Here is a 920,378-nt window from a genome sequence, read left to right on the forward strand (position 1 = left end):
CATAGTCATTCTGACCAGTGTGAGGTGATACCTCATTGTGGTTTTGATTTGCATTTCTCTAATAATTAGCTTTCTTGAGCATCTTTTCATGTGCCTGTAAGCCATCCGTATGTCTTCTTTGGAAAAATGTCTGTTCAAGTCTTCTACCCTTTTTTTTTTTTTTGCGGTATGCGGGCCTCTCACTGCTGTGGCCTCTCCCGTTGCGGAGCAACGCAGGCTCCGGACGCGCAGGCTCAGCGGCCATGGCTCATGGGCCCAAGCCGCTCCGTGGCATGTGGGATCTTCCTGGACCGGGGCATGAACCCGTGTCCCCTGCATTGGCAGGCGGACTCTCAACCACTGCGCCACCAGGGAAGCCCCCTACCCATTTTTTGATTGGATTGTTTGTTGTTTTTATATTGAGTTGTATGAGCTGTTTGTATATTTTGGATATTGACCCCTTGTCGGTCACATCATTTACAAATATTTTCTCCCATTCCGTAGGTTGTCTACAAATTTTTAAAAATAAATAAATAAAACACTTTCATGACTGTAGTTTCAGAAGGACTGGGGGGTGGCTCTCAGTCTGAGAAAACAGCCTCTAAGCTGCATATGAAGACCTGTCACTAATCATTTGTACAGACATTAAATACTGATTCTGAACCAGAGATGAAGGTTGTTATACAAGGGAGCTGAAATGACCTTTAAATAACAGCCTATCTTTGCCACCGAGATATTTTTCACTTACCAGGAGATGCTAGGAAATAAGATTAACTCTTCTTTGAAGGTGAGAGTGACGGGAAGATCAAATACCCTCTTGACCTCAAAAATCACATAAATAACAGCTCAGCAATGCAGTGCTTCAATGATGGCAAGGAAAATCCTGACCATGAGCAGTTAAGCATTCTTAGAGAAAGAGGAAAAAGACAGTGTCTGGCAACTGTTTTAATAAATCACCACAGCTTGGAAATGCATCTGAAAGGCACATGGCATAATTGATTTTCAGATTTCTGATCTTTAGGGTTTGAACATGTTTGATATCTGCAAAAACAGATCTACTTCAACGCACATCATTTTTCAAATCAACGTGAATTGAGCCAAAGGTGGACCAAAGTCAAAGAGCATCTCTGACTAATGTGGAACAAGGCACATTTCCCAGGTCAGAGGACAACTACACACTGGATTTTTAACTATGAACTTTCAGTTCTACCCCAACTTAAATTTCCAGCTTTTGCCTTGTATCAACAGAACAGGACTGCCACAGGGAAGGTTTCGGGGGAAAAAATGTTGACGAAAGCCAAGCTGGGGTTGGAGGGGCAGCTGAAACCAGGACTGCTCTTTTCCCTGGAACTTCTTAGACTTGCAAAGAACACAGATGACTGAGTCTGCAGGAGGGAGGCCCTCGGCCACCAACTGGCAAGCAGAGGGTCACTAGTTTAATGATGTACATGATGTCATGGTGACCCCTCGCTGGGGTATCAGGCTCACATTTTATAGTTTGGTTGTTATTTGACCTGAGGGAGTTTACTGACAACCATTAGTTCTCATTAGAAGACTTTTTTTTTTTTAAGCTCCAAGTTTTTTACAGTTCATCTCTAGAATTCTTACAAAGGGCACTACATTCATAAAACATCTCAACACCCAAGAACATGGCTGAACCAAGGCAACCCTGAGACGCAGGTAACATGTTTCTGTATGTCAAACCTCTCAGCCTTCTGTCCAGTGCTGCTCTATTATTAAACCCTTCTCTCCCTGACTAGATAGCCAGTCACACACCCTGCATCGTTGGTCCCCCAGTTCTCAACTTCTGCTCCCCTCCCCTGACTTGGATTTTTGCTAGAAGATTGCTGACGATAGGATGAATTCACAACGTGAAAGAGTCACAAAGAGCTGCCAGTGTCCTAAGACTCCGATTCTCAAAGTTAGGGGCACATCAACGAGCACACCTGGTGTTAAGGAGTGCCTGTGCTGACAGCGCAGGACCTGGGGCACATCGCTAAATACTTAAATATCGCCCTGCACGTGGAGCCTGTTCCCGCTATATATGCCGCTCCTTCTCTTCCCTCCAGTTTCTCTGCTCCCTTACCCCAACCCAAGATTCTATCTCATGAATCAATGCCAAAGGGAGTCACTGTGATCAATGAAGGTATGTAGTCACCTGTAGGTGTTCTGAATCAGGAAAAAAAAAAAAATCCAAGGACCAGAGCTTAAATTGTTACTGCGATGGGGTTTTTTTATTTTAATTTAATTTAATTTATTTATTTATTTTTGGCTGTGTTGGGTCTTTGTTGCTGCACACGGGCTTTCTCTCCAGTTGTGGCAAGTGGGGGCCACTCTTCATTGCGGTGCATGGGCTTCTCATTGCGGTGGCTTCTCTTGTTGTGTAGCACAGGCTCTAGGCGCATGGGCTTCAGTAGTTGCAGCACGTGGGCCCTAGAGCATGGGGCCTTCAGTGGTTGCAGCACGTAGGCTCAGTAGTTGTGGCGTGCGGGCTCTAGGGTGCACGGGCTTCAGTAGTTGTGGCTTGCAGGCTCTAGAGCACAGGCTCAGTAGTTGTGGCACACGGGCTTAGTTGCTCCGTGGCATGTGGGATCTTCCTGGACCAGGGATCAAACCCATGTCCCCTGCATTGGCAGGTGGATTCTCAAACACTGCACCACCAGGGAAGTCCCTGCAATGGTTTTCAAGACTGGTTGTAGGTTAAAACATTCTGTGAGAGAGTTTTTTAAAAATACCGTTGCCTAGTTCTACCCTATGCCAATTAAGTTATCTTTTCTTATAGATATCGAATAGCATCAATAATTCTTAAAGACTCTCCAACTGACTCTAATATGCGACCAAGCTTGATAACTACTGGGTTGCCATTTCCAGATTGAATACCTTATCTGTGCTTTAGGGTCTATAAAGCTTTAACTCAAAGGAGGAATTTCAGGCACTGTAGCTGAGTAGAGGAAATATTTTGGATCTGTTTGGATATCACATGATATAAACGGTTTCTTCTTCCATCTCAGCACAGGATGCCAGCATTGTGTCTGAAATTCTCATCTTATTTAACCAATGCGGAAATCAGACTGGCTGACGACTCTAGTGAGAGGGGCTCTAGTACCCGCTGGGGTGTGTCTGATGAAAGCCTTCTCTTGACAGTTATATTCATGCATGGAAAGGCAAACTCCATGGTCCTGTGCAGTTGAGCATTGAAATTAAAAAAAAGCAAAACCTATACCCTTAAGACACTCTACTTCTTCATGCTTGATTTACTTAAGTTTAGTCCATGCTGGCATTTCTACATTAAATTGTTTTTCCTGCTGCCTTATATTTTAAAGCCCTTTGAGAAGTCTGACATTAAATTGGCCACACAATAGAAAAACTGGAAGAGGCAGACTCCCTCCCACCCTCTTTTGTTAGCATGATTGTTTTTGATTAAGTCAAGTCCAAAATGAAAACCACAGGGGCCTTCCATCACACACATCCATCGTAAGCCATGTTGGAGGCATTCTCAGAATCCTAGTAGAATCCCGACTCATGTGAACGTACAGAAACTTGCTTGGAAATTCTGGTTAACTCAGAAACGTTTCTGGGGAGTCAGGGTTAGGGAGGCAGGTGCAGGCAAGAATCATTAAGCTAAATGGCTCAAGATTAGAGAAACATTCCCTGAAAAGAGCATTTTTTTTCCAATTAAGAGTTTTTCCAGAATGATATCACCACAAAATCCAAGTCATTGTTTAATTTTTTGAGTTCAATGTTTCTCCTCTCCTCAGTTACCTTTGCTTGTAGCTGTGAATATTTTCTATTTTGATTTTGATGCCTCCATACCAAAGATTATACACCATACATAAAGCAGCATTTTTCCAAAAAGGGAATGGTGCTCAGGGAATCTTTGTTTGACACAGAAACTGCCATATAGTTTCCTAACCACAGACAATAAAATCAATTAAAAGCAGCAATCACACATTCAGCCTAGCACAGATGCTTAGGCAGCGCTGTTACAAGTTCAGCTCATGGAGTCTTGCTCTGTCTTCTACATAGAACTACCACGTACTAAGCCTCACTATGGATCAGGCATGGTGCTCTTTGCTTTATATTAATTTTTCCTGTTTAACCCTCACCATGGATATTATTCCCCTCATTTTAAAAATGAAGAAACTGAGTTCCAAGAAGTGAAGTTTACTTGCTCAAGGCCTCACAGAAAGCATGTAGCAGACCTAAAGAAGGGACCCTAGTTTGTCTCACTGCAAAGCCTACTAGCTCTTAATAGCAACTCTCTACTCCCTTGTGGAATATAGACGATTAAATATAACAGAGACTATTAAACAAAACTGTTAAACAAAATCTGAAAGCAAAATCAAATGCAGGCCTGGGCTTCCCTGGTGGCGCAGTGGTTGAGAGTCCACCTGCCGATGCAGGGGACACGGGTTCATGCCCTGGTCCAGGAAGATCCCACATGCCACGGAGCGGCTGGGCCCGTGAGCCATGGGCGCTGAACCTGCGTGTCCAGAGCCTGTGCTCCTCAACGGGAGAGGCCACAGCAGTGAGAGGCCCGTGTACCGCAAAAAAAAAAAAAAAAAGAAAAAAACAAATGCAGGCCTGTCTTCTGCCCCGAGTCCTCCTAAGGGCCACGCTGAAGGACATGGGATGGGGAGGAGGGGTGAGGAGGGCGGGGATCAGATCATTCATTCAGAGCAGGGCTTCTCACAGACTCACACAGAGGACAGACTGGTGGTTGCCAACGGGGAGGGGTGGCCTGGGAGTTTGGGGGTAGCAGAGGCAAACTATTATATATAGAATGGATAAACAAGGTCCCACTGTAGAGCACAGGGAACTGGATTCAATATCCTATGATAAACCATATGGAAAAGAATATTAAAAAAAAGAATGTGTGTATGTGTGTAACTGAGTCACTTTGCTGCACAGCAGAGATGGGCACAACATTGCAAATCAGCTATACTTCAATAAAATTTTTTAAAAAGAATGAAAATAACACCAAAGGGTTTCTCCACCTCTCACTATAGACATTTTGGGTACGATAATTCCTTGTTGAGGGGGTCTGTCCTGTGCATTGTAGGATGTTCAGCATCCCTGTCCTCTACATGATAGATGCCAGAAGCACCCCCCTCCCAATAGAGACAGCCTAAAATGACTCCAGACATTGGAAAATGTCTTCCAGGGACAAAGTCATCCCCAGCTGAGAACCAGTGACACAGACGAAAATGAGAATGGGGAGCCCTTGAATGGTGCCAGGGTAGCAGCCCTGCTCCATCCATCCATTACTAAAAGCCTCCAAATGAAAACTGGTATCCAAACAGAGTGATTCAAATCCAAGGTGGATGGCTGTCACTAGGAGAACAGAGGGGTTTGAGATTCCCCTAAAGCATTTATGCACCCATCAGACTGACTGCACTGGAGTCTCCTCCATGTCCCAAGTCAGTGAATCATTACAGAGAGCCCCTTCTCAGTTTTTTCTAGGAGGTGGCCAGTTGATGCCACCTTGCAGTGTCTGGTTTATATCATACCCTGCCAGATCTACTGTCTGCTCTGGGCTGGGGTCTCCGTTTCCCATCTCTCAAAAGGAGAGCAGAAAACAGAGGCAGTCACAGAGCCAACAAAGGTAAACTCATGAGATCAATGTGTAAAGTGTCGTTGCTAGTCTGGTGTCCTTCACAGCATAAAGATTATTCCTGTTCTACAAAATGTCCCTCTATCATATATACCAAGGACTTTCAACCTAATTTAACAAAAAATCACTGACGACCCCCTCCACCAAGGAAACTAAGCAAAGTAAGCCACAAAAGACAGTTCTTCCAACCTTGGGATGTTGAGGCTTACGTTAGAATGAAGACCCTGAGAGGCTCCATGTAAGGAATTTTAACCTGAGCATCAGGTCGTGTTAGCAAAACAGAGTGACCGTGACACTGCTTTAATTTATGTGCTGGTCTTGGGGTGCTGATCTTTTTATCTCCCCAAGTGATGGTCCTGGTAGAATTGCGAACTTTCAACTCCAGTTCAAGGTGATACCTAGGATGAATGCGACCCACCTCATTAACAGGTCAAAACAAGTAAAAGGAGAGGGGGGACAGAAATGTTCTAAGATTTACAGGAATGTTCTAAGATTCGAGAACTACTCTCTCACAAGTTCACCTGCAACTCATTTTCTGTTTCAAACAGGCTCAAGACAGTGGGCTCTGCAGCATTACACACAACATTGAAAAGCTTTATAACTTGGTCTCTTCAGGGTCCTTTTGTCTCCTGCCACCCATGGATGTCATTGGAAGCGTGATACTTCCGTTGTCATGGCAGCAGGATGCTACTAGTTTGACTGCCAGCCACTGTGGCCTGGTAATGATATTCACACCACATGGACACTTCTCTCTTGGCACTTTAGGGTCTCAAATTGAACCAATAGCATTGTCTCCTTGCTAGAAATAATTTTGGGGGTTTCCCTCAAGTGAACTGGAGCCTGGACCCAAGCTTGGCCTTGAAAGCTCCTGCCACTGAACTGAACTGACAGAATAAGTTATTTAAGGCAGAAGGGCCTCCTCTGAGCTCAGAACCTCCCTGCCCCTGCCAGATGACTCAAAAGATGAATCTGATTTTTCCTCCTTCTTGCTAATCTTCCTTCTGAAGTTCAGGCCATGTGCGTGTCTCACAAACATTTTTACAAGTCAGAGAGCAAGGAAAGAAAAAACAAAGCAGCTCATTCTCCCACCCCACCCCTTGAAACATTCTTCTGTTAAAATAGCCCAAAAAACCACTGGCTGAAAGAGCCACATCATCTGAAATTTTTTGCCTACTTAGGATCATGCCATCCTTTGGTTTTATCAATTAACTATGGGTTGGCAAGTTTGTACCCTGGTGCTTGGCATTGAGGCTGGTACACTTCATGTACACGGAAACGAGATAATTCCCATGGGCCAGTACAGCCAATCTTTTTTTTTTTTAAATAATTTTACTTATTTATTGTTTTTGGCTGCATTGGATCTTCGTTGCTGCGCATGGGCTTTTCTCTGTGGGGAGCGGGGGCTTCTCTTCGTTGCGGTGCACGGGCTTCTCATTGCGGTGGCTTCTCTTGTTGCGGAGCACGGGCTCTAGGCACGTGGGCTTCAGCAGCTGTGGCACGTGCGCTCAGTAGTTGTGGTTCGCGGGCTCTAGAGCACAGACTCAGCAGCTGTGGCACACGGGCTCAGTTGCTCTGCGGCATGTGGGATCTTCCTGGTCCAGAGCTTGAACCCGTGTCCCCTGAATTGGCAGGCGGATTCTTAACCACTGCACCACCAGGGAAGTCCCCAGTACAGCCAATCTTATGAGAGTTTAGAGAATGGCTGTCAATGGAACACAGTCCAGAAATCAAAAGGGAATTCAAATACATAGACTCTTTACTCAGTCACCCAAAGAAATGCCAAACCAGGAGCCCCTTAACTGATCTCTGTGTCCTCCCTCAATGTACAACAGTCTATTTTCCATAAAGTAACCGGAATAACCAAATGGAAGTTTGGCTATGTTACCCCTCTGCTTAGAACCATAAAGTACAAAGTTTTATCCTGGCCTCCGTGATCTGCTAGTGCATGGATCTCACCTCCTACCTTTGCCTTTCAGGGACCCCAATCCAGACCTCTGGCTTTCTTTTCTTTGAATGCACAGAGCAAGTTCCTGTCATTACCTGGCTCAAATGTCCGCTCATCAGCAAGGCCTTTGCTGACTAACCAATAAAGTCCCCTTCCTCCTACGCAGATTATTCTCTAGGGCCCTTACCCTTTCTTCGTTTCATGTGATATTAAACATTAAACATTAATTGGTTTATCTGTCATCCCTGGAAAGGTCAGCTCTATGAGAGAAGAGACTTTGTCAGTAGGGTGATCAAGGAAGACTCCTCTGAGGAGGTGACATATGAGCAGAGACCACAGGCATCCCCAAATGACATGAGGGATCAAGCTGAGGAAAGAGAGCTCCTGTTAGGACACAAACGCAAAGACTCTGAGACAGGACTGGGCTTGGCCATTCTGAGAAACAAGGAAAAAATTTTTTCAATTATTTTATAATAATTTCTTAATACTGGCATCTTTTCTTTGTGGGAAAAAAAACCAAACTTTCTTTCCTATGCCGTTCATTATATTTGATAGAATTAGATGAAGACTTTGTGTTGTTACAGATGGACAAATTCTCTCCTCTGAGCATGAGTGTTCTCTGTAGTAAAATATGAGGGGCCAATGGGTGTTTTGTGCAAGACGGTGTGTCTGGAGAAAAGAAAGCCGGACTGCTAATCCATCCCTCTTTTAGCCCCCAGGGAGATTCTTATCTGGACTTTTTAAATGCTTTCTCCCAGTCCATCTCTGACCCTTTTAGAAAATAGGGATTAAGCAAAAGAAGTGCCTTCTTGACCAATACCAAAAAAGATTGGTTTACAGAGCAAACAGGCTAAGGCCTAATTCTCTAGAAGAATTTAAAAAGACAGCCCAGTGGCCTTTCCTCCCAGAGGCTAAGGGCTAATTCATGGTTACTCCAGGTCTCTGCATTACTAGATGTATTTTCTTTTATTAGGGAGAGATAGTATTTGAGATGTTGTGAATCCTTAAAATGTATACAAGATACACATACCAAAGCTTCGTTTACAGCAAGGAATTACCTGCCAGGTAATACCTTTGGGGTAGATGGGAGACTTGAGGCCGGGCATTTGTAATGCCACTGTGCCAAAAGATCTGGGTTGGTCACGTTTTTAAGACACTTTGACCTCTTTATGTGCCTCTGAATGAGAAGCCACCAAGATGCCAGGCCCATCCATGACCCAGCGAACAGGAAAAGGCCTTACAAGCTCCTTCACCCCAAGGTGATGGCAACTTAATCTACCTCCCCCACAGATGTCTGCATTACAATTTCATTTTGCTGAAAACCTTATTAAGCATCTGCTATGAGCCAGGCTTTCTGTTCCCTGATTAAACTTGTCTTATTTCAGTGGCTCTTAATGGAATGAGGCTATTAGAATTAGGTTAGGGAGAGGGGGAGGGAAGGGCACATAAGTAGTCTGACAAAAAACATGTGTAATCCCTCTATTGTTCTCATGATATAAACTATATACATTAAAGCTCAACCAAAATCTACTTGACTAGTGGCCTTAACGCCAGCTGAGTCTAGACCCTGAGCTTCAGTAATCCTGCCTCTCCTCTTTGTCCCTCACCCCTTGGGGTGATACAAGTTTCCCATAGTTGCTGCCTGGTTGTCAACCCCCACTGGCTACTCAGCCCATCTTCCATGACCCATGTAACCAATTCTCCGCATTATATTCCCTCAAGTTTAAATACAGAGAGTGTTCTGTTTTTCAGGTTGGATCCTAACTGAAACAGAGACCATACCTAACACGTCCAAGGTCACAGTTAAAAGAAGTTGAGCTGGGGATGAAACTCAAGTCTGTGTGCATCCAACAGCCACAGTTTTTCCACTGCTTCTTGCTGCCTAGATAAATTAATTCATTCAATGACTATTTATTGAGTTCCCACTGTCTGTTAGGCACTGCACTAGGAGGGAGATGAAGAAGATTCTGAAAGCAAAGACTTACGGCTAACAAAGACCTCAGATGTGGCTCGAGCTTGGACCCCATGTTTATGGATGAAAGTGTTAAGAGGATTTCCTTCCCAAGAATCAGCGCGGCTCATGATTCTCCCTACACTATGGCCACAAACTACAAAGGTCAACTCAGGCACTGAGGGGATGCTTCACAGACTGCACTACCCAAGAAATGAATCACAAGAATCTACTAATTTAAGAAGAGTACAATGTTTATTTACTAGAACTCAGGAGAGGCAACTGTGCTCAGAGATGGTGAGAGGGGTCTCTGAACTCACAACTCCCACCACCGCAATTCACCAATACATCCGGCCTGAGCTCACTGGTGTGTTCTCATTTTTGGTTGAGTCCCCCAAACCATCCCCAGCTCTCCACCTCCCCCTGGAGATACACGGACAGGGAGTCCAGACTGAGCATCACAATGTTGTTACAAAATTCATATTTGTTTCCTGCTCGCATAGCAAGTAACCCCCAAATGATCTCATGAAATCTATCTCGTTTTTTTCTGCTCTTCCTGAATCTTACCAGTAGAGGAATAGGGAAATCATAAAACGCACCTTGCATATCCCATCTCTTCCTGTATCTAATCAGCAAGAGAAGAGTAGAAGCATGCGGCAGTGACACAGAGACAGCAGAGAATTACTGAGAGGACGAGCTTGCCCCTTTTAAGGTTTATGGGGTTCAAGAACATCTAGAAGGAATTTGTTAAGATACGTATATAGGAGGGCTTTTTTTAATGTGTGTGAGGCTGAGAACCTCAGGCTTAAAGGTTTATGGGTTTTAGATATGAGCTCCTGGGGCTTCCCTGGTGGCGCAGTGGTTGAGAGTCCGCCTGCCGATGCAGGGGACACGGGTTCGTGCCCCGGTCCGGGAAGATTCCACATGCCGCGGAGCGGCTGGGCCCGTGAGCCATGGCCGCTGAGCCTGCGCGTCCAGAGCCTGTGCTCTGCAACGGGAGAGGCCACAACAGTGAGAGGCCCGCGTACCACAAAAAAAAAAAAAAAAAAAAAAGATACGAGCTCCTGAATACATTACACTCGATGCCCAAGGTAGCCCAGCACAGAAACTGAGACACAGAAAGATGACACAATTTGCCCAAAGACACAATCCAAGTTTATGGCAAAGAGAGTTGGTAAGGCCAGCCATTCACATTTTTCTCAGACTGAAAAGGATGACTGCTAATAAAACATTTTAAACCATTTATTTACACACACAGAAACACAAACACAACTGTAAACTTAGAAATCCTTGGGAATATACTACAAACAATGGCATGAAAGGAGATTAGCCAACCTTAGAGAGCAAAAAGCAATTCTACCAGTTGGAATATCTTTCCTCAATAAAAAATGATGCTGTACACAAGAAAGCAAGCCTCTGAAGATATCCAGGACCCTCTGTATGCTCAGGAAATACAATGGTTTACAACTGAGCAAGTACACTACCCTCCCTTCACTGGGAGGATTGCTCAAGTCAATAAATAAAAAAGCAAACACATATCGATGTGTGTATAAATTCTCAGTATTACATCACACATTTCTTGGGGATTTGGAGCCTGATTAAGAAAATAAATGTAATATTTTTTCCAGTCCTTGGATTCAGTGACTTGATTGCCTTCCTCGGTCTAATACATAGGTCTCAGTCAAATCTTGGTCTCACCTGGGAATAATTCACAATTAAGCGCTGGCTCGGAAAGACAAAAAAGAATTTTCTTAATCCACCAGTAATGGTTTAAAAATGTATTCTCTGATGCTCTTCTCATCAAGAGTGGACTCCCATTCTACTCTCGTTGAATACGGCTCCCTTCTAAGTCACGCACAATTTCTGCGTGACTTTTGAGGCTAGGTCCATAAAGGGCAACTTGCTCTCTCGCCGTGTGGGATATACACCTCTGGAACCCTGAGCCACCCTGTAAGTCTTGTTATCTTATAACCGCCATACTGGCAAGACATCAAAGAGAGAGAGATGAGCCAGGAATTCCAGCTGTTCGCGTCTTCCCAGCTCAGATGCCAAATATCTGAGTGATGACACCTTTAAAGACGACTCCAGGTTTGACATCATCTGACTGCTACTGCTCTAACGACCCCAAAATGGGAACCATATAGCTGAGCCTGTCAGTCCACAGGACTGTGGGAAATAATAATGAATGATTATTACTGTTTTATGCCATGAAGTTGGAATGATTTCTCATGTAGCAATAAAGAATCATAATACCCTAACAAATAAATTATCATCTTTCTACTTAGTGGACCTCTAGTACTTTTTACCTGTCCGGAATATTTTTTCCTTTTAAGAACTTTTCTCCTCTCCGATTCTACATGATTCTTCTGGACTTGTCCACCAAGTCCAGAGGTCTTCTACCTCTGGACAGATACATGGCCCAACCTGGCCAATCAAATGAGTATCTCACCCTGCAGACAGTGACTGGTCCAAAGCAGGGGACACATGATACAGAGGAGCCAATCAGAGAGCCTTGGGGGAATCAATGCAGACTCTAGAAAAAGGTGTTGCCCTTGTCTCTGGATTCTCTAACATTGGGATGGCATCTTTGCTGACAGAAGGAAAAGAGTTGGCCTGGAAATGAAGGTAGGACAGGAGAAGACAGAGTACAGAGAAAGAGGTGTAGAAAGCAGACAGTGTGGGGAGTGGAGAAACAGAAGTGGTTGAGTCACAGTGACTGTGTTGAACCCATATATCTAGTCATGTAAAAGCCAGGATACATCTCCTTGGACTTTTTTTAACATCTCTATTGGAGTATAATTGTTTACAAAGCTGTACTAGTTTCTGCTGTATAACAAAGTGAATCAGCTATATGTATACATATAACCCTATATCCACTCCCTCTGGCATCCCCTCCCACCCTCCCTATCCCACGCTTCTAGGTGATGACAAAGCACCGAGCTGATCTCCCTGTGTGATGCAGCTGCTTCCCACTAGCTATATATTTTACATCTGGTAGCGTATATATATCAATGCTACACTCTCACTTCGTCCCAGCTTACCCTTCCCCCTCCCCGTGTCCTCAAGTCCATTCTCTGTGTCTGCATCTTTATTCCTGTCCTGCCCCTAGGTTCATCAGAACCTTTTTTTTTTAATTCCATATCTATGTGTTAGCATATGATATTTGTTTTTCTCTTTCTGACTTACTTCACTCTGTATGATAGGCTCTAGGTCCATCCACCTCATTACACATAACTCACTTTCATTTCTTTTTATGGCTGAGTAATATTCCATTGGATATATGTGCCACATCTTATTTATCCATTCATCTGTCAATGGACAATTAGGTTGCTTCCATGTCCTGCCTATTGAAAATAGAGCTGCAATGAACAGTGTGGTACATAACTCTTTTTGAATTATGGTTTTCTCAGGGTATATGACCAGTAGTGGGATTGCTGGGTCATATGGCAGTTCTATTTTTAGTTTTTTAAGGAACCTCCATACTGTTCTCCATAGTGGCTGTATCAATTTACATCCCACCAACAGTGCAAGAGGGTTCCCTTTTCTTCACACCCTCTCCAGCATTTATTATTTGTAGATTTTTTTTGATGATGGCCATTGTGAATGGTGTGAGGTGATAGCTCACTGTACTTTTGATTTGCATTTCTCTAATGATTCATGATGTTGAGCATCCTTTCATGTGTTTATTGGCAATCTGTATATCTTCTTTGGAGAAATGTCAATTTAGGTCTTCTGCCCATTTTTGGATTGGGTTGTTTGTTTTTTTGATATTGAGCTACATAAGCTGATTATGTATTTTGGAGATTTATCCTTTGTCAGTTGCTTCGTTTGCAAATATTTTTTCCCATTCTGAGGGTTGCCTTTTCGTATTGTTTATGGTTTCCTTTGCTGTGCAAAAGCTTTCAAGTTTCATTAGGTGCCATCTGCTTATTTTTGTTTTTATTTCCATTTCTCTAGGAGGTGGGTGAAAAAGGATTTTGCTTTGGTTTATGTCTTAGAGTGTTCTGCTTATGTTTTTCTCTAAGAGTTTTATAGTGTCTGGCCTTACATTTAGGTCTTTAATCCATTTTGAGTTTATTTTTGTGTATGGTGTTAGGGAGTGTTCTAATTTCATTCTTTTACATGTAGCAGTCCAGTTTTCTCAGCACCATTTATTGAAGAGGCTGTCTTTTCTACATTGTATATTCTTGCCTCCTTTATCAAAGATAAGGTGACCATAGGTGCATGGGATTGTCTCTGTGCTTTCTATACTGTTCCATTGATCTATATTTCTGTTTTTGTGCCAGTACCATACTTTCTTGATTACTGTAGCTTTGTAGTATAGTGTGAAGTCAGGGAGCCTGATTCTTCCAGCTCCGTTTTTCTTTCTCAAGATTGCTTTGGCTATTCGGGGTCTTTTGTGTTTCCATACAAAAGTGTGAAATATTTTGTTCTAGTTCTGTGAAAAATGCCATTGGTACTTTGATAAGGATTACAGTGAATCTGTAGATTCCTTTGTCATTTCACAATGTTGATTTTCACAATGTTGATTCTTCCAGTCCAAGAACATGGTATATCTCTCCATCTGTTTGTATCATCTTCAATTTCTTTCATCAGTATCTTATAGTTTTCTGCATACAGGAAACTTCTGTCTCCTTAGGTAGGTTTATTCCTAGGTATTTTATTCTTTTTGTTGCAATGGTAAATGGGAGTGTTTCCTTAATTTCTCTTTGAGATTTTTCATCGTTAGTGTATAGGAATGCAAGAGATTTCTGTGCATTAATTTTGTATCCTGCTACTTTACCAAATTTATTGATTAGCTCTAGTAATTTTCTGGTAGCATCTTTAGGATTCTTTATGTATAGTATCATGTCATCTGCAAACAGTGACAGTTTAACCTCTTTTCTGATTTGGATTCCTTTTATTTCTTTTTCTTCTCTGACTGTTGTGGCTAAAACTTCCAAAACTATGTTGAATAATAGTGGTGAGAGTGGGCAACCTTGTCTTGTTCCTGATCTTAGTGGAAATGGCTTCAGTTTTTCACCATTGAGAACAATGTTGGTTGTGGGTTTGTCATATATGGCCTTTGATGTTGAGGTAAGTTCCCTCTATGCCTACTTTCTGGAGGCTTTTTATCATAAATCGGTGTTGAATTTTGTGAGAACCTTTTTCTGCATCTATTGAGATGATCATATGGTTTTTATCCTTCAATTTGTTAATATGGTGTATCACATTGATTGACTTGCATATATTGAAGAATCCTTGCATTCCTGGGATAAACCCCACTTGATCATGAAGTATGATTCTTTTAATATGCTGTTGGATTCTGTTTGCTAGTATTTTGTTGAGGATTTTTGCATCTGTGATCATCAATGATATTGGCCTGTTGTTTTCTTCTTTTGTGACATCTTTGTCTGGTTTTGGTATCAGGGTGATGGTGGCCTCGTAGAATGAATTTGGGAGTGTTCCTCCCTCTGCTATATTTTGGAAGAGTTTCAGAAGGATAGGTGTTAGCTCTTCTCTAAATGTTTGATAGAATTTGCCTGTGAAGCCATCTGGTCCTGGGCTTTTGCTTGTTGGAAGATTTTTAATCACAGTTTCAATTTCAGTGCCTGTGATTGGTCTGCTTATATTTTCTCTTTCTTCCTGGTTCAGTCTCAGAAGGTTGTGCTTTTCCAAAAATTTGTCCATTTCTTCCAGCTGTCCATTTTATTGGTATATAGTTGCTTGTAGTAATCTCTCATGATCTTTTGTATTTCTGCAGGGTCAGTTGTTACTTCTCCTTTTTCATTTCTAATTCTATTGATTTGAGTCTTCTCCCTTTTTTTCTTGATGAGTCTGGCTAATGGTTTATCGATTTTGTTTATCTTCTCAAAGAACCAGCTTTTAGTTTTATTTTCTTTGCTATTGTTTCCTTCATTTCTTTTTTTAAATTTATTTTTGATCTGATCTTTATGATTTCCTTCCTTCTGCTAACTTTGGGGATTTTTTGTTCTTCTTTCTCTAATTGCTTTAGGTGTTACGTTAAGTTGTTTGAGATTTTTCATGTTTCCTGAGGTAGGCTTGTATTGGTATAAACTTCCCTCTTAGAACTGCTTTTGCTGCATCCCACAGGTTTTGGGCAGTCGTGTTTTCATTGTCATTTGTTTCTAGGTATTTTGTGATTTCCTCTGATTTCTTCAGTGATCTCTTGGTTATTTGGTAGCATATTGTTTAGCCTCAATGTGTCTGTATTTTTTACAGTTTTTTTCCTGTAATTGATATCTAGTCACATAGTGCTGTGGTTGGAAAAGACACTTGATATGATTTCAACTTTCTTAAATTTACCAAGGCTTGATTTATGACCCAAGATATGATCTATCCTGGAGAATGTTCCATGAGCACTTGAGAAGAAAGTGTATTCTGTTGTTTTTGGATGGAATGTCCTATAAATATCAATTAAGTACATCTTGTTTAATGTATCATTTAAAGCTTGTGTTTCCTTATTCATTTTCATTTTGGATGATCTGTCCACTGGTCAAAGTGGGGTGTTAAAGTCCCCTACTATTATTGTGTTACTGTCAATTTCCCTTTTTATGGCTGTTAGCACTTGCCTTATGTATTGAGGTGCTCCTATGTTGGGTGCATAAATATTTACCATTGTTATGTCTTCTTCTTGGATTGATCCCTTGATCATTATGTAGTGTCCTTTTTGTCTCTTGTTATAGTCTTTAAAGTCTACTTTGTCTTACATGAGAATTGCTACTCCAGCTTTCTTTTGATTTCCATTTGCATGGAATATCTTTTTCCATCCCCCTCACTTTCAGTCTGTATGTGTCCGTAGTTCTGAAGTGGGTCTCTTGCAGACACCATATATATGGGTCTTGTTTTAGTATCCATTCAGCCAGTCTATGCTTTTGGTTGGAGCATTTAATCCATTTACATTTAAGGTAATAATCGATATGTATGTTCCTATTACCATTTTCTTAATTGTTTTGGGTTTGTTATTGTAGGTCTTTTCCTTCTCTTGTGTCTCCTGCCTAGTGAAGTTCCTTTAGCATTTGTTGTAAACCTGGTTTGGTGGAGCTGAATTCTCTTAGCTTTTGCTTGTCTGTAACGGTTTTAATTTCTTCCTCAAATCTGAATGATATCCTTGCTGGGTAGAGTATTCTTTTTTTTTTTTTTTTTTTTTTTTTGCGGTATGCGGGCCTCTCACTGTTGTGGCCTCTCCCGTTGCGGAGCACAGGCTCCGGACGCGCAGGCCCAGCGGCCATGGCTCACGGGCCCAGCCGCTCCGCGGCATATGGGATCCTCCCAGACCGGGGCACGAACCCGTATCCCCTGCATCGGCAGGCGGACTCTCAACCACTTGCGCCACCAGGGAGGCCCGGGTAGAGTATTCTTGGTTGTAGGTTTTTCCCTTCCATCACTTTAAATATGTCCTGCCACTCCCTTCTGACTTGCAGAGTTTCTGCTGGAAGATCAGCTGTTAACCTTATGGGGATTCCCTTGTATGTTATTTGTTGCTTTTCCCTTGCTGCTTTTAATATTTTTTCTTTGTATTTAATTTTTTAAATTTATTATTTATGATTTATTTTTGGCTGTATTGGGTCTTCGTTTCTGTGAGAGGGCTTTCTCTAGTTGCGGCAAGTGGGGGCCACTCTTCATTGCGATGTGCGGGCCTCTCACTATCGTGGCCTCTCTTGTTGCAGAGCATAGGCTCCAGACACGTAGGCTCAGTAGTTGTGGCTCACAGGCCTAGTTGCTCCGCAGCACGTGGGATCTTCCCAGACCAGGGCTCGAACCCGTGTCCCCTGCATTGGCAGGCAGACTCTCAACCACTGTGCCACCAGGGAAGCCCAATAAATTATTTTACTTTAAGATGCAAATATTACTTTACAACCCAAACTAAGTGATTTAAAACATTTAGTATCTTACAGTTTCTATGGGTCAGGTATCCAGGAGAAACTTAGCTGGGTCCTATGTCTTGGGATCTCTCATGGATCCAATCAAAGTATCAGCCAGAGCTAGGGTCTCATCTGAAGGTTCAATTGGGGGAGAATCCACTTCCAAGCTCATTATGTAATTATTGGCAGGTTTCATATCCCCATGGGCTACAGACTGAGAGTCTCAGTTCCTCACTGTGTGTTGGCAAGAGGAAGCCCTCAGTTCCCAGCAACACAGACTTCTTTGAGGGCAGCTCACAACATGGTAGCAGGCTACCATCAGGACAAGCAAATAAGAAAGACTGAGCAAGTTAGAGCAAAACAGAAGTCACAATCTCTTATAACTCTATCCCAGTAATGACATCCCCCACTTTTCCCTATTCTAAGCAAGTCACAAGGTCCAACCCACTCTTATACAAGGACATGAATACTGCAAGGCCAGGGTCAGTGGGCACCATTGTAGATGCTAAGTGTTTCTCCAGGGATATTCTTACTTCACCAAAGGCTTCTTCTACATCCTCTGAAGCCAAACTTAAAGCCACAAGTGTCTTATGATAGAGTTCTTGGTACAGAAACTAGCAATGGCAGAAAACTCCTTTTAGGAAATTGAAGGATGGGGTTCCCCAAAACTCAGGCTGCTTCAGAATTATTATTACTGTATACTAGGGGACTATGGTCAACAGTCTTATGGGAAGGTGAAAACTAGATTTGTCTCATTTCCTTTTAGCTTGTCAGTGAGTGGTTGAGGAGTGAGACTAATGGATGGAGATTATAGTACTAGACCTTCTCCAAGCCTCAGGTGTGCCAGCATCAGAAATTTTTTAATCATAACACAAAAGCCACAATTTTCTTGGTCTAAAGGAAGACTGGCCTTGGACCAAGCCCTTTCCACCCAAGCTACTGAGGTCACTCTCACCTGGCACCACTGCTTAGAGACACAGGTGCATCTGGGTCTGTAAGAATGTAGCTAGAGTTCAGAGTAAATGACTCTGGTGGAATAGAAAGAATATCGCAAGCTATCTGCTTATCAGTAGCACTTGGGCCCCCTCCATTTCAAAAAAAAGTTCACTCCTCCTTCTTTCTAACCACTGATTACTTCATAAAATCCTATTTGCAATTGTAAACATGTTCCTCCAGCAAAATGAATCCCTAAAACCAAACTGACACCACTAAACAGCTCTCTATTAAGCTTTTAAAAAGAGCTATCATTATTTGGATTTGGCACAAGAAAAAGGATGAAATCATTTGCATAAAAATTACTGAATATAGAATTTTAGAAGAAGTTTTAGACTCTAGGGTGCTTTAGTCTAAAAACAGTTTCACTTCTTTTTTTTTTTTTTTTTTTTTTTTTTTTTTGCGGTACGCGGGCCTCTCACTGTTGTGGCCTCTCCCATTGCGGAGCACAGGCTCCGGACACGCAGGCTCAACGGCCATGGCTCACGGGCCCAGCCACTCCGCGGCATGTGGGATCCTCCCGGACTGGCGCACGAACCCGTGTCCCCTGCAACAGCAGGTGGACTCTCAACCACTGCGCCACCAGGGAAGCCCCCAGTTTCACTTCTTTTTAAAGAAGCATCTATAGAAGTTACTTACAGTTTTTAATTTTTTCTCCACATAGAGTAGTACATTCTAGGTTATGCATGTTTGCTACTTATTCTAGAATAAGTGCCTCCTTTTTCCCATCTATGTAAAAGGCAGTGTTAGATTGCCTCTGGAGAACAACAGGCACTAGCCAGGAGCCTGAAGATCTCTCTTGTAAGTGTATTTCCCATGTAGGAATGCCATGGTTGAGGTAGAAAGAAAAGCAGCAACAGAGAATTTGTTCACCTTGATTCAAGTTGTGCCTGGGTCAAGTTCATTCATGAAAACAAAAAGTAACCTGCCACCTAGCTTTTAAACCAAGATACATGATCTACAGAGAAATATTGTACATCAGCAGAGAGCTATGCTACAAAACTGCTTCCCGTCACCAAAATACCATTATAATAATTGATACTCTATAGTTGGCTCTGACCCTCAAAATTGTCATCAACCCTCCTTAACGTTCCTTCCCAAACTAGTTACCAACAGTCAGGGCACAAAGTCTAAGACTCAGAGTTTTCTGTGAGAAGTGGCTTGGATGTTCCTCTCTTGGATGTCCCTTCAACCCAAAGATGAGAAACGAAGCTGGCAAGGACAAGCATCTACACTTTGTGGTCTCACTGAGTGTTGTCCATGAAAGGCATCTCATCTGGGTGGGTTAGAATAGCTCTTAGGACTTGTGGCTAGAGGAGAGACACCATAGGTATACCCATCCAGGAACCCCAAGGTGGAAATGGTCCTTGAAGCTATTTTGAAGTGGTTTGCTTGCATACATCATTCCACTGGATGCAAATGTAACAGTGGACATGATAGCCAAAAACTTGGCTTATTGGTCTTCATTCTCAGATCCTCCATCTCGGATGGGAGAGTCCTGTCCTCCCCACCTGTCCATGGGGACATCACATCGGTCTTTTCTGTAATCTTAATCCCCCTCTTAGATAGACAATACTTAGTTATGAACTACTGGTAACTTCCTATCTGGACATAAGTGATTTTTAGCAATTTTACCTAAAGCCCCAGATTAGACAGTGTAGTTACTTCCAAATATTCATTCTATTCATCCCCCACTGGAAAAAAGACACACAGTTTGGGAAGATGAACCTCACACCCAGGACCCCCACTCCAGATGCGTTGTGCTGAGGTTTCCCAGTCTTTCACTTTTCCTCGTGGCTAAGAGCACAGGTTCAAGTGTTGGAGAGCCTGAGTTCTAATCCTAGTTCTGCTTCTTGCTCCCTCTGGGCTTTACTTTCTTCATCCTATCACACTGGGGATAATAATAGTATCCACTTTACAGGCATGTTGTAAGGGTTAGATGAGATAATCTAAGTAAAGTGTTTTTAACGGTGCCTATAGTGGATGCTCGAAACACGGCAGAACGTTGGAATATAACATGGCTCAACAGAAGGCAGCAAGTGCCATCATTATGTTGGTGGTACGAAGGTTACGGGAAGAGTGAGTCCTTGCATTCAGAAACCAAAAATACTCAGAGAGTAACAAGACACAAGGTTTCAAGTCAGGTGGGAAAGAGAGACTTTGGATGGGCCAGGAGCTGGGCAATTGGCTTATGTGTCCTGTGGATAGAGTGACGGTGGGACATGGAAAACACAGCTGTGGGCCTTTCCGATTATTCTCCCAACCTCTAATGGTCTGATGAGGCCATAAAAAAGTCCTAAGCCTAAGATCATAGAAACTTAGAAGTATCAAGTACAATCCTCTAATTCCACAGATGGAAAAATGGAGGACCAGCAAGGCAAAATGACTTGCCCCAAATCATGCAACTTATCTGTGGTAGAGGTAATGATGTATTAAGATCTCATGACAGCCAGGCCAGTATTTTTTACCCACCAACCAGGAATCTAATTAGCTTTGCTGTTTTTCTTTTGTTGCCTTTCCTTTTTTAAATTAATTTTATTGTAATTAGCTTTGATTACAATGCTATCATGAATGTGTTCAAGGTGTCACGACCTGCCGGTCAACCTTACACACAAACTCGAGGTAAGGTTTTACTATTGAGAAGGCCAATATGGCCCCACAGATTCCTTCCCAACAGGGGGAATAACAGAAAGCAAATATTATTATGCTAAACTTACCAAACCATTGAATCATCAAATAGAATGTACTTATGTTAGAGCATCAATCTATGCACAAAACAGAGCAAATCACTGAACACAAACCGGGTACAGACAGACTGGGGAAGTGGGGGATGATGATAAACAAAAATGGTCCGAGCTAAACCAGAAAAACTAAAGGTGCTCTCACCGCTCTGAATTGACCAGGTGACCCTTACAGCTGTCACAAGACCTGGGACACAAAGATGTACATTTCAACTCTCTTCCACTTATGAACTATGTGACTGGAGCCAGTTACTTAAACTCTCAGGGCTCCAGATTCTGCTTCTATAAACAGGAGATAAAAACATCTGACTCACACGGTTGTTTTCATGAGGCATTAGAGAGAAATTGTTGACGATGTCCAGGACAGTGCCTGGCCCATGGCATTCGGCACAGTTGTTCCCAATCCAGGTATATCCAAAGATACTTATTTTCTGAAAAAGCAGTAATTATCTGTTATGCAGCAGGTCTTTCCTAACAGGGCTCTTGTTTTGTTTTGTTTTAATGATTTTCCAAATTAAATAGAGAGCAAGGAGCTGGTTTAGATTACAGAGTCACCACAAAATAGCTCAGGCTGTAGATGTGACCTATTTTTAAGCTGCCACAGCATAGTTGGGAATATTTTCTTTGTCTTGGGAAGGAGCCAGAGCTGGAAGCTTCCTTTCCTCTGCTTTGTGTGTCAGACCAACCAATGCAGGCTCTTTGACAGTTCTGAGGCTTGCAGGCTCTTTGACAGTTCTGAGGCTCTGGCCCAAGGCTGGGAGCTTCCTCTGACCTTCCTGGACCCCTCCCCAGAGGGCTTACTTAGCACACTGGCAGCATCACTGAAATGTCCTCTACTTACAATTAAAGCTCCAATCAAGGTGATCATCAGTGCATTTATAATGCCACTGCTACAACCTCTAATGCCATCTGTTTGTAGTGGGTAGAGTTGATATGCTCCTGGTCCAGTGCATGGCTTTGTTGAATTCTACAATGTATGGTAGATTATCTCCTAAAATGGTCACTAATCCACCTTACAATAAGTACTAAAGGAATTTCATTAGGCTGAAAAAAAATTATTCCCAGGTGGTAATTCAAATTCACACCAAAAAATAAAGTACATACCAGTAAAGGTAATTATGTAATTATAAAAGATGGTATGAATTCTTATTTCTTTTACTTTCTTTTCTTAACTAATTTAAAAAAGCAACTGTACCAAAAATACATATATAATTGTATTCTTAGGCCTGTAACGTATAGAAGTATAGAGGGTTTGAAAGGAAAAGTAAAGAAAATCAATAAAACCAAAGGCAAGTCACTAGTAAATCCTCCTTCTCTGTACACACACGCCATTCCTCCCATCAGGAGGTGGGGGTCCATTTCTCTTCCCTCTGAATCTGGACTGTCATTGTAACTTGCACTAATCAAATATGGCAGAAATGGCCGTTAAAGAGGCCGTCGTGCTACAGAGGTCCAGACTAGCCTGTTGTGAGACAGACCTCAAGGAAAGGCCCTGGAGGAAGAGAGGACACGAGGTGAAGAACCAGGGCTTCCAAACCATCAGCCAGCACTGAGACCTCCGACATGTGAGACAGAAAGCTGGAGGCTTAGAGCCCAGCCCAGCCACCAGCTGAATGGAACTTCATGAGGTCTCCCAGACAACGCCATGTTGAGCAAAATAACCACTCAGCCCACTGACAGAATTGGAAGAAAGAACACAGGGTTGTGTTAAGCCACTAAGTGATATATAACTGAAAACAGTTTCGAGGTTTAAAGCTCTTAAGTTGAGAAACTTCTAGTATAGTAAATGTTGGCTGAAGCTCAATCACATTCCTCTATAGTGTTGAAGACAGAAGGCACATGATCTTCTGGCCCAGAGGTCTTCAACCTCCCAGAGCTGAAACTAGATGAAAGTTGAGTTTCTCCGTTTGAAGTAGAGGTGGTGGTGGGGAGACACCCAGAAACTCACCTGTTCAGCCTCTCTAATTACCTCTTAGAGGTTTCTCACTGCCAGACCTTTGAAAAACCAAACATGATTAACACCATTTGAAGACCCGTGATGTTAAGTCAGTACTGTGACTTTACAGACAACGCACATAAGAAAGGGGGTTACTCAAGTCATATAAAAGTTACTGGCTGACTTGTAATCAGAGTCAGGTCTCCTGAGGCTTACTTAAGTATGTCATCCTCAACACCAGGGTCTTCCTGAAAATTACTTCATTTTGTGCTCACTTTGGGGACCATTTCTCACTGTGATGAGACAGACAGAGTTGTACCAGTTACGACACAGACTCTGGAGCCACATTCCATTTCTAGCTGTGTGACCTTGACCTCTCCCAGCAGCAGAGACTAACACTGAGTCCCTGATATGGCACCATTCCCCGGGGTGCATGTTGATTACACTGGACCACTTCCATCATGGAAGGAGCAGTATTTTGTTCCTACTGGAAAAAACACTTAATCTGGATATGAATTTGCCTTCCCTGAACTCAAAGCTTCTGCCAAAACTACCATCGGTGGACTCAGAGGATGCCTCATCCACATTCATGCTATTCCACACAGCGTTGCTTCTGACCAAGGAACTCACTTCACAGCAAATGAAATGTGGCTATGGGCCCAGGCTTGTGGAATTTACTTGTCCTGCCATGTTCCCCACCATCCTGAAGTGGCTGGCTTGATAGACTGGTGGAATGATCTTTTGAAGACTCAGTCACAGTGGCAGGTAGGTGGCAATTCCTTGTAGGGCTGGGGCAAGGTTTTCCAAGAGGCTATATACGCTTTGATTCAGCATCCCATAGCCAAGATTCCTCCCACAGCCAAGACTGATGGGTCCAGGAATCAAAAGGGGATCCACTGGCAAATACCCCTAGTGATCTACTAGCAAATTTTGCTTCCTGTTCCTGGAAGCTTATCTTCTACAGATCTACAGGTCTTAGTTCCAAAAGAATGCTTCTACCAGAAGCCACAACAATGATTCCACTGGACCAAAAGTTAAGACTGTTGCCCAACTGCTTTGGGCTCCCCACGACTCTGAATTAACAGGCAAAGAAGAGAATTACTGTGCTGGCTGGGGTGACTGATCCTGATTACCAAGGGGAAACTGGACTGCTACTCCACACCGGAGGTAAGGAAGAGTACATCTGGAATACAGGAGAGCCCTTAGGGCATCTCTTAGTATGTACTCTTCTGCTTTGTAATTTAAGTCAATAGAAAACTACAACAACTCAATTCAGGCAGGACTACTTAGGGCCAAGACTCTTCAGGAATGAAGGTTTGGGTCACCCCACCAGGTAAAGAACCACTACCAGATAAGGTGTTTACTGAGGACAGTGAGCATAAAAACAGGTAGTAGTTATAAATACCAGCAATGGCCATGAGACCAGTTATAGAAACAGGGACTGTAACTGTCATGAATATTTTCTCATTTTGTTACAAAGGTGTGTTTATATTAAGCAAATATCTTTTTCCCCTCTCTTATTGACTTACCATATAACATAAGATGTATTAACTTTATATAGTAGTATTTATGTATTTTTAATTTTACATCATAGTATTTAAGTTACAGGATACTCAGGAGACATCACACAACGACTTTGTATCCTCTTCTGGGGAAATTATTTGTGCATTTTTTGTTGTAAGCAAGATATCTGCATCAAGGTAGGCAGAAGTATGACCTTTTTATTCCCTTTATTTTGAAATTAAATGTAGTTTAAGGGGACGTGTATAGGTGCCAAGTTGAAAAGGGTGGACTATGATAACTAATTTTATGTGTCAACTTGGCCAGGCCACGGACCCAGTTTTCGGTCAAACACCAGCCTAGATGTTGTTGTAAAGTTATTTTTTAGACATGATTAATACCTACATCAGTAGACTCTGACTAAAGCAGATCACCCTCCATAATGTGGGTGGGTCCCATCCAATGAGTTGAAGGACTTAAGAGAAAAAGATTGAAGTCCTCTGAGGAAGAAGGAATTCTGCCTCCACGCCACCCTCAGACTTGAGCTGCAACATCACCTCTTCCCTGGGTCTCCAGCCTGCCAGCCTGCCCTGCAGATTTTGGACTTGCCAGCCTCTAAGTTTTCTGAGCCAATTCCTTAAAAGAAATCCCTCTCTCTCCCACTCTTTCTCCCTCTCCCTCTTCCCATTAGGAAAAAATATTTATTGATTTGTTTGTTTGTTTCCAACTGGCTCCATTTCTCCAGAGAACTCTGACTGACAGAAACACTACATAAGTATGTACTATTATATTATTACAATGTACTTCATTATTTTAGATATCTTTTTATGCCATCTCAATTTTCCTTTGGACTATGACATCAACTTCTATCCATGGAACACTGCAAATCACATTATAGGTATCACTCTCCCTTTACTAAAATGTAAGAGCTTAAGGACAAAAACTGTTTCTGTTCATCTTTATATTCCCATAGCAAATTGCAGATGATCAATACATATTTTTGAACAAATAAATGAATGGATGGATGAAAAAATTCTGCCCCACAGCAGGCAAAAATGTCCACTTGTTCTTAGCTCATGTCACATCAGTCTGATCAATTCTGTCAGTATAACTGACGGCTAACTTGTGGTTATGCTAAAAGAGAGACTGTAGGCAACCATTTCAGGGATGAGTCACTTATCATAGAATTCGTAACGGCCCTGTCATTCTTTAGCTAACATCGATTAGCTCAAATTTCCCCAAAGTTCTTAATCATAATACAGAAAGAATCTATTCCAGTTTCCAAAGTCAGTTACTATAGTCTCAGCTGTCTTCAGGCTGAAGTTGCTTAAGAGCTAGGAGAGCATGCTTGGAAGAAGTGTGAACAGCTCTCAAGACGTCATGATTTATCAAAACCAAAGAGCCAGAAAGAAGCCAGAGCCCCAAAACTCAGTCCATCATCCTTCTTTAACTTGACGGTGTGGAATCTACATGGTGAGCACTTAACTTACTGTAACTGCGTTTCCTATTCTTAGTAGCATGTTCTGCCTTCCAATTTTAGCATATTTGCTAAATCAGTACAAACAATAAGACAAGCAGTATAGTATATCCAGAATAATCAATGTATACTTCCATGGGCTAATGAGAACAATTGCTGGAATTTCAACAGAAATTGTCCTTTATTTGTCATTATAATTAATAATAATAATGACAAGTAACTTTCTAACCAGCAAGGATGAAATCACTCAACACTGAAACTGACACATAGTCTCAGCCAGAATTACAGGCTCAACTTTTTAGTTGTTTGGGAATCTAACAGTTTTCCTATTATCACTTTGAGGAAATGAGCTTGAGGATTTGGGAAATCTGGTTCATAATGAGTCATAGAATTCCAGTCTCAGAAGGTCAAAGCTAAGAAAATCATCTATATTCAATCTCTTCACAAGAGGTTAATATGCATAAGCATGGAAATATGTTCAAAATATACTGTCAAGATGAAAACAATAAATATATATATAATACCGATTTTTATAAACATAACACAAAAATAAAAACAAGTTAAAAACACACTTGCTGGGAAAAATGTTCTAAAAAAATAAAAATAAATAGAAGTATTCTGGACAAATCCAGGAAAATATTAAAATATAAACAGTGATTGTTTTTGAGGGAATAAAATTCTATAGTGATTATAATAAAAGCCCACATTATTTTTCCTTTCTGCATATATGCTGCTTAAAAATGTGACTTTGCAACTCCTGCCACCAAAATATGGAGTCAAGTTTTCCTCTCCTTGAATCTTGGCTGGCCATGAGACTGCTTTGGTCAATAGAAGCGGGAAGAACAAAGGAGTGCCAGTTACAAACCCAGGCCTCAAAAGGCTTCCACTTGCTCTCTAAGGGCTCTGCTCAGCCACCATGAGAGCAAGCCCCAGACCAGCCTGCTCTGTGACAAAACAGACACAGCCCAGACACCTTCACTGCCCCATCTAACAGCCAGCTCCACCAGATGTGCAAATGAGGCCACCGTAAACCAGTTAGCCCCAGCCAATATACCAGCTGACCACAGACACATAAGCAAGTTCAAGTGTGATCTTCTAAGCTTGGACCAGATCAGCAGAACCACCCAACAAATAGTTAGAGTCATGAGCAATAATAAACATTTATTATTCAAGCCACTGGATTCGGGTGTGGTTTGTTACGTAGCAATAGTTAATGATACCACCTAAAAATGGTTATGTGGACACAACCTAATAATCCTTTCCTACAATGTTATAGTTTTACAATGAGCATATATTGCTTTTCAAAGCAAAATAAAGATTTTTAAACTATCTCACCTTTTAAAAAGAAGAAAACTAAAGCCCTGAAGGGGAACTGCCCAATTGGCGAGAACTCTGGCTGCAAGCGACAAAAATCTGATTCAAAATTTAAGCAAAGCAGCTAACACCGATTCACAGGACTGTGAGGCCTTGGGTGGACTATTTCCAGTTCAGTAATAGTTGAACTTAGATGATCAAATCACATTTGTCCAGAGTATGTTTTTCTCTTTTTTATAGTTCATTTCTTCTAGTTTGGCTTCATTCTCAGGCAGGTAATTCTAACAGTGAGAAGATGGGAGATTTAGCAGACTCCCAGGTAAAAGAGAATTCTCCTTTCCTAGAAATTCTGGCAAAGTTTCAGGATTCACTTTAATTGGCCCAGTTTGGATCACATGCCCATCGTTTCTGCAGTCACTGCTGTCCTTATCAGCCAGGCCTGTTCACATCCCATCCCTCACTCAGGGTTTTGCGCTGAATGGAGAAAGGGCACTTACTCAAAGGAAAGCTGGGGCACTGTGACCCTAAGAAGGGGAAAGTGGGAGTTTGGCAGGGAATCAAACAGAGGCTTATATCACCTGAGGACATGTAAGTGAGTGAGTGAGTGACCAAGCTGGGACTAGCTCCCAGGTCTTCTGGGTTCCAGCACAGCACCAGAAAATACCATTCCACATCCTGTCATAATACAGACTCTGCCTCTCTACCCTTGGACTCTTCCTCTATCTGCTCAGCAGCATAAAAACAAATATGAAATGCTCTGCTGCTGTGAAAATTCATGACAAAGTACTGTTTTCACAAATTAAAGTGAAGTAGCCATCATCCGTTCTGGGGAAGCAACAAAACGTGCATTCCTTCCTTCCATAACTATCTCGTGGTCGCCGACCACTACATGCCTTAATTTGTTCTATGACTCAATCAGTATTTGAATGAAAAGCAATACAGACATCCTAAAAGGAGGGTAAGTTTAATTGTCATCGCACAACCCATCAGTTTTGCAAACCCTCCCAAGTAGAGTGGAAAAGATGCCTTATCACAGCAGAAACATAGGGAGGCCATCACTTGATACATGGGATAAGCTGGGTCTGTGAAAAGAAAAGCGTGAAAGGGGCTTTTACTATACTTAAGTGCTTCAGGCTTTTCTGTTACCGTTTCAAAATACTGACATATCGTCACATTTGCTGCAACCTCTGATGGCAAAGCCTCCCAACTCACCATAAAGAAAGAGAAAATTAAGACCCACAGGGAGAAACCAGCATGTTCCCGTTCACTGGTTGACTAGATATGTCTCAGCTCTGTTCACCCAGAAGTGGAAAGGACTCTGACCTGCTAAGTGGGAGGCAGAGACCTTTTTCTTCCACACATCTTGACATGGCAAAGACAAGCTGGTACATATTGGAAACTATGTGATATTCTCAGCAGCCCCAAATAAAATGCCTCCTCCTCTGATTCACTGGGTAATTAATCACAGACTGCCTTGTGACACGTCTTTCCCTGGTTATTTTGAACAAGGAATTTAATCTTTATACTTGACTTCTCTTATGTGTGCTTTGTCTCCCGATCAGATAGTGACTTGGGGACAGGGACTCTATGATAAGCCAGTGAAGACCAGCTCCCTCTGTGCCATTTCCAGTCAACTGCTGGTCACTCATGGGATGCTGGGAAGTTTGAAGCCAGGGCTCTGTGGGAAAGAAGGTTGAAGTCGTTGGTCATGCCTGACATAGGTCTCATAGGGCAGGGAGTGGGTGACCCCAAATTGGCCAGGCACTTGCCACTGTGTCAACCCTGTTCCCAGCTCCCTTCTCATCTGACACCAACAGCCTCATGCTGTTCATGAAACAGCAATCTGTTTTCTTTTTTTCTTTTTTTAATTAATTAATTTATTTATTTTTGGCTGTGTTGGGTCTTCGTTGCTGCGCATGGGCTTTCTCTAGTTGCAGCGAGCGGGGGCTACTCTTCGTTGCAGTGCACGGGCTTCTCATTGTGGTGGCTTCTCTTGTTGCAGAGCACAGGCTCTAGGCACACGGGCTTCAGTAGTTGCAGCACGCAGCCTCAGCATTTGTGGCTCGTGGGCTCTAGAGCGCAGGCTCAGCAGTTGTGGCACATGGGCTTCATTGCTCCGCGGTATGTGGGATCTTCCCAGACCAGGCCTCGAACCCATGTCCCCTGCTCTGGCAGACGGATTCTTAACCACTGTGCCACCAGCGAAGTCCCTAATCTGTTTTCTTTATTCAGGATTCCAATCTTTGTAGAGGTGTAGATCAATAAAAGCTAGATCAGTACCCAATGTATATGCAGGTAATCTTAAAAAAATCAATTTATTGGGCTTCCCTGGTGGCGCAGCGGTTGAGAGTCCGCCTGCCGATGCAAGGGACACGGGCTCGTGCCCTGGTTTGGGAAGATCCCACATGCCGCGGAGCGGCTGGGCCCGTGAGCCATGGCCGCTGAGCCTGCGCATCCGGAGCCTGAGCTCCGCAACGGGAGAGGCCACAATAGTGAGAGGCCCGCGTACTGCAAAAAATCAATCAATCAATCAATCAATCAATAAAATCAATTTATTTTGTTTTCTGATCAGAAAGTTATCATGTGCTTTGTGTAGTAAATCTAGAAAATAAAGGGAAATTTACAATAATTATAATAAGATAAAGAAAAATGACTGTAATTATGTTATCCAAAGATAACCACTGATAATATTTTTGGAGTGTTCCTTGCCAGCCAATTTATTTTTCTATTTGGCTCCCCCGAGATTTGGTTTATGCCGGTATCTATTTTTTAATTGTTTTTCTCACTTAGCATTGTATCTTAAACATTTTAAAAGTCATCCTTGTTTCCCCAAAATGTGTTTACTCTAAATAATATTCCTTTACATGGATTTCCGTGTGTTGATTTTCAATTTAACTGAGGCTTTATTTGTATTAAATTATATTGGTTTTCATAATTTACATAGAATTTTCTTAACAGCAGTGGGGCTTCTTACTGCATCATTACAGTAAATACAACATTCTCAGGGGTTCTGCTTCCAAAGTGGACAAATGTTTGGATTCAAACCCAGCCAAGCTAAGAGTCTACCTTGTTTATTCAGTGTTCGAAACATGAATGATCTTATAAGGAGAGGAGAATCATAGTTATGTGTATCTACTGAAATATAATCTGGAAGGAAATTCTATTTTTTTGTTTCCTTTCTGAATTTAGAATTTACACTAACACCATCTGGTTATCTTCCCCCGCCCCTTAATTGTTTCTAGAGTCTTCACATCCTTCAAGCCAGAGGAGAAAGAATCATATTATCAGCAGAGAATCTGATTAATCTCATGGCAAGTAACATCATCTTCACATTTCATTCAGGGAACATTCTACAAAAGCTGTACTCGGGGATAAGATCAGGGAGAAAGAAGAGTCAGCAAGAGCTAGAACATTCTATCAATCATCCAAGGTAGGTCACTCATCGGCATCCTTATTGTTTCATTGACTTAAAAAGAAACTTTAAACGTATTAAGTTTTTCAAGTTACTTAATGTTGATCTATATTAGATGTTCTTAAATTTAAATGTGCATAATAACTGCCTGGAGGCTTGTTAAAAATTCAGATTCCCGGTCTTTAGCCCAAACCTAGTTACTAAATCAGAATCTTGGAATACAGGAAAAAGGGAAACCTGAGATTCTGTAGTGTCGAAAGTTCCCCAGGTGATTCTGATGCAAGTTGTGGGAAACCATGGCCTCAAAACAAGCAAGCGGAACTGAAAATCTCAGTCAATAACCTGTTATTTGGCCTGCTTGATTCAGTGTCAAATAAATCGAATAACTTATCTTGATGAAATAAAGGTTCCCCCGCCCAAGCCAACTAATATATATTAAACATTAACATTGTGTTCATATATGTCCTCAGCCAATGGACTGAAATTCTTTCACAATCAACCCATAGGACTCTGATAACTAGTTCTCCACACCCATCCCAGTAATTTCTCTAACGTCCTCAGCAGCCAACTGGCACACCGAGCAAACAAAAAGTAACTAGGATTATCACCCTATCCTCTTTGTCAGCAAAGAGGAAAGACAATCGACATTTTAGCTGGCCTAAATGGCTTTAGGATGGGAAAATATACCATGTCTGGTTGACACTCTGAAATACTAAAAAAGCCAAGGATTCTCATCCACTACTCCCTACTCATGAATCCCTAGCTGGGCTTCAGTTTGCTAGGAGAGTATAAGGCATCTATTAGGAAATTCTGTGATGAGATGAACAGAATTTATTCCAAATAACAAGGGAAGAATAAAAGACACTGCCTAATCAGGGGCTAGATTGTGAAGAAAAGATCCTGAGTACCAGAGGAATTTGGTGAAGAGAAAAACTATATGAGATTTGGTCTCTATAATTACATTAGCCTTGCAGATGGCAACTTACCTGCAATTGAGTAGTTTCTCATGATCTTTATTTATTTATTTATTTATTTTTTGCGGTATGCGGGCCTCTCACTGTTGTGGCCTCCCCCGTTGCGGAGCACAGGCTCCAGACGCGCAGGCTCCGGACACGCAGGCTCAGCGGCCATGGCTCACGGGCCCAGCCGCTCCGCGGCATATGGGATCCTCCCAGACCGGGGCACGAACCCGTATCCCCTGCATCGGCAGGCGGACTCTCAACCACTTGCGCCACCAGGGAGGCCCATGATCTTTATTTTAAACATCTCATTATACTACCATCTCTGGAGTCTGGATGGGTTAACCATTTTTGTCAGCTGAGGTATTTGGGAACTTTTTTGAAAGCGTGATTTTTACCATAAATCAATCAGATAAAACTCTCAACATAAAATCCATTTAAAGAATCAATTATAATCCACCTGCTCCTTCTGCCCGTACTAAGATAATTTTTCACCCCAGCTATCCAATTGTGAATCGCCCAAAAGATGTCACTTTCAGGGACGTCCCTGGTGGCGCAGTGGTTAAGAATCTGCCTGTCAATGCAGGGGACACGGGCTCGAGCCCTGGTCCAGGAAGATCCCACATGCCACGGAGCAACTAAGTCTGTGCTCCACAACTACTGAGTCTGTGCTCTAGAGCCCCCGGGCCACAACTACTGAGCCCACGTGCCACAACTACTGGAGCCCATGCGCCTAGAGCCCATGTTCCACAACAAGAGAGGCCACGGTAATGAGAAGCCCACGCACTGCAATAAAGAGTAGCCCCAGGCTTCCCTGGTGGCGCAGTGGTTGAGAGTCCGCCTGCCGATGCAGGGTACACGGGTTCGTGCCCCGGTCTGGGAAGATCCCACATGCGGTGGAGCGGCTGGGCCCATGAACCATGGCCGCTGAGCCTGCGCGTCCGGAGCCTGCGTGTCCGGAGCCTGTGCTCCGCAACGGGAGAGGCCACAACAGTGAGAGGCCCGCGTACTGGAAAAAAAAAAAAAAGAGTAGCCCCTGCTCACTGCAACTAGAGAAAGCCCGTGCAGCAACGAAGACCCAACACAGCCAAAAATAAATAAATAAAGTTAAAAAAAAAAAAAAGACGTCAGTTTCGGAAAGTTTGTCACATATAATAAAAAAGGAAACTTTGATCACTTGTAGCTAGCTTCATTTTACTATGTTACTGTAGAAGAGAATTTTTGTCTTAATGTAATGGAGACATTAGCATTTAGAAAACAAACCCTATTGAATACAGCTTTGGATAAAAACATATATAAAATTAAATATAACTTCAGAATATCTGTTACCAAAAAAAGAATTTTTAAGCATATAATTCCACCAACCAGAGAGAAGCACTGTTAACACCTTGGTATATAACCTCCAAATCTTTTCCTAAGTGTATCTCTCTTTCTCTCTCTCTCTCTCTCACACACACACACACACACAGATATTTGTATTACACATATAAGAATTCTAAAGAAATATTATAAAATTACACATAATATATTTTTATAAATAAGGCATCATGCTACCCATACATTTTGTAATCTGCTCTTCTTACTCTACACGTGAAACTTTTTTCCTGTGTCAAAAATGTTCATCTACAATGTTATTTTTAATCAATAACTTGAATTCTATTATACAGACCTACCAAAATGTCTTCAACCTATTCCACATTGGTAGACATTTCGATTTTTTCATAAATTGTTTGCTGTTACATAAAATACAATCATGAACAACAATAAAATATTTTCAGCAGTAATGATTATATTTTCAGGATGAATTTCTTGATGTGGGATTTGGTGGCCAAGTGTGTACTAGTGATACACATAATACCAGTGTTCCTGGCCCCAGCCTATCACAGAAACAGTTGCTCAAGTTCTTGGCATGAGAGAGGAGTAACTATAAGACAAACCAAAATAATAATTTTCTTCTTGTATTACACATATGATAAGAATTCTAAAGAAATATTATAAAATTACACATAATATATAAAATTACACATATTATTTTATTATTTTTATAAATAAAATATTTTATTATTATAAAATATTAGAGAATAATAATAAGAAGAAGATTATTTCTTCTCGAAATAATACGGATCTCCTGTCCTAGCCTATATTATAGTGCTGAACACATCACTGAGCTGAAAAGCCCCCTCCCCATCACAGGTCTGGTAGGGGAAGATAAAAAAGGCGAAGGGGGAGCAGAACCTCCACCAGGCACATTCCACTCACTCATTCCAGAAGCATGTATTAAACACATACTTCATGCCAGGTACTGTGATTGGTGCTGGCAATTCAAAGTTTACCAATGAGCATTTTGAACAGAGATAATCACAGATTCATAGATGATCCTCGAAGGATGTGATATATGCTATGAGGGTGCCCTGAAAACACAAAGGACAAGGCAACAGGGTCTACCTGAGAGGTCAGAATCACAGATCATAGAGAAGGTCAACAATCCGGAGCTTAAAAAAAACCCCACAAGTTTTTCAGGTAAACAGCAGACAGGAGAAGGACATCATAGTCGTGGGAACAGATACGCAAAGGCTCAAAGGCCTATGAGAGAATGGCATGTTCTGGGAAAGAAAACTATGGCTACAGTAACAAAGCACAGACCCCAGCAATACTAGGACATGAGGATAGGAATGTGGCCTGGGTCAGCCCTCAAAGGCCTCTAAATGCCATCTTAAGGATTCAGAAAGATATTTAAGAAAAGTTATTCAAGAAATCTTCTGAGAAAAAAAATTTTTTTCTTCTTTAAAGACACGATCTCATTTGAGCAGACAGTGAGTGGTTAAACCTAAGGTTTTGGACTCACCTGGTGCTGAAGATACTATCTATCTCACATTTACTAGGTGCTAGGTACCACACTTTGACGCATTATACCATGTAACAAACCCCCAAGTTAAGTACTATTCTACAGACAAACTGAGGATTAGCGAGGTTCAACAACTTGCCCAAAGCTACAAAACAATAAGTAGTACACACATGAGCCACATCATTCATCATTCCTAAGCCAGTATTTGTATCCTTTGTAAACATTTTGTCCAAACAATCCAGACAGCCCATCTCTTCAACAACAGAAAAGAAAATTCTACATCTTGACAGAAGCCATCATCAGCTCTGACACAGGCTTTTTGCAGAGCTGATGCTTCTGTATTGGTCCCAGGGATCACCGGCTTCTTAGGCCACAGAGTGGCCCTGGCATGCTGCCATTCTGTGTCTTGCAGAAGGACAATCTCACATTTGAAAGGCTGCATCGGCAAAAGGCTCTTCGCTTCTGTAACGGGCTGATAGGAACATCCACTGCTGAGTATCACCGCCTGGCAGTGTGTCTCAGGCTGGTGATGGATGGAAGGGGAGAGTGACATTTACGAAATCGGGTTGTATCCTCCATGAGGAGGAACGAGGAGCGCCAGTAAGCGGCAGTGATTTACTGAACTTGCTTCCGCAATCTGCAAAGACTTTATTCCAGGCTCACAGCAGGGGAAAACAGACTTCAATCTTGTCCACAGATCTCTCAGGGAATGAAATCTATCATATCACTGGAGGGGGGGAGAGAGAAATCAACTCTGCAATTGTGGCCTGCGTCCAGCAACTAGTCACTGCTGTCAACATTCAAATTTCCCCTGGACGCTTAATGAGATGCAACCAGCATCGTCTGCGCATGTGCATACTATGGGCCAATGGGGAGGGGAGGCTCCGCTGGGCAGAGAGTCACTTTGATGTAGTAGGAAACAGGCTCAGTGCACAGAGGATGAGAAGTGGACTTGGTTCAAAGGCTATAAACTGGCAGGAGGAATAACAGCAGGATTCTAAGAGAACACACTGCATCCGCCTTCCCTCGTGGTCAGCCACTGTCTTCTTAAACTGAGTGTGAGCCTGCTGGGAGTCCCAGCCCCCTGTGCAGGGGATGTGGGTCAAGTGAATAGAGGTACCATAGGTAGAGGAAGGCAGGAAAGCTTCAGCAACTCGTTACCATTCCATCTTCCTCGCTACCCTTAGTGCCTGCCTTAAACTATGAGTCCTAATCGTTACTGAGCCTTCACTATGTGTCAGGCACTGTGCCAAGTTCTTTACGGCTATTAATTAATTCATTTTGTAAAACAACCCTCCAAAGTGGGAACTATTATTATCCTTAATATACAGAAGAGGCTTTTGGTAACTTCCTTGGGGTCACCCATGTCCTAAGTAGCTTTGCCAGGATTTATGTAGCACCTTATACCCTGACCGCTAGGCTCCACCACCTCAAGGGTTTACACTTGGCTCCGCTCTCCAAGGTCAGGCTAAATTACTATTTCTCCAGAAGGGGTGACACCAAACCATTACTGACTTCCCAATTCACTTCCTTCATAGTATTTATCACAATGTGGTCATATTTATTTCCTCTTTGCCTGATTATTATTATCCCGTTCTCCCTGATAGACGATAAGCTCCGAGAGAGCAAGGATCTTATGTGTCATGTTCACCAATGACTCATCATACTAAAACCATGCCCAGCATGTGCAAAGCTCTCACTACGTATCAGTATTTGTTGAATGAACAGTTTGCAATTAATACTCTTGGTTTAACTAGGTATATAGGTCACGAGCTTCTCAGAGGCAGGGCCCGTGTTTCATTCATTTCTGTGCCCCATTGTCTAATTCAGGGCCTTGGCCCAAAGTGAGTATTCAATTAATGCTCAATGCCATGTGGTATAGTTTTTGTTTGGTTCTTTGTTTAATATTTATTTAGTTTATTTTCCTTATTTTTATTTTGGCTGTGTCAGGTCTTAGTTGCGGCACACGGGATCTTTTTCATTACGGTGCGCGGTCTGCTCGGAGTTTCTCTCTCATTGAGGCACGCAAACTCAATAGTTGTGGCGAGCGGGCTTAGTTGCCCTGTGGTGTTTGGGATCTTAGTTCCCCGACCAGGGATCGAACCCGCGTCCCCTGCATTGGAAGGCGGATTCTTTACTACTGGACCACCAGGGAAGTCCCGGTGCAGAGGAGTAAATGATAAAAATCTTGGCACCTAGTCGTATCCTAACATTACTTGTTAATTTCTTTATCCTTTGTGTCTGGGGTAACATCAAGCATGTAGTAGAAGCTCAAAAATGTTTGTTGAATGACTGAAGGGAAAAATCAGTTCTAGGAGATGGGGCTCCTGGGAGCTTCTAGTCCATGTAGCCAAGAGCATGCACTGCAGGGCTGTGGGTAGGATGAGCGCATGAGAGTTGGCTGAATAGTGGTTTCACTTTTCCCAAATTCATGTCCACCCAGAACCTCAGAATGTGACCTATCTGGAAATAGGGTCTTTGCAGATGTCATTAGTTAAGAAGCGAAGATAAAGATACAAATCACATGGAATTTAGGGTGGCCTTTCTTCCTTTTAAGAAGAGGAGAGAATCCAGAGGGCAAGGCCATGTGCAGACGCAGAAGTAGAGTCTGGAGTTATGATGCCACAAGCCAAGGAATGCCAGGAGCCACCAGAACTTGGAAGAAATAGGGATTCTCCTCCAAAGCCTTGTAAGGCATGAAGCCCTGCTGACACCTCGATTTCAGACTTCTGGCCTCCAGAACTATGAGATAACACATTTCTGTTGTTTTAAGCTATCTAGTTTGTAGTAATTTGTACTGGCAGCCCTAAGAATCAAATACAGTAGCAGACTTCACTGGTGGCGCAGTGGTTAAGAATCCGCAGGTTCTATCCCTGCTCCAGGAAGATCCCACATACTGCAGAGCAACTAAGCCCGTGCGTCACAACTACTGTGCCTGCCCTCTAGAGCCCGCGAGCCACAACTACTGAGCCTGCGTGCCACAACTACTGAAGCCCGTGTGCCTAGAGCCTGTGCTCTGCAACAAAGAGAAGCCACCTCAATAAGAAGCCCATGCACCGCAACGAAGAGTAGCCCCCTGGCTCACGGCAACTAGAGAAAGCCCACGCGCGCAGCAACGAAGACCCAACACGGCCAAAAATAAATAAATTTATTTTTTAAAAAAGAGACTCAAATATAGTAGTGAATGTAGATCCTATTTCACAATACAGCTTAATTTAAATAAAAACAGAATAACTGGGCCTCCCTGGTGGCGCAAGTGGTTGAGAGTCCGCCTGCCGATGCAGAGGGGATGCGGGTTCATGCCCCGGTCTGGGAGGGTCCCATATGCCGCGGAGCGGCTGGGCCCGTGAGCCATGGCCGCTGAGCCTGCGTGTCCGGAGCCTGCGCGTCCGGAGCCTGTGCTCCGCAACGGGGGAGGCCACAGCAGTGAGAGGCCCGCATACCGCAAAAAAAAAAAAAAAAAAAAAAAAAAAAAAACAGAATAACTGCAAATGACCCATATTTGAAGCACTACAGGTGCACCTCCCTGGGGGCAAATTTAATGAATTAAGGTCTTAATTCATAGACAAGATGAATTAGAGAGCAAGGACCTTCTCAAAATGATTCACCACAAGATCTCCTTAAAGAACAAGATTCAATTTAGCAAAGTGTGTTTACCCACAATATTTCATCCCACACTTAGCAGAATAAGATACAATTATAAAAACCACTATCCTTGAAGCAATCATAGTCCTTTTCTTCACCGCATAAAAAGAGCTGGCCTGCTTATTTATTAGACATTTCCCTTTGTAATCTTGTTTTAAAGTAAATTAGTTCATTGAAGTATAACCTACACACAGAAAAGTTTCCTACATACATAACTGTGTGGCTCTGTGAATTTTTACAAATTGTTCATACCCATGGAATTAAGAAGAAATAGAATGTGATCAGCATTCTAGAAGTCTCTCTCCTGCCTCCCTACCAATCACTACCCCTCCCCCATGAGAGGTAGCCACCATCTTGACCTACATCTTTGATCACTTTGGCCCGTTTTGAATGTTACATAATGGAATCACAAAGTATTTACTCTGTGTTGGCTTGTTTGCCCAACATCTCTGAGATTTATCCATGTTGTTGCATGTACGGTAGTTTGTAGTTTTGTATTTCTGTGTAAACATAACACTATCCATTCTACTGCTGATAAAGTCTGGGTTGATTCCAGTTTTGTGCCATTAAAATAATGCTTCTATGAACATTCTTATATGTGCCTCTCAGTGTACATATGAACACATTTCCTTCCAGATATTCAACACACCAGTGTTGAATTATGAATGCATTAGATATTCATACATACTATAGGCTTTCTGACATAGTCAATTTTAGCCGTTTTTGATGGATTTGTAGTGGTATTTCACAGTGGTTTTAATTTGCATTTCTATGGTAATTAATGATGTTGGGTGCCTTTCAAATACTAATTGTCCATTCAGCAATCCTCTGGCGATGTGCCTGTACACGTCTTCCCATTTAACAAAAAAAAAAATGGGTTGCCAACTCTAACACATTTTTAGCTTCAGGTTTTCCATGTAAGCATTTTACAAAGATCATGTGATAAACATTTCAGCTAGCCAAGTACTATAACAAGAGGCTGAGAAGAACAGGAATTTCTGTCTTGCTATGTGGTTAGATTACCTTCCTTTTTTGCTGGACAGACGACAGCCTTGAAAAAAGACATGGGAGCTGGGACTTGAGGATAGAGGTCCATTTGGGGCCACAAAACTGGAGATATGGCTGCAAACATGCTGTGGAATTCCCCTGGAAGCCAGCTGGAGAATATTTTAAATCCTTATAGTCCATGTCAGCAGCCACATCTCTTTCCCTCTATCTCCTTTCTCATAAGTAATCTGAATGCAGCACAAATGATTCAGGGTCCTTTTTCTCAGCTTGTGGGGAACTCTTCCATCACTGATCACATAGTCTTGATACATGGAGGTAAGGTTTTTTCCACATGAATCCCTGCAATGTTCTTCTATGTCCTTTCTTTTCCTAGTGAAAAGAATTGATTTTCTTTTTAATTTTTACTTTGCTTTTAGAGAAAATATTTTGTTCTAATAAACATGATTTGTTGGCTTAGATCTTGGACAGAAGGTTTCTGTCCATAATGATGCTCTGTTCATCACTGGAATGACCAATTTGAACTAGTTTGTCTTTGTTGATGGTAAAATGATGCAATTTTCCAGAATTCAGGCTGTGCAAAAAGTACCTAAAATAGTAGTTTGAGTTCTCCTGAAGAGTGAAGAAACTTTTATTCTTAATAGAGAGATCACCGCTCCTATAGGCATTTCAGAACTTGGGTTTAAAGGTAGCTGTGCAGGAAAACCCTGGGGAAAAGATCTGCAGACTTGAAAATGCAGTCCTCAGGCATTTTTATTAGGTAAGTTTCCCAAATATTATTTTGAAATGTTACCTCTGAGACACCCCAGAGCAGGCTCAGTCTCAGGGGAAGCTACATGTAAATCAAGAAGGGCAAATTTTCACCACTGAGTAAGCCTCTCCCCCAAGGACAGACCTACGTTTCTACCCGGGGCTTATACCCTGAATCTAGGGCCAGAAATCACAACCAAAGCTGGTGACAAATAGCTTTGTTGGTTCTGCTTGCAAAATATATCCTAATTAAATAATAAAGGATATGCATAAAGATCTGCAAACAAGGATGGTCATATAAGCATTTATAATGGTAAGATATTGCCAATTACCTAAATATTAAACAACAAAAGATCACAGTTATGTTTTTCTTGTTTTTGCTTATATGTATTTTCTTTCTGTTTTTCTTCAATTTCTTATTTAAGATTTTTTTTAATTAAGTGATATTAAAAATCAAGCTAGGTTACTAAAGAAAAGAATACAGGAGAGAAATTGCCAAGAAGTATTTTGTAATCTTTGAAATAGACCTTTAGGATGGAGCTGTGTGGGGCTGGGATTTCCAGTTTGAAATAACTTCCTTCAGAAAAGGAGGACAATGAAATAATAGATGAGGCAGCTGGTTGCTGCAGAGCCTTTGGTTTGACAGAAAACAGTAACAATAGATTTGTTCTTGGGCCTAGTGATAGTTACCATTTAAGCGCTAATAGATGTCAGGCCATGTGCCAGATATAATCCTTACGTGTATCACCTAATTTGGGCAAAGTTGTGATACAGGCACATTTCATGATCAACACCTCCATCCCCCAGCAACTCCATCCTTCCTATCTACCCTATGTTGCCGATCCCCGACTCCCAACCCTCTAAGTTAGGGGTTGAGTGCCATCATGCTGCCCTCCTGTTCATCAGAATTATTACCTCATCTCTGGTAGTCATCTGGAGTGTTCTGTATCCTCTCCCCTGCCCCACAGTCACCTTATACAGTAAACTCACTCGTTCATTCATTCTTCCATTCAACAGTGAGTCAAGACCCAGCAGGCCATCTCCAGAATCAAGCACTTCCTCTCTCCGCCCTACTAGCCTTGGCACACACACAAGCTCTGATCTACACAGACACGGCTTCAAATCCCTGTGCTGCCAACTTCTAGCTGGATAGGACCTTGCGCAAATCACCAACTACCATAAGCCACATTGCCCTTCTTTGTAAGAATGGGTTTACTAATGGTAACTGTTTTATAGGCTTAGTGCGAGGGTTAAATTAAATAAGACACTTCACCAAAAGCTCTTACACAAAACCCGGCATACAATTTAGTTCAATTGATTATAACTGAACTGAAATAGTGGCCCATCAAATCAGGTTCCTGAAAGAAAAATTTATTGTGTTAGTTGCAATATTTGGAAAGTGTCTGAAAATGAACCACATAAATGGAGCCTTTTGCTAAGTATATAAATACTGAGTTTCTGTTGAGGTCACTTTGTCCCCAATCATCCCAAATTATCATTTTATAAAGGGCTAATGGAGAGCCTTCTGTTCTGGGAAGTAACCTCCTCTAGCAAATGTTTCTCTGACCTGTCTTTCTCTCTGAGGTATAATCTTCTGGTTTCCTTGTTGGATTCCTCCCAAAAAGATTTAAAATGAGATATTATGTTATATCATACTCAAAAACTTTGGCAGAGTATTTGAAAAGCGGAAAGACCCTCTGAGATGATCCCTCCTATTGCTCTTCCATCTTTAATATACACACAAATCACCTGGGGTTCATATTAAATCAAACACAGCTGCTGATTCAGCAGATCTGGGTTTGGGCCTGAGTTGCATTTTTAAGAAACTCCCACGTGATGTGATGTTGCTGGTCTAGGGATCATACCTTGAGGACCACAGCCTCAGAGCTGTGAACCACAAATAACAACAAACGAGACTCGTTTCCTGAATAAATGCTCCCTCTTTGTCCTCCACTTGCCTCCCTATATCCAGCTCTCCCACTTCCCCCCTTATTTTTTATAAATTTATTTATTTATTTATTTTTGGCTGCTTTGGGTCTTCGTTGCTGCGCACGGTCTTTCTCTAGTTGTGTCAAGCGGGGGCTGCTCTTTGTTGCGCAGCACAGGCTCTAGGCGCACGGGCTTCAGTAGTTGTGGCACGCAGGCTCAGTAGTTGTGTCTTGTGGGCTCTAGAGCGCAGACTCAGTACTTGTGGCACACGGGTTTCGTTGCTCCACGGCATGTGAGATCTTCCCAGAGCAGGGATCAAACCTATGTCCCCTGCACTGGCAGGTGGATTCCTAACCACTGCACCACCAGGGAAGTCCCTCATGAACTTATTTTAAATGCAAGCTTTTATATTCAACATCACTGTTTCCCAAACAAATACAATCTAATTCTTTTTAAATGGAAAAAATAAAATCATACCAATCCATAAACTTTACTTAAATAACTTTTATGGTGTATTTATTTTTATTATGATATTAATAAAATGCCAATATAAAATCAGGCAAACATTTCTTTTATTTATAAATTTTATGTAACTATAAAAATTAAAAACGAAATCCAAACAAAACTAAAAATTCACACTAATATAAATAATAATCCGAGAGGTATTGCTGTTTGCTGACCCTGAATCACCACTTGCAAATTCACTTGAGTTGTTCATATAGTGCGCCATGCTATTATGTGGCCTTCACTTGGCAGGAAATCAGAATTTATGTGTAAGGTCTGCCTTTACTCTTTAGCCTGTAACAATCAAAATAGTTCTTCTTGGCTCCAACAGAGTCATAAGCACCAATGCAAAGAAAGGCCTTGGCATTGCATGGCAATACTTTCTTATAAGGAGAAACAGATGATTCAGAACATGTTTATATTGTTTTTGTTAGATTTTCATCGAAACAAAAAACACAATACTGAACTATCCTCACAGAAAACAAGTCATTCCCTACTACTCAGCCGTAAAAAAGAATGAGGTAGTACCATTCGCAGCAATATGGATGGACCTAGAGATTATCACACTAAGTGAATTAATTAAGAAAGACAAATACCATACGATATCACTTATAATGCGGAATCTAAAATATGACACAAATGAACCTATCTATGATACAGATACAGAATCATGGACACAGAGAACAGACTTGTGGGTGCTAAGAGGGAAGGGGCTGGGGAGGGATGGAGTGGGAGTTTGGGGTCAGCAGATGTAAGCTATTATATATAGAATGGATAAACAACAAGGTCCTACTGTATAGCATGGGGAACTATATACAATATCCTATGATAAGCCATAATGGAAAGAATTTAAAGAAAAAAGAATGTAGATATTTGAATCACTTTTCTGTACAGCAGTAATTAACACAACATTGTAAATCAACTGTACTTCAATGTTAACATTATTTTTAATGAATTAAAAAAGAAAACAAGTCATTCCCTAAAGACAGGGCTATGGATTCCAGGCTTTGGCAGACACCACAGGTAGAAAAGCTCCACTCTGTGACAGGGAATCCTGAGCTGTCTTGACTTCACCAGACACGCCCCTCGAACCCTAGTCCAACACTCCTCTCACTGTCCCGCGGTGCTAATGACTCATAGTTTGCTGTGTTACTTGATTCTCCCCCTCACGACCCTGCAAGGAAGACAGAGCATCACCCTGAATTGCAGTGAGGAAATGGAGGCTGACAACTCTAGGTGAGCCCTGCCGTATTCCCATAACAGAACCTGACGGTGTCAAGACTAAAACCACCAGTTCTTCCAAGTCCAACTTACATCTTCCTTCCGACATCACAAGGCTCCCCTGGCATTATCACTAGAGGAAGCGTTCTGGAGAACATATAAACCTGGGACTTTTTAAATAGCTCTTCTTATGATCAGACAACCAAATGTTTTCCACCCATTTCACTGCCACTAATCCAAAACAGACTCAGTGCCCTTTCCCGTATAATTCATGTCTATTTTTCCTCTTCTCTTTATCCTCTTAAACAGGAAACACAAAGTCCCGGGCACACAACTGGGTATAACACAACCTAGCTGCCACTCACCACAAGGCTTCTGCCCATCATGTAGAAACAGACATCCCCTTCCTCCTTCACTTCCACAGAACAAGCACTGTGCTTTTATAATCACACCAGCTTTCCATATCCTTAGCACATTCACAAGTGTCATTAAGGAGGACACATTTCTTTTCCAGGTGGAACTTTTCAAACAAAGCTCTAAAAACATTTACAATAAAATGATGACATCTGCCACTCACTGAGCGTCTGTTTCCTGCTAAGCGTTATGCTAAAAACGCGCATGTGTCTCTTCTCGAGGCCATGTTCCTAGGAAGCAGATACTATCTTACTCCCATTTTGCAGACAGTGAAGTGAGTTTAGAGAGTGTCAGTGTTACACAGCTGGTAACTAGTGGAGCCAAGAATCAAACTCTAGTCTTTTAAGTGCCAGTAACGCATGCATTTCATCATTAAGCTAATATTACTTGTGAAAAATTGCCAATTTCTCCTGGCTATAGGGCATAGCTCCTTTCCCTGAAAATGTGCAGCCCTTCAACTATATCCCTCTCACCCTATTTAGCACTTCTGACCTTGCACTATCCTGATTTGTGAGTTGTGCTCAACAGTCCTTGAGGGTCTCATACAGGGATTAGAGCACTGCTGTACCTATAACATACTTTTAGTAAACGTCTATCCTTCTTTTTTTTTTTTTTGGCTAGCCGGCTGGCTGAGTAGGTGGGTGGATGCAGAGGACCCAGTTGCTTTCCTCTGCCCAGCATTCTTATTTCTGGAACTGCATCCACAACAACCACCACCTGTTCTATGAGTGGTCAACCATGGTGTCCATCCCTTCCTTGGTCACATGAACAAAAATATTTCCAAATTTCCCTGCAATAGCAATTGACCCAGAGAGGGCAGCTGATCCCAAGCAAACTCCTTCCCTGTAGACATTTTCATGATAAAAGGTTGGTAGAAAAAGAAGGTATGGAGGTCATTAGTGTTAGTCACCAAGTATTTTTAGCTCTCTGCCTTCAAGGCATACGGGGAGTTTATACTTCCCAGCTTCTCTGAACTTAGATGTGGACAAGTAACTTGCTTCGGCCTACAGATGTAAGCTAGTGTCCCTTCTGGAAGAACCTGTGTAGGACTATTTGTGATTCTCCAAGCTCCCATCCCACTGCTGCAATGATCAAGGAAGCATATGTTAAGATGAAACCTCCTTCAACCTGGGTCTCTGAAAGACTGTATGAGAACAAGCCCCAAACAAAGCACAGTGGACATGCAGCTAAGCATGAAATAAGACTGGGGAGTTGTTTGTTATAGCAGCAACACCTAGCTCATCCTGAGGGACAGAGAATAGATGCTACACAGGAAAAACAATACTTCATCCTCTAAATAATAAGAAGCTTTAACCATAAAATCTCAACTCCTAGATCCTTCCTAAATAGGAGCTTTCAAGCACACACTCAGAGCAGGCTAAAGATACTGATTTTGTTATTGTTTCAAAGGATCGATTCAATTGTGGCCCAATATCAAACACGATGTGCTCATTCTCTTAAGATACCTCTGTTGTTAAATAATATTGAGGAAATGATTCCAATTGCTGCATTTCCTTCTTTGCTATCTGCCAAGAATATACCCCAGAATGGTGTTGGAGCAGCTGGCAAGAACCTTTGCAAAAAGCCAGAATCTCCACTATTAACTGGTTGCTTGTGACTCAGAGTTGGGGGGAGGGGGGAGGCGAGCAGCCAGCACAATGGAAGGCAGATCACTGCCCATTAAATCTAACAGCGAGACACAGAAAAGGGGCAAATGAGGTGGTAACAGGTAACTGGAATTAGACTGAATTCACCAGTAATACCAACCAGAGAAATAAATGGCTTCTCTCCACCACTTAGAGGAAGAAGAGGTAAAGGGTGTGATGGATGGGTCTGTATTAGAAAAAAAAGGATCACAGAGTTTTTGGTTAATGATGGCCCCCTGTCAGGCACAACATGGGAATGGCTCTCACCCACCTTTGAGAGCCCACACCTTGTGTTATCCCTCAGTAATTCCTTCAGCAGCTGTGTCTGAAACCTTTGTCTTTGTCTAAATTGACTTAGGGGTCATATGATCTCAGGCTGATGACCTAAAATCTCTGCGCCTCAATTGCTCCATCTATAAATCAGGACTAAGACTATTGTAAAGATTAAATGCAATCAAAATGTAAAGAGCTCAGCAAGGCCTGGCACATAGTAAGAGCTCAATAAATGTTTAGTTAACTATCATTATAGTTTTTACGTCTTCTTTGGAAGGATCTTGTGCATCTACCTGTGTTGGCTAGCCCTTTCCCTTCTAACTTTTCAAGGGCTCAGGTCTTTATTTTCTCTCCCTCTTTTATTCAAGGACACTGCATTATGTGCCAGGCACTGTCCTCATAGACTGTTGACAGTGATGAATGAGACAGACTTCCTTGTCCCCAGTAGACAATACGTAGAAGGTAATGCAATCAGAATGTAATGCAAAAAAGGGCCATGGCACCAGGGAAGAGGGTCTCAGTGGTCTCACCCTGAGTAGGTGATTTGTGAACAGCACCCTCTTCCCGGGCTCAGCTCCATCCCCAACAAGGAACTGCAAACATCACTCTACAGATATTAGGAAACTAAAGCAAAACTCCCCACCCAGCTTTCAGTGCTATGAAAACTGGCCTGAAGGAAAGAGCTCCAGGAGGCATGGGTAAACTCTAAGGCACTGGAATTGATGGCTTGAGATAGGCATGGTTTTCTTGCTTGTGTACTGCAGATATTCATACCAAAATCCATAAAAATAGAGCTTCTGTCCTAATAAAATTGGGAAAATGGTTCCAACTGCTGTATTTCTCTCTTTCTACAATTTCTGCGATAGTTTCTCACTGCATGCTCGTGTCATAAAGTTTCATTTGACAGTCTCCCTACATTTAGAATTTGTACTTATTGCTCCAGCAAAACTTGTACATTTTATTAGCATGACCATACATCCTGATTTGGCTAGGATAGAGCAGCTTTATTCCTGTTGTCCTAGGGTAATTATTAATAGCATTACCTTTCACTTGCAGAAGTATTCCAGCTTGAATGGTAAATGCAATTATACACTCAACCTAATTTTAGTAAATCTAACATTTAAAAGAAAAAGTTTAAGGATATTTTGATGCTGAAGATAGCTTAAGGGCTCGCAGTGGTTGAGAATCCACCTGCCCATGCAGGGGACACAGGTTCGATCCCTGGTCCGGGAAGATCCCACATGCCACGGAGCAGCTAAGCCCGTGCGCCACAACTATTGAGCCTGCACACCTAGAGCCCGTGCTCCACAACAAGAGAAACCACCGCAATGAGAAGCCCACCGCAATGAGAAGCCCGTGCACCACAACAAAGAGTAGCCCCCACTCGCCACAACTAGAGAAAGCCCGCGCACAGCAACAAAGAACCACTGCAGCCAAAAATAAATTAATTAAAATTAAAAAAAAAAGATACCTTAAAATTATAAGAGAAGTTGGACTCATTTTCAGTATCATTCATATCATAGATTGACAGAATCATAGTGATAATAAAATTATTTACCATTTATTAAAAAGGAAGTATGCTAGTCATTATGGTAAGGACTTTGCTCATTTTATTTCATATATAATCTTTATGGTTTCATTTTTAACAGGTTTCTACAGATGTGGAAATAAGGTACAAGACAGACCAATGGCTCATTGAGGAATCATCCAGGGGTAGGTGAAACGATGTTGTGGAAGGAAGACACAATCATGGTACCCAGAGGGGATGGAGAATTTACTAGAAGCAAAAGAGGCCAGCAATTAGGCACAAGGCAGAGACAACAAAGTCTGCTTCATTCAAGGCCAAGCGTACTCCTTGGCTAGCACCTTGCAAGTGAAACACTAACACTTCTTGGCTTTGGAGCTTGAGTCAAATATTCAGCTGCCCAGATGGTTACGTGAAGCCCTGAAGTCCACTGACCCTAGAGCCATGGGATACAAGCCTTTGCAATAATAAAGCTTCTTCTCATTTCAACTATCCTCCTCCCCTGTCCCCACTCCCAGCTTTTCCTTGGTCATACACCACCTTTTTAGAGCTCTCTAGAGCAATATCAAAGTATAAAGATAAGCATGACATTTAAAAATCCAAGGGTCAGGGGCTTCCCTGGTGGCGCAGTGGATGAGAGTCCGCCTGCCGATGCAGGGGACACGGGTTCGTGCCCCGGTCCGGGAAGATCCCACATGCCGCGGAGCGGCTGGGCCCGTGAGCCATGGCCGCTGAGCCTGAGCGTCCGGAGCCTGTGCTCCGCAACGGGAGAGGCCACAGCAGTGAGAGGCCCGCGTACCGCAAAAAGAAAAAAAAAATCCAAGGGTCATTAAAAGTGGATTCAAAAGTTATCATGGCCTGCAAACTCCGTGATATGGCTCAGTTGCAGAAGACTAATTTCCCACCTCTGCTCAGACTAGTCTACTGGCTAATACCATGGAGTGTGGTCAGTGGATCTGAGCAGTGGGAGGTGGGTTCCCATCTCTCCTCTTGCACTTTTCACATTCTCACTGCCACTAGCACCGGAGCCTCATTTCCAACATCATGACTCACCTAATCCCTCCAGGTTTCCAGAACTAATCACATCTTCGTAAAGTTTAATTTAATGTAATTTAACGTAATACTGCCCTCTGGTGCCTCACCACATGAGGGGCTTTTTTGGGCAAAAGATTACTTTGAATTAAAAATAAAATTTATAATTTCAGCACCTTATCGAAAATTATGCTGAAGAGTAGAGGGTATATTCCTTGTTTATCTCCCTTCATCATTTATCCCAGTCTTTTTTTTTTTTTGCTGTACGCGGGCCTCTCACTGCTGTGGCCTCTCCCGTTGCGGAGCACAGGCTCCGGACACACAGGCTCCGCGGCCATGGCTCGCGGGCCCAGCCGCTCCGCGGCATGTGGGATCTTCCGGGATCGGGGCACGAACCCGTGTCCCCTGCATCGGCAGGCGGACTCTCAACCACTGCGCCACCATGGAAGCCCCCAGTCTTTTTTTTTAATACTGGTTTCCATCATTGATAACTTCAGACCAAGAAAATCAACTCTAAAGGCAGATTTTAACATAAATCCACATGTGATTATTTTGAAGTAGCATATGGACAGAAATAGCAAACAATGAATCCAGGCTGCCCAGGAATGAAGAGTACAGGAGAAACTGAGTAAGAAATCAGGAAATGAAAAGAAAGTTGTTAAATAGACTCACCACAGCTGGCTTAGTGATTTCAATATACTTGGTTAATGGGAAAAACAATCAAAGAGAGTCCTTTAATTGCTTTTCTGCTGAGTTCCTTTCCACATTTCCATGTTTGCAGAGATTAATTAGGAGCTCCACTCACCACCTAAAACTAAACTCAATAAGACAGATCAGAGAATGTTGTTTTTTTTTTTTAATGGTGGTGTGCTCTGGAGACTTCGGAGCAGTGTCTCATAAAACTGATGGTCAGTGCTTCCAGTTTGCAAAAGATTATTTGTAAAAAATAAGTACTGTAAGGGCAGAACCTAACATCAAATAACACATAAATTGTCACTATCTGAGTCATATTCCTAGCTCAAAAATTGGGTCTTATTATTTTTCTCTTGATTAGTCATCACTCAGCACTCTGGGCAAGAAATGATGGGCAAGAAAATGATCCAAGAAACGTTGAATGCTCTATAAATCACAGAAGCAAAAAGGATGTAACCAAGCTGACTTCTAAGATAAGGTGAAACAGAAAGGTACTGCAACTGCATAAATGCCTCTGGTGGTGAGCTCTTCTCTTCCAGGGATAGAACTTCTGAGAATTGATCTACTATTTCCATTTGATTTTTTAACTTCAGCATCCATCTCTGTGGTTATCTTAGAAGATGGACACTCTGGCTAGGATAAGATGTCTGAGGATTGCATACACAGCAGGGATGCCTAAAAAATCCACTCTATGTGCTTCTCTTCCACTCCCTGACTTATCCCCTACCAGGCCATACTTTGCTTTCTGACGAACTCTTTCTACCAAGTCCAGAAGTTTCAGCTTTGCCCAGGGCTCGGTACATTCCCCATGTCTTGAATGACCAAGAAGCCCCCTTTCCCTTTATCTTCTATGTCCACTTTTTTGTTTTTGTCTTAAATATTGTGCCCCCTGCTGGTCTCTTTCACACAGAGCCCCCTCAGTGTTGCAGGAGAGACAAGCAGAAGTATTTTGAGAGGTGATAATAGGGTCATCTTACCTGGTTTAGCAGTTGGGGACAGGTTTCCCTGAGGGGCTTTCACTCTCCCTGAGAAAGGGGACCTGATAGTGGGTAGGGAAAAGGAGAGGAAGATCATTTCCAAAGAGAGGCACAGCAAAGGTGAAAATCATAATAAGAGAAGGAGCTCAATGTGTTGAGAGAATTTATAAATAGAGTTAAAATCAAATAAGCAGGGAAGGGAAACAATATCACAAAATGAAACTGGGAAGGTCAATTCTGTGCCATTTTTCAGGGGAGAATAAGAATTCTTATCATCATTATACTATCAGGCTCCTCTGTCTTGATTCTTAGTACCTCCGTTTTCAGGGCACACAGAGTCCTGTACCCAGCAATTCCCCCCACCTATCAAAACTACATCTCAGTCACACAGCTGATAAAACTCAGTCACATGGAGAAGCAACTGCAAAAGTATGGCGAGTCACAGTAGTTTCTGAAGTCTCAGGAAACTACAGAACCCATGGAATCTGTAGATGGTCTGACTTCAAACCCAATGCTTCACTCTGGCCTTCAGTTTCCTCATCTGTAAAGTGCAAGTATTAATAGCACCTTTCTCACAAGGCTTTTGTGAGGATTACCAAGATGTTAAAGTAAACTGCTTAGTACAGTGCCTAGAGTGTCACAGAAAAATAGTCTTAGCTAATATTGCATTTCAATTATGGACAGAGCTTTAGGCAGGAAGAACAAATCCTGGTGGCATTTTAGGTAAGAGTGAACTGGAAAAGGGATATGCCTTTTGTTCACCTTGGAGTCATGTGCAGATCTCCAACTTGGCACATTGAAAGACCAGGTTTACCACCTCATGAAGCAAAGCAAGATATACTTCATAAACCCACAGCAGTCGAGGCTGAGCTTGGAGCCAGCTGGTCTGGCAGACAAGCCCACCCACCAGTGTCCCTATAGCAATCGCGACCAAACCACAATTGAGAGGCAAACACAGGGGATACCCCTGGAGTGCCTGGCTCTGGTGACCAAGGGGTATTGTGCCACTGGGCCACACAGGACACCTTATATATAAGGCCACTCTTTCAAGACTGGGAGATTGTAGATATTATACCTAATACATAGAAACAAACACAGGGAGTTAGGCAAAATGCCACCAAATTGGACAACCTATAAGAAATGGATAAATTCTTAGAAACATAAAATCTTCCAAGACTGAATGAGGAAGAAATAGAAACTCTGAACAAATCAATTACTAGTAATGAAACTGAATCAGCAATCAAAAAGCTCCCAACAAACAAAAGTCCAGGACTAGCTGCCTTCACAGGTGAATTCCACCAAACATTTAAAGAAGAGTTAATACCTATCCTTCTCAAAATATTCCAAAAAACTGCATAAAGGAAGACTTCCAAATTCATCCTACATGGCCAGACTTACCCTGATACCAAAACCAGATAAAGACACTACAAAAAAAGAAAATTACAGGCCAATATCACTAATGAACACAGATGCAAAAATCCTCAACAAAATATTAACCAACTGAATTCAACAATACATTAAAAGGATCATACACCAGGATCAGGGGTTTATTCCAGGGATTCAAGGATGCTTCAATATGTGCAAATCAATCAATGTGATACACCACATTAACAAACAAAGGATAAAAATCATATGATCTCTCAATAGATAGAGAAAAAGCTTCTGACAAAATTTAACATCCATTTCTGATTAAAAACTCTCAACAACATGGGTACAGAAGGAATATACCTCACCATAATAAAGGCGATATATGACAAACCCACAACTAACATCATACTCAACAATAAAAAGCTAAAAGCTTTTTCTCTAAGGTCAGAAACAAGACAAAGATGCTCGTTATCGCCACTTTTATTTAACATAGTATTGGAAGACCTAGCCAAAGCAATCATAAAAGAAAAAGAGATAAAATGCATCCAAATTGGAAAGGAAGAAGTAAAACCATCACTACCTGCAGACGACATACTATATATAGAAAACCCTAAAGACTCCACCAAAAAAAAAAACCTATTAGAACGAATAAAGGAATTAAGTTGCAGGATACAAAATCAATATACAGAAATCTCTTGCATATCTAAACACTAATAAAAAACTATCACAAGGAGAAATGAAGAAAACAATTCTAATTACAGTTGCATCATAAAGAATAAAATACCTAAAAATAAGCTTAACCAAGGTTAACCAAGAGCTGTACAGTGAAAACTGTAAGATGGTGATGAAAGAAATTGAAGGCAACACAAATAAATGGAAAGATATACTATGCTTATGGATTGGAAGAATTAATATCGTTAAAAATGTCCATACTATCCAAAGCTATCTACAGATTCAAGGCAATCCCTATCAAAATACCAATAGTATTTTTAATAGAACTGGAACAAATAATTCTAAACTCTGTATGGAACCACAAAAGACCCTAAAGAGTCAAAGCAATGAGCATGAAGAACAAAGCTAGAAGTATCATGCTCCCCGATTTCAAACTATACTACAAGGACATAGTAATCAAAACTGTATGGTACTGGCACCAAAACAGACACAGATCATTGGAATAGAAAACCCAGAAATAAACCCACATTTATATGTTCAATTAATTTATGACAAAGGTGCCAAAAAAATACAGTGGGGAAAAGACAGTTTCTTTAATAAATGGTGTTGGGAAAACTGGACAGATGCAGAAGACTGAAATTGGACCACTTTCCTGCATCATATACAAAAATAAACTCAAAATGGATTAAAGACATAAATATAAGATGAAACTGTAAAACTCCTAGAAGAAAACACAGGCAGCATGCTCTTTGACATTGGTCTTAGCAATATTTTTGAAATGTCTCCTGAGGCAAGGGCAACAAAAGCAAATTTAACAAATGGGATCAAATCAAACTAAAAAGTTCTGCACAGGGCTTCCCTGGTGGCGCAGTGGTTGAGAGTCCGCCTGCCGATGCAGGGGACGCGGGTTCGTGCTCCGGTCCGGGAAGATCCCACATGCCCTGGAGCAGCTGGGCCCATGAGCCACGGCTGCTGAGCCTGCGCGTCCGGAGCCTGTGCTCCGCAACGGGAGAAGCCACAACAGTGAGAGGCCCGCATACCACACACACACACACACACACACACACACAAAAAAAGATAAAAAGTTCTGCACAGTGAAAGAAGCCATCAACAAAACAAAAAGGCAACCTACTGAATGGAAGTTATCTGCAAATGATATATTCAATAAGGGGTTAATATCCAAAATATATAAAGAACTCATATAACTCAACATCAAAAAACAAAAATTCTATTAAAAAGGGGGCAGAGGACCTGAACAGACATTTTTCCAAGCAAGACATACAGATGTCCAACAGACACCTGACAAAGATGGTCAGCATCACTAACCATCAGGAAACTGCAATTCAAAACCACAATGAGATACTAATCAATACCTTACATCTATCAGAATGGCTATTATCAAAAAGACAACATATAAGTGTTAGCAAGTAAGTGGAGAAAAGGAAACCTTTGTGCACTGTTGGTGGGAATGTAAATATATGCAGAATATAAATATATGCAGCCACTATGGAAAACAGTGTGAAGGTTTCTCAAAAAATTAAAAACAGAACTACCATACTATAAAGCAATTCTACTTCTGGGCATTTATCTGAAGACAAGAAAAACACTTATTTGAAAAGAAAGAGGCACCCCTATGTTCACTGCAGCATTATTTACAACTGCCAAGATATGGAAGCAACCTATATGTCCACAGATAAATGAACGGATAAAGAAGACGTGGTATATACGATGGAATATTCTTCAACCATAAAAAAGAATGAAATATACACAGAACACAATGGTGGTCACTAGAGGGAGGGGCATGAGAGGTTGGCAAAATAGGTGAGGGAGATTAAGAGGTACAAACTTCATGTTATAAAATAAATAGGTCACAAGGATGTAATATGCAGCATAGGAAATATAGTCAATAATATGGTAATAACTTTGTATGGTGGCAGATGGTTACTAGACTCATTGTGGTGATCAATTTGTAACGTATATAAATGTCGAATCACTATGTTGTACACCTGAAACTAATGTATGTCAGCTATACCTCAATTAAAAAAGAAAAAGAAAAAAGAAATATATTAAATGCTAACATATAAAATAAAAAATGATAATAAAACAAAGAACAAATCTGACCATACCAACTCCCTAAACAACAGCTTTTCAGTGGCATGCCATCCCTAGCAGATAAAGGATCTAACCATTACTGACAGACCATTTACAATGTTACCCCTGACCAGTAACTCCACAGAAATCCCTTACAAACTTTAATAGGCATCACATTGCTTGAGGGTCTTGTCAAAATGCAGGTTCTGATTCAGAAGGTCAAGAGTGGGGTCTAAGATTTTGCATTTCTAACAAGCTCCCAGGTGATGCTGAGGCTCCGACTTCAAGGACCACACTTTGAAGAGCAAGGGACTATAGCTTTCTCTTACAAGCACTCCAAGCCTTCTTGGCTGACTGCCAATCTGGAAGGAGTACCCTTCTGTGCTGCTTTCAAGCATCCCATGAATACTTTAATCCTAATGTTCAGTACACTTGCATTTCTCCCTCACAGCTTGTAAGCTACTTTAGTACAGGAAATTCTTTAACATTTATAAACCATGGACATTACCCAGTGCCAGGAATGGATAAATGGACAGATGGATGGACAGATAAGACAGATGGACAGAGATAGACAGGTAGGTAGGCAAGTAGGTAGGTAGGTAGGTAGACAGATAGATAATAGATAATGAATGCATCAGGGGCAGATCAGTCTTTTCATCTACACATGTACAGAAGTTTTACTTGAATGAAATTCTTAGTTGTTTAAAATACATCTAGCTAAATGCATGGTGACACAATCACCGTGTGTGCTCATTAAAATCTCACAAAAAAATGTCAAGCATCTTTAAAAGCAAAGCTCCTCTTCCCAAGAAGGGCACTATGCCCTTGGTTTCCAACCATGCTAGAGAGGTCACAATATAGCCTGTTCTTAAGAAGTGGTTTGAGAGTCTTCTTCCACAGTGCTGTGTGTGGACTTTTTATTCACCCGTATGTAATCCACAAAGCGCATCTCAATTTCTACCACCACAGCTGCTGTGTTATAAGCTAAATCACAGTAACAAGATCAGCCTTTATTAAGCACTTTTCACCATCCAGGAAACTCTGTCAAGCACTTTTACTTTAACTACCTCTTAGAAACTGCATAATGACCCTGATGTATGACACAGTAAAAGAAACTGAGACTAAAGAGGTTAAATTAGCCACGCAAGGTCAAACAGCTGGAAGTAGACTGGAATTTGGAACCCAGGACTCTCTGACTCAGAATCCATACTTTTATTCTCTACATCACAGTACCTCCCAAGGAACATGCTTTGGTCACCCATGGGCACATCAAAGCCTTTGGGACATCTGTTTGAATAGAACTTTGGATTTGTTACCACTTCAATGGATGTCCATTGGGCATGTTCATCATTGAAAATTCCCTGACAGAAGAAAATCTTTGCATTAGTTCCTAGGGGTTAAATCACACTCAACTTTCCCCAGCTCCCATCCAGATCTCTGGAACCTCACCCTCCTGGATAGCCCTGCATTTCTTCACTTCCATGTCTTATTTTATTAAAGCAGTGAGGGAGAATCAACATGTACCTGGTAGTAAATGGCACATTAAACTACTCAAAGAATTCCACAAATCCTAAGTCTCCCACAGACTAAAGGTGTTTTTCTTAGTGTTACAGTTTCTGGAATGATGATGCTTTCAGGTAAAAATCCCCAAATCTGCAGGTGTCCTCTTGTTATCTGTATGGCTGCTGCTGAGACCTCTCTTCATCTGACATTTAGACTAAGTCGGTTTTAACCCACAATCACATTGCCCTCCCAGTGTCTTCTACCACTTCTCCATCTCTCCTATATCCCCAGCTTCTGCATGTGTTGTTTCCTCTGTCAACCCAGATGAGAAATTCGGTCCCTTGCCAGTTTCTGCAAAAGCAATGCTGAGAGCAATGAAGAATTCATTAGAGGACAGGGGACCAGGAGAACAGTCACATCAGAGCTCCTGCCATTTCACCAACCTTTCTCCTTACTGCCCTTCTCACTCACCTCCCAGAGAAGCCAGCCTAGTCCCTCTGGAGTATGCAAAATAAACACACCAGACACTGATGTTTATATAATCAGCAACATTTCCCTCTTCTGCATTCTAATAGAACCCTGAAATTTTTAGGAATCCACGTATACAAGCAACTCTGTGCTTCAGAGGACGTTTCCTCCCTCCCCAGCTCCAACAGCAGGCATGTCAGAGAGGACTCCCATTCCCCTTCCAGTGATATGTTCAGGTAGGGGCAGCAATTGATGGTCAATAAGAAGTGAGGGATGGTTTGCTGTGGGGCTTCTGGAAAAAGTGTCCTCATTCAAAGGAGACAACCAAAAAAAGAGACTTGTTTCTTTTCTTCCCTCAGCCATGGTGATTAGACGTGACACCTGGAAGCGATGGAGCCATCTTGCTACCAGAGGAGAAGGAAGGTGAACTCATGAGATAGAGATAATACAGTTAGCTCACCAAACTCATTTTATTTTCCTCCTGGGCACCCAGCAAACCTCAGTTAATAGCCTCCCCTGAAATCAGGCAGCGCCACAAAATTGAGCCCTGACCAGTGGATTATGGATGGAGATTATGTTTACAGCTTCCAGGCCTGGACTCTGAAACATCCTGCTTGATCCTCTACATTCTTGCTTTCTCCATCTGCAGGCTGGGTTGTCCCTGCAGATGATTCTGCAGCCATGTTCAAGGTGGCAGGGCTACAGCATAAAAGAAGGCAAGGTCCTTGGAGGTAGTAGAAGTCTCCATTGCCATAGAATGATTACACAGATGAGCAGTACTGTTGTATTGTGTGAAGCCACTGAGATCTCAGGACTAGTTTGCTGTAGCACATTATAGACTGAATGTTTGTGTCCTCCCCAAATTCATATGTTGAAATCTAATCTCCACTGTCATGGTATTCAAGGTAAGACCTTGGCAAGGTAATTAGGTCATGAGGGTGAAGCCCTCATGAATGGTATTAGCGTCCTTATAAGAAGAGGCCAGAGAGCTATTTCTCTCTCTTTCAGCCTCGTAAAGGTATAACAAGAAGTTGGCAGTCTGCAACCCAAAAGAGAGCCCTCAAAAGAACCTGGCCATACTAGCACCCTCATCTTGGACTTCTAAGCTCCAGATTTCTGCTGATTTTAAGCCACTCAGTTCATGGTATTTTGTTATGGCAGAGCAAGTAACCAAGACATAGCACATGACATTTCTTACACTGATTAATACAGCCAAATTCCTTGAGTGCTGAATCAACCAACCCTGAAGTCCTTTTACTGTTAGACTTCCTCTTATGAGCCAAACTTTCTTTAATCTTTAAGCCCATTTGGGGCAAGATCTCATTTTTCCTTTGATGCAAAGCATCTTAACAGAGAAATTCATATCTCTACAGTTCCCACTTTCATACTTATATAAAGAAACCCATCTAGGTGTTCACAGAACCAAGGTATCAGTGTATATAAGAACTTTTCTAACATTCTCCAGGGGTGGTCTGCTTTCTAATTCTCACCATGTGATTTACTGCCCCCTATTGACAAGATCTATTTCTGTGCTTATTTCTGCTTGACAAGTCCAGTAGATTTTAACCAGCATCCTCTTCCAGCCAGCCAGGGCACCTACAGCAATGTGGGTTGTAGCAGTAGGCATTCTGGAATATCTCTCTAGATAAATCTATTGATCAGAACTCCTTGAGCAGTTCCCTCAGATCTCACAATAAGTTAGATTTTCTCTTGAGTCTTATCTTCTCAGTTCTTGGTTCAGTGACCTCCCCTTAGGAGAAGGACCTTGAAGTGATGTTACCCTCTTTCCTCTGTGCATACTTTTATCTGCACCTAGTCAAAAGGTGCAAGCTTGGCCTTTCTCCCATTGCAGATGTTCCATCCTTCTCATCCTGGGGTCTCCATTGTCCCACCTGGGACTGATGCATCAGTGGATCCACCCACACTCTACTGGCTACCAGGCTAACTCGACTGGTCTTCCTGCAGCTCCCATGGGCTATGAAGACATAGTAGACATAGAGAGGAAATAAAAAATTCCCAACAAACAGCACTATGGATATGTATGGCAAGTATCTACATATCTTCCCTCCTTATGGTATTCTCCCTTATAAAATGAAATGATTTGTCTGAGTCCAAAGTCTTTTCTGAAACTCCTCCTCCTTTCTCCTCACATTAGAGTTCACCATTTCCTCCTTCATGAACCTTATTATGGTACATACAGTCCTTTGGCATATTCATTGGTGTAGCAGGGTATAGAGGTTAAGAGCTTGGACTCTGGAGCCAGACATCCTTGGCTACATAACCTTGGACAAAGTAACCTCTCTAGGCCTCAGTCTCCTCATCTGTACAATGGGGTAATAATACTACTGATTTCATCAGGTAGTGGTGAACATTAATTGAGGAAATTGACTTAACGTGATTAGAAGAATACCTGGAACAGAGTACGTGCTCAATAAATACGCCATGTCACTATGTGTGTATCTGTCTCAGCTCTTCTTACATTATAAACTCCTTGAGTTGAAGAACAAAATCTTATCCATCTTTGTATCTCTAGTAGTAGACCCTAAGTAGTGTTCTGTATGTGTTGACTGAAAGAATGAATGAATGAATGAGAAATAACTAACTAAAAGAACTTCCAGTTGTGTCTATGGCTAACTAGCAATTATTCAGAGACTGTCCCACTAAAAATCATAGCTTTATAGTGAGAGAATTCCAGTCTTTGTTTCATCTGTCATAACCCAAACCAAGCTTGCTTCAGTTTTCTTGGCACCATTGAGCTTTCTGATGCATTTTCTGCTTCCATCCCCACCCTCAACCCCCATCCCTGCTCTGTCCCCTGGCCTGCCTATCCAACCACAAGAGAATGGTTAAGTAGGTTAAATCATACAATAAGGTCATTGAACAGATGGGTTAGATAACTCATCCTTCTATGGAAAGATGTTTGTAATAAACTGTTAAATGATAAAATCAGGTTATAAAACTGTATTATAGAATGCTCATTTTGGTAAAATATACATTTTGTATACTAAATGCTCAGACCTGTGGTTTTTGCCTGCACATTAGACCTTAACTAACGACCCCTGCCCAGGCCCACTCTCGATCACTGGAATCAGAATCTCTGGGAGAGAGATACAGGCATTGGTATGCCTTAAAAGCTCCCCAGGTGATTCTAAAGATATAAACTGATATGTTATCAGAGACTGTCTCTGCCTGGTAGGATTGTTGGCGTTGTTATTTTCTTCTCTTCGCATACTTTTTTTTCCCTCCTATATACATGTATCGCTTTTGTGATAAGAAAAGAAAAATGCATGTGATCAAAGTAGTGGTGAGAAGGAAGGTAGAGTGGAGGCAGTTCTTTAACATCAGCTAGTTCCCTACTGGAGGGGGAAGAACTTCCTTTCTAGAAACACTTGCACCCTGCACTGTTCAAATTGAGATTCCACAGGAACTCCGGAGGAGCTAGTGACACAAACACACCATTGTGTTACAGATCAACACCAACCTGTGAGGAGATAACTAAACAATAAGCTGGGCAACTCTAAAAGACCAGATTCATTTTTGAAGTGTATTAACCTTGTTAGTCAGAGCCTGGCTTTAACTGTCAACTACCATCAGACCTTAACCAAAAGAAGATACTGCACACAGGAGTCCCCTGATAGTATACAAGGTTGTGTGATGATGAAGCAGATGCCAATGGCTACTATAGGGACAAACATATCCAATCCTCTCCAATGCACAGAATTTGAAAATAATCTCTGAGTTGTCTCTAGAGTTCAAGATAATGATAAATTTAGGGAGTCACACAAGTAGTGGGGTAGATAGGGAGATCTGAGAAAGCCCCACCAGTAACATTTGCAGGGCCGGGGCAAGAGTACAAATGGAGGTCTACATACTACAGGGACCTGTTTTATAAGTCAAGCTAACAAACTTATTCAGTTAAATAAAAGGAGACTAAAGAGACATCACAACCAAAGGTAACGTGCGATCCAAGATTAGATCCATTTACTATAAAGGACATTAATGCAACAATTGAAAAAACGTGAATGGGGCCTGTGGATTAAATGACAGTCATTTATTAATGTTTCCTGATGTTGGTAGCTGTATTCTAGTTATACAGGAGAATGTCCTCTTTTACGTCAAGTATACTCTAAAGGGTTGGAGGATGAATGAGCACTATGTTTGCAACTTACTCTCAAGTAGTTCTAGGGGGGATAAAGTTCTTTGTGTGGTTTCTTCAACTTTTGTTTAAGACTGAAATTTAAACTTTGTTTTTAAATACCCCTCACCCTGAAATTTCACTATTATTGGCATTACTAGTTTGTCTACAACAGAAGGAAATATTATCTTCTCTTGGCTCCTCTTTTTAAACTACTAATATACCTGAAGGAGAATAACATTCATTCATTCGTTCATTCATTCAACAAAATTTTACCCATCTATTCAATGATTTTTTTTTAGCACTGATTATGTATCAGGGACTCTGTAAGGGAGGAGGGATACACTGATAAGCAAAATTAGTCTTGATCCTGGCCCTTTTAGGCTTCTGATCTAGTAAAGAAGAAACAAATTACTCCAAAAGTCACACAAACAACTATAAAATTGCAATCGTGACAAATATTGTAAAGAAATATGTGATGTCACAACAGAATATAAAAGAGAAATTGACCTAGTTTGTTTGGAGCACTGAAGATTAAAGGGTAAAAGAGATAAATACTCATAGCATAATTAAGGAAAAAAACACAAATTAACTTTATTATGATGTGATAAATCTAATAAGAGGAATGTCAAAAAATACATTCGGAGCTTAAAGGAGGGTTTGATCATAATGTGAACATCAGGTCACGGAATAAGTGCTACCTGATCCATATCTTGAAAAACGAGTAGGCAAAGAAGTGCATCCGTATCCAAGGGATTTGTGTGAGCAAAGGTAACGGTGGTCATAGGGAGTGGGGGGAATGAAGGCTTGCTAAGAGGTCAATATCACAGTATGCCTGTCACACAAACTCTCTGAGAAAGTACGGTGGGAGCTATGGCTTCGAAGGCACGTCAGGATTGGATTGAGAAGGACCAAAAATTTGACTGTTTTTTTTTCTAGGCAATGTGGAGCCATTACAGTTTGTAAACAGTGGAGTTATACAGTCACTCCTTTGTAAGTTAACTACTTTCATCCCCAGAGTCGAGATTCCAAAATACTGAATGAATAAATGAGTCTCACACCTAAAAAGGTGCTTGTTAAAAAGACTCCTGAGGGGCTTCCCTGGTGGCGCAGTGGTTGGGAGTCTGCCTGCCGATGCAGGGGACACGGGTTTGTGCCCCGGTCCGGGAAGATCCCACATGCTGCGGAGCGGCTGGGCCCGTGAGCCATGGCCGCTGGGCCTGCGCATCCAGAGCTTGTGCTCCGCAATGGGAGAGGCCGCGACAGTGAGAGGCCCGTGTATCCCCCCCCCCAAAAAAAAAAGACTCCTGAGAAAAGTACAAGATATAATCTAACATTCTTGCTGATATGGTCACCCCAGTTTTAAATGACCCAGTGTCCACTCTACCACCACAAAAGGGCTGAACTGTCCACACTCCCACCCACAAGAAGCTCCAATGTGTGCCTGAAGCGAGGCTCTCAGAATACCTCCCACAGTGAAATGTGGATTTCTGTGGCAAACAAGATGCTACAATCTCCATGATCATTTTTACAAAAAGACATGGTTTCTAGCTATAAATTTAGGAGGGGGAACATCAAATCACGTTAAGTTACATAATTTGAGTCAGAACTCTATATTACAAGTGACAGAAACCCAACTAAAACCAGTATAAGCAAAAGGAAATCTACAGGACCATAAAACTGAGAAATCAAAAAGTTAACAGACTTAACCATAGTTTGACCCAGAGGTCCAAGCAAAGTCAAAGGAATTCTGTATCTCCCTCCATTTCTTATATCTTCCTGAATCTATCTGGCTTCACCTTCAGATAGGTCCAGTCTTCATGGTGGCAAACCATCATGAGCAGCACCCGCATTCATACCCTACATGTTTAGGATTCCTCGTAGTAAAAACAAGCCTTTTTTCATAGCTTTGGCAGAGGAACCTTGGTGGATGGAGGAGGAAGACTCTTACGGAACTAAAATGGATCAACGGCACATCTCTAAACCCATCACGCTGTCTAGGTGGACAGGCTTGTCTAGTAGGCAGATCTGAGTCAGCCCAACTCAGATTATAGAGAGACTCAAGCAAAAATTAGAAACCTGTATAGAATGTTCCAACTCTTTTACCCTAAGTGGTTAAAAAAAAAAAATCAGCCTGGGTACACTGAAAGGATGAACCAACCATTTTGAGGAAGCTAAGGGCCAAGAACTTTTGTCTCCCCTCCAAAAAATCAAACAGTGACTGCGAACTCTTTTGTCAAGGAGCACTCTTTTTGTGCTAAGACAGGCAGGTCTCACACAGGAGGCAGCTGCTAGAATGACTTCATTACCGACAACTGCTCTGCTTTCTTCTCACTGCTAACAAGCTGAGAGGTTCTGGAATAGTTCTCCCATGAAGCTTTCTTTGGTCATATTTCTTTTTTAGTTGGCAGTTCAGAAAAGATACGTGGTGGGTAAAAACCATCTCCTCTCAGTGAGTAAAAATAAAAGCAAGGAGGGGGCTTGACTCAAACATGTTTTACAAAGAACTTAAATTTGAAAGATATGAGACTTTATCATCTTTTGTATGTCTTGCTTTGGCATTTATAACAAACTCTCCTCTAAAGCATATGCCTACTTTAATACTCATCAAAAATCTGAACTGGTCTACGCCTGGATCTCTTAAACGGTCACTTGAGAAATTATTTGCATCTGCCATGATGCAGAGGGATAACCATCACAGAGCTTAAAGCCATTGCAGCAGTGAAAACTCATGAAATAGCACTGAGGGAAGCCCCAGATTTTCTGGTTTTATTTTATGGGCAAAATTTTTCATCCCATTCTACAAGAAATAGCATTCCTCCAGGTTGTTCCTCTGGTAGACAGATTCATTATTGCTGAGAAATCAAAGAGCGGTTCTCACGAAACACGCAGAGCTGCAGTGTTGATTGTATTTATTAAGCAACCGAGGATAAAATATTGGTTGCGATGTTTCAGAAATCACACAAAATGATCCATGGAAGGCAATAACTTTTAACAGGTGGGGGAGAGGGCTAGAGAGCCTGGTCATCAGAGTTGCCCAGAAAAAAAAGAGAGTTATTATTTGTTTTTAATGAGAGACCTTGTAAATTATTGACTTATAGGTGATATACAGAGCAATGAGACATCATCGAAGGACTAAGAAATTAAAAGTCATATAAAATGAATGTCAGAAAGCATAAAATCTAGCCCTTTGAAGGTTAGTTTTTCCATATGTGCGTTCATAATAGAAAGAAATTTTTCCTACAAAAGTGTAATAAAAGTGAGCTCAATGACCCAGCTTGGTCACTTACTAATTGTATGAGTTTGGGCACATTTCACAGTCTTTCTACACCTCAGTTTGCTCATCTCTAAAGTGGGGTTAATAATGGTTGCCATCCTCACAGCCCAGCTGCATACAAAGAGCTTAGAACAGTCTTCGGTATGCAGTAAGTGATCAGTATTGTTAGTACTGATGCTACCACATTATTGTTAAGTTAGTTTGCCATGAAATCAAAAGTACAAATGTCAAAACGAAGTGGTCCCCATTTAAACTGATACTAGCCAAGGAGGAAGAGAATACAGTGTTTGAAGGCATTATGATAAAACATCTTTAAATCAAAATCCACTTCTTCAGATCCAGCAGAGTTAAGGAAAATGCCTTACTGGCATTTCCCTTTGAACTGTTGATTTTTAAGAAGTGTTTTTAAAACAAACAAAATAATTATACCGATTGGAAGCAAATTATATGGATTGCATATGACCAACTTCAACAGAAAAAGGAGGCTATGTGCCTGGTCAGTATGCAAAGGTGACCCTGCCCCAAGACTTACTTGAGAATAAACCATATTTGCCTTGGCAGACAGAGCTCTTTGTACAAGCACCTGTGTGGGTTCTCCTCCCATTTCTCTGACATTTGCATTTTTACATCTTTCACAAAGTTCTCTAGGTCCACTTGTCTCTTAATTTGTATTGTTCCCAAGAGTCCCAGAGGCTTACTCTGCTGAATAAGATGTACCTCTTCACTTACACATGGCAGGACCTCACCTTGATTGAGTTAAACTGAAAGGAGTATTATTACCAACATAACTAAAATGGTCAGCAGGTCTGTGGGCATCAGCATGGCAGAATCCAGATGCTTGGATGGTATCCATTAGGAATGTGCTTTTTTTTTCATAGCTCAACTTTGTTTTCCAAGATGGTGGCTGGCTCTCCTCACAATAGTAAACTGACCACCAGATGCTGATCTACTTAGAAACACCAGCACAGAGACAGAAACCTCCTTTTTCTAACATGTCCATCATATATCTTAGGGCTGACATTTACTGCACTGAAACAATCACTGTGCCAAGAGGAAAGAACACACATTTAGCCAGACCCCAATTACATGGCCAATCCACACAAATGATATTCGAAATAGTTAACAATCTGTAAATTCCGGAACCAATCAGAAAGGATGCTGGCTGTAGGACTGGGGCAGGGGCCTGGAGGCACCCTCCAAGGGCCAAGTTTTGTCACTTCACCTGCTGGATCATGGGGAGACTGTGGGTTATACAGTGGCAAGCGGAGCACGTGAAGGCAGCAGCTATTTACCAAGTGCTATGAAAATATGTCAGCATTTCATCAGCTAGTATAATTGTACTGGTGCATACTTGGTGATTACCAGCTGTATATGTTTGTGTGTATTTATATGTATAATATAGTTTATATACAGGTGTATGTATGAAAAATAAGATTTCCATCAGTTTGCATTTTACACACTCTCTTTTCCAAAAACTTCCAAAAGTATCCACACAGGTATCCAGATTTCTGAGAAATGTATCTTTGCCCAGAAAGATACAATAACTCTCTTTCCCATTATTCCTTCCATCAAAGAACCATCTGCTTTGACTTCAGCTCCCAAAGAAACAGTCCCTGAAAGATCCCTTGAAGATGGCTCCAAGGTGACACTAGTCTCAGGGTCTCCTGGTCCTCTCACAAGCAATCTAGTCATACTCACAGCCCTCCCCTGAACTCTCATTCATTTCCCAAGAGGGTTCGAAACTCTCCTTTTAAAAGATGGAACAAACACTATGAATCTTAAGTGATCTAAAGGCAGCCAGGGAAGCTAACTTTGCATCACAAAGGAGGCAGCAATGGTCAGGTCCTGCCAGGGGGTGAATTTACAACATATAATTCTTTCAGAATGAGATATGCAAATGAAATCAATTAAATCCTGGCTATTGCTTGGCCATTCAAATGCGCACACTCATTGCCACATTAATTGAAACATCGCTGAAAGAGTCTTAAATTCAGGGTACTAAGCTGTGTCTGAGATAATCAGCAGGTAATGCATTCATATTAGGGCTGAGCAGGAAGAGCCGTTTCTGAATCACTCAGTAACCCAGCCCTGCGCGCAAGAGAGGCGAGTCACGCGGTGCTGATAACCCAAAAGGAGCTCCATTTTTCAATTCTGTTGGCAAGAGATACCACTCGCTCAGGAGAGAAGCTGTTTTTTTTTAAGTCTCTGGACACTGAGCAGGCATAAGAGTGAGGAAGAACGACGACTGAGACCTAGACTTAGCAAGAGCCTAAAGGAATAAAATGTCAGAATAAAACTGGGCCAATAGCTAGAAGTCAAGCCAGAAAACGGCTCTACCACATACCATCAGTAGCTCAAGACAGAAAGCTGGGTATTTTCCTATCTTCCTCCCATTCTAATGATCTCTCTCCGCCAGCCAATCCATCACTAGATCCTCATTTTTTGCAACCGAATTATACCCTTAATCCTTCAGCCTCTCTCAACCTCTATTGGTACCACCACCCTAGACCAAGCCATCACCGTGTCTCCTCCTGACTTTTGTAATTGCTTCCATACTGGTTTGCCTGCTTCCACTTGTTTCCCCCCAAACCATTCTCCTTGTAGAAGCCATAGTGGCTTTTACAAATAGAAATCTGATCATGTTACACGTTAAAAACCCCTCAATAGTTTCCTATTGCACTTTGAGTAAAGTCCAAATTTTTTTATTGAGGTATAGTTGATCTACAATATTAAATAAGTTTTAGGTATACAACATAGTGATTCACAGTTTTAAAGGTTATAGTCCATTTTTAGTTGTTATAAAATATTGGCTATATTCCCTGTTTTGTACAATATATCCTTATAGCTTATTTATACATAGTAGTTTGCACCTCTTAATCCCCTACCCTTATCTTGCCCCTCCCCCTTCCGTCTCCCCCACTGGTAACCTCTAGTTTGTTCTCAGCACCTGTGAGTCTTGTTTCTTTTTTGTTATATTCACTAGTTTATTTTTTTAGATGCCACAAAAATCCAAACTTTGTATCATGGTCCAGGTGGCAAATCATAACGCTTCCCTTCCTGTCTCTCTAACCATGTCTGGTGCCCAATCTCCCCCTCCCCCTTCATCGTCCTCCCCCACACACTGATTTCAGCCACACTGACCACCTTTCAGTTGCTCAAATATACCAAGCTCTTTCCTCCCAGCACTGTTCCCTCTGCCTAGAACATTCTTCCCTACCACCCCCAGCCTCATCCCCAACCTCTTTGCATGGCTGCTCCTCCTGACTTTACTGGTCTCACCCTAAATATGACCTCCTGAATGAGCCCTTCTCTGAGCAGCCTACCAAAGAACATTCTTTATTCCTCCAAGCCCAACACCATGCAACACCATCTCCCCAAAAAGAAGGTCTGACACCTTCTTCTAGGGTTTTCACATCATCTCCTTTCTTTCGCTTGTCTCAAGAGACTGAGAAACAGAAACCCCAGCTTTTATCCTGGCTCTTTGAAGCCCATCAACGCTGCTGCAGCAGCAGTAAGAGATTAAACACTTCGAGATCTGCTCCTGCTGGGATCCATTTCCTCTATCGGCTGGCACTCTCCAAAAGGGATAGCATTCGGATGGTGGGGGACCCACCTGAGATGATTTGCTTCCAATGCAGTCAACAAGGCGAGGCAATTCAGCCTCCCATTTAGTACCACTTGCTTTGCTAAGGACATTCTAACAGAGTTTTAACAACCTAACTTGGGAACATTCTACCTACATATCAGTTGATTGGTTGAGAACTTTGATTTCCCCACCAGAGACCTCACTATTAATCCATGATTTATTAAGCTATTAGTCAAAGATTTCAACACCCCAAACATGCTGTCATTAATACTTATGCTACCCAATCTCTCACGTTTCTTTTCCACTTCTTGGAATGACTTCTGGGGGCTTCTGCCTCTGTGTACCTGCCCCAAGAACCAGTGGCATCCCCATCTTACTTCATGTTCTACGTACACCCTTCAGCCTTCAAAACTCTGATTTAGCCAAAGAGGCCTTAACAGAATTGCCACCAAAGTCTTAACCAACTTCTATGCTTCTTAATCTGACTTCACCTATCTTGGCCCTGTAGAGGGTTTTTTCTTTTTATAAATTTATTTATTTATTTATTTTTGGCTGTGTTGGGTCTTTGTTGCTGCAAGCGGGCTTTCTCTAGTTGCAGCGAGCGGAGGCTACTTTCGTTGCGGTGTGCGGGCTTCTCACTGCGGTGGCTTCTCTTGTTGTGAAGCACGGGCTCTAGGCACGTGGGCTTCAGTAGGTGTGGCACACGGGCTCAGTAGTTGTGGCACACGGGCTCTAGAGCGCAGGCTCAGTAGTTGTGGCACTAACCACTGAGCCACCAGGGAAGCCCCCCTGCAGAGGTTTTTAATATGCCCAGTGGCAGATTCCTATTTTTCTCAACTCATTAGCCTAACCAACTTAATCAGGTCCATCTTCTGAAAACTCACTCATTTTCGCAAATATGCTTGAGAATATGATGCAAAAGGGGCATACAAAATGTATGCCACCTCTGACATAGTCCATCAAATTGCTCATTTTGTATAGTTGTTTTTAAATGCATTTTTAAAAACAGAATCTTATCTCTTTTTTTTTATCCCTTTTTGGGGTTAAAGAAAGAAGTCTGGCAGAGGGGGGTACTAATTATCAACTTATTATTACCATTGTCATATCGTGTTAAAAAGATACTTTCTTCCTACTAATACTAGCATAGATAATAAGCATTACTCTAGAACTTAGCTTTCCTCCTTTCCTCTTTCTCTTTTGGCATTTGTTGCCTTTATCAATTAGAATTCCTGATTCCAAGAAACCAAAATGCACTCTCAATGTCTGGAGATAAAATGGAATTTACTGGCAGGAAATTAGAAACACAATATCAACCAGAGATTCAAGAGTCAGGACTGAGAAATGTTAAGGAACCATGAGACACTGGAAAGCTGGTATCAGGCATATTTTGGCTAGTTACTGCTCCCACAAACCTCAAAAGACAACCATGCCTATGGCTGCTGCCAACGCCCTGAGTGAATGCTAATGGACCCTTCTTTGTGTTCTTTCCTCAAGATTTAAAGTTCTTGGTGAGAGAATATGATGGGCTGAGCTCACGCACGTGCACATGCCATAGCAGCCAGGCAAGAGGGAGACAGGGAAACTGGCTGCAGGAATGGATGCTGTGGTACATCACCAGTGCCTCCCTTCAGGGCCCAGTCCCTCATCCCCCAGCTGCTGGAGATGTTGCCTGCTGATGCCTCACAGATGACTCCTTCCCAAGGAATCATCGTCCACTGGGAAGAAATGCCTCACCCAAGGGTACACCCTCTACTAGAGGCAGCCTGTATCCAATGCCAGTGGATACAAGGACACAAAAGTCTGGCCCCTGTGCCTCAATCTGGGACATCTCTGAAGGACCATCCCCGACTCAGAGCTCCTTGTGGCGCTGGCTGACATGTCTACGCCAACACAGTTCAACATCATCCTGTTTTCCTCTCTCCCTTACAGGCATTGTTCCTAAGAGTGCACCCCAGTGAACCACACACAGGCAAATAAATGTCTGTCTCAGGATCTGTCTTCAATCTATGATGGCCGCCCTCACTTTCCCAGAAAGAACTGCCCTTAATAGGAGAGTCTGTTGTAAATATGACAGGCCTTGGATACTGGGTAACCAAAGAAAATGGCATACATCCACTATGTCCCATACTTTTCCATGTTAGACAATGCCATTAGCAAATAGTTCTCAATTTATAGTTCTATTCTTCAAACGCTAGTAAATTCCTATGAAGTCAGGTGATTTTCCTTACCCCCACTCATCCCCTCCCTCAATTCCCTATTCTCCCTCTTATATCTCACTCTTTCCTATACCTGTATCTATCTATTTCTATGTCTCTATGTACAGCTATCTCTATCTCTAGAAATGATAGCAATGGAGATGGACAGGGAGAGACAGATAGCAATAGAGTACAGAGATAAGAGACAGACAGAGAGAGAGGGTAAGAGCAAGGGAGCGCAGATACAATTTTACTTCCATCTGTCCTCATGATCTTTTCCCTTCCTAGAATTCCTTCTCTTTTTCTCTCGCTGCCAGTATAAATCCTACCTATTCTTATCTGGAAAACCAATCCCTTAGTTAGGGAGTTTGGGATTGACATGTACACACTGCTACATTTAAAATGGATAAACAACAAGGACTTACTGTATAGCACAGGGAACTCTGTTCAGTATTATGTAACAACCTAAATGGGAAAAGAATTTGAAAAAGAATAGATACATAACACCTCACACCAGTCAGAATGGCCATCATCAAAAAATCTAGAAACAATAAATGCTGGAGAGGCTGTGGAGAAAAGGGAACCCTCTTGCACTGTTGGTGGGAATGTAAATTGATACAGCCACTATGGAGAACAGTATGGAGGTTCCTTAAAAAACTAAAAATAGAACTGCCATACGACCCATCAATCCCACTAATGGGCATGTACCCTGAGAAAACCGTAATTCAAAAACAGTCCTGTACCACAATGTTCATTGCAGCTCTGTTTACAATAGCCAGGACACCGAAGCAACCTAAGTGTCCATCGACAGATGAATGGATAAAGATGTAGCACATGTATACAATGGAATATTACTCAGCCATAAAAAGAAATGAAATTGAGTTATTTGTAGTGAGGTGGATGGACCTAGAGTGTCATACAGAGAGAAGTCAGAAAGAGAAAAATAAATACCGTATGTTAACGTATATATATGGAATCTAAAAAAAAAAAAAAAAAAAGCTCTGAAGAACCTAGGGGCAGGACAGGAATAAAGACGCACACATAGAGAATGGACTTGAGGACACGGGGAGGGGGAAGGGTAAGCTGGGACAAAGTGAGAGAGTGGCATGGACATACATACACTACCAAATGTAAAATCGATAGCTGCCTTTCCACCAACCATGCATCTAAAATATGGCAGCCATTTGTACTTGTTATAGACCACCACAGTCCATTAACATATATTGCATTACACATATTACCAAAACAAGTATTTTATAAACCAGGAGCAACTCTCATTTTGAAGATGTAGTAACTTCAGCCCAGAGAATAAGTGATTGTCCAAAGTCATGTAGTCAAAAAGTAGCAGAAAGGGGACTAAAATTGAGTCCAGAACCAATATCCCTTCCTCCAGTCCACAAATGAACAGGGTTATTTCTCATCAGGTTGGCTTACTCTAAAGCCCCATGGTGAAAACTCTGGGTTGTGCATCACAAGAGTTTAATGTTAGTTTCATTTTAAGAAAGGTTCAGAGTTATTTGGTTGCCAGAAATGGAAACCCACCCAGACTGCCTTAACTAAGAGGAGATTTTTTTTTTAAGGTTGAGGAGTACCTCTTGGAATTTTAAGGCTGTTAAGAAACTGACACTAGAAAAGCTAGCTCAAACCAAGGAAGCTATTTTCTGTCTTGCCCTTCTCCATTCTTCACTGCAATGTCATCTCCTGGTCTCTCGCTCTTTCTTCTCCCCTACGTGTGCACATTCTTCTCAAGCCCAGCTTTCTCTGTTTCTTCTTAACCATGAATGAAACACAGCTGCCTGAATGCCTTTACTGCTTCCCAGTTCCAATGCCACCAACTAGCTCCCTATCATCCCTGTGTCCCAATTACAAATTCCCAGGTGAGAATGTCTGATTAGCTGAGCTCAACCAATGAAAAGATTCACTTTACTCAGGTGTCTATCCTCATCCAAGCTGCTGGAGTCATGGAAGAGTATAGTTACATAATGTAATCATGATTGCAGGACATCACTTCCTTGTGTGCTGAGAGGGACAATTTCTCAGAGAAGGAGCTGCCCAGAAGAAACTATTAGAGGGGCTTCCCTGGTGGCTCAGTGGTTGGGAATCCGTCTGCCAAGGCAGGGGATACGGGCTCAAGCCCTGGTCCAGGAAGATCCCACAGGCCAGGGAGCACGTAAGCCCGTGCGCCACAACTACTGAGCCTGCGCTCTAGAGCCCACGAGCCACAACTACTGAAGCCCATGCGCCTAGAGCCCGTGCTCCGCAGCAAGAGAAGCCACCACAATGAGAAGCCCTCACACCACAACGAAGAGTAGCCCTCGCTCACAACAATCAGAGAAAAGCCCGTGCGCAGCAACAAAGACCCAACGCAGCCAAAAACAATAAATAAATAAAATAAATAAATTTTAAAAAAGCTATTAGAATAACCTTGGATATTAAAATGACAGCCTTTTATCAATCATCTGGCTTCTTCCAAGCATCTCAATGATGGGCATCTCCATTTATGCATTTTGACAATCCGTCCAAAGAGATGTGAACTCTAACAGTGCAAAGTCAGAGGATGTACCACTCAGATCTTCCTTCAAGAGAGACACTGGCATCTCAAAGAGATGTTTTCACACCTACGTTCACTGTGACAATATTCACAATAGCCAACAGGTGTAATCAACCTAAGTGTCCATCAACAGATGAATGAATAAAAAAGTGTGATATACACCTACAAGGGAATACTATTCGGCCTGAGAAAAGAATGAAATTCTGACACATGCTACAACATGGATGAAACCTGAGGACAGTACGCTTAGTGAAATAAGTCAGTCACAGAAAGGCAGACACAGCATGATGTCACTTATATGTGGTATCGAATAGAGTCAAACTCTTAACAACAGAAAATAGACTGCTGGTTGCCAGGGGCTGTGGGAGGGGGAAAAGGGAAGCTGTTTGAGAGATATCAAGTTTCTGCTGTGCAAGCTGAAAAAGCTCCGGAGATTGTTGTACAACAATGTGCACCTACTTAACATTACTGTACACTTAAAAAATGGTTAAAATGGTAAATTTTATGTTATGTCTTTTTGACCACAATAGGGGGTGGGGGGAGGGAAGGAGAAAGAAAAAGAGAGAGAGAGAGTGCAGTTAGCTGTCAGTCTCCACTGTGTCTTCAGAATCTACTTCAATTTTTAGCGAAGGCCACCCAGTTCCCAGGCACACCCCAGCCAGTGACAAAGCACAATAACAGCACAGGACTCACTAGCACGGGGTGCTTCTACAGGTCACCCTCACACCAGTGCTCCCTCTGGGCTGGCCAAGACGCTCTCAGACCTGCCCTACACTGTGAGGCTCCTCCGCCTTCCTTTCCTCCTACCTTTCATAGGTATCAGCCCTACCTCATGGTCTTAAGGTTTCTGTGCCTACCTTTCCTGCCCTCCTCGTATCTATCATAGGTATTATCCCCAACAAACCTCTTCCACACCTACCTCTACCTTGGCATCTGCTCCCCAAGGAAACGAAAACCACCCACAAAAACGTTCTCCCGTACACCCATGGGAGAAAGGGCAGGCATGGGCATGCACACCCGACGGCTAAGGATGCTGCATGAGGAAGCCCCTCTGAGCACCAACCTGACACTCCAGACAGCGCTAGCTCTTCTCTATTCCCATCGCATCTTTCATACCTCCATCATCACACTTAGCACCTTATCACAGTTGTTTACAAATTCATGATCCCACTATGAATATGCTCCTTGAGGGCTAAGGGCGTACCTTTATTTATTTCTGTATCCCCAGCACCTGCCAGCACCTGGCAGATAGGACATGCTCAGGAAATGTCTGGGGAAAGAAAGAAGGTCAAGCAGGGGGGAAAGAATGAAGGAAGAAGGGTTAAAGGACAGGAACCGTTTTTTTATGTATCTCTGCAGGTGTCCAAAACTGCTCATCCACAGGCTGCACTGTATACAGTCGTCTGCCCTTCCTGTCATCCACCCAACTGTTACCAAATATATATTGAGTGCTTACAGTGTACCGGATGGAGAGAGAACATCTCCACCCGACTCATGCATGTGGTCTCTATCCCGAGCATCACAACACGAGGGCAGTTGATTCTATTGTGGTCACTGTTTCCCAGCATTATTTGGTCAACAAAGTATCCTCGGCGCACTATGAATTTTGTGAGGAAGAGTGAGGGTCATCGCTTGGGAAAATGGACATTGATGTCACTGACAGTTCTCCCAAGATGGTACAGGGTGACATTCCACTCAATGACTCACTAGTCATTTTCTGGTACAGCCTGAGCTTTCTCTTCACTAATTACATTGACCTTTCTCGAGGCAAAGATTGACACTGTGAATATATTACCTGTTTCAAAAATCATCTGTTTGTAAATGAAATGGTGGCGTGGTGCCTGCGGAGGTTTGCAGACATGGCCACATGAGTGTGCCTCCCATTTGGAAGATTTTACCACATTTAAGTCATCTGAGGCTTTTAAACCAATTGCCCTGGGACTTCCCTGGTGGCGCAGTGGTTAAGACTCCACTCTCCCAATGCAGGGGGGCCTGGGTTCAATCCCTGGTCAGGGAACTAATCTCACATGCATGCCACAACTAAGAGTTCGCATGCCACAACTAAGGAGCCGGCGAGCCGCAACTAAGGAGCCTGTGAGCTGCAACTGAGGCACACATGTGCCGCAACTAAGGAGCCAGCGAGCTGCAACTAAGGAGCACACATGCCACAACTAAGGAGTCGGTGAGCCGCAACTAAGGAGCCTGTCTGCTGCAACCAAGACCCGGCACAACCAAATAAATTAATTAATTATTTAAAATAAAAATAAAACAATTGCCCCAACCATTACCAAATCTTGGGACTTTCTTCAAGAAGAAATACTACTAAATATAGCCAGATTTTAGAGCCATCTTTAAAAATTTGTTTTGCTGACTCATCCTAGCTTTGGGTAGATTTCTGAATTCCAGAGTAGAATGACCAGTAATGATGGAGACTGCTTCAGTTCAGTGTCCCTTAGCAACCATCATTTCACTTTCCTGTTGCCATAACAACTATAGCATGAACATCAAGGTCATCAAGCCCCCGAGCCTCTCTCAGGAAGCTGAATCTTTCACACTCTCCAGTACTCTCTTCTCTGTCTGCTCTCACAGAAGACATTTTCTGGAAAATGACATTTGCTTCTCCCTTCCTCCACTCCATACTACCTTAGAAAGCAATCTATTTAAAAGGAACAAGATAATCCCTAAGAAAGGGGATGCAAAGACCCAACTTCACAGATTGATAAAGCCACCATAACCTGGTATTTAAACTGTGCTATATCTTCAAATGGTTCTGTATTTCAAAAATGGAGAGACAACATGGCTACGGGAAGGATTTCGAAATTCTCGAAGTCTTCGATTCCAGTATGACATCTGTCACCATCTTAGGACTCACTTAGGTCCTCCAGCTTGTAGTTTCTGGGGAAAAAGCGTGTGGGGCAGGGTGGGTGGGCGCTATATGTGATGATCTCCAAGGTCCCTCTCAGTTCCCACATTTTGTGAATCCACATTCTGACACGTCACCTCTTGCAAAGGCTTGCTTTTAAGTGGTAAACGGAAGCCAGTCCCAGCAGAGGGAGGCTTGTCCACCTCTCATTAAAACAATCAGCCTCGTGGAACAAAGGTAAAAGGCCGCTCTCAACACAGGCTTTTGGGCCCACTCTCGTGTGCCACTGGTAGAGCTGGCACTCCAGAAATACTGAATCACTGTGAATAATCAGGCAGCAGCGAAACTTTCCTTTGTGTTCGTTTAAGAATTACAAATAATCGACATAAACAATGGCTTTTCACCTCAGCTCTCACCCCCGAAATCAGAAGAATGAGCTAGATATTAGCACTTAGAGACAGCATAATTTTGTAGTTGTATTAAGGCCAACAAATAAATCTCCCAGCAAAATTGATTCTGTTTTAGGAGAAGAAAGGGTCTACTTAGACCCTTTCTTCCCCTAAAATACAATAAGTGATCCTTAGCCTGTTCCAGATAAACCCCACTTGCCAAGCTTTTCCAAGTCATCACTGTTAACTGCAACCACCTTCTGAAATTCTGCCCTGCTGATCAAACAATGTAGCTTTCAATGCATATCAAATAAATTTCATTTCAAGACTTGTGCATTGCTCTCATTTATTGAACTGAAGACCTCACCTTTTTTCTTCACTTTTTGATGATTTTTTGTCAGAAAAAAAATATTTCATTAGTTCAGAACAGTTCTTACGGCACTGTGCCTTTTTCTATTTGCCAAAGTGTTTATGATATTGTTATTTATGTTTCCTTTCTTTTTTTTTCCCCAAAAGCAGTGCCAGCTGAGGTTGATGCTCTAAATTATCATCTGCCCCCTTGTTTGTTCTGCCAGTCCTTGCTGACATGAAAGTCTTAATGCTACAGCTAATCAGGGTCCTCTCCCCCTGCCAGCATGGGCACCTTGAGAAACGGCTGGGGGGCAGGGGGTGGAATTCAGCACCGAGACGTACCTAGCTGAAACTTTTTTCATTGGGTAAAGCGAAGACATTGCAGGAAAGAAAGGATGCTTCCTGATGGCCCTTGTTTCATCAGTGCTTTCTCAGGAGGAAAAAGGTGACTTGGCAAAGGAGGAAGAACACCTGGAAACTAGTCAATGATTTCATCCTGCAGGCATGGAGATCTGAATAGTGTATTCTGTAGAAGTGGAAAAAGATGCCAGCCACGCAGCAAATGATAAATTCCCTATAAAAATGCTCATTAGAAACTGGTGCCTGGGCCTCCCTGGTGGCGCAAGTGGTTGAGAGTCCGCCTGCCGATGCAGGGGATACGGGTTCGTGCCCCGGTCTGGGAGGATCCCATATGCCGCGGAGCGGCTGGGCCCGTGAGCCATGGCCGCTGAGCCTGCGCGTCCGGAGCCTGCGCGTCCGGAGCCTGTGCTCCGCAACGGGGGAGGCCACAACAGTGAGAGGCCCGCATACCGCAAAAAAAAAAAAAAAAAAAAAAAAGAAACTGGTGCCTGGCACATAGTGGGCACTTAATAAAAGTCTCTGGAATGAATACATGAATCCCAATGTCAGTAATTAGCATGTGCTGAGGAGAGGTAGAATAAAGTTGCAACTCTGAAGAATTCAATCAAATTCATCCACCCATGGACGATCCACATACTTCTCTCTCATCTTTATGGTTTATATGGTGTTCTTCCTTCTCAGTGCTCTGCGACACACTCTCGCTGGCACTCACAACATCCCTAGGAGCAGAAAATTTTCGTGAAAGCGGGGGTGGTGGTGGTGGTGGTGGAATGAACTGGGAGATTGAGATTGACATGTATACACTAATATGCATAAAATAGATAACCAATAAGAAACCTGCTGTATAAAAAAATAAAATTTAAAGAAATGATTTCAAAATAAATCCCTTCCAAGCCTCTGTCTACTAACTGAGTCAGATATATCTGCAGGGAGATAATGATGTAACATTTATCTGCTCATTTGTACTATAAGTTGACTATTTAAAATAATTATGCTAACGGAATTGTGGTCTTCATAGAATCTGGGGGAAAAAAAGAATCAAAAGGTAGGATTGGTAAATATGTTTCTTGGAGTTACCCTGGGTACTCAGAACAGTATAACAGGTACAGGTGTCACAGTACATGAATATATTGGCATCAGACTTTATAAATCATCTCTTACGAATTTGGTTACGTGAGTTAGGTCACCAGAGCAAAGTTAACTTCGAACCCACCATACAGAGAGCCAGAACCTGTATCATGATGAATCTACAAAGGCATTAAACAATATGAAGCTCTGCCTGAGGTCCCAGCTGGCCTCTTTGACATTGCTCTCTCACTTTGGTAGTAATCCCAATTCTCCAACTGCACTGACTTCTACAGTAAGCATATTGTGTAAGTAATTTGTTTTATAGATCAGTTTCTCTCTTTGAGTAACTATAACATACCTACCATGTATTAGTTATGGCAATGCTAACTACTGTAAGACACAAATCCCCACATTTTAGTCATGTAATAGGACGAACTAAAAAAAAAAAAAAAAAAGGAAAGAAAGAAAGAAAATTATCCTACTCCCATTTTATAGGTGAAGAAACTGAGATGGACATTAAATGACTCACTGAAATCCTATAGCTAAATGGCTAGATCACTGGGGGTTAAATTTAGTGCTCCTGACTCCCAGCCCAGTGGCTTTACCCTAAGGTCTAATCTTTTCTAGAAAGTGGATGAATTAGGAATTAGAATTCCTTACCTATAAAATACAGTCAAAGCAATTTTTTTTTAAAAAAGGCATCAGTTAGGATCCCTGGCTGCAAGGAAAATAAACCAACTGCGATGACCTTTAGCGAGAAGGATTCGTTGGAAGCATGTAAATGGCTCAGTTCCAGGGGGCAGCTGGAAAGTGGGGTTTGGTGATGGCAAGGGCTCCAGGGGCTGATTTGCTAGAAACAGGAAGCACAGCAACTCTATCTCTTCAGAAATAGTCTAGTCAGAATACTGCAGGTGATACCACTCTTATCACTGCCATTGCCAACAGTGGCCATGAAAATTCCTCCAAACACTTTGCTTATGCTAATATCACTACTTCAAGATTTAACCCCAGGAGAGAGCATCTGATTGGCTGAACTCAAGTCACACATGGGGTTTCTGGCTCTTTCAGATAACAGGTAGAGGTGGTATCTGCTCTCCTCTCCTCACCCTTGGTTTCTGCAGCAGGAGAGAGGTACATGGAAGCCCACATCCAATGGAGGAGGAATAATTCTCCAGAAAAAAAGCCGATGGCATTAAGAAGAGGAATGATTACTGAGTCAAAAATGAAAGTGAACTGCTTGCCATTCCAGGTTATAGATAAATACATTATTCAAGATAATTTCACTAGGAAGTTAAAGCCTAAATGTAGAGAGCTGGGCCACCTCCCATCACTTGGACCCTTCTTGGGGTCCCTGGAGTGACATAATGAAAACAAGCTAATAGGACACACAGAATCCTAGAAAACCTGGTTGACTTGGTGAGATGTGGGTGGAAGGGGGCTTTTCAATTCCCACTTAAGGAAGCACACGTCTACAAATCCTTGTGTTGGTTAAGCCCTGTTCCATCCTGCACTGTCCTGCATGAACAGTGTACTCCTCCCAGTTCAGTGTACGGCTCTTCCCGTAATAAGCCACAGCTCACAACCAGAGTGAGGTTCTGAATAGGAAAGAAGTGAAGAGTAAGCTGGTACAGGTAATTTCTTCCTTTACTTTGGACTTTGCCATTGAGGGCCTCACCTGGTGATCTAGTGAGTTCTTTTAGTCAATGAGCTCTTCTTTCTAAGACCTTTTCTACTTCTTAACTTCAGGGACACTCATCAGACTTAGAGGTAGGTTGGCACCACAGTGAATAACCGTTGAGTTTTGTCTATCCAGCACCCTGTCTTCCTCCTTCCAGAGATAACACCTGGGTCCCAGCAAGGAGGAAAACAACCTCCCAGACTCTCAGAACACACAGTGCTGGTGGGGCTGAGCACACCCTCCCTTGATCCTGGCATGGGCATGACCAAAGCCTGGACAACTCACATGACCCTCCCTCCAGGCAACAGTGATTGGTTCAGGACACGAGCATGTTACCCAAGTTGGGCCAATAACATTCAAGTCTGGGACTTCTGACGGCAGAATGGAGAAAAAGGAGGCTTTTTACATTGAGATGACAAAATTGTGAGGATAGTCTCCTGCAGCTGGCTGCAGTTTATTCACTGTTAAGATAACGGGCTGTCTAAGCATGAGGATAACAGCTGAGAGATGGAGATTTTGATCCTCATTGTTTGAGCATTTGCCTCCTGCCTCCATTCAGGAATCTACCCCCTGAATTTTCAATTATACAAGCCAATAATTCCCTTTTTGTGATTGAGTCCATTTGAGTTGTATTTCTCTCCACGCTTGTTTTTCACAAATATATGAATAATAAATCTATCTATTCACTCAGCAAATATTTTCTGAGTGCCAGGCACTCTGATAGGTACTGGGGATACCATCCTGTGCAAAACAGACACAGGTGCTGCAGTGTGGGGGTAGAGACATGAGTCAAGACACAGATAAATATGCTTTGAAAAATGGTGAGGAGTGCTAAAAAGGAAAATATAGAGCAGTACGAGACTATACAGAAGGCCTATCTGACTACTCCCTGACACAAAAGAGATTGTAAAGTGTCTACAGGTAAAGAGGACGTTGACATGAGACGGCAATAAAGGGTCACCTTCAGGAAAGACCAAGGCAAATGAGAGGCAGACCAAACCAGACAGGTAAGGCAGTTTCACTCCCACTTTATGTGAGTAGCCCTCTTTTTTTTAATTGTGGTAAGAACACTCAATATGAGACCAGCTCTCTTAAATTTTTAACTGTACACCACAGTATTGGTAGCTATAGGCACAGCAGATCTCTAGAACTTATTCATCTTGTATAACTGTAATTTTATACCTGTTGAACTATAACTCCCCATTTTGCTTTCGCCCAGCCCCTGGCAACCACCATTCTACTCTCTGCTTCTATGTGTTTGACTAGTTCATAACCCTCATAAAAGTAGAATCACACAGTATTTGCCCTTCTGTGACTGACTTATTGCACTTAGCACGGTGTCTTCCAGGTTCATCTGTCACATATGTCAGGACTGCCTTCTTTTTAAGGCTGAGTCATAGTCCATTGTTTGTATATACCACATTTTCATCATCTGTTCATCTGTGATAGGCATTTAGGTTGTGTCTACTTTTGGCTATTGTGAATAATGCTCCCATGAATATGAGAGTACGGATATCTCTTCAAGGTCTTGATTTCCATTCTTTTGGACCTTTTTAAGGCTCCCTAACACAGACCGTGGATACAGAGCTGAGAATAAGAAAACTTAAGTGTTCCAGAGCAGGGAATACAGTCTCAACTTCCAATGGAGACATTTCAGAGAGAAAAATCCTAAATGAACCCAAACTTGCTCAGCTTGTTTTCACTGAAGGACTCTTTGAGCATCTGCCCATGACGTCTTATTTTACCAGCACTGGGCTGGGCCATGAGGGAGGCAAAAGAGGGACCACAAACACCCTCATTGTCCTTAAGATGCTCACAGTGTTTGTACAGGAGAAACAGTAAGTCAGTTTATCCAAGGGCATGGTTGTGTGAAGCAGATAAACCATGTTCAAGGACAGTGATTCTCAGCAGAGAGGAAGAAGTTGTTTGACATTTGAAAAAGCATTCAATACCCTAAAAACATAAGACTTTATTAAACAAGTTTGTGGCTGGTACAAAACACAGAAGACAGCAAAAAGTATTGAGGGAACATGAATTTTTTACAGTTCTAGAACCTTTTCATCTAAAGGAGAGGTTCATGGCAGGTACAGCAGCAGCAGAAGGTAGCACTTATTAGGTACAAGGGCTTTGGGGTCAGATGGTCCAGGGTTCAAATCCCAGCACTGTCACTCACTAGCTGTAAAGAAAGGGACTCTGGGCATAGGATCTCACTTTTCTGCATATCAGATACCTCTTTTAAACAACAGAGATACTAATACTGCCTACTTTAGGGAGTAGATGTGATAACGAGATGGGATAATTATTGGAAAGAACCTTGTGCTTTCTGGCACACAGTAAATCCTCAATAACTCTTAGCTATTATCATGCATATCATTGTTCTGGTCTTTGACGGAGGGGGAAGGTGTGAATAGATTTGGCCCTTAAAGACTAACATTGCGGGCTTCCCTGGTGGCGCAGTGGTAGAGAGTCTGCCTGCCGATGCAGGGGACACGGGTTCGTGCCCCGGTCCGGGAAGATCCCACATGCCACGGAGCGGCTAGGCTCGTGAGCCATGGCCGCTGAGCCTGCGCGTCCGGAGCCTGTGCTCCGCAACGGGAGAGGCCACAACAGTGAGAGGCCCGCGTACCGCAAAAAAAAAAAAAAAGACTAACATTGCCCTAAAAGCTAATAATAATAGTTAACTTATACAGAGTACGGATTGCATGCCAGACATTATGCTGAGTTCTTCCCACACTAATCCTCACTCATGCTCAGTGCGGAAGTACCATCATTAACCCCTGTATAACAGGTGACAGCACTGAAGTACAGAGAAGTTACTAGTCTAGGCTCATAGCTGAGAAGTTGCAATGCAGGGATTAACCCTATACAGTCTGACTCAAAGTCTCCACACTCTACCACGATGCAACACTCCTCAAGGCAGTTCTTAATTCTGTCCAATCCTCAAAACCTTCTGCAGAGATTTTTTTCAAAGATTTTATCTCAGGCCCACACCCATTCAGTAAGTCAAGGTGGACCTAGGAATCAGTATGCTTAAAGCTCTCCAGGGGATTCTGAAGATCAAAAGAATTTAGAAACTCCAGCTTTAGAGGACCATGACCCTGATGACCCTGATGGGGAGTTAACTGTAGCTGCCCCCCAGCCCCATCACCATGGTCTCTAGAATAGACAGTGCTGCATCTTCCACCAACATTTAAGAATTGTTTTCCTGCAGAGCTTAACTCAATTGGGACCAAGGATAACTCAGCAGGCAGGGACTCATTCCAGGTGTCAGTTTTCTGCATCGAAGTCAAGAGCTTTCTTTGCCCAGACTTAAGAGCCACTCAAATATTAAGTTCAGTTCCATTATAAATCACAAGTTGTAGCCCATGCCCACAGTCCTTGAAAATATTTTGAGCTCTCTAGACTCATGAAGTCTGTGTTCCACTCCCCCTCAATTTATCCCTCTCCCTCCCAGAATGTTACGCTGTCCATTAATGACCATCCCGGTCCCCCAGATCACGGTCAGGCACCAGTCCCTCAATCGCCGCAAAGAGATATAGAACATTCTCCATCTGATTCCAAGCCAAAAGGTCACATCACAAGTCTCTGTGCAGGCTCCGAGCAGAGGAGTTAACCACTTAAGTGGTCTTTGTTATACAGTTGGCACTGACTCACCCCAACGAGGAAAAGCTCTCTCTGATTTTCTGGGAACATTTAGAATGAACATTGCCCTCAGCAGGCCACCTAACCAAGACAAGAAGTTGTTCCCTGAAATCTGTAAAAACCACCGGAGCTGAAGGCTGTATACCTGTGGCTGTCAGCTCAGCCCAAATGAAGCTATCACTTTCACCATATGGTCCCAGCAAGTCATTAAAGACGAGTGGTACCCATACTTGTAGATCAATAACCCAGGCAAATACATCCAACAGCAGCCAGAGTCAATGGGCACCAAGTCCATGTTTAATTCAGGCCAGGCATCTGCATACGGTGGAACCATACAATTGCTAAACTACTCCCCCCACCGCCCCACCTTTTCTAGTATGATATCCCGGCAGTCATTGCTGCTGCCTGCAGCAGCAAAAAACCTTGTTTAGACAAGTTTTTGAAGCACACTGTTCACACAACAGTGGAAAGAGAGACACTGAGCAAAAGTTCCGTGCTGTGACTGATGTGTGATACAGCCTAAGGTGACATATTATAAAAAAATTTAGTTGAAACAATGCACACAGCTGGAGCTCTTTTGCAAATGTAAACACAAGTACCCTCACAGCAATTTCCTCACTATCTACTGGTGGTTTTTCTGCACTCTTGCTTTTGCTCCATCCTCCTTGACAGAGTACTTTGGGGGACTTCTGCCGCTGACTTTAATGTATTTGTATACAGATTTTCAGCTCTATTAAAGATAAATCGATTTTTAACTCTATTCAAAAAGTCTAGGGGCAAAGTCTTGTGAAATCCAAAAAAACCTTATTTTTTGCACAGGGGAAATTATAAGGGTAAACAATGATACCTGATGGCAACTGACTTCAATCTGTGAAATGGATCTCTTCAGGATGCATGTGGACAAGCAGAAAAGTGAACTGCCTTCCAGCTCACCCCACCCCTACCCCCATTCCCTGGAATACACATTGAAAACACATTCTCAGCATGTTAAATACTGAATCCCCATCCATGAATTTCCAGATGAACAAGCAAACCATGAAATTAAATGTAAGCAGGTAAACTTGGGGAATGTCTACTCTAAGATTTTTCTCTCCCTATTTCTGATTCCTCTCTATAAATGTGTTAAATATAACTATGTGCTATTATTCATGTATCTTAAAACTTATTCTTTGTGCCACTGGGGAAGTTTATTCTCCTTTAGTAAGAGTTATTTCCATATTTTTACAATCTATTTCTTACCCCTATTTTTCTTTGTTAATGACACATTCGGGATCCACTTTGGAAAGGCTCTTTAGTTCTCAGTACTGCAGTGATTAAACACATTCAAGTGACAAACAAGTACTGAGCATACTCTTCGTGATGAAGGCACAGCATCTACTCACACAAAAAAACTAAAAACTAAAAAAAAAAACCCTAAAATCAAAGGAAAGCATGCATCTCAATCTTCCCTCATCCTTCCGAAGGAGCAGCATGCCCTTCACAACGGTCACCAAACCATCATTTGAGTACCACCATTTTCTAAGATGTAGCAACCTCCTGGTTTTGCTGTTTATTTATCTGTTTGGACCGCTTAAAGCCAACAACAATCCCTGAGTTGCAAGCAAATTAGTCATGAGAGCTACAACCAGAATAAACAGAGATAGAGAAAGGAAACTAAAGCTTACTGGACAATTGGTGGTAGTTTCCCACGCTTCCTTCCTCTCCTTTCTGAACAGCCTTCGATTTGCATTTGCAGATCCACATGGTTCCGGGAAGCGGACTCCACCCAAAACTCCAGCAGGGGAGCGTGTGACCTCAACTGCATTCCACCCTTCAGATCAGCGATTGCTTCAGGATTACGTAGACGTTTTTAAAAGGATGTGACTGTCAATGGGACAGAGACTCAAAATTAACAGTCACTTAAACAAGATCAAGGTTTATTTCTCTATCAGATAAAACTCAAGCTGGGATGATGACTGCTCTGTGGAGGCCGCAGGGGCCTGAGCTCCTTCTACCTTGTTGCTCTTCTAGTCCTAAAGTCCTGCTATTATCTGCATATTTCCAAGATTGCTTACAACTAGAAAGCTCCCACGTTTCCTCTTCTTTACTTTAGGGGAAAAACACGAAAACTGTACACAGTAATTTTGCTTACATCTCATTGGCTAGAACTCAGTCACATAGTTACACTAGCAGCAAACGAAGGTGGAAAATATAGGGGTTTTTTTTCAGGCATAAAGGTGCCTAGATAAAATTATGTTACAAGGAAAAAAGAGGACAATAGATATTAGAGGTCAACCAGTAGCCTCTTCCTGGCATGTGAACTGAACTATTTCAGATCCTCGTGTTGTAACTTGGAACCCAAGAAAACAGGTGAATATTCTTTTTCTGGATGCATGGTTTGCTGATGTGGGAACCTGAGTGACAGGAGCAATTTTTACAACCATAAGGAAACCAATAATAGGATGAAGCTGACACCTGGAAGAGCACAGAATCAAGGAACTCCCAGAGAAAAGTATCTAGATATCTAATAACATCATAAAATTCTGAATCAAACCACATCTGAAGCTCAATCTTCAGACGTTTTCACTTACGTCACCCCATAAACTCTCCATATTTTCTGAAAGCTTGAATTGAGATGTTCTTATGTTCAATCAAAACTTCCTAAGATACAGAATGAGAAAGGGACAGAAAAAGAGATGCGGAGAAAGACCCAGATAAATACTGAAAGATGCGAGATAGCCATTAACACAAAATTTGACCAAAGTTACTTTGAGAAACATGAAGGGTATAAACTAAAACAGAAGTGCTGAATATTAACAAGAGCAGCGAATGACCCAAATATTATCAAAACTTCTTAGAACAAAGAAGAGATGACAAAGAATAGCTGGTATTGAGCAGCCGAGAAGTATGTTCTGAATAATTCTTTCCCAAACTGCTAGGGGGGATTAAACTCTACTGCCACATCACACTTTACTCCACCCTCTTCCATAGAAAAGACTTTGTGGGCGAGATAGTGCCTTCAACCTAAAAGCCTCGTTAAATTAGCAATGATTCCAGATCAAAGCCTTGGGTAGATGCCACTGGCCTTAACTCTTCAACAAAATTCCACTGTGATGGTCAGTGTGAGCCCTTGAACAGAGCTTTGTAAATTTCCAAGTATGTCGTCTAGGCTCCTTGAACTCTGGGCCCCATGCGAAGATCAAGCAATTATGACCCTTTTGGCCTTTATTTTCCCCTAAGATCATCATCGGAAGTCATTAGTCAAAACTTACAATATGGGGGCTTCCCTGGTGGCGCAGTGGTTGAGGGTCCACCTGCCGATGCAGGGGACACGGGTTTGTGCCTCCGTCTGGGAGGATCCTGCATGCCGCGGAGCGGCTGGGTCCGTGGGCTGTGGCCACTGAGCCTGTGCGTCCGGAGCCTGTGCTCCGCAGCGGGAGAGGCCGCAGCAGTGAGAGGCCCGCGTACTGCAAAAAAAACCAAAACAAAACAAAACAAAAAACAATATAAGTGAAGACAAAATAGGCACAATTTTTAGAAACTATAAAAGGAGTATGCTTTTTCTCTAAGATAAAGTTGAATAAGACGTGTTTGAATAAAAAGGAAACTGAAGAGGTGAGAAAAAGTAAGTTGGAAGAAATTGTGTTCTTCACAGTAACAAATAAATGAGACATGGAGATGGAATTAGAATTGGGATCTACTTGTTCTAATAGACATCGTACCTAAAATTCCTTCCATTTTATTGATTTCCAGATTGAGAAGAATTTTAGTAGGGATAAGTACTGACAGAAATATGGCTTAAAGTTGGTAGTATCCTAGTGCAAAAGGTCATTCAAATTTGTAAACAAAAACAGACATTCCAGTAGGTATTTTTATATATTATTTTGCATATGAGACAGGAAGCAGATAAAAGAAGACTGTTAAGAGTAGAGATTGTGGAGCAGGACATTTGTTCATTTCACAAATACTGATTGCCCTTAGTATGGGCCATGAACCACTCTGGGTGCTGAGGACACAGCATTAAATAAAACAGACAAGAGGGCCTCCCTGGTGGCGCAGTGGTTGAGAGTCCGCCTGCCGATGCAGGGGATACGGGTTCGTGCCCCGGTCTGGGAGGATCCCACATGCCGCGGAGCGGCTGGGCCCGTGAGCCATGGCCGCTGGGCCTGCGCATCCGGAGCCTGTGCTCCGCAACGGGGGAGGCCACAGCAGTGAGAGGCCCGCGTACCGCAAAAAAAAAAAAAAAAAAAAAAAAACAGACAAGAAACCCCTGTCTTCAGAGGCTTTAGGTGGTAAGGGCTAAGAAAAAAGAAGTATAAGGAGGCTGGGGAGTTCTGTGATAGCAGGGGAAGGAGTCAATTTTAAGTAGGAGAGTCAGGGAAACACTCCCATGAGGTGACTGTATTGGTTGTCTATTGCTCCATAGAAAATTAGCCCTTAACTTCGCATCTTAAAACAACAAACATTTATTATCTCATAGTTTCTGTGGGTCAGGAATTTGAGAGCAGCTTAGTTGTGTGGCTCTGGACTCAGGGTCTCTCATAAAGTTGCTGTCAGCTGGGGCTGAAGAATCTACGGTTTGGCAAGCCTCAGTACCTTTCTACGTGGCTGGCTCTATGTGCTTCTGAGGGCCCTTACAACCCAGCAGTTAGCTCGCCCCAAAGCAAGTGATGAAGGAGAGAACCTCATCTCAGAAGTGACAGACCACTCCTTCTGCTGTACACTCTTGGTCACATAGAAGTAACCTGGGCCACTGTGGGAGATTACCACAGCATGACTATCAGGGGGCCAGTATCACTGGGGGCCTCCTTGGAGGCTGGCTACATTGATATTGAAGAAATAGCTGAAAGAGATGAGTTCAATACCACAAAACTTAAGACGAACAACTTAACTTTTATAAAATTTCGTTTCCTCATCAATACACTAGAAAGCTTTTAACTATCTACATCATCATCATGTTGAGAAGCCGCAGATGATGTCAAAAATTTCTTTGGCTCAGTGTCTGGCATTTCATAAATGAGCAACACATGTCAGGCTATTATCATCAGTGTGGATGTGACTGTCATCATCATCCTCATTTTACAGATGAGAAAACTAAGCCTTCAAGATTTAAATCCTCACTGATGGTCATGCCCCTGAAACAGATGATAATCATATTCAAGCCTTCTGGATCCAATAGCTTCTTTTTTTTTTTTACTTTTTTTTTTTTTTTTTTTTGGCAGTAGGCGGGCCTCTCACTGTTGTGGCCTCTCCCGTTGCGGAGCACAGGCTCCGGATGCGCAGGCTCAGCAGACATGGCTCACGGGACCAACCGCTCCGTGGCATGTGGGATCTTCCCGGACCGGGGCACGAACCCGTGTCCCCTGCATCGGCAGGCGGACTCTCAACCACTGCGCCACCAGGGAAGCCCCAATAGCTTCTTTTTTTATTTTACTGTGCGGCCTCATAGATACCATGGGAAGGATGGATAAAAGAGTTGAAGGTTATTCCAAAGCAGGAATAAGAAAATTAAAATTATAGGAGGAAAGAAAGGCAAAAAGACTCAAAACCTACTCCACTGGCAATTACCAAACAGGGCTATCAGGGGTGCTTTTTGGCTTAATGTAATAGAAAACCCAACTCTCCATGGCTTACCCAAGAAGTATGAATGTCGGTAATTGCTAGCTTTCATTCTCACAGTTAGCTTTTGTCCTTTTGTCTTCAGGCTTGTTGCTTCATAGCTACAAGATGACTGCTGTAGCTTCTGGCATCACGTTGACAATTCAGGAAGAGAGGAGGGTGGTACACACAAGTTCTGCTTTCCAAGATGCCTCAGCTGACTTTCATTTACACCTAATCAGCAAGAACTCTATCGATGACTCCCCTAGTACATGGGTAGGTGGCAAAGGCATGGCTTCAACCAATCACGATTCACCCCTAAGCCCAGTCATGTTACTGCCCAAGTAAAATCTGGGTTCTGTTTTTGGAAAAAAGGCAAGTCTTTGTCTATTGTAGGCAACTGACAGGTTCATCCACAGTCAGGTGGATTCCCCAAGAGAAAAGCACCCACCAACATGGTTGTTTGTTCCCACTTTTCAGGTGAAATCTATGTAAATTCTCTCTGTAACTTCTTTGGTTTTTAATGAATTTATTTATTTATTTTTGGCCACGTTGGGTCTTTGTTGCTGCCCGTGGTCTTTCCTTTCTCTAGCTGTGGTGAGCAGAGGCTACTCTTCATTGCGGTGCGCAGACTCCTCATTGCGGTGGCTTCTCTTGTTGCGGAGCACAGGCTCTAGGCGTGCGGGCTTCAGTAGTTGTGGTGCACGGGCTCAGTAGCTCCGCAGCATGTGAGATCTTCCCAGACCAGGGATCAAACCTGCGTCCCCTGCATTGGCAGGTGGATTCTTAACCGCTGTGCCACCAGGGAAATCCAACTCTGTAGCTTCTATGTCAGAGATACAAAAACTGCAGAAGAGCCGCTGGGCAAATGGCTCCTTGGAAGCACCTAACCTTGTTTATAGCATCTCTCAGAGGCAGGTGAAACAAATCTGGCTTCAACTTACTGAAGGCTCTTAAAGGGCACCAACCAATAACACCCCTTGGCAATTCAGACTACACTGTCACTGCCGAACACACTTCTACCCTTCCTGCTCTCACCACAGGTCTGCACTACCCAGTGTCTCCTTCTGTGGTAATTCAGGATACTGCTTCTTGCGTCTGGTAGGTAGCAACAAATATTCTCACAATTCCAAATCACAGACGTTATGCACATCAACCTTTAGCATAGAACAAATCTCTTTTTTCATCTAGCGTTGTCTACTTTCCAAAACATCTCACCGTCCTTCAGATCTGCCCAAGGTAATATTTTAGAATCTTTAAACAAAGCTCAACAACTTACTCTAGTACCCTGTCTTCCCCCAACATATGTGTTATTTTTGAAACACACACGTGTGCACATATACACACACACACATATATATAAAACACAAGCCATTTTATTTTTTTTACAAGTGATTTTTTATTATTCTTTTCTCTTTTTATTTGTTTATTTATTTATGGCTGCTTGGGTCTTCGTTGCTGCGCGCAGGCTTTCTCTAGTTGCAGCGAGCAGGGGCTACTCTTCATTGCGGTGCGCGAGTTTCTCATTGCAGTGGCTTCTCTTGTTGCAGAGCAAGGGCTCTAGGCGCGTGGGCTTCAGTAGTTGTAGCACGTGGGCTCACTAGTTGTGGCGTGCAGGCTCTAGGGTGCATGGGCTTCAGTAGTTGTGGCGCACGGGCTCAGGAGTTGTAGCTTGCAGGCTCTAGAACGCAGGCTCAGTAGTTGTGGCACATGGGCTTAGTTGCTCGTGGCATGTGGGATCTTCCTGGACCAGGGCTTGAACCCGTGTCTCCCTCACTGGCAGGCGGATTCTTTTTTTTTTTTTTTGAAGATGTTGGGGGTAGGAGTTTATTAATTTATCTTTATTTTTCCTGTGTTGGGTCTTCATTTCTGTGCGAGGGCTTTCTCTAGTTGTGGCAAGCGGGGCCACTCTTCATCGCGGTACGTGGGCCTCTCACTGTCGTGGCCTCTCTTGTTGCAGAGCACAGGCTGCAGACGCGCAGGCTCAGTAGTTGTGACTCACGGGCCTAGTTGCTCCGTGGCATGTGGGATCCTCCCAGACCAGGGCTCGAACCCGTGTCCCCTGCATTAGCAGGCAGATTCTCAACCACTGCGCCACCAGGGAAGCCCTGGCAGGCGGATTCTTAACCACTGTGCCACCAGGGAAGCCCACACAAGCCATTTTAGATCTTACAGTTTGGGGGAATTATCAGAAGATGAATAAAATGACTGATACTGATTAAATTGAAAAATATGAAAGAATAAAATTGCTGAAGCTACAAAACTTTTAGAAGCCAATAATCTTCTAACAGAGAGGCTTATTGACATTTTGGCTAGATACAGAAAATCAAAGAGATTGGAATTCTGAGGAGAAAATTATTCTGCCTTTTATAAAGGAGAGGAGGTGGGGGGAAAGAGCAGCATAAGCTAGGGAAGTAATTATAGCAGGATACATTTCATTTCAGAAAAAGTTCTTTGATAACCAGAAAACACCACATTTTAAAGTTAAGGATTTAATACTCCTAAGTCCATTACAGATGGACTCTTTACCATGCTGGAAATAATTGAAAAGCAGAGGCATGCAATTGACCACTTTATGGCTTCTTTGATTTCTCCAGGCTGTTTGAAGAGTTGAATTCTGGAAAGGATTTGAAAACTGGGCATACCAACCCTGACCAGCTAATTGCCAATGAAGAAGAATGAATTACTCTGTAATTATATTAAAGGTGAAAGAGGTCCCAAGGAAAAATTCTAACCAAAAAAACGGACTGACTTGGGATAAAAGCTTGATTGGTAACAGCCATGACTATTAAGATGTTAAGTCTGAGTTCAAAGGAAGGACAAGATCAACTTTAAGTCTGACAGTCTTAAGACAAGGTCACCACCTTCTACCAAGTATATGCCAACTTATTCAGATATGTCATTCCATGTCACACATCAGATTTGTTTACCATGACTTGTTCCTGGATTTGCCCTTAAGGTTTTGCATCCAGGTCATTAGTTTGACCATTGTCAAGTTACAGACAAATTTATGACAGAGGAGCACAGATAGACTCATTTTTCTGGACTTACAGGTGGTTAGTCACCTTATGGAACTCATTAATCCCAAAAGCTGATAGAGCTTGAAAATAGAGACAGATTGCAAGCAGGTTTTGATAATTCTTGGATGACAGATCATAATGGGCCCTAAAGAAAAAAGAGGCCCAACAATTATCTTTTGAGCATCTAATAGGGTTGCCACATAAAATACAGGACACCCAATTACATTTGAGTTTCAGAAAAACAATGAACAGTATTTTAGTGTAAGTATATCCCATGCAGTATTTGAGATATACTTTAAAATGTACTGTTTATCTGAAATTCAAATGTAACTGATCATCCTAGTTTGTTTTGGTTTTTCTTTTGCTTGTTTGCTTGCTTGCTTACTTGCTTGTTTTTGCTAAGTCTGGCAACCTTAGTCTCTATTAGTGTAGGGTCCAATCTTACATAGTAAGTAAGGAAAAATTGCCTGTCTTAAAAACTATCATGAAACACCATTTAAATCAGTCAAAGTCTACTCTACTTGATATTATATCATTGTATTATCTCTCAGTGATTCCAAAACAGACCATTTTCCCTCAGTATTGAAAAGTTCTCAGTTGAACACCAAATGAAGTCTGGGTTGTGTTTATGGGCCATGCTGTATAAAAAAATATACTGGGGCCTCCTGGTGGCGCAAGTGGTTGAGAGTCCGCCTGCCGATGCAGGGGATACGGGTTCGTGCCCCGGTCTGGGAGGATCCCATATGCCGCGGAGCGGCTGGGCCCGTGAGCCATGGCCGCTGAGCCTGCGCGTCCGGAGCCTGTGCTCCGCAACGGGGGAGGCCACAACAGTGAGAGGCCCGCATACCGCAAAAAAAAAAAAAAAAAAAAAAAAAAATATATATATATATATATATATATATACTGACTTTTTAAATTAATGTTTATCAAAACAGTATCAGTGCATGGTTTTAAATGCAAAACAGTTCACTTAATTTAATGACATAATGAAAAATTACATTCCTCTGCCTAACCTCTCTGCATACTTCAGACCAACTCCCCACAGCCAACACTCAACTCTTCTAAATGTTTTCCTTAATATTTACTTCCATATTTATAAATAATAGACCTATACTATTCTTTCTTAACTTACCCATTTTAGACATTATCTACACATTTTATGATGCTTCTGAGCCAACCTGTATTTTATGAATATGCCTTCTTTTTTGGACAAGCCTTCATAGTCCTTGGAGTCAATCATTGCCTTGGGTTGGTTTGTTTACCTGTTTTTGCCTAGTTTTCTAAGTGAGCTTTGTTCATATTTTTCAAATGGTTCAACATCTCTGCCACACACCTGTAAATAATATTTTCCATTTACCCAAACACATCAGTTCCATTTTCTTTCTTCCCTAAAGATCTCCCTCCCAGAGCTTTCCACCCACTTTGCTCCATTCCGGACCTTCATTTCTCAGCCTGCTACTCAACTGTTATTCTAGGTCTTTTCCTTTACAAGTCTCCTGTGTTGGAGTGCCCATTCCTAAATTCCATGTTTGCTTTTTTTGTTGTTTTCTACCCAATTGTTTATAGGAGTACACCCTCCAGAATTTTCCCCGGGAAGGCTATCTGAGAATAAATATTTTGAGTCTCTGCAAGCATGACAGTGTCCTTTCTCCAGAAAATAAATATCCTGTCTCTTGTCAGGGGTGCATAGGGAAGGGTACTGTCTGGGCAGAGTGGAACAGGGAATCTGGGCTCTAATAGCTCCATATTATTTTCTTTTTTTAACCAAACTCTGTTTCTTCAGCCCTATTCATTGCCCTGCTCTTGGTAATAGCTTTTTTGAATACAGAGTAAAAGAAAAAAAAAGAAGTTACTAATTTTAGGGCTCAGTGTGTACCAGACCCTTTAGCTAATTTTTAAAAGTTCTAACATTTGTGCCTGCCATCAACCAAATCATGTCCTCAAATATTGTTTTAATGATGATAAGAATGACTCAAAAAGGTCCTACCCTATATGATATGAAAAGGGAGCAATAGCATTTGCTAATGGTCTATCAAAGCTGTATTGGAGAATTTGAGAACAGGTATGAGGTGAGGATACAATAATCAATGGAGTTAAGAAACCCCTAAATGACTAGGGATGCAATACTAGTTGGGAAATAATATTGGTACTGGACTATAGCTAAGGGCAATAAAGGCTAGTATGTGGGAAGGATGGAGGCTACCATGCTCAGGATTCCAGTGGTTAAGAACAGGGATCCACATTCAAGTCCCAGCTTACATATCTTCTCACAAAGTCTGGCTCCAGTTTCTAGCTCATGCTGAATTCTCCATCACTACTCTGAATCTCTCCCTTCTTGCGCTTTTCTGGACAGTATGAAGCCACGTTGAACACCATCCCAGTGCCTTCACTCCACAAAGTACCTCAGACAAAAGATAATATAGTATATGACCCCCGCTATAGATGGTTTAGAAAAGAGTGATGGGGCAGAGGCAGGGAGGGGGCATTCACGACATTTTTGTATGACAGTCACTAAGGATGGGATTTCGGCCATTATTTTTTTAAAATCCCTCTGTAACTGCCACTGGCTTTTAGTTTGTCTCTAGCTAATTTGCTAGCTAGCTCTCTTTCCTCCAGAGACCCTCTGGCTCCTCAGAGCTCTCACATTCTTTTTTTTGTTTTTTTAATGAGTGGAATTTAATTCTCTTTGTGTCAATTTTCTACCTTCAGGACTTGTACAGAAACGACCATTTTGTTGACCAATAGCCTATGAATGTATTTTGCTAAGCAAAAGGTTATCTGATCCAGAAAGAAATGTTGCCACCTCTTAAAGAGATAGACGTGGCTGTGTATTATTAGTAAAGAACAGTTCTGTTTTTCTCACACCATCTTATATAGTATGATTGCATTTTTATAAATGCATACGTGTATGCACATACACATACATACTTCATATACATAAATACATGTGCTTTTTTTTTTTTTTTTTTTTTGCGGTACGCGGGCCTCTCACTATTGTGGCCTCTCCCGTTGCGGAGCACAGGCTCCGGACGCGCAGGCTCAGCGGCCATGGCTCACGGGACCAGCCGCTCCGCGGCACGTGGGATCCTCGTGGACCGGGGCACGAACCCGTGTCCCCTGCATTGGCAGGCGGACTCTCAACCACTGCGCCACCAGGGAAGCCCAATATGTGCATATTATACACACAACTTTAGATACGTGTATAGAGAGAGGGAAAAAGAAATTTGTAATTATATTTACCAAAAACCCTTAATAAAGGGCCAGCGAAATTCTCTCTGGAAAGTGCTGTTTAAGAAGGGCTTTGGACAGTGTGCTCCGAGGCCCCGCGGATCTTTTGCTTCAACAGCGTTTGGACAGAACAGACCCAGGGACACCCCTTGCTCCAGCCTCCCACCACCCTCCAACCCTTTTTCCAGTCACAACCCTTTGGAATCTGCCGCTCCGCTATCCTCTGTCACAGGGACCAGCCAACACCATTTTTTTGAGCTTAACTCCTCGTTACCGATCAACCACGAGCTCCCGGATTCCTCAGACTTACTCCACCGAGGTGGAGGCCAACACCTGGCCAACATGCATCTGCGAGCCTCCTACACCTACCTCGCTCTGGGCTTCTATTTCGACGATGTCGCTCTGGAGAGCGTGGGCCTCTTTTCCGGGAATTGGCCGAGGAGAAGCACGAGGGCGCCGAGCGTCTTGAAAATGCAAAACCAGTGCGGCGGCCGCCCTCTCTTCCAGGAAGAGTAGAAGCCTCCCCAAGATGAGTGGGGTAAAACCCAAGACGCTGTGGGAGCCGCTGTGCTCGTGGAGAAGAACCTGAAACAGGCCCTCGCGGACCTGCTCGCCCCGGGCTCTGCCCCCGCAAACCCCCGCCTCTGTGACTTCCGGGAGAGCCGCTTCCGGGAGGAGCAGGTGAAACCCATCAAGAAGATGGGCGACCACGTGACTAACCTCCGCAGGCCGGCTGGTCCCCAGGCGGGGCGGGGCTGGGCGAATCTCTCTTTGAGAGGCTCACCCTCCAAAACCACCAGGAGCCTCCAGAGCCCAGCAGGCTTTGAGGAGCCCCGCTCTGCAGCCACTAGGCAGCTTTTTTTTTTTTTTTTTTTTTTTGCGGTACGCGGGCCTCTCACTGTTGTGGCCTCTCCCGTTGCGGAGCACAGGCTCCCGACGCGCAGGCTCAGCGGCCATGGCTCACGGGCCCAGCTTCTCCGCGGCATGTGGGATCTTACCGGACCAGGGCACGAACCCGTGTCCCCTGCATTGTCAGGCGGACTCTCAACCACTGCGCCACCAGGGAAGCCCCACTACGCAGCTTTTTAACCACCCTGGAGCCCTCTCCCAAGATGTGGACCAAATAGAAACAATAAAGCTTTTTGCAGGAAAAAAAAAAAATAGAGCGTTGGTTTTCTGCATTTTTACAGGGCTGTATTACTCAAATAATGAGAAAATGAAAGTGAAATTATCTCCATTTAGAAAAGTAAATTGAGTTTGTGTCAGATGAGAAATAAACATAAGTCTAAATAGAACCACAGAGAATGTTTTTAAAAAAGAAAGAAAAAAGACATTTATAATAGAGAGGGAGGGAAGTCATGATCTGAAAAAATTCATTAAACAGAGGATGACACATCTTACATCACATTCCCATAATAACAATACAGAGGTCCTAAGTGCGTTTCATGAAGCATGAAAAAAACAAAAAACAAAAAACAGCTACAGGTTAATGAAAACCCAAAGTGAAGGAAGTTCGTTGTAAGAGCTGCAAAATCCATGCAATCTGGAATTGCATTCATATTAAGTAAGTGGGTGGTTCATACTCTCCCCGCCAACCCCCCACAATTTACCTCTTCATGGATAACTCTGGTTTTTCTACCAGATTAATTCAGCTCAGATCACTTTCTTTATGGAATCATATTAAATAAATTAAGGAAATTAGCCAAGTTGGTCGATTTTATAAAGAAATGGTGATTATGTATGCAATCCCACATCTGGTAGAGACATGAGTAAAGGACCAAATTTCATGGCAGTAGTTACCATATGCTCACTCCATTTCCCTTAGCACTCTGAAATTGATGGTACCATTGGAAAAAAAAAAAAAAAAGAATCCCAGAGAGTTAGAAATAATCTCAAAATTAAAAACAAAACAGAATAGAACATAAGTCAGACAAAAGGAAAGAAAAATTCTTGAATTTCTTAGGGTTTTTTTCCTGATTATAAAAGGAAAAAAGTTATTAAAGATGTTTAAAGAAGATTCTTTAAAAGCCTGATGAGGTGACAATGACAGATCAGGTTATTTGGACTAGCTCTCCCACTGAAACAGCTAAAACTGCTGAATTAAACATTTGTAACCCTGTAACAGCATCAAAGAGCTGACAAAATAGAAAGGAAATACCAAGTAAGTATTAAAATTAGAAAGCTAAATGGAAAATTTATGGTTTGCTTTACCTCTGAAGGCATTTGCCAATCTGGAAGAAACGGGGCTGTGTTGTTGAAGGCCTGTGGCACAAGGGAAACAGAAGTTAAAGCATGGGGCCCATTCAGTGTTGTGCGTCTGGTAAACCATCTTGCATTTATGCATTAAGCTGAGATCTCAAAGGGCTACAGCATCACGGAAAGGATCAACCATCAGTATTTCCACCCCATTCCTTCCACCCCAGTAGTTTTTTGGGAGAAGTACCTTGGTGCTAAGCAGAGCAGGAGAAAAGAAAGGAAGGAGAAAACAAAGAGAATTGTCCTTGAGAGGGTGTAAACCATGGATAAGCTCTCTTGAGGGTCTACAGTCCCAATTTTGCAACACCTAAGTGATCAAAAAACTATATGCCATGGTTTTAACTTAAAATAGTTCTCTGGTCATCAGGAAGTCCCCCCCCCCACACACACACACAAATAATTGTTTAAGGGCAGTGAGCCACACAAAGACACCAACTATATAAGGAAATAATATACCATGAATGAGAACCAGCAGAAATAACAGACACCTAAGTACTTCAGATACTGCAATTATCAGACATGGAGTATTAAAAAGAAACTATGCTCCTTTGTTTAAGGAAATGAGATAAATTTGAAAATGAATGAAGGGTACAGGAAATTCTAAAAAGTGTTACAGCAGATTTGAAAAAGAACCAAATTGAACTTGAATAAATTAAAAATACAATAACTGAAATTTAAAACAATATATAGATTGGGCAGGAGCTCACATATAAATAAATGGACTGGAAGAGAGAAGGCACTTATCCAGAATGCAGCGCACAGAACAAATAATTGGAAAAATAAGAGAGGCTTAGGAGGGACCTGGCTCAGAACAGGTATTCAGCAAACAGTTGCTGAATGCTCTGACTATAATTTTTACTGATGAGATTATTTTCTGGCTTCAGATGTGAGCTGGCTCTTCTAGACTGGGACTTAGAGAAGATCCTGTAAAAGGAATATCAATTTCAGTGGCTGCAACTGAAAAAATTGATATGATCAACAGATGTTTACTGAGGGCTTACTAACTGCAAAACACTGTGCTAAGCATCAGAGTTAAAAACACGTAGGTTATTACACATAATTTATATGTTCTTCCTTATAAGAACAAGAATGTCATAAGGGTTTTATAAAGGCACAATGTTCTAACCAGATTCTTCTACTAGCTTGCTGTGCAATTTTAAACAACTTATGTAAAGTACTCTCTGAGGCCCATTTTCTCTATTTTTAAGATAAGGACAATAGAAACAGAAAAGATAACACAGAAAGCAAAGGCTTTGCTCATGGCATATTGTAGCTGCTCAGTAAATATAAGTATATTCCCTCATTAACTAAAAATGTTTTTTGACGCACTGGACTTGGAGAAACCTATATATGATATTTAATTCAAATGGATTGTGAATCCACATAATCTCCAAAGCCAATGAAGTACTGGAATCTCCTTTTGATTATGTCATAGTTACCTAACAATATGTGGAGAATATTGCTAGTGACCTGTCCAGTATCCATCCCCCACTTCTTCCTAACAGAACCCAAAATCTATTTGTAGCAGTAACATGATGACCTAATGCTTTATCTCCCAGACCCTCAGAAGGCAAGTGTGTCCATGTGACAGCTGTAAGCAAGTTAGTAAGTCCGGCAATGAGCTATTTATTAGCCATGCTGCCACATGAGGCTTCCCATGAGCCCCTTTAGCCTTTGTCCCTCCAACAGCCACCTTGTGAGCATAAGAACAAAGCCACACGGAGCGGCAAAGAAGGAACAGAGAGAGAGCCTGGGTCCTTGATCACCGGGCTGCCATTTTGACCCAATACTGATGACTCCCAGACACTTCTTCTGTGAGGCAAATGCCTTACTCATTTAAGTTTTACAGGCTTTTTCATTACAAGCTGTATTAGTCAGGGTTCTCCAAAGAAACAGAACCAACAGGATAGATATAGATATATAGATACAGATAAAGATACAGATATAGATAGAGATTTTTTTTTATAAGGAATTGATTCACGTAATTATGGAGGCTGAAAAGTCATAAGATCGGCAGTTAGCAAGCTGGAGACTCAGCAGAACCAATGGTAAAGGTCCAGGCCAAATCCAAAGGCCTGAGAAACAGAAGAGCCAAGGGTATAAACTCCAGTCCAAAAGCCAGCAGGCTTGAGACCTAAGAAGAGCCAATGTCTCGATTCAAGTTCAAAGCCAGGAGAAAAGCAATGTCCCAGCTCAGCAGTCAGGCAGGAGGATTTTGTCCCTTCATCACGGGAAAGTCAGCTTTTTTGTTCTATTCAATTGACTGGAAGAGGGCCACACATTAGGTAGTGCAATATGCTTTTCTCAGTCTCCCAATTCAAATATTAATCTCATCTAAAAACATACAGACACACCCAGAAGAATGTTTGATCAAATATCTGAGCCCCCTGTAACACAGTCAGGTGGACACAGAAATTGAACCATCACACAAGCAGTCAGATACAATCCTGATATACCAGTCTGGACCACCTCACGGGCACCTGTAAAAGAAAACCCAAGATTTCAGTTAAGAATAAGTTTTTTTGTGAGGTATCCCCACTCCCTACAATTTGACATTTAAAAAGTCCACAGGAAGGGTAGTAGAACATGAACACAAATATTAAGGGAGTTCAGGAGAGTGAAGAAAATCAGCTATTGTGGCTTAAAATGTTAACTAGCCCTCAAAGAATAGCTGTAGTAAAAGTCTTGGGAATAGGCAGAGAAAACATGCTAGCCCCTTCCCCATGGAGTTCTTCACAATTGCTCCCTTAGGAACTTTGAAATCGCCAGTGCTCAACCTGGAAAATGAGACATGAGTTGCCGGTCCTACCTCTGGCCCCACAAGAGAGAACAGAAGCATGTACCTCATCAGCATTACAATGTGAATGTAATTTTCCTGATGTGAAATTCAGCATCCTTTTTGATCATTTTCCCTGATACTTTGGAATTTGTGTATAATGAGCATGTAAAGCACAAACTTATTTATACATTAAAAGTGATTTCATGAGCCCAAAGGAAAGGTCCTAATTTACATGTGACACTTGCTCACTCATTCATTGACTTGTTGGATAAATTACTGAGTGCACTCTAAGTGGCCAGCTCTGGGGACACAAAGCCAGGTACTTTGTGAAAAGGTTTAGGAGCCAGCTCTGTCCTCTAAGAGTTAATAATCTAATATTAACACTGATAGACAGGCACAGACCTCATGGCACAGAATAAAAGAACTAATCTGGGACATTCTCAGACAGTGAAGTATTTACATCACAGACAAAAGAGCTTAGCACTGAAGTTAATGTTTGCAAATAAGAGTAATTGGACATGTAATGAAAGTGTTTCTGTGTAAACTTCCATTCCCAATCTAGCTGAGCAAACTTGGACAAATTGCAGAGCCTCTGTGAGCCTCATTCTCCTTGTGAGGAAACAAAGATAATGATATCTAACATTGCAGATTCTTTGATGTTTAAATAACAGCATATAAAACATATAACACAATGTCCAACACATGGAAAGTACTTTTTTTTTTTTTGAAGATGTTGGGGATAGGAGTTTATTAATTAATTTATTTATTTTTGCTGTGTTGGGTCTTCGTTTCTGTGCGAGGGCTTTCTCTAGTTGTGGCAAGCAGGGGCCACTCTTCATCGTGGCGCGCGGGCCTCTCACCATCGCGGCCTCTCCTATTGCGGAGCACAGGCTCCAGACGCGCAGGCTCAGTAGTTGTGGCTCACGGTCCCAGCTGCTCTGCGGCATGTGGGATCCTCCCAGACCAGGGCTCAAACCCATGTCTCCTGCATTAGCAGGCGGACTCTCAACCACTGCGCCACCAGGGAAGCCCGGAAAGTACTTTTAATAGATGCTCCTGCAATATGACAATTGCCTGAACAATAGTACTCTCACTAGAAAGTAATATACTATGTGTATGTGTATATGTGAATTTCACAGACTTACCTTTTTTCAACCAAAGAGCCAGGGTCCCTGATACATCCCTAATGACTCAGTTCTCATCAAGGCAAACTATTTTATTGAAGCAAAGACTACAGGGGCTGAAAGTATAGGAAGAAACCAAATTAAGTGATTGTTTAAATGCTTTTGCCAGTCATAGAATTAGCTATGTCTGTTTTGCATTATCAACCAGTGGTCTTTTGAAATTCCTGTCACTCCATCTTCTCTTTAAAATGAACAATTCTGTATTGTTAAACAATATTTTCTATGTCCTTCTTTTAACATATTCATATTTCTGATTAACGTAACACTACTTTTATTCATTTGTTCACTTAATTCATTCAAAATATGATTTGAGCACCTACTAAGAGCCAGGCACTGTTCTGAATGTAACATGTTAAATAATATCATCAAGACAGACACAGTTCCTAATCCCAGCTATTTTAATCACGGCTGCTGCTCCAAAACGTCTTCCTTTCACATCACTCACTTTCTTGGCCACTTATTGTAAAATGTCAGCCTTTAAAGATGGTTCATAACATAAGTATCCACTAAATTCCCATCTTTATTTATAGACTACAATTCATCAGGACGATTGTGATTTTCACTTCTATTCTCTCATCCACAGTTCCTCGAGTTAGTGGGTCTCAGGATGGACAGAAGTCTTGATGCTTAATTTTGGTGGTTGGAAAAGTGCTCGTGTCAAGGTTGACTGAACAATAAGTCATTCCCCTGACACAAATGAGGTCCTAATGCAATGTGATGATGACACATGAAAAGGAGCCTTTCTGGTAAATTCTCTAGAGTTTTCATCAACTCAGCAGGTAGGAGAGATTGAATACCTGCTCAAAGCATATATTTATCAGGGGCACATGCACTGAGACAGGAGCTATCATTTTTCCAAGAAAGATTTTAAATTCCTAGTGCTTTCATGTTACAAGACATTAAAGGCACTGAACAGTCACGGCATGAATTACAGCTGTTTACTGTGTGGGGAACCAGTGGGTAATTCTCTGAACATCAAAAGATGTTGCCACCAAATTTTCCATCTCTCTCGATGTTAATGCTGACCCTGACCCTGAAAGACTAGTACAGTGCCTTTTTGAATAACTTTTTTTGCTTTATGTAACATTCACAGACCAGGTATTCAGAGAAAAAAATTAGCAAATTTCTAGGAAGAGTTGAAAGCATGTTTTGTTTTAGATGTTCATCCTCGTATTCGTGGAGAGAAGAGATGAACACATTTCCATAAGTTCAGCAAAACTTTTTCAGAAATTCAACAAAAACTCCTGGAAGGCTAAGAGGTATCCATCAATTCCTTCCATCCCAGCAGCACAGTCCCAGACAAGGGCTTAACAAATGGCAGCACAGGGTCTGTACTGATGTCCTTCCTCAATTGCCTAATTTATACCTCGGAAGTAACTCACCCAGCGAGGCCTGGCCTCTTTGTTTAATCAGCCACCAGCCCCTTCACAGCCCAGTCGTGGTGATAAAGCACAGCACTGCTACCCCGCTGCTGGTCAGCAGGTAGGAGCACCCCTGGGTGCTCACAGGATGGGAAATTCTCTGCCTCTCATTCTGCCCGTGTCATACTTGTCTGTCGGTCTCCACAGCAATGTGACTGACTGACTCCGTCCCTGGCTCTATCTCTACTTCTAAATCTTCCTCCCTCCCTGCCTCCATTTCTGTCTCCATGTGAATCTCTCTATCTCTGCCTGTTCATCTCTCTGCTTGTTCATCTCTCTCTTTATGTTCCTCTCTACATGTATCTCTCTCTGTCTGTCTTTCTCTGTCTCTCTTTCTCTCTCCCTCATCTCTCTCTTTCTGGCTCTCTCTGTATCTCTGTGTGTCTTCCTCTGTTTCTCTGTCTCTGTGTCTCTCTGTCTCTGTATGTGTGTGCCCCTTTTTCCATCTCTTTCTCTTTCTCTCTCTGTCTCTTTCTCTATCTCTCTCTCATACCTGTGCATGCAGACACAAACAGCCAATGGCATTATTATTTTATCTTCACTTTTAACCCCAGTAAACTATTATATGTCTCCCACACTATCATGATGAAAAACAAAGTTTCCCTGCAGAGAAATACACACATTATTAGAAAACAAAATTCCAATATAAACACAAGGCAGGGTCTTCATTATCCTCTGCATCCAGGATTTACACAAAGACCAAAACATGTACTGAAGGTTCTTTCTTGTCACTTAGATCAGTAGCCCAAAACATCCCTAGAGCGATTCTCAAATCCATAACTATGTCTATCATTGGGTATAGGCTAAGTTATATATTTTATATTTCAATTTAATATTTTTTCCAAATATATGTAACTCAAGTTTTCCTTTTTTTTTTTTTTTTTCTTTTCACCACGCCATGTGGCATGTGGGATCTTAGTTCCCTGACCAGGTATCAAACCCATGTCCCCTGCAGTGGAAGTGCAGAGCCTTAACCACTGGACTGCCAGGGACATCCCAAGGTTTCTTAATGTAGGATCCATGGCTGTCCACGATAGGTGGTTTCGGGGGGTCTGTAAACACTCTGAAACAGTATGTCATTTTCTATTAGCATTTTTCAGGAAAAAAGTCCATAGCTTTCAACAAGATTCCAAAAAAAGTCCTTATCAAACAGACAAAAAAAAATTAATCACCAATGGGGTTGTCATTTTCAAAAAATTATAAATTTGTTATAAAAATTTTACTTTTGGTCAATGTACATCTTATCAACCAAGGGAAGCTAATAGGTACACACCCACCATCATATGGAAGTTCACAAAACATTCTGACAATTAAAGCAGTGCAAATCACTATTTGAGAGGCTTATAAATTCCACCTACTGGGAACTTTTTCATTTGGCACTGCTGCTATTTTTCAATCCTTTTTATAATCCTTGAGAACTATTTATGACATAGTCCAAATGAGCTCCGTCTACATAAATGTTTACCTTCCTGAACACTTCCAAAGAATCTTTCCTTTTCTAACAGAGCTCCTTAAACAGACACAGGAGAGGACAGAGACACAAAGCACTGAGCACGTAGCACATTCTATTCTCCACAATTAGTTCCACAGAGGAGTCAAGGTCCAGAAAAGGTTGAAAAGGTTACCCATTGTCTTCCTTCTCAATACAGGATGAGTTTGTGTATTTGACTTCAACAACTGCCCAAATTATGAAACCACAGAAAATGGTCAAGGTTAATTCAATGTAGATACTTCACTTTAAATGCAATTGTCATTTCATTTCTAAAACACTTCTAAAAAGAAATGACTGATTGGGAAATTAGTATCTAAGCAGAGAATTGAAATAAAAAATGGGTTGTTTAGCAAGGATGCTAGCTTGAGGAAGCACCATGAGGCCAAGGATGGAAAGGTCCTTTAAGAATTCCATGATGACAAAAGGGAAAATCTCTCAAGCTGGCCTTCAAGGCTCCTTAAAACGTAGTGTGAAACTTCAGATCCATCCTTATCTCCAATAGTCGTCAACAGCCATTTTACCTCTTCCCTTCTTTCTTGAAGCCAATATTCTAATAACCTTCCACGTCTTTGCTACTGTGGCAGACAGACTACAAGGGGGCCACCATTGTCCCCAGTGTTCCTGGCGTGTTCACATCTTTGTATCATCTGATCCCCTTGAGTGTGTGCTTCCAACCCACAGAATACGGCGAAGGGGATGGAATGTTACCCCCACGATTGTGTTATATAAGATTCTTTATTGCTAGCAGATTCATTCTGGAATCTCTCTCTCCATTGCTCACTTTAAAGAAGCAATCTGCTCTGAACTCTACAGCATCAAGGAAATCAATTCTGCCACCAATTTAATGAAACTTCGAAATGGACCCTACCCAAGTTGAGCCTCTGATGAGAACGAGCCCTCATTAACAACTTGATTACAGCCTCGTGAGATTCTGTGCAGAGAACTCAGCCAAGCTTTGCCCAAATGCCTGACCCACAGAAACTGTGAGGTAATAAATGTGTTATTTTAAGCTGCTAAGTTTGTTACCCAGCAGAAAAGACTAATACAGTAAGTACTGTGCTGTCTTTCTAGAATGCTCTTCGTCTTTGAAATCCTGTCCCTTTGTAAAGAATCAGATCCAAAATTTCTTCTACCTTTTTCTCACGTAAAAGCTAACAATTTGTCCCAGGGCATCCCTGGCAATTTGATCTTCCGCCTATTCCCAATAGCCCTTTCCCACAAAGGTGACTCTGGGCCTATTTTCTTACAGGGATTTCTCTACCTGTGTCCACACAGATCACCATGACTTCAAATATATCTACACAATCTGCTCCCTCTGCCTGGTAAGATCCTCGTAGTTTTGTGGTCCTGCTTCCCTGGGCCCATCACTCCTCCTTTTCTTACCACTCAACTCTCTTCCTCTCTCCACAACAAAGGCGACCCTTAGCATCTTCCTGAACTTTAGCGAGACCCCAACCTTTAGACTTATGGCCTGGTTTCTTCTTGGCTCTGAGCCCAGTCTGATTTCCCCAGCCAATCAAACTCTTTCACAAGCTTGAGAAGGGCTTGGTTATGAATCATCCCAACAATGGACACAGCTCCCTAATCAACTCAATGAGGCCCTCACCACTGGTACACTAAAGCAAAGAGCTGTGGGACCAGCCTCTCATCAGTTACCTGGCCAGCTTTTTAAATGCTTAGCACTGAGATTCAGGAAAAGATAACCCCGTGTTTGAGCCCACACACAGGTCACAATAGATCTACCTCACTTTACTTCACCTGCATCTACTAAACATCAGGTGAGTGTAGAGTTAGCCTTCAATGCCCATAAAATATTATCCAGTGCATATTAGGATGTGTAGGAGTGTAAACTGAGAAAGCCCTTTTTGCAGAACAATTTGGAGTATCTATCAAAATATAAGAGTTTATTCCCTTTTATACATAGTAAATTGTAATGCCATACACCTGAAACTTACATAATAACAACAAAAAAAGGGTTTATAACCTTTAATCGAGCAATTCAACTGTGGTTAATATCATAGAAAAGCATCTTCATGGGAGCACAAAAAGACGAGTACCGGGCCATTCTATGGAGCATGTTTTTTTGAGTAAAAATGTGGGAAAATGTTGAAGATGGATGCCATACGCTATAATATATCCATACATTCATACTATAGGGTGATACTCACCAGTTAAAAAGAATGCTGGGACTTCTGCTTCCAGGAAAAGGGAATAGACATAGTTTTCCCTAGTCTTCCTGCTAAGTGTAAATAAAAACCCTGGACATTATATATAAAACAAACATAAGGAAACTCTAAAAGGAATGAAGAAGGCAATTCAGCTAGGGATCAGAGATCCAAGAAATGACACAGTGGTAAATGCCCTGGCTTTTCTTTTTGCCTTATATATCCCCCAATTGGAGCTGAAGAAGCCAAAGTCCAACCTGTATACAAATGTTTATAACATTCTTAATGGCCCAAGACTGGAAGGGAGCAAGATGACCTTCAATGGGTGAAAAAAATTAAAATGTGGTACATCCATACCACGGAACATGACTCAGCAAAAAAAGGAACTGCAAATACATGTGATAACCCGAACAAACCTCCAGAGAATTATACTGAGTGAAAAGAGTAGATCCCAAAAGGTTACACTCTACAATATGCCATTTACATAACATTCCTGAAATCATAAAATAATAGAAACAGAGGAGAGATTAGCAGTTGCAGGTTTAAGGAGGGGGTGGGGCAGGAGGGATGTAGATGGAGCAACATGAGGGGCCTTTGTGATCAAAATGTTCTGTATCTTGATGTATCAATGTCAACATTTTGGTTGTGATATTTTACTGTAGTTCTGCGAGATATTACCACTGGGCGACACTTGTGAAAGGGTACCCAGGATCTCTGTATTTTTTCTTCATGTGAATCTACAATTATCTCAAAATAAAAAGTTTAATTAAAAAAAAAACAAAATACTGTCTCTAAGCTCTCCGAGATGTATTGTTTTTAAAAAAGTAAGTTGTACAACATGACCTAAGGTATGACCCCATTTGTGCTAAAAATAAAAACTAAATTTTATAATGACTTACTGAGTGGCAGGCACTGCTTCAAGCCCTTTGTAAATATTCACGCATTCAAGCCTCACTATAAGTCTATGAGGTAAGCACTATTTTTTTAAAAAATAAATTTATTTATTTATTTATTTTTGGCTGCGTTGGGTCTTTGCTGCTGCGCACGGGCTTTCTCTAGTTGCAGAGAGCGGGGGCTACTCTTCATTGTGGTGCGCGGGCTTCTCATTGAGGTGGCTTCTCTTGTTGCGGAGCACGGGCTCTAGGCACACAGGCTCAGTAGTTGTGGCTCACGGGCTCTAGAGCGCAGGCTCAGTAGTTGTGGCGCACGAGCTTAGTTTCTCCGTGGCATGTGGGATCTTCCCAGACTAGGTATCAAACCCGTGTCCCCTGTGTGCGCATGTGGATTCTTAACCACCGCACCACCAGGGAAATCCCATAAGTACTATTATTATCTGCATTCTAGAGAGGAGGAAACTGAGGCTCAGAGAGGTTGGACAGCCCAGCCAAGGTCACCCAGCCTAGACTCAGAACAGACTAGGTCACCTAGGATAGTCTCAGGATTTGAACTCAAGTTGCCTGACTCCAGGGTTTATGCTCTAAACCACTTACTGCATGTTTCCAACTATCATCCTGAAAGGAAGTTTTCATGTAAATAAGTGGAAAAGGGTCTTAATAGATACACACGACCAGTGGTGCCCTTGTAAACAAGCCTTACAAGGGGGAGCTCTGATCTGTAGTCTTTGTCAATTTCCATGGCACCCACATGCCCAATTTCAAGCTCCTAATGTGATGTCCCTAAACACAAGGGTTGTTAGAAGCCAGCTCCGGCACATCATCACAGGTGCCCCTGTGTGTGATGAAACAAATCAAAACTATGATGCCCTTGGGGAGGGGAAAATGGAGGGTACAAAATGAAAAGGGTGGATTTTACTTTGTATTAACAAACTGTTTACAATGAGAATAAACATATTACTCATACATTATAAAAATGCAAAATAAAAACAAGTTAAGAATAGATCCTGTTAGGAAGAACTTAAAATCTTACAAGGCCAAAGCCCCTTCCAACATATTCCAGAGCTCAGATTACTTCACTCCACCCATTGCCCACAGGACACTCTCCCAGGCCCCTTCTCAGGACAGACAAGTCCTCCCAAGACTTTGGCCTTGGCCTGGTTCCAGCCTCACCTCCTGCTCCTGCTTCCACAAGCCCCTGTGCTGCAGACTGCATGCTGTGCCATGGGCTGTCAAGTCACCACACCTCTGTTCCTGCCCTTTCCTACCCTGGGAATGTTTTTCCCCTCTCATTTCTATACTCATGCCCCACAGCTGACATAAAACCTCCCACCACATTGTACTCTCCTTGACAGGAAGGATCATTTTTTACTCCATGTTTTCTCATTTAATCCTCACAGCAACCCTATGCAAAGGGGTCATTTACGATCCACATTTTAAAGGGAAGGAAAACACTGATGAAGAACTCATTCAGGGACTTCCCTGGTGGCGCAGTGGTTAAGAATCCGCCTGCCAATGCAGGGGACACGGGTTCGAGCCCTGGTCCAGGAAGATCCCACATGCCATGGAGCAACTAAGCCCATGCGCCACAACTACTGAGCCTGCACTCTAGAGCCCGTGAGCCACAACTACTGAAGTCCGCGCGCCTAGAGCCTGTGCTCCACAACGAGAGAAGCCACCGCAATGAGGAGCCTGAGCACTGCAACAAAGAGTAGCCCCCACTCGCCACAACTAGAGAAAGCCCACGTGCAGCAACGAAGACCCAACGCAGCCAAAAATAAATAAATAAATATTTAAAAGAACTCATTAAAAATGTATTCGTTATCTATTGCTGCATAACAAATTACCTCAAAGGTTAGCAACTTAAAACAATAATATTTATCTTCCATGGCTTCTATGGGTCAGAAGTCTGGTTACTAATGAATCTCTGGCCCACATGGTTTCACAGGCTCTAACAAGGGGTTGATGGGGCAGCAGTCTTATCTCAAAGCTTGACTGGGGAAGGGTCCGCTTCCAAGCCACTCGTGGTTGTTGGCAGGACTAGGTTCCTTGTGGGCTGTTGGACTGAGGGCCTCAGTTGTTCCCTGACTGTTGGCTGGCAGGTGTGCTTCTCTCCTTGCCACATGGGCTTCTGTATTGGGCAGCTCACAGCATGGCAGCTTGCTTCATCGGGAGAGAAAGCAAGGGGAGTCAGAGAAAGAACATGCAAGCAAGAGAGAAGCCACAGTCTTTTAAAACCTAATCTCGGAATGCTATTCCATCACTTTTGCCAAATTTGATTTGTTAATGTGAGTCACTAGGGCCCAGCCTCACTCAAGGAGGGGGGATCAATTACACAAAGGGATGAACACCAGGGGACAGGGATCACGTGAGCCATTTTTGAAGCTACCTATACAAAGAGTTACACAGTGGCTGAGGGGCAGAACACAGATGTGCAGGACACTTTCAGCATCTCCAAACTGATACAGCATCTTTTCTCTGTCTGTGTTCGTGGCTAGTGTTCTCTATCTTGCCATATGCATCCTTTTAACAAATATGTATTGGACACCTATGACATGCCAGGCACTGTCCTGGGTGCTGAGGGATGGCAGGGAACAAACAAACAAACTGAAAAATTATACCAGATGATAAATTGTATCGGATGATAAATGCAGGAGAGGAGAAAAAAAGAACCCTCTGCCACTGTTGGTGAGAAGGTAAATTGGTGCAGCCACTATGGAGAACAGTATCAAGGTTCCTTAAAAAAACTAAAAATAGAGTTACCATATGATCCAGCAATCCCTCTCCTGGGCATATATCCAGACAAAACTCTAATGCAGGGCCTCCCTGGTGGCGCAAGTGGTTGAGAGTCCGCCTGCCGATGCAGGGGATACGGGTTCGTGCCCCGGTCTGGGAGGATCCCATGTGCCGCGGAGCGGCTGGGCCCGTGGGCCATGGCCGCTGGGCCTGCGCGTCCGGAGCCTGTGCTCCGCAACGGGAGAGGCCACAACAGTGGGAGGCCCACATACCGCAAAAAGAAAAAGAAAAAAAAACTCTAATGCAAAGAGATACATGCACCCCAATGTTTATAGCAGCACTATCTACAATAGCCAAGACACGTAAACAACCTAAATGTCCATCAACAGATGAATGGATAAAGAAGGTGTGGTATATATATACAATGGAATATTACTCAGCCATAAAAAGAGTGAAATAATGCCATTTGTGGCAACACAGATGGACCTAAAGATTATCATACTAAGTGAAGTAAGCCAGACTGAGAAAGACAAATATCATATGATATTGCTTATATGTGGACTCTAAAAAAAATGATACAAATGAAATTATTTACAAAACAGAAATAGACCCACAGACATGGAAAACAAACTTATGGTTACCAAAGGGGAAAGGGAGGGAGGGAGAAGTTAAGAGTTTGGGATTAACAGATACATACCACTCTATATAAAATAGATAAACAACAAGAAACTTCTGTATAGCACAGGGAACTCCACTCAGTATTTTGTAATAACCTGTGTGTGTGTGTGTGTGTGTGTGTGTATAACTGAATCACTTTGTTGTATACCTGAAACTAACACAACATTGTAAATACTTCGATTTAAAAAAATTACATAGATGATAAACAAGGTAAGATAATAAAAAGAGATGTCAAGGGAGGTAAAGGTCGAAGACAGCCACTCTGCGGAGAGACATGAAGGAAGTCAGGGAGATGCAGGGGAAGAGTTCCAAGAAAAGGGAATAGCAAATGCAAAGGCCCCGAGGTAGGACCATGGCTGGTGTACTTAAGGCACAGAAAGGAAGCCAGGGATGTACCAGAGAAGTCAACAAGAAAGAGAGAAGGTCAGAGAGGTTGGCAAGGCCTTGCAGACCATGGTAAAAACTTTGGTGCTTTACTTGAAAGGTGTCAGGAAGCCAGTGGAGGGTTAAAATTTTCCTTTCAAGACCAGGTCATGGAGTAGGAGAACAAAGTGTTTTGGGGGCTACTTTCTGACCCTTACCATTGTCCTGACTTTGACAGTTTTTCTTTCACCTGTTTGAAAGGACAGTTTTGTACCCAGCACAAGGTAGGAACTTAATAAATGCTTAACAGTGTTACATAATGTGGTGAGGTCACTTTAAAATCAGACCCTGTGCTAATTCAAAAATGTTCAAGGTAACCAAATTTATTAATCATTTGTAATGACCCAAGTTCTAGACAGATGGAAATGAATGGAACATGGCTCCCGCCCTTCAAAGAATCATCCTGTAGTGTCCACTCTATAATGAAAGATGTTACTGTCAGGATGGCAGAGGATTCCAAGGATAATTCTGCATACTTTGGCCAAACTTTTCCTTGTATGGATTCCCAGGGTAAGGAATTGCAGAGAACTGAAGCATATTAATGAACTATATTTTATAGAAATTAGGTCATTTCTTGGCTAGAATTCTTCATGAAGTGGGTCACATATTTTCCCACCTTTCTACCTGAGTCATAGACACAAATGAATCCAGTGATGGTTTCATCTTGAGTGCCAACTTTGACACATATTGGCTTCCAGGAAAACTATGTTAAGAATGATTCTGAGGCCACATTCAAGCCCATGCTCATTGTCTACCATGGATCCAGCACGAAGAAATGGTGGCTGACCATCTCATCAAGATTACATTGTAAATATGGTCCACCATGTCAATAAATGGCAACTCCATCATTTGATTTGCTTGGGCCAACATCCTTGGAATCATCCTGGACTCCCCTTTCACTCTTATAGGCCACATCCAAATTGTCAGTAAACGCTAATGGCTCTACCAGCAACGTATATCACCTCCACTGCTTCCATCCTGTTTCCATCTCCTACTACTCTCCTATGCACCATACTCATCCCACTGTTGTTCCTTGAACCTACCAGGAACCCTCCCAACTCAGGACTTTTGAGTTTCTAGTTCTCTCTAGCTGGCGGGCTCTGTCACCAGGTAACCACAGCTTGACCCTCCTCCTTCACCTTCTCAGTGAGACCTTCTCCACCTTCCTATTTACAATTGCAGCTCCCACATCCCCGCCTCCCAACACTCTTCCCTCACTTGTACATATCCCTCATCATCAATTTACATCCTATATATTTTTGTTACTTATTTATTTAGTGGATACATCCCTCCACTAAAATGTATGCTGCATGAGGACAAAGATTTCTCTCCTGTCTGTTCACTGTTTTATCCCCAGCACCTAGAACAGTGCAAGCACGGTAGCTGCTTAATAAATACTTATCAAGTGAAGAGTAGATAAACAAATGGATGACCAGGGCTATAATTCAATGGGGTTCAGCAATTATTGGTATTTTAGGAGCCTCTTTGTCTCTACACTAAATACAGGCCTTATCCTGTAATGCTCTGGTTACTTCACTATAGCCAATGAGTCTGTTTAGAGCTGCACTGTCTAATATAGTAGCTACCAGCCACAGGTGGCTTTTTAGATTTAAATTTATACTAATGAAAATTAAGGAAAATGGAAACTTCAGCTGCTCAGTCACATTAGACATATTTCAAGTACTCAACCACCACATGGGGCTGGCAGCTACCATACTGGACAGCACAGGTACAAAACATTTCCATCAGTGCAGAAAGTTCTGTTGGTCAGCACTGGTCTGGAATATCCACTCTGACTACCCCAGAGTAATTACTATAATTAATCTTCTGATTTGAGAGACCAACTATATCAACTTGTTAAAATTATATCCAATAAGAACAAACTGAATATTGATCCAGGCCTGAAGAATTCTCCTATGAGATTGTGTGCCTGGGCTTTCTGACTTCATCCCACAGGGTCTCTTCTTCCTTCAACTTGGCTTTTCTCTGCTGTTCCAAAGTGATGAGCTTTCTGGGTAGAGGGCTTTTCTGGGTAGAGGTAGATACGTGAGTTGATACAGTAGCACCTCTACTGCATGAAAATTGCCTCCTTAACTCAGATTGTATTTTGCCAATCTTCGAAGATAAAGGACACACGGCAATTGTCAGAAATAAAGATAGGAATGGGATGAGATTCTCTTTGTGGCTTGGGATCAGAATAGGAGTAAGTGGGTAACAAAACAGGAAGTGGACCAATTATGAAGATAAGTGGACAGAACATTATAAGGTCAACAGTAGTTGACATTCATAGTCTGAGATAAACACACACTATGTGTTTTCAGTAGAGGAGCATGGTTTACATTGTTATTTACAGCCTGGGGATTTTGGTAACCCAGGCAGAAGTGCCCATCACCAGTTTTTGTTTCAGTAGGTCACAGGACCCACATACTGCTTCATCACTGATACCTCCCATAGGCATTACCCCCAGTGCTCTTTAAATAATCCAGCAAACCACCTGCAGAGGTTGGGATGGGCAAACATCCTTCAGAATGAAGTATTTTCCCCTGCCTGCTTTCAGTTCTCTCCTCTCGGGGGGGACAAAGGGAAGTCCACACTTCAGCACTTTTAACTGTCACCTTCAGGAACAACCGCAGTCTCTCTCCATCTTCCTGCTTAATTACAAACTGCTTTCACATCCATCTAAGGAAATGTACCTATCCCTAGTAGACAACAAGCCTTGAGAGCCCTCCAGGCTAAGATCAGAGGTTAAGTTCAAACGAGATACCAGCACAATCTGACCTAATTGTAACCCTGCTAACTAATTAAAAGAAAAAAAAATGAAGCAAGTTTCTAAAAAAAATTCTCTCCATCTTTTAATTTGCAATTAAAATTAATTTATTTTGAAAACATGCCATGTTTTATCCCCTTCTTTTTTTCTAGTCTGAGGAATGCTTCTGTCATTTCACAGCCAACATGTTCCTTTCATTTTCTGAAGGCCACATATTTAATGTGGTTTATTTTTCACTATTTAACGTTTGTTTCATGATAGTATCCTAATTTCATTCCATGATTAATTGGTTCTTCCCTTATCTATGCCTCAGTTCCCTATTTTAGAAAGCTGGCCAGTGGATCTTTGGGGATTCTGAATGTCTTGTTCATCTTTTGTGTTCCCCATCGTGCCTCAAAGAGAACCTGACCGTGAATTGGTGTGGAATTCTTGAATGCATGTACAAATGAATGAATGAATGAACGAGTGGATACAGAGTCACTAGGCAAAGAAGTCATCACATGCTCAACATTGCTAACATTAGGGAAATATAAATCAAAACCACAATGAGATATCACCTCACACCTGTCAGAATGGCCATCATCAAACAGACCACAAGTAACAAACACTGGTGATGATGTGGAGAAAAGGGAACCCTCATACACTGTTGGTGGGAATGTAAACTGGTGCAGCCATTGTGGAAAATAGTATGGAAAAACTAAAAACTAAAAATAAAATGACCATATAACCCAGCAATTCCACTCCTGGGTATATATCCCAATAAAGCAAAAACACTAATTCAAAAAGATACATGCACCCCAATGTTCATAACAGCACTATTTACAATTGCCAAGATATGGAAACAACCTAAGTGTCCATCAACAGATGAATGGATAAAGAAGATGTGGTATATATATATATATATATATATATATATATATACACACACACACACACTAGAATACTACTCAGTCAAAAAAAAAGAATGAAAATTTGCAGCAACATGGATAGACTTGGAGAGCATTATGCTAAGTGAAATAAGTCAGACAGAGAAAGACAAACACTGTATGATATCACTTATATTTGGAATCTAAAAAATACAACAAACTAGTGAATAAAACGAAAATGAAGCAGACTCACAGATACAGAGAACAAATGAGTGGTTACCAGTGGGGAAAGGGAAGGAGGGAGGGGAAATATAGCAATTGGGAAGGGAAAGGTTATTATGGGATTATATGAAATCATGTTTAGATTTAAAGAATCTTTCATTCAATTAAAAAAAAAAAAGCCATGCAAGACTGCATGGCCAGTCTTGGCCAGTCTCCACTTAGAGAATGTTTTCAGATCCTATATCCAGAAGCACTGTTACCAATGGGACTTGGTTGTGCAGAATAATCCTGCTTACCCCAGCTCAAGAGTAACTGGGTGAAGGAGAGATACTGTGAGAACACTGGGATACAACACAACTTTCAAACAATAACAAGGACCCAGACAGATGCCACGTACCTGAGTGGGTTTAAAAAGAAAAAGTCTCAGGACTTCCCTGGTGGCACAGTGGTTAAGAATCCACCTGCCAATGCAGGGGCCACGGGTTCGAGCCCTGGTCTGGGAAGATCCCACATGCCGCAGAGCAACAAAGCCTATGTGCCACAACTACCGAGCCTGCACTCTAGAGCCCATGAGCCACAACTACTGAGCCCATGTGCCACAACTACTGAAGCCCGCGTTCCTAGAGCCCGTGCTCCGCAACAAGAGAAGCCACTGCAATAAGAAGCCCACGCACCGCAATGAAGAGTAGCTCCCACTACCAGCAACTAGAGAAAGCCCGCATGCAGCAATGAAGACACAATGCAGCCAAAAATAAAATAAATAAGTTCATTTAAAAAAAAGTCCCTTTGCACTTTACCCATTTCTTTTAGGCAAAAAGCATTTGCAATAAGTAGAATGTACCAGGGAACAAAGACAACACAGAAGTGTTCACTTTCCAGCCACACGCTGGCACCTGGATCATCTTGGCTGAAATGGCTCTCAGTCACTCCTCTGTTGGTTTCTAGGTGGCACAGGGAAATGCAGACTGAGCTCTAACTTAGCAGGACACCGTGCAAATGCAAATGCCAAAGCGGTAAGTACCAGAGACTGAAAAGGCAAACTGGTGGTAAAGGAATGAGTATGGGCTCTAAGTCAAACTCCTTGCTCTGCCCATTACTCGGTTGTATGCGGCTGTGAGACCCAGCCAAGTTACTCCACATCTCTGGGCTTCAGTTTTCCTATATCTAAAACAGGAATAGTAACGGTACCTACTTCATAGGGTTGTTGCACAGAGTTAGCAAGTTGACATATGTAAAGCACAGAGAGTAGCAGAAAAGTAGTCACTCATCAAAAAATGATTGATCCAATGATGACAATGACAATGACAATGATGTTGGGGAAATTGTACTTTAGTTAGACATTCCCATCCTAGGACACAGCTTATATTGTGGACAGATCTAGGTTACATCCATAATCCATAGTTCCTATGATACTACAGAGGAAGTGGTTCCGCCATATTTCCACATATACACCCACATGTGAGAGGATTCTATAGCACAGATGTTCTGGGCCATCACCACAAAAGTGGACAGTAGCAGAATATAGCATTTATTAGTCAGACTGGCACAAACTCAAACCTCAGCTCTATCACTTATTATCTATGCAGCATGGACAAATTAGACAATTTTGCTCTATTTCCTCTTCTACAAAACAGGGATAAAAGCAGTACCTGTTTCCTTGTACTGCCACAAAGATGAAATAAAATATTGCATGTAAAAGTTCTAGTCCATCTCTGCAGAGGAAGTGTTCAATAGACAGTAGCTCTCATGATTTATCTCTGGTTAAGATGCTGGTGGGGCACATCAATCTGTTCCTTTGAGCCCATCATGGGACTTTGATCCAATGAACCACTGACTCTCCAAGTTGCAAGGGGCCTCCAGGATCATTTACCCCATGCTCCTTTCTTCACAGATGAGAAATTCTGAGGCTCAGAGAGGGGAAGTCACTTGCCCAAGCTTACCCATCTGCCTAGAGGCAGAGGATTCGAAACTGGTTCTCCTTATTTCCTGTTCTGGGGCTCTTTTAGCAACATCTGAATTGATCCCCCCTGGGAGCACAGCCCTCCTGATTCTCAGATGCTGTTTTCTTCACCTTATCCCCCTGTCTCAGATGCTATTAATGCCCTAGCCATCATCTCTCAGCATCTGTTGCTCAGTTTATGTCCTGGCTTTTGGTGGAACATCTCTGAGGGTGCTACACACTGCCTCCCAGGGATTCGCCCCTGGGACTAAGCCCCAGCTGCCCCCAGAGGCGGCCTGCTCACTAACCTACCTTGTGTGGGCTTCTTTCTTTTCCACGTCTCACTTCCCCATCACCTTCCCAGCGCTTCCCAGGATCACCTCCCAAATCAACTATTTGCATTCAGTGGTTTACCCTGTGGTCAGCTTCTGGGGAGTGCAACCTAAGACACATACGAGATAATTGTTTGCAGGGGGAAAAAAAGAGGAATAACACAACAGGAAAAAATCAGTACAAAACAAAACACATTGCTTGCCGAGTGCACAGATACAATCTGGGCATCACAAAGAGCTGAATCGGAAAGTACAAACTGGTAATTGGGAGTCACGCAGGCTAGAGAACCTCAAGGGCCCTGGCATGCCTCTGGGTCAGACCGTCAGCCGATGGTAAAGTCACCGGACTCCTTCTATGGACGGTCCCACAGCACAACACAGCATCTCATACCCATAACTCTGCCAACACATAAAATATCCTGTTTTCTTTCTCCCCTAAAAAGCTCCCTCTCTCTGCATGTTCTTCAAATGTAAATTCCCAGCCTCAGAAACCTCAGTCCTTCATTTGCCTTCCCCAACACATCAGTGGTGAGGGTCATCATTCAGAGTGTCTCTAGATGGAAACAAATATACTGGGCATTTCACAGAAAACAAATCTTCCATAGTTAAGATTTTCAGTAAAAATACAAATATCAGTCACTTTATTAGGCACTATACATAATCTATTCTTATTCTTGCCCCAAACTGTAAAATGGTAGGTATAGGAAATCCCATTCTGTGGGGCAGTTAAAGCCCAGAGAGGTTCGGTGATTGAGTCTGGGTCACACAGCTCGTACACAATGGAATAAAATGTGAACCAGTGCTTTCCCCCAAAGCTTGAGTTCTTTCCACCCTGTGACATCCAGCCTCATGTTCAAGATATACTACCTCCTTGAAACATGAATTGCCTTAGTCACTTTCTCCTGAGCTTGGCTAATTTAAATTTTGCAGCCAACACAACAGCTGCTCGAATGTGATTCAAAGAGCTTCAGGGCCCCTCTCAAGTTGAAGACCTCAGAGGGATTATGGAGGGGGAAACAAATGCAGCTTGTCTCCTAAAAAAGAGGTAATTCAGACTAAGTGAGGCTGGAATCAGGCTAGTCTGCAGGCTACTTTCCCAGCCAGAGCCAGGGGAGGTCAAGGTCGACAAGAAATCCCAAATGAGAAGATGAAGTGCTCAGCTGTATACCAGGAGGGTTGCCAAGAAATTAATTCATTAAAGAACACGCTCCAGTGCCATGAAAAGCACACAGCTTTTGATAAGGCAGAAAGGCAAGCCCACAGCCAAACGTCTGGGAACATCCTTGCAAGGAGGAAGCGGCTTCTTCCATTTTGCAGCCCTGGTGGTGTCCAGTTGGGGGCTCCCTTTGACAACTGGCTCTCTCGGTCAAGATTATTTCCATGGTTACAATGGCTATTTATTCATCATTAGAAATGACGCGTTGCGGGGTAGGGGAGGCTGGGGGAGCAGAAGTGGGATTGAAGAAAATCTAGAAAAATGGGCCAAGCCCAAAGTGAAAATGTCCAACGTTAAAATATAGAAATGCCAACTCTTTGAGAAATAAAATGTGAAGCCATTTTAAGGTACAGAAAAGTCAAGAAGGGACAATAAATGACTTTTTTTTAAGCTCCTCAGTTTTGCAAGAACAAAGGACACTCACTATTTATGTTCATAAAAAAAGGATCCAGGAATTCCTGCTGTCTTTAAAGGAGGATAATCATTTCAAATCTTCCTGTTAGCGCCAAGCTGGTGCTGAAGGAGGCTGGGAATTTTTGTCTGGGAGTGAAAAGCTACAGAGAACTCAAGGTTAAGCAAGCAATTAATGCAATATTGACAGTGGGGTTTGCTGATAGACTGATCTGGCTCCCGGCAGCCTGGCATTTCCACCTCACTTGCATTAGCCATTTTTGCATTAGGAAGAGAAGGTACAAGAAGTAACCACTTGGGGCTTCCCTGGTGGCGCAGTGGTTGAGAATCCGCCTGCCGATGCAGGGGACACGGGTTCGGGCCCCGGTCCGGGAGATTCCCACGTGCCGCAGAGCGGCTGGGCCCGTGAGCCGTGGCCGCTGAGCCTGCGCGCGTCCGGAGCCTGTGCTCCGCAACGGGAGAGGCCACAGCAGTGAGGGGCCCACGTACCGCAAAAAAAAAAAAAAAAAAAAAAGAAGAAGTAACCATTTGCCAAGGGGTCAGAGGATCTGAATTTTAATGGATCAAGAATTTCTACATAGGAGGGATTTGCGATAGGGCAATGGATAGAATGTGGAAAACTGGAAGGGGAAGGTTGTGAAAACTGTCTCGAAGCTGCATTTGCATAACCAGCATAAAGCTATTCCTTGGATTATATATGTCTGTGCAGGGCCTTAAAGGGGCTGATAGACACATGGGTGGCTTTGTTTCTTACTAGCCATGTGTGATCTCAGGAAAGTTACTAACCTCTCCAAACCTGAGAGGTCTATCAACATGTACTGAAGGCTTACTGTGTGCCAGGCATTGCCCCAGACACTGAAGAACCAGTGGTAAAGCAGACAAAGCTCCTGCCCTCAGGGAGCTGACATTTAAGGGATGAGAGACAAAACCTAAATGGGTACTCTGATTCCAGGTGGTGTTAAACTGAATAAGAGAATAAGAAGTGAGTGGGGTCAGAAAAGGGGAAAAGCTGTTTTGGAAAGAAGGCATGAAAGAAGTTCTTTTTCTGAGGAGAAAACACCTGGGCAGAGAACGGAGCAGGGCGGTGTTCCACATCCTTTGGGGCACCACTGACATTTGGGGCCAGGTAACTGCTGGTCATGGGGACCGACCTGTGTATGTAGGAAGCTTAGCAGCTCCCCTGGCTTCTACCCAGTGGATGCCAGGAGCACCCTCCATAGTGTGACAATCAAATATGTCTCCAGACAGCTGCCAGATGTCCTCTGTGGGGCAAAGCTGCCCCAGTTGAGAACCACTGGTGAAGAGTAAGGGAGAGAGTGATGTGGTTGTTCAAGGGCAGAGTATTCCAGGCAGGAGGAAGGGCAAGTGCAAAGGCACTGATAGGGTGGGAATAAGCAGGTGGTTTGGAAGAACAGGAAGGGGTCTAGATGCTTAAGATGCCGATGTCAGGGAAGAAGAAAGAGGTTGACAGTGAAATCGGAGCAGCAGTGAGGGGTGATATCACGCAGGGCACTAGAGATGGTGGTAAGAAGTTTGGAATGTGAGTGGCAAGAGAAACTACTGGAAGGTTTGGACACGGAAAATCTCTGACTTCATTTTCATCTCACTGGCTGCTGTGGGGAGAACTGAGCCTCGAGGGTAGAACAGAAGCAATGGGACCACTTATGGAGGCTCGCTCCAGCATCTAAGGAGAGATGCTGGTGCAGAGACTGTGATGATGGCAACGGGCATACGGAGAAGTTGTCAGAAAAAAATTATATTTTGATGGAAGAACTGCCAGAATTGGGTGATGTACTGGATAGGAGAAATGAAGGGAACAGAAGCCAAGGAAGTGCTTAGTTTGGGGTATGAACATCTGGGTGGGACTGCTGTCATTACACTGAGCTGGGCAAGACTGGGCAGGAAAAAGTTTGGGTGGAGGAACCAATAGTGCCAGCTTGGATGTGCTGCCTTTGACATGCTTCTCCAGCATTCCAGGGGGCATCTGAACATAGCAAGAGTTCAATTAATGGGACAAGAAAAAGAGGGGGAAAGCAGACAAGGCTGAATAATCACAGCATAGGGTTCTTTACTTTACGAAGGTTTATGAACTGCTATCTAAATTATGCATTTCCCTCAGACGTTTCAGTTAAGACAAACTTGGAAAGAAAATTGTATCCATGTCACTTACCCATACCTTTCACTCGCAATATTTTCTTGCTAAAATAGGATAGTTGATAGGAGGAATTATTTGAGTATCTAGGATCCATCATCCATGAGAAGCTGGGTTAATCTTCACGACTCTCCCTCCATTTATTTATTAGACGGTAAATCAGTGGCAGAGTTCTTTGGAACCAATCTCTTTACAATATTTTTCTCTATGGTTTCTTACATTAAAAAAAAAAAAAAAGTTGCACTCCAGAGAGAAGGATTATAGACTCAGATGTTGACTACTGAAAAAAGTGATTTTCAAGGAGTTTAAGGGTGACTTTTATATTTAGAACAAGCTGGGCTTTCTGTCGTTGAGTAGAGAAACTGCTACTGGTCATTAATTAAACAAACCCCTGCTGTTTCTCTCCATGGAGCATGCTGCATGCATGTTTTCCTGTGAAAAACACCAGTGGGTGGTTGCCATTTGGAGCATCAAACTCTGCGACTTCTAGTTTTTGCTTCTTATCTGTCATCGTTGCTTCTCTGCCCTTGTAGTGTTAACCCATATGGCACATCTCTTCCAATTATTGGGACATGGAACCTCAGTTTTAGATTCTCTGAAGGATTGGCAAATTTTTCCTATAGAAGCAAGAAAATATATATTTTAGACTTTGCAGGTCATATAGTGTCTTTCAAAATTATACAACTCTATCATTGTGGCCCAAAAGCAAACACAGATAATATGTAAACAAGTGAGTATGACTGTATCCCAATAAAACTTGACAGAAACTGGCCACGGGTGGGATTTGGTCCATGGGCTGCAGTTTGTCTAGCTCTGCTCTGTAGGATTAATCTCTTTCAGATGACATCTGAGTTATCTGTAGAGTGACTTTGATGTATACAATAGAGCCCATATTAAGACAATCATTTAGAATATAGCCTCCCAATCTGTTGAAAAGTTATAGTAACACGTGTGAACAGAATTATAATATCTTTTTCTTTCAAGTTTCATGAGAGAGACTTAAGCATTTGTAATTCCAATGGAAGAAAGTTTTGGTAGCATATCAGCTAGATCTATCCATTATTACCATGAGGCTATAAAACAAATCATCCGAAAACTCAGTAACTTAAAACAATACCCATCTATCATTTCCCCAACATCTAGTGATCCCCTGGATGGTTCTGCTAATAATCTGGACCTAGTTTGCTGATCTTGGCTGGACTTGCATATGTATTTGCATTCAGCTGGTGTGTTGGCTGGGGCTGGTTGGTTTTGCTTGGTCTCGACTAGGAGGACTTGGTTCTCCTCCATGGGGCCTTCATTCTCCAGAACACTAGCCAGGGCTGGTTCTCATGGCATGGCTGGAGTCCAAGTGGAAGCAAGAGAATAAGTCGAATATGTAAGCCCTCTTGAGACCTAGGTTCCAAATTGTTGCACCATCATTTCCACTATATTCTTTTGTCTAAAGCAAGTCACAAAGCTGGCCCAGAATCATACTGAAATGGAACTATAAAGTTTCTGGGCGAAAGGAATAAATCCAGAGAGACCATGAATTGGGGTTATCAATGCAGCTGGTCCACCCCTCTGGCAACTCAAATACCAGCTCCTTACAGGCATGTGCTCTCTGGATTGAACACCTCACGCTATCACTTAAGCAGGGGAAAGGTGGGAGAAATCAACTGATTCTGATTCTTTGAAAGTCAACGTTCCAAATATATCAAATTTGTCTTTCTTTCTGTCTTTCTCTCATCTCTGCCCACTTTATTTTCCTCTCTCTGTGGACGAGCTTCTTCTGTTGCTTAGCCTACATGGTAGAAAATACGGAGTGGAAAATGGCTGTCCCACTGTGCCTATGGTGTATTTTTCTCAGCTCAGACTGAACCAGAAAGTCTTAAGTCCTAACTTCATATTCCTGAGCAGGTGGGTTTTATTGGTCCAGCTTGGATCAAAGGGCCACGTTTGTCCAGTCATGTATGACCAGGGTTAGAGACTATAAACATGGTTCCCAGCACCCCTTGTTTTGTGGGTGAAGGAGGCACTTAAGAGGTTGTTGAGAATTGCACAGGCATACCCCCAAAGTTCTTATGATAACAATTCTCCCCAGCTTTAGGAATGAGTTTCAGTAAGAAGGAGGAAAAGAAGTCAATCTTGTGATATCATAAAAAGGCATTCATTTATCTGATTCTCTGAAAACCTTTGTTCCAACATATCAAATTTTTAGAATAGCTGAAAGATGGCATTGCTTATTTTCCTCTATTTAACCATGCTTAAGAGAAGTCTTTTAGGGCTTCCCTGGTGGTGCAGTGGTTGAGAGTCCACCTGCCGATGCAGGGGACACAGGTTCGTGCCCCGGTCCGGGAAGATCCCACGTGCCACGGAGCGGCTGGGCCCATGAGCCATGGCCACTGAGCCTGCGCGTCTGGAGCCTGTGCTCCGCAACGGGAGAGACCACAACAGTGAAAGGCCTGCGTACAGCAAAAAAAAAAAAAAAAAAGAGAAGTCTTTTAGTCTTAGTTTGGGGGTCCCCAGCAGCAGACCCTGAGTCAAGGATTCAAGGGCAACTAGTGTATTTGGGAGGTGATCCCAGGAAAAGCCAAAACAGGAGTGAGAAAACCAGACAGAGACCAGAAGCAACGAATGAATGGTGAATTAACAAGCAAATTACCATTGTGAGCAAGTGACACTTGATTCTGCTGGGGAACTCTAAGAAACAGTGTCAGTCATACACGTAAGGCTTGTCAAGCATTGGTTGAGGGAATGCTAGGATTGGCTTGTTTAATCCCTGGCCCTGCCAGCCTGCTGCTTACATGGTAAGAATGGTTCCACTGACCAGAGATCGCTCATGGGCTTCAAAATTCAGGTTCTGGCCATTGAAGTCCAGCTGGTGTACACTGACCATAACCAGCCAGGGGAGAGGGTATGATGAAGCAGGGAGGGGCCACCCAGATAGATACAGACAAGATCTGACCTACTTCTACAAAGGCCCACACTAGAAGGGGGCAAGTGAGACCTTGTAAGTTATTACATTAGTCCAGGCTCAAGATGTTAGTATCTTGAAACAGCATGAATGGTGAGGCTGGGAAGAAGCGGTTGACAGCTGCTAAGAGTTAGAAGGAAGAGTCTACAGGAATGACTAATGGGTTAGAAAGTGACACAGGTGACTTCAAGGTGAGTTTTTTGTTTGTCTGTCTTTGTGAGGAAGGGGATGGCATTCGAGGCCAAGCAGCAACCAAAGTGTAGGCAAGTGCCAGGCTATGATGTTTTCTAAGACTGGATGCCTGGGGGGCTCGAACGGGGGTGAGGTGGGGTAGTTTCCTAACTGCTGGAAAGTTAGGTCGGGATCTGATTCTGTGGGGCACACACTGCCTTGTCTTCAGCCATGAGTGACCCCGGGAAGCTTTTACAGCGAACAGTGACATGATCAGATCTGCGCTTTATAAAGTTATTTTGGCAAATCGAGGAAATCACGTCATCTGAGGAAAGAGTAAATGTGCAAGGGGGTCCAGCTACAAGAGTGACATAATCCTGAAAGAACAAGGGGAAGAGGGCAGGCTTGAGGTAGAAGCACCGGCAAAGAAGTGAGAAGGAGAGACGTGGGAAGCATTTCAGGACTGCAGAGGAAGTGTCAAAAGAGCTGGAGATTCGATGTGGGGTTGGAAGAACTGGGTCAAAGAATGCTCTGAGGTTTATTCCTCGTTGATAGGGAGGATGGGGAAGCTCTTCCCCAAGCTAAGGGGATTCAAAGAGAGAGATCATTTTCTCTTAGGTGGGTTGCCAGATAAAATGCAGGAGGTCTAGCTACATGTGAATTTCAGATAAACAACAAATAATTTTTTAAGGATAAGTAGGTCCCATTCAATACTTGGAACATGTTTACACTAAAATGTTATTCATTGTTTATCTGAAATACACATGTAATGAAGCCTTCCATATTTTTGTGCTAAATTTAGCAACTCTACTCTTTGGATGTGCTGAGTTTGAGGGGGGCTGTGGGACACAGGGAGCAGGTGGAGACATATGTCTCATACTGAGGGGACAGGTTGTGGCCAGAAGGGCATACCTGAGAGTCACTTATGGAGGAGGATTTCATGCTTCTGCTTCTCACACTTCGCTGTGCTTGGGAACCACCTAGAGAGATTTTTTAAAAACACTGATGATCAGAGATTCTGTTTTAATTGTCTACGGTGCAATCTGGGCACTGGGATTTTTTTTTAAATATTTTATTGGAGTATAATTGCTTTACAGTGGTGTGTTAGTTTCTGCTGTATAACAAAGTGAATCAGCTACATGTACACATATATCCCCTCCCTCTTGCGTCCCACTCCCACCCTCCCTATCCCACCCCTCTAGGTGGTCACAAAACACTGAGCTGATCTCCCTATGCTATGCGAATGCTTCCCACTAGCTATCTATTTTACATTTGGTAGTGTATATATGTCCATGCCACTTTCTCACTTCGCCCCAGCTTCCCCTTGCCCCTCCCCGTGTCCTCAAGTCCATTCTCTATGCCTGCGTCTTTATTCCTGTCCTGCCCCTAGTTTCTTCAGAACCTTTTTTTTTTTTTTTTTTTAGATTCCACGTATATGCGTTAGCATATGGTATTTGTTTTTCTCTGACTTAACTTCACTCTGTATGACAGACTCTAGGTCCATCCACCTCACTACAAATAACTCAATTTTGTTTCTTTATATGGCTGAGTAATATTCCATTGTATATATGTGCCACATCTTCTTTATCCATTCATCTGTCGATGGACACTGAGGTTGCTTCCATGTCCTGGCTATTGTAAATAGAGCTGCAGTGAACATTGTGGTACAAGACTCTTTTTGAATTATGGTTTTCTCAGGGTATGTGCCCAATAGTGGGATTGCTAGGTCACTGGGATGTTTAAAAGCATCCTCAGGTGATTCTAAAATGTAGCAAAATTTAGGAAGCACTGATTATGGACATAGGTGGAATTACCAAAGTAGAAAAGAATGCCTAAGATGGTCCCCTGGGGAGCCATCTGCATCTAAAATGTACATAGGAGCAAGGAGATAACAAAGAGGAGTGGACAGTACAGGTCAGAGGGGAGAAAGGAAATAGCAAAGTGGAGAATTAAGGAGGGAGTGGTCAGCTGTGTTCAGTGCTGCAGAAAGGGAAGAGAGGCTAAGTAGGAAAGCGTCATTGAACTTGTCTCCTAGGACTTGTGTATTGGACTTGTCTATTAGCCTTTAAGGGCTCTGGGTCATAAGGGGTCAATGTGGAATGCCAAATTGCAGGGGCTGAGGAATATGTGAGGTGAGCAGATAAGCTCACCAGCATTTGGTGACATTTGTAGGCAAACCTTTATCTCCTGTCTCTTTACCTGGAGAACAGAGAAAATACCAGCTTTCCTGCTAGACTCTCAGGGGAACAAAAGCCAGATTGGAAAAGAAAAAGTGCAATGAAAATTCTTTTGCATGAAGTTCTGGAAAGAACACTGACTTTGAAACAGTTAGTCTCAGCATCATTGCTTCCCAGCTGTGACCATGGTCATGAGAGCAGCCTCTGTGAGCCTCAGTTATGGCATCTGTAAATTGGGGACAGTGGTACCCATCTTAATAGGTGTTGTGAGGATTAGATGAGGTATGCAGCCCCCAGGACAGGGCCTGGCACATTCTGAATTCAACTTTTTTCCAAACTGCAAAAGATTATTCAAACATAAGGTGATGATGACAATGACAATGGTGATGGTTATAAGGGAAGAAAGAAGCAAACGCCAAACAGATTAAAAAACAAGGAGTCTGCACAGAATATAAAGATTCCCTAATATAGGTTGTGGTTTACTTGAGAGATTTTTAGCAGATTCTCATAATCATACTTTCCTCTTTATGGGGGGTAGGGAGGAGGCGACACAGAGTGAATGGATAAATATGAACAAGAGAACACACACGATTTCTCTAATTTACTTATTGGTGTTTAAGAAGCACTACCTTGAAGTCTCCCATCACTACTAAGGGATTTTAATTTCCCTTGGGGATGCTTTTTCTCCTCATCTCACCACTAAAAGAGAATCTGAAAATAGCCATCACAAACAAGGTTTGCATTTTTCCACTACAGGTCACTACTGCTTATTCCAATATACTTCCTCACAGCAAACTAACTACTCAGGCAAGGAAGAAGGCAGACAGGATCAAAGCTACTTGTAATGGCTAAAAAGTGCCTGATTTGCCTAATTATAAAAGTTAGAACTCAAAGTGGTTTTTTTTTTTATCTTTAAAGCACCTTACAAAAGTTAACTAATTAATCCCCGTAACACCTTCTGATGTGTGCATTATTATTTAACTCAGGGTGAAGCTTCAGCTGGTGGTTGAAATTTAAATAAAGGCCACTTGATAGTGAGAAATAAGCCAACTGAATATGTAACCAAACTTAGGAGAGCTGTAAATGTCACAAACTGTCCTCCAAGAAACCTGTGTGTTACAACTAAAAAATTTAACAGACTGCCTCAGTAGCTATCTGAATAAAAATAAAATAAAACGAAATTGCTCACTGAGATGTCTACCATTTCAAAGAAACATTCAAATCAGCAATTTTGGAGGCTTGTCTAAAAATTACATCTTCTGCAAAATTAAGATGTCAATATTCTTTAAAATTATTTCCCCAGGGCTTCCCTGGTGGCGCAGTGGTTGAGAGTCCCCCTGCCGATGCAGGGGACGCGGGTTCGTGCCCCGGTCTGGGAGGATCCCACATGCCGCTGAGTGGCTGGGCCCGTGAGCCATGGCCGCTGAGCCTGCGCGTCCGGAGCCTGTGCTCCGCAACGGGAGAGGCCACAACAGTGAGAGGCCCGCGTACCGCAAAAAAAAAAAAAAAATTATTTCCCCAAATTCTATCAAACATACAAAGAGGAACTTATACCTATCCTTCTTGAACTCTTCCAAAATATCAAAGAGGAGGGAATACTCTCACAGACGTTCTATGAAGCCACCATCACCTTGCCCTGATACCAAAACTAGACAAAGACAACACCAAAAAAGAAAATTATAGGCCAATGTCTTTACGCATATAGATGCAAAAATCTTCAACAAAATATTAGCAAACTGAATCCAAGAACACCTAAAAAGGATCATACACCATGATCAAGTTGGATTCATTCCAGCATCACAAAGATGGTTCAACATATGCAAATCAATCAGTGCAATACATCAAGAAAAGACAAAAACCACATGAATATCTCAATAGAAACAGTAAAAGCATTGGATAAAATTCAAAATCCATAAAAACTCTCACCAAAGTGGGTATAGAGGGAACATATCCCAACATAATAAAGGCCAGCTATGACAAACCCACAGCGAACATCATCCTAAATGGTGAAAAGCTGAAAGTCTTCCCACTAAATTCTGGAACAAGACAAGTATGCCCACTCTGACCATTTCTATTCAACGTAGTATTGGAAGTCCAATCAGAAAGGAAAAAGAAATAAAAGGTATCGAAATTGGAAGGGAAGAGGTTAAATTGTCATTATATGCAGATGACATGATACTCTATAGAAAACCCTAAAGACTCCACACAAAAACTATTAGAACTGATAAATGAATTCAGCATGGTAGCAGGATACAAGATTAATATGCAGAAATCCGTTGTGTTTTTTTACACTAACAAGAAAATATCAGAAAGAGAAAGTTTTAAAAAATCCCATTTAAAATTGCACCCAGGGACTTCCCTGGTGACACAGTGGTTAAGAATCCGCCTGCCAATGAGGGGGACATGAGTTCGAGCCCTGGTCTAGGAAGTTCCCACATGCTGCGGAGCAACTAAGCCTGTGTACCACAACTACTGAGCCCGCGTGCCACAACCACTGGAGCCCGCAGGCCTAGAGCCTATGCTCCGCAACAAGAGAAGCCACCGCAATGAGAAACCTGCACACCACAACAAAGAGTAGCCCCTGCCTGCTGCAACTAGAGAAAGCCCACACGCAGCAACAAAGACCAACACAGCCATAAATAAATAAATTAATTAATAATAAAAATTGCATCCAAAAAACAAACAAAAACCAAAAGAAACCAAACACCTAGGAATAAACCTGACCAAGCAGTTGAAAGACTTATATGCAAAGTATAAAACATTGATAAAGGAAATTGAAGATGATTCAAGGAAATGGAAAGATATCCCATGCTCTTGGATTGGAAGAACTAATATAGTTAAAATGGCCATATGACCCAAAGCAATCTACAGATTTAATGAAGTCTCTATCAAACAATTTTTCTTTATCTTCCCTGGGTAATTACTCTTTGGTCTAAATGAACAAAGAATGCCATATTTTCCCTTGGCATCAAGGGACTTGGGTGTGCAAGCACACAGAGGGTTCCTAAAAGATGCACAGAATAGTGAACATGGCATTTTGTAACTGGATGCACATCTCTCTGGACAACTGCGTCTGGATAGTGGCTGGAAACTGAGTTGGGGGTGTCTGCCTATGGCCTGGAGCTTTTTTGGTCCTCCTAGGTTTCCCACTGGCAATGCTAACTTTTTAAGGAAGGCCTGCAGCCCATACAGGATATTTCTGGCCTTGCCTACCTCCTCCAACTTTGCATCCTGAAATGCCAGATTCGCCCACTTTCTTAGCAGGGAGAGAAGAAGCTGAAAACTCCATGGGCTAATGAGAATGAGTAACTGGGTATCAGTATTTTACAAATCAATCTCTTGCTTCCCTATCCCTCCCCATCTCCATTCCCTCTCCCTTGACTTCCCACCATCCCAGAGGTGAAGGAAACGGTCTCTTTTAGACCAAGGGGACAAAATTATGCTGGAGTTAAACTTAAAAAAAAAATTTTTAAGGGAATTTCTCCCATGGCAGATAAAAGAGATGAAAGAAAGTGTAGTACATCCATACTAAATGCTGTGGGCTGAATTGTGTCATCCCAAAATTCTTATGTTGAAGCCCTAATCCCCAGTGTGACTGCATTTGGAGATAAGGTCTTTAAGGATGTAATTAAGCTTAAATGAGGTCATAAGGGTGAACCCTAATCAGAAAAGATTACTGTCCTTACAAGAAGAGGAAGAGATAGCAGAGAAAAGGCCACGTGAAGACACAGTGAGAAGACAGCTGTCTGCAAGCCAGGAAGAGTCCTCACTAGGAACCAACACTGGGACCTTAATCTTGGACTTCTAGCCTCCAAAAAGATGAGAAAATAACTTGCTGTTGTTTAAGTTACTGAGTCTACGGTGTTCTGCTACAGCAGCATGAGCAGGCTAATACACTACAGAATACTATTCAGCAGTTTAAAAAACAAGAAAAAAAAAGCATGAGAACACTCACTGAAGTGGTTAAGATCTACAAGATACATTTAGTGAGAAAAAACAAATAACACTGACAAGCAATATGTACATTATTGTGCACTTGTCATTTTAGAATCCCACAGATAAAAACTATCTACATATATGTATTTTTATGCCTTTGCACATGTACAGTGATGTGTCTGAATGGAGAGAGCTGATTTGAGAACAGTGGCTAGCTCTGGGCTAAGACTGAAATTTGGGGGGAGGGCGTCATCAAGAGGGTCTTTTATACTATTTGGATTTTTTAAAACAAAGCTAATGTAGTATCTATTACTTGTATCATAAAACAAATAAAAAGTTAAGGTTTTTGTCTCACTTGTCCTTCCCGTATTTTCAAAGTTTGGGTCATGTTCTAAGTGATGCCCACATCTGGCTTCTTCTAAAAGTATTATAAAATAGTAGAAAATAGGGAATCCTTTTTGGTCTAAATTCTATGAATGGAGCAGACCCAATCTTTGAAAGTCACTGTCCATGACATCATGGGGGAGGGCACAAAGGAACAAACCCTTCCTCAAAATCCAAATTAAAGTTCATTAACAGGGAGGACAATTAAGTCATTTTTATTCTCTAGACATGCACCTTTGGGATTTCTCATTCAATTCATTTCAGTGGAAGTCAGGAAGAGAGAGAAACAAATTTTTAGTAAGAATAAAGACTGAAACAAAAGCCTTCCAAACAGAATACACCCAAGTGATAAAAATAACCCCCCATGAAATTTCTAAAATAAAACTGAACCAGGTTGAGAGGAAAAGACATCATAAACCAGACTGGGTGATTTCATGGAGTTTGTAATCTTGCTCAAAAATTTTGCCCATCTATCTGCAGGAAATGTTTCCATGTGTTACAAGTTTCCAGTAAGACCTGCCCGGTAAAAAAAAAAAAAAAAAAAAAAAAAGTGACTGACAGCAAAGGTACTCCCAGCCCAAGTGCACTTTCTATAACCCAAAGTTTGGCTCTTGCAGGAAGAATAAATAAAAGATTTGCTTCTTTGTAAAAAGGAGACTAACACATGACTTTTCTTTCAAATATTTGTGGTTATTCTAGCAGGTTTCAGGATTATAGAGATGTCAGATGTGGTCCATTCTCACTGCTTTGTGGGAGCTATTTTAGTGATGAGGGGATCACTTGGTCCTCTGTCAATTGCTCCTTTGGGCTGTCTTTTCTCACCCAGTGGGAATAAGCAGTGGGTCTCTCTCCTTAAGGCTCACAGACACATTCCAAGTCTTGCTTCTCCCTCTTCCTCCCCTGCTGCGCTAGATCTTTAGTCTCATGGGTCTTTGATTCTCTGCTGGAACAAGCTGCACTCCCTTTGCCACGAGGCCTCTGCAGAGGTCTCCCTTCTCCTTGGCAAGCCCTTCCTTCTCTTTGCCTCCTTTCTTTGAACTGTCCAGAGTAAGCTGTCCTCTTATAGACGGCCATGGGCACCACATACACATCTGCAGCTCTTACCACAATTGAACTCAATCATTCAATGTCCATCCACCGTGCCAGACTAAACTTCAGGAACGCTGGGATTTTTATTGCCTTTGTTTGACAGTGAGCACCGTGCCAGGAAAACAGTCATCACTACATATTTGCTAACAAACTGCTTTGAACTAAGCTCTGTTTTCAGGAGATAATGGAAGGAGTTAAGGTCAACTAAGTTACCATTTCCAAGGATACATGGAGAATCTGCCGCAAAAAATTTCTCCAAAAAAAAAACAACAAACAAAACAAAATGCAGCAGCCAACCCACAGCTGCAGTCAGAAAAAAAAAAATTCCTTCCACAAGGGGTGACTTTAGGGAGGGCTGTCTAGTTGATAGGTTGGACACATGAAACTTTCACTGGATACTGCCTTGTTCTAGATTTCATGACTATTTCAAGTATACTTCCCTTTGGTCCAGAGTTAGGGCTGGTCATATCAATGGTGGATCCCACACACTTGCCTGGATCAATGTTAGAGTCTTCTTATGATAATCGAGGAGATGCTAGGTAAATAGCATTTATTCCCAGCACTATTTTCCCAAGAATTTTATACCCCTTAAAACTTAAGGCATGTATGTTGTTTTGGTCTTAAGAATGTCACATTCCCCTTATTCAGCCATGGCATAATTACTTTTCAGCCCCAAAGTTGTCTGCTAAAAGGAGCTGTGTGGGAGGTGGTGGGTAGAAGAATCATAAATACTTTGGAAGAACTTGTTAGAAAATAATTGTTCATCCTCATGACTGCTAATTGCTAATTATTTGGTATTCTCTCTCTCTCATTGTTTTTTTTCTCATTTTTTTTCTCATTGGGTTTTAACATACCACATGTCCCATTTCATAAGACCATTAAAATATTTCTCAAATTAATTTAAGTGAAAGTACTCTGGCTAAATCTTGGTTTAAATGATGTTGCTCGGATCTCTTGTTGACAATTCAGAAGTCTCTCCATTATCCTTATTAATGAATAAGTTTAATGGTGACAGGAATATTAAACAGAATTCACAATTGAAACATACTTATTATCTCTATATTTGGCTAACAACTTCCTGGAATCGAAAGGCTTTTGAGTTTACCCTAGGAAAATAATCTCTAACCATCTTTCCTTTGAGCTGCTGCTATATTGCAAACTAAAAAAGACAGCCCTAGATATTATAAGGCAGAAAGAAAGAAGCACAACAGACCCACTCAATCCCACACAGTCTGAGGTTAAAGCAGATGAATAATGCAACAGCGGCCAATTAGAATCACCTGGGACCTTTAAACAAGCTAGGCCACACTGCAGACTAATTTTATCAGGATCCCTGCGGGGTGGGGACAGGCATCAGCATTTTTTAAAGCACCTGGGTGCTTTCCATGTGTAGCCAAGGCTATGAAGTGTTGGTTTAGTGGCTATACTGTGCTTGGTAACTCTCTCTGATGAGATATGGGTCTGCAGTCTGCAAGCACTTTGCTAAACACGGCTGTTCCCAATGAAAGGAGGCAAGGTCTCAACAATTCTGGTGTCACCAAAAATAAAAAAGAACTAGCAGTCACAATGTACCCCTTCAAAAGTATTTAAACCAAACCACTCAAGGGTACCAAGTTTTTGTATAAGGTTATTTGCTGCAGCATGTTTTTGTAATTCATAAGGGACTAGTTAAGTAAATGTTCAACTTCAGAATATGAAACTACAGAGAGAATACTTCTATTTACTGAGCGCATATGACGTGCCTCTACTGTAAATAAGATCATCTTCTGGGAACTTGAAATTCATCAGAGTTCAGGACCAAGATCCTTGCTCTTGTGAAGCTCGCATTCTAGAAAAAGCAAACTACATCATTTGCACCGCCCAGTGCAAACTGCAAAGGTGCTGCTCCTTATTTAAGAATTACTAAAATTTCAAGATGATGATGGCAGAGCATTAAATCAAGCATGGGGCCCTTCGAAGTGCAGGGTTGCGTGTCCATAAAACTAACCCAGTTTCTAGAGGAGGGAGACAGGTGATAAACAATAAAGATAATAAGTAAGTACATAAAGAGCACAGCATGTTAGAAGCTGGTAAGTGCCAAGGAGGGGGAAAGAGGAGAACCAAGAAAGGAAATCACGTGAAGTAGTGGGCCCCATTGGAAGGGTGAGATTTGAGCAGATTTGAATGAAGCGAGGGAGTCAGCTGTGAATATCTGGGGAAAGAGCTTTCCAGACCAGGGACTAGATAGAGCAAAGGCCCTAAGTGAGGCTGGGTGCCTGGAGTATGGATGAAGAACTGGTGAGGGAGGGTCAGAAGGAAAGGAAAGGCTGGATCACACAGGGCCTTGGAGTCTGCTGTAAGGACTCTGACCTTTCACTTGACATTTTAAAAGATTTGCTGTGGTTGCTATGTGGAGAAGAGTATGTAGGTGGGCAGGTAGAACAGGAAGAAAGTTATTGCAGTGATCCACGAGGAAGTACAGATAGAGAATTAGAATATATATATGTGCATATGTATATGTTATATATATGTATATATGTACATGTATAATATGTACATATATACATATATGTACATGACATGTGTATATATTATATATATGTAAAAATATGAAAAATTGTCCTCCAGGAACAGTATATAAAATAGTATGTACTTAATGGCCCATTTTTTTTTGCATAAAAACAAACCCCCAAACTATATATATACATTTGTATATAAGTAGAAAAAGATCATAACTGTCATGAACCATGCTGTTAATGGTTACTTCTCTGGTTTGGGTTTGACAGGTAGTAACGAACAATGTCACCTTTTATTCTATACTTTCCTGACACACTTGCATATTTTATTTTAAAAATTAATTACTTTCATAAATTAAAAAAAAAAAAACACTGCTGGGAATTCCCTGGCAGTCCAGTGGTTAGGACTCTGCACTTCCACGGCAGGGGGCACGGGTTCGATCCCTGGTGGGGAACTAAGATCCCGCATGCCGAGTGGCATGGCCAAAAACCAAACAAAACCACACTGCTTTTCAAAGTAGGATATTCTAGGAGTGGTTCCTCTCTCAATACAAATATGGGGATGTTTAACAAAGATGGGATAATATCTAACCGGGCTTCTACAGCTTGAGAAAGATGTAGTTAATCTCAAAAAATAAAAATAAAAAAGAAGTGAAAACAAGATTACAAGGTTTGAAGCCAGAATCTGGAAAAAAAAAAAAAAAAAAGGTAGTGAGATGGAAATTTGTAAACTTGGAGAAAACCAGGTAGAATAGTAAATGACTGTAACACAAGAAACTGGGCACAGAGTGTTCTGCACTTATTAACAAAGGTCTAGCGAAGGGGAGGTAGGAGGATTAGGTTGAAAAGAAAATGAAGTCTCCTAACAAGAGGATGTTAAACATGGGCCTGGGGACTTCTCAGTTATGAGAAATCCTGCCTTATCCAAGATGCTGTTTCATGATAAGCATTGCTCTCTGGACTCGCACTAGTGCTTTACTGGATTCTCCCCCAACGCACGTACAGCTCACCAGGGGCCCTGTTACCCTCCCCAGTTGTCTCCTATTACACTTCAGTCCAAAATTCAGAATAACAACTCCCCACCCCCCATCCCAATGGCCCTTCAGAGCACCACCCCTTCCATTTTGGACCACATTCCCTCCCTCTTTCAACAGTTAACTCTTCTTCCTTCTGGAATTATAACCTTCCTCAGTCTGGCTAAATCTATGATTATTTTCTCTCATAACACCCTGTGCTTCTCCTTGAAAAGAGGTTTATATGTATTTGACTGTTCACCTTCCCCAACCAAAGTGTAAGCTTTCAAGATCAGGAAGCAGGTGTTTCTAGTCCCAGCGTGTACCTGAACCACAGTGGTCCCCAATGTGTTGAAAGAATAAATGTTCATTGCAGCTCTATTTACAATAGGCAGGACATGGAAGCAACCTAAGTGTCCATCGACAGAGGAATGGATAAAGAAGATGTGGCACATATATATAATGGAATATTACTCAGCCACAAAAAGAAACGAAATTGAGTTAGTTAATTGTAGAAAAACAAATACCATACACTGCATTATATATGGAATCTAAAAAAAAAAAAGATTCTGAAGAAACTAGGGGCAGGACAGGAATAAAGACGCAGACATAGAGAAGGGACCTGAGGACACAGGGAGGGGGAAGGGTAAGATGAGATGAAGTGAGAGAGTGGCATGGACTTATATATACTACCAAATGTAAAATAGCTAGTGGGAAGCAGCTGCATAGCACAGGGAGATCAGCTTGGTGCTTTGTGACCACCTAGAGGGGTGGGATAGGGAGGGTGGGAGGGAGGGAGACGCAAGAGGGAGGGAATATGGGGATATATGTATACATAATAGCTGATTCCTTTTGTTATACAGCAGCAACTAACACAACATTGTAAAGCAATTATACTCCAATAAAGATGTTAAAAAAGAAAAGAATAAATGAGTCACACTCTCGCCTCTTACACATATAGAAATTAATTCAGCAGCCTTTCTGAGCTCTTTTCCCTTCACCTCTAGGCTCCTAGGAGATCAAAGAGAATTTCTTACCTGAGAGATAAATATAAAAAGGGCAGTGTTTACCGGTGTGGTGTGGCATTTAGAGGGCCAGGCTGTGCTGAGCAAGTTGTTATTTCCTGATGTGTCGATGAAGATTTATCAGTTAGTCGGAAAGGTGAGAGTACAAGGTAGCAGTCACATGCAAAACTCCAGCGTTTTACGGTTAATACCACTGAAACTGGAGGGAAGGGGGCAGGGCACGACATAGAGGAAACAACATAAACTGGTTAGAACCAGCCAGGTCCAAGATGGCGGAAGGTTCTACTTCCTGTGGACCTTGAGCCTCATTAGACATTCATTATAATACATTAGCTAGGGCTTCCCTGGTGGTGCAGTGGTTGAGAGTCCGTCTGCCGATGCAGGCAACACTGGTTCGTGCCCCGGTCCGCGAGGATCCCACATGCCGCGGAGCGGCTGGGCCCGTGAGCCACGGCCGCTGAGCCTACGCCCCGCAACGGGAGAGGCCGCAGCAGTGAGAGGCCCGCGTACCGCAAAAAAAACCCCAAAAACATTAGCTAAACGACACGCCCACCAGTGCCATGACAGTTCCGAGGCTAACCATAAAAGGCCAATCCCTGGAAATCCCCGCCCCTCCCCCCCCCAAATAGTTGGAATAATCCTCCCACTCATTAGCCTATGACATTACCCACCCCAGGGAACCCCCTGGCGGGCGGTCCAGTGGTTAGGACTCGGAGCTTTCACTGCCATGGCTTGGGTTTGATCCCTGGTGGGGGTAACTAAGATCCCTCAAGCCGTGGGGCATGCCCCCCCCCAAATTACCTAGCCCATAAAAACTAACCACCCCCATATTTCGGGGCCTGTTGCCTTCTGAACGGTCCACACTCTGCCGATGTTTTTCTCCCTTGGCCACTCTCATTTCTGAGGTGACCCCCACGCCCTGGGGCCGCTCTTGCCTTTTGAGATGATCGCATTCTGCCTACGAATGTGGATCTCTCTACATAAATCCACTTCTTACCTATCACTTTGTCTCTCACTGAATTCCTTCTGTGACGAGACATAAAGAACCTGAGTTTCATTAAGTTCTGAGACCAATCCTGAGATCTCAATTAAAAGACAGTGGGTTCAAGTCCCAATCTGAGTTGTGCGGTTTCACCACCTTAAATCTTAAATCTATGTACTTTCAAAAAGACCTTGCACTTTGGCTTTAGTGCCTGCACTAGAGAAGTAAAATCATACCACTCCTGCCCCCAACAATGAGCACAATCATTAGAGACATCACCGGGTGGAACTAGTCAAAACATTCTCACAGAAGGCCCACTCCTGCAAAGAGAAAAAGAAAAACAAATAACTGTGTTGGAAAGGGCCAGCTTTGTCATTCTTCTTAGACGTTTGTAATGACACATATTCCAAAAGCACTAGCATCTTGTGCTGAACACCCACATGCTGATGATGTGGAGGGATGATAAGAGAAATCACCTGGAGGAACCTGGAAGGGCTCTTCCTTCCATGATTGATACGGACACCTAAGGTGGTCTCAGACTGCCCACAAGCAGGAAAAACCCTGAGAGCTCTCACCGAGTCTCAGTACCTTCTTTTTGGTGTGACCATTTACGGCAGGCAAAGAACTTGTGCGATGTAAGGGTTTTACAAATAGTTTCAATTGTCAGTTAAGTCAGGGACCATTTTAGATACCAAAAGAGATATTTGGGAAGTGAGCAGTGTCCATAATCACCATGCCGGTGACAAAATAAAGCAACATACTATCACACACAATACCGTTTTGAGTGCCCAGGAACTCAGGTTCTGTAGGAAAATCCTAATTACTAAGCCACACAAAGGAACAATCCAAAAACTGCAAGGAGATTGGAAAGGGTTACTAACATGATCAACCAGAATACATGTTGAATCACTCACTGATTAGCCTTTTCATCTAGTTAAAAGTATGTCTAAATCCACATACATCTCTATCTCCAAAAGATACGTTTTGAGATTATTTTCATCTTAACTTTCAAAGCAAGGCATTATGGATTCCTATCTCAAAACACTGGTAAGTGTAATTTTTATACTTGTGAAGTAGTTTGAACCACATTGTTCATTAACTTTATAATTAAAACAGAAGCCCTTCTTCCCCATTTTAATAGAGTGAGAAACTATTTCTTCGTTTTGATTGGAAAATAAACCAGGACAATGAAAAGGAGTAGAATACCGACTGCCATGAAGAAAATCCTCCTCAAAAAAAGTTTAGCGCATTTACTGGGGATTTTTCTGATTGTCAGAGGCGTGCTAAGCACTTCCATTTCCTTTTACAACTCCATGACGTCTGCCCCTCCAAAGATGAGGAAACTGATTCTTCAAAAGAGGTTAAGGAACTGGCCCAATATCACACAGTTAGGAGGTGATGAAACTCTTGGCTTGGCAGGTTTTGCTTTATCACCAGGGTTCTATGCAATACCATGCAGCTCAAACTTTCACATGCATTCATATTAGCTGGGGATCTTGTTTAAAGCACATTCTGACTCAGTAGGTCTAGGGCGGGGCCTGAGACTCTGAATGTCTAACATGCTCTCCACTGATGAGGAGGGAGCTGGCCCATGGGCCAAACTTTGAGTAGCAAGGCACAATACTATCGCAAGACCATCATTCCCTTCCCTTTCAACAGAATGGTATGACATTTCATCGCATTGGGAGCCAGACACTCTGTCTTGGTTACGTGACCCTGATATATTTGAGATAACACGGAGACAAGAAAGATATCAATCCAGAAGCAATCGTGGTTATGGAATGCATACATTTCCATGTATTTTTTTTTACAGTAAAAATGCATTAAAAAATCTTTCACAAAAGAAACTTAAAAAATACAAGTAGGGTGTTCAGTTCTCCCCACAAAATTCTTTCAGGCATTGACTGTGTCATGGGTGGGAGGGAAGTTCCTATAGGGTTTGATTTAATCATACAAAATACTCATCCATATCATCTCTCATCAAGACATGTACATGAAGTGGGGAACTAGGGAAAGTAGGCTCAAAAGAATCAGTCTCCAATTTAAGGTTACAGTAGTTCAGAGAAAACACTACCTTTCTGCTTAATGCATAGTCCCTGTACAGTACGATATTTCCAAAGCAAATCTGGTACATGGAACTCAGATGGCACTGCCACATCAAAAGTCTTCACAGACGGAGCCAAGCCCAGGTGGGTAGCACATAGATTTTAAGATGTCAAGTATCATCTCTGACAACAAGAAAGACATCAAAATGTTAACTTCATGATGTACTCCAAAAATCCACCTCTTGATTTCATTTATTTAAAACTCTGGACCACAACTGAAAGCATCGATCATTTAACATCATGGATTTGGCTAGAAAGAGTGAGAGAATTTCTAGCAGTGGAGCCTTAGGAATAAAATCCCCAAGTTGGCTCTTAGGAAACTGATGAAAAAAGAACATCATTATGCAGCTCCGCCTTACTACTGTAGTTCAATGTATGCTCTGTATGGAAAACTCTGAAGATAAAAATAGCAGTCACAGACTTTTTCCTCTTTTTTAGCTATAGAAATGTACAATTGTGTCTGTTCCAGGAAAGGAACTTGGTTTGTGCATGTCCACACAATGACAGCTATTCATTCTAATGTTATGTATAAACCCATAAGTCAAATAAAGCTATGAACAATGTAATATTTATATATGCATAGTGTTTTATAAAAAGATTGGCCCACATACTGCTTTTCATCAATACAGAAAGAGCATTAAGTCCATAGCACACCACAAGAAATGAATGAAAAACAGAAATGCAAACAAGTGCTTAATAAATCACAAGCAGGCTCACCATGGAGGAAATGATGATATTCAAACCAACTAAAGCTTTAGAGAATTACTTATATAGTCTCCCATTTTTAAAACAGCTTTACATACCTGATTTAGTTTACAGTAAAATATATCCCAATGAATCAATTTGTTCCATATTCAGAAATATAAACACATATCACATTCCTCACAGCTAAATTTTGTGTCATAAATTCTCTTTTATACAAGAAAAAAAGGCAACAGTTGTTTGTTTTTAAAACAGGCTCTATTAATTACAATTTTTAACTCTGTACACATGGTAATTGGCTGGTTTTCTCCATTTTTTTTTCTTTTTCCTTTTTTTTTTTTTTTTTTAAACAGTACCATGAGAACAACAGTGATTGACTTGCAAAGATTTGTGTCTGTATGGAAAATGCAAAACAGTACTATGGAAATACACAATGCATCGTAAGCAGCGGTTTGCTGCAGTGGTCCAACAGGTACAAGCAAAGGTTTTGGCTCAGCTAGGCAGTAATCCATTTCAACCGCATCCTGGGGCTACAGCCGACCCAACCAAACCTCCTGTGAGATAGCAAAAGAATGGGTCTTTTATCAAAGAAAAATCACTATGTTTTGCTCTGTCGAAAGACTCAAAGAACAGGGTCATAAGGGCAGAGGTTTGCCAGCTAGATGAAGAACCACTGAAATCACATCTTTCTCTCCCTTTCAATCATCCTGGAGACTTTCATTATGGTTCCAAAGGAAAACTGGCATTTCTAAGAATGAGCATGCCCAACCCTCATTTCTTTTAAACATTAACAGAAAGGTTCCTTCCAACACGGCTTACTCCCTTCTCCCAAGTTTGGCAAAGGGCAACCGCGGGCTTATGCTAAAAGGGGGGAACATACTTTCTGTACTGGCAATTCTTAGGGCTCCTCATGCCGGGCACACTGTCCCCCATTCCATCTCCTGTTTGGCCTCAAATCAGGCAAGACAACACAGAAGGTGTTTGTTATCCATTCCTTCTAGTAGTTGAGCAAAGCTGTGATGGCACTGCCTTAATGAAATCTTATTAGATGTTGGTGATGCTAATGAACCTGAGCATCTGTGCTTGGGCTGCATTTGGGTAATGGCGGCCAACCTTCTCCTCTTGGCACCTTTCTACGGCCAGGGAGAGTACGAACTGTTTTCTGAACCAACTATAACTTGAGAACATAACATTTCTTTGTGCTGTGTCGTTTAACTATAAATATCCTTCATTTGCGATAGTAGTCTCTTCATACAGTTTGCATAATTTTAGGATCATCGGCAATCCTAATCCATTCCAAAGAGTCCTCAGCTTTTACAAATATAATTTTTGCCTTTTTGCTCTTTTCTTTTTTTTTCAAGAAAAACTCCTAACTACAGTATAGCACTACATCACTACATAAGTCTCTATCGAATTAATTAAACTTGATCAATGATTTTCCTTACTTAGAGAAAATGATCAACAGCCCCATTTTACCAGGAGAGAAAAAGGTCGCTCCCCCCAAAAGGGAACAATTCTTGACAATTCTACAGTTTATGTAGAAACAAAATTTATATCCCTTGGGGGCAGCATTTGGCAAATAATTTCCAAAAAAGTATGCATTTAAAAATACTTTCTTTAATATGATACATCAGGCACAACACTTTTCATATATATATATCTTTTTTCTTATAAGATTTCAAATGCATCGAATGTTTCTCGCAAGTCAGAGAATCATCAGGCTGATGTCAGACGCTTCACTAGGTAAGAAACTAAATGATTTCAGGTCTGTGAGCTTCCTCTTTAGAACCTTTGACACGGTAAAGGCTGGAATGTGATTCAGGGTCTCAGATACTGAGGTCGGTGCTACATTCTTTGTAAGGTCGCCTCCTCTGCTCCGGGGGGTGTCTGGAACTTCGGCCGGCATCCTGTTTCAGACTCGTCTCGTCCCTCTCTCGGTGGCCGCCTTTGTCCTCTTTGCTCCTTTTCTCCAGGGACCGCTCTCTCCTCCGCTCGGGGGACCTGGTCCGCCGCCGGTCTGTGGATTTGGCTCTCCTTTCGGGCGAGCTTCCTCTCTTGCGCTCCGGAGATCTTCTCTGATCCAAGAGTCTCTCGAGAGACCTCCGTCGCCGGCCAGGGGAGCCGTCCCTCCGGCGGGTTGGGGACCGCTCTCGCCTCCTCTCCGGGGAAACCTCCCTCTTCTCCTGCTTCTCCCTCCTCTCCAAAGTGTTGTCAGCGCTCCTCGTGCCCTCCCTCCGCTTTTCCGGGGGCCTCCTTTTGGGGCCATTGGTCACCATCCGCTCGGGTTGGGCATCTCTTCGTCCCTCGGGTGCCCGGTCCTTGGGTCGGCAAGCCCCACTGTCGGGTTTTCTAGAAGTTCTGTTCCATGTGTGATGCTCATTGGGCTGTCTGTTATACTCTCTGCTGCCTTTGGGATCTCTCACGTGTGCCCGCTTTTCCCCATGTGGTGATGATTTGTGAAGATCGGGTGGATAACTGGACTCCAATGATGGATGCTGTCGGCGGTCGGGGGGCGCGGCCCTCATTTCCGGAACACCTTGTGGACCGGTGGGAGGGCCGTTCCCGTCGCTGCTGGGGTCTGCGAGGAAGAGAAACCACAGCAACAGTTTGGTACCAAGGACCTCGGCTCTTGTCTCCACCCGCACACGTGAGAGCCCATTAGTCACAACAAACAAACGACTGTTATAGCAGTTAGAATCAAAGCCAACTGACTCTTGGTTAATTTAAGTCTAACTGCAACTAGTCAGGGTTAAAAAACTGGTAGGTGTGGCTTTCCACAGCTAGCCTACTGTTCTTTATACTCATAGATCATTAAAGAACTCGTAACATCAGTCATGAGTTTAGTCTTTAAAGGCACAACCCAAATAGTCTGTCTAAAAGTATCAAAATGTCTCCACCCTAACTCCTGCTCTTTTTTCCCCACTCTACCCGCCTTCCTCCCTGATCCACCCCCCAGCCCCCAGCCCCCATGACAGAAAATATTCCTTTCTTTAAAGAATACTTGTTTTAATTTGCTTAAAAACAACCTGGGCTATTGACCTGCAGGGGCATGAGGGAACTTTCTGGGGGAATGTAAAGAGTTTATCTTTTGATCTGGGTGGGGATTAAACGAGTGCATAGAGAGGTAAAAATTCACTGCACTGGACCCTCAGGCTTTATGCATTTTACTGTAAGCAAAGTATACTTCTATTTAAAAAAAAAAAAATTATCCAGCCTGGTGATTACAGAGGCAACACAGCCAGATGTTGATGATGGGCAACTGTGACATTATGGGAGGGTCCATTAAACATTCTCTCTACCTTTGTGAATGTTGTTCAACTATTTTCTTTACTTTTGCATAAGTTTAAGGAACTGTTTTTAAACTGTAGAGTCTTCTGACAGATAAAAGGGCGTGGAAGAGAGGCTGTCAGGATCACATTTGACATTAGATGGGGTTCGGATAGAGGCACTTTTCTTGATGCTATAGAAGCAGCCATAATTACATCTTTGAGCCGTGAAGTCACTGGACAGCTTCTTACAACCTCACGCTGTCTATAGATTAAAAAGCAGGGCAACCCACAGGGCTCCTATTTACTGTTAAACTATTTGAAATGACGCTGCAAATGTTTTAGGTAGCATCCCGGATTTATGACAGCTCTTTTCAAAACAGGGATGCTTTGTCACACCTAAACCCAGTAAGTCATACACACTATTGCATTCCAGGCAAAGCACCTGAAATGATGTGCTGCAGCGTGCAGGGCAAACCAGGGCCACAGTCACAGGGGAGAAGGAATCATGGGTGCCCCCTTAAGGATCCTTCATGAGCCAACAAGGTCAGCATTAAGCAATTAGTCTCTTTCACGGAACATCTCCCAAAACCTAGGGTGGGTTTTAACAAAAGCAGGAATATAGCCTAGAGCAGGAATCAGTAAACTTTTTAAAGGGAAAAGTTGTAAAGGCCCAAAGAGTAAAATATTTACGGTTTGGCAGGCTGCATAGTTTGTCACAACTGTTCACCTGCCACTATAGTGCAAAAGCAGCCATGGACAACACATAAAAGAAACGGGCATGGCGATGTGTCACTAAAACTTTACTTACAAAAACAGGCTGCGGACAAGATTTGGCCTGTGGGCTGTCATTTGCCAAGAGATAACTGGGTAGGAAATCTCATCTTCCTGTCTATCAAAGCCCTATCCCTGTAAGTGAGAGCTTTGTGATCTGAGGTTTGTTTTTTTCTGAATGCAGGGTAGGCTTCCAGAATGAACACACGCAGAAGATTATGAAGTCATTTTAGGATCTAGGTGAGGAAAGGGGCTTCAATGACTATCATAAATCTAATCTTGGGATTTCTTACACCTACTTTTAAGAGAAGGGAGAGTAAGGCTTCCATAGGGTCAGCGGTGTACTTACAATTCAAAGAACGCAGGGTGCTCAGAATGAATTGCCAAACATATCAAAATAGAGCTAAAGCAGAAGCAATGAGGAAATTAGGCCACAGCACAGAAACACCTAGTATTGATTGAGCTACAAACCGTAGTTTGATTATGGCCCATAAGGTAGAAGCAAGCCTCCCCGAGCTTTTCATTTCTCATACATGCAGCGATATTAGGAGGTATCATCGCTGTAGAAGGGAGGGCCCAGCACCAAGAACAGTCAGAGAGAAAGAGAAAGAGAGAAAGAGAAAAAGTTGAACATTTAGATTCCCTATAACAAAGAGGAAAGAAAAAAAAAATCTGCATTTGTTAACACAGGGCAAAGAGAGTTTATTTGTCCAGTCAGACAGTCTAAGGCAACACTCAAATAAGGCTGCAGAGACCAAAACCAGAACAGTGACGTTTTCAGACAGCCAGATAAGGTGACTCGAGAACCCAGACAATGGATGCATCCTTTTTTCTTTTTCTTTTTTTTTTTTTTTCCAAACAACTGGAACAATGACAGGCTGGCATAGGAGAGCATTAACAATAAACAACAAAAGAACAAAGTTCCCTCCCTCCATCCCCCCTCCCCCAAGACCACGGCAGTTAAATTAAGTACAAAAAACTCATTACAAAAATAGCCTCACAGAGAAGCAGGTTCCAATCAAGTCAGAAAAATATTGGAACTTAACATATTATAACCCATTTGTGACTCTAATCAATAGAATTAGAGAGATTTAGTCCCAATGACACATGGAGACATTACAGGAGCACAACCCTGGCACGGTTCAACCCTTCTTGGAAAAAAACTGTGTATCTCAATGATCTTTATTTTTAGCCCAAAGAACATTTGTTAGTGTTGGATTTTCATCCTCAGTGCAACAGACATAGGTTTTGAGAAGGTACACAGGTTACTGACGATGACTCGCAAATGAAAGATCACATCCAACAGAAGCATAGGGAAGACAGAAAAGGGAGATAATGTTACACAGTTTCAGTGGCATCGATACACCTATGGTCAAGGTTTAGTACAGTGCAAAGCTGTGGCATCTTAATGTTGTCAAAATACCTCCCCCGTGGTTGGCCATGTCTCAAGGGGCCTCATCTGATACCCATCCCCCCCCACACACCCCTGCCTTGGGCCCCTTGTATTTTGCGCCTGCATGAATGCCCAACACCTGGGAAGGCTGTCCTTCAAAGGGGTTATTCCTTCTCCTTGAGCTGCATCTGAATTAAGTATCTCATCAAGTCCAAAATGCAACTGGGAATTGTGCCAAATGACTTTCAGAGAAGAGGGTGACAACAGATAAATCCCTAATAAAGGGGACCAACGTATATGGGGACCATTCAATCACAGTTTCTATAGAAACTTTTGTAGACCTTTGGTTGGGAAGAAAAGCCCTACATCTAGGGCATAGCTTTTTTTTTTTTTTTAATTTTAAAACAAGAATCTCAAATAAATAGGACGTAATTATTATAATATACAATATTTCACCATCAGAACACTAGGCTAGGTGAAGAGCATTACTGTTTAGTCAAATCATGTCTACAGATATGACAAAGGAACTCTAGATAAAAGCTGGCTTTCCTCACAGGAAAGGTATAGTAACGTGTTTCCCTCACGATGGGCACTGGGAATCGATTTCATCCTTTATCACCTAAAAACATATGGTTAATATACCAACAGTTTTGTTTGTTTTGTAGCAGTGGGCTCAGGTGGTCTGATGTGGGGTAGGGACCAGTGGGGGGATGCAGAAGTATTGCATACAGAGCATCAAGGAGGTGAGCAAGGCCCCCAAATCATCTCCAAATTTCACGCCTCTTAAATAAAGATATCAAGTAACCAAAAAAAAGAGAGAGAGAGAGAAAAAAAAAAAAGAATTGTGCCTCAACATATCACTCAGGAAACCTGCTTTCCTGCTTCTTAAAAGGAGTCGAGTCATTTTGTGCTAAGAATTGGATCTGAGAAACAGTTTGGCACAGTTCAAACAAACATTCCTTCGCTCTTGGTCGGACTAGACAAAATGTTCTCTCTGATTATCAGAAAGGGGGCTATAAAGAGCTCGTCTTAGGCCATGCCCCAGTCCACGTAAGCAAGCAAAAGGATGAAATGTGTAGAGATTTCAGAACAAGCGAGGCAAATAATCACATGGTGCGAGAGGCTGGTAAGACACTGGTGAATAGGGGAAACAAAAAGACTTTCCTGCTGCAGTTCTGGAGACAAATTCATGGAGTCATGCCAGGGAAGGAAGGAATGTTTTCATAGTTTGACCCACCATATTCTGGTACGGAGCCATCTCCCCGCTTCAGAAACAGACGCACTCTGCGGCCACCATTCTTAATCAGTTCAATAGCCCGAGAATGCTTCATGTTTTTGGTGGTCTCGCCATTGATCTCTAAAATTTCATCACCAACCTGCCAAAGTAAGAGAGAGCCAAGTGAGATCACAAAAGGGTTTCACCAGCTATTGAGGTGCTTTGTAATTTTAAATTCTTTCATTTATTGACCCACTAACTATTTATTGAACATGTTCCAGAAAAATCTTCTATTGTTTAGGATACAGTAGTGGAAAAACCCCCAAATCCCTGTCCTCATGGAGATGATATTCTAGTGGGGGAAAGACAATAAGAAAATGATAAAAATGCATGTACACTAGACAGTGTCAAGTGCTAAAAAAATAAAGTAGCAAAGGGAATATTAATAGTTGAGGGGAGGCGGATGTGGCAGACAGTTTCTAGGATGGCTCCCAATGATCCCTGCCTCCTTAAATTCATATGCTGTGTAATCTCCTTTCCTTTGGACGTGGGCTGGAATTAGTCACTTACTTCTAACAAACAATATGGCAAATGTGATGGGAGGTCAATTCAAAGATAAGGTTACAAAATGGTTTCGGCTTCTGTCTTTTTAAAAAAATATTTCATTTATTAAAAAAAATTTTTTTTTCAGCCACAACTCACGGCATGCAGGATCTCAGTTCCCTGAGCAGGGATTGAACCCACACCCCCTGCAGTGGAAGCACAGAATCTTAACCACTGGACCACCAGGGAAGTCCCTTGGCTTCTGTCTTACTTGTCCTCTTTTGTTCTCTCAATTGTTCATTCTGATGCATGCTGTGAGATGCCCTACAGAGTCTACGATAAGGAAATGAGGGATGGCTTGGGCCAACAGCCCAAGATGCACTAATCCTACCAACAACCCTGTGAGTGAGCTTTAGAGGCAGATCCTTCCCCAGCTGAGCCTTCAGATGAGACCACACTCCTGGCTGATACATTGATTGCAGCATTTACTATGAGTCAGTGACTATTCCAGGCACTGGAGGCAAAGGAGTAAACAAGACAGGCCAGATCCTTGCTCTCATGGAGCACATATTCTAGAAGGTAGAAGAGGAAAGGACTGGCTTTGGAGTTTACAGGACTAAATTTGAGTCCCATCACTTGTTAGCTAAGTGATCTTGGCTAAGTCCTTTACTTTTTGGAGTTCACTTCCTCATCTGTATAAGGGGAGGATAACAACCCATGCCTACCATGCTGAGGGGGTCCAATCGAATATTACAATATGTCTTGTGAACTATACAACATTATTCAAAATATCGTAATAGTGGTATTTCTTTCAACTGAAAACTTTTTTAAGTGAGTAAAGACATGGAAAAGCATATGCCATGTGTTTGAAATATAAACAAAAGGAATATAAACCACCATATATGCATGCACAAATTATGCATGTGTATGCATAGAGGAAGGATATACAAGAAACTGGTATATAGTTTGACCCTGGAAACTATATTTTTACTATGCACCAGTTTCCTTTAATTTTTAAAAATCACATTCATGGTCTACTTTCTCAATTAAAAAAAAAAAAGCTCATTAAAAAATTCAGTCTGGGGCTTCCCTGGTGGCGCAGTGGTTGAGAGTCCGCCTGCCGATGCAGGGGACACGGGTTTGTGCCCTGGTCCAGGAAGATCCCACATGCCGTGGAGCGGCTGGGCCCGTGAGCCATGGCTGCTGAGCCTGCGCGTCCCAAGCCTGTGCTCCACAACGGGAGAGGCCACAGCAGTGAGAGGCCCATGTACCGCAAAAAAAAAAAAAAAAAATTCAGTCTGAAGAAACATAAAATTCAAGATTCTGTCTTAAGTTACAAGCATTAAATTCCCCACCTTTGGTCACTCTTTTCCCTCTTTCTGCTCAGGGCTAATTTTAATCACTTTTTTGATTTCCTGGCCTGACTCTCAATTTCTTTAATTCCTTGCAAATTGTTCCCTATATATGTCTCCATCTATGCCCCCTATCTCTAATGAGCAGATGATTTTTTCTTTTCTAATCATCTGATCTGCCCAGGAGAGCAACATATTCATAGGTGGTAAGAGGTATTAGATATCTAAACAGAGCAGATTGGACTTTTGGCACATGTGCATTTAAAATTTGCAGCTTTGACGACTACCTAGTGACCCTGAATAGTCACGCCATGGACTCCTTGGCCCTCTGCTAACGCAGAGTGTTAAATCATTCCCGAGGCCTAGGGGGAGGCGGCAGTGACTAGCTAGAGACTGAATGGAGCTCATCACCCAGAACCTAAAGAACCACACGGCTTCCTGCTCTTGAAGCATGCTGGGATACCCAGGAATCCCTGGGAAGTGATGTGCCTGTCCCATGAGATTAAGTAAAAGAACTATGGAGATGGGATTCAGACAATATCCATGTTAATAAGTTCATAAGTGACTTTAATCCTTCACTCAACCTCAGAGTTGGAAGAGCTCACCTAACTTTAGCAGCTACAGCTAACTATGCTTGAGGGAGAGATTTATGCTAGGGTGGGAGTCCTGCACTTGGAGTGTCCTGAAAGCTTTAGAAACATGTAATTCTCATGAACGTGCAGGTTCTAACCACAGGATGTCAAGAAGTCACTGCAGGTGACTTCTTTATGTCCACTCCAGACGCCTCTCTCTACTTACCCTCATCTTTCCACACCTTTCTGCAGGACCATCCTCTGCTAAGCGCAGAACATAGAGGTCCATGTTATACTCTCGGCCCCCTCGAAGACTAAAGCCAAATCCCTTGGCACCTCTTTCCAGTTCCACCGTGTAAAAATCTTGCTCCTATTCAAAGAAATTAAGTGCAGTCATTCTGGGAGGACTTAAATCCACACACATTTCTCTCTCCCTCTTCCCCAACATTCTCCATTATGCTCATTTGACACAAAGGCACAGTTTCTATCCCCTGCTTGGTGGTTCTTGATTGTTTATTAATATCAATTAACCTTAGGAGTTTGGAGATCCGGAATGTGAAATCATTCATGAGTGTGCATACAGATTGCATGCCAACACGCATATATTAAAGTTTAATTGGTGAGGCTGCGACTTGCGTTTGGGGCAGGAAAATCCTTCATTAAATAATACCATCCAGCACATTGCTGGGTATTCAGCCTCCCTGCCCAACATCTGAAAACATCTCATCATTAGGATACCAACAGCTACCTCCATACATCTGGACAGTGGTACCCATGCTGATTAAGGAGAATCAGGAATGGATTAGGGAAGGCTCTGAGAAGGCCAGTCAGGGGGAGAAAAAAACCTATTTAGCTCTGTATCACCCCATGTTTCCCAAATTTGCTTCACCTGCTATTACTTGTGTACCCTCCATTACCACCTTGTGTGACAGCTGGGTAGATTTAAGGGGTCTCACCTGAAATTCACAAGTCTGAGAAACACCTTAACAAAAAGACATTTTCTTGACATAAATGCCTTTATGAGTACCATGAGCAGACATGAGCTGTTTTGCTCTTTCTCTGATCACCAATCCTTGAGATAATTATAGCTTTTTATTTTGTTTGGGTTTCCCCGCAAGCCCTGCCTAGAAAAGGATGTCTAGGAATATTTTTCAAAGGTAGTAAAATAAAATGTCATTTCCTTGACAAACCAATATGAGTACATGTTTAGTACATACCCCTCACAAAAGGTTATTTATTTTAATTGAGGGTAACTTATAGAAGATACCTGGTAAAAATAGCTTTAGAAAGTTGGAAGGAAACACACCAAGCCAACAAGGAAAAAAGAGAAATGGCCCTCACCTGTGTTACCTGGGGTGCTTTGAACTCAAACTGAGATTCCGGCTTTGGTTTGGTGGTATTCCTGCCAAAGCGAGAGAAAAAAAGTATAAGAACATCCCACGGGGAGACAGAGAAAGAATCAAGGAGGAGCATCGTCACAACAGGAGTTACTTTTTTCCCCTTGAAAGTAACAAAAGAAACCAAAGCCACGTCTGACCTGGTCTCCTGGGCCCCTTGCTGCGAAGGGGTGTGTGTGGTGGTGATGGTGGCAATCTTCTCCGCATTGGTCAGCAAAGTGGCATTCGAAGACTCTGCAGGGTAAGACAGAGCATCAGGAAATGAAGGCCCCAGAGAAGACACTGTCACACCAGGTGTGCAGAAGCCTCACCTGTGAATTCTATCTGGCTTCTCCGTCACCACTTCAAACAGTTTTGAACTGAATTTCTCAACAAGAGTTTAAAGGACCATTCTAAGATCTTCTATGATGTGAGCCACGTACACCCCCATTACCCTCCTCCCAATCAGACATCTCCACAAATGAAAGAAAGAGTTTACCCAAGAAAATGGTACTTTAAAACTGTAGCCAAGGTAGGTGCCTCTCACTCTTCCCCCATCACTTATAAAAGGCAGGCCCATCAAATCACGGCACCACACCAGAATTACTTCCCATAATTCTACAGGCTGATAATGTCTCTGCTAATGTTTCCTGCAATTTTTCAGCGATCTTTAGTGAGTCTGTTTGATTTTCTCATGTAACTATTAAAATCAAAAGTGCGCCAACATCTTGTTAAACACACACGCACGTAACATCTACTTTCTTCCCCAAAGCTTTTAATGAAGCACAACTAAAAATGTGGAATTCTTGTGAGACCTCGCCTGGATTCACCCATGGAGAGTTAATTTTAAAACTTGCATTAGTTAGAGCTGGAGTTTATAAATCTAAGTTGTACAGATCAGGAAGCCACCCTAATGTAATGAATATGATTATATTCTTATGAAAATTGCCTTTCTTCTCCACTAAACACATTCATAAGCAACTTCATTGATCTCTGGGAGTTTGGAGACCCAGAATTTGAAAACACTCATGAGCATGCCTATAGATTGCAAACCAACATGCATATATGAAAACATAATCATTCACATTGTAATAGTTATATGTTCTATTACTAATTATTTCTCCATTAAGGTCAAGGAAGATAGTAAGCAACTATGAGCAAGTTACACTATTAATATTTATTTTTAGGTTGACTGTTTGGAACTTGGCACACGTTTTCTAATCAAGAAAATGCTAAATGTGGTGGTGAAGTTCTTAGATTAGCCTATAAATGCCCATTTAATTCATAGTGTGCTGTGAAATCTTGAAGTGTCTAGGAGTCCTGTGGTTCACAGTAGGCACTCCAGTGTTTGTGGAATACATGTATCTACCCATCATGTATAACCAAGTTTCTATGGACATCTCACTAATCCTAATTTTTTAGGATTTTACTTTCCTAAAGTAAAATCCCAAAAAATCTTTCATTTTACTTTCCTAAAAATACTACTCAGATTAGGTCTGACTTCCTGTTATTTTATTTTCATTACACATAGGCGTTAAAAGCAAGGGCTGGAGACCAGACCCAGGTTCAAATCCCTTTGTCCCCTACTCATTAGCTGTGTGCCTTGTTTTCCTCATCTGATAGAAGGGGATGATGACAATAATTCCCTTTTCTTGGGTGAAAATATATGAAATGTTTAGCACAGTACCTGACATGTAGTAAGCACTCAATACACACTGACTGTAGCTGTGGCCCTTGCTACTACTTCTACTTTATATTTATTACTGTGGTAACGTGTATAAGTTATTTAAACTCTCTGCAAAATTACAAAGTTGAAATACGATTTTAACAGTTTCTATTCCAGCTCTATAAAGATTATGATCTGGATAGCGAAGGCGCAAGATTAGTAAGAAAATGTACTAGATCAGGTGAACTAAAATGTGAATCCAGTTCATGCTTTAGAATGATGTCTCCCACAGAATCTGTTTTACCAAATGTTGCTCCAGATTCTGAGGGAACAGTAATCTGTGGTCAAATAGGGTGAAAAATAGTGGGTGAAACAAAGAGAAATGTTTTTGTGTGTCTGTGTTTTGTTTCTCCTGTGGACCCTTAGCTGTGCCAATAAGCTTTGTGACCCTCCAAGGTGGGGAAGTGGTACTTCTTAAGCTTGTCAGGCGTAATAGTTACAAGGTCAGATTCTAGAGTCAGACTACCTGGCTTTGCAACCCAAACTCTGCAACTTACTGGCTGGGACTTGAAGCAAAGTTACTTAAACTTTCTATGCCTCAGTTTCCTCATCTACACATACAGCATAACAGAAATATCTAAGAACACTGGTGCAAAGATTACCTGGGAGGAAAGTGTTTGGGCTCGTGCCTGGCACATAAAAACTGCCCAAAAAATGATGAGCATCTTTCTTATGGGTGGCATGTATTTATTACTGTTATCACAACATTGAGTATATTATTAGTCCATTTTTATGACTGCAGTTAAGCGGCACAACCAAGGCGATAAGTCTAAGTGGTATTTCATAAAGTCTGACTGCTGTGCCCATACAAAGGACTAGGAGACCGCACAGCCTGTCAATGTGATTTGCCAGAAGTTTCATAAACGTGTATTTTAAAAAACTTCATATTGCTCACTGTAATTAATTTTATGGAGACTCTCTGGGAAATCACAAGATTGCTAGGGCCATGGGGAAATCATCATCAGGATACCAAAAAGAATGTTTCCTTGTAATTAAAGTGATTATAATTACTGAATTGTGCAGAGGTTCCCCTTTAGAGTTCTTGGGTGTTGTTTTTTTTTAAAAAAGCTTAAAATCAGTAAGATTTATTTATTTGTTTGTTTGTTTGTTTGGCTGTGCCAGGTCTCAGTTCCGGCATGTGGGATCTAGTTCCCTGACCAGGGATTGAACCCGGGCCCCCTGCATTGGGAGCCCGGAGCCTTAGCCATTGGACCACCAGGGAAGTCCCTCTTGGGTGTTTTTGGTAGCCAGAGTTTTCTAGGCAGGGCAGATCCCATTCTCAAACCATTTGAATACATATGCCATTTTCAAGGTTTGATGAGATATAATAGATAATCACTCAACATACATATAAATAGAATTCTTTTATTAATTTTCCTTCCATCATTCCTTTGCTACTCTTCACATATTTCTATGCAAATCTGTTTTGGATTGAAGCTTAATTTTAAGCATTTCAAAAATTAACATTTAATATGCAAATGCCTAGCGGAGCCCACTGAATTTTTCTCCTTTTGCTTGTTTTCCTTAATCTATGAACAACCACCATATCTCGATTGTTTCCAACACGCCAAGCACTGTGTTAGGTGCATTATCACATGTACTATTTCATTTCATCCTCACAACTCAATGAAATAGGTGCAATTAGTTACCCCCACTTTATAGATAGAGACACTGAGGCTTAGAATAAGTAGGCAACATGTTCAAGGTCTTCCAGGGAGCAAGTGGAGGCAATGGGAATTAAACCAAGGGCCTGCCTGATAGTTAACTTTTAGTTTCATTCTGTTTACAAGGGAATTATGCACTGGTGTCAAGGAAATCGTATCGCATTGGTACATTCCCTTCAAATAAGCAAGTACTTTTACCTTCCTGTATAAGTACCACCAACTTCACTAAGCAGTATCAGAGATTAATTAAGATACAAAATACCCTGGTTTTGACTTCTAGACTTCCTGGGCCATCTCCGAGCACTAAAGTAACTTTTAGTATACCCTAGATTTCCAGGATGCTTTTTTAAAATCTATTAATATGAACTTATATGTTTTTAAATGAGCTTTTACGTCTTCATTGAGAATTAAACCAAGATAGTATGTGCTGAAATTCTCTCCAGCTTTTTAAAATACAGAGATGAAGCCCATTCTCACAAATTTATCTCTCTATCCCAAAGCAAAATTTGCCCTGGATAATAGAAAAAATGTAAAAGAAGAGCTTGATATAAGAGTACACCCTAGAAGCAGTTTTATAAAGGGGTGTCAAGGTATTTGACTTTTAAAACTCCAAGGCAGATAGATGGACAGATTGGCTGTTTTCATGATAGATTCCAAAAAGTGCCCTACATCCTTTCTTAAACAGTGTTTACACCTGGCTTTAGCTTTCCCAGAGGAATGAAAATGGATATTACTACACTTTCTACAGCAATCGTGTATCAAGACGAGCATATCCTAGCTCTCAAGGCACTGTCACGGTGCCATGCTAAATCAGGGCACTAACTTCTGACAGGAGTGCCGCCTATCTTGGGTTTCAAGTTATCTCCGTGACAAGTGATTACAATTCCAACCTTGCTCCCATGTTAATATCCTTAGCCATCCTTATGGAATCCACATTACAAGGCCAAGCAAATCAACAATGGATACAATCATTCCTTTCATAAATATTTCAATGCATAAACACATGTAATAAATACCTGAAGGGAGCATTTGAAAATTTAAATGCCATAAATATATGAACAGTTTTGGGAGACTTTTAAAATGTATATGATGGAAAGCCTGCTCTTCTTGCCCGAGTATATGCTAGCTATCATATCCACAGAGCTTTCTATTAAATAAGTAAACTCTTTTAGGCCTTTGCCAAGGAAATAGCACTATCTATGTTGCCAAGCCCTATTACCTATACAAGCAAATACTTTAAATCAGAGAGATGTGAAGTACAAAAATAGATACACGTATATGCATAACTGAATCACTTTTGCTGTACAACTGAAACTAACACAACACTGTTAATCAGCTATACTCCAATAAAAAATAAAAATTAAAAAAAAATTAAAAAAGACTTCAGGAGAAAAAAGACTATATTTAAATAATATATTTTTATTTTATTTTTATTCTTTCTTTCTTTCTTTATTTCGGCTGCGCCAGGCGGCACGTGGGATCTCAGTTCCCCAACCAGGGACCTAACCCGAGCCCCCTGCAGTGAAGCGTGGAGTCTTAACCACTGGACCACCAGGGAAGTCCCTAAATAATATATTTTTAAGCTCATAAATATTTTCATTACCTTGAACTTGATTCAATCTGATGATATTCCATGTTAGCCTGGCTCAGTCAGGGTCTGCTCTGTCTGATTAGAGTCTCATTCCACCCAGATTTCACAGGGTGTTTCTACAGAATACAAGTGGTAGGAAGTATGTGTGGTGTAACTAGTCAAAATTCAAGTTCAAATTCAGTATGTTCAGCCATTCTGTGGGCCTTTCTGTGTTGCCATGATCAATTTCCTAACCCTTGTCCATCTCTCATAGGAGAAGAGGCTCTGCCCCCACTTCATCTCCTATCCTGGTCCCAAAGGTAGTAAAAGCAGAGATGGTGAGAACTCTGAGCCAGGCCTGTCCTAGAACTGTGAAGGCAGGACTTCGAACAACACAATAGTGCCAAATCAAGGTGGTCATGTTTCAAAGCTTTTGTTGGAGCCAGAAAGGTGAGGAAACAAGAGAGGGACAGTGAGGGAAACTACTTAGAGAGAAGTGAAGCTGGAGAATCAGGTGACTGATAACAAGAAAAAAGAACATGAGCATGGGACTCCCCTGATGGTCCAGCGGTTAAGACTGTACTTCCATTGCAGGGGGCATGGGTTCAATCCCTGGCCAGAGAACTAAGATCCCACATGCCGTGCAGTGTGGCAAAAAAAAAAAAGAACAAGCAGCATGAGCTAGATAAGGCAGTGGATAGAGAGTGGGTTCTAAGTACTGCCCAACCAATGGTGCATCTTCCTTTTTTTTTTTTTTTTAATTTGATCATTTTTTTATTTAGAAAACTAAAACAATTTGTTGTAAGAAATCAAAATGATGGTTACAATGCCTTATGTAAAACAGAGGGAAAGTATATAATAAAGTCATTTGGGGACTAATGCCAGGTATAGTTTAATCCTTTAAACCGTATATTAATATTTTGGTTGTGAATTTCATTTGCAGACATTCTCGGTCATTAACTATATGCAAATCTCTCCTTAATTCATGACTCCATTAATGGTAGATGGGTGATCTCTTAGAGGCATCTTTGGATACACATTTTGCAAATATTTATCCTGAGTTGAAAGAAGATTCACATGACAGGATAAAGTCAGAGAACACAAACATTAAATGACAGTTTGAAAATGATGAGTTCAGTTCAATCCTTGTCACACCTTTGACTTGAATGTTTGATAAAAATAAACCTCAAGAACTTAAAATTGTTAAAATTGCTCAACCACATTGTGACATTTCAAGACTACCTTGCTTTGTAAGTTTCTCTTTGAGGAACTGTGCAAAGGATGAGTTAGTCTTCTTCAACTCAGTAATGGACAAGTAACTGTAGCCCAGAAGCTCATATAAAGTGTTTAGCCTGATCTCCTCCAATTTTGGTCTGCTGATCTCCTGTCTGACTCATAAGACAGCCTCTTTGTGAAGTGCCTCCTTGGGTTTCTGAGAACAGCACCCTGGACAAGATGGATTTCTAAGAGCTCCAAAGCCACTCTAATGAAGAACTTCAGTCTCCCTGTGAGGATCATGGAACAAAATGCCTCTGGGCTACTGGATCCATTAAATACTAGAGTGAGAGACTGAAGGAGATCAGAGGTCCCTAACATGGAGAGAACACCTTCCTTTTACCTTACAATCTACCATGTCCAATACACTTTCACAGAGAGGAGGTGGATCCAGCATGATTTTCTCTTCATCAGATTGTAATGGTCACTCTCTGTCTTCTAGGTTTTGCAAAATCCTTTTAGGTTTTTGCTCCAGCAACTCTCCATCTCTCCAGAAACCTAACTCCCCTGCCTTCACTCTAATTTCCAAGACGGCAACTTTTGGCCCCATTTAAAAGATGAGCATTACAAACCCACCCTCTGGCTGCCAGGCTTGATTCCCTTTACCTGGACTTTGAAAATTACAAAGTAATTGGTGAAGAGTTTTATTACCATGGTGATGAATTCCTGAAATACCATGGAATGAAATCACGTCCTCAGCAACACATCGTTCCTTAACTACACTGTCTCAACTGTAATGTTTACTTTCTTCTAACCAAGATGGCCTGTGATATGCCTGTCTGAATTCTACACTGTTGAAGGACTGAAGTTTTAAAAAATGTCTTTTTATTGACAACTGTTATTGGATGATCTATCTTGCTTTCTATTTTTTGGTGTTCAGGTTCTCCAAAAATATTTTCCCTTGCAGAACATTAAATTAAGCCAACAAGTATGTGCACAGGAGTATAAGTTGCTTCTGCATATCTACATCTTTGCCAAATGTGAACTCTTTTTCTAAGCCCTTCCCTTAAGGAGCACTTTCTTTCCTTCCTTCCTTTTTGGAAATTCTCATTCCCACATTAAGACTGACCAACAGAGACCCAGCCAGTCAATTCCCGTGTCTCTTTCTTTTGGATTAATTTTTCTGAAATCTCTCCACAGCATGGAGATAAATGTATCTGAATTTATATACTACATTAAGCTCTCTCAACCATTTGTCACCAAATTTTTCTGGCCTCCTTCATCCTTTCCATTAGGAACCTATGTTCTATCATCTTGTGATCACTTTCCTAAATTGTAATAGCTTTCCAGAGTGGTGAACTGGTAGAATGGACTCTAGACCAGATGGTAAATTACTAAGCATGCATTTGAGGCAGGCTGAAATAGACCAGCATTCAAGAAGCTATTTTTTCCTCTACATTTGGTATGGGGTATTTTTGGTATAGAGGAACGTCTCTGTTCTTAGGACCAACAATATTCAAATATTTATTGTTTGGTTTTAGATTTTCTTCTTCTGAAAGGCACAGTCTACAGCACTCGAATTTTAAACTAATATGGCTCACTTTCTAGCAATTAGTATATAAAAATGTTGATCTGCTGAATTACTTTCAGATAAAATCTCTGATTTTCTTATTTTATAGATCAGTGGCAGAGAGTTTTATCACAGTTCCCCCATAAACCACGGTTTCCTCTTGAGAAATACTCATTGACTTTTAGAATATATTTTATTTTATAACATATGTAGCAAGAATGAAAAAAAAAGACACTGAAACATTCTAGGACAACTATAACTTCTTTCCCAAGGGCAAAGTCTGCTTAGAAGGAAGTCAATATACAGGACTTAATTCTCTGAAGGATCTATACTTAGTGACATTAGCGTATCAACTTCATTTTTATTAAATATGAATAATGAGTATTGACACTTTTTGCTGGATAATCTTTGACAGTGGGGGCTGTCCCATGTACTGTAGGAGGTTTAGAAGCATCCCTGCTCTCTACCCACTAGAGGCCATTAGCACCCACTCCAGACAATGCCAAATGTCCCCCCAAGGGACAGAATCACCACTGCTACAAAAGAACCAAAGATTTGAATTGAACCAATCAAGCAAATAAACAAGAATAGGCCTAGTTTAATAGAGGCTGGTTAAAATATCAAAAACACAGAGATTTTATTCTTTTTTCATCCACATGCAAAAATTAGGGACAAACCACATAGGCACAAATCCTAATAACCTCCCATTAAATAAAAAACTTTGATACATTCGCTTATTCAGATTGAAAAAAAAAAAAGAGCACTGGCTCTGCATTGTCCTTACATAAGTTTTGTGATGTCACCATACTACGCATTCAGATTTTAGTCATCGTTTTTAAAAAAATCTTTAATAATTGCCAGGTAGAATATCAGACGAGCTTCACCATCTGTACTCAAACTTTTCTGCTGTTTTAAAGACAAGGGCACCAAAGCCAAAATAAATCGGAGAAAGTTAAAGATTTTCTGAAATGTTTCTCTCTGTAGCAAGACAGGGTCCCAGGGCTAGAGGATGAAGTCAAGAGGGTGATGTAAGATTTAGTAACAGTGGCTCAGGTTTGCTTGATGGGTATGTTCAGTTAGACATGGATACGGCTGCCTCTAAGTCAAAACTATTCAATTACATGAACACTAATGATAGAGACAGAGCTGGAGAGAAAGACACACACAACAGGTATACTTTACCATCCCCGGGAATGATGCGGAGGGTCACTGTGTTTCCCGCTTCCTTGATGAGGTTGACAATGTCGGAATGGGACTTGTTGGTGATGGAACATCCATTTACCGCCAAGATCCGGTCTCCTACTTTCAGCTTGCCACATCGGTCAGCAGGGCTCCCTTCAATAATCCGACCTATTTTGTGAGGCATGGCCACACATGCATTGCCTGCTTTGATAGTCAGTTTTAATTTTTTTTTAAGTTACATGGGGATAGAGTGAAGGGAGAAGAAAAAGGGTTGAGAAGGGAAAGAGAAGGTTAAGTGTTAATTAATTAAAGCATTAAGCAAATGTTATTAAAGAAGAACTCTGTGCCGCGGGTCAAAACATTGGCAAAGTTCCGGGCGTTTGTTTAAGAAGTTACAGCCCTGAAAAATGATAGTTCATTGCTGCAGTCCTTTCCTGATTCAAAACAAGGGGGGACCCCAAGCTTCCCTCCTTCGATCAGTGGCAAAATTTGGGATCTTTAGCAACTTCCAAAGATTCTCAAGAGCCCCCAAAATAACTTGCCGTAGCCTTATTTGGGGGTTGCAAACATGAAACCCAGAACTGGGAGGGAGGCTTTTGTGCATTCTGTGTTCATGTCACATCACTTTCGCCAGGTGTTGCTTATGCTTCTGCCAATGTTTTGTTCTTTCTCCATTTAGAAAAAATGATCACTGGGCATCTGGTGAGGCCTAAGAGTCTGCTAGTGCCAAAAATCCAATCTGAAAATGCCTAATAGACAAACACTTAGACTTTCTGCCTTCTATCTGGAATGATGAAAGGTTTAGCAAAAGGGCATATATGAGATGAGCCAAGAAAGCACCCAACCTTGACACATATTTTTCCTTTTATGACCTCTGCTCAATCAGCCCCTCTCATGTGCTTTCAGAGAAGGGCCCAAATGGCTCATTAGCTCTGAAATCCTCTTGTTCCTCATAAAAATCCCCTCAGAGGAATAAGAAAATCTAGTACATACTCAGGCTGAGGACAGTGAACCAAAGCTAGGTTCAAATCATTCCTCAACCCTTTTCCTTTAATCATTTCCTTTGTCCTGATCAGTTACTACACAGCTACGATAGGAAAAACCAGGAAAAGTGCATTTGAAGAAGGTTTACTGTGTGCTCTGAGGCATTTCATGTCACAACCGACAGCGTTGGTAACTTTTAAAGAGAGGTGGAAAATTGGCTTTGACGCCAGACACAGGGTTTCCAGATAATCGTATACTGAGTTTCAAACTTTCTTAGGCATATTCACTGATTCTGAGAGTTTGTCTTTCTGGGGACTGTAAAGACAGTTGTATACTTGAGCCACTGTGGGAAAAGGTGACAAAACTAACATGGAAGATGTTGAAACTAACTGAGAGGACTCTTCCATCCTAATTTAGAGCTTAAGGATAAAATGTGTGGGAAAATGAGCTACAATTCCTTTGCATTTCAGCATATTTGCCTGAGTCTGTATCACGGGATGTAGGGTCAAGGTCAAAGAATTTTTCAAAAGGTAGTTAAACAGTCTTCTGGAACAAGCAACAAGCAGGTGTGGTGGAAAGCCTCCATACTCAAATTCAAGGTCTTGATTAAATTTAGCCCATCTCCAAGGACAAGTCCCATGGGAAAGGTATCATACAGCAGGTGGGAGGAAAGCTCTGCATAGCTCAGAAGTCTCATGCAAGGTATTAGGGAAAGTTTAATTTGTTCATTGTAAGAGCCAGAGGAAAGCAATCAAAGACCAAACTGTGGGTGAAGTCATTCAATATTCGTTAAATAACACAGACATATCTGCTATTTCATTCTAGAAAGGGAAACTGAGAACTCTGAAATCCTGAGAACATCACAGGGTACATGGGGACAAAGTGTAGATCTAAAGAAAATAACTTGAGATTTCTTTTTCCCCCGCCTTTCTTTTTATTTTTAAATTAAGCAGAGAAGTCTCCAAAACTAATTGAAAAACAAACCAAAAAACAACCTTGCCTTGAGGTCAAGTCACCCACCACCCGTGACATGCTGTGATAATGTTATTAATGGAGCTCACAGAAGCACTGTTAGTAACGGGTGTTTGTTTCGGCAGCCACACATGCATGGAACTGGCTTAAACTGTCTCCTAATGAACGCACCTTAGCGGGAAATGGCTTTAGCAGGAAACAATGTACCAAGACTAAATGGAGGCAAATGGAGTCGTACCAGAGCAGAAAGCTAACGGGAGGGAGCCCCTAGCTGATGTTAGCCAACAAACGACCTGGGCCACGGGTCCTCAGACTCCTTGTGAGTAAGTCATTTGGAAACAGAGGTGAAGTACATTTCAAAGCCTGCACAGCCCTTCCCTGTCTCCCATCATATTTCAGATTAATTAACAAACGTGCTTGGGGAAAATAACAAATGATGTTTTATTTAATGAAGAAGGTGATCAGTTTTGGAGTACATACTTATAATCCATCCTAATAGGAAACAGATTCATAGATTCCTAGTTCCTGGAATCACCTGGCTTCCTATTTGTCTCAGCTATTGCACCCAGCAGAGAGTTAACCTTCTGAGAGGGTGACAACCGTGTTTCTCCATACTCTGCTGAAACCCCCAACATCTGGATGAGACAGGACGATCATCCCTGCTAGAATTCAAGGGCAGTGAAGACAAACGGCTCTGAACTCAGATTTTAATTAGATTCTTAACCAGGCAACAGTAAACATATTATTTTAAATTAAAATTTTAAAATTTCAGACGGGGATAGAGTAGAGAAAGGACAAGATGAAGGGGCATTTCATATATATTTTTACTCCTTACACCTGTTTTTTTCCCCAGGCGTTTATTTCTACAACCATATGCTTCTTTTAAATTAAAACTCCGACACCGGGACTTCCCTGGGGGCACAGTGGTTAAGAATCCGCCTGCCAATGCGGGGGACACCGGTTCGAGCCCTGGTCCGGGAAGATCCCACATGCCGCAGAGCAACTAAGCCCGTGCGCCGCAACTACTAAAGCCAGCTCTCCACAACTACTGAAACGGGCACGCCTAGAGCCCGTGCTCCGCAATAAGAGAAGCCACGGCAATGAGAAGCCCGCGCACCGCAACGAAGAGTGGCCCCCGCTCGCCGCAACTAGAGAAAGTCGCGCGTAGCAACGAAGACCCAACGTAGCCAAAAATAAATAAATAAATTCATTTAAAAAACAAAAACAAAACAAAAAAACCCACTCAGACCTTCTGAGGCAACTGCTATGATTGATATCCTGCTCAGAACCTTGCAAACGGCTTTCTTTAGCAAGAATTTCTCACACTCTATCCTGTCAAGGGTCTGCTTTGCAAATTTCACCTATGCGTGAAATGGCCTGCCTGTGAACACGCAATCAGAATGGAAGCTGAAGGGTTAACAACAAAAAATCCCGGCCTTCAGGAGGGGAAAAGCCACCCAATAACTCCATCCTCAATTAAAACTTTCATTATCTGAAGCGGAAAGCAGGAAAAGCATTTCTGTTAATGAGATTTTGGCTGTCTTTTACTTGCCATAGAACAGTCCCGGGCATCCCAGGAAACACTGCGGAGAAGTGACCGCACTCACCGAATGTCGTCCCTGCCTCAGGCCTGCTCACCGACGACACAATGACGAAGCCGAAGCCCTCGTTCTCCCCGCGCCGGATCTCCACGTCGTAGGGCTGGACCACGGTGCTCACCACGCCGCTGCCGCCGCCGCCGCCACTGCCGATGCCGCTGGTGCTGCCGCTGCCGGAGCTCACCGTGTTCAGGGAGTTCTGGCTGCCCTGCGGAGTGCGCTTCTCCTCGGTCAGTGAGGCCGGCTGGTTGCTACTGTGATGGGAGGAGGCTGGCGAGGGCACCTCGTTCTCTGTTTTGGAGGCTGTGCAGGAGATGCACCTCTCAGTTACCCGCCTTTGCGAGAAACGTGCCCTGCCTGCCACCCCTTCCTCCTTCCCCCGAGACTCGGCAATGAAATCAAGAGAGTGACCGCTATGACAGCAGCTGGCCTCACAGAACTGAGATACAGGAACTGAAAACGGCTCATGGAAAAACACCAAAGGGGACACCCCAATTCTGTATCAGTTACAGCACACTGTATCTCAACATCTGCATACAGACTCAAATTTGCAGCAAGATGGGCCCACTCTGAAATATTTCCCGGTTCACAAATCAAAAAACAACCCCTGGACATTATGAGGAGTGAAATGAGTCAGACAAAGAAAGACAAACGCTGTATGAGATCACTTCTATGTGGAATCTAAAACATACAACCAACTAGTGTATAGAACAAAAAAGAAGCAGGCTCACAGATATAGAGAACAAACTAGAGATTACCGATGGGGAGAAGATGGGGGGTGGGGCAATATAGGGGTAGGGGATTAAGAGGTACAAATTATTAGGTATAAAATAAGCTACAAGGATAGATTGTATGACACTAGAATATAGCCAATATTTTATAATAACTATAAATGGAGTACAACCTTTAAAAACTGTGAATCACGGCATTGTACACCTGTAACTTACATAATATTGTACAGCAACTGGACTTCAATGAAACAAACGAACAAAAACGACCCATTGAAGGAAGTATAGGTGTGGCCCACAGCAAGGGTGACCACCACTTCTGCCTCAGAGACACGCCCTTCACTGCACTCATACTGTCATTACTCTCAAGTCACATTCTGCTCAGATTTGCAAACAGTTTTGTTTTGCTTTTTCCATCACCGGAGACATGGTAAGCTGACAATACCATTAAGATTTCCCTGCTGTGGGATTCCTGACAACACCTGTCAGAGGTATACTTAGCTTCTCTTCCTCGCTTCCAGATGTCAATGATCTCCTCTGATCACACAACTGGATACATTAGCCTCTCTCAGAATTCGTTTTATCAAATTTCAGTTTTATTGCTTTCTCAAGTGACAGGGTAAAGCACTCCTAAATAGCCACCGTAGTAGGCGGGACCGACTTAGTTTTCATGCCAAAAGCAAAATATGTGTTCAGGTTTTGGATAGGACTACTAAATTTATTCCCCAAAGCATCTCCTTTCAGATTTCATTTTTATTGTAGTAGAATATACAGAACATGAAACTTATTATTTTAACCATTTTAGGTGTACAGTTCAGTGGCATTAAGCACAGAAACGCTGTTGTGCAGCCATCCCCACCATCCATCTCCAGAACTCTTTCATTTTCCAGAACTGAAATTCTGTACCCATTAAACACTAACTAATCACTCTCCCCTCCCCAGCCCCTGGTACAGCCAGCATTCGACATTCTGTCTCTATGACCTGACTACTCTAGGTACCTCACGGAAGTGGAAGCATATAATATTTGTCCTTTTGTGACTGGCTTATTTCACTTAGCCTTATGTCTTTTCAAAGATTTAACATGCCTTTAACCCAGAGCTTAAAACCCCCAATATTTAAGATCTAAAAAATAAATCTGAAACAAACAAAAATCACATTGCTCTACTATTTTTATTTGGACCAGTGAAGTCAGAAAGTTTTCATCTCATCTCAAAAGCCATTTCTGATTGCTGCTACTGGTTGCATGGAATACGACGTTAAGATCCTGAGGCCATAAATGAGCTCTTAGGGACATAAGTGATTAACACTCTTTTCATGGCTGCAACAGGTAGGGCTCTCACACTGGAATCTGATATCTTAATTCTTTTGTAATTAATTATATACCATTTAAATGAGCTCTATGAGGTGTTTTTTTTTTTTTTTTTTTTTTTTTGGCCGTGCCAGGAGGCATGTGGGATCTTAGTTCCCCGACCAGGGATCGAACCCATGTCGCCTGCAATGGAAGAGAGGAGTCTCAACCAGTGGACTGCCAGGGAAGTCCCTATGAGTTTTTTTGCTTGTTTGTTTTTAAAACAAGATGCCAGGGCTTCCCTGGTGGCACAGTGGTTGAGAGTCCGCCTGCTGATGCAGGGGACACGGGTTCGTGCCCCGGTCCGGGAAGATCCCACATGCCGCGGAGCGGCTGGGCCCGTGAGCCATGGCCGCTGAGCCTGCGCGTCCGGAGCCTGTGCTCCGCAACGGGGAGAGGCCACAACAGTGAGAGGCCCGCGTACCGCAAAAAAAAAAAAACCAAGATGCCAGTTGATTTTATCTGATAAACAGGTGTTTCACTAGTATTACAGCTATGGAGAATTCCTAATACTTCACGTCATCCTGCTTCAGTAATTCAACTGATATCACATGGCACCTGCCTCTTCTGCATTCTGGGTTCTGTCTTGAATCCCTGGAGGCAGGGGCTGCAGGCAAAGATGGTGAATGAATGGGAAGGGCAGACACTTACCCAATACTGCCTCAAAATGGCAGATTCTGATACCGAAGTGAACCACGGTGCCCAAGGATAGCAAGAAGGGAAGGCTAAACTCAGCAGACAGCTGGAGGAAGGAGGGAATTTCTGAGGGTTTTACAGATAAGCTTATCTTTGAGTTGGGCCTGGAAGGATGTATACGAATTTGAGTTGCAGGAGGAAGGACTCAAACATGACCTAGAACTGGCCAGCTCTACAACTTGCTTATAGAGAAAAATGTAAAAATTAAAATAGTTTAATACATATGACTGTCAACAACAGAGCAGCTTTTTTATGAGCTTATTTGGCAGTGCAGACCTAATTTTTTGCTCTCTTAATTTGAAGCTACAATTCTCCTAACCTCTTTTGTTGAGAATTCTCATCAAGTGAAGAGAATGACTAAGTTCTGTTTAGCAAGGGGATGGAGGGAGGTAACATATATATTCAACTAGGCTCCTTCTAAAAGCCTTTGCTGAACATGTACGGAGGGCACATGAAAGTGCTTCTGAGTGACAGTAGTTTTGCAGGGTTCCATCTGGAAATTCTGAGCTCAATCACATTTATAAACATTTGCTAAAATACATGCTTGAGGAGACGGACACAGGAAAGGGGCCTCTTCTGTGCATAAAGTGACAAGGCGCTGTCTAAAGGGATGAATGAAAAACATACCCGCAAACACCACTTTACGCCGCACTGTGAGATTGACGTGGCCTTGCTTGGCGGCTTGTTGCATAAGCTGGACCACAAGCTGGTGTGATTTGCCAATGACCGGTGTCCCATCCACACAGATTAATTCATCCCCAGACCTCAGGCGGCCGTCTGTATCAGCAGCACCCAGTGGTACGATGTGACCGATATAAATCTGTTGAGTAATTGGATGATGGAGGAAACACTGACCTTTTGGTTTGCTATTACAGGCACACCTCGGGGATATTGCAGGTTTGGTTCCAGACCACCGCAATAAAGCTAATGTCACCACAAAACAAGTGCCATGAATTTTTTGGTTTCCCAGTGCACATAAAAGTTATGTTTACACTATACTGTACTCTTAAGTATACAATAGCATTATGTCTAAAAAAAAGTACATACCTTAATTTAAAAAATACTTTATTGTTAAAAAATGCTAACCATCATCTGACAATGTAGGGCTGCCAGCAAACTTCAATTTGTAAAAAAATGTAATATCTGTAAAGCACAATAAAATGAGGTTTGCCTGTAAAACAACGGCCTTCACAATCTCTGAGAACAATTCAATTCGTTCATTCCTGTCTGCATCCATGCCACAAACCCTTACTGAGTGCCCACTGGGTACCAGGTGCTGTGCTAGGTGGTACAATAATTCTTAAATGGAAAAAATAACTTTTTCTCGTTTAGTACCTTGACATTTACCTGTGGTTTGCTGACTCATTGTTTTTTCCCCTTTGCAAAAATAAATCATTTTACTCCACTGGCAAAACTTTTTCCCCTTTTCTATCCACCTAAGAGGCCTCTGTTCAGAAAACTCTACTAATTATAACAGTAATACAACTTTGCTTTAAAGGTCAGCATGTGCCTAGCAAAAAGGGTATGCATGATAAATGCTGTTAAATGAAGGGATGAATCAAGCAAAGTCTGGTTGGGCATCCTTATTTTCATAGTCTATAGCACCTGCCTGCAGAGCAGGTCTTTATATTTAGTGTCTTGCTGTTGTTATACTAACCATTCACTGAACTTTAGCTAAAATATTTGTGCCTTTCTTGCCTTCTCTCTAGATAATGATGCTACAGCGAGCTTTACATGGCATCTATCAATTACAAAGAACGTGGACAGAAGAGTGCTTAAGAACAGGGACTCTGGAATCACACCCTTTCCAGTCCCTCCATTTACTAACTCTGCGATGCCAGGCAGGTTCATTAACCCTTCTGTGTCTTTATTTCATGATTTGAAAAATGGGGATAGATTCATAGATTTGATGGATACATGAGAAGAATGGGTGTTAGAAGCCTTTAGCATAGCACCTGGCACATAGTAAGCACTCAAGAAATAACAGCTGTTTTTACTGTGATGAGGAAATGAACAATACTTATCTTTAGTTCTCTTTTCCCCCTTCAAAAGAATCCTGTGATGTTCTCCTCAAGTTATTCGAAAGATGAGGCCTGGAGAGGTTAAACGTCTCCTGATCCTTGTTCAGGGTTCTTTCTCTAATTTTGTAAAGAGCGTGGTCCTACTTTCTCTAACCTTTCATAGTGCCTTGTTCAAGTGCTCTCTGTCCTAGCTACTCAATATACAAAGCCAACTACCTGCTGGCAGATTTAACAGAATTGGCCAGAAGGATCAGGCCACTGTATTCCCAGTTGATGTCTATCCCTATTTTGCTTTTCGGTTCCCTTTTCTCTGATGGGGAGCTCCAGACGCTGCAGCTGCCGCTGTCCACAAACACGAACACACCCTTTTTAGAAAGGATCTAGTCCCTTCTTCCTCAAGACAGAAAGAGCTCACAAAATCCAAAGAATAACCCCCAGTGCTTAAGATGAAACAGTCAGGGAATATATATATATATATAAAATTATATTTATATATAACTGAATTACTTTGCTGTACAGCAGAAATTAATACAACATTGTAAATCAACTATACTCCAATCAATTTTTTTTTAAAATATGAAACAGGGGTGCACCTGGCAGGACTCAAATCTTGGTGATCTGTCACTGCTGCCAATTTGCATTGAAGTCTTAGAAAACTGCATGGGGCGGTGCGGGGTAGGGTGAGATGGGGGGCAAGGGGCGGGGAGACAAAAGACTCACAGGTTCCCCTGGTTCATTGCCACCCAGAATCCTAAATCCAAATCCAGTCTCTTTTCTCCAGAGGAAGATGTCCTGTTCTTGATAATCTGGAACTGCAGAGAGGGATGAAGAAGAGAGAGATTATTTCTCTGATAAAAGGAATCAGAGCCCTAAGTCGAACACAGTTAACAGGACCGATACTGATGGTGTTTGAGCAGACGACAGCGTTCCAATACACACAAGCAAACAAAATAATCTGGACAGGTGTAATAACAGAGGACACCAGGCGAAAGTAAACGGTAGGAATAGTCATGGAGCCTTAAGATTTTTTTCAAAGGACTAATCACTGTTTGATAATTCCTAATCAAGCCATTATCCCTGATGAAGGCTGCAGTCAGCACTCACCACTCTCCTGGGTATTGCTGCAAGGGGAATTAAATAAATTAAAATCATCAGGCTCTGCATCACAAAGTGGGTGTCCATGTCTGAGGAAGGAGCTCATGCTGTCAGAGTGACCTCTGAAGTAGAGGTTGGCTCCGAGGATTTAGAAGACCTGTTAAGTGCCTGATGTTATCAACTAGAAGATGAAAGAAAACAGCTTGAGGTAAAAAGTGTTCTCAATTAAAAAAAAGAAAATCACTTATTTTTTCCCTTAAAATAATCAAGACTAGCAATGCCAATAATATGATCTGTTAGATCATTTTTGCCAAAAGAGTTACTCTCAAACATCCTAATATTTCCAAATTTACAAAATTTACTATGATTTCACTGCTATTATGAAAAAGTAGTCAGCCTTCTATATCCTTAAGATCACTGGTGAGAACAAAATTGTCCTATATCTATGAACCATAATTCATCACTAAAATAAGTGCTTTATTCCAGTATTTGCCTATAATATTTCACCACTATAAGTATTCATTTATTATCTAACAGCTTGATATTTTACTTTTAAAATTCAGTAACAGTCCAGGGCTTTCAAATGAAAGTCTCATTTTTTTTTAAAGAAAAGTATTTTCCTTAAGAACATGCTTACTGTACATGAGATTGTCCTATATTACCACTCCGTTACTTAACTAAAGTAATAAAAAAAAGGGTTACTTCTATTTCTTACTTAATATTTCAGTGTTTAAGTAGTATGTGTAAAACTGTAAAAGTGTGTAAAATGACAAATCTTTTATTTAAAGAAAAAAATATATAATTTAGTGGCCATGAATCCTAAAGGAGATTTTCAAGTACTGTTCTGCAGAATTTCTGTTTTTTTTAATTCCTTGGCTTTGGGGCTGAAGGAGTGTGTATATACCGAAAATTTAATTCCCATCTTCTCTGATTTTGTACAGTGGAATAGGGAAGAAGAAGGTGGTTGTTTAGACTTCAAGCTGGTGAGAGATGTCCCTTTTTCGGGACTCACCCATGAGCTTAAAATGTATGCCGAGAGAGAAGAAACTAAATAAACAGGTAAGCACCAGTCGGAGAAGTCTGAATCGAATATTCGTGCTTGAGCTATCTTAATGCCCTGCTTTCAAGGGAGCTTCTTATCCAGTGCTTTTTTATTATAATTGCTGAGGCTAAGCTGTAAGATGCCATGGTATATGGAGTTAGGCTACAGCACGGGACACAGCACAGGACACAATTCGAGAATGGTATTTTCTTCAGCATGCTAAGGTAACAATATTTTCTTTCTGTTTGAGTAGCTGGCTAAAGGTAACAGTATTTTCTTTCTGTCTGAGTAGCTAGCTATTGTTTCAAGAGCCTCATTAAAACAACAAATTAAATCAGGTTGAGTCTCCATCTTTGGTTCACTCAAGCAGGAGGATTATTACCAAAACAGACCATGGGTGCTTTCCAGCCAGCACTAGGTTCTTGGCAGAGTCTGCTTGAAATCTGCTGAGCCCTTCTGTGAACAAGGAAAAGACCTCTGCAGAGACCTCCAGCTCAGACCAATTTTTTCTGCAGCATCATTTAACACACGAACACCTGCCCATCCTACAGTGTCACCAAATGTAGCAAGTTTCTGCCTTTTATTGCTCATTTAGGAGTAAGCCACCATGGGATGGGCAATTATGGCCAACAGACTTAGGCTTATCATACAGTTCAGTCCAATGGAAAAAAATTTATTCCTCTGAGAATTAATAAACAGACGGCAAATTTATTTAAAAAAGCTTCCTATTGAAAACGAAGATGCCCAATGACAGACACCAAGGATGTAGAAGATGCCAATGATGAGCCTTTCAGGAAAACACACACAAACACAGATGTGTTACAAAGAAAGTCTTTTGGTCCTTGAACTTGGGCATCTTGACAATTATATTCTTCCACGAACCAAATGCCATGTTCCAAATATCTAACTTTGGTGATCAATCAGTACTGAAACATATTAGAGAATTATAGAATGATTTTTCTCTTCTTTGTCCTCTGCTGTCCCTTCTTAGCAAGGGCACTAAAATTTCTAAACTATTCCTCCAAAACATTTTTTGTTCTCTTCTTTATTTCAGGCAGATTTTATTAGAATTAAGTTTTCAGGAGGCGGCAGGGTAGAGCCATCTTTCTGATATTACTATCACCCCCCTCCCTTTTGTTTGAGACTAAATCAAGAAGAGCTAAGAAAATCTCATCCAGTTCTCTTCACTTCTAAGCCCTGGTACAGGGGACAATCAGAGCAGCTCATTTCCTTTGGTAATTCCACCAATGACCCAATAAAGCAGTCAAAAGACTTCCTTTGATAATTAGAAAAACTGGAATCACCATGTTTGCAGAGAACCCTCCTGGCGTCTCTATTACTACAGACACAACACATTTGCAGACTTGGTTAAAACATGCCCATCACTTTTAATTTCATCTTGTCTTTGCTCTAGCCTTGGTCAATAAAAACACCCCAAACACTTCTGTTCATGGCATCCCTCTTTCTTCCCTCCTTTTTCTGAGTTTCTTTCTAGCCCCCTAGACCAATGGGAACATCAAACAGAATGAGTAATAATGGAGAAATGAAAGTTTTCAGCAGATCCTTACTCTGACATTCTCCAAAATTCGTGGAATTGATTTCTTTGTCTCTTTCACCCTTGCTCAATCCCGATGCAGGCGAAGGTGACATAGCTGGAATAGTAATGTCACAATTTTGCAAAGCTGAATGTATGTGCTTTCTCTTAGTTCATTTTAATTTAGTTTTGACTGATAAGGAACGTGCAGTTAAGCTTTCACAGTAAAGGTCAAGGCTGCTGTGGATTTTAAAAGACTATGGTTTGATTCTTTTTTTTCCCACGGTACTTTTCTTGTCAAAAAGCTAGAATTTACAACTGTACCGTTGAGAATTTCACAGAACTACCTTTACCATCTTAGACTCTTCCTACTTCATTATACCCTGAAGTACCCATTCTCTTATGACCTTGTTTGAATCATGTCATGAACTTGAGATTTGTCTAACCCCTTATTTCCTTCTGAAAAAATTTAAGCATACTTTTGTCACTGCCACATTACTGTGTTTATTTAAAATAGTATCAAGTTCCTGGTGGGATTAATTCTTGGGCTAAAACCTGTTCAGATGAATTCTAGGGCAGTTCAACCGAAACAGTCTTTTGTTTAGTGACACAAATCATCAGATCTGGCCAAGAGCTGAACAAATACACAAATAAGAACTGTCATAATAGCTCTTAAAATCTAGACATACACCCAAGCTCCTTAAACTATGATAAAGGAGCTGTACACCAATTCCAGATCATTAAGCATGTCTCTCTCGAGGGACAGGTGTACGCTGGTTAAAATGACAGCTTTGTCATTTTTCTTTCCCAACTCTTTTGTGAACAGGCAAAGTTTGAACTGCAAGCTTTAGATTTTGTTTCACAGTAAACACTAGTGGGTACTAGCTGATCTTCCTGATCACTTATAAATAAGATTGCATCGATGCCATTTTTAAAAGATGTACACAACTGGCATGTTATTTAGAGAAAATACAAACAGGCAACATGGCTTTTAAAGGACTTCCAGGCATGCTCTTTCTCTCTCGCTCTTTTTTTTTTTTTTAATAAATCTCGGTTTTTTTAAATTTAAATTTTATTATTTTTTTAATACAGCAGGTTCTTATTAGTTATCTATTTTATACATATTAGTGTATATGTCAATCCCAATCTCCCAGTTCATCCCACCACCACCAGCCATGCATGTTCTTAATTGAACACTTAAGCTCTTCAGAGGGATTTATTAACACATCTGTAATTCAGATTGATTCAACTGGACACTGCTGTTTTGACAGATGGCCGTATCAAGAATGCTATATTTTGCACGGTATTCAGACCATGTGAAGGAACTGGATCAGAGACTTTGTTAAGAATCTTCACATTGTCCTTTACAATAAAACGAAATATGAGGAAAATATATTTTCCCAAAAAAAGGGGGATAAATTAAGGGCACAATTAAGATGCTACTGCTGACTTTAATTTTCTTGGTTTTTTTTCCTGGAGTACTTTGCTCATTTTAATATGTCTTGGGAAGAGGGGCAGGGAATCACATCTAATGAGGCTACATGCTTTACTTTTTCATTTTTTCCCAAAAGACAAGATAAAAAAACAGCCTAAGGGAATGGCAGAAACTGATCTGGGATAAAGCCAAATACTGATTAAAAAACAAGATTGACGTAGGTTCATTCATAGGTACTGTGAAAAAAAGAAAATCTGTGACAGATACTGAATAATTATCATGGAGGGAAAAGTCTCATCATTATCCTGGTTTAGTGGTGAGGAAGAAATCTATGTGAATTTTAACATCGGTCAGGTTGCTACAATCACTCAATTATGGAACCTCTAATCAGCAAAAAACCTGATTCTCATTTGTGCTGCTAGATCCTATTCCTTAGATGTTCAAGAAAGTTAAGGCCTAAACTGGCACCATTACAAATATTTCAGTCTGCCTCTCATTCAATGCTTAAAGCAGCTGGCTGTCGCAGAATTACATCTTTTTCTTATTTTTTTTCTGGTGAAAACTTTTTTAAAAAATGGATTAAATACCAAATTCTGAAGAAATACTGCTTCCATCAAGGTAAAAATGGCATCTGAGCTAGAGCCTCCTATTCTTTGGGTGCATTAGAATTGTCTGTCAATCCATGAGGCCCGCACCAGCACTTCAGAACCCGATTCACTTTATCGCAAAAAGATTCATACATGGGAAACTCAGTCATAAATGTGTACTCTACTGAGAAAAGCAGGGGCATAGTCAACAAAGCAGTTATCTCCACATCAACTGAAGTTGGGCCATTGATTGAAGGACCTGCATGATTAAAGAGAAATGTGAAAATATTCCTCTTTGGGAAACATTTCTTCCATGAAATCATTCCAATTAGTGAGAAGACACAGTGAGAACAGACGCCAGGTTCATGCTTAGCAACTACTGCTTACAAGGGATGTTCCAAATGGAACTTCATTTCCTCTGGCCCGGAGTGAGGTGTACTCAGGGGTCTTTCTAGTCCAGGGACTAAATAAATCCCTTCTCAAGTTATCAGGCTTTTGCCAGCATAGTGAAGCCTTAGTCAAAACAGCCTACTTAATTCCACGCACTATGGTAGTAAGAAGGCAATGATTTCTCCTCCTTGAAGAGGAAACGCACAGAGGGAGCCCTCAGTGACTTCTAAAACTTGATCATCACCAAGACTCCAGTCATGCCTCGTGCCTCCTAAGTGCTGACTTGCACCCAGCACCGTGGGCCACTTTCCTTCTCAGGCACGGATGCTGCTCTCACTCCCCTGTTTGGTTTGGGTCACAGAGGAGTGGCTCCAGCCAGCAAGTAAAATGCTTCACAGCCAAGTCCAAGGGGGTGGGTGGGTGGCTGCAGTGTCCCTCCCCTCCCCCACTCCCCCCCATACCTCAGCCCTCCATGGGGCTTTGCTAAGAGAACTACAGCTGTGGCTTCAAATGAAACCTGTGCTGAGGGGGCTGGGGACCAAGAGGAAAGGCAGAATGCTTCTCTTCTCTCTTCCAGTTTTAATCTGACCCTTCAGCAAACCCAGCCTCCTCCCTCATTAATCATTCTCTCCTATCCTATGCCAAAAAAGGGAAAATGAAGTGCATGTTCTTCATAGATGCTTCATCCCAACCGATCATACTCAGAAGAAAAGGTCAGTAAGAGCAACAGCCAAAACAAACAAAAATGGCCTATTTGTATCCCCTAAGATGAAAGCATTTTAGGAACTTTGGTAACAGTAAGATACGTGAATACTGTTTATAGTGAATAGTTTTTGGAAATCATTTCATAATAAAAAGTAAAACATTAAATGTGAAGGGATTACTCGGTTTGTAACAGCCCAAAAGGTATTATGTATGACATCACTAGTTCGTATTTTTCAAAAAGGTGAAGCTAAAGGAACATACTTAACCACAGTATAAATGATTAAAGCACAAACCACTCACTACTCTTTTTTTTCTTTTTAAGGGGAATGTTTAGAAAGACTGATAACGTTTAAAAAAAAATGGCCAGTATCCTTAAAACCCGAGACCACTAAGAAAGCATTTAATTTCTTCTCATTACTCCTGCAATCCAAACCAATTGTATTTATGTTCTACTGTATATCAGAGCTGTTTCACAGGACAGGAGCTCAGAGGACGCTGCCGTCTCCATGTAGGGAAGAATTAATGAAGCAGCAGCGCTTACCGGCCACTTGTCTTTTCTGTTTTTTTTTCCGGCCACTTCTTTTAACGGAGAGGAAAAATAAATCCATTTTACCCAGGCCCTTCATCTGATGACCATCCGTGACTACCCCACCTGCCCAAACAGAAGACGTAACGGGGCCTCGGTGACTATCCAGCAGATTCTACCACTGCTCTGAGATACTGTCACCTCTCACCTGGATTCACCTCTCTCCTGTTCACACACTGACAATCTATTCTCAACAAGCCTCAAGAAGAGAGTTGGAGCCCTGCGGCGGAGTCCAGGGAAGACAGGAGCCAGGGTGCTACTCACGTCGGTTTTCATACATGCTCCTGGACTGGGCCCAGATTTTAAAAGGATCTGGTTTTTTCTGCCCAGAGCCGTCAGTCTGATCTGGAGCTGGGGCCTCGGCGGGTGGGAACTCGGGTAGCACCTGTGTGCCGTGGCTGGGAGAGGCTGTGTGCAGGCTTCGGTGGCTGGCAGCGCTGTGCTGGGAGCTATTCTGGCTGTCTTTTCTTTCCAGTGGTTGCTGAAAGGAAGCGAGTGAGAGGGGCAAGAAGAGATTATTATTGGTTCCCGGAGTGGGTGTTTTCCATCAGCTTGTTTTTGTGCAGCACTTCTGCACACACATACATAAATTTATCAACAACATTTTGGCTTCCACCTTCGGCTCAAGCTGAATGCAGGTAAATCCCCCGGGGACTGGCAGACAGATAGAGGGGTGGACCAGACAGAAGGACATCATGGTAAACCATACTGCTTTCAGGGCTGGAGCAGAAAACAAATCCAATTTTCATCACAGGTTCTCAGCTAAGTCACTGGGCTCACTTATTATGAAATGTACTCGTTTTAACATCTTCATTTTTAAACCAAACATGTGACACAGAATACCATGCGTGGTTTAAACGGAAAGCTAGAATATCCAGAAGGAATACGATCAGGGCTAAAAATGCTCCTTGGGACTCCACATTTTCCCTTTTTCAGTAGTAAAATACCCAACTTCTTGCTAAGGATTTACCACCAGTCCTGCTAGCCTGTAAGAAACATGGATCAGATCTTTAAAAAATCATGCCTAGCATTATGTGTGCACTTGTACTTACAAGTATATAAAAAACTATTATCTGAAGAGCTTTCATAATTCTTAGTGAATCAATTCTGCAGACATCGCATTACACCTCTTGATCTCTTGATACTACTGCTGGTTGAAAACCAAGATCCAACTTTATATATGGGTTGACCTCCAGGGGTCAGCCTTCTTAGATTTGCAACTTGTCCAAACTCCGAGTAGTAGTCAAAGGCAAAGAATTTCATTTCAATTTCAGTAGAATAAGTAGGTTCCTGCTCCTTAAATTCTGCTCAGCTAAAGACCCTTCCCATTTTAGGAGATGCTCTTTGTTGGAAGGGCCACTGAATCAACAGCAAAATCTAGTGGGAGGAAAAATACTGCATGGGAAATAAAATAATTTCAGCTCTTATTTTCTCCAATGAAAGATGTGGTAAGCCCAGATGTTTAGTTCCCCCTATTCAAAAGAAAAATCCTGGAGTCCTCTCACACAACAGACGCCATGTCACTACACTTAACTGCTTCAGAGCACTGTAAAGGGGCATCTCCGGCCTGTCTTATAGATCCTGTATAGCTTATGATTTTTGAGTAGTATATAAGATCTCTGACCTAGACATTCCAGTTCCCTCAAGTTCTTTATCGTGTCAAAATCTTGCCCTCAGTCTTGCAATCAGTCCTATCACACCGTTCTGCCTTATTCTCTCCCCCGGGTAGCCTCCATCTTCCATTCACATCTCCGTGGAAATTTCCAAGGTCCCGTTCATTTACTTCTCAGGTCCCTCTACTCTTTCCCTTCCAGTTCTTGCTTTGAAATAAGCATTGAAGTCAGGCCAAGGAGGACAAAAACCTCATATTCCCTTGACTGTTCAGATCACAGATCTGAAGATAGGTTTTAGCAAGGATTCAAAGTCAAAAATTGGGCATGTATTTCATGAAGGTAAGATAGACCCTTTAAAATTATACTTGATGTGCCTGTGGGAGAAACGTATAAAATTATACTTGATGTGCCTGTGGGAGGACCATATTCTAAACTAGCAAAGAGGTCTTGGGAACCACCTATATGAGGGGCTTAATTCACTCAGACTCAAGGGGACAACATACTCTGGGTGAAGAGGTCAGGAAAACACACCGATGTTTGGACAGGGACAACCATCACCATTACCCCCCATCACCATCGTTCCCTTTTGAGGATCAAGGGCTCCGCTCAGACTTGGATGGATCCGCATTCCGAAGACTTGGGACAGAACCTGGTTCTGCCAGCTTCCAGCAGGGACCTCCTCAAAGTGAATTCGGTTCTCAGGGCCAGCTATCTCCTTTCTATTCCCTAAGAAGATCAAAACCTGCCATCTTGATTCCCCTGGGGACATGCTGAAGATTTGCAGAGTCAGAAAAACATTAACGAAGGATACAATCCCCATTCCCTTTTGCATGAGCGTGGGAATTTGTTTTCCTCTTCACTGTGGTCTTTGTAAGGGTCTCCATTATAAACAAGCATGTGTAGTGTACACACCTCAGCATAAATAGAAAAAAAGATGGGTTCTGGGTGGGTTTTCCCCCTCTAATACTTTCCTGTACTGCCTACTTCTTATTTTTATAACGTACAGAGAATGTTTTTTATAATCAAGATCAAATGTAAAGCTGTTTTCATTTAGAAACGAACCTCGGTAAGGAGAATTAATGGGACTGTTACTTTCTATTTTTTACATTTTGGTAGTGCTGTGTGTCCGCTCTCCTCTTGGAAGGGCAGGAAGAAGGTATTTTAAAAGTGAAAGCAAATAATTCAACAGATGAAGGACCTCTGGATTAACCATGAGAGTTCCATCCCTCTCTTCAAATGACTACCCTCGCCTGGTTTTTCAGATGAGTAGCAAATGCTAGATGTGGGGTTGGTCCATTGACACTAAGTTCATTTCATGGTTAGAGTCAGTCTCTGACCGTGGAAGCTCCAGTCTCCTTCGTGTAGAGGTTCCTCTTCACAAAGCCTCACCAGGACCCTGTGAGCCGCACTGCGGGATTACCTGAGGGAAACCTCACAATCTTCTTCTTCCTTTCCTGGGGATACTCGGTAACCTCTTGAAATGTAACCTCTTCCAATCACTGCCTCTTCCTGAACAGGAGAAAAATACCTTTCCGGCAACCCTGTCCCACTGAGAGAGTCTGGACCTTTCTCTAGCAGCGAATGCACACATGCTTTTACAGACACGCCCACAAATGCATGCACACAGATTCTGTATGTAACCTCAGGGGTTTCCAAGACCCTTCGATGGCTGTCCCAGTGTAACAAATCTGACACAGAGGACCTGGAAATCTCAAGTTTAAATGAAGAGACAGCTTTACCATAACCAGAGGGTGCAAATTAAGTTTACCAGAAATGGCTTGGGCTGTTTAAAAACTTTTATCACCTTTTCTCACCTTCCCCATAAAGGACACATTTAGGTTCAATTTATCACAAAATGACAGATACAGTCTGGACAGAGTCTACAAAACTGCCTCACCATCAAACTGCGCCTCTGCATCCCCTTTGAATGCCATCTAAACTTTGCTCCTAAATTTGGAAAATGAAAGTACAGCAGCATCCTGAGAATATGCTCTAAAAACTAGGCCATCGCTAACCTATCACTAAATGGCATATTCTAACCCACCCTCACGGACTAAACACATGAGCATCTGGAAGCTTTTTGGATTTTTCCCTGATAAGATTTAACCTTGCTTTATGTTTCCTCTCAAGTTCAATTATGAAAATGACTTAATTTGAAAATGCATTCTGTATTTAGTATCTTGGCACCTAAGCTTTTTGAAGCTATGTTCTGTGTGTGTAGAAAGTTCAAAATATGCCTTTTTATTTTCTGAGAACATGTTAATTAGATATGACATTATCTTTTATTTGGTTAGGGTCCAGAACTGTCCAGGAGAAAAGCCATGTTTATATAGCTCTCAAATTAAAGTCACCTTGTATGCCTTTTCAGCAGTCTGGATTCCCTCCCAGAAGACTTGGGCCATGAGGACAAATTCACTTCTGAACACAGGATCTGACTTGCACCAAATGTGATTGTCTCTCACCTCATTTTTCTAGGTGAGAAACTGGCCTTCAAATAAGCATTAATAAAGATACACTTTCAAGTCTATTAAAGTAATTCTATGCATGCTAAGAACATGGATGGCGCAATCCATCAATGATAGAACATCCAGAATAGCCCCTCTTAAGTAACCTGCAATACATTTATTCCCTCATCCAATAAATACATACTGATCGGGGCTTCCCTGGTGGCGCAGTGGTTGAGAGTCTGCCTGCCGATGCAGGGGACGCGGGTTCGTGCCCCGGTCTGGGAGGATCCCACGTGCCGCGGAGCAACTGGGCCAGTGAGCCAAAATTACTGAGCCTGCGCGTCTGGAGCCTGTGCTCCGCAACGGGAGAGGCCGCGATAGTGAGAGGCCCGCGCACCGCGATGAAGAGTGGCCCCCGCTCTCCACAACTAGAGAAAGCCCTCGCACAGAAACGAAGACCCAACACAGCCAAAAATAAATAAATAAATAAAGCAAACTGTCAACAAATAAAAATAAACACTATAAAAAAAAAAAATACATACTGATCACCTGCTATGAGCCAGATTCTGAAAAATACAATGTGTAAGTAAGAAAGAGATAGTACCTGAGAATTTATACCTATGTATCTAGGTACGTGTGTGTGTGTGTGTGTGTGTATGTGTGGAGATGGAATATTAATCAAATAATCATGACAGACTGATGACAACACACTGCAGTGTCCTGCAAGGTAAGTAGTAAGGAGAAGCCTCTGGAAGAACATTCCATTAATGGAAGCAGCATGTGCTAAGTCTGCAAAGCAAAAGTGAGCTTGCCTGTTTGGAGAGTAGAGAGGTAGCTAGTGTGGCACAGCAGTGGGTGGCGTGGCTTGAGAGGAACTTGGAGACCAAATAATGCAAGGGCCTTGTGGGCTACTTTAAGGAGTTTGGGTTTCACTCTTAGTTTTGGGGAGGAGGAATCCATTAGTGAATTTAAAGCAGGGACGTGCCAGGAGCCAACTTATTTCCAGAAAGTTTGGTCTGGCTACCGTCTGGAGAACAGGTTGATGTGGGTGGGAGTAAAAGCAGAGAGCCAGTCAGGAGGCTACTGTGCAGAACAGGTGAGGGACCCGGGGTGGCTTATACAAGGGGAAAAGCTGTGACAAGGGGGAGGGACAAGTAAAGTCAAAAGATATTTTGGTGCCAGATTTGATAGGCATTGCTGAAAGGCTGCATGGGGGAGAGGAGGAGGAAGAGAAGGGAGAAGGGGGAAGGGGGAAGAGGGAAAGGGGAAGGGGGAAGGGGAAGGGGAAGGGGGAAGGGGGAAAGGGAAGGGGGAAGGGGGAAAGGGGAAGGGGGAAGGGGGAAGGGGAAAGGGGGAAGGGGGAAAGGGAAGGGGGAAGGGGGAAGGGGGAAAGGGAAGGGGGAAGGGGGAAAGGGGAAGGGGGAAAGGGGAAAGGGGAAGGGGGAACGGGGAGGGAGGAGGAGTTCTCAGAAACACAAATATCCACCTCCAGATCTCCAGCTTGAATAAACGCTTGGAAAGGAGGACCAGATATTGAGTTGAATATCTCCAACACTAGCTGTTGTCACTATGTGGATATTTTTGAAGCAAGATTTTTACTTCTGAGTATCAAATCAGGGCCAATTAGGAAAACAAAACGATTTCAATTTTGAAAACTCCACAGAAATCCTTGGCCACATCTGGCTGTGAACTTGTGTCATCAGACCATTTAAAACAAAACTGCGCCAACCTTCCTAAAACAAATGATTTCCTTATTACTGACAGGCCAGAGAAATTGGGAAGATGCAATGGATTTTATAAATGGAAATGGGGAAAAAAGTCAGCTCATTAGTATTTCACAGAATGATTTCAAAATGGAGGTACTTATAAAGTGAGCTGAAAATACATGCTCCGAAGAGCAAATGAATACAGACAGCACTTAGCTTAAACAATGAAAAGAATTCATGTGGCTTAAAAATGACAAATCAATCCTTTTTTTTTTTTTTTTTTCAGGTATGCGGGCCTCTCACTGTTGTGGCCTCTCCCGTTGCGGAGCACAGGCTCCGGACGCACAGGCTCAGCGGCCATGGCTCACGGGCCTAGCTGCTCCGCGGCATGTGGGATCTTCCCAGACCGGGGCACGAACCCATATCCCCTGCATCGGCAGGCGGACTCTCAACCACTGTGCCACCAGGGAAACTCAACAAATCAATCCATTTTTAAGGCAAAATTATTTACAGTTCATGTATCTGCCAAGACTGAAGGCCACTGCAGCGATTTACATGGACAACAGGAAAAACTACAAGTGCTGATGAGGTATCAGGCCAATGTCATTAAAGGTTGCGCGAAAATCAGTCTCAAATACAAGCCAAAGCAGAGGATGGTCCTTCTTTTTGTCTCTTTCTTTTATCATTTATGGGTCTAAGTCAAATGATTTCTTCCAAAAGGCAAGAAAGAGGAGTTAATGGAGAAGTAAAGGCAAGTACTGACTGGATAGGAAAATGAATTTCAGTTCACACTGAATGTTTTAATGGAGTCTAACACAACAGCAAATTCTATTTTTTAAGGCTCCAAAGGGCCGAGGGTATGAGATGCTGTGAGCAACAAGAGGCAAGAAGACTTACTTAATTAACCCTAGGCCTTCACCCATCTACTACTCTCAGTGCTTCTCCTTGGAGCTTGGAGCTTTGGTGGGTTGTGCTATGCCCTGGATCTGGGACAAGTGGCATTGGGGTGCTAAGGCCACCAGGAGAGTTTGAGAAAGAGGCAGCATTCAGGAGGATTCAGGCCGGGGTCACTTACTGTGCACATTGTCTAAGATTTCTACCTCGTATTTCTTCATGACTAGCTGTCAGCTATGTCCTTAGCATCCCTTCCACGGGAAAGAGACAGAGGACCATGGAACAGAAACCTGTCACTGTTGCTACTTTCAGCTTGCTGCATTTGCTGAGGACACTTCCTTGCCCATCACTTGGTGTCCCCTATATGAAAACTTTATGTGAGAACTTTTTTTTTTTTTAAGTGTTTATTTATTTGGCTGCATCGGGTCTTAGTTGTGGCATGCAGGCTCTTCACTGCGGCACGCGGGCTTCTCTCTAGTTGTAGCGTGTGGGTTCTTTCTTCTCTAGTTGTGGCGCACAGGCTCCAGAGTGCATAGGCTCTGTAGTTTGGAGCACGCGGGCTCTCTAGTTGAGGCGCGCGAGCTCAGTAGTTGTGGCTCGCGGGCCCAGCCGCCCTGCAGCATGTGGGATCTGAGTTCCCCAACCAGGGATCAAACCTGGGTCCCCTGCACTGGAAGGCGGGTTCTTTACCACTGGACCACCAGGGAAGTCCCTGTGAGAACTTTTTTAGGAACTAGGAAAACACTGTCTCCTTAGTGAACATGTTATGCTTTTTTTTTTTTGATCTGAAAATAAAAGCTAAGTAAATAACGTGGTTACCTATGCTGCGTAGGCTGCTGGGGAACTTGGAAGAATTCCATAGCTCTATCACAGTATCTAATTCAATTTTTTTATAGCTTTTTATGGCTTTGGATGAATACTTCACTTAGGTTATTATCATTAAGAGCTGAATGAGTTTTATTATGTGAGTACTTGTTTTATATTATATTTTTGCTTTGTTACCTTTTGAAAGTATATGCTCATCATACTTTAGGCCTCATGAGGAGGGTCTTTACAGATCTGCCTATTTATCTTTCCCCAGTTGTATGAGGACATGAATGTTTTCTGTTTTAGTTCCTGTTGTATATTAGCGCTGGGTCTGGCATGCAGGAGATACCCAATAAATATCTGTTGATGGAACAAATGCATAAAAAATTTTAGTGATTTGTGACAATGAATCCTTTTTTTGAAAGGAGCAATCAATAAATCATTTATAAGCTCCAAGAAGAAGGGCACCATCTTATTTATTATATCATTTCCAATGGCTCACACCAAACCTGACACTTAGTAGTTTTTCAACACCAACTTGCTGAATGGAAGGATGAATGGATGAGTGGATAAAAGAGAAATGCATGGATAGATGGATATATGGTGGATGGACAGATGGATAAATGGACAAATGGACAGATGAAAGAAGGGAGCAAAGGAAGCAATAGTTGGGAAAGGAACTAGTGAAAAAACCTGGGTGAATACTGACCTAAAATTCAGGGTTTGGTGTGATAGAGTTTTCAATGCTCACATGCAAAATCCTTGTGTGTGATTTCGACCAAGAGTCTCCGTTAAACAAGTTTCAGTCAGGATGATTAAAGTGGACCACCGAACCATTTTCCCAGTGAGGCCTAAAACCTGACAGCAAATATGTCTTATTTTTGTCTCTGCCATTTGGCAGAAAAATCCCTGATGCTATGGATGTCCAGGTATCAAATTAGTTAAATTTTATGAAGACACTGCCGTTGTCCCCCTTGAGTATTTAAACCATAAATTTAACATTTACACTAAATCTAGCAGGTGAAATGGCTGCTTGAGAGTAAGTTATAGAGGCTATTCAGGAGGGGAAACGAGATCAAAGAGAGAAGTCTTTCTGTTCTAATAAAAACCCAACTACTTAATTATTGAAAACCTTTACAGGAAAAAAAAAAGGTATGAGGGCAAAGGAAGCTGTCAGTCACATGAGCAAGCCAACAATTGCAGAAGCCTCTAAGAATAAAGACCAGATGTGGTCCTGGGTTCAAACGGTATATCTCAGAGCTAATGTTAACTCTCAGCGTATCACAACCCAGGCACAATCGGTGTGCGTTTCATTCCGTAGCCCACCTGGCCCTGCCTGTCATTACAGGAATGACTTTCCGGAACCATGTCATCCAGCTTCCCCATGGATTCCCTCCGACCCTACCAGAACAATCCCATCATCATCTGTCCCTCTAGCAGGACCTCACCAAAATTCAAACTGGGAAAGGGAAACAGCTTTCAACCCACCTGTACAGAACTCCCACTGATCACAGATGTTCGCAAGGGTCCACTGGCAACAGGAGACCTTGGCTGATATCCCCCTACTTTGTACAGCAGCTGCTGGAGTGTGCCAGCAGTGCTGTGAAAGCCATCATCCCTGTCCTGGCAGAGAAACCAGCGAAGGACAAGCCCCAAGCTGGGGGATGGTTCTTTTCTAACCCAGCAACACACCAGTCTCTTAGCTTGTGGTAATTAAGAGCCAGCAGACTGTGGGCAACGCAATTAAGAGGGCTTTTTTCCCTAGGAATGCAGCCTGAGTAATTGGTTTGCTGCTTGTTCATGACATGACTTCCTCCAAAATAAACAGTCATGGGGAATTCTCTTAACTGACTTGAAGGCAAGCTCTGTACCTGTTTGATACCCTTAGAGTTCAATGGGGGAATTCCAAAACACTTTGGGGGAGATGAGATGCAAATGACTCTACAAAAATCCTTTGGCACAGCAAGTTGAAATGGGATGCAAAACGAAACAGAACACCTTGCTACCCGATGTCATGCTGCGTGTGCCAAACTGTCCCTCAGTATATGCTTCTGGTCAAGACTCCATGCCTATGTGGAGGGTGTAACATAAGTCCATGCCTCAGGTAGCATGCTTGGGGCTGCGGGAGAGAAAAGGACGACTGTTGCTAACTCAAGCTCATGTGACACATCTCTCAGATGTGCTTCTATTTTTCTGAAGGCTGAATAGGTTTCTGACTGTGATCCCGGGAGGGGGACACACACACACACACACACACAGACACACACACGCTTTGGCATCTCTGTGGTTCCAATGTAGACACCTACCAGCACTTCTCAGCCTGGACATTAACACAAAATGACAAGGGAAGCAGCCCCGAAGTCACGTGTTCCCATCACCATGGCACCATGCCACGGGAATCAATTACTGCAGGTTTTTCTCTTTGGAGAACTTAGGAGTAGGGTTTACGAATGCAGGAAGCTCCCTCTCTCATCTCCTGAATAAACTTCTGCCTCTTGCTGCCAGGTTTGGAGACAGGTGGAAAGAATTCAGCTGCAGCACCGTAAGCTGCGAAGTTTTAAAGTTCTCCGTTCCTGGATGGCAGAGGTTGTCAATTCCTCCTCCCCCCAATACTCTAAGCCACAAGGAAGTACACCCCTCTTTATCTTACTGTTAATGATTTTGGACGCTTCTTTCACCACATCAATTTCACAGGCATCAGAGTTCCAGATTTTGAGGTTTTAAGTAGCATTTTAATTTGTTGTCAGTGCCCAGGGAGCAAAAGCTCACCACCACCAAGCGAAACGCTAGAGCCTCAAAGCTATTAGCGAACATGTCGACTAGGTAATGCATCTTCAGGGAAACCAGATTAGAAAGGACAGCATAACATTGATTTTTTTTTTTTTAAAGACTCCTATACCTGCAGCACAATGCCACTAAAGCTGGCAAAACAACAAAGGATATTTGCACAATAAGGAAATGTCTTATTCTCAGGGCTGGGGCATTTTCCATGTGAGCATGTGCATATATACAGGGTTGAGCAATTCTACCATAAACCTACAGGCTTTAAAATCCTTAAATAATTCATCATCCAGTGCAAAAGAAAGCTGAGGGAGGGAATCTACCCATGTGAATGGCTTGAAACACCAGCTGAGAGCAATGCTACTCAGGAAGCAGGTAGAGTTTTTTGGTTTTTCCTTCTCTCAAAAGAAACAGTAGCATTTGTATCAAATTAAAACATCTAAGAAACTCATCCACTGGGATGAGAGTTGTGATGCATTTATACAGAGAAGATTCCAAACATGCATTCTTTATCCAGGCTCCCGCAGCCTGCCTACAAATCACTAGACAGTTAAAGACAAACCCCAATACCTTCTATATCAAACGGATCCCCAGAACTTAATAAAACGAGCCCTGGTTTTTGTCTCCTCCACCCACTCTAAAACACATTTAAGTCCAGCCAGATAGCGTCCCCTCCCACCACCAGCGCCCCCCCCCCCCCAAAAAAAAAACGAGCACCAAGTAACTGACAAGTCCTTACCGACTTTGGGCTCTTCTTGGGAACTGGCAGCCCTGGAAAAAAATGCAACAAGGAGGGAAGCGGGAAAGAAATCATTAGCATATAAATGTTACCTTTTCCTTAAAGAACAATCCCCAGGTGTTTCATGGCAACCTAGCCATCTGCAGAGTTATGTCAGATTTCTCCCCAGCATCGGAGTTACCAGGCTGTTCATATCGAATCAAAGCAGAGGGAGGAGGAGAGGGAGAGGCAGGAGATCTATCTGCATTAGCTATGCTGACTTGTACTGCAGCAGCCTGGAGGCTGGGAAAAGAAATTCACAGACCTCAGCGGCCTGGGAAATTGAACACTTGGACAGAATCTCAAATGCTCTTCTGGATTAAGAGCGACTTAATTTACAATTAAGTCCAGGATATTTCCTTTCCTTTCTACTTGTCAACTGAAGTGGACCAATCAGGACAGAGGAAGGGGTTGTATATTTAGTTTCAGAGGAGTAAATGGTTAAAATAAAAAAATTTTTTTTGTCTTTCTTTTTTTTCTTCCTTTTTTTTCCCCCCTCTGCCTTTTAGGAGCGGAAATGCCTTCTTTACTTGAATGAGCTGAACACCAAAACAAAAACGGATACTCTTTTGCCAGAACAGCACACAAATCCAATCTGGTTTAGGACACCCTCTGGATCGTCAGCACACCCCTTCACACATCACTCATCCGAGCAAACTCCTATTCAGTTTGCTGGGACTAGCCCCTCGAAAGCAGGCTGCTGGGGAATGAAAAGAGAAATTTCATGGAGCTGAGAGAAAAAGATAATAATGCAGAAAGAGAGAGGCAGAGGAGAAAGAGGGGCTCACTGAACCTTGCTGGCTCTTCCAAAACCCTGTCTTTAGTGGCAGGGTGAGAGCTGAAAGGGGCCGCTGATCTCACTTCTGGGAAAGTCAGAAGCCATTAGGGGCAGACTTATAGAAAATCTGTCACCAAGGGAGTGTGGCAAAGGAGGGCTGGAAAGGAAAATAAAAACATTTACCAGTGTTTTGAAAGTAATCATTTCTGTAAGCAGTCCTCTCATTTCGTTTTTTAATTTTTGGTTTGAGCCAAGGTTAGAATACAAAATGCAGATTCCACCCATGTTAGGCACAGTGCAGGCCCTGATGTATTGGGATCTGATGATTTTGTACCGGAAAGGTCAACTTTTTTTAGAACATGATCCCTAGGTGGTGTAACGATTTCAACTCTCTTGGAAGTGACTTGTCAAACGAGGAGCCGTGCTAAGTTCAGCGCAAGTAACAGGAGGCCGCGGGAGTGGGTGAGTGGGAGGAAGCCACCCAGAGGAGCGCTGCTAATGGGCCCCCTGCAAGAGAGGCGTGACAGGGACTGCTCACCGCCACAGGCAGCGGGGGCATTCTTCTGGCACGGCTCGTCACATCACCAAAAGGAGGTCACCACGGTCTGGCACAGTGGCTCTGGGACTTCAGAGTGCACATGGAGGATGTGGCCGCTTCTTATCAATGCGGAATCCCAGGACCCACCCTCAGGGGCCAAGGAATCTGCAGTATGAACAAACATCCCAGAAGATTCTGACAAAGAAGGTTGGAGGACCCCATTTAAGGAAACCATAATACAGTAGAACGAGGATTATTACTCTTTCAAGTCCGGCAAAGTCGGATAGGCTACCTTTAGTGAGTTGCTTTAAAGTTCTCTGCGCCTCAGTTTTTCAACTTATGAAGTGGAGAGAATAAGACTCATTGTACTCGTTGTGATAATTAAATAGACAAAATGTTTAAAAGCCTCATACCTGGCACAGAGCAGGCTCTCAACCCCTTTTACCTTCCTTTGCTAATTTACACCATTCAGGAAAAAAAAAAAGTGGTTATGGTTATCTTACTCTAATTAGGGAAAATCATTTTCCTAGCATGCTAAAATGCAAAAAATACGTAGGGGAAATATTTTGCCTATGGATGAGAATAACCGTCTTGAGCAATTTAGATGTCATTTTTCTTAAAAATAATTATTAGGTGCCTTAATTTGTTCATTAATGTGATTCCCTTAAGGAATTCTATCAAGTTATATTAGTTTGGGTCACTGGGTACACTTCGAAATGGTCAAATATCACATCCTTAAATACAGATTTTTCCCTAATTCAGACTGATGTTCTTAGTTCATTGGAATAAGCAACACTTCACTGGAGTGAGCTTTTACTACACTTGATGTCACCCAAGATCCCAATGACCCTCTACAGAACTTTGGAAAGAATCTCCAACTAGTTAGGAGAAGTCAGGGAAAATGACTTCGATCCACACTCTGCTCATCATTTCTAAAACTCTGACCATCTTAAATTCTCAACCTGTTAAGATTTTCATGTATAAAATAAACAGCACCGTGGATTCTCTATCAGAGAGAAACATTCACACACACACCCAAAGGTTATGCAGGTACAAGGATGCTCAGTGCAGCACGGTTGGTATAAAGGGAACCTGGAAATGACTGGAAGTTCTAGATATACTCAGGGACACCCAAACTATGAAGCCGTCCGCAGAGGTTAAAAGGTACGAGCTAACTCTATGGGTAAACAGCACGGATGGTCTCCAAACTATAACGTTGAGTGAGAACAGCATGAGGTAGAAGGACAGCCATAGGAGACGTGTTAAACATATTCAGACTCTGCAAATAGAGACATATCAAGACTCTGCAAATAGAGACATATCAAGACTCTCCTTGACTGTCACACATGAAAACTGGTAACTGAAGTACTGTATTTCCGGTGGGGAAAGAAAGGGCAGGGATCGGATGCACTAGTTTGAGCAGACTTCAGCCTTCATCTAGAATGTGTTTCAACACCACCAAATTCACATCTTGCTGAGGCAATAAAATATTAATTTAAAAATAAACATTAATTAATTCAGAGCTATTCAGATAGACTGAAAATAGCTGGGAAGACCTGATGGGAAGCACTGAAAGAGATCCCTGGAAGAATTCTCCAAGACCGAGAGATCCTGGTATGTGGCCCTTGTCTAGCTGGAGGTGACTGCGGCCATCCCACACTGGATGGGTGACAGAAAGCAGCACGATCCCACACCTGATGGCACGTCAGTGGTTTTCCTTAGGGCAAAGGCATACACTTTGTGCTCCCAGTGGAAGCGGGAAGCTTACTTGTAGGAATCGTGTCACGTATTACATAGGAGGCATATGGAAAGGAACAGCACCTGTCCTAAGAGGTTCGTCTGTTCCCTTCTGGGAGAGGAAGGGGAGTTTTGAGAAGAGGCAGCAGAAAGAATCCATGGACGGCACCATCTGCTCTTACAGCCTGGGAGGTGGCAAATGCTACTTCAAAGGGATCCCAGAAAATTTCACAGGAAAGTGTACCTTCAAAGTGGGAGTCTAAGTGTGATCTACAGAAGTGAGAAAAGTTTGGGACCTGAATTTCTCAAGTTCCCAATGAAAAAGGTGTCCCTTTGGAGAAAACAAATGGCAAATTCTTTGCTAGTGACTGAGATCTGACCAATCAACATGAGGAGGAGGAGGAATCTCTTTCCCTTAAATATCAAGGCCATAAACTACACTACTGAACATGTTCTCATATAACTAAATGGCAAATGTTATTCTTGGTGGAATTTTAAAAAGGTTGTACACAAAAGTTTATATGAAAAAAGTAAAAAATGTAACAGAATACATAAGCATTTGGAAACAAAGAATAGAAGGTTATACACTTAAACTGTGTGTTCTTGGGCTCATGAGATCACGAATGGCTTTATTACCTATTTTAGAATCTTCTACAACAAGAAAAGCTTTATTTACTTATGAACATATACATACCCACAGATACCACAATAAACAAGTCTATACTGCCTCTGTAAGACAAATGCAGCAAATTTCAGAACATTTTATTGCATTTTTCAATCTCTAGAGCCATCACTGACCTCTACATCCTCCAAGACTTGCTTACTTTTTCCCAAAATGAATATACATGTAATGAGTTTCTTTAAGCATCCTATTGAAATTCAGACTTGTGTTTGTCCTAGTGACTAAATGGAAACAGGGAAGACATCGGAGAGCTCAGCTGGGCTATCAGGAAGCCAGAAGGAAGCCAATCACTGCCATTTTGGCACCGAGATGAACAAAACCTGAGATGCTGGGAAAGAGACTGGACTTCCCTGGACCTCATTTCCTCTAGGTTTAAAGGAAGTGAGAATGTCAACCAACCTCACTATCCGAAAGAAGCAAGAAAAATCATGCAAAGGGCTTGGAAAGGGTGAATCCTAAAGTCATTGTCAAATGCAAAGTGGATCTTCAAATAACAAAACTGTACTGTGTCATCAGTTTACTTTGGTTTCATTGTGATATTCATCCCCTTTGTACTTGGTTTCTAGATTTGAGCATTTTAATGGAAACATTTGGTTTCCTCCTCAGCATTCCGACAAACACTATGTCACTAATCCACATGTCATCAAACACATGGGATTCTTTAGAGGGTTGGGTAGCAAAAGGCTGCATTATCAACTGTCCTGGTGCTGAATAAGGTAATGCCATGTGTAAGAAGCAAGGAACTTATATATATTTAGAAAGAGAGAGAGTTAGTTCATGGAGCCCACGGAAAGCCACAGAAAGAAGACTGAGAACTTGGCCAGGGGCTAGTCTTAGATTCCAAAGAGGCTAAGACTACTTCTGAGCACATTTTCATTTCAGACCCCACTAGCCTTCTCTCTTATTCCAAAACCTATCAACACGTACTCCTACACGTAGGACTCAAAGATTACAGCTGACTTTAACTCATTAAACTTATCATTAGGAGTTTGTATTAAGAGAACAAGCAGAGAGTCTCACAGTGATTTACATAAAAAAGATGTTCAACACAGTGTTATTTAAAGAAGATAGAAAATTGAAACAACCTGAATTTCCAAGAACAAAGGAATGAGCAAACATATTGTTATACCAACAAGATGAAAATTTATGAATTCATTAAAAATGAATGGATTGTAAAAGTGAAGACTGTTTAGTGATGTGGGAAAATGGTAATGACATAAGATATGAAAAGCAGATTTAAAACTGCCAGAGGATATAAATTCATTGTTAAAAAATAGATATATGTATATATCACACATACATCATACACTGAAAGACTAGAAGAAGATGTATTAAAATGTTGCTTCAGAATGCTAGCATGAATAGATGATTCATATTCTTATTACTGGTATTTTCCAAGACTTTACATACAATAGAGCTGTAATCATAAACAGCTAATTGTTACTGAATGTTGCAGCCATACTGTGTGTGCTTGGACAATGGGATATACCTATCAGCTTTAGTGCAGTGCTAGATTAAAAAATAACTGGAGGGCTTCCCTGGTGGCGCAGTGGTTGAGAGTCCGCCTGCCAATGCAGAGGACACAGGTTTGTACCCTGGTCCGGTAGGATCCCACGTGCCACGGAGCGGCTGGGCCCGTGAGCCGTGGCTGCTGAGCCTGCGCATCTGGAGCCTGTGCTCCGCAACGGGAGAGGCCACAGCAGTGAGAGGCCTGCGTACTGAAAAAAAAAAAACAAAACAAAAAACTGGAATTTTTTCTAGCTCTCTCTTGGCTCAGTGACTGCCATTTCTACTCAAGTGTCTGTGCTACTTACTAAATTACTGGGCCATGGCCTTGATTGAAAATGGGATAAAAAGCTGTCAGAGCCTCTCTGAAGCAAAGCTTCACAGAAGCACACAATTTTGCATACAAATTCAAGGAGCCTCTGAAACCTTGACCAGGGACCCTGAGAAACCCATTCTACTGGGGTCTATGATCCTCAGGTTAAGTCATCTCCTCCAAGCACATGGCTATGGTGTTAGAATTCCTAGGGTGAGGTTCACTTTAGCTGAGTTTGTGCCTCTAGGAAGAACAGTGTATGTAAAATACTTCATCTGCAAATAGAAGGGACAATGAGAAGGATTAAGCAGAAAGGGAAAAGTTCCATTGCTTGCTTCTCCTTCTTTCTTGGGAAGATCTAAAGGGCACAGCTAAAAAAAATTTGAGGAGAGATACTGCATTAAAGAACACAACAGAACGCTAATATTTATCAGCAAAAATGCTGCTGCATGAAAAAATTATGAACCTAGTAGGTAATGATGATGGATCAAAATACTAAGAGATCAGCGAGATACAGATGGGAAGGGGTGCAGGAAAAACGGAGTGAGAAAACCTGTGATTTTCCTGGCAATGCAGAATTGATGATTATTTGACTGCAAACCAGTGGCTCTAAACAATTAACATTAATGGTTAGTAACCTTTCTAAAAAAAGCCATCTGCACCATTCTCTGCCAATTAGTATTTTGTTTGTTTTGTTTAATACATAATATATAAACCACGAAATAAACTTAAATTGCCCTTGCCTTACTGGTGAAATGCTAATAAGGACAGCTCAGAAAATTGAAAAAGGTAGGTACAGTCAGCCCTAATTTTTTCCACTGAGGGCAGGAAGGAAATTAGGGAAAATGCACTCACGCATTTAGGCAAACTGGGCTAAGGGCCTACTATGTGCCAAGAGCTGGCATGAGATAAAGCACTGAACTAAACCTCTAAGGTCCTGTTTTCACAGTGCTCACATTCTGTGGGGAAACAGAGAAGAAACAACTTCACAAATAATTTCAGAGTGATAACTTCGGTGAGGAAAATGAAGCAGGATAATGGAACAGTAACCTGGGATGCATGGCTAGTTTATACTCGCTGGCCAAGCATGTCTTTCTTGAAGACAGAGTATTTATTTGAGCCAAGACCTGAATCATGAGAAGGGACCATCCATGTACCTATTCATCCATGTAAGATTTATTGAGCTCTGCCATATGCCTAGTGAAGCATGACTCAAGAGATAAAGGTAAATCAGACATGGCCCTGACCTGGACGACTTCATAGTCTGTCTTAAAAGAGAAAGAAGCAAAGCAACACTTATAATGCAGTGTGGTCAGTGTTAAGTGCTGTTATAAGAGGGAGCACCATTGCTCTTGGGAACATGAGAAACGAAAGCTAATCCATTGTGAAGCAGGGGGCAGAGAGGACAATGAACACTGAGGGAGAGCCAGCATTTAAACATGGGGTCAAGGGGTTGGGAGCAACATGCAATAATTGATGCTAGACTGAATAATGATGATGACCTTTTTTTTTTAAAGGGTTTTTTTCTCCCCCTAAACTAAATTAGTGTACCAGCATAAACTCAAGGCCAAGTTTAAAACCAGAGTACATTTCCACTGAAGGACCTTACAAACACGATATATCACAAAACTGAATCCATAAAACCAAATAAAAAATGGTTCTAATTTAGACGTTTCATTTTTTTTCTCCTTCCTCTAACCAAATACCATCATCAACCCTGCAGCATAATTTTTCAATGCAAATATGACACCAATTGCCAAGAACGAGAGCATCAGACTCAATGTCTCCAAAAAGATGAAGACACTCTTTCCTTTGGGGACCTCATAATGGTCATTATGAAATATTACGGCCATCATAATTTAAAAAGACAGTTGGACTTCCGATGTATGGACTAAGTAGCTCCCAATGCTGTGTCAGGTGGCATTTTGTTAAGAAGATTAAGAATATAGTTGTACAGCTTTACAGCTATGGAGAAGTCTACTTCAATTACACAGTACATATAGCCTAATAAATATGTCCTGAAGAGAAATAAATGGCTTGCAAGGCTGCTGATTGCTAATGGTTTACAGAGCCTTTCACCTCAAACTCATAAGCCTTGAATTGGCACAGGTGAAGAGAGACAGGAGTCATTAATACTTTGGGCTGCTCCAAAACCTAGGTAAGATGGATGAATTGCCCTCATGCGATTCCTAAAAGATAAATGTCACTTCAAAAAGGGTATCATTGAAATAACATGGATAGTCCTACTGTTGGCTTTTGAAAACCTGAAAAACACCTTGAAGGGTCACCAACTCAGCTTCTCCTCTCATTTGTTAAAAAAAAAATAAATAAAAACGGGGTCTTCACAGACGTAGAGAATGGACTTGAGGACATGGGGAGGGGGAAGGGTAAACTGGGACAAAATGAGAGAGTGGCACTGACATATGTACACTACCAAACGTAAAACAGATAGCTAGTGGGAAGCAGCCACATAGCACAGGGAGATCAGCTCGGTGCTCTGTGACCACCTAGAGGGGTGGGATAGGGAGGGTGGGAGGGAGACGCAAGAGGGAGGAGATATGGGGATATATGTATATGTATAGCTGATTCACTTTGTTATACAGCAGAAACTAACACAACATTGTAAAGCAATTATACTCCAGTAAAGATGTTAAATAAAAAAAATAATTAAAAAAAATTTTAAGGGGGTCTTCAAAAGCAAGGGCTGAGTGCAAAAATAACAAGAACTGAGAGCTTGCCTTTGACATACATTTATTCTTCATAACTGCTGTCTAAGTACTAATAGCATCCCTACTATTACATATGAGAAAATTGAGACACTGGTGGTTAAATAACACGGTTAAGGTCACACAGTTAGGTGAGCAGCTGCCTGAAGACTTGGTCTAATGCCAAGTTTGTGCTTTTAAACACTGAACTGTACAGTCTCATTCAAAGGTGTTTCACCAATTTTGGATCACAGCCCATTACGAAGGGATTAAAATGACAGTGTTGGTGCATACAAAGTGTATTCATAGCAAATTCTGCATATAGCTTCATGGAATATATGGCTATCAACCTATATAGGTCAATGGGTCGAGGTATCTTGGACCCATAACTGTGATGTGAATCTAGGAAGAGGGTTTCCTTTCTACAAATAGCACAGGAGTCTATGCATAGTCAATCAAGTTCTTAAGATGTCTGTGATATTACTCCAAGTCACAGTATGGAAACCATTGGCCATCTAAAGCTACACATGCTAAAATATAACAAGATGGGTCTCTAATTTGAAGGCAATGAAGCCAGTCTTTTAAGCTATTGTACATAACTAACAGGTTGGCTGGACACCAAGCCCTATGGAATACTTTCGAAAGCTTCTACTTTTTTCGAGCTTGAAAATGTTCTGACACTACCTGATAATAGGATTTTTAAAAAAATTGGTGATAGGGAAAAGATGGAGAGAGTCAGAAGGAGAGTGAGTTACGGCATCTTCTCTCCAGGAGGGAAAAGAAAAAGAACTAAAAAAGTCAACTTAAAAAGTCCACTAAGGGCTTCCCTGGTGGCACAATAGTGAAGAATCCGCCTGCCAATGCAGGAGACGTGGGTTCGAGCCCTGGTCCAGGAAGATCCCACATGCCGCAGAGCAACTAAGCCCATGCACCACAGCTCCTGAGCCTGTGCTCTGGAACTGCGAGCCACGACTACTGAGCCCGCGTGCCACAACCACTGAAGCCCAGGCGCCCTACAGCCCGTGTTCCACAACAAGAGAAGCCACTGCAATGAGAGGCCCGTGCACCCCAATGAAGAGTAGCCCCCGCTCACTGCAACTAGAGAAAGCTCGTGTGCAGCAACAAAGACCCAACACAGCCAAAAATAAATTGAAAAAAAAAAAGTGCACTTATTTGTCATGATGTACTATGAAGCCAGTCTTTGTTCTCTAGGGAATATTCCTACCAAGATCTACTTAAAAGGGTGGAATTAAGCCAGTTTTTCAAATGGTTCCAGGAAAGCCCTCTAACTCTATGTGGGTTGGAAATGTTTGTAACTTGGGTATTTGGGATAAGATCTTACCTTAGTCTATAAATGCTTCTACCTCTTAAGAAGACTCCCCAGCTGGCTCTCCTACCACCTGTATTTCAAATTTGAATTGCTTTTTGCACAAATGCTTAAGGGTTGGCCCTGTTATACCCATTCTTTCTTATCAACAGTTCATCGAGGTCTCCCTGGGACAGGAGAGACAACTTGTCTCCAGGGCACTGTCTCCAAAGTTAAAAGTTTGACTTTTAGCTGCATAGGATGTATGGTGAGGATTATGAAACAATAGCTCAAAATAGCTCATTGAAAGAAAAAACCGATAAGGATTCCTTTCCTGGGGTGAAAAAACAGGATGCTGTGTGGGCCCTTATTTTAAGGTCACTGGCCCCAAAGGGAAACCTATCACTGTAATTGGTGCCAAGACATTTCTAGGTTAAAAAAAAAAAAAAAAAAAAAAAAGCCAGGATCTTTTTCTTCAGGATTACTGACTTTTAGGATGATTCTTTTCGTGGCTGCTTATTTTTTAGCAATGTAAGTTAGGCAGAGGACCAAGTAAGAGATCCAGGAGGGTATCCTGAGTTTTCTCTTTACAGGACACCAAATCCCTAAAATCTGAAGCCCTTCTTGAGGCTTCTTTATTTTTCTTACCATGTTCATCTCCAAAATGTACCCTGAAATGTCTGTTCATCTCCACTGCCACCGCCTTTTCTTGCCTAGGTGATGGCAAGAGCCAAAATCCTGGTTTCTCTGTTTTATTCTTCATCCCCTTTAATGCATTATCCACACAGAGGCCAGAGACATCCTTCTACAGCATACATCAGATAATATGGACTCCGGACTACATATCCCTGTGGCTTCCCAACACAGTTTCAACAAAACACAAACTCTTTCTGTGTCCCACAAAGCCCTCCTCGCTCTGAGCCCGCCCACCTCTTTAAATCCCAGCACGCTTCCCCTTGATCATGCACCCCAGCCAGACTGGCACTCTCTCCACTTCCGGGCTCATTCCTTTCATTCCTCTGGGCATTTTCACTGGCTGTTCCCTCTGTCTGGAACACTGTGCCTGCAATCTACGTCGGAGCAGCTTATTCTCATCACTCAGGGCTCTCCTCAAATGTCACTTCTTCAGAGAAGCCATCCAGGGATCCAGGCCATCAGCAGATTGGAAACGACCTTTTTTGTCCCACTGTATTCACACAGCCCAATTTGTTTTCATAGACCCTGTGGCTCTCTAAAATTAATACATTTGTTGACTTGTTTATTGTTTCTATTGCTTATTGTTATCATTTACTTATTTATTGTCTCCATTTCAGGGACCTTGTATCTTATGCTAGGGGTAGCCTCCCCGCCCTTGAATGGTATGTGGTCCCCAGTTTGATAAATATCTTTGGAAGGAATGCATAACTGTTGCGAGCTTATGAAGTGAGCCTGTGTCTTGAGGGATGCAGGAAGAGTGGATGAGGTAAAGGGGAGGGCGGCTTGGCCTTTCTTCTGATCACCATCATCACTGCTGTGACTACTTAACAGCTCTTGATCCTTGGGCTGCTCCTTGATTTATTGGTGAGCTGCCAGGCTCACCTCCACCTCCCTCTGTGTGGAGAGCAAGGTTCCGCTGTGCCACCTTGTGTTCTAAATTCCTTATCACAACGGATGGGAAGCGCTCAACTCTCAGACTTAACTGGAGGCTCACAACGCAACCCCAAGCCCAACAGTTACTGGTCCCAGCAAATGAGTGTGTTCTCAGGGGCTCTTGGAGAATCTAAGCACATTTTCACTTAAGGACACCTTCAGGTCTTTCCTTAGAAAAGTAACTTTTATGACAACACTGAGTTAAAAAGCTCCAAATGTCTCACCCTTCCCCACAAAAGGCAAACACACACTGATGAAAACTATTTCAGGTTCCTTTCTTCAGCCAAATCCATGAATCTCTGGAGCAGTTTTAACAGCCTTATTGGGTGTGACAATCACTTTTCTGTCACAATGTACTTCTGCCAAACAAGACGGCAATTTTCCTGTCTGCTCGGTAAGGGCGTCTGTTATTCAGCCATCTCAATTAACTTCATTACCGAACTGCTTAATTGCGACGGAAGCCACCGCCGGCACCGAATCAAACTTGACTCCCATCTCTTAAATTTAGAAGATCATATTAGGTTTGGAAGGCAGGGGTCATGGTTAACAACCGCAAGGGGATCCGACTTGTGAATCCAGAAGCACTGCATTATTCAAAGCGTCTGGCAGTCAGACCTAAAGGGCCATTTACTAAAGAGTCATGTTTTTCTAAAGAGCAAAGGACATAAGATGAGCAGCCCCATTCATTTCCCATGGAGATAGTAAATGTCTTCAAAATCCTCTTGCTGAAGCAGTATCTGCCCTGGTCTAAGTGATTATGGGAATTACGGAGGAAAAAAAGCTGTTGCCTTGACTTTGTCAGTTTCTAATGATTGCTGCCCCATACAGCTATGGGAAGCAGTAGAAGCTTATGCTTTGTTCAACTATTAGATTTCAGGATTCAGTGAGTCAATACTCATTTCTCCACTTGGATTTGCTTAAAGGCAGAATATGGGAATCAGTTTCACTCCCATACACCCCATCACACACACTGTCCCACTCAGGATGAATATCAATTAGAAAGATCTTTTATCGGTCAAGTACATTTAAGAGGCAGGGGAAATTCAAGGACTGCAAGGACATTTAAAGAAATATTTTAGCTGGGAACGAGATGTACAACAGGGCACTGCTGTGAAGAAGTACACTGCATTTATGGCAGGGAAGAGTACGTAACAGAAATTCACACTGGAAACAACATAGATGATCCCCCAGTAAGCATTTACAGTGCAGAAGATACTCAACACGTTTCTCATGGTAGAGATCAAATGCCAGAATCCTTTTGCTCCCTCTGTTTGATTTTGGCAGTTTTTTTTTTTTTTAAGGAAATGAGGCTCTAATCAGGTTTAGAACTTAATGCAAATACATTGGAAATGGATTTTTTAAAGCTGTCATAAAGTTTTTGAGACTGCTTTCTATATGGAAGAAATTAGCCATATATATTTTGGGGTGCCCCATGCACAGTGAATGTGTACAGTTCACCCAGTTTTTCTCTTGCTTTTGGATTGAACATTCTCTGGGTTACCCTAATAACTTATACACGACAATGAATTTCTAAAAGAGTCTAACCAAAAAAATGTAGTATTTTGTAGGAGCAACACAGAAAAGTGATGAATCCATCCCTGGCCTTGAGCTCACGCTCAGCTTCTCCCTAAATTAAGAGACCGTAGAAGTACTTGGTAAGGCAAAGGCAGAGGTTCCCACTTCCCTTCCCATGGTTTGGATCCTAGACCCCCACTCACACATTACTTCCAAGCATCCTCGTTCCTTTCCTCTTCTCTCCCTAACTTCCTGACAGCCTCCTTCCCTACAGCAGTGATTCCTGCATTTTAGATTTCAGGGACCAGCAAATTTTCACTAAACAGATTTGAGCGACTGGTCACAAGGTGCCAATTCCTTATTCTGCAAACTAGGAACATTAAAAAGGGGGAGGTAAATAACAACCGACTACCATTCCATAAGTAAAAGGATAGTTCAGGGCTTCCCTGGTGGCGCAGTGGTTGGGAATCTGCCTGCTAGTGCAGGGGATACGGGTTCGAGCCCTGGTCTGGGAGGATCCCACATGCCGCGGAGCGACTGGGCCCGTGAGCCACAACTGCTGAGCCTGCGTGTCTGGAGCCTGTGCTCCGCAACGGGAGAGGCTGCAATAGTGAGAGGCCCGTGCACCGCAATGAAGCGTGGCCCCCGCTTGCCACAACTGGAGAAGGCCCTTGCACAGAAATGAAGACCCAACACAGCCAAAAATAAATAAATAAACAAACAAACAAATAAATAAAAAGCCAAGCATTTGGAGCCCTTTAAAAAAAAAAAAAAGGATAGTTCAGCAGAGGAAAAAAAAAATAGGAAGGATATAATCTCTAAAAGAGTCTTACACCTTCGAAAAACTTCACTTCATGAATAAACTGCTACTCTATCCTGCTTTTTCTCATTTCACTGTTTACTGAAAATCACTGTCACCACAGACCAGAAGAAGGAACACCTCCAGCCACGTTTTTTCTTCAGGCGCCTCTTTTTTGCCTTCTCTTTTCTCTACCCCAGAAAACTACTCCTAAAGTATTGAAAATGGTAGGACCACCTGAGTATATCACCCACCTCCTTTCTCCTAAGCCCCAACCAATCCTACAGAGCAGTCAACCCTCCATCAGGACAGGGCAGCAGTGTGGCTAAGATGAGCCCTCATCTCATTCCATCCTCACTGCAGTACTGAGGAAGGTACAGGTCCATTTATATTTCAGATGATAATGCGGAGGCTCGGGGACATTGCCCATAGCTGGCTCAGGCTGTGTTGCTAGCGAGTGGCAGAGAGGAGGCCAGAAGGGAGATGTGACGTGGCCAAGGGGTTACTTCCATCACTGAGCTGATGCAGAAGCAACGACTGAGAAGAAATGGAGACTTCTCCCGTGAAATCTCTTCCATCCAAGTTCAACACACAAAAATCCATAAACTGGGCTTCCCTGGTGGCGCAGTGGTTGAGAGTCCACCTCCCGATGCAGGGCACACGGGTTCGTGCCCCGGTCCGGGAGGATCCCACATGCCGCGGAGCGGCTGGGCCCGTGAGCCATGGCCGCTGAGCCTGCGTGTCCAGAGCCTGTGCTCCGCAACGGGAGAGGCCACAACAGTGAGAGGCCCGCGTACCGCAAAAAATAATAATAATAATAAAAAAAATAAAAATCCATAAACTGATTTCATTTGCATCTTAAAAAAATGAGACGCAGCATTTCCAAGAAGTAAAAACAAAGGGTGTTGAAGGGGTTAAGGTCATGGTTCCCAGTCCAGGTGGCTGTTGCCCTTCAGGGGACACTGGCCATGTCTGAAGACACTGCTGGGTATCATCGCTGGGGAGGAGGAGAGTGCTGCTGGCCTCCAGTGGGTACAGGCTGGGGGTGCTGTGACATGTCCCATGATGCACAGGACAGCCCCTCACAACAAAGAATCATCCAGGCCATGACACCAAGAGTGCCCAGTCTGAGAAACTCTGGGATAAAAAACAACTGTCTCTTCTTCCTTCACCCACCAAAGTCAAAGTGAAAGTGGCTTTGCAGGGGCAGACTACATAAACAAAGAGCCCCATGAATTCATAGGCACTGCTTTTATTTTTCCAGTGCAAGCATTTCCCCCTTTGGTCAATGGTATCTATGGCAAAAGTAATGACAGAGAACATTTTTCAATTTAGAAACAACATAGACATCTCAGGAAGCACAGACCTAACTCCAACTATCTCCAAATGATTAAAATAAATTGATTAGTGTTTATGCAACTACAAGAAAGCTTTCTTTTTTTTTTTTTTTTTTTTTGCGGTACGCGGGCCTCTCACTGCTGCCGCCTCTGCCGTTGCGGAGCACAGGCTACAGACGCGCAGGCTCAGCGGCCGTGACCCACAGGCACAGACGCTCGGCGGCATGTGGGATCCTCCCGGATCGGGGCACGAACCCGTGTCCCCTGAATCGGCAGGCGGACTCTCAACCACTGCGCCACCAGGGAAGCCCGAAAGCTTTCTTAAATACAGAGTTTTCGATGGGTTCCTCATGCCATGGCCTCTGAACATACCAACTTGTGTCAAAATAAATGTCTAATAAAAACTTAGGTTGCTGAATGAGTGAGCTGATAGCCGACACCAGGGATGGAAAGGAATTCCCTCTATTACAGAATCTTAAAATTGTTCCATGTTGCAGTTTCCTAGCTATTATGACTGCTACTCTAAGATACAGTACAAAAGGATCCTCTGAATAACTGCCTCAAATGTTAAAATCACAAAAACAGTATATGAGAATTTTTCAAGGCAAAGGTAATATGGCAAATGGAATTTCTAGAAAAAGTATTAAGCACAAGGAAATGGAGAGGATGTGATTAACCATGCTGTATTTTAGATGTTTACTTGCACATCATTCATCTATTATGAGAGATTAGCACAGTGCTGAAGTTCCACTGAATGAAAGAAAGAATGAATAGTGTTTGCTGTATGTGGCAAGAAACAAAAATCATTGAGAACATTAGAAACACAAAAAGGAACAGGAATATAAAATAAAACCAGGTACCAACTTGGCATCAAAAAGGCAAGTTCCATTTTGCCAGTGTACCAACAAGATTTCAGAACCAAAAAAGGATTATGTTCATAAATAAGGGACATGACTAATCTCTGAGCAGGAATACAAAAAAGGGGAAATAACAGGCAAGGTACAAGTCGGGGAATGTTTTTAAGTCTGCAGGTGGCAATGCAAAGACAGACTCAATAAAAACCATAGCACTTAACTCCAGATGGTGGTTAAGAATGTGTGATTTAATTTGAGGCAAATGAAGGAAGGTGGAAAAATATTACCCCGAGTAAACTCTCTGCCTCAGAGAACAGTTTTAAAAATGTTCAGAACTGCAAAATGCTTAGAGGGGAGGCTAGGAAGATACCTCTTCCAATAAAGAGAATCTCAATGAAGTGAGGTTGCAAAACTAGTATCAGAGAAGGCAAAATAATAATAAGAAGAAATGTAATAACGTTCCTCATAGCAGATGCTTTTCACGTCAGAGTCCCCATCCCAACGAGGTGATCACTAGTTAATTTTCATATGGAACCAAAGTAAAGGTAGAAAATAAACTCCAGCGTCAAGGGGAAAAAAAGTCTGAGGATATCTTCTTTCTTTTGTTTAAAAAAAAAAAAAAGTATAAATTAAACCAAAAAGAAAGGAAAAGCAGCCAGTTCCTGAAATTTTGAGATGATGATGGTAAAAAGAAATATCTAGGAAGCGGGCCCACAGCCGGTCCATGCCCTCCATGCCCCCCTGTCAGTACCTGCACATGTGCTGTCTTTGGGTCTCAAACTCCGCTGTCTGCGGGCAGCGGGCACGTAATGCAGAAGAGTGTGTGAGGCCAGATGGAAGATAAAAGGGAATGGCAGGCCCGTGGCAAACTGGAATTGTTGGTGCCAGATAAAGGCACGCAAATTTTAAAAGACTTTTTAAAGAGACTACTAAAAAATGCATGAGTGGGTCATGCCAAATCGGGGGAGGGGGTGTAGAGGCAGGTACGCTACTGGGCAGTGATCAGGGATTCTGTTAAACATCCTACAATTCACAGGATGGACCCCTGTAACAAAGAATTATCTGGCCCTAAGCAGGGTGGATAAAATGGGAGATTGGGATTGACATATACACACTACTATACATAAAATAGATAACTAATAAGGACCTACTGTATAGCACAGGGAACTCTTCTTAATACTCTGTAATGACCTATATGGGAAAAGAATCTAAAAAAGACTGGATATATGTATATGTATAACAGATTCACTTCGTGGTTCACCTGAAACTAACATAACATTGTAAATCAACTATGCTCCAATAAACTTTTTTTGAAAAATGTTTTCTTGGAATGTTACCAATCCATTTGCTTCCATATCATCTGCTACAAGGGCAGAGAGCAGAGGTGACAGAAACCGTATGACCCACAAACCAAAAATACTGACCAATCTGGCCCTTCCCAGAAGAGTTTGCCAACCCTGATTCTGAGTCAACATACCAAGTCCTATTGACTCTCCAAACACATCCCCAATGCCCCACTTCCTCCGTCCCCACTGCCATCACTTGATTCTACGCTGCCAACTCCCTTCTCCAACCACAATGGCCCTACTGGGTCTCCCCCTTCCATGCCAACTCCTCTAAAATCTATTCTTCCCACATATGCCAGAGGGATTTGTCTAACAATGTTAATGAGATCTCGTCCCTTCATTGCTTAAAACTGAACATCACACAGAAAATAAAATCCACATTCCTAACCCTGGTTGTTGGTCTCTGAAACTCATCACCATTCCTCTTGCTCACCTTTCTTCAGCCACACTGTCCCACATTCTAGTTCTTTTCTGGGGCCTTTGCACTAACTGTCCCTTGTTCGTGGAATGCTGTTTCCTTCCTCATGGTCATTCAAATCTCACCACCTAATCGAAAGCAGCCCTCTCGGCCCTACCCTTAAGACTTCATCCAGTTTTATTTTCTTCACAGTGCTTCTCTCTGGATGATATTTTCTTGTTCATCTGATTATTTCTGCCCTTTCTCTCCTTCCTCTAGAATAAAAGGTTCATGAAATCAGGAGCAAACTTGTTTGTTTTGTTTTTGGATGATCTGTTTGATTCACAGCACCTAGACAACGCCTGGCCCACCATGTTCATGAATTTGTCCCTGAAAAGGGGAAAACAAAAGAACCTCTTTACATTCAAATGTAGTCCTGTAGGTAGAAACACAGAATGATTATTCTACAGCCTGCCTACCAATGTAATAATCCTAACTTGAAATTCCTACACTCTTCCAGAAAGGGGAAACGATGTCACCACTCCTTAATGAGAATATAAATCACACACATTTATAGTAAATAATACACAAAAACAAATAACTCGGTGCATTAAGTTTACCTTCAAGGAGGATGAGACATTCCCTTACTGGAAAAAAAACAAAAACAAAAACAATAATGTGGTTTTAGGTGTGCTGATCACTTTGCATTACGAATATAACAGGATTACAACTCAAACCATCCAACCAAGTCAAAACCTGCATATAAATGTTAGAACAAATAAATGCAGTCTGCTTAGGTTTAAAAATTAGGACCAAAATCAATTTAAAAATTATGAGACCAAAAATCAGAGTTCCTTACTTAAGATGCTGAAAGTGAGGGGTAATTTGTATCCATTGTATAATGAAAGAACAAAAATAGAGACATTTAAAAATTGATCTCATCTTTTGCTATAAGTCATCTCAAATGTAAATGTGACCTACCCTCCTATAAAGAATTCTCAAGTAAAATCCTTGATAACTTTCAACCATGGTAATAAACCAAAACAGCAACTTAAAAACTGCATTAGAAATAAAGGCAGCTCCTTAATAGTAAATACAAATGGCAGCCTGTTTAGCACCATGGAAGTGACAGGAAGTTTGCTAAATTAACGTGAAAAACATTTAATAGTTAGGAAAATATCAGGTAGCACATTAGATTTGACAAGAGGACTCAACTTCCAAAATTACTAGAAAAACCAAGTATCACAGGTAAGCGGGGAGGTCAATTCGTTTGAGATACTCAATCAGATAAATATACCAAGAAAACTTCCACATCTTCCTTTTTAAATAGAGGTCTGACAAACTGTAAATTGCTGATGCTCATGCAGCAGATTATATATTATTTTACATATAAGAATTTAAGGTGAATTTTTCTTGCGTTAAAGTTTCCTCCTCTTTTGGAGATTGGTTCAAGATGGAGGAGTAGAAGGACGTGCACTCACTCCCTCTTGCAATAGCACCAGAATCACAACTAACTGCTGAACAATCATCAACAGGAAGACACTGGAACTCAGAAAAAAAAGATACCCCACATCCAAAGACAAAGGAGAAGCTGCAGTGAGAAGTAGGAGGGGTATGATCACAATAAAGTCAAATCCCATAACCACTGGGTGGGTGAGTCACAAACTGGAGAACAATTATACCACAGAAATCCACCCACCGGAGTGAAGATTCTGAGCCCCAGATCAGGCTTCCCAGCTTGGGGGTCCGGCAATGGGACAAGGAATTCCCAGAGAATCAGACTTTGAAAGCTAGCGGGAATTGACTGCAAGACTTCAACAGGACTGGGGGAAACAGAGACTCCACTCTTGGAGGGCATGCACACACAAAGTAGTCTGTGCATCAGGACCCAGGGCAAAGGAGCAGTGACCCTATAAGAGACTGAACCAGACCTACCTGCTAGTGTTGCAGGGTCTCCTGCAGAGGCAGGGGGCAGCTGTGGCTCACCACAGGGACAAGGTCACTGGCAGCGGAAGTTCTGGGAAGGACTCCTCAGTGTGAGCCCTCCTCCTCCTGGAGTCCACCATTAGCCCCACCAAAGAGCCTGTAGCCTCCAGGGCTGGGTCACCTCAGGCCAAACAACCAACAGGGAGGGAACTCAGCCCCACCCAACAGCAGACAAGCTGATTAAAGTTTTACTGAGCTCTGCCCACCAGAGCACCAACCAGCTCAGCTCTACCCACCAACAGTCCCTCCCATCAGGAAGCTTGCACAAGCCTCTTAGATAGCCTCACCCACCAGAGGGCAGACAACAGAAGCAAGAATACAATCCTGCAGCCTGTGGAACAAAAACCACACTCACAGAAAGATGGACAAAATGAAAAGTCAGAGGACTGTGTACCAGATGAAGGAACAAGATAAAACCGCAGAAAAACAACTAAATGAAGTGGAGATAGGCAACCTTCCAGAAAAAGAATTCAGAATAATGATAGTGAAGATGACCTAGGACCTCAGAAAAAGAATGGAGGCAAACATGGAAAGGATGCAAGAAATGTTTAACAAAGACCTGGAAGAATTAAAGAACAAACACCTAGAAGAATTAAAGAACAAACAAACAGAGATGAACAATACAATAACTGAAATGAAAAATACACTAGAAGGAATCAATAGCAGAATAACTGAGGGAGAAGAATGGATAAGTGACCTGGAAAACAGAATGGTGGAATTCACTGCCATGGAACAGAATAAAGAAAAAAGAATGAAAAGAAATAAAGACAGCCTAAGAGACCTCTAGGACAACATTAGACGTACCAACATTTGCGTTATAGGGGTCCCAGAAGGAGAAGAGAGATAGAAAGGACCCGAAAAAATATTTGAAGAGATTTATAGTCGAAAACTTCCCTAACATGGGATAGGAAATAGCCACCCAAGTCCAGGAAGTGCAGAGAGTCCCAGGCAGGATAAACCCAAGGAGAAACATGCCGAGACACGCAGTAATCAAACTGACAAAAATCAAAGACAAAGAAAAATTATCAAAAGCAACAAGGGAAAAAGGACAAATAACATACAAGGGAACTCCCATAAGGTTAACAACTGATTTCTCAGCAGAAACTCTACAAGCCAGAAGGGAGTGGCATGATATATTTAAAGTGACAAAAGAGAAGAACCTACAACCAAGATTTCTCTATCCGGCAAGGATCTCATTCAGATTCGACGGAGAAATCAAAAGCTCTACAGACAAGCAAAAGCTAAGAGAATTCAGCACCACCAAACCAGCTCTACAACAAATGCTAAAGGAACTTCTCTAAGTGGGAAACACAAGAGAAGAAAAGGACCTACAAAAACAAACCCAAAACAATTAAGAAAATGGTAATAGGAACATACATATTGATAATTACCTTAAACGTGAATGGATCAAATGCTCCAACCAAAAGACACAGGCTCACTGAATGGATACAAAAACAAGACCCATATATATACTGCCTACAAGAGACACACTTCAGACCTAGGGACACATACAGCCTGAAAGTGAGGAGAAGGAAAAAGATATTCCATGCAAATGGAAATCAAAAGAAAGCTGGAGTAGTAATATTCATAACAGATAAAATAGGCTTTAAAATAAAGAATGTTACAAGAGACAAGGAAGGACACTACATAATGATCATGGGATCAATCCAAGAAGAAGATATAACAATTATAAATACATATGCACTTAACATAGGAGCACCTCAATACATAAGGCAAATGCTAACAGCTATAAAAGAGGAAATCGACAGTAACACACTAACATTGGGGGACTTTATAACACCTCACTTACACCAATGGACAGATCATCCAGAAAGAAAATTAATAAGGAAACACAAGCTTTAAATGACAGAATAGACCCAATAGATTTAATTGATATTTATAGGACATTCCACACACTTTCTTCTCAAGTGCACATGGAACATTCTCCAGGATAGATCACATCTTGGGTCACAAATCAAGCCTCAGTAAATTTAGGAAAATTGAAATCATATCAAGTATCTTTTCTGACCACAATGCTATGAGATTAGAAATAAATCACAGGGGAAAAACCATAAAAAACACAAACACATGGAGGCTAAACTACACATCACTAAATAACCAAGAGATCACTGAAGAAATCAAAGAGGAAATCAAAAAATACCTAGACACAAATGACAATGAAAACACAACGATCCAAAACCTATGGGATGCAGCAAAAGCAGTTCTAAGAGGGAAGTTTATAGCAGTACAAGCCTACCTCAAGAAACAAGAAAAATCTCAAATAAACACTCTAACCTTATACCTAAAGGAACTAGAGGAAGAAGAACAAACAAAACCCAAAGTTAGTAGAAGGAAAGAAATCATAACGATCAGAGCAGAAATAAATGAAATAGAAACAAAGAAAACAACAGCAAAGATCAATAAAACTAAAAGCTGGCTATCTGAGAAGATAAACAAAATTGATAAACCTTTAGCCAGACTCATCCAAACAAAAGGGGGAGAGGACTCAAATCAATAAAATTAGGAATGAAAAGGGAGAGGTTACAACTGACACCGCAGAAATACAAAGCATCCTAAGAGACTACTATAAGCAGCTCTATGCCAATAAAGTGCACAACCTGGAAGAAGTGGCCAAATTCTTAGAAAGGTATAACCTTCCAAGACTGAACCAGGAGGAAATAGAAAATATGGACAGACCAATCACAAGTAGGGAAATTGAAACTGGTTAAAAATCTTCCAGCAAACAAAAGTTCAGGACCAGATGGCTTCACAGGTGAATTCTATCAAACATTTAGAGAAGAGCTAACACCCATCTTTCTCAAACTCTTCCAAAAAATTGCAGAGAAAGGAACACTCCCAAACTCATTCTATGAGGCCACCATCACTCTGTTATCAAAACCAGACAGAGACACTACAAAAAAAAGAAAATTACAGACCAGTATCACTGATGAATATGGATGCAAAAATCCTCAACAAAATACTAGCAAACAGAATCCAACAACACATTAAAAGGATCATACACCATGATCAAGTGGGATTTATCCCAGGGAGGCAAGGATTCTTCAATAAATGTAAATCAATAAATGTGATACACCATATTATCAAACTGAAGAATAAAAACCATATGATCATCTCAATAGATGAAGAAAAAGCTTTTGACAAAATTCAACAACGATTTATGATAAAAACTCTCCAGAAAGTGGGCATAGATAGAACCTACCTCAACATAATAAAGACCATATACGACAAACCCACAGCAAACATCATTCTCAATGGTGAAAAACTGAAAGCATTTCTTCTAAGATCAGGAACAAGACAAGACTGGCCACTCTCACCGCTATTATTCAACATAGTTTTGGAAGTCCTAGCCATGGCAATCAGAGAAGAAAAGGAAATAAAAGGAATCCAAATAGGAAAAGAAGAAGTAAAACTGTCACTGTTTGCAGATGACATGGTACTATACATAGAGAACCCTAAATATGCTACCAGAAAACTACTAGAGCTCATCAATGAATCTGGTAAAGTTGCAGGATACAAAATTAATACACAGAAATCTCTTGCATTCGTATACACTAACAATGAAAGATCAGAAAGAGAAATTAAGGAAACAATCCCATTCACCATTGCAATGAAAAGAATAAAATACCTAGGAATAAACCTACCTGAGGAGGCGAAAGACTTGTACTCAGAAAACTGTAAGATGCTGATGAAAGAAATCAAAGATGACACAAACAGATGGAGAGATATATCATGTTCTTGCATTGGAAGAATCAATATTTTGAAAATGACTATACTACCCAAAGCAATCTACAGATTCATGCAATCCCTATCAAATTACTAGAATAAAAAATCTTACAATTTGTATGGAGACACAAGAGACCCCAAATAGCCAAAGCAATCTTGAGGGAAAAAACGGAGCTGTAGGAATCAGACTCCCTGACTTCAGACCATACTACAAAGCTACAGTAATCAAGACAATATGGTACTGGCACAAAAACAGAAATATAGATCAATGGAACAGGATAGAAAGCCCAGAGATAAACCCACACACATATGGTCAACTAATCTATGACCAAGGAGGCAAGGATATACAATGGAGAAAAGACAGACTCTTCAATAAGTGGTGCTGGGAAAACTGGACAGCTACATGTAGAAGAATGAAATTAGAACACTCCCTAACACCATACACAAAAATAAACTCAAAATGGATTACAGACCTAAATGTAAGGCCGGACACTATAAATCTCTTAGTGGAAAACATAGGAAGAACACTCTTTGACATAAATCACAGCAAGATCTTTTTTGACCAACCTCCTAGAGTAATGGAAATAAAAACAAAAATAAACAAATGGGACCTAGTGAAGCTTTAAAACTTTTGCACAGCAAAGATAAACAAGATGAAAAGACAACCCTCAGAATGGGAGAAAATATTTGCAAGTGAATCGACAGACAAAGGATTAATCTCCAAAATACATAAACAGCTCATGCAGCTCAATATTAAAAAAACAATCAACCCAATCAAAAAATGGGCAGAAGACCTAAACAGACATTTCTCCAAAGAAGACATACAGATGGCCAAGAGGCACATGAAAAGCTGTTTAACATCACTAATTATTAGAAAAATGCAAATCAAAACTACAATGAGGTATCACCTCACACTGGTCAGAATGGCCATCATCAGAAAATCTACAAACAACAAATGCTGGAGAGGGTAGGGCGAAAAGGGAACCCTCTTGCACTGTTGACGGGAATGTTAATTGATACAGCCACTATGGAGAACAGTATGGAGGTTCCTTAAAAAACTAAAAATAGAATTACCATATGACCCAGCAATCCCACTACTGGGCATATACCCAGAGGAAACCGTAATTCAAAAAGACACATGCACCCCAATGTTCACTGCAGCACTATTTACAATAGCCAGGTCATGGAAGCAACCTAAATGCCCATCGACAGACAAATGTATAAAGAAGATGTGGTACATAGGTACAATGCAGTATTACTCAGCCATAAAAAGGAACAAAATTGAGTCATTTGTAGAGACATGGATGGACCCAGAGACTGTTATACAGAGTGAAGTAAGTCAGAAAGAGAAAAACAAATATCGTATATTAACGCATATATGTGGAATCTAGAAATATGGTATGGATGAACCAGTTTTCAAGGCAGAAATAGAGACACAGATGTAGAGAACAAACATGGACACCAAGAGGGGAAAGCAGGGTGGTGGAGGGGGGTGGTGGGATGAATTGGGAGACTGGATTGACATATATACACTAATATGTATCAAATGGATAACTAATAAGAACCTGCTGTATTAAAAAAAAATCAAATTAAAAAAAAGTTTCTTCCTCTTTTTAAAGATACTTTACATAATAAAATAATTTAAGTTAAGCTCCTTAACCTCAGTCCAGGATTAAAGATGAGATGCTTCCTGGCCAGGTGGAAGACCTATAATCCCCTTAAAAGTTGATGAGCTGTCTCAGGATTAGGACAGAGCAGATCACCCAAGTGCTAACACTTTACAAGTCTTTCATGTTCTCTGAGTCTCAATTCCTTGTGACCCCCTAACATCCAGTTAACACATGTAAAGAGCTTAGAGCAGTACCTACACATGGGAAGAATTTAATAAATAGGACCTATTATTATCATTATCTGTATAAAAAGAAATGTATTAACTATAAAGTTGCCTTCAATTCCATATGTTTCTTCTATCAAAGGCATATAAGAGAAAGGGTAAAATAAAGGACATGCAACATATCACTTTTGAGAGCAAAATAATCAAAAGCTCTCGAGCAGCACTGTCCAACAGCATTTTCTACGAGGGTGGAAAGGTTCTATAACTGCACTGTCCAATATGGCAGCCATTGGCCACATGTGGCTATTCGGTTCTTGAAACGTGGCTAGTTGGACTAAATTTTACATCGTATTTAGCTTTAATTAAATAGCCACATGTGGATAGTGACTACTGCACTGGACCTGGAGAACAGGCTTAATTGGACCAACGTGATCCACTGCCATGAAATGCATTTCCTTGTCATTTATTTATTTTTATTGAAGTAGAGTTGATTTACAATATTGTGTTTGGTAACCTTGAGTTTGTTTTCTATGTCTGTGGGTCTATTTCTGTTTTGTATATAAGTTTATTCGTATCATTTTTTCCTTGTCATTTAGAACAGCCTGTGACCGAGGGCATGGGCTTTACAGGCCAACAAAACTGGGTTGGAAGTCAGGCTGTCTCACCTTCATGCTGTGTGATTTTCGAGGTGGTCCATCTCCCGCTGCCTGTTTCCCCAGCTCTCATGATAAGCTCTCATCCCAGAAAGTTCTCTAACGGATGATGAACATTTATGAACACAAAGGGCCTTGCATTAATTCATAGTTTTCCTTCAATATAGATGATTTTCTGAAGACCTACAATGTGCCAGGCATAATTTTAGGTGGTGGGGATCAAATAATGATTGAGACCCAGTCCCTACTCTCACAGAGACCACAAGGAAGCCTCCATGGCCTGAGAAAGAAGGACAGAGCAGAGCATGATGGCGGTGGACGCTGTTTTCTTTTCTACAGAGCGGTCAGAGCAGCCTTCTTGAAGGAAAGGACCTTTGAGCAGAAGCCTCAAGGACAGGAGTTAGAAAGCTCTGTGGCTCTCTGTGACAGGAAATACACAGACAGAAGAAAGAGCAAGTGCTTGTCTGTGACACAGGACTTTGGACTTTACTCTGAATGATGGGACGTCATCCTGACATGAGCAGCGACTGGATCCAATTGACTTTAAATCACTCTAGCCGGAGAATGGACTAGAGGAAGCCTTGAGACCTGTTGCAAGGCCACAGCAAGGCCAGGTGCCACATGATGGATGGCAGAGGCCGGGGAAGAGGTGGGAGGATGACACGACAGAGGAGGGGGAGTAGATGGGATGTGCTGATGTGAATACACAGACCCCACCACCATTAGGATACCACTCTGCCAGCAACCTGAACTCTCCTTTCTGAGGCCCTGCAGCTCAACTGAAGAGATTCTGGCAGTCAAACACTTAAGCAGTGCAATTTGCAATTCATTCTCCAGTCCATGACCAGAGGGCAAAGAGAAAAAAGGCACCTGATAACCCATGTTTAACTCTCCGGCAGCGCGGTTCTAATTATGATGGTTTTGCATCATTTCAGACGTGGAAAAATACACGCAAAGAAGAGCTAATGCTAATCCTGTGCTTGGATGATGATATTAGATATTGCTTTCCCTGTGTGGATCGATGACGATTTAATGAACTATCATCAGTAAATTTGGATGAAAATTAAGTGGCATTAATTTGCCACAGACTTCAGACCTTCATTCTTTCATGTATAAGATGTACTCCTTAACGGTATTGGAGCTTTTCATCTACAAGCCAGGAGGCTGCTTAGCATAGTGGGTAAGAGATCGGTCTCTGGAACTAGAATTTCTGGGTTCAAATCCTAGCTTGCATTAATCAGCTGTGTGATTCTGGGTAAATCACTAAGCTTCTCTGGGGCTCAGCACCCTCTCCTCTAAAGTGGAGGTAAGGTTTTAGTCACCTCAGAGGGCTCCTGAATTATGATATATAAAATGTTTAGAACCAACTACACCTGGCACATTGCAGAAGCGTTTAATGTTTTTATGTATTACAAATGCTTTAAGCAAGGAGGAGTCTTATACATGCTTCCCAACTAAACCAGAAATTTCTCTTTTGCTTTATACTAAGCAAATTCAGCTGTGGAATCTCAACACCTACAACAAAAGCAATTCCTTCAATTCTTTTTTTCTTCCTACCAATCACTGCCTTCATTTCCCACAGGGTCCTATTCAGAATCACACTGCAAATGGATGGTTCCAACATGGTCACAAGAGTGGGATGCTGTGAGGTTTTATTTCCGCCTGTGTGTACATGCATGTATTGCTTGTACCATGGTTACAATCCTGGTACATAGTAAGTAATCAATGATTATAGTAACATTATTACTATCACTACCATGATTTTCATATTTCATTTTGCCTTTTAACATCTCTTTTTTATCTTTCTGAAGTTATGAAGAGTGACTACAAAACTATGTAATTAATTTTCTAATGCGACTTGCAGAGAAAGTTTAATTTATCCAGCTAGTATTTACTAAGACCTTATCACATGCCAGGTTCCCCATGACGTGCCAGGGATACAAAAGTGCAAGGTGGATATAGTCCTCCCCTCCAGGAATCCTAACATTTCATTACTTTATATTTCAGATCCTAAAATTACTTAGTACCCTGACAAGAGCACTCAGTATACAAAGCATCACTTCTAATTCTGTTGTGATCAGTAAAAGCCACTGGAGAGTTGTGCTCAGAAGAAGCATCTCTGAGCCCAAGTCTTCCTTTCTATCCTCCTCTGAAGTAGAAAAATATCAAATTTGGGAGCTGCAATGGATCTTAGGGAAGATGGAGAAATCTGTTGCTTAGAAATCGGACTTTAAAAGAAGAAATTACTTAGAAATGAAAATAACTGTTAAGTTATAAACTTCTTTCACTCTCAAGTTATATGTCACAGAATCAAAACGAGAAGGGACCACGAGGGCAGAAGCCTAAAACTGACTGCAGTTCTGATTTTACAACAGCATTGCCAGTGCAGCTTCCAAAAAAAATACAGGGGCCTGCTCAGCATGCCCTGAAATTAAAATTCTGCAGGTACACGCTAGAGTTTGTTTTTTCTTTTTTAAAAAAGAAACCCACCATACCCAGTGGCTTCTGATACTACGGGATATCAGTAAAACACCACTGATTTATCATGTGACTGCTTCTAGGTCAGGAATTGGCACAAATGCTACCTTTTTTCAGATGACTTGCCTAAGGTCACAAAGGGAATAAAAGCAGGAGTTGTAATTTAAACTCGCACTGTCTGACTCTCAATCTTGTGGTCTTTCCCCTACACATCAATGAGGCCATTTTTGGGCATAAAATTAGAGTTAGCAGGGGTCACCCTAAAGATGAGCTAGTGCAAAATATCCATTTATTTGGTTAAAGAAATGAGTCTCAGGGCAAGAGTTGTAACCCAGTCAGAGGTACAGAGGACCTATGGGCACAGTTTGAACTAGAGGCGGGCTCCTGGAACCTCTAGTTCAGCTTTTTCTTCAGTACACTTTTTCTCTCTAAAGTAAAACACACATTCTCCACTTTCATAAAGTATTCCAAATTGTCTTTTAAAACAGAGTATTCTGGGCTTCCCTGGTGGCGCAGTGGTTGAGAGTCCGCCTGCCAATGCAGGGGATACGGGTTCGTGCCCCGGTCTGGGAAGATCCCACATGCCGCAGAGCGGCTGGGCCCGTGAGCCATGGCCGCTGAGCCTGTGCGTCCGGAGCCTGTGCTCCCCAACGGGAGAGGCCACAACAGTGAGAGGCCCGCGTAACGCAAAAAAAAAAAACAAAAACAGAGTATTCTGACTCCACCCCAAACGAGATCTTCAAGAGTGTCATACCTCCTACTAGGTATAAATTAGCCAAATATACAAAATACACAGGGGGCACAGGTAGTTATGCTACATATAATATAATCCCCTTTAAAAAATTATTTATTTATTTGGTCGTGTGGGGTCTTAGTTGCGGCAGGTGGGCTCCTTAGTTGTGGCTCACAGACTTAGTTGCGGCATGCATGTGGGATCTAGTTTCCCAACCAGGGATCGAACCTGGGCCCCCTGCATTGGGAGCTGGGAGTCTTATCCACTGAGCCACCAGGGAAGTCCCAATATAATCCCTTTTCTTTTTCTTTCTTTTTTTTTAAAACCATGTTTAAAGTCTTTATTGAATTTGTTACAATATTTTTTTAAATTAATTATTTTTGGCTGTGTTGGGTCTTCATTGCTGCACATGGGCTTCCTCTAGTTGCAGTGAGTGGGGAATATTCTTCATTGCAATGCACAGGCTTCTCATTGTGGTGGCTTCTCTTGTTGCAGAGCACAGGCTCTAGGCGCGGAGGCTTCAGTAGTTGTGGCACGCGGGCTCAGTAGTTGTGGCTTGCGGGCTCCAGAGCACAGGCTCAGTAGTTGTGGTGCACAGGCTTAGTTGCTCTGTGGCATGTGGGATTCTCCCAGACCATGAATCGAACCCATGTCTCCTGCATTGGCAGGTGGACTCCCAACCACTGCACCACTAGGGAAGTCTGAATTTGTTACAATATTGCTTCTGTTTTATGTTTTGTTTTGGCTGCGAGGCATCTGGGATCTTAGCTCCCTGACCAGGGATCCAACTTGAAACCCCTGCATTGGAAGGCAAAGTCTTAACCACTCACCACCAGGGAAGTCCCACTCCCTCTTTTAAAGTAAAAAAAAGCTTTATGGAACAAATTCTACATCTTTTGTAAATTAAAAAATATATATTCAAAACAACAGTAATCACCTTCTAGCATGATTTTCCAAACGCTTAAAAAAGCCTCTAGACTCACACTGGTGTCAGGTGATGGGCTGTCTGAATGCAAATGCCATGTGAAAAATTAAGAAAAATAAAAGGCATTCTCCTTACTGGCCAGCAGAGGGAGAAGGAGGAAAGGACTTACCATGGGAAGATGGGCAGCCAGGCACAGGAAGGAGGCGCTGCCCTTTAAGAACTTGAGTGACATCCAAAGGCACGGACATGTTTATAAAGAAGACACTTGTAAACAAATAAGTAATGGTCCCGGCTGCCAGGGTTATGGATAGACATGCCCAGCAAGCCCAAGCCTGACCTAGGAAACTGTCTCCAGAAATTTACAAATGATATTTCAACCTCTGCTTACTTCCATTGGTGGGAGGGGGATTAAAGAAAAAAAATTGCTAAAAACCAAAATGCACCTGATTTCGACCAGAACAAAAATAAAAAATGAGCTTGGGAGTTAAGAGTGAAAACCAAAATACAAACGCAGCTAAGTTCTGCCCCAAAGTAGAAAAGACTAGTTCTTTAAAGCATAGAAAGCCCACCTTTGAGATATTTATTCCTGAGAATCAAGAGAGGTGTAGACTTAATGAGTTTATCAATCTGCTTACCAGGAGTTATGATGGAAACAAGATTCATTAGAAAGAATCAGTGAAGTGGTCATTTACTTTCTCATTTAACCTAGCCGCTATCTTAAATGATCATCAAACCTTCTCATTTACACCCCCATCACACAAGAGGAATGATTAAAATGCCAGCCCCAATTCAAGTAACTGACGTATGGCAGAAACAAGTACATTTATATGCTTTCTAGAAAGATTAATAGTAGCTGGTGTTAGCTTGCCAAGTGCAGATGTACAAACCTTCTATCTGACACATAAATCAAACATAAGACATATGGCATATTTTAAAGACTACTGATGTTACAGTGATTTTAAATTACTCAGGTTCTGGAATAAACTATGTAGATGTTGACTAATGTGGCAATATATTCTGGATCTTCCCTTATTAATTTAATGTTATAAAATATAATGGCATTAACCAAAAGAAGGTCTTAGGAATTAAGAAGAGAAAATGTAAACATATTTGAAATCCAGTGGTATATTTTTATAATGAGTTGTTTGCTAATTTGGGCAAATTCATTACAATATGGCTCCAGTAACCACTGTAAGTTAGTAAATTACAATGAGACTTTACCTTTTGGTCTCCTTAAAAGTGAACTGAATGGAAAAGAAAAAGTGAACAAAATGACAAAAGAAACGAAGGAGCAAATAAACGAAGAAGGAGAGCAGGGTGATTTGTGATGTTAAATGAGCAGCGGCTGAATCAGAGATGCCCTGATGTACCAAGAACTATTTAAAAGTTTCCAAGTTGCCGGCCACTGAAACCAGCAATTGTGCAAAAATCAGTGGTGTTCAGGGTTAAGTAGGGCAGAACACTAGACTGGAAACCAAAGAATCCAGGTGAACTTCTCAATCCTGCTGTTGGCTGGTACCTTCCTTTTCAGGGATGTGGTAAAAATGACATGAGAGGTGTGTGTAGGTTTGAAAAGCACTCTGTAAACTGCTCGCTGGTCTGTACGTGCAGGTGCCATCCCCCCACCCCCTCCCTCTCCTCCTCATCCTTAACCTCAAGTCACTTCCTACCACATCTTGGTCACTGTTTAAAACAAAATGGTCTGTGCAGTCAAGTGGTCTAGGTACAAGAAGAAGCTTCAACATTTTATTGGTAGAAATAACTTTAAAAAAAATCTGCAAAAAAAAAAAAATCTGCAAATGGGTTTTACACCTGCTCACGAAGGGTGGACTGAGCACTGTGATTCACTCAGACAGCTCTGAATTTTGGATTTCCTTCCCACAACTCCAATCATTTTGATCACAGAACACACAGCTTCACGAGAGCCCGAGGACACGACTGCTGCGACATAAACAAGTTTTTCTGTTTCAGTGAAACCGAGAGGAAATAAAAGTCTGGGTCCTGATCTCTTTTCAGAGGGTCAGAATACTCTGTGCATGAAACATATCCTATTGGCAAGGGTCAAGGAAATGATCAAACTCAGGCCCATTGTGGGAGGTGATCAATCAAGATTAGTCACAAACATAGACCCAGGAGCAAGACATTTCAACAGACGGAAAATGTTTCTCAGTGTGAGGTCCTGGGAGTTCCGGTGGCGCACAGGTGGGGGGTTGCTGGAAGGGGGAAGAAAGCCAATTGTCTCAGGATTTAGAATACCCCATTTCTCTGAGATCCTTAACCCCTTCATTAAAATGGGGGTATGCTGAGATGTTTTTTAATACGATTGGTGGAGCCGTTGTTGCTGCCAAGTATAAATAATCACATATCCATTCATTTATTCATTACCTATTCATTCATAAACACCTAGCGGGAGTCAGGTACTGTGTTAAGTACTGGGGATACAGCTGTCAACATGCAGAGGTGGGCTCTGGCTTTATGGAGCTTATATTCGAATGAAAAAGAGAGAGTAAAGGGAACCCTCCTACACTGTTGGTGGGAATGTAAACTGGTAGAGCCACTATGGAGAACAGTATGCAGGTTCCTTAAAAAACTAAAAATAGAGCTACCATCTGATCCAGCAATCCCACTCTTGGGCATATATCTGGAGAAAACCATAATTCAAAAAGATACACATGGGCTTCCCTGGTGGCGCAGCGGTTGAGAGTCTGCCTGCCGATGCAGGGGACACGGGTTTGTGTCCCGGTCTGGGAGGATCCCACATGCTGCGGAGCGGCTGGGCCCGTGAGCCATGGCCACTGGGCCTGCACGTCCGGAGCCTGTGCTCCGCAACGGGAGAGGCCCGCATACTGCAAAAAAAAAAAAAAAAAAAAAAAAGATACACGCACCCCAATGTTCATTGCAGTGCTATTTACGATAGCCAGGACATGGAAGCAACCTAAATGCCCATCAACAGAGGATGGATAAAGAAGATGTGGTACATATATACAATGGAATATTAGTCATAAAAAAGAACGAAATAATGCCATTTGCAGCAACTTGGATGGACCTAGAGATTGTCACACTGAGTGAAGTCAGAGAAAGACAAATATCATATGATATCGCTCATATGTGGAATCTAAAAAAAGGGTACAAATGAACTTATCTACAAAACAGAAATAGATTTACAGATGTAGAAAATAAACTTATGATTCCTGGGGGTAAGGTTGGGGGAGGGATAAATTGGAAGATTGGGATTGACATATACACTCTACTATATATAAAGTAGACAAACAATAAGGACCTACTGTACAGCACAGGGAACTCTACTCAATACTCTGTCATGACCTATATGGGAAAAGAATCTAAAAAAGAGTGGACATATGTATATGTATAACAGATTCACTTTGCGGTACACCTGAAACTGACATAACACTGTAAATCAACTATACTCCAATAAAAATCTAAAAAACTACACTCCAATTAAAAAAAAGAAAAAGAGAGAGGAAGAAAAAGAAGTAAATATACAAAACAATGGCTTGTGATAATAATGATCATGATAAAAGCTATTAAGAAATGGGGTGATGCAGCAGAGATTACATAGGAGTGCTGGGGGCTACTTTAGATAAGGAATCAGAGAAGCCCTCTCTCAGGAGGAGCCCTGAATGAGACCGAGCCAGCCAAGTGAAGAGCTGGGGAAAAGAGTCTTCCAAGCAGTGTAAACAGAAAGTGCAAAGGCCCTGAGACAGAAGGGCTTAGAGTAGTGAAGGCACTACAGAAAAGAAGCCAGGTGGCCAAGCACAGTGAGGAAGGGAGAGGAGTGTGAGATGAGGCTGGAAGAGTGGCTGAGAGCCACGTTTTGCATGCACACTGTGTCGACCAGGTCCAGGAGACTTAAAAGATAAAGGTTTTCAAAGCTTAATGGGTTTTAAAAGGCACAGTCTGATTTACATTTAAAGGTATTGAAACAGAGCAGGACCCTATGGTCCTTTCCACGCCATGTCCTCCACCTGCCTTTTGTCTGTAGAAAAACTTTACTCAAAGAATAACTTTAATCAGAGAAGTGAGAAAATGCAGAAGCTAAGGAAAACAGTCAAACAGAACCAAATAATAACAGTTTAGTCATTAAGCAAAGTCAGGGACCTTTAGTTCCTTCTCAAGGGCTAAACATTCACAGCCATATCCTTTGAGCTGGTTTGTAGATACAGAAACCCACACCAGGTGGAAGAAGCTAACTACATGATGACCAGACTGCAGCCATGACAGAAGCTGCCACAATTCTGAGAACTGGTCTCAAAGAAATGGGAACAAACTGACCCTGGAACTGAAGACTAACTGTACGTGAAACAATCAAGATGACACTGATCAGACCACTGCTTGGCCAATTTCAAGATGACTGTCAGAGCTGACTGTGCTGTTTCTGCACGTAACCCTCTCCCTCTGGCTATAAAAACTCTTGCCCACTGACTGTCTGCTGTGGGGGGAATTGGACTTTGGACATGAGTCCACCCTCCCCCCAGGTTGCCCACCTCTGAAATAAAACAAACTTTCCTTTCCACCAACCTTGCCTTTTTATTAGCTTTTGAGTGGCAAGCAGCCAGATCCCACTTTCGGTAACAGTATCACTCTAGCTGCATGTCCCTTTCTATAAATACATAAAGTATAAACATAACCTTTATTCTAAAGAGGCTAGCATTTAGAGAAATCAGAAGGCATTTTGAATGCATTTCCCAATATTTAAATAAAAATGATCTTAAAGGAACAGACATTCAGAAAGCCCCAAATAGCTACCTGATAACCACTAAGTACCACAATGGATTTGGGTTTAAAAACAATGAAAGATAATAAATCTACATACCTCCTCGTTGCACTAACAACGTGACCTCACTTCCCTTTGGACATTCGATCAGCATGTCCACAACTTGGTTGTGAGTCAGAGCCTGCACGTTCTTCTTATTAACTTCCACTATAAGATCCCCTTCCTTCAGGCCTCGGCACCTTGGACTGTCGACAATCTGTTTCACTCTTTGGCCGCCACCCCCAGGGCTGTCCGCAATAGTAAAACCAAAGCCCATTGGCCCTTTGACTATATGAACAGTTATAAGTTCTGGCTGAGTGGCTATGGAGGAAGCCAAAGAGACAGTGTCATTGGGGTAACCATGGGAACCGTTTGAAGCCACGTCTGCAGGGCTGCTTGGCCTGGCGTCCTTCATGCCATTGACTTTGCCTGTTTTACTACTGTGACTAGCCGGCGAGTCATAGGTCTCTTGCCCGTTCACAATAATTGGTTCTTTATCCAAAATGGCCACAGAGGTCACTAAACTCGTGTTGGGGTCATCTGGGTCAAAAGGCAATGGATAACCTCGGCAGAGTTCAAGGTCCACGCTGGCACCGATGGGAATGGACTGGAAGATTTTCACAACTTGTGCGTGCGTGTGTCCCAAAACACAGGTGTCGTTCACACTCACAATCACATCTCCTGCAAAAGAGTTGACGGTTAAAAAAACTGCCCAGAAAAGTTATATCAATTTTATACTATCAAATCCTACCAATACGAAGCTGAACTGAAACTGTTTGGGGGTAGTACCGTAAAGCACAAAGAGACTGCTACTATTAGTTATTTTATGCTAATCAGGCATTTTTGTAGCATCTAGTATCTTCCCTGCTAATGAGAATATAATGATCATTGAAAGAACATTGGAGCTTTCTTCTAAAAAAATTCTCACTATAAAAAACCAAGATGAGAATTCATTTATTCAAATGGATCTACATCTAGTAAATTACTGCCTTACTGTACTCAACAGCACCCTAACAGTTCCCCAAAATGGGGAAATGTTAAAATGCTTCAAAGCTTTTCATTTATACCAGGGAATGCATTTACTTAGTGCAGGAACCTTGTTCATTCGCCAAGTTTCTAAAGGACACTTAGAAACTTATGAAATCATGGTGTCATCTGGTCCTGACCACACAGGACCATGTAGTGTCTCATACCTGTTTCCATCTTGCCGTCCAACGCGGCGGGACCATCTAGGACCAAGCTCTTGATCTGCAGAAACTCGTCAGGCTCATCCCCTCCAACGACCGTGAAGCCAAAGCCACGACTGCTTTTCCGCAGCTTCGTGTGAATGAATTTGCCTTTCAACTCTGAAGGGTTTCGTGTAAAAAAGGGTTTGCCTGGATTAAAACAAGAAGTGTATAAGGAACATCACCAGGAGTGAAAAGATGAATTAACTAAGAAATGATAAGAACTTAGAGATAACTCTCCTAGCTCCTATGCTGGGGCATGTGGGCACAAAGGTGCCCTAAGAAAGTCCTCTCTTGGTTTCAGTACTAAGGGAGTTCCTAGGCCCCTTTGTGTAAGGAGGGGGCTAGGGTACATAGTGTGTCAGCACAAAGATCCAAAAGAAAATGTAAGAGAAGGATGACATTGGTGTCCATTGTCTGACATGGATCTGTAGTTTTACTGCATGCAGTTTGACAGCAAACTACATGAAGTTCTTCAGAGAAAGAGGAGTGGGTCTTTGCTTGGTGTCTTCTGTTTTGTCATAGTTTATATTTTCCAGTATGGTTTCCAATATATTGCTTTGTGCTTGGCTTCCACTTATAAAACCAATTAAGCAAAAACTTTAGCTTTCAGACAAACAGAAAATTCATTCTGAAATTAAATAGATAATACTAGGAGACACAGTATAGTCACAAAGAATAACTTGATAAAAATGGAGAATCACTATTTAAAAAATTAAAGAGTCATAACTCTACTGTGAATTGAATTCTAAAATTCACCTGATTTTTTCCTGTTTATTTGCATCTTTTAACAATTTGTGGAATTGCCTAGATATGTCTGCTGCTAAAACTTAATATTTAAAAAATGTTTAGGATATGTGGCTTAGAATATTTAAGGAAAAAGAAAAAAGCCTAAACTAAACAAAACAGTAACAAGAGCCAGATGGCTCCAAATTCAGTCGTCTTATTTAAAATAAATTAATAGATATACAGCTTCCAAACATGCTACCTAAGGTTTTATTGAGTTTTCTTGATAACATTCACAAATAACATTTTGTACACAAACCCAAAATTTTATTTTGGGTTTGGGCAATTCTCTGTAATTAAGAAGCTCATTGGAATTTCCCTGATTATCCCCGGTAGTGACAGTCATTCTATGCTCAGACCCTGTCAACTCTCCTAATTATATTTCCCATCTCCCGCCCTTGCCACTGCTTCTCCACCTGCCCTATTTCTTTTTTTCTTTCTTTCTTTTTTTTTTTTTTTTTTGCGGTACGTGGGCCTCTCACTGTTGTGGCCTCTCCCGTCGCGGAGCACAGGCTCCGGACGCGCAGGCTCAGCAGCCATGGCTCATAGGCCCAGCCGCTCCGCGGCATGTGGGATCTTCCCAGACTGGGGCACGAACCTGCGTCCCCTGCATCGGCAGGCGGACTCTCAACCACTGCGCCACCAGGGAAGCCCTGCCCATTTCTTTTCTATCAAAAATGTTATACAAATAAATAAATAAATAAAAATTAAAAAAAAAACAAACAGGAGAAAAAGTCTCCATGTCTCCATATACCCCTGCACTATGAGGTTGGCACCCAGGAAGGAAAGTTATTTTTGGTTAGCTGTCTCTTTTTTAAAAGGTCTCTGGGCACACATACAATATTTAATTGCACATTTCAAAAGTTTCTGGCTCTTAAGAAGGCTGTTTTAAATTGCCTGGAGTCACAAGTCTGCTCACTCACCTCCTCCTCTCTAGAGCAGTCCCAAGGCTGGTGGGAAGCCTGACAAACTACAGCCCTCTCACCGTGGCTAACGAAAGGTGAGACCTAGCAGGATTCACCATGCAAAGTCGTCTGCCAGAGCACCAGGGAGGTGATGTCAAGTGCAGCCAGGGCTTGTACTGAGACAGCTGCTATGGTAATTACTAGATGGAAAATCGAGGACCGTTGAGATAACCCCCAAATTTTCCTTTTCGGGATACGTGAATAGCAGACATTCTTGAGGCAGAGGCTACTGGGGCGAGCTCGAAGGGAAATGTATTTCACTTATGCAAAGACATCAATAGCCATCATCTTCTCAGTGAGGCTTTCTCTGTCCACCGTATTAAAAACTGCAATACCTCCTTCAACATTCACAATCCACCTTACCTGCTTTATTTTTGTTGTTAGCATTTACCACCATCCCACACAGTATACATCTTACTTATTGGTTGGGGGTTTTGTCTCCCTCTCCCCAACCCCTTGCAGGAGGGGCACTGCACATGCCCACACATACAACACTAAAGTGCAAACCCCATGAGGATTTCTGCTTGTATATCCAGCGTGTAGAACGCGGCCTGTTTCATTGTATGTGCTCCAAAAATGTGTGTTGAATGAATGAACAACAGCACAAAGAAATGAGATTTAACGTGTTGTTGAGAAGGCGGAAAGAGGTGGTTGAGTGTGTAAGTTTCCCACCCTGATTATAGGCAAAGTTAGAAAATGTAAAAATGTATCTGGCAGATTATTTGAATGAAATGTTTTAAAGCCATTAGCATATTTTGAGCTCAGAATGTTTTCAGCTTAAAAGAGACAAGAAGAAGACTTTGAAATTACACCACTGACTTCCTGTTTCCACACTTAACTAGGGAGGGAAGATCAGAGGGTTTCACATTTATGCACGTTTTATTAAGTTTTATGTATGGGTAGATCATCAGTTACTGTAGTTTTGGAAAAGAAGTGCTTTTCTACCCACAAGCAGTGGAATGTGGAGCTCTCTGCTGCAGCCCTGTGGCATGTGTCATTTTCTAAGAGATGCTGATCTCTTCACTAGTCACCGCTTGTAGATGTGGTTATGTGTGAGGATCACCTGGGCAACTTTTTTTTTTTGCGGTACGCCGGCCTCTCACTGTTGTGGCCTCTCCTGTTGCGGAGCACAGGCTCCGGACGCGCAGGCTCAGCGGCCATGGCTCATGGGCCCAGCTGTTCCGTGGCATGTGGGATCCTCCCGGACCGGGGCATGAACCCGTGTCCCCAGCATCGGCAGGCGGACCCTCAACCACTGTGCCACCAGGGAAGCCCCACCTGGGCAACTTTTTAAAGATGTACTCATTTCTAGGGGCGGCCCTGGACTCAGTGAATCAGGATCTTCTGGGTCTCGACCCAAACATCTACTCTTGAATAACCCATAGGTGCTTGCTTCTCTGCCAAGCTGCACTCTTCTTGGTAATACTGTTTGAATACCCTACACCGGTGCTGTCCAAGAGCATGTGTTGTGACGCAGGAAATGCTCTGTATCTGCACTGTCCAATATGGCGGCTGCTGGTCACATGCAGCTCTTGAGCCCTTGAAACATGGCTAGTGGAACCGAGGAACTGAATTTTTGAGTTTTTAATTGTAATGAACTTGAATTTAACTGGTAACATGTAGCCAGTAGCAGCCAAACTGGATGGCACACATTGAGACTATGCACTGAAGTATCTCACAAAAAACTATAACAAAAAGGTGTTAGCCAAAAGTTAAATTGTTCCTAATGACAGCTAGGGTTCAAATCTGGGCTCTACTACTTCCTGGCTGTGTGGCTTTGGGCAAGTTACTAAACCTCTCTCTCTGCCTGAGGGTCGGATGCATAAGTGGAGGTAAAGAGGGTACCAACCTCACCATTCACATGATGGTTGTACGGCAGAACTGTGGACAGATAACATAGGTAAAGTGCTTAGGGAGGTGGCTGCTGCATAAAAGAGCTCAATAAATGTAGGCTATTATTTTGATGATGGTGGTGGTGAAGTGGGTGGGGTAAACGGGCAGCTACAAAAATCTCTCTCTGAGCATAAGGTGAAAGATGGAGAGATTTCCTAAGAGCAGATCTCTTTAAAATTATTTGCTGGGATGAGAAGTACACTCTTGATCAGAAGCAAGTTTAGTTGAGCAGTGAACTCAGCAAAATTAATACCAAACAATCTAACCCTATTAGCTATATAGCTTCTTCCTGAGAGTACTGTCAGGAACGTAGACCAGGATGCTTAACCAGCAGGCAGGGAACTCAGAGTTGTAACCTATTATGATAATATCCAATTTAATGTTTCTCACAATTGCAGCTTGGAGTCAAAGGGTATGGATTTAAACTGGTTTCTGTATCCATTATTTCCAAAGATATGACTATATTTGAAAGACAAGAATCAGTGTAGAGACTATGCAGTAGAAGGGTTTTCAGAATAATGACTAGTTCCCACAGGGAGTTCAGTGAGCCTCTCCCAAACCCTAACCACTATGGGAGCCTAGAGGACTAAAGTAAAAAAGAAAAGGAAAAAAAGGCCTAAAACAAGAGAAGAATCTGAGATAAAGTTCCTAATAGAGATCAATTCCATCCGGACTCTTAACTCAGCTGGTGCACTAAGCATTTGGCACTCAGAACCTGTAACTTTAAAGCTTTAATTGATTTAATCTCTAAGACAATTCTTTAAGGAAGCTAGGTTGGTTATCATGGATGTACATACGTTGTTTCACACAATAATAAATGTAGCAGAGGTGATTAGGTCTAGTTCGGGGTATCCCCCAGTGGGAAATAAAACCAGTCTCCTGCCTCCACAGGATTTAAAGTCTGAAAGGAAACTGCTGTTAGATAATTGAACACAAATAAACACTAATTATCAACAGTTAAATTCTATAAATAAGAAGTTTAAGATGGGAAGTGTGAATAAGACAGGGGAATCCAGCAAAACCTTAGATGAGTAGAAGTTAGCAAAGCAAACAGTGGGAGGAAAAGACAGCTGCAAACAGGGAACAGCATATGCAAACGCCCTGATGTGGTCCATAGTTCTGCTGATTTAAGGAATTGAAAAGAGGTTCAAGGAACTGAAAAGTTAGTGTAGCTAACTTACCATGAGCAGGAAAATAAGACAACATGAGGCCGCAGAGGAATTTCATATTTAAAAAAATACAAAGCAGGCCACAATCATGTTGATATGAATTAATATGTTATTATCTTCTATGTTCTATCTGTATTAAAACCATTAACACCATAGAAAAGAATGAAATTATTTTATATAAGTTGATATTAATACCAAACTCATGACAATATCAGCTAAAAGGGAAACAATTTTTCTTATGAAAATTATAATGGAGGAATGAAAATTAGGGAAAAGAGTTATTCTACTTATCTTTTAATGTCTAACACATTTATTTCTTTTAAAATGTAGAGAGAAGGAACACAAATTTTACAGGTTTTTTTCATGGTTCTGTAACACAAACTCCCCAACACTATCAAATATGATGCTTGTTCTATTTTTTTTATTTAAAAGAAAAAAACTAAACAAAAAACCCCAAAACCTTGTCTATCCCTTAAGAGTAATGAGGCCTGAAAGTAACAAGATTCTGGAGCTTCCAATTTTCAAAAATGAATCTCTGTAGGGGATGCATACTACTTGTGAATGTAAATAAGTGAGACCCAATGAAGTGATGTAAAACATGCATAAATGCCAAAACTGCAGCAAGAATAGAGGTTAGAGTTTACAACACAATAATATCAAACCATTTTACATTTACAAGAAAATCTTAGTCAAAAGCAAATACGTTGACTAGAATCTTGAAATATCTAGTGTTGAATTTTCAGTGTATCTTATTTAACACAATATTAAATATCTGTGGTCTCTAAATCAAGGATTCACAACTCTAAGATGACTTTGCCCCCCACCCAGGGGCATTTGGCAATATCTGGGGACTTGTCTGTCACAAAGTGGGAGGGATTCTCCCGGCACCTAGTGGGTAGAGGCCAGGAACACTGTTCAGTGTCCTACAATACATACAGGACAGCCCACAACAAAGAACTGTCTAGGAACAATTCTTTGGAATGACTTGGGAGTTACAAGATTCCACTCTTTAAAGTTTCTTTAAAAAAATTAAAAATTTGAGCCAAATTAGGATGCAATTATAAAAACACTTTACCCTGAAGTGGAGCTTCTCTGGCCTGCTCCGGATTGCTTGGGGGGTGGTTTGGAATAAGAGGAGGCACGAGCGATGAATGATCTTCTGTCCATTCTACAAGAAGACAAGAAACAGTTTGCTGTTTTTCCTTCCACTTGCTTACTTAAGATTACTTACGTAGGTCGCTTTACTTAGGATTCACCTTCTTCTTCATTATAAAACTTAATTATAAAACTACCCAAACCTATAAAACCAGAAGCAGAGAGCTTCGAATGAAAAGAAACTGGTATCTGACCCCATTAAGGATAATAAGGTCCCTCCCACTGTGTGTGTGTGTGTGTGTGTGTGTGTGTGTGTGTGTGTGTGTGTGTGTGTGTGTGTGTGTGTGTGTGTGTGTGTGTGTGTGTGTGTGTGTGTGTGTGTGTGTGTGTGTGTGTGTGTGTGTGTGTGTGTGTGTGTTTCTGTCTCTTTCTCCTAAGATCTTTGAGGATAGAAATACAACCAATAAAAATACAACTAATAAAATCTCCAGGTCTGTCTGGCTGGACAGTACAAAGTGAGACCAAGTAAAAAATATCAGGAAAGATACAGAGTTAACTAAAGCTGGCCCAATATGGGAGAAACTTCTCTAATGCAATTTAGACCTAGGCTGGGCTGCTGAAGCCTGCTTGTCTGGGGTAGTGAAGGTGGGTTGTAGCAGTTTGCTAAGGTGCTATCCCCTATCATCTCTCAAACCCAAATGGGACCCATTACTAAAACTCCTGAGTCCTAAGTCGTACTCACTTTGGAGGCCCAGAAATAACCCACTATGAGTGACCCTTGAGATCTACCCCAAAGTCACTTTTCCAGCTAATCTAACGTAGTCAGTTGTATATGTACACTCAATTTTAACACTCATATTTCAATTGTACACTCCCATTCCCCAAACTGATAAAAAAAATTAAAAATAATTTTAAATAGAAAGAGATTAAGGTAGAAAGGAGACCTTTTCAATGGGTGAGTATACTCACACACACATAGACACATACAAACACACTCTCTCTAAAATATAGTCTATGGCAGTGGTTGTCAAACTATGACTTACAGGCCAAGTTGGTCCCAATGTCTATTTTTATAAAGCTTGTAAGCCAAGAATGGTTTCTACATATTTAAATGATTGAAAAAAGTCTAAAAAGAATATTTTGTAACACATGAAAATTACATGAGGTTCAAATTTTAGTGTTCACACATAATGTTTTACTGAAACACAGCCATGTCCACTTGTTTACATATAGTCTGTAGCTGTTTTCATACCATATGGACAGAGATGAGTGGTTTTAATAGAGACTGTATGAATAGCAAAGCCTAAAGTATTTATTATATGGCCATTTACAGAAAAAGTTTGCCAACTTCCATGCTATGGTCTATATTTATTATATTCAATATTATAATAAGAGAAGTATTATGCTTGATATTCATATACCTGATATTCACATATTACATTGAAGGGGTACTAAGCCTATTATTTTTAAAGATTGCAATGAAAAATGAGGAAACACCTAAGCACCTATTAATAAATAGATGGCTACATGAAGTGCAGAGATTCATAAAAGGGAATAATATGCAGTCATTAAAAATTACAAGGTAGGAAACCTTCAAGATGGCAGAGCAGTAAGACATGGAGATCACCTTCCTCCCCACAAATACATCAGAAATACAACTACAGGTGGAACAACTCCTACAGAACACCTACTGAACCCTGGCAGAAGACCTCAGACCTCCCAAAAGGCAAGACACTCCCCACATACCTGGGTAGGGCAAAAGAAAAAAGAATAAACAGAGACAAAAGAATAGGGACGAGACCTGCACCTCTGGGAGGGAGCTGTGGAGGAGGAAAGGTTTCCACACACTAGGAAGGCCCTTCAATGGCACAGACTGGGGGTGGGCGGCGGGGAAGCTTTGGAGCCACGGAAGAGAGCGCAGCAACGGGGTGCGGAGGGCAAAGCGGAGAGATTCCCGCACAGAGGATCGGTGCTGACCGGTGGGCACTCACCAGCCTGAGAGGCTGGTCTGCTCACCTGCTGGGGTGGGCGGGGGCTGGGAGCTGAGGCTTGGGCTTTGGTCGGATCCCAGGGAGAGGACTGGGGTTGGCTGTGTGAACACAGCCTGAAGGGGCTAATGCACCACAGCTAGCCGGGAGGGAGTCCGGGAAAAAGCCTGGACTTGCCTAAGAGGCAAGAGACCACTGTTTCAAGGTGCGCGAGGAGAGGGGATTCAGAACGTCACCTAAACGAGCTCCAGAGACAGGCGCGAGCCGCGGCTACCAGCGCGGACACCAGAAACGGGCATGAGACGCTAAGGCTGCTGCTGCAGCCACCAAGAAGTCTGTGTGCAAGCACAGATCACTATCCACACCTCCCCTCCTGGAAGCCTGTGCAGCCCGCCACTGCCAGGGTCCTGTGATCCAGGGACAACTTCCGTGGGAGAACACACGGCACGCCTCAGGCTGGTGCAATGTCATGCCGGCCTCTGCCGCCGCAGGCTCACCCTGCATCCGTACCCCTCCCTCCCCACGGCCTGAGAGAGCCAGAGGCCCCAGTCAGCTGCTCCTTTAACCTTGTCCTGTCTGTAGGAACGCCCTCAGGTGACCTATACACAGAGGCAGGGCCAAATCCAAAGCTGAGCCCAGTGCGGACAAAGAGAAAGGGAAATCTCTCCCAGCAGCCTCAGGACCAGCGGATTAAATCTCCACAATCAACTTGATGTACCCTGCATCTTTGGAATACCTGAATAGACAACAAATCATCCCAAAACTGAGGTGGTGGACTTTGGGAGCAACTGTAGACATGGGGTTTGCTTTCTGCATCTAATTTGTTTCTGGTTTTATGTTTATCGTAGTTTAGTATTTAGAGTTTATTATCATTGGTAGATTTGTTTATTGATTTGGTCGCTCTCTTTATTTTTTTTTTATATATAGATATCTTTTTTTTCCTTTTTTTCTTTTTGTAAGTGTGTATGTGTATGCTTCTTTGTGTGATTTTGTCTGTATAGCTTTGCTTTTACCATTTGTCCTAGGGTTCTATCTGCCCTTTTTTTTCTTTTTTCAGTATAGTTTTTAGCGCTTGTTATCACTGGTGGATTTGTTTTTTTGGTTTGGTTGCTCTATTCTTCCTTTCTTCCTTTATTTAAATTATTTTTTGTATTTTTTAATTAAAATTTTTTTTTATTTTAATAACTTTTCATTTCCTCCCTCCCTTTCTTCCTTCCTTCTTTCTTTCTTTTTTTTCCTCCCTTTTCTTCTGAACCGTGTGGCTGACAGGGTCTTGGTGCTCCAGCCGGGTGTCAGGGCTGTGCCTCTGAGGTGGGAGAGCCGAGCTCAGGACGTTGGTCCACAAGAGACCTCTTGGCTCCGCGTAATATCAAATGGCAAAAGCTCTCCCAGAGATCTCCATCTCAACGCTAAGAACCAGCTCTACTCAATGACCAGCAAGCTACAGTGCTGGACACCCTATGCCAAACAACTAGCAAGACAGGAACACACCCCCACCATTAGCAGAGAGGCTGCCTAAAATCATAAGGTCACAGACACCCTAAAACACACCACCGACGTGGTTCTGCCCACCAGAAAGATCCAGCCTCATCCACCAGAACACAGGCACCAGTCCCCTCCAACAGGAAGCATACACAACCCAATGAACGAACCTTAGCCACTGGGGGCAGAAACCAAAAACAACAGGAACTATGAACCTGCAGTCTGCAAAAAGAAGACCCCAAACACAGTAAGTTTAGCAAAATGAGAAGACAGAGAAACACACAGCAGATGAAGGAGCAAGCTAAAAACCCACCAGACCAAACAAATGAAGAGGAAATAGGCAGTCTACCTGAAAAAGAATTCAGAGTAATGATAGTAAAGATGATCCAAAATCTTGGAAATAGAATGGAGAAAGTACAAGAAACATCTAACAAGGACCTAGAAGAACTAAAGAGCAAACAAACAATGATGAACAACACAATAAATGAAATTAAAAATTCTCTGGAAAGAATCAATAGCAGAATAACTGCAGAAGAATGGATAAGTGACCTGGAAGATAAAATGATACAAACACAAAGATGATACAAACACATGGAGAGATATACTATGTTCTTGGATTGAAAGAATCAACATTGTGAAAATGACTATACTACCCAAAGCAATCTACAGATTCAAAGCAATCCCTATCAAACTACCAATGGCATTTTTCACAGAACTAGAACAAAAATTTCACACTTTGTATGGAAACATGAAAGACCCCGAATAGCCAAAGCAATTTTGAGAATAAAAAACAGAGCTGGGGCTTCCCTGGTGGCGCAGTGGTTGAAAGTCCGCCTGCCGATGCAGGGGACACGGGTTCGTGCCCCGATCCCGGAAGATCCCACATGCCGCGGAGCGGCTGGGCCCGCGAGCCATGGCCGCGGAGCCTGTGTGTCCGGAGCCTGTGCTCCGCAACGGGAGAGGCCACAGCAGTGAGAGGCCCGCGTACAGCAAAAAAAAAAAAAAAAAAAAAAAAACAGAGCTGGAGGAATCAGGCTCCTGGTCTTCAGCCTATACTACAAAGCTACAGTAATCAAGATAGTATGGTACTGGCACAAAAACACAAATATAGATCAGTGGAACAGGATATAAAGCCCAGAGATAAACCCATGCACATATGGTCACCTTATCTTTGATAAAGGAGACAAGAGTATACAATGGAGAAAAGACAGCCTCTTCAGTAAGAGGTGCTGGGAAAACTGGACAGCTACATGTAAAAGAATGAAATTAGAACATTCCCTAACACCATACACAAAATTAAACTCAAAATGGATTAAAGACCTAAATGTAAGGCCAGACACTATAAAACTCTTAGAGGAAAACAGGCAGAACACTCTATGACATAAATCACAGCAAGATCCTTTTTGACCCACCTCCTAGAGAAATGGAAATAAAAACAAAAATAAGCAAATGGGACCTAATGGAACTTAAAATCTTTTGCACAGCAAAGGAAACTATAAACAAGATGAAAAGACAACCCTCAGAATGGGAGAAAATATTTGCAAATGAAGCAACTGACAAAGGATTAATCTCCAAAATATACAAGGAGCTCATGCAGCTCAATACCAAAAAAACAAGCAACCCAATCCAAAAATGGGCAGAAGACCTAAATAGACATTTCTCCAAAGAGGATATATAGATTGCCAACAAACACATGAAAGGATGCTCAACATCACTAATCATTAGAGAAATGCAAATCAAAACTACAATGAGGTATCACCTCACACTGGTCAGAATGGCCATCATCAAAAAATCTACAAACAATAAATGCTGGAGAGGGTGTGGAGAAAAGGGAACTCGCTTGCACTGTTTGTGGGAATGTAAATTGATACAGCCACTATGGAGAACAGTATGGAAGTTCCTTAAAAAACTAAAAATAGAACTACCATACAACCCAGCAATCCCACTACTGGGCATATACCCTGAGAAAACCATAATTCAAAAAGAGACATGCAGCACAATGTTCACTGCAGCACTATTTACAATAGCCAGGACATGGAAGCAACCTAAGTGTCCATCGACAGATGAATGGATAAAGAAGATGTGGCACATATATACAATGGAATATTACTCAACCATAGAATGAAACGAAACTTGAGTTATTTATAGTGAGGTGGATGGACCTAGAGTCTGTCATACAGAGTGAAGTAAGTCAGAAAGAGAAAAACAAATACCGTATACTAACACATATATATGGAATCCAGAAAAAAAAAGAATGGTTCTGAAGAACCTAGGGGCAGGACAGGAATAAAGACACAGATATAGAGAATGTACTTGAGGACACGGGGAGGGGGAAGGGTAAGCTGGGACGAAGTGAGAGAGTGGCATGGACATATATACACTACCGAATGTAAAATAGATAGCTAGTGGGAAGCAGCCGCATAGCACAGAGAGATCAGTTCAGTGTTTTGTGACCACCTTGAGGGGTGGGATAGAGAGGGTGGGAGGGTGATGCAAGAGGGAGGAGATATGGGGATATATGTATATGTATAGCTGATTCACTTTGTTATATAGCAGAAACTAACACACCACTGTAAGGCAATTATACTCCAATAAAGATGTTTAAAAAAATTTTTAAAGGTTAAAAAAAGGTAAATCTATATTAAGTAGCATTGAAATTTGTGCAAGAAATATATTTAAGTGACAAAAACAGGTCACAAAACTAATACAAATACATAATATATTAATATATATAAATTATAATCTACTTTTTGTAAAAAGATGCATATTTGTACATCCCCAGAAAATTTCTGCACAGTGTTTATTGCTGAGAATGGGATGGGAGCCAGTAGGGCCTCCACTGGCTTAAATGGAGAACTTAAATGTTCTCCACTCCTGAATTGTTCATATTTTTGTGAAGAGCGTGAACTAACTTGTAATTTTTTAAAAGCACTGAAAATTAACAGCGTTTTCTATTCTTATATGTAATGTTCCTAAACTTAAAAGTTAGTTTCATACCCAGCACCTCCTCTTAACGTGCTAAAAGTGGTTTGGATTTAGATACCAGGTGCTGTGCAAAAGCTACTGAGCACAAGGTAGTTCTTTCACCTTCAGAACTGTTCTCCAATGTAACGGCAGCCCCTTTCTAAATTAGAGTGGAGATTGGGTGCTTTTAAACTGGGCCCCCCACTTTAGCTGTCCAGGTTCAGGGTATGGAATCTAGCAGAGGCTCTGCATTACTCCCCACCCTTCCAGGACATCAAGTCCCCAGCACCGCAAAGGACGTGATGCTCGTGGCCAGTTCTGACCACACGGGGGTGTCAGCGCCCAGGCTTTGCCCGGAGCTCCTTGGCCCACAGATCCCGGGAAAGCGAACCTTCTGGCTGCTGCTGCTGCTGCTGCTGTTGCTCCAGCTGCTTCTTCCGTTTGGCTTCTAGAACCGGGTTCTCATATTGTGTCTTCCTGTTGATGTGGCTGGAGCAGAAGGCAGATTGCATTCAGTTAGGAAACATTGCATCCCACAAGCAAAAAGCCAATCAGTCCAAGTCCCCTGATTAGACCTGAGCAAAGCAGGTGGTCTGAGATGTTGAGCATCTTATGTCAAAAAGCACAGTTAGGAAGATACAATAAAATAAAAAGAAAAATGAATGGTTTCCATATACTGACTGCTTATTTGTACCAAGCACTGTGCTACCAGCTTTACATGCATTTTATTTTAAAAATCTTCAATAAATGCTAGGATAGAGGTCCTATTTTTATTCTTACTTTATGGATAAGGAAAGGAAGTTTCTGAGCAGTTAAGAAACAGCTCACCTAACAAAACAGAACTAGTCAACAGTAAAGAGGATTCAAGCTCAGACTGGCCTGCTTTCAAGTCCCAGGATTATAACTACTGACTCTGCCAAATGCCCAAGGAATCACGTGACAGGAGGGTGTTTCTTTAATTCAACAAGAAGTCGATTATAGAATTATTTTAAAAGGAGATTAAAGTGAAGATGTGGTGTTGTCTGTAATAAGTAATGCCAGAAATTCTGCGTAACTTTCTACAATAGAGTTCACGGAAGCATAAGCATTTCCCAAACGATCAAGTTAAAAGAAGGACTCTACCAACATCTGTCAACTATTCTGATCAATAGGCATGGAGTCAGGATTCAAAGGATAAGCCTTAGGCAAAAAGACTCCAAATGCAGCTAACCTAAGCAAATGTGATGTGTTCAAAGTGACAAAGACCCAGATACTTCAGATGGCTCCAAAACTAATAAGGCCAAGGCAAGATAAAAATACACACATACACACACACAAACATATATATAAATCCAAATGCATATTTTTTTGCCATCACCTTATTTAGTGTATGTATATGTACATACACACATAGTACACAAACACACAGACACACAAGCATAAACATATTCCTATCTTTTTTCCTTCATCAAAATCATACTTCATAAGAATTTTGAAAATATTCCTATTATGTGATTATTTAGAACTCAAAATATTTTTTCAAGCCAGGCTTTATTTTTTAAAGACAGGCTTGTCAAGTAGGGTGGATAGACCGACTACCCTTAATTCCTATTACAGGACTACTTGTTTATTTCCTAATTCTGGTAGGCAATTTCATGCTAAGATATAGTCTAACATTCACAGGCACATGGATCTGAGAAGACAGGGAGGAGAAATGTATGGTAAGGTAACAACTCGCCCCTCACTCCAAGTCTCTTTATCCATCAAAGCTGTAGTCATCTATTCTTTTTCTCTTTTGATGCACAAATTATTTGAGGGAGAACTCAAAACAAGCCCCAATTAGACGGGAGCCCCACTGTATATCTTGAGAAAAATGATCTGTAGGGCACACAGAGGAATTTTATGAGGGTCAGAGAAACGACTAAGATCACCTTTCTTTTTCTTTTAAATTTTTTAAAATTAAAAAAATTTTTATTGAAGTATAGTTGATTTACAATGTTGTGTTAATTACTGCTGTACAGCAAAGTGATTTGGTTTTATATATATATATATATATACACACACACACACACATACACACACACACATTCTTTTTTAAAAAAATGTTCTTTTCCATCATGGTTTATCACAGGATACTGAACATAGTTCTCTGTGCCACACAGTAGGACTTTGCTGCTATCCATTCCATATGTAAAAGGCTACATCTGCTCACCCCAACCTCCCACTACATCCCTCCCCCAATCCCCTCCCCCTTGGTAACCACCACTCTTCTATGACTGTGATTCTGTTTCTGTTTCATAGGTAGGTTCATTTGTGTCATATTTTAGATTCCACGTATAAGTAATATCATATGGTATTTGTCTTTCTCTTTCTGACTTACTTCACTTAGCATGATAATCTCTAGATGCATCATGTTGCTGCAAATGGCATTCAAGTTTACCTTTCTAATGCCCCCAATCCCCAATCTTTCTGTTAGGTAAAGAGGTGGCAATGTGAGTACTGACCAAAGACACTTGCTATATTGAACTCGTAATTTTTTACAATAAGATGCTGAGCATTTTATGGCCTGGCATTGTTGCATCATATGTTTCTATCACCAGGGTATTATATGAATAACTTTTCATTGCCCGCAGCATGAGTGATAGAAAGCGCTCCAAGTTATCTTCATTGTGGCAGGTAGGATTTTGATGACAGAACATTTATATGGCATGTGTTTCTTTTGTAAGATCTTTTATTATTTATTACTCATCTTTCTCAGAGGAAATGATATAAAACATTTTTCAATGTTTACCGAGTTAAGTTTCTTTTATTTTCTTTGAGTATCATCCTACCAATATATAGTCGTGATGAAAGGACCAAGTGTATGCCTCTTGCTAGAATAAGGTACATGGTAAAGAGGTAGTGATGAGGGTTTGAGACTCTTAGAAATGGAACACAGGAGCCACAGGTATGGTGAAGGCAAAGAGGCTTACACAGTCTTGCCACTTAGGCTAGTTCTCAATTTCCTTCTTAATTGCGGCAGCATTTCATATATTATTTAGATCTGTCTGACCCTTCTGGAAAGTCTGAATGAATAAATAAATGATTACTGAGAACTTCAGACTTAAGCAGGGCAAGAAATAGGCAAAACTGATTCTTTTCCTGAAGATAAACAACCCATACTCAGTGTACTGACTCCTTGCTTTTCTCATTCATTCAACTAATACTTATTATTCAGTACCTGCCATAGGCCAGGACTGTGTTGGGCTTTGGTAATACAGTGATAAACAGAAGACATGAATACTGCCCTCATGAATTTTATAATATAATTTATCATCATTAGATTTGCTGAATACTTTTTCATTATAAAATTAATATTATGTTACTATTATTACTCTGTTTGTACCTTATCACAATGGCAAACTCTGTTCAGCATAAATGTAAATAATTACAGAAGGGTGCAAACTCAAATGTGTTTTAACGGGCACTTACTCTACATAGTAGATACCATAGACAGGGTCATCAATCTTTTCCCAACCAGCAGGCAGTTCTGAAAAAGAAAAGAACATTTAGAGCAAGAAGAGCATATGCTTGAAGAGCCTAAGGATTTTCAACAACTGGGTTAGGCAAAAAAAGAAAGACTCATAAAATAATGCCTTAAATCCAATTAAAACTGTGTATCCTAACTAAAAAAAAAAAAAAAAAAAAAAAAGAGTGAGAATTATTTTATTGGTGTATTTTTCTACATGAAGAGCAATTCTTTACTGATATTTTGCACAAGCAAATGAAACTTAATAAAATGCCGTCTCAGGTGCCTTCATTCTAAATCAACTATTAAATGAGATTTTAATGGAAATATAGTTAAGTTTTGCCTCGAACGCCTATTTCCTATTTTAAATGTTTGCTGTTTTCTCATTTTATTGCTAGACTACCTTATCACACAAGCAAAAATGGATGAATGTTTCCTTTCATTTTCAATACAACAGTGCCGTTTCTGCTCTCCCTGGAATAAATTAAAATTTGCATCTTATTTTCTCCTTGTTCCTAATTAAAATGCTACCAAGTAAATAAAAATGGCCACCTGGAGTTGGATTTTTGAATTGCACACATCTATCAATTGCTATATCTGGACAGGCCCATCTTCACGGGGGCTGTGCCTATGAAAGCAGAAACACAGGTCCTGCTCTCCAAGACTCACTACCTAAGGGGGTAGACTTTATTCCTTTAAATGTGGTGGTAAAATGCCATTGGGGGATATGTGTGCCTTTCTGAAAACTCAACTGTGTTCTACCGAACTTCATAAGGTTTCATATCAAAGGTTGCAACTTCATTAACTAGGTAATAGTGGGTTCTGTCATAATAAGAACCTACTGTGAAAAAGCCCACTGCACCAGATAATTTGGCGAGAGAAGCAACTACATTGTATTTTGCGTCATTAAACAATTCTTCAGGCAGAGCAGCAATTCTCCTTAAATTTCTTTCTTTTTTTTGGTTCAAGGTAAGAAATGGAGTCATGTGCACGTGCACATACACACATACATACACACACACAGAGGCTAATTACTTAAAGTTCATGTTTTGCTCAGATTTGGCTGCACATCAAGAGACATTAATTTCATGGTTTTTGCTCCACATGTTATTTGTTTTCAAACAAAGAGACAGGTTCCCCCTTTGCTTCCTTTTTTAAAACAAAACAAAACAAAACAAAACAAAACACTTAGCAGGTTTTAAGGAAGTCTTTAAATTCTGGGAGACATAAGCTACTAAAATGCAAGGCAGGGCCAACGTGCAGATGTTGATATAACTTGGCATTTTTATACACAGCGTCTTGAGGACTGATGCAAATCAAATGCCTGGGAAATGGTTTCCCCTTACAAGGCTGGAAATTACCATTTAAATGCAAGCGAACCAGGAGAACATTTCCAAAGAGTTGGGAAATCAGAAGATTAGAAAAATGCAAATTGGTGCCCACGCATACGCTTGTGCTGCCAAGGGGCAGAGAGTGAGTGGGTGTGAGGGGACATCATGTTTAACCAAATTTGTTGTCAAAATCTGCAACCTTAATATAGGGCCTGATTATCTTTAGATAAAATAGGGGAAAAAATTAAGAACTCAATTCATTCCATTATTTGTCAAACATTTATTTCGTGCCTACTGTCTGCCTGAAGGTATGCTAGGTGCCAGGTACACAAAGATAATTACAAGTGCACCGGCTGGGCAGACAATTCACACATCACACGGTAAGTGCTTTGATGGAGGTCCAAGGAGGTTACAAGATAAGAAGCCACCTCTGACTTGGTCCTGTCACCTACTCAACAATTTACATACTAGAGTTGAGACATGAGGTTGGTCAACTGGTATTTCTGGACGTTTGTAAATTTAAACACATCTTCTGGGACAGATTAGCAAACTCCAGAAATGTTCCAGTTTTTCAAGCTAAAACTCATTTAAAATTGAAAAGATAGATTTCTCACTTCCCATATGGTGATTAACTTAATAATAGGAATTAGTCTCTGAAAGCTTAAAATAGAAATGGGTCATCGATTTAAAAACAGAAGATGTTTGTCTTCCAATGTGCCATTTGGTTCTAAAAAGTTGAAAATGGCAGAAAATCCTGAAGCCCAAAAAATGATGGCGTTACAAATTTTTTTTCCTAAACTACTCTAAAGATACATAGAGAGCCACGCCCCCATGTCTAACAACTGTCAGACCTCACAACAGTCTGTACAAGATGTCACCGAGATTTCAGGTGGCTCAGACCCTTTTGGGATTGTCTAGATCTTGGATTGAACCTTAGCCCTGATGTTTTTGTTTTTGTTTTGTTTTTAACATTTTTATTAGAGTATAATCGCTTTACAATGGTGTGTTAGTTTCTGCTTTATAACAAAGTGAATCACCTATACGTATACATATATCCCCATATCTCTTCCCTCTTAGCCCTAATGTTTTATCAGTCTAGTGTTTGGCTAGTTACTTAACATCTCGAAACCACAACATGGTCCTGGATTTACCTCAAAGGTCAACTGTAGACTAAATAAGGATGTTTGTAAAACCTTTTACACAGCACCTGGCACCTAAGCTCAGCTAATGGCAACTGTTCTAGGAAAGCCCAAAAGGAACTAGACAAATCTATATGGCCTGCTTGCTTGTCGTTCCTACCACTAAAAATCTCATGTTGTACTAATCATCGCCATGTAAGTGAATATGGAGCAGATAAATGTTCCAAGAGTTGTGTCAGCACACAGACTGAAAGTCATGTTCACAGTCAGAGATATGGTTCTACACTGTAATTCAGTGTTGACTGGGAGGGGACCTCATCTCCCTGTCTCTTCCCCTCCTAGCTGGTTGTAGCACATGAATACTCTGTAATTCGAAAAGAAGGTTCTTCAAGTGCTTTTTCATTCTGGGGAGATTACTGCAGAAGATGTGGTAAATTCTGCAAAACCAAAGTGCATAATGGAGCTAGTGACCCAGCCCAGACAACAGAGTTCAGAAATGACAATTCTGCAATCAAATGATCTGTGTCCAACACCCAAACCTACTGCCCCTGCCTCTCAGAGGCAGATTATAGAGAGGGTTTCCTTGTCACATCTGGAATCGTACTGTTCATTGAAAACCTGACAGTTGCTATTGTTTGCAATTAGGATCCTCTTATTAAGAAAATGGGCAGTGAGCTTGTCAAAGGAATCTGAAGTGAATGCAAAGAAAAACTGTGTGTGTGTGTGTGTGTGCGTGTCTGTGAACAAGGACACATTTGGGCCATTTCTATTGTATACATGTTGCTCTCCTGCCCCATATTAAACACAAAAAGGATCATAAGGAAACACTGAAAAGTCCAACAAGAAAGAATTAGTTACTAAATCAGAAAACTGGCAAAAACAACATGTGCTGATCACAGGGACAAATATTAAGACACATTATTATTAAGTCTCCTCTTAAGCCCAGTGAGAGCTCCTCTTTCAGCCCCTCTTTACAGGTAAGGAACAGGAAGCTAAGGGAAGGTGAATGACTTGCCCAAGGTCACAGAGCCAATAAGTGGCGGAACCCAGATATGAGCCTAGGCAACCTGCCCTGAACCCAGAGACAGCTCCCACTTCACCAAACCATCTCCCAGAACTGTGGCTCTGACCATGAGAAGGTAAGAAGGTAAGTAAGCCAGTAAAACTTACTTTGTAGAGTGTTTAACAGCACAGGAAAGTTTCCACAATGTTACAGATACATGAGAAAAGAAGACAGTTGATTCTTTACTGAAAACTTCCAACATTCAAGCTTCCACAGAAGCAAATAAGGCTGTGCCCCTATGCACAGTGGAATTATCTCACCAACTGCCCACACACAGTGGTGGGCACTCACACACATTAGTCAGGTGGCCAGAGTAGTTTAAATTGGTTCCACAAAGGATCGAGGCACTCATTTTTCATCTGCAAAAGCTAGTTCTGTCTTTTTCAATGATTTTATCTAATATCACTGGATTGATACTTTTTTTTTTTAATTTATAAAATGAGTTTCAACTTGTTCTGTTACACAGGTTGAATCTCAAGTCATTCCTACCACAATGACCACAGGACAATTTATTATACGTCTTTAAAAATAGATCTTTTGGGCCTCCCTGGTGGCGCAAGTGGTTGAGAGTCCGCCTGCCGATGCAGGGGATACGGGTTCGTGCCCCGGTCTGGGAGGATCCCATATGCCGCGGAGCGGCTGGGCCCGTGAGCCATGGCCGCTGAGCCTGCGCGTCCGGAGCCTGCGCGTCCGGAGCCTGTGCTCCGCAACGGGGGAGGCCACAACAGTGAGAGGCCCGCATACAGAAAAAAAAAAAAAAAAAAAAAAAAAAAAAAAAAAAAAAAAAATAGATCTTTTGAGACTTCCTTGGTGGCACAGTGGTTGAGCATCCACCTGCCAATGCAGGGGACACGGGTTCGAGCCCTGGCCTGGGAAGATCCCACACGCCGTGGAGCAACTAAGTCCGTGCACCACAACTACTGAGCCTGCGCTCTAGAGCCCGCGAACCACAGCTACTGACCCACGTGCCACAACTACTGAAGCCCGCTTGCCTAGAGCCTGCGCTCTGCAAGAAGAGAAGCCACTGCAATGAGAAGCCCACGCACCGCAACGAAGGGTAACCCCCGCTTGCCGCAACTAGAGAAAGCCCGTGCACAGCAACAAAGACCCAACACAGACAAAAATATAAATAAATAAATAATTAAATTTATTAAAAAAAAAAAAAAGCTGAACGTAAAACATTTAACTTAGCAGGGAATATAATTCAATATATTCCAAGAGCAAAGATAAAAGAGTTTGGCATTATCTGCTAATGTAAATTATTTCTGAACTGCAAGAGCTTGAACTAATCAAGACTTGATTTCCATTGACATACACACTCTGAGAAAAATGACACACATAAGCCCAGCATCCGGTTTTCAAGCCATTCACTATGGTTACAAAGTCAACATGTAGCCTGTGACTGAATAACAATATAATACTAGGACTTAGTACCCATTCAGTTAATCAGTGGAATTGTTGTACTGCTGTTACTCCCACTAAGATCTTTCAGCTAGTCTGGAAGATTTTTGTTTTGCTTTTCTGTATTCCCCATGGAGAAAGCCACCCACACCAAATAAATAAAGAAATGAGCCCGAGATAGATTAAAGGAGAGTTCAAGGGACATGGCAGGCATCTATCCCTGTTTTTTCTTACTCCTCAATTTACGAGAGTATCTGGCACTGATCTGCTAACTCTCATTCTAGTCCCAATTCCCTCAGACTTCTTTGTAGACACAATTTATTACAACTCTGTGTGATGTCTGCAGTCAGACACATGGGTTGTATACGATTGACCTTTCGTGGCTAAGTCGGAATGAAAATCATAATTGGAGAAGTGCAAACTAAAGAAACAGAGGGATTAAGCAAGTCACTGGGGACCAAAGCATCCAGGGCAAGTCATGCAGGCTGGGAGGGTTTACCTAGTTCACTGTCCAGCTCCTCCGTATGGATCCCTTCTTCTCCAAAGGAATAGCAGGAATGAGACAGAAAAGAGAGAAAGAAAAATTCAGACACCAGCACCAAGAAAAGAAACTCCCCTCAAGAAAAACAGCAGCAAACACATCACTTTGTTTTGTCCTTACCTGCATTGTGGCTTATTTCATTGGCTTGACTACTCAACTCCAGACCTCAGTGTAAATCACAAAACGGGAGGAGCTGATATTGGCAACATAATTATAGGCCTCATTTCCTTGCATGGCAAAATAGGGTTTGATTGGTTGTAAAAGATGACAAACACCTTTGCGGTTTCAACGTTCTTACGTGGGAAGTCACTTATTACAGGTCTTATTTCAAGCAAACAAAGCTGTTAGACCTTTCAATATTAGTCCTTTTAATCCTTCAATAATCTTCTAATCAGCGAGGCAAAATTACTTAACATATAAGTAATACCACTGCCTGAAAAACGGAAGGCGAGGTCAAATTGAGAATATAGGTTCTAAGGTGAGCTACACTCCATCGTCTTTCAAAAGGAGTTAGAAAAATGAACTATGTCAGGATGATATACATGGGGGAAGCGAGGCTTGAAGGCTGCCCCAAAAGGAGCAGTGGGAGACGGAGCTTACTTTGTATAAGATTTCTAAGTCAAACAGCTCAGAAATAATAGAATGAAAATGTTCTCTGTAATGTCAGTGAGCAAAACAAGTCAAGATGCTCTCCATTCTTGACCGTCTCTGGCTGTCAGTAAAGCATTTTATTTTGACTGCGAAGAGAACACAGGACAGCACACAACACATCATGTCATAGACAGTCACTCCAGCTACACAGCGGGTGGCTATCCCCTCCACTCTAAGCTCCACAAACACAGGGATCAAGCCTGTTTTCACTACTGCAATATGTTCAGTGCCCACTGAAGTTTTTGATACATAATAGGTACCAAATATTTCTCAAATGGATCAATGAATGTATGAACAAATGAATCGATTATTGACTTGAGTCACCAACGTGGCCCTACACACCTTGTAAACTCTTGATTTAAAAACTCTCCAACTGCCAACAATAAGGTTGACACTGGTATTGTTTCCTAAGAAGGGAATCTTATTTACATATAATCGTTCAAGAAAATGGCCTTTTGGATATTATTTAAAATATCTTTGGGGGCACTCATTCATTTCCTCAAAAAAATCTTTAATGAGAACTACTATGTGCCAGTCACTATGCCAGGTGACAGCGACATCGAAATGAGCACAATCAGGCACATCTCTATCCTTCTGGGAAAGGAAACATGGCCAAAGCTCACATAGATAAAAATTAAATTAAAACTGTGATAAGTTCTCTGAAGTTAAGATACATAATAGACTGACCTAATCATATCTGGGGGCAAAGTCAGGGGCAGAGTCCCTGAGCTGTAATGTGAAGGTTATGCAAACTTTAATGAAAAGACTTAAGAGTGAAAAATGACTAGAATTTAAGCTCTGCAAGAGCAGGGCTTCTTGTTTATTGTGTTCAGTGATACATCTGAAATTCCCAGAATGCACTGGACATAGAGAAGGCATTCAATAATTATTTGTGGGATGTAAGAGTATTCTGAGAAGGGAGAACTGCACATCTAACGATCACGGAGCAGCAGCTCGATGAGGACTTGTGGGGATGAAGGACAGAGAACGGGTTGGAATGAGAGTCAGACAAGCTTAGAGAATGAACCACAGAGAGCTTTGGGACACAAGCTATGGACTTGGCATTTACTGAACAGACCAGAGCCATTAAACAGGGCTTGAGGCAGTGGTGATAACACAAAGACATTTTAAAAAACTGCTCTGAGTTCGGTGCAAGAAGGAGAGTGGGCAAGAGTCTGGGTGGAAGATGAGCATGACCTTTACCAGCATGGCAGAGATAGTGAAGAAAATGGAGAATGGATTCCAGAGACATGTGGGAGCCAAGGTGAACTCAACTGGTAGTACATGGGTTAGAAGTGGGTGTTAAGAAAACTAAAACGTCATGAGGGACTCTTAAGTATGTATGAATTTACCCTCCACTGAGATAGGGAATACTTACAGAAGACCAGATTTGGGGTGGAGGTGGAATCATTAGCTGGGTTTTAATCAGAATGAGTTTTAAGTCTCTTTGAGACAAACAGTGTTGTTAAAGATTAAAATACTGGCCTGGAGCTCAAAGGCAAGGCAGAAGGCCTCTAAGTGAACTACTAAAACACAGAAATAACAACAGGAGTTATACACTGAAGATCAAAATCCAAACTAGTTTCTGACTTTTTCGAGATAGGAAACAGAAAATAGAACATTTTTACAATAAGTATGATGCCATACTGTTACATTTGATATGCATGTGACCTACAGAGAATAGAAAGAAACACAGGAACAATATGGTGACCAACAATGTGATTCTTCTTTGTGTCATGATATAAAAAACAATACAAGGCAGCTTTGTGGTAACTGGCAAGAGAAAAGGCAAATATGGGAACTGATACTTGCCATTGTGGTATAACCTGGTTATATACTTATAACATTTGTGTATAAAGGCACACAGACATACATATAGTTTCTAGCAGAAAAAGAATCTATGAATTCTAATGGTGAATGGACAATTACTAAGCATTTGGTATGAATACATACTTGTTCCAAAGGGAATAACATTAACACCAATGACAATGAATTCTAAGAACTAAAAATGACCAGCGCTGTTAATAAAAACACTCAGTAATTCTACTCAATACTTTTACTCCATTTTTCTCAGTAAAAGCCACTGGAGCCTTCTGTTATCTATAAAATTATATTAACAGGCATTTTCATACATTCCCAGTATAATTATAATGGATACTGACATTGAAGATCTGATGGTAATAAGAGGGCCTAAAAATGGCTTCAAAATCATCACGCATCAAATAAAGATTAAATTTTGTTCTGAGAAGTTTTATGGTTGGATGTATTTTATGTTCTGAACTTTGAAAACTGGTCACCTCTGTATTATATATTAAATAGAATATGTGAATAATCAGGACAGTCCATTATCCTTAAGCATGCAAAATAATGCAGCTCCCACGCCTGTTCCGTTTCTTCTTCAGGACTCAGCAACCAAAATAAAATGAGCCTCTCAGCTATGCCTCCTCAGTCAGAAGGATTTGTATTTCCAGTTGAAGTCACCCAGCTAAACATGAATATGCAATTCTATGTTCATTTCATGTAAACTGCAATCCACATATATTCTGGAGTGTAAGGTTTTGACAGGATCATATTTTACGGGCTTACATTTTCAAACAAACCTCAAATTTATACGGACAACAATTCTGCCCCATAGGATAAATTAATAAAGTTTCACTATCTTAAGTAAAATGTGTATTCAAAATTATACTACTAATTCAAATGCCAGAAATCAATAATGAGTAGCAAAGCAAGCCATTTCCCTTCTAATTTGTCCATGTCAAAAAGCAATTTTGGTAGAACTTAGGATAGACTGAAAGGGAACACATTTGTTCCATCTTAATTTTTTTTTCCTTTTGCAAAAATAATCAGAAATTCCAAAGCCTTGAAATAAACTTTTCTTTTTCATGATAGTAACTCTTATAGACAATTGATTCTTTTTTCTTTTAATTAACAGGGAGAGTGGGGCTCAGTCTCTTTTGTGGAAGAATAGACTTTCTTATATTTAGGATATACTCTAAGTCACACACAGATTCCCAATCACAACAAAATCTGCTTTCTTTATGCTGAACCTGGAGAAATAATCAAATAATGAAGTATGAAGAGTTCAAGAAAAGTTCCTGCTTTTTTTTTTCCTCTAAGACTGTCACAATATATGATTAGCGTCCAATAAGTAAGTGATCAGATCTTTGGTTTCTAAATTCCTAGAGACTTTCTAGAATTTTCTCCAAGTTCCTGAAGGCACAGGTTGCATCTACATTTGAATAGTTTGTGACTGTGCTGAAGTTCTGTTTCTAACAGAGAACTGAGGAGGCCTTTATGTTTAAACAAATCGTTCTTTGAAAGCAATTTTGCTGATTTCTCTCCTGCTTTGGGAAACCATAGTGTACTTACTAGAAACTGGATTACCTTTCAAAAACCCATTGTTAGAAACCCGGTTGACCTTGCCACAACGCTTTAAAATTTGCATGTGTGAACAAGTCCCTTAAACCCAGACCTTCCTAGCTCCTTACCATCATCTTCACACTCTTCCAGAGGCTTCTGCTGCTTGTTCAGGCACCGAGGGTCTAACCAAGATGTTGTTTTTGTGTTATGGCTGAAATCCAGAAACAAAAACAAGAAATATGTTTGAAAAGAAAAAAAAAAAAAAGGAAAAAGCTCAATGACAGAAGATTTAAACAGTCTTGAACATTTACTCTCTTCTACCAAAGAAAAGATACTGTCTAACAGCAAACCGAGGCCAGAAGAGAGCCCCGGTTTGGAATTATGAAATGGCTTGAAGAGGGTCTTAGGGAGGCTGCTTCCTTACCCTAAGACATCACCATTCCATCATGGAAAGCTTAAAATGTAATACCAGCTTTATTTTTGAAAACTGAGCTCGAAATCATACCCCTTGTCTATACGGCCTACTCTTGTCTGGGCTTATTTTAGTCTTCACATTTGTCAAAGAGTGCATTCCAATTTATTTTCAATTTGTCTATGACTTAAACGTTGGATGCTGGAATTCACAAAGAAGGCTGCTATTTCACTCGTTATATTACATAAGAATCCCCATGACTGTGTGAAACTACCTCAATTTATGCAAGTGGCATGAAGCTGCTATGACATATCATTCATTACAGTATCCTAAATTATGCTTCAGACATAGTGAAGGCAACCCCGAATTACCTATCACAAATCAAACCGAGACCAAGGAGAAGCTTGGAAAAGCTGCACATGTCACCCCACTTCCTTCTGGAGGGTCTAGCCCAACCAGAGAGGAAGTGTTTCAATAGACACTGTTGCCCTTCAGTCATGTGAGAAATGTCAGGAGAATGACTGGGAGGATTGACCAGAAGCATATCTGGGACAAAATTCTGCTTGAGCAACTAGTCCACTCTATGCAAACTAAATAAGAGGAGCAAAGAACTACAAGTCCAGTAGTTCAAGCTGCAAACCAGAAACGAAACATAGAAAATTAAAAAAAAAAAAAATTTTTTTTTTAGGTAGTAATCTAAAGTCTGAAGTTTTGGTTGTAAATACATTGAAAAAATTATCACAGTTTTTAATTTTAGATTCAAATCTTATTAATTGTTGGGGAAAAACTGAGGCTTAAGTGAAAAACAATGTGCAAATGTCTACAGACATTATCTCAACTGCGTTAGAAGAGAAAACAAAGGAAAGTTAATACAGTTACAACTAGGATCACCAACAGCACTTATTTGTCCTCTTAGAACTATCATAATCTGTTATGTCATTTACATATAAATTACAATTTACTTAATCCTTACAAGAACTCTATGAGAGGAGCATTGTTAGTATTAAAGTGATTACTCCCCATTCTCCACATGGGAAAACTGAGGACAAAGATGTGAAGAAACCTGCCCAAGGACACCCTATTGATGCATGAAATCAAACCCAGGGAGTCCCGCATTAGAACCCATGGTCTGCACTATTCCTACATAGTAGAGTGCAAAAATGGTCACTGATGGGAGGGAAGATTATGTGTGATATTTTAAAAAACACTTTTTTATCTCAAGATAATTGTAGATTCACATGCAGTTATGAGAACAAACAAAGAGAGATTCCACATCCCCCCTTACCCAGATGCCACCAAGGGTAACATCTTGCAAAACTATAGTACAAAGTCACAACCAGGATACTGACAGCCAGTCAATATATGGAACATTTCCATCATCACAGGATCTCTCATGTTGCCCTTTGATAGCCACACCCGGTTGCCTTACAATCCCTCCCTTCGAAACCCATTTTTAATCCCTGGCAACCACTAATCTGTTCTCCACGTCCATACTTCTGTCATATCAAAAATGTTATATAAATGAAATCATACAGTATGTAATCTTTTGGGATTTGCATTTTTCATTCAGCATAATTCTCCTCGAGATTGTTGCATACATCAATAATTAATTCTTTTTACTGCTGAGTAGTATTCCATGGCATGAATGTACTACACTTTAACCACTGAAGGACATCTGGGTGGCTTCCAGTTTTTGGTTATTTGGAATAAATGTACTATAAACATTTATGCACAAGCTTTTGTGTGAATATAAGTGTTCACTCTTCTGGACAAATGTGCAATGGCTGGGTCGTATGGTAATTGCAATGTTTAGTTTAAGAAACTGCCAAACTGTTTTCTGGAATACCATACAATTTTACTTACCCACAAGCCACGTGTGAGTGATATAGTTTCTCTGCATCTTCACCATCATTTAGTGTTGTTACTATTTTTTATTTTAGCCATCCTAATAGCTATATATATACCTATGATATCTTTGTGGTTTTAATTTGCATTTCTCTAATGGCTAATGATGTTGAACATCTTTTCATGTACTTATTTGCCACCCATATATCTTCTTCAGTAAAATGTCTGTTCATGTCTTTAGTTTATTTTCTAACTGGATTTTTTTTTTTTAACTGTTGAGTTTTGAGAGTTCTTTATATATTCTAGATACCAGTCCATTTTGAGATGTGGGGTTTATAAATATTTTCTCCCTGTCTGTAGTTTGTCTTTTCGTTTTCTTAACAGTCTTCTGCAAAGCAAAAGTTTTCATTTTGATGAAGCTGAATTGATCAATTATTCCTTTTAGGATTATGTTTTTGATGTCAAGTCAAAGAAGCCCTTGCCTATTACTAGGTCTCAAAGATTTTCTATGTTTTTTTTCCCCCAAAAGTTCTATTACTTTACATTTTGTACTTTATGATTATTTATTCTGAGTTATTATCATTTTTTTTTCCTAAGCCATGAGGTTTAGGTTGAGGTTAATTTATTTGCTTCTGGCTATACACTTGCTCCAGCACCATTTTATTGAAAAGGCTATCTTCCTTACATTGAATTGCTTTTGCATTCTCTGTTGAAAATCGGTTGGACACATTTGTGGGTCTGTTTCTGGGTTCCATCGATCTATGTGTCTATTTCTTCATCAATACCACACAGCTTTTATTACTGTGGCTATATAATAAGGCTTGATATAGGGCAGACTGATTACTGTGACTTCATTCTTCTTTTCCAAAACTGTTTTACCTATTCTAGTTCCTTTGCCTTTCTGTGTAAATTTTAGAATAAACTTGTCTATACTAACAAAAAGCCTCACTGAGATTTCCACAGGATTTATATTAAACCTGTATGCATATTTGGGGAGAACTGACATCTTTACTATACCAATTCTGAGTCTTTCAATCCATGAATAGAGGAGGTCTCTCCATTTATTTAGACTTTCTTTGATTTCTTTCATCAGTATTTTGTAGTTTACAACATACAAAATCCTATACATGTTTCATTAGATTTATACCTAAGTGGCATTTTTTAAAGTAAATGTGAATTATATTTTCTTTTGAATTTTGTTGTCTGCTTGTTCATTGTTAGTATATAGATATACAACTGATGTTTGTATGCTTATCTTTTATCTTGCTGAACTCATTTATTCTAGAACTGTCTTGTACATTTCTGGTGATATTCTAGATAGATAACCAATCTGTGTGTCTTTTCTTTCCTTTTATTTAGGGCTAGAATTACAGTAAAATGTTGAATAAGAGTGGTAAGAGATAATATCCTTGGCTTATTCCCCATCTTGCAGGGAAAGTTTTTTGTCTTTCACCATTAAGTATAATGTTAGCTGTAGGTTTTTTATAGATGTTCTTTACGAAGTCAAGAAATTCCCCTATGTTCTTACTTTCCTGAGAAATTTTTATCATGAATGAGTGAATTCTGTCAAATACTTTGTGTCAATGAAAAAGAGCATGTGATTTTTTTTTCTTTACTGGGGTCTTAATATGGTGGATTACATTGATTAATTTTTCAAATACTGAACCAGTCTTGTATCCCTGGAATAATTCCCAATTGGGCATGGTGTATAATCCTTTTTCTGTATTATTGATTACTATTTGCTAATATTTTGTTATAGGTTTTTGCATCTATATTCAAGAGGATATTGCTCTGCAGTTGTCTTTTTTTTTTTTTTTCGTGGACTATCCTTGTTTGATTTTGGTAACAATGTAATACTAGCTTCTTAAACATAATTGGGAAGTGTTCCTCCTCTTCTATTTTCAGGAAGAAATTATGTAGAAATTTAATTCTTCTTTGAATGGTTCTCCAGTGAAACCATCTGGTTTCTAGAATTTTCTTTTTCAAGAGTTTTTAAATTATAAATTCATTAGGGCTATTTAAATTACTTATTCCATATTGGATGAGTTGTGGTAGATAGTGCTTCTCAAAGAATTTGGTCTATTTCATCTAAGTTGTCAAATTTACATGTCTACACTTTCTGACAGCATTTTCGCACCTTTCTGATGTCTACAGGGTCTGCAGTGATTCTTTGTTTAAATTTTAATATTGGTAATTCACACCTTCTCTAATTTTTTCTTTGTCAATCTTGCTAGAGGTTCTTCAATTTTATTAATCTTTTTGAAGAATCAGCTGGTTGTTTCATTGATTATCTCTGCTGTTTTTGCTTTTGATTTCATTAATTTCTGCCCTTTATTATTTCCTTCCACTTATTTCATTTAATTTGCTTTTCTTTTCTAAGCTCTTAAATTGGGTGCTCAGATTGTTGATTAGAGACTTTTCCTCTTTTCTAATATATATGTGTAGTGCTATAAATTTACCTCTCATCACTGCTTTGGCTGTACCCCACCCAAGAGGGTGAGGAGTTCCTTGTTACTACTGGGTAGAGATGGGAGTTTCAGCTCCACACTAGGCCTCTTCTGACACCAGCTTGGCTGGGAGGGGTAGGAGTGCCTTATTACTGTTCCCACTAACTCTCTGAGGAGGCTGGGGGCTACTTTACCACTGGTGGCAAAAATGCTGACTCTTCACCAAACCTCCTCTGCCACTACCCCAGTGGGGAGAGAGGCTGCCTTGTTACTGCCATGTCAGGATGGGCATCCAGGCTCCCCCAACATGGTCTCCATTGAACTTAGATGAAGAAAGGGGGACTGCTCATTACTGCCTGGCTACAAAGTCCCAGTTATCTTCTGAGCCTTTTTGGACACCACACTTGCAGGGAGGTTTGAGATCCTAGTTACATCCTGTGAAGGGTAGAGGACTAGGCTTCTCACTGATCTTTGCTGGTAGAGGTGGGAGCACAGGCTTTTGTGTCTTGTTGGCTGAAGCCCAGCAGTTATTCAATAAAAGCTTCCTGCCTTGCAGGACACCCCTTCCTGGTCCTCTGGCTAGAGAGAGTAGGCTTTTATGAGGGCTTTGTTTTTTGGTCTCCACTTGTTGGTGTTTCTGAGTTACTGGCTTCTTCAGCTCCAAGTCTGGGTTATATGAGGTAAATGAAAACTCAGGGAACTCACCACCTGTCATTTCTGTGATCCCAAGTTCCCCAGCCAGTCTGCCTTATTTTTATCTCCTTTCGAAGTCTTCTTATGTCTGTTTTCTTTATAATATCCAGAGTTTGTAAGTCCATGCTTACTTTTTTAATGTTCTTAAATTCCGGTATTTCTTAGATTTCCCATAAACTGTAAAGCTAACATAGACACATATATGTAAAACAAGGTAGATCTGATTCTATAGAAATTTAACTTGCTATTCAATGTAAGATACTCTAAGATGAAGCTCTTCAGAATGAAGGACACCCGAAAACTCATTAATCAGGATATATAATTTAAGCTAAAATAAAAATGGTGTGTATCTAATAATTTAATATCTACAGAATTTGATAGCTGCAGACCAAATCACAGAGTTGTCATAATAAGCCATACTTTTGCATAAATTTTCTATTAAACATTAGGCCAATGAAGATTGGCCTGGCATTGGTTAAAAGCTAAATTAGGTTATGAAAAGTAAGCAAATCACTGTACTCTCCTATAAATCAGCCACAGTCTTGGGTCTTTACTAACCATTTTTACTAAGCACAGTCCTCACTAACCATCAAAATAACCAACTTTCTTTTTTCAAATTCATCAAGTCAGTCTTGAGCAAAACTATTGATATTCTTTTTTGTTAATAAATTTATTTTATTTATTTTTCATTTTTGGCTGCGTTGGGTCTTCGCTGCTGCGTGCAGGTTTTCTCTAGTTGTGGTGAGCAGGGGCTACCCTTCATTGCAGTGTGCGGTGCATGGGTGTCTCATTGCGGTGGCTTCTCCTGTTGCAGAGCATGGGCTCTAGGTGCACAGGCTTCAGTAGTTGCAGTGTGCAGGCTTCAGTAGTTGTGGCACGAGGGCTCGGTAGTTGTGGCTCATAGGCTCTAGAGCGCAGGCTCAGTAGTTGTGGCACACAGGCTTAGTTGCTCCGTGGCATGTGGGATCTTCCCAGACCAGGGCCCGAACCTGTGTCCAATGCATTGGCAGGCAGATTCTTAACCACTGGGCCACCAGGGAAGCCCCTATCGATACATTCTTCTCTAAATATTTGAGTTTCACATATCACTCTGTATTAGGAATTCCTCTGTTATATCTTCCTTTGCTCAACATAATTTTTCCTTACTAATGGACATAACTTTAAAGGCAATTTATTGCAAAAGCTAAGTAAAAAATTCTCAGCTTATAGGTGACATCCATTTTTATAACATTTAAACTCCTCTGTGGTAACCAAATGATGATGATAAAAATGGTAACAGTAACAATAATGTTCAGTAATTAATACTAGCCCACGCTTTACATCCATTACCTCATCTAACTCTCACGAAAATCTGACAGGGTAGGCATGATCCACAACATTCATGTCCTTCTACACACAGGGAAAACTGAGATGCAGAGAGGCAAACTCAAGTTCCCAAGATCATACAAATAGTAAGGGGTAGAAACAACATAAGTTTTTAGGGGAGCTCTTAACCACTATATTTACCTAACTCCCAGGAAAAGACTTCATCATCCACCCCTGTCTGCAATAAGCATTTGTCATGAACATGAAGACAGAAATATGGACTGTCCCCTCCTTCTGGGTGGAAAATAACCCAGGAGGTATAGTTCACTCATCTCCGATTTCCTAGGTTAGTTCTGAAAGAGGGTGTTACGAGACCCAAGCCTTTTCCCTCACTCCCATGTCCTTAGGAAAATTATACTTTCTTACCCTTGCTGATTTTTCTAATTACAAAATACATGCTAGAATATTATTTGAGTGGAAATATATATTCAAACCCCACAGACATGTATAATGTAGTTAAGAAAATAAATTCTTTAAATTCCTTACTTAATTCAAACTCAAGTGTTAATAGATACTTCCAGAATTTTTCTACACACTACACTATTTTTCTATAGTTTCTAGAACTATATCTACATATTCATGGAAAACAAATATACACATATATTAACACAGCAGATATGTGTATATACCCATATATTTTACAAAGGTGCGATACTTCATATGTTGTTCAAAAATGTCCTTTGTTATTGTTCCCTGAACAGCAGATCTTCAACATTAATCTATTGGGTTGGCCAAAAAAGTTCTTTCCGGTTTTTCTGTAACATCTTATGGAAAAACCCAAATGAACTTTTTGGCCAACACGCAGTATTTGAGAAGAACAGACTTACCTATATTTTTAATTATTTTATAGTTTAACTGATCATTTTGTTTTTCTTTTTTAGTGGTACATAAAACTATGGTGAATCTTAATAGGGAATCTCAACAATAGAGCCAAAGTACAACATTTAAAAAATTGAGTATTGGTTAAGAAATTATATTATCTTAGATTTTCTAGAATGGTTTCAGTTTTATGTAATTTTTTCCTTTCCAGTACAGTTATTTGTTAAATATTTAACTACATAATATTAAGTTTTTAATTTTGAAAGACTTTTCACATCTTTATATTCTCAAACTTCAATCCTTATACCTTGCACCATGTAAAAAAATTAACTTAAAATGGATCATAGACCTAAATGTAAACTATACAACTTCTAAAGAAATATAGCAGAAAAAGACTGCATTTTGACTTTGAGTTAGGCAAAGATTTCTTAGCTTCTACACTAAAAACACAGTCCACAAGGGAAAAAAAAAGTGATAAATTAGACTTCATAAAAATTAAGAACTCTGGCTCTTCAAAAGACACAGTTAAGACAATGAAAAGAAAAGCCAGACTTGGACAAAATGTTTGCAAATCACAAATATAATAAAGGAATTGTATCCAGAATATATGAAGAACTCTTAAAACTCAAAAAAAAAAGGAAACTACAACCCAATTAAGAAAAAATAAGCAAAGGATTTATATATTCTAAGTGGCTAGATATATTCTTCATATATAATACCATAATTTATATATACACCATAGTTTAGTTGTCTAACTCTTTAGGGAAATTATTAATCTTATGCTTCCTCCAGCTCTTCAGTTTCAATGATTAGGATGTTATGCTAATTGCTTTTTTGTACAAGGCTTGTTAAATTGTATGAGAGAAGACCATCAGCACATGATCAATCCTTTTACAATAAAATTACATCAGTAGCTGCTAGAGAAAGAGAAAGAAGGGAAATGGAAAAAAAGAGAGAGATTCAGGTAGAAATAATGGTACTTTACTCTATAAAATAGACTTCTCCGTTTTCGGTATAGGCCATCTCCCAGTTTTCAGGTAGAGGACCTAAATTATCCTCTGCAGAAAGAGGTAGGTATTGAGGGAACTTCTGAGAAGGGTCCGTGATGGGAGCGGCGATGATGCTACTATTGACAGGCGGGAGAGTTGCTTCTTGAAGACTGTGCTCTTCTTGGTCACCAGAATCGGCTGTTTAATCATGGGGAGAGAGAAAACACATTGTCAATCATACCCCAAACTGAGGTGTTCACTGCTGTGGGTATCTATATTCTTAAAAGCCTTCATCCTTTCCTAATTACTGAACATCGACTATACTCTGTTTTATTTAGATGAAAGTTCTTTTAATAGAAAACATCAAAATGATGAATCAACTTTATTTTACTGAAAAAGAAAGAAGGGAAAAACATACTCACATAATGAATTGCTCACAATCTTGGAAATATTAAAGAAGAAACCCATTCATGACTCAAACCCTCAAGTTCCTTAAACTAAGAAGGCCATGAGATCACAGACTGAGCTGCACTCTCATCCCGTAGGTATCATTTGGTTTCATGACTGAAGAGGACTTTTGGAGGCAAGAAAAAAATCAATTCCAAAAAGTTTAGAATATAGAGACAGCTCTACCACTGAGTCAGATTCTAGCCTTCTTGGGAAAAGTGAGGAGAATGTTACTGTGAAATCCAAGACAGTTACCTCCAGAACAGTATTGTGTTGGTGGACTGCTTTGACTTGAGTCCTGAAGGCTCTAAGGACCTGAGTCTCCTTGCCTTCTTTTTAACTAGAAACATCAAGAGGTGATGTCATCGAAGTCTCCACAAACGGCATTGTTGACATTCTCAATCTCCATGGGGCTTTAAAACATATTAATCTGGGGATGTAGTCATTTTCTATCTCCCACAGTAATTCTCCTGCAGACATTTCTAATTTACTCAAAGCAGACTGAGGAATAATAAAAGGCTGTTTTCAAATCTTCCCCCGATCAATAGCTCCCAACAACACACATGAGAATAAAGGTAATCCAAAAGTTGGATGGAGGACATGTCAAGCTTATTAAACAACCACCTCCACCAAAAATCCACCGCCGTTGACGAGGCCGACTGGCCTTTCCCTGCCTTGCATCTATCCTCTCCTCTTCTGGTACCACCGCTCAGATCTCCATTTGGAAATCATCTCTTCCATTCAAGGTCCATGTGGTCCAGGTGGGGACTGACTTATACCCACTCCAAGTTCATGCAGTGGGCCCAAGTCACACCCATATCACTCTTGCCTTTATGACGGAATCAAGCACATGATCCAAGGCAAACTAATGTAGGCATGGAAGTGCTTGCGGGAACTATCAAGCAAGAGGTAGCCTCTTGATGCTGAAGTTATTAAGCTGATACATTCTCATGTCATAAAGCTTGGCAAGACTTGTCTGAAAATTAAACTCATGTAGAGGAAAGCAGAGATGAAATACAGAGAAAGTCACCTAATACCCCAGATGAAGCCTCTCTGATTTCATGTACTCCTGGCCTCTTCAATTGCTTGATCTCCTAAATTCCCTTTCCTGCTGAAACCGATTTGAGTTGATTTTACAATGTGCACCCATGAGTGCAGGTTAATCAAACAACTATAAGTTTGAAGGAAAAAGAGGAAATTAGGCCACTATGGAAGAAAAATTTTGAAATTACTTATCAATAGCAAAAATTCAAAACATGGCAAGAATTAAGAGATTCACCCTTAATTCTCTAGGAGCCAAAATGTATTCATTTCTGGTACATCATTGGAAGGTATCCTTCTTAAGCTTAAGTGTATGTAAGAATCACCTAGAGAGATTTTTGTTTGTTTGTTTTGTTTTAATATTTACTTATTTATTTGGTTGCACCAGGTCTTAGATGTGGCATGTGGGCTCCTTAGTTGCGGCTCACCGGCTCCTTAGCTGCAGCACGTGGGCTCCTTAGTTGTCACATGTGAACTCCTAGTTGCAGCATGCGTGTGGGATCTAATTCCCTGACCAGGGACGAACCCAGGGCCCCTGCATTGGGAGTGTGGAGTCAGTCACTGTGCTACCAGTGAAGTCACTGGAGAGGTTGCTAAAATGCAGACATGGCTCCCTACTTCAGACAACAGAATTGGAATTAGGTTCAAAAATGTGTATTTTGAGAGCACCCAGGTGATGGAGATTCAAGTACAAGCATTACACTTTGAAGACAGAGATACAAAAAGTGCTCAACAATAAAAAATCACTAGAACCTTTAGCTTCTAGGAGGGGTTTTGCTCAGCTGGCAATGTGACAGGGTACGATGCAGCCTCAGGGTACAAATTCCTATGACCACTGATGCCAGGTCGGAGACACAAATGATGTATGTCTAGAACACTGGAGAGGGTGTATCCTTTCTGAAAGGAGCACAGAACTCAGTGCCAGGCAATTAGCATCCTAGGGAAAAGTGTACTCAGGGTTTCCGGATTTCTGATTTTTTCAAGAGAAGGTGGAAATCTATATTCTTATGCAAAAACTTCTAATTTTCCAATCCTAATTCCTTTTAAAAATAAAGTGGTGTAGCACAAGCAAGAAAATGAAAGGTAGTGATTATAAGCACTGACTCTGAAGCCAGAATGCTTGAGTTTGAATCCTGGCTTTACTCTTGACTAACTTGGGAAACACACTCAACTTCTATGTGCCTTAGTTTCCTTATCTGTAAAGTGGGGATAACAGTACTTACCTCATAAGGTTGTGGGGAGGATTAGATTATGTAAAGCACTCAGTACAGTAAACATCATCTTATTCATTAAAGTTGTTATTAATTTTTGTTTACAGGTCAGAGCTGGCCCTCAGGCTGCCAATTCGTTACAAATAGGCAGAAAAAGGATGGATTTGACAGCAAACCGCAGAACAAATCATAGTGTGCCTATTTCTAACTGTGTGACTTTAGAAGAGACTTTACCTTTCTGAGCATTTGTTTCCTCATCTGTAAAATGGGCATAACACACAGACCACAAAAATGGAACTACATGCAAAACGTCTGCAAAAGTGCCTGGAGCTCAGTGAGTGCTCAACAGAGCTCAGGACTGGGATCTGCTACCGGAAATATCAAGGGCCAAGGTCAGTGATCATCTATTAATATGATATTTAAGAGTCAGAGAAATACTGGGACAATAGTAGACATTCCAATAATTTTACTGAAACATTTGAATTAACCGATTTTAATAGAAACTGGATGTAACAGGAAAAGGGTTGTGGCCACAGGTGGGCCACTACATATGAAAAGAGAAACAACTTGGTTTAATACTGAATGTACACAATTCATGGAAAGGGGAGGGGAAGAAGAGGGGAGGAAAAAGTCCTGCTAGTACTTCAAAACCTCAACTACATGAAGGGAATACTAGCTCACTGAAAAAATACATATGTAATTTTAATTTACTAGAGAAATAAGAAATCCCTCCAGCAACTAGATCTTACTTTAAATTATCCAAATATTTTTTATTTTATATGTTTTCAGTGTCTTCTTTAAAAAAAAAAGCTTTATTTACATATGATTGACATACAAAAAGCTATAGGTATTAATTTTTCAGCTTTACTGAGGTATAACTGACAAATAAAACTGTAAGATATTTAAAATTCACATTGTGATGATTTGATACACATGTACATTGTCAAAGAATTCCTTCCATCTGGTTAATTTTTTTAAAAAGGTGATGGATATTTAATGTATACGACTTGATATGTTTGGTTTTCTGTTTCTTCCTTCTAGTTCGGGAGAACCTTAAAACAATCTCATTCTCTGAAAGAAAATCAGGAGTCCAAAAATGAGAGATTGGGGCAGACACAGGGCAGATTCCAAAACTGCACAGTCCTAATCATGGCTTTCACTTTACACACGCTCTGACTTCAAAAACTCTTTCATTTAATCTACCAAACATTTAAGAGCACTGCTATCACTCTCTTACTAAAGATTGCCAATGCATCCAAAGAGGACAGGTAGAATGAATAACTGGAACACAGACTGGGTAAGCAAACAGGAGGCTGGATTCTTGCATTGTCTAGTGAGCTTATTAATACACACTATTCCTCAGTGTTCTCATCTGCAAAATGGGGAAGATAATACTTAGGCTGCCTATCAAGATTTCCAGGAGGTTTATAGGATACATGTGAAAATGATTCATAACCATAAATAAACATGTAAAACATTTTCATTCATGGTAAATCAGAAGTTTCCCAGCATTTACATACACAGACACACTTGGGAGCATTTGAAGGTGACTTTGACAACATAAACTCATGTCAAACATACATTCTGGAGCTTATTTTAAATTACACATGCATTCAGATTTATGTGCCTCCCTCACTGTGTACATAACCAGTCAAAACCTTTGAGGCTACAAAGGGCTAATAAACTTGACTTAAAACACAAATAACACAGTGGATGAGCCACGCAGATTCTGGAGTCAGACTTTTTGACAGCTTTCACCCTCACTGGCTTTGTGATACTGGACAAGCAATTAGACCTCCCTAGTATATGCATGAGAGCTTAGCAAAGTGCCTGCCACAGAGCACTGGGGAACCATTAGCTCTTTTGGTAATACCATTATCTCTTGACATTCCAAAGCAATGTTTTACCATTAACTGCTAATGAAAAAGAAGCATCAGCAGTCTAATGTTCAACAATAGGGAGGCTGTTGGGAAAACAAGCTTAGGAACACAATGAAATAACATTTTTGGTGTCTCTTAGAGGTGGTTAATGGATGGATCAGCAACTTTTTAGTTGCGGTGGTTTGTTATATATTTTTCAAGCTGTCTATAATGAACAAAATACTTTCACAAATGTTTTAATTTATTTGTATAAATAACTGTGTGCTTTGCCCAAAAGTATAAGTCTATCTTCATGAAGCCACATAAACAGTGTTCTCTCTCCAGGGCCTCCTTTAGGTCTGTAATTTGGGCATAATTTGTAGGAGACTGTCCTACAGTCAGGTTCTACGGTGAGAATCTGGGATGACTGCTCATTACTCAGCTCCTGCCTCCATCTTTGGTTGCAGAAAGGAAGGAAGGAAGGAAGGAAGGAAGGAAGGAAGGAAGGAAGGAAGGAAGGAAGGAAGAAGCGACCTCCCCAGGATGCTCCTGGCCTTAAACTCCCTGCTCTTTTACCAGCAGATAGTGCTAATGTTATTTAGGCATGTTACTTAGACATTTTGTGCCCCCTTCAAAAGACCCAAGCAGAAGTCAGCTGAGATCGTACCAAGAGCCTGTTATTAAAAATATCCTGGTAAATATCATTTAAAATAGCTCCATAGTGTTTGTACATTTGAATCTGACACTCATGCCACTATCACAAATGGCTCAACCAGGAGTCAAGACTTCATTATGGTACTGCCACTCTGTGCTCGAAGTAGCTGGTGGATTGCTACTTAAAGACGTTTGGAGCGCAAGATGCTCTGACACAGCTAGTTTGATACACATATCACAGACTGGGTAGTCTCAATTATTTGAAAGAATTCATATGAGTCAGGGAATGACATGTTGTCAGCTGTCACACTTGTAGTTTGGTAAGTGAGGAGGCATTTATTCAAAATATCCCTTCTGTATTGAAGATGCCCCATCACTTGTATATCTCAGAATCAAGTCTCTCTCCATGCATCCCATCAGGCGCCACTTGGGTTTCTTTTTTTGTGCAGAAACTAATGATCAGACTGCCTTTAGCAATGATGACCCAGGCCCAGGTGTTTTGTGTTTGTTTGTTTTTTACTGACATCAGGAGTTCAAGTAGGGATGTTATGAGGTCAGGTTTTCTGAGGCCTGGCTTCTAGAGACAGAGATTTACAGTGGTTAGAAATTGGAAAAGCATCAAGACCTACACTCAACTATCCCTACTCTGTTCTTGCTTTGTACCGAGAAATCTACTTAGTTAATGGAGGACAAATAAAGGCACCCAAGCTTCTTGGGGACCATCCAGTCAGCTTGGCGGAACTGTTTCGATGCTTGTTACCCCCAAGGTCTTTCTATTTCTGTGACAACATCTACATTTTTGGGTTATATCATAACTTGCTATTCTTATTTGTTGGAAGATCAAGACATTAAAATAGTGGCTATTTTTTTTCAAGGAAGTATTGACTTTTTTTTCATAATCTGCTTTCATTTTGGTGAAGACTACTATAAACGGATAAAATATTTTGAAGTGGATAAAATTAACTGATTTCAATAAACAAATATGTAGCAATGGGTAAATTTATTCCAGATATTGAAACTGTAGGTCAGCCACTGGCCTAATCCATTCTAACTGAGAAAATGGAAATTTTCCTGGACTCGGAATTCTTAGAGCCGGAAGGGGGAACCTAGATGTGATCTGATCCTAACCAGTCATTTTACAGATGAGAGCAGTTAGAGACTATGTTCATAAGAAGACAACTACCATGAACAAAGCTAGGACAGCAAGCCAGGACTCCTCCTTTCCCTAGTGCTTCTTATGGAAGGGTTGGGTTACCGTTACAATGATAAGCCATCAAAAATTATTTTCAATTGTTACCTTGAAAAATTTTAGGCTTCAGAAAGGCCCATACAGGCAGGAGAAAGCATTCAATTAACACAAACTTTTTTCTAAATATTCTAGTAGACTTGGTAGCACAAGGAGGAAAATACAGAGCTGTAACTCTAAAATACGAAAGAAAATAAGTATGGGAAAAACAGAAAAAACAAGCGGTCTTCAAAGTCACAACATTATCGACTGGAGTAACTCATGTCTTATTCAGCTGTGACATTTTGAGTTATTATATAAGGTCAAACCCCCAAAGAGTCAAAAATATTACTGAACAGTTCTGGGTTACTGCACTAACCCAAGGAACATATATCACAGCCTCTGTGAACGGTGCCTCCAGGGAACGTGCAATTCATAACCTGTACATCCTTATTCAGAGGACTTGTCCTTGAAGATCCACTCATAAAATACCGCCTACCTAAGCTTGGGCGTAGATAGCCCTGAATGTATATGTAAAAATATAATGCAATGAGTAATATATGCTCTATAATATAAAATACATATGCAGTATATAATCTTATAGTATTTATTACTTTTTCATCTTTTCCCTCTTAGGGAATATAGTACAATTTGCATAAGTTAACACATGATTTATTTCCACTGTATCTCTACTTGCAAAGGTATGAGAAAAAAGGATGCTGCTAGCCTTCCATACAGCATCAAGTGATATTAAACAACTTCTCCTATTTGTCTTTACAAGCAATCAGCCATAATTATGGAGCAGTGTCAAGACTAAGTAATGAATGAAGAAAACAGATTCTTATGGATATCATTTTGAACAGAAAGAAAGGATGCTGATTATTCTTGATTTCCTTCTACAAACACTGCCCTCCTGCCCCTTTAAGACAGCTGGGTGAAGTTAAAATACTCTTGCCAAGAAGCATGAAAAACAGACCAGGGAAAAGACCATCTCTTCCCCAAGCACCATGTGGTCAGAGTTTGAATTCTGGCGATCCTTCCAAATTCCTCCTGAGAATAGAAACCTTCTTGTAACTCTTCACAAAAGCCTCCCCCAGCCCTCCTTCCCTAAGTCCATTTAGGGAGAACATCATCTGGTCTTTTACCTGTAAAGCTACTGTTCATTTCAGGAACATCATCCTCTTCCTCATTCTCCGCGTGGACTATGCCAGCATTTTGCATATCATTGTAGGACTTGGTTCGCTTTGGGGTTGACTGCTTGGAGCCAGAATGAAGGCTTTGCAAGGCATCCGTCGTGATCACTTTCCCACTGAGTGGCTGGCTAGGAGGTTTGGGTGTCCCATAATAGTTTCCTAGGTGATGGAGAGACACATTTGCATGTTTCAGAAAGAATACTTTGTTTTTCTCAAGACTGCAAATCCAAATCTCTTAGCCCATTAAAAAAAATTCTTTTAAACTAGAAAACCAGAACAAACTGTATTTCATTTCTGGAATGGGTTAGAAAACACGTCGGTCCTACCCAGTTAGACATGGTGATTTCAGAAGCCAGGAGGAAAGCTGCATTGTGATGGGGCAAAGAACCTACTAGGGCTAAAAACAAAGGCATCTGCGCTGAATGGCAGAGCTTCATCCTCATTACATTTGAATTTCAATCAGTCACCTTCTTACATATATGCACCAGCATAATGCAGAATCCAATTTAGAGAGAGTGGCACACAAAATAACAAATTCATTACTGCCGGCACCCTTACAGGCCAACAAAGTTGAGGTCACCCTCCATTAATAAGGGGACTCCTCAAGAGGGAACCAGGGCAATATTTTTTTAAAAAGGAAAGTGAACACCACGTGGCGCCTCTTTAACTGAATGGCAGGCCTGACTCTCAAGGTCATGTGTGGTTGGAACAAATCCTCACCCAGTTTTAACAGGAAACTCTTGTGTCGACAGTGGCACAGTGACACCCCTCATGGGTCACTCGTTTAGTAAGTGTCCATTTTCACTTTTAGCCACTTCCCCCAGAGTTTGCCTCAGGTCTGACTGTCGTGTGTGCTAAGTGACTCTAAGTGGAGCCTGGATGGGTTTTTACATTTTAATTTTTATTTTAATATGTGTATATTTTTAATGTGCAGTAGAAAAATCTAACTAGTAAGCGATGGTAGTAAAATATAACATTTACTTCTAAAACTTAAGTGATAAAGCAATACTTTGTAAAATTGACTTTTTTAAACTTGCAGCTAAACCTGAAGTTTAAAAAAGCAGCTATATTTAATAAGAAATTAATTGAGTAAATAATAGCACTGGTAACGATGAGTTTCCTTTTGAACACCTAAGGTAAAAATTGAGTTCTTTTAAAGAAAACTTCAAGTAAATAAAAGATACTATGTTAAGATATAGACAAAATCATGCAGGTGAGTCATGAATGGCCAAAGTTTGAAAAATACAGCTTATAATCAATAATATTCAGTGACTACATGATAAAAAAATCAACATCAGAAAGCCATTGATCCATTCACCCTCTCACATCAAAGGAGTAAGGCCAGGAAGATAGATCATATTGAGCCCTTCAAAAAATCGTAAGTAGGGGGCTTCTCTGGTGGCGCAGTGGTTGAGGGTCTGCCTGACGATGCAGGGGACACGGGTTCGTGCCCCGGTCTGGGAAGATCCCACATGCCATGGAGCGGCTGGGCCCGTGAGCCATGGCCGCTGAGCCTGCGCGTCCGGAGCCTGTGCTCCGCAACGGGAGAGGCCGCAGCGGTGAGCGGCCCGCGTACCACACAAAAAAAAAAAATTGTAAGTAGGGACTTCCCTGGTGGTCCAGTGGTTAAGAATCCGCGTTCCAAAGCAGGGAATGTGGGTTCTATCCCTGGTCAGGGAACTAAGATCCCACATGACTCGGGGCAACTAAGCCTGCGTGCCGCAACTAGAGAGAAGCCCGCGTACCACCGATGAAGAGCCCACGCGCCGCAACGAAGACCCAGCACAGCCAAAAAAAAAAAAAAAGCCTGAGTAACGTTTGTAATTCTATGCTTAGTAAGGTATAATTTGTAAATAATAACAACTCCTGTACACAGTTTCTTCCCAAGAATCTTACTACATTGTCTAACCTCAGCACATAATTATATAAAATACACATTTTATTATACAAGCACAAAAAGAAAAGGAGACAGTAATATGCTGCTCAGCATGAGACACATAGGTGATAAATAATTTATATCCATTAAATTTATCTTTATAATTAAAATTTCTTTCTTAACACTATTTCTCTGAAATATTTTTTGAATCATCACATTTATGAGTATATATACCCACTTTCTTTGAGAGTGGTGTAAACAGCATGTTTCAGCAGGGGAACCCTGAAAATGCATATTAAAAAGCAGTAGACAACCGGGCACCATGTTTGAATTTGAAGGAAACCAAATAGAAACCTGGTAAGTGCATTCTGGTGGCCTGTATTCAGTTCAATCATTACAGTTCTTTCACAGAAGGTAATATTTCAACCTCCTCAAAAAACTTCTTTCAGGTTTCCAACTTAAAGGTATAGGGATCGAACAGAACTAGCTTGAAGAAAAGGCATCCATGTGTGTTTTTAGGGACTAACACAAGCACAGGGAAGAATGAACACATGTATGAACCGACTCAACCCGCATTTCTAAAGAGGTTACAACCAAAGGATGAATCGTGCCTTTGATGAAGTTGGAACACAGCCGCAGTGTTGACTATTTTCATGAACTGAAGACTGTTAGTGAGGTTTAGGTAACTATTTACACAGTAATCTTCACCGTGGACAAAAGATGAGACAAACCTCTAATGAATCTAATTCTAATTCCTTACGATCGCTATTATGCCAAAACATCATGTACATTTTTGAGTTAGAGGTTAAAGTAAGACCAATGTCTGCAAATAAGAATCTTACACTGAAAGATGTGACTAAAAGATAGGATCCTTTATTCATAATTTTATAATTATAATTTTGCAATCATTATCACTCATTTTCAGTGCCATTAAGCCAAGGCAATGTTCATGAAACTACCATCATTTAAAAATCAATTAAGGGGCTTCCCTGGTGGCGCAGTGGCTGAGAGTCCACCTGCCGATGCAGGGGATGCGGGTTCGTGCCCTGGTCCGGGAAGATCCCACATGCCGCGGAGCGGCTAGGCCCGTGAGCCATGGCCGCTGAGCCTGCGCATCCGGAGCCTGTGTTCCGCAATGGGAGAGGCCACAACAGTGAGAGGCCCGCGTACCGCAAAAAAAAAAAAAAAAAAATCAATTAAGGGCTTCCCTGGTGGCGCAGTGGTTGAGAGTCTGCCTGCCAATGCAGGGGACACGGGTTCATGCCCAGGTCCTGGAAGATCCCACATGCCGCAGAGCAGCTGGGCCCGTGAGCTATGGCCACTGAGCCTGCATGTCCGGAGCCTGTGCTCCGTAACGGGAGAGGCCACAACAGTGAGAGGCCCCCGTACCGCAAAAAAAAAAAAAAAAAATCAATTAAAACTTAGGCATCCTCAGTTTAGGACAGAAATAAATGTTTGAAAAAGAAAAGTTCTAGTTAAATTTGACAAATATGTGTGGATTTTCCTCAGTTGTCAAGTTCAGGGTCTTTCTGAAGTTAATAAATGATTAGCAGATTTCTCAATGCAATTACAAACTCCCCCAAACAACCCACTTATTCATCATTGTTTCCTCTTTCTGGAAATTAGTTTTAAGATCAATTGGAGACAGATAAAGTACATATTATTAGGTTGAATCGTACATAATTGCTGTTGTAAAAGACAAACTGCTGAATATCAGCAATTTCATTTGGGTTAATCTAACGTATAGGCATTGGCAGCGCTCGGCACATGGCAGTGACAAAGAACTTGGAAGAGGACAGCCTGGGATTCAAATGCCAACTTCACTGCTAATTGGTTATATAACCCTGGCCAAGTCATTTAACCATTTTTTAAAAAATCTTCATCCTCTTCTGTAAAATTGGGAATTTTAAGAATACCGAGTTTCTACCTAGAGTGCCTATTATGAGAATAAAATGAGACAGTCCATTTCATACCTTTAGCACACATAAAAGGCTTCACTGCAGGGAGGCTTGATAAATGCTACTTAATGTTAATACTGTATGTTTCTAATCTTTAAAATGAGGTTCCTTACACCTTGTTGGAAGGATTAATGAGACAATGTGTCTGAAGTGCCTGCCACATGGTAACTGAGTACGATTCCTTTACTCATGTAAAGGAACAAGCAATGCCAATGACCAAATAACCTTGGGCAAGTTATTTACTCTCAGTCTCATTTTCTCTGTGAAATGGGAATGGTAGCAGGAGCTCTAACAACATCACAGGATTATCATGAAAATCAAATGATGTAACTTTCTTGAAGGTATCCTGTAAACTATAAGGTATTTTAAGTATGAAACCATGTAATTATTCAAACTTCTCCAGCATTTCTAATTTCCCGTATTACCTACAACCTTAACAGAAAAGCTTCTATCTTGTGGTTTTCTAAGGGCAGAGGGTTCAACTTTCCTTTGCAGATATTTTTTTTAAAATCATCTGAATCAGTGACCAACATTTAAAAACTGAATATTTCTGATTAAAATCTGGATATACTGGGATGTGCTGCTTGACAAACTGTAAGGTCTGGTTCTTTGGATTTGTCTTTTATAGGCAATGTTGGTGACAAGTGTGTGACCAAATTCACCAGGAACACACTCACTGAATTAAGGATTTCTGCACAAAGGTTTTGGCTCCTACCTTTGGTCTGCCCAGCCCTTGCCAGACAAACACCTGGGCCCCAATCTAGAAGAGTGCCCTAAGGCTGTTGCAATGCAAAGGTCTGGGCAGATAAAGGGGCATGCACACCGGGGTGATAGAAAAAAGCCTTAAACTTCAAAAATCCTCTATAATGCACAGACTGGTCTTTGAGTGAATTGATTTTGGGTGAATCTGGTTTTAGACCCTGCACTTTTGGCTGATGGGATCATGCCATGATCCCACGTTGTCTTTCCATGCAACCAAGGGCAAGATGGCTCATGCACTCCCCCATCTGCCACAATTCCCACCAGCACTGCCTCTACCAGCCCTGTATACTCTCTCACTCCACCTACCCAGATGCCCAGCCACTTAAATTCAAAACCCCACCCTTCCGGGAAACTCTCCACTTTATCAAGCATTTCTACTCTGGTCACCATCAGACCAAGCATAGCCATGGGAGAAACACAAACCTTACAGAGATTATGCACAGGAGACTTCCTGTGAAGAATATATGAATTGCTTAATGGTACTAAATAAAAATCATTTGAAGAATTATAAATGAATAAAAGATGAATTTAGGTTATCACTTGGCAGTCTGCATCGTTTCTAAGAGACCTGACCATCTCACAGTCCCCATGTTAGCCAACACACATCTCCTGAGGTAGCCGGGCTCCCTCCCAAGTGACAATGTGTGTGTCCTGGGTACTACTTTCAGAACTGGTTCTACAATACAACTCAGCAGGGATGGTGGCTGGGGAGGGAGGGGAGGGCAGGGAAGATGCAAGAAAAAGCCATCACTGGCCTTAATTAACACGCACACTCTTTGGTCACGAGGAAGCCAAAGAAAATATTTTCTGACACACATTTAAAAATTAATGGGAACTGCAAATCAATTTTTAGAGCTTGATAAAATATTGAAGGAGGACCGTAACCCTGAATTTTAGGCCAGAATGAATCAAATCCGTACAGCCTCTCGCTTTGTACAAATTTAGTATTTATTCATTCATTTCCTTACCAAGAACCTCTTGTTATGCCAGGCACTATGCTGGAGAGGTGAAAATGGGACTAAAACATGATCTTCACAAATGCTCTGCACGGTGTACATCGGTTTTTTAAACTTTGTACAAATGATAGTTACATTAAATGGAGATTCTCTTTCAGCAGGTCAAGGTGGGGCCTGAAATTTTGAATTCTGCTGAATTTATCAGACTGTTTAATGAATCAGTATCTGTCTTTATGTCTAGACTGTAAGCTCCATGAAGGCAGGAGCCACATGTGTTTTGTGCACCACCGCATTCCCAAACCAAACACGGTGCCAGGTGCACAGTGTCACTCAGTGATTCTTTGCAGGATGAGTAACCAAACAAGTGGAAACAGTACACATGAATCCCAGCTGGGGATGCTCCTCAATACCTATAATGTGGAACTGGTTTTTTTTTTTTTTTTTTTTTTTTTTTTTTTTTTTGCGGTATGCGGGCCTCTCACCGTTGTGGCCTCTCCCGTTGCGGAGCACAGGCCCCGGACGCGCAGGCCCAGCGGCCATGGCCCACGGGCCCAGCCGCTCCGCGGCACATGGGATCCTCCCAGACCGGGGCACGAACCCGCATCCCCTGCATCGGCAGGCGGACTCTCAACCACTGCGCCACCAGGGAGGCCCTGGAACTGGTTTTTAATCGCATGACTCACAGCAGTTTCTCTCCAGTCCATCAATTCTATCTGAATGATCTCAGATCCACATCACTTCACTCTGCCAGTTGCTTGCTCAACACATAATGGACTCCCCCATTTGACACAGTTCCCACCAGCACTGCCTCTACCCGCCCTATACACTCTCTCACTCCACCTACCTGGACGCCCAGGCACTTAAATTCAAAACCCCACCCTTCCAGGAAACTCTCCACCTTATCATTCATTTCCACTCTGGTCACCATCAGACCAAGCCTAGCCATGGGAGAAACACAAACCTTACAGAGAGTATGCACAGGAGACTCCCTGCATCATTTCTAAGAGACACGAACCTGACCATCCCATAGTCCCCATGTTAGCCAACACACACTTCCTGAGGTGGCCGGGCTCCCATCACTTTCTTTTTACTCTTCCTTTTCCGACCCGCTCCACCCTACAGATCTATGACGTGCGTGCACAGGGGGACAGTGAGCCCATGTCCTATAATTAGAGGTTTGTTCTTGCCAGTGCCATTTACCTTTGAATTTAAGACCAAAAAAGGGCAAAATAAGTTAACAGCTTTGTCACCCTAAGGTAAAGGACCTCTCTCTTTCCAGCCTCAGTTCTCACGGTATAAGGACTAGTATCCACCTAACAGAGACAGATGTCAACAGACCATGTGTATAAAGCACTCAGCATTGTGCTGCCACAATATTAGCATGTAATAAACCCCAGCATCTCAAACTGCGCCTGATGCTGTGAGTAGATAACAGCTCTACTATGTAAAAGATGGCATTGTTACCAAAGTATGTATTTAAAGAACAACATTAGGGCTTGCCTGGTGGTGCAGCGTTAAGAATCTGCCTGCCAATACAGGCGACACAGGTTTGAGCCCTGGTCCGGGAAGATCCCACATGCTGTGGAGCAACTAAGCCCGTGCGGCACAACTACTGAGCCTGCACTCTAGAGCCCGCGAGCCACAACTACTGAGCCCACACTCCACAACTACTGAAGCCCACGTGCCTAAAGCCCGTGCTCTGCAACAAGAGAAGCCACTGCAATGAGAAGCCCGCGAACCGCAATGAAGAGTAGCCCCCACTTGCCGCAACTAGAGAAAGCCTGTGCGCAGCAAACAAAAAGCCAACTCAGCCATAAATAAATAAATTTATAAAGAACAACATTAACAAAAAGTTACCTTTATTGTGCACCTACCAGGTCACTACCCACACATTCACTAATTCTAACCTTTAACAATCCTACAGAAAAAAAAAACCATCAATATTCCCATTTTCAGATGAAGAAACAGATTCACACAATGCATAAGTGATGACTGGCATTTAAACATGGATCTGTCTCGATCATCTATGCTCTCGACTCCAGGAATTGCTGGGGATCTCTGAGCAGAAAATTAAGTGAAACGTTCCTGGCCTCAGCCTCCTCGTCTTCACAGGCAGAGGAACAGAGAATTGTCACACAGATTTTCTTTGGTTCTTTCGTTACCAACAGAGAACACTGCATGGTGGAGTTTGCCAACAGAGCTTATCCCAACAGACGGATGCTGAGGCCTGCCAAAGAACAGGACTCCAGATGGTCTCGACTTCCTCAATGACAAACAAGAACTCTCTTCACCCCTGCTTTATCTCTGTGTCCCCTCAAAGTAGACCCTTGGCAGCTGCCTTTTTGTAGACCTTCTAGGAAGCAGTACAGTAACATTATTGAAGGCGGACACCCCCCCCTTCGTAATTAACATGCAGAGATATGCAACCCATAACTCCAATTGGAAATGTCACACTGGCACCGCACTTCCATGCTGAGGGGCAATCTTTGCAGGGCTCAAAGTGTATAATCAGCCTCTTCTACCCAGAGGCATTTGTAAAACAGGCATGTTTGGAACCACCCCACTGAATAGTTCATCCCTTGTAAACTCTCTCCTGGAGGAGCCCCAAGGGCTGGCTGAGGCAGCAACCGGTCTTACTGAGCACAAATGGCAACAGGAAAAAAAAAAGAGAAAGCAAGGCAAAAAGGAGATGGTGCCGCTGATTTATTTCAAGAGCCTTATCAAATACGTTAGCTCATTGTCACAATTAGGAAGTTGGGCCAAGGAGGAAAGACACATTTAGTCTTGTCTTCTTTGCCTTGCCTTGATATTGATTCCGTCCAGGGACAGAATGAGAAGTTGGTTCAAATTGTAGAGCCAAGACCAATTATGAGCTCCACTCACAACCTTTATACCTTGTGAGGGGCAATAGTGAGGTTCCTTTCACAGTGAGGAAGGGCCTCTACTCTGTTGGAGGGTACGAGTCATATACCAGGCATTAGAGCTGATGGGGGTGGAAGATTTCACCATGGAGCCCCTGACCCCACTCCCCCCACCACACACACCAGATCTGGCCTCTTCCAACACTTCTTATCTTAGCAAATGGTGCCAGCATCTTGTCAGTTTCCTAAGACAGAAACTAGGAGTCATTCTAGGAAGAATATCATCACCTGAATCTTCTACTTCCTTCTTATGATAACCAATCCCCAAGTCCACATAAACATCTCATACTGTTGATAATACAATGTGTAACTCCTCTAAAAATTACAGTATTTTTCTAAGATACTTATACTAATAAAAGAGCATACCCCCCACACACACAATCACACATATATCTCAAGATTCAGTCAACTTATCACCACCACTACCAACGTAGTCTAAAGCTAACTCCATGTAGGGCTGCCAGGTAAAATGCAAGACTGGTATTCTGTATTTTTATTTGCTAAATCTAGCAACCTAACTCCAGCTCAACCACCAGAGCTCATCTCAATACTATAATGCTTCTCCATGGGAAGCATTTCCCAACCCCAAAGACATCAAATCTCCCCATCATATGGTCTCCTTTAAATATCCTGATACCTGTAACATACATACAAATGTATATTTATTTCTGAGATTGTTTGATTAATGTGTCTCATGAACTAGACTGTAAGACCCATAAGGGCAATACTCATGTCTGGTTTTGCTCAGCATTTTATCTTTAATGAATAAATGAATGAATGTACAAACTAGTAAGAGACTCTACAACAAGAGTATCCATTTCCAGGCAGCAGACTTAGGAAAGACTGGCATCCCAGTCCTGTCTAGGACATGACCTGAATGAGGGGCATATGGCCCTCAAAACTAAAATTGGGTTTTGTCCCCAATTCTCCTTGGTGTCTTAGACCAGCGGTTCCCAACCTTTTTGGCAGCAGGGACTGGTTTCGTGGAAGATAATTTTTCCACGGATGGGGGTGGGGGGAATGGTTCATGCGGTAATGCGAGCGATGGGGAGCGGCAGATGAAGCTTCACTTGCTCGTCCACCACTCACCTCCTGCTGTGCAGCCCAGTTCCTAACAGGCCATGGACCCATACCGGTCTGCAGCCAGGGGGTTGGGGACCCCGTCTTAGACCATTCTCTCTCTGGATCTCAGTTCTGTCTTCTGAAGAGATGAGCTCTACTGCCTTTCCAGCTTTAAAATTTTACAATCCGGCAATTCTAAACCCTAAACAAATATTGGACCTGAAAGAATATTTGGAAGGTTATCAGACCTTGAGGTTTTATTGGTTGACTCTACTTGTCTGCCCTATCATATGTCACGGAATGTACATAAAGAAGATTACCTCTCCTCTGTAGTAACATCCTCTTTGGCAGGATTCAAAATTACACTTTCCTAAAGGAGCTCAACTCTTAAAAGATGTGCTTAGCTCTCTGAAGTCAGATGAGTGAGAAAGGATGGATCTTCTTGAGTAGGTCCTCACCTGTCCTTGCAGGAGCTTTCATTCTTCAATATACACAAATCAATCAATGTGATACACCATATTAACAAATTGAAGGATAAAAATCATATGATCATCTCAATTGATGCAGAAAAAGCTTTTGACAAAATTCAACAGCCATTTATGATAAAAAACTCTCCAGAAAGTGGGCAGAGAGGGAACTTACTTCAACATAATAAAGGCCATATATGACAAACCCACAGCCAACATCGTTCTCAATGGTGAAAAACTGAAAGGATTTCTACTAAGATCAGGAACAAGACAAGACTGGCCACTCTCACCGCTATTATTCAACACAGTTTTGGAAGCTTTAGTTACAGCAATCAGAGATGAAAAAGAAATAAAAGGAATCCAAACCGGAAGAGAAGAAGTAAAGCTGTCACTGTTTGCAGATGACATGATACTATACATAATGAATCCTAAAGATGCTACCAGAAAACTACTAGAGCTAATCAATGACTTTGGGAAAGTAGCAGGATACAAAATTAATGCACAGAAATCTCTTGTATTCCTATACACTAACGATGAAAAATCTGAAAGAGAAATTAAGGAAACACTCCCATTTACCATTGCAACAAAAAGAATAAAATACCTAGGAATAAACCTATCTAAGGAGACAAAAGTTTCCTGTATGCAGAAAACAACAGGTACTGATGAAAGAAATTGAAGATGATACAAACAGATGGAGAGATATACCATGTTCTTGGATTCGAAGAATCGACATTGTGAAAATGACTATACTACCCAAAGCAATCTACAGATTCAATGTAATCCTTATCAAACTACCAATGGCATTTTTCACAGAACTAGAACAAAAAATTTCACACTTTGTATGGAAACATGAAAGACCCCGAATACCAAAGCAATCTTGAGAAAGAAAAACTGAGCTGGAGGAATCAGGCTCCCTATCTTCAGACTATACTACAAAGCTACAGTAATCAAGAAAGTATGGTACTGGCACAAAAACAGAAATATAGATCAATGGAACAGGATAGAAAGCCCAGAGATAAACCCACCCACATATGGTCACCTTATCTTTGATAAAGGAGGCAAGAATATACAATGGAGAAAAGACAGCCTCTTCAATAAGTGGTGCTGGGAAAACTAGGCACCTACATATAAAGGAAAGAAATTAGAATACTTCCTAACACCATACACAAAAATAAACTCAAAATGGATTAAAGACCTAAATGTAAGGCCAGACACTATAAAACTCCTAGAGGAAAACATACGCAGAACACTCTATGACATAAATCACAGCAAGATCCTTTCTGACCCACCTCCTAGAGAAATGGAAATAAAAACAAAAATAAACAAATGGGACCTAATGAAACTTAAAAGCTTTTGCATAGCACAGGAAACCATAAACAAGATGAAAAGACAGCCCTCAGAATGGGAGAAAATATTTGCAAACAAAGCAACCAACAAAGGATTAATCTCCAAAATATACAAGCAGCTCATGCAGCTCAATAACAAAAAAACAAACAACCCAATCCAAAAATGGGCAGAAGAACTAAACAGACATTTCTCCAAAGAAGATATACAGATTGCCAACAAACACATGAAAGGATGCTCAACATCACTAATCATTAGAGAAATGCAAATCAAAACTACAATGAGGTATCACCTCACACCAGTCAGAATGGCCATCATCAAAAAAATCTACAAACAATAAATGCTGGGGAGGGTGTGGAGAAAAGGGAACCCTCTTGCACTGTAGGTGGGAATGTAAATTGATACAGCCACTATGGAGAACAGTATGGAGGTTCCTTGAAAAACTAAAAATAGAACTACCATATGACACAGCAATCCCACTACTGGGCATATATCCTGAGAAAACCTAAAAGAGTCATATACCACAATTTTCATTGCAGCACTATTTACAATAGCCAGGACATGGAAGCAATCTACGTGTCCATCGACAGATGCATGGATAAAGAAGATGCGGCACATATATACAATGGAATATTACTCAGCCATAAAGAGAAATGACATTGAGTTATTTGTAGTGAGGTGGATGGACCTAGAGACTGTCATACAGTGTGAAGTAAGTCAGAAAGAGAAAAACAAATACTGTATGCTAACACATATATGGAATCTAAAAAAAAAAAGGTTCTGAGGAACCTAGGGGCAGGACAGGAATAAAGACGCAGACGCAGAGAATGTACTTGAGGACACTGGGAGGGGGAAGGGTAAGCTGGGACGAAGTGAGAGAGTGGCACTGATATATATATACTACCAAATGTAAAATAGATAGATAGTGGGAAGCAGCCTCATCGCACAGGGAGATCAGCTCAGTGCTTTGTGACCACCTAGAGGGGTGGGATAGGGAGGGTGGGAGGGAGACGCAAGAGGGAGGAAACATGGGGATATATGTATACGTAGAGTTGATTCACTTTGTTATACAGCAGCAACCAGCACAACAATGTAAAGCAATTATAGTCCAATAAAGATGTTAAAAAAAAAAAAAAAAAAGAACTGCCCTGGAAAATATTGCAGCCATCAGACACATAAGACTATTTAAGGCTAAATTCGTTTAAACTATTAAATTTAAAATCCAGTTTCTCAGTCACAAAAATCATATGTGGCCAGTGGCTGCCATGTTGGACAGCTCAGAATACTGAACATTTCCATCACTGAAGAAAGTCCTACTGGATAGCATTGGTTCTACAGGATTCAAGAAATGGTTCCTTGCTCCTCCATCCCTAGGACCAACGTTGGGACCTTCTCTTGGTTCACTGCATTTGCTCTCTCTGAATTCAGGCTTTGTGGCTGGTACTGAAACACTGAACTCATGAGATCCTCTGACGAGCTTCAGGTCAAAGGTCACTTCCTCCAGGGGACCGACTCTGATGAGAGATTCTCTGATGCGAGATTCAATGTAGCACCCTTGCTAGATGCTTCTGGGGCACCCTTGTAGTTTCCTTCTCAGAACATTCATCACGTCTCTTGAAATTGTTTAAATTTAATTTGTCTCCCAAGACTGAGGGTCTATAGAGACTCTAGAGCCACATAAGCCTGGGTTTGATTCCCAGCTCTATCTCGGGCTCACTCCATGAACAAAGCAAAGACAACGAGCATTTCTGGGCCTCATATTCTTCTTCTGTAACATGGGGATAAACTGTACCCAGCTCATAGGATTACTGGGTAATTAAGTGAGTTGGTACACATAATGTGCTTTGAAAAGCACCCAGCACATAGTGTACACTGGACAAACATTGGCAGAAATAAATAACTAAAGAGCATAAGCACCTTCAAAGGCAGAGCTGCTTTGGTCTTCTGCCCTATACATCACACCCTGTGCCTGGGGGCAATGTTGAAATGAACTGTGTGGGCACAGAAGGGCTGGCTTTAAAACTGCACTGTCAGGAACTTGCTCTATAGATCTACTCAAGACAGTACAGTGAGATATTTGTACAGGGATATTCATGTCAGCACTGTTTACAAAACACCAAAAAAAGTAGGGAGAGGGGCATCCAAATGTCCATCTGCAGAGGACTAGTTAAATAAACTACATATATTCATACAATGGGATATGCTGCAGCATTAATAAAGAATGAGGTGGAACTGTGTACTTAACACACCTCCAAGACGTGTTAAGTACAATGGACAAGAATGCAGTGAAATAAACAAGTATACATATGTTTATGCCGTATATGTCTAAGTTTTCTGAATCTCTGCACTAGACCCTCTAACAGTGGTTTCCTATGAGGAGGAGGAGAATCAATTTAGACTTAAATATACTTAAGTTCTTTACTCTAGAAAGAATTCCATCATATACATTCATGACTTTTCCTTAAAACTGTTTAAAAGTCTTGCTGTGAAGGGTGATTTGTGTTTTGGTGTCTTCCTCTTTGGAACCAGGACAGGCCAAGAGGAAAAAAAATGTGAACAGGGGAAACAGACAGTGGGTACCTGGGAAGTAAAGAAAGATATTTTACTGGTAAATCCACTGGTTTACTGACTAGGAGAAGGGGGAGGGAATCCATCCACCAGGGTGGCAATTTCAGACCGGTCGTGTGTGTAAATATAAGAGCTAACACGCTGATGGAGGGCTTACATGTGTCAGACGCTGTGCTCAGCCCTTTCCAATTATTGTCTCATTTAATCCTACCTATGAGAAAGCACTATTATTATCCTCATTTTACCAAAGGGAAAATGAAGACATGGAGCATTAAGCAACTTGCTGGAGGACACACAGCTCAACAACAGAGGGGCTGAGACTCAAACTCTGGCAGGGTCACAACCCAGCATGCATGTTTGTTACTGTCCAATAGACAGAGCCACCATCGAGGGGCTAGTCCAGGGGGAGCAAAGACAGAGAAATCTCTTGAAGATCTATCCTGCCCTATTCCTGTGACAGCATCCAGCATTACATAAAAATTCCATTTTGCTTTCAGCCTATGAGAGTCAACACAATATATTCCAGTGGCTTCCAAAAAATTATGAGCTGTCTCATATGACAGGGAAATCATAGAGCTAAAAGGTCAAAAGGCTGAAAAACACAGTCAAATGGCTGAAAAATGGAGTGGATTCATATGTGGCAAAAGAGAATTTGGACTCCAAAATAACTGAGCGACATCCACAGAAAGACGGTTTTGTGGAAGGATGATTAGACATTTTCTGAAAACCTTTTTCCTTTGCTACCCACCAGGAAGTTGGGTGAAAGTACTAATGAGCTATTTTTACAACTTTTTAGTTACATCCAGGATCTTCTGAGGTTTTCAAGAAAGTGCATGGGATCTGAAAGTCCAACAACTGTGTTTGCTTCCTGGCAGCTGCATAACCTTGAGAAAGTTCCTAAATGCTACCTGGCCTCAGCATCCCCATCTAAAAAGTCAGGCATAATAGCTACCTCCGTCAAAGTGATCAAATTAGTGGGAAAACAAAGTGACTCCACCTATGTATCACTTGTAACATAATCACCTCAAAAAAATGAGTTGATTTTCTTTTTTGTCCCAGACAAGCTGTTGTCTAACCACATACTTTTCTTTTTCAACCTAATACTCTTTGGCTTTTCACAACCACTCCCATGCTTAATCTCTCCAAAAAGGCAAACGGATGTTTTTTATATTAGGGGCACAAGCTCCCCTGATGGGCATAATAACTGATTTCAGATAGGACAATTCACTTTCTTAAACCAAAGAGGATCCACACTTGCTCTATTCTTAGCCACTTGAATTTGTAACTGGATTCACATTTACAAAACAACACATTGAAGAAGCTCTTGGTACATCCACTCAGGCCCCCATCCCTTCCCTCCCCTCACTCCTAGACCTTAACAAATCATTCTTGCCTCGGGCATTCTCAGATGCCCTCCCAGCCCACCAACCACCAGTCACATCCCAACACTTCAAGGAAACTACAACAATTGATAATCAGCAATACTCAAAGCAAATCTTCCTGAATTCACAATATAGGAATTTGATTAATACCTAACCAATGTTAACCGTATATTCACAAATTGAAAATAAACAGTAGGTACAAAGATAACGCTCTCCCCTGTATCCCTGCAAAAAATATCAAACCAGAATCAGCATCCCTAAGATTTATGATCATTACTTAACTATTAACCACTGACCGGAACAGGGGTGATTATCATATCAAAGTTATAATACCCCTAATAAAACAATAGCCTACTTCGTATTCATCCTTTGTTTTTAAGTCTCATCTTTTTTTTTTCTATTTTTTTTATTAGTTTCTGCTTTATAACAAAGTGAATCAGTCATACATATACATCTGTTCCCACATCCTCTCCCTCATGCATCTCCCTCCCTCCCACCCTCCCCATCCCTCCCCTCCAGGCGGTCACAAAGCACCGAGCTGATCTCCCTGTGCTCTGCGGCTGCTTCCCACTATCTGTCTACCCTACGTTTGGTAGTGTATATATGTCCATGCCTCTCTTTCGCTTTGTCACAGCTTACCCTTCCCCCTCCCCATATCCTCAAGTCCATTCTCAAGTAGGTCTGTGTCTTTATTCCCGTTTTACCCCTAGGTTCTTCATGACATTTTTTTTCTTATATTCCATATATATGTGTTAGCATACGGTATTTGTCTTTCTCTTTCTGACTTACTTCACTCTGTATGACAGACTCTAGGTCTATCCACCTCATTACAAATAGCTCAGTTTCGTTTCTTTTTATGGCTGAGTAATATTCCATTGTATATATGTGCCACATCTTCTTTATCCATTCATCCGATGATGGACGCTTAGGTTGTTTCCAGCTCCGGGCTATTGTGAATAGAGCTGCAATGAACATTTTGGTACATGTCTCTCTTTGAATTATGGTTTTCTCAGGGTATATGCCTAGTAGTGGGATTGCTGGATCATATGGTAGTTCTATTTTTAGTTTTTTAAGGAACCTCCATACTGTTCTCCATAGTGGCTGTACCAATTCTCATTCCCACCAGCAGTGCAAGAGTGTTCCCTTTTCTCCACACCCTCTCCAGCATTTATTGTTTCTAGATTTCTTGATGATGGCCATTCTGACTGGTGTGAGATGATATCTCATTGTAGTTTTGATTTGCATTTCTCTAATGATTAATGATGTTGAGCATTCTTTCATGTGTTTGTTGGCAGTCTGTATATCTTCTTTGGAGAAATGCCTATTTAAGTCTTCTGCCCATTTTTGGATTGGGTTGTTTGTTTTTTTGCTATTGAGCTGCATGAGCTGTTTATAAATTTTGGAGATTAATCCTTTGTCAGTTGCTTCATTTGCAAATATTTTCTCCCATTCTGAGGGTTGTCTTTTGGTCTTGTTTATGGTTTCCTTTGCTGTGCAAAAGCTTTGAAGTTTCATTAGGTCCCATGTGTTTATCTTTGTTTTTATTTCCATTTCTCTAGGAGGTGGGTCAAAAAGGATCTTGCTGTGATTTATGTCATAGAGTGTTCTACCTATGTTTTCCTCTAAGAGTTTGATAGTTTCTGGCCTTACATTTAAGTCTTTAATCCATTTTGAGCTTATTTTTGTGTATGGTGTTAGGGAATGATCTAATCTCATACTTTTACATGTCCCTGTCCAGTTTTCCCAGCACCACTTATTGAAGAGGCTGTCCTTTCTCCACTGTACATTCCTGCCTCCTTTATCGAAGATAAGTTGGCCATATGTGCGTGGGTTTATCTCTGGGCTTTCTATCCTGATCCACTGATCTATCTTTCTGTTTTTATGCCAGTACCACACTGTCTTAATTACTGTAGCTTTGTAGTATAGTCTGAAGTCAGGGAGCCTGATTCCTCCGGCTCCTTTTTTCGTTCTCAAGATTGCTTTGGCTATTCGGGGTCTTTTGTTTTTCCAAACAAATTTTGAAATTTTTTGTTCTAGTTCTGTGAAAAATGCCAGTGGTAGTTTGATAGGGATTGCATTGAATCTGTAGATTGCTTTGGGTAGTAGAGTCATTTTCACAATATTGATTCTTCCAATCCAGGAGCATGGTATATCTCTCCATCTATTTGTATCATCTTTAATTTCTTTCATCAGTGTCTTATAATTTTCTGCATACAGGTCTTTTGTCTCCTTAGGTAGGTTTATTCCTAGATATTTTATTCCTTTTTTTTTTTTTTTTTTTTTTTTGCGTTATGTGGGCCTCTCACTGTTGTGGCCTCTCCCGCTGCGGAGCACAGGCTCCGGATGCGCAGGCCCAGCGGCCATGGCTCACGGGCCCAGCCGCTCCGCGGCATATGGGATCCTCCCAGACCGGGGCACGAACCCGTATCCCCTGCATCGGCAGGCGGACTCTCAGCCACTGCGCCACCAGGGAGGCCCGATATTTTATTCTTTTTTTTGCAATGGTAAATGGGAGTGTTTTCTTGATTTCATTTTCAGATTTTTCATCATTAGTGTACAGGAATGCCAGAGATTTCTGTACATTAATTTTGTAACCTGCTACTTTACCAAATTCATTGATTAGCTCTAGTAGTTTTTCGGTAGCATCTTTAGGATTCTCTATGTATAGTATCATGTCATCTGCAAACAGTGACAGCTTTACTTCTTCTCTTCCGATTTGGATTCCTTTTATTTCCTTTTCTTCTCTGATTGCTGTGGCTAAAACTTCCAAAACTAGGTTGAATAAGAGTGGTGAGAGTGGGCAGCCTTGTCTTGTTCCTGATCTTAGTGGAAATGGTTTCAGTTTTTCACCATTGAGGACAATGTTGGCTGTGGGTTTGTCATATATGGCCTTTATTATGTTGAGGAAAGATCCCTCTATGCCTACTTTCTGCAGGGTTTTTATCATAAATGGGTGTTGAATTTTGTCGAAAGCTTTCTCTGCATCTATTGAGATGATCATATGGTTTTTCTCCTTCAACTTGTTAATATGGTGTATCACATTGATTGATTTGCGTATATTGAAGAATCCTTGCATTCCTGGAATAAACCCCACTTGATCATGGTGTATGATCCTTTTAATGTGCTGTTGGATTCTGTTTGCTAGTATTTTGTTGAGGATTTTTGCATCTATGTTCATCAGTGATATTGGCCTGTAGTTTTCTTTCTTTGTGACATCCTTGCCTGGTTTTGGTATCAAGGTGATGGTGGCCTCGTAGAATGAGTTTGGGAGTGTTCCTTCCTCTGAAATTGTTTGGAAGAGTTTGAGAAGGATGGGTGTTAGCTCTTCTCTAAATGTTTGATAGAATTCGCCTGTGAAGCCATCTGGTCCTGGGCTTTTGTTTGATGGAAGATTTTTAATCACAGTTTCAATTTCAGTGCTTGTGATTGGTCTATTCATATTTTCTATTTCTTCCTGAGTCAGTCTTGGCAGGTTGTGCATTTCTAAGAATTTGTCCATTTCTTCCAGGTTGTCCATTTTATTGGCATAGAGTTGCTTGTAGTAATCTCTCATGATCTTTTGTATTTCTGCAGTGTCAGTTGTTACTTCTCCTTTTTCATTTCTAATTCTATTGATTTGAGTCTTCTCCCTTCTTTTCTTGATGAGTCTGGCTAATGGTTTGTCAATTTTGTATATCTTCTCAAAGAACCAGCTTTTAGTTTGGTTGATCTTTGCTATCGTTTCCTTCATTTCTTTTTCATTTATTTCTGATCTGATCTTTATGATTTCTTTCCTTCTGCTAGCTTTGGGGGTTTTTTGTTCTTCTTTCTCTAATTGCTTTAGGTGCAGGGTCAGGTTGTTTACTCGAAATGTTTCCTGTTTCTTAAGGTGGGATTGTATTGCTATAAACTTCCCCCTTAGAACTGCTTTTGCTGCATCCCATAGGTTTTGGGTTGTCGTGTCTCCATTGTCATTTGTTTCTAGGTATTTTTTAATTTCCTCTTTGATTTCTTCAGTGATCACTTCGTTATTGAGTAGTGTATTGTTTAGCCTCCATGTGTTTGTATTTTTTACAGATCTTTTCCTGTAATTGATGTCTAGTCTCATAGCATTGTGGTCGGAAAAGATACTTGATACAATTTCAATTTTCTTAAATTTACCAAGGCTTGATTTGTGACCCAAGATATGATCTATCCTGGAGAATGTTCCATGAGCACTTGAGAAAAATGTGTATTCTGTTGTTTTTGGATGAAATGTCCTATAAATATCAACTAAGTCCATCTTGTTTAATGTATCATTTAAAGCTTGTGTTTCCTTATTTATTTTCATTTTGGACGATCTGTCCATTGGTGAAAGTGGGGTGTTAAAGTCCCCTACTATGATTGTGTTACTGTCGATTTCCCCTTTTATGGCTGTTAGTATTTGCCTTATGTATTGAGGTGCTCCTATGTTGGGTGCATAAATATTTACAATTGTTATATCTTCTTCTTGGATCGATCCCTTGATCATTATGTAGTGTCCTTCTTTGTCTCTTCTAATAGTCTTTATTTTAAAGTCTATTTTGTCTGATATAAGAATTGCTACTCCAGCTTTCTTTTGATTTCCATTTGCATGGAATATCTTTTTCCATCCCCTTACTTTCAATCTGTATGTGTCTTTAGGTCTGAAGTGGGTCTCTTGTAGACAGCATATATATGGGTCTTGTTTTTGTATCCATTCAGCCACTCTGTGTCTTTTGGTGGGAGCATTTAGTCTATTTACATTTAAGGTAATTATTGATATGTATGTTCCTATTCCCATTTCCTTAATTGCTTTGGGTTCGTTATTGTAGGTATATTCCTTCTGTTGTGTTTCTTGCCTAGAGAAGTTCCTTTAGCATTTGTTGTAAAGCTGGTTTGGTGGTGCTGAACTCTCTCAGCTTTTGCTTGTCTGTAAAGGTTTTAATTTCTCCATCAAATCTGAATGAGATCCTTGCTGGGTAGAGTAATCTTGGCTGCAGGTTTCTCTCCTTCATCACTTTAATTATGTCCTGCCACTCCCTTCTGGCTTGTAGAGTTTCTGCTGAGAGATCAGCTGTTAACCTGATGGGGATTCCCTTGTGTGTTATTTGTTGTTTTTCCCTTGCTGCTTTTAATATGATTTCTTTGTGTTTAATTTTTGACAGTTTGATTAATATGTGTCTTGGTGTATTTCTCCTTGGATTTATTCTGTATGGGACTCTCTGTGCCTCCTGGACTTGATTAACTATTTCCTTTCCCATATTGGGGAAGTTTTCAACTATAATCTCTTCAAATATTTTCTCAGTCCCTTTCTTTTTCTCTTCTTCTTCTGGAACCCCTATAATTCGAATGTTGGTGCATTTAATGTTGTCCCAGAGGTCTCTGAGACTGTCCTCTGTTCTTTTCATTCTTTTTTCTTTATTTTGCTGTGCAGCAGTTATTTCCACTATTTTATCTTCCACCTCACTTGTCCGTTCTTCTGCCTCAGTTATTCTGCTATTGATCCCATCTAGAGTATTTTTCATTTCATTTATTGTGTTTTTAATCGATGCTTGATTCATCTTTAGTTCTTCTAGGTCCTTGTTAACTGTTTCTTGCATTTTGTCTATTCTATTTCCAAGATTTTGGATCATCTTTACCATCATTATTCTGAATTCTTTTTCAGGTAGACTGCCTATTACCTCTTCATTTGTTAGGTCTGGTAGGTTTTTATCTTGCTCCTTCACCTGCTGTGTGTTTTTCTGTCTTCTCATTTTGCTTATGTTACTGTGTTTGGGGTCTCCTTTTTGCAGGCTGCAGATTCGTAGTTCCCGTTGTTTTTCGTGTCTGACCCCAGTGGCTAAGGTTGTTTCAGTAGGTTGTGTAGGCTTCCTGGTGGGGGGGACTAATGCCTGTGTTCTGGTGGTTGAGGCTCGATCTTGTCTTTCTGGTGGACGGGTCCACGTCTGGTGGTGTGTTTTGGGGTGCCTATGGCCTTATTATGTTTTTAGGTAGCTTCTCTGCTAATGGGTGGGGTTGTGTTCCTGCCTTGCTAGTTGCTTGGCATAGGGTGACCAGCACTGTAGCTTGCTGGTCGTTGACTGAAGCTGGGTGCTGGTGTTGGGATGGAGATCTCTGGGAGATTTTCGCTGCTTGATATTATGTGGAGCTGGGAGGTCTCTTGTGGCCCCGTGTCCTGAAGTTGGCTCTCCCACTTCAGAGGCACAGCACTGGCTCCTGGCTGCAGCACCAAGAGCCTTTCATCCACCCAGCTCAGAATAACAGGGAGAAAAAGCAGAAAGAAAGAATTAGTAGAAGAAAGAAAGAGAGAGGGAAAGAAAGGAAGAAGGGAAGAAAGGAAGGAAGGAAGAAAGAAAGAAAGGAGGGAGGGAGTGAGGAAGGATGGAAAGAAAGAAGGAAAGAAAGGAGGGAGGGAGGGAGCAATGAAAGCAAAAGGAAGAGTGAATGGAAGAAGGGAGGGAGAGAGGGAGGAAGGAAAGAAAGAAAGAAAGACAGGAGGGAGGGAGGGAGGAAGGAAAGAAAAAGAAAGTGGAAAGAAGAAGGGTGGGAGGGAGGGAGGAAAGAAAAAGAAAGAAGGAAAGGAAGAGCGGAGGGAGGGAGGGAGGAAGGGAAGGTAGGAAAAAAAGAAAGAGCAGGTAAAGTAAAATAGAATAAAGTATGAAATATAGTAGCGTTATTAAAATTAGAAAGTAATTATTAAAAAAAAAAAAAAAAAAAAACGGACCGATAGAACCCTGGGACATATGGTGGAAGCAAAGCTATACAGAGAGAATCTTACACAGAAGATTACACATACACATTCACAAAAAGAGAGCAGGGGGAAAAATCAAAAATCTTGCTCTCCAAGCCCACCTCCTCAATTTGGGATAATTCGTTGTAAAAAGAGGAAAAGGGCAAGAAGTCTGAAATCTTGCTCTCTAAGTCCACCTCCTTACTTTGGAATAATTCGTTGTAAAAAGAGGAAAAGGGGGGAAAGTCTTAAATCTTGTCCTCAAAGTCCACTTCCTCAATTTGGGATGATTCGCTGTCCATTCATGCACTCCACAGACGCAGGGCACATCAAATGGACCGTGGAGCTTTAATCCGCTGCCTCCGAGGCTGCACAGAGAGATTTCCCTGACTCTGCTCTCACAGCTCCCGGGTCTCAGCCTTGGACCTGGCCCCGTCTCTGTGCGTAGGTCGCCGGAGGGCGTCCGTTCTTCGCTCAGACAGGACGGGTTTAAAGGAGCCGCTGATTCGGGGGCTCTGGCTCACTCAGGCAGAGGGGAGGGAGGGGCGCGCAGTGTGGGGCGGGCCTGCGGCGGCAGAGGCTGGCGTGACGTTGCAGCAGCCCGTGGCGCTCCGTGCGCTTTCCCGGGAAAGCCGTCCCCGGGTCTCGGGACCCCGGCAGTGGCGGGGTGCACAGGTCCCCCGGAAGGCGGGGCGGACAGTGACCCGCGCTCGCACACAGGCCCCGCGGCTGCGGCGGCGGCGGGCGGCGGCAGGCGGCGGCGGTGGCGGGCCGCGGGGGCGGCGGCGGCGGCGGGCGGCGGCGGGCGGCGGGCGGCGGGCGGCGGGCGGCGGCGGGCGGCGGGCGGCGGCGGCCCACGCCCGTCTCCGAGGTCCACGCCTTACCCGCGGCTCGCGCCTGTCTCCGGCGCTTCCCTAAGCAGCCCTCTTAATGCCCTCTCCTCGCACACCAGGAAACAAAAGTGAAAAAAGTCTCTTGCCTCTTCAGCAGCTCCAGACCCTTTCCCCGGACTCCCTCCGGGCTAGCCGTGGTGCACTAACCCCTTCAGGCTCTCTTCCTGCCGCCAGCCCCAGACCTCTCCCTGCGCTCCGACTGAAAGCCGATACCCGAGCCTCTGCTCCCAGCCCCGCCCGCCACGGCGGCCGAGCAGACAAGCCTCTCGGGCTGGTGTGTGCCTGAGGGCACCGATCCTCTGTGCCGGAATCTCTCCGCTTTGCCCTCCACACCCCTGTTGCTGTGCTCTCCTCCGCTACTCCGAAGCTTTCCCCCTCCGCCACCTGCAGTCTCCGCCCGCGAAGGGGCTTGTAGTGTGTAGAAACCTTCCCTCCTTCACGGCTCCCTCCCACTGGTGCAGGTCCCGTCCCTATCCTATTGTCTCTGTTTATTCTTCTTTTCTTTTGCCCTACCCAGGTATGTGGGGAGTTTCTTGCCTTTTGGGGGGTCTGAGGTCTTCTGTCAGCGTTCAGTAGGTGTTCTGTAGGAGTTGTTCCACGTGTAGATGAATTTCTGATGTATCTGTGGGGAGGAAGGTGATCTCCGCGTCTTACTCTTCCGCCATCTTCCTCCGGGTCCCCAGAAACTTACTTCTTCAAGTCTCAGCTCTGCCTTTTACCAGTTGTACAAATTGAGGCAAGAACTTCATCTTTTCCATGTCTTTTCCAATGGGTAACACAGGTATGATGTTATTTCATTTACCCTACCCCCAAATGTTCAACTCCTCCCCTGAGTTAGTTGAAGTCCTCCGAGAAGCAGGCACCAAGAGATATTAGACATGTAAGAGATGTACTGGGAGACGTGCCCGTGAGGGAGCTGGGGGAGCCATCACACTGTGATGTAAGTTTGACCCCTTCTCAGCTTCACACAGCGCGCCCGTTCTCCAGAAAGCCGGCGTCAGCTCCCACCAAGCGCTTTAAGTCTCATCTTGAAAATGCCACTGGGATCGTCCAGTAAGTCCAAACTTTGAGTTTAGAAAAAGAACACATAATATAATAACTTGACCTACTTATTATTAATAGTATCATAGTATGCCCTTCTGTCTCAAATAATGACGCTCAACAGAGCAATCAAGCTATAATATTGTTTTCAGAAAATATAAGTTTAATTTCCCCCCTACATTTGGCTTTGAGCTTGCAATCTGATTTGTAGGATCTCATCCTACAGATTTATTTTCACCTGTGTGGAATGATTTATATCCATGTTATTCAACACAGTTGTATTCTCAAATATTAAAAATGTTTATCCAAAGGGACCAAGTTAAATAAATTATGGTCCACCTATTTGAAGAGATTACACAGCCACTTAAAAAAGAAAACAAGAAGTGCTCTATTACTGAACTGTGAAGACCTGTAAGACATACGGTTATATAAAAGAGCAAAGTGCCAAACAGCATGTAGTGTATACTACCTTCTGTATAAAACAGGGAAGAAATGAGAACACACATATGAAACACATATGAGTATGTGTACACTCGCACATGTGTTTGTATTTACATTAAACAGTTTCAGAAGGGAAATCAGAAACGAGTAACAGCGGTTGTAATATCTGGGGAAAGGAGAAATGGAAATGAGGCAGGTGGAAGACAGATCTAGGAAAGAGCTTGCTTATCGAATACTTCTGAAATATTCTGCTTTATGAACCATGTAAATGTATCATCTACTCAAAAAATACATTAAATAGCAATTGATGTTAAAAAATGGCATTCCAGTCCCTTGAGATTAAGACAACACCAATAAGGTCATATTTTATGACTGACTATGATTCTTCTTCCTCTTCTTTCTTATACCATACATGCCCATATTAAACACACACACACATGCGCGCACATGTTTAAATCAATAAATTAAAGGAGAAAATGCCTCGAGTGAATGAAAAAAAAAACCAAATTATTTTTAAAGTGCTCCACAAAGCCTTATTCCATATTCCATATATTTTATTATTATTACTCCCCTTAAGGTGAACTTCAGCCTCCTATAGATGTTCAGACTTCACGAGTCCACAGAATCTTTGCCTGGATGGCCCTGGATCCTCTGCAGGACCCAGCAGAGAGGTATCCTCACCACTGCCATACAGATCAGCTCACCTTCATAGGTGCCGACTTCTAGAAGAGTCCCGCTCTGCTCGAGGTCCAAGAACTCCTTCACAGTCAGAAAGTTATAGTCCACGCCAGGCACCTCTCCTTCTCTGGGAGACCGGGTTGTGCCTGCAGCAGACAAGACAAAGGCACAAGAAATCATCAGTCCACTGAAACAGGAAGCACCCCATCCAGGTGTAATTAAAATAACCTGTTCAGTAAGCTGGAGTACCTAAACTAACAGACCCACCTACTGAGACAGGGACCTGGCAAAGACAACTTCTTTCTAGCAGAAAAGTATCCTCACTTCCATCCTCTGATGCCTGGGCCCCTCAAATGCAAGAAAGAGAAAACCAAGCACAGCAAGGCAACCCAGAGAGATTTTTATCACTTAAAACATGCACTGAATGAAAAGGGTGAACTGGATTTTATACAGATGACATTCACAACCAGCAGCTTTTAGGGATCCACTAAGTTCTAAAAAAGGTATCCACCTTAAGCTCAGAGCCTAAGGGGTTTATATTTTTATCATAGGCCTCAAAATTCTTGTGTTCCTCAACACATCTGGCAACTTCCAATGTAATAAGCCCTTTGAAGAAAATGACACCCACTGCATAAACACATCACTAGAGAAATTCAATTGCCCAATATCTGTGGCTGGATACCTCCCAGGGATTAAAATGTTGCTGCTCTCCATGTAATTAATATGTTTGGCAAAAAGAGGCCACCCATAACTTCTGATGGGAGAAAAAGGACACTGCATTTGCTACAAAATTCTCCTCCTGAATTAATCTCGTCATTCTCTCAAAGACTAATAAATATAATGATTCTTCTTATGAAATAACACAGAGCCTCTAGAATATTTAAGTCACCCAGCTCAGGTGCTGGGCGGGAGACCTATCAATTTAGCCCAACCTCACACCAAAGTGTGGAAGGAATATGGTTTACACACAAAACAAAAAAAGAAAATAAACCAAGAAGCAATTACATAGTGTATACCAGGAACCTATGTTCAACGTTAGGAGAGACCAAAAAAGAGCAAAACTCATGACTTCTGCTCCTACATTCAAGTTAGGGGATATGATCAACATGGGTTCATTTTGCAAGGCACCATTACCTATGGCGCTTTCAGGTCAATGTTTTTTTAATATAATAAGCAGGGATTTTTCCCTAGTCCTAATTCTCCCTAAAACAATGAAATAAGCAACTGTATGTTAGCTCCAGTGCTCATGGCAGAGCACAGTCTCTGATCATGTGAATTTCCATGCACTTACAGTGGATATCCAGAATTCTCTTAAATCAAAAAACTCAACACTTGTTGCATATTTCATTCAGGTTAAACACATTTTTAAACCAGCCCCGTTTTTCTATTATCTGAAGTTTGAGTGTTATAAAGAGCTGCAAACTGTCCACAGAACAATTATATTACAAATGTTAGCTTATGCCCAGCACGCTGGGACTTTCTGGTAAAGAAGCCTGCTTGTATAGTGTCCAGCAGTCTACTCTTGTAGTGTATCCTAATTTGTTCCCAATTCTGGCTCCCCTGACAGATGATGACGAGGTCACTGAAGTGCTTCACAATATTTATATCTATGGTGTCAAGCACACGGTGGGTATTCCAGAAGCATAAACAGTACCATATACTGTTGTAGAGCAGGTATATAGAATGGGAATGATGAATTCATAGTCTGTCTGGCTCACCAGGTTGTGGTCTTGGGCATGTTCCTGAGCTTCTGCTATTTCTCAGTTTCCTCACCTGTGAAATAAGGATAATAATACTACCTACACTATAGGTTTGTTGTGTGTATTGAGTGGGATAAGACTTTTAGAAGGCTAAGCTCAATAATTGCTACCAGATATATACTTAATGTTACTATTAGAATGAAATGAGTTGGTAGACTATTATAGTTCAAATTGTATATATACACATAATTATATATATTAATACATTACATATATTATTACATGTTTCATTTTTTCAAGAATTATTCACTAAGGCCCCAATACCTGCTGGGCAGCAACTTAGGCACTGGAGAAGAAGCCAAAGCCCCTACTCTAATGGAATTTATATTTTATTATAAAAGACAGACTATAAATATGTATATGGATATACCATATAATTTCAAGTGTTTGAAAATCTCTTAGAGGGAGGAAGCAAGGTGAGGAGTAGCAAAGCTACTTTAGACAGGTAATCAGGAAAAGCCTGGCTAAGGAGGTGCCATCTAAACCGAGAGCAGCACAAAGGTGATGGGAAAAGCATCCCAGCCTGGGCTAAGGCCAAAGGCTTAGAAGTAGGAATAGATTTAGCATGTTGGGGGAAGGGCAAAAAGTCCAGAGTTAACTGTAGCAGAGCAATGGAAAAGAGGTTAGAAATGAAAGCAAGTGGCCAGATGATGCAGGCCACAGCAAACATTTCATATTTTATTCTAAGGATGATGGGAAGCCACTAGAGCGTTTTGAGCAGGATAGTACCATGATTTATTTTTAAAAGATCACTGAGCTAAGGGCAGAAAACAGGCAGAGTAGGAGGGTGAGGTGGGCAAAAATAGAAGCAAGAAGACAAGTTAGTTGGTTACTACAGTGTCCAGGTGAGAAAAAAAAATCAGGGCACAGACAAGAACAGTAGACAAAGGTGACAAGAAGCAGTGAGATTTCTATTATGAATTGTAAACATTTTAAACAGCTATAAGACACTCCGCAAGACAGATGTATTAAAAGTACATCAACTCATCAGGCCATGCTAGGTCTGTATTTTAAAGACAGAACTTGCTGATGAAGTAGATGGAGTGTATAAGAGAAACAAAAGAATAAGGACTGCCATCTTATTCTTTGACCTGGGCAAATGGGTTCTGCCATTTACAGAGATCAAGAAGATGGGGGAAATGGTTTTTAGGGGAAAAAATTTAAGAGTTCACTTCTGAACATGTAAAAAGTATGAAATGCCTATCAGACACCTAGATGTAGAGAGCTGTGAACAGGTGACTATGTAAATCTGAAGATCAGAGTGGTGGTTGGGCCCTAAACTTGGGAGTCATCAGTAAACCACTGGCATTTGAAGGCAAGAGACAGAAAGAGATAATCGAGGGGGAGAGAGAGTATAGAAAAAGCAGCCAAGAAGTTTGACTTAAACACAAAAACCTTATAATTTTTAGAAACTGAGAAGAGGAGGAAGATCCTCAGAGGAGACTAAGAGACAATAGTCAGCAAGGCGGGACCAGAGGAGGAGGGTGTGATGTCTCAGAGCCAAGTGCAAAAGCTGTTCAGCCAGCTACTTGGAAAGCACAAACAGCCTACATCATATTGGGAAATTCCAGCGCAGGGCAAGAACAGAATCTCTTTGAAACTTGCTGTGAAAGAATCTGTCCTAAATATGTTTTATATGGCAACTCTGATATTTAGACTCCATACCAAAATTCTATTAACTTCAAGATTTGTTGGGTTTTTAAAGTCTTCTACACCACACAGTATTGGTTTTTTTCCCCCTCCTATAACCATCTTTAATCTTTGTCATTTCTTTCCACATTTTCTGAACCAATTTCTCAGTGTAACTGTAAAGACAACAATAACCTCTGGGTCTTAATTTCCTGAAAGGATTGAAAACAATCAAGAACTTGAAAAATGGAACATTTTAAAGGAAAAATGAAAACGAGCAGATATCATTTTCCCCTGGAAATAAATATGCTTAGAAGGACCTTTGAGCAGCAGGGGAAGTGGGTGGGGGCAGGTATACCTCCACCCACAAAACCCTCAGGGTTTATTACCCAGACAAAACCTTTCCACTCTGCAGGCCATGAGGAGGTTTACACCCAGTTATCCTCTGAGCAGCCTGCCCTGGGTCTGGGACCACATGACCAGGATGCATTCAGTGACGCTAGGGAGAAAGGGCCTGGGAGGGGACCCCGCCCCCTCTTTTCTTCCAGCAGAATGACAGGCTGCCTGCTGGACACACGCCTGGCAGATGGCATTTCAAAGGTTTTTCAGGAGCCATCTGGGGTGGGTACAATTATTACAAACCACGCTTCTAACAAAGCCAGAAGGGTTACTTCCTGGCAGAAGAGAAGTAAAACAAATTCTATCATGTTTTTCGGGGACAGCATATTAAAAAAAAAAAAAAAAATCACCAGGCCGACAAACAGAGGTTGCTATAGCCTACCAACATTGCTTTTTGCTGGTCTAGCTAGAAATCAGGCCAACAATATCTTGCACTTATTATGTTTGAACAAACAAACACAGTGCCCAGTTCCTCGCCTTCCAAAAGGGGGAAAAAAAAGAAAAAAAGAGAGAGAGAGATTATCAAACACCAAGAAAAAAATAATAGCTTCCGTTTACTGGATGCTTACTTATGTCTTAGGCAAGGTGTTAAGCACTTAATCAATACTGCTGTATCTAATCTTCCTAGGAAACACAGAAGGATTGTTATTATACTCATTTTTTGATGAGGAAGCTGATACCCAGAGAAGTAAAGTAACTTTCCCAAGGTCACATAACAAGTAAGCTGGGCAGAGCTATGACTTGAAAGTAGGCAATCTGACTTTACTATCCCTCATTGGAAACCACTGTTGGCCAATAGAACTTGCTGCCATAATGGAAATGATCCATAGATGTGAGTCTAACATGGTAGCCACTAGCCACATCTGGTTATTATTATTTTGATTATATACATTTCAGGTGTACAACGTTATAGTTCAACATCTGTACACATGTGGTTATTGATATGTGGCTAGCATGATAGAGGAAATGAATTGAAATTTTATCTAATTTTAATTACTTTAGATTTAAATAGCCACATGTGGCTAGTGGCAACTGGACTGGCCAGTGCAGTTCTAAACTAGGAGGGCATTTCCAGTACAATGTTCACGAGCATGCCCCCAAAGCACTTCCAGCTCTCAAAATAAAAACAAGAAACATATCAAACTGCAGAATCTTGTACTCATACAGGAAATCCATCCTTTTAAAAACTCTTATATGCTTTGAAAAATGATCTAGTCAAACTGTATGTTTTGTACTAAAAATTCCGTTTGGTTCCTGTTGGCTATGGACTCTTAGAAAAAAAAATTCTCCTTAGATAAACTGTGGCATCATTGTTTATAGCCAAAACAAAAACCAAAACCCAGACCAAAACAAATGCAGTCCCCCAAAATAAACCATCAAATAAAACTGAGTGCCTATGAATATGGGAATGACTGAATGAAATATGGTAGAGTCACCCTTAGGAAATATATATACATATATATTTTTGCTATATAAAGAATACTTGTTAGATGTACATGCAGTTACCAGAAAGAATATCTACAATGTACAGTTGAGTGATATAAAGTGCAAAAAAAAAAAAAAATCACTGCATTTTATTGAAAAAGAGGAAAGAAAGCCCTATGGGTGTTGCATGTTTTATGAGTTAATAAATAGTTAACGGAGGGAACAAACCCTTAACAGTGGCAACCTCAGGAGGGTGGGTTCAGAAATGGGAAGAGAAAAAAGGACTGTTTCTTTAAATCTCTCTGAATTGTACCACTGCTCACGTAGTTGTTCTGGCACTTTATAAATCAAATAAAATAATTATTTAAGAAATCTTTACCTGATCCTTGGGCTTCCTACTCAAACAACTTCAATATTAGCTTAGTCCTTGCAAAAACGCGCCAAAGAATAGAACCTCCAAGTGAATCAAACACACAATTATTTCCCAAGATTTTCCACCTCACAGAAAGCCAGCATCAATGTCCCCAACACTTGCCTTTAGCTATGAATAGGAATACAGGGCAAATAAAGTTGAGAAGGTGGCACTATTTTTCTGCCTGATTTTGGTTTTTAAACCTCAAACTGTTCATCACTTAAACAGAGTCCTTTTGAAGTGTTAAAATTTAACAAGATTTGCACCAGAGCAGTGAATACTATCAGGCTTTTCTGCCACCAGATCACAACTTAACAAGTTAATTTGAGCTACGCCCTGCTGACTGTCTCAGTATGAGTTAGCAATGCCCCCAAACGTTTGCCCAGAAAGCTTGAGTGGCTGCTTGCTTCTTGGGCACATTCTATGGTTCATAAACTTTCAGTGTACCTGGCATGAGTGACCCTCGCTGAAGAAATCAGAAAACGATCTTCCTTGTCATCAAACTCCACAAACTATGGCTACAGAAATGAAACCAGATTCGGAGCTCATTTGCTCTCTCTTCTTATTCTAGAAATTCTCTTGAAATATCCAGTTAAGGCAGCAAAAAAATCCTAGAAATGAGACACTAACATGCTATTTCCTACTGCTATGTGTTCCCAATACCATTAGGTTTCTAGACAAGCCGTCACTCAGCACCTATCCAACTTGCCTGAAGGCCAGGTTGCTAATACGGTGATCATTACTCTACTAAGATTAAACTGTTAATACTCAAGGATATCACCTGATGTTAAATTCATCTGGGTCTTGCTTATCCAAATCTAACAATAAGGCTTCCAAAAATTATAGTCGCCCCAACCGCTTCCATGTAAAAGAAAGTGCATGATTTTCTATAATAAAACAAGTATTTACATTGCTTGAAATTGGTTAAATATCCAGGATACCCTCATACTATTCATTCTTTAGTTGATGGAGATGAAGCAGAGTAGAACATGTTGTTTCCCCAAATTCACTCAGTTACCTACCACTCACACAATTTTTGCCCTATCTCAGTACCAGCAGTACTACTGACTCAGTATTTTCACTTCAAGTCAAAGCTGTTTAAAAAACTTAAATATATTCATGTAAAAAGGAAATGCTTAACTGCTACATACCTATTACAATGCAGTAAAAAAAAAAAAATCTTACGATACCAGATGCTGCCAAAACATGGAGCAACTGGAACTCTCAAACGTTGTTGCCAAGGATGCAAAATGGTACAGCTACTGGGAAAAGAGTTTGGCAGTTTGCTAAAAAGTTAAACATAAATCTACCATATGACCCCAAAATCACACTTCTAAATATTTATCTTAGAGAAATGAAAACCTACATTCACACAAAAACTTATATACAAATGTTTATAGCAGCTCTATGCATAATCAACCCAAAAGAGAAAAAACAACCTGAACGTCCTTCAACTGGTGAATGGATACACTGTGGTAAATCCCTACAATGAACTTGGCTAAAGTACAGATGTACACAACAACATGGATTAATCTCAAATAGACTGCGTAAGTTTAAGAAAAGACAGACTCACAAGGCTACGTACTGTATAATTCCATTTCAGTGATATTCTATAAAAGGCAGTACTACAATAGGGATGGAGAATAAACCAGTTGTTGCCAGGTGTGTGGTTAGGGCTGACTACAAAGGGGACAGTAGAAGGGAATGGGGGGAGGGGGGAGGGGTTGAGGAGGCCGAACTCTTCTGTATCCTGATTGTGGTGGAGGGTGAAGGATGATGCATTTCTCAAAACCTACAGAAGTGTACGCCACAAAGAGTGAATTTTACTGCTTATAAAACTTTAGAAAAGGAAACATTTAACATTACCTCCAGTGAACAGTCAGTTTCAGCCTGCCATAAACAATAACTAAAAATAAACACAACCAAAGTAAAATCATTTCATCTTATCTAGAGACTGAGGCTCTGAGCCTAAGGCCCGCATGCATTCTCTTATTACAAAGGGAGATGAACAAACATTAGAAAGTTGTTAGAGACCTATTAGCACCAAATTGAGACTTTCTCCTTAACACAATTACAAGGATATTTTAAAAATTATAAAGAAAAGCATCTGCTTAGTATTGGATTAGATCTTCCTGAATAAAAAGCACTCGCTTTCACTGAAGCTTTTGTATCACCTGCTGATCCTGCCAGTGAACACGAGGTATGCACAGAGAACGGAGGACAAAAGACCAACTGACCTCTTCTCCTAAGAGAAAGTGTTTATGTTTAAAACAAGTCCACATGCAGATGAATGGATAAAGAAGATGTGGTACATATATATGAAATACTACTCAGCCATAAAAAAGAATGAAATAATGCCATTTGCAGCAACATGGATGGACCTAGAGATTATATTAAGTGAAGTAAGTCAGACAGAGAAAGACAAATATCATATTATATCGCTTATATGTGGAATCTAAGAAAATTATACAAATGAACTTATTTCAAAACAGAAATAGAGTCACAGACATAGAAACTTACGGTTACCAATGGGGATGGTGGGGAGTCGGTGGGGGGCGGAGATAAATTAGGAGTTTGGGATTAACATATACACACTACTGTATACAAAACAGATAAACAAGGACCTACTGTATAGCACAGCGAACTATATTCAGTATTCTGTAATAACCTACAATGAAAAAGAATATAAATACAACACTGAATCACTTTGCTGTACACCTGAAACTAACACAACATTGTAAGTCAACTACACTGTACCTCAATTTTTAAAAATGGTTATTAGAAAAAGAAAAAAGAAAACAAGTCCCCCACTTGTGTCCTTTCAAATCCACCAAACAGACAAAAACAACCCTATAGTTATTATTATTATCCCCACTTCACAGATGAGAAAAAGTGCACAGAGAGATTAGGTGACTTGCCAAAAATTACACAGCTAGTAAATGGCAGAGCCAGGGTTTGAACCCAAGATTCTACTGCCACAGAGCAGCCCAAACCCCTGTATACAAAGAAGACATTGGGTATAGAAACAAACTAGCAGGGGGAGAGGGATAGCTGAGTCTTCACAGCTCTTCATCGCCTGTCCTCATCAAAGAAAGTTTGTGCTGATGGAGTTAAGGCTGGGGGAGAATGCCTGACCTCTCCCCGCCATGACTTCCTTAATCCAAAACCTGAGCTCCCAGGAACTATTTCTTACTACCTCTTAATCAGAATAATGAGGTAATTCAGGCCAGAATCCACTGAATAGGAAAGTCAAGTAATGACTTGAACATGCATATTAACCATTCTTCCTCTTTGATGCGGGGGAGGGAACCTTGGCACATACATATTCACGGAAATCCTGCATTCATTAAAAACAGGAAAGGGAAAATTCTCAAGCTGTCACTGAGTCATTGCAAACATTCAGCATTCAGGCAATAAAGAATAAGATCTCCAACACTCGATACATCCTTATCAAAAATCAACTTTGGAGGATTATCTTGAGGCATTTTTGTTCAGAAAGGAATTCTGAAAATCAGTAATGCCATAGTCTAGTCCTAAAGACTGTCTATCATAAAAAGGGATTAGATCAGATAGACTTTATTATGACAGGTTATACTTTTTACCTTCTCTGAATTAACGACAGCAATCGTTTGTATAAAATGGAATGAACTAATGTCAACGATTTCAACCAGGTAATTTCAAAAGCATGTGAAAGAAAATGATTATTTTGGTGAAAAGCTATAATTAATGAAGAATATCAAGTTTCCACAAATTAGGTGATTTTGCAAGCCCAATGCTAAATGCTTCTAATCTTCAGCAGCTTTCTTTCTTCAGTTTCAAAAAAAATAATCAAGAGTGACTGCCAATGAGGAGATGGTTTCTTTTGGGGGTAAAAAGAATGTCCCAAAATTAGATAGCTGGAATGGTTGCCCAGTTCTAGCACTATAATAAAAATGCTGAATTTTATGGAGTGTACAATGTCTATCAATAAAGCTGTTATAAACAATATTGCACTACAACAGAAAGTAGTCTCTGTCTTCAAGAATATTACAATTCAGTAGAGGAGCTGTTACATTTCTGTGAGTAATATGCACGTAGCATAATTTGTTCTTCAAGAGCAGCCTGCTTTCATTAGTCCTTCCAATATACGAACCAAGTGCAAGCATGAGATCAGAAATTACAGACCATGTTACATTATTTTACTAAAAACGGCAGGGGTCTGGAGTTTTCCCCGAAAGGCCAAATAGAGAAACTGTTATGAAATCTAAAATCACACTTGGTGAGTGCAAATTCCAGCTCTGATATTGACTAACTGTGTAACCACAGCCAAGTTAAACATTTTGGGCTGTGGTTTCCTCATCTCTAAAATGCGGAAATAATAATACCTGCCTCATAAGGTTGTGTAAGGATTATGTAAGACAATACACATAACCTGCTAGGCCTGGTTATAATCTGCATTCTGTAAACATTGGCCATAACCACAAAACCATCATCACCATCACCATCACCACTCCCTCCTTTTTCTTTCCAACCATTTTGCTTTAAAAGTAAAGAACCGAACTACTGACCCTTCATTATACTGCTACCTCGGAACACAGGTTTTCTGTACATAATGCCTAATTTAATTCTCCCAGGAGGGGCTTTTTTTTCCCACAAATTTTTCACAGTTCACATAATTTTCTACCCTTCATTATCATTTTTCAAAGCCTCTCACACGAACGCACACAACTTCCAACCACAACTCTTTGGATTATCTTTTGCTAAGAAATCATAAAGTCAACTCGTTCTGTGAATACCATAATTTTAGTTAATCATTTGACATTAAGCACTGGCATCTGTAAGGATAGAGAGATGCCTATTTACTGGAATACAGTGTCTGAATTTGAGGCCCTCAAGTCCCCTAATTTCACGTAATCGTGATTCATATGATTAACTCCTCCTTGAAAGGATGTAATATTTACTTATTGAAGAAATACTATACACCTGGATATAAAGAGAGAAATCAATTTATATCTAGTACCAAGAGCGAGCAGTTATAAGAGCAAGTCAAGATGGATATAAGAAAAAAGGAGATTGTATTGATTTTAATAAATACACTGGTTCTCACCTGACCTAGTCATGACAGTTCTTAAAGCCTTCTCAAATATACAGACTAATAGTCATCACCATGTAAATTTTACTTTGGCGCTCATCAAGTATATACTATATACTATGCCAAAGCAAACAAAAGGAAACTGTGTGACGGAGGATATAAGACGCTAAAAGAATAGAGAGGAGCTGGGTACAACATTAAGCGTAGACCAAGTATGGCCTTTACAGTATAAAGGAAAACGTAGTGTGAACAGTAAAATTTCTAGGATTATGGTTCAGAACAGTGTTGAAACTGAGCAAAGAGCATAAAAACTAAGTATTTCTGTTTTTTTAACATGTACTTCCCCTCTGCCTTTTTAATTTTCCTAAATACCACCATTCACTTTGAAAAGGCACTATTGGCACCCAAAACTCTGATTGGGATTGACATATATACACTAATATGTATAAAATGGATAACTAATAAGAACCTGCTGTATAAAAAAATAAATAAAATTAAATTAAAAAAAAAAAAACCCAAAACTCTAACATTCGAAAAGTGTCTTATGAGCCAGGTCTGAGGAACACAGCATGTCGACATCACTTAAGGATGGATTCCCAGGGAGCTGAATTCACTCCTGGGACTCTGCTATTCTTCATAAGCCACTTATGTTCTTCCCCCATAAATGATGACACAGGAAGATTCCCAGAAAACTGAATTACCGCCTTAACTTCCCTACCCTGGGACCATCCATTACCTTATCTAATGCTTGCCAATTATCTCTCTAACTGTAAGTCACATTCCAAAAACATACAGACTGGGAGCAACTACAAAATGAGGCAGACTCAGCTGATGAACTGTTATTGCCCTTCTTTTGCTTAGTTCATTTCTCAGTGAGCAATTACAGTCTCACATTATGTAGTACTTCCCTTGTCACAACTCTGGGTTGTTTTATGTTATAGACTACACTTCCGAGATGGATGAGTCATATAAATGATTATTTTTCACTCTGCCTGGTAAGCCAAATGAAGTAGATTTTAGAGGTGAAATTAAACACAAATTATTAATGCTTCTAAACATTCGCCTGGAAAAATGTAGAAAGTAATGAACAGAAGTCTGTGCTCATGTGATATCACCCACACTGACTTTTTTTTTTTTTTTTTTTTTTTTTTTTTGTGGTACGCGGGCCTCTCACTGCTGTGGTCTCTCACGTTGCGGAGCACAGGCTCCGGAAGCGTAGGCTCAGAGGCCATGGCTCACGGGCCCAGCCGCTCCGCGGCATGTGGGATCCTCCCGGACCAGGGCACGAACCCGTGTCCCCTGCATCGGCAGGCGGACTCTCAACCACTGCGCCACCAGGGAAGCCCACCACACTGACTTTAAAGGAATTATTTCATTAGAAAACTATATGAGGTATCGAAAGGTATTACTAGAAAGTGAGTGGCCAGTTTTGAAAAAGTAAAATCAAGTAGAAATGTTTATTATTATAAGGTATTTAGAATAATTACTACTTAAAAACGATAAATTTTTCTATGCTTTCTAATAGAAATTGTCCCTTTTCAAACAAGCCTTATTTCATAGATGCCAGGTGAGTGAAAGCGCTGCCTTCCAAACTGGCCACATCATTTTTAGCCCACAGACTTTTCCTTAACCTAAGAATGCAAATTACACCATTGTCATCTACACAAACTGGACCTAATATGAGTCCAGATAAAATCGGGCCAAGGATCAAATAAATGACTCTTTATTAAAGACAGAAATTCTAAAAGTCATTCATTAAAAGGTAATGATATCTTAGTTCTGACATATGAACAATCTATCCTTAGAAAAAAACGAGTGCTTTCTATCCTTAGAAAAAAACGAGTGCTTTCATTTGTTTTTGTTTTATTTCACACCTATTAATTAAACATCATATCACACAATGCTTACTGATCCTCACTCTCGAGTTTCATCTAATTCATCATCCCTGTCGACAGCGCCTGCTGATCAAGGGCAGGGAGAAGGGAGAGGCAGTCTTTATTTCCTTGATCTGGCAGCACAGGTACCATTGCCATTAGCTTCCTGTCAGCAGGTGAAGACCTGGGGATGTGATAGATGATCCCAGAGCTCTTACAAGGAGTTTTCATCAGACACCTGCCTCTTAACCTATTTACCCAGCAGTTACACTTCTAGGAAACCCACATTTTTGCCCAGAGGGAGCAGAGAGTCAAAGTGTTAAATAAATCCAAAAGCTACCGCATGGGCTTCCACAGGCTTGGCTTCTCAACACAAAACCCAAAATTAAAAAAGGTATAAAGTATTTGACTGAGCCAGCTGGGAAATCCAGAAAGCCTCTTCTGCTCTCAACATGTAACACACATTGCATCAGAAAAGAGTAATAAAAGATGAAAGCTATTCATTTTTAAAGTTAGTGAGTTTACAAAAGTCTGTACAAAAAAATTTTTGTTTTACCTATGTAAAACAGGAAATGAGACATTCAAGAGGAAAGAGTGCTTTTTTAAACCTTTAAATGAACAGCAACTAATGTCAGTGAATGACATTTACACCAAATTAATGGAAAATATGACATTCACAAAATAGGACCCAATCCAATTTGAGGTAGAAGTGACTAAGTTAAAAATTAATAAACTTTACTCTCTTCTCTCTTCAGATATACAGAGTACATGCTCTAGAAAATTTAGAACCCATAAAACAGCACAAAGAAAACAAGCATCCCCACCATGCAAAAAGGAGCACTATCAATATGTCAAAAGTTTGAAGTCTCCAGTCACCACTCCAGGACCAGGGATGAAGTCCGGGCATCTTCAGGTAAATTCTCAGCCAACAGAATTGTCCCTAGCCACTGCAGGCTCCATTACAATCAACACTCAACAACCGTGGGCCAACCCCTGACAAAGGGAAAGCACTGCTCTTTTCCAGAGCTGCATTAGCATGCCTGCCACTATGATGCCTCAATTACACAAACACTAAAAATGAAAGTGAGGACATGTCACAAAGTTTATTGGAGGAAGTAGTACTGACTGATGCACAATTCAGAAATCTTTCCATGGAGTCCAGGGACTGGAATTATAAACATTCCAAAATTTATCAAAAGCAATTTCTTGGGCTTCCCTGGTGGCACAGTGGTTGAGAGTCCACCTGCCGATGCAGGGGACATGGGTTCGTGCCCCAGTCCGGGAGGATCCCACATGCTTCGAAGCAGCTGGGCCGGTGAGCCATGGCCGCTGAGCCTGCAGTCTGGAGCCTGTGCTCCGCAACGGGAGAGGCCACAGCAATGAGAGGCCCGCTACTGCCAAAAAAAAAAAAAGAAAAAAGCAATTTCTTGCCTCAGGCTTCAAGCTCTGGGTCATGAAACAGGTTTAACAATGGTAGTGGTAACAATAAAGAGGAGGAAGAGGAGGAGGAGGAGGGGGCGGGGGAAGGGGAGGCAAGGGGGAGGGGGAGGGAGAAGGGGGAGGGGAGGGAGAAAGGGGAGGGGGGAAGGGGAAAGGGGAAGGGGGAAGGGGAGAGGGAGTAGCAGCAGCAGCAGCCATAGGTGTTAAATTTATAATACAGGTCTACTATTATCACCACCACAACCAAGTACTTACTAAGCACACGTCAGCCACTGTGCAAAGTACATTTTTTTCCCCTGAAACTTTATCATAACCACAGGGTATAGTATTAATATTCTTGCTTCTGAAATGGGAAAACTGAGCATTGAAAAGGACATATTACTTGCCTATGATGGTCACATAGTTAAAGAGGGGGCTGAACTGGGATTAAAACTCAGGATTTTCTGATGTTGGAGATTAAGTTCTGAAGTCTGATACCAAATGGCTTCATGTCTCCCTTTGTGCCAGCCCTGTTGGTCTCCTTGTTCCTAGAATACTCCAGGCCTCAGGGCCTTTGCACTTGCTATATATAACTCACCCCTAAAACACTCTTGCTCCAGGTGGTCACTCTTCCTCCAGATAACCTCAGGGCTGCTCCCAAACCTCCTTCAAGTATTTGCTCAAATGTCACTGCTACTGACTGATTCATGTCCCCCCCAAATTCATATGTTGAAACCCCAAGCCCCAACGTGATGGTATTTAAAGGTGGGGTCTCTGGGAGAGTTTATATGAGGTCATAAGGGTGGGGCCCTCATGGTGGTGTTAGTGCCCATGTAAGAAAAGACACAAGAGACAGCTTTCACCCAAGCTCACACTCATGCTCGCTATCTGCTAATTGAGGACACAGCAAGAAAGCAGCTATCTGTAAGCCAGGAAGAGGGCTCTCACCAGAACCCAACCACACTGGTACCTTGACTTGGATTTCCACCCTCTAGATTGTGAGAAAATAATAAATTTCTGTTGTTTAAGCCACTGGTTTGCTATGGCAGCTGGAACAGACTAGTCATCTTCTCCGTATGGAATTCCTTAATTTAAATTGCCTTATAACTGCAACCTCCTTCTCCACCCCTGCCCCCAACCCTGTACTACCCATGCTGCTTTATCTTTCTCCATAGCATACATCACCACCTGCGCTGGTTATTAAAGCGGTCTCTCAGCTCCAAACCCACCCTTCCATACTCTGCTCTGTGATGTTGGGGTAGGAGTCTGCAAACTGTCTTTCCCAGGATTCTTGTGCAACAGAGACCAATTGAGGGAGACTGAGAGGCCCTTCAGCGGGCCTCTTTTTCAATGGGCCCTTCAGTGCTCTCATGGATCCTCTAGGACTCCTCAACATAAGGATTCATCGCAGATCAGTCACTACCCAGCTTTGAATCCCTTCAGAAAGCCCACAGCTGCTCCATTTGCTGCATGACCACAGTTAAGGGTCCTTAGGGGGAGATGAGCACTGGTTTCACTTCCCTTTTCTCCATGACAATATCCATCCGAAACCAGACAATGCGATCCAGGTTTGGTCTTTGAGAAACACCTACAACTATCCCACGGGGAGAGCTGAGCATGACAAAAGAATGGTCTTATACAAGAAAAACAGCAGTGTCCTGTTTGTCCACATGGGAGTACAAACGGCCTTCCCTCTGTCTCGAATCAGAACAGAGGGAAAAAGTCTTCAAAATAAGATAATTTCGTTTTCAAAAGGCCTTTATTTAAGTAATTTGGTGACATTAGGAGAGATTCCATAAAGAAGGAAGCAATGGGTGGAGACACACAATAACTAAGCTAATAAATATGTCATATAACACTCAGTGTAAGGGAGAAAAAGTAGAATAAGAGTGACAGGAAATTCTGGATGGTGGAAGTGGAATTACAATGTTCTCTTCGTCAGGGGATGTCTCACTGAGAAGGTAAACTATGCACAGAGATATAAAGGAAGGAAAGATGGGAGTTATACAGAAAACCTGGAAAAGTATTCTAGGCACACAGCATGTTAACACCAAATGCAAATGCCCTGAGGCAGGAACATGCCTGGTGTTTGGATGAGAACATGGAACAGAGACAGTCAAACATGAGAGCAGAGAGAGAATGAAGATTTGATAATGCAGGGAGATGGAGGTCACCAAAAGGATTTTGGTTCTTACTCTAAAGAAGGGAAGCAATTAGAGGGTTCTCACCAGACCAGAGTCAAGAAGTTTCACAGACTATGATTTTAAATAGGTCACTCTGTCTATTGGGTTGAGAATAAACTCTGTGATGGACAAGAATAGGAAGAGGAACGATAGTTAAGAGGATACTATAGTTACCGAAGTAATAGACTGTGATAAGGGAAAAGAGCTAGTAATCCCGCCCATTAAAACATGGAGTCCAATTCTCCTCCCCTTGAGTTTGGATTTGCTTAGCAACTTGCTTGACCAACAGAATATGGAGGAAGTGATGCTGTGTTATTCCCGAGGCTGATGCGAAGAATTCTCACAGCTTTTGAAGTGGTCTCTTAGACTTGCTGATTGGCTCGTTGAACACAGCAGCCATGCTAGGAGGGAGCTGGAGAGACCCACACGGAAGAACTGAAGTTCCCACGCAACAGTCCCAGCTGGGCTCCCAGTCAATAGCCCACACAACCCTGCAGCTACAAGAAGGAAGCCCTCGAAATTCACTTGAACCACCCAGCCTTCTCTCAGTGGAACAGACACAAGACACCCCACTGAGCCTAAGTCTAACTGCAGATTCACAAACAAAATAAATGCTTCTTACTGTTTTTAAGCCACCAAGTTTTTTTTTTTTTTTTTTTTGCAGTACGCGGGCTTCTCACCGTTGTGGCCTCTCCCATTGCGGAGCACAGGCTCCGGACGCGCAGGCTCAGCGGCCATGGCTCACGGGCCCAGCCGCTCCACGGCATGTGGGATCTTCCCAGACCGGGGCACGAACCCGTGTCCCCTGCATCGGCAGGCGGACTCTCAACCACTGCGCCACCAGGGAAGCCCAAGCCACCAAGTTTTGAAGTGATTTGTGACATAGCAATGGATAACCAAAAGAGAATTCACTGGAGACTGGATCAACCATAAGGGAAAAAATAAGTTCCTAAGCACTTACTTGGGAGACGTTACATTAACACAGTTAAGAACTTGAGCTCGGGAAAGATTCGTATTTAAACCCAGGTAAGCCACTTAACAGGTGACCCTGGGCAAATTCACTGATTTTTCTGAACTTCAGCTTCCCCATCTGTAAATGAGATTAATAATAGGGCCTAGTTCCTAGAGATATTGTTAGGTTACACTGAGATAATGTACATAAAATACTTTGCCAGTGTCTGACACATAATGAGTGCTCTTTTAAAAAAAAAGGTAAGCTAGCAAAGGAATTGATTTTTCACCTTTTAAAAAATGGCATTACACCACAGAACATTTTCAAAATGGAAACTTCTGTGGCTTGACTCCCTGATTTCCAATACATTAAGAGCTGAAATGCAAAAGAATTAGTCCCAGGGGAATCGGCCACCACAGCTGACTACCCATCTTCTAAGCATGAACAGTGTTTATTAAGATGTCTTATTATTATCTGCCAAACTTCCTTTCAGAAGCCTCTCGTGGCGGGTGAAGCATGGTGGTAATAGAAGGAGCTAATTAACTACCTCAGTTTAATACCTTTCCCAAAATTTAAGACCACCAAGTCTGTTTTGGCAAAGATTGTAGTCAACTCAGTGGAGAGCAAACCATTACGAAACCAACTTATGAGACTCCATAAATTCATAAAAGAAAGAGAATGATTTTATGATTCCATCCAGAATCTTGCTGCTGATAATTAGTGCAAACTCCATTATAAAACCCAAGACGTGCGATGTAACATCTACCACAGACAGGGGAAGACACTTCAAACAGAAGGATCACTTTACCACTTTATTAACCTAGGCTTGATAACAGATCACTGCTTGAGATACTCACATCCCATTTCCACTTTATTACAGAGATTACACTGAAGACAGAGCTGATTTTAACAGTTAAAGTCTTTCTGTGGCATTTAGCCAGAAGCAATAAAATTCTGACCTAACAGTTATAGCAAAACAGAAAAACCTACTGCCATATATCTCTATATTAAACAACCAGCCTTCAAGATATATTGCTGGAAGGACATTAGAAGGGAATGTTGCTTTAAAAATATCAATAGCCCACGATTTAGGAGCAAGTACAGCAGATGTTTAGAACTAGTTTAATAAATATTTAAATATGTATGCTGACACACCATTAGTTTGTGAAATATAGATTTCAGAAAATATTGACTTGAGGCCTGTACTACTTACTGAGTAAATACAAAGTACAATGAATATTCATGAATGATGAAAATTCACTGTTTTAATGTAAATATGCATACCTCAGCTCCTGAGTGATTTAGCTTCCTATTTGGTGGTTGTTAGATTATGATAAATATTATATACCTCTTACCATATGTTAAAGAATAATTTAAGGCACAAGAGCTTTATGAAGAGTCAAGGTATCATTTTAAACTGAAAAACGGTGAAATGCATTAGAAAGTCATCACAAACTAACAGTTCTAAAACTTCTCGTTTTTACAGAGAAGCCACCGTTTATCTGCTAAAGCATAAGCCAATGTTTTGTTATTTAAAAAAACTTGTAATGGCTATTAAGCTTATTGCTTAGTTCAACAGGATTTAATGTGTTTCTCTACCATTCCCATTGTTGTTCTTTATAGCTACATTAGTGTAAGGTAGCAGTGGGTTCCTGAACCCTTTTATTTCTACAGAGACATAGCAATCAAGAGAACATACTATCACAGAGAAAGCAAAAGCCAGAGTTTCATTCGTCCTTCAATGTTCATCATTAAGAACAATGATTTCCATTAGAGAAGTGCAAATCAAAACTACAATGAGGTATCACCTCACACCAGTCAGAATGACCATCATCAAAAAATCTACAAACAATAAATGCTGGAGAGTGTGTGGAGAAAAACGAACCCTTTTGCACTGTTGGTGGGAATGTAAATGGATACAGCCACTATGGAGAACAGTATGGAGGTTCCTTAAAAAACTACAAATAGAACTACCATATGACCCAGCAATCCCACTACTGGGCCTATACCCTGAGAAAACCATAATTCAAAGAGTCTTGTACCACGGTGTTCACTGCAGCTCTATTTACAATAGCCAGGACATGGAAGCAACCTAAGTGTCCATCGACAGATAATGGATAAAGAAGATGTGGCATATATATACAATGGAATAATACTAGGCTCTAAAAGGAAACGAAATTTGTAGTGAGGTGGATGGACCTAGAGTCTGTCATACAGAGTGAAGTCAGAAACAGAAAAAAATACCATATGCTAACACATATATATGGGATCTAAAAAAAACAAAAAGTTTCTGATGAACCTAGGGGCAGGACAGGAATAAAGACACAGACGTAGAGAATGGACTTGAGGACACGAGGAGGGGAAAGGGTAAGCTGGGACGAAGGGATAGAGTAGTGTTGACATATATACACTACCAAATGTAAAATAGATAGCTAGTGGGAAGCAGCTGCATAGCACATGGAGATCAGCTTGGTGCTTTGTGACCACCTAGAGGGGTGGGATAGGGAGGGTAGGAGGGAGAAGCAAGAGGGAGGAGACATGGGGATATATGTGTACATATAGCTGATTCACTTTGTTACAAAGCAGAAACTAACACACCATTGTAAAGCAATTATACTCCAATAAAGATGTTAAAAAAAAAAAAAGAATAATGATTTCTCCCACAGCATGGCCTGCAAATGTTAACAGATTTTCAGCAATAAAGAGATCTAAGTCCAACGATTTTGGAAAGCACCAGGTTTAATCCAATGTAACAGAATTCTCTACTGTAAGACTTCTTCAAAGCCCTTAAGATGCTCATTGAGAGTTTCCAAAAAGGGCACGCTATGCTGTGTTTACCCAACTCTTTCTTCAGTGGGCATTTCACAGGACTAGTGTTCCTTGGCACACACTTTGAGAAACACCAACACAGGCTGGCAAAGTTTGAGTACCACTGTCCCTAACCCCCTGGGCAGCTTACTCATGGTTTCAGAGGAACTCAGTATGAAGAAATGATCCTTATTCTACCCACCCTCCCACGACATAAAGCTAAGTTTAGGAAGAAATCTCACAATGATTTATGAGATAGATTATACCTTCTAGACTCAGAAGACAGCAACAGTCAATTTGAATCTAATTACATTATTCACCTGTTTGAAGTCCTCCAATGGCTTCCCAAAGTCTACAAAATAAAACTCAGTTTTTGTAGAGCTCTTGGAAGTTTTTCCATGACCTGCTCGTGCTTTCTTCTCTGGTCATATCTGTCAGCGCTCAGGATCTCAGTTTTGGCACTCCTCACACCTCACAACCAGGCAAATGCTCCAAAGGCAGAGCAGTCTTGTTAATTTCTGAACGTGGCACCTACCGTGACTGTCTACACTTGGAGACCTTAGGCCTGCCATTCCTCTCTCATACAACACTTAAACGCCATCAATTCCTACTGGACCCTCACATATTCTCTTGGTATAAGGCTCAGTGCAGGCATCACTTCCTCCAGGAAACCTTGCCCATTACAGAAAGACTGGGCGGGGTATCATTACTGCGGATTCTCAGAGCATCCAGTCCTTCTCCACACCACAGGACTTATCACTCTCCAGAGAAAGGATCTGTTTACCTGTTTCTTCAACTAGCATGTCCATGCCCTGGTGCTAACTATAGGGTCTGGACACACATATCATGTCTACGAAGAAGTCTTTGACACTGCAGTCAGTCAGTGAAGCATAGGTAGTGGCTCAGAATGTTTGATAGTCCATAAGAGTCACTAAACAAACTGTTGTTGAACCACTGTATGCCCACCATTTCATCTTTTTTTCCTTTTGTATCTATTTTTTTAATTTAACTTATTTATTTTTTTATACAGCAGGTTCTTATTAGTTATCTGCTTTATACATATTAGTGTATATATGTCAATCCCAATCTCTCAATTCATCCCACCACCAGCCCCCCACCCCCTGCTTCCCCCGCTTGGTGTCCATATGTTTGTTCTCTACATCCGTGTCTCTATTTCTGCCTTGCAAACCGGTTCATCTGTACCATTTTTCTAGATTCCACATATGTGTGTTAATGCACAATATTTGTTTTTCTCTTTCTGACTTATTTCACTCTGTATGACAGTCTCCAGGTCCATCCACGTCTCTACAAATGACCCAATTTCATTCCTTTTTATGGCTAATATTCCATTGTATATATGCACCACATCTTCTTTATCCATTTGTCTGTCGATGGGCATTTAGGCTGCTTCCATGACCTGGCTATTGTAAATAGTGCTGCAATGTACACTGGAGTGCATGTGTCTTTTTGAATTATGGTTTTCTCTGGGTATATGTCCAGTAGTGGGACTGCTGGGTCATATGGGTGCCATTTCATCTTAAGAGTAGAAAAGTCTACTTCAGATGCTAGGAATGTTGAATGAGACAATGCTCTAGTCTACACACTGTGAAGGTCTAAGAGAGCGTTAGAGGGCAATCACTATAAATGTCATTTGATGTGGGCAAACTTAATGAGTGACATCAGATAAAAAGGGAGGGAGGAAGGGAGGGAGGGAGGGAAAAGAAAAGAAAAACACAAGAGAGAAAAGCAAGGTAGAGTGCTCTTGTTACTCCATTTACATGAACTTCTGTCTTCAAGTGACCAGGAGATGAAAGGCTGCTCTCCCATTGGGCATTGCTCCATGTGCATCTCAAAGCAAGCATCTTGCCCCATGGTGTGTTAGACATGTCACCAAGTAAGAACATTTCAAGGCAAATCTTGACCTTAACTATTTTGTTTGCCTTTTGTGCTTGAAAATGAACTCATAAAACTCAACTGCCTAAGCACTCTAAGGAAGAATTCTCCTTTCAATGCCAGCAAGAACTGGAAGTAGTGGCGAGAACTAATACGCAAACACAAATTAGCCACCAGGGTGAAAATATCCCTTTCATAACTTTCTGTCATTTGGACAACCATATATATTTCCAGAGTGCACATCCCGGGAGATCTCAGTACAGAAGAGTCAATGATCCTCTTATTCCTGACGCCAACAGAAATTCAAATTTCGAGATCACATAAAACACAGCCCTCAAGTTACTCCAGAGGCTGTTACAAAGCAAAAGCTCAATGAAACTTTGAGAGAGGTAGGGAGGGAGGGAGGGAGGGAGGGAAGGAAAAGAGGAGAGAAGGAAGGAAAAGGGGAAGAATAGAAAGAATGAGGAAGAAAAGGAAAGAGGGAGGGAAAGAAGAAAGGAAAGTTGGTTTTGGTCTTTAGGACAGTTCTGTAATTCCACAGCAATCTTTTACAACTAAAACTGTAACCTATACTCTCAAACCATGAGCCTTGGTATACAATGAAAATAGATACTACCCAATGGAAAAATTCTGACATGTTCTATCTGGAAAAAATGGAGTCTCTTATAGACTCCATAATTATGAACACAAACGAAGGGCCACAGTAAGGCAGAAGTGCTCATTTCTCATCATGGGCTCAGAGAATTGTTCTGAAAATTCTGATATAACAGAAAGAACATTCCACATGCACAGGACTTGGCACTTCACAGAATTTAATGAATGTGAGCCCCTAGTTCTATCATTCTGTTCTTGCTTAGAGAAAAGGGACAGGCATGTAGTTGTTTTTTTGACCAATTTCCAGAGCAAATGCTGAGGTGTTTCAGGGCATCGTTTAGTTCCAGACGGACCATGCTAGAACCGAGTGGGATCAGGTAAAACAGGGACAGAGAAAAACTGAGCAAATGCAGCACGCTCCACAAGGTGTCAACACATCCTGCTCCCCTGGCCTGATGTGTGAGTGTGAAGACAAGTGAGCAATACGCAAGTGTGTAGTCCTCACTACAGAACCAAGACGATGAGCCAAACAACAGATCATGCCAGGTGGATATCTGATCAGTCAAGCCAGGCAGAGTTCCTTGTGGTCACTCACATTCTAACTCTCTCAGCTCCATGGGGCTCTCTGGAGGTCAGAGCTCATCCACAAGGTTTTGGCTGTGATCCAGAAAAATGTAATAGGAAAACTGGCAAAGCTCCCAGCCCAGCCCATTAATAATCTGCAAACCGTGCCCTTCAGATCAAGCACTCAAGACCACAGGGCTTGGAGGTGCAGCCTCACATATGTCTTCTAGAAACAATTACTTTAAAATAGAGGTTCATTTGTGCTGTTCACTAGAAATTATTCTCCACTCCCCTCTGTTCCACCTCCCTCAGCCAGAATTTTAAACACGTATTTAGAGCTGCATTTCTAGACTCGAATTTTAAACATGCTCCTCTCCCTAGAATGAGTCGGTGGTCCCTTTCCAGCTCACAACTATCAATCAACATGTTCCCCAGATGCAGCCATCCCTCTGCCCTGAAGTCAAAGCTGCCTCATGTGTAGACAAGCTTCCCAGGGAAATTCCAATGTGTGAAGAACAGAATGCCTTCCTCAAACAGGCGGCTCCAACTGACAGTCTCACAGACTCCAAATGAGAGTCAGTAGTTTTGTTTCCCTTCTTCTCCTTAGAGTTTTTATGACCAAGCGTATTATCTGCTATACTGAGGCAATCTGCAGAGAAATAAATGGCTGATGTTTGGAATGCTTTTAAAATTTAGAGAACTAAGATAAATTCATGATACCAAAAGATTTCATTTTCACTAAAGGATCAGCAGTAATCTGAGAAATGTAAATACTAAGTTTAAGAATACTGAGTTTTCATTTGGTTAAAAAAAAAGAATTGGATTCTCATCCAATGTATATATATGTCCATGGAAGCAGCCACATAGCACAGGGAGATCAGCTCGGTGCTTTGTGACCACCTAGAGGGATGGGATAGGGAGGGTGGGAGGGAGACGCAAGAGGGAGGGGATATGGGGATATATGTATACGTATAGCTGATTCACCTTGTTATGCAGTAGAAACTAACACACCATTGTAAAGCAATTACACTCCAATAAAGATGTTTAAAAAAAAAAAAAGAATACTGAGTTTTTAAGTCCACTAGAGTAACTTGGAGAAAGGTAAAATAAAATGGTGTCTTTGTTTTTTATTGAACTATAGTTGATTTACAATATTGTGTTAGTTTCAGGTGTACAGCAAAGTGATTCAGTTTAATATATATATATATATATATATATATATATATATACACATATTATATATATACACACATATATATTCTTTTTCAGATTTTTTCCATTTTAGATTATTACAAGATACTGAATATAGTTCCTTGTGCTATACAGTAAATGCTTTGTTGTTTATTTTATATATTAAAATGATAAAACATGTACTATTGTCTGGAATAACTGTATGTGCTCCATGGTATTATCTTTTGAGATTAATATCATGGAGGTTTCCAATCACAGATACAAAGATCCTATGATTTGTGAAAATTTACTAAAAAGCAAAATGAGAACCAAAACATTATCTTACCGGTAATATAGTAAGAATGTGCCTAATTCTTAACATCCTTAGGTTCAATGATGAGAATCCAATTCTTTTTTTTTTAACTGAAGTATAGTTGATTGACAATATTAGGCTAGTTTCAGGTATACAGAATAGTTATTCAGTATTTTTGCAGATTATACTCCATTATAGGTTATTACAAGATAATAGGTATAATTCCCTATGGTTTACAGTATACCCTTGTTGCTTATCTATTTACCTACTATTACATACAGTAGTTTGTACCTGTTAATTCCATATACCTAATTTGTCCCTCCCCACTTCCCTTCTCCCTTTGGTAACCACAAGTTTGTTTTCTATACCTGTGAGCCTGTTTCTGTTTTGCATATACATTTCTGTTTTGCATATACATTTCTGTTTTGCATATACATTTGTTACTTTTTAGATTCCACATATAAGTGATATCATTCAGTGTCTTATCTTTGTCTGACTTATTTCACTAAGCATTATTTCTCTAGGTCTGTCCAAATTGCTGCAAACGGTATATTTTATTCTTTTTTATGGCTGAGTAATATTCCATTTTGTGTGTGTGTGTGTGTGTGTGTGTGTGTGTGTGTGTATATATATATATATATATATATATATATATATATACACCATAGGTCTTAAGCCAATTACCTGTTGATGAACACTGGGGTACATGAATCTTTTTGAATTGGTGTTTTCTTTAACTGGATATATACCTAGGAATGGAATTGCTGTATCTTATGCTGCCTCTATTTTCAGTTTTTTGAGGAATCTCCATTCTGTTTTCCATAGCGGCTGCACCAATTTACATTCCCACTAACAGTGTACGAGGGTACCTTTTTCTTCACATCCCCTCCAACAATTGTTATGTGTAGACTTTTTGATCATAGCCAGAGAATACAGTTCTTCATTCTATAAATATTTACTGAGCACCTACTATGTTTAATCACCATGCCTAGTGTAAGGGATGCAAACAGTTTCCTATCCTCACGATGCTCATTCCCTTGGGGACCTCAGTGACTTCACTGAATCACACAGCCAGAGAGAGAGGGCAGTTTTTAGACCATGTGCATAGAAAAAAGGCTTCCTGATCTTTGCAAAAGCAACAAAGAATCTTCTGTTACATATGGTTAGATTTTCAAACAATTAGTCTTATAGTCCCCATTTTCATCATAATTTTACATTGCCCTAATTCATTAGACCTTCAAGTCAGTTAATATCTATTGTGCTTTCACTCCAATGACAGGATGGGATATTTGATTGTTTCTTTTTTATTCAGTTCGCTGTGAAGGTGTTGTTGACACCGCTACCATATTATGCCAAAAAGGCTGCTCAAATTAGGGTAACTTGGGAGGCTACTGCCTGTAAAACAAATGGGGAGCCACTGAAATGGCTACTTCTTGATTGTCTATCATTTGAAACTTAACAAAGTTGGGGAGATGGGTCCCCGGAGCATACCTCTGGGACCCATCCAGTTCTTACTAGCAACGTACGTTATGCAGTAATTATGCTACGGAACTGTCCAGAATTCCTTATCTGCATGCAAATTAGGTCCTATGTGCTACAGCTGCTATTATGACAGTATTCAAACAAGAATCTGATAATGAAACTCTCCTCTTTATGGAAATACAGTTCAATTACTCTAATAACTCACTGCATATACCCGCAACAGCTCACCAACTGAAGAGCCTAACCCCCTCTTGCATGTGGGACCCCGCATTTAACCCACCTCAATATCACTTTAAATAAGTAAAACAGCCAAGAGGGGAATCTCCAGGCTACCTTTTACAGACCTGAATTTTTCAGTGCTGTGAGGGAAGTGCTCTCTCAACTGCCGATATGAGCAATCAGGTGATTAAATGGTCCCACATCCTCTAAAGGTTAAAAAATCAAATGGCCCATCAAACCCACAGGTGTTCAGCCCAAGCATTTCCTGGGAATTGTAAAGGCCACCAGCAGGCAGAAGTGAGAAAGGAAAAAAATGAATATCCGGTCCTTAATTCCAGGCCTGAAACACATGCATAAAGGCAAGAATGCAGGCTTAAACCACTGACAGCGGCCATTGTATTTCAGGAAGCCTAACAGTCACACATTTTCTCTTCCTCTGGTATTTTCTTGATTTTTCAAACAGCAGCCCTAAATCATTGCTTTTAGGCTGAACCTGCAGAGAAAAAGTAACCACTCCTTGGTCACCCCAGCAGCCCTCTTCCTGGAAGAGGGAAGTCAAGAGGAAGTCAAGTCCCAGCCAGCAGTCCCAGTATTTCCACAGCCGCCTGAGCTGGGGATGTTAGCATGAAGACACTCAGCAACGCCTCACATCTACATATCTGCAATATTGTTTTCAGAGTCAATTATGTATCAGAGAGATTATAAGTACCAACAGGCAAGTTCACAAAAAGTACAGAATACTGACCTTTACCTAAAGTTAATTTCATAGACTGCCTTTTTCGGCTGACTGAAAAGAATATCAACAATTGAAGAGGACAACAAATTAATTCTAAACTACTTATTAATTCCTTCTTTTTCCACTTCTATCATTTACATCAGGAAGAATTGAAACACCTTGAAAAGTGTGACTTGAAACTTACACTTTTTAAACTACCAGAAATACCACGTTTGCACTTCACTTTTATTCCACATCAGTCAAGAGAGATTCATCTAATGGTGCAAAATTCATCTGTTTCCTCAGGACTGATTTTTTTTCAAAGTGGTGCAATCATCATCAAACACGGAGCTGCTTTATGTAGCTGAAGTCCTGTGGTCCATTCACTGACCAGACTCGATATATATGTCCCTGTGGGGTCAGGGGCCGGGGCCTGAGGTCACTGTGGATGAACAAGGAGAGGGGAGTGCCTGTCCCCATGGAGTGGAACACCTAAGGACCCTGGCACTCACAGAGACTGCACCTCTCTGTGTGAGATAGTGGACAGGTTACAGAACACCTGCAACACAATTTCTGAACCTGTAACACAGAGAAAATGCCCCCCACCACAAAGAGCTATTTAAATTTGATAACCTAGTTAAACATTTCACACCGGGCCAAAAAAAGAGAAAATACATATAGCAAATGTCAACTCACATTTCTTTTCCCTCTTCCCAAGGTAAAAATTCATCACTGTGCTGATACGTTACTTTCAGCTATTCAAAACATTGCCATTAATTAATGTCTAATTAGAATGTTTTCTGTTCTAAAAATAAAAAAGAAATCCTGGGATTTCTGTTCCCATTTTAAAAGTGAAAGGTTTTGAATACTTATTTTTACAGAGGTAAAAGAGAAAAAACATCGATTCACCATTCAAACCGTTTTACACTGTATAAATTTAGTGGCATTTAGTATATTCACAATACTGTGCAACCATCATCATTATCTGGTTCCAAAACATTTTCATTACCTCAAATGGAAACTCCATACCCATTAAGCATTCACTCCTATTCCCCTCCACCCCAGCTCCTGGTAACTACTATGGATTTGCCTGTCCTGGACATTGCATAAAAATGGAACCTTACAATATGAGGCCTTTTGTGCCTGGCTTCTTGCACTGAGCGTAAAGTTTTCAAGGTTCATTTATATTGTAGCTTGTGTCAGTACTTCATTCCTTTTCATGCCTGAATAATATTCTGTTATATGGATATACGGCATTTTTATCTACTCATCAGTTGATGGACATCTGGGTTGTTTCCACCTTTTGGCTATTATGAAGAGCGTGCTGCCATGAACATTCATGTACAAGTTTTTGTTTGAACATCTGTTTTCAATATTTTGAGTATACACCTAGGAGTAGGTTTTAAATATTTTAAACATATATACATACATATGAAACACATACATAAAACACAAAACATACATACATACATATAACACATACATAGATACAATTAATAGGTAGTTACACTAAACACACACATACACATAGCCATGTAACTTCTGTAGTAATGCTTTCCTATACTTGTTCAGTTAAGGCCTTTCTGTTCCCTTTTCCATCATTAACTGAGTTTGACCAACTCCCACCTTCACATTTGTAATCTCTTGAATGACTTTATGTGTCTTCTCCATACCCACCTGCTTAAGTATTACCCTTAGATCTAGGAAGAGTTCCTAGCTCGTAATAGTTGTTCCATAAATGTTTGCTGAATGAATGAATAAAGCAGTACCTTGCACAGAGCAAAGACAAAGGGAGCACCTGAAGGAAAATTACCCCATAATCAATATTCAAGGTTAAAATAAAGAAGGGTATACTTCAGTGCTCAGAGTGCTACCTTGAATTTCACTTTCTGAATACCTGTTACCAATTCACCCATGTTGTTGAATTAGGCAAGTGCTAGGACTGATCTTGATTTCTCCCTTCATCATAAAACTCCTCCAAATGGTATGGCACAGAGGTTAAAAATACAGGTTTGGAGACAGCCCACTGCTGGAACCTCTACTGGCCATGTTACTCTTTACAGTTCCCATAAGCTTCTATTTGCCCATCTAAGAAACAAGGACAATAATCCCCATGCCTTCCAGTTGCCAAGAGAAGTGAATGACGTAATCCATGTGAAGTACTTAACTAAGTGCCTGACACACACAGTGCAATCAAGGGTACCTCTTACCATTAGCAAGTAGGTTCCAAGTCTAAGCTAAATCTCTCCTCTTACACTAAACCCTCTTAGGGCACAGTAAAATCTCTGGGAAAATCAACTCTAACTGTTCCAATCCAGACCCATGGTTCTCCATCTACATACTGATGAATCTCAAATTTATAGCTAGAGCTGCATGCAGTCTGAACTCTGCAGACTTGCCTATTATCCAACTTGCCTATTACGTGAAATCTCCACTTGGATCTCTAAGACATCATCTCAGAATTAATACAGCGCACGCCTAAGAAATTATTATTGGAGGAAGCTGGGGGAAGGGTACACAAAACTCTCTGCTATGTTTGCAGCTTCATGTGAGTCAAACTATTTCCAAAGTAAAAGTTATTAATAATCTTACTAAAATTAACATGGCCCAAACTAAACTACTATAGATTTGCTCTCCAGCCCCAAATCCCCCATCCGTCTCAATAAAGGAACCACAGTGTACCCCATGGATGGGGGGAAGCACTCAGGCATCACCCTCAGGTGGTAGACAGCAGCGTTAAGAGCAGATGTCCTGGGGCCAGATTGCCAGGCTTGAATCCTGGCTCCAGCTTCCAGCCAAATGACCTTGGGCAAGTTTCTTGACCTACCCATACTTCAGGGTTCTTATCTGTAAAATGAGAATACCGCCTATAGCACAGAGTTACTGTGAGGATTAAATGAGTGAGTCGATATACTAAAGGGTTTCAGTTGGTGCACAGTGTATGACAAGTTTTCAGTAAATAATTAGCTATTACTACTTTCCTTCTTTTACACCCACCTCCAACATGTACTCTAAACCTGACCTCTTCTGGCTCTTTCAACTGCCAACAGCTCTAGTATAACCCACCACCACCATTAATTCCCATAAATCTGCAAATCCTCCTATCACATGTCTCTGTTCCTACAGAGGATTTGCAGATTTATGGGAACTTGCCCTCCTACAGTTCATTTTCCATAGTAGTCCAACTACACTTTCTAGAACCTAAATCCAATCATCTCACCTTGTACTCCAATGGTTTCCATTCAGTGCTCCAATGGTTTCCCACTGAGAACAAAAAATTTTTTTAAGATCTTAACAATAGCCTAATAGTCCTGTATGATCTCACTCCTGCTTCCCTGTCTAACCCCATCTGCCTCCACTCTCTTTCCACTAATTCCCAGCCACAGTGGCTTTGAACATGGCAAAGCTTTCGCGCTTGCTGTTTGTGGCAGGGATCACTACTTGATCTCCAACATCCATCTCCCACTCTTCCTAGGTAACAAAACCCCCAATTTCTCATGGCCACATGGTGTCTTAGAATACAGACTACACTTCTAGACTGTATTGTGGCTAGATTTAGATAGAGAACTACATTCTAGCCAATAAAATCTAAGCAGAAACATTAATACTACGTGCTATTTTCTTTTCAGGAGAAGACCTGAAATCAAGAAGGCACATCTCCCTTTAGTGCTTCCTTGGTCAGACCAGCTGCAGTACAAATACGGCAGCTCAGGTTGGATAGCCATTTTGGAGCACGAGGTTGAAAAAATGCAAAGCAACAAGGCAGAAGAAACCAAAAGCTGAGGGGGGCAAATCAAGAACGTAGAAGGAATGTGAATCCAGGCAATCATCAAGCTGCATTATCAGCTCTAGGTTACTCACCTCTGCATTGCTAATGTGAGGGAGAAACACAATGCACTCCTATCCTGTTTAAGCTACCTTGAGCGCTCTCCCCATTTCTTTGCATAATGATTTTCCCCACATATCCCTGCATGGCTGCCTCTTTCTCATTGGTCAAGTCTTCCCTCAAATGGCACCACCTTAGGGAGCCTTCCGTGACCACCCAGGCTCAGCAGGACACTTCTTTCTCTCCCAGTGTCTCCACCACATGCTCCATGCTTTCTTCTTTGTAGCACTTGATAGCATAAGGAATTGTTAACTTTTAAAATTTCTGTCTCCTTTCACCAAAAGTAAGCTTTTTGGGGGTGGGGGGTGTCTTCTGTAATACCCACTCCCAACCCTGGCATTTAGAACGGCTCCTGGATCACAAAAGGAATGCAGTACTTATCTTTTAACTGACTGATCTATGGTGTGTAGGAATGGCCTTGTTTTGTGCCTCCTCCAAATACTGGGTGACTTTTTCATCTCTAATTAGTGGATTTAATTCAGTTGAACATTTATTAAGCACCTACGGGGTAGAGACACTGGAGAAACAAAGATAGATGAGGCATGATCACTGTCTCCAGGGACTTCAAGGTATGACAATAATGTTTTCCCCATTTCTTACCACACCATTAAATATTCAAGGAGTAAATGGTAAGTTGATGGTAACTTTTGCTCTGTGTATACTTAGAAAGAAGCTTAGACTTTAGCCATTATTTTCATTTTTGGACCTAGTTTTAAAAAACACTGCAATCACTACTTTAGTGTTTTGACTATCACAAAATATGGACACCTTCCAAAACATAGCTTCAAAATGTCACAGAACACCCAAATTATTGAAAAATTCTGTCATTGCTCCATCCTCCCTTCAAAATCAGTTTCCAGAATTCAAAGACTTTGATTACCCCGAGAATAGGAGCAAGTAGGATTTTACCAAGTGCTTTTAATGAGACCAAATATTCCCACAAGCGACAACTCCAAATAGATCACCCCCATCAAAACATGTTCCGCACATTTGAATAAGGAACTATCCTCGTGGTTAAGATGGTTTCTTGATCTAATTCAATGCAAGGTGGAAGGCTTGAAAATTAAGTCTACAAAGTCTTGTGAAATCATCCCACCTATAATATCCAACCAATCTGAGATTGGCCACTACTATCTAAGATTGCTTGTGAAAGCTGGTATCACTTGTGTAAATGCTGACTTGGGATATTTTTTTAAATAATGATCACTAATGGTCCTATTTCCAGATAATGTTATGACATAGAATACAGGATAAAAGCACAATTTAATATTAGATAATATTTTAGCATTAAAACGGACTGTTGGTTAAGAGTGTGGGATTTGGAAAGAGAAAGACCAGAGTCTGAAACTGGCCCAAACCATGTGATGCGGGCAAGTGTCTCAATAACCATTCCAAGCCTCAGTTCCAAGAAAGCTAAGGTGACAAGTAAATGAGACCAGGAAATAAGACCACAGTGCCTGCCATAAATGTTCACTGTGATGTCAGTGAGAATGATGACAATGTCAGCAAGAGTGAGCCAGAACTGGAACCCAAATCTGATGGCCTCCAAAACTCAACCTCATTTCACTATTTCTTGTATAGTTTTTTCATTGCTGGTCACCAATCTAGACCATCGAAAGGAGCATTCAGCTCTGATTTTTAAGGTGCAGAAGCTGCAAAGCCTCTGGAGGATGAGTTTGTTCAACCCCATCACCATGGCAGGTAATTTGTGCAGCAGGAAGGACAGAGATTGAAGGGGAAATGCCAACTCTCCACATGGGGGACAAGGCACCATATGGTCCTGCAATTAGGGAGAAATTAGACAGCCAAGGGCAAAAATAACCCTGGCAAAATCCAGTACGGCTGGTAGGAGATGTCAGCCCAGGTCAGCTCCTTTTTAGGGCTGTTCTTGTTCCCCAAGAGATGTTACTGTCATTCCTGACCATGAATTTGAAAAGGAGTTGAAAGATGAAAAGGAAGACAGATGATAGTGGATATTTCTAAGGCCAGGTCATTAAAACAATTTTCCCCTTTCCTAAAAGCCTGGTGCATGAATAACTCTTCAAAGGGAAGATCTGCATCAAGAGAAGATCATTGTTAACTTGGAGGAAGCTTAACAACCTCACTTTCCTGTCTTGTAAAAAAAAAAAAAAAAGGCAGGTGAACTAGATGAGATGGCTCCTCTCTTGCAGCTCTGACATATGCTTCTGGGTACAGGCAATGCGCCAGAGATGGCAAAGGGAAGAGGATGAAAGAAGCTGTAGAGATTGATCCCACGAATCCCTAGGAGTGAAGTTTATGCTCAAAGGAAAAGGGCAGGGAATGTTGAAATAGGATCTGTAAGAATATACCTAATGTGTATTTCTATGAGTATACAGGTATGTTTCACACCAGGAAAATGAACATGGTAATCTTTTAAATCCAGAAAGTAACCCAAATATTCCGTTTCTTTCTCTTTCAATGGAATGAAACTATCAATGACATGCAAATACCATCATTCACTCAGCTGAAAGTTATTTTATGCATTTGACTACGAGGGGATGATTCAGAGAAAAACAGAGAAGGGCTGTATTTGGCAAAGTGAAAATTAATATTTCTTAAAATAGAGATCAGTTAGGTAATCCCTTTCTTAATTGTGACACCTCAATATTTTTTTCTTGGCAGCTTACACAAAATCACCCTTCACTGCTACTTCTTTGGTTAAACAGCAGCTGAGGAAGCTGGCCTGGATTCAAGGACCATGTTTTAATTTAAAAAAAAAAACAACCATAAAAGAACTAGATTCACACCCACTTGGTGAGATGCTCACACCATAAGGGGCACATGGAAACTGAAAACAAATGAAAAAGACTGATTCACGCCTCAAGTTCTGCTCACTCTGGGGCTTTTACCCACAGTGTTGAAAGGCAACTGGCATGGACTGTATTATTTATATGCTTTTCCTAATAGATTTGGATTTTGTTTTTTATATAGACTTACACTTCACTATTTATTATTATTATTTTTGTCTTAATCTTATCTCCCCTAACAAGCTGTAAGTTCTGTGAAGGTAAAATTCATCTTTGTGTAATAACTCCGAGCACATTGTAAGTTCCTAACTTCTAGTACTTCCCACATAGGAGGTTCTCAGGAACCCTATACTGGATAATATGAATGGGGAAAAAATGATCTGCTAATGCAATACGATTTTTTTTTAAAGACAACTGTGAAAATGTTATTACATCTTATCCTCCCTAGGGATTTTTGCAAAAAGGATGATGAGACTTCTGACTGGCCCCCTTATAACAGTTATGAAGGTAAAATGCATAAGAAAGGATTCCAGGGTCTTTTCAAAGGAGACAATCCTTTTAATCGGTAGAGTAGAATTTGTATTGGAAATGTACTGTTTCGGTCTATCTAGTCTCCATTCCCCATTTTACTGCAGTCAGGTGTGTGACCCTGACCTAGCTATCAGTGTGGTCTATTCTCTAGTCAAAGTGTTCAGCAGTGGTCATATGACCCAAGTTAATCCAACTGGACTCAATCTCAGTACTCTGATTGTAACCATTTAGAAAAAGAAACTCGCTTTTCAGGGAGGTTGCTAAGCTGCAAGGATGAGAGTCTACAGATGCAAGGATGAGAGACTACAGATGCGAGGAACAATGTCACTCCCACCAGAGATGAGCCTGTGAATTCAAACAACACAGCACAGAGCAGAGCTGAGACAGGGCAGATTCATGACAACAACCTCTGGGTACCTGGATCCAGCCATGCCTGAAGGCAGATATATCTCTGGATTTTTCATTAGATAAGCCAATAAATTCTCTTTTCTGTTTAACTCAGTATTAACTTCAGATTTTGACTATGGTAATGGAAAAGAGTTCTAAGTGGAACATGGGTGTTACTGAGGATTAGCACAGGTTTGCAACACTTAGATCCTTCACAATATAACCCAACCAACTTTCTTTACCCTCATCTGCCATCATCCACCATTCATTCCATGCATTTAAATGTTAGATGCCCTCCTCTATTGATTGCTCATGAAAAGACCATGCACATTTATGCCAACATGCCTTTGCTCATGATATTATCTCTGCTTACAAGATCCTTTCTCCTTTCTTTGTCTGGAAAACTACTGATACTACAAAACCCATTTTTCTGTGGTAACCATCTTCAACACTCACAAGCCGAAACAACCACTCCCTTCTCTGTGCTCCCTTTGCATTTTGCCTGTGATATGGCATCTTGTGTCATGTCACACCGGACTAGTGTTACATGTTCCTTTGTCTCTCCTGCTCAACAGTCCATGTTCAAGAAAGTAAACTTATTCACTTTTATCTCCTCACAGTTTAATGTTCAATAAATGATTGTGAGAAGGAGAAAGGAAGGAAAGGAGGGCAGGGAAAAGGATGTTTTCTGAACAAGAGTCTTGAGGACCTGCAGACATCTTGCAATAAAAGCAAAAATCAGGAGCTCAGTATTAGATTCACGTATTTCCAGAATAACCTTCCCATCTTTCTCCTTACACTGAAGAATCACTAGAAACAATCACTGTTAAACTAGTAGTTAAATTAGGACTCCATGTTCTCCCCAAAGCTCTTGAAAAGCATATGTTTAAAGAGCCAGAGAATGGGGACTTCTCTGGTGGCGCAGTGGTTAAGAATCCGCTTGCCAATGCAGGGGCCACGGGTTCGAGCCCTGGTCCGGGAAGATCCCACATGCCGTGGAGCAACTAAGCTCGTGTACCACAACTACTGAGCCTGCGCTCTAGAGCCGGCAAGTCACAACTACTGAGCCCACATGCAGCAAAGACTGAAGCCCACACGCCTAGAGCCCGTGCTCCACAACAAGAGAAGCCACTGCAGTGAGAAGCCCACGCACCACAACGAGGAGGAGCCCCTGCTCGCTGCAACTAGACAAAGCCCGTGTGCAACGATGAAGACCCAATGCAGCCAAAAATAAATAAGTTTTTTAAAAAAAGAGGCAGAGAATGACGTTAAACGTAATCACAATTATGAATCTACCTCTGCCATTTCCCATTGCATGCAGGTTGAAGCATAAGAATAAAACCAGAGGGCAGAATTACGGGTTTCAGGAAAGCAATGGCCTCAAGGCCACCAAACTCTCAATATAGTCAACAAACTGCCTTAACTAAGAAGAATCCTTTAAAAAGGACAGACTCAACCGGAAATTGCTAGGCCAGACTGAAAAGTACACGTCACACTTTTAGTGCAGTGCGACACTGGTCTCTCTCCCTCTCTCATCCAAAAATATTTGTCTTGTGTCTAGCATTTTCCGAAAGAAATACACACATCCAGAAATCTCCTACAGGTAGATTCATCCCAAGTTAGGCTGGGTTTAACTGTAAAATTACCAAAGCTCTTTGAAATCTGGAAAAGAAAATATTAGGGCTATCAAGAGAAGTATGTAATTGAGCTGAAAAATTAATTACAGCCTCAATGTAATTCTCTTCAACTGGTAAGATCCACTAGACACTGCCCTATCATCTAAGTCTCATTGAGCAAGATTCATGTCAGAACCAGATGGATATGAAGAGCAGCAGCCAGACCCAGAGCAGCCACTTTCTCTCCATTTGGTCCTCAATATTTTTCTTTTGTGAAACAAGACACACACACCAACTACCGTCCAACAGAAAAGTCTCTCCCACCCACAACTGCCAAGGGGCCATCTGAAATGGATATCCCCATTCTCTGGGGAACAAGAACATCTCCAGAGAACAAAAACAACCACCAAAAAAGACTTCTGTGTCCTTTTAACCTGTACCCGCATTTGTGATCGTGGGCCAAAGCATATGTGCTCAATAACAGGGGTGTAAGGAAACATATGTTAAATAACTCACTACAGCACAACTCGGATCAAAAGCAGAGCAAACCTTGCCATGCTATTCCTAGACACAAAGGGAGCTGGCTTCCTTAGTACTTTATCAGCTTGTGTACAACTAGTTAGCATATGAAGAGAGACCCGTGCCTGTACCCACTTTCTGGAAACAAAAGCAGTCTGTCATCAATATAAATAGTTTACATACCAATGGTTTCTAATTAACCTTTCACCAGTGGTTTTGACCACAAGGGCTTTTTCTTTCTGAGCCTCAGGAACCAGAGAAGGACTAACTCTAGACTCTTAGCCTTGGGTTTTAAAGGGCTTTCAAGTCTGGATCTGAGTACAGCTCTGCTACTTAGGAGCCATGTGAACTTAGGCCAGTAACTTAACCTCTCTTGCTCCGCCATATACTTAAAAAAGGCATAATAGGGCTTCCCTGGTGGCGCGGTGGTTGAGAGTCCGCCTGCCGATGCAGGGGACACGGGTTCGTGCCCCAGTCCGGGAAGATCCCACGTGCTGTGGAGCGGCTGGGCCCGTGAGCCACGGCTGCTGGGCCTGCGCGTCTGGAGCCTGTGCTCCGCAACGGGAGAGGCCACGGCGGTGAGAGGTCCGCGTACCGCAAAAAAAAAAAAAAAGGCATAATAGCTCTCTCATAAGAGCAGTGGGAAATAGATTAAATAACGTATGGAAAGTGCTTGTCACCAAGACGTGCTCAAAGGGAGAGTCATAAAGCACACACAGTGACAACTAGTAGACGTTCAGTAACATCTAAGGTATGATGAATATTCTAGATCACCCATCACAACCAAAAAATAGGAGAGTCTTAATTTATATTTTCCTTCCTAGACCACTCTACCCCAAAAGAACTACAAGTCCCTTTACAGTAGTCCCTCCTTATCCAAGGAGGATACCTTTCAACACTCTCAGTGGATGCCTAAAACTTCAGAAAGTACAGGCCCCTATCTATATATACTATGTTTTTCTTAAATCATACATACCTATGATAAAGTTTAACTTACAAATTAGACAAAGAGATTAACAACAACTAGTTAAAAAGTAGAACAATTATAATATATACTGTAATAAGCGTTACGTGAATGTGGTCTCTCTCTCTCTCTCTCTCTCAAAATATCTTACTGTACAAATTTAACACCTTTTCCATCTTAACTAAGCACTTATGAGCTGTGGCCATAACTTTTACAGTATGAGGTGTGACATGCATTTCTTTTTCATTCTTCACAATTTCACGGATAGAAGATTTGCTCTTCCTGTAGATCTTAGCAACCTCAGCATATTGTTTTTTTTTTTCTTTCCTTATGAAGTCGAGAACTTTTACCTTTTCCCTTAAAGAAAGAACTTTATGGCTTCTCGGCAAATCCGAACTGCCAGCATCACTACTCTTGTGCCTTGGGGCCATTACTGAGTAAAATATGGGTCACTTGAACACAAGCACTGTGATACCAGGACAGCCAATCTGATAATCGAGATGGCTACTAAGTGACCAATGGGCAGGACACACTGGACAAAGAGATGATTCACGTCCAGGTGGGAGAGAGCAGGATGGCCTGAGATTTCATCATGCAACTCAGAACGGTGCACAATTTAAAACTTTTGAATTGTTTACTTCTGGAATTTTCCATTTGACATTTCTGAACCACAGCTGACCTCGGGTAACTGAAACCAAGGAAAGTTCAGTTTAGTAAGGGAAGGACTTACTGTGTTTAATCTCCTCACCCTGCTTTATTATTTTGCATCAAAACATGTATCACTCCCTGGCATTTTGCGTTTATTGGGGGTTTATTTTCTGTATCTACACTCCATAATGTAAGGTTGGTTGAGCTCACCGCTATACCCCCAGTACTCATAATATTACCTCAAAAAATGAGGTAAAGGGGCTTCCCTGGTGGCGCAGTGGTTGAGAGTCCGCCTGCCAATGCAGGGGACACGGGTTCGTGCCCCGGTCCAGGAAGATCCCACATGCCGCAGAGTGGCTGGGCCCATGAGCCACGGCCGCTGAGCCTGTGCGTCCGGAGCCTGTGCTCCGCAACGGGAGAGGCCACAGCAATGAGAGGACCGCGTACCGCAGGAAAAAAAAAAAATGAGGTAAAAACATCTCAAAAAATGTAAGAGTTATAAATTTTATCTATTTGTTCCACGGAGAAGGATATATTTGATTAAAAGGATTTTTAATATTGCAGGTTGCTTTAAGTCTGAAACAGGATTATCATCTACTTAGGCAACAAATATTCACTGGACAGCACATTTTATAGTGCTGCCTGCTAGGCACTGAGGAAGAGCTAACGATTATCCAGATCCTGCCCTTAAAGAGATTTTAGAAGAATACAGTTCCTGTACACTGGGGCACATCAATTCCTCCTTCACTGGGAAGTGCCCCTCTCCCTCCTCCCACATGGCAAAAGCAAATGCAGCCACAGTTGGTAAAATGTTAACAACCAGTCTGTGGGGAGAGGGATGGAGGAAGCAGATGCTCAGAGCAGCAGCAGGGATGAAAGAGGACTTCAGGGCTCCCTGTGGTGTCACCAGCCCTGATGCCCAACTGTTACCAAATCTCTGGGCAGGACAAAAACCAACAATTCTGGGGGAAAAATAATTAGGCAACAGATATGCAGAATTTCTTTAAAGTACACACCTTCCTAAGGAAAACTATCCTAAAGAAATAAACAGAAATCTGAACATACATTAAAACATGAAGATGTCTCTCATAGCTAGTTAAAAAAAAAGAAAAACTGGGCCTCCCTGGTGGCGCAGTGGTTAAGAGTCCGCCTGCCGATGCAGGGGATACGGGTTCGTGCCCCGGTCTGGGAGGATCCCATATGCCGCGGAGCGGCTGGGCCCATGAGCCATGGCCGCTGGGCCTGCGCATCCGGAGCCTGTGCTCCGCAACGGGGGAGGCCACAACAGTGAGAGGCCCACATACCGCAAAAAGAAAAAAAAAAAAAAAAAAAAAAAGAAAAACTAATGAGTTTACTTAGGACAATGAACGAGCAACTGCCTAGTGTCATATTTCAAGATACTATTTAACAATAAAAAATATGTAATTGGGGAAAATCAGACTCACATAAGGAAATTTTCATGATATGTTAAATGAAAAACAGCAGGATACAAAACTACATATATAGAACAATCCCAATTATCCAAGTTGTGTGTGTATATACATATAAACGTATATGCACATATGTATGTGTATATATATGTATATATACATAGAGAGAGAGAGGGAGGGAGAGATTATGTATTTATATGGAGAGAAAGCTGTAGAAGTAGACGTAGAAATATACAGAGGAAATATAGCTGAGTGTTCACAATGGTTATTCCTGGCTTATGGAATTAATGAGACTCTTTCTTTTATTCTTGATACCTTTGTGTACTTTTCAGATTCTCTAAAATGAGTAACTACTGTTTTACGGACAAAATGCTGTACTTTACTTCCAAACATTACTCAAACACCTGTGAAATGTTCTTCTGTTTGTAAACAGCTCAATAGCAAATGCTTCCAAGATCACCAGAAACACACTTATAGTTGAACCAGTGGTTTATTACTCATTGCAACAGGAAGAATGCACACTATGGAGACTGGAGCAGGGTGGGGGAGAAGGTGAAGGTGTGGCCAAGGGCTTTTAGTCATGAGGCACCTGGGCATGAGTCAGGTGACTTCGGGCGATCTGAGGGAAGGTTCAGGGAAGCAAGGCTTCCTTCCAAACTGGATGCTGTTAAAAAGGGGAGACAATTCTCTGTTTGCATATTCAAATAAATCCTATCCAGAAAGCTACATCTGTAACTGCACAAATCAAGAAGCAGCGACGAGTCATATTAATGAGGAGGAGAGGACGTATGGTCATTTTTGCGGTCTGGACAATTTTTACGTTTCTCTCCACGCGAAGACATGATTATGAGTGGTCTCGTCCTGATCCATCAGGAAGGCCTCGCTGATGGCAGCAGGCCAGCTCCGGAATGTCAAGGAATAGATATGCTGTTAAAAATACCGAGGAAAAGGCAGTGTGATGAGCGTTATCCTGGATAACAAGCACAGTGCAAACTTGATGGGGTTATTTCGTAAATTAAGTAATACATGTGAGTGTGCCATATACATGTTAATATACTGCTAACATCTTCACCTTCATTGTCACCTGTATCAATCTCTTGTAAGACATAAGCATCAGTATTCTTTCAGAAGGCAGCAACAGAAACTTGTGTGTTAGTTTTAGTCTACCAAGGTGGTTAAGGATGGTAGAAATTAAGACCCAAATCTTTGAAATGGATACACACTAAAAATTCAGAAACAACTTTTAAATATCTGTTTCTTCCCAACTCTAACGTCTCTCTTTAAAAATCCGTAAGAAAGAAAAAAGTGTAACACCTATCCCCAAATACAGTAAAAAAACAACTTAAGGACTGAAGAAAAAAGTGGGCAAAGGTGAAACAGCATAAAGCATAATGTGGGCAACAAACTTTCAATGGTTCAGCCAAAACAAAACAATGAGAGAAAGCAAGTACCACATACTATTAACATTTGGGGCTATGAACAATATTAAAAAGATAAAGAACTCTTGATGGTTTCTTCCTGTATTTTCATGGGTCACCTTGCACTTTGGACACCACCTCCCTAAAGATCTACTTAAGTGGTCAGAATTCTGGAAGTACATGTAAGGTGCTTCTCAAAGACTAGGAATTACCTGTCTTGAAGCAAAAATTGCTTAATTTGAGACTTGCCCTTATTGCTATGAAATAATAAATTCTTACGTGACTCATACTTTAGATACCTATTCATTAGAAAATAATCTATGGAGTTCCTGAGAGGGACCATGATCTGTGTAAGGCATGGAGGTCCACAAAGGCTTCTCTAATGGAGAAAATAAGGGTCTTCGCACGAGCAACCTCCTAGGCAGGACAATGCACCGTTTACTATATAGGGATTCCATTCAGAAGGCACCCCTCAAAAACAGTCCATGCTTATCATCTTATCAAAGGGTTGCAGGTATTTCAATAAGGCAAAGAAATTAAATAGCCTATAGTAAAGGGGTAACAGAAGGGTGAGTCATACAGAATAAAAATTAAGACCAAACTCTGGGAAATCAGGTCCTCTCAATTTTTTGTTTTTAACTGGTACATAGACATAATGGGGTAGGGTTAAAAAAACAAAAAAAACAAAAAACAACCAACCAGCAAACACAGGAACTCCCTCCTACCCCCAGCCCTTCAGTTCCTCCCCAGAGACAACCATTGTTTTCTATACACATGCACACAAACTATATTCACTCATTTAAAAACACACGTGGCAATGAACTATAAACACTGCCCAGTACCTTGCTTTGTCTCACTGAACAATATTCACTCATTCATTCGATGATTTACTAAGTAACTATTATTCAGCAAGCGCTGTTCTAGGAGGTGCTAGAGATTAGATCAAAATAGATGAAATTTTTGAACTCATGGAATTGATACTGCAATGGTCCATTCTATATCAGCATATAAACAACACCTCATTCTTTCAATGGGGTACATTCACCCACTGTAAGTACATGCTACAATTTCTTTAACCAGCTCCTTATTGATGGGCTTTTAGGTCACTGTCCAGGTAACACATTCTTCTTTATAAATGTTGATCTTACAGCATCCTCTTCATTTATAAACAAATATTTGGGCTAAGCTCTAAACAGCTGTTTAGAACATGTTCATCTATGTCAACACTGTATTTTGAAGTTTCATTCACTGAGTTCTTTTCATTTAACCAACATCTATAAAACCACATGGTAGAAGATATTCTTTTAGAATTGTTTAACTAAGTTAAGATTCCAGTTGATTATCTGTAACAGTTTAGCAGAATATGTTACAGTTTTTCAGAGCCTACTAAGAAAGCAAATGTCGTCATCAATCCATTTTTCCCCCATGCAACTGTTAGGCGTGGGGCTGATTATTCCAGCTGGTTTTCAGACAGCTTTAAAATTAACTTTGAAGCTTCCCTAACCCTTAAAAGTCAGTGACTGCTTTGCCAAGAGAAACAGAGTTCTTACTGAACAAGGCAGAATTCACTCGGTCCTTGTAATTTCAAATGTGGATGTTCTAGGCTGTGTGGTGTGTGCGTGCGTGTGCGCACACACTTGTAGAGGGTCTATGATGCACTGCAGTCCAAGGAGTAATTGCTGAACCACACTAATCCAGGAATGACAAAACAAAACAAACCCAATACAGGAACCTGCACTGATTTACAAACAACAACAACAAAACCAACCAGACCAAACCAAACCAAACAACAAACCCCGACCGCAACGTTTCTTGAGCACTACGTACGCTGGCCCTGTGCTAACGGTTTTAAGTATGTCTCTCATTTGGTTGCAGAACAACCCACTTTACACATGTGAAAACAGAGGCTTAGAGAGGTTCAAGTATTTTGCTTAGTTTATTCAGCCCCTAAGTGACAGGGCTGAACATAAAAACAGACAACCTCGGCTTTAAAATCTGTAACTGGTTATGACACTGTGCTCTTGCAACTACAAAATACATGTAGTAACTGTTTATAAATTATGTGCTAGGCATTTTAAATTACTGTACAACATACCATGTAGGATTGATGAAGGTTAACTCACAAATTCTATAAATGTTGAATCCAAGATTCAACCCTAACCTACCTGACTTTACAGTCAGTCTTCCTTTATCCACCCCGTGGTACCTCAGAATGATGATGCCACTCAGAGGTTTATACTGCCCACCTTCGCAAAGAGGCAGAGTTAAGGGCAGGAGCTCTGGACTAATACTGCCTAGATTCAACCCCCAGCACGGTCATCTAGTTGCTGTGGACACAGGACAAATTAATCTCACGATGTGTCTGTTTATTAACTAGAGATTCTTGGTAGCTGTAGTATCAAAGAGGATAATATAGGTGAAGGGCTGAGAACAGTGCCTGGTCAATGCTTAGATTCTCTCTCTAGACAGCTCACTGCTGTGGTTTCACTGCCTATATTCATTCTATAATAGACCTACAATCACATATGTTCTATCCCACATATAAACCAGCACAAGACTACCTCAGGGTGCAGCCTCGGGTTGAAACACACCACATGTTGCAGAAAAGGCCAACTCTGAAGCTTCATTATTAGGAGAAAATTAAGGACAACATTCAGCTGAGATGTCACTGGAGTCACTGAGGAATTCCCCAACTCCCATCCAAGAGCTCCTCAAGCAAAGGTCTCCGATAACCACCCAACTCTGCCGAGAATTCACAGCCCACTGATGTGGATCTGCTTTGGGCTGGAGGAAGAAACTTGGCAGACAGGCAGGACTGCCAAGAGTTGCATTTCCTGTGAGTGGGCAGCGAAGCCATGGAAACTAGAGCCACGAGGTGTCTGGGGGCATCCCAGGTGATATGGAGCTTCAGAGCGACCTTTTACCCACAGATGAAGAATCCCAATAGGGGAGGAGAGGGGCACTTGACAGACAAAAAGCCAAGGAGGTCTGGGATGCCTCAGTATCCCTCCTTCTGTGTTGGGGACCTCCAACGGCTCAGGGTTTGGGGAGAAAGACGGCTCTACAATGGGGCTCCGCACAAAAGGACCTCCTCCTTTTCAGCCCCTCTCCATTTTCTCCAGCTGAGCCCAGTTTTATGCAAACAACACTCTAAAAGAAGCTCAAAATACAGGCTCCTGGAGAGGCTGGGAAAGGAGAACAGGGCGGGGGACCCGACAGTTCTTTAAGTGGCAGCAGGCCAGTGAAGTGGGGACGGCGGGAACGGCTGGTGGCGGGGGTGGGGCGCACCCCGGGTTTTACCCCACCGGAGGCAAAGTAAAGCATCCTCCCGGGGCCCTGCCCTAAGTGGCGCGAGCCTGGAGCAGACCGGCCGCTCTCGTCCCCTTCCACCTGTCCCCACGCCGCAGCCAAGGCTGTCCCCGCGGGCGGGCCTTGTCGCTCAGCTGTGCCGGCGGATACGCTCGCCCAGAAAACATGGCTGAGCGTCCGCGATGAGCGCGCGACGAGGGAGCCTTTTAGGGAGGGATGCGCCCGGCGCCCGGCGCCCGGCCTGGCGGCTGGGAGAGGTCGGAGATGGGGAACTTGAACGCCTGAGCTGGAGGCAAGTGCAGCGCGTTCCAGCCGCTCCCTGGCGCGGCTCCTTCCTGCCTACCTTCCTCCCTCCCTCCCTCCCTCCCCTTTTCCTTCCTTCCCTTTCCTCCTCCTTTCCGTCCTTCCCTTTCCTCCTCCTTTCCGTCTTCCAGGCTTCCCTTCTCCCTCATCCCTGCCCAGCCTCCTTCCTGCCACCCTGACTCCAGCCCCTCCCCTCCTCCTACTGTCACTTCCAAGCCCAAGGACAAAACCCGCCCGCCCGCCCGCGGTTACCTGCGGGCCCCCAGAGCGGCCCCAAGGTCCGCCTCAGTCACGGCCGGAGCCCAGGCGCGCACTCAGCCGCCTCCTGCCTCATCCCCGCGCATCTGAGCGGCCCCGGCGGCAGCTGCTCCTTTTATGGGGCCCGCAGGCAGAAGCACTGCCAGGGCGTCCCCAGCCCGCTCGCTTGGGCGGCAGCGGCGTCAATGCCAGCTATTCACACTCAGGGGCCGCTGCTGGGTCCCGGGGGGGTGGCGGCCTCCCGCCCGCCCCCATCCACAGGGCCTGGGTGGCGGTAGGGGATAAACAGGGCTTTCTCGGTACCCAGCGTGCGAGGGGAGGTCACGTGGTCTTGGCCCAGGGTAGCCAAGGAAACGTGGGCCCACTAAGTGTTGCAAACTTGGAAATGGGTGTAGAGAAGCGGGTCCAACAGGAGAGCCGGATTTGCTTTAAAATATAGCAGGACTAAAGCAAAGGGGAACCTCCCATCATTATCACCTTCATCATCATTTTATTTATAATAACTGTTATTAAATAGCATCTTCCCTTGTACTAATGACTATTATGAGCCAAAAATATTCTTTACTGGTGCAGACCATTTCGAAAGTACTGTGCTGTTGTTCCAGCCCACCACTGTGACACTTTGGTTAATACAAATCATCTCTTCACTCTTCTGGAAACCTAGACAGCCCCAATCCTTAGGAAAAAAAAAAAAAAAAAAAGCTAAACACCTTAGCTTAGCATTCAAGGTCCCTTAAAAAAAACCCCTATCCTTAAAAGAGCCCTACTCTCCAGTCCCAAAGCTGATCAATCGCACCATCACGCAACCTTTTGTCTTCACTCTGAAAGATGAAAAGGATGAGGCTCAGAAAGGTTAAGTTCCAGCCAAAGGTCACTCAGCTAAGTGCTTGGAGCAATGTCTCAGGTCAGTGCAAATTCAAAGTCCCAGATCTTGGTCTCCCCATGCTACTGCCTTTTGTAAATTTTTAAGGTCAAGAGGCATGCCTTTTGAACTTCGGGAGATACTTCACCTCTTCTATGGCAAGGATAAAACCTGAAAAGGGTGAACTCCCTGGGCCAAGAAAAAAAAAATCCCGGAGAGCCCCCTTTGAACCTGTCACTTCAGCTCAGCTCTTCATTTTGATTTATATAGAATTTTAGTTCCAATTTCAGGTGGAGCATAGCAGTAGTAAGTGGGGCATTCATGGGAAATAATCAATTTGACGACATTGGGGTTAGCCCCCAGCATGTGCACATCACTACCTGGGACAGCAAATCATCTCCCAAGGAGGAAGCCCAAAAGCAATTATTTGAAACACTTTACATAATGTTAAAATGATGTTTCCCCATGAATTATAGAAGCAGAGGACAATAAAATCCACACCCAGGGTCTGAAGCAGGCCTCCCCTCGAAGGTGTGGAAATACATTAGCCAAAGAGTAACACATCACACTTACTGTTGTGTCTTTTTTTTTTTTTTTTTTTTTTTTTTGCGGTACGCGGGCCTCTCACTGCTGTGTCCTCTTCCGTTGCGGAGCACAGGCTCCGGATGCGCAGGCTCAGCGGCCATGGCTCACGGGCCCAGCCGCTCCGCGGCATGTGGGATCTTCCCGGACCGGGGCATGAACCCGTGTCCCCTGCATCGGCAGGCAGATTCTCAACCACTGCGCCACCAGGGAAGCCTTTTTTTTTTTTTTTTTAGCAGCCACAGGAGAAGGATTTGACATGAGGGGTTTCCCAGAGCAAAGCTAGTGGAGCTCATCAGAAGACTAGATAAGCCTGATTGTGACAGGATGCAGTAAAGGAATGTCTAAATTAGTAACTCCAAAAAGGTTGAGATCCTCCTGTTGAAGTGAAAGGGATTTTCAGTTTCAAATAATTATATTAGGTCATTCAGTGTGTGGAATGGAATGCCTGGAGTACACAGCGTTCCTGCTGAGGGTTCTCAAAGGCTGAGTGTTAGGAGGCAGAAAGCCTGTAATTAGAAGCCCTGAAGCATCCACCTCTTCATGAAGAAGGCTGGAGGACAGCCTGCCCAGGTAATAGGTGTGTGTGTGTGTGTGTGTGTGTGTGTGTCCTCTGTCCCTATTTCCCAGCATCACCATCTAATTACCATATAACGCCAAGGCTTATAAGCTTGCAGGGGGTGGGAAAAGAAGAATTAAAAGCAAAGGGAAACAAAAAAGCCACTTGACAGGACTCAAAAAAATGTGATTTAGAGAAAGATATTTGAACCCACATCCAAAAGAAGCTCATCTCAAATGGGGGCGGAAGAGTGGCTTAGCCTTTGAAGAAGCCAGCAAAATTCCTATCCACTCTCAGATTCTGAGCTGCATGACTTCTCATTTCATTTGTACTCGTGGTGAACCTTCTTAGAAGCCCTCTCAGTGCTGCCGGTAAATGCCACTGGGAACAAGAAAATGAGGACTTGGTGGTGATGTCACCGTCCTTTTGTCTATCTCCACTCACATATATGAAAATGGGCTTCTTCCGAGCCAATCTAGCCTGTCTTGGGCCCTGATCCTCTGAATTACTTACTTTAGGAAGGGTCTGTGAAAACTGAAATTTGCATTTGTCTCTAGCGGGGGTAGTTTGGCAAATCCAACTTAATTCTGTAGCCACTGCCGAACCTTCTGCGTATCTCAAGGAGATGCACGTGCTACGCCTTGGTAAGGCTTAGGAGATGAATTTTAGGTTTTGTGTGATATACCAATTTCTGTTTCCTGTTCATAGACGTTAAGTGTAAAATTTCTCAGGGGGAGCAAACTACATCCCATACAACTTGGGGTTTTCGTTCATCTGTCCAGGGCTTTAATACATCTCAGGTAGCTTTAGTCCCCACCTCAAACAGAAAGAGCTGTTCTTGATACTCAATTGAAAAAGAAAAGATGACACTGTATATTTCACTCTATTGTATTATAAACATTCTGTCTCAAACAATAATACTGGTTGGGTTTTTTGTTTTTTGAATCCCTCAAAATGGATGGAAAAATTAAGTCTGATCTAATCTCTCTCAGCTCTGCATGGTATAACAATATTAAGTCATACATTTGGAGTCTAAGTAACTGGAGGCAATTTCTGCAATCAAATTCAAATGGCCACCCAGAACTTATTTTCTCTGTGGTAGGTATGCGTCTCGTCCAACATTTCAGTGGTTGCTGTTTATTTGTTTAAGTGCAAACGTCATGGCCCTAACCTCAAACAGAAGTAATTCAGTTTCCCTTTGAACTCCTTTTGTCTTAAAATAAAATAAATAATAAATATCTTTTCATTTTTATTTATTCAACACATATTTTTTGAGCACTTACTATGTGTTGCATTGTTCTGGGCATTGGAGATGCAACGGTGAACAGACAAAAAGCCCTGCCTTCGTGTGACTGTATTCCTGTACCAGACTAGACTCCTAACATCAATACTGCAAATGTTTGCAGAGCTGACCCACAATTAATAACCCTAATCATGGCGTAATAATATAACAGGAGATTCTACTTCCTGAGTAAGCCTAGAAAGCTTTTCCTCGGTTTTAGGATATGCTATGTATTTTTTCTATTGACTTTCTAACTGGTTTTTAATATGAATAAGGCTACAAAGTGACAGGGATGATCACTGTTTAGACTTTAACCCTTGGAGCCTACCTGTCATGGGTGGATATCCCCAGTCTACACTTGGCTTTGTGACCTTGAGCAAGGTACCCAGTTCTGCTAATTCTCAGTTTCCCCGTTTGTATTTTTTAATGGGGACAATAAGAATACGTCCCTCGAGGTAATGCTGTGAACTTAAATGAGATAATATAGGCAAGTCATTTGGCCTGAATCAGTGTTTCTCAACCTCTATTTTAACCCCATTATTGATCCCACCAGTAAGCTTTTTTAGATTTCTTTTCCCCTAATCAAACCCCCTTTCCGATGAAATTTTAATACCACATATATCCTGCATGACTGTTTAGGTACTGTAAGCATATCTGCACTTACACATAAAAATAATAAGTTTTTTTCACTCCCCAAAGAACCAGTGTTTTTCCCCCTTAGGGGTGATATTGCTCCCCACCGAGAAGATCTGGCCTAGAGTCTGGCACAGTGCTTGCTAAATCTTAGCCAATATAATAGTCATAATAAAAAAATTAATTAAATAAATATAAAACCCTATGTCCCCAGATTAGAGAAGGGCATAAACTCTGATAAAAAAAGATAACAAGAAGACCATCGGCTCTGATACCCAGGAAGCCAAAGCCCAAATCCGATAGCACTGCAGGCAGAACCTGGAGGCTGGAGTTGAGCCCGAATCAAGATCTTATTGCTGATGAGAAGAAGGCAAGATGCAGAGCAGCAGGGCAGCTGGACAAGGAGTGATGACAACTCTTAACTAGTCAGCTCAGGCTACCCTACCCATCACCTACACATGCAGACAAGAACCAAGACAACACCAAAGTGCTCCAGGATACACATGTTTGCACAGAGGTTTTGCCTTCCTGAAAATTCCTTTTTCTACATTTGTGTCCATCCAAGTCTCATTCCTCCAAGCCCACCCAAAGCCCCACTTCCTTCATGATGTCTTTTCCGGTACAAAGTCTTTTCCAGCTCTCAGTCATCACACAAATCTAAGTTGAAGGACATTCTAGAGAATAAATGATCACAACTTTTTTTCAAAAGTGTCAAAGTCATGAAAGACCAGGCATAGCTGAGGAACTGCCCCAGATTGGAGGACATGACAACTAAATACAATGTGGGATCCTAGATTGGATCCTGAAACAGAAAACAAGACTTTAGAGGGAAAAAAATAGTGAAATCCAGATAGTCCTTAGTTAGTAGTACTGTGCCAATGTTAATTTTCTGGTTTTGATCATTGTACACAGTTACGTATGATGTTAACATTAGGTGAAGCTGGTTAGAGGATATATGGGAACACTTCATACTATTTCTGCAACTTTTCTCCAAGTCTAAATGATTTCGAAATAATGAGTTTTAAAAAGAGGGGGATTTCTTCATTCATTCTTGCAACAAATGTGTCCAGAATCTTGGGACTCAGCAATGAACCAAACAAGACAAAAATTCCTAATATCGTGGATATTATTATATGTTAGGGATTTCACTCTTCCTGAGAATAGCTATGGGGCAATACCTATGGGCCTAATCTTGTCTACTATTGCCATTCGTGTGCTCTTGTCGTGTCCCCATGGCAGAAGTGTAAGTTGCACGTGGGCAGGTATGGCTCTTATCCTCTGCCTTTCCCCAGGGGAGTGGACGGGAGAGGAGAGCTCTTAAGCCCATTGCATGGCATGTAACACATGCCTAGAACTGTGCTTGATACAGACTAGATCTTTGATAGGTGAGAGGAGGTGCCATTTTTTAAAATATGAAAGCTTTTGACACAGAGCCTGGCACAAAGTAGGTGATCAATTAACATATTTCTTGCCTAGAATTTAAGAATGATCATCTGTTGGGTCTCCTCAGACTTAAATGGTATGACTTTATGACATGTCATACTTAATTCTTTGACAAGTGAGAGTGTATGTGTGTTACAGAAATTGTGTGAGACAGCGTTCACACTGTCAGTGAATTCGTTTTGGAGATAGTGGAAAAGAGGAACAGAGACCTGAACTAATACATCCTAATGGACCCTAACACTTCAAAAAATAAATTAACCTGGGATTTAAAAGATTTCAACAACATGCTTTAAAAGACAGGGATAACAATCAAAAGAGAAACGCAAAGAATTCCCTGACATACTTACCAGACTTCAGCTACTTACACATAAATTAAAACAAAAACAAAAAACGAAACCTGTGAGATGGTTCTAAAAATGCAGTGTGCTTTTGTGAATCAGAATGGAATTACATGGAATTAAAGACCTCCCTGCTCGTCCTGTACCTGAACCACCTGACACATTTACTCACTGCATGTAATGATGTCTGTAAGTTCAGGTTCAGGTCTGTCATGTAGTCCATACACCTAGTCCTTTTCCAGGGTTCACTCTATTAGTGAATGTCACCTCCATCCACCCCATTCTAGAATCTAGAACCTCAGCAACCATCCTGGATAACCCCTGCAGGAGCCTCTCTAAGTTCTGACAAACTTTCCTCCTAAATATATTTCATGTCCATCCACTACTATCTCTGCTGCTAATGTTCTCATCCACCATGATCTTTAGCCTGAACAATTATAATATCTTCCAAACTGGCTTCCCTACATATAATCTATCCTGCTTATAGTGGTAGAGAGATCTTAAAATATATATATATATATATTTTTTTTTGAGTAAATCTGATTATGTCATTCACCAGCTTAAGTCTCCAAAGAACAAAATCCTTAATTTGACCTAAAAGGACAGGTTTGGTCTTGTCTCTGCCAACCTCTTCAACATCATCTCTCAGCACATGATTCCTGGCTCTTTCCTCACTAGCCTTCATTTCAAAACATACCAAGCTGTGACCACTTGGGAAAGTCTCTCCACCAAATCACCCCCATTCCACCTACTCAACCTTTGTGTCTTACTTGAACAGCACCTTCTCATAAAAGACCTTCAACAATACCCCAGACTAGTGAGTTGGTGACCTCAAAGATAGTCTTTAATGATGCCTATTTCTTGGTATTCAGACTCTTCTGTATTCTCCACTCACAGGGCACCACAGTTGTCAGTGGTACCAATAGTATGTAGGAAAAGTGATGGTCTGTCACCTCCAAGTTTAGGTTATAAGACACTACCACATACATCTTGGTCATATGTGCACACTCTCTGTCTCCTCTTGGACTGTTTGCTCTAGGGGAAGGCAGCTGTCATGTAGTAAGCATCTGAGAACTGAAGCCTCCTGCCAAGGGCCACATAAATGACCTTCAAAGTACGTTCTTCAGCCCCAGTCAAGCTTTCAGATGACTGTAGACCCAGCCAACAGCTTGACTGCATCCTTGTCCTTGTGAGAATCCTTAAAGTAGGGACACCCTGCTACACCGCTCCTGGATTTCTGACCCTCAAACATATGTTGTTTTAAATTGCTAGGTGGGCCTCCCTGGTGGCGCAAGTGGTTGAGAGTCCGCCTGCCGATGCAGGGGATACGGGTTCGTGCCCCGGTCTGGGAGGATCCCATATGCCGTGGAGCGGCTGGGCCCGTGAGCCATGGCCGCTGGGCCTGCGCGTCCGGAGCCTGTGCTCCGCAGCGGGAGAGGCCACAACAGTGAGAGGCCCGCATACCGCAAAAACAAAAAAAAAAAAGAAAAAAAAAATTGCTAGGTTTTAGGGTAATTTGGAGGAGGGGTAATTTCTTACATAGCAACAGGTAATGAATACAGTTGGTTAGACACCACTGTCATTCCCTCTCACAGAACCTCATTCCTCTCCTTCCTCGTGCATATCCCATTGAGTAATTATGTATTTATAGAAGTAAATTGATCAGTGTTGGTCTCCTCACTAGTTTTGTCTTTCCAGCTCACCATGGTATTTCCAGAACTTTGCACCAGGCACAAAGTGGACCCTCAAAAACATTAGGTGATTCAGTTTTCAGAGTCTGATACCTGGAAGGGTTTTTTCTCAAGAATATAATCACCTTGTTAAATTTGCTTTTGGTAGGGAGTCACCACACATAATATGAGCCCTCAATGTAGTCAGTAATTAATATGAGAGATTCATGTAAACAAGTGCCCCAAACACAGCCTCATCCACCATTAATGTCACTCTGCAGCATGCCTTCAAAAGGAACACGTGCTGTCAAACCCAACAGTCTAATAATAACAATAAAATAGCATCTGATCCAGGTCTGGCCAGATTGCACTCTCTCTCCTGTCACTGTCTTGCAGATCTATGGAAGTCCAGGGCACTAATAGGCTTTCTCACCCTTGAAGGTTAATTGTTACCATTCTCCATATTAAGTACAATGTATTCCTAAGAACTAGAGGTAAATGCTATCAACACCCAACCAAGGGACTAAGTGCCCTGATTTGTTTCTATTTTTAATTGGTTGATTTTCATTAGACCACAGATAACAACCACTTTGTTGGTCTCCCCTCGGTAACATTAAGACTGTTGGTCATAAGTGGAATCATCTTCAAAGTAAAATACAGCCAGTAGTGCCCCAAAGAGATTTGACAGCCTATCAACACACAATGTTAACTGAAAGCTGGTGGTAGATTTTATTTTCTCCTAGAGTTGTCCAGCCTTGCTTGAATACACATTTTCAACAGGGGTGCTTGCTTAAAAAAAGAACAGATTTTGGACCCCAGCCTGATACAGTCAGAATTCCCAGGAAAGAGCCTAGGAATCTGCATTTTTAACAAGTAACGGACTCTACTGCCAGGCATAAAACCTTATAAGTAACCTAAAATCACTTCCAGTATAACAGGCTGTGATTTCACAAATGCACATATTTGCTCTAATACAAATGGCAGAAAACTAAGGAGAACAATAGACCTTCTAACTTTAGGAACTTCATTCTCAAGGATGACTACTTTGCTAGATTAGGCTTCTCACAAAGGAACCGAAAGGATCAAATTATACACACACTGCACAACAGACAGCTCAATTCCTTTTCATAGTAGGTGGGGATTTAAAAAAAAAAGGCATAGAACAATGAAAATAACAATACTCTTCTTGGAGTTCACTTTCCTTAGCAAACACACAAATAAGAAACCAACTTTAATGTTGCCTAAGACTATCTCCTTCAGCAGGTGAGCATTTGGGGGAAAATATCAGAAGGTATTTTTATGTCACTTATCATTATAAAAAGCAAAGCCACCAAGAAAACCCATCTTGTACAATGTCACAGTGAAGAGGTATGCCCACGTGGCAAGGTTTGCTGCTATGGTGCCCACTAAAGACCAGAAGAGCCAAGTAGAAATCTCCAAACACTTGGGAAATCTGGGCTGAAGATTGCTTGGTGAAAACTCCACATGGGGAATGCTCAAGTCATAGATTTGAGCATCAAAGAAGGTGATCCGTGGAGATAAATTTTTGTATCAGTACAGAGGAAGCCCAATTTTTGAAAATGTTCCAGCCAAAACATCCTTTCTTCAGTAAGTCTTACTGAGACAACACAACCAGTATGACAGATATATAGAGAAAGATAAAAACAAGCTGTTTGATCTATGGGATGCAGCAAAAGCAGTTCTTAGAGGGAAGTTCATAGCAATACAAGGCCTTCCTCAAAAAACAAGAAAAATCCCAAATAAACAACCTAACCCACCATCTAAAAGAATGAGAGAAAGAAGAACAAATAAAACCTAAAGTCAGCGGAAGGAAGGAAAAAATAAAGATCTGAGAGGAAATAAATAAACACAAGCTGTTTAAGGCACTTCTGTGTCAAACCTGGTGCTTTCCCTATTTCCGTAATAGGCTTTATACCTGAAGGTTGTATTGAGATTTTGTACTTTCAGGTAGAAAAAGCTTTCATAGATATTCAAACACCACTAAGAAAACTCAGAACGTATAACAATGATTTTTTTTTCTATCAATAACTCTTTCCTATTTGTTAGAGCTTTGAGTTATAAAGAAGAGATCATTTTATTAAAGTATATTGAGAGCTTGTTTTCCCCCTCCATACTTGTATTCACTCCCTTATCCTTAGAACCAGGGCCCAAGTTAGAATATCTATGGCTGGGGCAAAGAAAAAGTAAGGACTCTAGCCAGATTAAAGTGGAGGATACTAGCAAAGGGTAAACTAAGAAGAATTCGAAAGAGTTCTACTTCACATATTTGTACAAAGCAAAAAAATCACCACACAGAAAAATCCAAACTCAAGTAGCAAAATTCAAGGACCTGCTTAGCTTGTGGTCAAAGAACCCTGAGCTATTCAGGAAAGAGCTCTGAGGTCGGGGTCCACGAGACCTGAAATCACAGACAAACTTTGAGATTATGCCCTCATGAGCACTGTTTTTTGGAAAGGGTTGATGGATTTCATCCTATTATAAAAAACATGCGACTCCTCCTCACCCACCCAGATTAAGAATTAAGTTCTGGTTTCTTCTAGAAGAGACCCAGAATCTTAGGATATTCAAGCTGACAGAGGCTTTAGACACAATTTATGGCCACTCTTATTTTACACATGAGAAAACTGAGACACACAGATGTGATGTTTACTACCTTCACTTAAAGAAGAAAAAATATGAGTTTCTCACTTTTTAAAACAAGCCACTGCTTTATAAAACTTTATTAATACATTTAAACAGACTCAGCTGAAACACAGCTGGGCAGATATGCCCACCTCAACTATAATGAGCAGTTCACATGTATTCAACATATTTTCTAGAAAATAAAATCATAAAACATACCACATTTCACCAAGTCTAAGATAACAGCTGTAATTTATGAAGCAATAAGGAAGAAAAAATACTGCCAATTAAATAACATGGTAGAATGCATTTCCATTTCTAAAACGCTAAAATACTATGCATCTTAGATTTGATGAAATACGATAATGCAAAAAAGTAATGCCTTGATTTATATGGCTCTTGGAAGAACAGAATGTGGTGAACTTCCTTTTGTAATAATTAAAATGTAAGAGAAAGCCTGTGGAACATTACATACATTAAAAGTCCTCTTTCCAACATGGCTGAGACCAGTTCATACTGAATTAATCACAAGAGAAGAAATCATAGAAAATTATTCATATATACTTCAAGTATCTTATTTTAACACACAGGGCGTTCATTCTTTCATCCATCTTTTAAAGTAGACTGAGAACTTTTTTTGGACCTATGTTACCAGTTTAGGATTCTACTGGCTCTTTCTTGATATAAACACTTATAATTTAGAGTCTACGATTTCCAATTTGGGTTCAATTGAAACAGAGTGATAATGTAAAGACACTTGCAAAGCAACGTGAATATTTTAGATTTTTTTATGAATTCTCTTTATATTTTGCAGTCCTTCCTACACCTAATTTAACAACCTGCCCACAACCAGCACAAACTAACCAGGCGTGCAAGTGAGACACCTAGGAAATGGTTGTGTCAGCAACCTAGGCTGCCATCCACTGAGATACCTGGGCCAGAGCCACCCAGCTAAGCCACTCCCAGTTTCCCCTTCTACAGAAAACTGTATAAAGTCATGCATTGTTTTAAGCCACTAAGTTTGGGGATAGTTTGTCACACAGAACTGATAATGAATGCAGCAGCCTTCTAGGCTGAGGGCACCTTTCAGAATGAAGAGCAAGTTGGTTAATGGGACTTCCCTGGTGGTCCAGTGGATAAAACTCCACGCTCCCAATGCAGGGGGCCCGGGTTCGATCCCTGGTCAGGAAACTAGATCTCGCATGCCACAACTAAGATCCCGCACGCAGCAACGAAGATCCCACGTGCTGCAACCAGGACCCAACACAGCCAAATAAGTAAATAAATAAATGTAAATAAATAAATGTAAAAAAAAAGAGCAAGCTGGTTAAGTGAAGCTTCCTTAAGAGAGGTTCTCTGAATTTCTGTACTACTAGAGGCTACCAACTATCCCTTTATATGCAAGGCTCTTGTCTCCTTTCCTAATTCCCCAGTTAAGGCACTGAACCAAAGATGAGTAATAATTAAGAGAAGGCGACAGTGGCAGCAATAAGCAACAGGGCTGGGTTAAAGATGACTGAGCCCTGCACACAAATGGAAGGTGGGAAGAAAAGAGGATCCAGGAAAACCCAACCCACCAGTGCCTGCTGTCTTCGTGATGGCAAACCAGTGCCCACAGCAAGGTATCCCACCTTAACACCTACAAGTGGCTCCCAGCCAAGGACCTCATTCCCATCTGCTTTCCTCGCTTGCACTGTATTGTACTTCCAAAGGTCTACATGGGGAAGTAATCAGCCCTTGGAATAGTCAGGCTTGAAAAGCTGGGTTTCTAAAGCCCACCTACACATCTGTTTCATAACAAAACAGAATCAGGTGCAGAGAAACAAGGAAAAAGGGATCTGGAAAATACCATTTCAGAAAAGCCAATCCAGTCCATCTTTGTATGCAAAGAAGATCAATCAGCAGAAACTACTGACGTTTTATTCAAATCCTGATGGTCAAGGCTTAGCTAGATAAATCTGTTTCATGAAATACAGAAGAGGCTAACATATGAGCATGTGTTAGGTGAAGCAGGCTCTTAAGACCTCAAAATTCAGAGAAGAGCAAGGGTGGGTTTTGACTGGCAAAAATAGAAATAGATACCATGGTTCTCATGTGTCCTGAATATACTTTATTTTTTATCATTACCCTATAAAGAAGATATTGTCATCACAATTTTACAGATAAGGAAACAGGTCATGGAGATTAAGAATTTACCCCAAATCACACAGTCAGCCTGACTTTGATACACCCATTTTCCCTGCTCTGCACTAAGAAGGGGAGGTTGATGCACAGATGCTTCTCTCCTGGTCTTTTTCCCATTGGCACTGGTCAGAGCAGGGGCATTCTAGCTGCTCACTCTCTGGGATGGTGGTGGATGCCCTCAAACTAGCGCCAACTTCATCAGGTATGAGGAGGGTAGAGAGGTTGCAGGAAGAACTGAAGAACATCAGAGCTGAACTCCGGCTCAAAGGTAGGAGCCTAATTTTAGTAAAATCACCGATAATTCACCCTGTAGTTCCTCAGCCTCCAGGACTGAAATCACTATGACACCACAGAAGGCAGAATCAAGATTGAATTCACAACTCCACCCCACCTCTTGTAAGCTGTGTGATCTTGGGTGAGTCAGGTCAGACCAACATCACCGGGTTACATAAAGATTACATGAGAATGTCTACAAACTAGTTGCCAACAGCAAGCACCCATTACACAACTGGTACTGATCTCTAATATTATCGGTGCTTATGAGCATACATTTTAGTAACCATTCCAACCTGGGTTCGAACCCAGACGGAGCCACTGATTAGCTAGTAAGTAAGGCACTCCACTTTTCTAAGACTCAATATTCTCATCACTAAAATGGGTTTGACAATCATGTGAACTCACTGGGTTGTTATGAGGAGTTGCTATAAATTCAGTACAAATATTGCTAACAACTAATGGTTACTGAATGCATACTTATATCAGACCAAGCCTTTATATTTGTAGTCATTCTCATGATGATAAGGCTTCTTCGCCCCTGTCTTCTCACCGACTAAGGTAGGTACTACTCTGTGGCACTGGGAAAGTACTTCATAGATGCAGCTTCCAGCAAAAGCTCATATGATAAAGAAGCACTCCAGCAATGAGAGGCTGGACCCCAGGGAAACAAGACACAGGTCCCCACTGGCCACATGGACCACCCGGGCGCCTGCATTTACCGTTTTCCATTCCTTCCCTCCTATTAAAGCAGCCCTCGTCACTAGCTCATTAAAAACTAATCGGAATGGAGTGTAGGGCTGGCAGGTGACCTCACGAATCCTGGACCAGTGCCCCTGCCTTAGACAAGGCTACAAAAATAGATAACAAATCTCTTAAGGAAAAACAAAGGCAGAACAAACCTATTTTAAAGATTCTTTCCTCCCTTTTACCATCACAATGTGCTTCACGAGTGCCCTGATTTTGATATTTCCACTGCCATCTTCTGCCCCTGCTTTTGGCCTCCTTCCACATCTAATTCTGATTTTTCTTGTTCACTGAATAGATCCAGCCAAGGAAAAGAGATAATTAGATGCCATAAGAATGAATGAAATTTATTTTAAAAAATCCCTTATAAATAACCTCCTGCAGAAATCTTGAAATAACTATGGACAAGAGTTGTCATCCAATTTACAATACTAACAACAAGAAGACCAAAAAAAAAAAAAAAAATAGTGGGCCATGTAATAGCTATTCCCAAATCCCCCAGGAAATTAATAATACGCACAGCCTCATCTCATGTTCAATAGCAAACTCATCATTTATTTGCTTAACATTTTGATGGCTTAACAGTATTCTAACCTGCAGCCAGGGTCTTTAGCAGAGAGACTATTTGTCAAAACTGATCTTAAATGGCATCACCAATGTTTTAATGTCATTAAATTCCTATGAGAGAATAAGTGTACCAGCCTCTCACTGCCAACCAACTCATCCACAGCAGAAACACAATATGCTTCCAAAGGTTTCAGACCAAGTGGGATAACAACTTAAAATAGAGATGGGCCAGCAGGCTACATATTCAGACTACAGGTTCCCCAGAGAAGAAAAAGCAGCAGACCTTCATTCAAGGCCAGCTGAACTGCCAAGATACTACGGACACTCAGTTCTGCCCAAACCTAGATACTCACCAACAGGCACCAATACAAGCCCATAGGCACATGTGCATACATACATGCATACACATGGCCCCGTGTACGCACAAGCAATTCATGAACGGGTTAAACACAGCTCTAGTGACCAATGAGCAAGAGAAAGAAAAACATGCATGATTTAAGATACCTTTTCCCTTTATTTCTCATTATCAAATGCTGTGGTCTGTATCAGATACAGGCTAACTCTAATAGAAAATATTCTTATCAATGGCCTATCATATTCCTCGCTGTGAATCCACAATATGTTGCCAAATCTAGCATGTCAGTACTAATTAGAATACATGTAGGCAGATTCACGGACAACAAATATTTCACAAGATTTTAGGAGTAGTTTAAAAAAAAACAAAAAACATGCAGTGGCCATCTGCATTCATGATTGTTAAGTCAACGTGTTTTGGTTGATTTAGTATCTCAGATCCTTACCTTCTTTGGCTAGACAATGTGGTTCAGTTTGGGTAAAACTACTCTCATTAAGAAATATTTATGTAGCAACCTACATGTCCATAAGTGGGCCACGTAGCAGCTAAGGGAAAATTCATCACGCAATGGATACAGAAGGAGCCCTTACCAGTTATGTGGCAGGCATAGGAACTGAAAGAGAAAAATGGCACAACATTCCAAGTAGGAAAAAAGGATAAAAAACAATTCTGGTTAACATAGGTACACATGTTACATATCCACATACTTCACCTATATACTCAGAGGAAAAAAAAAATAGGAAGGAAATCAACATGAGAACATTAACAGTGACCAAGTAGTGGGACTTGGGTGATTTGTATTCCCCCCTTTTGCTTATCTGTGTTTTCTTTACACAATTAACACAAATGATCTGTGATAGTTACATGAACTGCAAATGGTAGCAAAGGCAGAAGTACACACTTCATACTCATAACCTGGGGACACTGGTTTTCAGAGTTTCTTAAGGCTTTGGCTAACATGACATGTTAACACAAAGGTCAGTTTTCCCGAGTCAGTGTTATTGTGGTTTTGTTTGTTTGCTTTGGAATGTGTAGCATATGCTTGTGCTCAAGAGTTTAGGTATTTAGCAAAAAGCAATCCAAGGTACAATATAGTTTTAATTAGCAGTACTTCTCTAAAAGCACGCAAAACTGACAGGGCCTCTGCGGTGTCAGGAGAGGCCCAGGTAACTTTCGATTTTTGAGGTCTTTGCTACAAAACATCCAGAAATGCTTATAAAAATTGTGATTTATTTTTAGATATATTAGTTAAAATCCTGTGAATATATCTATGTGGCTCTATGTCAACCTTCATTTGGAGATAACGTCAAAAGTCTAAATTTGGGGCCATTCTTCCTCCTCCTGTAACTATTCTGACCATGTGAAGGATGAAAAGGAATGCTCTACATCCACCCCCAGATCAAACACATTGAAATGTTTATAAATGAAGTTATTCGATGTCCAGGATTTGCTCCAAAATAATCCAGTGTCTGGGACTTCCCTGGTAGTCCAGTGGTTAAGACGTCGCCTTACAGTGCAGGGGCTGTGGGTTTGATCCCTGGTTGGGGAGCCAAGATCCCACATGCCTCGCAGCCAAAACACCAAAAAACATAAAACAGAAGCAATATTGTAACAAATTCAATACAGACTTTAAAAATGGTCCACATCAAAGAATCTTAAAAAAAAAATAATAATAACCCAGTGTCAGGGGGATATGGATATACAGATGAAGCAAGATTGGCCAAGAGCTGATAATTGTTAAGCAAGGTGATGGGTATATCTAGATTCATTACAACATTCTTTCTACTTTTACAGGGGGAAAAAAATCAAGTTAAAAATAGAAAACAGGGCCTCCCTGGTGGCGCAGTGGTTGAGAGTCCGCCTGCCGATGCAGGGGATACGGGTTCGTGCCCCGGTCTGGGAGGATCCCATGTGCCGCGGAGCGGCTGGGCCCGTGAGCCATGGCCGCTGAGCCTGCGCGTCCGGAGCCTGCGCGTCCGGAGCCTGTGCTCCGCAACGGGAGAGGCCACGGCAGTGAGAGGCCCGCATACCGAAAAAAAAAAAAAAAAAAAATAGAAAACAGAATAAGCAATGGATAGAGACAAAACAACTTTTTTTTTTTTTTTTTTGCGGTACGTGGGCCTCTCACTGTTGTGGCCTCTCCCGTTGCGGAGCACAGGTTCCGGACGCGCAGGCTCAGCGGCCATGGCTCACGGGCCCAGCCACTCCGCAGCACGTGGGATCTTCCCGGACTGGGGCACGAACCCGTGTCCCCTGCATCGGCAGGCAGACTCTCAACCACTGCGCCACCAGGGAAGCCCAAAACAACTATTTTTTTCCCCACTACACCACTCGACTTCCAGCTGTCAAGCTGTTTTGGGTCTTTTTTAAACTTAATGGTTCAAAAGAACTACTAAAAAAAAGGAAGCAAACCTAAGTGTCAACTGCTAAATAAAAAATTCAGTTTTGCCACTGTATCTGTAGAAAAATGGGTTTAAATGTTTTTTAAAATAAGATGCATTTACTAATTTTGTTACCTTAAAGACGGCAGACAGAAAGGTCATCTCTTTTTCCAGAAACCTAAAAAACAGTTTGCTTTTTATTGTTTTTCATTAAAATTTTAAGCATGAAATATGTTCTGGCAAATGAAAAACCCAAATGCACCTGCCCACATTTGGGGATTAATCGCTTGTAAAATTCCATTTTAAAAATCGCAGTGGTTGAAACTAAGGGGCATTTTTTCCCCCATCACTCAACTGTATGCGAATTATTTCATATAACTTCCTATCAAGGCAATACAAATATATAATAGGAATTGTTCCTCATACTTTGGAAAGCATAGAAGAAAATAAGTGTTCTTTAAATGGTTTTAAACATCATAAATACATATAATGAAGGCCTATCACTCAAAGAAAATTGTATAGTGTTATTCGTAAAAGTATCCAGATGATCTTCAAATGAATCCTTAGATGAAATTTTCAGAACACTTTATTAAACAGACCTTTCTACTTCAGAAATTTATTAAATGTATCCTTCAAAAGTACGTAATGGGACTTCCTGGTGGTCCAGTGGTCAAGACTCCTTGCTTCCAATACAGGGGGCACGGGTTCGATCCCTGGTCAGGGAAGTTCCGCTTGTCGTGCAGTGCGGCCAAAAATAAATTGAAAAAAAAAAGTATGTAATGACTAACAGGATATACCATGAGATTAGCAAGAAATTTTTTTTTTGCGGTATGCGGGCCTCTCACTGTTCTGGCCTCTCCCGTTGTGGAGCACAGGCTCCGGACGCGCAGGCTCAGCGGCCATGGCTCACGGGCCTAGCCGCTCCGTGGCATGTGGGATCTTCCCAGACCGGGGCACGAACCCATGTCCCCTGCATCGGCAGGCGGATTCTCAACCACTGCACCACCAGGGAGGCCCTCTTACAGTTCTGTATTACAGATCATAGGTCAAAGAATACAGCAAAGGGTATCTGGATTTCAGAAGCCATTTGGTAGGGTTTTCCTGTGACATCCTTGATAATGGTGGAGCCAAGAGTAACTGGACAGAGAGTATTCATTGATGGCTCAAATTGTTTTTTTGTTTGCTTTTTAAAACTTTATTTCAACATAACCATGCTTACAGAAATATACTCATATGGGTTAACAGAATGCAATTTAACTTATCCTACACAATTTGGACCAAAAACCTGGTACATGGTTTGCTTCAAAAAAAAAAAAAAAAAAAAAAGATTTGCAATCTGGTTTATTCTTCATCTATTACAAATGTATATATTAAAGATCCTCCAGATTGATGCATCAATTTTGAGAGATGTCAACAATCTCCACATTTAACTCCAACCCATTCAGAGATGCATGCTTATCTTCAGTGAAAACACAAATGGCATGCTGAATCAAAAATAGCTCTAACAGGGGCTTCCCTGGTGGCACAGTGGTTGAGCATCCGCCTGCCAATGCAGGGGACAGGGGTTCGTGCCCCGGTCTGGGAAGATCCCATGTGCCGCGGAGCGGCTAGGCCCGTGAGCAATGGCCGCTGAGCCTGTGCATCCGGAGCCTGTGCTCCGTAGAGGGATAGGCCACAACAGTGAGAGACCTGCGTACCGCAAAAAAAAAAAAAAAAAAAAAAGCTCTAAGACAGTGCTGATAATTTGCTGCATAAAAGATTTAAAATCATTTTGTCAGTTAGACAAATATACCCAACCTCTCCTAAATGCCCTGCCTCCATTGGTGTATATGTGCTCATATACACATATATATGAGCACATACATGCCAACGGGGGGAGGGCATTTAGGAGAAAAGGACAGGAAGGATTTATCCTTTAACAGAGAAGTCATGTGAAAAACAGAGGAGGAACTAATCCTACTAAATTGTGACTAACAAGAATGAGGCCGACCAGGTTAGTTGATAATACTGAACACTTAGTATGTGTCAAGCACCATTAGTGCTCAACATTTTACAAGTAATATCTCATCAATACCACTCAACTAGGAGGGCAGCACTATTATCCCATTTTCATGGATAATTAAGACTCAAAGAAGTTAAAGGATGATCCAAGGTCACATTGGCAAAAGATCACCTGTCAAACATAAAGACAACTTAGGCACTGAGTGCAAAGTTAAACTTGAGGCCTTGAGTTTCTTTGATCGTATAAATAGACCAGCAGCAATAGTGGTAGTAGAGATTACCATTTATTAAAAATGTTCTATGTGCTAGTTTCCTTATAGTACCCTTTATCCTTACAACAATATTGTCTGGTAGATCTTATGCCCATTTTAAACACAGAAAAATTAAAAGCCCACAGGCAAGTCAGTTAACAGGACCAAGATTCAAGGCCAGATCTGTTACAAAAATCCATGCCCACTACACTACTTTCCTTCCCAAAGGAGCAACCAGACAATAGAAACACCTGATTTGTTCAACAGTTTTAGGAAGGATCTAATTCTCACCTAAACCCAGATAATTTCTCTCCAACTTACACAGTCCCCAAAGAATTTCCCAGAAGTTATCATGAATTTCACTTTGGGTTTACACATTTTATTCACAAATAAAAAGAAAAAGGAAACATGTTACATGAAGGCAAAGTTAAACTATCCTATCCCTATTCCCCAATCATATGTTTAAAGTAAGCAATGTAAATATCCTGGCATTAATATTCACTCCTTTCATATATATATGTATATACATAAGGGGTTTGTTTCTTTTCATCAAAATAATAGCAAACTATATATATTGCAGAGCAATATCTCATATGAACATTGCTATAAAAATTCTAAATAAAATATCAATAAATCAAATCCAGCAACAAATAAACAGGGTAATAAAGTATGATAAAGTGGGGTTTATCCTAGTTATGCAAGATCAGTTTAACATCAGAAAAATCTATCAGTATAATTTGCCATACTTAATAAACTTAAGAAAAATCATGATCATCTCAACAGACAGAGAAAGAGCATTTAACAAACTCCAACACTGACTCCTGGTAAAAACCCTTGACACATTACAAGTAACAGGAAACTTCTTCAATCTGAGAAAGGGAATCTATGAGAAACCTACAGCTAACACCATATTTAATGATGAAAGAGCAGTCAAGACAAGAACATCCATTCTTTCCATTTCTATTCAACATTTTACTAGAAATACTAGTTAGTGCAATAAAGCAAGGAAAGGAAATAAAAGGCATCCAGATTGGAAAAGGATGATATAAAACTATATTGTTTTCTCAGGTGGCAAAATATTTATGTCAGGAGATGGCAAACCACAAAAGTTTTTCTAGATAAGTTTTACTGGAACACAGTCACGCACGTGCACTTAGGTATTGTCTATGCTGCTTTCTCCATACAGTGGGGAAAAGTTGAGAAGTTGCCGCGAAGGTTATATGACCCACAAACCTAAAATATTTACTCTCTGGCTTTTTAAGAAAAAGTTTGCTAACTCCTCATCTACACAGAAAATTTGATAAAATATACAATAAAACTATCTACGAATAAGCCAGTTTAGCAACACTGAAGAATACAAGATTACTATACAAAAATCAATTATACTTCTATATACAGGCATACTTCATTTCATTGTGCTTTGCTTTATTGCACTTGACATTTTTACAAATTGAAACTATGTGGCAACCCTGCATCGAGTAAGTCTATCAGCACCATTTTCCCAACATTTGATCAGTTCATGTCTCTGGGTCACATTTTGGTATTTCTCACAGTATTTAAAACTTTTCATTATTATTTTATTTGTTATGGTGATCTATGATCAGATATCGTTGATGATTGCAATTATGCTTTTGTTTTGTATTTTTTAATTAAGGTATGTACATTGTTTTTTAGACATAATACTATTACACACTTAATAGACTACAGTATAGTATAAATATAACTTTTACATGTATTGGGAAACCAAAAAATTCATGTGACTCACTTTATTGCAATATTCGCTTTATTGCAGTAGTCTGGAACTGAACCTACAATATCTCAAAAGTATACCTGTACTTGTAATTTGTAATCAGAAATTGAATATTTAAAATAATATTTATAACAGCATTAAAAACAAAAAATAGTCAGGAATAAATCTGACTAGAAATGTGAGTGACCTATATAAACACTATAAAACTTTACTGTGAAATATTTTAAAAGATGTACTCTGTTCATGTTCAATATTTTTAAAATGTCAGTTCTCCCCAAATTGATCTATATCTCTATATTCAATGGAATCGAAATCAAAATTCCACCATACTTTTTTGTAGAAATGGACGAACTCGCCCATCAAGTAACAATTATTAATAACCCATTCAACAATAATTTCTACACATCCTAATACTGACAATCTGGAAATTCAGCTTAGGGCACTAGGACAATCAACATAGTGATACCAATATCATAATGTATGTAACATACTATCATAAAACTAGTGGTGATCCATGGCAATCCCATGCAGACATTACTAATCAATCACTGTACTCTTCTTCTCTGAACCTGGATAAAGGCTTCCAATTCTAACAGCTTGGAGCTGGTATAAAAGGTGAACTCTCACTGCTACTCCAGACATCTAGTGGTTGCTGCTGATTGAGATAGGTAAATACTTTTCTATCTTCATCTTTTTGCCTGGCTTTCTCTGTGCCACTTTATTGCTTTGCCAAAATCAAGGAAAAGGGATTTTGTATTGTTGCCTACATTCAGTATTGCATTTAAATGTTTCCATAATGTTCTCCTTTAAGAACCAATATAGGACTCCTATTCCAGGAAGCTTCCGATTGACTAAGCCCACGTCACAGTAAGTGTGGCTTTCTCTGAATCCTTTCAACACTAGATTCTATGCTGGACGATGCCGTACTTAGTTATCTGCAGCTAGAGTTATTCTTTGAGCCTCACTTTTCTCACCTGTAAAATGGTGAGATTGATACCTATATTGCAGAGTTGTTGTGAAAACTAGAGATGATGTATGGTTACCAATGGGGTGTGAGCTCTATGAACACCAGGATTTTGTCTAATTGGTGCATCACTGTAGCCCCAGTACCTAAAATAGTGTCAAGTACACAGTAAATGTTGAATAAATAACCATTAAATAAATGAATATGTAAGTAGTCTTTCCCATATCATGGCATATAAAAAGGAGTTCAGTTCATGAACATAGATAATATTCTATAAGAACTGAGCTTCTTGAAGTCAGTCACCACCCTGGGTGCTCTATTTGTCCCTTAGAATCATTTTTTACTCAAGGCTTCTAAAGTTAAAAATTAAGGCAAACATCACGAACAGAGCCAGACTAGAGTGAAACAAATAAGGCACAACCCTGGGGTACAAATTTTACAGAAGTGTCCCCAAAACTCAGTAACTGAGAGAAACCGTTATTTTCATGCAATTTTTTAAAAATAAAAATTAATGTAAAAAATCCCTGATGAACCAAATATCAGCTTGAAATAAAGACAAAATCAGTTAACAGTGCCATGCTGAGCTGTATTAAAGCCTGAAGCAAAAGGAAAGAAGTAACACTGATCTACCTTTATTTAAAATAATTTTTACTTTTAAAAAATAATGCATTACAATATTATTTCTCTTGATTATGAAGTTTTTGAGCACCTCTTTAAATTTTGTGCTGAAGGTGAGTGCCTCATTGGCTTCACCTAACCCCAGCACTGCACAACAGCCAAAACTGTTGAAAAATCCCTTAGACCATCTATGAAATGTAATATTCTACTCTCAATACATTAAACTCAGTCAGGTTGTCTCCAGTGTTGGAACAGCTCACTGTTTCTCCAGATGAGCCCAGCATGAAGAAGCTGGTTTACATTCAAGGAGCCTTGCCATATACAAACTGTGTCTTTAATCAGCATTGTCATACTCAGCTCAAGAGGTGCTAATGCTGCGTGTGGCTCCTGGGAACTGAGACCAGCAGAATCATGTCTTCCATGTCACCCCAACTCTAGGGACAGCCTTCAAGGCAATACTATTTTATTGATAGTTGTCTATGTTTGTTCTTGTTTGTGTTCCTTCTCTCCCTCTGTCTCTGTCTCTGCCTCTGTCTCTCTCATACACACACACACACACACAAACACATACACTTGTGCAATATGAATGCATAAATAATGTGGTTCTACTGGAAATATAATACTGCCCTTCCTTGGCTTCACCCGGCTTGCCTGCTTGTTGACTGAATCTACCCTCCGGAGCCTCAGCTCCTACAAATCACGAGTGATTTCCTCCAGCCACCAAGACAAAGGCGACTGACTGGCAGCCAGGCTCTGTATTCCTTTTGCTTTCCCTAAGTACCCGTACCATATTGCTTCCCACAAATTCACAGTTTTATCCAGAGATGAAATCGCACCATTTCTGCCAGGAATCACACACGGAAACATGGTTCTGTTTTGTTTCTGGACATACTGTATTTGATAAAATTAGAAGGAAGTCACCATATCAACATTTTCACACAAGAAGAGAGAAAAAAAAGGAGGAAAGCAAAACTCAACCAGCTACAAGATCCAGCACAGAGAAGGTATGAGAAAACGTTTCTTGCAGGATTCAAATCTTCAGGTACAAAATAACCCCTCCTGTTCCTCTTGGTTCCCACTTGTGGCATCTAGCCAGTCACCAACTAATGTAAGAGCTGGATGCCAGTTCCATTAAACACATTTCAACCTAAATGGTGAGACAGTCATGGGGGAAAATTAAATCTCCCTGGTCCAAGTCTCTCAGCGAGAACGGATATTCTCTGCAAACTCTCTGAAATCAGCTCCATTTTTTGGGTCACTGAAACAAAGTATGGGTTTGGCACAGGACATCTCTTAACGGAAGGGAGGTTGGATAAATATGTTCATGTAAATAATACCCATGAGGTGAACATTCTTGAAGTCCCAAGTAGGCACTGTCCAGCACCACCGCTGTGCAAATTCTGGAGTCATAGAGAATCAGATTCGCCTAGTTCCAGGTATTTCCCAGATGAGGTAGCAGAGCCTTGCTTAGCAAGACTGGGTAACTCATCTTAGGTCAGATTGACAGCAGGTATGGCCCTCCCCCAAAGCTTCTGCCAAGGAACCATGATCTTTTCGGCTGCCCTGTGGTAGGATCACTTAAGCCCAAGGCTGGCACATGTCTGGGCTTTATGCGGTCCCTCTCCATCGTAAGGGGGAAGAGACCCCTCACCCCACTACTACAAGATATTCCATATTACATGAGTGGCTTCAGAAATGCAGCCAGGAGTCACACAGTCACAAAGGCTCACTCCTCTGAGACCATCACAGGGAGAAACGTGGATGGAGAGTGATTCATAATAAACGAGCTCAGTTCGTGTGCCTAATAAAGCCAATGAAACTAGACAAGTTCACTTGCATTCTTTCTTCGTTAATTAGTGTGTCTTTCTTCTAATTATAAAACTGTAAGGATTTCACAAGGCTATTAGCTCCCTGAAGTTGCAAAGCCTTTTCCTGTCTTATTCACTGATCTATCCCCAACCAGGTCTGAATCTCATGTTGAATAAACATTTCCTGAAAAAATTTTTTAAAAAGAAAGAAAAATATATCTATTTATTGAAATTCCCCAAAACGTGGAAAAATATTTTAAATGAAGCAAACGTGTCCCATCATTTCACAACACAGAGACAGTGGTGGTTGTATTTTAGGATATTCTGTTCAGAATGTATTCTGTACATGTACATACTAGTTTTCAAGCTAATTTGAGATTCGACCATATATAGAATTTTGCATTCTACTTTTCTTTGCCAACTAACATCATATCTTGCTTTTAATTTTAGCCTTCCCTTCAGTTCTCTCTGCTTCAACTCAAGTACACTGGCAGCTAAAGGCACCAGAAGCGAGTCAATCGATACACAGTGACCCAAAGTCAAACACCAGAAGTTCTTCCTGGAGTTAAACATCTTTGGTGGAATAAAAAGTCCTTCTGAACTAGTTCCTCCTTACTCTTAACACAGGTCATTTTTTCAATTAACAAGTCAAACAAACACCAGGACCACTATAGTCGTATTGTACTTTGTGGTATTCTCTGTATAGAAAGGATATATATCTATCTACCAAAGAATGAATAAAGAAATGAACTGAAGGACCATAAAAAAGATGTGCAGACAAAAATCCTGGGTATCAGATGACTCAAGCACCTCTGAATCCTAAAGACTCACAAGTGGTTCCTATAAGAATAGCACATTTTTCTCCCAACTGTTTCACGATGTGAAAATTGGCTTCTAAACATCATCTGTGCATTTCAATTCATCTGATTTCCCCATCGACGTCTCTGCTTGGATATCTTATAGCTTATGAGACCAAAAATGTCCAAAGTTGAACAATATTCTTCCCCTTCAAACCTGCAACCTGCCTCATCTCAGTAAATGATGGCACCAGCTTTCCTTTTGGCTCAGGGCAAAAATCATCACGTCATCATTTTCTCCTCTCTTTTTCTCACACTTCCCATCAAACGTCTACCTTCCTAACTCACCCTAGGCAAGCCTCCATCACTGCTTACCCACAGCTGCATAAGCCTCCCAACTGGCCTTCCTGCGTGCCAGGTGCCTCCCCATAGTCTGAGATCCACAGAGCACCCAGAATTGGCCTTTAAAGTGTTAAGTCTACCACGAGGCAGCACGGGGAAGGTTTCTGGAGTGATGGAAGGAAGGACTGATTCTGTACCTTGATTATCATAGTGGTTACATGACTGTGTGCATCTATTAAAGCTCAGAGTACTGTACACCAATAAGAAAGGAATTTAACTGTATGTTAAAAAAAAACAAATGAAAGATGTCAGACCACAGAAGTTCTCTGCTCAAAATCCTGTATTGTAAAAGTGAAGTTCACCCATGATCCGATTCCCTATCACCTCTTTGACTTCATCTTCCAATACTCTTTCTCCTCTGTGCAGATTGTGGTCCAGCCACACTGGCCCCCCTGACTGCTCCTCAAACAGATTAGGTAGGCTCCTGCCTTGGTGACTTTGTACTGGTTTGCTCCCTTCACCTGGAAGGTACCCCCCAGTGCCCTTACCACCAACCGCAACCCCAGATATTTGCATGGTAAATATCCTCCACCCCAACTCTTGCACAAAAGTCACCTCCCAAATTAGGCTCTACTGAAAGTTGCCACCCATCTCCCATCAGCATTCCCAATACCCCCTACCTTGTTCCTTTCATAGATTGTTATCAATTTCAGACATACCACATAACTTACTTATATTTCACGGCCACCGTCTGACACCCCATTACCCACACCCAGATGGAATCGAAGCTCCTTGAGAACAATAATCTTTCTTCTGTTTGCCAATATATTCCTAATGCTTAGAAAAGTGCCTAAAATGTAGTAGGTATTTAATAAATACCTGTTGAATAAATGAATGTACACAATTGGAGTCTGCCATATGTGAGGCACTGCACTAGTCCCTATGATAGATTCAACATGTAAAATGACAGTTATTCTGTTCAATAAATGGGTTGGGCTACGTAATCCCCAAGACCCCCTCCAGCTCACAAATCTATTCGAAATGAGAGTTTTTAACTACACTATAGGCTCCACCAGAATGTAAGCTCCCTAAAGATGGGATTTTAGTCTGCTTTCTTGCTGCTGCATCCTCGGTCCTAGAATAATGTGTGGCATATCGTGAGCTCCCTGTGCACAAGAAATACAGCTCTTGTTGGTTCTGAGTGTCTGGTCCTATCTAGCACACAGGCTCAGCTCTGGGCGAACTTAGTCTAGTCTCCTAATAGCCAGATCCGAAAAAATCCCAGGTGGCAGCACCACACACAGGCCTCCCTCAATATTCTCAGGAACATTAGCAAAAGGGGTGATTTTAGACATGGCACGGAAGCGCGTCACTTCAGGTGGCAGCCCTCCAGAATTCCTATTTAGCTCATCACATCAGAGAGAGCCTCACCAATGTGCGAGGATACCAAGCACGAAAACGAGGTCAAGTAAAACTCCTGTGGAAAGCAAGCTTCTCCAGAGAAATTGCTGGGGTTTCCCTTCACACTCTAACCTTGTGACCTCACTTCTCTATCTTGAATGTCACACTAAGGCTGCCATGAGCCCAACTATCCAGGGAAGAAACCTTAGCCATCACCTGCCTCCCTCCAGTGCTTCTGATCTACCACAGCTCTCACAGGCTTTGCTCCACAAACGTGAACGTTCCACAGATGCAGAGGCCTCTTCAGCAAATTAACACTGCCACGAGACAGGACTACGACATCTACAGCCTTCGGAATGAAGGGTACCACTGTCGTACTCAGTCTTTCAGCACTGTCTAATAAAGACGTAATGTGAACCACATACGAAATTTTAAATTACACATGTAGGGCTTCCCTGGTGGTGCAGTGGTTGAGAATTAGCCTGCCAATGCAGGGGACACGGGTTCGAGCCCTGGTCTGGGAAGATCCCACATGCCGCGGAGCAACTGGGCCCGTGAGCCACAGCTACTGAGCCTGCGCGTCTGGAGCCTGTGCTCCGCAACAAGAGAGGCCACGACAGTGAGAGGCCTGCGCGCTGCAATGAAGAGTGGCCCCCGCTCACCACAACTAGAGAAAGCCCTCGCACAGAAACGAAGACCCAACACAGCCAAAAATAAATAAATTTATTAAAAAATAATAATAATAAATAAATAAATTACACACGTAACATTAAAAAGAAGTTTGGGATTAACAGATACACACTACTATCTATAAAACAGATAATCAACAAGAACCTACTGTATAGTACAGGGAACTAGATTCAATATCTTGTAATAACCTATAATGGAAAACAATCTAAAAAATATATATACACTGCATACATATATATAAATATATAACTGAATCACTTTGCTGTGCACTTGAAACTAACACAACATTGTAAATTAACTATAGTTAAAACTGATTTGAAGAAAGTAAAAAGAAACAAGTGAAATAAATTTAACATTGTTTAAATTTTTACCCTAACCCAATATATCCGAAATACTGTAATTTCAACATAAAATCAACAAATAATTATTAATAAGATATTTTACCTTCTTTCTTCATACTAAGTCTTCAAATTCTGGTATATATTCTACATGGACAGCTTATCTCAACGTAGCCTGGTCACATATGAAATGCTCCAACAGTCACACGTGGCTACTGGCTACCATACCACGGTGGACAGCCCAAGTCTGGAAGTTAAGTTCTTTCTCTTTCAGGATGCTACTGCTGCTCTCAGAGGTGTACCATTTAAAGATATTATAATTAATTTTAAAACATCTTCTAACTCATAATGACATCACTTGCATTATCCTCAGGTTCAAAAACATGCTCCTTGCAAGGCAGTTAAATGAAGCAATGTCACAGCGTGAAAGGACAGCTGAGTAAGACAGAGCTAACCTGTCTCTGCTATTTGAAAATAATATGTGTTTCTCTGACCTCTAACTGGAGCCCATTTCACTGAATTCCATCAACTTCCTTAAGTTCCTTATAGTGGGGTTTCTTACCAATGGCAAGGGCAAGTGTGCACTGAGTGCAAGGTTTTTTGAAACAGCTATGCCAACATCACCAAAACAAATGAACAGCAACAGAAAAGGGCTAGAGCGGGATAAAGTTCAAATGTATTTACCTCCTCATTATAATTGCACCCCTATAGGCCAGCTCTTAGGGGTCTAATAGATACAACCAAGATGAGGCTTAAGAAGAACAGGACTCTGTAAAAACTCGGAGGAATGTTCTAACCAACTTTTTTTTTTTTTTTTGTGGTACGCGGGCCTCTCACTGTTGTGGTCTCTCCTGTTGTGGAGCACAGGCTCCGGACGCGCAGGCTCAGCGGCCATGGCTCACGGGCCCAGCCGCTCCGCGGCATGTGGGATCTTCCCGGACCGGGGCACGAACCCGTGTCCCCTGCATCGGCAGGTGGACTCTCAACCACTGCGCCACCAGGGAAGCCCCTAACCAACTTTTTAATGAAGAAGAACTGAAAACACATTTAGGTTAGGTGGGAATTTACCAAGTGTGAGAGTTACTTTGAAAATCTATACCAAGAAGAGCTTTGTCATTTTCTCCTCAAAGATGAGATTATTGCTTCTACTAGACTCTCAAAGGTGAAATGGATTACCGGAATATGAAAGGCAGTTCAATTTGGAGAACTTTCCACAGCGACAGTGGTGTGAAGTTCGAAGCCAGATGGAACATAAAATAATTAACACATCACAGAGCATCCAGACTCAGACATTCTCCACCCTTATTTCCATTTCCCACAACCTAGAAAAGCTACTTCTGCAGAAGAGAGCAAACTGGCTTAATGTTAGCTTCCTCCCTTTAGGGTGGAAGGTTGGTTTCCAATATGAGATCTTCTGGCCCAGTTCTAACAGCTGACTAAGCAGCAACCAGCTGGTTTTTCAGACCAGTTCTGGAATGGATGAGGCTCTGAAAGCCCTTGCCAAAGTCAGCAATTTCTTCAAAATGGGGTCAGGTTATAGGAACTCAGATGCTCTATCTACAGGCCCTCTGTCTTGGAGAAGGCAAAGACCAGTCTACACACACCCACTACCCAAAAAACAGCCAAGACACAATTGGCAGCAACCTCCAGCAGAACTGAGTGATAAGCAGAGTTTAACAAAGCTGGGAAGCCATAGATTTATCTGCAATTACTTGCAAGTATCCCTTTCAAGTGGGACAGAAACCTAAGAATGAGTCATGGGTCATGGTTCTTTGACCTTTGAAAAAGCATATAAAAACAGAGGGAAGAAGAAGAAAATCATGTGACATCACAAATCCTTATACCCTCAGCCTCCCTAAAAATAAATGTGAAGTGCATGGCTAAAAAGATATCAAGAGCTACAGCACTAAAATAAATGGAAAATGTAAGAGAGCTACAATTCAGCAAATACCCCTAGATTCAAGACAGTGCCTCACAAAACTGTATGTGTGATATCCTTGGTGAGTTGAGTATAAAGAGTAGGCATGCTTTCCTTGACTCATTTATTCATTCAACTACTTCATTCACTCTTTTCATGCACTTGGTATTATACTAGACACTGGTGCTGCAATGGATAATGTGGACCTGACTACGTAAGTTCACCTGAGTCAGTGATACTGATATTTGTAAGAAGAATTATTATTTGGTGAATGCTTACTACATGTTGTGTTTATGCAATTAGCTAATTTAATCCTAACACCCATCAGCAATTAGGCATTGAGACCATTCTACAGATGAAGTAACTGAATCTTACAGAGGTCAAATGATATGCTAATGTCAGCCAGATAGTCAATGACAGAGCCAAGATGTAAGTCCAGACTTGACTAATTCCTGTCATAAGCTTAATGTTTGAAAACAAGATGTTTATACTGTATAGCACAGGGAACTATATTCAGTATCTTGTAATAACCTAAAATGGAAAAGAATATGAAAACTACATATATATAGTCCTTATAGATATATTTTTCAGATTCTTTTATATATATATATATATATATATACACATACACACATAAGTACATATATACATATATAAATCACCTTGCTGTACACCTGAAACTAACACAATATTGTAAATCAACAATACTTCAATTTAAAAAACGAAAATAAGATGTTTATAAACGTTTAAAAGTATCAAACTTTTGGTATTTTGTAAAAAATCAGGCAAGCCAAATGTTAGCAGGCTTAAGTGACAGTTGGTGCATTCCATTAAAATTTGTGATTAAAAAAAATCTAAAAAATGGATAAAAGACACTTCACCAAAGACATATGGATGGCAAATACACACATGAAAACATGTTCAATGTCTTAGTCATTTGGAAAATTCAAGTTAAAATCACAATGAAATACCCCTACACTATGTATTAGAAAGTCTAGGGGGGAGAAATCTGTTTTTAAATTTGACGATACCAAGTGCTAAGATGCAGAGCAGCTGGAACGCTCAAACATTGCTAAGGGAGAATGCAAAATGGTACAGTGTTTTGGAAAAGACTCTGGCAGTTTCTTATAAAGCTGCACGTACTTACCACATGACCCAGTGATCTCACTCCTAGGTATTAACCCAAGCAAAATGAAAACCTATGTTTACACAAAACCTCTCCAGTACACCTTTGATTTTTCCCCCTGGGGCTCTGAGCCTGTTCTCTTGCTTTCTTTGGAAGCTCCTTTATTGCCTTTACTTATAATCCCCCCAAACTGGAAAGAACTCAACTGTCCTTCAGCTAGTGAATGGATGAACACACCGTGGTACATCCATACAATGGAATACTATGCAGCCAGAAAAAGGGATCAAATGTGATACCAGCAACAATATGGATAAACCTGAAATCCCTTTTGTTAAGTGAAAGAAGCTACATCTAAAAGCTTCATACTATATGATTCCATTTATACGACATTAGGGAAAAGGCAAAACTATTAAGAACAGAAAATTGATGGTTGCCTACAGGTGGGGGAAGAGACTGACAACGAAAGGGTAAGAGGAGGGACTTCCCTGACAGTCCAGTGGTTAAGACTCTGTGCCTCCACTGCAGGGGGCACGGGTTCGATCCCTGGCTGCGGAACTAACATCCCACATGCCACGCAGTGCGGCCAAAAAAAAGGGGGGGGGGCTTCCCTGGTGGCACAGTGGTTGGGAGTCTGCCTGCTAATGCAGGGGACACGGGTTCGAGCCCTGGTCTGGGAAGATCCCACATGCCGCGGAGCAACTGGGCCTGTGAGCCACAATTGCTGAGCCTGCGCGTCTGGAGCCTGTGCTCCGCAACGGGAGAGGCCGCGATAGTGAGAGGCCCGCGCACCGCAATGAAGAGCGGCCCCCGCTTGCCACAACTAGAGAAAGCCCTCGCACAGAAATGAAGACCCAACACAGCCAAAAATAAAAACTAATTTAAAAAAATTGCAGATATAATAACTTAATAAAAAAGGGGGGGGGTGGGGTGGGTAAGAGGAAAGAATTTTGCCTCGGGGTGGGGACACATAGAACTATTCTGTATCTTGAATGGAAGGGTGGTTACAAGACTGTATGCATTTGCCAAAACTCAGAGAACTATATAGCAAAAAGAGCAAACCTTATTGTAAGTAAATTCTAAATGGTAAATAAAATTCACTTCAAAAAACTGTGATTTTAACATGAGAAATTAAACATAGATGCATTAAAATACTTAACACTCACCTAGATTACGGCCATCTCAAACTACAAGTAGTCTTCTTAAAGACAAAATGTTGGAACATACATATTTTCCAACTGGCAAGTAACAGACTTTTTTTCTTTAACACCTTCTTTCTAGTTGGCAAGTAGAACAGTTCCCTCCAGCACCTTCACTCTGGATACTGGAAAATACAAAAACACGGTGCAGGAGAGCTTCTGGGATGGGGGGAGGCAGGTTTCTCTTCAGTCTGTAATGTCACAAAATCTGCTGTAGCTAATGTATGTTTTTACAGGGGAGAAACTGTCATGAAGCTGGAATTTTCCAAAGGCTTGCTGGTTTCCCATTAGGGAAGATGCACCATAAGAATACCCTGGTCAATTGCCCTGGGAGTTTCCATCCTTATCTACTGCTGGGTCAGTGCTTTGCTATCAAAGTCATGGTTAGTTCCTTTTGACATCTTTTGCCATTCCCCAGTAAGATATCTTTGGGCCCCAAAATCTCTCTTCACCTTGATGCATTTTTACTGTCATTGGAATATTAGCCGCACCTTCTACTCCTCTTCTTTGCATGACATATCATAACACAAAGAAACCAAGCAAAAGCACTCAATCAACAAGCACTTTTACGAAGTGCCTGGCAAGCCAGAGCAGCTCCCCTTGGCACTGTTGGGATGGCAACGCTCTCGGATCTCAATTCCCCAGCACACATATGGTCCCCTCCTTGGGGCTTGAGAGCCTATTCTCTTGCTTTCCTTAGAGGCTCCTTGGTGAACAGGCCCAGAGCTCAGGCTCATCTGCCTACCAAAGCCTCTCTAAAAACCTATATTACAAGTAATTCAAAGCATGAAATGAAAATTGATGCCTTCAACTCCTGTAAAGATGAAAACAGGAAGCTGCCAGAGACTCCGTGTTCCTTCATTTTCCATGTCAGTTTCCAAGAATACGGATATCAGTATGTTATATGAGAATAAAATGGGAACCAGGGTGAAGCATTCCTCCCTAAATCTGACCCCATTAAGGCAGAGCTTTTGCAGTAAAACACAAGTCTGGTAGGGTTGTATTAATAGCAGGGAAAAAAACCCCCACTTTAGAATGGACACTCACCAGAATAAAGATGACAAGCAACTCGCTATATACAAAAGTGCATTAAAACAATAAATTACTATGCTCTTGAATGGAAACCAAATCACATTGTTCAATCTGAACAACGCAGATGAAAGCCTCACCATTCTATTGGTGAGATGGGCAGTTCAAGTACTACCTCTATACAGTTTAAACATACGTAAAATAAGAGGGCTGAGCAAGAATACAATCTCAGAGTTCTCTTGCAATATTATGCTCTATAGTTTTATGAATTAGAAGAGCATAGAGGGTAACATCTTTTCTATGCTCCATTAAAATAAAGTTCCATGAGGGTACTCATTATACACCTGATACCTAGCAGAGTGCCTGGCATATACAATGTAACTCAATAAATTCCTGATGAATGATATTTGAGGTAGAATAAGTTTGCTTTGTCCCATCATTTGACTATTCTGTAAATAAGAAATAAACATTTATACACCTCATTTGGGACTTCATGGTAGACCTGGTAGGCACACAAAAATGCATGAGACATGGAAACTATCTTTGAATTTATGATCTAGATAGGGAAATGAGAAATGATTACTTGAGAGAAGAACCATGTAGGCAGTAAAGGATTTCCACTATATTATATAAGGGTTCAAAGCAGGGACAGGTCAGTGTGGACAGCTTGTAGTCTGCAGAGAAGGCTTCCTGAAGGGCACAGACATGAAGCCAAGCCTTGACTGGTCAAGAAAGATCAAAAATGGCAGAGACGGGACGCACCTCCAGAATAGGATATTAGATGGGGCAGCAGGTAAGATGTTTCTGGACTTTTATGGATTAACAAGATACTTTGAAAACAGGTCCAAACTTGACATTCTGAACACCCACTTATACCATACCCAGGCTCATTTATCCTGCACCAGCTGGACATTTCCACTGAGACCTCCCTTATGACCTTCCGGTCCGCCTGGTCACTCTTCCCAGGACCCTGCATGCCACCTTGGACTCCTCCCTTTTTCTGTACCTCCCGTTCCATCACTCACTAAGTTCTCTCTCCTGAATACCTCTTGGGCCTCCCCGCCTCCTTTGCCTTAACTTTTCACTTTGGCCATAGCTTCCTTGTTGGCCCCCGCTGCACTAATTTCATCCCCTAAATCAAGGGTTGACAAACTTTTTCTGGGAAGGGCTGGACAGTAAATAGTTCAGGCTTTGGAGGCCACACAGTCTCTGATTCAACTACTATCAGTACCACTGTAGCACAAAAGTAGCCATAAACAATACATAAACATAGGACTGTGTTCCAGTAAAACGTCTTTAGCAAAAACAGGCAGTGGCCTGAGGATCATAGTTTGACGAGCCCTGTCTTAGATGTCTGCCAGAGTGGTTTTCACAAGATACAAATAAGACCATGTTGTGCCCCACCCTAAACTCTTCTAAGACTGCCACTGCCCTCAGGATAAGTTCCAGGCTCCCTGGCAGGACATACAAGGACCTCTGTGTCTCTCCCTTCGCTGGTCCCTCACAATTCTTATGACTGCACATTCAACAATCAATGACTTGATGCTTCCCAGAAATACTAGCCTCTCACGCCATGATTTGTCTCCCCATTAGTGTTTAATTAGCTGCTTGAACAATGCTGAATATGTTACATCTTCTTGCAGAGAGCTAAGTCCTCAAGCAATTAGTTTGTCCTACCAAGTATGACCTGCATCACCATTGTACAAACCGTCACAGAGCAGGGAAAATTTCTGCATCTTCCAGAAGCTGGATAGAGCTTCTGAGACCGGAAGACACATGACCTTGTAGTAAAAGGCTATAAAAAGTCTTTGACCTATCAAAGTGGCAAAACTCTAAAAGACGATATTAAGTTTTGGCATAGATGAAGGGAAATAAATAATCTTATACACATTGATGGGAACGTAAATCATACAATTCTTTTGGTAGAGTAATTTGGAAGTATTTTCGAATCCTAAAATGCACACTCTTAAACTCAGTGATGCCACCTTCAGTTTAACCTAAGTTAAGATTCACAGTTGGGCACCCAGGTGTATGTGCAAGGATGCTCCTTTTCAGCACTGATTCTAGCATTCCACACCTGGGAATGATGACAGAAATCATGGTATAGTGATGTTCTCCATGAATTCCACACACCAAGCTCACTGTGTTCCTGACAGCCCACTTCCATGTCTAATAAATCTCTCAAATTCAGTTAAGTCCAAAATGAAACTCCAGATCTTAAACCAAGAGATGACACAGCCCCAGCTCCCCCCATCCAGCAAACAGCAGCTCCATCCTTTAAGGTGTTCAGTTGGAAAAAAAACCAAAAAACAAAAAACCTGTTGTTCTTTCTCACACCCCTCATCTTAACCCATCAGGTTAAGATGGGTTAAACATCATTGTTTTGGGTACACTTTCAAAATATATCCAGCCACTTCTTACACCACCTCTATTACTACTACTACTCTGTTCTAACCACCACCATCTTGCACCAGGATTTCCATAACAGCTTCCTACCTGTGCTCTCTGCTTCCACCCATCCATATATACTTAACACATGACCTAAAGTGAGGCTTTTCCAATGTTAATTGAGGCATGTCATTATCCCAATCAAGACCTTGCAATGACTATCATTTCACTCTAAGTAATTAAAATGGTCTAAAATGCTTGTTATGACCTGTCTGCTCTCCCTTACACTCTGACCTCTCCTTCCACACTTCTAGCCACTATACTCTCTATTCCAGCCCCTCTTCCCACAATGCGGGTATCACTTCTGCCACAGGGCCTTTGCTCAGGGCTTTGTACTTCTGCCACAGGGCATCTGTACCTCACCCAGATACACACAAGGCTCCTTCCTTCATTCATTCAAATTTCTACTTAAATGCTACTTTCCCAGTGAGGTCTACCCTGACAACCCTGTTTAAAATTGCAACATGCCCCATCTCCATGGTCTTGACCACCTTACTCTACTCTGCCGCCCCCCATACCACCTTCTAATATACAAAATAATTTACTCACTTGAGTACATCTACTGTTTATTGTCTGTCTCCCTGACCAGAACATAAACCCCACGAGGGATCTTTATCTCTTTTGGTCAATAATATCTCAAGTACCTGGAACAGTTCCTAGCACATAAAGGTTGCTAAAATAAATATTTGCTGAATGAGTACCTTAGAGGTTTTGTGAGAACAAAATGAACCAGCCCTAGCAAAGAGTCATCTAATAAATGTAGGTTCCAATTATTAGAAAGAATGAACTAAGCATACATGTACTGATGTGGAAAGTTGGCCATCTGTAATGGCAATAAGAAAAACCAAGCTACTAGTGTGCAAAGATAGTTATTACAGCATTGTTAGTAATACTGAAAAAATAGAAACAATGTTAAATCTCTCCATCTAAGTAATAGTTAAATAGATGACATCAACCCTCAAGCCCAGGCTTTGGCTACCAGGTCGTTGTTACCAAGAATTAGGTAGGAATATTTGTTTTATCATATTAAGGTGTCAATTTCAGGTAGGGGAAAAAAGTTGTTATTGATTGAACAGGATGTAGAGTGTGATACCATTTACTTTGAAAGAAAAAAGAGAAAAAAAGTTGTGTGTGTATATAGTAATGTAAAAAGGGAGAGAAACCAAATTTATGTATATATATATAAATTTTTATATTTAAAAATATGTTATTTTTTGGGCTTCCCTGGTGGCGCAGTGGTTGAGGGTCCGCCTGCCGATGCAGGGGACACGGGTTCATGCCCCGGTCCGGGAAGATCCCACATGCCGCGGAGCGGCTGGGCCCGTGAGCCATGGCTGCTGAGCCTGCACGTCCGGAGCCTGTGCTCCGCGACAGGAGAGGCCACAACAGTGAGAGGCCCGCGTACCACAAAAAAAAAAAAAAAAGTTATTTTTGAGGAGTAAGGAGAGAATAAGGAGGGAATGAGGCTCATGTGTAATTTTATACTGCACTGTTTCATTGTGCAAGCAATCAAGCAAACCTCAGTTTTACCAACCACAGTAATTTTTAGGCACAAACTTCTCAAAGCTGAAAGATTTCATTTTAACTAATCATTTCAACCTTATTCCCTACTCCCTGATCTTATTAGGACTAAATTAACACAGATTCTAATACAAGCTCTAGGAGGGCAGGGGGATTTTGTCTGTTTTGGTCACTGAGCTATCCCTAATACCTAAAAAGTGCCTGGCACATAGTAGGCACTCAAATATTTATAAAGTAAGTTAGTTCTAATATGAGACCACCTCCAGGTAGAAATATAAGTAATGAATGAAAGGGTTTAAAAAAGAAATAGCAAAGGCCTCCATAAACTAGAGTATTAAGCCTCAAAATAAGGAGTTAAACGTTTTAGACGTTTTTGCTTCCCTTTCAGGTCTCTATTACAATCGTTATGTGTTTTTAAAGCAACTCTCCTTGGCATTGCTCCACAATTAATTAGAAAATTATGGCACTTACTGTCACATAGGCAAGTTACTTAATATGGTTGCTGTCAAATTTGTAGATTCCCACTGATCTAATCTTTATTGCGGCAAAGAAGTATACCCAGTGTGATAATTCAGAACCCAGGTCAACTATAGTGGGACAGGTCGTGGGAAAAGGAGATTCTCTAATCAGGAGAACAGCCCAGCATTTAAGATCAATTAAACAGTGAGTAGAAATCTAAATGCTTTTTAAATTTCCAGAACTACAGGAAAAACTAACTGGTTTGTGGGAAAGAATGTATGTTATTAAAAATGAGGGAAAATGGTGTTTCCTTTTATTATTTTTAAAATGATTTTTCATGGAGTTGTGCTTTTTGCTCTGTTTTGCTAAGAGTAGCTCCACTCCAGGAAATAACTCAAACTTCTTAACAATGACTGGTCTAAGTTCTCAGTGCATCCACTCATTCATCCACTATTTGTTGAACACATGTTACGAGCTAAGTGTTGGGCTTAGAACTGGGATATAGAAAGAGAAATAGTGAAAACTCCCAGGGACAAAACTGCTAAGCCTCACAAAACAGAGTTACATGCACTATGCTTTTTTGCTGCCCTTGCAGGTTAGATAACCACAAATGTCAACATGTTCAAAATTTTTTCATTCAAGAACTTTCAGCCTAGTAATTCATTTTTAAGACCTCCTCTTTACTCTCATTCTTACAATCTTCTCAAACATCTTAGTAAAAATTAGGTAATATTTTCCCCATTCTGTTTTTAAATCTGACAGCCTATCGAAACTTTAAGGGATACCAACCTCATTAGAAGAAGAATAAAAATCAGCAACAGTAGCTCTGGAACTGTTATCAGGTAAAAACAAAAACAGGTATCTAGATAGCCTTCAGTCATCAACTCAATAGACTACTGGGGGGTGAATGGGTTTAGTGCCATCTTTATCAAATCAGTGAAAACGGCATATCACAGTCTTTCAGAGTCACTGTTTGGGCATAATTTTCCTGGCTGTGGGCAACCTAAATTGATCATGTAGTTGTGCTAGAGATTCCCAAGGGCAGAAACTTGCACAAGACCCGGTAAGCCAGCAAGATCTTTGCACTTAGTGTTTATAATACTCCAAAAGCCGAAAAATCACCCAGAGCCGACCGGCTGTCAGATACAGCCATCAGCAGAATTACTGAATTAATGGTTGGCATTGCTGGCTTTTCTTCCCACCAGACTTCTCAAAAATGCTCTGACAGTTTTTCTGGTGCCAGAGGGTGTCAGTATGACTGCAAGGGATGTGCTTACATTCAAATATTTGGGGTCTGACTATCAACATAAAAACATTTTCAGAAAGAAGAAGAAGCAAACATGCTGAGAAAATGGTGATCACCATTTTCTAACTGGATTTTGCCATGAAAATATAGTTACAAGGAAAAAAATACTTGGGGTGTATTGATGGGGGGGATGGATCTTGTGATTTTCTAGTACTATCACCTCTATGTCTACTTTTCCCTTTAGAAATCCTTTTACCTTTAGTTATAGGTGTCTCCCAAATTCTCTTCCCTACAGCAACCCTAATAAGCCAGCATCATGGATCTATATACTTATTGGGATTATTAAATCAGCAATCTCTACTGATATCACATCACCTGCTTTATGTGACACAGCATAGGGGCAATCAGAAATTACAATTTAATTTTTCAGTCACTGGTATCACTTAATCAAGGTGATTGGCTCCTTTGTGAATCTGGGAGTCTCATTCTCTCTCTCCTCTTCTTCCTCTCCTCTACCCACATCCATATGCTAAGAGAAGGGAAAATAAGGGGGAGAGAGGGAGTGCCTCATCAGAAGCCTCTGCTACATGTGCCTTAGTAATATCAGCCACTGTCATGGCTTCTGTGGTGCCTTTAATGCACGGGCATAGTTTGTCTTCTTATACTTAAGAATGTCAAGGAGCTACAGCTGTTGATCACAAAGACAGTCCTAGGTATCGGAAAAATACACTGGGTTGAGGTGGTCCTTTCTGTTAATGAAACTATTATCTGAAAGTTTTCAGAGAACCTGGGTTCAATGGTTGGTAGCTCCAGGAAACACACCATGGTCCGTATCACAAACTGCTTCATCTGACCTCAGTTAACTTAAAAGACAGTGGGGCTCTGGTCTCCCCCGAGGGAGGTCTCATGATAAACACAACTGCCCGTGCTTTTGCTCACAGACCAGCAAGCAGGTAAGACTCAAGTCTAAAGGTAATAATAGACCCATTCAGGAGCTATAATTAAGTGAAAAGAACAACAAACTGATCCCACATCACTTTATTACAAGCACAACAAATCCAAAAACCAAAACCCAAACATTTTTTTTTTTACTGTTGCCACAGAAATACAGCCTAAGAAAGAAACTACATAGGGATGCAAATGTGTAACCTTCTGTACTTAATTTGGTGGGGTCCGGGTAGGGGGTTCAGGATTAGAGACCAGTATCATCAGCAGGGAAGCTTTCCCTCTGGCCCATCCCCTTTCCCCAAAATAGAAGAGGAAAGATATTGGCAGGGTAGAGCAGACGGCTTCTGTTTGCTCAGTGGAGAAATGGAGGAATCAAGTCTCTGTTGATACCATTCATCTGCTAAGGCTTTCAACATCACTAAAATTCATTGGCAAGTGATGAGCTGCATCTTGTTGACAAGTTCCAGTGCAAGTTAAATCACAAAAAAACCTAAGAGCATATGCAATCAATACTTGAGGGCTTCCAAAGTTATCAAAAAACACCAATTTTTAGAAGGTAATAGCCTTACAGGTGATAAAAGACAAGTTTTTCTCAACTAAGAAATGCATTTATTTTCCCAGAACCAGAAAGACAATATGTTATCCTTGGGTTGCTAAGTGCATATACATGGGTTCATGTGCACTGTATACATACCCCCAGTCAAATATTTTTAATATTAAAAAGTCATAATGATCTCATGCAAAAGCTTCCAGTTTTATTGGAGTCCCCAACAAACATGCCTGAACCTTTTGAAAGCACTGAATTCAAGAGGAGTGTAAAACAAACAAACAAACAGGCAACAACAAAAACCAGCAAGGCTTTTTGGGTCAGCACACGCTCATAAGTACTCTCCTAAATGATTCTCAATTGACAAAGTGAGAGCATGGTAAACTCTAGGAAAGAGAAGAGGACACTACATACCTCCTAATCCTTCTAAGTATGCTCACATATCCTCAAATAATTTGGCTCAGACACAAATCCATTCTCTTTGTGTTTGAGGCAAAGTCTGTGTTCCAACACCATGGACATGACAGCTTCCTTGCATACTCCACTGCTGCCTGGTCCTCAGGTCAGACAGACTGAGGACTTGGGAAGGGGAAGGGCCAGCCTTCATGCCTCTTTAAACACCCGCCTCCCCCTCGCCCAGCCTTCCTGGCTTGGCCCATTCACTTCCAAGAACCAGAAATGAGAGAAGAGCCTTTCGGCTCCCAAGCACTCAGCAAGCCAGAGACTCTAGATCCTGCTTTCTATTTTCTGGTTGCCCACAGACATGCATACCTTATCTAGATGAGACAGTGCTCTGATACACACATGTTAATTTCCAGGAAACTTAAAAAGCCTTCTGCACGTACTCTCTTTCTTTTAAAAATGGGGAAAACGGGAGGAGGGTATGGCAGCTCATTCCCCCTTTCATTTCCCCGGGAGCTTGTAAAGCCCTTCAAAGTGCAAAGGCATTTGCCCACCGCGCCCGTGAGAAGTAGCTCGGCCTCTCCCCCGCCTTCCCCAGCCTGGGCGCCGGAACAATGCAGTAACATACATTTCCCAACACCTGCTGGAGCCTATTAATATGCACGGGGACGTATTGATTTTTACCCCCATCCCTTCCCCTGCCCTCCACACTGAGCAGGCTTTCATCTCCTCCTTTACCATCCATCGGGAACTCATTTCGGCGGCCCCCTCCCCCTCCCACCGCCGGTCCCCATTCAGCCGAGCCCCTCGCTCGAAAGCCCAGGCTGACGAGCACACTTTGGAATGCACTTCATTAAAATTTAGCTGCCCGATTCCAACCTGCAATGCGGAGGAGGCAATACAAAGCGCGCGCCACACTTCCTCCAGCATCTCCTTCAAAAGCCCCATTGTTCGCCAGGCATCTGCTCCAGAGCCCGGCCTCTCCCTACCCACTGACCCCTGGTTTTTTTTCTCCCCCCGCCCTCCCGCGCCCGCCCTGCCCGGCCAAACGGGCCTGCCCGGTGAATTAGAACGCAGCCGCGGCCATCTGGCCCTCCCAAGCTGGCCCGGTTTCTCCCCGCCCCTCCTCTCTGGTCCACACACCACACATGGCATCTTCACCTCCATGGATGTTCCCACAACCCAAGCGCAAACGTCGGGCGGCGGGGCGCCTCTGCCGCCGCCTGCCTGTGCCCAGGCTTCCTCCAGGGGCGGATCGTTCGAATCCAGAGGTGGGCAGGCGCCTGCGGGGGCGGCGAGGGGGCGATCTTGGACCACTTGTACTTGCCTGCAAATCCCAGCCCAATCGCCAAGATTAATCCTTCCCTTTGTGAGCCTGAAAGAGCCTCCCACCACTCCTGTCCTCGGCTCTGCAGCGGCTGTAAGAGAGGCGGGGGGGTGGGGGGATCCGAACCCCTTTCTAGGCGAGCTGGGGGCACCTCGGCCTCCTGACCACGGAGAGGTTTTGCGAGGGAAGAAGGCGCTGGCGGCAGGAGCAGGTGACTGTGCGAGAAGGGAGAGGAGATGCCCAAGCTTGCGCCTTTTATATTACTGGCGACATTTCTAACACATGACAACAATTTCCATCTGTATTTAAGCCGGGAGTGTGAAAAAAGAGCATTACATCACAGAGCCCGGGTTCCTAGAGGCTGCCGGATATCTAGGCCAGGGGGATTAGGGCCCCACCTGCGGAGCGGCGGGAGTCCAGCGAGGCGGGCACTGCCTCTCCCGCCAGGCATGCCAGGTCCCCATCGCCCGCGAGGTCCTGGGGGAGCCCCTGGCCAAGGAAAGGCGGGAAAGGAGGCTGCTCCATTTGCAAGACGCAGGAGGCTGGGTGGACGGGTCGGGGAAGCGGGGGGAGGGGGCGGTGACTCTCTTGGCTAGGGATGCAACCCTGACTTCCCAAGAGGGAGGGGCGGCAGGCTTCCGAGCGCCTTCAGGTAGGACCCACTGCTGCCCGTCTGCCTCTCCGTCAACTCTGGAGGGAATTTCAAAGATCATAACGCTGATGTCTGAAATAATAGTTTTCCTTGGAGTTAAAGGTGGATGGAGAATACCATATTCATTTGTGAAATCTACTTTCAAGGAATAGCCACGTCAAGAATTCACGGTGGAAACTGGTTCAGAATCAAGCTGTTTCTTTAAGGCTTATCTCTGTGCCATTCAAATCCACTCTTTAAAACAATGTGTAAGAGCCTAGTGGTATCATCTCCACTCTGTTTCTGATGACGCATCCCTCCTCTATAGCCCCCACCCTCCCTAGCAAGAAAACTTTATTGAAAGCCCTCTGGCTCGAAAGACACACATTTCTTCTCTATTGTCAAATGGCCAGTCCTTAGAAACGGCAGCCACTTGTTGTAAGGCAGAGAACCCCCGCAGACCGTCAAAGGAAGGAGGTGTCTGCTGCCTGCCTTTCCCCAACCCAGGTGTGACAGAGCCACGTGCAACCATCCTTGGAGAATTCCTGACTCACTTCGGACAGGAGGAGATAACGGGGCAGGAGGAATGTCCTGAGGGGAGGAATGACAAGAAAATAAGAAAAGTGAGGGAGGAAGCAAGGGACATGTCTCTTCCTGGCGGGAAGAGAGGACAAGGACAATGAGGAACCTAGATTCAACATGGGTAGAGGACCAGATTTCATGTGATGGTAAAGTGGAATGAGGGAGGAAAGGTGAGAGGGCAGCACAGCCATCCAGATCACAAGGTAACATAAATCTTTCCCTTGAATGCAGTATCAGCTGGGTTTTGCAGCAGATGAAAAAACAAAATGTGTTCCTTCGATATTTGCTACTCAGTAAGCAGTCATTGTGTGCACGTCTGTCTTGCTGTCTGTTTCCTGCACAGACCGGGATGTGGAGGGACGGCATTTCTAAAGCTCCTCACCCTCTGGTCACTTATGATGGTCAAAAGACTCAACTCTGGAGTCAGACTCACTGGGTTCTAGCCCCGTCTCTCCACTTTGCTGCTGTGGGCATGGAGGTAACTTACTTGCTAGGTCTGCACCTGTTGCTCCATGTGTAAAAGGTACCAAAACTACCTACTTGTGAGGATAATATATACAAGTGCCTGACACAGTTCACCACACATAAAAGGCGCTTCTAAATGTCACCTATCGTTGTTATTATGACGTTATCTCTATATAAAGAGTACTCACAAAATGAAAGCCCCCATCTTCTACTTCGGAGGACACCTGCAAACTGGAACAGCTCCCAGGGCTTAGCAAAATGTACACACCAGCACCCTGGATGTCACTCGGCCGTCAGAAACAGTGAATGAGACACCTTGGAAGAAAAACATTTTCGTTTGCTTCATTCTTGTCTCACATCAACTTTTAGGAAGATGGAAAGGCCTTGAGAGCTGAATGCAAAGTATTAGCTAACATTCTGGTTTGCGAGAAACAATAAAAACTTAAGGGGATGGTTTCTTTATCAACCATGTACATAATACATGAGAACATTTACATCATTTCCCCTCTCGATCATCATCAAAAAAGAAGAAAGAAAAAGGAAAGGTGGGGCCTCCCTGGTGGCGCAGTGGTTGAGAGTCCGCCTGCCGATGCAGGGGATACGGGTTCGTGCCCCGGTCTGGGAGGATCCCATATGCCGCGGAGCGGCTGGGCCCGTGAGCCATGGCCGCTGGGCCTGCGCGTCCGGAGCCTGTGCTCCGCAACGGGAGAGGCCACAACATTGAGAGGCCCGCATACCGCAAAAAGAAAAAAAAAAAAAAAAAAAAAGGAAAGGTGATTCCACATAAAACTCTCAAAAGCCTTTAGCTACAACCTAATGCTGAAAAATGGAATTTGTGTGTTATTAGTTTTCCACAAGAAAATGATTGTGCAGAACAAATTAAATTGCTCTTTTGCTAGGAATCTGCTTAGAGACTGCACCGATGGGAACAAAAATATAAAAGCCATTCTCTTTATGAAAGAAAGAAGGGAACTTTTATTCAATAAGTATTCAAGGATGTAGCTTTCCAGTCTTCAATAAGGGGAGAAAAATAGCCCTAATTTGGTTTGGAAATACGCCTAACAATAACAAATTATTTTCAACTACAGCTCCAGAGACCAGGTTTCTCTATGTATAAGTGAGGCACAATGAAAAGATTCCATGAAAATCTACTTGGTTTTTAATCAGTGTAGACACTTGATCTCAAAAACTGAGACTCTCTGAGCTTGTGTGGTCTCCAGCCTAAGCCAGGAGAGATGCTTAACTGCATTTCTTCTGAATTTTCTTTTGTCACACACAAAAAATGAAAATCAGTAAGGTCCTGGGCTAGCCTTCCTTCCTGGGTGTCTGACTTCTAAACCTTAAGGTCGAGCTATGCAGTGTCTTGAGGGCACAGTTTAGAGTGGCAGCAAAATGTAGACACTTCTTTACAACACTATTTAACAAACAACTGAAAGAAAAGGGCCAAGAATTTCCTTCACAGACTGTGTTCAAAGCAATTACAGAAATGACTAGGAATCGGACCAATTAAAATGTTGTGGAAGGGCTTCCCTGGTGGCGCAGTGGTTGAGAGTCTGCCTGCTAATGCAGGGGACGCGGGTTCGAGCCCTGGTCTGGGAAGATCCCACATGCCACGGAGCAACTGGACCCGTGAGCCACAACTACTGAGCCTGCGCGTCTGGAGCCTGTGCTCCGCAACAGGAGAGGCCACAACAGTGAGAGGCCTGTGCACTGCGATGAAGAGTGGACCCCACTTGCCACAACTAGAGAAAGCCCTCACACAGAAACGAAGACCCAACACAGCCAAAAGATCATAAATAAATAAATAAAAATGTGACACCTTTAAAAAAAACAATGTGGCAAAGTGACCACTTGGAAGGCAACAGAACGTAGTAGTTATCAGAGTGGCATTTGGCGCCACCCTAGCTGCGTTCAAAACCCACCCCTCTGGCTCTCTCTTGATGTGAATCATTGGCTAAGAGACTCCACCTTGCTACACCTCCACGTTCTCACCCGTAAAATGGGAATAAAGAGTTCCTGCCTCATAGGATTGTTATGAAGACTAAGCGAGTAAATACTGGGCAACGTACTTACATGAGTGCCTGGCACAGAGAAAAGTACTCAGTAAGTGTTAGTTATTACCGTCACATCAATCATTTCTAACATGTAGGTGTGGATTTCCTCTAAAAGCTTGCTCTGCATATGTCTTCCCTTAAATATGTATTAGCACATACCAAGTACAGAGTACTGCTGGGTGTAAAAGGAAGTATAATACACCTATAGGGTTGGAAAAAAAGACTTTATAGGTATCTTTAAATAGAAATGTTCTTTGGATAAAATTATTTTCAATTTTATTATGTGACATAATACAGGCCACCTTCATGGAGTAAAATGCAATAAAAACAGAAATGAACAGAAAAAGGAAAAATTATCAAGAATAATAATAATAAAATCTGTGGGATAGACCTAGATTCCTACACAGAAGGGAATTATAGCCTTGAATGCATTTATTAGAGAACAGGAGAGACAGAAAATTAATGACTTATGCTTTCTATTCATGAAGCTATAAAAATAAAAATGAAATGAATTTTTTAAAACACGAAAGAAAAGTCAACCAATAGTTCTGAGACAATTGGATATGCACATACAAATGAATCAAGTTAGAAACCTACCTCATACCATACATAAAAAGTAACTCAAAATGGATCACTGGCCCAAAAGTAACACCTAAAACTATAGAACTCTTAGAAGAAAACACAGGAGTATAAATTTGGGTTAGACACCAAAGCACAAGCAACAGAAGGAAAAATAGGTACGTTATACTACATTAAAATCAAAAAGTTTTGTGCTGAAAACAGTATTACCAATAATGTGAAATGACAATCCACAGAATGGGAGAGAATATTTGTAAATATTTGTAAATATTTGTAAATCACATACCTGATGAGGGACTTGCATCTAGACTATATAAAGAACCCCTACAACTCAGTAACAAAAAGACAAATAACCCAATTAAAAAATGGACAAAGTACTTGGACAGACATTTCTCCAAAGACAATACACAGGTGGCCAATAAGCAAAACAAGTGTAACATCATTAGTCATTAGGGAAATGCCAATCAAAACCAAAATGAGGGGCTTCCCTGGTGGCGCAGTTGTTGAGAGTCCGCCTGCCGATGCAGGGGACACGGGTTCGTGCCCCAGTCCGGGAAGATCTCACGTGCCGCGGAGCGGCTGGGCCCGTGAGCCATGGCCGCTGAGCCTGCGCGTCCGGAGCCTATGCTCCGCAACGGGAGAGGCCACAACAGTGAGAGGCCCGCGTACCAAAAAAAAAAAAAAAAAACCAAAATGAGATACCACTTCAAACTCATTAGGATGGCCATCATTAAAAAGTATTGGTGAGGACCCAGAAACTCTACTCCTAGATCTATAGCCAAGAGAAATGGAGACATACCTTTACACAAAAACTTGTACATGAATGTTGCTAGCAACATTATTCATAATAGCCCAAAGTGGAAACAAACCAAATGTCCATCAACTAACAGATGAATTAATAAATGCGGTATATCCATATAATAGAATATTACTCAGCAATAAAAACGAATGAAGTACTGATACATGCTGCAACTTGGATGAACCTTGAAAACATTACGCTAAGTTAAAGAAACCAGACACAAAATGCTACATACTGTATGATTTCATTGATATGAAATGTCCAGAACAGGCAAATTTATAGACAGAGAATAGATTAGTAGTCTCCTGAAGCTATGGGATTTGGGAGGAAATAGGGCATAACTGTTAATGAGTCTAGGATTCTTTTGGAGGGAGATAAAAAACATCTAAGATTAGATTGTGGTGACAGCTGCACAATCTTGTGAATATACTAAAGAACACTGAATTTTTGAGAACGGTGTGAATTGTATAGTATGTGAATTACATTTCCATAAAGTTGTTTTTAAAATGTAGTAAAAGGGAATAATGAAATTAAGGTAGAATTATAGACAGGTAACTGTAGGCAATAAAGAAAAAATCAAGAGAAAAAGCTATTTTTAGGACAGGACTAATCAAATTGAAAAGCCTTTGGCAAATATGACCCTGGGTTCGGGAGGGTGGGGAGAAATCACAAAATACATCAACTTTAGAGCAAAAAAGGTGGCATTAAAAATATATGAGATTGGGCCTCCCTGGTGGCGCAGTGGTTAAGAGTCCGCCTGCCAATGCAGGGGATACGGGTTCGTGCCCCGGTCTGGGAGGATCCCATATGCCGCGGAGCGGCTGGGCCCGTGAGCCATGGCCGCTGGGCCTGCGCGTCCGGAGCCTGTGCTCCGCAACGGGAGAGGCCACAACATTGAGAGGCCCGCATACCGCAAAAAGAAAAAAAAAAAAAAAAAAAAAGGAAAGGTGATTCCACATAAAACTCTCAAAAGCCTTTAGCTACAACCTAATGCTGAAAAATGGAATTTGTGTGTTATTAGTTTTCCACAAGAAAATGATTGTGCAGAACAAATTAAATTGCTCTTTTGCTAGGAATCTGCTTAGAGACTGCACCGATGGGAACAAAAATATAAAAGCCATTCTCTTTATGAAAGAAAGAAGGGAACTTTTATTCAATAAGTATTCAAGGATGTAGCTTTCCAGTCTTCAATAAGGGGAGAAAAATAGCCCTAATTTGGTTTGGAAATACGCCTAACAATAACAAATTATTTTCAACTACAGCTCCAGAGACCAGGTTTCTCTATGTATAAGTGAGGCACAATGAAAAGATTCCATGAAAATCTACTTGGTTTTTAATCAGTGTAGACACTTGATCTCAAAAACTGAGACTCTCTGAGCTTGTGTGGTCTCCAGCCTAAGCCAGGAGAGATGCTTAACTGCATTTCTTCTGAATTTTCTTTTGTCACACACAAAAAATGAAAATCAGTAAGGTCCTGGGCTAGCCTTCCTTCCTGGGTGTCTGACTTCTAAACCTTAAGGTCGAGCTATGCAGTGTCTTGAGGGCACAGTTTAGAGTGGCAGCAAAATGTAGACACTTCTTTACAACACTATTTAACAAACAACTGAAAGAAAAGGGCCAAGAATTTCCTTCACAGACTGTGTTCAAAGCAATTACAGAAATGACTAGGAATCGGACCAATTAAAATGTTGTGGAAGGGCTTCCCTGGTGGCGCAGTGGTTGAGAGTCTGCCTGCTAATGCAGGGGACGCGGGTTCGAGCCCTGGTCTGGGAAGATCCCACATGCCACGGAGCAACTGGACCCGTGAGCCACAACTACTGAGCCTGCGCGTCTGGAGCCTGTGCTCCGCAACAGGAGAGGCCACAACAGTGAGAGGCCTGTGCACTGCGATGAAGAGTGGACCCCACTTGCCACAACTAGAGAAAGCCCTCACACAGAAACGAAGACCCAACACAGCCAAAAGATCATAAATAAATAAATAAAAATGTGACACCTTTAAAAAAAACAATGTGGCAAAGTGACCACTTGGAAGGCAACAGAACGTAGTAGTTATCAGAGTGGCATTTGGCGCCACCCTAGCTGCGTTCAAAACCCACCCCTCTGGCTCTCTCTTGATGTGAATCATTGGCTAAGAGACTCCACCTTGCTACACCTCCACGTTCTCACCCGTAAAATGGGAATAAAGAGTTCCTGCCTCATAGGATTGTTATGAAGACTAAGCGAGTAAATACTGGGCAACGTACTTACATGAGTGCCTGGCACAGAGAAAAGTACTCAGTAAGTGTTAGTTATTACCGTCACATCAATCATTTCTAACATGTAGGTGTGGATTTCCTCTAAAAGCTTGCTCTGCATATGTCTTCCCTTAAATATGTATTAGCACATACCAAGTACAGAGTACTGCTGGGTGTAAAAGGAAGTATAATACACCTATAGGGTTGGAAAAAAAGACTTTATAGGTATCTTTAAATAGAAATGTCCTTTGGATAAAATTATTTTCAATTTTATTATGTGACATAATACAGGCCACCTTCATGGAGTAAAATGCAATAAAAACAGAAATGAACAGAAAAAGGAAAAATTATCAAGAATAATAATAATAAAATCTGTGGGATAGACCTAGATTCCTACACAGAAGGGAATTATAGCCTTGAATGCATTTATTAGAGAACAGGAGAGACAGAAAATTAATGACTTATGCTTTCTATTCATGAAGCTATAAAAATAAAAATGAAATGAATTTTTTAAAACACGAAAGAAAAGTCAACCAATAGTTCTGAGACAATTGGATATGCACATACAAATGAATCAAGTTAGAAACCTACCTCATACCATACATAAAAAGTAACTCAAAATGGATCACTGGCCCAAAAGTAACACCTAAAACTATAGAACTCTTAGAAGAAAACACAGGAGTATAAATTTGGGTTAGACACCAAAGCACAAGCAACAGAAGGAAAAATAGGTACGTTATACTACATTAAAATCAAAAAGTTTTGTGCTGAAAACAGTATTACCAATAATGTGAAATGACAATCCACAGAATGGGAGAGAATATTTGTAAATATTTGTAAATATTTGTAAATCACATACCTGATGAGGGACTTGCATCTAGACTATATAAAGAACCCCTACAACTCAGTAACAAAAAGACAAATAACCCAATTAAAAAATGGACAAAGTACTTGGACAGACATTTCTCCAAAGACAATACACAGGTGGCCAATAAGCAAAACAAGTGTAACATCATTAGTCATTAGGGAAATGCCAATCAAAACCAAAATGAGGGGCTTCCCTGGTGGCGCAGTTGTTGAGAGTCCGCCTGCCGATGCAGGGGACACGGGTTCGTGCCCCAGTCCGGGAAGATCTCACGTGCCGCGGAGCGGCTGGGCCCGTGAGCCATGGCCGCTGAGCCTGCGCGTCCGGAGCCTATGCTCCGCAACGGGAGAGGCCACAACAGTGAGAGGCCCGCGTACCAAAAAAAAAAAAAAAAAACCAAAATGAGATACCACTTCAAACTCATTAGGATGGCCATCATTAAAAAGTATTGGTGAGGACCCAGAAACTCTACTCCTAGATCTATAGCCAAGAGAAATGGAGACATACCTTTACACAAAAACTTGTACATGAATGTTGCTAGCAACATTATTCATAATAGCCCAAAGTGGAAACAAACCAAATGTCCATCAACTAACAGATGAATTAATAAATGCGGTATATCCATATAATAGAATATTACTCAGCAATAAAAACGAATGAAGTACTGATACATGCTGCAACTTGGATGAACCTTGAAAACATTACGCTAAGTTAAAGAAACCAGACACAAAATGCTACATACTGTATGATTTCATTGATATGAAATGTCCAGAACAGGCAAATTTATAGACAGAGAATAGATTAGTAGTCTCCTGAAGCTATGGGATTTGGGAGGAAATAGGGCATAACTGTTAATGAGTCTAGGATTCTTTTGGAGGGAGATAAAAAACATCTAAGATTAGATTGTGGTGACAGCTGCACAATCTTGTGAATATACTAAAGAACACTGAATTTTTGAGAACGGTGTGAATTGTATAGTATGTGAATTACATTTCCATAAAGTTGTTTTTAAAATGTAGTAAAAGGGAATAATGAAATTAAGGTAGAATTATAGACAGGTAACTGTAGGCAATAAAGAAAAAATCAAGAGAAAAAGCTATTTTTAGGACAGGACTAATCAAATTGAAAAGCCTTTGGCAAATATGACCCTGGGTTCGGGAGGGTGGGGAGAAATCACAAAATACATCAACTTTAGAGCAAAAAAGGTGGCATTAAAAATATATGAGATTGGGCCTCCCTGGTGGCGCAGTGGTTAAGAGTCCGCCTGCCAATGCAGGGGATACGGGTTCGTGCCCCGGTCTGGGAGGATCCCATATGCCGCGGAGCGGCTGGGCCCGTGAGCCATGGCCGCTGGGCCTGCGCATCCGGAGCCTGTGCTCCGCAACGGGAGAGGCCACAACAGTGAGAGGCCCGCATACCGCAAAAAGAAAAAAAAAATATATATATATATGAGATTTATTTTCATGTATAAGAGAATACCTTGTACAGCTTTATACCAGTTAATTTCAAAGTCTAGTTAGAATAGATCATTTTTGAGGGCAATAAATTAATGGAACTAGCTCAAGAAGCAGTAGGAATCCTGAGTAGAGCAATGACTATAACCAAAATGAAATGAAGTTAAAGAATTATCTCCTCACCCCCTTTTCCTAGCATTTATAAAGAAAAAAATCATGTCCCAGGCCAGGATGCTTTACAGACAGATTTTACCAAGACTTTCAAAGAAGAGTGTGGTACCCTTTATGTTCATCCAAACACACACACACTCTCTCTCTACTATATATAATCCATTTTCTGTGGATTCATATATATACTTATGATTAGAAAAATATCCCAGAGGAATAATTTTAAATGGCAATCTATGGTCACCTTTGGGGAAGACAAATGAAAAGAGTATGAGGGTGGGATGGTTAAAGAGGATATTAAAATTTATTGTGATGCTTTTGTTTTTAATGAAAAAATGGGTATATATTGCTTATATAAGAGAAAAATTAATTTGGAATGAAAAAAATTAAGGTGTTCACTGGAGACTTGTACTAAATTTTCTGTTCCATTGAGTGAACCATGGAGGGTAGATAAGAGGGAAGTACTATTGCCACCGAATGGCAATTTATTCTAATTATAGGCAAAATCCCTAAGGAACTAAAGCAGTAGCCTGGTAAATTTTTTTTTTTTTTTTTTTTTTTTTTTTTTTTTTTTTTTTTTTTTTTTGCGGTACACGGGCCTCTCACTGTTGTGGCCTCTCCCGTTGCGGAGCACAGCCTCCGGACGCGCAGGCCCAGTGGCCATGGCTCACGGGCCCAGCCACTCCGTGGCACGTGGGAGCTTCCCGGACCGGGGTACGAACCCGTGTCCCCTGCATCGGCAGGCGGACTCTCAACCACTGCGCCACCAGGGAAGCCCCGCCTGGTAATTTTTATAACACCAAAATTTTCTTAGTTCTAAGATGTCATTAATTTTAAGATACATCTATGAATTAACAGCTTTCCAGGAAAAAGGAAAACTACCACATTAAACATCTACATCTATGTTCAACAACAGCCAAATGCAGAAAAAAATATTGATTTCTTACTGAGAATCAAGAAATAATGGTGCTAACAGACTAAGGGAGATACTGATAAAAATGAAAAACACTCTTCAAATGATAAGAATTTAATCTGTGTTGTTTAGATTTGCAGCCAGGTTCTGTCTGGAAAATGATGTCTAGTTAGATATGGACATAAGTTTATAATGATTATAAGAAATAACAAATATTTTGGTTATTAAGGAAAATAGTGTTAGGAAGGAAAACAGAAGTGTCTCCTTATATCTGATGCTTTTTAAAGTGACCAAAGGGCCTGAATATAATAAGATCAACATGTAAGAGAAGAGTGATATTGGAGTTTCTATTGTTCATGTTTTTTCATGACTTATGGAAGATAATGTCTTTCATATGTCGAAGATAAATGACATATCACTTAGCTTTGGGTATTTATATACCCAAAGAGATGGGTATTTTCCTTATAATAACCTTTGATTTCCACCATTAAAAATATATATATCAGCTTGAGATAGTATTTTCCAGCTGGATTTTAACTTGAGTTGCCATGAAAGTGTGAGGAAGAAACCCCTTTATGAAGAAACAACTCCACTGACAATTCTCTGGCTTTTGTAAGTCAACAGGGGGACCAAACAGCAAATGGGAAATCAACAGAATTCTTATGGCTTTCTTCAACAAGAAATGGAAATAGGGCAGACATGGAACACTTACCTTCAAGTGCCACAAGTCTAGCATTACTTCTCTTCAAGGTGAGAAAGATGACCATCTTCTTGGATGGAACACAAATGAGCTTTTTCTACAGGTTTTCCAAGAAAATGCAGAAAAAGCAAGCTTCCAGCTATTACAACCGAAAGTGGCTCATGCAATGCAAATATGCAATTTAAGATAGCTAAAGGAGAAGAATGATCCTGCAATGCACGAAGATCAAAGTTCCAGGAACCTTAGACTTTGATTGCACAAGGGACGCTGTCAAAATTGACTCTTTACATTTGTATGACCATATCTCTCTACAAATGACCTGTTTTACAAGACCACACCCCTCCCTCCTTGAAGCTGTGCAACTTAACATTGAACCTACGGTATCATCTTTGTGTCTTTTGACTCCTGCTGCCTTCAGGACACAAATTAGGACTCCCAACACTATATTCACCATGTGCATGTTAGAACTTATCACTATACTCATATACCAGCCAAATGAGCTTCTGAATACATCTGTCACAATAAGTAAGTAAAGGGGGCATGAAACACAGATTTGATACTTGCCAGGGAGCGTGATGTGAAAGGCAAGTGTGCTTCTTGGGGGCGGGGCACCACTGCAGGGAGTGCTTATCTTCTTGCAGATATGCAAAGACTCAGGGAGAGAGGACAAGGGCTGGCAGTAAAAGAAAAACTAGCCTATGGGGGCCAACTAGTCCTTTCCAATTGGCCTCTCCTATCCTACCTTTAGGGTGTGCCGAAGGGCTTTCAGCAGATCTGAGTTCATGAGGAAGACAGAATGAGTTAAGCCTACAGTGTGCACCATTTGAATGTGCCTATCAGTGGGCCTTATGTTAGTAAATTATAAATTGTCCAACTTGGCCTTGATGGTGCGTGAGTCACACAGCAGACTTATCTCAACTGTAACTGCTCTAACACTAAACGTTGTAGTGGAAGAATTACAGAGACCTAATTCTGCAAAAAAGCCCCCCCCCCTTTTTTTTTGCGGTACGCGGGCCTCTCACTGTTGTGGCCTCTCCCGTCGCGGAGCACAGGCTCCAGACGTGCAGGCTCAGCGGCCATGGCTCACGGGCCCAGCCGCTCCGCGGCATGTGGGATCTTCCCAGACCGGGACACGAACCCATGTCCCCTTAATCGGCAGGCGGACTCCCAACCACTGCGCCACCAGGGAAGCCCAAGAAAGCCCATTTTTATCCACAACCCAGAGATAAGGTCTAGCAAGTGCTCCTGGTTACATGGAAAGACCCTCTCCTCCTCTGCATCACTCCACTCTGCTCACTAAACAGTTGTCATGGAAATAGAGTGTGCACATCGACTCATCAGATACGTGGATATGTTTCTGCAGTTTGAGCACCTGTTACCTGCCAGGCCCTCTCTTGGTGCTTCTTATGTATTATGTCACTTAATTCTCACCACAATTCTACTGGGATGATACTATTGTCCCCATTTTATAAATTAGGAAACCTCCGGGAAGTAATTTATCCGAGATCACAGAGCCAGAGAATGGAGGGGCTGTTTGTCAAACCTAGTTCTGTCCACATCCAAAGCCTGTGTTTACTCAGCAGTCACAACCCTGTGCCTCTCAGCAGTCTGAAAGTCTGAAGGAGGCTGCTTTTCCAGGAAGTTCCCTTGAAACCAGGTTCTGGTCACTGCTGATATGGGTGTTCAAGGCGTTTCAATAACTGCCTGTGTCACTAGGATATGTTTCCTATTCTGATTTCTATATATTTTAGGAATATATAATCCATCACAGTAATATGCTTTGGGATGCCCATATCAACTCCAACATACACGAATCTGGGGTACAAATGGGCATCCTGTGCTGATTGCTCCCACAGTAGAGGACTCTTTCCCCCTTTCTGGCCTTCTCACCTCATGCTGCAGCTCACACTACTCCCTGAAACTGCCATTGTCTCCACCCCTGAAACAGCTATACACTTGGGCTGGCAACAAGCCTCCTAACAGAAGTGGTCCATTCAGCATCTTCAACACCATCACCACCATCCAATCACGGCTAGCACTATCACCACGACCGTGACCCATCCCAGAATCCTCCAGATGTGAAGTGGTTACAGGAGGCCAAGATTGTGCCAGGCCTCCTGACAACCTTTTAAGGAAGGTATTGTTACTCCTATTTTGAAAATGAGGAAATGAAGTCTCAAGAAGCTGGCTGACAAAGAAGAAAGAGGAAATAAAAGACATGCTTCCCACCACTACCCAGGGCAGGCAGATTTCTTTAATTGGGTCCTACATCTGCATTTTATCTTATTCTTTTCAGAAACTCTCTTTTGGTTCTCATTTGTCCCAGTTGCAAGCACAAAATTCTTAGGAGAATAGATACGACTTCTAGTGATCCTCTGTAAGAGATCAGTCACTTTGGCCTATTATGTATTATGCATATGACCACTGTCTTTCCTTTTGTACTACTAATATAAAAAAGGAAAGAGGACACTGGGAAAGAGAAAGAAATATATTAAAATATCTTAATGGGCTGCTCATCTGATATTAGAATAGATTTTTTTCTCAATTTAGATACTAGTCACCCACGCCTTCTCTGTGCTTGGAACCACAGCTAGTCATTAACATCCACTTCTTCAAGTTATCCTCACCACAACCTATAAAACAGGTATTATTGGACCCATCCTATAGATGCAGCTCAAAAAGGTGAGGCAACCTGTCCAAGCACCACTAATAAGAAGCAGAGTCAGGATTAAAACCCAGCTGTTTCTACAAATCAACGAGAAAAAGACAAACCACCCAATGAAAAAGAAAAATGGGAAAAGATTTCAACAGGTATTTCACAAAAAAGTCTCCAAATAGACAATAAACATTTGAAAAGGTGCTCAATATTCTACATCAGAAAAAGTGCAAATTCAAATCATAATGAGATACCACTGCATATCCACCAGGATGACAAAACATCGGAAAGGCTGGCAATAGCAAATGTTGGTGAGGACAAGGAACAACTGGAACTCTCACGCATGTAGGTACTAGTGCAAATTGGTACAATCACTTTGGAATCTGTTTGGCAACATCTGTTGTAGCTGAGCTGCTTATGCCTACATATGCCTACACAGGGAACCAACAATCCTAGGTAGGAAATGAGTGCATACATCCACGTATATAAGAAAGCTCCCAGGGCTTCCTTGGTGGCGCAGTGGTTAAGAATCCGCCTGCCAATGCAGGGGACATGGGTTCGAGCCCTGGTCCGGGAGGATCCCACATGCCGCGGAGCAACTGGACCCATGCACCACAACTACTGAGCCTGCGCTCCGGAGCCCGCGAGCCACAACTGCTGAGGCCCGCGCGCCTAGAGCCGGTGCTCCACAACAAGAGAAGCCACCGCAGTGAGAAGCCCGCGCATCGCAGCGAGGAGTGGCCCCCACTCGCCGCAACTAGAGAAATCCAGCGCGCAGCAACAAAGACCCAACGCGGTCATAAATAAATAAATAAATTAATTAATTTTTTAAAAAAAGAAAGTTCCCAGTAGTAGCTAAAAACTGGAGATAGTTTAAATCAACAGGAGAATGGATAAAGATGGTGGCATATTCATACAATGTAAGACTAGACAGCACAACAACAACAAAAAATCAAACTACTGCTACATGCAAGCAATGTGGATGAAAAAGAAGTTAGAACAAAATAATACATACTGTATTTACATGAAATTCAAGAACAGGCAAAATAATCTAGGCGGGGTAAGTCAGAGTCATGATTACCTCTGGGAGAGAGAAGTGCTCAATGCGAGGAGACACGAGGGAGCCTGCTGGAATGCTCAGTGTTCTGTATACTGATCTCGGTAATGGGTACATAGGTGTGTGTGTGTGTGTGACGTGTGGGTGTGCACATGGATGTAAAAATTCATCAAGCTAGGCACTTAAGACTTACGTAACTTATTACATGTGTTTTATTTACTTTCTACCTTAACTTTTTTTTTAAAGGTCTCTGTTAGAACCCAAATACACCTAGCTCCTTTAATGGTCACTGAGTGTTGTGCTCTACTGCCAGAGTCTGGAACAAGGGGAAGAAATGGACCAGTTTGTGGTGTAAGGAAAGGAAAAAAAGAGAGAGGGGGTAAGAAGTTGAAGGAGGGAAGGACAGTGGGAGGGAGGAAAGAACAGAGGAAAGGAGAAAGGCTGATGTGCATGCCAGGCCAGGCCCCTAACACATACAACATGAATTCAGAAAAAAACAGCAAGAATTATATCAACAAGTTATCTTTTTCAACTACTCCATGTTCCCTAAAGATACCATATTTTTTAGTTGTATCTGACAGTTTGCTTCTCAGTTTGTAAATCATCCATATCTACAGTGAGAAGGTACAAAATTCCCCCAGAGGATCCCAGACGGTGGTGGATTTGCATGGGGTGTCTGATTCTAGCCTAATGAAGGATGCTGAATGCCCACCTTTTAGCAGGTAGCCTATGTGAGGACTAGATTAAGCAGCAAACCTGAAATTCAATAAAATCTATATTAGCCACAAATTTTCCACTGGGGCAAAAACATGTAGATTCTCAGACTTATTTATAGTCACACACCAAACCATCAGAACTCACGCCAAATTTCAGTTCATCTGATGGTTTTATAGGATGTCTCATTTTCAAGTCATATATCTAGAGAATATTTTAACTACAACTTAGGCAACATTTTTTTCAAAATTCCACTGAAATAGATGTGCTTCCCCCCCAAATCACTAATTAAATGATGTTGACACTGTGCAAAACCATTTAGAGATGGAAATAAGGAATGTGCATCTCTCAAATCAGTTGATGATGAAAACTAAGAATACAGAAGTTGTAACTTCTGACAATCCTGTAAGGTCTGTTTTTAATGACCTTATCTTATGAGACAGAAAAGGAGAAAAATGTCAAGTTCATTTACGTACAGCAACTACAGTTAGAAAGCCAAAGTAATAAATCTTTCAAGCTGGCTGACCTTGAAAATGACTTCACTTCTAGTATAACCAAATTGTCTCACTTTTCAAAGCAAAGCACTTAAGAGGATAGTATGGCCTCACTTCTAATAGGGAGGTCAGTGGAGGAGAGAAGTCCCAACTAGAAATGTGGCAACCTCCAAAGAAATGGTCCAAGGAATTAAATGTTTTCCTTCAGGAGTGTGAGAAATACAATGAGAAGGCTGAGCCCTGGTACAACTCGGGTTCTGGCAGGGCCCATCTTGCTGCTTAGATAGTCCTTGGATGACTGTTACTTACCCTACTTTGGCTTCTTCCATTAACAAGCAACTGAACCTGGATCTGAAAGAGCCAAACCTTGGCCCAAAGAGTCATCTTGTAGCATCCCATACTGAGGTTGCCGAGGAGGGGAAGGGGCAAGAAGATCTTTGACCCAGGTCTCCTATTCATGAAGAGCCTTACATTTAGACTTTTGTTATGGTCAAATAAAGTTATGTCTACAGTTACAAAGATACCATAAAAGGAATGATAAGTATTTGAACTTGGGGTCTAGACTATACTGCCTTTAGAGTACCTTGAGTTAATGTTTTATACATCTTGCAATTGATGAACAGCACAATTATACTGCATTGCTATGTGTATGTAAAAAGTATTAATTAACTGCAAACATTAAAACTATGTCCTATCTTTTGCTGTAGCACTGGTTTTTGTTGTTGTTGTTGTTTTTAAATATGTCAGAAGACTCAAAAACATGAGTGGTCTATTCTTGAGGGGTCATAAGGAGAGAGCACTGTGCAAAGGATTACATTATCTTCGGACTGGGCCTGGGATATTAAGATGATTAATGAGTCTATTATACCCCTAATAAAGACTCCTTTTTAAAGAGGAATTAAGCCTAGAGATGTTAAATAGAGTCATTTGCCCACGGTTACATGAGTAGATGTTTCCTGATTCTCCCTAGGAAAGAGGTTCCGCTTCTTTTCCTTTTGTCTCTCTTTTTTATTTCACTTCCTAGTCACATTGATTCACTGGTCTCAAGCCTGAGCTTGGTGCCTGTCCTTGTATGTCATGTAGTCCTGGGCTTACCCTACTGTGGGATTTACCTTACTCTCTTATAGCTGCCTCTTGTTTGTTACAGCGGTTGCCCACTATACTATCAACTCCCCGAGAGCAGGAAAGGTAACCAGTTTACCCCTAAATGTTGAGCCTCTATTACTGTGACCTGCTCATAGTAGTATTCAATATGTGTTTGTTAAATGGACAGATAAATGGAATAAATGGAGAATGGCTGGGTGAGTAGATGGATCAACTGAATGAAGGGTAAACGAAAGAAATAACACTTAGTACCCCAAAAGATCCAATTCTAGTATGTCTCAAACCTTTAATTAGCTGAATTAAGAATGAGAGATCTTGGGGCTTCCCTGGTGGCGCAGTGGTTGAGAGTCCGCCTGCCGATGCAGGGGACACAGGTTTGTGCCCCGGTCTGGGAGGATCCCACATGGCGCGGAGCGGCTGGGCCCGTGAGCCATGGCCGCTGAGCCTGCGCGTCCGGTGTCCACCACCAAGGGCGCCATTCACATACATTACGAACTGAATAGTTCCCCCTGGATTTGTATAATGTGGTGGCTCTGATGGGATCTAAGACTAAGATGAAATTATCTTCAAAAGCATAACAAAAGGTATCTCCTCCCCTCCCCAGAAAAGGAGTATGTTTAATTACTGATTCTTTTTCCTTTTTTTTTTTAAATGTTCTCTAGAGCTATAAATAATAGGCAATATGAGCCACTGGCTAAGAGGGAAATTTCTAGAAGAAGACAACACAGCTCTACCACATATTCGCTGTGACATCTTGAGCAAGCTATTTAATCTTTTTGTTCCTCGGTTTCCCTGAATGTGGAAAGTAATAGCACATACCTACAGGACCATCGTGAGGATGAAATGAGTTATTACACTAATATAGAATAAAACCAAGCACATGGTAAGTGCTCAATGTATGTTAACAATTCTAATGATGATTATTATACTCATATTCCTCTAGAATTCCATTAGCAGATATTTAGGATCCATTTAAAATAATTGTTCCTGGGACTTCCCTGGCAGTAAGGTGGTTAAGACTCCACACTCCCAATGTAGGGGACATGGGTTTGATCTAAAATCCTACATGCCAGGCAGCGTGGCCAGAAAAAAAAAAAAAAAAAAAAGTGTTCTTAATTTATTTTCTGAGATGTATTCAGTAGGTGTATATGTGTCTATACACACAGATGTACACATAGTCTGAGCAAAGAAAATGTGGTGGTTACTAGTGGTAGCTTTATCTATGTTGAGTGCCTGAGCTCCAGTCCCATTCCACAATTTTAAGACAAGTCATTAATCTTACTAAGCCTCAGTTTCCTCATCTGTAAATGAAAATAATAACAGTTACAGTATTAAATGAGTAACCATAATTAAAACACTTAGCATGTACTTGGTATTCCATATATGCACGATGTCTTTCAGGCTAGTCCTGCTATAGTTTAACAGACAAGATATATCAAAGTACTAACAAAATCTCAATTCTAGGCTAAAAACACATTAATATTAATAAGGGGGAAAAACAAAAACATAACATTCACATAAAATCCCCCTTTCCCAAAACTATACTGGTTGCTTTTTAAAAAAAATTTGGGTATGGGTTTACTTTTAAAACACTTTATTTGGAAATAATTTCAAATTTACAGAAAGTTGCAAGAATAAGAATAGTACAAATTTTTAACCATTTTTAATGTTTTATAGCCATTTGAGAGTAAGTTGCATTCACCATGGCCCTTTATCTCTAAATACATTAGAGTGTATTTCCTCAAAATAAGAGATGTATAATTAGTTCATTTCAATGCAAGATGAAAAAATGTCATTGAGTGGTTAATAAGTCTACTTTATTCATATTATGGTTGAACTAACACAAGTGACATTTTCTTGTTGTTTAAATTTAAGGTAATCATTTTGGGTAACTCATTTCATACGGAGTTTAGGTAAGCCCATCAGAGCATAACTGGTGAAGTGTTCTTACTTGGATCTCAGCATAAATGCACATTATCCATTAGAGAAGCCAGAAATTTTATTTGTATGTAGTTTTATTAAACACATTTGATACAAGATTTCTTTAAAAATGTATTGCATTTCATTCTCTTGACTTAAATAATTCTTACTAAATCTAAAACTACTAAAATTTGGTAAAAACTTTTCTTAAAATAAATAATAGATGGTAAGGATACTACGAAACTTCTCTGTCCCTACATAAATTGCTGTGGAAATTGCTTTATAATTGCAACAAATCTTGACGAAAAATGTCAGCTAAAATTATAAAGCAATTTAATAAATTAACATGGCTGCCAAATAGATATATTAGTATCCTACACCCAAGCCAAGGACTAATCCATATGTTATTAATAGAAGACTCTTTTTCAAATTCAATACGTTAATTTAAAAAATGGTCTTTAAGCTCACTGAACCCAGAGGTATAAACCAAGAGCATGGACTCTCGGGGGAGGTGAGAACTGGGTTTGAATCTGGATTCCATCATTATTAAACTGCTCATCTTGAACAACCCACTTATAAGCTCCTCCCCCCTCAGTTGCCATGCTCCTAATACAGGGCTGATAACATTATGCCTCTCAGAGTCTGGCGAAGGTTAAAAGAGACAAAACTTGTAAATCACTGAGCACAGTACCTGGTACATATAGTAAGCACTCAGTTAACGAGAGATATTATTAAGCAATAAGGCTGGTCTAACATATTTTCATAAGAAGATTATAAATTACATCAACTCTAATTAAACTTAAATCTAAACTCCTATGGCTTTGCCTCGTTCTACACCCGAGAACCTTAGAATAAAGAACACCAGCCAAACCGTGTTTATGTGAGTGTATTAGCAGACACATACAAATCAAGTCCACATAGTTTTTTTTTTTTTTTTTTTTTTTTTTTTTTTTTTTTTTTTTTGCGATATGCGGACCTCTCACTGTTGTGGCCTCTCCCGTTGCGGAGCACAGGCTCTGGACACGCAGGCCCAGCAGCCATGGCTCACGGGCCCAGCCGCTCCGCGGCATGTGGGATCTTCCTGGACCGGGGCACGAACGTGTGTCCCCTGCATCGGCAGGCAGACTCTCAACCACTGCACCACCAGGGAAGCCCCACATAGTTTTTCTTTCCTTTTTTTTTTTTCCCAATATGACTCCATCCACTCAGCAAATATACAATGGCAATTAGGGTTAACGACATATAATAAGAAATACAAAGAAAAAAGAACATTGGGGGATCAGCTGATGCTAGGAATATGCGGAGAATGTGCTATTTCAAGCATGCCTATTATTGGCTAAATGAGCCAATTATTAATCTTCACTATGTTCTCACCTAGCATCTAGTGTTGGGTTGTTACTCAAGAAATGTTGGAAAATCATTTTTTTAACTTAGTTTCCCCCCCCAAAAGAATTATATAAATCATAAAAATCATAAAAAGGAGAATCATGTACATAAGGCCCGAAGTCTAAAGAGAACTTGAAAGAAAAAAGGGAGAATGCTGGACTTGAGGAGTCATGTTAGAAAGGGGAGGGAAAGGGGGTACAGAAGAAAGAAAACTGGTCTACATAGAGGATGACGTTTGGGAATTCCCTGGCGGTCCAATGGTTAGGGCTCGGCGCTTTCACTGCAGAGGGCATGGGTTCAATCCCCGGTCAGGGAATTGAGATCCCGCAAGCTGTGCGGAGTGGCTGAAAACAAAACAAAAAACATACACATACAGGATCTTTAAATAGAGGACCTATGAAGTGCCATGATCACTGCTGGGGCCTTAGGTACCTCAGAAACATCAATACAGGTAATGAGACAACAGAGTCCCAGAAAACCCAAGTCAACAACGCTGGTAAGGGGTGGAGCCTGCCAGCCGCTCCAGCCTGCCATACCAGAAAGCCCAGCACATCTGATGATCCAGCCCCAAGGAGAAGAGAAAATGTTCAAATCAGGAATGTCCAAGTCCTTCTCAGGAACTCACTGATGGGATAACTGTCTCCTCCCTTGGTGAGAAGTAAGAATACATTCCACACTAATGGTTTCAATGTTCCCTAAGGGGCACTACAGAAATGAGAAGTGGTGTGCTCCTGGCATTTATCAGATGGTTATTATCAGAATAACAAAGGATCGTCCTGCTTCCCTCGTGATCTTTCCATGCCCCAGCAGACATTCAAGTGGATGAAAATTTGTTAATAGTTATCTGAGCCCAAACTCTAACTGCAGATCACATCTAAACAAAAAGGTTTTTTGTCTAATCCCATTATTTTTTTTTAAGAATTTAAATATATTTTATTATATTTAGCCTCATTTGGTGTTGGTTTTTTTTTTTGGCTGCACTGGGTCTTTGTTTCTGTGCACAGGCTTTCTCTAGTTGTGGCGAGCGGGGGCTACTCTTCCTTGCGGTGCATGGGCTTCTCACTGCGGTGGCTTCTCTTGCTGCGGAGCATGGGCTCTGGCCGCGTGGGCTTCAGTAGCTGTGGCACGTGGGCTCAGTAGTTATAGCACACGGGCTTAGCTGCTCCGTGGCATGTGGGATCTTGCAGACCAGGGATCGAACCTATGTCCCCTGCATTGCAGGCGGATTCTTAACCACTGTGCCACCACGGAAGTGCTCCCATTATTTTTTAATTTGGCACAAAACTCCTTGCCTAGACTATTGAGTTACTTTCTCAGCTTAAACTTGGTGGAACAGGAAACTAGGTCTGAGAAGTGAAACAGCAAGCAGAGGGGGAAAGCCCTTTGACATAGACAATCTTGTGTTTAAAATGTTTTCTATGTATACTATACTGTGTTAAGCACTAGAAAAAGTACAAAACCAAGTCAAAACCATAAGAATTCATCCCTACCTATGAATCTGCCTTGAATCTGCCTTGTTGCCAGAACATCCCATCTCACAGGGTCGTTCTAGCAGTGCCACATTTAAAGTTATCTGTTAAAATATATGTATTATGTAGGATAGAGAACCTTATACCATAATATGAATGATTCACTTCTTTATTCTAGTTCTTGGCATCTTAGAGAACAGCCAATGGGACACCAACGTACAAGTAAGATTTGATGGAGAAGGAAGGAAAGGTCAGGTGTAGGCAATAAGGGTGGGTAAGAGGAGTCTCCAGACCACAGACTGGCTGGGGGCACATGGGGAAAATACAGTACTGACGGGTAAAAGGGAAGGCGAGAGAAAGAGCTGAGAACTGATGGAGAAGGGATGAGGACGTACACTCTTATTATGGGCAACAAACATTTGCGATTGAATAGAAAACGGGGAGGGCTTAAGAGTCCAGTGAGTTTGAGTTTAGATCTTTAATAGTCTGTGTGGCCTCCATGAGGCCAGAGTGAGAGATGACCTATGTACAAGCATCATGGCAGGGTACCTGGTACACAGTAGGAGTCCAAAACCTGGAGAGCAGTTATTATTGTTACTAGTCAGAGTTCTGCAACAAGGCTAGGCTTGGTAAAGACTAAAGTGATCCTTTAATATTAGACAGCACTTAACTCTCCTAAGAGGACAAGGGCAATAGCCACAGTGAGAAAGTTTCCAGTGACTTTCATCTGATCAGTCCTGGGGATGCTTACAGAACTGTCTACTTCATGTATGACAACCTGAAGCCTTCCACTCAGGTCAAATACAACCTGAACACAGAGATGCACATTCTACGAAAGAAGCAATGTTCCAACACCCAGTTCTTTATCCTGGCCTCTTGCTGATATACTGGTTTAGTTCATATCATGAGCTCTAATTGTAGAATGAGTTGGTTCTAGGCAAGCAGTACTGGAAACAGCTATGGTTAAGAGAAACCTACACATTCAAATAATACCAAAGGTAATTTATGGTCCTGACATCACAGTCACATTCAAAAATAATAAACAATGCCAACTGTTGGTTAGCAAACGCTAACATGCCCATTAGAATATCGCACTTCTACAAATAAGGACCAGGATCACCCATGTTTACTGCATCAGATTTAAATGGTCTTGGAGATCAAACATGTTTAATCCCTTTGTAAACTCCTTTAAGTCAATGATCAGTGCCTCTTCCACAGATTATAATGATCTCGGTATTAAGGAGAGCCTTGATCAACAACATGTTAATCTACAGAACAAAACTGACTTATCCTTTCCTCTTTCAGATGACCTCTGCTTGAAAAGAAAGATGCGTTCCATCGCTGTTGAGCCCAGAGAAGGGAGAAGGAACAGGAGGGGTTTGGTTCAGTATTCCGGAGCCCCAGGACTCCTGGATGAGCTGTATCTCATTTTGACAGCAGCAGTAGAGTAAATGAAAAGCCCTGTCAGGTAATGCATTTATCTTCGTGGGCAAAGCAGCCGTTCCAAAGCAAGAACCTCAGATGTTGTCACATCAGCTAGGACAAGAAGTCATAAAGCAGGACCGCTATCACTGCAGGAGGTACAGCGATATCTAGACTGTAATTAGGAGGAGCTGTGAATGGGCACTCTAGTTCCAAGCTCACTGGGAGCCTTGATTTTTTTCCTCTAGGTTGGGAGTCCCAGCCAAGTAATCAGTGTGGTCCTCATCAGCCATTTCGGAGCTCAAGCCTCTGAGCTGCCCTTTATTCTGAGAGCTTTATGGTAAGAGCAGCTCTGCTGTTTCTCCCAAATGTTATGTAATCAAGAAAAAACAATAAAACAAGAAAAACAAAAAGTGTCTTTATCCATTTCTTCATCTGATCATTCATTCAACAGATATTTATCCCATGGTCTAGACACTAAGATAGGGGCGGGTGGGCTAGTCACTGAGGTAGATCCAGTCTCTGACCTCAGAAAAATTAGATTCTAAGAGGACAGACAGACACGCAGCAGGCGTGTATGCGGTGGAAGGGGGTCAGAGGGGGCGCTGTGGGAGCAGTGAGGAAGGCAATAGGCCAATCTATGGAGGCCTTCCTGGAGGAACTGGCCTCTAGGCTAAAGCTTACAAGAAGGCTATGAATTGGCTAGATGGAAAGATGGAGAGATAAGAGGTAATAATTTATACCCAGTTACAAGAAGATACCAGGTGTATTCGAGCAATGGACGAAGTTTGTATGACTAAAGAATTGAGGAGGAACAGGTTGGGAATATAATCAGAATTTGAGGGGGCAGGAGACAGGAATGGTATCCAGATGATTCTGAGAAATGAGAGAAGTGAGCAACACCAATGACGTTTACATGCATTTCAAATCCATTTATCTTAAGGTGGTTTTTCATGTGTATACCAAAAAAGATCTAATGAAAAATAAGATAAACTGAGAGATCCCAAGAGAATCCTGTAGTGACTTTTTAAAAGCTGAATAATCATTAGGCAGTTATTAAAATTCTACTGTACACACCAGTGAAATATGTGAAAATCACAGAGAAGATACTTATTTGTAAGATATGGTGCCTTAACTAGCCCCCACCCCCAAGACATAAAACCCCATGATTTTGAACAGCTAAAACTAAAAATTCAGCAATGAGAATGTTTTTTTCTTTTTTCTTTCACTCTCAGTAGCCCATGGTATACTGCTCTTATCACATTACTGTTGATTATACCCAGTAAGGAGTTAGAGAGAGAACTGATTAAACCCTAACCATGCTGTTTGCTGTGTGATCCTAAGCAAGCTATATACTTCTCTGAGCCTCTGTTTCCTCCAATGGACCCATCTCTAAGGGCTGCTGTCAGTACTTGGTGAGACAATGATGGAGGTGGTATTTCTGGTTCCATTTTACTGAAGAGCAAAGAAAGACTCAGAGAGGTTACATGACCCACACCAGGCCAGCCAGCTACAGAACAGCCCTCAGATTTCACACCAGGGCTGACTCATTCTGCATCTAGCTCTTTTTACTTTTTTTTTTGCCATAAATTTTTGGGGGTAGTCATTTTCAATGATAATATAATTAAATTTTAACTACGATGACATTTTTCATACCATGGGAATAATAAATGTTTTTGAATCAAAGCAAAATAAAAGAGAAGTGGAGAATAATAATAACTATAGCAAAATTAGCATTGGATGAACACTCTGAGTGGTGAATTGTATGATATATGAATTATATCTCAATAAAGCCAATTTTAAAAAAGAGCACTGTATTGAGAAGTGAGTAATGTGGCATTTAGAACTGGTAAGGTTTTGAGGAAGTTACATCTGTTACTTCACTTTCTTACCTGTAAAAGAGGGATGGTATTACCTGCATTGCCTTTGCCAAAGAATTAGGATAAAATGGAATCCTGAATGGCAAAATCCATCATGATGCCCAGAAGGCTCTACTACACTATGAGGACACTAAAACAAACTTGAGAACAAACAGGTTTTATTTGTTAATTTCTAATGACATGTGAGCCTCCTAAAATGTACAGGAAGTCTACCCCAGCTCGCAAGCACCTGTTCATGAGATCATCCCTTCTCAAAAGACTGAAGTCACTGTACTATTGGCAGCAGGAAGTTCTGGAAAATACAGATTACAGGAGCTCATTTCCCTGTGGCACAGTTACAGTATCACTGGGAGGATCCATGCTCCAATCAAGGGCTTCCTAGTCCATGAGCACAACAGCCTGGTACAGAGTTCTGCTCTACCAGTCACATGGGCCAAAGAATCAAAATAAACACAAATGTGGCCCCAGTTACCCAAGCCCATAACTGAATCCCAAGTCACCCCTGGTCTACTCATGTTCAAAGACACACATACTGTGCCAGACTCAGAAACAGACCTCTTCCTGAATTTCCTTCCTGTTTTACGCAGGAAATATAAAATGAAATGTTTCTTGTTTTCTCTTTAGTAGGAAGACCCTTTCCTCATTCTCAGTTCCTGATTTACTGGTTGCATAGAAATGAAACATCAATACCAACGGCATTATACAAGCAAAGACAAAACATGATTTTCCACTGTTTTAAAAGGCTGAGGTCATTTTTGCCCCAATTCCTACACAGTGGTAAGCTTAAACTCAAGCCATTTAGCTCACAGTCAGGTCCAATAAATCAGTGGCAAAAATAAATGGAAAAGCTTGCCAAAATGTAACCATAGTAACACCACAGATGCGTCAAGAAATGGTGTGCTCATTTGCTTCATTCCTCATTTCTTAAATTGGAATCTGAGTAGGGGAAAAATTACACAGAGAACAATCATGATTCTGCAATTACTGAATTCTGCAAAACTGCATCCAATCTGCTGTACTAGAACTTCAGAGGCAGCAATGGTCGAGCTACAAAAATAGTCCTGGATGGCTTACGAGTTCCAAAGCCCTGGATCTGCGATTTAACGGTTACTTGGTCGTCCTGTGTCTCTGTTTCCTCACCTGTAAAATGGGTATTAAAAACCCCAACCTCAAAGGAATATTCTAAGAGTAAAACTGGACAGTATATCAGAGATGAGGCAATGACGTAAGGCCCTGATCACCTTTAGCCTTGTTTTTATTGGCTTATCTTTGTGTCTTGGTTTCTTTCTTTATTTCTATAAAAAATAGATAGATAATCCCTGCCTCATTCATGAGATTGACATTAGGAATTAGTATTACTAATCCAAGTGTAAGGAATTATTATTAGGGTATTATTAGAATTATAGTTTTCAATTCTAATGATGCAAAATTAAAAGAACTGAGGGCCAGAGATCCACATTAATACATTATCATGTTTTCTCTGTCAAATGCAGGTCTGCCACTCAGCAGAAAGAAGCAACCTTGGGGCACTGACCCAAGTTACCTGTAGCCAACCTCTTTTCCTCTTGAAGCCTCGGTTTTATTAATAAGTGAAGTGGAAGGCAGGGCTGTTCTAAAATCTGATCCCTAAAGTTTCCCATCTAGACTTCCAGTCTAAGTCTTTGCAGATCCATGGTATATGCCTGAACTCAGTTCTGTTCATTATTTTGCAGTAGTACGAGGAAACAATAGCACTCTAGGACATCACTAGCAAAATATTATTTTTTTAAAGAAAATCATTCATAGCAAACAAATCACAGCCATAAGCAGGGTACCTTGAACTTCAAATTATTCCTCCTTGTTTTTGCTGATTTAAAAAAATATTTCTAAAAACCTGTCAAACTTTGAAGGACTGGGTAATAGAGAGGAGAAAAGAAAACCCCCAAGCAATAAAATCAGAATCATTCTTTCTTCTTCTTTTGAATGAAAGCAAATAACTGTATGTCTTCTCAGAATTCCCACCTCAAAATGAGCTGTACAGCAATGTAGTTTGGTAGAGCATGGCAATACCTCATGACCACTGAGCTGCCAATTCATCTACCCCATAGGCTGATTCCCTCCACCCTTCCTTCTTTCCTTTCTTCCTTCCGTGCCACAAAATCCCTGATTTCATAGTCCCTACATTTTATGTCTTGCTTTCTCAGATTTGGTCTGATCTAATGAGTCTGGGGCTTTGGGTTTTTTAATCTGTGGAAACCATTTCTTCAAAGAAAATCATATGTGAAATCATGATTTATGAATCTGATAAAGGTGGGGAGGAAGAGAGAGTCCACTGAGGCATTCCCTTTGCTGAGAGGCTATTAGAGCCCCATGGATCTCCTCAGAGGTCAGTATGAAGTCCTCTGGCCTGGTCCACCCCATTAATGACAATCATGGTTAACATTTATGAGGCTTACACCATGCCCATACTGTACACAAATGCAGAGCATTTGACTTTGACTTCCTAGCAGTTCTGTGAAGTTAGTAGGAGTGAGATGTCCTTTTCACTGCTGTGAAAACTGGACCTTACAAAGGATGAATGATTTGCCCAGCATTCTCAAGCCAGAACTTGAAAACCGAGTAATTTACCTGGCACAGTACTGTATGTCCCGTTGTCAATCATGACTCCCTGGACTTACGGAGTCACTACGTGAGCAAACTGCCAAGTGTCCCAGAACCAGCTGTTGAGCTCTTATTTCTCCCCTCAACTTTTCACCCACCCACCCAGCAGCAAGACGCTCCAAACTGGCTACTTACAAGGCACAGCATGGCGGTAAAGGTTATCTCTTATGGTCTGCTGGAGCTCATGATCAGGCGACCCTTTCTGGAACCGCTGATTGAGAAAATGTCGCAGGTCCTTGTTCAGCTTTCCTCCTACAGGAAATACATGAAACAGAATGCATCAACCATCGGGCTTCCTAGAGACTGAGCAGCCTGAGAGCTGTGTGAGGGAAAGCCATGCAAAGCCATTCTAGTCCGCCACCCTCAGTCATCAAGAAGACTTACTTCAGGTTTTCCTCTGCAGGGGAAAAAGCAAGCAAGAATGTAATAAAGATAAAATAGCATTGAAACAGCATTAATCTGGAGGTCCCAGTTCACATAACACTAGGAGGCTCAAATAACAAAGAATTGAAATGAGGCTATTACATTTAAAATATGTGTCGTAGACACTTGCAGACACTATTAGATGGAATGGATGGCTGAAACCTTAAAGAGGACAATCTAGCAATAGCTGACAAATTACAAAATGTTCTTTGACCAGGGATCCAGTTGGAATAAATTTACCCTATGGGTATATTTGCAAAAGTCTGCCCAAATCTCCAGTATTGTTTATTGCATGTTTTTTTTTGTTTTGTTTTTTTGTTCGCAGTACGCGGGCCTCTCACTGTTGTGGCCTCTCCTGTTGCGGAGCACAGGCTCTGGACCCGCAGGCTCAGCGGCCATGGCCCACGGGCCCAGCCGCTCCGCGGCATGTGGGATCTTCCCGGACCGGGGCACAAACCTGTGTCCCCTGCCATCAGCAGGCATACTCTCAACCACTGCGCCACCTGAGAAGCCCTATTGCAGCATTTTTATAACAGAAAATAAATAAAAATAAACACCAAAAACCTGGAAACAACCACCAGGGACCAACTAAGTAAAGCACAGTTCATCCACATAACTACTCTGCGAAAGCTAGATCTTCATGTGCTGGTACTGCAGGAAAATATGTGGAATTGTACCTACTATCTGACCACTTTTGTGTGAGAAGAATAAAGAAAAGGAGAGACCATGTATTATTAATGGAAGGAATCATCAGAAAGTTTTAACAATCATTTCCTTTAGGGAGAAGGACTTGAGTTTGGGAAATAAAGGAGGAGACATCATTCTTCATTACATAGACAGCTATATAGATGTTACTTTTCTGTGTTGATTTATAAACACTAAACACATAATTTTTTCAAATTTTGTTGCTGTTTAAGCAGTAGTTACCTGCGCTGGTCTATGTGTTTATTTCTTTTTAATTCTCTACAGTTAACAGAACAAAACAAAAGCTAAAAAAAAGTATATTGTTACAAAAGTGTATCATAGAAAGGAGAAGGTAACCAAACTTTTTTTTAAATTATAAACACAAATTACAGTCCACAGGATCAGCAGAAGGCTTATAGATCAACCTCGCTAACATTCATTCTTAATGGAGAAAACTGCTTCAGTGACAGCTAAAAATAACAAGGCTAAGATTGTCCTTCCATTTTTTGACAAGATAAAAATTAGGTAAGAGCATTTCTAGCATTAGAGAAACAATGCAGCAAGGCAGTATCCATGTGAACCACAAAATTCACATCTTCAGATGATAATTTTCTTTTTTTTCTTTTTAATTATTTATTTATTATTTATTTTTGGCTGTGTTTGGTCTTTGTTTCTGTGCGAGGGCTTTCTCTAGTTGCGGCGAGCGGGGGCCACTCTTCATCACGATGCGCGGGCCTCTCACTATCGCGCCCTCTCGTTGTGGAGCACAGGCTCCAGACGCGCAGGCTCAGTAGTTGTGGCTCACGGGCCCAGTTGCTCCGCGGCATGTTGGATCTTCCCAGACCAGGGCTTGAACCGGTGTCCCCTGCATTGGCAGGCAGACTCTCAACCACTGCGCCACCAGGGAAGCCCCAGATGATAATTTTCCCATGGTCAAAAAGAGAAAGTCATGAGGATGACAGTGATAGTTCAGAAGATGCTATGATCTATGTAGGGGAGGAAACTACTGATCTTTATTTTAGTATCATGTTCAAAACCACATTCCCTGCTTTAGTTGATCATTTTAGAATAGACTAATGAAACCCAATTTGACTCTTTTATTTGAGTTGTAGTACATGTAAGGCTTCAAGTGGCCAAAACGAAAATTCATAGGTCAATCTCAGGTCGTTCAATAAACATTTAATTAGTCATCAAATATTTATTAAATGAAGAAGACACACACAAACCCCACTTCCCAGCCCTCCTTAAAATGGGCACAAGGTTTGAATAGACAGTTCATAAAAATATATATATATATGATTGTCCATTAAGCACATGAAAAGATATTCAATTTCACTAGTTATCAGAAAAGGGCAAATTAACACCACAATGAGATCCCAGCACCTACCTGCCAGAATGGCAAAATCAAAATCAAGTGTGAGCAAGACTGTGAAACAACAGGAACTCTTTTTATACTGCTAGTGGGTGTATAAAACGTTTCATTCCCTTGGGAAAACAATTTGACAGTATCTTATAAAGTTAAACCTTCACTAACCAAATGACCCAACAATTCCACTATTGCTTATGCAAGAGAAATGAAAACAAGTACTCAGACACACTCAGACGTGCATATGCACGCACACCATATAGATGAATCATCACAGCAACTTTATTCATTATATAACAGCCCCAAATTGGAAACAACCCAAACGTCCATGAACAGGTGAATGGATAAGCAAACTATACTATATTCAAATAGGATGCAGCACAAAAACTGAAAAGAACAAACCACTAACACATACAGTAATACTGATGAATCTCAAACACATAATGCTGAGCAAAAGAAGCTAGACACAAAAGAGAACATACTGTATGATTCCATTTATATATAAAGCTTCAGAACAGGCTAAACTATAGTGATAGAAAGCAGTCCAGCAGTTACCTGGGGCTGAGGGTAGGCAGAGACTAACACAGAAGGGAATAAGATCTATGGAGTGTATCTATGTCAGTTTCCTGGCTTTGCAACTGTACTGTAGTTATGTACGAATGTTACCACTGGAAGAAACAGGGTGAAGGGTACACAGGAAGTCTGAACTATTTTTTTACAACTTCCTGAGAGTCAACAGTGATTTCAAGAAAAAAAATTCTTTGAAAGGAGGAATCACAAGGAAACTTGGGAGGCTGGGTGATTCCAATACAGTAAATATCAATTGTGGTAGTAATAACACAGGGTTAAACATTTATCAAAACTTATGGAACTGGAACTGTAATGCACAGACATTAAAGTGGCACATATGTTCCTCATGGCCAGGAGTTTAATGACTGTGTTATCCCCTCTCATTGATTGTGGGGAGCACCTACGACTTGCTTTTAATCAACAGAATTATGTAAAGATGATGGGATATATGAGATTATATATATGTGATTACGTACACTTGTTTTCCAGTTGCTGGGTTTAAAGAAACCTGCTGTGAATCTTATAGCTACAAGAAAACTTATTTAAGATACTCAAAGTCTTCTGAAGTAAAGAAATGTAAAATAGTGACAGCCTCAAATGACTCCATATTCAAAATGTCATTCTTCTTTCTCCAGAACATTCAAAAACGTTCAATGAGCATCTACATTTGGGGTTCAGTGCATTATTGAACATGTGCATTTAGTGATACATAAATGGCTATAAAATTCACTATGCCTGTGAAATGTGACTGCAAGCAAACTCCAACTTTGTTTCATCTGGAAAATGAACTTTAGCCAATTTCTAAATTGACATTAATAATGGATTTTGAAGTATGTATTCTAAGAGTCTAGCAAGGACTATTTCTTTTGCCAAGTGTTAACTCCTTTCTCAGCTTGTGGAAGCCAGTAGTAGCATGTGTATCAGTTATATTTGATTTATTCTATTTTGTTGTTTTTTTAGTAACAGCATATATCCTGGTACATAGTTTTTCTATGATGTTCAAAAACTTTCAAGAGAGTTGGAAAAAAAAAACTTACGGAACTGTATATATAAATGTGTGCATTTTATAGTATATAAATTACACTTCATAAAATCAATTTCAAAAGTTTAAACTATACATTATTATTGAATGACTCTGTGGTAGGCACTGTTGTAAATGCTTAGTTTTTAACTTCCCATTAGAGAAACAAACTGAAAGAAGAGTGGAGTAAATCTTGGTGGTTAAAACAGACAGGCCCGGGTGTAAATCCTGGTTCTACTATTTATTAGCTGGTGAACCCAAGTGCCTTGCTTAATCTCTGAACGTCACTTTTCTCATCTGTAAAAACAGAGCTCTGATGTAACAGTAGTTCTGCTACAAGCCTGTTGTGAGGATTAAATGAGATTCAGACACTGCTTAGCAAAGAGAAAGTACTTATTGAAAGATGGAGATTACCCCTAGAGTGGACAACAGTTGAAGCGGTGGAGAAAGAGCTGAGATCAGTCCAAAGATGGACTGTTACTCTTTTTAAAAATGCAGATAGGGGCTTCCCTGGTGGCGCAGTGGTTGAGAGTCCACCAATGCAGGGGACACGGGTTTGTGCCCCAGTCCAGGAAGATCCCACATGCCGTGGAGCGGCTGGGTCCGTGAGCCATGGCCGCTGGGCCTGCGCGTCCGGGGCCTGTGCTCCGCAGTGGGAGAGGCCACAACAGTGAGAGGCCCGCAAATCACACACACACACACACACACACACACACACACACACACACAAAACCTATTGACTTACATGGCCAGAAACAAAATACAGGCACAGGGAAATTTGGATTAAAGGATACTTCTAGAGTTTCTGGAAGGGAATAAAACTCTACTTGCGCTAAAATTGTCTAGACACATGTAAACGGGTTAACATTTAGTGCATGTTTAATATATTCCTGGCACTGTGCTGGAATTGTAGTTCAGAAAATAAAACCAACTGGTCAATCACTGATATGTGACAGTCACACCTGCCAACTCTACTCCTAAGTCTAAGGCACTCTTGAATTTGACCACCAGGACAAAAGTATTTACCAGCAAAATCTCCATTGCCTAGAACCTAGGATATATATTCCCCTTAGGAGACCAGAGTTCTAGACGATAAAAACACACTAACAGTTATCATTTGAACTGTGAGTAGTGAAGATGTTATGGGATCCAAATGTACTGCCGCCTAAGACAAAAGCATTCCTAAATCTCAGGATTCAGTATATTTTTTATCCCATATAGGTCCTTATGAGTGAGACACAAAATTCCAAAGAAGACTCAGGATACAGTATCTCTTTATCCCACATAGATCCTTACTGATCATATTCAGTACCTATCAAGGTGAACCAGGGGCACACAGATTGGAAGCATTCTTAAGACATAGGCCCTCTTTGTTTACACTTGAGCTTTACATTCAAACTAGCCACACTAGCTAAAGTTTATGATCATCAAACTAAAACTCCTCTTTACTGTGGAAGTGCAAAAGGGCAGGGTTAACTATGCTGCCAGTTAACATTTACTCTGTGTTCCGTGACATTTGGAAGAGAAAAGCCTCAACCTTCTCATTACATTAAAAATACTGTACTTTTTGGCATCTAATCTCCAATTAATTGCCAATTATTAAGGGGACATGTCTATAAATCTTCTCCTAATTGTCAAGGGCAGTGAGCCAATGAAGTAATAAATTGCTAGAGAAAGAGTTTGTCATAGCATCTTCACTCACTATGAAATTCAAGATTTGTTTTGCAAATGGAAAAGAGAACACAGATCAGTAATGTGTGGAATTTTTTCTAAGAAAAGGGTTTGAAGCTTACTTTAAGACAATTTTATCATTTAAATAGGAAAAGGGGGGCTTAGACCCTGTCCTGGCTTAGCCATTATTTCATATTTTCATATGTATATACCTGGAATTCTGTGGCTTTTAAATTTACAACAATATAGCTGTTTTTTTGATTCACATTAGTCTACAGAAATCTAACCACGTCAATCGATGTAATTTTGAATTATTTTAAATGTTGTATAATATTCCATTTTAAAAACATAGCAATTTTATTTCTCCTTCAGAGAGAATTAGGTTATTTCCAATGTTGTTGACAGCACAACAAGGCTGCAGTAAGTGTCATTATAATGCTTTTTTTTTTAAACAAATGTGTGAATCTTCTTTTCCTCTAAACTATCTAAACCTGGAAATAGACATAGCCATCTTCAACTTACCTAGGTATCACTAAATTCTCCAAAATGGTAGTGCCAGCTTACTTTTCTACCAAAAGTCTTGGAGACCCCATTTCCTCACATTTAGGCCAATATATTGCTATTATTAGTGTATCAGGGGTCCTGAGACCACTCCCAGATTTGAAGATTCGCTAGGAGGATTCACAGGACTCAGTATATAATTGTACTCAAAGCTACAGTTTATTACAGCAAAAGGGTACAAAGCAATATCAGCAAAGGGAAAAGGCTCAAGGGGGAACAAAGTCCAAAGGAAATCAGGTGCAAGCTTCCAAGGGTCTCCTCCCCAGGGGAGTCACTCTAATTCCCAGGGCAATGTGTGAAATGTGCCCGTTAGACTCAAGGCAGCTCATTACACATAAAGGCCCACAGTTTTTATTAGGAACTGGCCATGTAGACAGCCTCTGCCTGGCATGAAACTAAGCTCCACACCTCAGAAGGAAAGAATAAAGCATATCCTTTGCATGAACAGTTAGAGCACAGTGAGCTGCTATTAGTTCTGGGAATGGAAGGAACCCTCCTGAAATCCAAGTTCCCAGATCCCAACCAAGAGCCAACTTGGTAAGCCAGCCTTAAAACTAGCAATCATTAACTCTTTTCTGCACTGTCCACCTTATAAAAATCTTCCTAATCTCATAAAGATAAAATGATATATTGATGTTATACTAATTTACAACTACTGATTACTAGTGAAATTGAACATCCTATCATTTTTTTAATGTTTTCTCTCCTGTAACTTGCCTGTTCATATTCTTTGCACATTTTCCTAATGGGCTGTCTTGTTATTCTTGATAAGATGCTCTTTACATATTCTGGATATGATTCCTTCATCAATTATTTATGTTACGAACTTTGCTTGTCATTATTTAAACATGAAACAATCCCCTAAAAATAACTGAGTTATGCTGTTTCTCCAACTTTTCCTCTCCCAGGCTATAGTTTTCTGCCAACTCAACCTGAAGCATCATTTTTAAGGTGATGGATTATGAGGGGACTCTGTTTGCTCTGATTTCTATCTCCTAGAATAAAGATCCTAAAGGAGAATGCTAGTCAGTAGAAATAGTCTTCATGGTCAAGAAACAAGGTTTCCACATAAATAAAACTACCTATGGAATGGGAGAAAATATCTGCAAATGATGCAACCAATTAGGGATTCATTTCCAAAATATATAAACAGCTCATACAGCCCAATAACAACAACAACAAAAAAAAAACCCAATAAAAAAACAGACAGAAGACCTAAATAGATATTTTTCCAAAGAAGACACACAGATGGCCAACAGGCACGTGAAAAGATGCTCAACATCACTAATTATTAGAGAAATACAAATCAAAACTACAATGAGGTATCACCTTACAACAATCAGACTAGCCATCATCAGAAAGTCTACAAATAATAAATGCTGGAGAGGGTGTGGAGAAAAGCGAACCCTCCTACATTGTTGGTGGGAATGTAAATTGGTGCAGGCACTATGGAGAACAGTATGGAGGATACTTAAAAAAACTAAAAATGAAGCTACCATATGATCCAGCAATCCCACTCCTGGGCATATATCTGGAGAAGACAAAAACTCTAATTTGAAAAGATACATGCACCCTGATACTCACAGCAGCACTATTTACAATAGCCAAGACATAGAAGCAACCTAAATGTCCACTGACAGATCAATGGATAAAGAAGATATATGTGTGTGTGTGTGTGTGTGTGTGTGTATATATATATATACATATATATGTATATATATGTGTGTGTATATATATATAGAGAGAGAGAGAGAAAGAGAGAGCGAGAACGAAATAATGCCATTTGCAGCGAAATGGATGGACCTAGAGATTATGATACTAAGTGAAGTCAGACAGGGAAAGACAAATATTAAATGATATCACTTATATGTGGAATCTTAAAAATGATACAAATGAACTTATTTACAAAACAGAAATAGGCTCACAGACATAGAAAACAAACTTATGGTTACCAAAGGGAAAGGGGGGATAATAAATTAGGAGTTCGGGATTAACAGATACACACTACTATAAATAAAATAGATAAACAACAAGGACCTACTGTATAGCACAAAGAACTATATTCAGTATTGTGTAATAAACTATAATGGAAAAGAATCTGAAAAGAATATATATATACATCTATATGTATATGTGTATATATGTGCGTGTGTGTGTATATATATATATGAATTACTTTGCTGTACACCTGAAACACAACATTGTAAATCAACTATATTTCAATTAAAAAAAAAGAAGAAATTAGGTTTCCAGAGAGAACATTTTTGAGTTCTCTTCATTCATTCATTTCTGACTGAGAAGACAAAATACAACTCTCCTTGTGTCATATGAGCTCCAGAACATCTAGAAAGTCAAAGAATAGTGTTTCATTACAACTAGAATTGACTTTAATACATTTCAAATATTCAAGGCTAAAGAAAAAACATGCATCAGGAAATAAAGCTAATCACACCGCCAGATGACTCTCTGCTTTTAGCACCCTGCTTTTTCAAGGAATGACTGTAGTTGCAGGAAAGGTATATTTATTAAGGCAACACAAATGGTTTATACTGTAGTGGAGCTCTTACAGCAAACACAAAAACAAAAACTGTCAGTTCAGCAGTTTGGATTTATAAAGGATAGGGTTTTTTTAAATACAAAATTATGAAGTGAAGTACAAATTTACCAGTTTTATAGTCATTCAAACTTACAATCTGACATATATTTAAATGAGCTTTGTCTGAAAAATATGTTTGCTATTTGTTTCTAACACACTTTTCCTAACATTTTTCTTATTGTAAAAATAAGATAAATTACTGTGGAGTTAGTGTTTATGGGTACAGAATTTCAGCTGGGAAAGATGAAAAGTAAAATTCTGGAAATGGATGGTGGTGATGGTTGCACAACAATGAGAACGTACTTAATGCCACAGACTTGTACACTTAAAAATGGTTAAAATGGGTCTTCCCTGGTGGCGCAGTGGTTGAGAGTCCGCCTGCCAATGCAGGGGGCGCGGGTTCGTGCCCCGGTCTGGGAGGATCCCACATGCCGCGGAGCAGCTGGGCCCGTGAGCCATGGCTGCTGAGCCTGCGCGTCCAGAGCCTGTGCTCCGCAACGGGAGAGGCCACAGCAGTGAGAGGCCGGCGTACCGCAACAACAACAACAACAACAAAAATGATACATTTTATGTTATGTAGATTTTACCACAATAAAGAAATAAGACAGATTAATTACAAGATTTGAAAAACACAAAAGTACAACAAAGGAAGTTAAAAATCACCTGTTAATTTGCATCACCATTAACAGTACTATATGTCCTAGGTATGTATACACATGTATACATAATATACACTTATAATATGCTTAGACACTGGAGGACATTCAATCACTCACTCAACAAATCTTTCTTAAGTGCCTTCAGCCCGATACTCTGTGGGCCCTGAAGACACAGTGTGACAACACTGCGTTTCTGAGTAGGGACTGACACGCCTGTGCTGGGAAGGATGAACGGTGCTGGCCTCTGGGCAGAGGTAATTGTAAAGATGAGAAGGAAAACAAGAAGCTGGTTTGCTTTGCCAAGTGTGGGGGGAAAGCATTCTAAGCAGAAGGACAGCATGTGCAAAAGTTTCAGAAACAGAAAAGAGGTTAACATGTTAGAGAAACAGCACGATGCTTGGACAAGGGGTAGGCTCAGACTGAGGTTACAAAGAGAAGCAGGGACCAGATAATTTTGTACCCCGCAGGCTATGAGAAAGAATCTGTATTTTATTCTACGCTCAGTAGGAATCCCACTCAAGGGATTTTAGTCAGGGAGGTGGGAAGGTCTGGTCTAAATTTTGAGAGGACTCTTGCAGCTGTGCAGTGGGTCAAGCGTACAGGCAGGTTATGGGATGAAATCAGTGAAGCTGACCCAACAAGACCTGAAGGGACCTGGATTAAAGAAATGGCCGGGAAGAGAGGCAGGAGGTGACAGAGGCGATGTAATTTAAAGCTGAAACTGACAGTGTTCATCACTGTGATAGAAGAAGATACCAAATGCAAGGGAGGAGGTCAAAAGTGACTTCTAGGAACTTCCCTGGCGGTCCAGTGGTTAGGACTCCCCGCTTCCACGGCAGGGGGCCCAGGTTCAATCCCTGGTCGGGGAGACAGGGTCCCTCATGCCGCGCAGCACAACCAAAAAAACAAAATGACTTAAATGTCTGAGCTTAACTGGTCATGAACAGCTCTGAGTGGAATTCAGAGTTCCACGAGGTCCCTATTTAATTTGAGATGTGTAGGATCATGCGATGTATGTGATTTATATCCAAATGTTCTAACAAGTAATTCATAAGCATTTCCAATATACTATTAGTACTCAAAATATATTTTTAATAGTTACATAGTATTTTAGCTTAGCAGTGTATCACAACCTATATAATCCTTACCAATTATTAAGCATATGAATTGTTTCCACTGTGTTTATCCTCCTTGTACAAAATCTACCGTTATTTCTGATTACTTTCTCATGATTCTTAGAGTGAAAATATTGGGACAAAAGGCATAAAAATGTTTAACGCTCTTGACAGAAAATCCCCTCCAAAAAGACTGTATCAGCTTCCCTTCATCCAGCTTGATTTTAAATGGCTCCAAAACAGCAGTGTGGATTCACTGTAATATTATTAGCTTTATATTAATAGATATTTAGATGTCTTTCCTTTAAAAAAAACAATTATAAACAATGCTGTAATGGAAAACCTTGAAAATGAATATTTGCTGAAATTTCCTGAAAGCAGAATAAATAAAGCAATGAGTATGAACATTATTTTTAAAGATTCTTGATACATACTAACAAATTGCATTCCATACAGCAATTTCTGAAGGAAATATAATATCACTTATTTGACAATTACAGTGTTCAAATGAGAATGATTTTCTCCTTTTAATTATGTGATTTAAAAAAAGTTTCCACCAATAATTCAAAGAGATGCCAGCCCTGTATTAGAGAGGAAGCATGGATGGTAAAACTAAGTTTCTTTTCATTCTGAGAAACTGCTGCTTCTGATGAGAAAATTAATTTGGAGAATGTCTTGTTGAGAAATAATGAATGAATTCCATCATCATATGTATTTAAGTAAAAAAAATGAAAACAAACAAAAGAACCCTTTTGTCTAAAACACACACAAGTTGGGAACACTCAATGTGCGAGTTACTTACAGAATTACTTCCAAGTCCCTTCCCCCAAATGATATGCAAGCATTGGTCTAGGTCAGGAGTCAGCAAAAATTTTCTGTAAAGGGCCAACAGCCAGATAGCACATATTTTCCGGCTTTGGGAGCATATATGGACTCTGTCCAACTAGTCAACTCTGCCTTTGTATTATAAAAGTAGCCATAGATTATATGTAAACAAGGTTGTTTTCTATTAAAACTTTATTTACAAACACGGGCAGCAGATTTGGCCCAAGGGCCATAGTTGACTAACTCCTGGTCCAGATGTTGGTCCTGCATCTCTAGATGAGCATCTCCTTGTGTAATTCTTAGAGTAGAGGGTATTCATTGTCTCCAAGATAACCCTAAGGAGCATTATCCAGAAGCTTGTTGAAACGCAAATTACTGGACTCCAAGACTTACTGAATTAGAACCTCTGAAGGTCAGGTTTAGCAATCTATGGTTTAACAAGCCTTCCAGGTGATTCTAATACATGCTAAAGTTTTCAAACCAACGGTCTAAGCCCAGCAAAGTCCCTTAACAAAACGTAGGGAGCTAGGCTCTGAGGATGAGCATATTTTCCTACTTCTTTCATCTCTTGCAAACGTCAAGAGAGGCTGCCACTCCACTAGTGGACTAGTAATAACATCTTATAATAAGAGGCACAGCACACATGACTCCTGGCAGGTGGTACCTCATCAGACCTGCAGAGATTAAATCCTTTCCCCTAGTGATACAAAGACTATTGTTCTTTCAGTCTTGTTTCTGTATAACTTAAAAGAAAAAGAAAAGAAAAATGTGCAGCAAGTCTGTCATGTGAAATAGAGTCTGTGGGACAGATTTACGTATGCTGATGAAGCTCCAGAAACTACTCTTACATTTAACTCCCCACAGGGACGAGCATGAAACATTTTGGAAGCACTTCAGGATATATGCTGTATTATTATTTCCCGCCTGTCTTCTCTGTTCCTTTTTTCCTGGTCAATCTTTTGATAACAAATTTTATCCCACAGTGAGAAGAAACTTGAATTAAGCATGGAAAGAAAAACAAGGTTTAAATTCCATCATCTCTATTTTTCTCACTATTTCCAGCCTTTTGTGATTCTTATATTTATTCCAGTTGAACCAGTGCAGTAGAATAACACCTGTTCGGAAAAAAATAAAATACTTACGAAAAGAAAGAAGAAAGACAATGTTCCCCTGCTGGCAACACTACATAGCTGATGTGAGCTTATGCCTACCCTAACCAACAAACAGCTGCATGACCTCACCAAAAGCTGAAGTCAGATATCTCTACACTCAGAATCTTGAATGGAATCTGAAGATGTGTGTGTGTCCTTCAACAAGACACTAAATACTTTAAAAGACATTAGGATCTAACAGAACTGTGCTCAGGCAACCTGCTGGACTCAAGTGTTGACAGTGAACATTGATGGAACACTTCTGACACGCCAGCCACAGTGCTAAGTAACAACTTCAAAATCCTCACTCCAACCCAATGAGGTTGGTTCTACTTCCAATCCTATTTTACAGAAGAATAAACTAGTCTCACAAATTGCCTCATCACCCAAGAAATATGGCAAAGTGGAAATATGTGTAAATAGAGAGAGATGAAATGGGCGTGGCAAGATGTTAATAGCTGGTCACTGACATTATGCTGTTTTTTTCACTAGCCATATAGGTTTGAAATTTTTCTAAATACAAGAGAGTAGGGGAGGACCTTCAAGATGGTGGAGGAGTGAGACATGGAGATCACCTTCCTCCCCACAAATACATCAGAAATACATCTACATGTGGAACAACTCCTACAGAACATCTACTGAACACTAGCAGAAGACCTCAGACTTCCCAAAAGGCAAGAAACTCCCCACGTACCTGGCCGAGTGGCTGACAGGGTCTTGGTGCTCTGGCCAGGTGTGAGGTCTGTGTCTCTGGGGTGGGAGAGCCGAGTTCAAAACACTGGTCCACCAGAGACCTCCCCGCTCCACGTAATATTAAACAGAGAAAGCTCTCCCACAGATCTCCATCTCAACGCTAAGACCCAGCTCCACTCAGCGACCAGCAAGCTACAGTGCTGGACACCCTATGCCAAACAACTAGCAAGACAGGAACACAACCCCACCATTAGCAGAGAGGCTGACTAAAATCATAATAAGGTCACAGACACCCCAAAACACACCACTGGACATGGTCCTGCAGACCAGAAAGACAAGATCCAGCCTCATCCTCCAGAACACAGGCACCAGTCCCCTCCCTCAGGAAGCCTACACAACCCACTGAACCAACCTTAGCCACTGGGGGCAGACACCAAAAACAATGGAACTACGAACCTGCAGCCTGTGAAAAAGAGACCACAAACAAACACAGTAAGTTAAGCAAAATGAGAAGACAGAGAAACACACAGCACATGAAGGAGCAAGGTAAAAACCCACCAGACCAAACAAATGAAGAGGAAATAGGCAGTCTACCTGAAAAAGAATTCAGAGTAATAATAGTAAAGATGATCCAAAATCTTGGAAACAGAATGGAGAAAATACAAGAAACGTTTAACAAGGACCCAGAAGAACTAAAGAGCAAACAAACAATGATGAACAGCACAATAAATGAAAATTAAAAATTCTCTAGAAGGCATCTATAGCAGAATAGCTGAGGCAGAAGAATGGATAAGTGACCTGGAAGATAAAATAGTGAAAATAACTACTGCAGAGCAGAATAAAGAAAAAAGAATGAAAAGAACTGAGGACGGTCAGAGACCTCTGGGACATGAAGCGCACCAACATTCAAATTATAAGGGTCCCAGAAGAAGAAGAGAAAAAGAAAGGGACTGGGAAAATATTTGAAGAGATTATAGTTGAAAACTTCCCTAATATGGGAAAGGAAAGAGTTAATCAAGTCCAGGAAGTGCAGAGAGTCCCATACATGATAAATCCAAGGAGAAACACGCCAAGACACATATTAATCAAACTATCAAAAATAAAATACAAAGAAAAAATATTAAAAGCAGGAATGGAAAAACAACAAATAACATACAAGGGAATCCCCATAAGGTTAAGAGCTGATCTTTCAGCAGAAACTCTGCAAGCCAGAAGGGAATGGCAGGACATATTTAAAGTGATGAAAGGGATAAACCTACAACCAAGATTACTCTACCCAGCAAGGATCTCATTAGGATTCGATGGAGAAATCAAAAGCTTTACAGACAAGCAAAAGCTAAGAGAATTCAGCACCACAAAACCAGCTTTACAACAAATGCTAAAGAACTTCTCTAGGCAGGAGACACAAGAGAAGGAAAAGACCTACAATAACAAACCCAAAATAATTAAGAAAAGGGTAATAGGAACATACATATCAATAACTACCTTAAATGTAAATGGATTAAACGCTCCCACCAAAAGACACAGACTGACTGAATGGATACAAAAAAAAAGACCCCTATATATGCTGTCTACAAGAGACCCACTTCAGACCTAGGGACACATACAGACCGAAAGTGAGGAGATAGAAAAAGATATTCCACGCAAATGGAAATCAAAAGAAAGCTGGAGTAGCAATTCTCATATCAGACAAAACAGACTTTAAAATAAAGACTATTATGAGAGACAAAGAAGGACACTACATAATAATCAAGGGAGCAATCCACGAAAAAGATATAACAATTGTAAATATTTATGCACCCAACATAGGAGCACCTCAATATGTAAAGCAAATACTAACAGCCATAAAAGGGAAAATCGACAGTAACACAATCATAGTAGGGGACTTTAACACCCCAATTTCACCAACAGAGAGATCAGTCAAAATTAAAATAAATAAGGAAACACAAACTTTAAATGACACATTAAACAAGATGGACTTAATTGATATTTATAGGACATTCCATCAAAAAACAACAGAATGCATTATCTTCTCAAGTGCTCATGGAACATTCTCCAGGATAGATCATATCCTGGGTCACAAATCAAGCCTTGGTAAATTTAAGAAAATTGAAATCATATCAAGTATCTTTTCGAACCACAATGTTATGAGACTAGATATCAATTACAGGAAAAATCTGTAAAAAAATACAAACACATGGAAGCTAAACAATACACTACTTAGTAACCAAGAGATCACTGAAGAAATCAAAGAGAATATCAAAAAATACCTAGAAACAAATGACAATGAAAACATGACTACCCAAAACCTATAGGATGCAGCAAAAGCAGTTCTACAGGGAAGTTTATAGCAATACAATCCTACCTCAAGAAACAAGACATATCTCAAATAAACAACCTAACCTAACACCTAAAGCAATTAGAGAAAGAACAAGAAAACCTCAAAGTTAGCAGAAGGAAAGAAATCATAAAGATCAGATCAGAAATAAATGAAAAAGAAATGAAGGAAATGATAGCAAAGATCAATAAAACTAAAAGCTGGTTCTTTGAGAAGATAAACAAAATTGATAAACCATTAGCCAGACTCATTAAGAAAAAAAAGGAGAAGACTCAAATCAACAGATTTAGAAATGAAAAAGGAGAAGTAACAACTGATGCTGCAGAAATACAAAGGATCATGAGAGATTACTACAAGCAACTCTATGCCAATAAAATGCACAACCTGGAAGAAATGGACAAATTCTTAGAAAAGCACAACCTTCCGAGACTAAACCAGGAAGAAATAGAAAATATAAACAGACCAATCACAAGCACTGAAATTGAGACTGTGATTAAAAATCTTCCAACAAACAAAAGCCTAGGACTAGATGGCTTCACAGGTGAATTCTATCAAACATTTAGAGAAGAGCTAACACCTATCCTTCTCAAAGTCTTCCAAAATATAGCAGAGGGAGGAACACTCCCAAACTCATTCTACTAGGCCAACATTACCTGATACCAAAACCAGACAAAGATATCACAAAGAAAGAAAACTACAGGCTAATATCACTGTTGAACATACATGCAAAAACCCTCAACAAAATCCTAGCAAACAGAATCCAACAGCACATTAAAAGGATCATACACCATGATCAAGTGGGGTTTGTCCCAGGAATGCAAGGATTCTTCAGTATACGAAAATCAATCAATGTGACACACCATCTTAACAAACTGAAAGATAAAAGCCATATAATCATCTCAATAGATGAAGAAAAAGCTTTTGACAAAATTCAACACCCATTTATGATAAAAACCCTCCAAAAAGTAGGCATACAGGGAACTTACCTCAAAATCATAAAGGCCATGTATGACAAACCCACAGGCAACATCATTCTCAATGGTGAAAAACTGAAACCATTTCCTCTAAGATCAGGAACAAGACAAGGTTGTCCACTCTCACCACTATTATTCAACATAGTTTTGGAAGGTTTAGCCACAGCAATCAGAGAAGAAAAAGAAAGAAAAGGAATCCAAAGCAGAAAAGAAGAAGTAACGCTGTCAATGTTTGCAGATGATATGATATTATACATAGAGAATCCTCAAGACGTTACCAGAAAACTACTAGAGCTAATCAATGAATGTGGTAAAGTAGCAGGATACAAAATTAATGCACAGAAATCTCTGGCATTCCTGTACACTAATGATGAAAAATCTGAAAGTGAAATCAAGAAAACACTCCCATTTACCATTGCAACAAAAAGAATAAAATATCTAGGAATAAACCTACCTAAGGAGACAAAAGACCTGTATGCAGAAAACTACAAGACACTGATGAAAGAAATTAAAGATGATACAAACAGATGGAGAGATATATCATGTTCTTGGATTGGAAGAATCAACACTGTGAAAATGACTATACTACCCAAAGCAATCTACAGATTCAATGCAACCCCTATCAAACTACCAATGGCATTTTTCACAGAGCTAGAACAAAAAATTTCACAATTTGTACAGAAACACAAAAGACCCCGAATAGCCAAAGCAATCTTGAGAAAGAAAAACCGAGCTGGAGGAATCAGGCTCCCTGACTTCAGACTATACTACAAAGCTACAGTAACAAGACAGTATGGTACTGGCACAAAAACAGAAATATAGATTAATGGAACAGGATAGAAAGCCTAGAGGTACACCCACATACATATGGTCAGCATATCTTTGATAAAGGAGGCAAGAATATACAATGGAGAAAAGAGAGCCTCTTCAATAAGTGGTGCTGGGAGAACGAGACAGCTACATGTAAAAGAATGAAATTAGAACACTCCCTAAACCATACACAAAAATAAACTCAAAATGGACTAAGACCTAAATGTAAGGCCAGACACTATAAAACTCTTAGAGGAAAACATAGGCAGAACACTCTATGACATAAATCACAGCAAGATCCTTTTTGACTCACCTCCTAGAGAAATGGAAATGAAAATAAAAATAAACAAATGGGACCTAATGAAACTTAAAAGCTTTTGCACAGCAAAGGAAACAAGTCAAAAAGACAACCCTCAGAATGGGAGAAAATATTTGCAAATGAAGCAACTGACAAAGGATTAATCTCCAAAATATACAAGCAGCTCATGCAGCTCAATATCAAAAAAAACAGACAACCCAATCCAAAATTGGGCAGAAGACCTAAATAGACATTTCTCCAAAGAAGATATACGGATAGGCAACAAACACATGTAAGAATGCTCAACATCACTAATCATTAGAGAAATGTAAATCAAAACTACCATGAGGTATCACCTCACACCAGTCAGAATGGCCATCATCAAAAAATCTACAAACAGTAAATGCTGGAGAGGGTGTGGAGAAAAGGGAACCGTCTTGCACTGTTGGTGGGAATGTAAATTGATACAGCCACTATGGAGAAAAGTATGGAGGTTCCTTAAAAAACTAAAAATAGAACTACCATACGACCCAGCAATCCCACTACTGGGCATATATCCTGAGAAAACCATAATTCAAAAAGAGTCTTGTACCACAGTGTTCACTGCAGCCCTATTTACAATAGCCAGGACATGGAAGCAACCTAAGTGTCCATCGACAGATGAATGGATAAAGATGTGGCACATGTATACAATGGAATATTACTCAGCCATAAAAAGAAACGAAATTGAGTTATTTGTAGTGAGGTGGATGGACCTAGAGTCTGTCATACAGAGTGAAGTAAGTCAGAAAGAGAAAAACAAACACCGTATGCTAACCCATATATATGGAATCTTAAAAAAAAAAAAAAAAAAGGTTCTAAAGAACCTGGGGCAGGACACGAATAAAGACACAGATGTAGAGAATGGACCTGAGGACATGGGGTGGGGGGAAGGGTAAGCTGGGATGAAGTGAGTGAGTAGCATGGACTAATATATAGTACTAAATGTAAAACAGACAGCTAGTGGGAAGCAGCCACATAGCACAAGGAGATCAGCTGGGTGCTTTGTAACCACCTAGAGGGGTGGGATAGGGAGGGTGGGAGGGAGACGCAAGAGGGAAGAGATATGGGAACATATGTATATGTACAGCTGATTCACTTTGTTATAAAGCAGAAACTAACACACCATTGTGAAGCAATTATACTCCAATAAAGATGTTTAAAAAGAGTAAAATAAAATGATTATTTTTCTTAAGCAGTTACACTCACCATGCCACTAGAAAACATCTATGTGAATCTCAATATAAAAACCAAAGACTGACTTCCCATGAAACTGGTACATTGTACAGTTGTCCCAATATCCTCTTGATGCTCAACATATGTAGAAACCAAGAAAGTGACATCTGAACAGCATTAGCTTCCAGAGAACACTCAGCCAGGGAGTGTATGCAAGGTTCCTTCCTAGGAACCAGCACCCCAGATTGAAGCCCTGTACTCTTGGGTCTTAAGACGCTGCTGACAAGTAAGAAGTTTTAAATGTGCTTATGCAAATACAAACTGAGATCCCATTGGCATTCTATAGCCTTGAAAATCCATAGTAAATAACACAGCTGTTCCCCTACCCTCCTAACCTCACTCCAATTTATTCTCAGACAGCAATGGATAATCTGGGTGGTAAACTATATTCTAATATGGTCTGATATCATTCAAGCAACAGTAGGCTGGGGCCAGAGTTCCAGGTCCTCTGACCTACACTGGGAAATCTCATACAAGCAGGGTAACATCAGCACACACCACTCTAATTTCTGCTGAGAACAGAGACCACCAGTGATATCTGCACATCATTTGATGGGTCTGAAAAAGATGAGACCACTTCCCCTGAGCAAAGCATCTTTATGAGTCTATGTTTTACACAGCGCCCCTCTTTAAAAATCTTTCAAAGCTGGAAACAAGTGAGAGAATCACAAGTATATGGTTCCAGACAGGCGAGAATGGAAAGAAAAACATCTTGCATCAGTAAGAGTCTACAGCAGAAGCAGGCAAAATTTTTCTGAAAGGTCAGATAGTAAATATTTTAGGCTTTGCAGGCTGTAAAGTCTATGTTCCAACTATTTAGCTCTGCTTTTTTAGCAGGAAAATCAACTCTAGGCAAGATGTAAACAACCGGGCCTGGCTGTGTTCTAATAAAACTTTATTACAAAAGCAGGCAGCCGTCTGGACTTGGCCCAAAAGCTGGAGTTCATCATCACCCACATTCCAGAGGATTGTGTCTCTCTCAAAAACATGCTATGTTCTCCTAAGGTTGCCAGGGTTTGCATGATTGTGCATCTGTGTGTACGCAGGTAGCGCTGGTGTATAAACTATTCGCTTAGAACAAGAGTAGGAGGGCGAGCCATGGGCCTGCACCGATGGGGCTTTCATAAAAGACTCCACGGCTTAAAAATACCCCATCCCCATGACCTCTAGAAAGTAGAACAATTTCACACATTTCAAGACTTAGAGAGCTTTCTGAGAAATTTATTAAATGATTCCTGGAATAAAGTCTGTTACTGGTATCAATCTCCAGCTTATACAAAACTGCAGGATAGAAAAACTCATACATTTTAAATAATTTCCCTTTGATGATCATACGTTTGATGCTTTATCATAAATCTCTTTCATGAACATTATCTCATTTAAACCTTATAAAACGCAGTGAGAAAGGTGGCACTATTCCCACTTTAAAACAGATGAAGAAAGTAAGACTCCCAGTGCTGAAGGGATCAGACGCAGGATTAGAACTCACATGTACTAACTCCAAAGCTCTACACTTTCCCCCTTCCATCTCTGTGACTCCAAACCAGGTGTTTATCCAGCAGTGAAGAGTGAAACTTTTTGTTAAAACCATGTACTGATATTCTTCAAAACTATCAAGGTCATGGAAAAGCAAGGAAAGATTAAGAACACGATACAGACTGGAGGAGTTTAAGAAGACATGACAACTAAATACAACATGGGGTCCTGCACTGGATCTAGGGGTAGAAAAAGGATGCTAGTGAAAGCAACTTATGACAAATGTATCGTGGTTACGCAAGATGTTAGCATTAGGGAAAACTAGGCGAAGGAGATTCCAGAACTCTCTGTATGATCTCTGCAACTTTTTTGCATCTAAAATATTCCAAAATAGAATTTATTTATAAAAAAATGTATATAATGCACTTATGTGAATGTGCCTATGTGCAGGGTTCTCGGGCTGTTTGTTGCAAATCCAGTAGGTACGAATTCTTATACAGATTCATCTCTCTGGATTGACCACAGTTGCAGATGAAAACATGGCTCTTAATAGCCATCTTTCTCTCAACTAGAGCACAGATCTGCAAGCCAAAGTGCTACAGCTTTTAAAATTTTATATACAAGGAAAGAAAACCAAACTCAATAAACCATTTTCTGTCTTGCCATTTCATGTATCCAGATAACAGGAGGGAAAGCAGAGAACATCATCAACTGGATCTGGTCAGAATCCTGGCCTTTGTCACAGAATGGGAAAGGCCTAAGTGAAATCCAAGGACAAAAGAACTCAGACCTCGCTGGCCAAATCTCACCCTCTCAATGCACAAGACTTCAATACACATAAGCTTAAGCCCATTGTACGATTCACCAAGTGTTTCTTGCCCGAGTACCAGGGTTATACGGGCAGGAAAATTCTTTGCTGATGGTGGGTTTACCCTCTGGACCTCAGCAGTCCTGTTTTTGGCAGCTCCCAAATAAACGCCTAAAGTGCTCCCCAGTCATTGTGACAACCCTAGTGAGGCAGTCCCACCCTGGGAGATGGGTAAATGAATAGCAATCGGGAACAGTTATTCCTTAATTGTTGAATTTTCTTTCATTTTTTTCCATTTAGATCCAAGAGCATATTAGAAAAGAATATTGCAAGAAAAAAAAAAAAAAAAACGTATTGGGGATGATTCCAAACTGCTAAGATCTGCTCTGCACACACTTACATAAACATACCTGTCTTCTAGTATAGGGGTACTGACTGAGAGGAAGCAGAGCTTCGTGCTGAGACGAGAGGTTTGCGCTAATCTTCACACTGGTCCAGCAGAGACCCTCTCTGGCAAGTCTCTCAATAGGAAACCCCTCAACCACTGTCTAGCCCATTGCTCTGGTTTACTGTGTTCACAGCCTTCATCATTCTTTGAAATGATTTATTTTCCTTTTTCTTGTTTATTACCTGTCCTCCCCCATCATGAGAGTTTCGCATGAGAGCTGAGACCCTCTCAGCTTAGAGGAGAAACTGGCATAGACCTAGGGATGACTAAATGAATGGATGAAGGATGAAAACACTAAAATAATACACACAGTGGCTAATCCAGGACCGGGTAGACCTGCATTCCCATCCTGACTTTGCCATTTGCTACCTCCGTGTTCTTGGACAAGTTCCTTAATCACTCTGGGTCTCTGTTTCCTTACCAGCAAAATGGGGAAAATGACAGTACATATAACAGGGCTGTCAAGAGTAATAAATTAAAACATACAATGCAATGGTTAATAAATGTTAGCTACCCTCCCCCTGACTTGAAAGTAACATCTTTCGAAAAACACCTTTCGTGGAATTCTGCTTGTCCTCAAGGAGACAAATTTTTAGAAGATTCATGATTGTGACTAAAAGTGTAAAACAAGTTAAACAAGCTGACCTTTCCATATCACTAGGCTGAAAACTAATGAAAACTTATGTGCAATCACCAGATTGCTTTCACACACTGAACACTTACGAACAGAAGCGTTCGAAGTACACTGTATGGCCAAAGGTTAAGCAAGCAAAAAGACAGGATTTCCAGGTTTGTGTGGACTGTGATGACAGTGCAGAGCATCAAACAACTGCCCTCCACCCTTCAGTCCAGCACCAGTTATTAGGAAATCTGGCATTCATGTTTTATTTCAGCATTTATTTTAATGTTCTTCATATAGGTGCTATGTTGTTTCTTCATTATTTTAATTTGCATTACCCTGATGACTAATGATGTTAAGCATCTTGTCAGCTGCTAATGGACTGTCTATTGATCTGTGAAGTTCCTGTTCAAATTGCTTGCTGATTTTTTTATTAGTTTGTCTTCTTAATATTGACTTAAGAGTTCCTTATACATCCTGGATACCAGTCCTTTGTCAGAAATATATTTTTGCAAATACCTTCTACTAGTCTGTGGCTTGTCTATTCACTTTCTTGGGGATGTCTTTTGATGAGGGGAAGTTTTGATAACTGATGAAGTCTCATTTATCGATTTTTATGGTTAGTTTTGTCTTTATTATTCATTTGTTAAAGATGAGTCAGACAACAGGAACATGAAGTAGATGGAAGAACTCTGGGCAGTGGTCAGGAGACCTGAATTTAAGGTCTACATCTGTGTCATCTGTGTTTGGAAAAGTCATTGGTGAGGGCTAATTTTATGTGTCAACCTGACTGGGCCAGAAGGTGTCCAGATATTTTGTCAAGTATTATTCTGCATGTTCCTGTGAGAATGCTTCTGGATGACTTTCACATTTAAACCAATATACTGAGTAAAGCAGATTGCCCACTCCAATTTGGGTGGGCCTCACCCAATCAGTTGAAAGCAAACTGGACCAAAAGGGTTGAGTCTCCAACAAATATGAGGAAATTCCTCCTGCCTCAGGCTTTGAGCTAGGACATTGGCTTTTTCCTTTATTTCAGACTCAAACCAAAACATGAGCTCTTCTTGTCTGAAGCCTGCCAGCCTTCAGACTGGAACTTACACCATCAGCTCTCCCTATTGTCAGGCCTCCAGACTCTAACTAAAACCACACCATCAGCTCTTCTGTGCCTCCACTGTACCAACTGTAGATCCTAGGGCTTGTCAGCCTACATAATTGCATAAGCCAATTTCTTATAATAAATTATACATAAATAGATAAAATCTCCAACCCTAATACATCATCTACCTCTTCTAGCTCCAACGCAGCATGTAGCATTCTAATAGGTACTTAATGAATGTTGCTGAAATCCCTAATAAATTAGCCGGGTTCACATATCTGTAAATGAATAGGCTGGATTTGTCAAACTCAGAGATCTCTCCCATTCTAAAAATCTGATACTTATCTTGGTCTCACCTTTCTGTTCCTGCAAGGGCTTCTCCCTTGGGTGTCCTCTTGCAAAATTAATTCAGCTGGGCCTCTCAGAAAAAGTGACAAAGCATCCTCCTGGCTCATCAACTCGGCAGTCACTCTAACAGGCCCCTACTACATATAAACCTGTTCTGGCTTGCTTCCCCCCACTTTGAGGAAGCAGAGTGCTAAGGCGTTCAGACAGTTCAAAGCTGTTTGACTGTTTACACACCACAGGGGTTGTAGCAGCTGAATTCTTAATAGCACAGGGAATTATACTCAATATCTTATAATAACTGATAATGGAAAAGAATCTAAAAAAGAAAAAAACATATATATATATATAACTGAACCATATATATATATCTAAATCATATATATATATATATATAACTGAATCACATGTATATGTATAACTGAATCACTTTGCTGTACACCTGAAACTAACACAACATTGTAAAGCAACTATATTTCAATAAAAATTTAAAAAACCAGGATGCTAAAAACAAACCAAAAAACATAAATAAAAGTAAAAAATAATAAATAAATAGCTTATATGCAGACATACTCACCCCACTTCTAAAATGACATTTTAAAAAATTGCAACAAAGACACCACATGAGGCAGTAAACCCAATTACTGACTGCTGTTATCAGGCAAGCAAGTCACAGCTGACACCGCAGAGTTACCAAAACACAGAAGGGGATCCAACATTTGTCAGAGGAACAAAGAGAAGCATGTCAACACCTCAGCCTTTGGGAACCTCTGACACCCTCTTTTCCACTGCTTGATTTCAGACCAGTCCTTAGGAGACACAAAATTATCTTTAGAAATTAAAGTGACTTTAAATAAATTTTGCAATGCCTTTTGAGACCAGCCTACACCCTAGGGAGATGACAAGCCACATTTGAGAATTCCTGCTTTAGAATAAGCCTATATTAAAAAAGAAAATTAGGTGATGTTGATTTAGAGTCACCATGAGAACCTGAAGGAATTGAATTCACCCGGCTTCCCTCACATGCCTCTAACAGCAAAAGCAGAGAGCTGCTCTCTCCTTGGGACCTCGAATGTTCTAATAACAGGGAACCAGCCAGGCTTACTCAGAATTTAAGAGGTAACTGGACATTACCTGGAAGGGGTGGCTATGAACATTGCTGAACATTAGAATCACCTGGGGCACAGCTAAAATAATACCAGTGCTTAATCCCCCAACTCAGAGCAAGAATCTAGGGGAGGGACTGGGCATTGGTGGAGTTTATTTGTATTTTGTTTTTTCCATCTCCCCTAGTGATTCCAGTGTGCAGCTAGGGTTCTAAGCCTAGCCTACTTCTCTGATCTTGAATTCTCGGTGGACTCGCTAATTGTGAGAACATCTATGCAGAACCATCTGTCTATAGAGAATCCTGTAGGATCTCCTAAGATGAAGTTCCCTGAGCTTCAAAGTAGAAATAAGACTCTGAGCCAAGAGCAGGGAGGGATGGGTGGCAGTGAAGAACATCAAGGGGAAAGGGAGCTAAAAAAAATAATAATAATTCCAACCCCCTCTTAGAGTCACAGCCCTGGGAATTTAAACTGGGTTTCTGCCTGCCCTGCCTAGGGAAGAAAACTCAAATAAGCTGGGTAGAAAACTCATCTCAAAGGATCAGGGGATGGTGGGTGACCTGGACTTTGATGTCTCTCACTGCAGCTCAGCCATCCTCTTGGCTTTCACACCAATTCCTGAGAAAAGTAATAAGTTACACATATTTAGTTTGAAGAACACATATCAAATGTAAAAGGTGGGAAAGGGGCTGTAATGGATGACAAAGAACAAGGTGAGAAAGGGCGGGCTGAGAGCACAAATGCAGGGCTTTCCCACACTGAAATAATAATGCTGATTTCTCACAAGTGGTACAGGCTGATTTTGGGAGCTGAATAAAGCACCGGCACATTTAGAAAGAACTAGAGAAGATGAAAGAACAAATAGAAGCCTCCCCCAAATTAAACACAACTCAAATGTGACTGCTGTGAATCAGGTAATTATTCTGTCGATGGATTCTACACTCAAGCTAACACTGAACCATGGGCTGTCTCATTTCTTCAAGTACCAACACCAAGTGAGGCTTTCAGCCACCCCCAGATCCTGATCAAGCTGTTCAGCGCTCACAGGAACGATCAATTTCCTTTAATGAGATATTATTCTGCCACTAGTCAGAGATATAGAAGCTACTACAATTATCCTTCTCTCCAAGACTCCTGGGGAATAAGTGAAAAGGCTTTAAAATTTTTTTCATCAGCAACTACAAATATTTAACCCCAGCAGAAAACCCTTTCCTCATCCTGATAGCAAAATTTTCCTTGAAGTGTCTATGTACGGTCTTACCTTGACATCTACCCTCCCTATAACCTTGATATGTAGACTTTATTTATTTATACAAAAATCACACTGGTATCTTAAAAGTTCAAGCAAAATCAAATTATGAAAGTAAAGCAGTTATGCTTTCAATGCTTCTTCTTGTTAAAAGAAAGCTAGCTTAACATTTGCTCTTCTCCCCGTAATTAGAAAGAGAAAGTGTAGTCAAACAGGCTTGAGCAGAAAAGGACTAAAACAGAAGTCCCATATATAAAAGAATAGCAGCTAAAGAATAAAAGCTCCATCGCTCATTCGATAGGTATTACCTGCCTGGAAATTAAAACACACTTTGTGCTATCTCTAGCGAAGAATTCTGTTCCAAAACGAGGGTCTAATGTTTGAATTGTGCAAAGCCAAATCAGCCTGAAGAAACAGAAGGCTCTGCTAAGCTTTAGCAGAACAAGCCCTAACATAATACGCCAAGGAACACGTTTGACAAAACAGAAGTAGAAAAATATTTTCAAAATCAGTTCTTGGCTTAAGTCTAGCATTTGGCACCTCAGATAAACACAGAGAAGAAGAACTAACTTGGCTGTGCCATGTGACTTTCTGAACTGCAGCAGGCCAGATGGTGGGGTAGACTATTCATTTCTCAGCTTCTCACCCTTTCTGCTCTTCCATTAGTGCCTCTACAGTTCAGGGTCCCTTAGAAGGGCTGGAAAGAAAATAACTGGATAAATGCATATAACCAGTGTTCTGAGTAATTATTATCTCCTTTAAAACCATGCTGATAGCAAACATCTCATGCCAACTCAACAGTTCTCATTAATAAATGTTCTGGATTATAGACCCAAGTCAATGTTCCACCTGCAAGTCTATAAAAAGTAAAGGAGTAACACCTCCCCTTCTGGGAAGATGGGGCAGGGGTGCATTTCCCTATTCCTCCCACTAAGGACAATACACCTTGGATGTCATCTATAAAACAAACAGGAAGTCTCTGAAATGTAAACAGAAGAAGGCAGACCAGCTAGCAACCTCAGGAAAGATCTCAGCACGCAGGTGAGTTCCATGGGTTTTCTTTACACCCTGTATAGCATTGGAGCTGAAGAAACCAACAAACTGGTAAATGTCAATGGGTGCAGATGACAAGAGTCCAACAAAAGCCTGCTCTCTCTACCTAAAGAACCAGGTAATAGGTAGACTAGCAAGACAGAAGTTTTCTTTTCTTTTTTTTTTTCTGGGTAAGACCTTTAGAAGATGAAAAGACTGGGAGAAAATATTTGCAAACCACATATCTGACAAAGGACTAGTATCTAGAACAGAGAAAAAACTACTACTCAACAGCAATAACACATAATTCAAGTAGAAAACAGGCAAAAGATATGAACAGACATCAAAAAGACATCAAATATGAACTTTACCAAAAAAGATATACAGATGGCAAATAAGCATGTGAAAAGGTATTCAACATTATTAGCGAATAGAGAAATGCAAATTAAGATCATTAGATATCACTATACACCTATCAGAGTGGCTAAAATAATGATAACACCTAATGCTAGCTGGGACACAGAGAAAGTGGATGACTCATACACTGCTGGTGGGAATGCAAACTGATAAAGCTACTCTGGAAAAGTCTGGTAGTTTCTTAAATACCTAAACATGCAACTATCATAGGACTCAGCCATGTACTCCTGGACATCTACTCCAGAAAAATGAAAAATCATGCTGACACAAAAACCTATATATGAATGTTTACAGCTGCTTAACTTGTAATATACAAAAAAAAATGGCAACAACCCAGATGTCCTTCAGTGGCTGAATGGTTAAACAGAGGTGGTAAATCCATACCATGGAATACTATTCAGCAATAAAAAGAAGGAACTATTGATACATGCAACACTCCAACTGAATCTCCAGAGAATTATGATGAGTGAAAAATGTCGATCCCAAATGGTTACTTTCTGTATGATTCCATTTATATAACATTCTTGAAATGACAAAAGGCAGCAAGAAGCCAATCCCAAATGGTTACTTTCTGTATAATTGCATTTTCACAACATTCTTGAAATGACAAAAGGCAGCAAAAAGCAAGGAAGAGGTTCTCTCTTATAATCCTCCAGAGGGAACAAATCCCTGCCGACATCTTGATTTCCAACTTCCGGCCTCCAGAACTATGAGGGAATATATTTCTGTGATTTTAAGCCACAGGAAACTAATACACCAACCGTATCAGCAGCCCATGGAAACCTGTTGGGAATCCAGATCCTCAGGTCCTGACCAGAGCAAAGTGAGTCACAATCAGCATTTAAACAACATTGCCAGGTGACGAGAATGCAAATAAATTTTGAGGGGCACTCATATGAACTACTACGAGATTCTCTTTTTTGGCTGCACCGCGCAGCTTGTGGGATCTTAGTTCCCCGACCAGGAATCGAACCCAGGCCCTCAGCAGTGAAAGCACACAGTCCTAACCACTGGACCACCAGGGAATTCCCTACTACAGGATTCTTGACTCCCCATAGTGATGACTTTGCACCAACATGGAAAGCATTTATGATATCCCTGTATGTAAAATAAGCAGGGTACACATTTGAAATTCCATATTGCTAATGTGATTTGTGTGTGTGTATACAAGTCAAGGCCTTGCAGGAAATAAGCAAAACGTAAAACGAGCTGTTTGGGGACAGAGGGGTTGTGGCTCCTTCCCCCTCAAGACCCCCACTTCTTGTTCTTATAATTCTGCTAATATGTTACATGATAATTTTTCAAGAACATTTGGCTTTTTTGCTTACTGCTTTCCTAGGATCATGATGACTTGGTGGAATGAAATCCCACACACTGGGCTTCCCCAGGCTCATGAACAACCAGGTCTACAAGGGCCCTGGCTTGGTTTTAGCCAGTTCAACTACCTGCAAAAGGAACAACACAAAATAGTGGTCCAGAGGCTTCTCATTTGAAGGAACACCCAAAGCAGTTCAAACACACTCTGGAGGTAAGGTCTAAGTTGCCACTAAAGTCATACTCCCTGCATGTCCAAAGTCTTTGGGTCTACACTTGCTCCAGGATACAGATCTGGTAGCAAGAGCCCAGTACTCACCAGAAACTCTCAATGCCCTGACTGGGATGGTGGTTAGCAGGACATTACAGCCAACGTGCTTATACATTAAGCCCACTCTTCAGCCACATGGCATCAGCAACACCAAACAAAGAAATCAGCTGACTGTTAAGAGTCAATCAACTTTTAAATTCTTTGCTTCCTTCTTTTTCTCACTGCAGGCAGACATCCCAAGCATGCCATCCTTGTAAATGGCACCAAGAAAACACCACCAGATTTTCAGAGGATCCAAGAGATAATCCTTGTCCCCTAGTTGAAAGCAACTGTATGCTTCACTTAACCCCAAAGTTAATTCTTCAAATGATTTTTTACTGCAAGCCAACTTCCTCCCACCCCCCATCTTAAAATGACTACATTTCAGATAAACTCTTCAGCTCATCTTTAGAGTATGTAGTGCCCCAGTTCAAACATTCCGGGAATACTTATATGTAAACATCTAAAAACCTATCTTCTTTAACTACTACACTGAAGGGAAAAGAAAAAAACACTTTAATTAAAGGGATAATGCTAAGTTGGCTGAACAAAACAATATCTACTTCCAAACTTCAGCAATTATTTATATACATGCCATCCAAAATGAAAACTAAATGAGCTTTCTTATTGTTTCTATACTAGTCACACTCATGCTATGAAGTCATTATTTAAATATTTTTAAACTGATCATCAAAGGGTAGATAAATAAACACTCTTCTAAGAAAATTTGGTTTCACTTTCTATAAATGAAGTCACTTGCCATTATTTAAGTATTTCAAGAAGAAAGTGAGATTCATAGTCATTCGAAGTGAATAACAGAGGGGAGAAATAACACCATAACACCTGGAAAAAATAAAATTTTACTTTAATTCAGGGCTTTCAACCTTATATGGGGCCAGATAATTCTCTGTTGTAGGGGGCTGTGCTGTGCATTGTGGGATGTTTCAGCAGCATCCCTGGTGTCTACCCACTAGATGCCAGATGCTACTACTTGTTTGCTGCCAGTTCTGAAAACCAAAAACATCTCCAGACATTGTCAACCATCTCCTGGGGAAAAAACTGTCCTCAGTTGAGAACCACTGCTTTAACTTAAGCAAAGGGCAGCCTAGTCGAATCCTGAGATGAAACTGAAGTCTCCCTAGGCCTCTGTGGTTTAATGGTTTGGCAACGCAACAGAATGACTGTCACCATTGAACTTCCTATGACTGCATTTGAGGAATTATCCAAGTATTAGGAGATTTCATGCAATGCAAGTCCATGCATGAAGAGGTCTCAGCTTTACAGGGATTGAAATAACGGTGATGTTAACTGTTCACTGGTTTTCTAGAGACTGAACGTATGTGTAATTCTGAGGGCTGAAGCCAGTGACCAGAGTTACTGTGAGGCATACCTGAAAAGGTCACTATGCCCAAAACTGTGGGCAAGCAGAATGCAATCCTCGCCAAAGTTATCATCAAAATATGACCCCCTATTAGCCTAAATTGCTGAAGTCTAGGAACTCTGAGTAGTTAGAAGTTCACCAGGTGAGCTAATTCATCCACAGAGGTCACCTGTGGTTATAAAATAAATTCAAGGGGGTAAGCAACCCTGCATGTTATTTTTCTATTTCTTTCCCAATGAAAATCTGCACTGAACTCACAACTTGATGAGGGGGAAAGAGCACCTTCTTGTACCTGGAAGTCACCTTTATATATTGGCCTAGATACAGAACAGACGGCAAAGGTAGCATCAAATTGTTCTAGAATGGAAAGATTGATCACTTGCCGTTATTCTGCTAAGGTGTAGATCTTTATGCCCAGATAACGGGGGGCACAGAATAGAAACTGTTGTTGTGTGGTGTGTTCACAAGTTAATCAATCATCCCTAAAGTTTTCAACACACACACAGCAAGATACACAAAACCGAGGACAGAGAAATTTCCAGTAAAAATTTTAAATGGTAGTAGTAGAATACTAGCATACGTGTTAAAGGTATAGAGAGAGCTGTGGAATGCTGACTCATCTGGAATATAAACAAAAGGAGAAGCACAGTTTTGAAGTAGAAGTGCTTGATAATGATCAGTAAAAAGGTTTCCTTGCCACTTTCAAATCAAAGGTTTCATCAATAGTAAAAAGCTTCAAATTCACACTTCATTCAACTCACACTACTGAGTCTTGTTCTGGGTGCTAGTGACAAGAGTATTGTCTGTCCACTTTTTGCCCTGAAGAATGTCTTTTTCATTCTGGGCATGGTGATATGCCAATATGCCAAATTTTACCTGCTCTGACTCTTCTTACCCAAAGTCACAGTATGAACCTTGGTCAGGGCATGAAATGCACATTTGTGTAGGAACCACCAACCCCTCTGCGTCCTCCTGCTCACTGCATTCCTTTTCCTAAATTTCTGAGTGTTGGGTCCCAACTATAAGAATACAAGCTCTACTGACTTCATTGTCCAGTGGTTTGAGAAATGTAAAATCTTAAGCATAAAGCACACGTGGAGTGATATATGTATTTTGCAACTGTCAAATAACTTAAACTTCAACTTGAAAATGCTCTTGCTATTACCCCATTTCTTTCATATCAATTTCAAAAAGTGAAAATTGTCTCCTGCCTCAGAACAGTAAGCCCAGTTGCAATCGTTACAGGAGCCTTTATAAGCTCCCTTTATTACACACAATGCATTTTCCTACCAGTGTGAAGGCCAGCGGGGGGCTCTCATTCAACTCCCTGGCATTGGAACAGTATGATGACTGGGAATACAGACAGAGAGAGGAGAGAGGCGGAAAAAAACATCATCTCACCACCTGTAGTCCCAGATGGCACTGGAAGACACTTCGCTGAAAACCCATAAAGACTTTAGAAAATATAAAGTAATGCACTGATTAAAAGGAAAAAAATCTACATCCAGCCACACAGAGTTATGGTACAGATTATTACATACACAGTCAACTGTGACTTTGGAAAGAGAACCCAAACTCAGCAAAACACAGATGAGAAAATGAGCTTTTCTGTTCTTCTTTCCACTAATGGTACAATGCCTACGGATTTTGTTAACTCACAAAGTTTTTCCATTTTGCTCACTTTGACATGTAGAGGAGAATTCTGAGTCATCCTCATCCATCACCACGATGACTGCGATTTATTGCAGGACTGTGCTAAGTGCTTACATACATTATTTAATTCAATCCTGACCACTCTTTGAAATGGGAATTATCATTACCTCTGTTTTAGGAAAGAGAAACTGAAGGACAGACAAGTTGAGAAAGTTGCCCAAGTTCACAAAGCTTAGTAAGAGGTAGAAATTGGATTTTAACTTAAGCAATTCAATGCCAGTGTCCAGGCTCTTTCACACTCTTGTGAAAAGTCATGTTATTTAGCAAAGAAACAATCTTCCTAAGTTTTTTGGTTTTGCTCTTTTTTTAGTCTCTTCTCAAAGGTTGGCTGCTGTACCTTGAGTTCACTGACAACCTGGAAAGCTCTTGTGTCCAAGACATTTGACACATCTGAGCATAAAGGCATGGGTCTTCTTGCTAACCATTCCAGATTTCAGTTTTGTAATAAAAACATAATCCTCTAATGTCGTTAAGTCTGCATCAGGGAAAGAGAAATGAAGCTTCAGAAGTGCTAAATTAAAAAAAAAAAAGTTTCCCTCAATATCACCACAGAAATTCTAGGCCATATGTTGAGAAAATTCATTCTTCTCAACCAAAAGTTAGAAAACTTGCATCGATTTCAAAGCCCCTTTGCCTCTGATGCATTTTACTGTCTCTCAAACTACATATGACACTGATAGGATGTCAGTCAGCTCTGTTTGTGTTTTCCAGTTGGCCTCCCAGAAGGCTTAATATTGGAAATGAGGTGAAGTCTGGTGTCAGTTTTCAAACTAGATCTCAGATTCAAAGGGAGTCAAATTCTATGTGCCAAACGATCATTAAACACAGACGAATATACATCTTTTAAGCAATTTTCAATTCTAAATCTTATGCATATAAAATATTATGGAATATAAAAGAGGCTAATGGAATTAAGATAACTATCATAGGTAAAAGGACAAAAGAATCTTTTAGTACAAACTTCTTATTCCGGGGGGGAAATGAAGAAGGGCTATCTAACAAAGAAATGGGAATAAATTAAAGAATATCTATTGTGTTCCACAGCAAACATAGGCTATATCTGGAGGCATCAAAAAAGAGATACAATAGCAAACATGATGATAAGGAGGCTAAGGGTAATGATATAAACAGCTAAGATTTATGGAATGCCTACTACCTGCCAAGTATTGGACTAAGAACCTTATATGCCGCCCTACCTTCAACCCCACCACATGCCTAGGAGGTAAATACGACTGTTAGCCCCAGTGTAAAGAAAGGGAACAGAAACAGAGGCAGGCTCAGTATCTTGCCCAACGTACACAGTCAATGTGGAGCTGGGATTCACCTCCAGAGCCTGTGCTAACAATGCCTCCCAGGTAAAACAAACAGAACATATGCCTTTGAGTTAATTAAGAGGGATGGGGGAAAATGCTCTCTATTTTGTATGTACAAGAGGCATATGTAGCCAGTCACTGAGGGAGAAAGCTGCACTTACTTCCTAAATAAACCCCTCTGTTAAAGGGAACACAAAGCAGGATCCCCAAGCAATTGGGAGCCAGTGCAGTGAACCTCCCCACCCCGTCCGCTTCAACAGCCTGGTTAAACTTTGGTTTCTATAAAAATCTCTACTTGGCTGCATCCTAATTAGCCTGAGCTTTGCACAGCCAAAATCCAGTAGCAATGACTCCTGCTCCCAAGTCTGGAGCAAAGCCCAATAAAAATCAAACCAACTTGCATAAAAACCTGCAACAGAAGCAACAGCGCTAAGACCTTGGTTTAAATCTTGACTCTGTCATTGAATGGCTACCTGCTACTGGGAAGGTCACCAATAGTCTGAGTGAAATTTCCTCATCTATCAAACTAGCATAGCAATACCTTCCATAGAGGGTCATTGTTAATTGAGATAATGCATGTAAAACGCTTACACCACATCTGATATATTTATCAGAGAATCATTGTGTGCACACAGAAAATCATTTGGAGTTTAACATGAATTCAGTATGTTAGGACTTTAAAATGATGTGGAAGCCACACCAAGGAAAATTAGTGACTTAATCCTATGTACCCTGGGGAAAGAGATTTAAGGCTGAAAAGAACCATCTGTATTGCAAAGGTGGAATGAGGTCAGGGTTTCTTAACATTAACTGATTCTGGTTTTTTGGCTCAAAATCACTTACAAAATCTTTCTTTTGGGCTCCAGAGAATTATATAGTTCTCTTTATAAATATCACTGTTGACTTTTCATAAGGATGTGATGAACCAAATATCAGTATGTCAGTGGAGGAATGAAAGCTCCAGTTTGCTCTTCAGTCAAAATCCAGTGGTCAAGTAAAATGCTGCTATTTTCACAATCAAGTTTAATTTAAAAATGATTTTTTACCTTTTCTGTCCTGCTTTACCATCTATAAGCACCAAGATTCCCACTTGCTAGTTACCAAATTAAGGTAATGAGCAAATGAATTCTATAGGATATCTCTTCTGAGATACTAATGTGCCTTTCTTTCAATAATCCAGGAATTTGGTTTAAATGCTGATTCTGGTTCCTTAGGACTGAGACGAGCCCTGAAATTGTGAGCTTCTAACAAGCTCCCAGGTGATGCCAATGTTGCTGGTCCATGGACCACACTTTGAGTAGCAAGGATGTGGGATACCAGTCGTCTATCACGTGTGCTCACTCTCTCTTAAATCCAGCTTTGAATTTTTTTTATCAGCGCATAAGCCACTTTTTGTCCTCCTACCTAAGTTTCTATCCAATGCCAAAACCGAATGAAATACCTTTGAAGTACAGAACTGTGTGGAGTCCAAATTTGAAGGTTTTCTGTCCCAGTACCTTGATATAACTACATCAGGATGAAGACAGACACAATAACTACTAGAAATCAACCAGAACTGATATCCACAACTCCTTCTTTTAAGGACCAATGACAGTGGCTCCCTCTTTACGTGTCTCATGCCAGTCCTGTATACTCATCTAATCCCAACAACCACCAGGTAGGTCCTATTTATCTCTATTTTGTAGAAGAGGAAAGTGAGGCTCAGCCAGATTCAATAACTTACCCAATGTCACCCAGACAGGAAGTACCGAGTGTGTCTGACTACCAAGTCCATGCTCATACCCACTATGTTGTGATGTGTAATTATCCCAGAACTGCCAATTCTGCTTCTGGAGAAAATCCGCACCAAACCACTCCCTGTGTTACAGTGATGTCAGCCCCAGGTTCTACCTTTCTCATCCCTCAAATTTCCAAATGAGTAGATGGTGAAGAAAGCAAGTTCCCAGAGTTTGGTTGGGTCTCTCCAGGTGATGGATTGAACCCATGGTTTATAGCCTGCCCAGAACAATACGAAAAAAAAAACCAAAACAGATTATAAATTGGCCACATAGAAATCACTCAGCTATCCAATTTAACTGCTATTTAGAAAAAGACTCCTCTGTGCTCTGTTGTTGGGTACATACAAGAAAGAGAAGGCATAGTTTCAGCCTCCAAGGGAACCCAATATTTCTGGGGTGGTAAAAGATCATTGGTTTGATTCATTCATTCCACAAATATTCACTAAGTGACTATCCCATGTCATCCACTCTGCAGGGTCCTAGGGCCATGAAGGTAAAGACATCAGACAAGGGTTTCACCCTCTCTGAGTTCACAGGCAAGCAATAGAAATACACATTAAATGCACAATTATACAAATAATCACAATTGTGGTGAGTGCAACAAGGGTCAAATACAAAATGCCAGGGGAGACATGGCCTTGTCTAGGGCCACAGACAAAAAACATCCTAGAAAACTCAGACAAGGTTAAGATAAACACGCAAACACCCATACTTATTCACCTTTGGTGGGGGCGGTGTCTAGCTATACAAAGTGACTGTCCCTTGACTACTCTGAAATCTCTACATTCACTGGGAATAAAGAACATTATTGTCTTTTGAAAAAGTTTCCAGATCTCATTAGGGGAAAGTGGGCCAGATTTCTGCTCTTATCATATGATTATTTCAAGCTATACTTAAAATCACAGAAAGCGGGAGTGTCAAAAAGTTTTCTGACATCTTCTAATTATTCTTTTCACTTTCATATTAGACAAATTTTGCTGTAATGAAACAAGATTAACAAGGAACATCATCTCCATGGGAGGCCACAATGTCTAGTCTTCCATAACAAGCTATTACAACATGATAGAATCATCTATATGATGCCAAAGAACCAATTATTACTAGAATTTAATTCTGGGAATAAGAATGGTAGGGGGGAAAGCATCAAGTTCAAACAAACACACACTTATCAAACTGGCACCTCAAAGGCACATCAAACAAAACGCTATACTACACTCCAGGATTCCAGCATGAATACTCATTTTCTGAAGCAAATTAGGCACCCTTCAGGACACAGAACCATCTTTCCTGACATCAGTTTAGAGCTCTAGAAAATAAAAAACAAATTGCAAAGCTCAAATGTCTGTCTTCTACACGTTTGTGCACCGGGTGGTTTGCAAAGAGATTAATTGTGGGTATATATCCCCATGGGGGTAGAACTGGGCCTTTTCTGATCCCCAGTCTCAATCTAGAATGAGTGGGGAGAAAAGCAGATGTCAAAGCATACCTCCATTATCCTACGTAAATTACAGAATAGATGATTTCCTGTCAACAAAATGAATTCTGTATGTTGTTTTGGAAGGGGCATCTTATTAAACACACAAGTCATCTTCATAATTAAACAAGGACAGATTCAGCAGAAAACAGCCATTTAAAATGACATCTTGGTTTTTCAGAAAAAGAGCTGGAAAATTAACACTCTAAAATATATGGGGAAACAGAAACCACAGCAACACATCAACAAGCAAAAGGCTCTGCTGCATAAGGGTTACGACTGGACTCAGGTCAAGACTTTTGAGTTGGAATCCCTGTCCTGCTCCTTCCAAGATGGGAGACCTTGGGCATCTTATCTGTGGGCGTCAGTTTCCCCATTTGAAAATAGGGGATGACAGACGTGCTATGATGTGAAGCATGTGAAGTACATAACCTGGCACTTGGTATTAGTAACCATTACCTGTTACTTCTAGTCTCATAATCATCTTTGTATTTCTTTATTATTGCCACCAAGAGAGCAGGCCATGGACATACTGAAAAAACAGGAATTACCAAGAACTCCACTAACAAATTCAGGATAGAAGCTCAATCAGAACAAACCAAAGGGTGAATTAAAGGAAAAAAAAATTAAAATAGTCATTAGATTGGATCCATTCCCCTCAGCCCCACCATAACAAGTAGGACCTATTCAGTCAAAGGAGAAATCCATTTGCTTAGACCTGATATGCAAATGAGCACCCTAGCCTGGTTTTACATGAAAAAGTACTTGTCTAAATTAGGGATCAACAAACGTTTTCTATAAAAGCCCACACTGATTATTTTAGACTTTTCAGACCATACAGTTTCTGTAGCGACCACTCGATTCAGCCATTTAGTGTGAAAGCAGCCACAGACAATGCAAGGACGCGTAGGCATGGGTGTGTTCCAATAAAACTTTACTGAAATGGGGGTAGTTTACCAACCTCTGATCTTAATGGAAGTTTGAGAGGTCAGAATGATAGGTATGTGTTTGTTGTTTTTCTACCTGCTGGTTCTGTGGACTCGCTGTGATTTCGGGGGGGCCAGGGGTGGGGCAGGGAATGGGTAGAGCAGAGATGTGGGGTGCTGGGCAGAGTACTGCAACACCTGTTCCAGAGAAGGACGAATCCTGTACCAAGCACAGACTGGGGGTTCAATAAGTATGTCTGCAGTGTGCTACGTCTTTAACAAAGAGGGAAAAGGTGACAGAGTGAGACAAAGGGAGGGACAAATATGAACTTAAGATAGCAAAATGTCAACATCTGTGACATCTGGAAAGTCAGAATCTGAACATTGGTTATCTGTGCTTCTCAAACTACCAGAAGAGAAGGGTAGTTTTAAATGTCCAACCTGCTGCAGCCTGATGCTTCTGCATATGCAACAGAAGCACCACAGGATGGGCCAATTGCTCTCACAATGACTAAACTCTTTCTCCCACCTTCTCTACTGGCCTCCTTCTGGGCTGATAACAGTTTGTAGACTGGCACCAGTCCACAGACCACACTGCGAGCACTGATTATACTATTTTCTGTTTTTTTCCTTATGTTTCAAATATGGCACAATTGAAACTTTTAAGATAATAAAATCAGAAGGGAGGAGATATGTCAAGGATTGAGTCTTAAGACTTGGAGGTCATGAAGCCAATCTGCGGACACACCAAACCAAAGGGCTAAGTGCCTTTGTAGAATCTTCCACTCCTATACCAGGGTTCAGGAGGGTGAGGTTAAGTCCTAGTACCTGACCTCAGGGAACTGTCAGTTTCGTTTAGGGTTTTTTGCCCTGGGCACTAGTGACATTTTGAACCAGATAGTTCTTTGCTGTGGGCAGCTGTCCTGTGTATGTAAGAAGCTTAGCAGAATGCCTGGCCTCTACCCACTAGAAGCTAGGAGCACCTCCTCCAGTTATGACAACCAACAAAGGTCTCCAGACCTTGCCAAATGCCCCCTGAGGATCAAAATCACTTCCATTGTGAACCACTAGCCTAAAGCAAAGGAATGATCATTACAGTTAACAAGAACTATAATATGCCAAGTGGTGAGGAAAGCATTTTAACCCCAAAATGTTAAAACCTCATGGAAACATACTGTAAATGCTGACTAAGTGATATTTATAATTATTAGGAAAATGGTAGACTGCATTCATACTTCTCCGTAACATTCCAACTGTTCCCAACTGTGTTGGGCTTCCGAACTAACCAAATTCTGTCACCTATGGTATGTCATGGAATGCTCACCGCAGCCCTGTTAAGTACAGCTGAACCTCGATCAACCCAAGTTTGAACTGGGTGGATCAACTTACATGCAGATTTTTTTTTCATTCATAAATAACTAAGCTACTACATGATCTGGTTGAATCTGTGGATGTGGAACCAAAACTACTATAAAGTTATACATGGATTTTCAACTGCACAGAAGGTTGGTCCCTCCTAACCTCAGCACTGTACAATAACTGTGATTATTACAGTACGTACTGCACAGAAGAGAAAACAGATCCAGAGAAATTAACCCATTTGCATGAAGTAGTTCTATACCCCAGTTTACTCCAAGTCTAAAATCACTACCAGTAACACAAAAGGTAACATTTATTGACTATGCATATATGTAAACTATTGTTCTGAGACTGTTATCTCATTTAATGCTCCTGACAACCCAATGAGGGAGCATCTGATATTGCCACAATTTAGAGAAGAACAACTGAGGCTAAGAGAAACTAAATAATGTGTCTGAGGTCACACTACTCTCAGACAAACTGATGGAAGAGGGATTTGAATTCTGCCACACCAGTGGTTCCCCAATCCAGCTTCACATGGAGAAATACTGTTGCTCCTGATAACTCATGGAGTAGATATTTGTGAATTCACCTATCTGTAACCCCAAAAATCAACACTTGCGGCACTCTCCTGGTGATTCACAGACACACAAGGACCAGTGAAAAATTTTAGTTGACCAACATGCATGCTACAGGAGATCAAATAAGGTGATGCTCTACCTTCTTGTTTCAGCTCTCAAAGTAGAAACAAGTGTCCTTTTCATTGGCATCTATGCCTTTTCCATGGCATCTATTAAGTGCCATGTTTTCACATTTTTGTGCTTTTTGATATGACTTCTCTATTTAAAGGAACCCTCAAGTGTAGTGCTAAAAGGCTGTCTCGTGTCCCAAAGTGCAGGAAGGCTGTGATGTGCCTTACAGAGAAATTATGCATTAGATAAGCTTCATTTAGGCATGAATTGCAGGTGGCTCTGATCATCCGCAGATTCAACCAACCTCAGATCAAAAATATTCAAAAGAAAAAAATTCAGAAAGTTCCAAGAAGCAAAACTTGAATTCGCTATGCACCAGCAACTATTTACATAGCATTTACAGTGTATCAGGTATTATAAGTAATCTAGAGATGATTTAAAATACATAGGAGGATGTGCCTAGGTTATGTGCAAATACTATTCCGTTTTATCTAAGTATCCTTAGATTTTGGTATCCCCAGGGCAGGGGTCCTGGAACAAATCCCCCTCAGATATCGAAGGACTGTATAGTGCTGTTAGCCATGAGTTCAACAGAAAGGCACATCCAGAAAAAGAAAGAGAAAATTTGCCCATCTGTACATGAGGCTACTCCAAAGAGTGTTAAAAGTAACATTTATAGTGCATGATAAAGCTACAGAAAAATAGAAAAGCGGCTGTATTTGTGAGTTCTTGAGATGACAACTGATTAAAAAAAAAAAGCATAGTAGACAGCACTGTGAGACTGAAAGTCAAAGAAATTTAGTCACATTATCCAGGGTTAGGAAATTATTAAATCTTTCTTGTTTCCTGTTTTATTATAAAGAAATACTGCATACATGATTTTTAGAGCTATATGTTACATAAAGTGTCTTTAAACAGAAACACAAATAAAATAAGGACATCTACTGAGTGACTGATGAAAATGTGACCAGAAGCTTACAGGAACCTAACCCTGTATTTCCCCTAGAAGCAATGGTCAATGTTTGCAAATTCAGCATTCTGGCAACTGTACAGAACATAACTACTGCAAATAACAAGCATCAACTGTTTTTAGACTACTTTTAGAAATCACACATTTCTAAGCTTCACCTCAGTGCTCTGAATTAAAATTTTCAGCACTGGGGTCCATAAATCTAAATGTTTGAAAAGCTCTTCATCCAGACCTGTGTTTATGAAAAACTGGGATAAAAGATGCTGTCTAACAAAATTTAACTATTCACCCTAGCTTTTGGCATCACCCTGAATTCAATGTGAATGGCACAGACAGTTGCCTACAGTCATACAAGCTGATGTTGTGAAACTATTCGGTTATCATTATCTTTGCTACCAGGCAACAATTTACCTAAACCAGTAGGAAAAAAAAATTCCAACACCTTCCATATGGTCATTCTAAAAGTAGTCCCACCCCAAATTCCAGACAGAAGTCTACTTGCTAAGGCAGAAGGCTTCCTGTACTAACCAGTTACACTGACTCGTGTTTATCAATACATAACAGGGGTTCATCATCAACTCTTGGTCACTCTCAAGAAGTTTAAATTTCCCACCTCTTGAAAACGTTCCATTTGCGCACATGTTTACCATGTACTAATACATTAGTAATCAGAGCAGTACACAAATGACAGGACTATGAATAATGACTTGGAAATGTATTTTCTTTCTTTCTTTTCTTTTCTTTTTTTTTGGGGGGGGGCCATGTTGCAGTGGGAGCACGGAGCCCTAACCACTGGACCACCAGGGAATTCCTGGAAATGTATTTTCTTAAGAGACTCCTGCTCAGTGTGGATCTCAGGGTCATCCCCAAATGTCCAATAATTTTTATCTTCAATACAGAATTCCCCAGAGGCTGTTCTACTGAACACAAGTCCCATAAAATTCTTTGAGAAGAAAGACTTCTATGGCAGGTGAGTCTAGGAAAATTGCTAAGTAAAACCTTGCAGACATTCCATCACATATTAGTGTAATAAAAGCTCAGAAAGTCCCTAAAGGGAATATAGGAGGGAAACATGTCTAAAATACGGTTCAGTAAGCAGTTCCCAGGCTTAGCTGACGATGGATTTCTTTTAAAACTCCAGGGAACAATGTTGTTTGAATATCTTGGTGCCAGAGGCCACAGAGAAAGATACAATCATCCACCACCAGTGGGCCCTTCAGTGCTCTCATGGATCCTCTAGGACTCCTCAACATAAGGATTCATCGCAGATCAGTCACTACCCAGCTTTGAATCCCTTCCGAAAGCCCACAGCTGCCCCATTTGCTGCATGACCACAGTTAAGGGTCCTTAGGGGGAGATGAGCACTGGTCTTCACTTCCCTTTTCTCCATCACAATATCCATCCGAAACCAGACAATGCGATCCAGGTTTAGTCTTTGAGAAACACCTACAACTATCCCACGGGGAGAGCTGAGCATGACAAAAGAATGGTCTTATACAAGAAAAACGGCAGTGTCCTGTTTGTCCACATGGAGTACAGACGAGATCGGGCGCGTTCAAGGTGGTATGGCCGTAGACCACATGGAGTACAAATGGCCTTCCCTCTGCCTCGAATCAGAACAGCGGGAAAAAGTCTTCAAAATAGGATAATTTCGTTTTCAAAAGGCCTTTATTTAAGTAACTTGGTGACATTAGGAGAGATTCCATAAAGTAGGAAGCAATGGGCTAGGCCTTGAGGGACAATTCGAAATGGACAAGTGGGACTAGTCTTTGGAGATATGGGAGGGGGTGGTTTCACTGAGGTTTGAACAGGATGAACAAATGTAATGCAGAGAAGAGTTCGGTTCTTCAAAATTCCACAGTGGCCAGCTCCTGTGAGACAAGCAGCCAGAAGGTAAAACTTAATTTTACCTTCCGAAGCCATGAGAGACACGCCTGCATGAGGAGCGTGATGTGTTCTTGGCATTGGCAAGGGAAGGAAGAGCTGCATGTGTGGGAGAGAAGAGAGAGCCAGGAGGAATGCGTGCCTTTCAGAAGTAATTCTGGACTCCTTAGAGCTTTCTGAGAGATGACAGTATAATGCTGAGGGGCAGGGCATGCACTCTGCCCCCAGGCTGCCTGTGTCTCCAACCCAGCTTGGCCATTTACCAGCTGTGTGACCTTAGGCTAGTTGCTTAAACTCTCTGTGCTCAGTTTTTTCACCTGCAAAATGGGGATGATAGTAGTACATCTACCTCAAAAGGGCTGACATGAGGTTTAAATGAGCTAATACACTTATAGCTTAGTACCTGGCACACACCAGTGCCGTTAAACAGCTGTGTACTAGGGACTTCCCTGGTGGTGCAGTGGTTAAGAATCTGCCTGTCAATGCAGGGGACATGGGTTCGAGCCCTGGTCTGGGAAGATACCCCATGCTACATAGCAACTAAGCCCGTGTGCCACAACTACTGAGCCTGCGCTCTAGAGCCTGCGAGCCACAACTACTGAAGCCCACGCGCCTAGAGCCCGTGCTCCGTAACAAGAGATGCCATTGCAAGGAGAAGCTCGCACACCACAACGAAGAGTAGCCTCCACTAGCTGCAACTAGAGAAAGCCCACGCGCTGCAACGAAGACCCAATACAGCCAAAAATAAATAAATAAATAATCAATTAATTAAAACAAAAAAAAAACAGCTGTGTACTGGAGCTGATGTGTACTGGCTCATGAGAGCCAAATCTTTTCCCAACTCCCTATTCAGTGACATCAGTCATCCTCTGCCAAAGCTAGAGTCAATGTTAAACATTTACCAGCACATCATGTTTATATACATGCATACACACATGTGTATGTATATACATGTAACTGCATACATGTACATGCACATATACATACATAAGTGTTTGCCTTTTTTTTTTTTTTTTTGCGGTATGAGGGCCTCTCACTGTTGTGGCCTCTCCCGTTGCGGAGCACAGGCTCCAGATGCGCAGGCTCAGCACCCATGGCTCACGGGCCCAGCCGCTCTGCGGCATGTGGGATCTTCCCGGACCGGGGCACGAACCCGTGTTCCCTGCATCGGCAGGCGGACTCTCAACCACTGCACCACCAGGGAAGCCCTGCCATCATTATTATTATCAGTACTAAGATTTTCTTTTTTAACATGACTCAAGCAGAGACTAGGTCATTTGTATTCCTGTCTTTTACACAGGTTACATGGAAATTCTGAGGCTGCCCCCAATTCTTCAACCCCAAAACAAATGCTTATGGACCACCCACATGTCTGGCACAGGCCTAGTCATTATGGGCTACAGAAGAGGTATAACAAAGGTCTTTGCCCATAAGGAGTTTACAACCTAGCTAAAATTGTTTGCAAAGAAAATGCCACAAGTAAAACCCAAACTCACCTTACCTCCCCTAGCCCGTCACTCCTTACTCTCCTCTTACAGGATTAAAGGAAGTGTAAGCAGGAATCTGGCCCCAAGTAGTCAGTGAGCACTGTCTTCCCTGGGATCATTTTGAGCACCACTGGAGCTTGTCTGTTCTCACTCCTTCCCCAAGGTATCTCAGCTCCCTCCACAGTTGATATGGATCAATACAGCCTGAGGCTGTGCATATTTGCGACTCATCATTCCTACTAGATATGTACAGAAAAACAGCCATGGTATACACACACACACACACACACACACACATGCACTCACTCATATTTTTCAAGTTAATAAAAATCAACAAGCACGTATTAAGCCTCCAGAATGTGCCAAAGTGCTTTTTGTAACTTTCCACCTTTGGAGGCTATTCCCTCACAGTTTTTAGCTATGTCTTATGACGCTGTATCAAAACTAAAAGTCATGCACTGTAATGGTAACTGTTAATCATAACACCGAATGTTTACTGAGAATTTACTATCAGGCATGAATTCTTCTTAGCGTTTTACATTATCCTGTGAAGTATCCTGTTAATATCCCCATTTTACAGGTGAGAAAAATGAGCTTCAAGGGATTAAGTAACTTGCCTAGGGCCACAGAGCTGGTAAGAACTAAAATTCAATCTGGAGATTGGCAGACTCTAGACCCTGTGCTCTTAAATCCCAGTAAGTTAGGTGCCTCTGAGTTTTGGCACTCATGGCACTTGGGGCTGAGTAATTCCTTGTTGTGCATTGCTGTGAGTTATAGGTGTTTAGCAGCATCTCTGGTCTCTACCAACTAGACACCAGGAGCCATTCCCATTTGTGACCATTAAAAGTGTCCTGAGGGCTTCCCTGGTGGCGCAGTGGTTGAGAGTCCGCCTGCCGATGCAGAGGATACGGGTTTGTGCCCTGGTCCGGGAAGATCCCACATGCTGTGGAGCGGCTGGGCCCGTGAGCCATGGCCGCTGAGCCTGCGCGTCTGGAGCCTGTGCTCCGTAACGGGAGAGGCCACAACAGTGAGAGGCCTGCGTACCGAAAAAAAAAGTGTGCTGGTAAGAACCAAATTCACCCAAATGAGTTTGCTGTATGACCCCTGTGAGTCAAAATCGTCCCTGGTTGAGAAGCACGGCTGTAAATCAGGAGAAACAGAGTAGAATTCCTTAACCTGGCTATAAATTAGAAATACCTGTGAGATACTTTTAAAAATAAGAATAAAATTGCAGACACCAAGCCTTACCATAATCTCTAATTTCTAGGGGTCTGGCATAATGGTTCACGAGAAACTATAACAGGAGACATCTGCCCCCAATCAGTTGTGTTATGTTGGGAAATTACTTGCCTTCTCAGAGCCTCAAATCCCTTTTCTATTAATTGAGTGGACACAGCTAGACTGTATGGAAGACCTCTCCATAGCTAACAATCCATTCTGTGAAACCACATGATACCCATCGCTTTACTCCTTCCCAGATTTCCATCCCACACTGTACACAGTGGGTCAAATTCCCAAAGGGGAGAAGTTTGTACAACTCCAATCTTCATAGAACTATGAGACAATCTGGCCAAAGATAGATTCCTTGATAGAAATACAATCTATTCGGGGCTTCCCTGGTGGCGAAGTGGTTGAGAATCCGCCTGCCAATGCAGGGGACATGGGTTTGGGCCCTGGTCCGGAAGAATCCCACATGCCGCAGAGCAACTCAGCCCATGTGCCACATCTACTGAAGGCTGTGCTCTAGAGCCCGTGAGCCAGAACTACTGAGCCCATGTGCCCCAACTACCGAAGCCCATGTGCCTAGAGCCCGTGCTCCGCAATGAGAAGCCACCGCAATGAGAAGCCCGTGCACCGCAACGAAGAGTAGCCCCTGCTCGTCGCAACTAGAGAAAGCCCGCGTGCAGCAGTGAAGACTCAACACAGCCAAAAATAAATAAATAAAATAAATTAAAAAAAAAAAGAATTACAATCTTTCACTGCAGACACAAAGCTGGGGTGAAATCACTGCTGGAAAAAGGCTAGTTTCCACTTCACATCTGACGGAGGTGAAAGTTTAATCCCAAATTAGAAATTCAGCCATCCATTAAGCAAAGTATCTGCTGCATCCCTGAGAAAAACAATCCCCAAACTAGTATTACAATAAACTGTATTCACCAGACATCTTTGACTTGAAGAGACACCAGGAAATGTGCTCACGCTTTTGCATTCACGAAATATGTTCATGTCATTTACGTAATAGAATGCAAAAGAAAAAAGTGGACATTATCTACACTATAGACTTGCAGGCATTAGTTTGAAAATCCCAGATCCTATCCCCAACCTGACAAAATTCATTCCATGACAAAAAAGTACTTTAGAGAATCAAGCTGTCATTGCTCTATCTGTATATACTAGTTAGGTGCACAAGTAGAAAACTGCTGAGGAATTTTACAAAGAGCTTTAAAAGAAGCCATGTTTCTTTGCATATACCAATGTGTGTATAATCTGCATGTTACATCAGTTTACTGTCACTTTTACTTTACATGCCCACGTGCAGAAATGGAATGAAAATGGTTACATTTGAAAGTGTCTGGAGTTGTTGAAGTAAAAAAGAGAATAACCATTCTGCCATTCTTCAAGTAAGAGGGGAAAAAAGAAACCCTGCAAGAATGTTGAATAGAAGGGAATCTGCAGGAGGTCCAGAGGAAAGGGGAGAGTTCCTGGATTATAATAACACCATGATACGGTCTTCTGCCCAGAAATTAATTGCATGTTATCAGTTAATTAAGAGATGATCAGATACCGCTAAATCAATTTAAGAGAAACTGATCTCACAGGAAACAGACTTGTAGCTGTAATTTCAAATCCATTCCTTTAAATATGTACTACCAAGGACACTCTATTAAGACAGGTCTTATTCAATATTAAAGTGTGAAAGAAACTATTCCAACTTTCTTGGCAAGCGTGGAATTACAGAAGAAAGGAATCAATTGATCTTCAGTGGCATGCAACCAGGCCATAAACAAGTATGAAAAATTGCTTTCTTCTAGCCCAGCTTCTTTACTGATGTGTTAACTAGGTTTGAAAAAGGTGAGTGCTAAAAAATACTTGTGCCCAAGCCCAAAGGGGCATCAACTAAACGACCACTACCACCATCTGTTGGTGGTTGGTAGAGTTGCACTTTTACTCCGCCTCACAGTTTCTTTGTTCACATTGGGCCAATGTTCCTTAACTGAAGTTTTACGTGTGGAGGAGCATCTTTGTAATATCCTTAATGGTGTAGTACAGAAGTCCTTAACCATTTCTCCTAACCATTTCTCCTCTTCTTACGTATTTGGACACTGAATGAATTCCCTGTAGTGACCTGGAGGTAAAGCTGCCTCAAATTTCCTGATGTCTCATATTTTATCTTAAAATTTCATATGAATTTTAGGCTCAACACCAGAGTAGTCAACTCTCAGTTCTATATAAAAACACTCAAGATTATTTACAGTTCAACTTCTTACGTTTTATCACCACATATTCAGGTTAAATTGATGATTCCTGTGGGTGAACCGTATTTAGCCCCTGGTTTCATGTAACCCTGGATACTTACAACCCCCGGAAACACTTCTGCCCCATTTTGAGAAAAAGCAGCATGAATTCAAGCTCAGCTCTGCCACAGCCTGCTGTGTGCCTTCAGTGAGCCTCAGTTTCCTTACCTGAAACCTAAGGGTCTTGGATGGGATCTCTAAGGGTACTTCCACCTCGGCAGCAATGACCATCAGATCCCCAGACATAAGCCTCACTCCTCTCCCTCTATTGGTGAGACATAGGTACACACTTTTATAAAATGTGGGCACAGAAAAATGTAATAATATTGTTATTTTATAGAGTATATAACTAAGTCAATAAATACTATAAAGAGACATTTCCCATTTCATCTGTATTAATAAAAGCGTTTGTATTCAAGTTGGCAAAATAAAAGCCCCCTGCATTCTTCTCATTAGCAAAATGGGGAAATGCCTTATATGTGGGGTCACCTCATATTTATATACACACGAAGTCAGTAAGGCTAGACTTGGAGTTCAAGGCTGAGACAAAAGACGCTAAAGACGTAAGGGAAGATCCAAAATGTACAAAGAACTCTTAAAGCTCAACAATAAGAAAATAACCCAATTAAAAATGAGCCAAAGGTCTTAAGAGACACCTCACCAAAAAATATATACAGATGGCAAATAAGCACATGGGAAGATGCTCCACATCTTATGTCATCAGGGAAGTGCACATTAAAACAACGCAAGACCGCTATATACCTATTAGTATAGTCAGAATCTGGAACACTGACAACACCCAGTGCTGGAAAGGATGTGAAGCAACAGGAACTCTCATTCCTTGCTGATAGAAATTTTAAAAATGGTACTATCACTGTGGAAGACAGTTTGGCGGTTTCTTACTCAGCCAAACATACCCTTAGCATATGATCCAGCAACTGTGCTCCTTCGTATTTATCCGAAGGAATTAAAACATTAGGCTCCCACAAAATCCTGCACACAGATGTTTATGGCAGCTTTATTCATAATTGCCAAATCATGGATGCAACTGAGCTGTCGTCTAGTAAGAAAATGGATAAACTGTGACACAATCAGACAATGGAATATTATTCATCACTAAAAAGAAATAAGCTATCCAGCCATGAAAAGACAGGGAGGAAGCTTAAATGTGTATTACTAGGAAAGAAGCCAATCTGAAAAGCTATATACTGTATGATTCCAACTCTATGACATTCTGGAAAAGGCAAAACTAGGGACACAGTAAAAGATCAGTGGTTGCCAGGGGTTAAGGAAGTGGGACAGATGAACAGGCAGAGCACAGAGGAGTTTTAGGGCAGTGAAAATACTATATGATACTGTAGTGACGGGTGGATACATGTCAGTATACATTAGTTCAGATCCATAGAATGTACAACAACAAGGGTGAACCCTAATGTAAATTATGGACTGTGGGTAATTACAACTTGTCAATGTAAGTTCATCAATTATAAGTTCATCTCCCACTCTGGTGGGGGATGGTGGTAATGGGGGAGGCGAGGCTATACATGTGAAAGAGCAGAGGGTATATTATAGGATTTTGTATCTTCCTCTCAATTTTGCTGTGAACCTAACACTGTTCTTAAAAAAAAAAAAAAGTGTTCAAAAATATATATATATACATACACCTAAAGAAAAAAGATGTTAAGTAGCTTAGATTTCCCCACTTGGTGGCCTGTGGATTTTTCACATTCTGACAAGCCCAGCAATATAATGCACCAGCAAAGAGAAGCCAATCACAGCCCGATCAGCGTGAGGTCTTCAGCTCAGATTCTTGCAAACACTGAAGAATGCAAGCCCTCAAATGTATTTTCAAGAACAAAAACCAGGCGTTTTATTTCGTCCCTATGATCACAGACAGTCCCAATCCCATGAGGTGCCTGTGAAACTCCACATATGGGAAGTATATTTTCAAGGAAAAGGTCAAAGTGTCAGAGGCAGTGATCATAAGAATAACCCCTTTTTTCTCTCTTTTTTACTGACACAATTTAGCTTTCCCTCATTTCTACAGCAGCTATTTCCCAGATTTCATGTTCTCAGACAATTTTCAACACTACCTTTTCCCTAGAGTCACCACCAAAAAAAAAAAAAAAAAAAAAACAATTCCAGTGCCCTTCACCTTGGCACTATTCCCACTACAGCCCAGCTCCAGGTGTTCTGTGGTTTGAGGGCTGCCCACCACACAACCTGCTGTCTAATTCAAAATCTGGTACACTTCCCAGTCACATCAGTAGTCTACATTTGTATGACAGCGAAGGCTTCAAGCAATTAATCAGTTGCAAATCAAATATTAAAAATGAGGATTAATCTCATCACCGCAGCGCGGCAGATGCATCTAGTGTTAATAAACAAACTGCAAACTTCCTGTAGACACTGTAAAGTGCATTCCCAATTTGCTTTTGCGCTGGCTTTCTAATAGAGAGGAGGGAGAGTGCCACTGATATTCTAAGGCTGCACTACCCTCGGATGCAAGCAGCCAGCTGTGCTGTGTCTCGCAAGATAAAGGATTCAGAAATTAGAGGGGGAGAAGCATTCTGACCTGATGCTCTCTGATCTTCCTAACTAACCTTCAACCATAATATCAGTCTCAATCACATCATGTGGGCACTGAGATTCATGAGGCCAAATAAAAATCAGATTACGACATTCATTAACATGTGTGATGGAAGGGTAGATGAAAAGCTCCATATGTTCAGAGTTTTCGGTATAATTTAAAACAGCAACGTATCGGCCTTAAAAATGGAACCCCCATGGTCTCCAAACTTCAAGGATACTGGAAGATGCTTGCTTTGAATAAATCAGTTTGGAAAGCTACAGTCATCAGTCTCAAAGTAATTTCTGCCAAAGCATAAATGGCTACTTAAACACAGGATGTTTTTTAAAAGGTGCCAGAAAAATACTACTTGAAAAAGTTTATTAACAGTACATTATAGCACATGTACAAAGCTTACCTGTTAGGGAACTTGTGAAAAACAGAAAGAGATAAACTCATAGAAGCTCATATAAAAGTGGAGCACAGTGAATTCAACAGTATATTAAAAACAAAAGCAAACCCACCGTGAGCCAAGTAGGGCTAGAGCCAAAAATTCAAGGGAAGTACAATAGAAAGATCTTTGCAGTAATTCATTACAATGGTAGAGCCTCATGCCCACATCTGACTTAGAAATTTCAACTGTGTAACTGAGCTCAAAACAATAATAACAAAACCAAGAACAACTGTTTTTGATAAAAGATGGTTCTTTAACACAAGCCAACCAGTTCATGAGATTCATTCAAAGAAACAATGATCTAAAGTTAAAAAAAAAAGAAACAATGATCTATTCCAATACTGGAGGGAAATTCAGCTGAGCTGTTCTCACTAAGAAATACTAGAGCAGAAGGAGGGATGATTTGATGGATTTTCAAAAGCAAATATGGCAGTATAAAACTTCCTTGACTTGCAGTGGGATTATGTCCTGACTAATCCATTTTAAGTGTAAAATATCATTAAGTGTAAATGAACTCAATACACCTAACCTACCAAACATCATAGCTTAGCCTTGCATACTTTAAATGTGCTCAGAACACTTACATTAGCTTATGGTTGGGCAAAATCATCTAGCACAAAGCCTGTTTTATAATGTAGTGTTGATATCCCATGTAACTTGTTGTCTACTATACTGAAAGTGAAAACAGAATGGTTGTCAGGGTGCAGAATGGTTATAACCGTACTGGTTGTTTACCTTCCTGATCGCATGGCTGACAGGTAGCTGCAGTTGCTGCCACTGCCCAGCATCACAAGAGAGGATCACACTGTATGTCACTAGCCCAGGAAAAGATCAAAATTCAAAGTATAGTTTCTACTGAATACATTTCACTTTTGCCAAAAAATCATAAGCTGAACCATGATAAGTCAGGGACCTTCTGTACAATCTTCGCCTTTTTTGATGACTTTCAACATAATACCCTCTATATATCAATAATTTAGAGGAGAAAAACCCTATGGTTACCTGAGCATATAATGTAACAAGAGCACTTGATAAAATTGAGCACATATTCTGGACACACCTTTAGTAAAGCACAAGGATATCTGCAGCATTACATTCAATAGTAAATTTTGGAAACAACCCCAGTATACATCTATTTGAGAGCAGTTACAAAATTATGGTATATCTATGCAAAGAAATTGTGCATAATCGTTAAAAAGAAAACATACACACACAATAATGAGAGGAAAGATGCAAACTAAAGGGGAATGGAAACTATAATCACATTTTTATAAAAGTCATGACATGTACATATGTAAGTTTTTATATTTAAAGTAAAAAGCAGGAATAGACATTAAACCATTAATAGCGGTTAGCTCTTGGGAAAGAAAGTGGAGCAAGGCTTTCATTTTTTTACTTTATAAGTTTCTGAAATCTCAGATTTTCTTAAACGAACATATTTCTCTTATAATTAAAAAAATATATAAATCTGGAGAATAAGGGGGAAAAAACTTGAATTAAAAACCACAGAACTGGAACCAGCCCAGAGAGGTCATCTGGAAAAACTATGTCCATCATCTCCATCAAAGAAGACACTCCTTTTTATGAAGACTCTAGGGAAGAAGATGGCAGAGTTCCTGGATAATCCAGTCAATGGTTATATAACCTGAACAGTGAGAAAAAACCCTTCCTTTTATCTACCCCCTTCTCCTCATTCTCAGCTCAGAGCCCAATCCTTTTGTTCTTTCCTCAGGAGCTATAGAAAACAGATGGTCACACCATCCTTTGAATTTGTCAATGAATCACACGAAACCAACAGTGTTTTTCTGGAGGGACAACATTGTGTTTGACAACACAGAATGACATATCCCAGTTTGCTGCTCACACAGAAACTTACCAGACTTCATTACTAATGAGCTATTCAAAGGGATTTCACCAGATGTATTTAATTTAATTCAACAAATATCAACTCTGTTTCTCCCATGCATTTGGTATTTTATTATGAGCTGTGGAGGGCCCTTTACAAATTTAAAACTTCATGGTGGAGAAAGAGATAATTCAGGATAGTTTAAGATTAACTTGGAGAATGCATTCCATCATCATCATTAATATGATGATAATGATGATTATAGCATAAATAAGCTCTTTAGAGTTGAGACTAGGCTAAATAGGGTAAGGGGGGAACTTTTTATGACTTGTTGAAATTTTACTATTTTATTTTGTCTTCCTCCTTAAGTTTTTTATTTTGTTTTGTTTTGATATTTACTATTTGCCAGCAAGGTCAGATAAGCTTTGGAAAGGAGAGCCAGACTGAAGGTCTGGCCAGGTCATACATCGAGGTGGAGGCAGAAGTATAAGAAAGAGGCTTCCACGGTCATATGCCATCCAGTAGTGACAGGTGGGTGAAGGGTAGTGACCCAGACACATCAAAGAAGACTTGACCTGGCTTGATGACAGACTAGCAAGGCTTGGTAGTCTCATCAACAGCAACAGGGTATGTTCCAGTAACTGACACAAACAGGGAAGAAAAATGTTGGATTCAAGAAGAGTGCTTAAGGTAGTGGAGAAGAAAACATGTCAGTACGTGGAAACAGGAAGGCAGTTTAAAAAGCCAAACTTGGGGCTTCCCTGGTGGCGCAGTGGTAGAGTCTGCCTGCCGATGCAGGGGACATGGGTTCGTGCCCCGGTCCGGGAGGATCCCACATGCCGCGGAGCAGCTGGGCCCGTGAGCCATGGCCGCTGAGCCTGCGCGTCCGGAGCCTGTGCTCCGCAACGGGAGAGGCCACAACAGTGAGAGGCCCGCATATCCCCAAAAAAAAAAAAAAAAAAGCCAAACTTGGACCCAGACTTATCCTTTAGGAAAGAGAATCACCACTTTGTGTTGCCTCCGTACTTTCTACACCTTACAGCTTTCTGCAGTTGGCATGAAACTCTGTGGCAACTTCCCCCACTTAATCTTACTCTTTTGTGTCCATGTCAAAAGGTAAAACTCTTCAAATACCAAGCGACCCATCTCTGCCTAATCCAAGTCCACAAAGAAATGAGCTCAAGAACAGACATCAGAGCGTGGGCCACACGTAAGGACAAAAATTCAACACTACTGGACTTCCCTGGTGGCGCAGTGGTTGAGGGTCCACCTGTCGATGCAGGGGACGCGGGTTTGTGCCCCGGTCTGGGAGGATTCCACATGCCGCGAAGTGGCTGGGGCCGTGAGCCATGGCCACTGAGCCTGCGCGTCCGGAGCCTGTGCTCCGCAACGGGAGAGGCCACAACAGTGAGAGGCCCGCGTACCGCAAAAAAAAAAAAAAAAAAAATTCAACACTACTAATCATTGGTAGGCTGTGTTTCCTTCCCCCTTCCCCCAAAAAAGCTACTAAGTGGTAGTATTTTTGCGTTTTCTTTAAGTATCCAACTTGCAGACCAAAAATTAAATCAAACTTCCTTGCTAACAAAATAAAAGTGAGCGGGGCCTCCCTGGTGGCGCAGTGGTTGAGAGTCCGCCTGCCGATGCAGGGGATACGGGTTCGTGCCCCGGTCTGGGAGGATCCCATATGCCGCGGAGCGGCTGGGCCCGTGAGCCATGGCCGCTGAGCCTGCGCATTCGGAGCCTGTGCTCCGCAACGTGAGAGGCCACAACAGTGAGAGGCCCGCGTACCGCAAAAAAAAAAAAAAAAAAAAAAAAAAAAAGTGAGCGTTACTTGAGATCAAGTAACAACATAATGCGATTAAGGTAGATGTACAGATGTTAGGATGTTCTGGTCCTAAGTGGAGGGAATGGATAATCGGCACTTCTTCTTGTCTACTTGTGTTTTTGGACTTTACGAAGATTCAGCAAAGTGTAGTCGGATTTGATTGCAGGGACATTAACGCACAGCTTGCCTTCCTCAACACAGAAACCTCAGAGCCATCTTTTTTTCCCCTTGCTCATCAGCACTGTGCTTTTCACATTTTGTCAGCCTGTGTGCTAATGCTCTTCAAACAAGAAAACTGTCCACTGGTAGAGCATCTTTCTCCTACTCCGAAACTCAGCAGGGTTCTGAACATCTGCAAAATTCCACATACACTCATTCTCTGAATCTTGAGAATCTCTTACTCATTTCAATGTATCCTTTTTTCTTTGAAGATAGTTGTTCTCTATCCTCATGGATACCTAAATGAATAATTAAGAGCCATCCAACCTTCCAACATAAATAATGGCCTCAGTGGCGACAGAACTCTTTTTTATATCCATGTTCTACCTGCTCAGCTTCTCCTCCTCAATTATGTTGTTTAATTTCTCATCAGCTAAGCATATCTTTGGAAAACAAAGCAGTTTTCCCCTAGGGTGTGTCATTTCTGCAGGGAAGGTTTTCCATTTACCTGCCTACATCCTTTAGTTCAAAAACATGAATGTGCTAAACAGTCAACTGTCTCAAATATTCTGCGCTTGCATTGTGCTTGATACATGAATTACACAGAGTGAGCCAGTGATTACTTCATCTTAGGACCATGCTTGTACAGGTATCCATGGTGATAAGAACTGTGACGGATGTTTCCCTGGGGATTCTTGGGTAAGTCTTACCATTTCCTTAACAGCATTCCCACAGCCATAAGTATCCCCTGGACTAATCAGAACACCCATCAAAAGGAAGGGAAAACAAATCCAAACCACAGGACCATACAGAAGGCACTCCCTTCAGAGGGTCCTGCATGTTACCTGTATAGATGACTCAAGGCCCACAGCTGGGTAATGTTCCCACTCTTGGTCAGCAATCCCCAAACCGAATTATCTTCCCACAAGGGTAGAAAGAATGTCACAAGAAACTTAACAATCAAGTGTTCAGGTTTACAAATTGTTTTCTACTTTTTGCATAAACTGGAATGATGTGGGGGCATGTTCACAAAAAAGGTAGTCCTCTCAGCTCTGCATTCACCTAAGCCTTCTTGAGTTCAATGAGAAATATGTGAATTTTATAACTCAAATGTCAGATATTGCACACAGTCCTTATTTATGCTGGAACCAACAGTAACAAACACTTCCTAATGAAATTTTTAAGATCTCAATTTTATTTCCATGCTAAAATGAAACTTTTTGAGATATATCAATTGCTAGTATCAGTACTCAGGTGTTTAAAACATACCACTAAAAATGCTATACCTAAAAAGAGTAGAGGCATTGATGTTACCCCTAATCTCGTGGAAAAGTATCATCATGTCACCCATTCCTTAGAGGCAGAAGAATGACCAGACCCCAGGGCTATTCATCAAGAGTGGGAGATAGGTATGGCTTTAAGAAAACCCCTCATATCTCCCACCTTCACTCTACCCTCCAGAAAGAAGAGGACTGCAATAGTTGGAGAGGGTAAAGGACATTTTAGTGGTCTCCAAGACTGGGTGGAGTTGCATTCTGCCCATCAGAAGTTTGAGTGCATGGGGTTGCAGAATCTTTCCCACCTCCCTAGTTTCCACAAGGCTCTTGGGCAGCAGCAGGGTTAAAGTGGCTGTAGGACAGGGCATGCCCAGACGACGCTGATTTTCATTCTTTCTTCTCTTGATGAAGCGAGATGAAGGTAGACAAAGCCTAGTTCTCCCTTGATCTCAAGATTTCTCCCTTCAACATATGGGTAAGAAAGGTGGAAAGGCATCCTATAGGAAAAGCTCATATTTCATACTTTTTCCTCTGTACGCTTTCTATTATTTTATGGAAAAAGGTAGAACAGGTCTGCAAGTATCTCCCTTGAGCTCCCATGCCCTGTCCCAAACTCACCTCGGCCAAGGCACATCAGCGGACAGCAGCCTCGAGTAGCCTCCACCATGCATTAAGGCACGGTCTTGTGCTGTCATTAATACCTTCCTTTTCATTTGTCTCTGCTTTAAGCAAGCTAAGACTACAGGGACCATGTAATTTACCATCCAAACAGGGACAACTTGAGAGTGAAAGGGAGTACTTTTTTAATAATTATACTGGGACGACCAGGGATATACAGTACTAGAATTGTCACAGGCAAACCAGGAAAGTATGGTATGAGTTTTTCTCATAAAGGAGTAGAAAGACTAGATGTTCAAGTTTGAGCTTTGGAAAGGATAAAGGATGAAGGATTGATTTTGGCCTATGTTCATTTTTAAGCCACTCTGGCTCACTGACAAGCCTCAGGAAAGGCGTTCCCCACAAGTCCATATGTCCAGACGTGCTTAATCAAGATCTACAGGGGGGCCTGGGGACAAAGCACCTAGGTGCTTGCACTCGGATTCATCTTCTGTGCACAAGGGTCTTAGGAACTTTGAGAAGAGAGCTTACGTACTCCTTGGCTTAGTGGCTAAAGCATGATCATAGACACTTGAGAGCATCCATTCCATTATTTATGAACTAAGAATAATTCTAAAGCATCTCTCCCTGCATGTATTCCTTCTCTCTTCCAAATATCTGGGTCTTACTCACAGACCATAATCTAAAAACATCTGCCCCAAACAAGCTATTCCCCCAGACTCCCTGCAAAGTAACAAAGGACCTATATGACTCTCAAAGATAAAAATCATTATTGCATCCTGCCATTATTTTTGAATGTGAGTTACATCATTTTCACTCTGAATGAACAACCCAAACATTTTTCAGAAAAAGATTCTTCCTATGTTTATAAATCTAACTGGGACAGACATTACAATTTACACTATCATTTTGCTGTCACATTGTTTGGAAACATTTTCCAAAAAAGATAACTCCAAAAAACTTTCTGTTTAAATAAACACTGGCAGACACTGTGCACTTATATTTATGCTCAAGTTCACACTGATATTCCAGTGCAAAGTCCTCTTGCATTTGAACAGAGCACTGTTAGATGGTCAGCAGGTAATTTCCACTCTTCATCCCCATTCCCAATCATGTACATAAACCTGAACAAAATCAAAAGAAGTTAAAAATTAGATACCAAAGTGAGCAGATGATGTTTAAAAAAAAAGGCAGAATAAGTCCATGGCAAGGTGTTGAAGAGTTTGGTGGGTTTAGGTGGACATAAATAAAATCATTCACATTCACAATTTTAACTGTGAAAAGTGAGGAGAAAGAAAAGACGGGATTCCCAGGGAAAGGGAAATGCTCCCTTTATAAAACAAAATAATAGCTGGAGAGAAAACTGAAAAATGAGACCGGGGTTGCAAATGAACATCATGGACAGGCATGCAAAACCAGAAAAGAGGACCCATTCGCAACAAGCAGTCCAGCCCTGGGAAAGCTACAACAATCCTGACAAAGAATAAAGTGGAAGGAATCACTCTACCCAATATTAAGGTTGGTTATAGAACTACAATAATCAAGACAGAGGGAGAGACACATAAATCAATGGAACATAATCTAGAACCCAGAAACAGACCTACACAAAAACGCCTAACTGATTGACAAAGGTGCAAGAAAACATTCAGTAGAGGAAGGATTAATCTTTTCAACAAATGGTGCTAGAACTAGTGGATATCCATGGGCAAAAATAATGAATATTGACCTAACCTTCACACCTCACACAAAAATTTACTCAGCATGGATCATGGACTTAAATGTAAAATGTAAAACTTTTACGCTTCTAGGGGAAAAAAATGAAAAATCCTTAGGATCTAGAGCTAGTATTATTACCAAAGGCATGATCCATAAAAGGAAAAACTGATCATTTGAACCTTATCAAAATTAAAGACTTTTGCTCTATGAAAGCCCATGTGAAGAAAAAGAAAAAGACAACCTACTGACCGGGAGAAAATATTTCATATCACATATGTGACCAAGGACTAGTATCTAGAACATATAAAGAACTCTCAAACCTCAACATTACGAGAAAAAAAAGTCCAATTAAACAATGAGCAAAAGACCTGAACAGACGTCTGGCTGAAGATCTGCAGATGGCAAGTGCATGAAAAGATGCTCAACATTATTAGGCATTCGGGAAATGCAAATTTAAACTACAATGAGACCATTTCACACCTATCAGAATGGATAAAATGAAAACAGTGGCAACACCATATGCTGGTGAGGATGGGAAAAAACCTGAATTACACTTATATACTGCTGGTAAGAATGGAAAATGGTACAATCACTCTGGAAAATGGTTTGTCAGTTTCTTATAAAACTAAACATTCAACCAGCAATTGCACTCTTCTGCATTTATCCTAGGAAAAAAACTGAAAATTTTTATTCAAAACAAGCAACCAAACAAAAAACCTGTACATGAGTGTTCACAGCAGCTATACTTATCAGAGCTGAAAACTGGATCTAGCCAAAGTGTCTTTCAACAGGTGAGTGGTTAAGCAAACTGTGATATACACAGAATATATGTGTGTGTATGTATATACATCTAAACATATATATGTAATGATATACTGATATACAGTGATGTACACATATATATGTGGGAGGGGGGCGGTGTGTGTGTGTATCATGATATACTACTCAGCAATTAAAAAGCGACAGACTACTGATATTCGCAACAATGTGGATAAAACTCCACAGAATTAGGCCGGGTGAAGAAAGTCCACCCCAAAAAGGTTAATTATGTATTACTGCATTAACATAAAATTTTGAAATGACAACATTTTAGAAATTGAAGTCAGAGGAGTGGTTATTAGGGGTTAGAAGTGGAAGCAGGAGGGAGACGGGTATGGCTGTAAAAGGCAACAGGAGCACCAGTTGTGATGTCAAGACTGTTCCTATATGACTGTGGAGGTGGACACACAAACCTACGCAGGTGATCGAACTTTATAAAACTAAGTACATACAGCCACAGAAATGAGTACAAGCACAATAGGAGAAACCTGAACAAGACTGGTAGATTATATCAACGTCAATATCTGGGATGCAATATTACACTAGAGGTTTTTTGTTTGTTGTTTACTTACTGCTACTGGCTTAATATAAAGGGATACAACTCAGGAACAGCCAAACGGAAGAGATGAGATGGGTGTGTGTGTGTGTGTGTGTGTGTGTGTGTGTGTGTGTGTGTGTGTGTGTGTGTGTGTGTGTGTGTGTGTGTCTGTCTCTTACATGCCCTCTCCAAGTGTGTCACCCTGTCAGCACCGGGATGTGTTCACTAACCCAGAAGCTCCCCAGATCTTGTGGTTCGAGAGTTTTCACAGAGCTAATCTCTGGCCACTCCTTTCTCCCTGAAGGTCAGTGGCAGGGGCTGAAATTTCCAACCCTCTAATCACTTGATCTTTCTTTCTTTTTTCTTAATTGAAGTATAGTTTGATTTACAATATTGTGTTAATTTGTGCTGTACAGCAAAGTGATTCAGTTATACATATCTATGTGTATGTGTATATGTATCTACATTCTTTTTTACATTCTTTTCCATTGTGGTTTATCACAGGATATTGAATATAGTTCCCTGTGCTATACAACAGGACCTTGTTGTTTATCCATTCCGTATATAATAGTTTGCATCTGCTAAGCCAAACCTCCCACTCCATCCCTCCCCCACCTCCCCTCTCCGTGGCAACCGCAGCTCTGTTCTCTATGCCTGTGAGTCTGTTTCTATACTAGCGTTTTGCAACATGTTACCATTGGAGGAAAGGGGGCCAAGTGTCCAAGGGCTCTCATGAAACTGCATGTTAATTTATGATTATCTCAAAATTTTCTATGAATAAAAAATAAGTGCTAAAAAATGAAGCATTATTAACATGTTTACTTCAGAAGACTAAATAAAAATAGCTTACAGAATTAGTGGAACTATACTAATTTTGTTAAGATGTAAGCACGTCCCTGTGTATTCATGCATTAAAAAAAAAAAAAGATTAGCAGGAAACACTTGTCAGTGGTTGTCATTTCTGGGTGGTGAGATTATGCATACTGTTATTTGCTTTATAAGTTTTTCTCAAATTTTAATTTAATTTTTCAAATAGTCTAAAATGAATACATTGTTCTTATACTCCAATGGCATTAAAAATGCTTGATAGCAAATGGAGAAAAAAAATCATCCTAATTTTATGTACTTCTTATCCAGCACAATGTCAGAGAAGGCACCTTGCCTGAGGGTTAAGATTTTTTAAGCTAAGGGCCTATCTGAGGCAGTCACGTTGAATTCAATCAGAAGCGGTGGTCCCTTGAATATAAACATCTCTTGTGATACAACTAATAAAACCTATTCTACATATTCCTATTTTCACTCAGTCAATCCCATCTTTGCTATTTTAGAAATAAGGCTTTCAGCAGAACTGTATGGTGCCAAGGTAGAACTTCAGAGGATTATGTCACCCTGAATAACTGTACTTTCCTTTCTAGTGTCGGGAGAAAGTCAATGTTCTCTGACACTGGAAATACAGGGCCACTGCGAGAGGTGAAACGAAGCTAGAAAAACAATTCAGTCTGTGGTTACCAGGAAGTTACACTCCCTTATTCCCCCACCTCAAATTATCTCCATTTGCTTCAGATGCTTCACAGGCCTGCATTTAACACCCTCTCACAACACACTGCAAAACAAATCTGTCAGCGGCAAATACGGCCATAGCAACTTCCCCCCAATTACCAGGGTAACAAAGTGAACAGCAGAGAAAACACCTCCAAAAAGAATGTGCCCCTAGCTGTCATGTGCTGTGCAAGGACTGCATTTTCTGTATTTTCCATGGGCCCTGGCTTATGGGACAATTTGCCTAAATAAACTATATGTAAGTAGTGACATCACACCTGTGAATGTCCCTGGGGCCTATTCCCATTTATTGGTCTTTGGGTTCAGAATTCCTCAACAGATGGTACCTCCTCCTAGGGGACATCTTGGAAATCTGTGTGGTGTTTTCTGAATACAGAGGGAACGGGAGCTGCCACAGCAACTGAGAAACAACACTGGGATTTGGTGGGCAGGGCGCCTCACAGAATTGTGCAGGACTCAGGACTACCCTAGTGGGCAGGAAACAAAATGCCAAGCACCCGAGCCTAGAACCTTCCTTCGGTTCGCATAAACGCAGTTGTTGTTTTTTTTTTTGTTCGTTTGTTTACAGTTTTAATATACACTGCATGTAAAATTGTGTAAAATGAGAGGAAAATGCTATTCTACTCTGTCGGGAACTTTACCAAGGATTGTTTATCATTTCAAAAATGGCATCACCAAAGACAATGGTAGCCCAGTCAATGCATCTGTAGCAGTGGGTTTTAGAGCTGAAGCATTCATAGGGATTACAGGTATAAGCACAAGCCTCTGATACCTCATTATGTCCTCCAAAGCCCTGCCATCCAAAGTGGGGCTCAAGACCAGTGGTACCAGCATCACTTGGCAGTTTGTTCGAAATGCCTGCTGAATCAGAATCTGCATTTTAACAAGCTTCTCAAGAGAAGCATGCTCTAGTAAACTTGTGCCGAAGCATCAATTACCTACTGCAATACGCATCATTTGTTATCCATTACTTTCCTTTTATTTTCTATGGTTAGTTAGATCACTACATGATTTTTAAGAGTTAGGTATATTAGAGCTGAATTAGGAGTCTGGGATTAACAGATACACACTACTATATATAAAATAGATAAACAACAAGGACCTACTGTATAGCACAGGGAACTATATTCAATATCTTGTAATAACCTGTAATGGAAGAAAATCTGAAAAGGAATAGATACATATGTATAACTGAATAATTTTGCTATATACCTGAAACTAACACAACATTGTAAATTCACTATACTTCAATAAAAAAATAATCAAAGAAAAAACGAATTAGGTATATTAAAGAATATATTATCTACTAATTTCATTTTTACATAATAAAGAAATACTAAAAATATTTATTATAAAACAGGAAGTTTCAGAGTTGAGAACTACTGAGTAAGAAACTATTGCCATTGCCAGCTCTGTTTGTAGTTTTACTTTTCTACATTATCCCCAGAGCTGGGAAAACAGTTGAACTTCAGCTGACTACAACAGAAACAAATGCGAATTTTCCTCAACTATGATTTTTGGGCCCCAAATTGTCCTCGTTGACGCAATGTGATATTATGTCACTAAAATGTGGCATGAACACAACTGCCACTCACAAATGGAAACATTTAGAAACACATAATCTCTCTGAGACCCAGACACCAGTGAATTTAAGAGAAAACAAATACTCCATAAACACTTCTCTCTTTTTTTTTTTTTTTTTTTTGCGGTACGCGGGCCTCTCACTGTTGTGGCCTCTCCCGTTGCGGAGCACAGGCTCCGGACGCGCAGGCTCAGCGGCCATGGCTCACGGGCCCAACCACTCCGCGGCATGTGGGATCTTCCCGGACCGGGGCACAAACCCGTGTCCCCTAGCATCGGCAGGCGGACTCTCAACCACTGCGCCACCAGGGAAGCCCCATAAACACTTCTCTTGAATAGTCTTATTCCTTGATAAAGCATCCCACCTCCTGCTTCTCATGAGGAAATATGCCTACAGTTTTACCAGAGAAAGTTTTATTATGAACTAAAGTTACAGCTAAGATTGGATTTTCCCAGGATACAATCAAATGGACCTGAGTTCCATGTTCCCAACTGCCAAACTGTCCCACTGGCAAGTCAAATGCATTTAACTTTCAAATTCACACTCAGCATCTTCTCTCCTAAATCTATGCTCCCTTATTTCAGTTAATGACCCCTCAGAGGGAAAAAAAAAAATCATCCCAATCTCCTAATTCTACAACAGTGAAAAAAGTCACTGACAATTAACTATGTGGCAGGCCACAGTGACACCAAAATGGAAAAGACATAGTCCCCAAGGTGGAGAAGCTCACAGTCTACTCACATCATCTGGGATATTTAAAGCCATCCTTGAATCCTCCCTCTCACTTGCTTCCCACACAGAACCAACTGTCGGGACATGTTGATTTTATTACTGTGACATCTCTTCTATTTATGTATTCCATCACACCTAGTTATCTAACAAACTTAATTAGCTGCAGCTTAACTAACTAGAAGCTCGATTAACTGAAATCTTTTTCATTGGATTTACAGCAAAAGAGATATTCACAAGCCTTAAGGCAGGGGAATGGGATACCTGTTATTTTCACCGGCCAGACATACATTTCTGCTTCTTTGGGCCAAAGTACCTCCATTTTCTCCTAGGGGTCCATATCCCATGTCCCTTCCCTGGCTCAGTGCACGGACTTACCATGGGGTGGCCCCCACCCCTTGGCATAAAAGAGGGCACACAATCCAGCTTTGCCTGCACAGGTCTAGGAGGGAGTGGAAGGCAGGGAGTCACAGGACCCAAACCAGGCCAATGAGATTTTTTTTCCATTCTTTTTTTTTTTAATTGGAGTATAATTGCTTTACAATGTTGTGTTAGTTTCTGCTGTACAATGAAGTGAATCAGCTATATGTATACCTAGATCCCCTCCCTCTGGGACTTCCCTCTCTCCCGACCCCACCCCACCCCACCCATCTAGGTTGTCACAGAGCACCAAGCTGAGCTTCCTGCACTTTACAGCATCTTCCCACTACCTATTTTACGCATGGTAGTGTATATATGTCAATCTAATCTCCCAATTCGTCCCACCCTCCCCTTCCCCGCCTGTGTCCACATGTCAGTTCTCTACATCTACATCTCTATTTCTGCCCTCCAAATAGGTTCACCTGTACCATTTTTCTAGATTCCACATATATGTGTTAATATACGACATTTGTTTTTCTCTTTCTGGCTTACTTCACCCTGTGTTGAAAGAAAGGCAAAGAAAAATTCAATTTCCACTACAAATGCTAAGTGAGCAGAACTACTGGAGTCTATTTCCTTAGACAGGCAAAGATCTTCCTTGAGATCAAGTAACTATGGAAGGAGAGAAAATCCAGCAGACAGAGCAGGGCTGAATCCCGATGACACATTCTTTTCTCAGTTAATAAATCCCTCTCCAGCCACTTTCACATGATTTTTTGCTAAAGCCAGTTGGAGTTGGTTTTCTGACACTTGTAACAAAAAAAACACAGAAACTTTGAGGGTTTTTTTTAAATTGCTGAATTTAGTTTAAAAACTTACACTCAGATCTATAAAATTTTAACCACTGTAATGGTCTGCATTAAAAATTGATATCTGGAATGATGCCAGTGAAATACCAACATATAATAATACTATGATACCTGAACGGTAAAAGACGAAATTCTGATAAATATCTCCAAACCAACAAAATGTGTGAACTAATTTTAGACTGTTGAGAGGCACCACCCTCAAAGCGAGTTTCTCAGGACACCAGCCCCTTAAGAAAAAAAGAGTGTGGAGACAAATGTGTGAGAGTCTACACACTGCCTTCCCCACTTGGAAAGTCGCAATGGACACTAGCAACGTCAAGTGCTCTGTGAGCTTCTGCACGTCAGAAACCTACTTCCCAGTGCTCTTTGACCACATAACTTTCTTTTATTACCATGACTTTTATTTACTTATTTTTAGCAACACTCGGTAACATTTCATTAGGGAAAACACTGCACTCAAGAACCCACCAGCTCCATCTCAAGTACACCCCTTGTCTCTTTCTTCCCAGTTTGCTGCTATACTGATAAAAATGGTAAGAACCTTGATTTTTCAACAGAATTCGAATACCACCATCACAGCCTATCACATGATAATATACTTCCAGAAGTTATACGGTCAGCACTGTGCTGCATTTTTCAATTTTGTATTTGAGACTGCTGTGGGTACTTGTGCTTACATATGAACAAAAAGAAAAAGGTATTCATAAATGGGCTTCAATCATCCCAGAAAATAGCTGCTTCAACCAATTCCAACCTAATTAGTTTCTCATAGAAGCTAAAACCCTGCTTTCTACAACCAAATGGCGATTTGATTTAACAATCAAAGTCAACGTGCTGAGGCTTCCCTGGTGGTGCAGTGGTTAAGAATCCGCCTGCCAATGCAGGGGACACAGGTTCAAGCCCTGGTCTGCGGAGCAAATAAGCCCATGCGCCACAACTACTGAGGCCGCGTGCCACAACTACTGAAGCCCAAGTGCCTAGATCCTGTGTTCCGCAACAAGAGAAGCCACCACAATGAGAAGCCCATGCACCAAAACAAAGAGTAGCCCCCGCTCACCGCAACTAGAGAAAGCCCGCACACAGCAACAAAGATCCAATGCAGCCAAAAATAAAATTAATTGATTAATTGATTAATTTTAAAAAGTCAACGTGCTGCATGTCAGAACAGAGTAAACTTCAGGTTGTAACTAATCACTCCAGAATTGAAATTTAAATATTCTGCATCTGTGATTTAATTACAGGACTAACGCTACTTTGAGCTGAGTCAAGCAGACAAGTATAGGCACATGAGACTTTTCATTTAATGTGATTTGGACATTCCTAGATCAGATGTACTCACTTTGGAACAGTGAAAATTAGAATTCGAAGAATAAGCTCAATGTTAGAACATGCGATACAAAGGCATGTTTTTAATGTTTCAATGGTCAATAAAGTATGTTTCATTCATTCAAACCTGCGTGCATATACATTCATTTAATAGATATTTATTGATGGTCAACTCTGGGTTAAGTGCTAGACACTAGATGATGGAGAAAGCCTGGTGAGCGAAATAGACTTCCTCCCTTCCTTCATGTTATTGGCTGAATTGTGGCCCCACCTCCATGCCGGCGAAATTCACTTAAGTCCTAACCCCCAGTATCTCAGAATGTGACTGTATTTGGAGACAGAGTCTTTAAAGAGGTGATTAAGTTAACGTGAAGTCATCACAGTGGCTCTAATCCAATACGACGGGTATCCTTATAAGAGGAAATTAGAACACAGACATGCACAGAGGCAAGACCACGTGAAAACACAGAAGGAAGATGGCCATCTATAAGGCAAGGAAGGAAGCCTCAGAAGAAACCAACCTCTAGCCTCTAGAATTGTGAGAAAATAACCTTCCATTGCTTAAGCCACCTAGTCTGATACTTGGTGATGATAGTCCTAGCAAACCAATACACTCATAAAGCTTAAACTGTATTTGAAGAGACAGACCTTCATCAAATAATCAGGCGAATAAACCCAGACCTGTAGCTCTGACTGGGAGCATGGAGATCCAACAAGAGGTGCTGTCACAGAGGAGAGTGACCTGGAGAGGAAACTGAGGTGGTCTTCCCCGGGGAAGTGACACCTGAGCTGAGATGGGTAGGAGAGAAGTTAACAGGGTGAGAAGGGAGGGGATGTACATTCCAGGAAGGGGATCCAGTATGTGCAAAGGTCCTGTGGAAAGGAACATGAAGGACCAAAGGTAAGCAGTGTGGCCAGGGAACAGAAAGCAAGGAGATGTGGGAGGGGATACATGGCTGGCAAGGTAACCAGAGGCCAAGACGTAGGGTACAAGACAAGGAAGGACTTATTATTAAGATTATATTCCAAGTGTCTGAGAACTTGGATGGGTAAAAATTACATTCCTATCTTTACTAACCTTTAATTAAAATTCAGCCTTTCCCTCTATTATGAATGTAGGCAACAAATTGTGATGGTATCATAGCAATATCTGCCACTTTTTCACCAACAGAAATTAGAAGTATTTTCCTATCTTGTTAGGGTTTTTGCAGACACCATGAACTTCATACGTGTTCATCACTACTGAAAAATTATGGCATTATTGTGCCTGGCTCTGGATCTTGTACGTTAATGCATTTAAAGAAGCTCATATATTACTTCTATGATCCATATACTCCAAGTTTATTTAAAATATTTTGCTAACTATATTTAAAGGTAATTATTTCCTTTGTAATATTATGTTATTTTATGCAGTTAAAAGTAGTATGCTGAGATAGCTTCCATAATTTTTACCGGAGCGCCAGAAGGGTCCAGGCACAAAAAGTTTAGGAACCCTTAAGATCCTTGTTTTGTCTCTCTTCTGAGGTTAACTGCTAGCTGCATCACTTGGGCAAGTTTGTCACTTGGGCAAGTTTGTTAACATCTCTGAGACTAGGTTCCCTCATCTGTAAAATGGGGATTTAGAAGACTCTCTTTCCAGTACAAAGGATCCAATGAGTTAATACACAGAAAATGCTCAGAATGGACTTAGTAATAAGGCTTAATAAGCAGTAGATATTGTTTTTATTAGTAATGAGAATCCACTGTGGTGTTCTGAGGGAGTGACACAGTGGTCAGGCTTAGACTTTGAAAGATCATTCTGGCTCTGATGTGGAGAATGCCTGAAGGACAGAGAGTGGCCAAAACAGGAGACTGCCAGAGCAATGCTGCATTTGAAGAATTTTCTAATCTAAGGTGAAACTTGTCAGTAGGGGAAACCATTCTTCAAATCAGACCTTAAGTAGAAGCCAGATACATAAACCAGAGGAAGGCAGAACCACCCTGACTGAAGTTGGGTGTGGGAACCCAGAGTCACATCAGCTCAGCATTTCTCTCTTCTCCCAGAAAATCAATTCCAACACACTTAAAAGAAACTCCTGAATCTACAAAGGCCATCATTTGCAAACTGTTCATAGTTATCTTCTTCTACAACAATTCTGAAACTGCCAAAACTGTTAAAAAAAAAAAAAAATCAGGTCCTTATAAAATGCAGGCTCATCTATTTCTCAACTTGCCTGCCTGTTAAGTTTCACTTAGGATCCATTCATTTATTCAAAAGCATTTGTTGAGCATTCGCCTTGTGCCAGGTACTTTTTTAGACACTGGGGATACAGCTGCACTTATAGTATTAGTGAAAAATCTAGGGTGTGGGGTGAGGGGGGGACAGAAAATAAAAACAATAAAATAAGAAAACATATATCTAGATGATCATGGTATAGATTAACATCTATGTGGCCACCACACTGTAACTGGCGACAAGCTGTTCACTGCTGTAGGCCCAGGGTGCAAAAGGGCATTTGGTAAAATCGGTACTCGAAGTTGAAGAGAGGGGTGGATGGATGGATGGATGGATGGATGGATGGATGGATGGATGGATGGACGGATGGACAGACAGGTGTATGGAAGGAAGAATGGGTGGATGGGTGGGCAGATGGGCTGTTGGACAGATGGAAGGATGGAAAGAATGGAAAAAGGAAGAATGGGGAAGGCAGGAAGGAACATTGTAAGGGAAACTAGATATTGAAGGAAAAGTAGAACCCATAGAAAATGAAGTATATTATTTGAGAGGAGGAATAAAAGCCTTTAGTAGCCTTAACCTACGAAGTTGTATTTAATTCATATAACCCTACGAGATGTTAGTTTCATTAACATAATCATCATATCATCATCCCCACCAGCCCCATTTTGTAGTTATGGGGGCTGAGACGCTAAAACATTGAGAGACTTTCCTAAGAGGGTCCCAACACACCTGGAACATAAAAAATAGCACACATATTGGCCATGTTTCCAAGAAAGCCAAGTGAGACTCTGAAGATGCTAAAAATTAGAAGAAATGGAAGGAATGCCCACAATCATAATTTCCTGGAGGATCTTTATTGACTTATTTGAACTGTCTACTCCCCTATCCCCAAACGGGGGTCAAGGTGAGTCTTCCTGGATGGCCCAAAGAAGGCCTGATTGAAGAGGTCCAGCAGATATTGTGCTTTGACAGGATGCCCACACTCAGAGCATTTATAGGAGGGAAAAAACGTGGTAAAAAAATTTTAAACTGAATTTTTTTTTATCAGCAGAAAAACAATAAAGATGAAAATGAGTGCTGTGAAATGGAGCCAGATAACTAAACAAACAGAAAACAACACACATTGAGAATCACACTTCCTATACTCTGTAATATATTCAAGCTATGTTTGTTTTTTTTTAAGCTAAATCTAAACAATAGCAACAGCAGTTATTTCCTTTCCAGAAACACTTCATGTGTGTCAGGCATGGCACTAAGCTGTGTGTCCTTGAGCAGCTCACCTAACTTTCCGTGCCATCGTTTCCTCAATAGGAACATGGGGGCAGTAGTATTGACCTCATCAGCTATTGTGGGGATTAACTGAAATGGTGAATGTAAAGTGCTTTGGGACATGCCTGGTGGGTACTAAGTGCTCAAAATGTGAACTGTTCTCATCACCACCACCCTGGATTCTTCCTCACAGAAACCCAATAAGGTGGATCCAATCAAGTCCATTTTACACATGAGTAAACCAAAGCATGGTGAGCCATCCTCAAGGTTGGAGGGCACAAAGGACTCACTGTAAAGTCCCTTAATCAAGACAGATGCTAGGGACTTCCCTGGTGGTTCAGTGGCTAACACTCCACGCTCCCAACACAGGGAGCCTGGGTTCAATCCCTGGTCAGGGAACTAGATCACACATGCCGCAACTGAGCATTCGCACGTCACAACTAAAGATTCCGAATACAGCAATGAAGATCCCGCATGCCGCAACTAAGAGTTCGCATGCTGCAACTAAAGATCCCGCATGCTGCAACTAAGACCAGACAGAGCCAAATGAATGAATAAATATTTTTTTAAAAAAAGAAAGAAAGAAAAAGAAGACGGATGCTGACAACACTGATAGCTGATTCTGGCTGAGCCTCTGCTCTTGACCAACCACACCTGGAAACTCTCACACAGCAAACAGCAGCTGCCCCGATACTTCTCGCTGACTCACACTCCTGTGACTAAGCCCTCAGCTGCACTTCTCAAAGCAAGAAGATCCAATGGGCAATAACACAAATGTATGCCAAAAAAGCAGAAATCTATTATACAACCAAAGACTTCCATGACAAAATACTGCAATTACTACTCACTACTCTGGCTGGATGCCTCTCTGAACAGATGAAACAACTGGTTTCCTTTCTGTTTTATTTTGCCTGTTGAATGATTTTTTTCTGTGTGTATATTTTAGCAAACACTATATCAGGGTACAAGATGAGAAATTTCTTTTGTATATAAGGTTGCTTGTGCCCAAGGGAAAACTTAGTAAATGAAGTGGGCATTTATTACAAAAAATAATTCTGGAGAGAAAGAAGGAAGAAAGAAAGTCCCCAAAGTAATAAGCTTATTAGTACCTGAATGCCATGTGAAATCCATCCTGATATATTCCCCCCCACAATCCTCCTCAACAAAGGTAATGGCAAAGTGAAAAAAGGAGGATAAGAAATAAGTGAACTAGAGAAAGGAAGACAAAATGGAAGTGAGTGCAGGAGAAGAGAGAGATTTTGGGTGGGAGAGAATTAAAGGGAAAGCCCCAAAATGACTCAGGCATCACCCCCATCAAAGGATGCAGAGACTTGCCAATCATGTCACAGGGAGAGCACTGCAGAGCTCACAGTCTGCTTGGACCAGAGGGATGTGTGTGAACTAAGAGAAAACAGGATCTGTGCCCTAGACACACTCCCTTTCAGTCTGTCTTGCCATGGGACCCTGTACCTGCTGCTCCTCCACTTCCCCTATTATGTAGATTGCCTCATTTTTCAGGTCTCAGTCATGTCATTTTTCTTCACAGCTCTTATGATCCGAAATTATCAAGTCCATTTGCTTATGGACTTCTTCTTATTGTCTGCCTCACAATGTTCAGTATACAGCGTTGATGCATGAATACCGCTGGGGGCAGATGCCCAGACCTCTTCTAAGGATAGAAGCCACTGGATATATGAACTGTTGGGACAGAGAGAAAGAGATTTCATTTCACGTGCAGATGCGAAGAGCTCAGTTCTGGCTGCTTGCTGTGTTGGGAAGTCATGCCAATCCACATCCACCCCACTGGGATAGGGCTCTGTGATGGATTTGTGATGTCTGTCATGAGTGTTGCAACAAGTACGCCGGTGTTCTACTCACCTTTTACTCATCCTACATCACCTACGATGCTTTCCTTGTTTCCATTCTCCACAAGCAGCCAGACTGCTCCTCCTTCTCAAGGTGAGGCAGATTCTGTTACTGCACTTCTCAAAACCCTGCAGGGACACCCCTTCTCACTCAGAATAAAATCCAATGGCCATTCAACATCACCTCCCTCTCATCCAATGGGTTCCAACTGCTGTTCCGCAAATACAACAAGGACACTCCTGACTCCCCGTCCTGGAAGCATCTTCCTCCATCAGAAACACCCTCCTCCCCCAAACACCCCCAGGCACAGATCTCCTACTTCCTTCCTGCAGGTTCAGCCCTCACTTTACCTGAGGGGCCCACCTGGCTCACTCCATGTAAAATCGCTCTCCCTCACCATCCGCTTTCTGTAATCCCATCCAGCTTTATTCTTCTTCAGGACATTTCCTACTTGACATGATTTATGTATTGTCTGTTTCCTCCCATCCACCCCTACCCATGCCCCACCTAATACCTAAACCCCATTAGAAAAGGAATTTTATCCTCTTTATTCCGGGAGTATCCAGAACACTTAGAACAATATGTGGTATATAAGGAGTCCCCAATAAATACGTGTTGAAAGAATGAATAAATAAGGTCCCACTGAGAATTAAAAATGGGGACGTCCCTGGTGGTCCAGTGGGTAAGACTGCGCTCCCAGTGCAGGGGGCCGGGGTTTGATCCCCGGTCGGGGAACTAGATCCTGCATGCATGCCACAACTAAGAAGTCAGCATGCCACAACGAAAAGATCCGGCATGCCGCCACGAAGATCCCGTGTGCCGCAACTAAGACCTGCCTCAGGCTAAATAAATAAATAAATATTTTTTAAAAAAATGATTAAAGCCTATTTTCACCTAAAGAACAGTTTATCCACCCATGGAAACATATCTATATATTAGGGAACCACTGACTGAAACTGCCCGCTTTGGCCAGGCACAATAGTAACTGCTTGCATGAGCTGTCTCACAACAGGAGGTCCCAACAAGGAATACGGTGCTGCCGCCAACAGCTAACTGGGAGAATTGGGAGGGGCCCAAAGGAGAGAGGAGACGCCAGCCCATACATAGTATATCCTACCGACCTCCCAGAATCCTTCGCACTGCAATCCATCTTGGCTGAGAGATGTGCGCGTCACCAGCAAGGACCTGAATCAGGCCAAATATGGGCCAAGCCAGGTGACTGGCCAGAGACACCCCAGAAAACAACCCCATTCCTGTGACTGCGAGCCAGCTGGCAGAGCAGTTCTCCAGGGTCCACTTGCCCTGCTGCTCTCCACCCAGTAGCTCCTTCCCAATAAAGTCTTTTGCTTTGTCAGTATGTGTGTCTCTTCGGACAATTCATTTCCGAGTGTCAGACAAGAGCTCGGGCCCTGGAAGGGGTCCCCCTTCCTGCAACATATATGAGCTTCATATCTTGCTACCCTCGTACCAAACACCATAAACCCAATTTCCCAGTTTGAAACAATTATAGTGAAAAGCCAAATAGAAATACACATTTGGATTCTCAGCAAAAAGCAATGTACCCCACCCTGAAACACATGTAACAAAGAAACAAGATGGGGAAAAGTTCTCCTGCATAACCCCTTATAGATTTTCCCTAAAGCAGTGGTTCTCAAAATATGGTCCCTGGCTGGACTCAGCATCAGATGCCCTCCCCCAAGCTAGAAACTCAAAGTCTTGGGCCCTACCCTAGATCTCTTGAATCAAAAACTCTGAAGGTGGGGCTTCCCTGGTGGCACAGTGGTTGGGAGTCCGCCTGCCGATGCAGGGGACATGCGTTCGTGCCCCGGTCCGGGAAGATCCCACATGCCGCGGAGCGGCTGGGCCCGTGAGCCATGGCCGCTGAGCCTGCGCGTCCGGAGCCTGTGCTCCTCATCGGGAGAGGCCACAACAGTGAGAGGCCCGCGTACCGCAAAAAAAAAAAAAAAAAAAAAAAAACTCTGAAGGTGGAAGCCCAGAAATCTGGACCCTTTTATAAGCCCTCCAAAAGATTCTGATGTACACTCCAGGTTGAGAACTACTGCCCTGAAGGAAGATGTGAGATTTTCAAAATTTATTTTAACTCGGCACAATTCTACTCTTTTGGCTTGTAAATTAAAAACATGATTCCTTATAAGGTGAGTGAGGTAGCTCTTAAATAATAAATAGCAAATTTTATCCTATCACTTTAATGGGGTTCTCGTTTTGACTAACAGTTGTACAAAATGGATCTAATGTGTTAAATATTTTTTAAAAGCAAGCTTCGTATTCCACAGCTTCCCCGGATCTACTTACAAATAAAACGGAACAAGCACATCTAATTTCATCGCTATGTTGTGACTGTTTCAGGTAACAGTTCTGATAATTAGCAGAAATCAGAAAAATAAAAAATGACTGTAAAACATCCTATAAGAAATCCTCGAAGGATTGAAAACGTTGAGTGTCTAACAGTCCCACGTCCAGAAATTTCACAAAATGTCTTTACCTGAAGCTGTTTCTCTAATTGCTTCTAACAAAGTCAATGCATATGTTAATTAAATATTAAGCGCAAATGTGAGTACGGATAAGATGTGCACAGCTCTTCAGAAAACCAAAGCACTCCAGTCACTCCCCAGCTCTAGAGAACACAGAGGGTTGGGGTCCCCATATCACTTAGTCTATGCATGGTAGCCACCACCATGGTGCTCATTATCAAATTTCGGAGACAAAAAACATGCCCACAATATGGCTGGAGGCCAGTTTATATAAACAAGTTAGCAATATGAATTGCTGGCCTTGTGCTAAGTGCTACATTCATAATACATATTGTTTCATTTTCACAATAGCCCCCGGAAGTTTGTATTTATCCTCAGTTACAAACGAAGGAACTGAGGTGCCAACAGGCAAAGTAACTTATCTAAAACTGCACAATACCAAGACCAAAGCCTGGACTTGAATCCAAGTAGGTGTCCACACAAGACACACTTTTTTTTTTTCTATCACACATATGGCTTCCTTGAGCTTCCAAGACAGACCCCCAAATAAAGGCACTCTTACTATAGGACTGAGAAAGATGTGACTAGGCTTGAAGGCTTGAATACAAACTTCATTTGCCAAGAAATGGTCTCTGGCAGACCCAGATTTTCCCCTTTTCCTTCTCTGATGCTCTGAATCACAGCTGTACATTTCTAATAAAAAGATATATGCATCACAGACAGTCAATTGGAGCAAAAGAATAAAACAGAGAAGGAAATATTAAGAAATGGCTGCAGTGGTAGCCGTGATAAATTTTTAATTTGAACATTTTCTGAGGCCAGATTTCAGCTTATCAAGCGCTATGCAAATCACATGCAAAAATAAAGCCTACATATATTCCCATGCCTGTCATTTCCCCCCACACCCCCGCTCCCCACACTCCCTAGGATATGGCCCTTGGGAAATTCAAGTAGAAACAACGGAACTCTGCCCTCTTGGATCAGTGCTCTGGATGGAACATTTGCTGTAGTGGAGATGACAAATCTGAGGGAAGTTTCTGATTGGTATTCCGTACATATGTTCGTGGGTCTCCTACAATGGCAGCATTAAATCCAAACGTCAAGAAGAATTTGTATATACATATTTTTTAACTGTCAATTTCAAAGGCCTCGGCCCAGTTACCGGCAGACTTTTGCCACGCTGTTTCTTTAAAAATCAATGCACACATGCAACAAACCACCTCTTGGATTGACTCATTGGGCAGAAAAAGTTTTCATAGTTGAACCGAATGCCTTTGAAAAGAGGATTATAATGGAAACCAAGGAATGCTCAATGCCACCATAGCCCCAGGGGTGACTACCGTCATTTGTCACAGGGTAATTTGTAGGCTTCCCGGGAGACATCTCACACTTGGCATACACCTCCCGCTTCCTAGCATTTCCAAAGCCTCTCCAGCTTGGCCCGTGTAATTGTTTAACTGGTCTTGATTCTCCTAAATCTATCCCCTTTGTATCTTCAGGACTCAGCTTAAATGTCCCCTCTTTGGAGAGGCCATCCTTAGCTACAGAAGATTATCCAATTATTTTCTGTCACATTACTTCAACCACCTGTAATTGTTTTATTTATTTTATCTATAGCATATCTCTTCCAGAATCTCAACTCCTTGAAAGCAGAGACCTTGTTTGTATTGGCAACAGAGTATCTCTAAAGCCTTGGCCTTTAATGCATGCTTGTCAAGGAAATGAATAAATAAGCAGCTCCCTTTTAAAATGTCCACTCCTAAAAGCTTGAGTTCTACATACGGTGGTGAGAAACTTTCTTCCTTAGATCTCTGAGATGCAGGGCTGCCCCCCTGCTAAGGAAGATGGAAGGTACGTGCCTTCACAGAACACTTTCAAGCAAAATCTGGAGCAGAAAGATCCCCGCTGCACTTGCCAATCTGCCTCATTTGGGCTTCAAGGCATGATGTGCTTTTCCCTACTGTTTGGGCAGAGGGCGGCTGGATTTTCCGTCTTTGCTGCTGTATGTGCTGTATGGCCACTGAACCAGAAGATGAGCAAATCTAACAGCTGCTCCAATGCTGAGTCAGCTAAACTAGAGTAATGAACACCAGGCGCGCATACACTGAACCCAGGAGTGGGATATAAGTGAGGACCCAAGACTGGCGAGTCAATTATCTATTCAGATGCTAGCAAGACTGCCCTGGACAACTTTTCTCACTGATTAGTATAAAGACCCAATAAAAACTTGTCCATGAAAATTTAAATACACTCCCGGTGGTGCGCTTTCTCATTCCATTAGATGTACTTCCCTTAGGTGATTCTATCAGAGCCCAAGGCTTCAATTACTATCTCTATGCTATTGAGTCTTCCAGGCTGGACCTTTCTCCTGAGCTTCTCCCATATCGCCAACTGCCCCACGGACACTACTGGGATATCTTGCAGGCATCTCAAACTCAGAATGTGCAAAACTTTTCTAAGGTTATGCCGATAGAGAATGGCAGGTTCTTTTCAGGTTTAGATGACACCAAAGACTACACAGCCGTTCCCCCTCATGGATGGGGGTGCCTGTAGGTAGGTGGGAGGGAGGGCGTGGCTGGACATATTTGCTTGGGTAAATGAACCTCAATGAAATGAATTCTACATCACAAATGGCAGTGAAGACTGTCAATAAAATGCTACCCCACCCTCCCATTAACCTGAGAATTGTTAACTTCAGTATTAGCTGGGGATGTCTTAGACACTGATAGCCTTAAACTTATCAAGAAATTCACCTTTGGGCTTCCCGGGTGGCGCGGTGCTTAAGAATCTGCCTGCCAATGCAGGGGACACAGGTTTGAGCCGAGGTCCGGGAAGATCCCACATGCCGTGGAGCAACCAAGTCCGTGCGCCACAACTAATGAGCCTGCGCTCTAGAGCCCACGAGCCACAACTACTGAAGCCCGCGCACCTAGAGCCCGTGCTCCACAACAAGAGAAGCCACCGCAATGAGAAGCCTGAGCACCACGTCGAAGAGAAGCCCCCTGCTCACCGCAACTAGAGAAAGCTCCCGCACCGCAACGAAGATCTAATGCAGCCAAAAATAAAAATAAATTAATTTAAAAAAAGAAATTCACTTGCCTAGAATTCAATGGATTTGGGGGGAAGCTGGTACAACCTAATGGCCCTTTATTCCCTTCTTAGCTTTTGAAGCGACTCAGTCAGTGAAGGACCTCCCAAGGCAGGGTGTGAGGAGGAGTGGAAGAAGGAAGGGGGTCACCAGTCCACTGTTGTCTCTTAACAATCCTCATAGGAAAATACCATTTCTTGAGCAACACCGTACATGTCCAGCCGGCCATGTGTTCTGCCTCATTCTTTTTATGTCTTCGTTCACCAATGCGAACAGTTAGCCCCATCCTTGAATAGAGCTCTGTCATTCTTAGAAAATACAGTGCATTTGCAGTTTGTTTCCAAGCTTCAACTCTTTCCAATTTTCTTAGACACAGGTGTTACCAAACGTTACCAGCCCCAGGTATCAACTCAGCCACTTTGCCCAGGGATGACCATCCATCCTTCCCAGTGGGAGGCTCAAGTCAGACTGGTTGTGGTACACCCCCTCATTTCCACACGCTTCCTCAGGATTTCTTGGATATTACCACTTGCCAGGTTCCTCCTGCCCTTGGTCTCTGTTTCCAGTTATCTTTGTCCAGACAGATTGTTTTGAATTGGATGTAGTGTTGTTGTTTTTCATCTGACTTGGCACCAAGAACTTGCACTTTGACAAGAGTCAATGGGGCTTCAGTGGTTTTTAAATTTGGGGATGCTATTGGAGGTCAGTTTCTTTTTTTAACACTTATTTTCATCAATTTCTGAGAATTGAACGCCTTACCTTGTGAAGACTCATTTCTTCAGATTTTGGGGGGCGGGGGGCACAGGTAGCATCAGCGTGTAGAAATGCACCTGTCTAATGAGCTAAATATTTCTCCTCTGTTGTAGTCACACACTAGACCCCATCTCATTCCATTCTGAAGTAGATGTGCCCTGTGAGGTATGTCTCATATTTACCTACTCTTCCCATTAATCCCTACTTTCCTTCTAGTCTCAAAATAGGCTTTCTACTGCTACACAAACTCCTAAGTGGCAAACTCCAAATCCCCAGTCAATTAAAAATGGCTCTGCCTGGCTGAAATTTTGGAGAACTTTGTTGATGTGAAGGATCAGTCACAATTCATCTCAGATTACGTTCATACAAATACTAGGTAGGACACTGACGCAGAGAATTCCGGGAGATTTTATAAAAACTCTCATTTTGGGCTTCCCTGGTGGCGCAGTGGTTGAGAGTCCGCCTGCCAGCGCAGGGGACACGGGTTCGTGCCCCGGTCTGGGAAGATCCCACATGCCGCGGAGCAGCTGGGCCCGTGAGCCATGGCCGCTGAGCCTGCGCGTCCGGAGCCTGTGCTCCGCAACGGGAGAGGCCACAACAGTGAGAGGCCCGCGTACCGCAAAAAAAAAGAAAAAACAAACAAACAAACAAACAAAAAAAACCCTCTCATTTCCATGGTGTTATGTCAAGCTAATCAAGGTCCATTTGAGAGAAAATAATTTCTAAGCTTACATTTGGATAATGAAGTGTTATTCTAAGTAATTTAAATTTACTTCTAAGTAATTTAAATTCTAAGTGATTAAAAAAAATTTTGAGTGTGTTAGCTTAACTGAATATTTTTTCTGAAATATGAAGTTTTACAAAGCAGTTAGCATTCAGTGGCAGACCAAGGCCAGCTATGAGGTGCTCTTGGAATTTACTGAAAACTGGGTTCATCTCTTGGTGGGTATCAAGCCAAAACACGTAACCAAGCCAAAGATCGGGAGAAGGATTTATTACTTGCAGCAAGTAAGGAGAACACCGGGGATCTTTCCCAAAGCAGCGTCTTCCCAAACATCAAAACTGGGAAAGCTTTAAGCTAAGGGCACAGACACATTCATGAAGGGGCTTGGGCAGGAGAGAATTCAGCATAGAATTGGGGCAAAGGTTGACAGAGTCCAGCTTTAATTGACTGAAGTCACGAGGGTCAAAAAAGGTCACCATCATCATGCCTTACATTCCAACCAGTCTGGGGTCTCAGCATAAAGTTACCATCCTGGACCACTGTTTCTTGAGTACTCTTCCTTTGTTCCTTAATTCCCTCACTTCCCTTAAGGTCTCTAATTACTGAGATTTGTTTAAGGGCAAGCACCATGGTCACGCTCAGATCACAAAATGGTTTAGGCAAAAAATGGCTTCTCTTATGCCAAGAAAGCTATGTCTGGTTCTCTTTCTCGAGGGACCCCCTCTATCCTATCTGTTTATAGCTCCATTCACTGATTCAAAAAGTGTGGATTAAGCACCTCCTAGGTGCCAAGCACAGTGCTACACATGGGAAAACTGGCAAAAATGAGCCAAGGTCCCCTGTCTCAATGAGCTGGGAAACAGACACACTACAATAGAATCCGCCAAGTGAAAAGGGCAGAGGGAAGCTTGGGACGTTGGGAGGGAACCTGGGATAGCCCTGACTGGAGTAAAAGATGAGGAGGACCCAGGCATGGGAGAAGAAGGGAGAGAGCCAGGAAGGAAGATACGGAAATGCAAAGATTCTAAGACAAAATAAGTTTGACAGCACCATGGCCTTTCTGTTGATTCCAGTCAAATGGAAAGGGGGGTGGATAGCATGGGATGGGAGTGAAAAAGCAGGGAGGGGCCAGACACCACAGGGCCTTGTTGGCGACGGTAATAAGCTTCTGCATCTTATTTTCATTTCAACAGGAATGTACTGAAGGCATGTACTAAGGATGCTCATTTTGCTTTAAACCCAGTCCCGTAATTCCATCTTTGGGAGGCATGATTTCCATAGCAAAACCACCTGTGGGTTTCATTCATCATTTCCAGTGAACCACTGTCTCAGCATGGCAGCAGGATAAACTATAGACTTGGCAAAGAATTCAGGGAGATGACAGCTCATTGATTAAACATGAATGTATATGCATGCCATAGTTACTGTAGATAGTGTAGGAACTTCTATCCCCAAAGTCTGACCAAACCTTAGATGTAGAAAACTTTTCTTCGGTGCTGATTATCAGGGCTCCTAAGGTATAACTTTCAAACTAAACCTGACATTTCACACTTGCAAATATTTCATGTCTCATATGCTTCAAGACTGATGCCATGCCACATGGAAGCACTTTGTAAATAATCAAAATATGCAATCAAGATGGCGAAAGCATCCCTGGAGAAGAGGGAGTTATGAAGCCACAAAGATAAAAGATGTTTTGCCAGTCGTGGGGGGTTTCAAAACTTCCCTCTCAAATTTCTTTCTCAGTAAAGCCTTTAAACTACATCGACAGCTGAATCAGAGGAAAGCAAGTCAATAAAATATTGACAACTAGAAAGCCTGTAAAAATCCAAAGTTATGACCATGCCAGTCCAACCTGGGACTGTGACTGCGTGAAGAATATACAACTGAATAGGTACAAAGAGTTAAGCCTCATTTGATAGAGCATCAATGTATATATATATTTAAAAGCATTTCATCATCAAAAAGTATGGAATTGGACATAGTTCTGCATATGACCTATTTACCAAAGTAATCAACCCAACAAATGCAACCCACTTTCTATAAGTTAAAAAATAATCTTCAGAACAAGCCTAACAAAATTGATGCCTCTCCCACAACTAAACCTTCTCCAACTTGAGTTTCAAGATTGCTCTTTTTTCCTTGGCCATGCCACACGGCATGTGGGATCTTAGTTCCCTGACCAGGGATCACACCCACACCCCCTGCAGTGGAAGCTCGGAGTCTTAAGCACTAGACAACCAGGGAAGTCCCACATTAAAAAAAAAAAAAGTAATCCCATTTATATATGGAGACTTTCGTTTTTAAGCCAATTAAGAGGAGACGGTGAGGGCCAGGAGAGGAGGAAGGCCAGCTTTCACTGGGATAAGTATCCTCAGGCCACTTGAAATGAAGACTGAGGAGTCTGGGCAGAGCTCTCTGTCCCCGTGGAAAGAGAGGGAATCCGGTCAGAAGAGCAACCACTGTGTTCAGTGATGGGGGAAAGAGCCGTATCATAGACGGAGGAGAAAAAGGATGGCCGAGAGACGCCATTTTCTCATTAATCCAGAAAAGCTTCATCTTCTTAAAAATGAATTTGAGAAGGATTCAATCACTGATTTCTTCTAAGTAGGGCTTAAGTAAACAGTAACATGGGCAAGTGTGTTACTGGCCGTGGGGGGAAGAGGAAGAAAAAGGGAGGTACATTGAGAAGAGAGGAAAGAGGGAGAGAAAAGTGGAAGGATGGGCATAGAGAGAAGAAGGCAAAAGAAGAAAGAAAGAAAAGAGAGGAAAGAGAAAGAACAGACAGAAGGTAGCATCCCATGTTTTCTGACAGCTTCCAAAGAGACCCTGCATTCATCTCAATTAGCACTGCCCTCATTTTCTCTTTTTCCCCACCAACTACCAAGGTATCTGAAGGAAAGGGAAATCCAGCCAAGCAGCAAAGAGTAATTTCCCACTCTCTCACCCTCTCTCTCAATTTTCTATTGGTTCTGTGGCCTTAGAGGGGGAAATCCGAGGTTTCTTAACGGTTAGCAAATTGTTCTAATGTAACTAGACCCCAGAAGATGGAACAGAACTCCCACACCCCAGCTTCGGCAGGGAAGAAATTCAGTTTAAAACTAGTCGGTCGGGCTTCCCTGGTGGCGCAGTGGTTGAGAGTCCGCCTGCCGATGCAGGGGACGCGGGTTCGTGTCCCGGTCTGGGAGGATCCCATATGCCGCGGAGCGGCTGGGCCCGTGAGCCATGGCCGCTGGGCCTGCGCGTCCGGAGCCTGTGCTCCGCAACGGGAGAGGCCACAACAGTGAGAGGCCCACATAACGCAAAAAAACAAAAAAACAAAAACAAACAAACAAAAAAAACCCAAAAAACTAGTCGGTCATTTTCCAATAAAGATGGATGGACACATATATGTTACATATATAATAGATCTCTGTTCCCTTTGATGTGACAGAAATGTGCTCTGCATTCATATCACTACCTCTCAGTTTTTATCCGCATATAAAAAGGGATGAGGGGGGAAAAATGTGCAGCCTGACACATTTCTTAAACCAACCTTCAAGGTAAGGTGGCTAGTGACACGCCAAAAATGAAAACCCTTATCTCTTTTTCTCCAGTCCAACACTTAGCACATTGGATTAGAGAGTCCTCTAAAGTTTTAAGAAAACTTATCTTTGAAGCTGTGTCTTTTGACCAGTCTCTGCCTTTAAAAGTGAGTGGATTCATCCACCTCTATTAACACTTCTGAGGTTTCCCTCCATTTTTAAGAGCTCCTGAATGAACCAGATTGGAGGAGAAAATATGTAAACCTTTTTTAGAAACATCATAGTTGAGTTTTGGAAAAACGAAGACGAGAAATTACAGACAAAGCAAAAACATCAGCATTTCTTTGCCAACATGAGCTTCTAGCAAGACCAGATGCATTTAATACCTTCCTATCGGTTCCTTATCCATTAGAGGTGTGTTTAAGGATGCTGATGTCCAATTTTATCACCTCAATCAACATATAAGAGTGCTCACTTTATGTGTCATGTGTAACAGGTTAAAAATTCAAGACATGCTTTTGTCAAGCAATTTGAAAAGGATTTGAGTAGCTCTAATTTACTTGCAACACCAGCCTCTGTATTAATTGAAACACAAACTATAACTGGTGTAAATCAGACCATGCCTGATACACTTTTGCCTAGAAGTATCTGGTGTGCTTTAAATTATGAGGAAAAACTGTCTCCAAAATCAGCAACATTATGGCCAAAGCTCCTCCAAAAAGCCTATGTGATGAGAAAAGAACGAACTGTGGCACATACAAGTCTAAGGTGGGATAGGGAGGGTGGGAGGGAGATGCAAGAGGGAGAAGATATGGGGATATATGTATATCTTCAGCTGACTGACTTTGTTATACAGCAGAAACGAACACACCATTGTAAAGCAATTATACTCCAACAAAGATGTTAAACAAAATAATAGTAAGTTTTTGACTTTTGAAAGCTCTCTTTTGGAGATCACCTCCCCATTAAAGAGAGTTTAAGAAGTTATTCCCCAAGATTTCACAAGCCTTTTGAGTCTTGATTTAGAAAAGCAAAATACTACAGGAGGGAGACAATTTAGGCATAACTGAAAAGACACAGGCTTAAACTGGGTAAGTTCAGAAGACCCTTGACTTTGAGCATCATTTTCCCCCTTACATTTCAAGAGCACACAGTAGTTTCTAGATTTGTCTATAAACTCCAGGAAGACAGCAAGAGGATAGAGTTAGCACTTGTGGTAGTTTGAAAAGACAACCTAGAAGTTTTTTCACCCTCCTTCCAGTGACAGGTAGGGTCTATGTCCTCTCCCCTTCAATGTGGGCTTCGGGACAACATGACCATTCAGAATATGGTAAGAGCAATGCTGTGCCAGTTTTTGGGCTGAGGGCTTAAGAGACTTCCAGTTCCTCTCTCCTGGACACCCATTCTTGGACCCCAGTCACCACTGTGTGAGAAAACCAGGACAGGTATAGAAGCCACGAGCCTGTGTGCTGGCTGACAGTCCAAGGTGAGGTCCCAACTACGAGCCAGCATCCCATGAGTGAGGAGCCCCCATGATGAATCCAGCTGCAGTTCCCATCTGAACTGCAACCACACAGGAGACCAGAGCAAGGACAACCCCTCAAACCAGGAGAGATAATAATAAAGTTGTTATGTTAAAAGTTTGTTTTGGAACTGTTATGTAGCAAGAGATTACCTGAACAGCATTCTATAAATATGTTCTCAGTGAAATTCTTTCTGACATATTTCTACGAACTTTGCCCATAAGTGCTTTGGGACGTCTCTGGGAACCTTGCCAGGTGAGCACCGTTCTACCTTTATTCTCTCACAGGTAAAATCTCCAACTCAATACGCATTTAGGCAAGTCATAGTTAGAGAAGTAATCCTACTCTTAAGTCTTGAGCCCGAATACAGGCAAATCTCTCTTTCACAGACAAAAACAGCTTTTCAGGACCCATTCCTCGCACATTATGAGCCAGTTTCTGTCCACTGTCATGGGCCGCAGACCCTACTCTTTGTGGCCATAAGGATTTTGGTTACATCACGATGCAACATCACCCTGTCTGAGCTTCCTCTCCCTCTCGCCCCAGCCCTATTGCCATGGAGACCAGCTCAACATTCTCGGTCAAACCCTCTATGCTAACAGCCACAGGAAGCTCTGGAAAGAGAGGCTTGTATTTAAGTAAAAATGGTTATTTCTGATACTCCCTATCAAGCTGTAAGAGATATTTCAAAAATAAAAACAAATGAAACTCCTTTCTAACCAACTTCCAAAATAATATTTACTGCCTACCTTGTGGGAACTACTAAAACAACTGAAACAGAACCCTAAGTCCCAAGGATTTTTGTGCACTGGGCTGCATCCACCACTAATTGAGAAGGATAGAGATTAACAATAAAGTACAAGGCTTTAAAGCCAGAAAGAACTCACTTCCGGTCCTAACTCCATTACTAAAGTACAATAGCTGGAGAAGTCCATTCACTCGTTTATATATTCATTCAACAAATATTTTGGGGCACCTAATAGGTCACAAGGTGCTTTGCTAAACATTGAGAAAACCCTTGGGATACAAAACATAGTCCTTAAAGATTTACCCATGCCTAACACACCACCAGGCACATAATCTAGCTGCAGGGAAAACACAGGTGAACAAGATGAAGTCCTTGACTTTAAAAAACCTTTCATTCCAGCAGTGGAGACAGAGAAAAAAATTTAAACAAAATGACGTATTGTGACAAGAGCCAGGAAAGAGACATATAAGGAGCTAAAACAAAATAATAGTCTCACCTTAGGGCAGGTAACACTGTTTCAACTCTTTGAGTGTAAACAGTCATACTACTGCACCATCTTGCTAAAGGATGCAAATTAAACCATACTGAGCATGTGCACTATGCTTGGAGCCCAGTGCTGCTCAATAAATGGCAGCTAGTTTTATGATTCATATATGCCAAAGTACCTTGGGTGACTCTTGGAAGTGGCAATCCACCATGGGCCCTGAGCGCTGAGCCCTGAGTGTCCCAGCAAAGAATGCTAAGCCCTGACCACTCTCTGCCCGGACCACCACTCAGGGCTGTGTCTGCGGGGAGCAATCTTGAGGGGAAAAGTCTTGTCTCCCTCCAGGGAAAAAAGCAAGTTTGCATAAAAGAGGTGGATTCCCCAAACTCAGGGTTCCTTGGCTTAGAAGCAAACCCAGTGTGCACAGTATTCACCCAGGCCTCTTCACATCACCCGCTTGGGATCTGGGGAGCTGACACATAAATGATGCTTTTGTTGCTTGTTGTGCTGTAACTGTTTAAGTCCTTTATCTGACCCGAGAGTTTCATGTTTTCTGGAAGCATGCATGAGACCATAATAGATGATACTAGCTCATATGCAGGGTAGAATGTCAGATCCTGACAGCATCCTTTCAGAATCACCAGTGGCACTTAACTTAGTTTTCTACAGGTAAGTCAAGTCCTCAGTCACTTCCTCCCTGACATAGCAGGCTCTCTTAATGATGGTTTTTAGCTACCATCATCATGAAATACACACACACCACACAACACCAGTCTAAACCATCCGCATTTTCTGTTTCCCACCACCGCCAAGCCGGGCAGCTTCTTTTATTCCTCACCACTGCAGAACTATTATAGATATGAATGATAGTGTTTTGTTCTCCCAGCAAGTCAGAAAGACCAGGGACCCTATACAGACACAGCTTTAGAATCAGCATACAGTATGGTGACAAAGTTATAAGATGACAAAAGAGAGTGAGAAAGGGAGCGTCAAAGAATCATAAAAACAAAGAAGGTGGCAAATTTGCAAGTATCGTAAAGCATATAGATTTGCTCTCATAATGGAGACCTATCTAGGAAGAAAAATGAACTCAGACAAGTAAGTTTTAATCAGCAGCGCTTTGAAAAAAAGCGTTTTTTTCAAAGGCATATCTCTTTTATCAGATGGTAAAAATGGTGTGTAACAATCTTCTGTATCTCAAGTAAAAGTAAAAACTGGACAGGCAGCAGTTATAATTTTTGCAGGGTTGGAAAGCTTTTCTTGGTGCCCTTATTGTATTTTCTTTCTTCTCTCCAGGCCAATTTTTTTTTTCTAAGTGCAAAGGTGTAAGTTGAATTCACTAACTCTTATGTGGCAAAAGCTCAGAATTTGAAACGTATTTTTTTTTTTTTTTTCTTTTTGCGGTATGCGGGCCTCTCACTGTTGTGGCCTCTCCCGTTGCGGAGCACAGGCTACGGACGCGCAGGCCCAGCGGCCATGGCTCACGGGCCCAGCCGCTCCGCGGCATATGGGATCCTCCCAGACCGGGGCACGAACCCGTATCCCCTGCATCGGCAGGCGGACTCTCAACCACTGCGCCACCAGGGAGGCCCTGAAACGTATTTTTAATGCTGGGAGTTTGGAAATTCCAACTGGACCAGCACTTGTCTATTTATTCTTGACTGCCAAAACAAAAACAAAAACAAAAACAAAAAACAAAAGAACAAAAGAACACCGCTTTCCTTTCTCATTATGACTTACTCCTAGAAGTCACGTGCACATTCCAGGGAGGAAGTTGCATGTACAAAGAGACACGGACACACATGAACCACAGTTTGAGACACACATTTTGTTTATTTAAAAAATAAATCACTTGGGGGAAGGAAGTAGATTGATCACTTCTCCCAGGCGCTAGCCAGGCTGTAGAATTATTTCACGTCAAAGATAATTGCATCAATGAAATATTTATGTGCACTCATTACAGGAAAACACTCCATTTTATAACCAAGATTTTGTGCTGCTGAAGTAAAAAAGCGGGAAGAATTTACCTTGTCAAATTCATTCTGTTTGGGACCGGTAAACTGAGTAAAGTAAAGCCAGGGCAGCTCCCGTATCAGCTGTCCTTTGGGCAACCAGAGGTGCTGGAAGCAGTTTGTGAGAATCGAGCTTTCAAAAAGTGCCCTGTTACAAGTCAAGGTATGTGATATTCAGGTCTCTCAGTTCCCTAAGGCCTTTGAAAACAAAAAATTGGCCTCCAAGAGAGTATTTGCTCAACTAAAGCAGTCAGGGTCTCCTGGATTGCTTTAAATTAAAGGCATCCCCTGGTCTTCATCTTGGGGGCTGAGAATTCAGACACCACCATCTCTTATGGAGTGAGGCACTACATCAGAGGCAGGACCAACCTGAGAACCTAAGAGTCTCTGAGGACACAAAAGGCATTGAAGGGACTATTGGATGTGCTCCAGGCCAGTGAACTGTAATTCCAAAGGGATTTGTGTAATCGCCCTGTTAGAAAACTCACAGACTCCAGAACACACAGGCCGAGCACATAAATATATTTCATCTTAAGAAATGGCTCTGAGAAGGAAAATAAAAGTAATAAATTCTTCTACACCCAGGGTTGATTTATTAGTCACTTACCTCGATGTGAAGGCACAAAAAATAAAGGGAAGGAAGGCCAGCAATTACACCAACACGAAGACTGACTAAAACAAGTCTCGCTCGCAAAGTCCTTGGCTTGATTCTGATTGGCCCATCTTGATTGATCCCCTGACTCCTAAACTAATCACAGTGGCTATAAGGATGGAGCACTATCCCGATTGGCCAGGCTTAGTCACATGCCCTCCTCTACGGCCAAAAGCGCTGAGTCAGCTCCAGCTCCACATAAACCATTATGCAACAGCAGAAGATGGCCACCAAAAGGAAACAATGTAAGAAAGATTTTTTTTTTTTTTTTTTTTTTTTTGCAGTATGCGGGCCTCTCACTGTTGTGGCCTCTCCCGTTGCGGAGCACAGGCTCCAGACGCGCAGGCTCAGCGGCCACGGCTCACGGGCCCAGCCGCTCCGCGGCATGTGGGATCCTCCTGGACCAGGGCACGAACCCATGTTCCCTGCATCGACAGGTGGACTCTCAACCACTGCGCCACCAGGGAAGCCCTGTAAGAAAGATTTTTAAGTGTCTGCTGCGGTAGTAGATTCTGTCTAATCAAGTGGACAAAGAGTGATTCTGGAGGGTTTTATAAACACTGCCTAACAACATCTTCCATGAACTGGTATCTTTTACCTCCACACCTCTCCCTGGGCCTCTGCACTAACTGGTCTATGACTCTAGCTCCCCATCAAAGTGTTTCTCAGAGGGTCACAACGACATACAGTTGACAGGCTGTGTTGTCTGAGGTTAACGTGACACGACTTTGGTCAAGAAGACTTTCTTTTTAAGAATGCCATGGCTGAACACTCACAGTAGAAGCAAGCTCTATAGCATTGCCAGAAGCACTGTGGCTGGATCTAAAAGATAACTTCCTAAGATGATGAAAAAAGGATTAGTCTGAGAACTTGATGCAATTCTCTTCACAATATGTGTTTCTAGATCAAGACAAAGACGAACCAATCTTTGATCAGTCGTAGAAATAGACAGGAGACACAGAAATGACCTTAGTGGCCCAGCCAAACCCTGTAAATGGTGAGTCTTTGCTTTATCTTTTCAAACTGACTTCTCCTCTCACACTTTCTTTTCTCTGCAAGGCATAGGCGGTTCACTTTAGTTAAGCATTAGTCGTGTGCCCTGCCTTTAAATTTCTTCACCTTTTCATAACTCTCATATAAACAGTCAAAAGTAGCCTGTGGTCAAGAATGATGTAGATTTCTGAGCATGTGCTGAAGTCAAATTATTACAGGATTCACATACAAACATGAGAATTGAACCTAGAAGTTTATATAACACTAAGGAGGGCAACATAAAAAGTAAGATGAATAAAATCCTCTTTTTTTCATATGAATCTCCCAGAAACAATATATTTGTCACGTTTGGATTCATGCTTCCCAAGCCAGGCATCACTAGGCATCCTTTACAGATGTGCATCTGTCCTTTCAAACTAGAACACAGTATTTTTCCTTCCCTTGTTTCCCCTCCCTCCCTCCCTCCCTTCCTTCTTCCTTCCTTCCTTCCTTCCAAAACCCACTAAGAGACACTGTCAGCTACACTCTGCCCTCTCTCTGCCCCTCACCCCATCTTATAAGCTGCCTTTCAGAATTTCCAACTAGCACGACACAGCCCTACAAACAAAAGGACACAGAGCAAGTGCCCTAAATTGCTAGATACTAAAAATGATTTTTTTAAAATCATTCGGAAAATAACATTTAATCCAAAATATTATATATTCATAACAAAATGCCAGAAGACACAAACACAAAGAAATCTACAAGCAGCAGTCCATCCACACTAAGATAATCAATATAAACGCACTGCTCTAGATTTGTTCAAACTGTGTTTGCATATATACAAACACACATAAAATACATAGAACATATACATACATATACAGTACATACATATTACTATACACATTTCATTTTTGTAAAACATACCTATTACATTACATTTACTGTATAGACACTGTATAGATTACTATGTAGATACTATACAGATTACTTTTAATAAACAATGGAATATTACGTGCTATCTTGTAACTTTCTACCACCTGCACTACACATTGCAAACACTGTTCTATACACAAGAGCAGGGGGCCTTATCTTGGCACCTCTGGCTATGGAAACTCCTGGAGCAGCAGTGCACAAAGCTTCAGGACCCCTTTATACTTTCCAAAATCATTCTACCAAGTCCTTTCCCCTGTGCACAGGGTTCCCCAGGAAGGGGACTAGATTATGTAGATGTTACACTTGTAACATGCCAGTAACTTCCACCACCATCCAGAACAAGCTGGCACCTAGGTCTCTTCAACACACATCTCCTGTTTAAGTAGTGCTCCCTCATTAATGTTAGGAAGTTAGCAGCAATGACAACAAAAGATGACAAAGTTAGTAATTCCGACATGTAACATGTACATCATAATCACAGTTTTGGTGGAGAACTTATGCTAAAGTGAGAGTAATGAAATCTTAATCACACTGGAGGGCCTCCTTAGAGCCTCAAGTATTTCATCTTCACTGAAATGCAGCATGAGCCTCCGAGAGCTTGGTGTGAAAATTAGCGTGTTTTCTGGATTAGAAAAAGTGAAAATTTGCTAGGTGTACCTGTGAACATATATGTTTTAAAAAGCCCATCACTTGCCGACACACCATCACCACAAACAAGGCAATCTGATACTCCAAGCACGGCACTGACAATGAGAAACCTGCACAGACAGGTTTAATTAGCCTGAACGCTGTGGATTTTTATAAAAGACAATGCAGGTATTAGAGCTTTCTTCCACCCCAACTAGGTTTTGTAAAAAGCACATGTGTGTGGACATAAACTCAGTCACATTGTCCTGTCAAAATTATGATGTAGCGGTGGAGAGGGATACTAAGAGAAGTGGTTTCCATAGCAACAAAAAACTGCCACCACACTGGAGATCTCTGAGTAATTCTGTCTCATCTCTCAGGTTCTTACCAGAATGACTTGCTCAAGTTATCTTTCAGCCGTCCAGAGGAAAATCCTTTAGGCACAGGACTCCAATTGTTCTGAATCACCTGAGTGTGGCCATAAGTACAAGGCCTTTGGAAAGGAAATTTTACTGCATACCTGGCTCAAGATTACCAGCACTGCCCACGAGAATGTATGCTACCTGAGAGTAGGGTTTTTCCCCTGTTTTGTTCTTCACTGAATCCCCATTACCTCGGATAATGCCTGGCACATACTAGGTTCTCAATAAATATCTGTTAAATGAATGATCACAATGAAAAACACAGCACTAATGAGAACCACAGCATAAAACTCCATACTTTGTTGTAAAATCGCAAGGCCCAGGATTAGGGTCAAAAGAACTCAATTTTTCAATCTGCTCAGAACTCCAAGTAAAATTCCTAAGTTTTATTCTTTATCCCTTCCATTTATCATGAAGTCATTCAACTGAGACAGGAGTACAATGGTGAAGTGGGTGGACTCCAATACCAAAATGCCTGGGTTTGAATCCTGACTCTATCACTACATGACCTTAAAGGGATCAGTTAACCTATGTGTGCCCCAGTGTCTCCATCTGAGAAAGAGAGTGAGTTAATAGGACCTACCTCACATGTCGGCTATTATCATTGAGCACGTGCTATACATAAAAAGATGACTAAAACATCCCCGTGATATTATATATCTCGTTACATGTCTAACTCTCCCCACCAGGAAGCAGAAATGACAATCATCAGGTAGCCTTTCATCGTCTCAACTATGCAAAAGCTGGTGGACATTTTCCTACAATTGGGAAGTGGACTTAGAAACTCTGTACCAAATCTCTGAAGAGCACACCACAATGAATAGATGTACATTTCCATCAGCTGCTCAGAAACTTAAGACTGGAAAGCAAACATGTGGGCTTTCTGATCCACAGCACAAAAAAGAAGGAATGCAAGGGACTCCAGTGAGACCAAGCCAAGGGGGCTGAAAGACAGGAATTGTGAATCTCCTCCATCACTCTCCACCCAGACCCGAGAATGAGTGGCAACACATTTCATTCCAGCCAACTAAAAAAATAATGGAAGTAGCCAGCCTTAGCCGATCACAGACAAAAAAACCCTGAAGGTTAGGATTCTGAGACGCTCCAAGCTGGATGCTCCAGTATTAGAAAAATCTGTGCATAACGAGAAAAATGTGGAAACTAAATCTCTCAAAAAACTTGATTCCAGATCATTTAATTAGCAATAAATAAATAAATAAACAAAGGAAAGAAAAGGGGGAAAGAAACTATTATTTAAAGGGTTAATAGTCCAGTTGCTTTTCAAATATTTTCTGAAGCCAGTTCAGCAGGGGAAGAGTGATTTATACAAACAAATTCTTGGCAGTGAAAGTATAGTAGAGAAATATAAAATTATGCAAAGACTGGTTCAGATTAAATGAATTACTGCTGCATATGAATCAGTCTTTTTTCAAGAAGCTATACAGTATAAAATAGACACGGTCTTGTAGTTGATTAGATTTACACTTCCATCTTATTTAAACTATGCCACCTAGAGAATAAAATAATTCAATGCTCTTTATATAAAACACCTTGGCTTAATATTTCACAAAGAGGAACCCTGCTTTTGAATTAAATTATGCCAAAATGGGAGTCTAGGAGAAAAGCAAATTCAGTGTGTGGGATACTAGCCATTCAACCTGGTAAAAACACTGAGTCTCTGACATTGGATAACTGTTGCAATGTACATTTTCCTACAATTGGGAAGTGGATTTAGAAACTCTACCAAATCTTTGATGATCATACCACAAGGCAGGCATATACTGCCATGTTTTCTTGCCGGGGCACCAAGTTTCTGCAGCACTTAGAAAGCCCAGAATCTTTGAATGATGCCACTGTTAGTTCACAGATGATACCTAGGAAATAGCCAGAGAGGATGATGGTCTTGCACACACATTGATTTGAAAGAAGGCCATACTCTACATTCTCTAGGCCACCATCCATAAATGTGCTAGAAAGCACAGCTTCTCAACCAGGGTTCCTAGGAAGACTGATGCCCTCAGCCCTGGAGGCCTGGGTGGGGATTTGCAGAGCTGAGAGACCCAGCGTGGTCTCACCCTATGTGCATTTTATTAGAGCTGTAAATTCCCTCTGAAATGTCATGCAAATATCACCATTGTCTGTTTCAGCCATGATATGCCAAAAGTCGGAGGTGGAAGGACAGGATATATTATAGCTGCATACAATGTTAACAGGAGTTTGGAAGAAAACAAAATACATGGGGATGAGGATTCTGTGGCCAAATGAGAAGAGTAAACAGTGAGACAAAGTAATAAGAGATTTCTTCACTACAGGACCTTGAAAAATTCCTTAATATGCTAATAGAATATGCTAAAGGAATATGATACTTCAGTATCTCACCAACTTATCTGACAGCACTCGAATTTTAATGGTGTTTCATCAGGATTAAGAATGCATAGGGGGCCTCCCTGGTGGCGCAGTGGTTGAGAGTCCACCTGCCGATGCAGGGGATACGGGTTCGTGCCCCGGTCTGGGAGGATCCCATATGCCGCGGAGCGGCTGGGCCCGTGGGCCATGGCCGCTGGGCCTGCGCGTCCGGAGCCTGTGCTCCGCAGCGGGGGAGGCCACAGCAGTGAGAGGCCCGCATACCGCAAAAAAAACAAAAAAAAACAAAAAAAAAGAATGCATAGGACACAGTTTGAGAAATGCTGCTCTAAGGAGTTAACTTGTGACCTGATGAAGGGGCTTCAATAAGCATTTCAATTACATCTGAATTATTTTTTAAAAAATAAAAAAGAAAGGGGGAATTATTCCAGATGGAGTTCCCAGTGACGTTGGACATTTTATGATACAAAGGACAGAATGTGATCTGGGAGAAGAGAGTAAGAATGTATTTGGATGGCCTCAATTAATTCTGCCATTTTACTTCTAAAATGTTACAGGTGTATTTGCACATTGTTTGTTTCCTTTTGCTTCATTCAAGGAGTATTTATGAGTGCCTACTATGTGCCCTAGGCACTGGGGAATCCCATCATCCTTAGAGATATACAGAGTGGGCCACATGGAACCTCCATCCTCAGAAAGAGACAAACAATAGAAATGTTGATATATAAAATAAATTCAGATGTGAAATTACGTTGTGCTTTTAAGTGTTACCCATCAACCTGGGTGATGTGACAGAGAAAGAAAGACTGGGGTGACATAGGAGTGGAGTCTGTAACCATGAGACTAAGTCAGCCAAGCAAAGATTTGGAAAAAGAGATTTCCCTTACCAGGCAAATGACATGTGCAAATGCTTCGAGATAGAAATGAGCTTGTGGGGAAGAGTAACAGAACAACCACAGTTGGAGCACCTCCTAAGAGGGAGAAAGTGGCAAAAGATGAGCCTGGAGACCCAGGGAGGGAATGGATCACGTGGGACCATAGTAAGGAATGTGGATGTTCATCTAAGGAAGATGACTCAGCACTTTTTAGCAGGAAAAGGCACTGACGTGATTTCTGTTGTTAAAAACAGGTGCTGCTATGTGGGAAACAGCAGTAGGAAAAGCTAAAGAAATGCAGCAGTAATTCACACCTAAATATGGTAGGTTACCTCCTCAACCCTCAGGGCCTAAAAGTCCAAATCCTGGAGGGATGAGTCAAACCTGATATTCACCCAGCTAAGAAGAACCAGATGTTCTGCCACACAGGGACACTGCATTATTGTCAGAGGAGATACAGTCATCCCAAAGAAGCGATGCAAAACAAAACAAAACACATTTGCTTTCATATTATTTTGTCTAGGGCATCATTTATTCTTAACAACCTTCTGTTGAATCTTAACTGAAAGGAAAAAAAAAAGAACTTGAGGATAAAACTTTTTTAACTACATAAGCATTATTCCTCTAGTAGAACCCAACTGTGTATCGAAGCCAATTATTTTTTAAAATAGTAAGGCTTTACCTTGATTCTTAATCAATACCCATATAACATTGCCTCACAAAATGATAACTTACCATGTTTAATAACCCCTGAGATTTAAAAAAGAAAAACACAGCATACAATAAAACCTGATTAATTCTGACCCTATTAAATGGGATTTTGTAAAAATTTGGACCTGGGTAATCTGCATCTGTATTCTGCTTTATCCAATTTTTTCAAATTCTGTTCGACAAATTAGTGATTAACAAACAATGGCAGGGAGGACAGTATTCAATCTGAAGAGAACAAACTATACAGAAATATATTTATACAGAACCAACACACTCATTACAAACTGCTCATCTATTCATTCTTGCAGGCCACCTAAAGATTTCTATCACACTGTTGGCCTACTCTGAGGTTGCTTACATCTGTGTATCCGAAAACAAATGTATTCATTGAAAAATATTTCCTAGTTGAAATTTTCAGTAATGCTAGCTAGCCTTTGAGGTTGGTTCAAATCACAGCAATGTGTGTTTTAACATTCTAACATTAGGCACAATAGATAATAAAAACCCAGCATATTCTATTTGGTCACTTGCAGACCTCCGGCTATTCAGGTTTAGAAATGATGCTGAATCTAACTCAGAGGAGATTCCTTGAGCAGACCTGTGCCTGTCCTCTCTGGGAACCCATCTTTGAGGCTCCCATCACTAACGAAAGTAAACTCCACCTCCTGACCTTTTCAGCTGTTCCAGGAACGCAGCCGTAACCAGAGTCTCCTGAGACAACCTCTGAGTCAGTCTACTGTAAATACAGTACTGCATTCTAAGCAGCAGACTGGACTAGATTTTAAAACAAGTGGTTTGCAATAAAAGACAGCAACACAAAAATCACCATGTAATGCAATCCTGCTAGCGTTGATCTTCAGTTATACAGTAGTACAGGATGACTTAATTAAATAAGAAATGCTGGATTATTTTCTTTCTGTTGCCAAACACTTTGGGACCTCATGTTCATTAAAAATTAAAACTTGGCCACATATACCAAGAATCTAATTACATTTCTCAACATCTGTCTTCCATTCCAGGCCAAAAGAAAATAATATTTACAGAAGAGCAGATTGAGACAAAATATACTGTCTTTTCATCTAGTTGAATGGTGAACATCTCCACTGCATAAGTTGCCTTTTAGGTGGTGTATCAGTTAGGAATGCTTTCGGCTGCAAATAAGAGAATCCTTAAATAACAGTGGCTTCAATAATTAGTAGTTTAGGGCCTCCCTGGTGGCGCAGTGGTTGAGAGTCCGCCTGCTGATGCAGGGGATATGGGTTCGTGCCCCGGTCTGGGAGGATCCCATATGCCGCGGAGCGGCTGGGCCCGTGAGCCATGGCCGCTGGGCCTGCGCATCCGGAGCCTGTGCTCCGCAACGGGAGAGGCCACAACAGTGAGAGGCCCGCATACTGCAAAAAGAAAAAAAAAAATAATAATAATTAGTAGTTTATTTTTCGTCTAGAAATCTGGAGGGAGGTGGCCCCTGGGGGTGATTCAGCTATTCAGTAATGCTGACAAGGACACAGCTCTCTCCTATTTTACCATCCTCAGCATGTGAATTTTCTTCTTCAAGCCTGTCACCTCACTGTTACAAGATGGCTGCTACATTTCCAAGCAACATATCCCCATTGAAAGCAGGAAGCAAGAGAGACAGAGGCAAAAGGATTTATCTTCATGGGTGTCTGTCATTTTTATTCAGGGAGGAAATCTCTCCCATTTCCCCTTAAGCCTTGTTGGCCAGAGTTAAGTCACATGCACAATTCTACACCAATCACTGTTGAAGCAGAATGGGATGACCAGACTGGCTTAGACCAATCATGATTCATCAAGGATGACTGGGTCACACTCTCTTTGCCTGAGACCAAGTAATTGTGCTGACTAAACACAAAACTGGGGTTCTCTTAGCAGGAACAAGGGGGAGATAGGTGCTGGGTAGGCAATGACAGTTGTTTATGCCACAAGTGTTTCACAGACTTGGAAGGATGATGTATGAAAAACCCCATAAACACATGGCCATTAAAGAAGAAAAATAATAGTATGTCTTCTGTTTCCTGTAAAACCTGAATATTGTAGGAAGCTGAAATGGGTCAGAGCTATAAAAGAGGATGAGTTATTATCTAACTCTCCTCCCTGGATTTTCTGGGGTTTGTTCTTAATAAAAGAGATGGTCATCTCCATACCAAGTTTTACCATATCCTCTGCAAAGAAGCAGGATGAAAGCAAATCACCTCTGGAAATAACTTCCCGCCCCCAAATGCAGTGATTGGATAACTCAAAGGGTAACCAAAGTACAACAGGTATTTCATCCACTTTCCCCGGAAGGTGATTTAAATGTCCATTTTAAATGTACAACACATACCCCAGTGATATAACAAGTAGTATATAAAGAAAAGGTGAAACTTCTAAATACGCTTGGAGGAAATCTGTCCTCAGAATGTTAGAGCTCCAAAGGAAATATAAGGATGTTTGTTTGCCAAGTCAGACACACATACAAGTAATTTCCATGTTATAGCTAAAACCACCACCACACAGCCAATCTTAAAATTTGGCTGCAGTCTAACTAAAACTGAATTCTAGCAGCATATAAAGAAATTTACATTATCATGCATAAATTAGCAATTTTTAGTGCTTTAAATAGTAAATGGTACTTCTTAAAACTCAGCCAATAAGCAAACTGTGCATATTTATCCCCAGGAATCAAGGACTAAGATGAACACTGAATGTTGATAGTTGCCAAAATTGGAACGTAAGGTGTAATCTCTATTCTTGCTAAGTTTTATAAGCACAGGGCAGAATGAGTCTTCAAATTTTAGAAACGGCCAAATATAATAGTGTTATCAGTGATTATCTGGGGTTCAGATATCATATTCAGATGACAATAAAATGTCACAATTAAACAATTCTATTATAAGTTGTGGAAATTTTTCCTATTTAAATTACTTTGCTTCCTAGTAGAAAATAACCATGTAAATCAATTAAGCAAAATATCTCTTGCCAACCTGTTCAGGAATGAAAGGAATTCAATCTTGGCGTAAAGATAAAGCCCAGAAATCTGAGACAACAGAATAGAGAGATGAAAAGCTCCTGCCTTTCTTTTCATTGTCTGTATGGTAGAATTACAGTCCAGTTCTCTGGCACTTAGCAGTCAAACAAAACACACACGCAGGCGGTATTTGGCCACTCTCATTTAAAAGACACAGAAACTTGCAAATACTTTGTACATACACACTTCTTACTTGGTTGATTCATAGGGAGGCTACTAAACAACACCTAGCAGAGAATCTAATTTTCATCCCTCTTCTCACATCTCCAAGAACTCTCTGCACTCCCAGAATTTGCCATGCAAGAAAGACAGAGAAGAAAAGGTTTCTGAATTATTCCAAACCAGTATCCCTGCCCCAGACTCTAACATTAAGTTGCTCTCTACTGCCTTCTAAAGGAGCTCAATATTACAGCAGGAAAAGAAGACCAGACTGCTAAAGCTTTCACATCATCCATCACACACCTATTATTCACTTTATTTCTGATGACTTAAAAACAAGAATGTGAAATTGATTTATAATGAGGATTTCTTCAGTATAACACTCAAAACTCTTCTGAGACTTAGGTTTTTCCATTTTGACTACCATGAGGAAATCATGCAAAAATCTTACCACAGACTGTGTATCACGTTTAAGCATAATTAATCCATTACCCCATCCCCCCAGGTCTGATCCACTTCCTGGAATTTACACATCCACTAAATGAAGGTGCTAGACTGTACATGCTCTATAAGAAGTGTCTCTAAGTTCTAAAAAACTATGACTCAGTGATTCTTTTTTTAAATTTAATTTCATTTTTTTGAAGTACAGTTGATTTACAGTATCATGTTAGTTTCAGGTATACAGCACAGTGATTCAGTTATACATATATATACATACGTGTGTGTGTGTGTGTGTGTATATATTTTTTCTTTTTCAGATTCTTTTCCCTTTAGGTTAGTATAAAATATTGAGTATAGTCCCCTGTGCTATACAGTAAGTCCTTGTTGGTTACCTATTTCATATACAGTAGTTTGTATGTGTTAATCCCCACCTCCTAATTTATCCTCCCCCCTTTTTCCCCTCTGGTAACCATAAGTTTGTTTTCTATGTCTGTGGGTCTATTTCTGTTTTGTAAGTAAGTTCATTTCTATAATTTTTTTAGATTCCACATATAAGCGATATCATATGATATTTGTCATTCTCTGTCTGGCTTCCTTAGTATGATCATCTCTAGGTCCATCCATGCTGCTGCAAATGGCATTATTTCATTCTTTTTTATGGTGACTCAGTGATTCCTGAATGCACTGATTAGAAACTCAAATGAGAGAAATAAGCTGAGTATAAAACATTAGGGAATGGTGAGGGCTGTGACAAACTGGAGCACTCATGCCCCTTAAAGGGGTAACGATCTACTCAGATCTTGCTGATTATGTGGGCTCAGGGTTGCAAAAGCACCTAATTTTTTTTTAAAGAAAAGCCCCCCAAAATGTATATAAAATCTCCATAATTTTGACGTTTAAATTACCACAAAACACTATACTGAGGGAAGGAAATCACAACAGATTGGATTTCGCCCACCAGAGCAGGCATCTCTGCTGTAAGATCATCTGTCGATGGCAACTGCACGCTAAGAGACAAACCAGATGAGGAAAACTCATCCATCTCTCCTACAATGAGATTCATTCTATCAAAAAACCATCTGGTTAATAGAGACAGATGTAGCAGATGTGGTAATTTGAAGACTGCTTACATCTTCCTTGGGTGTTTCATCTTAATTTTGAAACAAAGTAGCTTTATATGGCAGATTAAAGCATAAATAAATCACTCCCATAGTCTGGACTATTTCTTCCCCTGCTGGCTCAGTCCAAAAGCTCAGAGGACAGAGAGTCAGATGGATACACCCAAGAAGGAAGTGGAAGAACAGCCTTAACATTTGCAGGAGGCCATGTCACCACTGCTGTTAGGAATCCTCTCCCAGGGAAGGGCAATGCAGGTCTGCTAAAACATAAAAGTTCCAGTCTTAACCCCTACTGTTACTTTTCCACATCTTGGGTCTGATTTAAACTTCAATCTACTCTACCTATTGGCATAATGGCCCTTCCTCACTCCCATTTATCCTTTTCAAAAATGAGTGCAGACTCTCAGTCCATTTTTTCCAGAGCTGACAGACCAAGGCATGGAGAAGAGATTCAGCAAATGAGAATGAGTTGGCGAGATGCCAACTCGTTTTCATTTGCAGGTTAAATACACTGTCTTATCTATATAACCTTTACTATCATTAGTCAAATCTCTATTTCAGCAAGCAGCACCGAAATCTCCTTGGTGACTGTTCCCAACTCAAATATATGACCTTTGAAGATTTCTGAAGGAAGCAGAGTTGCTAAAATTTAATAAAAAGACCCATCTCTCCAAATACATTTATGCATTTACCAGAAATTCCCAGGGGGCCTAAAACCAGTATCATATCTGGGTTAACAGCTCTGGAAAAAAGAGACAGACTGAGCAAGTGAAAGAGAGACAGACAGAGAGTGAGCAAGAGAACAAACCCTAAAATTATCCTACTAATCACTGTATAATAATTCACATGAGAGTTTCTCTCTATATATTAACGAATGTATGATCCTGTACATACGGTTAAGTTACTTATTTTTATCAATCATTTAAAAATAAATTATTCCTGAAGGAGATACAAAGTTAAATTTAAAGAAATGGATGGATGACATCCATTTAAAGAAAATGGATGTCATTTAATCTCCAAAGATTTCTTCAGATTCCTATTAGAATTGTGTTACATTCCTAGCATTTAATTTTTCCCTTGAAAATGAATGTATGAGACCGATGCAGACGGCTTCGTTTACAATTTCACTGTATTGATTGTTGTCTGCAAGTGTTCTAATAATAGGCAAACGAAAGCAGTATTTACATATTGTTTTGGTCTCTCGTTTTAAAAGTGGGTAAGGCCCATTTTTTTTTTTCTTTTTTTTTTTTTTTTGCGGTATGCGGGCCTCTCACTGTTGTGGCCTCCCCCGTCGCGGAGCACAGGCTCCGGACGCGCAGGCTCCGGACGCGCAGGCTCAGCGGCCACGGCTCACGGGCCCAGCCACTCCGCGGCATATGGGATCCTCCCAGACCGGGGCACGAACCCGTATCCCCTGCATCGGCAGGCGGACTCTCAACCACTTGCGCCACCAGGGAGGCCCAGGCCCATTTTTTTAAGTATATTTTTTTAAAGACAGGAGGTCAATAGAAAATATAAACGTTGCAAGTGACACTTAAGGTTGTGTAAGACAGGAACCCAGGGGCCACTAAGTGGAATCGGTGGGATTCTGTAGACTTGCTGCATCATGTGGAGATTATAAATTAGAATAATCAGTCATGTTGTCAAAGGGTCAAGCGCAACCTGAAGACTCTACTCATGCTCAGACAGCACTGAATTCATTATCCATAGCTCTTGCTATGGATCATTCCGAATCAGCGACAACTCTCTAAGCTGGTGTAAAAATACAACCCCCAGGCCCCAGAGCAGCAAATCAATAGTGATTATTATCAACAGCCTACTAAAGACCAAAAGAAAGGCAACATGTGGTGACCAAGGAGCTCCACAATTAAAGACCTCTCCTCCGCTAATTCTCATTTAAAACTAAAGAAATCAGACATTTCAATACAAACAGTTTAAGAATAACTGCCACCATCCATTAAATTTATACAGACCATGCCAGGCACCATGCCAATCACGTTACAGGCACCGTGTCAATAAATCCTGAGGAAGTCTTTGTGAGGCTGCTGTTTTTATCCCCATAGTCAGAGCTCATGGACACCCATGGAGATAGACAGTCTGGTCAGGGTCACCCCACCTGTGAGTCAACCTGAGCTGTAGCCCAAACCCAAGACTCTACCTCCAAAGCCACATATCTTACCTAAGATGCTCCAACAACTAGAACTCCTAGACGCAGACTTTCCAGGAATAACACATATTTGTTAAAGTGAATTCAGAGAGGAAATGGTTGGTTATCCACCCCTCATTCGACTCTCCGGTGGTTTTCTATGGGTCTCGCTACAAAAGGACTTTCACTCTGTCACTGGATCTCAAACCCATAAGAAAAGTTTCAAAAAACAGCAGCAGACACACCTATTTGGGATTTGCTGGTGGTTATTTCTAGATGAATAAAGCTCCACGGGCCAAGAAGAGAGCTTCCATTGAACAGAATACTATTAATTTCAAAGACAACATTATTCACCACATATTACAGATACCTATATTCCTACCTGCCAGAACTGACTGTTAATATTGTCTACTTCAAGCCTTTTAAAATGGATGGATGGGTGGATGAGTGGATGGCTGGCTGGCTGCCTGGGCAAAGAGCTAGACAGAAAGACAGGTCGGCTTCAGAATTAATGATAAAAGCAACTTCTTCAGGTAAGGGACAAGTCAATCTTTGGAACTCATTTTTCTTTCACCACATATGCCTTGAATTAGAACTCAACGATATGGTAGTCACTAAGGATCCTATGGGGCTCAAGACAATAGTATAATATTGCTCCAAGTGTTCCAACAGCGATAAGCAGAGAGTATTACGGGGACCTAGCAAGAGGGAGCTAAATCCCTGTCCTACAGACACCAGGGGGGCCTTCTTTCACAGGTGGCAAATGTCTACGGCACCAGGTGAGTGACAGCAATGAGCTGTGGGGCCTGAAAGCCTGGTATTAAGGGATTCAGCCACTCCCCACTCACAACCAACTGCCCCCACCTACGGCCAGCCCTTCCAACCCTGCTGAAAGCAGGAAATAAAGGCTTTCAGTGAGTAGGTAGCCAGGGCCAGGTCACAAAGGCCCAGGTTAAGTCATGTCACATTAGAACCAATGGACAGGTTTCAGACAAGGAAGTGAAGTCATCAGATTCCACTTCATCAGCATCACTCCAGCTACCTGTGGTAAAGGGGTCAGAAGGGGGTGATGATAGGGAAAGTCTAAAGGTTCACTTCCGGGATTACTGAAAACACATACCCACCCACGCATACCATTAGCCTATGAAACCAGCCTCATTAGGCCTCCTAAAATTAGATTCTGTATGCCTTTACAATTTTCTAACTTAAAAAGAAAGACTCAGGGTAAACAAGAGTGCTTTCAAAAGTTCTCCAGTTTTCTTTTCCACTTTGTGCCAAGGGCTTCAGGCCACATCTTCTCACTACGGTCCCAAAGTGTTTAAATCGCGGGTTTACAATGAAACGAGCAATGATCAATGATCCTCTCCACGGCCTCCAAGAAGACTTATAATGGTTTTCTTGCACTAGTTTAACCCAAGCCTCTGATAGGAAAGTATACTCAGTACACACACGTACCTCTGTGTATACACACACACACCAAACCAGCAACCCATATTCACATTTCTGCCAGGAAACACCATGGATCACCTTCCACTGGGGGTGCCTTTTAGGCTTTTATGATCATGAACTGACAACGACACTAATGACTGATAATAACACTAATAATATTTTCTGAGTGCCAGACATCGCACAAGGTACATTTCGTACATGACCCTAATATTTAATCCTCGCCTGAATCCTAGGAGGTTAGTGCAATTACCATCCCCACTGTACAGGGACAGAGAGCAATGCCTAGAGAGGTTAATGACCTGGCCGACAGGTTACCCACCCAGTAAATTAAGACGCTGAGATCTGAACCTGGAGAGCCTGACTCCAACCCCTGTATTTCTCAAAGCCACACCCACTGTATCAAGTACAAGAACAACAGAGGCTGATCTACAAAGGCTTCTGTTGTTACGTGTCAATAACAAAAACAATAGCAACAACAGGCATGACTTATGCAGCATCAGGGACCATGTCAAACATTTTACATAATCTCATTTAATTTTTTTTTTCTTTTTTTTTTTTTGCGGTACGCAGGCCTCTCACTGCTGTGGCCTCTCCCGTTGCGGAGCACAGGCTCCGGACACACAGGCTCAGCAGCCATGGCTCATGGGCCCAGCCGCTCCGTGGCATGTGGGATCTTCCCGGACCGGGGCACGAACCTGTGTCCCCTGCATCGGCAGGCGGACTCTCAACCACTGCGCCACCAGGGAAGCCCAATCTCATTTAATTTTAAGAAATGATTCTCAGAATCCCTATGCTCATGTTTTGAGACAATGCATGCATTTTTTTTCCTTTTACAAAAATCCAACACCCCCCAGAACATGTTTCTCATTCAATAATTCCTTTTCTACAGAGAGCAAATAAGGGCTTTGACCCCTGATGCATCAGAATGTGATGTGGGGCTGCACCAGGAATTTGTCCAAACTTTGGCAAATTCTATGGTCTCTGAGCCACTCTGTCCTCATCCATGAAATGAAGGTTCCAGTCTTTTTTTCTAGAACTCTTCAGAGGATGACATAAAACACCACATGTGAGTGAATGTGTGTGTGCAATGCCTGGGACCTGGCAGGATAAGTGCACAGCAGGGGGCCATGTTCTTATTCAAGCAAAGACCTGCAACCAAACTGCCTCCTGTGTTCTCACTCTTTTAATGAATTCCATTCTATACAAAGTGTCCTTAGATTCATTATCAGACTTCCCCTGGATTCTGCTGAGTCGGTAAACTTCTCTGTCCCTGCATCTACAAAACCCTATAGCATTTGTCATACAATCAATACACACAACAGACTTAAGAAGCTGCTGTTAATTGAGGAAACCTGCTGATCGACAATATGTCTTGGAAATGCTTGTAAACAAACTCTGAAACATCTGCCCACAAACAAGCCTGAAAACAGACACAAAATTTAGCTTTTGAAGGGGGTAAATAGAAGGTAGGGTAAAATAAGCCCTATCTTGTCGATCTCTGGGAAGAAGAATCCTATCTGCTCTCTATCTACAAAGCTATCTGCACAGAGTCCGAATGCTAGATACTCATAAGAATACAAACAGGAGTCATGATCAGCGCTCTAATTTTCCTGAGATCACATGTTAAAATAAATATCTTTGTTCCCATGGTGATAATATTGATAGCCTAGTGTAAAAAAGTTCCACCCTCTCAAAATCCATTCATTCATTCAACTGTATATCAAGTTCCTACTGTGTGCCTGGTACCATTATACACAATGAGGAGACAGTCAAAAAGATCCTGAAGAGTTTGTCCATCCAGTTATTCATACTCCCCCATCCCACTTCTAAATCAACCAAGAAAACTGTTTCTGATGCAAACTTAGTTTCTGCCAGTATTTTAAAACGCTAAAAAACATTTCCACTACTTTCATTAAGGCTTTTGTGAAAAATGAGTATTTTTCCCCTGTCCCTAGGGGAAGAAAAATTTCATTTTCTTCTGTTGGTTCTCTGATCTTGAGTGGGATATATTTTAGTAGAAGAAAAGAAACTCTGGGGAGAATTCATTTACACATAGGAAAGATACATATTCACTAAGACTCCATTATTGCATGCAAGCTTTGTCTTTCTACTTCTTTTCTTTTTTTAATTTATTTATTTTTGGCTCTGTTGGGTTTTCGTTGCTGCATGCGGGTTTTCTCTAGTTGTGGTGCGCAGGCTTCTCATCGCGGTGGCTTCTCTTGTTGCGGAGCATGGGCTCTAGGGGTGCGGGCTTCAGTAGTTGTGGCACGCAGGCTCAGTAGTTGTGGCTCACAGGGTCTAGAGCAGGCTCAGTAGTGTGGCACAGGGGCTTAGCTGCTCCGTGGCATGTGGGATCTTCCCGGACCAGGGCTCGAACCCATGTCCCCTGCATCGGCAGGAGGATTCTTAACCACTGCGCCACCAGGGAAGTCCCTTCTACCTCTTAAAAAAATGAGACTTCAGGGCTTCCCTGGTGGCACAGTGGTTGAGAGTCCACCTGCCGATGCAGGGGACGTGGGTTCGTGCCCTGGTCCGGGAAGATCCCACATGCCGCGGAGTGGCTGGGCCCGTGAGCCATGGCCGCTGGGCCTGCGCGTCCGGACCCTGCGCTCCGCAATGGGAGAGGCCACAACAGTGAGAGGCCCGTGTACCACAAAAAAAAAAAAAAAAAAAAAAAGAGAGACTTCACCCTCCTTCATTAGAATTCTAGTAAGGGGATGCACTTGAGTTTTGTGGGGTTTTTTTGTTAACAACTCTGAAATTGTTCATTATATTACAAATCAGTTTTGAGATGCCAAAAGCATCTTGAGTATCCACTGACAGAGAAAAGAAGGGGAGCTAACTTTGTTTTGTCTGTCTGTTTGTTTGTTGGCCACAATGCGCAGCTTGTGAGATTTTAGTTCCCTGACCAGGGATTGAACCCTAGCCCTTGGCAGAGAGAGCTCAGAGTCCTAACCATGGGACTGCCAGGGAAGTCCCAGGAGAGCTAACTTTGGAAAACACTTACAATAGTTTGTTCATGGGCAGGTTACCTGCACTTAGTTGTCAAGTGTCAGAATTAAACAACCTGCATCAGAGAATTTCAGACCAGAGGAAGGGGACAGAATCATAGACCGTCCAGCCCAGTGTCTCCCAAAATACACCCCACAGAACTAGTTTGCATGGGTCAGATGATGGGACTCTGCTGGTCAAACTTGACTGGTCAAACCCTCTGGGCTCAGAGGGCTCCGAAGAATGACTGGCATACAGTGAGTGCTCAAGAACTACATACTGAATGAATGAAATGGACGAGTCAGCATAACCGGGAATGGGATGAATGGCACTTGGTCTTGAATGAATGTGACTGATTAGGACAAAATCTTACATAGTTGATAGTATGGATGCAAAGCCTCCAAAGGTACGGAAAAAATACGTATGAAAGAACATTAAATCAAAGAAAGTAGATGTAGAATTTACTGTATTACAGGAGTTTAACTTCAGTAATAAGAAAGACTATCAGGAAACATGTTAACAATATAAAAAGTAAGAAAAATGTGCCCAAGTATTAACAGTGAAATCTCTGAGGGGTAGGACTATGGCTGATTTATTTTTTAATGTCTTAAAAATTGTGATAAAAATGTGTGTCTTTGTGTGTGTGTGTGTGTGTGTGTGTGTGTGTGTGTAAAAAACCATTAAATTAGCCATTTTAAAGTATATAATTGAGTGGCATTAACTATACTCAAAATGTTGTGCAACCATCACTACTATCTATTTTCAAAACTTTTTCAATCATATCTCAGTAAGATTGGGGGAAAAAAACTTAGTCACCACCTCAAACAAAAATTCTGTAATTATTAAGCAATAATTCGAATTCCCTCCTCCCACCCCTGGTAACCTCTAGTCCACTTTCTGTCTCTATGAATTCTAAAGAATTCATTTAAGTGGATCATCTAATACTGGTCCCTTTGTGTCTGGCTTATTTCAATTAGCATAATGGTTTCAAGCTTCCTCTTCAACTGATATTTTTTTAAATTTTATATTTGTATATTTGAATTTTTTTTTACAGTGGAAATGTTATATGCAGGAAATCATCGGGCTTTGTGGTTTAATAATGAGTGATACACAGGGAAGCAGAAGAGAAAAGGGAAGTCACCCCAAGCAGGAAGAATATAGCAGGCACGGGGCAGACGACAGACAGTCTCCACAACGATGTGGGGAGTGGTGCTCCTGGAGCAGTGGTCAGTAATCAGCCTAACAGAGAGCAGATGCAAGCCAGAGTGCCCCACAGAGCCCTTACCTCCAGATCCACTCCACTGACAAAAGCACAGAGCATATTACTTACAACTGAAGCCCTAATTTTGTAGGCGACTGTATTTCGCATGATTTGGCAGGTTACAAATGAACACAAGAAGACAGCATCTGTCAGGGTCCTTAGGAAACCAGGCAGAACGAAATATAATTCCTTACCTGAAAAACATAAACACATAACACATATTAAAATTCAATTGGTATAACTGTATGTCTTTCTTAGAAGTCGTTGAAGCCACATGTTTAATCAATTATTTTTCTTCTCATGGAAGGCTGGCAATGACAAGGGGATACTGAAATCTTAATTCAAAGCACATTGTTCCCACAAATTCAAGATTGTTTTGATGGAAACATTCCCATCTACGAGGTATATTTGGTAAGTGTTCCTAACACAAATATATGAAACCACTACATCAAACATAACTCAGAGGTGGCAGCAAGTATTAACAGGGCAATCAGTCATTTCCAGGACACGATAATCACATCATCAAATGAACCCTCCACTCGCACTCAAAATCCCATCTAACCCCTGAATTCACCCATTCACTAGTTGAATATCCATCCATTCACTCAGCACAGCATTTACTGAACACAAACTATGTCCACTGATGATCCACAGAGAAAAAGCATGATACCAGCCATCAAGGACTTTAGACGCTAATGGAGAAATAAATGATGTTCAAGCCTCTTCCCTCTTTACCAGTAAATTCCTAAAAAATAACTATATTCGTTCTTACTTCTTCTGCCTAGTCAATCATTGGTGCAGTAAATATAATCAGAACATGTGTGCTAGGGATACACAACAGTGAACAAAAGCCCCAGTCCCTGCCCTCAGGGACCTTATAGTCTAGTAGCAAATACAGATGTTCTAATATAAGTGTGTGTGATGGAATGGTAGAACACGGAGATGTAGTATGAGGTGAGAGAAGGCCTCTTTGATGACACACATCTAAACTGAGACCTAAAGGATTAACAGGACTTAAAGGAAGCATCATTTAGGTGGATAGAAGTGGTTCTCAAAGTGTGATCAGGGAACCCATGAGAATTCCGAAGATCCCTTCAGAGGATCTATAAGCTCAAACGCATTTCCTAATAATACTAACATGTTTATGCCCTTTACACTTTCATTTTTCTCAGAAGTATACAGCGGTGTTTTCCAGAGGCTATGTGACTAGTGGCATCACAACAGAATGAAGGCAGAAGCAATTATGAGACACCAACTGTCTTCTATTAAATCAGACTAGAAAGAGATTGGCAAAAATATAAAGGAATGTTATATTTTTTTAATTTCTCAGTTTCAACTTCTATAAAGGTGACTACATAAGAAACAAGGCCTTTTTGCATTCGCAAATATATTTATGAGTTGAAAGGAGTAAACTATGGACTTCAATTAAATAATATATTGATATTGGTTCATCAATGGGAACAAAAATATACAACACATGAGGTTATTAATAAGAGAAACTATGGGCAAAGGGGAAAAGGATATTGGGAACTCTATATATTTTCTGTGCAATTTTTCTGTAAATCCAAAGCTGCTCTTAAAAACTAAAGTCTACTGAAAAGAGAGAGACTTATACCATATACAAAAATAAACTCAAAATGAATAAAAGACCTAAATGTACTACTGGAAGTCATAAAACTCCTAGAAGAGAAACATAGGCAGAACAAACACTCTTTGACATAAATTGTAGCAATTTTTTTTTATCTGTCTCCTAAGGCAAAGGAAAGAAAAACAAAAATAAACAAATGGGACCTAATTAAATTTAAAAGCTTTGGCACAGCAAAGGATGTCACAGGCAAAACAAAAAGACAACCTACGGAATGGGAGAAAACATTTGCAAATGATATGACCGATAAGGAGTTAATATTCAAAATATATAAACAGCTCATAAAACTCAATATCAAAAAGACAAACAACCTGATTAAAAAATGGACAGAAAACCTAAACAGACATTTTTCCAAAGAAGACATACAGATGGCCAACAGGCATATGAAGATGCTCAACACCATTAATCATCAGAGAAATGCAAATCAAAACTACAATGAGATATCAGCTCACACCTGTCAGAATGACTCTCATCAAAAGACCACAAATAACAAATGCTGGAGAGGGTGTGGAGAAAAGGGAACCCCTGTGCACTGTTGGCGGGAATGTAAATTGGTGCAGCCACTATGGAGAACAGTATGGAGGTTCTTCAGAAAAGTAAAAATAGAACTACCATATGATCCAGTAATTCCACTGCTGGGTATGTATCTAAAGAAAACAAAAACAATAATTTGGAAATATACATGAACCCTAATGTTCACAGCAGCATTATTTACAATAGCCAAGATACGGAAACAACATTAAGTTTTCATCTGTCAACAGATGAACAGATAAAGATGATGTTACACACACACATGTATATACATTCTATAGAATATTATTCATCCATTAAAAAAATGAAATTTTGGGGCTTCCCTGGTGGCGCAGTGGTTGAGAGTCTGCCGGCCGATGCAGGGTACACGGGTTCGTGTCCCAGTCCGGGAAGATCCCACATGCTGCGGAGCGGCTGGTCCCGTGAGCCATGGCCGCTGAGCCTGCGCATCCGGAGCCTGTGCTCCGCATCGGGAGAGGCCACAGCAGTGAGAGGCCCGCGTACCGCAAAAAAAAAAAAAAAAAAAAAGAAATTTCGCCATTTGCAACAACGTGGATGGACCTAGAGGATATTATACTCCATGAAGTCAGAGAAAGACAATTACTGTATGTTATCAAAATAAAACAAACTAGTGAATATAACAAAAAAGAAAGACTCACAGATACAGAAAACAAACTACAGGTTACCAGTGGGGAGAGGAAAGGGGGAAGGGGCAAGACAGGGGTAGAGGACTTATCGGTAGAAACTATTATGCATAAAATAGATAAGCAACAAGGACTGGGACTTCCCTGGTGGTGCAGTGGTTAAGAATCTAACTGCCAATGCAGGGGACATGAGTTCAATCCCTGGTGCGGGAAGATCCCACATGCCACAGAGCAACTACTGAGCTTACTAAGCCCGTGTGCCAAAACTACTAAGCCTGCACTCTCGAGCCCGTGAGCCACAACTACTGAGCCCTCGTGCCACAACTACTGAAGCCCACGCTCCTAGAGCCCATGCTCCACAACAAGAGAAGCCACCGCAATGAGAAGGCTGCGCACCGCAACGAAGAGTAGCCCCCGCTCGCCGCAACTAAAGAAAAGCCCGCTCACAGCAACGAAGACCCAACGCAGCCAAAAAAAAAGAGATAAGCAACAAGGACATATTGTACAGCACAGAGAATGGAGCCAGTATTTTATCATAACAATAAATGGAGTATAATCTATAAACATCTGAATCACTATGTTGTACCCCTGAGACTAATACTGTAAATCAATTATACTTTAAACAAGAAAGCTGGGGGGGAGATAAAGAGTGCTGAGATCAAAAGGTTTGAGAACGACCCACCTATAAAAAAGCAGAATTGAAGCTACTGAAGGAGATGGACAGAGAAACCTGTGAGCAGAGTGTTAGGCAACCAGGATGAGAGAAGATGGTAACTAGAACTAAGGTGTGGCTCTAAAGAAAGCTGTCAGACAAGATAAATGCTTCCTGGAGGAGATGTTGTCAAAACTGATGCCTGGTCAACAAGTAGTATTTGGCCAGGCTAGGAATAAGGGGTGAAAGGCACAACAGTGTTGACAGTGGGGGGAACACGTGCAAAAAGGCAGAAGCAACTCAGGATCTCAAAGCAGCCCCGGGAAAGGGGGCTAAACCAGAGGCTGGAAAAGACAAAGGAGTGATGACGGTGTTCGTGATGGCAGCCTCGACTAGGCCAGGCAGCAGCTGCTTGAGAGAAGAAGATCGCTTCAGAGATATTTTGGAATAGCATTGATGGGACTCCGGGAGTGACAAGATGCACAGAATTAAAGAGAGGAACACAGCACAAATAGCCAATTCTCTATAGTGGAAGAGCTAATGGGTGTCTAAGACTTGGTCACACAAGAGTGGAAGGCAGTCAGTGGCAGCCAGCAAACCCTAGTGAAGGTGGTGATGAAGATGAAAGAAAACCCAATGCCTGGAAGTGCCTGATAAATGTCATTAGTAATAGCGGTTGTTACGACTACTATTGGAGCTCTCCTTATAACTGAACATCAGGACAAATAAAGATGAATTTGATTCTGTTCTATGTAAAACGTGACCAAAATCAGCTGTTAAACTGTGCTGTGGGCTAATCATCTATTATGTGAGTGACGTTGAAAGTTATATTCAGGAAGAGCTGATATTACAAAATCAAATGTGTGCCGAGCAAACAAAGGGGAGGCCTCCAGCTATTTTCTGGAATCTTTATTTTAAAAATACATGTTTTGTTTGAGCCTCCTCAGGCAAGGTCCAGGTGATACAGACAGAGCATCCTCTTTCTACCTGCTTAATAACCCTGGGGGGAGGATTTAAAATCAAAATAATGATGCAATGGAAAACAGGTCTGGAAGCCTGCAGCACAAATGAGGAAAATCCAGCCTCCTGGAGGGCAAGGCTCTGGTGAAGGGCAGGCAGAGCAGGATGGGGTCCAGTCGTTGCTGAAGCTTAGATACACGCCACAAATTAAAATCAGAAGGCTGAAGCCCGCAGGCAAACACGAGAACAAGATGAGTGGGTAATCAGTAAAATGATGGTTGGGGACCATAAAGCAAGCATCCTGTAATTCTGCAAAGCATGCTGATGGAGACGGGGACAGAAATCTGGAGAGCCTATTGATAAAAGGAGTTCATCAGGGAGGTACCCATGTCACAGAGGGCTTGGGATAATAGGATTTTATAAAAGTGATGAGAAACTGGGATTTATAACCAGAAAGGTAAGAAAGGGATCTTTAATATTGCTTCTCATGTAGAGATGCATCTCCCTCTAAGACAAAATCTGGCATTAACAATCAAATTAACAAATAGGGCTTCCCTGGTGGCGCAGTGGTTGAGAGTCCGCCTGCCGATGCAGGGGACACGGGTTCATGCCCTGGTCTGGGAAGATCCCACATGCCACCGAGCCGCTGGGCCCGTGAGCCATGGCTGCTGAGCCTGCGCGTCCAGAGCCTGTGCTCCGCAATGGGAGAGGCCACAACAGTGAGAGGCTCACATACCACAAAAAAAAAAAAAAAAAAAAAAAAACAAATTAAATGAATGAAGAGGATGAACTCAGAAATTTTATAAAAGACTCACAACACAGGTCGTCTAAATTGTGATTTATTTAACAAATGCTGGTTTATATACAGTTGGGAAACCTATTCAATGTCATGAGCAACTCTGAGAACCAGACTTAAGTTCAAAATTTACTATGTAGATTAGACTTTCCCCCAATGTGGCAAATGGACAGCCTAGCTGTCTCTCACTTGAGATATTTGTGGAAAATGCACACTTCAGGGCCCCAATTCAGATCCATTTCACTGGAATCCTTGGGTCACAGGAATGTGAAATTCCCACAAGCTCCCCTAAGGACTTTTACAAACACTGAAATTTGAAAGCCACCAGGGGAAAGCAAGTAGACCTCGAAGGAAGGGCTCTTACATACTCAACTGTTCTCAATCAACACAAGAAATAAAGTAATACTTGGAATTTTTGAAGCTGAAGAAAGAATTTTACAACAGGAGGTGTCTTTGGATATTGAAATGAGTTACCAGCTTGTAAAAATCTCTGAACCTTCCTTTATATAAGATGCAGTCAGAACAAAATAGTGAATATAACAAAAAAGAAAGAGTCACAGATACAGACAACAAACCAGTGGTTACCAGTGGGGAGAGGAAGGAGGGAGGGACAAGACAAGGGTAGAGGATTAAGCGATAGAAACTACTATGTATAAAATAAATAAATAAGCTACCAGGATATATTGTACAGCAGAGGGAATACAGCCAATGTTTTATAATAAGTATAAATGGAGTATAACTTTTAAAATTTGTGAATCACTATACTGTACATCTGAAACATGTAATACTGTAGATCAACTATACCTCTCCCCAAAAGGACTCAATGCTAGTTAAAAAAAAAAAAAAAAAAAGATGCAGTGGGCAAGTTATTTAACCTCTCAGAGCCTCACTTTCTTCATCTTTAAAATGGGGATAAAAAATAACGTAAATCGGTTAAGAGGACTGACCCAGCTAATACATTTACTATGTGTACATTTACATTTACTATGCCAGGCATAGAGCAAATGCCTGATGGGTATAAGCTATAATTGTTTGGATGAAATATCTGATTAAAATGGTATAACTAGTTTCTCATTCAGAAGAGAAGAGTGTCAATTACATTTCTACCCTTAGCCCTGAAAGTCTCTGAAGTACAAGTAAGGATCCTTCAGCTGGCAGCTTCTCACAAAGCAAGAAACAAACTGTCCTGCCCCCTGCTGGGCAACAGGGTATTAACAGAGAGAAAAAGAGAAATGAGAGATGTTTGCAGCATCAGCATCAGGCCAGAGAGGTTTCACTGTGTGGAGGGTCAGCTTCAAAGAGCAAACAGTGTCTCTCTTTGTCTACTTTAAGTCTCTTTTCAATCTCAGATTATGACGTCACGCTGACCTTCGGAGAAAAGGGCACTGTTCTACACGGTTCTGATAAGCTGCTTTCTAAAAAACACTTCCTAGACACTAGCAGTACTTCTTACCAAGAGGACAAGATGACAACTGTGTCATTTAATAGTGGCCTTAAGAAAGAGATATCGATGACAAAGACAATTTCCAAATGTCACTGAAAACTGGTCTTTGTAAGTATCACTGAGTCAAATGTGGACGGTATGTGTGTGCATGTGAATGTGCATACTACATATATTTTTCTCCTTCACTGAAATACGTAAGAATTCTACAGTTAAGTTCTTGTAACATTTTTATAGCTTAGAAGAAGACATACAATAAAAAGACTTGATCACTAACTAATTTTTAAATTTTCCTTTTTTGTTTCATTCAGTCTTTGACAAGTACAAAATTCCTTATGGAAGAAATTTTTAAAGGTATTTATCTTTAAAGCTGCTTTGTAAAGATACTTAAACGTTATCTCTTTGAATCTAGATTCAAAACTCAGGTTTTGTCCCTTAATATGAGGTCAGGCAAGTCACTTAATCTCTTTAAGCTCCAATTTTTGTCCCTAAGATGAGGAAATGCCTACTTAGTTTTCTTGTGAGGTGAAAATGAAATAACATATAGGAAACTGCTTTACAAATGGTAACCAATCACATAAACGCAACTTAAAGTCAAAATGAATCATGTAATTAATCCAAAATTGTTGCTCTCCACAAAATTTTAGAAATGATCTGCAAAGGTACAACTGCAATTCCAGAGATATGATTCTTAAGCACCCAGAACAGCCAAGCTACTAAGGGAATGGTATCATGAAGGCATCTATTTTTGGTTGAGGACAAGGCCTTGATGTGTCCCTGTGTGTTGACAAAGACTCTCTGTTTGACCAAACTTTAGTTGGGCTCCTCCAAGCCTTCTTCTTGGCCTTGGCCCTCATTCTGTCTTTGGCCTGCCTAGCCCCATTTTAGCAAAGAATCATACTAAGTTATCTTCCCCACCCTTGACATCTGATTATCTTAACCTGTCTTCAGCTACAATCTTGTTAGCTGACCACATGGATGCAAGCAATTTTTGAATGGACACAATGTCAAACAGAACAAATAAATTAGTTTACCCCAACATTAGCTATAATCACACAAAATCTTTCTCATTGTTTTTCAAAAGTTCCTCACAGAGAACTTTCTTCTCCTTCCTAACCCATTTTCTATTCAATTGAAATCTAACACATGATGGCTCCTGCTAGAAAACTGTAATTTTTTCCAATTATTTTAAAGCATAAAAGCAAAACTTATAATTCCTACTTATCAATGAGATAGAATTTTGGTCATTACCAAAGCGTAAATCAAGCAAATATGCCAGGTCTGATGTAAAAACAATGGCGCATTAAAAATAAATTTCTATCCCTCTTCAGTGACAGCTGCAAGAAGGAAAAAAATAAAGAGCTAATTAGTGATGAAATGAAAAAAAATTAACTATTTAAAACACCTATTAAAGATTTATTGGGCTTCCCTGGTGGCGCAGTGGTTGAGAGTCCGCCTGCCGATGCAGGGGACACGGGTTCATGCCCCGGTCTGGGAGGATCCCACATGCTGCGGAGCGGCTGGGCCTGTGGGCCATGACCGCTGGGCCTGCGCGTCCGGAGCCTGTGCTCCGCAGCGGGAGAGGCCACAGAAGTGAGGGACCCGCGTACCGCAAAAAAGGAAAAAAAAAAAAAAAAAAAAAGACTTATTAACATTCAGGGCACCTGAAAACATATTCACCCAATTTGATGCTCACTCACGTTTTAGTCCTCAGATTTTTAGCCTCATCATCATTTTTCAAGAGTAAGTAAGTTATTTCACAAGCTTCCAAAACAAACTTTTTTTTTTTTTTGCGGTACGCGGGCCTCTCACTGTTGCGGCCTCTCCCGTTGCAGAGCACAGGCTCCGGACGCTCAGGCTCAGCGGCCATGGTTCACGGGCCCAGCCGCTCCACTGCATGTGGGATCTTCCCGGACCAGGGCACGAACCCGTGTCCCCTGCATCACCAGGCGGACTCTCAACTACTGTGCCACCAGGGAAGCCCCAAAACAAACATTTTATTAGGTGTATTTCATTATGTACTTTTTTTTTTGTTGAGTCTACCTTTTTAGCAGGGCCATTGTGAAAGGAAATACCTTAAGGAAAACAGTTTTACATAAACCAGTTCTCCCCCGCAAAGGCTGTGTTAGTTCCAGGCAGCTAAAAGAAGTAAAACTTTGGAGAAGCCCCACTAGGTTTCAAATTCTTTATTCTCATTATTTAAAACCAAATATGCCAAGTTACAGATGAACACAAGACACATTCCTAGTCAACTAATTTGAACATTATCTTGGAGGCTAAACCCATTTGGAGTATATATCAGTTGATTGCTACTTTCCATGTTTAAAAGAGAGTATCTTCCATAGGGGGTAGGGGTAAGGGGGTAGGAGGAAGGATCAGCTAAACATCCATTTTACACCCCAAAACACAATGTATTTACATTATCTCAATTTTTTCACCCATTTCCCGCACCCCTACCACCAGCCTCTGGCAAACACCAATTTGTACTCTGCTTCTATGAGTTCTCACGTATAAGTGAGATCACAGAGTATTTGTCTTTCTCGGTACCATGGAGGCCCATCCCTGCTGACACAAATTACAGTATTTCCTTCCTTTTTATGGCTGAAGAGTATTTTACTGTACATACATACACCACTTTTTTTTAAAAACAAATTTATTGGAATATAATTGCTTTACAGTCTTGTGTTAGTTTCTGCTGTATAACAAAGTGAATCAGCTATATGTATACATATATCCCCATATCCCCTCCCTCTTGCGACTCCCTCCCACCCTCCCTATCCCACCCCTCTAGGTGGACACAAAGCACCGAGCTGATCTGCCTGTGCTATGCGGCTGCTTCCCACTAGCTATCTATTTTACATTTGGTAGTGTATATATGTCCATGCCACTCTCTCACTTCGTCCCAGCTTACCCTTCCCCCTCCCCGTGTCCTCAAGTCCATTCTCTAGTCTGCGTCTTTATTGCTGTCCTGCCCCTAGGTTCTTCAGAACCTTTTTTTTTTTTTTTAAGATTCCATATACATGTGTTAGCATACGGTATTTGTTTTTCTCCTTCTGACTTACTTCACTCTGTATGACCGACTCTAGGTCCATCCACCTCACTACAAATAACTCAATGTCGTTTCTTTTTATGGCTGAGTAATATTCCATTGTATATATGTGCCACATCTTCTTTATCCATTCATCTGTCGATGGACACTTAGGTTGCTTCCATGTCCTGGCTATTGTAAGTAGAGCTGCAATGAACATTTTGGTACATGACTCTTTTTGAATTATGGTTTTCTCAGGGTATATGCCCAGCAGTGGGATTGCTGGGTCATATGGCAGTTCTATTTTTAATTTTTTAAGGAACCTCCATACTGTTCTTCATAGTGACTGTATCAATTTACATTCCCACCAACAGTGCAAGAGGGTTCCCTTTTCTCCACACCCTCTCCAGCATTTATTGTTTGTAGATTTTTTGATGATGGCCATTCTGACCAGTGTGAGGTAATACCTCATTGTAGTTTTGATTTGCATTTCTCTAATGATTAGTGATGTTGAGCATCCTTTCATGTGTTTGTTGCCAATCTGTATATCTTCTTTGGAGAAATGTCTATTTAGGTCTTCTGCCCATTTTTGGATTGGGTTGTTTGTTTTTTTCATTCTGAGCTGCATGAGCTTCTTGTATATTTTGGAGATTAATCCTTTGTCAGTTGCTTCGTTTGCAAATATTTGCTCCCATTCTGAGGGTTGTCTTTTTGTCTTGTTTATGGTTTCCTTTGCTATGCAAAAGCTTTTAAGTTTCATTACGGCCCATTTGTTTATTTTTGTTTTTATTTCCATTTCTCTAGGAGGTGGGTCAAAAAGGATCTTGCTGTGATTTATGTCATAGAGTGTTCTGCCTAGGTTTTCCTCTAAGAGTTTTACAGTGTCTGGCCATACATTTAGGTCTTTAATCCATTTTGAGTTTATTTTTGTGTATGGTGTTAGGAAGTGTTCTAATTTCATTCTTTTACATGTAGCTGTCCAGTTTTCCCAGCACCACTTACTGAAGAGGCTGTCTTTTCTCCATTGTATATTCTTGCCTCCTTTATCGAAGATAAGGTGACCATATGTGTGTGGGTTTATCTCTGGGCTTTCTATCCTGTTCCACTGATCTACATTTCTGTTTTTGTGCCACAACCATACTGTCTTGATTACTGTAGCTTTGTAGTATAGTCTAAAGTCTGGGAGCCTGATTACTCCAGCTCTATTTTTCTTTCTCAAGACTGTTTTGGCTATTCTGAGTCTTTTGTGTTTCCATACAAATTGTGAAATTTTTTGTTCTAGTTCTGTGAAAAATGCCATTGGTAGTTTGATAGGGATTGCATTGAATCTGTAGATTGCTTTGGGTAGTACAGTCATTTTCACAATGTTGATTCTTCCAATCCAAGAACATGGTATATCTCTACATCTGTTTGTATGGTCTTTGATCTCTTTCATCAGTGTCTTACAGTTTTCTACATACAGGTCTTTTGTCTCCTTAGGTAGGCTTATTCCTAGGTTTTTTTGTTTGTTTGTTTTTGGTTTTTTGCAATGGTAAATGGGAGTGTTTCCTTAATTTCTCTTTCAGATTTTTCATCATTAGTGTATAGGAATGCAAGAGATTTCTGTGCCTTAATTTTGTATCCTGCTACTTTACCAAATTCACTGATTAGCTCTAGCAGCTTTCTGGTAGCATCTTTAGGATTCTTTGTGTATAGTACCAAGTCATCTGCAAACAGTGACAGTCTTACTTCTTTCTGATTGGATTTCTTTTATTTCTTTTTCTTCCCTGATTGTTGTGGCTAAAACTTCCAAAACTATGTTGAATAAGAGTGGTAAGAGTAGGCAACTTTGTCTTGTTCTTGATCTTAGAGGAAATGCTTTCAGTTTTTCACCATTGAGAACGATGTTGGCTGTGGGTTTGTCATACATTGCCTTTATTATGTTGAGGTAGGTTCCCTCTGTGCCAACTTTCTGGAGAATTTTTATCATAAATGGGTGTTGAATTTTGTCGAAAGCTTTTTCTGCATCTATTGAGCTTATCATATGGTTTTTATCCTTCAGTTTGTTAATATGGTGTATCACATTGATTGATTTTCATATATTGAAGAATCCTTGCCTTCCTGGAATAAACCCCACTTGATAATGGTGTATGATCCTTTCAGTGTGCTGTTGGATTCTGTTTGCTAGTATTTTGTTGAGGATTTTTGCATCTATGTTCATCAGTGATATTGGCCTGTAGTTTTCTTTTTTTGTGACATCCTTGTCTGGTTTTGGTATCAAGGTGATGGTTCCCTCATAGAATGAGTTTGGGAGTGTTCCTCCCTCTGCTATATTTTGGAAGAGTTTGAGAAGGATAGGTGTTAGCTCTTCTCTAAATGTCTGAGAGAATTAACCTGTGAAGCCATCTGGTCCTGGGCTTTTGTATGTTGGAAGATTTTTAATCACAGTTTCAATTTCAGTGCTTGTGACTAGTCTGTTTATATTTTCTATTTCTTCCTGGTTCATTCTTGGAAGGTTGTGCTTTTCTAAGAATTTGTCCGTTTCTTCCAGGTTGTCCATTTTATTGGCATACAGTTGCTTGTAGTAATCTCTTATGTTCCTATGTATTTCTGCAGTATCAGTTGTTACTTCTCCTTTTTCATTTCTAATTCTGTTGATTTGAGTCTTCTCCCTTTTTTCCTTGATGAGTCTGGCTAATGGTTTATCTATTTTGTTTATCTTCTCAAAGAACCAGCTTTTAGTTTTATTGATCTTTGTCAATGTTTCTTTCATTTCTTTTTCATTTATTTCTGATCTGATCTTTATGATTTCTTTCCTGCTGCTAACTGGGTTTTTTTTGTTGTTCTTCTTCTTTCTCTAATTGCTTTAAGTGTATGGTTAGGTTGTTTATTTGAGATGTTTCCTGTTTCTTGAGGTAGGATTGTATTGCTATAAACTTCCCTCTTAGTACACCACATTTTCTTTTTCCACTCATCCATTGATAGAAACTTGGGTTGCATCTGTATCTTGGCTATTATAAATAATTCTGTGATGAACATGGGGGGTGCAAACACCTCTTTGAGATAGTGATTTCATTTCCTTCAGATATATTCAACTTGCTGGATCCTATGGTAGTTCTATTTTTAATTCTTTGAGGAACCTCCATAACGTTTTCCATAGTAGCTGTACCAATGTACACGTTCCCTCAATGAATGCCTACAACAATTCACCCAAGAAGGTAGTTACCTCCTTTTAACAATTAAAGAAAAGACTTAGAAAAGTTAATTGACTTGTCTGGTCACTTCTGACCAGATGCAGCCCATACTCTTTGCCCTATACCTGTGGTCTGGGATACTGGCACATTTGCACAAGCATGTAGGAGTTTATTTGAAGTAAAAATCACTGTTTTGCACAGAGCTGTAGAGAAGGCAGGGAAAGAGTGTGGGCGGTATTAGAATTAACTTCTTCCACACAGTCTGTGCTAGGATTCAGCACAAGGTAGTGAAAATTTACATACTGGCATATAAAATGAATATCTTCTAAAAAATGTAAATGAGACCCAAGGATATGACTATATATATTGATGGCCTACAGGAAGGTTAGTGCAATGCTTTAATATTTTCTCATGTGAATAATAAAATTAACTTACCACAATCAAGCAAGCCTAGAAAAAAAATTAAGACAACAGCTATTCTTCAAAGTTACCATAATTATTAAAATAAAATCTCATTAACCCTGTGCCAATTTATTTCAGACAGTGCCAATTCCAGAAAACTGTTACCCCGGAGGCAACTCTATGCATTATTATGTTGTAATACAAAAAATGAATAATCTTTGAACCTGGATAATTCAAAATCTATCATTTTTGATCTCTTACATGTTAAATTCATATAGTGTTACCTTTATCCCTTCTCCACTTGTGAAAAAGCTCTCCCCTTAAATCTTTAAAATACTTTCAACTTTCAAAATGAAAGATTCCAAAGATATTCTAAATCTGGGAACAACTACACAATATGCAGGAGATGAAAACATTAATATGGGAGAGTTCATGGATTTCTTCCTCTCTCTTTCCCAATGAGTTTCCTCCCTGACCTCCACTAGCTGAAAAGAAAAGGGACAAACTGATATAGTTTTCCACATCAGAGTTAAAATGGAGGCTGCCTTCCACGGGAGGAACAGGACCTGTTGAGAAGAAATTGTACACATTTCTGTGCAGCACAGCTAAGGAAATGAGTGGGGGTACATCATGGTGTAAATGACAGCAAAGTCCTCACACACTGAGGAGCTAGAGAAAAGAGAAGCCAGAAGATTTCAGTAAGAGCTGTCAAGTAGTCAGTAATTTTGGACCACCTTCAATATCTCATAAAAACATGAATGAAGATCAGAATTCTTGTTGGGACCATGCTTCTTTAAATGCTACACTGCTCTAGGACCGGACAGCATGAGGATAGCATTATAAACATGACGTGTGTATGCCAGTTTCTGGCATCTGCTATCCACTGAGGTCTCTATAGCAACAAGCCTTTCCTAAGTATCTGGACATCCTGAGATATGCCCTTTGCCCACACTGTACATGCTCCAAAGTGAAGTATGGTGGCAGTCTCTTCCTGTAAACTACATGTATGAAAAATTATGGTCATATTCCCATGACACATCCTGAGTTCAATGGTAGACATTCTTATCATCAATGCAGAGTATTCAGAGAACAGAGCTAAAATGAAAACTATACGGTAGACACTTCAGTCTTAACTAAAACAAAATAATGCCCACAAATAAACTACCATAACAAATACTTAACTACCATCTACTTAATTCTGTTACCTACCCTTGGTGAAAAATAGAATTCCTTTGGAACTTATATCTGAACCTGTACATAGAAGGCCAAGTTGAAAGCTTTTCAGTTCAAGAAGGTAATTCTAAAACCATAATGAAATAATTCTATTTCAGACACTTAAGCAAATATACTTCAGAATCTCACAATGTATCATAGATTTGGGTTGTTACAGTTTTGAATGCAAAGTTTATAAACTCATTTAAAAGTCCTTCTCAAATTATGGAGATTTTCATTTGCTATTTTTTAACAGAAACTTGGAGAAAAAATACATTTGATTGTCTATGTAGACGCTTTCCATCCTCACTGTGTTTGAGCTCACAATAAGCATTGATTTATAACCATTTTAGAGGGCGTTTCCAGAAAAGAGATTTTCTGAAACATGAAAACAAAGAAACTTCACTGTAGCTATGTAATCAGTTGTTTGTTTTTTGTTTTTTGGGTTTGTTTTTGCGATACACGGGCCTCTCACTGCTGTGGCCTCTCCCGTTGCGGAGCACAGGCTCCGGACGTGCAGGCCCAGCGGCCATGGCTCACGGGCCCAGCCGCTCCGCGGCATGTGGGATCCTCCCGGACCGGAGCACAAACCCGTGTCCCCTGCATGGGCAGGTGGACTCTCAACCACTGCGCCACCAGGGAAGCCCCAGTTGTTTTTTTTAATATACCATAAATTAAATTTCTATAAATAAAAGCATACCCTCTTAATGACTTAAACCGTCTTCTCAGAAGTGTCTCACATTATGCAGGGGCAAATAACAACTGCAGTTTTAGGTTTCTCTGCCAGCTTCTCTGCCACTTGATCCATTAAAATGGAACTCTAAAATGAATTCTTTTAAAAATTAAAAAGAGGAAAGAAAAGAAAAAATATTCATTTCTGCTTTCTCTTGTTTAAAAGTTGTGATTTTCATCTTTTGATATATAAAGACACTTGAATTTTAACTAAATGAATCACCTAATTTCCTCTGAAAAACACAGATAGACATTCTGCTCCAGGGAAATACTAAAGAGCATTTCTTCTGTTGCCAGAAACTTCTCTCAGGAAGAGCTAACATGAGAGGCCCATTTCTGTGATGTCTCAGCATCTTTCATACACACAGCTCCAAGGCAGCTGAAATCCTAGAGCCTAATTAAGTGGTTCTAACCCCCAAAAAGGACACTTGCTGATTTCAAGAGCCAACTGACTCTCCAGGAGATAAATCTCCCAGTCCTAGCTGAGTCTCTCAGAGACTCACCAAAAAGGACAAAAGGAAAAAAGAAAAAAAATCACCTTCCCATGTCAAGAAAACAAAGCAGACCATGGCGGGGTTGGGGGGAGGTGCGGGCAGAATCAGACTAACATAACAAAACCAAGGGAAGGGAGGGAAAGAAAGGTGATTCGTCATCTTTAAAGATCTTCCTGCCACTGATTTTATTATGTTCAAAACTTTCCAAATATTGGACAGCCTGTCTGTCTCACTGCTTTTTTCTTTTAATCACATGGAGCTCGTACCCAAGAAAGGCACTCTTGAAATACCTGGAAGAAATCCTCTTTATCCAGAGTGGACCAGATTTTGCAAATTGTCCACAGGGACTCAAGTGTCACACTGTACCCAGCCTGTGGTAGATTTATTTTAAGTGAATTAGTTTCCAATATATAATTTCAGAGCAATGCTTCTCAACTGGGGGGGGGGGGGACATCGCTCCTCCTCCTGCCCCAAGGGATGTATGGCGATACCTAAAGACATTTTTTGTTTTCACAACTAGAGGAATGCCGCTAGCAGGGAAGGGGCAGACGGCAAGGATGTCGCTGAACATCTCACAATGCACACAAGTCCCCCAACCGGAGGTGTCCAGACTGAAATGTCTATCGTGTCAAGCGTGGGAAACCCTGTCCTAGAGAAATCAATGATGGCACTTTTGTGGCCTTCACTCATTGAGACCATTGTTTCTCAGCAGGTAATAAACTTTATGACTCAAAACTCTTCTTTAACTCTAACAGATCCCTCCAAGAAGTCTGAAAAATAGGCAAATATTTACTTATTTCCCACTTTTAAAAAATAAGACACTCGGGACTTCCCTAGTGGTCCAGTGGTAAAGAATCCATCCTGCAATGCAGGAGACGCAGGTGGAACTAAGATCCCGCATGCCGCAGAGCACCTAAGCCCACGCACCACAACGGAGAGCCTGTGTGCCACAACTAAAGACCTGATGCAGCCAAAAAAAAAAAAAAAAGACACTCAATGAACACATATGTTTGTGAATGTTAGCCGAATTCACATTTTAAATCCATCTAACACTTGTGAGCTTTCTTATACATGACCTCACAGCTACATATGCCTTACCACAGCCCCAGAACGGAGAAGCATCGTGCTCATTGGGAAGAGAAGGAAACTGGGCTTGAGGGAAATAAAGCAATTTGTCTGGATTTTCCCAATGGGTGCACAGGAGAGCAGGGAACTGAATCCTGTCCCTAATTGTGCTGTTCTTCCTCCTACTACAATGATGCTCTCTTCCGGGATAGTTTTGTAAATTCGGAACTGAGCTGCTAAAACTGTAACCATCCTCATCAACACCAAACACTGACAGACATTATAAACCTGTCCAAGTCTCAGTTTCCTTGCCTGTAAAATGGGCTTATGTTGTAAGGAGTAATTGAAATAATGCTCCTTAGTCTGTACTTGGCACAAGACGACCTCTCAGAAGAACAAGCAGCTGCTGTTGTTATTTGTGTTAACTGGGATCCCAGGCCAAGGGTGTAATTATAGCAGAATAATATTTGAGCAAACAATCCAACGGTGTGAGAGGAAAGCCACCATGAACAGAATCTATTGTAAATATCTTTGCCCAGTAAAACTAATTTGAGTCTAATCTCCTTGTTTAAAGGGATAGGTCAAACAGACTCAAAATGGAGCTCATTTTTATGTGACTGATGTGGCATTGAAATTAAAACTCAAGCCCGATTCAAATCAGACAGCCCAGATTCAAATCCTGGATCTACCACTTTCTAGCACTGACCAGTAGAAAGTTACATAACACTGTTAACATTCAGTTTCCTTGGCAAAGTTGGACATTACAACAGTACTTCCCCCTCGTAGAACTGTTTTGAGATTCTTATGATACAATGTATGTCAAACTCTTAACACAGGTTCTAGCACATTGTACATGTAGAATAAATGTTAAGCATCACTTACTGATGTTGCTTTTTGTTATCATCACCATGATCGTCATCAACACCATCATCATCCGTAACGCCAAGCTCACAGCAGGCTCACAACAAATGTCTGCTGATTAATAATTGCTAACATTTAATGATTATTTACTATGTGCCAGGCACTGTACTATGAGGTAGTTACTATTACTATTTGCATTGAAAAGGAAGACACTGGGCAACAGAGAGGTTAGGAAATTTGCCCGAGGTCACACAGCTAGGAAGTAGCAGAGCTGAAATTTGAGCCCAGGCTATCAAGCTTCAGAGCCTACATCCTTAGCTACCTGACAACGTTGTCTTATAATAGAGGATCAGTGAAAGAGAGGGAGGGTGAGAAATTTCTCACAGACCTAAAATCTCAACATATAAGCTTCACCTGAAAACCAGGAAAAGAAACTTCATGCCTGAGCTGGTCTGTCAGAAGGAAGCTTCTTGGAAACACTTCTTTGAAATAAGGGATGGAGATAGGTGGGAAATTTTCTTTGAGTACAGTGAGCTTGTTTGTCATTTTAAACATATTTAGTGTATACAGACAGATGGCCTAAAGACAGAATTAGGGATCCCTGACAAAGGCAGATATTGAAGAAGGAAAGGATGGAGCCTCTTTACATGCCAGATGCAGCAAAATAACGTATGTTATTTTAAACCCTCAATCTTGACTCTCACCAGGCATATCCAATTTCCAGAGTGTCCCTGAGATGTAGAAGGCAAAAGATAGGATTTTTCAGGAAAACCAGCTTTCAGGCATCATAAAGCTATACAACTTCACCATCTGATCACCAACCAAATTCAGAGGAATAATGATTCAATGCAAGATTGTAACTGGAGATACCGACACAACCAGAGAAGGCAAATGGAGTCAATTTAAGAACACCGTTATGGGGCCTCCCTGGTGGCGCAGTGGTTGAGAGTCCGCCTGCCGATGCAGGGGATACGGGTTCGTGCCCCGGTCTGGGAGGATCCCATATGCCGCGGAGCGGCTGGGCCCGTGAGCCATGGCCGCTGAGCCTGCGCATCCGGAGCCTGTGCTCCGCAACGGGAGAGGCCACAACAGTGAGAGGCCCGCGTACGGAAAAAAAAAAAAAAAAAAAAAAAAAAAGAACACCGTTATGGGCTTCCCTGGTGGTGCAGTGGTTGAGAGTCTGCCTGCCGATGCAGGGGACACGGGTTCGTGCCCCGGTCCGGGAAGATCCCACATGCCGCGGAGCGGCTGGGCCCATGAGCCATGGCTGCTGAGCCTGCGCTCCGTAATGGGAGAGGCCACAACAGTGAGAGGCCCGCGTACAGCAAAAAAAAAAAAAAAAAAAAAAAAAAAGAACACCGTTAGGGGCCTCCCTGGTGGCGCAGTGGTTAAGAGTCCGCCTGCCAATGCAGGGGATACGGGTTCGTGCCCCAGTCTGGGAGGATCCCATATGCCGCGGAGTGGCTGGGCCCGTGAGCCATGGCCGCTGGGCCTGCGCATCCGGAGCCTGTGCTCCGCAACGGGAGAGGCCACAACAGTGAGAGGCCCACATACCGCAAAAAAAAAAAAAAAAAAGAACACCGTTAGAAATGCCTATGAAGAATCAATCATTTCCAATAGTCCTAGGAGTAATCTTGTCAAGTAAGGACTCTACAGAACTACAGCAAAATACCAAATCCCAACATTGTTAAGCCATTTCCTATAGTAATTACATGAGGTTTCATTCCTAACCTCTCCAAACGCTTTTATGTCTGCCTCTTTTCTACAGTGGCAAAGGCAGAGAGTTTAAGAGCAGAGAACTATTTTGCTTCAAACAAGCCACCAACTGAATGGACAATGCCACAAAAGAAGTCTTTATTCTGTCAGCCAGCCTGCTCCTCATTAACCAGCCGAGAATGAGTCTGGAATGCACAACTCTGTGGCAATCACAGAAAACAGATGCCCGAGATGGCTGCAGGTAAAACTGATGGGGCTTGCCTCTCAGGACCACTTGGTAGGGAATGTGATCGGTTTTATCTCCCCTCCAAGGGGAGGGCTGCTGGGCTTCCAAGTGTTTGTGAAAAAAAGTCAGGTGCTACAAGGAATGAAAAATGGTCTTGACAGGACAAAGAGCTGCATTTTCCAGACTCAATGGACACAAAGCCAGGACTGTTAACCTTTCAGGAATCAAGCCTCACTAAAGCAGATGGTGATATGAACCCAGAAAGTTTCAGGAGGTCAACAGGGCAGTGGTGAGAACTGCTTCCCATTTTCATTCTGGCAACTTACTCTCCTGTATCCAGCACTCATAACAGAACGACTGCATTTCAACAGGTAAAAACCACTTCTAAAGCCCGGGTCCTTTCAGGCAGGCAATCCATGAATAATCACAGCTCAACTGGTTCTACTTTTTCCTCTCCAACAAAAACCACAAACATGTCCTGGAAAGGGGTTCCCATCGGCACCTCCTTGAAAATCCATTTCTCTCTTCTCCAAATCAGAAATTCTGTACAGTTGTTTGCAGACCTCTCTGATGATGGAAAAGAGATCTTTGCAGCAAAGATGACTCTCGGAGCACCTATTCATTCTCCCCAAACTAGCCTCTCTTAGGAATCTCATTACCGCACAGCAGATGGACAGTGAGGTACAGAGAGCAGGAAGGGGGTGGGGAAAGAAGCAAAATGCACAGCTCTCTGAAAGATGCCATCATTATCCTACTTTATAATAATCCCAAGAAAGTAGCAAACCTCTCACTGCTCATTTATTCATGTACTGGAGAACCATGAAACAGGGCTCTGGGGAAGCAAGAATGCTATCAGTAACAATAACGATCCTGTTTCTACTTGTTCCTTTGGTTACATCATGTCTGGTGTGTTTATTATGGGTCAGCCACTCCCCCTAAGTGCTTTACATGCTTTTCTCATATAATCCTTGTAACCACCACTGAAGTACGTACTATTGCTTCCACCCATTTTACCAAAGAGGAAGCTGACGTGCTGAGAGGCTAAATAGCTCACCTACAGTCACACAGCTAGTAAGTGGCTTGAGACAAGATTTAAAGTCTGGTCTGCACTTAGAAAAAGATAGCGAGCAGCATTCTCTATATGGTATTCATGTAAGCATCACTCTACCACCTCCAGGCATAAATGCAGGCATAAGTGTACATACAAGGATATTCATTGCAACATAATTTGGAACCAAAAAAGGAAAACAACCTCTATTCACCACAGTAGACCTGGTTCAGTAAATTATGGTAAAGCCATACAATGTAATATATGCAGTCATTACAAAGGAAAACACAGAACTAAGTGAGGGGATGATGGCAACATTTATATAGGACTCACTACCTGTCAGGCACTTCTCATATATTAGCTCATTTAGTCCTCACAACTACCGCAGAAAACGGAGGCACAGAGAAACAAAGCAACTCACCCAATCACATGACTACCAAGGGCAAGAGCTAGGGGTCCAATCCAGGCTACCTGATTGTTCTTAAGCAGGACCCTACACTAATGGTTACAAAACAACACAATCTCCTTGTTGGGAATGTAGGCATATTCAGTATTTTATTATATACACACACACACTTTTTCAAAAAGAAAAGAAAAACATGTTGATTGTTAACAAAGTTTATAGCTGGGTATTAAAATAGTTTTATCTTTCCTTTTATAATGAACATGAAAATTTGGGTTGGCCAGAAAGTTTATTTGGGGTTTTTCTGTGAGAAAAACCCAAACGAACTTTTTGGCCAACCAATACTTAATACAGTTAGTGGAATTTCTAGCCCCCCTACCCTGCCCCCACCAAAAAAAGGACAGAGATGTCAAAATGGTATGATACTGAATTATCAAGAGATTCTCAGTTAAACATTCAGTACAAGCCAGTATAGCATTACTTACTGTTGTGATTCATTCTCTCTCTGCTTCTCCCCCTCCCTCAAAATGGGAAGAAAAATCTGAACATCTAGCTCCACCATTGCAATAGTTGCTGATATTCCATTTTACTACCTTTACTATGTTTTCAAAACAACAATCATTTTAAAAGAAAGGAAATATCAGTTTTCACCTAACCTGACAGAACGCTTAGAGGAAAAATTCATCAAAAGCCCTATAGTTTGCAGAAAGCAGACATCTACCATAAATTAGTTCCCTTAAAAAAAAAAAAATCCTCTTTAAGATATGGTGAGAAAAAACATATTATCAATTAACATGACTTTTTGAATGGAATTTCAGAAATTCATTTGTTTCTGGGATAAGCGTAGCTATGCATACGCAGATTCAGTGCATGCCTGGGGCCTGCTGATTTCTTCCAGACATTTAAAAACAGCACCTCTTGGGACTTCCCTGGAGGCCCAGTGGTTAAGACTCCACACTTCCACTGAAGGGGGCATGGGTTCGATCCCTGGTTGGGGAACTAAGATCATGCATGCAGCATGGCTCAGCCAAATAAATAAATGATAAAAACGGCACCTCTTATTTTGTCTATTTCCACGTCTTTTTCACTTGGCTCAAAGTGCCATGGCAACAGACTATGTACTATTCCCTTGAGGTTTCAACACTGAGCCAAGAATATGGCAGAAAAATGGGTACTCAATCATCAAAGAAATTAAAAGAACTAAATTAAGTCAACCAAACAGTGAGATTGGTTTTCGTAAGGGGCCGTGTCTCTTGAGTCACAATGCATATTTTCCATTATGGAGGTCAATGGATGGCCCTCATCATGGTGTCATCAGTCCTAAAGAATTTAATAATTAACATTATCTGACTAACATCATCTGACTTACCTGTTCTATTTTAAGAGTATAATATATGAAATCAACTCCTGTAGAATGAAAATCTCTGGCAAACAGGATGAATCCCATTTATAGCTCTGGTGCTGGGAATGGGCTGATACCAAAGGGAAAGGCTACCCAACCTATAACAAGATTTTTATTAGGGGGCTTGATTTTTATGTAGTGCCAAGTATTTGGTCCTCTCTCAACAACTGATTGTGGTGGTGACAACTATAAATGTACTAGTATTTGAGTGCCATTAAGCACAAGGGTCTTATTAGTGCTCTTAACAACCTTAGAAAGTGTATATTATTAACTCTATTTTACATAATAAAGAAAACTGAATTTTAAAATATTTAAGTAATTTACCCAAAGTCATTCAGCTAGGGAGTTGGAAGAGTTAGGAATCAAGCTCAGGAGAGCCTAACCCCAAATCCACTAACCTCTAGTGCCTTTCCTTCATCATATGTTGCCTTAAAATGTTGCCTGGAGAAGCTGTGAGACTGGCCTTTAGAAATACTCAACCAAGGCTGTCCAGCCTTTTAGAATTAATTTTGTAGAGAATTAAATCACTGTCTCAGAAATGCCAGTGGTTCCTTCCCTATGGAATCAATTCATTTTTTTTTTGTAAGCAAGTCAATGAACAATCTTCAACATGGGTTGACAGTTTCAGATTTTCTGTCCTCAAACTTGTTTCTAAGCAAGGTAAGTAATGATGCTTCCTATACAATATTCACATTTCTGCAAAATCTGCCAAACTTCTTAATATGTACATGACCCTGCTTAGTATAATCAAAATGTTTGCTGGCCTTAGCTAAATAATTTGATTTGACCATCCCAACCCTCAGTCCCACCTGTGGCTTTATTCTTGCTACTTATTAAATTGCGATAAACAGGTAGGAATGAACTATGCCTAACATTTCTTTGATTGTTTAATTAACAACTATGACCCTTAGCATTAGCCGTCCTAACATATTTAGTAATAATTAAACTTCACAGATTTAGCACAGCTCTTTCTACAAGGCACAGCACAAGTTAACAAATTAATCGTCAGAAAACGTCATTTGGCTAAGTGGGAAGTACCTGCTTCACTCAGAAGTAGGGATTTTAATGAGCTTTGGTGGTATTCAATGTAGTATATGACCTAGAAGAAGGGAGAAGTCTTCACAGACATAGAGAACAGATCTGTGGTTGCCGAGGGGGAGGGGAGCGGGGGAGGGATGGAGTGGGAGTTTGGGATTAGCAGATGCAAACCAGTATTTATACAATGGATAAACAGTGAGGTCCCGGGACTTCCCTGGTGGTCCAGTGGGTAAGACTCTGTGCTCCCAATGCAGGAGGCCTCGGTTCAATCCCTGGTCGGGGAACTAGATCCCACATACCACAACTAAAGAGTCCACATGCCACAACTAAGGGTCTGCATGCCCCAACTGAAAGATCCCACATCCTGCATGCCACAATGAAGATCTCGCATGCCGCTACTAAGACCTGGCACAGCCTAAATAAATAAATAAATAAATATTTTTTTAAAAAGGTCCTACTGTATAGCATAGGAAACTGTATTCAATATCCTGTGATAAACCATAATGGGAAAGAATATAAAAAAGAATGTATGTATATGTATAACTGAATCCCTTTGCTGTACAGCACAAATTAACACAACATTGTAAATCAACTATACTTCAATAAAAAATAAAAAAGAAGGGAGAAGTCCTGCTCTAGTGGGCAGTGTAGTAGTTCTCCCCTTATCCCTGGGGGATATGTTCTAAGCACCACCCCAGTGGATGCCTGAAGCTGGAGACAGTACCAAAACCTATGTTCTTCCCTAGACATACATACCCATGATAAAGTTTAATATATAAATGAGGCACAGCAAGAGATGAACAAAAATAACTAATAAGAAAATGGAACAATTATAACAATATACTGTAATGCATGCAGTTATGTGAATATTATCTCTCTTTCTCTCAAAATCCCTTATTGCACACATTTAATGCCTTTTCCATCTTAACTAAGTACTTATCACACACTGTGGCCATGACTTTTGCAGTTTGAGGTGTGACAACAAAACTAGCACAAATTTCTTTTTCCTTCTTCACAATTTCATGGATATTAGATTCATTCTTACTGGAGATCTTAGCAACCTCTGCACACAATTTTTTTTCCTCATTAAGTCAAGAACTTTCACCTACTCACTTCAAGGAGGCAGTTTACAGCTTCTCTTTGGCAAACCTGAACTGCCAGCGTCACTAGTAGTCTTGCACTTTGGTGTCATTATTAAGTAAAATAAAGGTCACTTGAACACCAGCAGTGTGAATACAGTCGATCTGATAATGAGACTATGACTATCGGGTGGATACAATGGAGAAGAGGATGATGCACGTCTGGGGCAGGATGGCAGATTCTATCATGCTGCTCAGAAAGGCACGCAACTTCAAACTTATGAACTGTTTATTTCTGGAATTTTCCATTTAATATTTGCGGACCACAGTTGACCCCAGGTTAACGAAACGACAGAAAGTAGAGCCACGGATAAGGGGGGACCTACAGTAGTGAGAAAACACCCAAGCTACTGCAGTCCCCTCTGGGTGCCACATCTTGAGACGCAAAGTGAATTGTGTTCAAAGGAGATGTAAATAAAAGAGATTTGAAACCAGGTTGAAAGGGATTCTATGGTTAGGTATATATCTAAAACAATGTTCCTTAAATTAGCTCAAAACATGAGTTTAATGGGATACACCAAAAAAAAAAGGGGGTGGTGGGGGTCTTATAGTCAAAGAGTTGGAAATGATATGATACACATCATATCTTCCTATTGGAGCTTTAAAAAATACTAATGTTCTAATGAATACGTTTAGGGAAGCGATGCTAACGATTTTTTTTTAAACGTGGCCTAGACATCTATGATCTAATCTCAGTGACACCACAGTTGGCAATTACCAATTACCTGCAAAAGCTTCAAGACACCTGAAAAGACAAACTGGAGTCCTCTTGATAAAATGGCAAGTGTGGAGAATATGGTCTGCTGAAGTGAAAGGAAAATCTTCATCAGAGCCATTACTGTGGTGGAGCAACAGAAAACACACTAGCCTGGGAGTAAAAATGCCTGGGTTCTGGTCCCAACTCAGTAGGTAGCAGACCACCATCTTGGGCAAGTCACATCTCCCTCTGTGAGTTTCAGTTTCTCTTTTTTCTCTTCTATGTGTTTGGTCTCCATTATCTAGCAGAAATGGCAGAATCGTGGCATGCAAAATCAATTGGCACACATGTTCTGTTTGGCCAGGATGAACTCATCAGATCCTGACACTTGTTACCTCTCCATCTTATCAATAATCACCTATTCACACATTTAACTTTCCTTCCTGACCCGTGTGATCCCTAAAATCTGTAATATTTCTTCCAGATCCAAAAATACATATGCTTTCTCTTTCTGAGTCACCCATAATTTTGTCTTTTTAATGAAAACTTTCCTCAAAGCACTTTCAAAATTCCCATCATCCTAAGTTGGAGAATATTTTTATAGCGTTTAAAAAGCACAAAGCCATCTACTTCTTCCACCAAGGAAAGGACACCTCAGAATGAAGCACTGACAACAGAGCTTCCTAATTAGGCAAGCATCTTCTTCCTAATGGAAATCCTCTAAGCAAACTGCAGAAAAAATTATTTAAGGACATTGGTTCTACCATATCAAATTCAAGAACTGGTAAAACAAACGTCACTTGCCTCAATTAAGTTTTTAAACCATTTTTGCTTTACTAAAGTGCACACACATACTTACAACAACTACTGAAATCAAAAAGCAGAAAGTTAGAATGCTTTCTGAAAAACTAATCACTCCTGCAGGGTTCACACAATAGAGCCAGCTGTAGGGTAGAATGACTTTATTCACATCTATTAAATAAATGACAAAGATGAAGTGCAGCAGTGGAGGCCCATTTTTTTCCAGTTAACGAAGAACACACACGAGTGTGTGTTTGAACCTTCCTAGAATTTAATTTTTAATATCTCTGCTTTAGACAACTCGATGGTGGCATTACTGTAAAGAAATCATTGTCTTAGAAAACGTGAGAACCATATTCTTAAAAGATAAAAACTGCTCCGCATAGAGAATAACATTTTCCCCTTTAAACTCCAGGGACAAGCAAATTTTTCCAGTGCCATCTTACTGCAGCCCACTGGGATTCTGAGAAAGCCTACCCATCCAAACTCAGTGCTGAGAACTCATGAAATGAAAAACTAGCAAATAGCCTCTTAGTAACTTTCAATCAAAGTATTTCAGTTTTAAAGCCAACAACTCCTTAGTAAGAAGCAGCGCCATGCAAAAAACTTGTGCAAAGTCTGAACTCAATATTTGCTTTATCATCTAAGAAAAGAAATAGGAAAATGTCCTTTAATAGTCATCAGTCTTTTTTCTGATGACAAAAGGAATACAAGTAAGCAAAGCAAAATGATTACTTTACTGTATATAATTCTAATCAGTGTGTATATTTAGGGGTTGTTTCATGATCTTCTTACAAACATGGGATCACATTACACTTGCCCTTGGTTTTGCTGCTCAGTGGGCATCAGCATCACAGGGAGCTAATTAAAAATACATGGTGGCAGGCACCACCCCAGCTGCCAGCTGCATTTTAAGGATATTCAAGGGGATTCGTATGCAAATGAAAGTTGAAGAATCCCTGGGCTGTAAGATGATTATAAAGTACCATTCTCTTTTCTTCTGTGGTGAGAAGATAAAGACACAGATACTGACAACACATATCTCTGGACACCAAAGAAATAAATATGCACCTTGTTTTAAATGTATAGTTACTCTCTCTATATAACAGTGCCTTTTAAAAAATAGCATGGACTGATTTTTGTAGAGTGGATCCATAGATGATAATAATGTGCCTTATTTACCTCTGAACTGTTGTGAAAACAAAAGCACAATTGAAAAAACTATTTCAGGAGCTTCCCTGGTGGCACAGAGGTTGAGAGTCCGCCTGCCAATGCAGGGGACAGGGGTTCAAGCCCTGGTCCAGGAAGATCCCACATGCCGCGGAGCAACTAAGCCTGTGCGCTGTAACTACTGAGCCTCCGCTCTAGAGCCCACGAGCCACGACTACTGAAGCCCGCGCACCTAGAGCCCGTGCTCCCTAACAAGAGAAGCCATCGCAACGAGAAGCCCACACACCACAACGAAGAGTAGCCCCTGCTCACCGCAATTATAGAGAAAAGCCCGCGTGCAGCAACGAAGACCCAACGCAGCTACAAATAAGTAATAAATAAAATAAATAAATTTAAAATACCATTTCAGAACCCTTGTAAGAAATTACCTAATCTCATTATCCATCTCATTTGATCTTTTTTTAAAATTTATTTTATTTATTTATTTTTGGCTATTTCTATTTTTTATTTTAAGGAAGTTGACATAAAGAATATTACTGAGCAAATATCAGCACAGATGGTATGTGAACGTGGAAAAACAAATCCTAAAGGTGGTTCTCAGTCTTTTCAGGTGGCAGAGCAGAGATTTCATCATAAATCAGAAGGAAAATTTGATAGCTATGTAATATAAAATCACAACTACCATATTACATATCTGCAGTTTAAAAAAAAACTGGCTATCAAAATGAGGTATAACCAGCCTTCTTCAAATATGGTGGTTAATAGTTATTTGCTATTAGCTTACATTATTTTATTTTCTGCTAGCATTCCAAAGCAAATAAGATAGAGTAAGCAACAAAAAGTTAAGAAACTTTGATAAAAGGAGAAGCTTAATGGATTTAACCTGTTGTTCAATAAGACTGTCATTATTTTACTATACACTTCAGCCTAAGTCATGAATCCTCAGCATGGCCTGGAGCACACTATGAGGACCAGGGGCCAGATGGAGTCTGAAGTGCCTTTTATGATTCTACATCATGTAAGATCTTAATTTATGGTTGTAAATATTTTAATGAAAAAAACAAAGAAATACATGCTTTTTAAAATTATAAATAAACAAATCTGATGCACTAGACCTGTCCATTTCGCCTTTCCTTATCAAAATAGAGATAAGGAAATGATGATTCTATACTCAAAGGTCTACCCATCAGTACTGTCAGACTTTGGGGGAAACCCCTTGCCCCCTTGTCTCTTCTGTCCAGGCTCCATGGGACTCAGATAGAGCTGTCCATCACAGGACCCTGCCATTCCTGCCACAGGGCTGGATGTGGAATCCATGGTGGACAATGAACCCTGATTTAAGCATGGGACCCAGCTGAGCCAACTGGGTTCCATTCAGAGAATGATAATGGCGCTAGAAGGAAGAGGTGTCTCCTTCCTCAAGATCACTGGGTGTGGAAAAGAAGTAAGCCTGGGGCTGTCGTGTGCAGAATCCCTTCCTGGGATTGAGGCAAACACAGAGAACATGACCAGGGAGCAGAGAAAAGAACGCTGCTGAGTCCAGGATAAAGCCTCACAAACCAGAAAGCTCATAAAGTTCAGAGGAAGTAGAGGTGGCATTTGTAAATCAGTGTGTGTTTGGGACAAGACATGTTTTCAGGGACTTGATTTTGTGACCCAGCTCCTGATTACTGAACAGGCCAGTGAGGATTTCTCGTCTTGAAGGATGACAGAAAAGATGCACAGGAAGCTGTAGACAACATGAGAATTTAGGGAAAGGAAACAATGTGAGGGGGTGGGAATTGGGAGATTATAAGCACTGGAGAACTGAGTTAACATGCAGACTGCCTCAGACCAGCCCCTGCCTCCTTGCTTTAAAAAAGTTATTTTATCTTTCAGGGTTTCCTCACCTGTTAAATGGAGAAAATGTACCTGCTTGGCAAGGCTGTTATAAGAAATAAATGAAATCATATTTTAAAGTTTTCTGAAAAGCACTTGGCACAGAACAGTTCTCCATTAATGTTAGCTACTACTACTTTTACCTGCATAAAATGCAAAGTTAAAGAAAACACATGAACTCTCAAATTCCCACTGACCCTGAATCACTATGACCAAGGACTGATATATTAAAACAACAGCCAACACCTCCAAAACACAAATGACCTAAAGGGGAGGGATAGGGGGATCACTGGCAGATAAACTCAGAATATTCTGGCACCAGGTCCAAGCAACACCACTCTAACTGTTCAAAGTCGGCCACTGGCTTCGAAAGTTCCAAAGGGTTTGGTGCTGGTAGATAGGCTTGGTAATTCTAAGTTACAATCACCTCTGAATTTGCTCTATGATCAAGAAGGGCACAAGACTGCCTTCTGGAAACTACAGTTAATTCAGAAGGAAACTAACTATTCTAATTTGCTTTTCTCAGGCCTCAGATCACCTTGACTAGGCAGGTTATGCCTTAATTATACTTAAGTCATGAATTTTAATGACATTTTTGTAATTAGATACAACGATTAGAATTTTTATATCCCACTGTACTTTCCATTTAATACGAATTAATTGTGGTTGCTGAAGAAGTTACAAATTAGAATAATTCCTTACAAAGAACAAAGAGGAAGAAGAACTCACAGGAATAGAGAAAATTCCAAAGGAGACGTAGCTCTGATGCAGAAATTACACACTACAGAATCCCACAGTGCAACCAACCCAATAACTAAGTGGCACAGGATATTTGTTTTCATAGCCACAGATTCTCTAGCTAATAAACAAAAGTTAAAAACTGATATACAGTGACTTTTTAGTCTAACATTGGATGAAACTTTTATTATGAATTTCTGTTTATGATGTGTAATTATGGGTGAACTAAAATTCTGTTTTTGAAAAGCACATTAGTCCTGAGCAGGGCAAAATGGTGGTTATCACCTCTGCTATTGCTCTTAAAGGCACAGAAGATATTTATCAGTGATAATTATTGTTGCCTCTATTTCCTCCCTGTGACTTTTTTCACCCATGAATTCACTGGAAATGTGTTTGAAATGAGCACAATTTTTGTTCTGCCAATGCTTCTGGAATAATTAGTTTCTGAAGTCCAAATCTGTTCTACATTTTAAATCTTCTTGGAGCAAAGGGCTCCTTCTTATTTTGAATACCCAGGTTTTGGTAGAAAAGGACTTAAAATAAGTACTCACATACTTTCCTTAGAACTCCACTGCCAAGTGTCCCCTAAAAATCAGGGTCCGCCTAGCTACTGTTCACACAGCCTATGGATGCACTGTGTACACGTTCTTTACCTTGACATTCAGCTGCTCTAAGAGAAATAGCGCACTCAAAATACTTTCCCCTTCGGTGATGAACAACAGGGAGACCATATTAAAAAGTGTTTGGAACTAGACAGGCCTGGGTTTGATTTCTGCCTCTGCTATTGACTAGCTACATGAGTCAATTACTCAGCCTTTGTAAGCTTCAGTTTCCTCATCTACAAATGTGGGATAAAAATATTACCATCATCACAGGGCAGCAGTGAAAATGTGATGGAACAATATACATCAAGTACATATTGACTGGCACAGAGTAGGAGTTCAGGAATATTAGCTTTAATTCTTATTATCATTATCATATTTACTGTCATACAAAAGACCCACATTAATATAATAGAGATATACATTAATCTCAAATGCATTTTTCTAATTTTTTTGAAATCATGTTATATAATAAAGTTTCACCTTTTCCCCTCTACCCTGCAAAAATACTGCTGCTAACGTTGGGGAACAAGGACAGACATTACAATAAGCAGCGTCTTATAATAAAGAAAGCATGTTCTATATGCGAATGGATATGCACAGATAACATCTGCAATAATTTACGCCAAAGTGTTCATTGTGGTTACAAGCAATGGTAAGGCTATAGGTCTTTTTAGCAGCATTTTCTAATTGTTGTTCGATGAACATATATTACTTCTGAAATAAAGAAATTAAACAAAATGTGTTTCCATAAAAGAAATAAAACATAAACCACCAACTTACACTGTGTTCAATATCTAGCTGAATACACGAATGCATTTTTTTGGTCACCCTTGCTACCCAGTTGGTAATTTTTACCAGTTCCTTGAAATATAATTACTCTCTCCCCTGCCTTCTCCATAGGTGGTACCAAAAGAATAAGTGAAATCAGAGCAGCATTCTTTACTACTTTCTGCATGAAACACTATTGGCATTAGACACCTGGGGGGTTTTATGGCTTCTAAATGTTTTACCTTCTATTAATTAAACCCTCCTTTCAATTTTTTTTTTAAAAAGCCACTCAAACATTAATGTCAAAAAAAAGTGATGAGGTGAAAGGATGAAGATACAGTTCCCCCCAAATTTTAAGGTCTCTGAATCCCAGAAAACACAATTTTTTTAAATGGTAATGCTTTTTTAAACACACATACACACACACACACACACACACAAAGATCTCCTTGTCAAACACATTAAATTATAAATTGTACATCACTTTTGTAAAGGCTGATTTCTAAATTATAACAGAACACATCTGGGGTGATTTTGACTGAGAATATTTGGTTTTCTTGGCAGCTGGAAGAAATCTCTGGGCAGACACACTGCTACAATAATTAATGCCAGCTTTCAGGCATCATAATGAAAAAAAAAAATCCTGACAGCAACAAAAAATGGTACGACCTCCCCCCCAAAATAACCACGGATTTAATGTAAAACATGAATCCACAGGGCTTCTAGCCTAGAGCAGCTGAAAGACATTTGTGTGATTCATGAACAAAGAGTGATTTGATCTCTTCCATCAGACCTTTTCTGCATTTCAGCTACTTTTGTTGACACCCACCATGGGCTGCTTCATTCATACCCGGGTTAGATCTGTGCAGAACAGTGCCCCTGGCTTCTGCCACTGGCCTTTACTTTCTCCTTGCTTTCCATCTTCCCACAGTCCCTGAAGGGCATCCACGGCTAGCACAGTGTCTGGAACAGAGTAGATGCTCAACAAGAGGCTGTGGGTTGATAGACTGTATGGTGAAGGAGTGCACAGATCAAGAATGTGCACCAAAATCTGGAGGAAAGGGAACCCTCTTACCCTGTTGGTGGGAATGTAAATTGGCGAAGCCACTTGGGGAAACAGCATGACGGTTCCTCAAAAACTAAAAACACGGGCTTCCCTGGTGGTGCAGTGGTTGAGAGTCCGCCTGCCGATGTAGGGGACGGCAGGTTCGTGCCCCGGTCTGGGAGGATCCCACATGCCACGGAGCGGCTGGGCCCGTGAGCCATGGCCTCTGGGCCTGCGCGCCCGGAGCCTGTGCTCTGCGGCGGGAGGGGTCACAGCGGTGAGAGGCCCGCGTACCGCAAAAAAAAAAAAAAAAAAGATACATGCACCACTATGTTCATAGCAGCACTGTGTACAATAGCCAAGACCAGAAACAACCTAAAAGTCCATCACCAGATGAATGGATGAAGGAAGATGTGGTACATATATACAATGGAATACTACTCAGCCATAAAAAAGAATGAAATAATGCCATTTGCAGCAACATGGATGCAACCAGAGATCACAGTGAGTCAGAAAGGGAAAGACAAATACCATATGATATCACTTATATGTGGAATCTAAAATATGGCACAAATGAACCTATCTACAAAACAGAAACAGTCTCACAGACATAGAGAACAGACTTGTGGTTGTCAGTGGGGAGGGATGGGATTGGGAGTCTGGGATTAGCAGGTGCAAACTATTATATAGAGAATGGGTGAACAACAAGGTCCTACTGTATAGCACAGGGGACTATATTCAATACCCTGTGATAAACCATAATGGAAAAGAATATGAAAAAGAATGTATATATAACTGAATTACTTTAATGTAGAGCAGAAATTAACACGTTGTAAATCAACTATACTTCAATAAAGTAAATTTTAAAAAAGAATGTGCACCAAAATCAACCAGTGAAAACTAAAAGACTTTCCTGATTCTAAAACTATTCATAAAGGCAAATTTTTAAATAAACCTTTACAAATTTTATAACATTTACAAATTTATAAAAACAAAATTTTCTATTGTTTAAAGTTTTTTCCAGTTTTCTTGAGATTATAAAACAAAGAAATGTTGCCTGCCATCCAGTTCTACATGGATTAAGTCATTAGCCACTGCAGTTGCTGCCCTACAGTCTACCCTGAAAGGAATTCAGGATGAAGAACAGGGTGAGGCACTCTGTGCTCTGGGAAGACAGTCAAAATGGGTCCTTAACATAGTTACATCTCAGGGGGAAAAATTTGTGAATCTGGATTCTTGCATCTTTCCATACTTAGAAAACCACTAAAATCATTAACTGTGACATCTGTTCCTCCTGACTAGCAGTAACTGAGATGTATGCTGGGTTGCATGTACTCATTAGCCAAAATTCTATAAATACTGGCCTCTTCTCCTATCTCTTTGGAGTGGTTCCTCAGAGCTATCCAAAAGGCTGTCTCCCAGGCTGCAGTCAGTCCTCAGTAAGGTCCCCAAATAAAAGTGGTACAGGTCTAACGATGTGCGGTTTGTTTTTTCAGTCAACACGATATAACTGACATACATCACTGTATAAGTTTAAAGTGCACAGCATAATGGTCTGACTTACATATATTGTGAAATAATTACCACAATTAACATCTATCATCTCATATAGATACAATAAATAGAAATAGCAAAAAAAACCCTTTTTTTTCCTTGTGATAAGAACTCTAAGGACTTGCACCCTTAACAACTTCCCTATGTATCATACAACAGTATTAACTACAGTCATCACGTTGTACATTACATCCCTAGTACTTACTTATCTTATAACTGGAAGTTTGTGCCTTTTGACCACCTTCCTCAAATTCTCCCTCCTCCCATCCCAATCTCTGGTAACCACAATTGTGATCTCTTTTTCTATGAGTTCGGGGAGGGGGCGGGTTTTGGTTGGTTTGTTTTTTAGATTCCACATATAACTGAGATCGTACAGTATTTGTCTTTCTCTGTCTCACTTATTTCACTTAGCATCATGCCCTCAAGCTTCATCCATGTTGTTGCAAATGGAAGGATTTGCATCCATGTTGTTGCAAATGGAAGGATTTCCTCATTTTTTACGGATGAATAATATTCCATTGTATGTATATATCACAACTTCTTCATGCATCCATCCTTCAGTGGACACTTAGGTTGTTTCCTGTCTAGGCTATTGTAAGTAATGCTGCTATGAACCTGGGGGTGCAGTTATCTTTTCAAGTTAATGTTTTTGGTTCCTTTGGCTATATTCCCAGAAGTGGAATTGCTATTTTTAAATTCCTGAGGATCCTTATTCTAACTTTCAGAAGGAAACACATAGAAAAGGTGCTCAGTAGCTGTGTGATCTTAGGTAAATTCCTTAGCCTCAATGCTTCAGTCTCCTCATCTATAAAACAAAGAGTAACACTACCTGCCTCAGGGGATTGTTGTAAGGGTTAAATGAGTTACTGTCTGTAACGGGAACAGGATGAATGCTACAGAATAAAAGTCAAGGGGGAAAAGTAAGTAAAAGCAAATAAACATCAAGTTCACTATCACTATTTTATTAAAACACAGGCGCCATCCTTAGTATAAATAGCAAATGAACAAGCAAAGTATGTTCAGTCTCCTAAAAAAAGGAGGAACAAATACACACAGCTGGCTTCAAATCCTGCCTATGTGATGGGGGTGTTGTATAAGCTCTGGGCCTCTGTGTAAACAATCTCTAAATGGAGATGACGATAACAGTTCCCATCTCATAGGGTTTTTGTGAAGATTAAATTAATAATATGTGTAAAGAATTCAGCAAGATGCCTGGCACAAATACATTTTAGCTACCATCACCAGAGTGCTATTTGAGGATATGGTAACATCATGATGAGACGGATACTGTATAATAATTTATATGTTGTGCATTACTTACGCATGCGTCTCATACTTATTGAGCACTTATGTCCTGAGAAGCAATTTTAGATCCATATTCTGCAAGACCCCACAACAGCCATGTGAGAGACAGTTTATAGCACTAACTTCATTAAAAACAAAACATTAAATTAAAAGGAAAAACCTAAAAAAAAAAAAGGAAAAAAGAAAAACCTTTTGAGAAACATAGGAGGACATAAGAGATAACATTTGTTTAATACCCAGCACATTCTAGGCCCCATATAGAGCCCTTTACACATACAATCTAATTTCTTTTTTTTAACATCTTTATTGGAGTATAATTGCTTTACAATGGTGTGTTAGTTTCTGCTTTATAACAAAGTGAATCAGTTATACATATACATATGTCCCCACATCTCTTCCCTCTTGCATCTCCCTCCCTCCCACCCTCCCTATCTCACCTCTCTAGGTGGTCACAAAGCACCGAGCTGATCTCCCTGTGCTACGCAGCTGCTTCCCACTAGCTACCTGTTTTACGTTTGGTAGTGTGTATATGTCCACGCCACTCTCTCACTTGGTCCCAGTTTCCCCTTCCCCCTCCCCGTGTCCTCAAGTCCATTGTCTAGTAGGTCTGTGTCTTTATTCTTATCCTGCCCCTAGGTTCTTCATGACCATTTTTTTTAGATTCCATATATATGTGTTAGCATACGGTATTTGTTTTTCTCTTTCTGACTTACTTCACTCTGTATGACAGTCTCTAGGTCCATCCACCTCACTACAAATAACTCAATTCCGTTTCCTTTTATGGCTGAGTAATATTCCATTATACAATCTAATTTCATCCTCACTGCACACCAAGAAGATTAATACCATCACCTCACCTGCACAGGTGAGGAAACACAGCAGCTAAGCCACTTGCCAAAACCACACAAGTCACAGGGCCAGAAATCAAACTCAGATCCACCTGACTTCATGCCATTCTCTTTTAAATTTCCTAAACAGAGATGAATAAAGCCAAACAATCAAACTTTATCTTCACATTTAGTAACTTTTAGAGAGACAACTCTCATCTCAGCTCAAGTTGCTCTTAACAAGTTTCCAAGGATGGCAATGTATTCCAAAAGTTCTCCACAGGGGTTAATGATGCTCCCAGGGACACTGTTCACTGTCCAGTGACATTAATGGTTGTCACAACAAGTAACATGCTCCTGGTGCCTAGAGGTAGAGGCTAGGTATGTGGATAAATATCCTACAATGCACAGAACAGTGCTTCCACACACAACAATGGATTATCCAGTCCAGACAGCAATAGGGCCGAGGTTAAGAAATCCTGTATTAACCAATTAAGTGAAAATCTTTGATTTTCCAAGGAGTTGTTCTGTGCTTGTACTTGGTTATGCTCTAGAATTCCACAGGAATAACCAGTTAACGTACTCATTTTTTCTCCACTATTAAGTTTAAGCTTCAGCAGACATTACTGGCAATGTGACCTCTTCCATCACATCCTGGGCTCAGCCAGCATTCACGTTCATGGCCCTCGTCTCCGTGTAGATGAGAACAAATGGACCGAGGCTGGTTTCAAGTTGACATAGAAGGTCCCCAATTAGCTTCTGGAAGGACTCAGCCCAAAATAAGGAAGGTCAGGGGGAGAATCTTTCAGATGCCATCATGTCACGCTCAACATTTTTTCCAGATATGATACATCTTCACCCCCCCAGCAATGTGGTCCTCTCTGCCTGTGTTTTCTGGCGTAAGTAATTATGAAACAATTTTCTTTTTTTTTGGCTGCATTGGGTCTTCGTTGCTGTGCGCAGGCTTTCTCTAGTTGCAGCGAGCGGGGGCTACTCTTCGTTGCGGTGCACGGGCTTCTCATTGCGGTGGCTTCTCTTATTGCGGAGCATGGGCTCCAGAGCGCAGGCTCAGTAGTGGTGGCGCACGGGCTTAGTTGCTCCATGGCATGTGGGATCTTCCCGGACCAGGGATCGAACCCGTGTCCCCTGCATTAGCAGGCAGATTCTTAACCACTGTGCAACAGGGGAAGTCCAGAAATTGCTAAACAATTTAAAATTAAACTTCGCAAGGGCAAAGTTAAATATGCTTTCTAATAGCAGGAATTGCACGGTCACCTGATAGATTTATCCCCTAATTTGATAGCCTCTGCCCCTTCCCAGAAACATTCAACTTAAGATTTATAGGTCTGGTTGGATGGATAGTTCACCTGTGGGAACACAAGCCTTTTTTTTAGTCACAGTGTAATGAATTTTTCTCACACCATAAAGGAAAAGGTCTTGATTCCTTAAGGTCTCCAAAAAAGATCCATCTTTTGAAAGTGACAAGAATGTTGTTAAGCCAAGGCAGTAGCAAGTAACTCTAACCATTTTCTTACTAGCTAGATCTGTTATCGATTACTTGTGAGGGGAGCCTGAATTGTCACGCAAATCACAGCATTTAAGAAGGGGGTGAGGGGGAATGAAAGCTGTAACACGTCTGACAACCTGAAAAAGAGGTGCCGCCTTTTGAGACGATGCTGTCAACTTAATGTGTCACAAGCAGAGAGAGGCAGGAAGAAGGAAAGATTTACTCAAGTCTACAGCCACCAAACACGCAACCAGGAAGGCAAAAATACTCACCCGATCAAACTTTTACAGAGTACTTTAAATCAACACTAAATGCTAAAATTACTAACTTGTCTTAAAGACTCACAGAAAACACTAAAGAAGGCTTAGAGTAGAAGTTCTATACCCACACTACTAAGGATGAACAAACCAGATCGGAAACCATTAAAAGAAGAGTCTTGGAGGGCTAATTTGCACATTTATTCACAGATACTTTTAATACTCATATTCAAGATTACACAAGGTCAGAAAGTGTTAAGAGCTGAACTAAAGTTCCTCTTTGAGGAAAGAATCCATTTTTCTAAAAAAAAGATCCTAACATTAAAGTAAATCATTACTTTGATCAATTGGATGAATAACCACTGTATATTTTAAAGGCATGTGTGGATCTGTTTGTAAAATCTTACAAAAATTAAGGAAGGATGGGTATCGAATTATTAACAGTGGTTCACAGAAGGGGGCTGATGAGAGAAGAGGACAAGAATCTAGCCCGCCTGGGGCAGAAGGCGGTACTAGCACTGCTTATTCTATAAGGGCTTCGACTACAGATGAAGTTTACTTTTTCGGTACTTTTTAGTTTTTATGTTTCAGTGCTTCCATATTTATTTTTTAAAGTTTGGGAAAGGGCTTGCCTGGTGGCGCAGTGGTTGAGAGTCTGCCTGCCGATGCAGGGGACGTGGGTTCATGCCCCAGTCTGGGAAGATGCCACATGCCACATGCCGCGGAGCGGCTGGGCCCGTGAGCCATGGCCGCTAAGCCTGGGCGTCCGGAGCCTGTGCAACAGGAGAGGCCACAACAGTGAGAGGCCCACGTAGCGCAAAAAAAAAAAACAAAAAAAAGTTTGGAAGGAAAACAGAATAGTGCCTGCCAATAGCATCCTCAAAAACAAATATTGGTACATCATAAGATATGTCATAGCATTCACTGAGCACTTCGATGTGCCAGGCACTAGGCTAAGGGTTTCCTTTGATTATCTGAACATTTGATTGTTTCATCTTCCCAAGTCCCCTATCTACCCTGATCAGGGAATGGAGTCAATTTTTTTTAAAAAACAAATAGTTTGTTTCATAGAAATAGGTTCATTAAAAGAACTATTACAAATACTAATTATATAGCAACTGCAGCTTTTCAAAGAACAAGGATATAATGAAATTGACTTGACATTAAACTCACATTATAGATAATTCAGTTTCATCTCATGACTGAGACACTGTTACAGGATCATAACAGCTTCCGGGGCTATACTGGCAACATCCATAATGAAAACAACTGCCATGAAAGGGACCTGTTAATGGGTTGAGCTCAATTCTGATTAATCTCCATCACCCTGCCCCTCCCTCAGAAGCTACAAAAACACAGTTTAGATAGCTTTCCTTAAGTCACAGGGTCGGTGGGAGGCTGAACCATCTGACTGGAGAGCACCTCACTGCAAATGGTTCTGTAAAAACAGAGACACGTGAGGTGAGAAGAGCATCCTCCTGGTCAGATTGGCAGATTTCACTGTGTCATAGAGTTTGGGATGGGATACCTTTCATGGCAATCCCTCACATGTCCCAAGTCTAGAACCCATGGCTATCAGAGGGAAATACTGTGCAGTCACAGCTGGCAGACACTATAATTAGGAAGCATGAAAGGCAGAATAATGGCCCCCAAAGATATCCACGACCTAATGCGCAGAACGTATGAATATGATACATGCCAAAGAAGAATAAAGGTTGCTAATTGTAAAGCACCTTAAAATAGTGAGGTGATCCTGGATTATCCACGTGGCCCAGATCTAATCACAAGGGCCCTTAGTAGTGGACCAGAGAAGCACAGAAGATGACTCAGAGGGAGCTGTGACTATGGAAGAAAGATGCAACATTGTTGGTTGTGACAACAGAAGAAAAGGGCCTTTAGAAGTTGGAAAAATCAAGGAAACAGATTCTCCCCTAGAGTTTCCAGAAAGGAAAACAGCCCTGCAGATAACCAGATTTTAGCCCAGTGAGACCCCTGTCAGACTTCTAACCTACAGAACTGTAATAAATCATATATTTGTATGTTTTTTTAAATGTGTATGTTTTCAGACACTAAGTTTGTGATAATTATTTACAGCAGTAAAAAGGAAATTAATACAGGGAGTAACTAATGAGTTTTTTCTAAACCTCTTAAACCAAGGAATAATATAAACTCTTTTTAAAAGAATTACATGGGATTATTTTCTAGCAAAAAAAAAATCACAAGTTAGATGAACGGTTCACGTTATTATTATGATTATTTTCCACAAAATATCTGCCTTCCAGAGTAATTGAAGTTTGCTTTTATTATAGTTTAAGGTATAATCTTAATAGTTTGAAAGATTCTATTTTAGTAAAGTTGATCTGTTTTCAAGTTCAATAACCACAACAATTAACATTTGTTGAGTGTTTACTGTGTTCCAGATATAAGTACTGTCTCATTAAGTCCTCACAAACTATGAGGCAAATGCAATTACTACTGGGCCACTGGTAAAAATTGATTTAATGGATCATAAGCCTAAATGTAAGGGCTAAAACTATAAAACTCTTAAAACAGAAGTAAATTTCATGACCTTTCATTAAACAGTGTTTTCTTGGATACAACCAAAAGCATAAGCAACTAAAGAAAAAAACAGACAAAATGAACTACATTAAAATTAAAAATGTTTTGCTATAAATGATGCTATTAAGAAAGTGAAAAAAGAACCCACAGAATGGGGAAAATATTTGCAAATCATGTAATGATTAGGATCCATTATCCATAAGATGTAAACAAAACAAAACAAAAAACCGGTAAAAAGACAGCCCAATTAAAAAATGGTTTAAGAATTTAAATATTCACTTCTTCAAAGAAGATACACAGTGGCCAACAAGCACATAAGAAGATGCTCAACAGCATTACTCACTAAGGAAATGTGAATCAAAGCTACAATGAAATACCACTTCACATCTACTAGAATGGCTTAAATCAAAAAGGCTTTAATAACAAGTATTGGTGAGGATGTGGAGAAATTGGAACCCTCATGGGTCAGCCACTTTGAAAAACGGTCTGGTAGTTCTTCAAAAAGTTGAACGCAGAGTTACCCTATGACCCAGCAGTTCCATTCCTACGTATACACACAAGAGAAATGAATACATATGGAGTACAGAAGTTAAATCATATTGTAAGCTTTAGTGAGGTATCATTAATATACCATTCTGTACTCCATACGTGTTCATGAATTACTCCACAATTTTAAATAAGGAAGCAGATATTTGAAAAATAATTTTAAACCACAGGCAACCACAAGAGGGCGCTTTCTTCATAGCTACAGATGGAGGAGGTTCTGTCAATACATTCATTACCTGGGTAATGTTTACCTGTTTGATCTTTTTGTTGGGGATGGGGGTGGAGTATTAGTATGTTTCATCCAATACATCTAAGCCAACAGTGTGACCAGAGTAGGTGACAGGTTTAGAAAATCATGACTTAAACACAGATAAAAAGTAAATGTTTAAATTCAGCCTCAATCAGAGATACTATGGATGACATTGTATCACATTATTTCTTTTTCTTCTTGTTATCTAACACATTATACAAAGTTATTTATTTAGCATAAAATTCATTGAGACAAAAAAAATCATTACAAGAAATGAAACACGTTATAAAGACTTGGTCTCGGGTTCTTTGCTATTTCCATTGGAACAATGCCTGGTGTTAAGTGGCACCAAATAAATATTCATTAAATGAATCAGAGAAATTAATGACTGAGTGAAATCCGCAGCTCTTAAATTTAAGGGGAAAAAAAGTTTTATATACTATGCCTTGGAAGCCAGATCAAAATATTTCCCTTGATCCATACCACAAATGAATAAAATATTACAATCATTTCACTTAATAAGTATCTCCCGAACATGTTCATAGAGACATTCTGTGGTGTTAAACATAATTCCTCTGGCCAAGGAATCCTTTAATACTGATTGACACACCTCTCTCAATGCTTTATCTCTGGTCTTCCTATTTAAAGTTCTTCAATCAATGCACCTCTCAATAAACCACAAGCACAGAACATTTCATTAGAAGAAGCCACATTCCGATCCAACCATCTCATATTTCAAACGGTCTGACAACAGAATAGTATTTTGAGCAATAATAATACTGGTCCTACTCCCTGCCCAGAAGCCATGTTTAGTTGCAAAAATTCTATTTCCCTCTAAGCTCAGCCACAATAAAAAATTAGGCATGATTTTTTTAGACTGATTTTTCACTTGGGATTAACAAATAGGTGGAGGATGAGCTATTGCAGACACAGACCCCAGTCACCTTCAAGGCTCCTTGAGTTTATCAGGCACTGGAGCACTTTCATAGCAACATGCTCTACAAGAAACTCGATCACCAAACAATAAACTCAACTTGAAAAGTCTTCCTCTGCCATTTTATACTGAAGAGTCTACTGTCAAAACGAAGATGTTATGTTTAGCCGGTTCTAGGCAGCCCAGAAACTTAAAATAGAATGCCAAAACACGTTGTACTTGAACGACAAGGAAACTAACCCTCACACGTCGTTCATTTATATACCTAAAAATTACTCCATGTAACTTGGGGCTATATTAGGTGCTCAGAGACATGACAGCAAAAAGGGCACATTCCCTGCCCTCTGGGAGCACACAGCCTTGTAGACCAGATGGACAAATAGAAATGGGTGCTAATAAAAGAGACTGGAATGTCAGGAGTAGGCAGGTGGTGTTATGGGAACACAGAGGTTGAACACCTAATTTAACCTTCGGTGGTTACTAATAACTATAAATGAATGTGGATAATACAGCTGAAATTTAAGAGCAGGATCTAGCCACTGACATAAGTAGAAAAAATACCCTTGGCAGGAAAAAAAAAAAAAAAGCCTGTACAAAAGCTTGGGAGCTGGATAGCTTAGCAAGGTCAAGAAATAACAGAGTTTAATATAGTTGAAACCAAGTATGGAACAGAGACTGACAAGGGTGAAGGAGGTAAAGATGAGCCAATCACAAAAAAATGTTTATTTAGGCTAGATCCTGCGGGAGCCATGGCTGCAATGGCCTGCAAGTCTGGAAGCTGCATTTTTCCTTTCCTCCACATTTTCTAGACTCTTCTGAATTTCCTTGAGGTCAGACTAGAAACCCTAGAAAGTAATTAACATACTTTGTCACTCAACTGTGCAAGAAGTCTCCAAAAGCCCATGTGGGCAGGACTCACAAATCACATGTAGGTTAAAGTTTTACAAAGAGTTTTCCATATGCAGTTTGTCCTAGCAATCCCACAACCATCCCACGAGGTAGGGGCTCACATTCCAATCCTACAAATAGTACTACTGAGGTTCAAAAAGGAGACTGGACTAGCCAAGGTCATGAACTCCGTAATAATACTTGGACCCCAAACCTGGTCTCTCTTATTCCAATTATCATGTCTTTGCTACTGTAAACAGCTGCTTCCCTCTGGAAACAAGTTGCTAGTACTCACGTAAGTCATGACCACTTTTCCCTAAGCATTTTAGATAATTCATTTCACTCTATTTCAGGAAGATGCTTTTCCAGTTTGTTCTACCTAAATTGACTCCTCACAGGCCCTATAGCCAGCTATGTCACAGAGGCCTGTGGACTGCTAAGACAGACTACCAAATCCAGCTTGCACTCAAGACCCTCTGCTGTAATCAAATCAACTGTACAGTAGCTCCCTCCAGATTACTTCCAGTTTGCATTTTTCTCTGTATTGCTACTCACACCAAACTGAAGCATCTCAGAAAGTAAGTCAATATTCAGAGAAATTGGGCATTCTCAAAGGAAAATAACATTAGCCTAAGACGCCTTCTCCAATCATGTGTGGGGTTTGCTCAGTGAGACTAAAAGGAAAATTTAGAAAAGTTTACTGATTCCCCAAGCACCAAACTCACAAAACAAACAAAAAAGAAACAAAACAAAAAGATCAAAAACACCTCGTTATTAGGGAAGAAAGAAAAGCAAGCATGTGGACTAGTGAGGCTACCCCCATCCTATGGGGTTCCTCCCTCCTCACCATTCTCAAAGGATGCTTAATCCTCCTGGGTCATGAGCTCCTGCAGGTGGTAACAAAGGCCTTGGGAAGTCCTATTGGGGGAGACAAGAGACCGACCCAGATGCTGAAATCCTGACTACAATCTACAGTCACAAGTCCCGGAACATTCTGCTTAGCTCCAAGACCCCTCCATTTGCAAATCACTGAGTACCATTTAATCCTTCAACCGATCCTGAGAGGTTTAATTAAGACCCATTTTGCACTTGAGGCAGATGATTATCAGAAAGTCTGGATAATTTAATGTCAACTAGCCAGTCTAGGGAAAATTCAGAAATCAAACTCAAATCTCTGAGCCCTAACTTAGGGAGCCATTTCTGTCATTTTGAATAAAAGGTGCCTCCATGCTCAAATCTCTAAGGCCACCGTAGAAAACCTTTTTCATGTAAGGTCCAAGCAAGTACCCTGTGGGCTCATTAAACATTAAATAAGGGGATAGAAACACCTCAAGAGGCTGATTTTGTAAATGTCTCACTCCCTCAGGGTCCTAATGCTGTCATTGGGGACCCAAAACTGGTGAGGATTATGTAAAATTTATGAAGTACTTTACAAATGGGAAAAAAAATCACAAGGCTTGCTTTTTATGAAGTCCTTCAACAGTATACAACCTCAATAATTTCATCAAAATTTCCTGTCTTTGTTCTATTTTTCACAAAAAGGAAGCATCTTGCACACAAACAAAAATCTTTAATTCCTCAAAATGATGTCTTGCCCAGGGCACTCAGAACAAGAAGCATTATTATTAAAAGCATAATCATTTAGCAACATTATTAATGTAATAAATATACTGCATCCCTCTCATTTCAAAACTTGCAGGACTAAAGATGACCAACAGAAAGATTATTCTTCTTAAAAATCAAACAAGGATTTGGGGGAAAAAACTAGTTCTAACTTTCCTAAGAGCCAAAGCAAGTTTATAATTACCCTAATTTCACCAAATAAACCCAACATTTAAAAATCAAGATACAATGTTAAAAGATTAGGAACAACTATAAGACCACTGGACCATAATTTTAAAAAAAGAAAAACAAATGATAAAATGCTTTGTTTGACATTTTGATCTTAACGCTTTCTTAATTACAGCAGTTCACATAATTAGGGAAGAAAAAAGAAAAAGAACAAGGAAGTCCATTGAGGCCTTCTTGCAAAATATTTGCCCAGCATGGTTCTGCCTAAATCAGTCTTTTATTAGCTGAGACTCAGTGAGTTTTTAATCCAACCCTTCTGAAGTCTAGTGACGCTCCTCCTTTGGACTAAAAGCCAAATTGGGACAAAACCACAGCCTATTTTTCCCAAAACACTAAGAATTAGAACTTGATAGGATAACATTGTACTAGTTCTGTTAAATCGACTACAAGATAAAAAATGTTAAGCTTCAGCTAATAAAGTAGGGAAATGGTAACCTCATAACTCTTCAACCGAATAATCTCAGCCTCCTGGGGGAACACGGGGCAGAGGGACCTTTCAATCCTACAGTAGTTAGAGACTGGTGCCATAAAAGAATGTTCAAATCCACATGCTTTATACATGCAATCCTTTAGCAAGGGACACCCCTTACAGTGCTTGCTGTTCATTCCTCCATTCCTGTCAACTTCTCACCCCAAACCCCTGATGATCGACCTGCCTCCTTGTACGGAACACATGATCTCCCCCATCAGAGCTGGCTGACCCACGCTAGGTCCGTCAGAGACTCTTTCCCAGTATTCAGAATTGAGACACAAATTCTAGGTGTTTGGTTGTGGCCCCGTTGCTGAAACATCCCATAAAGTCAGGGCTGCAATGGCCATTTTTCCACATGAACATGTGAAAACAGAGAAAGCTAGTTGGCTGGGGAAGGAAAATGGAGTTAGATGCAAAAAAGAGATGGAAGGAAATAAGAAATCAAGGAAAGACAAATTGGAACTCTGCTTACTGAATTTCTACCAACCAGGTCAAGTTCCCCAAGAGGCCCAGCTCTCTTCCTGGCTCTTGGGTTCTAGAAGCTGTCCTTGTGCCCTCCAATAAATTTCCTTTTATGCTTCAGTTAAGTGGAATAGATTTATTTTCTCATCAAAACACCCTTTGGTCTGATATTCCCACTTCCATATAGAATTCCACCTGATGTATAATTTTCTCAAGAAAGTGGCTAGGTAAATATACTAATACATATATGTATACAAATGTGTTCATTAGTGTGTTACAATAACAAAATTGGGTGGAAACTTAAATGACAAGCTATATAGGATTAGTTAAATAAATTATGATTCACAAGTTCAGATGCTGCTCAACCGATATTTACCATCTCTTATGAGCACTGTAACAGGCACTGGGCTCAGCTGTGAACAAAATAAGATCTCTGCTCTCATGAGCCTACATCCCAGTGATTGGCTGACAGCTATTAAAAAGCACATGGTTGAAAAGATATCAGTGTTAGAAAATATTTAAGGGACATTAGGTAGAAGAAGTTTACAAATGAGAATTTCAAAAAATTATCAGTGGGTATAGAGTTACATATTTTAAACACAGAAGGGAAGGAGGGAGGAGACAAAAGGAAGGAAGAGGGCAAGAGAAGGGGAAGAAATGGAGGATTTACCATCCTTCCCCCTAAATGAAATTAACAATGAGGTCAATGTTCTCACTGATAGCTTACAGTCAGAGTTTACTCTCTTCTTCATCCTTTTCCATCTGCCAAGTCTTCTACACTGAAAATACAGTACTTTCACACACATATATATATTCCCCCCCACCCCTTGATGTAACAGTGAGGTTTGTGCAATAGTGAGGTTTGTGGGACGAGCAGCCCAACTGCCTGTAGGTACCTTTTTAAAACAGCGTTCTTAGCTCCACTCCATCCTTTTAAGCCAAAACCTCTGAGGTGAGGCCCTAGAATTTGTATTTTAAGTCTGTCTCACTGATTCATTCTCCAGCGCATCAAAGTAGGAGAGCTACTGTTTTTGAGTTTAAAAAATTGCTTCATTATAAGGCTAAATTCTGATCCTAATGATTTATTCAGGCAATCAGCTAAGTTGAACAGGTTTCTTGCCTTGATGAGAAACCCTTTGAAGGCTGTCTCTGGAGAAGCCAAGCTTAGGAAGACAGGAACTTTGGAAGGCAGAGCCAAGGACTGAAGGTGGCATTTACTGGCAGGGCTTGGTCACATTCAACTGATTCGTACCATTTAGGCACTCTGGGCTCAACTGAAGGGATGAAGCCAGTTTAGCTAGGACAGATGGTATATGGGATGAATCTATCTGTGACCATCTTTAATAAAATTACTCAGGCCCTGGCAAAGGATAAAATGACTGATATATAAGTTGGTTAATTATACACAATGGTACTAATGAAAAGAGCTCTCGCCAGCACAGCCTGAGGTAATTAAACCAATTGCCTTCCACTGTGAATCCCAAAATCACATGATGGTAGAGGTGAGACGGAACTGAGAAACTATCCAAACCCCTACCTCTGACTGATCAGAAAAGGAGGATGACTGAGGCACTGGCTGTAAGCACCACCATTCAAAGTATTTATCCCAAAGGAGACTATGGATAAGTTAGAGAATTAAAATAACCACTGAGCTAATTCCAAGGGGTTAGCTAAGAATCTGGGGTGCTATCTAGAAAAGATAATGATTTCAGAGAAAATAACTGAAGCCAATATCTGACCAACCACCCGCCTGGGCGAAGCAGGTAGAGATCTGTGTTGTCCGGGAGAACTGCATTTCCAGGGCACTCTGTCCCTGGTTCCTCCCCTCGGTTTGTCTTCTCTACACTCTAAAGGAAACTCTAGTTATGGAGAAGATAAAGAACATAGATTCCACAGATGTATTTCTGCACCTGTACCGCACAGACAAACACAAGTCTATTTTCTGCTGTGTGATGCCAGCACCTTGTGGATCCAGACGGTGCTTAAAGCTCCCGCCGGCTGAGAAGTTCTCCAGCCTTCTCCTCAGACTGCGCTCCAGTGAGCCTGCAGACTCCAGGAAAATCCATCCCCTTCCTTTCTCCTGGGACAAAATAGCCAGAGTATCTGGGATTTATTGCACATCCACAATACAAAATACGGCTTGGGTCCCAAGTTTTTCCCTTCCTGGACCACATCCTAAAGCTAGAAGGTACAATAACCATAAAAGGATGAGAGGAGAGCCATGGCTAGAAGACCTGGAAGGGCCAACAGCACCATCCATAGAAGGAAAAACCGTGAATGAGACCTAACCAAAGTTTAAAACTTTCGCTCTACGGAAGGACAAGCTACAGACTGGGAGGAAATGTTTGCAAATCACCTATCTGACACTGGACTAGGACCTAGAATATATAAGCGACTCTCAAAACTCAACCCTTTCTTTTCCTCAGCTGCCACCACAGTGCTCAGTCCTTCTGGCCTGAGGTCACCTTGGGGTGAGGCCCTCACTTCATGGCCTCCCCATGGCCTCTATGCCTGGCCTTGCCTGCGTCAACCTGGCCCTCATCCTGCACTTTTCTGTTGGGTGTTTTGTTACTAAACAGACAACATGGAGATAGTGGGGCACCTTGGCTCCCAGGGGAACGGGCTCTGAGCGCCGTGAAATCTAAGCGGGGCAAGCCTGCCAATAGCAAGTTAAGATGTGCCATGAAACAGAATTAAGGTATTTTTAGTCATTCAATTTGAATACTTTATAAAGCTTCAACCTTATGAATGACAGTTACACTGATTCTCATGCTCTAACTAAGGGGTTGGCGTATCTTATCTATAATAAAGTGCCAGATAGTAAACATTTTAGGCACTGCAGGCTATACAGTCTCTACCCTAACCTCTCAATTCTGCTGTTTTAGTGGGAGAGCAGCCTCAGACTACACAGAAACAAATGAGAATGACTGTGTTCCATTAAAAGTTTACTTATAGGGACTTCCCTGGCGGTCCAGGGGTTAAGACTCCACGTATCCACTGCATGGGGCACGGATTCGATCCCTGGTCAGGGAACTAAGTCCCCATATGCCGTGCAGTGCAAAAAATTTTTTACTTATAAAACAGATCACAGGCCAGATTTGGCCTGAGGGCCACAGTTTGAGGATCCTTGCGCTAGCTGTGGCCAACAAATTTTCAAGAATTTTTCATTCTCCCTTCGTCTTTTCACGCTGTGATCTTGAAGTGAAACTAAACATACTTTTTTTTTTTTAAATAGCACTTGCTATTTATCGAGAAAACTTTGGCTATGCCTCAGGAGTCATGATTATTTGTTACACACTGAATCTTGAGTGATTATTTGTTACACACTGAATCTTGAGTGATGATTTCCTGGTAGTTTTTTAACTTTAGGGGAAAAAAATTAAAACCCTCAGTCTCTGAGACAGAAGTCAAGCCTAATTAGTGTGGACAATACAAGACATAACCCAGCTTCAGTGGTCTCTCAAGTTTTCAAAGAAAGAGTGGAGACATAAACACTACAGCACAGACAACACTGAAGAAGCTTGTAAGGAAGCTTTAATAGGGCTAAGGTGCCTTGAGAGAGCTTAGGACTAACTGCATTATTCTAGAAAAGCGTTTTAATTACTCTAAGTATGGCAATTGCTGCTTCTGACGAAACAGATTTAAAATGAAAAACAAAGAAAACAGAAACCCAGCTTCTATAAATATTAATATTTTAACCAATATTAACATTCAGGAACTTTGAAGAGTTCCAGAATAAAGACAGAGAAAATAACAGAACTGATTCAGCACGTTGGAAAAGTATGCTATGCTTGCAGTATTATGAGCGAGTACATCCTTGGATTAGATAAACCTGGAATGTTAGTATATGGGCAGTACAGCTCTTGAGATACAGCTCTTGACAGGGATATAACTTATCTGAGTTGCTAGAACACACCTTCAATTCTTCCTTTTAAAAACACAGCCACAGATGCTTTGAACAATGACCTCCCCACCCTTCCATGTCCTTCCTCCCAGGAAACGTAAGTCATCAGAACCCAGAGAGCAGACATCATTCTGAAACATAAATCAAAGATGCCACCCTTAAGTTCCAAAGAAAGACTTCAGTGGTAGGACTCCTGTCAAGATGGGTGTAGAGCTGCTACAGTTCTTGCCTCTTTACCGTGGCTTTGGAAGAATGCCTTGAGTTTCATTAAACTCTACACTCAAAAAGACTGCAGTCAAAATAAATATTCCCAAGATCTAAGGCAACCCTCATTGTGAACTGAGGTTTCTTTTAATTAAAACACTTTCCAGAAATGCTACAGCTATACTAAAAGTTTGATTCACAAATTAGCCAACTATAGTTTTAAATGCATACTAAAACCCACGTTTAAATATTTTTAAAGTATATTCTTTTGATCAGTGTTTCAAAAATCTTTGGAAATGCTGTAGCATACTGTACATTGTTCTCCAGATTAATAAGTAGACCCAATGCTTTACATTTCAGTGTTCTTCAGTTGAAAAGATGTCTAGCAGTTAAAGAAGAAAACAAGTGAGCATATTATTCAAACAAACAACTAACATATTGCTCAAAAATAATTTTATACTGTTTTTCCAGATTTTTTCGACACCCTGAATTAAGATTCAGGCTACATAATTCCAGGTCAACCACATACTAGTTGAGCCATCTTTAAGTATGTTACTTCATCTCCCAATACTTCTTTTTCTGTTTCCTCATCTATAAGTGGAGATACTAATAATGCTGCCCCCATACTGGGTTCTAAGTAAGAGAGATGACTCAATGTATGTAAAGCATTTAGAAAAATATCTGGCAGACAGCAAGCCCTTAGTAAGTGCTAATCATCACCATCACCACCATCATCACCACCACCACCATCATCATCACCATCTTCTTCTTCTTCATCGATTTTTGGTCCTCACATTTAAAGGTGCCATAAAGGTTCAGTGTATAAGTAGGTAAAATGGGGGAGAGGGGCAGGTAAAGTGTTAACTGTTAAATACAATCAACCCTTCATTACTTCAGAGTATTTTATTTAAAACTGAAGAGCACCCTTCAGTAATTCTGAATTTCTCTCTTATCCCCAGGAGGAGATGGAGGGATCTGCAGAGAAGGTCAGACTTGAGGTGTCAGCTAGACCCATTCACCGTTATTCCAGTCTCCTGATCACCCAGCAAAGAGTCCAGCAAACAGGAGTTCAGTGGGCAAACTAGGAACTGCTTCAAATAATGTGAAGTGCATTCATTGCAATAGGTACTCCCACCATGGGAGATATATTTAAATTAGGGAGAAAAAATTGCCATACAAGGAACTGGCAAAACTGTCATGTCTGGGAAAGAGAAATAATAAAACCCGAAAAAATTAAAATGTCTCCACTCCTATGGTTTCCAAGTATTTCAATGTTCTTATATTCTACCAGAAACTCTTTGGCATATTTACTTCCTTTGTCTTAGAATGAAATCTATTTGTTACATATTTTTTTGATTTTTCTTGGAGGCAGGAAGGTGGTATGAATCAGGTGAGTTCAGGCAAATTTCTCTGCAAGTTCTTACTTAGCTCTCCTTCTCAGTCACCTTATATTTATTTGCAAACCGCCAAGCAACGCTGGTTTCTATTTTAGATGTTTATGAAAATGAGAAAGAACAACTCTGGGTAACATTCTTCGGGGCTAATACCACGGAATTAAAATTTCCAGTGGAATATTCATTTTTGAAATAGCAAGGAACAACCACAGACAGTCAGGGGGAAAAAAAAAATACAGACTTCAAACAACAGCAGGTGTTTAGCTTCCGGTTATACAAAAATACTGATGCAGTCAATACCAATGGCTTGAGTGCTTCCAGATCTAATACTATACATTCAAGGGGCTGGCTTTAAAAAAAAAAAAAGAAAAGAAAAGAAAAATCTGAAGCTTTGAACCAGTAAAAGTAGCAAGGTCTTGAGATCAGATGCAACTCATAACATTCTAGAAAAATGACAGGTTGCTTAGAGTTTAGATGCCATCAAGATGACCACAAAATTTGGAGAAAAACCTTTGCACTTGGATCACTTCGCTGAAGTAGCATCTTGGGCAAACTTGGCCAGAAAAAGCTCCACATTATCCAGGTTCTGAGGAAGATCTCTACAAATCTGGGAAACCATCTCCCTGGCAGCCTGCCTCACTTTCCAGGAACTTCCCCATCCACTGCTTGTCCAACACTCCAACCCAGTGGCTCCAAAATTTTCCAAATACACAGATAGGTTTCAAAGTTTAGTGGAATGACAGTACTTATATTTTTAATATTTGTTGGTTAACAAAATACATATAAACAAAAACCATTAAGAAATTCACCAAAAGAGTTTCTATTTTATTAATCCCCAAAGTGTCTGCATTCATTTAAGAACAGTCATTCCATTAAAATTTATCTAAGCTCCTACTATGTGCCAGACACTGTTCAGAGAACTTGAGACACAAATCTGGCCCCTGAAAACTTTCTCTCCTTGCCTCTCTCCCTGACCTCTCTCTCTCAGAAGAAGTCTGAACAAGGTGACTACTTCTGATAGGGGAATTCTGAATTCTATTTGGTTGAGGGAGGGAGGGAAGAGAAAGAAATGGAGGCAAATTTCCCTTTATCTTTGGAGTTTTAATTTTTGACCATAGGGATGCATTCATGAATTAGTCATGAAACTAAACATAAAGGGAGCGGGTGAAAGAATTATGTAAGAGCTGTCTAGAAAAATTTAAAACTCCTTTGCAGGCTTCCTTGGTGGCGCAGTGTTTGGGACTCCACCTGCCAATGCAGGGGACACGGATTTGAGCCCTGGTCCAGGAAGATCCCACATGCCGTGGAGCAACTAAGCCCGTGCACCACAACTACTGAGCCTGCACTCTAGAGCCCGCGAGCCACAACTACTGAGCCTGCACTCTAGAGCCCGCAAGCCACAACTACCGAGCCTGCACTCTAGAGCCCACGAGCCACAACTACTGAAGCCCGCGCACCTAGATCCCATGCTCCACAACAAAAGAAGCCACCGTGGGCTTCCCTGGTGGCGCAGTGGTTGAGAGTCCGCCTGCCGATGCAGGGGACGCGGGTTCGTGCCCCGGTCTGGGAAGATCCCACATGCCGCAGAGCGGCTGGGCCCGCGAGCCATGGCCGCGGAGCCTGTGTCCGGAGCCTGTGCTCCGCAACGGGAGAGGCCACGGCAGTGAGAGGCCCGCGTACAGCAAAAAAAAAAAAAAAAAAAAAGAAGCCACCGCAATGAGAAGCCCGCACACCGCAACGAAGAGTAGCCCCCGCTCGCCTCAACTAGAGAAAGCCCGCGCTCAGCAACAAAGACCCAACGCAGCCATAAATAAATAAATAAATATTTTTAAAAAGTACAAGTCCTTTGCAATTACTTTAACCTCCACCCCACCCCACCCGCCGCCCCCAGAATATGAGATAACCCAACCCTACACTGCATGCTGGAATTAAAAACCAGTGGCTCTACCCAGTTGTTCATATAAATGAGAATTAGTAAACTGGTAGCAACACTCAAGCAAGAACCATCTTTCTTTTGTTCATCCCCATAAACCCCCTCAAGTACACAATGGCTGGCATATAACCAACACTCAATTATGTAATTATCGAATGGCTTGCTAAAAGAACAAATGACTGAGGAAACCTTAATCTCATGCCTCAAGGACTGAATGCTGACCATTTTTCCTTCCTTGACTCCAACACACTCTCCAAGACTCCCCTCAAAGGATCACTCCGGTGTGTCTATCTTTTGTTGACATCTAGCTTACCCACAGTGAGGAGCACAAACTGAGTCTACACCTAGATGTCTTCTACTGATGGTTACATCCATGAAGCCATCAAGCAGATGAAAACAAAGACAACATTTTCAGCAATCCCAACAGATTGACTCAGTATGGCCTCCTTTTCTTTTTAATAACATCTTCCTCCCACTTTTTATTTCTTTGTTTTCTGCTACTTGGAAAGTGAAACAGGTTTTGAATGAGACAATGGATATTAGTTGATTTTTCTTAGTAGAGCAAACATCTCTAGCAGTGCTACAGACTAAAAATAGTATGAGGAATCTAACAGTATTCTGTCAGGAGATGAAAATTTAACCTAAATTACATAGGTGATATTTATTGTGAAGGGTATTCTGCAGATGAAAATGCATTAAAGGTTTCTATTTGTAATACATTTATTCTCAATGGTCAATGCTTAAATAATTTTTATCTACATGCTTGTTGACTATAAATAAAAGATATACACGGGCTTCCCTGGTGGCGCAGTGGTTGAGAGTCCGCCTGCCGATGCAGGGGACACGGGTTCGTGCCCCGATCCCGGAAGATCCCACATGCCGCGGAGCGGCTGGGCCCGCGAGCCATGGCCGCGGGGCCTGTGTGTCCGGAGCCTGTGCTCCGCAACGGGAGAGGCCACAGCAGTGAGAGGCCCGCGTACAGCAAAAAAAAAAAAAAAAAAAAGATATACTAAGGAAATATTCAGATGTGACAGGATGTGCGCCCTCAAAATTCTCATCTTAGAATTGTTCCCTTTGTGAAACCTTGTTCCATCCATCACTTGAGAATGTCAGAAGGCAAAATAACTTGTTAAATAAATTTTGCTAAGGACAAAATACCTCATACCTTCTCTTACATAGGAATGATAACATGAGGGCCTCAAAAAATTTTTAATGAGGGTCCATAAAAACTACTTAAATCTTTAAGATAATAATGATAAATTAACAAGAATCCAGCATAACTGTTTAAGGAATCTCTAAAATCCACTCTTTGCCTCTCCCTGGGACAACTCCAAGGACATTCAAGTCCCATGTGTAACCTTCAAGAAGTTTGAAAAACAAACATTTCTCTCAGCAATGTAGAAACCCAGAGAAGTATCACACCATTAGTTCCTGAACACAGCCTGGCACAGACTCTGCTTGGCACAGAACACAAGAAAGGCAGAAATTTCCAAAGAATTCATCATTCTGCAAAACAAAGCATTTTTCAGATGGCTTAGTAAAAGGGACACGGTAATTCCAGAACATCAAAACAGGGGAAAGATTTCCAGATGACATCACTGACTGCTGTGGACAATTTATTTATATCACAGTTTCTTAACTTCAACAATATCGACACTTGGAACCAGATAATTCTTTTTTAAAGAAGGCTGTCCTGTGCACTGCAGGATACTTAACTGCATCCCAGGTCTCTGCCCACTAGATGCCAGTAGTACACCCCCAAGCAGTGACAACCAAAAAACATCTCCAGACATTCCCAATGTCCCCTGGGAGATGAAATATTCCTTGGATGAGAACCACTAATTTATAAAAATGACACATGATGACGATGACGATAGTAACAATAATATTAAATAAATCAAAACAATTTCCACTTATTCAGTATTTACATCAGATATTGTACTGAGGACTTTATATATGCTTTATTCTGTAAAACAACCCTATGAGATAGATACTATAATTGTCCACATTTTATAGATAAAGGAACTAAAGTTAAGAAAAGTTAAGTGCCCTATTCAAGGTCATACAATTAGTAAGAGGGTGACAAGGGGTTCAACTTTTATTGTAGTAAGTTTAACCACCATGCTATATATTCCCGTCTCCACAGGGGGAATTATGAGTGTTCTTTGAAGGCAACACGACACAGGCTATTGCAAACAGAGTGAATGTAGAACGTGGTACCCAAAGGATACAACAGACGATGTCTAGAGGCAGGTGAAACAGGCCACCACTGGACAGGAAACTCTCGTGTGGCTTCTATTAATAACATATGCTTTACTTACAATATCGATCGTCCTCAGAGCAACCTCTCAAGATAGACACCAGCATTCCCGTGTTACAGGTAAAAAAAAAAAAAAAAAAAAAAAAAAAAACTGCATCCAAAGAAATTTGAACAAATCATTCAAGTTCACATAATTGGCTTTCCGGATGGAGCCAAGCCATAAAATGAGGTTGGTCTGACAACTAAGCTTCAACTGCTAGGGGATACAATGATATTATGAGTTGAAGAACAATAATAACGTAAACAGCCAACATACCATCAGCGGTAATTGATGTGGGTGAAATACCCTTGGGTCTCACTTTGTGGTGAGACCTTGAGAAGACCAAGAGAACTCACTCATGCTCCAACCGCCTCACAGATTGGGGACTGTTCTGGTCTCCTGTCCCTCTGGACTTTCTCAGGCCCCATATAGGTCTTGGCTTCTTAGATATAATTTTAAGCAGAACCAGATATTTTGGGTTTTTTCCTAAACGAATTCTCCCCTTACCAGATTATTAACTTCGCAGCTGAAGGTCAGCTGGGACATATGAGGTCCATGAACAATGGGTCTCATGGATAATCCAAAGGGGAAAGGAAAGACAGAACAGGAGATTTATGGTGGGAAAATGAGAGCAACATCCAAGGAGGGAAAAATCTAAAATACAGATATTTAATCTGAGAGAAATATTTGGATACTGGGAATTCCACAGGAGAACTGAGGCCATCATTATGGTCCAGAAGGGCCCAGGGGATGTTATTAAAATGCATCTACACTGAGAAACTAGTCTACACACACACATACACACCAGTGTAAAAACACTGTCTGAGGTTTCAGAGCACTCCCATCACAGAAAGTGATGAGATGCTCTAATAGCTGGGATAATTGACCACACTGGGACCCTATGCTTGTTTCTGGATGTTTCAGCAGCCCCCATGTAGAAGATAAATTTAAATGTAAGGCCTTTAGGACATAGTAACAATTGTCACTATTTCCAAAGGGGAGTTAAATAAGTAGGTAAGAGAATTTTATATAAACCTTTACCAGGATCACAGAAATTCACTTCTCAGATGTCATCCATCTTAAGCTCCCTTACAATATGGAAACAGTAGAGCTTATTATACAAGCCAGAAAACCCGAGGCAATAAAGGTGGCGGAGAAGAGACATCACCGGGGTGGGAAAGGACAATTTAAATTAGGGGTCTTTTAGGAACACTTTGCACTGGGCAGTTCACTTTGTTCTGCTCAGGCCCACCATCCTGCAGAAATCAACAATCTGGAAAAAAAAAGTAGCAATGCAACTCCCCTCCCACTTCTCTGTGTTTATCTGAATCCCCCTCCCGAACACGCACACGCACACACACACACATACTTCTCTCCATCATCTGTCATCTTTCCTCATTTCAGGATCTCCTCTTTTCCCAAGTATCTTATAACTTCATCTACGGCAGGAACGTGAGCCAGTACAAGAATTCATTCACCAAAAGGTGTTGAATCTTCATCTTTGCCTGTAATGTCCCATTAAGTAAAGTTATTTTGACTCAATGGCATGCATGCTAATGGTGGAATTTCAGATACTGTGGCACTTTTGGGGAGACCAAGCAGAACTTTCTTCCCAATGGGCTTCAAACCATGCCACAGAGATAGACTGCCTCCGAACTCTAGCCTGCAGGAGCCCTCTCTCTTTATCCAATCTCTACCCCATCCACCTAAAAGGCTGATTCGTGTTACCAGTAATGTCTCTACCCAGAAAAGGAATACTTCCAAAAGTTTATTTCAAGACAGTTAAATGAAACATGAGTAATCCCATTAGAGTGTTGATTAGGAACACAAGTCAGAAAGTGCTCCAGACAAGAAACTAGTAACCACAACAACAAATGGAGAATGAACTCCAACTTGGCTTCCCGGGGAGAATCCAATGAATTGATGGGTATTTTCCTTCTCTCGTTTCCAAGAATCCAGCAAAGTTCCACGTCTGTCAGTGACGTTAAGAGGTCACTGACAGGGAAGGATGATGGCAGCCCTCTGTTGTATATCTTGCATTCCTCAATCAGCCAAACAGGCACAGCCCAGTCTCAGCATATGGCAAGGAGTAGGTTTCTCCATTTCCGCAAAATACAGGCAAATACAAGCTCAACTCCTGTTCCTCTGCTACTTACACAACATACACACATACATCCACATGTACAGTATCACACAAGGATGCAGTTAATCAAACTGCAGAATAACTCACAAATAATGTTACCACTGGAAGGACATATTTGCCTTCTTGGTAATTTAACTAAATAATTGCTAATGGTATTTTCTTTTGGCATACAGATTTTTTTTTTAGGTCAACCTTGAGATCTGTCTTCCAGTTTCATTGGGATCCCCTGTTTAGTGACCTTCTCAACTCACACCTCTGAATGTGACGTGTGATGCTTTACATGAAACAAAAATAGCTAACAACCAGACCTTACATTGGCACACCTCAGCCAACCTGGGATGGTCAGAAGTCTTCCTTACATTCTCTTCTCCCTCCAGAGAAATCTGGACGCTGGCTGTGACCCCACAGTCCCCTGTACCTCTCATCCCCAGATGTATTTCCTTGTTGCTGTATCTGTCTTATATTCCAAAAAAAGGATTACGAACCATGCAGACTTGTTAAAAAAATAAAAACTCACCATCTACCAGGTCCTCATGACCCAGGCTCATGCACACCCCAATCTGCCTTGCTCGTTATGACCCAGTAACGAAACTGCCCTTCCCCCTGTCTGCAAAGGTCTTTGCCCAATTCTTCCCATTCTTGCGGTCTCAATCCCAAGCATCTTTTTCAGGACCTGAAAACAGTGGTAAGGAAAACAGCCCTAGTCCATCCCTAGGTCCACAGACTCTCAACTTCAGCAACCTATTTACATCCTTCATAGCACCTACACACCTTGAAACGGCACTTGTTTTGTGATCTGTAGACATGGTTCAGTCTCTCTCCCCTTTCTCCCACACAGGACTATGTATTTCAGGAGGGCTCCAGGCAGTATCCTCATTACTGTGTAAGTTCCTAGCACAGAGTAGGCACTTAACACATATTTATTGGGATAATTTATCCATTGGTTTTAAACAAAGGATTGATGAATAATTTAATGAATAGCTACAAACTGCCTCCCTCAGTCAGGTACAAATGTCCTAACAAAATATTGGGTGGCTTAAACATCAGAAATTTTGTTCTCGTGGTTACAGAGACTGGGTAGTGGAAGGTTCAGGTGCCAACTGATCTGGATCCTGGAGAGCTCTCGTCCCAGCTTCCAGATGGACCACCTTCTCGCTCTGTCCTCACATGGTGAAGAAAGGGAGAGCTCTGGTCTATTTCTCTTCTTATAAGGACATTAATCCCATCCAGGAGGCCCCAAGGTCATGATCTCATCTAAACCTAATTACTTCCCAGAGGCTCCACCTGCAAATACCATTGTGTTAGGGAGCAGGGCTTCAACATATGAATTTGGAGGAGACGCAAACATTCAGTCCATAACACATATGGACGATTTTCTTCTCAGTGCATCTGCTTTTTAGCTTCTGCAAGCTAACAGTAGAAAACATTCTACAATACCAAAGTATGTATACAAGAAAGCAAAAAGTTGCCATACATACTTCGTTATTTATCTCCATGAAGTTTCACAAAATATTCTTTGCACCTTGGCCCCTCAATATTTATAAAGCATCTTATTGTTATGATAACTTTTCTCTTAGTCTCACAATTCAGCCCCTACTGACATGAACAAACAATGAAAACTACATTTGCTAACATGTCCTGGATAGAGCCTAAGAGATTAGTGTCTAAATCCTGAGTAGCTTTTTTCTTATTATATTGGACATCTTTTGGATTGCCTGCCAAGCCCAGAAGCCAACCCTCTTCTTGGGAAGCTTCCTGCCAGATCTCCAAGGGGAACCCCAGGCTGCCACGTTTGGACAGGGAATCCAAGGTCCACTCATTGGCCAAGAGCAGTCACATGACCCGGCCTTGGCAAAGCAGAATCTAACTTTCCAGGGAATGTGGAACTGTGAATGAGAGCCAGCCAGCCAGCCAGTCTCCGTGGGTGGCTGGAACTGTAGAAGCAACTAGGGGTTATTCATGTTTTCTTCCGCACAAAAGCTGCTCTGCAGAAAAATACAGAATGTAGCAGAAACTAAAAAGCAGAGGCAAGAGGGAGAGAGAAAGTCCCAATGGTTTTGCAGGTCCAGATTACAGCCCATTCCCAAGTACCAGCTCATTCCTGACTGTGAACAGCATGAGACACCCCTGTATAACAGACTCCTTTTTCTTCTTTTACTTAAGCTACTTTCATTGCTAGCTAATTCATTGATTGGAACCTAATATGTATGTGCTTATATCCTAAGAAGATGAAAACCTTTTGTATATTTACACACATATGTGTGAGTACATGCATACACAGGGCTATAAACATGAAACAAAGTTTTGTGCAAACTTCCACAAAAACTCTGAGGGGGGGTAATCTCATGATCTCTGCATTAATTCAGCATGAAACTGATGTGTTTATCTCTGTAACTCAAAGCCAAGCCATCAAGAGTTTTCAGGAAACATATTTTCCTAGAAAAATGATAAATATTTTTTGAAGTGTAGGGGGAAAATAATAACGCCCCACAAAGCTGGAGCCGCCTATGGCTCTGACTCACCGTAGGCGCAATAAAAAAGTTGCCACAAAGTGGGTGTTCTATAGAAATGTTAATTGCTGTTATTGTTGCTATTATTCTTAGCATTTACCTGTTCCTGACGCAGTGTTCCCCAGGAGGGCCAGCGAGGTGGGGGTATACATTGCTGTGACGCTAAATCCATAAAAAAATCTTCTCTGAGCAAGGACTGGATAAAATTACAGGATAATTATAAGAGTCAGCAATGACACTTGGCATACTATGTTTTAAAGGAATTCTAGATGACCTAAAATGAATGACACAAAGTGACTAGTAAAAATTGGTTCACATTTTTTTAAAAGAAAAAATGTAGATGTATATTTATTTATTTAAGGGAAACAATACAAAAAATACACAGTCACAATGGCATCTGAGGAAATAAAAGAATCTTCACTCCTCTGAAGGAATCCAGAAGGAGTGAGGGGTCAATAGAGCATTTGCTTTGCAAGCTTTCCTCTCTAGGTCTCACCAAGGCTCACACCCCCATTCCTCCCAGCTCCTGTAGGGATCGAGCACCAGCTAGGTCAAACCTGAAACAGCCAAGGGTCCTTCTATTGGTCACTGTCAACCTGCTCCAAGAAATCCTACAGAGAAGCATGACTATTCTCAAGCAAAAGCTGATAGAAGGCAATTTGGGGGAACAAAGGAAAGTAGGCAGGTGGGAAGATTTCAGACCACCTTCACTAACAATTAAATGTATCAAAAGGAAACAACAAGATTCTATTCTAATTTGGGACCTATCAAATGGGCAGTTAATCAGAAAAAAATATATCCACAAAGTGACAGTGCACATGGAGAAAAAGAGCAGACTCGGAATTGACTGGTGGGAGGCTAATGTGTTTCAGTCTTTCTGGAGGGAGTCTTGGAAATAAGCATGTCTTTAAAATATGCATCCACTTTGACCCAGCAATTCCAACTTCTAGAAATTTATCCTACGGCGATAATGAGAAAGATGACGAGTGCTGAGGGTACCCAGATGTTCACAACAATGAAGACCACACAATGGTCTTATAAGAGGGAGCAATGGGACCAACCTAAAGGTCCCATAATAGTGGAGTGGTTCCTTGAAATACAGCACTTATATTTAAGACCACTGTTCTTCACAAACTTTGCTCTAAAAAGCTCAAGGAGCTGCTGATGCAGCTCGTTGAGTTAAAGGTCCCCCGCAGCAGTGACCGGGGAATTTCAGTGGCTGGGTCTCTTTCTTATTCATCCCAGACTTAACATGCATTACCTATTAGGCAACCTCCTAAAATTATTCATAATGAAATGGTTCTACTGCTTAAGAAACAGAAATTATTGGACTTTAAGACTATTATGCAACTGTTATAAATCATGTTATGTAAAGGTATATACAGACTTAAATGGCTGGTTTGCTCCCCAAATATCTAGCAGCTTTCAGTGAAGGGTTGATCTTTAGTACCTGCTGAAGACACAGGATTTCCTGCCATATACCAGGATTCTTATCCCTAATATACTCATAATATACTCTTTAACCTCATTTGCATAAGGCAATTATGATAAAATCTCACTCTTAAGGTGGTGATGAAACTTAATTGAGATGATGGAAAAGTTTTTGCCTCAGTGTCTGGTACACAAGACTCCATAATGGAAGCTCTTTTGCTACACATCAGCCTAAAGCTTAGAAGTTCATTTTAGCCAGTGTTTATCCTTCACTTTCCACTGATGTAGCAATTTAAATCATAATCAGGGCTTCCCTGGTGGCGCAGTGGTTAAGAATCCGCCTGCCAATGAAGGGACACGGGTTCGAGCCCTGGTCTGGGAAGATCCCACATGCCATGGAGCAACTAAGCCCATGCACCACAACTACTGAGCCTGCGCTCTAGAGCCCACGAGCCATAACTACTGAGCCCATGTGCCTAGAGCCCGTGCTCCGCAACAAGAGAAGCCACCGCAATGAGAAGCCCGTGCACCTCAACGAAGAGTAGCCCCTGCTCGCCACAACTAGAGAAAGCCTGCGTGCAGCAACCAAGACCCAATGCAGCCAAAAATAAATAAATAAAATATTTTTTTTAAAAAAATCATCATCAGCTCAGACATCTTAGAAGGCATCCATGAAACCAAGTCTTTTTTTTTTTTCTGGTTATAAAGACATTTTATTTCTGTGAAATTTTAATAGAATGCAAACTATCTTCAATCAAAATGCTTGTTTAATCCATGTTTCTATTCCATTGACTATTCTTTGAAAATATAATAACTTCATGTATAACTGGAATAACGGAGAATATATTCATAAATGACCAAATTAAATATGGAAGTAATATTTTTAAAGCCCCTCCCCACAAAGGATCATATATATAACAAAACTTTAAAAAATGGCATGTTTCACATTACAGATGGTTCAAAACCAAGTCTTTTCTATAGTCAAAAATGAGCTATCTCACCCAAAGGACTCTGGTCGCTGAACTGTACAGGTGTTAGTGGGATGAGGGGCTGTGCAGCTAAGGAAGCCAGCACCGCTTTTCCTTAAGCAACTGCATATCCTCACTAACCACCCCGACAAGTCACCCTTCCCCACAGCCAAAGGACGATGCAGGGAACACTCAGAGCATCACAGAACATTACGGAAGCTTTGTATGGAGAACAGTATGGCTGTCGTGTTTTTATGTCTTGGAGAAATGGCGATAATTCAGGTTTCACTTCTATAGTAATTTGATTTGATCATTTTAAAACACAGACATAAAATGGTTCATTTATATAACCGGTTGCTAAGAGTCTTGGCATTTTAACAGGAGGCTTATGAAAACATACTTTTTGAAAGAAAATACTAATGTCTACAGAGAGGAAAAGGATGGATGAAGCTCATAAAATTTAACTGCATTTTAGTTTTGACTTGGGAAAGCTGCAAGATCATCCACTTGGGAAACTCAATCCACAGATCCACTGATATACTGCTAAGTGCTATGTGGTACTGTTCCCAGCCAGCTGCTGCCATGAGAGCCCCTTGCCTAAAGTGTTCCAGGAGCCAACAGCGAACAGCAGAGTTGATATCTGCCCCTCCACCACCTCTTCTATGTCCAACCACATGGAAGTCTCGAGGATTCAAAGAACTAGAAGGCCGTTTCTTTCCTCAAAGTCTGACAAGTCTGGGTCTGTTGTCTGGGAATAACATGGTCCAGCCTAATCCAAACTGGGGCCAACAAGCGGTTGTTGATTGTTCTAAGCATGGAGGTGATACCATGCCCAGTCAAGTCTCAAGAGAGAACAGCTGCTAACAGCATTCAAATTCAATCCTGCTCAGTAATTTTACGTTGTGAACCAAGAAAGCTGAGCAAGCAACTTTGGGTAGGTATAGCAGACTCTACAGAAACCTTCCAGGTCCAAAATATCTCCCTACTCGTTGGACAGGGGTGCCTAAATTCTTACCTTCAGTTGCCATGAGATATAGTAAGGAAACACTTAAAATTTCCCCAACAGGGAGGGCAAAATCCATGAAGAGAAATCCTGTAGTATTATCTTAGCAAGAATTTTATATTCTATCTTAAAATTATAAAATATATTTTATGGGCCTCCCTGGTGGCGCAGTGGTTAAGAGTCCGCCTGCCGATGCAGGGGATACGGGTTCGTGCCCCGGTCTGGGAGGATCCCATATGCCGCGGAGCGGCTGGGCCCGTGAGCCATGGCCGCTGGGCCTGCGCATCCGGAGCCTGTGCTCCGCAACGGGAGAGGCCACAACAGTGAGAGGCCCGCATACCGCAAAAAGAAAAAAATAAAAATAAAAATAAAATAAAATAAAATAAAATATATTTTATGTTCTAAAATATATTCTAAAATATATTAATATTTACTAAGGGCTTATGTGCCAGGGACTGTCACAAGTGTTTTATATACCTTATCTTAATTAATCCTCACGTGCTTCAAGGCACGTTCTATTATTATCTACATTTCACTCAGGAAGTAACAAAAGCTTAGCTTGGTTAAGTAACTGGCCAAACATCCCTCGGCAAGTAAGGAAGCAGAAGAACCCAGGTTCATTTGATTCCCAATGTTGAACTCTAACATTATATTCTACATGTCTCTCCAACCAAGTTCCAAAGGAGGCTGGTCAACGAAAGACAGAGGTAGCAAGTACAAAGAACACTGGTTTGCCCCATTAAAAAACAAAATGTTATTGTCTAGAACGGTGGTGCTAAATGTCAGCAGCTGACTAGAACTGCGCAGGGAATTTTTTTAAATGCTGGTGCCCGGGCCCCAGTCCCCTATCCCCATTCTGATTCCAATTGGCTTGTGCATCAGAATTTTTATACACCTCCCCAGGTGATTTTTACAGAGAATCAAGGATAGAAACCACCATCTGAAAGGATGTGGGGTAGAAATTAAATGTTAACAGAAGAAACTAAGTGACCAAATGAGGTTTTAGAAAACTCTAGAGCAGCACGGTCCAATAAAACTTCCTTCTGTGTTAGGAATGTTCTATAATCTGCCTTGTACACTATGGTAGCCACTAGCTACAATGGCTAGTGTGACTGAGGAAGTGAATTTTAAATTTAATTTCAATTATTTTTCATTTAAGTAGAGGATAGAGGCTACTCTATTGGATAGCACAGCTCCAGAGGTCCCTCAATGTGCCTCAGCTTCATTGGTTTGCAATGGCTGAAGAGGGATATGGACTGGAAGCAAAGAGGCAAAGTACATAAGGTCTTACTGTTCATATCTATTATTTGACAGGACCAATTTTCCAAAATGGAGCTTTGTTAATGACTCAGATGCTCTGAGTAACTTATATGAAAAAAAAAATGATCAGTGCCATTGAACATATGTCCAATATGTTCAGCCAAATATGCTTTAAGGACACAACTCTTCAGGACATTCTTCATTTGCGGTGTGTAAAGCAAGTACCAAGTGCTAGCCATGGCCGCCATATATACCACATCATAATTATAATGCAAAGAAATGAAGACAATTACGGATGTGAGAAATTGTGCATCTTCACATCTTTGGCAACTACTAAAGTGCATATATATATATTTTTTCCAATGGATTAATTAGTAATTTAATGATAGAATATAAATATATTTAATGATAACTTAATGATAAATTAAATAATTTAATGATAAATATAAATACATTTATCTAATACTTTGAATATTGTAACTAATCATACTTGAGGAATATAAGGGCTTGGACACAAGTTACAGTCAAAAAAATATATATAGTCTACAAAAAAAGCCTCACTTTTATTTCAGTAAGAATTTTTTAAATTCTCTGGTATGTGACATGCCTGTGTGCCAAGCTATTGAACATTCCTTAATTAGGGCTACAAGACTACATGTCAGTAGTCATTCCAGAGTTGTGTATATTTCCCTAAATTTTGCCATAAAGTGAGATGCTTTTTTTAAAGCCTCAGATTATTTGAATTTTTTATATCAAATGCTGACACATTTTGTATCTGGATTTAATTTAGAATTTAACTTAATGCTTTGCAGTAAATTATACTTAACTAATTGTATATGTGAATGACTCCATAATTTAAGATGATTTACTATATTCTAAATTGCACTTTCAAAAAGGAAACATCATCTATGGCTCTGAGTTTACCTTTACACTCCAGTCATTCAAAACCTGGACATAATACCAATCTAAAAGAAAACAGGAGCTTCGTATGGTAAATTAAATTGTCTGGAGATAAAAACCAAAAACTTGTTGATATACTTCTCATTAACTGGATAATATACTTGAACTTCCTCCCATTTCCAAAATGAAGACAGGTTAACAGCTGAGCAGTTGCTATAAAAGAGAGAGGAAGAGTGCTCAATAACATTGAAGATGTCCCGAATGTACTCAAGGTCATTTGTTGCTTTGAGGATACAACTCTTTTGGACCATTCCTATCTAACTCTATATAATCTAACTAGCAACTACTGCTTTGGCATTGATAAAAATACTCCTTTTATGACAGCAATGGAAAGGAAGAGTTTGCCTTTGTTTTCAAGATAATGACATAGCAAATGTAACAGAACAAGACACAATGGCCCAATAAAAAGGAAAAGCAAATCCTAAAAGCAATGTGGACTATGATAATGGCCTAAAACAGCCATTTCCAATGCAAGAGACCATGATATCTACTAATTGTTCCTTTCCAGAGCCAAAGACATAACACTCTAACTGTGGCAAAGAACAACTGAGTGAAATTATCGGTCTCTCTGACTTTTTTTTTTTTTTTAAGATTTTTTTTAAACCCAGTCTTTTTTTGTTTGTTTTCTTTTTAGCACAATGTTCCATTTTATTCAAACACTGCCCTGGCCTAAAAAAAATGTTGGTTAATTGATCCTCTGTGAGTTATCTTAAACATTTTTCTACCAAAGCACTCACCGCACTATTTTTAGTTTGTACATCTATCTCCAATTATTTAATTCTACAAATATTTATTGAGGCTCCATATGCCAAGTGCCATACCAGATGCTGGCAATCTGATAATGAACATGTTAAGTTTCATAGTCTGATGGAACAGTATGTAGATTTATGGCTGAATAAGGTCTGATAAGTGCTCTAATGGGAGTACAAACAGGATACTGTCAGATCATAGAGACGGGTGGATCCAGCCCAGATGTGGGAGTAAGAAAAAGCCTTCCAGAAGATGTGATTCAAAGAGTGACTCTAAGCTGGTCGACAGAGGGGCAGAGGATAGGAGAAGTTAAGAGCATCGCTGGCCCAAGAAATAACACTGTACAACAACGTGGCGGTGGGCACGGCACTGAATAAAGGAGAAGGCAAGGTTCACTAAGCTCAAGGTTCAAGATGAGGCCAGAGAATGAGCAGAGGTAACTGCTGAAGGACTCATACCTCTTGTGAAGGAGTCTCAACTGCTATCCTGACAGCATGGAGGAGCCAGACTTGAGTTTTATTGGACAATTGTTCTGGCAGCCTTGGAGAGAGGAGATTGGAGTATGGAAGATGCCAGAATGCAGAAGAGTCCAGCAGGCTGCCTCCCCGAACGCAGCTTAACAGGGTCCAATGCAAGATCGGTAACACTGATTCAAATTAATTCATGCTGGAAAACATATCCATTGACCTATTCACTCCAAAAATATATATATTTCTATCATTCTTTACTAACAATGCATGTGCTCCCTAACCACAGAATATGGGATTTGAGCTGTTTTATAATTACTAAATTAGCTTCCCCTAAATTTTTGCACTCTACCACCTCCTTCCCACCACCCTCACGTTGGTCATCCTAGTGATCAATGGATACAACTTCACAGTGGCAGGTCAGAATTAGAGATAGATCTTCCCCTGAACTGAGGTAACTCCTTTTTTAACAATGCTGAGTCCACCCAGTATGACAGAGCCCACCCCAGCATTAAAAGAATAAAAAGCTAAGTTGAGGAAAAATGGTATCCATCCAGAAACTGTTGAGCAGAATTATGTATCTGTACATGAAGCAAATACACTGCATTCACACAGGGATAGAATTCAAGAAGCATCCCACTGGACCACTCTAGGCATCATCCCAGCAATTTATAAATTAGTTAACTGACCTTTAAGTAGACTTACTAGAATATCCAAAGATCAGCACCCAAAGAGAAACAAGTCTTCACTGCTGCACAAGCATTTCAAAGTGAGGGGAAAAAAAAAATCACCACACTTGAATAGTGTTATTTATCATAGCAATTTTTTTTCTGCCTTTCAGCTTGCACTGCATAAAATTACCATTTTCTGGGAGATCCTCGGAGATGAGTCTCTGGTGCTCTTGCCACTAATGGGAACAGTTTTAGAAGCCTGCTCATTAACATTTGAGATTTCTCCATGATTTTCTTGCTATTTACAGCCAATCTCCAGTTACATCAGTGACATCATCCTCCATTTCAAGGGGCCAATGGGTAGAACAGGTAGTGAAAGAGTAGCGATCTCTTTTGTTTAAGTAAAGGAGTATACCTTCCACTCTAATTTAGACACATCTTCATCAGGGGTCCTTAACCTTTGGGGCTACACTCACTTGAGCCTATAGGGCCATGCCTCCCTGAAATCACGAAATCTTAAATGCAATTTCTGAAGCCCATGCGTGGACCCCCAAAGGCATCTAGACTAGTTAGGATTCTTCAAGTTCCAAGAAATAGGAAATTTAAGTCAAGCTAACTCAAATCACCCTACCTACTACCTTGTCTTATACAAATAACATGACAAACCTATCATGCAATAATATGGCACAACTTGAGTCAGGAGGTACAGTTTGCATCATCAAAATTGTCTCTTTTTCATCTCTGTGGGCTTCATTCTCAGGATCCATGTGGTAATAACATAGACCCCACCTGCTCCAGGTCAATGCCTTTGCAGATTCAAGTCTGAAGGAAAGGTGACAGTACCCTTTATCCCACTGCACAGAACTCACAGTATTAGCTCTAATTATTCCTGCTTGGGTCACAGGCCCATCTCTGAATCAATAACTATAGCCAAGGAGGCATGATTCTCTGCCCAATCTTGTGCCACACAGCCACTCCAGGAGCTGGCGACCAAATCAGCAGAGGAAGGGATAGTAGTGGTTCAATGTAAATCCAAGAGTCCGCTGCTAGAAGACAGGAAGTGGGTACTGCTTACAAACTCCTAATCAACACACTGAACTTAAGGAGTCTAAGCTTTTGCATTAGAATCTTAGAATCACAGACTCTCAGAACTCAAGGAGACAAACATATTGATCTAGACCACTGATTCTCAGGATCTGGACTTGGGCCCCTGAGGGATCCTGAGACCTTCTGTGGACTCACCAGGATGGGGTCATTCCTCAGCACTGTTTCAGGGACTGAAGACACCTGTACTTTGGCCACAGTGTATACATTTATGTGACTGGTGCCTTCTACCCCAAGATTGTAACTCCATGGAGGCAAGAGCCATGGTGGCCCCACCCCTCACTGTCTACCCCACATGTGGCACACTTATTGGAAGTCAACAGGTGTTTCTTGAATGAGAAATTCAATAAATTGTAACACAACTATTACATCTAAATACGTCCTAAAGATGTCATTTGCCAATCTTCCTTCTTACCAAGTGAACCACCAAGGATTTTCTCAGTCCAACCCTTTCAGAGGTCAAAGATGTCATATAATAAGAGGTCTGATTTTTATCCACCAACACAGAGCTCAAGTAGACATCACAACGAATGGAAATCATTCACAACCTACAGTAAATGCCAAAACCAAAACAAGGAACATAGGCATAATACAATCAGTCACTAATTTATTTGGGCAAAGGGCTTTCTTGATGCTCCTGTGACTTAATATATTCAAACTGAGGCAAAATTTAAGACTAGCAGCTAAGACCCAACAGAGGGGCAAAAAGATAGATGGCCCATGATGGTGAGGAAAATCAAAAAACAAATAAACAGGAAACAAACAAACAAAACTCTAACAAGGCATGCTCCAGCAGAATGATGGTTTAGATAAGCTAATAAACCCTGAGACAAATATTCTTTTACAGAATCTCTTTTCTGCGTATCAAGGTGACCATCTTCAACGTGATCAAATCACTCCATTTTCCATTCACACACAGAAGGAAGACATCAAGGGTCTATAGGCACCTCCCAACTTAAAGAAGAACAGAGGAACATGTAAACTGACACCACAGGAAGGGGATCAGATAATCCACATGGTGGGGAACTACAGGACAAACAACCCAGTTTTTCAAAAATAAATTGCAGGGAGAGGAAAATGGGGTGGGTAGGGTAAGAAATGGAGAAGAACTTGAATAAAAAGAAGCATAAAAGACCAATCAACCACTCGCAACACGTGGTCTGTAGTTAGGTCCTTACTCAAACGGAAAAAAAAGATGATGTGTGACAATTAGTAATTTGAACATTGACTGGATATTTGATGACTAAGGTCCTACAGTTAATGTTTTTTTTCCACTTTAAAAATATTTGGGGGGCTTCCCTGGTGGCGCAGTGGTTGAGAGTCCGCCTGCCGATGCAGGGGACACGGGTTCGTGCCCTGGTCCGGGAAGATCCCACATGCTGCGGAGCGGCTGGGCCCGTGAGCCATGGCCACTGAGCCTGTACGTACGGAGCCTGTGCGTCCGGAGCCTGTGCTCCACAACCGGAGAGGCCACAGCAGTGAGAGGCCCGCGTACAGCAAAAAAAAAAAAAATTGGGGGCGGGCTTCCCTCGTGGCGCAGTGGTTGAGAGTCCGCCTGCCGATGCAGGGGACACGGGTTTGTGCCCTGGTCAGGGAGGATCCCACATGCCACGGAGCGGCTGGGCCCGTGAGCCATGGCCACTGAGCCTGCGTGTCCGGAGCCTGTGCTCCGCAACAGGGGAGGCCACAACAGTGAGAGGCCCGCGTACCGCAAAAAATAAAATAAAATAAAATATTTGGGGCTTCCCTGGTGGCACAGCGGTTAAGAATCTGCCTGCCAGTGCAGGGGACACGGGTTCGAGCCCTGGTCCAGGAAGATCCCACATGCTGTGGGGCAACTAAGCCCATGAGCCACAACTACTGAGCCTGCGCTCTAGAGCCCGCGAGCCACAACTACTGAGCCCGTGTGCCGCAACTACTGAGCCCGTGTGCCCTATAGCCCATGCTCCACAACAAGAGGAGCCATCGCAATGAGAAGCCCGCGCACTGCAACAGAGTAGCCCCCGCTCGTCACAACTAGAGAAAGCCCGTGCGCAGTAACAGACCCAATGCAGCCATAAATAAATAAATTTACATATTAAAAAAATTTTAATTACTCTTTAAAAAATTTCTTCTGTATTAGAAGCACATATTGAAATACATAAGAAGTGATATAGCATCTACAAATCGCTTCAAAATGAAATAGTAAGGAGGACAAGATTGAGGAGAGCTCTTGTGAGTGGGTGGTGGCACTCTGGGGTTCATTATATTATTCTGCCTACTCTGTTCCATTTCATTTTCTGGAAACAAGAAGGAACGTAGATTCTACAAAATCAGGAGGCTTAGATATCTTGTTCTCTATTCCTAGTCCCTGGCACAATTCATGAAAAAGAAGAGTCATATTATTATGGTGACCATTTTGAAATGTACAGAAATATCAAATCACTATGTTGTGTACCAGAAACTAACATAGTGTTGTAGGTCAATTATACTTCAAAAACAAATAAACAAACTCACAGAAAAAGAGATCAGATTTGTAGATACCAGAGGCAGGGGTGCTGAGAGGGGGTATTGAATAAAGGTAGTCAAAAGGTACAAACACCCAGTTGTAAGATAAAGAAGTCCTAGGGATGTAATGCACAGCATGATAAATATAATGAACCCTGCTGTATGTTATCTATGAAAGAAGTTAATAGAGTAAATCATAAGGGTTCTCATCATAAGGAAAAAAACACTTTTTTGCTGTTTCTTTAACATTGTATATATATATGAGATGTTGGATGTTCAATAAACTTACTGTGGTAATCAAAAAAAGAAAAGGCATAATAAATATCTGTTAAATGAAAGAGATGGTAAAATACTAATTTGAAAAGATACGTGCACACTAATGTTCATAGCAGCATTATTTACAATAGCCAAGGTATAGAAGCAACCTAAGTGTCCATCAATAGATGAATGGATAGAAGAGATGTGGTACACCCCCACACACACACACTCCCACACACACACACTGGAATATCACTCAGCCATTTTTTAAAAAAAAGAAATACTGTCATTTGCGACAACATGGGTGAATCTAGAAGGTATTATGCTAAGTGAAAGTAAGAGTAAGACAAATACTATATGATCTCAGTTATATGTGTATTCTAAAAAACAAAACAAAACGAAAACAGACTCACAGATAACAGAGAACAAATGAGCAGCTGCCAGAAGTGGGAAAGGTAGAGAGTGGGAGGGCAAAACAGGAGAAGGGGATTAAGCGGTACAAACCTCTGGTTATAAAATAAATAATCCACATGGATGTAATATACAGCATATGGAATATGGTCAACAAAATTGCAATAAATTTGTATGGGGACAGATGGTTACTATACATCACTGTGATCTTTCTGTAATGTGTGAAATGTCAAATCACTATGTAGTACACCTGAAACTAACGTAATATTGTATGTCAGCTACATTTCAGTTAAAAAACAAAGAGAAAGAGAATAATAGAGAGGGTATTCCCACTAGTTCATATTATCCATTGGGTTCACATTACTTGTTCCATTAATCCAAGGCTAGTGGCAGCATGGGGAGCCCCATATAAATCTAAATAAAACCTTCCCCAGCCTGATTCTACTGATATATACACCGCATATCCCGCTGTTGTCAATAGCATCTCCGCCCCTCTGCCACTACTGTTATGCTTCCAGGTGGCTTCTCTTTCAGTACTCACAGCTTAGTACATCATCTCCATGACTATGGGACTGCAATAAAAGTGAGAAAAATCCAACCCAAAACAATCTAATTTTTTGGAACAATGGATATTGACTGCTCCTGTACTACGTGCCAGAACGGATTTAGACCCTGAGGATGATAGCCCTTTCACGGCACGTAGATTTTTAAGGAGGCCAAAACAATCTCATTTTTTTAGAACAATGGATAATGACTGCTCCTGTACTATGTTCCAGAACTGATTTAGGCCTTGAGGATGACAGCCCTTTCATGGCACTTAGATTTTTAACGAGGGACACAGGCCTGGCACACCCCTTTCCCAATGTCTCCATGGGAGGGAGCAGTGCACAAGGGGCTCTAGAATTTAAGATCCCGTATGAATCTCGGTTTCGTCCCTTTCCAGATGGCGGGACACTGGATGAATTATTTAAACTCTCTTCATCTCCATGTTCTCACCGGTAAAATGGAGAACATTTAAAAAAATCTATTTCCCAGAGTTATTGGAATTAAACACAAAATGCTTATCACAGTACCCAGTCAAAACAATCAATAAAGCTACTCATTATCCTACCAGGTATTTTCCTAGGAAAATTTTAAAGATTAATTTGTTTTAATTAAAAGAGGATTAAAGGCTGTTTGGGCAAAGTTACCCACATCTACCCACCACCCCTGCTAACTTGGAATTGGACATGATCTTGAGAATCTCCATCCCGCTCTTTCTAAGCCCTTAGGGGATCTCAGATGAGAGATCTAACAACTACCAGAGCTAGAGATGTGCAAATAGTAGGACTTCTTTGAACATCACATCTGGACTTCTTTCCAACTCTTTGGTGGCCAAGAGTTGGCCAAAGTTCCAAAGCATTATGTCTTGCTTGCTGCACAAGGCAAATGAACATACCCCACGGCACAGATGGAAGCAAACAGCAGGTCCAACAGGTCTTAAAGGCCCAAGGTTAATTCCCCAACTTTGAGCTGTTAAAAAACATACGAGGGCTTCCCTGGTGGCATAGCGGTTGAGAGTCCGCCTGCCGATGCAGGGGACACGGGTTCGTGCCCCTGTCCAGGAAGATCCCACATGCCGCGGAGCGGCTGGGCCCGTGAGCCATGGCCACTGAGTCTGTGCGTCCGGAGCCTGTGCTTCGCAACGGGAGAGGGCACAACAGTGAGAGGCCCGTGTACCGCAAAAACAAAACAAAACAAAACACGAATGGTGATGGAGGCCCTTAGAAAGCAGCATGTACAAGCCAAATGGGTTGTTGAAAGGATTTTGCATAAGGTTCATTATCTTCAAAAATAAATCCATCCACTGCTCTCAGCGAACTCAATCTCTTTCCATCATTAATAGATTCACGAACAGAGAAACAAGACACAATAGCCCTCCACTTTCTCCTGAAAGTGGCCACCTAAATACCTGTCGAATCTAATGCAGCATTTAGGGCTTGGGTTTTTAGTCAGGAAGGCAATATTGCTAGAAGCCACGGTTTTTCTCTTGCCTATCAATAATTTAACCTCTCAGTAAGTTACAGTAAATAACTGCTTGTAGAAAAGTGTTACTTTCCATCTTAACCTCTTCTGCTCCCACACACCAATGAATTCGTGGGAATATTCAAAAATATTTTAAGATTACCTGGATATTAAATATTTACAGATGCTCCCTGAGAGAAGCATGATCTATACCCCCTACCCCAAACCACCAAACATCCACACACAGGCAGCCTAAGGGTAGATATCCCTGAAGTAAGGAAGGAGAGTAACATCTCCAAAAAGCACACAGATACAGACAATGCGTTAACCATCTGTAAAGAGCATCTTGGTTTAAGATATTTTAATAGATTTTCCTTTGAAAAGCAAAGCCTGAGGTTAGTTTTGGGAAATCTAAGGAAGCAATGAAAAGTGCTTTATAGCTTATCAATTAAACATTATGGCAGGGGCCTCCCTGGTGGCGCAAGTGGTTGAGAGTCCGCCTGCCGATGCAGGGGATACGGGTTCGTGCCCCGGTCTGGGAGGATCCCATATGCCGCGGAGCGGCTGGGCCCGTGAGCCATGGCCGCTGAGCCTGCGCGTCCGGAGCCTGCGCGTCCGGAGCCTGCGCGTCCGGAGCCTGTGCTCCGCAACGGGGGAGGCCACAACAGTGAGAGGCCCGCATACCGCAAAAAAACAAAAAACAAAAAAACAACAAAAAAAAACATTATGGCAAATGGCACATTCTTTTTCCCCCTTGCTTAGAGGGTCTCTTATCATGTTTAGCAACTGTCTAGCATGTAAACAATACTCCTCTTAAAGAACTATCCTTAACATCAATTGTTGATCAAACTTGAACCTTAGCACTGGGGTGCTGAAGCTGGCTTGCAGTATCTCTTTTCAACTGCATATTCAGTGACATCATATTGGTAGCTTGAAATCAGCTATGGTGGCTTTGTTTACACCATGGAAATCAGCAAGTGCTACAAATCAGTGCTCTTTTTTCCCCACAGAGCCAGCTGTTAAACACTTACCAGCACAATATCCTGGAGCTAAATATCCATCAAAAAGGGCCTGGTTTAACAAGAAAGGATGCTCAACATCACTAATCATTAGAGAAATGCAAATCAAAACTACAATGAGATCACATCACACCAGTCAGAATGGCCATCATCAAAAAATCTACAAACAATAAATGCTGGAGAGGATGTGGAAAAAAGAGAACCCTCTTGTACTGTTCGTGGGAATGTAAATTGATACAGCCACTATGGAGAACAGTATGGAGGTTCCTTAAAAAACTAAAAATAGAACTATCATACGACCCAGCAATCCCACTACTGGGCATATACCCTGAGAAAACCATAATTCAAAAAGAGTCATGTACCACAATGTTCACTGCAGCTCTATTTACAATAGCCAGGACATGGAAGCAACCTAAGTGTCCATCGACAGATGAATGGATAAAGAAGATGTGACACATACATACAATGGAATATTACTCAGCCATAAAAATAAACGAAATTGAGTTATTTGTAGTGAGGTGGATGGACCTAGAGACTGTCAATACAGAGTGAAGTAAGTCAGAAAGAGAAAAACAAATACCGTATGCTGACACATATATATGGAATCTTTTTAAAAAAATGGTTCTGAAGAACCTAGGGGCAGGACAGGAATAAAGACGCAGACATAGAGAATGGACTTGAGGACACGGGGAGGGGGAAGGGTAAGCTGGGACAAAGTGAGAGAGTGGCATGGACATATATACACAACCAAATATAAAACAGATAGCTAGTGGGAAGCAGCCGCATGGCAAAGGGAGATCAGCTCGGTGCTTTGTGTCCACCTAGAGGGGTGGGATAGGGAGGGTGGGAGGGAGACACAAGAGGGACGAGAAATGGGTATATATGTATATATATAGCTGATTCACCTTGTTATAAAGCAGAAACTAACACATCATTGTAAAGCAATTATACTCCAATAAAGATGTTAAAAACAAAAAGATGCTATGGTGGTTTGGGTACAAAGATTGCTGTAAAAATAAAAGCTGATGCACTCCGAAAAAACAAAAAAAAAGGGCCTGGTTTAATAAATTATGGCACAATTATACACTGGGCTTCTAAAACACCTTGAAAAGTAACACAGAACTATATACTGATCAAGGAGGAAAGATGTCCACAGTATTTTTAAGTTACAATTATGTATTATACTTAATTTTAAAACTATATATACACATATGTATTTTTATATATGATCCCATTTCAGTAAGATACATATGTATATTTACACACACACACACACACACACACACACAGAAAAAATCTGGAAAAATATATACCAAAATGGTAAAAACATATTACCAATGGCTGGTAGGAGTATGAGTAAACTCCAGTTTATTCATCTTACTTTTCTGAATTTTCCAAAGTTTTTGGAATGAATGGCTATGCTTTCAAAATGGGTAGGGGACCACAATGAAAGTTAAATGAAAAGAACTTAGTGTTATTATACTGGCCCAAGTGTATGCATTTCAGTGCTAGCATTATGAACCATTTATATCTGAAGATGTTTGGGGTAAGAAGTATAGGGGAGTATTATTTTTAAAATGTACTGAAATGAATTTGATATAAGAGTTCTGTGTAAATTTTCAAAAGTTCTTTTGACCTAAATGAGCCTTCATCTGCTTCTGGACTAATTAAGGATGGCTACTCAGTCTGATGAAACTTTGAAAAAAACTAGTATATAATTGAGAAGAATATCTTTCTTAGTGACTTTTCCTATCACTGCATACACTGGTCCACAGCATTCAACACTCAGTACATCTTGCACCCAACTCAGAAGACCAGGCCAGTATCACATTTATCAGCGTGTATATATATATATATATATATATATATTTTTTTTTTTTTTTTTTAACTCTCTCTCTACTTCCAGCAAAGGTGTTGCATTGAGACATCAACAGTGCTGCCATTCAGATGCTCTAACAATCTCAGATCCTCCAGAAAACCCTTTGCAGTAGGTTTTGAAGATGGAAATATGACCTACTTCACATTTCAAATATAAGTTTTTCCCCCAATGCCTTTTAAACATTTTATCAAACATAATATGAACGATAACATTAGTGAGAGGAAAAAGAAAGTCTTTAAAAATGAATAAGAGGAAATTAATCCATTCTGTCAGCACTGTCTGTCCTTAGCAACATTCTCCAGCTTCTCTTCACATTACCTGACTTGCTCGAGCCCGAAATGAATATGTACCGCCCTCCGCTGTACCCTACTCCATAACTAGATTCCTACTTCTCAAGGAGATTTTGCATCTCCCATGGGGGTTCACTTTCCATAATCCAGGGTAATCAGATAATCAAAAGGCTTTTAAAATAAGGATTTCCTTATTCTTATTCAACTTTCTCAGACTTGTTTTTTCATGACTTTGGCGATTTTGAAGGACACTGATGGGGTAATTTGTAGAACGACCTTCAATTTCACTTTGATGTATTTCTCATGATTAGACTAGGGTTATAAATTTGCGGACAGAATACCAACAGGTGAGGTGTGCTTCTCATCACACCATATTAGGGGTACATGATGTTAACATGGCTTATCACTGGTGATGTTGACCATGACCACTTAGTAAAGTTGTGTCTACCAGTTTTCTCCCCGTAAAGTCACTATTTTTCATTCCCTACATTGTATTCTTTGGAAGCAAGTCACTGAGTCCACACCACACTTCAGAGGAGGCAAATTAAGCTTCCCCGTCTAAAAGTGAAAGTATCAACATAGAGTATTTGGAATTCTTCTGTAAGGAAGATTTATCTTTTCTTCCCCATTTATTTATATATTCCATCACTCATTGCTATCACTGTGGACTCATGGGTAACCATTTTATTCTTTGGGCTATAATCCAATACTATCATTATTTATTTTGTTGCTATTCATATTTTTAGCTTGCACAATGTTTTGAGAAATTGAGATCTGGGATTTTCTTATCAGTTATGTTAGATAGAAATATTTATCTTATAGTTATATTTTCACAGCTTCAATGATTGTCCCATAGTTCTAGGAATCTGAGATATGCTCTACAACTGTACACCATCTCCAGGGCCACCACACTGCACAGCCCCAGGGGGTATTGATCACAAATTTATATATATATAAATTATATATAAATTAAAGATTTCCTTTAGCCAGTCCCAAGAAACCCAGGGCTGGTCATAAACTTAAATCTTCACCACTAATCATTGGGTAGTTCTCCTTATTTTCCTTTCTATAGTCCACTCTTTTCCCTGATACAAGGGCAAAACGGTAGTATCCATAACCAAGAGCCTAAGAGATTTGCTGAACATTAGAACGTTAATGCTGAATTGGGAGGTAAGACAACAAGTGGGGATGAGATGGAAAAAGAAAGCAATTATTTCCCTTTATTGATCACTTCACTACATGCCAGGCACAATGCCAACATATTATTTAAAAAAAAAATGTTTCTCAATGCTCAAAAATCCCTTCAGGAGACTATCATCTGGATCGTACTCAGCAGAATGAGATAATACCAAAGTCACACACAGCAAAGTTAGTTAACTATCAAGTCAAATCACCCTTGCTCCAAAGCCCTTTGTCTTAAGCACTATAATCTTCCACCTCCAAGCTTAGGGTCTAAACCTCAAAATACCTTTGACCCAGAATGCCTGAGTCAAGGGGGCCAACCATAGACGTATCAGATGTATCTTTACTTCAAGCCCTTCTCACCTACATTCCCTCCACCACACACTAAATTTCTAGTTCCCAAGCTATGTGCTCTTAGCATGGAAGAAGTTGTATAAGATTGCTGAGATAATTATTACAAACAGGCATAAGCTTTCTCCTATCCCATTTCAGTACTGAGAAGTACAGTTCTCATAGTTACGTAACACATAAGTTATTTTCCCATCAAATCCTTCCAATTGCCTGCAGCACAATAAAAAAAGAGTTATGTGTAAAAATAAACAGTGTCTTTACATCTATCATGACGATGCCGAGACTTACATCCATCCAAAAAATTCCCTGAGCACTTCCTTCCAGAGAAGCCAGTAACCATTCATACAAAGTGCATGTTCAACTAGAGTCAGTTTCATAATATATTAATTAACATAGCTTCACCCTGCAATGACAAGAGCCCATCTGCTTTCTTGGCAGTGTAGAGGAGATGGATTTTAGACCTGAGCCTGGAATGTTTCTATCTGAACTTGAAACTGAAAGTTTTCATCTAGTTCTACTTTCCCCTGTTAACTCAGTACATTCTAACAGATTTCAAGGCCAGAGTAGGACCATTTCTTCAGCAAGTTCCATCACAAGCTGGGTGAACATCAAGCATCAGCATCATAGGCTAACTCTGAAGCTGAACTTCCACAGGAAGAGGGAGAAGGGCCATGCCACAACAATAAGATTTTTCACCACCGAAACTTCTCTCCATTTCTCTACACGTCTCTATAGCTAAACCTAGCTTCTGCATTGTTGTTGTCCTCTGGGATAGTGTAATCTTAAATCTATGGCTGGATTTCTTCTAATGATTCTTTAAGATGGGGCACTACAGGAAAGGGAGCAAGGACTACCATATTACCCCTGTGGTTAATGATTAATGCTCTAGTCTCCAAATCCCAAGGACAGAAACCTAAGCAAATTAACATGGTTTCAAGTTTTAAAGTCATGTTAGGCTGTGGTAGGCACGATAATGGTCCCTTGGACGTCCACATCCTAATCCCCAGTGAATATGTTACCTTACATTAAAGGACTTGGCAGATATGATAAAGGGTATGGTCCTTGAGATGTGGAGGTGATCCTGGATTATCCAGTAGGCCCAATCTAAATCACATGAGTTCTTAAGTGCTGAGAACCTTTCCTGGTCAAGGAGATGTGACAGAAGGAGGAGGAGAGATTTCAAAAGCAAAAGGAACTCAAACCACTGTTGCTGGCTTTAAAGATGAAAGACTATATGGCCACTAGCTAAGGAAAATGGGGCGGGGGGCGGGGGGTTGTTGCGGAGAGGCCTAGAAGCTGAGAACGGCTCTCAGCCAGCAAGGAAACAGGGATCTCATTATTGCAATGACAATGAAATGAATTTTGCCAACAACCCAAATGATCAAGGAAATAGATCTCCCCCTAGAGCCTCCAGAAAGAAACGGAGCCCTGCCAACAACTTGATATTAGCCCAGTGAGTCCTGTGTCAGAAGTATAAAATAAATTTGTGTTGCTGCAAGACAGCAAATTCATGACAATTTGTTATGGCAGCAACAGAAAACTAACACATGGGCTCAGGCCAAACAAACCCTTGTGTGAACATCTTCTGGGGCTCTCAGTCTTTAAAATCACAAGGAACCAGTTACATAGTATATTGTTTACAAATGTTCTTTAGTAAGTGAGCTGCCGTAGAACCACATTTACAATGCCAAAGACAGCTCTTGGTGTTGGGCAAAGTCTCTGAAAGATTATTACCCAAAATATTAAATCATCCCAGATTATTCTCAAATGCAAAGATAATTAACTTTGACCAGTAATTCCAAGTTTTTTCAAGTAATTCCAAGCTTTTATGGACTCCTGCACGAACATGTGCTTTCAGTAAGTATGTACTGACATAATCCCCCAAATCTAGTCTGGTTTCATTAATGCTTGTAAATGATTGTGAATCTTATTAATCACAACGGCATCTACATACAGGTGAAAAACTGCACTCCACACACAAGGGAGAAAATTATTTATGCAGACAAAGCTTGGTACACATATGGATGCTAAGATTCTTCTGGGTCCTGGCCACCACATTGCCCAGACCTGTAACATGAAAACCAGCGTCATGGACTAAATACCACCATTAGGGTCTTGGCACATACTGTGTCAGAGGGAGGGTACCTCTGTTTGGGGCATCACAGTTTTTCCAATTTTTATCTTAAGGATGAGTCAAGATATTTTTAATATCTTAGGATTTTTAATCCTCTTAATATTTTATGGGATTTTTTAATAATTACAAATCCAGGCTTCCTTGGTGGCGCAGTGGTTGAGAGTCGGCCTGCCGATGCAGGGGACACAGTTCGTGCCCTGGTCCGGGAAGATCCCACATGCCGCGGAGCGGCTGGGCCCGTGTGCCATGGCCACTGAGCCTGCGTGTCCAGAGCCTGTGCTCCGCAATGGGAGAGGCCACAACAGTGAGAGGCCCGCGTACTGCCAAAAAAAAAAAAAAAAAAAAAAGAAGAAGAAGAAAGAAAAATAAATAAATAATTACAAATCCACCTGAAGCTATTTTATGTACTGCTAAAGCCCCACCAGGAAAAGATACTGTAAACAAAATGACTATACAAAAAAAAAAAGGTCACTTCCCAAAAAATACATGAGTTAGCTGTAGTTGGCATGATTCAGTTTATCACCAACACATAATAGTTCAACTATGACTCCAGTGAAAGTTCTCAAGGCAAATATAAAATAAGTTTTAAAAAAGAAAATTGATTCAATTATTTTTCTAAATATTAAATCACACAAAACCAATACTTGCAGAATATGCTGCTACACTCATTTTCTACCAGTAGACATTACTTCCACCAGACTCCCATAGGCAGACTTTATATCAGTATGGGATCCTGCAACCAACACCAAATAATTCAACAAGGCTGACTTACATATGCAATCAATTTCCAATATGGTTTACAGTTAACAGTATGATATTGTACAATCCATTAAAAATAATCAGATGTGCCCATGTGATTAAATACTGGAACACTTGCCCAAGGCTTATCAAGGTTACAATATAATCATACTTCAATACTATGGGTAAGTAAAATATAAAGAGATGACAGTACCTCCATGGTTTATCATGCATCCCAAATGCGACATCCAGTGATAACCAACGAAAAGGTTTATAGTATTAAATTGAAGCAAATAAGTATGTAAAACCAAAGAGAAGGTAGCATTTGATGGTTTTAGGAAGGTTATATGGAATTTTTAAGTGACAACAAGACTGGCATTTAGACTCTGCCAATAATCAGCTGTACATCTTCGGGCAAGTAATTGCACCTCTCTGAGCTTAAGTGATTTTCCCCCTCATGGGTAAAAGGATGAGGCTGGTTTGCATTTGATTCTGCTTTCTAAATTCATGAATGCTGCGGGGAAGAGCAGTGTCCCTAACTATTGCCCTCAGGTCCTGATGCTGTTCCTCACTTCTAAGACTGAGCTAGCTGTCAGTCAGCCCACTGTTCTGAACCCTCAATTGACAGACAACCTCAAGCAAGTATGGATATCCCAGCAAGCCTCAGCTTCTCCTTTGCTAAAAGCTTCCTCTTCTAATTGTGAGGAAGAATAGGGCTAACTGGGGAGAAATTCCTATATAACTCAAGTAGCATCCCTGTTTACAAAAACTAAAACATGCTCAGACTAAGACTCCAAGCGAGTAAGTTCCATTTCCTTTATACTTTTAAGAATGGGGTGTGTGGAGGGGAGAACCAGGGGAAAGCATCTCACTGTGATCAAGCACGCTGTTGGACTTGGCCATTCTTCCAAAGTACACAAAATAGAACACTTAATCCATAAAATAGATTTGAAGATTGGCCTCTAACTCTTGACAGTTGGCATGAAACCACAATAAAGCACAATATAGCATGCCAAGTTTTTGAACAACAACAGAAAAAAAAAGCAAAGAACTAAATGACTCCTGGTCTTAAGATTTGGGCAGGAAAGCAAAAACAAAACAAAACAAAATTCCACAAAGATTTTTGGCAAGCGAGAATTTGAAAAGCACCTACGGGAGAAAATCTACTTGCAGGAATGGGACTTTTAGATAAAATGCCCCCTTGAACTACAAGGACTTTAAAGAAAGGGAGGGAGGGAGGGAGGGAAGGGGATGGGGAGGGGGGGTAAGAATGTGGCAGGTAATCAGTCTTTACCGAAAATTTGAAATTGAAAAAGGCAAATCTGAATCCTGCCACCCCATATGTGAGACACAAGGTTACAGTGAAGAGAACACCCTCAGAATTCTAATTTACATCATTTAGGCACTCCTGGACTTAGTGAACGGTGACTAGTAATTGGAGGGGCCTTGCTTTCAGTAACAGTGCCAGTACTCTCGAGAGACTTCATACTGTTATTTATCAAGAGGTCTTTACCGTTTTCTTATCATCACTCCCGAGTGCCTTTTGGTCTCTGTTGGTCCCAACCATTCCTCTTTTTGAGAGCACCTCTCTCTTGTCTGCCCACAGAGGAATGTTTAATCGTGTCTGGAAAAGGAACAACCACACAGCCATCAGCATAAATCACACTGCAGATCCACTAACCGCCACATTTAACTGGCAGAATTGATGTCTCCCAAATCAGTGCCTTCAAATGCAGCTGGTTCTGTAGAGTCCTCTGCCTTATAATTCAGTTAAGTCCTTTAAAAATTATGCCAAAGGAGGAGCGAACAGAGATTCTTCAAAACAATGGGGAATGACTTTCAGTGTGTTTTTAGTGCATATAATAAAACTAAACCCATTGAAAATAAAATTCCTAGGGATTGGGAAATCACAAAACTAAAAAGTTTACGGGCAATTCTTCATAGCCAGACTGCTAGCAAATCTCTGAATGGGTGTTCTTCCACGCCTCTCTGCTCTGCAAGTATACTCCACCCAATTCCTCCACCTTTATCAGGCAAAGAGTCACTCATCCTTGGAGACTCGGGTGAAGCTAGATGTTGCTTTCTCTCCGCCACAAAACAGCCCAGCCCATAGCTTCAGTTCTAGCAATTACCATGTGTTTTGTAGCTGTTCCTTTTTCCAACCATCTCTCTCCCAAGACCGGAGTTTCTTGTTCATTTCTGTACCTCAACATCCTGGCCCCACCCAAGACATTCAAGTGGTACCTGGTATTTACTGCCATGACTGTCAATCAAGCAGAGCATGCGCCTCCAATATAACCATCTAGGTCTCCATCCACTCTGAGGAAAATAACACACCATCAAGGATATTGTTGAGTTTGCCAGTCTGATTATTTTTAGGCAATTGCGGGGGTGAGGGGTGCAGCTTGACCCCTACTCACTACTTTCACCCAGTGTAAGATTGTGTCAAGGGAACAGATTAAACAGGCATTATTTTGTTGTTGTTAAAATTCTTACAGCAACTCTATAGTGGTGCTTTTGTCATTCCCCTTCTTATGGGTGACGTAACTAGGGCTTGAAAGAGTAAATGACTTTTCAAACATCTCCCAACAAGAAAATCAGGGACAGGACTTCCCTGGTGGCGCAGTGGTTAAGAATCCGCCTGCCAATGCAGGGGACACGGGTTCGAGGCCTGGTCTGGGAAGGTCTCACATGCCGCGGAGCAACGAAGCCCGTGCGCCACAACTACTGGGCCTGCGCTCTAGAGCCCGCGAGCCGCAACTACTGAGCCCGCGCACCACAACTACTGAAGCCCATGTGCCTAGAGCCCGTGTTCTGCAGCAAGAGAAGCCACCGCAAGGAGAAGCCCGTGCACCACAACGAAGAATAGGCCCCGCTCGCCGCAACTAGAGAAAGCCCACAGGCAGCAACGAAGACCCAACGTAGCCATAGATAGATAGATAGATAAATTTTTTTAAAAAGATAATCAGTGACAGAGCAAGGACTGGATCCTAGATCTATCAAACTTCCAACACCCATGCCTTACGACCTCTCCAATGTACCCAACAACTTATGTCCAACTCCAGTTCAAAACAGAAAGACTGAAAAACTTGACAATGACCTTTCACTTAATGTGCATGTGTATGTTCAACTATCTATTTAATAGGATAAACACTGTTTGGTAATCATTTATCTATTTGCAAGTCTTGTCAGTGCTACATAAAATAGAGAATATTCATTTTGAAATTCCAGGTTCACTTCATCATTACAACCATCTTTGGGGAACTACCAGCCTTGTTCCACAAGTCAAGTTTGCAGGCTTCTGAATGCTTTTAAGCATTCATCCTATTTCAATCCAAGTTCCCCTAAGAGTTTCCTTAGCTGGGAAAACAAATACATGAAACCAAAGGTTAGCTAAACATAGAGAGGCTAGTTCTCTTTTTCTCATTTGCATGCAGGAAAGAGTTTATGTACTAACTTGCACAAGATTCCTAGTGGCTTTCTGTGGCGGAGAGAATATCTTTAGATATCTAGTACATGTGGCTACCTAGGTAATAGAGATCTACAGTCCATTCAACAAGTTCTTACTCAGCACCTACTGCCCTAGGGGCTGGGGATGCTGTAGTGAACACGGCACATGTATTCCTATGTGTTCTGAAGCTACTATTCTTGTGTATAATACTGGCTCATAAATAAGTAAATAAACGAAAAGGGTAACTTCAGGGGGCTTCCCTGGTGGCGCAGTGGTTGGGCGTCCGCCTGCCGATGCAGGGGACGCAGGTTCGTGCCCCGGTCTGGGAGGTTCCCACGTGCCGCGGAGCGGCTGGGCCCGTGAGCCATGGCCGCTGAGCCTGCGCGTCCGGAGCCTGTGCTCCGCGACGGGAGAGGCCACAGCAGTCAGAGGCCCGCATACCGCCAAAAAAAAAAAAAAAAGGGGGTAACTTCAGATATTAATAAGTACTTAGAAGAAAATGACAGAGGAATACACAAGTTGGTGGAGGGTGATGAAGTCAGAAAGATAGTAGCCAGAGGGCACGGTGCAGTCTTTTTAGATAGGGTAACTATAGAAATTTCTGAAATGGTGGTGAATTTAGAGCTTAGATGAGTAAAGCCAGCAGAAAATCTGAGGACAGATTTGAGACAGAGACCTCAAATGGTGTGACTGGGTTTAATATGTTCAAGAAACAATACAGAAAGCCCAAGGAGCTGGAGCTAGCTTTCCCTTCTTGATTTCTACTTTGATTCCACTGTGGTCGAAGGACATATCCTGTATGATCTCAATTCTTTTAAATTTACTGCGGTTTGTTTTATGGCTCAGGATATGGCCTATCTTAGTATATGATCTGTGGGTACTTGAAAAGAATTCTGTAAATGCCAACCTAATGGCTGACGGCACTGCTGAGCTCTTCAATACCTTTGCTGATCTCCCTAGTCATTCTAGCAATTGGTGAGACAGAGATGCTGAAGTCTCCACCATAAATGTGGACTTGTCTATTTCTCCTTCCATCTCTATCAGTTTTTGCTTCACATAATTGGCAGCTGTGTTGTTTGGTGCATAGACATGTAGAATTGCTATATCAACTTGGTGGTATGACTCTTTTATCATTATAAAATGTCCCTCTCTATCTCTAGTTAATTTATTTGTTCTGAAGTCTACTTTATCTGGTATTAATTTAGCCACCTTTGCTTTCTTTTGAGTACTGTTTCCATGATATACTTTTTCCATCCTTTTACACTGAACTTATTTCATATTATTTGAAGTGAGTTTCTTGAAGACAGCATATAATTGGGTCATGTTTTCAATCCACCCTGCCAGTCTCTGTCTTTAAATTGGTGTACTTATATCATTTGCATTTAATGAAATTACTGATGTGTTAGGGCTTAGGTGTATCATTTTATTTTTTGTTTTCTGCTTTTTCTGTTTCCTTGTCTCTCCTTTTCTTTCTTTTTGCCTACCTGTGTATTGCTTGAACATTTGTTTAGAATTCCATTTTGATTTATTTATCTATAGTATTTTCGAGTATGTATCTTGTTGGTACAATATTTATTTTATTTTATCCAGGGACTTATGTACTAGATACTATGTAACTACTCACATCAAGGAAACAAGAGATACAGTTATAAGAATATTTAAAAATTCACTGGTTCAGATTTGTCTGGCAGGAAGAGAAAAGTGTCAGAAGGGCCTCTTAATCGCAGTGACAAATGTACCAGCAAGCTAATTTATAACAAGCAATTGGAGAAGAGGTCCACTTTCAACCCAAAGCCAATGCATTTTCTGATTCCATGAATCTGCATTTCCTGAGTTTCTGACTCTAAACACGTTAACAAATAGGACTCATAAGTATGATAAAGGTCCTTCATGGTAAGTCAATATTTGAAAATAGATGACTGTGTATAAGAAATTAATAACTCTGTCTGGTGTATTTACTTTCGTTGCCAAATAATATTTGCATTAACATTACACTTTTTTAAAGTGAAATCTAAGAAATCTAAGCTATTTAAATGTAAATGAGAACATTCTTATTTTACACTAGGTGTTTACAGACCATTATTTGGCAGATTTAATGATTTATATTTACCACTTTAGCACCCACTGCACCATATATAGGCTCTCCCACCCCGTGCTTGAAACCAGAATGCAGCCCTTCTGTTCAATGGCCCTGCTTCTTCCCTTGTAGACTCTACTACGCTTCTTGTTTATTCCTGCTTTAATAATGAAATTGATATCATGGAGAACAGATGAAAGGCAAACTGAAGTCCACATCACTGCACACACGCAGGGTGCTCCCTGCTCAATATGAGGACCCAGTATCAGGACACTCTAGTTTGGTGGCTTTTGCCACGTCACACACAGAGCCTCAAGTACATATTCCTGAGGTCTACCAGCTCTATGCTACCTAAAGCAGACTCTGTGACCCAGGATCAAAGTGAGGCATACCCAGGCCGAGTAAGAGGTAAAAGGAACTATACACAACATCACAAAGTCAAAGAAGGATGACACTCTCATTGGAAAATCTGAAAACACTGCTCCACGAATACATGAGAGATTACAATCAGGAGAGTAAATAGCCCTAGTTACTGACAGGCTAGATGGTAACCAAGAAACCAATCTAATTCTGCAGGCATAGTGCAATGTTCCTGAAGTTCTTCTAGTTCCTTAAAGGACCTCTAAAACACACAGAGGTTGAGGATGTCGACGAAGAAAAAATTAAGATTGCTAAGACAAAGAATGTTGTTCTCCACCCAGTTCTACAAGGGTTAAGTCATAACCCACTGTACCCCAAATGGAATTCAGGATGAAAAAACACGGTGAGGCACTCTGTGCTTTGGACAAGCAGGCCCTTGGTTAGATACATACCTTAGGAAGAATTTTAATGACCCCAGATTCTTGCACCGTCCTATATATAGAAAAGCACTAAAATCATTACCTTGAGATGCCTGTTCTTTATGATTAACAGTAATCTTTTAGCTCAGTGTATGCTTGACTGCGTATGTTTCCTAGCCAAAAATCATACATAAACTGGCTTCTCCCCTACTTCATCAGAGCAGTTTCCTCAGAGCTACTAAGCACCTATTTCCCTGGCTATTGTCCTCAGTAAGACCCTGAATAAAATTTAAACTCACAACCCTTCTGTTGTGTTTTTAAGTTGTCAAGAAGCACTGGCTTGGTGACAGGGATGGTGAAGAAAAGACAAGGAGAAGGAAGTTCAAGATGAAGATGGAGTATAAAATAAATAAGCTATAAGAATATATTGTATAGCATGGGGAATATAGCTTTTATATATATATATATATATATATATATATATATATATATATTTTTTTTTTTTTTTTTGCCATTCTGCGTGTCTTGCAGGATCTTGGTTCCCCCACCAGGGATCAAATCTGTGCCCCCTGCAGTGGGAGCACAGAGTCTTAACCACTGGACCACCAGGGGAAGTCCCTAGCCAATATTTTATAATAACTATAAATGGAATAGAACTGTTAACAATTCTGAATCATTATGTTGTATACTTGAAACTTACATAATATTGTACATCACCTATACCTCAATAAAATTTTTTAAAAATCACGCACACATACACAAAAATGAAAATGGATTCAGATGGGTTTTCTTGTGAAACACCATGATATCTCAGCTCCAAGGAGACACAGGGGGGATATGGGAGCCACCTCCTGCTAGAAATAATCCCAGGCCAAACGTAGTTTCCAAGGCAGATGTGTGCCTCCCTGGCCCTGCCACCTCCACCCTGGGCCCCGTCTGGTGTCTCTGCAGCAGCTGGCTGAACAAATCCTCAGGTCAACACCCGTTGTAGCTGCAGTGCCTGCTAAGGGAAGACAGGTCACAGCATTGAAACAGGAAGAGGAGGGGAAATGCAACAACCTCCCAGCGGTAGGACAGGGCCCCTGGGTTTCTCCCAGCCACATTCTCCAACGCCCACACACCTGCAAAGTCAGACCCCCGTTATATCTATCCCTCCACCTCACCACAAGGGAACACCACAACCAGCAGGGGTTTTCATCCTTTGCTTGTATGAAATATGCAGGCCCTGCAACCAGCTGCTCACCCAAGCTCCAGCCAAGTTACTGCTGCTTGGTAACAACGAGTATTTTACCTGTGGCCTAAAAACCACACGTGACTGTAAAGCACAAAGTAACTCCAATTTTGTCATTTTCGTTCTCTTTACGCTATATTTTTTTCTGCTTTCGATTCACAAAAATGGTCTTTGTCAGCATTCTAATCTATGTTGGTCTTTGCTCATCTATGAGGTCCTGTCTGATACTGTTATCTGGTTCCTCAAAGGCATAACCCCAAACCTCATACTTCCTTAGGGTTTCTCAAACTCAAACTATTGACATTTAGGGCTGGATAATTCTCTATTGCAGTGGCTGTGCTGTGCACTGTAGGATGTATAGCAGCATCCCTGGCCTCTGCCAGGAACATCTCCCCACACCACCAGTTTCAACAATCAAAAAATTTCTCAAGACATTACCAAAATACGCCCGGGGGGAGGGACGGGGTGAAGGGGGTTCTCACATTTGAAGAACAAATGATCCATATTACAACTGGCCCAAAAGGAGCCAACTCAAAATGCTTGAGTGACATCAGGGGCTCATATCAAAAACAGGCTCATTATCTAGTGCGATAATATAGACACAAAGGAAGCCAATCCTGGTAATTAAATATTTAAATAACTTAATATTTAAACATCAGTGGGAGCATTTTTATCATTATTTCTACCTTTCCAGTTCCCGCTCCAGACCTCCCCCCAAAGAAATGTTTTGCCTCCATCAAATTTTTTTTTTTTTTTTGCGGTACGCAGGCCTCTCACTGCTGTGGCCTCTCCCGTTGCGGAGCGCAGGCTCAGCAGCCATGGCTCACGGGCCCAGCCGCTCCGCGGCATGTGGGATCTTCCGAGACCGGGGCACGAACCCGCGTCCCCTGCATCGGCAGGCGGACTCTCAACCGCTGCGCCACCAGGGAAGCCCTCCATCAAATTTTTATTGCCATTTCTCTAACATCAAAACAGATGTCACAGCCCTGAGTTATGGAGCTGTTTCCTAGGGAGGAGGAAGCAGTCGATTTTTCCCTCCTGGGTGTCTTAAGAGATAATAAATAAACAATACCAGCATTTGTAAGGCCACAGTTTATACTCTACTAAGGGAGAAAGTATAGAAGGTTATTTAATCAAGGAAACAAATTTGCACCTGTTTTCTCCTCCTTTTTTTCCCTAGTTCTGTCTCCCTTGAATTTTATAAATGTGTACTTTTAACCTAATATTGTTTCCGGCTGAAAGAAATATTTGGACTACAGCAAAATGCTTCTCTGTAATTCCTTCCTTCCTCCCTCCCTCCCTCCATCCCTTCCTCCATCCCTCCCTCCATCCATCCATCCCTCCCTCCCTCCCTTCCAGCAAGCTTTGGAGCCCACAGGGTTCCTGGGGAGGTGGGATGGGGCAAAATCATGCTGACCGACTGTTCCTGTTTTATTTCCATGCATACCTTCCTTTTCTCTGCTTACTCTTGGGCCATGAAATATGATACTCACAATGGAAGACAGCAGCTTTTTTGTTAACCTCTTATCTGTCTTCTCACCACAAATGAAAATTGAAATTGTCTTCTCCATCAAGAAAACCCTATCCCTCTTTACATTGCTGTGGTAAGTGGCCAATGGTTCTTAGCGATCCTCACCTCCTCCTGGTGTTCAGGTCTTCGAATAATCTTCTCCCCATGAGAGCGGGATAGACTTATTGACTTACTCCTACCTAAAAGAGCTGGGCAGAGGTAGTGAGATGTCATTTCCAAGATAACATTATAAAAAGACTGTGACTTCTTAGATTCTCCCTCTCCCTCTCTCCTGGATCCTTCTCTCTGGGAGAAAAGCCAGGTGCCATATTATGTAGCCACTGGGTGGAGGTCATGTGGTGAAGGACCAATGCTTGCCAACCACAAGAGTGATCTTGCAGGGAGAGCCCCACCACCACGCCGATCAAGCCTCGGGTGGGACTGCAGCCCCAGCTAACAATCTGCTTGCAACCTCATCAGAAACCTTGGGCCCAAGGTACCAAGTTAGGCCACGCTCAGATGACTGACCCACAAAAACTGGGAAATACAAAACGCTGACTATTGTAAGCTGATAAACTAGGGGGAATGTGTTATACAGCAACCGATAGTGAATACACCTTCCCAGCTAGAGCCCTCTCCAGCCAAGATAAGACTCTGACACCTAACACTTAACTCGCTCTTTACCAAAGAGCCTCTGGTTTCAGAGGACCCTCTCCATATTAGGTTCCTGGTGTAGGGAAGTAAGTCACCATCCTTAACTTCAACTGTGTGGAATGTTTTTCATATTGAAGCAACCAAAATACAAAGGAAATAAAACACAGTAAGGTTCAAATTTGGCTCAGTTTTCAACTCTAGTCTCAGAGGAGCTCTGAGAAAAGAGAATTTGAGGGTAAAAAAATGTTTGGGGAACACAAGCTATGCTCTGTTGGAGAACCCTAAGGTTCCTTAGTATATTGAAAGCTCCGAGAAATCCTACAAAGGCACTCTGCTTAACTTCAATCTTTTAGTAAGATCCTACTTCAGTAACATTCTGAATGACAAACTTTGGAGAACAGGGATCCAATGCAGCAGTTCTCAAAGTGAAGTAAGTAAGTGAAAACCCAATTCACACAAGTCTTGGATCTTATTTTATAGTGTGTTTCCCAGTCCAGATGAGATCCTACTCTAGAAGCACGAAAATGAAATTTTGAATGAAATATACTGATTCTCATTTACCAATCTTCCTCCAAAGGACAGGCCAGAGGGCATGAGCCCAGTCTCACTCCAGATTTAAAGGTTAGGGAGACATCAGCATTCCATGTGCCCATGCATAAATTTGCTCAACCTTTTCTTTCTTTGTTCTGCCAATTCAAATACCTGGGAACATACAGTGTAGCAGTTAAGAAGTTGGGCCCTAGAGTAACTTTGAACTTGACTTCTGGCTCCATCACTTACTACACATGCCAATTAACCTTGATGAGCTTCACCATTTTTAGGTGTAAAATAAAGACAATAATGAGTAGCTTGTTGTATTATATGAAATAAGTTATGTTTAGTTTTGGCACAATGCCTGGCACAGAGTAGGCACTTACTAAATGCCACCTACTGATACAGTTATCATCATCCCATGCATCAAATCTGAAATTATCCCATGTAAGTTTTTAACAAAGTCCCAACATCTCAAGAAGCTTCAACCACACCACTCACAACTGCACAGATTTCATGTCTTTGCTATGCTTTTGCACTGCCAGGCTGAAGAATGTGATGTTTTAACCTCACTCCCACAGGCAGCTCTTAGCTCTTCACATCCACATGTTCCAGCCACACCTGCCTCCACCTTCTCTAGCTCCAAGCTGCAGACAGTGCTATAATCACCACCTCAGTTTTAGAAGTTTCACAGTCTTTTAAAAAAGGTAAGCTTTGCTGTCTTACTTCCAATATCATTCATGATGCCACCCAATATTTTATTGACCTTACAGCCTAGCAGACAGATGAACCTGCAAAACGTATCCAATCCTTTTGTCCTCCCTATCGAGTTCAAAAATGAAAAGTAAGTAGATGGTTGTGCTAACAAAGCATAAATCCTCCTTTCATAAAATTTGGGCATCAGAGCTACAAATCAGTAGTAGCAACGCCCCCCTTAGCCCTTCATTTGGCCAGTTCAGAACCCACGGAAGCTGACTTGGGGCGTCGGCACACACACAGAGTAAGGGAACAGGAGATTAGGCAGCTATAAATGCAGCAACTGCCAGCCCCATCCTAACACCAACAGAAGGCAGTGCTTATGTAAAAGGGTTATTTTCAAGATGTTCTCAAGACTCTCTAAAGTTGAGTAGAGGCTGACTGAAAACGAATGTCATTCTAGGATGCAAGCCCGGATGTAAGGTGATCTCAAGTGAATAATAGCTGGAAAGGGAAATTTCACCCCAGACTCTCCAACACTGTAAATCTACAGCAACACTGAGACACTGGATGCAGCCTGGCCTAGTAAGTTACTTAACCACTCTAAGCAACATTTCCTCATTTGCAAAATGGGGGTCATGGTCTGGATGTTCTCAGTTGTTAAGAGTTAAATGATGCTCTGCCACCAATAGCACAGGAGGGCAGTGAATCTGGGACGGGGTCTCTGGCTCCATGAGGGTCCTTGTAATCATCCTAAGTAACAACATTCGTGGTCACCAGTATGTTTTGAGCACGTATTCTGTAAAAGAAGCATTTCGTATTTTTAGCTCATAACAACCCAAAGTAGCTTCTCTTATCCCCGTGACAGATGGGATAAGTATCCGCCTAGAGGTTAAGGAATTTGATCCAAGGCAGCTAGGAAATGCTGCAGCTAGGATTCACACCCGGGAAGTCTGACTGCAGGGAGTCAACTCCTAGCCATGGGACCACATTGCTTCCCCAAGGAAGAATGTAAGTCATATTTGTGAAAGGATAAATGGGTTGATAAACATAATGATCTGACCTTTTCATCTTCTATGGCGTGTTTTCCCTCCCAATCAAAAGGGGGAAACATTGATTTGTTCTCCCTGCAGATTACATTGTTTTTACTGATTTTAACACAATTATTTCCTGAACCAAATTTTTACTACCCTGAGGGTAGGTGCTTATACACTGCCACATAATGAAATGACTGTGCAAAAAGCAACAGCTGGGGCTTCCCTGGTGGCGCAGTGGTTGAGAGTCCGCCTGCCAATGCAGGGGACGCGGGTTCGTGCCCCAGTCCGGGAAGATCCCACATGCCGCGGAGCAGCTGGGCCCGTGAGCTGTGGCCGCTGAGCCTGCGCGTCCGGAGCCTGTGCTCTGCAACGGGAGAGGCCACAACAGTGAGAGGCCCACGTACCGCAAAAAAAAAAAAAAAAAAAAAAAGCAACAGCTGATCACTACAGGCAATTTTTTTTCTTTGTAAAGACAAAAATTCGATCAGCCAGAAGAGTATAGCATGACATACCACAACTCAGAGACAGAGTCTTCTACATGAGGATTTAAAGCTCAAGAATTTCAATGTACTTAATAACATTAAATCCGAGGCAGATAGCTGAATGCCTTAAGAGATCCCAAACTGTTAACGGTATCCCGGATGGAAATTCCTTAGCTGGGTTTGTATTTCTTCTCTCTGGATCAGAAAATGGCTGGCACCACCTGGTGGCTCTTTTTTCCTCTAAAACCTAAGTCCCCTTGAACCATAAAACTAAGACCTGGAATATATTCTCACTGTCAGGGTTATTCCATGTAAGAAAGGAGGCAAATCTTTAATTTATAATTCATTCACATAATTCTAACTAAAGTGTTGAACAAATTTAGTTTTTTTCCGTGTGGAAATACTCCCATCTCTAGAGCATTCTCTTAAATATAGAACTTGTATCAAAATACATGAGTTGAAAATCCCCAAGACTCAAACCCAGATCAGTTGGAGCACTTCTGAACTTACACAGCCCTGGGGAACCACCCACAACATTCATTCATTCATGCTGATGCAGAGATGATTTCCTGTAAGTTTAATGTGTTTTTGATGATACATCTCCACCGGGTACTGTCCTCGTTATCATTTTACAGGTGAGAACAATGAGGCTCAGCCTGAATTAGAAACTTGTCCCAGAACTAGTAAGCAGCAGAGCTGGGATTTAAATGCAGTTTTACCTGTTCTTATATTCCTCACTGCTATGCTATGATTTGCTTTGTCATGATGATCACGATGCTGATTAATCCAAATATATTTGCATGACAATGGAAGAGTTCCACTTTTAAATCCTATTAACTAACTGCAGTTTAGCTGAAATTTTCCCTGGCTGGCATCCTACCAACTCAAGTTGCAGTTGTACTGGACACACAGGTGCTCAAACACTTGCTGACTAGTTAAAAGTTCAGTTGACCCTGGGTAGCTCTGAAGTCCTAAATGCCTTTCCCCAATAGAAGCACAAAAGACATAACCAGAGGATAAGAATTACCCAAACGACAGGAAGGACGTTTGTCAAATTTATACCAAGCATCAACAAGGAGAAACAAGTCAGAAGAAATCCACTTTGTCCAACCACGTGTCTCTGGGTTATGGAAGTATGGTGGCCGTGAGAACTGTGTGTTATCCTGAATGAAGTTTCGAGCAGAAGAAAACCAAATGGGACAGTTAAAGAGGTGGGGGAAGCAAAGCCAAGTGACCTAGAGTGTTTCACACCCCGTGCTAGGCTTGAACAATCTTAATAAGATGCTCAGATTCATGTCCTATGGACTGGGAATCCACTTCAGCGCTTAAGTACATATATCCCCTGCCCCGTAGACCCATTATTGCTCAGCTTACAATAATACAACACGTACAAAGAGCTGACAGACAACTTTCAATTAAAATGGACTGAAAATAACTTGAGGCACAGTTTGCACAAAGAAAATGACTGGTTTTTTGGTAGAGTTACCCAACTATGTTGTATCTAATTGTGTGTGTGTGTTCCTTCTGTGCTGAGAGTTTTCAATGAAGGGAAGACAATGATCTTGTAATTTATAAAGAGACAAAACAAAAAATCTGCAGCGGGGAAGGGAGGATGGGCAGCTTAGTGTCGATAAGCTTGGGTGCTGGAACCCTGACAGTCCTGAGTTTGAGCACTGCCACTGCAAGCGGGATGCTCTAGGTGAAGTTACTTAAACTCTCTTAGTCTGATATTCCTCATCTTCAAAACGAGAAGACTTCCGGATGTGGTGGACATCAGAGCAGCTCGCCGACTATTTCTGGCTTTCTGCCATTGGAGACATGGAAGGGTTAACTACCTGGCCTCCTCTTTTATGAGTGGGTGGGTAGGGGGGCATGTGTTTAGTTCTGGCCCATCAGTTGTGTGTAGAAACAAAGTGTATCAAGTCCAGTCCAAACGCTCAACTGCAGATTCAAGACCATCCAGAGCCTTCTTTTCCCTTTTACACAGCAACCAGCAATGGTGGGAGGGTGTGCTCCCTGTTGATCTGAGTGACTATGGTGGACAGGCCCCCCTCTCCACCCACTGACCCATTTGATGCACAAGTATCCTGAGCTAAAAAAAAAAAAAAAAAAAAAGCCTCTCTTCTTTGAGGGGCCACACTGGTATTTGGGGATTGGCTGTGTCTGTTACTGCAAACAATACTGAGTGATAGACCACTTTATAAGCTGGTTATAAGGAGTAAATGTTAAGATGTCCATAAGTATTCAATGAATGAATGATTTTTTTATTTTATTTTATTTTTGGTAAGAAATAGCATTTCTACCAGACAGGTACAAATGATTAAATGGTGTTCCCTGGGTACACTGAAGGTATATTTTTTCTTTACACCTAACAGAGAACTAATTTAACTGAACTAAAATATAAATCAAGAAACATTTTCTTTTTTACTTCTTTCCAGGTTCCACTAAAGATTTGATGTTGGCATTTGGAAACCTACAGAAATTCAATCCCAAAGCAACCAGCTCTTCTCTCCAGAGTCAGCTTCTAGAGAGCTGAAGTAACTGGATCAAGAGCATCCCGCTTGCAGGTGGCAGGGCTCAAACTCAAGACTGTCAGGGTCCAGCACCCAAGCTTTTCAACACTAAGCTACACTGCTGCCAGTCCTCCCCTCCCTACTACAAATTGTATTTATCTCTTTATAAATTATAAGGTCATTTTCTTCCCTTCACTGAAAATTCTCAGTGTAGAAGGAAAACACACACACGCACACACGGACACATGCACACAAACACACACTGCAGAGACTTTCTCTGCAATGCAGATAAATAAGCTACTTGACTAATATGGTACAAAGCATGAATACATAACTAAAATCAATTTATCAATCATGCACTATTATGTTTCAGGGCCATATCATATTTTTGTCCAAAATAATTGATATTAGAAGTAAAATAAAATATCACTAGCCAAACTTATTGAGATACCCTGTTTCTTTATTGAAAAAAAAAAAGAATAATAATAATGCTAATTTAAATATAACTATTTGGGGAATGTTCTAAGAGTTTGTACTGGTATGTTTGTGATGTGCTCTAAATTGTGGTGAATACAGTCCCCTCCCACTTCTAGTATGCAATCTAGGATGACCAACTAGTCCCTTTTAGCCTGAGACTTACCCAGTTTTAGCACCAAAGTCCTGCAAACCCAGGAAACCACTCAGTCCCAGGCAAACCAGGAGGAAAGTCCAACACTGTCTCTATTTTAAGAAAATCCCACATCCCAGCAGCCCCTCAATCCCGGACAAACCAGCATGGCTAGTCACCCTAATAATGCAAAGATATCCTTGAAGCGTCAAATAAGCAAGAAACATCTTCCTGGAGTGTAAAGATAAAGAGAGGGACATTACATCACCGAAAAGAGTTTTATATTAAAACAAAGATATGTAATAGTATACCTCGTAAACTCTAGATGAACTTTTAGGGAAAAACTCAAGCAGTCAAAGTAATGTTGAGCTCTTCATGCTCTGTTTTTATAGAGATACACGGGTAGAAAGAATTGATAACCAAGACTACAGAATAAAAGCCACTGACATAGAAACACCTAGGATGCAATGTTTACTCCCTCCCTACCTTGCTGCATGAACTTAGGCCAGGCACTGAACCCCTCAAAGGCACAATCACACATCCTTTCTTTTCAAGCACTCCCCACTAGAATGCCGGGACTTGGCTTTATTCACAATGCACTATGTGCCCAGTACCTAGAACTAGGCCTAGCATGTGGAGGGGCTCACTCTACAGTGTCTCCCTACATGAGTGGCTAAATCTCCAGCCAGGGATAAAACTACTACCCATATTAGGATCTGTGAAACTATCAAAGATGATCATACTTATGGAAGCGATCTGCATATTAATAAGAGCTGTATGAAAGTGATTTTATTATTTTTACAAATCTCCTTGTCTTATTTTCTCCCATTCAGTGACTTACGGATATTACATTATTGCCTGATTTGGATTTTGATGGGTAGTGGTAATGGTGCGTATATTTGTAAACTTAAGTTGGGGGAAGTCTGTTAGGCTAAGATACATACATACTGACTTGGTCACAAATGTTTGGGAATATTTTCTAAAATATATTATGTTGGCAGAAATCAAGCGTTTATACTCACTAATATAAAACAAAGTTTCATCGAAAAAGTTTGAAGACATAAGCATCAAAAAGAAGAGGAGACTGCACAGTTTAGATCTACAAGAGAAAGAGGAAAAGGGGAAGAATTTGAGAACAATGTGGATGAAGGCCAAAAGTTGAGATCACACAGAGAAAGTTTTTTAGGTTTTAAAAGAGAATAAATTGAGCTGGGGCGTGAGGCTCAAGAGCACATGGGCTCAAAACAAGCAGTCAGTTCTTCCACCAGGTGGGGTTACAACTGGCCTAGATATCAAGTGTTCATGGATCAACACTACCTACAACTGCCCTCCTTTTGGATGGACCCCAGCACAAGGAAGAGATCCTGGCCAAGGTTAGTCTCCTGGTGGCTTCCATGGGGTGATACAGCACCCAGTATGGGAACAGCAGGCTGGCAGGGATGGGCTTCCCACCCCTGGTCAGCATCAGATTTGAGCCTGTCCAGAAAGAGGAGGATAGTGATCAAACACATTTAGGATGGTGGACCAAAATGTGACACTCATACCTAACAGGTAAAAACAAACACTAGACATGTGTGTATGTACACACGTCTATTACCAAAAAAAAAAAAAAAAATTAGAAGACATGCCTGATGCCCATATGTTAAGTAACTGGCAAAGCATGAGAAAATATCTGTGGTCTCTACTCTGAGGCACACCACCAGATCCTTTGTTGATTCATAACCCAAGATTCAAAAAGAAGCGTCTTGAGATTGATGACAATCTCTAACTAGCCCAACCCAACACGGATGTAGTGAACAGCTCAATGGAAACTGTGAGCATTACCTTGCTTGTGTGATATGACTCGTCCTACAAGTACATGTTTAAGAGACTGATAAATGAGTTCCTGGCAGGGTCAAGATCTTAGCTTATTCTTCTATGAATACCCTGTGCTGATAATATTGTTAACACACGTTCCATCCCTCAAATGCCTCAATATCAAAAGTCTACAACACCACACTTTTCTCAGCTGCTGGCAAGTTCTGATACATCTAACCCTTATTCATTTCTCTGCTCTGTCCACACTATCCTCCCCATCAAATTAATATTAGAGAAATATACAGTGAATTTCAGGATCAATAAATAAACCTTAAGATGTGTCCAAAAAGGGCAACTGGATGACAAGGCAAGAAAAGCAGTCTTTATCTACACAAGACCATATTTTATTAAGTTGCGATAAAATGCTTTGCGTGGCGTATTTTGTAGCTACTGCTAAAAGCAGAAACCTTTGTGGAAGAAAATGGTCTTCTTAACCAAGAACCCTCAGAAAGGGCCCTAACAAAAACAGATCAGTTGTATGAAAATTCTAACCTTTTATTTAAGAAAAAAAAAAAAAAAACATTTAAGCAGACAGAAACAAAGAAACATAAACAAATGCGATATAGTCAAGGATTTTGCCAACCCAGTAGTAACTTAGAGCATGCTTTGTACATACAAACTATCTGATCTTTGGATGGGTGGATGGATGAATGAATGAAGTGAAACATGTGAACCCATGTCTCCACTCTCAAAAAGCTCAGGAATTCCTATACCAGCAGGAATCAGGAATCAACATTTCCATATGATTTATACAAAGACCCCACCAGATAATAAAAGCCTTCTCAAAGGCCAGACTTAAGAGAACCACCCTTTTCTGCAACATGGATAACTTTCAAACATATGCACGGAAAAGCTCAAAGCTAGTCTTAGAAACACCACTCCAGGAAGTCCTGTTCGAGGAAATTTGCATACAACGTCCTACCAGAGGGTGCTCAGCCCCACAGGTTTCACAAATGAAGCACAGACCTACAAACCAAGCTAGTCTCTGCCACTAAACAGGCTGCTATGTCACCTGGCTCTTCTGGTCGCACTACGAACCGCAGTTCCCACACATCTCCCGAGTGACAAGCCGTGACGGATGGTCACACCCCTGAAGGGGGAAATACCTAGTAAAAGCCCACAACCGAGGGAGAGGTGTGACACCTAGAAGGTAGGAATAGCATCCTCCAATCAGGGGCTGAAGAAACAAATGTCTGCAGGGACCAGGAAGGTGATATAAACTAGCACAGGGGCTGGGCATTATACAAGAGGGGAGAGTGCTGATTGCAGCTGGAGAGGGTATGCCAGACCTCAAGGATAAGTAATAAAGTCTGGGATGATAAAATAGAACCTGCCCACATCCATGGGGTGTGAGATCACAACCTCTAAAGTGGAAATAAAAACATGAGGCTGGGCCAGGCTGCAGGGAGCCTACCCAATACTCAGTCTTCCCTTAGCGCTTGTGGGTAGAAGGGCCATTGTCACTGAAGGCAGGGTGTCCAGATGAAAGACCAAGTGTCCCAGCCTCCCCTGCAGTGAGGGGAAACCAAGGAGGTATCAGCAGAGCCACTGGGTGGAACTTCAAGAAAACGTCCTTAAAAGAAGACAGACAGCTGTCATCTGTTCTTAGCCCCCTTCTCAGCCTTCTCCCTTCTTCCTGCCTTGAACCTGATCCAGGAGGCTCATTCGAGGTGAGGATAAGAGCCTGACCCAGGGACAGCAGAATAGAGAACGAAAGTGGTGATATTACAATGGGCTCTAAACACCCTGGACCACCTTTGCCTGGACTTTGCACTTCCTGGGAAAACAGTCAATCTTGTATAGGTTACTATTGTAGGGTCTCTGAATTATCATCACAATACAATTATTCCTAAATGAAACAGAGCCCGAGGTACTTCCAAGATCAATCAAAATATTGAAAGAAATTAAAGCAATGAGGGTACAGTGAAAGAGAGTCCAGCCTGGTGGCTTTGGGTTCTTCAATATGGATGTGACCACTAGCTCTGCCATGTTCTAGGGAGCTGGCTCACCTTGGGCAAGCTTCTTATCCTGGCAGACCTCAGCTTTCCCATGGGGACCCCAGTAGAACCTACCTACCTCCCAGGAGGACTGCATTAAATTGTTTACCTGAAGCACTTAGCGCCCTAGCCAGCATACAGGATGTGCTCAATAAAAGATGCCATTAGGAGTAGGACCCTGTATGAATCCAAAAGACAGAAAATGGCCTGTGAAATGTTTGCTTGGAGACCTGCAGGCAACAGATCAAACAGCACTAAAGAACTGGGAGGAAATGTAATTAAATAAATGAAGTCACAAGGGGGCAGATGGCACATGTATACTTATAAGAACCATGCCTGGATAGCATTACCCGCACTGGGTGCATCAGCTGGAGTGAGAAAAAGAAGGGCATTGTTAAACCAAGCTCATGGAGGACGAAACTCCTTCATTCATTCACTCATGTATAGCCTCTCACTCATTCTTTTACTCACTCATGCAGAAGGTAGTTCCTGGGAGCCTTTCATGGGTCAGGCACCCCGGTTTAGCACTAAAGACTTGATGACAAGCACGTGCACATATACATACACACACACACACACATACACACACACACACACACACACACACACACAGGACCTCTGTTCTTCTAAAGTGTACTGTCTGTAGTGCTGTCCAACAGAATTTTCTGCCATGATGGAAATATTTGAGATCTGCACTGTCCTACATGGTAGCCACATGTGGTTACAAACTACTTGAAACATGGCTACTATGTTGGAGGGATTGAGGGGTTTTTTAATTGCATTTAATTTTCATTCATTTATATTTCAATTTAAATAGCCCATGTGGCTAATGGCCACCACTGGATAGCACAGGTGTAGGGAGACCATCTGGACAAGGAGTCCTCAGGTTGGGGAGAAGAAAAGCAAAAGCAAGGTGAATTGAAGACCCCAGAAGAATGGAATGCAGGATTTACCCCAACACCCCCTTTATATACTCAGCTTTCTGTACCAATTAAATAGCTCATATGTTCAGCTTTTTCATGCCTACCTCCTCCATCCAACTCTGTAACAAGCCCTCCCAGGTGACAGAAGTTAAAAACGAATGGTAGATGGTGGCAAACACTCAAGGTCCAATCGGATAAAGTCTCTACCAGAGCACTGAGTCAATGAACTCAGGTGCCCAATCCAATTTAGTCTAAACGGCATGCTGCCCGATGCTGTTTCCTTCCCGCACATCCCTGCATGCAGAATGCCAAGGTCACCTTCACATCCACAGAAATGTTGCAGTGCTACAGAAAACAGGGAGTCTAAGAGAACACACCAAGCTTTGCTCCTCTCCACTCTGACATATTTCAGATGAATAAGGGAGAATATCATACACTAAATCTTCGTGTCAACAGTACTTTTTCAAGAGGTCAGCTTGCCCCCACTATATGATGCCTGGGGCACATTAGTGAGGGGCTGAGAGTCTCAAGTTGCTCTGCAAGCTAAAAAGTTCTCCCCACTGTGTTAGGGGACCAAACTTGGGTCCCCTCACCCAAGATTGGCTTTGCTGTGCCAAATCCAATCTACTGACACTGTGTTGTGGTGAAGGTAAGTATAGTGTTTACTGCAGGGCGCCAAACAAGGAGAACTGGCAGCTCATGCTCAAAAGAACTGAACTCTCCAGGGAAGGGTTTCTAAAGGCAACATTTGGGGTGAGGGTTGCAGCTCGTGGACTTTCTTCTGATTGGTTCATGGTGAGGTAAAAAGGTGATGTTTCAGGAATCTTAATCATCAACGTTCTGGTTCCAACCAGTCTGGGTTCTGTGTGCTGTGGTCAGCACATAGTCACCATCCTCCACCTGGATGGAGTCTTAGTTTCTGCAGAACAACTCAAAGATAGGCAACAGTGGAGCGGCCAGGCCCGTGAGCCATAGCCACTGAGCCTGCGCGTCCGGAGCCTGTGCTCCGCAACGGGAGAGGCCACAACAGTGAGAGGCCCGCATACCGCAAAAAAAAAAAAAAAAAAAGATAGGCAACAGACGATTATGTATATCCATCCCTTAAGGGGGAACTAGGACTGTTTTATTGCTGAACTATTGTTTAAGCTATGGGTACTTTTCTTGCTTCACTGTTTTTCCTTGGTTTCTACCTTACTTCCCTAATTAGTAACTGCTTCAGTCTGCTCTTTGGAACTCAAGGAAGGCCTAGGAGAAACAGTGGACACAGGAGGGCCCCATGGGGTCCTGCTGGGTTCAATTCCCCTTTTGATACTCCTCAATCCTGAGGGGAACAGGGCCAGGACAAGAAAGGGAATAGTTTTGGATGGAGAAGTTAATCATAAACTCGGCAGGGGAACTTGGTTTCGACTGCAGCCAACAGCATGGAGGAACAGGACCTTCTCTTCTCTGGGAGGCTTCATACGTGCTCAAGTTTACAGGACGCCTAATGGAAGGGGACCTCAAATTGCCCCTGGAGCCAGACTTCCTTTCCCCTTAATTGAGTGACATATGAAAAATTGTCAAGCAGGCTCCCCAAAATGCAGGAACCGCATGAAAACCAATACAACCTGACTGCCCTGTTCACTCGACAGGAATCAGCCAGCCCAAACAGAGGTAATGGGGCTTAGCAGGGTTCACGGCCACTGCACACATACAAGCACACCTGGCAGAAAGGCAGCCTTTATTTCTCCATGGGAGCTGGCCTTTGTTCCTAGGGTCAGTTGCTAGAGTCATGGTCAACGGTGTTCAGAACAGGAAATACAGCTGGTCTTTATGAGGACTGGCAAGCGGTTTCCTGGAGGGAGGAAACACGAGAGGACTGCCCAAAACCTGAGACTGTTTTAGATTTTATGAACCATCAAAACACAAAAATGAAGCCAAGTCATCTGTGATTTCAGCTATGTCCTATTTTTCACATTTTAACAACTTTAAAAATTGATGAAATTGTGTAATTATCACCCAAGGATCGTTTGCAAAGCAGAATGCTTTCATGGCTATTTTCTAATTTACACCGGTTAAGCCTCACATTACTCCAGCCAGAGCGGAGATCTTGGAACCCAATTCATGGAGGACAAAGCAAGAGTCAAGGGTCCTGCCAGATCACACAGCTCAGAGCCCAGGGTCTCTGACTTCCTCACAGGGATGTGCTGCAGGGAGGTGATCTGCAAGGCTGTGATTTTTGGATTTTTTTTCTAGTACTCTCCTGAAAGAAGAACCTGAAGGGGAGCAGAATTTACCATCCCAAAATATGCCCCTGAGGCAAAAATATTATTTTATGCTGATCATTTTTAAGAAACAGCAGATAAAGGTGAAACTCTGAAAACTGAGTGGGAGTTCCGAGACATTTACATTGATAAAGGAAATCTCCATTTGTAAGGGTATTTTCCCATCTGTAGCAGGAAGAGGAGGATGAATAAACTCAAGAAATTCTTATCAACAGAGAATCAAGGACTTAAATCTGCATAACAAGCATACCCTTGTTTACTGTGGTTTTCTGATAATCTCCCATAACTGACTTCCTTCCATCCCAAACATCTTCTTTTGTCTTTAGCTGAAGATGGTATTTAAGGGATGGTTTGGGTCATTTCGGGGAAATTTTATTCAGTTTTCCTGGGTATCTCCCATGTATACAGTAGGTATAGATGTTATTAAACTTTTGTTTGTTTTCCTCCTGTTAATCTATCACTTATTACTGGGGGTTGGGGGGGTGTCTCAGCTAAAACCTACAAGGGTAGGGGTAACATTATTTTCCCTTCCCTAAAAAGCTAAAAAGATACACACCTGAGATGCCTGCCTTTCTTGAAATTCTAAAAAGTGCTATGCCCTAGGAAACAGGTTAGGTGGTGCTATAGTCTGCCAGACTATAAATGGGACAGACACAGATGGGTCCTGCTTTACCTGCATTCCATTCTTTTATGGAGGGACACACTGAAAACATCCCTTAGGCATTTAAAAGGAAATAGGATGGCAAGGAGGAAGGGAACAAATTGACCAAGTTATACAACATTTCCACTATTAAGTAAAGATTCATAAAAACCTAGTATTTTCCACTGTATTAACTCTAAAATGGTGATAACAAGTATAATATTTTAATAATGGCCTAAGCTTCAATGTAACCATTACCACAGAACAAAAATTCATGACAAACTGAAGCTTCCTGATGACTTCAGAAAGAACTCACTGTTCCATGTTGACAACATAAAGGGATGTTTATAAAACTGTGTGATTAGCAAAAAGAAAGTGCCATGCCTCACATCAATGACACAAGCCAGTTGTTATGGAGACAGTACATTGGTGGGTCCCTGAAATTCGCCACATTCAGCGAATTTTTAATCTTGTGGATTTGTAACTCTGCTTGGCTGGGAAATGCTATTAATAAATTTGAAAAGATGAGAAAACAGGATTTTCAAAATTCTAATAAGAGATCACTAAATCATTGCTTCTTCCGAGCAGGAACTGAAAATTCCTTTACCTTTAACTCTGTTCTACTCTTTATATCTCTTCATGGGATGTAATTGTGACTATCTCTGTTTTGGGGAAGAAGAAAGGGAGAGTGGGTAGCATTCTGACCATAAAACTTGGCTTTTTAAAACACCGAAGGTCTGCTTTTCTTATCTCTGCAAGAAACTCCTCCTGTGGGATAACATGAGAAAACAACACGGCAATTTTCATGGATTATTTTATGCAAATATATAATCTCCAACTACGTGTAAATAGCAATAGTAATAAATCAAATCCTGTTTTCTCACTGACTTTATTACTAATTCAAAGTTAACTCATCTTCACTTCCAAATGAGCTAACACCAGGTTTCTCTGCATCTACTATAAATACAAGTAGAATCTTCAAGCTTAAAGAGCAAGAAATTCTTACCTTGGGCAGGAAAGGGGGAGAAGGGATATGTGGAATGGTATGTGCTTTAAATATGTGATTTTATTTAGTCCTTATACCAGAACTGTAAACAAGCATACTGACAGAGCCATCTTTACAGATGCACACAAACACTGGATTGGGGATGAGCCAGAAACCACACAGCTCAGCAGTGACAGCGCTGGTCTCTGCAGCCCGTATGCTTCCCCACCCTCCCTCCACACTAACTCAAAAGAGGGAGAAGTCCTCGCCAGAGGCCACAGGGATCTCTGGGTACATTTCTAACAGGAGCTGTGGGGATGTGCCATGGTGATGGCATCCTCAGCCAGGTGCCACGGGGAATGTCCCTCTGGGGCTGTGTTTCGAGCTGCCCTCCACTAAGGCAGCTGGTGCCACTGAAGGGCATCCTCGGGGGAGAAAAGCAGGATGTGCGTACGGTAGACTCACAGTGAGGAATTTTCCCTCTTCTTCCATTTCCGTCAGCTCCTTTGAAAAGGGAAACCGTCCTTCACAGATTTCAACTGCAATTTTCAAGGATTATTTTTCACAAATATATAATCTCTAACTATGTGTGAACTGCCATAGTAATAAATCAAATCCTATTTTCTCTTTGACTTTATTACTAATTCAGAGTTGACTCATCTTCACTTCGGAATGAGCTAACACCAAGTTTCTATGCATCTACTATAAATACAAGTGGAATCTTCGAACTTAAATAGCAAGAAATTCTTACCTTGGGCAGGAAAGGGGGAGAAATGACAAATTACATCTTTGAGCCATTTCAAAGTAACAAACAATACTCATTACTTCCGAATTAACATACAGAATTCAAATAAGAGGGGCACAGCTTGTGCCTTAATGAAGATCCTGATTTCAGCAGCATTTCAGAGGATGTGAAAGGCTCAGCCAACAGCACATCTATGACCAGGGGGGCCAGGGTCACCCCCAAATTTAAAAGTGACGGAAAACAAGCTCTCCTCACTCTGGTTTTCAGCTGCAGGGGAGACAGGGGACTGGGCTATAACCTCATGATGTTAATCCTTGTTTTCTAAGATTTCTCCAAAGAGCTATATTCCTTATCAGAGATCACAAACAAGAAACCAAAGGGCTGAACATAACCCTTTTAAGTAAATACTCTGTCTGCCAAAACATTTTTTGTGTTTTTTGTTTGTTTGTTTTTGTTTTTTTAAGCTCAGTTACCAGTTTTACAGACCAAGCGTGCACTCTCTTTTTTTTTTTTTTTTTTTTTTTTTTTTTTTTTTTTTGCGGTATGCGGGCCTCTCACTGTTGTGGCCTCCCCCGTTGCGGAGCACAGGCTCCGGACGCGCAGGCTCAGCGGCCATGGCTCACGGGCCCAGCCGCCCCGCGGCATATGGGATCCTCCCAGACCGGGGCACGAACCCGCATCCCCTGCATCGGCAGGCGGACTCCCAACCACTTGCGCCACCAGGGAGGCCCCGAAGCGTGCACTCTCTTACCGGCTACCACCTCACCAATTCTAACTGTCTCAGACAGGCCAGGGTCACTCTTATGTCACCTCCCTGGCCCCTAGACACTTTGTGGTGCAACCCCCATTTTATATATTCAGAGGGGAAAAAGAACAAAATAAATCTCCACAAAAATTATGCCCCTCTTAATCCCTCTTGTATATGAACCCCAGGAACTGGGGATGTTAATATCCTCTTAGAGGAAACAGAGTCCAGAATAGATTATTATAAATAAATAAATAGAGTTAACAGCACAGCCTGAACAGAGAAGAGAGAAAACAACCGACCTCTGCCCATGGAAGCTGGAGAAAGCTTCCCAGGGAAGGGCCATTTGACGTTGGTCTTCAAGGTGAGTGGAAGCTTGCAGAGGAGTGGGGCAACCTGAGACAAAGACATTCACACAATGAAGAGCAAAATGACTCAATGGCTGAGTCACAGGGACTGTGCCTCCATTATCCCACCTAAAAAGTGCAATGCAGTGAACTTTCCTTTAATACAGAGCAACCAATAAAAATGCTTATAAAGCACCTTGTCAAGATGTTAACAGGCGTGTGCAGTCCATGTGCTAAATCAGGGCCAGGCGCTGTGAGATGGCAGATCTGGAACAACTGGTGAGGCCTCTTGCACAGTCATACAGAGCACACCCTGTCTCTCTAATTGGCACCCTGGGCTCCCAAGCTTGACATCATGTTCAGCTTGGATTCCTTTCTTTTCCTCACATCTCATGAGGCACTGGCCACCTCACTGCAGACTCGGACCTCTTGCTCACCTTCCCCTCCCTCCTCACTCCCGGAAGACGGCACTGCCCAGCAAGAGACAGTTGCGGTTAAAAGCTCAGGCGCTAGACTAAGATCCGCCTGGGTCTGAACCCTGGCTCTTCTAGTTCTCAACAAGACACCCCCAGGCTCAGATTTTTAATCTGTAAAATGGGGGAAACAACAGTACCTATCTCATAGGGTTGATGCTTCTGAAATAACTTAGCCCCTGCCACAGAGTTGAGTACCAAATAAATGTTAACCTTAATTATTCATGCCTTCATGCTGAGCCCTTTTCCCTCCCTGTCTCTGGGCTTCCTCTCCTCTAGGTCACCCTCAATTCCACCACCACAACAAAAGCAGCAATGCAGCAGGGTCTGCTATTCTATTCCTCTTCATCCCATGCAAGACACCTAGACTCCATTCCCCAGCCCCCCATGCAGCTTGGGGGACCCTGGAACTGAGTTCTAGCCAATGAAAACATGCACAGAAGTAACGTGAGACCATTTCAAACTTGGCGTATAAAAACTTCATGCTACTCTGCTTTTACTTCTTCCACCAGCTTGTTGCAGATATGCACAGTGACATGGAAGCCACCGGCTGAAGATGGCAGAACCTCCAAAATGGAAAAAGCTGGGACCCTGAATCACCACTTAGAAGAGAGCAGCCTGTTAATTACAAACACCTCTTCCGGACATTATGTGAAGGAGAAATTAATTTCTATGATATGAAGTCACAGAGGCTCTGGGGTTAATCTGTTATATCAGCTAACATTCCCCTAACATAATCAACCTGATGAAAAGACTCTCCTCACTACCTACAGAATGAGACCTAACCTTCTGAGGATGGCAAGCGAGGTTTCTCCCAATCCAGCCCCAACTATCCTCCCTCCAAACCCATTTCCCACAAAGAAGCTAGTAATGTACCAGATATCGCCAGGCCTCTGTAATCCTTGAAATCTTTGCACTTAAGAGTTCCTTCTATCAGAAGGCCCCAAATCCCTTAATATTTGACAAAATTCTGATCAGCCTTCAAGGATCAGTTCATTCACTAACTCCTCTGAGAAGCTCATGTAGAGCTGGTCACCATGTCCTCAGGCTTTCAGAATAGATGGAACAGACTAAGTTCACTCCTTTACTACAGGAGGATGGCTTATGATACTACAGAGTGAATTGCCCCTGTATCTTCATATAGTCCAGCTACCATGAGATTACAGTATGTCCAGGTGTGGTTATTTGGCCTCAGCATCCCTGAAATGAGGCCACTTCCTTAAAGCAATTCCTTGGCAGGTCTATTACCTTTGTCTACAGCCCAGGCTGAGGTTTGAAAACTTGGATCATTAAATACCAGGAGCCAGATGAGGATGTTGGTAAATACAGGCAAATCCACTCCACTGCTAGATCAAGAGCTCAAAGCTCGAATCCATCCATAAAAATGAACAAAATGGATGAAAAATCAGCAATAATCTAAATGTCCCCATATACCTCAATAAAGCTGAAAATAAGTCTAACAATTTGTTATGTAATTTATGACATATCCATAAATGGAATTTTTACACAGCTATAAAAATGGACACAGACCCATCTTTTTTCATTCTAAGTTCACATTTTAGTCCTCAGATGGCAACTGTAGTGACAGTTCCTCAGGGATCGTGTCCCCTCTGCAGTACGCCTACCGCTTAACTTTCCTTCAGAGTTCCTTCACATTCACTGCTACAATTATTTGACAATTATCTGTCTCTCCCACTAATATTAAATGAATGACGGTGGAAAGAATGTTCTTCTGTTTAATTTTTAAATGTCAGATTTTAAATGAATGAATGAATGAATGAATATTCAGCAGAATACTAACATGAAAAATATATATACTTGTAAATTTAAAAAATTAGGTTACGCAAGCACATATTCAACATAATCCTATTTTGCAAAGGAAAAAATGTTACACCTGCTTGCCAACACACACACACGCGCGCGCACACACACACACACAAACACACACACAAACACAATGAGGAAACTCTGGAAGATTCTTCACCAAAATATCAACAATGGGTTTTTCTAGCCAAGATGAAAAGCTCTGTATAGGGTGGTTGTGACCCCATTCAGAAGATTCCAGGCTCTTCTTCTTCCCTGGTCCAGTCCAGGGGAGTTTTCCCGAGTGATGAATGGAATGGACACCTTCCATGAGCAGGTGGAGGACGTGGCCTGCTTCCCTGTTTTGCTCGCCAACTGAGCAAACAGCAGCTGTGATGGGAAAGTGTGGACAGTCCAGGTTGTCCATCAACAGCGGGAACCATGGCACGTGACGAGTGGCTAGACCGCTGTGTCCGGCACTGCGTAGCCAGTTGCACATCCCACTAGAAAAAACAGCACCTTTCACTCCAGTTACCCAGCTTAGGCCAGCTCACTATGGACAAGACATGAGCGATGGAAGGGGCGAAAGGACCGTGTGCCCTTTCCCTGCCACTTGCCTCCAGGCTGTAGGGGAGAACCAGGTGGCTTTTCAAGGAGATTCACTGGAAATACTGAGCCAGTGGTAAAGTCCTGCCTAGTCACCCTGTGGCTGTTTAAACTCAAACCTCAGTCACAAAATTTCACTGAGATTTCACTGAGGCTGAAGAGTAAGGGAGATGAAGATATTTATAGGGAAGGCTGGCAGGGATAAAGGAATATATGTAAATGTCCACCATTATCATAACGATATACAAAAGCAGCTCTGTCCTCCGATACTTCAGATAAGGACCTCTGTAATTTTGCCACACACATATACTCACATACATACGTGCATATACACATACATATATACACACACACGTGCATATACAAACAATACATGCACACAGACACACACGCATACATACATACATATGTAGAGGGTACATACAATAAATGGTAACGGTTAAAAAAAATCAGCAGTAGGGGGAGCTAGCCAGCACAGGCTGATAATCTTTGCCCTTTGACAGCACAATTTTTCTCCTGGAAATTTGTCAAATAAATAATCTAGGATGTGTGCCAAAATGAAAATTTAGAAACATCCAAAGCAGTAACTAGTTAAAGCAATTATGGCACACCAAAAAAGGGAGCACTTCGCATACTTTAAAAACCACAGATGCAGTTGCTGACGTGGAATGATGTTCATGAGGTTATTAAATGAAAAACAAACTTCAAAACACTGTATATTGTTTGCAGAATACTACATATATTGATTCAAATTTTGTAACTTCAACATACAACTTATATGTATAAATGAACATATGTATTATTCTATTAAAATATAAATATTATATAGGATATAAAAATATATAAGACATATAAAATGAAGGTATACTACATATGAAGAAAGTAGGTATGATTGGGAGGGGTTGTTGATATTGGCTGTCTTCATTTTTTCTTTCCTATATTTTCTATTTTTTTCTTTAAAAATGAGATGTGCAATTTTTTTTTTTTAAAGGTGGGAACAAAGAAAGAAAATGCTAAAGGAAAAAGGAATCCTAGGCTGGGATTCAGAAGAGCTAGTTGAGAAAGACCAGATCATGACAGAATAACCCATGTAATCTGGGCTCTGGACCTAAAGAATTAAAGAGAGGCACTGTCTCGTTTCTATGTATATAGAGGCTAGAACGTTACCTGGCCCAAGATAAACACTCCAGGTTTATCATCATCCAACCAGCAGCTCCCACGGGCCAGCCTGAAGCTGGCTAGAAGCTACATCAGGGCTAGAAGCTCCCTGAAGACAGGGCCTGTGCCTCTACTAGCTTTGGTTACCTGAACCCAAGCACAGCGTCGGACACAGTTTTGGCAGTAGTGTTTTCTGAATACATGAATCAGTCATGGAATATTTCCTAAAAAGTTAAGGTCCACGAATCCCTTCCTGCATCACCAGCCCAAAGCCCACCTAATCTCAAAGAGTGTGACTAGGCTGCATAGAAAACAGCCACCACGTAAGGCTGCCCTCAATCCAGTCCCAAGGACCTTGGACCTTTACTTGTGCTTTTGGAATTCCAGTCTGGGTTGGAGGTGGGCTGTGACAAGCCTGGGGAGGATGGGAACAGATGGCAGTCCCAGGGGTGACTCCTGACAACTGCTCATCTATCATGACTCCCCAAGCCACCTCTCTCCGCCCTGTCACTTGTTTACAAGTCCACCTGCTGAGAAAAATCTCTATGAGTTTTTTGGGTCCATGTGGTGCTCTGGAAAGTTGGTCCCATGTCGGGAAGAGGAAGTGAGAAATGCCAGGGCCTCCCTCCTCTGGGCCTCTCACCCGGCCTAGGCGAGGGGCCTTGGTGAGGCTAATTGTTATCTTAGCCATCTTGCCAGAGACTCCTATCTTGAAACAAAACTTGAGATGATCCTACAGATGAGGATGGATGAAAATAACCACTATTGTGACAATGTGTCAGTTACCACACTAAACGCTGTCAACAATCCTTACATCAGCTTTACAACAACTCTTTGAGTTAAGTATTAATTTTCCCATTTTACAGAGGAAGAAAGCAAATCTCCAAAGAGCTGAAGGAACACACTAACCATCGTGAAATGGTAGAGCTCAGACTCAAAAGGTAGTTTGACTCCCAAGACAAGGCTTCACCACTTAACCTCCCAGAGAGATTCCCAGCGCTCTGGAAAAACGTTTCAGAATCTCTGTGAGTCAGGCACAGGGCCCCCACATAACGTGTGCTGAGCATTTATCTCTGGGAGGTGCTTACGGACATCCAGTCTTGCCTCCTCTGAACTCCACTGGAAATCCGTCTGCCCTAGTCCCTTGGACACCCAGTCATTTCCTGGGGGCTAACAGATCTCCCTAGAGAAACCATAAGCCATTAGGGGGCATGGGTGACAGGAAGAACCATTCCTGCATCTCCCAGCTCAACAAAGACTTGTTAAATGAGTTCTTCAACCCTTTTAGCAAGATGATAGGACAGAGTAGTCTTTTTTTAATATTGATATTTTGCATATTTTACTCAATTCTTGACTTCTCCATAAAGTCTAACCTGAGTATTCCATTAAATACTATAAACTGCTAAACCCTGACCACTTTCAATTCCCTCACCTTGCTCTATTTATTCTTTTTTTTCACGGTCCTTATCAACTTCTACTGTACTCCATAATTTACTAATTCATTAGGTTTATAGCTTATTATCCATCCTACCCTACCTGCCCACCCTCGTTAGAAGGTACACTGCCCAAGGGCAAGACTCTTTGTTATTTAATGATGTATTACAAGTGTCTACAACAGAGCCTGGCACACAGTAGGCACCCAATGAATACTTCTACATGAATTAAACTGAAATGAATATTCTTACTATTTGGCGTCTCACGTTCCTTGTGTACAATTAACTGGTTCTAGTGCTCCCTATTTCATGCCTGACAGTGAGAATGAGAGGGTGAGAGACACGTGCGGGCCATGCAGTATAAGGCCAGGCACATAGCAAGTGTCAATATATCTTCCCTATTCTTCAACACAGAAAATGAAATCTGCGTTGTGTTCCATACCTGGCTTTATAGATTGAGCCACTGATTGCTACCTTTACAATGGGTCAAGTTGCTTCTGAGGTTGGGAAAGCCATTCTTCATTAAATGCAATTCCTCTGAGAAAGAGCTATTAATTCTACCAAGGATGCTGAGAGTTTATTTCTACTATAGACAGAAGCCTACAGTATGCAGGAAATGTCTGGAATGATCAGTAAACAAAATGGGAAAGGTAGGAATGGACTTAATTTAATAGGCTGCCTGAGCATTGGGATACATTTTTTTTTTTTTTTTTTTTTTAATTCTCAGGCCCCAAGGTCAATTCAATACTTGAGTAGAAGGCCTGGGCCTCTAATGGTTCTTCAATTTCATTCTAAGTGAATGAGGAGGATGATCCAAATGACAGAGAAAACTTTCATAACAATAAGCTACGCACATCCTGATCTCCTCACAAGACCTTGATCTCCTAGAGGGCAAGAGCCTTATCTTAATGCACCTTGACATCCTCTGGTCCCTGCATGATGACTGGACCAAGGAAGCAACTCACTGAAATTAGGAAAGAGGGGAGAAGTGAGGGGGAAAGGGAAGGAGCCAGAAAGGGAGAGAGTATGGTCCAGTAGGGAAGCAGGTGGGAAGGAGGAACGGTTACAAGAAGGAGAGTTGAGGAGGGAAGGGGAAAATAGGATTGTGTGCATAGCAACATCCTACCATTTTAGTAAAGAAATGAAGACAGACAATGGTCTCTACACTTTATAAGTTCCTATAGGCGTGAAAAACTAGTCAATCTGGCAACACGGGATGCCTGGGGCGGGGCTGAGGGAAGGGTGAGTCTGGAGGGGGAAGGAGGATGGGTTAACGTTTTCTTCCTGCACCTCTATAATGTGTGACCTGCTCCGGCGTGTGACTACAGCAAAGCTATCCCGCTGAGAGCACAGCCCTGAGAGAAGACAATGTGGGAACTGTCAAGGGGAAAAGGGAGAAAAATAATTATGGAATTCTGGGTGCTCCCCAGGAGGCAAATGCTGGATCTCAGAAGCAGCAGAAAGGTGGTGTAAGGCCAACAGAGTGCAAAACATGGCAGGCAGAATGAGGAGAGAAAGGAGTAAGACGGCACTTTTACCTGGGACCAGACTGAGGGATGAGACTTCAGAAAGAGCTAGAGGACTTCAGGAAGATGTGGGGGGAAGGAGTGATCTGGGTCAGTTAGCATCCCCTCTATACAAAGATTCTAGTGAATGCTGAAAAAGAAACTTGAAAACTTGCCCTGGGGATGGGGCTAAATACCATGGAAAGAGATGTGCCAACTCTCCGTTGTCCTTCACCCCACATGGTCATTGTCCCCTCTTGAACTACTCCAGAAAACCCTGGATGAGTCACCCGGTGTTTTATCCTGCCTACATGGAGAGTAGTTCTCCATTTGTTGGTGTCTACATTGTCTTTCATGTCTACTTTGCACAGTCTCTGCAATCCATACACTGGTGTCAACCTATCAGAGTTCTCACTCTGCTAATTTACCAACACTGTGACCTGGGGGCAGGTTACTGAACATCTCAGACCCTCAGCTTCCTAATGGGTAAAATAACAGTACATAACTCACAGGGTTGTTGTAAAGACTATATTAGAGAATTACATTAGCACAGTGACTAGCACATAGGAAGCTCTCAGTAAATACAGGCTGTGCTGTTACTTTTAGGCAATGCCTCGTATACTGCTCACAGCCACTCTATAATACAAGTGCTTATTATTAGTTCCGTTTCACAGGTGAGAAGAATTTGCCTCAGAAGTGACCTAAGTTTCCTAAAGTTAAATAGGTAGTCAGTGGCAGAGGGAGATTTTGAATCCAGATTGAAAGCTCATGCCCCCAACTCATGAACATACTGTTTCCAAGACATTCTCTCCATCTTCTTCACTATTTTCCTTTAATACACATTTCCCCATCCCCCTACATCTCTCTTCCTTCATCAGTTTCTCTTCCGCCTCTTTCCTGTCCCCAACCTACATATACTTGAGGACATGAACACATACTCTGAGCCACAGCGCTCAGAGAGAGATGTAAACAGGAGAAGAGGATAAAAGGTCAGAACCCAGGACTTCCCTGGAGGCGCAGTGGTTAAGAATCCTCCTGCCAACGCAGGGGACACAGGTTTGAGCCCTGGTCCAGGAAGATCCCACATGACGCAGAGCAACTAAGCCCGCGCACCACAACTACTAACCCTGTGCTCTAGAGCCCACGAGCCACAACTACTGAGCCCTCACACCTAGAGACCGTGCTCCACAACAAGAGAAGCCGCCGCAAGGAGAAGCCCGCACACTGCAACAAAGAGTAGCTCCCCCGCTCACAGCAACTAGAGAAAGCCTGCATGCAGCAACAAAGACCCAAAACAGCCAAAAGTAAATAAATAAATATATTTATTTAAAAAAAAAATCAGAACCCATTTGGCAGTGTCTTCTAAAGCCAAATACAAACGTACCATCCGCCCAAGCTCTTCTTATATCTAGTGAAACATCCTGCCAGACAAGAATAAATACAGCAGTGTTATTGAAAATAGCCCCGAACTACAAGCTACCCAGACACCTATGAATAGAAGAATGAATAAATCTATTATGGTATGGTCATATTACAGAAGCAGTAATAAATGAACTACTGATACAACAAAAGGCATGTATCTCACAAACATACTGAACAAGTTAAGCCAGGCATAAAAAAGCACATACTACAGTTTTTGTTTACTCGAAATTCATGAGCAGGCAAAACAAATGTATGGTAAGGGAAGCCAGAACAACAGTGACCTCTTTGAGATAGGAACATTGAATGGGCAGCGGCAGGAGGGAACCTTTGGGGGTGCTATCAATGTTCCATACCTTCATCTGGGTGACAGCTACACAAGAATACATAGGTTAAAAGGTCACCAGGGCCTCCCTGGTGGCGCAGTGGTTGAGAGTCCGCCTGCCGATGCGGGGGATGCGGGTTCGTGCCCCGGTCTGGGAGGATCCCACATGCCGCGGAGCGGCTGGGCCCGTGAGCCATGGCCGCTGGGCCTGCGCATCCGGAGCCTGTGCTCCGCAACGGGAGAGGCCACAGCAGTGAGAGGCCCGCATACCGCAAAAAAAAAAAAAAAAAAAAAAAAAAAAGGTCACCAAGCTGTATTTAATATTAGTGCACTTTATGTACTTTATGTATTTTAAACTTCAATAAAAAAGAACAAAGACAATGAAAATATCTAAATCCACTTCACTGCAGAGGTCTCCAGGGTTCTAGGGCAGTGGCCAAGATGGCGGGCTTTGGTACTGTCCTCAGGCAAACTGCTGATTTGTCTCTTGGCTGAGACCTGAGAAAACCTTTTGTGCAGGGCTAGGAATGGTGTACATCAGGGCACATCCAATGGAGTCACAGCCAAGTGCATCTTCTGCTTTCTACATCTTTTGGTCCCAGAGCAAGCTCTCATGCCTGCAGAAATCTGCAGCAAAAGCTGGAGCACGGCTCATCCACAGCTGGGCTGCTTGTGCTGACTCTGTGTTGTGTTCTTTTCTAACCCTCAAAAGTAATTCCTATTTCATATTTTCTGGTACATTTGATGGTTTTTAGTTGGTACAATACTTCCTTATCAGACCAGGAATGCATTCCTCCAAAATGTTTATTTCCTCTAGTCACAAAGGTTTCAGACAAAGGGTATTACTGGGAATCCATTCATTTTATTAGCATGCACATTATTACATTAGTCACCCACACTTTGTGGGAGCGCAGAATAGCCTGACACTACCTCAAAACCCCTGTAGATTCGATTTTCGACAAGGGTTCCAAAATAATTCAATGAGAAAAGAATAGCCTTTTCAACAAATGGTGCAGGGACAATTTCATACATCTATGCAAAATAATGAAGTTGGGCCCCTTTCCCCACATTGTACAAAAAATTAACTCCAAATGGACCACAGACCTAAATATATAAGAACTAAAACCATAAAACTCTTGGAAGAAGATATAGGAGAGGGCTTCCCTGGCAGTGCAGTGGTTAAGAATCTGCCTGCCAATGCAGGGGACACGGGTTTGAGCCCTGGTCTGGGAAGATCCCACATGCCGCGGAGGAACTAAGCCCGTGTGCCACAACTACTGAGCCTGCTCTCCTAGAGCCTGTGCTCTGCAAGAAGAGAAGCAACCGCAATGAGAAGCCCGCACACCACAATGAAGAGTAGTCCCCGCTCTCTGCAACGGGAGAAAGCCCGCACACAGCAAGTAAGACTCTACATAGCCAAAAATAAATTAATTCATTTATATATTTTTAAAAAAGATATAGGAGAAAATCTTCATGAACTTGAGGCAGGCAAAAGCATTCTTAGATATGAAGCAAAAACACAAACACAAAAGGAAAAAAAATAAATAAGACTTTTGTGCTGCAAATAACACCATCAAGAAAGCAAAACATGTCCCACAGAATGGGAAAAAATATTTGCAAATCATACAACCAGTAAGGGAATTGTGCCCATAACCTATAAAGAACTGTATCACTCAGTAACAGAAATAACACAATGTAAAAGGGGAAAAGGCATCTGAATAGATATTTCTCCAAAGAATATAAACAAGGGGCAGTAAGCGCAGGAAAAGATTCTCAGTATCATTAGCCACCAGGGAAATATACACCAAAAGCGCAGTACACTTAAGGTTGGTGTACTTCATGCACTTGAGATAATAGCACATATTGGTGATGAGATGAAGAAATTGGGTCCTTCATACACTGCTGGTAGGTATGTAAAAACAGTGCAGCGGCTTTGGAAAACAGTCTGGCTATTCCTCAAAAAGTTGAAAATATTTTCCATATGAACCAGCAATTCCAGTCCTAGATATGTTCCCAAGAGAATGAAAACATATGTCCAAAAACTTGTACATGAATATTCAGAGTAGCAAGACTCGTAGCAGCCAAAAATTATAAACAAACAAAATGTCCATCAACTGATGAATAGATCAACAAAATGTCTATTACGATGGAATATTATTTAGCCATAAAAAGGAGTAAAATACTGATACCTGCTGCAACATGGATATATCTTGCAAACACGGTGTTAATTAAATAAAGTTAGTCACAAAAGACCTCATATTGTAGGCTCCGTTTATATGAAATGTCCAGAACAGGCAAATCTATAGACGTAGAAAGTAAATTAGTAGTTACGGAGGGCTGAGAGTCAGAGGAGTAATAGCAAAACTGTACAGAATTTTTTTTTTGAGATGGTGGAAACATTGTTAAGTCAGATTTTGGTGATGGCTCCACAATTCTGTGAAGATATTAAAACTACTGAGTTATAAACTTTAAATGGTTGGTTGATATTTGAATTGTATCTCAATAAAGCTGCTATGTATTTTCTTTAATTAAGAAATTAGGGGCCTCCCTGGTGGCGCAAGTGGTTGAGAGTCCGCCTGCCGATGCAGGGGATACGGGTTCGTGCCCCGGTCTGGGAGGATCCCATGTGCCGCGGAGCGGCTGGGCCCGTGAGCCATGGCCGCTGAGCCTGCGCGTCCGGAGCCTGCGCGTCCGGAGCCTGTGCTCCGCAGCGGGGGAGGCCACAACAGTGAGAGGCCCGCATACCGCAAAAAAAAAAAAAAAAAAAAGAAATTAGGCAAAGGGAAAAGAAATGGCTATGGCATTACACAATAAAAACAAAACAAAAAACCCTGCAGGCTACTGAGGCTGCGTGAGAAAATGGAAAGAACACATGACTATAACTAAAGTTACAGGTGCCGGGATCTGGTTCTGGCTCCACCCTTCTGTACTGACTAGACCCATGACCTTGGTAAAGACACGTATCTACTCTGGTTCTCACTGTAAAATGAAGGGCTATGTTTCAGTTCTTTTTTAGCTATAAAAATATGCCTGATTCTTAAAGATGCATTGCAGATTAGTGATCATAGTTTAACACGATAAAGAAGAGGAGAAAGATTTTTTTAACAAGAATAACAGTAACTAATACTGATTAAGTTCTTACTTCATACCACTGCCTTCCATGTCTATTAGCTCATTAAATTCTCACAATAACTCCCTGAGATAGATAATATTATCCCCGTTCCACAGATGAAGAGCCATGGCTGACAAGGGTTAAAATACTTTCCCTTTCAAGGACTTTATAAAGGGAAATTCCAGGATGACAACTATGGGATGGACACAGACAGCACCCAGTCCAGATTTGAGCCAGAGGACACTAAACAACATGAGACAGGACTCTCAAAAAAATTTTTTTAAGGAACTAATGAGTTTGATTGGTTTCACTATGTTGGGAGGATTTTTCTGTTCTGCTAGAGTTTGGAGAAGGATTACACATGGGCACAAAGAAAAATAAGGAACAGAAAAAGCAAAGTACTTATCAGCGCCATAAAAAGCAATGTAATTATAGTACACTATGTGACTCAGCTATGAATGTTCAAACAAAAATGCTGATATACTGATATTGATATGTAGAGTTTAGGAGGGTAGAGGAAGGGCAAGTGTGGTTTTAGGTGAAGTGAGAAAACAATCCTCAAGGTCCTTTCGAGGGATAATAATAGATAACAAGAGATGATACCTACATCTGAAACTGAAAGAAACAGAAATGCAAACATGATTTCTAAACATAAAGGGAAATATCAGAAGAAAAAGGTCAGAGTTAAAAATGGTATCCTCTGGGGGATCCCACTGAATGGTAGGGAGGGATGATACTGGGGATTCTAACATTTTTGTAATAAATCTTAAAGTCCTGGGGCTTCCCTGGTGCCGCAGTGGTTGACAGTCCGCCTGCCGATGCAGGGGACACGGGTTCGTGCCCCAGTCTGGGAAGATCCCACATGCCGCGGAGAAGCTGGGCCCGTGAGCCATGGCCGCTGAGCCTGCGCATCCGGAGCCTGTGCTCCGCAACGGGAGAGGCCACAACACTGAGAGGCCTGCGTACCAAAAAAAAAAAAAAAAACAAAAAAAAAAACTTAAAAGTCCTTTTTGAGTTTCATAAAATTATCTACATGTATTGCTTTGATTTTTTTTAAATAAAAATTAAGTTAAAACAAAACCAAAAACCCTATTCAAGTTTGAGCTGAGATTCAAATGTAGGTCTCAGTCCAAAATCCATGCTGTGATCAACACACTCTGTGGCCCTACCTATGGGGCCTTTTCCCCTCTGGAATTTATATAAAATAATCTTGGAGATGTCTTAGAAAACATCTTAAGATATTTTGACATGATCATCAATATGAGTTCATTCATTCCACAAAAGAGATGAAACCCTCCACAGTTCAACTCCCTCTCTTCTAACACTGAACTGAGATGAGTAACACTAGTAATTAGGCAGGGCCATAAACACCAGCAGCCTCCCTGTAAGTATGAGCAGCTCTCAAAAGCCCACAGATATTTTAATGTGTTTTTCTTCACTTCCACCCATGGGACAGGACAGGTTCCCTAGAGATGATCTGAGCTTGCATCCAGCTGCAGCAAGCAGTCCTCATCCACAGAGAAAGTGTCTTAGCTCTCAGGAACAGAATCAGTAAGGTAAGAAAAAGACAGAGAAATAGTTTCCCACCAAATACAGTCACCTGAATTTTCAGTTAACTAATGTGCTGAAGCTTTCGGTCATCAGAAAAGAACCCGATCACCAGCAAGAATAGAACAGCCCATGATAAACCAGGACCACAGTACATCCCACAACCACTCTGGCTTTGGACGAAATCCTCATGTAACGATGTTCAGGCTTCGAATCACAAGTTTGGATGTGAGAACCTATGTCCATTCTTTAATTGCCCAAAAAAAGACAAAATGAATTATCGTTCTCTCCAGTGCTCAAATGAGTGTTTCTTATACCCTAAGATGAGAAGGAAGAAATAAAAGTAGAGGACAAATCACACCAGAGACGGGATAGGTTTCCCACCATGACTGCATGTTACGTGTGTGACAGTTTCAATATTACACTTTGCTTCAATGCTGTCAACCTGTTTACAAATAGCCCAGAACCCTGCTCCTATCACAGCCCAAAGGAAAGCTTCCTGGATTGACTTAGTGACCAGCTCTGACCAGAAGGTACCTCCAACTGATCTATACAGCAGGGTGGGGGTGGACAGAGGGACTGAGGTGGGAACTGTTTTTTGCACTGGAGAGTTTCTTCCCCCCAGTTCTCATCATTGACCCCATCTGAGCTGCTTTCCCCTGGCCCTGGGGCCAGAGCTCTTCCAGGTGGGAGCTGAAGTGATCGAAGCCAATACAGATCTTGCTTTGGAATGGCTCCCATGCCATCAATCCACCTTTAAAAAAAAAGAAAAGAAATGCTCCTCAGTAAACAAGAGTATCCCCACCAGGCAGGTCTGCAGCCTAATGGTGGGTGATTCAGCTCATCAGTGCACCAGAGACTTTAGCTGCAAAGTTCCTTTAACATTTCTCAACTTGTTGATGCCGAGCCAGAAGTTAAAGTGGAAGCAGGGAGTGAATAGAAGTAATTTAAGATCACTGGGAGTCCCAGGATGGACATTAAAAACACTCGATAAGTAGTCATTCTTACTTTGCATTAAGGAATTTGGAATACCAGACCCACCTCCACCTGCAGCAGCAGAACTCCAATGGGAGTAAAGGTTCTGGGCAGAGAGCAGTCAGGCCCACCTCCATGGGGGAAGAAGCAGGTCTCTTTGATGATTAAAGCCCAGTTTGTGATCATGATATTATACTTTGAATAAACGTGACAATGTATTAAGTGATGTGATGCTCAAAGCTTCATGTATTATAACAACGTAGGGCAACCAGACCGCCTCTGTCCCAATCCCAGCCCCGCTTCACGTTGGCTGTGCGTTCATGGACAAAGCTCTTAACCGCTCTGTGCAGAGAATCATCTGTAAATTGATTCCTACAACTCAAAGAGGCGTTAAAAGGTTCGAAGTAGACAATCTGGGTAAGATGCCTGGTTCATAATAGGGAATCAACATTATTTTCTGGTTATTATTATTATTTCTGTTCTACAGAGAAGGAAAGCAGCTTAGAAGGGATCACAAGCTTGTCTAAAGTGACACAGCTGATAAATGGCAGAAGTGGGTCTGATGGGCTCCAGAGCTCCCACTGTTATCACAGTCTCTCCTCTCCCCTGTACCCTTCTCCTTACTGTCCGTAGTGGATACATGACACCAGCTACTGGCTTGTCTATGTGATAAAATATCTTAGAAGAAACACTGAAATTCCCTAAAAAGCCCATATAGTAGTAATACTAGTAGTAGTGGTGGTGGTTGTCATCATCATAGCAGTAGTCAGTGACCCTTGGCATACCGCTGTGGGCTAAGGTGTGTATGTACAACATCTCACCTCCCCTGTCAGGAGAGACTCCACGAATCAGCTAAAACATCAGGGATTTGGAAGTGATATCACAGAAAGGGAGCTATGCAATTGCAGGACAATTATGGACAAGAAATATTACTGAATGGTCCCAAAACAAGGATCTTTGTGACCGGTGGGGTGGGAGGATCAGCATATCAAATGCTCATGGCATAGAAGTAAGTGCTACGCACCTCACATATGAAAAGCTGATGAACAGCTGACAACCACAGATCACAGGGAGGCGTCCTTGCTAGACCCTCTCAGCAGGGCAGGCACGGAGGAAATGGCCTTAATTTTTCTCCAGTAGAGAAAATCAAATACAAGTCACTGCTCTGAGAAATCGTTTTAACTTCCTAAATTCACAGTTAAGACAGTACTCTTGGGGACACATCTCAACAATGCCACATCATCACTTCATCCTCGTCTACACTGTCTTCATTTTCATGGACAATGAAATATCTCTGGATCTGATTTTAATTCCTCTTCTTCACCCTAATCTCTATAAGGGCACGGGATGAGTCGTGTTCACCGCTATATAGCCAATACCTAGAACAGTACCTGGCACATACTAAGTAGATAATAAATATTTGCTGAATGCATAAGTGATGTATATAAATCTCTTAACAGGCAAACACTGAGGACTCCGTAAATAAATGGTACCTGAGTATCATTATTTTCTCTTGTTTCTACAGAAGGCTCAGTCTATTTCTTTGGATCCTCACAATTTGCAAGCCTTACATGCAAAGTTCATTAGCCCCTCAGGAGCAAACAAAGAAAAAAGATGAACGTTTGCAACTCACCATTTCACAAACAGATCCCTGCCATCATAAATGAGGGCTTAAATCAAACTCGAATCATAAACACACAGAGACACACACAACCCGTGCAATTTATTGTGTATATATTGAACATTTCCTTCCTAGAGAAGACAGAAGAAATCCACACAGCAGAAAAGGTAATTAACCAGATGACACTATTGTTTTCACAACCTGGAAGCTCATCATTGTTGATTCTTCCAACCAAAAAGCAAACTCCTTGAAGGCAAAAAGTGAAGAGAGAGAAATCCAAGATTGCTACTTCCAATTGGCCAAAAGAAGAGATGAATGCTAAAGACAAGATTTTAACTTTAAAGTTTATTACAGAATTCTTTTGAGGGGACGGGTAATACTGTTTTAAGAAAGAGGAGATGCTTCCCCATCCCAATTTTTCTGTTGCCTACTCAACCCTATACCTACCTTCATTAAAAAATTCATAGCATGTTATAACTGAAAGAAATATCAAAGATTATCTAATGCCCAAAATTCTCAATTTACCCTTGGAGGGAGAGCAGAGATGTGGCAATTTCATGTGAAAATAAAATCACACTCAGGTCACAATGTTCTCAATACATACTATAATTAACATAAAATAATTTTAGATCTGCAAAGGCCATAGACACCCTTGTAAATATTTGCAGTTTGACTCAATTCCAGACCTGTTCCTTTCTTCAGACCCCCCAGCTTCCACTTGACACATAATTTGACATCTCTCCTAGGAACTAACTCATGTGCAAGAAGGAATTTCAGCACCTGCAGGTCAAAAGGCTCTGTGATCCCAAATCCACGTGTACGAACTGAGAATGACCAAGTCTACATCAATGGGGTTGCTCGTCATCTGTATTCTACCAAGTTAAGTGGGCCCAACCCAGCCTGACGAAGCCCTGCCCTCTGCTCCTGGAACAATACAACCGGAGTCCAAGAGGTTGTGGTCCTACCACACATCCTATGCTCAAACCACATGTCTCACCTATAAAACTCAAACCAGAGAAACCCTAAAACATGTCCCCAGTCAGCAAGCCACAAAGAGGACCGTGACACATCCCTAACTCCTCACTGACATTTTCCATGGTTTGTAGAAAAAAAGTCACAATAGAAAGGCACGTTTCTTTAAAAATGGTCCACATCAAAAAAATCTTTTTAAAAAAAAAAAAAAAAAAAAGGAAGGGGGACTTCCCTGGCGGTCCAGTGGTTAAGACTTCACCTTCCAATGGTCAGCGAGCAAAGATCCCACATGCCTTGAGGCCAAAAAACAAAACATAAAACAGAAGCAATACTGTAATGAATTCAATAAAGGCTTTAAAAATGGTCCACATCAAAAAAAAATCTTAAAAAAAAAAAAGAAAGCAAGGCACATTTCTCAGGTGAGTCAGACAGTGATCAAGGACAAAGCGGCATCCATAGAATTCTAGCGTTTTAGAGGAGAAACAGTCCTTCAAAGTCGTGTCACCTTTCTGTTACATGTAAACTGAAATCCAGAGCAGTGAGCGAACGTCCCATGGATAGGCAGTAGTAGCAAACTCAGGTGCCCTGATTTCCAGCTCTAGGATTATTCTCCTACCCTGATTGGAGAGATATCATATGAGAGGTCCAGAGATGCATAAACACAACCGTAATTTGTCATGCTTTGGCACCTTCCCCGCCCTGCTAAATCAGTTATCGTTCAAGGCCAAATTAAATGTCATCTCCTCTGCGAGGTCTACCTTGTCTCTTCCCAGCCCAGTCGGGACCAACCACTCCTTATTCTCTGTCTTCAACTCAGCCCCTTCCTTGATCTGCCAATTAACCCTCAGTTCAACCGATCCTGTAAATGAATGTCATCATTCACCACTTGTCTCTCCCTCTGGACTAGAAGCTCCTGGATGCCTGGGTTCATCTTTCTACCCTCCCATTCACACCCAGACTCCCACACACTGCCTGTTTGCATGTATTCATTAAAATGTTCATTTATCCCAAAAAAATTTACCAAGTTCCTCCTCTGTGCCATACATTGCCCTGGGGATATAACAATGACCAAGACAGGAACTGAACCAGCCCCCAAGCAGTCTTCACCCTTAAAAGGAAAGAATCACGTGACAGAGTTAATTATTCAACAATACAGATGGGTGGTACTGATGAGGAGAAAAGTTTACTGTGTTTACATGGCAAGGAAAGGTTGGGGTAAGTAACAAGTAAGAAAACTGATCCTTGTGAGAGGTTCTCCATGTGAACGTGCTTATTTGGAAACACTGTGTACGTTTTACAGCCAGTAGTAGAATATGAAGATTCAACCCGAAGATTTTGATGATCATGATTTCACCAACAAGAAAAATATGTTTTGGGCAGGAGAGTCGATAGGAATGATTCAAAGTCAAGTTTTGACATGTTGGCGACCAAAAGAAGGAGGGAGAAACTGGAATGGGAATTGGGGGAAATTTTTTAAGGAACAGAACTGAGGTCAAATGAGGAAGAATCAGAGTAGTGAACAAGGGACAGGTTCCCCAAGAAAGAATTAAGCTGAGACCTAAACTATGACTAAGACTAAGGTAGGTGGGTTGAGGAGGATGAGAGACAGAAAAGGTGTGCATCCTCCCAGGCAGAAGAAACAGCAGATTTTTTTTTTTTTTTTTTTTTTTTTTTTTTTTTGCGGTACGCGGGCCTCTCACTGCTGTGGCCTCTCCCGTTGCGGAGCACAGGCTCCGGACGCGCAGGCTCAGCGGCCATGGCTCACGGTCCCAACCGCTCCACGGCATGTGGGATCCTCCCGGACCGGGGCACGAACCCGTGTCCCCTGCATCGGCAGGCGGACTCTCAACCGCTGCGCCACCAGGGAAGCCCAGAAACAGCAGATTTACATCAAGCCTGAATTCAAGGTTACAAATAACCAGCACACTATAGAAATCCCATCATTGTAAAAGTAACCAATTTTTAGGCACCTTCATCTCTTCTTCCTCCATCACTAAAATCCACACGTATCAGCCTGATGCTGCCTGGCAGATGTGTCAATTCCTCCCAAATACCATTTCAAACAGATTTAGCTTCCCAGGAAGCATCACATATAAATTTTAAATCACTCTCTTGTCTTAAAGGACAAGACGGTCTCAGGGTACAAATTGCAGAGAAGGAGCTGGAAAACTTGGGTTTTAATGCCAGTTTTGTTGTTAATTTACCAGGTGACCTTTGGCAAGTCAATAAACATCCTTCTGTCTTCAATTCTCTGTCTATAAAATGATTATCCAGAATGACCCTCTTTTCTAAAAACACTGAAATCTTATGAGAACTGCCAAGATGTAACACTGAATCTGCTTTAAAATGATTCAGGAATAGGGTCAACTTAAAAAACTATTTGAAAGTATTTAAAAGTTGCTTAGTCATTTGATGTGGAGGAATTTTATTCCAAGAGATTATGGTATTTTTTCCTAAGTAGTTTAAAAATCTCTGCCAGAGCATTTACATTGATTAGAAAAATAATGCATGGCCCAATTCTTAGGCCATGCAACACTGACTTGAACGTAGACATGCTACTGGCCAAATGACCATGGCCACGTGTGTTAGAAGTTCATACAGTACAGAGGTCAACAAGAGGAGCAGAGAGCAGCAGTGTGGAGAGAGCAGAGCTTGGTTGGAATTCTTCTACTACCTCACCAGCTAAATAACCTGACACTGGGGATTAATCTTTCCAAGTCTTATTTTCCCACATGAAAAATGGAGCTGAAGACAGCCTTAGCTGACGGCTATGGCAGAAAGTCTACTTCACAACATATTAACAAAACTTAGCATATAGTACAGGACACATACTAGTGCTTAAGAACTGGAAATCAACCTGAGCCTTAAAAATTAGAACAAAGAAGGCCATTTTCATAACCTATGACTTGATTAAATACCAAACACAGGCATGGTTCTCACTGTGCCAGATACAACAGTCAAGACAAAGAATAATATTCAAAACCCTCAACACGTATTAACCCATTTAATCCTCCCAATAGCCATATGAGTACTACTATTATCCCCCATTTTACAGATGAAGAAATCATGGCATTGAGAGGGGAAATAATTTACCCGAGGGAAGAACTGGTCAATCCAAGCACTTGAACTCCAGAGCCTGGGCTCTAGACGAGTGTGCTATATGGCTCCTCTACAGAAAGAGGGCATCACTTTATATGCTTGAGCACAGGAATAGAATGATCAAAGTAATTTGGGGGGGGGGGAATTATTCTGATCATATCAACAAAATTAAGTGAAAGAATGAGACTAAAATCAGGGAATCCAAGTAAACTGGTTATAGTAATCCAGAGAGAAGGGAAAGTGACAGCAAAGAAAATAAACATCAGTGGTACCACCTATCCTAAGACCTACTAGACTCGTACACATGATACAAAACATCGGGGGAAATCAAGTCTGGCTATCTTTCTGGGAAGGGTGGGTCCCTTGACCAACCTATAATCTAGAGTTGTTATTATCAGATTTCCCCCAAGATCTTGGGAGGAAAATAAGATAAAGGAAAGGAGGTAGGGAATAAAGCTGTTCCTCTTGGCCAGCAACTGTGAATAGCCGTTTTACAGTGCGAACAACAAGGTTTTCTCTAATGTATACTGAAGAATTCAGAAGCATCCAAAGTCCAATCCAGGTGGTCTGGTTGAAGTCCTAGGAAGCTGGGACCATCATGGGGGTGTATGTAATAAGCTCATCTCACATTTGGAGTAAACTTATCAAAGGACGGGACTCAGCCCTAAGAAAGTCTAGGTTTAGAGAAGAATGTGTTCTCAAATTTACGGTGGGGGGCGTCAGCTCCTAGCATCTTTCTAAATTCGTCCAGGTACTTTCCTAGCAGGTGAGCTGGGTGGGAGAGGAAGCTCAAAGTTCTCTTCCTCACCTAAGTAAAAGGCGGTTAAAAAGGCATGGGAGGGGGGCTTCACTGGTGGCTCAGTGGTTGAGAGTCCGCCTGCCGATGCAGGAAACACAGATTCATGCCCTGGTCCGGGAAGCTCCCACATGCTGCAAAGCGGCTGGGGCCGTGAGCCATGGCCGCTGACCCTGTGCGTCTGGAGCCTGTGCTCCGCAGCGGGAGAGACCACAGCAGTGAGAGGCCTGCGTACTGCAAAAACAACAACAACAACAACAACAACAAAAAAAAAACCAAAGGCACGGGAGGGACTTCCCTGGTGGCGCAGTGGTTAAGAATCTGCCTGCCAAGGCAGAGGACATGGATTCAATCCCTGGTCCAGGAAGACCCCATATGCTGCGGAGCAACTAAGCCCGTGCACCACAACTACTGAAGCCCGCAGGCCTAGAGCCCGTGCTCCGCAACAAGAGAAGCCACTGCAATGAGAAGCCCGCACACCGCAACAGAGTAGCCCCCCACTCGGGACAACTAGAGAAAGCCCGCGCACAGCAACGAAGACCCAATGCAGCCAAAAATTTTTTTTTTTTTTTTTTTTTTTTTTTTTTTTTTTTTTTTTGCGGTATGCGGGCCTCTCACTGTTGTGGCCTCCCCCGTTGCGGAGCACAGGCTCCGGACGCGCAGGCTCCGGACGCGCAGGCTCAGCGGCCATGGCTCACGGGCCCAGCCGCTCCGCGGCATATGGGATCCTCCCAGACCGGGGCACGAACCCGTATCCCCTGCATCGGCAGGCGGACTCTCAACCACTTGCGCCACCAGGGAGGCCCCAAAAAATTTTTTTAATTAAAAAGCATGGGAGCCTCTGGAAATCTAGCAGAGGAAAGAGCTCTAGGATGGCAGAGCCGAGCCAAGCACTGTCAAGAGGGGATGAGGTTTCTATCTTGGATCATACAACTAGCTCATCCTATTCACCAAGCAACCTTCTATCTGGGAAACTCCTGACTTCTACATGGCTTGCCAACAGGAAACGGTTGCTTTTCTTTTATAAATTCATATGTGATCACTCTAACTCATCATTCTGTGAGATGAATTAATGTGAGTTTGCTCGTGGCAGCTGGGTAAAATACCCTCCTTGGAGGCCCCCTGGCTGCTGCACAAGCCTCCCTTGAACTATTGTGAAATACATTTCAGATAAGTTTCTTTGGTTAGCAACAGAAACCAACTCTGGCTAATGTAAAAGAAAAAGAAGTTTATTACCTGGCCACAAAATTAAAGAAAAAAAAAAGGAAAATAAGTACTTCTGCCATCTAGATTTTTAAAATTCTAAAGATCATATGCATAATTTGTATGTGTAGAAAAAATTGAAAAAAATATAACTCAAATTGGTTTACCTCTGTAGGCCTGGAATTTTGGGTTGGGGAAAGAGGGAGGTAACAAGAAAAATGTAGTTTTCTTCTAAATATACATATGTTTTATTAGAATTTTTTGCAATAAACATGTATTACTTTAATAATATACAAAAGTTTCAACAATAAAGCATATATTAGAACTCTAAGTTACACTGGCTTAAAAAAAAAAAAGCAGGGCTTCCCTGGTGGCACAGTGGTTGAGAGTCCACCTGCCGATGCAGGGGACACGGGTTTGTGCCCTGGTCCAGGAAGATCCCACATGCCGCGGAGCGGCTGGGCCCGTGAGCCATGGCCGCTGAGCCTGCGCGTCCGGAGCCTGTGCTCCGCAACGGGGAGAGGCCACAACAGTGAGAGGCCCGCGTACCGCAAAAAAAAAAAAAAAAAAGCAGATACAGGAGGCAATGAAATTTCCATGTACAAATAAAACCACAGCCTTCTGAAGTCAATGAAGTAAATCCATACACTCATAACTTCTACCGTACATAAAAAACTGTAGCACACCATAAAACTTAAATCTATTTCTTTACCTTCTTTTCCTTTAATGGATACAAAAATTTCTCTCAGACTGAGACAGTAAACAGAAAAAAAAGAAAACTGATAAAAAGGAAAGGAACAGAAAAATACACATTCTATATCTGGTTAAGAGATCAATAAACTAAAAATCACAGGACAACCCTGGATCGAAGGCACAGTATTTTCAATTTGAATGTTAAGTCGTTTATCTTTGAGCCTCAATCAGTGTCTGAAGGCTATCAAGACCTTGTGAGGGTGTGGCAGGCTGCCTGTTATCAAACCTGGACAATGATACATTATCCATTGCCAAGTACTTATTCTCACATAACAACAGCACAGCTACACTACATTGAATAATAGTGCACATCAAACACACATTAACATCATATACACTGAATGTTAGTGACTCTTAGAGCCTGAGTAATACAGTATCAATAACTGGCTATCTCATTCAGACTGCCATTAGTTCAATACAGTATACTTATTTCATGAAGAACATACCATCAATTTAAAATTTCTTTAGATCAGCAGCACCCAATCTTTATAAAAGGTGCCTGGTTGATTAGCTAAATCACATTCTCATTACTGTAAAACAAACACCATTGCCCAGCCTCATGGTAAAACAGCAGCCACAAAACAGTGTGTGAAACCATCAACTTTGAGTATTCCTAGAAAAGAGTGCTCCAAATCTTTACAGGACTTTAAATCTGCAGAGACATATTAAGCACCTAGAATCCATCTCAAGAACTTTATTAAAGCCCAAGGGTATTCAAAGAGAGCTGGAGAAAACAGGGACTGTATCTTTCATCTCCAGGGCCAGAACCAAGGAAAAGTGTTGAGCATTTATCAGGGACTTAGTATATGTCTAATGCAGGCAATCAAAGTTTTAAGAGGCTCATTATAACTCTCAAGGTCCAAATGAACTCTTATGAGGCTAAGTTGAGAAGAAAAAAACGTTGGTGTTCACTGCAAATTATTACTGGCAGAGGTTAAGAAAATAAAAGTATTCAAGTAGTACATGGGATAAAATCTCTAATACCAATGAACGCAGATTTCAAACCTACCAAAACTGGAAAATTTATTCACAATAGTCTTACACACACACGCACACACGCACGCACACAGATATTAAATTTTAAAATGCTAAAACAATATTCTTTACAATTAAAAAAAACTCAAAAACAAAATACTGATTATAAAAAACTAAAGGCCTTTAATTGCCCCATTCTAAAAGAAACAGAAAGCATAAAGATTGCCCAGATGGCTCAAGACATTTCAATCCAATGTGCCCATGAATTTCAGGTCACAATATCTGATAGATGGAAAACAGTTATTCCAAGGGGTTTGGTATTCTATATGTATACCTAGAATTAGCTGTATAATAAATAAATAATGTGATTTAAATATATGTATTTTCCATTACACACATGAGCAAACAGATGTAATAATATAGAGATGTAATATACAATAAATAGGCACTACCAGATTCACTGTGGTTTTCTAAAACTAACAGATCCTAAAAGTATAACTAATATTAAGTGAGTGTCTAAAATTTTTTTTGAAACATCGACTCTAAAAGACTAGAAACCACCACCTTTATCCGGAGTGATCTGACCTGGACAATATACTGTCTGATACCTAGCAAGAATAACTAAATCAGCCCTGGGTCACAGTGAAATGGCTGAATAAACTAAGCAAAGATCTGATCTGTAGTGGAGAAAACATGTGAAAGGAGAAGAGAACGATCTATCATCTGAAAAAGGCAAAAACTCCCTTTTGTTCCTAGGAGTCTTTGTACAGATCACATTGCTTCTGCAGATTTTGGGACAGCACAGATCCTTCTCTTCTGGGCTTAGCGATACACTCAACATTTTCAGTCCAGAGTCATAATTCTCTGTCTACTCAGCTACACAATGAGCCATAGTGATGACTATTCTTGAATACCATTAGTTGAATAACATTAGTGACTTACAACAAATTCCTCTTTCCCCAAAACACAACAGAGAAGGACACTAACAAACTTAATTTCAGGGACAGCAAAGATTTACTAAGATCCTTGTCTCATTATCTGCCTCAGAGTGTCTATGAAAAAGACACTGATAAAAGCCTGTAGCACAGATCCTGGTACGTAATATGAGTAAAGTAAGATTTCCTTCCGATCTCCTGTTCTTCTACTGACTTCCTATAACGGAGTATTTATGCCTCCTTCTACCAACTGAAACCAACGGCTCTTGGACATGTACAATCTTAGCAAAATATGTAAAATAAATGTTTGGCGGATACTAGTAATATACTAGTAATAGATTTATTTTTAATTTTTCATTTCACAAAAATGACTTTCAAACTAAAAGCCCCACGGGTTTCTTACCTAGAGAAAGGCATTAAACAACATTTGCATAACTCCTTTAAACATCATAATAAAATGAACATAAATCTATCCACACATTCTCAAACTCCAACAATACAGCTTAATAGAAAATAATAACAACGAGCATTTATTTGACACCTCACAGGTATTAAATCACTAGTTACCATTAAGTCTAGAAGGAGCCCCATTTATAGGTAAGGAAACAAAATGCAAAGAAGTTAAATATCTTGCCCAGGGTCATAAGTGGTGGAGGCAGTATTCAAACCTCTAAGGAGAATGACTGTTTCATCTGAATCTCACAATGAACTTGTTCTGGTTATTTACTGCTGCATAACAAATCACCCCAAAACATCATGGCTTTAGGCAACAACCATACGTTTATTATCTTTTACAATTTTCGTGTGTCAGGCTTTTATACAGAGCACAGTGGAAATGTCTTGCCTCTGCTCCTTGATGCCTGGAGCTTCCACTGGGAAGACTGAGGGTGACTCGACAGCGAGGGGTAGACTCTTGCAGGATCCACCTAGCTCAGCTGGGGCCGCCCACCAGAACACCGATGGGAGCATCTCCATGTGGCTGCCTGAGCTTCCTCACAGCCTGCTGGCTGGATTCCAAAGTCAAATGTCCCAAGACACTCAGATGGAAGCTCTCTCACTTTTTATGACCCTGTCATGGAATTCTCATAGCACCACTCCCACCATCATCACAAATCCCCCTTGATTCAAAGAGAAGTAACACAGGGCCTCCCTGGTGGCGCAGTGGTTGAGAGTCCGCCTGCCGATGCAGGGGATACGGGTTCGTGCCCCGGTCTGGGAGGATCCCATATGCCGCGGAGCGGCTGGGCCCGTGAGCCATGGCCGCTGGGCCTGCGCATCCGGAGCCTGTGCTCCGCAACGGGAGAGGCCACAACAGTGAGAGGCCCACATAACGCAAAAAGGAAAAAAAAAAAAAAAGAGAAGTAACACAGACACCACCACCCCTTACCTCCCCACGGAAGCAGTGTCCAAGTCACACTGCAAGAAGGGTATGTGGAATGGGAGGTATCACTGCACTCAGCTGCTGCCATATTCCCTAAAAGACAATGAGCATCATGATTCCTAACTAAGAGTGAAAAACTAAGTTTCAGAAAGCCTATGTGATCTGCCCAAGTTGACATAATTAATAAATGATACTAAGATGTTAGAACAGGCCTTGGCGATTTCAAATCCTATGCAATTTACATTACACCAAACTTGTAAAATATGCCATTGAAACTGTGCTATTCTTTGGCAAAAGCTAGTACACGTGTATGTTTCCGAAAAAATAAAGAAAAGTAAAGCATCCCATAGCTAAGAGAATATCCAAATATGAATTATCAGACTTTGGAAAGGTGGCAAGTGGAAATCCCATTACATTCTTAGCCTTGTCAATCATGTTGAACACTAGGGTTTGTTTGTTTTTAATTGGGGATTAGTGTAAGAAAAGAGAAATAAAATACCAAGAGTATTCTGCAAAGAGAATCCTTGAGAAGAACAGGAACTACCTAGGACAGTGGTGTAACCGTCCAATGAAGCCTACACAGGACAGACCCAGGCAACACAGGGAACCCAATGAGCTACCATCTCCACCTGATGGCAAGTCCAAAAACAGAGCTCTCAGTCATCGCCATCAACAGCCTTGAAAGTGCCAGTCCCAGCGAAGAGTGTCTCCTGTGGCATGGGAAATGTCACCACACACCTTTATTGCAGGCCGAGGATGCTGTGACTTTTCCAAAGAGGACTGAACAATACAATGAGGATCAGAAATGGAGACACCTAATAATGTTATTCATTAAAACAAATCAAGACGTCTCTTTTTTAGGGATCTGTGGTGCTCACGGGAGACTCAGCACTTCGCACATGGTCTTGTATAACTTGACAATCAATCCATCAGTCCTCTATTGCACCACTGGGCTGAGGAAGATGCCAGGCATGAAAGTGACTGTACCTCTGGAATCAATGCACCTTGTAAGTGGCAGTGTCAGCACTTGCTGCCAGGATGGGTACATATCACGTACAATAAGCAGAACGCTTTATTTTAAAATTCAGAACCTCTTTTTCAATCCCTTTTCTCTCCAACCAAAGCCTTGACCAAGACACTAAAGAACATATTATGTGAAACACACACAGCGTTTCCTGGTCTGGGCCTAATCATGTGACATCTTAATAGTTCAGAATCAAACTGACACCTCAGAGTCAGAGGCCAGAATTCTCAAAATTACTGTCCTTCATCCCAGAAGGCAAGGCACAGCAGACACTACTTTTGTGTCTTCAAACAATAATCACAATTTTTCTTTCCAAACCCCCACCAAGAATCATGAAATGATTAAGGACTATCTACCTATCCTGCAGCTTTCTTTACCAAAAGGAATAACATAAATTAATTACGGCTTGAAGTGCCAAGTGCACAGTTAATAGCTAAAATCAAAACAAACGCATCTAGATGGTGATGCCTCATCCAAAATTACACCAAGTCATCCTCCATATTAATGTTGAAAAGCAATGCCTATCTATGTCATCAATACACTTACTTCTAAACACTTTTCTGCCTTTAATGGATTCTTCAGTAATCAAACTATAATTGGCATTAAGCCCAAAAGAGTATTCAACCAGAGAAATTAGTATCTCCCTGGAAACCAATTAATTATTCAGCATTCCTTAGCCGCCTAGAAGCCCAGAGGTACCCTGATTGTTCTGCAGTGGAAACACTTGCTTAGCACTCCTCCAGCAAGGAGAGGACTACAGACTCACTCCCACTGAATCCCTCCCACACTCGTGAAGGGATGCTTAAAGAGGATCCTATCAATAACACCCAACAGCCTGGCTGAGAAAGTCCCAGACAAACTACATCTCTACTAGCTGTGGTATTTTTCTCCCTTACAGGCAGCGGCCAAAAGGCAAATGTTACAAGACCTCAAATTCAGGCATGAGTAAACAGACCTGGGCAAGGAAGAAAACTGAGGCCCCAGTCAAAACAGAAACCACCAGGATGTTAAATCATCATCATCATGATAATAACAACAGCAGCAGTAGTCACAACAATAAGAACACAACCGTGCCCAGGGCTGGTAGGAAGGTGATCAATAAAGGAAAATTCGGTTATACGTGATTCCCAAAAAAAGCCTTAGAAATATCAAACAACAAACATCTTGGACTCAGCAGTTCTACATCTCGGATGGCCTTCCAGGAAAATCATTCATCTGTTCGGCAAAGATTTAGGTACAAGGATGTTCATCACAGAGTTGTTTAAAATGTGAAAAACGGGACGCAACCAAGATACCTGACAATAAGGAAGGAAACAGTTATATGTATGTAATATGTCCATACGGTGGCATACTATGCAAAACTTAAAAGTGACAGTGTAAAGTCACATGGGGGTGTTTGGGGTTTTTTTTGTTTTGGGGGGGGCGCTGCATTGGGTCTTCCTTGCTGTGTGAGGGCTTTCTCTAGTTCCAGTGAGCGGGGGCTACTCTTCGTTTCAGTGCGTGGGCTTCTCATTGCGGTGGCTTCTCTTGTTGCGGAGCACGGGTTCTAGGTGTCCAGACTTCAGTAGTTGTGGCTCCCGGGCTCTAGAGCGCAGGCTCAGTAGCTGTGGTGCACGGGCTTAGCTGCTCTGTGGCATGTGGGATCTTCCCAGACCAGGACTCCAACCTGTGTCTCCTGCACTGGCAGGCGAACTCTTAACCACTGCACCACCAGGGAAGTCACCAAATGGGGGCGTTTTTGACAGGACAAAATATTCACGAATTATTAGGAACTGAAAATTCAAGTAGCAACATGTACACACTTCAATATAACTTTCAATTTTATATACAAATATACATCTAGAGTAACATATCCCAAAAGGATAACATTGGTGGAATTAAAGGTGGTTTTTTTTTGGATCTGTTCTAATATTTCTGTAACAAACACATAGCACTCTTTGGCATCAGGCAATTAATGGAAAGCATGCAGGCATTTCACCCACATTCTATGCCTTTAAATGGAGCATTTTTAAAGGCATACTGTTTTCAGAGAAGACAGATATTTGCTCTCTAAAATTAACTAGTAGCCCAAATGCAAATACTGAACCCAAGATAACTCCATAATTAGCTCTTTTTCTCTGTAGAATTCCTAAGAATATGTGCTGGAGATAAGACTGACCACCAGCCAGAGAGTTTGACATGCTAGTAAGTTTAATGATTCTTTCAAGGCTCAAAATGGCCCTTCTCAATTTATCTATTTTTGCTAGGTATTTTCACCCAGAAGTCCAACCTTAATTATGACATAAAGGATCAAATTCTCATTCTTCCCAAATGACAGTCCATTGACAACTTTAAATACAAAGGGGGGCTGGGGGAAGGGGTGGGAGGAAAGGTACTATTTTATAACACCTTAAGAAAAAGCAGTAACATAGAAGAGTTTGGTGTGGCAACGTATAAATGCAGGCATTTGTTTGTAAAAATAAATATGCATGTTTGTTTGTATTATGTATCCATGTGTGTATATGTGTATAATTATGCACACATACACACATCAAACAAAAACAAAAAGATAACCTGAAATTCAAATTTTGGCAAGTACAAAAAATAGGGGTAAGCTGATGGCTCATTCATTTGTATGACTCATTTCAGCAAAAGTTCCTATTACTATTTTCAAATGCTTATTATACAAAGTCCTTCAAAATACACTGACCTAGAGCAACAAATAAAAACAACAGCAACCAATGACAAAGCAATACGTTGTAAAAGGATGTCTTTCGGAAACAGAAAACGCGTTCACACTGTGAAATCCACACCAAGAGGATTCAGCTCCATGAAAACAGCCATCAGAGGCAGGAAGTTCCAAATTACTTGGGTTTATTTTCTCTCTATAATTCTTACTAATAACATGTACCTTTATGATTATTCATCTGAAAAAAATCAGGCTTATCATGAAATGAAAACAGATCGCAGGAAGGCTGAGGAGGAATGCCAACTTCATAAAAAAATGAGAACTTTTCAGAGGCGCTGACAAATAATGGAAATATCACCCATGCCAAAAACTACCAGCCCTTTGACATGACTGGATTAAAATCCTTTACAGACAACAATACCAGAGGAATAAAATGAAGAGGGCTGGAAACAGAACAATTATGAGCTGTCCTCATTTGTTATGTTGGAAAATTAATTTATACCAAGGACCTTGGCATCAATGTTAATTTTCCATACATGCACCAAAGACCCACAGAGATTTTTAACACAATTTATAATATACTTCAGGTAACTTGCTTACATTTTGAATTAGACTTGCAAAGGGGGATTAAAGTTAAAACTGGATTAAGGAATGAAAATTAAAAACAAACACTCCCTGATGCATTACTTTTCCAGAGACCATAGAAATCTTGGTCAAGTCCAAAGTGAGAGTATTAAAAAGGCCTTAAGTCGATGGAAATCCACATCTTGCCTCCAAAGGCAGAGGGAAAGGAATGTATTACACATACCTGCAGTCAATCACTTGTATACTTAGATCAAAGAGAATAATTAAATAAAGTTCGAAAAGAATTTCAGATCAGGTTTCACATTATCATGTGTCCCATGATAACAATTACCTGGACCCAAAATGTAATGAGTTTTCTAGCCTACTGGTAAATTATGCTTCTTTGCATGTCTTTGGGACAAGTGATGGGCAGTAGATACCCAATCGTCATGCCTTGGATATTCCTTCAAGGACACATGCAGTTTGTTACAGATCTAATCCTTCCTCTGTCAGCCCGCTTTGAATTCATTAACTATTTAAAGTCACACCCATCACCCAGGACATAAAAGGTATAAATCAAACATCCCTCACTAAGCTTCAAAATAACATGCAGCTCACTATAATGAACATGATGGGTGACAGGTGGACAGAAAACACAGGGTTAAAATTGGGAAGAGGGGAACTTCCCTGGTGGTGCAGTGGTTAAAAATCTACCTGCCAATGTAGAGGACACGGGTTCGAGCCCTGGTCCGGGAAGATCCCACATGCCGCAGAGCAACTCAGCCCATGTGCCACAACTACTGAGCCTACACTCTAGAGCCCATGAGCCACAACTACTGAGCCTGCATGCCAAAACTACTGAAGCTCGCGTGCCCCAGAGCTCGTGCTCTGCAACAAGAGAAGCCACCACAATGAGAAACCGGCAACCACAACAAAGCCCCTGCTTGCCACAACTAGAGAAAGCCCTCACACAGCAACGAAGACCCAACACAGCCAAAAAAATAATTAAATAAATTTTTTTTTAAAATTTGGGAAGAGGTAGTAAAGGTATGGACAACAATAAAATGACTCATGTAGGGGCTTCCCTGGTGGCGCAGTGGTTGAGAGTCCGCCTGCCGATGCAGGGGACACGGGTTCGTGCCCCGATCCCGGAGGATCCCGCGTGCCGCGGAGCGGCTGGGCCCGCGAGCCATGGCCGCGGAGCCTGTGTGTCCGGAGCCTGTGCTCCGCAACGGGAGAGGCCACAGCAGTGAGAGGCCCGCGTACAGCAAAAAAAAAAAAAAAAAAAAAAAAATGACTCATGTAACTGATGTCTAGTACTAGACTTGAAACAGGGCTCAGCATACAGTAGGCACTCAATAAACGCTCACTAATAATATTCTAGACACAATTACTTTGCCATACCTGTCTGCCCAACACCACGCATATAAATACTCACCAGTGCTTCACTAGGTTCTGATAAAGTTGAAGTTACGATGGGGAGGGAATTAGCAAGAGGTCCAGCAAGGTCCAACCAACAAGCATAAAATCCAACTGTGGTGAACACCATTGGGTAGCCTGGCAAATACTCTGCTGCCTTCCCAATTTTCTAGCCATTGTCATACCCCTATCTATTGCTTTCAGTAGACATACTTCCAGCTACCACATCTGCATGTAACTCCACTGCACTGGCCACCGTTTATGGATCCAAGCCCTTATGGACACAACAGAGCCCCTGGAATTCACAACAAGGACTAAAAGATTCCAGCCTCAGTATGGCTGAGCTGGTGAGAGTAAGAAACGTATGCTGGGAACTGTGGGCAGCCAGGCTCTGCTATGGAAAGCAGATGAGTCTACTTTTAAAAAACAGAAGAATGAAGCAAGAACATATTAAGGGGGGAAAGACAGATACCTACAGGAAAACCAAATAAGGTTCAAAGCCCCAAGTCTTGGGGTGTTTTGAAGGCTTGACTACATCCCTTACCTTGAGCATCCCTCAGGCACCTTACACCCTGAAAATATACACCATCTTTTTGCTTTTGCTCAAGAGTATTATACTACTCACAACTCAGTAGCCATACGTGAAAGACTAACAAAAATAATCAACAGGTAAGAAGGATGAGAAAGGGAAGGTCAAATGATCCAGGGTGGCCCTTGAACAGATGAGGAATCCGCCATGCAGGGCAAGGACAGAGCCCGGAGAGCTCAGAAAAAGTGGATGAATTGCAGTTCTGTTCATAACTTGTGGAAGGGCGTGGGGAACACAGTGACTCCACTGGCTACAGACATCAGCATTGTTTTTACAATGTGCTAGTATTTGTGAATATCACATTGTTTTCCTTTCTTGTACAGTCTTGTTTGAAACTCTGGCAAAATGCTGCACAGGGGAAGGAGCTGAAAGTTGGCTGAGATGAAGTTCTGTGATTTCAATTAAAAACATTCTCTCACTCGCCACTTGCTACCTCTGTGGAAACGAAAGAACTGCTGTGACAACGGGGTTTTTTATATTGAAAAATATTTCTCTTAATCTTCAGAACGGTGAAAATCACTTATGCACATACACAAATAACTTCTGTTCAAGTTATACCAGAGCTCAGACCCAATCCCCAGATTCTGGGAAAACAGCAAATTTTGTAGAGACTAATTTTGCTGTTCTCGTTTTCTAAGCGACCTCCACACACTTGCATTGATTATATCCAAGAATGGCTAAAAGCTCCCCTAAATGCTTGCTATTCCGCAGAGTTCCAATAATTATCACTTTGACTAGTACACGCTCATTCTGCTTCAAAAGAAACCTACCAGGTTGAAAAATTCATTATTGTTTTAGAACACTCCTTTCACCATACAGAAAGAACCACCAAGCCTGTTCTCCCCCAATGGACAAACATACCTCTTAACTTTTCCTCATGATACTAAACATTAAAGAACACAAAAATAAAACCTCTTTGTGAGCGTTCTCTGCTATGAATTCATGACATCTTCTTATATAGCAAGAGTAGGGAATAAATCTCTGGATCTGCTTCTGCTTCGTGAACAATCGTACAGGTTGGGATGTTAGCATTGCACAAATAGAAGGGAGGCAAACAAGCAAAGTGGAAGGAGAAAGGACTTCCCGCATCTCTGAGCTTTGTCTTCTCCAAGAACTGGTCCCAGGAACACTGCCTCTCCATCCAGAAGGGAAGCCACAGATTGCCAGCCCTCTACATGAAGCCCAGCTTCCAAGAGTGGAATAAAAATAAAAAGGGCCAAGATGGCTCCTTCACACTGAAATTCCAGCAATGCAGGAAGACAGACACCCACCAACACTGACTTCAGAGGCAGGGATAGCCCCAGCCCCTTGAATGTGTAAAAATAAACCCTCACATGGAGTCATTCATTGCTGCAGGAAGTACCCATGGCCCTGCTGGAGTCACAAGCAGAGGGGATAAGTTTTAGCTGTAAAACAACAGACCAAGCTCGGGCTCTCTTACCTGTACCAGCCTGCGGCTCCCTCCCCCTTATTCCAATTTGGGACAGGCCGCCAGGGCTCTTCCGGCAACTCTGTGAAAGGGGCGGGGCTGCTGGAGTTACTGCCTGCACCTGCATGCAGGAAACTGAGCATGCTCCCTCACCAGGGAGATGCTAGGACAAGGATGCCCCCCTCACCTCAAGCTTAAGAGAGAAACCAGGCCATCAGCACTGACCTTCCAACATTACTATTAACCTCAGGAAACTAAAACTGCCCTAAGGACCTTGAACAGAACCAGAAATTAAAGATCAAAGGAAGAGAACAAAAGAGGTCACGGGTGTCACTCAAATGGCTGGAATAAGGCACAGGGCCAATGGTTAAAAAGGAGCCATGGAATTAATCCACATTCAGCCAGGGGTTCTGAGTTTGAAGTCTTAATGTAGTGCAGGAACAACAGATAAGAGCTTGGGCTATGGGACCTGGGCTTATACCCTGACTCTGCCAGTTCCTAGTTGGGTGTGACCTTGGACAAGTCACTTCTCTCTGGGATAAAGTTTCTTCATCTACAAAACAGGGATAATAGCAGTGCCTACACCTCATGGGGGGGGGGGAGTGAGAATTCAATTCCGAGCACACAGAAAGCACTCGTGAAATGTCATTATCAGAGTAATACAACCCAGAAGAATCTACACACACTCACACCTTCCCCAGAGACTAGTTTCCTGAAGAGAGAGGAAAGAAGATACTTCCTGAAAGGTTTTGTTTTTATTCCTTGCCAATTGGTTTGCTTTCATCAAAGTTCCTAAGTACCTTTTACAAATGGTCCAGTTTTCGATTTGCCTGAAGTCGGACACAGAAAATAATTTTAAATTCCTTGAAACCACATAAACCTAGCAAATTAGAAAGGAGAATATGTCATCTTTAAATTCCTTGAAACCACATAAACCTAGCAAATTAGAAAGGAGAATACGTCATTAGAAAGGAGAATATATCATCTTCTTCTAGAATAGAAGTCATCTAGATTGTGCAATAACTTTTTGATTCAGCTCTCACCTTTCCTACTAATTCCAGACAGTACAGAAACACCATCACACTGATGGCTGATAGTTCTACAAACTATGAGGTGAACAGAGCTGGTGAGGGCCAGAGGGACCTACACTGACCAACCCTGATTCGTTTTCTATTTTCCCTACTTGACCTGAAATCAGATTCTCAGGATTAGAAGGGGCAATAAAGCCACCCACTCTCAAGGACCTGCTCACCTACCACATCTCCAAAGGCTTATTCACCCTCTGAGTTATCAACCTGGGTGACAGGAAGCTCACTGCCTGCTTTAAACGCCCCCCAAAGGCTGGCCACTGCCCTTAGAACAAAATCTAAACCCCTTACCATGGGCTTCAGGGCCCAGTGGGCTGGCCTCTGCTCCCGCCACCCCCATCTAGTTCCCACCACTCTCCCTGGACCCACCCTCATCCAACACTCCAAGCTCCACCCACTTCTGAGACTTTGTTCCCACCCTCTCTCAGCCCAGAATGTTATTTCTCTGTTATTCCCACCTCTAGCTCTTTCTCATTCTCCAGGTCTTAAACCACTCTACCTAATATTGACCCCCTACCATTTCATTCCATCAAAGAGGAAGAAATTTTTCTCTGCTCTTCTAGGTTCTTCTGGCTGGTTTAAGAATGAAATTGACATGAGACATTAACAAGAGAAAAACAAGCAAAAGTTTACTAACATGCATACATGGGAGAGACCCCGGAAAACGGAGTAACTTGCCAAAAAATGATTGCCTTAAATACCATCTGCAGCTACAACCAAAAGAGGATGTGGAGGGTACAGGTTTGGGACTTCAAAAGGGTGATGGCAATTCACATGGAGATGGAAAAGCAAATGCTTGGTAAACAAATGTTGGCAGGGCACCAGAGGCCATAAGACACAGACTCTAACCTCTAGGCCCTGCTCAGTTTCTCCCACCACAGAGCCCGTATTCTCTGTAGACAGGTCTGGTGATATCTCTATCCCAGGAAGAGGCCCTTTATCTAAATAATTTTAGGCACTTAAAGGGAAATAACAAGAAACACTTCTTGAGTCTTCTGTTTCTTAAAAATAATCAGCCTAAATTTATCCTCATGCCAAAGAGACACATTTTGGGGTGGCAGATTCTGTTCCCCTACAGATTCACAGCCTGTTTCACAGCCTGTTTCCCTCCCCCCCACGAGACTGGAAGCTCCCCAAGGGCAGGGCCACATGCTGATCCCCAAGCCCATCTAGCTCCTCTCTGTACAGCATTTTGAGACAAAGCTAAATCAGGTAACAGGCAAAGAAAAGGCCTCACCTTGAAGTCTTTCCATCTTTTATGAGGATCAACAAGTCTTCACAAACATCTCAGCAAAATGTCAGGGTCTCCACACAGGGGAGCTCAACCTTGACCCCATATTACAATAAAGGGAGCTTTAAAAATTATTCTAAAAGGAAAAAAATATACTGATGCCTGCGTTATATCACCAAGATTTTGATTTAAGCGATATGCAGTATAGCCCCCCGTGTGGGGATTTCGTTAAAAGCTCCCTCACATGAGGCTACTGTGCAGCCAGGGTTTTAACCACCACTTTAGAGAACTGCTTCTCAAGCATTCTGTGGGGAAGGACACCAGTTGTCTCTTGTTTCCAAAGTATCCAAACCCAATAAAAGTGAATTACCAGAAAAAGAAAATGCATACAAAATACAAGCCTCAAGTTTTTTTATTACTAAACTCAAGTGATGTACAGTTGCTCTGTGCCATTATTATTAAATTTCTAAATGCTTACTCTCAATTTCTGTATTTATAACTTTATGTATCAGTAACTAAAACACAGTCTGCACCCTGACATGAGTCTACAAAGCCCATGTTCAGAGCAGCACTATCCAGACGGAACAGAAAAGGAACAAAATATAGTCTAACAACTTAGTTGAGGACTGCACACCATTCAACTTACACTATACAGCACTAAACAGTTGCATATCTAAACCAGACAGCAACACCACAAAGATCAGGACAGACTTGTTCTCTGACAGGTTTTTTTCTGCCGCTTCTGGGTACAAGGAAACATTCTTGGAGTGTTTTTAGAATGCTGAAAAAGTGGAATTGCTGGGGTGGTTTATACACAATTAAAGTATTTCCTTTTTTAAAAATAACCTTGCATTTGTTCGCTTGGTTTTTTTTTTTTTAACGTCCCTATATTGGAACATGTGTTTTGCATTACCTAATAATGGAGAGGTGTGTCATTCTTCTCCCTGAAAAAATATGCTGCTATCATGAAAGCACATGTTGGAAATGATAGCATCTAACCATAAAGAGAATGTATGGCTTGAACCAGGACTAAATGAGGAATGGGAGACTCATGGTCTAAAATTAATGAAAGGATGGGAGAGACCAGGGAGGCTCAGAAGAGCAAGAGAAGGCTTTGCGCAGAAAGAAGCACTAGGGGTGGGGCTTAAAGATGGTTAGGATTACACAGGCAGATAGAAGAAGCAAGGAGGGATTTCAGCCCAGTATGATGGAAAGCAAGACGACTGGCTAATTGTAGCACAAGGGCTATGCTATGGGGAGGGAGAGAGGGATGTGGTGAGTACTTGTCTTTTCCTGGAGGGGACAGTCCCCCAGGCTCCGGGCCCATTCCTGCCTTCCTCCGTATCCACGGAAGTCAATGCATTTCTCTCAAGGGAAAGACAAAGAAAAGTTTAAATATGATCTAAACCAAAGGCCATGGTCTTCCCAGGAAGTTTTAAAAAGGAGAACTGAGAATGTACTTCTGCATCTGAGCTGTGCATCTGAGCCGTGGTGAGAAAAATGAGATTCCCCTATTGTCTCTAGCATCTACCCACAAATTCAGTGAGAAAAATCTTGCTTCTTGTTTACATAAAACAAAAACCACCAGAACAAGCTCAGCTTGGTGAAGCTTAAGGATTTTTAAAAAGAAATAGCTCAAGTAGAAATATAGTATTAGCTTTAGTCACTCTACTGCCTAAGAAAGCCCTTAATTAGATTTTGTAATTTCTAAGAATATTACTGCTTACTTCCCTTTGGTTTAAATATAAAGTAAAATATATTATTAACAATAAACACTTTATACGTTATTCCTGTTCATCCTGCGGAAAACCCTAGTGGGTGTATATCACCATCTGTTTACAGACTGAGGTCTAGTGAGATGAAGTTACTTGTCCAAAGTCCTATAGATAGTCAGTGACAGAAATAAGACTCAAACTCAGGTCTCTGGTGCCAAATCTTTTGAAGGTCACCACAAGCAAAATGCTTTCACTCCCACCCCACCTCCTAAATCTTCTAACAGCTCAGCCCGTCAAGTTTCAGCTACTGAAACATAAGCAATTATGAAAGCAAAGAGGCCATGTTAAAAGCAAAAGCACAAATCGTTTTAAAATCTGGAATACTCTGCTCTCCGGAAGTGGCCAACTAAAGGCTTGACATTTTTCAGGTTGAAGTCTTCAGTAGCCCTGGTTTTTCATGCTGCCCAGCCCTGAACCCTCATTTACAGTCACGATTCATCCTTCTGGGTAACTTCACTGTCAGTGTCCTTGGAGCCTGTTTCAAACTAGTCCTTCTCCACCCCAACTTCCTTCCTCAAACATCCAGTGGCTTTTTCAGACTTGTTCCTGCCTCGGGCCCTTGACACATGCCATTCTCTCTTCAGGGAACTCTTTCCCTAATATCCATGTGCCTGGCTGGGCTCAATATTCCAACTCAAACATCACCTCCTCCAAGAGGCCTACTAGGATTACACTGTCTCATGCCACCCGCTATCACCCGAGATCAGCTTCCCATTTTACTTTCTCCCTCGCGCTTATCACTATCAGAGATTCTTATTCATTCATTGGACAGGTAAACTCTGTACAATTTAAAAGAAAAGAGAGAAAGAATCAAAGGTAACACAGAATGAATGAACCAGATGCCACCTTTCATAAACAAACATACCCTGGAGGAAAAATTCTTGTCAGTAAATTCAAAGTAACAGAAGACACCAAATATTAACTATTTTGCTAGCTCTACTATTGTATGGGTAGAGAGACATGCAAAGGCTGTATATACAGAAAATTTCTACCAAACAACAAAAAAACCTCTTCTTCCTGCTGTTTAACACGCTTCCCTCCACAATCCCTAATGTTTCTAAAATAACTTTTTAACTGTGGCTACAAATTGTCAGCTGTATTGCTCCCTCTAAGAAATAGGTTAGGTTGCAAAAATCAGCTAAGAAAAAACTGATAACTAAGCTGTCCAACATAAAGTATACATCAGGATTCTCTGGCCATCTTCTGCTCCCAAAACTTTGATCACTCTTTCCAACATCTGTCCTCAGGGCAACTTTCCAGTGTGTCTTATCGTTAGAGGATTCTCTTGGTCATTAGCCATAAGGACCATTCACAGGCCCTTCAGTTCCATGTGCAACACAGTGGGGCTGAAACTCAGAAGTCTGCTCATGCCCTAGTACGTTATGCTGATGCAGATCAATTTTTTAATAAAATAGTAAGTTTATGGTTTTATATAAAATATAAGAGGATGACTCCCAGCTATGAGAAAATAACCAATTTTATAATGTCAACCCTGTACACAACTGGGAATCAAGTTAAAGTGAGACTCTTTCCAAGTAGAGTATGTGAATTTTTGTTAGAGGATGCTTTCTGCTCACATACCTCCCCTCCCCATGAGGCGACCCTCAAACTGTATTCACATGTATAAAATCCCTTTTCCTGCAATGACACCATCAATGAACTGCTGGTGTCAAATTACGTTCTACAGTCCACCTCTTCCCAAAGGAGCCGCTGTGAGCTTTATTTCAGAGATTTGGGGATTCCAAACTTAAGCAAGCGCAGATATCAACACAATGCTAGTTCATAACCGTATGTCTGTGTTTGGCAAAAATTACACTGAATAACTGAATATAAAACAATAAATAGTTTGAGTAGTTTGGGCTATTAATTTAAAGACTTAAGGAGTACCTTTGTTAAGAGCTAGATATAACTGGGAATGTCAAATTTGGAAGGAGACTTTTTATCCCCATGAAAAGAATGTACAGTGATCCCTCTGTATCTGCTGAGGGTTCCAGGACCCCCTGTAGATATCATCATCCACAGGTGCTCATGTCTCTTATATAAAATTGTGCATTATTTGCATAACCTGTGCACATCCTCCCATATATTTTAAATCATCTTGAGATGGCATAAAATACCTAATACAATGTAAATACTATGCAAGTAGTTGTAAGTATATTGTAAATGCTATGAAATAGTTGCCAATGTGCTGCAAATTCAAGTTTTGCTTTTAGGAACTTGCTGGAATTTTTTTTCAAATATTTTTGATCGGCGGTTGGTTGAATCCGTGGATACAGAGAGCTGACTATACCAGTTAGTTCAAAGCAAATATGTAGAAAATGACAATAAATACTGTGCTGACAATATACAAGTCTGTCAAAGGCACATTCCAGAGGAAAATCAAACACCCTTGAAAATAAGCCTGTGAAAAACACCAAAAAAGCACGTCACCATTTGTGAGTGTCTTTCTCATTTATATGTTAAAGTGGTTGCTAGGCCAGCACCATGGAAAAACTAATATGATGGGGGACGTGGAGGTCTGAGGTAACCAGGAAAAATAATAAACTAATCTAAGGAAAGAATCAGTGTTCCTTTTTAAAGAACTATTTATTTATAATATCTTGCTGTAAAAACAAGATGTGACCCTCAACCTCCACCAAAATCGTACCAAGGCTTCCCAATACCCTCAGGACGTAATCCCAAACTTGCTCTCCAACTTTCCTTCCCAACATCCTCCTGACATAAAGGTCTTTGTCTTGTCAAATCTCTGCTCATCATCTATCCAACATCATGGATGGATTTCTACCTTCAGGTCTCCTTCATACATGGTAGATTTTGCTACCCAGCATCCATTTTTCCCTGCTCCTGGTGGGAGCAATCCAATTTTGTTTAAGGACAAGATCCTTTCTTCACTGACTCTGGTTGAGTGGGACCACCAGTCAAGGTGTTCTATGTGGGCATTTTACCCAAGCCAGACCATCTGACTCTCCAGCAGAAAAAGACTGAAAATGGTCAGAGATGATTCATCCTTGAGGAGGTGCTTGACAGAGACGGTGCATCACCTCCCTCATCTAGCAGCCCTGGGGGCGCCCAGTTCTTAACCTTTATTTTTCAGGTGCCACTCAGACTCCATAGACTACTCCATATCTCTATTTTGTTTTTAATAAATGTATTTTCTGCTGAAAGTGGATTCAGGGCAGATTTTCTGCTGCTTGCAACCAAAATATACCGACTCACATGCTTGCCAAGATCATTCTTGTACCTTGGTACCAAAACCCAGGCTCTGATAATTTCCAAGTCCTGCAATGCTACCACCCCAACACCATGACCCTCCCTCCTCATAGCTTTTATGAGTCCTATCATGTACTCTTTATTTTTTATTTACTCTTTTTCCAAATAAAATTAAAAAGCAAAATTTTGTAGCCCACTGACCTGTGATTTTCCGGCATTGAATTTCCACCTAGAAGGTGATAAAGTTTTTTATCTACCATTACTAAGTATTTATTCCCACCATTCATTATTGCATTTAATCCACACAAGATAGGCAGTGTTATCCCATTTAACAGATGAGTACACTAAGGCTGAAAAGAGATTACCTTGCCTAAGAACAGACCTACAGAGCTACGGAATGAATATACCAGGATTTAAACCCACGTGTACCCTCAAAAACCTAAATTCCCAACCACTGATGATAAAATTTGATGAGGGGGAGGAGGCGATGGGTATGAAAATAGTTGTATCTTGGGAATTTTTATTTTGTTAACTGGCTACAGATGACCAAACCCATATCTTCTCTTAGGTCTGGTTTAAAACCTCTGCCAATTTGAATGTCCACAAGCCCTGTCTTGAAAACTATTTAGAGTTAAACGGAACAATCCATTATTTCGGCTAAACATAAAAAAAATCCTGTCCTCTAAAGAAAGATGTCTGCATCCTAAATCACATACACGATGTCCTCAGACTTCAGGGTTGGTTTATATGCTGCTCTGACAAAGCCAAAGCAGAGGCACAGAGACAGAACAGCAGACAGAGAAGCTGGGAAGAACCCAGCAGGGGATCAAAAATTAGCTACAAGTGCATAATTCACATATGGATCATTAGGATTGGGGCATGGTTAAAAACAGCTCACATCTGGTTTTATTTGGGCTCCCTGTTTTGTCTAATAAACAAGTGTCAAAAAGTAAGAAATTCTGACTTTAGGCTTTTAAAAAATTAGGTAACATAAAGGTATTTTTTCAAATCATACACAAAGTAGAGTTAGTTTGGGGAATGCAGACATGCAGCTAGAAAGGCTAATTCACTGAACTAACTCACCATAAGATCCTGAACAAGTGACTTAATCTCCTAGAACCAGTTTCCTTAATAAAACTGGGAAATATGTTTCAGGTAGTTATCCAGAATTATTATAAGAATCAAAGGAAAGCATTTTACGCAGGAAAGATTTACCACCATGACAAGATATTAACAAATATGCCCAGAAGAGGCCATGCAGGTCCAAATGAGTTGACATTTAGACAAGTTTGTCCAGTGTATTATAAACTGCAGGATCAGATTAGTTGCAAGTCACCAAAATAGAAAGAAACCCAGTCCCCATGTCATCAAGCAATCCACCCACCAGACATCATGAAGAATGACATAGCTTTTATTTAGCATAATCATTTTAAATACTCCCAAGCTATGAAGTTCAATTCTTCATTAATAATTATTAATATTTGACAAACTTGCATTTCACAAAATAAATCCACTGAAATGGAATCAGGATTATGCTCCCCCCCCCCAGAAAAAAAACATGGCTCCACGCTTTTAGGCAACTTCTACTAAGAGGCAATCTCAAAGTATGTTCTGTAGAACGCTGATAGGTACGTGTAGTAGTTTTGGAGGACAGGGAGGTGATGTACAGAAAGGATGGGCTCCAGAGTGGGTTCTCTGGCCAACTAAGTTTGGGAAATGCTGTGTTAGGCAAAACAAAGTATGTTCCTTCAATATGGCACTGCTCAGAGCCTCTGACATGGTATGCATTTCAAATCCCTGAGTAGGTGCTGAAATAAAAAGCATTTCCCAAACTTATTTGTACGGGGCATCCTACAGGGAATGAATTCATGGAAAACACGGGGAACAATTTCATGGGAAACACACTGAAAATGTGGCAGAAAATAAAGATGGAAATACATGGAACAGACCTTTTTTCAAAACACACAGCAATGTACATAAATAGCAGCGTGGGGGAGGCAAGTTCTGCCACTGGCCCAGTATCCCAGGTTCCCTTCATCCTACTCGAGGAGTGCTAAGTTCCTGAACATTACTGATAATTTAGAAGACACTCATATAGGGCCAGAATGCAATTCGCCTAAAACTGGAGATTCACTTTGTTATAAAGCAGAAACTAACACACCATTGGAAAGCAATTATACTCCAATAAAGATGTTAAAAATAAATAAAGCTAAAACTGGAGAGTCAATTAGGAAGGAAGGAAGGAACGCAGGAAGAAAGGGAGAGAGGAGGAAAAAAAAGAAAAAAGAACCACAGACTCTCCTTTCTCTCCTAATGCTTCTGAACAACCAACTTGCTTTCATTTTTTTCTTCAAGAGATTTAGATTTATGAAAAACTTCACCTCGGGGCATATTATTCTAATCAACCAAACATCAGCCTTCAGAAGATGCACCATATGACTCTATCCACAGAGGTCAGCAGACATAAACGAGGTGGGAAATTCTACCATCTAAGGGCCTTCTGTGAAAAATGTTAACAGCGAATTGGTAATAAAGTCTATCCACTGTCTTATAGAGAGTAATGTCAATACCAGCAATGTTTATTTCAGGGCAAAAATCGATTTGTTAATTAATCTGAACCCACAAATGAACACATCCTAACCAGCATACTTCCTGGTTTAACGGTTTCTGCAATCACAAATTCGGATGCCATCAGGAGCCATACAGATAACCTTAACGAGTGACACAGGCAGGGCCTAAGGAAATAGGGAGTTATGGGGACTAAGGGGGAACTTGGGAGCACAAATAAGCCTCAAGGCTTTCATGCTCAATTCAATTAAAACACAGCGCTGGCTTCCCTTCCCCCTCTCCTTTCAAAACAAAACATAACAAAACAGGTGCAGTCCACATTCAGCCCACAGGCTGCTGGCTTGAGACCTCTGGGAGACCCACTGTCCTTAAGAGGATTTTAAGCTCCTCTTCTACAAATGCCTGATGAACACATTAAATTCGCAAATTGCCAAGTTGAGAACAGAGTGTCAACCCAGATGTGTCAAATAAGTTTGCTTATGGTGGACGAATTTTTGCAAGGTGTATAGACAAATATAATAGGTTTTCAACACTGCACAACTGAGGTGAATGCCTTACAATCACCTGCTGAGTGACCTCGGGCAAGGTATGTCACCTCTCTGAGCCTCGGTCTCCCCATCTATAAAATAAACATGAGAATACCAGCCCCTCTGGGTAGTAGTGTAGGTTACACAAGAATACATTTGTAACACTCTTAGCAGACAGCAGGCCATTTGTAAGAAAATTAATAAAGAGAAACTTCAGTTAAATAGAGTTGGGTCAAGGCCCTGTTGGAATAGCAGAGCCCAATGGGAGGAAGAAATACTCTTCTTTCCAGGCAGGGACTCAGCCAATGAAAAGCCATGGCCTCTTTTGTTTACCTTAGCCCTCCCCCAACTTCCTTTCCCCTCTATTAAAGTGGTCACCTTCCCTTGCTGCAGAGGGAACTTGGAGGAGGCTTGCCCACGTTGCAGACTCCCAAACAGCAATTCTCCGCTGATCACAAATAAACCCATCTTCGCTGGAGAAGTATCTGGCAATATATTCATTTCAGGTCAACACACCCAATTTAATGATAGTTAATAATTTTTATTACCAAGTATATTTCAGTTACTACTACAAGTGATCTTTAGAACAATTCAGGGGGGGATAGAGTAGATTTCACAGGTAAACTGTTAGGTAAATGATGCTGATCGGCCCCTCGGAAGAAGCTACTAATCGTGTGACCAATCTCAGTCACTTTCCAGAAGTCATGGAAAGATGCTAGTGCCACCTGAGGGAAATGCTCACAGCCCAGAGGAGATTAAAAAATACTAGTGCCATTAGAATTTGAACAACAGCTTGTACACATTTAGCATTAATTCTGTTAAATATTTTTAACACAAATCACAAGTGCAAATCCAAACACACACAGGATACTAATACACACAGCTCCCTGCCAAACACCTTGCAATGTGCACAGTCATTTGTCCTCCAAAATTCACGCCCATTAATGTTACTATTCTCACCTCGTCTTCCAGCAGATGACCTGTATACTTGCCCTTTTTTAGACACTGAACCCTCTCCCCTACAAAAAATTTAAATTCCAACTTGTTGGGTTTTTTCTTTTTTTAAGCCCTGAAGAAACTGGACTGGGAAGAGGAAAGATGATGAAGTAATAACACCCAGGTGCTTCCTACCTAATTAAAAGAAGTTTACAGCTGCACTGTTAGTGAATCATCCCTGTGGGTTATCCACGTGTATCCTTCAAGTGGCACGTAGCTCCATCAAGAGCCATATTCCATATGCTTTCCTGAAAACTGCCTTCTCTTAGCTTTGGTAAAATGATGACTATCAGGTAAGTAATGGTATTTTCTGCTTCCTGGCTTTCCTCCCTATGGACATCCCAGTTCATTTGTGTTTCCTTAATTCTAAAAATAATTAAGTAACCTTGAAGCAAGAGGCTCAGAGCTTAGTAAATCAAGATTTAATTTATTTTAAATCAAAAAGTACTGTCAGCGTAAAAAAAGCTAGATGCAAAATTAAGTATAAAGATACCATTTATGTCATACATATATAACTCACACACATACACATATACACACCTTGTCATTACCTCAAGGAAAGCCCACTGGCAGAGGTGAGGGGAACCCAGCTGACCGAGGGAGCAATTACTCTTCACTGTATACCCTTATCTTTTGATAAATGTGAATATATTAACGGTCCCCCAAAATTTACCTTTGACTTTTTAAAAAAATAATTAATTTATTTATTTTTGGCTGCATTGGGTCTTTGTTGCTGCACACAGGATTTCTTTTTAGTTGCGGCGTGCGGGGGCTACTCTTCGTTGCATTGTGCAGGCCTCTCATTGCGGTGGCTTCTCTTGCTGTGGGGCACGGGCAATAGGCGCGCGGGCTCAATAGTTGTGGCTCGCAGGCTCTAGAGCACAGGCTCAGTAGTTGTGGCGCGCGGGCTCAGTAGTTGCGGCGCACGGGCTCAGTTGCTCCGTGGCATGTGGGATCTTCCCAGACCAGGGCTTGAACCCGTGTCCCCTGAATTGGCAGGCAGATTCTTAACCACTGCGCCACCAGGGAAGCCTTCCCCTGTGCACTCTTTACTTTTGTTTATCTTGATTAAAAATCTGGAGTAGGGGGCTTCCCTGGTGGCGCAGTGGTTGAGAGTCCGCCTGCCGATGCAGGGGACACGGGTTCGTACACCGGTCCGGGAGGATCCCACATGCCGCGGAGCGGCTGGGCCCGTGAGCCATGGCCACTGCGCCTGAGCGTCCGGAGCCTGTGCTCCGCAACGGGAGAGACCGCAGCGGCGAGAGGCCCGCGTACCGCAAAATATATAAATAAATAAATAAATAAAACCGTTAAAAAAAAAAATCTGTGGAGTAGGAAACGTTCACCTGCACAGTGTACTCTTTTGAGAATCTGTACAAATATCTAGCTCCACAACATTCTTCAACTGATTTATTTGCAACAAATAAATTGCTTTCATCCTATTGCTTGGTGGCTAGACATGTGACTTGAAAATTAATGTTTGCTTAAAATCAGAATATTTCAAATGGTTTTCTCCTCTTCAAATTGTCCCCCCAATAAACAAATGCCACTTAAGGAGAATGCTTATTAAAAGTACTAAAGAGTTAAATCATATCCCAGAGAGATCTGTTCTTCTGAAGGATAATAATCCTCATTTTCCAAAAAATAAAAATAAATCAACCAATACAAAATGAACACTAGCTGAAAGGGCATAAAATTTGAATCCCATATTATTCTGGCAGATAGCAATAGCAGGTCGACTGGGGATTCAATGAACGTGGAATCAGGTAATATGGTACACATTGATTTGAGAAGACAATCAGTTTTCATGACCCTTGCTCAACAGAATTTCATCAGTGTCTCTTCTGGAGAAGAATGAATTAATATCATTGATTTTAGAGATTTTCTTTCCCACCCAGGAGATAAAATGCTGACTTCTCATTCTGAAACTATATATGTAATAACAACATAACTTTCCAGTTCTTTTTTTTTAATTGAGGTAAAACTGATATATAACATTATATTCGTTTCAGGTGTACAACATAAGAACTCAATATTTTTATACAAATTTTCCATTTTTTAACCCCCAAAACACTTATACAAACGAGAAGGAATACAGATGGGAACTTGGATAGATTCTCATTCATATTCATATTCTCTCTCTGTCTCTCTCTCTCTCTCCATCCTCCACACCTCTCTCATATTGCCAAGTTAAAAAAAACTCAATTTCCCCCATTTGAGGCTTTGCTGACAATGACCACTAAATACTACTGCAATAATTTTCCTCATACATACTCTTAGCCTCCTCCCTAGTATCCAGCTACTCGTTTGTATATCAAAACTCTACTTTTTTAGCAAAATATTCTAGATCTTCAATTATATTGCCCCCTTTAAATTTTTCAATTGTATCCAATGGTCATCTGCTTAAAATTCCTGGAAACTCACGAATGACAGGGATCTTAGTGGTCACCTGGTCCAACTTCTCATCTAATATTTGGGTCCATTCACAACTTCTGCTTGGAATGACCCAGGCTGGGCTTGGAGAGCTCAGATGCCAATGAACAACCCATTTTTCTAGGTGGCCACATCTCATTTCAGGAAGCTTCACAAGTCACCAATTACTGCCATAGTCCTGTTCACATCTCTTAGGTCCACAGAAAACAAACTGAAGTTCATTTACAAAAATTAGCCGTCCACCCATTCAAAGTGTTGGTTTCCACCTCCTTTCTGCATATTATTTTCTTCCAACTAAATACCTCAGGCTCTGCCCTCATTTTCTATAATACCTCTGTGATAGTCATCAAAGACACAGTGATATTCAAGAACAAGTGGTTCTAAAATTACCTTCCTTTTAGTTTTAAGCCGTGTGGAACAAAACATATTGGATCTTCCATCAAATTCTGACAGTCACATACAAACACTACATAAATTTCTAATCCTGAACTATCTCTTTTTAAGCTATAATACATGGGTCAGGTGAAAACCTAATCTCTCTTCTCTTAGATTCAATCACCTCAAGGCACTCCATATTTATAAACTTCATTCTCTCCTGGGACTTATATATTTTTTTAAACATTACAGTATAATTAAATTTAGTCCATTTTGCCCCTTCTCAAAAAGATACTTAACAACATTTATTCAATTCTACATTTCAGAAGAAAATGAAAATTAATGTTAAATTGAATTATCCCTTGTGATTATACATGGGTTTTAATTTATATTACAACATTTACATTCGCTAAGTACAAAATGGAATTGGGCTGCAATTTTATACTTATAATCTACTCCACTGCCAAAATAAGTTCAGTTCAAATTATAATTACACTAAAAATGCAAACATATGATTTTGACTTTTATTACCATTTCAACCCGCTGCAAAAATTATTTAATGTGGTTTTGCCAAGTTGGAAGAACCCTAGCACATGATAAGTGCTCAAGCCAATGTGCAATCAGAAAAATTTAACTTGAAAAGACAATTTTTTAAAGTCTGTGTTTGAGCCTTGATTTACAACTTTCTTAAAACCTTTACCACCAGATTGGAATAATCTCCAATCAATGCAGATACCATTACCTCTCTTGCAACACATCCCCGGCACCCCCCAGAAGTAATCATTCTGCCCAATCAGTCCTAGAAGAATCAATTTAAAAGACTAATAAGTGAATGCAACCTACTAATAAAAATTAGAGAAACAAAGAAGAAAATCAGAATTGATTTCGAAACACAGTAAAAAAAAATTTTTTTTTTAAGAAAAACCTTTAGGTTCAGGTTAGATATGAAAGAAGAGAATAACAATAAGAGTGTAGTAAATGCTTTACCCCATGCTGGCTATGTATTACACTGTTTCTCTGCATCATCTCATTTAATGCTGAAAACTTCCTAAGATACAAGTACTATTACTAGTGCCCTTCTACAGAAACTGAGCTTCTAAAATATGATACGACAAGCACCAGGTCACACAAAGAACAGCAGTGCCTAGACTTAAACTCACAGACTAGCAGCCAAGGAAAGAGCTGAATAGTGGATTGACTAGTGTCTGCAAGCCCCCCAAATTCATGTCCACCTAGGACCTCAGGTGACCTTATTTAGAAACAGAATCTATGCAGGTATTATTATTTAAGATGAGGTCAGATTGGATTAGGGTAGGCCCCAAATCCAATGTGACTGGTGTCTTTGTAAGAAGAGAGTGGACACTCAGATACACAGAGGGAAGACAGCCATGGGAAGAGGGAGGCAGAAACCGGAATGATATACCTACAAACCAAGGAATGCCAAGGACTGCCAGCAACCAAGAGAGGCTAGGAAGAGACAAGAAACGATTCTTCCCCAGAGCCTTCAGAGGAAGCAAAGCCCTGGAGCCACCTTGATCCCAGACTTCTAGCTTCCAGAACTGTGAGAGAATAGTTTCTGTTGTTTTAAGCCACGCAGTTTGTGACACTTTGTTATGGTAGCCCTAGGAAACCAATACATCTGGGAAGAGGATGTAATGATTCAAAATAGCATTGCATCCCAAAGAAAATCTGGGAAAGGGAGAGAGAGCAATACGAAACAGTCAGAAGACCACCAGGTCAGTGTCAAATATCAACCACTGGTGTATTAACAGTCCCTTCCAACTGTCATTGGAAGCCCCAGCTTGCAACTATGTACATCTACGATGAGCTCTGGTAGCACAGCACATAATGAGAAAACATAACACTTTTTCTTGATAGCAAGAACATCTGGTTATGTCAAATATAAGAGATTCACAACAGAAGAAAGGTGCAAAATACAGCCTCCCTAAGGGTTGAGAAGCACCTGGATGAAACTTGATTATTCTATACCAGCCTGCACGTTCCATTCTGGGGCACGTTCGAATGCCCCAGGCAAAAGATTTCTAATCCTTCCGTGTAAGACCTATGCTTGTTCTATCCATTCCATATGTATCCAAGAGCCCACCCATGAATGCAACTGTCAAGCCTGCTTTCAATAAACATCACAAACAATAAACATCACAAAAAGCCTACTGGGTACTTGGTATTTTGCTTGTTCTTAGTTTAAGTGAGATGACAATTACCGAGTAAACATAAAAGATACTATGGGGGATATGAGATGAGGTGGCCAGTCATGTGCAGCTCTGCAGGCTGTGTACTGCCCAAGGGCACCTGGCGGAGGAACATGTGTGAGCTAAAGTGCAACCCTGTCCATATGTACAGCCTGACCAGAAGAGCATTATCTTCTCATTACCACAAAGAAGCAATTAAAACTGGCCTCAGCCCTGAAGCTGTAGAGGACAGGGGCAAGATCCTGCAGGCAGCATTAATAAATCTGGATTTTCCATTAAGCGTAATGGGAAATACTGGAAGAGTTTTTTACATACTACACTCGGCTGTCTAGGGGAGCAGAGGCAGTAATTTAGCCAACATGACTTCGTCACTTGTGTAATACTGAAATAAATAGGAGAGGTATAAATAGTTGAAACGAAGACCATCTGTCAAAATGCCATTTGGGCTCTTCACCAACGGATGTGCATTTAAAACCATGATGAAAAATATAGCTTTTTTCATTATCTTAACTTCAGGAGGATTTAAACACTTTATTAATCAGATGCCCTTTCATTTGACTCAGGCAGGATCACAGGCCCTATTCAAAGCTGTCTTCCATTTCCCCATAGCAAGTTGTCGCCTTCAAGAGAAGCTACTAAAATGCTGAAATTAGGAAAGTTTGGTCGGCAGAAATGGGATCTGTCGTCCCCAACCAGGAGATTGTAAAGTTGGAAAATTAAACCTGTCACTTTAAGATTTTTGAGTCCCACACGTTCAGAATTTCTAGCCTCAAATCAAGAAAGAATATCATTGGGAAACAAATCTATATAATGTGGCTATTCTAAGAGAAGCCATCATTTCCTGCGCAGAAAGCAGGAGGCCTAGCAACATAAGGTCAGAGAGAGGCCATCCTACTTCCAGAATCATCTACATGTGAGTCAGTGTGCTTAGAGCATGAGACCAGGCTTCCCACGGCTCTCATCACACGAGGTGCATCACAAAACCTGTCTGGTCAGATAACGTTTAAGAAATCCCACATCCTACACTACAGGCTTCAGTTTCCTCATATATTAAATTAGAATAAATAGACATGCTTATTACCTCCTAGAGCCATTGTGAGGATTTACATGTAATGTGCTCAGAACCATGTCTGACACATAGTAAGTGCTAAATAAAAGTTAACTCTTACTGTTATTTTCTTTTCTTTTCTTTTTTTTTTTTTTGCGGTACGCAGACCTCTCACTGTTGTGGCCTCTCCCGTTGCGGAGCACAGGCTCCAGACGCATAGGCTCAGCGGCCATGGTTCACGGGCCCAGCCACTCCACGGCACATGGGATCTTCCCGGACCGGGGCACGAACCCGTGTCCCCTGCATCGCCAGGCGGACTCTCAACCACTGCTCCACCAGGGAAGCCCATGTTATTTTCATTTTTAAAGCACCACGATGGATTTCCATACACAAAGCCCTCTGGATGGAAGTGCAAAGAGATAAATCCGTTGAGCTTTATGTGTTCCAGTTTTTCCCAAACTTGTCTGGCCACCAGATCCTTTTCTCTCCCCACTTTCTATCACTAGGGGAGCTTAAGTCCTACACAGCTCACCGTGGGACACGCAGCTTCCAGCTTCGTGTCTCTGCCATGTTTACTTCCCACTGCTCATTCAAGAATCCAGGAGATTTTACTTATAAGTCACGAGAGGGCATAAGAAGAAAAAGCAGACCCATATTTAGGCCACCTTTAAATTTCCAGTTCCTCATCTATTGAATCGTCCTTGATATTTCCTTTGGAATTCCAAAGTAATAAAAGGCCTTAATCCAGGTGGTGGTTTTAATGTGTTATTTATACATAAGAAATTGGCTGAAAGGTCACATGAAATGACAATAAAGGGCACCTTGCCCAGACTTAGTGTAAAAAAGCCCACCTTGACTCACTGAGGACAATTATAAACAACCCAGGGCCAGTGAAAACGTAATTGGAGCTGGGAGGAAAACAATAGGAACTTTTGTTCGTAATATTAACAAAATATGGCTTATTCTTTTTTCTATTTACCTAGAACACTAAGTAACACTATTCTAAGAACTAGAACATGTTCGTTAGATTGATAAAAATTTAGAACCTCCCTACCACCAAAAAATGAAAAACCTCACCCTCTTAAAAAAATAAGTAAAAAATAGGGCTTCCCTGGTGGTGCAGTGGTTGAGAGTCCGCCTGCCAATGCAGGGGACATGGGTTCGTGCTCCAGTCCGGTAAGCTCCCACATGCCGCGGAGCGGCTGGGCCCGTGAGCCATGGCGGCTAAGCCTGTGCGTCCGGAGCCTGTGCTCCGCAACGGGAGAGGCCACAACAGTGAGAGGTCCGCGTACCGCAAAAAAAAAAAAAAAGTAAAAAAAAAAATAATAATAGCTCACACTTATATAGCCATAACTATCCTTAATGTGTAACTCAGTTAATCCTCACAACTGCCCTTTGATGTTAAGACTTTTGACCCCATTTTTCAGGTGAGCAAACTGAGGAGGCACCAAGTATTAAGAACCTTACCCAAGGGGCTTCCCTGGTGACAGCAGTGGTTAAGAATCCGCCTGCCAGGGGCTTCCCTGGTGGCGCAGTGGTTGAGAGTCCGCCTGCCGATGCAGGGGACACGGGTTCGTGCCCCGGTCTGGGAGGATCCCGCATGCCGCGGAGCTGCTAGGCCCGTGAGCCATGGCCACTGAGCCTGCGCATCCAGAGCCTGTGCTCTGCAACGGGAGAGGCGACAACAGTGAGAGGCCCGCGTACCACGCAAAAAAAAAAAAAAAAAGAATCCGCCTGTCAATGCAAGGGACACGGGTTCGAGCCCTGGTCCGGGAAGATCCCACATTCCATGGAGCAACTAAGCCCGTGTGCCACAACTACTGAGCTTGTGCTCTAGAGCCCAAGAGCCACAACTACTGAAGCCCGTGCACCTAGAGCCCGAGCTCTGCAACAAGAGAAGCCACCGCAATGAAAAGCCCGGGCACCGCAACGAAGAGTAGCCCCTGCACGCCGCAACTAAAGAAAGCCTGCATGCAGTAACAATAGACACAACGTAGCCAAAAATAAATAAATAGAATTAAAACCCTTGCTATATCCTAGTATCTTTACTAGATATCAATATTTACCATGGAATAGAGGCCCCAGATTAATTGTTAAAAAAAAATTTTTTAAAAAAAAGAACCTGACCCAAGACCACAAGACTAGTAAAAGAGGGATTCAAATCAGGAGACTTTCGGTTCACACTCTTAACAGCTATTCACATCGACCATTATGATGAGAGATTTTTAAGTTCTAAAATGTTACTTATCTTACAACCTGGGCTCTTAAAAGGATTTGTATCCACTTCTGATCCTGCAGCATTATTTAGACAAACATTAACAAAACTTCAGACCTTGAAGACTTACCTTCATAATGTGTCATGCTTGAAAACCGCCTGTTATTTATATCATATTTCTTTAAATAAACACATTTTTAACATGAATAGTTTTAATTTGAAAGGATATTTTATTTCATTATTGTGAGAGGAAAATCAGTATCATCTACTCTAAGTAAAAGACAGCCCTAAAGATAAATAGAATATAACCAAAGGAATGTTAATTTCTAGCTAAAAACTGTCATCTGCTGAAACTCCAGGACTGAAGTTCATCTCTCTCTCTCCACCCACCCCTTTTTCTTTTGTGAAAAGGTACATCAGCAACTGCTACAAGACATTAAAGACTCACTGGCACCAAAATGACACCGTCTCCTCAACTGAATCACACCCACTGACAGTGAACTTCAAGGGGGAGCGACCCTCTCACTTGAAGATTTGGTGTCATTCAATGCCAATCCCTTCACGTTTCATGGGTGATTCCACACTTTGGAAAACACTGCTTCAAGGAGCATTAAGACCTAGAGATGTCACAAATGCAGATTTATCTGCCAATAAATCAAGTTACCCCTGTAGGTATTTTACATCATGAGAAACCACAGAGATAAATGTAAAGTTTTGCCTCCAGGTTCAATCACTCATTGGTAAAATGATCTGATGAGGGAAACCTGGCTTGGCTGGAGGGCGTTCCCAAGGCAAAGGACCTGTGGTTTGACTGACCACAGTATCAACAACAGCCAAGAATGGGACGTGGAGAGAGAAGGGCCTCTTAGGCTGCATTCCTAACCTGTTAGGGACCAAATCAAGGGAAGGAGGGGAGCCCAGACTGCACCAAGAACTTGGCGGACCACACCTGGTACTCAGGGCACACAACTACTTAACACAGCATGTCCTTTTCAGAAAAGGCAATCAGCAATGCTGAAAGAAAGGTCTGAAAATTAAGCCTCACGAGGAATCGTATCACCCTATTTAAAATAGCAACCCACGTCCCTCCAGTATACGTAATCCCCCTTACTCTGTTCTATTTTGTTTCACAGCATTTTCACCTCCTAACATGCAACGTTCCTTGCTTTTACATGAGTCTGTTGTCTATCTCCCTCCCTGAGGACGAGGATGTTTACTGTTTTGTTCACGGATGCACGAGGAGTGCACAGAACAATGCCTGATGCATACAGATGCTCAGTAAACTAAATTATTGAATGAACTATTTGATTAGAACTGTGGATGCTTCCACCAGAAAGGCGAAAGCTTAGATAAAATGCAATCAGCTTTTAGTTTTAAATATTTTTTAATTTTACATTTTATAGTGATTGTAAGTGCAGATTCTGGAATCTGAAAGACACAGGTTTGAATCTGACATCTGCCACTTCCAAGCAACTACACTCTAAATATTTGGATAACCTCAAGTTTCACAGAGATAACTATAAAGAGATTGAGAATCCAAGTATTTGGGAATAGAGACTGTACTAAAATGGGGAGACTAATAGCAGTTATTTCCCAGTTATCACGGTGCTCAAATAAGATAATGTGTATAAAGAGCTTTTAAAACTCTGGCTCCCAATGAACCATTATCCATCCTCATTTATGGTTATTAGATTATCAGTCATGATAATTTACTGTGTGTGGAGTTCAGTGGTGCCAGGAGCCACCTGTATTAACACCAAACAGCCAACTGCATGCAACTCTTCCTAGCCCTGTGTTCAGTGTGTTTACATTAGTCACTTAACATTGGCCAAGGTGGGAATATTTACATAATGGAAACTGGCAAACACTACAAATCAGTGCTCCCTGCCCAGAGCAAGTTGATAACCATTAACCACCACAACACTGATTACACTTCAGGACAGAATTCGGGGCAAGAGCAACATAAGGACAAACTTACAAATGAGAGAGTTCTCCAGACTGGCCCCAGGAGCATTTTTAAACAGAAACTGGACATCATTTGTCAGGGGTACATGAGATGCAGTCAATGCACTGTTTTCACACCGACTCAGTGAGCCCAGGAATCTCCACTGTCCACGTCTGCATCTCCCAACACTGCCACAGGGGCAAGCGCGCAGCGTATTGTAGCAGTATTCAATTGTTTCCTTCTCCCTCAAGATTCTAAAGTTCTGTAATACCTGTCAAATTACATTAGGTCTAGCTTCCTTGGTTCTGATCGCTAGGGAACCAATGCCTTCTTTTAAATATAAAAGGTGCAGTTTCACCTTTTAAAACCTACCTTTCAAATAAGAAAATAACAATGGGAGCTGTTACAGAAGGAAAACTACACCTTGCAGTGTTCTCATTCCAGCCTCCTGGCAAAACAATGAAAACACTTCTGTTCTTCGAAAGGACCTTGACAATGATGCAATTAGCAGTAGTTTTCAGAAGATGCAACTATAACGAGTGGGCGGGGCATTCAATGAAAAAAGCCTGTGACAATGAACATGTTTGCAGAGCATCTGTCCTGAAAACCTACCTATACTATATTTCTTTCATCCTTTCTCCTCATCCTGACTCAAAATTCATTTCACACAGTATCCTCTCCGTAATTGACAAAAACCCCACCATCACACAAGAATGGAATCAAAAGATTTATAGCCAGAATTCAATGCAATCCGCATAAGATACTGGACAATTTTACCTCTTTAACTGAGACCCTTTCATGCTGCAAAAGCTATAAAAGTGAGAAATGAAAACAAATCCTCACAAACAAGGTACCGTAAACCACAAACCACAAACCAGGGGGCCTCAGAGCAAACCAACACTGGGGAATAATTCAGGATGAGAAGCTGAGGGGCACCAAAGGGCTGTAACATGGAAAGTGTGGTCAGTCAGAAATCCGGGGTTCTAGTTCATTCTTTGACGTACTAATAGTTACGTGGCCTTGGGCAAGCAATTAAATGAAGTTCTAGTTTTCTTCATCAGAAAAAAAAAAAAAAATACTCCCCTGTGGACCTCACACCTTTCCTAGAGTGTAAATCACTTAAAAGTATGTCAGTGTAAGTTCTTTAAAAGCAAACTCTGAATAACAAAAATGCATACTGTATGTAAAGTAAGCATCAGGTTCTTCCAATTATGTTCTGGCCTTTAACTAGCTTCTCCAAGTATTTATCAAAAAGACCACTTGCATTCTTGTATTTGTTCAGCTTCTTTTCAAGTTATATTACAGGGTAAAAAAAAACAGGTTATGCATTATTCCCCAGGGCACAAAAAACACTACCATTAAGAGTGGACGGGGCTTCCCTGGTGGCGCAGTGGTTGAGAGTTCGCCTACCGATGCAGGGGACACGAGTTCGTGCCCCAGTCCGGGAAGATCCCACATGCCGCGGAGCGGCTGGGCCCGTGGGCCATGGCCGCTAAGCCTGCGTGTCCGGAGCCTGTGCTCCGCAACGGGAGACGCCACAGCAGTGAGAGGCAATTAGCAGTACCGCAAAAAAAAAAAAAAAGAGTGGATTTGAGGGACTTTCCTGGTGGCACAGTGGTTAAGAATATGCCTGCCAATGCAGGGGACACGGGTACCAGCCCTGGTCCAGAAAGATCCCACATGCCTCGGAGCAACTAAGCCCGTGCGCCACAACTACTGAAGCCCACGAGCCTAGAGCCCGTGCTCCGCAACAAGAGAAGCCACCGCAATGTGAAGCCCACACACTGCAACAAAGAGTAGTCCCCGCTCTCCGCAACTAGAGAAAGCCCCCGTGCAGCAACGAAGACCCAACGCGGCCAAAAATAAAAATAAATATATATATATTTTTAAAGTGGATTTGAACCCCAATTTTGTGTATGCCACAGCGAAAATCCCCACCTATGTCTTCTTACAGTTGACTTTTCATGGCCAGGCGCCATGACAACCACTTGCCTGAGTTGTCTCACAACAGAAGGTCCCGATAAGGAACACGGGGCTGCCGAAAACTAACCCGGAGAATTTGAGAGGGGCCAAAAGAGAGAGGAGACGGTAATCTCTCACAGTCCTTCTTCCTGGAATCCATCTTGGCTGAGAGATGCGCGCGCCACCCGGAAGGACCCTGAGTCAGAGGGGCCAAGCAAGATGATTGGCCAGGGACAACCCGGAAACCAACCTCATTACCATAAAACCTGTGAGACCGTAAAAGACTGTGAGCCGGATGGCAGAGCAGTTCTCCTGGGCTCCCTTACCCTCCTGCTCTCCGCTCAGGCGCCCCTTGCCAATAAAGTCTTTCGCTTTATCAGTATGTGTGTCTCCTTGGATAATTCATTTCTGAGCATTAGACAAGAGCCCACTCTCGGGCCCTGGAAGGGATCCCCCTTCCTGCAACAGTACTATAACTAGAGTACGTGCATATGTAACCTCACGAAAAAGCCTTATGACACTAATTAAACTATGTGTTTAAAAATACCCTCTCCCGGGCTTCCCTGGTGGCGCAGTGGTTGGGAGTCCGCCTGCCGATGCAGGGGACGCGGACGGGTTCGTGCCCACATGCCGCGGAGCGGCTGGGCCCGTGAGCCATGGCCGCTGAGCCTGCGCGTCCGGAGCCTGTGCTCCGCAGCGGGAGAGGCCACAGCGGTGAGAGGCCCGCGTAACGCAAAAAAAAAAAACCCTCTCCCGGGCTTCCTTGGTGGTGCAGTGGTTGAGAGTCCGCCTGCCCATGCAGGGGACGCGGGTTCGTGCCCCGGTCTGGGAAGATCCCACATACCGCGGAGCGGCTGGGCCCGTGAGCCATGGCCGCTGAGCCTGCGCGTCCGGAGCCTATGCTCCGCAACGGGAGAGGCCACAACAGTGAGAGGCCCGTGTACCGGGAAAAAAAAACAAACAAACAACCTCTCCCCATTGGAATACCATCACATATAAAAGTACTTCATTGAAACTGGGAGATGCCAAATATTCCAGAAAATAAACCAGAGAAGCATTTTGGAATAGAAAGAAACCTCATTAAATTATTTACACTTGTGTGGACACAAATGCTTAGAAACATTTCAAAAGATCTCAGTGAACTATTTTTTTCAGCGAGGAATGCCTCAAACTTGCACTTTTTAATCTGACTGGTACGTCATTTTCTTGTTCATTTTCTCTTGCGATCTGTTTAAAACAATGCAAAGAAAGCAAAGACCAGTGCTCTACTCAAATTACTTCATTATATTGTTCAAGGAGGAAATATTTCAGACATCCTGACTCGAAGTTGTATGTGGCAAATAAGAACATCAGAACTACCTCGTGTATTTTGCCCAAATCCCCAGACAATGCTTGAGTTTACACTGACCAGAGAAGGATATTTGTTCTCACTCCCTTCACTCTTTACAAGTGATGGTCTGGAAAAGCCAAGAACCCTGACTCTCCACATAGGTGTCATAAAAGTACATTATCGATATAGTCTTTGATTTTGACTTTTTGCATGGGTGATTAGCTATTATCTCACTAAAGCTCTTGGTAGTAACATTTATAACCCAGGATCTAAGGGGGAATAAGGGAGAGAAGGAAGATTACATTTAGGGTTTTATCATCGATTGCCGTTTTGTAGAACAACAGGCTGATAATTTGCTGCTTCATAAAGCTGAGATAATACATCACGTTTTCTAAAACTGGTTCTCCCCTACATGAGCAAATACCTTTGAGGTACCCGTCTGTCCCACAGGCTCCTTTAGAACTTAATCCCCCCACACACAAAGCACCCCGACCCCCTCACGCCCAGCCTGGCCCCACATACCTATACAATCAACAGGAAAATGCTCCAGGCAGCCCCAAAGTCCCACCTCCCACCTCCAGCTCCTCCCCAGGGCAATGGCTCATTGGCTCAGGAATGGACATCTGACAGAGACTCTACCAATCAAATTCTCTCTTGGGGGGAAACGAGAACAGAGTCTCTGTGTGACTAAAACTGTCACATTATAAATTAGGGAGCTGTAGGACTTCCAAATTCCACCTTGTAAATGGAAAATCAGAGAAAGACCATCTAGAGAAAAAGATATTCAGAGGAAAGGAGAGATGAAATAAGAGTCCTTATAATTTTCTACTCCAGTTCCAGACCCTTTATGAGACCCTCCTCCATCCTTAAGCTGGGGTTCCATGAGACATTCCTCTTTCTATATAATAAATTTCCTTCCTGCTTATACTGTTACTTGAAACCAAAGCTGATTCTAAGTTTAAATAAAGCACTATGCTATGCTACCCTATACCAGACTTCATTTAGTTAACATTTCTATCTTTTCAAAGTTTTAATCTTATGAGGTATAAATGATACGAAACATGACACAATCCCACCTCTGCTTCTAAGTAGCATCTAACCCAATGTTCCACTGAAAATTGGGCATCCAGAAAAGGTTATAGTTATGCTTCTCCCAGTAACTAGATATAGTGTGTAAATATGTATGGCTGGGAGGATCTTTTCCAGGGCTAAACTCAGTCAATCCTGTTGCAGACAAAGGCCATGTTCATTTCTTGGAGTCCAGAGAGAATGCAAAATGGCCAATATATTAGTTCTCTATTTCTGCGTGACACATTACTCCAAAGTGTAACAGCCTAAAACAATAATAAACATTTATTATCTCAATATTTATTATTTCTGCAGGTCAGGATTTGGAAGCACTTTAGCTAGGTGGTTCTCACTCAGTCTGTCATGTGGTTGCAGTCAAGATGTTAGCCAAGGCTAGAGTCATCTGAAGGCTTGATGAAAGCTGGAGGATCTGCTTCTAAGATGTTTACTCATATGGCAGTTGGCAAGAGACCTGGGTTCCTCACCATGTGGACAATTCCTGAAGGCTGCTTGCATATCCTAATGTGGCAGCTGGCTTACTTACCTCAGAGCAAGTGATCAAAAAAAGCATAGCAGAAGCCACAAGGTCTTTTATGACCTAGTCTTGGGGGTGACACACTGCCATTCCACCATACTGTATTGGTTCAAATGTTGGTCCTATTTGTTGTGGGAAGAGACTATACATGGGCATGGATACAAGGGCATGAATACAAGGAGGTGAGAATTGCTAAGGTGGGGGGAGGGTGTCTTGGAGGCTGTCTGCCACAGCTGGCTAGATTAGAATATATATTCACTGAAACTCTTAAGTTAACACTAAATCTAATGCTTGGAGTAAAAGAAAAAAGAAGGAAGATGTCTTGGCTAAGCCAGGGTTTATTAATTATGTATGATAGTATGCACTGTGAATAATGGGGTATGAAACACAGTACTGTTCCTTCAAAGAGTTGACTCCAGGTGAGAAGCTGAGACTTGCACATGGCATAATTAGAGAGCAATTAGAGTGACAAACTGATTCTAAGTGGTATACAGGTTCAGAAAAGGAAGAACTAATAGGGTGGCTGAGCTAGGGGAAAGCCTTTCTCCACTCTTTACAAACAAAAGCTTAGCTTAAGTTCACATTTTTAACCACCTATTTTACGCACTACAGGTAGGACTTCTTCCAAACATTCATCTGAGGTTAGCAAGTGATTTAACAGCTCTAATGACTTAGTTAAGTCTAAGAAAAAGGCTTCCACCCTAATTATATAACTAAGTCCCTCTTCTGTTGGGCTATTTCCTTGATGCTAGATTGGTGGGCTGAGCAGAAAAAAAAAAAAAAAATTGGGGGGGTGGAAGGGCAGTATTCCAAGGGGCACCTCAAAATCATCTTGTGAGCAAACACCAATATGGAATGTGCACCAACTTGATTGTGTGATTCCACAAACATTTATTTAACAGCAGCTATTGGAAGCCAGTCACTGTGCTGGGTACTAGACACCCAGTAAGAACAAGACAGACACCAGTCCTGCCCTCTGACAGTTTACAGTCTATCAGGAAAGGCCAAAAAAAAAATTTAATTCTGATAAGGGAATGATGAGTGTTACTATGATAAGAAAAAAACCAAAGGAACTATTAGATCAGAGAAGAGGGATTATATTTTCCGAAATCTAAGACACTGTCAAGGAAGGGCACTCTGATTAAATGATAAGTATGTGTTTGAGTTAACTGGAAAAAAAAAAAAAGGCAAGAAAAGAATACACGTTTTCAGGCCAAAATCTGGAAAACAAGGTGAGTTTGAGCAACTGAAAGAAGTGAGAGACTAGGATGTACAGTGAAAGGGGGCAAGTGAAAAACGAGAGAAGAGAGCTTCCCTGGTGGCGCAGTGGTTAAGAATCTGCCTGCCAATGCAGGGGACACGGATTCAAGCCCTGGTCCAGGAAGATCCCACATGCTACGGAGCAACTAAGCCCATGTGCCACAACTACTGAGCCTGCACTCTAGAGCCCGCGAGTCACAACTACTGAAGCCCACGAGCCTAGAGCCCGTGCTCTGCAACAAAAGAAGCCACCACAGTGAGAAGCCCGTGCACTGCAACAAAGAGTAGCCCTTGCTCGACACAACTAGAGAAAGCCCACACGCAGCAATGAAGACCCAATGAAGCCAAAAATAAATAAATTTATTTTTTTAAAAAAGGAGAGAGGAATGGTTTGGCAGGGTAAATTCTCTGCAGCAAATCCCAGCAACAGGAGGAGTCTCTTTCCCCACCCTTTAAATTCTGGCCAGCCTGGGACGTGCTTTGGCCAATAAATGCGGTGAAAGTGACACAGTGTGATCTCTATAGCTTGGGCCTCAAGGGACTTTGTCACATCTAACTTCACTCTTTTGGAATGCTGCTCCGAAACCACCAGAGAAGGAAGCCAGTCTGGCCTAACGGAGGCAAAGGGACCACGTGGAAGAGAACCAAGGTGCCACAGTGGACCACTAGAACCAAAGACCAAACACATGATGGAGACCACCTTGGACCTTCTAGAGCTCAGTCACCCTTCCAGTTGAGCACATCAGATGAGTGAACCCAGGTGAAACTAGCCCAAGTACTATCTGGCCAACTCAAAATATCACGAGAAATAACAAATTATTGTTTTGGTTTGTTGTGTTTTTAAACCACTAAGCTTTGGGGATTTTGTTAGCAAACAGAAAGAAGCCAGAAAGCACAGGACCAGGTAAAAGACTTTGACCATCATCCTGAAATCAACGGCAAGCCACGGAAGGGTTTTAAGAGTGGAGCAACATAATCCATCAGACACAGTACCACAGACACAATGCCTAGGCAAACAAGACTTCCAAGGGCCGGGCTTCCCTGGTGGCACAGTGGTTGAGAATCTGCCTGCTAATGCAGGGGACACGGGTTCGAGCCCTGGTCTGGGAAGATCCCACATGCTGCGGAGCAACTAGGGCTGTGAGCCACAACTACTGAGCCTGCGCGTCTGGAGCCTGCGCGTCTGGAGCCTGTGCTCCACAACAAGAGAGGCCATGATAGTGAGAGGCCTGCGCACCGCGATGAAGAATGGCCCCCGCTTGCCACAACTAGAGAAGGCCCTTGCACAGAAACGAAGACCCAACACAGCAAAAATAAATAAATAAACTCCTACCCCCAACATCTTAAAAAAAAAACTCCAAGGGCCTAAAACTGTTGTAAAGGTGGTAGCAGAAAGGGGATGGATTATGAAATACCAAAAAAAAAAAAAAAAAGTAGGATCAGAACTCATCTGTGTTTCAATAGATGTCTGCGTTCCATAGCAGGTTGACTGCGAATCAATTCTTATGTAGTTACATATATTATTTTTCATCTGGGAGGTGGGGTACATTTTAACTTGTTGGATTAGCCACAGGTGGGAGTCTCTCCAAAATGTGCCGTTCCTTGACTATCTTCAAATGGCAAATATAGGAGGAGAGAGAAGGTTTCAGAAGTGAGAGTAGCAAGCAAAGAGACAAAAAGGCTTACCACACTAAAGTGCCAACCCATCAATACAGCGAAGAAGAAATTATATTTACCTTGCAAGCCAAAAATAAAATAAAGAAAATTCAGAAAAATTTGAGTCCAACTGCTAAAATTAAAAAAAAAAAAATTCTCCACCTAATTTTCTCTATAGACGGTATCTTTCATCCCGATCAGGAGCCAGTCTGTACAGATAACAAAAAGCAAACCGACACCCATGTGCTTATACCAGAGAGAGAATCTCATCAGGAAAGTAAACTAGCAAAAGAGAGGAAGGCCTATTTTCTGGAATCTAAATTCCGATAGCAAGTTACGAGATTACAAAGAGCTGTCAAAAGAATGGCAGCCAATTACCTTGAAAATGCTTTCAACCAGTTTGCAGACCTCGGCCTGCCCCTCCCTGTCGCATCTCCCTTGCCCTTTCCCTCATATTTCCCAGGCTCACCAGCTTTGTCTGTTTTGAATGGCAGTGCATAGTGTTCAGGCTAAGGAAATCCCCTCCTTCCCCAGCTGGCTCACCAGGAAATTGTTTGGAAGTCAGCTTTTTCCTGGAGGTGGCCTGACTGCCCACAGGGAGACAGGAAGGTTGTCTCTGAAGCTGAGAGCGCTCCCCTGGCCAGCCAATTTGTGGATGATGGACTGACCGCCAGGCCTCGGGCAGCCTCTGCAGTGTGAGTTACCTCTCTAGATGTGTGTTTGCTGTATGGACTGCTTCAGATAAGCACCACCCAGGACTCACTATACCTCACCTGCTAAATAGAATTTTTAATTCATACTCTTTATTTTATTATTATTATTTTTTACTTCCAACTTAACTTCTGATAAACAGGAGAGCTATTGCAAAGGGTGATGTTTCATTCAAAGAAGGGCAAAGAGAGAATGAAATTACATCAAAATTAAATAAGAACTTTCCCTAGAGGACATTCTTCTATTTGATAATTACTTTAGTCCAAAAGAGTTAGAAAGAGGTGAAGTCAGGATCTCAGTCAATTTAATGAAAAACAAAATATGACAATTCGTTTACTGTTTATTTATGTATTTAGGGTTTTTTTTAAGAGCAGTTGCCAGAATCAAAAGAATATGAACAAAATAATAATATTCTAAGGATGAACTATTTAACCACACACCCTGACCTTAAGAGGTATATTCCATATTAAATGTCAATATGATCTTCCATGCTCTCAAGTTCAAATACATACAAGGAAGACAATCTTCAAGCTGACAATTTTTTTTCAATTATCCACGTTACAAATAAAAATAGAGTTGCCATGAGAAATAAAGAACTTGATCCATGGAAAGGAACAATTCCTTTCAATTCAGCTTAATTAACTAGTGTTACTCGGGGGAAATTCTGCAACATACTTCTTTAATGACCTTTAACAAAGTCTCTGCTCTCACTTACCAGCTCAAGGTGATTCAAGTACTACATAGAGGCTGGGACAGGATGGCCAACCTCTGAATGTCTCCTTCAGTTTTAAGATGACATTGTTCAAAATGAAAAACCTCCCCATTAGCCACATTCACTGAGACTTGATACTCTTCCCCTTTCAGCATCTAGACAAAACAATTTAAAGCCCTGAATGGAATAAATTAAAACAAAGTGTCAAACATGCACCCCTTGGAATGCAGACAGCTTGTAATGAAGGTTGGTGGGACATCCTAATTATCCGGGGCCTTGAGATGTCCTTGTTCTTTGGTGTAACAGTGACATAAGATATATTTATAGTTTTCCTGAGACTCATTAAACATTTCCTGAAATGAGACCACTTCACTGAAATCATTTTCTTGTGGTAGGCTGGCAGAGCACAGCCTTTGTAGCAGAGGGCGGGGCATATTTTTTCTTTTACAGAGGATGCAGCCATTGGAGGTAAACAGCAAAGGCTGTTACATCCTGTCCTGTTTAACTCATTAATTTAGGAGAACCTAAGCTGATAGAGTAGTGATAACTAGCATTAGTAATTCCTTTGTGACCGACTTTGCAGCTAAAGAGAAAAACATAAACCTGTCTATTTATATTTGAAATTAACGTAGATCAGGCAGAGAATGGGACACTCAGATCACCAATGAAATACACTCTTTTGAACTTAGTGTGGCTCCACAGTTGAACATGAAGTCTTTCTGTTTATTTCCTCCCTTTTTTTAAGTTGTCTTTTTCAAGTCCTGCAGGTTTCCACATTTCCACTACTAAAGGCAGGAAGACCAGTATAATAGCAAAATGTGTAATCTTTATTATTAAAAACCACACAAACTACATTTTACCACCAAGATCACTATTTCACAGTTTTTCATGTTTACACACTGTGTGGGGAAAAAAAATGAATAACCACACAGATCACCAATGCTAATTCTAAACAAAAAACAGCTAAATGTAGATAATTACAGTTGATCTTGAATTACTCATAGACAGACCTGCATGATTTAAGAGTATCCAAAGAAACATTGTCAAGTGGTCTTAAAAATGGCTCATTTTCTAACTTCAGAGAAAATATTTCAATGGTGGATAGGAAATGATGAGCCTATCTAAATTATTAAGTAGGAGTGACCAGGGCCATATAAAATACCAACTCCTACTTCTCCATCACTCACACCAGCCCCTCTGATCTTCCCTGGAATGTATCATCTGCATCTAAGACCCTACAAGAAAGGAAAGGGTGATTGATTTGGGGAGTAAAAAGACTTAAGCAGTCACAGTATCAAGTAGTTTGGGGCTAATGAGGATTTGGAAGCAAAGCTGACATTCCTCATATTCTTTGAACATTAGTAAGCACGCTGTGGCCACTTGATAAATGGCCATTCAACATATTACTAAGTTTCTGGATCATTTTATAGTCTCTCGAGATAAAGGAAGAATAAAATGAGAAAGAAGAATTTTAAGTGGAAAAAAAAAAGAGGAACCTTGAAATATCAGTGTAGTACAAGCTGTAATTTGCCTGTTGACAGTCCTACCCCTTTGTCCCTTAGAAACAGAACCTCCACATCAATGGTAGTCAAGTACCAGGAGCTGGGCTAGAAGACCATCAGGGAGGGAAGGTTTCAAAGCACCAGAGTCACACTTAGGAAGGAGTTATCCACACCTCACTTCTCTCTATCCCAAGCAAAACAGAGCTCACAAGGAAAGCAACACTTAGGAATGTCCACTCAAAGACCTTACTATTTGCGCCATGCTTCAACAAAGAATTAGGGAGTCCAGTTATTTTACTACTGAGATTCTTTTTCATCTTTAAAATGGGTAACATTTTGAATTTTATTGGATATTATGAGTAAGCAAAATAATATATGCAAAGCACTTATCACACTGCCCAACACAGAGACAACCTGAAATTTTTAACCATGATTTAGTTTGTTCATAGCATGTGTTTCAGAGGAAGAGCTCCACCACCTCACAATTCCAAACCCCAAACAGCCCCCTCTTATTCCAAAGTTCAACGATTAGAGAAACTCTAAGTACCACAATTTTCCTGGCAACTGACACCATTTCTCACCTCTTCTCGCCACTGCAGTATTCTGCCCCCCCCAAAAAAATTGAAACTGGATATGAAACTGTAGCCAAGAAAGATATTTTAATATAATCTAGGTGCAAACGAGTTGAATTCTGCTGCCCCTCGTTAAAACCAAGAGGGTTTGCTAATACAGAAGTGTATCTAATTGCTGCAAAGCAGGTTTTCTCAACTTTAACACTTTTTGCTTCTGTGGCTAGAAAATTCTTTGCTCTGAGGAACTGTACCGCGCACTGCAGGATGTTTAAGCAGCATCCCTGGCCTCTGCCCTCTAGGTGCCAATGGCACTCTCCCAGGTGTGACAATCCAAAAAGTGTCCAGATATTGCCAAATGCCTCCTGGGAGACGCCATCAACCTTGGGGAGAACCACTGCTAGTGTAACATGACTGAAACGAGAACCGCAACTCTAGTATAAAGTCAGAAGCTCGTGGGTTTAGCTTCTCTCATAAGTGAATCAAATAAACTCTTCAGAAATTAAAAAGTGTTTCCCAACGGGTTTGGGGCAGTCGAGGAAAAAAATATTGACTTTCTTAGAGAATGCCACTTTCCTTTGTAGAGAAGGGGGAAAAAATCCTCTCTCCTGCTCAGTTCTTTTCTTCTTCTTCTCTCCTGCTCAGTTCTAGGCTGGGGCTCTGTATCAAAAGACAGATTAACAAGAGAAAGGGTACAGATTTTTTAAATATAAGTTTTATACAACGCAGGAGCCTTCATAAGGAAATGAAGACCCAACAAAGTAGTAAAACCTGAGCTTTTTTTTTTTTTTTTTTTTTTGCCGTACGCGGGCCTCTCACTCTTGCGGCCTCTCCCGTTGCGGAGCACAGGCTCCGGACGCGCAGGCTCAGCGGCCATGGCTCACGGGCCCAGCCGCTCCGCGGCATGTGGGATCTTCCCGGACCGGGGCACAAACCCATGTCCCCTGCATCGGCAGGCGGACTCTCAATCATTGCGCCACCGGGGAAGCCCCGCTGAGCATTTTTTATATTATGTTTGATGAAGAGCACAAAGTCATGGAAAAAGGTGACAGGACAGAAGGATATGAGCAAAGGGTATAGTGAACTGGGGAAACCTAGCAAGACTTGTTAATTCATATTCCTCTTGGTGTCTTAGGAAATAAGGATGCTTCTTTCCTCCAGGGCACATAAGGGTCATAAGCCTGCTTCAGGGGAAGGTCAGAGAGTCCTTCCTGCAAATGCCACTTCTCAGACTCCTTCAGCTTAAAAGAGTCAACATGCCAACAACAAACTCCTACAGTATAGCACAGGGAACTATATTCAACATCCTATGATCAACGATAATGGAAAAGAATATGAAAAAGAATATATGTATGTATAACTGACTCACTTTGCTGTACAGCAGAAATTAATACAACATTGTAAATCAACTATACTCCAATAAAAAAAAAAAATTCAACATACCAAGGTGCCACAGTTTGGGGTAGTGTGTCCTGAATCCTGTCCCCTTCCTCAGCTGTAGCCAACTCAGCATGTCGCTATATACACAGTTCAGTTTGTGAGAAGTGTTACTTTTATGAGTATTTTATACTACCGGCAGGAAAGACAGATACAAAACCAACAAAAGGAGTAATCCTGACACTAGTGAAATACTCCCTTATAAAACAAAAGTATTCCTTACTGGGGGTGGCTGGCAAGCAATATCTGAAGAAGTTTTATCCATGTTTTGGGGAACTGTCACATTTTAAGAGCCTTCAGACAGACAGTTGATCATTCTAGGGTCTGAGCATAAATTGCTTCCTCCCCCAATTCCATTACTATGAGGCCAGAAAGAACATCCGGCATGATCCCAACTCTAATATAATATGGTTGGCTTCTCTTTTTGGTTTTAATTACCATTATTAAATATGAGGTCAAAGTTACACATACTAGAGTAATTATTACTGCCACTATCTGATTTTACAGTTAATTGTATCAGACAGAATGCTAGCAAGTTCCTCACTTTTCTCATCCAGAAAATGGGGATAATAATAGCACAGGGTTGTTATGAGGATCAAATTAGTCAATATTTGTAGAAGGTTCACAATAGTGGTGGCACATAGTGAATACGAAGTGCTTTTTAAATAAATAAAGTTAACATGGCCCTGTTATTTGAAGATGAAATTTTCATGTTTATACATGTTATAAATGTTTAATGTTTATATAATGTTTTAATGTTATTCTTCATGTCAAATTGGCTGTATTTGTGTGTTGTTTTGTTTTTCTTTTGGTGGGAGGAGGTGCAGAAACACTGTTTTGAAATGTCGCTTTCTGTCTGTGAACTTTCAGGACACACTCGCATCCTGAAAAAAAAAAATTTTTTTTCAAAAAACAATACCCCACTATATGTGATGCACTAATTGTGTGTGTGTGTGTGTGTGTGTGTGTATGTTTATGTATATGTACATGTAAATTCTGGTTGCAACCCACTACATAGATTACCCTACCGTCATTCATGGATCTTGCCCTACCATTTGAAAAACACTACTTCAGACAAGTATTCCCCAGACTATAAGATCAGCAGATATTAAAGAAGGGGTTCTGTGCTCAAATAAGTTTGGGAAACTGTTTATTTCATATACCCCCCACACAGGACAAGTCGAGAAATTCCACAATTAAGAAATGGATTAATTCTGTAGAACTCAAAGGCCTCAAATTTATTTATGGACTGGGAACATTTTTTTCTTCCATGGTAAGAGAATAGCATCACAAAGCTTGAGGAATCGTAGCTAATTCTTATATTTCTCAAATGGAAGGAAAAAAAAAAAGAGTCTCAGAGAGAAGCATTCTTTGTGACTCAGCCTACAAGTCCCTTAAACCTGTGCCTAACTCAAGCGAGGTGCTTAGGAATTCTTACTCAATTCCATTAAGCATTTTGCAGTTTCTTAATATCATTTAATGCAAAGTGATCCCAAATTGTTTTTCCCTCAGAAAGGAATGTACTAGTTGAGTACATCCCCCAGCCACCAATGGGGACAACTCAATCCTTTTTGTCTTGGCAAGGCACTCAGTAAGCTGTTGGTTATGTCATTTGCCCACAAGTAGTCAAGCCTGGCTGTTTCGTAGTCACCCATTTCCCAAAAATGGTATTATGACCCCCCACACACACAGCAGTACACTGCCTCCCTGGCCACCTCCAGCTTGCTTTGACTCCAGAAGAAGCAGGACCAGGCACAAGGAAACAAAAAACAGAAAAGATACAATCCATATGGAACAAAACACATAAAAATCTTAAATATGCAAATATTTTTTTCACCTACTGAGAAAGTACGGGAAAAGGTGGATAGCTGGAGAATTTTATCCAGCTAATGAGGTGATATGGCACACTTCTGAAATTAACTCAAAAATGACAAAACCATGAAAGCCAAGGCGTACCCAAAATTCCACTGCTGAAGTGTTTCACCTCAGGTATTTTATATGAATTAATTTCAATTTACAGCTAAATGTCAAAGAAAATTGGTTCGTTTTCTATATTGAATTATGTTTGGTGCCCTAAGGCCTTCAGGCCCTGCGGAGCTTGTAAATAATAACATTTTCTCCTGATCGTTATGTAAAATAATTCCCCAGCTTGTGCTTCTTACAGTCCCTGAAACAGAATCCCAAAGTTACAGAAGAATTAGACCTATAAACTACAGTAAACAGTTCCTGAAAGCAGACCAACAAAATGCTAAGAGATCTGGCCTCTGTCCTTTTATATTTATGGTTGTACAGATACTAGAGCTGGGATTAGAATTTGTAAAACCACCAAACAGAACTGCAAGATAGAACTATTCCCCACAGAGAATTAAGAACCGAGAAAAATCATACGATTAACCTAAGATGGGGGGATGGGAAGAATAAACAACAGCATTTCCCTAAATTCTGGCTTAAGATAAATTGTAAGGATTTAAAGATCCTGTATTTATATCTTAAAATCATCAAATGAGCACACTGAGACAAGCTATCATGAAATTATTATGATCATATAACACTAATTATAACTTGCACATCCCTGATTAATTATTGAAGCTTTTAAGTGAAAGCTTTAATCAGCAGTACCTTTTTAAAAATACTTTGCCCTGTGTGCTCTGACAGTGTTGAACTTTAATCTCAAGGAAAGGAGACCAGTTCAATATATACCGCCTCTTTTTGGTGACCCTTTTGTATTCAAAGAAAGGGCTAACGGCAAAAGACCACTCAGCTCTGGAATATTCTGAGATGAGACCCACCTCCACCCTCCCTCAGGGTGATCCTCTGGTTTTATAAAACCCTGAGTTTTGGGCTTCCCTGGTGGCGTATTGGTTAAGAATCCGCTTGCCAATGCAGGGGACACGGGTTCCAGCTCTGGTCCGGGAAGATCCCACATGCCGCGGAGCAACTGAGCCCATGAGCCACAACTACTGAGCTCACGTGCTGCAACTACTGAAGCCCACGCGCCTAGAGCCGGTGCTCCGCAACAGGAGAAGCCACCGCAATGAAAAGCCCGCGCACCACAACGAACAGTAGCCCCTGCTCAACGCAACTAGAGAAAGCCCACGTGCAGCAACCAAGACCCAATGCAGACAAAAAAAAATAAATAAAATAAATTTATTAAAGACAAACCCGAGTTTTCTCTACCTTGAGACTTTCCTCATTAATGAAAGTTTTCCCTACTGTAACAGCCTGAATAAAGTGCCCAGTACATTTGCCCTTTTATTATAATAAAATCCAAACTGCTCAAGTACAGCTATGGTAAACTTTGAAACGGGATTAAAAGTCACCTGGCCAGCCTCATTAAATTACAGTTTGTAGTAGACCCAAGAGCCTGAAAATTCTTGGAAAAGTTCAGTCGAGCTAACTCAAAACCCGTGTTTGAATTTTGGAAATCTTTCCTTTAAAAGATAAGAACAAGACTCACACTGGCTCGGCTTATTCAATAGATTTGTAAAACAAATCACTATGTGTCACAAACGAACACATTTCTCTTCAACTCACGGATTTCAAAAGCCATCTATGCCCAGGAATAATGTCTAAGCAACAATTTAAATTACCTAAAATTTAAACTGCTTGAAATTGTTTGAACAATTTAAAATCTGTTTTGATTTTAGCATCATAAAATCTCTTAAGAGATATATTAAGAAATAAAATCTATGAGACATGAAGATGCTGCTGCAGATACACTGTGAACCATGCAGCTGAATTTTATGTGCCAAAGCAAAAGGACTGAACTGACTCACCCACAGTCTCCTTTAACTGCCCAGAAACCAACCTAAGAAGATGACAAGAGCAGAGTGAAGGAAGCACAGGAAAAGAAGGCAAATGTTGCTCCTCCAAGTGTCCTCACCAGACCTATCGCTCTATATTCTTCCAAGCATTTGTCACTTCCTGAGCACACGTCCGTGGCAGTGGAACATTCAGCTATAAATTTTTCTTCACTCAAGTCGTTAAAATGCAAGTGTGCCTGTGTCACATCAGATACGTTCCCAACACCTGCACAATAAACCCAAACAAACCCTGCATCCATTGTGTGGGTCCCTATAGTCTAGAACAGTGCTTGACATATAGGAAGCACCCACTAAACATTTGTTGAATGAACCAATAAATGCCCCCTGCTGTTTCTGTCGTTATTACTACTGCTTGGCTGGAAACTGTTAGATTTTTGTTAGGTGTAGGATTAAATAAACAAAACAGAATCCACTGACAAACGTTCCTTCTGTCTCAATCATTTAGACTTGTCCAAATTTACACCTTCTTTTTACCAAGACTAACGATGCCCGGAGAGCAGGTAATGTGCCTTTGGTTCACTTTCAGTAGCACAGTATAATATTCAACATAGAGGCCCAGCATTCAGCTGAAGTGTGAGACATGCTTCCAGGTTTCTAAGGTCCCAAAGAGTTCAACATTCTCTCCAAAGAGCGAAATACACCCAGGATTTACTCATGGGCAGAATTCACTTACCGACAGCATCCGACTGCCCTCCACATCTACCTAAACCCCAGATGTTTAAACTTTTATGTCTAGGAAACAGTAAACTGGATCAGGGCTAGCTACTCTATTGGTTCATAATGTCATCACAGCTTGTCAATTTTGAGCAAAAGAAATGAAACAGCCACATCCAGGATCAAAATTTAGACACACACATTAGAATATGAAAGTAGAGTTAGACCACCCAAGTGGAGAGCTTGGCGTTGGCTGAAATTACCTAGCTTAACTTCAGAGATCCATTCCTGGAAAGGAAAAGACATGGAACAACTTTAGTCAGTTGTGGGAAACGTGGAGCTTTGCTTAACCTTCCTGGTAAATCCACGTGGATTTACATCTCCTCTCAGCCCCCCAAAAGACTAAAAACACTAGGCTTGCATACTCCTCAGCCATAAAAAAGAATGAAATTTTGCCATTTGCAACAACATGGATGGACCTGGAGGGCATGATGCTTAGTGAAATAAGTAAGTCATAGACAAATACTGTATGTTATCACTTATATGTGGAATCTAAAAAATAAAACAAACTAGTGAATATAACAAAAAAGAAACAGACTCACAGATATAGAGAACTAGTGGTTACCACTGAGGTGAGGAAAGCGGGGAGGGGCAAGATAGAGGTAGGGGAGTAAGAGATACAAACTACTAGGTATAAAATAAATAAGCTACAAGGGTATATTGTACAGTACAGCCAATATTTTACAACAACTATAAACGGAGTATAATCTTTAAAAATTGTACATCAACTATATCTCAGTACACACACATACACACACACAAACAAACAAAACAAAACACTAGGCTTGCACCTGCCCTACTTGGTAAATGATAGTCAAAGAAGATAGGCTTTGAATCCAAAAAGTAAGGACTAAGGTAAAAGATTAAATTATTAAATTCAGTCCTGCAAGACAGAGATACAACTACTATAAATTCATATGTAAATTAAATTCCTTTATTATGCCAAACGATTGCTCAAGGAAAATAATTAGAATCTCTCCAAGAATTTGTTAATCCCTCTTCTACCAGTTGGAATGGAAATTACAATATGCCACCCCCAACTGATCTGCAAAAGCCACCACTTAAATGAAATGCCTGCCTTGTATCACACAAAGCTCCAGCCAGAGTTCTGTATTCTGTGTGGGTCTACTGGGGGACAGGCAGAGTGCTGGGGAGACTTTAAGGAGAGGACCAAAATAAGCAAGTGGTTCACTAAACAAAGTAACAAAAGACCATGTTTTGTCTTAATGAACCAGTGCCCTATTCCTGCTTCTCCTCGCCAAGGGTTCTGTGTCTAGTCAGGCGCCCAGAGCTGGGCTAACAGGATGACCACAGGCCACACACAGGCCTGAGTTCTTGTAAGTGGCAAGTGTGACAGAGAACTGCATTTTAAATTTTATTTCAACTTCATTGACTTAAATTAAAATGACAATGCAATTAATGGAAAAGTTTTCATTACATTTAAAACCACCTGAATCTACTTTTTCAACTAAATTCTTTTAAATGTATGTACACATCAAGTATTTCCAATGAAACTGTAGCATCCAAACTCTAAGTGTAAAAATACACCTGATTTTAAAGACTTGGTATGAAAAAAAAATGTAAAATATCTCATTAGTAACTTAATACTGACAACCTGTTAAAATGATGATATCCAGAATAGATTTGGTCGAATTGAATATATCATTAAAATTAACTTAATTATTATAATTAATTCATCAATTAAAATTAATTTTATTTATACAATAAAAAATTGTATTATTATTAATTAAACCTACTTTATTTTATTCTTTTAAAGTAGCTATTAGAAAAATTTTAATTACCTGTGGTTCACATTTTATTTACATTGGACAGCACCGCTCTTCAGATTCAAATCAGCTTAAACTTTCAGCTTTAAAACTTCCTCTTAATCTTTTTTGTGCCTGGACTTTGGCAGTCAGATAAAACCCATGGGCCCTTCTCTGAATGATGTTTATAATAAATGAATAAAATAAAATGCGTAAGAGTACAAAGGAAACCAATTATACTGAAATACAGTTGCCCAAATAATTTAAAAAATAATTTTCTCATTGTGCTTTTTTTTAAATTAAGGCACTGAAAAGTCATAAACAGTGATGAGTCTAATAACTAGTATAATTTCTAACTAGAGACAAGCATAAGTGAAACTGCCACGCCATATTAAAACAGCTGAGATTTCTATTGACGGCAAAGGCATGGGTATTGTTTATGCTGCTGTGGTTTGTTACCTACTTTCATAATTGAAGGAAATGCTCAAGTTCAGTTCGGGGTGAGGGAAAATGTAGAGGTAATTGTTACCCGGCCCAAATGTATGAATCCCCTGATTTCTACCCACAGACCCCCTTGGGGATCCACAGACTCTAGGTTAAGAGGGCTGTTTTGATACCTGGTGAATTCCTGCATCTGTTTGTCAAAGATGACCCCTATCTTTAGGATGTCATTTTACCTTGGCTCATTCCTGTTCATTTGGAGTTTATGACTCACAATTCCTGTTTTTGACCACAACCAAACCAATATTATAAGGAAACGCTTGCACTTGTTTTTTTCCGATACTTTTGCTCGTCAAAGGGAACAGGAAGAGCAGTAAGGAATGTAATTTTTTTTTAATTTTACTGAAGTAAAGTTGATTTACAATGTTGTGTTAATTTCTGCTGTAGAGAAAAGTGACCAGTTATACATATATACCCTTTTTTATATTCTTTTCTATTATGGTTTATCACAGAGTGCTGAATATAGTTCCCTGTGCTATACAGTAAGACCTTGTTTAGGAATATATATTTAAAAGGAAAAAAAAATCTTAACTACATAGTACCAAAAAAACTATTCTTTTGATCTAATGATTAATTTCTGTGTGTCACAATATTCAGCAACCAGAAAGACCACATGAATTTCAGTGGCACTTAATACAATTGCACAAATATCTCCAAGTTTATTTTCATTTACAAACACTCTACAATACTTATTGTGTGTGAGGTACTGTCCTACGGACTCCAAGTATTAACTCCTTAATCCTTAACACAATCCTACGACTTGGGTACTATTAGTATTATCCCCATATGACAAATGAGAAAATTGAGGCTCAGAGAGAGGTTAAGTAACTTTCCCAAGGTCACACAGCTGGACTTCCAACAGAGACCAGCTGCCTACTGTATTTTCAAGGTGAGGAAAATACCAAACAATGGAACCTTAAGACTACTCATTACAACAAGTAAGCTAAGGGTTTTGTTTTGTTTCATTTTGTTCTACCACCTTCATTCCCTGCTTCTAAATCACTCGCTGAAAAAGCAAAACTAGATGAGGTAAGAAAGGCCACCTTTATACCTTCTGGCCAATTCACAAACAGGTTTCAAAATTAAACCAAATGCCTTTCTTTGTCTGTGATGAAAAATAAGCTCCTCTGTATCTTAGGGCAGAGAATGCTGGGCCTGGCATTTCTTCCACTCTTATCTAAAATACGTTCCAGGAGAACTGAGGCCCCTGATAAGCCAAGTTTGCACTTCACCACACCAGCTTAAGAGAAATTGCACACATACTCGCAGGACTGAACCAGCAGGAGAATGACACAGAAACCTGAGTTCCTAGGGGTCCAGTCACTGTTGACACTGTTGCCAGGGCCGCGTAAAACCCGCCTGTGTCAGGTGCTCAGCCATGAGTTTTGATCACAGAAACCAGCCCTACAGGTGTATCCAGGGAGGCAGGTGTACAAGGGCTGCATTCTTCCCTCCTGTGAACAAACGCAAGATTGTCTGGGGCTGTGCTGGGCTCCCAAGGCCAGATAAACCCCCCCTCACACAGTAATCTCAACACAGAAACATTTTAGCAGGCTGCCACTCTGTAGTACCGGAAGTAAAAAGGCTTTGAACGCCAAGCACTGAAAGAAAGAGGCAGATAATGTTACAATAACATTTCTCTAGAAAGACAATGCTCCTTAGGTAAAATGTAACTCCAGCAAGATTCTTCAGGGCGGATACAATCAATTAATATTTGTGGCTCTAAAAACCAACTGCTACCTTTTAAAAGATCTCTTGGACTCATTTAAAAGCTTCTTCTTGACTGTGTGAACTGCCATCCCCTTGCTGAAATGATAGAGTCCCAGTGGTAACTATAATATGAAATAAAATGACTTCATTTCCTCCAGAGAAATATTTTTACCTTGACTCCCACACTCTGGCACTCAAATACACGCACTCCAATAGCAGGGGGCAAAAAGTCAGGCCTCATAGGCCTGCCTCATTCTCAGATTAACAACCTTGGGGGAATAATCCTATAGGAAAATATTTTCAAGATTTGGGGTATAACATTTTGGGGCCAGATGAAATTTGTTAGAGTTTGCACTTTTGTTTCTAAAAACCTCTGAAGTCATTTGTTTCCCACAGTTTTTCTCAGAAGCTACTTTGTGGGAAAGAAAGCCAGTTCCTAGGCAGCAAGCCAGCTAGAACTGGGTTGCTCTGAAAGCCAGCCAGCCCCCGCCAAGGCTGGGCTAAATGGCCAGCTCTTGCCAAGGTGGTTAATTTCTGACCCAGGTGGAGCTATAGGGACTGACCTGGAAAAAGGTTTGTGACAGCCTGTCAGGGAACAAGCGAGATACACAGAGAGTGGACCAGGCTTCTTGCTTCAAATTACACCAACCTGTGAAATGCTTATCTCTAGATAAGAGTGAAAGATGGAGGGACAGTGGGAACAAGGCAATATTGTGACGAAGGACATAGATTCTGGAATCAGGCTGCCTCCCATGCAAATCCCAGCTCTGCTTCTTCTGACCTGAGTAATGCTGAGTCACGTTAGTTAAACACTCTCTGCCTCAGTTTCCTCCTCTGTAAATGAGAGCCCACAACCCACAGGGCTGTTGTGAGGATTAATGAATGGATATATACCAAGTACTTTAGGCGAGTGCAATTCTCACGAGTTACTTCTCTTGTCTGGCTTTTCTTTCTTTCTTTTCTTTCTTTCTTTCCTTTCCTTTCCTTCTTTCTTTTTTTCTTTTTTGGCCAAGCCACACGGCTTGTAGGATCTTAGTTCCCCAACCAGGGATTGAACCCCTGCCCCCTGCAGTGGAAGTCTTAACCACTGGACCTCTAGGGAAGTCCCTGGCTTTTCTTTTCTGACTTATTTTCTTTTAAAAAAGAAAGAGATGGGGGAAGTTTAAAAGAAAAAACAAAAAGCACATTAGGGTATATTATACTTTTTTTACTAAGAAAAATAATCTTAATTAATGACAAATGAAATTCCACCAAGTCAAACTCTCGGAGGCTACAAGATGAGGGGTTACTCCTCTCCTGCCCTCCTGGCCAGGCTTGCACCTCAATTCTAGCTGATCTTCCCCAGCCAGGCAAATAGAGCAGAGGAAGGCCGCGCTCACAGGGAAGAGACCCAATAAACCACAGCTCAACTGTCTTGAAAAAATCTCTCCTAAGGCTCAAGGGAGTAGCACGATAAATCCAGGCGCTCAGGGAAGGGAACGCAAACAACCCATATAACTCGCCTCTGCTTTTTCCTCCTTGAGATGTCTCCCAATCTCCCTCAAAAGAAATATTTACCTTGAGGCTTCTGTTTTTCTTTACATCACTTTTTCATTTATGGAAATGCTACAGCTGGTTGTCCTTTGAGCATCAGCATGATAATAACTCATCTTTCAAAAATGCCACCCTCGGTCACCATGTGATGGCAGGAAAGGGAAAAACAACCACACGGGGCTGCCCGTCACAATATTTACCAGGGCTAGAGTGTTTTGTTTGTTTTCGGTAGAGGATGCAGACAGTTGACAAAGGAAAAACAAAACTCCTCTGTGTCAAAACACAAGCTGAAGATGATTTCCTTCTCTGCTGCCCTTGTGTCAACCACACACAAATCCAGAGCTGCCCTGGGCTCAAGGAGTGTTTATGGTCCTGCAGAGCCATAAACACGCCATCCTTCAAAACAACACACAGAGCCACCCAACATCAAACAAACGAGGTCATTCCAGAAAGGATATACTGGGTTTTGACGTCTAACGCACTGGGTGAAATAACTTTGTTTCCCCTAAAAATAGATAAATTAAAACAAATATAGGAGTATTCCAAAGCAGTGTAGCCACCCACTTCTTCCTGTGACTCACAACGATCGCATAGCTTCTTTTTTACAATGACCGTGGGCCAGGAACGACATGCTCATTGGTGGATTGACTCACACTCTTCATACCAAAGCTGTGATGAATTTGAAATGATTCCCATTTTGCAGATGAGAAGACTGAGGCTCACAGAGGTTAAGTCACGGTGTAGGTTTACATAGTTTGCCTCTAGCTTTTGGACCCTGGTCTGTTAGACTGTGGAGGCTGAACTTAAAAAGACTGGCCCACGTCCTTCAACCAGGGTTTAAGTGAAATTCATTCAAGGTTTCTGGGTTCCAAACCTCAGCCACATTTCTTTTCAACAAAACCCCAGATTCCATAATGATCAATTTTAAAAATTTAAAGTAGGCATACTTTTCAATGTCTAAAATGAAAAGATTGGCAATACCAAGCTGGTGAGAATGTTAAACAACAGAAACTCATACACTGCTGGTGGGAATGTTAACTGGGACCACCACCATGGAATACTATTTGGAATTATCTACTGGAATTAGATAAATGCATAGTCTATGCCCCAATCCTGCAATTCCACTCCAGGGTTCACCCCAGAGAAATGCAAGTACATCTCATGTGCACCAAAAGACATAGTCATAATGACAGTAATATTATTCATAATAGTCCCCAACTGCAAGCAACACAAATGTCATCAAAAGTAGAGCATCAGGCTTCCCTGGTGGCGCAGTGGTAGAGAGTCCGCCTGCCGATGCAGGGGACACGGGTTCGTGCCCCGGTCCGGGAAGATCCCACATGCCGCGGAGCGGCTGGGCCCGTGAGCCATGGCCGCTGAGCCTGCGTGTCTGGAGCCTGTGCTCGGCAACGGGAGAGGCCACAACAGTGAGAGGCCCGCGTACCGCAAAAAAAAAAAAAAAAAAAAAGTAGAGCACCCAAGGGACTTCCCTGCTGGTCCAGTGGTTAAGAATCCGCCTTCCAATGCAGGGGACTCGGGTTCAATCCCTGGTCCTGGAACTAAGATCCCACATGCCGCGGGGCAATTAAGCTTTCACGGTGCAACTACTGACCCCATGCACCACAACGAGAAAGAAGACTGCACACCGCAACGAAGAGCCCACGTGCCGCAACTAAGACCTGATGCAGCCAAATAAATAAATAAATATTTTTTTTTAAAGTACAGCACCCGAGTAAACATTGCCATCTCCACACTATAATACCATACAAAAATAAAAATGAACAAACTCTAGCTATCCACAACACAGACAAACCGACTGTATTCAGTAAAGACCTGCTTCTTGTGGCAGCAAAGAGGCACACATGTAATCCATCTCAAGAAGAGGCAGACACACACAGTGCCTGGGGTTTGAAAGGATAACTCTCTTATTGCAATGATGAAGTCATTTAGTATTCGAACACAAAAGTACCCTAAGCCAAGGTGAAAACTGTGCATTCTCTGCAGCGGCTCCTAAGAGAAGCAAGGTCCAGTCTGCTTTTAAGTGTCCTATTCAACATGGCAGACTTACTTCCGACAGCCCTAGAGAAGACAACAGGGCTCTACATAATATAATATGGCCCATATATCTGAGGTCAAAAAATGTAAAATGTCCATGGTCCTAGTGAGGAAAACTACTCACTTTGTCCCTTGGCCACTGCTTCTCACCCCTGCCAAAGCACAAATAAGGTTTCAAACTCTCCAGAAGCCCCTGAGGGCATGGTAGCTCCAAAAGATACAGACCCTGGGACTCTAAACTGGCTTGTTTGTCTGGCCCCTTCATTTGGTTAACTCCCTGAAATAGCTCAGACCCACCTCAAGCTCACTGCTTCCAAGCTCTCCCTGACCTCCCCTTCCCTGTGTTAGTCCCTTCACCTTCTAGACCCTTAGAACGTTGTTCCTTTCCAATCAGTCCCTCACTCAAATTGTCATTATATCCTTATCTATAAAATCATTTGATTCACGGCAAAGAACATCACTTTTCTGCCCATCTTTGATTCCCTAAGGCAAAATATCTGTGCATAGTGGGTGCCTGATAAAGTCTTAATGAACAAATGAAAAAAAAATCTCTCTTAATACCAACAATAACAACAAAGGCAAATATCTTCCTGTTCTATTCAAACCAACAACTGCAGCCTGGTAAGTTTCAGGAGTGATCTAAAAGTCAGAAGGGTTTTTAGATAAAGTTCATGTTCCTTTCTGCCGAGATTCCCCATGTGGAAAAGCTCCCAGAAAGGCTTGCAGAGATAAGGAGAAAGTGATGTCTAGACGATTCTGCTTTAGCCTTCTGCTGGGAAAACCTCCAGCTATTTCACTGAACCTCGTATAACCAAGTCATAGTTCACATTTCACAGATTCCTCCCGAGGGTTTTAACATCTTTGGAGAATAGAGCTGGGGGATAGGTGGGCAGACATCTGTCTTTAGAGTGGTTTCTAACAAACCGGTAAGTACAAACAATTCTAAGAAGGCTACCATGTCACTGTCCCTGTGGTTGCCAAACAAAAAAGGAGGTCTGTCCTATGGAGTGACTCCAAAAGAGTGAAAAACTGCTAAATCATGACTTAATCACAATACTTTATGCTGAAATCACAGAGGAGAAAATCACAGAGGAGAAAAATCTCCCAGGTTTCAAGCTGGAATTGTGTATCTTATTGTCCATACAAATATACACAAGATTGCCCTGGAACAGAACTATGCAGGAAGTGGGTTCTTGGTACCCTTCACCCATTTCAATTGTCCCACTTCTCCCCTAAAATTTCCCCACCTTAGTTAGCATATAATTTCCCTATCCTTCCTCCTATGTGGCCACAAGGAAAAAAATTCTGAGAAATGTGTTTCTAGTTACATGCATTCCTTCCTTGTCTATTAATAACCCTTAACTCTTACTGACTTTCTGTACCTTGTCTCTAAGCTATAAGCTCTTGGTGGGCAGGGACTCATCTGTCTTTTCCATGTTCTAGGCAGCACATGGCAGGCATGCAAATGCTGATAGGCTAGATGGATGAATGAGGTTCCTTTTCTGCTGTGAAATAACATGAAGTGCCAGAAAAACCTTTGGAACTTCCAGCACACCAAGCTTCTAGGGACAAAGAGGGATAAGATTATTGCTGTTTGCCATCTGGTATACCCCTGCCTCATGCTATTTCCATGTGCTGAGATATGTCAGAAGGAGGACAGACAGGAAACTACTCTAGATCAAGTCAAAAACCTATTCAAGGGCTTCCCTGGTGGCGCAGTGGTTGAGAGTCCACCTGCCGATGCAGGGGACACGGGTTCGTGCCCCGGTCCAGGAAGATCCCACATGCTGCGGAGCGGCTGGGCCCGTGAGCCACGGCCACTGAGCCTGCGCGTCCGGTGCCTGTGCTCTGCAATGGGAGAGGCCACGACAGTGAGAGGCTCCCGTACCACAAAAAAAAAAAAAAAAAAAAAAAAAACTTATTCAACACAAATCTATAGAAACAAAAGTCACCCTGAGCTTGGTGAGCTTACCCAGCATCCACTTCTCCTTACCTCTTTGAATTCATTCAGTAACTCGGCCCATTCCTTCCTGGGTGGTAGCTGCTATCATCATTTTCAGCTCAAATTCCTTAAGCAACACTGAACATGTGTAAATGAACTGCACACTGTCAGCACTGAATAAATTACTAGGGTCTTGAAGATTTCTTATGTAAATTAAGAAAAAATATAAAACCAAAAAAATCCATTGAAAAATAACGTGCATACTGCATGGCTGGCTGGCTTTAACAGTAGAAATACCTTTGTATACGTGCTATGCTGGGTATCTTGGGAAACAATATTAAAATGGAGCCCTTTGGGAGACACCAATGAGATAAGGAAGGCCTGGTACCTAGATCGTGCCTCAAAAGGCACTTTATCAAGAACAGGTATCCTGGTTTTCAATACAGTCAGGAGCTGAACAGATTATACAGACCTACATCCGTTCGTGTCATTTAACATGTTTCAAAAAACAAGCTTTCCAATAAAGACGGACTCCATTCTTCTTCCCCCTGACCTTACTGTCAGACTTGCCTTAATGAAGTTTCTGCCTGATGAAGGTCATGAATGTTCCATTGTGCTGAGAAGAAGGAAGCTCACAACAAGTTGCTTGGTTTGAGCTAAGCGCTTGGGAGCCACCTGAGCAAATCAGCTAAGCTCTATGGAAAAGGTTATTTCTCCAGTTGGGACAGTTTCCATGATTGGACTTGGCATAATATTCAACAACAGGATCTTTTTCTTCTACTATCTTTCTCATAATCAGTAGTATCAGCATAAGAAGGAATCATATTTGGCTTGTTTTTTCTCATAGACACTACTCAACTACATTATTCAAGCGTATTCAAGTTTTTCCAGGAGTTATACACACGTGCATGCGTGCACACACACAAAACAAATGTACTTTCCAACTCAGTTGTTTGAGAAGATGGGCTTTGTTACATCAAAATAGTGATTAAAAACTCATGACACAATGGTCAAAGAGAAATTAAGTTTCCTCTCATAAGCAGGCAAAACAAGGAAAAAGAACATTAAAAGAATATCCTTTTTTTTCAGATACTGTGTATAAAATAATGAAGTCATTTGTTCCAAGAGTTCTATTATTGAATAATGACACTCCAATGTAGAATGTGTAGCTCATAACTTCTCCATAATAGATATTTCCTAATTTTTAGAAGAGCCCTATACCCGTTTACAGACACTAATTTATTTAAATTTCAAAATAATCTTAAATGATAAGGAAAAAAATTCTGTGAGGGCAGAGAGCTTTGCCTGCTTTTTCACTCATTTACCTTAAGATCTGGCACAGTGCCAGGCACACAGAAGGTATATAATAAAGTCTGTTAACTGAAGGTCATATGTTAGACAAATGCAGCTCATAACTCTAAAGCAACTTGTCTGAGACCACAAGACTCTTAAGTGGCTAAACCAGGCTCCCAAGGAAAGGTGGGGGCATTTCTGAGTCCTGACAGGACTGTGAGTCTGGTCCTTCTAACACCACTTTGAAGATCACAACACTTCTCTGCAAGTGATGAGACACCATTGTGCAGACTGAGAAACAACACAGTTTTAACCCAGTAACCCAGTAACTGCCCTGCCCACGGCTTTCACTGTCCTTGCACTGTCTCTTTCACAGTGTACCCCGGCCCCCAAGAATTACCTTAAAGTCACAGCTCCATGGGGAACTAAAGACCACCAGGACTCAGAAGCCAAACCATAGGCCTGTGGATACCATGGCCCCTGTTGGAGGAAGTCACTTCCGTACTGATATCAAAATCAGTCCCAAGGAGAAGGGAATAGGAAAGGGTAGAGGTGGCTCATCTGAAATCACCCTGACATTCCAAATGGGCCCCATATGCCTGTCAGCAAGTGACTCAAACGGACAGAAGAACTCTTCACAGAGCAAGGGCATGAGTCACTGGCTCCCCTTTTACCAAGAAATGCAAAGAAAAGGAGTTTCCCTTTATAAACCTAAAAATCTCCCAATCTCTCCCAATCAATCTGTCAATCAATCGATCATTCAATCAATCTCTTTTTCTCTCCTTCATTTGCTCCCATTCTCAAGGGTCCATGAATTGGAACAAGCTCTTACCAGTGAGCATCTGCTTCTCCTTCCGAGGTTAGATCTTACCCTTATCTTCCCTCCTTTCCAAACCTCAGGTGATTTAGCACTAACCCAGCTCAGACAGATTTTGTGAGCAGCTGCATACCTTTACCTTCCTAAACAGAATCGCTAAGAATCATGCCAATCCTCAGGCTTATCCTCGGTTCACTTTCAGGGCACTCTCTGAGGATGCCCCTTTTTGATGGTCCTCTGCTTTATGAAGTCACCCCAAGACTAACAGACATACAGTACCCATTTCCTGGTGTACAGACACATAAGAAATGCAAAGAGTTTCAAGGAGAAGTTAAAAAATCAGCATCCAACTCACCTACTCCAGGTGCCAATGATACCAAGGGCTGTCTCATGAAAATATGCATGCTTGCCCAACGCCCCAAGGCATAATTATAATTAGTCTTACTCTGAAACCTTTCAGAGGCCCAAACCTACTGCATATACTTTCTTAGCCAAGAAACAGATGTAGGGTATAAAGGATTTCTACTGAGTATCTTCAAAACAGATGCAACTTTCTGATAAATATCCCCTCTGCCCAGAGCATCTACTGTCAAAGGAGACAAGACAGACAACCCTGAGGATCAGTTAGTGTTTTTTTAAAAATGCCATCATTGGGCTTCCCTGGTGGCACAGTGGTTAAGAATCCGTCTGCCAATGCAAGGGACACGGGTTTGAGCCCTGGTTCAGGACGATCCCACATGCCACGGAGCAACTAAGCCCGTGTGCCGCAACTAATGAGCCTGCACTCTAGAGCCCGCGAGCCACAACTACTGAGCCCACGTGCCACAACTACTGAAGCCACGCGCCTAGAGCCTGTGCTCCACAACAGGACAAGACACCACAATGAGAAGCACGCACACCACAACGCAGAGTAGCCCCCACTCGCCACAACTAGAGAAAGCCCGCGCACAGCAATGAAGACCCAATACAGCCAAAATTAAATTAATTAATTGATTAATTTTTTTACATGCCATCATTTGCATACCCATTCTCACAACTTTTGCCACAACTGAGTACCATTTTACTATCCCATCTTAGCTTTAAAAAGAAAAAAGCTTCTTTTTATGTAATTAAATGTATTTTAAGTGGAAAGCAAACATATAGAATCAGTTGCCATAAAAATAAATAACCCCAAAAGCAAATACAAACAAGGCAAAATGATGGCATTAAAAACCATGGCCTCGGGGCTTCCCTGGTGGCGCAGTGGTTGAGAGTCCGCCTGTCGATGCAGGGGAGACGGGTTCGTGCCCCGGTCTGGGAGGATCCCACGTGCCGCGGAGCGGTTGGGTCCGTGAGCCATGGCCGCTGAGCCTGCGCATCCGGAGCCTGTGCTCCGCAACGGGAGAGGCCACAACAGGGAGAGGCCACAACAGTGAGAGGCCCGAGTACCGCAAAAAAAAACAAAAACAAAAAAAAAAAAACCATGGCCTCTCAATTAGAAAGGGAGATTAGCAAATGTTAAAGGGTATTAAAGACATATTAGCACCTAGGATTAAGGGGAAAGGGGGAAAGGATTGAATCTGAATGGAGGCAGGAACTCCAGTAAGAAGACCAAAGCCGAGGCTTTATTTCAATCTCCTCTTTACTGCCTAAGGTATGCGCATAACACAGCTTACTGCAGACTTCCTTTCCAAGACAGAGATGTTATCAAGGCCACAACTTTCACCCTCAAGTGACCAACTAGGGCAAAGTTTCTCCTCCAAACATCCAGGTCTGTTAGAAAGTCAACAGTCACATTTATTTCTATCTGCTGCCTTTCTTTCCACAAAAGATTTTGGACAGCAAATTGGCATCATGTCTAGCATGTGAGAAGTTAAACAGTTGACAAATGATGGCATGCCAAAACACCCCAAGGTAATTCCTACCCAGCGAGGTCAGCCAGCACACCAGACAGCAGGAGGATCCAGAACTGGAAATGAATGCTAATGGAAAGGAAAGAATTTTAACAAGACACACAAAAAAATAGCAAGTTCTTTCTTTTACAAGACTGACCTTCAACAGCTCAAGATCACACCAAAGTGGTAAAACCTTGGGTGCCTGTACCTGTTTCCCCGGAGTTCAGAGGAAGGTTTTTTCCCCAACCATAGACATCTCTGCCACCTTATATAATCCAGCAATTTCTCCATCTCATGATTTTAAAAGAAACGGCAAAGCCTAGAGATTATGACCATTGGAGTAGGATAGATTTGTGATTAAATCCCATTCCTGCCATTTACTGGCCTCAGCTTGCTCATCCACAAATGGGATAATCTGTTTAAGATTATTTTGAGGATCAAATGAGGCAATGTACATACAATGTCTGGCCCAGTACCAGACACACAGTTGCTCCTCCCTAAAATCCAGGAAATCTATTAGTTTGGTTTTTTTTAATCCAGGAAATTAAAATTAATTTAGCACTTTATGGCATGTATTAAATGACTAATACATTCTATCTTCTGTTCCAAATGCTGGACATGTACTGATTCAGTTAATCTCACAAACCCCCTGAAGTAGACACTATTATTATTTCCATTTTGCAGATGAGAACACTGAGGCAACAAAGAGGTTTAGTGACCTGCCCAAGATCACAGGGTTCAAACAGCAGAGCCAGGATTCAAACTCAGGCGCCACAGCTCACCCTCCAAACCACCCTTGTGCCATGATGCCTCTGAAATGCCAGAGATATCACTAAAAGAGCCCCAAATGATGAATGGGGAGATAGCTATGCAATAAAACAAGTATAGTAAAATGTTTATGGCAGAATCTATTAGCAGACATATGAGTGTTCGCTATAAAATTCTTACTACTTTGCTGTATGTTTAAAACTTTTCACAATAAAATATTGGAAGGAGAGCAAGGGAAAGCCCAGTATGCTGTTTCCTGCTCAAAAATGGAAGAACACTGAAAAGAGGATTTGCCAATAATGTCATGGTGAAAGGAATTTTTTTTTTAAGTGTCCCTGTTCAATTCCATAGGCCAAAGAATCAAGTTACAGGTAACCCCAACTGGGGTGGAAGGCTCACTCAGAAAGACAGAGGAGCTGGGGGGATGGAAACCTTGGTCCTCTGCCAGCTTAGCTGGAGAAACCATCTCCCCACTGAAAGCGTTAATGGAGATGCCAGGCCAAAGCAGTCATCTGGAAATCATTTCTTGACATTGTACATGCAAACATACACAGTTTCTTCTGAAATGGCAAAGAATGCAGTGGTCCAACCATGCCTATCTTTAAGTATTGGCAAGCAACCAAGACAAGTGAACAGACTTTGACTTTTTGGGTGCTAGAGATGAGTACCAGCTCTTAAAAGCCTCCCAAGAGAACGAACAGCAGAAAGAGTGAGGAAAGGGATTTCACCCAGATGAGGCTGAGCAGGCAAATAAAGGGGAAGGGGGTCGGGTGTCCAGCAGCACTGCCTACCCCAGCGAGGGAGGAAATTTGAGCAGTGCTCACAAAAGGGGACAGGTTTGTGTCTTTCAAGAAAGCTCCTATGATGTGTGTTCTATATACTTCAATGAGATAAACCCTTCAATTGAAGGACTCCCAACTTCTAGACTGTGTCCGGGGACAGGAAGGGGGTTTGGAGAGAGAAATGGGGCAGAAAAGATTGTAAGGAAATAGGAGAATGAAATTTTAGGCATGTCCATAAACAGTAGGTCACGGTACATCTTAAAAATGGGGCATCTTTTTTTTTGCGGTACGCGGGCCTCTCACCGTTGTGGCCTCTCCCGTTGCGGAGCACAGGCTCCGGCCGCGCAGGCTCAGCGGCCATGGCTCACGGGCCCAGCCGCTCCGCGGCATGTGGGATCCTCCCGGACCGGGGCACGAACCCGCATCCCCTGCATCGGCAGGCGGACTCCCAGCCACTGCGCCACCAGGTAAGCCCTGGTGCATCTTTTTAAAAGGGGATTTGGGCAATATGTCATAGAAACATAAAATGTACCTACCTTTTGAACCAGAAAGTCCACTACTGGCATTTTATTTTATAAATATAATTGTATATGCATAAAGATCAAGATACAAAAATATATTACTCATTGCAGCATTATTTGTAAAAACAAAAGGTTGGAAAGGACTGTAATGTGCATCAGCAGGGGACTGGTTCAGTGGATTATGTATGGAACACTGACACAAAGGCGAACTCCAAGTCATTGAAAAGAATGAAGCCAATCTCAGCACTGATGGAAAAATAGCTCCAAGGAAGAGTTGTAAGTATTAACTGAAAAAAATAAGGAACAGAGCCTGATACATACAAACCATCCAAAAATACACTGAGTGTGTGTCTGTGTGTGTGTAGCACACATACATATATACATACTCTCATTTCTATGTATATTTTTTCTATTTATTCTTATTAACGGAGGGAAGAGGAGAAAGAATATCCTTATATATTATAAACAATTTCTAGAACAAGAAACCATCAAGGGTAGTTAGACCTGGGAGAAAACTGGAAAAGACAGAGGTCAGAGACATTTCACTCCATATACCTTTTTGTACTGTTTGAATTTTTTACTCCACATCTGCATTCCTCGTTCACTTTAAATAAAAGTAAATACATATGCAGATATTCTAAATCAGACCATTAAAAGGCTCTTTTATATAAGCTCACAATATATTTACTGTTTTTGTTTGTGAATTTGTCTTTTTTTTTTTTGGTTTGAAACCTTGTGACTTTGGTTTTGTGTAATCTTTTTTTTTTAATTGAAGTTGGGTTGATTTATAATGTTGTATTAATTTCTGCTGTACAGCAAAGGGATAAATGGAAAAGAATACAAAAAAAGAACGTTTGTATATGTACAATTAACTGCTCTTGATTAAAATCTCCAGCACAAAAATGTGTCCCTCCCGTGGACATTCTGTCAAGGATTTCTTCAGTGACAAAATCAAAGTCTTGGGCTGTTGATTTTGGGAAGTCGTGTTCATTCGTACCATTTCCAAGTGATTAAAACTCAAGTCTTCCTTAAAAAAATCATAGGTCCCCCTTTAAGTACATACAGGTCTTTCAGTCCATACAAGTGATAGTCCATTTGGAATGTAGTTAAAACGTCTCCATGAGCTTACTGCGCTGAATGCCTACTCTGTGTAGACATTTCATAGGACGGCCTTAAATGTAATACCCAATTTACACAGGGTGGAACAAAAACAAGCAAGGAACATGTAGCAAAAGGCTAAGAACTCAACTCAAAATAATCACGTGAAAGAGGAAAGTTTTCTAATACTGAGGTCCTTCACAGAACCCCAATGAGGGACAGAGGCTGGTCTCAGGAACGAGGAAACTGGAGGCTGGACCCCCAGTCAGGAGTCCCCAACTCTGTGGCTACATCCTCTCTCACTGACACCAGCTTCTTCTACATGCCGGGAAACATGGCTCTCAGATCCTGGTTCTTCTCTGTAAACAATTCACCAGGAGCAGGAACACATCTTTACTTTGGAATCATTAGCATTTGGGGCCACCGTTTTGTGGTGCCGGGACTGCCCTGCTCATTGTAGGAGGTTTATCAGCATCCCTGGCCTCCACCCTCTAGATGAGATGCCAATAGCACCTCCCTCCCCCTGCAGCTGTGACAATCAAAACTGTTTCCAGACACTGCCAAATGCCTGCTGGGGCTGACCCAGAGAAATCTGAATTCCTTGTTCAGTTTACCTTCCACAGTGCTGAGGAAGGGCTCTGATTGGCTCGCTTGTTGCTCAGACCTGGACAAATAAATTATGGCCACCTGGCACTCACAAGGTGACCTTGACAGGCTTGTGATTTAAGAAGAAAGTTTTCAGAAGGAGAGAGTGGTTGCTCCGCAACTGCTATATGGCTTCCCCTAAACCCCCTAAGTCGGTTCTGTCCAGTAGAACTTTCTGCCATGATAGCCATGTTTTATATCTGCACCATTCAATACAGTAGTCACTAGCCACATGTGGCTATTAATCATTTGAAATGCAGCTACTGCAAATGAAGAAGTACATTATAAAATTTTGTTTCAAGAATTCCCTGGTGGTCCAGTGGTTAGGACTCTGCACTCTCATTACCGAGGGCCTGGGTTTGATCCCTGGTCAGGGAACTAAGATCCCACAAGCCACAAGGCACATCCAATAAATAAATAAATAAATAAATAAATAAATAAATAAATAAATAAATAAATTTATTTTGTTTCGCTCTGATTTATACTTAAGTAGCCACATGTCACCATTGGCTACCAAATAGGAAAGCACAACTCTATGTATTGAGAAATTTCAGGGTCCTTTAGGAAAGCTGCTGGCACATACTAGGTGCTTAATAAGTATTTGTTGAATTAATGAATAAATGAATGGACAAGATTGAACACAGAGTCTGGAGTGAAAAGAATTATTAGGCAAAGTCAGATGACTCCAGCCATAGAGAAAATGGAAAATCAGTAACAAAGAATCAGGAAAATGGAAGTAACCCAAGTGTCCACTGAACTATGACTGGATAAACAAAATATGGTATACGTATACTATTCAGCCCTAAAAAGAAAGGAAAATTAGGCACATGCTACAACATGGATTAATCTTGAACACATTATGCTAAGTAAAATAAGCCAGTCACAAAATAATAAATATTATATGATTCTACTTTTATGAGATTCCTAGAATAGTCAAATTCATAAAGACATAATGTAGAAGGGAAGTTGCCAGGGGCTGGGAGGGAGAAAAAATGTGGTGTTTGTGTTTAATGGGTACAGACTTTCAGCTGGGGAAGATGAAAAGTTCAGGGGATGGATGATGGTAATGGTTGCACAACAGTGTGAATGTACCTAATGCCACAGAAAGAACTATTAGATTTTTGTATATTTTACCACAAAAGAAAGAGAAGGAGGGAGAATGGATGGATGGATGGATGGATGGATGGATGGATGGATGGATGGACGGATGGACCTACAAAGCTTAATACAGTATGGTGGACTGAAGCATGCCTCATGATTCTTCATGCTGCCTCTGTATTAAAATTATACACCTATGCCCTTTGCCATGTAACTTTGTAGTTTTCTCTAATATGGATGGAGTATATTTCCCTTGCACCACTAATGTCGAGTTTGACCATGCAATCTGCTTTGGCCAATGGAATGTTCCCAGGAGGACATGACACAAACAGAGGCTTCCAATGTGCTTTGGCAGTCTGGCTTGCCTTCTCACACTCTGGTGATACACCATGAGAAGAAAATGCCACGGTAGCTGCTTGTGAGAGAAGAAAGAAGAAATAAAGAGAACAGACCCAAACTCAACCCCATACTCTGGAGCCAAGACCAGCCAACCCACAGCCTGACATAAAGCCACTTCACCAACCTGTGACTGAGAGAAAGACATGCTGTTGTTGTAGGCTATGGGGTGTGGGAGCAGTTTGTTACATAGCATGTTTATAGCAAGAGCTACCTGATACAATGGGTTTCAATGGTCATGGCTTTGCCACCAAGAGAATCATCATAGAGTTAATGAGTACTTGCCACAAGGGTGCTTAGGAAGAGTTGGATTCCAGAATTATACGTATATCCGTTCTTTTAAATATAATGCCCTGAACTATAAACTTCTATGAATTAATATTTAGGAGGCCTCAGAGTCTTGAAGAAGGTCAGTCCAATGTAGAGTTGTGCTTCATTCCTTAAGGCCCTGTGGCTTATGGTATTAAGTGGTGTTAAACCTGAAGAAAACGAATTCTGGCACCTCTCATGATGCATTATCATCCCAGAAGACCATCTGATTCAAAAAGGATCCAATTTGAAATGCTCCCTGAAGCAGTTCAAGCCTCATTCAGCATTCTCCTTTAAAAATTTCTTCTTTCAGCAGTCTCTGGCAGTCACTCCAAGCTGGCAGCCAACAGACTCTACAATCTGAGACCCCCCTCCCACGGAGGAAATAAAATTCGCATCCAAGTCAAGCACATGTTTTGACGCAAGTCAAAGAAACCAAACCATGAACAATCAGAGGGCTCACAGGAGCCCTGTCATCATCCACAAAGATCAGTGAAGCCAACTTCAAAACACCATCACTTCCACAACACAGATGCCTTCCTGCATCTTGCTGGGAGGAAATTTCCCGGTTTCTTCCTGATGTGCTTCTCTGGGCTTTCAAGAGCTCCACGTCCTACCCCAGCCTCCCTTCACCTCTGCACCAAGTGAGCAAAGGAGGAGGAATGGTTTGGATTATTTTTTCTTCCCAAGGGGCAAACGTCTTAGCCTGCTAGGCCCCAAGCCCACCCTTGGGCACATTCAATAATCATGCTGATGGTCTTCCGTGATGGCGCAGTGGTTAGGAATCCACCTGCCAATGCAGGGGACACGGGTTCGAGCCCTGGTCCAGGAAGATCCCACATGCCGCGGAGCAACTAAGCCTGTGTGCCACAACTACTGAGCCGGCACTCTAGGGCCCGCAAGCCACAACTACTGAGCCCACGCGCCTAGAGCCCGTGATCCACAACGAGAAGCCACCGCAGTGAGAAGCCCACGCGCCGCAACGAAGAATAGCCCCCGCTCACCACAACTAGAGAAAGCCCGTGCACAGCAACAAAGACCCAACACAGCCAAATAAGAAATTAATTTTTAAAATAAATAAATAATCATGCTGCACTGAGCAAGAAGGAGCAGAAGAAAAATCCAAGGGCGAATGGAAAGAGATTCTATCCAGGGGATGAGAGGAACAGCACCTGGGAAAAGACTGATTTCTAGGGCACAAGAGAGAAGGTATTAAATCAAGGTGTTCTCAAGCACCCCCTTCCATCCGTGCAGCCTTCTAGCTGGTCCCAAATTCTGCCACATCACATAGCAAAGCAGTACCCATTTCTCATTTGGAAAACTGACAGAGACATAAGATAGCAGGTAGGAGAAAAACACACTAGCAGCAGTGAAAAAAGTAGAAAGGAGAAAACCATTAAAAGAGGGATTTGTGAGAGAAAGTCATTGTTTTAAATGGAAAATGTTAACTAATATAAAAAGGAGCATAGCCTATAAATACTTTAGAAAGATGTTCATCAAAGGATGAAATTTTGCTGGCAATTCTATTTTTATTTTTGGGGGGTTTTAGTTTTGGGGGGTTGCTGTCAATTTTAAACATTTCCTGATGCAGTAACATTCCATTGCCCTATGTGTATTGTCATATGCATATGTTTCTTCTTTTATTTAAATTGTAAATGAACTAAAGATGTTTCTTTTAACTTAGTTTCTATTATGTAACCTCCTGGGTAGTCAGCACCATCTGACCTGACCTTCACTTGGCTGGAACCATTTCATTCCCTAATTTTTATCTCAAGTTTCTATCCAGCCTATAATCTCGCGTATTCCTGCTAAAATCATGATGGTGCCTCTGAAGCCTGCTAATGATAAGGATGACAATGAAGAGGGGGAGAAAGGAAAAAAAAAAAAAAAGCAAGAAAAGTGACCCTATATTCAATTATTAACAGTCAACATTTATTAAGCACATATATGCATTTACTCAGTCCTCAGAACAACATAAAAGTATGCTAATATTATTCTAATTTTACATATGGGAAAATATACTCAAAAATGCTTAGGCATCTTACGGAGGTCATACACCTGGTAGAGTGGTGCTTGGATTAAAGCCAGGGCCAATTAATTCAAGTCCTGATCTCTGAAGGACTTCACTAGTGCACTGCCCTCCCGGTGGGTGACAGACACAGCTATCTGAAGACAAAAGGTAAGGGGGCTTGTTCTCTTCCAGGAGACATTAGTTGACTCATCTCAGCCCCCCCTCTTCACAGTGATCAAAATTTAATGAGATAAAGTTTTCCTGAAACCTGTAATCTGGTATGTACTCTCTCTCTTTTTTTTTTCTTCCCAACTTCAGCACCTTTACAAAGGAAGTACCAAAGAGTTCCTCTGGGTTGCACAGGATTTGATAAGAAACCTCCACTTAAAGTACTGACTATTGCAGCCCCCATGATATTCTGATACAAGTTTGGCCAAATCATGCTTTACGGGGTCTGTTTACACATAGAAAACAGGACAACTGAGAGTATCTGGATAAAACTATAAACTCCTGAAACATGTAGCATGGCACTGTGTATCAGTTCATAAGCATATACATCTATGTATAGCAGGGTAGCTAAGATCTTGAGACCTGGGTTTGAAAGTCACCTCCTTACTTACTTTTTTGGACTTTGTGCTAATTAACTGTTCTAAATCTTAGTTTCATTATCCATAAAATAGGGATAATAATTATAATACCTTGTGAGGATTAACAGAAGTTATGTACATAAACTACTTAGCATGGAATCTGGCATAGAGAAAGCACTCCAATCAATATTAGTATTTACTATTATGTATTCATTTGGCTCAAATCAGATTTTCTTCCTGAAATCCCTTAGTAAATTTTCATTTTTGGAACAATTCATATAATCAGGGGAAATTATAAACAATATCAAGAATTCAATGAAAGCATTATATACAACTTATAAATACTGATGCCATACAATATATTTTGTATTAATTTCATCTAAAATTCATTTTTATAATGTAAACCAAATACTATTTAAATTAATGTTTATTGTTATCTGTTTTGAAGTAGGATAAAGAACATAAAAAAGGAAAGACAGAGAAAAACAAGAATTTTCTTTAAATATTTATTCACGTTTCAAAGTCTAATTTAACCCTAATAAAGTGAAAACGTAGAATTCAAGTATGGCTTTAATGGGGAAAACTAGATATTTTGCTCCTTGAGAACATGGATGTGGCATTCATTTTAGCTTTTAATCACCGAGCACAGTTCCCAGGACAGAGTAAGTCCTCAAATATTTGTTGAAAGCATGGAGAGTAGGATGGATGGATGAATGGATGGGTAGATGGGTAGATGGTGGGTGGATAAATTAACCAATCTTATATTATCAGACTGTATTTGTTATCTATTGCTGTGTAACAAATTACCCCAAACATATTAGCTTCAAACAACAAACCTTTATTATCTCACAGTTTCTGTGGGTCAGGAAACCAGCAATGGCTTAGCTGGGTGTTCTGCGTCAGGATCTCTCACACCCTTGTAGTCAAAGCATTAGTGGAACTGCAGTCATCTGCAGTTTGACTAGGTCTGGAGATACTCTTCCAAGAGCACTCATATGGCTGTTTTCATGTTCCTCACCACATGGGCCTCTCCATAGGGCTGCTCACAACATGGATTTCCCCAGAGTGAGGGATCCAAGAGAGAGGGAAAGAGAAAGAATGCTCAGGAAAGAAAGCAGACTTTTATAAAGACATACCATCACTTCTGCTAGTGGTCACACAGACCAGTCCTGCACAAGGGTGTGAATACCAGGAATCATTGGGGGACATTTGGAGGCTATAAAGTTTGAGATCATCAAATCTTCTAAATCCTGGAGCCAAGCTCAGACACTGACAAATTAACACAGCATCAGAGGCAGATTTATTTTTGCACAGTTTCAAAAGCTTATACAATCATTCACGTTGTGTTGCAAAGATTAAAAAAGGAAATATCTATAAAGAAGAAAAAGTAACTATCTATGGTAAATGTCAACTTTGATTTTCTTCCTGATCCAAAAATGACTGAAATACTCCTGCTGTCTAACCTCTAACTCATGGCAATAGTGGTTTTCACTCTAAAAATTCAGAACTTAACTCAGCAAACACATCAGTGCCAAGAAGGCAAATTGCCAAAATCACATCCCGCTCTTTCTGGAGCACAGGTTAGATCTAAATGAAAAACAGTTTAGACCACAAAATAGGCTGGTGTTTCTAGCCCTTGTATAAACACATTACATTTTATGTAAGGCATAAAATAGAAGGAAACACTTTTCTAGAATGCCTTATTACCCAAGTCTGAATTGGAAGATGGTTTTTACATCACCAAAAGCTTTGCACCAGTTTCCCTCTATTTCTTTGTCTGGAATCAAATGTCACTCAGACTTGAACTAAAATTAAGTCATAACTGACAGATGTTGACCCTTGTTTTTGAGCTCTTTCGTGACTGGATCAAGCCCCCGAGTATCCTTATATGGCACATTCTTCCTCTTTTTAAATGTTTCCAGAGGATGGTGGCAGTGGCCAGCATATATTAATACAAAGTACTTTAAATCTTTTTTTTTTTTTAATCTGGAATTAAGGAGAAACAAATGCCAGGTTGCACTCAGTTGCCGCTGAATGATGGAGACGGTCCCTCTCCCAAAGGGCAGTCTTTATGGCTGCTTCCCATCCTGGTACCTTCAAAATTGCCCTTTGCAAATGTTTCATCAAAGTTCTACTCCAAGTGCTGAAAAAGCCAGAAGCATTTGGTAACCTCACTTGTGTTTCTTTCTGTGAGTTACCACCCCTTGCTGCCCCTCCCTAGCCAGCCTGTATGTGACACTGGATGATATTATAAAAGCTTTTGAGTCGTAAGATATTCACAAGTAAAGCAAATCATCGTCAACACCTTCAAATGATGGAAATTATTGTACATGACTATTTTTTAAACAAAGTGAGGTGGGAGTGTTAAAAAATACAGGCCATGCAAAATTTATTTCTAAGACTTTTCTCAGGTTTCTCAGAGAAAGACAAATATCATATGAAGTCACTTATATGTGGAATTGAAAAAAAAGTGATACAAATGAACTTATTTACAAAACAGAAACAGACTCACAGACATAGAAAACAAACTTACGGTAACCAAAGGAGAGAGGGGGTGGGGCTATAAATGGGGAGTTTGGGATTAACAGATACACACCACTATATATAAAATAGATAAACAACAAGATCCTACTGTATAGCACAGGGAACTATATTCAATATCTTGTAATAACGCATAATGGAAAGAATCTGAAAAAGTTATACACATACTATTATATTGTATTGTATTGTATTGTATTGTATTGTATTATATGTATAACTGAATCACTTTGCTGTACACCTGAAACACCACATTGTAAATCAATTATACACTTCAATTAAAAAAAAAGATATAAAAGTCCTTTCTCACCATTGAGTTTATTGATGGTAAAACATTTTGATCATGTTCTAGAGTTAATTACTCTTGCGTTTGATTCTGTTCGTCTTTTGAGCCAAACTCAGTTACATATAAGAATCAATCAAAACGCACTTACCTTAAAGGACAGGTAAACCAAGAAAAGCATTAGAACTCGTGATACTAAATTAGTAGAAGCTTTATTACCTGCCCTAATTCAAATTACACACTTTCACACTTGCTTTGCTCAAAAGCAACAACAGGCAGAAGGCATCTTCAAAGAACACCTTCATTCTCAGCAGCATCTCTTACAGGTATTTTCAAGCAGGAATCGTCTGAATATTTCAAGTTAATAAGAAAAGGAAACCACTCCAGCAGACAATCATTCCAATTTTAATTTCAGGAAACCAAAATGTCAATTAAAGCACTTAACCCTGGGCTTTTTTAGTGATGCTCAATGTCTATTTATAAAAGATGGTGGTGTTATGGGGTTTCCTTCCATTTAATTTGTACTTTAAGCAACTCAGTGTTGGAAAGGAGACCAGAGGTCATCATAGACTCTAACCCTGAGGTCTCCTTCCCCACCCGATGGCATGCTTGTAACGTTGTCAACATCACTGCCAGTGTCACTGTCACCTTCAACCTGCGGGCAACTCCACCTGACTTCATCCTGAGAGCACACTTAAGTACAGGTTCCAGGGTAGCTTTTCCAAAACCAGATCACGTCACTGCTCACTACGACACCCACCTTACAATATCCTTACAATAAAATCCAAGTTAACCTCCACGGTCTACAAAGCTCTACGTGAAATGGCCACTACCTCGTGTTTGAGCCATCGTTCATCTGTATGGCACTAGAGTCACACTGGTCTTTTAGCTCTTCCTCAGGCTCACTAAGTTCTTTTCTGTCTCAGGGCCTTTGTTGCTGCTGCTCCCTCTGCCCCCAGATCATCAAGAGGCCAACTCCTCAGGATCCAGGTCCTGTCGCAAATATCAACTTCTCAGAGAAGCCATCCCTGACCAGCCAATCTAATATCGCATCTCCCATTATCTCTTATCATTAGCTGTTATTTTTGTCTACATTTATTCATTAACATGCCTATGACCTGTCATATGCGTACACATTAAAGCCACAAGCTGTATAATAAGAGCAGCTGATAAAAAACTAAGGCTGATGTTGTATATAAAACTCACTAGGTGCCAGGCATAGTTCTATGTACCTTAGTTCTCTCAACAACCAGATAAGGCAGCTAATATGTTTATCCTCATTTCATAAATGGGAACACCAAGCACATAGAGGTTAAATAACATGCCCAGGACACACCGCTACTCAGTAGTAAAGCTGGGATTCAAATCCAGAAGCGTGTGGCTCTAGAATCTATACTCTTCACCATCACATCCTGTGCCTTCCCGTCAGAGCAGAGATCTCTGTTCTGCTTACTGCTGGATGCTGGGAAGAAAGGGTTAAATGAAGGGATCTAACTCATCTCCTACCTCAGGTCAATTTCCTTCCCCATCACCCCAAATACTACCAAGCTCCACCAGTGGGCTCAGCTTCTTCACTGCCAGGTGTAATCTGAAATCATATAACATGGGTGACTCAGCTCTACATTTCTTCAATCACAGGGCAACGATTTTAAGGATACAGAAAGCATGTCTTCCTTCATCCAAAGAGACCAAATATCCACTTTACTCACTCACTTCTTTTAATTCCAGAAAAAGGAGTCAAGTTAGAGAGAACAGCCAGCTTTTTGTTTTGTTTTTTGTTTGTTTTCTGCCACAGCCAATACACAGAGATCTCAACACCTCTGGAACAATACATAAGAATTGAACATTAAAAGCCCAGTCCAATTTTTTTTTTACAGTAATTTATCAAACAAGGCACAACCTCAGCCTACAAGCTCTTGCCACTCCTCCAGCTTCTATGTGGACCATAATATTTCTATCTTCAAGAGATCACATTCCCAAGGCTGGGAAGTAGCCTGCTGCTTAATCAAAATACCATCCAACAAAAACCTTCCTAGCGGTTAAGTTCGGTTTCCTTCAGGAGCAGTTGGCTGAAAGCTCACTGGGACGGTGGTTTCAGCTATTCTTACTCTTCAGGGTTGTGCTATTTTTCCTCAAAGCAACGTAGCCCAGCAACCCCAAAGAACCTTGATTAGCTTCTTTGGGGATGTGCTTGTAAAACTCTTAACTGTTTTCACTTCAGGGAATTGAACGGCAGCATCTCTGTTTTACTACAGCCGTAAAATACCCAGAGAACTATGAGCAAAAATTGATGCCTCTTCTGGAATCTTCTTTCTCTCTCCCTGTTCCTCATTTTGTTTGCAGGCCAGCAGTAGGACCTGGGACCTATACCTCATCTCTCTAAAGAAGAGCTGCATTGATACACTTGATGATATGGGGTCCAAAGGAACTCATTAAGAGTGAATACCTTATGTGATAAGAGGACATGCCAATTACTCCAATGTCTATGGCAGCATCGCTCAGACAGTTCTAGCACCAGGCTATGTGACCAAGGATACAAAGTGAGTCTCCTTATAAACTACGAGCTCAGCAATATTCCAGGATTCAGCTGCACCAACTCCTGGGTTTAGAGAGTCATCTTGAAAATATGTGCTGATGACTCAAGAAGAACTGGCCTGCAAACTGGGTCAGTACAACAGATCACCATTCCTGAAAGAGCTGCTGAGCCCTTGGCCCTGGGTGAGAGCACCCCTCAACAACTGCCAGGGCTCGATGCAGGTAAGAAGACTGAGGATGGGGGACTTCCCTGGTGGCGCAGTGGTTAAGAATCTGCCTGCCAATGCAGTGGGCCCAGGTTCGATGCCTGGTCCGGGAAGATCCCACATGCCGCGAAGCAACTAAGCCCGTGCGCCACCACTACTGAGCCTGCACTCTAGAGCCCATGAGCCACAACTACTGAGCCCAGGCGCCTAAAACCCATGCTCCACAACAAGAGAAGCCACCACAATGAGAAGCCTGCACACCACAAAGAAGAATAGCCCCCGCTCACCACAACTAGAGAAAGCCTGCCATGCAGCAACAAAGACCCAAAACAGCCAAAAATAAATAACATAAATAAATAAATATTTAAAAAAAAGAAAAAGACTGAGGATGAGGCGTCTGAGTACAGGGTCAGATCCTGAACTTTGTCTTTCATAAATTTTTCATTAATTCTGATTTTTGAACTATTACATTCACTATTATTTACTTTGATTATTGAGGTTTTGGCACCCCTTAAATTTTACAGCCAAGATGAGTGCCTCATCCAAGTCCCTGCCCTGGCAGCCCATCCCTGTGGAGTAACTGCTTACATCTTAAGTTTCACGTGCCAGTTGACTTACTCATCTATGTTATGTCATTTGATTTAATCCTCGTCGCAACCCTAAGAGGTAGGTACTGTTATTATCTCCATTTTACTCAAAACAGGGTACGGAACTTGCCCAAAGATGCAGGGAGTCTAAGGGCTTCTCTCCCAAAGCAGCCGGTGGGAAATTTGTAGCTATACTGGTATCTCTTGACAGGCAAGCTTAAAACCCCTTCCTTAATTGCACTGCCTATCTTCACTTAAAAGAAAGGACGACCAAGGAATACAACATAGTTCTCAACATATCAGCCCAAAAATAGCTTGAAAGAAGACTATTGGACTATCACAAACAAAATACAAGCAATGTAAGACTTCTCCTTAAAAGAATATTTAGACAGGGCTTCCCTGGTGGCGCAGTGGTTGAGAGTCCGCCTGCCAATGCAGGGGACACGGGTTTGTGCCCTGGTCTGGGAAGATCCCACATGCCGTGGAGCGGCTGGGCCCGTGAGCCACGGCCGCTGAGCCTATGCGTCCGGAGCCTGTGCTCCGCAACAGGAGAGGCCACAACAGTGAGAGGCCCGTGTACCGCAAAAAAAAAAAAAAAAAGAATATTTAGACAAACAAGATTCTCAGGTTCCAAATGATGTTTCAAATATGATTAATGAACCACAAGAGAAAACAATCTCAGTTCCCCAATATGAGCCAAAACCAAACTTTCCGCAACCTTGGTAAGGCATGCCCAAGCCTTAGAAAACGAGATTAAGTGCATCAAGGGTGAAAGGAACAGGGATGTGTGCATTTGCACCTGTGGAACATCAAAGCAAGAGCTAATTTTAGGACTGGCTGGCCTGTTCGAATCCCTTTACCTTAATTACATACTTCTAGTAGAGCACAGAGGTTGGCCCTGATTCAGATGCAAGAGACAAATTCAGGTGCACACCCCAAGTCATCCATGGATAAAATTCGTATAGGTTGTAAATGTATTTATAGAACCTATTTCTTCAACTGAACCTAAGGATCTCTGCAAATATTAACTCTTCTTCTAAGATAAGCTGATCTTTCTTTAAAGTTAATATGGGTAAAATCTGGGACACATCAAAAAAAATCATGTCATATTATCATGAATAACACACATGTTTCATTTCATGTACCAATTTTCATAACTTGAGAATAACTCTGCAAACACAACTATGTTTTGGTGGGAGAAGGTGCCAAGATTGATTGGCTGTGTCTGCCATGGGCTTGGGGAAACAAGAGCTAACCTATTTGCTACCCCAATCCTAAACCCTTGCCCTTGAGTTGGTTATCCAAAAGCCAATGAAGGATAGGGATCTATCAACTAGGGTAGAATCCTGCAGCATTTAATACAATACATCCTTCTTGACTTATGGTTCTAAATTGAGTCATGGTGTAGGTTAAAAATGGACACTAATTTTGTTTTAAGTTTTCCATTTCCAGTTCTCTTGGATTTTCTGCAATACCACTAGCCTTTTCACCTGAAATCACAGATGCAAAAAACTTGAGCCAAATTGGGTCTATCCCAAATCACTGTCTGAAATCAGAGCTCTTTTGTTCTGGGACAATATGACATTTCCTCCAAAAAGGTGGTTAGTAAATAAACAATCCAATACTGGAAATGAAGTTTATTTTAGACTCTCAAAGTACCAGGGGAAAAAAGGCAAGGGATTCGTCCTTTACACAGTCTATTAGTCTTGTACTCACTTCTATAACCTTCAATCTCATCGAACTTTTCGGAATGGCATATGTAAAGAATTTTCAGTGAGACCAAGACAGGTAGATAGGCATTTCCAACTTTTCCCAATTGTTTACCATGTACATTTCCAACAAGGAAGAGCCTGGATACCAACTAGCTCCAACTAGCCATTGACAATATCCCTGCATATGACCAAAACGATCAGGCTACCAAATAGGCCACGGTGATCACTTTGGCCCTTCTTAGAAGAGACTGAATTCATGAAGGTCTCAGCTTAAATGCTATTTCCTGCAAGTCCCTGACCTGCCACCCCCTACTCAGATGATGTTAAGAACAACCTCTCACATGTTCCTGAAACACTGCAAACTCCATCCAATACTCAGCATGCTTCTAGTTACATGCTCAGGGCCAGAGAATGGCTACTAATTCATCACAGAACTCGAGAGCCTAACAGTCTTACAAAAGGCTCACATACATGTTCAATAAATGAGGTAATGAGGTTGCCATCAGTACCAAAAGTGGATTGCAAGGGCTACTACAAAAAACTGGACTCAGATAGAATGACAAGTTGCTCCAAAGCAAAACAAAGGTACAATCTCCCCTCCTCTACAAAGCACAACATTAATCTGCGAATAAAATGGTATTATATTTTGAAAAATATATAATGGTATTATATTTATATATTTAAAAGGGGGAGGAAGATACAAACATACAGAGTGGCCATCACAATTCCATTAAGCATTCCCTTCCCAGTATAAACAGAATTTTTTAAAATAAATAAATATTAGTTTCAAGAATCCATGAATGAAAAACCACATCTTTCCATTAATATCTAGCACACTGCCTTTGAAGATGGCATTCAGTTATTGAATGAATGACGGAGCAAGTGAATTAAAGGATGATGATGATGATGACTAATAATAAAAACATCAAAAAACCCCAAAATTAATGACAATGTACGGAGGACTTCCTGGGTGCCAGGTACTTCATATGCATTAACTCATAAAAACCTCTCACCAATTTATAAACTGTACCTATGGTACTTACCTTCTGGGGCTAGTAACATCATTATCCCCATTTTACAGATCTGGAAAACTAAGACACACTGAGTTTAAGTAATCTGGCAAAGTTACCAGAAAGTAGCTGCTCCCAGCTAATGTTTCCGTCCACTCTAGGAGTGCTGAGTGATGGAATGAGTGAGGGTGTGAGTGAATAATGAGAGGATAATTGAGAGGAAGAGGGGGATATGGAGGGGCAGATAAATGATTTATTTAAAATGCTGGCCACCAAACCCTTCAATTTGTTTTTTTTTAAAGCATAATATTTATCTAAAAAGAAAATGTACTTAGAGAAAAGCACTCAAATTTGGAATCATGCTATCTAAATCTCGTTGTCAGTTCCAGTTATCTTATTTTATTTTATTTTATTTTTATTTATTTTTTTGGTCACACCGCTCAGCTGTGGGATCTTAGTTCCCCAACCAGGGACTGACCCTGCACCCTCGGCAGTGAGAGCGTGGAGTCCTCCCCACTGGACTGCCAGGGAATTCCCATCAGTTCCAGTTCTTTTAATCCCAATTATGTGAGCAAATTTTAAAAGACAGAAAAGCCCAGAGTTGCCATGCTCGCCAGTTGTTTTAAAGTCACTTCACAGAGACCTCAGAGAACCACACTGTACTTCGCATTATTTGGATAAAAGAACTTCGTTTAATTTCACAGCTTCAAAGGGGAACACAAGTAAGCAACAGTCCATAAATCAGGGACTATTGAAGTAGAAAGCAAGATGAGAGAAATAAACAGTAAGTCCACATAATAGAGAAAAGAGAAGCAAATATTTATGTCAGAAAGCAAACAAGTTCTCCTTTATGAGGTAGCCTGGATCTTTCCTCTCCTCTAAGAATCCCTATGCATTAAAATATCCACCTTCCTTGCTGTTAAAAAAAAAATTTTTTTTTTTAATTTTTATAGGCTAGACTGTGCCCTCCCAGGGCTATCATAAGAGCTTTTGAGAGCTTTTAGTCCCAGGGTCTCTTAGTCACAGAGGGCTTCAAATTCAGCCTTCCAGCATTGTCTCATAGTGAGCTTAGATATACGTGGCTATAATCTACTGATTGGAATGAAATTATACCACTATCACTACAACTTTACACAGAAGCCCCATTACCAGACCACACATCCTCTGAGACATCGTTAATTAATATCTTTCATGAAACCATAATCATCTAATAATGGCAGTCACTCCACATGGCTATTGTGTATACAGTAAGAGCACTAATTTATTACACATAAATATTTAAAATACACCATCATCTTTATAGCTGTGTTTGGCATGTATTCCCTTTATGAACACATGGTGGAAAGTACCCAAGTGTCTCTCCACCTCTGCCCAGGACTTGGAATGAAATGTGTTTGCTGGTGAGGAGAAAGGTAACAGAACAAGGATCTGCCTTTACTCTGGAAGCTGCACCTTGCATAGGAAAATCTAGCACAAGACAAGGAGCACACAGCCTGCCCACATTTAGCCCCAGAGATAAGGAAAGGGTGGGAATTGAACCTCAAGCCAATCTCAGGCTGAAGTGGTCATGGAAACCCTCTCCCTAAGTCAAGAGCTCTTCCCAGAGCCACTCGGAAAGGGCCAGATGCCCAGGGGCCTGGGCCAAGAGGTGCAGGCACTTGTCTTCAGACTAAACCCAGCTGCAGCCAAAACGGCATTGCAAGGAAAATATCCCTCTACTATTTTAAGTTACATAATTAAGATGTCCACTCCTACAAGGTCAGAAGGTGCTGCACTGCAGTGATGTTTAAAGAACTTGAGCTCTTGGGGCTTCCCTGGTGGCGCAGTGGTTGAGAGTCCGCCTGCCGATGCAGGGGTCACGGGTTCGTGCCCCGGTCCGGGAAGATCCCACATGCCGCGGAGCGGCTGGGCCCGTGAGCCATGGCTGCTGAGCCTGCGCGTCCGGAGCCTGTGCTCCGCAACGGGAGAGGCCACAACAGTGAGAGGCCCGCGTACCGAAAAAAAAAAAACATAAAAAAAAGAACTTGAGGGCTTCCCTGGTGGCGCAGTGGTTGGGAGTCCGCCTGCCGATGCAGGGGACACGGGTTCGTGCCCCGATCCCGGAAGATCCCATATGCCGCGGAGCGGCTGGGCCCGCGAGCCATGGCCGCGGAGCCTGTGTGTCCGGAGCCTGTGCTCCGCAACGGGAGGGGCCACAGCAGTGAGAGGCCCGCGTACAGCAAAAAAAAAAAAAAAAAGAACTTGAGCTCTGAAGGCAGCTAGAGGCCCCCACTTACAAGACCTGGGGCAAGTGCTGAGCTTCATGTAAAATCCATATACGCCATCTTTTGAGCTCTTAGTATATACAACACCTCATATAAGTCTGTAAGGGGGCTATGACGATCCCGATTTTACAGATGATCACTCTGAAGCTCAAAGAAATAAGCAGTTTGTCCACACTGTCAGATAACTGACAAGAAGGAGAAACCAGGATTAGAACCAGAAGACAGTATAACTCCAAAAATCTACTCTTTTTTTTTTTCTTTTTGCGGTACACGGGCCTCTCACTGTTGTGGCCTCTCCCGTTGCGGAGCACAGGCTCTGGATGTGCAGGCTCAGCGGCCATGGCTCACGGGCCCAGCCGCTCCGCGGCATGTGGGATCTTCCCGGACCGGGGCACGAACCTGTGTCCCCTGCATTGGCAGGCAGACTCCCAACCACTGCGCCACCAGGGAAGCCCCAAAGATCTACTCTTGATGGCTGCATTTTACCAAATCCGCAAAACGCAAACTGGGGACCATCAGGTTCATTACCTGCTGCAGCAACACTGTCCAACAGCACTAACAGCAATGACCAAAATGTTCAAGAGCTGAGTTATCCAATTACAGGAACCACCAGCCACAATGGATACTGAGCTCTTGAAATGAGGCTAGTGTAACTATGGCATTAAATTTATGATTTTATTTAATTGCTATTCATTTAATTGTAATTATTTAAATGTAAATAGTATAAACATAGGACAGGGTAAGCTCTAGAGCACATGGATGATCCGTGGCCTGGTCAGCACGAATAAGTAAACTTTCAAACTTTCAGGCCAATGCTCCTTCCTCAGTATCACACATCAGGACGCCTGTGTACAAACCAGTACTCTGACCTACACCCTACAATTAACCAGTGTGAAACTTAGCTACTAATTAGAAATTCTTTGCTAAGTTACAAGGATCCCCACATGTTATCCTTTAATTCTTCATACACCCAGGTACTCTATTCTTACAGTCCATGAAAATGTGGCTCAGAGAGGCTAAATAATTTGCCCAGTGCCACACAGCTAGTAAGTGGCAGAAGCCAGAATTCAAAACACTTAGCTTCTGACTCCAGCTTATTTAAAGCTGGATTTTAACTGCCACCACCATTTACTTCTGTCAAAGGAGGATGATGCCTTTCCTGATTACCTCATAGCGTTACAAGGCTAAAATGAGAGTGGGGATCTGAAAATGCACTGAAAATATAAGACAAGTGTAAGTTATTATCTGAATACTTTTTTTCAAATCTGAAAAACAAAAATCTTCTCAATTTTTTGGAGCTTATTAGTGGGGACTTACGACAGTCCAATCAAAAGAGAAACCTACGCCAGTAGGTAATGGAAATATTCGGGAGCCTCTCCAAGTCACTTAAATGTCCACTTGTCCTGAAAGTCAAGGTACTAGTTTGTCTGTGAGATCCAATGTTTTTCAGCCTATGGTTCCCAGAAGCCAGGAAGGCCAGCTATTTTCAAGTTGAAGGTTAAACCAGGCATAATTCTGCTCTTGACAATGTTAAAAACTGTCCCTAGTAAAGGAGGAATCCACACAGCACCCCTAAGTCCACTGGGAGATGGTAAGGGTAGATGTTTCCCTTCACCCACACCCCTCCATCTGGGCCATCTTCCAGAGCAAAGCAAGATTTCTACCACCAATGGGGAAACATGCAACTTCCAAGACTCCACCGCAAATGAGGGCAAATCCAGAGCTAACACACTGCAGCAAAAACAAACACAAAGAGATACAGTGAAAGGGAGTCTAACTTCGAGACACCAAAATCAGACCAGACTGTGTATTTTATTTTAGTTGTAATTAGCAGCCACTGTTCACTTCAAGCATTAAGATGAGCCCAGCTGTTCCATTTCGAAGAGTGTGAGTAGTCCAAGAGCAAAAATATAGGGTAGGTTCTATAATTATAATTAGCAAGAAGTCTTTTTTAAAATCACCACCACTAATGTGAAATATTTTTCCTCATACTCTTCCTATCCCATTTTCTATCTTCCCCCAGACTTATTAATTTATAATAGTTATACGCCATGATACCCTTAAGACAGCTGATGGCACTTTTTAAAAATGCATTTTCTCATTTGACCCTTACTGAGCTGGGAGATACACATGGTAGTGATGAGTCTCTCCATGTGACCACTGACTTAACCAAAGGTCAGAAAGATGTAGCCATTTGCCTACAATCCCCAAGTTAAAAAGTGGCAGAACTGAGCCTAGAACCCAAGTTTGCTCACTTTCACTCCAGTATCACAAAATTATAGACCTAAAATGTTCCCTTTGCAGATACTATTCACAGCACTGTAATTATTTCTGTATAACCAGTAAGTCTTCGAAAATCACAGTTTTAAGAAGATTAACATAAAAATAATGTAAAACATGGATTAAAACAGGTAGAGACTAAAGATAGTAAGACTATTAGACCCTATTCTAGGCTCAGTGGTTTTCAATTTCAGCTGCACACTAGACTCACCCGAGAAACATTTTTGAAAAACTCTCTATACCTGTATCCCGTTCCCAGAAATTCTGACTTAACTGATGAAGCTTGGGATATCGTTTTTTGTTTGTTTGTTTGTTTGGCCATGCTGCGCAGCATGTGGGATCTTAGTTCCCCACCAGGGATCAAACCCACACCCCCTACAGCAGAAGCGCACAGTCTTGACCACTGGACCACCAGGGAAGTCACTCAGTTGGTTTTTTTGGGTTTTTTTTAATATCTTCTCACATGAATCTAATATAATACTTCAGCTGAAAACCACTGCTATGGGTCAGAGCTTGGTACCCAAAGTACATGGGCAAGGATGGTAGGTGAAATTATTTTGTCATACCAGGCAAAAAAATTAAAAATTAAGAAAAAATTTTTTAATGTTAACAGTTGTGTGTTCATTTTAATGAATATTTTGGAAACATTAGTAGTCGTTTAAAACCAATGATTTTACAGACTATCATTTAAAAAGTTTCTGACCGAAAGAAAAATATGAGTAAAAAACTGTACAGGTGGTAGACAGATATGAAGAAGTTATGAAGGTGGTTCAAGTATGACTGAAGTCTAGATCTTTGATGATAAAAGCTGGGGAAGAGGGGTCTTGGAGAGAAAGGAGAGAGGGAAAAGCAGACACAGGAGGAGGAGAGGAAGAACCAGCAGAAGGCGTTAACAAGAGTGAACCATGACATGAGACTTCCCTAACGGTCCAGTGGTTAAGACTTCGCCTTCCAACGCAAGGGGTGCAGGCTCAATCCCTGGTTGGGGAGCTAAGATCCCACATGCCTCGGGGCCAAAAAACCAAAACATAGAACAGAAGCAATGTTGTAACAAATTCAATAAAGACTTAAAAAAAAAAAACACACAGTGAATCATGACAAGGTGCAGGAAAAGGAAATCAAGTTCTCAGTTCTCTATCTTGCTCCAAGTACTATAAACACCTGCTAGGGTTTCAGTAAGCATTTCACCACGGGCAGAAATGGAAAAGCTAAACATTAAGGAGGTTGCTGATGGAAGACCAACACCTAAATCAACTGCTCAGGCTAGTTCCCTTAGAAAGATCTACAAGTCCCTTGAGGAAGATGCCACCTACTATGGCAGCCTGCCAGAGAATGGCCCCCAGGGTAAGGGAGACTCTCCTTATTTAGCTGAAGCTTCTATAACCATCTGACCATAGCTGACAAGCCATTCTCAGGCACATGCAAGCTTCAAGTTTCATTCTTCAAATTCAGCTCCTGCCATGGTGCTATGTTTCTTTGAGGCAGTCTGCCTCCTCATACAGGGTAAATGATGAACTTGAACTCAGTATAATATAATGTTCCCAAAGTCAACGTGTTATAAACTAAACCACTTGCTCAGGGATGACTCTAGAAAGAGAATTCCAACCATGAAAACTTATTTATCTTCAGTCATATCTGCCAATGGGCAGGAGAATTCCAATGGTATACAGACACAGAAATAAGTTAGAGTGAATCACATTTTGAGAAAATTATTTCCTAATTCTCTTTCAATCCTTCAGATTTTGGATCTCGGAAGGGCACAGTTTGGAACTATAGGGTTTTTTTCCCCCACCTTACACTGGTTAATTGCACTCTTTAATGAATGGACAACAGGACTCAGGTTCAGAAGCTTGTATTTATGGTAGGTTATATTCATAGCAAATAGTGCAGGTTTCCACTTATGACTGTGATATAAAGCTTGCTCCTGGACTTCCCTGGTGGTGCAGTGGTTAAGAATCTGCCTGCCAATGCAGGGTGCACGGGTTGAAGCCCTGGTCCAGGAAGATCCCACATGCCGCAGAGCAACTAAGCCCATGTGCCACAACTACTGAGCCTGTGCTCTAGAGCCCACGAGCCACAACTACTGAGCCCGTGTGCAGCAACTACTGAAGCCCATGTGCCGCAACTACTGAAGCCCGCACATCTAGAGCCCGTGTTCCGCAACAAGAGAAGCCACCGCAATGAGAAGCCTGTGCATTGCAACGAAGAGTAGCCTCCGCTCGCCGCAACTAGAGAAAGCCCAAGCGCAGCAACAAAGACCCAACGCAGCCATAAATAAATAAATAAATTGATTGATTTTTAAAAAAAAAAAAAAGCTTGCTCCTAAAATACATCTAATTCTTTAAAAGTGAATCAGTTACAGAAAAACAGGTCAATTGTACAATAATAGTATGTGAATAGGGGGAAAATTGTGAAGGTGGTTTCCAAGTGACTCATATTTGAGGACTTCTGCTTCAGATATGTGTTTTAGTGTTCTTCAATGGCATTATAAATGTTTCTCTACAGCTTCAGTGTATTTATGAAACGTAGGTGTTGGAAATGCAGAACTAGACATCACTTTTTCTCGTTCCCAGGAAACTGAAAAAATAGCTCGCATGAGCTCAGTCCTAGCAGACTGTCTCCTTGGCCTGCTTCTGATGCAATGAAATTCAAATATTTACCAACCACTATTACATTTAAGACTTTGCTCTGATCGATCAAATATGTGTTTTGACTTGGACTCTTTTCTTGCTTAGATTCTTCCCTAAATCTCCTGATGATATTGGTTTAAAAAATAAATCCCAGTGGTATGAGAAAGCAGTGTGCAGGATGATGGCATAGACGGGTTTAGGTGCCAGAGAGATGTGGGGTTTGATCATGGGCAAGTGAATTGATCTCCCAAAATCTCCAGGAAGTTGTAAGAGGATTAAATGAAATAACACACAGAAGGCGGCTCGCACGCTGACATATAAGAGGCACTTAATAAATGTCAGCTCGCTTTCCCTTTCTTGAATAAAACAGCCAGTTACACGGTTAAGGCAACAGTACCTCACCAATGTCCTGACACTGACATTCAGTCCATAATAATTTAGGACAAGTATTTGCTCTCCTTCCCTAGGTCCTTGAGTGATATCCTTCATTCTCGTAATAAAATACGTGGATTGAATACAGTTGGTACTGAGCCAAAAACAGAGAACAGCCTTGTGATCAAAATTAATTGTGTAGGGCTTCCCTGGTGGCACAGTGGTTGAGAGTCCGCCTGCCGATGCAGGGGACACGGGTTCGTGCCCCGATCCTGGAAGATCCCACATGCCGCGGAGCGGCTGGGCCCGCGAGCCATGGCCGCGGAGCCTGTGCGTCCGGAGCCTGTGCTCCGCAACGGGAGAGGCCACAGCAGTGACAGGCCCGCGTACAGCAAAAAAAAAAAAAAAAAAAAAAAAATTTAATTGTGTAGGGGATTTCCCTGGTGGAGCAGTGGTTAAGAATCCGCCTGCCAATGCAGGGGACACGGATTCGAGCCCTGGTCTGGGAAGATCCCACATGCCACGGAGGAACTAAGCCCGTGCGCCACAACTCCTGAGCCTGCGCGCCTAGAGCCCGAGCTCTGCAACAAGAGAAGCCACCGCAATGAGAAGCCCGCGCACCGCAACGAAGAGTAGCCCCTGCCTGCCGCAACTAGAGAAAGCCTGCACGCAGCAACAAACACCCAACGCAGCCAAAAATAAATTTATTTTTTTTAAAAATTAATTGTGTAGTAATAGTGTATCTTGTCTGCCTGTACGTAGCACTTTTACTTTAATATTCATCATTTTGCCTTCCCTTCAATACCAGGCCCATCTAACCAAGACTTTCCAATTCCCCTCCCAGCACAGGTTCAACAGGTCACAGCATCACCTGAGGATCTTGTTCAAATGCAGATTCTCATCTCACGGGCCTGGGAAGGGGACTGAGATTCTGTATTTCATAAGCTCTCAGGAGATGCTGAAGCTGCTAGTCAGTCCATGGGTCACACTGTAAGTAGCAAAACCCTAGACAACACCATCACCTTCCAGATGCAGCACATAGAACAAGGGAAGGAAGGTCCCAGGCCTTATCAGTTTCTCACAAATTCCCTTCTCTTTCCAAGAGTCTGTCTTTTCAGCTTTATTTCCAGACGTTCCAGGTGGGGAGTAAAATGTCAAACAGAACTTCCCATTTAATGGAGAACCAGGGACTTCCCTGGTGGCGCAGTGGTTAAGAATCTGCCTGCCAATGCAGGGGACAAGAGTTCAAGCCCTGGCCCGGGAAGATCCCACATGCCGCAGAGCAACTAAGTCCATGCGCCACAACTACTGAAGCCTGCGCGCCTAGAGCCCGTGCTCCACAGCAAGAGAACCCACCTCAATGAGAAGCCCGTGCGCCGTGACAAAGAGCCCCTGCTCTCTGCAACTAGAGAAAGCCTGCGCACAGCAATGAAGACCCGACACAGCCAAAAATAACTAAAGTAATTAGTTATTTTTAAAAATGGAGAACCATTGCACCAGGCCTTATGTAGTTAGTTATAATGACACAGAACTAATCTGCCTACTTCGCGTGATTTTACTGGCAACCCATCTGATGTCAGTTTCCCCACTGATGCTTCAAACTTACAGCTCTGTGGCCTATTATTCCTCAGGGTGTGGCCCTGCGTTGGTGGAACAAGAGCCGATGTAGCTAGAGGCTGCTGAGTCGCTGTAGGAATCCACAGGCAACTAGAAGAACCAGCAAGCCCTTAGTGAACACCTACTGGCCAAGAATAACTTACATCCAAACAGACTTCACACATTAGTCATTCATTCAACAAACGCTGGTGAGGCACTAACTGTGCCAAACCTGTTCTAGGTTCTGTAGATTGAACTCAGAAATTTGTTCACTGCTGTAGCCTTATCATCCTTGGTAGACACTTTTTTAAATCAAATTGAATGAAATTTGATCACAACACGCCTCTGCGTTAGGCAGTTCAAATACTATCTCATCAGACCGCTTGCTACATCATCTTACATAGTTTTCAAACTCCATGAGGTTAACATTATCTGTAGTTAAGAAATCACAGGGAATGGGCTTCCCTGGTGGCGCAGTGGTTGAGAGTCCGCCTGCCGATGCTGGGGACATGGGTTCGTGCCCCGGTCCGGGAGGATCCCACATGCCGTGAAGCAGCTGGGCCCATGAGCCGTGGCCGCTGAGCCTGTGCGTCCGGAGCCTGTGCTCCACAACAGGAGAGGCCACAACAGTGAGAGGCCCACGTACCGCAAAAAAAAAAAAAAAAAAAAAAAAGAAGAAGAAATCACAGGGAATTCCCTGGTGGTCCCGGGGTTAGGACTCTGTGCTTCCACTGCAGGGGTCCCACATGCCGTGCAGCACAGCCAAAAAAAAAAAAGAGAGATCACACACACACACACACACCTCTCTTGGGGTGGTTAAGTAAACTTCTCCCAACACAGCGAATAAATACCAAAGAACAAACTCCATGCTCTTAATCTCTAGTCTGAGCTCCCTCCTCAGAGGAGAGAAGCAATTCCCTGCCTGCCCTCAAGAAGTTACCATCTCATGAAAAAGAGAGTACAACCCACAGGGAGAGGCAGTTCAACAAACACACACAGAAAATGGTAAATGGTAAGCCAAAGTCAACACTTCCAACACAAAATGCTCTAGAACTCAGACAACCCAACGCCTTTTTCAAAATACTTTTAACTTGGGAAAGTGTATCAAATCTCTTTCTTCCCATCCATATACTAAGCTCCAAGAGGTAGAGAGACCAGCCCAGTGATGGACCTACACTTAGTGCTAACTAAATATTTCCTGAATGCATCTGTTTCCATTACTTTTTTTATACCAAACTAACCAAAACTTAGTGGCTTAGAACAAACAACAACCATTTCATTACTTCACAAGTGGTATCTGCTGGGACTGGGGTGGCCCAGACACTTTTGTACACTCACAAGTCTGGGGTCCCAGCAAGAATGGTTGAAACTGGCAAGGCTGGTTAGAAATGCTTACAAAAGGTTAAGAGGTCAGGTGCTAAATATGAGGAGCAGGGAGTCTTGGACGGGAAGCCCCTCCACCGACATACAAGCTTCAGGGGGCGAGAACACTGTCTTGTTCCTCACTGACCCCCGGAGGCTCACGCACTACAGGTCCCAAACAAACACGGAAGGCACCGTGACCCTCTGATGAGTCACCCAGCTTTGGCTTCTCCCTGGTGCAGACAACAAGAAACACATTTCCATAAACGTGCTGAGACAAGCAACAGCATAAATAATACATGCATTTGGGTCTTGGGATGGATTTGCTACCCAATGGTGCCTGTCCAGAGGGTTTGGTGATGGCCAATAACTACAATGAGTCATTTGGAGGTAAGTGGCTTGAGGTGTCCCAACATGGGGAAGCCAAGAAATAATAACAGACAGATTTGGTCCCCCTGGAGGCTCAAATTAATTAGAAATTTAAAATATTTTTTCAACAGTATAGCTGATCGAAACAAGAGGACACATTCTTTTCTCCCATTTTCTCTGTAGGGAATGATGGCTTCCTTAAAGGTTTTTTGGAGATAGGGGTCAGATCCAAAGTGTGTCTCCAGGCCCCAAACAATGAATTCAAATCCTACTCCAGCTATAGTCAGGGGAGGAGGGAAAATGAAGGAACCAGCAAGCACATTCCTAATACACCAACTTAACAACCTCCCATAATCTCTTCCAGCTGAGAGAGCACAGCTCCGCTGGGCCCTTCTATTCCCATCTGTAATTATTCAGGTGCGTTCGTTTCCATAATACTCAGTGTCTACCAAATCCGTGCTGTGGGAACCCTGGGAATAGGTTCTTTGCAACAGAAGTTTGTGCACCCGTTCAAAGGACTCTTTTTCTGCTTTCTAAAAAATAAACAGGTATGGATCGCAATCTAGGACCCGCCACTCATGAGCTCGGTAACCTTGGGCAACTACTGAACATCTCTGAGCCTCAGTTTCCTCATCTATAATAAGGGAGTAATTATAACACCCACCTCATAAGGATGTTAGGTGGTTAAAAAAAAAAAATGATATCATGTCTGTCAAGTGCTTCACCCAGGACATGGCACCCAATAAGCTCTCAATAATTGTTAGCTACTATTATAACTTGTCTTTTTATACTGCACCTAACCCTACATTAGCAGTGAGACACTCCATTCTTTTTAAGTCTCCTAATTCCATCCCATTCAAGTCTAACTGAATTTCAAATATACACCAAAAACTAAAAAAGAGTTACAGGCACAGCTGCCAAATGGCAAGTAAAAAGCCGTAATTTTCCATCATTGGAATATATTTAGTGATAACTATAAATGAAAAACTAAGAAAAAGAAAAAAACTCCCCAACTTCAAGTCACCCTCCCAGTCTGACCGTCTGAAAACGAAGTCTAACGAAGTTAGACTTCCGCTAGCTTTGCTCCTTTCCACTCCCGTCTGTCAAGGTTGGGTGGAGAACTCCCACATTTCCTGTTCTGGGCCCCGGAGCTCTGTGGAGCTCCCTGCCAGGTAAAGCAAGAGACACTGCAGTTTGTGTTGACAGCTGGGACAGTTGGGGGGAGAGGCTGGGAACTCAGGAAGCTTTCTACCATTCTTTCTGGGGTATTTTCCTATGATATCAGCACCCTGAACTTGTGAGAGGGCCCCAGCCAGCCAGGGTAAAAGGTTCAATCACCAAATAACTAGCATGCCTGCCTCTTAAGCAACTCGTTTGGGGCCATCCACAGTACCAAATGACATCATCTCCAGGACACACCTTGCTGGGTGTTCAACTTCCAACTTCTCACACCTGAAAAGGAACTAGGCTGCTGGCTCCTACTGTGCTTTGGGGAGGCAGAAATTTCATCGGGATGCAGATGGTTCTTTAGATTTTATCCTGCAGATAATGTTGCCTCCAGCCCTTGACAGCCCCTAGAGAATAATTTCTGCTCCAGGGAGTACTTAAAACCACGTATGAGTGCACACCTCAGCCTTGATGGACGTGGTCTGTCAACAGACTTCCTCACTTCCACTGACCAGCACGTGTGAAACTTTATACAAGATCCAAACCACGAAAACCTCCACCAAGTTGTCCACAGACCAAAGTTCAGACTTGCCAAGACCTATAAAACTATAGCAATATCATACTAGCAAGAAAAGAATATCAGCCCTAAAGAACTCAATACAAATGACAGTTTAACATACTTATATGACATTTCATCTAGTATGTTCTACCTCATCACCTCACCCACTAAGTTATCTTGTTCAAGTATTTGCTATTGTGTTTACCATCTTTTCCCTCCACTCCTGCCCCACCACGGAAAACAAGAATAAAAGACCCCTGAGAGCAAGGCCTTTATCAATCTTGTTCACCACTGTAACTTTGACCTCCCAAGGTATAGAGCAAATAGTAGCTGTGGTGGCTTTGATTATTTTCTGGCAAATATCTCTCCCTCCTTCTCCTCTAACCAATGGGGGAGGAATATACTTCATTAACATGCTTTGGATATGTGCCTAAATGACAACGTCATGTCAGTTCCAAGACCAGACTTACTTGTCTGCGCCATTACTGCTTGCCCCTCTGGGAGCCTGGGTTCTTGCCATAAGGAGAACCTGCCCCAGATTACCAATACCCCCACCAGCCCCCCATTCCCCATCCAGAATGAGACACATAGACCAGAGCTCCCTAGCCAACCTGCAGACCTGGGAGTGTGAGAATAAATACTTACTGCTGAATGCCATGGAGTTTGGGGTGATTTGTTACACACCATTTTTGCGCCAACAGATGACTAATACAGCAGGCTCTCGATACACTTTTTCATTTTTTTAAATATATATTTGTTTAATTAACTAATGAAAAAATTTCACTCTACTTAGTACTTCCAAAACTCCATTCACTGTGACAATTCTGCAACACATCAAGTTTTAAGCCTGTTTTTTGCTTTTGAATATACTTCTTTGTGTAATAAAGAATACATATTCAGAAACTGGGACCAAAGAGACCAACACTGACTGATCTGTTTGGTCTTCCTTGTTTAACCTGAGCCAAAAGATAATGACTACTTCTTCCATCTATAGATTACACTCTGAAACCATTGGTAGGCTTTTTTTACCCCCCCTTTCCTAAAATGCTGGTGAAAGCTTCAAGCTCATAAGATACCAATTTTTATGAGGTAGTATCCCTTTCATCTAGTGCAAAAAGCCTTCAAACTCATAAAATTGAGGCTGTAAACTTTCAAGGCATCTAGCTTTGTAGGATTACTGTTGATGTATTTCCATTACTTGAAACATTTAATGGAAGTAGTTTTACAGTTCACTTACATACTGTATTTACAATTACTTCATTTCTTAGCAGAGAATAGAATCACATCTAAATGGGGATAAAACCACATTACATTCTCTAAGTACCTTTTCATTCTGACCCTTTAACACTCAAGGCAACGGCTATGAAGAAATCCCTTTTTAATAAAATTACAATTTCAGGCATGTGGAGGATAGACAGACAGAAAGGGGAAAAGACCAATAAAATCTGAGACCAAAAAAAAAAAAAAAAATCTGAGACCAATATGTCTCCCAGCTATGGTATTGATATGTTTAATTTGAATGTGCCAGGCATATGAAATACCAAAATTTCATATGTGCAGATGGTTATAATCTATCAATTCCTTCTCCCCTTCCAAGTGTGAAAAAATATGGGAGAAGCACCTAACAAAATACCCGGGCCCGATGGTGAAAATATGGTGAAATATTCAGCGTTTTGATGACCTAAAATCCAGATTATTTCAAAATGCTCTCTAGGACACCTTGGGAAGTCCATCATGTTCTCTATGTTGGAAAGCTCAAATCACTTTTTGAGACATGGTAGTAATGTTGGTTTATTCCCTTCTTTCTTGTCAAGTTTTTAAGTTCCCTTTCAAGCCATGATAGGATATACCTGTGGTCCATAATCTTCTTGCCACCCAAAGCTAATTGCATCATGTTTTGCAAATACAGCCCGGTCATGAAAAGTCTGTGCTCCCTCGCTGCACTTATGAACTAATCAGTAACTTATCTGCTCCCCAAATAGCCAATGAAGCCAACAGAGTTGAGATAATTCCAACTAAAAGTAAAGAAACTTGACATTTTAGTTAACCTAGATAACTGTATCTTTAGAAAACCTATTGTTGTCCACTAGGTTTTGTTCTCGTTTAATAACGAAAAAAACTTGAGATTCCCTCCCCAAAGGTTTTTGTTTTTTTTTTTTGCAGTATGTGGGCCTCTCACTGTTGTGGCCTCTCCCGTTGCGGAGCACAAGCTCCTTACACACAGGCTGAACGGCCATGGCTCACGGGCCCAGCCGCTCCGTGGCATGTGGGATCTTCCCGGACCGGGGCACGAACCCGTGTCCCCTGCGCCGGCAGGCAGACTCCCAACCACGGTGCCACCAGGGAAGCCCCCCAAAGGTTTTTTAAGGACTCCAAAGAGACTCAGAAAACCAGGATGAGAGCCCATGTGCAGTTTTCATCTTTAATTTCCCTTCTCTTTCTTCCTATCTCAATTAAATTTTCTTATTGAAAAAAACAGTAGGCTTAAAAAATAAACAATATGACTAAGGCAAAAATACTCCCTATACACACATTCTGATGCTTTAACCCTGGTTATTTACCAAGAGTCACTAATGGTACATGACAGGTCTGTAGGGAATGAAAACAAAGATTATCCAAAGACACCAGGCAAGATGAAAAGTGTTCCAGACTGGAGTATCAAAAAAGGAAGCATAAAAAAAATAAAAAAATAAAATTAAAAAAATAAAAAAAATAAAAAATAAAAAAAAATAAAAAAAAAAATAAAAAAAAAAAAATAAAAATAAAATAAAAAAAAAAAATAAAAAAAAAAAAAAAAAAAAAAAAAGGAAGCAGGTGGGCTGAGAAACTGGCTTAGCTCCCATGCCTCCCCTGGGGGCACTTAGTGCAGCACTTTGCACAAGGGGCTGGGCCGGCGGTGCACACTTAATGAATGTTTATTCCCTGTTGGCGACAGGGCAGTCCCCTGGATCATGGGCTCAATCTTCTCTATCAGGCTTTTCTGAAAGGGCAGCAATTATTTATGTTCTCAGTCCACCAACCTCAGTGACAATCCACGGCAGGCTAAGCCCTGTCTAAAGTGCTTCACACCCATGACCTTGTTTAATCACTCTGATGTTCCAGTGAGCAAGAAGGAAATTGAGGCTCCAAGAGTTGCAGTCAGCACGCAGTAACATATTATGAAGATACCTTGTCCTGGTACTGGAAGTGGTGAAATGAAGAGGATGCAACTATATTTAAGGGGCCTGCTATCAAACAGAGGAGACAGAAAGGTTTTCAGATGGTCATTGAATGTAGTAAGAACTAGAAGCAAGTACAAGGTATCCAAAAGAGGCCCCTGGGCTTCCCTGGTGGCGCAGTGGTTGAGAGTCCGCCTGCCGATGCAGGGGACACGGGTTCGTGCCCCGGTCCGGGAAGATCCCACATGCCGCGAAGCGGCTGGGCCCGTGAGCCATGGCCTCTCAGCTTGTGTGTAAGGAGCTTGTGCTCCGCAACGGGAGAGGGCACAACAGTGAGAGGCCCGCGTACCGGAAAAAAAACAAAAAACAAAACAAAACAAAAGAGGCCCCTAAGCTGGTATTTGGGGTAGAGGTTCCCAAGGCCCTGGTCTTTGAGCTTGGTCTTGAAGGACAATGAAGGGTTGGTTTGACTGGGATGGAGTGGGGAGATAAGGGAGTGAAGACCTTCCAGGATGAAAGAAATCATCTCCATGAGGTTTTCAAAAGGAAAATCTTGAAATAAATGTTGAGTATTCAAAAAAAGGATGTATGACATCTAAAACTCAGTGTGATTATTACGCGTCAGGCATTGTCATATTGCAGGATCTCTCCCAATCCTCACAGCCACTAAAGGAGGTAGGTCCTATAACTAGCCCTATTTTACAGTGAGGAAAACTGAGGCTCAAGGCGGGGGGTGGTTAAGTAACATGGCAAATAAGTGATTAGACTCCATTCCTATATAATGCAGAAATGTACATGATTTCTGCCTTAAAAGACTGTTCCTACCTGCTCTTCAGATTTTGCTTCCTGTCCAGTTCATAACCATGTGTCTGCCTAATGAAAAACAAGTAGTCTGAAGAACAATGGAAAATTTTGGACATCTGTGCCAATTTTAATGAAATAATTGCTTGCCCACAGGCCAAGCCGTAAAGTCCTCAGAAAAAGATGGACGTTAAAAGCTCTCATGTAGGGCTTCTCTGGTGGCGCAGTGGTTGAGAGTCCGCCTGCCGATGCAGGGGACACGGGTTCGTGCCCCGGTCCGGGAAGATCCCACATGCCGCGGAGCGACTGGGCCCGTGAGCCATGGCCACTGAGCCTGCGCGTCTGGAGCCTGTGCTCTGCAACGGGAGAGGCCACAACAGTGAGAGGCCCGCGTACTGCCAAAAAAAAAAAACAACAACAACAACAACAAAAGCTCTCATGTATATAAAACAAAAGCTACCCTCTACGATGACTGTCAAGGTCCAAATCTTCCCCCAACCTCTGCACTTGTTCATGACAGAAAGCTCAGGCTTAAACAAACCACTTTCTGCCTCAAGCCTTCACACCCTCTGAAGCCAGCTGACATGCCTGCTCGATTTCATGGAGTGAGTCTCATAAACAAAAACAAATGGTCAGCACAGAAATCTCTTGCCAGTAGAGTAAAGGCGCTCGCATCTGTTGTCCTCAGACAAATCATTAGCTTCCATAATCATGCCTCGAACCATGCTTACAATCAACTTCTGATCAATGCTTAGAAATCAAGCATTTTTCATTAGCATTTTTAGAAACAAAGGGCAAATTTGCAGGAAAGAAAAAATATGTTTGCACAGGGAGTGAGATCTCACTATCTTAAATGTCTCTATAATAAAGAATTCCCTACCTACCCACTTTAATCACTTGACATTTTGTTTCCTTTTGATGCAAATACACAGCAGACAACACTACAGCCCCAATTTTATTTGTAAGGATATAGGTCTTAGGCCAGAATGAGAGCCTATTTTTAAGACATTCTGGAGGGCGCAAGATGATGTGTGTCTTCACCAAAACGAGTGGGTACTTCTTAAGACTTGCCTGTCCCAACACAGACTAAAAATAATAATAATAAATGATAAATAAACCAAAAGCAGTGCTTCTGATTCACTGCATTTCAGAGCTGGCCTTTAATATTTTCAGGTACAACTGGCATGAGAAGGACCATTTGCTCAGGCAGGTAAATTAATGATTGACCCAACAGGAGAATCAGTGCAGGGGTGGAGTTAACAATACAAACACACATCATCCAAGCAGTATTAGATCTATATTCGTACATTAGGCAAAACTTCCCCTTGAACTACTCAGACCTGTTTGCCATGAACATATGAAAGAAGAAGAAATGGTAACTTTGATAACTAATAAAACAGTGATGATGAACAGGACAGGTGGCACAAAACCATAAAGCCCTTTTCCCTTGAACAGCAGCATCATGGGAGGGCCATAAACTCTCATCCAAATTATCCCTTCCCTCCCTCCCTCCCATCCGCTCCCCTTTCTCACTGGCATGTGCACTGTGCACTGGCAATCTGGCCACAGTATAATGGAAAGTAAATTGGCTTGTTGACTCCTAAGGTTAAAAGGGGGTAGCCATGAGAGAAAACTACTACACTACAGAAAAAGGGAAAATCTACTGTCATATTATTTGTTTCTACCACTCACGGGCAGATAAAAATTTTTTAATGTATTTACGTATTTTTGGACCAGGAAAGAAAGGAATATAGTAGTCCCCAGGGCATCTCTTGTAAATGCGAAGAGCTTTTATTGACACTAAACCGAGCTTTAGGCAACTTCTGCCTGAAAACAGTGTGTGGTGTCCCAGGAAGAGTGCTGGCCTGAGAGCCAGGAGGCCAGAACCCCAGTCTAAGCTCTCCCACATCCTGGCTGTATGACCCCAGCCAAGTCATCTCTCTCTGGGCATGGGCTTCTGTAAGATAAAGATAACAGATAAGGTGACTTCCAAGGTCCCTTCTAGCCCCGAGACTCTTTACCAGAAAGTGCCTTCTACCAAATATGTATCAAGTCTGGTTTAGAAAAATCATCATGGGTAGGGAGCTATAAAGGAAGATATTAACTCAAAACCAAGAATACAGCAGGTCCTATGGAATGTCAGGAAACCAAAAGCTTTCAAACATTCCAAGTTAAGGAGAAGCTTCAACTGCTTTTAAGGCTAACCTGGTAATTTAAGGCTAACTTGGTAACAAGTGTCTGGAGCAAATTCTCAACTTCTTGCTTATTTGTTTTGATAATAGAACAGTACCAAGAAAAAGGTGTAGTACATCACAATCATCTACCTGTACCCTTTTTTTCAGCTGACAGTGTTACTTCCTTTATACTTGGCAGGCAAGCTAAACAATTCATAAGGTGATGCTTTATGCAACAAAAAATATATATATATGGTGTGGGGGGGGACAACTCAGAATTCACTTGAATGGAATGCCTTTTCCCAGTCTCTCTCTCTCTTACTAATGCTCTGAAACAAATCACCCCAAAACTTGGTGGTATGAAACAACCATTTTATTATGCTCAGTGGTTCTTAGAGTTCAGGAATTCAGATGGAGCAAAATGGAGACAACTGGACTCCATACTGTCTGGGGCTTTGGCTGATGGGTGACTTGACAGCTGGGGGCTGGAATATCTGGAGGCATCTTCACTCACATGTCTGGAGGCTGACAGTGGCCATCAGCTGTAACACCTACACATGGCCTCTCCATGTGATCTCTCTACAAGGGCTAGTTTGGGCTTCCCCACAGCACGGTGCCTTCCAAGAGTAAGGCAGAAACACATGGCATTTTTATGGTCTTGCCTCAAAAGTCACAGTACGATTGCTATCATACTCTGTTGGTCGAGACAGTCACAAAGGTCTGCCCAGGTTCGAGAGCAGAGGATATAAACATCCCCTCCCTACTCTATGGAAGAAGAGTCACAGTCATGTTATAAGATGAGCATATGGAATGGGAGTTAATTTTGCCTCTATCTTTGGAAAATGCAGTCTACCATGCCGACAGACCCCTGACAGAAGAATCCCAGGAACAAGATAAGTACAAAAATCTGGGTCTCAGGCATCCTTGAATATTATAGATTTAAAGCCAACACTTTGATAGGCAAAAGATCACAGCCAAGAGCTGGAGGAATGGCATTTTAGCCACAGAAGCCCATCGAGTTGCCTTTGAAGCCACGATTACAAACACTGGTTCTGGTAACAATTAGATGGGTCCTCGACAGACAATATATACCTTTGCTGTTTTAGTACAGCTTGGTTCCTTCTGTATCCCACTGACATACGATTTAAATGTACAAGAGTAATAAAGCATCTGCTGAATTACAATTCTAAAGTTCAGATGACATTGAGATGAAATCTATGAAACTATGAATTGACCATGTTAAACAGATTTTTTTTTTTAAACTGAATACAGAGAGCAGCTGTATGTAAAGCAACCCCATATGCAAAGACGTGGGTTTGGTTTAATTTGGAGCTGATGTGACCTACAGGTCTTTGGATGTATTGCAGGGGAGACCTCAGTGTTCAATAATGCGGCACCTCATAGAAGTCCTGCTCTCCAGGACAGCAGGGGAGGAGCGGCAGAGCAGATGATCGACACTGAGTATCCCATGATTTTCAGCACTTTTTCCCCTTCTTAGACCTAAAATCTCTACTCCAGCTTCTTCTTCTATCTTATAATGTAACAGACCCATCTTTCAGGTTCTTAGTTCCAGCACTAAGCAGGGCCACCATCATTATCAGATATTAAGCTAAGATCCTTATTTTGCAACTGTCCCACCCTCCTTGTTCAACAGTCAATATTCACTGCCTCTTTGCCTCCCCTCACCTGCCAAGAGAATCTTTGGCATTTGCCACTTAGTACTAACCCCATTCCTAAAACTCCTTGTGTTTTACTCTACATATTGAGGCAATCGGTGTGTGTGGGTGGACGAGGGGAAAGTAAAGGGAGATAAGAAAATAGCAGCTGAAGGATAACGAAAAAGAGAAGGTGGAAGAGACCAAGAGGACGGGCAGCAGGATGTCTTAGTAGAGAATAAGGAACATACAATGAGGAGACAGTCAAGGCATCTACCAGGTACCAAGAATGGGACGAAAGACAGATTGTCAGAGAAGGAAAGTGTTGCCTGAGTTCCTCTAAATGTTCTTCAAGAGACATAAGAAGGGAATCACTTCTACTGTTGGCCCTTGGACCCTCTTTGTTTGAATGATGAGACACTGCTCCAAGAGTCGGCCACTTAGGATCTCTAGACTTCCTTGGGGTCCACATAGCTGATAAAAATGAGGCTTAGAGGGCTTCCCTGGTGGCACAGTGGTTGGGAGTCCGCCTGCCGATGCAGGGGACACGGGTTCGTGCCCCGGTCCAGGAGGATCCTACATGCCATGGAGCGGCTGGGCCCGTGAGCCATGGCCGCTGAGCCGCGTCCGGAGCCTGTGCTCCGCAACGGGAGAGGCCACAACAGTGAGAGGCCCGCGTACTGCAAAAAAAAAAAATGAGGCTTACAGGGAATTCCCTGCATGTCCAGTGGTTAGGGCTCAGCACGTCCACTGCAGGGAGCCTGGGTTCGAACCCTGGTCGGGGAACTAAGATCCTGCAAGCTGCGCAGGGCAGCCAAAAAAAAAAAAAAAAAAAAAAAGAAGGAGGCTTACAGGCTTAGAAAGGTCAGTAACTGGAAAAGTGACAACTGAGTTCTGCCTGTCACTAAAGTGATTTACCACTGCATTACACCATGAGGCAAATAGAAATCCATACAGATACATTTAGCCCTTATCATCAACTGCTCCTGAGAATGAGCTATTCACCAGGTCAGGACCAGCAACCAGGAAAGGAGGCATCTGTGTTGTTATTATGCAAATAACATCAGCAAAGCAGAACTAACTCATGAGCGGCTGAAAAATTACTGCCCGTGGTGGATGCGAAATAAACGGCCAAGGATTTTATTTGGAGTTTTAAAGTCTTAGGAACTTCTCACAATGTCAGGCAAGTAATTTTTTACTTGCAACACAAATATACACACACACATACGTATATAGGAGTTTATATATAGCTACATTTAAATATATATTTGGGTGTATGTATATATGTGTGTGTGTGTGCCTAAGTCAAGCTAAAATGATTTATTTTCAGCAAATGCCAAACCCTAGGCAAATGACGAATAAAGCTTTTTTACTGGCTTCATGGTAACCATCCTACGGTACCAGGACTTAAGGAAGATTCTAACGATGTCACATATTATACTGTTTAAAGTATAATGTCATATAGACATAAAAACATCTGAACACATAGACACATAAATATTTACAGAGAACAGTATTATAAATTTTTAAATTTTGTTTTGGTTTGTTTTTAGCTCAGCAGTTTTCTCTTTAAAAAGCATAAACTTCCTATAACCTGGATTGAGTTCCACAAAGCTCAGGGCATAGTGCAGAGGCCGGATCCCAGAGTCAGGTGAGGAGAGTGAGTCCCTGCTCCCTTCTTGGTAAACATTTATCAGTTCTATCTTATTATCTCATCTAAACCCCAGGTCACAGTGCCATTACCATCTTCCCAATGAGTCACTGCCTCTTTTCCCAGCTTATTAATTAACTGGCAAGAATCAAGTTGCAAACAAGAGGGTAAGGGCAACAAGAAGCAGAAAAGCTGGGCCATACACTCGAAACCTAATGGATGCCTGAGACACCAGGAGTTGCCTCCAAGCCTTCTGACATGGCAAGTCAGCCACGCGGTCCAACCCCAACGGGGAGGAGGAGAGAGGACAAAGAAACTCAGCTGCACAAACGTACAGGGATAAGAACAACGGTGCAAGGCCAAGGAGAAATCCCTTAAATGCATCCCAAGTGGCTGTAGTCGGTAAGGCCTGCTGTTGCCAAGTTGTTTAGGAGGAAACATTTCAGGACCATTCATCACGGGTGTTGGGACATGATGTGGATGAGCCTGACACAAAAGAGAAAATATACTGCAGACCAGAAGGAAACCAGAGAACAACTAAATGTGACAAGCCACAGCACAGAGGTAACCATGTCAGTGTATTTGCTATACTTTCCTCAGGAGCAGAAGAGAATGAAAGGTACAAAATGGGGGTGGGGGGTACACACACCAGCCATACGTGTTCTCTGGATCCTACCTGGCTGCACAGACTCTTATTATTCCAAGTGTGGCCCCAGGACCAGCATCAGCATCACTGGGGAGCTTGTTAGAGCTGCCCGACCTGGGCCTACTGAGTCAGAATCTACATCCCCAGGAGATTCACATCCACGTTCAAGCTGTGTGTGGATTTACCCTCCTGGGCCCTACACCATTTGGTGAACCCGGAAGGTTCCATTTTCTCCTCCTCTCTTCCTTCAGCTAGTCTCCAAAATGTGAGCACCCACAGTATGCAGGCACCATCCCTGGCAGGGACTGTGGATACAGAGATGATATAAAAAACAGAACATTACTGGCCCTCATGCAGCGTAGAGTTGAGCATTGGGGCGGGGGCGGGGAGGGGGAGACAGACACAACTCATACAACCACAAATACACATAAAAGTACAACACAAAAAGTGTGATGAGCGCTGTCAAAGGGAAATGTGTGGTCTTATGAGAGTATAAAACAAGGAGATCAGACCCTGTCAGGAATGGCTCCCTAGAGAAACTGATGATAGAATTGAGATCTGCAGGGGGACTAGACATTAACTAGGTATGGAGGGGAGGGAACAGCATTCAGGTAGAGAGGAAAGGCATATACAAAGGACCTGTGGCCTGAAGGAACACCACACATTAAAGGAACTATAGGGGAACAGCATGTGCAAAATGAGACTGGTGAGAGAGGCGGGGGCCAGACCATGCAGGCTCCTGTAGATCCATGAAGGAATTGAAGGAATTGATCCTAACAACACAGCGAAGCCCCAGACAGGTTTTAAGCAGGTTACCCAAGGTGAGAAGAAAAAAGAGTACAGAGAAGTGGATAGATCCCAGAGATTTTACTCTGGCAGCAAGACTGAGACCCCAGACAACCCTGTCTGTACAATTTACCTTCCCTCCTTTTGATCCTGGGCTATATCCTGCCTGCCACCAATCCCACAAGACAAAGTGAGCCCCTTTGGTACTGAAGAGTAGGCAAGAAGCACCCCAACGCTACAGCAAGAGAAACATACATTTAGGCTAGTGAACAAGCCTAAATGGCTTCCCGGAATGTTGGAGGGATGTTGAGTAGTTCTTAAGACTCTTAGAAACACAGAATATCTGAATTCAGACCTGGTTCTACCACTGCCTACCTGGACATCTCTGAGCCTCCAACTACTCAAAGGGCATGATAATCTCTCCATCACAAGGGTCTGACTGGTTTGAACAAGGCAGACAGAGTCTACAAGCCCTGGGCAAGGCACTTAGCACACAGTAGGTGTTCAATGGAAGATGTATTATCTTTACACATCACTGTGGTTCTCAGCCAGCCTCCAGCGACACATTATTAACTCTCGAAGCTACAAGTTTCTTTGTTAAAAGATAATAATCATTAGCATGGAGCAAATGCTTAGACACAATGCTAAGCCCTCACCTCACGTTTATTATCTCATTAAGTCACCACAATAGCTCTACACAGTGGATGCTGCTATTAGCCCTACTGTACAACAAAGCACAGAGGACAAGCAGCTTGCTCACACACCAATGTGAGTCCAGGCTCTAAGCAGGCTCATGGCTCCTCAGGGCTCCCAGTGGGCACACCCCATGTGGTAAGGTAGGCGATTCCCACAAAGGGCTCTCCCACTCACCCCTGAGCTCCTTGAAGCACGGCACTCTCAATCAACATGAAACTCACTGGTGCCCAACAAGGCCTGGTGCGCCCAAATTCTCACTGAATGAAAGCTGGGATGAAGGAAGCTGCCCCTAAGAGAATCTGACCCTGTGAGTCAGGTGAAGAGGAAGAAAGGCTGAAGACAAGTGTACATCCTAGGAGCACCTCACTATACCTTTCTTGCTCGGCTGGTCTGCAGTGTCCTTAGCAGGCCAGTGACCCAAAAATCCCTCAGGACTGAGTTTTGGTAAGATATAACTTTCTCTTTGGAATTTCCTGTTTGGGGCATTTAGAGGAATTGCTTCATCTCTGTTTTCTTTCAACCATGAACTGAACTACCTTTATTTTCCAATTTTTTGCACACCATGGCCACCACCAGCTTGGTATTTACAAAACACCTTTGCCCTCAGGATTTCCAAGCAGTGATAAAAGCATACAGAAAATCTTTTATAGCCGATCCTGTTCTAGTGATGTCGGGGGATGTGCAGAATGCCAGCCAGCTGTAAGCAAAGGACCAGGACTTGAGAACTTTCTCAGAGGAAGCCAAGTGTTCCCTGTGGGATTTTAATGGTAAGGGGCCTGGTGAGTCAAGTGCTTCCCCAGGGAACTGGAAGGACACCAATTTGTTCAAAGTCACCCCGGCTGAGGAACATAATAGAGGGCTAGAGTTCAGACTTTTTTTCAGACTGATGATTCACTTAGGACAAATGATGTTACCTTTCCTTTCACCCCCTGTGACAAAAGGTATGTTGGAGAAAGCCAATTCAGCAAACTTCAAGGATGTCCCCACACTGCAGCAGATGTAAAGCCACATGGACAACGAAAGGGGCTGCCCCGGGTATTCTTTTCTGTGGCAACTAACATTGCAAGCAGTAAAAGTACAGGTCTGGGGACTAGTCAAACGTGAATTCAAATCCAGACACATCTACTTTCCAGATGTGTGTTCTTGGTCAAGTTACTCAAGAAAGTGGCACTTGGTAAATTAATACACACACACAAACCCACCTGCATTACATGCTCATGTGAAGTGAATACTGTCTACGCCTCCCTCCCGGGTCCCCAGTCAGGACTCATCTTGACGGTAGGAAGCTGCCAGCCCAAATGGTCACAGCTCCTGCCCAGAAGCAGCCCACTTCCAATGGCTAGCTGACACGGCCACCCTCTCACCCCAACTCAGGACAGTGATGAAGAGCCAGCTTCAGAGCTTCCTGTGGGTCAGCTGGGGCCTTTGCTGAGACGACCCTGCAACCTAACTTCTCCTCCAGCCTCAGCCCTCCACAGGGGTTGATTCTGGGGGGTTTTTTTTTGTTTTTTTTTTTTTTTTGCGGTACGCGGGCCTCTCACTGTTGTGGCCTCTCCCGTTGCGGAGCACAGGCTCCAGATGCACAGGTTCAGCGGCCATGGCTCACGGGTCCAGCCGCTCCGCGGCATGTGGGATCTTCCCGGACCGGGGCACGAACCCATGTCCCCTGCATTGGCAGGTGGACTCTCAACCACTGCGCCACCAGGGAAGCCCAGGGGTTGATTCTTAGAGCACTGCCGAACAAGCATCCCGTATAGTGATCTCCACCTCTGAGTTTGCTTTCTAGGGAGCCAAACAACATACTTCACCAAGAAACTAGAGGGAGAGAGAGCAAACTATGACCAGTTCACAGTACTATAGCATTTGATTGTCATTTCTCCAAGGTTAAGTAAAATGCAAATCTGAAAAACAAAAAACAAAACTGAGGTAATTTTTTTACATGGTAGCCAACAGACACTAAACATTTCCTCTTTACTTAGCTCCAGTTCTCCCTATATCACATAAACTTGTCTACCTCAGATTTGCTTGTGCTTGTTTTCACTGGAATGAACAGCAAAGTGGATATTTTAAAGTTATATCCTTTAAATTAAAAAGAATGACCAGGACTGACACTATTTACAGTCAGCTAACCTGAAACAGCCAACTTTAGAATACATACAGGGGCTTCCCTGGTGGCGCAGTGGTTAAGAATCCGCCTGCCAATGCAGGGGACACGGGTTCAAGCCCTGCTCTGGGAAGATCCCACATGCCGCGGAGCAACTAAGCCTGTGCGCCACAACTACTGAGCCTGTGCTCTAGAGCCCACAAGTCACAACTACTGAGCCTAGGTGCCTAGAGCCCGTGCTCCGCAACAAGAGAAGCCACCGCAATGAGAGGCCTGCGCACCGCAACGAACAGTAGCCCCCCGCTCACCGCAACTAGAGAAAGCCCATGTGCAGCAACAAAGACCCAACTCAGCCAAAAATAAATTAATTAATTAATTATTTTTAAAAATGCATACAGGCTTTAATCTGTTAAACACTTAAAACTTTTCTTGGACAAGTAATCCAGTAATATCTTAAACTTACTTTATAGCAGAGATCAGAGAAAAGAAATTATACCCTAATCCACTAAATTTGAATAATACAAATGATACTTTATCTAGCAAACATTCATTCCCAGTTTTTCTTAGGCATAGAAACATGAAAGAATAGAGAGGATGGGAGGGAGGTGCAAGAGAGAGGAGATACGGTGATATATGTATATGTTTAGCTGATTCACTTTGTTATACAGCAGAAACACATCATTGTGTTTAACGCAATTAAACTCCAATAAAGATGTTGAAAAATAAAATGAATAAAAATTTCTGGTTAAGTAGGAAAAAAAAAAAAGAAATATGAAAAGAGATGTACTAAAAGTTCCCTGTCACCAGACTTGCCTTGAAACACAAAGCAAAGATCTTAAGGCTCAGAAATAACCAGCTAATTACAAAAAGCAGAGGTGGACATGGATGAGAGAGAAAAGCAGATGGCGAGACTTTGTTAACTCACTTACAGGGAATTTTCCAGGAATGAGCCATTAACTGGATGAGCAATAGACTTGTATAGTCTTTAAGGAGAAATGTATGGCATAAAAGCCAAATATCACTAAATAATTTCACCAAAGCCTCTTGCTATAACTCTGAACGGAGGCATAGGGAATTTGTAACATGAGCCTTCATGGTTAGAGCACATACATCCCTGATGGACCAGAGGATGAGTGAGATTAATCAGCTAAGAAATGTCTTCTTAGTTCAATATTTTCAAGCTTTGCAACATTTTGACCAGAGCCAAGGTTAACTAATATGATTTTCAACTACTGCTTTTTCCTAGTTCCCAGGTAATAAAAACGGCATGCAAAGAAAATTAGACCTGGAAGAATACACAGACAGCCAAGTGTAAGAGTCTCTACCTTTGCTTGCCTGTTCTTAACTCTTGATTTGTCTGGATTCTATGATGGTCTTCGATTTTGGTGTCATGTAGCCATTCTCAGCCAGGGACTATTCTGCACAGCCCATGCCTCACCTGGGGACTAATTATAGCAGCGTCTAAAGACATTTTTTGGTTATTAAAACTAGTGGGTGAGTGGGTTTACTGGCATCTAATGAGTAGGGGCCAAGGATGCAAGGATGTAGCTAAACATCTTACAACACTCACCACAGCCCCCACCCCAAAGAATTATCTAGCACAAAATGTCAATAGTGCTGAGGTGGAGAAATCCTAGTGGAGTGGAGTGAGCACTAAAATCCCAGATCAAAGGAGTATGAATGGAATCCCCAGTACCTGGGGCAGGAACTTAGCTTTTCCGAGCCTCGGTTTCCAACAGCATAAAAAGGGCCTAAAAATACTCTTGAAGAGTTCTGGTAAAGAACATATGAGATGGCAGATGACAAATGACCTAGCACAGTGCACGGCACATCAAAGGTGCCCACGATGTCTGGGCAAACTGAATCACTGCTATTTTTTAACTGCAGCTACTTCCCACCCATCCCCATTTCCTCTAGGATTTTACTGGGAAGCAAAGAAAAGAGGAACCCAGCCAACTCTGAAGCCCACTCTAGGTCAAGAGTTTGCATTTAGCTCATTTAATAATTCTGAATCCTGTTGTGTCTAAATTTACGTTTGAGGAACCCAGGGGTGGGGAAGGCCACAATTTTTACATTTTTTTTAAAGGTGTGTTGTTTTTCCAAAGGAGAATTTCAATTCAATGGCTTAGGAGCCAAATGAAAGAAGGAAATGCAAAAATCCCCACTAGGTCAATGAAGCAGCATATTAGTGGGAATGCTAATAAGTACTTTTCTCAGACAAAGGAATATCTTCAATGAGTTGACTGAAGACTTATTTAAGCAGAACAAAGTAGATGCTCCGATATCAGACAAAAACAAAAAAGAAGGTAACTTCTCCCTAAGTCATGACCACCCATGGTGGCTCAGCAGAGAACCACTGCATAATGTATTAGGGGCATAATCCTCAATATCTTATAAAAATAATACTTGCCTGCTGTAAACTATACCAAGTCACGTGTGTGACAGCCAGTTTCCCATTCCTCTTGCCCCAATTCTAATCCTCAGAGGAAGGGAGGGTAACCATATAATTCATCATCCCAACCAGGCCACGAAAGACCAAAAGGGAGCACAATGAATAATTACACTAGGATAACAGGTGAAGACCAGATATTTCTCCAGCAAACCGGAACAGATGGCCACCCTACTCAGAGGTAGCCATGGCTAATAGTTCCCAGTCGTTTACATCTGTAAGGCACACACAAACACACCCATGAGGTCAACTGTGAACGAGCTACACCAATGGGATGAGCCTATAGATGCTCCTCTGCCTCCTGTTCTTTTAATTTAATATATCATGATGTGTCTACATGTCAGCGCACAGAGATCCACCTCATTTTTTTAGTTAACTGCAGAATATGCTACTGTAGGGAGGTGCCATAATTTTTCAATCACCTATAACACATATAAGTCAACTTCAAATTTTTGTCATTACGAGCAAGGCTACAGGGAACACAACCCTAAACACATCTTTTAAGGGCTTGCGTATTTCCACAGAATAGGCTTCTAGCAGTGGAAATGCTAAATCAAACGTTACCATTTTTTGAAGGGTTCTTCCGAAATGCTCTCCACAAAGGCTTTGTCAGGTCACATCAAGACCAACAGTTACTCAACAGTTTTGAATTTCTGCCAAGCTGATAAATGAAGCATGCTATGTAGTGCTAATGTTCATAGCAGCACTATTTACAATTGCCAAGGTATGGAAGCAACCTAGGTGTCCATCAACAGACAAATGGATAAAGAAGATGTGGTATACAGTATATACACAAAGGAATATTACTCAGTCATAAAAAAGAATGAAATTTGGCCATTTGCAACAACATAGATGGGCCTGGAGGGTATTATGCTTAGCAAAATAAGTCAGACAGAGAAAGACAAGTACTGTACGATATCACTTAAATGTGGAATATAAAAAACTAAAACTAGCGAATAAAACAAAAAAGAAGCAGACTCACAGATAGAGAGAACAAACTAGTGGTTACCAGTGGAGAGAGGGAAGCGGGGGAGGGTCAACATAGGGGTAAGGGGAATAAAAAGGGTTATTATGGGATCATATGAAATCATGTGTGTGAAACTTTTGAAAACTGTAAAGCACTATGGAATTTAAATAATCTTTTATTCAATTTTTTTTAAGTAAATGTACACAAATTAGAAAGAAAAAAAAAAAAAAAAGCAGGTAAAGTGGCCTTTTGTGTAGGGGTCGGAGACCACGCTCCAAAAGACTTGACCAAATGATCCAAGATAAGATGTGAAACACATTTCTATCCTTATACCCTGATAAACTGTGCCAAATTTGAAAAAAAAAAAAAAGGATGTCATCTCATTCCATGATTTCCTTATGTGGTCCCTCAACTCCAGACAGTCTGGGCCGTGGGTGTACATGGAATTTTCCACCTCTAGGCCTTCTCTGCTGTTCCGTCCACTTAGAATAACGTTCCACCCATTTCTATAAATATCCTACCAACAACAAACATAACCTCCTCCATAAGGTCTGTCCTGAGCCTGACTGACTACAAACTGTCTTCACATCATCTTTTCCTCCTGGGAAAGCTCACAGCACTGCTAATTCCCCCCACTGCACCCCTTCCTCATAACCTGAATCAGCATCCACAGTCACCCCTAAATCATGCAGACTCAGAGACAAGTGGCTACGGGCACGCACAGGCACAAAGACCTGTCATGCCCCAATTTCCAGGCCTCAGTTTCTGCATCTGTAAAATGGGGATTATATATAGTACCTACTCTAAGGTTTATTTTGAAAATTATAAGAGCAAATGTATAGAAAATACTTAACATATAAGATGAGATAAAGAAATACTAACAATTTATTACCATTTAATAGTGGAATTGATCCCTTGATAGCATGCTTCATTCACTTGTGAGTCCTTTGGAATCTCACACATTCATTTGCATGTAGAAATCCTACAATATATGCATCTGTTGAATGAAGACTTTAATCCTGTTGCTCAGTGGATCATATAATAATAATGATAAAGGCATCTCACGTGAATTGAGCACTTACTACGTACAAGGCACTCTGATGAATATTTCTCATCCACTATCGTATTTTAATCCTCACAAACAATACTATGAGGTAGATGCTTTACAGATAAGAAAACTGAGACTTGAAGAGGTTATAAATCTTATCCAGTGCCACAGGTGGATGGGGATTCAGACCCACAATTACCTGACTCCAGAGTCTATACCTAACACATTCCTGAGTCTGTGTCCCTACACTGCACCCCACACTGCAGCCAAAATCACATTAGAGAGTGAAGTCAACAGAGTCCCAAGACCTCCTCGTCTTACTCACACATGAATTCTTTCGCAAAATATAAAATAAATACCTTCATATGCGTACGGCCTGGATTTTCAGAGGGGAGAAAACCTGCTGCTTAGTGCAATCACCGCTCAAGTGTCCCTGTCCTTGACTCACCCACCCCTCACCATCTCTCCCCACCAACGAAACCAAATATTTACTTTAAAAATAAAAGGAGCCCAGGCAGCAGGGACAGATGAAACAGTGCTATGGAGGGAGAATGCCAGGGCTCTGAGGCCAGGCTCAGCCAAGGTTTCTTGCAGTGCTGCAGATCGTGAAGCTGCTCCCACACTGCAGCCTGCAGGCCCAAGACAGGAAGCTGGACTGGGCACTGCAGCAGTTTGGGGAACAAGTCCAAAGTGAGCCTTGCACCAGCACCATATCAGCAACTTCTAGCCCTATGGGGGACGACTGCACAGCCAAAGCCATTGCTGGTACTTAAGGTACAGAGAGACCACGTCCTTGTGACAGATGCTCGGCCTTGGTAGACATGCAAATAATAACTTCGTTGAATTCCAGAAATTTGTCTTGACATCTACAAATATGGCACAGTACCCTTTCTACAGACGAAGAAACTGAGGCACCGGCATTATAAAGTAGCATTATAGGGCTTCCCTGGTGGCGCAGTGGTTGGGAATCTGCCTGCTAATGCAGGGGACACGGGTTCGAGCCCTGGTCTGGGAAGGTCCCACATGCCGCGGAGCGACTGGGCCCGTGAGCCACAGCTACTGAGCCTGCGCGTCTGGAGCCTGTGCTCCGCAACAAGGGAGGCCACAATAGTGAAAGGCCCACGCACCACGATAAAGAGTGGCCCCCGCTTGCCGCAACTAGAGAAAGCCCTCGCACAGAAACGAAGACCCAACACAGCAAAAATAAATAAATAAATTTAAAAATAAATAAATAAATAAATAAAGTAGCATTATAAACTATCCCTACTTATCACTTGAAAGTAGGAATAAGATGGAATAGTTGGGAAGTACAATGTTTTCCCTTCAACAGCCATGTTGATCTGTTACATCATTTGCAGGGCTTGTCCAAACTGCCCCTGTCATATATCAATGGTCTTTCTGGATTTGGAAAAATGGAAGACATAATGTACATGTATTAATTGATAAATGGTGATTGCTGTGATAAGTCAAAATCAGCTCAGGATATGGCATCAAAGACCTGGATGGGCGGAACTATATTCATTATCCTGTGATAAACCATGATGGAAAAGAATATGACTAAGAATGTATACATATTGGGTTGGCCAAAAAGTTCGTTCGTGTTTATGGTAGCGTCCGAAAACCCGAACGAACTTTTTGGGCAAGCCAGTACGTATAACTGAGTCACTCTACTGTACAGCAATAATTAATACAACACTGTAAATCAACTACACTTCACTTAAAAAAAAAAAAAAAAACCTGGATGGGCTCTGCTGACCCTAGAGAGGTTCATTTCCTCATCAATAAGTGAAGATGCCACCAACCACCTCCCAATGCTCAGAAGGGCATCCATCATTCCAGGACCTGAGAACCTACTTTGTATCCCAGCACTCTGCCATTAACAGCAGTGGCAGAGAATACTTTAACTTCTGTGAGCCTCAATTTCTTCTTCTGTAAAATGGGAATGATTATAGTACCTACACTCCATGGAGTTGTTTGAGGAGAAAATGAAATAATATAGAGCACTGACAGCAAGCATAGCACACAGTCAAGGCTCTAACTAGCACTTTTTATTTTTTTGGCTGCGTCGGGTCTTAGTTGCAGCACGCCGGATCTTTCGTTGTGATGCGGGCTCTTCATTGCGGTGTGCAGGCTTCTCTCTAGTTGTGGCGCGTGGGCTCAAGAGCACACGGGCTCAGTAGCTGCAGTGCTCAGGCTCAGTAGTTGTGGCGTGCAGGTTCTAGAGTGCATGGGCTCTGTAGTTGCGGCACGTGGGCTCTGTAGTTGTGGTGTGCGGGCTTTGTTGCCCCACGGCATGTGGGATCTTAGTTCCCCGACCAAGGATCAAATCCACGTCCCCTGCAACGGAACCACCAGGGAGGTCCCTAACTAGTACTTTTAATAAGCATTAAATAAGAGAACAGTATACAAAATTTTTAATAAGCAATAAATGTCTAGCGGTTCCCTTGTGATGCCATTCACAGCTGGAACAATCAATTGCAAGAAAAACTCAACAAACCAGGTAACTTTCCTGGTATCAAGTTTACTGGAAAACGCCTATCCTTATATCAATCATTCTAGAATTCTAAAGACTCAGGAGTCATTTAATTGCTCTATAATCATTTGTAGCTTCCCACAGAGTGGTGACTAAATTCAGACTTCAAGAGAGAGATCTAAGAAAAATAACATAAAGACATAAAGCTAGTATACTTAGAATGTGTCTCTATCTAATCTGCTCCATATAATTTGGTCCAACAAATCCAGCTCCATAAAATCTAAGAGGAGGTGTTAGTGCCAGGAAAGAAGATAAAAACCCAGTGTTAAAAGAAGTGTTTTGAGTCAATTATGCAGTAAATTCAGCACCTCCACAAACCTAAAATCAAAAGCAATCAGATTCAAAAGAGGGAAACTAACAAATATAATAATAACTATCATTCATTCAGTGTTGCCTTTGCTCTCTGTTCCATGCTGAGAGATTCCCTGCAACGTTTCCTTTAATCCTTGCAGCAACCATATGAGGTGTGTGTTCTTATTATCACTACGTCACAGAAGTAAAATCATGCACACAAGGTCCCATGGCAAGTGAGTAGTGGGACTGGATGTGAACCCAGACAATCTGAAATGCAAAGCCTGTATCACTACTGAGCATACGGTCTCTAACCCAAAAAGGTGAAATGTTGGCCAAGTCAAAGCTGATAGTGGGACTGAAGCCTCCAAGACCAGGTGACCAAGGGCAGCATTAATTTAAAAAAAAAAAAAGCAAAAAACAAAACAAAACAACGAAGAAAAAACCTGGTGACCAATACCCATACGCTTCACAAACTGCTCTAACTGCCAAAGAGATGACAAGGACACACTGCTGGCAAAGCTCTACTCAGGCAACAAATTCTCCATCCTCAGAGCCAGAGACATTAGGCAAACGGCATTCCTGACAGACCTGGGAAGGTCAGGCAAAGCTATGAGAAAGGAGAAAAAGCAGAAGAGAGGAGGCCAAGACATCAAGAAAACCTAACTGCACCTACTTCTGAGGGCAGTGGGAAGACAAAAATCACATAGAATAAGGTAGAAATCCAAATGCCCATTGGCAGATGAATGGATAAATAAAGGTGGTATATCCATACAATGGAATATTACTCAGCTGTTAAAAGGAAGGAAATTCTGACACATGCTACGACATGGATGAAGCTTGAGGTCAGTACACTAAAGTGAAAGAAGCCAGACACAAAAGGACAGACACTGTATGATTCACTCATATGAGGTACCTGGATGGAGTAGTCTGACTTATACAGATGGAGACTAGAATAGTACCTGCCAGGGACGAGGCGAGGGGAGAATGGGGAGTTAGTGTTTAATGGATACAGAGTTTGGGAAGAGGAAAGAGTTCTGGAGATGGATGGTGGTGGTGATGGTTGCACAACAATGTGAATGTACTTAATGCCACTGAACTATACATTTTAAAAATGGCTGAAATGATCAAAATTTTATGTTACATATATTTCACCACCATTTTTCAAAAAGTCAAATAGAACCTTGCTATGGCCATAAGGTGCAAGTTCCATCGCCTGGAACCGTGTCAGGAGAAAGCTGTGTGTCAGCACTGGAAGAGGCAGGCACTTGTGTCCGGACCTGCACAGGGCATGGCTGCAGATGGACAAACAAAAGCTCTGAGCTGTGAAGAGCCAAGCAGACTCACCCCAAAGCAACCCCGGGGCACCGATGTTTCCTTCCTCATGGAGGACACAAGGACTGTGGCCTCCCTGAGCACAAGAAAGGGTACCTGGCTTCCGGCCTTCCCCAAACCACACTCCAGAAGCTTCTATACCCTGAATTTGCACAGTGGTGCAGTGTCGTCTGAAGTAGATCCCACCACATGGCACGAGGCAATAATGCAGCATGCTGGTGGAAGCCTGGAGGAAACCCATTGCTGTCACTTAAATCCGAGGAGTAACCTGGGACAAGTAATGACTCTCAAGCCTCAGTGTTCCGACCTCTAAAATGGGAGAATTGTACACACACTTCATGGCTCGTGCTGAGGATTAAAGATCAGGCTTGGGCAGCCCTCAGAGCAAAGCCTGACCTGCCCAGCACTGAAGCTCGTTCTGCTCTCATTGGCATCATTGCTACTAGCTTTCTCTGCTAGGCTTTCACTCCCATACTTGAAGTCCAACTGGCAGACGATGTGAGGAGGTGAGAGCTGGAAGGCTTCCCGGCTTTGACAAGAAAGACAGACTTTTAGGCTCACACAATAAAGTAGGAGAAAGGCATTAGAGTTGAACTGTGAGAATGCCATGACCCAACATGATAAAAGGAAAAGCAAACATCCTTACTCTTCTTGGGGAGTTAATATCTGTCAACTGCTTTATTATTTGGGATTCCTTTATTCTTCTCCCTTTTATCTTGGTCAGAGATGGGGTCCCTAATTATTGCTGGCTATACTTCACACACACACACACACACACACACACACACCCATGAGACAAAGATAAAGTGAGGACATTTTGTTGTGTGCATGTGCACATTTGATGTTATTATATTTTACAAACCTGGAACAAAATACCTTTAACCACTCCCCTGCCACCACACACACACACACACACACACACACACACACGAGCAGCCCATATATATCCTCACGTTTGTAACTTTCTGCTACCACCACTCAGGAGATGTAAAAGCAGACTATTTTCCTCCAAAGACTGTTTGCCTGGGTAACAGCATTTGGCCACATTCTCTTTCCCTAAAGATGGCATCCCCCCCTCCACCCACCTACCAGGGTTTTCAGAGCCAGGATTTGAACCCAATGTGCAATTCCAAAACTCTTAAGCATGGAGCTGTGTGGCCTCCAGCCAGGCACTACTATTATCATTGCTTTTTACAAATGAGGAAATTGAGACACAGAGAGGCTGAGTCACATGCCCAAGGTCACACAGCTGATAAGGAGTGGGCTGGTATTGAAAGCAGGGCAGCCCGCTGTAAACACTTAGCTCTCTTGATTCACAGGGATCATGGTTCCCTATGGCCTGGGTTCCAGAGGTATGTGCTACAGCTAATGGGGCTGGTGACCTTCTTTGCATCTCCTGCATTCTGGGTACTCAGGGTCTTAATCAGCCACCCGAGCTCAGGCTCTTACCTCACTCAGCACAACACAGGCTTGTCCTGCTTACTTATCTCCCATTTTCCTCTTCAGGTCAGTGCTTGTCAAGCTTTGCCAGCAGACTGAGAACTTGTCTGCTCATCTCCCACTCTGCCCTTTTGGAATTCACAGCATGTCTCCATAGCTCTCCAGCACTGCTCAAAGCTCCTGGTTAATTTTCATCTCTTTCCCGAGCCATGTCCACATCTGAAGGCACCTCCCCACCATGAGAAGGCAACCATTTAGGTTGATTCATTCATTCACTGGTCCATTTAACAAATGTTTGTGCTGCTCAGCTGTCAGGTGCCAGGTACTGCTTCACCATAAGAATAAGAAAGTATATGATTCAGGTTCCTGCCCTCAAGATAACCGGTGGGACAGATAATAAACAAAGGGGCTAATTTCAGATAGTGATGAGGGTGAAGACAAAAGCAGAGTGATGAAGTGATGAGTGACTGGAGGACAGGAAGGTTCTATGAGAAGGTAACACTTGAGTCTGGACCAGGGTTTCTAAATTTTGGTTCTATTGCAGTAGGCTACAAGTGGCCAGTGATTTGCTTAAGCTTCCAGAATTGGTTTAGGGATTGCAGACCTAAGCCACTCAGCACACAGCATATGACATTCCTCTCAGTCTCTCTCCCCTTAGCTGTAAATAAGCAGGCATGTCACCCCTTTTGCCACAGTCACCCATCTGCAAACAAGAGAAGCCATTCTAAGGCCAAGCCAGCACTATGAAGAGAGCAGCACTGAGAGAATCAAGGCTACCCCTTACAATATCTAGGCTGTGTCCTTACAGCTGATAAGTATAGGCTGAAATCCAGCCCATACTCTGCTCTCCAGGCCATGCATAGATGTGTCTGCCCAGAAGAGATATATAGTTTCGACTTTGAACAAAGACATCATATGGGCTAGTGGCAGCTCTGAAGCAAGTCAGAGAAACAGGACCATGCCCTGATCAAACCCTACCTGAAGCTCCCTCCTTGTTCTGAAATTCTGGGTTACTTGCATCAGTTAATCTTCTTTGTTGTTTAAGTCATTTGAGTTGATTTTTATGACTTGTAACCAAAAGTATCAAGGTGATTAAATGGTTTATGCAACTCCAAGATAACTTAGAGTCTCCCTCTCTGCATAAAATACTCAAATTGAGATAATTTATTCAACCATTTGTTATATTAGGTGCTGGAGACAGAGCAGTCCACAGGAAAAACATCATCCCTAGCTTCATGTAACATATCTGTTCCATATAAACCACTCCATTTGGGAGAATCAGCACATCGCCATACACTGAGCTTCTTTAAGAAAACTGTCACCAGTAAATACACTGATAAAGCGGTCAAAAGGACACTTAAAAACTACCTATCCCAGGCTTTCACATTTAACAAACATCAACACAAAGGGTCACTCCAGCCTCTTTTTCTTGGAGCAGCTGAATGTGTAGTCAAAGAAATATGACTGCCCTCACCATTTGTAATGGCAATGTCTCCCGTACTGTTCAGTCTGGTAGACACCAGCCATGTGGCTACTTAGAGTTAAATTTAAATAAATTCCATGTAAATAAAATGAAAAAATTCATTTTCATAGTGTGGCTGGTGAAAGGTAGCCACACCAGCCACATGACAAGCACACAATCTCCATATACGGCTAGTGGATAAAATATCAGACAGCATAGGTAAAGAACATTTCCATCACTGCAGAAAGTTCTGTTGGATTGCACTCTTCTTCCTCCAGAGTTCCTTTCCTATTTTAGAAAGGCATGTGGTGGTGAGGAAGAGGTCTCTTCAATTGCCAGGTTAATGCTAGGATCCTGAAGCAAGAAAATGACCTTCCACATACACACCCGCACGTAGCCAGTACGTGCCACCCCAGAAGAACCGGAGGCTCGAGTAACTCAGTTAGTCTTTCTATTCTTTTTTTTTGCGGTACGCAGGCCTCACTGTTGTGGCCTCTCCCGTTGCGGAGCACAGGCTCCGGACGTGCAGGCTCAGCGGCCATGGCTCACGGGCCCAGCCGCTCCGTGGCATGTGGGATCTTCCCAGACCGGGGCACGAACCCGTGTCCCCTGCATCGGCAGGCAGACTCCCAACCACTGCGCCACCAGGGAAGCCCCTGTTTTGTTTTGTTTTGTTTTGTTTTTTTGGTCTTTCTATTCTTGACTCCCTCCCCAATCAGTGTTCATTCGAGTATAGAGTGGGGTCTGTTACCATCATTTATTAGGGAACTGGATTTGAAGTGGCCAGCATGTTAGAGCCTGGAGTCTCAAGCTTTAAATTTCCACAACCAGCCAGAACTTTTTCTAAAATGTGTGGATTCACAGGGACCACCCCCTCGGATTTTTGATTCCACAGGTCTGAGATGGGGCCTAGTAATCCCCATATTTCATAAACCCTCTGGATGATTCTGAACCGGTGAACGTTCTGTGGACCATTCTTTGCAGTTGGGGTTCTCAGGACTCCGCTGGGCAGGGAGACATGAGTCAGCATCACTAACCAACTTGCCCGCAGGTGCCCAGAGATTGCAAAGTCGCCCAGGTCATTCTGATGCACTTCCCATTTACCTAAAACCCAACCTGTGGGCCACTGGTTCTGAAGTTGTTCATTTTCCCCAATCAGCTCTGCCTGCAAGCTGTTGGCAGCCATCAGGTGAATATAAGTGCCTGGTAACAGGGGCCCAGGGCTGCAAATTTCCCTCACAGCCTTTTCAGGATGTCTCTCTTCCCTCAGGAATTCAGGCAATAGGGTGACTCATCATGTTTTATTAAAACCCGTGGATGGGTTCCTTCCACCAAAATAGACCCCAACAGTGACAACCGGCTATCATCTTCCCATTAATGCCATCTTCTCACAATTGTCTTCCTTGGAGATAATTATTTCATGCAGAATAACTTAAGCTTACATTTTTAGCTAAAATGTCTCAGAAACAGATTCACATTGCTTAAGAAAGCCTGGTCCTTTCTTCCTTATGGCAGCTTTTTCCCCAGACTTAGACAGAAATAGGCAAGAGCTGCATCAATTTTTCCTTTGCTGGGCATCCTATCTCTCTGATATTTCTCTTATAAATCATGATATGTGTACAATGTATCAATATTGAAACAACACTTTGTGTTTTCTAAAGTCTTCCTAGACCCTGTGCAGGCACTAAACTGTGATTTTGCATATGGCATGATTCACTATGGCTAGACTCTTTACCAAAGACCAAAGCTCGGGAAATTTACCAATGATTGTCCAGTCTCAAACACCGCAGATAATAACTTTTCCTGCTACATCTTATCCTTGGGCATTTTATGATTTTTTTTTAAATAGGTATTTATTTGTTTATGTATTTATTTTGGGCTGCACTGGGTCTTCACTGCAGCCCGCGGGATCTTTAGCTGCGGCACGCGGGATCTTTAGTTGCAGCATGCGGGATCTAGTTCCCAACCAGGGATCGAACCCCGGCCCCCTGCATTAGGAGCACGAAGTCTTACCCACTGGACCACCAGAGAAGTCCCCCTTGGGCATTTTAAAGTAGAACAGAAGCCAAATTTCATGCCAACTTGGGGGAATCTTGGGTGCCCCAAAAGTGGTGATCATAATGAAGGAGGTAGATCAGGGCATACAGTCGTCTCAACTGGAAAACGCTCCTTAGTTTTGTTTCACATCCAGAGTACTGGATCACATATAGAATGTCCTATCTAGAATCTGAATTCCTAGACAGTCTCTTGGAATGTTCTTACTCCGATACGGATATGGAGAGAGGGAAGGGGACGAGAGAAGAGAGCATAGAAACACAGTCCCAATCCACACCTGGCAGAATTTGAACTCCATGTCGGGCTTTTGCTGACAACTACACAGTTTTCATTTTATATGCCCTTCCTTGCTTAGCTCTTTAACAGAAAAACGGCACTGCCTAAACTTCTAATCTGAATTACCTAAGTTCCCTTCCCCATCCTAGTCCAGCAAACCTGGTGCCTGCCATGAACTCTGCAACGCAGAACAACCTATTTCGCAGGCAAGAAAGAAGGGCTGCACTGGTTTTCAAAATACAAAATTCTACCAGATAACGCTGGCCTGGAGAACAGATGCTCGCCAGTCTTAGAGGTTAACTGTGTTCCAAAAGCATCCACTCTTGGAGTAAAAGTCAGGGTGCTGATTTACCTGTAGAATGCCCAAACGAGTCATGTTATTAGGGATTTTTCTTGCTATATTTAAAACCGCCCTAAGAAGTATACATAAAACTCATTCATTCTTTTATTTGTAACACCACACATTTCACAGTAAAATCACCTTAGAGCAGAGAATGTATACTATTCCCAGTACATATTCATATAAATGTCATCATCGAGACACTATTTTGCACCCAGTTCTAAGATTCAGCAGACCACGACCGTGCAATAAAATAGTCCAAGAATCACGATCAGCTGTCAAAATATATCCTCTCCCGCGCTCCTCGCAACTCGACTGGGAGAGCTGTCACTGGCTGAGCCTCCAATAATCTTACGTGGACTATAGGAACAAACTGGACTACTTCTGGAACTTATTATTCACTTCAACCCACATTTGTGGACCTTTACTGTGTGTTGGTCGCTATCCTGGGCCCTAAGAACACAGACAAGAGAAAGAAATGGGATGACTGCTCTTGAAGAGATGAAGTGTGAGAGACATCAAGTGAGAAAGACAAATATGTCAACCAGAGGCTGCAAGCTTGTTGCCTGAGGACCAAATATGGCTCCCAGATGTGTTTGGCTTGGTTTATCCATGCTTTTGGAAAACTTTGAATCAACACTTTTACATTGGCAAAGTTCATTTTTTTAACAATTCAAGCTTCTGCATTCTCTTGAAAGCTTGAAAAATCTGGCAACGATGGGCAATGTCCCCACATGTCAACAACAGGCTGAAGCTGAGTGGCAACTGCTTCCTTTTACTCTAGTCCCCACCACTCCCTAATGCCCTTTAAAATACCCAGTCAGTATTTCCGTTTGTGATGACTATAATAAAGGAACAATTCCAGGCCTACATAGGATCTATTCTAACTGAGATAAGTAAAGAAATACAGGACTCTCACATCTAGGCAGCAAGGATTTAAGCTGATAAGTGGTCTGAAGAACAAGAAGATGGTGGGAATTAGGTCTTAAAAAGATAAAATTCATGTGAGCCGAGAAGTTCTAGATATCTATCCAAAGAAAATAGCTGAAGAAGTTCACTAAAATGTATATATAAGGATATTCATCAATGTGTTGTGTAAAATAGGAACTGAAAACAACCTAAATGTTCACTCTGAAAGCATGATTTAACATATTATAGCACAACAAAAAACTGATTCCACAGCCATCAAAATGGTACAGATCTACATGTAGCACAGAAAAAAAGTCTGTGATATATTGTGAGGCACAAAGAAAAATCTCACCAAAACAGCGTGTGTGGGACTATCCAATTTTCAGAAGAAAAAGACCCTCCCAAAAGAATCTACCAAAAAAACGTGTGTGTATTTATATATGTTTATATATATAAATCTCTGGAGGTGGGATTATGGGCCATGTGGATACATTTTCCTTTCATATGTTCACATTTTTGTCTATCATACACATTGTTTAAATGAGGGAAAAAATTAATTTCACCATGAAAAAACCGTAAGCTGTGGAAGCACAGACCAACAATGGAGAGTGATTGACAGTCATCCATGATCATAAAACTATTTGAGTTTTTAAAAGATTAGAAACCAAAAAATCTAGATGATGCCTATGCTTTCTTAAAAAAAAAAAAAAAAAAAAACCTACATGCTCCAACACCAAAGAAAGTCTTTTTTTAACAACTTGATCTTGAGTTTTGAATTCTTAACCAAGTCACACAGACTTAAACAGGCTGATAGTTGGAGGAGGAAATGAACAGGCTCTCCCTATCAGATGTAAATTCCAACGCTTGGCCAAGAATCCAGGTGGTAAAATACTGACTCTATTTAAATCAAGCCAAAGTGATGCCTTCTGTGGCCGCGTTACATAAGCAATAGGCTCCATCACTGCACACATCTGGTCAGAATAAAGGCCCTCTAAGACCTTCAACACAATTAATTCAATATTTTCCCGACAGTTCAAAATGCTACAACAACTGGCAGACAACCATTTTAAATCATCACAGAAAAGTCAGACATATGGCTAAGTATATTTAATATGCTTTAAAAATAAGCCGCGGATCTTCGAGCCAACAAGATCTTAGGCAAGAATTTTTCTTATTTATTTAAAAGTTATGCCTACCCATTACCTCAAAAGAATTCAATTCAAAAGTGATTGCTTGAGTACCTAGAGAGGGCAGAGATTGCAAAGAGACATAAAACAGGGATGCTGCTTTCAAGAATTCAAGAAACACATAATCCAGTACAGGAGACAGAAGAGCAAATCTACATTACAAGACACTATTGTGACTCTTGAAATCATGTTGTGTGTGGAGAAAAAAAAGACAGAGAGAGCACGGAGGAGGAAAGAATCAACAGTGTTGGTGAGGGAGATCAGGGAAAACAGAAGGAGAAGGCAAATAAGCAGAATTGCTTGCAACTATATAGCAGCACCCTCTGTGTTCTGGCCAACAAACACTTTGGGAGTCCTTTTTTTTTTTTTTTTTTTTTTTTTCTGGAACTCTCTTTGGTAGCGTCACCAGGCATGGTGTGCTGTCTCTCAGGCAGCAATATTACAGCCTAACAGAGGTCAACACACTTCTAGTGTGGAAACCTGGGATGAGAATTTTGGAACCAGGCGGACCTGAATTTGAATCTCACCTCTGTGAGCTGCCTGGAGGCCAGGATAAATTACTTGACCTCTCCAGCTAATTTTCTCAGGGCTAAAATAAGAATGACATCATCTACCCAGGTAAAAACCTAACCGGGGTCTCAAGGACATGTCAGAAGATCAATATAGAATAGTTACCATGATTAGTTTACTGCTCCTATTTCAGATTCTCAGTCTCAACCATGAAGTTATACCTTAGAGAAGAGTTTTTCAATCTCCGCCTTAGTGCCATTTGGGGTTGGACACCTCTCTGCCATGGGGACTGTACTGTGTAGGATGTTTAGCAGCATCCCCGGCCTCAGCTCCCTCAAGGCCACTAGCACTTCCCCTTCCTGAGCTGTAACAATCAAAAATGTCTCCAGACATCGCCAAATGTCCCTTGGGGGACAAAATCACCCCCAGTTGAAAATCACTGCTTTAGAGGAAATCATTGATGGGTCTTCACTTCTGAACTGAAAATTAACATGGCTGCTATTAGGTAGGCATTGCCGTAAGCACGATTTACACGCCAAGCAGAGGACAAAGTATTTAGCATACATTTTCTCATTTAATCCTCACAACCACCCTATGAGGTAGGTATTATTCTCATTTTCAACTGGAACAACTGAGGTTCTGGGAGGTTTACATGCCCATGGTTCTTCAGCTGGAGTTGGACCTAACCAGCCTGACTCCAAACCCTTATATAACACCAAGCCTTGCTGCCTCCCCAGCCTTTCCTGATTTGGGAGTCCAGGTGTGGTGCCAGGAAGATCAGAGGACCTCAGTGTCAAGTTCTCAAGGATCACCCTTGCTGGTACTGCCCTGCCCAGGACCTCCAGGGAGTAAGGAGAGGACCTGTCCTTCCTCTACACGTTACTGAACCTGGGTCCCGATGACAATCATTAGAATCAATTCATCACCAGTGACAACGCAGAAGTTCAGGCAGCTCAGACCTCTACCACATGGTGAAATCTAGAGGTTTCCTTCTTACTTGCCTGAACTAATCCAGTCTCAGGCTTTTTCAATAGTGGCATCTGAATCAGGCAGAAAAATCAGGGCTTTTTCTAGACTTGAAAAGCTCTCCAGGGAACTGTGTACCACAATCTCTATCTCTCAAGAGATTCTTTCTTCTCTCCCAAGTGCTTTCCAACAGGGAACATTCAAACAATAACAGAAGCCAATATTTTGTGGGCGCTCAACACGTGCCAGGCCCCGTGCTGTGTGGTTTACCTCAATCTCCTCATTTTATTCCTCCATCAGCCTCAGGTAGTACGTATCATTATCCTCATTTGCAAGAAAGAGGGGAAGTATCTCGCCCTGAGTAACCCAGCTAGTAAATTGAAAAGCCTGGTTTCTAACCCAGATCAGCCTGAGTCCAAAACCTGCCGATCTACAACACATCAATAAATGGATACTTGCGGATTATCTTACGAGCGGCACTGCAGTCCTGTTAACACTGTATATGGCAATAATTGTGAAACCTGGCTTATAATCAGGGCATAATGGCCTTTTAATTGCACCATCATGTCACTGTCCATAAAGAGAGCTTCGAGTCCCACAATGGGCTGAAAGATTAGCCTTATTGTGCAAAACATAACTGCATTCCGTTAAAGGCGCACACTAATGGCTCTCTTGGCAATAGGAATGGGGCTGACACCTTAGCCGGGAGGATGTAATTCTCTTACGTAACTCATTCTCACCACACTGCAGATGGTAACAGGAAAAGTCTATACACACAGCTGACGGTGCCCAGAAGAACGTCTCACGGTGCACTGGAGGGTGAGAGAGTATGCAAAGTTCGCTGACAGACTCAGCACGGTGCTGCCTTAAATCCCTAAAATAAAGACCATTTGAGCCCGGCCAGCAATGCTCACTGTCTTCAAGAATACTCCTAGGGCTTCCCTGGTGGCGCAGTGGTTGAAAGTCCGCCTGCCGATGCAGGGGACACGGGTTCGAGCCCTGCTCTGGGAGGATCCCACATGCCGCGGAGCAACTGGGCCTCTGAGCCACAACTACTGAGCCTGCGCATCTGGAGCCTGTGCTCTGCAACAAGAGAGGCCGCGATAGTGAGAAGTCTGCGCACCGCTATGAAGAGTGGCCTCCGCTCGCCACAACTAGAGAAAGCCCTCGCACAGAAACAAAGACCCAACACAGCAAATATAAATAATTAATTAAAAAAAATACTCCTAGATCAATCATTGAAGCTCTATTTAGCCCAAGTCATGGACTGCAAGTGTTAAACCCTTATCAAGTTTAATGCGATCCATCACAAAGTACCTACATTTTCAGAGACTTTCAAATATCAGAATTTTCAGAGGCAACCGAGCTCAGCAGAGTTATTCTAGTTCTAAATCTGACAGTGGACGTTCAAGAAATACTGGAGCAATTACTATGCATCAGGCACTATTCTCAGTACTGGGATCAACAACAGCCCTGCCCTCTCGGAGCTTATATTAAAGAAAGAGAGACAAAACAAGGAACTTAGTTATTTTGAAATAATCGACATATGATAAAGTAAAATAAAGCAGAGTAGGGGAATAGGGAATGACAAGGCAAGTGGGAAAGACTTGAAGTTCGTGAGAGAGTAAGCCTCCCAGGTGTCCAGGTCGGGCCAGCAGGCCACGGCCAGGGAGAGAGAAGACAAGTCACAGGCCAGATTGTGAGTCACTGGGAGGACTTCCGTTTCCCCTTGGCGAACGGGACTAGAGAAATTATTGTATGTAATGGATTACTCCATTCTTTAATCACTTGGCTATAAAAAGAGATTACTATTTAATCATAAAAGACATTGTTCAGAATTTCCTGGCGGTCCAGTGGTTAGGACTCAGCGCTTTCACTGCTGGGGGCCTGGGTTCCATCCCTGGTCAGGCAACTAAGATCCCGTAAGCCTCGAGGCACGGCTAAAAATAAAATAAAACAAAAGACATTGTTCAAATTACGTTTGCTACGTGCCTTCAGAAAGGATGACATCCAGAACACGCTGGACCCTCCATAGGCCACTATACTATAAAGCAAAAGTCAGCATCGCTTGCTTGTCCTTGACATCCATGGGGGTTCAGCTGTGAACACACCAAAACAAATTCACCAGACATACTATATGGATGTCAACATCCATAGGGGTGCAGTAGAGCAAAGCGCCAATATTTACCAAGGATTTTTCAAGGTTATAGATCTCACATATGAGCTGCATAAAGACAGGCAGGAAGGCAGTAACCTACTTTTTTAGGATATGAATGCCAGCGCTTAACGAATTTGACAGCCTTTATTCTCAGTGTATACAAAATCAGTATATCCTGTTACACATATATACAAACTCAAGGAAGGGACCACTAACATCAGAGACTGGTGTTTTGCATTAAATAACCATCGTTTATAAAGCAACATCCTTCATGTAAACCCTTGTGGTGAGGAGATGTCAGAATGTTTTCTCTTATAAACCACTTAATTCCCCTTGGTGGATATCATCAATTCTGCCATCCGAAACTAGCTGGGTAATGAATGCCAACAAATGCAGTGAGCCAACTGTATGCCACTGCATCATAAGGTCAAGCTAATCTATTTTTAAATAACACAGCCATTGGCAAAGGGTGGCCTCCAGAAACAATGGACATGTTGGGTTGCCTGTCCTTGCACTATTTTTTGTAAAAGCTGTAGAATGCTCCACAATGTAACCTAAAAATATCCTTCAGAGAGTGGTCTTTTGGCAGCAAGAACAAAAATAGATTGATTTTTGAAAGTTTACGTTAAAAAAAAAAAAAAGACGTCAACACCAAGCACAGTTTAAGAGCAAGAGGGGACAAAAATCAGACTCTCTTCTGTAGCAAAGATCCAGTTTGCTGTCGGCTGGAAACACTGTACACAGGGACAATGCTACAAGAAAACGGAGGTAAGGTGTCATTCTTCTGGATGCTGACATAGACCAGGTCTCGCATGAACAGAAAACAGAAAAGCTCCTCATCACCCTGCTTGCTGAATGAACATCTGAAATTTCACTTCTTAAACTCCACCTAGAGTCAACAGGCAGAAATACTTAAATACAATTCATTAAGCCTTGTCAGTCATTTATTTATTTATAGCTCAGTATAAATTATTGACACTGAGAATCAGCTGATTGTAAAATCTGGTGATGAGAAAATGCACATATTAGGATCCTAAATGACAAGAAATCAAAGACGAATAGGGAGGAAAGAAGGAAAGATGTGGATGTCCTGGTCTGCACTTACCATCCGAATAAGAAGCAACAAGAGGGCTTCCCTGGTGGCGCAGCGGTTGAGAGTCCGCCTGCCGATGCAGGGGACACGGGTTTGTGCCCCAGTGCGGGAAGATCCCACATGCCACGAAGCAGCTGGGCCCGTGAGCTATGGCCACTGAGCCTGCGCGTCCGGAGCCTGTGCCCCGCAATGGGAGAGGCCACAACAGTGAGAGGCCCGCATACCGCAAAAAAAAAAAAAGAAGCAACAAGAGAAAATTCATTCATGCAGCCAACAAATTTTAGTGAACACCTATGACTTTGCCAGGTACTATTTTAGGTGCTGGGAAATAGAGGGGTGAACAAGTGAGATAAACTTCTTGTTTTCATGGACCTTACATTCCAGTGGGAAGAGAGACAGACAATGAAGAAGCAAAAGAAGAAGATAATGTGAAATTACAAGGTTGTTGTTTGTTTTAATTTATACATTTATTTATTTATTTATGGCTGCTTTGGGTCTTCGTTGCTGCACGCGGGCTTCTCTCTAGTTGTGGCAAGCGGGGGCTACTCTTTTTTTTTTTTTTTTTTTTTTTTTGCGGTATGCGGGCCTCTCACTGTTGTGGCCTCTCCCGTTGCGGAGCACAGGCTCCGGACGCGCAGGCCCAGCGGCCATGGCTCACGGGCCCAGCCGCTCCACGGCATATGGGATCCTCCCAGACCGGGGCACAAACCCGTATCCCCTGCATCGGCAGGCGGACTCTCAACCACTGCGCCACCAGGGAGGCCCGGGGGCTACTCTTCATTGCAGTGCGTGGGCTTCTCATCGCAGTGCGCGGGCTTCTCATCGTGGTGGCTTCTCTTGTTGCGGAGCACGGGCTCTAGGCGCGCAGGCTTCAGTAGTTGTGGTGCGCGGGCTCAGTAGTTGTGGCTCATGGGCTTCGTAGCTCCGTGGCACGTGGGATCTTCCCAGACCAGGGCTCGAACCCGTGTCCCCTGCATTGGCAGGCAGATTCTTAACCACTGCGCCACCAGGGGAGCCCGATAATGTGAAATTGTGTCAAAGCTTTGAAACACAAACCAGGATGAGGGGATGGCATGTGATCCAAGGCGCTATCTTATATGGGGTCAGTGGAATGGTGGGGCCAGCTCCTATGGGCTCTGGAGAACCAATTACATGGATCTCTTCCCAACTCCAGTGATGCTACAAATCAGTCTCCCCTCCACCAGAGCCGGCTGTTAAGCCTTTAGAGGCACACCACCGGATGAGAAGGTCTTTCTGAAGAGACACTAAGGAGAGGGGTCAATCCTGTGACCATCCTGGTGGAGTGTAGGGGTGGGGAGGAGGCAGAGAAAAAGCAAGACCAGAGACCCCGAAGCAGAATTCACAGGAAACTCAGCAAGACATGGCGCTATGTTTCAAAATGAGAACAGAATTATTTTCTTACAGAGCTGTTGTAATATATTCCAACTGGTCAAAATAAACACACAATGTCAAAACAAAGCCCAGAAAGGCACAAAGAACTATATTCAATTTTATGTGGTCCTAAGTCCCTCATTACGGTGAGGGGAAGGGTCTGGTGGTGGTGTTGTGGTTTTTATTTTTTTATTTTTTTGTGGTTTTTAAATTGTGACTTATTTATTGCCTCCATTCTGTCTATAAAAAAAGTGGAGGGACAGTTTGGTTCCTGGGTAATTTGCAAAGCCACAAAATTCACTTACAAAAATATGTAAGTGTGACCTATAATATTACCAGTTTGGGAAACTACAATCACACCCTTCTAAACTTTTGGAGTCTGGGTTATTCAGGGAATCTTAGCATTTTAGGAGTGCAAAGGATCTAAAAGGATACATCCACTTATTTTAGGTATGAAGAAAGGCCCGAAGAGGTGACTCACCAGAGATGACAGCACTATGGCCTAGCTTATTCTAGAACACAGATCACCTGCCCTACTCGATGCCATATTTTCAATGCAGTCTATACCCTAGGACAGTGGTGCTCAAAATTGAGCATGCATGAGAGTCACCTTGTTAAAAACACGGCACAGGCTCCACCCTCCTGAGTTTAGGTATCAGTAGCGCTGAGGCCTGGGAATCTGCATGTTTAACCAGTTCCCAGGTGATGTTAATACCACTGGTCTGGGGAGCCTACTTTGAGACCCATTGACCCAGGAACTAGAAGCATGGGTTCTGAAATCCAACACGGCTGAGTTCCAGCTCTACTTCAGCCACTTGTATGACCCTTGGAAAAGCCACCCACACTCTCTGGACCTCAGTTTCTGACACGTGAGTCCAGTTGGGAGGAATAAAGAACAAAATGCCCATAAAGCACTAGCTTAGCCAAGGGCCTGGCACTTCCTAAAGCAAGTGCTCAAAAACTACTAGCTATATCCTAGAGCTAAGCTTCCTTAATTGTAGTAGGTCCCCCTTATCTGCTGTTTTGCTTTCTGTGATTTCAGTTACCCACAGTCAACCACGGTCTGAAAATATTAAATATAAAATTCCAGAAATACACGATTTAGACGTTTTAAATTGTACACCAATAGCAGGATGAAATTTCCCGCCTTCCCCCTCTGTCCTGCCCAGGACATGAATCATCCCTTTGTCCAGGGTATCCTGCTCATTAGTTACTTAGTAGCTCAGTTATCAAATTGACTATCCAGGTACCACAGTGCTTGTGTTCAAGGGACGCTTATTTTACTCAGTAATGGCGCCAAAGCACAAGAGAAGTGATGCTGGCAGTTCGGATCTGCCCAAGAGAAGCCGTAAAGTGCTTCCTTGAAGTGAAAAGGTGAATGTTCTCGACTTAAAAAAATCATATGCTGTGGAGGCTAAGATCTACAGTAAGAATGAATTTTCTATCTGTGAAATTGTGAGAAGGAAAAAGAAATATGTGCTAGTTTTGCTGTCATACTTAAAACTGCACAAGTTGTAGCCATAGTGCATGATAAGTGCTTAGTTAAGATGGAAAAGGCAATGAATTTGTACAGTAAGATATTTTGAGAGAGAGGGAGACCACATTCCCATAACTTTTATTATACTACATAGTTATAATTCGTTCTATCTCATGTTGTGTTTAATCTCTTACTGTGCCTGATTTGGTACGTATCACCCACAGATAAGGGGGGATTACTGTACTTTTCCTCTTCTTCCACATACACTAGAATGGCTAAAGTTCAAAAGACAGACCAGATCAAAGATTGGCAAAGATGTGGCAGAACTGGAACATTTACAGCAGCTTTATTCCTAATAGATGAAAAAATAAACAGTCCAAATGTCCATTGACAAGCAAAAATATAAACAATCTGGTATATGTATGCAATGGAATACTACTCAACAATACAAAACAACCATGATACACACAATATGTGAAAAAAGCCAGACACAAAAGAGTACACATTGCATTATTTCATTTATATGAATTTCAATGACAGACAAGATTAATCCATGGTGAGAAAAATCAAACAGTCAATACCTCTGGAAGAGGTGGGTGGGGGGAACTGACTAGAAAGGGACAGGAGGGAAATTTCTGGGGTGATGGAAGTGTTCTGTATCTTGCTTTGGGTGAACCTAACATGAGCATATACCTCTGTCAAAACCCATCAAACTATATACTTAAGATCTGTGCATTTTATTACAGGTAAATATATACCTATAGTATATATAGTGTACATATATATGCTTTATTATATATATAAAGTAACATATACTTTATATAACATATATACGTATTTGTACATTCTTTTTAGGCACTTTTGTGACAAAAGACTGTCCTCTCCATTTAAAATTAATCAACTCTAACCTGGTAGATCCATTTAGCTTGATTCTTTCACAATCCAGTCCTGCTTCACATAATACCATTTGCTACAGACTGTTTTGGTCTGTGCATCTTTTCAGAGAGTTGCCATGAAACAGAAACAGCAGAATCTTCTCCCACAAGAAGACGGTGACATTTTCATACAGACAGCATCCAGAGTGACCCGTGTCCCTGGTAGTGGCTAGTTCAAGGTGCAGACAACACAAAAGTAACATTTTTCCTTTACCATGTACCAAGTAGAAGCCTATCTAATATGATTAAAACACAGTAATGAAAGCACAGGAAGAGCAATTTCGTAGTATAATTTAAATCTTATTCTCAATATAAAAGAGAAGGCTGGTGAAATGCTTTCTAGTGCCGTCTTTCTGTAATAAAGATGTTAGAAGAGCTACCTGTGCCTGTGTAATCATTACAGGAAATAGTAGCTTTTACATTGCGGTGGATTCCAGGTCATTCAAGCGTCCCCATCCATATCTTTATTCTATCCCACTACAAGAAGAACAAGTAGATTTGCCTACACATACACACACACACACACACACACACACACACGTTCTATGAGCATTCCTACGTAGCACACAAAATAGTTCCGGGTGAAAGCAAATAAGATGGGGAGACACTACAGTTTCCTTCGAACCCAGAGATACCTGATTCCAAACACACTTTGTTAGCTGACCAACCCTTCCGGACTGCCATGATGAGGTGGCCCTGGGACGATGCCTCCCAATCTTTGGTAACTGATGGAGGGAGGCTCAGCCACATGCAGTAGCTTGCACACTGAAAACAAGCCCCTACTGGACCCATCAGACACCAGTAGACCCCCGCACAGGATATGCAGGAACTCCTGCCTGTCCTTCCACCAGCCCTTTCTCCAAAATGCCCCTGCACGGCGACCAGCAGCTGATCCCATCAAATGCTACAGCATTTTCTCTACAGTTCTATCAAGTCCTAATAATCCAGGTACTGGTATTAACTTCATAAGTCAGGATCCTGACACTAAAAGCTAGACTTAGAAATAAATAACTGCCCCAATTCACTTTAAACATAACAATAATAGCTAATCTTTATTGAGCACTTACTATGTGCCAGGCACTGTTCTGCACCCTTTGTGCTTATTAGTTTATGTGACACAAGAAAGCCAGTTTACAGATGAGGGAGGACACATTCTCAAGTGAGGCAAGGTGACAGGACCTCAAGCAAAGCTGGGGAGATGTGCAATGAATGAGCCACAGTCTCTCCCTTCAAAGAGCTTACCACCTTGTATGGAAATGAGGGGAGGGAACTAACATAGTTCAGAGTAAGTAAAAAACTACAAGATACACCTTTAGGGGAGTCCAGAGGAAGAAGGATTTGTTCATCTGGGCAGGATGCCTGAGGGCTTCTTGGAGGAGGTGTGCAAGTGGACAATGAGGACATAAACGGAAGGAGTTTATGTTATGGAAACATAACCGTCAGTCCCTCAGCTCCCAAAGCTACCAAAAGGCCCAACTCTTCTCCCTGTCCCCCTCCTCCGTTTCATCTGGAACGGGCCTGTTTCCAAAAGAGGACTAGCTCAGCCCAACCCTTCTTTCCTCTGACACATTCCTCCAGCTGCTGCTTGCCCTTCCAAGCCCGCGCAGGCACATATGGGAACTTTTCACCAGGGCTCAACCTGGTGCTTTCACGGGGAAGAACCTGCGTCATGGTGCATGGTCGTACAAGGGCTCCCTTTAAGGGAGTCCAGTCCTTCTCTATTGGACTGTATCAGGGACAGCCCCATGCCTGCACCAAACTAAGATGTAAGGGACTCCCCGCCCCCACCAGCAGCCATCATAAAGGTCATCACTCCTCTCCGGGCTTCTGAGAGATGAGTTTGCTTCCACTCCCTCCTCTCAAGTGCGCTCCTCGGGGCTCCCACGGTCATTCCCCCACCTCTTCCTCCTCAATGCTTAAGGCTCTGCAACAAGGACTCAAACCCTCACTCTTGGCATCTGTGTGACCTTGGACAAGTAACTGAACCAACATCAGTCCCAGTTTCCTTATCTGTAACATGGGGTTTATAAGAACAACTCGGTCTCAGAACTGTTGTCAATCAGAACAAGATAGTGCAAGGAAAGTATTTTACATAGAGCCTGGCACGTAGTAAGCTAACAAGAAAGAGCAGCTATCATCATCATCACGGGGATGATGATGGTCTTAGTGATGGTGATGGTGGTGATGTTGGTGGCAGTATAAACTTGGACTTGAGTAGCACTGAAATACCCTCTCCATTCTCTCCCCCCACCGCCACCCACGAGCCTGGGGCCGGGCCCACACGGTCGAGACACATGCGTCATCCTGCTGTGGGGTGAATGCAGGATCTTCAGGCGGCGGGCTTTGGAACTGCCAGGCGGTGATGCCCGGATCCACCTGGGCGGTCGCGGGTGACGCTGATTTTCTGATGGAGGAGGCCCAACAACCAAAGACCCTCACCTCCTTCGTACCCATTCTCCAGGTCTGGAAACAGACAAGTGGCCAAAGAACGCAGCAACTGCGCCTGCTGCAACACTCGCCCAGGGAGTCAGGAGAGCGTCCACGTTGCCCCTGCCAACTCTCCTCCAGGTGCAGGCAAGCTGTGCTGCACTTGGTGGCGGAGATAACAGGTTGGCAAACCAGGCCTGAGAAAAATCTCCGCGCTTCCCCGCGCAAACCCAAGGCCCTCTTCCCAATGCAGGTGAGCAAACAACCCACAACCTCTCAACAACTTTGTATGCTTCACTATCACAGGGCGCACGGCCTCAGCTTCCCCTCTAAAACGCATTCGCAGGAGAAAAGCGGGAAATCGAGTTAGGGGGCGGGGGGAGCCTCCACAGGCCGATCCCCTTTTCTAGGGGCGCCTCCGGGAGGCGCGTCCCGTCTTACCTTGTCTGACGGCTTTGAAGGTGACGGCCTCCTTGCAGCTGTCGATAACTCCCAGTACGTCATAGCGGGGTAAACCGGACACCCGGATCCCCTGCACCTCCAGAAGCAGCTCCCCCTCGCCCAGCCGAGGGCCCTGGCCGCCGCCGGGAAGCCCCGCCACCTCGGCCGCCGCCACCGCTCCGACATACGGAAACTCTCCGTTCTCCGCGCCCCCCAGCACCGTCACCCCCAGCTCGCCCTGGGGTCCCCGCTTCACGGTGAATTCGTGAACCCTGCTAGTCCAGTGGTTCTTCTTCTGGATCACTTTCGACATGATGATTTACGCCCCTCCTCCCCCCCAAAAAAAAAACAATAAAATGAGAGACAGGTGCCTTCCACAGCACAAGCCCCCAAGCCCACGCTGGTTCAAGGGAGAGACATCTCCCCCCAAATAACGCAACGGGAGAGAGAAACTTGGCAGACTCGCTCCCTGCACACACTCGCGCACTCAAGCCATCATAAAACAAACTTTCTGGGCTTCCCCGCGAGCCCTGCACAGGCGCCCGCGAGCTTTGTTTGCATTCCGGTGCTTCTAGGTCCACGTTCCGGCGCCTGACCGTGCTCTCCGGGACCAGAGTCCACTCTGCGCCGCTTGGGTTATTTTTTTCCTTCCTTCCTTTCTTTCTTGCCTCTTAGAAATGCGGTGTTTCCTCTTTGCCTCCCGCCTGGCTCGCCTTTCCTCGCTGGCGGGCTGTTACTGAGGGTTAGGGAAGCCCTTCCAGCCAGTTGCAGGGAGCCCTGGATACGCGGTTGCGGAGCGCGGCGTGGGGGGGTGGGGGGCGGGGGAGAGGGACAGGAGGGAAGTGCCTGCGTCCCCTTTAAGCAGATACAAAGGCTCGGCTTGTTTTGTTACAGTTCATTCTATTCCGCGCCGCCGAGCGCAGCGGCCGGCGAGAAGAGACGCGCGCGCATGCGCCCCGCGGCCGCCAGCCGGCCGGCCCGCCCCACCCCGCCTTCCCGAAGGGAGAGATTCCAATGTGCTTCCCGTTGGGTCCTAAATCCGGCCTACCAGAAGCAGGCAATTTCCCCACACACACACACCCCTCTTATTCCTCCTTTTATTTCAGTGCCCACGCCTCGGCAAATCCCTTTGGGAGTTTGCGGGATTCGCAAGGGTTTTCCTCCAACCGTTTGCAACTTTTGAAAACATGGGCAATCTGGCTTTGGCATTTTAAAACCGTTTCAAACAGGTGGGGGTTGGGGAGCCTCATATACTCACCCTCGCGCTCACACTCACGCACACACGCACGCACTCACGCCGCCCTAAGCTTCCTTACCGCCCTCGGCCAGTGGCTGGCCCCGCTGTCGGTCACCGAGCCCGCACTGTCTGCCGCGCCCCCCCCGCCCCCGGCCGCATTTCCCTATAATACACAGTACCCGACCCCGAAGCTTCTGTCCGCTGCCTGCACAAAGCCCTCGGGTTCGGCTCCTGGAGCGGGGTCTGCCCGTGGGTCTGCGATCCTGTGGAGGGCGACCGTGAGTGTACCCTGGGTCCCCCAACTGGGATCCCTGGGAGAGTCACACGCTCACACACACACCCTTAAACTTTGGGGCCAACTTTTTTGGACACAGGGGAAAACTATAGGTGAGGGAAAGAAGCCAAAAGGCAAGAGGAGGTTCGGGTCTTCAACCGAAAAGGGGTCTAGCTCTTTAACTCCCTCGCCGGGAGAGACTTCTGGAGCCAGGCATCTGTCTCGGGCTCAAGTTCCTGGCTGAGCTGGGCAGCCTTTGGACCCGCCCCAGGGCCAGGAGATAAGGATCACTTCTGGGTCTGGGATCTGCACCCGAGTCCTGGCGCCCGCGGGAGCGTGGGCGCGGCAGCCACCTCTCGGAATTAGCAGCGCCGGGGGCTGAGGTAGAGCTAGTTTCTATCCCTGCTAGGTTTCGGAACGTGCTCGGGGGTGGCGGACAGAAAGAATACCCTGCACCGGCAAGGCTGCACTCCCCACATACTCCCCAACTGGCCTGGGCGATAGTCTCCCAAGCATTTTCTTTCCCTCAGTGATTTATAACTTGTTTATTCATCTTTGGTCACAGGAGAGATTTCAAGTGCTAAATAAGGGAGGTGAGTGTAAAGGACTCAAAGAATGCGGTGCTGCAGAGGTCACGGTTGAGAGCCGGGCTCTGGGGTTTAGGTTCCCACCGGTCCAATCTCTTTGTGACCTTGACCAAGCCCCGGGACCCCTCAGAGCCTTCGTTTCTCCCTTGTTAAGTAAGTATAACAATACCTCACAAGATTCTTGGGAGTATTACAGGGAGAACACTTGTAAAGTGGCATATAATAAAAACTTAGTAGTATTAGTAGTAATAGTAGTAGTTGGAAAAATTAGGAATCATTTGGGGTTTCAAGTTAGATGATGATAATAATTCCTCCTCTCCTTTCTAAAGCTTAAAATACATAGGCATACGTTTAAATATTTTAAAGCACTGTTTGTAGGGTGCTATTCTAAGCCAATAAAAATAAAAGAAGAATGTTGCTGTTTCTCTCTTGAGATATCCAGAAATGAAAAATCCTATTGCCTTGTAGTATTTGTAAGAGAAGGAAGTGGCCAGTTTTCCATGGCTCTTCTTGGTGAGGGAAACTTTGTCTTCAGCCTCTTTTCCTGGAAGATACCCATTTGTTTCCAACTTGACTGAATCAAGACGAGTGAGAAATTCAGAAGGTTCATTCCCAAACCCAAACACAGATCCAGCCAGTCAGAATCTTAGGGATGGGTTCTATCATCTGGACTTCTAAGGTTCCCCTGAAGTGGTGCTGGTATACAACATGAAGACCACGAGTCTAGCATCTTGATTCCTGAGCATTTTTTACATCACAGACCCTTTTAGGAGAAGAAATGTGTGGTCCACATCTACCTGTAGAGTAAGCTCCAGTGAAGTGTGGTTTACTGATGCATTCCCAGTTCCTAGAACAGTGCCTGGTACCTGGTTAATGCTCAAGTATTTGGTGAGTGAATCCTTCCCCACAAATGCACATTTTTGTGTAACACCTTAGACTGAAATCACAGATTCCCCTACAGATCACCGGTAAGCTTGACCTTGTATGTTCCTCACTTCCGCAGCCCATATTCTAGGATTGCTTGCCAAGAATTCCCCCACTTGCCTCCAATCACTGGTCCCGTACCTCCTACCTCACTCCCACCTGGAGGAGTCCAAAGGATGGGCAAGACCAAGTGGTTTGCGATTCCTCCCACTGGCAAAGCACCATCTTCCCTCTCCAGGATTCCACGTGTTTCTGAGGCTGAGAAGGGAAAGGACTTGGAATTTAGCCCACTTCAGTTTTTAGATGTGGAATAACCCCCAGAAAAAGAAGGGATACCTAAGGGTACAGACAGCAGGGTGGAGAGAGGTATAGAGAGACATATTATAACCCAGGAACATAAAAAGAAGTAATTTGAACCTCCAATGCAGCTAAGACTGTCAGTTTTTCCAGACATTAAGTTTATGATATTCCCAGGCTCTCTGCTCCTCCTCTGACACTCTGTCTACTCTGTTTCTCCTGGTTCAGTTCCTGTGTCCCAGATTGGAAACAACTTCAAGGCAGAAATTATATCTATCCTTTTCCAACCTTTGAATCCTCAGCACCTAAACCCATGCCTTGAGGGGAGTGTGCATCCTACACACTTAATGAATGAATGCATGAATGCATGGATTAAGTGTGATCTTAAACTGGATAATATATGGCCTTCGGCATGAAGCGCATTTAGATTCAGTAGCTAGAACCGATTTATAGATTGTTATTTTGAAAGAGCTTATAGTTATCTTGGAGCATATTTTTCTTGAATAGATGTAAAGTGGGATCCTAGTGTTCTGGCTTCTCTCACGTTATGACTTTGACAATACATTCCAGTGGACAAAATAATGCCATAAAACATCTAACTTGGAGGTTTACCATGTGTGCCAGGATAATTATGTGCATTATTTTATTTAATCACTACAACAATCGTGTGAGGTAGGTGTGACCTTGACTTGCATGAATGACCTTGATTTTACAATTGAGGAAAGTGAAGCTAGGCAAGTAAAGAAACTTGCTCAAGAGCTTGGAAGTGATAAAGCTAGCATGTGCACCCAGAGGCATAAACCAAAGCCCATTCTCAGAACCACTGCACTCTGCAGGTGTAGGATGTGGCCATCCACCATCTAGCATATTTGGGTACCAGCATTCTTTGGCTCCTGAATCTGCCACATAGTGTGTGCATATCAATTAAGTCACCCTGCTATCTCTTCCCTTGAAACTGAAGGAATACAGTGTTTCACTCCAGAATCCAATCTCCAGTTCCCCTTCTGTAGGCTCTGAAGATCGAATAATTTACTGTAATGTAAAGAGGATTAATTTGCAAACATTTCTCAAGTGTTTGGAGATCTGTGGGCTCTGGTACAGGCGACGTGCCAAATGGCCTTATACTGTTATGGCGGAAGCATTTCAACAATGAACTCTTAATAAACACAGTGGATCGAGATAAGTAAACTGTGACACAATAAACTCTGCACAGATTATGATTTAATTTTCATATAGCTAGTTCAACTAAAGGGAAGAAAAAAATCCACAAATATAAATTGTACATTGCTTTTCTTTCTCACAAATAACATTTCCTTTCAAAGTTTTCTAGCTGTGAGTAAAGAATCATTATTGTAGTCTAAAGTGGTAACTTACCTCCTTTTTCTGAAAATGCGAAGATGGGAGATAAGTTCCTTGGTGTGGGGCAAAAGAGGACATGAAAATTGGTTATCTTTTAGTTTCTGAAGAATGCCATTGAGGTGTATATTATAGATATCAAGGTAAATATTTCGTATTCAAGAAAGGTAACTGACGCCAAACTGGTAATTTAGAGCAAAATATCAACAAAGGAGGTTAAAACCCTTAGTTCAGATTGAAGGAAACAGACACTGAGGGCAACTTTCCATGTCATCTCCTGGAGGGGCTTTTATGATTCGCTTGATAACTTTTTCTTTTCCTCACAGGGAGGCAGATGGGTTTTTTCTGACCATGGTACCCCTCCCTTTAGTCCTTTCAGCTAGGCAAGAATAAATAAAATGTTAATTCTTGTGACCTTTCAAGACATCACATGTGAACTAGTCTTTTAATACCGCAGAGGAGGAAGAGAGTTTAATCCTGGCTAATGTTCTGGTTCACTTCCTGGGAAAAAAAATGAACATTGGTAACTGGAAGATTTGAAATTCGACGTTGGGTCCGAGAAAGCAAGTGAAACCAAAGAATTTATCGTGGGAATCTCTCCTAAAATGTCCAAAATGTTCAGCTGTAATGTAGCATATCATCCTACATAATTCCACTGAACATATACCTCATGATATTGTTAAGTCCTTGAGAACAGGGTGTTTGCATTTTCTTCCTAATAGGTATTTGTATCTCTTTTATTTCATCTCCCACCAACTCTATGAAAATATAGTAATTGGAACATGGTAGATGCTTAAATAATACAGGATTTTATTATTGAAGGTGTTCACTCACTATATGTCTTCTTCTTTTTGTATGTTTTTAACAGTTTATTGCGCAGACACTGAACTGAATGAGAGAGAAGGAAAATACACGTTGAAATCAAAGATGGAATGCCCATATTTTTAAAAATACCCTAGTAATGTAAGTTGTTGCAGAACAATTTTTTAAATAGCTAACTAAAAAGGCAACATTAAATTTAGTTATTCAAAATTGTATTACCACAAGGGACTTCCCTGGCAGTCCAGTGGTTAAGACTCCACACTTCCAATGCAGGGGGCCTGGGTTCGATCCCTGTTCAGGGAACTAAGATCCTACCTGCCCTGGGGCGTGGCCAAAAAAAAATTGTATTACCACAAGATAAGCAGTTTCTACATTTGGGTGTATCTCCTCCTGGACTTTGGTCAATACAAATATATACACATGCACGCAATCTACCTTCTTAAGTTGTCTCTCTCCCTCTCTCCCCATTTGGGATTTACAGTTAATTTATGGAATAAAATAATCCTTTATACCTTTTATTACTTACCAATATACCCTCAATTTTCTATTTGTTAAATATAAACCTCTATTGATCACTTTTATTAGCTCAATAATATCCTATTCTTTGAATGTTCCAAAATGTATGAAACCAATGCCCTATTAATGATCATTTAGGATTCTTAATGGGGCTGAAGTAATTATTTGTATTAGGATGTTTTGGTTGCCAGTGACAGAAACCTAGTTGAACTAGCTTAAGCAAGAAAGGAAATGTATTACTCCATATAACTGGCAAGAGTAGAGATGAAACTAGTTTTCATCAAGGCTGGATGAAGAGGCTCGAGCGCTGCCCTCAGCTTTCTCCATCTCTCAGTTATTTTTTCCTCTATGTTGCCCTCATCCCCTCCTACTACATACAGATTGGCTTTCTCCCGACAGCCGGGAAAGATAGCCACGTGCAACTTACATCATCCAGGTTTAGCAATCCCAAAATAAAGGAGATTTTTCACTAACAGATGGGAAGAGCAATGAGAGAAATTTCAGTCTGTATTAAAGCTTTCAGTTTCAATTGTAGAGAGTAGACGGAGTCTGCCTACTTTTCAGTAGCTTTGAGAATAAACACAAGTGAGTCACAGACATGATTGGCTGCCTGATCAAGCCTGGCAGAGTGTGTGTGGACTTGAGACGACTCAGGGAAACCTCATTAAAATGAGTTCCTCTACAAGTTCCGATCGTGGTCGCCTCTTCCACAGTTAACTAAGAGTTCCAAGAATTCAAACGTAGTGTGAGTTTGATTTCAATCGAAGCTGCAGTGGTTGGCCCACACGTTGGTAGCTATTTTGAAGATATTCTGAAGCTGGCAATAGTGCAGAATTGCACCCTTTACAAAGGAAGCCAGTCAAGTGTTATACGTGTTTAATACAGATGGTTTGTTAAACTACATAACATCAATTTCAAATATTCTGAAATGAATCTTAAATTTTTCTGAAGCTAAACTAAAAAAGAAAATTAAATATTCTAAGATGGCCCATGACAGTTGGTAGATTGTTTTCATTCATTTGTTCATTCAACAGATGTTGATTAAATACTTAATTTGTCAATTCCTACTAGGCACTGATGGTACAGCACTAAAAGACACGCTATTTTTTTTTGCTGGAGGAAGCTTACCTCCTAATTGAATACTCATTGGATACTGAGACAAGAAAACATACCAGTTCAATAGTGTTGGGTAAGTTCAATGCCAGGGAACCTAGGGTGATCCTGGTGGACATTTCTTTGGGAAGGATTGTAATTCACAAATATGTCTTCAGAAACTAAAGGTGCCATTGTTAGAAGAACTTCTTGCATCCTCCACCTATAATTTATTTTAATAGTATTTTAATAAATGAAAGACAATGTCCAGTTTTATGCTCACATTATGATACTTGAAGGTGTGCTTTATGGAACCATCACTGAGTTCCCAGATGGTTACAGCTGCCCACAGTGTGAATATATGGTTCCATAAAGGACAACTCTGTCTTGCCACAAAGCCAATCCAGCAAACACTAGGCGGAGTTTTAGAAAATGACTCAGCAATCTGGAATCTGAGCAACCTTGCTCCTTGAACTGTACCATCTTTGGAAAATTGTTCCCCATAAAATCTTGTAGCCAGATGAATAAGAACCCCAAAAAAATGTGTTATTCACTTTCCAGATTTAGCACATTCCTGGAATTTTAAACTCATTTTTGTGGACTGTTGCCCAGGTGAGGGGAGGCTTAGCCAAACCGGGAGTGGTTTTGAGCAGCATCCCCCAGGGAATCAGTGCCCAAATTTGGCGTGCTTGTATCTTGAACATTCCTGACACTCCTGGCTGAGAAATTCAGCTTGCCTGAGTTTGGGTACCCCAAGGATTTTACATGCAGCAGAGAACTGCTGAATTAAGCTAAGTATTGGAAGACATTGCAGTTTTAATCATTAAGTTAGTTCCCTGCTTCAGTGAACTTAAAAGCTGGCATATGCTTGGGAATGTTTCTGCTTCCAAACGCACAGCATGTGCATTTTTCAGATGTTTGACCTTGATCTTGTGACCTTTCCTCTAAAATCCTGAGAGTGCTGGGAACACTCACAGCTGAGTGATGGGAGCAAAACTAGACAGATAGCAATTCTTTTTTTCTTCTCTCTCTCTCTTTTTCTTTTTTTTTATTTGCTTAAATCTTAGGTTACTCTGTTTCAGACTAGACCCCTAGTCTAAATAACTTCCCCTTCAATTATTAATTTTATTTTAATCTATCATTTTGGTATGAGTTTACATTTAGAAGTGATACCACTAAAGCCTAAAACTAGTAAAGCTATGTGATCCACCTGCTAAGGCAAGCTGGCATTTATGACACCGCTCTCCAGATAACCTTCTCTAGGTTAATGTTTTCCAATTTTTTGATTGCTGTTCAGAATAAGAAATGCATTTTGTTTTACCACCACATATACACACATAAACATGTATATAAATAATTGAAACAACAGTTTCAAGAAACCATATTTATCCTTTCTTCATATCATGCACTATGCCTTGGGTTATGGCCCACAGCCAAATTTATTTCTTAACCTTTCCCTGTATTACCTACAAGCTAAGAATGGTTTTATGTTTTTCAGTGGTTCAAAAACAAACAAGATATACTGAGACATATTTACAATATGTCATGTGCTCTTCTAAGTCTTTGCATTTATTAACTTGTTAAATCTCTGGTGGTTAACATATTTTGAGGGAGTGCTCAGTGTGTAGGATGCTTTGGTAAATGCTTTCAGTGATGCACTTACTTAATCCTCTCTACCTTATGAGGCAGGGAGTATTAGCAGTCCCACTTAATAGATGAGGAAACAGATGCTATGTGACTTGCCCAGGATCACATACCTAGGAAGTGGCAGTTGGGATTTAATCTTAGGTTTCTCTGCTTCCAGACTTTTGATTCTTAATGCTATTGATGTCTGCAGCTTCGTGACCACAGCTTAACACATAATATGGGCCCAATGCATATTTGAAGAATGAGTGAATACATGTATGAATGAATGAAGGATTCAGAGATAGAATGATGGTATCCCATAAATCCTGACCAACTATGGGAACACAGATAAATTAGGTGATTGCTTGGTGCTTTAAAAAGCAAGCAAGCAAACAAAGTAAATCCCTCATTTATTGAGTGCTAAATACTGCATTTAAGTGCTTTCAATACATTTTTGCAATTGACCCTCATAATGACACTATGAGGTAGATGCTACCCCTATTTCGCAGAAGAGACTGAGGTTCAGAGAGGTTAAATACCTAGCCTAAGATGACATGACCAGTATATTTAGACCTGGTGTGACTAAGACAGACGATGTTCTTAATTACTGTGCTATGTACCACCATTTATTCATTTCTAATGTCACTGTAATACTATCTACCCCCATGATTTTGTAAGCAAAATAGACAATGTATCAGAACGTTCATCAATAACTATAGTATTTTCCAATGACATATTTCTCTATCAAAAAGTTAAAAACACAAGGTGGAAGAAATAGAGGAGGAAGAGAAATACCTTCCAGTACATTTGATATGGAGATTGTGTTATTAAAATGTTGTTATATAATTTTTGCAAATGTTCTATAAATCTAAAATTCTAGATTATTTATTATTATTTACTCTAGACTTAAAAATTTTTTAAAGAACAGTATTAAACACATGAAAAAAGAATGTTTAACTTCATTAGTCATTAGAGAAATGCAAACCAAAACCCCAGTGAGATACTACTATACCTCCACTAGGATGGGTACAATTTTTTTTTTCATGGAAGATAACAAATGTTGGTGTAGATGCGAAGAAATTAGAACACTTATGCATTGCTGCTGGAACTGTAAAACGATGCAGACACTGTGCAAAACAGTTTGATGGTTCTTCAATAAGTTAAACATAGAATTACTATACCACCCAGCAATTTAGTTCCTAGGTATATATATCCAAAAGAATTGAACACAGATGTGTAAACAAAAACTTGTACATGAATGTTCATAGCGGCAATTTTCACAATAGCCAAAGATGGAAATAACCCAAAAGTCCATCAAAAAAATTAATATATAAAGAAAATGTGGCTATCCATACAATGGAAATATTTTCAGCTGTAAAAAGGAACAAAGGACCGATATCCACTATAAATAGAAGAACCTTGAAAACATGATGTCAAGCGAAAGAAAACAAATACAAAAGACCACATAGTGTGTGATTCCATTTATCTGAAATGTCCAGAACAGGCAAATTCATAGAGATAAGAAATAAATTGGTGGTTATCAGGAATTGTGGGGAGGCAGGAGGAAGAGTGCTGGTTAATGGTTATGGGATTTCCTTTTGGGGTGATGAAAACGTTCTGGAACTAAATAAAGGTGATGGTTGCACAACACTGTGAATATACTAAATGCTACTGAATTGTGTACTTTAAAATGGTTAAAATAGGGAATTCCCTGGCAGTCTAGGGTTTAGGACTTGGTGCTTTCACTGCAGTGGCCCCGTTCAAGCCGGGAGGCCAGAAAAAAAAAAAAAAAAAAAGGTTAAAATAGCAAACTTTATGTTATGTGAATTTTACCTAAATTTTAAAACTCACTTTGACACCATTTTAAAAAGGTAGCATACTAAAATAATATAGAATGTGCTGGGATACACGATACAACTTACGAAGGAAAAAATTTAAATATTATGTGAAATACCAGGACTCAGTACAGCATCCTGATCTAGAGTATGGACTTTCAAAACTGGCAGCTCTAGAATCAAAGCCCTGTGCTGTCACATAATGACTAGTTATCCTTAGGCAAGTTTTATAACCTGTATGAGACTCGCTGTCCTCATTCATCAACTGTGTGTAATTGCTGTTAGTTATAATGTAATACTTTTTATATAAGTTGTCACTTAGCCTAAATATGATGACGAAGATTAATATATACTTTGATCCTTTTTTCCTTTGTATATATGTGAATTGAGTGTTGCTTGTCTTCTTAATGATCATTTCATTAAAAGCAAAGGGTTTAGGGAGATAACCATCATAGTTTTATCACCATATGTGTCTTTCTACATCCCAAGAAAAGTATTCTGTGAACAGATCTTTAAAGTAGCTTCCAGGGACTTCCCTGGCGGTCCAGTGGTTAGGACTCCGCACTTCCACTGCAGGGGTTGCGGGTTCCATCCCTGGTCAGGGAACTAAGATCCCACATGCCGCGTGGTACGGCCAAAAAAAAAAAAAGTAGCTTCCAAAGGAGTCTAGCAATTCACTATAACTATTATGTGAGGTTATATTGAAATTTAGGCTAAATTGCTTTAGTAAAATTTCTAGGCTGCTCCCAACCTGTTACTAAGGAAGAATGGTCGTGGCATATGGGAGTTGACAGGAAAGACTTTATAAGAAAAAAGATACCTATTTTTCCTTCCCTTCCCCTAAGCTGTTCCCATGAATATGAAGACTGCTTATTTCTTCTTGAATTTGCATATGGCATCCTCCCAGGTAATTTATGGAACAAATCCTGACACAGCTCCAGAAGAAACCATATAGCCCCTTTAGTATCATTAGTAACCAAAAGGCCAAACGTTTAAAGAGGCAGAGGAAATCCATCTCCCAAAGGTTCAGACCCAGCACTCTCTGCTCTATACCCTATACAATTCCTCCACCCACACAACTCAGCCTTTCATAAGAGAAAGAAACTTCTAGAACCCTGCCCTCTAACCTCTGTTCCTCATCTTCTGGAGCCCTCCTGGGAGTTGAGGAATGCGGGGAAAATAGCTGCAGGGTTTGGCTTCCAGTTGGTCAACCCTGACACTAATTGCTCTCTGGGAGATTTTCAATCTTTGTTCTTGGCAAGAAACTGCAGGACAACAAAAGCTGCCAGCTGAGTGACTATATGAAGAGCAGGGAGGTGGGTCTGATAGGTATGTGGGAAGGGAAGGGTTTAACACTTTCCACTCCTGCTCAAGCATTCTAGTCTTACCAACAACTGTAACAAAGTTTCACTGACCTACAGGCATACCTGTTTTCTTGCATTTTGAAGATACTGTATTTTCATAAACTGAAGGTTTGTGGTAACCCTGCCTTGAGCAAGTCTATCTGCACCATTTTTCCATCAGCATTTGCTTACTCCAGTTCTCTGTGTCACATTTTGGTAATTCTCACAATATTTCAAACTTTTTCATTATGATTTTATTTGTTATGGTGATCTGTGATCTTTGATGTTACTATTGTAATTGTTTTGGGGGGCCACAAACCATGCCCAAGTAAGGGGTAACTTATCTGATAAATGTTGTGTGTGTTCTGACTGCTCTACCAACCTGCTGTTCCCCGTCGCTCTCCGTCTCCTCAGGCCTCCCTCTTCCCTGAGACAAAACAATATTGAAATTACGCCAGTTAATAATCCTACAATGGCCTCTAAGCATCCAAATGAAAGGAAGAGTCACATGTCTCTCATTTTAAGTCAACACTAGAAATGATGAAGCTTAGTGAGGAAGGCAAGTCAAAAGCATAGATAGGCCAAAAGTCAGGCCTCTTGCACCAAACAGTTAGCCAAGTTGTGAACACAGAGGAAACGTTCTTGAAGAATATTACAAGCGCTGCTCCAGTGAACCCATAAATGATAAGAAAGTGAAACAGCCTTACTGCTGATATGGAGAAAGTGTTAGTGGTGTGGATAGAAGATCAAACCAGCCACAACATTCCCTTAAGCCAAAGCCTAATCTAGAGCCAGGTCCTAACTCTCTTCTATTTTATGAAGGCTAAGAGAAGTGAGGAAGCTGCAGAACAAGAGTTTGAAGCTATCAGAGGTTGGTTCACAAGGCTTAAGGGAAGAAGCCATCTCTGTAACATAAAAGTGCAGGGTGAAGCAGCAAGTGCTGATGTATAAGCTACAGCAAGGTATCCAGAATATCTAGCTAAGATAATTTATGAAGGTGGCTATACTGAACAATAGATTTTCAGTGTCGATAAAACAACTTTCCCTTGGAAGAAGATGCCATCTAGGATTTCCATAGCTAGAGAGGAGAAGTCAATATCTGGCTTCAAAGCTTCAAAGGACAGGCTGACTCTCTTGTTATGGCTAAAGCAGCTGGTGATTTGCCATTGAAGCCAATGCTCATTTACCATTCTGAGAATCCTAGGGCCCTTAAGAATTATGCTAAATCTACTCTGGCTGTGTTCCATCAATGCAACAACAAAGCCTGGATGACAGCTATCACATCTGTTTACAACATGGTTAACTGAATGTTTTAAGCCCACTGTTGAGAACTACTCCTCAGAAAAAAAAGATTCCTTTCAAAATATTACTGCTCATTGACAGTGCACCTGGTCACCCAAGAGCTCTGATGGAGATGTACAACAAGATTAATGTTGTTTTCATGCCTGCTAACATAGCATCCATTCTGCAGCTCATGGATCAAGGAGTCATTTTTACTTTCAAATCTTACTATTTAGGAAATATATTTCATAAGGCTATAGCTGCCATAGATAGTGATTCCTCTGATGGATCTGGGCAAAATAAATCGAAAACCTTCTGGAAAGGATTCACCATTCTGATGCCATTAAGAACATTCAAGCTTCATAGGAAGAGGTCAATATTAATAGAAGTCAAATATCAATATTAACAGGAGTTTGGAAGAAGTCTATTCCAACCCTTATGTATGACTTTGAGGGGTCCAAAACTTCAGTGAAGGAAGTTACCACAGCTCTGGTGGAAATAGCAAGAGAACTAGAATTAGAAGTAGAGCCTGAAGATGTGACTGAATTGCTGCAGTCTCAGGATAAGACTTGGATGCATGAGGAGTTGCTTCTTATGCACAGAAAATGGTTTCTTGAGATGGAATCTACTCCTGGAGGAGATGCTGTGAGGATTATCAAAATGACAACAAAGGATTTAGAACATGACATAAACTTAATTGATAAAGCAGCATCAGGGTTTGAGAAGGTTGGCTCCAACTTGAAAGAAGTTCTACTGTGACTATCAAACAGTATTGCATGTTATAGAGAAATCATTTGGTAAAGTAAGAGTCAATTGGTGTGGCAAATTTCATTGTTGTCTTATTTAAGACATGGCCACAGTACTTCCCTGGTGGCGCAGTGGTTAAGAACCCACCTGCCAGTGCAGGGGACACAGGTTTGAGCCCTGGTCCGGGAAGATCCCACATGCCACGGAGCAACTAAGCCCGAGCACCACAACTACTGAGCCTGCACTCTAGAGCCCGTGAGCCGCAACTACTGAGCCCGTGTGCTGCAACTACTGGAGCCCACACGCCTAGAGCCCAGGCCCTGCAACAAGAGAAGCCACCGCAATGAGAAGCCTGCACACCGCAACGAAGAGTAGCCCCCACTCACCACAACTAGAGAAAGCCTGCACGCAACAACGAAGACCCAGTGCAGCCAAAAATACATAAATGAATAAATAAATTTATTTTAAAAAAAGACATTGTCACAGCCCCCCCCAGCCTTCAGCAACCACCACCCCGATCAGCCAACAACCATCGACATGAAGGCAAGTCCCTCCACCAGCAAAAAAGCTCAGGTGATGGTTAGCGATTTTTAGCAATGAAGTATTTTTTAATTAAGATACATACATTGTTCTTTTAGACATAATGCTATTGCACACTTAATGGACTATGGTATAGTATAAACATAATTTTGGCATTAGGAAGCCAAAAATTCCTTGCAAATTGGTTTATTGCGATGTTCACTTTATTGCAATGGTCTGGAACCGAACCCGCAGTGTCTCTGAGCTATGCCTATATTGGCTTAATGTAATCAAAATGGCTGAAACCCCTTTTTTATTCTATATACCTTATATGACTTACAAGGAGGTTAAATGTTCTGCATTTGTTTGAGCAGCACCTATACTTCATACAGGCACTTATTCACTCAAAAATATTTACTGAGTGCCTACTATGTGATGACAATTTTCTAAGCACTAGGTACTGATTTAGCCATTCATTCAATAAATATTTACTGAGCACCTAATGTGTACCAGACAGGTGAGCTTCCAAGGAAAATGTAGTCAACGAAATGAACAAAAGCTCTATTCTCATGGAGCTTCCATTTTAGTGGAGCAATACAAAAATGAAGAAAATAGAGTCTTTGAATAGTAGAGGTGCTCTGCAGGGCAAGATAAAGGGAATTGTGATGCCCTGAGTTGGGACTGTTATTTTGTGTAAAGGAGTCAGGGAAGGTCTCATGGCTAAGTTCATATCTGAGCAGAAACCTGAAGGAAGTCAGAGAGTAGACCATGTGGCCATCTGGGAGACAGTGTTCCAGGTGGAGGGAACAGCACGGGCAAAGGTCCTGGGGTGGAGCATGCTTGGTATGGCATGGAAATACAAAGGTGAAAACACTAGACACTGGTTTTACCTTCTTGGAACGTGGAGTCTGGTTGTGGAGGCAGAGAGTAATCAAATACCTCCCAAATAGATGTCTAATTCTGAAGAGCCCATGTGCCAAGAGGGAAACACAGATGGGGCTGGAAGATCCTAGAAAAATAGCTGATCGAATCTCAGGGAAGAATTCCCTTAGGAAGTGTAGTTTAAACTGAAATTCAAAGAAGAAAGCAAGGTTATCCTGGTGAAGGGGAAGGAGGTGGTAGGGTATTAGGGAGGCTATTTCCTGTACAGGGAACAGTGTGTGATCGAAGTGTGTGTGTTCAGAGGGGTGGATGGGATCAGGGCTGGTTCTAGGCCATAAAAGATCCAGGCACCTGCCTTGCAGAGAATGAGGGGGAAAGCATCCTTGATAAGCAGGAGGGTATGAGCAGGGGACAAATCGCATAGGGTTTCTGCAGTTTGTAATTACTTAACTGTTTAAATGAGTATGTTTACTGTCTGCCTTCCCTGCTGGAGCAAGTTCCAGGGGGCTAGGACCCTGTCTCCTTTCACTACTGTATCCTCAGCTCCAACCCCAGGTGTGGCCCCCTGCAAGGGCACAGTTTGTATTTGTGGGGTCCGTGGCTGGCTAATATCTCCAGCAATCTCACAGCCCGCTGAGAGCCTCAGTGGTAGCAAGCAGCTCGCATTTTGTGAGTAGTTGGCTCTTCCAGATTCTGGGTTCAGAAAAGGCCAGCAAACTCGGCAGTATTCAAAGCTGAGGTTTATGTTTCAAAATCATAGATAAAAGCCGACTGTGACCATGGAGATCTCCTCCCACGGAGAAGCAGAGTCCAAATGGCACTGTTCTCCCTTCGTCATACTAAGATGACGTTTCCATCTTGACTTGGTGATAGTGTACTTCTAGGATGGGTGCTCATTGCATAGTATTAAAGAGTCAAACTGTCAGATGAGAAACAATATTGTTTTTTTATTTCAAGAACGTGTGATGTTATCTAAGACACCGGTTGCCCAGGCAGTAGACTGATGGCCAAGGCATCTTCACTGTGAGAAAAAAAAAAGAAAAAAGGGAGGGGGTGTATAGCATAACTCTGGGACAAAGTTCAGAGATTTAGCCAAGCCCTCATTTTTGCAAAGCTGAAGATCAGGGCTTCCCTGGTGGTGCAGTGGTTGAGAGTCCGCCTGCCGATGCAGGGGACACGGATTCGTGCCCCGGTGCGGGAGGATCCCACATGCCACGGAGCGGCTGGACCCGGGAGCCATGGCCGCTGAGCCTGCGCGCCCGGAGCCTGTGCTCCGCAACGGGAGAGGCCACAACAGTGAGAGGCCCGCGTACCGCAAAAAAAAAAAAAACAAAGAAAACTGAAGATCAACTTTTGGGGGACAATTCCTGGTATTTCCTGTCAGCCTCCACTCCCCGGTTCTTCCTTCCCAACAGCTGTTATCTTACATTTGAGGCCGCCTGTGGTACCAGGGAAGTGAATTCTACCCTCCCCACGGTAGGAGCAGGGAAGCCAGGTGCAGCCCATTCTGTTCACCTGGCCACAGTCACAGATGCCGGGCTGCACGTGGGAATTAGACTGGTTCCTAGAGCGAACCTCGGGCGCTGCGCTTGGAATGCTGGGACAGAGGCTTCCTTCATGCTGGGCTGCGTGGTAGCGGCAGCACCTGGAACAGCAGTGGTGATTTTTGCCACCAATAGACTATGCCACCCTGGGGCCACTGCTAGTTCAGAGGAGGCCAGATTGGGAGAATTGAATGGAGAGAGCGTGAAGCCCCCAAAAATGGTGAACCTCAGAATCAAATTGCACCTGAATCCTGCCATGTTTCTGGACTCGTCTATGAAGTAAGTCCATACATTCTGTTTATTATTGAAATTGAGACTTCTGTGTTTGGTGGCCAAATCATCCTAGATGGTAAGGGTAATAGAAATGAAGAAACAATTTTCTGTCCTCTAAAAATACAGTAGCATGTACAGGAAATCAGAATGCAAGTGTAATTGCTGCAAGATCCATATTCTCCTAATGTTCTTTAAGTGAAATCTTCCAAGGGTTAACGCCCTAAGTATGTTAATGACTTTTTTTTTTTTTTTGGCGGTATGTGGGCCTCTCACTGTTGTGGCCTCTCCCGTTGCGGAGCACAGGCTCCTGACGCGCAGGCTCAGCGGCCATGGCTCACGGGCCCAGCCGCTCCGCGGCATGTGGGATCTTCCTGGACCGGGGCACAAACCCGCATCCCCTGCATCGGCAGGCGGACTCTCAACCACTGCGCCACCAGGGAAACCCATTAATGACATTTTGAATAAGTAAAAATACATGTTTTCATAAAAATGACAACAGTATGAAGGAGTAGACAGCGAGAAGGGCGTCTCCATCTCATTCGTCTCAGTTCTCTTCCCCAAAGGCAACATTTTAATTCCTTTACAGGCTTCTTATGTGTACTTCTTAAGATAGTCTGTACATAGATCTCCCTTTTAATTTACACAAATGCTGCTATATGCTGTCAGCATCTTGCTTTTTTTGCTCACAAATATATCTCAGAGGTTGTTCCATATCAGAAAACATATAAGCTGCTTCCTTATTTTTTTTTGCTTCCTTATTTTTTATTTCAGTTGAAATATAGTTGATGGGCAATATTACATTTCAGTTTTGTTTTTTTTTAATGAAAAAGCTGCTTCTTAAATATGGCTACGAGGCTAGGAATTTTTCATTCTTCGTTTCACTGCTACCTGCAAACAAGGGTGAGTAAATTAGTTTGTTTAATCAGTGAAATGAAACAATGGTAGCAAATACCTTTCATACACTAATGAGGAAATTCATTTAAAATTATGAAACAGCCGGCTTCCCTGGTGGCGCCGTGGTTGGGAGTCCGCCTGCCGACGCAGGGGATGCGGGTTCGTGCGCCGGTTCGGGGGGATCTCACGTGCCGCGGAGCGGCTGGGCCCGTGAGCCATGGCCGCTGAGCCTGCGCGTCCGGAGCCTGTGCTCCGCAACGGGAGAGGCCCCAGCGGTGAGCGGCCCGCGTACTGCAAAAAAAAAAAGAAAAATTATGAAACAGCTCCAAACTGTTCCATTTTTTGCTTCTGTGATTTATTTAACCAAGCTCCCGTTAGAGAGTCATTTAGGCTGTAACCTTTAGCTACTTTACACAAAGCTGCAACAAATTGTATGCTATGTATGCTCCTTTGTTTGAAAGCTGTATAAAATGTTCTCAACAACAGTCAATATAAATATAGGCTGTTCAATCAAAAGTTTTAAACCTGAGACTGAATACAAGAATTCAAAAATGTCTTTTGTTGACTTTTTGTGTGTGTGTGTTAACCTTTCCCCCCCCACCCCAACAAATAGATGGATTCCTTAAAAAAAAAAAATTGAATTATAGGGGCTTCCCTGATGGTGCAGTGGTTATGAATCCGCCTGCCAATGCAGGGGACATGGGTTCGAGCCCTGGTCTAGGAGGATCCCACGTGCCGCGGAGCAACTAAGCCCGTGCGCCGTTACTGAGCCTGCGCTCTAGAGCCTGCGAGCCACAACTACTGAAGCCGGCTTGCATAGAGCCCGTGCTCCGCAACGGGAGAGGCCACCGCAGTGAGAGGCCCCTGCACCAGAACGAAGGGCGGCCCCCACTTGATGCAGCTAGAGGGGCCCCGCACACAGCAGCGAAGACCCAGCACAGCCAAAGATAATTTTTTAAAAAAATTGAATTATAGTTGATTTACAATATAATGATAGTTTCAGGTGTACAGCAAAGTAATTCAGTTTTACATATATATATTTGATTCTTTTCCATTATATTGATGTTATTACAAGATATTAAATACAGTTCCCTGTGCTGTACAGTAAATCCTTGTTGTTTATTTTATATGTAGTAGTGTGTATCTGCTAATCCCATACTCCCAATTTATCTCCCCACTGCTTTCCCCTTTGGTTATCATAAGGTTGTTTTCTATGTCTGTGAGTTTGTTTCTGTTTTGTAAATAAGTTCATTTGTGTTATTTTTTTGATTCCACATATAAGTGATACCATATGATATTTGTCTTTCTCTCTCTGGCTTACTTCACTTAGCATGATAATCTCTATGTCCAGGTGGATTCCTTTTTCTCACTCCTCCATCCATCCATTCATTCATTCAACAAATAGTTATTGAGCACTCACTATGTGCCAGGGAATATTTTGGTGCTGATCGTTACCTCAAGGGCCTAACATGACGTGTTCATTGGAGAAGAAGATAATAGGTCCAATGGACGGCCAATCATCTGTGGTTATTTATACACATTAATATTTAAGTGACTTTAGTTGTAACAGCTTCACAGTTATTTCAGTACAAGCCAACTCAGTCTTGGACCTGTATCAGAAAGGGTCATGTCTATGCTAGGTCAGTCAATATTTCTAGGTGATAAAAGCAAGGGACCAACAGCCCCTTTCTAGGGAGAGCATTCCCTACAATCTCTTACTGCAAGAAACAACTCCAAGCCATTCATTAAGCATCAATGACCATGTAGCCCCAGCTCTGTGGCCTTGGCTGATTGGACCAGGGGTGGGCATGGGACCTCAGGGCAACCAGTTTATAGGTTGGCTGGTGGCCTATGATCTGGCCTGACTCCAAAGTTTTGTCCAGTAGGAATGCTGGTAACAACTTGCCCCAGTCAGATCCTTTTGAATTGAGATACAGAGAAAATAAAACAAATGTTAGCTAAGGAAGTAAAACCAAAGGAGAGGAGAAGCCTAGTCATGTAACTGTTGAAGTCAAGGTTTCCAAACCCAGTGACTAACCAGAGTTAACCAGGTCAGGTCTGGTCTAGGGCAATGGTTCTCAAACTTGCACAGACAGTCCATGCTTCTGGACTCTTCCAGTAAGTCAGTCCATATGTTCCACTTCTTGTTTATCTTGAGACTTCTATTTAATTGGTGATTATTGTCTGAATCATCCTAGATGGTAAGGGTGATGGAAACCCAGAATCTATCTTCTGCCCTTGCCTGGAGGGCCTGTTAAAACAGAGAGGGCCTGTTAAAACAGAGACCCCATTCAGTGGGTCTGGGGGGTGGTGCTGAGAATTTGCATTGCTAACAAATTCCTAGTTGACGCTGATGCTGATGATCCAAGGACCACACTTTGAGAACCACTGCTCTAGGGAAAACTTCCATCCATTCAGGTCTCTGTGAAGTAAGATGGGTCCTCTTCTTACCGTTAGGCTAGAGGGTTCCATTTTCTGGGTCCCTGTGAGATCATTCTACCACAGAGCTGAAATTCCTGATTGCCTTTTTTTTTTTTCAGGTCCTTTTGACATCTCCACATTTCTGAGTGAGTCCTTACCACATTATGAGCCCCCAAAATAGAACATAGTAATAGGTATCATTTATTGAGCCTACACTCTGTACAAATAGAAAGCATTCAGTAAATGATAACTAGATGTTCACTAGGGAATTGCAATGACTCATATTTTGTCCCTAAATTCACTACTGCAATATTGTTTATTTTGTATTTTTGTTTTTAGAAATTTTAATTTCCTCTTGATTCTTACTGCCAATTATATAAGAACCAGTTTTTGCTCAGCATTTGCAATTTTTCCTACAGTTGTAATGTTCCATCATATCCTCAAAAATATTAAAACTCAGAGAAAATCAAAAGCAGCTCTAACAAATGAGACTGAACTCTTCCTTTGACCTAGATATACTGTTCCTGACAAATTAGTGTGTTATTAAAATGTTTTAACTCTGAGGACATCTGTGATCACATTTATTACAAACAGAAATAGGAAGATCTATTGGAAGTTTATATCAGGTCCCATCCGAATAATCTTAGGTCTCTGGTTATGTCTTTTGTCAAACTTTAAAATGGAATATTTATTTTACAATTATCTCTCGTGTTTCTGCTCCACTGGACTCAGCTTTGTGAGCTCTGCAAATGGGTCTATTTGTCCACCAGTTTTCTGTTAGCACCTAACACATGACAGGTGTTCAATAAATACTGGTGGATGTTATAAACTCAATGTTTGTGTCCCCCTCCCCGCCAAATTCTGACTCCCAATGTGGTGGAATTCAGAGGTGGAGGTAATTAGGTCACAGGGTGAAGCCCTCATGAATGGAATTAGTGCCCTTATAAGAAGAGGTCAGGGAGCTCCCTTGCCCACTTTCCTTCATGTGAGGATACAAGGAGAAAGAGGCAGTATACAAGCCAGAAGAGGACCCTCAGCAGAACCTAGCCATGCTGGCACCCTCATCTCAGACTTCTAGCCTCCAAGACTGAGAAATAAATTTCTGTTCTTTATAGGCCACGCAGTCTATGGCACTTTGTTATAGCAGCCCAAATAGACTAAGACAGTGAAACTGAATTACCCTGGCTGTACGCTTACCATTAAAAGGTGCTAAGGCAAGCATCGTTTGTATCATATTAAACTAAAATAATAATGTGAACATAATTAAAGTAGAATAATAAATTGAAAATAATGTAGCTCATTAACTAAGCCAGTGAAAAAAGAGAAGCAACAAGCCTAGGAATTTCTTTATTCCTCATTCCATTGATAAGAACTCTGCCTGTGGCCAAGGGCAAGTAGATTGTTCTGTTTAATCAGTGAAGTAAGGCGACCACCTTCAATTCATTTAAAACGATTTTGCTGCATATTCTGTAAAAGAAATATAAGAGAGCACATAATAAAAATGACAGCATGATACACCAAAATGACCCCTTTTATCTCAAGACCTTGAGGCATTTTGCAAATGATAATTATCTCTTATATCATCCCCTCTGAGGTAAGAATTATTTTCCTCATTTATAACTGAGCCTCCATAAAATTATTCCCTCCCAAAGTCCCAAGTCATGGCTGCTCTTTGAATCCCTCACCTCCTGAGATATGTCTAAGTTAGCACATAAATCACATTGTTAAAGAAAACTTTAAATCAGGGCAAAAAGTTATGTTTGAGCTACCCAGAGAATAAGCTACTTAGGGATTTTAGATTTCAAGTAAAACTTTCCCAGTGATGAATGGAAATGGGAATGGATTGGAAGAATTTTTTTTTTTATTTGCTTTTTTTTTTTTTTTGGCTGCATTGGGTCTTCGTCGCTGCAAGTGGGCTTTTTCTCTGGTTGTGGTGAGTGGGCTTCTCATTGCAGTGGCTTCTCTTGTTGCGGAGCACGGGCTCTAGGCGCGTGGGCCTCAGTAGTTGCAGCACGTGGACTCCGTAGTTGTGGCTCATGGGCTCTAGAGCTCAGGCTCAGTAATTGTGGCACACAGGCTTAGTTGCTCTGCAGCATGGGGGATCTTCCCAGACCAGGGCTCCAACCCGTGTCCCCTGCATTGGCAGGCGGATTCCTAACCACTGCACCACCAGGGAAGTCCTGGAAGAATTTTAACACAAAAATCTGTTCAGTTCTACTTTGTATTTTAATGACGTTTTTAATATTTGGATGGCCTTAGAGGTGAATTGACTTCAAAACACAAGCTGAAGTTGTAGGTGATCTGGAGCCAAAATAAAGAGTATCTGACAAAGAATACATTCTCAGAGGAATGATAATAAAATCCTAGACTGGGAGAATGTTCTGTTTCATTGCCCAAATCCATAGAAATTTACCATGACAGATCAGAATTTTAATATCTGGTCACAAGGACATCATTCTTAATGATCCCCAGCTGCAGAGAGTATGTACTTGGAATTTTCAACCCTACCTTTGTGCTATTAGAGATCCTACATTTTAGATTTACAGAATTTTTAAACTTCTATTTGCAAAGAATTACAAGTATCAAAAAAAAAAAACTACCAGGATAGTACAAAAAAACTCCACAATGCCCTTCACCTAGATTCACTCATTGTTAAAGTCTTGCCCTATTTACTTTGTCATTTGTCACATATAAAATATTTTTCCCAAACCATTTGTACTTATGTTGCATTCATTATGCAACCTTACCCGCAAGTTCTTTAGTGTGTATTCCTAAGAACAAAACATTCTCTTACATAACCGCACTACAGTTACCCACTTCAGGTAATTAAACATTGATCAATACTTTTATTTAATCAACTGTCCACATTCCACTTTTGTTGACTGATCCAATAAGGACCTTTATTGTATTTTTCTTCCACGGTACAGGATTCAGACCAAGATTGCATATTACATTTTGTTATTATGTCTCCTTTAATTTTGATCAATTCTTCAGCTGTTTTTTTTTTTTTATGTCAGTGATATTTTTGAAGAACACGTGTCCCTCTTTAAATAAGTTACATAGACAAAAAGTTTGGAGAAATGTAGGTTTAATGGTGGTTATTGGTTTTCAGTTAATAACTTTTTTAAAAAATTGAAGTATAGTTGATTTACAATGTTATGTTAGTTTCAGGTGTACAGCACCGTGATTCAGTTTCAGGTGTACAGCACAGTGATTCAGTTTCATATATATGTGTGTGTGTGTGTGTGTGTGTGTGTGTATTCTTTTACAGATTCTTTTCCCTTATAGGTTATTACAAAATATTGAGTGTAGTTCCCTGTGCTATACAACAGGTCTTTGTTGGTTATCTATTATATATAGATAGATATAGTATAGTATGTGTATATTAATCCCAACCTTTAATTTATCCCTCCCAGTTAACAACTTTTGATGGTAACTGCAAGGAAAGGAGAGATGGGAATTGCATAACTTCTAATTCAGTACTGTCAGTGAAATTCATAACAAATCCGTTCCTGTGTAATGTGCTAAAGCAGTGCCTGGCACACAGTTACTGGCAAATAAGTGTCCTCAAGAGCACCTTTCTTCTCCCTTCCAAACATGTATGTTCCATGTGACGAGGGCCATATATGAGTCTTGTTGGTAATTTCATCCTAATTATCTAACACAATGGGTTGGTGTTGAGTAGCCTCAGTAAAATGTTTGCTGAATGAATGACTCCTGCAGGGATGAGGTGTATTCAGATGTGTTAAGTGGTACCATCTCTTTTTTCTTTAAAATTTCGGTCACCTAACGTAGTGACAAGGCACGAGGTAATTGAGCAGGTATTGAAAGCCTTCACCTTCTCATGGAAGTGGGTTTCACAGCAGGTGTCAAGCATACTCCTGCAACAAATATTTTGCTTACTTCTCAAATGCTTAAAATCCACTGACAAAAAATAAATAAATAAATAAAATCCACTGACAATATGGTGTTCTGTTATCTTTAATGGTCATTATACGTAATTTCCTTCTCTTCTTTGTTCATTCCTTCTCTCCACATGTTAGGATACCAAAAACTCATTAACTTAAATTCTGATAAATTGAAACCTGTGGAGTTTTTGAAACATTCTCTGTCATCTGAACATGCTAAGCAAATTTTAAAAGTAAATAAACCACATAAGGGTGCCCATTTCATTTACTTAAGGAAATCAATAGTGCTTTGCTGAGGCACTATTTACATACAAATGATGGGTTAATTGCAAAGAGCTCTATACTATTATTTAGTTAGCAAATTGAGGGGACAGATTTAGGGGACTGCATTTCTGTTTATTTGTTCTTATCCCCACACAGCCACGTTTTAGCCACAGACAAAATGATTGATGCTAAGAGAGAAGGAACTAGCCTAGGGTCACACAGGTAGTAAGTGGCTTAGCTGGGATTTGGATCCAAGTCTTTAAGTTCCACCTTTGCTAGACCACTCTGTGCCAAACTAGTTTGAGTCGTATGAGTCCTTACAGTGCTGAGTCCCTGGTAGACAAATTAAACCAACAAAGCAACTTCACCAAGAAAAAATTTTTGAGAAAGAATTAAATATATGCTATTTCAAGGAAATCAATAATGTAGTCCTTGGGGAAAAGTAGAACTTTGGCCTTTTTCCCCACTTTTCTTAGGGTCATTTTTATTTTGAAATACAAGGTGGGGTGAGGGAAGAAGCCACTGTAATGTCTTTGGTCCTTAGAGCCTCTTCAAGTACTAATTGCAGCCCTGAGTCCTTTAAAAGGAATAAAACAGTATTTCATTTAAAACTCTCCTTTTCATCATTTTAGAGAAAGCTTCCTTCACATTGAGATAATGAGCTTTTCCAGCAAAATATGGTGGTGAAAGACTTTGCTTTTGAATTACCCAACTCGGAGCACATTTTGAGCAATTAGAACAGCTCCTGAGATAAAAGGATCACCTGATAGAAAACACTTACTTGTGTCTAGAGAGAGTTACAGTGAAGATTTCAGAGTAGCGTTACTTTCTGATTTTTCATTGTTTATCTCTGGTCAGCTAAGGATTAAATTCTTTCTTCATATTCTGATGAAGTGTCCTTCAGAATGCTTAATGGCCCACTCTACTTATAGGTGATTTTTTTATTTCTTTGAACATGTTTTTGTTTTTAACTGGGGGCCATAAGGGATAAGTTATGGGAAGAATCTGTTAGGAGTGTGAAAGGAATTGTATTAACCTTAAAGGAAGAATTATGAAATGGTCCATCTACTCCTATTTTAAATGCTCCTTTTATATCTGTGACTTAAACCGTTCCTAAGTATGATTGGTTTCGTTTAAGTTATATGCATTTTCTCCTAATTGTGCACCTCAAAAATGATGGAAAAGAAAACAAGACGTAAACCTCACTTTGCACTTGACCTGTATAAACTGATGAATGAATGTTGTAGAATAAGCATGTGCTTGTTCATAATAGCTGGGGTGAGATTGTCCTAACTGGCTGGCTGGTGGACAGGCCAAGTGGTCATAGTCATGCAACCTAATATTTACTGAGCAGTTGCTATTTGCAGGCAGGAAGGAAAGCACTTCACTTTCACTTAACCCTCACCTGAAACCTCAGAGGCAGTGACTATTATCAGTTTTGTAGATGAACACAGTGAGGCCCAGAAAGGCTATGGGTGACAAATGCCCCACAGGGAATGATCCCATTCAATCTGACTCTAGAGGCTACACTTTATTTTGGATAGATCTCCCTGGCACTTGTCAGAAGGGGGAATTAGAAGGGCATTGAGTAGATCCAACAAACTAGAGGAAGAACTGTTGCAGTAGTCCAGGTAGGAGGTGATGGGAGCTGGGACTAGAATTTTTTCTTAATTTTTTTTTAACCCATTCCTCCCATCCTTCACCCCCAACACACACACCTCTGGCAACCCCCAATCTTCTGTTCTCTGTATCTATGATCTTGTTTTTTTGTGTTTTTGTTTTTGTATTCCCCATATAAGTAAGATCATTTGGTAATAGTCTCTCTGACTTATTTCACTTAGCATAATACCCTCAAGGTCCATTTATGTTGCTGCAAATGGCAAGATTTAGTTCTATTTTGTGGCTGGATAATGTTCTACTGTACGTATATATGTGTGTGTATGTGTTTAAAAACATGGGAGTACATGTATCTTTTCAAATTAGTGTCTTTGTTTTCTTCAGGTAAATACCCAGAAGTAGAATTTCTGAATCATATGGTGGTTGTATTTTTAATTTTTTGAGAAACCACTGCCCTGTTTTCCATAGTGGCTGTACCAGTTTACACTCCCATCAACACTTCTCCACATCCTTATCAACACTTGTTATTTCTTGTCTTTTTGATAATAGCCATTGTTACAGGTGTGAGAGGATATCTCATTGTGGTTTTGATTTGCATTTCCTGGGTGATTAATGGCTTTGAGCATCTTTTCATGTACCTGTTGGCCATCTGTATGTCTTCTTTGGAAAAATATCTATTGAGCATATCTGCCCATTTTTTAATTAGATTTTCTTGGTTTTTGCCACTGAGTTAATGAGTTCTTTGTATATTTTGGATATTAGCTCCTTATCAGATATACGATTTGCAAATATTTTCTCCTATTCAGTAGATTGCCTTTCCATTTTGTTGATGGTTTCCTTTGCTCTACAGAAGCTTTATCATTTAATGTAATCCCACTTATTTATTTTTGCTTTTGTTGCTTTTGCTTATGTTGTCAGATTCAAAAAATCATCATCAAGACCTACGTCAAGGAGACTATTGCCTATGTTTTCTTCTAGGAGTTATATGGTTTCAGGTTTTATGTTCAAGTGTTTACCTTTTTGAGTTAATTTTTGTGTATGGTATAAGACGGTGGTCAAGTTTCACTCTTTTGCATGTCGCTGTCCAGTTTTCCCAGCACCATTTATTGAAGAGACTGTCCTTTTCCCACTGGATATTTTTGGCTCCTTTGTTGTAAATTAATTGACCATATATTCATGGGTTTATTTCTGGGCTCTCTATTTCATTGATCTATATGTCTGTTTTTATGCCAATACCATACTGTTTTGATTACTATAGCTTGAAACCAAGAAGCATGATGTCCTCAGCTTTGTTCTTCCTACTGAATGTTGCTTTGGCTATTTGCACTCTTTTGTGTTTCCATATGAATTTTAGGATTATTTATTCTATTTCTTTTTTTAAATACATTTTTTAAAAATTCATTTTATTTTTTTATTATTTTTGGCTGCGTTGGGTCTTCGTTGCTGCACGCAGGCTTTCTCTAGTTGTGGCGATCGGGGGCTACTCTTCGTTGCTGTGCGCAGGCTTCTCATTGCAGTGGCTTCTCTTGCTGCGGAGCATGGGCTCTAGGCATGCGGCCTTCAGTAGTTGTGGCACGCAGGCTTCAGTAGTTGTGGCTTGTGGGCTCTAGAGCGCAGGCTCAGTAGTTGTGGCACACAGGCTTAGTTGCTCTGCAGCATGTGGGATCTTCCCGGACCAGGGCTCGAACCTGTGTCCCCTGCATTGGCAGGCGGATTCTTAACCACTGTACCACCAGGGAAGCCCTATTCTATTTCTTTGAAAAATGCCATTGGAACTTTGATAGGGCTTATACTGAATCTGTAGATTGCTTTGGGTAGTATGGACATGTTAACAATATTAATTCTTCCAATCCATGAGCATGGAATATCTTTCCATTTATTTGTGTCTTCTTCAGTTTCTTTTACTAATTTCTCATACTTTTCAGTACATGGGTTTCACCTCCTTGGTTAAATTTATTCCTAGGTATTTTATTCCTTTTGATGCAATTATAAGTAGAATTGTTTTCTTAATTTCTCTTTCTGATAGTTCACTGTTAGTATATAGGGACACAACAGATTTCTTGTGTACTGATTTTGTATCCTACAGTTTTACTGAATTTAGGGACTTCCCTGGTGGCACAGTGGTTAAGAATCTGCCTGCCAATGCAGCAGACAGAGGTTCAAGCCCTGGTCCGGGAAGATCCCACATGCCATGGAGCAACTAAGCCCATGTGCCACAACTACTGAGCCTGTGCTCTAGAGCCTGTGAGCCCCAACTCCTGAGCCCATGTGCCACAACTACTGAAGCCTGCGCGCCTACAGCCCATGCTCCGCAACAGGAGAAGCCACTACAATGAGAAGCCCGCGTACCTCAATGTAGAGTAGGCCTCACTTGCTGCAACCAGAGAAGAAGCCTGTGTGCAGCAACAAGGACCCAATGCAGCCAAAAATAAATAAATAAATAAATAAATTTAAAAAAATTTACTGAATTTATTAGTCCTAGCAGTTTTTTGATGGAGTCTGTAGGGTTTTCTACATATGACATATGGTGTATATGATATCATGTTATCTGCAGTTAGTGACAGTTTACTTCTTCCGTTCCAGTTGGATGCCTTATATTTCTTTTTCTTGCCTAATTGCTCTGGCTTGGACTGCCAGTCCTTTGTTGAATAAAAGTGGTGAAGGTGGGCATCCTTGTCTTGTTCCTGATCCTAGAGGAAAGGCTTTCAGTTTCTCACTGTTATATATGATGTTAGCTGTGGGCATGTTGTATATGGCCTTTATTATGTTGAGGTACATTCCCTCTGCACACCTTTGTTGAGAGTTTTTATCATACATAGATGTTAGGGACTAGAATTTTGAGGGTGAAAATAAAGGAAAGTGTGTAGAAATGGTCAGATTTTGGTGATGGATTTGATAGGGACATGCAAGCTCACTGAGGATCAACCCTAGGTTTTTCCATGACTTGTTGTGAAATATGTATTTGGTCTTCGTCAAATTTCTGGCACAGAGCTCCTAAAACCCTTGGAATTTCCTAAGTGATGAAAGTGACAATTTTTTTTTATATTAATGAGGCAACTTTTGTATCACAACTAAGGGTGGGGGTCTGGTTGCCAGGAGAACCAACCATGTGATTAGTGTTGGAACTTTCAGTCCCTCCGCCTTGACCCCTGGGGAGGAGAGAAGGGAAAGGAACCAAAAGTTAGATTAATAGCCAATGGCCAGTGATGAAATCAATCATTCCTATGTAATAAAACCTCCATAAAAATTCAGAAGGATGAGGTTTGGAGAGCTTCCAGGTTGGTGAACATGTGTAGATACAGAGAGAGTGGTGCCCTCAGAGAGTGTGGAAGCTCTGCACCCTTTCCCTATGCCTTGCCCCATGCATCTCTTCCATCTGGCTATTCCTGAGTTGCATCCTTTTATAATAAACTGATAATGTAGTAAACAAATATTTCTCTGAGTTCTGTGAGCCACTGTAGCAAATTAATGGAGGGAGGCTGTAGGAACCTCCAATTTATAGCTCGTTGGTCAGAAGCGCAGGTGACAACCTGAACTTGTTATTGGCATAAGGGAGAGGGGGTCACTGGAACATCCAATCTGTAGCCAGTTAGTCAGAAGCACAGGAAATGATTGAAATGGGTGGCAGGGACCAGGGGGCACTCTTGTGTGACTGAACTCTTACCCTGTGAAACCTGATGCTATCTCTGGGTGGACAGTGGCTGAACTGAATTGAATCATAGGACACCCAGCTGGTGTCCTGAGAATTGCTTGGTGGTATGGGGAGCACCCCACCCCTACTACACACACCCATGCATTGGAATTGGGTCCAGGAACCCCCAAAACACGTGGCTAGGATAGGCGGTGGAGGAGGAGCTCTGGAGAAAAAGATCTATGAAACCCTCATTTGTCTGACTCCTTGTTAGAGGAAGTTCAGTCAGAATGAATGGAATATCAGAACGGTGAAATACTTTTAAAGGAAACAGCTTCACTATTTCCAAGAAATAGAACCAGGCTTTAAAATGATTCCTTCGTTTATCCCCAGCACTTGTTTAATAGAGACTTAGAAATGGTTTGCCAATCACAAATCGGTTGGACCGCCAGTGGTGCTCCTCAAGTGTTTGAAGGTAAGATTAAAAGCAGCTTGTTTTTCTAAGGCATTTAAATAGTCCCTCTGGAAATCTTGTTAAACTCTTCATTTGCTTCCCAAACTCTTTCTCTTTAAAGAGAGGAAAACCTAAACTCTCGTTGAGCCTCTCTGTGTCCCAATTAATGAGGCTTTACTCATTTAAGAAATATTGACCGGCTGCATTAGCCTGCGTCTTCCTCTGGGGTCAGTAGAGGCACTTTTCACCAGGCACTTAAACCTTAGCTGGTGTTAGTGACTATTTTAACAATCGCTCCAGTTAGCATTTTGCATTCTGCCAAATGGACTGATGAGGTAGTGGTGGGGATAAGGGGCAGAGTCTCATAGCCCACGTTGCCTGGAAACAAACCCCAGATCATGGAATTATGTCGTGGTAGATGTATTTCCTCTGACATCTGTTGAATACCTACACATGCCAGGCTTCCACACACACTGTCTCCTTAGTCCTCATGACCACCAGATGTGGAATATTTCATCCTTCCCTTTTGCAAATGATAGAATCCAAACCTTAAACCTGTATATCCAACTGCCTGCTGACCATCTTCACTTGTACATCCCCTGAGCAAAGGCCCAAACAACGAATTCTTTTTTTTTTTTTTAACCTCCTCCTTTATTTGGGGTCAGCAACCAAACCAATTCATCCATCAACAATTAGAAATCTAGACTTATTTATTATTTTTTTTGGCCGTGTTGCACAGCATGTGGGATCTTCGTTCCCAGACTAGGAATCAAACCCACGTCCCCTGCAGGTGAACCACAGAGTCTTAATCACTGGACTGCCAGGGAAATCCCTAGACTCATTCTTGATTCTTCCTTCTCTCTCGCCTTCTTTTTTTAAACCTTGTATATGCTACCAATTTCCAGATCTTTTTTTTTTTTTTTTTCTTTTTGCGGTATGTGGGCCTCTCACTGTTGTGGCCTCTCCCGTTGCGGAGCACAGGCTCTGGATGCGCAGGCCCAGCGGCCATGGCTCACGGGCCCAGCCGCTCCGCAGCATATGGGATCCTCCCAGACCGGGGCACGAACCCATATCCCCTGCATCGGCAGGCGGACTCTTAACCACTTGCGCCACCAGGGAGGCCCCAATTTCCAGATCTTAATGGTTTCACACCTACGTATTTCTGTATATCTGACACTTTAACAACAGGTTTGCACTGCATGGTTCGGCTTATGTGCGGATATTTTTCAATAAAAAATACTACAGCACTACATGGTCCACTATTGGTTGAATCTGAGGGTGCAGAATAATCACTGACACGGAGGTCCAACTGTAAATTATATGTGGATTAACACTCATGTTGTTCAAGGTCAGCTGTATTCGTTTTTTTTTTTTAATCCTCTGTATTAGTTTCCTATGGCTGCTGTAACAAATAACCATCAATGTAATGGCTTAAAAAAACCCACAAATTTATTCTCTTACAATTCTGGAGGCCAGACATCTGAAATGAGTCTTACAGATCTGAAATCCAGGTGTCAGTAGGGCGGGCTCCCTCTGGAGACTCTAGGACAGAATCCATTTCCTCATCTTTTCTCGTTTCTGGGAGCTGCCTGCATTTCTCGGCTGATGGCTGCTTCTTCCAAGCACATCAGCTTTTCTCTCCCTGCATCCGTGGTCACTCATCCAAGGTTTTCTTCCTCTTCTGCAGCTGAATCTCCCTCTCCTTCCCTCTTATAAGGATACTGTAGTTACATTAAGGGCTCACCCAGATAATCCAGATAATCTTCCTCTCTCAAGATCCCTAATCACATTTGCAAAGTCCTTTTTGCCGTCAGGCAACATTCACAGGTTCAACATTCAGGATGGTGCCATGGACATCTTGGGGGGCCAAGCCCACCACATCCTCCTTGCCTGGCTCACCTGTCCTCACCTCTCACCTCCTCACTGCTCTTCCTGTCTTTAGTTTCATCCATCCTCCCTTCCTGCCACCTGTGACGTAGGGCAGTGGTTCCCCAAAGCAGATCCATTAACTGAACCCCGAGAAGGTTGTTAACAGTACCAGTGCCTGGATTCTACCCCTAGAGATTCTGAGTCAGAAAGTCTAGTGGAGCTGTATTTTATAAAACCACCAGCATACTGATTAAATAAGTGAATGAACAAACAAAGCTTGATACCTTGATGACAGCTCCAAAATGTCAATATAGGGGAAGCTCAGGAGTTTGTTTTGGGGAGTGACCCCCACCCCGGGGGACTTACCTGAGACTGTGTTTGCATAGCAAGCATGCTGTGTTTACACTGATTGCATGTTAGAGATCAAAGAAAATAGCAAAGTTTTCTAAAGATGGCTTTCCGCAGATACTACATTTGTTTTTAAAAAATTGTTTTTACTTCAAAGTAACTTTATGGGGTGGATGGAGGTGAATAGGGCGGGGGAGTGATGCTTAAACCTTCTTTTCCCACGCCATCCCTTACCACCCCGCTGTTTCTCCAGGTCACTGATGCCCAGGGAGTTTGGGAACCTCTGATTCTGATCACAAACGTCTTGAGGACAAGGATTATATCAGTACCTTGTTCTGTGTTTAGTCCCTACCTCCTAGGACTCTGGCACTCAGTCAGCTTTCAATTACTGTATTCTAAATGCACAGTTCAACAAATTAATGGAATTTGCTAGTACATAATGTGAGTACAAAAGCATTTGTTGAGTTTTTACTAAAAGACAGCCTACTTTGTTTTTTGTGGGGTTTTTAAATATTTATTTATTTATTTGGTTGCGCCGGGCCTTAGTTGCGGCTTGTGGGTTCCTTAGTTGCGGCATGCATGTGAGATCTAGTTCCCTGGCCAGGGGTCGAACCCAGGCCCCCTGCATTGGGAGTGCAGAGTCTTAACCACTCGCCACCAGGGAAGTCCCAAGACAGCCTACCTTGATGAGAAACTGAGGTGAGGGATTAAAGGATCTGCTGGGAGAAGCACAAATACCCAGGTTGTTCAGAGGTCAAGGTGAGCATTTGCTGTTGAAGAGTGTTACTAATGCTGGTTGGTGGTGATGCATGTCCAGAGTGGACCCAAACACTCCTGGGAAGTGAAACGCCAAGCAGATGTATGTTATTTGTATCTGTCTGAATATGGGGTATACAGATAAGAGCTAACACATAGCACTTCCTATGGGCCAGGCACTGTTCTAAGCACTGTATATGTATCAGCATGTATGTGTATCATCTCATTTAATTTTCACAAGAGCCTTAATAACTCACAAAAAAACATTTAAGAATGATGAAACAGAGTGGTTAAATACCTTGGCCATGGTCACACAGCTGGGGAGTAGGTTCAAATCCAAGCACCGTGGTTGCAGAGGTTTTACCCACCATGCTGCACTGCCCAGAGACCTGAGCTGTGTCACAGGGTATGGTACAAGAGAGATGGAAGAACAAGCCCTGAGTGCATGGTCCAGTTAGGTAGAAAGGACACAAACATAGACAACATTTTGAGACTATGACAAATAATTTAATACAAAGGTACCTGTCTCCTGAAGTCTTAAGGAGAGCAAGTGACTTGTCCAAGATCATGCCAACAAATGGCACAGCTGAGACAAGAATCCACATGTGTCTGAGACCAAATCCAAGTACTTGCAAGTGGGATGAAGCTTTCTAAAGTAGGGGCCAAGGGAAGGTATAGCATTTTATTTAATCTCAGGCTAAGAAAAGCCTGGTCTTATTATTGTTATTTTAAATTTTTTGGTGTACAATTCAATGATTTTCATTAAATTGACTGAGTTGTATAACTATCCTCAAAATCCAGTTTTTAGAACTTTCTCACCACCCCTATAAGCTCCCACATTCCCATGTACAGTTAATATCTGTTCTATCTCCAGCCACAGGTAACCACTCATCTACTTTCTGTCTCTATAGATTTGCTTTCTCTAGACATTTCATACAAGTGGAATCACACAATATGTTATCTTTTGTACTGACTTCTTTCATTTAGCATAACTTTTTTTTTAACATTTATTTATTTGGTTGCCTCAGGTCTTAGTTGCGGCAGGCGGGCTCCTAAGTTGCGGCTCCAGATCTCCTTAGTTGCAGCATGCATATGAGATCTAGTTCCCTGACCAGGGATCGAACCTGGGACAGCTGCATTGGGAGCGTGTAGTCTTATCCACTGTACCACCAGGGAAGTCCCAAGCATAACGTTCTTTAGGTTCATCCATGTTGTAGCATATATCAGTACTTCCTTCCTTTTTGCAACTAAATAATATCTCAATCTATGGCTATATCACATTTTGTTTATCCATTTGCCAGTTGACAAATCTTTGGATGTTTTCCACTTTGGGGCTCTTAAGAATAATGTTTCTATGAAGATTCATGCACAAGGTTTTATGTGGATGTTATGTTTTCATTTCTCTTGGGCACATGCCTAGAAATAGAACTGCTCAGTTGTTGTGGTAATTTTGTTTACTTTTGCATATGTTTAATTTTTAAGAAACTAAAGCCTGACATTTAAGCAAAGATACGAAGGCTGAAAAAAGAAAGAGCCAAGGGAGAGGGAAGGGACAATGTTCTAGGCAGTGGGAAAAGCACCAGTTTCTTTATTCCTGATGTGGTACCTATAAAATAATAATGATTGTATTTTGCATCTTAAACCCAAGGCAAAATAGTGTTATCAAAGGAAAACTGTCAATTTCTTGAAGGAGATTAATGTGCCTGAATCACAACAAGGTTGCCTTTTCTCAGTTTGGTTTGAACTATTCTATGAGAAATCATTAAAAAACAAAAAACAACAACAAAGACCCCAACAAAGCAAGCAAACAAAAAACCAAAACCCTGGCCCTGATAATCTGGTATGAGAAGGGCACAAGCCAAAAGAAAGAATCTATACTACTTATAGTTCCTCTTTTTCTACATTTCAGTGAGTTAATCTCCTCACATGCATAGCAATAATATTTGCAGTGTCTAAAGGCTACAGCTCTGTTTGCACTGCTTCCCAGATGGTAAATGGTGTTCGACAAAATGCAGGAAAATAATCATACCTGAGCCACCTTTCTCCAATATGCTTTCTTCCTTTTTGTCAGATTTCGTCACAGTTGTTTTGTGTGCGTGTGTGTTTTCCCTGTTCGTGTGCTTTTCAGTGCAAGACAGAGCACGTATTCAGGGCTCCAGCAGTTGTGCACACAATACATTGGTTAATCTAAGGTGACCTGCAGGTTTCAGCTTTGTTTGCAAAGGCAGCTACACTACAGCCATGGAGGCAATTACAGCATTACAAACCATGGACATAAAGTTGGAGAGCTGATTTCTAAAAGGCCCAAAGAGACGTTTTACTTCTTAGCTTATGACCAGAAGTTCATGGCACATTAAGTTTTCCATTTGAAAGCTAAGAGAATCCCTTCCCACAGCTTCTAACTTCTCAAAATGATTGGAGAGAGAAAATGTCAAGGTTTCTCTTGGTGAAAAAAAGTACTCTCCAAGTGTAGTGACAGAGTGCCAGCTTTGTGTCTGTACTTTAAGACTGAGTAGGAGGCAGGGATTGGTGGTCTGTCAGCACAGAGGTCACTAATGGCCATTTTCTTTTTCATCATCTACTTAAAATTCATGTCCCTGACTTCTAGATATGGCACCTTGATTTTCCTTTGTGAAATTCTTGAGTTCATGTAGTTTGGTTGTTCTGACACCATCACTATGCCCCGGGGTAGGCAGACGAGACCATTTGGAACAATGCATATCCCTGGTCACGGTGATGGATTCACGAATGGGCATGTGACCCAAGCTGGGATAATGAGAAGTCTAGAGTTTTCACTTAAACAGTCAGAAAAAAGGTGCCCTCTTTCCTTTGGGTCGTTAGGCTGGTAGAATTGAAGTCTAGAAGTGCTGATGAATATCTTCTTCTGGCTTCAAGGAGGGATCCTATCTATAATAGGCGAGAACAAAGCCAATAGAGAGGAAAGTAGAACCCAGAGATGGGGGAAGACAGGTTACCATGGCATGGTCTCAGCATCCAGTGCCAGCTGTGCTAAAACCTATACAGCCCCTGGACTAGTCCACTATTTGAATGAAGGATTTCTTTTGTGTGTGTTTAGATGGAGGGAGGGTTTTGTTACCTGCAATCCAAAAAAAAAAAAAAAAAAATTCTGACTGATTTAGGGGTCACCCAAAGCTGTATTTAGTACTAAAAGAAAATGGGCTTTCTTCATACCCACCTCTGAATCAACCTCAGAATTTGAAAATAGTCTCAGCGAGTGAATCTGGGTTCAGCATAGTTTGCTTTATCTACACACAAGTGCTGTATGTAAAAATTTCAGCAAGCTAAACCTGGAAGACTCCCAGTAGGTTTGTGACCTAAAAAGATGAAGTTACTGTCCCAGGACCGTATGTTGTGGTACAATTGAACTGTCCTGGTGTCAGAGTCTTCCACTGTCTTTCACTATTTTCAATGAGATGAATTTCAGAATGTAAGATCCTATACATACGTGGATTGTAGTATCAACTTACAGGAAGTGGTCAGCTTTTTAAAATAAATGAAATAGAATAGATAATATCAAGAATACATCACATAGGGACTTCCCTGGTGGTGCACTGGTTAAGAATCCACCTGCCAATGTGGGGGACATGGGTTTGATCCCTGGTCCAGGAAAATCCCACAAGCTGCAGAGCAGCAAAGCCCTCAAGCCACAACTACTGAGCCCACGTGCCACAACTACTGAAGCCCGCACACTCTAGGGCCTGCGTGCCGCAACTACTGAGCCCGAGTGCTGCAACTACTGAAGCCTGTGCACCTAGAGCCCATGCTCCACAGCAAGAGAAGCCACTGCAATGAGAAGCCTGTGCACCGCAATGAGTAGCCCCCTCTCACCACAACTAGAGAAAGCCCGCACGCAGCAATGAAAACCCAACGCAGCCAAAAAAAAAAAAAAAAAAAAAAAATCACATATAAGAAGAGCAAGTATGGGACTTCCCTGGTGGCGGAGTGGTTGAGGGTCTGCCTGCCGATGCAGGGGACGCGGGTTCGTGCCCTGGTCTGGGAAGATCCCACATGCGGTGGAGCGGCTGGGCCCGTGAGCCATGGCCGCTGAGCCTGCACGTCTGGAGCCTGTGCTCCGCAACGGGAGAGGCCACAACAGTGAGAGGCCTGCGCACTGCAAAAAAAAAAAAGAAGAGCAAGTAGTATTTTATTTAGTTCCATTTCAGATGTATATATCCATGTATACATAGAGATCAATATAGTGAATCTGAATCTGACGTGAGCTATGTGCTTCTTACTGTGATTCTTGGTCAAAGTTTGAAAGCCTCTTGAATGCATGCTTGGGTTTCTTTTATGAGCACGTTTACATTGGAGGAGGGAGGGGGGAGTATGTTTTTCATAACAGAAAAGGGTCCCTGGCCTCCCAAGCCAGCCTATTCTGGAGGGCACGGATTCTAATGAAGGTTCCAAGCCTGAGTTGTGAGCACAACAAGTTCCCTGTTTGTCTTCCCCATCACTGAGCTACCAGTAACCAGAGCATTCTTTCGGAACGCTTTTGGAATTCTTTGGGGGATGAAAGTGCTGTATAAAATCAAGCATGGTCTGTTTATGGATGTAATTCCCTGCGCCTGGAGATCAGGACCGAGCGCTGCAGTCTGAATTACACTGCATCTGATTCTCATTAACTGCCATGATTTCCCCCCTGGATCCGGCTCCTTGGTCCTCTCTGAATTACTGCGCACATGGCTGGCTTCTGCAGATTGCTCAGACCCGGTCATCTGCCATCCAGTCTGCCGCTCCGTTAGAACCCACACTGCAATTTGAGTGGACCCATATCAGGAGTGCTTTCGACATGAAAATTCTGTCTAATGATTAAAGAAACTTCCTGAGCTCAACACTGCTGACTTTACAGAGTTTATTACCAAACACCATGGGGAAGAGGTAGATTCGATTTCTTCGGCCTGGAAAAAGAAAACTGGACATGTTTATTACCAAAACTCGGACCGCAAGCAAGGCCTATCTCAATCCCTTTTTAGTATTAAAAGAGTGTTGCATACTTTTTCTTAACCTAATAATTACTTACATAGTGCCTACTATTTACTAGGCATGTTCTCAAAGCTAGACAACTATTCAGTCATGCAATCTTCATAGCAACTCTCAATCGGGGTGAACTCAGTGATGCTAAGTAAGGAACAACTCATATTTCAGTGTTTAAAACTACAGATGTTGGGCTTCCCTGGTGGCGCAGTGGTTGAGAGTCCGCCTGCCGATGCAGGGGACACGGGTTCGTGCCCCGGTCCGGGAAGATCCCACGTACTGCAGAGCAGCTGGGCCCGTGAGCCATGGCCGCTGAGCCTGCGCGTCCGGAGCCTGTGCTCCGCAACGGGAGAGGCCACAACAGTGAGAGGCCCGCGTATGGCAAAAAAACAAAAAACAAAAACACTACAGGTGTTTACAAAACTACAATGAGGTATCATCTCACACGGGTCAGAATGACCTTCATTAAAAGGTCTATAAATAACAAATGCTGGGGAGGGTGTGGAGAAAAGGGAACCCTTCTGCACTGTTGATGGGAATGTAAATTGGTGCAACCACTATGGAGAAAAGTATGGAGGTTCCTCAAAAAACTAAAAATAGAGTTGCCAATTGATTCAGCAATCCCACTCCTGGGCATATATCCGGACAAAACTGTAATTCAAAAAGATACATGCACCCCTATGTTCATAGCAGCACTATTCACAATAGCCAAGACATGGAAACAACCAAAATGTCCATCACAGATGAATGGATAAAGAAGATGTGATATATATGATGGAGTACTACTCAGCCATAAAAAAGAATGAAATAATGCCATTTGCAGCAACATGGAGGGACCTAGAGATTATCATGCCAAGTGAAGTAAGTCAGAAAGAGAAAGACAAATACCATATGATATCACTTACATGCGTTATCTAAAATGTGACACAAATAAACTTATCTATGAAACAGAAACAGACTCAGACATAGAGAACAGACTTGTGGTTGCCAAGGGAGAGGGATAGATTGGGAATTTGGGATTAGCAGATTCAAACTAGTATATATAGAATGGATAAACAAGGTCCTACTGTGTAGCACAGGGAACTATATTGAATATTCTGTGATAAAACATAATAGAAAAGAATATGAAAAACAATGTACATATATGTATAACTGAGTCACTTTGCTGTACAGCAGGACTTAACACAACACTGTAAATCAACTATACTTCAATAAAATAAATTTAAAAATAAAAAACTACAGGTGTTTTAGTTCTCCCTCACACTTAAGTTTTCCTTGGGTTGGTGTTTGTATAGGTGGGGGGGTTCCTCTCCACCTCATCCACTCTCTACCTTGACTGCACCTGGCAAATTGCAAGCCACTGTGACAAGGGAACAGAGGGTGGCAAATTGTGCAGGAGTACTTACAGACTCCTACCTGGAAGTGACACCTTCCTTCTGCTCACCTCTCATTGGCTGAAGCAAGTAATAGGCCTCACCTAACTTGAGGAGGACAAGACAGTGCTTTCCTACCATGTTTCTGGAAGGAAGAGAAGCAGACATATTTACTGAACAAGAAAAATGACTACTGCAACCGTTCTATGAAGAATGTGCTTTTACTATGCCCATTTTACAGATGAGAAAACTGAAACACAGAGAGTTTATGCAACTTGCCCCAGGTCACAAAAGCAGTAAATAGAGTAGGGTGGCCAGTTTTAGCAAATGAAAATATAGGATGCTCAGTTAAATTTGAATTTCAGACAACGAATAATTTTTTAGTATAAATTCGAATATCTCATAGGCAGATTTGGGGCTCAAATGTACTTGCTGTTTATCTGAAAATTAAATTTAACTGGGTGCCCTGTATTTTATCTGGCAGCCCTAAAATGGAATGGCCAGGATTTGAACCCAAGAATTCTGGCTCCAGAGATGAAGAGTCTGTTTCGTACTGTTCTCTGGCTTCTGTGACTTTGTTCCTCTTCCAATGTTAAATTAGTGTTTGTTCCTTAATTATATGAATAAGGCCCTAAGCAAATTTGAAGATTTCTCTATCAAAGAAAAAAAAAGCATTCTAGAAATGTTTGCTCGCTGCTAGCTTCATGTCGTGTCCTAGGAGGTGGGAGTGGGGCTGCAGAGGGGACAGGAGATGGGGAGGTAAGAGTACAAGCGAGAGTGAGAATCTGTCTACTTTCAGACCCATCTCTGATCTGCCCCCTAACGTGCTTAGCTAATGGGAGGGGAAATGTGGGGCAGATAATCAAAATGACAATCAATCCCCCTTGTTTTCCTCTGTGACTTTGAAATGTGGCATATTTGCCCTTTAAATTATGAAACACTTAGGCTGATAATAAAATTAGTTTTCATTCGTGGTTCACAATAATTGAGGAGATAGGCTTGAGGAGTTGGATTTACCCCAGTGGCCGAGAGTGGGCATATGATTTATTTATGTGAGTGTGTGTAAGTTTGGGGGTGGGTGGGTTATGAAGCTAGCCTAAGACTCCAAATGTTTCAGATACTTTCCCACCCAGTGGATAGTTGGTATGCAAATAATTATTTAATAATTAAGTTATTAAACAATATCTGATGCATGATTAGCATTTGATAAGTACTTTGCCTGAAGCAGAGCCTAGCAATAATGGAAATTAAATATTTCTTGAATCAATGAATGATTGATACTCATAAAGTTGATGCCTTTATTTGCCCTATTTTATTTTTTATTTTTTTATAAATTTATTTACTTGTTTTTGGCTGCATTGGGTCTTCGTTGCTGTGCGGGGGCTTTCTCCAGTTGCGGCGAGTGGGGGCTACTCTTCGTTGAAGTGCGCGGGGTTCCTTTAGTTGCAGCGAGCGGGGGCTACTCTTCGTTGCAGTGCGCAGGCTTCTAATTCCAGTGGCTTCTCTTGTTGTGGAGCACGGGCTCTAGGCATGGGGGCTTCAGTAGTTGCAGCACGCGGGCTTAGCAGTTGTGGTATGCAGGCCCTAGAGGGTGCAGGCTTCAGTAGTTGTGGTTCACGGGCTCTAGAGCGCAGGCTCAGTAGTTGTGGCGCACGGGCTGAGTTGCGGCATGTGGGATCTTCCCGGACCAGGGACTGAACCCGTGTCCCCTGCATTGACAGGTGGATTCTTAACCACTGTGCCACCAGGGAAATCCCTGCCCTATTTTACAAATGAGGAGTTAGAAGTTTAGAGGGGCTAAGTGACCACTGATTAAAGTCAGACCAATTTCTGAAGAGCTTTTGGTCTAGGCAAGAATTTTGATTTGCTGAAAGGCTGGTGTTACTACTATTCCTTTTGATTTGACTTGGCCTTCTAAGGCCTTGCAGCAAAAGCAGCTGAACCTAGTGACTCATCACTCCTATGAGGAATAACGACAAACAAACAATTAGGAAGAGCTGATAGGTAGGCCTGAGCCCTTGGATAAAATGATAACCCAGTACAGAAGATTAGCGTTTCCTTGCTGCTAAGTGGCCTGAGTTTCAAGTCTTAATCCTCTGCAAAGGGAGACAAAAATCTTTCCCTAGGCTTGTAAAGCCTAGGTTGTAAAGCAAAGTATTTGTTGTGGTTTGATGATCCCATCAACTGAACTACCTTTCTTTAAATCAAGTTCTGCAAAGATACAACCTGAGTGGTTTTGTTCTAGAAATAGATGCTGTACGCAAAAGCACCGTGGTGCTTTATTTTAATCTTGCTGGCTTGCTTGTTGTTCAAAGAAACTACCTTCTCAGTGAGGTCTGTACAGACTACTTTCAGGTCTGAGCAATGGAGATTCAGTATCCTCTTATTTCGTGCCTTGGTGCAGAGACCAAGGAAAAGGAAAGTAAATGCAAGTCTGAAGTTGTTTCTGTAGAAACTACTCAACACAGATGTGTTCCTTGGGCTGTTTAATACATTTTGGCTTGGCACTAGGAGTATATCAATAAGCTGGATATACACATCTCAAAGACTTTAATAGTGTAACAGAAAATAACACTTGGCATTAATTAATTTCTACTGGGAATACTATTATTTAGTCGTTATTATATCCCAGGCTCTGTCCTGTGTTCTTTATCATGATCATATTTTGCATCCTTCAAAACAGGCTTATGGAATATTCTAACACTGTTGGTGTGTATACAGCTTGGTAAAGCCACTTTGGAAAACTGGCACTATCTCCCAAGCTGAATGTATGCATACACTATGACCCAGCAATTCCACTCCTCAGTGTATATATACCCAACATAGATGTGTACAGGTACTTACCAAAAAACGTCTTCTAGAATGTTCATAGGAGCACTGTTAGTATTAGGCCCCAAAGAGGAACTACCCAAAGGCCCATCAACTTTTCAATGGGTATATGAACTGTGGTATATTCACACTTGCAGCAATGCAAATGAACCATCTGCAATTACATACAGAAGAATTAGTGTATTTCACAAACATAATGTTGAATAAAGGAGGCCAGCACAAGAGGCATACTGTACGATTCCATTTTTACAAAGTTGAAAAATAGATAAAACACCTGTGTTAGACGTCAGAGAGTAGTTACACTTAGATGATGGTGTGGTAAAGTTCCAAGGCGGCCACGTGATCCCTGCCAGTAGCCTTACTCCCTTGTATAATCTCTGCCACTTGAATACAGTGGAACCTGTGATTTGATGGGATATTACTCCTGTAATTAAGATCCCTGATCACCTAGGAGATTGGCCTGAGTAGGCTTGAACTGATCAGGTGAACTCTTAAAAGAACATTTAGGGCTTCCCTGGTGGCGCAGTGGTTGAGAGTCCGCCTGCCGATGCAGGGGACACGGGTTTGTGCCCCGGTCCAGGAAGATCCCACATGCCGCGGAGCGGCTGGGCCCGTGAGCCATGGCGGCTGAGCCTGCGTGTCCGGAGCTGTGCTCCGCAGTGGGAGAACTCACAGCAGTGAGAGGCCCGTGTACCGCAAAAAAAAAAAAAAAAAAAAAAGAACATTTAGAGGTCAGAGATAGATGGCCTGGAAGAAAGCAGCAGTGTGAACTGGATGAAAGCCATGTAGCAAGAACTGTGGGCAGCCTGTAGGAGCTGAGATTGGCATCCAGCCAACAGCTAACAAGAAAGAGGGGAACCTCAGTTATTCAGCCATAAAGAAATGAGTTCCACCAACAAAATGAATGAGCTCAAGCCACAGATGAGACCCAAGCCTTGGCTGACACCTTGATTCTCACCTGTGACCTGAGCAGAGGATCTAGCTGAGTCACGCCCCGACTCCCAACCTATGGAAACTGAGATAATCAATGTGTGTTGCTTTAAACCACTAAATTGGTTTGTTACATAGCAGTAGAAAATTAATATAGATCGTAGGGACTGGAATGGAGCTACTGGGGCACTGAGAGCATTCTGTTTCTTGATCCAAATGATGGTTACACCTGTGTGTGTGTGTGTGTGTGTGTGTGTGTGTGCGCGCGTGTGTGCATAAGTTTTTTGTTTTTGGCCATGCCACGCGTCTTGCAGGATCTTAGTTCCCCAACCAGGGATTGAACCCTGGCCATGGCAGTGAAAGTGCCAAGTCCTAACAACGGGGCCACCAGGGAATTCCCTACACAAGTATATTTTTAATTTGTAACAATTCATTGTGCTTTACACTTAGGATGTGTGCACTTTTCTATCTATCTATCTATATTTATTTATTTATTTATTTATTTGCGGTACGTGGGCCTCTCACTGTTGTGGCCTCTCCCGTTGCAGAGCACAGGCTCCGGATGCGCAGGCTCAGCAGCCATGGCTCACGGGCCCAGCCGCTCCGCGGCATGTGGGATCTTCCCAGACCGGGGCCCAAACCCGTGTCCCCTGCATCGGCAGGCGGACTCTCTACCACTGCGCCACCAGGGAAGCCCTATCTATATTTTTTATATTGGTACAGAATATCAATACAATATTATGAAAGGTTCATCAAATTATGACACAGTCGGGGCTTCCCTGGTGGTGCAGTGGTTAAGAATCCACCTGCCAATACAGGCGACACGGGTTCAATCCCTGGTCCGGGAAGATCCCACATGCCGCGGAGCAACTCAGCCCATGTGCCACAACTACTGAGCCTGCGCTCTAGAGCCCACGAGCCACAACTGCTGAGCCCACGCACCACAACTACTGAAGCCTGCACGCCCTAGAGCCTGTGCTCCGCAACAAGAGAAGCCACCGCAATGAGAAGCACGAGCACCACAATGAAGAGTAGCCCCCTGCTCGCTGCTACTAGAGAAAGCCTGCGTGTGGCAACAAAGATCCAACACAGCCAAAAATAAATTAATTAAAAAAAAATTATGACACAATCTTATGAAGTAAGTTGTATGTTATGATCTCTACTTTACAGTTGAGGAAATGGAAGCCCAGAGACACACAAACCCAGGCCCATCTGGTTACACTGCAGCCCCGTCCCTCTCGTTCATGGTCAGGCAACAAAAATATCCCCTTGGGGTTGGTTCTACTACAAAAAAAAAAAAAAAAGGCAGCAGGGAAGAGTTACTCTTTAGAAGGAATCAGACCTTTGCGATATGTCATTTCAATTATTCAGAGAAGCTTGATGATAATTCCAGTCATTCTCCCGTGGTGCAATGAGTGATCTCTGCTAAGTGCAGCCTTTTATTGCTGTCTCCCTGCCCCTCCTTCCTCCAGGGACCAACAAAAATTGTAGCTACTGAAGATTCTGACTTCTGACCCCTCCTGTCAACAATGGAGAATGAAAGTAGAGATGAGGATGAGAGGTAGGGCCTCACCCAAGCATCCCTTACAGCTGCAGTTTCTTTAAATGAACAACCCAACACCAGCTGTCTTTTAAAGATTACTGATATACAACTATACTCCAATAAAAAATATATAAATAAACACCTTCTCTATTGAAAGAATGAAAGAAAGATAGATTACCGTTATCATACATGATCATTTTAACAGAATCAAACAACCTTAGAAATTAAAAACCTATAAATTTAAAGACTCCTAAAAATAAACACTGTTAACTCTTGGGCAGGTTTTTGTTTTGTTTTTTTCTTTTGTTTTTTAATGATCTGTTTGAATTTAAAAAGCAAGTGGAAAGTTACCAAAAACCAGAATTTGTTACCCTATTGTTATGCAGAATGATGGCACATGCCTACCTAAAGCCACACTGTCCAATACAGCCACCCCCAGGCACACGGAGATGTGCTATGTAAAACACAGAGTATTTCGGAGGCTTAGGGAAAAAAAAGAATGTAAATATATCAATGGCATTACATTGATTATGTGCTAAAATGACAATCTTTTGGATATATTGGGTTAAGTAAAATATTTTATTACTAGAATAAAATTTTATCTGTGGCTTATATTTCCATTGGGTAGGCTAATCTAACGTATTGCAAAAGATATCTGCAAAGGAAAAAAACAAGATTTAGTTCCATGGCATCATTATTTGTTTCTTAATAATCTTATTTTCTGATTGTAAATGTATGATAGTACAGTAAAAAAAAAAAAAAGTCAGAAGTACAGAAAAGAATAAATTAGAAAGCAAAAGCTCTCCCGTAATCTGAATCATTTTTGTTAACATGGTGACTTGTACACTTACAAACTATGTTTACACATACATAATGTGTATAGTCTGTTCTATAAACATTTTTTCACTAAATCTATCATAGATGTCTTTCCATAGTAACATATAGGTAGATATTTCACTGTATGAGTATACCACAAGATTAAGATTCTATATGATCCATTTTTCATGAGGAGAAAAAAATTAAAATGTCACCTACTGGAATTCCAACAGTACTTTTATCATTAATTCATAGCAATTTTAGGGTTTTAAGTCTTCAAGGAGTGCCTGGAAATTAGTAGGCGCTCAATTGCTGTAATTAACAGAATTAGAAGAAATATTCAATGCCATCTAGCCCACCTTTATGCTAGTAGAATTAGCACCATTTTATTAGACATATAAAACCACTCTGTATTCAGAAACATGCTTCGGTCTACAAATATACACCTCTAGGGATTTAAGGTCCAAAGATTATCATTCTGTACTGTACACTTGTCATGAATTTTTTAAAAAAAGGCAAATGTCACCTACTGGTGCACAATGGAAATTTTCATGGAAGGACTTGACTAGCTTCTCCTGGAGTTTGGAGGGCCCAGAAGCTGACTTACACGGAATAGCCTAAAGATGAGTAGCCGAGGGATAGTCCTTCCTGGCAAAGCATATAGAGTGGGCTGTGAACTAAGAGCGTGGACACCCCATTGGCATTGGTAACCTTGTTTGATTCTCTGAAGATTCCCCCACTCCGAAGAGGAGAGTAGCTGAATGTGGCATTATGGGCTATACCAACAGAGTAGGCTGGGAGGCGACACATAACTGTTGGTGAAAGAGTACATTAACTAAGGAAAAAGGTACTGTCAGAAGTCCCTGGTTTTGGTATTCAGTCAGACCATATTGTCTGCTTCCATAAGCTCCTCCCCCTCTCTCAGCCCCAACTCTCTGTGATCCAGAAGTAGCCAAAAGTGGCTAAAATTGGAGGCCGAAAAAAGAGAGAAGCCTCAAATCATTCTGCCTTCCCATCGGGGGTTAGGTCTGACCTACTGGGGAAAAAAGTCTGAAGTGGATGAGAAACTGAAGTTTTGATATTAAAACTACATTGGACATCTAATACCTGAAAATGAGATTGTTAATACTCAAATATTCCCGAACAAGCCATGGAATCTGCCCTAGATTTTGACCTGGGGTAGAGGAGAAAAGCACAGTAGAGAAGATCTGAAGATAGCAGTGGGGGAATTGAATTTGCTTCCTTCTTTCTCTTATCAAGTTCAATTCATTTAATTAGCCAGTTTCTCCGATAAACCTTCATTACTATATAAACTGTATCTCAGTTTTTACAACCTGAGATGACCTGATTGACCCAATAATATGTGACTTGTTATTTTGGGATCAAATGAAGATTCTCTACTAGAACCAGGTGGCTCTCTTTGACTAAAGAGAGGACTGGTCCAGGGATCAGCATCTGTGTCCCCTGGGAGCTGTCAGAACTGCAGGATTGCAGGCTCCATCCCAAACCTACATAAGAGGAATCTATATTCTAACAAGATCCCCAGGTGATTTACACGCACATTACAATTTGAGAAGCATTGATCAGAGAATTCTCAGGATTGTGAGATGCTGAGTTAGAGGGAGCTTGGAATTATGAGACCTGGGCCCTAGCTGTGTTACTCTGGGCAAGTCATTTCTAGGACTCTCCTTCTGCTTTCTCAAGGTTGTTTCATCAGATGAATTGTAAGGTCCCATCTGGCTCTGACCTTCTGTAATTCTAAGAAATTTCATGGAATTCCCTGGCAGTCCAGTGGTTAAGACTCTGCACTTCCACTGCAGGGGGCACGGGTTCAATCCCTGGTCGGAACTAAGATCCTGCAAGGCGAGTGGCACGACCAAAAAAGCAACAACAAAACACCAAACAACCAAAAAAAGAAATTTCAGTGAAGCAGAAGAAAAAAGTAAGTTGAGACTTAATATACTCTGTAATAAGTTGATTAAAGAGCCACTGCAGCTTTACCACGTCCTTGTGTAACTGGGATGGAGGATATTGTCCATGCATTCAAGCACATTGCACTGTCTTTCGTGTTGGCCCAAATGAAAAGTAATTTCCTGTTTAATAACAATTATCTCTTCTTCATTGAGAAGGAAGTGTATTTGATGGGAAAAGAAGATTATTGCTGAAACAAAATAATATTTAGAGCAGCAGGCTGCCAGGAGCTTCTAAATCATTTGTATTGGAATGATTAGTAAATTCTTCATTTGGAAAAGATGGCTAATTGGGATCAGTTTGGTGTGTAAGGATTTCTTTGGAAGAAAACACTGTTGAAAACAAAACAACCCCACCCTCCCGCCCACCACACTCACCCAAACTCATACCTGAGTTCTTTTTTTTTTTTTTTTTTTTTTTTTTTTTTTTTTTTTTTTTTTTTTTGCGGTATGCGGGCCTCTCACTGTTGTGGCCTCCCCCGTTGCGGAGCACAGGCTCCGGACGCGCAGGCTCCGGACGCGCAGGCTCAGCGGCCATGGCTCACGGGCCCAGCCGCTCCGCGGCATATGGGATCCTCCCAGACCGGGGCACGAACCCGTATCCCCTGCATCGGCAGGCGGACTCTCAACCACTTGCGCCACCAGGGAGGCCCCATACCTGAGTTCTGAATGAAGTCACATGTTCGTGTAGATGGACAAAACTGGGGTTCCGTACTCAGGAGTACGTGTCGGGTGCACCGCTGATTCGCTGTGTAACCATAGCAAAGTCTTTTTCCTCTTCTGTGGTTCAGTTCTATTATCTTAGACGTGACCAGATCAGACTGTTCCATCCTGCATGTTAATTGCTGCTTCCTAATAGAGGTTGCCTGGAATTTGGGGCCCAGAATGACAGCAGGACTTCAAGCCAGCTCAGTGGGAAGAAGTTGATTGATTAGTAATGTCTGCTATGGGCAAAGGAATAGAAAGTGACAAAGTAAGTTCCATTTGTTTGCAAATTCCTGGATTCTCTGGGGTCTCTGAGGACATTGATTTTTAAATATATTTCCTCCTGAAAACATTTATAAAAGGTTCTTATAGGATAAAACGAAAGAAATAGACTGATTACTAAGTTTGCTGTTGCTCTTCTAGAGTCTTTTCAAAGCTTCAAGTACATGTGTGTTTCTGTGTTCTCGATAGAAACATGCAGGGCAAGCTCTAAGGAAAAGAAAAATGTGCCTGGATTTAAAAGAAATTCAGTGTGAGATATCTGATGGGTTGAAAGTGATTTATGAAATGAGTTCTCTGTTTTGTTAGAACATGGAGTGTTTTTCCATTCGGGGCCCCTTGATATGAAACAGATGCCCCATCTATAAATCAGGCACCCTGCAGTAAGGAGATGGCATTTTTGTATAAATTATTGTGGATCCAGGAAGAAAAAGCATGGATGAACAAATTTTTATTGGCTTCTTGGCATAGAAGTCATTTTATTGGTCATCTGTCTGGGCTGATCTTCCCTCCCTATTCTTCCTAGGGGATTGATGATGAGGAAAGAGTTGAAAGTTCTGTGGAGAAACATCCTCTTTGACCTAACAAGTCCCTCCCCTGGTTTAACACGACTGGGTGGGTAAGTGCCTCTTTCCCAGCCTGTAGAGAGAGCACTGCTGTTGCATTGGGGTTTCAATTTCAAATGTAAATCCCTGAAAGGAAGCTGGATTAGAGAAGGAGTACATTTATAGTTTTCTTTTTTCCCTTTTAGGTCATTAAGCTCTTCCTTCAGTGGTCTACTTTCTACTTTCCATTTTAAAAATGAAAACTTCACTGTTTTCATGCCATTCCTTGGTTCTCTGATAGTTTTTGACAGTCAGCTAATGATCATTCTCTCTGCACTTGAAAGCAGGAAAAGCTCATTTTTTTATTCACTGGTTCAGGAAAAAGTATGCATTGAACTCCCTGACTGAGAGTAAGACACATGCCTGGCCACCCAGTTACAGGGTTGCGTACGACCTTGCACGGGGCCATAGTATTTTCAGAATGACAGAGAATTCAAATAAGGATTCTGAGTTGGGAAGTCCATATTCATTTTAGGTGTTAATAATTTTCTTTATTTTGATTGTATTATTGGAGTTGGTCCTGTATTCACGTGACTCAAAAATAAATTGCAATCAAAAGAAGTCTTATTGTCACTCCTGACTCCACCTACCCAATTTCCCATCTTCAGCCTCCTGTATGTAACCACTCATTAATTTCTTGGATAGCCTTCTAGTGTTTGTGTTTGTGCAGATATAAACAAATATAAATACATTCTTATTTACCCCCCTTTTACATAGAAATTAGGAGACTACATGTATTGTTTTGCATCCTGTTTCGCTTAATAGTTTTCCCGAGATATTTCCATAGAGCGTGGAGAATTGCATTCTCCTTTTCACAGCTGTGTGGCAGTACTATGGTTTATTTATCTACTCCTCTTTAGATGGACACTTGGGTATTTCCAGTCACTTGCTCATGCATGCTCACAGCCCTGTGATCAGTAATGGGGTTTCTGTCACTTTACTTCATGCTGGTTTAAATAGAGCTGTAAAAAAAAAAAAAAAAAAAAAATTTCTCAGGAGTGAAATGGCTCAGTAAAAGAGAAAATGCATTCATAATTTTGACAGGGATTGCCAGTGAGCTCCCCAAAGTGTTGTGGACCATTTTGCACTCTTGCCAGCAATGTGTGAAAATGCTTAATTCTGCTATTTATTACAGGACATGATGGGTAAAATTTTTGAATTGAATTTTTGTCAACTTGATAGGTGAAAAATTATGTACTCGTGTAGTTTTGACTTGCAGTTTTCTTATCATAAGTGAGGTGGTCAAACATCTTTTCAAATGGGTAAGAGCCATTTATTTTTCTGTGACCTGTCAGTGTTCCTGTCATATTTCTCTTGCTTTGCTGATATTTTCTTCTTCACAGTTTCTGGGCGGATTTACTCTGACTTATGAACATTTATTTTAAGGATCTGAGCTAAGTCCTCTTTCTGAGTGCCTTCGTTTAATCCTCATAACACGCTTGGGAGTTGAGTATTGCCACCCCATTTTAAAATGAGAAAACTGAGGGACTTCCCTGGCGGTGCAGTGGTTGAGAGTCCGCCTGCCAATGCAGGCGACACGGGTTCAAGCCCTGGTCTGGGAAGATCCCACATTAGTTGCCTCAGAGCAACTAAGCTCGTGCGTGACAACTGCTGAGCCTGCACTCTAGAGCCTGCAAGCCACAGCTACTGGGCCCGCATGCCACAACTACTGAAGCCCACCCACCTAGAGCCCGTGCTCCACAACAAGAGAAGCCACCGCAATGAGAAGACCGCGCACTGCAACAAAGAGTGGCCCCTGCTAGCCACAACTACAGAGAGCCAGCGCGCAGCAATGAAGACCCAACACAGCCAAAAATAAATAAATAAATAAATAAATAAATAAATAAATAAATAAATAAAATAAAATGAGAAAACTGAGATTCAGAACAGCTAAGCCACTGACTGCAGCCCATACATCCAGGAAGGGGCAAAACTGACGCTCACATCCAAGTTTGTCTTACTCCAAAAGCCTTTCCTCTTAATCCTCCAGTAGTACTGTTTCTCTTAGGCAGAGAGCAGAATTAACTAATTCAAAGTGGCTTTCATTTCCCCAGCACGCAAGAGGACAGAGGAGGGTTTTGCTGAGATCCTGCTGGGTGGCATGTGGAAGCCCAGCTGGGATTAGAAACATGCCTCGCATAATCCACCCAGTGAATAATCCACAGGAAGATTGATGGTACACCCCCCTCCCCCGCCCCCAGGAAAGGATTGCCACAATGCATCTGAAGCCAAGAGGAAACAGAAATGACAAGTGGCTGAAATTACACAGGAAAAGGATCACACCGAGTCAGGCATCAAAGCGTGTGTGTGGCCGCTGTGAACTGAGCACAGAAACCAGACTTTACCAAGAGAGCCGTCCCGTTAGGAGCCCAGGCAAATTTTACATATTGCAGTTCCTTCTGCCTCTGCTGCCTTAAAGGCGGCTTCAGGAAAACCTGAGTGATCGGTGGCGTCGGCAGCCCCTCACTTAGTTCTTCTCACACAACTGGGGCCAGCACGTGGCGCTCAGGTATGGAAGGATGATTCCGCTTTAAGCTGTCCTGTCTGCTTAAAGTTGCCTGTGCTATGATTGAAAAAATAGAGCTGGCCCCCAGAGATGAAAAGAGAGAAAACTGTGGTTCATTTATAGCATTTGACAAATCTGCAAGATTTGAGGGAAGTGCATTACCAGTTGATTAAAACCCCAGGTTCTCCCCTCCGAGGATAAGTGTGTGAGAACATTTCATTACTAGCTGAATAATGTAATCACTGCAGTTTTCTGCCAGTTCAAAAAAGACAGCCAAGATGCCCATTTTCCCTCTGTTTCCCAACCACGTTCTAAAAGCCATCTTCCCCAAGGCGACTTTCCTCATTTTCTTTCACTTTCGTTTATTGGGACTTGATAAAATATGAATCAAGTGGATTTAAACTTAATTAAGGCCACCGTCACGTTTTTCAGCAAGGTAGCAGGCCGTGCACAAGGGCGTGTGCTAACAGGATTCAGGGAGTGTCTCCTTCCTGGTGTACAGACTGATCATGCACACAGGAGGGGGGTTGGTCTGAACAGGTTTGGTTTTGCCGAGCATTTACTTAAAGTTTTTATTAAGATACAGAGGTCCAGCATTTCCCCTGAATGTGTGGGTTCAGCAGTGGAAAAATCCCTGGAAACAGATTTTTAGTGTTGGTCCCAAGCCTTTAGCTTGGTGTTACAGGGGAGCTGGTGTAGTGCAACTAGGAAGACCTTTGAACTGTAGCCACATGAGAGAGCAAAGGTTGGTAAACTTTTCTGTAAAAGGTGTTGACCTGAAATAGACTGCTGGATATTTCTCCAGCAAAATAAAAGGGTTTACTTGGGATCAGCAGAGAACTGCAATTTGGAGTCTACAACTCTGGCAAGCCGTGCACAAGTCCTGTGCTCGGCCAGGGAAGGAGACCGCTTTTATAGAGGGGAAAGGGAAGTTGGGAGGGCTTAGAGTAAACAAAGGGTCCATGGCTTTTCATTGGCTGAGTCCTTGCCAGGAAAGAGGAAAAATCTTTCTTTGTAGGGCATGAGGGCTCCCCCTTCTGGTCTCCGGACTCTATTTAACTGAGGTTTCTGTTTGTGTATTTATTTATTTATTATTTTTTTTTTTGCGGTACGCGGGCCTCTCACTGCTGTGGCCTCTCCCGTTTCAGAGCACAGGCTCCGGACGTGCAGGCTCAGCGGCCATGGCTCACGGGCCCAGCCGCTCCGCGGCATGTGGGATCTTCCTGGACCGGGGCACGAACCCATGTCCCCTGCATCAGCAGGCGGACTCTAAACCACTGCGCCACCAGGGAAGCCCTGTGTATTTATTTATTTCATTTTATTTACAAGAGACAGATTGTCAATACTTAAGCCTTTTTAAAAATTAATTTTTATTGGAGTATAGTTGATTTACAATGTTGTGTTATTTTCTGCTGTACAGGAAAGTGAATCAGTTATACATATACATATATCCGCTGTGTTTTAGGTTCTTTTCCTATATAGGTCATTACAGAGTATTGAGTAGAGAATACTTAAGGCTTTAAATGGCTCTGTCACAACCCCTCACCTCTGCCACTGTAGTACAAAAGCAACCACAGCCAACACATGAATGAACAAGAGTGGCCCTGTGCCAATAAAACTTTATTTTAAAAAAAAACAGGCAATGGGCAGGGCTGGGCCCGAGAGCCATTCCTAAGCTTGCCATAGAGCAGAGTGTGAGGGCTTTCTTCCCCTAGGTCGGGAATCCTGCTCTGAGCAGTACCTTCAAGTTATAAAAATTTGTAAATGTGATTGCCTCCAGACACAAAATTAGAACTGGACACCACCAAGAGGACTCTGGAGGTGGGTCTAACATCGATTCTTTATTTTCACCCTTCTTCTGTCATGTGCCTCTATGTTTTCAGTTTACTTTCTCGCCTTTCCTGGCTGACCTTGGAGATGGTATGGGGCAGGGGGTAAAAGTGTAGCCTTGACGCTAGTTCACACCTGGGTTTGAATCTTGGTTCAGTCACCTATTTAAGTGCTTGACTACTGGAATTGTGTTTGATCTTGCAAATGAGGCTTGAGGTAGAGAATCAAAAGTTACTGTGATATTTACACATGAGTATGAATGAAGCTTCACAAATTAGTACTCAATAAGTACTAAAAAAATGTACAAAATAAGTCTAAATTGTTACTGGTTTGTGGTCTCTGGAGAGAACTCTACTTTTATGAATCAAATTCTGAGTTTCTTGCAGACTTCCTTTTTTGAAAAGGTGGGAAGCAGAAACATCCTCAGCAGAGAGTATGACATTGTTTTGGCTGGGAGTGACAAAAGCATGGACCAACAGTGGCTCAGAGAAGAGCAGCTGGGGCAGCCTGGAGCCCGGGATGGAGGCTCCTTCTGTCTCGGGTCCCCCACGTCCACTTTATTGTCCAGTAGGGATGCTCTGTTTCTGTGGGCAGTTAAGCGATCAGAAAGGTCAGGGCAGAGAGGGCAAGGAGCAAAGTCACTTGGTGACTCCCTCAGGTGCTCTCTGCCACACGAAACTGCTTTACTTTTGGCACAAGCCATAATCATCTTGCGTCTTTCTTGTTTATTGCCTGTTTCCTCCCCAAAGAATATAAGCTTTAGGAGTTTGGGTACTTTTTTTTTTTTTTTGCCCCTGTTTCTTCTGTACCTGGTACGATGGCTGGCGTGTTGTAGATGCCCATTCCATATCTTTAGAATGAATTCCAGAGTAAAATTATTGCGCTTTGACATACTGAAAGAATTCATCTCTGTGTCCCTCAGAGTATTTGTGCATAGTAAGTCCTCAATGCAAGTACCAGGAGTGAACACTTGAACCATGAACAGAATATCCATCAGCTTGGGTTCGTGCCAGAAAATAATAATAGTTAACAATGATTACGTGCCGAAGGATAAACGAAGTGTTTTACCTGCTTGATCTCCTCCGCCTGCCCCAAGTCCAAGGACTGTAGGTGGTAGTAGCAGTAGTGGCAGCAGTCACCTCATTTTAATGACCAGGAAACTGGACTTCAGAAAAGTTCAATAACTTGCCCAAGGTCATACCACTGAAAAACGAAAAAGCCGGGACTGACCCAGGTGTCTAGATTTGAAGGGCTGTAGTCTCAAACACCAGGTTGTATTACCCACAGAGGGACTGCTGAACTCTGGATAGAAGCAGGTGATTTCTGGATTCCTGGACTGATGGGAATAAGTGATATTCGAGGTGCAGTAGACCCGTCTTTAATATGTGTGGCAAAGAGATACCAAGAAGCACTTTGAGAAGGAATTACTGTGCTTAGTCACTGTCCATTGACTTGACGATGAGTCTGTCTGAACTTGTTCTTTTATTTTATTACAGTTAGTGATAGATGTTCAACTTAAATTCAAGGGAAAGTTAATGAAGTGAAGTCCGAAAGTTAGCAAAAGGAGAAAAATAAATCAAGCTGATAAAAAGCTAAACTGGAAGATTTTTTTCCAAACACTTGAAGTCACATTTTCTTTATCAAGTGTCACGTCCAAACCCTTTTTAAATTAGGTATTTGGGCGGGGATAGAGTGCAGCTAAAATCATGACCATAATCCAGGTGCTAAGAACTATAACTATAAAATGACTTGGAATTCATTCTTTTAAAATACAAATCAAAATCTTCCTGTTTAAGGCAGTGTGGGATAGCAGGAAACCTCCAAGACTTAGAAGCAGATGCATCTGTCTTTAAAGACTGGTTTGCCAGTATCTGCCTGAGTGGTCAATGTCTTCTTGCTTCTCTGAGACCTGGTTTCCTCATCTCAGAAAGGCTACTAAAATCTCCTTCAATGTTTTGTCATGAAAAATCAATGAAAAAAAAATCACTTCACATAAGGTGAAGTGCTGATTTGGGCTGTGAATTTAACATCTGATGTCTCTCCTGGGGACTTGCTATGTTCTTTGAGAGCACCATGATGATAAATAGTACATGTCTGGACTTTTATTAGGAGCTTAGCCCAATGCAAATCACTGAGCTGGCTCATCTCTTTTACTTAAAGTTGATTTGATTCTTCTTCTTCTTTTTTTTTTAGCACTTAAAAAAAAAAATGAGGAATAACATACCTACAGCAAAATGCATACATCTTAAGTGTAGTGCTCAAGGAAATTTAAATATGTATGCACCCCTGTACTCCCAACCAGGCTCAAGATAGAGAATATCTAGTACCCCAGGTTTCCTTATATCCCTCCCAGTTGATACTTCCCCCGAGGGGAACAAATATTCTTTTATGTTTTTTTGTAACTTTGCATTTTGAAATAATCTCATCTTTACCAAAAAAATTGCAAAAGCGGGACAAAGAATTCCTGTCTACCCATCATCTACTTTTCCCAAGCGATAACATATTTCTTAATCATGGACCATTATCAAAACCCGGAAGTTAACATTGATACAATACTGTTAACTCTTCTACAGACCTTATCTCATTTATTCCGCTAATGTTCTTTTTCTGGTCCAGGATCCAAGCCAGGTTCACACATTGTATCCTGCTGTCATATCTCTTTAGTCTACCCCAGTCTGGGACAGTTCCTCCGTCTTTCCTGTCTTTCATGACGTTTTAAGAGACCATTCCATTATTTTGCATAACGTCTCTCAATTTAGGTCTGTGTGATGTTTCCTCAGATTAAAGTCAGGTTATATGCTTTTGGCAAGAATGCCCCAGAAATAATGTTGTGGCCTGCTTAGTGCTTTCTAATTGGAGACACATGATAATGTCTCATTATTATTGACATTAGCTTTGATCACACCATGAAGGTAATGTCTCCCAGAGTTCTTAAATGTAGAGGTTTTTTTTCCCCTTTCTAATTAATCATTATCTTATTGGGAGATATTTTGAGACCATGCAAGTATCTTATTACTCATCAGACATTTACCGACTAATTTTAGCATCCATTATTTGCCAAACGGTGGTTTTCTATTTTTATCATTCCTTCCCCATTTATGAATTGAAATTCTCCTGTAAGGAAGAGCTGTCCCTTCTCCTCCATTTATTTCTTCACTTAATTATTTATTAATATTAGTCTGTACTCATGGGGATTTATTTTATTCTATGTGTTATAATTCATTACTATCAGTATTTATTTTCTTTCTCAAATTGTCCATTGGGCAGCTTAGACCATTGGAAGTGCCTTCATGTTGGTTTCTGTGTCCTTTAAACATGTCCCATTATCTTTTTTTTTTTTTTTATTGGAGTATAGTTGATTTACAATGCTGTGTTAGTTTCAGGTGTACAGCAAAGTGGTTCAGTTATACATATACATATATTCATTCTTTTTCAGCTTTTCTGATATAGATTAACATAGAACATTGAGTAGAGTTCCCTGTGCTATACAGTAGGTCCTTGTTGGTTATCTATCTTAAATATAGTAGTATGTGTGTGTCAATCCCAAGCTCCTAATTTATCCCTCCCCCTATCACGTTTCCCCTTTGGTAACCATAAGTTTGTTTTTGAAATCTTTGAGTCTGTTTTGGTTTTGTAAATAAGTTCATTTGTATCGTTTTTTAAAATTAGATTCCACATATGAGTGATATCATATGATATTTGTCTTTCTCTGTCTGACTTCTCTTAGTATAATAATCTCTAGGTCCATTCATGTTGCTGCAAATGGCATTATTTCATTCTTTTTTACAGTTGAATAGTATTCCATTGTATATGGAATCCATTCTTCTGTCGATGGACATTTAGGTTGCTTCCATGTCTTTATTGTAAACTGTGCTGCAGTGAACATTGTGGGGGGAGACTTAGTCTTTCTGAGCAGTTTCTTATTTTCTAAAACCATAACAAGTTCCAAGCTCATCTTGTATTTTCCCTGCCCCAGCCCTGGAATCAAACATTTCTTTAAGAAGTCCTGATTCCTTTTACTGGGGAATAGTATAGAGACCACGATCTGGGAATTACAGGTGCTCATTGCCACTAAATGTCATTGTTTTCATTACTTCTGGATCCTCTCAGCAGGATCCAGAAATATATATATTTATGCTTGTATATAAATATTTATATTTATTATATATACATGTAGACTAACACAATCTACGTCTGTTTCTCCATCTATCTATGTGTATAACTGTGTATGTTTGTGTGTGTATGTATATACCTCATGGTTTCATACTGATAACTCTAATGCCAACCCAACACCACAGGGTTTAGATATTCTAGCCTTCCTTCTTTTCTCATTTGTAAGTCTTTTTTTCTGACAGTGAGAAACCCATATCTCATCCATAATATATTCACTAACTTGCTCCATCCTTGAATACACATAAGATAGCTTCAGAATTGCTAACCATACCCCTGTTTAAGACAGTTCTTTAGTGCTACAACATAGAGTGGAAACACTGTTTTCCAAAGTTACTTTAGAAAAAAGTTCATACCACCTCTCATCCCCAGTCATTCTGTTATTCAGTTGTAACACAGGTTCATTTGTTACCGTTTATATTGTGTTTGGGTTCCCCCCATGTCCTGGTTGATTTCAATTGTGTATTTATCTTTGAGAATGCAAAATATTAGCATGGTTCTCGAATCCAGAACTGTACTCAGAAGTGTTGCTTACTTTGCATCTTTTCTACCCCATTCCCATTTCCCCGTTCTTTCCACCCTATTGCCACCCAGCTCCTATTGGGAGCCATTTTCATTAGTTTCCATTTTATCTTTCCTGTGTTTCTTTTGTACACGTGAGCAGACACATGCATATTTTCATGAGAAAATGTTTTCTTTCTTACATGAAAGCGAGTCTACTACAGATACTCTTCTGCACTTTGCTTTTTTCACTGAAAACATACTCTGGAAATCACTTTATATCCATTCATTGAGACCCTCTTCATTCTTTTCCTTCGAAGCAACACAGCGCTGCACTGTGTTTGAGTGCACCCTGGCTATTCAGCCAGTCTCCTGTGGGGGGGCATGTAGATTACTTCCAATATTTTGCAGTTCCAAACAAGGCTGTAATAAATAACTTGTGTGTATGTATTTTTGTATTGCTGGAGATGTAGCTTCAGTGTAAATTCCTAGAAAGGGGATTGCTGGATCACAACACCACTTGCTGAAGAAACTGCCTTTTCCCCATTGTATATCCTTGCCTCCTTTGTTGAAGGTTAATTGTCCATAGGTGTGTGGGTTTATTTCTGGAGTCTCTATTCTGTTGCATTGATCCATATATCTGTTTTTGTGCCAATACTACACTGTTTTGATTACTGTAGTATTGTCTGAAGTCTGGGAGGGTTATGCCTCTTGCTTTCTGCAAGATTGTTTTGGCAATTCTGCATCTTTCATGGTTCCATATAAATTTTAGGATTATTTGTTCTAGTTTTGTGAAAAATGTCATGGGTAATTTGATAGGGATCACATTAAATCTGTAGATTGCTTTGGTAGTATGGAGATTTTTTTTTTTTTTTTTCATTTTGGCCATGCTGCACAGCATGCAGGATGGTTCCCTGACCAGGGATAGAACCCGGGCCTCCACAGTGAAAGCATCAGATCCTAACCATTAGGCTACCAGGGAAATGCCCGTATGGAGATTTTTTTTTTTTTTTTTTTTTTTTTTTCGGTACGTGGGCTTCTCACTGTTGTGGCCTCTCCCGTTGTGGAGCACGGGCTCCGGACGTGCAGGCTCAGCGGCCATGGCTCACGGACCCAGGCGCTCCGCGGCATGTGGGATCTTCCCGGACCGGGGCACGAACCTGTGTCACCCTGCATTGGCAGGCGGACTGTCAACCACTGCGCCACCAGGGAAGCCCCTGTATGGAGATTTTTAACAATACTAATTCTTCCAATCCAAGAGCATGGGATATCTTTTCATTTCTTTGAATCATCTTCAATTTCCTTTATTAATGTTTGGTCATTCTCAGAATATAAGTCTTTCACCTCCTTGGTGAGGTTTGTTCCAAAGTTTTTGGTTTTTTGCTGCAATTTTAAAAGGAATTGCTTCTTTGCATTCCCTTTCTGATATTTCACTGTAAAATATTCTTTATATTTTAGAAGTTTTAGTCTTTATGATGCTTGTTGCATATATTTTCTCCCAGTTTGTCATTTGTTCTTGTACTTTGTTTTTGGTGTGTTTTGGTCATGAAAAATTTTGAATGTTTGTGCAGTCAATTTTATCAATCTTTTATTGCCTCTGAATTTTTACATCATTTTTAGAAAGTCTTTCCTATATTGAAGTTGATGAGGAGTTCTCCCATGTTTTCTTCTAACACTTGTATAGTTTCTTTTTGACTTTGATTTTCATTTTTCTATTTGGCTTCCTAATCCATTTGTAACTTATTCTTATGTATGGTGTGAAGTATGCATTAAATTTTATCTTTTACAACTGACTACCCAGTTATCTCATCACCATTTATTAAAAATCTATCTTTTGCCCTAGTGATTTGAGATGCCACCTTTATCATATGTTAAAATTTCATGTATCCTTGAGTCTATATTTGGGCTCTCTATTCTATTCCACAGGTCTATGTGTCTTTTCCTTTGCAAGTGCAACACTGCTTTAATTATAAAGGCCATTTATCTGATAGAGCAAGACCACACATGAAGTTTTTCTTTCCTAGAATGGGTAACAACTATTTTGGCTACCATCACTGTAGATTAATTTTGCCTATTTTTGGTCTTCATATAAATGAACTATACATTGTGTATTATTTTGTGTCTGACTTCTTTCACTTAATCTTTTTGGTTTTTTTTTTCACTTAATCATATACCTGTGAGATGCATCCATATTGTTGGAAGTACCAGTAGCTTGTTTATTTTCATTGTTGTGTAGTATCCCTTTATATGCCTGTGTCACAATTGTCTTACCCAGTCTTGTTGATAGGCATATGGGTTGTTCCAGTCTGAAAGCTGTTATGGACATTCTTATGCCTGTCCATCCACACATCTCTTTGGAATTCCAAGGAGTGAAATTGCTAGGTCACGGAGTAAGATATTTTTAGCTATAGTAGATCTTACCAAATAGTTTCTCAAAGTGTTTGTACCAGTTTAGATTCCTACCAGCAATGTATGACATTTTCAGTTGCTCCACACCCTTGTCAGCACTTGATATCATCAGCCTTTTCAGTTGCTTTACGGGAAAGAAAGAAAAAGGAAAAAACTTTGCATGACTTAAGTCCTTCTTCTGGAGACTCAGGAGACATTTCCAAAGCGAGGAACACCCTAGAAAGAAAGAAACAAAACAAAACACAGCAGGCCCCATTTTTCATCACATCTGACAATTAATAGCAGTAATGAATAATTCAGTTTTATAGAAAAAGTACAAAAAAGCAATTATTAACCTAGATTCAGTGTTGCACACAGTTTGTTGCCCTACTCAAAAGTTATTTCCTCTCTTCTTGATTACCAGCAGGACCTCAGTTTTGTTCAGCAGCCATCCTTCAGGGGAGGTGAACCGATCACCAGCTCAGGGGTGAATCCTGATTAAGCTAATTATGGTTTTCCTATTATTTTCACCACTAATTAGCTAAGGAATAAGCATTTGACATATGTCCAGTCAATGAGAAAGGAACAAAGTCTGTTGAGGGAGACAGGGGCTCCTAGGAAAGGTTTTCTTACTATTAAGAAGAAGCTTCCAAAAGAAATGATCCCTTTTTGCCTCTGGATGTGGTATGTGATACATGGAACTGCAACAGCCATCTGACTGCCAGGCTGAAAATGAAGCACATTTGTGAAAGAATCACAAGAAATGGAGATGGAGCCTCCAATAGCGGGTCCTGGAACCTGCCCTATCCAAGTTCATGTGAAGTAATAAATTTACATATTGTTTAAGACCATTTGGGCTGAGGTTTTTTTTTTATTACCTGCCTCTGTAACTAATGACCCTGGTATTAGGCTGTGTTAAAATAACAAAGGAATGCTGTTACTCATCCCTTAAAATATGTATAGCAGCCTCCTCTTTGCCTAGAGCAGTGGTTGTCAGTCTTTAGCATTCATTAAAATCACCTGCAAGGCTTATTAAAATATCTTGCTGGAATCCATTAAAGAGTTTCTGATTCAATAGGTCTGAAACAGGGCATTTTCCCAAGTGATGCTGAAGCTTCTGGTTCAGGAACCACTCTCTGAGAACTACTGTTCTAGAATATAGACGCCATCTTACAATATTTAGCAACATGCTTTTAAAACTCAAATCTTTCATGGACTTCGTTTTCATGTCAATGAATACTACAAATCTTTATCATAATTTTGAGTGACTACCTCGTATTATAGTGTGTGGCTCTATCAGAACTTGCAAAACCATGTTACTAATAATAGATACTTCTATTATTTTGTGGTTTCATATTATTACATTAACATGAACAGTCCTGCCATGAATATCATTTTATAGAAATCCTGGCTAACTGTTTAGTAATTTCCTTAAGGTAAATTCCTAGAAGTAGATTGCTGATCAAAGGGAGATATTTTGGATTTTTTTCCCCTTCTTGTTTCATTTTCAAAATCCCTCTAATCTACTTCCAGATACATTGTCCTTAGGTTTAGGTATTTTGTCAGAGGACTCTTGGTTGATCCTGACTCAGCAGGCCAAGACCTTGGCTATTTGCCTTGCAGTGATCCTTCTTTCATATTAAAAGAGTCGAGTACTAAAGATCATGGCACACGGCCTATTTTATTCGTAAGAGTTAATTTAGTGATTTTACTAGTGTAAGTGAATGGGAGTCTGGGAACTTCTTGAGTCTTTCTGTCTTTCTCTACATCATGAGAATGTGAGCATACTTTCTATCTTTGTCATAACTTTATTTGAGAATAAAGGAAACCAACTGCTCAGTGGTCCAGAGATCAATGCTTGCTTTTGGATGTCATCTGTCAATCATTTCAGGCATAAAAGAAGGTCACCCTGCAGGGGGACAAGCTGGGTGCAAGTTACGGCTGTGATGCTTGAGCATGGAAGCATATCTTTTCAGATGTACCTGCCTTCCTAAGTTGGAGTAGCAACTTTGGTTTCAACCAGGATATTTAGTATGTTTCAGGGGAAGAGTGTTCACCAGAAGAAAGCTGGCAAACAGAATGCAGATAATACCTGATTATTACTGGTCTTGGCCTGAGTTCTTTAGAAAGTAGAGCCCAAGGCAAAGATCAAGGCACCTAATACATTTTCATTTTAAATACCAAAGTTTCTCTCTCTTACGTACAGACCCAGTGATGAATGGTCCAGTACTGGCATGGCAGCTCAGCCATCACTGATTTGTAGCCTCCAAAATTGTTCAAATCATTGCTGTTTCCCAGCCAGTGGAGAGTGGGGTCATAGAGAGACAGAAAGAGAAAGGATGGGAGGGAGGTGTATACTCAGTTGTTTTTAAGGGCAAAACCTAGAATTTGTATATACCACCTCTCCTCATATCCCATTGGCAAGAACTTAGTCAAATAGCCACACCCAGATGCAAGGGTTTGGTCTCTCGCTGTGAAGCCGTGGGTATGGCACTAAAACTTTGATTTGGGAGGTTCAAACCCAGGGAGGTGATGGTGAGGGGAAAAGTATAGCCAGGAAAGGAAAGATGGGAAGCAGTGTGATGCTTTGCATTATGAGCCAGTGATGAAGAAACACATGGACCACTCATCAGGCTTGTTGGCTTTGCACACAATGCTTTTCTGCAGGTTGCGTGGAGACATTGTGCCTGGGAGTAATCCATGGAAGGAGAAAAGGAAGGGGATTTATTTGTTCCTCTTCCTCCCAGTTCCCATTTCCCACTGTCAAATTACCCTCATGGGGAGCTAATTCTCCTCTCTTCCTGTTGTATCACCCAATCTCTTGGCAACTGCTCAGGACAGAGGTACCCTGCCCCAGAAGTAGAAGAACCCCACGTGAATGAGGCACTAACCAGGAGAGAAAAGGGGGGCAGATAGAATCTGAGAAAATGTATGAGGTATGTGTTTTAGTACATTACTTACTGTTGTTTTGAGTGGACTATAAAAAGGACTTTGTTGAAAACGGTTCTAACTGGAGTCTACCTCCTGGAGTTGAGCATGCTGCTCAATACCTTACAAAATGAACTAACTTATCAGACGCTGGTACGGAGAAGGGAGCCTCCCTTTATCTTTGGCCAAGAACTCTCCTGACAGAGGGATGGCTTTTTTTTTTTTTTAATTTTTATTGGAGTATGGTTGATTTACAATTTTTATTGGCGTATGGTTCAGGTGTACAGCAAAGTGAATCAGTTATACATATACATATATACACTCTTTTTTTTTTAAGATTCTTTTCCCATATAGGCCATTACAGAGTATTGAATAGAGTTCTCTGTGCTATACAGCCAGTTCTTATTAGTTATCTATTTTATATATAGTAGCGTGTATATGTCAATCCCAATCTCCCAATTTACCCCTCCCCCTCTTATCCCCTGGTAACCATAAGTTTGTTTTCTACATCCACGACTCTACTTCTGTTTTGTAAATAAGTTCATGTGCACCCCTTTTTTTAGATTCCATGTATAAGCGATATCATATGATATTTGTCTTTCTATGTCTGACTTACTTCACTCAGTATGACAATGTCTAGGTCCATCCATGTTGTTACAAATGACATTATTTTGTTCTTTTTTATGGCTAATATTCCAATGTATATATGTACCACATCTTCTTTATTCATTCCTCTGTTGATGGATGTTTAGGTTGCTTCCATGTCCTGGCTGTTTGCTACAGTGAACATTGGGGTGCATGTATCTTTTTGAATTATGGTTTTCTCTGGGTATATGCTGAGGGATGGCTTTTGTTGGGCATCTCAGCAACTTAAAGGATGATTTTCTCTCCTTGGTCTCCTCCCTCCATTGATGTCAATTAGAATGCTGTGAGAGGTTGTCCTTCCTCCTTTCCCTCCTTCCTTCCTTCCTTCCAAAGGGAGATTTATGTGTGATTACCTTTGTTTTGTTAAGAAGGTTAAACTCCTTCATGGAATTTTTCCTGGAAAACAAGCAGTGTGCAAACCAACCATTTCAAATGACATGGAATATGGATGGCTAGCCAACCAAATCAGTGTATACTTTAGGTCATCTTTGACTGAGCTTGACATGTTTGTTTACTGTGAATCTGTGGATTTAGAAATACAGCCAAATCAAAACGTAACTAAAAGCCCCCTCTCCAATGAGAAACAGGCTCAGGGGGTTTGAAAACACCTGTTTTCAAAGGATCTTTAAAAACAGAAATCTGATCTTATTGGCACAAATTCTGTTTAAGGGGCAGAAAGCTTAGTGGTTAAGTTCACTTCCTGTAGAATCAGAAGACCTAGAATTAAGTATCTCAGTGCCCTTGGGCATGTTACCAAATTCTCAGACTCTTAGTTTTATTTTCTGTTTAATGGGGACTATAACAACGTGTAGTATTATAATAGTATTTGTCGTGTAGTATTATAATAGTATTTGTCATATACGAGTATCTGCCTCACAGCAATGTTGTAAGAACTAAATGAGATGAAACATGTCAAGCTCCTGGCACATAATATGCTCTTAATAAAAGTCAGAAGTTATCATGGTCATCATCATGGTCATCATTGTCATCATTTTATTGTATGGGTCACTCTTGTTCCATTTGTTGACATATTGTTCCATGTTGTTAACATTTGAGGGTTTTTAGTGAAACTTCACTTCACTAAAGGGATAATGGCCATCATCATAAGGCATGAGGCCACACAAGGGTGGTGCCTACAGCATCAATCTTCCGATCATTGGTTGGTTACAGATTATACCACCATTATGTTAAACTTCCTTTAAAAGTCATTATAGCTCTCACGTCACAGGACAAGTGTAGTTACCTCAGGTTTATTCCCATTGTCTTGTTAGGAAGCCTTATAAATAGCACATGGGGATTGTTGAAAGCCCTGTGGAAATTCCAGGTCTCCCCTTCATAGTGAAAGATTCGCCTTGTCCACTGAAGCTTCTTGATGCTCTGGCTCAAAAGGATCACACCCAACAATCAAATTCCTCCCTTGTCTTACTTAAAAACAACAACAACAAAACAAAACTCCTATCTCACGTTAGCAGTTTGTTAGGGCAATAATCCTGCGGAATTGTTCATTGCTGGCAGGCATCATTAATCAATTTGTTTACACTTGGTCTAGGGTAATTTGGCAGTTATAAAGTCTGTTCTACGGTTTCTAACAGAAACCAAAAGCTTATCCCATAAATTCTGCAGCTGTGGAACTAAGGACATTAGGGCTGTCCCTTCATATTTTGGAGCATATTTCACTGCAGTGGCTCCCCACCCCTCCACCTCAGGATAAATGTATTACAGATGGAGTGTACGTCCCATAAAGCAAAGTGTCATCTTTTCTTGACTTAGCAGTTCTTAGCTGCAAAGACCATGATTCATCTGGTCCATGCCAGCTTCCCAATGAGAAGGAAAAAAAACAAAAAACAAAAGAAAGAGTGTTAGGAAGATTCACCCATAGACTGTCTCTTACCATTTCCCTTTCAAGCCTACTCTTATAAAACCACTGGGTTCCAGAATCAGCATCAGTGGATCTGACCTTTCTAGCTCTTGACCCTCAAAGAAGACAAAAGTGAAGCCAGAGTGAGTCCAAGTGTGAAACCAAGGTGAGGTCTGAGGCTTACAAAGTTGTGGACCAATGAATAGGCTGGCTTCTCTCAGACCACTCCTCTCGACTCAGTACCTCTTCCACCCTCCAGTCCAACCACACTGGTCTCCTTACAACCCCTCAGATATACAAGTTCTTCCATGATGACTTGGAGCTCTTCCCCCCAGATCGTCTCATGCCTGGCACTTTCTCAACTCAAGGATCACTTCTTCAGAGAGGCTTCCCCAGTCACCCTGCTGAAAGGAGCCCCCCCCAGCTCACCCCAGCAATACTCTTTTAACACTTCACCCTATTTTATTGTTTTCTTAATCCATTAGACTCTCTGAAATTATTGCTTATTCACTTACCATTTCTTTTCTTTTCTTTTTTTCTGGCTACGCAGTGTGGCTTGTGGGATCTTAAGTTTCCTGACCAGGGGTCGAACCCGTGTTCCCTGCAGTGGAAGCACAGAGTCCTAACTGCTGGACCACCAGGGAATTCCCTACCAGTTTGATTATTTTATGTCTTTCCCATCTACCACACAAGGTGTATGAGAGCAAGACCCTGACTTGCCCTGTTCCCCACTCCATCCCCAGCTCCTGGGAGAGACCGTGGTCCTTAGCACCAAAGAGCATTTGACAAGTGATCAGATGATTTGGGTGGCATTTCCAGCACTGAGCAACCTTGGCTCATTCCCCCATCTTCCTCAGTGTCCTTCCCTCACCTGTAAAGTGAGACAATATTTAATATCTACCTCACAGAGTACCCGTTAAGATCATGGGAACAATGATCCTGAAAAAAATTTTTTTTTTTTTTTTTTTTTTTTTTTTTGCGGTACGCGGGCCTCTCACTGTTGTGCCCTCTCCCGTTGCGGAGCACAGGCTCCGGACGCACAGGCTCAGCGGCCATGGCTCACGGGCCCAGCCGCTCCGCGGCACGTGGGATCTTCCCGGACCGGGGCACGAACCCGTGTCCCCTGCATCGGCAGGTAGACTCTCAACCACTGCGCCACCAGGGAAGCCCCTGAAAAAAATTTTTAACCTGTTATTATTTCATGTGGGAGAAATACTGGGGTTTCCTAAAGGACCTTGGCTAGTGAACGGATGAATGGAATCTCATGGGAAGAAGGGAGTCTTACCATTTGAGACAGATAAAGTGTAAGATGCTTATCCTACTCAGAAAAAAAGAAGTATGGAAGTTACTACCTTAAGAAGTTACATAAGTTGACTATACAGATTCTAGAAAGTTAAAGCAGAAATAAATGTCAAGCTATAGTCAAGTGAGTTTTATAAATTTATTTATTTATTTTTAATTTTTTTGGCTGCGTTGGGTCTTCGTTGCTGCACGCGGGCTTTCTCTAGTTGCGGTGAGCGGGGGCTACTCTTTGTTGCGGTGTACGGGCTTCTCATTGCGCTGGCTTCTCTTGTTGCGGAGCACAGGCTCTAGGCGCTCGGGCTTCAGTAGGTGTAGCGTGCAGCCTCAGTAGTTGTGGCGCACGGGCTTAGTTGCTCTGCTGCCTGTGGGATCTTCCGGGACCAGGGCTCGAACCTGTGTCCCCTGCACTGGCAGGTGGATTCTTAACCACTGCACCACCAGGGAAGTCCTCAAGTGAGTTTTAGACTTGGATTTCTGGAGTCCTGGGGTCTTCTTGGAAGCCCCCATGGAGCCTCACTGCAGTAGAGGGGAAATCTTAATAAAGGGGAGACTGAGGTGACAGGAATCCGTGCCCCTCCTCCCCTAATCCAGTCCAATCGACTCCGTTTTCATGTCTTTTGCCTTGTTTCAGAAGCTAGTTCAGAAGCTAGTTCAGAAGCTCAACCATCCTCCCCCACTTCCTTCCTATACCCTGATTTTGTGTGCAGTGGCAATGGACCCAACTTCAAGCTGGGGTCTGATCAGAGTCATTCATGACAATCCCGCCCCTCAATTCCTCACCTTGCTGGCAGCTATGGATTGGCATATGACCCAGCTTTGGCTCAGGAAACATGAGAAGTTCCTGATGCTAGAGCTTTGGGGAAACTTTGATTTCCCTACTAGTGAGTGACATGTGTGGCTTGTTCTGACCTTGACTTTCTTCCTTCCCCTCCCTTCATGGCCAGCCTCACGTCTGCCGCTCCATCAGCAATCTTGTCGCCATGTGTCCATAAGCATGATGGGAATGCCTGGAATCAGAGGGACATGGAATTTGATCAGTGAGCCACTGAACCAATGCCAGCAAACATCTGGCTCCAGAATTCTTGCCACGTGAGGAAATGAACCCCCTAGGTTCATTGTCTAGGCTTCTTTGTTTGGGTTTTTGTCACTTGCGTCCAAAAAAGCATTCCTGAGAGATATACACACAGGGTGCTTCCAGATAAGATTTTGTTTAGATCAAGGAGTCTGAGGCTAAAAAGAATTTGAGACATCGTGATCTTGTGTTCTCTTCTCATCTTAAAGATAAGGAAAGAGTTGTAGCTGTCTATTATTGCAGAACAAACCACCTTCAAACACAGAGGCTTCAAACAACAGCCTGAATTCTCTTACAATTCTGTGAGCTGACTGGGCTCAGCCAGGCAGTTCTTTTGCTTGTAGTGATGTCTGCTGGGCTACAGTTATCTGGGGGCTCAACGGGCTTACTTGTCTACCTTGACAGGGATAGCTGGAAGTTTGGGCTCAGCTAGAACACTGGGCCTCTCTCTCTCTGCGTGTCATCTCAGAGCCTCTCGCTGACCACATGGCCTCTCCATTTCACCTCTCCATGTGTTTTCTCTAGCCAGGTAGCTGGATTTCTTACATGGCACCTCAGGGCTCCCCAAAGCACAAAAGCAGAAGCCACCCGGGCCTTCCTAAGGCTTAGGCCAAGATCGGGCATAGTATCACATTTGCCACATTCTACTGATGACAGTGAGTCATGGGCTATTTATTTTAACTTTTTATTTTCTACTGGAGTATAGTTGATTAACAATGTTGTGATAGTTTCAGGTGTACAGCAAAGCGATTCAGTTATGCATACACATATATCTATTCTTTTTCAAATTCTTTTCCCATTTAGGTAGTTACATAATATTGAGCAGAGTTCCCTGTGGTATACAGTAGGTCCTTGTTGGTTATCCATTTTAAATAGCAGTATGTACATGTCAATCCCAAACTCCCTAACTATCCCTTCCCCCACCCTTCCCCCCCAGTAACCATAAGATTGTTCTCTATGAGTCTGTTTCTGTTTTGTAAATAAATTCATTTGTATCATTTCTTTTTAGATTCCACATATAAGCGATATATATGATATTATATTATAAGCGATATTATAGATATTATCTCTTTCCCTGTCTGACTTACTTCACTCAGTATGACAGTCTCTAGATCCGTCCATATTGCTGGAAATGGCATTATTTAATTCTTCACGGGGCCATTTAGATTCAAGGGTAGGGGACTATACAAGGCCGTGTGTATCAGTGGGTGTGCTTTATTGGGGGCAATCTTTGCATATTAGCTACTCAGAAACTGAGACCCAGACTGTGAAGGCTTGTGGTCTAAGCTGCTAGAGTCATAACTATTGAATTTAGGAGATCATTGAAGGGCTGAGAGATGCCTAGTGGGATGGAGTGGGGTGGGGTGGGAGGAAGGAGGGAAGGTACTTATCCCTACCCCAGGATTTTCCAACCTCAGCACTCTTGATATTTGGGGCCGGATCATTCTTTGCTGCAGGGGCTGACCTGTGCATTGTCGGATGCCTCCCTGGCCCCTACATACTAAATGCCACTGGCACCTCCCCTCGAGCTGCAACAAAACAAAAATGTCTCTAGATATTGCAAATGTTCCCTTGGGACAAAACAGCCCCTGCTGAGAACAGTGGCCCTCGACTTAGTGGTGTTTAGAGGTTCTGTTACTTCGCAGAAGCCCAGCTGGGCTAGAGAAGCTGATTTTACATGTGGGCCAGCGGAGCACATTTATATTCTTAAATTCTTCCAGTGGGAAATGTCTGTATGTAATAGAAAAAGATAGGACCATCAGTTTCACACTCTGGCTACTTGTCCTTTGTGGAGACTTTGCTTTAGATAAAGGCTTTTTAATTTCTGCTCTAAGTTCACCAAGGGGTACTTTTAAGATTGTGCCCCCAAGTGAAATCTGAGCTGGTGACCTCCTTCACTGCCAGTACATAGTACTAAGCAATTCCCTTACCATGCTTCCTTTTTTCTTTTACCAAGGGTGGTCCACAAATAAGTAGGTAGATTTTAAAGTCATGGGACTTTGTGACATCAGTTAGCAAAGTAGGCAGATGAAGGAATAAGATCCTGGCCTAGACCAGGATTCACCCTGAGTCCCTTCAACATTCCGAGGTGGGAAGCAAAGGAAGAAAACCAGAAGAATGTTTACACACACACACACACACACACACACACACACACACACATGTATACATATACATACACATATATACAAAGACATACATACATATTTATGTATGGATGGATCTGATTTTTTCTATTCATTGGAGATCAATTGAATATATAAAGTAAGAAGGAAGAATCTAAAATAATTATCAGTCACACTTAGATAGGGCAAATGAATCAATCTGATCATCGCCAAGTCCAGGTTTGGTACTGCCCCCTCTAGAATATGAAGGGGAGCATTTATGAGCCTGCCTTGCTCAGCCCTGTGTCTATGGTGCCTGGAAAAGCGCACGGCACGGAGTAGGCACTCATGATATGTTTGTTGAACGAATATGTGTCTGTGCCGGAAGGCAAAGCACCCTAACGTGGACAGCCAGATGACTTGGGTCATAGGTGCAACTCTGTGTGATGTCACTGCAATCCGTGCTGCTGGTGCCCTGCCATCACCTGTATCTTTCTCCAGCGGCTGCAAGTGTTAGCTTAATCCAGGTGAGGGAAGATGACGACTTGGGCCAGGGTATTGTCAGTAGAAATGTTAGAAGGCATCAGATTCTGGATTGAGTTGTCTATATTTTTGAGTTTTGTGTATGTTACCATGTTTTGACATCTTTAAAAAACGCTTCTGGGGACTTCCCTGGTGGTCCAGTGGTTAAGACTCGGCGCTTCCATTGCAGGGGCACGGGTTCGATCCCTGGTCAGGGAACTAAGATCCCACAAGCCCACAACAAAACAAACAAACAAACAAAACCTCTTTCTGGCTGGGGAGGGACTGCCCCTCCCAGGGCTAGCAGATTCTTACAGATAGTAAAGGGTTCAGCAGGCCTTTGATATGCAAACTAACCAATCCAGAGCCAGACCTCCTCTATGTGGTCCCTGCTTCCCAGGAGGCAATGTTCCTCTGCCTTAATCATCCCAAAGCCAGGGACAAGGCAACTAGAGACCACATTTAATAGCTTAAAGTCCAGAGAAATTATTCCAAGTAGCCAATCCTAAACTGTTTACCCTGCCCTACGTTGCCTTGCCGTTCCTGCAGAAACCCCAATAAAGGCTCTGGCCTAGATTTTCCCCTCTTTCCTGTCTTCCTTCCCCTGACCCAAACGTTGTGTCCCTTGCATGGCCCTGGATGGCCTGCCCTGCCTCCTGTTTCTAGGGCCTGTGGGGATATTAAACCTTGTGTGTCTGAGCCACTCCTGTGTCTGTTCTTGTGGCCATGACTTACTGACTGTCTCTTACAAGAACACAGAGCGTGGATACAATTTGTTGGTAGAGCCAACAGGATATCCTGGTGGATAGGATATGGAAAGTGAGACAAAGATTGCAGTCGAGGACGAATCCCAGGTTTTTGGCAGCTCAGCTGGAAAGAGGAAGTGGAAATTTGCTGAGATATGAAAGACCGCAAAGGGAACAAGTCAGGGGTGGAGTGGAGGAAGGGGAGTGGAGTTTGGCCATGTTAATTTCCACATGTCTATTAGACAGACGTCCAAGAGGAGCAACTGAGCAGGTAGTTGTAAAAGTGAGTCTGGACTTTAGGAGAAAGATCTGAGCTACAGATATCATTGGGCAGTTATTGGCGTATAGATGATGTTTAAAGCCATGGGACTAAAAGAAATCACCCAAGGAGTGCTTAGAGAAGACCGGAGGACCAAGGACTGAGCTTCAAGACCCCCAAAACTTAAAGGTTTGTCCCAGTGGTTCTCTAAGGTTCATTTCCATTGTCTTATTCTGTTATTCTCATGGGGCTAATAACTTTTTCAGTCTTTCCCCCAGTTCAACGTATTTCCTTTAAATTATTCATCATCTGAATCCAGTTGTTACTGTTCCATTTACCTCTTGCTGTGTACCAAGCTTCACCAAAACAGTGACATAATACACCAACATTTAGAGTTACAGATGTAGCAAACAATCTTAGGGTTACCAGGGAAGAAAGGGGGGAAGGGATAAACTGGGAGATTGGGAATGACACATACACACTACTATATATAAAATAGATAACTAATAAGGACCTAAGGGAACACAACTCAATACTCTGTAATGACCTATATGGGAAAAGAATCTAAAAAAGAGTGGATATATGTAGATGTTTAACTGATTCACTTTGCTGTATACCTGAAACAAACACAACATTGGAAATCAACTAGACTCCAATAAAAATTAAAAAAAAACATTTTATTATATCTCATGGTTTTGTGGATACAGAATAGGGGCTGGGTGGTTCTTCTGATCCATGGTGGGTAGCTGGAGGTCTATCCGTGGTATTCAGCTGGGGGTAAACTAATATGTTCATTGAGGAGAAATGTAAATTGACTCTCACAGCCAAGCATGTTAGAGCCGATGAAAATAAGTTACCCTGTATTGTGCAGGAAGAGAGAATGGGCACTCTTGGAAAGAAGACTGAAGTCTTCTCAGGCCCTAGGGCTGTTAGAGAAGTTGGGGGAAATGACAAAACGTTTGGTAAATTGCAGCATGATTAAGAAGAGACAAATTTACACGTGTGCAGAGGAAGCAGAATCCCATCGGAGTGTGGGCCTTCCTCTAGCTCACCACTCTCATTTCATCTAATAATTGAGCCTTGACCTCGTGACCTACGGATCCTTGTGCAGAAGCCACTGTTGCACACACTTCTCAGGGAACGCTTTCCAGATTGCTCCAGGCAGAAGCGGTTGTTTGTTCTGCTGTGTCCCTGCAGTGTTTTGCACCCATGGGAGGTCCTCCGAATGTGAGGAAAACTGGCACTGGATAAAAACTTCAAATGAGGTGCAAACTTCAGTGCTTAGTGTGGATGTGGGTTTGGTGTAAGGGCAGGCTTAGCGGGACTTGACCTTGAAAGAAATTAATAAAAAGAAATTACTTCTTACTCGATAAAATGTTATTTCTGATGGCAACGACTTGCAAGAGGCAAAGAATGAATCAAATGTTTATTGTTTTGCTTGGCATAAAGTTTTCACACATAAAATTTTATGATAAAGGGCAAGTCACCCTTTACTCAACTGCCACTTTTTCAGCCTAATACAAAAAAGATCACTTTTGCATTTATATATGCACACCTGTGTATGTGTGTATATAATGTTCCAGAGCTTCAATATTTTAAACTTTTGTGGTCTATAATATATTCACAGAAAAGTCCACAACTCCTAAGTGTACAGCTCAATGAATTTTTGTTTTCATAAACTCTTAACATCCAGGTAGTCAGCACCTAGCTTCAGAAACAGAAATTTACTAGCACCCTGAATTCTTCTCTCATGCTCGAATCCAGTTATCCACTGCCCCATCCTCCCCTCAAGAAATAACTCTCTTGTCTTGTGATAGCATAGGTGAGGTTTGCTTGTTCTTGAACTCGATATAAATAAAATTATATTTTGCATCTGCCTTCTTTTTCTCCACCTTATGTCTGTGAGATTTATATTTGTCATTGCTGATAGTGGTTTATTCATTCCTCTTGACTGCTGTGTATTTCATAGTATGTATATACCGAAATTTATCCATTCCACCATTGATGGATATTTGGGAGGTTTCCAGGTTGAGGCTCTTAGGAGGAAGAGGGTAACTGTGAACATTTTAGTACATGAGTTTTGGTGCACATGCGTATGCATTTCTTTTGGGTTATAATGTAGGTGTTCTTACCTGTGAGTCTGTTAACTTGGTCGTATCTGTTCAACATTGTTTCTTCAACGACATTTTGTACATTGTTGGAACTACACATGTTGGCTTTGATTGATGTTTGATAAACTTTACAAAAGAGCACATAACGATTCAGCATTAGAAAGGAAAGTTATTTATTTTATTCTTGGCCATGCTGCGGGGCATGCAGGATCTTAGTTTCCCGACCAGGGATGGAACCTATGCCCCCTGCAGTGGAACCGCGGAGTCAAACACTGGACAGCCAGGGAAGTCCCAGAATAAAAAGTTATAATATCCACAGTTTTTGTGGATAGAGAAACAGAGTAGCAGGGTGCAAATGACATGATGAAACAAATATTCATCAAGGGAGGAATACATCGATTCTTCTAAATTTTTGTGGAAGGAACCTAAGAACACAGATCCCCTCAAGGAGATGAAGCTGCCAATCATACTTGAGTTCATGCTGTTTCTCAGATATGTGCAAAAGCATTTCCCATCCCACGTCAAGCCACGCAGCCGCAGCCGAAGGAAGCAGAAATGGCCAAATTCCTTGAAATAGATGAAAGAAATTTTAAAGCAGTGAGAAGCTGATGTTATCTTGTTCAGGTGTCATGCAGGACTGTCATTAAGGCCTTGTTTCGTCCTTTGATTGGCAGCATTTTTACTCTTCCTTGGAGGTAGGTAAATAACAATGCATTTACTAACAATGGTGTCTTATATTTTGATGAAATCTGATAATTAGAATGATAATGTCAAAGCTGTAATTTATTGGTCCAAGCATTTGCACTCAGCAATTTTCAAACATTCTTTCATTTCATTTGATCTTCGTATGTAGTAGGTAATATCTTTAGTCCTGGAGAAATTAGGTACCTTGTGCAAAGATGCAGTGGTAGTAAGTGATGGAGCCAGGACTTTAACCCAGGGATGTGGAGCTTACTGAATGCTGACTCTGCCCGGTGCTGGGAGGTCTGTGGTTTTCCAGCTGCTGTACTTGGGGGATAAATTCATCCGAGGCGAGGAGGGACAGGAAGATTATTTTGGCTCTGTGTCTAGGCAGTATTCTTCCCTCCAGCTTTCATGGCCATAGAGCTCCCACTCTGGTCCAAGCTCTCATCATTTATTACCTGTATTAGTTGTAATAATTTCCTGCTAAGTCTCCCTGCTTCCAATATGATCTCTTCCTAAAATCTGTTCTCCACACAGCAGCTCGAGCGAGCATTTAAAACATAAGTCAGAACACATCACCTCAGGAATTCCCTGGCAGTCCAGTGGTTAAGATTCTGCACTTTCACTGCCAAGGGTGTGGGTTCAATCCCTGGTCAGGGAATTGATCCCTCAAGCTGCGCAGCGTGGCCAATACAATAAAATAAAATTAAAATTAAAAAAAAAAAAGGAAAGAAAAGAACACATCACCCCTCTACCTCAAACCCTCTGATGGCTTCCCATCTCGCTTGGTGTAAAATCTGAGCATCCTCCAAGCCTTGTGCCATATGACCTTGTTCTCTGACTTCTTCCCTTGTCATTCCCCTCCCTCCCTACAGCAATACAGTCCTCCTTACATGCCCACACTTGAGGCTTTCTGGTTGTGTCTCCCCCAGGAGCAGACCCAGAGACAAGGATTTGAGTATAAATTATTTATTTGGGGAAGTGAAGGAAATACCCGTAGGACATTGGGAAGGGAGATAGGAAAGGGAATGCTCCTAATACAGTATGTTACTAAGCCACCTACCACTGTGGGTGACTGATCTCAGTTCCACTGGCAAAGTCTGGGAGCCAGTGTAGAACAGACACCTCAGGGTTAGCCCTCCCGAGAGGCAAGGGGCCTGGGTGGTTAATACCTCGACTCTCTCCTGTCTTTGGCAGGCATTGATCTCACCACTGCCAGCCAGCACTCTGTGTGTGTGTGTGTGTGTGTGTGTGTGTGTGTGTGTGCGCCTGTGTGCCTTTCTGTCTGTCTGTCTCTGGGCATAGCAGTCTCCAGTGCCCAGAGAAAGCCTACAGGCAAAAAGGATGCAAATGTTGGTAATTTGATGTCAGGCTGGCCCTCAACTAATAAAGCCTGAGGCGTATGGGTGAGACCCTGGAAGTGTCCACTACAGGGCCATGAATTTGCTGTCCCCTCTGCCTAGAACACTCTTCCCTCTGATGTTTGCATTTTTAGCCTTTCAGATCTATGTTCAAATGACTCCTCAGCGACGTCTTTCCTGATCACCTTCTTTAAATTGCCACCCACCTTTTAACACACACATGTATCATGTTCATTGTCTTTCTTCACCCACTCAGTGGAGGCACAACAAGGGCAGGACCTTTCTCTGTTACGTTTGTAGCTTTATCTCCAATACTTAGCATGGTGGCTGGTACATAGTAGGAGTTCAATAAATATTAAATGAATGAAGGAAAGGTCATTTTTTTTTGCAATAAGAAAATATGGATTTTATTTGCATCTGTAATTTAAGCTATATGCTCTCAGATAAAAAGTGGAAGTCTTCATAACTTTTTATGCATTTATTCAACAACAATTTACTTATGTCCTAGTAGGTCCCAAGTCCTTTTTCTTTTTTTTGAAAGGTCATTTTAAAAAGTCTCTATTTGTCTCCTGTGTCTATTTGTCAATTGACTTATAATCCCCAAGAGATGAAAAATATCACTAATTGACATCTACGAACGCCAACATATACCTATCAGGACCCGGTTATGAATGGCCTTCAATGGCCCTCATGGTCTCTCAAAAATGTTGACCATCTATCACGTGCCAGGCACTGTTTAAATTCTAGGAATACTGCCCTACATCAGTTAGAAATGACTTTTGGCAGGAAGTGGCAGAAACGTCAAAAGCAATGGCTTAAATCAAGTTGGGGTTTTATTTTTCTCATATAATTAGAAGTCTAGACATAGGCAGTCCAGGGCTCATACAGTGGCTCCGCGGGGCCATCAGGGACCCTGTCTGCTTCTACCTTCTCCATGTTGTCCCAAGTTTGCTGCTCCAATTCTGGCAGCATCTGCATTCCAGACAGGAAGGAGGGAATGGCCAAAGGAAAATGTGTGTTCCAAAGGATTCCTCAGCGTATGATCAATCCCTTCCTGAAAAGTGCCACCGGACACTCCCCGCTTACCTCGTCTTACCCATCTCTTGGCCACCTAGCAGCAGGGGAGCTAAGAAACGCGGCATTTTTTGGTTAGTTTGATTTCTTTGGTAATTCTGTAAACAGAGTTGGGAAGAAGGGTACCATTAAATGCATCCTTGAGTAAGTGGCTAGCAATGCCTGCTGCCCTGAGACTTGTAAGAACCATACTCCCTTGAAACTGTCACTGTCATGTAGGCAAACAGAAAACCAGAAAGCAAACACACACCCACTAATACATACATACCCCCTTGCCAAAAAAAAAGCCAAATAGCCACAAGTGCTGTGCTAAAGTAGTAAAATAAGGGGAGGCATTAGAGAGACTCAGATGCTACATTGTACCTAGAAGTCAGGGAAGCAGCTCTCAGAAGAGGTGACATTGCAGCTGAATTCTGAATGAGGAAACAGAGGCAACCTTGCCAAGATCAACTGCAATTTTACTGATCCTTTGTCGGTTATATTTTATTTATTTATTTATTTATTTATTTTTTTGCGGTACGCGGGCCTCTCACTGTTGTGGCCTCTCCCGTTGCGGAGCACAGGCTCTGGATGCGCAGGTTCAGTGGCCATGGCTCACGGGCCCAGCCGCTCCACGGCATGTGGGATCTTCCCGGACCGGGGCATGAACCCGCGTCCCCCGCATCAGCAGGCGGACTCTCAACCACTGTGCCACCAGGGAAGCCCCCTGTTGGTTATATTTTAATCCAGGAGAAGAAAACAGTATAACCATGTCTGCCTAGTTCTATAAAATCCAGCTTTCAAGATGTGGGATAAATCAACCTTATTTTTCCTAAACATTCTCTCAAAGCTGTGATGAGTCCTTTTCTCCTTTTTGATGCTTTTTAAAATTCTCTCCTCTCTTCTGCCAGACACACAGAGCAAAAATGATGTTGTTCCTGGCAATAATGGTAAATGTTTATGAGGTGGAGGGGTCAAAGGGCATTGTGTTTTTTTGTTTCGTTTTGTTCGTTTGTTTTAAGCCTGGTAAAGTTAATGCCAGAAAAAAAAATTTCCAGAAAACAAGCCAGATGTGGGCAATTTAAAAGAGACGGAGTAATTTTAGAGAAATTCTGTTGAACCCATAAGCTAGGCTGGTGGATGTAGGTAATATTAAAGAAGATGCACTTTGAGAGCTCCATGTCAAGAGGCTGTGATGTTGGGTGAAACTCTATTTGTGTTACGTTCTAATTCACACCTAGCCTTAGAAAGGTTCTCAAGTGCCCAGGTGTTGTAAGACAGTAGAAATGTAATTTTTACATCTGAAGGTTTGCTGGCCACAATAATGGATTCAGATGCTATTGGACTTATTTTTTCTTGAGACCGCTGATGTATGGTCTCTTGCTGCCAGTTCTTTTTTCTCAATCCTTTTATGCTATAATTGCAACTTTGCGCAAGTTGACCACTATGGCTCCTAAAAATCCTGCCTAGACCCAAATCCAGGTGCATTCAAGTCTACTTTCAAGAGAATCAACAGGAGAAGGGGGGACTTTCCTGCTGGTCCAGTGGATAAGACTCCATGCTTCCACTGCAGGGGGCCCTGGCTTGATCCCTGGTCTGGGAACTAGATTCCGCATGCATGTCACAACTAAGAAGTCTGCATGCTACAACTAAAGATCCCACATGCCACAATGAAGATCTCTCGTGCCACAACTAAAACCCAGCACAGCCTAAATAAATAAATAAATATTAACAAAACAAAACAGGAGAAGGGTGGGAAAATGTCAGTGAACACTGGGGCTGTAACATGGATGTGACAAACTACCTTCCCTTACATTCACCAGTGACTTTTTATGCTTCGTATAGAAATGTTTAAAATGCTTTCCATCACATTTCACTTTTAGGTTGCAGTGTTGTGCTGTGTGTTGCACTTTTTTGCCCCCGATATTACCATGATTGCCCAGATAATTTAGCACTTCTGCAAAACTGCCACATACAGATGATTTTTTCATTCTTTATTTGGATGTTTTGGTACTGTGTAAATGCTGCCTAAGTGAAAAGTTTTTCTTTTTAATTGCGAGAAATCTGAGTTATAATGGATTCAGACCTGTTCATATTTTTAGCACCTATAACTTTTTTGGTAATCTTCATTTTAGAGGGAGTCCCTGCTGCTTAATCAGTTGTATTTGAAACTGCTGACAGCAAAACCCTATGCTCTTAATTTCTGAATTCCGTAGCTTGTTTATGTAATAATTCTACTTACAGGATAAAGATCTCAGATGAAAGATTTTGATAATCAAAATGATTTTTAAATGTTTCTTGAATGGTTTTTTAATAAACTGGTCCATTAATACAAAGGAATTATTTGCAATTATTAGCAACCACATTCTTAAAATATTAATATGATGTTAGTATCATGTTGAATAAAAATATGGAGGATATAGAATAATGTGATTACTGGATGATTCCAATTTTGTAAGATGCACAGAAAACCCAGAAAACAAAATATTTATGTATTAACCATTGTAGGGTGGGAGTTTGAGTAATTTTTACTTCCTCGTTTTGCTTTTTCCTGCGTCGTTTGAATTACGTTTACTAGGAACAGGTAAAAGCAATATTTTTTTCTTTTTTCTGGCCACACCGAGGCTTATGGGATCTTAGTTCCCTGACCAGCTATCGAACCCATGCCCCCTGCAGTGGAAGCGCAGAATCCTAACCACTGGACCACCAGGGAATTCTCTAAAAGCAATTTTTAAAGGAATACAAAGTAAGCTAGGAGGGAGGGCATGAGGGAGAAAGAACATCAGCTTAGGAGCTGAATAGATGTGGGTTCAAATCCAAGTGACCATTGACTGCATACACGATGTAAACCTCTAAGCTTCAAAGTCTTTCCTCAATAAGCCCAGGGAGAGGGAGGAGTGGTCCTCCAAAGCTGTGCCTTTTTCAATAAAAATAAAGATGAAGGGGCCTCCCTGGTGGCGCAAGTGGTTGAGAGTCCGCCTGCCGATGCAGGGGATACGGGTTCGTGCCCTGGTCTGGGAGGATCCCATATGCCGCGGAGCGGCTGGGCCCGTGAGCCATGGCCGCTGAGCCTGCGCGTCCGGAGCCTGCGCGTCCGGAGCCTGTGCTCCGCAACGGGGGAGGCCACAACAGTGAGAGGCCCGCATACCGCAAAAAAAAAAAAAAAAAAAAAAGATGAAGGGTTGAAATGACAGTTGTTAGAATCCTGATGAGAAGATGGTAGAGGAATCTGTGAGAAAGCCTGAGAGAGAAGGTGGTCAAAGTGAAGGCATGATGATGTCCACGCTCCCAAACCACCATGGGCACAGGCTCACTGTCACTGTTTCCATACTGTTTCTAGAACCAACCTACCCTCCTTCTATAAGATGGGAATGAAAATGCATATTCCATACAGATCATGAGAGGATGCCAGCAAAATAGTACACGTTGCAGGCACTCAGTCAGAATTGCTGTATTCTAATATTTGCTTTGATCACCCCCAATTGGAAGGAAAGAAAGGCTAGGACATCAGAATTACCATTGGTGCTGAGATGGCAGCTGTAGGTATTTAGAAGTCTATTTTAGCAGACTTCCCTCCAGTTGGAAAACAAAACAGGGAAAACTAGCTTGACTTTATCTCTTTCCATTTAAACACAGATATCCTGTTGTGATAACCTTTGACACTTTATTACACGGCGCTGGTAAATAACAACTGCTCCTGTTTTGTAATGTCATTCCTGGTTAAACAGTGCAATTAATTACTGAACATAAAAGTTGAAGTTTTTGTGAATAGAAGGAAATGTCACTTGGACTCCTTTGCTTTGTTCACTAAATTTATTTGAGGACTTGGGTGGTGTAAATGGCTGAGAGAATTATTGAATTGTTGATCCGTCACTGGGAACTGCCCCTGCACTGACCATAAGAATCAGCCCATTTGGGGGCAGTGGCGAAACAGTAAGAGATTTACAGAGCTTCCTGGGAAATCTGAGTTCACAGTAAAATTAAGAAATTAACAAAATTAAGAAATCAGCTTCCAGCTGCTCACAAGCCACCTTAATTGCTTAGACAATGCAGCTTGAGTTACCTTTTTTGCTGTATAAAATGATACTCTTTGTTATTGAAACAGTGTTTAAGAACTTGCAAAGGAATGAATTAAAAATCATTATGTAGGTCACTTGGAAGAAAGTCTTGGAAATTGTTTTACCATAAATTTCTGTAATGACCAGGGCATTGAGTTAGAGCTTTTGTCACCCTTCATCTTTGATAGTGTCATTCTTTTTCAGTATTTCTTAAATAAGGAAAAGCCTGGGATTATCTAATTCAAATTTTACTGAAAGTTGTTTTTATTTTGTTTTTCTGTTATTAACTCTTATTTTTATTTATTTTTAAATTTATTTATTTATTTATTTACTTATTTTTGACTGTGTTGGGTCTTCGTTGCTGCGTGCAGGCTTTCTCTAGTTGCGGCCAGCGGGAGTTACTCTTCCTTGCGGTGTGTGGGCTTCTCATTGCAGTGGCTTCTCTTGTTGTGGAACATAGGCTCTAGGCGCATGGGCTTCAGTAGTTGTGGCACGCGGGCTCAGTAGTTGTGGTGCACTGGCTTAGTTGCTCCGCAGCCTGTGGGATCTTCCTGGACCAGGGCTCGAATCCGTGTCCCCTGTATTGGCAGGCAGATTCTTAACCAGTGTGCCACCAGGGAAGTTGTTAACTCTTATTGTTTTTCTTGACTTACATTTTAATTTCAGCAATTATTTTTATTTCAGGTTGCTTTTCTTTCTTTTTGTAAGGTGAATTTGATGACATAATACACTTAAGTGTTTATCATCTTTTTTAAAAATATAATTTTTAAAGGTTACACTCCATTTATAGTTATTACAAAACATTGGTTATATTCCCCATGTTGTACAATACATCCTTGTAGCCTTGGACCCAATAGTTTGTACCTCCCACTCCCCTTGGCCCTAAATTTCCCCTCCCTCCCTCTCCCCACTGGTAACCACTAGTTTGTTCTCTATATATGTGTCTGTTTCTTTTTTGTTATATTCACTAGTTTGTTGTATTTTTTTAGATTCCACATATAAGTGATATCATACAGAATTTGTCTTTCTCTGTCTGACTTACATTACTTAGCATAATGCCCTCCAAATCCATCCATGTTGTTGCAAATGGCAAAATTTTGGGAGTTTTTTATGTCTGAGTAATAGTCCATTGTATTCATATACCACATCTTCTTTATCCATTCATTTGTTGTTGAACACTTAAGTTGCTTCTATATCATGGCAATTGTAAATAATGCTTCTATGAACATTCGGGGTGCATGTAACTTTTCAAATTAGTGCTTTTTTGGGGGGGTATATTCCAGGAGTGGAATTGTTGGGTCATATGGTAGTTCTATTTTTAGTTTTAGGAGAAACCTCCCTCTTTTCCACAGTGGCTGCATCAGGTTGATTTTCAATTTACTCCCAACCTTTTCGAAACTTAGCTTTTGTAAAATACAAGTAAACATTGTAAACTACTAGATGATAGGACCCTAAAATTTTAGACTTGGAAGGAGCCTTTCCTGTTCCGTCTTTCCCATCAGTTAGATGATGACTACAGAATCATTAACACTGGTGATATTTTAAAGGTGAACAATATTTTTTCCCCCGACTTCATCTATTTTGTATCATAAATCTGCTATTTTCAAAAGTGGTGTTAGCTTCTGCAGATCAGGTCTTGACAAAAGTGTAAGGAAAAATTTAAGACTTTGGAATTAAAAAAAAGGGATGATTGGATAGTCTTTTAGCAGAATACTGGTGTCTCTGGGGATCATACACCCCTACAGGAATATATATCTTTGTCTGTGACTAAGCTATTTTACAAGTCTGTTGAGATAAAAGTCAACTTGAAAACTGTTTTAATTGACCAGAACCATTTAGAAGTTGATGAGAAAACTGTAGTAATGGAAAGAATTCTTGTCCACAGACAAGTAAAGAAATTCTGTCCTGTGGATAGTCAACTGATTTTCCTCTCCCAGTGTGGAAGAAGACAGCTTTGTGTCCATTTGTAAATTTATTTTAGCATTTCCATCTATACAAGTCTCCTCTCTTTGACTTCTCCTTTGAATGGGTTGTCACATTTCACTGATAATGAGGTAAATAAAATATTTACGAGGTATTCCTTTCATATCTGTATGAGAATCATGCTTTTACCTTTTGGGGAAAATTATCCTTTAACCTAAGATATACAAATGTCCATTGCATCATAGAAAGCCCCTTATCCCTCTCCCTAGGCTTATAAATAAAGACAGTGAGGCTCACAGAAACTCATGGTGTTATATACAGGTAATAAATTGCTGAGCTGGATTTGAATCCATGTCCATTCAGTTCCTAAACTATTTTTTTGTTCTATCTCTTAGCTCTGCCTTCTTACTGAGAAATAGATTTTTATTCTTTAAAGGACTGCTTTTAGCTTAATGTTCCAGTTGATGCTGATATTCAAAGTAATTACTTTTTTTCCAAAAAAAAAAAAAGGATACTCCTGTAATCTTGAGATTCATAGTAGTTAAATTTGATTTATATAGTCTCAGACTTCAGCTTTGTCTAACTGCTAGGTTTCTCTGTTCTGCTTTGGCGGAGATATTTTTCTTGGCTTTCCATCAAATAATACCATATTTCTCAAAGCCTCAGTTGGTCTCATTTAAGATATGCATTCAATTGCATACATAGCTACTCCCACTCAGTGCCTGCTCAGGCCTTCTGATTATGTCAAGAAGAAAGCCTCAGGGAGGTGGCTGTGTGCCTTCAACATCTCTCTCATTCTTGCTACTCTCCTTACAACAAAGAGAGAGCCTCAGAGCTTCCCCAGCAGGGTCAGTAGTCATTCTTCATAATTCTTTTTGTTTGTTTGTTTTTATTGTGCTTAGTTAATGGTTATCTTTTACTTATGGAAAATCATTCTGTTTTGCATTTACATAAGTAGTATAAAGCTTCTTTTAAAATAGATTGCTGTTAAAAATAGGTCAAGATAATAGTTACGAGTTAGGAGATGGCAAAAACTATGATTCCTATGAGGCCTCAAATTTAGGATCAAGGAGAGTCTTTGGAGGTGAAAATCCAATACTATTGCAGTCAGTTTTGTATGAGTTAAGTGGCCTTGGGTCACTTACCAATAGGAACCTACCCATCAAATTGAGAATACTACTATCGACCTCACAGAGGCTTTCTGAGAGGAAATAAGATGACCCAGGGGACTATAAGCTTCCCAAGGTTACAGGGTATACCTAGTTTATCTTTTTTAATCCTTCAGCTTCTCACACATTCCTTAGCACATAGGACTCAATTAGAGCTTATTTTCTTCTTTCCTTCTGTGGTGCTACTTAGTATGGTCACATGACTTCCTATGTTATTATAAAGGAGAGAGTATTCCATATGAACACATGAAATATACACAAGCATTTCCAATCTTTTGTTTTTCCCCGTGATTATCAAAGCTGTATATGGTCAATGTATACATTGTATATGTTGCATGCAGAATATACATTTGAAATATAGGAAAAGATAATAAAGCAAGAAAAAAAGACCTCCCTCAAATCCCACCTCCCTACACACACATCACACCTCAAAGTCAACCACTCTTTTTTTTTTGCGATACGCGGGTCTCTCACTGTTGTGGCCTCTCCCGTTGCGAAGCACAGGCTCCGGACGTGCAGGCTCAGCGGCCATGGCTCATGGGCCCAGCCGCTCCGCGGCATGTGGGATCTTCCTGGACCAGGGCACGAACCCGTGTCCCCTGCATCGGCAGGCGGACTCTCAACCACTGCACACCAGGGAAGCCCCAACCACTCTTAATTTGTCAAACTTCCATTTGTATCTATAATTTAAAAAAAGAAAAAACTTTATATACTTGAGATACTACTGAAACCGTGCACCTCAGATTGGGACTTGAACCCATGCGGCTGGGACTCAAACCCGGCCAAAACCCAGACTGGGACTTGAACCCATGTGACTGGGAGTCAAACCCGGACAAAACCCACAGTCCTCCAACTGAGATCACACACCTGATTTCAGGACTTAATGAAGCTCAGGTTCTTGATGTCTCATCGCAGAAAGAATTCAACGAGAGACAAAGTGATAGGTAAGAAGTGGATTTATTTAGTGAGAAACACATTCCATAGAGAGAGAGTGGACCATCTCAGAAGGTGAGAAAGGCACCAGGGTATGGGGTTGTCATTATTTATAGGAGTGGGTAATTTCATAGGCTAATGAGTGGGAGGAGTATTCCAGCTATTTCGGGATGGGGCGGGGATTTCCACGAATTGGGCCACCACCCACTTTTTGATCCTTGTGGTCGCCTTAGAACTGTCATGGTGCCTGTGGGTGTGTCATTTAGCTTGCTGATGTGTTACAATGAGCGTATACTGAGACTCAAGGTCTAGTGGAAGTGGACTTGTCCACCGTCTTGGACCCATTTGGTTCTAATCCGTTTATGTCATGTCCTCGGGCTATGTCATTCTTTCAAAGGTTGTGCCCCTTCCCTTCCCTCCTGTTTTACTAGTATATACATAGTTTTGCAACCTGTTATTTTCTCTTAACATCAGATCCTAAGCCTTCTACTTGGCGTTGAGAATTCTTTCGCTCAGCATGATTTTTAATGTTTGCCTCACAGTGGGGCCTTCCTTTCTCATCCATTGTGAGATCTGCCGACAGAATGTCAACCTGTGAACTCTTGGGTAGAATGTTCCCAGATGACCAGTCAGACAGTTTGGGTGGCAGGGCAGGGCTGTTTGGGGGGGCAGCGAAAGAGAAGGAGATGGAGGGATGGAGGGAGCTAGGAAAGGAGGCATGGGAGCCAGAGCTTCACCTGTGCAAACTGGATTGGGAGGTCCAGAATGAGGCAGATGGTTGCCTTGGTGACTCTTGGACCCACCCATTAATCTTGCGCTCCCTCTGCTGGTCTCACCGGACACATTCACTGCGTGATGAATGTCAGCAGTGACTACAGAGGCGCGGAGTCCTTTGAAATCACCTGTGATGGACAGACGAGAAACAGCCACCCTTTATGCAATTTTTATAAGATCAAAGTTTACATCAACATTGATGGATTGATTGATTGTGCTTATTCGGTTGAAACAAATGAGAATCCACACCCCCCCCTCCCCTCCTCCCCAGTGTAATGAAATTCTAAAGGTCTCCCCTTTTCTTTTCAAGATTCTTATTCTCCTGCCAGGTCTCTGGTGATCTCTTTGGTTGTTTCTCTTGACTGTATTTTGCTCTTGCTTTTCTCGGCTTTTCCACAGCCTTGACCCGCCCTGCCCCCTCGCTGGTGCCATTTGTGAATAAGAAAGTAATGGTGAAACTCTGCCTTTGCCTTGCAAAGCAGAGCTACAGTCAGCTGCACTAATTGTGCAGCCTCTTATTTCTCCATTTGGGCTTAATTCGAAGCTGTAAAAAGCTTTTCAAAATTGTTGCGCGCTCTCCTTGACAGTTGTGATAAAACAACGCCTCCAATAAAGAGAAAGCAAGACACATTTGCAGTTTCTTTTTCCATAATTTATAGTGATTTAGCTCCCCCCATCAGGAGATAAGAATTTCTTTGGGAACAATTCTCTTTTAATAGCACCATCTGAAGCAGCAAACATTTCTTTTGCAGTCATTAGAGCTCCTAACCTACAAAACAGTGACTGAAGATTGAATTGGGTTTTAGAGAGTGGCTGCCTGCATCACATAAATAAACAATGAGGGTCCCCGACCACTTCAGTACAGAACTTAAATAATCAGTGCAGATGGTCAGCTGCAGCGTTACACATGCATAACCCATTTAAAAGATGACATTTCTAGGGGCAGAAGCACTAGTGTTCTCACAGCGCCATTCATTCGCTCTACTTGAGCTACTTCTTTTTACACTGAGAACCAAAGCCTGGGTCAGGCAAATTATTGCAGGCACTAATGCAGACAGATGAGAAGACAAGGGAATTGTTGAATGATGAGAGTACAAATAGTAAATTAGCTTAAGGATTTATGGCCCCAAGCTTAGCCTAACAAGTGTTATTTGCTTTGATCCTTCTCACTGAGTTGCAAGTGACCAAAAAAGAAAAAAAAAAGTCTCAAAAAAATTTAAGTACACACAAAAAGGTAATTTATTATCTTATTCGTTCGTGTAACTAAGAAGTTCAGACCTTCAGGTATTGCTGGTTCTAGACACTCAGGTAGGGCTGTCAATTCTGCCCCCGTCCATGTTGGCTTCATTTCCAGCATGATGCCACTGCTGGTGTCCACTGATGCTCCATGCCTGTGTATTAACACCTTCAAACCCAATGGAAAGAGATTCTTTCCAAACCCAAGGAAAAGATCATGGATTACATCTCTTTGACCAGTTTTGGATATGTGCATTTTCTGAACCAATCATTGTGTCCAGAAGAGTAGAATGTTTTGATGGAGTCCTTCTACGGAGCCATGGGGGCAGTGGGGAGGAGAAAATGTGGTTTGTGTGTAGCACCACCAAAACAACTAGACTAGGAGAGGAGGTGAGTGGCCCCTCAGGGGAAAATCTACATGCTATTAGCAGGTGATGGTGGGAGGGATGTCACTAGGCAGAAGAGATGTCTAGTCCTTTAACCAATGAAATGTAGAATGGAACATCCTCCTAAGTAAAAACAATCCTCCTGACATCTTTTCTATGCTACCACTCAGTGTTTGCCAGCTTTTAAGTTTCCCATTTTCTCAAATGAAAGAAGAACATCTTACGATACCCCATCCCTCGGTCTGTTGAATTAACCAAAATGTGCAGCAGCCCTTCTGAGAATCCTGGTGCTGAAAGGGTCAAGTGAATGTAAATAAGGCATCGCTGAACTAACAGGTTCCAGACTGCTAAGCCCCTGTTACTACTTTAGAAATGTTTCTTTCTTTTAACTTGTACTTGGGACCATTTACTTGTGGTTATTCTGGTGGTGCCACAATCTCTCTGGAATGTCTTACGCATCCAAAGACTATAATAATACTAAAAGGAACTATTGTTACACTTCAGTATAGAAACAGGACACACACACACAAATGAGTACATATAAAACCACTGAATCTGAATGAGATAGATGGATTGTATAAATGTCAGTTTCCTGGTTGTGATATTATTCTATAATTTTGCAAGATGTTACCATTGGGGGAAACTGGGGAAGAACACAGGATCTCTCTGCGTAATTTTTTTTACAATGGCATATGCATCTCCAATTATCTTTAAAAATTCTTTTATAAAAAATTTTAAAAATAAAAATAAGACCAACAAACAAAAACAACCACCAAAAAAAGTAATAAAGTGTTGGCATCATGATGATAGCAGTGTCCGATGTCATCTTTTTTTTTTTTTTTTTTTTTGTGGTACGCGGGCCTCTCACTGTTGTGGCCTCTCCCGTTGCGGAGCACAAGCTCCGGACGCACAGGCTCAGTGGCCGTGGCTCACGGGCCTAGCCGCTCCACGGCATGTGGGATCTTCCCGGGCCGGGGCACGAACCCGTGTCCCCTGCATCGGCAGGCAGACTCTCAACCACTGTGCCACCAGGGAAGCCCCTGATGTCCTCCTGATGGAAGCAAATATTTGAAATGTTTTTCCAGATAGTGGTGTGAATGTGTCGTTATCTTCATTCAGACTCAAAAGCTTTGGGCTGAAATTGTTGAAGCCATAGGCTGAGTCAAGAATACTCTGTACTTAGCTGTGGAAAGAGTTCTGACACAAGTTCTATAAATATGTATTCATTCAACAAATTTTTTTTTCAGTTTTCTTTTTTAAAAATTGAGGTAAGGGCTTCCCTGGTGGCGCAGTGGTTGACAGTCCGCCTGCTGATGCAGGGGACACGGGTTCGTGCCCCAGTCCGGGAGGATCCCACATGCCGTGGAGCGGCTGGGTCCGTGAGCCATGGACGCTGGGCCTGCGCGTCCGGAGCCTGTGCTCCGCAGCGGGAGAGGCCACAGCAGTGAGAGGCCTGCGTACCGCAAAAAAAAAAAAAAAAAAAAAATTGAGGTAAAATTCATATAATATAAGGTTAATCATTTTAAAACAAAATCAACCATTTTAAAGCGAACAGTTCTGAAGCATTTAGTACATTCATAATGTTGTGCAACCACCATCTCTATCCAGTTCCACCCATTTTTATTACATCAAAATATATAAAATCCCATACTCATTAAATATTTACTTTCCATCTCCCCTCCCTCCCCTGCCCTCTCTCGCTTCTGGCAGCCACCAATCTGCTTCCTATCCCTACAGATTTACTGTTTCTGGATATTTCACAAGACGGAATTGTAAATATGTGACCTTTTGTATCTGATTTCTTTAACTTAACATGTTTTACCAAGGAAAACATTCATCCACGTCATAGCATATATCGTACTTCATTCTTTTTCCTGGCTGAATAATATTCTGTTGTATAGATATAGCACATTTTGTTTATCCATTCAACAGCTGATGGACATGTGGGTTGTTTCCACCTTTTAGTTACTGTGAATAGTGCCACTGTAACAGTTTTATACAAGTATTTGCTTGAACATCTGTTTTCAGATCTTTTGGGTATATACCTAGTAGTGAAATTGCTGGGTCACATAATAATCCTCTGTTTAACTTAACAACTGTTTATTGAGCAGCTACACTGTTCCCTGTAGTGTTCTAAGTGCCGACAACACAATATTGAACCTAAAAGATAAAGTCCCTGCTCTCCTGGGGCTTGTACCCTACTAGCAAAGAGACAATAAACAGTAAGCCAGAGAGGTGCATAACTTGTGGTACAAAATGAAAATGAAGATCTCCTTGGAAAAAAATTATTAAGAATTTCAAGATGGCAACAGCAGAGCATTAAACCACATGGAGGACACTTCTAAGCACGGGACTCCAAGAGACTTCACATGTCACTCACCCTGAAGCCAGCTCTGACCAATAAAACATAAATATGGTCATTTCAGCTGTTGAGCACCCACAAGTACACAAAATGGGGTCACGTGATGGAGAACAACCGGGAATGCATGAGCTATTTTGGATAGGTGGTGGGAAAAGTCCTCTCTGAGAAGGTCATATTCAAGCTGAGACCTGGATGATGAAAAGGAAGCAGCTTATCAAGACCTAGGGGCAGAGTATCCAGGCAGAGGGAAGAGATTGAACAAAGCCCCCAAGGCGTGAATGTTCTTGGTGTAGTTAAGGAACCAAAACAACAAAAGGAGGCCACTGTGGCTGGAGCCTGGTGATGTCAGCCTGTGTTGAAGTATGATTTCTACCAGTACGCTCCTTGAAGAAGGCCCCCAAGCTCTTACAATCTTAATCAGTAAAAAGTGGGGCCTGTTCTTTGGAATGAAGCCACTGAAGCTGTCTAGGTAACTTCAGGCTCTGGACCCATGGTTCTCACTGAGCAGGAAACGGTATACTTGGTGTTCCCCAGGTCCTTCCTGGGAGGCCCCAGATTTTACTGAATGTGTAAACTGTATTCTGCTTCACAGAGAATGCGTAGGATCTGCAGGAGTGCTAAGCTGAGGCGTGGCAGGATGTGGTGTGTGTGGAAGACAATTTGATGCAAATAGATGATAAGAAGCATACCATAATTCCAACCAGGGCGGAAGACTGTTTCCTGAGATGGACTAAGAATGTGGGTTTCTTTTTTTTTTTTTTTCTGAATGTGGGTTTCTAAGAGCAGAGTCCTGGAAGTAAAGGCGGCTCAACTGAGGCCAAGAGCACAGAGTGATTTTTGTGCAGACTCTCGTACACACTACCAGACACAGTTAAATGGAAGTAGACACTGCATTGACGTCACTGCTGAGGGCTTCTGTATCTCTTCACTTCTCTCAGCATGCTTTCAAAAGCTCAATACTCATAAAGTTCTGGGAACTGGAAAAATGTAGAGAACATGACTCCAGACAACATTTACAAGGGCTATATGGGTGAAAGAGATGTTTGGTTGACCTTGCAGTTCCTTCTGCAACTGGGGAAGCCCCAGCCCAAGAAGCAGGGTTTACGCCCAAGCCAAGAATTTTCTGGAGCCATGAGGGCAGCGGTGGGTGAGTCAGAGAGGTGATGCAGTCCAGAAGGAATCTTTTAAGAATTACTATAAAATCAATGGTTTAAAAAACTGAGTTAATGGGGCTGGAGACTGGGGGAAAAAAATCTATATTTGCCAAGTCTTCCCTAAGCAGTATTAGAAATGCCGAGAGAAGAGCAGTGAATATCATCTAAGAGGAGAAAATGAAGATATCAGATCACAGAAATGATTGAGTGGGAGTATAAATGCTTCACAAGTTTTGCATGAGTAAATGTTTCCCAGTTCTTTTTGGTAGATAAACACTTTGTTATTTTAGATCACTCTGAATAACTTGGACCGATAAATGTAGTCATATTCATTTTAAAGGACACTGTCTTGGTCATTTGAAGCTGCTATAACAAACTACCATAGACTGGGTGGCTTAAACAACAAACATTTATTTCTCATAGTTCTGGAGGCTGGGAGTCCGGGAGTCAGGAATCAGGGTGCCAGCATAATTGGGTTTTGGTGAGAACCCTCTTCTGGGTTGCAAACTGGGCTTATTGTATCCTCACATGGTGGAAAGAGGGTGCGAGAGCTGTCTCGGGTCCCTTTATAAGGGCACTAATCCCATTCATGAGGGCTCCAACTTCAGGAACTAATTACCTTCCCAAAGCCCTCCCTCCCCCCACTAACACCATCACATTGAGGATTAGGATTTCAACATATGAATTTGGTTGTGGGGGGAGACAAATGATTCAGTTCATTGTTGACCACATCAGGTTCCAAAGTGGACTTCATATTTATTACTTTTGTTAAAGTACCAACTGGTGAGAACATTTCAAATAGTTTTAGCCATGCCTGAGCATCCAGTTATAAAACAATTCTTGGCAAGATACAAAGTCCCGGGCTTCCCTGGTGGCGCAGTGGTTGAGAGTTCGCCTGCTGATGCAGGGGACACGAGTTCGTGCCCGGTCCAGGAAGATCCCACATGCCTGACACAGAGTGGCTGGGCCCGTGAGCCATGGCCGCTGAGCCTGCTCATCCGGAGCCTGTGCTCCGCAACGGGAGAGGCCACAGCAGTGAGAGGCCCGCGTACCTCAAAAAAAAAAAAGATACAAAGTCCCAAATCCTTTTGCCTTGTTTGACAGACATTGCTGAATCAGCATTCCATTCAGATTGTGCGACACATAACTTTTGTGTTTTTTAAAATACTCATCATCATTTGGCAATTTTTTTTTAATTCTTTGAAAGTGAGGTACCTAAGGAAAATGTTATATCCTTATTTTGAGCTAAATATAACCCCTCCAGATGGAAATCAAAACTAGAAAATGTACCAACTCATTTTAGTTCTCTCTTTTTTTCCTTCTCCTCTATGATCGTAGAAGAAATTCACTGAAAACCAGCTAAGTTAAAAAATATTCCTCACATTTATTTTTCCCAGCCTGAGTAAAATTTGAAAGTTAAGTCATTTTATAAGTGAGAACTCTGAAAATAATCATTTTTTAATTGTTCTGGAAAAAAAGTGAAGTTATAATAATCGTAATAATAATGTTCTACAAATATAAAGTTAATTTTTGTGTGATTGAAATTTAATCTGAGAACATTAGCTTCCTATGATCTGTTTTAATAGGAAAGGTAGACTATTCTTATGCACTTTTCACTTTTGAGAACTTTCTATTTAAAAACTGAATAATCATTCTACTTTTGTAAAAAAAATGTGTATATATGTATTTACATGCAAAAAATGAATTATGGAAGGGTATATCCCAAAATTTATGTAATCATCGTATCTAGGGGTAAGATAAGGTATGCTTTTTTCTTTTCTTTTTTGTATTTCACATTTTTAAACAATGATATGTATTATTTGTTTAATACGGGGGGAAAAGAGAAAACTAATATAGGCGAACTAGGGGTCAGGGTCTTGGCTATAAACAGAAGGCATACTCAAGAGTTTCAGCAAAGAGAGTTGAACTGAGTTTAATCACTTTGTAGAGAGGAGTGGGCAGGGTTAAGAAGTCAATCGTTCATGATGAAGCACCCAAGGACACAACATGGGAAGCTGTTACAACCTTTACAAAAGGCCAAGGAGAAGGAACGTGATTACAGAGTCTGGAGAAAGCTTGAGTCTGGCAGGATCTTGGCAAGGCAGAGACCAAGTTGGGGGAAACAATTATGCCAGCCCCTATTTCTTCCCCCAATCCAATCCCACTGGTACCTGGCTTAGGCCCTCCTAAGAGGCGGGGCTCAAGAACACAGAGCTGGGCAGAGCCCTGAGGATGACGGATGAGCCCGCGCAACTGGAGAGACAGCAGTGCAGGCAACCACGTGATAAAGATACATTGTCTGCTGTGCGCCATGTCTCTTGTACCTGTCTGCCATTTTGAAAATGTTTTTCTTTTATTATCCATTAGTTTCTTCTTTTTGGCTCTTCATGGAATGGAACTAAGTTCTGTGTGTCTGTATCAGAGACCAGTCTCTGAACATGGGAACACTGAGAACTGAGTGTAGTTTAATAATCATTTCTTAAGGATATATGTGGAAGACATCTGTTATTTGTTTTGTCTATCCTTCATTCCTTCTGGGCAACTTTTTCTGCCCACCTCTACTTGATGGAGCCATGAATCACGAGTACTCATTTCCTTTGCCATGCGGGGGCATGTGACCCAGCCTGGCCAATCAGCCTGCTCCATCTCCTTCTATATGGGGATAAGTGGATACAGGACCCCACTGGAGCCACTCAGAGACCTTTCCCAAGGACTGGTATGGATGCTGAGAAATAAAGATCTTTCTCCTTCTGAAATCAGGAACTCTAAAGCCTAAATTTGGAGCGCTCAGTGGCTGCCTTTGCCACCACGTAGAGAGCCTTTTGGTGAATGCTGCCAACACAGAGGAAAAGAGAACTGAAAGACGGAAGAAGATCATAGATTCCTGATGACATCACTGAAGCCCCTGAACCCTGAAGCACCTGAAGGTAGAAAATCCCTTAGAGATTGCAGTTTTATGTTTAAGTTTTCTTTTCTGCTTATGTTACTTGGAGGTGTATTTCTCACACTTGAAACTGAAAGTGTCCTGAGTAAACAGAATCTCCAATGAGAAGGATGAGGGTGGTCATTGCTCCTGTTCATGGTGCTCTTTCCTATATTGTTTTCATTTATTCTTATAATAACCATTGAGGGAAATAATATTCTTTTTTTAAAATTGATTTATTTTATTTTACTTATTTTTTGTCTGTGTTGGGTCTTCATTGTTGTGTGTGGGCTTTCTCTAGTTGCAGCGAGCGGGGGCTACTCTTTGGTGTGGTGCACGGGCTTCTCATTGCGGTGGCTTCTCTTGCTGTGGAGCATGGGCTCTAGGCGCTCAGGCTTCAGTAGTTGTGTTGTGCAGGCTCAGTAGTTGTGGCACATGGGCTTAGTTGCTCCATGGCATGTGGGATCTTCCTGGACCAGGGATCGAACCCATGTCCCCTGCACTGGCAGGCAGATTCTCAACCACTGCACCACCAGGGAAGTCCAAGGGAAATAATATCCTTATCGCCATTTTCCAGGTAAATAAACTGAGGTACAGAGAGGTTAAGTAACTTGCTAACGGCACTAAGGGACTAAATTGTCATTCAGATCCTGGTTGGCTCGACCCCAAACCTATGCTTTTACTAAAATAACTATGCAATTTATCAGCTGGGCCAGGATACTTTTATACCGACACTGGAATAATTAAACACAAACCAGGACTCTCCCAGGCCAACTGGGGTTCACCTAGCTCTTCACCATTCTACCATGATTCTTCTGTGCCCTGCTTTACTGTTGAGGAAACTGAGACATGGGTAAGTAATTTATCCAAGGTCACATGCTAGCACATGTCAGAGCTCCATGGGTAGGAGGAGAAGGATGAGGGAAGGGAGCGATCGGTGACAACTGTCTAGTCTATGACCCAACGTGAGGCTTTTCAAGGTTCAGAGCTTCCTCATTCACAGATCAGTACAACAGCCCAGGAGATCAAAGTTTAGGCTGTGATAAAGGCTTGTCTCCACATCTCCAAACCAGAGGAAATTGACGTACAAAGGTGACTATTAGAAGGTAGCTTTGTGCTGTGAGAACAAAAAAAGTATGAACTTAAAAAATGCATAATTATGAAAAAATGTATGATATGGCACCTAGAAGAACAGTAATTAACAGGATGAAATCGAGACAGTATCAGAAACTATGAGATAATAGTAAATGAGGACATTTCCTTCTCTCCATCCACTTGCTAAACCGTCTGGATTATTCAGGAGTTATTTGGACGATATTTAATAGACCCTCTGTGATTGCGGTAGCTGGTGGTGGAAACCTGCAGCTCATACTATCTTTCCTTTGGGACTCTTGTGTGTGTGTGTTGAGGGAACGTCTGGCTGTGCTATGTAACTATATGGTCATATCTCTAAGGCAACACTAGGAAGCGGGTACTATTATTAGCGTATTTTACAGACAAGGAAACTGAGGCTCTCTGAGGTTAAGGAACCTGGGCTAGGCCATTCATCCAACCGTTATTTTGTCCATCCTTCTTTGGGCCTGGGTATGTGGTGGAGTGCTGAGCGTGCTGTGATGATGGTGTCACCTGTAGTAGGACCACTGTCACTGTGGCCCTCGCAGCAAAGATGTAGAAATGGATTTAATCCAAGTCAGCCTGACCCATGGCTCCATTCTGTCTGTCAGCCCCAAATAACAAGTGTGGTGTGAACATGCTAAGCTATGCTGGTCTACTCTGCTGGGTGATAAGGAAAAGAGGGGGAAAGACAAGGACAAAAGATGTTGGGACAGGGCTCAGATTGTGCACATTCTCAGCTGATAAACTGTGCTATGCGGGAAAGCACTATATTTAAAATGCATCAGTGACTTCCTGCTCAGCAAAGGAAACAATCAACAGAGTGATCCCAACCTATGGGATGGGAGAAAATATTTGCAAACCACGTATCTGATAGGGGAGTAATCTCCAAAATATATAAGAAACTCCTACAAGTCAACAGCAAAAAAACTAGAAACCTGATTAAATGAGCTAAGGACTTGAAGAGACATTTTTCCAAAGAAGATATACAAATGGCCAACAGGTATATGAACAGATGCTCAATGTCACTAATCATTGGGAAAATGCAAATCAAAACGATAATGAGATATCACCTCACACCTGTCAGGATGGCTATTATCAAAAGAGACAGCAAGTGTTGGCGAGGAATATGGTGAGGATGGGAAGGCTTGCACACTGCTGGTGGGAATGCAAACTGATACACCTACCATGGAAAACAGTGTGGAGGTTCCTCAAAAAATTAAGAAATAGAGCTACTCTGTGATCCTGCAATCCCAACTCTGGGTATTTAACCCAAAGAATTGCAATCAGGGTCTCAAAGAGAAATTAACATTCCCACGTTCAAGACAGCAGTATTTGCAATAGCCAAGGTGTGGAAACAACCTAATGTTCATTGACAGATGAATGGATAAAGAAAATGTGGTATATACACACAGCGGAATACTATTCAACCTTATGATAAAAGGAAAGTCTGCAATATGCAACAACATGGATGAACCTTGAGGGTATTATGGTGAGTGAAATAAGCCATTACAGAAACAGAAAGACGAACACTAAATGATTCTGCTTATTTGAGTTATCTAAAATAGTCAAATTTATAAAATCAGAGGGTAGAAGGGTGGTTGCCAGGGGCTGGAAGTGGGGGGAATGGGGAGTTACTAATAAGTGGGCATTAAGTTTCAGTTAAAGAGGGTGAATAGCCTCTAGAGATGCGCTGTACAATGTGGTCAGCCTAGAGTCAACAATAAGGTATGTGTACAAATGTGTTAAGTGGGTAGATCTCATGTTAAGTATTCTTACCAAAGTGAAATAAATATTAAAATAAAACAAAATGCACCAGTGGCTTTCCGTTAGTTTGAGGATTAAGGGGAAAAACTCCTTAATGTGGGTTTTAAAGTGTTAAAGAGGCTGACCCTTGGTCACCTGTCTGAGCTCATTTTGACCCTCCCCGTTCCCAGGTCAGCTCTCTGCATCCCATGCTCCCTGTCTCCTGGCAACTTGTTGAGTTCACCCGCTTCATCCTGCGTGGAAGGGGTTTACACATTGTCCTTTCCTTCTGCCCTGAGCATTCTCCTCTTTACCTGTCCCACCCTTCTCTACCCACCCTTCTTATCTCCTCAGGGCAGCCTTGCCTGACCATCCTGATCAGATCAAATATCCCCCATGGGAGGAATCCCCACAGTACCTCTCCAGGGTAGCGCTGAGACGTAATTGACACCTTAACATTTACCTGTTTGATTACGATATCTGTTTTCTCAAATACACAGGGAGCTTCTTAAAGGGCAGAGTTTGCCTCTTCTTTCTTCTTTGCCCGCTTTTTAATATTTTTGCTAATTTTGTTAAATTCCTAAATGTAGCGCTAGATACATATTTGTTGAATGAGTGAAAGAATGAGTGAACTGATGAAGTTGAGGTGTTGGCAAGTATAAAACAGGGCATCTAATCAAGTCAGAGAAGCCAAGTAACCAAGTCTGTTTTTTCCTTATCCTTGGCTCCCTATCATGTAGCCCAGTGCATGAGAGAGCAGTTATCTAAGCCCACGCTTCTAAAACTTTAATGTTCATATAAGTTCCTCAGGGGTCTTATTACAAGGCAGTTTCTGATTCAGTAGATCTGGAGAGGAGCCTGAGATTCTGAATTGCTAACAATTCCTAGGTGACATTGAGGCTTCTGGTTCAAGGACCACTCTTTGTGTAGCAAGCCTTGTTGATGAAAAAAATTAATCAGTAGTCAATCTAGGACTTCCCTGGTGGCGCAGTGGTTAAGAGTCCACCTGCCAATGCATGGGACACAGGTTCGAGCCCTGGTCTGGGAAGATCCCACATGCCGTGGAGCAACTAAACCTGTGTGCCACAACTACTGAGTCTGTGCTCTAGAGCCCACGAGCGACAACTACTGAGCCCACGTGCCACACCTAGAGCCCATGCTCTGCAACAAGATAAGCCACCGCCATGAGAAGCCTGTGCACCTCAACAAAGAGTAGACCCTGCTTGCCGCAACTAGAGAAAGCCCGTGCACAGAAACGAAGGCCCAATGCAGCCAAAAATAAATAAATAAAATAAATTTTAAAAATAGTCAATCCAAGAAAGAAATGGAAATTTTGATTCAGGCCAAATTGAGGATTATAAGCCAGGAGACAGTCGTTCAGAAATCTCTGAGAACTGTTCTAGTTGTTAGAGGACAAAGCACAGTTATATAAGTTTTTGAGACAACGGGTTATACATCAAAGTAACATATTAACAGTTTACATAGTTCACAAAGGGGAGTAATTGGTCATCATAACCCCTTACAGGATTGAGAAAGGAATGTTATCTCCTAAGGAATTACCTTGCTGGTCCCAGGAGAAATTGCCTTTTTTTTTTTTTTTTTTTGCGAGTAGGCATTCCTGTGTCTTCTAAGGGGATCTAGTTAATATATAATGCAGATGCACAATGCACACTAAAGGGGAAGGGGTAGGGGCTCAAAAGACGGAGAAAATTTTATGTTAATTTTTTTCTTATCCTGCCTTAAAAATAATTTCGTTTCCTCAGCGCTAATGAAACGAATAGCGGATGTTGGAAATGCATTCAATATAGCTACCCTACTAAACACCATAGCTTAGCCTAGCCTACCTTAAAGTGCTCAGAACACTTACATTACCCTACAGTTGGGCAAAATTATCTAACATAAAGCCTAATTTATAATAAAGTGTTGAGTATCTCAAGTAATTTACTGAATACTGTACCGAAAGTGAAAAACAGAATGGTTCTAAGGGTACAGAATGGTTGCAAGTGTATCGGTTGTTTACTCTGTGATCACATGGCTGACTGGGAGCTGTGCTTGCTGCCCTGTCCAACATCACAAGACAGTATCGTATTGCTAGCCTGGAAAAGATCAAAGTTCAAAATTTAATGTACAGTTTCTATTGAGTATGTATTTCTTTCACATCATCCTAAAGTTGAAAAATCATAAGTCAAACCATTGTAAGTTGGGGACCATCTATAGTTGCAAGAGGATATTGGCTTGGAGTGGTACATCAGTTAGGATGCTTTTGGTTGCAAGTAACAGAAAATGCACCTCAAGTTGGCTTACTTAAAAAATAAAGATGGGGCTTCCCTGGTGGCGCAGTGGTTGAGAGTCCGCCTGCCGATGCAGGGGACACGGGTTCGTGCCCCGGTCCGGGAAGATCCCACATGCCGCGGAGCGGCTGGGCCCGTGAGCCATGGCCGCTGAGCCTGCGCGTCTGGAGCCTGTGCTCCGCAACGGGGAGAGGCCACAACAGTGAGAGGCCCGCGTACCGCAAAAAAAAAAAAAAAAAAAAAAAAGATGATTTATCTTGTCATGTAACTGAATATAACTTGACAGGGTGGAATGCAGGTACCATTTGATCAAGGTTACAGCTTTGTTTCTCTGTGATTCTCTTGGTGCTCCCCTCCTCTGAGTGCCCTTTCCATTTTTGGTTGACTTCTCTGATGGTGGCAAAATGACTGCAGCTCTTTCAGCTGTCATATCGCTATATTTTACCAACCAGTAGAGAAGAGGTTTTCTGTTTTCCTAGCCATCAAGAAAAGGTCTATTTTAAACTCTGATTTAGGTTATATATGGGGTGAAGTGAAAGGAATTTATAATGTATTTGGCTGAAGTTGTCTTTTAGTTTCAGAAGAGGTGGCTCATGTCGTCCTATCTGGGTGACTGGTCCTGATGATACATAGGTGCTCAAATAATCCCATCTATGTGATTTGAGTGTTTATACCTTCCAGGAAGTCACAAACATACATGTGGATCCTTGCCTCCAAGTGTCTACCTAGAGCAGCGGTTCTCAACTCTGCCACATTAGAATTATTTGGGAAACCTTAAAAACATAGGTGCCTAGCTTCCACCCCAGATCAAACAAATAAGACTTTCTTGGGGGTAAAGTCCAATAATCCAAGTTTTACAAAGATCCTTGAGTGACTCCAATGTGCAGCCAGGGTTGGAAACCACTTACCTAGAGCAGTGTTTCTAAGTAGTGGGTAAGGGGGAGGATTCTGTCCCCAGGGGACATTTGTCATTGACATTCTATTGACATTTGGAGCTGTTTTTAGTTGTCACAACTGGAGTGGAGTTACTACTGGTATCTAGTAGGATGGTGCTAACCATTATCTAATTCACAGGACAACCCCCTCCCTCAAACAAAAACTACCTGGCCCAAATGTTGACAGTATGGAGGTTGAGAACCCTTGACCTAGAGGAGCGGTCTCTAACCTTTGTGGCACTAGGGACCAGTTTTGTGGAAGACAGTTTTTCCACGGTCAGGCGGGGGCGGGGGGGGCGGGGAGATGGCTCAGGTGGTAATGCGAGTAAGGGGAGTGACGGGGAGCGAGGGGGAGCAACGGGGAGCGAGGGGGAGCGCGGGGGAGCGACGGGGAGTGACGGGGAGCGAGGGGGAGCGCGGGGGAGCGATGGGGAGCGCGGGGGAGCGACGGGGAGCTGCCGATGAAGCTTCGCTCACTCGCCCGCCGCTCACCTCCTGCTGTGCAGCCCGGGTCCTAACAGGCTGCGGACTGGTACCGGTCCACGGCTCGGGGGTTGGGGACCCCTGACCTAGAGGGACAAGATGTTAGAACCGATGATTTATTTGCAGTATATTGTGGCACCCTGGTAGGGAAACATACAGTATAAAATGGTCATTTATTTTCAAGCTCTACTGTACTTAAGAATTAGCAGGAGTGCTTGTTTAAAATGAAGCTTCCTGGGTCCCATGCTCTAAGGTATTGATTCATCCAGTCTGGAACGGGGGTCCAGTCAACTGAACGCTTATCCTGATAAAATTGATTTGAATACAGGTGTTCCACAGAGCACACCTTGAGAAACAGTAACAGAATGTGCCTTGGTCTTATAAAGCTAAATGAAAACCCTAGCTAGTTCATGATTTTGTCTTCCTTGGAGGAAAGATTGTCTGAAGACAGGGTTCCAGCGCACCGAGAAAGCTCTGGGGATTTTACTGACATTCGTTTTTATAGCTCCGAGGAGGTAATTTCTATCCTTCCTGTGAGTGCTGGGAGATGAGTCAGGAGGAAAACAAGGTTCCCCAGGAGTTCCAGTTTATTCGAGTCCTTTAATGTAATTGTGATGAGCCTGGTCTGAGCCTCCTGGAAGCTCTGTGGCCAGACTGCATTTATCGTCTCACTGTGGTACCTGAATATGAAACCCCTGGGTACCAGACCCTGGCTGCCCGGGAGACGTGGGGAAGAGATAGGAGGCTTCACACACTTCAGCCATCCACCCTGCCTCTTGGGCGGACCCTGGGCCTCTATCAGGGATCCTGCCCTGGGGATAGACCAGTGCTTCAGCAGAGACAGCTGGCTAGATGCCTCTTCCCTTTGCTGCCTGCACTGTTTTGGCAGAGTTTATCCTAAAAATAGGACAGTGAGTCCTGCCTGGATTCCTTCTGCCTGTATTTTCCACAGGGCTGTGCAGTGCCATCTCACAGAAGAGGCAACGTTTTGTAAGAGTGGAAAAGAAACCCACTGGGCTTTGGAGACAGAAGACAGCAGTTAAGTTCTGGCTTTGCCTCTGATGGGCCTCATTGACTTTGGATAAGTCACTTAACCCTTGTGGGTGCCTGTAAAAAATGGGCATCTTCTAAGACCAGTCATGTGGAATCAGTATGAGAGTCAAATCAGATAAAATGTTTACCAGCTCTTTGGTAAAGAACTGTATGCGGGTCCCCATTCTGAGCAGATGGTGGTCGCCATAATATTGAAGATGATAAGCCCAACATCATTCCTGGCACACACTAGGCAGTGTATGACGCATAGTTAAATTCACTATTTCTCTTCTTGTCTTTATTTTATTAATGGCTATCTCCCTGCCAGAATTCCACCAAGGCAGGGGCGGTGTCTAACTTTTTGCATACCTGTTCACCTCTACTTTCTAGCCCAGTGCCTGGTTCTATAAATATTTGTTGAGTTAGTGAACAAATGAATGAATGAATGAAAAACCAAGTCAAATCAACAAAGGTTTTGAGGATGCCTCCCATATGCTAGGGTTTGGTGGTCAGGAATTATCTGTGGGCAAGAAATAAAAACCCAGCCAATAATGTGAACTGAAAAAAATAAGTAAGGCTGGAAGTACAGCCAGGTCTTGAGGGTTAAGATGAAAAACTCGAAACCAGCACGCTCCAATCAGCGAGTTCATTTGCCCAGACTATGTCTCCCTCTCTCTACCCCCACTCCTCTCTCATCTCACTTCCTCTCTGCAGTGCGTTTCATTCTCTTTACCTTCATACTGGCTCCTTCTGCTTTGAACATATTTGAGACCAGACAACTCCAGTCTCTCATTTTAAGCAGCAACTCTTATTTAATATATTTTTATTTTTTATAAATTTATTTTATTTTATTTAGTTTTGGCTGAGTTGGGTCTTTGTTGCTGCACGCGGGCTTTCTCTAGTTGTGGCGAGCAGGGACTACTCTTTGTTGTGGTGCAAGGGCTTCTCATTGCGGTGGCTTCTCTTGTTGCGGAGCACGGGCTCTAGGCATGCAGAGTTCAGGAGCTGTGGCTCATGGGCTCAGTAGTTGTGGCTCACGGACTCTAGAGCGCAGGCTCAGTAGTTGTGGCGCACGGGCTTAGTTGCTCCACGGCATGTGGGATCTTCCCGGACCAGGGCTCGAACCCGTGTCCCCTGCATTGGCAGGTGGATGCTTAACCACTGCGCCACCAGGGAAGTCCCTGCACCAACCCTTATTAATCAGAATCTCTGAGTGCCAAACCGAAATTTCCCAGAACATAATTAGGAGTGTCTCAGCTTAGTGAAGGAGTTCACCCCAGGTCCAAACAGCCGTGATGGCAGAGGCAGTGTGTGTCTTGAGGGAGATCCTCTGACCCGCCTCTCACTGTGGAGGGGCCCCAGAAGCAGAGGCACTGAGGGAAGACACTGATCGGTTCTGTCAGAGGGGAAATGGAGGCTGAGCAGAGATTCTCGGTAGAGATTATTGTGTCTGGAACACAGACAACATGCTGAGCTCTGGGGCAAGTATCATTCATTCATTCCAGGAATATTCACTGGATGCCTACTATGTTCTGGTCACTGTTCCAGGTGCTGGGGATCCAGCAGTGACAAGGAAGACAGTCAAGAACTTTGCCCTCCTGGAACCCTCATTCTACGAGACAAACAATTGTACATTACGGCAAACATGAACACGAGCAGGATACCAGTTCAGATAGTGGTAAGTGCATGGAGGAACTGGCAATATGATAGTAGGTGATGGGGCATGGGGTGGGAAGGTTATCTTTATTTATTTATTTATTTATTTTGCGGTATGCGGGCCTCTCACTGTTGCGGCCTCTCCCGCTGCGGAGCACAGGCTCCAGACACACAGGCTCAGCGGCCACGGCTCACGGGCCCAGCCACTCTGCGGCATGTGGGATCTTCCCAGACCGGGGCACGAACCCGCGTCCCCTGCATCGGCAGGCGGATTCTCAACCACTGCGCCACCAGGGAAGCCTGGGAAGGTTATTTTTAATTGCCATTTAGAGTGTTCTATTCTGTCATACTGGCACAAAATATCCAAAATAGTGCCAGGATCTGGCTCTTCTACTTACAAAGAAGGACGTAAGAGTCCAGAATGTTCCTTGCAATTCTCCCTGTGCTTGTCATGATATGAGGAACAATGGGGGCGAAGCATGGAACTTGGGCTGGATTAGGGAAAACCAGGCCCAGGAGTCACCCTCACTAACCCTCTTTCGGGACATATTAACACAGCTCTGAGTGGCTCAGGACAAACCACATTCCGAGAGCCACCTGCCTCTGCTTGCTTTGGAGGCCTGCCTAGTGCAGGCTTCAGGGGAAGTAGAGGGTGTGCAGTGGGAGAGCTGTTCATCTGTTTATCTCAATTTCAAGCCTCTTGGACTTTCCCCAACAGCTTCCATAGAAAGGATGCAGCAAAGGGTGAGTCTATTCTCTCACCATCCTCAGAAATAACAGCAGCTAAGGTTTACTGTACACGTAACATATGCAAGGCAAATAACTATTCTGGTCACAAATATCAGTTCGAGAGAAGGTACGCCACACCACCAAGCAATACGGACACCATCTGGGTGTCCAACAATTCAACTCAATTCTGGCACTCTCTACCGAGAGATAGTACCAGATTCCACAGGTTAAGGGCTCAGTCCCACACCTCATTAACAAAAAAAGACACCTTGGTCACTCTTATCACTTAGGAAATTCCAAGGGTTTTAGGAGCCCTCTTCCAGACATGGAGATGAAGATCAAATATATATTTCTTATTATAAATCACAATATCACAGCTATGTTCTAAAAACTCTACATGTATTAACCATTTCTGTGAAGTAAATCAGTGAAAAACAAATATCGTATATTAACACATATATGTGGACTCTAGAAAAATGGTATAGATGATCTTATTTGCAAAGCAGAAATAGAGACACAGACGTAGAAAACAAATGTATGGACACCAAGAAGGGAAAGGGGGGGTGGGATGAACTGGGAGATTGGGATTGACACATATACACTATTGACACTGCATATAAAATAGATAACTAATGAGAACCTACTGTATAGCCCAGGGAACTCTACTCAATGCTCTGTGGTGACCTAAATGGGAAAAAAATCCAAAAAAAGAGGGGAAATATGTATACGTATAGCTGATTTACTTTGCTGTACAGTAGAAACTAACACAATATTGTAAAGCAACTGTACACCAATAAAAATTAATTAAAAAAATAAATGTTAGGTGATTAGACAAAACAAAAAAAAAACCATTTCTACAATTATACTATGAGGTACAATTATACTATTCCCATTTTACAGTTGAGGAAATCAAGGCACAGAAAGCTTATATAACTTGCTCAAAGTCTTGTGGTAGGGACTTCCCTGGTGGTCCAGTGATTGGGGTTCCACTCCTGCTTCCACTGCAAGGGTTATGGTATTGATCCCCAGTTGGATAACTAGGATCCCTCATGCCCCATGGCACAGCCAAAAAAAAAAAAAGTCTTGTGGTAGAACTAGACTTCAAATCCAGACATTCTAGCTCCCAAATCCATGATTCTTATGAATAATATCTTGTCCCAGCTGACTCAGACCCCTGTCTCTAGCTTACCTCAAAGTAAGTACTGAACAACTAAGTGACTACATCAAGCTTACTATTTCCACTGAATCTTCTACTAAGTAAGTGCCATATGCAGGTCCAATATCTTTCAAAGCTCCTATTCAAATACAGAAAGGGAGAGTGAAAAACCATAGATACCAACTCAAATGCAGAATGATTTTTTTTTTTTGCAATCTTTCCATCAAACCATATAGCCTGAAACCCACTGAGGGGACAAAGAATTGTATTGTACTTGTTTTCATTTAGAGGCAAGACTGGACTCAGAGATTGTTCCACAAATGTGAAAAATAAGAGTAAAGTATTAAAATACTTAGACTAGAATGTAACCACAGTAGAGTGTCAGGCACCAGTAAGTAAGCAGTGACGCATTTGGAGGCAGACAGCCTTTTGATGCTTCCGACTTAACTGCAATCCTTGGTAGGTGTCGTGGAATCTCTCAGCTGAGCCCAAGTCTGATTTTGCTAGATGGAACTGGAGAGCTGGTGATTCTTTCTTTTCTCCTACTTCTCACTTAAAAAAATTTTTTTAAATTGAAATCTAATTCCCATACCATAAAATTAACCTTTAAATTCTAGTATACTCACAGAGTTGTACAACTGTCACCACTAATTCCAGAACATTCTCTTCACTCAAAAGTGACCTCCCAGGGCTTCCCTGGTGGCGCAGTGGTTGAGAGTCCGCCTGCCGATGCAGGGGACATGGGTTTGTGCCCCGGTCCGGGAAGATCCCACATGCCGCGGAGCGGCTGGGCCCGTGAGCCATGGCCGCTGAGCCTGCGCATCTGGAGCCTGTGCTCCGCAACGGGAGAGGCCACAACAGTGAGAGGCCTGCGTACCGCAAAAAAAAAAAAAAAAAAAGACCTCCCAAGAGATACCCATAAACAGTCAATCCCCATTCTCCCCCTTCCCTTAGCCCCTTGCAACTACCAGCTGACTTTCTGTCTCTCTGGCTTTACCTATTCTGGACATTTCATACAAATGAGACAATATGTGGTCTTTGTGTTTGGCTTCTTTCACTTAGTGTAAGTTTAAGGTTCATCCATGTTGTAGCATGCATCTGTACTTTGTTCCTTTTGATAGCTTAATAATATTCTATTGTATGGATGTGTAACCGAAAGTGAGGTCTGGCTGCTCGCCGCTCAAAAGCCAATAAAGAAGACAGGTTGGTGGAAAGGAAAGTTTGCTTTATTTTGGATGCCAGCAACTGTGGCAGCGGAGGGCAGATGCCTGTCCAAAGGCCTACTCCCCCTGACTAACAATCAGTGGGCAACAGCTTTTATAGGCAGAGGGAGGGAGATACATGCAGAAACAGCACAGGCAGCTCTTACAGTCATCTTGAAATTGGTCATTGGTGGTCTGACCAGCGTCATCGAGATTGTTTCAGGTACAGTTAATCTTCAGTTCCAGGGTTGGTTTGTTTCCATTTCTTGGAGGCCAATTCTTGGAATTGTGGCAGCTATGTATGGCTACAGTCCGGTCATCATGTAGTTCACTTCTTCCACCTGATGGGGTTTCAGTATCTATAAGACAGCTCACAGGGTGTGGCTCAGAATATTACCTGTAGCCCTTAAAGAAAAACTAAAGGTCCTTGAGTATGCTTACAGACTAAACTATTATTATTTGGTCTCCTACGACTGTTTTCCTTTGTTTCTGCATTTTCTCACTTCTCTGATTAAACTTATTCTTTGGCTAAACTTTTTCCACAGGCAAAAGGCAGGCTGAGGACATGGGGGAGCAAGGACCATAGGGTCCTGCTCCATTTCAGATGTACCCCATTTTATTCATCCATTCATCAACTGACGGGCATTCGGGTTGCTTTCATTTTGTGGCTATTATGAATAATATTGCTACCAACATGTAACTAAAAGTTTTTTTGTGGATGGTTATTTTTAGTTCCCTTGAGTACAAACCTAGGTGGTATTGTTCCTCTTTTTGGTTATATGCGTTGATTCTTATAGGTATTTTGTTTACAAACTGTTATATTGGGTAGCTTTTGTGTTATTGGCTAAAGGAAAGTACGGATTTATTTCTCTTTATATGTGAAGAGGCAAGGGGAGAAGGGAGAGGTAGGGACAGTAGAGTTTTGTCACCTAACCTTGTCTCATGAATTGGTCTTGAGTCTCAGGGTGGAGAAGAGGTAGGTAAGAGCCCAAGAAGTTCCTGAAACACCTGGTAATACACTGTGCACAAGCAGGATACTTTGCGACCCGAGGGACTGGATTCAGCATGGTGGGGACCTTCTCCCCATATTGATGCTGGAATGAGGGACAGCAGAGAGGGCACCAAGGGACATGAGCTGGTGGGCAGTGGCCTCCACAAGGAGGCCAGCATAGGAGTACGTGCTGTGACATGACGAGGCTCAGGTCCTGCTTTAGGGGGTAAGAGTCAGCCTGATTTGGGAATGAACCTCTGACCCACAGGCTGGCAACAACCGGGACCGCGTCCACATGGCCCTACCTCAAAGGCCCTGTGCAAATTTGAGTTGTTACTTTTTGCCTTTTAGGGAATTCTAGGCCTGACAAGTATAAGTAGGTTTGACCCTAATGAAGAAAGGAGGGGCTTCCCTGGTGGCGCAGTGGTTGAGAGTCCGCCTGCTGATGCAGGGGACACGGGTTTGTGCCCCGGTCCGGGAAGATCCCACATGCCGCGGAGCGGCTGGGCCTGTGAGCCATGGCCGCTGAGCCTGCGCGTCCGGAGCCTGTTCTCCGCAACGTGAGAGGCCACAACAGTGAGAGGCCCGTGTACCGCAAAAAAAAAAAAAAAAAGAAAAAAAAAAGAAAGGAAAGATGGAAGCATCCATGACTTTTAAATCCTCATTTTTCTACAAAGCCCGGTGTTTTTCACGAGTGTTTTACAGACTGGAAGAAAAGAGATTTTGTACAGAGATTTTGTACCGTGTGAATAATTTTGAGTTTCTGGTCTCCGACAGGAAAGCCAGGGCTGAGTCCTCAGAGTGTGTTTTATGCCAGTCCATTAGAACGTGTGCCTTATTGATGAACCAATAAAGCATGCCCTGCCTGAGCCTTGTAATGGAATCTCCTAATTCATAGTTAATATTCAGATAAACCACCACCCCATTAATCTGATTTCCCTCCTGCGGTAATTGCTGTTTAATTTCTATTTTATTAGCCAAGATTGGTAAATCTTGGGAGCTTCTGGTTCCAGGCATTACTCTGAGTCTGCTGTATCCTTCAGTGTTTGGAAGTTAATGATACCTTTCGGTAAACAAGGAAGCCTGTAACGTCTTCACTTTCTGTGTGCTCTAATCTTTAAGAAGCCCTTCCGCCAGCTGATGTGGGCCCTGTTTCTGCTTGGGAAGGGAGGATGAGGCAGGTACCACAAAGCCCCATATTTAACTCATGTGGAAACGGAGGCTTGAATAGGATCTTCAGCGGCAAAAAACGAGTCTTGATCCTGATTCTCTCAATTCTACACAAGTCCTTGTGCTGCCTATATAAGATTTATAAGATGTTAATAATGAAAGTTGTAATGTGGTTTTATTGACTTAATTTGTCCAGTCAGTTCTGTCTCCCATTTCTCCACACCCACTCCCTCCCCTCAAAGCCAGTGAGTAATTAGAGTACTTCAGACTCTAATGCTGGGAGCCAAAACACTGTCAGGATGACTGATCTATTCAGTTGAAAGAAAATAAAGTTCTGCCCAATCAAAACAATTTTTAAAATGCAGACACGAATGTGTAAGGTGGATGCATTTATTCCCATGACACTTGCCCCCCCTTCCCTTCCAAGACTGCAAAATGAATTATTCTACACGTACAACAGTCTGTGACAAACTTGAATTGACGTATTGGGTTAATAAACTATTATGAAAATCAATAGTAATTAAAGGAAACACTTCGCTGACAGAGTTGACAGAGTGGAATGTATTGGCAAGTCTGAATTTTCTTTTTCTCTCTAACTGCTCCCTCTGGCTGTCGTGGCTTTCAGTTGTTCATTAGCCAAATATCAAGAAAGTGGATCTAGCCTGGGTATTATCGGGTGATTTCAATAACTGAAAGCGCAAATTGGGATTTTATTTTCTAAAGAACTTCTCTAATCTTGCATTTATTCCTTTAAACTCATCATTTTGTGCTATGATTGGGGGTTACATAGAAAGTGGAGGATTGTGGATTCCTAAATGCACCAAGAATCTCTTCTCTCTTCCATATTCTCCTCCCACCATCACTGACCCTGACTCCTATGGGGAATGTGAGTGAAATAGAGATGGAGAAACACAGAATCTAGGTAAATGATGGAAAACCCACCAGAAAATTTTCTTTGACTATTAATGATTCTATGACCAATTTGGGGAACATTTGGAATGTGTAACTTCATAGGTCTAGTAAGGTATAGATACTTTGATTAGAAGTTAGTGAATTTAGGTAAACTGACTAGGAAAATACTGCTCCAAATCCATGTCTTTTCTTCAGCGAGAGAGTTTTTGTTTACCTAAATTATCTGGATAACAGACATGATTTTTTTCATTCACATCCATCCATCCACCTATGGGAAACACACTGCATGCCTTCTACATGCCTTTAGGCATTCAGTAGGTCTTGATGATACAGAGACACACAATCCCGACCTCAAGACCTTCAGTCATCCACCCCTCCATCCGAGCCATCAACCCACACACACTCACACACTAAGGAGATAGAACGTAAAAAGGAGACAATTCAATGTGATAAGTGTTTGGAAAAGAAAAATAAAGGATGGTTACAGAAGGTCATGGCTGGTCTCCTGGAATTCATGGAAGGCTTCCTAGGGTGTATTAGTTTGCTCGGGCTGCCATAATGAAGTACCACAGACTGGGTGGCTTAAACAACAGAAATTTATTTCTTCATAGTTCTAAAGGCTGGAAGTCCAAGATCAAGGTTTCGAAAGGGTTGATTTCTCCTTGGCTTGTGGACAGCCACCTTCACGCGGTCTTCCCTCCATGTATGTCTGCCTCCTAATCTCTTCTTATAAGGACATCAGTCATATTGGATCAGGGTACACCCATATGACCTCATTTCACCTTAATGACTGCTGTAAAGGCCCTATCTCCAAATACTCACATTCTGAGTACTGGGGGTTAGGGCTTCAACATATGAATTTGAGGGCCAACACAATTCAGTCCATAACACAGGGGACGCGCCTTTTAAACTGGGACTTGAAGAAAAAGTAGGATTTAGTCAGGTGAAAAGCTGGGTAAGAGGGAGGCCATTCTGTGCCAAAGGTACCCATGTATCTATCAAGGCAAGTGAGAGAAAGTGGCACATGCAGCAAACCGCATATCCTTTGGGGCGGCCAGAGCCTAGATGTGACATGGAAAGCAATAAGATTTGAGGCTAGAGCATGAGAAGAGCTGGACGGTGGGCGTCCCTGCCATCCAAGGTTAGGTTGGGACAGTGGGGTACATGGAAAGATTTTAAGCATAAGACTGAGGGCCAGATTTATATTAATCCAATGTCTAGAGGCCACTGATGGGTGCACGTGCACATGGCAAGAGCCTTGCACAAACAATCGGGAGACTGTTCACCTTTTGCAGAAGGCCACAAGTTGTGGAGGTGAGGAGGGTAGTAATCCTCCTTGCATATGTAGGTGCAGTTAAGGAAGCTCTTTCATGCAGAGAGAATTTGGTTCAATCCTCCACATTCACATCTGAGAAAACCACGGCTCAGGGAGACAGAGGGACTTGCCCAATGAAGCTCACAAAGGTAGCAGGTGGGGTCTGGATGGGGCCTGGATTAGAACTCTGGCCTCTTACCTCTTTGCCCCAGGCTCTTTCTAGGAAACCAACTTCCTTTCGGAGGGGTGAACTGCATTCTCTAGCCTCCTTTCCAAAAAGCCCTGCAGCACATATTTCTCTGTGGTCTACTCCACAGCCTTGTTAAAAATGTTCACCCTTTTAAGGAAGAAAGAAAGCTGTCATTTGAGAAGCATTTACTGCCATAATTACAGCCACAATTTGGTGACGTTGAGTGAGAAAACCCCAATGACTTAAAAGACAAACCACACTCCATATGCCACAATCTGTCAGGAGCCAGCATTTGACAGAAAACAGTTAGATGGAAACTTTCCTGCCGTATTTTCCAAAGAGATAGGCATCTTTCAGGGAACCACTTTGATACAGCGATTTTTCTCATTATTGGGTTGTGTTTTTTCAACCACTTTTATGTGCTACCTTCTCATCTTGCCCCACCCCACCCCATCCTTTATGGAAACCTTTGCCCCAAAGGGTTATAGCCTCCCAGAACTCTGGGTACCATTAGCAAGATCTCACCTCTTTCTTTTCATCTTTGTCATCAGACTGTTTGTGGTCCCCAGGACTGTTTTTTCCAAGACCCAGACCAAGAAACTTTCTCATTATGTCCCAGTAACTCCCACACAACAAAAAGAATCAGAAGAGGAGATGAAGGTGGTTATCTCCATGCCCTGCCAGCCTGAGACATAACCAAGGTTTCTACCTTGCCCACCTCCTTCCTCTTCCTTTGTCTTTATGGTTCCATCCCCCGCTTTCAATATACCCATTGTCTCCAAGGCCTCTCTGCCTTGACCAGAGTCTGACTGACCCCCACATTTAATCTAAAGTTTTGCATAATAAATCTTTTATGCTAGAAATGAATATACTAAGAATCATTCCGTAAGACCAGTGGTTCTCAACCACGAGTGATTTTGTTCCCTGGGGGCATTTGGAAATGTCTGGGAACACTTTCGTTTGTCACAACTTAAGGGAAGGGGTGTTAGTAGCATCTAGTGGGTAGAGGCCATGGATGCTGCTAAACATCCTGCAATCCACAGGAGAGCCCCACAACAAAGAATTATCTAGCCCCAAATGTCAATAGTACTGAGGTCAAGAAACCATGATTTAGACAACTAATACTTGAGAATTTATTCTATGCCAGGCCTTATTGTATAAATAAAGGATTTGTGATAAACATGCATTTTTGCCCTGTAAAAGTTCACTGTTTAGAGGGGAGTATATAAAATTTATAGTGTTTTTAGCTGCAAGTAACAAGATTCCCAAAGATTGGCTTAAAGATAATTTTAATTTTCTCATGTAACAAAAATATGAAAGTAGGTTGCTTTATTGGATTGGCCAAAAATTTCGTTCGGGTTTTTCCATAACAGCTTATAGAAAAACCCAAATGAACTTTTTGACCAACCCAATAGGATTGGTTAACGGAGCAACTCAACGATGTCAAGTATGGGTCAGCTTCTCCAGAATATTTTTGGCCTTCTCCTCATGGTTACAAAATGGCTGCCACAGCTCCATTCTTTCAAGACACCCCCCAATGAAGGATAGATGAAAGGCATAGGGGATCTCCTCTGAAGTATCCATTTTTTTCCTTATGAAGGAAAAAAAAATCTTTCCAAAAGCTCTCCAAGCCCAGTAGGCTTTCTCAGGCCAGAATTGGGACACTTGACTGTTCTTAAACCTTTCAGGGAAAGTTGGGAATGTCTAGGTAGTGACTTAGACTAGGAATTAGCAAATTTTTTCTGTAAAGGGCCATGTGGAAAGTATTTTAGGCTTCGTGTGCAATATATGGTCTGTGTTGCGCATTCTTTTAATTTTTATAACCTTTAAAAATGTTAAAACTATTCTTAGCTCAATGGGTCATAGTTTGCTGATCCCTGGAAAACTTGCTTTCTAATACCTGAACAAAATCAGGATTCTGGGGGCTTCCCTGGTGGCTCAGTGGTAAAGAATCTGCCTGCCAATGCAGGGGACACAGGTTTGAGCCGTGATCCGGGAAGATCCCACATGCTGCGGAGCAGCTAAGCCTGTGCGCCACAACTACTGAGCCTGTGCTCTAGAGCCCATGAGCCACAACTACTGAGCCCACGTGCCACAACTACTGAAGCCCACGTGCCTAGAGCCCATGATCCGCAACAGGAGAAGCCACCGCAGTGAGAAGCCCACGAACCACAACGAAGAGTATCCCCCGCTCACTGCAACTAGAGAAAGCCCACGGGCAGCCATGAAGACCCAGTGCAGCCAAAAATAAATAAATAAAATTAAAAAAAAATCAGAATTCTGTCATCAAGGAGAATGGGGACAATGACTCTTGGTAGGCAGCCAACTGTGTCTGCCACAGGAGGGTGTGCAAGAAAAAGGTAATTATAATACATTGGGACAAGTGCTATGATAAGAAAGCATAAAAGAGGCTGTGGCCATTAGCCAGCCTCCAAGATGGCCCCCAATGATCCATGAGTCCTAGTATTTATCCGCTTGTATTAGGTTGGTTCGTTGGACAAATGGAAGTGACAGTCTATGACTTTAGAGGCTAGCTCATAAAAGACACAGCCGCTTCTACCTCGTTCTCTTGGAGGGTCCGTTCCGGGGGAAGCTTTGTTGTGAGAACAATGTAAGTAAACCGTTGAGAGGCCCACCTGGTGAGGGGCTGACGCTTCCCGCCCACAGCCGTCTCCGGCTTGTCGGCCATGTGAACGAACCTCTTTGGAAGCAGCTCCTCCAGCCCGAGACAGACATTCAGTCCACTGCAGCTCTGGCTGATATCTTGACGGCAACCTCATGAGAGACCCCGTGCCAGAACTCAGCTAAGCTGCTTCTGAACTGCTGACACACAAGAACCGTAAGGTAATACATACGGGTTGTTTTAAGTCCCTTAGTATTGGGGGTGATTAGTTACAAAGCCATAGATAACACAGGTTAGTCTTAAGGCTCTTGGAATGGAATTTCAAATATTAGGGAGACAGTAAGGTGAGGTGGCGGGAAAGGAGGGTGAAAACCCAACGGACTAGGATTCAGGAAACCTGGGACCTTCAGTTCAGTTGTGAACTTGGGGCAAATTGAATCACTTCTTTGGATGGCATAAGTACATCCTGGGAAGGAGAGAGGAATAATTGTCAGAAAAATGAGAAAACTATCAAACGTTTGTAGAATAACCTCTATACTGTGATACAAGTCTCAGTTCTTTTCTCTGAGGTAGTCAATAGCTTATCTTTTTTTCCCCCATCCATCTTGAAAGCAAAAATACCGAGACACCCATAGGACCCGGAGAGGTTGGGCGGGAATGCAAGGGTCCACCATTAAGAAAAGCAAGTCGGCATGGAGGAATGGTTCAGAACCAAGGACAGTAGCCTACGTACCTCTGCCACCTCCCCCCACAGAGAATTTGGGGCTTGATATGCATTTTCTGGCATCCATTCTCTGATACGTAAAATTAGAGGAGTTGAGTCATATGCTATTTAAAACTCAGCTCTAATCTGTAAATTCATGATTCCAGCTTATTTGCACTGATCTCAGATCCCTGTCAAACACCTTCAGTTTCTGTTTATGTAGAAGGTCAGCCTTGGCTATCAGATGGACACAGCACTGAGGGTAATATACTGAACTCGCATCAATTTGCCGAGGAAAAGAGGACAAGCAAAGGGTGCTAATTTATTTCTCTGTATTCAGCTGTTTGCTATCATTTGCCAAGCCCTGCAGAGGATAAAGCAGGGAGAAGTCACAGATTCTTTCCTCAAAAAGTCTGCAGTCTAGAGGGCAAGTGACAAGGACTCAAATAACTTTCTTACTGCGTTTCTCCTTCCTCCTTCATATACACACTGTATGCATCTCCCTACATAAGACTGACTCTCAGAGAAGGATCTTAGAAAGTTTTCTTTCATGTAAGTTTAATTTACTGAGTTACTGTTTACTTTAAACCTCATCTGTCTTATGGAATGAACGTTAATGAGGCTATGATTAACAGATTTAAAAAATGTTTTATTTTATTTTATTTATTTTAATTTTTTTTTAAAGAAGATTTTGGGGGTAGGAGTTTATTAATTAATTTATTTATTTTTGCTGTGTTAGGTCTTCGTTTCTGTGCGAGGGCTTTCTCTAGTTGTGGCAAGTGGGGGCCACTCTTCATCGCAGTGCATGGGCCTCTCACTATCACGGCCTCTCTTGTTGCGGAGCACAGGCTCTGGATGCGCAGGCTCAGTAGTTGTGGCTCATGGGCCTTGTTGCTCCGTGGCATGTGGGATCCTCCCAGACCAGGGCTTGAAACCGTGTCCCCTGCATTAGCAGGCAGATTCTCAACCACTGCGCCACCAGGGAAGCCCTGAATTTTTATTTTATTTATTTATTTATTTATTATTATTATTTTTTAACAGACATTTTTTTAATTTGGGCAAGTCCGTTAAAATTTGTTCATTGGCAAAATAGGACTACGATGTTGGCTCTGCCTATTTGTGGCTTTTGTCAGCTTAGCAATCCTCTTTCCACTGCAGAAATAGTACCCCCAGCCCTAATTCCATGTGGCTCTGGCTGGACTGTCAATCATGTCTACTGTCTGGTCACAGTAGTGGCTATAGATATGAGCCCAGCCAATGGTGGTAAACTGCTCCATTGTTCACAGAGGTTGGCTCAAGGGATGGGTACATGGCCAAAGCAGGGCCACTTAGAATCTCTCCACATGATCTGATTTCTGCTTCATTTGGAATTGCAATCTACAAGGATGGTGTAAGCTTTAGTTGCCTGTAGGAAGCCATCTACAATAGGAGAAGATAACACTAATGTGTTCAAGAAAAATGAAGCTAAGATACAGAGAGGGAAGGAGTAAGAGAGAATGAGAGAGAAGAATGAGACAGGGAGAGAGGGAGAGAGAGACGTTGTTTGGCCTCTGGATCCAGCCAGGCCTGAATGTAGCACATTTTATGTTTGCCAATACATTCCCTCTTATGCTTATGCATGCTTAAGATATGTATCTTCCACCTATAACCTAAAAGAATCCTGACTAACATGCTAACTCTAAGAGTTATTATGAGGACCAAGTGAAATATTTGAAAGCCTTTTGTCAAACACAAAATATAAAAACTGCCATAATGTTCTCTGGAGCTAATCCTTTAATCTCTCCATATGTCCTTAAGTGCACAATAAATATTATTCCTTCAACTCAGTTCTGCAGGCTCGATGCCCTGATGATGGGGAAAATGTTTAATTCTCCTTCCTTTGATATTAAGGTAAGTGTTTCATTTATCAAATTTCTCAATGAACTAAATAATAACCTGAAAGATCTCTGCGTTCTTTCTGTATGGGTTAAAAACGCATAACTACTCAGAGTTAAGTGCAAACAGCTTTTTGCATTACTTTATAATAAGACCCTTAAGGAAAACATTGCCCTCTTAATGTTTTGCTTAAATTGCAGTGAAATGGCTGCCATTTTGGATGATACAACACCCTACCATTCACTGCCCTTGATTTTATCTGCACTAAGATAAATCCATTACAGTGACATTCCTGAAATTCTGAGGCAGGACAAAAACTTTTGCAGATGTTCTCAAATTAACCTCTCTTTCTCTCTTGGAGGGGGGAGCTCTTTAGAAAAACTTGCATTTCTAAAGCAGTTTTAGGAAGTCCTTTTGGAGCCTTGACTTATAGTCAGAATTGTAATTAGTCTTATTTTTCTCCAAACTTGAAATATCTTTGCTGGAAACATGGGACTTTGTCTTTTCTCTAAAAGTAGGACATTTTGGAGTATAATTTAGACAAGTTGAAGATTTGATAGTTGAAGTGAAAGCAGCAGCTACAGTGGGGTCTAAACATTTGGTGGATCTGAGCTTTCCAACTGATAGAGGTGGTTTTGAGCCCTTAGGAAGCCACCCAGCTCAGTAATTTCTAAAACTTGATCTATAGCCCATAGGTCTTCCTGATACGGTATTTTTTTTTTTTTAAGGTTTTTTTTTTTTTTTTTGATGTGGACCTTTTTTTAAAAAAAATTAATTAATTAATTTTTATATTTATTTTTGGCTGTGTTCGGTCTTCATTTCTGTGCGAGGGCTTTCTCTAGTTGCGGCGAGCGGGCCTCTCACTATCGCAGCCTCTCTTTGTTGCGGGAGAACAGGCTTCAGACGCACAGGCTCAGTAGTTGTGGCTCACGGTCCTAGTTGCTGCGCGGCATGTGGGATCTTCCCAGACCAGGGCTCGACCCCGTGTCCCCTGCATTGTCAGGAGGATTCTTAACCACTGCGCCACCAGGGAAGCCCCTTGATATGGTATTTAATAATTGAGAAAGTACTGGTCTTTTCTTGAATTTTTATGAGGACTTTCGGTTTCCTAGATTTTCATTTTTACACACAGAGTCTATTCCTAAAAACTTATTAAATATTTATTAAGGGGTTATTAATGTTTATTCAAATTTGATATCCAGAAACTAGGCTTATTGCACTTTTGAGTTACTGAGGTCTCAAATTCAGTGTTAATTTACTCTATGCCACCTATGCTGGTCCCATCTCTATTCCTCAGTAAGACCACATTCATTACCTATGCAGGGCCTTTGCACTTGCTATTTCCTCTGCCTGGGAACACAGTTTCTTAGTTCTTTAAACACTTGGCTCCACCTTGCCACTTAGGTATCAACTCAAATGACTCCTAAGAACCTTCCCTGCCCACCCCATTAAAACAGCCAGCCACCAGTCACTCTTGGTTACTGTATCCCATTTTGTTCTGTACATTGCTTTTTATGTTTATTGTCAATCTTGCCCTTGGAGTTTCAGCTCCCGAGGAGAAGACCTTGTTCATCTTGTTCACATTTGTATCACCAGCTTCTAGAAACTATGCCAGATGCATAAATAAATATTAGCTGGATGAAAAAAAAATCTGGCTTCCATGCAACTTTACACACTGGTGTGCAGCTGTTAGATTCCTACCAGACATTGGGAGCAGGTGGCCTAGGTGGACTATGGTGTTTTTGGCTGCTCTAAAAGATGACTGCAGCCTTTAAAAAGCTTTAGAGTCACTTATCAAGAAGAAGCGTTCTTCACCTGGAATTCACAGATGGGTTCGAGAGGCACATGAACCTTCTGAAATTTTACACACGTTTTTGGGGGGGGAGGGGCAATGATGTTCTTCGTGTTCCCAGTGGGATGGGCAGCACTGGTTGAGGCCAATTTGATGCTAATCTAGGCCAGTCCAACCCAATGTTGCAGCGCCAAGCACACACTGGCGCTCCCAGCATCTCTGCCTTTCCAGCTTGGGCGCCCTGCCTCAGGCTCCGAGCAAGTAGTCAATCAAGTCCTTTTATTTGCCTTTTTTTCATCGATCATATATAGAGAGAGATTTATTTATTTATTTAAATTTATTTATTTTTGGCTGCTTTGGTTCTATGTTGCTGTGAGCAGCTTTCTCTAGTTGCGGCGAGCGGGGGCTACTCTTCGTTGTGGTGCGCGGGCTCCTCATTGTAGTGGCTTCTCTTGTTACGGACGGAGCATGGGCTCTAGGCACGCGGGCTCATTAGTTGCGGCTCGTGGGCTCTAGAGCATAGGCTCAGCAGTTGTGGCGCACAGGCTTAGCTGCTCCACGGCATGTGGGATCTTCCCGGACCAGGGCTCGAACCCGTGTCCCCTGCATTGGCAGGCGGATTCTTAACTGCAGTGCCACAAGGGAAGTCCCACAGGGCATTTCTTGAGGGCATTAACAGCTCCCCAGGCCTTGGGAATAGGAAGTGCCCATGAGCACCCGTTGTAAAGTTGTTGTTATGGGCAGTGTCCACAAGGCGGCAGCATTTCTTCATGCCCAAGTCGGGTTACTCCGGCAAGCAGAGGCTTAGCGAAAGTTGTCTTCCTGGGTTGTGAATGTGGAATGTGCCAAGCGCCAGGTGCCAGAATGTGGAAAGTGCCAGAGCAAATACCCAAGGGCTTGTGTCTCACTACTTCTTCCCCATTAAACTTCACCCCCCCAGACAAATCCGAAGCCCTGACTAACCACCCTGCCAAGGGTGCTGTTGTTCGTAGGTGGGTTGAATCGAAGGAAGGAGGCTGATGATGGGAACCCCAGTGCCAGGAGACATGGAGGCTAGGGGGCTTTTGGAAGCTCCTGCGGGCCGTAAGGTCCACCTTCGTTTGGGTGCTCTAGGCTTGGTTAAGCTGTAGGAGGGCCCGCCTGGATCTGCAGATTGTGGTCCCATGCAGAGCCAAACAGACCCTACGGGTTAAACGGGGGCGCTCGTTGGCGGGCACATCCTCCCCAGCCCTCTTGGCCAAACCACAGTCCAGCCATGGGACCCAAGCCTGCTCAGGCTCCAGGGAGGGGATAATAGCCCAAGTCAAGGAGGCTGGAAGGGAATATAGTAGGCATTGCTCTGCTCTGCTTTGCTTTGCTTTGCTTCGCTTTTTGTAATTTCATTTTTATGGTATGTTGGAATATAGTTGACGTACAGTGTTGTGTTTGTTTTCAGTGTACAGCCGTCGGATTCAGTTATACGTATACTTACAGCATATCTATTGTTTTCAGATTCTTTTGCCACAGAGGTTATTGCAGAAGGTTGAGTAGAGTTCTCGGTGTTGAGCACCAGGTCCTTGTGGATTATCTATTATACATATATGTATTTGTGTGTATGTGTTTGTCCTGACCTCCTAATTTATCCCTCCCCCTTCCCCTTTCCTTTATGTAACCGCACATTTGTGTTTTAAGTCTGTGAGTCTCTTTCTGCTTTGTCAATTAGTTCATTTGTATCTATTTTTCGATTCCACCTAGAAGTGATATGATACGCTATTGGTCTTCCTCTGTCTGAAGTGCTTCACTCAGTGTATGATCCTCCCAGGTCCATCCATGTTGCTGCCAATGGCATTATTTCATTCTTTTTTACGGCTGAGTAATAGTCCATTGTACATATGTACCACATCTATTTTTATCCATTCATCCGTTGGTGGACATTTTGCTGGTTTCTGTGTCCTGGCTATTGTAAATAGTGCTTCAGTGAACGTTGAGGTGCGTGTGTCTCTTCGAATTACGGTTTTCTCCGGATATACACCCAGGAGTGGGAATGCCGGATATAGGGTAGCTCTCTTTTTAGTTGTTTTCAGGAACTTCAAGACTGTCCTTTATACTGACTGTTACCAATGTACATTCCCACAAATAGTGTAGGAGGGTTCCCGTTTCTCCACTCTCACCTCCAGCTTTATTGTTTGTAGACTTTTTTTTTTTTTTTTTTTTTTTTTTTTGCGGTATGCGGGCCTCTCACTGTTGTGGCCTCCCCCGTTGCGGAGCACAGGCTCCGGACGCGCAGGCTCCGGACGCGCAGGCTCAACGGCCATGGCTCACGGGCCCAGCTGCTCCGCGGCATATGGGATCCTCCCAGACCGGGGCACGAACCCGTATCCCCTGCATCGGCAGGCGGACTCTCAACCACTTGCGCCACCAGGGAGGCCCTGTTTGTAGACTTTTGACGATGGCCATTCTGACTGATGCGAGGCATTACCTTGCTGCAGTTTGTGTGTGTGTGTGTGTGTGTGTGTGTGTGTGTGTGTGTGTGTGTGTGTGTGTGTGTGTGGTACGCGGGCCTCTCACTGCTGTGGCCTCTCCCGTTGCGGAGCACAGGCTCCGGACGTGCAGGCTCAGCGACCATGGCTCACGGGCCCAGCCGCTCCGCGGCATGTGGGATCTTCCCGGACTGGGGCACGAACCCGCGTCCCCTGCATCGGCAGGTGGACTCTCAACCACTGCGCCACCAGGGAAGCCCCTTGCTGCAGTTTTGATTTGCATTTCTCTAATAATTAGGGATGTTGAGCATCTTGTTTTTTTTTTTTTTTTCTTTTCTTAAACAGTGTCAATAAAATTTACCTCTTGAAATTTCCTTCTTGAGTGTCGGTCGTGTCTTGAATTCTTTTTGCATTACCTATCCCAGGACATTACTTGAGGGCAGGTGTCATTAACAGTCCCCCAGGCCTTGGGAATAGGAAGTGCTTTTGAGCAGCGGTTGTAAATTTGTTGTTACGGGAAATGTCCACAAGGCGGCAGCATTTCTCCGTGCCTAAGTCGGGTTACTCGGGCAAGGGGAGCCTTAGGGAAAGTCGTTTTCCCGGGCTGTGAATTAGAGTGGAAGGTGCCAGAGCAAACACCCAAGGGCTTGTGTCTCACTACTTCTTCCGCCTTAAGCTTCTACCCCCGCAGACAAATGCGAAGCCCTGCCAAACCGCCCCGCCGAGGGTGCTGTGGTTCAAAGGAGGGGCGACTCGCAGGAAGGAGGCTAGTTGTTGGAAACCCAGCGCAGGGGACGTAGAGTAGGGTCTTTTGGGAGCTTCTCCAGGCCGTAGGGTCCACCATCGTTTGGGTGCACTAGGCTTGTTTAAACTGTAGGAGGGCGCGCCTGGATCTGCAGATTGTGGTCCCATGCAGAGCCAAACAGACCCTACGGGTTAAAGGGGGGGCTCGTTGGCGGGCACATCCTCCCCAGCCCTCTCTGCCAAACCACAGTCCAGCCATGGGACCCAAGCCTGCTCAGGCTCCAGGGAGGGGATAACAGCCCAAGTCAAGGAGGCTGGAGGGGAATATAGTAGGCATTGCTCTGCTTTGCTTCACTTTTTGTAAGTTCATTTCTATGGTATGTTGGAGAATAGCTGATGTACAGTGTTGTGTTTGTTTTTGGTGTACAGCCATCGGATTCAGTTATACATATGCATACAGTATATCTATTATTTTTCAGATTCTTTTGCCACAGAGGTTATTGCATTAGGTCAAGTAGAGTTCCCTGTGCTGAGCCTCAGGTCCTTTTGGATGATCTATTGTACATATATCTATCTCTTTGTATCTGTTATCCCGACTTCCTAATTTATCCCTCCCCATTCCCCCTTCTTTTATGTAACCCCACGTTCGTGTTTTAAGTCTGTGAGTCTCTTTCTGCTTTGTCAGTTAATTCATTTATATTTACTTTTCGATTCCACCTAGAAATGATATCATATACTTTTGGTCTTCCTCTGTCTGAAGTCCTTCACTCAGTGTATGACCAACACAGGTCCATCCATGTTGTTGCCAATGGCATTATTTCATTCTTTTTTATGGCTGAGTAATAGTCCATTGTATTTATGTACCACATCTCCTTTATTCATTCCTCTGCTGATGGTCATTTAGGTCAAACAACAAATATTTATTGTCACAGTTTTTGCAGTAGAAGCCCACGATCAAGGTGTAGGCAGGGTTGGTTCCTTCTGAGGCTGCCTCTCTCCTAGTTACTGGTGGTAGCTGGTAGTCTTTGGTATTGTTTGGAAGAAACTTCTTAAAATATTAAGTAGCAGAAAACAGATTGGACGCTGCTGTTCAGTATTGTACAAAATGAGACATTAATTCTTCTGTATCAAAGTTCTTCGCTGATTAGCAGCTCTCCCTGGAAAATTCAGGGTCTACCCAGACTCCTCTTCAGCGATAAGGAGTAGTTCAAGAAGTTGTACTTAAATTATGGAGCACAGAGCACCCATGTCTCTGCACTTTAGCATTTATATCAACATTTCTATTTTGAACCAAACTTTCTAGAAAGTCTTTCACTCATATGACAAGGCTCTCATAAGAAAAGACACTGTGCCTTGAGCACTTATTAATATTCATGATTATTTCTAAATGAAAACTAAAATGAAATGATGTTGTCAGGCTTAGGAAAATGCATTATGAAAAGTCACCAAATATTGCTATGCAGAGCATGCCGCTGAAAGCTTTAAAGATATAGTCAGTACTTTTCAGTTTACCTAGAATCCCACTTTAGTAAGTCCAGAATGTAAGTTGAATTGCACGTGGTTTTCTATGTTAAATGAAACACAGTTGATAGACTGAGCATAAAGCTTATGTGCAAACCTGGCTTTTGAATCATAACAGACCTGGTTCTACTCCCAGCACCAGCCTTTTACTTTCTGAGCAAGTAACTGGACAAGTATTCCAAGCATCACTTTCCTCATCTCAAAATGCAAGTAAATATACCTGGCTCTTACGGTCATTCTGAGGATTAAATAAGTTAACTTACAAGATCACAGGGTACAGCATCCGTTGAAGGAAAGCACTCAGAAAAACGGCAACCATTGTGAAGTTAAAAACAAAAAAAGCCACTTTTTCCTTTGGTAATTAGAAAACCGTAAGTGCACTTGATCCTTTGGCTTGAACATGATGTTTATATAAATGGAATCTTTGAAAAGGCATACCTGGATAATTTTCTTTCCATCTTGAAATAGGTACCCTACCAAATTGCAAAGGGATTTTTTCATTGTGTATTTTGTCTGCGGTATAAGAATAAGTTACACCTCCAAGTAATGGTTTTGAAAAGCCATCTATGCTTACATAGAGTACAGAGTTCTTTTTTTTTTTTTTTGCGGTACGCAGACCTCTCACTGTTGTGGCCTCTCCCATTGCAGAGCACAGGCTCTGGACGCGCAGGCTCAGTGGCCATGGCTCACGGGCCCAGCCGCTCCGCGGCACGTGGGATCTTCCTGGACCAGGGCACGAACCCGTGTCCCCTGCATCGGCAGGCGGACTCTCAACCACTGCGCCACCAGGGAAGCCCCAGAGTTCTTTAAGGAAAAAAAAAAAAAAACTGGAGCAAATATTCTGGGTCTTCCATCAAAGCTGAGAAAAGTTTTGAGGTGCTATATAAGCATAAAAAACTAGGAATGCTGGGGCCTCCCTGGTGGCGCAAGTGGTTGAGAGTCCGCCTGCCGATTCAGGGGATACGGGTTCGTGCCCCGGTCTGGGAGGATCCCATATGCCGCGGAGCGGCTGGGCCCGTGAGCCATGGCCGCTGAGCCTGCGCGTCCGGAGCCTGCGCGTCCGGAGCCTGTGCTCCGCAACGGGGGAGGCCACAACAGTGAGAGGCCCGCATACCGCAAAAAAAAAAAACAAAAAAAAAAAACTAGGAATGCTGAACACTGTTACAGCCGGCAGGGGGAAACATGGAAGGAGCCGGTAGATGGTGGTATCCTTTACCAGTGACAGTCCTTGTGCCTGTAATACGTTGCTCTAATATAAATTCAGAGGATGCCTTCGAGCTTAGTAAATCAAAAACAGATTTGAACCTCATTGATTGAATTCTAAAAAATCAAATCATTCTTCTCCTGAAACATATTTGTAGTTACAGGATATTGCCTGAAATTTGAGATTATTAAGGAAAAAAGACCAGCCAAAAACAGAAGGTTAGAATTTAGAAGGTCTCGGATTTTCTGTTAACTTAAATTCACCATTTCCAAGTCTACCATGACAATATACCTAACCAGTAAAATAAATGCTTTCACTGAGGACAGGAGTCAAAGGACACCATATACTTTTTTTTTTTTTTTTTTTTTTTGCGGTACACGGGCCTCTCACTATTGTGGCCTCTCCCGTTGCGGAGCACAGGCTCCGGATGCGCAGGCTCAGCGGCCATGGCTCACGGGCCTAGCCGCTCCGCGGCATGTGGGATCTTCCCGGACCGGGGCACGAACCCGTGCCCCCTGCATCGGCAGGTGGACTCTCAACCACTGCGCCACCAGGGAAGCCCTCTTTTTTCTTTTTTAACTTGAATTATAATTGACACACAATACTATATTAGTTTCAGGTGTACAACATAGTGATTTTATATTTTTATACCTTACGAAATGATCACGATGTCTAGTTACCATTCTTAATCCTGTTAACCTCTTAATCCTGTTAATTAAGTTTAAAAATACAAATTGTTAAAAAAAATAATAAATATTTTTCAGGACTTCTGTGGTAGTCAAGTGGTTAAGACTCCACGCTTCCACAGCAGGGGGCCTGGGTTCGATCGCTGGTCAGGGAACTAAGATTCTGCATGCCACGTGGTGCAGCCAAAGGAAAAAAAATTAATAAATATTTTTAAAATGCCAGCAAATAACATAGAAGGAAAGCCTTCAACAGAGCATAATGAGGGGACTTCCCTGGTTGCGCAGTGGTGAAGAATCCGCCTGCCAATGCAGGGGACACGGGTTTGATCCCTGGTCCAGGAAGATCCCACATGCCATGGAGCAACTAAGCCCGTGCACCACAACTACTGAGCCTGTGCTCTAGAGCCCGCGAACCACAACTACTGAGCCCACGTGCCGCAACTACAGAAAGCCTGCACACAGCAACGAAGACCCAACGCAGCCAAAAATAAACAAACAAATAAATTATAAAAAACAAAAAAGAGCATAACGAGGATGCAAAATTAAGGTGAAGAATGATACAGTAAGACGTATCTATAATTGTTTAAAGACATACAAAGCCTACTCTGTGTGGTCAAATCAGATTCATCTGTAAGGAAGAAAGAGGCCTTCCACTGCCTGTTGTCTAGCTTTTATGGCCCCATCTGGAGGCCAGGGTTCAGAAGACCCAGCAATCCTGGGTGAGCATAGACCCACCCTGGCTAGCCACATCCCACTGGAATGTGCACTGTGTTTCTGTCTCGTTCTGCTTTGGAGACTTTCCTGAGGCCTTCATGGCCCCCATGAAAGGTGCAGCCCAAAAGCGTCGGGGAAGCTAATGCCCTGGGGTCCATCTTCAACCAGTGGGGAAGAGGAGCTTGCGTATGAGTCTGCCATCCTCCATTTCTTTAGGTGGATAATCCTGGGCAGTGTCTTGTGTGCAAAGTCCTGGTGGTACTGAGGCCCCGTTGCCCCCATCCAGTGCAGTCTGAGCAAAGGTACATTGACACTGGCTTTCTCAGCCCCACCTCCTTGCTCACTCGCGCTTCCTGGGACTCTGCCGATAGATGAATTGCACTGAAGTCCTTGTCTCAGAGGTTCCCAACGACAGCCACCCAGGGAGTGGCAGAGTCTCCGACAATATTCTGTAAAGTGCTGGGACTACAGGTGTCTCTCAGTTACTTTGACTTATTAAGGTTATGAAATGTCTCCTCCTGTGAATTAATGTAAATTGTTAAAAATTTAAATATTTTAAAAAGGTCAGCAAGTATTAGGAGGAATGCTTTTAAGAACGCATGTGAGAATGCAAAATTAAGTTGAAGGATGATACGGTAAGATGTTTATACAATGGTTTAAGGACACACAAAGCGATATCTTACGTAATTGATGAGCCACATATGCTTATGGCTGAAGGATGTGTTCCAAATTCACAGTAGTGGCCTCCTCTGGGGAGGTAAACAGAAAAATGGGGCTTGTAAGGGCTATAGAGAGGATTTCAATTTAATCTGTAACTTTTGTCAGGTATTTTTGTTGTTGTTGTTGTTTTTGTGGTACACGGGTCTCTCACTGTTGTGGCTTCTCCCGTTGCGGAGCACAGGCTCCGGACGCGCAGGCCCAGCGGCCATGGCTCATGGGCCCAGCCGCTCCGCGGCATGTGGGATCCTCTCGGACCAGGGCACGAACCCTGCATCGGTGTCCCCTGCATCGGCAGGCGGACTCTCAACCACTGCGCCACCAGGGAAGCCCTGTCAGGTATTTTAAAGAAAAGATTTGAAGAAAAGTGGAAACAATGTTAACATTTGTTCATTTTGGTTGGAAAGTATGCAGGCATTTATTATATTTTCCTGTATTATGCATTTAAAATTTTTCCCAAATTAAAAAGTTAAAGCAGTTTTAAATATTTTCTAATAAGTCAGTGAATTCAAAACTTTTAAAAAGAATTAAGATGACCTGCATAAAATCAGCTCAAAGCAACAACCAATATTGCCAATTTGATATATTTTCCTCCAGATTTTTTCCTAACTTACAGTTTGTTGACTTGAAATGCAACTATTAGTCTTGTTTTCTTTAGAAGCCCAGAACTTCTATTGTTGACTATGGTAACCAGGGAGGAAGCATTGGTAACAGAGAAATTTTTAAAATATATTAATTTCTTCTCCAGAAAATGTGAGATTAGCACTATGAGAGTAAAGATGAAGTGTGACTGACTTCATGGTCACATAGTAAAGAACGTTTGCTCTTGCCCCAGATGGCTGACCACCCAATCCAGAATTTTTATTGGGAATAAACCAAGTTCAACCACATTTCTACCCTTTCTCTACCATCCATCTGTAAGAACTGTAACATACAAGCTTCATTCTATCTTCCATAAGTACTTCTGGCTACTGAGCTATTTTTTTTCTTCTTGTGATTACAAATAACCTTCATTAAATGTGCAAACTGAACTTACAGTCTGGTATCGTGTGCGTAGCTGCCACTTGGAATTATTCAGTATTATTTTTTATTAATATACGTGTTGGGGGACAAGAGAACATTTTGATAAATTCTCCTGAAATGTGCCAGATCGTTGCATATTTAGAGTATCTATTTGCACAAAGCAATGGCGTGAACATATGGCTCACAAGTTCTGAAGCCTGATCCTGTTAGATAGATGAATGCTGGTAATTTATCATGTGCCGCCAGGAGTAGGGAGATGAATTGTAAAACCCTTTAATGGTTTCTGGCATCCAGGCAACAAACCTTTCTGGCCTTTCTCTGTCTGCCCTTGGACTCATCAGCATCTCTGTGAAGTAGGATCAAGGATGAAGTCCACATGAAACTTTTGCTCTAAGTTTTAAGAAACAGACTGACTGGGAGCAGACCTAAACAGAAAACATTACAGGCAGAAAACTACAAGGTCTTTTCCTCTGAGGTTTTTTTTTTTTTTTTGGTTTTTAAAAGAGCTTGCAGCTTCACATACTGCAAACCTTTCTTTCTGTTTCCCTTCTCCCCTCACCGCCACCCCATGGGAACCAGGAATAATAATTCCTAACGACCAGGAGAAGGGGGTGGGAAAGTATGCTGCAAAGCCATGGAAGTGATTTGAAAACTCATGACTCCCTTCAAACTCGCCAGAAACTGTAAATAGGAACGCCTGGCAAGAGGGGAACAAGGGACAGATCTTCCACTTCTTCAGAATGCTCTTGAGCAGGAGGGAGGGAGAGAGCAGGAACGTTTCAGATATTTTGCACGAAACCTGCTTCATCCATTTTACAGCAGAGCTGCTTGGTTTTATGGGGGAGCAGTTATCTGGGCAGGACTCAGAGCTGAAGAATTTTGCTGCAGTGGCTGTTGGTGATGGGACGGGATTTAAAAAAATTCCTCCTTGGGGAGAAAAAGTCGACAGAATATTTGTTTTTTTGGAGTATGTGTCTATTACATGTCTGTTATGGACTGCATAATGTCCTCCCTAAATTCATATGTTGAAATCCTGACCCCCTCCTGCCCCCACCCCCCACCATGTGACAATATTTGGAGATAGGGCGTTTAGGGAGGTAACTGGTATTGAATGAGGTCATAAGGGTGGGTCCCTAATCTTACGGGACTGGCGTCCTTATAAGAAGAGGAAGCGACACCAGAGAGCCCACTCTCTCTCCACACATACAGAGAAAAAGCTACGTGAAGACCCAGACACAAGGCAGCCGTCTGCAAGCCAGGAAGAGATCTCCCACCAGAAACCAACCCTACCAGCACCTTGATCTTGGACTTCCAACCCCAGAATTGTGAGAGAATACATTTCTGTTGTTTGAGCCACTTAAGCTATGGTGTTTTGTTCTGGCAGCCTAAGGTGACTCACACAGTGTCAGTTAACACCGGGAGGTGGACTTCATCTCACTTGGGTATGTTAAATGGCTCTGGATACATATTAAGGTCCTAGAGGTGGCGGCGTGATTAAGGGAATTGGCTGGTGGACTCAGGCAAGCCTTATTTGAATCTCAGTTAACTGCTTCCTAGGTGCGTGACCTTCAGCAAATGATCATCTCTCTGTGTGTTTCCTCATCTGTAGAAGAGGAATAATAATAGTTTATACCTGCAGGATTCTTGTGAGGTTAAACGCTTTAATGTACGTAGAGCATGTCACAGCGGCTGGCGAGCAGCTCTAAAAAATGCCAGCTCTGTCGAGGTGGCTCAGAGCCTCGTGTGTTCACAGCTTTTTCACTTTACAAAGAACGTCCATAACCATGATTATGTTTGATTTTTATAGCCATCTTATGAGATTAGTTGGAAAGGCAATGCTACACCCACTTGAGGGAAGAGGAAACCCAAATTCAGAGAAGCCAAGAAACTTTCCCGAGCTCGAATTTCTAACAAATCTAATAAATCGAGCAGAGCCAGGCTTCAAATGAAAGTCCCCTGACTCCAAGTTCTGAGCTTTTTGAACTAAATTTGCTATCTCTCTGAATTCCTCCCTTCCCCGCTTGTTCCCTCTTTTCTGGTCTTTTTTTCACCAAACATGTATCGAGTTTCTATTACGCTCCTGGCATTTCCCCTCTTTCCCTGGACCTGTGTTTCTTTTCTCTTTATTCATTTTGGCCTGGATGCTAAGTGTGTGCTACGTGTGTGTGCAGGCATGTGCACGCCTGCTTGGGGACACGCCTGCGTGCCCACACTGGTGCTTCCCGTGCTGTCATCTCCGTGGGGATAATCCTCTGCCTTGAGTCTCTCCTCCTAACCCACCAGTTTTTTAGCTCTAAGAAGTCAGCACTCAGCTTTCAAGGACATTATAAATAGAGCCTTAACAGTACCCTCTTTTCTTTTCTGAAAACTGACACCAAACACAGGCAACCAGGACAAAAAGAAGGAGAACAGGGTAGTTGTCGAGCAGATAATCAATATCTTTAAATGATATGAGAGCAGAGATTCCCAAAAGGGAGGTGAAAAGAGACCTGAAAATGACAGCCTGAGAAAGCTTGCTGGGCTCTTCTAAGGGAGTGAGGGATAGGGTGTTGTTTGAAAAAGCAGATTTCATATTACAGTTTTCATATTTGGGGAGATGTCAAAAATATCTCTTATCCTCATAGCACAAACTATAGAAATGAAAGCTCCACAGAATCTCCCTGACCCCTGCAGCTGTGTAGGAGGTGAGCTCTGAATTGTGAGGTGAGATTGGTACCCTGCATTTTTGGGCCATTTGGGATGTGAATTTTAAAAGCTGGGAAATGTTATTATGCAGGCTTCAGAAGAGAAGCAGGACCTGAAAGCTAGGAGTCAGTGCCTGAAAGGTTTCCATGGAGTTTGAGCAGACCATCAAATCCAAATCCCCTATTTTACAGATGAGACAATTGGGTCACAGCAAGAAGTCTCTGGCTGGAGGGCTGGTGGTTACAGTGCCTCATCCAGCACTTGCTTCTCCCTGCAGGTTGGGGAATATTGGTGAAAGACCAGGGAACTTGCAAGCAGCCATCCTCTAATTCTAAGATAGAGAATTAAAATGTGCCTGGAGGAGGTTGGGACCCAACCCAGAGCATTGGCTCACTGGGCCTGAAGGAAGCCATTGCAGTGGAGGACTGCAGATTATTCTTATTGTTCTAGATGGGTTCTGAGAGTCCACAGCTTTTCAGGTAGGTCTTTCCAAAGACCTGAAGTGGTGGATTGGACAGTAAAGATGTGGAGGATCATGGAGTAGCTGTTGGCTTTCTGTGCATAAATAATGCCCCTCTAAGGAATAGGGTTTCTTATCCCGTACAATAAGCCACCTCCAAAGTGTTGGTGACCCTCTCCCTCACCCTTACCTTGACTCTGATACACACCCTGACTTTTTCCTGTCCTTTAGCTTGAAGCTGAACTGAATCCTTTCCTTCATCCTTCCCCTAAACCTGCCTCTGATCTTCACCATGTCCCTGAGCCTGATACCCTGACCCAGACTCTGACCCTGATCCTGACCTTGACACTGACTGATTCTCATCTTCACCCATTACGTTGAACTTGTCAAAGTCACCATGTTCCTGATCCTGACCATGACTTGCACACTAACCCTGACTGTTCACCCTCTTCAAGACCCTGACGTTCAGGCTCACCCTCACCGTCATGTTGATAGTACCCTGACCCTGACTCTAAAATGGACTCTGAATCTGACCCTCAGTTTGTTCTGACTATTATCTAATCCTCTCCATTGACCTTCAAACTAAATCTGACCATGATGACACCTTGAAACTGATTCTACTACTAACCCTACTCCTGAACTTGACCTTCAACCTGACCCTGATTTTCACCCTGATTATCATCCTCAACATGACCAACACCCTGACACTGATCCTGAACCTTACCTGACCTTGACCATCACCCTGACATTGACCTTCAACGTGAACCTAAACCTGACCATGAATTGGAACTTCATCATCAACCTGACCCTGACCACAGATATGAAACCAGCTGTGACCCTCACCATGACCCTGAACTTGATGCTGACTGAACTTGACTGTAACCCTGATCTATATATTCACCCTGACTACTCTTTACTCTGAAAACCCCACACTGAATCTCTCCCTAACTCTGACCCTAAATGTAACAATGACATTGTCACTGACCCTCAATCTTGCACATAACTTGATCCTGACCAGAACCCTCACACTTACACTCTGAATCTGACCTTTACCTTGTTCCTTACACTCACATTCCTGGTAGCCTGACCCTCACCCTTATCTTTTTCTGAACTTGTACTGAACTTTACTCTTACCCTGACCCTCATCACGAGCCTCACAATGACCTTGTCCCAAAATGTGACCTGACACTGACCTTCAACCTGACCCTCATCCTCCATGACCATCTCCCAAATTGATCCTGAGGTCACTCTAATGCTGGCTCTGACCTTCCCACCCTCAAGCCTTACTTGAGCTTGATTCTCAACTTGCCCCTACCTGTAACTGAACCTGAATGCCATCCTACCTTGAAAACCTTCACCCTGATCCTGAAGCAGACCCTGACTCAGACACTACTCTCACACTGACCCAGAAACTGAATTTGACCCTGAACCTTACCTGATCCTAAACTTTACCCTGACTTTCACCATGTCCCTCAAGCTGACACTGACCATGACCATCAACAAACCCTTACTCGGACCATCCACTTCTCTCCGAATGTGACTTGACCTTCACCCTTACTCTGACTCTCATGCTGAATCTGACCCTGACCCTCTCCCTGAACTTCATCCTTGTTCTCACTGTGTCTGTAACCTTGACCCTTACCCACATAAGTGCACAGAGCCTCACCTTCATCAACCTGATCCTCACTCTGGTCCTAAAGCTCATATGTACCTTCTTCATGACCCTTATCCTCAAAGTGACTCTGATCTTGATGTCACCCGGACACTGTATCTGACTTCCTTACTCCTCAAATATTACTCTGTCTTTGATGATCAACCTGACCTTACCCTGTTCATCATTCCAAACCTGACAAACACCCTGACCTTGGCCCTTCTATGACTCTCACCCTGAACCCTACCCTCACTTTTTTGTTACCTTGATCCTCAACATGACCCTAATCCTGATCATACCTTGATTCTTTTTTTTTTTTTTTTTTTGCGGTACGCGGGCCTGTCACTGTTGTGGCCTCTCCCGCTGCAGAGCACAGGCTCCAGATGCGCACGCTCAGCAGCCATGGCTCATGGGCCTAGCCGCTCCGCAGCATGTGGGATCTTCCCGGCCCGGGGCACGAACCCGTGTCCCCTGCATCGGCAGGCAGACTCTCAACCACTGGGCCACCAGGGAAGCCCATACCTTGATTCTTACCTCACACTGACAGTGAACCTGATTGGAATCCTCAACCTGACCCACACCCTCATCCTGTCCCTCGCCTGAACAATGACTGTTACTCTGAGCCTCATCTTCACTTTCACCCTGACCCTGATCCTAACCCTCACCCTGACCCTGAAGTTCATTCATATGTTTACCTTAACTCTTATCTATCACCACCCTTAACCTGGCCCTGACAGTGACTTTGATTCTCAAACTTACCCTCACCCTGACTCTGAAATGTACACCCACCGTCACTCTGAACTTGTACCAGACCTTTTCTTCTCTCTCACCTTGACACTAACTCCCTCACTGACCCTGACCCCCAACTTGACCCTGACATACACTCTGACCCAGATCCTGACACTGATCCTGACCCTCACCAGGATCCTAAAGATCAGTGTCACCATGACTTTGGCCTTCAACCTCACCCTGTCTGACCCTCAATGTGACTCTGACACTCATAATGCTTTTCAGAATTCTTCTGACCCTAACAATGACCTACCATCACCAAGCTGGGTTTGAACATGAAATCTTGTACACTTACACACTAGTTTCATCTAGATTTCTTATAACTAGCAATAAGAACACACTTTTGAGAACAATGTATAATTCTGAACTTGCTTACACTTGTACTCTGTGTTTTCAAATGTGCTGCTTTGATTTATGTTAATATGGTCTACTATTTATTTATTTATGGCTGTGTTGGGTCTTCGTTTCTGTGCGAGGGCTTTCTCTGGTTGCGGCAAGTGGGGGCCACTCTTCATCACAGTGCGCGGGACTCTCACTATTGCGGCCTCTCTTCTTGCAGAGCACAGGATCCAGACGCGCAGGCTCAGTAATTGTGGCTCACGGGCCTAGTTGCTCCGCGGCATGTGGGATCTTCCCAGACCAGGGCTCGAACCCATGTCCCCTGCATTGGCAGGCAGATTCTCAACCACTGTGCCACCAGGGAAGCCCAATATGGTCTACTTTTGAGAACGGGTGTTTCTCGTTGATTTGCCTCAGTAAAAGCATGGGTTAATTCTAGCAGTCAATAAGAATTTTCTTTAGAGACTAACATCTGATTTCTTCTTTACTGCTAGTCTGTTCACACAAATATGATTTTCAATGATATTTGCTTTAACTCACAATAAGAAGTTACTGTGGAGAACAGTGTATAAATATGAACTCATTTTCACATATGTGGCTTAGATTCCCCTTATCTTGCTCTAACTAAGAGGAAGAAAATGCAATGGAGATGAGTGTGAGTTTCTGAGGTATTTTTTCTTATATAAATCTTATGTACATCTCAGTGTAGGCAAACAGAAAGTAGAACTGGAAAAAATTTGTATTAATGGAAAGAAGCTCAGTCTCAGACATTTCTCACAAAAGAAACTCCTTAGTGCTCCTTAGAGTAAACCAAGATGAACACAAATGTGGATGTTCATCTCAAAGGCACATCCTTACAGCTGATAAGGAAGAGTCTAGGTAGTACAATAGTAATGAAAAGAATCCGTATTAGTATTAAAAAACTCAGTCTCAGACATTCTTTTCAAAAATAACTCTGTATTGCTTTTCAGAGTAAAGCAAGATAAACATAAGTATAGCACAACACTTTATTTATTTACTTAGTTTTAGATTTATTTATTTATTTATTATTTATTTTTGGCCTGTTGGATCTTCCTTGCTGCACGCGGGCTTTCTCTAGTTGTGGCGAGCGGGGGCTGCTTTTCGTTGCAGTGCACGAGCTTCTCATTGCGGTAGCTTCTCTTGTTGCGGAGCATGGGCTCTAGGCGTGTGGGCTCAGTAGTTGTGGCTCGTGGGCTCTAGAGCGCAGGCTCAGTAGTTGTGGCACACAGGCTTAGTTGCTCCACCGCATGTGGGATCTTCCCGGACCAGGGCTTGAACCCATGTCCCCTGCATTGGCAGGTGGATTCTTAACCATTGCACCACCAGGGAGGCCCAAGTATAGCACAACACTTTAAAAGGCACATTCTTATTAAAAAGAGGAAAGAAGGGCCTCCCTGGTGGCGCAAGTGGTTGAGAGTCCGCCTGCCGATGCAGGGGATACGGGTTCGTGCCCCGGTCTGGGAGGATCCCATATGCCGCGGAGCGGCTGAGCCTGCGCGTCCGGAGCCTGCGCGTCCTGAGCCTGTGCTCCGCAACGGGGGAGGCCACAACAGTGAGAGGCCCGCATACCGCAAAAAAAAAAAAAAAAAAAAGAGGAAAGAAAAAAATACTGCTTACTAAATAATTTTAATTGACACTTTGTTCTTAAAATGTCCATGGATTAAAAAAAATGCAAATATCTTCGATTAGTAATAATCATGGGTTATATCTTTGTACTTGCCTTCTCACAGCTTTTAATATGACATAAATGTTCATAAAAAATTACCTACACAGTTTTTAACTTTCTGTCCTTTAGGTGTCTCTTATGTCTAGAGAAAAAAGAAAGGAGTGATTTTTTAAAAATAAATTTATTTATTTAATTTATTTATTTTTGGCTGTGTTGGGTCTTTGTTGCTGTGCGCGGGCTTTCTCTAGTTGCAGTGAGCGGGGGCTACTCTTCGTTGCCGTGTGTGGGCTTCTTATTGCGGTGGCTTCCCTCATTGTGGAGCATGGGCTCTAGGTGCGCGGGCTTCAGTAATTGTGGCATGCAGGCTTAGTAGTTGTGGCTCATGGGCTCTAGAGCACAGGCTCAGTAGTTGTGGTGCACAGGCTTAGCTGCTCCGCGGCATGTGGGATCTTCCCAGACCAGGGATTGAATCTGTGTCCCCTGCATTGGCAGGCGGATTCTCAACCACTGTGCCACCAGGGAAGCCCTGAAAGGAGTGATTAACTGAAGAAAGTACTTGGTGTAGACAGGTGATTATCTTGGTTATCTTGTATCTTGGGTACAAGCACTGCAGAGATACAGGTATATACATGAGGTGATTTTCTGTTTATTTTTAAAAGTTGTGCAGTTTATTCACATAATAAATTTAAGATGATATTTTACTTAGTATACTGACAATTATATTTTAAAATTATAGTTTAAAACTTTAAATTTTAATCTATTTATATGTTTTATATCTATGTATGTCTCGATGCATACAAAAAAGGTATATATCCTTTACTATAATTTGTTACACAAGTAATGTGCCAAAAGAATAAAATTAAAATTTGTGTCTTTTGTGTAAAATGATTCATTATTGTATGCCCAGATCAACAGAAGCTCCTTTTTGTCACCAACTGTTAACTGTTGGTTAACTACTAATGCTTATGCTTTTTGCATACTCATCAAACATTTTCTCAGCGAGTCCCTTGGATAGCCTTGACCTAATTTGTTCAAAGTTAAAAATGCTATCACAGAGTTAAAGTCATCCCTTAGACAGACAACTTCCAGAAATTAAATCAGTTCAGATGACTAGCATAATTGTCCTCACTCAGGGTTGCCTGCTCACAAAAAATAAAAGTGCAAATATTTATACAAATGTGCTCTCATGGAAGCTCACAAATTCAGTCACTTAGAAACAAAGGTGTTTCTAATCTTGAAAGTCCTAAATAAATTGGACAACACATTAAAGAACTTTTAGGTGGTTTGTTAGTACCTAAGAAAATAGCTATAATAAAAAATGAGGGCCTCCCTGGTGGCGCAGTGGTTAAGAGTCCGCCTGCTGATGCAGGGGATACGGGTTCGTGCCCCGGTCTGGGAGGATCCCATATGCCGCGGAGCGGCTGGGCCCGTGAGCCATGGCCGCTGGGCCTGCGCATCCGGAGCCTGTGCTCCGCAACGGGAGAGGCCACAACAGTGAGAGGCCCACATACCGCAAAAAAAAGAAAAAAAAAAAAAAAAAAAAAAGAAAGGTCAAAGACTTAGAATCTCACAGCAATGCCTCAGCTGACCACTATTATGTTTAAAAAAAATGTTAACTTAGATAAATACTCTTATGATCATACAGACAAGAAAAGTCTTGGAGAAATTCAAAGTATGTCAGAAACAAGTCCCTGTTTCAACTTAGGATGTTCATTACATTTTCCGGAGGGCTGATTATATGCCAAAACACTTGCAAAGGGAGTTTAACAGCAACTCTACATGGCTTTGCCCATAAAGCAAAGACAAATCAGCAACAATATCAGACCACCACCAGTAGCTTAATTTTACATGTAGACGTCAAGGATGTTTCCAAAGCAAGTCCCACCTGCCAACCACACAATCCTTAAACTGTCAAGGTGGGTCCTGGACAGGAACCAAGGGCCCTAGGGCCCTTTAAACACCTCCAAATGGACTTCATACAAATCCTTTTTTCAGTGAATTAGAAATATGTTCCTTCCATTGTGTATTTATTGTCAGGGTGCATCTAAGTTTTTCCTTGATGGAGAACTATGCCCATACTTGGGTGGCTCGGTTTTGTTTTCCCACCAAGGGATTCCCACTTACTACTTTAATGGCTGAGATACTCGTTTTACTATTGCTGCGATTAAGTACTTTTAGGCAGAAACTCCACTGTCCTTATTACCTACAAGTCCTCAAGAACAACCCAGAGAACTAATGGAATTTTAAAACTAAAATTAGCAAAGCTCTCAAAACCCCTTCACTGTTCGCGAAGTTAAAGCGCGAGGGAGCCCCCGGCAGCCCCAGGAGCGCCTGCTACGGCGGCCCGGCCAGGATAGGGGTTAGCAGGGAGATCTGTTGCATCTTCCTCTTTCCTCAGAAGGAAGAACGACACAGGAGGCAGGGTCGGGGCTCAGATAACATCAGATTGCCCCTACCTGTTGCTTCAAGAAAGTGCCTTAGGGCTTCCCTGGTGGCGCAGTGGTTGAGAGCCCGCCTGCCGATGCAGGGAACACGGGTTCGTGCCCCGGTCCGGGAAGATCCCACGTGCCGCGGAGCAGCTGGGCCCGTGAGCCATGGCCGCTGAGCCTGCACGTCTGGAGCCTGTGCTCCATAACGGGAGAGGCCACAACAGTGAGAGGCCCGCGTACCGCAAAAAAAAAAAAAAAAAGAAAGTGCCCTAGTGCTGGGCCGTCCAGCGGGCTCGCAGTTCAAAAGGGTGACGCTTTGGCTTCTGGAGCGCATGCGCTCTGTGTCTCCACCTGCTGGTACCGTGGTCCATATTTTAGGGGTGAATTAAAGTGTGCGATGGTATTTTATTTTTATTTTTTTAAAACATTAACAAGTAAAATTAGGTCAGGTATACCCAAGGGAATCTCAAAAGAATAGTTGAAGAGTATGCATAAAACTTTGAGAATTAACAATAATTTGGTGATAAAAGGAACCTCTGTTGATCCGGGTGTAAAATAATAATAATTTTTACATGAAAGACCTAAATTCTAATTTATTTCTTTGAGACATCATTTATGTAACAAATTTTAGTAAAGGATCTATTAATACACATTTATTTGTATGAATTCAAGCACACCTATATATGCAAACATATAAATAGGTGATAATTTAAAGTTTCTGAAAATACCATTATCCTATATATAGACCTGTGATCTGTGAAATCATTACACCTAGTATAATCAACATTTATAATAATTAGTATCTTTAATTAAAGTAAGCCACCTTTTTTTTTCTTTAGACAGAAGAGATGCCCAGAGGACAGAAAGTTTAAAACCACCCAGCTTTTCTTTTTTTAATAGTAAATATTTATATCCTATTATTTTAACATATTGAAATGGAAAAAATACAAGGTATTCTAACTCTAGCAAAGCTGACTCCACAGGTCCTGTGCCCATGTGTGCATTTGACTTGTCAGTGCCTTTGAGTCAATGACTCCCGGGAACATACCCGTGATTGAATAAACTGGGCTTATTACTGGTTGCATCGAGGGAGAACACACAGCTGTGGTGTGCCGGAGGGTGTCTCAGTAAGAGACTATTGTAAAATAACGATTATAGAATTTGGTCTTTTGTTGGGTGATTTGGGGAAGGTCTATGGAAGTGAAAGGTTTGCTCTGGATTAGGTGCTGTTAGAAAGCAGGGCCAGTTCTATAATTGGGTATTTTTGTGGATATACAAACACATAATCAGGTAGTAATTTAAAGTTTATACATACAGCTCGAAAATGTAATTTAATTACCAGTTTACTAAATAAAACAATATATATTGTTTACAAAACAATATAGATTGTATTACATTCATTATGTGAATGAACTGCAACAACTTTTTAAAATAAACACATAGAAAATCAAGTAGAATCTCTCTCTGTAATTCTTGTACTTAGTGTAATCAACTATCTACATTAATTATTATCTTTAATTGACGTAATCATTCTTTTCTTTCTTTTTCTGTAGACATAAGTGACACCTAGAGGACAGAAAGTTAAAAACCATCCAGGTAATTTTTTTGTGTGAGCATTATCTCATATTAATTAAAAATTATGAGAAGGCAAATACAAATATATATGTATTATCATCCAAAGGCATTTGCATAGTTTAAATCACTGATAATTTAAGAAATAAGGGGTCAATTAAAATTACAGTTTGTAAACAGTGTTTTATATCTTTTTTTTTTCTTTAAGTAAGAATGTGCCTTTGAAATGAATGTGTTTTGCTGTCCTTATGTTTATCTCACTTTAAGGAGAAATGAAGACTTTCTTATGAAAGGAATGTCTGAGGCTGAGCTGATTTGCACCAATATGAATTGTTTTCAATACTACTTCTTGTTTGCCTAAACTGAGACATATGTAAAATTTATGTGAGGAAAAAAAAACAAAAACAGAACTCAAATACCCTTTATCTCAACTGTCCTTTCTTCTTATGAGTTTAAACTGGGTAAGAATAACCTAAGGTGTGTATGTGAAAAGGAGGTCATATTTACACATTGTTTCCAAGAGTTACTTCTTATTGTGAGTTAAAGCAAACATAGTTGAAAATTGTATATATGTGTACAGACAAGCTGTAAAGAAGAAATCAAGTTCAGAATCAAACTTTCCTCTCTAAAGAAAATTCTTAATGACGGTAAGAATTAACAGAGTTGAACCCAGGCTCTGTCTGAGGCAAATCAATGAGAACTACATGTTCTTCTCAACTGCACTTTTTTTTTTTTTTTCTTTTTTCGGTACGCGGGCCTCTCACTGTTGTGGCCTCTCCCGTTGCGGAGCACAGGCTCCGGACACGCAGGCTCAGCGGCCATGGCTCACGGGCCCAGCCACTCCGTGGCATGTGGGATCTTCCCGGACCGGGGCACAAACCCGCGTCCTCTGCATCGGCAGGTGGACTCTCAACCACTGCGCCACCAGGGAAGCCCTCAACTTCACTTCTTACTTGGAGGTAGACCATATTAACAAATCAAAGCAGCACATTTGAAAGCATGCAGTGCAAGTGTAAGCAAGTTCAAAAGTATACATAGTTCTCAAAAGTACATTCTTACCATGAGTTACAAGGAATTTCAGTAAAACCAGAGTATAAGTGTACAAGATTTCATATTCAAACTCATTTTGATGATGGCAAAGCTCACGTCAGGGCCAAGGTCAAAATAGGGATTAGGGTCAGTATCAGGGTCAGTGTCAGGCTCTGGTCAGGGTCAGGGTATTGATCAGATATTTAATGATGATAGAGTGTCAGGCTCAGGATGAGGGTAAGGTTCATTCAGGGTGAGGTTAGTAATGAGGGTCAGGACCAAGCTTTGGGTCAAGGAGAGGATCACAGACAGGATGAGGGTGAGGTTCAGGGTCACTGTCATGGTGAGTGTGAGCTTCGGGTCACAGAAAGGATCAGGATCAGTTGCAGGTTCAGAATCAGGGTTAAAGTGTGTGTCAGGGTCAAAATAAGAGTCATGGTCAGTGAAAAGTTTATTCTCAGAGTGAAGGCAGAGGTCAGAGTCAGGGTGAGGAGTGTACTATTAGGTCAGTGTCAGGGCGATAAGGTCAGGTTGAGAATCAAGGTTACTCTTGGGTTCATTGTGAGAATCAGAGGTAGAGGGAGGCCAAATAAGGGTCAAATTTTGGGTGACGTTTAGTGTCAGTTTCAGAAACAAGATGAGTATTAAGATCAAGGACAAGGTGAGAATGTAGGGTCATTGTTTAGGGGAGAATCAGGGTGAGGATCAGAGTCAGGTTCAGTATCAGTGTGACATAAGAGTGAAGGTGTAGGGGCTTCCCTGGTGGCTCAGTGGTTGGGAGTCCGCCTGCCAATGCTGGGGACACGGGTTCGAGCCCTGGTCCAGGAGGAGCCCACATGCCGCAGAGCAACTGAGCCTGTGCACCACAACTGCTGAGCCCCCGTGCCGCAACTACTGAAGCCCACGTGCTTAGAGCCCATGTTCCGCAACAAGAGAAGCCACCGCAATGAGAAGCCCGCGCACCGCAACAAGGAGTAGCCCCCACTCGCCGCAACTAGAGAAAGCCCGCGCGCAGCAACGAAGACCCAACACAGTCAAAAATAAAAAATAAATAAATATATTTATATTAAAAAAAAAGGAGTGAAGGTGTATATGATTAGGGTGAGGGTCATGATCGGAATCAAGTTAGGGTGAGGGTCAGCTCCTGGGTGAGGGTAGTATAATGGTTAGGGTGAGCATCAGAGTCAAGATCTGGGTATTGGTCAGGGTCAGAATGAGTATCTAGTAAGGTACAAGGGTGAGGAGGTCAGAGACATTGTCAGGATATGCCATCCATATCCCCTATTACAATGAGAGCATTACAATGTCAGAGAATGAAACTTAAGCATCTTTGTATCCCCATCCCTAGTTTAGCACCTGGCACACAGTTGTCATGCAATGTGTTGGAAAGAAGTAAAATAAGGCATACTTTACCCAGTTTATGTACCTCTTTCCCCTGTGTCTGAAGTTTTAATCAATAATGAGATAATTGACCTAATGATACAGTGCTAGAATTGCTTGTCTTACAATTGGAAACTTTAATGAAAATGTCAAGACCAGTTATTTGATGGAATATCAAAAGCAGCCATACCATTTACTCTGGCACCTTCATTCTTTAGGATGTTCAGAGTTTTCTGTTTTCAAAAGCACTTATTAAAATGCTGATGCCCCAAGAACATATTGTCTGTTTTGTTCACCACTATATCATGTCATCAAGGACATTGCTTTTTCATTACTGTCTTCCTTGAGTGAGAACAGTGACTGGAACATAGTTGGAGTTCAGTAAAGAATAGTTGAAGGAATGACTTTCTTGTACCAATTCTTATTGACTGCTGCTGTCTGCTGGCAGCCGTTTGTTGAGCAGTGTGATGCTGTTTCAGCAATAGATTAGCAATGTGTGCCATGTGCACAGTAAGACAAAGTGAGGGCTTTTCTAATATGTTTGCCATGAATGTGTTAAACCACTCTTCTTGCCTTAGCTATCAGCTAACATTTTGGAAAGTTAGTTGACTGCAGAGAGGAAGACTGTGGTACTAGGAGGTGGGGAAATGTATTGACCAGGGGGACTAAAGGTGCTGTGAGATGGAAATGAGAATTCTGGAAAACAGATTCTGCTGCTTCCATGTTTGGCTGAGTACTTTGTCGGAAACAGAAGAATTTCAAGCTTTTTTTTTTTTTTTTTTCTTTTTTTTTTGCAGTATGCGGGCCTCTCACTGTTGTGGCCTCTCCCGTTGCGGAGCACAGGCTCCGGATGCGCAGGCCCAGCGGCCATGGCTCACGGGCCCAGCCGCTCCGCGGCATATGGGATCCTCCCAGACCGGGGCACGAACCCGTATCCCCTGCATCGGCAGGCGGACTCTTAACCACTGCGCCACCAGGGAGGCCCTCAAGCTTTTTTTATCCACTAGCTTTTTATTTGTTTTATTTAGTTTTTCCACAAATTAAGAGGTTAGGTTGTACCATGCAACAGTGCTTTAACATTTCACTAAATGAAGCTAGCCATGTGCAACGAAAAGGTTTTCATGTTTATTTATCGAGATTGTGCATACACTCTGTTAATTTCACACTCTTTGCACATGTATTCCTCCCTGAATTAGAGAGGAAAAAGCATTGCTGAGGCTCAGAGATAAAGGAATGATTTTAAAGAACAAAGAAATGGATTTAAAATTCCCCGTCCCCAGAATCTTATATCTTTCTCTGGTTAGGAAGCAGATGCACTCATCATTTTTCCAAAGCTAGGTTATCTCAAGGCTTTGTGTCCAAGATCAGAATGGGGGTGTCTGCAGGTATTTTATCAAGAGCTTGAAGAGAATTTGAGCGGGGGGGAAGGAGACTTTTTATAGCATAAGTACAAAGGATCTTATACTTCTCCCTACTCAGAATTACAATGTGGACTATGTCAGGGCTGGCTAAAGGAGCAGTCATTTGCATCTGCAATGGAGCAACGCTTTGTTGCATTTGTGAGGGGCAGTTGAGTTTTCTGTCATGTTGTCACAGATGCAGTTTGGGGCATGAGAACTCACTGCCTAACACGGTCTTCTTACTTCCCACCTTCATGATCAGTGGAGGCAGACTGTTGCCCTGTACAAGAATTATTCATTTATTCATCCAACGTGTATTTAGCCCTGGACCAGCACTCAGGTTACAGAACCAAATAAAGTCACTTGTTCCTAATGGCATCTGTCTTAATTTCTTCTAAAATAGACCCTGAGACAAAGACTTGGGTGCAGGTAGTTTTTTGGGGGGAGACAATTCCTGGAAAGCACAAATGAGAAAGTGGAAAAAGTGAGATAGAAAATGGGAAAAAGGCAATAAAGTGTGGGGAACCTCTGAGAAACAATGTGGAAAATGTACAAAATCTCCCTATTAGAGTGAGGGCTGGGGCATTGATTTACCCACATATATTGATGGTTCTATCAAAGCTCCCAGCCCAGGAGAGAGCACTCAGGTGGAGGATGAGAAACACTGATTCCTGAGTTGAGATGTTGTCGGTGTGCCAGGGACTGTTTACCATAGCTACAGGTGAACAAAGGAGATATGGGGCAGTGCATCAGTAGCATTTACTACAAAATCCTTGCTTTCTCTGCTCCAAGGCAGGGTCCATTTTGGAACCAACAAACTTCAGACTGAGATAGAGCAAGGGCCGCCATGTAAGGCTGTGTAGGTTGTGCACTGTAGCACTCCAAGGGTTGCCACTTGTGTAGAATGCAGTGTAATTATTGTCCCCCAGAGCTGTGCAATGAAAAATCTGTGAAACATTCACATGAATTGCTTTGTGATTGGCACCTCTTGGAGCCATGCAGCACCTAGTCTGCAAAGCTGTACACACAGTTTCTCTTACAAAAAAATCCTCCTATGAAGGGTAGATATTATTTTTGGAAGAGTGAATAAATTATTGTAAAGCATTAGACAGAGGACATTTCAGAAAAAAGGGACTTCAGTTAATGTGTTTGTATCAGCCCAGTGATAGTTATAGATTCTAAATGGCTATCAGACTTGAGATCCAGAAGGCTTTGCCTAACAGCATCTTTTCTTAACTTTTTAGATGGATACAGACCACGCACACAGCACCTGCACCTCACTGGGAGGCCCAACTGCTACCCAAATTCACAGTCCTCTGGCCTTCCTCACCTACACAGGACAGGTATAGCTGCCGTGGATACAAGGTATAGGTGTGTGACATTAGCTCAGAGAATTTGCAGTCTCAGTTTCCTACCATTTCTTTAGACCATTCTAGTCCAGTGTGGTCCCAACAATTAGCAGTTTTTCAGTAAACAAGGCATATGCAACCTTCCACATGTATCCTAATTTGTCATTTCCAATGAGACAGAACTACAAGAAGACAGACTCTGAATTTGTTTCAAAGGCTGATCCTGGTTCAGCCCAGGGCCTGATGCAGTATTCTACATGATTTACTTGCAATATTCTGCATGATTCTTTGATGAATAAGAACACAATGCATATAAAACAATGGCCCCCATCTCCAAATTCCTGCCCAAAGCAATTGACAAACGATATAAACTTTCATGTAAACAAATGCATAGTTAAAACCAAGTCTTTTTAAAATTACAAATGTTTCATTGTTAATTGTAAAATATTTGAGAAAGAAGATAGGCACACAATATACATTTTAGAAATATATTTCTTTCCTTAATTTTAAATCTTGATCATAAGTTCTGTCCCAACTTTCTTGTCTACCTAAGCTTTCTTTTAGAGGACTGTTTTAGAAGTTGAGGAGAAATACAGGTGGAAAAGAAAGGTGGCATAATAGATCATCTACTATTGCTATTGATGAACTATTGAACAGAAGTAGTTCTGTCTATTTTTCATGAATTAAAAATTCATTATATGCAAGCATAAAGTAAGCATACTGTTAGTACTTGTGTAAGCAGGGTACTTTCTGAGTACTTACCGAGGATAAATCTTATATTGCATAGGAAAACACTTTATAACACTATAGAAAAATCACTTTGTTTCTGAGGGATTGCTCAACTGTATTCTTGTTTTTTTGAAGCTTATTTTTAATGATTCTTTCTCTAGATTTACTAAGGTAAAATTTAGGTTCTTCTTTAATCTTCTCTTTTTATATCTGCAAGTAACATATATTCTCACTGATCATCACAATGACTTTTTTTTTTTTTTTTTTTTTTTTGCCATATGTGGGCCTCTCACTGTTGTGGCCTATCCCGTTGCGGAGCACAGGCTTGGGACGCACAGGCTCAGTGGCCATGGCTCATGGGCCCAGCCGCTCCGCAGCATGTGGGATCTTCCCAGACTGGGGCACGAACCCGTGTCCTCTGCATTGGCAGGCGGACCCTCAACCACTGTGTCACCAGGGAAGCCCCACAATGACTTTTAAAAAGAGAAATGATTACCTGCTTTTGTGAAATGGCCAATCTATATTGCCAACTGGGTCACAGCAAAACTGATTTCTCATTACCCTGGTTGGATACAGCTGTACTTGTGAGCAAGCTCTTTTCTTGAACGGATACCTTGGCAGGCCAGTGGCAGTGAACTCTGGGAGGGTCAGCGATCAGGGAAATTAGGATAAGGATTGTCATATGGATTCCATATGCTCTTTGCCAGGAGCACTTACTGTGTTTTGACATCGTTTGTTTTCCAACTCTCAAAAGTAGAGGAGGAATGGTTTTCTGGAAGAAAGGACACCTGAAGATTCCCACAGCATTACAAACACTCTAGAATTGGTCTGCAGGAGTCCTGGCTGCCAGATGAACCTTCCCAATGCACACCAGCTTTGCTATAGGACTGAAGATGCAACTGTGTCTTCATTCCCTTCCTCCCTTTCTCTCTTCTCTCTTCTTTTTTTTTTTTTAACATCTTTATTAGAGTATAATTGCTTTACAGTGTTGTGTTAGTTTCTGCTATATAACAAAATAAATCAGCTATATGCATACGTATATCCCCATATCCCCTCCCTCTTGCATCTCCCTCGCACTCTCCTTATCCCATCCCACTAGGTGGTTGCAGAGCACCGGGGTGATCTCCCTGTGCCGTGCAGCTACTTCCCACTAGCTACCTATTTTACATTAGGTAGTGTATATATGTCAATGCCATTCTCTCACATCGTCCCAGCTTACCCTTCCCCTTCCCCGTGTCCTCAAGTACATTCTCTACGTCTGTGTTGTTATTCCTGTCCTGCCCCTAGGTTCATCAGAACATTTTTTTTTTTTTAGATTCCATATATATGTGTTAGCATACAGTTATTTGTTTTTCTCTTTCTGACTTACTGCACTCTGTATGACAGACTCTAGGTCCATCCACCTCACTACAAATAACTCAATTTCGTTTCATTTTTATGGCTGAGTAATATTCCATTGTATATATGTGCCACATCTTCTTTATCCATTCATCTGCCGATGGACACTTAGGTTGCTTCCATGTCCTGGCTATTGTA

At 41.6% G+C, this 920,378-nt stretch overlaps 1 protein-coding gene across 10 annotated transcripts; it reads right to left on the bottom strand.

Annotated features, from left to right (window-relative positions):
* Positions 1 to 139,019: 139,019 nt before the first annotated feature.
* On the bottom strand, positions 139,020 to 774,908 carry MAGI1 (membrane associated guanylate kinase, WW and PDZ domain containing 1). Of its 10 annotated transcripts, none has more exons than XM_060109160.1 (23): positions 774,041 to 774,908; positions 402,559 to 402,675; positions 287,699 to 287,818; positions 262,567 to 262,773; positions 254,981 to 255,182; positions 246,543 to 246,625; positions 242,359 to 242,394; positions 236,889 to 236,946; positions 233,830 to 233,927; positions 226,985 to 227,077; positions 221,064 to 221,246; positions 219,931 to 220,551; positions 185,263 to 185,294; positions 174,540 to 174,756; positions 167,622 to 167,713; positions 165,508 to 165,700; positions 162,117 to 162,410; positions 158,554 to 158,721; positions 149,788 to 149,881; positions 149,592 to 149,652; positions 148,477 to 148,620; positions 145,805 to 145,943; positions 139,020 to 141,712 (listed from the first exon to the last, which is right to left on the bottom strand). In XM_060109160.1, exons 1-23 carry the CDS (start codon positions 774,351 to 774,353, stop codon positions 140,961 to 140,963), a joined length of 4,317 nt encoding a protein of 1,438 aa, XP_059965143.1. In that variant the 5' UTR covers positions 774,354 to 774,908; the 3' UTR covers positions 139,020 to 140,960. The 10 variants fall into 10 exon arrangements, with proteins under 10 accessions (XP_059965143.1, XP_059965142.1, XP_059965136.1 ...); XM_060109159.1 differs by having other exon boundaries at positions 158,554 to 158,754; XM_060109153.1 differs by having other exon boundaries at positions 158,554 to 158,757.
* Between the last annotated feature and the right edge of the window lie 145,470 nt (positions 774,909 to 920,378).

Source organism: Mesoplodon densirostris, chromosome 10 (genome assembly GCF_025265405.1).
Source record: "Mesoplodon densirostris isolate mMesDen1 chromosome 10, mMesDen1 primary haplotype, whole genome shotgun sequence".
NCBI lineage: Eukaryota > Metazoa > Chordata > Mammalia > Artiodactyla > Ziphiidae > Mesoplodon > Mesoplodon densirostris.

Coding starts and splice junctions, on each gene's coding strand:
- MAGI1 (XM_060109151.1), bottom strand. CDS start 774,353: ATGTCGAAAGTGATCCAGAAGAAGAACCACTGGACTAGCAGGGTTCAC. Junction 220,552..221,063: donor GGACGGCAAGATGGAAACAG/GTATGAGACACT, acceptor ACTCTTTTGCAG/GAGATGTGATTGTGAGTGTG. Junction 174,757..185,262: donor CCAAGAAGAGCCCAAAGTCG/GTAAGGACTTGT, acceptor GCTTCCTTTCAG/CAACCACTGGAAAGAAAAGA.